The 1005207-nt window shown below is 35.4% G+C and overlaps 2 protein-coding genes and 1 long non-coding RNA gene across 8 annotated transcripts; 2 read left to right on the top strand and 1 right to left on the bottom strand.

Annotated features, from left to right (window-relative positions):
- The first annotated feature begins 21255 nt into the window (after positions 1-21255).
- LOC150100890 (uncharacterized) lies at positions 21256-129864 on the top strand. The gene is made up of 3 exons (XR_016549183.1): positions 21256-21847; positions 97244-97322; positions 129004-129864. It is a non-coding gene; the product is annotated as an uncharacterized LOC150100890 (long non-coding RNA).
- Positions 129865-151453: 21589 nt separating this feature from the next.
- On the top strand, positions 151454-861510 carry LOC150100889 (syntaxin-binding protein 5-like). Of its 5 annotated transcripts, none has more exons than XM_090401895.1 (29): positions 151454-151510; positions 233318-233415; positions 265520-265601; positions 296471-296571; positions 342915-343049; positions 417700-417763; positions 426501-426584; positions 441629-441752; positions 448893-448968; positions 463735-463889; positions 477133-477205; positions 477387-477537; positions 490896-490963; positions 512211-512251; positions 523273-523478; positions 535189-535329; positions 558086-558240; positions 595068-595156; positions 616103-616227; positions 616476-617136; positions 718231-718347; positions 739346-739468; positions 762537-762677; positions 779805-780008; positions 792625-792733; positions 799770-799865; positions 828299-828423; positions 845810-845931; positions 859126-861510. In XM_090401895.1, exons 1-29 carry the CDS (start codon positions 151487-151489, stop codon positions 859261-859263), a joined length of 3828 nt encoding a protein of 1275 aa, XP_090258021.1. In that variant the 5' UTR covers positions 151454-151486; the 3' UTR covers positions 859264-861510. The 5 variants fall into 5 exon arrangements, with proteins under 5 accessions (XP_090258021.1, XP_090258024.1, XP_090258023.1 ...); XM_090401898.1 differs by lacking the exons at positions 151454-151510; positions 616476-617136 and adding exons at positions 180302-180525; positions 668524-668584; XM_090401897.1 differs by lacking the exons at positions 151454-151510; positions 616476-617136 and adding exons at positions 180302-180525; positions 662082-662178.
- Positions 861511-892935: 31425 nt separating this feature from the next.
- LOC150100888 (ribonuclease P protein subunit p40-like) lies at positions 892936-1004997 on the bottom strand. 2 transcript variants are annotated; one of them, XM_090402026.1, is made up of 8 exons: positions 1004872-1004997; positions 996081-996228; positions 986486-986554; positions 971845-971940; positions 939023-939148; positions 926546-926753; positions 902375-902506; positions 892936-893160 (listed from the first exon to the last, which is right to left on the bottom strand). In XM_090402026.1, exons 1-8 carry the CDS (start codon positions 1004974-1004976, stop codon positions 892974-892976), a joined length of 1071 nt encoding a protein of 356 aa, XP_090258152.1. In that variant the 5' UTR covers positions 1004977-1004997; the 3' UTR covers positions 892936-892973. The 2 variants fall into 2 exon arrangements, with proteins under 2 accessions (XP_090258152.1, XP_090258154.1); XM_090402028.1 differs by lacking the exon at positions 939023-939148.
- Positions 1004998-1005207: the final 210 nt, after the last annotated feature.

Below are 1005207 nucleotides of genomic sequence, written 5' to 3'. Positions count from 1 at the left end.
GCATTCAGCTTACAGATTTTAGTAAGAATAATAATAAAATAGGCCATACGTAAGTATTTACTAAACCAATGGAAGAATAATAATAATTCATAGAGGATAAATGTCAAATTCCATTGACCAAGAACAAGAGCGCTCTCTATAGAGCCGGCAGGCGCATGCATATGTTTCTGTACCGTTAGCCTTGACAGATACCAAAAATAGGATCCCAACTACCAACATAATTGAATAAATTCACTTTCTGTGCTGGAACTACGGTAAAGCTACACTGGAAATATTTTAAACTACAAGGACCACAGAGTACAAACATTTTAAGACATACTTTAAAGGTTTCTATGGTTACGATGTCAATCAATCCCCTGGTAACAACTCGTTAGTGTTCAAATCTTGTAGGAGTATATACGCTTCAAAAATTCGAATTATAACAATAACTAATTAATAAATTATTGTCTTGGATGTTTATAAGTGTGTTTTCTATTTTTCTTTTGCATTTTGCAACTGAAATTTACGTTTGAGTGAAAGCAAGAGTTATTTTTTTCAGACAACAGTCGTAAAACACTCACTAAGCATCGCAGTTTGCTTGTGGATAGCACATTAAGTGCCACTTGACGCTACAAACCCACGTCCACATTATTTCGCAACAATACCCAAGCTGTTTCTATCTTTGGAGGTTCTTAATATTCGTCCCCCCCCCCCTCAATGCGGAGTTCCTTGCAAATGCGTTTCAGTATTTTCATAAGCATAAGTCATGAATCTATTGGAGTGACTACATTAAATACGGTGGAAATGTTATTTTTCATTTCGAAGAAGTCGATAACCGCGCCATCTGTTATCAGATTATCGGATCAAACATTTATAGACTACAAACATTCACTATCCACACTCAATATGTTTTTAATCCCAGATGTACTGCACTTAGGAGCTCCATCTCCCGAATACTGAAGTAGTAAAGTTGGTGTGATCCAGAGAATGGCTTTTACTTCTACTGAGACTACCCCCTTTCAAAAATATCTTACAATAACAACGCTGCGTTCAACTCAAGGGACGGCTCCTCGGCAGAACAGAGCCTTGATCAGCATGCAAATATTGATCACTCCCGCGCGTGTAGATCTTCTCATTATCTTCAACCATAAAAGTCGTCGACTAGCGGTAGCTTTCGTATGCACGCGTATCCCCCCCGTTCGACGATGGGACGCCTGTTTTCCTGCCTTCGTGTTTGTTGGGTGGTGCAATCGGCATGCCAGGAATTCACGTGCTCCGTGGCACCGCCGGAAGTGGTGACAAGAAAGGCAACTGCAGGATGAGAGAGGGATGTCATTTGGAAAGCATCTCGAAGTTCGTGGAATACGATAAATAGCGTCCTTTTAAGGGAAGGAGAGACGCTACGCACACATAGCCACCCTCGCTTGCTGGAGACGCTCGTTCTACATTTTTCCGTCTATCATCCTCTCCCCCCCTCCCAGGCATGGCCTCGTTATGTTATCCACACATATCCACACATTCGTAAACAAACATTATGGTATCCACACATTCGTAAACAAACAAACAAGAACGCTTCATTTGCGTCTCTCTGGCTCCATTTATTCCGACTTGTCTTAGAACATACGCCTGAACTCCCGTCGAAATGTTTGCATTGACGACCTTCTTTATATTAATGCCTCTTATTCGAACATCTATTATTGTAGCCTGAAAATGCACTAAAAGGAACGAAACAAACGAAGTGAGTTTTGGAGATGATGAAATATTTATGGAAGGTCCGTATTGTTACACACACACATGAATATTTTAGAAGGGGTTTTTCTGTTTATAGAAGACTCTTTTACGTTTCCGAAGAGAGTTTGTAGCTGCGGCATTCTCCCATTGTTCATGAATTATAAAGCTAATGATCAGGATACTACTCAAATAATAAAAATCCATATTAATAGTAAATGGGTTTCGATCAGGAAACCAAACAGTCTACATTACGAACTCAATAATGCGATTAATATATTGATTTTATTCTAAGCCTTCAACAAAGAAATAGAAATGAAATCTTCTTTTAGATCCAGAGCAAATTTCTGGCATAACATTCAAAAGTATTCTTAACAGAATTGTTAGTTTTCTAATACCGCATTTATTATTCCATTTAGGCCAAGAGGGTTCCATATCAGAACAGGTTGGGTTTAGTGAACTGAGGCTAAACAGATAAAAAAAATCCATGAGAAGTAATAAAAATGGATTATCGTGGATTTTTATAGTCATACACTGCCTTATAAAAATACTAAGATTTCCCAAGGTACGTTATATCATGTTGAAAATGTTATTAACGAAAGAAATCTTAGAATTACTGTTAATTGAAGTGTTATGATTTTAATGCATTGTAATTAGCCTGATTGCCAATGAGAATCGTGCTAGCAGATATTAATTAATAGATTTTAATTAATAAAATCTGTTGTACATCCACCAGTTCATGAATACTTCCTTATTATAAGAATGTTTAACAAATAAAATTACAGTTGAAAATCGGGTAACTATAGTGTCCGAAATTGCAATCGTCCCATCGTTTCTGTGAAATAATACGGAGTTCTACAACATTTATTCGTAGATGGAGAGAATAGGAAACAGCAACGTAAACCAAACGTATGAATTCCACTCAAACTTATTGTGCTTCAAACATGTCTAAGCGAATTTAGACAGTGTGAGCACCTGGAAAAAATGAACAGATTTAGGTGTCAGTATATGTGAAACACACACACACACACACACACACACACACACACACACACACACACACACACACACACACACACACACACACGTTATTAACATTTTATGGCTTACGCTTCGCTACCCATCGCATGACGCTGGTATAATATCTATCTCATTAAGGATAATGAGAAGTGATGCCCTTCCGGAACTATATGATGGGCAGTATGACAGTCATTTGTTGAGCGACAGAAATATTCTCTTTATATTCCTTCATAATAATCTCTTCTTCCACAGGCTTTACGATCTCTTTTTCTTTCCCCTTCTAAGCCCAGATCTTGCGGCGTGCTTTGGCATCTCTGTCACTTTCATGCATCCAACTATAAAAGGGCTTCTCGCTGCTAGAATTCCAACTCATCATCGTGTGTGAATTTATGGAACTCATAAACTTTGCTGCCATCCTAATAGCAGACACTGTCGACATCCCCGAAATCTCTTTCCTCTACCAAGGAACGCCAACCTGCAGTGGTTAGTTAGAAACAACACCACATGCGTGGGTCCCCCCATCTACTTTTCTCTTCACTTCCAACTTTTATAGGAGGCCATTGAGAATGGATCATTAAACCCACGGCCGTGTGTTGCAGTGTGCAACTAGTTCATTCTATCAATCTTGGGCGCCATCGAAATGAACCTGGCAACTGTCCATTACCACCTTAATATTTGTTCCTAGTAGCATCTCTCTCTCTTTTGTATTTGTTTTTCTACTGCAAATTGATGGAGACTGGGAACACCGGGAGCATAATTGGATCACAAGCAAATCAGAGCAAGTGATTTATACAATTACACATTACAGAAACGTCTTCGTATGTTGCTGTTTGAAAAAGAGGGGGCTGGTTAATTCAATTAACTCCCCTCTTTTTCTCACTTTATTTCTTTCATTCTCATCTTGAAGACTCATTTCGTCCAGGCTAAATTCGCGTTACTTTAAGAGGTATAGTGTGCTCGGAGAAACAAAATGCATCTTCTGTAATGTACCGCTAGGAGGCGCGTTACTACGAAGTCATTTGTTGGATCCAAGTAAAGCGAGCAAAACGCAAAAATAGAGAACTCATCGAACATTAAGAAAGGAGGCTAACGATTGAAGGAAAGTTGTATGACGAGAAAATGGAAGAAGGGAACGAGTTAATGTGTAAGATAAGACAGACAAAACAACCGACATTCAAATAGAAAAAGAAAAAAATAAGAAATCTAAAATATTAAACATTATGTTTGAAGAGCTTGAGGAAAGTGTCCCGTCATAACTTAACTTGAAGAATCTGGTGAGCGTGCCTTGTCTGTCTATTATGATATACTATAGTTTGGCATACGACACTCATGTTATGCACCATAACGATCCATTAGAATAAAAATAAAAATGCCTTCTGAAAACAAAGAGAATTAGTCGCAGGGTAGTCTGAACTTAAAACTCCAAGCCAAAATCAAAATTTGATGTTGCTCTATGAATATGATTGGTATACTTCCGCTCCTCCAGCGTATTAGATTTTGTTGGGGGTGGGGGGGAGGGAATATGATTTCAGAACATGTTTTTGAAAAATGTTTTTGGAATATAGCTTTAAAATACACGTACGGTATGGTGCTAAAAAAAGCAGTACTGTACTTCGACCCCCCCCCTTTCAGTGCACGCGCTAAGAGATATGTCGTTCGACTGCATGCATATTAATAGAAAAGCACGTGTAGAGTCTACGCCATTGCATTTAGATATAGTAATGGTGTTGACGTTGGAAGAAAAGATGTTTATTGTTGATCATTATTTTCGTTCATTCGGAGTCGATAGAACAAATGGTCCACGCCTACAACATGTTTGTGAGAAGTTTGTTCGTCGTTTCCGTAAGCGTGCCACAAGCAATAGTGACATCATTGCAAACTCGTGAGGTTTCGACGTAGCGGGAGTGTTCTGCGGCAATGCAAAGGGCATCCGGAGAGACCGCGAACTGTTAGCACAAATGAGAATCAAGGGCGTGTGCTGTAGCAAGGGTTGGTCCCTGAAAAACGCAGTCAACGTCGAACAGCGGTAAAACTTGGGATGTCGAGGCGGTCACTGCATGGAATCTTTAAAGAGCTGGATGCTTTTTCGTACGTCGTTCAAGTGGGTCGGTGTTTGATAGCAACGGGTTACGCCGCACGGTGGGGAATACTGTGCACGTGTGCTGACCAATGTCGATGAAGATCCATCCTTCTTCCATAATGTCTGGTCCTCCGACGAAGCGCATTTCCATCTACGTGGTTACGTAAACATACGAACCCACAGGTTTCTCGAGACCTGAATTTGCCCAGAGAAACCTCTTCACAGCGAGAAAGTCACCGCATAGTGTGCGGTTTCCGGCCATGGTATATTTGGGTCCTACTTCATTGAAGAAGGTGGTTGAACCACCCTCTTCAATTACCTTGAACAGCGAACGCTACATCGAGAACGTGTTGGTTCCGTTCACCCAGCATTTGCATAGAATGTGTCGTGCAAAACAAATTTCATTTCGTGCACAGGTATTCCAACAGGACAGAGCAACCTATCACACATCACGTGGTTCTAAAGCCTATTTATCAGAACACTTCCACGGGAGGCTCATTGCGAGGTTCACAGAATTCCTGTACCTTTCCCGTTTTCCTGATCTCACATCACTTGAAGCCTTCGTTCGGGGGTATGTTCACAGAATGGGTATTCCATCAGGACCGCCTTCAAACCTTGATGAACTAAAAGATATAATTACACGACATGTCCATCAGATGTCCCAACCCCTGTTCTTCAAGATTTCAGAGAACCTTCATATGCGCTACGAAACTGTCCTGAAAGACAAGGTGCCTATTTCGAGCACGTAATCTACCGTCGTTAACGCTTTATTCGGCCAAGATTCCATCGACAGTTGTGGATATACATATCATCATGTGTAAGCATATATTTCTTTGTTAATAAACCCGTTTATTCCATAACATATATCGTTGTAGTTATTCAGTGCTGTTTTTTCCACTGGATTTTTTAATATGTTTAAAAATATGTTTTGGGAAAGTACTTGTTTTTCTGGAAGATGTGTTTGAATGTATTTGAAATATTGATGATTTATACAATAATTTTGGAGTACGTTTCTGCAATATCTCTGTTTTTTGGATGTTTTTGAAACATACAAGTTTTTGGAAGAAACATTTTATATATATCTTCTTATCCCATCCATGGAAATGAATTAACGGTTCGTGATGGTGATTCTAACGCCATTATTTCGACGGAAAACTTACAAGAAAATTAAAGAAATAAAAGTTCGACAGATGTTAAGAGCTTCTTTGCTCCACTGCAGATAAATCAATGTACAGTTCACTTAACAAATTTAAAAGAACCGTTAACAATGAGCCAAAGTCCGGTCATCCGGGTATCTCTCAGATACTGTCACTTGGCGCGACACCTCATCGAATAAAAATCCAAGAGTGCCTTCACGGTGTCTGACGTTAAATGAATACAGGCCACTGAACGTTTACTTTTTTAACAAATAAAGTTCGAGAAAATAGCGTAAAGTCTGGAGCATCAGAATGTTCTCTCCAGAATTTACACGAAGAGGATTATCCAAGGAAAACTGCGATGTTTCTGTGCGGAGATCCTTGAGGAACTGGAGAATGCGAATTGAATGGATCGCATTCTCTTTAGTGATGAGGTCACGTGTAATACAGTAATGCTATTCTGAAACGGACTTGTTTTTTTTATGATTATCTGTAATTGTGTATTTATTTGGTTTCAGATATCCTAAAGAGTGCTTTTCTTTCAACAACGAAGAGATTCTACGTTGTCATGGAAACATTGCTCAGAAAAACCTTATGATAATAATAAAAGATGTGCTTTATAAATTCAAGGATCCCTAGAAGTTCGTCCAGAGCAGGCTCTTACATCTCCACTGTTGGAATTCGAAAACAACGGGTATGGTAATCACTCGGCCAAGAATGCCGGCTGGATTGGGTGCGGAAGCAATAGACCTTGGACAATTGGCTTTCTATATTTAAGTTTGATTGAGGCTTATTTTAGAAGTTTACGGATACAGATCCGTATGATCTTTACGAAGAGGTATGAATGAAGGAACTTAACTGTTCACGAATGTGCTCCCATAGAACAGATTTGCGACTGTGGATGTTCGTGTAACTACACACAGCATCGCAATTGTTGTCATCCAATATATCTATGATTTCGTTCCCATTTCGACTTCAGTAAAACGCTTACAAATACTGAAAGAACACTTTGGCTACTTGGATCTATTTAACCAAAAGGCTTATCCTGGAAAGGTCGTTTTCCAAATCTATCTATATTCATATGTGGTCGCATCTGGTTTTAGTGAACAGCAATCGATACGCAGTAGCATCTAACTGACAATACAGTTTAGCAGCTTCCTCTGTCACGCTGTAATCATTTAACAGATGATGCGTGCACGTCAGCAACAGAGATATTCATACCATTCGGTTACAATTTAGAGAAGCTAGATTAATGCTAAGCTTGCGGATTAGCACTGTATACTGCCCTGTTGGCCGGTTTCTATTATATGATGCTCAGTCACCAAATGGGAATGCCGCTATTAGGTTACATTTACATTGAAAATCAGCACAAACATTTCCATTGGTCAAAGAATATTTGAATTTCTTTTTTCCCCTTCTTTCTATCTGTTGACTGGAATATAATTTAAAGAATCGCGGCGAAATAGGGTTAGTCAAGCGCCATTTAAAGCTTTCTCTATGACAAAATGCAAGGGACATGACGAAAAGTGAATTTAATAAGAAGTAGACGCATTCTTAATGATTCGAAAGTGAAGAGTTTTCTCTGTTTTTGTCTATTTTATGTTTGGAACGTGCTGCATTCCTTAATCTATTGCTTAATCTTTCAACGCAGGATTTCCTAAAGGGCGTGACCTAAGAACTATACAAGCATTACCGAGAAAGATATTTTCCTCATTTTTCATGTCACAATCTCTCTCTTTCCCCTCTTTGACGTTGCCATGGTGACTAACGTGGAACATGTGCATGACGTTTACCCACGAATCGACAAATATTTTGGTAGACTTATTTTTTTTTATTATTATTTATCGTACTGATAGTAGGCCATTGAGTACAATATTATGTATTCATGAAGCGTGTTGCATTCACGAAGAATAAAATAAAGCGAAAGGCTTCGAGAACATACTAAAGCAGATGCAACTGAATGAAAGGTATTTTGGGATGGGGGGGGGGAAGACGTTGAAATAATGATCTGCTCCTGACGTTTTTTGTTAGATGAATGAAAGATGTATTACCGACGAATTTGCAGGGGGATGGCTGCAAGTACGAATAAAAAAAAAAGTTAAAAAAAAATAGTTTTGGAAATGAAAAATTTGTTAAGACGTGATTAACTAGAGTTTTGGGTTTGATGTAACAAGAAAAGAGAAACGCGGCAGTGTAAGGCTTCTTTTCGCATTTTATACACAAAATAATAAACCCAAAAACCCAAATATCCTCTTACTCTTTTATAATATCTGTTTACGTGCAAAATATGAAAGATTTGCAGCGCTCTTGGTCACGTGCTAATATCACTTGACTCATAAATTTGTTCCTGTGTCGTCATACTCACTTGTGCTTACAAGCGGACCCCTTCTAGAAGTTAAAATGCTGTGCGCTATATTCCTTAATAAATATCTAATAGAACATCGTGTGTAATGATCGACTGAACTTCTCTGGCCACCATACACATTAGGCGTCTTTCCCTTCTTCCGCTGAAGGAAAGCAACTGTCGCCATCTAGTAACAAGTTATGGAAATATTCCTCAAATATCTTTAATAATTTTATCCTTCAGATAAAATATATTAAATAAAAGATTAAACAAAAATATATTTGCTATTTACGTATAATTTATTCTTTAGAGACTTAATAAAATAGGAATCTTCTTAGCTCGTAATTAGTTCCAACAAAGAGCGAATTATTTCATTTTTGATTCAGAAAAAAATGCCCAAGGCGGGATTCGAACCCACAGCCTCCTAGCTGGAAAGCAACAAGTACATTAAATAAACCACAACCGTACATGGTTGTTTAAGAAGTAAATGATGTCATAAATTGTTCTTAATTAGCGTGGTTTATTTTATTTCTCTGATATTTTAAGATTTCGAAATATTTCAGTTGTGTTTCTAAAATTCCAGAAATGTTTCTTGAAACATTTCATGTCACAAAAACGAACTTTAAAAACTGAGTTTTTAAAAATAGTCTTCACTTGTCTATTAGTATGAACGAACGGAGGATATAAATGAAAGATGTACTGATAAAACATTCGTCCACAAGACTCCTGGAAAAGAAAATGATAATAAAAACATTAAAATATGAAATTTACAGTTTTGATCTAATAAAGCCCAAAAGAGGGTGAAATAGTTACAGATAACTCATTTTTTTTTTTTACTTTGTGTCAAAAACTTTCAACGTGCTGAATAACTTCTAGAAAAAAAAATAAAAGAAAACGAAAGATAAAAAATAATAATCTGTATAAGCTAAAAGTAATTGATTTTTAGCCAAGTTAGCTTAAAGGTTCCCGCAGGGTCTTAGTAGGTAAGCCAAGAAACTCTGGGGTGAAAGAATGGATAAACAGGGATTAAAATTTTGAAAAAGAAAAAGAATGGAAAAATAAATAAACGTAATTAAAAAATTAAGAATGAAAATCACCAAGATTGGGAACAGGAGCTCATTGGAGTACACCGAACTTCTAATAAAATTTGTTGCAATAATAATAATAATAATAATAATATTATTATTATTATTATTATTATTATTATTATTATTATTATTATACAAATGTAAATAATGTTGTATCATATGTAATCAAATGTATGTAATGTAAAAAATAAAAATAAATAAAAATTAAAATAAAAAAAAAATTATTATTATTATTATTATTATTATTATTATTATTATTATTATTATTATGTAATCAATTAATCTACGTAATTAAAGCATGCTTTCGTAATAAATATTAATAAGAATATCGCCCAAGCCAAAAACTATCAAAATTTGGAATAATTGACTCCCTAATTCAAAGTTACGGTCAGACAGACAAACAGACATGAACTCCACACGAATTCTTTTTGTAATGCACTTCGCTCTGTGAAGAACGGCTAACAGCATTTAATAATCAGAAGAAAAAGGCGAAAGTCGGGGATAAATAACTCGGAGTAAGCAGCAAAAGATGGAGCAAGAAAGAATGTAAAGAGATGAACAGAATAGGGAAACACGGAGTGATAAAAAATGACAAAGCCATCTCATTTATTTTCTTAGCTCGCTTACCATTTAGATTAACTAGCGTAATGAATAAGAGATGGCGCTCCACCGCACCAGATCGAGTATTGTTGATCACCTTTATACCCAGCTCACGTTCTAAACCGTTGCCAAGTGCTAAGTTGTTTTTCCCATCTGCAGCCTGCAATGTTTGTTGACCATGTCATCTCTAGCACGCGTAATGTATGGCTCACGCTTGCCCTACCGCCTAACTATCTGCAAGTAGAAAGCTGAAATCTCTTACAACCACACATCTCGTTAAAGTGCGGGCCACAGTTAACGATACAGTTTATTTTCTTTCTCTTGCAGCTGCAACTGCAAATTCAACGAAACAAACAAAAAATATTTGACGGCATTTCAGAATTGGATTAACGCCTGCAAAGAAAAAAAAAGGGGGTGGGAGGGGGAAGCAAATACAAGAATCCAGTCTATTCTTTCACTTCAGTGGTAATGTCGTAGTTGCTTTATACCTTCAAATCTGTTGGAAAATGTCCAAAACTAAGTATTACACGACTAGTTTTACTATTCAAAAATAGGAAAATATTTGCAAGAATTGAGGACAAATTAAAAGTCAGTTTTTACAACGTTTACATTGTTTAAAAAGTCTTCTGCTATAGAACTCAACAATGGATTTTATTTATAATAAAGAATCTACAATAACGCAGTGCCTTTTATTGTATTGTACCAATTTTGTTTATCACCTTTTGGTTTTACGTTTCAACATTGCCTTTATCGATGATAATAATAAAATCTGCAATAATTAGATACTTAGGGCTTTTGATAAAAAAAAAACATTCTAATAGAATTCAACAATTGTTTTTATTCGATAATTAAAAAAAAAACTGCACAATATTTAGTACTCTTATTCCCATTTTGTATCATATTTAAATATGCATCACATAGAAAAAACGTTAGGCGATAAAAAAAAAAAAAAAAAAAAAAAAAAAAACGATGTAGTGCTGCCATCTATCGGTAAAAGAAGGTACTTAACTGACATATCTCCGGAAACGTTTAGCATACGAAAATCTGAATTTCACATACTAATTTACGTATTATTGGAAAGTCTCGACTACTTCATTATGCAGAATACTTTGGATTACGAAGTACCTATTCACTTTAGCCCATTATCGTATTTGTCCTTATCTCGCACTTCGTTAACATTTATCTACGTGAATCTACTTTGACGTATCATTCTCTTGTGGCTCATAAGCCAATGTAATAGTGTCAGTTTTCCACTCCATTGACACCGAAGGACGAGTAATTTCGCAAAAGAACAAATAAAATGTAATTGGATGAGACACGGCTAACAACCTTCGATTAGACCTTGCTTTCCCTGGACACTCCATTACACGAGGGAAGCCAGCGCTAATTTTATTTCGTGCGTATCATTCACACCAATATCGGCAAGAAGGTGTAATTGGGTAATTCTTGCCCCCATATCCTCCCTCCCTCTCTCCCTCAAATCTACACCTTTGTGAATTGTCATTATTACAGAACGTGTGATTTGTGGCGCCATCTTTTGGCAAAACTAAGAGTTAACATATATTTTATATATATTTATTTGTATAAGTATTTTTAATATGTATTTTTATAGCATGAACAATTGTTGTTGTTACTAATAATTAGCAACAACAACAACAACAACAGTAACTAATTAATATTAGTAACAACAATAATAATAACAGCATTAGCAAAAAATAAATGTTCTCTTTTTATTTATTTTTAAAGCTAACTCCAGATGCATTTGTCTTTACATTTTATCTGGAATTAAGTCTTTCCAGTTAATCTATTTCTTAGAAAGCATCTAACGCGAAAACTCCCTAAGTAGTTCTTTCTGAGTGAGTTCTTGATTTGCACTTTTACTCAGAAGGGACGCAGGTATACTTATAGCCTTCCACCGAGCTCTTTCCTTAATGAAATGGCATTTCACTGGGTCGTTTGCCTTAATTAAAATGCAGAAAATGGAACTCCGTTATTTCCTTGCAAGCGTTTAAATATCACAGCTCTTCTAACGATTGTCACAGGCTCTAAATGTCCTCTTTTACCCCCCATTTTCACACCTTATTAAATCCTTTAGGATCTCCAATTGTAATTTATATGTCGGTTCACGTAATACGTTGAATTTCCTGCAGTTTAGCAAATGAGCTAAATGAAGTTTATATTAATTATCCTTACAAAGAGAGAGAGAATTCCAGTAACAGTAAAATACTAACTCGCCTTGCTTTAAATTATGTGCATAATTAAATTTCCTAGCTCTGTAAAACTGTCTCGGAACATTGTCTAGATTTTTTTGCTGAATTGAAATATTCTAATGCAACTTAGTCACAAAGAAAAAAGATTGTATTTTTTATAAAATAAATGTAATGTTTAGAAAGGTTGATAATTGAAACAAAAAACGCTGCAATTATAATGAAAATGACATTAAAACGTAAAGAAATGGCACTGAAATTAATTGGATACAACAATGGAATATGTCTACTAGTTTCTGACACATATAATAACTTGAAACAATGATTCACAACAATCAATAAATTCAATGACGTCACCTACAATAATAAAAATACAAAAAAGAAAATAAAAGGCAATTGTCGTTTACAGGCAACTAATATTGGGTACATTTAAAAATATACAAAATGAATAATGACTGTTGTAAAACAAAACAGCGTATTGTTATTAAATATAAGGGGGATATTTTTAGAAGTTTTGCTCTGGAACTTCATATTTATTACCTGCAGATAATGATCTAGTTTTAGGTTACAGATACAAGTTATAGATTTCCAATTTTTTTTTCTTTTTAAATCACTTTCCACATCGCAAAGCTATTAGCGAAGTTTGTAACTGTAACTACCTTCATCATTATGTTTAAAGGCAGACTTTAAAAAAAGATGAGTAAGCAAGTCTCATTAAATATACAACACACACACACACACACACACACACATAGTAAGTAGGTAAAACATCAGAAAAACTACCTGGCTGTCCAATGTGATCGATGATCACCCATACTAGATGATAGGCATGATCTGTGGCCTGTTGGGAAGGCTTAATGAAAACTGTCAGAAAAGCAACAGCGAGCCATGCATAACTATTAATCAACGTATATACTACCTATCAAAAAGTAAAGGGAACCTGAAAAATCCAGAAATAGCCAAATAGAAAGCGGATGTATGTGAAGTAATGATGTTTTTAGCTTTTATGGAAGTAATCTTGTTAGTTATGGCGAGTTTTTCATTTTGTAAATTACTAAACTCATCCTAACGTCGTCTGATTCACTGCTCTAACCGAAGCAAGAAGTTAATTATGAAGTGCACCGTGGGATTACAACTCAATCTCGAAGAGCCAAATTAATCTTCGAATCAAGTGTCTGATTGAGATTGCTTCTTGCTACATCGGAGCCGTCAAAAGTCTTACCGTTTGGAGCGCATCAACTAGGCGGCCACAATGTCCAAATAAAAACGGTGTTGGTACTTAGCGAACTGCCATAAGAAGAAGAAGAAACAAAGAAGGAAAAAATTGAATGCTGCGCATTAGGAACGGCCGGTTTCTTCGGGATAACCAAATGAGGAAGTAGCTGGCGAAGAGTTGTCTGTTGTTCTTTTGGTGCTTGTAAAAAATGACGGACGCTGAATTCTTGAAGGGACACGTGACTACTACATGCGTATTCAGCATTTCTTGTTAAATATCAGTGTTTTATAATCTTAAACTGTAATTGACAGCACCCAAGAATTAGTTGGAGTAAAGAAATATAATGAGAAGAAAGATTAAATCGTTGATAGAAATATAATAATTAAAACATCACTTTTCGGTAATAATTCTACTTGTAATTTAACTTCTCTAACAGGCGAATGAAGCTCCTAATATGGACGATGATATTAATCCCTGTCTTGGTTAGATCAACGCTATTACCAGCCCAGCCTTCAAATATCAAGCATACATTACAGTGGCGGCTCGTCCATAAAGGCTGCAGCCCCTCCTGTATAAAATGAAAGTTCCCGTTTTATTATCTTCTTAAATTTCTTAAATTTTTATATCTTTATCTAAAAACCGTTATTTTTTTGTTTGTAATACAATACCGCTCGATGTTATTTTATATAATTAATTTTGTAGCAGTAGTTGTATTTTGCGATAGTCAATGTGCTGTGCGGGCTTGTATCGGTACTGGCTAGCATACTCGACGCTGGAGCTGCATTCAGTGCAGATCGCACCAAACCGCTACCTAGTGGGGTAACTCGTGATTTACGTGCAGTTTGGCTGGTAGCATTGCAGCCCAAGATACGTTGCTACTACACGCACACAAACAACACAAATTAAGGTCGTTATCGTAGGTAGATGTTGTGCATTTACTAGCATTTAATTGATATCTTTGTAGAAATCAACAGAAAGAAGAATTCTGTTAAATATTGTTAAATTCTGTTATATTTTAGTTTCATTAATGATAGAATTTTTCAATCCATATTGATTTCTTTTTACTTTTATTGCTACAACCTCACCATTATAAATTCTTACTAGCCGCCACTGATACATTGTTAACGGCCGATTCTGGGTAGTGGAATATCCCAGTTGATTGGCCAGGATAAGGGCATGTTGCTATTGTCGTTATGTCCCCTATCGATAGGAAAGTTACGGTGCGTTCGTCAATAATTGCAAAGTCGTTGCGATTATTTTTCTGTCTGTAGATTGCCGATGCTCTTTTGCGGGTTGGAACTGGCAGAGTAAAAAGCTCTGTTATCTAATCTGTTTATCTGATCTTTACGGATCACTCACCTTCAACGAAAGGTTCGTCAGCATCATCTGTGAACAAACATCTTGACTTCCTCGGGATACGTAGAAATGATATCTGAAGATCCCCTGGGTGAGGATATCAGTTTTTCCCACAAACATTGTACAAAATTCATTTCTGCTTCATTGAGAATGATCCTACCAACTTAAGGAATCGAATCTAGACTCAACAATACTTTGTTAGTTGTTTTTTCTCCCTCCTTTTTGTTTTCTTGATTTTTTCCTTATTTGCGTTTTCCATTTTACGGTATTGCTCTAACTCACTGCAGAGAAATAAAAGTGCTCCAAGACTGGCAAGCATGTGCCGACAATTTACAATCCGATCCCTGCACGAAATAAGGAACCAATATTATGTATGGCGTGCAGCCAGCCCATCATAAAATTCAAAATAGATTCGTTACACGCAATGCAAAATTCTAACCTAGTTATATTTAGCAAATAAAAATAGGCTTTGTAAACAATTCAGAATTTAACAATGGGTTTACGCTATTTTTGAATCTCATTACCCTATTGTTAAATGGTTGATTTCAACAATTGTGAACCTATTTATTTAATAACGAGTCTATTTAACAATAAGCTTATGTCACAATTATAAATACAGTAATAATAGGAGAAAAATAGTTAAACAATCGTTAATCTATTTTTAAATCATGTTAGCCTATTGTGAGATCGTTGAATTTAACAATAACTATATTGTTGTTAACAGTAATAGGCTAACGATTCCTATGGTAAGCCTGTTGTTGAATTATTGTCAGATCTTGTTAACTTATTGTTAATTTTGCCTACGAAGTGCACACTGAACATATATCTTTAATATTTGTTTAATATCAGGCTAACGAAGATTTAACAATTGTTAGCCTATTACTGTTAACAACTGTTAAATGGTAGGATAACAATTGTTAAATTTAACAATCTAACAATAGGCTAACAATCTTATCTAGTGTATTGAAGTAATATATATAGTTATAATAGTAATATATAAGTTGGCGCCAAAAAGCAAATATTAATCATGAAGTAAATAGTTATTTTATTATAATAAAATAAAATAAATAAAAATGATTACGTGATTTTAGCAGGAGGCTTAAATGTAAGATTTGGAAACACGAAAATGAATAATAATACAGGAATGCATGGAGAACATACTCTAAACAGGAATGGTAAAAAATTGATTGACTTTGTAGTTTATAATAACCTAAAAATAATGAATTCCTTCTATAAACATAAAGACATACATAAATATACTTGGGCAGCAAGAGGATAGAAATCAATATTAGATTATTTTATATTAAATGAAAAGACATCAAAGTTTTCGTTAGATGTTAGAGTTCACAGAGGATATGGAATAAGCAGTGACCACTTCCTAGTTAAAATAAAATTAAAATTACCACCTAAATGGCTACAAGTAACAAGAACAGAAAGAAAAATCGAAACATTTGTTTATAAAACTAGACGATTGAATGACACAAATGTACAATGACTACATGAAGAATTAACCAGTATCTAGATAAAATAAAACAAAATGAAGAAATACAAATAGAATGGCTTAATATAAAAACGATACTAAATGCAGCAGCAAATGAAAACTTAGGAAAGACCAACAAATTCAATAAAATGAAAAAACTAAAGATCTTGGATGATACAATCAAAGAAATTATCAAAAAAGAAAAAAGAAGCCTATCACAAATGGTTAAGCAGTAAAAGATCAGAAGATGAAATAGAATATAAAAGAATAAGAGCCATTGCTAAAAGAGAAGTCAGAAAAAGACATAGAGAATCATGGAACAAAGTTGTTTCTAAGTTAGAACATAATTCATATAAAATAAGACCCAATGTATATAAGATTTTGAAACTCTTACATGCAGATACCAAAGAAAACTTAAAATTAAACACCGAATTGAAATTAGAAGAATTTCTAAATTTCTATACAGAACTGTGGACAGAGAAATATTTTAAAAAAGACAACTGGCAAACAATTAACGAAAATGAAAAGGAAATAACTAAAGAAGAATTAGAAATCAGCCTGAAAGAAACAAGAAATGGAAAATCACCTGGAGAAGATAAGCTAGGTTCAGAACTATATAAATACGCAGGAACAAGATTCAAAGAAAGACTCTTATTATTTTTAAATAAAATTTACTCAACTGGTATTCCCCCAATAGAATGAAAAAAAAAAGCAATTGTGATTCCTATCTTTAAAAAAGGTAATAGAGATGACCCTAAAAACTATAGCGGTATCAGTATACTAAATTCCTGTTACAAAATATATAGCAGAATCTCAAATAGCAAACTAATGAAATATTCCGAAAACTTTATTTTAGAAGTACAGAATGGGTTTAGAAAAGGACGATCATGTATAGACCCAGCCTTCTGCCTAAAATTAATAATAGAGAAAAGAAGAGAATATAATTTAGAAACACATAATGCATTTATTGACTTTGAAAAAGCATTTGACAAAGTTAAAAGAAACATATTATTTAACATATTAAAAGAAAGACAAATACAAATAATATCCTAAAAGCTATCACAAGTATATATGAAAATAATCAAATATTAAATAATATTAAATCACGAGCTATCATATACGAGAGAGATAAACCAAGGGGTCCGACAGGGATGTCCCCTCTCAGCAACTCTTTTTAATATCTACTTAAATGAAATAATAATAAAATGGAATAAAAATTTACATCAAGGAATTAAACTTTCTCCGACAGTTAACTTAAACACTCTCCTCTTTGCCGACGTCAAATAATATTTATAAATTCTGAAGATAACTTACAGAAAGCTATTTTAGATCTAAATGAGATATCCAAAGATTATGGTATGATAATATCAACAGAAAAATAAAAACTATGGCTTTTAAAGGACAAGATCCAGCAAGAACTAAAATAGTAATAGATAACAAGATCTTAGAACAGGTGAATTCATTTAACTACCTAGGATGTATGATCACATATGAAAATGAAAAAGATATAAACGTAAAAATTGCAAAATATTTAAAAATAACAGGTGTAATTAACTCTATATTTAAACCAAACCTAGTTCCAAAACCAACCAGGCTAAAAGTATACAATACATTAGCCCTACCAGTCTTGATGCATGGAAGCGAAATCTGGACAATAAAACAAAAAGACAAAGATTAATAACAGCTGAAATGAAGTTTATGAGAAAAACTGCAAAGTATACCCTATTCGATCACAAAAGAAACGAAGAAATTATGAAAGAATTAAACCAAGAACCAGTAATTGAAAAAATTAAAAAATATAAACATAGATGGATGGAACACGTTCAAAGAATGAAAACAGAAAGATTACGAAAACAAGCCTTAAAGTAGAAGCCATTAGGAAAAAGAAAACCAGGACGTCCTCTTAAACGATTCAGCGATGGCGTCTAAGGCCGGAACAGGCCATGCTAGGCCTAAATCCTTGATACGCATGATGATGATGATGTAAATAGTTATTTGAAAATAAATGGAGGACAAAAATATCTGAAAAAATGTAATATTAAAATAATATTAATTTTTGATAGAGGGGGGACATGTCATCTATTGCATCAGGTTCGTCAGTGTGTTGGCAGTATAAATCCAATTTCAGTTGCTAAGGTTAAATATATTGTTGTTGTGGTTATAGCCTGTCGGCTGTTTAGGGGCAGCTATATATATACGCCACCATCTAGGGAAATGATTATGAGCAAGGTGGTTTTTCGTTGCCTTCCTTGCCGTACTATATCCTATGACTGTAGCCTGTGTGTTCACGGGGCCGGTTTGCCTGCTTGTGGGATGAAAACCCCCAGATAAATTGGCAGAAAAAACCCTGCTGTCCATGCCCAAGACCGGCTAACTTGGCTATGGCTGAGAAAGATCCTTCAGCTCCTCACGTCATCGACGGAAATCGAACCTGGGACACTCCTTCCCCAGCATATCGTTGCGAAGCGATAGCCACTAGGCTAACCACGCAGATCTTAAGTATATTTCTTCGCATTAAAAAAAAAATAAAATAATAATAAGCAAGTGCGTATAGCAATATTCTTTTGTTATGACTGGCCTCTGTATGACCATCATCGTCTGAAATCGGGACGAGAAAATTATATCGTGTTCTCATTATGGCTTTCATCCATAATCGCACCCAAAGACAAAATTACAAAGGGATTTAGGAGTCGAAAGGTGTATCGATGGGTGGCCAATTTCAACGGTTATTCCGACTGATCTACTTTCGGAGGTGAAATTGGCTTTGAGATAATCGTAAAATTTTGGCAGTTGGTGAGGATCTCTAGATTCGAGATGAATGTGAGAAATGGTGCGCAGACATGCATTCTTCGTACTACATTTTCTGGTTGTAGATCATCAAGACTTCGCAATAAAACTGCGCCTCCGTAACTCAATTGGAAGAACGACGGTACGTTGCGCCCTTCGATTAGAAAAGGCCTAAGTTCGATTCTCGTCATGATGGGAGGAATCTTTAAATGGACTTTTTCAACTGAAGGTGAGTTAGCCGATCTCACACGAAGGTAGCAGGGTTTTTTTCGGCCGGAAACTCGGGTTTTTCATTCCCGCATACAGACAAATCGGCCCTTCAGAACACACGCCATTTACAGATACTTGTTGTTGGTGGTGGGCGGTAGATGGCGTTGATGTAGTTGATTGGTAGTAAAAGATCGGTGTAGTGGTGGAGACGGAGAGTTGTACAGTGGGTGTCCTCCCGCGATGAATCTTCGGTCTGCTTGGAGGTGTCACGAATAATAAGAAAGCTTTCTTGTTTAGCCACAACTTCTACAGATAAAATAAGAACAACACGAAATGCCTTCGACTCTCTTGAGTAGTTCTGAGAAACTTTGCTAAACACTTTTCGTGTCACTGACGGGAATCAAACCCAGGGGGGGGTCTTTCCGACCGAAAGGCTTCATCTATACTGACTGAGCTAGGGAGGCTCTAAAATGGACTATGATGATTTACGACAGAATGTATGGCTACTATTTGAAACGTAATATGCGTGTAAATTTCTTGTGTTTTCTGACCTGTTTTTTTTTATTCATTTTACGAGAGTAAAAGCTCGAGCATCCAGTACGGAAAACACCGCCTTCTCCATATGGAACTGATAAACTCACCTTCATTTGAAAAGTCCTAAAAATTCTTGAATGCCGTACATACAGCACGGAAATTCAAGTCTACTCATCACCTGCGAATAGCAGAGGACTTCATCATGTTTAGATCCTGCATTAATTTCGTCCAATTTCAATTACAAAGAGGCCGTTGGTGACTTCTGTATTGTAGCTTGTTTTATATTTTATGTCATTTAATATCTTTAATTCCTTGTAAATGTTTGGTGTGTTTCTCTTTCACAGAATTGCTTCCTTTGTTGTATTGACTTCCTTTTTATCCTCAACCGACGACACTGTCTTTAATCAATTGATCATAATCCGTCCACTGAATTAATATAGTTAGACAATTGCAAACTATCTGTCCACTCTTAATAAGTCTAAATCGGTCAAAACAAAGAGAAGTGACATAAAGCCCGTTTTACTGAAAAAGTAATATTAATAGCTAATTATAAATTATTCAGTAAATAAATACTAATTTTATCCATATTTATTTTTAATTTAAATTCAAGTTTTAAATTTAAAAATATTTTTCAATTTAAAAACAAAACTGCTTTGAAATTTTAATAGTTTTAAGTTTAAAACCAAAAAGAGTTAAACAAAAACGAAAAAAAGCTAGTTTAACTAGTTTTAAATTTAAACCTAATTAAACTAGTTTTGTGGACGTCTTTTAAGTCCAATAAAAACAAGCAAAAAAGTAACCGCTTCTCCTGTTTAATGTCGTTTGCAGTTCGGGCCTCCTTGGCACTCAATGCTAAACCAATTTCGGCATCATTGGTCGACACAGCGCAAACCGTTCTCTCGTTCTCATACTCAGGAGAAGAGTTTCTTACACTGTTGAGTTAATTGCACGTAACCTAAGACCACCTGCTACTTCTTCAAGTAGCTGTGAAGCTGCCAGTGAAAGTTGCTCTGGTGATTTTTTGTCTCATTATGGTCTCAGCTGTCTTACAGAAGCCACAGGAAGCAGTTTGTTATTCACCTCTTCTCCCCTTCTCCCCCTAAAAAAATTATCCCTACATCAAAACTGTACTTCCCTGAATTGAATTGATTTCTGTAACTACCCCACTCCTAACTCGCGATCTCTCATGCTTTGAAGTTAATAATTATGTGGACAGTGATACTCAAATAACTACGAACCACTGAGTGCATAGAGCAATATGATACGCTATTAGAAATTTGTTTTGGTAAACCATGGGGGAAAAAAAAAAAAAAAATGAACATTTCAGTCTCCCGACAAGGGAGTAGTTCCGTTTTTGTCCACTAGATGTCACTACTGCATTTGACTTGCACTAGCATCTTGTTTCAGTATAAGAGTTTGCTAATGAGACGTAATAGACAATTTAAAACTCCTTTTCAACACAAAGTGCATGACTTCGTTATCAGCTTAAAAGCAGTCAAGCTATTTTCGTCCTCATAGAAAATGTTGCCGATAGTCTAATGCTTTCGGATGATTCATTCGATGGGAAAATCATTTCTTAGGCGAACGATGGCCTCGTGATCTGCAGAACTAAATCTTTAGTTCAGGAAGCAGACTGCAGAGAGAATGCAGTTAGTAAAGGAAGAGAAAGATGAAAGAGAAGATCAAAAATACCGAAAGAGAGCGATGCAAATTAGGCACGCAAGATTAACTATTTGCTCAAAGATTCTGGAATGAGTGGCGTAATACAGATCAATTAGACACTCTATGGAAAACTGTAAATGACAGCTTAGCCTTTGAGTTTCATGAATTTATATTCCAATTTGGGGCTTGCAGCTCAGTCATAGAACATTCGACAATTAAATTCTGCCAACTGCTTTGATTATTTTGATATGCCAAACTTGTTATCCGGTTTATAGTATTAAGTGAATGCAACAGTCCGAGATACACACGTCTAGTTCCATCGCATATCTATCTGGAAGAGCACACGCGATACTCATGGACTTAAAAATGACCCCGAAAATTAATCACGGAGGTTGACACCAAAATTGTGAACACAGAAAAGTAAGTGAGCTTTTTTATTCTTCTTTAACACCGTCAGTCAGTAGGACATTCGTATAGAAAGGTGCGTTTTGTATTTAAAAAAATTTATTTTCAATGTAATAAGTGCAATTCTAATCCCTAAAAAAATAATTAATTTGACTTTCCTGACTGTCCCAAAGACTACCCCAAAATTGATAAACCAGCCGAAGAACACACACATTTAAAATAACCAATTTAAGTGGCTCATGGCCTTAATTAGTACATTTTTGCTTCCCAGCTACACTTGAGTCTACTGTGTTTGTCTGCAACCAATCATAGAAGTGTTTCTTCTGTTATTGGCTCTTTCAAATGCACCAATCACTGGCTGATTGTTAGGATTGTAGAGTTCGAGTACCGTCCTATGCAGTGTTCTCAACTACACTTGTTCTCGTAAATAAAAACGTAATACAATATAATTTTGAACTTTTCCGCACAGTCATATACACCTTCGTATATAATTATAAAAATATTATTAATGCATTTATGTAGAAAAGACTTTTGAAAGATATCTGAAGGGAAAAAAAAAATAACGGTACGCCAACTGGAGCAGAGCTACATGCTCTACTTACTATGTAGACTAGTGACTTTTTTCTATTTTTTTTTTTTTTTTTTTTTTTGTCAGCGTATCTTTTTAAGTTTTCCCCGAAAACGCCTCTACCTAGTATTTTTTCCCTACCAAGTACATTTTATTGTTTTCTTAACAGCCCACATAAGTTCATAGCTATGTAGATACCTGTTTTCATGCCACTGTACTGATGTGTTGTATTGATTATTTCTTCTTTCCATGTGCTGTTATTTTATTTTATTTTTTTTAAACCTTCCTTTCATCGATTTATCCAACAAATGGAAAATTAAGCATTTTGTAATGTCAGTAATACTCAACAAGAAATGAATTTGTAACTAAACTAGAGTATAATGACCGTAACACCTTACGTAAACAAAATGTTCATTTTGCGTCTAAGATACATACATTTTTAACATCTCTCTCTCTCTCTCTCTCTCTCTCTCTCTTCTGTACATCCGTTAAATACCACTGATATATGCTGCTAAAGTGGACATCAGGGATCGTTTTCAAATCACGTCAAGTATTTATGATGGTTCTACGGACGTTTCTACTGCTTTGACAACTGGAGAATTATGCATTTACTGAACAGCCACTCTAAGGACACTGGGGGAACCCAATTCCTCTGATTATTGGAGAATAAATACAAAAAATTTGGCAAAAAAAAAAAAAAAATTAGAAAAGAAAAAAATTACACTTTCTTGGTCTGTTATGAGGTATGAGGTAGACTGCAATTTAAAAACATGTTCAGAAACCACCCATCAGAGTTTATTCTGAATTACCGTTCAGACAATAAAAGCCGCTATACCAGTGTATTACTATCCGTCAATTATGAATTTTCAACTGACGATCTGTCGGAGTTTTTGAAGACAATTTTCAACCGAAAGAAGTTCACACACCGTCCAAGACCGGTAAACTCAGATTCAGTTACAAATGACAACAACAAATAGATGACTTCTAGTACATCTGTTAGGAGAATTAAACGATTTTCTTGGGGCAGAATAGAGTGATTAAGGCCATTAGTTGAAAATATAGCGAACAGTGTAACACATTCACCTCTGCGTCCCGTTTTCAATATCTTCATGCATTCTATCAGAGGCACAGAACGTATAGTTACCACAAATATACCAACAACTGCAAATTACCTCGGTATAATAATTAAATACATCACTAATGAACGGTGTAATCACAATTAATGGCCTGCAAGTGAGTGCAAACCATCAGTTTTAACTTAATGGCCGTTATTAGCCGGAGCGATTGCAGCTCCACCTATTATTCTCTTACATACTCTCTGTGGCTCAAAGTTCATTCCTATAAAAAAAAAAAAAGCCGCTATCATCCAACTCCCTGCTAAGGTTTTTTTTTTTTTTTTTTTTTTTCATTTCTTTCTTCTTCTGTTTCTGACAGGGCGTTACCACACTTATGAGTTTGAGAAAGCAGGGGAATATTCTCAAGTAATTTGATGGTGACGCTTGCAGTGCGTGAGAGGTGACATTAAGGTGCTCACCAGGTTCGAGTTTCTCAGTTAGACGCCTCCGCTGCTGTCGGCATGTTTTCGCAGTATGAGTATTGATCGTTGTGTATCAGACTGCTGACGAAGATTCCATTAGCATAATTTGCATAAAACTTGTTAGGAACGTTAATTGTTAGTGATCTTTGGAAATGATGTTACGTCCCACTGAAAAGTGGCAACAAATTTTGATAGAAGTTTAAAATTAGCTGCGCTGGTGATTCGTGACACGCACGAGATGTTTCTGCGTCATTTTATTAGAATTTGATTTTCTTGGGTCCCGGCTTGCTCATCCATCAGAAACTTCGATCCAAATTTAATATTTTACAACCTAGATCGTTACCACATTTTCCCTAGGATATCGTTTATGAAAATACGCTTTTTTTTGGCTAGATGGGTGAAGCAAAAATGCTTTTCATATTCCCCGTTATCTGTAAAGAAAATGTATGGGAAGAGTAATATAGAGCTATAAGCTCTGATCATGGCAGGAGGGTAACAGCAATAGTCGAGCCTCAGTTAAAACTTCATAGGCCACAGCATTGCCATCCATTACCCTCCCTCGGTACCCATTTTAGTCGCCTCGTACTGGGGGGGGGGGGGGGTGGGGGGGGGGGGGGGTGGGGGGGGGGGGGGGTGGGGGGGGGGGGGGGTGGGGGGGGGGGGGGGTGGGGGGGGGGGGGGGTGGGGGGGGGGGGGGGTGGGGGGGGGGGGGGGTGGGGGGGGGGGGGGGTGGGGGGGGGGGGGGGTGGGGGGGGGGGGGGGTGGGGGGGGGGGGGGGTGGGGGGGGGGGGGGGTGGGGGGGGGGGGGGGTGGGGGGGGGGGGGGGTGGGGGGGGGGGGGGGTGGGGGGGGGGGGGGGTGGGGGGGGGGGGGGGTGGGGGGGGGGGGGGGTGGGGGGGGGGGGGGGTGGGGGGGGGGGGGGGTGGGGGGGGGGGGGGGTGGGGGGGGGGGGGGGTGGGGGGGGGGGGGGGTGGGGGGGGGGGGGGGTGGGGGGGGGGGGGGGTGGGGGGGGGGGGGGGTGGGGGGGGGGGGGGGTGGGGGGGGGGGGGGGTGGGGGGGGGGGGGGGTGGGGGGGGGGGGGGGTGGGGTTTTTAAAAATAAGAAGTGTAAAAAATGCTATTGACATCCATTTTTTTAATACAGGGAATGAGATAATAATGAAGCTATTATATCATTAAATACCAGTATAATATTGATCTTCGTGTATATGCGTGTGTGTGTGTGAGAGAGAGAGAGAGGGGGGGGGGAGACGTCTTTTCTCCCCAAGAAACTGGACTTACTGAGAGCTTGCTGTTAATCAGAGAGTAGCACAGGAAGCCGCATGAGACTTAGATGCCCCAGGCGGAGCCTAAGGAGAGCACTTGCGTAAATAGAATAGCAGTTAAAGTGATAGGTAGGGAGGTTGCATGAGTTGAGAAGGATACAAGAGGGAGAATGGTATCCGTAATGAACTAACTTTACCGGAAATCGTTTCCTTCTGTTAACATACGAAAATGTAACTCAAGTTTCAATTTGTCTTACATTAAGCTGCTCTAGTTTCTAAATAGAAATTACTGAAAAAATTAATTAAGTTTCTAAATCAATCATCTTGAAGATATTAGTATCGTATATAGTTTGCCATGATGACGTCATGCATTATTACTGCAAATACTGCGGACTGCTACTAATGCACATGCACTCTTCGATGAGGGTGCTCTTTTTATTATAAGCCTATTAAAACACCAATCCAATCACCGCTCTTGCCTAACCCACTAATGATGGATCGTGTGTACCTTCCTTCAAACCGCAAGCTGAAGTAATAGCAAACACATTTTAAAGAGAGAGAGAATCGATATTGTCATGATAAATCGACCCTTCCTAGCCCAGAATAACCTTTTTTTTTTGTGATCAACGCCGAAATAGGCATTTCTTTGCGGAGATCAATTATTATTAAAAAAAATTCTTAATAAATGTTAATCCGTAATTTAAACATAAAAAATAATAAAATACTTTTTTACTGTATTTTTGTATAAATGTTAACCCCAGCTTCTCTATCCTTGGGGTCCCAATATTGAAAAGTGGACTATTCGTTCGTGTTGGGATTTTTCCTTTCAAAATTTTCGCCTCCATCTAACACCCTTTTGTGAACGGACTCTTATTCTTGCCCTTCTCCACTCGTAAATGTAAGAATGGACGTTTTTTTTTTTTTTTTTGCTCCTATCGTATCATTTTAACCTTCTAAATAAATCTCTTTCCTGGAAAAATAAGCTATTTACTTTCTAGTACGGATGTGTCTTATTCAGGAATATGTCTTAACAACTGTATCATTTCTTTGTACTGATGCATAGAAAATGATCCGCTGAATTGAGGAATCTCTACATGGAAAAAAACCGGCTGCAAACAAACGTAATAGTCTATCCGCATTAGCCAATCTTGTGTTGCTCCATACCTGGCAGATTGCCAAATAACCTCAACATTACCAAAGAATATACTATATATTTATCGGTAGATGGCAGCACAGTCAAATTGTATGGTTGAATGAGCATAACAACTACGTTGTAATAGGTTTATATGGCATTCTCCAGTTAAATGATTATACAATAGGTATCAAACGAAAGCGAATTAATAATATATTTTGAAAATAATAATAAATCTATTGGATAGCTCTTATGTCTGAACAATACTTTAAGATAGTCAAAAAAATCTAAATAGGCATATTATTATAGAAACTTGTTTCTATCTAAATAAGCTTCTATCTTGTATTTATAACAACTTTTTGACGTAGCAGAATTAGCAACCACAACTAGCAAAACAGGAATAGACTTTTTAAAAAAAAATTTTTTTTCATCCCACTTCTTGCTTGTCGAGTACTACTGCATATCGCTTTTCGCATCCAAGAACTAATTAAGATAGACGGCGTAGCTTAGTTGTTAAGCGCTCCATGACGAATCCATCAACACGAGAGATTATCGCCTTATAAATTCTGATAGGACTCCATTGAAAGTTCGTGACGAACTCGCTATGGTGGGGGATTAACGTTCGACTTGCATTTTCTCTTTAGAACTTCTCGTTTGCAGTGTGCGTGTGTGATTCATTATATCAAAGCAACTTGCAGAAGATAGGACGAGTTATTTTGGCAAAAGAGAGCGTGTAAGCAAAAACAGTGTTTTTGCCAAGTAAGCATAATAGGAAATGACTTCGATAGGAGCTACGAGATGGTGACGAAAAAACATTACCGTTAAACTCTGTTTGGACAGAACCCACAGGCTTTATACTAACAAAGAGTCCGTAGAGTGAATGGCAAGCCATTAAGTTTATAGGGAGCTCGCGTCTGTTAAAGAAACAGAAACAAGTCCAATCTGACAGTTAAAATTTCTTGGAAAGCTAAACGAGCTATTACGAGACTAATTTTTTGCAGCTGTTCTCCTTTTCATTGCATTTTCTCTTTTTTCTAAGCAAAAAGTTGCAGCAATGGCTTCCCCGTTAACAAAATACAGTACAAGATTTCACAAGTAATGGTTCCAACAACGACGCACTAACAATTCATTTGACAATTGACAATTGACATTTATGTCTTTAGGGGTGAAGCAAGATGCTTTTCATATTCCCCGCTATCTGTTGTGGTTGCAGTGAAGGTAAAATTTATGAGCAGAATGCTCGCCCTGATTGAGCATGGAGATTATGCATCACTAAAGGAGGCCAATATAGCTTTTGGTCTTCTGTATTTGAATATGTCCGTTGGATCGTATGCTGTAGCTTGTTGAACCAAATCGTTGGGATGTGTGGACGTCTTCAGGAAAAACTTGGTGGCTAAGGATCGTAGAAAAGAGAAGATATAGGGAATATTTGTGTCTCTGTGGAGTTGAGTGTTTCTAACATACCACGGGGCATTCAAAATCATTCTCAGGCACTTGTTCTGCACTCGCTGTATTTTGATGATGTTAGCATTAGAGGTGTGGCTCCAGGCCGGAGAGGCATAGGTGATTATAGGACGAATCGTCAACTGGTATAGCTGCAATTTGATTCTGTTGCTGAGCTTGCTATTTCTATTAATTAGCGGATAGATCTGTGCTACGGCTTTAGAAGCCTTTGTGCATGCAGACTTGGTGTGTTGATTGAAAGATAGCTTTTTGTCGAGAATTACACCCAGGTAATTTGTTTCTGACTGCCAGGGAATTTTAATATTGAATAGTAACAGATCTCCTACAGGAGACATTGGCCTTTTTGAGAAAAGAACGGCTGAGCTTTTCTGGGGGTTGACTTCCAATCTCCATTTAGAGAACCAACCCTCCAGCTTTAGAATGTTTTCTTGAAGCTTTCTGGTAATGAAAAGGGGTCTGAGAGATCTGGTTAGTATTGCCGTATCGTCTGCATATAGGGCCAAAATGGAAGTCATCGGATTGTGTGGGATGTCTGACATGTATACAGAGAACAGCAATGGAGCCAGCAGAGATCCCTGCGGCACTCCAGCAAAGACGTGGCGCTGGGAGGATGTAGAACCGTTGATTTTTACTTGCATTGATCTATTTTGAAGATATGAGTGGATTAAATGAACCATTTTAGGTGAGATGCCGGCTGAGATAAGCTTGTGCAGGAGTCCAAAATGCCAGATTTTGTCAAATGCTTTGGATAAGTCTAGGAAAACAGCGCCTGTGCACTGGCGCCAGTTGTAGCTGGTTGTGATGTATTCAACAATTCTGTGGATTTGCTGGGTAGTACTATGGTGTTGCCTAAAACCAAACTGTTCTTTTGGAAGGATGTTTAGGTCATTTATTGAGGTTTGAAGTCGTGAGAGGATGACCTTCTCTGCAACCTTACCCAGATTTGAGATGAGACTGATTGGACGATAATTTTGGGGTAGGTGTGAGTCTTTGCCTGGCTTATGTATGGGAATTACGTCAGCCAGTTTCCAGGTGGAAGGAAAATAGTGAAATCTTAAAATTGCATTTATTATACTGGTCAGGTACACTACTGCCCTCCGGGGCAGAAGTTTAATCACACGATTAGTAATGCCGTCTGGTCCAGGAGCTTTTTTGTTCTTTAAATTTTTAATAATGTCATATATCTCAGCAGGTGATGTTGATGCAATATGGTCAGTGCTGGTGATAGGAAGTTTGAGTGAGTGTCTGACCTTGCTGAACAATTCATTTAACTGCGATTTGTTTTAATGTAATAGTATGATATGATAAATTTATAGGTGTTTTAAATTTTCTTTCAGAAATTGAAAATTATTCAAATAATTTAAAATACGTTGTAAGAATTATAAGTAAAAAATAAGTTACATTATTATTTCATAAAAATTGAAAAAAAAGTTAAACGATGTAAAAGCAATATATTTGTCATATCTGTCACAAAATAAAGTTTATAAATATAAGTATATTACTGTACCGATGTTCAAAGGCAAACTGCTAATGTCTGTAGATACATGATTAGCTGCTAGATCCTGTCCATTCAGAGGGCAGATAGGTGGATGGGGGGGAATAAACCAAAGGAAGATGAGGGGGGACAGAATACCTGCATATAACGTAGGCTCTTGCTTGCTCTTGATGCGATAAATGGTCCAGAAAAAAACTTACACGTTTTATTACTTCAGCCTTATTTTTGCAGGCAGCAATGTATATGAGATCTTGACACGAGGAAGGGCGCCACAGTATTAACCCTTGGCTCGCGTGCTTCTACTTCATGCACTTTTGCCGCAATGTGTTCGCGTGTTATTGTAGATAATGGAGTGAGGTGATTGAGTCTAAACTTCAAGCTGCCCGTGTTGGAAAAAGAAATTATTAAATCCCAAAAGACGTTCCAAACTCGGAAGGATTGTATATCAGATAGCAAAGCCGTTTTTCTGTCCGTTTATGTCTGCATGTATATAAATCTATATAACTGACAAGTAAATAGGCTAATAATTAACAACGGACGCCTTTCGTTGTCCAGAGTGAGTTTTGTTATTAACCGAATGATGATAATGAACCAAATAATTACAGACAGACAAAATCGCCCTTCTTATTTATATTATTTTTATGTTTAAGTCATTTCACTTATTTAAATCGATCGTTCTAGTGAAATGCGTTAATAAATAATGTTGAAAAGTGTAAAGGAAAACAAAAGAGTGCAAATCTCCACTGCCAAGCTGATGTATCTGTGCCAGAAGAAGCGAGAATTAGTGTAGCGCGATACAATGTCCCAAGTGATATCGCCATGGAAACTGTCTGGTAAAACATCAGACAATAGTGGCACTAACCATCTTGTCCAATATGGACTGCCGATAGAATCAACGAACCATGGCGTCGACTCTGAAACCTGCATCACCACAAATCACTGCACAAGTCACTGTGGCATTAACTGTACGAATGGTTGGATACGCTTTATAAAGAACGACACAAAATGGTCATTCCCCGGTACGCTCTTTATTGAAAACACACACACACACACACACACACACACACACACACACACACACACACACACACACACACACACACACACACACATGGGGATGATTAGACATCGTAAAATTGATGGAAGCAGAGATCGTATGTCTCCATTTATAGTTCTTACAACGCATGGAAAACATTTCCCGGTAGCGAATTCTGGTGTAACAACCAGAATTCACTCAAATGAAATGGACCGAAGAGAGGGATTCATTTCAAGCAGAACAGTAAGAGAAGTCGTAGTGAACAACCCAGCAGTAGAAATTCCTATTAGGTAAACATTCTTCGCCTTAAACTCCTCATTAAAGCCAAAACCCAAGTGCGTTGTTCCATTTGTTCGGCTCGACAAGATGAAAGAATCATCCAAGGTCAGACTTAACGATAAATATCGCTAAAGGTCAAGGGTCTTGACGAGCTATAGAAAGCTATAGCTCGTAAGCAAATAGTTTAACTTAAATTACTACTACTTGGCGGCGTTGCTCTCTTTCTCTCTCTCTCTCATAATTCAGGTATACCAAGCTATTTGCAAATTTCCCCTAAACACGGAAATATTTTCGATTTACAAACTTCCGTGGGATACTTTCGGCAATCGCGGCCAACGCCAGTACTTTTCCTAATACGAAGAATATTTTTCGACGAGTTATTTCTAGGAATAAATTCATGTGAACGATTTTTAGGAATAAATTAAATATTAACTCAAAGAAGGCGTTAGAGGAGACAGAGGAATATTTCACTTTTATATTTTGTAAGAAATGAACATTAAGCAGATTTTATTTCTTCTTAGAAATGTGATATTTAGCTAGTAGTTATCGTTTTCCCTACACAATATATAAATATAAACAGAAATATAAATAAATAAATGAAATTGAAAATTAGAATTTGCTCTTCCTGCTGCAAAAATGGCTATCTTTGTCTCATACTCTTAACATAAAATTTCAAAATGAAATTAAAAAAAAAAAAATGGGGGGGGGGAGATGGACCGAGTCCATGAATCTTTGTCCCCTCATCTGATTGAAGAAAATGTGTGGATGGGGTGTTATTGAGCTAAACGTTCCAGTCATGGATGGTTAACGACAATAGCTGAGCCACAGTTAAAACTTCGTTGGCTACAGCATTGCCATCTATTACCCTCCCTGGGTCTCCCCTTCGGCTATCACAAACCAGAATGAAATTAACGCAGAACGTTACTGGTTTGATGGGTGAAGCACTAATGCTTTACATATTCCCCGTTGTCTGAGAGGGAAGTTCTTTGAGTGGAGAGTTATTGAGCTTTAAGCTCTAACTGCAAGGGCAGTGAGATTAGCTGTGTTCAGCTGAGCATAAAATTGACTTGGGTCTTTTGTATTTGTAGAATTCTGCTTCATTGTAGTCTGAAGCTTGCTTGATCAGCGGTTTGGATGATTGCTTGTCTTGGTGAAGAACTTTTCTGCTAGATCATAAATGAGGGATGTGATGTAGGGAATGTTGACTTCTCTGTGAATCTTGGAGTTTCTAATGAACCATGGGGCATACAGAATCATTCTCAGGTATTTATTTTGTATCCCTCTGCAGTTTTTGAATGTTTGTATCCGAGGTATGGCTCCATGCAGGAGATGCGTAAGTGATGACTGGGCGTATTACCATCTTGTATATGAGTAGTTTGTTCCGAGTATCCAGTTTGCTTCTTCTGTTGATCATGGGGTAGAGTTGCGCGATTACTTTGGATGTCTCCGAGCTTATGCGTATTATATGACTGGTGAATTGTAGTTTTGTCAAGCATCACGCCGAGATATTTGACTTCACTCTGCCATGGAATATTGACTCCTAGCAGGTGTATGTCCTCCTTGGTCTGGACCTTCTTTTTGGAGAACAGTATGGCTGAACTCTTCTGGGGGTTTGTTTGGATTCTCTAATCCATCAGCCACTTCTCCAGTGTATGAAGTCTTCCGATTGCCAGTTTGGGGCTGAGAGATCTTGCTAATAAAGCAGTATCATCTGCATATAATGCAGTGATTGTTCTTGGGTTTTTGAAGGGATATCAGCTATGTAGATAGAAAATAGCAGGGGAGCCAGAAGTGAGCCCTGCGGCACACCTGCTAGGATCTTGCGTCTGGTTGATACAATTTCGTTTATTTTGACCTGCATGTATCTGTCTTTGAGGTATGCACCAATTATTTTTATTAAATTAATTAGTATATTGAATTTGATGAGTTTGTAGAGAAGACCCTGATGCCACACCTTATCAAAAGCCTTCGCAGCATCTATAAAGATCTCAGTTGTGTGCAGATTCACGTTGAAACCTTTTGTGATATACTCGACCAATTGGTGTATTTATTGTACAGTGCTATGGTTTTTTCTGAATCCAAACTGCTCATTTGGAATAATACCTAATTATCCGTTGCTGATTGAAGCCTTGTAAGGACGACTTTTTCAGCAACCTTTCCAAGGCTGGACAGAAGACTGATAAGGTCTGTAACTTTCGGGGAGTGGAGAGTTCTTTCCAATCTTTTTGATTGGCGTGATATCCGCCGTCTTCCAAGTAATGGGAAAATGTTTGAACCTAAGGATGGCATTGATTATGTTGACTAGATGCGCAATGGCTTTTCTGGGGAGTAGTTTGATTATTCTGTTTGTGATTCCATCTGGACCTGCCTTGTTGTTGTTCAGGTGGGTTATGATATTTGTAACTTCTGCTGGAGAAGTGGGTGTGATAGGTTCTGAGTTATTCTTTTGTTGTCTTAAGATTTGCTTGACTCGGCGGTGAATCTTGTAGATAAGATTGATGTTCAGATTTTCATAAGGGGGGGGTTACACAGTTTCCAAGCTGTTAATTAGAGCTTCGGCTTTTTCTTTTTCTGTGTGAGCAATTCGTTTCTTGGTCTGCATTTGGGGAATAGTTTGGCTTTTAGTGCGGAGGGTTCTCAAGAATTTGCAGATGGAATTGTCCTCTGGGTTTAGATTAGTCAGTTTGGTTTCCCAATCTTGATTTCGATGTTTTTGCAGAGCTTCAAGGACTTGTCTATTTAAATTATTCAGAGTTGTTTTATCTTGTGGGGGGGCTCTTGTATTATGGTACCTCTTTCTGGCTTTGTTTTTTAATCTGATTAGGTCCGTGATTTCCTTAAGGATCCGACCGCTAGGGTAAAAGACTCTGGTTTGCATAGCTGATGCTATTGGTTTTTTGATTTGGCTGGTAAGATTTTTACGGCTACGTCTATTTCCTCCTTATTGTGGTTAATAGATACTGGGCCGATGTGTTCTGAGAGAGTTCTGGAGAGCTTGTCACAATATATAAAGGAGTGCGGAGGAGAGAATTGCTCTTGTGTACGGGGCTTAAGCAGAATGGGGTTGTGATCAGAAGATGACTCGTTTAACGTTTCCAGTTGATATTGGTATCTGATGTTTCTGAGAATGGCGATGTCGAGTTCCCACCCATCACAGCCCAGCTTCAAGCTGGGCTGTGATGGGTGGGAATCTGTAGGTCCGGCTATAACAATACAGTTTCGCGTTGAGTAATGAGCAATGGTACAAACAATGCTGGCATGAACTTCAATACCTGTTATCTCCAGGTTCTTGGTTTGCGGATTGGTCAGGACGTTGTGGTTTAGATAGCTTTTAATGTATACAGCTGCACCTCCTCCACTGGTGGTGAGTCTGAAATCGTGAGGATGCTGAAACTTTCGAAATATACATACACACTGTAAGTACAGTGTATACATGTTTGAATAAAATATCAAAATCATGCTAACATTTTTTTAAAAAAATTAAACATGAAAAATATTGTTTATTATCGATAAAATTATACAGTTTAGTATAATTCAAAATTACTTAAAAATAAAATCCATTATCATTACCCCAATAATGTTCCAAAATAAAAACTATAACAAATGTTATGTCTTTAATTGTAATGTTCAAATATTTAAAGAGATGGAGTAAACACGATAAGCACTACGAACACTCTACTACTGCCGCCAACTGCATATAAACAACAGTGGAACTGCGCGACGGACAGTGCCGCATTACGCTAATAGCTCGCATCTCACTATGACGTGCATATGCTTGCGCGCGTAGCAATATGACACTGTGGTCAAACACAGTGCTGCTAGCGTCCTTCGCCCTCCTAAGTGCTACAAGATGGATTTTTATTATTTTTTATACAAAATAAGAATTGTATAGGATTGTTGATGATAAAATTAAATATTACAAGCAAACATAAATAAATTAATAAATATATTTATATATCGAGAAAAATTGGGGGTGCTGCAGTTTCACAGTGCCTAGCACGAGCCCCCTCTGCTAAGATTATATCAGGATTGTATCTGTGAGTGAACTCTTGCAGTTCCAGGATTTTGTTGCCCAATTCATTTGCGTTCCTCGTAGTTATGATAAGGGAGTTTAGGCTTATATTTCCTTTTATTCGTGATCGAAGGGTCAGAATTGAATGGGTACCTTGCCGGAATTTCATCGTGGAGGATGGCGTAGGATTTGTTTTGTTGAATTCCTGAAGCATGGTAGCTAGTGAGGCAGTTAGTACTGATGTACTAACATACCAAATCATACGCCGAGGAGTATGTTTTGGTCTTGGTTTCAGGTTGTTTTCCTTCCTGAGTTGTCCAAGTGGAGGTTGTTTGGACTGGATGGCGATCTGCACGGTTGCTCGGAGTATCGCTGCTGGGCAATGGCTTTTGCTGCCCCGCTGTTCTTTGGGTGTGCTACGCGCCCTTTATAGTTGGCGAAATGCGGATCTCAGCAGTTTGCGCACTTAGCCGGCGTAGATCTTGGTTAGGTGCATGTAATGGTCTGGTGGCCTTCGCCTCATTTTAAGAACCTGAAGTTGGCCCGGAATAGTTCTTGGGCGTGCCCAAACCGCTGATATCTTTGGTATTGTCCTGCTGACGCTCTCTTTCTTAGAGGTTCCGTGGTAATTCTGAGGCCACAAATAGCAATCAGTTCATATATCTTCTTCTGAGTGTTATCAATCTCTACAAGTACTAAAGGCATTGGCCTTTTGTCAGACCTGAGCATCCGGCTCACTTTGATTGGGGTCAGGCTCTGGTTCCTTAGATCAGCGAAGATTTCTTCGAGAGCAATTCCTTCAGTGACACCGCATATTACCACCTTCAAGGTGTTTTCGCTTGATAAAGCAAAGGTATGGTAGGAAGATTTTTGTAGTCCATTAGCCTCGTCATCTGCCTGTAGTCAGTGACAGTAGCTGGCTGGATTTTGACTCCCTCATCTGAGGTTTTGCCCAGGAGTATATGATGTTGTGTTCCATGAGGGCTGATGTGACAGAAGTCCATTTCTCCTTCTCCCGTAATATGACTGGGGGGACCTTCTCCGAATTTTTCGGAGCGTCCTGTGTGGGTGAGTGCTCCTCCATAAGACCTTCCGTTGTTCTTCGCCGTTTGTTTGAATTCTCCCCTTGTGAGTTGTTATGGGGGGGGGGGGGTTAAGTGGCTGAACAGTAATGAATTCCCCCTTGAGATTCCTTATCCTCTCCTTCTGGATCGTTTGTTTGGGCGTACAGGTTTAAATAACCCGGCCAGTCAGTCTCAAACTTTGTCATGATGAACTTTAGCACTTCCAGTAACTCCTCCTTGTTTAGAGTCCGGATCTGTTCCTTAATGCCCTCCATGCCAATGGGACGTCTCCTGGAGTTATTTGAGGGGTGTGAAAGATTTGGTAATAAAGTAGAACGGTGAGCCTACAATTATATTCCCGCAGGCCTAAGGACCTGCCAGCACAATCATGTTGACTGGCACAGTCAACTAGCAAAGATCGAGAAGAGGTGTTGTGTTGTGGGAAGAGGCCGTGAAACTATTTGGCTCATCTCGGATTTCCTACCTCTATAACTATACATACATACATCCACCATTGGTCATCAATTGCGGGTGGAGCCTACGCGGCCATTGACCTCATACACATTTCGTGTATACGAGGAGATAAGTGGGAATTCTGGCAAGGTTAAAGCCCGTGCAATGCAAAATTCACGGAATACCTCCGTAAATTGTGTACCACAGCCTAAAAGTCCGGTTTCAAGCACAGTGACGGAAAAAAGATGCAGATGAGATTCTTGTAATCAATGAAAATGAAATTATCCTTATAGTCCTTATAAGGACTGGCTTAAAGGGGCGAAGCAAAAATGCTTTTCATCTTCCCCGTTATCTGTAGAGGACAGTGTAGGAATTAGGTGTTATTGAGCAATTAAAGCTCTGATCATGGCAGGAGGGTAACAGCAATAGAGCCTCAGTTAGGACATCATTGGCTACAGCATTGCCATCCATTACCCTCCAAGGGTATTGGATTGAATGAATCAATTCCAACCAAAATGAAATTAGTCCTTATAAGGACTGGCTTAAAGGGGCGAAGCAAGAATGCTTTTCATCTTCCCCGTTATCTGTAGAGGACAGTGTATGGATAAGGTGTTATTGAGCAATTAAAGCTCTGATCGTGGCAGGAGGGTAACAGCAATAGCCCCGCCTCAGTTAGAACTTCATTGGCTCAACCAAAATGAAATTAAATTCGTAAGCTAATCTTATATTACATGTGATCTAGACTTCAAATTGGTGTATCGTACTAAACGTTGTTAAATCTTTATTTCAAAAAATATTTTAAATCCATTTCAATATATCATTGATAATTAGAAATTTGTTTCGATTTTATATATATATACTCTCTATTTATAAAAAGATAAGCCGAAATTTGAAATGTTTTTAGGTCACGTTTTTTGTCTCTGGCTTACCAGCCCAGAACTCGCGGGGGTTGGGCGCCGTAGGCTCCAGGGGGGAAGAGCCCCTAGTATGTATATATATATATATACTAGGGGGCTCATATATATATATATATATATATATATATATATATAATTATTATTATTATTTTCTGAGACCTCCAGGGAGTCAAGGACTCATCGAGGGAGGCTGTAAATTACTCAACCCAGCTATCATACCTTCCCTTAAATTCATTCACACTAAATGCACTCACTACCCCCAAGGGCAAATTATTCCACTCACTCACTGCTCTCTGAGAGAAAAACCTAGCTCTTACCCCTTTCTTGACTGAGAACAACCTTAACTTCCATCGATGCCCCCGTCTTCTCTCCCCGCCTTCCATATAACGAAACATTTCATCATTTGAAATGCTATAACACCCATTCAAAAGCTTATAGACCTCTATCATATCACCCCCTCTTTCTCCTGTTAACCAGAGTCTGTAATCCACACACTCGCAATCTGTACTCATAATCTAAATCCCATAATCCGGATATAATCTTCGTAACTCTTCTTTGCACCCTTTCCACAGCTTCTTTATCCCCTTGGAACCTGAGAGGCCAAATCTGCGCACAGTAATCCAGGTGTGGTCTTATCATAGCCTTATAAAGAGGTAAAATTACTTCCTTAGCCTTACATGTCAAGGTTCGCTTTTATAATATGCCGCTGGAACTCTAATCACGCCAAAGTGCATAACTTTACTCTTACTAACATTTAACTGATAGCCATTTTCGTTTGCCCAGATTTCCAGTCTATTCAAATCATTTTGTAATTGCCGAATATCAGTAGCATCCCTAATTGCCCTGCCTATCTTCACATCATCAGCAAACAATTGCAAATCTGATGATAGACCCTGCTTGATGTCATTAATGTATAGATTGAACAATAATGGCCCAAGGACTGAACCCTGAGGTACACCATTATTCACCTTAAATCTAGCAGATAATAAAATCTGGCAGGTAATAAAATGAAAAATCATCAAATGAATTTTATTTCAATGGTCGATATGATACAAAAATAATAATAAATAAAATAAAAGGAAAAGCGCCCTCTTTTCAAACATATCGTTTCAAAAATTATTTTCCCATCCTTTCCACGAAGAAGTTCAAGCTAATACCACCGCAGTAATTTTCAACCATTCCCAATCTATCCATGATATGAGTATGTCTAAGTCTAGTCTGGCACAACGAACTCTTAACACCTCTGCAATGGCGAACAGCGATCGATGTGTCAGCGGCCGACTCAATATTTCACTTATTTGTCTACACAACGTAATTATTTTGGGCGAATAGCTCTGTTTCACGAGATTAGAAAGAAGACCGCTACCCCAGCAGAATAACATAATGGGAAATCAGGAGACAAAGAGGAAAAGCTAATGATGTACATAATATATCTTCATTTGACTTTAAAAAATAATAAGAAAATAATAGCTGCATTTCTTCGAGTCATAGACGAACAAAAGCGCCATTGTGTTTGCAGTAAGTTTACATGCATGTGAGCTTCGAAAATTTATAGATTTATCTTCTGCAATGTTTTTTGTATTTGCCTCCAGAGGGCGGGTCGCCATGGGAACTTAGTTACAAATAATCTTAACAATGAAACAGAAAAAAGTGTAAAATCGATCAAGAAACTAGATTTACTATGATAATATTTTGAAAATGAAATGTATTTATTGGATTTTTTTAATTATGATTTTGGATTTTCAGTATGGAAATAGGGAATCTCAAAACGCAAAAGAGTCTAAAAAAAAATTCTAGAATCTCAAAAGACTCTAACTAGCATCAATGGCATACAAATACCAGCAATTCTCTCTTCCTGTATTGTCGAAACTGAATAAACTTCCCTAATCTGCTTACAGATCAAACAGGATAAAGCCGGTGACAGAATGATCGCGTACATACCATATCGTTATTATGACAATCTCTTCCAAGGCGGATTCTGCAGCGATGTCGTTAATAATTACACATTCCTGAGATAAAGTATACGGGTGTTAAATTATACGCATGTGAACTTAATTTCACAAGACACAAATGATGCAGCTGTAGTAAGAAGGATAAAAGGCATCCATACACATATTACTTCTTAATATATGATTTCTTTGAATGTGTTGTACAATATGTACAATATATATGTATATTATGTGTGTGTTTATTCTTCTGACCAATTTGACTTTTTCCGGGATGAAAAACCAGTAAGGAAATCCAACTCCTTCCGTATGACCCTACCCCCCTACTAACTCCCTAGTTGTATAACCCTTGAAAAGATTTTTTTGTGTCGACTCAGGTCTGTCCATCCAAAGGGACACCATCGCTATATATATCGGCTGGGCTAAGGCGCTTCTATCCATCTATATATGGTTCAAATGCATTGTAAGGGAAGTCTGTAACTGTTCTGTTTACTGGATATGCTCCCAAAAGTGCGACGTTTATTTATTGTTTAAGTTAAACAAGGCTACATAAAGAACGTGGTAATTCTAGACGGTATCCTTCTCTTGGATGTTTGGCCAGGGAGAATTAAATCCCCTTGCCCGTATAGATGCAATTACCAATCATTTCGGTGTAATAATTTCTCTTTGATACTGAGAGTGGGTTGCATTCGACGCGGAGAAAGAAATTTCAGTGAAATGGCAAAAAAAAAAAAAAAACATGATAAATTATAAAAATCCCAGCATTAATATCGATTATGAATTTAATAATAAATATTGGTTATTAATAAATAAATATACTGATTTGAATTTGAGTGGTTATATTCATTCTCCAACCAACATGCTACGGGTTCGAGCCTGACACGAGCATGGATGTCTGTAATTTTCTTTAGGTGGAAATGAAGGTTCCTCGCCCGCTTGTTGCAGTCTGATACGGCTTTAAAAAGTTCCCTGTTTGTTCTCTAAAGAGGGGTTTCCAGATTATGTTAAAAATTAAAATATAAATAAAATTTATAAAATAATAATAAAAATATCCTTAATACGCCCATACTACTAATGTACTATACGTTTACTATCTTTCAGTAGATAAAAATGATCTAATATTTTCCTTCCTAACGTATTTTTTTATGAATTTGCAATTTTGCAATGCAGTAAGATATCCGTTGTTGCTCTCTCTCTCTCTCTCTCTCTCTCTCTTTCTCTCTCTCTCTCTCTCTCTTTCTCTCTCTCTAGAGCTGTTTAATTTCCTAGCAGTGTTCGAAATATTTTTGCTAACCTCTCTTCGACCGATAATCATCCGGGACACGACTGGATGTTGACAGCTAACCTTATTAAAATGTCATGGAATGTATCAGATGTGCGTAGCACTCTAATATATTAAGTCCGACCACAGAAATAATGGAGGGTTTCTACACAAAGCAGGCCGTTATCCCAATTTGCCTTCCTTTCGTAGAATTAAAAACTGAATGCACATATTAAGGGGAGGAATTAAATTGTATGTTGTATAAGTGGTAAACTCGGAAGCATTGCGGGCATTCCAATATTATTCTTACTTGGAAACCGCAAGTTGTTTGAAAAATGAATTTTTGCCATTTCCTGTTATTCTACTGAATTCTTAGCCTTCGTGGTGAGGTCGCGAGTGAGTTGAGAACCACATTCGCTATTTAATGCGGTTGTTATGAGGCATGAGTCCAAACCGCGGAGAGTTTTCATAACCTATCTTTGCTTTCGTTACCCACCATCGTGTGCTGTTGCTATGGAAACCACATAACTGAATTACATTCACTTGAAGTCGGTGTTATGCAATACGAATAGAACGCAGAAACTGCTGTTAGTCAGTAGAACCAAAATTTCATTTCTCCTCACACTTGTTCAGCTAATTCGCTTCCTGTTCGTCATCATCTGTTAAGAGCCTGAAAACGTCTATCTACGATTGTGAGTGAAAAAAAAAAAATTATCACCATTCGTACACATTATTGTAAGCACAATCAAAAGCCAGACAGTTAGTCTTACTTGTTTATTTGTTTTTTTTTCTCTCAAAAGGACAAAGAAATCAAATTTAAACAACTATTGGATCATGGATTTTTTCCTCCCCTTCTTGCTCTCTTGACTATATGCTAAAATGATTCAAAAATGATAATTTGATACACAAAAGTATCTTCACAAAAGTACTTATACGATCAAAGTCACAAAGAAAACTCCCTATCGCTCACTCATTTATAAATATTTTCAATTAAACAGACATAGTTTTGCGGAGAGGAGGGAGGAATGGCATAATGGTCATAATATTCAATCATTTTTCTTGGCAATTAGAGCCAATCGTCTTTTAACATCGTTTTCATTGCAAAATAGTGTACAGATGGCTCTGATACTTAATGTGATAGTAACGGTGCTCGCTAGACAATGATACAATGTCATTAGCGCAAGATCATCCCATGTAGCTGGTAGCAAAAAATAGCTAAATGGTAACTCTCATCATGCTATAAATATTGCATTTCATTTCATTCTAATGAAGATTAATTTTCCAACGCATGCATTTTTATGAACTATTTATAGTATCTGTTATTGGAAGTGTGCATGGAAAAATTAAAATAGTAATAGGACTGATGTTGCTGTTCATTATTGGAATACAAATCTTGACCTTTCGAAACATTTCGGTATTTTTAGGATGATATAGTGAGAATGTGAGGAAAGGTATTTAAAGAACTAGGGTGTAAAACAATTCCTTTTACTCAGATCGTATATATATCTTCATGAAATTTCCATTTGAGACGCCATTTCCACATTTTTTGTTTGAACAGACGCTTTGCTGTAATGAAGTCATAAATATTTTCCCGAGTGACAGGAAGGCGAAGGAGGTAGATGGTTTGTTCCGGTCCAAGCGAACAGAAATAATTTTAAAATGTGTTATCGGCAAAGTACAGTGCAAGAGAAGGTGCAGAAGTAGGTCATTTTTTTTTGGCTATCTGAAAGATATCTATAGATAACTATACTTCGATGACATCCTTCATGTTCAAATCGTTATGGATTACTTAGATTGCCGCACAAAGGCGCGTCTGACCATTGCCCACTTCACATACATTCTCATCCACTGTTGTTACAACGATCTTAAAGGATCAGTTGCTCAATTTTTTTTTCAATATCCTTACATTTTGTAAGGTAAATGGATGTCCAAGCGATCGCTCCGAATGATTGCATTGGAAGTGCTTTCATCAATGTTTCTTAATATCGTACGATAAATATTTCTCATTTCATCAACAGTCTTCACCTGCTTGCCAAGAAGATAAAATGAGACAGTGAGCCTTTTTCTTCCATATGAGAAAAGAAAGGTTTAATGGTTGTGAAGTTGTTAAATCTTAGCAGCAGAATAACTGCAGAAAGAAATTATAGTATGATTTAGGAATGGTATGGATTTACTAACGAACGTTCTGATTAATCATACACAATTGATATACTCAAACATCATTTCACAGATGTAGGCGTAAAAATCACTGTTTATATCTTCTTGTATAAAATTTATGCAATATAATATAGTCAGAAGCTAGCAAAGGATATTTACTATCTGACGAAGTGCTACTCAGAACCTCCACTTCTATTAAATAAAATAAAATATTATGTATCAAAATAAAACAGTACTGCAGTCATTGTTACGTTTCACTATATTCCAGCTCTCTCTCTTTCTTTCTCTCGCACGCACACACACACACCTGCTTCTTTAGATTTAATATCCCTATTCCTAGATTGCTTATACTTTATGCTTCATCATTTCCTTTGTATTATTCCACTGTTTATTGATTTCAATTGTTCTTAGTAAGATAATAGACATAATATAACTCTCATATACTGTAAGAAATTCCTGAGCAAGTTCCTCCAAACCTATCACGATTATCAGAAATCTCTCTCTCGAAAAAAAATCTATATTTTAGGAGGGCATTAGTTGAAGAAGAAGGCAGTGCACAAGGCTTCGAAATATCGTTTCTCAAGTTGCGATCTAAGGCTATAATAAAGAGCAATCGCTGACTTGGAAGCTGTTGATAAGAACTGTATGGTGAGTAATGGTGATTGGTTTGCTGACACATATAGGGGCGCACTGCTCGCAGCGAAGTTTAATACTTCTTAAGATCCGACGGGATTAACTGTTACAATTCTTATTTATGGATCACGTGTTTGTACCAAGACAGAAAGATTCCCACACGATCACCGTTTTTCTTAATTTTTCCCCTTTACGGTTCAGTTTCTCAATTTTCATGTCTGTTTTAAAACTTTTTTTTTCTTTCTCTTTTGACGTATGATGGTATCAGGAAGGATCTTCTAGTTCCGTACAGTACAATCTTTCTTTGTGACACAATACTAGCAGGCTTCACTTTGTCGTCTTCTGTGTCTGACCCTTGGATTTCTAACACGTACTAACTGTCACGTACTAATGATATTTATGTCACCAGCGAAACGGGGCTGTCGATTTTGATTTTTCTTGCTTGTCTTAGTGGACTTTATACTTCTATCTTCGTCTCATAGCTGGCATAGGTCACCTTCTTTCTAATAGTTCAACAGTGCTTAACAAGCAGACCGTTATATCTAAGAAGTGATAGTTAGAGTATAGAGAACATTCAAGAAAATCAAATGGCCGATTAGAAGATTGAGATAATCTGGCGAAAGAGAACTCCGATTCATTCCTATTATATATTGGTAAAAAATACACAACGAAGGGACTGAAACAGGCTGACATTTTTACGTCTGCCACACGAGCGCACAAGCACGCACGCACGCACACACGCACAGAAAAGATTTCATCAACGAAAATCAATCTCAGATAAGACTCATTCTTGAAAAACAGGCTATCTTGTTTACTCATAATATCTGATGAGATATTTGCTTTTTTTTCTTGCTGATGCGGTTCGATAGATATAAGAAATTGTGCTAGAGTTCAGCTTTCTGTAGACATGCCCCTAAAGAATTGGAATGAAAATATAAAAAAACATATATGTAAGGAACCAATCAAAAGTTTTGATATTAAGTGTATTCCTTGGGGGAGAAAACTGACAGTGGGACGAGATATCCTAACCATCACGCTGAAGAAAAGAATGGGCTTCACATCTAGTATTACATGTTGTTTGGCTTGTTGGGTAACTCTCTCTCTCTCTCTCTCTCTCTCTCTCTCTCCTTCCTCGATATAGTTTATCGTTACCGAGGCATGGCTAGCGAACTTGTTGCTAAGTTATGTTTTATGGGAAGAATCTCTTAAGAGCACAGAAGAGAAAATATAACTGCCCGTTTCTTAGATTTATTTTTATTAAAAACATATTGCATCGAAATATGTATGGTATCAGAAGTTGCCTAGAGACAGCAGGTGTCCATAAACAATTCAACAATATAATTGAACAAAATTCTTTTGAGGTAGAAATGTCACAAAATTTAATATGATGTTTTCGATGCTAAAATATTCAACAAGAAAAATCTGTTTTGAAAATATATTATTAATTCCAAAAGTAAATGGATGAGTGTGTAAACATTCACTTTCAAACATAAATATTGAATTATTATATCATTGTTTGAAGACAAAGATCTAAAAACTTTTTTAAAATATTTTGGTCAAGCAGGTAAAAATAACGCGTCGATCTTGATCCATGATTTTTTTTCTAGAGGAGATGCCTTTCCGTTCGTAAGACCTGAGTTCGATTTCCAACGTAGTAAAGAGAAGAATATTCGAAAATCGTTATAAACTAAAAGTCAGTGAGTTGGCAGAAAATAATGTACATAATTTACATATCACACACACACACACTAGAGTTTTAGTTTCTCTATCATACACTCAATCAGTCTTTGTACTGTTGCCTTGTTTACGATATATTTCGCTTCCAATGAAATTTTAAGGCTGAATTAATTTGACAGCGCCTTTTCATATTTTGGAGGATCTCAGCGTGTAAATGAAATCATATATTCGCAAGTAAGTTGTACGTTCATTCTCTCTCAACATAAGATCGGAATCATAACATTGAAAGAGAGTGAAAAGATAACCAAGGCCAAACGTAGTCTATTATTCAACAAGAATGAAAAGAAATGAGACTGGCTAATTCATTTTATGTATAAAATGCTAATCTTCTTAAAGACAAGAATCTTTTTTAACAATCAATTTTGTTGTTGGAGATGACAATTCTCCTCTGGATAGAAGAACGTAGTGAATATGAATGCTACAAATGATTGTTACATGATTGTCAGATTACAATGTCTTCTATGTTGGTTTTAGCATACGTATTTGGATTAAACTCGCCTATAACTTTCTATCGCTATTCTTTGTTCGTAGCAGGGGATTGGGCAAGACTTTTTTTTATTTTGCTACAATATCTGCTCGCTCGTTTGCAATATTATGTAACCGATTTCACGGTCGAAATGTGCCCACTTTTTTTTTTTACTACTCTCATCTTTTCATTGGATTGTCAATATAAATCTTTTTCCGGATTTCATTATGGTGTCATCACTAGGCAATAAGCACACACACACACACCCACAAAAATTGATCAATCACTGAAATAAACAGGGCTAAAAACGAATATAAAGAAAAGAATTATGTTTTATTCATGTTTGGCACGCTTCAAGGGTCCTCAGAACCCTAGTTGCTTTGATCGTAATAATTTCAAAAGAGCAACTACAAAAAAGTGCACATAGAGCAGGATAAGATTCATATGTGTGCAACCGAGATAAGCCAGTCTATACTGCAATGCACGGCAAACCTTCAGCGAGATGCGACTGATAGTTGTTGTTTGGGTTTGACGCGGCACATTGGAGAAGAGGGCGAATCTTCATGAATACAGTGTTGCAATGGTTCCAATCTTACTTGCATCGAAAAGGAGTTTGCACGATCAATGTTGTCAAATATTATGCGACAACTTTGAGTACATATTTGCGCATAATGATGACAATGAAAGCGATCAGTAATGTACTCTAACCGTTATATCTTATAGATTGGCAAATGTTTTACACACACATCTTCGGTCTGATGGTTATGTGTAGATTTGGATTACACCCACGGAAAATTGCCTATCAGAACGAATCGCCTAATACTATTCAACATATTTAAGTTTGGAGGTAAAGATATGGTGATGTTGGGATGCTTCACAGTGCTTACGCTGTTGATGATGTGTAAAAGTAATGACTGTGTTAGATTGATATTCTGGGAAGAATTCTCTAGCATCCTTTTTGTCATGCACCATTGAGATAATGCTGTATACAAAGTCTTAGAATGGTTGCCGGATAGCAACGTTACGATGTTAGTGTGACAGATGCAGCTTCTTTGGACACCTATAGGCTCAGCTGAAAAGTTGATCAGTGCAGACTAATAATACCATTTTCAACTCTGCAACTAACGATTACTTTAAAGTAGGAATGGAACAAAATACCTACTGGTCATTATAATAAATCGGTCGAATAATTTCGAAAGGTCTGCGACATTCCACGGTGGCCTAATCATTCATACGGATACTCTTAGTTTTGTCTATCCTTTAAAAGATATGCAAAAAAACATTAATTTTGCTGCGGCATTAGTCTAATCCCATTACAAAAATGATGTGCATTGTTTACTTAAAGTGTTTTTAACTTATTTCGAAAACAGAGCAATAAATTTTGAGCAAAATTCTGCATTAAAATTACCAAGTAAAATTGTAGAATTTTTCAATAATCATATAAAAATTGACTTTAGAATTTTCAAAGGCTGAACTCACTTCACCCCCCCCCCCCGACATCTGATGTACCTATCTCAAATATTTCACCTAGGCTTTTACGGAAGATAATTACTCTGAGCCACCATTTCTGTTGTTTCTCCCAGAAGGAAGTATAACCTCACAGTATTATAAGTATTGTCAACTGTCACTTAAGGCGAATTTATATTGCAACATATAAACAGTGAGTTTGCAATATAAGTCACGGAACGATTAAAATTATTTTTGCTATAGTACGTTACAGTAACTGTTAACATGGCAAAGAGGGTGTGAGTACCCTCCTCCTCCCTGCTTTGCGATTGGATATGTAATGTATCGGGTAACACGGCTTAAGGCCCTTAGCCAATCACTGATAGCTGGCCAAAGTTATCAGTGATGTTAATCAGCATCCAGGGAAGAGAGTGCAGCAGACAACTCCTGCCATTTATTAATCTCTAACCCTAATACTATATATATATATATTCTTTTTTCAGATAGTATGAATTCTACAATCGATTTTCTTGATCCTCCAGGATTAAAAATCCGAGTTTCTGAAATAAAAAAACCCTAATTGACTGTATCAAAATCTCTAGTCAGTGAATAGAATCGAATTTATACCATAACAATGTGTGCAAACACCATTTTCACGGAGCTACACAGACCTTGGAATATTTTGTTATGCAGAAATATTTTAAAATCTGGGATATTATTAGTTGAAACGATAGCTTGGTATAATCATCTTTGTATAATAATAACACTTCTGGTAATTTTCTAAACTTTTTGCAACTAATGCATTTGCTAATGCTATTTATTCCCAAAAGGATAATAATGGTCTTATAATAAGACATCCTCAGTGATCATTGTAAAGTTAATAAATATATATAACTGGGAACGTGAAAAACTGGAAGCACTTTTTCAATATCGTTATGGTGAAACTTTTCCCTCCATTTAAATTCATAAGAATTCAAGAGATTCTACTGTATGCCCACAGATGCGAGACCCTTCGACACTTCTGCGCATGTCAGAAGAAGGAGAATCCATTCCGATAATAGAGTAATCAATCCGTCCTCTTGTGGGATGAGTTGTTTATTATTACACGTCGGAAAATTAACTTTTCTTTTATGAACATTAGTTTTTAAAGTGGTAACTGTTTTGCTTATATAACAGTTGGAAATTTTCACGTATAAAGCACGTGATTTCGCGTGTTGGTGAGTAGTTCGTACATCCTTTATTTCTTTCTCCCCTTCACCATGAATTGACTCTTCTTGGCACGTGGCCAGAGTAGAGTCTCGGATCTATGGTCGGAAAACAGGCCGTTATTCAGCATGAATCTAAGCAGTAATGTTAAACACGCTGATTTCCCAGAATTTGGGAATTAAAAAAAATAAATAAATAATAAAAGAAATTAATTCATTGATCAATTAAAACAATATTTATTTTAATGTATGAATATGTAAATATTTATTTATGTAATATATAAAACTAAATTTTGTATTTATTTTATAAAATACAAAATAAACACAAAATATAAATATAAAATAAAATGGATAGATTGTGTGCATTATTTATTTGGATTAAATAAGACTAAAAATGAAAGATTTCTATCAGAAAACGTGCATAGATTATATAAATATTTTTCATAGCATTTTGTTATTGTTATTTTGAAGACTTTTAAACTTAAGTTGAATCTTGCAACGTAACTTCTAGTGGCAGCTTATTAATCTTTGCAGTAAAAGTAAATAAATACATTTACGAAGAAACGATTATTGTTAAAGCAAAAGTGGTATTGCAGGCCCCTTAAAAGAGGCTCTTCTTATAAAATGCCGTGTTTACTTGAAAAAGATTAATCACAGATGAAAAGAGAAATTCCCAAGAAACTGCAAGAAAATATTTAAAAACAACCAATGAAAGAAGACTCAATTCTAACTGGAGGTTTTATGGAAGATTATTGGATGGCGTCTTACAGGATCAAATTCTGCCCGAGTGATTCTCCCAGGGAGAACGATCACTGCCGATGTTTGTTCTGCCGGAATAATGAAAGCACTTATTTCTTATCTCTCCCGGCGTCGAAAATAGCAAACGTCCTTTCGCTCTCTGCCACAATAAAACTTTATCAATTGTCCATTATCTGAACAAAAGACAAGTTTCACCCTAAGGTGTGCTTCTTTGCTTGCTACCTCGATCGTGCTCTTTATGTTGGAACTACGAACATCACTTCAACTTCAAAACAGAATAAAGTTTTTCGTTCTCTTTCTTCTTCTTTCATCTTTTCGTGTGTGTGTGTGTGTGTGTGTGTGTGTGTGTGTGTGTGTGTGTGTGTGTGTGTGTGTGTGTGTGTGTGTGTGTGTGTGTGTGTGTGTGTGTGTGTGTGTTTTGGCCTTCTGAATTTTGAAGCTATCGGAGATGCATTTATGTAATTTTTCATACATCTGTATATCCCCATGGTAACGAATGGATGAATTGTGTATTTATTTTTATTAATTAGTATTCTTACGTAGTTTAGAATCATTTGCTAGCTTTACGGCAGGTAAAACACCATCTTCATTTCGTTTTCTCAGCAAGATAGAGATCTGGTTTTAAACCCCCTCCCCCTGTCGGTATGTATGTAAGCGACAAATGAATTTCATTGTCCATGATGAGACCGCCACCCTGTTCATCGGAGCCTCGAGTGGTTTGATGAAGTTCTATGTTTGATCTTCATTGCAGGGTTTCGAGTTAACCCATTTCTAATCCATCCACGGTATTAACGTTCTAGAGGTTTTCAATGTAGTGTGTGAGACGTTCAAAAAACATGACTTTTTTAAGCGGGGAAGATTAAAATTACATTAAAAAATTAATTAAAGTTGAAATAAATGACTGTAATTTTTATTGACATTCTTTATTTCGGCGTTATATTTTGCTGAATAATGTTTCTGCTATATATATGATGAAAAAGAATTAGCTGAAGCCAAAACAACCTCCCCCATGGATCAGTTGTTTTCGATAGAGCCCTTTAGGTGGAAAGCTGCGAGTTCGGATCTCGTCTTTCAGTTGAAGAATCTTGATCAGGACTTTTCAATCAACAGAGGTTAGCCAATCTCGGAATCTGGAAGGAGGAGTTTCTACAGAAAACTCATTTTTTTCTTTGTTTCTCAAACTGAGCATGCAGATCTACAGACATAGGATACTATTGGAAAAGAAACACAACGGAAAACCATATTGTTCTCTAATAAATCCCGAGTAAAAGCAGCATTCTTACTACCAACTATTTGGCTGAGGGTAGAAACGTTTAGCACAATAGGCCCTCGGCTTTGTAATAGTGTAAAATAATTACTGCAAGTAATAATAATTGAGTAACAAAATAAATGAAATCAGAAATATTCAATTATCATACAAAGTTAATAAAATAAGTAACATTATTTCAGAACATTAAATTATTATTTTAATAATCGCCATAACACTACTCATTTCTGAATAGCTCCAATCTCTCTCTCTCTCTCTCTCTCTCTCTTGGTTTATAACCTAATATTTGTTTAGGACGTGGAATATTTCTTATTTGTTTTGTTCATTTTTTGTGATGATTTTGGCTCTGATTATTTGAGCTTCCTTTATGATCGAATGATACAAACTTACATTCTCTGTAATTTAATATTTTATAATGTTATAGTAATTAAATTTGTTGAAGGAAAGTGCTGAAATTTGCACTTACTCATTTGAATGTACTTCCCCCATCTTCGTTCATAGCCTCGAGCAGCCATTGTATTCTGCAGATATGCACATCATGTTCTAAGAAATCAAATTGAGATTCCACAAATGCTAAATTAAAACGTGCATGGAAACTTACCTTGAATAATTGAGCACTGTCTTGATGATTCAGATGGCTCACAGCAAAAATCTAACTAAAAGTTACTATTCTCTAATATTTGCGACACAAGATGTAATTTCTTCATCTCCAGGCTGATGCCGCTAGCAGATCCCTGTTCACCAAGTAGACTCTTGACTTCATTTACTTCATCATATAAGAAGAAAATAAATCTCTTGTTAAAGAGAAACAGTTAGTCATTTCTTAAGTGCATAATACATACAATAATATTTTATCTTTACTTCCCTTTCCTCGACTGGTGTCATTAATTTCTTACACTTACAAATTCTGCAACTGCACAAAAACTACGGAAGCCATAATAAAACATGTAGTCCAAGACGCGACACGAAATGTTTTATTTATTTCGATGCCGCAACCAACCCACAGAATAAAAGCGAAATTGCGACCTTTTCTGTTTCGCAGAAGACGTCATCAAAAAATATGATTGTAGAAACCCCTCTGCGTTCATATTAAAATATGTTAAATAATTTCTTTTGCATAAAAGACTAAAAGTAAAATCTTATTTTGTTATTTAGGATAAAGTTACATAATAACAACCGATTTAATATTCAAAAAAAAGGGGGGGGGAATAGTTGGGGAAAAATACAGAACATATGACAACAATATATCTTCCAGGCTTAGTTAACTGAAAGGGCATAGAGGGCGCTCCATTGTATAGTCATATGATATGAATATTTGTGATATAAAGAAATTAATTATTTTTAGGTACAATACAGGAACGTATTATGAAAGTTAAAGAAGAAAGTGCTAAATATGGTCTTAAACCTAACCTCAAAAAGACCAAAGTTATGGCAACATGTAAACTTAATGATTTTGAAGTAGATGGGAAGAAATTGGAAGCAATTAACAATTTTGTGCTCCTAGGATCCCAAACTGATAAAGATGGTTATTGTACTGAAGAAGTTAGAAGAAGATTATTACTCAGAAAGAAAGCAACGACAAATTTAAGCAAGATCTTTAAAGATATTAGCCTCGCAACAAAAATCAGAATCGTGAAAGCAATGATATTCTCTGTGGTGCTGTATGGATGTGAAAGTTGGACTCTGAGAAAGAGTGAAAGAAGGAAGATAGATGCAGTTGAATTACGGGTTTGGAGACGCTTACTAAGAATACCATGGACAGCAAAGCAAACCAATAAATCAGTGATAGACAGAATAAAGCCAGATTGCTCCCTTGAAGCTGTGATCATCAATCAAAAATTGTCATACTTCGGACATATTATGCAAGCAAATGACAGTCTGGAGAAGATGATGATGATGCTTGTTAAAGTTGATGGAAGCAGGAGAAGAGGAAGATAAGAGTGTGTTTGTCGACCTGTTTGCCCAAGTGAATAGTGCACTCCTATCTTCAATCAGCTTATGGGTTGTGGATTCAATTCCTTCTTTGGGCATGGAAATTTCTAAGAGTCTTTAGATGAGGGATGAATTACATCGTCTTGTATGAATTTCCCCTCCCAACCACTTACTGGAGGTCTGAAGTGGCTTGAAAATTCCATGTCGGATCTCTCGAGTAGGACTTACCGATTATACGTATAACCCTTAGCTCAACCATAATACTAATGTACGGAGCTTTTCAACATTAACAATGCAGTTCTTCAACAGATCAGGGTGTAGCTAATAGATTCGCATTGCAGAAATAGCAAAAATAATGATTCTTTTTAAATGCAATTGTAAAAAAGTAATAAATAAATAAAAAGGTGAATGAAACAAATATTATCGACTTAAAAAGTGGAAGAATTTCAAGAGTCCAAAAGACAATAGGTGAAAGCTTTTTTATCCACTACAATACTATCCTATACCTATGGCTTTAACAGGCCTTTAAGGCCCACAACCTTCCAAGCATGCTTGGATTTCATAATCCGAAGTACGAGGATAGGATAGACACCCCTATGCCTCTAAGTATTCCTGGAATACTTAGAAGCATAGGGGTGACTGTTCACGGGGACGGTTTGCCTGCTTGCGGGTTGAAAAATCCCAGATAAACTGACGGAAAAAACCCTGCTGTCAACGCCCAAGACCGGCTAACTTGGCTATGGCAGATCCTTAAGCTCGTCACGTCAGCGATGGGAATCGAACCTAGGACACTCCTTCCTCAGGCATATGGTTGCGAAGCGCAAATCCACTAGGCTAAACGCGCGGACCACTACAGTACTGAAAATAATAATAATAATAAAGATTTTTTCTTACTTGCATTATTTTCGACGCATCTTAAAGGAAAGTGAACAAAAATTTCCTGACGAATAAAGTATACCGTTGTGACATAATTAAAGATGAAACTAATTGTCAGTGGAGGTGTATTAAATCGCATTTACATTATATAAACATTATTTAATTGTATTATGTGCCAGATTTTTCATTTGATGTTTTAAGGATACTTGTGGCATAAAGACTGAATAATATATGCACGTAAACACAAGAAAGATATTTAATTAACCAAATATTTATTTGGAAATAGCAGACCATCATCAGTGGCACTACAAGAACAGTTTTAAAAAATTAAAAAAAAAGCCATTGAGTTTCATGCGTTGTTGGATAGTAGAAAGTTTAATTTACAGGAAACCAACGTTCACAGGTCGTTATATTCTTAAAGAATCAGCCCATCATCCTTGTCAAAAAACAGGAATCATAAAATGTCTAATCAGAAGAGCCAAAACTAATTGTTCCACTTCTAATTTTCTACAGAAAGAACTTTCTAGTATCCAACAACGCATGAAACTCAATGGCTTTTCCAAAAAGGGTGCTCAACATCTTCTCGATTCTTATAATCCATCACAAAACAACGAAGATTCAATACGTCGAGTTCCAATTCCTTACATCTCCGGGATTTCAGAACCTATCGCAAGAATTCTGAAGAAATATGAGTTAACAGCTACGTATTCACCTGTTAACAAATTATCTTCCCATTTTCCTTCTCCTAAAGACAAACGCTCAACTATATCTCTTTCTGGAGTTTATCAAATTCCCTGCAACTGTGATCTCTCCTATTTTGGACAAACTGGACGTTCTCTTGAAAAACGAATCCAAGAACATCAATCCTCCATTCATCACAACAAACCTGAAAAATCTGGATTGGCTCAGCACAGGATTGAAACTAACCACAACATCCTTTTGGTCAAAAACTCGCCTCTTACATACATCCCGTTATAAATTTGAACGTTTATTCAAAGAAAGCGTACAGGCCTTACTCCGTCGTCCTAACCTGAATCGGAATGACTGTATATATATATATCAAAAATCTGGGAAAGTCTAATCAGGATAACTCATTAATTCATATTAATTTTATGTTATTTAATATGATTAATTAATATCTTTATTTCAATCATGTCTCTGCTTAAAAATATTCCCTTTAATACTTAGTGATATAACATCACGCGGCTTGTTCTATTTTTAAATGATCTAGTGTTAGTATTCCACCTTCTATTTTTTTTTTTTTTAAACTGTTCTTGTAGTGCCACTGAAGATGTTCTATTTCCAGGCCGAAATATTTGGTTAATTAAATATCTTTCTTGTGTTTACGTGCATATATTATTCAGATTTGTAGTCATTGTTTATTATTTTTTCGGGGAAAAAAGACATACTAGCCTATCTACTCTCAAAACAGAGAATAGAGATCACCGTCCCCCCCCCCACACAAAAACGTTGATGACTCTGAAAAAATATTTCTATACTAATAAATAAAAAAGAAAAGAAAGAAAAAAAAATGAAAAGAAGCAAATAAGATTATAGCTTAATTTATAAAGATTGTATTGGCTAAGATTATGACAGACATAAACAACGAAATGCTCAAACAGTCTTCCACATAGTCTTTATAAAAAAACAAATGAAAATGTCTCTAATTGTGTAGCGATATGCCTTCTTTCTTTATGAGAAAGGACGTTTTATCACATCATTTTTACTGGAAGCTATTTCTTATTCCAGGATGTTTAGATTTCTCCTATGCTGGGAGATACGCGGTGGCTCAGAGAATGTAATTCTTCTTATTACTCGTACAAAACTCCCCTAGGACTCCTTCCTGAAAACAGAGTTGCATGTAATCCTCGAGAGAATGCCCGTCTAGGTGATAGTCATTATGCCACCATCTCGCTTCCTGCAAAGTAGGACACAGAAAAAGCATTCGCAATATTTACTCGCGTAATCCTAACTCGTGGATGTTTTGCCATAAGTGGATAACAGGAAAAGTCCCAGGAAAATTAGCAGATCGTTTTTATTAGTGTTTCCTTTCGTTTTATTGGTTATTCAAAATTATTGCACGCTTTCTCGTCTCATTGGAATCATTTGGAAAGATTCCGCTAACTGAAAAGAGGAGAACGTACTTGGGCGTATGTGCTAATTATTCCCGTTTGTTTTTCTATGAGAAATAGTTAGCACTAAAGTTTTGATTTTTGATATTTAATATTTTATGTTTCATTTTTAAAGTCTACGAAAAACAGTTATATAACAACGTCAACGGTCAAACATCGTAATCACGAAATTTATGATCCTCGGTATAAGCAGTTTTGTTTTTGCACTCCTTGAAAGATCCGATCTCCCAAGAGTGCGTGTATCTGCGTTTTAGTGACGCTTTACTTAACTCACATCAAAGGTAGTAAACCCTTTGTAACTGTCATGCTGATAAGCCATCAAAGTTATATGACTCTTGACATCAATTTTTCTTTAATCAAAAGTAAAAGGCGGAGGTATGGAGGAATTTATGGAGAGTTTTCGCAACGCAGTTAACAGACATAACAAACTCATCTCATAGCCTTAATGTAATTTTGATTAACCAAACAAATATAATTTATAAATTAAATTAAAAAAATACTTAGTCCACCCACTGTACAAATGTACTATACGTTTGGGTACTATGGGTGGGAACCACATAAAATACAAATTATTATTTCATTTCGGTCTTCCATTAGGAGACCTAAACCCATCGTAGGCTGCAACGGCATTAACTCCTAATTACTCTTTAAAAAGTATTCATAGATCGGTTTAAAGTACTCACATTAATATACCGTTTAATTAACTCTGAGACTTTTATCCATAGCGTCAAAATTAATATGAGTTTGAACAGTAGGTAATTTTTCATCAACAGAATAATTCGTGCAGCAATGTGTTGCATATTGCCAAAACTATTGTCAGTGCCGATCAACAGACCTTCAGTTTCCTTTATAGAATGTACTCTTTAGACGTACACCGTACATGCAGGTGTTAATCGTTATTCCCATAATTTCGTATGTTTGTCTATTGCTTGTGTTCTTCTGACCAGTTTGCCTGTTTTGCGGAACGAAAAATCCCAGTTTCCAGGAGAAAAGAATCCTGCTACTCTATGAGAGCGATAACTCTCACCTTCAGATGAAAAGTCCATAAAGGTGGTTCGTCTCCTCTTAGAGAGGATTTCAAACTAGGTTTTTCAACAAAGGGACATATCATCGAAACTGACTTTCCCAATCTTTCTCGGTTCACTAAGCCCTTAGTGTCTTCGTAATTTTTATGGCTCCCCCTAGACCGAAAGAAATACCTGACGGTTCCATTTATTAAATATTTTTGTCCAAACTACTTACTATTTGTGCTCTAGAAACTTAGCAGCCGTTTAAAAAAATGCTCTCAAATCCAAATTTGCGCAACGGAGCATAGTTGGGAGTCACTGCACTATAGATTACATTTAAGTATTTAAATAGGATCACGAAATAGTATTTATCTTCTAAAAGAAGTTGGAGAAACACTTGGAAATGCAATCGCTCATCATTGCAACCAATACAATCACTGACTCATAATTTATTTTAAGGCTAGTATGCCAGAGTTACAAATATGGAGCAAATAGCTTCGCAATGCTGGAACTTAGGCCTAAACCAGAAATGTTCTTAATCTAGGGCTCTTGTAAGCTTCGCTACCCAATTAGAAGTGTAATTAAAATTAATAAAATTAATAAATTATTGCCTCTGCTAGGAGGCAATAATTTAAATACAATATATCAAGTAAATTTCAATTTTCAGTTTTTTTCGAGAGCTTATATGTTTCCTTAGAAAACTTCCGTTACTCATCTTGTCTTCTGCTAATTGAATGATACATTCACAACGCTGTATTATTAGCTGGGGCTTCTAATAATACCTAAAATGCAAGTATCGTTCAATTGCTGTAAATCGAGATCTGCGCAAGATTAGATATATTTTCATTAATATTCGACGCACATTTTAACGAGAAGAACGAACGGCAAACTTCTCCTCCCAGTTAGGCTTGTCTTATTTCCGTGACCATCAGTTACCTTTACGTCATGATCGATAAAATCAGAACAATGCATTAAAATGTCACGTTGGGAACATCAGAAACGTGTTTGCATTATAATAAGGTGTTTTTATACTTAGAGAAAGCGCGCTGATATTCGCGACTTAGTTCACCTAGTTTAAGTATTCACACTCTCAATTGTATTGATCTTAAAAAAAAAAAAAGTAGTACAATAAAGTACTCAACATAACAAACTATCGTCTGCAGTGTATCTTTCTTCCTTAAAATCAACTGATTGTAAATTATTGATTTCTGTAGACGTTTGCAGCGCCATCTACTAATTAGTAAGTAGGATGTATATAATTTTAATTAGGCAAATCATTGATGATATAAAATCGGAATAAAAATATTCGTTAGAAACACCAATCAATACAAATGGATACAAATACAGTGAATGTATGCTGTCCATTACATCATATTCGATAAAAAGCTATCGCCAATGACAGAATAGCAACGTAAATATTAAATGCTTAGGTAGGGAGACTCCGTCCTTGATGGTAAGCAAGTAGGTCGAAATGAGAGTGTGGTTTCATTTCTAATTCACACATAGACACTAATTAATTAGATGTTAATTTTGTCAAGTCATTCAGTTCCGACATATCCCCCCCCCTCTCTCTCTCTCTCTCTTTGGACCAAGGCCATTACCTTCTTTGTATGTAACTCAGGTAAGCCAACCCTTCAACCTTATCTAAGTGGCTGCAATGTAAATTAACTGCGACAAGAGAAAATTGCATCACGCCTGCTCCCAAACATGATCTCACTCTACGGAATTACAATGCGCCTCCCTCTTCGTACTAACATCCATCAACTGGCGTTTAGTTGGAAAATATCGAGCGTAACTGCATGGCCAAGATAGATGTCCACGGTGAGGAGTTATAGTTGCAAACTGAGAACTGAAATTTAACAAGAAAGGTCTTCATATTTCATTCTGATCAAGGATATGGATAATTTGTTTATAATCTATAGTAAAAACAAACTGCGCATTTTAAGTTTCTTGCATTTCTATTGGTAATAGCGAAAATACTGCGACTGTAGTCAAAGAAACAGATAATGAGGAATCGTGTTATGCTTCTCAATGTTATATATTTACAGGAAATTTTAGTTGTCTTCAAGAGAGAGAGAGAGAGAGAGAGAGAAAGCACTTCTTAAAATAAAATTTAAAAAAAAATTACCACCGAACTTTGTTCACGAAATTAGTCCTGCTTCTTTGAAATCAACTATAACAGACGATTTCCTAAGTACAATTATTTAGTGTTAATACGCCCTCTAGTGGCTTCAGATTATTCTCTGAAATAAAAAAATATATGTATAATTAAATTACATTAAGTTATTTAATATTAACATCTCCTCTAGCAGCTGAATATTTAATTGGCATATTTAGTATTAATACGTCCTCTAGTGGCTTTGAATTTTTCTCTGAAATAAAGAAATATATATGTATAAATTGCATTAAATTATTTTTTGTTAATACGACCCTAGTGACTGGATATGAATATCTAAGATTCAGTATTAATATGTCCTCTAGTGGTAGAAATATTCTATTTGATGACAAAAATAAATAAATATAACTTTTTGTTATTTCGCAACATCCGAAAGATTCCATACCTCACTGTTTAACAGCAGGTGACCTTATGACAACAAGGAACTAAATCAATTCCGTATTTACCCTTTCAAGGAATGCAGCTTAATCGAAAAAAAACGTAGAAAAAGAAGATTTTTCTCCGACTTCTCTTGCCTTTCTCAAATTTACGCAAATCGTATGTAGATTATAATATTTATTTGCAAATAACTCCCTCTGACTGCAGGAAGCGAATGTTAATATTCCCTTTTCTTCTTCAACGATGTTGAGATCTTGAAGAACTGAAATAGCCTTGGGGACTAAAGATTGTGGAAAAATATTCCCATTCGAGTGTCGCGTTATTATCGGCTGGTGTTCTTTGTTCCGTAAATTCACTGAGATTCTTTTATTTGCTTTCGCCCTCACACTTCAGATATTGCAGGTCACCCATGACGGAAACAAAGTTTTTTGGGTTTTTTTCGTGTGTGTGTGTGTGATGAGCTGTCAAGGGACCGAATAAATTTAAATTTTCATTCTAATAACATGTCAAAAGTCCAAAGGTGGGTACCATCACACCTAACATTTATTTTTCTAGACTTATCCAATGGTAAAGTTGCATGCAAGGGTCTTATGTAAAGAATGAGGTTCATTTGTAAGCTTATGCTCTTATATAATTGCTGTTTATTTAAGATAATCTCCATATCATATATTACATACAAATCTTAAAAATACGTTGCTGTATGAATATTAGAAGAAAATTCACCAGCTTTCTATTTCGACATCAAACCAAGATCTTTTGGAATAACAGCTATGAGACCAGAGTGCTGTGTCTGTTAATTGTGCGCGTTTTTCTGAATGGTTTTCCAGCTGGATAATATTTTAAAAAAATGAAAAAAATACTTAATACTTATGTTCACTTATGATCCAACCTTTAATTTTATTATTTATGCTTGAATTTAAAACGAAGGAATGGCAGATTATGGAAGGATGGAGCTGCTACCGTGAAGTATTTGCGAATAATTTCTTTTTGAGAGTTAAACTAAACATTTTTGTATTTGCTGGTTAAATATTTTTGGATTCAGTTGACTAACATAATACTAGAGACAATTATTATTATTTTATTATTATTATTATTATTATTATTATTATTATTATTATTATTATTATTATTATTATTATTATTATTATTATTATGTGACACTCCATGGAGTCCAAAGACTCATCGAGGGAGAGTGTGCCAACAGCACTGAATGATTAATCCCTTCCAACTACTAACCCCGATCAAACTTGCTTAACTTTTTGAGTGAGCCATTAGTGGCAGACGCTCTACCAATCTACCAACCTTTGCTGGCAAAGGCATGCTATTCACCAAAAAATCCAGAATAATGGATTCAGATGACTATTCAATTCTTGTAACTACTTTGACATTAGCATATCTGCTCTTTCTCTCTCTCTCTCTCTCTCTCTCTCTCTCTCTCTCTCCAAAAATGAGTGGAACTACTAAGTATTCTAAGAGTTTGTTCGGTGATGACTTGCCTAAACAAGTGCAACATTCCGAATAACATTTATTTAGGGCTATAACATCGCCTTCAGTCACCTGATCCAACGTCAAAACATTACATTTCAGGATAACGTTAGCTTGTTCAAAATCTTAAACTACCACTCCATTTCACTCGCCATGTAGAACTAATGTGATTCAGTTGTTTTATTTATTTTCTTTTCTCTTTTATGCCTTACAATTTGCCATTACTCTTCTGAGCAGAGATTTCAATTATGTGGCTTTAACAGCACAACGTAACGTTTTGATGTATTGTTGCAGCCATCCAAAGCTATTTGTTCAGCATGAGCTATTTCTTAGTAGGAAAGGCGTTCTACTTTTTCTTTAGGTAATGTCTGATTTTCTTTCACTCCGTATTGAGTTTGCTGTTCTTGAGATATTAAGTTTAAGAAAGTGTAAGTTGTTTTGTTTCTAGGATACGTTAAATAAATAGAGAGAGAGAAAGAGAGAGAGAGAGAGAGAGAGAGAGAGAGAGAGGAGAGAATGATAGATAAACAGAGAAAAAAGAGAAATAAGAAAAATATGTCGAATGAAAGAGCAAATACAGAGAGAGAGAGAGAAAGAAAGCTTATTTAGTGCTTTTCCGTGTTTGATGTGTGCTGTAGGGAACGAATAACATCCGATCTGCAGCTAGCAAGCTTTCCTTTAACTGTAAGCGTGAAGATCCAAGTGGAGTTCTTAAATATTCAAACAGAAGAACAGTTCGTGACTTAACCTTTTTCATCTCCTCTTCCGTACAACGTCTAAGACACTTTGTATAAGGAAATTTGCTGACAATTGCCTTTTACAAGTACGAAACGAACTCTTCTACAGCAGTGGTGCTTATTAAGAGACGGAACTACTCACCTTTGTTTTGTTTTCACTCGTGTGCTGTGTCGTCGCTGTAAAGAGGCTTAACTCACAAATGCCATTTCCGGATTTGCCATCTCGAGCTCTTCATCTTTAATCCTAACTTTCTTCTTCTTCTTCTTCTTCTTAAGATGTGGCGCCACGGATGCTAACGTCGTGACCAAGGAAGAAAAACATCTGCTAAAGACGATATTCTACCTCGGAACAACGACTTTTTCTTTTTCTTTTTCTTTTTTTTTTTTAATCTTTAGCAGACAACCCAGAAGGAAAGAGTGTAATGATGCAGAAGGTTTTGCTAGGCTTCGTTGGTTGATAGAAGTTGTTGGTTGCACTCGTGCACCACTTTCATCCAATCCTAATATCGAATGGATGCTCAAAAATCTATCTTACTGGCTCGGAATCACAGTCACTATTTATAAAAGTCCCTGATTTCAATGCACGTGTGCAAGAAACTGTCTTTGCCGTGTTGGAGAATGCAATACAAACTTATGTTCAAAAAAACAAATTAGACATATATTTAGAAGACTTTTGAAGGTCAAAAAATGAGGTCAGCTCACATTGAAAAGTCATGTAGTTGTTAAGCTTTATGGCCATGAATTTCTTTTCAGAAAAGGTCATTTATTCTTGTCTGATATTTGGAAAGCATAGGAAGGACTGCAAAGAAAATAATAGAATTAAAATCTTTTAAATTCAGCTTTGAGAGATCCGAAAGAAACATATATTTACAATTTACGTTAATTTTTAAGAAAAAGGACACGCTTTTTAATCAAAGTTGAACTAGAATTAATAAATATCCCGCAGAAATGAGAACTGCGAAGTATTCGAAGAAAATGTAACCTTTCTTTTCTGTTTTTTTAGATTCAAACAAAATAATGTTTGGAAGTTTGGAAATGATCAAAAACACTTATTAAAATGCATGTTTCTTATGTGATTATTGTAGAGTGGCATCATACATTATCGCAGAGCTATCGTAGTTCATTTGCTTAGATCAGGGTTCGAGTCCCGTCTAGAAAGCGCAATTTTATATGGGATTTTCAACTGCAGGTGAGGTATGCAATCTCAGTTTTTACTTACGCAGTTCACATAGAAAATACATTATAACAATAGCAATATATTGAGTTAATAAGATGACGCTGTATACGTGTTCATATTATATCTTATGGCCGTTATTCTATCATACCGTAATTAACTAATTAATTATCACAACAGTTGAATTTAGAGCCTTTTTTTAGCAATATGTACTGTCCACATAAGTGTATGCTTTGACTAATTTTGCGAGCTAATTTTGATCCACCTGATACCATAAATTACAATAGCGATCCTAAATACAATTTTTCATTTGATTTTGTCAAACGATGACAACAAAAAAAGAAAAACCTGCAAAATGTTTGAAACACGAAAAAAGCTTATATTCATGCTGGTATATATTGCTTGAACCTACAGCCGAAGCAAAGATTCCTAAGGACAGTACACCATTCATGTTAATTGCGAATGTTCGTTGGTTTGTCTTCTTTGAGGGCGAGGAAAAACATTTCTACCTCACATGAGTCGGCTGACCAACCTTCATTTCAAAAGAGCTTAGAAACAAAAAGTGGCAGAATTTCGTTAGTAACACCATTTACTTCTTTAGTACTTGCTTGTACCCGGGAAGAAAATTTGGTAACCATAGTCTTCTAGTAAAGAGAAAAATAGATTTTTAAAAATACATTTTATCTGTGTATATTATAAATATGCCCTGGGATAACAGTAATCGTATAACTGCTAATTAAAACACTGTTCTTTGTGTGTTACTACAAACATTTGTTTGTTTTTTGTGCTATTGTTTGAAGTTGGTGTTGCAACATGACATCAAACTCGAATAAAGATTTCATGAAATAGTGTAACGCAATGGAAGCTATAATATTTTGGACTGCACGAGCATAAGAGGACGCAATTTTATAATTTTATTTTTCTTCGTGGTTGAGTATAAAAGTAGAAGGAGGTTAAATGACTACGCTACAGTGTGATCAATTGAGGGATGGTTGAAACATGAACGGAATGAACAATTTAAATGTTAATGAACAGAGTCAGGAAGCAATCATGAAATGGTTAGCTACAACCTTCGCATGAATGCTAAAAGGGAATGACACGACTTCACTAGCAATCCATCTGATTAACTCGATAAGCAACAAGCTGGAAGCGAAGCACGGATTTAAATTAATGCCGAAATTGAAATGTGATCGAAATCAATGCAAGTCCACCAATCTATTTCCGGTTTAATCGGCTTTCTCGGTAGAAGATGCCAAAAGGAGTTCGAGAAGAAAAATGGGAGAAAGCAATAAAAATAAAACCTAATGAAAGGGAAATTAATCGGAATCCTCAAGATAACTTTATGCTAATGACACTCGAAAAAGACAGGGAAAATGTGAAAATTAAAGCGACTTCACAGTCTAATGTTGATTGAAATTTGCAGCTCAGAATTATGTTAATTGTGTGTAACTTAAGTTTCTCATCCATTACAGTGACTAACTGTAATTAGGGCAGAATAAGAATATCGGCTCTTTAATATAATCAATGACCTTATCCTAATATAACAATTATTTGACCTATTTGACCTTTCGGCTTCAAAAACTGTTTTCTCTCATCGTCTTTCAAACGATTCCTTAATGATAGAAAGAACATTAAATTTCCAGAAGTTGAAATTAGAAACGAAATAGAATCAATCGATCAAAAGATAGAATAAGACAACTCCAAGTATTATTTGACGTGCTTCCGAAAAGTTCTAAAAAACAAACTCGAATAGAGATTTCTGAAGTCGAAGAATATTAAACTGTTCAAGCTGGTTTTGAAATCAATTATTTAGCGTCAGTAACTTTCAATGAAAATTCTGAATAAATAATTTAATAGAAAACCATCCTATCGGAGCAAACTCTGATATCCTTTCACTCGAGCAAAAAAACAGACGAACATTCTTATAAGTGCCGATCATAAAATTCCATAAAGAATTTTTGAAATGACAAATGCGAACAAAGATCGTAATGTATTCTAGTTTTTAATGGCCGGAGTCTCATTTGATTTCAGTCAGATCTTGTTCAACCTTGCGGTGGAAACATCGTGAAAATATTTTGATAGAATTCGAAATGAGAGCATGTACACGTTTTTTATTCCAGTGCACCAAATAAAAACACTATTTCTATGAACCAACTATTACACTTATTGCGTGGTATGCATCACTTACTAAACAACGCACGTGGCAACTCGTTGTCATGCTCTGAATCCCATTAATAACTGCAACAGGAAATTAAATTAAAACATGTAAACACCATTCGTTCAGCGCAACTGAATGCATGTCGGTAAGTGATTTTAATTTCATTTTTAAAAAAAAGGTGCAGTTATTCTTTATGACATGTTTAACTGCACGTCTTCATTTTGTACTTAATTTGCGTTAATAGAAGTTGAACACGGTTGTTGGATTACGCATTAAACAGGTGAATTGTGATTCAACTGAACAAAGACAGCAGCAAGTACGAGCATGCTGTCTCCCTGCCTGGTTGGTTAGAGGACACTCATACAGTGGCGAACAAATTAATTGGAACACACATTTTAAAGAAAATAAGTACAAAACTTAAACTCCTCTTTTTCTAATAAGTTCATTCACTCACTTAGGCATGGACTCTACCAACGTAGAACATATTATAAAAAAAACATACTTTTTTTTTTTTTTTGAAGTGTGGCATGGACTGAGATCCTTTTGGAAGATCAGTTCTTTGTCTTTCTTGATCTGTGGGACCACAGTTTTTCTCCAATATTTATAAGTTTTGGTCACTTTTCATTATACTGTCAACAAACAGGCACAAGTGATCCTGGACCGTCATGTGTTAAGCAACCCCCACAACATCTTTTTAGCTGGGTGTTTAGGAGCTTGTTGAAGATGGGCGAGAGAGGTCTTCCCCGCCTCTGATTTGCTAATAGGGTAATCGCTCTCCTCGTTCAAAGAAATGGCTCTCATCTAAGAGTATTACCTTCTTTCACTTCTCAACAGTCCAATCTTTGGACACTTTTGCCCATTGGAGTCTCTTTTTCTGCATAGCCTTGTTGTTTCTTTTGTTTCAACTGTTGTTTCTTTTTTGCTCTGTGGGCAATCCTCTCTGCTTCCAACAATCTGCGACAGACTGTCGTGTTAGAAACATTAATCCCACTAGCTGCCAAGTCTCTGTCTAAGTATACAGCAGACAATCTTGAATTCATTTTGCTTTTCCTTACTAATAAACGACCTTGAGTAAGTGTAGTTTTCCTTTTTCGCCCACATTTTCATTTTCTGTCAGGAGACAAGGTACGTGTCTCCCTAAACGTCTTTAAAATCGCATTAGCAGTACTCAGACCAACACCACACTCATTGGCAATTTGTCTTTGAGTCATGGATAAGTGCTGAGGAAGAGTACATATTTTTGAGCGCTTTCTTGAAGATGTATTCATTTTATAGCTACACAAAATGAATAAAACACTACCAATGTCAACTTTTATTAAAAACGCACAACACAATAAACACCGTAGAGACAGTTAAAACACGCAGCACTCAACCAAAATAGTGAACTAATACCGAACCAGAACTGAAACAAAAACCAAAAACTTGACGAAAATAGGGCTTGTTCGGATTGATTTATTCGTTACTGTAGTCTTGAAGCGCCGAAAAAAGTTTCCTGTTTTGGTGTCTAGAGTAACGAGTTTTCGGACTATTTAATTCGAATTTGTTCTATTCGACTTACAAGCACGGGTTTTGCAAGACAAGCACATTTGCTACTGTAAACGTTTCTAAAAAACAGAGATTATAGTAAATCGAAGAGGAATCCCATGAACTATTGAATATCTTTAAAGTTTAAGAAATATCAGTTAACTCGAGGCAACTCTTTTCATGCAATGCAAGCAAAGAAACGAAATGTGTAATACAAAGAAAAAAAGTTGAACCTCACGGGACTTACGAGACTTTTTTTGCGATCCATATTCTGAAAAACGTGTTCAAATGGCTCACCTTGCAAAAGTAACAAGTGTAGGAAATGGGAGATTCACAAGGGGATGAAAAAAAATACTATTATTTGGGAATGCCGTTGCAAGACCTTTGGGGGGAATAGTTCTGGCCTTGTTACATGACACAGAATTTGCTGTTGTGCTTGTTAGTGTAGGAGTACAAAAGTGAGCTGCATTGAGATAGAAAGAAAAACAGAAATCTGCTGGGAAACTTCGTATCTCAGAAGCGTATTCGAATCTCCCAGGAAACAAAAGGAATCAAGCTATCTCGTTATCTTCATGAGAACATCGAATACTCCTAAGAAGTAACAAAGAAAAGACATGAAGACTAGGTTGGGGGGGGGGGAAGAAACCGGAAAATCTCATGATTATGTTACATCAGTATAATGAGCAAGCATTCATGAAATGGCTGTGATTTTTAACATTGTATACGTTACCAAGCACTCTTAATGATTCGTAATTTAAATACAGGGGAATTGTCCATATTAGTGACCTAACTAATCTGGACATTTTACATTCTTTGTACCTTAAAATAATTAGGTAAAGAAGAGCACACAGATGACCTCAAATACCAACCCCAACCGCCTCATACCAGATCGTGTAAATAGGAAATATACACTTCAATATAGTTCGGTGTTAGTGAATCCATTTACTACTGCATAAAAGTGCATTGGTGTTGAGATTATTCTTCAGTTGTTTATTCGAAGTTTATTCTGCTTTTTTGTTACTGCTTCCATTATTCTTTCTATTTAAACGCCAACTCCTGGTTACTTCACGTTAAATAATATCACTCTTGCTTACTCGTTTCATTACGTTTTACTGTTAGCTTTGTTTAAAGGTAGCAGTTAGGTTAACACAAGCATAAGAATAGAGCTAAACACCCATTAAATGGTTATTCGTTTTGCCTGTTCGTATACATTCTATTTCTCAGCTCTTCGATGAATATAATTTTATTGAAAAGCAGCATGTACGTTCTTTACAAAAATCGGTGGATCATATACATTTTTGTTTCGACAAAATCTTTTGTCCTGTTGTAAGGGCAAAATGTTCTTCGAGATAACTTCACTCTTGCTGGATCGAATTGAATAATTGGTATTTAGAAATGCTTCTAGGTTTTATCTCATGCACAAAAGATTGTAAATCTATGATATATTAGTACCGTGGGAGGGCTAAACTTCGGTTTGTTCTTTTTTTATTATTTTTTACATAATCCAGCTTAAACTATTCAAGCCTCCAATAAGTTGGATGATGATCTCGCACGGGACGATAAAATTCTTCCTCTTAAAGCCATGTACAAACATCCAATGCCCACAGATTCGAACTCCCGTCCTTGGTGGGAGAGTAGATACACCACCCACTTAGCAAAATAGTCCCATATAATTTTTAATGATTATTTTCGATCATTTTCATACTAACTAATCATATACTGACCAATATGCTAATCATCTGCCCACGATTCTCACGAAACGGCAAGGACTACCGTCATGCTGTTGGCCTTGTATACATTTCACTAGTTTTTGCTGCTTTTGGTATTTAAATTTTTAGCTTTCAAAGTTTTCCTTTTCATAATATATAGTCCATTTGATTCATCATTGTGTTTAACCGTGTTATTTATGCATCATTATCAACACCAATCTCTTACTGCACAATCAAGTTTGGCTCCAAACAATTTGTCATCCTTGCCTTCCAAAAATATACCACTAATTGTGTCTTTTTAAATACTTTTCGGTATTAGTTAAAATTGTATACTAGTCTTTAAACTTAGCCTCTGGTTGGAGATATGGGATAACTCCTCCAGTACCTACTAAGCTCTGCTGTTTTTATATTATCTGACATTAGGAGCGACGTGAAACCTTTGTTTCAGAAAATCTATGTACTTTGCCCTTATTATTATTATTTTTTTTACTAAAAACAGTCTCCTGTCGAAAACCAAAATGAGCATGATTGGTCAAATTTTAATAAGAAGTTCTAACTACCAAATTTCATTCACACCCATCCAACCAGAGACAGAAGTATTATATGTGTAATGAACAAATGGAGTGGAGCAAAACTAATCTATAACATCTAACGAAGTTGGTTGCAAAATGGGGGATGTAATCCAATATGCATTAGGTCTCAATATGTTGATCAAACACTGCTGAAATTGTAATTTATTAATAAATACGAATGTGCTTGAACTGTGCTGAAACAAAATGGAACAAATCTCAATTAATTACTGAATCTTTTGAGACATTGTAACAAAATGCGCTGTGAAATCTCTCTCTCTCTCTCTCTCTCTCTCTCTCTCTCTCTCTCTCTCTCTCTCTCCAGTAATGCTTATCAAAATGCACACAGATGACAGGACAATCTCATTAATTGGATGACTTCCGCACTTCGACCTCATTATTTTCCCGACCGCGTCTCTCCCATTTTCAGACAAACAGACACTATCGCGAAAGTGAATCGTTCGTTGAAGTGTCGACAATCGGTTCTGTATTGAGCTTGAAGCATTTCGACCATTCCTCTTATCTCGATGTTCTCTCGCGTGCACGTCCGCCAATCGGTCGTCTGCACTGACACAGAAGAGTCCAAGTTACAACACTAAAGCAATCCGCCCTGTCGCTTTGCTTCAGATCACTTATCGCAATCAATGCCAACTGCTTTCTTTTTCCCAAATTGGGTTTTGTTTCGGCAAAGGGAGAAAAAAAAATAACAGAAAAAAAAAAAAAGAAAGAAAGAAAAAGAAACGGCAATCGACAAGAGGTAGATGTCCGAACACAACAAAACAACGATAATAAAAAGACTTTTTTTGTTGTTGTTGTTTCGTACCGTATCAAGTGAACTGTGGCCGCTACCGTACTAGTCTGTCAAATTTCCGCTTCGAATAACAGCGAATCCGACGACGCATTTCGATTAAAATAAGCCGGCAACCTTTGACCTTTCGAAAAGCTATCAGTCGCGGCAACATTTTATTGTGAAATATTTATATCCCCCACCCCCTTCACATTAATACGGAAAGTAATGGGACTTTTCCAGTAATGTTTGAACTAAGTTTGTTCTTTAATCGCTGAATTAAACTTGTACCCACAGGATATTTTCTCTCTTGTTAGAAGGCACCGCCTAGTTCAGATGTCCAACACAGCGGTAAATTTAGTTTCAAAATAGTTACAAAGGCTGGGACTGATTGCAAACGACTTTAACAAGGCAGAACTTTGATCATGACAGTTTAAATGAATCATTATTTTGCGGTCAAAATGATTATTAAAATTCTTTTAATTAAAAAAAGGAATTTGTTGAAAAAACAAATCCGTTTTGTCGAATTTAAACTTAAAATTAGTCAAGATAAACCGACAACAAATACACCATTAGAACTACTTAACCTCACGGTGGATTATTGAACTAAATACCACGCAACAGTATTTAATAAGGCCAATATTTATTATTGACGCAAAGGTTATCCAGCACTTCCCCACGAGAAGTGTTTGGAAGAGGCTGCATCATTTTACGGAGCCTGCAAGCTGTTCTGCACGATGTCAGTGACCGCGCAAATGATTGAATGTTTTGCTCTAAGATGGCCGTCTGATACGGATATTAAGTTTTTAGTGCTTGCGAGCGATGTTGTTAAATGCCCAATAGCAAGTGTCCAAAATGATATTCTCCATCAATAAAATTCATTACGCAAAGAGGTGAAGAGAGAGTTGCTTTAGATGACGAAAAAATAATCGATAATTTCATCACGACTGATACAAGTATTTAACGAATGCATTTGGGGAAGAACAGCTTATAGGGAATGAGGAAGAGGGGAAAAAGAAAAATAGGAGGAGGAGGAGGAAACATTAAAGCAACAAAGACAAATTAAAAGGTTCTTTCTTTTTTTAAAAAATAAAAATAAAATAAAATAAATTTAGACGTGCTAACGCGACTCGGCACAGAGACCCTTTAGTTATTGTAGCATTATAACCGACACCTCTGTAAATTATTTACAATTAATAGCAGGAAAAAAAAACAAATATTTCCATGTCATTTCCCTTAATAAAGTTTCGATATGGCCCGCGAATTTTCCCTAATCGGATATTTACTACCTTTCTTTTTAAACTTTTGCTTATTGAAAAAACTGGATTTTCTTGGGAATTCCTTTTTATGTGACATTCTTTAGCTTTCCTTCGTATAGTATTTTCTGAGCTATCGTCTTGCCGAATAGATTGATTTAATACGGATTCTGTCTCATATTCCTGACTGAATCGATTTTGTAAGGATGGATTCTGTTCCACACTGCGATTTCTATTCGAAGAAGTAGAATCTGCAGTCTAGTGCAGAATCTATTCTCGCTTTTTATTTACATGCATGCATACAGATATCTCTTATCATCCTTGGAATCTACTCAGCATCTGCTAAAACATCATACATTAACAAATTGAGTCAAGTACTGAGAAAACAAGAGGATTGGATTCAATTTAGAAACAGCCACTAGAATGATATTTTATTAATGTTTTTATACATGCATTGTTTAGAATGGACCATAAGATGGTGTTGTAGCTAGAAAAGTAGGTCTCTATACCAAGACTTGATCAAGATGGTGTTGACCATAAGATGGTGTTGTAGCTTGAAAAGTAGGTCTCTATACCAAGACTTGATCAAGATGGTGTTGACCATAAGATGGTGTTGACCATAAGATGGTGTTGTAACTTGAAAAGTAGGTCTCTATACCAAGACTTGATCAAGATGGTGTTGACCATAAGATGGTGTTGTAGCTTGAAAAGTAGGTCTCTATACCAAGACTTGATCAAATTCTGGAAATGTTGAGAGAGATCACATAACTCCACACGTTTTTCCATGCTTAATGTCTAAAAGGGATTAACAGATCTGTTGCGCAACAGATAGTAAAGCTGGCTGTCAATGGTTGTTTCTCCATTATTTTGAGAGATAGGAGGTGAGAGAAACAGGTCGATAATTTATAGCTAGGCTGTTAACTCCTATTGTTTGGAAATGGTTGAATACAAGCTTGTTTCCATGCTGTAGGATACATGAGAGATAAAAAATATCATTCGTGCATACGTGGATTCAATTCTAAATTGAATCCACGTATGCACGAGCGTAAAGTAAATACATTGCTCTTATTTTTTTTTCTTTCTTTCTTTTTTTTTTTTTTTGGTTTCTTCTTACACGGAGTTATGTTCTAGTCTTATAGTGTTCTTTTTAACTTAGTGTTGTTATCTTTTTCTTTTTTCTCTTTTACATTCATGTAACAGTTTTAAGAGACATCTCCTACTCCTCCAATATACTCACTTTCGTCTTAACGTATTAACCACTTTGGAAAGAATGAAGAAAATCACAAGACGTGCGTTTTTGTATTAGGAAACTCGTCCATTATCACAGTGAATGAAGCTAGAGCTGTCCTTGGCTTGTATATTAGACATATAATTTTCGTTTGCCCAATTTTGCTTCCAAAAACGGTTCAACTGAAAGGAGAGATTATGGTCAAGACTCAAATACGAAATTTCAACAAAATTCGTCAAGAAAGAGAAAAGCTGTTATGTGCGTATACGTATGTTAGAAAGAAAACGAATCTAAACAGATGCTTAGAAATGTGCACAAGATACCTGATACCTTCGTTACCTTTTAGGTTTTATTACTTCTAGAATTTCTTCATTTGTTTTATGCTTCATGTAAAGACTCATTCGGTGGTTCATCAAAGCAATTTAATTTCTGTTTTTGTAATTCTTTTTTCTTTAATATTTCCTGTTTATACTTCTGTTTTCAGGTGTATGTAAGAGAACAAAAAAACAGTATTAGTATGTTTTACAATCGCATTCTTCTATGGTTTTGTGTTGTTTTAATAAGATGATTTAAGTTCAGTCGAATAATATTCGTTTTTTTTTTTCGGTTTTTTTTTTTCGTATGTTAAAAATTGTGATTAAGGCGTCTGTGTCTCACTCCTCATCTCTTCTGTGATCTGCTGTTCTTCTAATTCATTATTTCTGATTATTTATTTGATTGCAGTAACTAACTTAATGTATTTAAACTGGAAAATATTTAATGCAGCGTTTTTATTTGCTAGGCAATAAAGTAAATAAAATATTATATGCTGAAATCGTCAATTACTGTAATAAGTTAGAGAAATATTGCCCAAACTCTGCTAGAAACGTATGGGTGGATATCACTAATTAAAATGAGAAAGAGTTTTTATTTCTTCCACAGCAGTTTTCACTTAACTGTGTGTTATTCTTCACATCGGAGAATAAGACGTTTTTACGAGAAATTCGAGTTTGGAAAGCCCAATGGTTTGCTAATAAAAGAAGATAGCATGGAATCATCTTAGATATTTTAATTTCCATATTTCAAATAAATTAAATTTTTTTCTCTCTTAAATATTAAATAGTTCCGTATTGAAATATCTTCTAAAGGTTGTTTTTCTCCACCAACATACTTCATCCTACCGTATTATTTATTTTTCTATCAAGTGCGGTGTCATTTGTTTCATTTTTTTATTATTTATTTAAATAATTTATCTAATTATACAAAATCATTATCTTTTTTATTTTTATTTCTATGTTTACGTAATTATATTGCAAAATGATTCAGTGCATCTTTCAGATATCTCCAAACATCGCAAACAATTACATAGATATCGGAATTTTATGTAGAGAAGTAAAAAATAGAGGTTTCCAACTCACGAGCTTTCTATAGTCATTTCAATAATCCGTACCATTTCTTTTATACATTCTTTTTTGTACAATTTTCACTCTTCAACTGGTGTAAATTCGAAACATGATTTTTTTTTACTTTTCTTTAAACCCCTTTAAAAATTATGCGGTTGTCTGGAATATGGCAATAACAGTTTACATCATTTAAAAATTTTAATATAACAAATAATTAATTAATTTTAAAATAGCTCACTATGTTTTATTTTATTCATTATTTTATTATATTACTCTAGATGGAAAGAAATCCGTTATAATTAAAATTTATAATTATAAGTTAATTATAATTAAAGCCGATTATCTCTTATTTTTATTATATTTTATCTGGTAATATGCTATTTACTTTTCAATGGCTTTCAGAATTCTGAATACAACTCTTTCCTTTCGTCAATTATTTTAATCAAAATGTTTCTATAGCAACTAAAGTATAAAGTTTGTTGCCATAGAAACTTACTTTCTATGGCAAAGCACAAGTGAAAATTATCTGTAGTGGTGGAATGCTAACAAAGCGACCATTTAAAGAATGGCGAAAAGCAAAGCAAATATCCTAATTTTAATCCATTTGGATATCTTTAAGGCCATTTAAACTTTTTTTGTTTGCTAGGATAAGCGTTATTTTTCCTTTCAGCATTTAAGTATCTTTTTTCTTATTTTTTTTATAATTAAAAAATTACTAAACAGAACTAAAAAGTCAGCAGCAAGCCTAAAAAAGCCACTTCGTTTACCATAAGGACTTCTTTCTCACTCAAATCAACCAACAACTCGGGGATTAATTTAAAAAGCATCTGTGACAATTTAATAATTTGCTAAAAGGCTATCTTTTTTTTAAATTAATGCATAAGTGACATTTTCGTAAGCAACTTATGTAACAAAAACGTATGCACTGATAAAGATGAAGTAAAAAAAAAGCTGAGAGTGGAAAAAAGCTTCGATGAAATGAGATTAAGATGACATTCTCAAACCTACTTTAATAAAACCAAGCGGTCTTTGCATGCAAACCACTTAGGAATTTTTAAAAATTCATTTTGCCTATTCAGCCAGAACTACAAGTTACAATTACAGCATTTTCAACCCTAAATGTCGCTTTTTTCCCTTCTGTTACTTTCCAAACCACTTCGTAATGACCCTTGAAGGTTTATCAAGTCGATATAAACTTGAGTCATCTTGCCTTAAACTCCCGAGGCCAATTCAAAGTAGAAAATCTTTGTATAATTTATGACCACCGCATTAGCACGGGAACGCACTTCGTGCGTTTCCCGTTATAAATGACAGTGTCTTGTAAGAAACGTCGAGATCATGGGATATCTGAGATTTAATTAACAGCCGTTCCACCATCCTGCCTGCGCTCTCATCGTCATTGGCCACTGGATCATGTCTTGTGTGAAAAGCATGACCGTGAAACGCAGCGTTCTAACCTTAGGTGTAGCACGAGACAGCGCCAGTGAGAAAGGAGCAGAAACCCCTTTCGTGCTTAAGTGGTTTTAAGTGTAGGAAATATGATTGGTCTAATGGGGTAATAGGATGGGCTCGCCAGCACCAACTTAATCCTTGCGTAGATTTGAAAGGGAATTGAAATTTATTGAACTGACAAAGTTGTCTTGTCGACTGATCATTCAGTCTTTCTACTTTCTAAAGTGTTTAATACCCTAAGGGAAATTAAACCTTTTTTTTTTTAATAACAAAGAATTATGGGCATTGCTCACAATAATCGGAGGATTTGCACCATCGCTGAAGGACCTTGAACAGACAACACACCTCTAAATTAGTTAAGTTTGTTAACATTGATTTTTTTTTAATGAGAAGCCTCTCCAAAATGTCAACCGTTTTGAACTCTTGAAAGAAGAAAGGAAATGGGGGTAAAGACTTTAAGTGAAAAATCTCTTACACACACACACACACACACACACACATGTGTGGGGGGAGATGTGGGTGTGTTTGAAAACTGGTGGGCTTTCGATTCTACATTAGTCAATCGCTTACAGCTGGCCCATGGATATCAATGTTTTAAATAAACACCAGGGGAAGAGAGTACTGCTGACATCTGCCACCATCTCGTGGTCCCTAACCCTACCACTATATATTATTATATGAAATAGTGTGAATTCTCTAGCCTACGTTTCAGTTATGGTTTTTGAGAAATTCAGCGCAATATCTCAAAAATTGCATCGAAACTACTTTTATGGGATTAAAAAAGCTCTATTTGCTGATGACGGAGATCGACTAACTCAGAGATCGAAGAAAGGCCTATAAAATGTCGACCACTAGAATCATACTTATGATGGTCTTTTTTCTGGTAACCTAGTACTATGGATGCAGAAGCCATTTTCACAGGGATACACACTCAGGTCTGATATTATAATACTGATCAAATCTCAGAGGGGATTTACATTCTTAACAATTAAGGTAATTAGGTCAATCAGGTAGTGCTATAAATGCAGTAATGGCTCACTTTTTTGTATGTGAGAAATCGCTTTTTTTATATATTTAGGTATAAAGGTAGCAACAAAGGATCCGACCTGTAGGCATGTGAGGCATTTTGTTTCCTTTTTATCCTCGTTCTCTTTAAAATTCCTCTTCATTTTAATTCCTTAATCTCTCAGAGGAACTCAAGAAATTTAAATAAACAAACTAAATTTCAAATTTGACCGAAAATGCGTTGAACGATGCGACCTCTAGTAGTATCCACGAAGATAAACAACGCTTCATTTAAGTATTTGTGATTTTGCTGACTTTCTCAAGAGACCTTAAACAACGTACGAAACGGACTACATTTCAAATTTAATTACAATCATAGAATCATGTGACTTTACAAGATATATTTTAAAGTCTTAGTGTCTATCTGTGGATAGCCATAAAGCTTATATAATTCGATATCCCTGTTCTAAAAAAGACAAAAAAGAAATAATACTTTCCCAAGATAATTAGGCCTCTAACCAACAGCACGACGACTCCCTATTACTTGGAAAGTGGAGACGTCATTCACAGCCATATTATGTTCCCGGTTAATTATATCACTAACATTATATCAAAAGTAGACTTTATTATTATTATTATTGTTGTTGTTGTTGTTGTTGTTTGTATAATTTTCCTGTAAATATACAGCATTCAAATATTTGTCTTCCTGTATATTTATTGGATTCCTGTATATTTACCGGTTGATGTAGCTAACTCTCTCAAAATACATTTTTTAAAAATTAGTCATTACATTTTCTAGCTACCTTTTTTTTTTAATTTTTGCATTTCCATCTCCATTCGATGGTGCACTGAGAATTATGTTACTTTCATATGTGAGCTTTGGTCTGCATTCTTTCTGGATTCTTTTCTGGCCACTGAAAGAGAACTGCCAAGTTCGAGATGATAAAATCAGACGAGTGGAATATTTAATCAAAGCAAATGTGTGGTGAAAGGCAACAATTCAGATTATCCTGAAATCCCGGATTTGAAATATGGCAGTTCTCCAACAACTATAATGGAATTAATGTGCTCAGTACGCTTTCCCAATGTTATCGCTTTAGAAGAAAACTCTTGAACCCGTTTTCAGCACAAGCGTTAATTTAATTTGCCTGCTCGGGTGAGAATCGGACGCTTTATCATCTTTTTTTAGCTAATAAACACTCTTTTGTTATTTATAATTCTTTATATGTCATTTTTATTTATATTACTAATGTTGTTGAATATAATTGTGGATATTTTATTAATTTGATTTTTCACATTCTGTAAATGTTGTCTATAACAAAAGGATGAATTGGCCTCTCTCTCTCTCCACACACACACACACACACACACACACTGTAAGGAATGCGGAAAACTGACCAAGGTTTCTCACCCAGTGTCCAAACTTCATCTTCTCTTGTAACCTCTGTCATTTGGATGCAAACGGAACAAATGAAGATGGGTTGGCAATTTGAGAATTAGCCGACCAGATTTTATTCTGTATTAGCTTAAACCACAACGAAATATGATGGTGCAACATGATCAAATGTGATGTGGCTGAGGCATTGCTAGATTAACCAACAACCGCCCCCCTCCAGTCTCCTGATTTCGTCAAGAAACCAACGCGGAGAGAGAGAGAGAGAGAGAGAGAGAGAGAGAGAGAGAGAGAGAGAGAGAGAGAGAGAGAGAGAGAGAGAGAGAGAAACATTGTTCCATTAGTACTTACAGACTTATTAACAAAATCATTGTGAAAACAGAACTATTAATAAAACTATTAATAAAAAACTTCAATCAAGCACCCAAGTGGAAAATAATAACAATCAAAGCATCGCAAAGCATGCACCATCCATCATTTTAGGGCAGATTGCTTGAAGTCATTCCTTTCCAATCTCCCCTAAATTAACGATAAATTCCACTCGTCTCAGCTAGCAATGAAGCCGTTTCATACCGTGATATTTCTAGAAAATTTTCTAGCTAATCTCCGCTCAATGGAAACAATAGTGAGCGCACATCTGAATGGTATTTTAAATCGTTACGAACTTACCTTTCCCTATTCCCTGGAGACACGCTAAAGGAGAAGATTACATAGAACGCTATACAAGGAGAATTAATCATTGATGGTAGGAGGCGCATTGAAAATGCCACACTTCGCCCCACCCATGTGGTTTGGGAAGACAGCGGAGAAGAATTTCGAGAATGCAATTGTTGGATACTTTGATAAATTCCGCGTGTGAGAAAACTCTACCTATAATCTACAGTACGGATCGATGGTGGTTCGTCCGTTCGATCGTTACGGACAGTGTTCTCGCTACTTTCCCGCAATAACAGTGTCGCTGGGAGCTATGCCGGCTCGTGGTTAATTCGAAACAGACTGTCCTACGATGAATTGATAAGATACTTAGAAAATAGGTTTGACCTCTGTAGAATCGCAAACTCCTTTTGATTTTTAGACAGAAACGTTCGCACGATCGGCAGGTACGTGCGTGAGGGCGTGCATGCATAAATGCCTGTATTTATAGAATGTATACACTGCCACCAATAAGTTAGATTGCGCAGAATATCACACAGCATTTTGGTTATCTTCAACTGATTGGAATGCATAATGTCTACAGCTGGGTCTCTCTCTCTCTCTCTCTCCCACACACACACACACACACACACACACACACACACACACACACGCGAATAAGTTCCTAATTGAGGTCCGGTGGTATTAATAACCCAGAACGACTATTTTGCGTAGAACGAGTATTTAGACCTTTGTGCATAGTTTCCAAACATCGAAATTATTGAAGACATGAAGCAGATAGTAGATGCCATCTACTATCTCTCTCTCTCTCTCTCTCTCTCTCTCTCTCTCTCTCTCTCTCTCTCTCTCTCTCTCTCTCTCTCTAAGGAGAATTTGTCGTTTAATTTAACACGAAGTCAAGGAACCAATGAAATATTTAAATCGTCTATGGGGACCTCTTTTCTCTCTACAGTTGAAAACGTAAAATATCACTTCTTCACGCATCCAATTCAAATACCAAAATACGTCATGAACAAGGCGAGGAGATTTAAATAAAATATTAAAAATTCTCATTTCAGTCACGCATTGCCCAGAAATGGCGAAGGTCGACCAATCAGATACTTAGATCGTCTACTAAGGAGATAAGATCGCATTTAGGAAGGCGAAGCCTTTGTGTAAAATTCTTTTTTGTTATGAGTCTTATACCAATAGCTTTCACCTCTTTTTATTTTCATTAATATTTATCATTTTTATAAAGTTTAATAATTTTACGGAGTAAAATGATAGGCAGTAGATCGACAATGAAGCCGACGCATGGGGTCTATGGTGTTTCACAGATCAGTTTGTCAGAATTAAAATTAGAAAAAAAAGGAATTTCCGGTAGGAAAAATTCTTAATCAGGGAGATTAAGAATTCAACTTTCCTTCAAAAATCCATGAAAGTATTCTTACATCCTTAATAGGACCTTTCCATTTTACAAATGATACGTTTTATTCTTCTGACTGCACAACTGAGAAGCTCTACCAATAAGCGTAGAATTTTAATTCTTCTTTGCTCCCTTCTAACATTTACTTTCTGGATTCCCATGGCTGAACCACTGGAAGTGAACGTTTGCGGCCTGGCAATCTTCCTTACACATCAACGTATCAGCTATGGGAATCAGGTCAAGCAATCCGTACGTCTATCAAGTAAATTGATTGTATGGCATAGCTAATTTTAATCTCTCCAAGAGAAATGAGCATTTTTCCCCGAATAAATCACGTCTTGGGCATAACTAACTAATAGAGCAGATTATCTTTCGTCAAGGCAACTCGATAAAGTAGCATATGAAATATGCATGGCTCAGTCAACAGTTAGTTTACTCAAAACTAATTAATGTTAATATTAAATCCGACGCAGTCTCGAAAAGCTTATACACCATCGACGTCGGAACTCAAATAGAATCCTTAACAGCAAAATTGCCCTTGATGATTTCGTACAAGTAATCCTGATCTATTCAAAAACACATATTAAATAAAAAAAGTAATGATAAAACGTGTAATCTTATGAATAAGATATTCTCAATATATAACACAATATAATTAGAAGAATGTACACAAATTCTTAAAACTGCCCTTTAATTATTGGTAAATCTTAATTACCCATTAATTACTAATTCAAATAACATTATTCCAAATACTAATTAGGGATGAACTTCCATTGAGTGCAAATTAGGCTCGATACAATTATAATTTAACGTCTTTGTAGACAAGTCGGAAGACTTTACGACCCGTGCTCTTTGTTGAGAAAAGACCTACGTTTGAATGTCGTCTCTCATCTGAAAACATTTTTATGAACTTTTTTTCCTCATAACTGATAGTGAGTTAGTGGATCAATGCTGAGCTAGCTGGGTGTTTGTCTATGGATAAGTTGGGAATTCTCTTTCTCTAAAACAACAGAAACAGTTACTATACGTATGATGTAATGCATCCACGATACGTAGGTTGAGTGCAGACTAATCTGGATTTAGGGGATAAGACATCAGGATCCTAGATGACTAGAATTAATTGAGCAACTTATTTGGAACTAACTAAAACGTAGCCAATGAATAATATGTAAGTTAATATTACTTTTGTATGTAATTATTTTGTATGTGACTTCCAGCTTTGTTAAAATATATCTGTTCTTTTAAGAAAGAAATGAATTCTGTCTTAAAACCATTCTGTAAAGCTCAATGGGTAAGACACCGCCTCTACCCCCCTTTTCTTCTAATATTTCGAGCTGCCTGTACAACTCCGCTGCCAATAGGACACCTTCAGACATAAAAGACCTTCAATCGATCGATCGATGATGATCCTGTAACAGGTAAAAGGACATCCATCATAGCGGGTGGTAAACAATAGATAAAAAAAGTAGGAATTCTAGAAGCTCCGATGCTGTGTGTGTGTGTGTGTGTGTGTGTGTGTGTGTGTGTGTGTGTGTGTGTGTGTGTGTGTGTGTGTGTGTGTGTGTGTGTGTGTGTGTGTGTGTGTGTGTGTGTGTGTGTGTGTGTGTGTGTGTGTGTGTGTTGGAAAGAAGTTGTTTATTTTCATTTAGATTGCGAAGTCGAAGATAGAATGCGTGCGATAGTGAAGATCTATTCCACATCGGAAGATCATAATTTTTCAACTGATCATTGAAAAGAAAATTTGTTCACGCATTTTAAATTGGTTGACTCTTTTTTTCTCTCGAGCAATTTTGGTGCAATTAGCGCTGCTTTTATTATCTTCCGGTAATGTCGACTAAATGAGATGGATGGAAGTGATATGCCAAGTACGAATCTCAAGAAAAAGAGAGAGAGAAAGAGAGAGAGAGAGAGAGAGACTGAAAATGTCTCTGAAAATTTTCAAATGAAAATATTTGAACTACAGTGATTGGAAATAAATCAATGGACCCCCCCTCCCCATGGTCAAGGCACATCGTGCCATATAACGAGTCATAATCAAATAGAAAGTTGAAAAAGACATCTTGTAGATAGCAACGTGCATATAGGACCTTTCTACCAAACGCAATCATACACCTTAAAAATATAAAAAGCGATGATTTGTTCTCTCCACGTGTTTGTAGCCAGTACCAATTAATATACCATGGCTATGAGAAGGAACTGACAGAATTTGAAAGAGGCGTTGTGATAGGATACCACGTTACAGGCCTGTCCGTTCAGCAAATTGTTAACAAATTGGGCTATCCCAGATCAACAATCAGTGATACTGTGCTGAGATTGAAGCGCGCGGAGTCAACTGCAAGTGCTACCCGCAGTGGACGACCCACAACACTCACCCAACGTGACCTTTGGGTGATACGAAGTATAACATGCACAAACCGCAATTCGTCGACCGACACGTTGAATGCAGAGTTCCGGGCATCGACTGGCACGCTAAACTACACAAAACATTCAGAACCGAATTCAAAACTGGTTTTCATTGTGGGACCGCAATATGCAAGCTCCACATTACCAGAACAAACATGCAGCGTTGTCTTCACTGGTGAGTGAAGCTTGGAAATCTGTGTTGTATGAAATTTACATACACTTCATGGAAAGGAGTTGCAGTAATATTTGAAGTACTTGAAGTACGTATTTCAGGTATCTAAGTACAGTATTACTTATGTACTTAAGTAATATCTGAAGGACTTTAAAATTACTTCCAATATTCAAATATTTCGAAAGAATTCTAATATTTCAAAATTATTTCAGTATTAAAAACGCATTTGAAAATATTTTGGGTACTTTCATTTTAGGAGTAATTAAAATATCCTTAGCTAGTTGATGTCTTTAAGAATACATAAGTATTTAATTATTTAAATATTTGAAGTATTAAAATATTTAAACAATTACGTTCCTTTTTTAAAAAAAGTTACTTTAAACTGTTGTAAATTCATCGGGAGGTTTTAGTGTTAGTTATTCGTTTGTGGACACTTACATGGTAAACCGTCCCTATAAACTAGCAGTACCAGCAACTCATGAGTTGCCTTATTACTGCTGTTAAAGACACTGTTATTGAAGAATTTCCAGTTCGTCCTTTATCGTTGTTTATAAATATAATTTTATTTGCAAATCCATGGCCCAGTTATGAGCTACATGACTTTCAAATGTAAGCTACCGAAGTTATTCTGGATTTTCTGAATATAATTTAAATTTAAAAAATATTTTTAATAATGTTTATTATATTTTAATTACTTTTTAAACAAAATATAGTAAAGAAAAAAGGAACGGAATATTTTAAGTTGTATTCTGTATGCTTTACACGGGAAGAGACTTTGTGTCTGAAGATCACTTTTACGCCTTCTAATGAGAAAAAAAAAAGATAAGATTCCCTGCTTCTGGGAAAAAAATAATTAATATTTTCTTAGTGATGATATCATTTATTTCCCCTTTTTTGTAAAATAGGTTGTTAATAGACTGTTTATACATTGTGCTTTTTGAGCATAATGTATAAACAGTAAAAAGCAAATGCTATTTTTTCTTTGAAAAAACAGTTTTTGCTTTCGAAAAGCAAAAATGAAATTGTTGTAGTTTTGCGCAGCAAGTCCTGCGACAGAAGACCCAACAACTCTTCCTCTTGTTTTTCTTTGTAGGAAGTGACTGATACCAGTCTCTGTAAAACATTTCCTGAAACAACTCGAAGATATATTTCTTTCTGCCTTCCATTACGAAAAAGACTATTTTCCTTTGGTTTGTAAGTGTGGTGGTGCTCCTTATTCATCATGACATGCAATCCTTCTGGTTTTGTTTTCTAAACCATAACTTTTCAAGTGATCGCTCATCTATGAAGGAGAAAATTCCTCATGCATATCAAATGGGGTGATTTTTCCTTCCGTAGTTCTTGATCATTTTTCTATTTGTACTTTACAGGTAATTAAGGATTCTTTTTTATATCTTTAACAACTTGGAATAAGTTGCAATGTGCACGGATAAATATACAGTCTTTAATTCTTGAATGTTTTGTATAGTTTTTTTTTTATTTCGCTGTAAGTACTTTGTCAAAATTGTCATGTTTGCTAAAAATTGAGAACAGAAAGAAGTTTTGCTGAAAACAGCGATTGTTAGAAATCTGTTCATCATGTTTAGGGTGTGCGAAAGCGTATGATATTATTTCGGATTGACTTTTTTGTAAAATTGTTCCGAAAAATATAATAATTACTTCATCATTAATTGTGGCTTGTTGCTCATTAAAATCATCTTAACTTGCTAACTCCCTGATTACGTGAATCACACAATGAAATAAATTTAATAAAATATAAAACTAGAAGAAAATTAACAAACAAAAAAAAAAACATCTTCCCGTACATCTCACAAAATAAAGTCAGCTTTTCTTAAGTCCATATAAGTGTGTGTGTGTGTGTGTGTGAGTGGGTGGGTGATGAACAGACAAAAGATAGATAACTCATATATTACAAAGCAGTTCTTAAAGTAAAAAAAACGAAACGCCAGAAACACCCTGAAGGCAAAATGAAGTGTTTTACCAAGAAAGAAAATCGTGAACTAAACTTCAAATAATCTTAGAAAAGCAGGCGTTTTATTCCTTCAAAGAAAGTCTGTGCGTCACTTGACGCAGTGGAACCAATCTGATAGCTAAAGAAAGACTTCTGAGTTATCTGTATTAAATGTACCGATCTCATCAAATAAAGAAGTCCGAGGAGAAATACTTCAGTTAAAGAAACACCATATCTTTAGGGTGGGTTCAACTAGCTTTGGAGTCTACGAGTCTTTTTCATTATTATTTTTTTTTATCTTGTGTAGTTCGTCTAGAATAGCTTCGGGGTTCTTATACTTTTGTATGTTTATGTTAGAGACAAAAGGCGTGTGATTTCTGGTTTGTTTTACATCATACAACGCCATCTTTAGAAGGTGTCATACAGTTGTGTGGAATTTTGAAGGAAATATGAAGTAGAGTAGATTAAACAATCCAGGAATATCTTCTTTATACAAGTATGTGAACAATGTAGCGTCATGCAACTCTTTGTCAGAAAATTAGATCACATAAATATCTTATTCTACTCGTTATTTCACATCCTAAGTGCCTACTATTTGCATAACATGCAAGATACGATCTATGCGGTGTTTATCTAAAATGTCAGAGCAACTTAATGCCTTTAAAGTTGAATAAGAAGGAATCTAAAAGAGATGAAATGTAAAAAATGGTACAAAATAAAACAAAATAAGAAAAAATAGTCGAGTTTTTTACATGATCAGCCCTTTGTTTTCGTTAATCATTACAAAATAAAAAGACCGCTTCATCTACCCTATGCTTATTAACCAAATTTATCACGGAGTTAAAAACAAATTACTTTCTCCAATGTTTTCTTTTAAAATTTGGGATAAAAACTACTTAATAAGATTAGTACATGAAGAAATAGCTAATTATCGGCATGTGTATTCGTCAAGAAACACATAAGCGCCATCTACCGGAAACCTTTACTCGAGACCTCATCGTGGCATTTTAGAGCACAATAGCTGTATTGCTTAAGGAGTAATAATTACCAAGATAAACTCTTTCTTTGAGACTCAGCCAAGATTTTTTTTCTTTCCTTGTCATTTTCTTGCCTTATCTGAAATCTAACGAGAATTTTAAAGAGTGTGGAAGGTCTTCAGATAATACTGTAAGGTCGTTCTAGCCATTTGAAAACGAAATCGTGGTAATTATTCAATAATGCACCCTCTCAGTAACTGAAAATAACCGCAGGAAATAAGGCAGATGATGGTCTGTTTATGCTTGGAGAACACCTCTGCTCATTGATAATAGACTTGCATTTCATGGAAATACAATTAATCACAGCTCTAATATTAATGGGAACACTTTTATTTCCTTTTTTTGCATTGAAATAATGGAGCCTCCAGCTCCGAAAAAATTGTGATATTGGGTAAGATAAGACCACATCCCATAGGTGCACTATCCTACCAAAAGACATTATAAGAATAACATGCCTGTATTAATAGAATATAATAATCTCACCTCCGTTCTTAAATTTCTTTAAGGCACTATTATGGAAGATTTTTTACTGTTAAGAAATGTAGACCTATGCTCCACACCGTGACTAAATCTCCAGTTTTCATTATTAGACTGAAAAATCTAGTGCGACTCTTCGCTTCATCCACAGTTCAAATTCTCTATGCGTTATTCAATACCAGTCGTTGGACAACGGGCAAGGCAATGAGAATTAAACAATCCAGGCATATCTTCCTTATACAGGTATGTGAACTGTGTAGCGTCATGCAACTCTTTGTCAGAAAATTAGTTCACATAAATATCTTTCTCTACTGATGGGACGCTGCCGTGAAACCGCTCTTGAGGTGACAATTCATAGCACGCAGCTCTCTACGTACTGTTCAAGTGGTGATAGGATTATTAGTGGCTTCTCGTATTTTCAAGCGCACATTCTTCAGGATCTGAGAGATTAGATAACAAATCTTCTCAAGAACAATATGTTTCTGTCAATTAAGAACTTCTGCTACCCGACTGACCAAACTATCGTTTTAGGCCTACCAGGTCATGTCTTAATTCATTGTCACCTGACTTAATTTCTTCAACCTATTACCCATAGTATATTGTAGAATTAATATATACTACACACGATGGCACACAGAGCTATTTTATTTTCCATTATGACATTAGACTATCATTCCAATCTCCAATTCTTTTTGTGTACCCATCGTTTGGTGTACACAACTGAAGTTGATCCCCTTCGTAGGCCAAACATTTGAAGTGCTAGTCGTATATATTTTCCAACATTTGGAGAGGAGCACTCACTAAAAATAAATAAATAAAATAATAATAATAATAACAAGAACTGAAAGTCTATATCGTTTATATCTAATTTCTTTTTGTTATAAGAATAGGCATTATACCTCTAGGCCTTCTTGCTTAAGAAACTATTTCTTTTTAAATTGCAAAGGTAAGTGTTATATATTTTATCGTTAAAATTATGATGACTTTATGAGCGATTTTTTTCTTTAAATTGTCTTGGATTTGATATTCGTATCGCTTTGGATGTATTATCCCGCTTAATTTTTGAAGAACGAAAAATCCAAGTTTCTGGAAGGAAGAATCCTACCAGGCTGGTCTCTCCTCTTCTTTCTGCCTCCTTTCTTTTTATCTTAATCTCCCCCCTCCCCCAATGCTATTAGAGTATTCCGGGGCTAGGGGCATATCTTTCCCGTCTTACTGAACTTTCTTCTTCACTGCAGTGGGAGTCTACCTGCTCTCTCACGTATTTACCTTATGGCGAGAGCAGGCAGATATCAAATCAATGGCAAATACCAAGTATTTGCACCAAATTTTTTGGCACACAGACACCGTGAGAAATTGGTTATGTGGTCGCGAAATCCATTCATTTCACTATGGGAAAGATGTATTTGATGGAGAAAGAGCTGAAGAGATTTAAATGTAGAGTTGTGAGTTTTTAAGAAACATATTGGACTGGACAAGGCCATATAAATATGAAACACTCAACATTATATTATTCAGGCAGGAATGATTCGGTACACAGAGGGGTAGCTGTCATAGTCCATAGATCACTTTCCCATAGTGTTGTAGAACTTAAACTCATCTAGAATCGTAGCCATTGAACTACAAGCAAAAGAAAAAAAAAACTTTTATTTAAATAATACAAACATATGTACCTGATTCTTCATATCCAGAATAGGATCATATCGATTTGTGTCAACAACTACAAGAATAAATTAATAAAACATACAATAGAGATCTGCTAATAATCATGGATGATATTAATGCCAAAGTTGGGCAATATTCGGACGACATGCATGATGTAATAAGTAAATTGGAATAGACATAAGAAATGAGGGAGGAGAGTATCTGCTTGATTTCTGTATGGAAAATATTCTCATGGTTACGAATACCATGTTCTACATACCCGCAAATACATATAGACTTCACTAGGCTTAAATATTAAAACTGCATAGATTACTTTCTAATGCGCAAAAATGTAAAAGGCTCTGCTTTGAATATAAAAACCATTCGTAGAGCTGAACTGGATACAGATCATGGACTTCTATCTGCCAAAATCCTATTGAAATTTTACAACAAAAATAATAATAAAATAAAGCACTTCAAATGAAATCTGAAAAGTTCCACTTGGATACTGTTAAATCGGCATATCAAAATGAGAACAGTCGATATGTAAAGGGAAAGATTTGTTAGACAAGGTTCACGGGAAATATTAGAGAAATGGAACACATCTGGTACAATTACTTCTTAATACCTTTAAAGACAAAAGTTTTTACCACATATACGGCCATTGAGAAAGATACAACATCCATAATCCTAGAGGAAGAAGTAATCCTTTCACTTATAAAAGTATCTTGATGAAATACCCACAGAATCTATAACAATGGTGGACCTCATCTAATTAAAAAAGGTGATGTTCAAAAACATGCCAATTATAGATCAATTATTCTTTTTTTGTTACTCTTGCAAAATCTTTGTAAAAATAATAAAGACTCGTCCATTGGGTATTTATAAAGCAAGAATACAAGTAAAATGTTCACAGTGATGTACAATATAAGGAGAAGAGTGAGAGATGAGTCGTAGTAAAAGTTTAACGCCTGTGTAATGTAGCCCTGTGATTGACCTACACAATTGAGACTTCATTTCATCGCTTACATAAAAATATAACGTATTTGCATTAAGCGCGTGTCGAAAAAAAAAAAGTTAAGAAATTCGCGAGATTGGTATGTAATTTCGAATATCACATTGTAGATTAGATTGTACAGACATAGAATCCGTATAATCTGCTAATGAATTCTATTATCCGTTTCAATTCAGACTGGATCTGAAGTGTACGTATGAACGTATCCTCGGTTCAATCGTTCGAGTCTCCGAGAGTTAAAAAACTCTTCCATCTACGTCCGAGGCTGGTTAGTTTACCTTTAGACCGTTCTTGGAAAGATTGTTTACGTACTAGATGGGATTGAACCCACGCTTACATTTGCATTTCCGTTCTCAACTGAAGGGAAAATGAAATATCTTCGAACATTGGGCGATATTCATAAAAAAATAAAAAATCTCCTAGATGGATCGTGTGTTTTGTTTTGAATATATTTGTAATAATAATAATAATAATAATAATAATAATAATAATAATAATAATAATAATAATAATAACTACGTATCGCAGTATCGTAGGTTATTCTTACACGGGGCATTTTTCTGGTGCTTATCATTCGGTACAATTTTCACTTTTTTCCGAGCCATACCAACCCACACACACACACACACACACACCTACGCGCCGCAAACCTGCACTTCATTTCCATTTTACCAAAAGCAGAACGAGCGAACATCGCAATTTCGAGCGTAGTGCGAGAATTCCCCCAGTGATTTATCGGCAAGTTGTTATTTTGCAAGCGGAGCTAGTTTCTCTGCTTGAACAGATCTTGCCGGAAGTTTACGCACATCGTTCGCCGGCAGTACAAGGTCTGCACACACACACACACACACACACACACACACACACACACACACACACACACACACACACACACACACACACACACACACACACACACACACACACACACACACACACACACACACACACACACACCTTCCATATTAACATAACACCGACACTACAAGGGCGATTGCGTATAAAAGCGGGGAACGACTCAAACGTGGATGTGTGACGTACTTGAGCGAACGTGACTGCTTTCCTTCAGACCCCCCCCCCCTTACTCACCCCTTTCAGGAGATTTGGGAAGCGAAACGCAGGTAGAGTAACTGCAGTGCGGAGAACTTAATGACTTCTACCTGTCTTCATATTCCAACAACTCGACTAGTTTGGCTCCTCGGCTTCAATTACTGATAGACAGAAGGAGCTTTTCATTCGTCAGCTGCCTTCAAAAATTTATTTCCTGCATTCTTTCCTGCTTTTAAATTCTTGAAAAAAAAATAATTAAACGAACTATGCAAGTAAAAATTCTTTCGCTTATTTTTTTATCTCCGGATTTTCAATTTGTTCCTCCTTCTATCACTCATGTTTCTCTGTCTCTTCACCGCAGTCAAACTTGGTCAGTCCAACCAGGACTTAAACAACCTTCAGATGGTTTTTTCCATCTGAATGCCAGTTAGATCGTATAAAGTTGGAAAGGCTTCTTCCCACTAAACAGACAAATTGGCCAGAAGAACACACGCAGTTAACAAATGGAACAAATTGGCGTTAGTTGCTTTGTCTTTACATCAAAAACAACCAAGTAATCTATTTTTTTTTTCGCTCTTTCTATTTGTATTCTCTTTCTCCGTGTAGTAGTGCAGCCAGAAGAAAAACAACAACCCTTTTGATTGGGAAGATTTGGGTTTGTCCTGGATAAATAATATCGATAATGGCTCATTTATCAGATTTTACAAGAAGATGCTGATAGACTGTGCCCCCTAAAACTCCTTTATGCCCACAATAATCAAAAATAATCTCTCAAGGGTACCCCCGGTGAACACAATATTCTCTCCTAACCTTAGTTGCCTCATCATAATCTTTAACAATAATCCCCATCCCTGTTTTGTGTATTCATTTAATCCTTCCTTCCCATATATTTTTTATTTCATTATCTTACCTTTCTAACTCCTTTCACTGATTTCTGCCTTTCCATTTCTTCCCAATGGCTGAAAATGCTAAAAGTTATATATTTTTTTTTAATTCATTAAAACTACATTAGAATGTCTAATCCCTCCCACTCAATCAGGGAAACTTCATCTCTTACAGTCGACACAAATCCTTTGCTTCTTTTATTCGTAACCATGCCGTCTTTCAGCCTGGTGCTATTATCCATTCTTTTCCATCTCATTAAATACTTTTAATGAGGATAACTGAACTAGATAGGTAATATCAAAAAATGTCCAACAGTAAAAACGAAAAGCAAAAAATCGAAAGATATAATGAAGGTAGTGATTAAAAGACTTAAATACACCGTCATTTACAGTTGTAATGATAAGAAATAGTACTTTATGGCACATATTACGCACAAGGGTTAAGAGTATTGTATTCGAAATAAGTAGACAAATTCTGACTTCCTAAGCCCTTGCAAGATGGATCGATAAGATATCATCGCTTCTCTGTTACCATCTAGATAAATATAATCTAGATGCTTACATGTACTATCTAGATGATTGTAATCCACCATCTAGATAATTATATATACAATCTCCAGATAGATAAACATATATACAATTTCTAGATTATTTAGGTAATGAAAAATCATCTAGATTATTTAGGTAATGAAAAATCATCTAGATTATTTAGGTAATGAAAAATCATCTAGATTATTGTAATCTACTATCTACATAGTAATATCTTTCATCTAGATAATTGTAATGTACCCTCGATAATCGAATCTTTCATCTAAATGATTGTAATCTAAATAATCATATATGCTACCTTTAACATCGCACATATTCATATCTTCCATCTAGATAATCGAATCTTCCATTTAAATGGTTATAATCTGCCATCTAGATAATTACACAATCTCTAGATCATCATATATACCATCTCGAGTAAACATACACTCTTTAGTAAATCCTATCTACCATCTACAGTATAATCTGTCATTTAGATGATCACATCCCTTATTAGACAACTTGAATTCTTCCAAAACAAGACGCTGCTTCTCTTTTATCCCACCCATTAAAAAAAATAAAACATTATAATGTCTAAAATGATTTCTGATGATCCTTCTAGTCTGTTTGAGTCAGTGTACATAGAGTGGGTTCCCATAGACTTTAAATGGAAACCTACTTGAATTATTCTGTTCTTTCAAGTAGGTGCGTTTAACTAGCCGATACGTGAGTGGAAAAATTCCGAGAATAAATTCCTCATGTGGGCTATTGCAACGGAATTCTGAACTCCTTTCGATGTAAGAAACAAAATTAATGTCGAAGGAAGCTTGACAATTTTCTAAAAATTCGGTGGCGTCTTATCTGAAAGACCCAACGCTACCTTTGTCTACGATGTTCTCTTGCCGAAGTTCCGTAACAACCTATAACCCTCACAAACAACATCAAGACGACAGCACTATTATCAGAAACGCGACCGTCGTACGACGGAGTGTTTTTTTTTTTTTTTTACTTTTTTTTTCTTTCTTTCTCGCTTTTTCTCGGAGAGACGACATTTGCCAAACTACCTTTGGTGCCCGTAAAAATGACCTGGAATGAAGAAATAAGGATGGGAGTATTTCCCAGGAGAAGAAAACATCTTTATTCGAAGACTTTAATGGCATGAGTGCAAGTGAAATATTGTGGATTTAACAATTCTGCCAACAGCAGAGAAAATTTTTTGGCAAGAACAAGACCCACTGGAAAGCAATATATCAAAGAAATCCTTGGTAGATAAAGCTGCAGTAACAATAAACAGGAATTGACCAGATCTCACAAATATTGTCTTTAATCTCAGAATATTAATCAGGATATTAATAAGTATCCTGAAAATCTGTGCTGAAAAAGAGAAGGCATTAACTTGATGTCCAGCATCTTTTATTTTAACAATTTCGCCGAAAGATAGTAAACTTGTAGTTCATTAGATCGCCGTCAGGGGACGCTACTCTCGCCTCCAACATCCATGATGTGATTGATTGTCGTTGGTCTGTAAGTCATTTTACTTTGTCTTTCTTGAGTGTAGACCTTGCCAGCACCTAAGTAATTTTCAATTGATCTGGCAAAAACGTCGCCATGAAAATATTTACTTTATTTATTTATTTATTTTCATTCCTGTTCTACGCAATAGTTCACTCAGAAAACTTTAACATGAGCGAATATAACAGTAATGAAAATTTGAATATGCAAGAAACCTGCCATATTAGTTCGAAATGGGCTAATAACGTAATCTGGATATTAAAGATGGTCTTTTTCAAGACAATACTAGAGAAAGTGCAGAAAACATAGCATGCCACATGACATTACCTTGTACGTGCTTTAAAGAGTTTAATTATGGAGTATATTATGAATGAAAATGAGAGCCTTTTTCCCTCCCTCTCATAATAAGTTATCATAAATCGAAAAAAAAGTTTTCCTGCAAATTTATAAGGATAAAATAATAAAAAAGGAAGTTTATTGAAGATATGTTTACAGTCGTTTTATCCCATGCTAATGCTGAATTTCTGCTTAAATAGAAAAATTCAAATAACTAACGTTTTACTGCTGCTGTTAAAGTATAAATACCTAAACACGTTTATAATCTTTGCAGGAAAATAACTCGCCCACATTGAAATTTAATAAATTGATTCACTTAACTTACACGGGAAGCTATGTAAACGGCGACATAAAAATAATCATCGTAATAAAAATAATAAAAGACTCATTTTAAAAACTTAACTTGTCTAGTTTATACTATTGCCAGGAATCAGGAATCTCTCTCTCGCTTTGTTAATAACTACCTTCCCTCCCCCCCCCCACCTCATTCGCAGGATAAGAAGAAGTTTTAAAGTTTTTCGCATTTTTCTTCATTCTCCCCAATTTTCTGTTCAGTGAACAGTTTTTTTTACGTCTTTTGCTGTCAAGCAGTTGAGCAACATACCAGACTAACGACGCAAAAGTGAAATGTACAGGTAAGAGTTAAACTGCGGTTTCCTAGGTTACGGTCGAGACCAAACGAATATTGTGAGCGAGATTAAAAAAAAAAAAAAAGATAAAGAAAAAAAACTGTGTACTGATCAAACTTCAAAATAAAAAAAAAAAATGAAAGAAAAACAGGAAGCAGTTTAGACACTTCCGTTTTACCGATTAATATTTGCAGTTGTTTGTCTGTGTTTATTATAGTTCTTAACTAATTTAACTTACACGTAATTACCGAGTGGCGATTCTTGAATGGTAAAGTTACACAAACAGAAATGCTTTTTTAAAAGTGTCCGTTGACTAACTTATCAGCTCCCAGATGCTGACCAAACAGCAGCAGCAATGCAGGGTCCACCCAGATAACTGTATATGCATTAGGTGGATGCTTATTAAATAATCGATACACGCACATACACACACACACGCTTTCTCGCGCGTTCTCTTGCATGACGTAGATGTCCTGCTGTAAGAGGGGTAATTAAATTTAGTGAACGCAAAATTGGGAAGTTATGCTAACACATCAAGCGAAGCGGAATCAGCCATCATGTTTTTCCGGTACCAACCCGCGCCGTTTTAATGTAACTTGTGTCAGTTTTGAGATAAAGAAAATGTCACTATAAAATTGCAACAGACAAGTTCTCGAAACATTCCTGTAGGAAAATTTAATTTAGCAAATTTTCTTTGGTTTGTACTCAACTTAAATTGACATGACGTTAGAAACCTCCTAACGGCGAAAAAAGGAACCGAGTTGTGACGTATAAAGGATACCAGATGTAAGAGCGCTTGTAGTGTTCTACAAAGTGCTTCCTTCACTCTCGAGTTTGTAAAGAACATTCCCATAAATACAGTTATTAACATCGGTTTTAAAATTTACTGTAATAGTCGTTGCCAAAGAATTTTTAGACACTTCAGTCACAAGCAATGGAAATTCTTCTGACCAACATAATACGAAAAAAAAATTTTTCGGTAAAATTTAAAGAAAAAAAAATCCGAATATTGTATACAAGATGCTGGAAAGCTATTTTATTGCCAACATAAAAGTCTATTCCAGGCATTCCAATAGAAGTTTTTTTTTTCCCCAGATAGGACAGCTGTGATTATGATTATTTGAAATAGTGCCAAAGAACGTGCCAAGAAAGGATTAGCAATCATCGTGTTTATATGTAGTGGTGTAAGATTTTTTTCTGGTAAGTTACATAGCTGAATCAGGCAGAGATTTCACTTGTAAATAATAAAAACCTCCGAGTGATGTGGTAAGAATACAAACATTTCAAATATTTCCGTATTGTGTTTTTTCTCTTGTTCGTTTGCCTTTTTTCAGATCTTAGTTTTTGTCTTCAGTGGATTTTATTCAAAACAAGAAAAAAAGAAAAGATTAATTGATATTGCCCTATGCCGGTGATTAAACTCAGACCTCTCTAGCGAGTTCAGCTAACTACTCGGTCACGCCCTGGTGTTAATGATGAGATATCCACAATGCATCAGCACCGCACAGAGATTCTTAACTGATTCTAACAGTTCATCCACCTTTAGCCTATTCAAGGTCTAGCGTTTTCCTCTACCTTAGAAAAATGCAAGTTACCTCTTAGCATTTACTATCATTGCATGCTTTTGGTCAGAGATAGACTGTCCGTCTCCAGACACACCCATTCGATCTTGTCAACGACTCAACAGTCCTCAAACTATTGGCGGCAAGGCGTCTTAGCAATAATAAGGTCGACTTCGTTTCTTTCTTAGCTATATTTCCGTTCTCAAGTGTTTTATTCACTGATTGACAGCTCATAAAGTACTCGTGCTTGAAGACTTCTTTGCTGTTTTTTAAGATGGGTTCCTGATTGTCTGTTTTTGATCTCTTCACGTCAGGATCTGAAACGAATAATTAAGAAACTTCCAGAGGGTTCTTGTCTATTCAGTTCCTGAGTTGGTTTGTGGAACCTTTAATCACACACCAGTAAAAGACAAACAAGGGAACTCTTCAAAGATGTTATATATATATGTCAGAATTATAGTGACATAAAATTCAAATATGCATCCCAAAATAAAAGCATTCCAATAACCTTTGACCGATAAACATGACTAGTAAAATAGTTTCAGTACTACAGGATTCAATGCCTTTATGTGTGCGTATATTTTTGCGTGTGGGCGGGCACATAATGAAGATCAGTCAAGCTATTCACTATTTTAGATTGGTTGTCAATAAAAAGCTGTCTCGAATACTCCCAAATGTGTTATAAAAAAAAAAGGTAAGCTCGCATAGCAGCAGTTCGTGCACAAGAAACATTAAACAACCCACACATTACAACCTATAAAGGCTTCGTTTTCCGGGAAAATGAAAAATCTGCCCTTAGCAACCATCTACAATAAATTCTATTGAAATCCTTGGTGGCCGCGATACAAAAATGGAATTAGGAAAGGTCACTGTGAGCTATTGAAACACCGCTAATGTGATTATCGAACCATTCTCGACAATGGTCTCGAAATCAATGTGCTAACCGTTGTTTTGTATACCAATGGAAAATTAACACAGAATATCGTTTTATAGGGAGACTCTAACTTATTTAAATGATCTCTCGTCGGGATTCATTTCGAAGCTGATTTCACTGTACTTATAAGAATAAGTCTTACAAATTTTCACATGGCATAAAATGTAATTTAAAAATAGAATCAAATTATCCGAACCATCCAGTTAACGTTTGAGATATAAAACCTGAAATCAAATTTCTAAAATATTGATGGTAGAAGGAACGCGCTTAATCGACAAACTCGTGCCAAAGATTGTCGGTATTACACCACTTAAAACCGACTCTCCAAAGAGTCCGTATTGCAGGCTATGTCTTGTCTTCCATGTATGTCTTCTTCTATTTTATTAATAAATTAATAAATAAATAATTCCCCAGAATCTTGCTGAGCTTTCTCTACTATGGTTTTAGATATATTTCTTTTGTATGTTTTTGTTTTTGAAGGAATGATTTGCATGCCATTTGTTTTTCTTTTATTGCATTTTCTAGATCTGTGTTCCAGAATTTTAATGTTTTTATTTTTAAAAGTTTATTTATTTATTTATCGACACGCAAAGAGGTTACTGAATCAACTGACCTCTCCCTACTGTTGTTGTTTCTAACCGTTCGTTCCCCTCGGGCGTAAAAAATGTTAATTCCGAGAGTGCATAGTTCTAATCGGCATCTCCCAATAAGTAGAATCCCTTAACGAATATACAAATGCAACCCTGTAATACGGACTAAATACAGAGCTTTGGAAAATGGCGGAGAATATTTACAGCAGAGATTCTTAAAATGAATAAATAACTGTTGAAAGAAATGTGAGGTTCCATCAGCTTGATCAACATCTAAGGTTATATCTACATTTAAGGAAGGAGATAGAGAGGAGTATGGAAAGTACATTGGAATGAGTTGATTAAATACTGGTTACAAAGTGTACAGTAAAATCCTGGCTAGAGGACTTAGAAATATTGCAAACAATCTACTCTCGGAAGAACAAAATGGTTTCGGACATGGATGATGGTGTAATATTGTCTATACACGATCATCCATGTCTTAGCACATAAATATATGTGCTAAAACAAATTATAGAAAAAAGACAAGAATTTATTATAGAGACTCGTATGGCCTTTATAGATTACGAGAAAGCTTTTAATAAAATATACAAAAATACAGTTAAAATAAATTAACAGAAGAGATTGAAATAAATCAGGTTGTCAAACAGCGATGAAGCTTATCTCTAACTCTATTCAATTATTAAACTATGGGAAAAAAACAACAACAATAAAACAAGGTATCCAGTTAACCAGAAGAACTGTTATCAACACAATGCTGTATGCACGTGATTAGATTAGATTACAAGACAATGAAGTTGACAATAAGCCAACAATAGAATTTAAAAATCTCACAAAAGAAAACAAAAGTCATGGCATTTAAAGGTCGAGATCATTTCGAACACACACACACACACACACACACACACACACACACACACACACACACACACACACACACACACACACACACACACACACACACACACACACACACACACACACACACAGAGAGAGAGAGAGAGAGAGAGAGAGAGAGAGAGGATACCCTTTAGGACAGTAAGCGACTTTCCTTGTGCCATTCATCCTCCAATGTGTCTCTTTAGATAGAAATTTCCATCTAAATCGAACTCGTCTAAAGACCTTTATCTTGACTTGGTTTTCTTTCCTCCTTCGTGTGTTAACAAAGCAATCCTTCCAGATAATCCGAACGATCTTACTTTCCATCAGGAGATTTTACGCAATTCTGCTCCATATACGGCATTAAACCAATCCTCACTGCGGCTTCATATTAGTCTCTGGTAGTCACGCTAACTGACTTGAACACCGTTATGGATTACACACCATTTTGGGGACGAAGATATGCATTCTTATCAAGAGAAATAACGATGAAACAAGAGTAAATAAATAAATAATAAAATAAAATAAATAATTCAAAAAAATTAAAAAAATTATAAAAATCAATGACTCGATGTCCAACACTCGTACCGTAACATCAGCAAAAATCTTTATTTCACGGAATTCTAATATGGAAAGAGTTTAATCGGCTTGTACAGTTTTGTACAGTGCACGCGATGACTGTTGCCACACTCCCTCACTTTCGGCATTCACTACGAGCCAGTGTTAGACAGGTCATAAAAATGAAGATATGGAGCGGCTATTAAAAATAACATCCCATCGAAGGGTGCTGATAGCTGGATGTGACGACATTAAGGGATCCTGAGCCAAGCTCATAAAAGAACGTTCTTGGCCAAACAAATTAACTTTGGCGTGCGATGAACCAAATATCCCTGCGTAGAAATGCGAGTTTCGTGTGTTTATGATCAACAAGCTGCGATTCTCGGTTGTTGATCGTATACAAATTTGCAGCTCTGGAGTAGTTGAACACTCAAAATGTGGAAAAAAAAAAAAGAAAAAGAAAAACTCATCTGAATCCAATTTATATGTATATATGTAATTACTCGCAACAAAAAACATTAATATCCCAAGACTATTACTTCTACATTTTTAATGATACGTCTCAGTAATTTAATTACAAAACATTAAAACCAAGATTACTCAGCTTTCAAATGAATATAACGTTGTTGATTATAATTTTCATCGAGACAGAATATTTTAATCTTATTTGGTCCCCTTGCTGACCCTGGCAGCTTGCTTAATAAAATTATATTTAATTGTTTTTATGTTTCTAGGTTGCAGGTATTCTACACGAGCTCCCTGATAGAGAGAATGAGAAGCGTGGGATGAAGCCGTTTGTCATCAATATCTAAAGCGAGTATTATTCATCTGTGTTAAAAGTATTGCAAATCCTTGTAATAATACGTAATGGGATAGTACTATCATAAGTAAACACTTCCGTACTCATTACAATTTCAACTAATTACTGTAATAATTAACACTATAGTGCTAAGTAGTATCATTCTGAGCTAAGTTCTTAGTACTTACTTTCTAGTCATTATATTACAGTGTTTAGTTATTATAATACTTAGCAGAGTACTTAGCTATGATAGTACTTCGTTGTGATATTTTATTATATATATATATATATATATATATATGTGTGTGTGTGTGTGTGTGTGTGTGTGTGTGTGTAGAACTTATAAGCTCTGTATTACTAAATCTTGGTATTTCTAGCCTAGCTCCCACTGACGAGACCTCAATAAAGGTCGAAACCGGTCTGGGTAGTGGCCCCTTGCCTTTAATACAAAACATCATGCGACCCCTTCTTGGAGATGTGTTTTGGCATTAAGGGTAAATATTAAGATTAGTGATCAGAGCTTATGCCACCTTTACCACGAGTTGCCTTGGTCTTGCACTACCTGTAGGATCAGCTAGACTTGCATCACTTGCAGGCGCAAACTTGACTTGTTTGTCTCTTTGTTTACTTGGGAAATGGAGTAAAACCAGGTTTAAAATTGCTTGGTATTTTTAACACATATATATATATATTTATTTATTTATTTATATATCTCAGAAATGATTATTATTATTCATAAATAAAATAAAGACAATAAAAACATATAAAACAAGATTAAAAATTATCCACTGAAAACCCTCTCAGCAGTTTGGGTTTACTTTTACTCCTCCACTGTTGTTCTACCTAATCGATTCTTAAAAGTGGGCGAGAGGTGATTGTATCGGAGTCGATTTATAAAGAATCTCTGCTGACTTTTCCTCTTTCCTTATTTATTTTGTTCTTTTATACGAAGCGGAACGTCTTATCTACAACAGCTCTACTGATGACGATGATACTGCCGGAAGCTTGTACACAAACGCATCGCCAGGGGCTTTTTGTTCAAATCGTTCTTACAGACATGTTCCTTACTTTGAGAAGTCTGAGGAAGTGGTTTATAGTGATAGTGTTGTGAAGCTGATTGGAGGATTTCTACATAACGGTTGATGGCAGGAAGACATTGGGTTCGTCACTGAAAAAAGATAGCGATGAGGCTTTTTTTAACTTTACCGCTACCTCAGATTCGCATTACTGAGCTTTGTCGTGATTTGTTCAGCACGTATTCCCATACGGCATTTCTCTAAGAAGAAGAAGAGTTGATAGCAATGTTCGACTTCATCGTTGAGCTCCCTATTATAGTTTCCGTGGGAGAAAAATGATTTTTCGACGGTTAACAGTGTCATTCAAAAATCAGGTGAAATAGTTTACAAGCTCGAAATTCATCAAATATCCTGACATATAGATAATAAATCTGAGGTTTTATAATATTTTCCTTTCCTTCTTTCCTATTTTTCGAATCTTAAAATACTGCAAATAGATTCGAGAAAAGAGGACACATCAAAAACTTAATTCGTCTTTTCTACCTTTACCCTTTTCTCCTAAAAAAAGGGAGGTCTACAGTTTGCGCACTCATGCACTAGGTAATAAATTCTCGACTAAGTATGTGAAGAATAAAAATATCGAATCCAACGTATTCTGGAGTTATGTAGCGTGACATTTGTCCCGAAAGACATGAAGGAGAAGAGAAAACGACCGCCATCATGGCACCTAAGTTTTCTGATGGATCGATTGAATCTTTCATTATCTACGTAGTTATATGGCAGCAATCCAAAGAATAGTTAGAGTCATTAGACGTTAGGTACACATCTTTATTTTGATGGGAAAGTGAATGATGAACGAAATGATCTTCTGTTTGTATCCAAGTTGTTCGTTGGAATCAACATTAGACAAGGGGGATAGATATTGTAAAAATGTAATTTAAATGGAAAGGGATTTACGGAGAAATATACTCTATACGTATATAGAAATACTAAATGTAAAGCTATTGAATACATATTAAATAGCTTTACATTTTGACCTTGAAATTGGGATATAGCGGACAATCTCAGAGCATTTCATAGACGATCTTCATCGTTTGTGCCAATACAGAACACCACAGACTTTATGTATTCAAGTGGACAGTGTTTACCTTGTCAATACTTCCAATCCATTTCTTTAGCCATTACTTCGGAAAAAGAGACACATAATGCACACGAATTCTATTGTGAACTATCAATTAAAATATATATGACTGATAAGGTTTATGTGATTTTTTATATAACAAAATTCTAAGTCACAAGTGGAATACAATGTTCACAGTGGACACAGACTTAAGTTCATATGATCTCTCTCTCTCTCTCTCTCTCTCTGTGGATTATAAATTTCTAATTCCTAAATATGGAAATTAGAATGTCTTTAGCGAATGAAAAATGAACAGTTTCAAATATTTCTTGTGGTGACACGCACTTTTCAATTGGTACACGCAAGACAGAACAAAATGCAAATTTCGTTGTCTCTCCGCCAGGTTCAGCTAATGCATTAAACCGATAATTCTCCTCCTGTTTTCCATATATAATATATATTTCCTTTTAGCTTCTTCCACTAACCCGCTGTGAACGATGTCACTTTTATTTTTGCGTAGCCAATTTTGGTTACGAAGGAATTTACAATATAATTACTTGTGTGAAAACTTTGTTGTCGAACTACTTAAGTTTACTTTCATGCAAACTAGTTAAAACAAAAGACAAAGAGAGAGAGAGAGAGACGAGGGAAGAAGTTCATTAGAGAGAGGTTCATTAAAGACATATGCTATGACAATTTGCGCACTCCCAAACAGAAAAAGAAAACAAACAAAATGTTAGCACTCTGAAATCCTTCAGGCTTTGTTCGACAAACCTCCAGCTGTGCACACGAGTTCTTGAGCCTCCCCCAGACAACGCGTCATATAATATTTGAAAGAAGTGTGTACGTACATCTGAGAGAGAGAGAGAGAGATGTCCGTGCTCAGTTATCTAAGTAATAACCAATTAACTGCCATAATCCAGCAAATCGTCACGGTGGATGAAGCAATCTTGTTAATTACTGGCAACCTTGAAATCTATAATTATTCTCAAACTCCAACCTTCTTAATGCTTAGCAGAACACTAATTAATCGTATTGGTCGTTTCGAAAACATCTGCGTAGTCTCCACCATACGTCAAAAGATGCGCATTAAGGATGGTAGACACTCTTACAAGTGATGACAGAGAGCCACTAATTTCGTCCGTGGTGAAGCAATTTATTTAAGCAAATTAATTTCATTTATGATGAGCACAGCCAATACTGACACCAGAGGTGTATATATAGAAATACAGCAATTAGATAGAACGATAAAGGAATGAAGCCATCCCATACAAACACACAGGTGTTATCAAGTGCTTGACATCAACATTCTTCTTATCAGCATTCAGGTTTCCTATCTAAAAACGTGTTTTTTTTTTTTGTTTCTGTTTCATTGAGCTTCCTCTATAAGAAACGTGAAAACTAAAACATTACGATGTTTCTATTTGAATAGGCATGCTACTCATTGTCAATGTCTTCTCATTACACCCACTTATAAGGAGCGCGAAATAGTGATTATACTACAGATTCCATCACTACTGATCATGCGAGATTGATATCAAAATTTTGCACTCTGTCCTGCTACTATGATATTCTTCGGGAAATGAGAGAAAGATAACAATGGATGCCAGGAGATCTACTTACTTATTCTGTTTTCCCAGAATACTTAGAATATTATATCAATAGCTTCTTGGAGGAAGATACCACTTGACAACATCCACTAACTGTGTACGATCTCAGGTGTTTTATAACGTATATAAAAAGGAAATACAACTTATTCTTTGAAGCACTACAGAGTTCTGGTGGGAAACCAACTACGTTTCTGTACATCAGAAGTACATCAGAAACGTAGTTGATTTCTCTATTGGTTGTAAACTGAGCAAACACAGAAGGATTATTACTGAGTTGAATGTACACGTTTTATAAACAAAACAACTCCAAGACTTTGCTCAAGTAAACATCCTTGACACACTTGGCTAAGATTTTTTAGAATTTTTTTATTTAAACTGTGATTTTTCAACAGACTTGTTACGTCGTTTGATTCACTAATCAAGTACATCCCAAATGAAACGGCAGGATTCGAACCCGTAGTTCGTTGGAGAGTGGACACGCTATCCACTCAACTAACTAGACTGGTAACTTTTAGTGTTAGCGACCACTTTTGCTGTTATTTAGTAAATATTAAAAAATGCTTAAAAGTTTGGATTGAATCTTTTAAACCGGCATTTCTGTTCCACATACAGTAATGCATCGCGTGTCCCTAGCAATTTTCTATTACCATATCTGACAATATGCGATCGGAAAGTTTCAAGGATGCGACTATTTCTTCAAAGATACTTAGCGATTATCGGAAGGAATTCATCTGCATAACAATACTCGCCCGCCCGGAGGAGTTTATTTCTTTTTTTAACTAAAAGAAGTTCAAACAACATCCAAAGAAGGGGAAGAATCTTTGCAACATTTCCCCAGCCTATTAATTTGTTCACTTCTTTCCTGGAAAGGCAAACTATTTGCTACCCATCAGGAGTGGAGTGTATCTTTGCGTGCTCTATAGAAACATTGTCATTTCTATGGAAAAGGAAGAGTGGCTCGCATCGTTAGCTTCTTTTCATCCCTGCTAGGATTATCCTAAAAAGGAACTCTCTCTGTTTCTGAATATCTTTGAGCCGCCACTCTCTCTCTTTCTGTCTCTCTGAACATGCACAGAATACGAAAACACCAAGACCGCTTCTCTCTTGTACTTGAAAGGCGATTTGCTTGTTTTTTGAAGCAGACTCGAAAACGTATCGCATTGAATACAAAACTGCTGTCCATATTTCATTCGACTCGCTTATTTGTTTCTTTGTTAACTTTAATATATTATCCACCTACTCTACGTTTCCATGGTTTTAGAAATTACGTAACGGTACCCAGCTGCTCTACGATATCCAGTGGAAAAACAAGGGAAACGTGAATATAAAGACAAATTCCATTTGGCCAAGAGACGAGCACAGGGCCGAGCGATTGAAAAAGTGTGTGTGTGATCACATTGTAAATGCACGATTACTCCAGTGTGTGTGTGCGTGTGTGTGTGTGTGTGTGTGTGTGTGTGTGTGCGTGCGCTCGCTCGCTCGCGCTCTTTTTCTTGATGGCCTACAGTTTTATTTCATTTTTTTGTCCTCCTTTGTTATTTTTTTTCTGTTAATGCAAACCATATGGATGCCTTCAAATATTTCAACAGTCGCTAATTATGAATATGACATGAATTGATTCCATATGTTTTACTTGGCAATGAGATTGAAGATTCGGGCAAAAAAAGATAGTAAATGAAAGTCAAAGTGAGCCGCCAATCTTCGATTGAAATTCATTAAGTGTTATATTAGAGGAGAGGGGGGGGGGAATGACAAGCACTTTGAAAATTAACATTTCACTTAAAAGTAATCTCCACAACTGATATTAAATAATTCGTAACTGTTTTTTCAAGTTGTAAAATAAATCCCCCAAAAAATACAGTAAGATTCTACAGAGATAGTTTTTCCATAAGTTGTAAAACTTACATTCAGCAAAGGAAATTGAAATGATAATTTTCTATATTTACAAAACAGCGAAGACGATGATCGGCTTTAAACTACACAAAGTAAAATTAGAAGCAAAGGAAAATAAAAGAAAGAAAGTACGGGTGATATGTGTTATATTTTTTACTCAAGTTTGTTTTCTCTTTTTTATGGCTGATTTTACTCTTACTGTGAAGTTTGAAATTTCAAGAGAATAAAGAACCCCATACGTATGGTATTAACTCTGGTTTTACCATCAAGTGTTTCAAACTCTTTACAGTGTGATAAAAGGCACTAAGTTCTACGAATCTACGAATGGGGTTACGAAAATAATAATTGCTCATTTACATTTGTAGTATTTTGCCAACTAATCAATGAAAGATTATGAAATAAGGATGAAAAAAATATTGCAGCAACCAAAAGTGTGAGATGTAGTTTCGATACAGTTAATGTTTGTCGTATTAGTAGTTTACACAGAAAGCATCTTATAATGTAACCATGGTTCATTGAAGGACTTCACTCATGACATCATCTACCATGGTGGTAATATATATTAAGAATAATCTTTTCTATTTGATTAGGGATTAGGAGGAAATTTTCCAAACTCAAAGTGCTGACTTCATGTATGAATTCTTCTCTTTGTAGTTGTAGAAAACGGCGAAGACCGCATCGAAAATATTACAATTTTCTTAACCAAACTTCTATACTCGTAAATTTTCAAATATTCTCCTTTACACTCTATGAATAAATTCTGAAATAATTAATAAACCCGTGCATATTCTAAATACAATTTCTTCCTGAACACTCCCCATAAAGACCTCCACAAAACACGCAATGGAAAGACAGACAGATAAGTAAGATGAAGTGGCACAGTTATTGACAGAATAATTTAAAACGCTCCACAGAAAGAATGAAGAAAAAAATTATCCATTTCAAGTAGTAATCTATTCGAGAGAGAGAGAGAAAGAGAGAAAAGTAATTATTATTGCATCCCATGAATCTTTAATAACAAGTTTAAAAAATATATATGACAATTAGTTTTTGTAGAGGGCGTTGCTTACTTTACTATTAATTAATTTAGTTGGTAGAAACGAATAAAAAAATACCCAGAAAGATCTAAAGGGTAACAGTCGCGCTTTCGATTTTGGTTGGCGATAGCAGCAAAAGGCCGAGAAATGTGGAAATAATCCAATAAGCTGAAAGGAGCAGGAAGTTGAACAAATTAACTGCCACTATGGAACGACGGAAATAATCAAATTAGATATCGGCAAAAGAAAGAAGTGGAGACAAGGGAAAAGGGGTAAAATAACAACATAAAAAATGGGGAAAAGAAAAAGACAGAAAAACGAAATACAAAAAAATGCAAAAAAAAGAAATACGAAGAAATACCAATAAAAAAAAAACGTCTTCCTCCATTGTAAAAATACAGAAGAAACAAAACCAGATCAAATATAAATCAGAAAATGAAAAATAATTTTATTAAAAAACGAAATACACTTTTATGTGCTTTATTTTAAGAGCAGATTTATTTTAAGAGTTTTGGGATAAAACAAACAAAAAAATTATGCTCTTAATGAAAGCACAATTGCTTACCCTATGCCATAACTAATGATAATATTGTAATAATATACAACATTTTCCTTACAATTACGAAAATAATCCGAAAACCTGAGGAGCTACTGATCAAATATTTCCTCCTCTTTAATCTCCATCACTGTACGACAAGCGACTACATTTTGCTTGGAAAAGATGAGAATATTTTAACAACGAAAGTGAACGATCGCCATCCAACTAAGAAGCACTTTATAAATTACTGCGATTTGGGAGGCGTAGGTGAGGAGAGCAAAGAGGAGAAGATGAGGTACTGATGTGGAAGCGTAATTATTTGGAGTGCAGAAACTAGTTTTTAAATACTTTTTCTTGCATATGAATATCCATTAAAAGAGAGAGAGAGAGAGAGAGAGAGAGAGAGAGAGAGAACAGCGTGATAACAGGGAATGACGAACGATGCATCACTTTTGATCGATCTGTGCTTCTAGAAAAGCAGCAACACGTCAACACGCACTCTCTCTTCCTAAACTCATTTCATCTTCCGTTGAGTGAGTCAGCAACTCAGGCAAATGGCTCCAGGAAAGGAGTGCGAGGGAGGGTGGGATGGAGGGCCATCTACTTCATCGCATTACAGCAATGCTGATTCCATGTCTTCCTTCATAAACCACGGAGGAGAGGTTTAATAAGCCTCCGAGGTGGGGGGGAGGGAAAGAGAAATGGGCAGTATTCTTTTGCAGCACTACATATCCGTTAAAACACACACACACACGCACGCACGCACGTCCCTTAGCTGCTTTAAATATTCCCAGCATGAATGGACTTCATACAAAGCTTATTTGCTTCTTATTCTTGTCGGAACCCGACAATAGCTTCCTACCAGCACCAATATTTAAATACGAACAAGCCCACTATAAGCCTAATGCAGTTCTATTTATTTTTGAAATTATGCAATAAAATCACAGTACATATTAGTATCATAAAATAGGAAATGAATACTCTTTACAGTAATAAACGGATATTGAATGTTTATTATAATTCCGATGAAGCCTGAGCCCCTCCGTAGCTCAGTCGGCATCGATGAAGCCCTTTTGCTCGGAAAGACCAGGGTTCGATTTCCATCTATGACGTAAAGAACCTTTATCTGGTATTTTTCGAGTAAAGGTGACTTAACCGGTCTCATACGGAGGTGGAGGTTTTTCATCCCTCCAAATAGGCAAACCGGCCCCGTGAACACACACAGCTACAGTCATGAATACTTACGGCAAGGAAGGCAGCGGGAAACCACCTTGCTTCAATATGCTGGTGGGGTAGAATATTGCTACCCCACCAGCCATAAGGCTGAAGGAAAAATACAATATATATATATATATATAAGCCGCCTTTTTTGTCACATCTTGTGACAGGTTGCATAGTAAAATTAGAACACTTGCATGATCAACCCAGTTCTCACCTTAAAGGAATTCAATCGCTATGAAAAATATAACGTGGAGCTGCAATTCGTTTGAATAAATATCCAAATGAGACTTGGAAGTTGGATAGAAAATAAAGACTGGCCTGTTGGACTATTTTACCGAATTTCAATCAATATTAATGAAAATATAAAAAAAATAATAATAAAGATTCGCAAGCACTGCAGGTTGTTGCAAAAAATTATATTTCTTGTCTTTCAGGAATCATAACTGTATTAATAACATCATCTTTCTGTACACAGAAATTACTTTGGGAATTATTAATAAATTTAGTATAGAAACCTCTCGCGATAACCTAAATAAATTTTGCTGAACTTACGATATATTTAGGTCTATTGGTGCAATAGGACAATCGATTTTGTTGCAATTGGTCCTCTCTCTCATTTCATCTCTCCGTTAACGTGTTAGTCTCAATGGCCACTCATGACCAAGTTACTTGGTTTCGACTAAATGAAATTGATGCTCTGATGATCGAATGAATGCTCTGAAAGAGGAAGTAAGAAGCTCTTGCTACCTCTTGCAGGATTTTTTCTTGAAGTCCCGAATGCTATATACACCACATTAGTAACAAAGTAGGTAGTGACATCATTTAAAAGACCTTCAATTAGAAAGTCTTTTAAAATGTCATTGACATCATAGACGGATCCGAACGCAATTCTTTCTAATAAGAAGAGCATCTATCTAGCGACAATGAAATGGAAGTGCTTATGATCTCGTGAAAACTCTTTGGAAGAATGTTATAAAAATTGTCAAAGATTTTTAAAGACAGCTTTGTAATCATCTTGTAGGTAGAAGATCCCACAACATGGAAGTAGCTTGCAGTGTACACGGTGTTGACTGAGATCGAAGAGAGCGAAATGAAGTTGACGATAGTGCAGGTTTATTGCTTCTAAATAGTTGTGTAAACAAAGCACGAGATTGTATTGGTGGGAATTAATCAATTGGATTATATTTTGGATCACATTTATTCCTTGTCCGCCTATTTCACTGTTTTACGGAAGGCCAAGCGATGCCATCAACGTTTGAGACCTGCTTATTTGCCCTTGTTTCAAAAGCTCATAAAATTCCTGGCATCCTAGATGCATGTCCGTTCACGTGATATATAAAACTGGGAATTTTTGACCTCTACAAATTTTGTTGAGTTAAGAAGAGGAATGAAGTGAATTATTAATTAAAAAAAGTGTGTACAGTGTTTGAATCAATCAGATGTCGTTTATGTAGGAGGAAGATGACAGAATAGAACTTGGGACATTACTCCTGCATTGGTAAGGAAATCTGAACACAGGAAACCCTGCACTTTAACACAGGGAACGGTCATCGAATGAAACTGCCTACCAGGTTACAAAGGATGAAAAGAAGACTATAGGATGACAGTGTGCAGTGGACATTTGTGTCAAACACGCTCAGATGTCTTCGATTCGATTGATGAAGAGGGCTGCGCAAATTTCTCCAAACTCTTCCATGACTTACATAGACGGAATAGCGAAGGAGATTTGTTGCAGATAAAGAGGCCGAATCGGTACTGGGGATCATTAATTGGTGGACTTTTCAATCTATAAAATTAAAATTTATGCATAAAGACCAAAGGATGCATAAAATTCATCATTATTGATATAATGAGCGGTAAATTGATTGGCTTGAGTTCTTTCGAATTATGATGGGATATCATCTTTATCTGCAGATGTTGTTCTTGTAAGCGAGTACGACCAGAATGGATCACTGGCAAGCCACAGCCTATAATTCTCCAAGGCGAAAAGAAAGCGAAATCATCATTTGTACAACAGACACATTTTTATACTTTTGGTCCTTTTAATTTTTTTTGGATTTATTATTACTTTATTCACATAATTGATACACAGTCAAAACAAGATATCATATAAAAAAAGTTTCACTAGTGATAGAGAACAATTCAGATTCTACCCAATTTATTATTATTATTATTATTATTATTATTATTATTATTATTATTATTATTATTATTATTATTATCTGATACCTCCAGAGAGTCAAGGACTCATCGAGGGAAGCTATAAATCACCCAAACCAGCTGTCATACCTTCTCTTAAACTCATTCACACTAGATGCACTCACTACCCCTAAGGGCAAATTATTCCACTCACTCACTGCTCCTCTGGGAGAAAACCCTAGCTCTTACCCCTTTCTTGACTGAGAACAAACTTAACTTCCATGGATGCCTCCGTGTTCTCTCCCCACCTTCCATATAACGAAAAATTTCATCAGACGATATCCTATAACACTAATTCAAAAGTTTATAGACCTCTACCACATCACCCCTCTTTCTCTTGCTTCTATTATATTTTTATTTTTTTTTACAGCTATAGGGAGCTTCAGCCACAGTCATTCAGAAGTTCTTCTGAGTTACTAAGGAGAACGTGGATATTTGCAGTTCATAATATTTATAAATGGAAAACTATACTTAGCAGGAGAACTGGTTAATAAACATTTAAGTGGGCTTGTAAACGAATGAAGAGTGACTGGATGATTTGCATTAAGTCATCGCTCTAGCATGTCCTGCAGGTAGGCCAGTTGAATCTGAAATAGGAAGTCAGTCGAACATAAAGTCCATCTTCAAGGAAGACAAGCTCACTGTTCTGATAGTTGAACTGCACACATTCAGCTTACAGAGATAACAAGTCAAAGGGATCAAAGTGATTTTTAGATATTGGAGAACAGTAAACCTCAACAAATGAATGTAAGATAATGCGGTAAGTTTTGAACCCGATAAGATTTTATAAAAAGGATTCTAGATTTGATATTCTTTGGCACGGAATGTCAAATCGCCAATTAAGCATTGCTGCCTTCAAAGCGAAAAAATTCGTTTCGAGATTATTTGGAGCGGTGAATATGGCGAGTGGTTGTTATAACTGCAATCGATGTTTAGTTAAGAACAGGAAGTGAGGCCCTGCTGTCATTATATGTCATATTCGTCATTATACCAGGGGTTGGTAATTCGGATGTAGGGCTTAGATTTTTCTGATATTTTTAAATTTCTTTTTTAATTTATATTTATTTATTTTTGAGTTAGGTTGTATAACCTTGCTGTTACTGTGTCGTTTGTCCTTTAAATAATGTTGCGAAAGACTTAATTAAAAAAAAAATAAAAGACAAGCAGTGAGAGGAGACAACCTGTGTGGAACATATTGCACATACAGAGAACCATTAGCCCTACGTGGACTCAACTGTTCCCCCTCCTCCCTGCGTATCCACACACACACACACACACACACACACACACCACAAGGACTCCCTCTAAGCATAGTTTATCATGGCGTTTCCCAAAAATTACAAAGTAGGAGACCGTCTTTTTTTTTTTTAAAGTAGAATTTTTTGTTTCCCATCTCTTATACACGTACATACATGTATGCACGTACGTGATATGCCTAGATGTAGATTTTTGAATTAAGGAAGTAGATTTGCATCCGAAAACGTATATGCTAGTAGATAGTTTCCGGATTGTGTACTATCTTCTCAGTAAGCCTCCTAATAATATCAGGTTCTATCCCGTATATTACGTAGCTTCCAGCCCACTTTATTGTATGCACACACACACACACACACACACACACACACACACACACACACACACACACACACACACACACACACACACACACACACACACACACACACACACACACACACACGCACGCGCGCGCGCACGCACGCACACACACACACACACACACACACACACACACACACACACACACACACACACACACACACACACACAAACCCCCGAACTGGAAGAAAGGTTTTGAGTCTCCATAGTATATTTGACATAACCCTGAAGGGTATCATGTAAAAAGCAAAAGCAACGGCGGAAGAGGAAGTGGAATAGACGCACTGTATTCCTGAGACCAAAGATGGATTAGTCACTTGAGACCTCTACTAAGTTAAGACAACAACTTTCAAGGTGACGAAAGTCGTGTATGTCATCTAAACACTAAAAAAATATCAGCATGAACAATGCCTCCTGATTTTTACTTTTAATAAAATTTTATTAGAAATGCATAGTAAAATCCTCGTTATAATTGAAGAAGTCCTAAGTTATTGCTCAATAAAGAAAAAAAATAGAGAGAGGGAGATTTCACTTTTTTTTTTTTTTACTTTATTTGCTATAGAGTATCTGTCGATATTTTTATCTACAAAGCGCGAGCGGCACTTACTAAGACAACTCCCACATGGCCACACTCAACTATCCTTATATAATTTTGGTAGTTATGGGAGAAGCGTAGGATGACCAAGAAAAACAATGCGCTTGCGTTTGGCAGCATACTTTTATATATAATTCTGTTTGGAACCCAAACAAAGTTATGTTCATAGAACTGCCGTACATCCTGTTTGAAGCTGCCAGAGGATGTCGTAAAATCACCAATCAAAAATTTCAGTGAACATTGGAATTAAGAATAAAACTGCCAAATGCTTTCAGAGATAGGCGTGGCACGTTCATGTACGGTAGTCTCCTATTCCTGCAAGTACTAACGCCAGTGATAATAACAGCTGGGTTGTATATTGGTTTTGAAACTAAATACCGTATATTACAATAGGAATTACTTTTAATTTATTTCATTCGGCAGGTAAATAAACAAAACTTATTTTGCAAAAGAAGTTTTTGCCTGATTTTGGAAAGAATAAGTGAAATTTTTGTTTCGTTTTAAAATAATTACTTTTATACAAATACGTTGTATTAAGAGTCGCTGAAATGAAAGGGAAGTCATTAAAATACAAAATAAAAGGTTTATTTATTTATACAGATTTCTTATGTGGATAGAGGCGTTCCACAACGAAGTTAACGACATTTCATCCAAATCACAGAACGTGGCTGTTGCTGAAGTCTTAGCTTAACATTCATGGAAAAGAATGTAATTTGTCCTATTTTTCAGAATTTGATTTTACATGAAAAAGTCTACGATGCTGCTTCGGCTGCTTACTTTTAACTCTTTAAAGGTCAAAAAATGATGAAATTCACATTATTTTGACAACATTATTGCGAGTTGAAGGTGTCGCCACCGTCCAGAAATACTGGCAATAGCGAATACTGCTAGGTAAAAGCTAAAAGATCAACACAGTCCTTTTTTCTATTCTGGAAATTGATCTTCTTGGATAGTGGAGGAGAGATGGTTGAGCGAATTCGAATTCGAATGAATTCGAATCCGCTGATCTCATCCAATCCTGTTATTTTTGTATTATATTCGATTCAAAATGGATCGAATTCTGTATTTTTTATCAGCTTGTTCATAAGATTTTAATCTTATATTCTTTATTCTTATTCCACTTTCTGCTGTTTATATTTATTTATTATCTTTTAAATTTACGTTATTACTAAAATTACTCTTAACTGTTTATAAATTGATTATCAATTATTGTGATTTTGTTACTTGAAACGTAACAAAAAAAGTTTTTGCTTTCATATAGCAAAAACAACTTCCATTGTTTTTGCTATATGAAAACATATAGCAAAAACAATGCTATATGTTTTCCTTTTTATGTTGCGCTGTTGTGTAAAATATACTCCTATAAAGAACTGAACTCCTTTGTGTTAGTAATAAATATAGAATTCTTGCCCTTTGCGGTTACCATTAGGTGATATCGGCTTGGGTAAGGAGAGAGACGAAATATGATCTAGTTTCATTAGTTCGGAGCATCAGGAGCAATATATCTTTTCGTAGACAGTTATTATACCTTGAAATAGGACACTATTTCAAGGACTGAAATGTTCAAAGACTTGAAAAGAAAAAATGATTTTGGATTTTGGTGATTCTTTTCCGTATTTCAATGTCTTCAGAATGAGATAGTCTACATAATTTTCAAATCACTCTGGGTCTAATAAAATCTCTATTTATTTGAATAAATTTAATCTTACTTTTCTTCAAAGATATGTATTATAATTTCTGTATATTAAATAGAAATAAGTAGGGAGAAATAAAAAAAAAGAAACGGTAAAAGAAATACAACTAGAAGGAGACAGGAACTAGCAATAACTGGGAGTTGGGTGGTCCTAACAGAAATAAACCTGACAGAAATAAACTCAAAACTATTATTTGAACCTTTTTTTATTTAGTTCATATTAAAAACTACATGAAGTAAACATATTTAAATGTAAACTGAATAGCAATGTTCGAAGAATCCCTACATTTATGACATATCCTCACAAAAATATGAACAGTATTAAAATAGAAGGAGATCTCCAACTACGTGGTGTTTATGAAACTTCGAGTCGAATTTCCATTTCTCTCTGGCTCCCATCTCCTGAGTAATACCGAATGTCACTAGAGTATAACTATTTCCCTATTTTTGAAGTTGGATACAAACGTTCATTCAAAAACCGCAATCATTGCCTCAGGAGGTTTATCACGTAGATCTTCAGCACACTAAAACTGCTCGCTTTCTCAACATATTGCAACGGCATGCTACGTGTGGGTCGCGTTTAGAAATACCAAAATCATGTTACATTTTTGGCATCGTTCCTAAAAACGAAAGAAAGAAAAAGAAGTCAAGAATATTTGGTTTCTCAATGCATTAGTAATTTAACAACCCTATAAAGAAAAACTAGAAGATTGCATCGAGTTTCTCAACGTAATACGCTTCATTATTTTAATGAGAAATAAAAAAGATGACTTCATTTGTTAATGAGAATTTGGTTACTGCCTTATACGTATAGCTTTTGGAGTTGCATTAAAGAACTTCTGTATGATCCTTTTTTTTAATGCGTTCGTAGCACTTTTTCTGTACATCTAGAAGGATAATTTATAAGCTACTGTTTTACACCATAAGCAATGTCTCTATATAAAAAGCTGTTATTACTCTGTGACAGGCCTCTTTACTTCCAACGTCAATGAAAGAGCATTAAGGTGCATTTATTCGAACTGCAAGTGTAAACGAGATCCTCACACATGAAATCGCAGAGAGAGTGAGAACGAAAGTAATCGCGTATTATTACCGGACATCAAAGGTATTAGGGTGAAAACATAACGAGACAAGCATTGGACTACAGAAGAGGTTTAGATGCACACCTTACTAAGAAAATTGCCACTTTAACGAAATCCAAAGACATCAGAAGACACATAATGAAAACAACTGAAATAAAAAGCTACAAAAATAAAGTGTAAAAAGTCTAATAAAACATATTACTACAAATCGAGGATAACATCCACGCCTTAAAAATGAGGACCATATTTTATAACACCAACTAGGCAAGCACGCTATTACGTAAAACAACAAAAAAATAAAACTGGGCTTTTTCCAGAAAATATCTAAGACTGCTCATTTAAAAGATAAATTGATAAGTAGTTCTCCAAGACTTTAAGTAGTGTTACAAGTGAGGAAACTTTGTATTAAAAAAAAGGATAAATTCTTTCTCTTATTGGCACAATGATTACGTGTTAACAACAGAGTTATCTCACGGCCAAACATTACTTTTAATTACAAATACTCCAGTTTAATTATTCTACATTACATGGAGAATAATTAAACTGGGATTTGGAAACATTTTTTTTTCATCCAAAGAGCATGCGGTGTACAACACCCCAATAAAGATAGAAACGAAAATGATCCAACTCTGTAAAACTATGTATTCGCAATGCACCATAAATGATACAATATGGATGGTTTAGCAGAACTCATGCCGATGTTAGATAGATGGAAATGAATTCGATTAGAACCGACTAATTTCAGAAAATCGATTAATATTAAAAGAACAGACATCACTGAATGATTTCGGATGACGTAGATGAATCTCGAATGAGAAGTGAAAGATGGCAATGGATTAAATCTAATGGAGATACGTTATAGTGGTGATTTGTATCTATTGACGTCATCTATCATCAAAGAGTTGCAAATAAATGCATGAATCATACGTTATCGTACACGGCAAGTCTGTTTGGAGAACGGCAGAGATTGTAATAATACATCAAATATATTAGTTGGTATTGCATGTGGATCAAATGGATGTTGAATGTCTGCTGGGCAATAACAAATACATGCGGATAAAGTAAACTGATACGATCTGTTTAATAGGAGTTTGTGACTTTGTTGTGCGCATTCAGAATGCAATATAGCTTCCAACAGAGACAGAGATGAACTTGATACTTAATTAGTACTCGATAAGCAGCTTAGATCAGATTAGATTTGCAAATGTCAGTTGAGTGACATATTGGGAATTCATTTTGTGTCCACTGAAGTCGTTGATCTTTGATCTTAAATGTAAACAACTTTAATATTAATTTTGCTCTGAGTTATTTGTTTGTTTATCTTTTAGAACTATTGTGAGTTTGGATAAACGCAATACGAACAAAAAAAAAAGCTTCTTCAGGCATTTAATTTGCTCGAATTAGTTTGAAAAGTATGGTTTCGTTAGTACAGACTGGGATCTTGTCCACAGTTGTTTGCCCGTAATTTTCTTACGGCTCATGGCTTCCCTTGACTGACATCTTTGAGAATGTTTCTTAAACACTGTTTCGGTTAAGAACGAAAATTTAAAATCGGAAAAAAAAACTTAGCACCACCGTTTGATGGCATATAATGTTGAAAACTTCAGACGGTCTGTGATAAGTGAACGAATTCTGCCATGGCAACAAAAAGTCACATCGTATCTAATTCCCAAACAAAATTTAAATAAAACGCAAGCACATTCATTAATTGTACTTGAAAGTCTTGGTAATTAAATCATGTGACTTCGGGCTTTTTAGTTTAAGTATTTCTCTAGAGAATAATCGGATACAATTATATCATGCCTTTATGATTTTGTGGTTTCCTTAACAGCAAGCGGTGCGTTAGCTAACGAATTTCAGAGGCAGGATACTCACGCTTTTCTAGTAGCATATTAAATGGGTGGTTATTGATTTGAAAAATGTTATACAGTAATCCTATTTATGTGTAACCTCTTACCTTGCCCGTACTCTGCCACTGACTTAAAGGAACCAAATCGATACGCGTATTCAGTTTCATATTAAATTAGAACTTCTAAACTGTTGTGATTTTGTAGTCAAAGAAAGAGAACCAGGGGATGACAATTATCGCCAACGGATAACTAAGGTAATGAGGCATTATATCATGTCTATCAGTTGAATTTTCAGGCTATTTTCTCTTGTTTGCGGAATACTACTACTACTAATAATAATAATACTGTCACCGCCATCCGAGGTCGATTAATTTTGCGTCGGTTGTAAAGGCTCGTGCAAAATAAATAAAACTCCACACGTACTTAATGGGATTCGAACTCAAGTTCTTCCTTACAGACCTTTGAAGGTATTCCCAAATGCTTCACGGATACTTCGAAATCAACTAGATTTGATTAATTAGCTAATTTAGCTTACATAGAAACCCTGATACTATTAGAAGCTCGAGATTGTCAAGTAAAAATCAAGAATGTGATCACATCGTCAACATCCTTTTGGAGTTTTATTAGTATTAATACGTCACTGACTTATCAGTTACCAAATAACGAATATTGGTAACTGGTTTAAATCCTAGTTTACATGTTTTTGTCTTCATTCTCTCAAAATACACGTGAAAAATCAACAATCATATCAATTCAACAAAGGGAAACAAATTTTAGCTTTCTTTTGTTGGTTATTCCTTTAAATACAGCATTATCCACAGAGTCGGCTGTTTACTACAGAGTTCAATGGAAACATGACGCATATCCTGCCACATCAGACCACGTTTATCAATTGTCAGATATCACGTTATTTCCAGTATCAATGTGCCTTTTTTTAGTAACAAAGAAGTGATTGCAAGTTTCGTTTGACGTCATAATGCTTCATGGTGATACACGGTTAGGATCCATCGAGCTCTGGTCACTGGTAATATATTGTTTGGAAACCTTCATGTGGCAAATGGGCACAAGTTTCTCAGTGTAACGGAGTATCTGCTTCACCAGTTTTACGTCACATACTGTACTTCCACCGATATTACTTCCTTCGTGCACTTTTATTGTTTTTTCCCATGTCATATTATCAGATATATCACCTCTTGGTCTCTTGTCTCTGCCAAACTGCACGATTATCACCAGTGTGTCATACCTCACGCTATTTGCACTGTTGACAAGCTCCTGTTGTCACATTGTTCTTTGTGTCATGAGATTTCGCTTTCCTCTTCATTTCCTCATTCGTGTCTCAAACTCGGCAACTGTTTCTTTTAGACGTTAGGAGAACTCATGTGGAAACTTGTACAGAAGAGAGGCGATGTCTAGGGAGGAAAGAACACTAATCCCAAGTTCCTACTGTGGTTGTATCAAATGCCCGATGTCATAATTATTTTTTTATAGATTTCCTTTTATTTTGTTTTATAGATTAAAATAGAAATGTTTTAAAGTATATTATAATCTTTGTTAAAAACTGCTGTCCTCAATAGGAAGGATGCCACATGACTGACACGAGCTTGAAATTAATTTTTCTCTAAGAGTATAACATTATGGAAGGAAAGGTAGCACATTTAAGGATCAAATTTTGAAAAAGACCAAAGATATTGGTACAGCACGAGACGTTTTGGTTTAAGTTTACTCTCCTTTCTAGTCATAGCTCAGTGGTACGACTTCCAAATGAGGTCTTTTGGATCTGAATTCATAATAAAACACCAAGGTGCGTTTTCTACTATTGGTGAGTTATAAGAGTGACTGAAGGAAATAGAAATAAGAGGATGTATAGGAAATTTTGATTTCTTTGAACTGAAAAAACATGAATTTATTTATTTATTTTATTTTATAAATTAAAAACATAAATGAAGAGTTTCATTTACTTACTAGCGTTCTGGAATAGGTAGGGGACTCAATCTTAACTACCTTTCGAACAGGTGGATAATTGAGTTCAGGGCTATCGATGATCATCTTAGTTTTTAACCGAATCAGAGGGAGAATACAGCAAAGCAGTTGTGGCCATTTAGTGATTCAGAACACTCTCTTTTATTATGATCTGATCTGAAACAATGTGTATTCTTCGGTCGATTTTATGAGGTGGTTCAAACTCGAGTCTTCAGGAGGAAAAAAAAAAAAAACCAGCTTATGCCAAAGCTCGACTAAGTCGGGAAGTGGTGGATTGATACAGTTAAAAATTAAAAATCATTTTAATTTTTTAACTGTATCGGGTTCATTTACATAAAGTGAAATTTATAATAAAATGAAGAAAGAACAAAACAGGTAAAAAAAGGATGGAGCAAAACAAATCGAAAAGAAAAAGAAATAGTCTTGAAACCCAATAAACAAACAACAAAAAAACTGGATGAAATTCCTTCCTTGAAACGAATAAATAAAGACGATCTCACTATTTAATATAAGACCGGCTGGATTGGAATTTTGTGGGAATCTTTACAAAATGACATCGCAGCAAGCAACACGCAAGTCGCAATGCTTACATCTCGCATTACGGTACATTATTTATTTGAAAAAGAGGAAGGCTGAAGTGATGTTTTAGAAAGAAGAAGGAAATAAAGTTATCTTAAAGGGGGGGGATCTCAAACGAACGCAGTCAAAGGTTGCCTCGAGCATGATTTAACAGAAGCACGAGCTGCGTTCATCCTCAACTTCCTGCAGCCAAAAATTGAAGCATTTCGAAATAGCTTCTTACGAAAATCACTTTGACTATTCTATCAGCCTCTAAAAAAAGAAAGAAAGAAGAAAGGAAATCTATAAATGTCAGGCCTGCAAGTACCGCACCGCTATTACTTCATCTCACAACTTGATTTATAATTTCTGCTTTGCCTCAGAATCAATCCTATTTCCTGAAGAGAATGCAAGCGGCTGCTATTCCAAGTTGATTTGCTTTTGCGCCTCTTTTATTTCCTTCCATCTTTCCCCATTGTCTTTTGCTTCTGATGCAATTCGAGACTAGCTAGCTAGCTGTTGGAGGAAGATCCTATTTCCTTTTTAGATCGACTGCTCGCTCTCAGAACAGATAAATCTGGTTAGGTCTACTACGAAAATCTTCCCATTTGCTGCCATGGATTTTGTTTCGCAGTGATGTAATAAATGCCTTCTTTCTTCTTCTTTTTTTTTATTTCTCTTATCTCTGCATCGACACAGGGTGGCCAAAATAAAAAGAACGCTCGTACAGAATAGTGTTCCATTTCGTTAAGCATTGAAGGACTTGTGTAAGCTCGGCGACGCATAGATTCAGATGATGCAACATTCAGATTGCAATCATAAGGGCTACACCGAAGCACGATGCCGGTAATTCACCAGTGAAAATATCTGATCACTCGCAATAGCGTCACTTGTATTAGTCATCCGTCACAAACAATGTTTCAATGGGAGCTCTCACGAGAGCTCTCAGATGGATGCTTGTAAAGTTTTCTATGGGTTCTGCCGGATCCCATCTGTCTCTTTATACCTAAGTATTGTGGTATTTCAGGATCTAATACTTATTTCTCCTTACTCAATAGGATCTGCATATAATATCCTTTATTGCCTTTAGATCCAATGTATTCTACATTCTGAGATTTTTGTAATGGCATTCTGTGGTGAAAATAAATAAATAAATAAAAATAATACCCTCCGTTGCTCTCGAAAGTTATACAACTGTACGTGTACGAAAAGATCTGTTTTTGAATCCCAGTAAAAACATTAAAATATATGACAGGATCTTAGCTTGTTTTATTCATTGCTTTCTTAAACAGATTGTATTCGCATTCATTTCATCTACAGCTTGTTATATTTATCCACAACATTACTGTAGTACTTTTATTATTATTATTATTATTATTATTATTATTATCAGTAGCGGCTCGTGCATAGGCACTGCGAAACTGCAGCACCTCCAATTTTTCTCGATATATAAATATATTTATTAATTTATTTATGTTTGCTTGTAATATTTAGTTTTATCATCAACAATCCTATACAATTCTTATTTTGTATAAAAAATAATAAAAATCCATCTTGTAGCACTTAGGAGGGTGGAGGACGCTAGCAGCACTTTGTTTACCACAGTGTCATATTGCTACGCGCGCAAGCATATGCACGTCATAGTGAGATGCGAGCTATTAGCGTAATGCGGCACTGTCCGTCGCGCAGTTCCACTGTCGTGTAGATGCAGTTTGTGCCAGTAGTAGTGTTCGTAGTGCTTATCGTGTTTACTCCGTCTCTTTAAATATTTGGACATTACACTTAAAGACAACATTTGTTATAGTTTTTATTCTAGAACATTATCGGGGTTATGATAATGGATTTTATTTTTAAGTAATTTTGAATTATACCAAACTGTATAATTTTATCGATAACAAACAATATCTTTTCATCTCTAATATTTTATAATTTTTAACATAATTTTAATATTTTATCCAAACACGTATTACACTGTACTTACAGTGTGCATGTATATTTCGAAAGTTGCATCACCCCTACGATTTCAAGCCACGAGCCGCCACTGATTATTATTATTATTATCATTATTATTATTATTATTATTATTATTATTATTATTATTATTATTATTATTATTATTATTAAACTAAGGTAATTAGAGAACAACTGTGCAGTGGCTACTATTTTGTTTGTTTGTGTGCGTGTAACAAGCAACAAAACTAAAGGAGATGAATAGGACGAAATTAGCTACATATATCGATCCGATTTAGTCAACTCGCAGTTCTTCTTCCTAACCCGGTAGCAAACGATGACACGGTGAATGTGTCTCCAAGGTGATTCTTCGGAGCCATAAGCATTGCTTTTACCTGATTAATCAGGAGGAAAAACTCTCATCGGGGAAAAGGCTGATCGAGATGCTTATAAATTCGCAGGACATTATCTCGGGTGACTGTGCTAATGTGAAATAGTTACCTAGATGGCGCTGCTATCATTGTGAAAAACTATGGGTTTAAAATTAAATATGATCATATTTTTTTGCTTCTGAGTTTTGATAACATTCCATATCTTGAAGCATTGATCATTTGAGGTCTAACAGTTTCTCAAATCATAAAGTGGAATATGGGTGTTTGGTTCTCTGCAGTCAGAGGGAAAGGTTACATGCTCATTCTCTTGTTGAGGCATATTAATATCGAAATATCAGTTATAAGGTGAATTACATTTTTTTTTAATTTAAGCAATTAACAGTTTTTTTGACATGATACTGTATAATAAAATCTGACATGTATGTGGAAAAGCATAACAATTGCTATAGGACAATATTATCTATTTACATGAGAGTGTCAGATGATTATTATTTGCACTGTTAAGCACAAAAAATTTTTCTTCCCTCTTTCTTTGGGGGGGGGGGATGATGTCACTTCCATGCTGGAAAGTGGACAACTCCGGAATCAGTTAGGAGTTGATTCCATGAATTCCAGTCTTCGTGGAAAAGATCTAAGGTGTTGTTTTGTGTGGTGGTGATGCTCGTGTAGGATACGACTTCTCACCTTTTGTTTGAAGGCTGAAAGGAGTTGGTCCGCTTCCTCTCTCTGTGTGAAGTTGTTGTGCTGTTTGGTCTTGTATGTATGAGGTAGAAACTGTATATTATCGCTTTAGCAGTGATGAAGAGGTAATTGCAGAATGAATGATTATTTGACTCTGCATGGACGAGATTGAAATACTTCTCTTCTGTATGAAGATTACCACAGGTGAGAACTGCCATTTTCCGAGACAAACTAATTAATTGGGTGTTGACTAGGCATTCCAAGTAGACATGCCGGATTGTTCCTGATCGGTAGCAGAACAGGCAGTTGGAGTGTGTAATACATTGTGCCACATTCTCCACTGAATATCTGATGGCTCTTGTTTGAACGGAAGAGGGGCTTAGCCCTCCTAACTCAGGAGGTCGCATTGAAATAGTGTTTGGTGGGATGATGCAGGATTTTCCAATAAAGCTCTTTGGTTCGAGTGTTGTGTTTGTTGGAGTTGCTGGGTGTAAGTTTCTCCCATGAATTATTACTTTTTATCAGAAAGATAGGCACCGGATCTTCCGAGTTATGAGGGCTAAGCCTCTCTTCCGTTATGCTATCAGGCATAATGGCTTGAAAATCGGCCTTTATGGTGTGCATCTGCTCAGCCTAATTCCCATATTCCAGGTTTTCAAGCGATTTGGGAAAGCGGCAGGTGAGGCTCGGAGAAAGAATGTCACCCAAGATCCTCACGCCTCGCCAGCTCCATTGAGGAAAGAAAAACTCTTTCTGAATGATCGGGTTACTCCAGTATTGTAAAGAAATCTGATGAGATGAAACCCGAGAAGGTCTCGATGGCATACACGATCAAACGCTTTGGAAATATTAAAAGTAATCACATGGATATCTTCAAATCTTTCCATGGCCTATATCCAAAGGTGGGTAAGGAGGTCTGCTGTAGAACGAGAATGGCGGAATCCGTACTGGCGACCAGTAATCAATCGATAAAGCATCTCTAGGTAGCGAATAAGCTGATAGTTGATAATCATCACTCTCATGATGGTGAAGTGCTGTGCTGAGGGCATTGAGAATATAGTTTGATGGCTGACTTTTATCTCCCTTTTTAAGGACAGATTGGACGAAGACTTGCTTTCATGCTGCTGAGTAGATTGCATATAAATATGACAGGTGATATAATATAGGTGTTAATTTCGGAGCACAAAAGAAGAATACTGCCACTAATTCTTCTTGAGGATACCAGGAGAATTATTGAACCTCTCCTCGCACCAATAGGGGGAGGGACTCAAAACTTCTGATAAACATCTAGAACAAAAATAATATCAAAGCAACTGACAACCATAAGAAACCTTTTAATCCCCATGTTTCATCAAATTGTAATTATTTGTTCCTTTTCTTTTAGGATATATATAAGAAGAGTTGCTTTAATATCATCTTTGTTCTAGGTGTTTATCAGAACTTTTCAGTCTCCCCCTCGTTTACCTCATCTTTGGTTGATGTTACTAAGTTTCCATAGTACCATTAAAATGAAGAAAGAGATTTGAAACAAGTAAAGGCATAAATTGGACCCCCGCAGCCTTGAAGGGCCAAAAGGCTCGACAGCAGTTGAGGACGCAAGTTTATCGCATTTCGTTATTACGAAGCCTCCCTAGGATTTCCTGATAATTTTTTGCACTTGTTTTAAGCTAGGCTGTAAATGAATGAGAAGCCGGAGTTTTCTCACTTGATCCATTGGATATATGCTGTATTTTTTTATCACAGAGGCTTTTTCAAAGAACCAGGGCATGCATGGAGTGGATAATGAGAGCCGCCATTTCAGTTGTTAGTTTGAGCAGATGTTTGGGTCAGGAGAGAGCAGAAACTGTAATCTGGCGATAGACAAGAGGCATAAAAATCCCTGAAGTCATCCTAATTGGTACTGTTGTTTGGTATGAGATTGAGACCAGATGGGGAGATCGATGTGTGAAAGCAGAGACGTCATAAGATTATGATCGGAGTTTCCAAGATTAGACATAGATATTTACAGTATATCTAGAGGGAGAACAGGTTAAGAAAGGGTTCAAAATATTGAGAGAATGTTGAGAATTAACTGGTATTCTGGTTTGTTTGTAAACGCCTCTATTAGATGATGACTGATAGCAAATGATTCGGCTTCCATTGCGGCTTGAACTGTAAAGTTAGAGAAGGGGAGCCAGTTTGTGTTTTGAACATGAAAGTTTTGTAAAAAGATAATTTCACGTTAATTAGGCTGTATGAAATCAATTTTTAGAGATAAGTAGTCAAAGAGGGCTGCATGTTGTTTAAATTAGTAGAGTGGTAAAGGTAGCAATAAAAGCTCTAGAATGAAGTAAGGAAGTCTTGAGCAAGATCAGATAGAAAAGAGGGTTTTAGGTTTCATAGCCTTTGATAAAGAATGTTTGATTTGAAAAATACGCACATCCCTCCCTTTTTTGTGTGTGGAAAACATCATGCAAGATGTAGTTCGGATAGAAGGACTGTAGTTACAGACGATTAGAGTCCGGTTTGGAATAGATTGGGTTTAGATGCCTATATGTGGAGGGAAGTATTATTAATATTTCTACAGATGCCCAGGATGTTAGTGAAATAGATGTGGAAATATTTTTATTAGATGAAATTTTGGTGTTATTTAGGGACTTTTCGGGGCATATTTTTGTTATTTGTTTTGCAATTTTTGTTATTTTTTTCGTATTTTATGATGTTTTTGTTATTTTTATGAAATATTTTATTATATCATCTTCTTCTGGTTCCCATCTGCCATACGGCCGCGGGAGGGTAGCTATATGCTACCATTCTAGGGAGAGATGATTATGAGCAAGGTGGTTTCCCGTTGCCTTCCTTGCCGTAAGTATTTATGACTGTAACCTGTGTGTTCACTGGGCCGGTTTGCCTGCTTGCGGGATGAAAACCCCCAGATAAACTGGCGGAAAAAACCCTGCTGCCCACGCCCAAGACCGGCTAACTTGGCTATGGCTGAGGAAGATCCTTAGGCTCCTCACGTCGTGGACGGGAATCGAACTTAGGACACTCCTTCCCCAGGCATATGGTTGCGAAGCGCAAAGCCACAAGGCTAACCGCGCGGACATTATATCATAATAATGCTAATATAGATTTGAGCAGGGACATGCAGTTGAGGTGAGGTCAGGGAGTGTCAGACTCCTATCCAAATGTGACCTCGACATTGTCCCTTGCACGTTACTATACTCAGAATCTCTCCAGACACGACTTGGAAGAGTAATCAGCAAGATTATTCGTCAAATGATCAGAAAACCTCCAACAGATACTTTACCATTAGGTTCGATCTCGTGTGCTATCTACTTACCTTGTTTAAATGTATCACTGTCACTTTTACTGTTGTTATGGTTATTAGTATTAATAATTCATTAATTACATGTATGATATATGATATCAGTTGCCGGCCTGGTTGGCCGAGTGGTCAGTGTATCTGCCATCCAACCGGTTCGAATCCCGCCATGGGCATGAATGCTTGTGATTATCTTGAGATGAGAGATGAATGTAATCGCGGGTTGAGACCACCTTATTAATTAAAAAGAATAGTAATATTAGAAATATTTGTCTTATTATCTTACGAGCAATATAATTATTTAAGTAATATAATTATCAGCAAAATATTTGCCGCAAAAGTTATGTATGTAATCAATATTAGCTACTTCTACTGGTAACATTTTATGCTTTTTCATTGTTATTATGTGAACTTGACAAAAATGAATGTATCAGCATTTTGTGCTAAATTCTAAGGGCCCATCGCGAATTTCTATTTTATCAGAAATCTTTGCACGTGTTTAGAAAATTAAATTCGTTTCACCTACAGAATGAAAATACAAATATTTATATAGGTAGTACGGGGACTGTGTATTATTCCGTGAAGAAATTTAGGACTAATTGTGAAGTTTTCCTAATTACTTCAGTGAAAGATTTTGTCATGCACTGTTTACCCCGAGTTTAACGGCCACATTTCAATGAAGCATTTCTGGTTTTCTGTTAGCTTACATCAGGGACAATGATGGCCTGATTTAATATTTTAATATATGTACGTACAACTTAGAAAATCTCCCATCAGTGCATTGAAGTAGCATACACCCTTAAACAACACAAAATGGCACAATTTCAGTTTAATGTTTGTTTGTAACTCCCTAACTGCGAGTCAAGGACGTTTATGATGCATTATGTTGCCAAGAGCGCTTGGATCACAGTGTCAACATTTCATTCTGAAAGATAGAATACATAACGCCAATATTCTACTGATTGATATTCATCCCTTTCTGAGCATACAATATGTCCCATTCATTATAAATATAATCCTGGAACTCAAATACAAGCTTACAACCAACTAATGCAATACAGCCGTATCCGTTTCGCCTTACGGCTGGGTGAAACTAAACGCAATGAGAGAACCGACGCGGAATACCACCGGGGGCCGCATTTATGAGTAGTTGAATCCAATTGGGAATGACCCTACAGCAAGTGATGAAGACATATTGGGGTTTGTACTATTCAACTACACTGTCTTTCAACTACGTCAACAGCTAGCTAGCGTGTATGTGTGTGTGTGTGTGTGTGTGTGTGTGTGTGTGTGTGTGTGTGTGTGTGTGTGTGTGTGTGTGTGTAGAGTTATAGACGATCAACATGAAATATATTCCTTAACTTATTTTGTTAACTGAACTTCCATTCAACCAATTACAGAAATGTATGCTTCCCCATCGAATTCAAATATGTTGTTTCTATTTGACTAATTTATGGAGCCTCGCATTCTGCATTTATGATTACTATTCATAACTTCAGTATAATTATTTCTCATTTCAATCTGTTTATATAGTTTTAAATTTCTTATAGAAATCATGTCTTATAATTATTAGCTGATTGGTACAAGTGGGGAAGAAGAGTTGGGTAAGCATGGAGCCCTACTCATGGACTGTTTTATTATGCCAGTTTAAGATTCTGATAAGGTTTGAAATGGCATAAAGATTGTCAAATATTAATTTTGTTTCAATGATGAACTCATTTCTTTACATGAACTATTGAGGTAGCTTAACATTTGATAAGAAGTCATCATCATTCGTGTATGAAGAATTTTTTCAAAGCTAAAAAGGCGATGCTGACAGCCAAATATTTCTGAAAACAGAAAATCCTAAAATTTACGAGAGAGAGAGAGAGAGAGAGAGAGAGAGAGTGTGTGTGTGTAAAGCGAATAAACAAATATGTAACCTAATCATATATATATTTACTAAAATTTGTTAACGGTGATTAACTATTCAGTTTTATTTCATTTCAAGTAAAAATAGAGTGAATGTAGAAACACAAATATCTTCAGAATATATGTACTTAATAAGTCAACAATTACAGATTTTTTTTCCCGATATGACCTCGCTGATGAGATCGATAGAACACATGCCTCTTGCTTGAGAAGTTCTAAATTTTAATCCTATCAAAGAGAACACTTTCTTCTATGTCTTTTAAGAGAGTGGATGAGTTAGTTATGAAACCTCTACTCAGGTATTCAGTCTTTCTCAGGAAAAAAATAAGTTTATGAAATAATTATCCATTCTAAATTCTAACTTTTCTCTCTTTTCCAAGATATGTTTTTCCATGTATTCATGTTCCATCACAAATGATCTGCAAAACGGATGGGCACACGAGTGGGCTGATAGCGAACTGCCTTTGAAAGTGTTGTTATTATGTTTCCCCAGATGCATTGAGGCTTATTACACATTCATTGGCCTGCGCAGTAAATTTACCTTGTGGCTATTTCGAAGCAAATTTGAAAAAAAAAAAAAAAACTGTTGCATAACTGAATTAAAGAAAGAAAAATAAAATAAAATTTACCAAAAGGGAATCATCAGAAGAATACTGAACCCTTATTTAAGACAAAAAACAGGCCGTTGCCTATTAGGTCCTCTTTGATTCTTTCCCAGCAGTCATTTTTTCATGGAATTTTTTTTATATCAGGGGCATTTTATTTCGTTTTTTTTTTTTTTTCATCGCGGTGAAGTTTTTCATAAATCATTTTATTGCTAGATAAATTTTATCGCACTCATTTTTATTTAAGATCTCACATCGCAATATCTCTATAATCTGCGTAGCATTTTACTTCTCTCTTGGGAGTTTCAATTTTTTCCCGCCAGTCTAGAACACTCTGTACGCAGAGAAAGTAGAATATTTTCAAAACTAAATAACCACATCCCTAATTCTTATTATGGCTTCAGCAAAAATGTGTTAACGTATGTACCGAACGAATTTAGTAAATGTGGAGATATGTAGTGTTCTATTGTCATTGCATTTGGTTCATTGAATCGCACAATTTTTAAAGAAAATTTAAATCTCAATTTCATCAAACTAACTAGAATACTTATACAACAATACACAAAAACAAATGCAGTATCTAATCTCTAAAAGTCATATCTTGAAAAGCTACACGAGAATTAGTATTACTTCTGATTATCTTATTGTTTACTCTGTTATGAAATATTTAATTTACAATTTCACGTAGTCCTTTGAAAAAAAAAATGCTCACAATAACCCACACGAACAGAAAGAATCTGAAAGCAATCAATTACTTCTATTGCTATGATAAAATAGCAAAACATGATAAAAACTTGGGTGTTTCAAAGAACACATTGTGTAATCTGATAACGATTTATTCCAATACGTGTGAGTAATTCTTTATCAGATCATTATCAGATAATATCAATAAATCTAAAAACCTCTTGAGAGCACTTCAAAATATGCTGTATCTGTCAGCAGGTCTTTAAATCACTGAAAATAATTCGCTCTCAATAATCTTTGATTTCGAAGAACTCGTGTGAATAGCAATATTCATAGAACTTCCGAAATTAAAGGTCATACCCCTAAATAATCGACAGGTAGAGCAATTCAGAATCTATTTATAAATGATATTAAAAGAAAGATACAAGAAATTAGATCTGTTGATCAACACTATACATTCAAGTATAATGAGCATGCGCAGGTTTTTTGATACACGATAGTTATACAAAGAAACCTGCGTATTGAGCATGCGCAGGTTTCTTTGTATAACTATCGTGTATCAAGTTAGGCAGTGTTTATTTGTTAAAATTAAAAAAAAAATGGTTTAGATAAATTGTCTAGAATTTAAGAGATGAAGGAAGAAAATGAATTAGTTCTTCGAGGATGATATCATACTTCAATATTGAGTTTTTATTTTTAAAAAAAAATTAGCTGTGGATCCAAAGTTTTCAAGGTGGTTCGATATAAATATACAGTGTCGTGTAACCTGTATAAGCAGAACAAACATTGTTTAGAATTCTTGAAATATAGAACTAACTTTTTATTTACGTTTGATTTCAAGCCTCAACACATATGACAAAGAGGACATTGAAATAATGAAGCAAACAATAAATAAAGAAATACGGCAATAATATTTAAATTATTTGCTGTATTTCTTAAATTATTATTTAAAAATTTGAATGGAATTTAAAAAAGGGCAAAGCGAAACGTATGGTGATTTTTATGCCTTTTTGTCATGCTTTTTTAAGCGTCAACTTCACTCGTAAATAAGTTGTGTCTTTTATTTCTCAGCTACTTCATAACCACGGAAACATTCAAGTGCAATGGTATTGTTTATATTGAAAATCCAGGTTTATATAAGAAAAAAGGACAGGAAAAGCACTCGTATATTGGTATTATAAAAATAGAAAAGATTGGTCCAAGGTTTCATAAAATAAAAATATAAAATGTTATAGAGAACACACACACACACACACATTGCATATATCGTTAAATTCTACACGCTTCTTTTTTTTTTTTTTTTTCTCTCTTTCTTGAATAATTTAAAAACGGATTCCTCAGTGTATATTGATGTTTGGGTGAGCAAAAAGATATCGCTATCTCATACAATCTTTCAAATCACATTCTCTCAATATAGCAAGTGTTTGAAAATTTAGCAATATTACTTAGAGTATTTTCGGAATGTTTCCAGCAGTTATGCAAGCCATCAGAACAGTGAGATAAGCGCAGGATATCGAGAATCTAGACATTCGTATTAAACTTTAACAGGAAAAATGCCTCAAGGAGAAAGTTGTAGATTCTTTTTCGCACCGTAAACACTGAGCATGCGTTATAGATGCTACTAACAGGAATGGTTTAAAACCTGATTTGTATGCCCTTGTCAGAAATCTTTAGACAGGGCTTTTATTAAAAGTATGAATGTTCAAAACTTTTGCATATCCTAATGTCGTAAATTTGTCTTCTATTTATGAGTACTCTGGAGTCTACTCTTGTTGCTATCGTTCTAAAATGGATGATAAGACAGCCTAAGTAGTTACATAGTTACAGGCATTTATTTGTTTTACGTTTCGAATACGTGATTTACTGAATACAACCTGTTTCGAGGGGAGTTGACATGAACACACCCACGAGTGTGTTCATGTCACCTCAACAGAGGAGTGTAGTGATTCCTGTTGAGCTACTGTAGTATATTCACATCACTAATAATATTTTAGTTCGCATGCATTCATTTTAAATAATTGTAGTAAAGAAATATATCAATAGATCTATTTATAGAGTAAAACAGTTCTATATAGGCAGCAATTTTAAGTAGTAAGTTTTTGACGGTATAGATTCCCTTGCTTCATATATGAATATTTTATATTTTTTTTCGTCACTAGTTGCAGTGCCAAGCTAAAGCCTTTGAAGTCTCCTTCAAACTTATGATTTCAATCTCCAGTCGAGAAAGAATCTACGACCCGCATTGCTTTCTACAAGAACTATTGCAGGTATTTGAAGTTTCTACCTTGCGTGGGAGAAGAACAAATAGTTTCAAGCAATACTGTCAGGGCCATCAATATTCTCGGCGGACCTGATTTTCAATTCAGTGTGTGTGTGTGTGTGTGTGAGAGAGAGAGAGAGAGAGAGAGAGAGAGAGAGAGAGAGAGAGAGAGAGAAAGAAAGAGAAAGCTGGAATTACAGATGAAGTAAATGAGTTGTTGATTGGCCTACATTCTCCCGCGAGTCTATCTGTTTTGTGTGATGATAAAGACTTCTCACACTCGTTTTGAGATTCGCCTTCTGTCAATAGTTCACAAAAAGTCTCCCTCACACACGGAATTCGAACCCATGTGTTTTCCTACCGAAATTCAAATGACCCCACCGTCCAGGACAGTGTTACGAATATGCTTCAGTTATATGAATCAACACGAACAATCAACTAATTAGGGGAACGAACATCAAAATGTGTTGTCGTTGGTGCGGGGAAAATATGGAGATGCTGCATCATTCTGGGAATACATACGAAGTCATGCACCCATGCACACGATTCAACTGCGATTCGTCTCGCAGGATACGCGTACATGGCTAGTGTTGTTGACACCGTTAGGGTAAAAGTGTGCTTTGTCAGAGAACAAGACGTATCGATTGAATCGATGAATGGCATTTGGCCAATTTATACAATTCCACTAGTCGGGCATAATCCTAAGATTCGAGCTGCTAGCAGTGTATATGTATGAATAAAAACCTTCATGTCCTTTGTGTACTTACAGGAGAACCTTTGTGTATCATCGCAAGAATGATTCTTGTAATGATACATTAGAGGTATGTTTGAAGCACCGATGGCACTTTCATTTAGTTTCCATCGTGTTTATGTCAAAACTTCTTGATGTGTAATTAATGTGTAATAAATTTTGGCTTGGTTCATATAATACACTTGATTTATAAATAAAAGAAAAAGTTAAATATGTCTATTAAGGATTAAAGCAAAGATTTTCAATATATTTAAAAACATTAAAATTTTATTGGTAATTGTCGTCAGTCAATAGCAAAATAATCTTATCTCATCCTTGCTTCACAATGAATTATAGTGACACTAAAGCTAACATATACAAATCAGTGACTTTATTCTTCTGCAGTCCGCTTTTATTAACCGCAAAGGATTTTCTGCTTCCAGGTTAAGTCAGGATAATGTTCTTACATATTTGGCTTTTCATCTAAACAGATCAACGCACACATGCATTGATAGTAACGTGGTCTGTTCAAGATTAATAATGGCATAACTACAGTCATGCGTCCATATCCCGCAACACTTTTTCGATGGGTTCTTTTCGTACCTGAAGAATTTTTGTTGGGCTACTTCAGAAATTCCATTGCGCCTACCTAACTCTCGAATAATCTCCTACTGTGCGGAGTTTATGATGTGATAAATACCCTTCTGTTGATAACACAAAAAAATCATTCGGAAGATCACTACATAACCTGCCGATATAAACAATCGATACTGAAAATACAAAAAATAATTATACAGTAGGACGGATCACTAGTAGGCAGTCTGCCTACTTCTCCTAAACGAAATAAACGCAAAATGATATTGCATAATTACAGAGTTCTAAAGTTCCGCATAAGCTGATGGACGCGCACGCACGCACGCACGCACACACACACACACACACACACACACACACACACACACACACACACACACACACACACACACACACACACACACACACACACACACACACACACACACACACACACACACACACACACACACACAGAGAGAGAGCTGATCAAAGAAAACACTACCGAATTATAAATTGAGGAAACCATTTAGATGCACTGTGCACTCTGGTCGAACTGTCGAGAATCTCTCATCATATGGGAGAAACTTATTTTTCCCATATGATGTTGTGAAATTAACAACTCCCGTTCAGCGACCCTAATGATATGGACTAAATACGTTTGTAATTCCTAATTGAAGGAATCCAGGATCTCAAAATTACGAGAAGGCTGGACGTGGGGGCCAATGCTTTTTCTTAATTTGGATATTCTCACCTTGTTTCCCAATTGTTTTCTTGGATTTACGAAGAAAGTTATGTTGTGATCTGAATGCATTAGATGCCAAACTTGTCTTTGTTAACAGAGACCCACATTCCGAATTTACACATTTCTGCGCCATTCCAACAAACATTGTTCCTTCTTTCCATACGCTTGCTATTATTGATTTTGATCAATGGACGAAAGGGCTAAATGAACGTACCTCCTTCCAATACTTGTCCAGAACGATCATGAATTTGTTTTCCAGTGTGCAATACTTTCTGGCAATTTATTCCAGTGATTCAGTACTCTTTCACAAAAATATTCCTCATGTTGTATTCAGAGATCTTTTATTAAAGAACTCCCGGTAATACGCAGTTCTTGAGAAAATCATATCCTTACATATCCTATCATATGCAATATTAAAATTATATGCAATCATATCCTTACAATTTGCTTATTCAATTTGAACAGTTTTATTAAAAAGAAAAAAAAAGGATCATCTTGAGAAATGTCATTCCCGCTTTCCCATATGTGTTCTTACTCCATACTTTTTGGCTCCTGAATAAATCTTTAAAGATCACAAATAACACCTCAAACCTTCTCACTGTAAAAGTGTTGCGAAGGCAACACTTTTACAGCGAAAAACTGCATCACAAATTAAAAATACTGATCTTAACACTTATGATTCAATAAAAATTAAACAAGTCTATTTTCCCAATGCATTTTCAATTTGTTTACTAGTTTCTCAATCACTACAAATCAAACCTTCAATACCGCTTGACACATAATTATAGGACATGCACAGTCATATTGGACGTATAGAGATCCCCTCAGATGAATGACAACAAGGTTATGTTAAACTCATCTCAACTTAAAACTCCTTTACCAATTGTTTTATTCTAATCCCAGATTCTAAAGTTTCTGTACCATCAAATTCAAAATAATATTCTGGAATAGGAAAATATACTAATGAGACCAGAAGTAATTCTTCAATAAATTACAGATTAAAAGAAAGTCAGGATTATATTATCTTTTTTTCTCCTGTTTGTTGGGCAGATTATGCTCCCGAAATTACACTTATAGCTCTAATCGAAGTAAAGATATGGAGACATCAATTGAACACATCATAGTTTGAAATAAAGGTTGAATCTTTTGTGATATCTAGAAAAATAAACTGCAAAAAGGTTTCCCCCGTTGAATATTTGAATATTACTCGAATCTCTGTAAAAGAAAGAAAAGGTAAGATCTCCACTTTTCTAAATAATTTCCCAAGTGCCTCATTTACTCCTGCTTAGAGTCGATCCTTCCGGATAACAGCCACCCTAATGGCATTCATATGTGTACGCATAAAGTTCAAATATTCATATTCTGAATCAATACCAACAGCAGCACATTCCTGAAACATTTTTGAAGTGGGTTGTTTTGCTGTACATAGGCTTTGGGCAATGTTGGTTTAACATCATGTCATTATGTCAGCAGTAAAGGGCCTAGATGACACCACCTTTTTGGATTAAAGAGGAAGAATAGTGTCTAAGTGCACCACGCAGCAGATATATGGCTGTTTGGCGGATGTAGCCTTCCGATTTTAGATATTATATATATTGATCCGTATTCCTTGTAGCTACAAATCTCCCTTTTCTAGAGAATGGTAGTAGTACAAAGCAATCTGATCTTATTCATGCATATGGCGAAGCATTTTTCGGTTAAAAATACGTTACAGATGACAGCAACTAAGTAAATGACTTAAAGTATTTTCTGGAACACAGCCTATATATCATCTTCCGTGCTTGTGTTAGCTTTAGAAGCATTGATAAGGTGACTTCCAGCAATGAAAAGTCATGTCCGAACGATCGGTCTTGTCATGGGCGATACTCCAAGTAAAATACAATAGACTAATACTACAAACCACAGCTGCAGTAAGAAGAATTTACATATTAATGAATGGGCTATGCCTAGTCTGTTATGTCTGTCGAATGTCGTTCGCAGAAAGATTTTTCCTGCTTGCTTTTCTGAGGAAACCATAATTTCTAACAAGGATTCATTCATTTGTCATTGTCTTAGTGTCCCATAATGGAAAAGAGATCTTACATTATGGGACACTAATGTAATGAAATTCTCGCATCACACAAGTTTCAATAAGGATCCTTTATCCAATCAAATAACTCATCATAACTTCATTACATTAACTATACCAAAATATTATATTACGTTTCCCTTTATACACGGAGATATAACATAAGGTTATCTTATTGTACATCTCCCTTTAATAAAGATTTCTTCTCAAACCCGGTATTAACCTACAGATATTGGTATATAGAAAATTATGCATATCTATAAATCTCCTTCAAAGCAAAACAAAAAGCGTTAAAAATTAACGGAAACGTATTAGCAGAAGTTATATTTTCAAAGAAATATTTCAAAATACAGAATTCCGTATATTCACAATCATAATCGCTGTTAAAAAAACAGCGAATATAATTATTCATTGCATACAGACTACTTTCTGTTGTTTTCACCAGATGACGCGATCAGAAGGATTATTAAAAATTGCAAACTTTTATGCTGGCGAATTTCACAAAATAAAAATTGTATTTTTTTTTAAAATAAAATTCGCCTTCGGTTTACTGAAACTACAATATTCTAGTCACACACACACACACACACACACACACACACACACACACACACACACACACACACACACACACACACACACACACACACACACACACACACACACACACACACACACACACACACACACACACACACACACACACACACACACACACACACACACACACACACACACACACACACACACACACACACACACACACACACACACACACACACACACACACACACACACACACACACACACACACACACACACACACACACACACACACACACACACACACACACACACACACACACACAATGCAGTCAGCTTGATTTTATGCACAGAGCCAGACAAAAAAATTGTTCTTCAAATAGAAAAACTTGACCTGGTCTCTGTCTTTATGTTCAGTATAATTAATGCTTCCGTTATTCATCAACACGAGGTGAGACTTTTGCTAGCCATAATCCTTTAATAATTAGTTGGAAGTTTATTCACTAAGCAACGCTGTCTGTTAGTCAATGCTATTGGGCTAGTTTACATATTAAAATAAGGATAGAAGGAAATTTCTCCCTAAACATTACTTGTGGTAGCAACCAATCAGCTTTTTATTGTGAAATGTGGGTATTTAAATTTGGGTAAAAAAAATATAAGTTTCAGATGTTATTAAATGGCTGAGAATGTTTTCGATAATAGGAAATCAATAAAGTTATGTTGACCATAAAATAATACTTCTGAGTGATCGTCAGATCTTGGATTCGCAAGTTTCTTTCGAGAATACATTGCACAAATGGTTTTTGCACGTTTTTGTCTTGTTGAAGACAGATTTCTTATTCATTGAGAACATTTTGCTTGCTTTTTATGTTGTTCAAAATGAACCACAAACATTATACATAAAAATCTCTTCCAAGAAAGACTTTCAATCTTGAAAGTCTTTCTTGGAAGAGAATGAATGTTAAATCTCTGATAGCCTTTTTTTTCTTGTTCCAAAAGAAACAATTTTGATGTTGATTGCCATTCGGTTTTGATTCCATTCTAGCTTTGCCAGTGTAAAATTATTAAATCACTGAAAGAAACAGCATCCACAATGAACAAGTTAATATCCGTTTGCAAGTGGTGTATTACATTTGTTATTGAGCGCATTCTTTGACTGGTTTCTTTGTTTTTAAGAATAAAAAAATCCAGTGCTTTTGGAGAGAGAAAAAAAAACTGCAACCTCTGTATGATAAAACTAAAATTTACTATAAAGTGTCGAATCATAATATACTCTCTTCAAGTTAGATGGTCGTGTGTTTACGTATGGAAGAGCGTTATCTCCCTTTGGCATCGTGTAAGCTGTTTAAGCGTCTTGGTGGTATTATAGTTGGGGGAAAAGTATTTGGTTTGGACTAGGACCACTTTGTCGTAGTGTCTATAAAAATTTAAACCGAAAGATGCATTGACATTCAGGACATACCAAAACACAGTCAGTCAATTCAAGATCATTGAATCGTCTTCTCCGTTGATATATTGGTTTCATAATCAACAAAGTCGCCATTGCATTTCATCGTCTGGAGTGGTAACATAAAGTTTGGGTAATTCTGTACGTTACCACTCCTGATGGCATGAATGTCAGATTGGGTTTAGAAGTTATTATTATTATTATTATTATTATTATTATTATTATTATTATATGTAAGTCAAAGGGTAATCCACTTACAAGTCTGACCATTCGATTTCAGCATAAAGAGTGAAAATATCAATAAGACATAAAAACAGTCGCAACTAACACTGTGTTCGTAAATGGGAATTTGTTATAATATTGGTATCGACATTCAATTCCCACACCAGGTGGCATGGAAGTGAACATTTTGAAAAGGAAATAGAGTATTAATCATTAAAGTCATTTTTATCATTTGTTTATCTGAAATATATACAGTATAACCAATGTTCAATCATTAGATTTAACCATTAAGGCAGACGAAAAATACGACTCTCTCGCTCTCTCTCTTTCTCTCTCTCTCTCTCTCTTCTCTTCATTCTCTCACTGAGAATAAATTAATATCCTTAAGTTAAGGGGATAATAAATCCCTCATTATTTTAAAGCCGGATACGAAACTCGGAGATCGAAATCTAAGAGTTTCATGCCGAAGAACTATCGGCGAGTCCAAGCGTAAGTCATCACCTGGGTAGTACAACACTAGAACAACTCGGAGCAAAGGTAGAGCAAGCTCCATCACTCTCCTTAATATTTTCTCATAATGTAAAACGCAGCTCCTAGGAGATGTATTACTGTTTTACATTATGAGGAGAGGTCACTACCCAGACCGGTTTCGACCTTTATTGAGGTCTCATCAGTGAGTAGGCAGACCTGGAATAAGGTTTAAGTGAACCGAACTTACATATACCCCTACTAACGAATTGCCAGACCGGTGTATTCCAGGTCTTATCAGTGAGTAGGCCTCAATAAAGGTCGAAACCGGTCTGGGTAGTGACCTCTCCTCATAATGAAAAACAGTAATACATCTCTTAGGAGCTGCGTTTTAATTATGAGAAAATATTAAGGATAGTGACGGAGCTTGCTCCACCTTTGATACTAGTTGCCCTAGTGTTGTACTACCCAGGTGATGACTTACGCTTGGACTCGCCGATAGTTCTTCGGGATGAAACTCTTAGATTTCGATCTTCGAGTTTCGTATCCGGCTTTAAAATAATGAGGGATTTATTATCTCCTTAACTTAATTTAGGCTGCCGGAAAAAATAACAGCTTCTTAGCTCTTTATCGAAATTAATATCCTATTAAATTAATATTTTTTCTATTTCTCTATCTTGAAAAATTGTTATAAAAATTTACAACGCAATTATTGAATCATTAAAATAAAAATTAATGAATATTTTTCTTAATGTTACCATTATAGTTTGTATTTATCAGGAATTTCAAAGATAGGAATGCTTAAAAGTTCATGATCGAACACGATACTCGAAAGAAGTAACGTTTTTCATTATTATTTTATTATTTTTTTTAAGTACCAGAATTTCTAAGCATTATATGAATGTAAAAAGCTGCCGAAAATATTTTCCTCAAGAACATCGATTTCGGTAGTTAATACATTTTTCACGCGTGTTAGAAATATGTGTATTTGCAGTAAACCTTATGAGCAGGTCGTTATCTGCACATTCATCAACAGATCATCATCACGTACAATAAGTGCGTGTATGAACATTCATCATAACAAGATACGGCAGTGATAGCATGTGGAAAATGTATTAGGGACAGGTCGTGACGTTATAAGATTGTGGCGTTTGATCAGGAAATGCAGTAAGACACGAAGACCTGCACTGCACCAATCAAAGAGAGAAAGAAAGATAGAGAGCGAGAGGAGGGGCCGCCACACTATTCAGATCAGAAGTGAAAATTAAATTTTGAAATTTTAATCATAAATTAAACTTTGATTTTAAATTTTAAATCTAAAATTAGATTATTTTAAAAATTGAAATAAGAAACCGTCTTAAAATTAGTATTTTTATGACAAATGGAATTATTTATTTAGAGACTGGTTGAATACTGATTTTCTCTCTGATAGATATCCATATTTGTATGTATGGGAGGAATCTCACACGGAATGAAGGCCTCATTTTTCTACAAACTTGAGAATAATTGGAACAATAATTGAGAACGATGACTTTGTCAAGAACTGTCTATGGCAATAATGCCAATTCATACTTTTCTGGGGAACTTCAGCAAGTTATGAATAGATTGAAATTTGAGTGAAAAGGTGAGTGGTGATTTCAGTTCAACGTAGCTTTCCAGTCATTTAAAAGTTTGTATATTCCAATGGAAGAGTTACATTTCAGGAAGTTGGAATCTTGGATTAAAAGTGGACACTTTGCTATAGATTGGTGCAGTGAGGAGAAGGATACTAACAAGCTGATAAATTTGCATATTCACTTATGCTGGATAACGCCTTGGTCAGACTGTATGGGAGTGCTCTGTTATCGATATAGATTTCACCTTCTGGTTTTTGGAGACATAAAGAAGCTCATGAAAAAATTCAGAAGAGGATAAAATAAAAAGAATAATTTTATATCAATTATGAGGAAAAATTGGAGAGAAAAGGAGCGAATCTGGATGAGAATCATAAACAGGAGAAAAGGAGATAATATGATTGAAACGAGCGGCTCACAAGTTCTCTCTCTCTCTCTCTCTCTCTCTCTCACACACACACACACACACACACACACACACACACACTTAAAATCACTTAAAAGGAGAATTTAACAGTTATATTTCAGCTTTTTTTTCCCCAAAAAGTAGTAGTAGTTAGAAAGAGGAAATAAGAAAAATTGATAATGCCGGGAAGTTTTAGAAAGGATGATGATAATGATGATGAGGGGACAGGAGTAGATTTTTGTATGGAGAACAGTGATTAAGTTGCATGAATTTCCAAAAGGACAGTTAGTGCAAAGGGAAAATATCAAAAAGTTATATTTCTGATATGATAACCCACTATTTCCATACTATTTTTTAAAGTAAATTGGTAGATTATTTTCGCGACCCTCTGTGAAGCCATCACCTGGAGACCTAAAATCACTTAAAAACTCCAAGTTTAGACTGTGGACCAGAGCTCTCGATTATCTAACTCTTAGCTCACCGATGGTACCAAATCTTATTATACGTTTATAACCCGCTCCTCCCAAGCTCAGTCGGTTTTGACGATGCTCATTGATTGGAAAGAAGGAGAAGCTTTTCAGACGGAATTCGAATCCAGTCTGAGAGGCGAAGAACCATCATCAGGATTTTTCAGATGAAAGGAATCTCATACGGAGCTGGAAGGATTTTTCACTCCGTAAAACAGACAAACCGGACTGAAGAACACACAATTTACATAATATATTTATCTTGACATGTCATTGAGTCTAACATGAAAGGAATGTGGGATGGTAAGAGATATTCATGTGTGATTCGAATGTTTATCTAGAAAATCATATAAACATCATAAAGAAGCAATTGTTGCACTTTAATTAAGGAGGTAATAAGCATATCTACCTTTTTAGAAAACAAGATGTTATCAATTAGTTTCTTAATTTCTTTAATTTTATTAATATCTTTAGAGTGAGAAATCACTTAAAAAAACATTCCTCAGTGATCTGTATTGGATTATTACTACTTTTTTTTTCTTTATTTACTTTTTATTGTCTTTATATTCTTCTGCATATCGAAGCTGCTTGAATGATCAACGATGGTGTTTTGCTAAAGTTCATCTTAGGACTAAAGACCAAAGAAACACATAATCGCTGAGTGTATTATCTGTTCAGTTCATTGCTGTTGTTGTTGTTGTTATGAATCATGGCATGCGTCACGTTGCACACATGCCAGATATAGCCCATTTCCTGCTATGTTTCGACGATGTAAATAAAGATGGAGTTTATGTTTGTGGTTATGCTCTTATATCTTGTGTATTTTAACGCATGCGCACAAAAAGATATCTACAATGAACCAAACTGCCATGCCAATAGAATAATACTGATGCAGTGCTATCTATTTGATAGGTTCCGTTATTAAAACAGTAATACAATAATCACTTCAATAACATTCCAATATTATTTTACAAAGTTCAGTCCTGAAGTGTTTCATATATAGTCGTATTAAAATTTTTTTTTTAAAAATTACGCTTTTTATTAATTTTATTAATTTTATTAATTTTATTTACATAATGAAGATTATGCAATAAAACAGTCAGTAAAGTATATAACAACAATGAAGATACTGATATTAAAAAAAATTATTATGTGATAATATCATTATTATAATATTACTATGTAACGTGAAAAAATAATGTAATAAAACATTATTATTATTAAAAAATTATGTAAATAATGAGTTCACATTGTATGTTTGTAAGAATTAGAAAATATAATACTTTAATTGCATATGTGTAAATATTGTGTATAATCACACTTTCTCAAGCTTCGAAAAGAAAAAAAAAATTGTAACTACAACATGTAATATTATTTAACCTGTGCAACTCTGAACTATATAATTGTAAATTATTACTGTGATTGTTATTTTAAAAAATAGCAAAAAAATATATATATTATCATCATTATTATTGAAATCTCATCATTGTGAAAAATATATGTAGCACTTAGTGCTCAACCTTGTAAAATAATATACTGAATGTTACTTAAGATGATCATTGTGTATATGTAAATATTTGAGAGATCAATAAAAAATATTATTATTAATAAAAAATATTATTATTATTATTATTATTTAACTAATTATACAACTAATTATATCACATATAAATACAATAATCACTACGGAAAGCCCACGCGAAACTTTTACATCCCAGACACGATAAACAAATTACCTTTTGAATACAGAAACCTTACAAACTACAATAGCCTGAAAAGAGCTCTAAGAACATACTACGAACAAGAAACACGCACCCAAAATACAATACAAACTTAATGAAACACAATATATTCGCTCAGGCTTCCAGTTCAGCGACGCATCAGTACATTCCAAGTTATTGTGTGTGTGTGTGTGTGTGTGTGTGTGTGTGTGTGTGTGTGTGTGTGTGTGTGTGTGTGTGTGTGTGTGTGTGTGTGTGTGTGTGTGTGTGTGTGTGTGTGTGTGTGTGTGTGTGTGTGTGTGTGTGTGTGTGTGTGTGTGTGTGTGTGTGTGCGTGCGTGCGTGCGGGCGGGCGGGCGGGCGGGCGGGCGGGCGGGCGGATTAGTTTCTCAATCAACGGCTTCAGTGGAAATCAAGCCAATTAAACATAGATTTGATTTCATAGCTTTCCAGCACAGCAAATAAACGAATAAATAATAACTGGTGTCATCCTCAGATAAGTTCACAAATAAGCTTCGAGGATGAAAGCTGAGAAAATACATCTCATATCATCCAAGATAATAAATAAATAAATAAATAAATAAATGTATCATATGTAATCAAATGCATGTAATGTACGCATCACATGTAAACATTACATACTTATCATATGTAATGATAAGTATGTAATGTATGTATCATATGTTATAAATTATTATAATTATTATTGCGAAAAAAATTATTATTATTATTATTATCAGAATACATGAATGTATCAAATGTAAAGAAATGTACGTAATGTTGTATCATACGTAAACAAATGTAAGTAATGTTGTTTCATATGTAAACAAATGTATGTAATGTTATACATACGTAATCAAAACTATGTAATGTATGTATCATATGTAATAAATTATTATTATTATTAAAATATATATATATTAGTAGTAGTAGTAGTATTGTTGAACCTTGTAAAATTATATACTGAATTTACTCAAGATCATCGTATATATGTAAATATCTGAGAGATCAATGAAAAAAAAATTATTATTATTATTAAAAAAATTATTATTATTATTATCATCATCATCATCATCATATTATCACCCACTCTATTCAACATATACATTAACGATGTTCATAACATATCCATAAGAAGTCAAATATTTCAATACGCAGATGACACTGCACTACTAGCAATCCACACAGACATTAACACAGCTCTCTGCAAAGCACAACAAGATCTAAACGAAATAACAACATACTTCCACCAAAACGCAATTCTAATCAATGGCACCAAAACACAGATGTTGATAATACACAGCCCAAGAATCATACGCCCCGCATCACTATCGATACATTGTCACAAATATCGCTGCATTAACAACAAAAATACCTGCCAATGTTCCGAAATCAAACCTGTAACACACGCAAAATACCTCGGTCTCTATATAGATTCCCACCTTAAATGGACAAAACATATAGAATACCTACACACCAAACTCCGGATCATCGCAGCAAAACTCTTCCAAGTTAAAGACATTATTCCACCCAACATTAAAAAACTCCTATATCGCGGTATCTGCGAATCCCTACTCAGATACGGAATAACAGTCTATGCAAATACATCAAACAACCACCTAACAAAATTAGAAACACTGTACAGGAAAATCATGTCAACAGTGATCTGGACACCTTACACGCAACAACCAATATCCGACAAGCACATGGCGATACACGGAATTCTTTGCATTAAAAACCTGAAACACTACATGACATTAACAAGGAATTACTTCAACATCACCTATCGAAACAACAGAGACACATATCGTATAACACGACCTACAACAACTCTCTACATCCCCACACCCTTCAACAACTCATACGGTTCTTTTGTGAGATCACATCAGATACCCACGCAACTCAACAACCTACCAAGAAAGTTAAAGCACGTAGATAACTACAGAACATTAAAAAACGAACTCTGGAAAATATACCAACAAAGTTAAGAAACCATTAACACTAATATACACATCACAAATCACTAGCATCCAATGCCTCCATCCCATACATAAACAGTAGCAACAACATAAATAGTGAAGGCTAAATCCCACTCTCTGCATAAAAGCTAACCCAAGCTTCGATGTAGGTGGGATTAACTTGCCTCACTAATCTACAAGTAATCCTTATAAGCAAATGCAGAAATTTGTATGTGTAATCACTCTTTCTCAAACTTAAAAAAAAAAATAAAAAATAAATAAAAAATAAAAAATTATACAAAAAATTCTGTATAATCTTCATTGTTAATATTAGAAGAACATGTGTTTTAAATACATAATATAAAGGCAAAAAAGTATTATTAAAAATTTTAATCGAAATCCAATGTAGGAATTGCAGCGCTTAGTGCTGAACTCTGTAAAATTATAAGGTGCAATGTCACACAAGATGTTTATTGTATGTATAAATATTTTAGCAATCAATAAAGAAATATTATTATTATTATCAATAAAAAAAATAAAAATAAATTATACAAAATACTGACCGCAAAACATTTATGTCACTATGCAGCTTTGCTAAAACATTATTTCGATGCCAACTACAGGACAGTCAGAAATACATACCGTATAACAAGACCTCAGACAACTAATTATATCACATATGAATACAATAATAACTACGGAAAGGCCCCGCGACACCTACGTCCCGGACATGATAAACAAATTACCTTTTGAATAGAGAAACCTTACAAACTACAATAGCCTGAAAAGAGCTCTCAGAACATACTACGAACAAGAAACACGCACCCAAAATACCAGAGAAACTTTATGAAACAATATATTCGTTCAGGCTTCCAGTTCAGCGACGCATCAGTACATTCCAAGTTTGTGTGTGTGTGTGTGTGTGTGTGTGTGTGTGTGTGTGTGTGTGTGTGTGTGTGTGTGTGTGTGTGTGTGTGTGTGTGTGTGTGTGTGTGTGTGTGTGTGTGTGTGTGTGTGTGTGTGTGTGTGTGTGTGCGCGCACGAATTTCTCAATCATAGATTTCATAGCTTCCCAACACAGCAAAAAAAAACCAATAAATAATAACCAACTGGTGTCATCCTCAGATGAGCTTACATATAAGCTTCGAGGATGAAAGCAGAGAAATTAGTTTTCATCCAAGATGTATCATATGTAACCAAATGCACGCAATGTACGTATCACATGTAAACCAATATATGTAATGTATTTATTATATGTAAACCAATGTATGTAATGTAAGTATCATATGTAATCAAATGTATGTAATGTATATAATAACTGTAACAAAAGTATGCAATGTAGAATGATTACATCTATTGATATTGTATATAGAGAGTGTGAAATTGCAAAGAAACATCTGTAAAAATCATCATTATGAATATTATAATAATATACCTTGTAAACAGTTATTGTTATTATTATTATTTTAAAAAAAACTTTATGTACGAGAAAGTATTTGTTATACATAATTGTGTTCATATAATGTATGTAATTTATCTGAGAAATGATAAAATGTTAAAAAAAAATTTTAAAAAACGTTTAATTTAAAAAAAAATTTTTAAAAATTATTATTATTATGTACATTTACATTAAAAAAAATCACTGTACTCTACATTTTGTACTGAACAGAAAATGTAATAGTATGCTTAATTGTATATATTTAAATTGTATGATGATAAATAAAATGTTATTGCAGTTTTAAAAAAAAATTATTATTGCCATCTTAAATGGACAAAACATAGAATATCTATATACCAAACTCCGGATCATCGCAGCAAAACTCTTCCAAGTAAAAGACATTATTCCATCCAACATAAAAAAAAAAACTCCTATATCACGGTATCTGCGAATCCCTACTCAGATACGGAATAACAGTCTATGCAAATACATCAAACAGCCACCTAACAAAATTAGAAACACTACACAGGAAAATCGTGTCAACAGTAATCTGGACACCTTACACGCAACGACCAATATCCGACAAGCACTTGGCGATACACAGAATCCTGAGCATTAAAAATATGAAACACTACGTAACATTAATAAGGAATTACTTCAACATCACCTATCGAAACAACAGAGACACATATCGTATAACACGACCTACAACAACTCTCTACATCCCCACACCCTTCAACAATTCATACGGTTCTTTTGTGAGATCACATCAGATACCCACGCAACTCAACAACCTACCAAGAAAGTTAAAACACGTAGATAACTACAGAACATTAAAACACGAACTCTGGAAAATATACCAACAAAGTGAATATACCATTAACACTAATATACACATCACAAATCACCAGCATCCAATGCCTACATGCCATTCATAAACTGTAACAACAAAAACAAAAATAGTGATGGCTAATCCCACTCTCTTCGTAAAAGCTAACTCAAGCTTCGAAGCAAGCGGGATTAATCTGCCTCACTCATCCACACGTAATCTTCATAATCAAAGACTGCAAATTATGTTACAAAACAGTCAGTACGGTGTATAATAATAACGAAGATAGAGATATTAAAAAAAAGTACATGAATTTGTATCCAAGGAAAAAGTACTGAAAAGAAATAATATGCCTTAAACTGCGTACAGTATAATGTACAGAGCATCAAGTGTAAATGCATTAATTGTAAATATGTAAATACTCTGTACGATGAAAATAGAAAAACTGTTATTTTATACATAATGTGTAGACATGCAAAAAAAATCTGTAATAATCATATGTATATAATTTATCTGAGACATTAACATATTATTATTATTATTATTATCCATTATTCAAAACTTCCGTTAATCTTCATTGCTAATATTAGAAGAACACGTGTTGTAAATATAGATGCAAAAAAAGTATTATTATCAAATTTTTAATTGAAATGCAATGTAGAAAATGAATCGCATATGCAGCACTCATTGCTGAATTATTATTATTATTATTATTTAAATATCAGCCTCCGGAAGTCCTATGGTCGAAAAGACCTGGGATCGATTCCCGTAAGGGACTTTTATCTGGTATTTTTCGACTAAAGGCGAGTTATCCGGTCTCATAAGGAGGTGGTGGTGGGGGGGGTTCACCCTGAAACTCTGGTTTTTCTTCCCCCAGAACAGGCAAACTGGTCCTGAACACACACGAATTATAGTCATGAATACGTCCCAGTCGTATGCCTGTCCCGAGCCCAGATAAAATTGCGGGGTTGGGGGAAAAGCGATGGTGAACTACCCTGTAAAAAATCTCACCAGGAACACTTTGTGGCAATGCCTGAATTTTTCCTGAAAGGGAAAAGTCAACAACAACATTATTTAAATGCAAAATGGCACCATTAGCAAGAAAAAAAATCAACAAATAAAAATTAGATATCACTGGTTTCTTTAGAACGCATGCGCGTCTTATTCGTCTGAAACAATTTGTGTAAACACAGAAAGAGAGAAAGAGAAATTAACATCCAAAATAAATGTCTTCATTTTAAACTATTCCTGTTGTAATAAAAGTCTACACTTTATGTCAATGTATATTTTGGCATCATTTAATCTCATTGCATTTTAATTCAGAAGAATTCATAGCAACCATGAATGCTTCTCTTCGCATAGCACAAGAAAAACCAATCAAATCATTTTCTAATGCACATCACAGACTTCCAGTAACAGCTCATTTGTTTCGCATTTCTGTTTCCAACAGTTCAATTGTGCTTTAAATGGAAAAGTGCAATATAGACGATGTTTTAATTTTACGGAATTCTTTTAATCTTTGATTTAAAAATGCAAACTAACTACAGGAAAAAAATATTCCATAGCTAAACACACACACACACACACACACACACACACACACACATATATATATATATATATATATATATACATACATAACAAACTTGGCAACGAGCCAGCGTTTCTCCTCCTGGATTTTATCTGACATTCCAACTTCCTTTAAGTGTGAAAGAAAACAAAAGAAAAGATTTGAAAGTAGCGGTACTCGACAAAGTACCGCTAGTTTAGATATCTTACTAAGCCAGACGACTTCTTAAAGGTGAGTTCAGTGTAGTAAACAACATGGATAAAAGAAGCATTTTTAAGAAAGACATCATAAGATTGCTAAAGTACTCCCATCTTTCTTAAATTCTTACAACCTCAATAATTCAGTTATTATTTTATAAAAGCAAAAAAAGTGAAGATAAACATGAACAAAATAAGTGTAATAATAATAATAATAATAATAATAATAATAATAATAATAATAATAATAATAATAATAATAATAATGCAAACGATTATTTAACATATCACCTATGTGATGCGAACCCAGAATTACATATATACTGATTTATTTAAATATTCATTTAAAACTAATTAATTAATCAATATTTGAATTAAATTAGATTTGTTATTTTAAAATTAAACTTAAATTTAATCTTAAAGTAAAGCAATTGCCCATGTTTGTCTGTGCATGCATGCGGTAGTGAGAATGTGGGAAGAGTTATATTTCTCAAATGATCGTGTTTCCATACAAATCTTTTTGTTATGATATTTTTGTCATGAAGATTAGAGATTTAGAAAACATTTCTCTAAAAGAATAATGAAAAGTAAGGGTTTTTTATTAATATTCGGTTTTTTAAAAATTCGTTTTAGGGACGTTTCGCAAAATGCGAAAGCTTATGATTCTGCAATCAATTTCCCCAATTATTTATTCACTGTATTTAGCGAGAAAGAAAAAGAATCCGGACATGCAATTTAGTCAAAATGAGCCCCCGGAAAAATAAATATTTCATTAAAAAGAAACAAGAAACTGAAAAGTCTAATATAGATTGAAAAGAGAATATCTATAATAATATCATTATTAAATGAATTACATTTTTCCCTGCTGATACGATTCCTTAGACAATAAAGTGCATGTGTTGGGACACTTCCAAGAAGTATGGATGAAAATGAAATGTCTTCTGTTGGTTTCCTAAATTAAATTATAATGGTCGCTCTTTCATGTGAAACTAAACTTTAACATAAGTAACTCGAACAAACGCATTACTATATTGTCAAGGAAGATTTTGCTAGTCCCAAACATCACCGAGATGGGAGAAAGAAGAAGCAGTGTACAAATCGATATAATATAAACTACGTCAGCGATAACAGTCTTAAAAAAAACTAAATCTCGATCAGTCCACTAAAATTCCGTCAGAAAAATTGAGACTTGAGCAAATCAATATTTCATCCGTCTTTGTTCTGAACTTGGGATGGGGGGGGGGTACAAATATTCGCTTCCTGCAGACACCTTACATTTTTCTACAACCCTTCGGGAAAAACAAAATCAACATAAGACATACCGCTTGTGAATTATTTAACCTGTCTATAAAATTCTAGATTGCTAAAACTTTTGTTCTGCCTCTTCCTTCCCTCACTAGACTAGATGGTCCAGACTGCAGTAAGCACACAAGATCAATAACGATATTGGAAATTTCCTGTGTTCTCTCTGTTACACTACGAGAAAGTGATGAGAGCTGTAAACTGTTATCGGAAAATCGTCATGAAAAAACCAAGAAAAAATGTTTGTACTTCCAACCAAGGTCAGGTATTTTGCAACAATTATCAAAGATTGAAGGAATCCTATTAGAAGTCTTGAAGAAGTGCGTAAGAAACACCTACGAATGCAATTATTCAGTTGCAGCAATTATAAACTGAATTATAAGAAGCTAAACAGAGAATGTTACCATTAGTCTGATATGTAATATTTTCTTGGATTTAGACAACTAGCAATGCAATCATCTACTAGCAATGGGAGCTAGTAGATTATTACAATTAGATATTTGGATTTCTTTATTATGTATACATTTATATACGCTATTTCTTTTGCTCTAAAAAAATAAATAAATAAATGAATCAGAGAAGGGGCCCCTTAAGTATTTTATTCCCCAAAGCAAAAATTCTTCGCCTCTTTTCTATTGATTTCTGAATTTTTTAACTTCAAAATGAAAAAGAAATGAAAATTTGTATTGATTGAAATTGCATTTTTTTTTTTTTTGATGGAGTACCATCTTAGTAAATTTACCTCCCTGACGTATGTGCTTGTTGGTGGCTATGCAGGCTTTGGTTCGAATGTATGAATCGGCATCTTGGTTTCAATTGCAGGCCAAAACACTTTCATTTCCATATCAATAGAAACATATTTCTAAATGTATACATGATGTACAAATATAAAGTTAAAGATTTAAGGCCAAGTCCAAAAATAAATTAATTCACCGGAATTTCTACACACTCATATGCTTCCAATATTCATACTGCAAATATCACATATACAGGCGAAAGTCCACTCTCAAAAATACGTGCTTTTGATCGTTTCACGACCAATGAAATAATCTCTGACAAAAAAATTTTAAATATCTATCTCAGAATAATTTTCAAACTTTCTTTAACCCTCACCATCCAAATATTACCTCTTTATTTACGTCTACGCGTGCCCTATATTCAAATATCACACCACGTTTATTCTTGGTGTCAAGTCGGTATACTTAAATAAATGTTCCACTTAATAGCTGTTTCTTGAGAGTAAACGAAACTCAATAAACTGTTGCGTAGGGTTCATGGGTGTCTGTATGAGCCAGAGGACTTAATGGGTTTTCTCAAGACAAATGAGACGTGCTAGTTAGACAGTCTGAATATTTAAAGATGGCTTTTAATCTAACAGCTGTGCTTTGTTTTTCGCATTAGTACCAGGGGGAAAAAAAAGACTATAATAAAATAAAAATAAATCTCTTAATCCATCCACGGTGTTAATGTACTATAGGTTTTGCAACCTTTCATGAACGGGGATCACAAAATACTAATAACAATAACGATTAATAAGGTGAGTGGGAACTGTAAGCTACGCGTCCTCCTTTTTTATTTATCCACCAATTAACTTGCATCACGTTGTCCAGTTCATGAGTTTCAAATACTAACAGGAATCATGTTGATAGAATAAAAAAGAAACATCATTCGTTATCTGATTATTTGTTATTCTGTATTATTATTGTATAGACAGATATGACTGTATCTGTCTAATATAATAACACAGTATGTTTGATCATGACGGATATGCCATGTTTCCATGACAACAGTTGATTTCATTTCTGCCTGCTAGCTGGCAAAGTATTCCGTGTATATTTCGACTGAAAAAAATTATTATTTTTTCTTATTATTTAGTTGTTTTCTACTAAGGTTTCTAATTAAAAAATAAACCCTGACGTTGTTCCTGTATCCGGCAGATATTTTAGGTTAACACCTCTGATAAGACTATCATGAAATACGAATATATTTCTCGTGATTTTTCCACTTGTAAAAGAGTCATTCTTAAATCGCTGAGACAGAAACTCAAACCAGGCATCTCTGTCCTTATTAACATATTTGTGCTTTAATATATTGCAAATCATCATGAACATGTCAGTGAGAAGTTGTCTTTGTAATCATCTCTTTCCTAAAATTCCGTTTTAATAAAACTTAACGGGTCTCTAAAATTCACGTTTTAGGCGAGAGTTTTAGTTTCTTTGGCTAAAAGAAATAAACATTTGCTTGTTAATTTTATATTTCACGGATATCCTCGTTCCCAACATACATAAAGCGGTTGGAAGAAAGTGCAATCTACATCGACTTATAATTGGTGGTTAGACGAGTTTATTTTTTTCCATTGAGATTCTAAATAACGGCAGATATTTTAGTCTTGTTTCTAATTTTAGGGAAAGATTTCACTCTTATTAGAAGGTGATTATATTTCTTTTAATGCGTCAAGAGCAGGTAGTATCGTAAATAAAGCCACCAAACAACGAAAGTAGTATTCAATGAATAACAACACCTAAACGTTTTACTATAGCAAATGCCAGCAATATTAAATTCAGGCGTCAGATTTTTTTTTAAAAAAAGGCAACAGAAGAAATGCAACTTAAATATTTCAATCGCCCCAATATTTTTCCCCGGATGGTTTACTGTAATCTTTCGATAGCCATCTTGTTACGTTTCCAGCGGAACTTGATGCATGCACGGTACTTCTTCGGCACGTCCATTTCACACGGTAAGAGAGGTAAATGTGTGTTTGCACTTTACAGCGAAATCAAGCTGTTACTTTCCTTTCGTGTAAGTGGCTTCCTGAGTCGTTGCCAAATATCCTAGAGGGTTGCCGCTTCATTTACCGTTGCGAAACAATGGTAATGAAATGTTTCGATATAAGAAGCACATAGCAAGTGTGGATGGGTGAGCAGAAACACACAAAAACAAACATCTTCGAGCGCCGAAGAAAATGAAGTGTAGATCAGGAGCAATGGCATCTTCTTTGCTAGTGAAACAACTTCAATTTTCTATTGTAGTCAAACGGGAGCACTACGTTCTGGACTTCCTCTTACAACATACTTCGGCCCTCATAGAAAGCAACATAAATAATCTTACTTTGAACATTAACATAGGAGCTGCCAAAACAGAATAACAACGGATTTAACGTTTATATTTTAATCCCAAATGTGTAGCCAATTTTAATTGCCTTTTCTACTATTCGACATTGTTGTGCGCTCCATAATTTGATAGATATTTTGGTTTAATTTGAATTCTAACCGAAGTAACTAACCCTTCTTAGCTCAGTCGATAACGACGATGCTCTTTGGTTAAAAACGACCTGCGTTTGAATCTCCATCTAGGGCGAAAGAAATTTACAAAGTTTTCTTCAAAAGAGGAGTTAGCAGCTCTCGTGCAGAGGTAGAGAATTTTTTACTTCCCAGAAACTTGGCGTTTTCATCCCACAAAAAGAGAACAAACCGGCCAGAAGAACAAACCCCATTAACAGATATAATACATCATCTCATAGCCTTAGTTGCTTCTTCCCTAATTCAAAACAAACCAATCCAACCGAACCGAAGGACCATCGCATATCCTCGCCGCTATGCGATGGAAGCTTGATAACATTGTCTCTTAGATTATCAGTAAATATAATTAAAAATGAAAAGGAAATTCTTTGTGTTTCTGATCTGTTTTTTAGTTGTTTCCAATTTAGCTTACGTAAACAGTGAACTGTCCAAACTCTCTCTCTCTCTCTCTCCTTGTTTTATTTTCACATCGCATTATCTTTACCACATTCATCTTCTTCTTTGAGTTTATTTCTTTGTATGCATAACAAAAAATCTTCTTCTTCATATAGTAAAACTAAATTCGTGTTTTAACTCGCTGTGACTTCATTTCTCAATTCTTAGCGTTTAATTAAAACTCTTTCTTCTTGTACCTCGACGTTAACATGCTATGTATGCATATAGTATACGTAAGATGTTTTCGCTAACTCTTTTCAAGCCGCTGATCTCACTTCACGTTCTTCATTGTGTCCCGAGCTTCAGTTATCTCATTCTGCATTGGCAAATCTTTCTATGCTCTGCTGCATCCATGGAACTCTGTAACTTGGCTGCTGTAAGTCTTTGTTCGCTTTTTCTTATAATGTTTTTACTCTCGCATTTGTTTAATATTCATAGAGTTTTTCTTGATTATTAATAAGAATTTCCCATGGCATTACTGTTTGAATTTCATTATCACAGAGCGACAATTGTTTACCTCTTTGTTGACATAAGGTGCCTTTGTGTTTATATTTGTATACCCGTTCCTTCCTATGTTTGCAGAACGATATTAACCTCCAAAGAAACACTTTTAGCTAAGTTTTTATTATTTCGTCGAAGCGTGTTTTATAAAGCTGTTTTTAGTGCTGATATTGGCCTTCTAAGTTAATTACTTGGCACTGATTTTGTGCAGCATAACTACCATGTAAATTAACGACCTGTACTATAAAATATTGTTCTTCAAAGTGATTTTCCTCTTCATGTTAAAGCAATTAAACTATCGGTGATTAGATTCGTTCAAGGTGTTTAAAAAACCATAGATTTTCTCCCGTTACTTTTGGGAATAAAATTGGCTAATAGCTAGCCAGGATGAGAAAAAAAAATCCATTACGCTATCTAAATTGCTGTAGTAGTTGATTTGAATCGAATGAAACATCTCTTCAAATGGTAAATTTTTCAATTATGAATGTTTCGATTGATGAAGACTATTTAATTCTAAGAAGATTGAATCGAAGGCTGGAAATTCAGGAACAAAGCGTTGTGAGAGTGGTAAACTTAGAAATTAACATTATGTGTGATTATTAATAGAAAAATCGATAAATATAATAGGAATTCTAACTTACATTCACTGCAGAATATATACACTGACTGAGTGGTTAGCTTAATAAGTACATCTCATTAACTATGGACTCCACCGCTTGGAGGCAGTGTTAACATATCTGCTTCAGACTATCTGGAACCCAAATCGTACTAGGAATTGAATGCGTGTTTGGAGAGAAGAGGGTTGTAGAGATATTTGTCCATAGCGTACTACCAAAAATGATCTAACAACCAAACAAATAATAATAATAAAAAACATCCAGCTACTAACAGTTTGTTTCGAATAGAGATTGTTGATATGAAAGGGAGGTTATAACGATTAGTTTAGCAGCTGGTGTGCAACAAATCAAATGACAGTCAACGGTGTAGCAGGAAAATTAGGGGGTCCTAACGTAAGTAGCATAACTCCAGCCCCAGCAAGTAATATGTCGCATAATCAGGCCTGCTACAAATACAGAAATATTTCCAGGCGGCCTGGTTGGCTGAGCGGATAACATTTTCGCTCTCTAGCCAATAAGTAGTGGATTCGAATTCCACAGTAAGCCTGGAAACTAGCAGAGACGATACGTTAAAGAAAAGACTTATGATAATAAAGATTAAAAGGAAATATAAGGAACCGTAAAGTTTTTTAACCAAGGGCCGTAGGGAATTCCACAAATTAAGGCGATGCAATCACTACAAATCAAATGACTGTATCTATGAGGGCTCACGTAACATGGTGTATACTTACTGATGATATATTAGAGTTATAATTAGACATAATATATAAGTTACACTGATCTCTTATAATATACGTTTAAAATAAAAGTCAACGTTATTTAGTCCCATGAGGTTTCTCATAATCCCATAGTCTCTCATGCTTTTTCCCAAAGCATATTCTGAGGTTACTGACTTTATTTCACTTGGCAGTTTATTGTAGCCGCTTGTTGCTTTGTATTTAAAGGATTTATGAAAAATTTCTTTCTTTGCCTTGGGTACTACCAGCACGTTCCGGCCACAGCATAAACCATAGTCCACATTATATACCGAAAAATTTACAATGTTGTTTCTTACATCTAATATACAACAATAAAGATAGAGTTTCTGTATTGCCGAATATTATGAATGCCAAACAGATTGTTGGTTCAATGTGCGAAGTCAGTAATGGCTATAGCTCTAATTATTCTATTTTGTATTCGTATCAGAGGAAGCAGATTGTTGTAGCAATCTCCACCCCAACAGGTGATATCATATTGCAGTGAAGAATTTATCCAAGAATAGTATAAGCATCTTAAGAATGTTGCATTTACACATGGTTTAACATAATAAATTCTGTTAATTACGAACCTCAACTTATTTGTTAAAAATAAGATATGGGAGTTCTATTTATTCATTGCAGCTATACTATTAAGCATACTAAATAAATTAATTTTCGAATCGTATGGTTTGAAAAATGTCTAATATTATATCTTACTTCAAAATTATTTATTTTACTAATTTTCTTAACTTAGATTTGTAAAGAAAACTAACTTTAGCAAGAGTAATTTATAGGCATATTTTTCAATGGACGTTAGCTAACTCTTATTCTAGTAAATAAAGGGTTCGTTTGCTCAGGATAAGATCTTAGCCGGTCATGACACTTAAAGGCTTGTAAAAAACGAAAGATAACCGAAGTTTTTAGATTTTTGTAAAATTTAAAATTAAAGAAAAAAAAACGATAGTATAATAAGTTTGATGCATTTCCTTTTACTTTTATTTCTTATTATGATTCAGAAATTTGTTGTCTTTTGTGGAATGCAAAGGTGTGAATCAGATCTAGAAAGAGAAAAACAAATTTATTACGCTGATATTTGTGCAATATACATATATCCCTTTCACCTCCTGTATCCCTCAATACGAGCCTCCGTAACTCCGTATAGACGAAGCTCTTTGGTCGGAAAGACTTGGGTTCGATTCCCGTCCATGAAGTGAAGAACCTTTATCTGGTCTCTTTCGACTAAAGGAAGGTTTTTCTCCCGGTAACTCGGGTTTTTCATCCCTCGAAACAGGAAAAACTGGTCCCTTGAACACACGCGTCTACAGTCATAAATATAAGGCAACGGGAAACTACCTAGCTTCATAATCATCTCCCTAGTAATGAGCTGCAACCTTCTCAAAGAGAGGAAGCCACAGAATTAGGACTAGGATCCCTCAATGCGGCATCCATCCACTACATCCCCGACAACAAATGACAGCTTATTTCGACAGGATTTACAAATGATAACGTATTTATAGTTTACTGTAAATATGTTATCATTTACAGTTTGCTGTACGTTATTCCGAATGCAGAATAGTAATAGACAACTTCACAGCGTTCTACTCTGTCAGCTAATAATAATAATAATAATAAAGAAAAGCTACGGGTGCAGTGAACACAGAAAAATGGACGGTGAACACTTCTTGAAGAATAGTAAATTTATAATAGCAGTATTTCAATTAATTATAAGAAACACTGTCTCCTGAATTGCCATGCACTATCTCTGTAAGCTCCTCTACGCGTTGAACTGATTTATGATCTAATATAACAGGTTTCAGGGTTTTCATGAAAGCATAATGACGGAAATTACAGCAAATTCCTCCCAGGAACTCCTTTTGTTAGTTCCTGAAAGGAGGCCAATCGGACAATGAACATACTTCGACAGACATAATATAAAAATGTGCACTGGTAGCTACAGGCATTAAGTGTCGAAAACAAATAGGTCGCTTGATTGTATTCCATCCAACAAAGCAGAATAATATGGTTAAAGAAAGTTGAAATAATTTTAACCCACTTCTGTCATTTATAACACAAATATTTAAATATCAAGAACGCCCTTTTTAATCAACAACGTATAAAGAGTATCAGCTCTTCTAGTCCAATACATAAAAAAAAAAAATACTCACATATGGAAAATACATAGTGCTTTTCAAGCGTTACAAAATGAACTAGACGTTTGGCGAGTGAAGAGTGCTAGAATTTTTAGAAGTAACAGTAAGCATCTGACCACTTGGCTAAAGACAAGGTTTTGGATGAGTTTTTGATGGCGTAACCTCATTGAAGAACTACATCACATCCGTCTTAGTCACCAACAAAGGCATTTTTTTTTGTTGGTGGTGGTTTGTTCGCTTGTTTTTAACGTTTTTATTATAGAGAATCATATATATACCACTTACATTTAGCCTTTTACTTATTAACTATTTTAGCCAAGTAACAGAGTCAAGTAAAACTTATTAGGAAACTAACCTTGGTAATGACAGGGAAGCGACTGTTATCTCCATACGATCGTATTGCGGGAGGGATAAAGTAGTTTTCAATAAGGAAAAAACCCTGTCCCTTCCGTATAAGCCGACTAACTCACTTTCAGTACAAAAAGTCTTTATTGGGACGACATGACTGAATAGTAATAATTTTAACGTGCTGAAAAAGTATTCGAATATCCAGGATTTCGCAATCACTTCGTTTTCACACATTCTTGCTCATGACAGATGTAACTCTCCTGATGTTCATAAATGGCAATGAGTTTACGTAGTGAAATAGGAAGTGATGGTCATGGTTTTGTCTTTAACAAACCGTCTAATTTTTCACAAAAGTGTTTTATTAGGTTATGACTTCGATTCTTCTGGTTAGTTTAACTTTCTATGCTCAGATTTACTCAAGCCACATTACTGAAGTCCTCGCAGAATGATAGGCTAGTATCTGTGAATACTCAACTGAGTATCCACAGATTTCCACAGGATTGTCCAAATGATCAAAAGTTTGATGTTCATTTTTCAGAACGCTATTACAGCAGGGTGTAATCTATATCCGAAGAATCATCCTATCACATCAACCCCACACATCACAACTTGTAATGATACATTTTGTTAAATATCATTTTACTTATAGTTGCCATATTTCAACTCGTCCAATTGACCTGATTTGTGTGTGCGTGTGTGTGTGTGTGTGTGTGTGTGTGTGTGTGTGTGTGTGTGTGTGTGTGTGTGTGTGTGTGTGTGTGTGTGTGTGTGTGTGTGTGTGTGTGTGTGTGTGTGTGTGTGTGTGTGTGTGTGTGTGTGTGTGTGTGTATACAGTCATACCCCGACTTACGTGAATACGGAGTTACGCGGTTTCTTATATGTATTCCCGTCCCACTTCAAGCCTCACCACTAGTCGTATCTTTCAGGCACCGGCCGCATTAACCAGTAATCCAAGAGCTCTAAAAAATAAATCTAAAGCTGATTCTAAAGCGTGGGTGACAGCTTCTATTTTTGAAGACTGGTTTGGTCACCACTTCATACCTGAAGTTGAACGTTATTGCCAGGTTAAAAAAATTCCGTTTAAAGTTATGCTCATTATTGATAATGCACCTGGTCACCCTCCTGCAACTTTAATTGATTTTGATCTACGTGTAAAAGTTGTTTTCTTGCCTCCAAATACAACCAGCTTACTTCAACCGATGGAGTTATCAAAACATTCAAAGCGTACTACACACGGCGTTCGTTTGCAAATCTGAATGAAGCTATGAGGAAAAATGAGCAACTGTCTGTTAAAGAGTTTTGGAAACAGTTTAATGTTTTAGATGCTGTAAGGATTATCGGAGATTCTTGGGGTGAAATTTCCGAAAAAAACTTGAATGGTGTCTGGAAAAAAACTTTGTCCATCCTTTTTTAAATGCGAAACAGAAATGTTGCCAGAAACTGATCAAGTTGCTAAGGTAATAGAAGAAGTTGTCAACCTCGCAAGACAATTAGATTTAGAAGTCGACAGTGAAGATGTCAGAGAGCTGTTAGACACACATAAGAAGGAACTTACAATCGACGAGCTCATAGAAATGCGTGAGCAAAGCGCTACTGAAGAGACCGAAATCTCAGATCCAGTTCTACCAGAAAAGCACATGACAATTGCAAAATTAACAGAAGGTCTCAGCTCAATTAAGAAAGGTTTATAGATTTTGGAGGACATAGATTCTAACGAGGAACGAATTGTAGCCACAAGGCAAGGAATAAAAAATCATTGGCTTGCTATGAAGAAATTTTGCATGACATTATGCCGTCAGACGAATCTATTAGATTTTATGAAACCATCGACATCGAAATAACTTTCTTCTTTTATGTAAGAAAAACTACAATTACGATTATATTTCTTAAAAAATATAGGTGTTTTTGTAAACCTTTGGTCCCAATGAACTAATATTTTGTATGTTTGTATATATAAATTACATGCAAAATTATACCCCGAGTTACGCGAATTCGACTTACGCGCTTTTTGTTAGTCCCACCTACCGCGTAACTTCGGGGTATTACTGTATATATACATATATATATACATGTCTCCTGTACTTTCAAATTCGTCGGCAACATTTGAATCATGATCTATCGTTTAGTCATACCGTTAAGTTTGATTTTCTAAATTGTCACGACTGATCAGACCGATCAAGCGACCAACATAAGTTCCATTTCCCACAGCATTAATAATAAAATAATAAACTGATGAAAAATCAATGATGGGCGTCGTAAAACGTTTTTCCTAGTTTTCTAGAAAATGAAATGCTTCGTTTACCGGATTTGATTTTTTTTGGTTCAAGCCGTCCTTGATAAACATGTATCTTTTCAAGTTTCATTCTTTTAATGCTGTCTAACTAAGTTACTCACCGAGTCTGCACCTATTTCATTCACTCTTTTCATTTCCTACTAAAGTAATTAAATCACTCTTTGGGATTTCTACATTATTCATTACTACCAGTTTATCTTATTTAACGCGTATTTCTATTGGATTTGTTGAACTCAATTAAATCGAGAAAGCATTCAAATCTTCACTGTTGCGCTTAATAAAATCCGACATTGTCAGACACTTCAGAAACAACTCACGTATTTCGGTACACAAATGAGGACTCCTTGCTAAAAATGAGTCCTGAATGCGGTGATTAAAGCGTTTTAATTCTATAAATACTGCTTTCTATTACATCTATGAGATTACCAACGCTCCTTTTGGTAAAATATTACCTAAGAAAATGTATTAGCAATCATTAAATGGAGTGAGTTGTTTATGATTACGTCAGAGATCGTTTTCCATGGTTGTCTAAACATGAGTTGAAAAGAAATCTGATAGCATGAGGTCAGCTTTATCTTTAGGTGATATTTCAGTGGGACAATTCTGATGTACCACGAAGTAGATTCTTTGCAAATGGTGGTTAGCTCATTTCACTGTCAGACCCTAGAAAATATGTGTTCAAAGAAAAGAATAGCCACACGTGCTAGCGTAGTGTTAATCAGGTTTCACTGAAGCCATGTCTGTTGGTAGTAATAGGCCATTTTAATTAATAGGCTTTCGTTTTATATTTTCATAGTAGAAAATTAACAAAACGAGGTCTTTTTACAGCCCTAGTGCATCAATAATGAAAACTCTCTATGTTAAATATTGGTGATATTTCTTTATACTATAAGTTGTACATTCTTTAAGAGCTCAGGGTTACCATCATTTAATATTATCGAATATTCTTGGAGATCCTCCTCCTAGGAGGGTCTTACCTGCTTTCACCGTGTAATAACCATCCTTTAAGTTCATTGAGCATCAATGAACTCATCAGTGTCAAATTGTTCCTTCGTTTATTCACCTTGGCAACTTTTCCGTACTAAGATAATATTTTATCAAAGCATCGTACAAAAATAAAACTTCCTTATCACCACTTGTCAATGACCTCTTATTACCGCAAAAATCCTCTGTTTTAACGACAGTGCAATGCAGACAAATATCTTAGAAAGGACAGATATCTGTTGTTTTACTTTTATATATTCTATAGCTTTTGAGGCGAATGGGAATAGATTCTGTCTTAAAAGTATAATAGATTCTTATGCGTTCAGTTAACGCTATTTTAATCTATTAAACTATTTGTTTTAGCACTAAATGACAGCTTTGTACTCGGTATTGATGTTTATATGATAACAACGAATGGTAGGAAATCTGACATATTAGTAGTGAAGATATGTTAAGATTAAAATAAACAGGGAATTTTCCCGTAGAGACCAAACATGTAGAGACAAAGCACTCATCTAAATAGGTAATCCAAAGACCATGATTGTTCTTTTGGTTGTATTTTGTAGGTACCGATAAGCTATTGGAAAATCATTTCGTCCATAAATAAATAAATATACTAATTTAAACATTATTCTTCTTAGACATCACTTTAAAAGGACAGAATTAGATCCTCACTCATCAAACAAGATAAAACAATCTGTTGTTTGCATAGAAAACCACGCGAACAACAGATCATAAACATAGTATTCGTATTCATATTAATATTGAATAAATCTAAGAGCCACATGCTTTGGCTTTTGACCTTACTTACTTGACAGTATTTTAAGCAATCACAAGTATATTTGCACAGAGGTAAAAAAAAAAAAAAAAAAAACTACAAAAAAAAACTAGTTGCCTTATTTGGTTTTTATTTTCCTCATTAAAACGCGCGCGCGTGTGCGTGCGTGCGTGCGTGCGTGTGTGTGTGTGTGTGTGTGTGTGTGTGTGTGTGTGTGTGTGTGTGTGTGTGTGTGTGTGTGTGTGTGTGTGTGTGTGTGTGTGTGTGTGTGTGTGTGTGTGTGTGTGTGTGTGTGTGTGTGTGTTTCATATCTAACGCAATTTACAAATCAAACTTCAAACTACAGGAACAACATATTGCATAAGCTTTCCTCCTTCGTGACACTTAATATTTGGCATAATGTATTGAAAAGACTCATTATCATATGTTCAATATGTATTTTGCAATTTATAGATACGCAGCTACAGTTTCAACAGTACGTTTGTACTGAATTCTGTTAACAAACGGTTTATTTAAATGGTAAATGAAACATAGGCAGTAATCCAAGCTTCTGCTTCATCTGTCTTCTGCATGTATATGTAATGAATGACATTCTTCTGACAAATTTGGGTTACTTGCTCTGATAAGGTGGGATCATTCGAAAAAAAAAAAAAAAGAAAAGAAAAAGAAAAAACTTAGATGCATTGTTGTTGCTAAGCGTTAGAATTAAATGATATTTTCATTGCTGAAAATATCAACGCATTCTAACGGTGAAATAGATAAGTACGCTAGAAAGAAAAAAGTCCTTTCAAAAATTAATTTACATTTTTATCTTACTCATCTTTTTAATATGCTAACATATTCTGTTCTATGTAATCTTTTTCTTTTAATTGCATTTTTTTGCAAATAATAGATGTGAAGTGCTGTGTAAACCGGAAGTGAAACAAAGAATTTATTAGAAATTAAACTGCCAACACGCGGATGAATTTGGTATTTGTGCGAATAATTCCCTAGCGTATTTTCATTTCGGTTGGTGATGATTTAACTTTTACAGGCACGTTCGAATTACATTTCGCTCTTTGTCCCTCCCCTCGTTTTTTGCTTAAACGATTATTAATTCTTCCAGCATTTGCATTGGAGATATTTTTAGAAATCGTACTGTGGGACATAGTTCACAATGCGCTATGCCATCTTTCACAGCCTCTCTCTCTCTCTCTCTCTCTCTCTCTCTCTCTCTCTCTCTCTCTCTCTCTCTCTTTCTGCATACATTTCATTGGAATAAAATATAACGTTCCCTTCGAAAATGAATTCCAAACTCTCAGCACCAAATTGAAATGAAATTATTTTCTTGTTACAAATTAGTCATAAATTACACTTTTTGTCTAGCTTTGTGCTTTTGTTAAAGCGATGTGGATTTTAGAGAATTATTAAAAAAATAAGGACCGATTTTAATTATATACTTTAGAAGAATTCAAAACTAAAACATTGGCATATTTCAACCATAAGTTTGTCAATATAATTTGATTCAAAAATGTAATTAGCATTGAGTTAGTAATAATGTAATGAAATCTAGTTTTTGTCTTTTCTCTTTAAGTATTATAGTTAATGCAATAAAAAGACACGAATAATAAAATATAATAACAGCTTTTATTTAGATTCGTATATCATCTTTCTTTGTAATAATTTCTTGTAAAATCTAAATTAATCTACAATTACAGTAAAGATAGACTGAAAAGTCAGAGAAATTGTAACATTTTTATCAAATGGAATTTTTATACTTTCTTAGGACCTTTGGTATTTGTCATCAAAGATATATATCGACCAAAAATTTCGAATAACTGCAAATAACATTTTGCAATAAAGAACGGTACTGTATTATATGGTAAAAGTCAAGAATTAAGATATAGCCTTGATTCTCATTCAGACTTAGAAGGCGAATATCTAAGATTTCAAAGACATTTTATTATTAGACTTAATCTCTCATCACTAGCTGACTACTGAATAACTTAGAGATTATACCTCAGTAGTAGATTAGGAATTAGTAACAACAATCCCAGAGGAGCATTTTGAGCCTGTAAAACGAAATCTTATTATTAATCATATGTGTAAAGAAGTCATAAAAACTAATTTTTGAATAGGATGCTGTCAATGGCGTCCATCCACTGATCATAACATAGGGTAGTTTATTAATAGTTAAAAAGTGTAAAATAACCAACTGTGATTAACCATGAAGATCCCCTCATTCTATTTTAAAAGAAACATCAGATTTTTCTTCTGAATTAAGAAAATGTCTTTGTATTTTCTCTATGTTTCAAAACACGTGCTATTGCAATGGCCCAAACGTTACAAGTACATTTTTACATTAGAATTTGTAAATGCCACTTCTTGATATGATAACTCTGATTATAAAAGGTCTTACAGATTTCTTTTTCTGTAAAAATGCATGGAGGAACAAGTTTCCTCCATGCATTTTTGTAGTATTTTGACATGTAATGGCATGTGCTAAATGAATGATTACTGGACGAGCTTAGGCATTATTTTGGAGTTTACTGAATTTGGTGGCATCGTTGAATGGCCTTCCTAATTTTTTGCTCTTTTTTCCCTTTCTCTGGCTAGTTTTTTGTTTTCAAGGGTTTCGATCGCCCCATTTGCTACGAACACAGAAATCGTTCTCACCAGGAATCAATATCTTAATCTCTCATTCTATGAGTATTGAGATCTTTTTTTCCTATCGAAGCCTTAAGTATATCAATTATCTGCATCAATAAAAATCGGCATGAAAATGAAACAGAACGAGTTTTGGATAAAAGCAAAATCTATACTCATCTTTCTTTGTCTAAGGGATTCCATAGCGCACTGAAAATCTCACGATATTTGCGCTTCGGTTAGAAAGGCCTGGGTTCGAATTCCATGTACGACGCGAAAAACTTATAACAGTTTTTAACTGAAGGTGAGATAGTTGGTTTTTTAAGGAAGTGATAGTTTACCTTAGGGAAGTTTCTGTCATTCATCTAAAAAAACCGGTAAGAGAACACACAATAACAGACCAACACACACTGGCTTCATAACAATCGTGCTTTCAGGTTGTCTGATATATAACGAACAACTCTGTTCATTAACAGTGAATATCTTCATTACGCGGAAGTCCCCTGCACACAATCAGCAATCGTCACTGTGGATCCTGCTATAATCAGGCTTCATTCGGTTAGGTTGATATTACAATGGAGCAACTAGGACTATGAAACCACTGTATTATATCTCTTAATGGTGTGTGTGTGTGTGTGTGTACCTCTGGCCCATTTACTTTTGTGATATGAAAAACTTGAGTTTCTGGGCGAAAACCCTCCCTCCCACCCTCCCTTGCGTCTTCGACAGAATTCGATCCCAAACTGAAGAACAAATGTTGTGACTTGTCTTGACACATCATAATAGAAGTGCTCTACAACTAAAGGTGTTGATTTTGTTATCGAACAATAGAAAGATTTGAAAAATCTAGGCGAATATTTTTGACATTCGCAAAATTGATCAAATGGCACATAAATCTCCATGCTCTCGTCCTGTGATTTCCTTTTACATTTTGATGATCATGAATTCCAAGATAGGATTTATTCTCAAACTTGAGTAGCGCTCAAATACCTAATTCTTCTTGATTTGTCTCTGTTTTCTTTTATTTACAATAATCATATTCTTTCACTAACTTCAAATCCTACCCATTGAGTTACACCTTAATAGTAGAACAGTAGAATCGAAACTAAACCATGGTTTGAACTCTTAAGAAGACACGCAATTTACGTACATAATAACACTGATTTCGTAGCTAGTTGTATCAGTAGTAATCCGAAATAACAACAGCCATCATCTGCAGTGCACTAAGACATGGTTTGAACTATGCTGATCACAATACCATTTTTGCAACTGTTCTCAGAAACCCTTGCAATATGTTGAAAACCACTACAAGGTTTTTGAGTATTTTAATGTTTTTTTTTTTTTTTCAACTATTCTGGAAAGCTTTCTCTAGAGACCAAACATGAAACACTTTAAGTCACTTCAGACCTCCAATACTTGCTCAGATGCCGTATTCTATTCTTTGAAACAAATTTTATTCAAGTATATCTCATTTCTTCATCACAGAGAATCCTCTTCACTTTACAGATATTTGTACTCTTTAGAATAATGACAATCTCAAAAACTGTCATTCTTTCAGTTTTTGATGTGATCACTACGTAGAGATCACAATAACAAAAATAGATTTTCTCTTAATCTTTACGGAAGCTGCGTTTCATCTGTACAGCTAGAAACGTCTTCTGACAAGTTTCAGATACTCCCAGATACGAAGTACTTCTGAAAATAACATGTTGTTTAGTTGGTAGCTGATAAAGTAAGCCATCTACTATCTTTTCCAATTTTATCTAAATAAAAGGGATTATTTAGATAATCCATTTTAATTTAGATAATTTATTAGAAGATAATCCAAAATACTCTATATACATCGACAGACCATATACCAAAAGATGAGTTAAAAGGAAAAAGACTTGCAATTTTAGGGTAAACAGTCTTTCACTCTTCTGCGCTTGTTTTTGTTCCTGGAACTGTTTTCGAACTATTCATATGTGAACGCGCATCTTCTAACCTGCATTTACTTAGCAGCAGTGAGACTGGTGGTCGAAAGCTGCAGGATCTCGGATACACGTGAAAGTGAATTTAATGCACAATGTAGTAATCATCTTGCTTCTAAGTGCACTCAGGAGTGTTATTGACGAAGACCTAGGGCGCAGATGCCTGAAAGTAGGTTTTCAAGAATCACATTGGAAAGATACTAACGCTGGATACGAAGAAATTCTATCGGATATTTTCTTCTTTGCAGCAGTTTTAAGTTCTTTTTCTTTCATAGTAAAGGTGTATTTTTAAGAAAGCGACTAAAAGCAATGCTATTTACTTAAGAAAAAAAAAAATGGGTCATTTTTCTAAGACTCGTAGCTACCGAAATTGGTGGGCTTTAATTTTTTTCAAAGTAAATTAAATAGGACTGATTATTAAATAACTTTGGTAATTTTCAAAACTTCTAATTTCGCTTAATTAACTTGACTACTTGAACGCATCAGAAATAGTTGTCTGAGATGAAGATGTAAGATTCATCACGCAAAATCATGGCGCATCATCCAGAAGAAGAAGACATGCAATTTACGGATATAATAACACTGGCTTCGTAGCTAGTTGTATCAGTGGTAATTCGAAATAACAACACCCATCGTTTGTAGTGCATTAAGACATGGTTTGAACTCGTTTAGGATTTATGGAACGTTTATAAGTGCTTTTACGAATTCATATGAGTAGTCGGTCTAGGAGTGAAAGAATTTTTTCTTCTGAAAAATTTGCAACAGAAACGCATATCAGACAATGGACAAGTGATTAAATTCCTTATCATTCCAGAACTTAAACTTATATAAAGTAAATGATTTGACTAACACAGACCATTGGGCTCAATACCTTAGTGGAAGATGATATGAGTAATTTTAATGTGAATCTCACCTGCAAAAGGTTATTAGCTTATAATCCAACCCTCCAATAAGTAGGGTAGTTGTCTTCCATTGGAAGAAAAATTTATGTACTACCTAAAGACATTCGAAAGCATCCATGCCATGGTGAAATTAGAACCCACAACCTGTTGGTCGAAGAGAGGATGTGTTCACCATTAGACCATTAGGATGGCAAGAAATACGAGATTTTTTTTCTGATTTTTTAGAAATCAGTAGGGACCCACTCCACTTCCTCTCACTAGCTCCCAAGTGATGTGCATTCCCGCGGCGGTTAATTTAACATAAGCAATGCTACTAATCCTAGTTGGTATTTATTTGTCTATATAGATCTGTATGAATCTGTATAATATATTAATCATACGGTATATTATATACCGTATACGGTATTATATACCATATTAATTATATAAAGATCTATAGTAGTCTACATAGTATATTAATTATGTCGAATGAACTATGTTCTTTGGATGTAAATAAATGGTTCGAATGTTGTTTTTCCTGAAAAAAAAGAAAAAAAAGAAAGAAAAGAAAACCTACTTACATACGCTAAAGACCCGCCCGCTAACTCTGGAATCTGCTGAAGGATTGGATTGCGTGGACTGAGGCTATGAAGCCAATGTTTTATGCCTGTTTAATTGCGTTTGTTCTCCAAACGATATAGCTGCTTTTCAGAATGAACAACTCGAGTTTCAAGAGGAAAAATCCTATGAATTTCTTATGAGACCTTCTCGTGAAACTTATGTGATGGAAATCGTGACTTTCATGACATTTGTTAGTTTATTTATTTAATCTAGAGTTTATTATTTAAGCTCACGTTGATTTCTTTTATTATTTCTAACTTGTGAAACTAAGCAGAGTTTCTAGCAATTTCTGATGAGATGTAATTCTCGATTTGGATGGAAAGAGAAACGCATCGGCAATGCTGAGTGAACTATGGAGACCATAACATTGAGAATACATAAGCAACAACTGTTCATGTAAATAAGTCTTTCCTCGTTTAAAAAGAATTCCGTTTGCAAAAATAAAGCTGAATCTGTATTCCTCATACAGATTTTACTTTAACTGAGTGCAACTTAGCTATTGCAACAATAGTGAGTACTGCTTCTATTTTACCAAAATGATTATATTGCCTTCTTTCAATGACGAATTATCACGATGTTGTTAAACGTGCACGAGCCCATTGTTATTGTGGAGTTTTTTTAGATTCATGTTTCGTATTAATCAGTCAAATTTCTATGCTGGTGTAACATTTGGATCGATTCACGATGACTCACATAGAATAGATTTGTAATTATATAAAAATTCTTCCTAATATAAATATGTGATATGAAAGCATTTAATATCACATTGTCCATCCGAAAATTTCCGGATGGACAATTTTCGTCTGCTCTTCACTATCCTTCCAAAGTTCTCGAGAAAACAAGAGAATTTGTTTCAAATAGTTATAAAGCAATCCCCCCATCTTTGTTCAAGGCATTGACGAACTGCTTGAGTGGTGATAACTGAATGTTCGTTGTTTTATTTTTCTATCGAATTTCAAGTCCCTGCTTTGTTGTTGTTATCGTTAAATTTACTAATATTTCTCTAATCAGGTTTTCAGAGCTGAATATAACTGACATTCTTTCTGGTCTGTCGTTCTTCTGCCAATACTCGCTTTCCTGCTATCTCACTCACAAACAAGTCATAAGAAAATTTAGTGTGATTGGACTGCTGGCTGACAAAAAATACTTAAAACTTTCAAATAGTTTCATTTTTGATCTTTATGCTTAATTTTTTTCCGAGTCCTTGGTCAGTCTGTTTTGACAATGCCCTTTGGGAAGGACATTTATCAGAGTTTTTCAGCTGAAGGTGAATTAACCGGTGTCATACGGAGATGCAGGGGATTTTCATCCGTAAAAATAGGCAAACCGACCAGAAAAACACAAGCAATTGACAGCCATAATACGCCGTACAAATAGAATTAACCATCCTATCAGAGTACTAATTAAGTTTCCAAGAAACTAAGTTGCTTAACCGTGATAGGCATTAAGCCTAACATGCAAGAACACTGGGATAGGACTCTTTCCGAGACCAATTGATTTTGTCTATTATTTCCTCACCTCCCCACCAGAGACAACTCTTTAGACTTATTTTGGACGAATATATCGAATCCTTCGTCATTAGGATCTTAGCTGTTCATAGTTCATTTATAATACTAGTTACATCTACAGCATACCAGGGAATCATATTCTATGAAATATGGGATAAATTTACTTTACCCACAAAATTAATGCAACTTATAAAAAACAAAATGAATTTGGGTTATTTAAGACACGCAAAAGACTGCAATGCTATAATAAATTAAACCACAACTAGAAAGGCTAACACGACACTACAGTTAAATCGAAATAACACGTCTTGAATGAAACATTAGTAAAATCATACTCTGCAATGAAACTATTTGCTTAGTGGCAATTTGTTGGCATGTTATTTACTTCTTAAAAGAATATTTGAAATTGATCGAAACGAAATAGGGAACTGTAGTTCCAATTAATACGAGTTGGATCATTGTAACAACCAAGGCTATGGATGCAGTGTATTCAGGGCCGGATTTAGACTTGCTGAGACCCTAAGCTATATAAAACTCAGAACCCTCCCCCCCCCTACTGTTTTAAATTACATCAGCTGGCCTCAGAAAAATTTAAAATATATGCGCCTTTTTAATATAAAAATATGTTGTCTTTTAATTTTTATTAAAAAAATAATAAAGTATGCGTTTACAAAATCACAGAAATAATTATATAATTAAAGGGTTTTAAAAACGACAAATAAGGCTCATAGAACAGAAAGTTTTAAATTAAAATAGGAAAATAAAAAGTAAAAATTAAATTAATATAACAACATAATTGGTAGTATATAAAAAATTAATCTTTTATTCAGGTGAAAATTTGACGGTAGACATCACATAAAATTGGATACCCAAAATTCCAAATAATACCGGTACACACATATATACATATATATATATATATATATATATATATAATAAATTAATATTGAAAATATGGAGTGGATAAATTGTTATAATACAACAATATTTAATAGAAATAATTATATTATATAATCCTCTAAAAGGCTTTAAGATATAACTTAAAACATTTTCTTTCTTGATTTCCCCAAAGCAAAATCATTAATTATGTCATCAAAAGATATTCTACGTAACTTATCGCTTTCTATACACATGATGCTAAGTGGAGACAATATTTCTTGAGACATAGTTGCTCTCAGTTCATTTTTTATTCTCTTTAGCTGTGAAAATGATCTTTCTCCTGAACAATTTGTTACCATTAAACACAGGAATAGTCATAATATTGCTTCCACATTAGAGAAATCTAACTCCATATTGTCTTGAAAGATGATTTGATACAAATCTTTGTGTTGAAAATGTTCTTTTTCAGGATAATTCTGCTTGACATACTCATGGAAGTGCCTCAGTTCACTCGTGAGATTAATATCAAGGGAAAAAAACTTCTTTTGTTATATTTTGTATATTTAAAATTATTTAGAAATTATCATCGTGATATGTCTGACTTCATTTGAGTGATTTTTCTTCGAATATTTTTTTATCAATTTTTATATATATATATATATATATATATATTTTTTTTTTTTTTATTTGAGGCCCGGGCAGATTGCGAGGCCCTAAGCTGTAGCTTTTTTAGCTTATACATAAATCCGGCACTGAGTGTATTGTGTATTATCTGTTAATTGTGTATATCATGCTAGTATTAAATTGAAATAAAATAACTTATATGACAGTACTACCCACAAGAGGAATGTAGTTAGCAGTAGTACATGCTGCTGCTGAATATTGCATTGTTTCATTGAGTTGGTCTCTTAAAGTGTGGTTATTATAGCATGGAATGTTTAAATGTCAACTCTATTGAATTGCTTAGTTTTTTTATGCTGTCTTGCAATATTTGAGAAGATTTAGATTAGATTTTATGCTCGGTTTGCATCAAATCTTCGGAAAAATCATGCACTTTCTCAATGGCTATTAAAGAGACCGTTATAATATTGCAAAGAGTATTCAGAGAAAGGAAGCAATGCGAATTACCCGACTTTCGACTAATTTTCCAAGTTTTAATGGATGAATGTCATTTGAAAAGTTAAGGAGTGCAAATGAGTTGCCCAGAAGAAATTCAAGCCAATCGGCAGTGTTACTGAGGGTATTTTAGACGATTACAGAAAGATATCTGCTAAAAAATGACCAGAAAATATAGATGGTTGCTTCACAGTGACAGTACCACAATACACGATACGTTATCTGTGCATCAGGGCTGCGTTTTCGTAGTGTAGTCTGGAAACAATATAATAACTGTCCTTCTTTTGATAAGACCTGTGTTCAAAACAACCAAACACACGCGCCCAACAGACTCGTGCTACATTGCACTGTAATCTTAGTTGCTTTGGCCGTAATTCCAAGCAAGAGGTAGCGAAAAAGAATATACATAGAGTGAGTATCTTCTGTATTGTCGATGTCTGTCTCTCTTGTTTCTGTTTATTTCAAGGTGAAATTCATTTCATATGATGGAGATATGAGGGCATTTAAGAGATTCAGACTGAATTTCGAACAATGCTGAACTCGAAGTCCAATGAAGACACCAGTAGTCTTTCTATCAATTACCAAAACTCCAAATTCGTAACGGGACTACTTTGAACGAAACATCACTGATGCATAACTAAGTTATTTATTTTATTTTATTTTATTTTATTAGTCGTAGAACCACCCAGGAATCTTTTTGGGCAGTTCTTTATATATTAAGATAATTCAAAAATATTTATTTTACACGAAAAAGGTAAATAAAGAATTAAATCGAAATTAGTATTATGTACAGTTATTGACAAACTAAGAAAATAATGTAATAATAAATATAATAAATTCACTTACATATTTTTTCACCTTAGACTTAGTGCAAAACAGCAGGAAAAATAGCGCCGTTTCAGACATAAAAAAATCCTTAGAGGAGATGATAATAAATATCATCATTATTTTAATAGCAGGTAGACAATTAGACAGAATTGATAGTTTGAAAGGGCTATTTGTCCACTGAAGCTACCTCGTCAAAAACGTATTGCTGCTATTCGTTTAATGCTTAAGTTTGCCAAGAAAATGTATATTCTGAACAGTTAAAACAGTAATGTCAGCAAAGTAGCCACTTCGGCGTTGCAGCCAAACTCTTGTTTCCTTAGCACTTGGTTCACGTTTTATATATGCAATTATTTTAATGAGATTGGCATTTTTTATTTCTTTAAAATCTCTAATTTCAGCCATGTTCAATTTTCCAAATTGAACATGGCTGAAATTATCAAAGGACCTCATAGAACAAAAGAAACCACTATAATTCCAAATTAGTAGTAGTCGTTTGAATAATGTGAACTATGCAAGTCTGAGGACAGTTTTGCAGCTGGCCGACGGAACTAACTGGTCTAATTGGGCAAGGGCGATGAAGCAGGAAATTTAAATTTTGATAAAATTTTGCAAGATTTTTGCTGGAAAAAAACGAAAAATTTCTTTATGCTAGCTTCTTTTTTGTAGTAATATTTTAAACAATATTATTTTATTTTTAATATTGTTTAATATCGTATATTTCTGATATATCTAGTTATCATAAATAAATAGCCAAAACTAAATGATCTTAGTTGGATTTCACATTTGCTGTTACTTAGATTGTCTGAGGAAAGAAAGAAAAAACAGTGCCTTTTTCGGCAATTTTTTTCGGGCTTTTCAGTGCTTTCATTAACTATACTATTCAAATTTTGCAATTCATCTCACTAAATACGTCTCACTAAATAGAAATGGTACATCAACAGTTTTTTCCACTCAACCCTATCACTAATTTTAACTTATCCCTAATTGTACTTATAAGAGTCAGTCAAATAACTTGTACATATTGAAGTACTCTAGTACATATTGTCTCTATGCCAATATGTACTAGAGTGCGTTTATTTTATGTAATGTAATACTAAGGCAACTCATGACAAAAGTTTATATTCTCGTAAACTTTGAATCACTTTGAAAGTGTTTTAACCACTCTAAAATAATAACCTCAATAAATTTCTTTTCCAAATTAAAGCAGCTCATGATCTTTTCTTCGTTAATTAATTCAGATTCAGGGTGCCAATTAATAACACTATAACTGTTTACGATACTGCGAGGGTATAACGCGTGATTTCGTGGCACATTTTGGGTTACCTAATACCAATGATGCCACAGGTGAGTGCTACAGTCCACTTTCAATATCCCTGCTGATCTCGTGCTCACATTTGGCTGTCTGTAATGGTTACTTCTAGGGTTATAACTCCAGTAAAGTGAGTTATGCCTGTGTACATACACAGTCTTGCCATAAATACTGTTACAACTTCCGCATTCCCCGAACTGGCTACAGAATTGCGCGATCCCGGTTCCTCAGTGATGTTGTGCACAGCCATCATTCGCGTGTTTATCAATAGAGAGAGAGAGCGAGAGAGAGAGAGAGAGAGAGAGAGAGAGAGAGAGAGAGAGAGAGAGAGAGAGAGAGAGAGAGAGAGAGAGAATTGTCTAGCTGTACAGGTTAACATTCATTGGGGAGATTAATCGTTATAACGATACAGATCGACATGTTATAACAAATCGACCACGCTGAGTTATGACGCCACAGTTTGTGAAGGCACGGCTCTGCCGTCATTCTGTGAGAACTCAGAAAGTGATGTCGCGAGAAATGAACGTTTTGCAGTGAACGATGTCATGTATACTAACTGATGACCTGGGGATGAGAGCCTATCGTCATTCTAGTGGGCACTTTCTAACACCACAACTTATGCGACAGGAGGCAGTAAAATCAAAGGCACTTCACCGGCGGTATGCGAACAACAGACACAGAATGAGATATTCTCTTCGCAGACGAGAAGATTTTCACCATTGAAGAGTCGTTTAAAAAACGATCTGGTATATGCCCCGGATAGTTACAGCACGTGTCATAACATCTAGTATTCAGAGAGGTCATCACTCCCGTTAGTGATGGTTTGGTGGGAAAGGTGAAGAATCAGTGGTAGTGTCCAAGTTGTATTTCTGCGAGAAAGGGATCACAATTTTGGCCAACGTTTATCAAGACACCATGCTAGAACCTGTAGTATGGCCCCTGAAGGCCTGCTATGAAACAAGGTGTAGGCAGCAGACCTTCCAACATGACTCAGCCTCTACACACAAGGCGAGTACCACACAAACAAGTTGAAGCCGAATGTGGCCGACCACATCATCTGTTTGTCAGTTTGGAAGTCCTGATCTGAATTTGGACCTCAAATTGTGGTCGAAGTTTGACAGAGAGAGGCCTGCAAGAAACAACATCCCAACGTCGCCAGCCAAGATGGATTTGGAGCGAGCATTGACAGCGTTTTCGTCGGATGTTATGCATGCTGCCATCAATATGTGGCCTCACAGACTTGGGGAGTGCGTGAAGGCAAAAGGGATACAGTCTGCTATATGCACGTTATACATGTTGGTTGTATATGCTGAAAACTATAAATGAATTATTGATAGATTAAAGGTTTATGCGCTGCTCAACTTGTATTTATGGCTGGACTAGGTATGTTATATATAGCAAGCATACTGGTCTAAAATATGCCTCACCACTAAATCATTACTAAATTTTATAATAATAATATTAGTATCTAAGGTTTAATTGTGAGGTTGAGTTTCTTGTTTTCACTGGAAGCAACAGTGCACTTACATCAATTTTTATTTGCCATTATTAACAACATTTACATTATTAATTAACATAAGTTAACAACATAAACAACAATATAATAAAATAAGATTTTTAGTAATTTATTAAGAACGCTGTTTATATTTCCCAACGAAACACTCACACACCCGCTCACATACAGAAGGAGAGAGAGAGATGCAACGATATCGTAGAGCCCACAAAAATCTCATTGGTTGATACACGCGGCCTCATATCACCAAAAAACCTCGTATGGGCGAATGCGATATCGTATAATTGGGTACAAGTCATAATTGAAAATCATCGTGTAAGCGAGGATCGTCGTTAGGCGGGAACTTACTGTGTGTGTATATGCACATATGTTACCAAACTAGCCAAACAGATAGTGCAAAACAGTGGCATTTGGATGTTTTATAAGTCTTTATTCTCATCTCACATCGTGGTGTTTGCTATATAGTAGTCATATCATACAAAACATCCTCTGCAACCACCATATTCTTGAATCTTATGCATATCGAATTGCCACTCTGCGAGCATCTCTTGTTATAAGTCTAGAGAACGTTAAGTTAGGGCTAATATGATTTATTGAAGTTCGTGTAAGGCATTACTTCACAACGACATCAGTGGGACAAAAAGACGTTGTATTTTTCAGACTAAATTAGAACAATATCGTTCAAAAATAACTGAGCAATTGTATATCAGTCTTTACTAAATATTCCTTTGAGAGAAACATTTCTCCAATAAGTAAAATGAAAAATTGAAACACATAGATTGGTGACAAATTAGGTTTAATAGCACTTTATTAAATCAAATATTTCGATCTGAATATAACAGATAGTTATATTCAGATCGAATATAACTTCAGTGAGTAGACAATTCAAACAAGGTTAAATAACAACAATGGATTTTCAAAAGACATGAGCCACAGGGATAGTGTAATACAGTACAACAGATTGCGAGACAGGAAAAACGTGTTTATTCTCCTAAATTTTAGGCAAAGAAGAAAAAAAGAGAGTCATTATGGTTCAAGTTTGGTTGATGTTGTAGCTCTTCAACACTTTTTGAACAAACGCCCAAATTGTGAGTAGCAGCGGGTCTTAGATCAGAAGATTTTTTATCAGTATAAACTCCACGATTTGCTAGGCCATATTTCTCAGATTTATTACGGATTATATATTATATATAGTGTTTATGCAATATTTTCTCGCCAGAACGTCTTGCTTGTCCAAAGCAAAAGAGATGGTAATAATAAAGAACTTGATAAACACCTAGTATGGACAGAGAAGACAGTTTATCTTTGGTGGACAGAGAAGAGAGCTTGTTGATCGATTATTCTTCACTAGATTATTTTTCTTGAGGATGTTAGAAATTCGTTCAGAAATTTCAGCAATATAAGGATTCGGAACTCTCCGTACAGGATCAGGGTTCTTAGGAATAGACGAGTAAAAATGTGCTAAATCTTTAATGGGGCAAAGCCATTCTGTTGCATAATACGTTGGATATTGTCAAGTTCTCTCTTGAGATCATAAGGGTTGCAGCAAACAACATGAGCTCTACTCAACAAAGTTTTGATTATGCATATTTTTTGAGACCGAAATATAATCCAGTGCCTACGTTTTGCAGTGAACAAATTATTTTCTTTGTTACCTTCCACCAAGAATAAACGATGTCCTTTGTCCCTCCCAGGTGTTTACAAAATTCCCTGTAATTGCCGTCTCTGGACAAACAACGCCCTGATGAGAAAATACTACAGGAAATTAATCGTGTATCATTTATAAGCCTGAGAACTCTGGTCTAGCCATGGAGTTGACACCGCCACAAAATCATTTGGTCTATCACTTGCCTACAACATCCTTTCCTCTTTACCAAGTCTTTTTCCACGTCTCTTTTTGAAGAAACTTGTGCGTTTCTTCCAAGAGAGTGCTGAAGATCTAATACATCGCTCCAACTTAAACTTTAACGACTCTTTCTTTACTAAAATTTGGAGTCTTATTATTCTTCTTAGCTACAATAGATGTTCTTTAAAAAAAAATCAGCTAACGCCTTTTTATTCCAGTATACGGGGAGTAGGCGAGGCCATTTAGCCCTATCTAGCTTTTGGAGACTGAGTGGGCAGTTCAATCTCCACTGGTATCCAATCAGAGATAGATGGCCAAAGGCTATCACTAATTAAGCGGCACGCAGTGAAGAGAGACGGCTCAAATGTGCCGCCATCTCGTGGTCCCTAACCCTAATACAATATATTTTAATGTCTGAAATAATGTGGGTTCTACAGTCGATTTTCTTGAGTTTACGGGACGAAAAACCCGCTTGCCTGTGCCAGAGATCGACTAACTCGGGAACCGGTCGAAAAAAGGCTTAGAAAAATTTCCTCTAGTCGCCGACTAGACTCGAAACCAAGTCTTCCTTCGTGTGGCCAAGCGCTACGGTGTGCAAACGCCACATCCACTGAGCTACACAGGCTACCTTTAATTCATTATTGCCATTCTACCTTGTTTTAATTGTTTGCTCACTGAAGGTGATCTGTTATATTCATATCGCAATATTTGATTTAATACTGTCTACGTGTTTTTAGTTTTAGTTTTTCTAGTATGTCACAAGTGCTAATAAAGACAATTAAATGAAATAAAAATTTTGTAATGAAATAAGAGAAATAAAAATCAAAAGATTCATTTTTCAACTTTCACTGTATTTTATCTTTTTTATTTTTATTCTTTGTTTTTACCTATGTAGTACCTCCATCTATGAAAATTTAATATATATTTTATGAACTATTTGCTTGAGTGGATAATATCGGTGTCCAATCAATAGGTCTTGAGTTGAATCTCGCTGTGGCCATGAATCTCCGTGAATTTCTTTAGATGAATTCCATAACCAGTGTGAGACCCCCACCCCTGCTTATTTTGGAGTCTGAAGTGACTGGAAAAAGTTTCATGTTAATTTATTCTCTTGAAAAGGATATTTTTCAGAGTACCTAGCCCTTAGCCCACATCCTGTTCTGAGGGGATGTGGCAGTATACTAGAATAAAATGGCTCATACTCAGGAGCCAAAACATTATGACCAACTACCTAATAACGTGCTGAGCTTCTTTTGACAGAGAAATCCACTTGTGCTGTCTTGGCTCTAACTCCACTACACCACGGAAAGTGTCCTCAGGTGTATTCTAGACACACTATAGAGAATAACCTCCAGGAAGTCAGCGACCGAGAGAGGCACTGGCGTCAGCCGGTCGACGCCGCTTCCTCATGATCTCACAGATATTCGATGGGATGGAAAGCAAGAGAATTAGGTGGCCAGAAAGAACACAAAATGCTTGGATATGCTCTTCGAACCATACTTGCACAATAGGAGCCTTGTAGCACGGGACGTTGTTTTTCTGGAAGAATCTAGATCTATCGGGCCGCATTGTCATCATGTAAGACAATACCTGAAATACTGGTCCAAAACAATCTCAGGTAAGAATTAGTATCACGATATGTTTCAACGGGATGAGAGGATTCTGTGATGTCCACTAGAACAACCCCCCCCCCCCATAGCAGGATGCCGCCACTTGTTTCTGGCCAACCGTGCAGCCTGCTTGTCTGGACAGCGTTTCTGCCGTACTTAAACTTTGCTGTATTCTCAACCTTATTGATGAATGTACGACAGGTTTACTATATTTCTTGAGGAGAATATGAATAAAAATAATATTGTTCATTCTAGTTGGAATTAATTATTAATTTCGTCATCCTCTTCCACATGATCAATGCCCAGTTTATCAAAAGCTCATCATAACTGCCTTTTTGGCGATTTTTCGAATGCTCGTAAACTGGTTCTGTTCAGTTTTTGGTGCTAAAAAAAGTTTACACAATTTGTTTGGTGACAGTTATGTCGAACGGAGTGAGCAAAATGCTCATTTGTGTTCGGAGAAAACCGTGGTGCTTATTAAGTTCTGTTGTGGGTAAGGTAACAATCAGTGTACGCAGTGAGAATTTCGATATTGATTGTAGACAATTAAATCTTATATGACATAACGTATTCTATTTTTCTATTTAATCTCGTAGGCCTCAGTGTCGTAATTAATAAATTACGTATGACTACTTTTTCATTGAACATTTTTTTCATGTGCAGTTGAGATTGCAATTATAAGTTAAGTAACAGGAGCGTTTAGCAGTTTAATTTAGATATCTTAACAGAATAGTTACACCCAATTGGAAGAACGACGGTATATTGCGCCCTTCAATTGGAATAGGCCTAAGTTCGATTCTCGTCGCCGCTGCAGGAATCTTTATCTGGACGATTTCAATCGAAGGTGAGTTAGCCGATCTCATACAGAGGTAGCAGGGGTTTTTTCTTCCTCATACAGACAAATCGGCCCTTCAGAACACACGCAATTTACAGACAAAAAATACTAGTTGTGGTGGGCGATAGATGGCGTTGATGGAGATGATTCGTAGTAGGAGTTCGATGTAGTGGTTGAGACAGTTGTAGGTATCCTCCCGGGATGAGTCTTCGGACTCCTTAGAGATGTCAGCAATAATAATAATAATAATAATAATAATAATAATAATAATAATAATAATAATAATAATAATAATTTTTTTTAAAACATTTTATTATGTCTCAGTATAAATTACATACAATAATAATATTTACAATATTTACAATAAGGTTTATACAGAATTTTTGAATTTAGAATAAGAATATAATAATAATAATAATAATAATAATAATTTTTTTTTTTTTTTTTTTTTATAAACGACTTATTTGTTTTTATAATGAAAATGATAAGGTTTACTATCACACAGAATATCTGCACACACACAATGAAAAACATATTATCTTTTCTGTACAGTACAAAAATTCGATATACAAAATGCAGAGTACATTTTATAAATATGAATATACATTTCTTTAAACTAGCTAAATATGGATTGGCACCAATGTGCACACAATTCACGATACAATGCAGTAATGCAGCATACACACACAATTCAATAATAATAATAATAATTTTTTTTTTTTTTTTTTTTTTTTTTACATTTTATTATGTCTCAGTATAAGTTACATACAATAATAATATTTACAGTATTTACAATAAGGATTATACAGAATTTTTTTTTTTTTTTTTTTTTTTTTATGTCTCAGATGAATTGCATACATAGTTGCTGTAGTAATTATATGTATATAATATTTATAACGCATTACAAGTGTGTATAACAGATACTTGCCCCCCTTGAACACACGCATCTACAGACATAGGACACATCGGGAGACGTAGGGCCAACAACCTTATCCTAGAGACGGTGCGTTTGTTAAGTCCATAACTAAAGAACTTCAATGCTTCGTGAAAAAGCTTAAGATAAGGGTTCAGAGCGGTTATACTCTTAATGTATAACCGCTTGTAGATCTCTCGATGGTTTCTTTCTTTCTGCCGATTTCCACTCTTCCATTTAACAGCAAAAAAACATTGCCTTTTCTTTCTCATCTGCAGACCATTTTAGATTTCACTGGATGTCATTTATAAGTAGTGACAGTCTTGGGTCAACTATCTCTGATTGACTATTGGAAGAGATTGAAATGCTTGCCTACTCCCTATAAGAGAATAAAAGGAATTAGCGGATTTTTTTTTTTTCGTTTGTCCCGTTGCTTAAAGTCCTCCATAAATTTCAGGGCATTCGAAAAAAATGAAAGGAGGAATGTTCACCCGATTTTCACCATTATCCTCGATTTTTTTATAATGTGCATCCCATGCATAAAAGTTTTGTAAACCCATTAGATAATTTTAGTATCTCTTGTGGGTAAGAGCTACATATTCTAGCATTCAGGAAACCTCTTCTAGAGAGCAAACAACGGATGCTTTTCAAGAACCCCTACAGACCGACCTTCAGTATGCACAATGGTTATTGGCTGGCTATGAAACTTGCTTTGACAGCGATAGCGAATACCTTAATACAACAACTAGATGCCAACTACAATTCAGAGGGCGAATTTTTGAGAATTGTAAGTTTCCTCTGGCAATTGAGCAGTACACCAGCAACAGGCCAATAATAAAAATGTCAGTAAAGTAACCGATTTACATTGCAGTAAATTTGCTGCTTCTTGTGTTTTCTCCCAGTAACTGCAAGCTTTTTACATATGAGCTGTTCTTTATGACATTGAGTTTTCAATATCACGTACCATCAATCATTAGACTGGTATGAAAAAGTTTAGCCTTTTGTGTATGCTTGTTGAAGCAACGGTGACACACACACACACACACACATACACAGTTTATTTCATTCTCTGTGCATACTCCCTATTTCATGGAAATATAATTAATTTAACTGATTGAAATTTTTAATTTAATATAATTAAAATAAAAAAGAAAGATTGGAAGTAAGTGAATCAAAAGCAATCATTTGCATAAATATAAATAAACACTGTTTATTTATGTGGTTTAAAAGATACAATTAATATTGTTGATATATAAAAAATTCATATAGATAAAAAAATGATTTTTTTTCCTTCGGAAATTTGTACATTAGAAACACGTTTTTCGTTATTGGATTCATAATGGCTAAGATTGATTATAAAAACAATGTCCAAACGAAATGCTGTTATAAGGATTTTCGTGCAAATTAACCTAATGGTATTTATTACTATTAGGTAGTGTGCAATTTATCTGATTACTATGGGTCTAGAATAATTAGGACCACTTTAAGGGCCCAAACAATGAGGGAGGGTTCCGGAGTACTCTAGCGCCTCGGGAAGCGTGTAAGTACGGTCCTTCTGTACATACACATTAAATATAAAGTTTCTTTCGATGAGTGCATTATAGCAACTTTTCAATATTTAGCTCATTCAGAAGAAGTGAATGTATTTAGCTCATTCAGAACATGAAAACCAATTCACATTGGTTTTCATGTTCCAAAGCATTTAAGCAAATAGCGAATTTAGGTTTTGAATGTGTTGAAAACGTTTGGTTAAATTTTTGCTGCGATGTTAAACTAGTTTTCATCCAATTTAACCTGTATGTAGTTCGCTTTTCATATATATAGTTCAGTTTTCCAAGAATATAGCAGTTCAGGCTTCTGGCTTTTTTAAAATTAATGAAATCGCTGGTAATTTTATGTAACAATGTTTGATTTTTAAAAGCATGTGGGTACCATGGTAAGAGTTAAGAAACTTTGTGTCAAATTTTAATCACTTGCTAATGAAAGTATATTATACTGGCCTTGTAGTGTAGTATAGAGTGGCCTCTCGTTATGAGTTCTTCGACTCCATGGAGGAGTCATGTAATAAAATAATAATAAACAGTAATCGAAACTTGTATAGTTCTAGTCTTACAGCGTCCTTTTCAGCGATCATTCATTTGATATAATCACTATACAGGAGCGCCGCCTAACAGTTTCTTTACCTTGTGTACACTGCTGTTGAACGTTTATTATCAGGTGGCGTGCGCGATCGATTTATCCGGGTATTTTGGAGGACAATCTCCCAGCATGCTTCAGGAATCAGTTGGTTCCTCAGGTTGGTTGATGCAGAGTTATGGGAATGATTTCTTTTACATGGGTGAAGAAAGGATGGGAAACAAACGTTAATGTATAGAAAAGTGTGTCAAAATGCCTCGTACAGAGACGAAAAGGACGGGGGGATTCTTAAAGGGAATGCTGGATGGCTTCCGTTCCTCGGTAAGCCAACCCATCAAGTCCGAGACTGAGATTGAGGAAAGCCTACGTCCGGGAGATTTCCAAATTGCTAAGGTAGGGAAAGGAGACGTGGTGTTCTCGACAAACTAATTTTATGATTTGGATATAAAACTGTTGTGTCTAAAGCGGTGCTTCCAGCATGTGGCATTTAATTGTTATTTCTAGAATGAAAAACACACAATTCCAAAAAATGTCCACCTTCAGCACTGGGTAATCTTTATCTTTCATTTGTTTTTACCTCCAAGTATGGTTGTCAAAGGTATAGTCTCTCTCTCTCTATCTATCTATCTATCTATATATATATATATATGTAAAATCACATCTATAAACACAAGGTGTCCAGCGATGAGCAATTAGGAAGTGTGTACTATATTCATGTTGAAGGTCGAAAATAATCAGAAATATATACACGAACATATATCAGGAACTATCAGAGATATATCCAAATAATAAAGAAAATGGAAGAAAATTTATCTGCAATAAATCCGCAGTCTTAATGTTGCTTTCGTGCAAATTTATCGATTGTAGCTTTTTTTTGTGTGTGTGTGTATGTGTGCGTGTATGTATGATTGTGTGTATATATATATATATATATGTATATAGTCACTACTGCTTGAAATAGTTATTTCATCTGAGGAATAAACAAATTTTTGAAAAACACTTGCATATTTATTCCCAGACTGCATATAAATATATTAAGTATATATATCAGTATCTTAAACTGCTGCATCAATATTTAATTTATTATAAACTTGGAACAATTTTTTAATGTCATTAAATTGTTAACTCGTAATTATTTCCATATCGAAATGAATATTTGCTGTTGAAAGTTTTTCCCCTGCTTGGTTATATTATAAATTAAAGATGCCAAGAAATTATTATAATGCATTATGGGATACTAAAGCAATTGATGTGAAGTCATTAGCCTCTAAGTAGCCCAGTGATTTCTTGGCATCTTTAATTTATGTAATATAACCAAGTGTGGAAAAAAAAAAAATTCAACATCTCTCTGTAATCCAGAGTATTTTAGTAATAAGGTGTGACTTTTGATTACTTGTATATTGACATATGACTTTTGAATTACTTCAACCTTGGTATCACTTTTGAGTCTGACTCCCACTGATGATACCTCAGTAAAGGGTGAAACTGGTCTGGGTAGTGGCCTGTCCCATAATACTTAGTATTATATATGTCTGTAAGGATTGTGCAGTGTATTATAGGATAGTAAGGCAATTGATGTGAAGTCATTAGCCTCTATATACAAGTAGCCCAGTTGTGAAATTATTTCAAGCAAAACATTTGTTTGCTTACACTTGGATAAAAAGGATGAAACCAAGAATATAATTTCTTGGCATCTTTAAATTAGAATATATATTGTATGTAACATATTACACTCATGTTAACAAGAAATGCATGCTATGAAATACTCTTTAATATGTATTTCTGAAGTATTTTTGTGAAATTCAGAAGATTTGCTTCACCACTTAAGTTTCTAAATAGTCTGTGTTTAAATTTATTAATTTGACAGTATATAATGAAGTTAACTTCCTTAGCAGCAGAATTTCTTATGTATATAGATCCATGATGTGCTTAGAAATAACATGTTCTGATATTCATGACTTGAGATTCCAGGGAAAGTAATCATAATTTATAAGAAATTTATAAGCAGAGGAGTGGTGTGTTGGCTGCATTATTTCGCTGTGACTCCTCATTAGGAGGAGACTCAACCCATATGAATTAGATGGAAGGGAGAGGTAGATAGACTCCAGAAAACATGTCCTCACAAAGGACATTTTTTTTTTTTTGTTTAAAATATTTTTACTTTCTTTCCTTTGGAAAATTGGTTATCACCATTTCTTTGTATATTATTTGAATCATGTATTATTCCCTCCTGAGTAGCTTTATCGTAATTAAAAAAAAAAAGACATTTTCTCTGCTGTGTGTGTGTGTGTGCATGCGTGAGTGCGCGTGCGTGCACACACACATGCATATGTATGTGTGTGTGTGTGTATATATATATATATATATATATATATATAGATAGATAGACTCCAGTACTCAGTATATATACTGAATACTGGAGTCTATCTATCTCTCCCTTCCATCTAATTCATATGGGTTGAGTCTCCTCCTAATGAGGAGTCATGGCGAAATAATGCAGCCGGCACACCACTCCTCTGCTGCATCCCTGTTGGAGATATTCATGACTGTAGTCCGTGTGTGTTCATGGGGCCGGTTTGCCCACTTGCGGGATGAAAAAAACCCCAGCTAAACTGGGGGAAAACCTTACTGCCTGTGCCCAAGACCAGGTAACTTGGCTATAGCTGAGGAAGATCCTTGAGCTCCTCATGTCTCCGACAGGAATCGAACCTAGAACACCTTCTCCAGGCATATGGTTGCAAAGTGCGTAGCCACAAGGCTAACCGTGCGGTAAGTACTGGAGTGCTTGCCTTTTTTTTTTTTTTTTAAATGTTTATAATAAACTAAATAACTTGGATGGCTGAATGCATCTCTAATCCATAGTTTATAAATTCAAATCCCACTACAGACATGAATGTTTGTGAATGGCTTTAGGTTGGAGAAATTAATTTCATTGCTTAGTGTGAGACTACCATCCCATTTATTGGAGGCCTGCAGTGGATTTAAAAAAATTGTTTTGGTTTCCATTCCCCCCCCCCCCCCCACACACACCTTACCTGTACTGCTAACTGTTATCTTTATCCACATTGCCATCTGCACTGAAAATTATGCCTTTATAAGCTGAAATATTTTACTAGATAGTTTTCAATTGAGATTGCAATTGATGTTTTCCATGTTCTTGCCTGTTTTCATAGTTTGTCTTTCTGTTGTTGATGCTGGCCTGGTTGGCCGAGTGATTAGCATATCTGCTCTCCAGCTAAGAGGCTACGGATTCAAATCCCACCAAAGGCATGGATGTTTGTGATTGTCCTATTAACCAATTACCATGTGTACTGCTGTGACAGATGTCCTGGCACAATATGACCTTTGGTGTCTTTGTGCCACAAAAAAAAAAAAAAATCAAAATCTATTGTTGATTTCATACCAAACTTGTTACAGCAGTTATCAGTTTTGTTAAGTCTCATAGTGGGTTGATTTAGGAGTATAACATCTGCATAAGATAGTTAAATTGAATATCTCTGACTTTGATATTCAATTTAATGCTACTTATCTTCATAATGTGATTCATAGAGTTGACAGATAACAGATAATGTGTGCCATTAACTTACACTTGATTTTTCATAGACCATCTTCCTAAATGAATTATGCTTGACAAAAAATTATATTATTTTTTAATCCTTTATCCTAGTGAAAGCAGATGAAATTTACATTTGAAGTGTCTTCACAACTAAGCTACTTGTATATAGAGGTTGCTGACTTCACATCATTTGCATTAGTATACCTTAATGCAAAGCATATTTCATTTTGGACATGTATATTGCTATGCATTATGGCAGTGGTTCTTAACCTGGGTGGTAGCTCCCTCCTGGGGGTGTTGAGGGGGACAGTAAGTATTATAATACTACTAATATATTAAAAGCAAAAAATTCTATTTAATCTAGCATCCGTATTTATATTGTATGTTTGGCAGCATTGTTCAGAATATTGTATGTTTGGCAATACTATTCAAATTTATTTGCTACTTAGGTTTTAGAATTTTTACATTGAAAGTTAAGTAATTGGGCTGGTTTTTGGTCTGAATTTTCTACGCATTGAAAATAATTAATTTTGGCTATTTTTCGCAGAATCCACTACTTTTATAAGCTTTATCTGCTACTTTTCCTAACACCTATCTGACAACCCTGGTTTGCAGTTTACATCTAGCATGGTATTGTGTGGTACACTTCGTTGATATTGTGTAGCACTGTAGACCATTAAAATGGGTGAAAAAAGAAAGTGTCGTCAATATTGAAGTGAACATTTAATATGTGTAGTTATTCCGTCTATAAATAATGAGCAGTTACCAATGTGCTTAATATGTGAAAAAATTTTCTCAAACGAAGGAATGAAGCCTTCAAGAATGATTCAGCATTTAAGAATAAAGTATATATTAAATAGGAATTAAATTAATATATACTTCCTATATATTAAATATAGGAAGTATATATTAAAGTTTATTTTAATTTATATTCCAGTATACGTTGTGAATTCCTTAAGTTATTTAGTGATTAAGAACAAAGCATCCAAATAAAGCAAAATAAAAGATGTGGAGTACTTTTGCGAATTAAGGACTAAATTTAAAACTCGTATTGGACTTAAAGGGTTGGTTGCAAAACAAAGTAACTAACAAGAGAAGGGACTTGCATCTTACAAACTTTCAAAAATAATTGCCAAATGTGGAAAACCACATACTACAGTATTGGCAAAACTCTTATCTTCCTGACTATAAATGAAGTTTTAGATACGATGATTGGCCTAGGTGAAAGTAATATGATGTCGTCAATTCCTCTCAGCAGTAGTTCAGTATCAACAAGAATTGATGAAATGGCAAAGGACATTGAAAAAACTTTGTGATGATTTAAAAACCATAGAATTTTCTTTGCAACTCAATGAAACAACTTTATGTGACAAGCTTAGTTAATGACCTATGTGCATTATATAAATACTAATGAAGAAATTATTGAAGAGTTTATTTGCTAAACAACTGAAAATTGACACAAAAGGGTCTACAATTTTTAAGGTTGTTAAAGGACTTTTTTTAATGGTAAAACATTCCTCTCACAAATGTTATTGCGTATGCAATAACATTTGTGAGAGGAATTAACCAAGTGAAAAAAAAAAAATTTTTTTTTTTTTCACTTGGTTATAAAATAACTTATATTTGACAAGAAATTTTATTTGCAACAACTACAAAAAAATAAAATAAAATAAACTTTCTACAGCTATCTCTCATCCAGAGCATTTTAATAATAAGGTGATACACTTTTTTTTTTTTTTTTTGCTACTTGTATATGGAAAATATATGACCTGCTTTAATTCAACCTCAGTATCTTTTTGGGTCTGGCTTCTACTGATGAGATTGCTATAAAGGTTCAATCCGAGTAGTGATCGTTCTCATAATGCATAGTAATATATACATCTGCAAGGATATGTATACTTAACATTCTGGGACTCTAAAGCAATTGATTTGAAGGCAACAGCCACTGTATACAAGTAGCCTAGTTGTAATGAAGATACTTCATGCCATCACCCCAGGGAGCATTGTAGGGTTAACCTACAAACAAATTTGTAGGTTAACCCTACAATGCTCCCTGGGGTGATGTGTTACCCGAGGTCACTCCATTTTCTTCTACAAATTAGTTGCAGATGTGCACAGCGCTTCCCCACCCAGCTATACTCTAATCAACAATCGTTCTCCACATCAGTCAGTGGGTGAGTGTAGTTCATAAAGTATGTGTCGTTCTGTAAGACTATTGGGGTGATAGCATACCCTGGTGAGCATTAGTGTTTGTTAACTTTGTGTTAGGTACCACAGCTATTTCTATCAATGTAAGTGACAAGAACTTATGCTTTGCAACAAAATAAAAAAAAAAAAAAAAAAACTAAAATATTACTAAAAGTTGATGAGGTCTCTAAGCAACTAGAAGTTACTTTTTTATAACAACACAAAAGGTGGTGTTGACAGTTTCAACCAGATGGCTCACGACTACACAAAAAGCCACAAAACCAGAAGATGGCCTCTGCGCTATTTTTATGAGATTCTGGATCAAGCAGAAATCAACTCGCAGAAAATTCTCCAGTCAGCAACTAAGTAAAAGATGATTAGGTGCCAATACTTGAAGAATTTGGGCTTGAATTTTGTGACACCACACATGAAAAGGAGACTGGCTCAGCCACTGTCTGGAGAACTTACGAATATCATAAAGAAAGTTCTGAACATCCAAAGCGATGAAGACACCAATGCTGGTCCTGCTGAAGGATCTCCAGAACCAAAAGTGAAGAAGCAAGCTAGATGTCAGATCTGTCCTGAGCCAAGGATCAGAAAACCAAATTCCATTGTTCAGTATGTGACATTTTTGTATGTGCAGATCACAGGAAAGACATTTGATGAATGTGCTAGAAAGAATTAATGTTCTACATGGTTTATAAACTGATTTTGATGCATTTTAGTCTTTCTTTAAACTTTTATTAGATTTACCAACTACAAATCATTTGCATGATAGAAAAATGTTTTATTTTTGTGTATATTACTAAAGCAAACATTAATTTTTGACACTCATTGTTTTGTGTAAATAAGTTCATCTTTATATTGTAAGGTATTTTTTTTCTTCATGTACATTTCAACTGAAATCTAACAACACATTTGCACAAGAAAAATTAGGATATATTCATTTTTTTTGTTTTCGTTAGAAAGTATAACACTTGGTAAATATCAGTACAAATTTAAAATTACATAATATTGTATTTTATTTTTATTTTCCCTTTCTTTTTCTCCTTTCGAAATATCATAGTAGATAAACTCTGTTAATAGCTTGGGCTATCTAAACACAATAACAATTTCAGTTACCTATAGTGTAGGGGAGGGAGGGGGAGAAGAAATGTCGTGGGGTGATAGTCTAGGATTGATGAGCAGTCTAGGGTTAAAGGATTAAACAAGAATATAATTTCTTGTCAAGGATAACTTACTTTGTAATCAAGTGGGGGGGGGGAACTTTTTACGACCAGTTTTCCATTAAAACTACTATCTTATAACTTAGTAGATTATATATTATTCCATATAATATCCCATTACACCATATAATTGTTTCATATTGCTTTTCTTAGCATGTTTTTGTACATCGTTTCCAGATTTGCAAATTTATAGATCACTGTTCTATCATCATCCAATCTCCAAGGACCCGAAAGACTCGGTTTTTTTTTCCCCATGTCTTTCCCTCATTCTTTGAAAAATCTCTTCCACATAATCTGATGATAACCCCTTGCCAACCCCTGACTCAGCAAATTGCGTTTTCCTTGATCCCTTATCTCTTCCATCTTCTGTCAGACATCTATTTGTACCCTGCATCTCATCTTTGTTTCCACATTTTCAAACGTCACAACAGTGAACTGATAACTCCACTTGCTTCCTGACACACTCATCTATTCAGATCTGCTCTATTCCTTAGTCTTCCAACTCTGCATCATCTACAAATGATGGCACATTCCTTTTCAAACTGTTCTCATTATTTGATTCTATGACTAAATAAGTCGTTCTATATAATACTAAATATGATAAAATAAGTCATTAGTCATTCTTATTATTAATGACATACATTAAGAAGCTATGGTCCCAGAACAGATTTTGAGACGCATGGCTAGTGGCTTTCTTCTAGGACATTCACCTCTCCCCAATTTGCTGATACTTATCAGGCAGCCAGTCATCAATCCAACACTAATCTTTCATCCAGTCCATTCCATTTCATTTTAATTACCAACTTGTGGCAATCTATCAAAGGCATTGCAAAATCTTTGCAAAATTGAAATACATCACTGTATGTTCATTTCCCTTATCTGTTGCATTTATCAGTGCATGTAATAAGAAAGCAGATTTCCAAATACAATATCTCTTTAGCAAATCCATGCATCACAGAATACTGCAGTTATCAATCCACTTCTGAATCTTGTTCTTCACTAACCTCTCAATAAGCTTCACCTTGCTTTATGAAGCAGAACAATTTTGCTCTTTCCACCCATTTGGAACTTGGTCCATTGTAAAACTCATGCTAATTGTAGGTCAAGGTGCTGTGTACCTCTTGGAACCTCCTTTCAAAAAGGTGATAAGTCATCAAGTCCCACTTTTTTAAACTTCAAGTTTATTCATTTCCTCTGCTGCTTTCTCACCATCAGATCCTCCTTTTTCTTTACCACTGCACTTAAGTTCTGCATGATGTGACATTCACAAGAATGAAATACCATGTGAATTGCTGATTTAATATCTCAAATATATCTTCTGCAGTGGTTATCATTCTACCATTTTCATCAACCGTTATCATCCTTTCATAGTTATTCTTCTACTGGCTACATGTTGAAAGAACTCTGGGATTTTTTTTTTTTTTTTGCCTCATTAGCTAATTGCTACTCATACTGCACCTTTGCTATCCTTACTGAGTCTCCTTCCTGGCCAACTCTTTATATTCCTCATGCAGTTGATTATTATCACTCAACTTATGCTGTCTTCATAATACCTCTTTCAAGAGTACACGCTTGGCTTTTTGCACTTACTTTGACCATCGGAATGTATTCAGACATTTCTTTTACTACATAGTTCTTGAGAATAGTGTAAAACACCATTGATATAATCTTTTCAATGACTGTTTACCACAGTCATTACTCTCCATTCCAGTAACAACCCTCTTCAGTTGATCAAAAGTGATTTAAATGCTTCCCATGGTTTTCAATTGTATATTTCTATATAAAATTATATATATTCCCATTTCTTGCTGTTTGATGTAAATATAACAGAATCCTCTTGTTTGGCTTGATCTTGCTTGTTCTGAAGGATTTTTCTTATCTGCATCTCAGATATGCTTTTATAAATCTTAACTAACCTCAGCTGGGAAATTTCTCTAATTCTCACTTTTTTTTTTTTTTTAAATAAATTAATGAGTCTTACTCTAACCATCCTAGAGTTGATCGTATAACTAAGCCTCCTGGATTTTGCAGTTTAACCACTTCAAAATTATTACTGTTATGCCTCCATATTTTAAGCATTTCTAGATAAATATCCTTTACTTTTGGACACCTTGTAACATTTCAAATTTCTGAGCTTTCTCTGTCACATGCTTTTTTCTTTCTTAAATATTGATATATGCATAGTCATCGCTATTCTTCCTGTACATTTTCTTCCACTATTCTGTCAGTTGGTAATCTCATTTAACAATTTTTCAAAGTGATTATTCCATGTGTGTGTGTATTATCATTCCATATAAAAGCAGGAAACAGCAGTCATGCCTTCTGGTCATTTAGCCATCAGCCATAACTTCAGTCCAACAGTGTCTACCACTGTTACTCTGGTTCTCTATCATTGTCACCTATAAAGAAAGACCAACCTTCTGGACTCTTACTTTTCCTCTAATTCCTGTATGATTGACTCTGAAAAATGTCCCCAACCAGTCCAAACTATCACGATACAATGCACCATTGAACTTCCATCAGAAAGAATTCTTATCAGAAGACTTTTATCCAAATTAGGCACAAATATCTCCTGATCTGGTTGACATTTCTCCATTTGTTCTAAAGGTGTATACTGTAGAGCTGACTCCTATTCTGTATTGCCTTTTATAGTTTCATATTTTGCTGGTGCCTATCCTGCAGTATGGATAGGTACCACTAAAATATGAAAGTGTATAGGTTGGTTTCGTATATAAAACCTCTCCATTCCAGTAACAACCCTCTTCAGTTGATCAAAAGTGATTTAAATGCTTCTCATGGTTTTCAATTGTATATTTATATATAAAATTATATATATTCCCCTTTCTTGCTATTTGATGTAAATATAACAGAATCCTAAGGATGACAAATCCTTACCATCAAATATTACTATCCAGTTTCCCTCACCTCATTTCTTTCTGAAGTATTGGAGGTAAAATCAACAATAAACTGTAATTATCTTGAAAGCACTCGGCTAAAACATGATCATCAATATGGATTTTGACACTGTTGATCAACAGAGAAACTACTTATATCACCCTTTTCTGGATAAATATCATGAAAAAATTTGGTGAATTTTAGGTGGCTGCCCTTAATATCTCCAACGCCTTCAACAGGTTCTGGCACAAGGATCTATTAAGTAAGCTCCCATCGTGTGATCTATCCTATGACTTCTGCAACTGGACTGTCAACTTTCTGACTTGGCTCTCACTGTGTGTAATGGTTGAAGGTTCCCTATTTTGATCGTCACTCCAGTTGACCATCACTCGATACATAGCTTGCTGATGACAGCATACTACACTCCTCATTCTAAAAACACCATTCTCACACAAATCACCATAACCTCTAGAACAACAACTTCTGTTACCCTAAATTCTGATCTACAAACCATTTTTTCGATGGGATTTGGACTGCTTATCAGTTTCATTGCCAGCAAAACACAATTCTGCCAAGAAAAAAAAAAATCTTCTTGTCTTACTCATATGTCCAGATAAGATGATCTCCCTTCTTGTAATTATTCTCTCATCAAACTACTATTGGCATTGGCACATCACAATGCCAATAGTAGTTGAATACTGTTTGCACATATGGGTGGATGCCCTTAAGAGTTCCCTAAAATTACTTGGCTCAAATACAGAAGAGAGAGCAATTAGTCTGATTCATGACCTTTCTTATGGTTTTTTCTGTATTCTCTAAGGGCACATTGCTGACTTATTTGCCAGGATATCTTTGAAAATGCCTTGATCACATGCTTTTGTGTGCCAGCTTATTTCAGATTTTTTTTTTTTTTTTTTTTTTTTTTTTTTTTTTTTTTTTTTTTTTTTTTTTTTAAGTCTTCAAAGTCTTCTCACCAATTCACTCATTCAATCTCACACAGATACACAGTTTCTGCTGCTTGCATCTCCTACAAATACTTCCATGACCACTATTCATTTGAACTGGCATCAATAACTCCTCCACCGTTTATTAAATCCATTGCAACATGTGCAGTAACTAGTCAACTCTTTCACAGTACAATCCCACACCCACAAAACTAACTTTTCATTTATCCCTTCTGCTGTTGCTTCCCTCTGGAACAATCTCCCGTCCTATATGTTTCACAGGAAATACACAGCTCTTCAAACTAAATCTAAACAAGTTCCTTCTTGCCTATCCACTGTAATAGTGTATAGCTTACCCAAAGTCTTGTGTATGAGATCATCATACAGTGTGTGTCTGTCCATCCATCCTGAATATCTTTCAGTTTTCATGTCACCTTAAATTTTCTTAATGGTATCTAGAATATTCTTCTGACCTTTTGATATTTATCTTCTGTATTCTTCATGAATCCTTCACATGACTTATATAGTTACTTATAGCTCTGCTTTCTTACGGTTTTCTCTGTATTCTCTAAGGGCACATTGCTGACTTATATTTGCCAGAATATCTTTGAAAATGCCTTTATCACATGCTTTTGTATGCCAGCTTATTTCAGATTTTTTTTTTTTTTAAGTCTTCAAAGTTTGGTTTTTATTTTCAAGTTTTCACTTTTTCTCCAGCAATATTCCAGTCCATATGAACTTCTGGTATAAAATGATAAGGAAAGCTTTTATCATCTTCAATAAACTTCTGGTTTATTCAAGAATTGCTTCTATTATTATTATTCAGGCCTCCATGGAGTCGAAAGACTCATCGTGGGAGGTCCCCCCCCCTAAGAAACACAAAGTCTATCATACCACTCCTTAAACTCATTGACCGATCTCACTCTCACCACTCCATCAGGCAATGCATTCCATGGTTCAACCACTCCTCACCCTCTTGCTCACAGTTTCCTTTCGTAACTATTATTATGCAAACAAAATTTATCCTAGAAGTTTTAATACTAGTCATATCTTAAAGATAGTCCATTACTTTTTTCTATCTGATAGCTTATATCATTCATGTACAAGAGGAACACTAACCAAATAGTTTGGAGGGGAAATATTTTCTGTATTCCTATTCATATACTTTTATCTTCTCTTTTGACAAATGAAATTTTAATACATTAATCTTGATTTTGTTTAAAATATCCATACTGTACAAAATATCCAGACAGTACAGTAAACAAGCATCCTATATTTAAGGGTATTTGATTGAATGGCAAACACTTACGTTAGACAGTTTATAACTTTAATAAAACGAGGTAATACAGCATTCAGCTGTACTTATACTATGCTTCATCACACAGTCATTTGTTTTACAACTTTGTTATAATTGGAAGGCGGCTAACTTTGGTATAGTATTTTCATCTCAAGTGTTTCATTTATTTAGCAATTAATTAGTGTTAAATTTCTTATACAGTTACTACAAATCAAATTTGATCTTAGTTTCCTGGAAACCTGATAATTAGTGAATAAAGTTAAAATAGGTAATGAAAGTAATCATAACCATTATATGTGCACATGCATATTTAAAAAAAAAAAAACTGTGTATATGCATTAAAAAAAATTGTGTTTAAATGTTATGGAACAGCAAAGAAGAAATTCTGATGTACTACCTCTACACTATGCAAGATGAGTTTGGTATGACTCTTGTCATACCAAACTTGAATGAAATACATAATGTTGCTATTAACCTGGTAATGTCATTAACATACCCAAGATATTAGATTTTGTTATTATTATTATTGATTACAGTTACTTATTCTGCAACCCATTTGTTTATTCACCTTTAGTATTTCCTAATGCTAAGCTTGATGTCACTGAGTGTGTGATTTCAATCCCTTAATTACCTGTTGTACATAAGTGTGCAAGACAAATAGGGAAATTAGGTGTCTCGAAGTGGACAGGGGAACTCAGTGTGAGAAAGGTTGATTCTTAAAAAGGAAGGTGTAGACAAAAAAAGGAATGGGATGGCCTGGATTTGAAGAGGGTAGTGGGATGGGTAATGAGAGAGAGAGAGATGGCTTCAAGAAGGCATAGAGAAATCACATCTAATAAGTGGTATTAGTGAAACTTGTTATAGATCCAGAAATGACCTAATTATATTTGTATAGAAATGCTAGAAGTATCAGAAACAAGGGAAATGAAACTGTTGCATTAAGTTCATTCACCCAAAAAATTGTTGGAATAAGTGAGACATGGTTTGACAAGGATGACATCTTGATAGGAGAATTGAAATGGAAGGGTATATTTTTCATGAAGTTAGAAATGGTAAAAAAGGAGGTGGAGTTCTGTTGATGATAGAAAAGGAGTTATGCCCATGCAGGGGGGGAAATAGTAGCAGTGGTTTTGAGGCAGTATGGTGTGTGAGATAGGGTGAATAGAATGAAATACATAATGTTGCTATTAACCTGTTAATGAGGAGGGTAGCAACCATGAAATGTATAAGCAAATTAACCAAGCAAATAGGAAAATGGTGATAATTATGGCAATATAGATTGGAATGAAGAGATAGCATCTGGAAGTAAAGAAAATGAATTTCTCGAGTTTTTGAGGGACAACTACTTCAGGCAGTAATACCAGAGAGTACATGAGGATTGAGAGTCTTGGAACTGATTATCTCATCAGAGGGTGTCATTATAAATGAGATGTCAAATCTCCCTCTAGTTGGTGAGAGTTAAGCATGAAGTGATTACCTGTGTGGTTGCCAGTCATGTTAGGACTTCTGTGAGGAAAAGCTGTATGGGGGAACTACAAGCTGGTAATTATGAAAAGCTCAGGAGATGGCTTTTGGCTATTGCATGGAATGAGGAGTTGGGTGGAAAGGAAGTCAGAGCTGCTTTAGTGATATTCAAGAATACTTCTACTAGATATTCTAAATGTATTCTGAGAAGGTTAAACAAGGTAGATGTGAAATAGATAAATGCAGATATTAAGTATGTAATACAGAGAAAGAAAGCATAATGGAGGCAACATAAGATGATTGGTAATAATCTGTTCCATGAGGCAGCATACAAGAAACAGGCAAGGAGGGTAACTCTGTTGGTAAGGATGTCAAGTGTGTGGCATGAGCAACTGTTAGCTAATTGAGCCAAAAAAAAAAAACTCCTAGGAAGTTCTTTATGTAGCCAGCAGAAAAAATAATGACTATGGAAGGATGACATTGGTTGAAGAATATGAAAAAGGATAACTGTTGCAGAGTTTATAGTTGAGATATTAAATGAGCAGTTCATAAAGCTATTTCATCCTTATAAATGTGAAATTATGCAGAATTTGAGAGCAGCGGAAGGGGAGGAGAAGGAGAGATTGACTGTGAATGAAATTCACAGTCAGTGATAAATAGGTCAAGTTTGAGTGGGTCAAGTTCCAAAGGAGTGGAAGGAAAACAAGATTTTACTGCTTCATAAGGGAGGTGACAGAATTCAAGTTTAAATAGACTAATTTGTGTGTCAGGTGTTGTGATTAAAGTGCTGGATAGACAGTACAGATTTGCTAAAGAATGATTGTTTTAGTTAATTTGCTTTCTAATTACAGTAAGGTGACAGGTACATTTGAACAAGAGATGGATACACAATACTTAGATATTACAGAGCCTTTTGATAGATTGTCACATAAGTTGCTAGTTAAACTAGAATGGATGGGGTTGGGTATTAGATTAGTGCTTTGGATTGGAGATTGGCTCTAATAGGTATCAACAAGTTGTGTATGGGAAGGCAATATCCCAAAAATCGAGAGTCACTAGTGGTGTGCCTCAAGGGTCTGTTTTAGGGCTATTGTTTTTTAATCTGTATGTTAATGATATTTCAGAGGGCTTGAATGGGGATATTCAGTTGTTTGTAGGTGATGCAAAGTTGGGAAGAGCTATGACAAGTAGAACTTGTGGCTTTAGAAGAGGACTTGAATGTTAAGTACAGGAGTGGGGTTGCCAGTTCACTGTTGCAGAGTGTAAGGTTTTAAAGTTTGGAAAAGAAAGATGGAATGCAGATTATACACTTGGTGGGGATATATTGGAGATGGAGGAAGTAAGAGATCTGGGTGTGATGGTGGATAGGAATCTAAAATTGTGAGACAACACAACAAATTGTGGCAGTGCTATAGAAGACACTGACTTGTAGATTAAGGAGATTTTGGTTCCATTGTATAAGGCCTTGATTAGACCATATATGGTCTACTGCGCAAAAATTTGGTCACTTCCAGAGGCAATTGACTAAGGTAGTTTCTGGTCTCTGGAATGTTGAATATGAAGAAAGGTTGAGGAGATACAATTTAGAATCTAGTGGATAAGAGAAGAAGGGGTGATATGATAGAGACCTAAGTTAACCCATTTGATCCCAAGAGTTTTTTTTTTTTTTTTAAAAAAGGCAATTTTTTTTCATATTATTTAATTGAAAATGTTCTAAAATGCTACACTATACTGACAGTTAAAAAAAAAAACGAAGCATAATTAAAAAAAAAATGTGTGCTCGTATGAGTACAATGGGCAGATCAGGTATCAAAATTAACAAACTGCTTGGCAGAGTGATGCCCAAAATACTTGATCATGGCTTCATCGATTGAGAGACGTTTGTTGAATATGACAAACTGTTGAAATTTTTTATTTAGTTTATCCATTAGAGGTCTTATTTTATACATTTTATCGTTTTTATCTGTTTGTGAATTATCAGCCAAATATAGACATTTCTTGATTTCTTAAAAACGGTTCCTTGACATACTGTTGGCCACTGGGGGAACCAGGAGATCCTCATCTAAACACCAATAGTAACGCTCTCTTGGCAACCTGTGGTATCCACTCAAAACTAGAATTGCGATAAATACCTTGATGTCTTCAGTTACTTGAAATACGTGATTATTGGTCTGCGTAGCATACAAATTGGCTAAGGTAGTTGTTATTATAGTAGAAATTATCAATAAATATTTCAGGTGGAGTTTTATTTTGGACTTGGTCCTTCACATCATTCAGACAGTCCATATACCCTGTAGTTACTGCCATACTGATGTCTAAGATATCTTCTGTCCATACGGGCTCGTTGGTAATTACTTTACCTTGCGCAGCCAAGCAACGTTGTTTTATCATGACTAGAGGAAGATCATCATCATTGTTGTCTGATTCGTCACTCGCATGATGAAGCTCAATTTCCCCTGGAACGTCATTGGGAAGGTGGTCAGGCTGAAGATCATCGTCATCAATATCCTCATTATCTGTTTGATAATCGACATCGGGAGGAATGATAACTGCAGCTATATCTTAGTGATTGGAATTTGCTATGTCGTCCGCAGCTAACCAAGTGTTCTGTAACGCTTACCATAAAACTGAACTGGACTTATTGGCTGAAATTCATCAGGGTCCATTTTTTCAGAGGTACTAAACCTAGAACAAAAAAAAATATATTGACTCCTTGCCTGCCGTTCTCAAATGAGTACAGGTTCCATTTTGTATGTGTTCTCAATCCATAATCAAACAAAGGTGCTGATGTATATAAAAAAATGTATTTAGTATTTACCTTTTGTAACACAAAGTCAGCACAATGAAAAAATATTCGAAAAAACTACAAGAAATAAAGCACTTGAATTATCATACAGGAATTGACAGGTCAGTTTTAGAATATGTACTGAAAAAGTATGACTACAGCATCACCTAACTTTTAATTTGTGAAAATGTGGCAGAATAGGGCTTGCTAAAACTGTAACCTTTCCCGATGTTTGATTGTTGTGCAAGAGATGTCACCACTAGGCCATTTTAGGTGCTGTACTCAAATGAGTATAGTGGGATAAAATGGGTTAATAAGGGATTCTTATCAAATTGATATTGAAGAGGTTTTTCATAGAATGTCGGGAAGGAGAGAGAAACAAGAAGTTATCCCTGGATGCTGTATAAGGAAGTTATGAGCAAAGGAGTGAGAAGCAGATTTTTTGCATGGAGAGTGGTGAATGATTCGATTTGCATCCTGAGAGTGTGCTATCTGCAGATGTATTTAAGGCATGGCATAATAGGGAACTTTCCACCATGAGTCTGATTCCATGGAGGTCTGGGGGATAATAATAATAATGCTTTACTAACCTTAAGCATTGCACAAATACATAAGACTTGTGCCTTTTGACTGTGGTGACATTGAATTAATTCTTTACTGTAGTGATTTCCCATATGTAGTGGCTTTACTAATTACTAGTTAATTCCTTCTCACTGTTAGTATTGTGACTTACTCTTTTGGGTTGACCAAGTGTTTGTGACTAATTGCATCTCACATGTAAACATTCATAAAATGAGACGATTCTTATTTTCCATGCACAAAACATGTTAGTAGAAGAAATATAACTCTCTTGCCATAAGATTTTGATATTCATTTTAAAATGATAATATTTCTAAATAATACTACTAATATAGCAAAATATCCCTGTTTTATATGGCAACTTCAGGGGGAAAAAAATAGAAAGCTTCTAATCTGATTTTATTAGATATAGGTAGATATTAAATATACTTATAGGTTGAAGAACCTATAAGCATGAGTGTCGTGTGGATGCAGTTAAGAATTGAGATAGATATTTCATGTTTTTCTTTTAAAAAAAAGTTGCAGGTTGTAGTTGTTTGAAAACACTTCATGAAGAAGGCTGTTCCCAGTACTGTCGACAGGGTGTAGCATGGATGCAGCCTGCCACACAGCACGGCTTGGTAAGGGCGCTCATTCACCATATTGCAGTAGGCGGTGTTACTATACTAACAATTCCTGTTAGCGTGGCAAGTGCGAAAGAAGTTTTTCCAAACTTAAACTGATTAAAAATTATTTGCGAACAGCAATGACCCAAGAAAGATTGGTTGATCTAGCAACTATATTGATAGAGGCAGTCATAGCTTATAATTTAAATTTAGAAGAGTTTTATTAATAGTTTTATTTTGTAATATCCCTGTAGAGCAAAAATTTAATAAATATTAATATGTAATCGTTTTGCATTAATGTTTCTCTTGTAATAAAAACAAAATAGCAATTGAAGATTTTCTTATATTTTTGTCTTATAATTCATCAGTGGCGATATTTAATTGTTTGCCTCGGGGCATGATCTAATCTGGCGATGATCCTGGCTGTTCCAGATGACAGAGGTGGGTGAAATAATAATAAATAAAAAAAAAAGTTTGGTGTGTTAACAGTTGCACAGTAAAGGGATGCTGTGCAGCTGCTGCTCTTGTATTAACAGGTTCAACACACAGCAGAAGAATGATGGTTGCCAGTTCAGTGGATTTCAGCAATGACCCGCTGAAGTCACTGGAGAATAGATGTGGTGTTGAAACATTGTGTCCGTCTGCGAGATAGAGGTTGAAGTGAATATATATGAGAGAGAGAGAGAGAGGGATTGTCTGTAAGCTGAATTTGCTCTCCTCTGGACTGCTTTTGAGGATTTTTAGGGATGTTTTCAGTTCACCATCCCAAACGTGATCAGTATTATAAGCATGGTCAATTTGAGATTTGTATGTAGTTGAGAGTTGGTTGTAAATTAGTATTTTGAATGAAAGAAAATGCCTAGTTTTATGGATGCTGAGAAAAAACTGATGTGATGAGTTTTTGCCAGGAGAGAAATGTTAATCCAAAAAACAGAAAAATTTGATCTTGTCTAGTGATTTGTGTATTACTTATAAGGATAGGTATTCATGGTTAAGAATTTAGGGAAACACAACACAAGTTAAAATAATTACTTTACTTAACATTAGGAAAGTAGCAATTGACGTTTTGACCTCTGTATTGAGGTCATCATAGAAAAATATATATATGTATTATATAAGGAGCAAGCTACATGCTACTGCACTTGACAAAGGTAAAATGAATCTAAGCTGTTTATTAATATTTTATCTAGCCTGACCTTTAGTGGGGAAAAAAAAGTTAATAATATTAAAAAAAAAAAGAAAAATAAAAGAAAGTTTAAAAGAAAAAATAAATATAAAAATAATTAAAAACAGAACTACATTAAACACTTTTAAAGGCCTCTCATATTGAGATATCCTTTTGGACTTGTTCCGGTGCTATAAGGGTTGCAGATGGTCCTGCACATTCTTGGAATGATTAGTCCGTCATTTTCATTCAGGTTTGGACTGTGTTTTAGCATTTCACAGGCTTCTTTAAATTTTCTCTCAAACCAGGTTTTGGTGCAGTGTAGGGACTTGGTGCCTTTCCAGTCAATTCTATGGTTGTTTGGAGTGCATGGTCAGATAGGGCTGTTTTTCCATAATGGAGGCATTTAATGTCGTTTGTGTTCATCTTTCCTGGTTAGGATAGTGCATCCTGTTTCTCCTATGTAGGGTAGGTTACATGTACATTGGATTTTGTAAACCCCTGGGTGGGCTAGGTGTGGAAGTGGATCTTTTGGAAGAACTGAGTAAATTTCTTAATTTTGTTGGGGATTTGAAGGTAGTCTTGATGTTGTATTTATGTAGTGTTCTGTCTATTTTTTCTGAGATGCCTCTAACATATGGTATGGCTATGGTATTCTTATAATCTTTTTTGTTTTTAGTGGTATTTTTATGGAGGATCTTGTGAATTGTTTTTTTTTATTATAGCCATTTTTTACAAATGTATGGTTAATGATTTTGAATTCTTGGTTTAGAGATTGTTCATTCAAGCAAATAGTTAGTGCTCTGTGTTTGAGGGTGCTTATTGACTCCTAGTTTTTGTGTTGGGTGGTGGTATGAATTTTTGTGTATGTACTGGCCTGTGTTTGTGTAGGTTTGCAGTAGGCCAAGAAGGAGAGATAGTCTGTGGGAAGATGTGTGACAATGACGAGTGTGTCTAGAAAAGGAAGAGAGTTGTTGCTTTCGATTTCAATGGTGAATTGGATACGTTTGTGTTGTTTGTTCAGGTGACTAATATTTAATGTTTCGCAGCCGTAGGGCCAAATGGCAAAAATATCATCGACACATCTGAGCCAGACTTCAGGCTGGCTAAATTTAGAGCTCTAAATTCTAAGCTCTAATTTTTTTTTTTTTCACTAGAGGTCAGGCTAGATAAAAGATTAATAAGCAGCTTAGATTCATTTTACCTTTGTAAAGTGCAGTAGCATGTAGCTTGCTCCTTATACATATTTTTCTGATGATGACCTCAATACAGAGGTTGAAACATCAAGTGTTATTTTCCTAATATTAAGTAATTATTTTAACATATGTTGTGTTTCCCTAAATTCTTAACCATGAATGCTGATCACCGGGTAACCTTAAAAGAAAGAATGTAAGGGTAGGTAAGCTCTCTTTTGCAAGAGTTAAGATAAGATAAGAACAATGCCACCAAGACTGTGTTTTGGTGGCATTGAACGTGACAAGATTGTCCTTGCAACATTGAATGATATATAGATCAATGCTTAAGGCAATAGTTGTAGATGATGATGTAGTTTGGGATGTCAGAGTACTGCATGGTTTGTCAAATGAGTAAGATGAATGGAGAGTTCTACAGAGCTGTGGATAGGAATAGTGGTGATTGAGAATAAGTCATTTATGTGTAGTAGAAAGACAGTAGGTGATAGGACAGGGACTTAAGACACTCCTGCATTGGTGTCGAGACTCAAAGAGAGGGAGCCATCTACCATGATTCACAGAGAATGACCAGAGGCAGGAACATATTCTGTCATCATAAGCATATCTTGTACTGCAGAAATTTTGAAGTACAAGATATGCAAGTATAACCTTATTAAACCTTAACCAAAGTATAAGGAAACTTTGTTTCCATACCTTTCACTACTTGTACATGGAAAATATGAGTTCTGCATTTATTTACTCTCAATATCTTCCTGGATTTAGCAGCTTCCATTGAGGAGACCTCAATAAAGTTTAAAACCTGTCTAAGTAGTGATCCTTCCTATAATCTATAGTATCTCATAATTGTTGTGGGATACTGATGCAAATAAATATATTAAAAATTTAACTGAGCTTCAGGCCTTCATTTTGAACTGCACAGTTTAGTCAGACAGTAATGTTTTATTAGAAAATGTTGTATTTGGAAAACTTCTGATTATGCTGGTTAACAATAGATTTCATTTCAGAATAAAATAATCCACACATTTTTAATACAGACTTTCAAAATCACTATGAAATTTTATTTTCTTAGCACCCAGAGTTTGAGTAACATGTTTATTCATTACTAGTATGTTAACTCATTGCCATATGACAGATAATAGAGTAGTGAAGCAGCAAAATTTCTTTTGTTTGTGTGTATTCAGCTTTTATTTTAGTCATATAATTTTTATATATGTATATGTTTTAACGTCATCTGATTATACATGATTCTGTATATTCATATATATATATATATATATATATGTTATATGTATATATATATATGTTATATGTTATGTATATTCTATTCTATATGTTTTTATGCGATATGTCTGTAAACATTTTCTAACAGCATTCACTACTTGAGTGATATGTGCATTGAAAGATTGCAACTAATTGAATCTAATCTCTCATGCATGTATTGTTCAAAAGCATCAGAATCAGTTGTTAGTCATTTTTAATCAATCTATAATATGTATTCCTGTAATGTCACTATTATTTCGATTAAAAATAAATGAAAATACTTAGTGTATAACATAATATTTAAAGTTAAAAAAAAATCTGAAATCAGGGGTCATTTTATACTCAAAGTACAAAATCTGAGCCTCTGAATTCATTGATAGAAACATCATTGAGCGATTGTCTAGCTCTTGCAGTAATGTACTGTGTGGCACTGTTATGTTAGACATGTTTATATTCTAAGAAGCTTTTAACATGTTAATATGCTGATATATTAACATATTGTTATATTTTGTATATAAATATTTGTATTTAATAAATATATTTGGTAGGGCAAGTAGTTTTTTTTTTTTTTTTTTTTTTTTTTTTTTTCTCTCAAGTCCTAAAATGAATCCTTACTGGTGATCACATCAACTGAAATATATAAAATATTTATATGGCTGATATAAATATAACAATTTTACTGATTATCTCATATAGAAAGGCAGACAATCATGAATTACTGTAAATAGAATACCTGAGGTGATTGCTATGCAGAGCCAATTTAAGATTGTGGCTCCTAAGCTATAACTTTTAATAGGGCCTCTATCAGGTAAATTTTGTTTGTAACAAGGAAGAGGGTGTAAGTTGTAACCTATCTAGCTTATGGGTAAATCCTGCCCAGTTTACATTATATTAAAGAAGCTGTCAGTGGTAAGTGTAAAATTTGTGATTGTCTTATACAGAAAGTGTAGTACAAAATAAACATTTTGAAAAGAGATTTTGAGGATCCTTTTGTACACCCAGTTGCCTTGTTCACTAACATATATGATCATTTGTTTTTGAATATTTTACTAAAAATAATCAAAGACAAATAATCAAATCAGAAGTTTTAATTTTAGTTTCTTGCCAACTTTGTTTTATATAACCTGCCATGTACAAATTAATTTTTCTTAGAAATTGAATTCATTAAATTATCAAAATTAAAATCAAGCAGCATGCATTTTCAAATAGTGCATAAATAGGAGGGTATTTTCTGGTATGTATGCAAAGAAAAAAAAAGTTAGAGGATATTACTGGATTGAGTGTGGCAGTATGCTGGTTGGTACAATGGTGATTAGTGTGAGCTATTTGTGTTAAGTTGTTAAAAATGGGATTATTGCAGAGGGCAGCTTGTGAGTGAAACAGGTTAGGTGGTTTGGATTTTTCTAGGATGGGTTGTATGAGAAAGTATCGATTTGTAGGCGGCATGATATTTTAATGGATTGTAATGCTTTTATGAGCAAGAGTAATGAATTAGGTAATGACAGAAGACAAAAAAAAAAAACAGAAGATGGTTGTGAATGGCGAGCAAGAGAATAAATGAGATGAGACATACATAGCAGGCATTGGTGGATAGAAATGGAAAGAACTGTATTGGGAATTTCATTAAGAGATGTGGTGAATGAGAGAATAGAAACAGTTTGTTTTCTAGGAGCAAGAATGAGCAGATTCTTGATTGGATACAAAGAATAAATGAGCAGGGAGAGTTGGTGGCTGTAGCACAAACTATATATATATATATATGAGGTGGTATCAAAACGTTTCAAGACTAGGTTTGTAACATGCCAACAGATGGCAGCACGTGGCTGCACGCACTATCACAGGGAGCACCTGCCTTCATAAGTCTGTGTGCCAAAAGACATCATCCTATGTACATCGGGAGCTGTGCAACTGATGCTATTCTGACCACCTGCGTTACCACATCTGCGATTTCATTATTGACAGCAAGTTAGAACAAAGAACGTGAAATTCTGCATGAAGCTGGGCAAATCTGCTACAGGATCAATACCAGTGACGAAACTTGGGTGTACAGGTACGACCCTGAGACAAAGCAACAGTCTTCACAGTGGAAGAGCCCATCATCTCCACAACCGAAAAAGGTGAGGTAGGCCCGCAGCTTGACCGAGTGCATGCTCATCGTCTTTTTCGACATTCGTGGCATTGTGCATCGAGAATTCATCCTCAGGGGCCAGACTGTCAATAGTGAGTTCCACTGCCAGGTTTTAAGGCATCTGAGAGAGGACATTCAGCGAAAGCGACCGGATCTGTGGCTCGCAAAAAACTGGATGCTCCTCGACGACAATGCACCCGGTCACGAAGCTCTCCTTACACGTCAGTTTCTCGCTAGAAACAACATGATCTCACTTCCACACCCACCCTACTTGCCAGATTTGGCTTCTGCAGACTTCGCCCTCTTCCGAAGATGAAGATCCAGCTCAAAGGTCACCATTTTGACACCATTGCAGAGATCCAGTGCGAATTGCAGAAGATTGACATGTTTTGAAAAGAAGACTTCCAGGACACATTCCAGAAGTGGAAAGAATGCTGGGAGCGCTGTATTGATATGCAAGGGAACTATTTTAAAGGTGATAGTGTGTAAACATAGATAAGTAAAGTAATTATAAACAGAGCTAGTCTCGAAACTTTTTGATTCCACCTGGTATATAGGAGAATGTATATTAGAACGTTATTGAGAAGTGGGAAAGTTAATAGCGTACTTGGAAAAGTAGTTAGTATGTTACCTAGGTATAATGAGTTGAAATGGTGAACAAAGATGAATAGTATATATGGTGGAGCTGTGGGATCAGTTTGAGGGTTTGAAATAAATCACTTTGGAGAGGCAATTGTTGGAGTGAGGGATAGAGAATGAAAGGACAGGGAGTAGAGCAGTGAGATGTAAATGAGTATGCTAGTGTGCACATTGAAAGCAGTAATGAATGTGGGAAAGTGTCACTATGAAGGCCCCGGAATGCATGCAGATCTCAAACTACACCCTCTGTCCAAAAAGAAACAGAACTTTTGATAGAAATTAAAACACAGGCCAACTATAATTATTCAAATCATTTATTTCAATCAATACGCTCCCTCAGCTTTGATACAGCGTTTGGCACGGTCAATTAATTTGTTAAATGAGTATTTTTATATTGGTTTTTGGGATACTGTTGAGGATCGTGGTTACTGCTGCTTGAATGTTTTTAATGGTGTCGTATCGCTTTCCTTTCATCGGCAAATGAAGTGTTGGGGAAGAGAAAAGTCACAGGGTGCTAAATCAGGTGAATACGACATGTGATCCAATACACAAACTTGGTTTTTGCTCAAAAACTGTCTCACAATGTTCGAACGATGAGATGGTGCATTATCGTGCATCACGATATTCATGCCGTACGTGACAAATTCTTGCTATCAATCGCTTCAAAACTTCGAGATAAAACTTGCCATTGACTGTTTGGCCAGGTGGAATGAATTCTTTGTGGATAATGCCCTTGGAATCATAGGAACAAATCAGCTTGTCTTTATTTTCGACTTCTCCAAGCGACTTTTTTTCACGCCCCTCTTTTGGTGGTCTCCACTCAGCATTCTGGTGCTTTGTTTCGGGCTCATACTCAAAACACCATGTTTCGTCACCAGTATTTCAAGGAAGTTTGAGTCCTTACGAGCAGTTTTAATTGAGGTCCTTGCAGTGTTCAATTCGATACATTTTTTGGTCATCGGCCAACTTGTGGGAAACATCGCAAATTCAGTTTATGAAGGCCCAAACTCTCAGTCAAAATGTTGTGCGTAGTTGATTTTGGAATCTTCAATTCATCTTCAATCAATCTCATGGACGATTTCGGGTTTTCTTTGATGAAATCACGCACTTTTTGAATGTTAACTTCGCTCAGTCCAGTTTTTGGTTGACCCTGGTTTTCGTCGTCCTCAAGCATCTCACGACCACTTTGAAATCGCTTAAAACACTAGTAAACTTGAGTACGGAATAAGCATTCATCACCATATGCTTTTTGAAGCATTTGATGCATTTTGGTAAAACTTTTACCAAGTTTAACACAAAAGTCAATCGCAGCTCTGTTTGAAACTCATTTTCTGACCATTCGTCAAAACACCTATCACTCTTGGCACTATAACTCGGTTCTAATGAAACAAATATCATAAACAGTTGACACAACACTAATGAAGGTTGCAGCTTTTGATAACAAAAAGATACAACAGGTGGAGCCACTAGTTCCTTCTATTTTCGAAAAGTTTGGTTTCTTTTTGGACAGAGGGTGTATGTTTATGTGTGCCAGGACTGTGAGATAAGAAGGAAATTTCACACTTCTCCACATTCCACTACCAGTGCCACACTATCATTCCATCAGGTGAGTACTCCACTCCACACACACGCCAAATCATCTAATCTCCATCCATGATGCTCTGAACAGATTCATTCATTCTCTTACAGCTTCTAATCTCTCACTCTCAGTCCTCCCTCCCTCTCATCTCTCTATTCCTTGTTTCCACTCAAATTTCTGCAATTTCCTCTCTTCCACAGGAAGAGAGGAAATTCCATCAGTCTCTCCTTCTCTCCCTTGCTCTCTGATGGTTTGCTTCTATACTCTCTCAACTTTCTGAAATTTCTACTCTCTTCCATTCTCTCTCTCTTGCTCTCTAATGTTCTCTTACACCTATCCTCATTCTTCTCACACTAGCCGACCTCTCCATCCTCTTAATATCTTGATTCACTCTCTTCAACTTGATCTTCATTCTTTCCATCTCCTTTCTCAGCAGTTCTGTTTCTCTCTCCATACATCCTGCTTTCAATTTACGCGCACACACACAATCATGGCCATCAGGCAAACCATCTCTCTCTGCCACACTGTCCAAAGTTAAATCCATGTATATGTTTTTAATATTTTCTCCATCCTCCAACACACTGCTGGTATCCATAAACTAAATTTCACCCATTTCCGAATTACTATCTCCACTGCCGCTAAATCCTGAGATCAGATCAAGATACTAGGCTCCCAGAGCCTTCCCTGTCTACATTTCAAACACCTGCATATACATTCCCATCCTGCACCTGCCGCATTTTTAAACAATGGGATGTGTACATACAACAAAATCATCAGCTATGCTATGATTTTGTTTTTATAAAAGTACAGTATTTTATGAACTTGGATGGAATAGCAAAACAAAGTTTTTTTGGTACCATATAGCAAAAAAAAAAGTTTTTTTTTACTATGTGATAAAGCCAAAGCTTTATCACATATATTAAAAAAAATGCAGCTTCATCAATAAAACATGAATGAATGAAAGTGAATGCTTTATGAAATAAAACCAAAACTTTTCTGACTCCATAAATTTTGATGTTTGTAATATATATTAAATAATTAAAAGAGAAAAAGTTAAAGAATTGATATTTTATGAATTTAATGAAGCAAATCTATTTCTTAATGGTTACACTTGTTTCTCTTCACTTGTAAAGAGCATAGGGTATCTGACTATTTTGTGCCCCTCTTTCTTCATTTGTGTCCATTTCTTTCTAGTCTTTCTGAGCATTACTCCCTCCACCAGCTCATCTTTGGTCTACCTCTCCTCCTCTTTCCGTGTGGATTCCACTCTGCTTGTGTAACTTTCTTTTTCATCCTTTCTCAGTACATGTTCTATCTGTCTCCACTTTCTTTGATGTCATACATTAATGGTTTTTGTTTATTATGATTTTTTTTTGCCATAATTCTTAATTGGATATCTTTTCTGGCCATTTGATTTGTAGAATTCTTCTTAAACATTTATTTACAAAGCTTTCCATTTTTTTCCCTAATTACTTTCATTGCTTTCCATGTTTCTAATACATAGAGTAGAACTGATTTAATATTTGTAATAAGTAATCTGATTTTGTTTTAAACCTGTTTCTTTTGAGCCAGTAGAATGCCAGCAGCATTGAACAATCGATCCCTTTCAACTACTAATTGTGCAAAGACTTGCTTAATTTTTTGATTGAGCCATTACCTCATTAGCAGAGACTCTACCAATCAACCAACCTTTACTGGCTTATTTATAAAATGCAAAGTAAAATTCACCAACAGGAATTTGTCTTTCTAAACAATCATTAAAGCATCATTAAGGCATATAAAACACAAAATAATTAGGTATTTTTCAATCAACTTTCTCCCAGAAAATTAGTTAATTTGGTGCTCTTGGAGCTGTGTTATTTCACCTGCCCTCTTTCTCATATACATAAACAGACTTCTTCAATCATGGCTTTCTGATGAAAACACTTCTCCATTCGTCATACTCATAATAAATCTTGCAGCGCTCAGACATTTCGTTTTAAAACCCACTATCAGTGTCCAAACAGTGATCTTCCTGCCATTCTTTGATAAGGTGATAACAACCTAGTTACCTTTAATGCATCCAAAACACAATTTTGTCCCCCCCCCCAAAAAAAAACCTTGTGCTTCCCCTCCTCCTTCTCCTTTACTTTTGATATAAGACTCAGTTTAACAGTCTAGGGCAAATATCACTTTTTGGACCAATATTTCTAGCCTTTCCTGGCATAACCATAGTACTACTATAATATCAGAGAGAGAAGAGCACTTCGTATCCTTTTCATTTCTCCAGTTACTAACTATACAGATCTATACAACTTGGAATACTGTTCTCACTAAGAGTTCTCTAAAAATATTGATGCTGTTCAGAAGAGGACAATTTAGGTAATTGATGATGCCTGTCTCACCAACTTTCTCCAGGCATTACCTCACGATTGGTCAGTTTTTGCAGTGTCTTCTCTACAGATATTACCATCCTTCCTGATTTATGCTTAACTTACAGTAATATAACAATACCAACTCAATACCCTTTTGCAGTTCAATCACAGACTTACTTGCTAATTCCATTCATCTTTCATTCTACCTCTGTTCTGTGAAACAGCCTTTCCCGTGAAGTATTCCCCAAAGATTAAAACATCATCACAGAGATTATCAACAGATGATTACGAAATAGAGATTACAGATTTTTTTTTAATATCACTGATGTTTATATCAGTGATTAAAAATAAAATAAATAAAAATTGACCTCAACCAGAAAATGATAGCATTTTCTATCGTTTTCTATGTCAGCATCATTTCCAAATTACTTGCTAGAAATTATCACTTGGATGCAAGATTGTCTGATCCAGACAATCTTGCATCCAAGACACAACTCCAACACAAAAATCACTTGAATATGTAGTTTGCTGTGTGTTGTTGCGTCGACTTTCTGCTTATATATCTATTCTTCTATCTTTGGGTCAAATCCCTGTTAAACTCTCAATCGGGTATCACGTGGTACCTCTGGGGGACAATGGAATTGCCTCGAGATCGAGGCAACACCAGAGTGTCTGAGATCTACCTCTCGTAAAACGCCAAGAAAATTTATATTTCGCTGCGCCACTTAGCGCTATTAGATTAAACAATATTATCAATCAAGAGGTGATCTCAAGACAGTACTTGTGATACCTAGCAACTTTGCAGAGGTGGCCAAACTCTACTTTTCTCTAGTCTCCCGCATAGGTTCGTATTACTTTTATAAGAGTTGCATCGGATTCCAAAATTCACAGATAGTCTTAGTTAGATACAAAAGCAAGGTTTATTAGATATAAATATGTACATACAATACAATAAGCTTAATTCCCATCTTAAGGGAGTTCCTGACAGTCAGGATAGAGCTAAAATAATACAATAATATAAATATACTTAAAACTGATTATGCTGTAATTCTCTAAAGTAAGATTCTTATTTATACTCTTAAAAATATTTACCTTAATCATGCATGATTATCACAATAACTCATTTTCAGTAGTTCAATCAAACCACACAAGATAGCATTTATATCTTTTACAATCCCTTCGTTAAATAGCAATTCCTCACTCTAGACATATTCATAACCTCCTTTAACATATTATGTAACTCTATCACAATAGGAGACAGTAAGATTTAAGGTAACCCTCTCTATATCATAGCAACACAGTCCTAATTAATATCATTAATGTTCTTTCTTCTGTTTTTTACAACGTGGCACAAATCTCTCATTCACAATCAGTTAAATACAAATAAAGTCTACTTATCTGCCCTTTTGTTCTGTATCGCGTCAATGGTTTACCGGAATCTGCCTTTCCATAAATGAAATGTCCATGTGCTCCAATCTGGCTTTCTATGGACTGCTGGGCTTATTCCTTCTGCGGAGATACGGCTGCCAAGTTCTGCTGCTGCCTTTATCAAAATTCTCCGGAATGCAGGCACTGCCACCCTTCACGGCACCGCAAGACGAACACACCAGGAGATCCAGGAACAAAAAGCCTCTTGCGAGGGGTGCATGACCCTTTTATTTCCACTTTTCTTTCTTGGCATTTCTTACATTCTGCGATGTCCAGCCAACACGCTCACGTAGTCTTACGTCACGGCGTCCAGCCTTCTCTGCTATCGCATGTGTGCTCGCTGACGTCACACTATTGCTTGGGGCGAGCCACTCCCTCACGTTACTGCTCCGTGACCTTTGGACTTCACTCCCCCCCATCATCTTGAACTTGTGCTAACATTCTATATCTCGTAGTACATATTACTTTATAAAACTCTGCTAAAGGTTTACACTTCCATTATTGATTTTAACTCATTTGTGAGTGGTACCAAATGCACACTTATTTGTTTTCTCATAGTAAAAATTGCTTGATATATTTATATAGCATTAATTTAATACTCAGAGGCAATCACATGTATTTATATTCCTTTTTTGTTTGGAAATGCATGTTAGATTGTGATAAGATTGGAGTTCCTAAAATTCCAATCTATCACAATCCAACAGTGTGCATTGTACATGCTTGTGGCATTATTGAGCAAAAGCATGAGATAGTCTTATTCAAAGAGTTTGATGAATGCCCATGAGGTTGGTACCTAGCATGTACAAACAATTGTATAGCCAGGACATTCGTGAATAATACTGTCCACACTACTCGCTGAGATGTTAATCTCCTGAGCAACTTGACTCTCATCCTTAACAAGCTATTACACCAAACTCAGACCTGTTTCCTTTATAACATTTACTCTATAAACTTCTATTATCTGCTGTTGCAGTTCTGCTCATGCAGTTCATTAACATGCAGAAATTAGATCACACTTTTTTTTTTTTTTTACTTCAACATGTCCAGTTAACCTGCCATACTGCAGTCACTTGTGGCTGTATGATGTATGACACCATCTTATGGATTTATGAGGAATTAGTCAATATCATTGCTTTTTTCACATGTTTAAAATCCTTCTTTGAATGATCTGTTTTTACATGTGATGTGTTTTTACTTTATCACTCTCTTGCTATTATAAATGTGTTAAAATTTGCTCCAAGCTAACACATTTGACAAGGAACTGTGCTCCATGTCAAATGTGTTCCACTGTTTTTTGTAGCTGTGCAAAAAGTAACTTATCTGTTGTAGAAAACGTTTTGTGTGCTTGGCAAAATATATTCTTTGGTTCTCATCCCTATTTTTTAACCCTAGCTTAAGCAAACCTTAAATATTTGTGCATTGATTTCATGATTGATTTTTGTATAAGTGAGTGCAGCTGACTTTATCACCATATAAGCATACTTACTTAGGTCACCCAGTTTTAGTAGTCCCCCTTTTTTTTAAATGGATCTCATCCATGAGGTTCTAAATTTATAGTGTATTAATGTTAGTACCATAGGTATGCTAAGGGTTAGACATTGTAAAAACTAGAGAAAACATGGAAAGTTTTTCAGGCCTCTGCAAGGAGAATAGTCATCTCATAGGTCAGTGGTGTTCAACTTTTTTCACTATACGAGCTACTTTTCTTTAAAAAGTTATTCGGCGATCTACTCTCTTATATCGATCACGTTCCCCCAACCTGATATCTGATTACGCACAAATAAACAACTAAAAAAAATTCACAACTAAAAACTTTATTTGTGTATTTAAAAATTTATTTATTACTTTTAATTATTTTAATACAACAAAAAAAAAAAAACTATATTGGAATAAAATATTTATTTCTCTATTTTGGAAAACCAAAGTTAGAAAAAACAACAGATTTACAAACTCACAAGTTACAGGAAATGCTGGTTGATTTAAAAAAAAAAAAAAAAAAAAAGAAGTTAATGTGAAATTTGGCATAGTCAAGTTGATATGAAGAAGTGGCCAATCGCAGACAATCATCCAAATGATCATTTATAATTTGGTTTCGTAATTGATATTTTATGACGGTCATATTTGAAAAAGCAGATTTCGACAAGTATGTCGATCCGAAACATGACAGAATTTTTCGCACAATATCAGTTAATATTGGGAATTTTTCATGTGCATACTTCCAAATGACTTCATTGTTTATTGATTTTAAATGAAACTATTCTGAATGTTTATTATCTCAAGTTCTACTTCAGCTTGGTTTATATCAAACAGCCCACTAATTTTATTTGAAATTTCTGTGATGTTCAAGTTTTCTTGAAATGGATTATTAATAAAGATGCAATCATTTCAGTTTTATTAAAATCTTTAAATCTTGAATTTATTTCTTCCTCAACTAATTCTATTTCACGAATAAATTCTTTTAAATCATAGCGAAGCATTTCTTGATTTTGTTCAAAAAATTTTAATAAATATGGGAGATGTCTAAATTCGCAGTCATTTATATCTTTCTTTAATAAAAGTAAGTATTGTTGGAAAGTTTTTATTGAACTTAACATGCCAATTAAATTTTTATCTCTACCTTGTAACTCTAAATTTAAATTGCTTAATTTCATACAGAATTCTACTAAAAATGATAAGTGTAACAACCATCTTTTATCACTAAATTGTGGATAAATATCTCCTTTTTCATCAAGAAAATTTTTTATATCATTAATTAATACAAGAAATCTTGATAAAAATTGACTTCTGCTGAGCCAGCGAACATTATTGTACAACAGAAGTTCCCTATCATCATCTCCCTGTAATTTAAATAACTACAATTGCAGGGCTTTTCCTCGAACAGAATTTACAATTTTAAATGGAATTTAAAATTGTAAATTCAAAACATCTTTTGTGTTTAATCTTTTACTACACAGTACTTGTTGGTGAATAATACAGTGGTACGTTAAAAAATCTGGATATTTGTCATCGTTTTCACATAATGAAATGAAGCCTGATTTATTACCTATCATTGCAGGAGCACTATCAGTAGTAATAGACACAAGTTTAAAAAGCTGAAGTTTGTGTTGTTTCACAAATTCCTCAAATGCCAAAAAAAATCTTCTCCCCTAGTCCTTCCCAATAATGGTATAATTTTCAAAAGTTCTTTACTTGAATAATCTTGAAATACCATGCGAATAAATACTATTAACTGAGCAATATCAGTGAAGTCGTTTGATTCATCAAATTGTAATGAAAACGCAACACACTGGTGAATGCCTGATATTAACCTGGCCTGGAAACTTTTCTCTGGCAATTGGAACTCTTCCTTTCGGCAATTTGAAACCTTGTCTGCAGCCTAAAAGTAGTCTCTCTCTAGCGACGTCTCGAACCAAGAAGCTCCTTTCTGGAAGCAGGAAACTCCTCTCTCAAGATTCCTATCTCAACGTGGATCTGGGCAGTCTCTGAAGGCGATTCTGGACCGGGTGGCCTCCTCTCTGACAGCAATTCTGGAACCGGGACCCCTTCTGCTTGCTTCAGTCCCTTTTTATTAGGCCTCCTCTGAGACCTCACGTGAAGTTTGGCAACCCCCAAAGAATCAGTATGAGTCTTTCATCTTAAGTTTCAAGTTTGGCACACCTTTGGTTCTCCTCCGCTTTCTTTTGATTGTAAGTTGCTGGACATCGGAATGTTGTTTGAACTCTTTCTGACTGACTTCGGAGATGTTTAAACTTAGAGCCTGCAAGCCTTTCTCATACATACAAGCTTCAATAACAATCTTTCTAATGCCGCCATGTGCAGCTTCAGCGACAAAAACATTGCCTTTGTTTTTAACAATTAAATATGTTATTAAACATATTTAATAAGAATATGTTATTAAATATGTTTAATCTTATTAAAGCAGTATATACAGTTAGCTTCAAGAGTTATTTACAAAAACATCTAATACAAACTATACCGAGACAAAGTTTATTTTTTTACAATATTGACATGGGACTTAACCTAAGTAAAAAAATGTAATGTGCGTTGGAATATTTAAGCTACAATCGAGTTTTTCACTTTGCTTATAATTGTATTCACTCGGCTCGCTGTTTGACTTCCACTGATCCAAATTAATTAATTTACCTAGACTTATAAGAAAATTACTGATTTGACAATTTTAACGAAAAATAAACAATAGCAATACACTTAAAGCGAATTAAAAATAATACAAAATAATGATCAATAAAATATGTTTTCAGTTTTAATTAAATTCGTAAGTAAGGAGGAATACACAAGAGATCGACCAAAAATCGCTCTGCGATCGATGGGTTGAACACCCCTGTCATAGGTAATGAAATTTTCCAACACCTAAATATATTCACAAACATCCATACCACCAGAGGGATTTGAAACTATAGCCTGTTAGTTGGGAGTGGCTACATTGCTTAGCCAGACAGGCCAGTGTGTGTGTGTGTGTGTGTGCGTGTGTGTGTGTGTGTGCGCGCGCACACACAGCAGACCTCTGTTTTATACAACCACTTGCTTCACAATCCCTCTTTTACGACTAGCTTAAATTTTCTAATTATGACTATGAAATGCCATACCACAGAAATGAAACAATCAGGATGCGTATTCTTCATTGGGCAGCTTGCTGACTGACTTAGGCCACAGCATACAACCATGGGTAAAATATTTGAATTAGTATGAATAATCTATAAATGGTTTTCTACTTTTTATCCAATAACATTTACATCCCAAAAAGACTGTATACGTATTTCCATTTAAAAAAAAACAAAACAAAGTCGCTGTACTGGATCACTTAAGAGATGCAGAGGAGACTTAATTTACTGCATGGCATATTATCTTCACTGAATGTTTGAAAATTTCATCTGATAAAGTTAGCTAGCATGAAAGGTAGTCCAAATACAAGAGTTTTTGCTCAAAATTCCACATTTGGGATGCTATAAAACGATTAGAAATGCTTGGAATCATTGTACTCGATACCAAGCATCTCTAATAGTTTTATGATGAATCCAACCTGAAGAGAGTTAGGAAAAAACTGTCCACAATTTGCTGAAGAATTGAAGGTTTTGAAGCTTCTTTTGTGTGTGTGTGTGGGGGGGGGGGGCAACAATGACTGTTGTTGAGATAGCAAATTGATTGACTCCAGAAGTCTCTACCGAAGGTTTAAATGAATTGCTGAACTTGCATGAAAAGGAACATTCATTAAGAAACTTATCTGGCATGGATATTTGGACATTGCTTATTATCATTCATGTTTTTTAGTGGAAAAACAGGTGTCTAAAGCTAATAATTAATTAAATTTATTTTGCTCGTTAGGGTTTATAAGCCATTATTTCATCTTGGTTACCAAGGTATCTTTATGGGTACAAAGAAATATATTGAGCATGTGCACATAAGTACACTAGTAGGAAGGCAAACACAGACTAATTGTGAAAGGCAGGATCCTGCAGTCCTAGTTGGCATTCTTTATGTGATCAAGTGTCCATCATTGCACCCATAGAGGGCAAAAGCAGCATAAGCTTATACTAATCCACTTTACAAAACTTTTCTTTCTTATAATAATCAATAAACATTAAAAAATTATTGGTGTCTATCCCATCTAGGATAGGTACTTTTCCACAGACCGGAGAGATCTTCCCCATTCCAGTACTAGGATTACTAGAATGAAGTCCTAGTATTTTTACAGATATTTCTGCTTTTTCTTCTTTGGAATAGGAATTTCACTCCTTCATTACTTTGTTCTTAAGTCACAATCTCACTGGTCTGTCAAAGCACTCTATACACAATGTGTCCATTAAGTAATGAAACAATTATATCAAAACAAAGAACTATATATGGAATTGTCAATTACACAGATTCAAAATAATCTTCCTCCAACTCCATACAATGTTTACATCTCTCATACAGGAGGCACACTGGAAGTCCTGAATGGGAACTGGATCATACCACATTGGATGTCCTTAATGTTGCTGAAGCACTCCCCTTTCAAGGCATACTTCATCTTTAGGAAGAGGAAAAAGTGCGAGAGCCAAATCTGGCAAATGGGGGAGGGGTTCAATCATCACACAGATCAACTTCAAAGCCAGAAACTGCTTTACAGGCAGTGCATGGCCATGTTGTCATGCAAAAGAAGCCAATTGTTGTGGAACAGTTCTCTCCTCACACATCGCATCTGAGCATACAGACATTGCATTACTTCTAAATATATTGACCGTTCACCGTGGTGCCCTCAGGAACAAATTTGTGGAGATAATTCCAGAAGCTTCGAATAAAACAATGACCATTGTGTTGACACATGAACCTGACTTTCTTCTGCTGGGGAGAAGATGTTCTGCTCCATTCCATGCTCTGGTGTTTTGTTTCTGGAACAAAACACCAACTTTCACAATCAGTGACAATTCTTTGCAACACATCACAATCTTGATCAGTTGCTTGGATGAAATTTGACAACATGCAACTAATGCTATCTCTCTCTCTCTCTCTGTTCGTGTGTCAACTTGTGCAACACAAACCTCAAACAAATCTTCCTCTTGTGCAAATCTGGCATTTCCCTAGCTTTCACTATTCCATTTGTCAATGCAGAAACTGGGTGTCACAGTGTGGTTCATCCTCCAGGGACTCCCTCCCTTCTTTAAATTTGTTGAAAACTATCAGAAAACTTGTGTGCATCTCAGTCATCGCTGTAAACCTTTTTTTTAGGTCTTGGTACACTTCTGTAGCAGTTTTTCCTAATTTACAGTAAAATTTTATCATAGCTCTTTGCTCCATAATGCAACTTCTGACACACTCCACTCACACACTCTTACTTCAACTGTTGCCACACGAAAACTGCTCAAAAGTTGCACCTATGATTGCAACACACTCTAGTGGTCAAAATTATAAACACATTTGTTACTTTTATTCAAAGGCTGTCTTGTAAAAAATCAATCTCATTACTTAACAGGCACACTGTGTGTAAGTCGGCAGATAACCAGTACTTAGAATCATGCCCAAAACCACGAGGCAACTTCCTCTAGTAGAAACATAGATTATTGACAGTACGCTGGAAGCATGATGGTGAGCAACAAAGAAATAAGTTACCAAGTTCTGGTTAAGATATCAGTTACTTATGCCTATTTACTATAAATTAATATAGCCCTCTTTTTCTTTGATTTTTCTTTGGAAATTACCCATTACTAATTTTGAAAGAGTTACTAATGATCTACTAATAAACAGAGATCTGGTATTTAAAAAAAAATGAGAATAACAAATAAATACTGATACCACTTACATTAATTTATTATTTATCTTTGTAGAATTTTCAGCTACATTTCAAAGCCATTTTTAATACAGTAGGAAGAGATAAACACAAAAATTTGTGTTTATCTCTTCCTACTGTATTAAAAATACAGTAGGAAGAGATTGAATTGAAAGTGTGTGACATTAGATGTGCTGTCAACTACAGGAGGATAACTTCCTTATTATTAAAATTCAAAGAATAAAATAAAATTTAAATAATTAATGACACATTTTATGAAACATGAGTGTTTCATGAAATGTTTCTAGCCATACGAGTACTCTTTTAGAGGAATTATATGGAGTAGAATATTCATCTTTTGTATTGCATTGGACAAGCCTTCATTAATTAATTAATTTGGTTCATCTGCAAGCCTTGGATTCTCTGGAAGAAGAGATTGAAGTCTTTTATAACAACAAGTTCTTTATAAATGCCTGTAAAGATCAGTGGCGTCGCATGCCCATTTAGGTTGGATGTGCTGTTGTGTGACTTACGCAACTCACACTACAAAATTCACATCAATTTCACCATATATGATTGCATTTTTATCAATGTATAAAAGTTAGAGTGCATAGGGCATCTGCACTCATATTAACTGGTCTTTCTTCTTCTGCTGCTCATTGGACATCCACAGATGCTGTATGGTCACTCCAATGCTCAGTGATGTGCCACACCAGTCCTCGCCATGTAGTCCTGTTGTATGCTTTTCTGGAGGCTCCAGTTCTCTGAAGATCAGTCACCCTACACACCATCCATCCATTGCTCATTGGACATCCACAGATGCTGTATGGTCACTCCAATGCTCAGTGATGTGCCACACCAGTCCTCGCCATGTAGTCCTGTTGTATGCTTTTCTGGAGGCTCCAGTTCTCTGAAGATCAGTCACCCTACACACCATCCATCCATCTCATTGATGGTCTGCACCTTCCTCTTTTTCCAGGTACTCTACCTTCTATTACTGTTCTGAGAAATCTTCCTTCCATTCTTTTCAATGTGTGCAAAATATTTTAACTTTTTTCTGTCAATATTCTTAAGGAGCCTTAAAGTTCTACTGATCTTTTCTAACACCAATTTATTTGTACGTTTTTCAGTATATGATATCCTTCACAGCCTTCTGTAACACTACATCTCAAAAGCAGCTGTCCTTTTCTTATCTGACTTCTTTAGGTTCTAAGTCTCACATCCATAAATTGCTGTTGGAAAAAAAAAAAAACTGTATTCAAAATCCTCAGCTTTGTTCCCATGGAGTTAGATCCATCCTTCCAGATTTTAGACAAATCCCTGACTGTTGTTTTAGCCATTCGTAATCTTCTTCTGAACAGCAATTCTTTACATTAATAATGGATCACAGGTACTCACACTTGCTGACTTCCTCAATTCTTTCTCCATTAAGGCACACTTGTTTCTCAGGAATACTTTAATTTATCAATTAATATAATTTTTTATAATACCTGTTACTTTTAAAAAGTTTGATAGCTTTGGTTCTATATCAGCTTCATTTTTATATACATTGTGCATCCTAAATATTTGAATGTATTTACATGCTCTGTTATTTTGATGTTTATTACTATTTTGCTTCTTATTGGATTAGCCCCTTTGAAGGCCATCATGATTTTTGTTTTGTGTGTTGATATTTCCATGCCATATGTTTTTATCAGATTTAGACTGCATAATGATTTTTGTAGTTCATCTTTTATAGAGAAAAATGGAAAGAACACATACTGAGAATGAATAGAAGCAGAATACCTAAACATATTCTAAATTACCACCCAAAAGGTACTTGATGCAGAGGAAGATCCTTAAAAAGATGGAATTGAGTCCAGAACAGGCCACTTGGCCTATAAGCCTGGAAAGGAAGATGATGATGATATAATTTTTAAATATGGAAAGCATAAAGGTTAAATTAACAATAGCTATGCTTCACATGTGCCGTTTTATGTGAGAAGCACAAAGGCTTGATGCTTTGTGGTGAGATTAGATTATCATTGGCAAATATTACACTGAAACAGAGATAATTTGAATTTGATGCGATTTTTAAATACAGCCACAAAATATGCACATAAATCGGAAAAAGTAATCACTTGGGAAATTATTGTTTTTTCGGATTGAACTACAGAAAGGCTGAAGTAACTCATTTTACTTATTTATACACAAGTTCTAATCTCCTTCGACTATAATCATATAATCCCTGAAAGTTCTGGCATAAAACAGTACGTTCAGTAGATTATCAACACTGTTTCCAATGGTAAATATGGGGAAAAAAGTTATAAATTATTAATAGAAAATTGTATATTAATAACTTGTCTATATCAGTCCTTAACATGTCAGCTTACACTTCATGCAGCAAAAAAGATGAAGCTCAGAAAACAAAAACAGCAACTCATGACAAATGACAATGTTCGTTTGAATTGGTTGACACAATAACCAATCACAGCCATTGATTTCTGGATGCTACTGTGTCAGTGCACACACCCTGCTTTATCTTCTAGGTGGTTTAAAACCACTGGAATGCTAAGAATTACCTGCTGTATCATCTGTACATTTCAAGGGGCTCAAAGGTATCCATATTTGCAACCCCCCCCCCCACACAAAATTAACATGAATGTGATGCAATGTTTATGCATCGAAAAGTGTTCTCTTCATGAATCATTAGTATATTGTGTTTAGTTTTCAGAATCATGCAAAAGTCAGGAAACAATTAGGGGTGTCTTTAACAGGAATAAATGAAAAAATATATCTGAGCTATTGCTAGACTAGGTGTGCACTGCACACCTAGCAGACCAGGAATATACACCTCTGGTAAAGATATTTGTGAAGTATTGTATTCTTCATTGTTGATTTTTTCTTTAAATACATGTGCTTGTGCTTTTGTTCTTGTTTCTTTCTTGTACTGATTATGTCTGTGATACAACAGGTAAATTCTAGGAATAAAACTTTTCATGTAAATATCTTTTTCTAAGTTATGATCATAATCCTTCTTCTCAGTTATTTGTACTGTCATACCCTGATAAATCATTTCTCTCTTTGCTTTACTTTTTCTAAAAACACGTTCAAATTGTGTGCTGCCTCATTCATACTTCATCAAATATTTTTTTTCCAACCAATACAGTTACTTTTTGTTTCCTCTACAGTCACTCATTTTATTTTGCCTCTCTCAAACACACTTTCAAGAGCTACTTTGTGTTATTATTGTGAATTTCCACACAACACTGAATTCTCTTCCCCTCTATTCTATATTCACACTTTCTGCTGTTATTTATCAGTTTCTTTTTCATAAACACATTCTTCTTTTTTTTTTGACAACTATTTTCTTCTCTTCACCAGTTGCATAATAGAATAGGGCAATCTTTCTCTGTCTTATCTCACTCTACACTTGCCTTAATTCACTCCTCAGCCTTGTCATTTCACTCCAAATAGTTCTTTGTAGGTATCCTCATACATTTTTCCATCTTTCATATTTAATTTACCTTCTGTTCATCCCTCCTGCCATTCCACTTTCTTTTTGTTCCTCTTTCAATATTCTCATCATTTGCTACTATCATATCACATTCATTCTGTACCCTTTTTGTCCTGTCTGTCTTATTTACAACAGCATTCACATTGGTTTTTCCTGGCTCCCTTAGCTAAGTAATTTTGCTCACATTTGTTTGTTCTTCCCCCCCCCCCCAATCCTACTTTTTCATATTCATTGTATTCACGCTATTTCATCGGTATACCTTCCATTAAACTCACAACCACAATTTCTCAGCATATTTCACCCTTTGCAAAACATTTAAAATCAGAACATGGATCAAATAATAGTCTGATCTGTGTTTTAATTTTAAATGTTCAGTAGTTGACAGCTTAGACAGCCCTGCCTACATACAAACTAGCCAAACATTTATCGAAATCACTTTCTCCACTCCTCCTCACAGGAAACTCTCCCTCATTTATTAATAATTCTTTACTTTCAAACATTAATAAAAAAAAAATCTGATGCTGACAGATTCTGACATTATGTGCGAGCTCTGACTTTACTAATGTGTCTTTGACAGAGACCCTTGATATAATTAAATCACATTTTCATCATCATCAAATTTCTAACATGTACCCTTAAAGGGTGTACAGGATATAATAGTGCTACATGAAAATACATCATTACTAACTTCCTATCTACAATTTTCCTCCAAATCAATATGTTACCTGTCAAGACTCCAACATTAGATCTTAGATCTTATTATATTTCTATCGTCTAAGGCACTTTGTACAGTATCAATCCACCTATATCTTGGTCTTCCTCTGGGTCTTTTCTTGCCAACCTGGCAGAGAACACTTGTTTTGCTAATCTTTCCTCGCCCATTCTGTTTAAGTGACCATACCACCTGAGATTAGCTCTGCTAATGCATTCCTGGATGCTGACAATGTCAAGTGCTTTCCTAATTTCCTCATTTTTAATATGACATTGCCATTGATGCCCCTCATCTTTCTCAGGACTCTCATATATGCAGTCTCCAGTCTTTGGTCAAATGTTTTACTTCTAACCTGGCTCTTAGATCCATAAGTTAAAATTGGTTTGAACACTGTCTTTTATACAGCTAATTTAGTGTTTTGACTAATTTCTCTCTTATTCCATATAAATTTATTCAGCTGATTTCCTACCATTACCAGCTTTGTTGATTCTGTTGTCTATTTTCATATTTAATTTACCATCTTCACTAAAAATCGTGCCCAAGTAGCTGAAATGTTTTACTTGTTCTATAGGTTCTCCATTCACAACAGTTGACATTTTCAATGTTTCTGCCTAATTTCATTATCTTTGTCTTTTTAATGCTGAAGTATAACATCATCCACATAAAGCAAGAGTTGACGTTTTGTCTTTTTTGATAAAGTATAACATCATCTGCATAAAGCAAGAGCTGATGTTAACATCTCAAATTTTGATATCAGGTTTAATACACTTTCCTTCATAATGCGATCCATATAGATAATGAATAGCAGAGAGGATAATGTACATCCTTGTCTGACACCAGAATTAACATTAAACCATGTACTTCCTTAATTCTTGCTGACAACTCAAATAAAGACTAAGTATTGCTTGATATAATGCTCCGCTGACACCATGCAACTGTAAGGTTTTGAATAGCTTCTCTCTTTGCACCTTGTCATATGCTTTTTCCAGATCTACGAAACTTAAATACAGATCTTTGTTATATTCCCATAATTTCTCAACTATTTGTTGTAAAAAATCTAATCCTGACTGCCTCTATTTAGCCTGAATCCAGCTCACCAAGCTTCCCTTCCACAATCCTTCTCAATCGTTTTGCATAAATATTATCAGGAACACTTAGTAGAAAAATACCTCTGTAATTCTCACATTCAGTTTTATTTCCCTTTTTATATATGGGTACTCTGATAACTCTACTTCAGTCATCTGAAATTCATCCCCAGCCACTGTAAGAGTTTTATACCTCCATACTTCAGCATTTCTGGTCGAATATCATCTACTCCAGCTACCTTTCCACATTTCAATCTTTTGATGGCATTTTCTACTTCAAGTATGGATATGTATTCCTGATTGTATGCCTGGTCAGTTTTTTTACCACTGTGCTGTTACTGATTGTTTCATTTAGCAATTTTTCAAAGTAATTACTCCATACTTCAAGGGTATCTTTTTTTCCAGTTTTCATGTCACCTTGATCATCTAGGTCAAACAAGCTGACTTATTTGCCAGGAGCTTTTGATATGCTTTTTCTTTTCATTCACGGCCTCTATTACTTGCTGTGTCCATCATGGAGTGCTGATTTTTCTATCCTTGCAGACAATCTCATCACATGCCTCTCTGGCTGAATCAATGTTCTCTTCAGGGCTTGCCACTGAATCTCCAAAGTTTGGTTCCTGTTCCCAAACTTTTTCATATTTGTGTATTTTAGTCTACCGTTCACATCTGAGAGCTGCTCAACTTTGATTTGCTTTAAAACTTTCTTACATGTTCCTCTTTCAATATGAAATTCAATTTTATCCTGCTCAAGACTAAATGATGATCACTTCCAATTTCAAATCCTCTCTACACTCTGGTGTCTTGCACCAGAGAGAAAACATCACTGTCAACAACAGTCAATGAGACTTTTCTTATTCCTTGCCTCTTCTCTCCATGTGAATATGTGCACATTTTTATGTTGGAACATGGTATCAGTAATAACCAGTCCATGTCCTGAGCAGAAATCCAACAGGTATTTGCCATTATTATTAGCTTTGCTGTTTTCTCCAAATTTTCCCAGAATATTTTTGTATGTCTGACAATTATTTCCTACTCCTCTATTGAGATCCCCAACAAGGACCGATTTTTCATTGTGTCATTTGCTTTCTCTAAAGCCCCAAAAAATTCCTCCACTTCTACCTTAGTAGAACCTTCTATCAGACCATAGGCACAAATAAGTCTCATTATCCAGTTCTGCATTCTGATGCCCACATCACTCCACTTGAAATTGCTTGTCATTTAAGAAGATTAGCCTCATATTTAGTGTTGAATACTATGGCTACTCCTTCTTTTCTTTTGATTGTCATTTCCTGAATATAATATTTCATATTTATTTCTCAGAAAGATCTCACCAGTTTTTGTTTTTTTGTTTGTCATCCCTATTCTGTCGATCTAGTACTTATCCAATTCCTCAGCTAACTCCATTTCTTTATCATTCAAACTTCTTATGTTGATAGTACCGATCTTGAACTCTGGTGATATTTAGTTGGGATGTGTTTTAGGATTTGTTCCAGTAGCTGACTTTTCGCTGTTCACCCTGGTTCCCAGGCAAAAACAATGGGGGCTTTGTTAAGCCGGGCAGTGCTCCAGCCGGCATGAAATTCTGTCATGTTGTATCATAATTTTGTATAGTGGTTTCAGCTGATAAGAATACACTTTGGTTGGATAAATCCCATATTGCCAGCCCATCGTCATTCATTCAGTATCCAGGTAGATAACTAACAGGGTGCACCACGAGAGGATGAGGATTGGAAACAGAAGCCTTGGTCGGTTCTCTGCATTCCTTTAAGGGCTCTGTGGAAGTCTCCTCAGTTATACAGCTTTGACCCTTAAGCACCTAAGTCACATTTTCCCTCTGAAATATTTCAATTATTAAGTCACCATTTCTTCTAGTTATTTCTTTTTGGAAAGGAAAAAATATACAAACAGCTAGATGGGATAGCAATCAGTCCCTCCCCACACACACATACACACGTCAATTTCTATTTGGGACATTTTAAAAAACAAACACTTAACAACTACACTTAAACCAGTAGTGTGGCTCTGCTATGTAGATGGTTTGCTATTTGACCCCCATGGCCTTGGACACATTGGATACATTTTAGCACATCTTAACAGCCAACACACAGAAATAAACTTTGCAATAGAAAAAGAACAGTTGTCCTTCCTTTCTTGGACACACTACTGACACTGCTACCTGAAGGCTCGTTATCCTTTTCCATTTATAGAAAATCCACATTTATGGGAAGAACCCACGAATAATAGAAAGGAAAGAATGAACTTCCCACATTTTGTGAAAGTGACCTGCGGCATACCAACAAGCACATCAAAACTTGATGACAGCAATTAAAATAGCACTTTCCCTAATTGCACATACAAGCTCAGTCTGGCCTGACCTGACCTAACCTAATCCTTGCTTAGAGAGAACATGGATACTAACCATGAAAACAACTAGAAGAAAAATGCCAAAATGGAGCCATAGTTGAATCATTGGCTACAAATGAGGAAAATTGGTGTAGAAATCAAGTGACACTATTAACCACTCTAGAAGCCAGTGTGCAGGCACCTCATAGGAAACGTGTGACCCATATAGTCAAATATATGCTTCACAGAGTTCTCCATATTCACTGCACCAACAAAGTGCCTCAATAATTTTTAAGGACACAGATGATAATGAACACTCGATTAGTGTTCATTATCATCTCCAGTCTACCAAATCCCACCTACTTTTTCTGGCAGAAACCCCAAATCTCTTCCACCCTCCTAAGCACTACTTATATCAATTTCCCAACTAAACATTCTCTGATTCCTTTCAACCTAAGGGTGGCATCTCCATATATATATATATCTGTAATGACATTCCATGCCAGAGATATCCAATCTAGAATTGCCAGACTTTGACCTTCTTTGGTTGAAAATCTTTCCGCTCCACTCAGTCAAACTCATTACTATCTATATTGTTCCCCCAATGCCACCAACTACTCTGAGCTCTTCAACTTCTTTCTTTTAACATTGATATTTTCCAGTCCCACTTCCTTAACAGTGAAATCATCCTCCTACTTTTCTCCTTCAGTTGGTTCATATCAAGCAGGCAGAGATGCTGAGACATCTGCCATCACTAACAAACACAAATTGTTCACATGCCTACCAGATAATCCTAACCACTCTCCAAACACCCTAGATCTTATAATTCCAATCACACAGTTGATTAGAACTTTTCAACTATGCCTAGAACTTTAGAAGTCTGGAACTTTCATTCCAGACTTCTAAAGGATTCTGTTAGGTCATCCATTTGCATGGTTGAATAAGAACTGACATTAAATAATATACGGAAGTCTCTTATCGAATATTTTAACATTAGAGATTTCAACTTCAACAATCATCTTCTATTGCTAACTGCACTGCAGACAGCTAATGCATGCCACATGTTTTTCATTTATTACCTAGTTTTTCAGTGTTTAATCAACTTTGTCATTCATATATTTATAGTTTTTGATATTTTCATCATGAAGTACTCACCAGTTCTATTTTAGGTACTGAAATTAGTATGTGTATTTTACTTACTGCAACATCTAATAAATTTCTCCTTTCCTATCCCTCCCCCCCACTACCCATAACATGGTGCTAACATAGTGCAGGTTGATCAACCAACCTCTTGTGTATGGGCTCAACATAATTTTCTTTGTATTTCTCTTTTCATGTTATGCACTTGATGAAGTCTTCTAAGAAGACAAAACTAGTTGTGCATTCAAATAATAGTTTTTTCCTATTTTGGTATCTCTCGGTTTCTAGTAATTAAATTTCTTTGTGTTTGCATGTTATTGGCATTGTTTATATCACGAAGCACTATTATGAAGAACTGTTTATGCTTTATTATTCTATGATGCATTTGTGTGCTTTAGATTCATAATGAATCAAGACAATCTTCTGTAAAGATTGTCTTGATTAATAGTTAACAAAGAACATTAGATTTGCATTTCAATGCTATGGTTGTATTTACATTTCTACTTCATTAAAATCATTTTTTTCCAAATTGGAATGTGACTTATTCACAGGTACAGGGTGTTTTCTTTGAGACTGTCTACCACGAGTCAAAAAAAAAAAAAAAAACTTTGAACATATTGTAGTTCTTTAAATATTGTTACATGTGAACAAGATGAAAACATTATTATTATTACCCAAGACCCCCCATGGAGTCAAAGACTCTTCTAGGAGGTCCTTTTATCAAACACAGCTCATCATTCTGTGCTTTAAACACACTCAAATTCTCTGCAGACACCACACTCTCAGGCAAGGCATTCCAATCATTAACAACTCTGCATGAAAAAAAACCTGCTTCTCACTCCCCTACTCACACCCTCTTTATACAGCTTCCAGGGATGACCTCTGGTTCTCTTCTGATCTCCCACTATTTTCTGTAGAACTTCTCCAGCATTGATCCTATAACAACCCCTTAATAACTTGTAGGTCTCTATCATATCTCCCTTCTTTCTCCTGCCCTCCAGACTCTGCAAGTTGCATCTTCTCAATCTTTCCTCATACTCAACATTCCAGAGATTAGAAACTACCTTAGTCAGTTGCCTCTCGACTCTCTCTAACATCTCTTCATCCTTCTGAAAACTTGGTGACCAAATCTGGGCACAATAGTCCATGTGTGGCCTAATTAAAGCATTATACAATGGAACAAGAAACCTTTGTGTTGTCTTCACAATTTTAGCTATGTGTCCCCCTAAATTTCAGATCCTTATCCACCATCACCCCCAGATCTCTTATTTCCTCCACCTCCGACAATATATCCTCACCAAGCATAAATTCTGCATCCCATTTTTGTTTTCCAAATTTTAAAACCTTATATTTTGCAACATTGAACTCACATCCCCATTCCCAATCACTCAATTTATTCAAGTCTTCTTGTAAGGCCACAACATCTTCTCTACTTTTCATGGTTCGTCCCAACTTTGCATCATCTGCAAACAACTGAATATCTCCATCCAAATCTTCACCAGTATCATTAATATACGAGTTAAACAGCAATGGCCCTAAAACAGACCTTTGAGTCACACCACTAGTAATGTTCCTTTTCCTGGATATCGCTCCCCCATACACAACTTGTTGATACCTATCAGATAGCCAGTCTCCAATCCAATCTGATATCCAACCCCATCCACTCCAGTTTGACTATCAACTTATCATGCAGTAATCTATCAAAAGCCTTTGCAAAATCAGTATATTACTGTGTATTCTTCATCTCTGTCCATGGAAGCAGTCACCTTATTGTAATAAGTAAGTAGATTACTAAAACATGACCTCCCTTTAGCAAATCCATGCTGTCCATCAAAGATAATACCATTGTTGTCAACCTGATTCTGGATCCTAATTCTTACAAGCTTCTCCAACAGCTTAACCACAACACCTGATACACAGATAGGCCTATAGTTTGATGCTTGAGTTCGATCACCTCCTTTATGAAGTGGCACAATCTTGCCCTCCTTCCACTCCTTAGGAACTTGACTGAGTGCAAGACTCTTATTAAAAAAATATGTCAAGGCCGACATCAACTCCCTTGCACGTTCCTTCAGAATACGTGGTGATATTTAAGTATAAAGAGCTAATATATTATCATGGTGATATATTATCAAGTCCCACAGCCTTATTTACATCTAGTTTGCTCAACTCCCCATACACCTATTGCTCACTTATAGTCAGTTTCTCTTCTCCATCATCAACTGCTCTCAATCTCTCCATGAAGTCACATTCACAAGATTCAAGACCTTTATGAACTGCTCATTAAGTATCTCCACGACACCTTCTGCAACAGCTGTCTTTATACCATTTTCTCCCATCAATTTCATCTTTCCATAATCATTCTTTCTTTTGCTGGCTATATATCAAAAGAACTCCTTAGGATTCTTTTTGGCTTCATTAGCTAAATGCTGTTCATACCTCACTTTAGCTACCCTCACCAACCAAATCACCTGCCTTGCCTGGTCTTTGTAGTCCTCATGGAATTGGTTTTTTCCACTTCTCTTATGCTGCCTCCATAATGCCCTTTTTCTCTGTATCGCATGCTTAATCTCTTTATTCATCCATTTCACACCGACCTTATGTAACCTTCTCACCCTTGGAATACATTTAGACATTGCATCTACTAGATAGTTTTTGAAAATCCCCCAACCTGCATAGATATCTTTTCCAGCTAACTCCTCATTTCATGCTACACCTGCAAGCTATCTCCAGAGCTCTTCATTATCACCCGCCTTGTAGTTCCACATATACCCTTTTCTTACAGAGGTCCTCACTCTGTTGGTAATCACCTCATGGTCACTCTCACCAATGGATGGGTGATTTGACACTTCATTTTTAATTACATCCTCTGATGAGATGACCAAATCCAAGACCCTCAATCCTCGTGTCCCCTCTGTTACCCACTGTCTGAGGTAGTTATCCCTCAAAAACTCAAGAAACTCATTTTCTTTACTTCCAGTTGCTATCTCATTATTCCAATCTATATTGCCATAATTAAAACTGCCCATAATGATCACTCTTTTCTTGTTTGCTTTGCTAATTTGATTATACATTTCATAGTCACTACCATCCACATTTCCTGGTCTATAACAACATCCACCCAAGTATTTCATTCCATTCCATTCACCTCTATCTCACACCATACTGCCTCAAAACCACTGGCGCTATTTTCCTCTTGCATCTCTACTTTGTATGGGCATAACTCTTTCTCTATCAACAATAGCACTCCCTCTCCCTTTTTTACCCCTTCTATCCTCACGAAGCACATCATAACCTTCCATCTCTATTCCCCTCAGGATGTCGTCCTCATCTAACCATGTCTCGCTTATTCCGACAATTTTTGGGTGAACAGACTCAATTAGTGCAACCATTTCATCTGCCTTGTTTCTTACACTTCTAGCATTTGTATATAAACACAACAGCTAGTTTCATTGATAACACACATTCGATGTGATCTCTCCATGCTCGACTGGGGCCATTTCCCTTTCTGCTTATTAACTTTAGGACCCTCTTCAATTCCAACTGTTTCCTCTTGATCCCAGGTCATCCAATTCCTTTCCTGTCTACGCATTCTCTCACATCCTCTTGGAGCATTCACCTTTCTCATGCTATGTACCCCTGTCCACCCTGAACACCTCCCCATTTCCATGTTCATCTTGCACACCCATTCTCTCATTTTCCATACTTATGCCACTCACTTCCTCATTCATAACCACCTCTTCAATCTCTCCTGTCGTACTCTCCTGCTCTTCCACATTACTTCCCACTTCATCTGATTCATTCTCTATACTCACTTCTCTTCCTTCCAGCAACAGTCTCTCCAAATGACTAAATAAACACATGTAAAACCACAGTAATAGGTTTTTTTTTAAATACGTAAATATTTCGACCTAAGTGTCTTAGGATATCGTCAGTACAGTTGAGAACAATATTAGGAATAACATACAGATAGGGTGCATGAATGCAATGGAATCCAAATGCATGCAGCAGCACTTTCTAGCATTAAATATATATATATATATATATACACACACACACATTAGATTATTTAGATTAAATTAAAATCAAAATTGAATTACTTTACACAATTCTGTATGACAATTTCCCATGCTTTAGGAATGGCAAGAACATAATTGCGGTTTAGATTGGGTCTGTGAAGTAGAGCTTCAGCACTTTCTTTATATAAACATTCACGTTTGTATGAAGATCTATGTAGAAGTTTGGTCTTTTCCCAGTGGATCCTATGGTTTGGGTTTTCAACTCCGTGTTGGGAGAAGCTGGATTTCTGTGGCTTGATGAGATGGATATGATCTTGATGTTCAGAGATGCGTTTAAGAACAGATCTGCCTGTCTGCCCAAAGTACGACAGTTTACAGGAGCATGGTACCTCGTACACGCCAGGTAGTAACAGCAGTGGGAGTTTGTCTTTAGGTGAAGGTAACAAGTTGTAGATCTGGTTGATGGGTTTGTAGGTCGCAGCAAGATTGTATTTTTTCATAATTTTTGAAAGTCGCTCTGATATGCCTTTGACATAAGGTATGGGAATCCTATGGGCTTGTTCTTGTCTAGGTTGATGTGTGGAGAAGTGGCTGATGATTTTTTGAGTAGTTTTAGGATTGTATCCATTTAGAATGGCTATGTTTTTGATTATTTCCAATTCTTGTTTTAGAGATTACTCAGAGGAGCAAAATCTGTGTGCTCTGGTTACCAGTGATTTGATGCCAAATTTTTGAGAAGGACGATGAGCAGAAGAGTTGTGGATGTTAGCAACCTGCAAAGGTCGGCTTTCGATAGACAGAAGTGTAGATGGAACTGTCTTCTTTTCTTTGGATGTGTAAATCCAGGAAAGAGATACCCTGTGGAGATTTTTTCTAACGTAAATTTGATGCGGGGGTGGAGGTTTATTTTTTCTTTATATAATCAGTCTCTCCAAATGACTCGCACCATAACTACTCAAATGCAGTCCATCGTTCCTATACAGTTCACTTCATCCTTCAAACTCATTCCACATTAACAAATTGTACTTCCCCAATCCTGACACATTTCAGCCAACATACCATTCATAATCCTTGCTCTCTGCTTCATCTCACCACAGTCATGCCTAGGCAACACGCTAACTACCCTTCCTGTCACACTATTCTCTTTTATCTGTCTAAGCAGCCTCCTGATATCCATTCTGATATGCTCTTTGTCCTCTGTCAAGTCATTCATACCTATTAAAATCATCAACTCCGCTCGCTCCCTCCTCATATTCAATGCCTCAGTCACTCTACTCATTTTACTACCTGGAAAACATACCTTGTGCATCCTCTCATCCAGCACACCTTTAATAATGGAGTCGCCATACAAAACCACTTGCTCGTCTTTCGTTAACTCTTTCGTACCTACTCGATTTGTTTTAATCGTTTTCACCCGAATTTTTTTAATTTCACTCTACATCCATTTCATCTCTTGCCTCATCCAACCCAATTCAACTTTCGAATCTCGTTTCACATTCTCTCTATCATTCAGTCTTTCTAATTTTCGAACTCTCGACTCCCGCTTCACACTTTCACTCTCATTCATCCTTTTGAGTTTCTGTACTTTCAGTCCATGCGTCCAACTTTTGCTTTCATTTATTCTTTCCATTTTATAAAGCAATTAACATTAACAATTATATTCAAATAATTTCTGTCATCACTCTTTTCAGCAGCTGAGTCTATATGCTCTTCCATTGTCCTCCTCTGAGAGAGTTGCACACTATGGGAGATGATCACATTTGTCAGCAAGGGTTAAAGGGTTACAGCTGTTTCCTGATATAACAACTTAGGGAAAAAAAAAAAAAAAAACTTCTCATCTCTAAATTTACATTTTAAAGACAATAGCACCATTTCCTTACTCCAGCTATTTCAGAATGCATAGCTCAACTTCTTTGTATAAAGTAGAAGAAATCTTATTCCTTTTAAGTATATAGATTATATCTGTTTACAGAGGAAACAAACAAATCATAATGTAGCCACTCATGCTGTTAATACTGTTAGTGTATTTGTTGAAAGAAAACAGTTGCTGAACAAAAGTCACTTCTGGTCAGACAGACATTTGAGCAAATCTTATGAGACCTATACATTTATTCTGCTTTAAATTAAACTTGATTGCATATTTAGTTTACAGTAGAATTTAATAGTATTTAATTTTATCTAAGTTAGGAAACTTTCTTACACTTGATAGTCTCCCATCATATTTTCACAGCTAATGGATGCCGACTAATATCTTACTTTGCTTGAAAGCTTTCACTAGTATTACTAGTGAAAGGAATTATTTTTTGATATTTTCTCGTGTGGTTATCATCCATGTTGCAAGTCTTAATGCTGGTCAGCTACATTTTTATTTATAAATTTCTTTTATTGCTGAACAGCCTCATGTATAAGATAGCAGAAGAGACTGTTAAACCTTTAGTACCCAGATGGGCTGAGAGTTGCAGAAAAAGAACAATGCTGTTAACATTGGATTTGAAGACCTGTAAATTATACTCTTCAGGAAAACATTAGAGGAAGATGATTCCAAATGACACCAGTACAAGAAATGAATGAAGAGGAAAATTTTGTTTGCTTGGAGTCAGACCTTGGAGGAGCATTGCTTTAATGGATTTTGAGAGGATTGGGAGCATACTGATACCAGTTCTGATGAAAACAGCAAGCTTGAAAATTATTTGTAGTAGATGCAAGCAGCAGAACCAAATGTATCAGTCTATGAGCAGAGTGAATTGGTGAGACATGGGTCAAATTGCTCTCTTCTGTTTTTAGAAAGCTCTTTAATGGACTGTCCTAAATGTGATAACAATATTCACTGGTTAGTGGATTTGCAATTTGTATGCAGTTAATATTTGTTGGGAGAAGGCTGTATTTGTAATGCATTTATGCCAAGAATGAGATTTCTTGGCATAAATGCATTACAAGTAGTCTGCTGAACAAATATTTAGAGATTTGGGTGAGGTAGATATTTGAAGAATTGGGAATGTTAGGGTTGTTGAAGGTGATATCTGAACATTTTGTTGATTAGTTAGTGTAGAGAAAGGGTTTTTCAAGTTTTTTGTCATTACTATTTATTAATGACAATATGTTGTACCACAATTAATAAAATGATACAGAGGTTTGAATACGGGTTACTAAGGGCTTTGTGATGTTTTTCCCAAGGAACATAATCCACAGCTCTTCAAGGTAATTGTGAACAAGTTCCTTCTTGCTCATTCATGGTACTACTATAGGTTGACTAATCTATCCTGGATGGGTTCACCACTTATATATATATATATATATATATATATATAAACTCTTAGAGATATCAAGGGCAGCTATTTGAGATTCATAAAACTTTTCACCATATCATCTTTTGTCTAAAGATCAACATAAGCAAGAATTTGCTTGTCACTTACCTGGTATATGATTTAAAAAACTAAGACCATGTAAGCACTTTTATAAATTGCCTAAGCATCTGGTAGATTCATTTTAGATGTCTGTGTGTGCATATAAAAAGAAATGAAATTTGTTGAGTCATCTCAGCTTTGGCTTAAATTGAGTGGTGAAATTGAGCAGTGTGAATTGAAAACAATGCAAATTATGTTACAAATGAGAATAAAATAAACTGCATATAGCATATTAAAAAATGCTCCAAGTTCAGTTGCTTGTGATAACTTGACCATAAATATGATGTTGCCAAGTGCACCCTTCTATGATTATTTTGGATTATTTCTTTATTTACATTTTACTAAATGTATTTTATGTTTTGCAACTTCAGTATAATAACAATCTAGTCCATTTAAAAAGGAGAAAATATATCTATCTGAATTTACATTATTTTCTAGACAGTACGCCATGGTTTTCCATACCAGCCATCTGCCATTGGTTTTGACCCAGTACAGCGTCTCTTAGCTATCGGCACTAAAAATGGATCCCTGAGGATGTATCCTTTATTGATCTCTTTGAATTTCAAGAATGTTTAGTTCTAATTTTTTTTTTTTTTTTAATATCAAGATATAGCCTTCTATATATGTGATATATGATGTCAGTTATTTGTTTTTGCATACCATATTATACTCAGAAGTTAACTATTTCTTTATATACAAAATATATTATTTTTTATTACCAAACTCTCTCTCTTAGTAATATACATCATTATTATCAGATAACATATGCACATACATATCTCAAACTTCATATTTTAAGAGGTCTTATTTCTTTGTAGTATTATTATTTGGAAATTATTCAAGATTTTTATGGTACCAGGATATCACAAATGATTTAAAAGATAGCATCAGGATTATTTAAGACATTAAATTAGCAGATTAAAGTGTGATAATAAATATATACAATATTCAGCCCTGGCACTTTATTACTTCCTTCCATAAAAAGTTGTAAGCATTATCATGGGTGGATTAAGATTTTCTTTAATTTTAATCTTTATATATATATATATATATGTGTGTGTGTGTGTTTAACATAATCCACAAACTTTACTCTAGAAGCTGAATGTGAAACTTTTAAGCCATTTGAAGCTTTCAGATATTGGGATGACTGTTTCACACTGAGCAATGAAATTTGAATCCACCTAACAATTCACAAAGATCCATGCCCACATTGAGATTCGGATCCACCACCTGTTGGTTAGAGAATGGGTATGATATTCATTTGAGAATCATACTGCCAGTCTTGTGCAGGTAGACTTAATCATGGGGAGAGGGGGAAGAAGAGCTGATAGATATCAGAGGGTGGTGTATGTATGGTTGAGTGGAATCAAGGCAAATGAGGGTGACTAGTGGAATGGCCCAAAGCTCTGCACTAGGACCACTACTCTTTAATTTCTATATTAATGATATAGTAGAAGATCTGAAAGGGGGGGGGGGGGGGGCATTCAGTTGTTTGCCGATAATGCAAAACTAGCGAGAGCAATAGTTGATAAAGGTCATATAGATATCTTACAAGATAAATAAATTGGCAGTGTTGGCAAAGGACAATGATTGTCACTTCAATGTTATAAAACGTAAGCTAATGATAAAGCACTTTGGGATGAAAAGATTACACACTTCATATCATATTGATGGTACTAGTTTACAGGAAATTGATGAGGCTAGGGATGTGGGGGTTGATTATGGATAGAGATTTGAAATTCAGAGGACATATTGCAAGAGCTTGCAAAATAGCTCAGAGGATTACTTGGTTGCTGAAGAGCACATTGTCAAGTAAAAGTAGGGAGGTTATTATCCCTGTTTATAAGGCTATGATTCAGCTACATGTTGACTGCTATGCACAGATTTGGTCACCTGCGTTTCTTTGGGATCAGGAGGTGGTGGAGAGGATTTAGAGTCGAGTGACCAAGCTGGTAACAAGTTCTGTGGAATGTTCCCTATAAGGATAGATTGAGGGTGTGTGAGTTGCAGGGTTTAGCTGACAGGTGGAGGAGAGGGGGATATGATAGAAACTCATAAGTTACTAAAGGGATATTGTAAGATTGACACAGAAGAAATTTTTCAGTACATGAGGAGTAGGGGGGGAAAACAATGGATCACACTTGGAAGCTTTCTAAGATTGTGGTTAGTAAGGGTGTGCAGACTAGGTTATTTTCTTGGAGAGTGGTGAATGAGTGGAATAGATTACCTGAGATGGTTGTGAGCACCCCAACAGTGAATAGGTTTAAGGAGATGTTTGACAGGTATTGTGTTAATGGATAGAGTTGGTCTCTCATGATGAGTCTTTTGACTCCATGGAATGCCCCTACATATAATAATAATCATAGAAATGGTCACGTGACACTGGCAACCTGAAAATTTGTACTCGGGTGGTATTGTTTCATTACCCATTATCAGAGAGAACTATAAATGTTTTCAGTTTTTTGTGACTGCTGTCCGTGAAAAGTTTTTATAAATCTATGGTACATTTGTACCATATGTGGGCTAAGGAATTTTTTTTTAAATTTTATTATATGTTTTTATTTATTTTTTGCATAGTCCAGAAACTTTTCTCTAGAGACCAAATGTGGAACTTTTTTGAGCCATTTCAAGCTTCTAGTAAATGGGGATGGTGGTCTCACACTAGGCAGTGAAATTCATCACCCACCTAAGCATATCTGTTCTCCAGCCTGTTGGTTGGAGAACGGATATGATAACCACTTGAGGATAACAAATTTTCACCTGTAGTTGTCGAAATTATCTTTTTTAGTCTTATAGGTATTTTGGGAGGAAAATTTACTATGTTGATGAAAAATAAGATGGGAAGAAGAAGAATGAGGCCATTTCTAGAAGTGTAAAGATATGGTGAAGAAGGATGCGAGGAGTAGATTTTTTACATGGAGAGTGGCTGGTGAGTGGAACACAAGAATTAGGAGTGTAAGTGATTTCAAGGTTCAATATAATAGGCATATTGCTAGTTAAGTGGGCCTCCCACTGTGAGTGACTCCATCCATTACTCTAATAATAATAATAATAAACAACCTTTGAAAATTTGCAGCAATATAATGGGAAGAGCTCCTTTGTATTAAAATCATCCACAGGCTGACAGTAATTGATAGAAGCAGGCTAGTTACAAAGCAGCGTAATATTCATCACCAGCATGTGTTCTCCAACAAAAGGATAATGAAAATTTCAAAATCATCCCATGAATCCTGGATATGGTTGCAACCATTTAGAACCATCTGAGACATGCTCTCCTCCCTAAGATCAAACACTGAAAATGTAACATACACAACCCAGTCTGGCAACAGTCATAGGGTAATAAATATTGTGGATTATTTACATGTATAATTAATATCATTGAATGAAATATGACTAAAATTTTAAGTACTGATGTGTACCAGAAATTTCAGTGATTATATTTCATTATGTTTCTCTTTGTATAATAAAATAGCTTTGTGTTTGGCTAAGATATATGATATGCTTCGATATTTTCATAGCAAAGTAGATTCTGATTATATATATACTATGGAGTCAGTATTCTATGTACTGACTATTATATGTATGCTGTTAATAAATGATATGACAAAAGAGGCAAGGTTTTAGTCAGCAGTGTGGAGTTGTGTGTATGTATATATATATATAAAGAAGGATGGATTTCTGAAAGTAAATGTTTACTGAGTTAGCATACCTAATGTTATGAGTTCACTATTTCAAGCTTATTGCTGAATGTTTTTCTTAGCTGTCAAAAGGATAATAAATTTTTATTTGATTATTAATTCCTTGTTAAGATATTAAAAACAGGAAAAATAAAATCTTCTATTGAGATCCAAATACCAACCTCATTTTTTTGTGATAGAATATGTTATCACAAAAGATGCTGTGATGAGTATCAGCAGTATAACTCCATCTACATAAATTTGTGTATAAAAATACGTGTCTAGATGCTTTGAAAATTATAGTAGCTGTAGCTCTAGAATAGAAACTCCGGGGGCTAACATTTTACAAGACTCTGTAAATTTAAATATTGTTTTCAAGTCAGATAAATGCATAAACCCAATGAATTCTTTGATGAATCAAGTTTTATTTGGTGTTAGTGAACTAAAATGGAATGGCATTTATATAATTTTCCCAGGAAATGTTTGTTTGTTAAAGGATTAAGTAGAGAAATGACTGAATTGGAACCAATTCTAGAATAGAGAAGTGAATCTTAAAACTAAATTTGTAAAACTAAGAGTTGTTAATGCTATGCTCTGACTTGAGAATATATTTTTTGAAGAAAAAAGTTTTATAGTTTATCTGAAGGCTTGAATGATGCCTGGTGAAAATATGAAGGTTCTATACTGCTTAAGGATGACTCAAATGCCAATTTGTAGGAATTAATGTGGTTCTGGAGAATATCATTAAGCATGCTTTGAGATGTTAATGATAAAGTAGTAAATATAATTTGATAATATTGTGAGTACAGTCTGCCAGCATAAATTACATATAACCCAGATGTCATTAGATGAGAAAACACAAAATCCCAGATCATATTGCCTTCATAAAAAAGCAGGGAAATATTAAATGTTTGAAAGAAGTGCTGATGGTGGATCAGATCCCCTAATTATTAGATCAATGCATTTATATATATTAAAAAATAAACAGAGGAAAAAAGTTAATAGATGCAAATTTGATATTAATGTATAAAATTTATGTGGCAACACAAGCAACCAGACATAACTGTGAAAGAAGAATGTTGTTGAATTTTGATATGGAAGAGTGTCACTATAAAGAATATCAATATCAGCAACTTCCACAAATTGTGAGCGAGACTAGAATATTTTCTAGCATTTGTACTTCATCTGAGAATGTAGATGAAGTGGGCAAGTCCTCATATAAGTAAGGAGGGGAAGGAATTTTTTTTGCAGAACAATAAAAACACATAAGAGTTTGCAGAATGTTTTGCAAAGGCTTCTATCCATACTATCATGTACATGTTCAGTACTTTGATCAAGGGAAGAACTGTGTTCAATGGCTAGAATTTTATAACTGGCTTCATACCAAGTACAATACATCTTGATTCATGATAAACTTCACTACATATACTATTCAGAAACAAATTCCTATGCCATTGTGAAAAGCAATTTTCTACACTGTTCATTGAACTGATTACTAAGATACCACACACTGACATTATTCAATGTCAACGTATGGTATCATCAATCAGTTCAATTATCTTTATTTTTAAAGGTCATCTTATCATTCTACAGATGACATGTATCTAAAATTTCTGTGAAATAAATTGTGCTATTGTTAGTTTATGGACCTTTAGCTGCACAATATCATGTGTATTTCCAAACATGGGAAGTACTCCATCTAACATAATGGAACATTCCACATTTTTTCCATGTGCTGAAACGCAACTTTCCTGGTCACTCGATCAGTGATGGGCTACAAAATTGGTCACTCATCTCCAGTACTTAATCCTTTAGATGACTGTCTGTAAGGCATGGCTGAAAGAGCTGGTGTATCAGGCAAAAGTGAAATTACAACATGCACTGCTTGGTTGCAGTGTATATTGTGATTTTAGTGTGATTGCAGCGTTCTTGAATAAGCTCATCAGGTACATGTCTGCTTATTCTTTACCATAAAAATAGTCAAAGCCATTTTATTTTTCAACAGCAAACAACCATAGCTCTATATATTTACTCAAACCTCTGCTATAAGCTCCTGTAGTTATGTATATTCATCCTAATCTACTCTGTACCTGATCTCTATACATCACAAAATTTAACAATGACTTACATTTTACTGTATTAGTTACCGTATTTTCCGGTGTATAAGATGCACCCAAGAAATTTAATACAATTTTATGGAAAAAACCTAAAATCCAACACAAAATATCTCAACACTTCAACTCAATACTGATAAACATCGGTAACTGATTACTCGCGATAAGATATTATGAAACATGAATAGGGACTCCCCATTCTTAGCCAATGACGCGCTAGAAGTCACGTGAAGGTCACGCATCAATTTGATTGCACCATTAACCGCCTACAAAGATCTTGGAACATAAAAGGGAGTGCGTATGACTTTGAAAAGAGGAAACAATCTTTACCTTCGTTATATAAGATGCATCCCATTTTTAAGATGAATTTTTAAGGTTAAAAAAGTGCATCTTATACACTGGAAAATACGGTATATAACACTCATTAGTTTTTTTTTTTTTTAATTAAGATTCCATTAAACTTATTTCTTTAGGCAAATCATGCCATCTAAGAAAATAAAAGGAATGTATGTGAATAAACGTACATTTCTTATGTCTCACTAAATGGGATAGGCCTCTAAACAAAACCTCTTAGATACAGTACTCATTTTATCAGTTTTTATTTAACCCAATTTCCACAAATAACTGTTAGTCACCATTTAATGAGCAAAACATTTTTTGCTGATTAACCACCTTACTGGCCATTATAGATGAAATACGTATCCTCATATGCTTCGTATCCATCATATATTTCAATGTAATATCAATGGTATTGCAATTTTAATATGCACTTCGCATCCATGATAACCTTGACGTCTATAGACGTCTTGGCCGGTAGCATGTTTAATAGATTGCCTTCCAAGGTAATGAAGTTAACTGTTGATGAATTTCTTCATTATTTCAGAGAATTGAGAGCAATAGAATGATAATTTGATGGCTAACTTATGTTATTTTTGGAATGGGATGGTATAGGTTACTTTCATGCTGCATGATGAGTATGAAAGATTTCGAAGGTAATATAGGATGTGTGTTAATTCTGAACATAAATACAACTGTAAGTGGGATATTAGGACCAGATGTGTTGTTGATATCAAAGCTATTCAGGATTCTTCTGGTTTTCTCATGATAGACCAGAGGAGACTTGGAGTGAGCTGTTCTTGGTGAAATAGAGGATACTTGCTTTGATCATCTCTACAGGAGTTGGCAGTGAGGCATTGATGCTAATCAGTTTTATCTGTAGGTAATATTATGATAGGAGCACATGTTGAAACATGAAGGACAGAAGTTGCCTTGTTGGGGGGGGGGGGTCTCAGCTACCATTTAAACAAAAAAAAGTTTTATGCACTTAGTCCTTTCAAAGTCTGATATGAATTTGTCTTTCTGCAGCTGTTATGTATTGCACTTTAGATTGAGCATAAATGAGTATGAAGCTGGAAGTTTGGATTTGAGCTACTTGTGAATTTTTTCTTAGATTTGTCTCAGTTATTGCAAACCAATGCTTGATAATGAATTCAGTGAAATGAGGGATAAAAGGCCTTTATTCAAGAAGACTTGTTTCATCTGTATCGTTGAGAACAGGTGCTTGGATTGGAAAAGGGAAAATAGTAATCAGCAAAAAAGAGGATTGAAATCACAGAGGTTATTCTTTGGCACCACTGTGTCAAAGAACAAATGCAAGCAAGTGATTGGGTGAAGACTGCTCTATCATATGCCTTAAAGGAAACTTGGATGAGGTTATGGTCTGAGTTACCAAGTGGAAAGTTGATAGCCACATATTTGGAAGGAGAACTGATTAAGAAGGAATCAACAGTGTTTGAAAGGCATTGAGGAATTATCTGGTATTCTGGTGCATAGTTAGTTTGGGAGGAATCCCTTTGGGACAAATACCTTGTCATCTCTTCTAGCTTGGTTAGTGGAATTGGTTTAGGAAAATCAGTTTGAGTTGTAAATGTTAAAAGTTCTCAAAGAAGGTTGATCTTGCCCTTTGGGTATTTGGACTGCAGAAAATCATGTTTCAATGACAAGTAATCAAAAAAGAGGAGAACGGTTATCAGAACATGGAGAGCAATAATAAGAGCAAATGACTGTATCTTGAATGAAGCAAGGAAATGTTGAGCTGGAGCAGATCAAAAAGAGGAAAAATCAAGGTTTTTGATTGTTGATTAGCAGTTTTTTTTTTATGGTGACCTCTTTCTATATTTTGTGAAGCGCATTGTGCAGTTGTGGCCTGCTGAGGTGAAATAACCAGTTATTTTTTTCCCCCTCTCTCTTGAGCAGGATGCATTTGAAGAGGCTACTTTTGTTTTTTTTGCTTCAGTGAATTTTCCAAAGTTTAATTTTGCTCTAATAGTTTTGTGCATATAGCCTATGTGCTGTGTGAATGGTTTGATTTCTTCCTTATTATGTATTGCATTGATGACATCAGTTAGCATTTGCTGTAGGTTGATCTTCGGATTATTATTCTTCTACATGTGGATTCATTTGCAGAACATGTCCCTCTATCCCAAGAAGGACTCAGTGACTAGCATACAGTTGTCCAGAAAGAAGACAGCATTGTTTTATTTCCTTGGTACTAAGGTAGTATGCAAATGATCTAGTTATTTTAAGCATCCACTCATGGATATGCCAGATACAACCAATAATGAAAATGATGAAGTAACCCACATGAGAAACTATGAAGTGTTTCTATACACTAACAATGAATCTTCAATACCATAATGAAAATGAACATTTTGAGGAGAAACTTGAAGCGAAACATCATAGGATATGAAAGGGAAAGTGATGAGGATGACACTTCTGAGCTTAAAAGGGTGCTAGAAAATTTATTACTGGATTACAACTATTTATCATGCAGGAAGGCAACATTATATCTGCACTAATCATCTGTGCTCATTATGTTTAATATCAATCAATCAATAAAAAAACATTGGCCATGCTTGATCAACTCCTATGTCATTAATTGCTAAGCTGCATGTGTTTAATACACATGTAAATGAAATTATTTTCATGGCAAATGTTTTACTTTAATTAAAGCCAATTGTTTAAGTCGGTGATTTTGCTATGCAATAAACAAAAAACTTGTATTTTGTCTTATGTACATATCCTTTTAAACTCTTGATGTGCAACTCTGTTTAATTTTGTCAAATTTTGCTATTCCTGATGTGGTTGCAATTAACTGGAATCTACTATTTTGTCTGCACTCTGACACATGTACAGTGGTACCTCGGCTAATGAAGATAATTCGTTCCGGAATCAACATTCATTAGTCGGAACGTGATTTCCCATAGGTTTCTATAGAAAATCGTTTAATTCGTTCTGGATGCTGCCTACTATTTAAAGATAAGTTTTATAAAATACTAAAAAGCACACTATAAAAGGGCGAAAACTCACCCAAGACTGTGATGAACAACTACCCAATTAGAAGAAGGAGAATGGAAAGTAGAATGAAAATCTGATGATCTTTACACTATTATATACACTTTATTAAACTGAAAATATGTACACAATGTTTTTACTATTCTTCTTCCAAATTTTCAAAGTTTATTCAAGGTAAGTCTCCTCTTCTTCAGTAGTTGGCCTCTGTCTCTTTGCTAAAGGAGAAGTCAAAAATCTGTCCAAAGTTGATTGAACTTCTCTTTTTTTTAGAATGTTTTTAAAGTGATTCAGACACTTGTCTTCAACCAAGGCACAAAGTCTGTTCATTTCAGCTTTGTTGGGATGCCACCATAGTGCAGCATTTTTTTAATGTCACCTGTTGGCATTCTTCCCTTTTTATTGCTGTCCTTCTCCTCTGATGAGCACTCTTTCCTGATTCAGTTGCTTTTTCAACTCTTCAAGATCTTCTGTTGTCAGATCTTTTGAGTCTTCTTCATCTAATTCTTCTATATCTTCTTCATTTACTGCCAAATATAATGCTTTGCCCAAGGAGACTATCTTATCTACAATGTCAGCAAGTTCCCCAGCAGCATCTTCAGCATCTTGAACACTGGAAACAGCACTTCTTATCTTGCAGCAGTCTGGCTATAACTTTTTCCAGGCAGCATTAAGTGTCCTAACTGACACTTCGTCCCATGCCATGGCAATGACTTGAATAGCAGGAAGGATATGATAATGATCCTTCCAGAATTCCCTCAGAGTCAGGCTGGTAAATGAAGTTGCATCAAAACATCTTTGGAACATGTGTTTTGTATACAATTTCTTAAAGTTTGATATGACCTGTTGGTCCATGGGTTGCAAAATAGATGTGGTGTTTGCAGGAAGAAATTTTATCTTGATGAAGTTAAATTTGCCTCCAAATCTTCCAAGCCAGGTGGATGCCCTGGAGCATTGTCCAGAAGAAGCACAGCCTTTTCAGGCAAGTTTTCTTCTCTCAGCTACTTTTTCACCGTGGACTCAAACACCTCCACGATCCACTCTGTGAATATGCTTCTTGTTACCCATGCCTTAGTGTTTGATTTCCAATAAACACTAAGCATGGACTTGCAAACATTCTCCTTCTTGAAAATTCTTGGTGTCTCGGAGTGGTAGACCAACATTGGTTTAATTTTGAGATCGCCATTTGCATTAGCACAAAATAAAAGAGTTATTCTATCTTTCATAGGTTTGTACCCTGGCATACACTTCTCTTCTTTTGTGATGAAAGTTCTTTTTGGCATTTGCTTCCAGAACAACCCAGTTTCGTCACAATTAAACACTTGTTCTGGCTTGTATCCATGAATGATGGTCTACTCCTTAAATTCTCTAACAAACTTCTCAGCTTCCTCTTTATTTGCACTGGCTCCTTCTCCATGTCTAATTACACTATGGATCCCTGACCTTCTCTTGAACTTCTCAAACATCCTCTGCTTCCTTTGAATTCTGCCTCTGCTGTACTGTGTCCTGCCACATTTTTCTTCAAATTTTCATAAATCATTCTCGCTTTGCTACAGATCATTGAATCATAGTGTCACCAGCCATTTGATGCTCATTTATCCAGATCATCAGAAGCCTTTCTGTTTCTTCATTCACAGAACTTCTTTGGGATTGAGAGGCCAAGGTCTTCATGCAGCTGCAACTGAAGCTGCCTTAATCTCCTCCTCCTTCAAAATTTTAGTTATTGATGATGATGCTATGCCATGCTTGACTGCTAAATCCACAATTCTGACTCCTCTTTCATATGCTGAAATTATTTCTTTCTTTTGCTCAATTGTGAGCAACTTTCTGCTTCCCTTGGGTTTGTCGCTTACTTTTTTTGGACCCATTGTCAAGAAACTTTTTTCACTTTAAAAATTTTTTTCTGAAAATTATAAAAGAAATATGACATATAGCATATTATTTATTTAATTAGATAAGAATAGAATTTACTAATTATATATTAGTCCCCCATAGTAGAATTTAGCCAAGTAAAGAATAAACACTATCACACTTACCTCTCGCATTCACAGCCACACGGAGCGTGCACTGTACTGACACTGGTATGAGGCGTCTCACTTCTCACTGTCTTGAACGGAAACAACCCAGTCGGGTTGGTGGGTCTCCCCTATGTGATGTGGTCAGCTTATTTCTTTGTCACACACATACAGATGGAAAAGATAAAGCTCCTGGAATGGCCCGACCGTTCATTTTTGCTGCTTTATATTAGCGTGCGCATCCACTAAAACATTCATTAGCCGAGTCCGAAAAACAGCGAAAAAAAATCTTCATTAGCAGGGTCACTCGTTAGCCGAGGTATCACTGTATCACTGCACTTAGCAACATTGAAGTGATATTGATTTGTTTATAGCACCAGTTTGTTCAAATCAGCCTGCAGAGATTTCATAATTATACTTTTAAAAAACTGTTTAACACATATAATGGAAATTAGAATTTATTAAAAACTCCTATATATTTTGCACACTGTAAACTGTTTTTTAAAAGTATCATTATGTTTACCACACATTTCTATAAAATGTCTAGCTACAGCAGAGATGCATCATTTTCTCAAGTGATATGAATGATATTTTGAATGGTCTTGGAGGGCAATGTCAACAAATAGTTGGCCATTGCCTTCCAAGACTATTCATAGTATCATTAATTATATAAGTTGATTATTAATGATCCAGAGATAGAACCTTATACAGAACCTCTACTTATTTTGGTATTGGCAATGCCATTTGATCAAAAAGACTGGTTTAAATCTCAATCAGGATGCAAAGAAATTAAGGGCTTTTCATCTGAAAGTGAGTTAGCTAGCCTCATGGCAGGGTTTTTTATCCTGCAAAACAGGACATAATACACATTGGCTTCATTATCTTAGTTCCTTATCTTAATACCAAATAACCACAACAACAGAACCTTGTACATTATCTGATGCCCAATCAGTTAACCATTCTTCTATCCATACTACAAGCCTATTTTGCATTACAATCCATTTCAGCATTTATAACATTCTGTGATCTTCTGTCAGATGGCCTTTGCAAATTCCAGCAATATTGTAGTTTATCCATTGCTGTTTCCATCAAACTTTTAGTAAGGTTTACCATTTAATGAAGTCATTGGGAAGCACTATCCCTAGTCTCTGTTTCTGGATATAGACCTCTCGTACCTCAATTTCCCCACTCCACCCAAAGGTACCGATTGGTCTATAATTTGCTTCCTGTGTAAGGAACTGTTTTACCTTTCACTCTTTTGGAATCCTGATGATGTTTAGCACTGGTGCTATATCCTCAAACTTATCCATCTCTTTCATCTGCTAGTTCTTCTGTAGCATCATCAAGCCTGTTTTTGCCTCAAGTGTGTATGCCCTTGCCAAGTAATTGCTCAATAATTTTGCTGCATTCATCACTTTTCTATAATCTTTAATCATTAATATTATTCATTCCAGGGGCAGCTCATGCATAGGCACTGTGAAACTGCAGCACCCCCAATTTTTCTAGATATATAAATATATTTATTAATTAATTTATATTTGCTTGTAATATTTAATTTTATCATCAACAATCCTGTACAATTCTCTTATTTTGTATTAAAATAATAAAAATCCATCTTGTAGCACTTAGGAGGGCTAAGGATGCTAGCAGCAATATGACACTGTGTTTATCACAGTGTCATATTGCTACGTGCGCAAGCATGTGCACGTCATAGTGAGATGCGAGCAATTAGTGTAATGTGGCACTGTCCATCGCACAGTTCCACTGTTGTTTATATGCAGTTTGCGCCAGTAGTGGAGTGTTCGTAGTGCTTATTGTGTTTACTTCATCTCTTTAAATATTTGGACATTACAATTAAAGACCTAACATTTGTTATAGTTTTTATTTTAGAACATTATTGGGGTTATTGACAATTATGTCCTCAGATGTGCAACCTCAAGAAATAAGTTCTGTGACAGTAGTGACTGTAAGTGAACTGTAAATTCTACAACAGTCACACAAACATCAAGGAAAAAGTTATTGATCTTTTCGCTCGAAACAAAACAAGAAGAATGGATTTTATTTTTAAGTAATTTTGAATTATACTAAACTGTATAATTTTATCGATAATAAACAATATTTTTTCATGTTTAATTTTTTTAAAAATTTTTACCATAATTTTCATATTTTATCCAAACACGTATACACTGTACTTACAGTGTGTACATATATTTCGAAAATTGGAACACCCCTCACGATTTCAAGCCACGAGCTGCAACATGAATGATTGTGATTCTTTCACAATCATTCATGTTGCATATCATATAACAAAAGAACTCTCTAAGATGTCCGTTGCTGTTCATCTAAACTTCTTTTCATCATCTGACTTTCTCATATTGTAACAAATTATTTTAATTATCAATGGGGGGAGAGTGGTCATTGAAAGAAGGTGTAGATATACAATACAATTTTTGGCATAATAAATTATTTCAAAAACCTGTAAAAGAAATTCAAACATTTTTATTATGATTGCTGGCTAGGGAAGGGTGGCGTGAATTTTATTTCTTCTAAATGAATTCAGTAATATTATGACTTAATTATATATATCTAAAACATTGACTCATCATCAAGAAACTATTATTATTACATAACACCTCCTGGAAGTCCAGTGACTCATCAAGGGAGGGTACCCACTCTACAACTCTCCACCAACCACAACTACCTTCATCATCTACCCCAATGCCATCTACTGCCAACTGCCAGTACTAGTATTTTCACAATCACAACCATCCATGCCCACGGTGGGATTTGAATCTGAGCAGATACGCTAACCACTTGGCCAACCAGGCCAGAAGTAACATCAGGACTAGTCTGTTTGTATATAGAGACTGTTGACTTCATATTAATTGCATATCCCATAATCACTACTCGGATTGATTTTGACCTTTATTAAGGTCTCATCTGTAGGAGCCAGATGCAACAGTAAACAAGTAAATGAGTCATGAGGTTATGTCACGCTTATGCATACTTGGGTATAGGATTCAAACAAAAATATAATTTCTTGTCAAGTATAATATACGTTGTAACAGTGTGGGAAAACTTTCCACAACTATCTCTCGTCATAAGTCTTAATTATTTTACTTCACTGGGATGAGCTGCATGCAGCTATGGTGAGAATGGAAAGTGTGTTAATTTACAGATATTTTCACTTATACATATTGTGGAGTGAATATGAAAGACCAGGAAAGTAAACATTCAAAATGGATATATATCTTTTTGAATATTTACTTTCTCGCTCTTTCATATTTCACTATGTGGATATAACTGCTTGCAGACGATGGTTGTCATTTAGATGCTGGCATGGTGTATGGTCGAACTTAGTTATAATGAGCACTAGGGACAGATAAAAGTTCCTCGTTGTAAACATTACTCGCTATATCACTGAGTTAAAGCTACCTCCTATTTTTTTTAATCCTCACTGATTTGATAAAAAAAATACATTAAAAAGAGCAAAAGAAGTATTAGAGAGAAAAAATAATATAATTACATACAGTACCTAGATATTATTTGAATTAATATGCTTGTAAATATATTATAAACTATAATATACTTAATATTAAACACAATTTATTTGTCCATAATTTTAAAACCATATTAGATGCACTTTATATCTCTGTAATTGAAAACAGTGCTAATTAATAATATAGTTTCAACTATCCAGGCAATCATTGTACAAAATCGTTGTGTCCAAATTGTTTAGCAAATTTTTCTGCTTGAGCCTTCAAGATGAGACCATCTATTGAGAATCCAGCACTTCTTTATGTAGCGAACCATTGAAGCAATACTTCACTGACATTTGTAAGCTTGCATTTTCTAATTTATTTATTTTTTTTTTTTTTGACTGTTGTTTTCCATACTGCTGAAGAGGACAAAGAAAACTTTTTACCCACTTCAACATTTTTTCACACTATGTTCTAACTCTCAAATAATTTCAACTTTTTTGCACTGAGAGACGCTTTCTTTCGGTAGATGTGTTTCCAACGAAGGATTCATTTTTTAACTGATTTTACATTCATGGCAGTGTTTAAGTAAAGTGAGAGGGGGACTGGGGGCTAGACATTGGAGAGTTAGGTAGTGAGGGAATGATCCCCAAGGACAAGATTAGGTTAAAAATTTTATCAAACAATAGTTATTCTGAAGAGGTTCTTTTAAGGGGACATGCCAAACAGTTTGGTCATCAAAATCTACACCATTAAGTTTTTCCATTTTGGCTTGTCACATTACAGATAACTGTAGTATTAACTAGTATGGCACTTTTATTTTCATTAAGAACTTTATTTTTGTTTTAAGCAACTCTAATAATAGTAGTGCATGGTAATTTTAGCCAGCAGACTATCTCAGTGTTTGATACACTGTCGTTATCAAAGGGTGCTAAATTATTAAATTTAGCACCCTTAAATTTAATAATTTTAGTTTTAGCATGTAATGTTAATAAGCTTCTTCTTTTCACTGGAAGCAACAGCATCATTACTTTTCATTTTATCTACGATTATTCACAATAAAATAAAATAATAGTTAACAGTTTATAATAGTGATATATAGGTGCAAATCATATTAAAAAGGAAAAGAAAAGTGAATTTATGTGTGTGTGTGGGGGGGGGGAACATCTGAACTCTCTTCGAATAAATATTCGAAGCAATTCAATTAATCTCCCAAAAACAGAGACATGACATCCATTTGATTCAAACCTGCAGCCTGATTCAGGCCACAGGTTAGATTGAATACAGTTCTGTATGGTAGTCTGATATTTGACCAATGCATCCCATGTCTAGTGTCCCATTCCATGTTGTTCATAACCAGATTTATGCAGTTTAAAAACCCAATGTAATGTTTATATGTAATTCACTTCTCTGCTGTTCCAATCAGTCTCGCTGAAAGTAGACTTATTATTATATGGGCATCTCTATGGAGGTGCCTATATAGGAACCCATTAACAGACAAAGCATTCACAATGACAACCCATTCCACTCATTCACAACTCTCAAAGCATAAAATCTAGTCCTCACAGCCTTTATAACCACACCTTTATTCAACTTCCAGGGATGATCCCTTGTTCTGGTCCCTCTAGCCAAGTGCTGAAACATTTCCCCTGCATGCATTTATCCTATAAAACCCTTTATGCAGCTTAAATGCTTCTATCATATCTCCTCTTTTTCTCCTAGCAACCAACTTCTGCAATCCACATGCCCTCAATCTATGCTCATAGGGAACATTCCACAGCCCACTCACCATCTTGGTCACTTGCCTCTGAATCCTCTTTACTGCTTGCTCATCCCCAAGAAACCCAGGGGACCAGACTTGATCACAGTAATCCAGACGAGGATTTATCAAGTCCTTATAAAGAAGAATAACAACTTTCTTATCTCTAATTGTCAATGTGTTCTTCAATAGTCAAGTAATCTTATGGGCTACCTTAGCAATATGTCCTCTAAACTTTAATTCTCTGTCTGCTACCACCCCTAAATCTCTAGCTTCATCTATTTCCTGGAGTACAGTGCCATCAATATGATACACGGCTTATAATCTATTTATCCCAAAATGCATCACTTTATATTTCTCCACATTAGACAGATACCCATTATCTTTTCCCATACTGACAGCCTATTTCAATCATCTTACAAGCTCTCCACATCACCCTGATTAACTATTACTCTATCTAATTTTGCATTATCAGCAAACAAATGAATATTTCCTTTCAGGTTATTTCCTATATCATTTATGTACAAATGAAACAGTACGGGTCCCAGCACTGAACCTTGTGGCACACCACTAGTCACCTGTTTTTGCCTCTATTCTGCCTCTCCATATACCACTTTTTGATATCTCTCCAGCAGCCATCCTCTTATCCACTTAACCAGTGTCATATCCATCTCAATTTGTTCTAATTTGCATAATAGAGTTCAGTGTGGTATTCTGTCAAATGCCTTTGCAAAATCATCATGTAGCCATTTCCTTTATCCAACATTTGTTATTCTATTATAAAAAGTTAGTAAATTACTAAGGCATGACCGACCTTTCACAAAGCCATGTTGACCCTCATACAGTATCATATTTTTATCTACCCAATCTTGAATTCTTTTTTTTGACCAATTTTTGTAGTACTTTTACCACCATGCATGAGATACTGTTTGGTCTGTAATTTTCTACTGCAGTCTTAGATCCTCTTTTATACAATTTTGCCCTCTTTCCACTCCCTTGGAACCCTACCAGAGCTGAGACTTAGAGCCTAGTCAAAGACATTGCCAGTTTCCTTGCACATCTTGCAAAACCATAATTGATACCCCCATCTAATCCCACAACTGTATTTACATTGAGATTCTGCAATATCCTAAGAACCTCAAATTCATCCATCTCTGTTCCTACATTAGTGTCTGTCACAGAGGTTAAAGCAGTAACCTCACTTGGATGATATGCTCTTGCCAAGTGGTCACTCAGTAAGTCAACTATTTTATCTGCTTTTGTCTCCTCATGACCATCATCACTTAATAAGGTTAATTTTCCATAGTCACTCTTCCTCTTACTTGCCATATAATTCATGAGTATTGAATTATGTGGCAAGTATTATTCATGAGTTTGCTGGTCATCTTTCTCTTTATATGCCCTCCACAGCATTTTCTTCTTCTGCAGATTGTGTGTAATGATATTACTCACCCATCTAACTCCTACCTTTTTAACCCTCCTTGCCCTAGGTATACAATTTAATACTACTTCTAGATGACTCTTAACTATATCCCATGCACTACTAACATCTTTGCCCTGCAATGTTTTATGCAATGGCACAGATTTAAGCGTCTTCCTAAACTTGTCATAATCACCTGCCTTTAGTTCCACATATACCCCTTCTTAATAGAATGTTCCTAATGTTTTGCAATCTCCCAAGTCAAGACTGCATGGTCACTGGTCACTTTCACCAATTGGAGGCAATGTGGTCACCTTGGTTATGGATAGCTCTTCTGATCCTATGACCAGGTCTACTACCCTTTCACCCCTAATCCCCCTCCATCACATGCTACCTTAAGTAATTATCTTGTACCTCAGATGTGAAAAAAGTGGTATTGGTTTATCTTTCAGACAAAATAGTAGTTGACCAATTTTGTATTACTCATATGAGCTTGAATAATTAATGCATCTTTATAATTACATACCTAGTCTTTAGATCTAAAATCAAATTTTATTTTAATCACATATTACAGTGTTCTTTCTGTACTATATTTCCTAATAGTATTTCCACTTATATGGCAACACTGGTGATGCCATATAAGCGGAATATTTGTACATTAATATATATATATATTAATTGTACAAATGAGATATAAATTGAAATAATTTATATCTCATTCCATTCTCACTGTGCATAACTGATTCTGGTATAGAATGTTGACAGTACCAATATTGTTTGTATTATAATTTCTTGACAACTGTTATTCTTCCTGGCAAGTAAAATCTCACTATAAAACGAAATGGCATTTTAACTAAAAATTGTTGAAATGCCATTTATTTTTCATGGTTGAAGAAATTACAGCACTCACCCCTTTCCTTAATCATAAATGTGATCATAAATCTTAGGATTTATGATCACAAGATGGCAGCAGTTGTCTGCCATATTCTTATACCAGAATCTTCAAAAACATCAGTAGTAATGAAGAGAAACAAAGAAAAAGATAGAAATTGTTCTATAACTTGATACTATCATCATCATCATCATATTCCTGCCATGTACCTGCATGGGTGTACAGGATATGATAGTACTACATGAAAAAAATCACATCATTACTAACTTCCTATCTACAATTTTCCTCCAAATCAGTCTGTGACTTGTCAAGACTCCAACATTATCAGATCTTATATTTCTATTGTCTAAGGCACTTTGTACTATCAATATATATATATATATATATATATATATATATAGTAAAACTCGGACTCATGATGAATGGTAAAGCTGGTGAAAGTCTTGATCATTATGCAGAATGAATGCTTGCTGAAATTAACTCGTAGCTCTTTTTTGCAATGCCGATGACCTATTATACTGTGGTATATGATCTAACTAGAAAATTATATTTGCTTTCAAACACTAATGTTGTACTTATTCTCTCACTTCGGGCACATTTTAAAAAAAAATGGATACCACTCTGCGGAAACTTTGCTAAAAGAAGTCCTAAGCGTCGTCTGCTTCCGTTGTTACGACTGCCTCGCCACCAGTACACAGTTTAAAGAGAATTCGCAAGTCTTTGTGACAAAAAACCTTACAACTCCCTTTGGGGGAAGCACATCCGTCACAGGAGTGTCGATGTTGCATCTAAAAGAAAACTCAGGCGAGTAATTGACTCTAAAATACAAGAAATGAGGTGAGAGCTTTATGGTGCAATGCAGCTCCCACAAACAAACAAAACAAAAAAAAAAACTATATAATCATCATTAACTAAACATCAAGAAAATATATAATCGTTATTAAGAAACAAGCCAATAACATTAATTAATTATATCAGTTTTTAATCTGGAAAGGGCATCGGTGTTACCATGACGACTACCCTTTCTATATGTAACGGTCATATTATAACGTTGTAGGGCTAAAGCCCATCGGGACAACTTGGCACCATGAGGGGCACTTTTAGTTAGATAGGTCAGAGGGTTATGATCTGAAATTACCTGTATTTCAGCACCAAATACCCATGTGTCAAACTTTTTCAACACCTCCAAGACGCAAAAAGCTTCCCTTTCAATGGTTGACCATTTCATTTGACAGGAATTTAGTTTCTTACTGAAGAAAGCAATGGGCAATTCTTTTCCTTGTTCGTTGTTTTGAGCTAAGCATGCGCCAATTGCTGTTGCTGATGCATCCGTATACAACTGGAACGACTTGTCGAGATCTGGAGTATGCAAAGAAGGCATTTTTATAAGCTCTTCTTTGAGTTTCGTAAAAGCTTCATCAGCATCAGTAGTCCAAGGAATATTGTTTGGGACACTTTTCTTAGATTTGTCAGTGGTAATACAATTTGGGAGAATCGTGGTATGTAGTCACGGTAGTAGCTAGCCAGCCCAAGTAGACTTCTTACTTCCTTCTTTGTCGCTAAACCTTTTATAACCTCGACCTTCTCTGGGTCTGGGGAATGTTGACCGGATCCAATCAAATGACCTAGGAACTTCACTTGATTTTTCTCGAATTCACATTTTTCTAGGTTTACTGTTAAACCCACCTCTCTTAATGTTTTGAAGATTTCATCTATATGGGTGAGATGTTCAAACCATGTCTTAGAAAATATAGCCAAATCGTCGATATAAGATCGGCAGTATGCCTTATGAGGAGCTAGTGCTTTATCCAATGATTTCTGGAATGTACTTCCAGCATTCTTCATTCCAAACGGTAAGACATTCCATTGATAGTGACCAGAATGTGTCACAAATGCAGTGAAGGACTTTGCTTCCTTTTCCATAGGGATTTGCCAATATCCCCTGGTGAGGTCAACTACAGTGATAAATCTTGCTTGTCCTACCTCAAATAATAAATCTCTAGCTATTTTCATTGGATAAGCATCTGGAATAGTAAAACTATTTAGCAGTCTAAAGTCAATGCATAGTCTGACACTTCCATTTTTCTTAGCCACACAAACCACGGGATGAGCCCATTCACTGACACTTGGCTCAATGAGACCCATATCTAACAGTTCTTTGACTTGTCAATCTACTTCCTTTTGTAGAGTGATTGGCACCCTATAGGGTTTGAGTCTCTTAGGGGAACATTTCTCTAACTTTGATGGAGTGTCCATCAACTTTGGCATGACCAGGTTTGGAACTAAAAACATCTGCATATTTCCGGAGGATGTCAAAAAGTTCTTGTTTTTGTTCTCCCGTCAAGAGAGCTTTCATATCCTCAAGGTGTTTCCTAATATTTTCGACTGATTTATTCATCTTGTCAGTGGGTGCATAGTGGAGTGTTCCAAAATCTTCATCTATCTCGAAAACTAGACCGACATGATTAATTCTTTGAATATATGGTCGAAGCTTATTTATGTGGAGCTCCCTGATACTTCCATCCTTCATCTCAACCTTCGCAGAATGTGGTCTAGTAAGTTGGACGACTGTAGCAGGTCCTGTCCAAGTATTTAGAAGCTTATGAGAGGATGAAGGTAACAATACTAAAACCTTTTCACCAACAATGAAGGATTTTTCTTTGGAACGAAGATTATATCTGAAGGAGTATTGTTCTTGAGACCCTTTGGCGTTCTCGGATGCAATTTCATGAGCTTTTCTTAGATTTTCAAGAAGCTCTTGTAAATAATTTTCAATTGAGCGAGAGGCAGTGGTTGGGATGCCTCGTCCACCAGTCCAAATTTCCTTTAACAAAGATAAGGGGCCTGGAGGTAATCTTCCATATACCATCTGGAAAGGTGATAACCCAGTAGTGCTATGTGGTACTTCTCGGTATGCGAATAGAAGATAGGGAAGATGTAAATCCCAGTTTCTTCCATGCTCCTGTATATTCTTATTCATCATCTCTTTTAAAGTTCTGTTCCAACGTTCGACAGCGCCCATACTCTCAGGATGTCCTGGAGTGGAAAAACGTGGAGCTATGCCTAGCAGATCTTCAAAAACTTGAGTGAGTTTAGATGTAAAATTCGTACCTTGGTCGGTACAGACCATTTTAGGAAATCCCGTCTGAGTAAAAATCCTCATCAGAACATTACATGTAGTTTTAGCACTTATTTCCTTGACAGGTATGGCTTCGGCCCATCTAGTGCATAAATCAACAGCACATATTATGAATCGATGTCCTCTTCCTGATGGAGGTTCTAACGGTCCGACACAATCCACACTCCATACCTCAAATGGAGTTTCTGGTCTGACGATAGGTCGTATGGGGATTCTATCTCTATATGTAGCAGTCCTTCTCATTTGACATTCCTTGCAGCTTTCGCAATATTTTTTCACATCTTGTTTAATGGTAGGCCAAAAGAATGAGTACTTGATTCGCTGACGGGTTTTCTTTTCGCCGAGATGGCCAGTAAGAGGGATTTCATGTGCCATCTTTAAGACATTTTCTCGTTTCACACACGGTAGCATTACTTGTCTAATATTCTCGCCACAAATATGTTCGTTATGAAGCAGAACCTCCATTGTCAAACGCATAGGCATTTTTCTGCCTTTTTGCCCATTCAAAACACCTTCAGAGCATCTCATCATCCTCTTGAAGTTTGCCAAATTTGAATTTTGTTTTTTCTGGTATACACTCATTTTCTGCACCTGGTGGGGATTCTATCGTACTGACTGCCAATGCTGTACTGGTTATTTTCGAAGGCATGTCTTCGTCTTCATCATCTTCTGACCATTTATCACTTAAATCTTTTGATTTCAGAACTGGTGTCTCCCAATGATGACTGCTCTCATGTAGCTCGACGCTTTCGGCCAGTATTTCATAGGCAGAGGAGCTCAGTAGCAGATCGGTAACCAGTCTTCTTGAGACAGCACATGTGACTGGAACATTACCATGTAAATTATCATCAGTTTTCATTTCAAAAATTCTCAAGGGTGTTATTTCATTTTCTCCGAAAGCAGAAGATATTTCTATCTTACTTTCTCCATCATGAGGTGTATCTGCCACTAAATCTTCGCGCACTACCGATATTTGCACTCCCGTATCTATTATTCCATTTAAAACCCTACTTCTGCAGTTGATTTTGATGACCTTCAAATCATCTACGTTTCGACCAATGTCCACTGATTTGGATACTGGAATGGAAATTTTGGCAGTCAACACACCTGATTTATTGTCATCCCCAGTGGTAGACGTTTGAACTAGGTTACTGTGTGTGCTGTAGCAGGAGTACCTTTTGGCTGACTATTTTTCATACAAAACTTGGCAATATGACCTTCCTTTCTACAAGTAAAACAAGTTGGTTTGTAGTGAGGCTTGTATGAATCATCAATTCGCCGCGGCTGGTACCATCTCAGTGGACTTTGAGAGGGAGATAATAACTTATTCTTGAATGTTCGCTCAGCAGGTGGAGTATAAGGTCTAAACTTTTCAGTAACCTTGTCTTTCGGAATAGCTTCAATGGGCTTCCTTGATGTACTACGAACACTGTCGTATTCTTCCAATCTGTCAGCTAACTTGGAGAAACGAATTTTGCCCAGTCATCTAAGAGATGTTCTCTCACTTTATGTGGTACTTTCTTCTTCAGTTGATCCGTAATAATTAGATCTTTTAACCCTTCAAAATCCTTGATATCAAGGCCACCAATCCACTCTTCAAAATAATTAGTTATTTCATAACAGAAATCCCTCCAAGATTTTTCAGTAACCTTTTGGTGCATCACAAACTTTTTTCTGAAACTTTCAGGATTCAGTCTAAATCTCTTTAGTAGAATTGTTTTAATATATTCATAATCTTCGCAATTTTCTTCTGACTCTCTACCAATTAATTGGACAATCTCAAATGGTAACAAAGTCAAAAGACATGATATCCAGTCTTTAACATCTATTTTGGTTCTCTTAGCTTGTCTTTCAAACAGGGATAGGTATATCACAATGTCATCCTCTTGTAATCTAAACCTAGGCATTAGATTAATTAGTTCAAGACAATATGGTTTATTGTCACTGGATACGGGAGTTGAGGTTGGTCGAATACGCACTTCAATTTCCAGTTTCTTCAACTCGAACTCCATTTGTTCTCTTTTCTGTTGGGCTCCCAATTCATCTTTCCGCCGTTGAGCTTCTAATTCTTCTTTCTTCATCAGTTCTTCCTCGAGTCTGGTACTAATAATCGTCTCCAACATCCCTTTAACAAATTCTTCTTCATAAAATTTACTTTCCGTAATAATCATTTTAAGATCTATCACTTTCATTTCAACAGTTGGCTTCTCTCCCAATTCTTCAGCCAATTTACGTAAATCTTCCTTTCTACCTTTGGTTAAATAAGCCATGGTGCTTAACAATAACTCTCACTCTGATAAAAAAAAATTCACCCTTAAAAAGGAATCAATTGCAATTTTTTTTTTTTTTTTAAATGCCCAGAAAGAGATGTATATATTTGGCGATTATGGGACTCATAACTAAATTCAACATAGCATTTGTAAACATAGATAAATCTTACAATCTTATCAGATAAAAAAAAAAAACTTCAACTACACAACTTACTACACTTTCAAATACACAAATATATATATACAGGGTGTTCGGGATAAATTTGACAGTTTCGTAAGGAAAAAGAAAATCTTCTTTGTATCTATTAAATTTAATGAATTGACAAAAAAACATTACAGGCAGAGTTAATTACAATACTATCAACAAGATTTACTCAAAATAACCACCATTAGCATCGATCACAGCTTCAATTCTGCTTCGGAACCTCGAACAAGCTGATGCTACAGTCTCCCTGGGAAGGGCCGCAAAAACTGTTTTAATTTTATCCATTAACTGGGCTTTTGTATTACTGGAAGTGCGATTGGTGTCTTTTTCAACTGCGCCCCATACAAAATAATCCATGGGGTTAAGGTCTGGGGAGTTTGGAGGCCAAACATTTGGACTGGTGAAGTCGTAGAAATTTTCAGACAACCATTTTTGACTTTTCCCAGAGGTGTGGCAAGGGGCCGAATCCTGCTGCCATACATACGGCCTACCATTGCCTACCCTTGTTATCCAGGGCTTGACTACAGTTAGCAACTCCACGAACAAAGCCCGAATTCCAATGCCAGGGTTCTTCAACACCTGTTCCTGCAGATTTGCGAGGAATTCTGCTGTACGAATGCAATCAGATCGTCTGCTAGGGATCTTTCTTCTTGCTACATCCTCGTAGTCACCATTGCAAGTCTCTAGTTCATGCCTGATTGTTTTTACTGTATTCAGGGAGCATTGGGCAGCAGTCGTAATATCCTTATTTTGATGGCGGGCACGAATCATCATGATACAAGTTATTCTCTTCCATGATTCAGGTGGGTTCCAGCTATCCATCCTTTCTGACATCTTGTATGTGAATGAAGAAGGGTCCAAACTTTTAAATGAAGAGAAGTGTGTGTTAATACATGTAACTTACGGAAAAATATAATTAATTATAAATATGTCAAATTTATCCCGAACACCCTGTATATATATATATATGTGGATATATAAAAACAAAACCAAAACAAAAAAAGAAATAGTTTCGATTTTACACCGCTACTATATAATAACTTAAATCTCGAAACAGAACTATCAAAACAGTATGCAAAAATGAACTATGATAATACTGTCGTGTTCTTTCTCTGGCAAGAAATCACAAGTACTGACTGTTCCAAGATGGAACAAACATGCAAAACAGGACAAATCGGTAAATGCAGAACAAAATAAATTAAAAAAAAAAAAAAACTATTCTGATTTATCTGGGACGAAAATATAGCTTGAACACTGCCGTGTTTTTCTTTTATCCAAACTATTGTACTACTGTTCCAGGATGGAACAAACTCCGAACGCCATTTTTTTTTGTTTTGTATTAAAACAGACTTTTGCCCAAATAATTAAAATAGAACTCTAAAACATGGGAGCATGCATTTACATAACGAATTGCTCTCACCTTGTAGGTCCTATCGACTGCACCAGTAAAACTCGGACTCGTGATGAATGGTAAAGCTGGTGAAAGTCTTGATCATTACGCAGAATGAATGCTCGCTGAAATTAACTCATAGCTCTTTTTTGCAATGCCGATGACCTATTATACTGTAGTATATGATCTAACTAGAAAATTATATTTGCTTTCAAACACTAATGTTGTACTTGTTCTCTCACTTCGGGCACATTTTAAAAAAAAATGGATACCACTCTGCGGAAACTTTGCTAAAAGAAGTCCTAAGCGTCGTCTGCTTCTGTTGTTATGACTGCCGCGCCTCCTCGCCACCAGTACATAGTTTAAAGAGAATTCGCAAGTCTTCGTGACAAAAATCCTTATATATATATATATATATAACATACGACGAGATGGTATCAAAAAATTTCGAGACTAGCTCTGTTTACCAGAAATTACTTTATTTATCTACGTTTACACACTATCATCTTCAAACTAGTCCCCTTGCATATCAATACAGCACTCCCAGCATTCTTGCCACTTCTGGAATGTGTCCTGGGAGTCTTCTTTTCGAAGCATGTCAAGCACCTTCTGCGATTCATGCTGGATCTCTGCAATGGTGTCAAAACGATGACCTTTGAGCAGGATCTTCGGGAAGAGGGTGAAGTCTGCAGGAGCCAAATATGGCGAGTAGGGTGGGTGTGGAAGTGAGATCATGTTGTTTCTGGCGAGAAACTCATGTGTGACAGGATGCATTGTCGTCGTGGAGCATCTAGTGTTTCGCGTGCCAGATCTGTGCAAAAACTGGATGCAATTTTGTTGCTTTTGCCGAATGTCCTCCCTCAGGCACCTTAAAACCTGGCAGTAGAACTTGCTATTGACGGTCTGGCCCCTGAGGACGAATTCTCGATGCACAGTGCCGCGAATGTCGAAAAAGATGATGAGCATACACTTGGTCGAGCTGTGGACCTGCCTCGCCTTTTTCGGTCTTGGAGATGATGGGCTCTTCCACTGTGAAGACTGTTGCTTCGTCTCAGGGTCATACCCATACACCCAAGTTTCGTCACCGGTAATGATCCTTGAATTTCACGTTTTTTCAAACTTGAATTTCATGTTTGTTCTTTGTTCTAAATTGCTGTCCATGACGAAATCACAGATGTGGTAACACAGGTGGTCAGAATAGCATCAGTTACACAGCTCCCGATGTACACAGGACGATGTCTTTTGGCACACCGACTTTTGAAGGTAGGTGTTCCCTGTGACTATGCGTGCAGCCTTGTGCTGCCATCTGTTGGCATGCTACAAACGTCTTGAAACTTTTTGATACCACCTCATATATATATATATATATATATATATATATATATATATATTTTTTTTTTTTTTTTTTAATTTATTTTTTACATAGTCTAATAGAAATCCCTTTAGGGACCAAACATGGAACTTTCTCAAGACACTTCAAACCTCCAATAACAAATTTCCACAGTTTTTATAAACAGCTGTTATTATTCATGGGCCTATCATACCATTCCTGAACCTCATTCACTGCTTGTTTGTGCTCTCACTACCTTATTAGGCAATGCATTTCAAAGTTCACCCACCCTCCATGCAAATTTCCAATACTCACCCTCTTACTCACCACTTCAATTTGTAACTTCCAGGAAACCCCCCCTCCCCTCCCGTCTTTGCTCTTCCTCTTGATCTACCATGTGAAAGACCTCCCCAGGGTCAGCCCTGTTACTACTTCTCCACAGTTTAAATGGCTCAGTCATATTACCTCCAAAGTCTGCAGTTTGCATGTCCTCAGTCTATCCTCATAGCTAACATTGTACAATCCTGATATTTTTTGTTATTTGCCTTTGCATCCTTTTCAAGGTTAATTTATTTCCTTTGAGTACTGGCAACCAAATCTGGGCACAGTAATCCACGTGAGGTCTGATTAAGGCTTTATACAATAGAACCACAACTCTTCATCTTTGCTGGTCAGTATTCTCACCAGTGAAGATGAAGATCAGTATTGTAACAATTTTCTCAGTTACTTTCACCTCCTTTTGCACTTTGTTCCCCTAAACTTCAAGTTTCTATCAATCATCACCCCAAGGTCACTTGTTTCCTTCACTTCCTCTAGGATAGTTCCTCCAACAGAGTATGCAGCATCCTATTGATGGTTCCCAAACTTCATTTTACATTTAGTTGCATTAAATTGAATTGTTTAATACAACTAAAATGCACATTGTAGTTGCATAAAATACTCAGTTGCCATCTGTCCAGTTTATTGAAATCTTCCTGAAAGGCTACCACATTGGCACTATTACTAAATAACTTCCCAGCTTCACATCATCTGCAGACAACTGAATATCTCCTTGCAATCCATTGACAATGCATTATATAAAGGTTAAAAAAGCAGAGGGACTCTACTTATCTGTCTCCTTGATACTGCTCTCACATACACAACTCTCCATCAGATACCATTCCTTAATACAATTCACTAACCTGATTTCCAAACCTTTATGCTGTAACTTAATTATCAGCTTATCATATGGCATCCTGTCATATACCTTTTGTAAAATTGATAAAAAGAAGTATGTCTTCCCTCATCAACTGCTCTTGTTACTTTATTATAAAAGGCAATTGCTTTACTGAAACAAGACACCCCTTGATGTATGCTGATCCTCACAGATAGCATTACTGATTTGACTAATGCTGTGTACAATCTCACTAAATTTTCCAATATCCTAACACTACCGAAGAAACACTAACTTTCCTAAAGTTTGACACTTCCATTCAACCCCATCCCTCATGCAGTGGGACAATCTTGTCCTCCTTCTACTGCTTGGGCACCTTTCTCATAGCCAAACTTTCATTGAAAAGCCAAGTCAGCAGAGCTGTCAGTTCCTTAGCACATTTTCTTAAAACAGGTGGTGAAATACTATCCAGTTCCATTGCCTTACTGACATCAAGAGAACTTAGTATTTGTAACACACTCTCCTCTTGCACTTCTAAACCTTAAACCCTTTCCCTATCCCTCTACTAATAAAATCCTTTTTTCCAGGATGAAATACCCCAATAAAGTGATTATTAAACAACTCCACTGTCTTCTGCATCAGTCACTTTATTCCCATTTTTGTCTAACAATGTCATTCATTCACAATCATTTCTCCTACTGGCTACATAAAGAATTTCTTCAGATTTTTTCCATGGATCTGAGGACTAATCTCTTCTCATTCAAGTTTTGCTTTCCTTACTGTGCCAGTCACTGTCATAGTCTGAGTCTTATATTTCTCATGTAATTGCTCTGCACCCCTGTCCTTATACTTTTTTTCATAGCCTCGTTTCTATCTATAGTTTCTGTTTGATATCATTAGTCGTCCATTTTACACCAAATCTTATCTTTTTCACTCAAAGTATCAATTTGCTATTGTTGCTAATAAATATTTCTTTGCTATTCCCTTGTACTGATGATATCTGTCCCTTCCCCAAGTGGATTTCTAAGATTATTATAATCACCTGCCCTATAATTCCACATAAATTCCTTTCTTTTCGATACCCCTGCATGTCTGTTCGTTCCACAAGTCATGATTTCATGGGCACTCTTCATCTGCAGGCAGGGATGACATTTCAGTTATAATCAGGTTCTCTGATGCTAGGACCAACTCCAAAACTCTTGAGTCTCATATTCTTTCTGCTACATGTTGCCAGAGGCATTTGTCCCTTGAGAATTCTAGAAATTCCATTCCCTTACTACTTGCATGCTGTTTTCTCTTTCCAGTTTATACTGCTATAGTTAACATCTTCCTTAATGATCACACATTTTGCACTTGCCAAATCAACTGTCTAAACATTTCCTACTCCTCAAACTCTGTAAATACCCTGTCCTGCCCACCTCATACCATATACCAAACCCGCTCGTGCTATTTTTCTCCAACTCCTCTGCTCTGAGAGTACACAACTCATAAGCAATCTCCACACTGCATTTGATCTTCCCATCCTGCCAAAATACACTATTTTCTGTTCCTCTATGTATATCATCTTCCACCAACCATGTTTCACTGATCTCAGTAATCTTTGGACTGGCTGAGGCTATCTGTGCCACTAATTCATCTCCTTTATTCCTGATATTCCCACCATTTGTATAAAGAAACATCAACGAATAGTCTATTTCTGTATCTATTATTATTCTCTCCAGATTCCATTTTACTCTGCACAACACCATATGTTCTCCCATCTCCTGTGTATTTCTACAAATGGCCATCCTTACAACTCTTATTTTTCTGCACTAATATTCTCACTTGTCTTGAGAACAATCTCTCCAGATGCCTATGTGCTTTCTCATTCAAATGCAGTCCATCTCTTGCATACAGCTCTCTCTTATCTTCAAATGTACTCCATAGTGCATTTGAGCATTCACATAATCCAATCCTTTCTTTCGACACATTTTCACCATCATGCTATTCATTAGTGATGGCCTTCTCGTTATCCCTGCGTTATCATATCTAGGTAACAAGCTTACTGTTTACCTTCTCACACACTTCTGCTGTACAGCCTGAAGCCTAAACCTCAAATCTCTCACTACCCAACTCACACTATCTCTCAAGTCATTTGTGCCCACCATCACAATCATCTCATCTACTCTTTCACCTCACTTAATTGCCATAGTCACATCCTCCATGCAAACACTCCTCTAGCATTCTATTTTGTACTTCACAAATCACTGAATCTTCATACATTACACCTCACCACTCCACTGCTTGTTCACTTGCATCCCTCTCTCCTCTTGCACTCCCACTTACCCGCCTTCTTGTCATTTCTCCATCCCTAGCTCCTGTACTGGTACTGGTTTGCAGACTACTCTTTGAAAAATGCTGGTGTACAGAATGGAAGACACTAAGCATGTCATTTTTGGGGAGACTAGAAATGAAGCTTGCAATTGGTTAATAATATCTGTGATATCTAATATCTATAATAAAATAATACCTATGAAGTGGATGAATGGTTATTGGAAAGAAAAGTGGATTTAATGTCTTAAAATTACTGTTGTAAAGTTATTTCTGTTAGAGCAAGGTATGAGTCTATGAACCACAATTTTGATGATGCCCAGCATTTGAGTATAATGATAATGGTGGAATCTATCATCAATGAAGCTTCCTGTACTGCTTTTAACTTCTGTTGACAAACTCTAACACTGTCTGAGTTTGTCAAATCATTAGCAACTCTTAGAGCAGAAAGCTATTATTGGTTTTCTGTTTCTAGGAGTAAACCGCATTCTTGAATGTACCGAGTTAATGTTTTGACATAAACAGGCAACTGACATAAAGAAAATGAAAAAAAAAAAAGTGGTCCTTGTTGGAAACATGAACAGCAGAGTAGGAAATGAATCTCACCAGGCATACAGGATTGTTTTGTGAAAATTTGGAGAAAAGAGCGAAGCTAATAATAATGGTAAGTATTTATTGAACTTCTGCTCAGGATACAGACTAAGGATAAAAATGGATATCACATTTAAAAGGACAGTATGTAAGAAAGTTTTAAAAGGAATTCAATTTGAGCAGCTTTTACAGGTAAATTGTAGACTCAACTATGTAACATTATTGAAAAAAATTTGCAGCAGTTTGAAAACAAGAAGAACCAAATCTTGGAGTCTCATTGGCAAACTCTGAAGAAGACATTGATTGATTCAGTTAGTGAGGTATGTGGTGAAGTTGTCTGCAAGGATAGAAAAATAAGAGCCCTGTGGTGGACACATGGATGGCTTCTTGTTACTGTTATACAGCAAAACTGATTTTATTTTGGAAGAGTTCACCACAAATAAGTGCCAATTTTTGGATTCATGAACTTAATTTCTCTACAAAAAAGGTCATCTTTGTCACAACAGCAGACTAAGTTTATTGACAACTTCATAAATGTTTTTTAGATGTGACAACTTCCCTACAACACTACAGAAGGTTCATTATCCCTCAATACCACAACATGCTGCAGCACAGGTTTTGGAAGAACTAAAGAGTGAGTGCTGGTGTTTTGGTAGATTCTAAGCTTGGTTGTGATATGTAATGTTTATTTTTCATGGAAAACCCCAATGCAATAGTTAAACAGTAGTAGTAATCTCTCATTATCTTTTAATTCTCTCCAAATCATTCAAGAAGAAAGTTAGACTAAGTTTTTTCTTGAATTCATTAAGTCAAAGGAATTTGAACATCAGTTACAAAGAGAAATATTTGCTTTGTTGACTGGTGTAATTAATTGACTTGACTTGAGTATTATTGAACATGCACATCATTGTTTTTAAACATTATTTTAATTGTAATTCTGTTATATATACAACCATTTCATTTTTAAAGTTATATTTGACAAGAAATTATATTGTTTAATCCTTAATTTGAGTGTAAGCAAAGAAAGTTTGTCCATTAAGTATCTTCACAGCTAGGCTATTTGTCTGTAGAAGCTGTTGACTTCACATCAGTTGCTTCAGTATCCCAAGATGTAAAAACAATATGGGAAGGGCCATTGACAGATTAGTTCTTTATCAAAGTCTCTTCCTCAGTTTAATTTTGATATCTTCCTGTGTCTAGCTCCCACTGATGAGATCTATATAAATAAATAAATAGCTTATTTCTGTAAATGGCACATATCATTTACATAAACTATTTATGTAAATGATATCATACCATGTCATAAGACAATTACGATATGGTATTTTGATATTTTTCTATATATACAATATCTGTTATCAGTTCACAAGTTTAAATTTTAGAAATATACAGTTCCATTTGACTTTCAAGTAACAATTATCATAGACCATAATACAAAAAATGCAATAATTTAAATCAGTAAAGATATTTCAAGTTGATATATATATATATATTTATTGTGTATCTATAGTTTTCCTAGAGTGAAAAATCTTTAACCAGGTTTAGATTTGGACGACCAGGGGTAGACTGCTGTGTGCAGCATGTGCTAGATTCTGCTGTCATACAGATACTATTTCTAACTAATGAAGTAAGTTTTTAATGATATTAAAATTTTATATATTACTGTATCTTTTTACTATACTAGTAAAGTGCAAAAATACAGGAGAGATCCTTACGTGAAAAGATATGCTCCATCACGGCTTTCTGTGATAACAGGAAGATCTATTAACATCCACCTCAGAAAACATACATACATCGACTACCATTGTTATGACAACTCATGACTAAGACCATGCTTTGGACATTCTACCTCACAAGATTAAAGTAAATTATATTTGCTACATAGAAAATACAAATCAGGTAGACTATTTTTGAAGTTGACAAGTATGACTTCTTTAAATTACCAAAGAATATGGGAAGCAGTCATTTTAAGATAATCTCAAATTTCATCAACAACTGCTTCAAAAGAAACTCTCAGATTAGGTAGATCAGAGTTCTCCATTTTTTTCAAATTCTTTCTTTCTTTATGAACAGTTCTCCTCCTCAAGATTTTCTCTCTCTAAATCTTCTCTTTTAGCCTTTTCTCCTCAATTTGTATTTCATGTATTTATTCTTGGTATTTTTTCTCAATTCATATACCCAAATCATGCAAGCTGAGTTTACAAATATTTCTTCTGTACTTAGTCTCAAAACATTCCTAATGTCTATTATCTTGTCTCTCTCTCTCTTTCTCTCTTTCAATATTTTCCTCAAAATTTTCATTTCTGTTGCTTGTATTTTATTAATGTCTCTTATTGTTAGTCTGTATGCTTCTGTTTCATAATGCAGAATGGGCAAAAAATAGCTTCTTTTAATTCGAAGTGGGACCTCACTATTCCAGAGTAAACTACTTACAATATTAAAAAAAAATTTGGTCCATTGAAATCTTCCTTGATATATCCTGATGTAAATTTCCATCACTAGAAAGTATACATTTACCAAATATTTAGTTTTCACTGCTCTTCAAGATTGTCTCTTACTATTGATATGTAACACAATTCTTGTAGATAAACTTATATGTTGTTTATACATAGCTATTAATTTTTCAGGAAGTGACAATGTGTGCTAGAATATTAATTAAAAACTTTAATCAATACCTTCCTATATTTCAGCAATGTTACATTACCATCATCTGGGATCACAAAATGATATGTGCACACAGGCACTTACACTAAGCAAATGAGACTGAAGAAAGGGATATGAAATCCTAGAGTCCTAAAGGTGCCCCCTAGTGGGCTAAATTGGGTTGTCTTGGCCGTTGTGCTGATGATCTTAGAATGTAAGCTTCCCAAATTTGGGGCAGTCTCATGCACTCAAATTTGTTAAGGTTTGGGAAGTTTTTCAGATCTGAGGCTTGAACCAGCCTTGAATCAGAAAGAACAATCTTTCATACTTGCCGTGGTGTAATAAAGTTGCCTTATTCCAGCGTATTCTGTGGTGGGTGTCCAAAGCATGGTCAGCAAGACCTGATTGGCTGTATTGGTGGACTACACAAGGACTACATCTAGTTCCACAAATACAGCCACTCAGGTCATGCATTAGACACCCACCACAGAATAAGCTTGAAGAAGGCCACTCTATTACACAACAGCAACACAAATGTGAAAGGCTTTTCCTCACAACGGCCAAAACAATCCAATTTAGCCCACTGGGGGGGGGGGGGGGGCACTTTAGGACACCGACTTCAGTTGCCTTTCTTCTGCCTCATTTGCTTAGTGTGAGTGCCTGCATGCACATATCATTGTTTTGTGATCCCAGAAGATGGCAATGTAACATCACTGAAATATAGGAAATATGGTATTGATTAAAGTTTTTAATTAATATTCTAGTATACATTGTCATTTCCTGAAAAATTAAAAGCTACGATATGTAACGCAGTTCGGTCTCGCTATTTCTTGTGGACAAATCGCCATCTACAAACACAACTGTTTCTCCTTTCTGCTTCCTTTCTAGGTGCTAACAGTACCTAGGACACTATTTATTACCACAGTGAACAGCAATGGGAATAAAAATCTTCCTTTTGTGGTCGTTACTAACTGCAAAACTACATTAAATTACCCAGTTTAGTCCTCACATTGCTACATATATTCAGATCATAATTGTTTCTTCTTTTTTTATATCTTGCAAACTTTTCTATACTTTTTTCATTGATTTCAATCAGATACTTTCTTTAGAATCAAGAAATGCCACAAATAGGTTTTTTCAAATTCCTTCTCTCTCTCTCAGTTGTTCTTATACAAAAATCAAAATCAGCAGGTGATCTCCCTTTTTTAAAACCAGTCTCTTAGACCTTCCTCCATTTTATCCCTTACTCCTGTCACCATTATCCTCTTATAAATCTTTGCACAGATAAAGGGCAATTCCTCCATAATTACTATGCTCCATCCTTTAATCATATCATCAGGTATTGAAAATCTGGTGCCAAGGCTAGCAGGTTAAAAGACGTACTGTCAGAGAGCTCCTGAAAGATTTGTGATTTTTGTTGATTTATATTAAGTGTTTTCTTGGATTAAATTGTGTATATTTAGTATATTATAGTTTTTTAGTATAGTTATTGCACTAAAGCATTTTATAACATAATTTCAGAAATATTATTAGTTTTTACTACTCTTAATCTTACCAAAAATGTCGTAACAAGGAAGAGACTAAAGCTAAAGTTGTTGCTACTGAGGAGAGTGTTTGTCCTGAACAAAAGTACTGCTGCAGTGATGATAATTTATCTGAGGATATGTTGACATTAAAAATAACTCAGTTAAAAGAAATTATTAGGAAATCGACCAGGGAATTGGAAAAGGCAGAAAAACGTTTGTCTAAACTTCGACAGGATAAGAAAAAGGATGAGAAGAAGAACAGGCAGGAAAATACTGAACATGGAAATCAAAATAATAATAACAACAAAGTCAGTCAGTTAATATCTAAGAAAAAAGAGGTAATATGGTATGGTGACTCAATTTTAAAATTTGCGCTTGCCGAGGGAGTCACCACTTCTAGTTTCCCCAGAGCAAAAATTAAAAATATGATGAACGTAATGGAAAACTAAAAAAGAAATGTAAAAGAAATGGTAGTGCTGGTAGGTACTAATGATTTAAGTGGTGACAAACATAATATGAGAGAAGATATGAAAGTTCTGTTGGAAGAGGCAAGAAGGAAATGTGAAAGAGTAAAAATTGTAGGATTACTACCTAGATATGACAATACTGAGTTGAGAAGAAGGGTGATGATAGCAAATGATTTCACGTGCAGGCTATGTAGAAAATATGGATGTGAGTTTTTAGATGTGTAGGGTGCGTTTGATGGCAGAAAAGATTTGTATAAGAACGATGGCCTGCACTTGAATTCATTTGGCATCAGAAACCTAGAGAAATTACTTCTAGGCATCAGAAACCTGGAGAAATTACTTCTTGGTATGAGCAATGCAGAAAGTCAGGGAAACTAGATCATCAAGGGAGGAATGGGAAAAATGTGTGTGAAAGTTCAGCTATGGTATACAAACATGATAAAGATATGAATGCCTTTGAACATGGTTATGTATGTGGCGAAGGAGTGGAAAAATATGCTTTGGGTTTGGACCTTTTAAACATGTCTGGGGAGAGAAAAGAGGGAAATTCTAGAACAAGACCAAATAGATTGCATTTCTAATTATAAGAATAGGCTAGGTCATAATTTATTATGTCTATACACAAATGCCAGGAGCATTAGAAACAAAGGGGTTGAGTTTGTTGCTTTATTGAATACGATGTGGCCTAAGATTGTTGACATTAGTGAAACCTGGCTATCAGAATCAGATATGGTAAGTGAGGTAGAGTGTAACGGATATACTATTTTTAGGAATAACAGAAGAGATAGGAGAGGAGGAGGAGTGTTACTAATGATATCAGATGACTAAAGTCCAGTTAGAGTAGAAATACAAGAAAACAGTGATGGTAGCAGTGTCCAATATAGCGATGAGTTTTAGTCTATCTGGTGTGAAGTGGAGGTTAACAGAATGAAATATATGGTGGAATGTTGCTACAGACCTGGCGGCTCAGTTGTAGGGGACAAAAAAATGCATCGCCACTTTAGCCTTATGGGTACCAAGTGAATGATCATTATGGGTGACTTTAATTTTCCAAACATTGATTGGGTAGAAGAGAAATCTCATGATAAGAAAGAACAGGAATTTAGTGAATTGTTGCGAGACAACTTTCTCAAGCAGCATGTGAAAGAAGGAACTCGAGGTCAAAGATTGTTAGATTTGCTCATAGCGTCAGAAGGGATCTCTGTCAAGAATATGACTATTTTACCACCAATTGGTGACAGTGATCATGCTGTTCTTTCTTGGGAAGTATCTACTTAAAATACTAAATTAATAACGGAAAAACTCACGTAAAAAGATAATTTAATAGTATAATTTTCGCCTGTGTGTCACAGGCATCTTCAGTACATTTTAAGCTCAAACTAAACAATAACTGACAATTCCAAAAAGCACCACCTAAGTAGCTAGTGTAAGATAACTAAAAAGGTCAATAAATTTCCTAAAAAATAATAATAATAAAAAGTTAGGAAAGATTAGCTGAATTATAAAGTACTATCTCCCATAAAGGGTATAGACATAAACCATCAAATCTGTTTAAGTTAGGCAAGTAAAGTTTCACATGTCTCTTTATAAAGCCGTTCCATGAGGAACCGACTTTTGTGAAGGACTCTTGTCTTTTTCCAGTGAACTCTATGTCTAGTGATGATGGCATGTTCTGCAAGTCCAGACTGTTCAGGTTCAAGGTATTGAATATAAGGCTGGTGTTCTTCTAGCCGAATAGAGGCAGATCTTCCTGTTTGTCCGAAATAAGATAATCCACAAGAGCAAGGAATCTGGTAAACACCTGGATAATTAAGATGTGGAAGCTTGTCCTTAGAAGAAGTGAGAAAAGTGGAGATTTTTCTGAATGGTTGAAAGGCAACAAAAATATTCAGTCGTTTTAAAACTTTTGCTATATGTTCACTAATGCCTTGTACATAAGGGATAGGAATGCGTGTTATTTCTTCTGTATTTGAAGAGAAAGGCAAACTACTCAGCTCTTTTGATGACGGAATTCTTATATCCATTAGATAGAAAGGAAGAAGTAATATATTGCAGTTCTTTCTGTAATAGATAGTAAGGCATTAGTGAACGTATAGCAAAAGTTTTAAAATCACTGAATATTTTTGTTGCCTTTACACCATTCAGAAAAATCTCCACTTTTCTCACTTCTCCTAAGGACAAGCTTCCACATCTTAATTATCCAGGTGTTTACCAGATATTCCTTGCTCTTGTGGATTATCTTATTTTGGACAGACAGGAAGATCTGCCTCTATTCGGCTAGAAGAACACTAGTCGTATATTCAGTACCTTGAACCTGAACAGTCTGGACTTGCAGAACATGCCATCATCACTAGACATAGAGTTCACTGGAAAAAGCCAAGAGTCCTTTACAAAGGTCGGTTCCTCATGGAACGGCTTTATAAAGAATCATGTGAAACTTTACTTCACTTGCCTAACTTAAACAGATCTGATGGTTTATGTCTATCCCCTTTATGGGAGATAGTACTTTATAATTCAGCCAATCTTTCCTAACTTTTTTTTTTTTTTTTTTTTTTTTTTTTTTTTTTTTTTGTTAGGAAATTTATTGACTTTTTTAGTTATCTTACGCTAGCTACTTAGGTGGTGCTTTTTGGAATTGTCAGTTATTGTTTAATTTGAGCTTACAATGTACTGAAGATGCCTGTGACACACAGGCGAAAATTATACTATTAAATAATCTTTTTACGTGAATTTTTCCGTTATTAATTTAGTATTTATATGTCTGCTCACGGTTTGCCATTATTAAAACTTAAGTATCTACTTGTAGTGAAGCTCTGATTAAACCAGGCTACATGCTGAACTACAAAGCTGGAAATTATGATCAACTTAGAAGAATACTATCTTTGGTCCCATGGTATCAGTTACTGAATAGAAAAAATGTCAGCAATGCATGGGAATTTTTGAAAAAGTGCTTGAATGAGGCAGTAACTCAATGTATCCCTAGTATTTGAAGAATAAATAGGTTGGGAGTGAAATGGATGTGCAACCTTATTAAGCAAGAGATCTGCAAGAAGAAGATGATGTGGAAAGAATATCATGAGAATAAGAGTGAGAGGAGTTATGAAATATATAAAGCTCAGGCCAGAAAAGTAATAACTAGTATTGTGAGAAAAGAAGTATGAAAAGAAATTGGCCATGCAAGCTAAAGGCAATCCAAAAGAATTTTATTATTATGCTACAAGCAAAAGAAAGAATGAATGTGGAAGAATAACTTTATTGAATGCAGATGGTACACGAATGTTAGAAGCTAAGGAGATTGTTCAGTTAATGAGTGCTCACTTTGCTAAGATATATCAACCAGGTGTATGTAGCATGGTGCACAGTGCTACTGCTATGTTGAATGAAGAGTTGAGGTTCATGAAAATGAGATTGAAGAGCTCTTGCTTAACCTGGATAAGAATTTGTCAATAGGGACAGAATATCAGCCCATTTGCTAAAGGAATGTTCAGCTGAATTGGCTAGGCCTTTCACACATTTGTATAATTTGAGTCTCAGCTCAGGAATGGAAGGAATGTACGATAGTTCCGTTGCACAAGAGTGGTGCAAAAACTGATGGGTCTAACTGCCGACCTTTTAGTATCTGTGGTGTGGTAGTGAAGATTTTAAAGAAGTTGGTGAGAACTCGCATACAGAAATGGGTAGACAAGCATTCTATACTCTGCAGGGAACAGCACGGGTTTACTAAAGGAAAGTCATGTTTTAGCAATTTGCTCATATTTTATAACAATGTTACGGTCGAGTTGGATTTTTCTAAGGCATTTGATAGGATATCACACGATAGGCTGTTGCGTAAACTGGAGAATATGGGATTGGAATATAATCTATTGACTTGGATCAGGGGATGGTTGACAGACAGATATCAAAAAGTGGTATACAGTGGGTGTGAATTATTTAAGGTACCTTAATTGAGTCAGCACCTGTAGAACACAAGAGATGGGCATAGATAGTGCTCCTTTAAAAGAGTCATATCTGGTGCCTCCCTAGCATGATTGGGTAAGGGATGGCACCAGACTCCTCCCTAGGTTCGAGTATATTGACCTTATCAGGACGAGGATCAGTGCCCTGCCCACTCGAACTCACTACCCTCAAACTCGATAGGGTAGTGACGACTCAAACTGTAGGGCTGGCTGCCACTACAGTGAGACATTGTCTCATATAGCCCAGTGTTGCTTCCATATCTATGGGATCTGCGTGCAGAGGCATGACACTGTGGTCTCTATTCTGAACAGCTGCTTTAAGAACAAAGGTTGGGAGACCGTGGTGGAACCACATTATAGGACCACCACGGGTTTGCGTAAGCCAGACTTAGTGATCAAATGAGATGGTGACATTTGGGTAGTTGATGCCTAGGTAGTGGGAACAGGATGTCCACTAGTCTATAGCCATAATAATAAGGTAAACTATGATAAGAATAACCAAGATCTATTTAGTAAGATACGGGAGGAGCATGGAGCAACTCTGAGGTTTACCAGCGCCACCATCTCTTTACATGGTGTATGGAGTGCAGATAGCTATAAGGACTTAAAACAGCTGGGCTTATGCAGAAAGATATAAAAGTTCTTTCCTTGAGGGCCTTGCAGGGCACACTGATGGCATGGCGTTGCCACCAGAGAATGACTACAATGATAACTAGAACAGGCATAGGGTAAAACACTTATAAGGCTTAATCTTATATCAAGTCTGGACGTGATAGGGGTAGTACTGCCCATAACCAGTACAAAGATTAATAAATAAATAACCAGTGGTGTACCTCAGAGTTCAGTCCTTGGACCATTATTGTTCAATACATTAATGACATCAAGCAGGGTCTATCATCAGATTTGCAATTGTTTGCTGATGATGCGAAGATAGGCAAGGCAATTAGGGATGCTACTGATATTCGGCAATTACAAAATGATTTGAATAGACTGAAAATCTGGGCAAACAAAAATGGCTGTCAGTTTAATGTTAGTAAGTGTAAAGTTAGGCACTTTGGCATGATTAGAGTTTCAGCGGCATATTATATTAGCAGGGTTATGCTACAAGAAACTGAAGAGGAAAGGGATCTTGGTATTGGTGGATAAGAATTTAAAGTTCAAAGGTCACATAGCAAAAGTTGCAAATACAACTCAGAGGATAATTGCTATTGAAGCGAACCTTGACATGTAAGGATAAGGAAGTAATTTTGCCTCTTTATGAGGCTTTGATAAGACCACACCTGGATTACTGTGTGCAAATTTGGTCTCTCAGGTTCCAAGGGGATAAAGAAGCTGTGGAAAGGGTGCAAAGAAGAGTTACAAAGATTATATCTGGATTAATGGATTTAGATTATGAGGACAGATTGTGAGTATGTGGATTGCAGACTGGTTAACAGGAGAAAGAGGAGTGATGTGATAGAGGTATATAAACTTTTGAATGGGTGTTATGGCATTTTAAATGATGAAATTTTTGGTTATATGGAAGGTGGGGAGAGAACATGGGGGCATCCATGGAAATTAAGGTTGTTCTCTGTCAAGAAAGTAAGAGCTAGGTTTTTCTCCCAGAGAGCAGTGAGTGAGTGGAATAATTTGCCCTTAGGAGGTAGTGAGTGTATCTAGTGTAAATGAATTTAAGGGAAGGTATGATAGCTGGGACAGGTAATTTACAGCCTCCCTTGATGATCCTTGACTCCCTAAAGGTCTCAAATAATAATAATAATTACCTTCTTTCACTAGATCAGTATGACGATGTCAGGACAATTTCAGACAAAATTTTCATTTTTGTTTAACCATCCTCAAAAATAACAATATCACATCCTAATTTTCCTTCTAGTAGTCACAAGATTTTCACTTTTGTTTATTTAAAAACCTGGATCTCATTGTTGCTGCTTCTGTCCTTCATTAATCCATATAATATTTTCTTGTTTGCATTAATGTCTTCTTCAAACTTAGTATTAATTTAACCTTTTTTATCTTTTCCTCTGAAATTATTTTATATATTTTATTTATCATTGTTATCTGAGACTGAAATTCTTGCTTTACTTAGTCTTGTTTCAACATACACAGATTCAACTTTCTCCCTTTTTAATTGCTGCATTTATTTTTCCATGCAGATCATTTCCATGCATATCAAATCATTTCTGATACAAAAAAATCTAATAGTTTTTCTGTCATCATTTCATCAACCAACAAACCAAATGGCCCCAAACTTTTCTGTTCTTATTCTGTCATTTCCAATTTGTGCATTATGGTCTAAAATGATTATGGTGTTGTTTTGAATAATATCTTCCAGCTCCTCAAATAATGCCTTTTCCTCCATATCAACCTTGTTGTGGTGCATATATCTGGATAAGTGAGATCTGTTTTCCATCACATTAAGATATCAGATACAAGCATTATCATTTTGTCACTAATTTCATTACACTTTGTCATTAACTCTTGATGATTAAAAATCAATGCCATTTTTGGACTGGTCATCTGCTCCTTTTCTAAAAATAAAAAAAACATAGCTTCTTCTTAAGTTCCACTTTTGGTGATTTTTCCATTTTATCTCACTCAAACCAAAAATACCTAATTATATTTATAACATCCAGTAGCTCATCTTCACCCAAGTGTCAATGTGTTCAATGTTTCTATTATCAATTTCCTTTCCAGTTCAGCCTATTTACCATTTATATCTATTTGCATTCACGTTAGCCATACGTTCATGAATCGTAATGAATTTCATCCATCAAGCATCCTTTTACTAATTCCACTCCAGCCATTGATCAAGTTACCAGTAAATGTATGAACCCTGTTATATGGTTAGCTATTTGTATTTTGCAATATTTCTCCCTCAACTCAGTTTTTTTTGTCGTACTGCACATCATAAAAGCATGCATTATTATATGATTGTGTGTATGACCACAGCCTGGTCTAACCTTCACCCAGCAGGAACAAACCCATCAACTCTTTCAATAGCTAGAAGAAAAATGTTGAAATGGTCAGTATGGGTGGATCATTAACTACAAAAAAAAAAAAAAAAAATATTAGTGTGAAATATAGGAAACTACATATATAGGGCACTACATAAGAAACTTGTGTTCCCCAAGTGGTCAACAACAAATCCAACAGAACTTTCCAAACCCATTTCACAGATATACGTGGTCTTCTCATTTCTAACATCAACAACGTTCACTTCCATCTTCAGTCAGCAAAATTCCACCTACTTTTCCTGGCAGAAACTCAAATGGTACCCATTTTAGGTTTCCCAGCTATACACTCTTTCACTCCTTTCAACTCAAATGTTGCATCTGTACTGATAATGAATTTTTAAGGGAACTTGTGATATGATAATATTTATTAGACATGTATTCACAAGAATATAGTAATTTTATTACGGCAAATATTTTTATCAGAAGCTAACTGGTCATCATCAATGCATCGCATAATCATAAGATGAAACTACAACAAAGAATATTAATCCTATTTACAGAGCTGAGCTACGTGTCAGATGTCACCATTGCTGAATAGTCACTCTGATATACTATGCCAGAGAGGGCATCCAACCAAGAATCGCCTAAATTATTTCTCTGCTCCACTCAGTCAAATTCATCTGCTGTCTCTCCCAGTGCCACCAACCATTCAGAACTCTTTCACTTTCTCTCCTTGAATGTTGATTTTCTTCATTCCCATTTTCCCAATGGCAAAGTTTTCCTCAGAGATTTTAATGTTCACAATACAACTTGATTTCTTCCTCCAGTAGCACAGACCAAGCAGGTAGTGATATCGAGACATTTGCTGTCACTAATGACCTTATGCAATTGTTCGTGTACCTCCCAAAATACCAGATAATCCCAACTATTTCCTTAACACTTTGGATCTCTTTCTCACTGGTGACCCTTCCAAGTACACCACAACTGCTATATTGTGTTCTTGGTAATTCTGATCCAAATTTAGTGCTTATCCTTCTCCCATCAAACAACACTCACAGAGCCACTCACAATCAACAGTTGTCTCACAATAAAAATGTCGAGTAGGATGACCTTTGCATCTTGTATGCCTCATTCCCTTGGTTGGACTATTGTCGTTGGCTTTCCAATCCAAACCTATGCACTGAATTTATAAGTGAAGTAAGACTTACTGGTATGGAAACATATTTATTCTCCACTTTATTCTAAATTGCCATCCCGCCTTGGTTCTCCAAAAAGTGCACTAAGGCTATACAAGCAAAGAATCAAACATACCACAACTTGCCTACACTCATCACTGGTCAGCTATAGGTCTTGTGATTTTGTGTGTGTGAGATTAAAAAAAACTGGCCTTCATCAAGAACTCTGTCTTCCTTTATTGCTTATACCAAGGCCTGCAACTGCTGCAAGACCATCAACCATCCATAACTGATTTTTGAAAGAAAGAACCAGAAGCAGGAAACTTGCATCATGCCCAAATTGCAGTTAATCTTTCTAGTGTCTTTTGCCCAAGTAATTGGTCATAACTTTTGTAAAATACTTCTCCACCCAACATTGAATGCCCACTCTGTCCTTTTGTCAGAAAGAGATCAGAAGAATACTGTCCAAATCAGACCTAAAAAAGTCTCATGATCCTGTGATATCATTCTTCCAATTGTTCAGGTTTGTCTTCAGAATTGACTCCTTTCTTATGTCATCTTTTTATCTGTTGTATTCCACTGGCATGTATCCCATAGAAAAAAGCTCACTACCATCCAGTCTCTCTCTCTCTCTCTCACCTCAGTCCTCTCCAAAGTAATAGAGAGAACCATAAACACTCAACTCTCACACTACTGTGAAGACGCCTAACTAATAAACGACTGCCAGTATGGATTCCACTACTGCCAATCTACAGGGGAGCTACATGCATGAGTCACCTATCTCTGGACTGATACCATGGGAAAATTTGTGAATCTGAAGTGCCACACTCATCTCCAAGACCTTTTTTGACTTTGTTTGGTACAAAGGCCTGATAAGTAAGCTCCCATCATTTGGCTTGTAAAATGACTTCTACAACTAGGTTGCCAACTTTCTGACTGGCAACCTAGTTTTAGAAGTGTAAATTAAACTTGTCAAGAAATTATGTAATCATCATCATCAAATTCCTGGTAGTACTACATGAAAAGTTATATCATTACTAACTTCCTATCAAAAATTTTACTTCAAATTAATCTGTTATCTGTCAAAGCTCCAACATTATCAGATCTTATATTTCTGTCTTCTAAGACACTTTTTTCCTCTATCAATCCACCTAGATTTTGGTCTTCCTCTGGGTCTTTTTCCTGTCGACTTGGCAAAGAACACTTGTTTTGTTCCTTTTTTTAATTTTTCCTTTCCCATTATATTTAAGTGACTATATCACCTGAAATTAGCTCTACTAACACATTCCTGAATGCTAACAATGTTAAGTTCTTTCCTAATATCCTCATTTTTAATATGATACTGACAGTGGTGCCATCTGTTCACTTTGCTAATCTGTCTCTAGTCTTTGATCAAGTGTTTTATTTCTAATCCATCTCTCAGATCCATAAGTTAAAATTAGTTTGAACACTGTCTTATACAGCTAGATTTGTGTTTTGACTCATTTTTTTCCTATTCTATATAAATGTACAGCTGAAATGCTTTATTTGCATAGGTTCTCCATTCAGGATGCAGTCGATGTTTTCAGTATTTTTGTCTATTTTCATTGTCTTTGCATTTTTGTTGCTGATTTTCATACCAAATTTATTATAGCAGTTAATTTAGTTGAGGAATCCTGCAGACTTGTATTGGATTTAATTAGAAGTTACACATAATCTGCACAAAGTAGAGCTGATATTAACATTTCCAGTTTTGAAATCAGATGTTTAACGCTGCTTTCCTTCATAATGTGATCCATATAGAGAATGAATAAAACAGGGAATAATGTACATCCTTGTCTGACACTTGATTTTAATAATAATAAATTTAGTTTAATCCTTTATCCAAGTGTGAGCAAACAAAGTGTGTGCCTGAAAGTATCTTCAGGACTGGGATAAGGTGTTACAACACCGGGCAACTCGTTGCAAAGGTGGAGCAAGCTAACAGCACTCCTATCTCAGTATCTCCCATAATGCAAAACACATCTCCTTGCAGATATGTCTGATGTTATGCATTAAGGGAAGGGCCACTATCCAGACTAGTTTTGACCTCAATAAAGGTTGAAACTAGTCTGGGTAGTGGCCCTTCCCTTAATGCATAACATTAGACATATCCGTAAGGAGATGTGTTTTGCATTATGAGAGATACTGAGATAGGAGTGCTGTTAGCTTGCTCCACCTTTGCAACGAGTTGCCCAGTGTTAGTACCACCTTACCCCAGTTCCAGAAGATACTTTCAGGCGCAAACTTTGTTTGCTCACACTTGGATAAAGGATTAAACTAAATTTATTATAGTCTAACCAAGTGAAAAATAAACTTTCAACTTGATTTTAATATCAAACCATCTTCCTGTATATCTCTTTCAGTTTTAACCACTAACTTGCAACTCAAATATTGGATAAGTGTTGCTGGATACAGTGTCCCATTTACACCATATAACTGTAGTGTTTTGAATAGCTCTTCTCTTGGCACCTTTCATATGTCTTTTTCAGATCTACAAAACTTAAATACAGATCTTGTTATATTCCAATGATTTCTCAACTATTTGTCTTAAAGTGATAATCTGATCCTTACAACCTCTGTTTGGCCTGAATCACCAAGCTTCCCTTCCACAATTCTTCTTAGCCATTTCTCAAGTATATTCTCATAAATCATAGAGTAACAATCAGTTGGGAAATACCTCTGTAATTTTAACATTAAATTTTATTTCCCTTTTTTATATGGGTACTATTTTATGTGAGCTATATAGTTACTATGCGTAGATGGGTACTATGTGAGCTCTACTCCAGTTATCCAGAATTTTACCCTCCATCTAGGTCTTCTGAATTAAGAAAAAAGAGACAGCTACTGTCTCTTTTTTCTTCCTATCATGTATTTTAGGCCAAGTGGCCTGTTCTAGTCTCATGACATTGCTTTCTTGGTCTTCTAATTCTTCTTTTTCCATTTATTTTATATCCATATGTTATTTTTACAGTCTGCTATTGTAATATCCATTTGATTTAGATATTGGAAGTTTATTTTGCACTTGGTTAGACTATAATAAATGTAGTTTAATCCTTTATCCAAGTGTAAGCAAACAAAGTTTGCACCTGAAAATATCTTCAGGACTGAGGTAAGGTGGTACATCCCTTGGCAACTCGCAGCAAAGGTGGACCAAGTCTCATCACTCCTTGTTTCAATATCACCCATAATGCAAAGCACATCTCCTTGCAGACATGTATATTGCTATGCATTAAGGGAAGAATGACTACCCAGACCGGTTTCGACCTTTTTGAGGTCTTGTCAGTGGAAGGCAGACCCAGAGTGGTGATACTAAGGCAGAAGCAATGGAGAGGTCATATTTACATACTGAAGATTTTTTCAGGTGCAAACTTTATTTGCTTACACTTGGATAAAGGATTAAACTAAATTTATTATAGTCTAACCAAGTAAAAAAAAAAAATTTCAACATCTTTCTCTAAATCCAGAGTAATTTAATAATAAGGTGGTACACCAGTTGGCAACTCGTATAGGTAAATATGACCTCTCCATTGCTTCTGCCTTAGTATCATCACCACTCTAGGTCTGCCTTCCACTCATGAGACCTCAATAAAGGTCGAAACCAAACTGGGTAGTGGCCCTTCTCTTAATGCATAGCAGTATACATGTCCACAAGGAGATGTGTTTTGCATTATGGGAGATACTGAGACAAGGAGTGATGAGAGCTTGGCCCACCTTTGCTGCGAATTGCCAAGGGATGTACCACCTTACCTCAGTCCTGAAGATATTTTCAGGTGCAAACTTTGTTTGCTTACACTTGGATAAAGGATTAAGCTACATTTATTTGATTTAGATGTTCTAACCATTTTCTTTATCTTTATATTTACTTATATAATGGTTAATTTGTTTTGTGGTTCCACTTTGTATATCCAGCTGTTTATCTGAGAAATTTTATTTCTGCTGTTTGAATCTATTTTTCATTCTTTTTTTTTATGGTCCATGTTTCACTTCCATATAACAAAGTTACTTTAAACAGAATGTTATTTAGTCTGATTCTGGTGTGATTTTGTACCAAGGATGGCTTAAATATATTATTTATTATGCCATTTACTTAAACAAAATTTGATATTTTAATGTCAATATCTTTTTCATCTTCATATGATAAGTTACATCCCAGGTATTTAAAATTATTGACTTGTTCTAATATTTTATTATCTATCATTATTTTACTTCTTATTGGGTTTTCTCCTTTGAAAGACATTATTTTTTGTCTTTACTTCGGATATTCTTGTATTATTGTTCTGAAATTCATTTAATGATTTTACTGATCTCTATAGATCATCTTCTGATGTAGCTAATACAATTTGATCATCCACAAATAATAGTGTATCTATCCATATTTGTGGGTTTATTTGTATACCAAATGGACTATGCTGTTACCAGTTTGTTATAATTTTATTTGTGCGTATATATATATATATATATATATATATATATATATATATATGTATATATTAAAAAGCAAATGTGATAGGGAAGGGCGACTCCCCAGACCTGTTTCGACCTTTATTGAGGTCTCGTCAGTGGGAGGCAGACCCAGAGTGGTGATACTAAGGCAGAAGCAATGGAGAGGTCATATTTACCTTACCATAATACATCCTTACCATACTCCTCTGGATATATCTTTCCATTCTGATATTTGTTCTGACTGCCGTTATATTTCCTGTGTAAATTTCTTGAATAAACTCGAAGAGGTGGTTTGGTATATTTACTAGGGCGGTCTGAAAAGTTCTCGGTCTCGACCATAAATGTCAACACTTTCGGCAAGATTTTTTTTTTTCTAAGTTGGAAATGTTATTCCGATCTTTCAACATCTGTCATAAGCATCCATTTGAAATTGCAAGTCATTCAAAACATTTGCAAATAGTTTGTTTTATACAGCTGTCTAAAGCAAAAGTGTTGTCTGTATCCCTTGAAATGGATAAAATTGAGTATCGTGCAGTTATAAAATTCTTTATAAAAGAAGATTTAACACTAAAAGAAATTCATTCAAAGTTCATGAAAGTTTATGGTCACTCTTCTCCTTCGTTTTCGACAATTAAGAAATGGGCTGCTGAGTTTAAATGTGGCCCTACCAGCCTTCAAGATGATCCATGTGAAGGACGTTCTAAAAGTGTAACAACACCATTGATCAAGTGCACAATATGGTATTGGATGACTGGCGAGTCAAAGTGCCTGAAATTGCTGAGACTATAGGCATTTCAAAAGAACGTGTAGGATATATTTTACATGAAGAATTGCAAATGAAAAAGCTTTGCGCAAGATGGGTGCCATGCTTGCTCACAGCAGATCAAAAATGCACTTGCATGAAAATCTCTGAAGAGTGCTTGGAGTATTTAAACAAGAATAAAACTGATTTTGTGTGTTGATTTATTACTATGGATGAGACTTTGATTCACCATTACACACCAGAATCCAAACAGTAGTCAAATTAGTGGACAGAAGCTGGTTGTTCAGCATCAAAGAAGACAAGGTCATGGCATCAGTGTTTTTGGATGCGCATTTTTTTTAATAAAGGGTAATTTAATAAAAGGGTAATTTTCTGATCTTTTAACCAGACTAGGCGAAAAAATTCGTGAGGAAAAACCTGGTTTGCAGAAGAAAAAAAAATCATCTTTCATCAGGACAATGCACCTTCCCATAGAGGTGTTTTGGCAATGGGAAAATTAAGGGATCTGCACTATGAATTGTTGGAACATCCACCCTATTCCCGAGATTTGGCTCCCTCTGACCTCTATCTCTTTCCAAAACTAAAACTCTTCCTTGCTGGTCAGCGTTTTTCTTCGAATCAAGAGGTAATTGCAGCTGTAGAGGGATAATTTGTGGATCTTGCTGAGAACCACCACAGGGACAGGATAATGAAGCTGAAGCATCATTGGAATAAATGTATTAGTCTTAAGGGAGATTATGTTGAAAAATAAAAATAATTTTGAAATTATAAATTTCTTTTTTCATTGTTAGGCCGAGAACTTTTCAGACCACTAGATCAGTTATTAATTTAAATAACTTTGTCTATTAATTTAATCAAAAGCTTTTTCATAATCAGTTGGAGGCTTTGTATGTTTTTTTTTGAAAATCTCTTTGCTTTTTAATTAGTATTTTTAGAGTGAAAATTGAGTCTGCAAGATCAGCCTTTTCAGAATTTATTCTGTCCTTCTAGTAGTTTGTCTTCTATAATACTGTTAATTTCTCTTTTAATATTCCTGCATATATTTTGTACTCTGCATTTAGCAGAAGATGAATTCCCCTATAGTTATTGCAGTAATTTTATGTGTATGTGTGTATATATAAATTAGGATAAGTGCTTTTTTCTTTTTTTCCTCAAGAGCTTGGAGTTTTTCCCAGAAATCCAGACCACGTTAAAGAATTTCAGACATTTTTTATTAAAATTTTCACCTGCATTTTTGTATAGTTCCGTGCTTATATTGCTTTATTCCTGGTGTTTTCCTTTTTTTCATCTTATTATATTTTTTACTTCTGACATATTATCTGTTAGATCATTCTTTCTTGTATAAAATTTTACTTCTTTATTATCATCAGTCCAGAGGTTTCCAAAATAAGTTACCCATTTTTTTAATCTATTGTTTGTATTTTTATATTTTCTTTTGTTTCTTTGTTCATGTATTTTATAAGTTTTTGATCTGGCTTAGTTTTATCCTTTTCTAATTTTCAGTTACAAAATTGTTTCATCTCTCTCTCTGATTTTTCCCTGCTTCTTGTTTTGCACTTGCACTGGTTCTTTTGTACTCTATTTTTGCTTCTATTATCTTGGAATTAAGCCATTTCTGGTAACTTGCTTTTATTATTATTATCTTTTCTATTTCTTTGTCCCAGTAGTGCTGTTTTTGCAAGATTTGTTTGATTTTCCCATTCCTCTTCCATACCATTTGATTCATGTATGGTTTCTGTTTTTAAATCAGTGCATTTCTGATATTGTTGCCTAGTATGGGACTCTTGTAATGGAAGAAATTTTGTAACTCAGTTGATAGTTATTTTCCACTTTATTAATTTTTAGCCATTTCGGTTTAAATCAGATTTTTGTCAGTATCATAGAATTTCATTCAAAACCTATATTTGCAATAATGTAGTTAATAACTGACTTACATCCTCTGGCTAACCATGTTTATTTCTTTTCTTTTGCTATGTTTAAATAACGTTATGTTTTATGTTTATAATTTAAATCCTCTGCTTGTAGTAAATAATCTGATTTATTTGTTTTTTCTATGACTTTCTGCAGTTCATTGTATAAGGTTTACTGTCTTCTTCTTTCCCCCTCTTCTGGCGCACATGCTCCAATTATTATGTGACCTCTTAATGGTTTGAGTCTAATTTCTATTAGTCTTTCAGTTCGGTAGTTATACAATATTGTTTTTAGATTTGTGTATCATTATATTTATTAGTTTCTTTGCCACCTTTTTTGCTTTTTCTTCATTGCTATTACTATTGATACACACAAAGAAGAGGAACTTGTTCATCAAGTTTCTCTTCTTTGTGTGTAAGATGCTCCTTACATTCCAGGTTGTGATTTTCATTATATGTTCTTTCTTCCAGTTTAGTTGTTCATTTTTTTGTTAGTTGTTTGTTTAGTTCAATTTTCCTGATAGTCTGTCTGACTTTTCTTTGACTGAGAACTTGAAAGTATATTAAATTTCCCTAAGACAGGTTACTAGCCTTTGCTGGGTAAGTCCAGTGGTTGGGATGCTACCTAATGCCTCTAGACAGTTAATTATAACAGCATTTGCTCTGTTAGGATGAATGGGAAAGGCTATATATTATGCTTCACTAGTGCAGCCACTGTAAAATTTATACAGTAGTCCCCCTTATCTGCAGGTTGCTTTCTGTGGTTTGTCAACTACAGTCAGCTCTGGTCCAAAAATATTAAATGGAAAATTCCAGATATTATGCAATTCATAAGTATTCATTGCATGCCATTCTGAGTAGTGTGATGAAATCTCACTACTCAGAATCTCACTGACATCCCCAGGATGTGAATCATCCCTTTGTCCAGCATATCCACATGTTACCTCCCCCCCTTAGTCATTTAGTAGCTGTCTTGGTGTTATTAGACTGTTGTGGTATAACAGTGCTTGTGTTCAAATAACCCTTATTTTACTTAATAATGGCTCCAAAGTGCAAGAGGAGTGATGCTGGCAATTCAGATATGCCAAAAATAAGCTGCAAAGTGCTTCCTTCAATTGAAAATGAAGTTTTTATGTCACCATTATCATCTCTGATTCCTTTTACAGTACTCTTTCCTCCATTTCCAAAATTTTACAATAGCCTCCAGAATATTTTCCCACCTTCCAGATATTTATTTTCTATGTTTTTACCAAAGTCTTCCAGTGACTTCTGTTTATATAGTTTTATGTACTGTGTTGCTTTCTTATATTTGTCTTTATATTCTCTTAAGAGCACAAATGACTTATTTTCCAATAACTTTCAATGTGCATTCTTCTTTTCCTTTACTGCCTCTTTAACTTCCTGAGTCCACCATGGAGTTCTGATTTTTCTATCATTGCAGATAACTTCACCACATGCCTCTGTCTGAATCAATGTTTTCTTCAGTGTTTGCAGCTAAATCTCTAGGTGTGTGTTTGAAAAACACACATCTTAGAGACAAAACCTTTGTGTTTTGTGGTTCCTGTTTTCAAACTCTTTCATTTTTTCATGAATAATATTTGTGTATTTTGGTCTACAGTTCACACCTGAAAGTTGCTCAACTTTGATTCATTTTAAAACTTTCTTACACACTTTTCTTTTCAATATTAAATTCAGTTTTAACCTGCTCTCAACTAAATGGTGACCACCTCCAATTTCAAATCTATATATGCTTATGTCCTGAACCAGTGGGGAAACATCATTATCAACAATAACATAGTCAATGAGACTTTTCTTTTTTCTTGTCCTCTTGATGTGAATTTGTGCCCATTTTTATGTTGGAACATGGTGTTAGTAATAACTAGTTTGTGTGCTGAGCAGAAATCAAACAGGCACTTACAATTATTATTGGCTTTGCTATTTTCTCCAAAATTTCCCAAAACATTTCTGTTTGTGAATCATTTCCTGTTATTTCTGCTGTTTAGATTTCCAACAAGGACCAACTTTTACTTCTGCCATCTTCTCTTTCCAACTTCAAGAAATTATATTGCTTAATCCATTACCCAAGTGTAAGCAAATAGTTTGCATATGCAGTATCTTCACATCTAGAGCTACTTTTATATAGAGACTAATGAATTCACATCAGTTGCCTTCTTCTTCAAGTGTCATCTCCTAAAAGGAGGTTGGCAACCATGTCACAGAACATTTTTCTTTCTTTTGCTGCTCTGCAACATTTATACTAAGTTTTGGTAACATTTCTGGTCAGTTGCCTTAGTATCCCATAATGCAAAACACATCCCCTTTCAGACATGTATAATGCTGTGCATTATATATGTTGAAAAACTTTCTACAATCAGTTACCAACTTCAGTTGACCACCAGTTCAATACACATTTTTTTTCATTAATGACTGCACATTGTACTCCTTTTAATTTAGCAAACCTTACGCTCTACAAATCGCAACTTCAGAACATAGCCTTTACAACCTGCAATTTGATTTCATTTTTTTTCATTAATGACTGCACATTGTACTCCTTTTAATTTAGCAAACCTTACGCTCTACAAATCGCAACTTCAGAACATAGCCTTTACAACCTGCAATTTGATTTCCAAGTTTTTTCGTCGCTGAAGATCAGATTATCCTGTCAATTTTAGTGTTAGCAAAACACAGTTCTGTTTTATTTCTCACAAAAAATAACCATTTCCTTCTTGTACAGTAATCTACTGTTTATCCAACTTTCAAAACGGTGATTCTTCGAAACAGAGACCATTCACTTAACTGACCCTTTCATATCAACTGACTTCTGGTGCAACACTATGTAACTGTACTTACCCATCAATTATCAGAATGGCAAATTCCTTCCAGGTGTTGTCAGGTAAACAGCAGATTACTGATTACTTTAGACAACACTCAAATCTCCGGACAAAATGAGATCACTTCTTGGCATCCAAACAAATTATGATTCCTCTTTTAATCAAGTCTTTACTTTACCTCTGAGCAGCTATTAACCCTATACAAATTGCAACTACACCCAACTATCAAATATTGCTCTCATTTGGGATTGTACCCCTAAGAGATTACGTAAAGAAGAAGGGTATCTTTCAGCCATACTCTGATGTCTTATGATTTACTAAAGGGATTCTGTACAACTATACAGTGGAGTGAAATCAAGACAGATGAGGGTGTCTATCCAGGGCCACTGCTCTTTATTTTGTATATTAATTACATAATGAAAGATTTGAGAGGGGAATATTCAGTTGTTTGCTGGTTATGCAAAACTGGGGAGGACAATTGATAAAGGTGATGAACATATCCTGCAGAATGATTTAAATAAATCAGTAGTCTGGGCCAAGGACAATGATCATCAATTTGTTATTACATACTTTGTATCATATTGATGGTATTGGATTACAGGAAATTGATGAGGCTAGGGATCTGAGAGTGATGTAGGTTAGAGATTTGAAGTTCAGTAGACATATTGCAAAAGTTGCCAAAATAGTTTGGGGGATTACTTGGATGTTGAAAAACACTAATAAGTAAAACAAGGGAGATTATTATCCTACTTTATAAGGCTATGATTCATCCACATCTTGACTGCTGTTCATAAATTTGGTATCTGGGTTTTTTAGAGATCAGTAGGTGATGAAGAGGATTCAGAGACAAGTGATTAAGCTGGTGACATGTCTATGGAATGCTCCCTATGAGGATAGACTGAGAGTGTATGTGGGTTGCAGAGTTTAGTTGACAGGCAGAGGAAAGAGGATATGATAGAAACCTATAAGTTATTAAAAGGATTCTATAAGATTGACACAAAAGAAATTTTTCAATACATGAATATCAGGAGAGCATGCCCATGGAAGTAGTGTAAGAGTATAGTTGGTAATGGTGTGCAAACTAGGTTCTTTACTTGGAGAGTGTTGAATGAGTGGAATGAATTGCATGGGTAGTTGAGTGCCCCGGTGGTGAATAAGTCTAAAGAGAGGTATGATAGGTATTCTGGGAATAATGGTTAGTGTGGGTCTCCCTGATTAGTGTTTTGATTTCATGGAGATGCCATATAATAATTCTCCCTAAAAAATACTTGACTCATTACAGAAGAGACCAATTAGGTTGATTAATGATCAATTTCTTACCAGTTCAGTTTACCTACTTTCACACACATTAGCTTCCACCCAACATTCTTTCGCAATTCAACACCAAACCCACAAAAATTTCACTTCCTCCTCTTTCATTTCTTCTACTGCTGTATTCTGGAATGGTTTTCCCTTTTATGTGTTTCCCAAAGAATAAAATGCACAGGTCTTCAGATCAAACAGGCACAAGTTTCTCCTTTCCCAATTATCTATCCATCCACATACAAATGTCTGTAGGTTGTAACCAGCTAACCAGCCTCTTGTGGATGGAATCAACATTTAGTAAAAAAAAAAAAAAAAAAAAAAAATGAAAAAGTATTTGTATTTAGATTTTCTTCTTCTTACCCCCATTCCCAGAAACTTATTAGTCACACATAATATGTCAACTATAAATTATTGGTAATTATTTGCCTTTAATGAATATTTCTATTGGTGCCTATTCTTTTACTCCTAAAATGTGCTGGTTATTCACATATGGTGAATGTCTCATTAATGTTAGCACACACCTTTTAATGATTTAAATAATTACCTACCAAACATAGAATTTATCTTAATTGGTTTATAATATAGCCTGCATTGCCACACTTGTTAAGATCGTAAACTTCACAGTATGTGATCTTGAGTGGTTAGGAAAAGTCAGTCTTCACATTATTGCGAAAGCGGGTTACTCCTTCGCTAAACAGCAAGTGTTGTTGAAAATTCAGGAATGACACTAATATATAACATCAACAATTTAATGATGATAAAACTATTTAAAAATAGCTAGTAATTAGTTTCCTGCCACATTATAATTCATTGTTCAGACATTTCAAATAACAGTGATTTTCTATTCAATGAGTAGATAATTCTTCTTCTGGTTCCCATCTGCCATACGGCCGCGGGATGATAGCTATATGCTACCATTCTTGGGAGAGATGATTATGAGCAAGGTGGTTTCCCGTTGCCTTCCTTGCCGTAAGTATTTATGACTGTAGCCTGTGTGTTCACGGGGCCGGTTTGCCTGCTTGCGGGATGAAAAACCTCAGATAAACTGGCGGAAAAAACCCTGCGGCCCACGCCCAAGACCGGCTAACTTGGCTATGGCTGAGGAAGATCCTTAAACTCCTCACGTCGTGGACGGGAATCGAACCTGGGACACTCCTTCCCCAAGCATATGGTTGCGAAGCGCAAAGCCACTAGGCTAACCGCGCGGACAGTAGATAATTACTATCTGTAATTAAAAGCACCTGAACAAGTTATTTAGCTTAGACATGTTGTCCACTCATTTAATTTTTACAATCTTAAGTAGCTTATCTCAAATATAGTAATAAACTTCTGTCAACATTTAATCTTACTCGACTGTTAACTCTTTCATTTATTGAGGCTGCTGTTCACTGTGTGAGTGCAGTTTTACAAGTATAGAGATAGTTAATTTACACACTACAGTGTTGAGTGGAATACTGTATTCTATGTTGGTTCTGAGAATTAGTTCTGTAACATTCTTTTTACATGATAAACGCATCTTCTGGCCTTCTGTAATAGAATTACTCAGAGCGACTTACTCTTCTTAGCTTAAGGATGTCTGATTATTTACTGATTATTACAGCTGATGAATTTACTAGTAATTCACTTTCTTGAAGATTTGTAATACCTCATTATTTATGAATGGTTAAAATTATGTCCTTCCATTTGCATTTGCTCAAGCCTTGTATAGTTGCACTGCACTTCTTTGTGCAGTGCAACTATACAAGGCTTGAGCAAATGCACTTCTTTGTGCTTTGAGGAATAATACTAAGGGTAGACTTCTGGCAATAGTTTCAGTCAGTGGTCTCTTTTGGACAGACTATTCTATGAGTTTTTCCCAAACAATAATAGTAAGCAGATACTTTGGACAAATTCGTAGATGCAATCCTTTTTAACGGACATTATCTTTATTGGCTAGATTCCTAAGAGAACTTACTTTATTAAGAAACTTTCTTGTAAAGTTATTAACTTAAACATCCTCTTCCAGATAGTTACCATCCATTCTGCTGGCCCTAGGTTATTAATATTCCATTGGTTTTGATTTAACTGGGCACAATTCTTTGCACCTCTTACTAGGTACTTAGCATTCTGCTTACTTCTAGCCTTACTTGCTTTTTTCTGGTCTGCTGTTTACCGTTTACCATATCCTCTATTCACTGTGTTTCTTGCTTCCACTCTTATTCATCCCTCTCCTATCTGTCTGTGAATTTCTCTACATGTACCTTCTGGTATTTCCTGCATATTCTATGTCTGCTTTCTCTTTGATGACTTATAACTGTTATAACTTCTTTTATAGTTTTAAATCAGAAACCATGTGACAGATTTGAATTTGGCAGTGCATTCCTTGTGATCATTTGGACAATGATAATCAAGGAATGGAAGGAGTAGTAACAGCATCCAACACCCAATATGAAGATAAACTTAATTGGAAAGCAGTTTCAAGTACAGTTATGTGGACAAACTTCAAAATGGAGAAATGGTCTCACAGAAGGTTCTTCTGAGGAATATATGGAGGAATTTTTTTGTCATTAGAGCAGGCAACTGACATAAAAAGAAAATGGAAAAGTGGTCCTTGTTTGTGATATGAACAGCGGAGTAGGAAACGAATCCCACCAGGCATAATAGGAATGTTTTGGAAAAATTTGAAGAAAAGGGCCATCTAATAATAATGGTATCTACTTGATTTTTGCTCAGGATGCTGACTAGTCATTACTTATGCTGTGTTCCAACATAAAGATGTGTACAAATTCACATTCAATTGAAAAAGTTCATATAGAGATTCCCTTCATCACAACAAGAATCGAACCCAGTCTATGTATCTATATAAATGCAGAATGCCAGGGATCCATCAGGCTGGTGTATAATCAGTGTCTAGGGAAGGAAGAAGCTAAGGTAAACTAGATCCTGGAATGTTGATTTAGATGTGTTAAGAAATTGTTTAGCATATCCAAGGCATGTGGCCAAATGGAGAAACATCATCAATGTAGCATAACCATATAGTAGGTTTATGTTTGGCAGTTTAAGGCTTTTTCTTCAAAGGTCTTCATGAAGTTGGCCAGGAGTGGAGAACACATGGCTGTTCCCTCTATCTGTTTGTAGAATTTTCCTTGCTAAACGAAATAGCCTGACTTCATGGTGAACTGAAACAGGGTTGAGATATTGGGAGGAAATTATGGCTTGAATGAGGTCTAAGGTATCTTTGAATGGGACATTAGGGAATAAAGAGGAAACATTGAAATTAACTATTATGTCAATATGTTGGAGTGTGAGGTTTTCTATACTAGCTTTTTTATGTGTGAAGATGTGCTGCCAATATATTGTGTGAACACTTTAGCTAAGTGTTTGGCTAATTTCTATATGGACAAATCAATGCCATACACAATAGGATGTAATGGTACATTTTGTTTATGAATTTTTGGTAGTCCATATATCTGGAAGCGTATCTAGGGTTATAAGGTTTTAGTTAGTGACTTCCACAGGCCAAGAGGTAACCTTTTTAAGGAGCCTATAGTGATCTATCTACCAGAATTATGATACTCTTTCCTGTCTATCCATTCAGTGTTGCATTTAAATTTGAAATAACTGAATTCCCTAGTTTTCACCATAGACTTCTTTGATCCATGTTACATTTTTTATCTTATCTATAGTTCTTTTGTCACTGAATCCATTTTTATTTAAAATGGGGAACCAGTAGTGTTGCTTCGTGAAAAATATTCATTGATTCAGTATTGTCAAACCTTTTCTGAATGGATTTGTTTAATTTTGAAGCATTTGAATTGAAGAAGATAGATTGAAGTTGAAAGTTTATTTTTCACTTGGTTAGACTATAATAAATTTAGTTTAATCCTTTATCCAAGTGTGAGCAAACAAAGTTTGTGCCTGAAAATATCTTCAGGACTGAGGTAAGGTAGTACAACACCGGGAAACTCGCAGCAAAGGTGGACACCACCACCACCTTTGCTACAAGTTTCCCGGTGTTGTACTACCTTACCTCAGTCCTGAAGATATTTTCAGGTGCAAACTTTGTTTGCTCACACTTGGATAAAGGATTTAACTAAATTTATTATAGAGATAGATTGAACAGCCATGTGTTCTCCACTTCTGGCCACAGCCTCATATATTTTCACGTTGCATATTTTAAATTATACAAATTCTAAATTTTATATTTAGAATTTGTATAATGATGTCAGTTAAACTGTGATAAGTCTTTTAGATATAACAAAAATTATATGTAGAGTATATAAGCTAAAAATTAGCTGAAGTTGCATATTATAATTTTTACTATATTCATCTATTTTTATTAAAGTTCTTTTGTCAGTGAATCCATTTTTATTTAAAATGGGAAACCAGTAGTGTTGCTTCGTGAAAAATATTCATTGATTCACCACTTATTGGAAGTCTTTGAATAATGATGATAGAGTAGAATCAAAAATTGCACTTCAGTCTCTTGTGTATAAGTAGTTATAAGCGCATGCTAAATGTAATGCTTATTTAGTATAATGGATGTCAGCATGATATTTTTGATTCTTAAACTTGCCAGCCTGGCTGGCTAAGTGGTTAGCATATCCGCTCTCCAGCGAAAAGGCTGTGGGTTTGAATCCTGCCATGGGCAAGGATGTTTGTGATTGTCTGTGGAAATACCAGTGGTGGTCGGCGGTAGATAGCGTTGGTGTAGTTGTGGTCAGTTGGTGGATTGGGATATTCACTTATGAATATCTCAATCCATCTCAACTCACTTATGAATATCTCACACCTGCTGTCGATGAGTCTATGGACTCCCTGAAGGTGTCAAATAAATAATAATAAAAAAAAAACCTAGTTCTAGATTCAAAACTATCTGATAAATAATTCTCCAGGATTATTTATCAGATAGTTTCATATTCTCATTATCATATCATATCCAAGAAATGATAATTTTCCATTTTTGTGCTATGATTGAACTGCTTTTATTTTGCAACCTATCTGAAAATAAAAATTTTCATCCTCTCAATAAATCGATCACGTTTATTGGCAAACCAATTTGAAATAAGTTAGCACAATTCGATGCAGTATTTCTATTGTTAAACTGGCTTAGACTTGACTCATTTTTGTAATAATTGAATCATTCTTATTAGCAAAATGATTCAAAATGTAATGATTCTTCCCCAGTTCACGAAATTTGGTATAGATTAACTTGAAATTTTTTAAGTTGTTTTGGTTAGATAATTTTAATGGTAGAATTAGAGGAAATTACATACGTAAGCCAAAACTACTCTAGGTTCATTTAATCTGTTAGTGATGCCATTATACAAATATGTGCTTATGAAATGCACATTTTTTTATGATTGTTTATAATCATTTACTTGTGTTCAGTTTGGTTTGATTTGAATTACAGCTGCAGCAACCAAGACTGAGATAACTATATTATGACCCCTGAATTACATGTATTTTCTGGCTAGTTTTTTGTTTTGTGAGTGATAAATCCAAGTTTCTGAAAGAAAAGGCTCTGCTATCTCCTTTAGAGACTGGCTAACAGGTCTGTGACTGATTGTTATGTGACAAGCACTTCTTCAAAGATGTTGATATTGAATTTACTGGAATAGTAGCAGCATAATAATTCATGTTGTCCTTATATGGTGCTATGAGTTAATACCATTGAATAGGTTTACATTATGAATAATATTCAGCATCTGAACCTTTATGGTAGAATTAGAGTTAATGTGTTTTTATTACCCCCCCCCACACACACAAGAGATCTTGAGGCCTCTAACATGACAATGTGGTGTGTTTGAGGGGGGGGGGGACAAGTGATTAGAGAGAAGAAAGGAATCTATTTATGTGCTTCTTGAAGAGTTGGAGGCCATGTTTCTTGGGGAGAAACTGTATGGGAAAAACTGTTCCAGAGGACAGAAGTACGTGTAATGAAAGAAGGGGATGAGAGTTTGGTGATTTTGAAGCTGAACAGTATTGGATTTTCACTAGCAGTTGCTCATGTTTGTATGTGAATAGAGGAGAGTGGAAGAATGCTAATGGCCCTAGCCATTTCAGTGGAGCAGCATCCATGAAAATACCTCTAAAAAAGACAATGGAGACCATCTATGGGAAAGCAATTGGAGGGAGTCAGTGAGAGAGGAGTCATTGATTAAGAGAATAGCTCTTCTAGATATAAGCAAGCATTCTAAGGGGAATCATGTTGCACCATTTCATGCTGTGATTAGAAATTAAATGCCATGTTCCTTTCTTTAGGTTTTTATCAACAGCATTATAAGAGCTACATAGAGAAAATGTTTGTATTTGTATGCTATTCCATAAATTTATGCTGAGGTTAAAAACTGATGTGCGATATTTAAAACCGTACACCCTCAAGGGGTGTAAAGGTTATGATAGTACTACATGAAAAATTTACATTACATCAATTTATGCAGATGAAGTATAACTTCATCTGCATAAAGCAAGGAGCTGACATTAACATCTCCAATTTTGATATCATGTTTAATACCACTTTCCTTCATAATGTGATCCATATAGATAATGAATAACAGAGGTGATAATGTGCATCCTTGTCTGACACCAGATTTAACATTAAACCATCTCCCTGTACTTCAGTTCTAACTGCTGACTTACAACTCAAATAAAGACTAAGTATTGCTTGATGTAATGCTCCATTGATACCATACAACTGTAGCGCTTTAATAGCTTTTCTCTTGGCACTTTATCCTATGCTTTTTCCAGATCTACAAAACTTAAATATAGATCTTTGTTATATTCCCATGACTTTTCAACTATTTGTCGTAAAGTGAATATCTGATCTTGACAGTCTCTATTTGGCCTGCATCCAGCTTGTTCCTCACCAAGCTTCTCTTCTCAACCGTTTCTCAAGTATACTGGCATAAATCTTACCAGGAACACTCGGTAGAGAAATACCTCTGTAATTCTCACAATCAGTTTTATTTTCCTTTTTATATATGGCTACTATGAGAGCTCTACTCCAATCACCTGGAATCTATCCTTCTGTTCAGGCCCTCTGAATTATGCAGTGTAGCCACTGTAAAACTTTTATACCTTCATACTTGAGCATTTCTGTTCTAATATCATCTGCTCCAGCTGCCTTTCCACATTTCAGACTTTTGATGTCTTTTTCTACTTCAAGCATGGATATGTATTCCTGATTGCATGCCTGTCAGTGTTTTTTTATCACTGTGCTCTCATCACTGCTAGTTTCATTTAGCAATTTTTCGAAGTAATTACTCCATACTTCAAGGATATCTTTTTCTCCAGTTTTCATATCACCTTTATCATCTCTAATTCCTTTTACAGCACTCGTTCCTACATTTCTCAGCTGCTTCAACAACCTCAAGAATATCTTGCTACCTTCTTGATATTTATTTTCTATGTTCTTACCAAAGTCTTCCCATGACTTTTGTTTAGCTAGTTTAACAGTGTTTAGCTTTCTTACATTTGTCTCTGTATTCTCTAAGAGCACAAGCTGACTTATTTGCCAGGAACTTTTGATATGCTTTCTTCTTTTCCTTCACTGCCTCTTTAACTTCCTGTGTCCACCAGGGAGTTCTGATTTTTCTATCCTTGCAGACAACCTCACCACATGCCTCTCTAACAGAATCAATCAATGTTTCCTTCAGAGCTTGCTACTGAATCTCCCAGGTTTGATTCTTGTTCTCAAACTCTTTCATTTTTTCTTGAATAATGTTTGTATATTTTAGCCTACAGTTCACATCTGAGAGCTGCTCAACTTTTATTCATTTTAAAACTTTCTTACATGTTCTTCTTTTCAATATGGAATTCAATTTTATTCTGCTGAAGACTAAATAGTGATCACTTCCAATTTCAAATCCTCTGTACACTCTGGTGTCCTGCACCAGGGAGAAAACATCACTATCAACAATAACATAGTCAATGAGACTTTTCTTATTCCTTGCCTCTTCTCTCCATGTGAATTTGTGCACTTTTTTTATGTTGGAACATGGTGTTAGTAATAACCAGTCCAAATCCTGAGCAGAAATCCAACAAGTATTTGCCATTATTATTAGCTTTGCTCTTTTCTCCAAATTTTCCTAAAATATTTTTCTATGTCTGACAATCATTTCCTATTCTGCTATTTAAATCCCCAACAAGCACCAACCTTTCCTTTTTCATTGTGTCAGTTGCTTTTTCTAAAGCCTCCTCAAAAAAATGCCTCCACTTCTACCTTAGGAGAACCTTCTGTGGGACCATAGGCACAAATAAGTCTCATTGTCCAGTTCCCCAATAAAGCTATTATTTCTGAAAAGAGAGAGAGGAGGGGTATTGGTGCCAATTTTACCATCTCCCTTCCAACCATTTGGCTAATTGTGTTGCAAATGTCTTTGATAATTTGATTAATATCTTAATAGGTATTAGGTTCCATTTCCAAAAATAAAAAGGGAATAGCAGGAATAACTAAATATATAAATTCTAAACTTCTTGAAAATTGTTAAATTGTTTATAGCTTATTGTCTTTTATTTTAGGGAGGTATGATCACAGTTTGCACTGATGATAGTTTGCATCTCTGGAACTTAAGACAAAAGAGGCCAGAAATTGTACATAGTCTAAAATTCCAAAAAGAAAGGTATATAAATGTTTTAGCACAGTGTTATAGTTCTTACTATGCTCTATTTATATAAAAGTGCAGTAATCCCTCAGTTATCCAACCATGCATCATAAAATATTATTACCAGAATTACATACATTTAATTTTAATGTGTTTATTTGTAAAATTTTTGGCTAAGTTTCATAGTCATTGTCAATACAGATATAGGAAAACACCTAAAAGGAACAATTCAATTGAAAGCACATGATATTATGTGCAGTATCAGCCACAGGAGAATAGCTGTATCTTCATTAATAGATATTCAAAATAAATTACAATGTATTAATTTAGATAATTATTTTTAAATATAAACAAAAATTTAATTACAAATTAAGGAACACATGAATGGTGAGTATTAATCAATATAACTTCCCAAAATTTAGAAAGTTTTAGGGAATCACTTTTGTTCAGGTTTGGGTTGTGAATGTGTGCTGGCTTTCTTTGTAGATCTTTCCAGAGGAAAGTAACTTTTGTGTACCATTTTGGTTTTATCCTACCGAATCCTGTGTTTTGTAGATAATGCATGGCTTGCTAAATTGGATTTGTTGGATTCTTTAAGTGAAATCTATTCCTGATGTTCTTCAAGACAAATTTGTGCATATCGACCAGTATGTCCATAATAACATAAGCCACAAGAGCAGGGGATTCTGTAAACTCCAGGATAAAAAAGAGAAGGTTATTTGTATTTAGGTGAGATAAGGAATGTATTAAGTTTGCGAACTGCATAGAAAGTGACTTGTGCTTTAATCTGTCAAAGCAATTATTTTTTCTGAAAGTCCTTTAACATAGAAATACAAATTCTGGTCATTTCTTCTTTAGGTGGGTTAGGATGACTGCCATAAATATTATTTTTTTAAAATAGTTTTTGCATTATAATCATTAGCAATAAAGATGGTTCTGATAATAAACAGTTCTTTTTTTTTAGAAGAGAATCTGTAGAACAAATTTTATGAGCTCTGTCGACTAAAGATTTGATTACACCATATTTCTAACAAGGGTGATGATGCGAGTTAGAATCAATGTATTTACCAGTATGAGTTGGTTTTCTGTATACTGAAAAATGTAGACTATCATTTGGTTGACGTAGAATGAAAACATCAGAAAAGGAAGACAATTGTTATCTTCTACTTCCAGGGTAAATTTGATTCTTGAGTTTATTGAATTAATTTTTTCAAGAAATTCATGAAGATCGGACAAGGAGTTCCATACAGCAAACACATCATCAATGTATTTGTACTAAACTGATGGTTTAGGTGAAAAAATGTCCAGAATATGTTGTTCCATAAAGTAATCGGCTAGAGTTGGGGAAAGAGGAGACCTCTTAGGAAACAGCTATGAGGGTCTCCTATAAACAAATAGAACCTCATATTTCTATCTTTTTATACAGTTCTGGCATCTAAAGTATCCTGAATTAATGACAAAGTCAAATAATTTTACAAAATTCTTTGACTTTTTCATTAATTCAGGATACTTTATATGCCAGAACAAACTGTATAAACAAATAGAGGGAACAACTATGGGGGGGAGGGGTCTCTGCTTTCTCTAACTCTAGCCAATGGAGCTAGAGTTAGAGAAAGCAGAGATTTGAACATTTTGAACATGCTGTTCAAAATGTTCTCGTAAGAGTCTTTCCTGAAGAAAGTTACTTTTGTGAACATTTTGGTTTTGTTCAAATAAATCCTATGTTTTGCAGATCTAAACTGGATTTGTTGGTTAAGTAAAATGTATTCTTGATGTTCTTCAAGACAAATTTGTGCAGATTAACCAGTTTGCCCATAATAACATAAGCCCACAAGAGCAGGGGATTCTGTGAACTCCATGATAGGAAAGAGGTCTTTAGGTGAGATAAGGAATGTATCAAGTTTGCGAACTGGACGTCAAGTGACTTGTACGTTAATCAGTCGAAGTAATCTTGTTATTTTTCTGAAAGTCCTTTCTCTCATCCTGTTTAGATGCTTTAATCCCACTTGGCACAGGGTCCACCATGATTATGCGACTGTGGGGAACTTCAACTGGCTTATTGCAGAGTCTGGTGTTGGAGGAGGGGAAAACAATGTTTTTTTATGACTAGAAGTGTGTGTGTGTATGTTTAACAGGGTCAGTTTGCCTGTTCTGGGGGACAAAAAACCCAAGCTTCAGGGTGAAGAAACCCCATACCTCTGTATGAAACAGGCTAACTCACCTTTAGTCAAAAGAGACCAGATAAAGATTCCTCATGTCCTGGAAGGGAGTATTTCCAACCAAAAGTTTCATCTGTACTGACTGAGCTATAAAGGCTCTCCATAGCTCAGTTAGTATTATGTTTCTATGAGTCTTTTTGAAGCAGTTTAATTGTATCTGTCAGAGGGATATCAAAGTCCTCTGACAGTCCTTTAACATATGGAATACAAAATTCTGATAATTTCTTTTTTTAGGTGGGTTAGGACGACGGCCATAATAATTGATTATTTTTCTGATAGTTTCTACATTATAATCAAAGATAGTTCTGATAATAAACAGTTCTTTGTTTAGAAGAGAATCCGTAGAACAAATTTTATGAGCTTTGTCGACTAAAGATTTGATTACACCATATTTCTGACAAGGGTGATGATGCGAGTTAGAATCAATGTATTTACCAGTATGAGTTAGTTTTCTATACACTGAGAACTGTAGGCTGGTATTTGGTTGACATAGAAATGAGAACATCAGAAAAGGAAGACAATTGTTATCTTCTACTTCAAGGGTAAATTTGATTCTTGTGTTTATTGAATTAATTTTTTCAAGAAATTCGTGAAGATTTGACAAGGAGGAGTTCCATACAGCAAACACATCATCAATGTATCTGAAAACCAAACTGATGGTTTAGGTGAAAAAATGTCAAGAATATGCTGTTCAAAATGTTCCACAAAGAACATTTTGAACAGCATATTCAAAACAAGGTACAAGGAAAGAACAAAGTACAAGTCACTTGACGTCCAGTTCGCAAACTTGATACATTCCTTATCTCACCTAAAGACCTCTTTCCTATCATGGAGTTCACAGAATCCCCTGCTCTTGTGGGCTTATGTTATTATGGGCAAACTGGTTAATCTGCACAAATTTGTCTTGAAGAACATCAAGAATACATTTTGCTTAACCAACAAATCCAGTTTAGATCTGCAAAACACAGGATTTATTTCAACAAAACTAAAATGTTCACAAAAGTAACTTTCTTCAGGAAAGACTCTTACGAAGAAAGCTGTGAAGTACACACTCACAATCCAAACCTTTGCAATTGACTGATATTCACCATTCATGTGTTCCTTCATTGGTAATAAAATTTTTTGTCTATATTTAAAAATAATTTATGAACTAAATATATTGTAATTTATTTTGAATATCTATTAATGCAGATGAAACTATTCTCCTGCAGCTAATAACATACATATTACATGCTTTTAATTGAATTGTTATTTTTAGTGTTTTCCTATAACTGTATTGACAATAGTTATGAATCTCAGCCAAAAATTTTACAAATAAAGACATTTAATGTCTTTATTAAAAAAAGAAGTGATTCTGGTAATAATATTTTATGATGAATTCTTCCTCACACGTCTCAATTTTTAGACATATCCAACCATAGTGGAAAAGCAATTTGCCTGTCAATTGTACCAGAAGTCAGTTGACACATGTTAAACCTCAGTTACTTTGAAAGTTCATTTGAGGATCAGATAATTGAGAGATCACCATATGTATACACATATAGCAGGATACACATATAAATGTATTCTTGAAATTCTCTAACCTTCTGTTTCATTTATGTGCAGCTTTTGAAGTTGTATTCTGTTTTTAATTGCTTGTATTAACACTAAAAGTGAAAAAATATCTTGATGCTAATATAACAATACATTTTTCATTTAGCAAATAAACTCAGTACAATTATTTCAGTAAATTTTCCCTAAATGCAGAGATTCTTTTTATTACAAAAGGTATTGTGCAACATAAGCCTTTACAATACCTTGAATGCTGTTAATAAACTTATATTTTCTGCACCACTCAAAAATGTCAAAATTTTATAGGGAACTTGAATGAGTTTCATCAAAGATACACGAAAATCATTCTTGTATCTTTGATTTCTAAAATTTCATCAGAGATACAAGAAAGACATTCTTGTATCTGTGATGAAAATCTTTCGAGAAAGTCTTGAAGTAGCTCAAACAAATGCCATGCTTATTCTCACCTACAAAATAGATTTACTTCTTTATCATTAAAATCATTTGTCACGTTGTGCTAAATAGACTTACATTCTTAGTAGTAAATAGTGCTTCAAAAGAAAGTATTTTTTTAATATTGGATAAAAAAAAAATATCAAGGTTTATTGTTATTCCAAAAACTTCAATAAATTATTTCACTGACAGTTGAATTTTTTTGTGTGAAATACAGAAGATTCAGTTTTATATGTTATCTTATTACATTCAACTCTTTATATCAAACTTCATTAACAAAGCCACATATAATGTTGTGCTAAAAGAAATTCAATTTAGCAAACAACTATTTCTGTGGTCTCTACAAGTTTGTAATTCTGAGAATCAACTGTGGTTTTATTAGCCAGTGTTGTTTCTTCATTCGAGAATGTTTAGAGATACCTTTTTAAGGAAGTGTAGTTGACATAGCTAAAGGACAGACTGACACTTGATATCTGGCTCATATTACAAATTAGTTATATCTAACTGGACATCAGAGAGGTTTCATACAGATTAGGTATTGAAGGGCCATTGAGCAACATAGGTATGACATTTACTGTGATAAATATTTTAAAGTTTGATGTGTGTGCACGTGAACACATGCATGTATGAATATGCACATGTATGATTTGTTCATGCAATTCACATAAATCATACATGTTATAATTTATCATGTAAAAAAGAGAAAAGTATAGCACATCTATTAGGTGATAGATGACTTCATCACTTGGTAAAATACTCGCCTTACTTTTCAGATACCTAAGGTGACTGGTTTTATGTTTGGTCTCCATAACAAGGCAGAGGATTTCTACCTTCTTTCGATTTTCCTTTTCTTCATGCAGTGATGCCATTTAAGTCCATTTCAAGCATACTGCCGAAACCTAGAACCTTCTCCATTTGAGAGTACAGCAGTAAAACAGTTATGTGTGCTAATCATTGGATATACAAGGTAGGTTCCATAAGATTCTGGCCTGACATACAAAATTCTCACCAATTTTAAAACACCCTGTGTAGCAGATAGTGCCATCTATGGAGAGCTTATTGTACCAGTTTCAACTCTACCTATGTCCTTCAGTTGGAGGCACTTGTTTGATTAACATGTGGCACACTTGGCTGTGATGTTAAAGTTTTTCACCAAAGAAAGACTATCTCCAGGTACTATCAAATAGCGATTGGATGGTGTTTATGGGGAAGCTTCTCCTTCATATTCCACCATGAAGGAATGGGTTAAACAGCTTCACCTAGGAAGAAAGAGCAGAGCATTGAAGATGATCCTACTGATGGTCAGCCTGTGGAAGTGACGACTGAGGAAAATGTCTCTCTTGTCGAGGAGGAACTACTCGATGACAGACGGCAGAAGCACAAAAAAATCTCAGCATGGTTGGGACTTTCTATAAACTACTGTCTTTTGCATTATTCATGAGAAGCTTGGCATGATGAAGGTCACTGCAAAGTGAGTGCCCCCAACTTCTCTCTTCATTTCAGAAGAAGCATCATGTGATCTGTTTCCGCAAGTTTTTAGACCTTTGCCAAGGGAATCGGAGAGAAGTGCTGGAATCCATTGTTACTGGAGATGAAACCATGGTCCTTTATTATGATCCTCTTTCCAAAAGGGAATCCATGGAGTGGCATAAACCAGGCAAGACACTGCCAAGAAAAGTCAAGGTCCCTCAGTCCACCAAGATCATGGCAACAATTTTTTGGGATTGCTAGGGAATTCTCTCGATCGACTTCAAGTAAAGGAATACTACCATGAATGCAGAATGTTATGCTTTGCGCCTGCACAAACTGTGTGATGCCATAAAGGAGAAGAGACGAGGAATGCTGAGTTGTGGTTTTTGCCTGCTTCACAACAATGTTACAGTCCATACGACTATAATTGCAAAGGCTGCAATGAAGGACTGTAGCTTCCAGGAGATTGAACCTATCTTACAGCCCAGATCTAGCACCCAGTGACTATTACCTCTTCTCAAAACTGAAGAAAGATCTTCGAGGAAGAAAATTGGCAGATGAAAATGAGGTGAAAGAAACAGTTTTAGGCCATTTTGCACACACAAGTACAGACTATTTTTTCAAGGGCATAGAAATTTTAATTCAAAGATGTGAAAAGTGTGTTGAAGTAAAGGGAGATTATGTTGAAAAGTGACAGTTTTCTTTTTATCACCTATGGAACAACCCTCATACACAGGACTAAACTTGATGGTGACTCATCAGAAGACTTCATAATTCTGCTGACCATGCCTGTAAAGAGCCAGTAGTTCTGCAAGTTTTAGGCATCGGCAACGACTGCATTCTGTATGGGAAATATGTTCAAGGGTCCACTCCTTGCTCTCTAATTCACTAAAACCAACCACTGGGGGGGGGGGGATCACATAATTACAACCCCCCCCCCCAAAAAAAAAAAAAAAAAAAAACCTACCAAAAAATCTAAAATATGTAACAGATAGTAAAAATGGCTATATGTTACATCGTTAACTGCTGGGCCTCAAGATAGAGGGCTAGCAATTAATTAGAGAATGCTAGTAATATATGAATTCTGCTACTCTACCTCTGTCACTGACCAATTCACACTATCTGACAGATGGTCAGTTTTATCTGTCTTTCCTTTATGTTCTCTTTCAAAGAACAGGCCTAACACTTTCCATTATGTTTGTTAAAACACAAACAGCAGCTGCCCATCTTCCTTTTACAATGCAACTGCAAACTTACTAAACTTGCTTCTCTTCCATCTGCCTCTGTTTTTCTGGAACAGAGGGATTCTGAGGGATGAAAAACTTGGGTTTTTCATCCCTCAGAACAGGCAAACCAGTCCCCGTGAATACACATGGATCTACATTCAAAAATACATACTTAGAAGTCTCTCACTGGAGGGCACAACTTCAACCAGTCCTAAGGGGGACAGATGGGGAAAATTGGGAGGAATCCCACACAACAAACAACAGCAAATGGGAATGAATAGGAAACTGGTGATATGGATAAAAGGGTGGCTGATTGACAGATACCAAAAATTAGTATATGGAGGAGCAGAATTCAGGAGAAGGCAGGTGACTAGTGATGTGTTGCAGGGCTGTGCTTAGATCACTGTTGTCTAATTTGTACATAATTTATATAGGAAATAATTTGAAGGGAGATATTCATTTGTGTACTGATGGTGCAAACTTGGATAGTGTAATAGTAAATCAAGATGATGTAGATAGCTTGCAGGATTATTTAAATAGGCTGACAGTATGGGCAAAAAATAAAGAACCAGCTCAGGAAATATACTAAATGACCTTGACAGAGAAAGTTAAAAAAAAAAAAAAAAAAATGTTTTAAGAATTAAAGTAAATAAAAGAATCACACAAAGAAACATTTTGACTATATAAAAATTAGCTAGGAGATTTATCTGTATGTTTAAAAAGAAAGCTATTATTAAATAGCTTTTATTCTTGTATTTATTTCTTTGTCTTGTTTTTCTTTAAAGTTAATTGTCCAAATTAAATATATAGTCCTCCACAATTTCAGTAGGATTATCTGCTAATTTTAGTTCAATTTGGTATAGACGATTAGTACATAATCATCTATACCAAACGGTCATCAACTTTGTTTTAGTTAATTCTTAAACCTTTTTTCTGCTTTCTTTGTGAAGGTCATTTAGCATTTCCTGAGCTGGCTCTTTATTTTATTTTTTGCTAACAAAACAATGTCATCTGCAAAACATAAAATGATTTAATGCTTCTTCCATCGATGTTAATACCATAGTTTTCCGATGAGGCATTCCTAAGGACTATTATATAGCAGAAAACAGTCTTTAGGAATTCCTCAGCCTTACTCTGCTTTCAAGCTGAATTCCTTTCCTGATATTCTAATTTTATACTGGTTGTTGAGTTCTGATATGTAGTTTTTAATAATCTGATATAGTTGGCCTGTTGTTTTCAGATGTTTATTATTTCTGACTGATATAAAGAATCAAAGGCTATCTCAAAATCTACAAACCCTAAATATGTAGGAAGATGATATTCGTTTTCTTTTTCTATTATGTACATTATTCCAGTGTTTGCATGTGGAAGTGAGACATGGCAGACTAAATAAAATGTGACCAAGAGAGCTTCAGAGAGAAATATGCTGCACATAGCAAAAAGGGACAGAATTAGTGAGATGACTGGAGTAGAGAATATTGTGAACTACACCCTCTGTCCAAAAAGAAACCGAACTTTTCGAAAATAGAAAAACTAGTGCTGCCACCTGTTGTATCTTTTTGTTGTCAAAAACAGCAACCTTTATTAGTGTTGTGTCAACTGTTTATGACATTTGTTTCATTAGAAGCCGAGTGCCAAGAGTGACTGTGTTTTGACGAACGGTCAGTCGCGATATTCATACCATACGCGACGAATTCTTGCTGTCAATCGCTTCAAAACTTCCAGATAAAACTCACCATTGATTGTTTGGCCAGGCAGAATGAATTCTTTGTGGATAATGCCTTGGAATCGTAGAAACAAATCAGCATTGTCTTTACTTTTGACTTCTCCAAGCAACTTTTTTTTGGATGCCCCTCTTTTGGTGGTCTCCACTCAGCACTCTGGTGCTTTGTTTCGGGCTCATACTTAAAACACCAAGTTTCGTCACCAGTAACGATCGTTTCAAGGAAGTTTCAGTCCTTATGAGCAGTTTAATTAGGTCCTTGCAGTGTTCAATTCGATACATTTTTTGGTCGTCGATCAACTTGTGGGGAACAAATCGCAAATTCAATTTATGAAGGCCCAAACTCTCGGTCAAAATGTTGTGCACAGTTGATTTTGGAATCCCCAATTCAATCAATCTCATGGACAATTTTGGGTTTTCTTTGATGAAATCACGCACTTTTTGAATGAATTTTAACTTCGCTTAGTCCAATTTTTGGTTGACCCTGGTTTTCGTCGTCCTCAAGCATCTCACGACCTCTTTGAAATCGCTTAAACCACTTGCAAACTTGAGTACGGAATAAGCTTTCATCACCGTATGCTTTTTGAAGCATTTGATGCATTTTGGTTAAACTTTTACCAAGTTTAACACAAGTCAATCACAGCTCTCTGTTTGAAACTCATTTTCTGACTGTTCGTCAAAACACACTGTCCCTCTTGGCACTGTAACTAAGCTTCTAATGAAACAAATGTCATAAACAGTTGACACAACACTAATGAAGGTTGCCGCTTTCGACAACAAAAAGATACAACAGGTGGCATCACTAGTTTCTTTTATTTTCGAAAAGTTCAGTTTCTTTTTGGACAGAGGGTGTATTGTGTAAAGCATGTAAATAGTAATGGGTTGACAGATTAACTGACGAAGAATAGAAAAAAATTAAGCACTGAATGGATACCAAGAGAAGGAAAGGTCACAGGAGAACAAGATTGAGGGATGATCTATAATAGTGATTTTCAACCTTTTTCATAACACTGCACACCTAGACTAATTATTAAAATTCTGTGGCACACTAAAAATGTATTCTTTTAATTTTTTGATGATCTGGCAAAAAATAGGCATAATTATGATTGATTTATGCACACAAGAAGATGGAAGACCAGACACTAATAAATAAATATGCAAATTACGACATTATTTCTTTCAATTAATTTGTTTTCATAAATCTCGCAGCACACTGGTGTGCTGTGTCACACCGGTTGAAAATCGCTGACTATAAAGATATGATATGAGATGGTGGATTTTAGCTAAAGATAGAAACAAAGGGAGAGCCTTAACTCCAGCAGCAGGTGAAAAGAGGCTGTAGAAGACTACTACAGCTACTCCTTCCTTTCCTTCAACTTTTGTGCAGGACAAATTATTTTTAACTTTTGATTTGAAAGAACACCTGATTTTCTTCACATGATTTCTATTTTTGTATTCTTAAATTTTAAACCTCTGCATCCCAGTGGTTCAACAATGCCCTTTTGTTGAAAAGATGTAGATTTAAATTCCCATCTAGGAGACAAAGAACCTTCATTAAGATTCCAATTGCATGGTGAATTAGCCAGTCTCATACAAGGTTGGCAAGGTTCTTCCTTCTTGAAAATTGTGTTTTTCATCTTGCAAAAAAAAGACAAACTGGCCAGAACATACACAATTATTAGCAATATACTATGCAGATAAGATTAAGTGCCCTATTAAATAAGTTTTCAAAGAAACCAAATTACTTTGCCATGACAGGAAAAATGGGATTTTGAACGACCTTACATTTATTTTCTTTCTCCTGTCTCCACCACTATTTCATTTATGCTCCTTATATTGAGGTTTTTCCAGCAGGACTTTTCACTTTTTTGTCATCATTCCTCGACAAAAAGTATTATATAAAAGGCTTATAGAGCATAATCTGATATCATATTATTCATCTGATGTTATATTTGATTGTGTTATAGCATCGCAGTTGAATTTTTAATGGCACTTGTGGCATTGGAAAAATGACTATAAAAACACCAGTCTTATATCAACAACAATAAATCTGAAAAATCTTTCCTTGCTCATCATGGAGTGGACACTGACCATGTTGTTCTATGATCCAGTACTTGCCATGGTTTAGGTTTTGAGTGGTTATGTAAAGAGAGTGTTGAAGCACTTCTACACTACTCAAATTTTAAATGGGATTGATTGCCTCTCTATTGCTAAGATTTGGGAGAGTTTCATCTTCATAAATGGCAAGCAATAGTACATTTCTCCCCATATTTTAATTTAATTTTTATTTATTTATTTTTATTTATCTTTTAAATTTTAATTTAATATAATGCTGTCATTCATTTCATTATCTAATTAAATTTTATTTCAAATCACTTAGTTTTATTGTAACCACCCACTAGGTGACATTCTGACACATGGCTCAGTTCTGTAAATATGATCAACACACTTTGTTCTAGCTTCACCTTGTGCATATGCTGATGCACTGATGAAGATTACTTAGTTTATTTTCTTGTGAATTCCTTGTGAATACGTATCTGATAATCGAAGCATCACACTGTTGTTTTTCACCCAATGTAGAATGCAGCTTGGTTGACTAAGTTCAAAATTGACAGCCCGTTTTCATTCATTTAGCATCTAAGTATATACCTAATAATGGATTTGCACCAGGAAGAAAGGTTTGAGGACTGAATCTGGGGTTAAAAACACATATCCAGTCTTATTGTAGAATGTTGTTTACATTACTAGGAGCCAAGATATAAATGGAGGTTGGTTTCTTGCAATTTTGATTCCATTTATATCTTGGCTCATTGTATTTTAACAAACAACAGACTACCCCCCCCCCCCCCCCAACAGATGTGTAATACTTAGTCCTATATCTTGAAAAAATAAATTTACAAAAGAGGAGTAATTATATTTTCCTTGCTCATCATGATGGTCCTGTTCAGATTGTTTAATCTGACTGATATCTTATAGCTGCTGGTTTTAAAAATGAAACAGGTTTTTCAAAAAAATATAATCATCATCATCAAATTCCTGCCATGTACCCTCAAGGGGTGTACAGGATATGATAGTACTACATGAAAAAAATTACATCATTACAAACTTCCTATTTACAATTTTCCTCCAAATCAGTCTGTTACTTGTCAAGACTCAAACATTATCAGTTCTTATATTTCTATCGTCTAAGGCACTTTGTACCGTATCAATCCACCTATATCTTGGTCTTCCTCTGGGTCGTTTTGCTGCCAACCTGACAGAGAACACTTGTTTTATTAATCTTTCTTCGCCCATTCTGTTTAAGTGGCCATACCACCTGAGATTAGCTCCTCTAACGCATTCGTGGATGCTGACAATACCAAGTTCTTTCCTAATATCCTCGTTTTTAATATGATATTGGCATTGATGCCATCTGTTCACGCGCATAATCTTTCTCAGGACGCTCATATTTGTGGTCTCTAGTATTTGGTCAAGTGTTTTACTTCTGACCCACCTCTCAGATCCATAAGTTAAAACTGGTTTGAACACTGTCTTGTATATAACTAATTTAGTGTTCTGACTAATTTTTCTCTTATTCCATAAATTTATTCAATTGACTTCCTACCATACCAGCTTTGCTGATTCTGTTATCCATTTCTATATTTAATTTACCATCTTCACTAAAAATCGTGCCTAAGTAGCTGAAATGTTTTACTTGTTCCACACGTTCTCCATTCACAACACAGTTGACATTTTCAATGATTCTGCCTATTTTCATTGTCTTTGTCTTTTTATTGCTGACCTTCATACCATATCTATTACAACAGTTATTCAATTTAGTCAGAGAATCTTGCAGACTTGTAGCAGATTTATTTAGAAGTATAACATGATCCGCATAAAGCAAAGAGCTGACATTAACATCTCCAATTTTGATATCATGTTTAATACCACTTTCTTTCATAATGTGATCCATATAGATAATGAATAACAGAGGGGATAATTTACATCCTTGTCTCACACCAGATTTAACATTAAACCATTTTCCTGTACTTCAATTCTAACTGCTGGCTTACAACTCAAATAAAGACTAAGTATTGCTTGATATAATGCCAAATTGACACCATATAACTGTAGCGTATTGAATAGCTTCTCTCTTGGCACCTTGTCATATGCTTTTTCCAAATCGACAAAACTTAAATACAGATCCATGTGTAGAGGCTTAAGTGCTGTGAGGACATCATGTTGGAGGCTTAATGGATTTTTTAACACTCAAAAAAGAATTAAAATAGACTTTAATACTTCCTATATTTCGTCCTAGTCACTAGGACATCTACAGGAATTACAAAAAAATTAATGTAACATATGCACAAATAACAAACAATACTAAGCCCAACCACGTGGGTGACACTAAAGTCCTATCTAGGTAGAGCGCCCTCTAAGGGCAATAGTAGGTGGCCTGGAATGTAAGGTGGGAACTCTGGTGATGAGTGTTTCCCAAATCTTCGGAAGCTTAATGCACCCATATTTATTGAGATTTGGTTGGTTTTTGAGAGCTGCTGCTGCTTCTAAGAAAAGTCTCTCTTTCTTGAATTTGCTGTGGTGGAGCATGGTGGTTTTCTTCCATGATACTCTGTGGGTGGTGTCCAAAACATGGTCAGCCAATCCTGAATGGCCATAGTTGTGTTTGAAGATGTAAGACTTGTGTTCCTCTAGACGGATGGATGCTGATCTGCCTGTCTGTCCAAAGTACGCCAGCTTACAGGAACAGGGTACTTTGTAAACTCCAGGCAGAGAGAGAGGAGGGAGCTGATCTTTCGTAGAACGGATAAGGGTAGCCAGTTTGCGGTGGGGCTTATATGCTGTGTGTGTAGATTGTATTGTTTTAGTATCTTGGCTATTTTTTCAGATGTGCCACGGATGTAGGGTATGGTGATGGCATTTTTAAAATCTTGTTGACGAGAAGGAAGGGGAATGGGGGAGGAGTTGATTATTTTTTTTGATACTGTGATCGCTGTAGCCATTGGAGAGGAAAGTGCTGTGTATGTGGTTAAGCTCATTAGTGAGGGCGGTTCCACTGGAGCAAAGATTGTGGGCTCTCTTGGTAAGAGTTTTAATAATGCCATATTGTTGAGAGGGGTGGTGGGAGAGTTTGTGAATGTATCTGCCTGTGTGTGTGGGTTTTCTGTATACGGTGAAGGTAAGTGTATCATTAGGCAGGCGTGTGACTAAGGTGTCTAGGAAGGGTAAACAATTGTTCTTTTCCTTTTCCATAGTGAACTGGATTCTTGGATGTAGACTGTTGAGATGACTGAGGAAGGAGTCTAACGTGTCTGGGCCATGAGGTCAAATAGAGAACACATCATCTACAAATCTTAGCCAGATAGAAGGTTTGAGTGGGGCTGAGTCTATGGCTCATTTTTCGAAATCTTCCATATAGAAATTGGCAGGGGGGGGGTGAGAGGGGGGAACCCATGGCAGTTCCCTCTATCTGCTTGTAGATTTTGTTGTTCCACGAGAAATATCCAGAATTAATGGCAAAGGAAAAGAGATCTAAGATGTCAGAGGGAAAAACCTTTTCTAAGAGAGATAAGGTGTCAATTAAGGGAATATTGGTAAACAAAGAGGAGATATCAAAGCTTACCAATATGTCTGTCTTCTTCAAGGTTAAATTTTCTGTGAGGGCTTTAAAGTGGGTCGAGTTTTTTATATAGGAAGGGGACTTCCGATGAGGGGGATCAGAGAGTTGGCCAGCTGTTTAGATAGTCTATAGCAAGGTGCATTGGTAGCATCTACTATAGGCCTGAGTGGGGAATTGGGTTTGTGGATTTTTGGTAAACCGTATATTCGGGGGGGACGGGAGTGGAAAGGTTTAAGTTTTTTCGTGACATCTGGGGGCCAGGAAGATATTTTTTGAGTAAAATTTTAAGTTTCTTAACTTGTGTTTTTGTGGGGTCGTGTTCTAGCGAACATTATCCTCCGCGATCGCGCTACCTACATCCTGCTAGAACACGACGGTTTTTGGGTTCCAATTAAATTTGACAGAAATCAGTGATGGTGACACATACCACAAGTTCTCAGAATATATTGCATATTGAAGATGGATAGTACTGGATGTAGTTGAAATCCAGATTGCAGCCACATCTATTACTATCCACTTTCAAGCCCAAATTACACACTTTACCACTATGATGGCACCTGCGTGATGAGATTTGGTATTGCTTGCCAGGGAATAGCTAATTTAGAATCCCCTGCTTCTGACCTCTGGCTCAAGATTTTCTTTCTCTGTTTAGTAAACATTCATTTACTGCAATTACTGTCATCAAGCACTGATAACTGCTCAGACCTCTTCACCTTCCTTTCCATGAAGTTCAACTATCGACAATCCATTATCCAAATATTGACATCATCTTCCTGGGCAAACATCATTCCAAAATTCCAACTGGCTCTCCTTTTCCAACACAAACTAAGCTGGGTGAGATGTGAATTCTTTGCTATGAGCAGTGACCTGATGCAAATTGTACATCTATCTACATAGATCTCTTTTTAACCAATTCTTTACAGTGTATCTGGAAGGAGAACTGCACAAGACAAATACAAAACAGTCATTAGCAGATACATACTTCTGCTCACCTACACTCCCATCTCTCTCTCATCCTGTGCAGGTCACCTCTCTCACAGATCATTTCCTCAAACCACTCCCAATCTTGAATCTTCTGACACTACAAAAGTACCAAATAGGACATGTGAAATTTCTGCTCTTCCTTTCCATGGTCTGACTACTGCTTCTGCTCATCTAACTCTAACATATGCTCTGAATGAGACACAGAAATCATCCTTACTTTCATGAAGGCTTTAAGCCCCATACCTCAAATCCTCATCCACTTTTTGACACAGTGTATCAAAGCAGTTGAAGGGAAAAAAATTCATCTTGCCACAGGTGGCTTGCATTAAGAGTCCCAGCTTCATACTCTGCTTATGCCAAAGCATGCAACAAATGCAAAACAGTCATTAGCAAATCTAAATCCAATTTCATCAAGGCCAACAGCAGAAAACTTGCCTTCTGCTCACCTACACTTCCATCTCCCTCTCTCATCCTGGTGGTACCATTATTACTTCATAGATGAATTCCTCATTGATGACCATGGAAAATTACCTCCTACTGTACTGGAATCCTGGGACCATATTTCTCCCGTGGTTTTTCCGCAGAAAATTACTAAATAACTTGTACACTAAAAAAGTCTTCTCATCCTGATGCCATCTCTCCAATTGTTTTCCAGAGCTAACATCTATCTTGTATTGTCTGTACAATCTTTTATACCAGGGGTTCTCAACCTTTTCCAGTGGCATACCACTATATTTAATTCAGGATATTAGATGTACCAGTAAGCAAATTTATTCTGAAAAAGCGTGATTTGTTGGTCCCAGGGGCAAAATAAGCATTTCTCTACAATACTAGTAATTTATTCAGTTATTTATTATTTTATTCAGATATTTATTGGAGAAACAGATACTCTTTGAATCTATTCAGTGGAATGTTCTGTAAAATGTGCAATTTTTAAAAATTATAATAATAATGAGTGAATACATAAACAAATTTTGACAAACACATATTCCTGATAATGGTACCCCAGTTCTCAAATAAACTTACAATGTACAAGCTATAAATGTAACAAATTTTTAATTACAGAGCTCACATTCTTGTTTCAGTGTGAAGGTGTACTTGTTTAGCTAAACACAGCTTCTGATGTCTGGTTTCAATTGACTTAATTTGAGTCTTAAATCGGTGTTCAACATTCAACTTATTCCTGTACTTGTTTTTGATATAAATGAGAGAAAAAAACCCACATCAGTGAGTTTTCTTCTCAAAGTCTACTTACATTCACAAAGGTAAGTAGTTGCAAACACCAACAAAAATTTTACAGCTTTTTCTGAGATCATTGGTTATTCATTTCTTCTTGCCAACCAGAAGTCTGTTAAATCCATCCTCTTGATTGTTTGCCTGAGACTTCCATCGCAGGAGAGCTCGATCAGTTCATCATTCTCAGAAGGAGTTAACGTTTCTGGTAAGGTGTCATTAATGGAAAACGGTTCTCTAATCCAAAATTATAAAACCAAGTTTTCAGGGAAGTATTCCTTGAAATCTGTGATTAGACTCCCAAGATGCTTCTTTATATTCACTGCAGTTCACTATGAAGAAGAATTTCATTCTCAGTTAAGAAAGCATCCAATGGAAAGGAACATGTGTTTCCAGTATCAGTTTCTTTAATGATGAAGCCAAGTTTTCTCCTGTACCAAGAATAAGGAAGTATGCGCACCCTGCAACCTCGTGTTCAGCTTAGTGAGGTGGCAAAATAAATCTGCCAGGTAAGCCAACCGGGCAAGCCACGGTTCATCAGTGAAATAATTTGTCAGAGAAAAATCTGACAGAAAAAGAGGATTTGTTAGAGAAAAATCTGCACTTCTGAATGAAGTTCAAACAGGAGGCTCAATACATTTCCCCTCGACATCCACTTAACTTCGGTGTGAAATAAAAGAGAATTATGTTAAACACCCATTTCATTGCACAAAATGGAAAATAGTTGTAAGTTCATAGCTCTGGACTTAATGAAGTCCAGACACACTTCTCACATTTTCATTCAAAACTATTTTCAGAGCAACAGGCATATTTCTTGTAGCTAAAGCCTCGTGATGAATGCACAAACGTACAAATTTTGCTTGTGGAGCTACTTCTTTAATTTTTGCAACAACGCTACTGTGTTTCCCAACCATCGCAAGCGCTCCATCAGAACAAAGGTCTAATTTTGAAAATATTTCATTTGAGGGTATTTGAGCAGACAGTGGCTCACAAAACAAGAACTCTTCCCTCAGGAGTAACTCTGTTTATGGTATTGTTGATGAAAGTATCAAACTGATAGTTAAGAAAAGTAGAATTATTGGGTCTTATTTCTTGTTGCAATGTTTCATGAAGAAAAGAGAATGATTGATTCCTTTAATGTCAAAATTTTGACATTCATATCATAGTGAGATAGAGTATGATTAATTGCCTCCCTCTCTCATTCTGCGTGTGTTTTTCTATCAAAAAAAAAAAGAAAAGAAATTGGGAATTGTAGGCTTGTGCTAGTTGATGAAGAATAAGGTCTAAAAAGGATATACAATTGTTGCTTTTAATTTCAAGTGTAAATTGATTCTGAGATGAATGGCACACTAATTTCGTTTTTCAAATTCTTGGAGCTATTAATAAACCTTGCTACACTAAAGGCTTGGGGTGAATGTTCTGGAGAAGTGTTGCTGTACAAATTCTTAGATGGTATTTTTGCGGTATGCCTTTCTTAGTTGAGTTCCAAGAATTTCTAAATAAAATTCCATTCAGTCTGCAGTTTACACTTGAAATGGAAATTAACAGTTCTCTTCTGTTTAGCTCCCCTTCCTTATCACCATTGAACACTTTCTATTATCAGATTTCCTGAAACATAACCTCCATTGTCTTAACCCCTTAACGCACTCAACCGAGTTAACTCGGCCCAAGAAACTGAATTTTTTTCCACACACCCGAGTTAATACGTTTGACCGTGAATTTTGGTTTCACATATAAATACAACCAAATATACATGCTAGACAATTTTTACGTTATATTTATTACCTGTCATGGATAGTGATCAAGACTGGTTATTTAGTTCAGAAGATGAAAGTGGGAATCACTTCGAGGCCATAAAACAATTTCTACATTTTTCAAATAATGATGAATTTGATCCAGCAAATCACCCTCGCCCAAAGGAAATTGGCAGAAAAACTACCACTTTCTCATTTTTAATTGGTGTGTTAAGGGGTTAATCTGAACTTTTTCATCTTGGACTTTGTTTATCATTGTTATGGAAAGTAATATTGCTTAACACCATTCATTAACATTCATTTTTCTTATGTATACCTTTTACTGAAGCTTGTTGGGACTGTTAATTAGACCATGCGGCTCTACTATCACTTGTAATACCATATCTGCACTATTAATCCTTTGTCCTTTACACTTTGCTGTTGTTTCATCTTTCAAACCATACTGAAGATGTCTACAAACATGTTGGGTTAAATTTCTATAAATAAATAAATAAGTATACTTTCAGAAAAAAGCAGTTCAGTTAAGCTTTCAAGAAATAAGAACATGGAGAATACTTAATCATTATCATCAGTTTTCTGATATTCATCCTCAAGGGGGTGAACAGGTTAATATGACAGCACTACATGATTAAGTTCATGTTGTTATTAATCTTTTATCAACAATTTTCCTCCAAATTAGTATATTATTAGTCAGCACTCCAACATATCTAACATTTCTTTCTTCTAAGGCTTCTGACTGAGTTAGTCCACCTAGATCTTGGTGTTCATCCGAGTCTGTTTCCTGTCATCTTGGCATCGACACCTGAAAGGTGTTGATGCTAATCTTTTCTCTCCCAGTCACCATACCACCTTACATTAGCCTGCTCATACATTCTTGAATGCAAATGATGTCAGGTTCCTTTCTAATGTCTTCATTTTTAATATGATTCTGCCATTGATCTGTTCAGGCCTCTAATTTTTATAAGAACTCTCATATCTGTGATCTCTAATTTTTGATCAAGTGCTTTATTTCTAGCCCAACTCTTAGCGTCATAACTTAAAACTGGCGTGAACACTGTCTTGTATGGTTCTAGTTTGGTGTTTTGGCTAACTTCTCTCTTATTCTATAGAAATTTGTTAAGCTGGCTCCCTACCATCTGGCTTTGCTTATTCTGTTGTCAATTTCCAGATTGAATTTGCCACCTTCACTTAAAACTGTGCCTAAATTGTTAAAATATTTTACTTGTTCTGTAGGTTGTCTATTAAGAATGCAGCTAAAGTTTTCTATATTCCTGCCTATTTTCATAGTTTTAGCTTTTTATTACTGATTTTCATGCAAAATTTGTTATATATGTTATGCAATTTAGAGAATCCTGAAGACTTGAACTGGATGTATTTAGGAGTACATCATCATCAACTAAGCTAAATTTGATATCTCCAATTCTTATATGATAATGTGATCTATATAGATTATGAATAAAAGTGGGGATAATGTACATCCTTGTCTTACTCCTGATTTTACATCAAATCATCTTCCTGTATTTCCTTCAATTCTAACTGCCGACTTACAACTTAAATATAAACTATGTATTACTCTCTATAATGTTCCATTTATCCTATATAATTGTAGTGTTTTAAAAACTTTTCTCTGGGTTCCTTTTCCTGAAGTTTTGACCTTCATATTAAGGTCATCATCTGGAGTACACACGCACACACACAGACAGAGAGAGAGAGAGAGATGAGCTATATTACGTTTTAAACAGTATGACAAAGAGACAATGACTTGATCAACCATTATTCTACTGGCCTGACCTCAAGTGTGAAAAAAAAAAAAAAACTAAATCAAAGCTATATTCTATTTATAACATCAGAAAACAAATTCATATAGATAGTTTCATTACAGCAAAAATGGTGTCCTAATTTAATATGTGAGATGTTATATTAGAGTTAAGATCCTGGATTACTTAGTTGTATTTATAATTAACTCTTAGACTAAAAGTTATGTGGGTAGAATATGTGCCAGAATACAAATGGTAAATTTGCCATTTGTATTCTGGTTTATCAATTACATTTAACAGTTGTGAAGTTATCAAAAGCATCTGTGTGATTAATTGTTAAGAGGCTTTTGTTGTGCAAAACTTATGTTCCACTATTTCTGATGATGCAAGTCTTACGATGTATGAAACTTGTTAGGTTTTAATTGCTTATTTTTTTATTAAACTCCTTTATATTATAATGTGGTCTCAATACCAAAACCTTCCCACAGAAATGATGAGGATTGTCTGGTATTCTGGTTGGTAGATTGACTATTTGTGTTAGGTCACTTCTGATGGTAAATGATTCAACTTCCCTTCCAACTTGGGCTGTGAAGTTGGAGTAGGGGTTCCAGTTTGTGTTATGGACATTAAAGTCCCCAAGGTGGATAGTCTCACAATTTGAGTAATTAGTTTGCACAAAATCAGTTTTTAGTGATAGTTAGTCAATGCCAGCATGGTTTCAGAGTTAGGGCAAATGAAGGTTGTACAGTGAGGTAAGGAAATCATAAGTCAGTGCAGATTGAAAAGCAGGGAATCCAAGTTAGATAGCCTTTAACAGGGAATATCAGATTTTACAAAAGTACATATTCCTCCTTTTTAGTGGAATGCATCATGCATGATGTGGTGGAGACAGTTGAAGTGGGTTGTGTAGGATGCCAGTTGGGGTTCTGTTAGGAAAAAGAGATCAGGTTTTGAAGTTTGTAAGTGGTGGTGGTATATATCACCTATGTTTGCATTGATGTCTCAAATGTTGGTGAAATGGATATGAAAGTGTTTTTATTGGAAGAAGTTCTGTATTCAGATTTTTAGAATTTTTTTTATGGGAGGTTTTTTGTATCCACATTTAAAACTAGTATTTGTATGATTTACTTTCATGTGTAGAGTGGTTGATTCAGGAAGCACTCAGAGTAGGAACATGCAGCTAAGGTCAGGTGACATAACTCACACACAGGGAGTTCCCAGACTAGTCCAAGTGTGGCCTCGGACAGTGCACCCTCCAGGCACGACTCGGCAGGGTAAGCAGCAGGATTATTCACCAGCTGTTGGGTTCTGTCTCATGCACAATCTGGTAGCCAGCCTACGAAGAACCATTTTATTGCTGCACCTCCAAATGCAGCAGAAACTGGCTCCCCAGTTGAATGATGCTAATGTGTTTTTAATAGTATGTTGAGCATGCCAGCAAGACAATCACCTGTACTGTATGTAGGGGGAGGGACAAACTGGAGCCCTACTCTAGGGATGAAACATGGCAGTCCTCTTCACATCTCTAAAAAAGCAGGGTGTTGATGCTTCACCAGGCAATGAAAGACATCTAGTACCTAGAAGTCTAGTTGGCATATCCTCACAACTACGGAAGATATTCATTTAAGGTAGTAATACTCACTCCACCAGAGCTTGATTTGTGGAAACAGGCTATACCATGGGAAGGTAGGGATGACTTGACTGGGAGAGGCTTTATATTGCAAAATCACCAGCCAGTAATGGCCCATTCCTGATATTTATCTTGTGTATTCTTACTGGAATCAAATGTTTCACCTCCTAAAAACAATAAAGGTAGATTGGAGAGATAGAAGGCTCATATTTAATCTTTACAAGCATCAAGAAGCCCTAATAGAAGCAGCCAGCAATACAACGAAAACCGCAATAGCAAAAATACATAGAGGTGTAAGACAGGGGTGCTCTCTTTCAACCATATTGTTTAATCTGTACATTGAAGATGCAATAAATAAATTGAAAGAACTAATACAAACAGGAATTAAGATAAATGGAATGGATATTAACTGGCTACAGTTTGCGGATGATATAGCAATTATTATAGCTGATAACAACAACAAACTGAAAGCCACCTTGACAAAGATGGAAGAATTTTTCACATGGTACAGCCTAAAAATTAATTATAAGAAAACAAAACTATTAATTACAAGTAAAGCAAATCCATGAAAATAAACTTGGAAATAAATAATAACCTAATACAACAGGTATCCTCTTTAAATATCTTGGAAGTCTTATCACAGAAGATAGAAGAAACCAATCAGATATTCAAGCACAAATAATCTTAGCCAAAAAAGCATTCTACAACAGAAGAAACATTTTTACCAGTAAAGGACTTAGCATCCAGCTCAAAAAAAGGCTAGTGAAAACATACATATGGAGCATTGCATTATATGGTTGTGAGGCCTGGACTCTAACAAAACAAGACATGAAAAAGTTGGAGGCATTTGAAATTTGGTGCTGGAGAAAGATGATGAAAATTAGTTGGACAGAAAAGAAAAGTAATGAAGAAGTTCTGAATATAGTTCATGACGAATGGTCATTAATGAAACACATCAATAAGAGAAGAAAAAGCTTAATTGGACACCATTTGAGGCAATGGGGACTGATTACAGAAATAATGGAGGGGACTGTAGAAGGGAAGAGGCCACGAGGCAGACCAAGAATTTCATATATAAATAACATAATGATGCTAACTGGCGCTAAGAGTTATGAAGAGATAAAAAGGAAGTCACAAGACAGGATGTTGTGATGTGCTGCTATATTTACCAATTTTCAGATTGATACACCAAAGAAGAAGAAGAGATTCTTACTGAAGTTTTCTCATGACTTTTATTTGGCTACTTTTACATATAGCTTATCACTCTTAAAGGTCTTTTAAAATCTGCCTAGTTCCTTGATATGAATTTATTATTCACTATATCTCTGTATCAAGTCCATGTTCTTTCTATATCTAATTATGGCTAGGCAGTTTTAATTCTTAAAGTGAAAGCTCCCCCCATTTCAGTATGATTATGGGAGGATGATGTTGGGCAATGATAATGGGAGAGTGATAAACACCGAGGAAGGCATAGTAGAGGTGTTTAATGAGCAGTTCATTAAAGTATTCCATCCTTGTGATTGTAACATAATGCAGAACTTAGCAGTGGGAATGGAAGAGGAACCAATGATGGTGAATGAGCAGGAGGTATATGAGGAATTCAGTAAACTTGATGCCAACAAGGCCATGGGACTTGATAGTATATCGCTGCATGTCTTTAGGAAATGTTCCAGGGAATTGATAATATATTTAACCTACATTTTTAACATGAATCTTAGATTAGCCCATGTTCCAAAGGAGTTGAAAGATGGCAAAATTGTTTATTTTCATGAAGGGGATGATAAGACTAAAGCGTCAATTTTAGGCCAGTCTGCTTGTTTGAAGTTGGTCAAGGTGTTGGAGATTCAGAACTGGGTTGACTAGTAGAATTCTCTTTAATGGAACTGCATGGGTTAGCTAAAGGAAGATCATGTTTTAGCAATCAGCTTACTTATTATAACAAGGTAACGAATACATTCGACAAGAGGGATACATATACAGTAGTATATTTATATTTTGCAAAGGCTTTCGATAGATTGCCACATGACACCTAGTAGTTAAATTGAAACAGATGGGATTTGATGGTAGATTAGTGTGTTGGATTGGAGATTGGCTGTCTGATAGGTATTAGAGGGCTGTGTATGGGGGGAAGTGATATCCCAGAAGAGGAAAGTCACCATGAACTGCCATAGGGATCTCTTTTGGGGCCATTGTTGTAATTTTTATGTAAATAGCATTGCAAAGGACTTAAATAGTGATATACCGTTGTTTGCAGATGATGCAAAGTAGGGGAGTGTTATGAAAAGTTGAGCAAATATAGCTTTGCAAGAATGAATGGGCGAGTGTGTGTGTGTATGAATATCAGTTTAATGTTGCAAAGTGTAAGGTTTTAAAATTTGGGAAGCAAAGATGGATGGCAAAGTATAGGATTAGTGGAGATATTTTAGAGTAGGTGGAGGAGATGAAAGATCTGGGGATGATAGTGAATAGGGACTTGAAATTTCGTAGACATATTGCTAAAATTGTGAGGAAACACAGCAAATTATGGGAATGATGCAGAGAACATAGACGTCTAAAAGTAAGGATGTTTAGATTCATTGTACAAGGTTTTGATCAGGTCGCATATGGATTACTGTGCACAGATTTGGTCACGAGGTTTTCACAAGGATGATGAAATTATATTCTTCACTCTTCACACACACTCCTAAAAAAAAGCAATTAAAAAATAAAATAAAATGAACGTCTGTTTATTTCAGAAATAGAAAATTTCATCCTCAGACATTCATACATCAAAATCAGTGATACACATTTACATTTATGTGGTACACATGTACATTTACATTTTAGTGGTACACATTTACTAATGTATCACTAAAAGAGGCTTTTGATTTTACATTCCCTTCTCCCAACATTTTTTTTAATCTCTATAACTTTCTGCTGAAGTTCTACATATTTTTTTAACACTAATATGCAAAAAATTTAATTTCTTATATTTGTTCTAATTCTCTTCACTATTATATGTGTTCAAAAAGCAAAGTGCAACAGATTCCTCTTTATCTTGGGTATGCTCTGAACTAACCTATAAACTTGCATTAAATTTACTTTCCATCAGTTGTTACATAAATTCAACAAATTAAAACTAACCAATCGGTTATAACTGTCATACAATCCATCTCCACACTCAGTGAATCGTCTTTGAATAGCTTTGATTTTCTCAGCATCCATTAAGAAGTCAATCAAAATACCCAAATTCTTGTTTAGTCAACTCTCACTATAACAAACTCAAGAAGTCTTTATCAAAACTCTCTAGGTACAGTGTTGTGCTAAAAGAGATTTACTATAGTATATTATCCATTATAAAGACTATCAGTGGTCCCTATGAGTTTGTTGTAGACTTCACACACACATACATTTATGTGTGTGGGGGTGGTTGTATTTTTTTTAATCTATCTTATCTTCTAAATTCATTAAACTCATTAAAAAATCAAGTCTTCAAATTCTTAAGCAAATAAAAATCTTTAATTTACAAAAATATATATATATATATATATATACACACGCACACACACACAACATCAAATCTCAACTACTTAATATGCAAGCACCAGTGTATTATTCAAATTACAACAAGAAAAACGCTTAAAATGTGCACAACACATTATCTAATATGGATAAAACTTCTGGAATTTCGTTTCCTATAGAAACTTTGATTCCTTCTTGAGTTCACACAGCAGAAAAACTAACAAAAACTGCTCTTTATATAACATCAACATGAATCAGTCAAATTCTTCTTGCATCTTAAGTCCATGTCTGCATCCAAGGTGCTTCAGTAACTTCACTTTTCTCTATGAAAGTAACAATAGACTCCACTGAATACTCTATTAAAATTATATCAGTGATATCACTTAGAATTAATTTTCTATGCAAAAGTTGTGACATTCTTCTTAAAACCTTACCAACAGTTTTTTTTTTAATACTTCAGAACAAATTTGCTTTCTATATGAAAGCTTCTGAAATAATAACTAAGGCCCATATCCATTGTTAAAAATCTCTTATCAGACTAAGAATCCTAAATAAAGCAAACTAATTACTGGGCCCCATTTTTGTATAAACTGGAAATTAAAGTTCCATTCAACTATATGGATTAATAACTACAATAAATTTGACACTTGGCTCTTTATAACAAAGATATCCTCTTTCTGTTCCATTTCTAACTTCTCGTTTCTGTCTCGTCTTCATTTATTGAAGACACAGAAACTCCCTAGTTTTTCTCCTACTGTTCATTTCCTTACTTCCTAACAGATGCACTTGGCAAATTTTCTTTTCATTTTTGTGCATACTCAGAAATACAATAGAGCAACTTCTGCTCCAGTCTGTTTTCAATCCTGTGCTTGAAAACAAAGTTCTCTTCAGTGCAGGAAAGTTTATTTAATTATAATATCTAAATGAAACAAGTAAAGTTGATAACAGTTCTTTCTTTCACAATCTTTTATACACTGAAGTAAGCTCATTTAATTACTTCTGATAATTTAACAGTGACTTTCACTTCTCTCATAATTGACAATATAATTTGTCTAGATGCAAAAATACCAACATTACAAAACTTTTGACAGCTCATACAAAATTATAATTAATCTAATATCTAAATTAAATAAATTTATTTTATATCTATGCAAAACTTCAGTGGCCAAAAATAAAAAAGTTGTTTAACAACTTTTAAAAATAATGATGATTACTAACTTCTTAACTAAGTTAATACATCTGATATTTTTAACTTGTGGGATATCTGAATTTTAATACAGATATCCTGCACAACTCTATTCATTAACTGTTTTCAAAATTTGCCCATTAATTTTACACCCAGAAGCTACCTTCTCACCAAATCGTGCATACTTGATTTCTTCATGTTAAATATTAAACCTCCAGAGCTTGACTGGGTCTCCTGCATTTGGCAAGACCTGGGTTCAAATTCTGTTCATATTCCAGATGCAAAGAACCACTATCAGGACATTTCAGTTGAAGGTGAATTAGCTGGTCTCATACAGAAGTGGAGAGGTGGTATTTCCTCTCAGAACCTCACACTTTTCATTACAAAAGAGGCCCACATTAGCCAGAAGAACACATGTGATTGACACACATAATGCATTATGCAGATAGGATTAACTTTTCTGCTAAGTTTTCTTGAGGAATTTAAAATACTGTTTAAAAATTCTCCTTGAAAACAACTTTTAAACATGTTTGAATTTCGTGGGCATGCGAACACTCATTTTGTCTACTATCTGGAGGAAAATATTTCCACTTAGTAGCAGGAGAAATCTCTCAGCTAATGTCTCACATGGTCATTGCATGAAATCACCAGGAAGAGAGATAGACTAATTAGCTAATAATAAGGCCCCATTGTGTAATAGAATACAATAAGAGTAACATGAACAGTTAGTATGATGGATAGTTTGAATGAATGTTTTTGTTAGTACTTGAAGTGGTTAATAAAGTTTTTACCTCCTGCACATAAATGTTCTCAATTCTTAGACATTATATGAAGTCTATATATAGGGAAAAGCATAATATTTGCAGATTTTCAACTGTCTCCCCTAAAAGAAAATTTTCAATTCTTCCACATGGCGAGGGCATTGACTGAAATGGGAATTGTGCCACTTGACGATGATGATGATTCCCCCCCCCCCCCCAAAAAAAAAAAAAAAAAAAATTGGAAGTAAGATTGTTCTTCCTGCTCCTAAGAAAAATTCTACAAGTTATTTCATTGTGGAATGTGCAATAACTTGTCCAAACATTTCATTTGGACAAGTTATATGAAGACACTATTTCTGACAAATGTTGGTTATCCTATGTTTCTGCCCCCAATCTAGCCCCAGTTTGCAAAATTTAGGAAATTTTGCGAGAATGGTGGAAGTAATAAATGTTCAGTATTGTATAAAACGATATTCGAGCACGATTTTCAATAAAACATAATTCATATGTTATAACTTAACCTAAAGTTTTGTGAGTTTTTTTTAATTTTAATTATAAAAGAAAATAAGCTAGCAAGAACACAGAATACTTTATTTTGATTAGCTTATATATTCCAGGTAGTCAGTTATTAACTGCTTTATCAGAACATTAATTAGGTTACAAAGAAGCCAAATTACTTTGCCCTGACATTCTAATAAGGAAAATAGGAAATTTTAAATCCCACTTCCCTGTCTTCTTCTCCTCTTCCAATCTTATGATCAATCTATAAAAAAACTGACTTCATCCATACATTTACTATTTTATCCAGCTTCACATCAGCAAACAAAAGGAAATTTTAAGAAGGGCCCTAACATTGATTCTCAGGTACTCCATAACTAATCATCCTCCTCCTATTCGTAGGTTGATGTGCATTGCTTCTGGTAATAGACAATTTCCTGTCCATCTTACTAGGTAATTAGTACCTATTCTGATGTATTTAAGTAGAATTTTAAAAAATGAACTATTTTAATTATATGTGGAATGCTGTCAAAGGCTTTGAAATTGGTTTATTTCTCTTGGAATTGCTTCATAAAAAACTGTGATCCCACTAAAGGATATCCTGGGTATGATTCCTGATATATTTTTCCACTTCCTTGTCCTTCATTTTGTGAGGAACCATCCTTCTGGATTGCTCGTAAGCCTTGCAAATTTCTAATCAGAAGATGGTGTTCCCAGTATTTTGCAGTAATGGTGATTCGTTGAATCTGATTAGGAGTGGAGTGATTAGTCGTGCCATAACTGCATATATCCCCAAGATGATAGAGCATTCCTGTCTCTGACTTTATTCACTGCCAAATCATTTATCATTAGGTAATTCTTCCTGCTGGAATAGTGCTTACATATATTCACACAGAATACTTGACACATCTCCAACCAGTTCCTTCAGATTATTCTCGAGGAGCTGGTTATGCTTAATTCATTTCCATTATGTTTATCCCTTTTTATATATCTAAAAGTTTTTCAGTTTTGGTTAATGCTAGTTTTGGCCTGCATCTGTTATAATTTCATAGCTAATTTGTTGGATCTGTAATCTTTCAATAATTTTGATATAAAGATCCAGCCAACTTCAGATTTTAATGAAATTTACTTTTCAGAATAAACTTAGACATTAGGTTATAAAAATGTTACACTGTAGTTGTTATTCCTTTTACATTATTGCCATATTAAATGTATCTTAGTTAACCTTTTCCCTTCTCATCATATTCTCAGAATTATATCACTTGAAATTCCACTGCTGATGCTTTCTAATTATGATTTTTCTGCTTAGACTTAATTCTTGTTTCAAAGTCAAATGATTACTAACAAATAAAGACTCTAGGTAATTAATGTGGCCACTCACTAATTATCCTGATTTTGTTACGAAATTCAAGATATTGTTGCTTCTAGTAATAGTTGCAGCTTTTTTCAAAAATTTATATTTATGATATGTTATTAGCTGTAAGGTAGGAAACCTCTAGAGATCACAGTAATGGGTTGTTATAGCAAATAATTACTATTTATTTCAGTATAGCATCATGGTTATGAAGACTTTGGGTGATACTTTTCAGTAGTTTGTTATAGGTATTATATTATAGTGATATTTGGCTGCATTTTTCCTCATTTTTTTTAAGTAACAGATCTCTAACATCACTACTTCATCCACTGTTGTTGTAAACTTCCATTACTAATAATTTTATAGATTCAATTTTTATCAAACATTACACTGTCTTGATTTCTCAATTGGATTAAGAATAAAGAGTAATAATATGCTCCCCTCTGTTTTCTTCTGTTTAATCACTTCTGACATAATTACTTCAAAGCTTAAGATTTCTTCACATCATTCATTTTACACTCATGTGCTTTAACTCTAACTAGTTTCTCTTTGTAATTCCACTGACCAAGGTGAAAGTGTTATTTGAGTTAAGCTTTCCTTTCAATAACTTATACATATGCAAGATTCTTCTTCTCCAAAGAATGTCCTTCACTAAGCCATTCTGAAACTCATTTCCTTGGATACAACAGCACAAAGTGGGATATGATCTCAGTGAGTTTTCTACTTTTCCATGATTTGGACTGCTTCCTTTTTCTTGATCAAAACAGTTGCTTTGAATAGTCATTGAAATCCTTGGTGTAGTAAGGCTTCACACATCTTCCTCCCATCTCTGAAATTGCTGCCTGCTATCCAGCTATAGGTTAACAATATGTAAAATATATTCTGAATTTTTCAAAAGAAAAATTCAGAATATATTTTACACTCATGTACTTTAACTCTAAGGGCCAAATGTAGAAAACAGCTCCTATACAAATGGCAGTCTTGCCTTCTGATTGCTTGCATAGGTCATTGGGTTTTATGCTTCCACCTCTTTCTCCCAGATAGCACTGCTGAAATTACTTGCTTACTGTCCTCTTCCGTCGGGATGGGTTGGGTCTTCCATGTTTCCACAACAACCTCCAGGAGTCTCGGTTTCTTGCGTGGCTGGTGAGCTGTCTATATGTTTGTAATCCAGAGTTGACCTTTATCATTGTTATCCATTTAGTTCTTGGTTTTCCTTTTTTTCTTTTTTCTTTTATTCTTGCATACAGAGCAAGGTTGGATAGTCTTTTTGATGGATTCTCTCGACATGTCCGTACCACTGAAGTTGTCTTCTTTTGATCTTTTCGATTAATGGGTCTGTATATTTGTTTCTTTTCTGTCCATTTTGTTTTATTTATTTTTCTGAGACATTTCATCTCGAAAGTCTCCAGTTTTCGTATCTCTGTCTTCTTGAGTGTCCAAGTTTCTGAAGCATATAGCACAGTGGGTATTATAATTGCATTATATAATTTTATTTTTAGAGGTTTTGAGATTTTATTATTTTTCCAGATTTTACATAGCTTATTAAATGATGACCATGCAGTCAATATTCTATGTTTGATAGTGGTCATGGTATCTAGGTGTTCTGTTATTACTGTTCTTAAATAGTTGAATTGTTTTACCTGTTCAATTGCTGATTCATTCAAGGAGAAGTTTAGTTTTTCTTCGTTTTTTCCAATTATCGAGATTTTTGTTTTGTCTGTATTTATGGTCATGCTGTATTCTTTAGCCGCATTGTTTAGTTTGGTTATTAGGTTCACCATTTTTTCTTTCGTGTCTGCTATCATTACAATGTCATCTGCGTGTTTTATGTTATTAAGGTTTATAACCATTTAGGTTGACCCCTTTTACTCCTTCCAAGGCTCTTGGTTAACCATATCCTCTAGGTAGATGTTAAAAAGGTATGGGAAGATGGGACATCTTTGGGCTACTCCTTTAGTGACGTTTATTTTATCTGTTGTTATACTATTGAATTTAATTATTGCTTCTGTGAGACTATAATATTTTTCTAAGAAGTTTAGGGTATCTTCATCGATTTGTTTCTGTTTTAATATTCTTAATAAGGTTATTCTGTTTATTGAGTCGAATGCCTGTTTAAAATCTATAAAACAGTAATAGATATTTTATTTAAGTTAAGGGATATTACATCCCATATTGTTTCATAGCTGAATAAGAAACTCAAAGAGTTTCATGCCAAATATAGAAACTATATAAAGTTCGGCGAGTCCAAGCATAAGCAAATACCTGGATAGTGCAACACCTAGCCCATTTGGTAGTGCAACACTGAGGCAACTCATAGTAAGGGTGGAGCAAGCTCCGATCACTATTCTTGGTATTTACCCATAATGTGAAACCCAGCTCTTACAACTGTATTACTGTTCTATATTATGAGAGAAGGTCACTACCTAGACCAGTTTCAACCTTTTTTGAGGTCCTTAACTTAAATAAGTTCATGTCGCCGAATTGAAGCCTTTGGCTCTTCATATAATCAGATATAGATAGATATTTTTGTTATGTGCCCAATATAATTCTGCTAGTCTTTGTATTACGAAGATCTGATCAATGTGGAGTGATTCTTTCTGAAGCCTGCCTGTTCTTCACTAAGAATGATCTCATATGTGCGTTTTATTCTGTTCTGCAAGATTCTTGTAAATATTTTGTAAGCATGGCTGAGTAATGTGATTGGTCTGTAGTTTTTACAATTTTTCTTATCACCTTTCTTGTAAATTGGTATGATAATTCCTATTCTCCAATCTTCTGGAATTTCTCCTGTTTTAATGATTTTGTTGAAAAGTGCGGTAAGGAATTTTAAAGTTGTTTGCTTTCCTTCTTTCCAGAGTTCTGATGGGATTTGGTCTATCCCTGGTGTTTTGTCAGATTTCATTTGCTTTAGAGCAGGGGTGGGGAACCTTTTTAGTATCAAGGGCGAAAATTGCTAATTTAAAAACCCGCCCGGAAGTTTTTAAATTAGAAAATTTTAACTCATATATAGTGTATGTAGTGTGCAATATATATCTCAATAAGTAAATGTGCAACATTCTAATCTGATATGGTATCTTTTAATTATAATTGTGTAGACATATAATTATAACAATCAAGCAGAGGCTGTATGTAATTTATTTAAAAAATATTTATTTTATTTTAACTGAGAACATTATTAAAGCAATAATAGCATAATAAATATTTCATCAAAGTTAATGAAGCTTACCTTTAATCTTAAAGGTAAGCTTCATAAGCTGAAACTGCTTTTTTTTGTCAAAGCTTAGAAATATTAACTGCCCTTGATGAGACGGCTACTCATAGTTCATTGGCGAGATTTTTGTCAGTGAGTCTTGTATGAAGCCGAATTTTTTGCCAGACGTAATTTTGAAAAATATTGCTTGCATTGATAAGTAGTAGAAAACTGAGAAGCTATTTTCAAGGCCTTATTTTTTAAAGAAGGGAATTTCTCAGAATCAATACATTGGTAAAAGTCCAATATAGGCAGATTACTATATTTTGATCTCAAAGTGTTATCACACTGCAAATGAATCAACTCTAATTGCAAGGAATCGGAAGCTTCCTCAGGGTGTATATCAAAAGATGTTTCAAATATTTGTAACTCAATTCTTTGATTTTTTATATCTTCAAATCTCCTTTGAAATTGATTCAAAACAATTTGACTCATCAACATACTCACTTGTTGATTTTGGATTGTCTTCTCTTAATTTTGGAAAATGTGTAAAGCGGTTTTTTTTCAGTTGGGTAAGAAATAATTGAAGCACCGATTCAAAGCTCTTGATATGAGTGAGCAAAGAGGTCATTAGCTGATTGGGGCCTTGTAATTTCAAAGTTACATTATTCAAATGACTAGTTATGTCTACTAAAAATGCTAAATCAGTTTGAAAAACTTTTCATCCTCTAATTCTTTAATGGGGACATCTTTAATGTCCAAGAAATTTTTCACTTCATCTTTAAGTTCATAAAATCGCTTGAGCATTTGAGCTCTACTTAGCCACCTAACTTCATAATGGTACAATAAGTCCCCATATTCGGCTTCAAGATCTTTCAAAAATTCTTTGAATTTCCCTTTTGTTCAACCCTTTACTTTTTATCAAATTAATGCCCTTTGTTACTACATTCATGACGCTGTTCTTCTTGAGTGACTTTGCACATAGATTTTCCATATGAATGAAACAGTGGCACACAATTAAAGTATTTGAGTTCAATTGATTTCTTAAATTCATTCTTAATCAGAGCCACAAGCCCTTTTTTCACGACCTACCATGGATGGAGCACCATGCTACATCGATATTTATTCTATACGATTGATGTTTCTATAGTTGTTAACTTAAATCTATCTTATATCTAGGATTGTTTCTTCTTCGGATACTGGCAAATTTATATTTTGCTGTGCCAGCCAGTATCCTATAGTAGAAAAGATCCTTACTCTGGGAAACAATACTAGATTCTTAGCTTTCTTACACAATATCTTATTTAAACTGCCGTATAGATTCAAATTATTGCAGTCATGACCAAAATCTATATTTATATTCACTCTCTAAATCCTTCCTGCCAAAATAGGTTCTATTTTTATAAGTGGTAAGTTGGAATCGTAATCAGGCATGACTCAGGTTCAAGTAAATATGACATGTTTATTGGAATATCTAAAACACAATACAAAATTCATACACTCAATTACTCAATACTCAATACTAAATAAAACTCAAACTAAGAGATTAACGCATTCTAAACTAATTAAATCTTATAAGGCATGCTAAACACAGAAACTGCACATTGGGATATAGATAGCAATTGATATGAAGCTAAGCTAAATTCCTTTCAGTAGTATTACTCGTAAGAGAAAACTAACAAACATTCTAATGTCGCTGAGATGCTAAATTCTACTATTCTTATCGCATTAAATTAATCCTATCACATACAAAATTACAAAAGATCTCTTCCAAACAATTCTTCTTACTCTCAAAGGAGGTTAACTTTCTAATTTGAGACTGTCCACAGAGCTCTTTAGAATACAGTTCTTAATTTCATATTCGTAAACAATCTTCTCTCTTCTAATGAACTTTCACACAAAATAGAGTAATTGCACCTTGCCGAGCTTTTTCCGCATTGCCCTGCACCACATGTATGTCTGGATACTTCTCATCTATTGGCTGTCCATATGCCAACGTAGGAGTTACGCTATCTTCATTCCTTCTGCCGAAAAACGGACTCAAATCTTTGCGTTTCAGGAACAACTCGATGGGACTTTTCAGCGATGGCTTGATTCTGCTAGGACTGGAATTTTTACCTTCAGCTTTGCATAGAATCCTACTTCATTTTAAGAACGTTCGCAGGCTGACATCTTATCACAGACTTCACCCCCCCCCTCCCCCTTGCGTGAAACTGCCCGCTAACTTCCGAACCACCAAAACAGGAAAACGTTACAACCAGAAAGAGAGTCTTCCGATACGGGCTCAACCCCTTATAGAGTGCCTTCTATAGAGCGCCCTCTTTTCTCAGTCCCCTTTTTGCACACGGCCTTATCTTTTCACCCCTTTGGGTTCATCCTTTGCTTTTACAACGCTGTTATACTTGGATTCGCAGAATACATGCCAACGTAATTTTCCGAGTAAGCTATAGCTGCTAGCGTTACGCTGTATACGTGTAGCTTTATGCCTTCCAGGAATTATTACTTAGCAACTTTTTAGATGACTCACAGTAAATTTTACATAGCTTAAGTGAGGCTTAAATTTAAATCAGATTATCTCTCTTTTTAGACATACTTAAAAATGAAATATTAATATAATCACATTGGCTTAAATATAAGGCACTTGAAATAAAGAATACAAATTTTACATAAAGTGAAGAAGTTTCACTTTTAATTACAGCTGATGTGCAGGTATTTCTCTTTGTCAGCAAGTTTTATGTGTTAGATTCCAAATGAATGGTTTCTTTCCACGATCCCTTCATTTAGGATCTAACAACCATTAGTTGCGAGACCACTCATTTTTCATACGGTAAATCGAAATCCTTTAATGCTGAATTGACGATTTCAAATAAATCTTCACCTTTAGTTGTCCCCTTCATTGATTTTAAAGCAAGAAATTCTTCTTGTGTGTATATATATATATATATATATATATATATATATATTGAAATCTGTAGTTATTCCCCGTATAAATATAGCCATTTGTGCAGTATTTGACAGATAGGTAGTCTCGTTGATGACTAATGAGTAAAACAAAATTCTGCTGAATCTATTTCAAAGACGTTTGGATGTCATCTTATAAAAATATTTGCCTCAAGAAGAAACAGTTCTTCTTGAAGCTAATATTTTTAAACAAACTCAGTTTTTCTGGACATAAAATCTCGACGGCAGTAAGGATGCAATCTTTCACAAACTCACCTTCATTATGGGTTTTAAGTTTTTTAGCAGTTTGTTCACAGAACGCATAACTAGCTTGAGTTACAGATGGTCTTTCCCGTCTTGGCTTTTGATTATATTTTCTTTCAAAGTTGCTATCTTGTCTAAACATTCTGATCTTTTAAAATTTTCATATTTCTTATGCTTACTCAAATAATGTTGTTAAAGATTATATTTTTTGTAAACCGCAACATGTTCATTACAAATAAGACAAATGCACTTGTCATTAATTTCAATGAAGAAGTATAGTTCGATTTCAATCTGAGTTAGCCGATCTCATACGGAGGTAGCAGGGTTTTTTTCTCCCGGAAACTCTGGTTTTTCATCCCGCATACAGACAAATCGGCCCTTCAGAACACACGCAATTTACAGACAAAACATACTAGTTGTGGTAGTGGTTGAGGTGGGCGGTAAATGGCGTTGATGGAGATTATTCGTAGTAGTGGTTCGGTGTAGTGGGTGAGACAGTTGTAGGTGTTCTCCCGCGATGAGTCTTCGGACTCCTTGGAGGTGTCAGGAATAATAATAGTTCTGTCCATTTTTCGCAAAACAGAGCACATTCACCACTTCTTTTACGCTTTTCACTACAACTTGTCATTTAAAAAAATAAATTGAATAAAGTTGTCAACTGGTTAATTACAAGGCACTCGCAGTACTACATGAGAAAAACAAAGTTAAAAGTCAGTATGTTTTGATGGGAAAATGTCATGGTGGTAATTGGGAAGCAACCAATCAGAGAAAGTCTGAACTTTGTCCGCGAGAAATGCTCCTGATTTCTTTTTATTTGAATGGCTGGTCTCGATTTGATGGTTGCTGTATGACATTTGACATATGACAAGCATATTTTATGTAATATACCATAGTTATTTTTGATTTATATATTTAATTATTTAAATTTAAATAAATTTAATTATAATAAATTTAAATTATTATAAAATTTTATTTACATATACATACAAATACATCAGCAAAGGGGTGAATTGAAATAGACTCGTGGGTGAGGGGTTCCCCACCCCTGCTTTAGAGCATTCTCCACTTCTGATAGAAGGATCATTAAGGTGTCATGTCTTGAGTTAATGTGGGGATTCGTTATTAGGTAGTTATTGCTTTCATTCTTAAAGGTTTCTTGGTAGTATTCCATCCATATTGCCTTTATCGCATTTGGATTTCCTGTTTCCTCGTCCTGATGGTTGACCATTGTTAGCAGTAGTGGTGAAAAGTTTTTTGTAATTTCTTTAATTGTGTTATGTAATGTATTTGAGTTATGGTATTTATATGCCTCATTGCATTTTTCTGCTTTTTTGTTTAGCCAGTTTTCTTTAGCCTCTGCAGAGTTATCAATTTCATTTTTGAGTTGTTTGTATTTCTTCTTGTTTTCTTCTGAAGTGTGTCTGTTTATTTTTGTTTTTACTTTTCTTTTTTCTTCACATTTTTCTAATATTTCAGATGTTATTCATGTATTATTGGGTCTCTTATAAATTCCTAAAGTTTCCCTTGCCGAGTTAATTAATATTTCTTTTCCTGTTTTCCAAAGGTTTTCGGTCTTATCTGTTTGAGTCCTATTTATTTCTTCAATTTTCATAATGTAGTCTAATCTTATTTGGTTATTTTTTAACTTTTCCATGTGGAGTTTATCAATTCTATTTCTTTTATAGTTCACTTTGAATTTTATCCACATTGTTGCAGAGAGGAGTTCATGGTCTGTATCCAGATCTAGGTTTTTGAGTGTTCTTATGTTTTTGATTGAGGTTTTCTATTTACTTTAATTAGGATATAATCTATACAATTTCGTATTTCTCTATCTGGTGAGGTCTGGTCCAGGTGTATTTAAAACTAGGTATATATGGTAAAACATTGTGTTTGAGACGACAAGGTTGTTTTCTCTGCAGAAATTGAGCATAGTTTCTCCCCTTTCATTTTTGGTTCCAATTCCAAATTTCCCCATTACATCTTTTAGCTCTTCTCTGAAAGTTTCAATCTTAGCGTTGGAATCTTCGATTATGAGTAAGATGTCTCTGGAATTTGTATTATCTATTTCTTTTTAGAGATCATTGTAGAATAGTTCGATGTCTTCTTCATTGTGACTTGTGTCTGGTGCGTAAATCTGGATAACCTTTATGTGTAGTCCTTTTTCTTTGGCTTTTAGTCTAATTCCTATTATTCTGGATGAGATAGGCTTAATATCTGTTACACTTGCAGTAAGATTTTGTTTTATTAGGATTGCAACTCCTCTATGTGCATTGACTCTTCTTCCTGAATAGAATAATTTGCGCTCTGGTATGTTTAAGCATCCTTCTCCTGTCCAGTGAGTTTCTGAGATTCCTATGATATCCCACTTCATCCTTTTCAGATTCTCTTGTAGAATTTGGAGTTTCCTGCTTTATATAGAGATCTGATATTTACAGTAGCTGTATACTTATCACATTTTGCTGACCACATAGAAGATTTCTCACCAACACTATGTGAGGTTCATGTTGGCGTGTCGGCTACCCCCTACATGATAGTGCAAGATGTATTCCCGGTAATCGTGTAATCCATGGAAGTTTTTGGCATTTTAGTTTTCATTTCCTTTGCCATACCCTTTGGTCCACTGCTCCTTATTCTTTATTCAGAGCAACCCGTTGTGGCTTCCCTTATCTGCCACCCAAGGGACGCTCCTGGTAGGAGTCTGGTCTCCCCCAAGACTGCTGAAATACCACTTAAAAATAAAGTTGACTTTCTATTAGAATTCTTTAATTCCAGTTCCTGCATAAATAACTAAGGCAGGTCACCTCCTACCATGATAGAAGCCATGCAACACATGCCTCCTGTAGTCATTCATATAGTACTTAACTGTATAAACAATACCAGAAGAACAAAATCAATATTGAAAGTTTTTCCACTTGATTATACTATAAATTTAAGATGTCAAGAAATTATATTCTTGTTTAATCCTTTATCCAAGTGTAAGCAAAGTTTGTGCATGAATTAACTTCACAACTGGGCAACTCGTATGTAGAGGCTAATGACTTCACATCACTTGCCTTCGTATCCCATAATGCAAAGCACATCCTTACGGACATGTATAATACTATGCATTATCGGAAGGGTCACTACAGTGGTCTCATCAGTGGGAGTAGACCATAAGTCTTGCTCCCACTGATGGATACTAAGGCAAGTGATGTGAAGTTACTTCATGTGTGAACTTTGTTTGCTTACACTTGGATAAAGGATTAAACCAAGAATATAATTTCTTGGTTTAATACACCAGATTTCTTACACCAGATAAATCTTATGCTTCTGTGGTTTCCTCGCATAACACCGAGGTACTCCTTGCAACTAGCAGTCAAAACTCCTCAGCAATTCTCGCTGCCTTACTATGGGAGATGCTAATGGCCTTTAGCAAAACAAATCCAAGTCAGGCCGACACCAACAAATTCCTTAGGAATACTAAAGTCATCTTCTCCATGATTAATGACTAATCCGGCTTCAACTTCAAATTCTATGCAAATAGTGTTCTGGAATGCAAATGGTCTCAACAAAATTTTGGAATTACAGGAACTTGCAGATCATTTACAAATTGATATTCTCCTCATTAGCGATAATCCCAAACTCAGAAACTACTCGTTACTTAGAAATGACAGACTCAGTGCTAGAAGTGGAGGCACTGCTATCTTTGTCAGAAGAAACATCCGCTATAATGAGATTAAGAAGACTTATACATCTAACCTCGAGGAGACAGGCATAGAAATACATACCAACAATGCAGGCAGCTTAAAGATTTATTCTGTATACAACCCCCTGGCAAACCTCTCCTCCCCTCTGATCTCTCTCTCTCTCTCTCTCTCAGCTACTTGATACAAATGAAGCAATAATTGTAGCAGGAGATCTCAATTCCAAGTATCCTTTATGGAACAGCAAGAGTTTTAACAACAATGGAATGATCCTCTACAATTTTGCATTGAAGAGTAACATTGTTATTGCAGGCCCGATCGAGCCAACACATTACGGAGCGACCGGCAGACCTGATGTTTTGGATATTGCTATATTTAACAACATTTCTCATCAATTCCAACTTCAAGTGGTTGACGAGCTCAGCTCAGATCACAATCCAGTACCTTTAAGTTTAGGAGGGGATCCTGAGTTCATTCCCAGCCAATCCCACACTAACTTTGCAAAATTCAAGGCTAAAATGAACACTATCATAGACTCAGTACCTACTATCTCCTCCCGTGAAGAAACTGATGCGGCAGTCAGCAATTTTGAATGTAAAATCCACTCTGCTTATCCACAGCTTGTTCTATTTCCACCCCAGCTCAAGTAAACTTACTTCCTGAAGAAATCCTTGCTCTAATTAGAAACAAAAATAGACTCAGACGCTGCTATCACAACACGCTATCTCCTCAAGACCGTCGAGAACTAAATAGAGCATCCAACCTGGTCCGGTATGCATTAAAAGATCACAGGAACCAGCAACGGGGAAAAAAACTCTGTTCTCTCAAAACTGAAGATAATTCTCTGTGGAAATTGACTAAAGCTCTCTGTACGGATCGCTCTAACATCCAGCCCATTCACGGAGAAAGAGGTCTTGTTTACAGAGATAATGAAAAAGCAGAAGCTCTCGTTGACGCTCTTCAACTTCAATGCCGTCCTAATTATGTGCATGCGGATTTGGTCTTCATAGATAAAATACACCGTCGAGTACGTTCCGCACTTCGGCAATCTTGTAGCCATGAAAATATCTGTCCCACCTCGCCTAAAGAGGTCTATTCAATCATTTGGAAGCTTAACAACAAAAAAGCCCCTGGTCCAGATGAAATTACCAACAAAACAATTAAAGTCCTCCCACACAAAGCTATCATGCATTTAGTAGCCATTATTAATGCAATGCTGAGATTTATTTCCCTTCAAGATGGAAACAAGCTGATATATTCCTTATTCTCAAGCCTGGTAAGGCACCTCAAATGCCACAGAGCTATAGACCTATCAGTCTTTTATCATGCCTGGGAAAAATCGCAGAAAGAGTCGTTCTCAACCGACTTAATGAGGAGGTGAATAAAAACAACATAATTCCAAAATTACAGGCTTTAAATGGAAACAACACACAGGAGCTATCTTTTTAGATGTTGCAAAAGCTTTCGATAAGGTGTGGCACAAAGGTCTCATCTATAAATTAATTTCAGCCAACATCCCTCTTTACCTTACTAAAATTATTGACTCCTTTCTAAAGGACCGTAAAATCCAGGTCAAGTTGCGCGGAATTCGATCCTCACTGAAAAAAAATCACTGCTGGTGTCCCTCAAGGCTCGCTGCTCTCACCGCTGCTTTTTAACATTTTTGTTTCTGATGTTCCTAGCACATCACTAACCACTATAGCTAGTTATGCAGATGATATGGCGATTCTTAGCAGATCTCTCATGCTGAATATAGCTATGCAGTGCTTACGAACTGCATCAACAAATTTGGAGGACTGGTTCAGAAAATGGAGAATATCTGTAAATGCCAATAAAAGCACTGCCATTCTCTTCAGAAGAAGACAAGCATCTCACTTTGGAGAAGTTAAACTTTTTAACACAGCCATCCCATGGAGATCTAGCACCAAATATCTAGGCATTCAACTTGATACCCATTTAAACTTTAACTCCCACATATTTTATGCATGCAAAAAAGCAAACTCTGCCCTTGTGCAACTCTATTCTCTCCTCAATCGAAGAAGTCAAGTCAGCACTGAAAACAAACTACAGATCTACAAAGCAATTATCAGACCATCGTTAACTTATGGATCGCCGGCCTGGGGTCACACTTCCCCCACCAACATCAAAAAGCTACAAGTTATTCAAAACAAGTGCCTCTGTATGATTTTCAACACTCCATGGTTTGTCAGAAATGCTCTCTTACATCGTGATGCTGATATTCCAGATATTCCCATGTTTCTCCATAATAGTGCCACTGCTTATTTTGCCAAAGCAGCTGTTCATCCCAATCAACTCATTCAAGAGTCATCTAACTATGACGAACATGACAGATGGAAACATAAGCGCCCGAAAGCAGCTCTGCTTATTGTTTCAGGTGTCTCCGTACAGCCCTAAATAGGGTGAGCCAGGTGCTCGCTAACCTTTAATATAAGACTATTTCATAGCGATGAAGGGATTGGAATCCATGGGATTCCGATCCATCAATCCACCAAAAACTCACCCGTGAGTGGGTGAGTTTTTGGTGGATTGATGAGGTTTGATTATGAGTTTTTTGGAATTGTAGTGAATTGTGTAGTTTTTTTATGAACTGATGTTTTGGAGTCATTGATTTTGTTACTGTCTGAGAAAAATAATAGCTGGTACACAAGTAAGTTATTTAAGATATGAATAATCTTGACATAGGTGACTTGATCCAAAATCTAGTTAAAAAGCTTGCACTTGAGCTACTCAAAAAATACTGCTAAAAATTCGAGGATGTCATTACCTGACATATATATGACAGGTAATGACAAGGAAGGAGAAGACATAAGACCAGAAGGAGAAAAAAATTGACTTGGTGGTTTCCCCACTCACAGAATTCAAAGAAGTACATGTGCACAAAACAAAAGAAACACACAAAGATGACAAGATAGAGGATGACATCCCTAATAATGACCTTTCTAGCTCTCCTAAAGTGAAGGTGCCTCTGGTTGTCCTGTGTGAAAAATAAAATAAATGGATGACACTAATCTCAGTCATGAATGATCAGGAAATTGCCTACTCATGGACAATAAATACTGATAAGGAAATCAAGATTCAGCCCACCACAGTGGATGATTTTTGCCATTTGACTAAGGTAATTGACAGCTTGGATATGCAATACCATACATTCTCCCTCAGCTCAGAAAGAAATCTAAAGGTAGTACAGAGAGGAGTGACAGAGGACATCACTACAGAGGAAATAGCAACCATCTTGTCTCTGCTGACAAGAGGGATGTTACTGGTTTTGGTGGAGATTCAAAATTCACTTAAGAATATATATGATCTAACATCGATCTGTGGGCTCAGGATACACCTGATCCTTTGGGAAAAAGAACTTCATTGGGTCAGTGTTGTCACAGATGCCAAAAATATGGTCATGCTCAAAAATTATGCAGAGCCGATTAAAGATGTTTAAAATGTGGTGAAAACCACCCCACTAACACTTGCACCAAGCCTAAAACAACACCAGCCAAATGTCTCAACTGCAGTGACCCCTCACTCGGCCAATTACAAAGGATGTAGCTACTATCCAAAGAACAGGCTGACAGTAAAAAATAATCATTCCACTTCTCAACTCAACCACGCACACAGCTAAAAGAAGCAGAGATTCTTCAAACTCATGCAGAAATTACTAAGCAAGCAGATATGCATCACAAGGGCAAAACGTACGCCGAAGTGGTTCACCCCATGAAAGCAACGTGCCAGGATCAAACACATCCTAACCTGACTTTGATCATTACTGCTTCTCTTGCTACCATGCAGGATTTCAGTAATCTAACCCTCTACAAAAAGATTCCTTCAAGAAACTCACCCTATCCTAACAGCACTCACTTATGATCAGAAATAAATTTCTTCTTAACTCATTTCAAACTGTTGCTTGGAATGCCAGTGGCTTAACTAACAAGACTATAGAACTTCAATACTAGACTATAGAACTTGGCATCTTTAATTTTTACAAAATCAGTAATTTGAGGTTACTAATATTTTTCTAGGTTTCTTGCAATCATCTTCAGAGCATTATTACATTATTTTAGTAATATTAGTAATTATCTTTTATTTCAGACTATTTTACTATTTCTACTTACATAAGTCATTACTTAACACGTTGACTGCCAACTACGAGATAACTCATAGTGGCCGGTACAATCTGACACTAACTATGATCATTCTCATAGTAAATATGTGCTAACTATAAGTATTGGGCATCTGTGGCAAGTCCATTCAATGCCTTGATGGTGGCTGGAAATGTAACAAGTCGTAAATAAAATGGATTTATTCAGAAAATAAAAAAAAAACCATTTACATTTTCAAGTAAAAGTTTTCTAGTAGCAAACAAAATCTGATTCACTCATATTCACATCAATTTCTATTTCTCTTTCTGTTAGCTTTTTTTGTTGTTGTTGTTGTCTTGTCCTTTGAAGAGTCTTAGATGTTTCCGTGCGCTCTTTGTACTGCTTTGGCTATGTCTGTGATTTTGTTTGTATAGAGCTGTTGTTCAGGATTAGGATCTATTTCTTGCAAGGCTGCTGTAATTGCTGGACAGGTAAAGATGTGAGTGGGTGTCAGTTCCGTATTGGGGCAGTTGTTGCAGTTTCTATATGTTCTCGTATCATCTGTATTGATCTTCATTCCTCTATAATGTCCTGTTCGTAGTCTTGCTATCGTAGTGGAGGTCCTTCTGTCAGCATTGATCTCGGGAATTTGATGTTGTATCACTGATTTCAATGGAATTAGTTTAGCTTTTGCTAGTGCATTGGCATCAGCAAGAGTTATCATATGAGTTTCTTGGTTGAGTTCTCTGGCCTCTTTTGCTAATTTATCAGCTGCTTCGTTGTGATCAATGCCTACATGAGCAGGAATCCATTGTAGAATGCAACTTGTGCCTAAACACTTTAGATGATTTAAGAGTTTATGGATGTCTTGTGTGAGCTTGGTATTGCCATTTTTGATTGCCTCCATAGCTGATCTTGAGTCACTGTAAATTATAATTCCTTCAGATTGTTGAGATGATGATAGATTTAAGTAGGCTTCTAGTGCTTTAATTATTGCGTAGAGTTCGCTGGTAAAATTGGAAGCGATTCTCCCAGATCCAACTTTTATTGAAAGTTTTTCACCTTTCGGGAGTAGAAGGAGAACACCAGCGCCTCCATTAATCATATTGGTGTCTGATGATCCATCGGTATAACAAATAACCTGTTTGGAGGATGAAAGAAGGTTGATGGTATTTAGGCCTTTTTCTTTAAGCATTTCTTTTGGTTCTTTTTTTGTACAGAGTTTGGTAAGGTTTAGATTTATGAAGGTATTTGAAGGTAAAGGACTGGAAAATAGAGGTTCTTTGTTTATGTGGACATTTAGCTGATCAAGACCTATTTCTTTCCTGATAGTGTCATCATATTGTAAAGTCGATGATCTGTGAAGTCTGCAAATTTGGTTCCAATGTTCATAGGTTTTTAGGGAGACATGATCACTTTGGTAGCTTCTGATATTATTTATGAATTTTATGGTGGCAAATTTTCGTCTGTCCTCCAGCAGGTCAAGCCCACATTCCTGTTGGGCTCTGATGTTGTTAGTGGATGAGACTGCACCAATGATAATCTTGGATGCTTTTGCTTGTATTTTGTCTAGGTTTTTCTTTACCGATGAAGCCGAAGGTGACCAGATAGGTGCTGCATATTCCATTATTGGCATCAATTGATGCCAATAATGGAATATGCAGTGGTGAAATGATGTATATGCTGTGACTGAATCTACACTCTACAAGAATCAACTAGTTTGTACAAGCCACTGCAGTGAAACAATATGCAGCAATAAGTAGAACTGGTAGAAGGAGCAATACAAGATAATTCATAGTTAGCATATGGAAGTACTACTCCTTTCAAGATGCAAACTACGAGATAACTTGAACAATTAGGTTTTGTTTTTTTAAAAAAAGACACTTTTTGTCACAAAAAGTATCAAAAAATCAAAATTCCTCATTTTCTTATTGAATAAAGTAGTTTACAGACTGTGGCGTCCAGGATCAGACTTGCTGATCCTCCCTACTTTCCCGTGGCTTCAACATGTTAAAACTTGTGCTACTCTGAGTTTTTTTTTTTTATCATATGCATTGTCTTGTTACTATTATTAGGTGACACCTCCAGGAAGGGCATTCTACTCTACTTCACTAAATATATCTCACCCTCTCCACTACTACTTAATTTAACTACTACTACATTGCTGCTATCAATGCCATCTATATAGTAATAATAATATGCATTCCCTTAACTTACAGGTTGTGAATTTGAATTCCACTATGACATAGATGTTTTTAATTAACTTTAGATGATTTTTATTGCTTAATATGATACTGCTATTTCCTCCTTATTATAATAGGCTTGAAGTGGTTTGGGGATAAAAAGTAAAATGTCTGGTCTCTCTCTCTCAGAATTTCAGATTTTTTTTTTTTTTTTAACCCTCTGTTCTCCTTTGGTACTAATGTGCTTTAGGTTTACTAATATGCTGATTTAATTTGGTTTGTTTTAATCATACCTACCTTTTTTGGGTAGGAATTCCTCTAAAAAAAATGTAACTGCATTTAAGAGTGAAGAAAGTAATAGCTTTGAAAGAGAAAATGAGTACAAAACTCTGCATTGTAGACAAGTTAACTTTTACTTCCAGCTATTTCTGAGTTGGCTATGAGATCCTTCAATAATTCTATGGAGACATGAAATGCTGCTAATTGTTACAAAACATGTCAGATGCGTTAAGCATTCAAAGAAAGACTAGAAATAGAAGATTTCTTTGAGCAACTTTATTCACAAAAATAAAGGAAAAAAAAAGATTTCTATATTTTGTTGGTTAAAATGAGGATCCTTTTTTTAATGATTTTCTTAGATCATATAATAATAGACCGATTATTATAAATATGTTTATTTATTTTAAATAAACTTGTTTATTTATAATAATAAACATATATTTAATTTATAATAAATAAATTAAATATGTTAATTATCATAAATATAATAATGGACCAATTTATAAATATAAATCAATTCATAATTATAAATATGCATATATGTGTAAAGCCAGAAAATAATTTATTTAATCCACTTATATGTGTGTGTATATATATATGTAGAAAGTATTTTACCTTGGGTATAATAAATGTTAAAGATACCAAGCTATTTTAAACCTCGTTTTACTCCATTTCCCAAGTAAGCAAACAGACAAACAAGTCAAGTTTGCGCCTGCACATATATATATATATATATATATATATATTTAAAAGAAATATTGTGGTTTTTAAACAAATTCTACATATGGTTTTTAAATATTTCTTATAGGATAACGTACTGTCACTTACCCTTCCAAAGCAAGTGGTTGTACATTGGCACAGAAAAGGGTAACATCCATGTTGTTAATATAGAGTCCTTTCTGCTGTCTGGATATGTGATAAATTGGAACAAGGCCATTGAAATGTTAGTATTATGATTTTGTTACTTCTGAAATTTTTAAATTAGTAAATGTCTATAAAGGTCTGATGCTTCAGCAGTTTGTCATGCTTATTCTCTTTTTTGCACATACATGGAGGGGAACTATTAAAATTATATTTGATAAATTTAATCGTTTTCATTAGTAAAATATATCCAAAGATTTTTTTTATATATAAAAAACAAGCAATATTATGGTTATGGAATCTTTAAGATAAGAAAAATGAAGAATAATAGTCAGTTCTTCCAGAATGATAATTATAATTCAAGTGAGATTGTCTATAAGTTGGTAAATTCTATAGCAGGATTAATAACCTAATTTTGATGATTTTTAAGAAACGGAAATAAAGGAAGCCCCTTTTTTAAATCTTATGGTTTCTTATCTTTTAAAATACTTTGGTATTTTAAAAGGTAAGAAAGCATAATAAGAAGGCATCCTTTAAGATGAGCTGATCTCTTTAAAAATTGATTAGGATATGGCAGGAAAAAAAAAAAAAACTAGCTGGTAGAGGATTTCCATTACGTTGTGTGACACTATCACTGCTTTTCTTTATAAATCAAAAAGGCAAAAGTCTCTAAGATTGCTGAAGATCATTGTTGCTTTGTTTACCATTCTATACCAATGGTTATTAAAAAGTGAGTTGTAGCCCCTCTGAGGATCATGAAAAAGATTTTAGGTTCACAGCAAACATTGATAAATGTGACAATAAATTAACTTTTTATATTATAGAACTATTAAATTGTTATACACTACAACTTTTCACTCTTTATTTGTTTAATTTATTGCAGAAATAAATATTGTCAAATGTCATGTTTACATGACACTAGAGTAGCGTTTCTCAACCTTTCTAAGCCCAAGGACCAGTAAAATGCCTAAAACAATTCTACGGACTGCTACGTTATGTAATTTTTTAAAAAGCTTATGTGGGGAATACCAACATTTGGGAAAAACTGTGCCATTTATAACATAATAAATCTAAAAACATGTTTTGAATACATATGGGAACATAATTAATTAAATTGGAAGTAAACGATTAAAAGCGTATCATCATTGAATAAAGTTTTAATTTTTATTAAACAAATAAATGATATAATTGTGTTACTATTTACTTTTAATGATATGGTTGAGCTTCTCAGCCCTTGCAGAGTTGCTAGATATCTCGCTAAATATTGGTCAACTTTGGTCGAAGATCAGCACACACACACTAAGAAGATTTCTGTATTTTGTTTTTATATGAAGGAGCGATGAAAATCGTTTCTCACAAAAATAGGTTGTATAAAACTGCATGACGATTTTCCATGCTGCTTCAGATAATTCGAGAAATTCCCTTCTCACTGAAGGCGAGATCCAGAATCGAGCCAAACCAAGATCACGCAATTGCATTTTAAGCCCACTGTCACTTAAAGGCTCAATTAACTGTTATTTTTTCGATTTTCAATAACAAAAGGTCATTCTCATGACTATAAGCCTGAAATGGATCGCGAACCCACACAAATTTCTTATAAAAGTTATTCGGAAAATATGTTTCAAAATTCTGTTTCAGAGTTTTGAGGTGGACACAAACCACCCTTTCCAGAAACTCAGAATCAACAAAAATATCATTTTCCACTAAAAAGATTTCCAATGTTGGAAAAGGTGCAAATTGTCTGTCTCTTACATAACTAATCCATAACACCATTTTTTTGTCGTAGGCATCAAGAACGGTTGAAGAATTTCCCTGAAGGGTGAGATTTAGTTTATTTAAATTTGAAAAAATGTCTGAAAGATAGGATAGTTATGTTGATAACTATGCTTCGTCAACAAGGAGTGATGCAAAATCAGAATTACGTTTGTTTACAAACAATGAAACTTTGTGCCTTAATTGAAATAACCTTGTTAGTACTTTGCCCCTGGAAAGCCAGCAAATTTCAGAATGAAGCAAAAGTTGTGTATATTCACTGCCCAGTTCATTGCAGAGTACTGAAAATAGCCTGTTATTTAATGGTCAAGCCTTAATAAAATTAACTAGCTTTACTGCATTGTATAGCATAGTTTTAAATTCTGGTGGCATTTTTTTTGGAGAACTAATGCTTTTCTATGTAGAAACAGTGTACCCAATTCATATCCATGGCAACTTCTTTGACCTTAGAAACAACCCCGCTATGCCTGCCATCCAAACAGAAGCCCATATATTTTTCTCATTGGATCCCTTTGTGTATTATGTAATTATTGAGAGTGTGAAATATTTCTTCTCCAGTTGTTTGGGATGACAAAGCTCTACAAAACAGAATATCATCATGAATGTTGTTATCATGCTCATATCTTACATATCATATTAACTGTGCATCATTTGTAACATCGGTAGTCTCATCTATTTGTAACACATAATAAGGGCTCTTTTTTAACTCTTTTGATTAACTGAGATTCTACGCCACCTGACATACACTGCGACCTCTTTCAAATGACACTGTGACTGACAGTGTCATTTGAAAGAGAAATCAAATCGACATCTTTTATAGCATCTTGTTGCCAAACATTTTCGCTATGCGCAAACTTAAAAGATAGGATGCTTCCTTGCCTTGCTATTAATCAAACCCATGGCTGAAACTATATCTTTCCCATGATTTAATGTCCCTAAGTGTCACTGAAAAAATTCAGTTGGCTTATTTTTCACATCACAATGTATATTTTCTAAATGTCATCAGAGTTTCGTAGGTTTCATGCACTCGTGCGACAACACTTCACAACATAAAACACATTGAGTTTCTATTCACTTTCATCTCCACACCAAGTAAACCCGAATTCCAAATATGAACTGTTATATTTCCTACTGTATTTTTTCTTTGAACTGCTTGTTTCTTCTACTTTAATAGTATCAGATTTCCTCACCGTTACATGTGTATCACATTAAAATCATTAGGGTTAGCATCATCTTCTATTTTAATAGTATCAAATTCATTCGTCTTTTCAAAGTCTTTGTTCTAAGACACGTTCCCATTATTAAAAAAATAGGTTTACAGTTGTTTTTCTGTGAATGGGATTCACTTAAAAAAAACGCACTAGGGGAAACAGAGAAACCAAGTATTAAGTGTATCAAACTATTAACGACTTTTACAATTAACAGATTTGTCTTTGTCTTCCCTTCAACATGTTAGACTCAGTAGTCTGTTTCAACCAAGCAACTTGGCTTTCATGGAAACAGATTTTTTTTATTAAATTTTTTAATGTGAAAAACTCAGCCACAAAGGGTTGTAAATTTATAGTACACATTTAGTATTGTGGGTAAGCTGAGGATTAGATAATCATCTAGTTCTCCTATTCTAGAGACTAAATTATTTTATTTATTTTTTTTTTTTCAAGCGCTTCAGGTCTCCAATACACAGAGTGGTGGCTTCATAGTGGATGATTAAAATTGCTTACAACCTTGACCCTCTACCTCAAATTACATAGACATTAAAAATCACAATGGGACCTGAATCCACAACCTGCATGCTGGGGAGTGGCAGTGATATCCACTCATCAATTAGGTCTGATTACATCTGAATAGCCTATTATGTCTGTCAATGCATGCATTCTCTGGCTGAATAACTTAACTTTTCAGAGGGGGGGGGGGACCTACTACCACTTTGTGAAATTGGCTAATTTACTTCAGTTGAAAAGTGCTTATAATACTTCTTCATATCTTAAATGAGATTTAAACTTTTTCTATCAAAAGAGCATACTCATGAAGGCTCAAAACACATTTAAATTTTTTTCTTTCCATGTTTCAAATTATCTAAATATTCATTTCTTCTTTCTAGGATTTTTTTTTATCTTAAAGATATTATACTTTTATAATAAAAACATGACAAAGACATTACAGTCAATTTCTGTATATCAGATCACTCAAGATATCCAAAGATTCGTATATAAAGTCGCCTGTATACAAGTATGGTAAAATTAGTTTAAAATAAAACAATATTTGAAGTAACTGGGTTTTAATTAGCTGTCAACCAAAATATAAAACGAAGAAACTTTGTGGTCAGGTTCACCACAAAGGATGAGTGGCTTCTTCAAGGTAAATAAACTTAATGATGATGAGAGAAATACAAATTAGAACTCAGAAACTATTGCAGCATTAACAACTGAAGCTTGAAATGGCATCAGTTCTTAACTTTATTTTATAACACAGGTACATAATGAAAAAATTGTCCGCACTGTTAGCCTAGTGGCTTTTCGCTTCACAACCATATGCGTGGGGAAGGAGTGTCCTGGGTTTGTACATAAATCCATTACGACAGAGTTACCATGAGGGAAATTAATATTAAAAATATGTGCAATAGTATCAGAAATTAACTGGGAAAAACACATCTGTTCTCTATGAGAAATCCAAGATTAATTGTATACTCATAACTACATTTACAGTAACATTAAAATTTCATTAGGTAAAACAGCACTCGGTAAAAATTTATTTTAGATGATGTAAAACTAATACAAATTACTTACATCAAAATAAAATGGAAAAATAGAGCAAGCATACAGTCATGTATGACAGAATGATTAACAATGAAGCAACTTAGATATGAATTATGAGTCACAGCTGACTCACTATAGTGAACTATTACAATGGTTTGTAATAGTCAACAGTTTGCTATAGCGAATATCCTTTAGAACAGCATTTCTTCTATGAGGATTTGGTTGGATTTTTTAAGGAACTATTTTACTATAATATTTACTATAGTGAAAGTCAGCTGTAGTAGAACCAAACAGTTTAATTATAACTAAGTCCTAAATAGGTCCTGTATGAACAAAATAAAATTGATATTCATGTTATAAATTTATAAATGTAGTCTGATGGAATCATACAAATTTAAGTTAAACTGAAATTGTCAATAAGTTAATCAATTATGTGTAATTATTTTCTTTGATAACCCAAATTTTTGCAAAGATGGAGAGGTTAAGCCTATCTTTATTATTTTGTCTGTAAATTGTGTATTCTGGTTGTTTTTGTAGAGGAAGGGGATAAATTAAGTTTCTGAGAGGAATAATCAGCCATCTCTTTATGAGGCTTTGATACCCTATTAGTTAATAATCTTTACAAATATACTGTAGATGGAATTCAAACCAAGATCTTTCCTCCAACTAAATGGGGGGGAACACTTTTATTTGTCCAAATATTATTTTTTGTTTTAATGCAATTCTACCTACAAAACATATACTATCGTATTTTTTGATAGACAACGCGCACCCCCCAACATTTTCATTGCTCCTTTTGATGTATAGATAACGTGCATGCACCAACTAGTGAGAGAGTTAGAAAGTATAAACAGAGGATGGAGGAATTCTTGAAAACCGTTGCTAGTAGCAGTGGTCGATTATTCCATACATCCGGTTTTAAAATATTTCATAAAGTAAATCATTATTTGTTTATATTTTATTATTAGATCTGAATTACCCATGGAAGACAGAAGTACTTCTCGGAGAAAATCCTACACAGCACAGTTCAAGCTTGAAGTGGTAGAAGTAGCAAAGGAAAAAGGGAATCGTGAAGCTGGTAGATTGTTCAGTGTTGGAGAAAGTAGTGTTCGTGAATGGCGGAAGGCTGAAACAATCCTGAAATGTTTACATACAAGGAAACGTGCTATGAGGTTTAGAAGGTGCTTGTGGCCAACCATAGGGAAAAACTGTTTGATTGGGTTGTTAGTGAAAGAACTAAAGGTATGAGCATATCTACTGTCCGTGTGTTGCAGGAATCTAAAAGAATTGTGCAAAACGATAATATAAAGGATTTCAAGGCCTAACCATCTTGGATTTTTGGATTTATGAAGAGAAACAATTTAAGTGTATGCTCCTCCACTAGTGTTGGACAAAATTTGCTGTGTGACTGGGAAGCGAAAGTAGCTAAATTTCGTTTGTTTCTGAGACAAACCTTGTGTGTGGTTGATGCTTGTCACTTTGGGAATATGGAAGAGGTTCCCATAAGTTTTGACATGCCTAGTTCTAGGACTGTGAATCTGAAGAGAGCAAAAGAGGTTTCAGTTGCTACAACAGGGTCACAAAAGGTTTAACTTTACTGTGGTTCTCTGTGTAGCTGTTCCATAGCCACTATATTGCAGAGGCAAGAAAAACAAGTACTTCTATTATGTCAGTGAATAAAGTATAATCAGCCTGTGTAATATATTTCTCAACAAATAGTGCAATTAGAGACAACTGGGATAAAAACGACACTAATTAATAAATCACATGTCCCCTCATACAGAAACTATGCTGTATATATAGACTCGAGCAAAACCATATGTTGCACCGGCAAACACAGTATCTAACTAAAAACTATTGTTATTAATTAGATTGTGTGAGTTTGCTTGGCAGCAATAAAATTCAACTGAAAGAGTTAAAATTCGTAAATGTGTTAAAACTAATATATATATATATATATATATATATATATATATATATATATATATATATATATATATATACAATTGAACAGAAGGGTAACAGCAAAAATTCAAGAGGCACAAAAGACCAATTGCTGATTGATAAAATGATTCTTAAAAATTGCAAATGTAGAAAAACCAACCTTCATATGGCTTGGATAGATTATAAAAAAACGTTTGATTTGGTGCCTCATAGTTGGATTTTAAAATGCACAGAACTATTTGGTATTAGCAAAAACGTGCAAAAATTTTTGCAATCCAGTATGAAAAACTGGAAAACAACGTTGGTTACAAATAGAGAAGAAATTGGAGAGGTAAACATAAAAAGGGGCATCTTTCAAGGAGACTCATTATCTCCTCTATTGTTTATATTGTCATTGATCCCCTTGACTAGAATTTTAAATAAAAGTGTTTAGCAACGATCCGAGTACATGGACTATCTGAAGTTGTATGCAAAATCAGAGAATGAACTCGGATCGTTGCTAAACACTGTACACATTCAGTCAAGATATATCAATGGATTTTGGCTTAGACAAATGTGCAATTGCTGGAATAACAAGAGGAAAGTTTGAAAATATGAACGAAATCGAGCTGCTCAATGGTGAAATAATCAAAGCAATAAAATTCGAAGACATCTACAAATATTTGGGAATTTTAGAAGCATCACAAATTCTGCACAATAAGATCAAAGAAAGAACTAGAGCAGAATACATAGACGATTAAGAAATCTCCTTAAGTCAATGCTTAATGCTGGAAATTTGATAAAAGCAATTAATACGTGGGCCATACCTGTTCTGAGATATTCAGCAGGCATCGTTGAATGGACCCAGCTAGAGATGGAAGATTTAGATCGAAAAACTCGAAAATTAATGACAATGCACATGCCCTCAATCCTCGCAGTGACATTGATAGGCTCTATCTATCACGCAAAAAAGGAGGTAAAGGATTATTACAAGTGAAGCAAGTTATTGAAGAAAAAAAAACGAAATTTAAATGATTATCTGCAGCAAACAATGGAAAAATTTCTAATTGAGGTAAGGAAAGAGGGTTTATTTAAACCCATGGAGACAAAATTGGAATACAAAACCAACCAAGTAAAAGTGAGAACTGAAAAATGGAAAAATAAAGCATTGCATGGAAAATACCTTCACAGCATAGAGGACAGCGCTGACAGCTACTTGACCTGGCAATGGTTGAGAAATGGAGCACTAAAGAAAGAAACAGAATCGGTAATTTTTGCAGCACAAGAACAGGCCATTAAAACCAACGTTATGAAAGCAAAATACAAAAAATTCAAGAAGACAGTAAATGTAGATTTTGCAAAGAAAAGGAAGAAACGGTAGACCACATTATAAGTGGATGCAGCAAAATCGCACAAATTGAGTACTGTAAAAGGCATGATAACGTAGCTAAGATAATCCACTATGATTATGTAAAAAGTATGGGTTTGAAGTATCTAAAGACAATTGGAAGCATAAAGTTCACCAGAATGTGGTTGAGAATGAAAAAGCTAAAATACTCTGGGATTTCAAAATCCAGACTGACAAAAGCTTGGAATGTAATACACCCGATATTATAGTGGTTGAAAAAAGTGAAAACAAGGGTGTTACGTTTATCGAAATATCAGTACCAAGAGATAGTCGGATTGACAAAAAAGAAAAAGGAAAAAATTACAAAATATTGCGATTTGCAAATCGAAGTTGAACGAATCTGGCAAAAGAAAATATAAGTTGTTCCCATAATAATAGGTGCTTTAGGCACCATCCCTAAAACATTGAAAAAACATCTAGAAGCACTCGAGTTAGATGGATTAAAAATTGGGCAGCTGCAAAAGGCCACTTTGTTCGGCACAGCTTTCATTTTCAGAAAGTATTTCCACAACTCATGGCCCTTGAGTATGGCTCGAATTAGTGGAATATAACCTTTACTTAAGACTGAGGAAGCAAATCAAGCTTTGATGAATATTATATATATAGTGAATGCTGTTATGGCAGTTTCACATATTATTGAAATTCGGTTGAAGAGAGTTAGCATTTCAACTCAGTTGTCAGCTTTCTTTTCGCGCGATTTACGAAAAATATATAAATACTGGAGTTAATTCACAACACATTTTGTCTAAGTATTACTTAGCATTTCTGAAGATATATTGAGCCTTGGTTGAAGGAGGAAAACCTTCAACAATAAACAACAAGCAATTGGTTGAAATGTGGTCATGTGGATAACACATGTTCACTTCAAATCTGACAAAACAGCAAGAGAAGGTGGAAGCAATAAAACCATATTGTTTTTCACTTCATCCCTCTTTTATTACTCGTCATTCTGCCACTACAAATTAAAATAGTGGCAGAATGTTCATGGAATGAACATTCTGCCACTATTTATTATTATTTTTTTTAAGTATTCATTTTATTTTAATAATTTTTACTTTTTCAATTTTAATTTGTTTTGTTTGTATGATTAAAATATATAGATTTATTTGGTTAATTTAAGCCTGTGGACCACCTGTCCCATCGTCGCAGGTCATAGGTTGAGGAACACTGCTATAGGGTTCTCTCACCTTATGTGACCCTAATTCATGAGTAGTATAGAAATAGAAGACATGACACAACATAAATAAAAAAATGAATTTTAATTAGTAAAAGTATTTTGGAAAATTTTCTAGTGTTTTTTTAATTTTTTTGGGGGGGGGGCAGGGCCCCTTGGCCCCTTCCCTGGGTGTGCCACTGATAAGAATGATGCATTTGAAATTAAAAAGTCTTAACAATTTTTATTAGAGCAGACTTTTGTAGCAATGCAAGTAGCTCTGAAAGCATTGCAACTCAGGACTGTTATGCTTTGGGAAGTCTGATGAAAATGTAAGCTTTTGTTTTTTATTTAATATTGAAAAGGGACTTGAAAGACATGTTCTCAGTTTAAGCACAGAAGTATGTTTTTCTTTTATTAACAAAAGTAATAAAATTAAATAACAATTAATATAAAATATTTTCAATTTTTTCATTTTTTTTTAAATTTATTCATATGGAGTATCGTCCTTTTTCTTCCCTGTCCCTATTGGGGCGAGTTGAGCCCCCTCATGGGTGGTTAAGTATTTATGACTGTAGTTCCATGTGTGTTCACGGGTGCTTGCGTGGACAGGGGGGAAACCCTGCATTCCACGCCCAAGACTGGCTAACTTGGCTATGGCTGAGGAAGATCCTTAAGCTCCTCGCATCGGCAATGGGAATCGAACCCAGGACACTCCTTCCCCAGGCATATGGTTACAAAGCGCAAAGCCACCAGGCTAACCGTGCGGACAGTTTTTTCATTATGTACCTGTGTTATTAAATAAAGTTAAGAACTGATGCCATTTCAAGCTTTAGTTGTTAATGCTGCAATAGTTTGAGTTCTAATTTGTATTTCTTTCATCATCATTAAGTTTATTTACCTGGAAGAAGCCACTCATCCGTTGTGGTGAAACTGGCCAATGTTTCTTCGTTTTATATTTTGGTTGTCAGCTAATTAAAATCCAGTTACTTCAAATATTGTTTTATTGTAAACTAATTTTACCATACTTGTATACAGGCGACTTTATATATGAATCTTTGGATATCTTGATTGATCTGATATACAGAAATTGACTGTAATGTCTTTGTCATGTTTTTATTATAAAAGTATAATATCTTTAAGATAAAAAAAAATCTTAGAAAGAAGAAATGAATATTTAGATAATTTGAAACATGGAAATAAAATATTTTAAATGTGTTTTGAATCTTCATGAGTATGCTCTTTTGATAGAAAAAGTTTAAATCTCATTTAAGATATGAAGAAGTATTATAAGCACTTTTCAACTGAAGTAAATTAGCCAATTTCACAGAGTGGTAGTAGGTCCCCCCCTCTGAAAAGTTAAGTTATTCAGCCAGAGAATGCATGCATTGACAGACATAATAGGCTATTCAGATGTAATCAGACCTGATTGATGAGTGGATATGACTGCCACTCCCCTGCATGCAGGTTGTGGGTTCAGGTCCCATTGTGATTTTTGATGTCTATGTAATTTGAGGTAGAGGGTCAAGGTTGTAAGCAATTTTAATCATCCACTATGAAGCCACCACTCTGTGTATTGGAGACCTGAAGCGCTTGAAAAAAAAATAATAAATAAAATAATTTAGTCTCTAGAATAGGAGAACTAGATGATTATCTAATCCTCAGCTTACCCACAATACTAAATTCTAGTAGTAAGACTTATACGTTGGTTAGACATAACTGGTAATTAATTTACGGAATTAACAACGCATATGAAGTATATTAATTAAAGATAACTTTAATGAATCACTTCTATATTTCGGCAATGTCACATTGCCATCTTCAGGAACATAAAGATATGGTATGTGCACTAAGGAACTAACAAAGCAAATGAGGAAGAAAGTAATGAACTAATTTTGTTCCTAAAGTCCTAATGGTGCCGTCTTGCGGGCTAATCTGGTAGTCTTGGCAGTTGGGCTGAAGTTCTCATAATGAAAGTCTCCCAAATTTGGGGCAGTTTCATGCACCCATATTTGTTGAGGTTAGGAACGTTTTTTAGAGCTGCTGAAGATTCTTTGAATAATCTTTCGTATTTATACTTGCTGCGATGGATTATTTTTGTTTTCTTCCAATGAATTTTATGGTGGGTATCTAAGGCATGGTCTGCCAACCCAGAGCAGCTGTACTGGTGAAACCGGATGTAGTCTTGGTGTTCTGAAATCCTGATATTTGTTGTTCTGCCTGTTTGGCCAAAGTAGGACAATTTGCAGCTGCAAGGGACCTGGTATACACCAGGTAGGTCTAGGGGAAGTGGTTGGTCTTTGGTAGAGCGGATAAGGGATGCCAACTTTTTATATGGTCTGTAACAGGAAGTAAGGTCATATTTTTTGAGGATATTGGTTATTTTTTCAGAGGTGCCCTGGATGTAGGGGATAGTGATAGACTTGGTGATAGATAGACTACAAACAGATAGAGGGGGACAGCCATGGGTTCACCACTTTCCCCACCCTTGGCCAATTTCTTTATGGAGACATTTGAAGAGAAAGCCTTAAACTCCGCCCCACAAAAACCCACTATTTGGCTTCATTATGTGGATGATGTGTTTGCTGTTTGGCCACATGGCTCAGACACACTTAAACAACCAACATCCCAGAATCCAGTTCACCTTAGAAAAAGAGGAAAACAACACCCTTCCCTTCCTAGACACTTTAATCACCCGCCAGCTTGATGGATCTTTGGTTTTCTCTGTTTACAGAAAACCCACCCACACTGGCAGATACATTCACCAACAATCCCCCCCCCCCCTCACAACAATATGGGGTGATAAAAACACTATATAACAGGGCAAAATTAATCTGCTCAGATGACAAGGCCCTGACTATGGAACTAAACCACATCCTCAACACTTTCTTAGCCAATGGCTATAACCCCAAAAAAATCCAAAAAATACTAAAACCTGTAAACCACAACCCCCCTCCCCCCATCCACAATAAAGACTACACCAAGTCTATCACTATCCCCTACATCCAGGGCGCCTCTGAAAAAATAACCAATATCCTCAAAAAATATGACCTTACTTCCTGTTACAGACCATATAAAAAGTTGGCATCCCTTATCCGCTCTACCAAAGACCAACCACTTTCCCTAGACCTACCTGGTGTATACCAGGTCCCTTGCAGCTGCAAGTTGTCCTACTTTGGCCAAACAGGCAGAACAACAAATATCAGGATTTCAGAACACCAAGACTACATCCGGTTTCACCAGTACAGCCGCTCTCTGGGTTGGCAGACCATGCCTTAGATACCCACCATAAAATTCGTTGGAAGAAAACAAAAATAATCCATCGCAGCAAGTATAAATACGAAAGATTATTCAAAGAATCTTCAGCAGCTCTAAAAAAACGTTCCTAACCTCAACAAATTTGGGTGCATGAAACTGCCCCAAATTTGGGAGACTTTCATTATGAGAACTTCAGCCCAACTGCCAAGACTACCAGATTAGCCCGCAAGAGGGCACCATTAGGACTTTAGGAACAAAATTAGTTCATTACTTTCTTCCTCATTTGCTTTGTTAGTTCCTTAGTGCACATACCATATCTTTATGTTCCTGAAGATGGCAATGTGACATTGCCGAAATATAGAAGTGATTCATTAAAGTTATCTTTAATTAATATACTTCATATGCGTTGTTAATTCCGTAAATTAATTACCAGTTATACAATACTAAATGTGTACTATAAATTTATAACCTTTTGTGGCTGAGTTTTTCACATTAAAAAATTTAATAAAAAAAATCTGTTTCCATGAAAGCCAAGTTGCTTGGTTGAAACAGACCATGGAGTCTAATATGTTGAAGGGAAGACAAAGACAAATTTGTTAATTGTAAAAGTCGTTAATAGTTTGATACACTTAATACTCAGTTTTTCTGTTTCCCGTAGTGCATTTTTTTTAAGTGAATCCAATTCACAGAAAAACAACTGTAAACCTATAGAACATTAGTATTGCAGGTGAGTGAGGGTTAGATAATTTGGAAATCTTACTCTTGATCATATGTGGAACTTTAACAAGCCATTTCAGGTCTTGAATAAGTAGCATTGTGGTCTTGCATCAGACAATGAAATTCCACCATGAGCATGGTGGAATTCCAACCTGTTGAGAGCAGGTATGCTATCCACTTGACCAACTGGTCAGTTTATATATTAAATCCTTTGTTGCTAAGGTGGGTGTGTTTGGGAGATGGTGTTGCGAGACAGCATTTCTCCCCTATCTTCCAATGTGGCAGGGGGCACATTGAAAGCTAAGTGAACTAGGCAATCATGTAGCACTTATATTTTTAACTTGTGTGTTACTGTTACATTATTTCAATGAACTGAACAGATAAAAACATGAATTTGTTAAAGCTTATAAATAAATTAGTTTCTGTAGTGTAAATCAAACATAGTCATCAGCACTAACATAGCGACCATAGAAACCATTTAGGAATGATATAATCAAGTTGATAATTATTTATAATGGAAATTTTTAGTTTCTTCTCTTTCTTAAAATAATAAATTTAATTACGTTTGCAGCTTTAATTGTCACAATATAAAATTTGTTTTCTAATAATGAATACAAATGTTCATCTTTTGGATAATTCTCCCAGCTGCAAAAAATCAGCATGGAATCGTTCTGGTTTAGTTGGTGTAGAAAGGCTTTAAAAAATTCTTTGTATCCTGTCTAGGACACAGAGCTTATATCAGACCTTTCAACTGATTGAGCTGGCAATGTAAGGAGGATTTTTCATCCTGCCAATTGGCTAAAGAACAAAGTTAAAACATATTGGTCTTATATCCTCAATAAATTACCAGTAAAGGTTGGTCGATTGGTAGAGCCTCTGCTACTAATGGCTCGCAAAAAGTTAAGCAAGTTTGAGCACGGTTAGTAGTTGGAAGGGTTCAATCATTCGATGCTGTTGGCACACTCTCCCTCGATAAGTCTTTGGACTCCCTGGAGGTGTCATAATAATAATAATAATAATTTCAAATCAGTTGTTTTCACAGTGCTGAAGAAGTGGGCATGAGATTGCTAATTGCATGTTATTTGTAAATGTTGACTAATCTGTGATAAAGATTTAAGCATGTATCCTGATAGATTTTAATATCGGGATGCATGCTTCTTTGTATCCTGTCAGGATGCTTGCTTACAAAGGTTTAATTTTAATTTTTTTTAAATTATATATAGACTCAAAATTTTATCATTATATTCGACAGTTTATAATTTCAGGTTAATGTTCCTGAATTATTTTAGAATTTTTAGTAATGATTTTTAGTTTTTTTATATGAAGAGACAATTCTACATGACAATTTTGATCATGACTTAAGCAAGGAGATAGAATCGATACATATAAACAAAGAGAGAGAGAGAGAGAGGATTGGTATTGAAAACATATTTCATTCCAATAGGATGTCATTCTCAGATTTTGTCATACATCGTCTAGAGGACAAAAATAAGCCTTTGGCACTCTATTTCAGTAATACATGATGGTTTATTTATTTTCAGCTACAATCTAGAAATTATTGAACAAAGAATAAAAAAAAAAAAAAAAAAAAAAACTAAACCATACTATACTGACATCTGAGATCGCGGTATATCTCAGATACAATTTACTGTCAAATATCACAAACCTTTACATAACATGTGTTAAACCAAACTGACAGCAAAAAACAGTGTGGAATATTACTCGTAATGTGTGAATGCACAGCTACTCATAACCTCCAAGCTATACACTGAATTGTGTAAGAATATTGATATTAAACATTTTGCATGTATCTGTCCGATCAGCTGCGAGCTCTGCAGGGTTAAAGGCACGTTAATCAAAATTCTTGCCGCGTATATCAAGGGATTGCCACATTAATTTTGGCGCGTTAATCAAATCCCGCGTTAAGCAAGGAATACCTGTCATACCTGTAATTTGTTTGATGTTGTTAATATTGTTAAAGTAAGTTATGAATCTATAAGGGAACAGTAGAAACATCTAGAGTTGATTACTCCACCTTTACTGCGAATTGCCCATGAGGTTGCTTATGCATGCATCCGCCGAAACTTTTAGTTTCTATATATTCAGCACGAAACTCTTGTAGTTTCTATATTCGGCTATGAAATAATGTTGGATTCAATATCCACTTAATTTGTACCATCATGTATTATATTTGCAGTGTTTTTTCTTTGTTTTATTGCTTATTTGCTGAGATCTGGAGAGTCATTTTGCTTGTTATCGTAGAATTTATGCCGATAAGAAAAAAACTAAAACTATTTAAACGACTCTTAACTTCCGTTGATAAAAAAAAAGTGCAGTAAATAATGTAGGTACAAGTATTTATTAAACGTTTACTTTGGATTCATTTTTTATCTTTCCTAAAAGAGTACCATATAAAACGAATTATTAATATTATTATTATAATTACGGCTATTTACTCACGGATTCTTAGGGCATTGTAGATGTAAGTTTACCAAAACATATATGTAGCATAAGGAAGAGAAATTTATACATACCTTTTTCTGGGTGTTGCGGCTTTTCTTCTTTATGCGATGTCCGAAAACTATTGAGTGTGTGTGGGGGGTAGGCAATTTGGGAGAATTAAATTAGAAAAACCCGGGTTTTTTTCCTTAATATATATATAAACATATATATTATGTTACGTAGGATGGGGGGAAAGGTGAAAGGGTTGATTATTTATATAGGGGGAAGGGGAAAGGGGGTTGACCCCCTTTAATTATTAATATATTATTAATCGATCATGGACGAATTATAATTTTTACCATTGATTATCAGACTTGATTAATGCGATTTTGATATACGCGGTAACATCGAGGGATTAATTAACTGCATTAATCAAGGGATACCTGTATTTTATTTTTAAAAAATGTTAATTGGCTTATATTTTGCTGAATTTCAAATCAGTATCTTCAGAACACAAACTAGCATGTTATAGCTCATACGTAACAATGAATAATTAAAACAATTTAAATTGTAATGGACATAAGATCTGAAGTCCTAATTTGGTGTCTTCTAATGTTGTAAAAAAAAAAAAAAAAGTATTACAGCTGTGTAGGAGTTAACAGAGACCCTTGACATTATCAAGCTACATTTTTCCCTCTGACATTTATGAATTCTTTATTTTTTTTTATTTCTGTTAATTTATTTTTATGCGACTCCACCCGCAAAGGGGTTGGCTGAGTGGTTATCTTATCCGTTCTCCAGCCAAAAAGCTGCAGGTTCGAATTCCACCATGGGCATGGTGGTGATTTTCTCTGATAATATTAGTGGTGGTGAGCAGTAAATGCCATTGGTGTAGATGATGATGGTAGTTGCAGTTCATTGTAGTTGAATACGGAGTGTGACGTGGTGGAGACGGAAATCTGTAGATCAGGTGCCCTCCCTTGATGAGTCATTGGACTCCTTGGAGGTGTCACATAATAATAATAATAATATTTTTATTTACTTATTTTATTTATTTTTTTTTTTACCAGGAGGTCTGGAAACCCTGCTCTAAAGACCAAACATGGAAATTTTTCAGTCTTCCAGTAAGTGGGATGGTGATCTCACACTTGGCAATGAAATTCATCTCTATCATTTTACGGGGAAAAATATACAAACAGCTAAACTATGGGATCCCTTCTCTCCTCTCCCCATTACTAACCAATTTCTATATGGAAATTTCTGGGAAACTGAGCACTCATCACTGCTCCACATAAATCAGCAGTTTGGTTATGATATGTAGATGATGATTTTGCTATTTGGCCTCATGGCCCAGATACATGAGATACATTTCTAGTACATTTAAACAATCAACTTCCAAAAATACATTACCATTAAAAAAATAACTCCCCTTCCTAGACACATTAGCAACATCATTACCACATTGTTCATTATCCTACTCTGTTTTTAGCAAACTGTGTGTGTGGGGGGGAAGGTACTAACAAAAGCAATCATGCCATCATCCATCTGAATAGCATAACATCCTCAAAACATTTACACACCCTATTTGTTCAGATGACACAGCCCTGAAACATAAGGCCCATACCTTATGTTTAAGCTAAAGATGGCTAAAGTTTTTTGCAAATATAATCTCCATACCAACTTTAAATCACGTGTTCAGCTAGGTACTTTCATTTATTCTCCTAAAGATCATTTTCATCTTCTTGTGCATCCTATAGTGTATAAAGTTCTCTGTGTCAGCATCTCGGCTTGCTTTGGACAGACTAGTAGATCTGTTAACATCTGCCTTGATGAACACAAGGACTACATCCACAATCATCTGTATGGCAATTCAGAACTGGCAGACCATGCTCTAGATATTCGTTCACACAGGATTAAATGGAAGAAGACAACTGCATTGCAGGTTTAAGAGACTTGTTAGAATTGGCATCAGCTGTAAGTGCACTCCCCTAAACTCAACAAGTATAGCTGTATTAATTTGAAGATCTGGGAGACAGTCATCCTGAACCACTTTAGCATGAATTATTATTACACTAGTTCCTTTTCAGTTAAAATTTGAATTGTTTTCATGACATTCTGTTTGGATGCTGTGTATCACCACAGTTGTAATTTGTCCTTTGATGACAGTGGTTAGAAAATGAGACAAATATTAACAAGTTCATTTCCTCTTTTGGTGTTGATTCACTGTTAAGATGGAATGGGCTTATATTTTATGTTATCTGTTTCTGGCATAAATTTTATTTAAGAAGGCCATGTTCTTAGCCCTTGTTATGTTGCTATTCTATTGCTGCATAAACACAAAAAAAGAGTAGTTTTATAAAACCATCTTGCTTATTCAGCAGTGCAATTGCTTTTAAGTCACTACGAATATTGCAATGGTAGTTCTTGTATTATTATTACTTCCATCAACTTGTATGTATTTTTAAGTTTAATTTATACTTATTCCATGTGGAGACTTATGAAAGGGTCTCATAATCACTGACAACTACTTGCAAATGAGCTATTGGTAAGTGGAGATAGTTGATTAGGTTGATTCACATTGTATGTGACCTTCATAATAATGATGATGTGCTTTCACATCATCATCATCATCAGGTACTGATGAATGAGGAGCATTTGCTCATGGACTCTAACTTTTCTTATTCTTCCTTTTTTGGTCTCAGTGACACTCCATACACTTTCAAAATACTGCAATCCTGTATATGTTCCCTTTCTCCATTTTGAATTATCTAGAGTTAGAGCCTCCCAGTTACGTTGTTGTTGACGCTATAAGATAATTGGTCAATGTAGGTTTTTCAAATGGGAAAAGGGAAGCTTGATGTACAGATTAAGTATAGTGAAATGAAACTAAATACTTATTACAAGTGAATAAATGAAAGCAGTAACACAACAGACTTGTAAAATATATTCACAAATTGCAACATCAGAGTTGTGCTAACATGTTTTTGTTAGCTATTTATGTTAAATGGTTCAAAATTTTTTGGCCAATGTGGGAAGGGAGTGTCCAGCTCATTAGGAGCAAGCAGCACCAAGGTGCGCTAACATAACCATTTTCATCTGTTTGGGATAGGGAAAAGTGGTCAGTTTTCTAGGATTTCTCCATGTATTGGCATGATTGACTTGTGTTAAATCACCTGGAGCAGGTTATTGAAGCAGTTGGACATGTAATATAATGTAAACTAATCCATTGGGCTTAGTTTCATATCTGATCACTAATCTTTTATTGTGTTGATTGGTAAATTGTTCTTTTTAAATTCAATGTTATCAAGTTTTTCTCCTCATTGTTCTGCCCACCCATGATATTAATATACTATGGATTGAACAACTCATGAATGAGATTACCATTAAAAGTATTTATATTATATATTTATTATTATATATACAGGCTATTTTGCCTGCTTCTGTTTAGGAGTGCCCCTGTTTAAATGTCATTGGCGTTTTTACTCACGGATTCTTAGGGCATACTCATAACCCCCCCACCCCCTCTATCACAAAAGCACCTTTAAAAATAGCATTCGCTTAACGCACATACCAACACAAGCATATGTCATGGTTGCACATCACACATTCAATAAGTGCATAAATTTTACAAAAGGTACATACCAAAAAAATCATCACCGCACAAAAAATACACATAACTTTCCTCAAACAATGCCTCGATCACAACATCACACCAAAATTCACGGCAGTACACGGCAACAGCATGATTCATGGAAACAAAAAAATTTGCTACCGGACATCCCGTGCTCTCATAAAACAAGCCATAAACAACAGATTTAAAAAGAAGCAACAAGCATATTCATACATTCACAAAACAAAAAACCGATTGAAAACACTACTGACCCCAAATGAATGGGCAGTCTTTTAGGATATTACCCAATCTCACGTCAGCGACTACACGCTGTTATTAGAAGCTCGACATGCAAAGAAATGGTACACACTAACAAACACCCAATACAACAATCGCGCTGCTTCCAACCCTTTGGATATTACCGTCTTAAAACCCACAGAAAACAATCCCATCATCAATCTATCACACCACAACTTCACACCCGACGAAATCACCATCCTGAGCAAAGGACTAAACTTTGGCGTATCCCCAAAATACATACAAAACAGGGACATCATTACCGAAATTCAAGCGAAATTAGAGTATGACCTTAACAAAGAAACAATATTCCACAAAATTAACAACATCATAAACAGTAAAATAATAATAAAACCAAACATCACCCCCAACTTGCAAAAAGCCCTATTATCCCTAAAAAGGAACCCGAACATCATTATCAATAAAGCTGACAAAGGAGATACAGTAGTCATCACAAACCAAACCGAATACCACAACAAAATAACAGCTATCTTAACCGACCAACACACCTACCAAAAAATCCAAATTGACCCCACCCCCGACCGCATTAAACAAATCAACAGTACCCTACACACCCTAAAAAATGAAAACAAAATAGTCAAAACCACAATGAAAAACACAATCCCCCGCACCCCCCCTTATATGTTCGGACAAATAAAAACCCACAAAGATGGGTACCCGATGAGGCCAATAGTCTCCTACAAAAACACCACCACAGCACCTTTATCAAAATTCGTTGCGACACTTCTCAAACCATTAATTTCAACTTCTAACTTCATGATAAAAAACTCGGACGACCTTTTCAAAAAAATAAAAAAAATCTAACCCTATCCCAGGAAGACATCCTCACTTCATTGGATGTGGCCTCTTTATACGCCGACATGGACATCCCCAGAACTTTAGACATCGTACACACACTACTCACAGAAGACCACACCCTACACTCTTGTACTAAACTAACACCCAATGACATTATTAATTTAATAAAACTAATAATCTCGGCCAACTTCTTCAAGTTCAACAACAACATGTACATTCAAATCTTCAGACTCCCCATGGGCCAAAACATCAGCGGACAACTAGCGGAATTATTCCTAGCACACATACTCCTACTCCACCCTTCCCTCTCCCCGGCATCACCTTTTATGGCAGATACATGGACGATATTCTGTGCATTGGAAATCCTACACACATCACCAACTTAAAAGCGTCCCTAAACTATTACAGCAACAGACTAGAATTCATCATAGAAACCGAACAGAACAAATCCATCAATTTCTTAAACTTGACATTAATCAGAACATACAACAAAATAGCCACGAAAGTATACCACAAACCCTCTCATATCAGAAACTACCTCCATTTTCCACTCATACCATCCATATTACATTAAAAAATCGGTCATCTTATCACAATTCATAAATGCATACAAATTTTCAACCAATCAGATTTTATTTCTAAATGCAGAAATAAAAAAACTAACACAGATCTTCAAAAATCGCAACTATCCTACACAACTAATAAATTACACAAACAAGACGACCAGAAACCGCCAAAACAGCCCAAGTACCAAAACAAACTTCCCAACACAAAAAATTATCACACTACCATACACCCAAAACACATACAAAACCTATAAATACATCTTCAAACATACTGACTACAAACTGGTATTCACCACAAACCAAAAATTGGCATATTTCCTAAAACCCACTAAATCTCGCACACAAAAAGAAATATTTGAACACAACGTAGTCTATAAATTTCCCTGCCAAAAAGACTGTGATATCACCTACATGGGTTCCACCATCAGGTCTTTATGGGCAAGACTACAAGAACACTTCCACGATTGTAACATCCCTATTCCAGAACATTTAAACACTAAAAAAACACAACATCAAAAAGAAAAATTGAATACAAAACACAGGAAAAACGGAAATAGCTGTTCACGCCCTTGAACAAAAACACACCCTGCAGATCGACAAGGCCATCATAGTAGACAGACAAGACAATGCTTAGAATACCGAAAACAATAGCCATAAAATGTGATGCGAATTCTATCAACGTCCACAGGCCCTACATAATCTCCGAGGTTTGGAAGCTTCACAACATCAAATTGAGGTCACAACTCCGACCAATAGGTGGTAACACAAACACTTCAAAAGCAGAAGCACCTACCTGACCTGACATAGCATCCACTTCCTCCATGTGTTTAGACGACGACCAAGCATAGTCGAAACAGACCGCACCCCTTCAACCCCCATCCCCCCCTCTAAAAATCAGATGCTGTTTTCAACCCCTTCACCCCTTTCCCGCCCTATATAAATATATAAAATAATGCTCCGCCCATCCCTAATAATATAATATATATGTATATATATATTATTCAAAAAAAACCCAGTTTCTTTCCATTTTTATTTAATTCTCCCACATTGCCTATCCCCCCCCCCCCCCCATACACAGTAGTTTGGACATCGCAGAAAGAAGAAAAGCCACAACACCCAGAAAAAGGTATGTGTAAAAATTTCTCTTCCTTTATGTTACATATATTTATTGGTAAATATACATCTACAATGCCCTAAGAATCCATGAGTAAAAAAGCCAATGACATTTAAGCAGGGGCACTCCTAAACAGAAGCAGGCAAAATAGCCATAAATATAATAGTTTGTTAAGAGGAGTAACATGGGAGTTTTCCCAGAAATAATATCCATAATTTATATTATATGTAGAAAGATTACCTTTGTATGAAAGAGATCCATTTACAACAAAAGAGCTGCTTAGCAGTATTGAGAGACAAATATAATAATGCACCAGCCAGTTAAGTGGTTTTTGTCATATTATTTTAGCTCATTCATATAATTATTTAAACATTTTATTTTTAAAAGGTGGAATGCCTGGCCATGTAATATCTGTCACAAAAAGCATTGAGATTTTAATGCCTTACTCACAGCATAAACCTCAACCTTCAAATGTCCAGTTTCCCATGATATTGTATGCTATACCATTTGGAATGATTTTCATCAGCAATGCGAGCCAGCTATTACTTTCGTGAAATAGCCCGTGGTTGTATTGATAAAAATAAGTTTAAATTACATGCTGAAAAGAGATTTCATGAAAGAATGAAATACAGACCATGATATTTGATTGCATAGTACTTGTTCACATAATGCTTATTTGCATAAAAAGTAAAAATCACACTATTTGTTTTTATGACAAACTTTTCTGGTTAATTACTTAACGCTTATTCATATATAACACTTTTTAGCATATCCAAGCTGAGTTAAATTTTGCATTTTTTAACACATTTTATAATAATTAATTTAAGTAGTATTTTTCTAAAAATGTGTGTTTTTGATTTTCAGAAATTTTTAGAAAATTTTCAGTTTTCTGGTTCTTAAGGGGATGTTTCTCATACACAGACAGAAATACTGTGCATGCAACATATGTTACATTGTGTTTCTACATTGCATAAGTGCTATTCCTTGTGTTATCAAACTGCTATTGGTAGCCTGCAGTTAGCTACACTTTCTTGGATCATGAACACTTGAAAACATAAGTTAAAAAACATTTTAAATCTATTTTTTTTTTACATTAGTTATGTCACAAAAGCAGAAATACTTAACTATTAAATAACTTGATGAATTAGAACTTAAAACAGCATAGTTATTAAACATATACAGATTTAACTTATGTAAATATTTCATTGACATAACATTTTTGTGTCCTACTATCAAGGGCCTACTATTCAGCACGACTGTCAAATTAACTAAAAGAACAGAAATAGGTAGATTTAACATTTATTTATTCATATTGAATTTCCTCCCTTTTTTTCTCCCCCGTCCCTATTGTGGTGAGTTGAGCCCCCTCATGGGGGGGTTAAGTATTTATTGCTGTAGATCCGTGTGTGTTCACGGGGCCGGTGAACACACAGGATTTCACAAGAAATCCTGTGTTAAGTTCTCTGCTATTGAATTTGTTTGAATGAGTCTATTAAAAATATAATCTTGAACCATGCACATTGTGACTTTTAAAGTTTGTAAGTTATATTGATTTTTATTTTATTCTCTTCGAGTATGTATTACTAAACTTTGCTTTTAAGAACCATATTGGAATAAATTCTTTGTGGTAAATTAAATGCTAGCTTTAAATTATGCCTAATGAAAGTAATAAAACATCACTCTAAACAGACTCTTTCTCTAGAATCAAGATACAAATTTTGGATCATCTTAAAAAAAAGGGGGGGGGGTATATGTTCCAAAATTTTTTAATTTAAATGAAGCAACAACCTGGACCATAAAGAAAAATGAACATAAAATTAGACCTGCTGTTGCTGCAGGATCTTCCATTACTGCAGATATGACAGCACATTCCTGAACAGCAATAATTCAAAAAAAGAAAAAAAACACTCAGTATTATCTGATATACAAGGCGTGGCTATTAAATAACAAGACTAGTTGCGAAAATGTGGTTTATTATTACAATTGTACAACTTAATTGTTATCCCCCTTCAACATACTCCCCTCCTCTATACACTGTTTGCATACGAATTTTTCATTGTTGGAAGTAACCCTGCCATTTTCTCCTTTACCTCATCTATTTACTGAAAATGGGTGCCCTTCAATGCAGATTTCAACTTTGGAAAAAGGTAAAAGTCGTATGAAGCTAAGTCCGGAAGCAAAGAGACAATCAATGCACTGGAAAACTCAGTCACTGAGAATGAAAAAAAGCAAGAATAAGCAATTCAAAACTGAAGGCAATGCTGATCTTTTTTTTTTAAATATCAATGGTGTGGTAATGGTTTGAATGGGTACCAGAGGGTCAGAGAGTTAACCAACATTATTACCTTGAGGTTCTGGCCGAGCTGAGAGAACGAGTGAGAAGAAGAGACCCAATCTGTGGAAGAACAATGCTTGGATTCTCCATCAGGACAACGCTCCAGCTCACAGTGCACTGTTTGTAAAGCAGTATCTAGCTGATAAAAAGATCTCAGTGTTGGACCATCCACCTTACTCACCAGACTTAGCTCCATGTGACTTTTACCTTTTTCCAAAGTTGAAATCCACATTGAAGGGGACCCATTTTCAATGAGGTAAAGGAGACAACAGCAGTGCTACTGAAGCAGATAACACCTGACGACTTGCAGCACTGCTTCCAACAATGGAAAATTAGTATGCAACAGTGTATAGATAGAGGAGGGGAGTATGTTGAAGGGGAATAACAATTAAGTTGTACAATTGTAATAATAAACCACATTTTTTGCAACCAGTCTCATTATTTAATAGCCACACCTCGTATATATTATTATTATTATTGCATATACATCAAATCATATTGAGTAGTTTTTGTATTTATTTTTTATTTTATTTTCTGAATTATTACTGTTCAGGGATGAGCTGTCATATTTGCATGAGCAACTCCATGGAGCCTTTGCTAACCACACTCTTCCCCAACTTCCAGGGATGACTTCTTGTTCTGCTCCTCTAGCCAAGTATTAAAACATTTCCCTTGCATTCATCCTATAAAATCCTTTCAGCAACTTAAACATTTCTATCGATATTTTTCATTTTTCACCTAACAACCAACTGTTGCAATCCACAAACCCCCACTCTATAGAAGCATTCTGCAGACCATGCAAGAGAGTGGTCCAGAAGCAGCTGACCAAGATGCTCACCCGCCTCTGGATTCTCTCTACCACTTCATTCCCAAGAAATCCAGGTGACTAGACTTGAGCACAGTAATCCAGATGTGGCTGTATCAAGGACTTATAAAGAGGAATGATAACTCCCTTATTTCTACTTGCTAGTGCATTCTTTAATAACCAGATAATCCATCTTTATATCCCAAAATGCATAACTTTTCCACATTAAATTGGCATCCATTGTTTTGCCACACTACCATCCTATTCAAATCATCCTGCAAGCTCTCTACATCACCTTGACTATTACTCTATCATCAGCAAACAACTGAATATCTCTTTAAATTATTTCCTATATCCTTTATGTACAAATTAAACAGCAGTGATCCTATGGCACACCACTAGTCATTACCCTTCTCCTGGATTCTGTTTTTGCAAATCACCAGTTTCATATCCATCCCAATTTGTTGCAGTTTGTGTAATAGAATGTCCTTTGGTATTCTGTCAAATGCCTTTGCAAAATCCAGTAGTATCATCGTGTAGCCATTCCCTTCATCCAACAGTTGTTCACCCTATTATGAAAAGGTAATAGATTACTAAAGCATGATCTACCCTTCGCAAAGCCAAGCTGCCCCTCATAGAGTATCGCATTCTTATCCACCCATTCCTGAATTGTCTCTTTGGCCAACTTTTCTAGTACTTTCACTACCACTCCATACATAGTGATTGGTCTATATTTTGCTACCATAGTTATGTATCACAATTTGTAAAAGATTTGTTCAGTTATTATGGTTTTTAATAAAAAAAAAATAAGTTTCTGATAGTTATAAAAATAAAATATATTTTTCTTAGCTTTCAGAATACAACCCCCTTTTTGTATTCTTTCTTCATGTATAACATGGTTTCTCACTATACTAGATTTTATAGAAAGCTAACCACTGTGTTATACAAGGATTACCCATATTTGCATTTTTTTTGCGTTTTCTTCAAGAAATGAAAAGATGCGAAAAATTTGTCCCATTTTCCTTTTTGTGTCATACTCGGCAGGCAATCACACCCAAGTATTGTGACTTCTTTGGAACTTAATTAATGCTCTGAAAAGGTGATTAATCCTTTTGCATAGTGTTATAGGTGTATCGGTCCTTCTGCCAGTTAGCCTGTTTTGCAGGATGAAAAATTCAAATTTCTGGGAAGTAAAACTCTGCTACCTCGATATGAAGACTGGCTAACTCTGCATTTCAAAAAACCTGATTAAGGTTATTTGCATCCTAGATGGGATTCAAACACAAAGATATTCCAAAGGACAAAATTTATGCTATAAATATCATTAATATTTCATTGCATAAACAAATCACTATGTGCTTATATATGAAAGCCATTCATACTGCCAATATATGCACCATTGGTGCAATGGTAATTGTCTGCATGTGATCAAGTAGGATCTCTCCTGATAATCCCATATTTTACTTAGAATAAAAAAAAAATATTGTGCAATTAAATTTTGTGGTCTTTATTTTTTAGGTATATGCCAGTTCTGACTTCATTGGTCTTTCCATCTTGCAGCTGATCTTCCTCCCTCTCTCCTCCATTTGGTCTATATTTATCCACCTCTTTCAGTAACCAATATCTTTCTATTCTAAATAGATGCTCTTTCCATTTCTCTCTATATTCCTTGATCTTTTTGTTTATGTTGTAAATATCTAGCTCTCTTCTGATGTCTTATTTTATTTATATGGTCCAATTTTGTGCATCTTTTAATTGCTCTTTAAAATCTCATTTTTGCAACTAGTATTTTATTTTCATCTTTCTTTTTAACAGTCATGTTTCTGAACCATATAATAGGAGTGGCCATTGCTTTATAAATTTAGTTGAAGTTTCTTATTTCTCTCTCTCTCTCTCTCTCTTTTTTTTTTTTTTTTAATTTTGTGCCCTTTTAATTGTTCCACAGATTTTTTGAAATTTCTTTATTCTTTCATCTATATCTTCATCTTTTAGATATATTATTATGTTGCCTAGATAAACTGTGTCACTTATTCTACTGTTTTATTTTCTATGACTATTTTTGATCTGGCATGATCTCTACCTTTAGATGCCATAGCTTTTGTTTTATTTTGTTTAATTCATAAACTGATTTTTGAAGGTCATCTTCATTGTCTTCTAATGAAATCTAATCACCTACATACAGCATTGTATTGAAAACAGTTCTTCTGGTTAACATTTTTCGTATTTTAATAATCTGATCAATATATATATATATATATATATATATATATATATATAAATGGTATTTAAAAAATGATGGTATTTAAAAAAAGGATATATATATATATATATTCTTTTTTTAATACCATCCATGAAGTTGGCATACTCATCATTGGAGGAAAATCCTTAACACTCCCTTCATTAACAACATATTCCAGTAATATGTTCCATTCACTGACAATTCTCTGTGTAAAAAAAAAAAAAAAAAAAAAAAAAAAAAAATCTACTCCTCGCACTTCTCCCTTCACCACACTCTTGTATAACTTCAAGAAATGGCCTCTGGTTTTCTTCCACTCATGCATTCTACTCTTTTTTTATAATCCCCTCTAGATTAATCTGATAAAATCCTCTCACTAACTTAAATGTCTCTATCATATTATATCATCTCTGTTCTTCCTATCCACTAAACTCTGTAATTCACATTTCTTCAACCTCTCTCTCCATAGCCAACATTCCAAAGTCCTGATATTGTCTTAGGCGCTGGATCCTCTCCCGTGTTTCCACATCACATTGAAAACCAGGTGACCAGATTTGAGCATAATAGTCCAAGTGTGGTTTGGCCAGTGCTTTATACAGTGGCACAACCTACATGTTAGTGTACTTCTTATCATAGCAGCACTATGATATGCAGCCTTTGCAACATTTGCTATATGCCCTCTAAACTCCAGTCTATTGTCAATCATTGTCAATAATCCCAAAATCTCGAATCTCATCCACTTCCTGCAGTACAGCACCATCAATATAGTACACAGCTTTACATTTCTGCACTCTAAAATGCAACACCTTACACTTATTAATATTAAAACTACAATTCCCTCCTCCTCTGTCCAAGTCAAAAGTCTATTCTAATCTTCCTGAAGGGAATTAGCATCAGCAGTGCTGCTTATAATTCTCTCCAACTTTCCATCATCAGCAAACAACTGAAGATTTCCAGTCAGTCTGAGTTATATGTACGAGGGACGTCCAGAAAGTAAGTTCCGATGGACCGTCAGGGAAACAAAAATATACTAACAAAAAAAAAACTTTATTGGAAATTAAAGTAGACATCTTCCACTACTTTTCTACATAATTTCCACCATTGTTCAGGCACTTATAATGGGACACCAAGAGTTGTATACCTTTGTTGTAGAAGGTTGCTGCCTGTGATGCAAACCACTGCTTCTTTGACCTCGTCGTCGTCTTGAAACCACCAGCCACCAAAGAAAGATTTCAGATGTTTGAACAGGTGAAAGTTGCTTGGTGTGAGGTCAGGACTATATGGGGGGGGGTGATGGAATTGTTCCCAGCTGAAGGTGGTGAGAAGTTGTGTTACACCGGCCGTGTGTGGGTGGGCATTATCATGAATCAAAACAACACCCCTGGTAAGCATGCCACGTCGTTTATTCTGGATCGCGTGATGCAGTTTCTTAAGGGTTTGGCAGTACATACTCACGTTGATTGTGGAGCCTTGACCCAAGAAGTCTACCAGCAAAATTTCTTGTCTGTCCCAAAACACGGTGCACATGATTTTCCGAGCGGAAACCATTGTCTTCAATTTCGTCTTGACTGGTGATGAGGTGTGCCTCCATTCCATGTATTGTTGTTTGAATTCAGGGGTTGTGTGCGACATCCAAGTCTTGTCCCCGGTGACAAGTCTGCTCAAGAAATCATCACCATCCTCATGGTAGCGTGTCAAGAATTCCAACGCACTGCCCAGTTGATTAACTTTGTGTTGTTCGATAAGCAACTTCGGCATGCTGGGTGACGAAGTTGCTTATATTGCTTCAAGAGTGGCATCATAGTGAATCCCCTATTTTGTTGAATCTTCTCTTCGACTGAACGCACCAAATCGTCAGTCACTAAAGATGGTCGCCCTCTGTTCATCATTGTGCACACCTGTCCTTCCTTCATTAAAAAGTCTTACCCATCTTTGTACCATTGAATCACTCATTGCATATTCTCCATGAACCTCAGTAATTTGCTGATGAATTTCAGCTGCTTTAACGTTCCTCGCATTCAAGAAATGGATAACTGACCTAATTTCACATGTGGCAGGCGATTCAATTTTCTTAGATTTTATAAACAAACACCAAGAAGCATATGCACTGTGAGAATGTCTGAAAATGGCACCAATGCCTTGCTAAGGAATCAACAAACTCAGCATGCATGCGCACCATTGTGATCGCAGCTGTGAAAATATTTAAAAATAGAACTTACTTTCTGGATGTTCCTCCTATCATTTACAAACAGATAAAACAGCAGGGCTCAAAAACAGAACTCTGAGGTACACCACTGGTTATCCCCTCTTTTTAAGAAATTGTCCTCCATCTAACCAATATACTATCTACTCCCATCTTCTGTAGCTTGCACCGACTTGCCATCTGACTATCTGTCAAATACTTGCAGTCCAAGAATATGACTATGATTCTCCCTAATCTGACACACTCGTTACCTTATCATAAAATGCAAGTTAATTGCTAAAACAAATTCATGCTGATCATCATAAAGAGCACTATGTCCATCAATCCCAATCTCTCCAACACCTTGACTGCAACTCAATTATAGACTGGCCTATATTTGGATTTAAATTCTATTTAAACAAGACTTTCATTAAATAATACTTGAGGAGGCGTAGCTAACTGTTGTACACATTCCTTAAAAATGCTTGGTGATATGTCATCCATTCCCACAACTTTATTAACATCTAACTCAATCAACTTGATAGACCTCTGATTGTTTTACTTCCAGTTCTACTAATACTTGCCTTCCTTCTACATATTGCATGGCATCATTACACTGGTATAACATATCCTGATAAAGGTCTCATTCTTTGGTAACTTATATTTCATGAATGGCTAAAGGTTGTAATTCAACAGTGTGAGGTTTTTCAAAGAACAGTGGTGAATTGAATGGACTGAATACAGGCTGCTTGCTTCTGTGTTTTTGAGTAGGCTACATCCCAGACTAGTATGAAACATTATAAAAATGATACATGATGAGTTTTAATTATGGAACAGAGATTTTGAGCACAGTTGATGGGATATCTATGGTACTGGACTTGTTGATATCTGAGCTGCTTGAGATTTTTCTTATGTCTTTCCAGCAAAGGACCAGAAGTGGTACACCCCCTTAGATTATTGATCTTATTTTTGGATGCTGTTACTGTAGGTACTAGCCATGATGTGAATGTGGAGTTAGCATGGAAGAACAGAAGTTATATCCAGAAAGATTTGGTGAGGGGATCAGTTAGCTGTAATTCTATTTAAGCAAAGCACAAGTAATCTGCATTTAGCTCTTTCACATTCAGATTCAAACTTCTTGATAGTTTTGTTGCAGCAGGGTTGCATGTAGATTTGAGTGTAAAGATAGAACTTTTGCTTCAAAGTCATTTGTGAAAACAACTTTTTTTCTTTCTTGGACTTCCTTGGCATACTTGTTAAAGAACAGAGGCCTTCAATTCCATTAAAGCCATGAGAGCTTTCATTCCAATGCAGATTATTTCAGTCAGAGCAAATGTTTGGATCAGGAGAGTAGAAACAGCAATAAGATTATGAAAAGAGATAAAACAGAAATCACGAGACATCTACTGGTTATCTGGGATATGAATTATCTAGGGCATTGTTTAGAAAATTGACTGGTGTGTCCAAAGATAAATCTTCATGTGGAATGGCTTTTTAAAGAGGAACAAGTACAAAATGAAGAAAACTTTTTCATATTTGAATGTACTCAGAAACATGAGAAAGCTTTCTTTTGTTTGATTTTGCTTTTTCTTTCATTTGAGTTTTTTCCAGTAGATTAGTAATATTTCTTTTTTTTAGTATTTGGTTAATTTTTTTAGTTTTATGAATTTCTTTTATTTTTAAAAAATAAAAAGAAACCAATTGCATTTGCAGGAATTTCCAACAGTCAGAGTATCGTGTCAAAGTGAAAGTCCATGAAAAATTTGGTGTGCAAGAAATTAAACAATACTGGTTTTTTATTGATGTTAATCTTCAAAAAACACAAAGCATTTCTGTTATGGGAGTAATTTGTTCAGTATATGCAACTTTTTTATGAACTAAAAGACTGAGCAATGGCAAATTCCAAAGTCACTTGTAAAGTGATTTTGGAATTTGTCTTTGCTTTTTGATGTTATGAAATGAAATTTTACTAGAAGTATTTACCAGGAAAAGCATTAGCATAGAGACAAATAAATGCTTTGCAACACAAAATTCAAAAATAATACTCGAATTTTCTATATTGTAATAACGTTCCTTTTTTTGAAACCTTGACTGATAGGAAATCTTGAAGAATGTTGGAAAATCTATGCTTTTCTGGAGTAAAACTCACTTTCTGATTTACTAGTTTATTATTACAATGGAAAACTTGATTTTATATCAACCTCACATGAGAGGCTAAGAAATCTCTAGTACAGCAATGACATGTATGAAGTGATTTAGGAGAAAAAAGGAACCTTTGATATGTTTATTGGACACTGGAGATTTTAGTCTAGTGTGAGGACAGCTATTCCAAAGAACAGGAAGTTGTTTTTAGGAAGTTTTGAAGCACCTTAATGTGAAAATGCTTCAGGTTGGGCAAATTTGGCATAATTTATCAGATTTTCCCAACTTCTTGACTGCTTCTAACCTGTTCATCTCCTGACCTTGTTAGGAGTTGAAAGTAGTGGATCATCTGCATTTCAGATGGATTAAATGGAACAACAGAAAAATGCTGACTAAATAATGATTCAAAACTCAAGGTTACGCACAGCAAGGAATCAGACAAACTTGTTTACCTCTGTATGATGATATTCACAACAATAAAAATATGTTTATAAAAACTCTGATTATAAAAACCACTTCATCGAGATATTAACATTTAGTACAGACACTCCATGTCTATTTTCTATAGATAAAAACTGTCTGTTAAGAACACGTGTTACTAAAATAACTAACATCAGAATTGCCTGCAAACCTATCCAGAACCTCTAAAGATTTAAGATCACCAAAAAACAGCAGTCCATTTTCAAAAATACCTAGGATCTATAAAATGCATTACTTATGTGGATTTGTCAGATTAATAGAAATTAGAAATTTCAAGATAGAAAAAAAAGAACATCTTGGCAATGTGGCTTATAAAAGGAAAGAAAAATCAGGCCTAACCGCACTTCTCTACAGATCAAACAGAGAATGGAATATAGCCATGATGTCCTTTTTAGAAGAGAACTTTTTTTTGTCATGATGTATTATCAAGGGATTTTCCAAGGTGATTTGGTCACATGGATCTCTCAACATTAATGTTACATGATATATCGGCAGTTTTTAAACACAATCTCCAAACATGAGGAGATATGCCAACAGTCATCAGAAAAGCCTCCAAGAGAATAGATAATACATGCTCTGCTTACTGCTTGAGACCCTCATAATTGCCTGCATTGTTAACAGTATAGTTTCAGATTGTGTTCTTTATATTACATTCTACTCTGATGAAGCTACCATCTACTGGTCAGTGAAACTAATTAGATAAATTGTAAAATTTACCAACATAATGAAAATCCCAGATTTTATTTAAAAAAAGCAAAAAAACTTATTTTTATATAAAATTTTATATATTTTTTATACAACCATTCTACATAGCAGTGGTCTTCAAGCTTGATACACCCAAGGAACCCTTTTCAGTGTGAAAATCAGTGCAAAACCCATTAATAAATACGTTTCATGTAATGCATTTAATTCAGCGAAAACAAACTATTTATAAATGCATTAACAAACCCATTTAGTAACTAAATGATAAATTTACTGAATACATACAAATCAATTTTATTATAACATGATTAACAAATTATATGAAAAATCATTCTTCAGTTTAATGACTTGGATGTGCTTTCTGATTTTCATTGTGTGTGAAAATCAAAAAAGGGAGAATTCAGTCTTATTGAAGACAGTCACATGCACATTTCTGGTTCTGTCTCCATTTTATTCCTGTATTTGTTTTTGTCCATGTATACATAGAAAAAGCCTTTTTATTTAAATAAGCTGTGACGGCATAAGGATCTTTATTGCATGATCAGACACTTCAGGATGTTCACTCTAAATTTGCAACCAAAAATCATGTTCTTCCTGTTGGTACTTATTTTTAAGATAGAATCTGTAGACATATCACTTAATTGTTCCCTCTCTCTCATTGATAAATTTTCACTTGGACAATGATTAAATGGGTTTTTAATCCCATTCTGTTTGCACTGGAAAATATTGTCTAATAGTATTATATATTCTTGAATAATTTTATGGAGATTCAGATCATTTTGTATCAAGAAGTCACTTAGTTTTTCAAAACAGTTTATTTCATTTCTTTTATACGTATGAAATCCATAAATCGAATTTCTGAATCCATATGTTTTCATGTAATTTTGAGCAAGAGCAATAATCATGTTTCAAGTTAGTTAAAAAAAAAAATTGTTACCTCTTCTTTAAGCTCATAAAACCTACTCAAAATTTTTTTTCTAGTTAGGCAGCATGTGAGAACCAGAAAGCTCCGTGCAGAGTAATGAGAATAATCTTGAGTTTAGCTCCCTGGATTTGGTAAAATTAATGATTTTCACATCATCTAAAACAGCTTTCATTTTCTCTGGAATTTGTTTCTCAGTGGGAGTATTGTTTTTATTCTTATTATGACTCCTTTTTTACACCTAATAAAGATTTGGCTCTGTCAGCATAAATGTGAAACACATAATTTTCAAGATATTCCATGTTTCTCGATACACACACACACACACACACACACACACCATCAAAAATGTTTTCACTAGTAGCTCTATCCTTAAGAGGCTTGCACATAAGAATATCTTTTTGGACAGTTAAATTAAAAATATAGCACACCAAAACATCAGAATAGCCAAACCAGCAATGTCCAAAGATTCATCTAATTGCATCATGAAACCATGGAGAGATGATTTTAAACAAGATATTCATCCTCACAATAAAGTTCCATATCTCTAATGCATCTAACGCCCGTTGTATCAGAGAGGTACCATCAAATTCTTTGATATATTTCTCGCCAATCTTACAGGTAATTAATCTTTGGTGCAAGGTTTTATTAATTTTTCTCCAATTGTATATGTCTAATGAGGCAGAGCCCCAAGTGATGATTTTTCATTATTATCGCTTAATATAATTTTGAAAAATATTTTTACTTGCTTTTGACTCTTTAGTGTTATGCTTAAAATATTTAATCTTTTTGCCTATCAGATATGGGTGGTTACTCTCCATATGTCTTCTTAATTTTGCAGTATTTAGACACTATTACTTATAGATTTTTCACATTCCACGTATACTCTGTTTGGCTCATCTTCATTTCTGGTGCAAGTAAATCCTTAAAAACTTAAGTATCTTTCATCATATTTCCTTTTTTTTTTTTTTAGAACCTCTTTCATTTAATTTCTGTGTTTTAATTGGCCCTTCAGGCATTTCTGAAATGGCTGTTTAGCATGTTGAGGTTCCAGAAGTAGATTGCAAATTAAATTCAAATATTGCTGAAGAATTTTATGCCTTTCTTCTGTTTGTTCAGCTTTCTGCTTACTTTACATACTAAAAGACCTTTAGTTAAAAGGTCCTTTACTATGGACCTTTTAACTAAAGGTTCATAGTAAAGGGCAAATCTATTAATTAAAATTCTCTCATTAGTTTTTTTAATTATCATCAATCACAAAATCTATTCCATTTGATAAATAAGTTAATGTGAATGAAGACCTTATCTTCTCACTGTGACCATAAGAGTAAATTGTCATGTTTAGCTAACCAGGAACAACTGCTTTAAAAAACAAATATGTAGAGAGCAATATCTAGACTTGCAATACAAATTGTGTTCCCATTAGGCACCATTTTTATCACTACACTTCACTTTCACTATACTCTATGTTTATTTCACTTAACACTAAGTCATTTATTTTGATGTTTTGTGTTTGTGTCTGTGATTGGCTGACCTATGATAGGAATGAGCGAACTGCTCAGTGGCGCACCCAGGGAGGGGGGCTAAGGGTCCCCCCCCTCAAAGAAAAAGGAAATGAACACCAGAAAATTTTCCAAAAATCTTTTCCTAATTAAACTTCTTTTTTTTTTAATATTTATGTTGTGTCTTCTCTTTCCATACTACTTGTCATGTATTGGCGATCACTGCAGATGCTCGGTCATAGGTCGTATGCAATGAGTAGTGTGTATTTGTAAATTGTCTACTCAACTCGCCCACCCCATGATTAAATCTTGAGTGATCAGGTCCCCTCCAAGATTAAATCCTGAGTACACCACTGAACCACTCAACTAGGTATTACACTTTCATGCTTCTGGGAATGGACAGCAGAAAAAAGGCAGCAGATGCCTCACTTCTCAATTTAAAAATGATACTTTTAAAATTATTTGACATAACAAAAACAGTCTTGAATTCAAATTAATCCCATGGAGTTCCTAGGAACACAGTTGAATACTGCTCATTTATAGTTATATAATCCAAGGATTATAACTACAGCACATGTTATAATCGTGCTGCTTTTGCTGTTCACTTCATCTAAAACTGTTACAACAGAAACCATCAGGTCAGTCAGATCAATAACTTCGAGATCTTCCATAAGCAGTGCCTTGATGCTGTTATCGAGTTTTGGTCTTGTGAATTAAAACTATTAAAAAATACCTTCAACATGAAATGCCAACCCACAAGCCTTTCTGCTAATCACTGTCTTAAGCATTAATCAAGTAATAACAATGCTATCAATCTCAATACCATCAAAATATAGTCCTGTTGTCTTTTTGTTCAAGAAAGATATCACTTTATCTCTTACCTTCAGTACCGAAACAAGACTGAATTTCTCTTCTTGAACTGACTTACAGCCATAGTGTTTCTTGACTCAGACATTATATCATAACCGCATCAGCTACCCAAAAAAAATGCATTCTTTCCTATTCAAGATGCTACCTCCCACATACACTATTGCTTACCCTATACAAATACACTCAACCTTAATATATTCTTCTTATATTAGGTGTACCAAACTCTTCTAATGATTTTTAATGCTGTCAAGAAGTAGGCAGTTTGATTAATTGATGATTCCTCTCTCAGGTCCACTCCATTTACTTTTTTATTGTTTCTGACTTATTCGTTTTCTGTTGGTGTTTTCATAAGTGATGTTCTACCAAAACTTGCTTCCATCCAGGTTTGTCTAAGTCTGTAAAGTAAGCATCGGTTGGTCAGTATCTATCACTGTCACTTCAAACTTTGTGAACTAGCTTCTCATCTCTTTCATCTGCCTTTGTTTTTTGGAAACAGCCTTCCTGACATCTTACCCCATGATCTACAACCTCTAGTTCTAAAAAATATATCTGCTCTCCTTTTTTATTTAATTAAAAATAATTAAATTAAAGTAATAAAAAATTGACCAAACGATGGCTTACTAGGAGTCACGAATAAGAATAAAATAAAAATAAGTAAAGGAATAGGAATTCTTAAAGCAAATATGAGGAGTTCTTATTGGATTGATTTCATCCATCTGGCCAGATAATTTTAATTGGCATTTTAGCAAACAACAAAATCAAGCTAGAAGAAGTAATGAACTAAATATAGTATCAAAGTAGGATTAAAATATAAACTTGGAAAAACTAAATGTGCTCTTTGGGCATTTTCAGGGAGTCGTGTTTTCAGGGAGCTCCCAAAAGCTAAGTACAATTTTGAATGGAAATTAGAATATATGTTAAAAATCATAACGTAATATTGTCTAAATTTGGTAGCTTGTTGTGTCTGTGTGATTTTGGTGTAAATTCCGTTAATTAATTTAGTATTTAACGATACGTTTCATAGATTTGAATATGGCGCCAATGCGACGTAAGATAATGGCGTCCAAAAATACGACGCCATTGTTCAAAAACTATAATGTGAGAGAATTTGTCCAATGTGATGTGTGTGGAATGTATGCATTCCCGAATGAGGCTGGAGTTTGGATTGAAAGTGATAGTGGTGGGAGAATGTATAGAAAGTGTATGCAAAGTGAGGAGTCGAAGTATGTGTCAGGTTGTGAGACAGTTATGGTTGAAGAAAGCCAGAATGCGAGTGAAAATAGTGGCTCGATAGGGAATTGCGGTGTACAAGATGGCAATGTGAGCAGTGATCTAAGAAAGAGTGAGAGCAATTATACAGAAAGAGAAAATGGTTTGAATGATAAAAAAAATGAGGAATTATTTGTAGGAAGTGAGATCGCTTGGCTGCGTGCAGTGATACAAAATGCACAGCGGCAATTAGAGCACTTGCAAAACTCTTTCCAGAGTGATTCGGCTAACGTAAATAAACAGCATGGGAGAGTTTCCGAAATGAAGGAAAGAGTGTTGTATGGTGACTCGTTATTAAGAGGAGTAATAGATGGGAGTGTAACTAAATCGTACTTACCGGGTGCGAAATTTAAGGATGTAAGTGAGAGTATTAGAGTGCAAAAACAGAGGGTGAAAGAATTAACAATTGTGGCGGGTATGAATGAATTGAAAGGTGATAAATTTTTTATGAGAGAGGACTTGAAAGTATTGTTAAAGGTAGCGAAAGAAAAGAGTGACAGAGTTAGAATGGTGAGTCTGTTACCACGGTATGACAGAGAGGAGTTTAGAAGGAGGGCCATAATCGCAAATGACATTATGCGCAGGTTATGCGGACGGTGTGATGTGCAATTCGTGGATGTGTGGAATGAGTTTGATGGGCGAAAGGACTTATACAAGATGGATGGCCTGCATTTGAATGGACTTGGTGTGCGGAGACTGGAAAAAGTGTTGCTGAATGAAGTGAAAATGATGTGCAGAACCAGGGAAACTAGAACTACCAAGGAGGGGGGGGGAAGTGGATATCCAGACATCAGTGAAACAGTTGAGTGTAAAAATGTATATAATGTACCTGAGCCAGCAATAAGGACAAAAAATGGGAATGGGATATTTAGAATAACGCATCAAGATAGGAGTGGGACAAAGGGATCACTGCAATTCATGTATACTAATGCCAGGAGTATTAGGAACAAGAAGGAAGAATTTTTGGCCTTGATTGGCTCTTCCTGGCCACAGGTTATTGGCATTAGTGAAACATGACTGACGGAAGATGATATAGTTAGTGGGATAGAATGTGTAGGTTATAGTATGTTTAGGAGGGACAGAGAGAATAAAATTGGGGGGAGGGGTGTTATTGATGATAGCTGATGAACTGATGATGTTAATTGATGACAGCCAAGGAGAATTGAAGTATTGCAGGATAGTGAAAGGAGCTCATTTGAGGCTATTTGGTGTGAGATTGACACTGGCAGAATAAAATATACAGTTGGGTGCTGCTATAGACCAGGTGATGGAATAGATGATGGAGTGGTATGCATAAACAAATTGATGAAATGAGTGGAAGGAGGGTAATTATTATGGGGGATTTCAACTATTGGTAACATTGATTGGAAGGAGGAGAGGACACATGTGAGGAAGGAAATGGATTTTATTCAATTATTAAGGGATAACTATCTGAAACAGCATGTAATTGAAAATACTAGGGGTGTGAGAGTGCTTGACTGAGAATTTGACTGTAATGAATATGACCATGTTGCCACCTATTGGTGAGAGTGATCATAAGGTCTTGACCTGGGAGGTGGCTAAAGGTGTGCAATTTGTGATTAAGACAGGGTATATGTGGAATTACCATGCTGGCAAGTATGACAAGCTTAGGAGATTGCTTGGATCAGTGCCATGGCATGTACAACTGCTAGGGCTGGACGTCGATAGAGCATGGGAAGTGGTCAAAGAGCATTTACAGGAGGTTATGGCTGATCTGATTGTATACCTAAGGTCCGAATAGTGAAACAAGGAGGGGTTAAATGGATGAATAACACCATTAAGCTTGAGCTGCAAAAAAAGAAACAACTATGGAGGGAATTTAAAGAAAGGGGTGACCTGCAGGCACACGAACGGTATAAAGTACAGGCCAGAAGGGTAACGAGTGTGGTAAAAACAGCAAAAGCCGATTATGAAAGGAAACTAGCTATGCAAGCAAAAGAGAATCCCAAACAGTTCTTTCAATATGCTGCAAGCAAGAAAAAAAACTGTACATGGCAAAATGATTTTAAGGAATGACGATGGTAAAGAGTTCACTGAACCAGTCGATATAGTGGAGTTACTGAGCGCGCACTTTGCAAAAGTATATCATCCAGGTGGTGACGTTGAAAAAATGAAGGAACCATTAGTTTATACGGGAATTGTGATAAATGAAGTGGAGGTGAATAGTCTATTACAGAACATTAATGTGAATACATCTGTGGGATTGGATGGTATACCGGCACGGGTCTTGCATGAAGCGGCTAATGAATTATTAGTGCCCTTGACCATGTTGTTTAATCTGAGTCTCGGGTCTGGCTTAGTCTCGAAGGCGTGGAAAGAGGGGAAAATAGTTTCACTGCATAAAGGAGGATCCAAGACTATGGTTGCAAATTACCGACCGATCAGCATATCAGGAGTCGTTGTCAAGGTCTTGGAGAAAGTAGTCAAGGGAAAAATACAGGAATGGATTGATAGAGCCTCTGCTACTAATGGCTCAGTTAAGTAAGTTTGAGCACGGTTAGTAGTTGGAAGGGGACCAATCGTTCGATGCTGTTGGCACACTCTCCCTCGATGAGTCTTTGGACTCCCTGGAGGTGTCTAATAATAATAATAATAATAAAAAAATGAGATACTGTACAGAGGACAGCATGGCTTTGTGAAGGGTAGATCATGCCTCAGTAACTTGCTCAAGTTTTATAACAAGGTGACGGCTGAACTGGATAAGGGAAATCGGTTTACAGTGATACTGCTGGACCTGGGAAAGGCGTTTGACAGGATACCACATGGAATTCTAATCCGTAAACTACAACATATGGGAATGGATATAGGGTTGGTGAGATGGATAGCTGGGTGTTGATGGAGAGATATCAAAGAGTAGTTTATTCAGGAGTAGATTCCAAAAGATGGCCTGTGACTAGTGGTGTGCCACAGAGTTCTGTTCTTGGACCACTGCTGTTTAACCTGTTCATTAACGATATAGGGAAGGGTCTAAGTGGGACAGTTCATTTGTTTGCTGATGATGCAAAGTTGGGTAGGGTGATAGTGAACGCAGAAGATGTCAAAGTCTTGCAAGATGACTTAGATAGATTGGAGTTCTGGACTAAGGAGAATGGATGTCAATTTAATGTGACAAAATGTAAGGTTATGCATTTCGGAGTGAAAAGATTAGCAGCAGTATTCCACATTGGTGGAACTGTACTCCAAGAGATTGATGAGGCCAGGGACTTGGGAGTGTTGGTGGATAGGGAGATGAAGTTTAGGGGGCACATTGCGAAAGTAGCTACATCAGCTCATCAACTCACTTGGTTGTTTAAAAATACCTTGACGAGCAGAGACAAGCAAGTTATTTTATCTCTGTATACCGAGCCCTGATAAGACCTCATCTCGACTACTGTGCCCAGATTTGGTCACCTCGGTTCCTTCTTGATGGGGAGGAGGTGGAGAGGATCCAGAGGCGAGTGACTAAGATGATAGCAGGTCTATGGAATGAACCATATGAGAACTGGTTGAAGATTTGTGGGTTGCAGAAACTAGTTGATAGGCAGAAAAGGGGAGATATGATTGAGACATTCAAATTGCTAAAAGGATTCTATAGGATTAATTCAGATATTTTTGAGATCAGGACTGGTGGTGGGAGAACTAGGGGACACCCATGGAAGCTGGGCAAGAGCGTGGTTAGCAGGGGTGTTAGAGCTGGGTTCTTTACTTTTAGAGTGGTAAATGAGTGGAATAAGCTGCCAGAGTCTGTTGTGGGTGCTATGACAGTGAGCGAGTTCAAGGCAAGGTATGATAGATACTGTGAGAATGTTGAACAGTTGTGTGAACATGATGTTTAGGGCCTCGCTCGATGAGTCTAAGGACTCCTGGAGTAGCCCGTAGTAGTAGTAGTAGTAATAATAATAATTTTGTCCAAGGACCACAACCCTTTCAAACATCCTAGAGTTTACATATTCAATGTTCTTGTGGCCTTAATTACATAGGGCAAACATCGAGAAGTTTAGAAATAAGACAAAAAGAGCATATTGGAGATGTCAGTCACAGAGAAGTGCAGCTCAGGTCTGTCATTCCATTTCTTCACACTCATCACAACATTGAATGGGACAAGAGCTCCATGCCATACATAGAAGACAATTTCAGCATCAAAGAGGCTATGATGGCAATCCACTCGCAAGGCACTCTCAACAGAAACCAAGGAATGATTTTGTGTGCCATTTGGAAGTCACTTATGAGATCTTTAAACACATCAGACTTTAATTTTTCTGCAAACTATTGGGCACACCTGCTGAACAATGACTGATTATGTGCCAGCTTCCATGCTCCATGTGTTTCTGTTTTACTTGTATTTTTGTGTAATGGTTCCTACACATTCGTTGCTTTTAGTTATGTAATAATTCGTATTTAATGCTTGTTGTATACTTGTGTGTTCATCCTAACCCAGATGAAGCTATTAGCTTAAGTGGTGAAACTAGTAGGTTTTATTAAATAATTATTACAACCTATAAACCCAATGTTAACTAATATGCATAATATTACCTTGAAAGAATTTTTCAATGGGAAAAAGAAGCATATATGAAGAACCAAGAAAAAAATTCAGCTAGGCTGGTGGATAGCTTTCAGCAAGCTGAAAAAAATTGATGTATACTAAGGCATTGCCAGTAACCAAATAAATACTGGTCAGAATGGAGGGTGAAGAAGAAGAAAAATAAAAAGCATAAAATGGAGAGATCCATGCTAAACACACTACATGACAAAATGAAGAATGAAATGGGCTTGGGCATATTGCACAGATGTAAAGTGATTGATAAAGAAAGATAATTATTCAGTATCCTCCACTTGAAAGATGGATACCCTGATCAGGGAGAAAAGATGGATGAATGATCTAATGGAGATGAAGAATGTTGACATTGGGAAACCCTGAACTGGAAATATGAAGACAAATGAGGATATATAACCAAAAATAGTTAAGAAAAACAATTTCAAAGTTATGAAGTAGATTTAGAAGATCTTTATTCAAATTAATTGGATCATCTGAGTTTGACATTGAACCATTTTTACATTGACAAAATTTGACAAAACTGTTTAAAACAAAAAGGAATATTAAACATAAACTCTGTATAGCATATCAGCAAAAAGTGGATTTGGTTCATTTTCACTAATGATGAATGCACCCTTTTTTTTTTACAGTTATCTTTTTTAAGTTTTGTTGACACTGAAAAGGCATTATAATAAGGAAAACCAAGTTTTAAAACAGTGCTGTCTGGTAGTGGGACCTTACAAAAGTACTAATAGAGGCAGTTATATGGGCTCTTTGGAGTTCATGTCTTTATTAGTGTGATATGATGACAATGCTTGCCTAAGTTTTAACCATTCAAGGTTGCTAAGCTACCACTGTTATTTTACTTTATATGTTAATGGTTTAAAGTAAAACTAGATATTTTCACATATGATCATAGGATCTCAAATGAAATAGATTATGCTTATTCTAACCTGAAGTTTTGCCTTAGAAATATAATGCATTTTTTCTTTGATTTCCTTTCTTTTTTCTTATGACAATTGTTAACTTTTGGCATGCAATGCCTCATATCATAGGTTCCTACCTGCCACTGAAGAAAACCAATAAGTTTGAAACAGTGCTGTCTGGTAGTGGGACCTTAAAAATGGGTAATAACCACTAAATATATATGGACTCTTCTGAGTTCATGTGTTTTTAGTATGTATTTCAGCAACATATGCCGAAGATCAAAAATTTTAAAATCACATTGTTCAGAGCAACCACTATTATTTAACTTTATGCCGCAAAAGCTCGATATGTGCATGGACGACTGTAGGGATCTCAAATGAAATATATTATTATACTTGTTTATTTCAGCATGAGACTTTTCTCTTAGAATATTTATAATTTTCTTGGATAATTAAGAATATAGGTAGATTGCCAGTTTTCTGGCTCCTTTGGTTCCAGAACCTTCCCAGACAAATGGAGGTCGCCTAGTAATAGTTCATTAGTACTCCTCTAACCAACTAATTATATGCTGCCTCATGTATCTAAAGTATCATGGACTGCTAGAAATCTAAATATTATTGTAAATTTAATGTGAATTAAGTGATTAAAGGAAATACATTAGTACAAATGATTCCATATAAGCTTCTTATATCAGGGAAACATTAATTAAACGGGTCTTAAATGTGAATTAAATGATTTAATATAAAAAAGTAGTGCAGATAGAAATGATGCATGTTTATCAGTAGAGTGCAGTATAAATAAAAACAGGTTATTAATTGCTGCAAATAATGTTACAATAGTACTACTCCCAAATTGGCAAAGCAAAGAATTTTACTTGGATTAGAGAGTTGATTACAAACATCTGGAAGTTGAAAGCTGACTGGATTACTATCTGTGTCATAGCTGATTTAATCATGGATCTTGCATGTTGCAGGGTAACATCTTGAAGCAAAGTTGTTTAATGTACTTTGATCTTTCCTTGTGTAATTTCTCATACATGAAATGAAAACTCATTAGTTCTTGTTATATCATGAACATGGGTTTCTCTAGCCCTTGAATTACTCTTCACTCCGGAACTCAATTAACTATAAATACAGATAGTAAGTTTTTATCTGCATCAGCTGTATTTTCATCACTTATTTTCATGACTATTACTCTTTTTATCAGGATTCAGAAATAATATAATTTCAGTCAGTATAAGGATGAACAACAGGTATTTCTCATCAATATTCATCCATACGGCCAGATTTTCTTCATAAAGACTACCTGCTATACCTTTGGCTATAACAAATTCCGTAATAAATTTTTGCATACTCAAGCACTTAATGAACAACTTCTTTCTTTGATATATTAAATCCTATAAAGCTATTACCAACATTTTCATCAAGGGAATTATCAAATATCATGACAGGCTACAACTTATACTATCATTTATTTATTTTGAGCTTGTGCCTTCTACCAGGCACTAGCAATCAATCAAAGCATTTCTTTCATATATTTTTTAATAAATGTCTACAGGCTTGTCAGCATTTAAGACTTGGTCTTGGGGTTGGATAAAGAAAGTACAATTTTGTAAATATACTGTTAAAAAATTTTTTACACCGAAGTTCAGCTCTAAGGGTGGGCTTACTAATTGTCCATAACGAGAAGAATTTTGTCAAGTGCTGGGGAGCCTATGCATGTTCAGTGTGCTCAGGCTTCAAGCACAGAAAACTTTTCAAACTATTCTAACATTAACGTAGCATCGGTGGTAATCCTTCCATTTTTATTTGCATGGTATATTATTATCATCGTGTCATGCCTTCCATGGAGCTAACAGACTCATCATGGGAGGTTCATCCAATTGACAACACATTTATTATATTGAATTAAATTGTTAACACTCTCCCTACATTCATAACATGCTTTGGTAATGCATTTCATTCACTCCCAGTTCCCCGTGTAAAAAATATACTTCTCACAACTTCATCATTACACTCTTGCACAACTTTCAGAGATGGCCTTTGGTTTTTCTCCTCTCAACATCTACTCTTTTTTTAATTCATCTCTGTATTAATCCAATAAAATCTCCTTGCTAAACTTAAACATTATGAAAACTTACATGTTACAGAATAAATTTTAACACCTTTCAAGACCCTGGAGAATTTACTTATTCCTATAGTGTAAGGAATAATGGTGCCTAATATCTGTGCTTGCCAGCTGTGTTTAAGCATTCTAGGACAGTAACTTTGTCCTTAGATTAACACTGGATTCATACAATGCCCTTTGCAGTATGCATCAACATGATGCAGTTTCATCAACTTTATATACTTGGTCAGGACTTGAGGAGATTGTTAGCAACAAGTTTATCAGATTTTTCCACATATTTAGTAGCTTCATTGGGGATTTCTGGACTGTTTTCATCACGCACTATGGATAGAAATTCCATAAGGTTTCTTAACTGTTGAAGACATCCTTCACTATAGTCACATTTAAATTTAACTTCTTTATGGAATAACTTAGCCTGTTCCATTAATATGCAACCTTACAAGTCCATCCCATCACTTAGTCATGCTCAATACCCTTACCATTTTTCATAATTTTTCTAACACTCATTTCCTTCTTGGCATCATTATCTGTAAACAATTTCAAATTTGTCCCTTTGATTCTGTATGTCGAAAACATTTGAAGAACCAGTATCATACATTTTGCACCAAAACACCATGGTTGAGTTATTCAACACATCTGTTGTGTTTTGTATCAATATGACATGCACTTGACAGTACTGTGAACTAAATGTTGCTTAGAAGCCATAGCTCAGGTTAAATATCAACAAAATAAGCTAAGAATCTCTCTGAATCAAGGATCTCTACCAACTGCAGATGTAAATAAGTGAGAATATGCCACAAGCATTACCATCTGTGGTGGCTCAGTGAACTAGTCAGGTAGTTGCAGAATTTTATGTGTGTTCCTGTTATTTTGTCTATGCTAGAGAAATTGTGAAACCATCCGTTGCCAGAAAATTGGTAGTTTTTAAGTTTTAATAATATCCAAAGTTCTAAACAAGGAGAATATTTGGATAATGTTCACCTCCAGTCAGTCTTGACAGAAATATAACACACACACACACACATATATATAATGGGTTGCAATCGATATAACATGTCATCCCTGTGTGTGTGGGTAAGCTGTGTGGAAGGAAGGAATCTTATGTTTTTCTTGAACAGCTGCATCCAATGAAACTACCATGCTGAATTTTCACTCTTTTAGTACACTTGTTGGAGAACCAAGACTTGGATGGCGGTGGTGGTTTTATGTGGATGAAGCCCTCATTTCAGTTATACATTCATAGCAGATGTTTGAATTGTGGTGGTGTGAGGAGTAACTCTCTCTCGATTCAAACATGAGCATTTGCCATAGACATGCAACTGAGATTGGGCTGGGTGAAAGTTGAGGATAAGGAAATGGATACAGAGTTATGATATGGGTTGATGAGAGGAGAGCTGGTCAGTATATTTGGTGGTAGAGCTGGTTAAGCAATAGGTCCAGGGTGTTGAGAGAATGATGAGCATTATCTAATATTCTACTAAATAAATGGAGACAGTTTATATAGTAAATGATTATCTTACAGTTGTGCAAGATAATCATTAACTGCAAATAAGGAAATGGATACAGAGTTATGAGATATGGGTTGATGAGAGGAGAGCTGGTTAGTATATTTGGTGGTAGAGCTGGTTAAGCAAAAGGTCCAGGGTGTTGAGAGAATGAGCATTATCTAATATTCTAATAAATAAATGGAAACAGTACAGTTGTGCAAGATAATCATTAACTGCAAATACTTCAATACCTCTTTCAGTTTAATTCTAAGGTTAGAGAAGGGAAGCTAGTTTGAATTATATGCATTGAAATCTTCACAGAAGCTGCTCTCATGCTTAGAGTAATTATAACTGTAGGAAATCCTAGAATATTACTCAAGGGATTATTTTACCATTTAACAACTGTTAACTTTGTACAAATCAAAAACTTATTCATTCATTGACTGCTGTTCTCGCATTTTGGGTCGTTCTTCCTAAAATTCTTGTCTGCATAATTTTGTGGTAACCTCAGAAGTCACCAACTAGGGAAGCATTTTTCTAGAATTTTTTTTCAGCCAATTAATTCCTGAGTTAGTTGATTTTTGGTAATGTCTTATTATCCTGGAAGAAGCTCAGGATTTTAATCCTACAGCTCAGAAAAATCAATCATGGAATAGGAACACAAATATGTGAATGTTTGTTTAATGATCAATTTTCCTAATGCTAGGTTCTGATTAGGAACTATATTCTCTTTGCCTTGATGCCAGCAGATTATATCTGCTGCCATTAGGTCATAAGTAATGGCCATTAGTCATAAGGTAATTAACTATCATAGTGATGATAGCCTACTTATTGTTATAAGTTAAGGACTGAAAGAGTGCTGCTAACCCATTTGAGAAGATTACAACTGAGTACAATTTATTTGGTCTCTTACTTGTTAGAATTAAAGTTTATTAAAATTCCAAAGGTGAAAAGGCTAAATAAGGTAGGAGTAAATAGATGAATGAAGAGATTAAGTGTGAAATCTGGAAGAAGGCACTGTGGAGGCAACACAAGATGAATGTTGGTGACAATCAGTTGCATGAAGAGTGCAAAGAGTAAGCCAAAAGTTCAGTATGAGAAAAAAATAGCCAATCAACTAAGAAAAATCCTAGGGAGTTCTTTCAATATGTGGCAAGTAAAAGAAAAAATTGACAATTAATGGTGCTTGTTGAGGACACTGGCAGATTGGAAACCAATGCAGAGGATAGTATGTATTTTATCTTCATGAAGGCAACATCATGAGATGCTGGAGTGTTATAGGATATAGTGGAGGAGGGACTGATGGTGAATTAACTTGGAGGTATATGAGAAATTAAGTAAACTTGATGATAATAAGGGATTTGACAATATATCACTACATGTCTTGAAGGAATGCTCTAAAGCAGTGGTCGGCAACCTTTTTACTATGAAAGGTGCAATACTGCAGGTGCCATGATGCTCGCAGGTGCTGCATTGCTGACTCCTCCTGATTTTAATAATTAAACTTAAAATTACAAATTGGCATGAATGGTTTTGAAATGTCTTTCTATATTACTTTTTTTAGAAATAGCCACACTATATTATTGCATAATAAACAAATACATTTGCCATTGTGATTGATAAAGTAAGGCGCTCGCATCTGATCTCACAGATACATGCTAATTGTTAACATGAATATTCTTTTTGTATTCATTTTTTATAGTATTTTATATTCATTTATATGTGACAAAAATATGTTGGTAAAAAAAAATGTTAAAATTTGAAATCTCATTTTTCTTAAAAAACAACTAATCATAGAATTTCTAAGCCTGAAATGAGAGAAAAAATGCCTGTGTCATGAGCCCCCCCGTAATTTTCAAATTTTATATTGCGCTCTTCATATTAAAAAGGTTGCTGACCTCTGCAAGATGTGCTTTACATTTATGGAAAATACTAAGAAAAGAGGTCTGGAGCTTGCTCCACCTTTACTACGAGTTTGCCCATAAGGCACTACTTATGCTTGCATCCGCCAAAACTTTTAGTTTCTATATATTCAGCACGAAACTCTTGTAGTTTCTATATTCAGCTATGAAAAAATGTTGGATTCAATATTCACTTAATTTGCACCATCATGTATTATTTGCAGTGTTTTTTCTTTATGTTTTCTTGCATTTTAGCACGTACTAGTAATGAATGTATCTCTCAGATATACTGCGATCCACGCTACGAGCTTCAAAGCAGTTTACAATAATTTCTTTAAGGGCACACTAAAAATTCACTGCGGGCACTGTGTTGCTGACCTCTGGTCTAGAGAATAAACAGCACCTTTGTTTACCATGAATTCTAACATGGCCAGTCCCCAAGGAATGGAAAGGTGGGTAAGGATGAGACTGGGGCTACAAATTATAGGCTAGTCTGTGTGTCTAGAGTTGTTGTTAGAGAATTAGTGAGGACTAGGATTCAGAAATAGACTGATAATAGCAATGTTCTTTATGATGGTCTGCATGGATTTGTTAGGGAAGACATGCTTTAGCAGTCTACTTATGTATTACAACAAGATTACAGATTCACTGGATAAAGGAGATTCACATACCGTGGTTGGATATTTCAAAGGCCATCGATAGACTGCCACATGACAAATTGGTAGCTAAATTGAAACAGATGGGATTAGATAACAGACTAGTGGTTGGATAGCTATTGGCTGTCAAGTAGTCATCAGTTGGTTGTGTATGGATGTGTGGTATCCAAAAAGAGGAAGGTTGCTAGCTAATGAAGTCCCACAGGAATCTTTTGGGACCATTATTGTTTAATTTGCATGTTAACGACATTGGGACTTGCTTATCTGGAGATGTATTTGCTTTTGATGCAAAGTTAGGAAGAACCATGAAATGTAGAGCAAATACTGTGGCCTTGCAGGTAGATCTATCAGTTTAATGTTGCAAAGTACAAGGTCCTGAAATTTGGCAGACAAGGATGGGATGTCAAGTATATAATTAATAGGGAAATGTTGAAGGAGGTGGAAGAGATGAAAGGTCTGGGAGTGATGGACAAAGTCTTGAAGTTTAGGGATTGCATTGCTAAAATTGTAAGACTACAACAGATTATGACAATAATGAGGAGGACATTGACATGCTGATTTGAAACCATAACCTGACAAATAGGTTATGGTTCCCTTGTATGAGGCTTTGATCAGACCACATATGGACTACTTGGCACAGATTTAGTCATCTGATTTTTAACTGGTTGTATTGGAAAGGGTCTGATTTCCTTTAATCCCATAGATATCAGATGTTAATAATAATGAAAAATAATAACAGTTTGCACTGATATGTGCAGTGGCCAGTCACACCTCATCCCCTCCTCCCACATGCACAAACTCATAGAACAAATTTTCTCTTTTTTTATTCTTGTCCTTTAGAACAAATCCTGTTTTCTAAAGTATACTTAAAATCTTTCATAAACAGTGCTTAGTATTTTTCCCTGAGGCAACTCATGAGTTGCCTAGAGTGGCACTACCATGAGTTGCCTCAGACTTGCACTATATGCAGGTGCAAACTTGACTGACTTGTCTGTTTGCTCACTTGGAAAATAGGATTAAAAACCAAGTTTTTATAAAATTACTTGGTATCTTGAATACAGTGCTTAGTTTGTTTCTGATGTCTTTCCACACTACTAAATTCATTGCTGCTTGCCATGTAAGGTTTAACTTAGATATCATAATTATCTGATTCTAATAAACTATGATTTGTGCAGTGAATTAATGTAATGAATTCTTTACTTGTCAGTTTGATTAATAAAGTAGCATGTGTACATCATCTCTTGATAACAGAGTACACAGTGATATAAATAAATAAAAATAGGGGGGGAAAGTCATGAAATGAAATAGCTCACTATACATGTTATCTCATTTTGTTGGAGAGATGATGAATTTCATATACTCTTCAAAGGGAACAGGTGAAAAGATATTTTACCAATTATCAAAATTATCACTTAAAAAAAAAAAAGTGTGTAGCTGTGAATTAGCCAAGGGGGCTAAAAGCCTAGTTAGACCACTGTCTTCAAATAGTCGATGCCGCACATTTTACATGTGGCATATGTATTTTCATTACAACAAAGGCCTTAACCAAGTGTTTGACCTTTGTATTGTGCAGTGAAGGTGCATACACAAAGGTTGATGAAAAGATTATGATAGTTATCAATTGGATATAAGAGAATGTTTTGCAATAATAGAGAAAGAAAAAATGAGTTTTGTATACGAGGTGTGTTCATTGAAGATAAAAATATTGATAAAGAGCTGATAAAGCATGACTATCCTATTACTTAAAAAGTTAATCAGTATCTCAGGAGTAGTAATAAAAGTACTAGAAAAATTACAAAATTCAAGATCGGGTGGATAAGAATTATGATACTCTAAGGGAGCAACATGGCTTTGTGAAGGATTGCTCATGCTTTCGTAATTTACTAACTTTTTATAATAGAGTGACAGCTGAGTTGGATAAAGGAAATGGCTACATGATGATCCTGTTGGATTTTGCAAATGTATTTGACAGAATACCACAGAACTCTGTTATGCAAATTAGAACAAATGGAGATGGATGTGACACTGATTATGTGAATGAGAAGGTGGTTGCTGAACAGATATCAAAAAGTGGTATGTGGAAGAGCAGAATCCAGAAGGCAGCTGACTAGTAGTGTGCCACAAGGTTCCATGCTAGGACCATTACTATTTAATTTGTACATGCATGATATAGGAAATATTAAGTTCTTTTGCGATGATGCAAAATTAGGTAGAATAATATTAATAAAGATGATGTGGAGTACTTTCAGGATGATTTAAATAGGCTATCAGTATGAGCAAAAGATAATGGGTGTTAGTGGAGAAATGTAAAGTTATGCATTTTGGGATAAATAGATTACAAGCTGTACTCCAGGAAATAGATGAAACTAGGGATATAGGTGTGGTGGTAGATATAGAGTTGTGGTTTAGAGGGTATGTTGCTAAGATAGCTCATAAGATTACTTTGCTATTGAAGAACATACTAACAAGTAGAAAGAAGAAAGTTGTTATTCCTCTTTATAAGTCCTTCATACTAAGCACAGTAATCCATATCTTGGTAACTGTGCTCAGGTCTGGTCTCCTGGGTTTCCTTGGCTTGATTAGCTGCTTTATTTTTAACCCAGCTCTCATAACTATTAAGTTTAATTTGGTTTGAATATGCTTGTATACAACTACTTTAATCCTTTGACTAATTTCTCTCTTATTCCATATACATTTATTCACTTGATTCCCTACAATTCTAGAGTTATTTTATTTTCTATTTCCATATTTAACTGTCATCTCCACTAAAAATTGTCTAAAATGGCCAGAATATTTTACTTCTATAGTTTTCTCATTCAGAATAAAGCTACAATTTCAATATTTTTTACTATTTCTACAGTCCTTGTATTTATATTGCTGATTTTCATAAAAAAATTTGTTCATCTCTCTTATTTCATCTACTTGATAATGGGTTGAGTCCACTAAGAAGAAAGGTTCTCCACTTATCGCGATCTTTAGCCATCTCATTCATGACTCTATAGCTGGGTAGATGGGAATGTTCTTTCAGCAACTTTATCCAAGTACTTCTTGGTCTGCCTCTAGGTATTTTTCTTCCTATATATCCATTCAGAGCTAAATATGGGAGTCTATGAGGGGCCATTCTCTGAATATGACCAAACCATCTCAGTTGATGCTTAATGATTGTGTCTGTTATATTATCTGGGAAGTTTAAATCTGTTCTGACTTGATCATTAGTCTTGTGTTCCATCCAGTGGGTGTTATTAATTTTTCTGAGCCATTTCATTTCAAATGCTTGAAGTTTCTTGATTGGTTGTTGAGTTAATCTCCAAGCTTCTGAAGCATAAGTAGCCATTGGGATAATAATTGCTTTATATAATTTTAGTCTCGTTGGGATTTTTTTATTTTTCCATATTTTGTTTAGTTTATTCATGTTGGTCCAAGGTTTAGCCTGTGTTTTACTGTTTCCATATTGTTGAGATTACTAGATATAAGCTTGCCAAGATAAACATATTTATTAACTTGTTCCAGCAGATGATTTTCGAGATTTATAGAAATATTTTCTTCTTCTCTACCTATCTTCATTATTTTTGTTTTATGATGATTTATTTTCATACCATAAGGTTTACAAGAGTCATTTAAAATATTAATAGTTTTTTCTAGCTGTGGTTTAGAATCTGCTAAAATAATGATATCATCCGCGTATTTTATGTGATTAATGTTGGTACCATTGATTATTACATCAGCTATGGATTTACAGACTTCTAGGAAGATGATAAAGAGTTGCGGTGAGAGAGGGCATTCCTGCATTACACCTTTCTCAACTCTGAAATCCTCAATTTTAATGTTGTTCATTTTAACAAAAGCTTTGGTGTCTCCATAATAATTTGTAATAAATGTTAAAATATCTGAATCCATTTTTATGTTTTTTAGGATAGTGATCAATTTGTTTCTATTAACTGAATCAAAGGCTTGCTTAAAATCTATAAAACAACAGTATATGGGCAGGTTGTATTCCCAATATTTTTCTGCTATATTATTAATGGTGAAGATATGGTCTATGGTGGATCTATGTGGCCTGAATCCTGCTTGGTTTTCCTCTATGATTTTTTTCTGTAAGCACCTGTGTTCTCTTTTGTATAATTCAAATGAATAGTTTATAACTATGACTTAAGAGTGTTATGGGTCTATAATTTTCACATATTCTTTTGTCTCCTTTTTTGTGAATTGGTATAATAATTTCTGTTTTCCAGTCAGTTGGGATTACTACAGTATAAAGAATTTGATTAAATAAATTCATTAAGAAATTAATAGCTTCTTTGCCACCATATTTCCATAGTTCTATAGATATTTCATCTTTACCCGTAGCTTTTGAAAGTTTCGTTCGGTTTATTGCACTTATAATTTCTGCTGGAGTTATGGGTGGTGCCTTTTCATATATCATCTTTTCTGTTATACTTTCCTCCTCCTGTTCTTTTTGAAATAACGTTTGATAGTAGTCCTTCCAAATTATTTTAATAGTTTGTATTGACCCAGTTTCTAGATTGTTTTTATCTTTCATTGTTAATGGTTTATCTTTATAGATCATAGTTAATTCTTTGATAATTTTGTATACCGTTTTATTATCATTTCTTTTATTAGCTTCTTCGCACAGTTTTGCTTTTTCCTCCAACCAGTTATTTTTGGCAGATGTGCACATTTTATCAATTTTGTTTTTAAGATTCTTATAATGTTGTTTATTTTCTTCTGTATTTTTTATATTTAATATATGCTTTGCTGTTCTTTTTTCTTCTAAAGTATTTAGAATTTCAGGGATTATCCATTCATGATTTGGTCTTAATGTTGTACCAAGTATGTTTCTTGCAGTACTCGTAACAATTTTTTTTACCTTGATTCCATGTATTTTCTATATTGTCATAGGAAAATTTTCTAAACTCATTTCCTATTAGTGTCCGATAGTTATCTTGCATAGATTTCTCTTTCAGTTTTGACAGGTCCACTTTGTTGATAGGAGCTCGTGATTTACGATACTTGAATTTTAGTTTAATTTTTGCTGCAAGCAGTTCATGGTCAGTGTCGAAATCTGGAGTTTTTAAAGTTCTAACATTCTGCACTGATGATTTCCAATTGTGTTTGATTAGAATGTAATTAATAAAATTCTTTATTGTACCATCTGGTGAGGTCCATGTATATTTGTGGGAAGGTCTATGGAAAAAAAAGGGTATTACAGATAAATAGATTGTTTGCTTTACAAAATTCTAATATTCTTTCTCCTCTTTCATTTCTGTTATCAACTCTGAACCTGCCCATCACATCCTCCATGCCTGGGGTAAACTTCCCAATTTTGGCATTAAAATCATCCATCACTATTAATATATCTTTCTTATTGGTCTTGTCTATTAGATCTTACAACTTATCAGAGAAGGTATCGATTTCTTCATCTTCATGTGACTGGTCAGGGGTGTAGATTTGAATTATTGTAAAGTGAACATTTTTTTCTTTACCTTTTAATCTGATAGTGATCATTCTTGGGCCATGTGGTTCTATGGCCATGACTGCATTTTGTAGCTATTGTTCACTAAAATGGTGACTCCATCTCTGTATATTGTCCTCTGTGCCCGAGTAGAATAGTTTTCCTGAATTTAGGTTTATAACTCCTTCTCTTGTCCAATGGGTTTCAGCCAAGCCTACAATGCCCCATGTAATCCTAGCAAGTTCTTTTTCCATCAAATTTATTTTCCCAGGTTTTAACAGTGTCCTTATATTTAAGGTTAAGAGATGTGAAACTCTATTGGCTGACCACATACTAAACTTCTCGGCTGCTCCCTGTGATCTAGGATCAGTCGCATTGGTTTCCTCGGACACAGTAATATTCTCTTGACACAGTGGAGACTCCTGATTCATAGGGTTGAATGGCAGAATAATGCAGCTGGCTTGCCACTCCTCTGCTGCATCATCCTCTGGTCCACGACTCCTTATTCTTTATTCGGAGCAACCCGTTGGGGTTTCCCTCATCCGCCACCTGAGGGATGCGCCTGGTAGGAGTCAGGTCTCCCCCAGGAAAATGTGTTACAGTAGTTAATTTAATTGTGGATTTTTGCTGACGTACCGAATTTATTTAACAGTGTAACATCATTGACAGAAAGCAAAGAGCTAAGACTGACATCTTAAATTTTGATATGAGGTCTAATGCCACTCTCTTTCATAATGTGTTCCATATAGATGATGAATAATAGTAGTAAATAGTAAATAATAGTAAATATAGTATGCATCTTTGTCTCACGTGATTATACATCAGACTATCTCACTGCACCTCCAACTTCAGGTGCTGACTTACAAGTCAAACACCGATTATTATTCATGAATTATTTTTAATGGTATTAACAACACCAAACAAACTATTTTATAAAAAAGATGTTTTATTAACTTGCTTATCGTTGTCGTCTTCCTATCCAGGTTCTAGGTCACATTGCCTGTTCTGGACTAAGTCCATATTCTTCTTGGTCTTCCCCTATTCCTTGGTTCTCTAGGATTATATATATATATATATATATATATATATATGTATATTATATCTAGGATATACAGGTAGCCCTCATATGACGCGGATATTAGGTTCCACAGAAATGCCACGTTATATAAATTGTGTTATGCGAGACTCAGATTACATAGAAAAAGTAGGGTTATTGTTCTGAAATGGTTTTTTTTTTTTTTTTTAATTATATAAACAATAATGACATACTCAACAAAATATATTTTATTTAATTCAGGTAATTCATGTAAGTTTAGAAAACATAGTATAAACTTATAAAATTACAAATTGTAGTTAAACTTCATTGCACATAATGTATAAATGTTTTAGGTAAAATAAAGCACATATTTTAATCATCAATCTTCAAAACAAACGAACATTTTGTAGATGTTCTTTATTTATGAGTGGCCGGATGTCATCATCACTTGAAATCTCTTGGACATCATTTGTATAATTCTCATTGCACACTTCAGCTGGTTTAGTTATCAAGAAGTCAGTAATAAGACCTTGCTTATTACTAGGCTGCAATTTTTTTTTTATTAAGTTCATAATATGCAGCTAAACAAATATCCAACTGTCTCATGAATTTCCTGGAGTGCTCCATTGAGGGATCATTATCCATAAAATAACTTTCTTGCCAAGTCCAATCCTTCTGCTAATTTCTTTAACGGATTCATCACAATTAGAATCTTCGGTAGAACTTTCCCTGCAATTTGGTTCGACGTCATCTATTAATTATACCAGTTCCTCCTAATTTAAATCTGTTTCTCCATCAATTGATTCACTAATTTCATTTTCGATGATATCTCAAAAGCCCTTTATGTGGCCATTACTATAAAAATAAAATTTTTACATAAAAAAAGCATTACATATTGTATGTAACTCACCAGAAAATAAAATGCTCAGCTTGAGATTAACACACTTATATTTTTAATGCGCCTTTCCTGGCAGCAAACGAAGACAGTTTTCAACAATAAACACTTTATGCGGTAAACAATTGATGTAAATGCGTGCTAAAAGGTATTTCCCCTAATATAAATTCGATACTTATAGCTTCATGTGCGATACGGGCAAACACAAATTTAATGAAGATAAAATTTGATTTTTAAGTTGTGTGGTGAAAAATATATGAAAAGATAAAGGGTTTCTACAATTTGTAGAGAGTGTTGTATAAGTACCACGTTATAGGAGGGTTACCTGTATTATATATATATCACTTCCATTAACTTGCTTATATTTTGTTAAATTTCAAATCAGCATCATCAAAACACAACACAGCATATATATGCGACAGTGGGTAGGTGAAACAATACAATTGTAATGGGAAAAAGATCTAAAGTCCTAATTTTGTGCCCTCTAATGCAAAAAAAACAACAAACAAACTACAGTTATGTGGGAGTTGCACTTGAGATAAGTCTCCCAAAAATTTTGGCAAATTAATGCAACCATATTTGTTCAGGTTAAGAGAATTCTTCAAAGCCATGGCTGACTCAAAAAATAATCTTTCAGATCTGTATTGACTTCTAAATAGCACATTAGTTTTCTTCCATCTAATCCTGTGTGAAGGGATGTCCAAAATGTGGTCTGCCAGTCCTGACTTGCCATAATAATAGTAGCAAATGCATTTTTTATGTTCTTCTAGGCAGATGTTAACAGATCTTTCTGTCTTCCCATAGTAGGTCAAGTCATACTTTATACACTCCAGGGTGTGCTAGAGGATGAAGTTCATCCTTAGGAGAAGGAATCATAGTTGTTAATTTAACATGAGGTTTGAATGTGGTGCGAAGATCATATTTCAGTAATGCTTTGGCTATGTTTTCTGATGTACTACCCCCGACATAGGGAATAGAAATGGTAATGTTGTGTTCCTGTGTATTAGAGGATGAGGAAGTAATTGGGGTATGTAGTATTCCAGCTATTTTATAGGAATTGTAGCCATTGGCCAAGAAAGTATAGCACAGATATTTGGATTCTTAGTACTGAGCTGTATAATTAGAACAAATGACTGGCTCTGTGTGTAGTGTTTTTAAAATGCCATGCTGTTGGGCTGGATGATGATCTCATTGTTTATGTAGATATCTTCCTGTGTGTGTGTGTGTGTGTTGACTTTCTGTAAATAGAAAAAGATAGTGATCTATCTGAAAGGCAGATGAGTAATGTGTCACAAAACCTAATCAGCTAGCACCCCAAATTCCACTGTGAAGTTTAATTTGGGGTGCTGGCTGATTAGATAAGTGACAAAAGCATCCAAAGTGTTGTCCATGGGGCCAAATGGCAAACACATCATCAACATAGTGTAACTATGCTATGGGCTTTTATGTAGCTGTGGTAAGTATTTTGTTTTCAAAGTATTCCATGTAAAAGTTTGCTAAAGGGGAACCCATAGCAGCAGCATTAATCTGTTTGTAGATTTTCCTCCCCATGTAAAGCAACCTGCATACATTGTAATTTTGAATAATTCAAAGATATTGGGGGAAAATTTAGACTATCAAATCAAGAGTGTCTATTAGTGGTACATTGGTAAATAAAGAGGTGACATCAAAACTAAATTGTCTGAATTTTTAAGGATATGATTTTTAACTAATGATTTGAAAATGGGCTGAATTTTTTATACAAAAGTAGGAGTTGCCAATAAGTTGAAGAGATTTGGCTAACTGTTGGGCAAGTTAAAAATTCACCACTATATGTTAAAATTTTAAACCACCAAAATTTACATTTTATGGTAAATATTCACCACCAATGTACCACTAATAGACACTTGATTTGATAAAGTCTAGATTTCCCCATGATATATTTGAATTATTCAAATTTACTATGTATGCAGGTTACTTTACATGGGGAGGAAAAATCTACAAACAGATTAATGGTCCCCCCCCCCTGCTTTAGCAAACTTTTACATGGACCACTTTGAAAACAAAATATTTACCACAATGACATACAAGCCATTGTGGTTATGCTATGTTGATGATGTGTTTGGCATTTGGCCCCCATGGACAAGACACTTTGGATGCTTTTGTCACCTACCTAAAGAGCCAGCACCCCAAATTCCACTTCACAGTAGAAAAATAATTTAATAACTGTTTATGTTTTTGTAATGCATTAGTCACTTATCTTTCAGATGGATCACTATCTTTTTCCATTTACAGGAAGCCAACACACACAAGAAGAAAGTATTTTACCTTGGGTATAATAAATGTTAAAGCTACCAAGCCATTTTAAACCTGGTTTTACTCCATTTCCCAAGTAAGCAAACAGACAAACAAGTCAAGTTTGCACCTGCAAGTATTGCAAGTCTAGCTGACCCTGCACGTAGTGCAAGACCAAGGCAACTCATGGTAAAAGTAGAATAAGCTCTGATCACTAATCTTAATATTTACCCTTAATGCAAAGCACATCTCCTGGAGGAGATGTATGATGCTTTGTATTAAAGGCAAGGGGCCACTACCCAGACTTGTTTCGACCTTTATTGAGGTCTCATTGGGAGCTGATGTAAATACAAGGGTAAATATTATGTTACAAGGGTAAATATTAAGATTTATAAAACCCATTTAATAACTTATACACTTCTGTCGCATTTCCTTTCTTATACCTGTCAGCTAGTTGGGAGCCCACAGATCTTCAGTCTAGTCTCATAGGAAGCATTCCACAGACCTGCCATAATCTGTCACTCATCTCTGAATCCTATCCATCATTTCACTAAGGTATCCAGGCAACCAGATCTGTGCACAGCAATATGTGACCTATTAAAGTGGAATAATAATTTCCTTATCTCTGTTTGTTAGTGTGGTCTTCAACAACCATGTAATCTAATGTGCTGTTTTGGCCACCTTTGCAGTATGCCATCTAAACTTCAATTATCCGTCTGCATTTACCCTCAAGTTCCTGGCCTCGTCAACTTCTTGCAGTTCAGTTCCATCAGTTAGCACACAATGTGTGTGTGTGTGATTTCGTCCTCCTAGCATGTATCACTTTACACTTGGCCAAGTTAAATTGACAACTATTTACCTTTGTCCATACCACCAGCTTATTTAAGTCACCCTGCAAGATCTCTACATAACTTTTATTTATTATAGCTGTTCCCAGTTTTGCATCATCAGCAAACAACTAGATATTTTCCATCATATTATTTCCTATATCATTAATGTACAAATTACAGAAGACCAAGTACTGAGCCCTGAAGTACACCACTAGTCACCTGCCTTCTCCTGTACTCAGCTCTTCCTTAAACTACTCTTTGATATCTGTCCACCAGTCATTTTCTAATTCAAATCACCATAATGAGATCCTTTCCCACATGCCCCAGGTTAAACAACTGAGTTCCATGTGGAATCTTGACAAGACCCTTGCAAAGTCTATCAATATACAGATTAAGTTTCCTTTATCCAACTCCAATTATATATTTGGTTTAATCCTTTATCCAAGTGTAAGCGAACAAGGTTTGCACCTAAAGTATTTTCAGACTGAGGCAACTCATGGTAAAGGTGAAGTAAGTTCTGATCACGAGTTGCCCCAGTCCTGAAAATACTTCAGGACTGGGGCAACTACTGGAAAATACTTTGTTTGCACCTGAAAATACTTCAGGTGCAAACTTTGTTTGCACCTGAAGTATTTTCAGGTGCAAACAAAGTATTTACACTTGGATAACGGATTAAACCAAATATATAATTGGTAGCATAGCCAAGTGAAAAAACTTCCATCAAATATCGCTAATCCAGAGAATTTTAATAATAAGGTGTTGACACCTTTTGGCAACTGGTATATGGTGATATCACTTCTGCATTACTTCCACCTTAGTATCACCACCTCTGGGTCTGGCTCCCACTGATGAGACCTCAATAAAGGTCAAAACCATCTGAGTACTGGCCTTCCCTTAATGCATAACATTATACATGTCTGCAAAGAGATGTGCTTTGCATTATGGGAGATACTAAGGCAAGTGATCAGAACTTACTCCACCTTTACCATGAGTTGCCGCAGTCCTGAAAATACTTCAGGTGCAAACTTTGTTTGCTTACACTTGGATAAAGGATTAAACCAAATATATAATTGGCAGCATAGCCAAGTGAAAAATTTTTCCATCTTTATCCAACTTCTCTGCTACTTTATTATAGAAATTAAGTAAATTACTAAGGCAAGACCTGCCCCTCATAAAACCACATTGATGCTTATAAAGTATCGTATTTCTATCCATCCAGACCTGAATTCTGACTTACCAACTTCTCAAATGCCTAAACCACCACTCCTGATTATTTGCTACTTCTGTCTTGGAGCTTCCTTTATGCAATGGGATTATTTTGAACTCTTTCTACTTGATTGGAATCTTACCAGCACTGAAGCTTAAATTAAACAGCTGCATCAGAGGAAGTGCTAATTCTCTTGCACATTATCGTAATAGATGGGCATATATCCCATCTAATGACACGGCTGTGTTTGCATTAAGGTTTTGCATATCCTAAGTACTTCTGTTTCTTCCATCTCTATTCTCCCATCCATCCAGTGGCGTATTTAAATTTAGGTATTTCCTGCCACTAGGCCCGCAGAAAGTGCCGCTCCCTCATATTTAATGAACATGTTGTTTTATGTGCATAACCTGTTTATACGTAAATACCCGCTATATGTGTATGTATGTGTATATATATATATATATATATAGAGCTGGTTTTTTTTTTCTGAAACTTCAGAAAATCGACCATAGAATCCACATTATTTCAGACATTAAATACAGTAGCTTTCCGTGCACGTGTCTCTGTCTGTACATGCCAATATACTTGCAGACTAAAATTATGATGAGGAAAAGAAAAATATTTCTCTACTTGTGAGTAGATGTGGCATATAAGGCCTGCTCTAGGCCCAGGCCTACGCAGCCTATACCTAAATATGCCATTGCATCCATCACAGGTACATCTATCCAGCATTGCAATATCGCAACCAAGATAGTATATCATTGCAAAAGGATCACTTAGTAACTGTGAACTGTCCGATTTGCTTCTGTTACTTCCCTACCATCAACACTTTTTAAAGTAATTCCTCCTTTTACTTGCCACATAATGAAAGAATTCCTTAGGGTTTCTTTTGGACTCATCAACTAGCTTCCTCTCATAATTAGCTTTGGCCTCCTTACTGTACAGATCACCTTTCTTGCCTGTGCTTTGTACTACTTATGGACATGCTTATCACCTTTTTTTTTTATATACTCCCTCCACAATCTGTTCTTTATCTACAACTCCTACTTAATTCATCCATCTTATTCCTACTTGATTTATCCTCTTGACTCTGGGTATGCAATCTGATACTGCTTGTTTAAACATCCCTTGACAATCTCCCATGTGCACCACCACCATCTCCCCACTTCCAAATTCACATGCCATGGCACTGCTGAAAGCTAACTCCTCAGCTTGTTATAATCACCAGCTTTGTAATTCCACACATATCCCTTCTTAACAGGAAATTCTGTATGTCTGGCAATCTTCTAGATCAAGTCCACACGATTACTTTCCTGAAGTGGAGAGTGTGTGTGACTAAATTGGTTACTGATAGCTTCTCCAAAACTATGACCAGATCCAACACTCTCAAATCTCATATTCTATCCATTACATGCTGTCTCAGGTAATTATCTCTTAGCAACTGTATGTTATGTTTCCATACCTGCCTGTGACCATTCCTGCTCCCAATCAATGTCCCCATAGTTTAAATCCCCCATAATACATGATCTGCACTCATCATGCAAATTTGCCAGTGCCATCTGCCTACATTCTCCCTTATACTGCCTTCATTATAGCAGCAGCCAATTATGTATTTCATCCTGTTGATCTCTCTCTATATCACACCAAATAGCCTCAAATGAACTGCCCTCTGCATGCCTGTCCTCTTGATGCAGTTCTACTCTTTGTAGTTTCAGTGTTTCTGCTATCATTAGCAAAATCCCTCTGTCCTCCCTGAAAATACCATATTCCATACATTCAATCCTTAGCAAAGGTTAGTCGATTGGTAGAGCTTTTGCTACTAATTGCTCACACAAAAAGTTAAGCAAGTTTGAGCGCAGTTAGTAGTTGGAAGGGATTCAATCGTTTGATGCTGTTGGCACACTCTCCCTCAACGAGTCTTTGGACTCTCTGGAGGTGTCACATAATAATAATATATCATCCTTAGTGAACCAAGTCTCACTAATTCCTATAATATTTGGTCAATTGTACTAACTGATGGTAAAAATTCCTCACATTTATTCCAAATACTTCTGGCAGTAGTATACATGAACTGCAGTACTCCCTTCATCCCATAACCTCCCTGTGTGTTAGTTAGCTCACTCCATGCACAGTTTACTTTCTGACATTTAATCCTACATGTACAGAGATTATTGACTTTAGTACTACAGTACCCTTTCCATGGTTTCAATTACCTGTGGTCAATCCCAGTCTGAAAATATTAAATGGAAAATTCCGAAATAAACAATTTATACATTTTAAATTGCACACCATTCTGAGTAGCGTGATGAAATCTTATGCCATCCTGTACGGGATGTGAATCATCCCTTTGTCCATTGTATCCACACTATAACTGTATGCGCTACCTGCCCTTTAGTTACTTAGGAGCTGTCTCAGTTATCAGGTATACTGTCATGGTATTGCGGTGCTTGTGTTTAAGTAACCCTTATTTAACTTAATGATGGCTCCAAAGCGCGAAAGTAATGATGCTGGTAATTCAGATATGCCAAAGAGAGGCTGTAAAATGCTTCCTTTAAGTGAAAAGGTGAAAGTTCTCGACTTCATAAGGAAAGAAAAAAAATCGGGTAAGGTTCCATTCACATAACTTTTATTACAGTATATTGTTATAATTGTTCTATTTTATTATTAGTTGTTGTTAATCTATTACTGTGCCTAATTTATAAATTAACTTTATCATAGGTATGTATGTATAGGAAAAAACATTGTGCATATATATGTATATGTATATATATATATATATATATATAGGGTTCTGTGCTCTCTGCAGTTTCAGGTATCCACTGTGGGTCTTGGAATGTATCCCCCATGGACAAGGGGATAGGGACTACTGTATTAACAGCTGACCCCAACACCTGCCTCTTTAGAAAATCCTATTTCCCTGTTTGTGCCCATTTACTGTATCAATTATCCATAGATGTTCTAAATGCCAGCCACCCAATCTGTTTAAGCAAAAACCATCACTCTAAAAAAAATTCCTTTATTTTATCAAACTCATCCAGGGGGGCTCCCCCCTCCCCCTGGTGCCTATGGCACCCAACCCCAAAACGTTTCAAATTTCGGCTTATCTTTTTATATATATACTAGAGGAGCTCTGTCCCCTGGCACCTACAGCGCCCAAACCCCCGTGTTCTGGACCTGTATGACGGTTCTCCTTGAATTCTGATGACTTGAATTTTGAAGACTCAGCACTCAGGGGCTACTCTGAGTGTCGAGTCTTCAAAAGGGGAGGCTCCGCTCCCTGGCGCCTATGCCGCCCAACCCCTTGAGTTCTGGACTGGTAGGCTGGTTCTCCTTGAATTCTGAATATTCGACACTCAAAGTAGCCCTGAGTTTCAAAACGTTTCAAAAAACGTGAAAATGAAAAAAGCTTATCATTATACAGGATATATAGGGTAGATTTAAGTTCATCACAGGTCTTTCTGCTGATTTACCTCATCAACTCTTAGTTATCTGTGTCTCTGTAGTGGTCTGTAGTTTTCTTCCACCAAACAATATGAATGTTCATGATTAATTTCTCTGCTTCTGATTACCATTACCCGAAGCTCCCTGCTGTGCACCTCCCACAGTATCATAGCTTACTAACAACTTCTAAGAAATCTTTCATTTTTAATAACTCGGCAGTCTTTAACACGACAGAAGCATATCCTCTGAAATGTTAACTTTACAATCATACATATATTGAACCATCAGCTTTTAAATCCATAAACTTCATATCACTAAATGTCACAACAGGTTGTTTACTTGAGTTCTCTAAAAATAAGCTGTAGAGAAGAGTACTGCTTGCAGATAGAGCTAATTTATGATCTTAAGAGTCATTCCCTCACATGTCAATGTTACATCAACCAGCCTTTCACTAGTAAGTGAACGATCAAAAGCAGTTAATTCATTAGTTTTATGATTGTGATCATCTTTCAGGCATATTTTCTGCAATCTTGTCATGTTTTTAGTAACAAGCTAACATTCTGTTAGGCAATTCTCATTAACCAGATTCAGCTTCATAGTATCATCGACAGAACTTCTATAGCAGGTACATAAAATGTACATACACCTACAGAAATCAGTTAAGCTTATCTGCTGGCACATATACTGCCACAACAATTTTTCATAAAGTATATTCATCAAAAACCAACAAAAAATGTACACGAACATACACACAGTGCTTAATCTAAACATTATAATATAAAAAATACTTGACAACATGAACATTTCACTAAAAACATAAACACAGTTGATAGCAGCACTAAATCAACCACTGGTCACTTCATATCATCATCATCGCCACCATCATATCTCTTTTTTTACACCATATAATGTAGTATTCTGATCAGCTTTTCTCGTGCACCTTGTCACGTCATTTCTCCAAATCTGCGAAACTTAAATTCAGTTGATTGTTATATTACCATGATTATTTGTTCATTTAAAGTTACAGTTCATCTCTGAAAGCTTTAATATTAAACAATTAAATTAATTTTTAAAAATTCAAGATATGGTTATAGTAAACTTCTCAAGATTTAGAAAGCTTTAATTCTTAGGCCTCCCACCCAACAGCTGAGGGTAGTCAACAACACCCATAGAGAGCGCTTCTCATAGGACTTGAGACTTTCAGTCTAAGTTTTTCCACTTATTGTTTTGTGCAATTTTGTGTTTTTATAATTTTAATATTGTTTCCTTGATGATAACTCAGTGACTGGTACGAAATATAGGATTGATTAAATGTGTGTTTAATTATTTATTTGTGCTGTTTTTTTATTCCATTAAACCTTATAATGAATGCAAAAGTTTTTCGGACAATAGTAAGTCTTGGTTGACCGAGATGATAGGTCATAGGAATGGAATTGAAGAGATATGGTGTCTTCAGAGAGGAGGGAGGGAAGGAACAGGACAGGGGAGGATTTTGCTAATGATAGAAGAAGTAAAGCCAAAAAGAGTTGATGCTATCTGGTATGAGATAGAGGCCAACAGGACTAAATATGTAATTGGTTGCTGCTATAATCTGATGGGGGGTATAAGGGAGAATGTACACAACATGCATTTACAAAATAGCATGATAAGTATAGGTCGAGTAATTATTATGAGGAATTTCAAAATGGGTATGGATATAAATTTGGTGATTTGGATTGGAGGCTGGCTAATGGACAGATATCAAAGAGTAGTTATGGAGGAGTTGAGTCTAGGAGAAGACAAGTGGTGCACCACAGGGATCACTACTTTGTCCTCTGTTGTTCAGTTTGCATATCAATGATATAGGAAATTATGATATGGCAGGAAATATTCAGTTTGCTGATGATGCTAGACTGGGAAGAGCAATGTTAAATGAAAGTGATGCAGAGATCCTGCAGGAAGATGCATTTTAGGAAGATATGAGAAACTGTGTACTATATTGATGGAACTGAATTGCAGGAAACTGAGGCCAAGGACTAGGGTATAATTGTGGACAGGGAGTTAGTTTAGAGTGCATATTGCAAGGTGCCAAAACTGCACATCAAATTTTGTGGCTGTTGAAGAACACACAAGCATTAATAAAGAGATTATTGTTCCTTGATATAAGACTTTAATTATTCCACATGTACTACTGCACAGATCTGATTGCCTGGCTTCCTTAGTGATGGAGAGGATTCAGAGATGAATGACAAAGATTGTGGTAAGTCTGTGGAATGCTTCTTATGACAATAGATTCAAGATCTGTAGACTCCAAAAACTACTTATATGCTATCACATCTCCTCTCTTATGCCTATCAGTAGTTTTTGGAGTCCACAGATCTTGAATCTATTATTAAATGGGTTTTATAGGCTTGACGCTGAAGATTTTTTTCAGTACATGGCAAGAAGAGAGAGAGAGAACGAGGGGGTCACCAGTAGAAGTTGTGTTAAAGATACCAAGCAATTTTAAACCTGGTTTTACTCCATTTCCCAAGTAAGCAAACAGACTAAAAGTCAAGTTTGCACCTGCAAGTTTGGTCCTGCACTACCTGTGGGATCAGTTAGACTTGCATCAATTGCAGGCGCAAACTTGACTTTTAGTCTGCTTGCTTACTTGGGAAATGGAGTAAAACCAGGTTTAAAATTGCTTGGTATCTTTAACATATTTATACCCAAGGTAAAAATACTTTCTACATTTATATCTCCTCCAGAGATTTTTATTTAATAAGGTTAAAACACCTTATGGTAACTTGTTTTGGTGAAATACTTACAAGCTCTGTATTACTAAATCTTGGTATTTCTAGCCTAGCTCCCACTGACGAGACCTCAATAAAGGTCGAAACCGGTCTGGGTAGTGGCCCCTTGCCTTTAATACAAAACATCATACATCCCCTTCTTGGAGATGTGTTATGGCATTAAGGGTAAATATTAAGATTAGAGATCGGAGCTTGTTCCACCTTTGCCACGAGTTGCCCTGGTCCTGCACTACCTGTGGGATCAGTTAGACTTGCATCAATTGCAGGCGCAAACTTGACTTTTAGTCTGTTTTGGGCACAGAATTTCCCCAGCAGCGATGAGACATTCTTTCACAAACTCGCCGTCCAAGAAGGCTTTTGATTTTTTAGCAATTTTTTCAGCTATTACATAACTTATTTTGACACATGCTTCGCTTTCTTCCCTCTGCCTTTTAAACGTACCCTGCTGGCATTTTAAATCAATTTGGAGGCTGTTCACTTTGTCCACACGAAGCTGCCCTTGAAGGTGATCGAAATTTGATGCATGCTTTGTCTCATACTGTCGATTTATATTGTATTCTTTTGATACTGGCACTTAGTCACGACAAATTAAATACACTGGCTTATCGTTGATCGGCACAAAAAAGTACAAATTGGTCCACTTTACATTAAAAACCTGACAAGAATCACTTGATTTAAGCCTTTTACTTGTAGACGCCATATTAATGGAGGGCGAGCCCAAAAAATGATCCAAATTGGCCGTGTAACGGTTATTATCCACTGAATATGTCTCACACTAATGAAAAAAGTCTGGCAACATAAAACCACAATAGGCTATGGCTGACATGACGAACCTGCTGCACTTATACACGAATATCACACTGTTCATGACTGACTGACTGACTGTGGATGATATCCTCTTGTATTTATATGAAAATAACAAAGTATCGAGAACCTTCGTGATATATCTGGAAAGCACTAGACAGTGCACTTGAATGAACTGCTGCTTTGGCCATCTACCTGCGACGTTAGTACTAGTACTTAAGTTCTGCTTCGAGGAGTAGATGGCTAAAGAAGGCGAAATTCACAAATGCACAGCGTTCTTTGTGAATCTGAAAAACATCTTACAATTCTAAATATCGCAGTATAGCTTAGTAGCTCGTGGGCTTCATTGAAATTATTTTTTATTTAATCGCGTTTGAATGTTAAGTAGTTTTTTCAAGATGCCCACGGGCCATGCTTTGCTTTGAAGACCCCTACCTTAAGTTATACACCCAACCGATTCCTTGGCGAATAATGATATTTCTACCTGAACTCCTTTCATACATACATAGCAGAATAGTAGTTGCAAGATTATTCACTAGCTGACCTGGAAGCCTCCTAAAACATGACTATTATCTTCACTACTATTAAGTGGCCAGTTTGAGGAAATAACCATTTTAAAGCTGTAAGTAGAAACATTGTCACTTCATGATACCTGACACAACTCCGAAATCATCACCCATATTGCATGCTGGAAAGAAATGGAAAAATAAAATAAACCAAGTGTTTCCCCTCTACAGTTTAAACTTGGTTTTTGTTTACCATCAACTGGTGACTAATACCATAGAGGCTTAGCCTTTATTCTGAAAGTTATGGATGTTAGGCCTTGACCTGTGCCTACATTAATTTACTCTTAAATAGTTTTCTCCAGTTTGGTTTAATGCTTGATAGCAAGGTATATATATCCGGAGCTGCTAATGAGCCCATCATGATGGTACATTTTAGAGGATCTGGTTAATATTGACTGACAGACCATCTTTGTTTGGTTCGCTATATTGTAGTAGCCATTACATCACTGTGTTAGCCCTGGATGTTACCATCATAAAAACTCTACTAGCTATTTCAAAAAGAATGTGCTTATTAAGCCTTTAATAAAAACTGTCTCATACTGAGCATTTTCTAAATAGCAGAAATCATCTTTTCACATGTAAGTAGCAAACTGATAATACCATATTATTGCAAAACTAGATATGAGACTGTTGTAGAAAGTTGTTTTTCTCACTGAGTTGGAAAGTCTAATATACTTGATCAGAAAACTGTTTTTGTTCATCCTTATTTAACCTGACTGTAAATGGACAAAGTAATAAATAATAACAATAAAAAATCTAACAACAACAACAAAAAAAAAGTACTGATGATAGGACTCGCAGAGATGTTCTGTTTCCACTTTATGTCTCTTCTGATGGGAGTTGTTTTCCACTTAGTTATGCTATGAATTATATATTTGGTTTAATCCTTTATCCAAGTGTAGATAAACAAAGTTTGCATCTGAAGTAATTTCAGGAGTGGGGCAACTCATGGCAAAGGTGGTATGACTTCACATCACTTGTTTTGGTATCCCATAATGCAAAGCACATTTCCTTGCGGACATGCATAATGCATTCCATTAAGGGAAGGGTCACTACCCAGACTGGTTTCGACCTTTATTGAGGTCTCATCAGTGGGAGCCAGACCCAGGGATGGTGATACCAAGGTGGAAATAATGCAGAACTCATATTTCCATATATGAGTTGCCAAAAGGTGTCACACCTTGTTATTAAAATTCTCTGGATTAGAGATATATAGTACCCATATATAAAAAAGGGAAATAAAACTGAATGTGAGAATTACAGAGGTATTTCCCTGCTGAGTGTTCCTGGCAAGATTTATGCAAGTATACTTGGGAAACGGTTGAGAAGAATTGTTGAAGAAAAGCTTGGTGAAGAACAAGCTGGATTCAGGTCAAATAAAGGCTGTCAGGATCAGATCTTCACTTTACGACAAATAGTTGAGAAAGCATGGGAATATAACAAGGATCTGTATTTAAGTTTTGTCGATCTGGAAAAGGCATATGATATGGTGCCAAGAGAGAAGCTATTCAATACACTACAGTTATATGGTGTCAATAGAGCATTTTATATCAAGCAATACTTAGTCTTTATTTTGAGTTGTAAGTCAGCAGTTAGAATTGAAGGAAGTACAGGAAGTTGGTTTAATGTTAAATCTGGTGTGAGACAAGGATGTACATTATCCCCTCTGTTATTCATTATCTATATGGATCACATTATGAAGGAAAGTGGTATTAAACATGATATCAAAATTGGAGATGTTAATGTCAGCTCTTTGCTTTATGCAGACGATGTTATACTTCTAAATAAATCTGCTACAAGTCTGCACGATTCCCTGACTAAATTGAATAACTGTTGTAATAGATATGGTATGAAGGTCAGCAATAAAAAGACAAAGACAATGAAAATAAGTAGAATTGTTGAAAATGTCAACTGCGTTGTGAAAGGAGAACCTGTGGAACAAGTAAAACATTTCAGCTACTTATGCACGATTTTTACTGAAAATGGTAAATTAAATATGGAAATAGACAACAGAATCAACAAAGCCGGTATGGTAGGAAGTCAATTGAATAAATTCATATGGAATTAGAAAGAAATTAGTCAGAACACTAAATTAGCTGTATACAAGACAGTGTTCAAACCAGTTTTAACTTATGGATCTGAGAGCTGGGTTAGAAGTAAAACACTTGACCAAATGACTAGAAACTGCAGATATGAGAGTCCTGAGAAAGATTAGAGGCGTCGTTAAATTGTGAATGAAACTATGTTGTGTAATTTATTTTTTTTTCATTCACATTTAACATTGCTTATTATATATTAATCATAATTTGTATAAAAAATTAATTATTTTTCCTTAATTAAGAATTACTATTTGAATATTTATTCTAAACTTAACCTACTATTGAATTATTAAATAATAATATGTATGGAAATTTATGATAACTAAAATATATATGTAAAGTAACAAAAAGTGTTATTATAAATAATTGTATACGTAATGAAAGAGCTGATTAAGTAGCTCAAATATTCTGTTTATTCTTATTTGTAAAAATGTAACGTTATATAATCACTTATGTAGTAGTAGAGCGTTGTATTACATTAGCGAAATGTTTACATTCACGACCTTGGAACCAGAAAGGAGAAAGGAGGCAATAAGAATTTTTAGAGAGAAAAGGGGAAGAGTTTTGCGGAGCCTGAAGGAAAGTAGGATATAAGCAAGGAAGTGAAAGAAAATTGTAAATTCTTTAGGGCAGAAATTCAAGAGCATAGTGTTTAGAAGTAGCAAGCAACGTAGTGAATCTTATACTCAGCTGCAAGTGAAATCAGCTGTTGTTATAGAGGAAAACTGATGTCGTAATCGGATAAATAAAGAACTGGACATTCAATGGGAAATTCTGATTAGTTCCAGTTAATCGAGGATTACGTCTTAATTCTATATTGCCCTGAGAAGAATATAATGAATTTAACTAGTTGCAGGAAAGTAAACAAGGAAGGATATCAGTACCTTATTGCTGTTTTTTTTAGAGTAGTGAAGCGCGATTAACAGTTATTCAGTTAAATCGTTGGAGAATCTTTATTAATGTGTTCCGCTAACGTAAATAAGTTAATTCATAAGTGTGCTCACAATTAATTGATGTATTGAAGATTATATCTGGTAAGAGTAGTCATACATGTTTGTTTATTCTAACATTAACTATAGCGTATCTTCGAAGTTCAAGGTCCGAAATAAGATTGCTTGGAATAATGTCTACCTTGATTAGTGCCTGCTGTGAATTTAAACATTAAGTACAACTGATAGATGTGTGCAGACTGATCAAATGAGAAGTTTTGTTTTATTAACTTGAATTAAGAAAATTTATAATTTTGAAGCAGTGAATTTTATGTTAAAGTTTAGAACATTGAATTGGCATGAGTGACTTAGCAAGATGTATTAAGTTGATTGTATTGTTTCATTTTAAAGCAGAATTCTTGTATTTGTTATATATATCATATATTAAATGTTATATTTTGTTAATCTAAGTATTGTGTTTGCCTGAATTCCTTTTTATTGCACCGTTCATAAATATTCGAATCTTGCAGGAACCCCAAGTGGAATAGTAAATAATTTGGCCTAAATAAATGAGGAGACTGCTAACTTAATTGAAAATTGATCCTACTATTTTATATAGACTAATCTAAAAATAGGGTGGCGCAGTATAATTATAAATTTCCCTACTTTTGGATCGGTGATCAATTCGCAATTAGTTATTTTATTTATAAGAGTGACTCGAAACAAGATGGTAAATTAGAACACAACATGAAAATAGAACGTCACGACAGCGTGAACAGATGGCATCAATGGCAATATCATATTAAAAACGAGGATATTAGGAACGAACTTGACATAGTCAGCATCCAGGAATGCGTTAGCAGAGCTAATCTCAGGTGGTTTGGTCACCTAAATAGAATGGACGAGGAAAGATTAGCAAAACAAGTGTTCTTTGGCAGGAAAACGACCCAGAGGAAGACCAAGATATAAGTGGAATTGATACTGTACAAAGTGCCTTAGACGATAGAAATATAAGATCTGATAATGTTGGAGTCTTGACAAGTAACAGACTGATTTGGAGGAAAATTGTAGATAGGAAGTTAGTAAAGATGTAAATCTTTCATGTAGTACTATCGTATCCTGTACACCCTGTGAGGGTACATGGCAGGAATTTGATGATGATGGATTAGAGATAGTTGATGGAAGTTGTTTTTCACTCAGTTATTCTACAAATTATATATTTGGTTTACTCCTTTATCCTGAAATTACTTCAGGTGCAAGCTTTGTTTGCCTACACTTGGATAAAGGATTAAACTAAATATATAATTCTTATACCTCTTCTATAGGTGTTTTCATGGTTTTTGTATTGTTGAATTGGCTGTTACCACTACTATTCAGTGTTCTGTTTGCAGAGAATGGTGACATCACCATGCTCCTTCTTGGTCAATATATTGTTTTCACTATCTGTCACTATGAGTTCTAGAATGTATTACCTCTTGGCTGGAGATCTGATACACTAACCACTCAGCCAACCAGACTGGCATATATATATATATATATATATATATATTAAAAAACTTTTTTTTTTTTTGAGAATTTATTATTTTATTATTTTAAATACAAATTTATAAACTGAATTTTTCATCACATTTCACTCTCACACACATTTATATCTTGTGAGTAGTGTGTGTGTGTGTGTGTGTGTGTGTGTGTGTGTGTGTGTGTAAAAATACATAAACACAGGGTGTTTCAAAAGGAATGTCCTGATTTGAAAATTGTATATTTCTGCAACCACAAACCATAAATGAATGCGACCTGTACCATGTGAACGGCCTTGCCCCAGAGTCTGGTATAAATAATTATATATATAATTATTAAATTATTTATTATATAATTATTTGAAATCGGGTCATTCTTTTTGAAACACCCTGTATATATGTGTGTGTTTGTGTGTACACACACACGCTAGGGGAGTCTCCACCCACTCACCTATGGCACCCAACCTCCGTGAATTCCGGGCTGGTAAGACAAATAACGTGACATAAAAACGTTTCAAATTTTGGCTTATCTTTTTATATATATAGACTAACTGCACTTGATCCACTAGCTGTCTCATGTGAAGCACATATGGAACATATTTTTCTTTTTAGAAGGTAAGTTGATATCTGAACATGTTTTTTTTTTTTTTTTTCTCTCTCTCTCTCTCTCTCTCTCTCTCTCTCTCTCTCTCTCTCTCCAGTCATGAATAGAAACTGGAATGAGAAGCTGTATGCAGAACAAATTGCACAAACTGTCAAAATTATTTCTTGAAAAGTTTTGTCATGATTTTTTTGAAATTCTTCGTATCCTGTATTTTCATTTCAAGTACATGTTTATTATTATTATGTGACACCTCCAGGGAGTCCAAAGACTCATCGAGGGAGAATGTGCCAACACATTCGAACGATTGTTCCCCTTCTAACTACTAACCACGCTCAAACCTGCTTTAACTTTTTGTGAGCCATTAGTAGCAGAGGCTCTACCCATCAACCAACCTTTGCTGGCATAGTTAATAATAATCTTTGTATTTCATATATAACTTATGTTCTGCTTGCAGAGAATGGTGACATCACCATGCTCCTTCTTGGTCAATATATTGTTTTCACTATCTGTCTGGAGTTCTAGAATGTATTACCAACAGAATGTATTAATGAATACTGATGGAGTTCCATATTTGAATGGTAAAAAAGCAATAAAATCAGAAAAGCTGCTGCATTAGTAATAACTTTTAAATTTGAGGTTTTGATAAATACTTGTTAAGATGCTAGGAAACAAAAACTTGCCTTTTTTTCCCTCACTAAAAGTAGATATAATTAAAGGTACTTAACGGTTTCAACCACAAAAAAAATATATAATGACGTTCTAAAAAAAGTGAGTCAGTTTTTCCATTATAATTTTACAACTATTTAGTTGTAAAATTATAGACTAAGATTGATTTCATTTAGAACAAGAGAAAAGTTTCACTTTTCATATTTCTTACTACCATTAACTTGCCCTCTTGCATTAGTTTCTTGGACTGTAGATACCAATGCTGTAGCTGCTTTTTCTTGTAGGACTGGATAACTACATTTTGTTTGTGGACTAGTTTGTTTTTCAGGTCTGTTGATTTTGGTTTTCTTCCTTGCTCAGTAAGTTAATAAATTTTGGTTTGCATTTAGTTTTAACATGCCACATTATATTCTAACATCTGATTGAAAATACAACATTGTTGATGTGAGAGAAAAATCTCTTTTGTAAGTTTAAAATTCATTCTTATAAATTAATTGGACTGCTTTATCCTTAATAATTAACTACAAATAGAAGGAAACTATGGAGTGAGAAAATTAAATCTGCTTTTCCTCAAATGGACACTTAAAATACTGTGCATTTTGAAGATCTTTTTACTGTGGTGGTTTCCTTTTTTTTTTTCATGTGTTTGTGTATGCATAACATTTCATTATGTATAAAATGTGTTATTTCAAGTGAAATAAATTTTGTGTACAATCTAATTTCAGAACTAGAAAAACTCACCCAGGTTGCATCGCTCACTTGAGTGATAACCCAGTGGATTCTAATAAGGTAAGGATCTTTTAATGTTCAGAGACAATTGTGTGTGTAAAAATATAAAAGCTTTTTTTTTTTAACATTATGAAAAATACCAAGAATAGTGAACAGAACTTTACCACCTTTGCTGCAAGTTGCCCGGTATTGTACTACTTACTAGGACTACTTGCATTAGCTCATGCTAGTAATCGCTGATACTTTTATAGTTTACTATACTATATTCGGCATGAAACTCTCTGTTTCCAATCTTTGAGTTTCTTATTCGGTTTTAAAACAATGTGGGATTTAATATACCCTTAATTTAAATAAATATAAAAGCATGTTTTTGATTGCTGCTGCTATTTACTATTGTGGTGTTATCAATTTTCCTTCTTTTTTGTGAATATCTAAATTACTTAAGTCTTGATTTTATCTTTATATCTATTTATTCTTACTATTTAATTTTATTATTTTATTTTTTGTGGCAATCCTGAAAATGTGTTAAAACTTTAATTTTCGTTTGTAATATTGACAGTGTAATTTTTCATAAAATACATACGAAGAAATATTATTCCATCTAAAAACAATTTTTTTTTTTTAAATTGAATGGTATTGTAGGTGATTTCTACCCAGTTCCAATTGTCAAACTACCCATGATTATTCAAATGATTAATTATGACTTTATAGATAACTCTAGATAGTCTGATTCATCATAAAAGGCTTACAGACTAGCTACTCTGCCTCTTCTTTAGTTCATTCACAGATGATGTATTCACTCTCCCCCACTGGCAATTAGTGCTGCTTACTTATTGCCCAATAGGGGAAAAAATCTTTTTCTTACATTCTTGTAAAACACATTTCTCCTTAATTTTCAGGAATTATCCTTTGTTCTCTATCCTCCATAATCACATACTGAAAGATTTCCTTCCTCTAATACTATAAAATTCCTTTACCAATATGTCTCTCTCTCTCCCCCCTACACCTATTTATTGTATGAAAGTACATTTGCAGCCTATATATCCTGTAACTTATATCATTTCCAGTTTTCCCATCCCATGAAAAACCTGAAGACCAGATCTGAGCACAGTCCTACACATTAAGGCATTTATGATTGTGCCTCTTATAAAAAGGCAGTCATTTCCATAATATATTCCTTATCTTTAAATATAATAATTTCCTTATCCTTTATCACTCACTGTTCTCCTTTGTCTTTTTTTCACTTTTTTTGCAAATACGTGTTCGCCGTTACTCTGAAATTCCTTGCATTAATAGTTTCTTAGGGCATATTTTTGTTGATGTAATATAGAATCTCAACAACATTATCAGGATCAAATATTTTAGCTACTTCTTTCTTTCTTCAATTACTATTGAATGAATATAGCAGGCATTTACTTCTGGAAAAGTCGTGAACCCACAGTCACAGAGGAGATGTCAAGGATCTGAGAGGAACTGTTCATTTGTTTGCTGATGATGCAAAGTTGGGTAGAGCAATAGTGAATGCACAGGATGTCAAAATTTTGCAGGATGATTTGAATAGTTTGGAGGACTGGGCTAAGGAGAATGGATGTCAATTTAATGTGGCAAAATGTAAAGTTATGCATTTTGGGGTGAAAAGATTAGCAGCAGTATACCACATTGGTGGAACTGTACTCCAGGAGCTTGACAAGGCCAGGGATTTGGGAGTGTTGGTGGATAGGGAGTTGAAGTTTAGGGGGCACATTGCAAAAGTGGCTAAATCAGTCCATCAAATCACTCGGTTACTGAAGAATACTTTGACAAGCAGAGACAAGCAAGTTATTGTTCCTCTATATCGAGCCTAGATGATAAGGCCCCATCTAGATATTGTGCCCAGATTTGGGTGCCAGGGTTTCTTCTTGATGGAGAGGAGGTGGAGAGGATCCAGAGACAAGTGACCAAGATGATAGCAGGTCTATGGAATGAACCTTATGAGAACAGGTTGAAGATTTGTGAGTTGCAGAAATTGGTCGATAGGTGGAAGAGAGTGGGGGGGGGGATATAATTGAGACATTCAAATTGCTGAAGGGTTTCTATAAGATAATTCAGAAGATATTTTTGAGAACAGGACTGGTGGTGGGAGGACTAGAGGCCATCCATGGAAACTGGGCAAGAGTGTGGTTAGCAAGGGTGTTAGAGCTAGGTTTTTTACTTGGAGAGTGGTGAATGAGTGGAATAAGCTACCAGAGTCTTTTGTGGGTGCCATGACTGTGAATGAGTTCAAGGCAAAGTATGATAGATACTGTGTGAATGTTGAATAGTTGTTCTTGACATGATGCTTAGGGCCTCCCTCGATGAGTCTAAGGACTCCTTGGAGTTGCCTGTAATAATAATAAAAATACATTCACTAGCAATCATTCCCCCACTCACAACAATATGGGATTATAAAAACTCTATGTAACAGGAAAATATTAATCAGTTCAAATAACAATGCCCTTACCACTGAACTTAACCATATTCTTAACACCTTTGTAGCCAAAGCCCCCCATAAAATGGGGGGCTTTGCCTACTAAGGACTCCTTGGAGTTTCCCGTAATAATAATAATATTTTCTTCGGTTCTGCTGAAATGTATATCAATAAAAAAAAAAAAAAAGTGAAATTAGCAGAAGAATTAGAGAAATGTCATTTCAATATAATTGGTGTTGCCAGTCTCATTGCTTTGATGTTCTTTGTCTTGACGACAGCAGTTATATTGATGTGATGCTTTTAATTTCTCTGCTAGTTTCACTTCTTTTCCATTTATTCTTCTTATGCTGATGGTGCTTATTTTTAGTTCTGTTGAAATACATGACTTTGCACATGTCAACATAAAACTTGATGATATCATTGATGATGACACTATAAACTAGTGCTCCGACATTTTATCGCTACTGCAAGAGTTTCCCATCCAAATTAAACATCAAACAGAAATTTTAACAGTGAGTACTAAGGAGTCGATAATTTCAGCACAGCCTGTGAGTAATTTTTTAGGGCATTAAATCAGTTGTATTTCAATCTGAAAATCAGGCATGTGCAAATGCCCGTTATGCCTACCGTGTGCAGCAAAGATGGTGGCAACAAAAGCCAATGACGAATAAGCATGCCATGTCTCGCCAGCATAACGCCGTCAATTGCTGACAAACCCACAAAGTGCCGCAGCTGTAAAATTGATATCAGCGATAAAAAAAAAGAATATAATGTGCGAGTTCTGTTGCCATTGGATACATGCTTCCTGTGCAAAAATGGACGAGTCGGGCACAAGATATATATCAACCTCATTTCTGTTTTAGTTCTGTTCGTTGTGCCTCCCATCTGTAAAACAACTCCTGAACTTAGGCAAACGAATTGAAAACCTTAAACAGCACATCAATGCTATGAATGAAACTCTTTCCTCCAAAATATGAGCACTAGAAACCAAGCTGAAATGAACTGACAATCAGTACTGCAATCCAAGAACTCCATGACCTAATTGCAGCAATGGTGTGTGACGCAATGGAGGCCAAAAACAAAAAATTCATTGCTGTTATTTTGGACTTTCCAAAGAAAAACAGAAAAGCACTAAAAGATGACATCATCAAATTACCAGAAGAATGCAACATCGATTCGAAGAATATTGTCAGGTGCCATCGTTTCAGACCCATTAATAAAAGAAAGGATGGAAGGAACTTTCCATGCCTCATAAAAGTGACTTGCCGACAAGCACATCAAAACCAATAACAGCGATCAACAAGTTCAAAGACACTTGTCCACAATCGCGCATATGTGCTTGACCAGATTTAACATTTGCACAAAGGGAACAAGGTCACTAGCTTCGAAAACAACTTGCAGAAAAACGTCAAAATGGTGACTACAGTTGGATCATTGATTACAGACGAGTTAAAATGGACTTTCTTCAGTCCCACTTTCCAACAGCGAAATCATCCTCCTAGGAGATTTTAATGTCTACAACACCAATTAGCTTTCCTCCTCCAGCCATACAGATCTTGTAGGCAGAGATGCTGAAACATTTGCCATCACATAACAGTGCCAAGTGGGACAGCATTTGCAACTTCTATGCCTCATTCCCATGGTTAGAGTATTGCTTCCGACCTTCCAATCCAAATACATGCACCGAACTTATAACCAAAGTAATCCTCACTAGCATGGAAACATACATTCACCACAGTACCCTGACCTGCCATTCCCTAACTAAACCCTGGTTTTCCAAAAGATGCACCAGGGCTGTACAAATGAAATACCAAACATACTATTACTGGCTCAAATCAAGAACACCATCCTCCTTTATAGCTTATACCCAAGCCCAAAATAAATGCAAAAAAAAGAACCAATGCTTCTAAAACAGCTTGAAAGAGCAAAAAGCAAGAAATTAGCACCCTGTCCAAACAGCAGCTGAGCCTTTTGGTCTCTCGCCAAAGCAATTGGTCATAACTTCTGCCCAACACTGTTCCCCCCCCCCCCCCCCAATAATACCCAGATGGCCCCATTGCATCATCACCTACAGAAAAGGCCAATCTTCTGGCCTCACACTTTGCTTCCAGTGCATGCGTAATTGACAATGGCACATGTCCCCCAACCATTTCAGATACCCAACATACAAAGCTCACTATATCCTTTTGCCAGAAAGAGATCAGTAAAATACTGTCCAAATAAGACACAAAAAAGTCTCCTGACCCTGATGGCATTCCCCCAATTGTCCTGAAGGTTTGTGCATCAGAACTGACCCCTGTCCTATGTTGTCTATATATACTGTCTTATGCCACTGGTATCTATCCCATAGCCTGGAAATTGGCCTATATTCAACCAGTTCCCAAGAAGGGCAACAAGTCACTGCCATCCAACTATTGCCCCATCTTGCTCACCTTAGTCCTGTCCAAAGTAATGGAAAAAATCATCAATTCCCAACTCCTACACTACCTTGAAGCTACCCATCTAATAAACTACCAGTATGGATTCCGTTGCTGCCAATCAACAGGAGATCTGTTCACATATGTCACCCACCTCTGAACCATGAAGAAGTTTGGTGAATCTCAAACGGTTGCACTTGACATCTCCAAGGCATTTGACCAGGTCTGGCACAAGGGGCTTACTAAGTAAGCTGTCATCGTTTGGTCTATCTCAAGACCTCTGTAGTTGGATTGCTAGCTGTCTGGACACACACACACACACACAGTATGTGTGGTGGTTCCTTATCCTCTCACCATTCAACTAATGCTGGCATTCCACAAGGCTCTGTCCTCTCACCAATCTTCTTCCCTATATTTCAATGACCTATTTCAGCTTACCTCCAACCAATACACAATTTTGCAGACGACAGCACACTGCACTCCTCCCTTTCTTATGATAAACCTTACTTCACACAACTGACCTCAACCTACAGAACATCAACCACCACTGCCCTCAATTCTGATCTCCAAGCTATCCTCCAATAGGGTTCAGATAACCTAGTCAATTTCAATGCTAATAAGACCCAGTAATGTCTTATTTCTCATAAAAAAAGAACCATTTCCTCCCAGTCCTATTTTTGACAACACCCAAATGTCCAGACAATCTGAGATTTCCCTTCTTGGAATTAGTCTATATTCAACTGACTGACATCAAGCCTTTCCTGGCATAAACACGTAACAACCATTGCATCCTCAGCTTCTAAAAAACTAGGATTTCTCTTTCACTCAAGACGTTACTTCACCCCTGAACATCTGTTAACCTTATACAAATCACAAATCCACTCAACCATCGAGTACTGCTCTCATGTATGGGGAGAGGACCAAAAAGCTCCATCAAAATGCTCGACTCAATACAGAGGAGAGTAATCGTATTTATTAATTATTAATGCCCCATCTCTTACCAACTCACTCCCCCCCCCCTAACTTTCGCACAGACGATTGGTTGCCACATTGTGTATTCTACAAACATTTCCATGGAAAATGTTCATCTGAAAAAGCATCAATAATTCCCCCACTTAGTACCAAGCTCGTTGGAACATGTGCAGCTGCTGCTCAACATCCCTTCACAGTGCACCTTGAAACCCACAGAACAAGTTTCTTCTCCTCCTCCTTCATCCCAGCAACTGCTGTGCTGCAGAACAGTTTCCCTCTTATTGCGTTCCCCAGGGAATACGATATACAGTCATCCAAATCAAATGTGAACAAGTACCTTCTCTCACAACAAGTACCTACGGATTTTCTGTGTATTTCTGTTCTGATATCTTATTACACATTTGTTTTTAGTGTATATATATATTTGATCATTCATTTTGATGATTTGCAGTGCTATCTTTCTTGATGCTAGTACTTTTAGGACACCTTATAATCTTATTTTGTTTGAAAGCCTTCTGTAAGTCAGTGAAACACAAAAATATTTGTTTGTTGAATTCTACTGCCTTTTCTTTATTTGTTTTATAACAAATATAGCATCAGTACATGATCTTATCTTATTGAATCCTTGTTCAATGGCAGCCAAGATATTACTGTTGAATTATATTAATGTGTGGGATTTAGTGCATTCATTCCTGCTCATACCACAAACCATTCATTGAGAGTGAATAGTTTGTGGTTGGTATGAGAACAGGAATGGAGAGAATGTTTGTTTGGAAACGTTGCACGGCTGAATGCAATAAACACGAGATGTGTCGGGAGCAGAAGAATGAAGTGACTGGTATTAAGGATATAAGGCAGAATTGTGAAAGTGTTACAGAGAATGTAGCAAAAACAGTGAATGATAGTACATATGAAAGAGTTTGAAGGAAGTGGGTGAAAGTAATAATGTGGATGATGAGATGACAGTGCAGAAAGAAATGGCATGCTTATGCAGACTCCTTCATAGGACAAAACATGAGCTTCTGAAAAAATTGATTGTGTGGTACAGCAGGAAAGGAAAAGAAAGAAAGAGCAATTGGGAAAAGCATAAAAGGGCAAGAAACTGGGAGAAAATAGAAAGTCTTGTATGGAGAGTCAATAATGATAAGAGGTGTACTTGATGATAAAGTTATGAAAGCATGTTTCCCCAGGTGTGCAAAGGATGTTAGTGAAGCTGTTTTGCAAAAGAAAAAAGAGAACAAATTAATTAATTTTTAATTATTTTTTTATTCTTTTATAGTCTTCATATTTGGCTATATTAATTTTATCTTATAAATGTTTATTAGTTGCAGATTTTTTGGTTTCTGATAGTGCTTTTATTTCTTCAGTATGTCAGGGAGCCCATCTTGTTTCATATTTTCCAGATTGTTTCTGTCCCAGTCTTGCTGCTTTTTTAATATTGTTTTTTCTAATGATTTTTTTTCTTTTTTCCCTGCAGAGAAATCCACTTTTAGTCTATTTCGATAAAGTATTCTTATAGTGCCTTTTATAATGATTCCACCTTAAATTTGTTTCCTTGTATTTCTTTATTTTTCATTTTCACTTCATTTATATTTTTGTTAGTCTAAATTTTCTCATAAGTGGTCTATGATTGGTTCCAATGTCTACAGATGGTAGAACAATATCCAATATTTCATCTGGTTTTACTCTTTTATTTGTTTTATAATCTGCGATAAACATTTGTCATCTGTTATTTCTCCATGTTATTTTGTGTTGACTCTTGTGATTAAAGAAAATATTATTTACTCTAAATTCATTATCTGTACAAAACTGAAGTGATATTATTCCATTTGAGCTTTGAGTTGTTTCATTGAATCTTTGACATGTGCATTTAAGTCTCTGCCTTAGTTTTTGTTTTCGGTTTTCCTTCTTGAGGGCTATAGGTGCTGATTATATTTTTTTTCATAAACAATATTTCCATTCTTTTATTTCATTTTGAAAATCCTCATGTATTATTATTGCTATACCTGTTTTAGTTCTCTCTTGTTTCTCTACTCCGTTTGAAAAAAAAAAAAAATATGATAGGTATTTAATTTATACATTACTTTACTTTTCTTTTTTTGTACAAAACTGAAACAATATTATTCCATTTGAGCTTTGAGTTGTTTCATTGAATCTTTTACATGTGCATTTGACATGATATGCAATGTATTTTTTTATATATTGTACTTCCAATCCTTAATGTTCTTGCATTAATGTGGTTAATTTCCAGTGCCTTTTCCATTGTTTTGTTCTTTCCTGGTCAGATATCTGTCTGGACAGCACACTGCATTTTGTATTGTTTTTATAGGTGCTTAATTTGTACATCATACAAATTGGGTTACTATCCCTGCTTGTTGATACCACATTCTTTAGCTGGGCATGTTGTTGTGGCCATTCTGGTAGTTTACACTGCCGACATCTCCTGTTAGTTCTCTCTCACCACATTGAAGTAGCAGGTAGGATTGAGAGAGTAGTAATAATAATAATAATTATTACTTTTTAAAATTATAAAATTAAAATTATTAATTTTACTTATGCAATTCTTCAATTAATTCATCTTGTTTTTGATTTAAGGAATGAATATTCCAGCTTCCAATCCTTAAGACTCTTCGTAATATCTTTTCGTAGATTAAGAATCTGAATTGATATGCAGTACTGAAGGTCGAACCATTATTTATAAATAAAGAAACAATTTAGTTTTCACAATGCATAAGTGAAAGAATCTCATTGGTAGTCATTACTTTTGTTTTAAACAGTGATTACTATACTGTTTACAACATTTCACATCCGACTGCAGTACACTAGTCCATTTCATCTACTAACCAAAAAAGAGGGGTGGGATAAACTAATTAGCTATTAAATCTTAGCTTTTATGAATATCTCACTAAAAATGTTTTGTATTAGAAGGATCAGTAGACTATACTGACTGTTCTCATTTTAGCTTCTTATAGGATTTGAAACTGGGGCAGTAGTTTTATGGGATTTGAGGAACAAATCTGCAGAAACAAGGTTTCAGTGCTTGGAAGTAAGTATAAATTTTATAAATGTTTGTGTAATTGTAATAACAGGAACACTTTAATATTAAATATGAAGTTGATGTTTAATTTATAGTTGTGTTTATATTGACTATGTGCTCATTATGATGCATCATTTAAACATTTGCTGTGAGTACACATTATTAAGCCAAATGTGCAACAAAGCTAGGCTGATAATTCATTTTAATATCATCACAGAATTCATCAAGTTAGTCTTTACACATGCTATATCTTAGCAGCTTAAGTACTTTGCTATCAGTAAGATGATATTATGATAGTAGTTTATTTTGCACTTGGTTAGACTATACGTCTAAACAAGTGCAAAATAAACTTACAACATCTATCTCTAAATCCAGAGTAATTCAATAATGTGGTACACCTGTTAGAAACTTGTATAGATAAATATGATCTCTCCTATTGCTTCTGCCTTAGTATCTCCATGTTTGGGCCTGCCTCCTGCTGACCAGAACTCAAAGGTCAAAACCAGTCTGGGTAGTGGCCCTTCCCTTAATGTATAGCAGTATACATGTCTGCAAGGCGATGTGCTTTGCATTATGGGAGATACTTAGACAAGGAGTGATGAGAGCTTGGTCCACCTTTGCTCAGAGGTTGCTTGGTGTTGCACCACCTTACCTCAGTCCTGAAGATATTTTCAGGTGCATACTTTGTTTGCAAAGGGTCAAAGCTGTATAACTCAGAGGAGACCTCCACATAACCTTTAAAGGAATGCGGAGAACCAACCAGGGTTTCTGACCTAATGTCCAATACAAATCTTCTCGTGGTGCACCTTGTTGGTATCTACTTGGATACTGAACGAACGAGGGCTGCAATTTGGGATTTAGCCAACCAAATTGTATTCTTATTGGTTAAACCAAAATAAAAAATGATGATTCAACATGACAAAATTTCATGCCAGCTGGAGCATCGCTCGGTTAAACAAGGCCCCCCGTTGTTTTCGCCAGGGAACCAGGGCGAACAACGAAAAGTCAGCTACTGGAACAAATCTGAAAACACACCCCAACTCAACATCACCAGAGTTAAAGATCGGTACTATCAACATAAGAAGCCTGAATGGCAAAGAAATGGAGCTAGCTGAGGAATTAGATAAGTACCAGATTGACATAATAGGGGTGACTGAAACAAAAAAGACAAAAACTGGTGAGATCTTTCTAAGCAATAAATACAAAATGTTATATTCAGGAAATGACAATCAAGGAAAAGAAGGAGTAGCCATAGTATTCAACACAAAATATGAGGCTAATCTTCTTGAATTGCAGGCAGTCTCAAGTAGAGTGATGTGGGCAAATATGAGAATGGGGAACTGGACAGTGAGACCTATTTGTGCCTATGGTCCCACAGAGGGTTCTACTGAGGTAGAAGTGGGAATTTTTTGATGCTTGAAAAAGCAACTGACACAATGAAAAAGGAAAAGTTGGTCCTTGTTAGGTATCTGAATAGCAGAGTAGGAAATAATTGTCAAACATTCAAAAATATTTTGGGAAAATTTGGAGAAAATAGCAAAGATAATAATAATGGCAAATACCTGTTGGATTTCTGCTCAGGACATGGACTGGTTATTACTAACACCATGTTCCAACATAAAAATGTGCACAAATTCACATGGAGAGAAGAGGCAAGGAATAAGAAAAGTCTCACTATGTTATTGTTGATAGTGATGTTTTCTCCCTGGTGCAGGACACCAGAGTGTACAGAGGATTTGAAATTGGAAGTGATCACTATTTATCATGAAGGTTGTTTTCTTGATCATAAATAGTAAATAATAATATTTGGTTAACCGATCAAGTGTTGATCAATATTTTAATTAATTAACTGGACCAACTAGTTTCGCCACACTTATCTGTTGGCTTCTTCAGGGTACTAACATATAGGTTTAAACACTCTCAAAATTATACATAACTGCAAAACTGACTAGAATAATTACAAATGAAATAGTATCGAACGTGTTCTTGTTGAAAAAGTATAGTACACGCGATACGTGTTTCACTCACATTCGATACTATTTCATTTGTAATTATTCTAGTCAGTTTTTATTCTTGTCAGTTTTGCAGTTACGCATAATTGTGAGAGTGTTTAAACCTATATGTTAGTACCCTGAAGAAGCCAACAGATAAGTGTGGCGAAACTAGTTGGTCCAGTTAATTAATTAAAATATTGATCAACACTTGATCGGTTAACCAAATATTATTATTGATCACTATTTAGTCTTAAGCAGGATAAAATTGAATTTCACATCGAAAAGAATAACATGTAAGAAAGCTTTAAAGCAAATAAAAGTTGAGCAGCTCTTAGATGTGAACTGTAGGCTAAAATACACAAAGATTATTGAAGAACAAATGAAAGAATTTGAGAACGGGAATCAAACCTTGGAGATTCAGTGGCAAACTCTAAAGAAAACATTGATTGATTCTGCCAGAGAGGCATGTGGTGAAGTTGTCTGCAAGGATAGAAAAATTAGAACTCCATGGTGGACACAGGAAGTTAGAGAGGCAGTGAAGGAAAAGAAGAAAGCATATCAAAAGTTCCTGGCAAATAAGTCGGCTTGTGCTCTTAGAGAATACAGAGACAAATGCAAGAAAGCTAACCACTGTGTAAAACTAGCTAAACTAAAGTCATGGGAGGACTTTGGGAAGAACATAGAAAATAAATATCAAGAAGATGGTAAGATATTCTGGAGGTTGTTGATGAAGCTTAGAAATGGAAGCAAGAGTGCTGTAAAAGAGATGATAAAGGTGACATGAAAACGGGAGAAAAAGATATCCTTGAAGTATGGAGTAATTACTTTGAAAAGCTGCTAAATGAAACAAGCAGTGATGACAGCACAGTGGTAAAAAAGACTGACCAAGCATGCAGTCAGGAATACATATTCGTACTTGAAGTAGAAAAAGCCATCAAAGGCTTGAAATGTGGAAAGGCAGCAGGAGTAGATGATATTCGACCAGAAATGCTGAAGTACGGGTGGCATAAGAGTCATACAGTAGCTGCACTACATAGTTCAAAAAGCCTGGACAGAGGGACGAATTCCCGATGATTGGAGTAGAGTTCTCATAGTACCCATATAATAAAAATGGAAATAAAACAATGTGAGAATTACAGAGGTATTTCCCTTCTGAGTGTTTCCTGGCAAGATCTATGGGAGTATACTTGAGAAACGGTTGAGAAGAATTGTGGAAGAAAAGCTTGGTGAAGAACAAGCTGGATTCAGGCCAAAAGAGGCTGTCAGGATCAGATCTTCACCTTACGACAAATAGTCGAGAAAGCATGGGAATATAACAAAGATCTGTATTTAAGTTTTGTCATTTTGGAATAGGCATATGACAAGGTGCCAGGAGAGAAGTTATTCAATACGCTACAGTTATATGGTGTCAATGGGGCATTATATCAAGCAATGCTTAGTCTTTATTTGAGTTATAAGTCAGCTGTTAGAATTGAAGGAAGTACAGGAAGTTGATTTAATGTTAAATCTGGTATGAGACAAGGATGTACATTATCCCCTCTGTTATTCATTATCTATATGGATCACATTATGAAGGAAAGTGGTATTAAACATGATATCAAAATTGGAGATGTTAATGTCAGCTCTTTGCTCTATGTGGATGATGTTATACTTCTAAATAAATCGGCTACAAGTCTGCAAGATTCTCTGACTAAACTGAATAAATGTTGTAATAGATAAGGTATGAAGGTCAGCAATAAAAAGACAAAGACAATGAAAATATGCAGAATCATTGAAAATGTCAACTGTTGTGAATGGAGAATCTGTGGAACAAGTAAAACATTTCAGCTACTTAGGCACGATTTTTAGTGAAGATGGTATATTAAATATAGAAATAGACTACAGAATCAGCAAAGCTGGTATGGTGGGAAGTCAATTGAATAAATTCATATGGAATAAGAGAGAAATTAGTTGGAACACTAAATTAGCTGTATACAAGACAGTGTTCAAACCAGTTTTAACTTATGGATCTGAGAGCTGGGTCAGAAGTAAAACACTTGACCAGAGACTAGAGACCGCAGATATGAGAGTCCTGAGAAAGATTATAGGCGGGAACAGATGGCATCAATGGCAATATCATATTAAAAATGAGGATATTAGGAAAGAACTTGACATTGTCAGCATCCAGGAGTACATTAGCAGAGCTAATCTCAGGTGGTATGATCACTTAAACAGAATGGGCGAAGAAAGATTAGCAAAACAAGTGTTCTCTGCCAGGTTGGCAGCAAAACCACTCAGAGGAAGACCAAGATATAGGTGGATTGATACGGTACAAAGTGCCTTAGACGATAGAAATATAAGATTTGATAATGTTGGAGTCTTGACAAGTAACAGACTGATTTGGAGGAAAATTGTAGATAGGAAGTTAGTAATGATGTAATTTTTTCATGTAGTACTATCATATCCTGTACACCCCTTGAGGGTACATGGCAGGAATTTGATGATAATTTGTTTGCTTACACTCAGATAAAGGATTAAACTAAATTTATTATGATGATATGAATTTATTATTCACATAAGGAGTAGGCAATGTGTTGTGTCAAATAGATATCAGCATATCTTTGTAATAGCATGCTTGATCCCTATGGACGAGAGAAATATTTTAATGGGCAAAGTTTACTATACTGAATTTGGAGGGGGGGGGGTAATTGATCCCCCATCTCCACTCCACTCCATTCCCATGAAATAAAGGAAAAGGAAGGATGTGTAACAAAGGAAATCACCAGAAATAAAATGATGAAATCATGCATTTACAATCACCAAACATAACATGAAAACACGTATGAATGCAAACAATAATGGGAAACATAAGAAAAAACTAGGAAAGTATGAAATTATAAAAATAAAAATACAGAATTAAGTACTTTATAAGTACAGACAGCACATAATTAACTAATTGTGCTCCCTGTACCATTAAAACTGAAACCTGAAAACTGTAGCAGTCAGTTAACTTTATAATTGGTTACATCCAGTTACAAAGAGGTAGAGGACACAAATGAACGTTAACCTGCATTAGTTAGCTTAAGGAGAGAGTTTAAAAAAAAAAAAATTATTGGCACAGCAGTTATAAATGATTAACCTACTAAATAGTCCTATTAATGGACAGATGACATAAATTGTTACTGTTCTATTAGAACTGTTAATTAAAGAAATATGGAATAGCCTTCATTATTATTTTTTTTAATTTGAAATTTATTTAAAAGTTATGAAGTTTGTGTGGATAACAGTTCATTTTGTTTTTGAATGATTCTTTATCCATAAGTAAAAGACTATTTTAACTATTTAGAATATTTTTTTACCTAAATTTTTTATTTTAATAGTATGCACAGCATTTTGAAATTTAAACATTAATTCTGTTTTCATTTTTATAATTTCACACTGTTCTTTCTTGTGTCTTCCATTATTGTTTGCATTTGTACTTTGTTCATGTTGTTGTTTTGTGTTCTTTATTATTATTACTATAATTATTACTATCCCAAGACCTTATGGAGTCAAAGACTCATCTGGAAGTTCCTTTTATCACATACACACATCTCATCATACTGTGTCTTAAACAAACTCAAACTCCTTGCAGACACTACACTCTCAGGCAAGGCATTCCAATCATTTACAACTCTACATGAAAAAAACCTGCCTCTCACTCCCCTACTCACACCCTCTTTATACAGTTTCCAGGGATGACCTCTGGTTCTCCCCTGATCTCCCACTATTTTCTTTAGAACTTCTCCAGCATTGATCCTATAACAACCCCTTACCAACTTGTCTCTATCATATCTCCCCTCTTCCTCCTGTCCACCAGACTCTGCAAATTACATCTACTCAATCTTTCCTCATACTAAACATTCCAGAGGTCAGGAACTACCTTAGTCAGTTGCCTTTGGACCCTTTCCAACATCTCTTCATCCTTCTGAAAACCAGGTGACCCAATCTGGGCACAATAGTCCATGTGTGGCCTAATCAAAGCCTTATACAACAGAACAGGAATCTCCCTACTTCTACATATCAGTGTCCTCCACATCATTCCCAGAAGCCTTTGTGTTGTCTTCACAATTTTGGCTATGTGTCTCCTAAATTTTAGATCCTTATCCACTATCACCCCCAGATCTCTTATTTCCTCCACCTCCAACAATATGTCCTCATCAAGCATAAATTCTGCATCCCATCTTTGTTTTCCAAATTTTAAAACATTACATTTTGCAACATTGAACTCACATCTGCATTTCCGTGCCCAATCACTCAATTTATTGAAGTCTTCTTGTAAGGCCACAACATCTTCATTACTCTTCATGGTTCAGCTCAACTTTGCATCATCTGCAAACAACTGAATATCTCCATCCAAATCCGCACCAATATCATTAATATACAAGTTAAACAGTAATGGCCCTAAAACAGACCCCTGAGGCACTTCACTAGTGACTTTCCTTTTCCTGTATATCGCTCCCCCATACACAACTTGTTGATACCTATTAGATAGCCAGTGCAATAATCTAATATCCAACCCCATCTGCTCTAGTTTGACTGTCATGGGGTACTCTATCAAAAGCCTTCACAAAATCCAAGTATATTACTGTGTATCCTTCTCCTCTGTCCAAAGAAGCAGTCACTTTATTGTAATAAGTAGATTGCTAAAACATGACCTCCCTTTAGCAAATCCATGCTGTCCATCAAAGATAATACCATTGTTGTCAACCCAACTCTGGATCCTAGTTCTCATAAGCTTCTCCAATAACTTAACCACAACACCTGACACACAGATAGACCTATAGTTTGATGCTTGAGTTTGATCACCTCCTTTATGAAGTGGCACAATCTTGCCCTCCTTCCACTCCTTACGAACTTGACTGAGTGAAAGACTCGTATTTAAAAAATTATGTCAAGGCAGGTGTCAACTCCCTGGCACATTCCTTCAGAATATGTGGTTATATATTAACTAGTCCCACAGCCTTATTAAAATCTAGTTTACTCAACCTCCCCATTCACTTCTTGCTCACTTACAGTCAGTCTCTCCTCCCCATCATCATCTGCTCTCAATCTCTTCATGAAGTCACATTCACAAGATTGAAAGACTGTTATGAACTGCTCATTAAGTATCTCCACCACACATTCTGCAACAACTGTCTTTATGCCATTTTCTCCAATCAATGTCATCTTCCATAATCACATTTTCTTTTGCTGGCTACATATCGAAAGAACTCCTTAGGATTCTTTTTGGCTTCGTTAGCTAACTGCTGTTCATACCTCTCTTTAGCTACCCTCACCAACCAAGTTACCCTCCTTGCCTGGTCTTTGTAGACTTCATGGGATTGGTTATTTCCACTTTCCTCCACAATGCCCTTTTTCTCTGTATTGCATGCTTAATCTCTTTATTCGTCCATCTCACACCTACCTTATTTAACCTTCTCACCCTTGGAATACATTTAGACATTGCATCTACTGGACAGTTTTTGAAAATCCCCCAATCTGCGTAGATCTCTTTTCCAGCTAACTCCTCATTCCATGCTACACCTGCAAGCTGTCTCCTGAGCTCTTCATAATCACCCCCCCCCCCCCCTTGTAGTTCCACATATACCCTTTTCTCACAGAGGTCCTCACACTGCTGGAAACCACCCAGATAATCACCTCATGGTCGCTATCACCAATTGGTGGATGATTTGATACCTCATTTATAATTACATCCTCTGATGAGATGACCAAATTCAAGACCCTTGATTCTCGTGTGCCCTCTGTTACATACTGTCTGAGGTAGTTATCCTTCAAAAACTCAAGAAACTCATTTTCTTTACTTCCAGTGCTATCTCATCATTCCAGTCTATATTGTCATAATTAAAATCACCCTTTTCTTATTTGCTTGGCCAATTTGATTATACATTTCATTATCACCACCATCCACATTACCTGGTCTATAACAACATTCCACCAAGTATTTGATTCCATTCACCTCTATCTCACACCATACTGCCTCAAAACCACTGGCACTATTTCCCTCCTGCATCTCTACCCTGTATGGACATAACTCTCTCTCTATCATCAATAACACTTATGTTTAGTTCCTGCCAATTTTTTGTGTTTGCTATCGTCAGTACAATTTCTCATAATTTCTTTCATTATGTTTTGTAGTTTCCTTTGTTCTATTTTTTACCAATTTTTTTGTTTATGTATAGTTCCTGTCATATATAAATATTCTTCTGTCTTTAGTGTACAGTTTCCAGCCACTTTCTTTGATTCTGACATTGTTTGCTTTCATGAAGCTTTTGAATTTTTATTGTTTGTAATAGTAAGCTTTGAAAACATGGGTTCTATAGGACTTAGACCAGGACTTTTTTTGTAGTTCATTATAACACATCTTTTCAGTAAGTATTATTCATAATATATAGCAATTTTTACATTGTCCAGCCTGCTTTGAAGTTTGTAAGTCGACAGTTAATGGAGAGAACAGATTGCTTACGCATATAATATATATATATATATTATATTATATGAGAGTGGACCGAAAAGTTCTCGACCATAGATGGCAACACTATCGGCAATATTTTTGTTTTCTAAGTTGGTACATCTGTCTGAAATTGCAAGTCATTCTATTAAGTAGTTTGTTTTATACAGCTGTCTGAAGTAAAAGTGTTGTCTGTATCCCTTGAAATGGATAAAATTGAGTATCGGACGGTTATAAAATTCTTTGTAAAATAAGGTTTAACACCAAAAGAAATTCATTCGAAGTTCATAAAAGTTTATGGGCACTCTTCTCCTTTGTTTTCGACAATTAAGAAATGGGCTGCTGAGTTTAAACGTGGCTGTACCAAAGATGGTCAATGTGAAGGACATCCAAAAAGTGTAACAACACCAGAAATTATTGGTCAAGGGCACGATATGGTATTGGATGACCGGCGAGTCAAAGTGGGTGAAATTGCTGAGACTATAAGCATTTCAAAAGAACATGTAGTATATGTTGTTTTGAAATAACTGCAAATGAAAAAGCTTTGTGCAAGATAGGTGCCATGCTTGCTCACAGCAGATCAAAAATGCATTCGCATGAAAATCTCTGAACAGTGCTTGGAGTGTTTTAACAAAAATAAAACTGATTTTGTGTGTTGATTTATAACTATGGATGAGACTTGGATTCACCATTACACACCAGATTCCAAACAGCAGTCAAAACAGTGGACTGAAGCCAAACAGTTGTTCAGCGCCAAACAGTTGTTCAGCGCCAAAGAAGACAAAGTCGGTTCCATCAGCAAGAAAGGTCATGGCATCAGTGTTTTGGGATGTTAAAGGTATTTTGTTTATTAATTATCTTGAAAAAGGTAAAACAATAACCGGGGAATATTATTCCAATCTTTTAACCAGACTAGATGATCACAAGAAAGATATTTATTTAACCAAATATTTCGGTCTGGAAATAGCAGACCGAAATATTTGGTTAAAAGTATTCAGACCGAATACTTTTTCTTGTGATTACGTGATTATATCATTCAGTCTTATGTCGCAAGTATCCTTAAAACAACAAACCAGACTAGATGAAAAATTTCATGAGGAAAGACCTGGTTTGCAGAAGAAAAAAATCATCTTTCATCAGGACAATGCACCTGCCCACAAAGGTGTTTTGGCAATGGGAAAATTAAGGGATCTTCGTTGTGAATTGTTGGAACATCCAACCTATTCCCTAAATTTGGCTCCCTCTGACTTCTATTTCTTCCCAAAACTAAAACTCTTCCTCGCTGGTCAACATTTTTCTTTGACTCATGAGGTGATTGTAGCTGTAGAGGAGTATTTTTCAGATCTTACTGAGAACCACTACAGGGACAGGATAATGGCGCTGGAACATGATTGGAATAAATGTATTAGTCTTAGGGGAGATTATGTTGAAAAATAAAAATAATTTTGAATTATTTTTATTTCAAAATATATTAAAATTGATAATTGCTCTTATGAATTCCAGCATCTGGAATATGTTGTGTATCACCAATTTGTCACAGTAATCATTATTCATTCCTCCAATTTAACTCCTTAGTTGAATTCTTTCTAAAAATATGTTCATTCTAGTGGATCTTATCCTACAAACTTTTCACCAAGTAGTGGAATAACATCATCATACTGTGCAAAAATGCATTCAAAGCATGACTAACATTACACTAGCAGATGCCACCAACTGTTAAAACTTTTGAAATGGTGCTGTTATGTCTAGCATTGCTCAGTCAGATCATCAGCCACTGACAACAAAAGGATTATCTGAATGGCAAATGAATCCATGCTCTAATCACATTTTTCAATGTGTGTATTTATTGCCATAATGTATAGAATTCTTTATCTTAAAAAGTTAGTTTTTCTTGGATACCTGATGATGTTCTTGTAACTCAGATGAAATGTTGGATTCAGTTAAACCTCTTATCTTAATTATGCCAGTGTTAACTTCCATTACATATACATTGTTATGTATACAGAAGGAATGTAGTCAGAAAGAGGTAATAATGCTATATAGTGTCGATTTCCATTTTATGGAAGTTTAAAAAAAATTGAAACATTAACACGTTTTAAAGAAGCTTCTGAGCCATAATGCATTCAGAATTTCTCATTTCTTTGTCCATTAATTGTTGAATGGCTACTGTACACCTGTACAGTATCTCTGACAGGCTAATGAGTTCTGCAACTCACTAACGCACTCTCATGCACTTTTATAATGACAGCATAATTAATCATCACCCAAGTGACCACGTGGATAAAATATATCCAATAATTTGTTTTGTATCTGCATTATTTCAGTAGTATCCAAATGTTATTTTACATTCAGTGGACAGTTAGCATCCATATTTTAATTGATGCATAAACACATCGGAACAGTATGGTAATTATTTCATTTCAGACAAATTATGGACTCCACAACCATGTTAGATATAATTATTTTAATTTCCCGATGTTTCGACCTTCATATTAAGGTCATCATCTGGATTATATATATATATATATATATGTATAATATATACAGAGACAAGCTATATTACATTTCACATAGTATGCTAAAGAGACAATGATTTGATCAACAGTTATTCTACTGGCCTGACCTCTAGTGAAAAAAAAAATAAATAAATTAAATAAAAAAATAATATCATCAAAGCGATATTCTGTTTATGACAACATCAGAATTTTTTTTTTTTTTCACATAGATAGTTTTATTACAGCAAAAGTGATGTCCTAATTTAACATGAGAATTGTTATATTAGATTTAGGATCCTGGATTACCTATAGCCCTATTTATAATTAACTCTTAGGGAGAAAGGTTATATGGGTAGAATATGTGCCTTCCATATTCTTGGGATTTTTAGACCATCATTATTGTTAAGATTAGGGTGGTTGATAAGAATTTCAGGCCTCCTTAAATCATACCAAAACGTTCATACCACGTTTAGGTGTGATGTAAATAACAGATGCCTTTCCAGTCAGTTCTATATAGAGTATTCATGGTATGAGTATTCAGAAAATAGACCAGCTTTACCATAGTTATCAAATTTAATATGCCATTTATGTTCCTTTTTTTGGATAGGAATTGTGCATCTTGTTTCCCCTATATGGGTCAAATTACAGGTGCAGTGAATACGGTATACTCCATGGTGGGCCAGCAGAGGAAGTGGATTCTTGGATGAGTTAAGTAAGTTCTTTAGTTTTGCAGAAGGTTTAAAAGTGGCTTTAAGTTGTATTTCTGTAGTATTCTGTTTAAATCCACCTTTAAACCTCCTGCAAAACTAAAGAACTTACTCAACTCCTCCAAGGATCCACCTCCTCCACTTGCCCACCCTGGAGTATACCGTATTCATTGCACCTGTAATTTGTCCTATATAGCGGAAGCAAGATGCACAATTCATTGTCTCTGTATATATATGTGTGTGTATATTCCAGATGATGACCTTAATATGAAGGTTGAAACATTGGGAAATTAAAATAATTATTTCTGACACAGTTGTAGAGTCCATAATTTGTCTGAAATGAATGCTGATCACCATGTAACATTATTTATTTATTTATTTATTTATGTTTATGGCTACATGAAAACTTGTAAGTGAAAAGTACAATCACAATTTTATTATTATTATTATTTGACACCTCCAGGGAGTCTAAACAACTCATCGAGGGAGGGCACCTACTCTACAACTCTCCGCCTTCACCACTTAACCTCATCATCTACACCAATGCCATCTACTGTCCACTACTACCACTAGTATTTTCACAGACAAACATCCATGCCCACGGCAGGATTCGAACCAGCAGCCTTTTGGCTGGAGAGTAGATACACTAACCACTCGGCTAACCACACTGGCATTTGTTTCATTTCCAGAAACAAATGATGAAAATCTTAACACATAAAAGTTCATTATGTAAAAGGCACAACCTGCTTTCTAAGTCTTTCCTTTTTTTTAAATATAAAGCAAAAGTAACTTGTCATAATTAAGCCAGGGACAATTATCGTCCTGTTGCACCAAGTATGACAAGGCTGCATGTTCTCACAACACTTCACAACATAAAAGTAGCTGTATCTGAGGTATAAGTAGAGAGCAATTGCGTCTTCTGTGAGAAAACTTGATCCATTAGAGGAGGCCCATTTCACGCTGTATCATCATCTTCTAACACAAAGAGGATTTCTGCTGATACTATGACGAGGACTAAGAGAATAACATCTTCGTGGTCGTGGTAAGACGTGACTGTGATCTTCTGTTTCCTCCATAACCACCACCATACCAACTACAAGTCAAGGTCCTGGCTGGAAAGCCAATCCAAGGCCTCATCCGTCACCTTGTGAATGTCCTGTAGGCCACCACCATGAAATTGGTGCCTTGGGCAGTCATACACAATATGAGTAATCGTCTGAGCCACGGGAGAACAATCACAATAAGGGTGATCTGACAGCCCCCGTTTATGTAGAAGATAGCCACATCTGCTCTGACTAGTTCTGATCCTGTTTATCGATGATCAAATCTTCCTAGGAAGATCAAAACCAGGCTGCAGAGCACAGGGATCTTCTATCAGGAAGCCGTTTGTTGGGAGATTGTTGGACCAGTATTTTCTCCATATGTCAGATATTGATGGCAGCGCAGCTGAAGAGAGTTTGTCCATTAACATTTGGAGTATATGAACCTTATGAAATATTAGTTAAGGGAGGAAACCTGTAGTAATGTCCTATCTTACCATTACCTGTCTAATTTCTGCAAAAGAAATTAATAGAGCCTTCTCACAAAAAGAAAAAGTGGGAATATCTGTAAATGGACAAAAATTACATTGGGTAAAATATGTTGAATATTTTATTATTTACAGACAATAAAAGAAAACTTGAAATTTATGATAGAGAAAAAAAACTACTTAAAGCATTAATAAGATTGTGATAAGATGAATTTTAGTAAAACCAAAACAATGAAAATAGGAAGAGACAGAGAAGCATGACTTGGAAATAGAAGGAAATAAAATAGAACATATTAAAAAATAATTATTTCATATGTTAATTACAGATAATTATGAAGAAACTGTTAAACACAGAACAAATCTACACTGAACTAAATTAAAATATATATATATATATGACTAATCAAAGATGTTTCTAAAAATACACATCTTTCCAGTAAACAGTTCAGTGATACTCCTCGCAGTTCTCTGTGGTGCAGAAGTTTGGATTATCACAAAAGAAAGAATACATTTTAACAAATTTCAAAAATAAGTATTTGATAATATAAAATAAGATGCACTGAAATGAAAGCAGGGAGATCAGAAAAAAATAAAGAAAATAAACTACCATATTCCTCTTACTGCAGGAATCATAGAAAAACAGTTATGTCTATGGAGGTGTATGTACAAAATGCAATTGAAAGGCTTCCAAAACTGGTAGGTAGAAGAATGAAAAAAATCTTAATTTAATTATCTTAATCATGACTTGTTATGCATGGGTTCTGAAGTCAGCAAATTAAATAAGGATGTAAATAATGTGATACATGAGGCTAGTAGAGTGGTGAGCCAGTGAAATAAATCTGTTTGGAACCAGAGAAGCCAGTACTTCAAACTACCAGTATGCAGAAATCTTCAAGTCATTCTTAACATATGGTATGGATCCGTGAGTTAATGAGCTACCAACCACAGATATGCAAGGTCTAAGGAAAATTATGCCAGCAACAGGAGGCATCAGTAGCAGAGACAAAAACATGAGCATAATAGAAGAAAAGCTTATTAATATTTAAGAATGTCTAAGCTGAGCTAATCTAATAAGTCGGTGTGATCACTTTGGCAAAACAGGAGTTTTGAAGGAAACAAACATTAAGTTGTAGATGATTTGATGCTATTAACCCCACCTTTAAAGACAAAAAAGTGATGCAACTTTTTTTGTCTACAGCTAACAAATAATAGACAAATTCTATTATGTTAGCAAAGAGATTTTTTTTCTCCCTCGTCTTTTTTTTAGTAGAAGGTTTGTTGAACCAAGCATTATTGTAGCACGTATTCCTTTTCATAAGCTCTAGCATGCTGTGGACACACATATACAAACTTACCTGTTTATACATTTTGTACATTAAATCTGATATAATGGTAATAGAAAAAAAATTTTTTTTTTCCATTACCATTATATCAGATTATTGAACATATAACAAAAATATTCTTGATCTTTCATATTAAGATTTGAGAGAAATATAACACACCCATTCTAAGGAAGATGTTAATGTTGCTGTGAAATGCTAAGGGAAAAAATTCTTTTAGACTACAGTGTAGCACTAATAAGAGACACAGATAAAGACAGTATATAGCACACTATGACAAATTATACTTTAAGTTCTTATTCTTATGAGAATAAGAACTTAAAATTCTGGGGGGGGGGATTCATCATTTTGATAGGCTTCCACTAGTTAGTCATTTGTAAGACTAACAATCATAGGAGCCCTGCCTCTCTAAATTTAAATAGTGTTAAAAATAATGCATTTTTGTATCTAACAGTAGAAATTGGCATTTTGTCTAATTTCTGTATGTATTAATAATTTGTCACAATTTTTTTTTTTTTAGTCCCTGAGATCAATATCTTGGCATCATGAAGGTAAACACTTCATGTGTAGTCACATGGATGGAAGTATTTCTACCTGGAATATCAGATCTCCCAGCAAACCTCAATCAGTTATGTTCTATCATGGTAAGAATGCTTTTGAATTTATGATATTACAACATAAAATTTAACTAGTAGCAAGGCTTATACGTTGGTCATACATAACTGGTAATTAGTTTACGGAATTAACAACTCATATAAAGTATATTAATTAAAGATAACTTTAATAAATAACTTCTATATTTCGGCAACGTCACGTTGCCATCTTCAGGAACATAAAGATGTGGTATGTGCACGCAGGCACTAACAAAAGCAAATGAGGAAAAAAGAAAGAAAGAAAGAAACCAATATTGCTCCTAAAGTCCTAATGGTGCCCTCTGGTGGGCTAATTTGGTTGACTTGGCAGTTGGGCTGAAGCTCTCAAAATGTAAGTCTCCCAAATTTGGGGTAGTTTCATGCACCCAAATTTGTTGAGGTTAGGAACGTTTTTTAGAGCTGCTGAAGATTCCTTGAATAATCTCTCGTATTTAAACTTGCTGCAGTGTATTATTTTTGTTTTCTTCCAGCGAATTCTATGGTAGGTATCTAAGGCATGGTCTGCCAGCCCAGAGTGGCTGTACTGGTGAAACCGGATGTAGTCTTTGTGTTCTGAAATCCTGATGTTTATTGTTCTGCCTGTTTGGCCAAAGTAGGACAATTTGCAGCTGCAAGGGACCTGGTATACACCAGATAGGTCTAGGGGAAGTGGTTGGTCTTTGGTAGAGCAGATAAGGGATGCCAACTTTTTATATGGTCTGTAACAGGAAGTAAGGTCATATTTTCTGAGGATATTGGTTATTTTCTCAGAGGTGCCCTGGATGTAGGGGATGGTGATAGATTTGGTGTAATCTTTATTGTGGAGGGGGTTGTGGTTTACTGGTTTGAGTATTTTTTGGATTTTTTGGGGGTTATAGCCAATGGCTAAGAAATTTTTGTGGATGTGGTTTAGTTCAGTAGTTAGAGCCTTGTCATCTGAGCATATTAATTTTGCCCTGTTATATAGTGTTTTTATAACCCCATATTGTTGTGTGTGTGTGGGGGGGGGGGGGGTTGCTGGTGAATGTATCTGCCAGTATGGGTGGGTTTTCTGTAAACAGAGAAAACCATGATTGGTTTTTTCTGTATCATGATTCAAATAGAACATGGGATTCGCAACCTGCCTAACCATATCGCCAACAACGTCAGACTGGATGTAGTCGGTGTTCTCACTAAAGCCAAACCTCCAAAAACCAACTTATCCAAAGACGAATATGCAGCCCTACAAGAAATGAGGAATAACAAAAAAATAGTAATCACCAAAGCGGATAAGGGAAACGCCACTGTGGTGCTAAATCAAAAGGATTACAAAGGTAAGCTTAATGCTTTAGTACTAGATCATACTACTTACCTTTCCATTGAATATAATCCTACCAGCTCTCAGATTAGAACTCTCCACAGACTCCTTAAGAAAGTCACTTCTTGGCCTGTGGAAGTCACTAACAAACTAAAACCTTATAACTCTAGACCCCCCCCCGATTATACGAACTCCCAAAAATACATAAACAAAATGTGCCATTGATTCCCCCACATAAATTAGCCAAACATTTAGCCAAAACGCTCACATACTATATGTTATGCGATCCACATTAGTAATAAGCTTAGCCTTACGTCTCGTTTCTTTTATGCTCCTTCTTACGTAGCTTAACCTTTAAGGGCCACCAGAAGATTACCCGTTCCCTGAATTCTATATATTATCCTGATCACTCAAGCAAATTTTTTTTTTTTTCTGCGCCAGCCTGAGCCTTAAAGTTAGATAGACACTGCCTTTAGGTTAATTATAGAATATCAGGTGTTACTAACAATATAATTAAATTCCTAGAAACCTGGGCTCTCTGGCATAATTTTACTCTTATTTGCAGTCGTGCCTTTACTTTCAATTGGGGTATTCCTGCACACTCACACGTACTTAGGTTCGATTTTTTATGAAGGGTCAGAGTCAGTCATCATGATCAGAAACACATATGATTAAAGAATCAAACATTTATTGAATTCAATTAGTAATACCATACAAGTTAAATTGACCATCAAATCTAAAGTTAAATTACTACCTTTCATTCACTCTCTCAGTCTTAAATCAATTTTAGTATTCTACCTCAAAGTATCAGCAAATTCAATAACTCAATACACATTACATTTATGATTACAATTCATTTTAACATTACTTCAAAGTATCAGCAAAATTCAATATCTCAATAGCTCAGTACATATTACATTTATGATTACAATTCATTTTTAACATTAAGGCACTTTAACACATTTTTTTAACCTCCAGAATAAGCATAACAAAATCTCTATCTGGTTGACAGTCCCTAAAGTTTGCTTCAAGAAAACATAGTCATTTGCACAGATCTAAACTTTTCACTCTTTCTTCTAATACAAATTTCAAATTTCGCTCTCTTAAATGTTAGTCAATCTCAAAAAGGGCTAGAATAAGTGAGAGTACTTATCTATTCTTTTCTTCGGTTTCCTACCGTCCTTCGTCCTTTGTTTCGAATCTGGTTGTCTCGACTTTAACGCCACATGGGTTGCACGCGCTCGCTTGGACTGGGCACTATACTTCTGCTTAGGTTGTTTTCGTAGATGATCTTCTCACCACGGCCTGCGGTTAGTCTTGCCGAAACTCTATTACGGTGTCATACTGAACTCTATCGTAAGTCAGCCCTCAAATATGAGAGCTGAACCGCGAAGAACTCTCGGAGCACACAGAGAGAAAACTCAGGAACAAGAAAAAAATGGGGATCATTTTCTTCCATGTTGCGGGTTTTATTCGCTCTCCTGGAGCACCACCTTTCCGAGTTTGAATTTCTCATCGTTTCACCCATTTGTCTCCGTTTGGGTGACTTCACCGATTAACTTACGGGACTTCTTGGTTCAGGAAACGTATGCGTCTTGATGCCTTCTAAGATGTAATGCCTGCGGGTGCTTTCTCTGATCTTACAGTATTTAGGGTGATCTTTGCCCTATGTCGTTGAATAGTTCGCATTCTTTCACTTACATTATTTCATTAACAATTCCTCTCTTATTTCGCCCTTTTTTCTGACTTACATTTATGCTAGACACTTAGATATTAAGCTTTAAATTCACAAAATTCACAAATTATCATATAGGAAGTTGTTATAAACAAAAAACACATTTTTACTGCTAAAAGATAAGTATGCAAGTGTGATTTTATTAAATTGTTAGATTCTGGAATGGTGATGGTAAATTCTGAAGTTGCCTATTTCAGATCTAACAGTGTATTTGATTCCTTACTCCAATGTCTTAACTATTATGGGACAGAAGATTATTTTAAAAAATATTCAGTTTCTCTAGCATGCAATGGCACTGTTGTAATCTTAGGGTTTGTAAAAGTGGAGTGAAAAAATTGCTGTCAGAAAAATTTCCTTCTATTATAGTTTGGCATTGTGCTAATCACAGACTAGAATTATCAGTAAGTAATGCTGTAAAGGAAATTTCATGAATCAATAGATTCAAATCATTTATTGATAAACTTTATGTCCTAAACCATGCTTCGCCAAAAAACAGTAGAGAGTTGCATTTATGTGCAGAATCGCTAGAGGTTGAGCTACTGAAAATTGGAAGAATTTTAAGTACTCGATAGGTGTCATCTAGTTTCCATTCAGTTTTGGCTGTGTGGAATAATTTTGAATCTTTAGTGCATCATTTTGAAGATGTGATGCATGATCCAAGGGAGATAAAAATGATAAATGTACTTATGATGGCTTAAGAAGAAAATAACATCTACAGACTTTTTATTGGATCTAGGATTGATGTGTGATGCTCTCCACGAATTGTCTGAATTAAGTTTGGACCTGCAAGACAGTGACATGAACCTGCTGTATGCGATCTGCACTTTTGTGGAGTTGTACTTCACGAAAAAGCTCCAAAAAATAATCCTTCTATTGATCCAAAAACATTTTATACCAAATCGAAAGAGTCAATTGAAAAAAGATTGCTTGATAGCGAAGATGTTGAGCTAGCACTTAGGGCTCGTGTGCTTGACCAAAAACATTGGCCTGAAGATATTGATACTCAGCTAACATTTGGAGAGGCAGAAATTAGAAATTTGTCAATCAGACTGCAACTAAACGAAAGAGAAACGATTCATGGATTCTTTGAATACATTCTCGATAAGACATACCCAAAAAAACTGTTGCGTTTGTTACATACTCTGATTACCATTCCCATTTCATCAAGTGAATTTGAACACGGATTTTCGCAGATGAATTTAATTATCACCCCAACAAGATTTTTGAAGACTAAAACAGTTTTGGCACTTTTATTCATCAAACTCGTTGGACCACCTTTAAGACTTTTTGATCCTTCAAAGTATGTTGATCTGTGGTTACTTAGAGCACGACATTTGGCCTTAGATATTAAGAGCAAAGAAAGGAGTCGAGATGATTTGTTCAACGAGAATTGGACAAAACTTTGGAAAACACTATGAACTTCTCTTAAATTATGTAATGTTTTTACAAATTTACTTTTATATTTGGTCTTTGGTTGTATATTTTAATTTGTTTAATTTTACATTTGAACATTTCTAAAATAAAAAATACTGAAGATAAATTATATATAATTCATTTATGTGACTCCATGACAGCAACAGCTGCTTTATGTTTCATTTAAATTAAGATTTGAATAACATTTTCTTTAATAAAAAGCTTAACAAGATGTGAGTTCTGGCACCTATTTTTCTAGAAAAAAAGCACTGCTCAAAACCATAATTAATTTACATGTAAACTTCCACAGTACCCAAACTGTGGAAGTTTGTAGAGAAAAAGATTAAAGATTTCTTTATACCAAATTTTAATTTTTTTAATGGAGAGAATGCCAATTCCCAAATGTTGTAGCAATCTTAAGAGTTAAGCACAGACTGTTGTTGTATTCAGGAACAATCTCAACTTTTGGATCTTTATAATCATTTACCCCAAACAGGGGAAGATGAAAACCCAGGTAGTATCGGAGAAGGGCTGCACACATGGGATTGGTCAGAGGTTTATTATATAATTGCTTTTCTTCAAACTTCTGTGATGTCTGTAATATTTATTATGTACAACCGAGCAGTTAAGATTATGGTTTTGAGTACTATGGCTTAGAAGAAAAGGAGAGTGGCCATATTTTGCAGTCTTCTAACATTTCAAAGTTCTTGTATATAAGTTCTTGGGCTGGTAATATTGGGGGTAAGTGGAGAAGGGAATTTCAAGTATAATGAGGGATTCTCTGTTAGGTGTTAGTCCAAAAGGAATGCCTCCAAGATCCCACTTCAGAACTTTGCATTTCTGACGGGATTTGAGACACTGATTAGCAATATGTCCGATGTCCAAGTAGTTGAAACATTTATATTTGGGGCAGTTGCCACCCAAGTGATTGTATGAATCACAATTCATGCACTCCTATACTCTGGAATAGTTTACCATAACTTGGGTTGTGCCAACATTGACAAAATTTGGTACAGGCATCTTCATATCCATTATGAGGGTGACCTCGCCAGAAAACCACTTTGGATCTTCACCTGATAAACCCTTTTGTATGTTACTCATTTTTCCCCATTCCGAGAATGCCTGTATAAGAATTTCATTACTGTTCTCTATATATTCCATTGGAGATGTTCCAATTTTTACTATTTTCACCTGTCTTCCCACCATTACTGGAATTACCGTGCTACCTTCGAAAGGAAAACCCTGTAATAGTTTATCCCTTGTTTCCACATCTTTAACTAGAATTAAATATTTTCCTCTGCCATATGACACGAAAGAATAAACTTACTAGCACCAACTAACCTTTTTAAAACCTTAGTCACACGTTTCGCTTCATCAGATCCTGGAATTTCAGTTCCTAGAGTTCACACCCTTGGAAGAATTGGTACCATTATCTCAGGTGGGGAAAAAGACGAAAACCTCTGTGTTTGATTGTAAGAGAATAAAACCTTTCAGCTGTAAGACTGAGAATTAAGTAATCTGGTGATATAGAAATAATTCTACACTACCAGCAAATGCTCTTTTTGAGCTACTGTAAAATAGCATCTGTGATACCACCAAAAGTAATCCTGAAATGCAGATAACTGTACTACTACCAGCAATATTAATATTTACTTAAAGAAAAAGCCAGTGCTAGTGGGGTGAAATCACCACTAGTACCAGTAAAATAAAATCAAAGTGAAAAACAAACAAAAGGAAACCAAAGTATTTATCTGTCCAAAATCTGAGACGACATCAGTGGGAGCCAAACTCAGAAGTGATACCAAGGATGAAGTAATGCAGAAGTCATATTTCCATATACAAGTAGCCAAAAGATGTCACACCTTATTACTAAAATACCCTGGATTAGAGATAGATATTGAAAGTTTTTCCACTTAGTTATACTATAAATTAAAGATGCCAAGAAATTATATTCTTGGTTTAATCCTTTATCTAAGTGTAAGCAAACTTTCAACATCATTTTTCAAAAAACTTTCAACATCTATCTCTAATCTAGAGTATTTTTGTAATAAGGTGTTGACACTTTTTGGCTACTTGTGTATGGAAATATGACTAATCCATTGCTTCAACCTTGGTATCACTTCTGGGTCTTGCTCGCTCTGATCAGACCTCAGTAAAGATCAAAACCGGTCTGAGTAGTGACCCTTCCCACAATGCATAGCATTATACATGTCCATAAGGATATGTGAAGTCATTAGCCTCTATATATGAGATTCCCAGTCATGAAGTTACTTCATGCACATACTTTGTTTGCTTACACTTAGATAAAGGATTAAACCAAAAATATAATTTCTTGGCATCTTTAAATTATAGTATAGCCAAGTGGGAAACCTTCAACATGAAGATCTCTGATTTGTTATCAGCTGGTCTTTTTTTATCATGAATTTATATATATACAGAACATTTATTGCCTAGTTATGATATGCAAAAACTTCTTTTGTGTGTGTGTGTGTGTGTGTGTGTGTGTGTGTGTGTGTGTGTGTGTGTGTGTGTGTGTGTGTGTGTTTTGTGTAGAGAGAGAGAAAAGCTACACCCACAGATTTCACTTTTTACAGTGCCTTAATTATTACATTATTTCAAATAAGCACATCTTTATGTATTATTACTAGAATAAGTTTTAGTTGTTCTTTATTTAAATGTTATTTTGACATTTATTTTTATATTCCAGCCAAAACAACAGTAGATGCCAAACCAGAACCTTGTAAACCAATATATAAGGTGGAGTGGAAGACTGTAAGGGGTGGGCAAGTATAGTTTTGTTTTATAAAACTTTATTGTTCATTTTTAGTTATTTTTGAACTTGAAAGTACTTCAGGCTTGAAATATCTACCAGCCTAGATATTGAGTGGATGAAAATGCTTTTCGTATACCAAACTAAATTTAATATAAAGGTAAGAATTAGTTATAATAAATGTTTTTTGTGTTATGAAGTTGGAATAGTGAACTTCACATAATAGTCAAGAATCATAGAAAAGTATTTTATTACATTGCATTTTAGTATCCTTCTTGGAGGGGGATGGGGGTTTAAATCTATATATAAATACAAAACTTAAAAACTGGCCATATGCAGTTAATCTCAGATGTGCTATCTGTGCTGTTGGCAACAAAAAATATAGATATTTATAACATATGCTTGACTGCATTAGGTGATTAATCCTGGGGACAATTCATTGTGCTCAATTGTGTTTGTGCATGTGTGCACATGGAATTCTCACTGATATTTCCCTGGCCAGTTCAGATTTGTGTATAATGTTTGGTTTTTTGATAATTTTCATGCTATCAAAAATAATTTGCAAATTTAAGCTATTTTTGGCTCTTTTTAATATTCATAGATTTCCTCTTACCTTATGGTATTTTATATATGGAGATATAATTCTCTGACATTTTTAACCTATCACAAACTCCTACATGGTCTCCAAATGAAGACCAGAATATTTAATTAACAAACTAATAAAATAAAATATTTGAGCTCTCTCAGGGGATTTCATGCTTTTTATTAGTGTGATGATATGAAGACTGCTCATGCAAAGTATTCCCTGATATACTCTCAGGAACTTACAAACAGTAGGCTTGTTTGAAAACTCTTTTTTGTCTAATTTCTTTGTATTTTCATAATTTTTACCCAAAGAATTATTTATGCACAGCAACAATACATGTGTGCTACAGTTAGCTGTATCTTTATCATGTTTGCATACCATAGCTGAACTTTCACATGCATTTTCCCCATTCCTCCCTTGATAATCTAGTTTCCTTGAATTACCGTGAGGTCTCATCCCAATAAATAATTTTTCCAGGCTCCTGATGGCAAATGAATTCAAGTGCAGGCCGTCCCTCTTATAGAAGTTTTTTCTGCCAATCAAACACACTCCACATATCTAAAAATTTGCATCTATTTCTTCTACATAGTCTGCACATCGAATCATTTACTATCATTGCCATTCTTAACTTGGTACTATCATTTCTAGATGGCAAACCTACGATTCTTACTCTCTCACATTTATTTCTCACTTCTTCCAATAGACCTTTCATATCCTCTCATACTATGTTTGTTGCTACTTAAATTATTAGTTTCTGCAAGAACTACCATCTTTTTTACTTTTCTTTTTTGTTTTTAATTACGTTTGTTATATATTTAATTTTTGCCTCTAAGAAACTAAAAATAGTGACTTTCTCAACAAGTGCAAATTTTATGATTGACTCAACATACCATATCATAGATTTATTGACTTACCTTTTTATGCTTTCCTGCCTCTACTTGTTCTGATCCTTTCTCTTATCCTGTTTAAGTTTTGTTAAACATTTTTCCACTCCTTTCAATTCTCTGATCAGTTTCCTAATAATTTCTTTTAATCAGGATATTTCCAGGGTGAGATTATCTTCAGATATATTATCATCACTGCAGCAACGCTTCTGCTCATTGGGACAGGTTCTTCTCAGTCCTTTAACTTGTTCTTTAGACACTGCCCTATTGCGAAGAGCTTTTGGTGCCATTAAATCAAAAAAAATCGCTGATCATTCAGGTGCTTCCTAACAGCATGTCTTTCAACCAGATATCCTTGATAGCACTCATGTCTTTTAAGTAGTGCAAGCTAAGGCAACTCCAATGCTTACAGTTGTATTCTCATAAGTACTCTGGTCAAAATTTCAAAACTTTCGAAGTTTCTACATACATTTGGTTTTGAAATAATGTTAGATCTTTAATATCCCCTGTTTCTGTGTAATTAAAAAAAAAATAATAAAAAGATACATTTGAACAAGTAGTAGGCATTCTGAACATAGCAGATTTTTCACAGTAAATTCTGTTTAACTGATTAAAGAAAGAAAAATAACACTTGGTCATATTAGAGTGAACTAACTAAAATATTTAATTGGTGAGAATTATGGAAACATTTGAATTTACACAATAAAGATTGTAAGAATCACATTTGCTTTTATTATTTATAAACATGGCAATTGTCATGTTTAAATATGGGCTTCCTTGCATTGGAGAGTTTTAATTTTTCACACATACATAAAAATAAGAAAAAAAAATAGACTTGAGTAGGACTTATAATCTGTTACTGCTTATTTCTTACCATTAATAATGGGAACAGAAGAAATTGAATTTTGTATTTGTGACTGTTTTACCATATATAAAGATAATTGTTCTTTATATTCGAGGATAAACTTGGGCTGTAGAGAATGGCTCTCTTCATGGTTGTTATTATTATTATGAATTAATGCATTAATAAATTAATACCTTAATTTTCTTACACATGCATATACAGATGTTTTGCTAATAATAATAATACAGATGTAAAGCTAATAATATGTCAAATGCTTGCTGGACAGGATGTAGTAAGTCATAACTAGCACCATGTTTCTGCATAAAGATGTGCACAAATTCACATGAAGATAAGGCACAAGGGTGGGAGGGGGGGGGGGAAGAGCTTTTTTTTTACTGTGTTATTGTTGATAATGATATCTTTTCACTAGTTCACGGTCAATTCCAATCATACAGATGATTAGAATTGATCATCACTTATTTTTAAGTAAGATTAAAAACGAATAAAGTAGAGCACTTTTTACATGTGAAGTATAGACTCGACATTACAAATATTTAGACAAACAAACAGAGGGGGGGGGGGAAATGAAAGAAAGAACCAAACCTTGGAGTCTCAATGGCCAACTCTGAAGAAAACATTTTTCTGATTGAGCTAGGGATTCAGGCATGCAGTAATTTGTCTTCAAAGATAGAAAAATAAGAACTCTGTGATGAATGCTAGAAGTTAAAGAAATAGTACTGGAAAAAAAGATATTGAAAGTTCCTACGAAGTAAGTTGGCAGATGATATAAGTGAATACAGAGAAAAATGTAGAGCTAAGAGTCATGAGATGACCTCTTTCAAATATAGAAAATAAATATTACTTCAGTAGCTTCCAAAACATAAATATTTATTTAAGTTAAGGGATATTGCATCCCATATTGTTTCTTAGCCGAATAAGAAACTCAAAGAATTTCATGCCGAATATAGAAACTATATAAAGTTCGGTGATTCCAAGCGTAAGCAAATACCTGGATAGCAGCACCTTAGTAGTGCAAACTGAGGCAACTCATAGAAAGGTATTTACTAATTATTTACTGAAATATAAGTGATAATGGAATATAGAAAAAAACTAATACTATATATGTGTATATATTATAAATATATAATATAACTGCTTAAAATATAATATCGCCACTTGAACAGTAATGTAGAGATTGATAGGTTAAAGAAAAGACTTAGCATAATAAACAGGCAAAAGAAATAGAAAAAACTGTACGATGTGTGTAGCCAAGGTCTGTAGTCATACTGGTTACTAGAAAAATTAAATTTAGATAGGGGTCACCCGAAAACTTTTTATTTTATTGTTGTTAATAATGGCAGATAAAATTCAAAGTAGTATGCTGTTGCTTCCAGTGAAAAGAAGAAGGTGCATAAGTCTGTTACATTACATATAAACTTAATCGTGTAATGACCAAACTGGTTGGCATGTTCCCTTAAGCCAAGTTATTTAGAAGAACTTTTTCTTTTGCAAAAATTATTCTGAATTTTTCGTTTATGTAACTGATGGAAATCGATGTTTTATTTACATCATTCAGGCAAACATGACTGCATAAAAACATTATTCGACTACTAACTGAGCTCTCCCACTTTGCTGAGGTGAACTTATACTGCCAGCAGTTCACTTCAAGGTATTTACTTGAGTATTTGGTGCTGGTGCGTTCGTCATGGTGTAGAAGTGTGAGCATTATAACACTTCTTTGTAACAACATTAGAAGTTTCATCATCCTCAACAGGAATAATTAAATTCTCAGGAACTCGAGATTGTGCTACATATAACTGCCTGCGTCTGAAATATTCTCCTCTTAAATCTAAACCTGCACATCCAAGGGTGGTCCTTTCTATTTATTAATCGCCATTGCAAAGCAAACTCTTATTGGAAATTGTAACTGTTTCAATGCAAATGGATAGGCTGAAGGAATGAGGGGTATTCGAGGAATAAAAACAATTTCTGCGATACCAGGACCTGTAAATATCACAGCTTCTATCATATACAGTTTCAACTATTTTACTTGAGGTCTAGTTCCATTGCAAAGATTTGGGATGGGTGCAGATTTTGGAGCAACATAATAGGAACACCTATTCTTAATTTAATTACATCACCATACAACCCAAGTGGATTAAGCAAATTTAAAAATTCTATGGGAAAATGAACTGCATCATTACATCCACAGAAGTATCTACTTATTTGTAAACACTAACAGATCCATTAGCCATATTGAGAACCAACTCATTCATTATTGACATGGTGTCATTTCAAGGTGTGAGGATAGTTCTCTCCCTGAACCAAGAAGGTGATTTTCTGTTAAGTTCTCAATAGATGGGTAGACACTGCACAACACTGCCCAATATTTAGGTGTGTTTATATAATTTTTCCTTTTCTTTGCTGTACTTCACCATTGCCAATTTTTAACAATTTTGAGGAGAAGGAATGTGGATTAGAGTCTCCATGTAGGTGAACACTATCGGTTTTGAGAGAAAACTTCTGTATATCATGCCGTAGTGACAATTTCTTAAGGCAGGCATTCGCTTCTTCCACAGGCAGTGTTTGTCAAAAATCACCAGCAAATAAAACAGTTATTCTACCCATTCTTCAATCATCTGATCTGATGTCCCTTAGTGTTCTGTCGCTTTCTTCAACAGATGTTTTACGGGACATTTGAACATTCATCCCAAACTGTCAAAGAAACCTTTTGTAATAATTTCGGCAAATTACTTTTTTTTTGTTTTGATTTATTGCACATAGGTGTATCATTAGTGTAAGTGCTACTTTGAAAGTAGAATGAACAGTCTGACCACCTTGTGATAGAGTAGCTACTATACCCGAGAGATGCCAGAGTGATTTTACCTTGACTTCTCAACTTAGCTAATAACAAATTTAGTAAAAATGTTTTCCCAGTGCCACCTGGAACATCCAAGAAAAACAGTTTTCCTGATTGATTTTCACTGCTTGTTAAAACATTGTGTAAAACCTCAGCTTGATCTGAAGTTGGTGATTGCTCTTGCCGACTTAATAAATCCCAAAGTTCATTGAAATTGTATGAGGTTTCCCGAATTAAATCTATATCTAGAGGCCAAGGATTGTTTGGCACTGGAAGACTGAAATCTCTAACACTTTTGTCACTTATTGCCTTAACAATTGATTCATCTTAGTAATGCCTCATTATATATTGCTTCATTAAACTTGAGCCTGAGAATGAATAGAACATTCTTGGTGTTAGATATCTTCCACAAAAATTATTTTTGCAAGTTGACCATAGTGATAGAAGGTCAGTCATGTTGCAGTGAACCAACATTACAACAAACAAAAGGAGCAAAGATGGTGGTGAGTTTGAAATTATTGTTTTGTCGAGACAATTGGACAAGTGAGAATCATTTTCTATCAAATTCAAATCCTTACATGCATTTCGGTATGTCAGATGTACTACACCATTTACTGTTCTTGGGTTGCAGAATGATTTTGGTCCTTTCACATGCATCAAGAGTATTCATAAATAAAAGCATTCAGCATAATTGGGATGTACACTAAAACATGACCTAGAGCATCACTCTTTTTCACACCAGGATAACCGTCCATATTGACATCCTATCTTCTTTGTTGAAATTTGTTTTGATGCCAGGTGTAGTATGTAGATACCTTGTTATAGGTCAGTGTTTGAGCAAAATTATCTTCGATGCATAGCTTAAAAAAGGCTGCTAATGTTGTGTCTCTTGGTGACCCCACTATGCTGAGTGCATCACTTTCGTATACATCATATGAAGTATACTCTTTGACCATTTTCAAGATGAACTATGAGAGGAACTATGGTTGGATAGTGCTCGTGAATATCAAAAGATAAAATCTGCCATTGGCCTCAGAGGTACTGATGTATTGTGTGGTTTGGTATAGATCTACTTTGCAAATATAAGTTTCTGTGGAATGTTTTCGGTATTGAGACCACATTATTATGTAATTAAAGAGTTCAATAAAAATAAGCAATTAAAACCTGACAAGTTTCATAAGTCATACGACTTACATCATCAGGAGTACTGGTACCTAAAAGTTTTACACAACAAAAGCCTATTAGCAGTTAATTATGCACATTAATGTTTTTGATAACTTCACGACTGTAACATATAATTGATAAACCAGAATACAAATGGCAAATTCGTTGCTGTGCATGTGTTGGAACATTACTAGTTGTTGCTATCGCGTTCTGTGGTATTACGCATGTTATATCCTAGATCCTTGGCAGTTAAATTTTTAATGAAAGCAGATCATACTTGATGTAAAATTAAGCCTTGATTTTTATTGCATTGTGTAGAGATCCTAAGCATTTGCAAGGCATCTTTAAATTTTCTTGTAAAACAGTTACAATCAATATATGACATTTTTGTTTGTTGTCAAAGTACAAGATGCATATTTAGTATGCATTCCATAATGCAAAGCACCCCCCTTTCGGACGTATATAATGTAATGCATAATGGGAAAGGCCACGCCCAGACCGGTTTCAGCCTTTATTGAGTCTCATCAGTGGGAGCCAGACCCAGGAAAGATACCAAGGATGAAGTAATGCAACATCATATATATCTCATATACAAGTAGCCAAAAGGTGCTTGACCTTACTAATAAATATCTCTGGATGAGAGAAAGATGTAGAAAGTTTGCCTTGGGTTTATTATACGTTAAAGATACCAAGAAATTTTATACTTGGTTTTAATCCTTTTCCTAAGGAAGCAAAACAATGTTTTACGCATGAAATGTATTCATGTCTGAAGAAAAGCTTAGTATGGGAGGACTTTAGCATGGTTTATTGTTTTTTTTTACCACTAGAGGTCAGACTAATTAAAAGATCAATTAACAGCATATTATTTACCTTTGTAGAGCAAGAGCATGTAGCTTGTCTTCTATACACATGTATTTTTCTGTCAGCCATCCCTTTATCTATGCCACTCATCTGGTATGCATTTCAATTTGCTCCAACCTATGTAATAGTTTTCCATTGGTATTCTATCAGATGGAGCAAATTGAAATGCATACTACACGAGTGGCATAGATAAAGGGATGGCTGACAGACACCTGGGAGTAGCATATGGAGGAGTAGAATCTAGGATAATGAGAGTGACAAGTGGAAAACCTCAGGGATACACAATTGGTGATGATGTGAAACTAGGGAGGGGACAGCAGATGATAAAGGCAATTTAAATAAATTGGTAGCATAGAACAAATTAATTAATGTTGTAAAATGTAAGATTATGCACTTCAGGATGAAAACATTACATACTTTTTACCTATTTGATAATACTGCAAAGTCTAGCAGTATTATCATATAGGCATTTCTTTTATCTAATTTTGCTGTCACTCTATTATAAAATGTGAGTAATACTAAGAGAGGACTTGCCTTTTACAAAACCATGCCGCTCTCTCCTCTTCCCATGGAGTAAATTATTGGAAAAGTTTTGCAATAATTTAGGCCTAAGTACAGGCCAAAGCAAATCTTTTGGATTTGCTTTGACCTGTACTCAGTTAATTTTCTTTCATTATCTGATTTGGCCTTTCTTACCAAACTAGTCACCCTTCTTGATTACTTTGAAGGACCGTTAAAACAAGTACTAACAGAATAGTGCTAGAAAATATTCAAGGAATGTAAAACAGAAGGCACATCCAAATACTTGAGTGTTAAAAAATGCTATGGAAACTTGAAACATGGAATGGCTATTAGAGTATATGAAATCTGAATAGAAATGCTCAAATATGGAGGTATAAAAGTTTTGGAGTAGCTTATGCCACATAATTCAGAAGGCCATGTCGAATTTCTGATGATTGAAATAAGCTCTCATGGTTCCCATCTTAGGGGAAATAAAACTAAATGGAGAATTATAAAGGAATTTCTCTGCTGCTTGGTTCAAGCAAAACCGAGGTTGTCAAGATTAGATTTTCACTTTACAACAAACAATGAGAAATCATAGGAATGTAACATGGATCTGTATTTAAGTTATGGATCTGGAAAAAGAATATGACACTAATGCAAAGAGAGATCAGCTATTCATAATGTCAGTCATATGGGGTAAATGGAACATAATCGATAGTCTGTGTTTGAGTTGTAAGACAGCAGTTAGAATTAATTAAAGGAAATGCATGGTTTGGTATATAAAATCAGATGTGAGATATGGATGCACTTGATTTCCATTCTTATTCATCATTTTCATGGATCACATTATATAATTATGTAATGAAAATGAAGCATGTCAACTGACAGTAAGCCTAAAGTCCAAACTAATGCCCTCTAGTGGGGTTTAAAATCAGGCATCCCTGGCTGATATGGAGGATGGAAGCTTCCCAAATTTGGGGCAGTTTCATGCAACCAAATTTGTTGAGGTTTTGATAGTTTCTTAAGGTGCTTTCTTTATAAAATGCTACAGAGATATCATCTCTGTGTTAAATTAAAACACTGCTTTAATTCACAAAAGACTCTCTCTTTATACACGGATGTGGTAACTTTGCTCTTTTACATGAACAGCTTGACACTACTTGCATTCTACTTGCCAATACCAGCAAAGCTGTCTCTGCACAAAATGCTGACATTTGGATCATCCCTTCAAATGTCTCTAACACTTCAGCTGCCAAAGAATTTTAAAAAATAAAAAATGGTCAAATTAACAAGTTTCCTAATCTTCTAAAAACTCTGCCTTTAAGCCTTTTATTACAGTGTAATAAGTTTATTACACTGTAATAAACTTATTTTCCTTCACCTTCAAACAAGAAACAATTAGTGCACTCTCTTGGTCATAACTATGCACAAAAAAATCCTATACATTCAGATTGAACATGGGATTACTAACAGTATGAGACAGATGTTGCCAGTGTATTAACACACAAAAAAAAAGAAAAAAAAAGTAACTTTATCATAAAGAATATGAAGTACTACTGCAAATAATGAAATAGTAATTACTAAATCAGATAAGGGAAATGCTACACTAGTTTTAAACACTATCATTACACATTAAAACTTGCCTCTTGGCTTAATGATCACTCAATCTACCAATACACAGATCAGATCTATTCCCAGACTTTTTAAAAAAGTTACCTCCTGGCTTGTTGAAATTACTAATAAAGTATAACCAAACAATTCTAGGCACTCCCCCCCCCCCCCCACACACACACCCACATGGAGTAGCACAGAAATTAATCCAAACAAGTTGAATTTTCATCAAAGTTTTGGTTTTGTTTCAGTTCTGGTTTTAGTTCACTATTTTGGTTGAGTGTTGTGTGTTTTAACTGTATACAATGTTTATTAATGGTGTTGAGTGCTTTAATAGTGTAAACCAACCAAACTATATAATATTATCAACAGACCTGCACAAAATCAAGAGACTCATTGTGGGAGTTCCCACTCTCATATGCACAGCTCATTATACCTAGACTGAAATGCATTCACTGTCCCTGCGCATCACACTCTCAGACAATGCATTCCAAACATCCACCACTATCCATGCAAAAAATCTGCCTCCTCACCCTTTGCCCACATCCATCTTATATAGCTTCCAGGGGTGGCTTCTCATTCTTCCCCTGTCTACAGATAGTCTATGAAAAATCTCATCCACGTTAATCTGTTAATTACCCTTTACCAACTGTCACATTTTGATCATGTCTCTCTTCTTCCTTCTATCCACTAGACTGTAATTAGCATTCTCTCAATCTCTCCTCATATTCCACATTCCAAAGATCAGAAACCAACTTAATCTTCTCCGAATCATCTGCAGCATCATCCTTTTGAAAACTTGGCAAACAAATCTGTGAACAGCAATCCATATGCAGCCTGATCAAAGTCTTGTACAATGGAATTAAAATGTCCTTACTTCTACATGTCAGTTTTCCCTGTATCATTCCCATAATATGCTGTGCTGTCTTCACAGTTTTTTAGTAAAATGTCACATGAAATTTCAAGTTTCTATCCACCAAAACCCCCAAATCCTTTATCTCCTCAAACTCCTCCAAAATATCCCCACCAATCCTACACTCTGTATCCTATTTTTGCTTCCAAAATTTTAAAACCTTACACTTTGTAACATTAAACTGACCTGATATCCTCACATGCTCACCCATTAAGACAGTCTATTTAGGTCCTCTTGCAATGCTACATCTGCTCAACTTTGCATCATTTGCAAACAACTGTATATTACCATTTAAGCCCTTTCTAATGTCATTTACATACAAATTAAATGATAATGGCCCAAAACAGACCACTGGAGTATTCCGCTTGTGACTTTAATCTTCTGAGATCTCCCCCCCCCCTACACAACCTGTTGATACCTATGAGATAGCTAATCTACTATCCAACCCCACCTGTTCCAATTTTACTACTAGTTTGTCATGTAGTAATCTATTGAAAGCCTTTGCAAAATCTAAATATACTATTGTACATGCCTCCCCCTTGTCCAATGTATTCGTCACCTTGTTATAATAAGTAAGCAGATTGCTAAAATACAATATTCCTTTAGCAAACCCATGCTGTCCATTAAAGAGAATTCTACTCCTGTCAACCCAGTTCTGAATCCTTGTCCTTGCTAGCTTCTTCAACAACTTGATCACAACTCCAGACAAGCAGGTTGGACTATAATTCAAAGTCTTAGTGTTATCACCCCTCTATGAAGCAGAACAATTTTGCCATCTTTCCACTCCTTTGGAAGATGGGCTAATCTAGGACTCATGTTGAAAATGTAGGTTAAAGCTATTGTTAATTCCCTGGAACATTCCCTCAAGACATGTGTTAATATATGTATTAATGTGAATAAGAATGTGTGTGAATATTCCTTTTTGATTTAATTAAATGATTTGTGAACAACATGTTGGAGTGATTCTGTCAATGCACTATCCCGAAAATTCAAACCTGCATAAGATTAACTTTAAGTGATCAATAATCAAGCCATGACTAATTAAAGGTAAAGATTAACATAAGCAGAGAATGCTAACAATATCTGATTTGTCTTTAGTTTAAAATCTTAGAATCTCGCACTCAATACATAGTCTAACTGGTGCAGTCGTAAAACAAATTTGTTAGACTATAGAGTGAGAGAACATAAGATCTTGTAGAAATATATAAATGGTGGCAGTCGATAGTTAAGGCATTCTACCATTCACGACAGTTTCGAAGTTCAAGTAAAGGACAACAAAGACGGTGAAAGGTTGCAAAATAACCGATTAATAACACCATCAAATCTCATGGCCTTGTTGACATCAATGGTTCCTCCCTTATTCCCACTGTTCTCAAGTTCTGCATTATGTTACAATCACAAGGATGGGATACTTTAATGAACTGCTCATTAAACACCTATACTATATCCTCCTCAGTTTTTATCATTCTCTCATCATCACTGACCAACATTGTCTTCTAATAATCATTTTTCCTTCTACTGGCCACATATCAAAAAAACTCTCTAAGATTTCTTTTAGCATCATTTGCTAACTGCTGCACATACTGCACTTTTGCGATCTTTACTAAGTGAGTCACCTTCCTTGTTTGCTCGTTGTGCTGCCTCCACCATGCTTTTTTTTTTTTCTCCCAAGATTGCATACCTCACCTCTTCAGTACCCATTTTACACCCACCTTATTTAATCTCCTGACCTATGAAATACATCTTGCTTCTGCCAGATACTTCCTGCATAGTGACCAGGCAGCATTGATTTCCTTCCCATGAAATTTCTGATTCCATGATATCACTGCAAGCTGCCTCCTGAGCATATCATAATCACCTGCCCTATAGTTCCATATATAACCCTTTTCACAAAAGTCCTCATATGGCTGGCGACCATGCAAGTGATCACTTCATGGTCACTTTCACCAACTAGAAGATTTGACACTTCATTTACAACAATATCTCCTAATGAGATAATCAAATATAAGCGTTCCCCGATGCACATGTGGCCTCTCTTACATACTGCTTAAGGTAGTTATCTCTTAAAAACTCAAAAAGTTATTCTCTTTAGTTCATGATGCTGTCTCTTCATTCTAGTATATATTACCATAATTGAAATCGCCCATAATGATCATCCTTTTCTTATTAGCCAGACCAATTTGTCTAAACATTTCCTTCTCACTGCATTCCATATTACCAAGTCTATAGTAACACCCTGCTAAAAATTTCATCCTGTCCACCTCCACTTCGCACCATTCTGCTTCAAAATCACTGTCAATATTTGCTCCTTTCATCTCCATCCTGGATGGTCCCAACTCCTCTACCATCATCAATCACACTTCACCTCCATTTTGCTTTGTCTGTCTTCACGAAAAACTTCACATCCCTCCATCTCTATTCCTATCAGAATGTTATCCTTGTTCAACCATGTTTTACTTATATCAACAACTTTTGGATGAATGAACTCTATCAATGCTACAATTTCATTCCCCTTGTTTGGAATACTTCTAGCATTTGTAGTAAACATACACATTAGCTCATTTCTGTTTCTATAACAAGTCCTGCTCACCCCACTTCTCAGATATGACACTTCCTTCCCCCATCCATTCCTGTCTATCATCACTGATATTACACCCCCTCCCCAGACCTCAATATCACTTCCCACATCCTTGGCTACCTTACTCCTTTCTTATGCACTCACACATCTACATCTAAATTAAAGATGCCAAGAAATTATATTCTTCATTTAATCTTTTGTCTAAGGTAAGCAAACAATGTTTGCATGTGAAGTATCTTCACAACTGGGCTACTTGTATAAAGAGACTAATGACTTCACACTAGTTGCTTTAGTTTCCCATAATGCATGGCACACACCCTTTCAAATATGTGTAATGCTAAGCAGTTTGGGAAGGGGTATTACCTAGAATGATTTTGACCTTTATTGAAGTTTTATCAGTGGGAGTCCAACCCAGAAGAGATACCAAAGTTGAAGTAATGCAGAAGTCATATATTATCAATATATAAGTATTTGTGAGAAGGTGTCACACCTTATTTGATAATTATATTCTTGGTTTAATCCTTTCTCCAAGTGTAGACCACATTAAAGGTCAAAACCAGTCTGGGTTGTGGCCCTTCTCATAATGCTTAGCATTGTACATATCTGAAAGGGTATCTGCTTTGCATTATGGGATACTAAGACAATTGATGTGAAGTCATTAACTCCTACATACAAGTAACCCAGTCTTGAAGATACTTCATGCACAAACAGATTAAACCAAAAATATAATTTTTTGCATCTTTCATTTATAATATAACAATGCGAAAAAACTTTCAACATCTATCTCTAATTCAGAGTATTTTAATAGTACGGTGTGTCACCTTTTGACTACTTGTATATAGATAATCTCTGACTTCTGCATTACTTCAACCTTTGTATCTCCTCTGGATTTGTGTGTTTTCATGTGTGACCTTTTCACTTTTAATTTACATTTAGTCCTTATTTATCTCAGATGCTGGTCCTTGCAAATTCTTGTCTTATGTTAAAGAACATGATGTTATCAGTGTACATATTTCTGTCTGCCTCCTGGGGATTGTTATTTCACTTTAATATTTTCTGGTTATGCTTGTTAATAATCAATATCACATGTAAGATGCAAAAAAAGATGCATAACTATATTTTGTTATATTCTGGATTTAAAATATTTGCAGCAGATTTTTATTTTTATTTATTTATTTTATTTTTTACTGAATTGTGGATAGTATTGAATTGAATCACTAGAATTGTAATGAAATGTAGTGTTGTTTTTGAATTGTGCTGAGAAACAGTATTTTAAATTGTATTGTGTAGTTTTTTTCATGATAGTGCTTCATTTTGAATTTTTGTGACAAGTGTGTTATGAATGCTTTGAGTGCATTAGCAAATATCAGGTTCAATGATATGTTGCTAAAGTGGATCTTCCATGAAGAGTCTGGTGACTGTGTGGAAGTTGCTATAATGTTATTATTCATCACCAGAGAATATATTTTTGGTTTCTTCATTATTTTATGCTATTGATATAATTAGCATAATCTTTAACTATGTAATATACTCTCATGATGAAAACAAGACATTATTCATTTCCTATGTGTCTGCATTTGTCATGAACTTACTTTATATGCCAAATTTTTATTGTTTGCTTATGCTAAGCTTAAATATGAATGAAAACAAGAAATATAGTTTTTGTAAGGTATTTTTTGTATTTTTTATTGAATTTGTTTTCATAATCTATAATGCAAAATCTGTTTGACAATACATCTTGTATTATGTATAAGAGAACACTACTTATAATAACAAAATGGGAAGATATCTTAAAAAAAGTGTACACACCCACACACCAATTAGTTTTCTTATTAAATCAATATTATTAGAAATGTTCATTTTATAAACTAAATTTATGGTCCTTCACTTAAAAGTGAAGAACCAGTTGATATTCTCACTATACAGCATTGGAAGTGTTTATGATTTATTTTCTCTCTCTCTCTCTTTGTTTAGGGATTCTTTCATTATTTTTTCTGGAGGGCTGCCAGTTGAAAGGACTGGTCAGACACCAAGCTTAACAGTCATTCATGGCAAAACTACAACAGTTTTAGAAATGGAGCACAACATTATTGACTTTATTACATTATGTGAAACTCCATTTCAAAGTGGTAAGACTTTTTTTTGACACACTATGAAATTTACTATTATTAGGAAGTTTATTAAAAGTCTATAAACTTCTGTGGTTACTTTCCATAATCTCAGAACTCTATTTAGAAACTGAGGGGGGAAAATGCATATCTGGTTTGTGATATGTGGTGTTTATCAAAAATTTGATACATTCTTAGATTTTAGTCCCATGCCTCTGCATAACTTCTTAATCATTTGACTGTTATGATTAAGAAATATTGAATGGTCTGTTGTTGCTGTCTAACCAATTATAAAATTCTACACAAAGACTATGTTTCCTGTTTCTTTTTTTTTTTTCTACTGATTTTTTTTCCTTTTTTCCTTCTTGATTTTCTTTCTTTCTTTTTTTTTTTTTTTTTTTGTGTTCTTAATGTTCCTGTGCTTGTATATCAGCTTGTATGTCCTTGTTTGTTCCTATCATAATGCAATATCTGATATCTTTCCAACCAATTCACAAAACTAAGAAATTGGAAATGGGATTTATTTAGGATTTGTTTATTATTTTACTGATTTATTTTAGTTATTTTAAGTTGAATCATAAGTTTTATTGTTTTAATTATTTTAATTGTAGTATTGTCATTATATATATATATATATATATATATATATATATATATATAGGTTTTTTTTTTAAATTTAGTTGCATATTAATTATTTACATATGAAACATCGAATTTAGTTAAACTGTTACTTTATTTAAATTCACATCTTTCTTCCTTTAATGCCAAATTAAACTATAGCTGAATCATCAAGTGAATTCTCCACACACATACACACATACACTAATAAAAAAATGAAATTTAAAAAAATAATTCAGGCCTTGTCATTACTTTCGACTACTGAAAGAAAATGACAAGTTATTTGGGGAAAGACTAGTTAGCTGGTCTGAAATGGAGATGGCAGGGTTTTCCCTCCTGGAAATTTGAGTTTTTATTTTACAAAACATAACTTCCCTATAGTAAGTAGAATCAGGTTTCTAAGAACTCATATTATTACTTGGCCATGAATGGTCATTGAACCTAACACAAAAGGAAAGATAAGATGAACATCAGAGGTTAAATGGATGGTGAAGAAAAGGAAAACAAAACATTAAAATATGTTTCACTGATGACTGGTATATTCACAGTAAACAATTTTATTTACATATTCTAGTTTTTGCAGATTCTTTTAATCCTGACAAATCAGGATTAACTTAACAAAAATATAAACTATATAGGTGTTATACAAGTGAACAGATTTTTTACATCGTGAAAAAATTGAACAGTCCATGAAAAACAATTTCTAATCTTCCAGCAATCAGTATGCACCATTTTGTTAGTTTGATTGATACATTATTTTTTGCATTCCATTTCTACGAAATTGAGCACTGTATGATGAGACCTTTACAAACTAATTCAGTATCCGGCCATGATTCTTATTACAATGAGTAGAAGTTAAAATAATTTTAGCTGCTACTTTGAAGTTTCTCTTGTTGTAACAGTGCTTGTAACTTTGTTTTCTCATCTGATTTGCATGGAATGAAGACAGACTGAAAAATGTCATTAAGCATTTGATTAATGATTCCATTAGCAAAAAAAAAAATGTTTCAGTCACAGACATCATCAGAAGGTACAGGATAAAAAAGTAATGTGCATAGTTTCAAACACAAAAAGTGTAAAGAGACTAAGAGCATATATAAATCTTTCTTGTTTTGCAAATTCAAACATCTTGTTTGTATTTGCTGGAATATTTGGGTGGTAGTAGTAGTAGTAGTAGGCCAGTGATGCTCAATATCTAGCCTCTCAGTTAAGTCAACCTTGTCTTCTTGAGGTGCAGTCTGTTTCCAACAAAGGAGCTCTAGTATCATCATTAAATATACCCACTGTCAGAGGATGTCTTCCTAGTTGGAACAACTGCCAGCTAGAACTACTGGATGGTAGATGACTTTCATTGCCTAGTGAAACTGCACCATCTTGTTTATTGGATGTCTGACATGGCTGATCCTGTATTTGTTTCCCATTGTAGGGGTTCCGACTTCTCCCCACCTTAACCCCAATCTTCTGATATGCATTGTGGGTGATGATACCCTTCAAAGTATGCCATACATTATGTGAAATCTTCGAAGGTAGTACAGCAGTAAAACAAATCTGCAGGCTGGTTGCTACATAGCATACAAGAATGAACCTGATGCTATATTGTGTCTGGAAGGAGACCATGTAGGAGTGCTGTTAAAGCCACAGTATAATATGGAGACTGAATGCTCTCTGTATGGAAGGGCATACTTAAAATTCTCCTACTACATGTTCCCCCTCCTCTTTTTTCCTTTTAAACACTAACATGAAAGTTAAACACAGATATAGTATCACTGTGGTTAAAATAATAAAACCTTCTTCAGAAATTAAAAAAAAACCTTACAAAAAGTCTTTCACATTCAATTTATCATCATTTGTGGCATAAACACCAACTTAAATGATTTAGGTCATCACTTCAAACATCTAAGCACAATCTCTTGTTTTTGATCAAACACAAAATTACTGCCATAACAAACAGAGTCCATCTTAATTGTCGAAATGTACTATTTTTGATTCCTTCCACCACAAGGTGGATACGTGTTCTTTTGTGTGTGGTTTCACATTCTTTATCAGAGGATTCCTTTTTGACTACTTCAAATAATATTTGAATTTAGACTTTTTACTGCCAAAATATAAACTTGCATTTTGTAATTTGCCAGTTATTATTGTAACAAAATGTAAAATTAATTTGCATGTACAGCAAATTTAAGATACATGTATGTATCTATATCATATCTGCCTATTCATCATCAATTTCCTGATATGTATCCTAAGGGGTGTTCAGGTTACTATGATAGCACTACATGATTACATTATTAATCTCCAATCCACAATTTTCCTCAAAATTAGCCTGTTACTGGTTAGCACTTCATTGTCATATCTAACATTTCTTGCTTCTAAAGTACTTCGGACTAATCAATCCATCTTGACCTTGGATCTTCCTCTGGGTCTATTTCCTGCCATCTTGGCATCGAACACCTGTTTTGCTAATCTTTCCTCACCATTCTATTTAAGTGGCTATACCACCTTAGATTAGCTCTGTTGACACATTCTTAAATGCTAATAATGTCAGTTTCCTTTCTAATATCTTCATTTTTAATATGATTCTGCCATTAATGCCATCGGTTCACTCATATAATTTTTCTCAGAACCATCATATCTGTGGTTTTTAGTCTTTCATCAAATGCTTTATTTCTAACCCAACTCTCAGATCCATAAAAAAAAATTAAATAAAAAACTGGTCAGTGTTTTGACTAATTTTTTTTATTCCATATAAATTTATTCAGATGACTTTTTACTATACCACCTTTACTAAATAGCTGAAATATTTTACTTTTTCTATAGGCTCTTCATTCAGAATGCATTTGATGCATTCATTCATTTTGGTCTTTTTGTTGTTGATTTTCATGCCAAATTTGTTACAGCTGATTTTACATCCAACCATCTTCCTCTATTTCTTTCAGTTCTAACTGTTGTTCTAATTTCTTTCAGTTCTTATAATTTAAATATAGGCTATGTATTGCTCTGTATAATGTTCCATTTACCAAATATAATTTTAGTGTTTTGAAAAGCTTTTCTCTGGGCACCTTGTCATATGCCTTTTCCACATCTATGAAACTTTCAAGTACAGATCCCTGTCATGTTCCTATGATTTTTCAACTATTATTTCATAAAGTGAAAATCTGATCTTGACAACCTCTATTTGGTCCAAATCCACCTTTGTTCTTCTCCAAATTTCTCTTCCACAATATGCTACAGTATACTTGCATAAATCTTACCTGGAACACTTAGTAGAGAAATTCCTCTGTAATTCTCACACTCAGCTTTATTCCCCTTTTTTATAGATGGGAACTATTAGAACTCTATTCTAATCATCTGGAATTCAGCCGTCTGACAAGGCCTTTGAATTATGCAGTGTTCTGTTAAAATATTATCTGCTCCAACTGCTTTTCTGCATAACAAGTTTTTGGTGGCTTTTTTCTACTCGAGTATCGATATGTACTCCTCTTCACATTCCTCTTGAAAATGTTCTAGTATGGTTCTGTCACTTCTGATTTCATTTAATAGTTTTTCAAAATAATTACTCCAGACATCAGGATATCCTTATTTGCAGTTTTCTTGCCACCTTTATCATCCTTGATTACTTTTACAGGCACTCTTGCATCTTAAATTAAGGGGATATTAAATCCCACATAGTTTTAAAACCGAATAAGAAACTCAAAGATTTGAATCAGAGAGTTTCTTGCCGAATATAGTAAAACTATAAAGTATTGGCGACACTAGCATTAGCCAATGCAAGTGACCCTAGTACGTAGTACAATACCGGATGACTCGTTGCAAAGGTGGGGGAAGTTCAGATCGCTATTCTTAGGTATTTTCCATAATGTAAAAACACATTTCCTAGGAAATGTATGCTGTTATTACATTATGGAGGGAGGTCACTACCCAGACCAGTTTCAGCCTTTTTTGAGGCTTCATCAGTGAGTAGCTAGACCTAATACCAAAGTGTATAGCGAAAAGAACTTATATACTCTGCGAACGAGTTTTCCAAACAAGTGCAACCATTAAGCTACTTAAGTATAAAGAGCTAATAAGCTTCATTTCGGCGATCTGAACTTCCCCCACCTTTGCAACGAGTCGTCCAGTATTGTACTACGTACTAGGGTCACTTGCATTGGCTAACGCTAGTGTCGCCGATACTTTATAGTTTTACTATATTCGGCAAGAAACTCTCTGATTCCAATCTTTGAGTTTCTTATTCGGTTTTAAAACTGTGGGATTTAATATCCCCTTAATTTAAGTAATGTTTTCATTGCCGAAATGAAGCTTATTAGCTCTTTATACTTAAGTAACTTAATGGTTGCACCTGTTTGGAAAACTCGTTCGCAGAGTATATAAGTTCTTTTCGCTATACACTTTGGTATTAGGTCTAGCTACTCACTGATGAAGCCTCAAAAAAGGCTGAAACCGGTCTGGGTAGTGACCTCCCTCCATAATGTAATAACAGCATACATTTCCTAGGAAATGTGTTTTTACATTATGGAAAATACCTAATAATAGCGATCTGAACCTCCCCCACCTTTGCAACGAGTCGTCCGGTATTGTACTATGTACTAGGGTCACTTGCATTGGCTAACGCTAGTGTCGCCGATACTTTATAGTTTTACTATATTCGGCAAGAAACTCTCTGATTCCAATCTTTGAGTTTCTTATTCGGTTTTAAAACTATGTGGGATTTAATATCCCCTTAATTTAAGTAATGTTTTCATTGCCGAAATGAAGCTTATTAGCTCTTTATACTTAAGTAACTCTTGCATCTATTTCTAAGCTTTTCCATATAGCTTCTAGAGCATTTTGTCACCTTCTTGACATTATTTTCTATATTCTTATGACTCTTTCCATGACTTTTGTTTAACTATTTTTACACATAGTTTAGCCCTCTTATATTTTTCTCTGTATTCTTTTTTGGGAATCTGCTCAAAACCTAGAAACTTTGGCTATGTGCTTTCTTCTTTTCCAGAGCTGCTGCTTGTGTCCACCATGGGGTTCTTATTTTTCCATACTCACAACTTCACCCACATACCTCCCTAGCTGAATCAATCGATGTCTTCTTCAGAGTTTGCCACTGAAACTCAAAGCTTTGGTTCTTGTTTTCTAATTGCTTTCAATTTTCTTCAATAATATTTATATAGTTGAGTCTATGTTTACCTGTAACAGCTGCTCAACTTTAATTATTTTTAATGTAACATACGTTTTTATCCCGCTGAGCACTAAGTAATAGTCAGTTCCAATTTCAAATTCTCTGTACATTCTTGTATCTTGAACCAGCTTGAAGATATCACTATCAACAATAACATAGTCAATGAGGCTTTTCTTATTTCTTCTGTCTTCTCTTTACAAGCACTTCTGCACATCTTTATGTTGGAACATGGTGTTAGTAATGATTAGTCCGTGTCCTCAGTAGAAATCCAGCAGATATTTATCATTATTATTAGCGTTGCCCTTATCTCCAAATTTTCCCTAAACTAAACATTATATATGCCTGGTGAGATGCATTTCCTACTCTGTTGTAAAATTCCTCAATTTCTTCCGTAGGAGAACCTTCTGTAGGATCAAAGGCACAAATAAGTTTCTTGTCAGTTTTCCCCATTTTGAAGTCTCATAACTCTACTTGAAACTGCTTTCCAATCAAGACGTTTATCTTTATGTTTGGTGTTGAATGCTATTGCTACTCCTTCCATTCCTTGATCATTATTGTGCTCTAATGTAACATCTAGGCATAGGCCAACCACCTTATCCTTGAGACGGTCGCAGTTGTGAAGCTCACAGCAAAGAACCTCTGTTGTTCGTGAAAGCTTAAGAAGAAAATCTAGTAATATTTTCTAACTGAAAGTAGAAACTATGAAAGTTTCATAAAAAATAAGTTGACCAGAGAGCTTATGGGAATACACCAGCCAGCATTTACTAGTTGCCCTAGCGCAGACTACTTTAAAAAACATGAACGCTGCCTAGGCTTCCATATATTCACTTTCCAATTAGTCCATTTTCGATAAGGTTTCACTGGCCTGACAGCTGTTTCGAACTGGTTGGTTCTCTTCAGAGAGAACGAACCAGTTAAGAGAGCAAAAACTCTCTTCCAGTACTAAGGAACTTGAAATGTCAGAGAGGTGTATTTTTCTTAAGTGAACTCTCGTGCATAAGAGTATTTTCTAAAATAATCCGGCTTTGAAATAATCCCCTTTGGATCTAATACCCACTTGATTTTTATAATTTTGCATTGCCAAACTGAAGCCTTTTGGCTCTTTATTTTAGAAAATATTTTCTAGCTTTCTTGGCAGTCATCATTCAAGTCATCCTCATCATTCTCCTCTGATTTTGTTACAATTTTCTGCACAGTTTCTTCCATATGATCTTCATTTTTATTATAGTTTTGAAGACTATGGTCAGTGGTTGCAAACTCTTCATAGGTTTTCATGTGGTTTGCATCTAATTGGACATTATTTTCATTATCAGCTGTATCTGGCATGTTCATGAGTCAGTGCTTAAAACCACAGTGAGCAAAACAGTCATGAATGATCTTGTTGCTTTTTCCTCACTGACTATTATCAGCCATAAACTGTATGGTTTGTAAAAGATTAACTTTTGCACTGACCACTACTTGGCAGTTGTCAAGAACCAGTAAAATTTTCTCAATTTCCATTGTGTTTTTATGTCCCAACTTAGTAGCCAATTCTCAAGAAATGCAGATATCATCCACCCATGTTTGTTGATATGGTACTGAACTGTTACTGAATTTACATCCCATTGCCTACGTATTTTTCTCTTCCAGAAAACTATGTAGGCAATGGGATGTAAATAAATAACTAATTATTTACAGCAGATGTTTCCCTATCTTAAGCTAGCATTATCAAAAGAACAATTTAACACTACACAACTCATGAAGACAGATGGCATGATTTTAAACAGATTTTAGTGCACCGCCCTATCTTTGCATCCATATTAACAACAGGAATCACCACGAAGAGTGCAACTGTCATCCTCCACACACGTGTTATCAAGGTTATTTAGTTTCTGTTTTTACTGAGTTGTGTAGTGTTAAATTGCCTTTTGATAATGCTAGCTTAACCTAGCAAAACATCAGCTGTAAATAATTAGTAAATTATTTATTTACATCCCATTGTCTACATAGTTTTCTGTTCTTCCAGATCTTTCTTTTAAGGTTACACGGTGGTCAGCATTCTTAGTTAAGAAATTATGGAGACACAACATACCTGTTAAAATAATTACTTTACTTAATTATATAAATTAAATGGATATTAAATCCGACATCATTTCAAAGCTGAATACAGAAACTATAAAAGTTTCGTGCGAAAATTGACCAGAGAGCTTGTGAGAATACACCACCGCCATATTATGAGTTGCCCTAGCCTAGCCTTCCTAACAGAAGTCAAACAAATCAAGAATTAAAAAAAGTCCTTGACTTACGTTAGAAACGACTTACGATGGAGACGTTGGAACGGAACCACGGCATAAGTTGAGGACTACCTGTATTATCACTGCATTTTTTTCCATTCTGCATGAATTGTTCCTGTTATGTATGTGTTGTCAAAAAATCCATATTTTCTATAGGAAAAAGCTTTCCATGTATATATATATATATATATATATATATATATATATATATATATATATACAGGGTGTTCGGGATAAATTTGACAGTTTCGTAAGGAAAAAGAAAATCTTCTTTGTATCTATTAAATTTAATGAATTGACAAAAAAACATCACAGGCAGAATTAATTACAATACTATCAACAAGATTTACTCAAAATAACCACCATTAGCATCGATCACAGCTTCAATTCTGCTTCGGAACCTCGAACAAGCTGATGCTACAGTCTCCCTGGGAAGGGCCGCAAAAACTGTTTTAATTTTATCCATTAACTGGGCTTTTGTATTACTGGAAGTGCGATTGGTGTCTTTTTCAACTGCGCCCCATACAAAATAATCCATGGGGTTAAGGTCTGGGGAGTTTGGAGGCCAAACATTTGGACTGGTGAAGTCGTAGAAATTTTCAGACAACCATTTTTGACTTTTCCCAGAGGTGTGGCAAGGGGCCGAATCCTGCTGCCATACATACGGCCTACCATTGCCTACCCTTGTTATCCAGGGCTTGACTACAGTTAGCAACTCCACGAACAAAGCCCGAATTCCAATGCCAGGGTTCTTCAACACCTGTTCCTGCAGATTTGCGAGGAATTCTGCTGTACGAACACAATCAGATCGTCTGCTAGGGATCTTTCTTCTTGCTACATCCTCGTAGTCACCATTGCAAGTCTCTAGTTCATGCCTGATTGTTTTTACTGTATTCAGGGAGCATTGGGCAGCAGTCGTAATATCCTTATTTTGATGGCGAGCACGAATCATCATGATACAAGTTATTCTCTTCCATGATTCAGGTGGGTTCCAGCTATCCATCCTTTCTGACATCTTGTATATGAATGAAGAAGGGTCCAAACTTTTAAATGAAGAGAAGTGTGTGTTAATACATGTAACTTACGGAAAAATATAATTAATTATAAATATGTCAAATTTATCCCGAACACCCTGTATATATCCCACATGCCCGGCTTGGTTGGCTGAGTGGTTAGCATATCTGCTCTCCAGCCAAGAGGCTATGGGTTCAAATCCTGCATAGGCATGGATGTTTGTGATTGTCTTCCACCTTCATGCGTTCATTCACCCAAGTATAGATACTCTCTCAATATGAACTGGGTTACCATGGGAGTAGTAGACCCAAACTTCCTTCAATGGGAGAGGCTTTCACCCTGCAGTGAGTAGAAAATAGGCTATTCATCATCATCATCATATATCCCACACACAAGAGGTAAAGAACTGATAGCACATCAGTACCTTGTGTGAGGTGCAGATAAGGGTTGAGAAAGAAGAAATCTATTGACATAGATGCTGGGGTCATGCTGTGAGAAGGCATTATGCTTAATTGATATAGCGAGCAACAAGTGCTGGAAAAAGGGCCTATGACTGGTGAACAATATTGCAACAAAGTTCTTCAATGCCATGTTTGATTATTCTATGGTGCTGTTTTTTATGAATGACAGTGCTACACCACATCATACACAAGCAATGGAGGTACTGTAAAATAATGTCTCTTGTTCCCATTGTATATCTTATGCTTTACACTCTTACTTATGTTACTACAGGTTATCTAATTTCTGGTACCTTGGGAACCTTGGAAAATTTATTTAATATTTCGACTGCACCACCAAGATTCCCCCTTTTAGGCATTAAATATAATTAAGATCACCTGCAGTATCTCTCTAAATCTATCTCAGGCTTTGACAGTCATGGCTATTCTTTTTAACTTTGCACACAGGTTCGCATTTTATTTAGAAACAGTGCATTGGATCAAGGATCAGTGAATGCACATTCTTTAACATAACAAACATATTTATTAAACTAGGATGCAATAATACAATTAATGAATGAATTGGCTCTTCAAAATTTTTAAGCTAAGAATTCTAGTCTCATGCAATATATACTCATTAAAATACACAGCAATACTATCATACACCAATCTATAATCTCATTCATTCTGCTGCTAAGAATTATAATACCTCATACATTGTACATACATAATAAGCATGCAGCAATACTGTCATACAAGAATCTATGTCCTCATCCTAAAACTAATTTGTTTAAGCAATATACATATATTTCAACCAATCTATAATCTCATTCATTCTGCTGCTAAGAATTATAATACCTCATACATTGTACATACATAATAAGCATGCAGCAATACATACAAGAATCTATGTCCTCATCCTAAAACTAATTTGTTTAAGCAATATACATATATTTCAATCAACAAGTTTCTCATATCTAAATTATCTCAACTATTCTTTAGCCTCTTAGTCCGGGACAAATTATCACAAATTAACTTTATATATGTCCTGCTGAATATACATTACTTCAAACAACAAGTATACCATATCTAAATTATACCAATTTTCTCTAGCCTCTTAGTCCGGAACATACAACCACACATTAACTTTGTAAATGTCCCGCCGAATATCAATCAATCTTCCAAAATGTTAAACATACACTTAAAGGTTGTACTCGCAGTTCTTCTCTTGACACATATATCTGAACTGGTTCTTTCATCTCTTATCTGGTTCCATTGACTTCTTTTTCCATCCTGGGCCTCAACATTCATATGAGCTTCTTTTTCTTTAACTCCGTCACGTCGTGGAAGATTTCCGGGGATTGGAGCATATCTCACCGATACTGCTTTTCCGTCCTGGGCCTTAACATTCGTGCAGGCTTCTTTTCTTTAGCACCATCGCATCGTGAAGAATTCCCGGGACTTGATGCATCTTACAGTTAGACTTCTCCTTAGACATTTCCCTACTTCTCTCCGGACGTCAAACGGACCCGCGATGCTGGATTCCGAGACACTACGAGAGGAGACTGCGTTTCCTTCTGCTCCTGCATACCGCCATTGCATCGCTGCATGCTGCCTCTGCCTACTACATACTGGATCTACTGTCTCTGGATACCTGGATAAAAAGCTCCCTCTGCAGACCAGCATACTGCTGTTGCATCGCTGCATACTGGATCTGCTGCCTCTGGATACCTCAATAAAAAGCCCCCTGAATCTTTTCTTGATCCTTTCTTATCCCTGGATTAAGGTCTGAAAACCCTAACATTCCCGCGCAAAAGGGGGATGTGACCTTCAGAGTTGTTGATTACTTCTGTTTCCCCCGGAACACACAAAAACAATCTTATTCACTACACTCAGGTGATCCTTAGTTGTTCACCGCCTGTTGTTGCACTGTCCTTGAGACATACATTAGGTTAAGCTTCGAACAATTGAAGGCACTTTGCATTTTACAACAAAGCTTCTAAGCTCTTTCTTTGAAATTGGAACCACTTAAAATGACAAGCCGCTTCCTAAGGCATTGCCCTTGAAATATACAGTTTAACATTCCTACCTTTTCAATACATAATTGCATGATTACAGTTAATATAAACCTTATATACAAAATTCCACAATCAGCATTAAATTACAGTATCCTTCTATGTACACTATTTGTTACCTCTGTAAAAGTCGATGCAAAGTTAAGAAAAATTCCTACTGCATCGAATTTTACAATACTTCTGGAGACTTGAGGATATTAATGAAATTGAGTGGCCAGCATGCTCTCCAGATCTCAACCCTATAGAGCATGTTTGGGACGCAATATGGCGATGCATTGCTACCTGAAATTCCCCTCCAGAAAACAAACACGGCCTTATCCTTGCTCTGAGGGAGGAATGGGTCAGTTTGCATCAAAAACTTCTGAATCACTTGATGTTAAGCATGGTACAATGTGAGAGCTGCATCGCAGCTTGGAGTGGACGTATTCCATACTGATATATCTCTCCACATAATTTTCTATAAGCACTCTTTCCATGTATATGGAAACAGTGCTTACAGAAAATGTTAATTTCTTAACTACATCTTTAGAAAATTTGTTATGAAATCTGTAACATATATTTTGTGTAATAGAATTTATTAGTATGCAGGCAATAAATTTATGTCCACATTTGGCTGTAGTTGTAAAACATTTTTCATATACAGGTAAAAATGTTGTTTGTCTCCTCAGTTTTTGGACACCAGTGTATTAATATTCATTTATTCTATCTTTTCTATTGTGACATCCCACCTAGCCATTTTTAATACACTCTACTCTATATTCAGATGCAATTGCTAAGGTGCAATTCCCCCTTATGTATTTTCTTCCATGCTCATGGATTGCAATTAAATTAGTATTAATAATTATCTTACTTTGCTTTTGAGTTATCAGATAAATATTCATCTTCTTTATCTTATGTTTTCATTTTTCACTTTTGAGTTCAGTTCTTAAACTTTCGAGATAGATTCTCTGAGCTCTTTTTATTTCAGTTTGTATTTCTTGACTAAAAAGTCCAAATGTATTTGAGCTATATCTTCTTTCTCTTGTGCCTTACCCCATCCCCTATCTATTTGGGGGCTGGCCTTTTTACATGATGCGACCTTACGCATGCAATCCCAGCCAACTTGTCACAGAGTCTGGTGTTTTTTTTTTTTGTTGTTTGGGGGGGGGGGGGGTTGAACTATATATCAGTTTTTAATTAATATTCTTTAGAAGTCTGTCCTTCTGAAGATATTACTTCCAATAAGGGAGTGGAAGAAGAAAAGTTATATATCATTTTTAATTTATATGATATTATATTATACTTCTAAAGCCATTACTTCCAATAAGGGAGGGTAGGAAGGAAAGTTAAGTTACATATAATTATAAGTCATATATAAACTAAATCAGGTGACAGTCTTTTAAAAGAATACACAAATTCTACATAAGAGAATAGTATAGTTAAGCCATATTATTTTTACATCATTCTGTTACTCTGTATCTTACTTTCTGAGAAGATTGCGTTAATATTGATGAAAATTAAATCAGTCAGGAGACATTTTCAGCCAAACAAATTATCATGTTTGTTGTCATTAATTGACCTCTGAATAATGACATAGTCTAACAAAAAATTAGCTGAGTAAATGAAACAAAAATATTCAAGATTTGTATGCAGACTCACTAATTTTTTATTTTTTTTATTTTTATTTTTTTTTAGAATTCCATGAGCCTTATGCCATTGTAGTATTGCTATATAATGATTTGGTTGTGGTAGACCTTACAGTCCCAGGGTAAGCATTTTCCATTTATCAAAATATTTACTTTAATTTCTGGTAATTCAATAAAAGCTGCAAATCATAAAGCTCATTTTAAGTTGCTTTTATAGATATATTTGATATGCATAATTTTTCTGATAATTTTGTTGTTGATGACTGATTTAAGCCTCTTGTTTTTTTTTTTTTTTTTTTACAGTTATCCCTGCTTTCAGAATCCATATCCTATGGATTTGCATGAGTCACCTGTAACATATTGTACATATTTGGCAGACTGCCCTACAGATCTCATACCAGCATTTTATTCAGTTGGATGTAAAAGTAGCAAACGAGCGGGCTTCTCAGAAAAAGTAAGCTTTATTGATTTTTTTACTCACTGTCTTAAGTTTACTTCAAAAGATTTCTCAGTAGTAGAGCTCTCATGGCACCCATCTATAAAAAAAACGGGGGGGGGGGGGGAAATAAAACAGTATGAGAATTACAGATTTCCCTGCCCAGTGTTCTAGGTAAGATTTATGCAACCATGTTTGAGAAGTGGATAAGAAAAATTCTCAAAAAGAAACTTGGAGAAAAACAACCTGGATTCAGGCCAAATAGTGGTGGTCAGGATCAGATTTACACTTTAAGATAAATAGTTGAATAATGGAAATATAACAAGCATCTGTACTTAAGTTTTGTAGATCTAGAAAAGACAACCTAATAATGTGACAAGAGAAAAGCTGCTCAACCCTCTAGAATTATATGGCTTGAACTGATTATACAGGGCAATATGTGGGTTATATTTAAATTATATGTTAGCATTTAGAATTAGGAGAATGGGAGGAATGAATACAGAAAGATTGTTTGATGTAAAACTAAGTGCAATTAAAGATGCCTACTGTTCTCCCCTGTTATTCATCATATATTTTGAACTCATGAAGGAAGGTAGCATTAAACCTAATATCAGAACTGGAGATATTCAAGTTAACTGTTTACTTTATATGGTTGATGTAATGTCTTATTGAAGGATCATTTACTAAATTGAGTAATTGCTATAGCAAATTTAGCATTAAAATCAGCAATAAGACAACTATTAGGACAGGAACATGGCAAATTTCTGAATGAAGAGCCTGTTAAGTAAAATATTACAGCTGTTGTAGACACAATTTCTGGGGAAGATGGTAAATTAAATATAGAACTAGACAACAGAGTAACCGAAGCTGTTTTGTTCGGGAGTGAGTTGAATAAATTTATATGAAATAAGAAAGAAATTAGTCAAAACACTAAACTAATTGTATGCAAGACATTATTCAAACCAATTTTTAACTTGAAGATCTGAAACTGAGTTAGAAATAAAACATTTGATTAGAGACCATGACCATAGAAAGATTGAGACTGAAAAAAATTGGAGTGAACAGATGGTTAGGTTTCAGTGGCAGAATCAAAAAGGAAGTTATTTGAAAGAAACTTGACATTTAGCATTCAGAAACATGTGAACAGAGCTAAAGTGGTTATGGTGACATCAGCAGAATGAGAGAGGAACAATTAGCTAAACAGGTGTTTGATGACAGGAAGAAGACCAAGATTTAAGTGGATTCATGCATATAGAAGTATAAGTTCCGACACACAGTCAGAATCCTGACAGACAACTTACTAATTTGGAGGAAAATTGTTGACAGGAAGTTAATAAGAATATAAATGTATCATGTTGCACTATCATAATATTTCATACATCCCTTAAGGGTACATTTTAAAAGTACTTAATTTTGTATCTATACAGGAAATTGGCAATTCTATAATTAAGTTGCTATCTTTGATAAATTAGGAGTGTGTATCCTTAAGCATTCATCGTTATTTTCTTGTGTATACTTCGAAGTGGTACACCAAATTCTGTGATAGGCTAACACAATTAAGATTTTATGACTGATATCTGATTAGCAGCTTTCTTGAAAATTGGTCCATTATTTGTCAGATCTCCAGTTTAATCATCTAACATTTTCTATCTTCTGAAGCACTTCTCTCGTGGCATTTTCTTGCTTTAAACATTTGTTTTGCATATGCATCTCCAATTTGTATTAAGTGATTATCCCTATGTTAGCTCTGCTTATAAACTATTGAATATTAATAATTATTAAAAGAACACATAAGACCACAGTAATAACTTTTAATTAATAAAGGTACAGATATTTCATGCTAAAACTAATAGTAGATCTTCAGTGTCACACAAACAGTTATAGGAATGGAATACAAGTAACGAACATCAATATAAGTGATCCACCTATATTGCTTGTAATATAGGTGGATCACTTGTTACTTGTAATCCATTCCTATAACTGTTTGTGCGACACTGAAGGTGTACTATTAGTTTTAGTATGAAACACCAGTACCTTTTATTAATTAAAAGTTATTATTGTGGTTTTACGTGTTCTTTTAATAATTATACTATGCCACAGGTACCTCTAAAAATAAGAATATTAATAATGTCAAGGAAGATATGGTTAGATGTAGGAACACTGAGTTCTCTCAAAAGAATGTCGGTGTTTTAAAAGCAAATATTTTTCAAACCAATTGTGGATATCGTCTAACCTATTATCTACTTAAAGTTCTGTGGGTTGTATGATTCATGTTGAGGCAGTGATTCATATGCAGTGGCAAATATATTTAAGCAGATATATCAGGCTACTGACTAATGAATTTTTATTCGTTCATTTGATAATAGTGTATCAGAAGGTGGTATAATTATTATTATGTGCTACCTCTAAGAAATTGAAGCACTCACAGGAGAGTACTCTGCTCAATACTACTTAATCTTCCATGAGCCTGAATAATCTAGACTTGCTGTGAATGATGTGCTATTAACACTAAACATAGTTTGTTGGAACAAGACAGGAGTCCTTCATAAAAATCATTTCCTCATAGAATGTCTTTATAAACAAATGTGTGAAACTTTACTTCATTGTCCTAACTTGAACAGATCCTATAGTCTACGTTTACCCCCTTTATAGGAGATAGTACTTTTTTAAATTTGCCTATCTTTCCTAACTTTATTTGTGTGTGTGTACATCTTTTTTTTTCTTTTTATAGTTAGAAAATGATTGACCTTATTTAATTATCTTATGTTAGGCGGTGCTTTTCATAATCGTCTGTTATTGTTTAATTGCCTTTCTGTAATTCTATACTGACAATGCATATGACACTTAGGCAAACGTTAAGTTTTTTATGTGATTATTATTATTATTCAGGCCTCCATGGAGTCGAGAGACTCATCGTGGGAGGTCCTTTTTAGGAAACAAAGCTTTTGTTTTAAGTTTTTACATGATATTTCCTCCATTTTATAATTCTTGTGATCCTCCATCATTTACTGACCACTCAGTGTTTTGGTCTATTAATTATGTATCTCTGGCTGATTTGTCTGTATGTGAAATTAAAAAGTTGAATTTCTAGGAGGAAAACCCTGCTACCTCCGTATGAGATTGGCTATCTTACCATCAGTTGAAAAAAAAAAACATATAAAGATTCCTTTCTCATCATGAATTGTAAGGTATTTTCCATTGAAAATGTCCAGGGCTGTCATTCTTCCAACTGTACTACGAATGCACTTAAATAAATTAAAAAAAAAGCTGCAGTATTGAGAAACAGTCAGTTTGATGCTCATTTTCTCAGAAGCAGACTAGTTTTCTAGCTGTCTCATAGTCTTCACCTGCACCCTTAAATTTTTGGATAACATTATATAAATAATAAGCCATACATTTCAAAAATGAAAGTGACTTTGCAACTGTGGTAACTGTCTCTGATTTTGCTTTTTCACTGTTGTTGAATGTATGCCAAGCTGCATTCAACATATAACTCTATCATATCTCACTAAATCTGTTCATTCAAAAACCTGCTCTAAATTCTCATTAACAATGTTTGTTCCACATGTAACTTACCTTTTATCCATACAGTTTTGATGCTTTCTTTGATATTGAACACAACTCACCACCAATCTGACAGTGAACTATGCCAGAATATTATGTGTTTAGCAATTTAAAAAAAAAAAAACGAGTGCCAAGCAAAATAGACTGAGTAATTGACAAAGGAAAATACATCTACAAACCATGGTACAAATTTGAATAAGTGTAGACAGTCTTAAACATGAATATGTATGTATGTATGCATCATATCTCTCCTTTCCACTAAGTTGTTTATGAGTGATAAAAGAAAAAAAATAAAATAAAAATTAACCTGTTTTGTAAAATAAAATGTAAATTTGTGTATCACTCAAAAATGGTAAGTTACAGGAAAGTTTTCTTATTCAGCATAAAAATATATGTGCATCAATCACCTAAAAATATTTATATGATCAGAACTTTACCTAGCAAGCAGTGTTATTAGCTAGTAACCTCTAGTGATGGAAGCTTAAGGATTCATTATAGGAAACACATTCTCACTCATACTACCAATGCACTTACCTTTAATTAAATGAAACTAGCTAAGAAATATTTCTTTGTCTAATCCTTTATTCAAGCATAAGCAAACAAAGTTTGTGCATGAAGTATCTTCATGACTTGGCTGTTTTATATAGAAGCTGACAACTCACATCAATTGCCTTAGTATCCATAATACAAAAGAAAGACTTCTGCTTTAACCTCCCTACCAGCAAGGTGGATGAAATAGTGAGACCAAATACGATTCTGTAATGCCCACTGAATAACATGGATAAGAAGAACGTTACAGAATCATATCCAGATTTAGCTTGACGTCTATAGACATCATGGCCGGTTATGTGTGTGTGTGGGGGGGTAATTCAACCTTGGTATCTCTTCTGGGTCTAGCTCTCACTCATGAGAACTCAATAAAAGTTGAAACTGGTGTTGGTGGTGGCTCTTCCCATAATGCATAGCATGATGCAGTAGTAGCAACAAATAGTAGTTGTCAGGATCAAGATATTAAAGTTAAATTATTAAGCTTTGTAGCCTGTATTTCTTGAATATGACCTTATAATCAGTGTTCCTTAGTCTTGATATCTCGATAAATCCTCTTTGGCACTTTTTCCTTCAAATTCCACAGTTAATAAATAGGATATGTACATATATACATATATTATACTTTCAGCACTGCAGTAATCCTTTGTTGTCTCCTCCTCCCTTTCATTCCTGAGTAACTGCCACTATTACTGTTAGTGATAGTGGTAACAGCATACTTCAATTAATATAAATATCATCATTATTATTATTTCTCTTTACACAGGGAAATGTGTAAAGCATGAGCAAGCTCCCATTTGTAGAGTTTTAAAGTGGTTTTATTCTTGCTGTCTGCTCAAAAAAAAGCTGAAGATATCAATACATAACTCATTGGTATCTTCTGAACAGTTTTCAATTCATTCACCACTCTATAAGCAAAAGGTAGCTTTGAACTTTTCTTCCTCATTTCATCATGTTTAAAAGTTATTTCCTCTGAACTTCCTCACCAAATGCAACTGCAGTAATAGATCCTAAGGAGTGAAAGATCTTCTGACAAACCAACAGTATTTCCCCCGGTTTTAATAACAAGTGCCTACACACAACATACTATAAGTCAGCCATACCTACCCTACTGCATGAAGCAGAAATGGCAGCAGCAAAGCCCAAGTACAGCAATGTACCAGTGAAGCAAGTGATAGCCCACTTTTCACAGAAAGCACTAACAAATTCCATAAACTTAAGTACATAATAATGTTTGCCATGTGTTTGTTCTTAATTAAGTTTTGTTATCCATAATCCCAATTAAAAATTATTTCACAGAATGAGTGTTTAATTTCTACACTTACATGGTATTTCTCTATAGAAAACCAAACATATCTTTGGAAATAACAGCATGATATTCATAATAATTTAGAATGTTAGTGTTCTATGGTCTTCTGATATTTTCAAGGATATAACAAGGATCTATAACAGAAATATGTACTTCAATTCTGGAAAAGGCACACCACATGGTGCCCAGAAAAAAGCTTTTCAAAACACTACAAATATATGTAAGAAATGGGACATTATACAGGGCAATACATAGTGAATAGTATGGTCTGTGTTAAAATTGAAAAGGAAATACTGGAAGATCGTTTCATGTAAAATCTGGTATAAGACAAGGGTGCACACTCTTATTCATCCATGTGGATAAATAAGAGTGGATATGGATCATATTATGAAAGAAAGTGACATTAAACTCAATATTAGAATTGGAGATATCAAACTTAGCTCTTTGCTTTATGCATACAACTCCTAAACACATCCGATCTCCATGATTCTCTAACTAATTGAATAACTGCTGTAATAAATTTGGCATGAAAATCAGCAATAAAAAGACCAAAACTAGAAGAATGCACAGGAATATGGAAAGCTATAGAAAAAGTAAAAACATTTCAGCTATTTAGGCAGTTTTTAGTGAAGATAGTAAATTAAATTTGGAATTAGGCAACAAAACGAACAACGCTAGTATAGTGGGGACTGGGGGAATTGAATAAATTTAGACAAATTATCAAAAAGTAATTAATTTATTAAATCAATAGTTCAATAAATTACTTAAATATATATATATATATATATCCAAAACAATAAACTAGCAGTATATAAAAGTGTTCAAACCAGTTTTAAGTTATGGATCGGAGAGTTAGGTTAGAAATAAAGCCTTTGATCAAAGATATGGAGACCACGGATGAATTCTGAGAAAAATTGGAGGCTGAACAGATTGGCATCATGGCAGAATCATATTAAAGATGAAGATTATTAGGAAGGAAGTTGACATTCTTAGCATTTTAGAATGTGTTAGCTGGGCTAATCTAGGGTGGTATGGTCACTTAAATAAAATGAGTTAGGAAAGGTTTGCAAAACAGATGTTCGATTCCTAAAGGGCAGGGATGGAACCCAGAGAATTGCACTAGAAGCATTAAATGTTAGATATGACAGTATGGGAGTGCTGACAAGTAATAAATTAATTCGGAGGAAAATTGTTGATATAATAATGTAAACTTAATCATGTAATACTTTCTCATAATAGCATGTCCATCCTTGAGTGAACATATCAAGAAATTGATATTTTCACTTTGGTTTCATTCTTTAAAGCTAGCCAAGTAACACATTTACACCTGTGGTAGGTGTAAATGTGTTATTTAATTTGCTTCTCTATCGTAGGCAGTACTGGGTAAACATTTGCAGTTTCTATACTTTTTAGTATGACAACAGTAAGAGTCCCATTAAATGTAACCTCAGAGAAGCAACATCAGGTAATCACTTATATTTAATCTGAAAGGTTTGTTTGCTAACAGTTAAGCGCATATACATTCTTTAAAGAATAATGAATTTTGTAATCTTTTTGAAATGTGTAAAAGTCAAACATCTTACTGTTTTCCTTATATTAATTAGGAAAATAGGAATAATTCATCAAAGCAATATTGAAAACAGCTGCTATAATGTTAATATGTACGAGAGTGGTCTGAAAAGTTCTTGGCCTAACAATGAAAAAATGAATTTATAATTTCAAAATTATTTTTATTTTTCAACATAATCTCCCTTAAGACTAATACATTTATTCCAGCGATGCTCTAGCGCCATTATCCCGTCCCTGTAGTGGTTCTCAGTAAGATCTGCAAAACACCCCTCTACAGCTGCAATCACCTCTTGAGTCGAAGAAAAATGCTGACCAGCGAGGAAGAGTTTTAGTTTTGGTAAGAAATAGAAGTCAGAGGGAGCCAAATCTGGGGAATAGGGTGGATGTTCCAACATTCATAGTGCAGATCCCTTAATTTTCCCATTGCCAAACACTTTTGTGGGCAGGTGCATTGTCCTGATGAAAGATTATTTTTTTCTTCTGCAAACTGGGTCTTTTTCTCATGAATTTTTTCATCTACTCTGGTTAAAATATTGGAATAATATTCCCCGGTTATTGTTTTATCCTTTTCAAGATAATTTATAAACAAAATGCCTTTAACATCCCAAAACACCGATGCCATGACCTTTCCTGCTGATGGAACTGACTTTGTCTTCTTTGGTGCTGAACAACTGGCTTCAGTCCACTGTTTTGACTGCTGTTTGGTTTCTGGTGTGTAATGGTGAATCCAAGTCTCATCCATAGTAATAAATCGACATACAAAATCAGTTTTATTCTTGTTAAAACGCTCTAAGCACTGTTCAGAGATTTTCATGTGAGTGCGTTTTTGATCTGCTGTGAACAAACATGGCACCCATCTTACTCAAAGCTTTTTCATTTGCAATCCTACACGTTCTTTAGAAATGCCTATAGTCTCAGCAATTTCACACACTTTGACTTGTCGGTCAATCAATACCACATCGTGCACTCGATCAATGATTTCTGGTGGTGTTACACTTTTTGGGCATCCTTCACGTGGATCATCTTCAAGGCTGGTACGGCCATGTTTAAACTTGGCAACCCATTTTTTAATTGTCGAAAATGAAGGAGAAGCTTGCCCATAAACTTTTATGAACTTCGAATGAATTTCTTTTGGCGTTAAACCTTCGATTTTACAAAGAATTTTATAACCACACGATACAAAATTTTATCCATTTCAAGGGATACACACCACACTTTTTCTTCAGACAGCTGTATAAAACAAACCACTTGATAGAACGAGTTGCAATTTCACATGGATGCTTATGACAAATGTACCAACTTAGAAAAAAAAAATCTTTCCAATAGTGTTGCCATCTATGGTTAAGGCCGAGAACTTTCAGATCACCCTCATATGGTTATATAATGATTTTTACTACTACTACTACTAGTACTTCTGGCATTCTTAGATCATAATTTACCTTGATATATAATGTTTTGCTACTCTCCTATCCATGTCACAGGCCTATTTTGCATACTATCCATTTGAGTTTGTATAACAACCCTGATTGGAATCCTGTTAGATTCTCTGCCAAAATCCAAATGCATTCTAATATGTGCATTCCCATATGGGCAGGCACATGAACAGTATAAAGCCCAGGCCAGAAGGGTAACGAGTGTGGTAAGAAAAGTAAAAAAGGATTACGAAAGAACATTGGCCATGCAGGCTAAAGAGAATCCTAAACAGTTTTTTCGATATGTTGCAAGTAAAAGGAAAAATGTATATGGCAGAATGATTTTAAAGAATGCTGATGGTAGGGAGGTAACCGAATCAGTTGATATAGTTGAATTACTGAGCGAGCACTTTGCAAGAGTATATTATCCAGGTGGTGACATTGCAGAAATGAATGAACCAATAGATTATACGGGAATTGTGGTGAATGAGGTGGAGTTGAGTAGTCTATTGCAAAACCTCAATGTCAATACATCTGTGGGATTGAATGGTATACTAGCTCGTGTCGTACGTGAAGCGGCTAAAAAATTGTCAGTACCCTTGACCATTTTGTTTAATCTGAGTCTTGGGTCTGGGTTAGTCCCGAGGGGGTGGAAAGAGGGGAACATAGTTCCACTGCATAAAGGAGGTTCCAAGATTGCTGTTGTAAATTACCGACCGATTAGCATATCAGGAATCATTGTCAAGATCTTGGAGAAATTAGTCAAGAAAAGAATACAGGATTGGATAGATGAAAATGAGATATTGTATGGGGGAACAACATGGTTTTGTGAAGGGTAGATCGTGCCTCAGTAACTTGCTCACATTTTATAACACAGTGACGGCAGAACTGGATAAGGATGATGGGTTTACAGTGATTCTACTGGACCTTGCCAAGGCCTTTGACAGGATACCACATGGAACTCTAATCAGTAAACTGGAGCAGATGGGGATAGGTATAGGGTTGGTGAGATGGATAGGAGGTTGGTTGATGGAGAGATATGAGAGAGTGGTTTATTCAGGAGTGGAGGCCAAAAGACGGCTTGTGACTAGTGGTGTGCCGCAGGGTTCTGTTCTTGGACCGCTACTTTTTAATTTGTTCATTAACGATATAGGAAAGGATCTGAGAGGAAGTGTTCACTTGTTTGCTGATGATGCAAAGCTGGATAGAGCAATTATGAGTGCACAGGATGTCAAAATTTTGCAGGATGATTTGGATAGTTTGGAGGACTGGGCTAGGGAAAATGGATGTCAATGTGGCAAAGTGTGAGGTTATGCATTTTGGAGTGAAAAGATTAGCAGCAGTATATCACATTGGTGGAACCGTACTCCAGGAGATTGATGAGGCCAGGGATTTGGGAGTGTTGGTGGATAGGGAATTGAAGTTTAGGGGACACATTGCAAAAGTGGCTAAATCAGCTCATCAAATCACTTGGTTGCTGAAAAATACTTTAACCAGCAGAGACAAACAAGTTATTGTTCCTCTATATCGAGCCCTGATAAGACTCCATCTGGACTACTGTGCCCAGATATGGACGCTAGGGTTTCTTCTTGATGGGGAGGAGGTGGAGAGGATCCAGAGACGAGGGACCAATATGGTGGCAGGTCTGTGGAATGAACCTTATGAGAACAGATTGAAGATTCGTGGGTTGCAAAAATTGGTTGATAGGCGGAAAAGGGGTGATATGATTGAGACATTCAAATTACTGAAGGGTTTCTGTGAGATTAATCCAGAAGATATTTTTGAGAATAGGACTGGTGGTGGGAGGACTAGGGGCCATACATGGAAGCTGGGCAAGAATGTGGTTAACAAGGGTGTTAGAGCTAGGGGTTTTTTTTGGAGAGTGGTAAATGAGTGGAATAAGCTGCCAGAGTCTCTTGTGGATGCTATGACTGTGAATGAGTTCAAGGCGAGGTATGATAGATACTGTGTGAATGTCGAATAGTTGTTCTTGACATGATGTTAGGGCCTCCCTAGATCAGTCTGTCAACTCCTTGGAGTTACCCGAAATAATAATAATAATTACTGTCATGCACTTTGCTACCTACCATGTCAGCTCATTTGATTTTTCATTGGACTTACTTGTATTCAACATCTAATTTTTCTCTATTTGCAAAATTATCTGCAGAAATTTTTAGCAGTGTGCTAACATTGCTAAAAATTTCTCATTCCATCCTCTCCTTTCTCCCATAAGCTACGTATATGTCCTAATGAATACAATCTCACACATGCCATATTGCATGAAACTACTCACATTAAATTTAAAGAGCTAAACACTTTCATTGTTATGTCTTTGCTGACTAACAATTAAACAAAAATATATGCACTTAGCTGTGCATTACATTTAATTAAAGCATTCAAAGCCAAATTAGTACCATAACTAAATATGAACTTTAATGCTAATAAAAAGAAATAACTTTTTATGATTATGAAATAACTTTTTTTCTATATATAAATTGAAGACTATATAACATCCAAATGATATATAGTCTTCAATCCAAAATGTAAAATAACCTTGTGCTTGGCAACATTGAATTAGCATCTCTTCTCCTTTGCCTACAATTAGTTTATTTAAGGGAAGTATTCATGATTCAAAAGATCATATAATTATTTAATGGTAATTTTAATCATCTAGCTTTCAGCTTATTATACCTTCCCAAATTTACATCAGAACTAGATATTACTCTTCAAACCTTTCAGAATATCATTACACGCTTAAACAGTAATGGGCTAGAACAGAATCCTGTTACAGGATTCTGTTTTAGCCCATTACAACATACTAGTAACTTTAGTACTTCAAACACTTCTATTCCATGAACTATTACAGGTATGTAATAGTTCATGGAATAGAAATGTTTTAAGAAGAGCTTTGTCATACAGCTGTTCTCTTATCCAGGCCTCTAGCATGTTATTCATTGCTACCTGATTTATGCTATATCATGGAATCTTTTTTTAAATACTTTGCATAATCTAGGACTTTTTTTTTATATTAGAAAGTAAAATGTACTAAGAATAAAATTATATTGTTTTTTGTATATTCTTTACTCAAGTGTCAGCAACAAATGCACATGTGGTATCTTTATGAGTAGGCTATTTGTATATAGAGATTGCCAACTTCACATCAATTTGCTACATCATCCCATATTGTACAGCACACCTCCTTTCAGATTGTGCATGCTGTTATGCATTATGGGAAGCATCACTATTCAGACTGGTTTTGACCCTTTTATTGAGATCTTATCAGTGAGAGCTTCACCATTGCAGATACTGAAAGTTAAATCAATGCAGTAATCAAATATTTTTCATATGCAAGTAGCAAAAGTGGTGTAAAAAATTGACTTCCACACATGATTTGATTTAGATTTCAGTATCTCTGCAAGCCTTGTTTCCCATTTTTGAGACCTTACTAAAGCCTTGTTTCCCATTTTTGAGACCTTACTAAAGGTCATAACCAGTCTGTGACCCTTCCATAATACATGGCAATGTATATATTGCCATGTATTATGGAAGGAAAATATATATTGTATGAAAGGAGGCATGCTGTGCATTATCCAATACTGAGGTAATTCGATGCAAAAGTCAACAACTTCTATATACAAATAGCCTAGTCATGAAGATACTTCACATGCACACACTTGGGTAAAGGATACAGACAAGAATATAAAAGACTAAAATCATATAGCCTTTAGCCTTTTGGAGATGGAATGTGATCATAATGTGCTATTATGATCACTCTTCATTCTTTGAGGCATACTCTCCACCAAGTTGTAAAAATGAGTTGTATTTTGGACCTTTTTCTTTCAACATTACTGCTAATCCATCTGCTGTTGTTGAATGTACTGATCTTCATTGATGTTCCATTGCATGCAGTAGCATTCTGTGGGTCAAGATTGAGAAATTGTGCAAAGCAGTCAAGTTTTTTCTTATGGTTTTCTTCAAATCATGTTGCAGTAGCACCTGCAATATGACAGTGCATTGCAATTGAAAAAGATACAGGTCTGTTCTGTAAAATTACCAGTGTAGGAAGCATTGCATAAATATTATTATTGTTCATTCCTCTGGGCAGTACCTAAGTTTGGATGCCAAGCAAAACAGCTCCAAACCATTATACTTCCTATGCCAAATTCTATAGATAATACACTTAAGCATAAAGCATTGTTCACACCTATTCCTTTATCTGTCTGATCAGAAAAAATATGCAGCATGGTTCGTTGCTCCATGAACTGGTCATTGTGATTGGTCTTTATGGACCAGTCACAATGTTCTTGACTCTAGTGTGGTCTGTGCTATTGATTGTCATTATTCATGTTTGGCTTATTTAACTGTCCTTTAAAAATCAAGACTGTCCTACAACTAAACCTGAACTCCTAGTTGATTGTTTTCACATGGGACTGCTGAGATGTCTATACTACCCTTGTTGAGCACCTGTTTGTCCCTTGTATTAGCTGTGTGGGGGGTTATATCTTTTTTTTTGGTAGAAATGGAATCTTCACAAGTGGATAATATCTACAGTTGATTTTGGAGATCTAGTCTTTTACTAGTATTTTTGACATATAAACCCCTGATAAAGCATCCTATAATAACATCTTTTTTGTTTTTAAGTTCCCCATGAGACATTAATGATATACAGATGTACACTGGACTCCAGGAGTATATCTGTTTGCCTTATATGTATAGGCTATGTACAGCAACCACAAGAATATTCATATCACTGTTTTGCACTAAAACAATATTCAAATATCCTGCACACTGGATGATATGGCTAACCATTTTATTTGGAAATGTTACTGGCTTTATCTAGTCATCAGATTTAATAATCATGCTAATATCAATAAACAGTTTATATATCTTATTAATGCTTCTGAAATTGTAGACAAGAATTTCTTCAGTTGAATTTTTATTTACTTTTTTTTAATGAGTGATGTTTACTTAATTAGGAATGGCCAATTAATGGAGGTGAATGGGGAACTGCTACAGTTAGTTATCCAGAGATAATAATTACTGGGTAAGAGTTATTTATTAAATACATATTTTGTGATTATTATTTGTGTATACAATTTGTGTGTTTTTTAAAATATTTGCACAATTTCCTAGAGATTTAGAAAACAATCTGCTAAGAAGTTTACATCAAAATAACAAACTGCAACTTGAAATTTACATGACTAATTAGTATAAAGAGGGAACTTATACCTCTTATAAGTCTTGCATTACAAAGCAATTCTTAATTAACTTTCATAGATATCATAGTGCTATCAAAACAGCGTGCCAGATTATCATAACTTTACTTTTATGTTAAATGGATTTCTTAAATTAAACTATTACAGTTTTTGAGATAGCCAGTCAGACAGGAAAATGACCATGTAGGCTCTGAATGAGGATTTATTTTTCACCCCAATGAAATTATGGATAATATCATATCATATATCACACATAGTAAAAGTTGGGTCTAATTGTTTTTTAGCAACAGAATAACTAAGTTAATGACTTAGAGTAAATCCCCAAGTGACATATGCTATTACTTCCCAGAAGAAATGCTAATGTATTTCTAATATAATGCATTTTATACATAAGTGTTTTATATATTAAAAAATAGTTCAAGAATTATGTTAAAATGAAAGTGTTACATTTATGACACATTTTGAAGAGTTTTATTTCTACATTTTGTAGAAATAAAACTCTTCCAAGTGCTAGTGCAGTGTTGATCTGTTCACTTTATCTTCCACTGTATCCGTCAGATCTATATAAATCACTAATAAATTATCATGAAACTTGAGATAGAGATGAAATTAAAATAAAATGCCATTTATCTAATAATCAAAATTATATAAATAGTTACATGTGTTGGCATGAAATCAAGACATAATTAAATATGCCTTAAACTCATTCTCATGAAGCTGTGTCCTTTTACAGATAAATAACTTAATTTGTGGGGCACCATTCATAACATTCAAAGTAGAAAGTTTGTGCAGTAACACACATACACACACAAAAGCATAAATATTTTTTAAAAAAGAAAAGAATATAAGTTTTGCAGTCTTAATGATTCTGCACTACAAAAAGTAGGGGAAAAAAGAAAGAAAAAGAAAAAAGTTGCTCTTGCACACACTTACTCCACACTCTCTCTCTCTCTGTCACACACACACGCTTAGTTCCTCCATTTTTGTTGGAAAGTATGCTAACATAAATAGTTTGTGCCTAGATATTAATAAATAGTGGCAGATTGAAAATTAGGAGAGAAATCAAAAAAGCAAAGGAGCAGATTTTTAATTACCGTATTTACTGGCGTATAAGACACACTTTTTTTCTTTGAAAATAGGTCTGAAAAACAGGGTGCGTCTTATACGCCGATACTCAGTTTTTTATTATTTTCATTTCTGGAAATTTCTGAGTTACGCGATTTCTTTATTGCTTCCTTGCGGTGTGTGTGTGAGAGCATTCCAGTTATGTACAGTGTTTCTCAAACTTCAGACATCCGCGTTCATATGATTGTTGCGGTATTAACAAAAGATCGTGCTACTAAATGACAAAGACAAGCTGACAGTTGAGTTGAAATGCTAATTCTCTTCAACCGATTTCCTTATATAATATCTGAAACACATTCACTATATATTTCTTCGTTTTAACATGTTCACTCAAGCAAAACCATATGTTGCCGGTGCAACATATGGTTTTGCTTGAGTCATGCAGCATTTTCTGTGGGAGGGGGACATGCGATTCATTAGTTAGTGCCGTTTTTATCCCAGTTGTCTTTAATTGCACTGTTTGTTGAGAAATAAACTGCTGCAGATGTCTCTGTACCTTATTCAGTATATAATATATTCAGTGATACAATAGGAACGTTTTGCAATCTCGAACTTCACGGATACATTGAATTTTATTCTATGCGTTAATGATGCATAACCGAAAATTGCCACGGACCCCCCCCCCCCCCCCCGAAGACCTTTCACGCATACCCCGGGGGTACGCTTACCACACTTTGAGAAACACTGAGTTGTAGAGGTTAGTGGATGCCATGCGCTGTCATCGACAATCACAGCTGTGTCCTGTTCATTTAAACTTTCCGATTGTTGTCGCAGTTGTGAACGGTGATAAATTTCTGCCGTTAAATTTTCTCTAAATTTCTTGGCAAATTATGGCTGAAAAACGTTGCCATTGTTACAATATTGCATAGAAGCTACATGTGATTGCGTATGCTAAAGAACATGGAAACAGGGCTGCAGAGAGGCATTTCGGATCACCCCCAACTGAGAAAATGATAAGAACTTGATGGAATCGGGAAGAGGATTTTAAAAAAAAGCAACTCACAGTAAACATAATCTATGAAGTGGAACTGCAAAATGGCCAGAACTTGAGGCAGAACTGAATACTTGGATTTTAGACCACAGAAAAGTGGGACTTTCAGTGTCTACAAAAATGATTATTCATCAAGCGAAAGCGATAACCACTAACAGAGAGAGAGAGATCGCCAACTTTACTGGATCAACATCATGGTGTTCAAGATTCATGAAGAGAAACCAGCTATGTATGCGGACTAAAACAAAAATATCACAAAAGATGCTAGCTGAATATGAAGAAAACATTATTGAATTTCATTGTTTCGTCATTAATGCAAGGAAACGAGAAAATTTTGAACTCGCTCAAATAGGAAACATGGACGAGGTGCGCTGACTTTTGATGTGCCCTCAAACAAAACTAGATTCCAAGGGCACTAAAAGTGTTACTATTAAAACTGCGGGGCACAAAAAAACTCACTACACGGTTGTTTTATCCTGCTGTGCTGATGGGACAAAATTGCCGCCACTATTGATTTTTAAAAGGAAGACGCTACACAAAGAAAAACTGCTTATAGGAGTGTTTGTACGTGTTCATGCAAAAGGCTAGATGCATGGTTAAAATAAAATTTGGTCTTGGCGCCCTGGTGGACTGTTGAAGAAGCCTGCCATGTTAGTATGGGATCAGTTTCGTTCTCACAGAACAGACGATGTTACAAATAAACTCAAGGAATTGAAAACTCAATTAGCTGTAATTCCAGGAGGTCTAACTAGTCAGCTTCACCCTTTAGATGTCTGTATTAATAAACCATTTAAGGTATTTATGAAGAAGTGGAACACTGCATCCAGAAGACTGCTGGATGCAGTCTTCAGATTTTGAGGTTACACCATCAGGAAGAAGGAAGAGGCCTAGCATTTTGCAAGTTTGTGAGTGGATCAAAGCTTCATGGGATGCTATGAAAACTGAGACAGTGGTTAAATCATTTAAGAAGTGTGGAATTAATAATACACTGGATGGTACAGAGGACAGTTTGTTGTATGAGGACTCAGATTCTGATTTAGAAGAGGTTTCAAATGTCTCTTCATTTAGATCTGGAGATGAATTTCTGGGTTTTGACGATTAAAAGGTGGGTTCTCTTTCCTAGTTAGATTAGGTATTTGTTGAAAGTAGACCTACTTATTACTTTATATTTGAAATACGGCAAATTCATTATAATATTCTCTGATAAAGTTTTTTTCCTAAAAAATGTGTACAAAAAAAATGGGGGGTGCATCCTATACGCCTGTGCCTCTTATACGCCAGCAAATATGGTATATATGGCTTAATAACATTTTGAAACTTAAAATACCAAACTTAGAGTACTTTGCTTTTGATCTCCTTTGGCTTAAGGTTTCCTTATCCCCATTCAGCAACATTCATCTACTGTGTATGCCACTTTCCAAATTCCACACTACCTTGACCTCTTCACTGTCTTATCCCTGAAGCTTGATTTTCAACATTCCAACTATCCAAATAGTGAAGTCAACATCATAAGTGACTTTAATGTCTACAATTATATCTGACTTCCCTTTTCCAGCTCAACTGACCAAGCTAGAAGAGATGTGGAAGGTTTTGCTATAAGCAAAGACCTCATGCAAAAGCATACATCTACCAACCTGAATACCTGCTCACACTCTTCATTCTCCCAATATTTGGCAAACCATGTGTTCCACAAACATATGTTTGATCTTGTCTTAGCCAGTGTTCCTTCAAGGTATACCATAGCGGACACTTCTCATTTTGGCAATTTAGAAAATTGCTATCATGTGCAATCTTGTGCAAGTCCCCGTCCCCCTCTCTTTCTCTCATAAAATACTCCTCTTCAGCAAATTTCAGCCTCATCTCCTTTGGCTTTAGGGTGCCATGTAGGACAACCTCAGAAATTACTATTTTTTTTTCTATCAACAAACCACTCTTCCATCCTTGTGAATTAAACACTTGCTCTGAGTGACAGAAATTATTCTCACAACATAAAGGTCTTCTTTTCCTATTCCATCCAACTTTTATGCACACTTTTCTCATCTCATCTCATCATCTCATCTTCTTTATACCCTCTTTTACCTTGTGGTGTCGAGGGTCCATTGATCATCGGACCTCACTCTGTTTACGGGATAAAGTGGTCAGCCCTATCCCCCGGTGTATCCTATGGCCTGTAGTGTTAAGTTCTCAAGGCCAGTTTGCCTGCTTTGCTGGATGAAAAACCCCAGAATAAACTGAGGGAAAAACCCTGCTATCCACGCCCAAGACTGGCTAACTTGGCTATGGCTGAGGAAGATCCTTCAGCTCCTCACGTCACCGACGGGAATCGAACCTAGGACACTCCTTCCCCAGGCATAGGGTTGCGAAGCGCATAGCCACTAGGCTAACCACGTGCACACTTTTCTATCAGTAAAAAAATAAATAAATAAAAAAAAAAGACATCAGAAGAATATATTAAACAGCCAAAAAAGCCTTCCAGTCCCAATGGCATCTCCCCAATGTATGCAAAAGCTGTATTCAAGAAATAACACCTATTATCTCTATAATCTTTTATACTCAGTCGTCACTTATCCCAATACATGAAAGCAAACATATACCTAAACCTCTTTCAAAAGATTAGATGAAATCTGCAGACAAATTATCACCTGGTTGCTCTCTCCCTGGTCCTCTCTAAAATAAAATAATGGGAAAGTCATCTTAGAGACCTTCTAGTTAATTATTGAATACCAGTATGGACATCACTCTAGATCTGTGGCAAATCGCTTAGCCCGCCCCCCCTCCTATTCCAAAACATGCCTTGGCAAGGTTTGAAGAAATGTGTTGTTATCTTGACGTTCCTGGAGAATTTGATCGTCTTACTCAGTAAATTGCCAACCTTCAACCTAATTTCCACCTTCTTTAATTGAGTAGCAAATTTTCTCTCTTTGGTCATGCACTGTGTTGGATGGCTGCCTCTTTTCAATCAATGCAGGAGTGCCTCAAGGCTCTTGTCTAATGCCCTTCATTTTTCTCCCATGCATAAATGACCTGTTCTCAATCACCAGGAATCCTATCATGGAGCTCTGCTGATGATAATACATTTCATATGTCCTACTTATTTGGCAAACCATGTGTTCCACAAACATCCCAAACTTCAAGATTATCTGCAACTAGTGCTTCAAGCACTGATCTTTTTACCATTCTTCATAGGGTGAGGATAATCTATGCTACCATTTGTAATGTTACTTTTTTTTTTTCTCGCAGAAGGAATCTCAGTTCATCTATCTTTACTCTCAGTAAAACCAAAATCACCAGACAGGATTTCTCTCCTTGGACTGACATTTACATTCAGTCTCTCTTGTCATAAACACATCACATCAGTAGCTTTCTCGCCTCCAAAAATGTGAGCAAATTTTTTTCTGTTCATCATACCATTTTTCAGACTCATCTGGCTACTGTTTCTGTGCAAATCCCCAATCTTCTCATCCTTAGAATACTCTTCACATATTTTGAATGGTGCACCTAAAACCTGCTTAAAAATTCATGCTGTCTAGAGAAGAATGATCCACTAATAGATGATCCCTCCCTCACTAACTCACTTCAACCACTATCTCACAAATCCCTCATATTTGTAAATTTAGGGACACAAAAACACGTGTTGAACAGATTATTTTATTAATTACTAATAAAATAAAACTTGACGTTTCAACCCCTATATCGAGGTCATCATCGGAAGAATACAGTTGTATTCTTCCGATGATGACTACATGCTCATGCCCTGTATACTGTATATTGGTTCCTTATACAATTGTATTCTTCCAATGATGACCTCGATATAGGGGTCGAAACGTCAAGTTTTATTTTATTAGTAATTAATAAAATAATCCGTTCAACACGTGTGTTTTTGTGTCCCTAAATTTACAAATATGAGTGCTGATCACCGTGTAACCTTAAAAGAAAGAACTATCTCACAAATGCACTATTTCAGTTCTCTTTCTTTTCTATGGGTACTTCACTGGTAACTGCTCCACTGAATCGGCTTCCATCATTCCTCTGCTTACCATCGGGCCTGTTAACACAAGAACAGCAGCCGCTCAACATCGTTTTCAGTCCAGATACAGATGCACTGAACCTGTTTCTCCTCTTTTATTCCATCTACCTCTGTCCTTATGAAATGTTCTCAACAACTCCATCTCAAACTGAAGAAAAATGTCAATATGTTTCTTCTTTCCTGGCTCTTACTGTCACCCAACCCACAATATTGCTGATTTACTATAGATACTTCTTTCTTTCTTGTATGATATATAAAATCATATATATAATCACAAAGATGATTGAGAATGGCATGTAAAAGATATTCTATGGAAAAGGAAAATTGCGTATTTGTGGCTTTAATTACCAAAAGGGAAGGTGATCGCTACTTCATTGGAAGGAAAATGGTTAACAAAATGTCAAGTGTTTGGACAGTAGAGAGGGTTATCTGATTTTCTGTTTATTAGTAGGTGGACAGTTTACAATAGATCATTGCATACAGCAAATACTTTTGTATCCTTTGTAGCATATTCAGTGCAAATGAAAAAGGGAAACTGCTTAGAAATGTGGACATTGAAGTCACCTAGAATGATTACTTCATTATTTAGGCTGCAGGTAGTCAAGCATAAGATCAAAGGGTCATGGCAATTTGCAGAATTCAGAGAGCTGTAAAAAGCAGAATGAGGTGGGGGGGGGGAGATCTTAAAGCAGAGCAATTCAATAATGAAGGATTTTAAATTTAGCATTATATATAGCATGGGATATTGGATCATACAAAGGGGACATGTGTGATTTCCTGTGCTAGAAAGAATTGCATAGAGTGTAGTTTACACAGTGAAGATGTATACTGGTTGTTTAGGTTGAGATTAGAGGTTCAGTTATTCTATTTTTTTTAATTATAATCAGGTAAATTTTGAAATTTTGTCATGCCCCCTTTTTTAAATTTATTAACAAAAAACTGTTACTTGGTCACTTACCTGATTTTTACTGAATTCTTATATAAATTAAAGATACTAGGAAATTATATACTTGGCATCTTTAATTTATGGTTTTAACTTTAATTTATTGTATAACCAATTGGAAAAACTTCCAACGTGAATTCTCATATATTTTTTACATGATCAAATTATCTATTCTATGTACAGGAACATTATTCTTTAAGTGCATTTTCTTTTGCAAATGAACTTGTTCGCTTGCTAGTTATTTGTTTTGTAAAAATAAAGAAGTGTAAAATTCTGCTTTACAATGTTTAGTTTATGAGGGGTGCTTAAGGGTCAAAGCTGTATAACTGAGAGGAGACCTCCACATAGCCTTTAAAGGAATGCAGAGAACTGACCAGGGCTTCTGACCTAATGTCCAATCCTCACCTTCTCGTGGTGAACCCTGTTAGGTATCTACCTGGATACTGAACGAACGAGGATGGGCTGGCAATTTGGGATTTAGCCGACCAAATTGTGTTCTTATTGGTTAAACCAAAATAAAAAATGATGGTACAACATGACAAAATTTCATGCCGGCTGGGACGTCACCCGGTTAAACAAGGCCCCCCCATTGTTTTCGCCAGGGAACCAGGGCGAACAGCGAAAAGTCAGCTACTGGAACAAATCTGAAAACAAACCCCAACTCAACATTATCAGAGTTAAAGATTAGTACTATCAACATAAGTAGCCTGAATGGCAAGAGAAATGGAGCTAGCTGGGGAATTAGATAAGTACCAGATCAACATAATACGAGTGACTGAAACAAAAAAGACAAAAACTGGTGAGATCTTTCTGACAATAAATACAAAATGTTATATTCAGGCAATGACAATCAAGGAGCAGCCATAGTATTCAACACAAAATATGAGGCTAATCTTCTTGAATGGCAGGCAGTCTCAAGTAGAGTGATGTGGGCAAATATCAGAATGGGGAATTGGACAATGAGACTTATTTGTGCCTACGGTCCCACAGAAGGTTCTACTAAGGTAGATGTGGAGGAATTTTTTGATGCTTTAGAGAAAGCATCTGACACAATGAAAAAGGAAAAGTTGGTCCTTGTCTAAATAGCAGAGTAGGAAATGATTGTCAGACATACAAAAATATTTTGGGAAAATTTGGAGAAAAGACCAAAGCTGATAATAATGGCAAATACCTGTTGGATTTCTGCTCAGGACATGGACTGGTTATTACTAACACCGTGTTCCAACATAAAAATGTGCACAAATTCACTTGGAGAGAAGAGGCAAGGAATAAGAAAAGTCTAATTGCCTATGTTTTTGCTGATAGTGATGTTTTCTCCCTGTTGCAGGACACCAGAGTGTACAGAGGATTTGAAATTGGAAGTGATCACTATTTATTCTTGAGCAGGATAAAATTGAATTTCATATTGAAAATAATAACATGTAAGAAATTATAAAGCGAATAAAAGTTGAGCAGCTCTCAGATATGAACTGTAGACTGAAATACACAAAGATTATGGAAGAAAAAATGAAAGAGTTTGAGAACAGGAACCAAACTTTGGAGATTCAGTGGCAAGCCTTGAAGAAAACCCTGATTGACTCTGCCAGAGAGGCATGTCGTGAGGTTGTCTGCAAGGATAGAAAAATCAGAACTCCATGTTGAACACGGGAAGTTAAAGAGGCAGTGAAAGAAAAGAAGAAAGCATATCAAAAGTTCTAGCAAATAAGTCAGCTTGTGCTCTTAGAGAATACAGAGACATATGGAAGAAAGCTAAATACTGTGTAAAACTAGCTAAACCAAAGTCATGGGAGGGCTTTGGCAAGAACATAGAAAATAAATATCAAGAAGGTGGCAAAATATTCTGGAGGTTGTTGAAGAAGCTTAAGAATGGAGGAAAGAGTGCTGTAAAAGGAGTTAGAGATGATAAAGGTGACATGAAAATGGGAGAAAAAGATATCCTTGAAGTATGGAGTAATTACTTCGAAAAATTGCTACGTGAAATAAGCAGTGATGACAGCACAGTGGTAAAAAACACTGACCATGCACGCATTCAGGAATACATATCCATACTTGAAGTAGAAAAAGCCATCAAAGGCTTGAAATGTGGAAAGGCAACAGGAGTAGATGATATTCGACCAGAAATGCTGAAGTATGGTGGCATAAAAGTCTTACAGTGGCTGCACTGCATATAGTTCAGAAAGCGTGGACAGAGGGACTAATTCCTGATGATTGGAGTAGAGCTCTCATAGTACCCATATATAAAAAGGGAAATAAAACTGAATGTGAGAATTACAGAGGTATTTCCCTACTGAGTGTTCCTGGCAAGATCTATGCAAGTATACTTGAGAAACGGTTGAAAAGAATTGTGGAAGAAAAGCTTGGTGAAGAACAAGCTGGATTCAGGCCAAATAGAGGCTGTCAGGATCAGATCTTCACTTTACGACAAATAGTCGAGAAAGCATGGGAATATAACAAAGATCTGTAGTTAAGTTTTGTCGATATAGAAAAGGCATATGACAAGGTGCCAAGAGAGAAGCTATTCAATACGCTACAGTTATATGGTGTCAATGGGGCATTATATCAAGCAATACTTAGTCTTTATTTGAGTTGTAAGTCAGCAGTTAGAATTGAAGGAAGTACAGGAAGATGGTTTAATGTTAAATCTGGTGTGAGACAAGGATGTACATTATCTATATGGATCACATTATGAAGGAAAGTGGTATTAAACCTTGATATCAGAATTGGAGATGTTAATGTCAGCTCTTTGCTTTATGCGGATGATGTTATACTTCTAAATAAATCCACTACAAGTTTGCAAGATTCCCTGACTAAATTGAATAACTGTTGTAATAGATATGGTATGAAAGTGAGCAATAAAAAGACAAAGACAATGAAAATAGGTAAAATCGTTGAAAATGTCAACTGTGTTGTGAACGGGGAACCTGTGGAACAAGTAAAACATTTCAGCTACTTAGGCACAATTTTTAGTGAAGATGGTAAATTAAATATGGAAATAGACAACAAAATCGGGTATGGTAGGAAGTCAACTGAATAACTTTATATGGAATAAGAGAGAAGTTAGTCAAAACACTAAATTAGCTGTATACAATACAGTGTTCAAACCACTTTTCACTTATGGATCTGAGAGCTGGGTCAGAAGTAAAATACTTGAACAAAGACTAGAGACTGCAGATATGAGAGGCCTGAGAAAAATTTTGGCTTGAACAAATGGCATCAATGGCAATATCATATTAAAAACAAGGATATTAGTAAAGAACTTGACATTGTCAGCATCCAGGAATGCGTTAGCAGAGCTAATCTCAGGTGGTATGGTTACTTAAACAGAATGGGTGAGGAAAGATTAGCAAAACAAGTGTTCTCTGACAGGTTGGCAGGAAAATGACCCAGAGGAAGACCATGATATTGGTGGATTGATACGGTACAAAGTGCCTTAGACGACCGAAATATAAGATCTGATATTGTAGTCTTGACAAGTAACAGACTGATTTGGAGGAAAATTGTAGATAGAAAGTTAGTAATGATGTAAAGTTTTCATGTAGTACTATCATATCCTGTACACCCCCCCTTGAGGGTACATGTCAGAAATTTGATGATGAGTTTATGATGAAAATGAATCAGAAGCATATGTGAGAAATTACAGTAGATGAATTGCTGTAATGGACCTATAAGAATCAGAGAAATAAAAATCGGAAACATAATTTATTGTTATTCTTATTATTACACCTTCCATGGAGATGACAGACTCATCATGGGAGGTTCATTCAACTGACAACATATTTATCATACCAAATCTTAAAATCCTTAACACTCCTTGCATTATCAACACATTCTGGTAAGGCATTCCATTCAACAATTCTCCATGTAAAAAATCTACTCCTTACATCCCTCTTCACCAACTCTTAACTTCCAGGGATGACCTGGTTTTTCCCCTCTCACCCTCTACTCTTTTTTATAATCTCATATAGATTAATCTGATAAAATCCTCTCGCTAACTTAAATGTCTCTCTCTATATATATATCATATCACTTCTTCCTTCTGTCCACCAAACTCTTCAGTCCAATGTCCTGATATTGTCTTAGTCACTTGCCTCTGGGACCTCTCCAATGTTTCCACATCACACTGAAAACCAGGTGACCAAATCTTAGCACAGTAGTCCAAGTGTGGTCTGACGAGTGCATTATAAAGTGGCAATACCACTTCCTTATCTGTACATGTTAGAGTACTTCTTATCATAACAGCACTACGATGTGCAGCCTTTGCAACACTAGCAGTATGCCCTCTAAACTTCTACTGTCACCCATCACTTCAAAATCTTGAATCTCATCCACTTCCTGCAGTACAACAATGTCAATACAGGACACAGCCTTATATTTATGCACTCCAAAATGCAACACCTTGCACTTATTAAAACCTACAACGCAACTCCTTTGTCAAAGTCAAAAGTTTATTCAGATCTTCCTGAAGGAATTAACATCTGCAATGCTACTTATAATTCTCCTCAACTTTGCATCACCAGCGAACAACTGAAGATCCCTACTCAGTCCTAATGATATATCGTTTACAAACAAGTTAAACAGCAGGGCCCAAGAACAGAACCCTTGGGTATACCACTGGTTACCCTCCTTTTTTGAGATACTGCTCCATCATACACAACTTGCCGGTATTATTCAGAGAGCCAATCTCTGATCCACCTGAAATATACTATCTATTCCATCCTTTGCAGCATGTATACCAATTTATCATGCAGCAATCTATCAAATGGTTTTGCAAAGTCCAAGAATATCACTGTCTGTGATTCTCCCTTATCTAACACTCTTGTTACCCTGTTATAAAATGAAAGTAAATTGCTAACACAGGACCTACCCCTTTACAAATCCATGCTAACCATCATTAAGAATGCTATGTCCATCAACCCAATCCTGTATTCTATTCCTAACCAATCTCTCCAACACTTTAACTATGACTGCAGTTAGACTGGTGTATAATTGGAAATTTCTCTCCTTGAGCCATGCTTGTGAAGTGGTACTATTTTGCTTTCTTTCCACTCTTTAGAAACACTACCCATTGCAAGACTTTCATTAAATAGCCAGGTCAAAAGCATACCTTAAGAATGTGTGGTGATGTCATCCATTCCCACAGCCTTATTAATGTGTAACCCAATTAACACCTGATACACCTTTGATTCTTTGCCTTCCTTCTGTATATTGAACTGCATCATTTACACCAGTTGATATATGCTGATAAAGTGTTCATTCAATAATTGCATATATCCTTTGCAACTGTTATTCTGCTGCAATGACTATCCACCAGTATCAACCTGCCATAATTATTCTTTCTCTTGCTTGCCATATAGTGAAAAAATTCCCTTGAGTTAAACTTGGCCTGACCAGTCAATCTCTTCTCATACTGCACCTTTTCTTTCTCTGTGAGAAATTAAAGTAGATATATTGCTATAGAGGACCTCTAGTAGGAATCAGAGAAACAGTTTGTCATAGCACAAGGTGCTACAGCAGTGGTAAGAAATTAAAAAAAAAAAACACAGACTGCCACCCACTCCATTCTTGGAAAAAAAGAGAATGGCAGGAAATCATATATTGATGGCATAACACAGAGGATTAGTGTTGGTAGGAAGCATATGTAAAGCACAAGAAACAACAGCATGAAAAAAAAAAAAAAAAAAAGCACATTTGCAAACAATAATGAAGGACTATGTACTAAAGAGTATGAAATTATAAAAATGAAAATTCAGAATTAATGTTTAAAATTTGAAATGTTACATTAGCTTAATTAATGTCACTTATCTAAATTAATTCCGCTTAATGTGCACATAATTAGTTCATAGTGGTTTAAATAATTTCAGTATCATGAAAATATCTACCTGAAAACTTCAACAGACAGTTAATTGCTAAATCTCCAAATCTACTCCAATCTAGAAAGAGGGAAGAGAGACACAAGTGATGAACAACAGTTGGCCTGCATTAGTCAGCCTTAGGCTGTAAGGTCAGGGATTAGCATAGCTAGCGTGAACAGTCAGAGCTCCCTAATTGGATAGAGGCCTAATGATGGACATTAGGCCTCTGTCTAGTTAAGGAGCTCTGACTTGTTCGTATTATATGCTAGTCACTTTTCCTCTACCCTTAGGCTGCTAATGAGGCTAGCTGTTCATCATTTGTTTCCCCCTCTCTCATCTTTGTATGTAATTGGAAGTAAGCAGTTAATAAAGTTGACTGGCTGTCTAAGTTTTCAGGTTATTTTGGATTTTAATGGTACGGACTAAAGATATTTAAGTTGTTATCAAGATTTCATATAAATGACATTAAAAAGACTGACACTCACTCCATTCTTGGAAAGAAAAGAGAATGGCAGGAAATCATACATTGATGACATAATAGAGGATTAGTTAATAGGAAGCATTATGTAAAGCACAAGAAACAACAGCATGAAAAAAAAAAACACATTTGCAAACAATAATGGAGGACAATATATTAAAGAGTATGAAATTATAAAAATGATTTTCATTTTATAATTTCATACTCTTAGTTCTCTTCTTTCTTATATATCTCCCATTATTGGTTGCATTTATTCTTTTCATATTGCCATTTTTGCATGCCTTATGTATCATCCTGCTAATCCTTTCTCTTCTGTCATCAGCATACAGTTTTTTTCATTTTCTTTGTTTACTGATCTCAGCTGCAATTTTTTTTTTTCATTTTCTAGTTTTAATACAAAATACAAATTAATTTTATGCATTACTTCTTGCAAGATTACTCCCAACAGTTGTATTATGCGATGTGGATTGCGACATCATCTGTGAGGAAATTCAGTTTGCTATTGTGAAGGTTTTATGCTTTTATTCTATGCAGTAGTAAGCTAAAAATATTATTGATTTTGTGGGACTTGGACAGTCTCTTCCATAGTTCATTTTGGTGAACCATTTCATTATGATGGTGCTAACTGTAGTTTGTGTCTGCAGTAATTTAACACAGCAGTAAATTGACTTAATATTGACGGCTACAGTTAATTCTTGATTTCTAAGGCTTCTGTAGAAATTAGATTTCATTTTGTGGTAATATGATTTTGCTAAAATATTTTGGTATCATTCATAAAGTCGTTGTTGTATTAAATAATAAACCAACCATGTTAAAGGCTATGTTTCTATTATGTATGCCTACCAAGGTTATGTGTCATAATTTATAATTGCATTTTGATGTAATTCTGTCTTCATTGTAAGTAGAAAAATTTGTATAAAATGTACAAATTAAAATAATACTCTCGTTCTTGTTCTTTATATATAAGCCATTTTCTCTTTTGCCATGGTAAAATTCATGATAAATTAGTTTCTCATATGTTATTATATTTGTTTAAACTTTTCAGCATTTAACATCTATTATTATTATATGGGTATCTCTATGGAGTTGAAGACTAATTCATGAGGCCTGTCAGGACACTCACATTAAATAATAAACCAACTACCAATTACATCTGGCAATCTATTCCACTCATTCACCACTTCCCAAGCAAAAAATGTAGTCCACACAACCTCACTAACTACACCCTTGGCAGCTTCCAAGGGTGTAGTTAGTGAGGTTGTTTCCTAGTTCTCTGTTTGTCATATATTGAAAAATTTTTTGTGTCAATATTATAGAATCCCTTTATAAGCATGATAAAGAAAAATAATTTACTGTCATTATTTCTTAAAATTCTTATAGTAGCCACCAGTGGAATCAAATTATTGTATGCAATTAAGCAGTCTAATCATAAATCACTTAATTTTGAAATCTTGGCAATAATCAACTTTGGCAGCAGATTTTCTGACATTGTGAAACATTATGAAACTTATTATGAAATTATATGCATTCAAACTCAGATACATGTGTGTGTGTGTGTATGTGTGTGTGTGTGTGTGTGTGTGTGTGTGTATAATAGGGTGGAGAAGATTCTGAAAAGCTATCGGTCTTTGTATATTGCTGTACATTATCAGTAAATTGATAATGTATGGTGAATACGATCAACTCTTAGTATACTAAACTAGTAGGAACCAGAAACACTTGGTTCAAGGCAGAATTCAGGAATGTATGAATAGGAATATGGTATTATTATTATACTCTATGTGGCAGGAACCAAGATCTATTGTGAAATTGTTTCACAATAGGTCTTGGTTCAAGGTCTATTGTGAAACATAGATCTTGCCTTAGCAGTATACTCACTTTTTATAATAAAGTGAACATTTGAGTGGGATAAAGGAAATGGCTTCATCTACTTCTGAATTTTGTAAAGGCAGTAGACAAAATAATACCCAGAAATGTATTACACAAATTGGGAAAATTATTACGAATATGAAGCTGGTGGCTTGGATAAGATGATAAATAACAGACAGGCAGACTTCAGGGAATAGTATATGTCAGAAGAGAATCCAGGAGAATGCAGATGGCCAGCAGTCTGCTATAGTGCTCTGTACTGGGGCCACTGCTATTTAATTTGTGTTTAAATGCTGGCAATAGGCTGTGGGGGTTATCCAGTTGTTTCTTTGTTTGAGAATGGTGCAAAACTGGGGAAGACAATAGTTAATAAATAAATTTGATGTAGAAATTCTGCAGGGTGATTTAAGTAGAATGACAATAAGCACAGGATAATGGTTGTCATTTTAAAGTGATGTGAGTGCAAGGTTATGCACTTCATGATGTATTACATTGAAAGAACTGGATTTCAAGAAGTAAGTGAACCCAGGAATGGAATAGTGGCAGGTAGAGAGTTAAGGTTCAGAGATTATATTGCATAGGTAGACAAAATTGCTCAGAGTTTTGATATGGCCACATCTAGACTACTGTGCACAAATATGGTTGCTTGGGGGTGAAAAAAGTGGTGAAGAGGATTTACAGGTGAATAACAACGTGACAGTTCTCTGGAATGCTCCCTATGAGGACAGATTGAAGGCTTGCAAATTTAAAAATTTAGTGCATAGATAAAAAGAGGGAATGTGATAGAAACATAAGTTTTAAAGGTCTTTTATAGGATTTATTATTATTATGATTGCATGGGCTCTTCCATAAAGTCCTAAGACTCATCATGAGAGATCCAAACTATCAGCACAATGTCTATCATACCTCTCCTTGAAACGATTAACAGACAAAGCACTCACAACTAACTCAGGCTATCCATTCCATTCATTCACCACCCTCCAAGCTAAAAATCTAGTCCTCATGCCCTTGCTAACCACACTGTTACCCATCTTCCAGGGATGACCTCTTGTTCTGCTCCCTCTAGCTAAGTGCTGAACCATTTCCCCTCCATCAATCCTATAAATTCCTCTTAGTAATGTAAATGTTTCTGTCATATCCCTTTTTTTTTTTTTTCTTTTTTTTTTTTTGCCTATCCATCAACTTTTTGCAATCCATAAGTCCTTAATCTATCCTATTAGCAAGCATTCTACAGACCACTCACACTTTGGTCACTCACCTCTACTCCACCACTTCTTCATCCTCGAGAAACCCAGATGACCAGATCTGAGCATAATAATCCAGATGTGGTCATATCATGGAGAAGGTGATATGACCCAAATTCTGTTCAACTAAAACTAAATTAAAAAAAAAAAAAAAACACATTAAAAAAATATTAATATGGTTCTTCACAAGTGTAGACATAATGATTAATTTTTATATTACTTCACTATTTACCAACTTACCATTAATTACAACCCTTGATTTGCTAAAGTCATATTTCCCCTATATATATTTGAATTATTTAAATTTACGGTACATTCAGGTTATTTTGAATGGAAAGTGAAGATATACAAATAACTAGATGGGAAAGAGTGTGCTCTCCTCCTTTATCCAGTTTCTACATATAACACTTAGAGAAAACCTAGCTTGAATATAACCACTCTTAAACTAGTGGTTTGGCTGCACTATGTTGATGATGCATTTGCTATTTGGCCACATGGTCCAGACACATTGGATACATTTTTAGTGCAATTAAAATAACCAACACTCTAAAATCCACTTCACAATGGAACAAAAAGCCAGTTACTGTCTGCCCTTTCTAGATACATGACTTTCTGATGGTTCATTATCTTTTTTTTTTTTTGTTTATAAGTAACCCACACATACAGGGAGATATTTGCATTCACAAACATTCACACCATCATCCAGCTCAACAGTATGATATGCTAAAAACACTAACTCACAGAGCCAGAGCTATCTGTTCCAATGGCAATGCTCTTACCACTGAACTCACTCACTTGCATCACACTTTCTTAATAATCCCCATAAAATAGGGGGGAGAATACTAAATGCCCCCCCCCCCCCCCCGAAATCCCTTCCGTGACCTATTATACAAGACTATAGCAAAACTGTTACCATCCTATACATTCAAACCACGTCTGAAAAGATAGAGTACTTGATAAATATCAGCTATGCATCATATTTAAACTATATATCAAATTGGCAACTCTCTCATCCATTCACCTAAGGAAAATATCATATCCAGGAGTATATGAAGTGGCCTGACTTACTATAGACAGACAGGAAGAACTATTGACATCTGCCTTGGAGAACATAAAATACATATAGCAAGTTGGGTCTAGTGGACTTGGATACCCCTTCACACAGGATCAAATGAAAGAAAACAAAAGTGCTACACAGAAATCATTATGAATTAGAAACATTGTTTTTAGAATCATCAGCAGCTTTAAAACATACTCCAAACCTCAATAATTAGAAGTTAGAAGTTATGGTTTAATAACACTTAAAGAAAATATTTGTTTATTACATGCAGAATTTTCAGCTAAGTTTCATAGCCATTGTTAAAGCATACAGGTTAAAAGAGATAAATTAGAATAACACTTGAAATCTAAGCACATAACAATATTTGCTATCAGCCGCAAGAGGATAACTCCATCTGTAACTATTAGAATTCAAAGAAATAAAAATTTAATAATAATTATTAATTCAGTAATCCCAGGAATGACAAGTATTACATAGGATGACTTCCCAAAATTGGAAAAGTTTAAGACACTTGAGTGTGGTCTGAAAAGATCTCGGCCTAACAATGAAAAAACGAATTTATAATTTCAAAATTATTTTAATTTTTCTACATAATCTCCCTTATGACTAATACATTTATTCCAGCGATACTCCAGCACCATTATCCCGTTCCTGTAGTGGTTCTCAGTAAGATCTGCAAAATACCCCTCTACAGCTGCAATCACCTCTTGATTCGAAGAAAAATGCTGACCAGCGAGGAAGAGTTTTAGTTTTGGGAAGAGATGGGAGTCAGGGGGAGCCAAATTCCCCAGACAGGAGTCTGGGGAATAGCATGGATGTTCCAACAATTCATAGTATTCATAGTGCAGATCCCTTAATTTTCCCATTGCCAAAACACATTTGTGGGTAGGTGCATTGCCTTGATGAAAGATGATTTTTTTCTTCTGCAAACCGGGTTTTTTCTCACAAATTTTTTCATCTAGTCTGGTTAAAAGATCGGAATAATATTCCCCAGTTATTGTTTTACCCTTTCAAGATGATTAATAAACAAATGCCTTTAGCACCCCCAAAACACCTTTCCTGCTGATGGAACTGACTTTGTCTTCTTTGGTGCTGAACAACCTACTTCTGTCCACTGTTTTGACTGCTGTTTTGATGGTGAATCCAAGTCTCATCTATAGTAATAAATCGATGCACAAATTGGTTTTATTCTTGTTAAAATGCTCCAAGCACTGTTCAGAGATTTTCATGTGAGTGTGTTTTTGATCTGCTGTGAGCAAACATGGCACCCATCTTGCACAAAGCTTTTTAATTTGCAATTCTTCATGCAAAATATATCCTACATGTTCTTTTGAAATGCCTATAGTCTCAGCAATTTCACGCACTTTGACTCGCCAGTCATCCAATACCATATTGTGCACTTGATCAATGATTTCTGGTGTTGTTACACTTTTTGGATGTCCTTCCCATGGATCATCTTCAAAGCTGGTACAGCCATGTTTAAACTCGGCAGCCCATTTCTTAATTGTTGAAAACAAAGGAGAAGAGTGCCCATAAACTTTTATGAACTTCGAATGAATTTCTTTTGGTGTTAAACCTTCTTTTACAAAGAATTTTATAACTGCACAATACTCAATTTTATTCATTTCAAGGGATACAGACAACACTTTTGCTTCAGACAGCTGTATAAAACAAACTGCTTGATAGAATGACCTGAAATTTCACATTGATGCTTATGACTGATGTACCAACTTAGGAAAAAAAAAAATCTTGCCGATAGTGTTGTCATCTATGGTCGAGGCCGATAACTTTTCAGACCACCCTCGTATTCATGTTGTGATTCAGTCAATGGATGTGTGCTTCACAACTTTTTTTTATATAATCTTATATATAAAAAAATAACTTTTGTGTAGACCTTTAATTTTATTCTAGTCAATTCTCTGCCTAGCAGATAAATCTCAACAAAAACAACTGTTTTAAATTTTCCTGAGTTTAACAAATTAATAATTATTTAAAATTTCTTTCTTTGAATTTGATATAGTTGAAGTTAATGGGATGTTGCAGGAAGATAACTGCAACGTACTGTTTTCAAGTGTTATTCTAATTTATCTGTTGACAGTGGCTATGAAACTTAGCCAAAAATTCTGTATGTAGTCTACAAATATTTTCCTTATGTAAATGTTATTATTCCATAACTATTTTTATCATCAAGAAGTAGATGGAATGAAAGAAGATAATGTTTTGTTAGCTGCTTAACTGCCATACCCTCCATTTGAGACTACAGAAGTTTTTACTGCTAACTGCTACATTTTCCATAGTCCATGGAAACAAATCTATAACATCAATGGCTTACCACTCAGCTTGAACATCATTTTTTCTCTTCCAGATCATGCTTTGAGTGCAGCAGTAGCATACATTCTATGAGGCCACTTGTGTGCATCAGACAAGATTACTCCTGTATAGGAGATATGCTTATGAATCTTTCATCCTCACTGTGTAAGTTTCTTACTTAGAAATAATTGTAGCATCACTCAGGAGAAAGAACGAATTATATTCATTAATTTTTCATCCTTACTTTTCTCAAGCATGAGCAAATGCATTTGGAAAATGTTATTTCACGCCTAAATGCAAACATTAGGTTACTTCTACATAAAGCAGTTGATCTCATAATGCACAGCATTCTCCTCTCTCAAGTGAATAACGCTTTGCATTAATGATGAGAGTCCACCTAGAGACCACTTTTTACCTTGGCTTTGAGGTCTTATCAGTGAAAGCAAGACCTATGGAGATATTGAGAGCTAACTCAGTGGCAGAAGTCATATTTCCATATATAAGTAGTAGAAATGGTTTATCATCATATTTCACTATTCTGGATTAGAAATAGTTGTTGCATTTTTATAAAATTTATTTATTTTTTGTAATTCAGAAGTAAATTAATCTTGACAAGAAATTCTCTTCTTGCTTTCATCCTTATTTTGTTCAAGTGTGAACAAACAAACTCAACAAACTCAAATTTACTCAAATTTCACATCGTATTTACTCAAATATAACTCACAACATTCAATATTGCATGTAGTAAAGTATTAGGTAAAGAGCTTATTGTGTGTGTGTGTGTATGTGTTTGTGTTTAGTGCCTAATGTTTTGTTAGTTGTGTATTGTTGGGTCTTTTTCATAGGTGAATATCTGAGTAAGTAGATAGATATATATAAAGAATAAATATAACAGTATATATCTTTTTACTTACTCAGATATTTACTTATGCATAAGACCCAAGAATACACAACTAACAAACATTAAACACTAATTTAACTCTAAACACACACACACACACACAATAAGTTCTTTTTTCTGACCTTCATTTTTTTGAGAAGAGAATATTTTGTCCTAATTTCATTTAGTTATAGTATAAATCAAATTATTGTTTGCTGCTTTATTTAATTTCTTATTTATAAATTTGGTATCATTTAAATAGTATTAAAGATGTTTTTAATCTTCTGTTCATTTAGGCATGCTGATGGTTCTCTGAAGTTTTGGGATGCATCTTCAGGTATACTAATATAGATTGTTATTAATATACATCAGAAAACATTAATCATTTAAAAAAAAAAAGTGCTTCTTGCTTTTCTGGAAGAAAATAATTGAAGTAGTATCAGCAATAACAGCTACTACATATTTATTGCTCAAGGTAAAGTTATGCAGATGTAGTAGCTAACTGAATATTTATATTTGCATATGAAGTACAATTATAAGTATACTTGTAATTGTATATATTCAGTTAACAGAACTATAGAATTAGATTGTAAATTTTCTTTAGTGATGCAGTTCCACTATCCTGTGTAGTATAAGTTGGTTGAGATTATATTAAAAACATGTGGGAGCAGGGTTAGTTATCTAACCATAGTTCTAATATGCTATCATTTTGCAATTTTGGGTGGAGTTGAACTAAAAAAAAACTGTTTGTTTGCATGTGTCTTATTTATTTGTTTATTTTTATTTAGAGAATGGAATAATAGATCATTGTACTGTCTTCTTTGGGTAATAAAGCAGCAAAAAACTATTAATTACATTTTTTTTTCTATCTCCACAGTTTGTAAAAGACAGTCTCTATTGAGCCATTATTGAAATGCATCCCTCAAGTGTAAATAATTTCATTTCAAGAAATGTGTGACATCTTTTACATTTTGTTTACCACATTTAATGCTTTCTTAAGTTATGCAATCTATAATCTCTTTTATTTTATGTAATTCAGCATAATTAAATAATTTAAATTACTAGTATTCTGTTAATTGCTTTCTTACATATTTCATTTGCTTATTGTTGTGTCAAAAGGTATCGAGTGTTTGAAATGTAAAATAAATAAGCATGTTTAAAATATCAGTTGATATTTGTTAAAGTAAGCATAATTTCATTTCATAAAAAGCATCACAAAAAAAATTTGTGATGCTTTTTATGAATCTTTTTATTCTGTACAAATTTTTATGAAATTTGTACAGAATCTATTTTACATGCAAAATATTGCATGTAAAATAGATTCTGTACAAATGGAAATATGTTGACATGCATGTAGTGAGTCAGGCAGAACCATGTGACTGAGCATGTTTGGACATGTATATGCTATTGTTCTTGTGTCAAAACAGTCAAACCTAGCAGTCGACAAACAAACAAGTTTTACATCAAGAAAAAGAAGGGAACCATTAACTTCTAGTTCCACTCTAAAAGTGTTTCTAAAAATAAAGTAGCCTGAATTTATGTATATATTTAAAGTAGATTAAATGACTGGAAGCCAAGAGATGAAAAAATATAGAAACACTATATTTTACTTAAATAAACCACATAGCTAGTTTCGTCTTTCTTAAAAAACTTCATCGGGTGTATTACATGAACAAGGGAGGAACACAAACAGATATTGCGAGAGAATAGCTATAAATTATAACAACAACATATCAACATTTAAAGGTGTTCTGTGTACCACTTCACTGGTGGAGTGGTACATGTGCACACCTTCATGATTACGTGAACAACAAAGTTGGACAGCAATGCATTAACAATCAGAGAGATTATAGAGCTGAAGTTATGTTGAGATGTACTGAATTGAGGAGAATTTCCTTAGATTCCACAGTTTTTCTTTCAAGTTCGCCATAACATCTAAAGATGTTCTCTGATTTTTTTCGATTTGACTGGGTAGTGTTTTTATCGTTAGTGTCAGCAAAATTGAGGACGTGATTAGACAGTGCGCTGGCTCTAGTTCTGCCATATGTGATGCCTCTCCTATGTCCTTCCAGACACAATTCAATGGATTTTTCAGTGATCAAAATAGAACATGTTGCAGTTGCACCAAACACAGTTAAACACCAGGATATTTTAAGCTATTATGGTTTTGTTTAGGTGTACTGAGTGAGGAATGCAGCTTGGGCAGAGGAGTGAAAGATGTGTGGATTTTTAAATTTTTTTGAGAACTTTAGCTAACCTAGGAGAAACAGAGCTTATATATATATATATATATATATATATATTCTATGATATGCTATAAATCCTTCACATGAGGCTCCTACTACTTTCCACCAGCTCTGATAGATTATAACGTGTCCAGAGAAAATCAGCATGCAGGAGGACTGAATAAAGTTGAATTCCCATTGATTTTATTTAGTCAGATAAAAATAAAAGATGGTCTGTTAATTTGCTGTAAAAAGTATAGCATTTTTTTTTGTTTTATTATTCTTTTCCATTTTTTTAAATGTTGTAATATATGTTATAGAAACTAGTGCACTGATATAGTGGATAGATAAAGATTAGGGGGGAAAATATTCTATGCATATACCAGTTTTGAGGTATTTTGGAAAATGTCGAACCCATGTTTGATTCATTTTGTCCATCTTTCCAAGCTTTGGTTCATTGGATTTTGTTTGGTATTTGGTTTTTTTTAAGTTGAAAAACTCCTTACTGGTGAGATGGAATTTAATCAAGTTTGGTATTTAGAATCCCCACTAAAATTTGTGATGTGGTTTCAAATTTGGTCACATAGATAATTTTAGCAAGAAAACTAGGCAATATATAATTAATTGGTTGTGATAGTAAATGATGTCAATATAAAAGAATGCTAATGCCAAAAACACATTTTTATTATTGTTTCCAATCATTTTCACACTTCTTGAATATAGCTAGCTCACACTATAACAATCACCACTATAACAACAGACCATTGAAAAAGTCCTGAACAAGTCCCATAGGGAGAAAAAATTATCTAAGAAAAATAAAGAGTTCTTTCTGTAGACTTGTCTGATTTAAAAGGAATGATTGTGGAAGGATAACATAATGAATATATGTAGTAGGAAGGTGACCAGAGCAGATTAAATAGTTGAATTACTGAGTGATCACTTTGTGAGGACATATCAACATGGAGATGATGCAGCAATTAATACAATGGGGAAGAATATGGGAATGGGATAGATGAACTGGAAGTAGTTAAGCTGTGAATTTAGCTGTGGGATTAAATGCTATATTGGGTCATGTGCATCATGAGAAAAATGTAAACAAATTAGCAGTGCTTCTGACCAGGGCTGTTTAAGTCTTGGGTTTGACATTGTTTCAAGGAGCAGAAAGAGCAAAAGATAGTTCCTTTACATAAAGTAGGCTTCAAGACAGAGGTAGACCAGTCATTATCCCAGGAATCATGTTGGTGAAAGGTAGAATATAATACTCTGTGGCAAACCACATGGTTTTATCATCCATATACTTGTGATATAGATCCTTAAACTTCTGTCTCCTATGTTTTGGACTAGTAATTTGCTTTTTTTTTTTAAACAATAAAGTGACAGTTGAGTTGGATGAATGAAATGGATATACTATGATATTACTAGACTTAGCAGAGATATTTGAGATAACACATGGGAACCCTATTGCTTAAGTTTCAGGAAAGGGATATTGACATGAAGTTGGTGACATAGATAAGTGAGTAAATAGCCAGACATCAGAGACAGTATATAGTGGAGGTGAATCAAACAGAAGGCACATTACTGGTGGTGTGCTGGACTTTGTACTTGGGCCATTGCTGTTTATACATCAACACCTGGGAATGTGATCATTTCCAATGCAGCACAAGCAAGCAACTGGGAATATCAATTTGCTTGCTGATAATACAAAAGGAGGATAGGATTATTTAAATATACTGGCAATTTAGGCAAAAAATAATATTTGCTAGTTCGCCATGGTGAAGTGTGATGTTATGCACTTCAAGATAAAAAGTCTATATACTGTAGGCTTTTCATCCTATATTTCATAGATGGAACTTCACTGCAAGAAATTGATGTTTGAGAAAAAAGAGAGAGAGAGTGTGTTCAGAAGACATATTGTAGAAGTGGACAGAATATCCAAAGAAGGATCACTTGGATGTTAAGAAAAACACACTGACAAGTAGAGAAGGAATATTACTCTCTGTGAGGAAGTGATGGATAGGATCTAGGGATAAGTTACAAAAATAGTAATAGGTCTGTTACTGTCTCATTCACTCACCCATCTGTGGATGATGATATTTTGAAGATTTACAGGTTATAAAGTTTTGCTGATAGGCATTAAAGAGAGGATATGATAGAAACATGTAAGTTACTAAAGAAGTTTCTTAAAGTATATAGAGAGTGAAAAAAATATTCCAATACATAATAAGAAAGGGAACAAGTGGTTACATGGATGTTCTGTAAAAGTATGAAGAAAAAGTATGAATGAATGGGAGAAGTGGTTTTCAGTGCTTTGTCTTTATCATTAAATGAGTTTAAAGAGAGGTACAATAGGTATTGTATAAATAATGATTAGTGAATGTGGACTTTTGGACCCCATGGATATGCCATTAATAAAAGTAATATTTCATAAGATTGTGCAAATAAGTAGTTTTCCTACTATGAAATTAGTTTCAGGTGTTGAATATCAGACTGAAAAACTAGGAAAACTATTTATTTAAGGCCATATATTTCAGCCTGAATATTGCAGGCTATCATCAGTGGCAAGATAGTTAATTACAAGTTGTTGGAAGTTTTTCAACTTGGTTATACTATAAATTGAAGATTAAGAAATTATATACTTGACTCTTTCTTTAAAGGTCACACGGTGACCAGCATTCATATTTATGAATTTGGGGACACAAAACACACGTATTGAAAAGATTATTTTACTGATTAATAATAAAATAATAACTTTACGTTTCGACCCCTGTATTGAAGTCATCATCAGAAGGATACATGTGTATAAGAACAAGTTACATGCTGTTGCACTCTATATAGGTTGTTAACTAATCCTATCTACGTTGTTAACTAATATTTTTTTCTGCAATCTAGTGATTTAAAAAAAAAAAAAAAAACTACAATAAACTCTGCTAAAGTCCTCACATACTAGGATTCTTCTAGAATTATACAGTTCATATTGTTATATTACGATTATCTTCTGGATTTGTACAGTAAGGTTGCTATTGAATGTTCAGGGGGGAAAAAAAACCTTCACCAAGTCTTCTTGTATTGAGATTTTTCTTTGTGGTTGCAGATGGGTCCTCTACATTCTTGGAATGGTTAGACCATCATTTTTATTCAGATTTGGATCATGTTTGAGCATTTCACATGCTTCCTTGAATTTCCGCTCGAACCAGATTTTGGTGCAGTGTAGGGACTTGGTACCTTTCCAATCAATTCTGTGGTATGTTTGGAGTGTGTGGTCAGAAAGGCCAGTTTTTCCAAAATGGAGGTATTTTATGTGTCGTTTGTGTTTATCCTTCCTGATTGGGATGGACTGAATTACTTAAATCAGTTAACACTTGGCCGGAATAAACGATCAAAAAATTAATTCTGCAGTATGCCCACGCATCCAGAATTTATGGCCTGCCAAAAGTACACAAAACAGACACACCTTTATGTCCAATTGTGGAAGGAATCGACAGCCCTAATTACTATCATCATCATCATCAAATTCCTGATATGTACCCTCAAGGGGTGTACAGGATATGATAGTACTACATGAAAAATTTACATCATTACTAACTTCCTATCTACAATTTTCCTCCAAATCAGTCTATTACTTGTCAAGACTCCAATATTATCATTATCAGATCTTATATTTCTTTCGTCTGAGGCACATTGTACTGTATCAATCCACCTATATCTTGATCTTCCTCTGGGTCGTTTTCCTGCCAACCTGACAGAGAACACTTGTTTTGCTAATCTTTCCTCGCCCATTCTGTTTAAGTGACCATACCACCTGAGATTAGCTCTGCTAATGTACTCCTGGATGCCGACAATGTCAAGTTCTTTCCTAATATCCTCGTTTTTAATATGATATTGCCATTGATGCCATCTGTTCATGCCTGTAATCTTTCTCAGGACTCTCATATCTGCAGTCTCTAGTTTTGGTCAAGTGTTTTCTTTTAACCCAGCTCTCAGATCCATAAGTTAAAACTGGTTTGAACACTGTCTTGTATGCAGCTAATTTAGTGTTCCGACTAATTTCTCGCTTATTCCATATGAATTTATTCAGTTGACTTCCTACCATACCAGCTTTGTTGATTCTGTTGTCTATTTCCATATTTAATTTACCATCTTCAGTAAAAATCGTGCCTAAGTAGCTGAAATGTTTTACTTGTTCCACAGGTTCCCCATTCACAACACAGTTGACATTTTCAACAATTCTACCTATTTTCATTGTCTTTGTCTTTTTAATGCTGACCTTCATACCATATCTATTACAACAGTTATTCAATTTAGTCAGAGAATCTTGCAGACTTGTAGCAGATTTATTTAGAAGTATAGCATCATTCGCATAAAGCAAAGAGCTGACATTAGCATCTCCAATTTTGATATCATGTTTAATACCACATTCTTTCATAATGTGATCCATATAGATAATGAATAACAGAGGGGATAATGTACATCCTTGTCTCGCACCAGATTTAACATTAAACCATCTTCCTGTACTTCCTTCAATTCTAACTGCTGACTTACAACTCAAATAAAGACTAAGTATTGCTTGATATAATGCCCCCATTGGCACCATATAACTGTAGCGTATTGAATAGCTTCTCTCTTGGCACCTTGTCATATGCCTTTTCCAGATCGACAAAACTTAAATACAGATCTTTGTTATATTCCCATGCTTTCTCGACTATTTGTCGTAAAGTGAAGATCTGATCCTGACAGCCTCTATTTGGCCTGAATCCAGCTTGTTCTTCACCAAGCTTTTCTTCCACAATTCTTCTCAACCATTTCTCAAGTATACTTGCATAGATCTTGCCAGGAACACTCAGTAGGGAAATACCTCTGTAATTCTCACATTCAGTTTTATTTCCCTTTTTATATATGGGTACTATGAGAGCTCTACTCCAATCATCGGGAATTCATCCCTCTGCCCAGTCTTTCTGAACTATGCAGTGCAGCCACTGTAAGACTTTTATACCTGTATAGAGTGTAACAGCATGTAGCTTGGTTCTTATGCACATGTATCCTTCTGATGATGACCTCAATACAGGGGTCGAAATATAAAGTTATTGTTTTATTTTTAATCAGTAAAATAATAGTTTCAATACGTATGTTTTGTGTCCTTAAATTCATAAATATAAATTATATACTTGGTTTAATCCTTTATCCAAATGTAAGCAAACAGAGTTTGCACCTGAAGTATTTTCAGAACTGGGGCAACTCGTATATAGAAGCTAATGACCTGATATCACTTGCCTTAGTATCCCATAATGCAAAGCACATATCCTTACGGACATTTTTCAACTTCAGTATCACCTCTGGGTCTGGCTCCCACTGATGAGACCTCAGTAAAGGTCAAAACCAGCCTGTGTAGTGACCCTTCCCATAATACATAGCATTATACTTTGCATTATGGGATGCTAAGGCAAGTGATGTGAAGTCATTAGTTTCTATATACGAGTTGCCCCAGTCCTGAAAATACTTCAAGTGCAAACTTTGTTTGTTGGCTTATACTTTGATAAAGGATTAAACCAAGTATATAATTTCTTGGTATCTTTAATTTATAGTTAATCACAAGGTAGAACATGAACAGTGGATTGATTTGAAAAAGTAAGAGCTACGTGATGTTATATGTGAAAATAATGCAGTGGTATAACTGATGAAATATTGCAATATTAATTATTCATTAGCATTTTAAAAAAATTAGTGATCTATGATTAGAATAAGGCTTTGCCATATCTAAGAGACAGGCAGTCATTCCAATTTAAGTTCAGACAGTGAAGTAAAGCTTCAGCACTTTTCTTTAAACAAACGTTCAAATTTATACTGACATCAATGAAGTAAGTATGTCTCAGATTATAGGATATTGTGGTCTATATCTATTCCGTTACTGTGCCAAGTCAGATTTCTCAGATTTACTGTTGCTAATATAAAATTGTTCTTGCATTCTCTTTTCTATTGATCATCCAGTTTGTCCAAAGTAAGAACATGACAGTTATTACAAAGAACTTGGTAGACACCAGAGAGAGTTAGAGGAGACGTTTATCTTTGGAAGATGGAAACCAATCTGTTAATTTGTTGATAGGAAGAAAAGCAGCCGCTAGATTATATTTCTCAAGAATTTTGGAAATGGGTTCTGAGATGCCAGAAAAGTAAGGGATTGGAACTCAATGTTCCAGTGGCCTGAAAAGTTCTTGGCCTCGACCACTGGTGGCAACATTATTGGCAAGATTTTTTTTTCTAATTTGGTACATCTGTCATAAGCCTCCATGTGAAATTGCAAGTCATTCTATCATGTAGTTGGTTTTATACAGCTGTCTGAAGCAAAAGTGTTATCTGTATCCCTTGAAATGGATAAAATCGAGTATCAGACTGTTATAAAATTCTTTGTAAAAGAAGGTTTAATGCCAAAAGAAATTCATTCGAAGTTCATAAAGGTTTATGGGCACTTTTCTCCTTCATTTTCAACAATTAAGAAATGGGTTGCCAAGTTAAAACGTGGCCATACCAGCCTCCTTGAAGATGATCCACATGAAGTCAAAAAAGTGTAACAACACCAGAAATCATTGATCAAGTGCATGGTATTGGATGACCAGCAAGTCAAAGTGCGTGAAATTGCTGAGACTATAGGCATTTCAAAAGAACATGTAGGATATATTTTGCACGAAGAATTGCAAATGGAAAAGCTTTGCGCAAGATGGGTGCTGCGCTTGCTCACAGCAGATCAAAAACTCACTCGCATGAAAATCTCCGAACAGTGCTTGTAATGTTTTAAGAAGAATAAAACTGATTTTGTGCATCAATTTATTGCTATGGATGAGATGATTCACCATTACACACCAGAATCCAAAGAGTAGTCAAAACAGTGGACAGAAGCCGGTTGTTCAGTCGGTGGAAAACAGAGTGGTTTTACTACTAAACTTAGGATTGTGCTATCTAATGTATTTCAGGAGTGCTTTGCCTCTAGTCAAGAGGATTAGCAAGAAAATCTTCTGCCTTGTCTGACCACTTCTGCCAGTAATGAACAGATGATGTAAGTTGATGGCTTGCTCTGAGTACTGAGCAATATGTAAATGATATAATGAGTCACTATTTTTTGCTATGTTCCCTAAGTATCCTTTTTGAAACTTCTGAATGAAATTAAGCATATGTTCAGTCGGTTCCATCAGCAGGAAAGGTCGTGGCATCGGTGTTTTGCAATGCTAAATTCATTTTGTTTATTAATTATCTTGAAAATGGTAAAACAATAACCAGGGAATATTATTTCAATCTTTTAACCAGACTAGAAGAAAAAATTCATGAAAAAAGATCTGGTTTGCAGAAGGAAAAAATCATTTTTCATCAGCACCTGCCCACAAAAGTGTTTTGGTAATGGGAAAATTAAGGGATCTGCACTATAAATTGTTTGAACATCCACCCTATTCCCCAGATTTGGCTCCCTCAGGCTTCTGTCTCTTCCCAAAACTAAAACTCTTCCTCGCTGATCAGCATTTTTCTTCAAATCAAGAGGTGATTGCAGCTGTAGAGGGGTATTTTGCAGATCTTACTGAGAACCACTACAGGGATGGGATAATGGCACTGGAGCATCGCTGGAATAAATGTGTTAGTCTTAAGGGAGATTATGCTGAAAAAAAAAAAAACATTTTTAAATAATAAATTTGTTTTTTCATTGTTAGGCCGAGAACTTTTCAGACCACCCTTGTACTGTTTCCTTGTAACTCAATGGCTTCTCAGAAAGGACCACACGACAGCTTTTTAAATCCCATAATCCTAGCTCAAATAACAAGGAAACAGTATGTTGAGTTCTAATCCCTTACATTTCTGGCATCTCAGAACCCATTTCCAAAATTCTTGAACACAATTTAGTTGCTGCTTTTCTTCCTATCAACAAATTATCAGCATGTTTCTATCTTCTAAAGATAAACAGTCTCCACTAGTTCTCCTTGGTGTCTACCAAGTTCCTTGTGACTTTCATGTTCTTACTTCAGACAAACTGGATGTTCAGTAGACAAAAGAATACAAGAACACAAATTTTATATTAGCAACAGTAAATCTAAGAAATCTGGCTTGGCAAAGCACAAAATTGATACAAACTTTAATATCCCATGGTCTGAAACACACTTCATTGATGTCAGTATAAATTTGAGCATTTGTTTAAAGAAAGCAATGAGGCCTTACTTCACTGTCTGAACTTAAATCAGAATGACTGCCTGTCTCTAAGATATGGGAAAGTTTTATTTTAATCATGCATCACTAATTTTTTTAAATGCTAATGACTAATTAATATTGCAATATTTCTCAGTTATACCATTGTGTTGTTTCACTTATAACATCACATACTCTTACTTTTTCAAATCAGTCCATTGTTCGTGATCCATTATTGCCACTGAAGATGGCATGTAATCTTCAGGCTGAAATATATGGCCTTAAATAAATAGCATTATGTGTTCCTTGCGTTTTTCATGTTAATCAAAAGAAATCTCTCATGGCATAAGCATCTTAAAGAACAATCAGACTGAAAAGGTTTTTATCTTTATTTTTTTAATTCATCAAGAAAACAGAGTGGTGTTACTACTAAACTTAGGATTGTGTTATCTAATGTATTTCAGGAGTGCTTTGCCTCTAGTCAAGAGGATTAGCAGGAAAATCTTCTGCCTTGTCTGACCACTTCTGCCAGTAATGAACAGATGATGTAAGTTGATGGCTTGCTCTGAGTACTGAGCAATATGTAAATGATATAATGAGTCTATTTTTTGCTAAGTTCCCTAAGTATCCTTTTTGAAACTTCTGAATGAAATTATGTATTTTCCATTTGAGATTCAGAGGTCTTTTATGAACATATTCCATATTTTACTATAAATGCAAAAGACACTAAAGTGCTATCTTTATATCATTTAACATCACTAAAATGTTGACACGATTTAAGTGAATGAAAGTGAGATGCAAAGTTCTGAATTAAAGTTAACAAATTCAGAACTGTTTATTGATTATTTCACTCTCTATTTTACTCATTATTAAATGTCTAATCTTTTAATATGCAGGTTACTATAGCATATATTTTGTAATTAATTTGTTTTTTTCATGTTATTCTTCTTAGCATTCTATTTTCTTCTTTATCTAGTATCACTTCAGGTGTTATATAAGTTAAAAACTTCAAAACTGTTTGAAAGACCAAAATCAAAGAGCTTAGATGGACAAGAGGAGGATCCTTTTGCTATTGATCAAGTTGCTTTCTGTTCTGAAAGTAGGATTTTGTGCGTGGCAGGTGCTAGTTCTCATGTTATGGTGTTCCGGTTTATCAGGCAAGAGTCTGTATCAGAAATTCCAGTAAGTTTCTTTATATTTCAGACTGTATCAAAATAGCAAGTTATTCTACTTTTGTGTGATGTGTAACAATAAATCTGAAAAATTTGGCATGGCACAGCATAAAATAGATACAGACCACAACATCCTATGGTCTGAAACATACTTACTTCATCAATAGATTTGAATGCTTGTTTAAAGAAAACACTGATGTCTTCACCTTGCGAATTTAAATCGGAACAACTGCCTCTCTATATCTAAAATATGGGAAAGTCTTATTTTAATCACACAACAATATTTTTTTAATAGCTAATGAATTATCAATATTGCAATATTTCCTAAGTTATAACATTGCATTGTTTTATGTATAACCTCACGCAGCTCTTATTTTTTCAAATCAATTTCATTGTTTATGTTCTACTTTGTAATTAACTATTGTTGCCAGTGATAATAGCCTATAATATTCAGGCTGAAATATATGGCTTTAAATAAATATTATTACTTCCCTCGTATTTTTCTTGTTAATTGAAGTAGCATCGTTAATAATTACCTTATTTAATAAATTTATTTTATTCGTGTATTATTATTCACATTTGTTAAATTTAGGGACACAAAACACACGTGTTGAAAAGATTATTTTACTGATTAATAATAAAATAATAACTTTACGTTTCGACCCCTGTATTGAGGTCATCTTCAGAAGGATACATTCAGAAGTATAAGAACAAGCTACATGCTGTTGCACTCTATACAAGCAAATTACATCTACGTTGTTGACTAATCTTTTTTCCTTAGCCTGCCCTCTAGTGGGAAAAAAATAAATAAATAAAATAAAATAAACAAAAATAAAATAAAAACTACAATAAACTCTGCTAAAGTCCTCACGTACTAGGATTCTTCTGGATTTGTACAGTACAGGTTGCTATTGAATGTTCAAAAAAACACTCCAATAGGTCTTGTATTGAGATTTTTCTTCGTGGTTGCTATGAAGGTTGTAGATGGGTCCTCCACATTCTTGGAATTGTTAGACTATCATTTTTATTCAGATTCTGATCGTGGTTAAGCATTTCACATGCTTCCTTGAATTTCCGCTCAAACCAGGTTTTGGTGTGGTGTAGGGACTTGGAACCTTTCCAGTCAATTCTGTGATAATAGAATTGACTGGAAAGAAAGGCCAGTTTTTCCAAAATGGAGGTATTTTATGTGATGTTTGTGTTCATCCTTTCTGATTGGGATGGTTCGCCCTATTTCCCCTATGTATGGTATGTTACATGTGCAATCTATTTTGTAAACCCCTGGGTGGGCTAAGTGTGGCAGGGGATCCTTGGAAGAACTGAGTAGGTGTCTTAATTTTGTCGGGGATTTAAAAGTGGTTTTGATGTTGTATTTGTGTAGTGTTCTGTCTATTTTTTCTGAAATGCCTCTAACATATGGTATAGCAATAGCATTCTTGAAATCTTTTTTGTTATTAGTAGTATCTTTGTGGAGGATCTTGTGAATGGTTTTTATACTGTATCCATTTTTTATAAAGGTATGTTTGATGGTCTCATATTCATGGTTAAGAGCTTGTTCATTTGAACAAATGGTTTGAGCTCTGTGTTTAAGGGTGCTTATGACCCCTAGTTTTTGTGTTGGGTGGTGATAAGAAGTTTTGTGTATGTACTGGCCTTGTGTGTAGGTTTGCGGTAAACTGAGAAGGAGAGACAGCCTGAAGGAAGACGTGTGACAAGTGTGTCTAGGAACGGAAGACAGTTGTTTTTTTTTTCAATTTCAATGGTGAATTGGATGCGTTTGCGTTGTTTGTTCAGGTGGCTAAGGAATGTATCTAGTGCTTGGCAGCCGTGGGGCCAAATGGCGAAAATATCGTCGACGTATCTGAGCCAGATTTTGGGCTTTAGACACGCCGATTCTAGAGCTCGTTGCTCAAAATCTTCCATGTAAAAGTTCACTATTGGGGGGGACTGTGGAGAGCCCATGGCGGTACCCTCTGTTTGAAGGTAAAAATTGTTTTGCCACACAAAGTATCTGGAGCGTAGTACGTGTGGAAATATGTTCTGTAAGAGTAGGATAGTATCATTGATTGGGACATTGGTGAAAAGGGAAGTTATGTCCAATGGAGCTGACAAAATACAGATGGAAACTGCCTGTTTACTAAATTCAACCAAAAAATTAAGCAGCAACCTAAACAAAGCGGATAAACTGGCCCTCAAATCCCTAAAAAATAACCGTGACATTATTATCACTAAAGCCGATAAAGGGAATGCCACTGTTGTTTTAAATCGGACAATCTACATTGAAAAAAATGAACCATTTGGTATCGGACCACAACACCTACCAAATGGTAAATTACAATCCCATGCAACGTAACAAAAAGAAAACTACTGAACTATTTAAAAGAAAACTACTTAAATCAGTTAAGTAGAATTTATGGCCTGCCAAAAGTACACAAAACAGACACGCCATTACGTCCAATTGTGGAAGGAATTGGCAGTTCGAATTACTACTTAGCCAAAAAATTAGCGGCCACACTCAAGGAATTGGTTGGTCATTCCCCTTCCTACATAAAAAATACACAACAATTCATGAACAAAATTAAAAATATTACAGTCAACAACCAAGATCTATTAGTCAGCTTTGACATAACTTCCCTTTTCACCAATGTCCCAATCAACGATACTATCCTACTCTTACAGAACATATTTCTGCACAACATCACCGCCCTCTTTGCTCACGTACTCTGCTCCGGATACTTCGTATGGCAAAACAATTTTTAACTTCAAAAAGAGGGTACTGCCATGGGCTCTCCACCCCCCATCCCCCAATAGTGAACTTTTACATGGAAGATTTTGAGCAACGAGCTCTAGAATCGGCGTGCCTAAAGCCCAAAATTTGGCTCAGATACGTCGACAATATTTTCGCCATTTGGCCCCACGGCCGCCAAGCACTAGATACATTCCTTAGCCACCTGAACAAACAACGCAAACGCATCCAATTCACCATTGAAATTGGAAAAAACAACTGTCTTCCGTTCCTAGACACACTTGTCACGCGTCTTCCTTCAGGCTGTCTCTCCTTCTCAGTTTACTGCAAACCTACACACACACACAAGCCAGTACATACACAAAACTTCTTATCACCACCCAACACAAAAACTAGGGGTCATAAGCACCCTTAAACACAGAGCTCAAACCATTTGTTCAAATGAACAAGCTCTTAACCATGAATATGAGACCATCAAACATACCTTTATAAAAAATGGATACAGTATAAAAACCATTCACAAGATCCTCCACAAAGATACCACTAATAACAAAAAAGATTTCAAGAATGCTATTGCTATACCATATGTTTGAGGCATTTCAGAAAAAATAGACAGAACACTACACAAATACAACATCAAAACCACCTTTAAACCCCCGACAAAATTAAGACACCTACTCAGTTCTTCCACGGATCCCCTGCCACACTTAGCCCACCCAGGGGTTTACAAAATAGATTGCACATGTAACATACCATACATAGGGGAAATAGGGCGAACCATCCCAATCAGAAAGGATGAACACAAACGTCATATAAAATACCTCCATTTTGGAAAAACCGGCCTTTCTGACCACGCACTCCAAACATACCACAGAATTGACTGGAAAGGTACCAAGTCCCTACACCGCACCAAAACCTGGTTCGAGCGGAAATTCAAGGAAGCATGTGAAATGCTCAAACATGATCCGAATCTGAATAAAAATGATGGTCTAACAATTTCAAGAATGTGGAGGACCCATCTACAACCTTCATAGCAACCACGAAGAAAAATCTCAATACAAGACCTATTGAAGTGTTTTTTTGAACATTCAATAGCAACCTGTACTGTACAAATCCAGAAGAATCCTAGTACGTGAGGACTTTAGCAGAGTTTATTGTAGTTTTTATTTTATTTTCGTTTATTTTATTTTATTTATTTTTTTTCCCACTAGAGGGCAGGCTAAGGAAAAAAGATTAGTTAACAACGTAGATGTAATTTACTTGTATAGAGTGCAACAGCATGTAGCTTGTTCTTATACTTCTGAATGTATCCTTCTGAAGATGACCTCAATACAGGGGGTCTAAATGTAAAGTTATTATTTTATTATTAATCAGTAAAATAATCTTTTCAACACGTGTGTTTTGTGTCCCTAATTTAACGAATATGAATGCTAATCACCCTGTAACCTTAAAAGAAAGAGTCGTGTATATTATGTTTACAAAAGTGTGTGCATAAGTCTGGTAATAAAATGTGGGATGTGCTGCATTTCTTGATGTCAAGATGCCATGTTCAAATGACAGACTTTCAGTTCAGCTGAAAGGGATGATAGTTGGATGTCACATCAATTGTCTTTTCATCCGTGACATTGCTACCATCTCAGTATACCAAAATTCATAGATGGAAAGTTGATGGTGTTACAATGGCAGGAAGATTCACTGGAAGGCCATTGACACTCACTGCCTGAGATGGATGAGCTCTGTCTTGGAATGTTTGAGCATCTCACATGTCATCAGCATTGGACCTTGCAGTTAACCTGGAAAATGCTGCAGGGACATCTGTCAGCACTAGAACTGTTCACAGAGAGTTGCATGCCTTAGGTTACCACTGCAGATCTGCTGCAACCCCCCCCCCCCCCTTCAACACCAAACGACATTTGGACTAGTGTCTTTCACGCCATTCCTGGATGGTTGGAAAAGGGTTCTGTGGAACAATGAATCATTCTTCCAGATGTTTTGCTCTGATGATCATCTTTGGGTCTGATGGAAGATGGAAGCTTGGTAATGTTATGGGAGTGCTTCAGTTGGATAGGGCTTGGTCCATTGGTAGACTTGCTGAAAACTATGATGTCTGATGGCTACCTGGACATCCTGGACAACTTCATGCTTCGGATGCTGTGGAAGTACTTCAACAATGATCCTTGCGTGTTTCAGCATGACAATGCTGAAACATGCATTACATGCTGATGAAACTTTGCCATACTGCACTGCATGTCCAATACTGGTTTCCACAAAACAATATTGAATTGTTGGAATGGCCAACTCAGAGTCCATACCTCGACTCCCATCGAACGTTTTTGGGACAAATTAGAATGCTGAATTGACTCCAGACCACAGTACTGTCATCAGCATCGGAGATAGCTTTACACAAGGAATGGAAGAATATTCCTGTTATGATTGATCAGAAATTGGCTGAAAGCATGTCCCAAAGGGTCATTGCTGTCAATCTGGCCAAAGGTGGTCCCGCTTACTAGAAATGTAATTAAAATGAATTTTTTTATATATATATATATTTTTTTTTTAACCAAAACTAGGTGTCCAAATACTTTTGTCAACATAGTGTATGTCTATTATAGGTCCAAAATAATATTTCTTAAAAAAAAAAAAAAAGGATGTAAATAATCAGCTAAAGAAATTTTAGAATCTTTAATTAAAAAAAGAAAATAGTCCTTTTCCTGTTTATGTTAACATTACCTTCTGGGTTACATATATCAGTAGATAGCAACTAAGCAAATAATATGATTTGTATAAATTTTATTGGACACACATATTCACATGAATAAATAATATTTTTTTTATTATTGCAAATATTTTACTAGAAACTATCTGACCATCATCAGTGCATTAACATTATCACAAGGTAAAGCTAGAACAAAAAATGTTAATCTTTTTAACCAAAATCAACAGCCTTCGTCCATGTATCAACTTCATCATGGAAAAAGAAAAGAATGGACAATTAACCTTCCTGCACGACCTTCTTTCCCATACCCCTTCTGAAATACTTTCTACTTCTGTTCACCATAAAGCTACCTTCAGGCCACTATATACAAGACTCAGCCCATCATACAGCTCAAAAAAATAGGCATCTTTAAATCCTGGTTTAATACAGCACACGTTGTCTTCTCTAATTCCCAAGCTCTCCAACAAGAACTGAGTACCATCCAGTGCATCAGAATAGCCTCAACTCAGGGAAGTTTAAATGCATCCTGTGGAGGCACTGTGAGTGCCTCCATCCCTAATTTGGACAAACAGGATGTTCTGTCAGAAAAATACTACAAAAACACCAATTTTATATCAACAACAGTAAACCTGAAAAATCTAGCCTTATTCATCATGAAGTGACCATAGTATCCTGTGGTCCAATATTAGCATAGTTGAGTTATATGGATTTAATGTTGCATTTATTTGGCTTTATTTTGTTATGAAGGTGTCTGAAGACTCAATCCCTTATTGTATTAAATGGTTAATGAAGAGAATACTTATATAGGTGTTATATTATTATTATTAGACTTCTAGGAAATCAAGAACTCATCGAGGTAGGCCATACATCACCTACACCAACTGCCATACCTTCTCTTAAACAATGCATTCAGACTAGATGGACTCGCTACTTCAACAAGCAAACTGTTCTTCTCACTCACAATTCTCTACTCATTCACAGTTCTATAAGAGAAAAATCTATCTCACACCACTTTCTTAATCACAAACAAATTTAACTTCCATAGATGCCTCTGTTCTCCTCTCCTCACATTCCATATAATCAAAAACTTTAGCAACTGATATCTTGTAATGTCGTTTCAAAAGTTTATAGACCTCTATCATATTGCCTCTCTTTCTGTCTACCAGTAATTGCAGCCCAAATACTCTCAATCTATCCTTGCAATCTACATTCCATTATCCTGATATCATCTTTGTAATTCTTTGCAGCCTTTCCCCAGCTTCTCTATTCCTTTGGAACCCAGGAGACAAAATACGTGTACAGTAGTTTAGGTGTCGTTATATTAGGGTCTTGTAAAAGAGACAAAATGACTTCCATATCCTTACGTGCCAATGTTCATTTCGATATCGCAATTATTTTTTATTTTATTATTATTGTACCCTCCATGGAGATGGCAGATTCATAGTGGGAAGTACATTCAACTGACAACATGTTTATCACACTGAATCTTTAAATCCTTAACATTCCTTGCATTAACAACACATTCTGGTAATGGATTCTATTCACTGACAATTCTCCAGGTAAAAAATCTACTCCTCATCCCTCTTCACCACACTGTTACATAACTTCCAGGGATCATCTCTGGTTTTTCCCCTCTCACCTTCTACTTTTTTTATAATATCATCTGGATTAATCTGATAAAATCCTCTCACTACCTTAAATGTCTCTATCATATCACCTCTTTTCTCCTATCCACCAAACTCTGTAATCCACATTTTTTCAACCTCTCTCCATAGCCAGCGGTCCAACATCCTGATATTGTCTTAGTCACTTGCCTCTGGACCCTCTCCAATGTCTCCATATCACAGTGAAAACCAGGTGACCAGATTTGAGCACAATAGTCCAAGTGTGGTCTGACCAGTGCATTATAAAGTGGCGACCATCACGCCCAAATCTTGAATCTCATTCACTTCCTGCAGAACGGTAATGTCAGTACAGTACACAGTCATCATCAGCAAACAACTCAAGATCCCCACTCAGTCCGCATGATATATCATTTACAAACAAGTTAAACAGCAGGGACCCAAGAAAAGCCAGAGGCACAACACTTTTTTGAGACACTGCTCCATCATACACAACCTATGGTATCTATTGTTCAGAGAGCCAATCTCCGATCCATCTCACATGTATACCATTTATTCCCATCCTTTGCAGCTTGTTCACCAACTTATCATGTGGTAATCTATCAAATGGTTTTGTGAAGTCCAAGAGTATCACTGTCTATGATTCTTCCTTATCTCTTGTTACCCTATCATAAAATGCAAGTAAATTGCTAAAACAGGACCTTCACTTTACAAATCCATGCTGACCATCCTGTATTCTATTCCTAACCAATCTCTTCAACAGCTCGACCACAACTGCAGTTATACAGACTAGTCTATGATTGGAAACTTCTGTTCTGGAGCCATGCTCGTGGAGTGGTACTATTTTGCCTTCTTTCCACTCCTTAGGAACCCTACTGATTGCAAGACTTTCATTAAGTCTTGCAGTCATTAAGTAGTGATGTGTCATCCATTCCCACAGCCTTATTAACATGTAACCCAACCAACACCTGATACATCTCTGATTCTTTCACTTACAATTCTCCTAATGACTTGCCTCCCTTCTATATATCGCACCACATCATTTACACCAGTATGATATATGTGTGGCTGTGCGCTTCGCAACGTATGCCTGGGGAAGGAGTGTCCTAGGTTCGATTCCCGTCGATGACATGAGGAGCCGAATTCCTCAGCCATAGCCAAGTTAACCGGTCTTGGGCATGGACAGTAGGGTTTTTCCCCAGTTTATCCTGGGGTTTTTCATCACACAAAGCAGGCAAACCAGCCTTGAGAACTCAACACTACAGGACATAGGATACACTGGACGTAGGGCTGACCACTTTATCCTGTGAATGGTTTGAGGTCCGATGATTAATAAACCCTCGACACCGCAGGGTAAAAGGAAGATGATGATGATGATATATGTACATAAGTTACTCTTTCAATAATTTCACTATATTATTATTATTATTATTAAGAAAGTTCTCCAGGGAGTCAAGAAGTCATCGAGGGAGACCATACTATTTGCACAGCTGTCATACCTGTTCTCGAACTCATTTAACTATATGCACACACAACATCCAACCACAATCCATTACGATCATGCACTACTTTATGAGAGAAAAATCTAATCCTAATCCGCTTCTTGGCAGCATTCATTCTCATCTTACATGGATGCCCTCATGTCCTTTCCCTACTCTCTATAAAATGAAAAATTCCATGTACTGAAATTCTATATAATCCTTTCAAAAATTTATAAGTTTCAATCATATCAGCCCTCTTTCTCTTGTTTGCTATTGTTTGTAGCCTACAAATTCTCAATCTGTATTGCACAATCCTGATATCATTTTTGATATCAGGATTGTGCTTTCCTTTGCACTCTTTCCACTCTATCAGAATCACCATGGAAACCAGGAGACCAGACCTGCATGCAGTAGTCCAAGTGTGGTGTTATCAAGGCCGTGTGAAGAGGCAAAATGTGACTTCCTTTTCTTTACGTATCAAGGTTCATTTCAGCATTTCCATTATTCTCTGAGTTGTATTTCCAATTTTTGCTATATGACCATTGAACTTCAACTACCTGATGCTTCTTTTGATTCTTTCACTTACAATTCTACTAAAAACTCCAAGATCCCTAGTCTCATCAGTTTCTTCAAGCATAATCACACTAAAATGCATGACTTGACATTTATTAACATTGAAGTGACAGCCATTTTCACATTCCCACAATTCCAGCCTATTCAAATTATTCTGCAAATACTGCATATCAGCACTTCCCTTAGTAAACCCTTGTTGTTCATTGCAAAGTAGAGATTCTCTGCCAACCCATTTTTGAATGCGAGTCCTAACCAACTTTTCCGAAATCTTCATCACTACCACCCCCTTAGATACTGATTGGTCGATAGTTGGATAACTGGTCTTTGCACCACCTCTTGTGCAATGGGATTACCATACATTCTTTCCACTCCTGTGGAATCTTCCCTGTTCTGAGACTCAAATTATATGGCCTGGTCAGGGGAATAGCCAGTTCAGCTGAAGACTCTTTTAGCATCCATGCAGATATCTCATCAGTTCCTAATGCAGAATTCTTATTCAGTTTGTGCATATCAGCATCCTCCTAATTACCCTATATATTATTGCATTATTGGTACTAGCACTTCATCCACATGAGTTTCCTCATACGGCGAAGCAGTAGCAGTGAATTCAGTTGCATATACCAGGTTGATAGCTTTTAGTGAAATGGCTGCTCATTAGTTGAACAATCACTTCCACATCAGTGACACACACAATCAGATCTAACACTCTTTGACCTTGATCACCCGTATACCATCTGCATTCAGTAGAGTTATTCTTTCTTTTACTTGCAGCACAATGATAGAATTCTTTTGGGTTGTCTTTAACTTGCAGTTTCTTTTCATACTTGGACTTGGCTTTCTGTACAATACTTGACTCTTCTAGCTTGCTACTTATCTTAACTGACATCATCCTTATGCACACGGTATTACTTCCACATTATCTTTTTCGTACGAATCCCTTCCTTAATTAGATTACACATCCATTTCACTCCTACTCTATTTATTCTTCGAACTCTAGGGACACATTCTGATATTGCATTATTTAAGTATTTTTTAACCTCTTCCCATGCACTGTTGATATCCTTACCATCCAGTAACTGACATCATGGCACAGGACCCAGCATATCCCTAATGTGGTCATAATTCCCCCTTTGTAATTCAGCCTGTAACCTTTTTTGAATGGAATACTCATAAACTTAGCCACTTCCCAAGTGCATACCACATGATCACTGTCACCAACCGGAGGCAGAATAGTTGCACCTTAAACTGAAACCCTCCTCTGATGCTATAATCAGATCTAACTCTTTGACCTTGAGTTCCTTCCATCACATGCACTTGAGGGAGTTGTCTCACAACAGCTCAATAAATTCAGTTTCTTCTTTGCATGCGATTTCATAGCTGCCCAATCAATGTTTGGATAATTAAAGTCCCCCATTATGATTACTCTTTTCACACCCATCATATTTATTTGTTGATGCATTTCTTCATCACTAGCAACTGACCCACAGATCTGTAACAACACCCCATAGTGTATTTTATCTGGTTAGACTCCGCCTCACACCAGGTGGTTTCAAACTCACTGCCACATGAAAATTTTCTACTAGTATTGCAGTCATAGGTCTCAACTCTAACTGGATTCAAGCCATTTGATATCATTAGCTGTATGATCCCTCCTTTCCTATCCTGTCTATCCTTCCTAAAAATACTGCACTCAATACCAGTTAGTATCTGCTTCTAATAGCCAAGTCTCACTAATGCCTACATTAGCATGCGCCTTCTTGTTGGGGGGGGGGGGGGAGACCATAACCACACCTAAAACCAATCATCAAAGCAAGGTGATGAATTTCAGAAATAAATCTTATCCAGAAAATGCAAAAAAGAAACGATCTTTATCATAAGCAGTGTTATGAAATTCAAATGAATATTATAAAAAAAAATTTTTTTAAAAATGCATGGTAACAAAACTCCCAAGAAAATATTTCTTCTAAAACTGAGCACAAAGTTGAAAACATATATGGTGTGAATTTAAGGTCTAAATACCACTAAGTCCTTAAAATGATTGATATGCGCAGATTTTGGTGTGTTACAACCTGGCGGCTTTAATTCTTACATAAAATACTTCAGAAAGACAGACAAACAAATAAATAAAATAAATTTAACTGACAGTTTATTTCACTCAAAAATCTACATGTTGATTTATATAACCATGTAAAAAAAAAAGAATATAATATATTCTGTTTTTCATGGAATACTTTTTTGAAAAAGAGGGGGATAGAGAATATAGATAAACACTCAACTAAAATGGATTTTTATAAACCATCAACATCAACTACAATATTTTGTTTTTAACCACAATTGTAGGTTTGTTGTGCACGTATTGTTTTACAGTTGACTCTTACCATAGTATACTCAACAGGACTAAAGAAATAGTTCATTATAACAGAATGTTTACTATAGGAAATTTCATTTAAACTAGCATTGTTACTATGATGTTTGCTGGTGTGTGTGTGTACACTCACATTGGTCAGAGTTGACTGTATGTGTTATTGGGAATATGTGAAATGGAATATCTTCATTCACTATGACTCCTCTTTTTGTTGTAGGTGTTAGAGATCCCCATAGTTTACGAAGTAGATGATGACCCAGATTGCTCCCCAGAATGTGAATATCCACCCCGCCCTTCACAGAAAGTTTCTCAACCAAGTCTTCATCACTCTAGTGCCTCTGAGGATAGTACAAAAAAGGTTTATGTCAAATTATTACTTAAATGCAATATTGTATGTGCATGGTAAAAATTAGTTCAAATTTTGTTTGAATTCCTTTAGTGTCTGTGATTTTTTTTTTTAATAACAGAAAATGATAACATTAGCCAAAATTTACACATATGTAGAGTTTAAAACATCAAATTATGGTAATACAGTTAATTTTTTTTTTTAAATCCTTAGTTATGAGCATTTCACACTTATTGTTCATGTCATGACTGCCAGGGAAAAAAAAAAAATAAATAAATAAAAAATCTGCATGAACTAGCAATGCTATTAAAATTTCTTTCTAAAATTTTGAAGAAAATTCTTTCCTCCATCTGTCACAATTGTCACTTTACAGTTCAGTATGAAATATAAACTTTTATTAACTATAGGTTCTCAACCTTGTTGGGATTTGAAAGTTTATTTCTGTATGTAAGTTACATAGAATATAACTTTGAAAAAAAAACACAAAGTTAATACCAAACTCAAATTTATAAACCCTTATGATAAGAAAGGCAATAATATCGTAAAACTAAAACTAAGATGAAAGCAGAAAAAAATTACTGTCCAACTTGTTAACGATTTCTTGGGAGGAAATTGACACCAAGTATTGCTTTACTATTATGTAAGTTATTGTGATTAAAAAGAGGAGACTCTCAGAAATGAGCATAGTCATTCTTTTTTAATCATGATTTTGTATTTATTACTGTTAGGATTAAATTTGTTAATTTTCTTGTTGTGATCTAGCAAATCATACATTCCTATGTAAATAAACTGCATATATTCTATGCTTTTGATCACAAATGGGACGGGGGTTATAAATGATTATCAAATTCCTGTACTGTACTACATGAAAATTTTACTCCAAAGTGGTCATAACATATCTTTTAGGATGACCTCCACTGTTATTGGATCTTACATTTCAGTCTTCTAATGCACTTTTTTACTGCATCAGTCGACTTAAACCAGGGGTGGGGAACCTTTTTAGTATCAAGGGCAAAAATTGCTAATTTAAAAACTTCTGCAGGCGACTGACAAATTTTAACTCATATATATTGTCAGTAGTGTGCAATATATATCTCAATAAGTAAATGTGCAACATTCTCATCTGATATGGTATCTTTTAATTGCAATTGTGTAGACATATAATTATAACAATCAAGCAAAGGCTGTATTTATTTTATTTCAAATTTTATTATAATTAAATAAATTTAATTATAATAAATTTAAATTATTATAAAATTTTATTTATATGTACATTCGAGTACATCAGCAAAAGGGTGAATTGAAATAGACTTGCAGGCGAGGGGTTCCCCACCCCTGACTTAGACATTGTTTAAGGCAGACAATTTTTTCAGTTGAGGGGTTCCCCATCCCTGACTTAAACATTGTTTAAGTGGACTGTTTAAGGCGGACAGTTTTTCTTGCATCATTGCATTATACTCCCGATTTACTAAGCTTTCTTCTCCTATTCTCTTTAAGCAACCATGCTGACCTAGTTGGCTGAGTGGTTAGTGTATCTGCTCTCCAGCCAAAAGACTGCGGGTTCGAATCCCACTGTGGGCTTGGATGTTTGTGATTGTCTGTGAAAATACTAGTAGTGGTGGTGGGCGGTAGATGGCATTGGTGTAGTTGTAGTACGTTATAGTTGGTGGATTTGAGTGGTGGAGATAGACAGTTGTAGAGTAGGTGCCCTCCCTCAATTTGTCTTTGGACTCCCTGGAAGTGTCACATAATAATAATCTTAGATTAGCCCTGCTCATACATAGCTAAATACTAATAATGTCAAGTTCCTTCCTAATATTTTCATTTTTAATATGATTCTGCCATTAATGCCTTCTGATCACCCTTCCCCCTGTTTTTCTCAGAAGAGTCATATATTTGGTCTTAAGTCTTTTGATCAACTATTTTATTTCTAGCCCTGCTCTGTCTGGAAATTAAAATTGGTTTGAATGCCATTTTATATATATATATATATATATATGGCTGTTTAGTGTGTTCACTAATTTTTTTTATTCCATATAAATTTATTCAGTTGACTGCCACTTTACCAGCTTTTCTGTTGTCCATCTCCATATTTAATTTGTCATATTTTCTAAAATTGTGCCTGAATAACTGAAATGTTTACTTATTCTGTAGATTTTGCATGATTTTTCAGATGTATATCATGCTTTCAGTGCTTCCAGTTTTCATAGTCTTTTCTCTTTATTGCTGATTTCTATAACTAACTGATATAACTTAATGTGTTATGTCAGCAATTCAATTTAATTAAGGAATCCTGCAGACTTGTACTGTATTTATGGTTATAACATCATTTGCACAAAGTAAAGAGTTATGATTAACATTTTCAGTTTTAATATCAGGTTCAATGCCACTTTCCTTTGTAATGTGATCAATATAGTTGATGAATAATGGTAGAGATAATTCTTTCTGTCAGCGTTACATGATGTTAGTGTAACGTCAAAGATCATCATCATTCATTGCATAAAAATTATGGAAACAAAAACACACATTAGAACATGTTGGAAGTTTATTTTGCACTTAGTTAGACTATAATAAATTTAGTTTAATCCTTTATCCAAGTGTAAGCAAACGAAGTTTGCGCCTGAAAATATCTTCAGGACTGAGGTAAGGTGATTCAACACCAAGTAACTCCGAGCAAAGGTGGACCAAGCTCTCATCACTCCTTGTCTCAGTATCTCCCATAATGCAAAGCACATCTCCTTGTGGAGATGTGCTTTGCAGATATACTGCTATGCATTAACGGAAGGGCCACTATCCAGACCGGTTTCGACCTTTATAGAGGTCTCGTCAGTGGGAGGCAGACCCAAACGTGGAGATACTAAGGCAGAAGCAATAGGAGAGGTCATATTTACCTATACAAGTTGCCAACAGGTGTACCAACTTATTATTGAATTACTCTGGATTTAGAGAAAGATGTTGGAGTTTATTTTGCACTTGGTTAGACCATAATAAATTTAGTTGAATCCTTTATCCAAGTGTAAGCAAACAAAGTTTGCACCTGAAAATATCTTCAGGACTGAGGTGAGCTGGTGCAACACCAGGCAACTCCAAGCAAAGTGGACCAAGTTCTCATCATAACTTGTCTCAGTATCTCCCACAATGCAAAGCACATATCCTTGCGGACATGTATGCTGCTATGCATTAAGGAAAGGGCCACTCTCCAGACCGGTTTCGACCTTTATTGAGGTCTCATCAGTGGGAGGCAGACCCAAACGTGGAGATACTAAGGTAGAAGCAATAGAAGAGGTCATATTTACCTATACAAGTTGCCAACAGATATACCACCTTATTACATCTTTCTCTAAATTCAGAGAAAGGATTTTATACTTGGATAAAGGATTAAACTAAATTTATTATTATACACATTAGAACAATTACTTTAAATTAAATTAGAATAATTTTCAGTGAATATAATGGGATCTCCTGGAGCACGAGGGGTGATTCAAAGCCCAAATTCAACAATTTTGGGTGTTTACAGTCCAATTCAGATAAAAATGCACCTCATCTCCCCACAGAATTTTCCAAGGCCAATCATCAACTTCCAATCTGACTAGAAATGTCAGAGCAAACATTAGTCACTTATCGTAATCATTGTGTAGCAGCTGCTGTACATGGCTGATCTTGTATGGATAAAATGTAATAATTTTGCACAAGACTTTCCATATGGTAAGACATATCCAATTTTTGCACTACTTCATGGGTGCTGCTACTACTACCAACAACATTTTCATGTGATCTGTCAACAATCATGGTGCCAACTTCTTCAATTACCCATGGTGGCACTAGTTTCTGTTGTCTACCAAGTTGAACTTCCAAAGATCCTGTTTCTTCAAACTTCTGAATCATCAATCTAACTGTGTAGCTGATGGAGGACCTTTACGAAGTTCTGGTGGGTTCTAAACTAACAAAGAGCAGTTGATGCATTGCACTCGTTATGATAAAAATAACTTTACAAGTAATGCATGATAAGGAAAAGTGAGGGTGCATGTTGAAACATGACTATCAATAGAAATGCACTTGAAGTTTTCTGTTTAATTTATAGCTCTTATGATGCCAGTAAAACAGGTGTTCAATTTCATTTTACGCAAATTTTTGACTCGTTGAACTACAACAGTGCCATATTTTCCCTATTAATGACTTTTCAATGTCATTGATAGGGACATTGAATCTAACTGTTTTGTTAGATTGAGCTACATAAGGCTCTGAATAGGGAAAGTTTAATTATGGCCACCCTGTGTGTGTGTGTGGCGATCAGCTTTTACTCGGTTGTTATACATTTGAAAAAAATAGATTTAATGACTCCAAGACCGAGATAACATATAAAGATTTTAATGATAAATACTACTAGTTTCGGCATATAGCAGCCTTCTTCAGGTATTTATAAAGGAAAGGAATACTAATAAACATTGAATTATTTAAACAAATTGGAAATTACAGGTACAAATTGCCTCACATAATCGATACATAAAAACGTTGTATTTTTCAAGTTGTTCCAACTGGCGTGCCATTGTTTGTTGCAATTGCAATTGGCGTTCACGTGCAAGTTCACGTGAACGCCAATATTGAATAACTGCAGCATGGCTATCTGGGATGTTATAACTTAAATTATTATTTAAGTGGACCGGGTTCAGTAGGATTTCCCTTGATTCTACGATTTTCCTTTCAAACTCATCTTCACAGCGAAAAATATTTTCTGATCTATTCCAGCATACAGAGTGGCTTTGTTGGTCATCATTAGGATTATTTGAAAAAAGAACATGACTGGATAACGCAGTTGCATGAGATCTTTTGTATGAGATGTCTCTCTTATGCTCTTCTATGCGTTGTTCAATAGATTTGTTAGTTTGACCAAAGTATGGGATATTGCAATCACACCACAATTTATATACTCCAGGGTACTTAAGGTTGTGATGAGTAGGTTTTGGATGGCTGATTAGAGAGCGGATTTTTGGAAGTGTGGTGAAGAAGGTCCTGATATTATATTTTTTAAGGACTTTAGCTATTTTCTTAGAGACTGTGCTAATGTATGGAATGGAGATGCTACCTTTAAAATTAATAGTCTCTGTTGTGCACTGCTTAGGAGGGTTCAGAAGAAATTTCTTAATTGTTTTTTCAGAGTATCCATTTTGTTTAAAAATAAGAGTGAGGTGATTCATTTCTTTTTGTAGTTCATCTTGTTCATTTAAGCGAGAACGTGCTCTGTGTCCTAAGGTAGATATAATTCCAAGTTTTTGTGGTGGAAAATGATGAGAAAGATTATGCAGATATCTATTGGTATGCGTAGGTTTTCTGTACATAGAGATTTTTAATCTTTCAGAGCATCATGTAAGCATAACATCCAAAAAAGGTAAAGAGTTATTATTTTCTATATCAGCAGTAAATTTTATATTAGGATGTTGGATGTTTAGATGACGAAGAAAATCTGTGAGAGCTGTGTGCCCGTGATTCCAAATAATGAATATATCATCAACATATCTTTTCCAAACTTTTGGTTTAAATGAGAAGGAAGATATGGCTTTCTTTTCAAAGTCTTCAAGGAAGATGTTAGCTAGCACTGGGGACAAAGGGTTGCCCATTGCCAGGCCTTGTTTTTGTTGGTAAATGGAGTCCTTATATCTGAAGTAACCAGAATGAATGCAATGCTTTAATAAAGTGAAAATTTTTTTGGATAATTTGTCCTGTAGTAATGTAAGTACCTCGTCCGTAGGAACGTTAGTAAATAAAGATATAATGTCAAAACTAGCTAGAATATCATTATCATCGATGGGAATATCTTTAATATGAGAAACAAAATCTGTGGTGTTTTTGATGAAAGATGAAGATTTATTGGAGAAACACTTGAGGTACTTTGCTAAATATTTTGAAAGTTTATATGTAGGTGAATCAATTCCTTCCACAATTGGGCAAAGAGGGATGTTTTCTTTATGAATTTTTGGAACTCCATAGATGCGTGGGATAAGAGGATGTAGAGAGCGTAATGAGAGGCGAATATTATGAGGAAGTTCACTCGCAGTCTTTAACAAGTTGTTTGTACGGTTTTGTAATTCTCTTGTAGGATCTTCCTGAAGAATTGAATATATTGAACTATCTTCAAGTAATTGAAGCATTTTGTTGTGGTAATCTTCAGAGTTGAGGATGACCGTAGAGTTGCCTTTATCTGCAGGTAAAATAATAATGTTACTGTTCTGTTTTAGATTTTTTAGGGCTTTTCTTTCAGCCACTGAAACATTATCTGTTGGAGGTTTGGCATTATTTATAATAAAAATTGATTCAATACGAAGAAGTTTCGCCAAATGATTAGGAATGAGTGAACTTGCTTTTTCTATTTTTGTAAGAAGAGATTCTTTAGGGATAAATTTTGGTGAGGGACGCCTCGCCTAAATGACGAGGCGTCTCTAATGAAAATACAAAGGAATTTTAAAAGAACATTGAAGAAAATAGGATTGAAAATAAACAGGTTAATTTTCCTCAAACGTTGTAAGTTCCATGCAGTTGTTCCCAATTTCATCTCTTTTAAAGAAAAGATAACAACGGAACGCGCTAAAAGAATCTATCGTAAAGCTAAGATGGATCTCCTCAGCGAAAGAATTACAGACACAAAACGTGGTTTAGCTTTTTTGTTCAGCACTAAAAGATCTTTAACTCAAAAACTTGAAGAAATTATGGATAATGTTAACTTACATGATTTTATCATTAACAGTGAAGCACAAGCCACACGAATACAAAACAAGAATAAATATACTCTTATCAAGAAATTTAATAATCTAATAAGGACACAAAACAGATCTGGTCATCATAGTGATGCCCGTATTAATCCTGAAAAGGTTGTAGTGAACAAATCTTCTCATATGTTAACGGATGCAGAAACGAATATTCTTAGCAAAGGTCTCAATTTTATTCCCTCATATAAATTGTATATAAATTGTGGTGTGATTGCAATATCCCATACTTTGGTCAAACTAACAAATCTATTGAACAACGCATAGAAGAGCATAAGAGAGACATCTCATACAAAAGATCTCATGCAACTGCGTTATCCAGTCATGTTCTTTTTTCAAATAATCCTAATGATGACCAACAAAGCCACTCTGTATGCTGGAATAGATCAGAAAATATTTTTCGCTGTGAAGATGAGTTTGAAAGGAAAATCGTAGAATCAAGGGAAATCCTACTGAACCCGGTCCACTTAAATAATAATTTAAGTTATAACATCCCAGATAGCCATGCTGCAGTTATTCAATATTGGCGTTCACGTGAACTTGCATGCACAATTGCAACAAACAATGGCACGCCAGTTGGAACAACTCGAAAAATACAACGTTTTTATGTATCGATTATGTGAGGCAATTTGTACCTGTAATTTCCAATTTGTTTAAATAATTCAATGTTTATTAGTATTCCTTTCCTTTATAAATACCTGAAGAAGGCTGCTATATGCCGAAACTAGTAGTATTTATCATTAAAATCTTTATATGTTATCTCGGTCTTGGAGTCATTAAATCTATTTTTTTCAAATATATATATATATATATATGAACTAAAACACAACTACATCACAATTCACATAAGTTATAGTATAACTGTTTTGCTAACCATTAACATTGGCCTGACCTCTGGTGAGGTAAAGAAAGAGAGGGTGAGTAAAATTTAAAATTAAAAAAATGTAAATTAAATTATAAATTTCATAATAAATAAAAATTATAATCAAAAAAGTATAATCAATTGAAATAAAAATGGTTAAAAAATTAAACATATTACTAGATCAATTGCTACTCTACAGTCCTGTTATCTCTAGGTACTGTCCACTGGCTCTCTTGTGTTGGGATTCTACCATCTTTTCGTGATGACGTTCTATGCTTGAATGCTATAATGGGCTGTGCAGATGAGTCTTCCAAACCGCTCGAAGTGCTAAATCATCATTCTTGTTGGGATCAGGATGATGAATCTGCATCTCACAAGCTTCTTTGAATTTTCTTTAAAACCAAGTTTTGGTGCAGTCTAGGAGCTTGGTGCCTTTCCATTTAATTCTGTGACACTTTTGGAGTGCATGATCAGACCATATTGAAGGAATTTCTGTTACCTTAGTAGAAAATACTACGTGTATGCCACAGAGAAACATTTTAATCCCCAATCTTCATGGTCTACCAGCAGCTATTTAATAAACAGAATGGAATACTCTAATTTTAGTGTGATCTGTTGCTATTTATCCAGAGAATATAATTGATTTCTAATGGAATGCAGCAATCATACCAATGAAATCAGCTTATCTGAGGGCAAGTAGTAACCTTTAGAAAAGTTCACATGCAACGATGATGCCTCATTTGCATACACTCTCTGAGCTCACCACAGGCATTACAATCTCTGGGAAATACCACTCATACCTAATGCTTTCTCTGAAATCTCTTACACCAGATAAGGGGGCTCCCACTTGAACATTCATCTCTATTAATCCACATTTTATGTCATTTCTCTACTTGCTAACTCAGACCATAACTTCATTTAAGTTTCCTTTACATAGCCATTCTCTACTATCTTATGTCCTTGGCCATTACAAAGGTGCTAAATAGGATGACTTTGTGACTTCCATGTCACCTTTCTGTGGCCTAATTACTGTTTCCATTTTCCTGATCCAAGCACCTGCTCAGACTGTTTAACAGAAATAATTCAGAAGTAAATATGTTGGAATGCCTACTAAACCAGCAATATTTAGTTTATACAAATACATCATTAGCTTGTTAATATAGTAATAACTGGTAAACCGTGAGAATTCTGTTCACTAACCATAAGATGATCTACATCCTAGTGGTGAAAATGGAACATTATTAAAAAATATATTTGAATATTACTCTAAAAGGTTTATTTATTATTTATATTTGAGTTAAATAATCTAGAATTCTAAATTAATCAAAGAACCATGTTTTTGATGGGCAGGGCCCTGAACACATTCTGGATTGATGTTCAAATTTAGAGTTCTAGTTTTGTAATGGATGAGGAAGAACTTAGATGGCTAGATGAGAACCTGGTGGAGAAGGGTGTTGATTCTCAACAAGTATTACTGACAGGAATAAATTTACTTCTGAGCATCACCTTCACTTAGTAAAGTATACAGTTGAAGAAAATGACAGCTGTCCCAATAGTATATCTACGTGAGTATCTTATGCACAGCTTTGGTTGTTATTTTGCTGGGTGGAAGCTGGCGATATATGAAGAAGGATGTCAGATAGTAGTTGACCAATTACTTGAAATCTTGAGGCCCTCATGTTTATTTAGGTTGGAAAAGTTGATAATAGCTTACACTTTCTTAGCCTTTGTCATACCACAACTTTCTTTGGTCTAACTTAGGATGCAACTAAATCTCAAAGAGAATACCACCATGGAATTAAATGCAATATTACACCAATGGCCCAGAGTGAAAAGAGGGTGAGACAAGTCCATAAAGGAGACTCCAAAATGAAGGTTTTCAAATTCTAGACTGGTTGCTATCTCAATGGTGCTTGTTAATTAACTGTATTGGAAAAGTTAATTAAAGCCAAACTTCAGGAATGGATGGATAGAATTATGATACTCTTTGAAGTGGGGAAGCACATATTTTTGAAGGATAGGTCTTGCCTTAATAAGCAACTCTTTCTATGATAAATTGACAATTAATTTAAATAAAGAATACAACTAAGCCATAATATTGCTGGACATGATACTGCATAGAAATCTTGTATTTAAATTGGATAAAATGGATAGATATGAAGGGTACATAGATTAGAAGGTAGCTTATAGACATTAATGAATAATATGGTGAAGAAGAATCAAGAAGGCATATGACCAGTGGCATGCCACAGGATTCTGACCTTTGGACCATAGCTGTTGAATTATTATATTAATCATACTGGCGATGATTTAAGAGGAAATATCTAGTTGTTTGCTGATGATAAACTGGAAAAAAACAGTAGTTAATGAGAATGATGTAAAGATGATGCAGATAAAGGATGACAAATTCCTCGTGTGACAGATTACTAAACATATGTATTCATAATAATATAAACTCGATAAGCTTTTGGTATAAAAATTAATAACAAAAACTAAACATACCTAAGATATGCAGATGATATCATAATTTTTGCAAAACACTCCAAAAAAATTAATATAATGATAGAAGATCTATATAATGAAAGCAGTCATCTCATTGATCTAAACAGTGGACTCCAAAAGGAAATAAATCGAAGAGCTCAACTGGCCTGGAGTGTATTTGGAAAATTGAAAAGTATTTTTCAAAATAAGGATGTCCCACTCTGTTTAAAAAGGAAGACATAATCAGTGTATTCTTCCAGTCATCACATATGGTTGTGAAACTTGATCTCTAACAAGTAAGCTAGCAACAACTCAAAGAAAAATGGAAAGGCTGATGCTAGGTATCACATTGAAAATAAGAAATGAAACACCTGGATAAGAAGCAGACTCAATTGCAGACATCATTCATTACCACAAACGACTAAAATGGAAATGAGCCAGACATCTATCCAGAAGAGAAGAGACGAGCGATGGATCACCATACTAACAAAGTAGATTCTAAAAGAAGGGAGACGAGGCTGAGGCCGTCCTCAAAGAAGATGGGATGAATGAACTGTCAAAATTTGTTGGAAAAAAATTGGTCAACCATAGCCAAGAACAGAGAAAGATGGAAAGAGCTGGAGGAGGCCTTCATCCAGCAGTGGACTGAAAATTGCTGAAAAAGAAGAGGAAGAAGATTCATGAGAATAAAGAATAATCGTTTGTATTATGATTTTATTTTTATCATTTTTTATTACGAACATGTTTGTTTAATCTATATCACAAGTGCTGTCAAAAACTCCCTGTATAATATAAATTAAAGATGCCAAGAAATTATGTTCTTGGGGTGCTTAAGGATCAAAGTTGTATAACTAAGAGGAGACCTCCACATAGCCTTTAAAGGAATGCGGAGAACCGGCCAGGGCTTCTGAACTAATGTCCAATCCTCACCTTCTCGTGGTGCACCCTGTTGGGTATCGACTTTGATACTGAACGAACGAGGATGGGCTGGCAATTTGGGATTTAGCCGACCAAATTGTATTCTTATTGGTTAAACCAAAATAAAAAATGATGGTACAACATGACAAAATTTCATGCCGGCTGGGGCTTCACCCAGTTAAACAAGGCCCCCGTTGTTTTCGCCAGGGAACCAGGGCGAACAGCGAAAAGTCAGCTACTGGAACAAATCTGAAAACAAACCTCAACTCAACATCAACAGAGTTAAAGATCGGTACTATCAACATAAGAAGCCTGAATGGCAAAGAAATGGAACTAGCTGAGGAATTAGATAAGTACCAGATACATAATAGGGGTGACTGAAACAAAAAAGACAAAAACTGGCGAGATCTTTTTGAGCAATAAATAAAAAATGTTATATTCAGGCAATGACAATCAAGGAAAAGGAGTAGCCATAGTATTCAACACAAAATACGAGGCTAATCTTCTTGAATGGCAGTCAGTCTCAAGTAGAGTAATGTGGACAAATATGAGAATAGGGAACTGGACAATGAGACTTATTTGTACCTATGGTCCCACAGAAGGTTCTACTAAGGTAGAAGTAGAGAAATTTTTTGAAGCTTTAGAAAAAGCAACTGAGACAATGAAAAAGGAAAAGTTGGTTCTTGTTGGGGATCTAAATAGCAGAGTAGGAAATGATTGTGAGACATACAAAAATATTTTGGGAAAATTTGGAGAAAAGAGCAAAGCTAATAATAATGGCAAATATCTGTTGTATTTCTGCTCAGGACATGGACTGGTTATTACTTACACCATGTTCCAACATAAAAATGTGCACAAATTCACATGGTGAGAAGAGGCAAGGAATAAGAAAAGTCTCATTGACTATATTATTGTTGATAGTGATGTTTTCTCCCTTTTGCAGAACACCAGAGTGTACAGAGGATTTGAAATTGGAAGTGATCACTATTTAGTCTTCAGCAGGATAAAATTGAATTTCATATTGAAAAGAATAACATGTAAGAAAGTTTTAAAGTGAATAAAAGTTGAGCAGCTCTCAGATGTGAACTGTAGACTAAAATACACAAAGATTATTGAAGAAAAAATGAAAGAGTTTTTGAGAACAGGAATCAAACCTTGGAGATTCAGTGGCAAGCCTTGAAGAAAGCCCTGATTGATTCAGCTAGAGAGGCATGTGGTGAAGTTGTCTGCAAGGATAGAAAAATTAGAACTCCATGGTGGACACAGGAAGTTAGAGAGGCAGTGAAGGAAAAGAAGAAAGCATATCAAAAGTTCCTAGCAAATAAGTCAGCTTGTGCTCTTAGAGAATACAGAGACAAATGCAAGAATGCAAAACACTGTAAAACTAGCTAAACAAAAGTCATGGGAGGACTTTGGCAAGAATATAGAAAATAAATATCAAGAAGGTGGCAAAATATTCTGGAGGTTGTTGAAGAAGCTTAGGAATGGAGGAAAGAGTACTGTAAAAGGAGTTAGAGATGATAAAGGTGACATGAAAACGGGAGAAAAAGATATCCTTGAAGTATGGAGTAATTACTTTGAAAAACTGCTAAATGAAACAAGCAGTGATGATAGCACAGTGGTAAAAAACACTGACCATGCATGCATTCAGGAATACATATCCATTCTTGAAGTAAAAAAAGCCATCAAAGGCTTGAAATGTGGAAAGGCAGGAGAAGTAGATGATATTTGACCAGAAATGCTGAAGTGTGGTAGTATAAGAGTCTTACAGTGGCTGCACTGCATAGTTCAGAAAGACTGGACAGAGGGACGAATTCCCAATGATTGGAGTAAAGCTCTCATAGTATCCATATATAAAAAGGGAAATAAAACTGAATGTGAGAATTACAGAGGTATTTCCCTACTGAGTGTTTCTGATAAGATATATGCAAGTATACTTGAGAAACTTTTGAGAAGAATTGTGGAAGAAAATCTTGGTGAAGAACAAGCTGGATTCAGGCCAAATAGAGGCTGTCAGGATCAGATCTTCACTTTACGACAAATAGTCGAGAAAGCTTGGGAATATAACAAAGATCTGTATTTAACTTTTGTCGATTTGGAAAAGGCATATGACAAGGTGCCAAGAGAGAAGTAAGTCGGCAGTAAGCCATCTTCCTGTACTACTTGAAGGAAGTACAGGAAGATGGCTTAATGTTAAATCTGGTGTGAGACAAGGATGTACATTATCCTCTCTGTTATTCATTATCTATATTGATCACATTATGAAGGAAAGTGGTATTAAACATGATATCAAAATTGGAGACGTTAATGTCAGCTCTTTGCTTTATGTGGATGATGTTATACTTCTAAATAAATCCGCTACAAGTCTGCAAGATTCTCTGACTAAATTGAATAACTGTTGTAATAGATATGGTATGAAGGTCAGCATTACAAAGACAATGAAAATAGGCAGAATCATTGAAAATATCAACTGTGTTGTGAATGGAGAACCTGTGGAACAAGTAAAACATTTCAGCTACTTAGGCACGATTTTTAGTGAAGATGGTATATTAAATATAGAAATAGACAACAGAATCAACAAAGCTGGTATGGTAGGAAGTCAATTGAATAAATTCATATGGAGTAAGAGAGAAATTAGTCGGAACACTAAATTAGCTGTATACAAGACAGTGTTCAAACCAGTTTTAACTTATGGATCTGAGAGCTGGATTAGAAGTAAAACACTTGACCAAAGACTAGAGACCGCAGATATGAGAGTCCTGAGAAAGATTATAGGCGTGAACAGATGGCATCGATGGCAATATCATATTAAAAACGAGGATATTAGGAAAGAACTTGACATTGTCAGCATCCGGGAATGCGTTAGCAAAGCTAATCTCAGGTAGTATGGTCACTTAAACAGAATGGGCAAAGAAAGATTAGCAAAACAAATGTTCTCTGCCAGGTTGGCAGCAAAACAATCCAGAGGTAGGCCAAGATATAGGTGGATTGATACGGTACGAAGTGCCTTAGACGATAGAAATATAAGAACTGATAATGTTGGAGTCTTGACAAGTAACAGACTGATTTGGAGGAAAATTGTAGTTAGGAAGTTAGTAAAGATGTAATTTTTTTCATGTAGTACTATCATATCCTGTACACCCCTTGAGGGTACATGGCAGGAATATGATGATGATGATGTTTAATCCTTTAACCAAGTGTAAACAAATAAAGTTTGTGCATGAAGTAACTTCATGACTGGTCAACTTGTATATAAAGGCTAATGACTTTGCATCATTTGCCTTAGAATCCCATAATGCTAAGCATTATGGGAGGGATTATTGTTTCGACCTTTATTGAGGTCTCATCAGTGGAAGCCAGACCAGGAAGTGATATCAAGGTTGAAGTAATGCAGAAGCCATATTTTGTGAAGGTACTTCATGCACAAACTTTGTTTGCTTACACTTGTATAAAGGATTAAACGAAGAATATAATTTCTTTGCATCTTTAATTTATAGTTAATTTGGATGGGGGGCGGGGTTGAGAGAGTGGTGGTGAGGATTTAGAGATGAATGGCCAAAGATGGTGACTGGTCTGTGGAATGTTCCCTATGAGGATATATTGGAATAAAAGTTTGTGGGTTACCTAATTTGTCTGATAGGCAGAAAAGAGGTTATGTGCTAAAAACATAACTTGTTAAATGGATTTGACAGATTTGATATGCAGAAGAAAATTTTTATTACATGACTGTAGTGGTCTCCCTTTAAGTTGAGCATGATTAGATTAGCAACAATGTGGGAACTAATAGATATTTGTGTCGAGAATGGAGAGCAAGTGAAATGAGTTATTATAAATAGCTTGTCAGTGAATGAATTTCAGGAGTAGCTTGGTCGGCATTTTGTGAATAATGGTAAGCGTGTGCGTCAAACAGTGAATAGCTTGACTTCATGGAGATATCCAAGTAATAATAATGACAATGTATAGATGTCTTAAAAATCTGGAGAACTTTCCAACTTTGGTTCAACAATACAGAAGCCAAAGCTGCATTAATATGCTCCCAGGTCACATCTCAAGACATTAGACATCCAAATTAGTTTGCATCTGCCATATTATCTAGTACAACTTTTCTATGCATACATATATATCTTTAGCAGAGCTAAACAGTCTCTTCTAAAGATATATATACATAGATCTAGCTAAAGATCATGTGTTCATAAGCTGGCTGAAGATCACATGATCTTTAGCTAGCTTATCACACACATTTCATTTTGACCTTTTGTGGAAAAGTTCTGATTTGTTTAGGATGCAAAGAACCTCTATTAGAACTTTTTTTGTGCGTGTGTCCGAAAATGAGTCATGCATTCTCTGGCCAGAAACAAGCCATAAGAACATTTGCAATTAACAGATATTATTCTCTTATTCTTATGTCATTTAAGGCCTCCTAGCCTTAATTGCGTCAGCTCTGATTCTGAATCAACAATAGCTGTTTATTAAGATGAAGAGCAAATTTTCCATCAAGAAAACTGTCATCTTCATACAAGACTAGATAACTGAAATTTACAAAAAAACACTTATAATATTCATCACATACTAGATGCGATTCAGTCAAGATCAGATAATGTTACAGTTACAGTATCAAAATATTGGCTGCAACTTGATTTGGCTCTTTCTGGTTTTGACCATTACTCTCTCAGAATGCCTCATAACCAATGCTTTAAGTACAGTATTCCTTCTCTTAGTGTAGCAATACACTAAGAGAAGGAATACTGTACTACTAAATGTTATCTATGGTAGTTGTTGAAATTAGCATAGAATTTTCCAAACCTGATGATAGCAAGCAGTATTTCCTGATTATAAGAGAAGACTACAGTTATTTCATCAACTTTCGTTGTTGTATCTGTGTGATTTCCAGTTTTATTTTTACAGTCATGAAGAAAAGTAGAGTACATTAGCTGCAAAGAAAGTAATGGCAAGAAATGATTTTTTTTTTCAGAAAGACTGGTTTTGATCTTTGTAACTCTCTAGATGAGAGTTACCATTTAATTTTGAGAGGGGAAATATGAGAATTTTGTTAAATTAATAAAACTAGCATTTGAAAATAAGTAGTTGAATAGATTAATAATACTACAAAAAAATTAATCATAAATTGCAATAAATCCAAATCCATAAGATTCCCAATTATATGTACTTTCATTTGTTATATGAGAGGGTTAGATAAAAATCTGATCTTAAACATAATACCTAAAAGGTGAAACCTTATCAAAATGGACCAATAGAAGGCAAATACAGTCATCCCTTGACTTACATCGGGTCCCATTCCATCCGGCAGGACTTAAAGTCGGTTCGGGCATAAGTCGATATATTAAATCAACAGAGTTATATGGGTTAGGGACTTGACAGCATTAAGTATACCATCATTTTAATTTTTAAACCTTATTATAAAACTGTACTGTGCATTACTGCCACTATAAAAACAGGAGAATAATTATCCAAATCCTCCCCCACAATTACATCTTCATTACCTTCCCTATGTGAAGAACCAGGCTGCAAAATAAGCAAAGCACATTGGAAAATGTCCAATGTGCTTTGCTTATTCCTCTTCTTCTTTTCATCATAAATTTGTTTATAGCAAACAAACACATCATGTACTTTCCTTTCTATTAAGAAGTAGCATTCAACATTGGGGTTCACGTCATCATCCATTTTGAGAACATCGCTAACTGCAGAGAACATTTCTGCAAGACCCTTCACTGTGAATTGTTTAACTACCTTTCTTGTTTCTCTTTTTCCTCTTCCTTTTCTCGTTCTTCCTCCTTTTCAACCAATTCTTCGATGGTCAACTCTTCAGAAGCACTTTCTATGAGTTGGATGTCATCATCATTCACTTTGAGATTCAGATTGCTAGGCCCAGTATTTCTTCACTCAATTTACAAAGGTCTTCATTTTTTTCAAAACTTCCAAAATCGTGCACAAACCTTTTTAATGTCTTTTTCCATATGCCACTCATACATTGAAAGATATTGAATGCTTTCCAGAATTGCATAAGAGTCTGGTTGTTTCCTTTTTCATAAGAAATGGCTTATGAAAAAGTTCTCCGTATATAATAAGCCTTAAACACTACAAGAACCCCTTGATCCATTGGTTGGATCAAGGAAGTAGTGTTTGGAAGGAGAAACGACCTTGAACTTGGTGAAGATCACCGATGTAAGACGGATGACCTGGAGCATTATCTAGAATTAATAAAATTTTAAATTCTACATTTTCTTTCACACAATAGCTTTCTATTTCACTTGCATTATGGTTGATTAATGCATCCGTATAATTTTGAGTCATCTACGACTTCTTATATCTCTGCTAATGAACTAGAAAAGTATGCCTCCTAATGTTTTTGAAGGTTCGTGGATTCTCACTGTGCCATATCAAAAATGGTTTCAGTTTATATCCAGCCACATTAGCCCCTAACAGAATCATAACACGGTCTTTAAGAGCTTTGAAACCAGACATAGATTTTAGCTTTTTGTGGATGAATTGTCCTCCAGGGCATTTTTTTCTGAAACAAGGAAGTCTCATCCATATTAAATATTTGCTGTGGCAAATAATTTTATCCAATTTCTCCACAAACTCCTTGGCAGCCTTCTCATCGGAACTTGCAGATTCACCATACATTTTCACATTATTTGTGAAATGAATAGTAAGAAACTTAGTGTGTTAGCGGTTATGGTCATAGTGCTAAGAAGTATGCGCTTTGAGTTCAGATCCTCTATGCATGATGGAAGTAGCTTTTCCAATCACCGATAGGACCTTGTCGTTGCTTCGTTACTATTGTACTGTAATCTGATAAGTCTTGGCTTGCTTCCCATGTCATTAATGCTAGACGCAAAGTTATTTGAATCAAATTAAGATTCATAGAAAGCTTATAGTCCACAAGGGATATGTGCTTTGCCTTATGGGATACTAAGGTAATTAATATGAAGTTATTATCCTCTATATACAACCCTATACTATCTATCTTTTATTTTCAAACCCTATTAACTCTGTTACCTTTTTGGAGATTTGAAGGGGGGGGGGTCACCAATAGCCATATAAATAATTTATATATATATATAATTTATTTAGTTTTCTAAAATGCATCAGTGACAGCTAAATGAATGACACGATTAAGGCAGAGTAAATTTTTTGAACTGAGCTTTCACGTCCACATTTCTGCATTATACTCGCTTCATCTGTCTTTATAGTTGCTATATGTTTTTTAAAACTATTTTAAATTCTTTGTAAGTGCAAATTATTTTGAATATCAATTAAGAGCATTTTCTGGGTATATGAACTAATCCTAAATTAAACATTCTTACATAATCCAAATGAACAACAATGCTTGAAAGTGTTTTATTTTCAATACTGGTTGCATTTATCTAATCTAAGATTAAAATGGTGATCCAATTCTGTTAATTCTGTAATTTTTCTTATTTGGTCTTCTGTGTTTATGTTCATAGAAGTCCAAAATTCAATTTAAAAAACTTGACTGGCGCTGTATTGTTAAAGACACCAAGCAATTTTAAACCTGGTTTTACTCCATTTTTTCCAAGTAAGCAAACAGACAAAATGTCAAGTTTGCGCCTGCAATTTATGCAAGACTAGCTGATCCCACAGGTAGTGCAAGACTAAGGCAACTCGTGGTAAAGGTGGAGCAAGCTCTGATCACTAATCTTAATATTTACCCTTAATGCCAAAACACATCTCCAAGAAGGGGATGTATGATGTTTTGTATTAAAGGCAAGGGGCCACTACCCAGACCGGTTTCGACCTTTATTGAGGTCTCATCAGTGGGAGCCAGGCTAGAAATACCAAGATTTAGTAATGCAGAGCTTGTAAGTATTTTACCAAAACAAGTTACCATAAGGTGTTATAACCTTATTAAATAAAAATCTTGCTCCACCTTTACCACGAGTTGCCTTGGTCTTGCACTACCTGTGGGATCAGCTAGTCTTGCATAAATTGCAGGCACAAACTTGACATTTTGTCTGTTTGCTTACTTGGAAAAAATGGAATAAAACCAGATTTAAAATTGCTTGGTATCTTTAACATAACTATACCCAAGTTAAAAATACTTTCTACATCTATATCTCCTCCTGAGATTTTTATTTAATAAGGTTATAACACCTTATGGTAACTTGTTTTGGTAAAATACTTACAAGCTCTGCATTACTAAATCTTGGTATTTCTAGCCTGGCTCTCACTGATGAGACCTCAATAAAGGTCGAAACCGGTCTGGGTAGTGGCCCCTTGCCTTTAATACAAAACATCATACATCCCCTTCTTGGAAATGTGTTTTGGCATTAAGGGTAAATAAGGGTAAATATTAAGATTAGTGATCAGAGCTTGCTCCACCTTTACCACGAGTTGCCTTGGTCTTGCACTACCTGTGGGATCAGCTAGTCTTGCATAAATTGCAGGTGCAAACTTGACATTTTGTCTGTTTGCTTACTTGGAAAAAATGGAGTAAAACCAGTTTTAAAATTGCTTGGTATCTTTAACATAACTATACCCAAGTTAAAAATACTTTCTACTTGACTGGCTGTAATTCTGTTTTGAAATTGTTCGATTTGAGATGCCATCTTTAGTCAATTTTTTATCTAAATTGACCAATTTAGATAAAATATGACTAACTTTCTTGTTTTACAAAAGTTTAAAACTGACTTATCAGCCTTAATTCTTTTTCAGCTACTTGAAGATACTGTATTTTCCTTAGCCCTTCTTTTAAAATTGGGTAGTGATTTTTTGTTTTCATTTAACTGAAGAACTTCCTGTTAAGAGGTGTAATGCTGTGAACAAACTGATGCAGAGTTGCAAAGTGTCATAAAAATATCTATTACATGTGGTTGTTTTGTTGCACTTCATCTTATTAGTATCTAATGAGTATTATTTAGATGTATAAAATAACAAATAATATATTTATTACAGTCATCAAATAGTTTCTTTAATTCGTCATAAAATTTTAATCATCAATAATTTGTATGATACAATACTCATTTTATTAAAATTAAACAATAAAAATTATAATAAATTGAATACTTTTCTGTTTTAGGTTTGTAACTTTATATTTCTGAAAGGTATTGAGCTGTTTTTCCCTAGTTTTGAAGATATTTTATGAGCAAACATTTATTTGCTCATAAAATATGAGCAAATAAAATTCAGAAAATTCTGTTTTCTTTGATTAGGGCAGGAATGTTTATAATTCTAAGTTTTCACAACCTTGATTGCATACTTTTAGATCATTAATAATAATATCCATGAAAAAAGAAGTGAAGTTTTTTTGTTGAAAGCAAAACATAGGTTACAAAAGATATACAGAGCAGTCGCCAACCTACATGAATTTGGACTTATATAAATTATCCTGAGAGAGCTGTGAAAAAAAATTTCAGTCACAAATTTTACTTATACATTATTTGCACAACATCTAACAGCAACCATTCACAAGTCAGAGCCTGTATATGTATGTGTGTGTGGGTGGGTGCTCGCGCACCTTCTATACTGTTGAACATGGACGTGCTGCACATTTGTATTCATATGCTTTTATCATTTTTAGTGCTTGTGTGTGCTTGATGTAGAATACAATCATGCCTGGAAAAAGGAATAGAAATGAAGAAAGTGGACCTATGCATAAATGCACAAAAATTGATCTAGAGATAAAAATGAAAATTATAAATAAAAAATTATGTGGTACTAGTCTGATAATCATGGCCTGCATAGCTCAGTGGAAGTAGCATTCGCATCCCCTGCTCTAAGCCACCCGAAGATAGATGTAAGTTCAAGTCTGGTCGCTGACTGGAGAAACTTTTTCTAAGCCTTTCTTTGACCAGTTTCCAAGTTAGTCGATCTCTGGCACAGGCAAGCAGGTTTTTTTGTTCCATAAACTCAAGAAAATTGACCATAGAACCCACATTATTTCAGACAGTAGCACATCCTGTTAGGGTTAGGTACCTAGAGATGGCTGCACTCGTTTGCCCATATCTTCATTAGTTGCCACCTATAATTAGTGATAGTCATGGACCTGCTATCTCTGATTGGTTACCGGTGGAGATTGAACTGCCCACTCAAACCTAATCTATCAAAAGCTAGATAGAGTTAAAAGGCTTCGACTACTCCTTATAAGGGAATAAAAGGCATTACCTTTTTTTTTTTTTTTAATCTGATAATTATCATTAAAAAAAAATTCTGTACCAAGTACATAATGTGGCCTGCATATTTAGAAGTTTTCAAAGTTGAATTTGTGTTGTGACAAGCATTAAAACATCTTTACCATAAGTCCAAAGAGAAATAAATAGATGACACTTTAGCATATTATCAGAACAATTTCATACAGAAGATTGGATGGCCAAATTAGGCATTTTTTCTATTCTATTTCTCATACTATTTATTCTTTATTATATTACTTTGCATTAATAATTACATACTAAAACCTAATTTGTACGTGCATCCTGTGAATGAAAGAACAGAAATAACCTTTAAAACATGTTAATGCATTACCACATACACATACTGTAAATGGAACTAAGAAGAACCATAAGAACCAAGGTGTGATTAATAGGTAAAGGGTTGAATTGGACTTATGTGAATTTTGCAAAATGTAACTTATGCAAGTTGGGGACTGTTTGTTTAAATAATAACTAAATTTTGCACATAGAATTAAAAACAGATTTGTTGAAAGGACTCCCCTTCCATGAAAGATTGCTACTCTATCCAGGTGATTTCTAGCCAAAGTTCAGAGTTAGTTTAATAACAAAGCTAGATATAGCATGTAAAACATGCAAGAAGTATTGCCATATTTACTAAATCCAATCTAATTTCTGAAAGCAGACCTTTCATTATGACCTTAAAATTTATAATTGGGACAAAAAGAAAGGAAATTTGATTTTTCTCTCACAGGATACATGGACATCTAATGAAGTATCCATCGCTCAGGATCATAAAGCCCACAGTTCAAGCCTGAAGTGGGATAACCACTAATTCCAAAGAGACTTTCTGCTGTGGTTTACATTAACCATTTTTTATTTCAGTGAACAACCTCAACTTGATTCTCACTTTAAATTCTAGAATAAAATTAGAATATAAGTTTTATCATTTTTGCTTGAATAAAATGTCATGAATTGATTTTTTTTGGTACAAATTGTCTTAAATGCTTGAAAGAAAAATCAGGTTTTGAAAATAAGGGTAGACTTGGTAAAACAGTTTGTTAAATTTACAGTCAGCTCTCACCATAGCAAATCACTATTACAAATTACCAAAAATCAAGACCAAAGCCCATATTAGAATTTTATGTTTTAAAAAAAATTGCTATAATAAACTATGGTTTTTGGACCCTGTGAGTTTGCTGTAATAAGAATTGACTGTTTTTCACATTTGTTTGGCATGAATTATTTTTATTTCTCCTGCTCTGAATAGAAAAGAGTTCAACAGTGAATTAATTAAATATATCAGTTTTGGTATTATACATTTTAAAACCTGTTTATATATAAAAACTTTTATATAAAATTTTTATATTAAATATAAAAGATTTATATTAAAATTTTCATTTTAATATAAATAAAAAAAGATAAGGCTTTTCTTATCACCCACTACATGCTTTGTGTAATTCAGTATTTATATTGAGTAAGGTAGTAAATCAGCAGGTTAGATGCATCTTTTTTTCTGATGTTACAAATATTCAAAAACTTGTGTGTGATATTGTAAATTCACAAAACGAGATATATATATATATATTTTTTTTTAATAGACCTCGGTAGAATTTACTGTTCCCCTCAAGGTGAAGACAGGACCACTGAAAAGAAATCCAGGGTTTCAGGCTGAATTCGTGTGCCTGACACCAAGGATAGCTGGTGATCCTCCTAGTCATATTACTGCTCTTAGTATCAATTCTTTGTTTGGACTGTAAGTACCATTAAATGAAATACTTAATCACATTTAAGAACTTTTTTGAAAAGTGCATCAATACAAATATTTATGGAATTTGTAACAGTTATTTCTTCAAAATTATTAATATTTACATATTTATTTTGAATTCACAGAAACATTCATTATTGAAATGAAAATATAATGAATTATTCATATTCATTTTAAAATGAATAATTAATGTTAAACCATTATATTTATATATTTTTTCCTTTCTTTTAAGCTTACACGGTGATCTGAATGCATTTTTCGAAAATTATGGAGACAACTACCGTGTTTGAATAAAAACTTTAGTTTAATATAATTAAAATCTACATTCAACGTTTCGGCCTTTATGTCAAGATCATCTTCTGGAGGATACAACTATACACAAAAAACAAGCTACACTACAATCAAACTGGTTTGTTAAAATACTACAACAATTGTTGACCTGACCTCTGGTGAGAAAAAAAAAAATTATACATCAATGCTAGAGTCCTGTTATTGGTGTTATCTGTTGGTTGTAGAAATACATTGGGCGCAGCAACAAGTATCTATCTATATACATATATTAACATCATGATTATACCTGTATATTCCAGCCAATTGGTATGGAATGGTTTCTAATACTAGTTGAAGATTGGCTAGAGTATTGACTTATGCTGTATCTTATATATTAGGTAGGCCGAATGTGTGCCATTAAGATCCTTGGAATTTTCATGCCATCTTTGTTGTTGATATTTGGGTGGGTTTATCAGGATTTCACAGGCTTGCTTAATATTTATTTATATCCATTATATTTATAATTCACCAGTGTAGTAATAATATCTTTAAATGCCATTAACTAAATTGAAATGCTGTTAATAATTAGTAATTAATGTTTTGAAGGAACATGTTTACTAGACATATCATGTATTTACAACAGTAAATACACATAGAAAAATAAAATGTATGAAAAATTAGCATTACATCAGAAGCATTACTGTCCAAGAGAGACTAGTAGCATGATCGAGAGTGAGGAAAATGAGCAGAATATGAATGAAAATATAAAAGTAGGGATTGTAGTAGGTTTCAAGCATTGAAGTTTTCTTGACTGGGAAGATGAATGAGCAAGAATAGATAGCTTGCAAAGAGAGAGAGAGATGCAGAAAGGAAGAAATAGAGTGGTAAGCGATGTGATGTATGGAGACTCAATGATCTGTAGTGTACAAGATAGAATGCCAGAGGAATGTTTTCCTGGAAGAACAATAGTGTGACTATGACAATTAAGTGAAGTAAAGGGTGACTGAATGATTGTGTGCATAGTTGACTTGTGAGGCAGTGTGAATCGGGTGGCAAGAGATCTGAGGTTCTTGCTTGAGGCTGTTACAGAAGAAAACTGAAAGAGAGAACATAGTATGTTGCCCAAGTATGATAATGCAGAGAAGAGCATCGATAATGAATAGTATAATAGCCAGAATGTGTCAAAAGAAAGGCTTGGATTATGTGGCTACTTCGAGGGTATTTGAGGACAGAAAGCAACTGTATGCAAGAAATGGCTTGCATTTGAATGTGGAAGGACATAGGCATCTGGGGAGATTTTTTTTTTCCCCGAACTAGTCAGTATGTCATAAGCAAGGAAACTAGAATTGTCAGGGTGGATGGTAGCAGAGTTGTCCTCTTGTGGGAATAGTTGCTTGGGAGAAGGGGAAATACATCATGTAATGTGTGAATCCAGTGGAGTCTGGAGGGGATAATGATAGGTATAGAAATAGTGACAATGCCTTGATTCTTTATACTGGTGCCATGAGTATCTGGAATAAAGGAGATGAATTTGTGGTGCTGCATCATCCTGCCCAAAGTTTATTGGGATCTCTGAGACATGGTTGATGGAAGGTGATATACTGAAAGGAATAGAAGTAGCAGGGTTTAGCATTTTTCAACAGGATAGGAAGGACGAATGCTGTGTACTGCTTATAAGTGCTATGTCATCTCAGAGTGCAGGATTTGGAGGGCAATGGCACTAATGTTTTTGGAAGCATATGATGGTGAGATAGAGGTAGGTAGGACAAGATATTTAGTGGGATGTTGCTATAAGCCAGGGAGCATGGGAGGTGAAGAGCAGGAGATGTTTAGGTAGTTGAGCTTGGCGAGTGCAAAAACAATAATTGTTATGGGAGATTTTAACTACATCAGTATAAACTGAGAAGAGGAAACTGCATGTAGTACTAAGGGATTGAAATTTCTGGGATTCCTGAGGGACAAATGTCTTAGGCAACATGAAGTTCAAGAGTTTTAGATTTGGTCATAGCATCAGAAGATCTGGTTACAAGTGACGTGGTATATCTTGTGGTTGGAGAGAGTGACCATGTGGTTTTGTCTTGGAAGATGAATAGACATGCAAGAGTATCAAAGAGAAAATAATGTATGTGGAATTATAAAGCAGGTGCCAGCCTGGTGGGCTGAGTGGTTAGCGTATCCACTCTCCAGCCAAAAGGCTGCAGGTTCGAATCCCGCTGTGAGCATGCACGTTTGTGATTGTCTGTGGAAATACTAGTGGTGATGGTAGGCAGTAGATGGCATTGGTGTAGTTGGTGAAGAGTTATAGAGTAAGTTCCCTCTCTCAATGAGACTTTGGACTCCCTGGAGGTGTTAAATAATAATAATAATTATAGTAGTCTTAGAAATCAGCTTGGGGCAGTTCCATGGATGAGGAATTGGAAAGGTGAGATATCATCAGTGCTTGGGAACTTGCAAAGGAATATTTATTAGCAGCAATAGCAAATTGAATACAAGTGAAGAAGAGAACACAATTTGGTGTAAAGTGGATGATAAACAATATCAAACAGGAACTCCAAATAAAAAAGAGGTTATGGAAGAGGTATAAGGAGAGGGATGGACAGCAGATGCATGAAGAATATAAGATTTGGGCCAGGAGAGTGACTATTATGGTAAGGAAAGCTAAACTGGAATATGAGAAGAGATTGGCCTGGAGATCCAAAGAAAATCCAATTCTTTGAATTGGATTTTCTTTCAAGGAATTCTTTCATTGTGTAGCCACTAGAAGAAGAAATAATTGTGGAAAAATGGCATGTTGGATAAAAATGGGAATAGAGTGACTGATCCAAAGGACATAGTGGAGTTGTTCAATGAACACTTTATTCAGGTATTTCATCCTGGAGAAATAGGTTTTAATACTACAGGTGATCCTCTGACATATGCCCCCCCCCTCCCCCAATGCTCATTTTTGGACAAGTGCTATGGAAAAGTTTAGCAAATCAGAAGTGGTGTCCTAGATATCACCAAGGCTTTTGATTAGATTGGGCACAGTAGTCTATTAACTAAGCTTTTATTATTTGGCCTATCCCTCTCACCACATTTTCACTACATTTGATTATAGATGGTTCTATATCTTCTAACTTGTTTTCCTATATATCAACAACACCTGCTCCAGTTTGCAAGCAACCTAATGCACAGTTTGACTTATAACAGCACACCTCATTCCTCCTACTGATTCATTAAACCTTGCACTATACAAACCATCTCAATGAACATCAATCTCTTGTACTCTAAATTGTGACCTCCAAACCATTCTTCACTGGGGTTTGACTAATGTTGTCAATTTCAGTACTAGCAAAACATAATCCTCATTTATTTCTCACACAAAAAAGAACACTTTCTTCGAGCCTTACTTTTGACAATACCCAAATCTCTGAACAAGATAAAATTTCTCTTCTTGAAATTACACTAGCATTAAATCTCTCTTGGCATTAGCATATTACAGTTATTGTCTCCACTTCTCCAGTTATTGCTATCCAAAAAAACTAAGACTTTTCTTTCATTCAAGTCATTACTTTATCTCCAAATAGTCATGCTTTGAATAGAAGAAAAATCCTAATTTTTTTTTAATGTGTGGAGACAATATTTGTTACTTTATAGAAATTACAAATATGACCATGGAATATTGTTCCCAAATTTGGAACAGTGTGTATAAGCGCTCCCAAAAAATTGCCCAATTCAGTACAGCATAGATGCTGTCAACTGAGCACCAACCAGTCCCACATATTATCTCATTGCAGTGATGTTATATTTATTATTAAATATATTGCCTCTTTCACTTGAAAGTTGGAAATAGCAGCCCACAGTCATAAATTCCATAATTCCTGCTTCAAAAACTTAGACTTTCACAGACACTCTCTGGCTCCATCTACTTTCATGAGCTTGTCCTTAAAGTATTCCAGTTAATTGGGCAGTCAGGCTATTTTATCTGGCATATTGTTAATTATGTATAATATAATAGTAGGATAATTATATGTATAATTATAATACTCAGATGTTAATTCCATGTTCAGCAAGGCCAGATTTGTTTTAATAAATGTGTTTCTGGTGATGTTCTTTTTTTTCCCCAGTTATACCAGATTAGTGCCTGATAAAGTGCAACCCTTATTGTTTGTACGACCCATATTATTGTGTACTTTTTTTGTATTGGTACTGGGTGAATTTTTATATTAACCCATCCCTCTGACTCTAATTTTCAGACTAACATAGTGCATACAGCCACTCAAAGAGTAGTGCTTCACTTTAGATGAGCTTCTGTATGGGAACTTCTAAATCAGTATTCAAACATCCATTATTAGTTCTTATTTGCCCAGTTCAATACCAGGGAGTATTGAAATTTAATTTACTGTTAATGTAAAATTTCCCATCATGGATAATCTGGTATAACTGGGGAAAAAAAGAACATCACCAGAAACACATTTATTAATCACCTCAGAAAGAACAGGCTAAGAGACACATGCTCAGTACCATTCATGCAGACAGAGACAGAGAAAAACTGCCACTTTAACAACATGACATAAGTGAAAGACTGACTGTTCTGGGCATCAACACACTCCAGAGTATGCTGCCAATTTAAATAAATTTGGCTGCAACAAGCTGCCATAGATTTGGGAGACTGTCTCATTTCTGAATTGGGAGAGGTACTCATTTCTGCACTGTGTACCTTTGATCACATTGCGATTTATTGCCTTGAGAATGCTTGGGTAACACAAAATATTGGTGATGTGGAGCTTGCTTTTTTAACCTGTATGTTGTAATTAGCCACTAAACCTTCAAAGTAGTGCATTTTGTTTAGGTTTATAAAATGCAGAAAGAATTCATAAGCTGTTTTTTTTAATGCAACTGTATTGTAAGAGAATCATATTCCTGCTTCATCATGGAATCGATACCAAACTCATGGCCATAAATCCTGACTTTCCCTGTTGGTTAAGGCTGATCAAGTTCCTTAGCTGCCATTCTACCCATAATTTAAATTATTTCAATAAGTAATTCTACACACACACACACGCACACACACACACACACACACACACACACTGCTGGAAGATACCATGTATGAAACTTATAGACAGAAAGAAAGAAAGAAGTAAGCTTTTGACTTCTGGCCCTACTGTAGTGATTCTGGAAGAAAGATAGGCACCATCCTCATTTAGAAAAGACATTAGCTCGAATCTTGTTATGGTGAGAGAAATTTCAGTTTTTTTACAGATGATGAATTGGCAAATCTCATTCAGAGGTAGTAGGACATTTTCTTCCAGAAACTTGGGTTTTTCATCTATTATTAAGAAGTGAGTTATTTATAACAGGGTTGTAAAGTCCATAATTTCTAAAATGAATGCTGATCACTGTGCAACACTAAAAGAAAGGACTCTGATAATTCATGGAGATTCGACCCACAAGCGATGCAATCAATACGGTAAGTTGAAGATTCGTGTTTCTGGTTTGATCAATCGACTGGCATTTTTAAAACATTGTAGGGACAGCAATATCATTTTGAATTGCATCGAACTAAAGAGAAAATTTACCTCAACATAGGTGCAATGAATATACCACTGCATGGAGAAAGCATTACTCAGAGAACAGATCCAGGCTACGAGAAAAAACTTGGCCGTTACTCAAAACCAAGTACAAAATGTAAAATCTGAACTTTCAAGTTACCTGAATGCAGATATTTGGATTATCCTCGAAAAGATTACGGACAACACGATGAACCATATCCTTCAAACTAAGAAAGAAAATCTCATATCCAAATTTCATAGACTAAAAGATCAACAAAATCAACGGACATTTTCGAATTTCTTCACAGTGAACGTTAACAACCAACCAGAAGCAAGAAACAACAGGAGCCACCAATCACCTGCAGGTAACAGTAACGTAGTTAACCTATCCAACCATGCCTTAAACAAAGATGAACTCTCGCTACTCAGCAAAGGTCTAAATTTTGCTGTAGCACCCAGTTCGATCAACAAACTGGATTTTATTTGTAATATTGAAAGAGGCTTAAGATTCATCCCAAATAACATAGCAGATAAAATACGTTTAGAAACTCCCAACATTTTAATTATAAATCATAAGAAAACAATAACAAGCAACTTAACGAAACACGAATTAACAGCGGTGAAATCATTAAAATCAAATCCTAACATCATAATAACTAAGCCGATAAACTAAGTGCCACCATTATTCTAAACCGAACCACTTATTTAGAAAAAATGAATCTGTTAGTCTCAAACAATAGTACATACCAACTTGTTAACTATGACCCAAACAATATAATAAAAAAGAAAACAGAGAAACTACTTAAATCGATTACTACATAGCCCGAAGATACAGTCAAAAAATTACTTCCGTACTACATTCATTCTCCAAGAATTTATGGTCTACCAAAGATACACAAACAAAACACACCACTCCGGCTGATAGTCAAAGGTATAGACAGCCCAAATTATCGCCTAGCCAAGAAATTAGCGGCAACACTCAAGGAGTTGGTAGTTTATTCCCCCTCCTATATCAGAAACACACAACACTTCATAAACATAATCAAGGACATTACATTAGAAAAAGATTATTTATTAGTCGGTTTTGACGTCTCTGCCCTCTTTATGAATGTCCCAATCAGTGACACAATCCTTCTTTTACAGAAAAAATTCCCTCCAGATATCACAGCGCTCGTTGCGCATGTATTACATTCTGGTTATTTTGTATGGCAAAACACTTTCTACCTACAAAAAGAAGGCACAGCCATGGGCTCACCATTATCACCCCTATTGCTAACTTTTTATATGGAACATTTTGAGCAACGTGCTCTAGATTCTTCTCCTTTAAAACCGAAAGTCTGGCTTAGATACATTGACGATGTTTTCGCGATCTGGCCCCCTTGTCAAATCATGAAATGACACTTTCCTTAGTCACCTAACGCATACAGTTCACAATTGAGATTGAAAAACAGAACACAGTTCCGTTTCTAGATACACTTGTCACACGTCTTCCTTCTGGCAGTCTTTCCTTCACTGTTTATCGGAAACCAACACATACCGGACAATATATACACATGAACTCCTACCACCACCACCCAATACAAAAACTAGGTGTCATTAATACTCTAAAAAACAGGGCTTTGAAGCTCTTCTCTAATGAACGAGCACTGAAAGACGAATTTAAAGTTATCAGCAATACTTTTCTAAAAAATGGTTACAGCCAAAACACTATTAACAAAATTCTCTACAAGACCTCAATAAAAAACAAAGATAAACTAGATTACAATAAAACTATAACCATTCCTTACATTAAAGGGACATCAGATAAAATAAACAGAATACTACAGAAATACAACCTCAAAGCCACCTTTAAACCTCCTGCAAAATTAAAAAGCTTACTCAACTCATCCAAAGACCCACTTCCTCTTCTGGCCCACCCTGGAGTATACCATATTTATTGCACCTGTAATCTACCATATATAGGGGAAACAGAACGCACGATTCCTATCAGACAAAAGGAACTTAAACGACACATTAAATATAATAACTATGGTGAAGCTGGCCTTTCTGATCATGCCCTGAACACTTTACATAGAATTGACTGGAAAAGCACCAGCTGTTTACATCACACCAAAACATGGTATAAACGCAAATTTAAGGAAGCCTGTGAGATTCTTATCAACTACTCCAATCTGAACAGTAATAATGATCTAAAAATCCCAAGCATATGGAAGGCACATATTCTATTGTAAAATATATTGTGTGTCGTCTGCGCCTTTGTAATATATATATGATACTTATTTCTTTTAAGTTTTGATTCTATACTTTGTTTGAAATATATACTTATTTTTTTTTGTCTATTTCAACTCGCTTAACTTATTATACTTAAGTCGTTACTCCATCTTTCTTAATCCATTGCTTGATTTAGTCTACTATAGTTAATCCTTTCTTTCAGTTAGACCCCCCCCTCCCCTTTTCTTAATGTCATAACTATGCTTAATCACATGCACAAAATTCTAAAACAGGAATTGCCTCTGGCTGGAGTCAATCCCTTTGTCTAAACAGTAAACGTTTTTCTATATTGATTTCTGAAGAATTAATTTATTTATTATGACTGCGCCATCAGAAATCGCAGATAAGACTTAAATATCCTTCCATTAAAAAACACTTAGCAAAGCACGAAAATATATCTCACACTTGTCACTATGTCAAGCAATGCAATACTCTATTCTTCAGTCATGGCTGTTTATCTCCCTAGGTCACACAGGTTTGGTCTTTTTATGAGAAGTACATTGGTATATAGGAATCAAGAAAGTTATTTGACAAACAAAACAATTTATTCATGCTAATTAGAGTACAATAAAGTTAACATTCTGCACACAATCCTTTTTCCTGACTATACTTTTCAACAATATTAACTTAGATCTTAAATTATCAATCTAGTTCAACAATTCTCCTTTAAGTATACAGGCTAAGGTAATATTTGTGCCTATACTTAAGTCATACAACATAACAGACCTACACATACTATACCACAAGCAAGCTCAGACAATAAATAACATTATGCACACCTAACTTTCACCTTGTAACAAGGCTATCTTATTTCACACAACTAAGCAAGTTATTTTTCAATGGTTAGCTAATTTCTTCAGTCCTGAAGTAATACTAACAAAAAAAAAAAAAAAAAACAGCTAGAGCTGCTACAATTTCTGCCTCTAGTTAAATCACATATAATAGACCTTAATTGGTATTTAGTCATCTAATCCACATCAGTAGACCCTTGAGATCATTATCATCTTCTTCCTTCTGATATTGCTTACACAAACGGGCACCATTTTCCGATATCAACGAGACACTTCCACAGGTGGAAATCATCAGGAACCTTGGCAGCTGGAAATCCGGAACTTACTTTCTACGCTGCATAAACGATCCATCTAGCATTTTCGGACATCTGTTGGCTGGAACTGGGTCCCTTGACCTAGAATCGGCAGGACATACTCGAACTAGGAGCCGGAACAGAAACTGGAGCAAAAACGAACTTATCCAGCGACGATCATCGAAACGACCTCTCCTTCTAAGTGGTCTTCTAGCTAACTTGACTCACCTTCTCCGAAATGAACCCTCTTCATGACGACTGACCTTCCTCGAAAAAAATTTCCTGTGTTCGTCTCTCTCGATGTCTCCCCTTTTATGCTGCTCAATCGACCTTGGTTCTTGGTACTTTTTTATTCCCCTGGGTATTCATAGAGGTCTTTCCCCCTACCTCTTAGGTCGCTGCATTAAGGCGGGAAACCCCGTACATTCTTGACCTTCATGTGTGCAATGGCTTTAGGTCTTAATCCCGTCGGGGATATTTTTTTTTTGTCTTAACAATCTATTGTTACAATTCATTCAGACATTTTTTTCTTTGTCCTTTGTTGTTGTACAGCAAGTCATTAGTTAAATATTAACCAAAATTACAAGTATATTAAATTTATTTTATTCTAAGTAAAATTGGTACAGAAAGAATCTAATCTAAAAAATTCCATCTGTACAAGATTTTACGCTACCCACGGAATGTTTCTCCCTAAGAGTTAACTATAAACAGGACTGTAGATAATCCAGAATCCTAAATCTAATATAACAGATGTAATGTTAAAAATAGGACATCATTGTTACTGTAAGAAAACTATCTATAAGAAAGAATGTTTCCCTCATGTTATCTTAAATAGAATTTAGCTTTGATATAGTTTCTAAATAATTATTTAATTTGTAATTTTATCTGTATTTTTTTTTCTTTTTTTTTTTTTTTTTCACTGGAGGTCATGCCAGTAGAATAACCGGTGATCAAATCATTGTTTCTTTAGCTTACTATGTGAAATGTAACTCAACTTGTCCTTGTATATTTGTATGTACTCCAGATGATGACCTTAATATGAAGGTCGAAACGTCAGGAAATTAAAATAGTTATTTATAACACAGTTGTAAAGTCCATAATTTCTAAAATGAATGCTGATCACCTTGCAACACTAAAAGAAAGGATTCTAAAATGAATTAAGAACTAAGCTTTTGACTTCTGGTACTACTGTAGTGATTCTAGAAGAAAGAGGCATGGTGAGAGGAAATGTCACAGTTTTTTACAGTTGAAGATGAATTGGCAAATCTCATTCAGAGATAGTAGGACATTTTCTTCCAGAAACTTGGGTTTTTCATCTATTATTGGGAATTATATGGCAAAGCGTGTATATGGATAAATAGTGTAGATTGTAGTAGACAGTGCCCTCTGTGATAAATTCCTAACTTCCTTGTAGGTGTCATGTAATAACTTTTGAACTGGAATGAAGGGAATAGAATAAATATTTTTAACGTGCCACCCGTCTTCTTTTCTGAGATCCTTTAAGATAAGCTATAGCTATGAGATAGGTATTTTCTGATGTAGCTTGTTGTTGTAATAACTGTTTAACTGCACATAGAGACATTGTAGCACCGAACAAGAGATCATCACATTCATATTCTTTTAACATAAGATTATTTGCAGAGCAAGTTATATTCCCTTGATGAGACCTAATTTTTATAATACTCAAGTTTGTTATTAGCTAGAAGACAGGTATCTTTATTTGTATTGATGCATACCCATTCATTTACATATAGCACAGTACAGTGAATAAATATACATTGGTGTGTGTGTCATCACAGATTTCCTGATATGTACCCCCCAATGGGTGTTCAGATTACTGTGATAGCACAACATGATTAAGTGTATATTACTATTATTCTGCTATCAACAATTTTCCTCCAAATCAATCTATTACTTGCGAGCACTCCAATATTGTCATATCTCACATTTCATGCTTCTATGGCACTTTTAAAGAAATCAATCCACTTACATCTTGGTCTTCTTCCATGTCATCTTTCCTAAGATGGTATGGCCACTTAGATTAACTCTGCTGACACATTCCTGAATGCTAATAATGTCAACTTCCTTTCTAATATTTTCATTTTTAAAAAATCATTCTGCCATTGATGTCATCAGTTCACTCCCCTAATTTTTCTCACAATCCTTATATCTGTGGTCTGTAGTCTTTGATCAAGTGCTTTATTTCTACCCAACTTTCAGATCCATAACTTAAAACTGGCCATATAAATTTATTCAGCTGGCTACCCACCAGAGTGAGAGTGATCATATGGTCTTGACCTGGGAAGTGGCTAAATGTGTAGAATTTGCAGTTAAGATGTGGTATATGTGGAATTACAGGGCTGGTAAGTATGACAAGCTTAGGAGCTTGGATCGGTGCCATGGCCTGTAAAACTGGAAGGGCAGGATGTTGATAGTGCATGGGATGCGGTAAAGGAGTGTTTGAGGAAGGTAATGGTAGACTGCATACCTAGAGTTAAGAGAGTAAATCAAGCAGGAGTTAAATGGATGAATATCATCATTAAGTCGGACCTGCAAAAAAAGAAACAATTGTGGAGGAATTTAAGAAGAAAGTGAACTGCAGGCACTTGAACAGTACAGAGCCCAGGTAAGAAGAGTAACCTGTGTGGCAAGAAAGGCAAAAGCAGATTATGAAAGGAAGTTAGCAAAGCAGGCTAAAGAGAATCCCAAACAGTTCTTTCGATATGCTGCAAGGAAAAAGAAAGAATGTGTATGGCAGAATACTGAATCAGTCAAAATAGTAGAATTACTAAGTGAACACTTTACAACAGTATATCATCCAGGTGGTGATATTGCAGGAATAAGAGAGCCAAAGGCATATATATGGGAACTGAGGTAAATCAAAAATGGAGTTGCATAGCATATTACCGAACCTTAATGTGAATACAGCTGTGGAATTGGATGGTATACCAGCTCGAGTTTTACGTGAAGTGACGAGGGAATTGTCAGTGCCCTTGACCATGTTGTTTAATCTAAGTCTCAGCTATGGGTTAGTACTGAGAGGATGTAAAGAGGGGAAAATAGTTTCATTGCATAAAGGAGGCTCCAAGACTGAGGTAGCAAATTACCGACCGATCAGCATATCAGGAATTGTCAAAGTATTGGAGGAGTTGATAAAGAGCAAAATACAAGAATGGATAGATGGAAATGAGATACTGTATGATGGGGGGCATGGTTTTGTGAAGGGTAGGCCATATCTCAGTAACTTGCTCACAATTTATAATACAGTGACAGCTGAGTTGCATAAAGGTAATGGGTTTACAGTAATACTGCTGAAGTTTGCAAAGGCTTTTGACAGGATACCAAATGGAATTCCAATCAGTAAACTGCAGCACTTGGGGATGGATATAGGGTTAGTGAGATTGATAGGATGGTGGTTGATAGAGAGATATCAGAGATTAGTTTATTCAGGAGTAGCGTCCAAAAGAAAGCCTGTGACTTGTGGTGTACCACTAGTCACAGGCCTTGGACTGCTACTGTTTAACTCTTAGTAAGGGAATACCATGAATAGACATATAAATACAAAATTAATGACTGAAAATCTCACATAAAAAGATATTTTTAATAGTATAATTTTCGCCTGTGTGTCACAGGCATCTTCAGTACATGTTAAGCTGAAATTAAACAATAACTGACAATTCCAAAAAGCGCCACCTAAGTAGCTAGTGTAAGATAACTAAAAAGGTCAATAAAATTTTCTAACAGAAAAAAAAAGAACTATATATACAATAAAAAGTTAGGAAAGATTTGTAAAGTACTATCTACCATAAAGAGGATGACACAAACCATCAGATACGTTTAAGTTAGGAGAGTGGAGTAAAGTTTCACATGTTTCTTTATAAAGCCGTTCTACGAGGAACCGACTTTTGTAAAGGACTCTTGTCTTTTTCCAGTGCACTCTATGTCTAGTGATGATGGCATGTTCTGCAAGTCCAGACTGTTCAGGTTTAAGGTACTGAATATAAGACTGGTGTTCTTCTAGTCGAATAGTGGCAGATCTTCCTGTTTGTCTGAAATAAGATAATCCACAAGAGCAAGGAATCTGGTAGACACCTGGATAATTAAGATCTGGAAGCTTGTCCTTAGGAGAAGTAAGAAAGGTGAAGATTTTTCTGACCGGTTGAAAGGCAACAAAAATATTCAGTGGTTTTTAAAACTTTTGCTATACGTTCACTAATGCAGTGTACATAAGGGATGGGAATGCATGTTATTTCTTCTGTATTTGAAGAGGAAGACATATTAATTTTATTGTATATATATAGTTTTTTTTTTTTTTTTGTTAGGAAATTTTATCGACCTTTTTAGTTATCTTACACTAGCTACTTAGGTGGCGCTTTTTTAGAATTGTCAATTATTGTTTAATTTCAGCTTAACATGTACTGAAGATGCCTGTGACACACAGGCAAAAATTATACTATTAAAAATATCTTTTTACATGAGATTTTCTGTCATTAATTTTGTATTTACACTGCTACTGTTTAATTTGTTCAGTTATTTTCTGATGATGCAAAGTTGGGTAGAGCAATAGTTAATACAGATGATGTCAAAATTTTGCAGGATAATTTGGATAGATTGGCAGACTGGGCAAAGGAGAATGGATATCAGTTTACTGTGGCAAAGTGTAAGGTTTTCTTTAAAAAGCAAAGTATCATTTTGGTTTGAAAAGATTACCAGCTGTATACACGTTGGTGGAACTGTACTCCAGGAAATGGAGTACAGTTCCACCTGGTTGTTTTAGCCACTTTTGTTATGTGCCCCCTAAACTTTACTTCCTATCCACTAATACTCCAAAGTCTCTGGCTTTGTCAATTTCCTGGAGTACAGTTCCACCAACGTGTATACAGCTGGTAATCTTTTCAATCCAAAATGATACTTTGCTTTGTAAAGAAAATCTTACACTTTATCACATTAAACTGATATCCATTCTCCTTTGCCTAGTCTGCCAATCAATCCAAATTATCCTGCAAAATTTTGACATCTGTATTAACTATTGCTCTACCCAACTTTGCATCATCGGAAAATAACTGAACAAATTATACAGTAGTAGTCCAAGGCCTGTGACTAGTGGCACAAAACTAGTCACAGGTTCAAACAGAGTGAAGATTTGTGGGTTACAGAAACTGTAACCCACAATTGATAGGCAGAAAAAGAGTGATATGATTGAGACATACAAATTACTGAAGGGTTTTTAACAAGTTAATTCAGAGGAAATCTTTCAGAACAGGTCTCGTGGTGGGAGAACTAGGAGCCATCATCATCATCATCAAATTCCTGCCATGTACCCTGAAGAGGTGTACAGGATATGACAGTACTACATGAAAAAATTACATCATTACTAACTTCCTATCTACAATTTTCCTCCAAATCAGTCTGTTACTTGTCAAGACTCCAACATTATCAGATCTTATATTTCTATCATCTAAGGCACTTTGTACCGTATCAATCCACCTATATTTTGGTCTTCCTCTGGGTCGTTTTCCTGCCAACCTGGCAGAGAACACTTGTTTTGCTAATCTTTCTTCTCCCATTCTATTTAAGTGACCATACCACCTGAGATTAGCTCTGCTAACGCATTCCTGGATGCTGACAATGTCAAGTTCTTTCCTAATATCCTCATTTTTAATATGATATTGCCATTGATGCCATCTGTTCACGCCTCTAATCTTTCTTAGGACTCTCATATCTGCGGTCTCTAGTCTTTGGTCAAGTGTTTTACTTCTGACCCAGCTCTCAGATCCATAAGTTAAAACTGGTTTGAACACCACTGTCTTGTATACAGCTAATTTAGTGTTCCGAATAATTTCTTTCTTATTCCATATGAATTTATTCAATTGACTTCCCACCATACCAGCTTTGCTGATTCTGTTGTCTATTTCTATATTTAATTTACCATCTTCAGTAAAAATCGTGCCTAAGTAGCTGAAATGTTTTACTTGTTCCACAGGTTCTCCATTCACAACACAGTTGACATTTTCAATGATTCTGCCTATTTTCATTGTCTTTGTCTTTTTATTGCTGACCTTCATACCATATCTATTACAACAGCTATTCAATTTAGTTAGAGAATCTTGCAGACTTGTAGCGGATTTATTTAGAAGTATAACATCATCCGCTTAAAGCAAAGAGCTAACATTAACATCTCCAATTTTGATATCAGGTTTAATACCACATTCTTTCATAATGTGATCCATATAGATAATGAATAACAGAGGGGATAATGTACATCCTTGTCTCACACCAGATTTAACATTAAACCATCTTCCTGTACTTCCTTCAATTCTAACTGCTGACTTACAACTCAAATAAAGACTAAGTATTGCTTGATATAATGTCCCATTGACACCATATAACTGCAGCGTATTGAATAGCTTCTCTCTTGGCACTTTGTCATATGCCTTTTCCAAATCGACAAAACTTGAATACAGATCTTTGTTATATTCCCATGCTTTCTCGACTATTTGTCGTAAAGTGAAGATCTGATTCTGACAGCCTCTATTTGGCCTGAATCCAGCTTGTTCTTCACCAAGCTTTTCTTCCACAATTCTTCTCAACCGTTTCTCAAGTATACTTGCATAGATCTTGCCAGGAACACTCAGTAGGGAAATACCTCTGTAATTCTCACATTCAGTTTTATTTCCCTTTTTATATATGGGTACTATGAGAGCTCTACTCCAATCATCGGGAATTCGTCCCTCTGTCCAGGCTTTCTGAACTATGCAGTACAGCCACTGTAAGACTTTTATACCACCATACTTCAGCATTTCTGGTGGAATATCATCTACTCCTGCTGCCTTTCCACATTTCAAGCCTTTGATGGCTTTTTCTACTTCAAGTATGGATATGTATTCCTGACTGCATGCCTGGTCAGTGTTTTTTTATCACTGTGCTGTCATCACTGCTTGTTTCATTTAGCAGTTTTTCAAAGTAATTACTCCATACTTCAAGGATATCTTTTTCTCCCATTTTCATGTCACCTTTATCATCTCTAACTCCTTTTACAGCACTCTTTCCTCCATTCCTAAGCTTCTTCAACAACTTCCAGAATATTTTGCCACCTTCTTGATATTTATTTTCTATATTCTTGCCAAAGTCCTCCCATGACTTTTGTTTAGCTAGTTTTACACACTGTTTAGCTTTCTTACATTTGTCTCTGTATTCTGTAAGAGTAAAAGCTGACTTATTTGCCAGGAACTTTTGATATGCTTTCTTCTTTTCCTTCACTGCCTCTTTAACTTCCTGTGTCCACCAGGGAGTTCTGATTTTTTTATCCTTGCACACAACCTCACCACATGCCTCTCTGGCAGAATCAGTCAATGTTTTCTTCAGAGTTTGCCACTGAATCTCCAAGGTTTGATTCCTGTTCTCAAACTCTTTCATTTTCTTTTCAATAATATTTCTGTATTTTAGTCTACAGTTCACATCTGAGAGCTACTCAACTTTTATTCGCTTTAAAACTTTCTTATATGTTATTCTTTTCAATATGAAATTCAATTTTATCCTGCTCAAGACTAAATAGTGATCACTTCCAATTTCAAATCCTCTGTACACTCTGGTGTCCTGCACCAGGGAGAAAACATCGCTATCAACAATAACATAGTCAATGAGACTTTTCTTATTCCTAGCATCTTCTCTCCATGTGAATTTGTGCACATTTTTATGTTGGAACATGGTGTTAGTAATAACCAGTCCATGTACTGAGCAGAAATCCAACAGATATTTGCCATTATTATTAGCTTTGCTCTTTTCTCCAAATTTTCCCAAAATATTTTTGTATGTCTGACAATCATTTCCTAGTCTGCTATTTAGATCCCCAACAAGGACCAACTTTTCCTTTTTCATTGTGTCAGTTGCTTTTTCTAAAGCCGCAAAAAAATTCCTCCACTTCTACCTTAGTAGAACCTTCTGTGGGACCGTAGGTACAAATAAGTCTCATTGTCCAGTTCCCCATTCTCATATTTACCCCCATTACTCTACTTGAGACTGACCTCCATTCAAGAAGATTAGCCTCGTATTTTGTGTTGAATACTATGGCTACTCCTTCTTTTCCTTGATTGTCATTGCCTGAATATAACATTTTGTATTTATTGCTCAGAAAGGTCTCACCAGTTTTGGTCTTTTTTGTTTCAGTCACCCCTATTATGTCGACCTGGTACTTATCTAATTCCTCAGCTAGCTCCATTTCTTTGCCATTCAGGCTTCTTACGTTGATAGTACCGATCTTTAACTCTGGTGATGTTGAGTTGGGGTTTGTTTTCAGATTTGTTCCAGTAGCTGACTTTTCGCTGTTCGCCCTGGTTCCCTGGCGAAAACAACGGGGGACTTGTTTAACGGGGCGACGCCCCAGCCGGCATGAAATTTTGTCATGTTGTGCCATCATTTTTTATTTTGTTTTAACCAATAAGAATACAATTTGATCGGCTAAATCCCAAATTGCAAGCCCATCCTCGTTCGTTCAGTATCAAAGTATATAACCAACAGGGTGCATCACAAGAAGGTGAGGATTGGACATTAGGTCAGAAGCCCTGGTCGGTTCTCCGCATTCCTTTAAAGGCTATGTGGAGGTCTCCTCTCAGTTATACAGCTTTGACCCTTAAGCACCCCTCATGGAAATTGAGTAAGAGTGTAGTTAGCAAAAGTGTTAGAACTAGGTTTCTTGCTTGGAGAGTAGTGAATGAGTGAAATAGGTTGCCAGAGTCTGTTGTGGGTGCCATGACTGTGAATGAGTTCAAAGCAAAGTATGATAGATACTGCACAAATGTTGGATAGTTCTTGACATAATGTTTATGGCTTCCCTCAATGAGTCTAAGGACTCCCTGCAGTTGCTCGTAATAATAATAATAAATACTTCACATTATTATTAGCTTTGATCTTTTCTCCAAATTTTCCCAAAATGTTCCTGATATGCCTGGTGGGATTCATTTCCTTACTCTACTGTTCAATCTTCAACAAGGACCTCTTTTTCTATTTTCAGCAGACTGTTCTAATGACTCAAAAAATTCCTCCACTTCTTTTTTGGAAGAACCTTTTGTGGGACCATAGGCACAAATAAGTTTCATTATCCATGTCCCCATTTTGAAGTTTGCCCATAACTCTACTTGAAAGTGCCTTCCAATCAAGAAGTTTATCTTCATGTTTGGTGTTGATTGTTGTCAATGCCATCGCTACTCCTTCCTTTCCTTGATCATTATTCCCTGAGAATAACATCCTGTACTTATTATTTGATAATGACAATTAATCACAATTACGTCCATTTGGTACTTTTCCAATTCATCTGCAAGTTCGATTTCCTTTCCATCCTATCTTCAGTTCTTCTGATGTTGGTGTGTCTTTATATATATATATATATATATATATATATGTATATGTATGTATATGTGTATATGTATGTATGTATGTATATGTATGTATATATGTATATGTATGTATATAGGTATCCGGAGAGTTCATCGAAAAACAGTTTACCGAAAGACAATTCATCGAAGCCAATTCATCGAAAAAGCAATTCACCGAATAAACAATTCATCGAAAATCAGTTTATCGAACAACAATTAATCGAAAAAGCAATTCATCGAAAGACAATTCCCCAAAAAAGCAATTCACCGATGAGCAGTTAATCGAAAAGACAATTCATCGAAACGCAATTGATCGAAAAACAACAATTCATCGAAAAATCACAATTCATCGAATATACAGTTCACCGAAAAATGAATTATAAGGCGTGTGGGGGCAAAGATGTGTGTGCAATTTTTTTTTTTTTTTTTTTTTTTTTTTTTTTTGTTTTGGATTATTTTGAGAGGTATTTTATATTATTTGAGAGGTATATATATCTTTTTATTATCCTACTATTTATAACTATTATTTATCCTACTTCGTTCGGAAAGCGAATTTTTGGCGGGGCATACTGGTTGCAGTGAATGATATCCACTGAGGCGGGTATAGTTGAGATGTTAAAAGAACATTTCATAAAGGGATTTCATCTTCGTGAAATTTTTTAGCTCATATTCTAACCGTTGATGAAACATGGCTTCGTCACTATGACCCAGAGAACAAACAACAGTCAATGGAGTGGAGACACAAAGGTTCTCCATGGCCAAAGAAGTTTCGAACCAAACAGTCAGCAGGGAAAGTTCTTGCCATTGTCTTTTAGGATATGGATGGTGTAATCCTTACCTTACCTCAAGAAAGGTGAAACTGTTACAGCAGCTCTGAAGGAATTGAAGGAGGTACTGAAGGAAAATCGGTTCGAGAAACTAAGCAGAGGCGTGTTGCTTTTGCAGGATAATGCACCTGCTTATGAAATCCAACAGACAATATACGACTTGGGATTTCGATATCTACCTCAAACACCATATTCACCAGGACTGGCCCCAGGGCCAACCCTAGAAATTTTGTCGCCACGTGCAGTAGCATATTTTTCCGCCCCTTCCCCTTAAAAAAAACTATTTTAATGACGTCTTAAAAGCCATGATATTAATCTAGGCTTCAACATCTCTGATCATAAATTCTAAATAGCAGCATTAGCTAATAAAAATTCATACGTTAATGAAAAAGGATCATAAACTATATTTTTTACAGAGAGAGAGAGAGAGAGATTTGCTCTTAATGTGCAGTATAATAAAATGATTCGAAACGTGTTATTGTACTTCGGGATCTTTTAATTTTTAAAGGGGGGGGGGGGGACACAAAAATTTTGCACTCAGGCGGCGCAAACCCACGGAACGGCCCTGAAGATCAGTCACTAAGAGTTGTGTAGATTCTAGTTAATTGTTAAGAAAAGTTAATTGCTCTCCACATGTTTACTTGTGGCACCAAATAATGAATGAATGATTCCAGGAAAAACAAAAGTTTCTTTTCCAGGCATTAAAAAATACACAGCCTATATATTTACAAATAAATGAATTGTAAGAATAAATTGCTGGTAGACAGTTTCATTTCCTGATCATGTTATCAGGAAATGAACGTTTATGCTAAGAAAGAAGATATATATATATATATATATATATTCAAGATACCAAGTAATTTTATATTAACTTTGTTTTAATCCTATTTCCCAAGTAAGCAAACAGACAAGAAAGTCAAGTTTGCGCCTGTAAGTAGTGCAAGTCCAAGGCAACTCTTGGTAGTGCCAGTCGAGGCATAATATATATATATTAGTTAATTAGTTATTAGTATTATACACACTAAGAAAAGTGATCAGAACTTTATCCACCTTTACCAAGAGTTGCCTCGATTGGCACTACCAAGAGTTGTCTTGGACTTGCACTACTTGCAGGCGCAAACTTGACTTTCTTGTCCGTTTGCTTACTTGGGAAATAGGATTAAAACTAAGTTTATATAAAATTATTTGGTATCTTGAATACATAATATACCCAAGTTAAAAAACGTTATATATATATAGTTCTGTAGTACGCAAGTTTACATTACTGAAATACATGAACTTAATTAAGAAAGGAATATTAGCCACATTTTTTTACATAGAGAAAGCAAAGCATTCACTATGAAATTTCTTCACGTACCATGATGCACGGATGTCAAAAATAGACTGGACGTATAAATGCTTGTAATCTTTTTTTTTTTTACTAAATTTAAAAAATTAAAATAAACATCGATATTTCTTAGGCAACCAAAACGAAATGAGAGAGAGGGTTCGCTATGAAATAGTAAATTGACGGAAAGAAGAATAAACATCGATATCGCCTTATCTAAGTAAGCTCAAAGAGACCACACATAAAAATCAGAATTACATTAGTTGGGATGTCTTTCTAAATATAAAAAATGAATTCATTTACGGCGCCATACCATTTTTGCAGAAAATGTTGTGATATTTTCAGCTATTTTGCCTAGTTAAAGTTATGTTTGCAGCTTAGCATCATTCTACATGTCTAGAAGGAGTGATATCTAGTGTTAAGGGAAAAAACAATAAATTGATAATTTCGAATGACTGCACAGGAGCCCTCAACTATCGCGAGAAAGTGCAGTTTCTGTGGACATCTGACCTATGGTTCAAATCTTTGAACGATAGTTGTTTCAGATGTCGAATAAACTGTAGATTATTAAGTGTGTGTGGTGTTTTCGTTTTCTTCCCAACAGTAACCCTACCGGAGGTTATTTATTGTTTATCGTATGACAATCTACATAAAGTTATAAAAGTGCATTTACAAAAATGGGTACAGATATGTAAAAAGTAAAATAAAAAAAAAGTGTAAATGATAAATAATTACAATAAAACAGGCAGTTACACGTTTGACGGACAACGCACTTATAAGTTAAGATCATGTTCTCTGATCCAGTCTATAGAAGGCGGTGTCGCCTCTAGGAAGTCGCTCCTTTGACCTGTATATGCGCGAAGACTGCACTCAATGCAAATATGATGGATTGATTGGTTCGGGTGTCCACAGTCACACTCCGGTGAGGGAATTTTCCTCCACTTGTACAGAAAGCTTGCACATCTTCTATTGCGTACGAATCATGTTCAGTGTTATCCATGTCTTTCCAATTCCACACCCGAGATACAGGGGCACGCCGGCCATATGTGCAATGTGTGCCACGCACACAGGCGCCAGGATAGTAAAGGCGCCAAAGAGGAGGAAATACTTTTAAAAAAAACGTTTTTTTTAAGTGATTTTTTTATTGGAGGGGAGGATAGGAGCGCCAATTAAAGTTTTGCACACAGGCGCCAGACACTACTGGCGCGCCCCTGCCGGGATGTTGAGGCAGCAACTATCAAACTAAATTTTGAGTTGAGCATTAGTATTTATGCTCCACACTCGTTTCCATTAATTTTTAGTATTTTAATTAATCATTCTCAGATGTTTATCTTCACGAAGAGTGAGCTTTCTTGATTTCAATCTGTTAAGCTATAGTTCTGATATGTCATTATGTATAGGCAATACAGTATTTCTGAGTACTTTGTCATGTTCTCGTGAACAAGCATCACTTCTTAGATTTGGTGGTATTATGTTGCTTAGCATTGTAAGCCAATAAATAGGAGTTGTTTTAATGGTTCCAGATATAAGTCGCATGGTGCTGTTAAGCTGACCGTCAATTATCAATGGTAGTATAGCTCCTGTATATATTGTTTTCAGGGCTCATTGGCCTAATCCCTCAATCTCAATTTTCAATCTCTTGTTATCCTAGGTATTTTAGCTGACTGGCTACCTCGAGAACTTCGACCTTTGGAAAGACCGTTATGGGTTGTTTTGATTATTTGAGACAGATGTGGAGTATTTTAGTCTAGCGCTTCCCAAACTGTGGGCGCGGCCCCCGGAGCCGTTAGTTTTGTTGAGAAGTCTCAGATATAAGTTGCATTGTGCTGTTAAGCTGACCGTCAATTATAATTGACGGTCAGCTTAATTGTTTATTTATGAATAATTGTTTATATATGAATAATTATTCACTTAAAAGTGAATAATTATTCATGTTGCGGAAAAGGTAGATAATAGATAATATATTATTCATAAACTGTTATTTGTGTTTCTTTCTGGTTTATCTTTTAAAAGTTCTTATATTATCACATTTTTGAAATCAATGGCTGAAATCAACAGTTTCACCATTGAATATAAAGTTGCATCGTAAACGAAGAATTTAAAGAATTTTTGTAGAACGCACTTAGAACTTTTACTAGATAGCTCCAAGCATCACAGTTTTCCATAGTGTCAATAGCAATGGGAAACCTAGGGCATGCCGCCTTTTCGCAATTAAGAAAGAAATGTAATCAAAAATTATGAAATTAGCTCAGATTGAGATTTTAATGAGATACAACTACATATCCTATTCTGTGCAGTTAAAAGAAATCGTAAGGAGAACGCTGAAGTTATCATTTATTTCATAAATATCAGATATTTAATATTTAATATATTTAACATTTAATTTCATTTCCATCTCCTAATGGGGTATTAGGGTTGAAGTTATTTCCATTGTCGAAGTTCCTTCAGAATTCAGAATTTTTGTAGAATACACTTAGAGCTTTCACTAGAAAGCTACAAGCATCACAGATTCCATAGTGTGGCCCATATATTTATTTATTTATTTATTTATTATATTAAAAGCAAGCAGGCCAGAAGAACATATTTAATATTCACTTAGACATTACACAGTCATCGAAGGCTTAGTCCATTCGGCCGAAGCATATTTATGCCGCATATGTTTGCATATGGAAAGACATTAGTGTGAAACCCATAAAATTCAAATGAAGAAACTACACATATGGCATCCTCGAAAACATTTAGTTGTTTAGGAATATACCCTAAGATAGCAGTTTGAGAGCGATCAACCACAAACAAAACAAGAAACCAAAAAAAGTCGCATCACGAAGCTGCAGACAAAAACTCAAAATAATTAACACAAACAGAAATCTTGAATGTTTAATTTAATGCGACGGATTTCACGCCAGCTTGATTTGATTTTTAATAATTTGTAAAATTATTAAAACTACACTTTCAACTTGTGAACTACACTTTCCAGTTGTCATGGCGGATAATCAACAGCTTATAATATAATATATATAATATAGTATAATTATATGTAATATAATATAATAATATATATGTAAAAAGTTTTTTAACTTGGGTATATACTATGTTAAAGATACCAAGCAATTTTCTAAACTGGGTTTTAATCCTTTTTCGCAAGTAAGCATACAGACAGATTAGTGAAGTTTGCACCTGAGGTATTTTCAGGTTTGAGGCAGCTCGTCGTAAAGGTGAAGTAAGCTCTGATCACTTTCCCTTAGTATCTCCCCTAATGATAATAATCCTCTAATGACCACATGTAATAATCCAAAACAGGAAAGAGAATTGGTATACAAATGCATTGTTTAAAATGAGTAAATTAAAATGAATAAATAAATAAGGATGCACTAACAAAGATTATCGGGAACTAGAAGACTAGATTTCAGAAAAATAGATAATAAAAAGAAGTATAGAAAACAACAAAAACGACTGTCTTCAGTTTACAATGTAGAGTAATACTGCTTAAGAAACTTGCAGTTGTTATGTTTTGAATAGTATTCTAAAATAAATGCACATTATTGCAAAAATTGAAATGTAACATAATGTATAATATAATACGTATAATAATATATATAATATATGTCACTGAATAATTGTATTTCCTTACTAATTCTCATATGATTAATTTATTATCAGTATACGAAAGTTGCTGGTAATTGCAATTACATATGGAAAATAACGGGAATATAAAAGTAGGGCAAGTTTATTACATTATACATATTATAAAAGCAAGAGAAAATGCATCACTACCAGCCTAAGTGTAAATAAGTCACTTAAACTGAATGAAAATGGAAAAGTTATTTGGAAAAAAAAAGTTCAGCAAAATCAGATAACATACATATAAACTATATGATTCATTTACAGTGTAATATCATATCACTGAAAATCAATCCGCGCGGTTAGCCTAGTGGCTATGCACTTCGCAACCGTACTCCTGGGGAAGGAGTGTCCTAGGTTCGATTCTCGTCAATGACGTGAGGAGCTTAAGGAAATATCCAATTGTCTAGTAAATTTTCTGGAAAGCTCCATTGAGGGATCTTGGGCGTGGACAGCAGGGTTTTTTCCACCAGTTTATCTGGTAGTTTTCATCCCGCAAGCAGGCAAACCGGTCCAGTGAACATACACGGATTACAGTCAGGAATACTGACCCAGCCATAGGTCTGATTCCTCATCTGTTCCGGAGCCCGGATAAAATTTTGGGGGGAATGAGATGGTACCGTACCTCCTCATAAAGGGGACTCACGGCCGTGTATCATCATACGATTATTATTATTACTGAAAATCGATTAGTTTCAATACTTGGTAAATAAATTTGTTGACAAAAATGATAAATTTGTTGGTAATAGGAATTTTTATCTACAATATTGATCTTAGCATAAAGATGATAACTAAAATATTTAAATAATATAAAAAATATTTAAGATGCGCATGCAAATATCTTGTCTAATTTTAGTTCTTGGCTAATTCTCTACAAATGATATGTGTATGTATACTTGTAAATTAATAGTAAACAGTTATGTAAATTGCATAAAAATGAAAAAAAAAAAAAATAGAACAATTTCGGCTTACAGTAGAGGTCAATTTTTTTTTTTTTTTTTTTTTTTTTTTTGCATATTCTTAAATAGTTTAAACTTCCACATTGGGCAGGAATGAAGTCTGCTGACTTGGAAGGTAAGATACAAATTGAAGTACAGGTAACTCTCGTATAACGCGGATGTTAGGTTCCACAAAAATACCGCGCTGTATAAATCGCGTTATGCGAGACTCAAATCACATAGAAAAAGTAGGTTTAGGTTCCCAAATCGTTTTTTTCTTTTTTTTTAAGATTATAAACAATGACATATTCAGGTAATTCATGTAAGTTAAGAAAACATAAACTATGCAACAAATACATAGTAAAAAATTATAAAAATTATAAATTGTATGTATACTTCATAGATGTTCTTTATTTATATATGCAATAGTTCTTATTGCATACTTCGGCTGGTTTAGTTATGAATTCAAGAAGTCAGTAATAAGACCTTGCTTACCACTATGCTACAATTTTTTATTAAGTTCATAATACGGAACTAAACAAATGTCCAATTGTCTCGTAAATTTTCTGGAAAGCTCCATTGAGAGATCATTATCCATAAAATAACTTTCTTGCCAAGTCTAATCCTATTGCTAATTTCTTTAAACTGAATTCTTTAACGGACTCATCACAATCATAATCTTTGGCAGAACTTTCAACGTCATCTATTAATTGTACCAGTTCCTCCTCGTTTAACCCCCCCCCCCCTCAACCGGTCAGGACGTCTATAGACGTCCAGATAAATCTGGATACGATGAATGCTATCTGTTGAAGTTATAAGAAGTGCAATTCGGCCAGCATGTCCATTAGAAGGTGTGATAAACCCTCCCGCTGAAGAGAACAGTTAATGGGATTATCTCACGCTCATAGCTGCATCTCAGTTGTCTATAACAAGGAATGCAGTTCCTCGTTCTATGCTGGGTAACTGAATCCTAGTTATATTGGATAAACTAAAAATATAGAAATTATTTTTATTTTCTCTTTTTCTTGTACAAAGCAATTTTAATGCCTGGACAAAATAAAGGTTCTTGCATAGTTTCTTCATTTAAATATTGCCTTACCTTGGAACACTAATTTCATTTTTATTTATTTTTATTTTTTTGCTAATTTTTTTCTAATCGCTTACTCCACAAAACATTTTCTTTGTTCTCGAAAAAAAATAATTCACGATAGTTATTTGATATATTTGAATTATTTTTGAAAAAAACAGGCTGCGGAGGTTCAAGATTATGTTATATTTTTGTTCAAAATCATGTTTCGAAGATTTCCTGAAGGACGTGCTTGAGCGACTCTGCTTTATAGAGAATAAAATGAAATTCTTTAATCATATCACTAATTTTTTTCTTTATATTGTGATCTTTTTGGTTTCCCTGTATAATTGGTCATTACAAAATGAAATTAAAGGTTATGATTTAAATTGATATGTATGTATTTTCTGCTAGTTCAGATATACTAATTGTATCAGATGTTATAATGGCAAAAATAGTAAGAAAATAATCATTTACACTTTCCTTCCAAAACACAAAGAAAGGACATTGTAAATTCACCCAATGAAAAAGAAAATATTACATATTTTTCTTGTTGACTGATTTTTTTTTTTTTTTTTTTGTAGTACAAAGAAGAAATTACTGCCCATAAGATGGTAGAATACAAGAGGGCAAAAATCTGTAGATTGATTACATTATAACTAATAGAGATATGTCAGAAAAAAATTATTTATGAAAGAGTTCTAGCATCAGCAGATTTATTAGACGTTATTACTCTTGTATAAATATTTTTTTCTTCCAGTTTAGATACATGGCATTGTTGTATTTACATTAAAATGATTGGACATGTTTCCCCAAGTGATTTACGTTTGTAACAGTTGTTTTGCGAATGATTTATAAAATAAATTCTCTGAAATATCTGCAGATTGAATAAGTCTATAACCCCCCGCCCCACCAAAAAATAAGATTATGCATATGTTCCTTTTCTTTCAAAAACAATTCAAATCTTCTTTTTCAAGATAATTGAAAGAAATAATTTATAATTTTTCGATAATAAAAATGAAACTGATCATTATAAATTAAGAACTTATTTTAGATAAATACTGTATCAGCCTGTGAAAGAAATGTCTATATTTATTTCTATGTTAGGATGTCTACTAATCAACAATTGAAAACAAAACACGACATTCTTGATGTAATTCGCACTACAGCTTGAGGCACTTTAGTGTCCCTTCTGGCTAAGTGTCCTCTCTTTTCTTTCTCAGTAGCACCCAGAGTAATCTAAGCCTTTACCCTTTTCCTCCAGCTAAGAGGATTACTATCAAATATTTCTAAGACGTAGTATTTCTAAGACGTATTTTACTTCAGAAATAGCAACCAGCATCTGAAGTAGAAGTAAAAATATTTAGATTATTTTAAGAAAAAGAAACAAAAATCTGAACTTTCTACTGAACTTTCTTTTGTGGTATGCATATAAGCAGTTTTACACGTTGAAAAAATAGCATAGTGTTTCTAAAATTTCAAATAATTTCAGCAGACAGTAGAACAGCTGATTTTAGATGGCAAAGAAAGAGTACAGAATTAGAATCTGCACGGTACAACAATATTATTCTCTTATTTCTTTTGTCAAAATGGTAAAATGAAGTAAGAGATTTTGAATACTATCTGGAAACTTTTCAAACCTGTAGAAATTTAGAGTGGTTATGTAATCGAATTGCAGGAGAGAATAAGGAGGGGAGAGGGGCGTAAGCATTAGAAATTCTTCAAAATAAGCATACATTTTGAATCATTCTGTATATGATATCCTTCATATTATATTTTCAACATATCTACAATGGTTACGCACTGGATATTATCGTAATATGCATCCTACAAGAAAAAAAAAAAATATATATATATATATACTCTCATATAAATCCAGTATAAGTCTGCTTGCCTAAATAAACTGAATAAATGCTGTATTAAATTTGGTATAACAATCAACAATAAAAAGACGAAATGTGAACTGCATCCTGAATGGAGAACTTACAGAAGAAGCATAATATTTCAGCTATTCAGGCACAATTTTTAGTAAAGTTGGCAAATTTAAAATTTTAAATATGGAAATAGACAACAGAATTAGCAAAACTGGTATGGTAGGAAGGAAAAAGAACAAAGTTTCATGGAATTAGAGAAATTATTCAAAACACTAAAACTAGCTGTATACAAGACAGTGTTCGAACCAGTTTTAAAAAATTATGGATCTGAAAGCTGGTTTAGAAAAAAAAAACACTATCAGTCTAGAGACCGCAGATATTAGAGAGAAAGATTAGAAGCGTGAATAGAGGGCATCAATGGCAATATCATATTAAAAACAATGATATGAGGAAAGAACTCAACATTGCTAGCATTGAACAATTTGTTAATCTCAATACATTAGGTTTTTTTTATTTTATTTATTTATTTTTTTACTGTCAGCAGCGCTTATGTCTTATCAATAATAGAAGATCTCAAAAATAAAAAAATGCTAATATTTTGTTGTAAATCAACTTCTTATAACACAGAGAAGTATTCATTTTTACTCAGGAATTGATAAATTTTTACTACTTCTGTTTTGTCCGATGAAAATGTCCATGTACCATTAAAGAAACTTTCACTTCAACAGATGCTATAATGCAGAAGCCAGAAAACAGGTGGCTTTGTTTAACACTGAATACGGTAAAAAGACATTTATGTATTGCGATGGCAAATAAGTTTGTTCAGTTTATGCGTTAGTAAAAGTTTACGCCTTTACGAAATTTATCTTCACTGCATTTACTTTTCATATCGGTATCAATGCAATATCATTTCAATTTTCTAGCGAATAACATTTTCAGCGAATTTTTTCTGCAATCAATAGTTCGCGAGATGAATTTTTCTGATTTTTCCTCGCGATGAATTGTTCGGACACGAACATAGCCATATGTAAAAATCGGAAAAAGTAATCATTTGGGAAAATAACTCTTTTACTTAATTATTTATAGACAAATATAAATATACGCAAAAGAAGAAATCCATCGGAATCAAATCGGGACTGCGCGGTGGCCACAAGTAGTGGGATACGCGCAGTCACTATAATGTGGAGTTGCTCCATCATGTTGGAAAATGAGGCCCTACACATTCTCAATCTGGGGAAACACAAATTTCTCTAGCATATTTAGGTATGCCACTCTCGTAATCGTCTCCTCATGGAAAAAATGGCTCAACAATGCGATCATGCATGATCGCATTGTTGAGCCATTTTTTCGAACCAACTCGAAAATTCCAAATCAGAAAACTCAACTTTAAGAAACATCTCATCTCTGGAAAATGGAAGACCACAAAAAAACTTGGCGTGAATGTATAAAAAAAAGTTCTCCATCCTAAACTTATTTTCATCAAAACTGCAGAAACCGAGAAGAGAAAAATTCTACAGCTCATTTAATGAAATTGCTGAAAAGGACTTCAGCATCCTACGTTTATCAAGGATGTCAAGTGCAAAATTTGGTAGAACGAATTTCTTAGCCTATTCCTCCCCTTATTAACTGCAATTACATGTTTTCGAGGTTATTCGGGAGATAAGTGCATGCGGTACTCCTGTCTTCCCTACAGATAAATCGCTAACTGTACAATGAAGCAGGATGTACACTTACATTAAATGCTCTAAAATGCAAGAAAATAATTATTACGTTTCAATGACCGCTTCCATATGATGTCTGTATCATGAGTAACGTTCCACATTGTTACTGAACATTTTCTAAACAATAGTTTGCAAGAAAAATGACTTTTCGATGAATTCTTTCATAATTCATCGAAAATTTTTCGGTGAATTGTTTTTTCGATGAATTGCATTTTCGACGAATTGTCGTTCGATGAATTGTCATTCGAGGAATTGGTCATTCGATGAATTGCCTTTTCGACGAATTGCCATTCGTTAAATTGCCGTTCGGCGAATTGTTTATTCGGCAAATTGCTTTTTCGATGAATTGCTGTTCGATGAATTGCATTCGGTGAATTGTCTTTCGATTAACTGTTTTTCGATGAATTTGCCGGTAACCATGTATATATGTATGTATATGTATGTATATATATATATATGTATGTGTATGTATGTATGTATATGTATGTATATATATGTGTATGTATATATGTATGTATATATATGTGTATGTATGTGTGTATGTGTATGTATATATGTATGTGTATGTATGTATGTATGTGTGTATATATATATACACACACACACACACACACACACAGCAATCCCTCGATTAATGCACTCCTGATTAGTGCATCATTTTTTTTCGATACCCAAATTCGATTAGTGCGCCTATATACATCTTAAAAATAAATGTTACAGATTTTAAAAATTTTTGATCTATACATTTTTTATGGCTAACTATTTTAAAAAATCACTCACCAGGATGAAATAATTTAGTTACCGATTTGAAACATTTTACAAAGTTATTTTTTAATGGCATACTACACTATTTCCATGTACACTATGTTCCAAATTTACTGCTAAAATTTGTGTCATCTGCTTTACATAGCATTTTGCATCATATCTCATGCAATTGTTTTCCTTATCTTTTTATTTTAAATTATTTTCCTAACCTTTTATCAAAAGAATTAGTGAGCCAAAAATAGAGGTGTGAAAATGATTCGAAAAGTAATCTGATTGGAAGAAAAACTTGAAATAATAAAGAAAAATGAACAAGGTGAGTCCAGAGCAAAGATAGGACAAGAACACAAAAATGGGTGAATTAACTGCTGAATACAAAGATAAAGGTAAGGCTGCTTCAAGTTCATCATGCATGCACTCGAAATCAAAGTATTATAATTATTGAATTAGAGAGACTTCTTTTTACATGGATTGAAGATTGTGACCAAAAACGGATCTCACTAAACACTGGCCTTATTAAATCAAAAGCATTGTCTCTTTGTAACCTGGAAAGAAAGGGCTATCAATGATGGAAAAGAAGAAGAATTCCACATTAGTGCTGGGTGATTTGGGTGTCTCAAAAAGAGAAATAGCCTACATAATGTTCTAATCACAGGCAAAGCTGCAAGTGCAGATAAGGAGATATCCAGAGATTTTTAAGAAAATTGTGTAAGAAGGGGACTATTGTGATCAACAAGTATTTAATGTTGATGAAACCGGCCTTTTTTTTTGGAAGCAAATGCCTTCCAAGACACTTTTTAGTCAAATCAGAGAAATCTCAGCCTGGTTATAAAGTCGCAAAATCAAATGAAATTACTGCTAGCAATATGTGAGCCATTTGGAAGCACATTCTTCCACATTGTGCAAATGATTTTAGAGGCTTTTCAAATGAATCTAAGTTAATTAAATCTCATTCTGAGAAGTTGAGTGATTCCGACCTGCTAAATTTAGATGCACAACGGGAAGATCCTGAAGAATATGAAGAAAATTTAATCACTGACAAGCCCAAAGAGATTTCATAGAAACAATTTGAAAATAGTTTTCGTGCAATTGAAGTTTTTAAGTAGCAATGCTTAGAGGCTGACCCTCATGAAGAGAGAAGCAGTAAAATTTGCAGAAGTAGTAGAAGAGGCAATAGGACCATACGGTCAGTTGTATGAAAAAAAGAAACAGAATGCCTGCCAAACTTCGTTAGCTCAATTCTTTGTTAAGAAGCAGAATAATAAATTTATATTCTGAATATGTTTTATTGTCTTTCAGCTTCATAGTTTTCCTTTAACTAATCCCTGAGACATACCCTAATTCTTTTATAAAAAAATTAAGGGTCAGAAAATAAATCTGAGGAATGAATTATACATTTTCCCATAGGTTATTATATTCGATTGGTGCGTTTTCGATTAATGCACCTGTTTTAAAGAATGCATTTTAAAGAAAACTGTTTTAAAGAATAAATCAGTTTTTCTAATTTAATTAACTAGAAAATTAACCTGGTAATCCTTGAAGCACCAAGTGGTTTCACATGTTCAGTTAAATGCTTATGCTATTTTAAATTTAGCACAGCAAAAGCAGAATGCTTTTTTTAAATTTTGAATATGATATAATATAATGCTAGCCTGGTTGGCCTAGTGGTTAGCATATCTGCTCTCCAGCCAAAAGGCTGTGGGTTCAAATCCTGCCATGGGCAATGATGTTTGTGATTGTCTGTGGAAATACTAGTGGTGGTGGGTGTCAGATGTGTTGGTGTTGTTGAGGTTAGTTGTAGTTGGCAAATTGAGAGTGGTGGAGACAGATTTATAGAGTAGGTACCCTCCCTCGATGAGTCTTTGACAACTCTCTGGAGGTGTCAAGTAATAATAATAATAAAGAAAGCAAAGATTCAAAGACATGCAAGATTCTTATAGCCTGATTTTCTGTTTAAGTATTCCTTGATGTAAAACTGATTGATTAGCTGTTCAAACCATGCCTTTATTCATTGTCAGAGTATTGCTGCATGTCTTGAGGTCACAGCAGCTAAGAAAAAAAAATCTAATTATAGTAGTTTAAAATCAAATATCTATGAAAAGTATTCATATGGGAATTTATATATATGTGTGTGTGTGTGTGTGTGTGTGTGTGTGTGTGTGTGTGTGTGTGTGTGTGTATAAATAACAGAAAATCTTTATTTTTGTGAAATAAAGAACAAGTTGTTTATGTTATAAAAAAAACTTGAAGGTCGAAACTAGTCTGGCCCTTCCCATAATGCACAGCATTATACACATCCAAAAGGATGTATGCTTAAATTATGGAATACTTAGGCTTATGTCATAGTAAGAAATGTGAAGTTGTCAGCCTCCATATACAAGCATCTAGTTGTAAAGATACATCAAGTGCAAACTTTGATTACACTTGAAATAAAAGTTTAAACAAGAATTTCTTGGCAAGTTTAATTTAATCTACTCTTCATTGACACTTTAATCACATGTCTATCCAACAGACCTTTTTTATCTATAAAATATTTACTTACCAGTGTGAGTGAATACTTGGTTAAGAAAGGGACTGTGCTATTGTTTCTGCTGAAATCAGTTTGCATCTGTAATAACACCTTCTTAGCCAGTAGCTATTCCTAACATGAACATCGATCATGAAAAATAATTTATCATTTCATACATCAAAGAATCTCTGAAAAAACTAGCAACTGTACTTAAAAGATGCAATGTCTAAGCAACCTTCAGGTACCATATAAAAAATTAGCTCTCATTATCCACTCAACAAAAGATCTAGATCTTCCTTCCACCTTTTATATGATAACATCCCCTCACAAATGGTTGTGAACATATAGTATTTGAAGACCATCAGTAGGAATAATGTGTTAGATTATCAGGAATTCTACTTTCTAACCCAGCTGCAGATCTTTTAGTCTATTGATGCTTGCAATATGCATATCAGTGGTCTTTGGTCTTACCTTGGTGATCTTGGCAACTCTATAATTCCTGAAAACTAGTTTACTTTGGCAAGCCCTGAAAAACTGCTAATGTGTAAATTGTGTAATGATAAAATACATTCAATACCTATGCTCACAGATGTTGCAGACCGTGAATGGAATTGCTTTATATGAGAAAAGATTGAAATCTGGGAAACCATCATTGGGATTTGTCATATTCTCCACACTGTAAATAAATACAACTTATATCAAATTGCCAAAAATCTGGATATTATGAGACACTCAGGGCAACATTCGTAATTGCATTCATACAATGTCCATAAAGAGAGCTAAATATAACTTTAAATATTCAACATGTTGTTTTCCTCCCCTTTTATGTACCTGCATGCATGCACTTGCATGTTTTACATTTATTATTGCCTTAATGATCAAATAAAGTCAGCTAATTATTTCCTGAGACATTGTTTTATTCGGTTAACATGAAACTATCTGAGATCAAGACTAATGAGCACATTGGTGTACATTCTTCCACATTTACTATGATTACATGACACCTCCACAGAGAAAGACCAAGGACTCATCACAGGAGGCTTCTCTACACTACATTACTTCTCTATTCTAGTTTTTTTTTATTCCCCTCCCCCAACAACAAAAAAAAAAAAAAAAAAAAAAAAAAAAAAAAAAAAAAAAAAAAAAACTTCCATATGTGATTGACTAACTGGCCTGGTAAGTGGGAAGTGCCTGTATAAAAATTCTTCTCATCATGATGAGAATAAAACTTTTTTTTCTTTTTTCTTCTCCTAAATTGAAATCTGCATGTCCATCATTCTTCCAGCTGCACTAAAGAGATGCATTTCAATGAATTATAGATAACTCTGTCATTAAATTAGCTCACATTATCTCAATTGGTCTAACTTCCTATGAGACCTCCTTACTATAATGATGTAAAACAGTCCACTTCCTAAAAAGGATGTTACATTGTAGAATATTCAGAGCAGTTTTGAAGATATTCACACACATCACAAATAAACTCCAGAAAATCAACTATAGAACCCCCACTATTTCAGATAAATAATCCTGTGTTAGGATTAGGAAAATGAAGAAATAGCAGTATTTGTCTGCCCATCTCTTCATCAAATGATGTTTGCTATAGTCGTGGGCCAGCTGTCTCTGATTGGCTACCAGTGGAGATTGAACTGCTCCCTCAGTCTCCAAAAGTTAGATAGTGCTAAAATGGACTTGCTTACTTTCTATAGGGAATAAAAGCTTTTAGTGGATTTTTTTAGTGAAACCTTTTATTGTTTGCTTAGTTAAAGGGAGATTCTGGATAGAAACAAAAATATTTTTAGTCAAGTATAGTAAACATGAAAGTTGCAAAAAAAAATATTGATAAAAAAATAATAATAAACTCTTAATTATATTACCATAACATGTAGTATACGAGGGTTGTTTGAAATGTTTAGTAAATTTTAAGTAGACGGCAACATGATTCATTCATTCATACCAGTATCGGCAGATATCATCTTTATCATGATCCCTTGCAAAATTTTAGCTACGTGCGGCGAGTAGTTTTCGTTTGGCAAACATTTAAAATGACCGTGTTTGCATTTTTCATAAAAATGGAGAAAAATAGTTTCGTGCAGTGATAAAACATTTTTATTTGACAAAGTGGACAGGCATGCAGATCAAAGCCGAGTTAGATGCAGTTCATGGAGACTCTGCACCAGCATTAAAGACTATTTATTTTTGGATAAATGAGTTTAAACGTGGTCATAAGTCCATCGAAGCTGAAGCACACTCCGGAATCCGACTGGGTGTCTGGAGCGTGCTTCAGCTTCGAAGCACACTCCGGAGCACACTTCCTTCACTACGAAGGAAATGATTGACAAAATCCTTGGTATCATTATGGAAGATCGTAAGTGAAAGTGCATGAGATTGTAGTCATCTCAACTGAACGGGTGTATAATATCTTGCACAAAAATTTGCACATGAAAAAGCTGTGTGCACGGTAGGTGCTACGATTGTTGACTGTCGATCAAAAACTCATGCAAAAAGACATTTCAATGCAGTGTTTGGCGATGTTTCACATTTCGCAGGATTTTTTGCGTCGATTCGTGACTGTAGACAAAACTTGGATCCACCACTACACACCTGAGTCCAAGCAGCAGTCAAAACAGTGGACAATGCCCGTTGAAAGAGCTACAAAAAAAAAAAAACGAAGACCGTATTGTCAGCTAGGAAGGTGATGCCACTGTTTTTTGGGATTTTCAAGGAATTATCATGATAGACTATTTGGAAAAGGGTAAGACAATAACAGGGGTCTATTATACATCATTGTTGGACCATTTAAAAGAACTGAAGAAAAAATGGCCAAGATTGGTGCACAAAAAAGTGCTCTTTCATAAAGACAATGCCCCATCCCACACATCGGCCATTGCAATGACAAAATTGCACGAATTGAGATTCGAATTGGTTCCACATCCACCGTATTCTCTGAACTTGGCCCTGTGTGACCTTCTTGTTCCCAAACTTAAAAATTTGGCTCTGTGGGGAAAAAATTTTCTTTGAATGAGGATGTCATCAAGGCTGTCAGTGACTATTTTGCACAATTTGACAAATCCTACTTTTTAGATGGATGAAAAAGTTGGAAACTCACTGGACCAAATGTGTAGACCTCAATGGAGACTATGTTGAGAAATAAAGGTGATTTTTTCCAAAAAAAAAATGTGTTTAACTTATTTTTTTACCATATTTTTAAACAATAAACAACCCTCATATACCTTTAGAGAGTATATTCCAAAAAATAATGTCTTCTCTTTCATATTATAAAGTTTTAAAGGTAATATTAAAATTTCCTATTCTGAATTCATATTTTCCACTTGTTCTTATGTCATAATTATACTTGTTCTCAGTTATGGCATTAATGATGCTGCTAAAGCTTTTGTCTTGATTCTCATTCTTTCCTCACCTCTTCTTTTCTGTCCTGAATTTCATCCTGTCTTTGTATATAATCTATTAAACAAAGAAGAAAGTGTTACTATGAAATACAATAGTATATTTTCATTTGTCCCATTATAAAAAAATTGGCAAACCATTACTGATTATTGTTATATATTTATTATAATAAATATATAGAGTTTGAAATTGACAGAAAAGCAATGTTTATGATAAAGTCAATTTTTTTTTAAAGCATGGCTTATGGAAATGAATGTGGTCTGGCAATAGTAGACATAATCCAGAAATGCTGTCTTCTGAACCTTGGTACCCCAGATCTTTATGGTAAGTGAAAACTTTCTTTAATCTGTGAAAATGAATATAAAAGTATGCCCATTGTCCTTTTGTTAAAAAAAAAAATATATATATATATATATATTCTTAATCTGTACCTTTTGAAAATTATTAATTTTCAAATCATAAGTGCAACAACTTCATTGTTTATGAGATATATGTAATGTTGTCGACATCATATATACTAATGGTAGGTATGATCATTATGTGACTCCTATCTGCAACAAGTTTTTATTTTTATTTTTTTAATTTTCCTAACTTCACACTGAAAACAGCATTAAATGTTGTAGTCCCACGATGTAGGACCAGAAGAGTCCTAAACCTCTAACAGTAGCCTGTGCTATCCAGTTCCACACTGGGGAATTGAGAAGTCATTGTCTGGTAAGTTCTCCATTGTGCTCATTGTATCTCGAAATCAGCCCAAGAAAGTGTCTAAAGCTTAGCAAGGCTGTGTGGCTTTGCTGACACTGTACACTTCTAAACGATACAAGTTGCAGAGATAAAGTTTGGTACATTGTAGTGCTCTTTCAGTAGTAGACTTGCTGATTCTGTTTTCAACATAGTAGTTATCTTTCTTATGATAGAGAATACTGATTGGTTGTTCAGCACCTACAACTTATATTATTTTATTATTATCACTTTTAGTATTTTAGCGTGTCTGGGTGATTTTTGTGTGTTTTTTGAGTATTTTAATAGTAGATTGATAGATACGATTATCTGTGCACATGGCTCCCATAAAGAGGAATACAAAGATGGCGTCCAGGTCACCATATTTGTCTAAAAATTTTAACTTAAAGGATTTGATTCAGTGCACCATTTGCGAAATGTATGCATTGAGGAGAGCAGTTGGAGTCTGGTTAAACAACGATAGTGGAGTGAATGTGTGCAAAAAGTGTAAAGAATGTGAGGATTTAAAGAGTGTTTCAGGTCGTGTGAGTGATATAGTTGTTGAAAGTGAGAATCTAGATAACAGTGATATGTGAGGTATGAATGCTGATATTTGCAAGGTAGTACCTGATAGCTGTGAGAGTGGTGTTGAAAGTGAGAATGAAGGTAAACATACAGAACGATTGAATGAATCGTCGAAGAATAAAAATGATGACACAGACGCAATGAGTGAGATTGCTCTATTACGCAGAGCGATACATGGGACAAATCAGCAGTTGGAACGTTGGCAAAAATGCTTACCAAGCGTACCAACTAATAATCGGCAAAAGTATGATAGAAAAAATAAGGGTATGATAGTGAGTGTAAACAAAATGAAAGAGTGAGTGTTGTATGGAGATTCCTTAGTAAGAGGTGTGTTAGTTGAGAGTTTAACAAAATCGTACCAACCTGATGCGAACGTTAAGAATGTAAGCGAGTCAATTAGAATGCAAAAGCAGCAGGTGAAAGAATTGATAGTGGTAGCAGGTACAAATGATTTGAAAGGAAACAAAATGGCTATGAGTGAGGATGTGAAGGAATTGCTTGAGGTAGCAAAAGAGAAGAGTGAGAGAGTTAGGATGGTGAGTCTGTTGCTGCGGTAGTGAAGAGTATAGAAGGAGGGCCATAATTGCTAATGACTTTATGCGTGAATTATGCAGTATGAGTGGTGTGAGATGTGTGGAATGAGTTCGATGGGCAAAAGGATTTATATAAAATGCATGGTTTACATTTGAATGGATTTGGTGTACAGAGACTTGAAAAGGTGTTGTCGAATGTAGTGGAGGTGTTGAAAGTTTTGTTGTGAGGTGTTGTACCACTTTACCCCAGTCCTGAAGACAGGCACAAACTTTGTTTGCTCTCACACTTGGATAAAGGATTAAACTAAATTTATTGTAGTGGAAGTGAATGTGCAGAATCAGGGAAACTAGAGTTATTAAAGGGGGGGGGTATGCAGACTTTAGGGAGACAGTTGAGTGTGTGAATGTGTGTAATATGCCCAAGCGAGTAGGAAAGACCACGAATCAGAATGGGATAGTTAGTATAAGGCATCAAAATAGGGATGGGACAAATGAGCTTATGCAATTCATGTTTACTAATGCCAGAAGTATTAGGAACAAGAAGGAAGAATTTTTGGCCTTGGTTGGCACTTTCAGACCACAGGTTATTGGCATTAGTGAAACATGGCTGACAGAAGATGACACAGCTAGTGGGATTGAATGTGAGGGGTATGGTGTGTTCAGGAGTGACAGGGAGAATAAAATGGGGGCGGGGAGGAGCGTTATGGATGATAGCTGATGAGCTACAGCTAAGGAGAATAGAAGTGGAACTGCAGGATAGAGAAAAGAGCACATTTGAGGCTATTTGGTGTGAGATTGAAACTAGCAGAACAAAATATACAGTTGGGTGCTGCTATAGACCAGGTGATGGAATAGATGGTGGAGATAGTATGCATAAGCAAATAGAAGAAATGAGTGGAAGGAGGGTAATTATGGGAGATTTCAACTATGGTAACATTGATTGGAAGGAGGAGAGGACACATGGGAGGAAGGAATTGGATTTTATGTGGTTATTAAGGGATAACTATCTGTGACAGCATGTAATGGAAAATACTAGGGGTCAGGGAGTACTTGACTTAGTAACTACGTCTGAGAATTTGGCTGTAGTGAATATGACCATGTTGCACCAATTGGTGAGAGTGATCATAGGGTCTTGACTTGGGAGGTGGCTAAAGGTGTGGAATTTACAATTAAGACAGGGTACATGTGGAATTATCGGGTTGGTAAGTATGACAAGCTTAGGAGTTTGATTGGTTAAGTAGATGGCATGTACAACTGCAAGGGCTAGAAGTTGATAGTGCATGGGAGGAGGTTAAGAAGTGTTTGCATGAAGCAATGGCTGACTGTATACCTAGAGTCCAAATAATAAATCAAGTAGGGGTTAAATGGATGAATAACACCATTAAGCTTAAGCTGCAAGAAAAGAAACAACTATGGAGGGAATTTAAGGAGAAAGGTGACTGGCAGGCACATGAACAGTATAAAGCGCAGGCAAGAATGGTAACGAGTGTGGTAAGAAAAGCGAAAAAAAGGATTATGAAAGAACATTGGCCATGCAGGCTAAAGAGAATCCCAAATAGTTTTTTCGATATGTTGCAAGTAAAAGAAAAAATGTATATGGCAGAATGATTTTAAAGAATGCCGATGGTAGGGAGGTAACCGAATCAATTGATATAGTTGAATTACTGAGCGAGCACTTTGCAAGAATATATCGTCCAGTGGTGACATTGCAGAAATGAATGAACCAATAGATTATACAGGAACTCTATTGCAAAACCTCAATGTCAATGCATCTGTGGGATTGGCTGGTATACCAGCTCGTGTCATACGTGAAGCGGCTAAAGAATTGTCAGTACCCTTGACCATTTTGTTTAATTTGAGTCTCGGGTCTGGGTTAGTCCCGAGGGGGTGGAAAGAGGGGAAAACAGTTCCACTGCATAAAGGAGGTTCCAAGACTGCTGTTGTAAATTACCGACCGATTAGCATATCAGGAATCATTGTCAAGGTCTTGGAGAAATTAGTCAAGAGAAGAATACAGGATTGGATAGATGAAAATGGGATACTGTATGGGGAACAACATGGTTTTGTGAAGGGTAGATCGTGCCTCAGTAACTTGCTCACATTTTATAACACAGTGACAGCTGAACTGGATAAGGGTAATGGGTTTACAGTGATTCTACTGGACCTTGCCAAGGCCTTTGACAGGATACCACATGGAACTCTAATCAGTAAACTGGAGCAGATTGGGATGGATATAGGGTTGGTGTGATGGATAGGAGGGTGGTTGATGGAGAGATACCAGAGAGTGGTTTATTCAGGAGTTGAGTCCAAAAGACGGCTTGTGACTAGTGGTGTGCCGCAGGGTTCTGTTCTTTGACCACTGCTTTTCAATTTGTTCATTAACGATATAGGAAAGGATCTGAGAGGAAGTGTTCACTTGTTTGCTGATGATGCAAAGTTGGGTAGAGCAATTGTGAGTGCACAGGATGTCAAAATTTTGCAGGATGATTTGGATAGTTTGGAGGACTAGGCTAAGGATAATGGATGTCAATTTAATGTGACAAAACAAAAAAAAAAAAGGGTTTCTATAAGATTGATTCAGAAGATATTTTTGAGAACAGGACTGGTGGTGGGAAGACTAGGGGCCATCCATGGAAACTGGGCAAGAGTGTGATTAGCAAGAGTTTTAGAGCTAGGTTTTTTACTTGGAGAGTGGTGAATGAGTGGAATAAGCTGCCAGAGTCTTGTGGGTGCTAAGACTGTGAATGAGTTCAAGGCTGTGTGAATGTCGAATAGTTGTTCTTGACATGATGTTAGGGCCTCCCTCGATGAGTCTATCGACTCCTTGGAGTTGCCCGAAATAATAATAATAATAATAATATGTTGATAATGACTAACTCATTTCCTCTTTTTAGTATAAGGTCAGGATTCCTCAGTCAAATGTTAGTCATACAGTGGAGTTTACTGTTGTTATCCAGTATTTGTTTTTTTAACTTATTCTCTAGTGCCTTTACTATTGCATTGTCTTCTGACATGTACTCCGTGTGTGTGTGTGTGTGTGTACACAATAACAATATTGAGAAACATGAGCTAAAGTTTCTATATTCCAATAGCCTGCTCTGCAGTTTTAGTTATTACTTCATCCCGGAGTTGTACAAGCTTGAGTCTACAGAACATTAATTCTTGTCGTAATTAAATCTATATATTCATATCAAAGTAAGAATCCATTCCCATCCCTAATCCATTGATAATGTGAGGGAACAAAAACTCTTGTACTCCTGTTTGGATTCTTGTAATGTTGCTCTATTGACTAAATGGTGCAGCATTAAAACCTGTCTTCTTTATTCAGTCAAGTCAGTTATAATTGATGTTCTTCCATCAAGCATCCATTCAGAGGTATATCGATAATTAGCCTTAATACATGAAGTCCTTGCTAGCCTGATTGATCAAGTGGTTAGCATATCCACCTTCGAAACTCAATAGGCTGTGGTTTCAAATCCTGCTGTGGGCATGGATATATGTGATTGTCTATAGGTGGCCATGTTTCATTGCTTGAGCAGGGTTTCTGAACCAGGTAAAAAAAAAATGAATAAAAAATACAAAAAAAAAAAAAAATCCTTAGCTCTCCCATAGTACTAATGTATTGTAGGTTCGTAGAAGGAAGTTACATAATTTTTTTTTTTTTTTTTTTAAAGCCAGCAAGCAAAATATAATTCTGAAGTGGAGAGGGAAATTTTCTTTAATCTGGGCCTCCATGGTTTATGATGGCACGGAAAAAATACTAAAATCACATTGTGAAGAAGACAATACCAAGAACAGACTGCTGAGCAAACTCTGCCTCTATCTGAGGAGACAAGAAAGTGTACTTGTCTGTGTCACATTTCTGTTTTGATCCTGTACTTGAAAGAAGTTTACCGCTTGTTTAGCAATTTCTACAAGCCTTCTCTAGTAGCAACTATTACAGGTGTGAGATTACTGGAGAATGGCATAGCATTAACAGTTGTTGTTGTGTCATGTGAGTAGTCACTGATGACTTCAAAGAGAATAAACTAACTCATCAGTGACATAATTTAAGAAAACTAAGTTTGGGAGGGACATTGATTTTCAGCACAGCTATCTTCAGAGATGAGCTCTCAGCCTAAAGTCATTGGGTGTATGACTGAAGACATTTGCTAACATTTTATGAAAAAGATGTAAGAGGACAAGAGCAACTATAATTGGATGATAATCAGAGAGTACAAATGCATCTTCCTACTTTGGAGTGAATGCTGGTCTTGATAGGCAAAAGTACAATGATATACAATTGGTAAACAAAAGTATATCTGTTAGATCTTGCAAGATAGGTTGAGAGACCTGCCAAAGTTCTGCAGCAGTAAAGCTACCTGATATCCACAGTTGATTAAGTAGTTGGATGTGAAGACTTTATTTCATCAAAGAGATGGATAGAAAAGTTCAGCTTCTTCTGTTTCTAGTATGGCCCTTGAGATAGAAGGAAGTACTAAATCAGGTTGGTATGGTGATGACGTGGGAAAGACATCCCTCTAGAAGGATTGTGGAGTTATTGGTGACAGGGATCAATGTGAGAATAGAGACAAAGTGAAGGTGTTTAGGATGTCACTGTGAATCCTGCCATGTGATTCAGTGGATTGTTGGCACTGTGTGTTATGAGAATCTGCAGGGGATTTGTGTTTGTCTCTGCTCTGGCAGGATCCAAAGGGAGTGGAATGAGGCTAAAATTGTTCCATTATTTAGATTCTCTGAGACAGAGGTAGCAAGTCTAGAATTAAAATAATATTATCTTCTAATGTGTTATTTAAATATCTTGAGCATGTGTTGGGATATATGCTGATTATTTAAATAAAAATGCGTGGATGGATTATTTAAATAGTTTGGCTTGGTTAGTTAGATTTATGTCATGAGAGTATTACATCTGTCAGCTTTATGCATGTGTTCTGAAGCCTATTTATTTGTCTTGTGGAAGAGTTATGTACTGTGTATGTGTGTGTGCGTGCGGGTAGTTAATGCTGGAGAACACATTTCCTATTTTATCTGGCTAACTTTGCTAATCTTAGATGGAGTTTGGGATATCATTGCTAAAAAACAGACTACAAAAATTTTTCCTTCATACATGGGATTTTAACTTGGGTCTCTTTCCAAGGTATGTAACCTATGAACAGAAAGAGTTAAAAAATAATATACAAAAGCAGGACTTGTAGATTGACTTTTGCCATATTATTTTGCATTGCTTTGCTTTTGCATTTGTTTAAAGCAATCTCCTGCCTTTACAGAGAGAGAGAAAATGAAAAAAATATCATTATTGTTTAAAGTGGGATAGTAATTTAAGCTTCAGTTATTCCTTAAAAAATTTTATTTATGTATACATATATGTAATGCACTTCTTTCCCTCTATCATATTGTAATGGTTTGTTAAGACATCACTGTTGATCAGAACCATATTGATTGTGCTAAACAAATGTATTCGAATAGTTTTAGAGTGCCCTCCCTCGATGAGTCCTTGGACTCCTGGAGGTGTCACATAATAATAATAATAAATAGATTTAATCTTAGGCACACCTTGATTGCATTGATCTTTGTCCATAGTATAAAGAGGTATAAGAAGCAAAACTTGATAGACTCCCAAATAAGAAAGAACAAGAAGTCTATAATAAATACTTTATCACACTTGGATAAAGGATTAAACTAAATTTATTATACTCTAACCAATTGAAAAATAATCTTTCAACATCTTTCTCTAAATCCAGAGTAATTTAATAATAAGGTGGCACACCTTTTGGCAACTCCTATAGGTAAAGATGACCTCCTTTGCTTCTGCCTTGGTATCTCCACCTCTGGGCCTGGCTCCCACTGACGAGACCTCAATAAAGGTTGAAACTGTCTCCCATAATGCAAAGCGCATCTCCACAAGGAGATGTGCTTTACATTATGGGAGATTCTGAGACAAGGAGTGATGAGAGCTTGACCCACCTTTGCTGCGTGTTGCCCAGTGTTGTACTGTCTTACCCCAGTCCTGAAGATATTTTCAGGCACAACCTTTGTTTGCTCACACTTGGATAAAGGATTAAACTAAATTTATTATAGTCTAACCAAGTGAAAAATAATCTTTCAACAAGAAGTCTAGCTTACTTCAAACAAAAATGGACTCTTTGGTGAAACCATCCTTTGGTATTTCTATAAAATTCTTCTTCTTTGGATTGGTGTGTTTTCTTCTCTCTCTCTAAGTATGGTTAATATGGGAACTGTAGATTGGATATTAAAATTATTTAAAAAATTACACATTCATTCTTTTATTATGTGACACCTCCAAGGAATCATCACAGGTGGAAGCTCCACAAAATCCACCATCCACACTACTTAAATCATCTGTCTACACACAGTATCACTATCCAGCATTGACTCACAATGCCATTTACTACCCAGTATTTTTTGTCTGGAAATTTGTGTGTGTGTGTGGTGTATTCACTGGTCAGTTTGCCTGTATTCCAGATGAAAAACCGAATTTCAGACAGGGGAAACCTTCTACCTTTATACATTTGAAGGGTGCACTATCTCGTTTTTCATTCAGATATGCTACAGAGGTGGTTTACATCATCTGTGGTTTGACTATGATATAAATAGTGCCCATCACTACTTTGTCATCCTTGACCTATTCCTAATCAAACCTCAGTGTACTGCTACCATAACCATTATTCAAATTGCGCTGTAATTCCATCACAAGGATGGTTCTTGTCCATTTGTGCAATTCAGAGTTCATTCTGAGAATGTCAGATCCAAAATATCAATCAGATCTTTCACAATTCCAAATGTCACTTTTTCAAATACAAAGACTAAACTGGAAGAGATTCTGAAGCATTTTGTGCTTCAATTAGATAAATCTCACCACTTAATCAACATCCTTCATCTTGTGCTAACCATCTCTCTTCCAAATATGCTATAACAGATGTCAGCTCATGTCTTAGTAACAAAGGTCTTAACATGGTGTAAATTTTATCTTCTGTGAAATAATAGCTACTTTAAGTCTTAGATACTCTTGTTTAACATTACCTAATGGGACAACTTCTGTAATATCATTGCATCCTGGCATTGAAACAACAAGCTGTGAGTTTTCATTCTGCTGTGGTTTGGAATGATTTTCATTGTCTGGTATAATAATGCCACCCTGATTATTAGAGGTCTGAAATGGTTTAAAAATACCATATTAATTTCTAGAATATGATTTCTAGATTATCTAGTCCTTAGCCCACTCACAGTACTATGTGCAATAAGTTCACAATCCTTTGTGGATAAGAGTCGGTGGTTTTCTTCTCATCTGGTTTGTCTGCAAAACAGCAAATTGATTGGAGAGAGAGAATGCATAAAAAATCTAACAAATATGTTAAATATGTTGATAATTGCAATTAATAATAATTACAAGTCTTCTGGTGCAGCCCCACTGAGACAACTCCCAAGTCTCTGGCTTTGGCAATTTCCTGGAGTACAGTTCCACCAACGTGTATACAGCTGGTAATCTTTTCAATCCAAAATGATACTTTGCTTTGTAAAGAAAATCTTACACTTTGTCACATTAAACTGATATCCATTCTCCTTTGCCTAGTCTGCCAATCTATCCAAATTATCCTGCAAAATTTTGACATCTGTATTAACTATTGCTCTACCCAACTTTGTATCATCGGAAAATAACTGAACAAATTATACAGTAGTAGTCCAAGGCCTGTGACTAGTGGCACACCACTAGTCACAGGTTCAAACAGAGTGAAGATTTGTGGGTTACAGAAACTGTAACCCACAATTGATAGGCAGAAAAAGAGTGATATGATTGAGACATACAAATTACTGAAGGGTTTTTAACAAGTTAATTCAGAGGAAATTTTTCAGAACAGGTCTCGTGGTGGGAGAACTAGGAACCATCATCATCATCATCAAATTCCTGCCATGTACCCTGAAGAGGTGTACAGGATATGACAGTACTACATGAAAAAATTACATCATTACTAACTTCCTATCTACAATTTTCCTCCAAATCAGTCTGTTACTTGTCAAGACTCCAACATTATCAGATCTTATATTTCTATCGTCGAAGGCACTTTGTATCGTATCAATCCACCTATATTTTGGTCTTCCTCTGGGTCGTTTTCCTGCCAACCTGGCAGAGAACACTTGTTTTGCTAATCTTTCTTCTCCCATTCTATTTAAGTGACCATACCACCTGAGATTAGCTCTGCTAACGCATTCCTGGATGCTGACAATGTCAAGTTCTTTCCTAATATCCTCATTTTTAATATGATATTGCCATTGATGCCATCTGTTCACGCCTCTAATCTTTCTTAGGACTCTCATATCTGCGGTCTCTAGTCTTTGGTCAAGTGTTTTACTTCTGACCCAGCTCTAAGATCCATAAATTAAAACTGGTTTGAACACCACTGTCTTGTATACAGCTAATTTAGTGTTCCGACTAATTTCTTTCTTATTCCATATGAATTTATTCAATTGACTTCCCACCATACCAGTTTTGCCGATTCTGTTGTCTATTTCTATATTTAATTTACCATCTTCAGTAAAAATTGTGCCTAAGTAGCTGAAATGTTTTACTTGTTCCACAGGTTCTCCATTCACAACACAGTTGACATTTTCAATGATTCTGCCTATTTTCATTGTCTTTGTCTTTTTATGCTGACCTTCATACCATAGCTATTACAACAGCTATTCAATTTAGTTAGAGAATCTTGCAGACTTGTAGCGAATTTATTTAGAAGTATAACATCATCCGCATAAAGCAAAGAGCTGACATTAACATCTCCAGTTTTGAAATCAGGTTTAATACCACATTCCTTCATAATGTGATCCATATAGATAATGAATAACAGAGGGGATAATGTACATCCTTGTCTCACACCAGATTTAACATTAAACCATCTTCCTGTACTCCCTTCAATTCTAACTGCTGACTTACAACTCAAATAAAGACTAAGCATTGCTTGATATAATGCCCCATTGACACCATATAACTGCAGCGTATTGAATAGCTTCTCTCTTGGCACCTTGTCATATGCCTTTTCCTAATCGACAAAACTTAAATACAGATCTTTGTTGTATTCCCATGCTTTCTTGACTATTTGTCGTAAAGTGAAGATCTGATTCTGACAGCTTCTATTTGGCCTGAATCCAGCTTGTTCTTCACCAAGCTTTTCTTCCACAATTCTTCTCAACCGTTTCTCAAGTATACTTGCATAGATCTTGCCTGGAACACTCAGTAGGGAAATACCTCTGTAATTCTCACATTCAGTTTTATTTCCCTTTTTATATATGGGTACTATGAGAGCTCTACTCCAATCATCGGGAATTCGTCCCTCTGTCCAGGCTTTTCTGAACCATGCAGTGCAGCCACTGTAAGACTTTTATACCACCATACTTCAGCATTTCTGGTCGAATATCATCTACTCCTGCTGCCTTTCCACATTTCAAGCCTTTGATGGCTTTTTCTACTTCAAGTATGGATTATGTATTCCTGACTGCATGCCTGGTCAGTGTTTTTTTATCACTGTGCTGTCATCACTACTTGTTTCATTTAGCAGTTTTTCAAATTAATTACTCCATACTTCAAGGATGTCTTTTTCTCCTGTTTTCATGTCACCTTTATCATCTCTAACTCCTTTTACAGCACTCTTTCCTCCATTCCTAAGCTTCTTCAACAACCTCCAGAATATTTTGCCACCTTCTTGATATTTATTTTCTATATTCTTGCCAAAGTCCTCCCATGACTTTTGTTTAGCTAGTTTTACACACTGTTTAGCTTTCTTACATTTGTCTCTGTATTCTGTAAGAGTAAAAGCTGACTTATTTGCCAGGAACTTTTGATATGCTTTCTTCTTTTCCTTCACTGCCTCTTTAACTTCCTGTGTCCACCAGGGAGTTCCGATTTTTTTTATCCTTGCACACAACCTCACCACATGCCTCTCTGGCAGAATCAATCAATGTTTTCTTCAGAGTTTGCCACTGAATCTCCAAGGTTTGATTCCTGTTCTCAAACTCTTTCATTTTCTTTTCAATAATCTTTCTGTATTTTAGTCTACAGTTCGCATCTGAGAGCTGCTCAACTTTTATTCGCTTTAAAACTTTCTTACATGTTATTCTTTTCAATATGAAATTCAATTTTATCCTGCTCAAGACTAAATAGTGATCACTTCCAATTTCAAATCCTCTGTACACTCTGGTGTCCTGCACCAGGGAGAAAACATCACTATCAACAATAACATAGTCAGTGAGACTTTTCTTATTCCTAGCCTCTTCTCTCCATGTGAATTTGTGCACATTTTTATGTTGGAACCTGGTGTTAGTAATAACCAGTCCATGTCCTGAGCAGAAATCCAACAGATATTTGCCATTATTATTAGCTTTGCTCTTTTCTCCAAATTTTCCCAAAATATTTTTGTATGTCTCACAATCATTTTCTACTCTGCTATTTAGATCCCCAACAAGGACCAAGTTTTCCTTTTTCATTGTGTCAGTTGCTTTTTCTAAAGCCTCAAAAAATTCCCCCACTTCTATCTTAGTAGAGCCTTCTGTGGGACCATAGGCACAAATAAGTCTCATTGTCCAGTTCCCCATTCTCATATTTGCCCACATTACTCTACTTGAGAGTGACTGCCATTCAAGAAGATTAGCCTCGTATTTTGTGTTGAATACTATGGCTACTCCTTCTTTTCCTTGATTGTTTTTGCTTGAATATATAGCATTTTGTATTTATTGCTTAGAAAGATCTCACCAGTTTTGGTCTTTTTTGTTTCAGTCACCCCTATTATGTCGATCTGGTACTTATCTAATTCCTCAGCTAGCTCCATTTCTTTGCCATTCAGGCTTCTTACGTTGATAGTACCGATCTTTAACTCTGGTGATGTTGAGTTGGGGTTTGTTTTCAGATTTGTTCCAGTAGCTGACTTTTCGCTGTTCGCCCTGGTTCCCTGGCGAAAACAATGGGGGGGCCTTGTTTAACCGGGTGACGTCCCAGCCGGCATGAAATTTTGTCATGTTGTACCATCATTTTTTATTTTGGTTTAACCAATAAGAATACAATTTGGTCGGCTAAATCCCAAATTGCCAGCCCATCCTCGTTCGTTCAGTATCAAAGTCGATACCCAACAGGGTGCACCACGAGAAGGTGATGATTGGACATTAGGTCAGAAGCCCTGGTCGGTTCTCCGCATTCCTTTAAAAGCTATGTGGAGATCTCCACTCAGTTATACAGCTTTGACCCTTAAGCACCCCAAAATTATTTATATAGATATATATTATATATATATATATATATATATTATATATATTAAATATATATTATATATATGGGGGTGCTTAAGGGTCAAAGCTGTATAACTGAGAGGAGACCTCCACATAGCCTTTAAAGGAATGCGGAGAACCGACCAGGGCTTCTGACCTAATGTCCAATCCTCACCTTCTCGTGGTGCACCCTGTTGGGTATCTACTTTGATACTGAACGAACGAGGATGGGCTGGCAATTTGGGATTTAGCCGACCAAATTGTATTCTTATTGGTTAAACAAAAATAAAAAATGATGGTACAACATGACAAAATTTCATGCCGGCTGGGGCGTCGCCCGGTTAAACAAGGCCCCCGTTGTTTTCGCCAGGGAACCAGGGCAAACAGCGAAAAGTCAGCTACTGGAACAAATCTGAAAACAAACCCCAACTCAACATCACCAGAGTTAAAGATCGGTACTATCAACGTAAGAAGCCTGAATGGCAAAGAAATGGAGCTAGCTGAGGAATTAGTTAAGTACCAGATCGACATAATAGGGGTGACTGAAACAAAAAAGACCAAAACTGGTGAGATCTTTCTGAGCAATAAATACAAAATGTTATATTCAGGCAATAACAATCAAAGAAAAGAAGGAGTATCCATAGTATTCAACATAAAATACGAGGCTAATCTTCTTGAATGGCAGTCAGTCTCAAGTAGAGTAATGTGGGCAAATATGAGAATGGGGAACTGGACAATGAGACTTATTTGTGCCTATGGTCCCACAGAAGGTTCTACTAAGGTAGAAGTGGAGGAATTTTTTGAGGCTTTAGAAAAAGCAACTGACACAATGAAAAAGGAAAAGTTGGTCCTTGTTGGGGATCTAAATAGTAGAGTAGGAAATGATTGTGAGACATACAAAAATATTTTGGGAAAATTTGGAGAAAAGAGCAAAGCTAATAATAATGGCAAATATCTGTTGGATTTCTGCTCAGGACATGGACTGGTTATTACTAACACCATGTTCCAACATAAAAATGTGCACAAATTCACATGGAGAGAAGAGGCTAGGAATAAGAAAAGTCTCATTGACTATGTTATTGTTGATAGTGATGTTTTCTCCCTGGTGCAGGACACCAGAGTGTACAGAGGATTTGAAATTGGAAGTGATCACTATTTAGTCTTGAGCAGGATAAAATTGAATTTCATATTGAAAAGAATAACATGTAAGAAAGTTTTAAAGCGAATAAAAGTTGAGCAGCTCTCAGATGTAAACTGTAGACTAAAATACAGAAATATTATTGAAAAGAAAATGAAAGAGTTTGAGAACAGGAATCAAACCTTGGAGATTCAGCGGCAAACTCTGAAGAAAACATTGATTGATTCTGCCAGAGAGGCATGTGGTGAGGTTGTGTGCAAAGATAAAAAAATCAGAACTCCCTGGTGGACACAGGAAGTTAAAGAGGCAGTGAAGGAAAAGAAGAAAGCATATGAAAAGTTCCTGGCAAATAAGTCAGCTTTTACTCTTACAGAATACAGAGACAAATGTAAGAAAGCTAAACAGTGTGTAAAACTAGCTAAACAAAAGTCATGGGAGGACTTTGGCAAGAATATAGAAAATAAATATCAAGAAGGTGGCAAAATATTCTGGAGGTTGTTGAAGAAGCTTAGGAATGGAGGAAAGAGTGCTGTAAAAGGAATTAGAGATGATAAAGGTGAAATGAAAACAGGAGAAAAAGATATCCTTGAAGTATGGAGTAATTACTTTGAAAAACTGCTAAATGAAACAAGCAGTGATGACAGCACAGTGATAAAAAACACTGACCAAGCATGCAGTCAGGAATACATATCCATACTTGAAGTAGAAAAAGCCATCAAAGGCTTGAAATGTGGAAAGGCAGCAGGAGTAGATGATATTCGACCAGAAATGCTGAAGTATGGTGGTATAAGAGTCTTACAGTGGCTGCACTGCATTGTTCAGAAAGCCTGGGCAGAGGGACGAATTCCCAATGATTGGAGTAGAGCTCTCATAGTACCCATATATAAAAAGGGAAATAAAACTGAATGTGAGAATTACAGAGGTATTTCCCTACTGAGTGTTCCTGGCAAGATCTATGCAAGTATACTTGAGAAACGGTTGAGAAGAATTGTGGAAGAAAAGCTTGGTGAAGAACAAGCTGGATTCAGGCCAAATAGAGGCTGTCAGGATCAGATCTTCACTTTACGACAAATAGTCGAGAAAGCATGGGAATATAACAAAGATCTGTATTTAAGTTTTGTCGATTTGGAAAAGGCATATGACAAGGTGCCAAGAGAGAAGCTATTCAATACGCTGCAGTTATATGGTGTCAATGGGGCATTATATCAAGCAATACTTAGTCTTTATTTGAGTTGTGAGTCAGCAGTTAGAATTGAAGGAAGTACAGGAAGATGGTTTAATGTTAAATCTGGTGTGAGACAAGGATGTACATTATCCCCTCTGTTATTCATTATCTATATGGATCACATTATGAAGGAATGTGGTATTAAACCTGATATCAAAATTGGAGATGTTAATGTCAGCTCTTTGCTTTATGCGGATGATGTTATACTTCTAAATAAATCCGCTACAAGTCTGCAAGATTCTCTGACTAAATTGAATAGCTGTTGTAATAGATATGGTATGAAGGTCAGCAATAAAAAGACAAAGACAATGAAAATAGGCAGAATCATTGAAAATATCAACTGTGTTGTGAATGGAGAACCTGTGGAACAAGTAAAACATTTCAGCTACTTAGGCACAATTTTTACTGAAGATGGTAAACTAAATATAGAAATAGACAACAGAATCAGCAAAGCTGGTATCGTGGGAAGTCAATTGAATAAATTCATATGGAATAAGAAAGAAATTAGTCGGAACACTAAATTAGCTGTATACAAGACTGTGTTCAAACCATTTTTAACTTATGGATCTGAGAGCTGGGTCAGAAGTAAAACACTTGACCAAAGACTAGAGACCGCAGATATGAGAGTCCTGAGAAAGATTAGAGGCGTGAACAGATGGCATCAATGGCAATATCATGTTAAAAATGAGGATATTAGGAAAGAACTTGACATTGTCAGCATCCAGGAATGCGTTAGCAGAGCTAATCTCAGATGGTATGGTCACTTAAATAGAATGGGAGAGGAAAGATTAGCAAAACAAGTGTTCTCTGCCAGGTTGGCAGGAAAACGACCCAGAGGAAGACCAAGATATAGGTGGATTGATACGGTACAAAGTGCCTTAGACGATAGAAATATAAGATCTGATAATGTTGGAGTCTTGACAAGTAACAGACTGATTTGGAGGAAAATTGTAGATAGGAAGTTAGTAATGATGTAATTTTTTCATGTAGTACTGTCATATCCTGTACACCCCTTGAGGGTACATGACAGGAATTTGATGATGATGATGATGATATATATTATATATATATCATCATCATCTGAGAGCTGGGTGATTATATGTTACGCTTTCGCGCAGGCCTACACATTTTACTGCGTAATCTTCCATAACCGATAATCCTGCGAATAGGTATGTTGCTCCTTATTCCTGGTGTTATCCCATGTCTGTCGAAGGGTGTGTTTACAGGGCTGGTTTGCCTGCTTTTTGCGGGATGAAAAACCCCAGGATAAACTGGGGGAAAAACTCTATTGTCCATGCCCAAGACTGGCTTACTTGGCTATGGCTGAGGAAGATCCTTCAACTCCTCACGTCTCCAATGGGAATCGAACCTAGGACACTCCTTCCCCAGGTATATGGTTGTGAAGTGCACATCCACTAGGCTAACCGTACAGAATTATATATATATTTGTATGCAGAATGACTCGGTTTATGAACATGTTTAATAATTTTAATGACTTAAAACACTGAGATAATTAAGAATAAAAGTTAATAAGGACACAATTAGTTTCACTGGTAAGCCAACTTCATCAGGTGTCAAAGCACAAAGTATACACAAAAAGACCGACAGAAACATTACACACTTACAACAACAGATCTTTCAAAAACTGTAGTTAAGTTAGAATTGGAGTCCGCTCTTCAGTTCTAGCCTCCATTTATGTGCATGCGTGTGATCTCGTGAGAACACAAATACCGAATAGCAGAGCTATGAGAGTCTGGTAAATTGTAACTAAGGTTGCTATTCATGTGGGTAGAATCGAGGGCAATTTCTTTTGACTCCAGAATACGTCTTTCAAGTTTATCATAACATTTGTGAATATTAGAAGTTAGATTCCAGTCTATTTGGTGTTGGTGGCCTTCATCAGAGTTTACAGAGAACAAGACATGGCTGGCGAGGGCACTAGCTCGGATTCTACTATATGAGATGTCTCTTTTGTGCTCTTCAAGATGGAGAAAGATTGATTTATCAGTTTGTCCATAATACAGTTTACCACAACTACAAATAATTCTATATACTCCTGGGAACTGAAGATGGGGATGTTTTTCTTTTGACTGAATAAGGATAGATCGGAATTTGGGTAAAGTAGAGAAGCACATTTTGATGTTGAACTTTTTTTTTATTCTTGCCAGTTTGCGGGAGAGGGAATTGATGTAAGGCAAGGAGATGTAAGCTCTGGAGGAAGTAGAATCTTCATTGACTTGTTGATGATGGTGAAGTAGAAGTTTATCAATAGTTTTTGGAGAGAAACCATTATTGATAAAGGTCCCTTTGAGGAAATTAAGTTCATTTTGAAGCTCTAAGTCATCTGATAATAATGATCTGGTCCGATGTGCAAGAGTAGATATAATGCCATATTTCTGAGGTGGGTGTTGGTGAGAGGACTCGTTAAGGTATCTATCTGTATGTGTTGGTTTCCTGAAGATTGAAATTTTAATATTATCAGTACTCCTGGTTAGCTTTATGTTTAAAAAAGAAAAACAATTGTTAACTTCTAGCTCAGAGGTGAATTTGATGTTGTAATGAAAGTTACTGAAATGATCCAAGAAAATTTTGAAGTTATCTGGGCCTTGTTCCCATATAAGAAAACCATCGTGAATATAACGGAGTCAGATTTTAGCTTGCAGCATGCCAAAAAAATTGCTTTATCTTCCAAGTCTTCGAGAAATATGTTTGCTAGCACCGGGAAAAGTGGGTTACCCATGGCTAGTCCAGTGTTTTGTTTGTAGATCTTGTCTTCCAATCTGAAGTAGCTTGAGTCGACACAATGAGTAAGTACAGCGAAGAGCTCCTTTGATAATTTGTTCTTGAGAAGAGTAAGAACCTCCTGGGTTGGAACATTGATAAAGAGCGAAACTATGCCGAAGCTTGTCATCATATCTGATTTGTTTAGTTTGAGGTTTTTGATCTTGGAAACAAAATCAGCTGAATTCTTGATGTAAGAAGAGGATTTACCTCTGAGGTGTTTTAAGGAAGAGGTGAGATATTTAGATAAATTGTATGTGGGCGAGTCAATGCCTTCAACTGTGGGTCTGAAGGGAGTATTTATTTTGTGAATCTTAGGAAGGCCGTATAACCATGGGATAAGTGAACTGATCTAAGAGAAAGGGGAATATTGCTTGGTAATTCCGAAGTTGATTTTAGAAGATTGTTCTTACAAATTATCAGTAAGCTCTTCACTTTATTTACATATTGTGTCGACTCAGGCTACTTCAGATTCAAAGACAAGATCTACAAACAAAACACCAGACTAGCCATGGATAGCCCGCTTTCCCCAGTGCTAGCAAACATATTTCTCGAAGATGTTGAAGATAAAGCAATTTGTTTTGACCATGCTGAAACCTAAAATCTGGCTCCATTATATTGACAATGTCTTTCTTATATTGGAACACGGCCAAGATAACCTCAAAGTTTTCTTGGATCATTTAAATAACTTTCATCACAAATCAAATTCATCTCTCTCTGAGCTAGACGTTAACAATTTTCTTTCTTTTTTAGACATAAAGCTAACCAGGAGTACTGGTAATATAAAAATTTCAATCTTCAGGAAACCACACGTACCTTCACGTGTCCTCCCATCACTATCCACCTCAGAAATATGGCATTATATCTACTCTTGCACATCGGGCCAGATCATTATTATCAGATGACTTAGAGCTTCAAAATGAACTTAATTTCCTCAAAGGGACCTTTATCAATAATGGTTTCTCTCCAAAAAAATATTGAGGAACTTCTATTTCACTGTTCTCAACAAACCAATGAAGATTCTACTACCCATAGAGCTTACATTTCCTTGCCTTACATCAGTTCCCTCTCCTCCAAACTGGCAAGAATTTTAAAAAAGTTCAACATCAATTAGTCAGCCGAAAGAAAAACATCACCATCTTCAGTTCCCAGGAGTATACAGAATTATTTGTAGTTGTGGTAAACCATATTATGGACAAACTGATAAATCAATCTTCTCCGTCTTGAAGAGCATGAAAGAGATCTCATATAGTAGAATCCGACCCAGTGCCCTCGCCAGCCACGTCTTGTTCTCTGTAAACTCTGATGAAGGCCACCAACACCAAATAGACTGGAATCTAACTTCTAATATTCACAAATGTTATGATAAACTTGAAAGACGTATTCTGGAGTCAAAAGAAATTGCCCTCAATTCTACCCACCTGAATAGCAACCATAGTTGCAATTTACCAGACTCTCACAGCTCTACTATTCAGTATTAGTGTTCTCTCAAGATCACACACACACATATAAATGGAGGCTGGAACTGAAGAGCAGACTCCAATTCAAACTTAAATACAATTTTTGAAAGCTCTGTTGTTGTGTAATGTTTCTGTCAGGTTTTTTTGTGCTTTGATACCTGATGAAATTGGCTTACCAACGAAACTAGTTGTGTCCTTATTAAACTTTTATTCTTAATTATTTCAGTGTTTTAAGTCATTAAAACTATTAAACTTTTTTCTTTTTTTATTATTATTATTTTTTTTTTTTTTTTTTTTGCCAAAGTTGCAAATTTCCTAAGGATTTAGTTAAGGAATTAATGTAAGTTCTTACAGAAAACTATTCATAGAGACATTTCAGTATAGAATATTTCCACCTTGAACTGCAATGCAGCTCTCACAACATCATACTATGCTTAGCACCAAGTGATGCAGGGGCAAACTGGCCCACTCCTTTCAGAGCAGGATAAGGCCTTGTTTGTTTGTTTTCTGGAGGGGAATTTTGAGCAGCAATGCATCGGCCTAATGCATTCCAAACATGTTCTTTGAGGTTGAGATGGGGAATGTGCTAGCCACTCAATTTCATTAATATCTTTAGTCTCCAAAAGTATCTCCTCTGCTTGAGTATGATGTGGTGTGGCACTGACATTCATAAAAATCAATTCTTCGCTTACAGCACCACAGGACAATTGAACATAGCATTGAAGAACGTCATTGCAATATTGTTCACCAGCAGTCATAATCCCTTTTTTCCAGCATTATAGCTCAGTGCATCCATTAAACATGATGCCTCCCCATACTTTGACCCCAGCACTGCCTTATCTGTTCCTTCCAGGAACATTCTCATGATGATAACCAGTACCACTTTTATGCCAGATCAAGTGTTGTCTAGAATCGGAGTTAAGAATAAAATGACTGTCATCTGTTAAGAGGACATTGCCCTATTGGTGTCATGTCCAATTTGTATGGATACAACACCACTGAAAATGTGCTATATGATGAGTTGTGGATAAAGAGACACTGACTACAGGCATGTAGGCCTACTTGTTGTGGATATCTTGCCACAGTTTGTTGAGATATCCATGTACCCATTCTTGAATAGAGCTGACTTGGAAGCTGACCTGTCTCGTGGTGCATCGATTACATTTTGCTGTTATAACTAAAAATCTGTCTTCATGCTCTGGTAGAGCAAGGGTGACCTCTTAATAAACAACTGAAACACATTCCATTGGTTTGAAATGCTGCCTAGCATCTGGATGCAACACTGTGTGAGATTCCAAACTCTGGCAATATCAGCAATTCTGCAGCCTTCTTCAAGCTTTCCAACAATTCTTCCCAGTGCAAAATCATCTAGATGATGTCTTTGAAACATTACAGTACATCCAAGTTTGCAACTTTATTCCTTCACAAAAAGAGCTTTCTTCAACTACAGTTTGCTTATCACAGCCATTAATTAACGAAGTTAATTAAAATTGTTAGTAAAATATATTAACTCTTTTATGCAAATCAGTTATTTACTTTAGTACTTTTAATGTATTTTAGGATCTGCAGACCCATATCAGCGAGTTCCTCGTTCTCCAAAAAGAAATATGATAGGAACAAATGACAATAGTAATAATGATCAAGAGAGATGCCGTTCTCCTTCAACAGAACAGGTTTGCCAGAATGTAATAAACAAATTCTTCTGCCTCTTTGCTATTCTTTACAATTGTATCATATTAAAGTATATTTTAACTTAAATTTGCTGGGAAATATATTATATAAAGGACAAGAAGGGGTAATTGTTTTTATTTATTTTTTTCTATTTAATCATAAAGTTCTGTTCTTTTATATAGCTTTTTTTTTGTGTATATTTGCTTGCACCACATCACTTATTTATTGCATGATTTGCAGTGATTGCACCATTACTTTTCAGCTCAATGATGCCATGGATTCTTCTCAGATGCCTGTTCATTCAGATTCATCCATCAGTTGCTTATGTGGTGCTAATAATAATGACAGCAGCAGAAATGATAGACCATCAACACCTCCGACTGCAGTACTGGTTAACAAAATTGCAGAGCAACCTATACCACCACCCAGGGCAAAAAAGGAAAAGAAAAAGAAGACTTCACAAAGTGATCTTTGTTTAAATTTTTCAGTAATATATGAACATAAACCTGAATGTACTTATAAAGGACTTCAAAGAAGCATAAGTTGCTGTTCTGAAGTGCCCAGCCTAGGAAAACTGAGGAATATTTGTTCACATGAGTCAGTTGCTGATGGCAATAGTTGTTCCAGCAATTTAGTTCAACCCCCAAATAATACGTTACATGATAAAGAAGAAAAAAAAACTACAAATACTGAAATTGAAGTGGCTGAGGAGGCATTTGAAAATCAATACGAAACACAGGCAGTACTTGGTATTCATAATTCAGCATGGAAAAATTTGGTTTTTGGCAGACAGAAAACTAACGGTATTTCTTCAGAAAGTAGCATTGGAACTGAAGTGGAAAAAAAGCAGAAGAAAAAAATGAAGTTTGTAATTATAGATCTCCAGACTGAAGGTCCGCAGTCACCAGTAATCAAGATCTTGCGTAAGTTTTAATGGCATCATTCTGTTTCTTTATTTTAATTCTTGGTCCTTTTATTTTTTTTCCTTTATATTGCATAATTTTACCCTTCTTGTCCTTTGAATACATGAACTAGTACAGAGTTATTGCACACAACCTTTATACTTTGAAACATTTATTACAAAACATTTGAAAAATTGCATAGGTGAAACTTACAGTTAAGAAGAATGACTTTTGAATTTCTTTTATCCTTTTAGCAGTTGACATAACTTGATCCTTAACTGTCAAACACAAAATTCAGATGATGGAGAGGTATTCAGAGACATTTTAAAGCATTCGATGCTGGACCATACTTTAAACCTTAGTCTTGATTTCTTAGTCTTTGCTGTGTGCAGAAATGAATTACCAATACTTATGACTCCGATTTAAGATGACAAAGTAAACTGTATTGAAGATTTTAGGAAAGCAGATTAAAATGAAGTTGTGGAAATTGCAACTACTGCAAAAAAAAATTTTTTTTTTAAAAATCAATGATAAGATGAGTCAGTTCAACTTTTGCTCTGAAGTAGTTATGGTGAATTTGGAAGATGGCTTCAAATTGCTATCATGAAAGAGTAATCTGCATCTGGCCTCTGAAAACACATGCTTTGTACTTGAGTATACTAGTAATAGTCAAAAAATTAATGTGATTTCTGCATTTCTTATAAACAAGAAACACAATCTCTCTCTCTCACTGAGAAACAATACTTCTCAGTTTTATTTAATTTATTGCAACTTGACTTACTACTGTGAAGTGACTTAACTTTTTCAATAATGAAAAGCTATTTGAATAGCAACCTACCCTTTCCTCCACATTCCCCAGAACTTGCCCTCTTTTTTATATTTGTTAAAAATTCTGTCTGTGTTTGTTAGCAAAAAAATATAAATAAAAATTATTAAAAAAAAATTATAAATAAAAAATATAAAAAAAAATATAAAAAAAGTTAAAAAAAATATAAATAAAACTGAAGAGTTGTATAGCTGCTCTTCTTAATGTGGTGCTTTATTTCTGTAAGTCATTTGGTTCTTAATAAATGTTTCAAAATATAAAAATCATAGGTCATAATGCTGAATAATGAATACATAATAGTATAATAGTATTTCTATGCTTTCAAATTACTTTTGATGTTGCAAGCAGCATTACTTAACTCTGTAGTGCACCTGGTCTGACTGGGAATATTAAATTCATAATAGTTTATATATATATATGATCTTTAACAAATCTCATATGAAAAGAAATTGAGGTAAGAGTGTTTGTTGTTTGTATAGAAGATGCAATCTTCATTTCTTTAAGCACATTGAGGTCAATTATTTAATTAATTTCTATTGTTCAAAAAATGATTAGTGATCTCTCACATTTATATGTGGAGGGGATCACCAGCTAATGAATTGCAACAGAGTAGTTCACTGATATGAAAGGAGCAGTAGAAGTGGGATGGGAGAGGATCTAGAATTGCAAAGGGAAAAAAAAAACGGTTTACAATACACCTGGTTACAGTGTAAATTTGTTTTTATTCAAAAAAAAATAAAGATATATATATATATATATATATATTAATTTTTATTTTAAATTATAAAAACAATGATGGGCAAACAATTATCTACCTTATTGACTTCATTTTCCAGCTGACTGCCCTTTTAATGATTATTAGACTTAGTTCTGCAGTTAGTTGCTAGAAGTTCAGTGACTTTTGCTTTGGAATTGCTAAGTGCTTGATGTAGCTTAAAAAATCGATAACTGTATTTTATTCACTTCTTTTTGAGCAAGTGATTATTATTATAATATAGTTACCTTTTATATAGTTCAAAGAATCATCAGGAGAGGCCCACACATGATGCCCTGACTTGTCTCTGCTTGCAATCCATTCTGCTCACAGCATGCTAAATGAAAAAATAGTTCTCACTTCATTTCTAATTGCATTCTTGCTTAACTCATGATCTCTGGTCACATTTCCTTATAATGAAAAATTTCACCTACACTAATCCTATGAAATCTTCATGATTTACTTTCTCTCAGATTCAGGATGACTGTATCTGGACATGACAATCTAGACATTGATGTACAAGGATCATTTCAGAAGTTCTGCACACACTATGCCTATTGTTAAATCATATTTTTATTTTGTGTTTCTCACAGAGTAGTTCTTTCAACTTAGGGAACACATCAAAATTTATGACTGGACTGTGTAAAGTCCAGACATGAGAGGATTGCAGAAACACTTGCCATCCACGTAAGATAAAATGTTAGGTAACAAGTGAAACCTGTTACCTTGGATATCTAACCTGAATATCAAATTCTTCCTTTATTTTGAAATCTTATTTCTTAGAACATACACATTTTTTTTTTTTTTTTTTTTACTTAGTGTTTGGCTTACCAAAATTATATATTCATGTGGCATAAAAGTAGAAACTATTGCATCATCCCACTGGCTATTTGACCAGCATGCAAAACATTTGAAATGAATCTCATATCAAGGCCTTCAAAAGAGGTGCAGTGATATCCTATCAGTGTTCAACATTGCTATTCTCTAAATCATTTTTCCCAATCTTGGTGGCTCCAGAACTTCAACTTCTTGTCTGCTATCATTCAAAGATACCTTAGCCTCATTCTTTTCTTTTTATTTACTTATTTTTTCCTTGAAGCAAACCCCATCAATATATTGGCTGATTTTTGGAAGATCATGATCAGTTTCTGATATGTAGAAGATACTGTGAATCTGTAAGGAGGTATATAGAATATTATGGTAGTATTACATAAATAAGTTTACTTTTTTATTGATGTCTATCAACATTTTTCTTCCAAATTATTTTTCAAGTCTCCAATGTTGTCAGATCTGACATTTCTATTTTCTGTGAACTTCTAAAACTACATTAAATATACCCAACGCTTGATCTTCTGGATCTTTTTCCCAGCAGGATATATGTATATATATATATAAAACACCAGAGCTATGCACTCTTGAACACTAAGGATGTCAAGTTTCTTTCTGATATCTTTCTTTAACATAATTCTGAAATCTATGTCTATTTACCTTATCTTATCTTGTCTTTGATTGTATGAAAGATATGATCAAAAATAAGATAAAAAAAATGAATGGTGAATGTGAATTATCATATCTCTGATCAGCTATTTCCAATGCAACTTTTGGATTAAAAAGTTAAAACTGGTTTGAACACTGTTTTGGCTAATTTCTCTCTTTCTCCATATAAATTCATTCTACTGCCTATCCATGGCATAAGTTTGCCTACTCTCTCTCTCACATCTGTTTCCAAATTTAGTTTACCACCTTCATTGAAAATTGTATGTAAATATCTGAAATATTTTATGTTCTAAGTTCTCCATTGAGAATGCAGATTTTTTTTATTCACGTTCCTGACTATTTTAATACTTTTATCTCCTTACTGCTGTTCATTCCAAATTTGTTACAGTGGTTATTCAGTTTAGTTGGTTCTGAAAACCTCTGTCATGAATTTATTAGGAGTAATGACATCACTTGCATAAAGAGCCAAGTTTAATATCTCTGATATTGATTTAAGGTTAATGTTACTTTTCTTTATCACATAAACCATATAGATGATAAATAATTGGGGTAGCACGTATCCTTATTTTATAACTGATTTTATGTCAAACCATGTTCCTGTAACTGCAGTTCAAATTATTGACTTACAAAATGTTCACTGTATGCCAGATAAGTGTAGCACGCCTGGTCGTCAACTTACGACCACAAAAAAAAATTAATTAATAAATTAATAATAAATCAGGCAGCTGCGCGTATGATAACTATGGGATACGAGTGGAAGAAAACATTCAAGAAGAATGCAGTCACAAGTACATAATCAATACTTCAGATAGAAAAGCAGCTGGAGTAGATGATATTTGACCAGAAATGTTCAAATATAGACATTTTAAGCAGCTACACTACATACTTCAGAAAGCAGCCCTGAAGGACAAATTTCAGATGATAGGAGAGCGGTCACAGTACCTAACTATGACAAAAGTGAAATTAAACTTGATGTGAGAATTACAGAGCAATTTCCATACTCATCTTGTCCTTTTCTCAAGTATACTTGAGAAAAGGACAAGAAAAATTGTGGAAGAGAAACTTGGAGAACAACAGGCCATGTTCAGGCTAAATAGGGATGGTCAGAATCAGAATTTTGCTTGAAGATAAACGGTTCCGAAATCATGTTAATGCAGCAGATTATTTAAGTTTTGTACATCCATTTTCCATTTTGTACATGGAAAAAAAGATTACGATAACGTATGAAGATAACAATACACTTGGTTTACGACCGACTTCTGTTCTGGCTGACAGGTCGTAAGTCGATCTGGTCGTATATCAGCCATATATTTATTAACAGTATTCTTTAACCTTTCTAATCTTTTTATCATCTTTATAATTTATTTTTATAATCTTTTAAATTTATAATTATGTATATTGTACATAATGTGAAAAATAATACTGTATGTAAACACAAAAATACAATCTACAATTAATGTAAAAATTAATACAAATGAAATTTACAATATCAATTTTTAATCTTTGCTTGTGCTGGGTTGTGGATCGTCAGGGTCATGTTCTTGGGTTGAGGTAGGAGATGTTCTCTTGATGAGGAACATGCTGAGCTTTGTTTGAACAGTTTGTTTCTTTTTTTTTCTTCATATATCTCACGATAACAATGCACAGCATCTTGAATGATACGTTCAACCTTTGTGAATCATTCGACATTAGGGTCCATTGCTTCGAAACTGGCAAGAGCTTTATTCAGTTGCGAAAAAGAATCTGATAAACTCTTTGCAGTGAATTTCTTTTCTGACTCCTCTTCTTCCTCTCTCGCTTTTTCTTCTGACACTCTCTGTGCTTCCAATTCAATCAACTCTTCATCCGAAAGTTCTTTTATTTCACAATCTAGCAACTCCTCTACGTCTTCTATTTCACATTCTAATTTAAGATTTTTTGCAAGTTTAATAACTATTTTTTCTGTAATCACTTCCAGTTCCTCTCCTTTTTCAAATCCTTCAAATGTATTCGCATAACATTTTAGACACTTTTCCAAATTCCCGACATGCAATTCTTTGTTACACATTCCCATGCAGTTGAAATATTCTTGATACACTGAAGAATGTTGTACTGCTTCCAAAGGTCTTGCAAAGATAAATCAGCATCAGAATCTATCGCTTCGATGGCTTGTGCGAATGTCGTTCTGAGGTAGTGAGCCTTGAATGCTGAAATAGCACCCTAATCCATGGGTTGAATGAGAGTGGTTGTGTTAGGTGGCATAAAAGCCACTCTAACATCATGTTGAAGGTCGTCCAGATGAGGAGGGTGGCCAGGGACGTTGACCATAATCAATAAAATCTTGAAAGGGATACCTCTCCCTGCACAATATTCATGAGCCTGGGGAAGAAAGCAGTTCATGAACCAGTCTTTGAACAGTGCTTGAGTCATCCAAGCTTTAGGGTTTGAACGGTAGTAAACGGGCAGTGTGTGCTTGTTGATGTGCTTAAATGCACGAGGGTTTTCTGAACGATAAATGAGAAAAGGCTTCAGCTTAAAACCCGCGGCATTCCCACCAAGCAACAAAGTCAACCGGTCCTTAAAAGCTTTGAATCCTGGCATCTTTTTTGCTTCTTGGTGTATGTATGTACGATTAGGCATGCATTCACTGTTTTACAATTTAACAGTCTTTCAGTGTAATTTTTTCCCTTTTTAATGTAAATCATATCCATGAAATGTTGAAAATCTATAGAACATTAGCATTATTAATAAGGTTGGATTAAGGACCATATTATCTGTAAACCCTACTCTAGAGATTAAGCATTCATTTTTTTTCAAATCAGTTTTGGCCTTCAGTAAACAGGCTATGAAATTCATCATCTCCTAAAGACACACACACAAAACCTACCCACAGTGGTTCCAACCCATAGCTTACTGAATGTTTTTTTAACATGAATCTCTCCTACAAAAGGTTGAACCTGTAGTATATTAGGATTATACTATCAATGAGCTTAAGGATAAATAATCAGGAAATTATGATCTAGTGACTAAACATAGAAATATTTCAAGCCTCCACACTAAGCAAGGCAGCATCTCACACTGGGCCTTGAAATTCATCAATCACCAAAATAACACTAGACATTCAGAATTCTAAGTTTTTATGCCACTGGTATTATCAGTAATTCATATTGCTACCTCTATTTGTAAGCATTTTGGCAACTTCCAGAACATGTCTGCTTTCAGACTATTTATTTCAATATTTTTATTATACAGGTATCTCCATGGAGTCAGAAGACTCATTGTGGGAAATCCATTGTTCACACTATACCTATCATACCTCTCCTTAAATTCATTTACTGATGAAGCACCTACAACCACCTCTGGCAACCCATTCTGCCCATTCACCACTCTCCAAGCAAAAAATCTAATCCTAACATCCTTGCTAACCACAAACTTCCACTGGTGATCCCTTGTTCTCTCCCTTCTCGCCATGTACTGAAAAAAATTCTTCAGTGTCAGTCCTACGAAACCCCTTTAATACCTTAAATATCATGTCTTCTCTTTTTCTTCTATCAGTTAATTTTTGAAGCCTACAAATTCATCAATCTATTCTTATAAGGGAACATTCCACAAATCTGCCACAATCTTTGTCACTTGCCTCTGGATCATCTCTACAACTTCTTCATCCCCACAGAATCTGAGAATCCAGATCTGTGTGCAGTAGTCTAGATGGTCTTATTAATCATCTTTATATAGAGAAACAATAGCATCTCTATTCCTGCTTGTTAGTGTGTTTTTCTTCAACAACTGCATAATCTTATTGGACAGTGGTTATCTTTGCAATATGTGCTCTAAACTTCAACTCCCTATCCACAATCACACCCAAGTCCCTGGCCTCATCAGTTTCCTGTAGTTCAGTTCTATTTATATAGTACACACCTTCTGATCTCTTCATAAGTGCATCACCTTACACTTAGCCACATTTAAACAAGCAGCCATTTTCCTTTGCCCATACTGCTAGTTTAAGTCTTCCTGCAGGATCTCTGCATCACCGTCATTTACCATTGCTCTTCCCAGTTTAGCAGTCAGAAAACGACTGAATGTTTCCTGAAAAAACATTTCCTATATTACTGATATACAAATTAAACAACAGAGGACCAATTACTGAGCACTGTAGTACATCACTGGTCACTTGCCTTCTCCTGAATTCCTCCATAAATCACAATTTGATATCTCTCCATCAGCCACCCTCTAATCCAAATCACCAGATCTATCTCCATTTGTTCCTGTTTATGCAACAGCTCCACATGGAAACCTGTCAAATTTCTTTGCAAATTCAAGCAGTATTACTGAGTAATGATTTCCTTTATCAAATTCCCATTGTCACTTCATTACAAAAAGTTGTCAAATTAGTAAGGCAAGACCATAAAACCATATTGTCCCTTATAGTCTAGAATTCTGTCTTTTATCAACTTCTTCAAAACCTTAACCATTACTCCTGAGATTTTTTTTTTTTTTTTTTAATATGTTGGGCCCATACACAGGAGGTGGATTGGTCAACCTCTAGTACATTAGTACCATGTATGGGTGGTGGGTTGGAAAAGGAGGAATTTGTTTACATTGATTTGAATTACTTAAAATTGTATTCGTTGAGAAACACAGCAGGTAGGAGACTGTTCCACAGTGAAGCAGTTGCAGAGATGAAAGAAGAGGAAAAGAAATTTGTTCTGTTTGTTTCTAGGTGTACTGTGAAGGGATGTTGTACAGCAGCTGCACATGTTCCAGTGAGCTTAGTACTGAGCAGGGGAATTATTGATGTTATTTCAGATGAGCACTGTGTTTTTATTCTTTCATTTTATTATTATTATTATTATTATTATTTCGGGCGACTCCAGGAGTCCTTAGACTCATCGAGGGAGGCCCTAAACATCATGTCCACACAACTATGCGATTACATTCTCACAGTATCTATCATACCTTGTTTTGAACTCGTTCACCATCATAGCACCCACAACAGACTCTGGCAGCTTATTCCACTCATTTACCGCTCTAAAAGTAAAGAACCCAGTTCTAACACCCCTGCTAACCACACTCTTGCCCAGCTTCCATAGGTGTCCCCTAGTTCTCCCACCACCAGTCCTGATCTCAAAAATATCCTCTGAATTAATCCTATAGAATCCCTTTAGCAATTTGAATGTCTCAATCATATCTCCCCTCCTTCGCCTATCAACTAATTCATTGAGAAAAATTTTTACCTCCATTATTTCTTTATATTGAGTTTAGTTTCACTTCTGAAAGCTGTTTGGCTTTAATTATTTTTAAAACTTTTGACTTTTTTTCCCCTTAAATGTGGTACTTGTTTTTATTATTATTCTCAATATTAATGCATTGTGTAGAATTATGGAGACAAACTCCTGTGGCAGACCAATTACTTTAGTTAAAATTAAGATAAAGTAGCACTTTACATTTACAGGATAAAATAACACTCTGTATTAATAGCTGATCACTTTCTCCATTAAATCCATTATATATTTTTCAATCCTGAACAATTGTGAAGATATTTTATCAGACAATAACATAGTCAAGAAGACTTTCCCTCTTTATTATAAATTCTCTCCATGTAAATTTGTGCAATCTTTATGTCCCCATGCATAGACATTTAACATGTATAGTGTTATCCCCATACAGAAATTCAACAATTACTTAACATTTCTATCAGCTTTGTCCAATTTTCCTCCAAAATTGCCTGAAACATTTCTGCATGTCTGGGATTTATTGCTTACTCTGCTGCTTAGGTCTCCAACAAGAACCCATCATTTTTTATTTTTATGTCAACTTCTTTGTCTGATGACTTGTTCCTCTACTCTTTCCTACTAAAAACCTTATATAAGACCCATGATTGCTGTATCCTGAATAGAGTGTCTTATAGTTATTATTTAGATAATAATTCAAAATTATTCGAAATATTATGACTGCCTCCAGTACACATGATCTGACAGACTTTAAAAAAAAAAAGAAGCATGATTGTAGGGCAGCAGTTGTAGGATGGCAGTATCCAGAAATGTAACATAGTTAAGATTTTTAAGAATGAATGGATATTGTGCAGAAGCATTTGTTGGCTAATAGTGGGCACCCGTGTCTCATCAATGTCTGTGGTAAATACAGATTTTCAGATTAAACTCATAGGTGAAAAACTGTAGAACGACTGACCATAACTAGGGAATGACTGAATTTTCTGGACCACAATCCAATTTTCTCTTCTCTATATAATCCTCCAAAGTAGTTACCCTTCAAGGTATCCATACCTTGTCACCGGCATTTACAAGACATCATGAAACCATTGAAAATAGAGAAAACTGCTGTTTTTATGATTCTTGTTTTTACTTAGGCTGGTATTGAAGGTCAATGAAAGCCTGAAAAGAGGAATTACCATAATGTCATAGTTTAGCAGAAACAGGAGGAAGCAGCATTAAGGTATAGTGATGTTTACTGGGAATATCCTGATGCTCTGATACTCGTAGACTGTCAAAAGTATCTACCCATTGTGGCTAATCAGCTAAAGCCCTTTATAGTGACTGCCTTTCCAATGGTGCAGATGTGTTCCATTGGGATAATGCATCATGCCACATTGCCAATATTGTTTGGGAGTGGTTTACCAAACACAAGTAGTGACTTCCAATTCTTACCATGGCTACCTAATTTGTTGGATTTGAATCCCATAGAACATCTCTGGGATTGTGTAGGTTGAGGGATCTGGTATTTAAATTCTTTGCTCCAAACTCTACACATATACAAAAAAGCAGTCCTGATGGTGTATGCCATATCTTCTATAGCATTTGTCATATGACAAATATTATAAGACATAATCAGTGATGCCTGTAGCAATAGTTTCTAGCAGCAAGAGGAAAACCTACAAACTGTTAGGATGATAGTCATAATATTTTGACAGAACAATGGTATCTCACATGGTCTTTTTTCTGCTTTATGTCAGCAACCCCATGTTCACCTATGTAATTTTTCTGCTAACTCCACCTCTCCCCTGTTGATGACCCACACATAGATGGTTCCCATCTTCAATTTTGTTGTGTTTGATATGGGCTCCCTGTGGCTGTGTGGCTCTTCTCCCTGATGAAAACAGTAGTACTCTTGCTGAAGCAGGTAATCCCCACTTCCCCAGCCAGCATATCATTTGATCATCTTGAACCAACTCTTGGTCTGTAGTTTTAAGCCAATCAGAAGCAATTTATTGCTAAGTATGAAATTGTCAACCCACCCACATTTGTTTAATATTCAAGTATACACCTAATAATGTGCTGCACCAAGAGAAGATAAGATTGGACAGTGAGTTAATGCCTAGCTGGTTCTCCTTCTTTCTTATGAGCTTTGTGGAGAGCTCTCGGTTATCTAGTTTAAGTGACATCCTGGTGCCTCTTCAAGGTGCATAGATTTACATTTGGCAGTGTTGAACTGTAACCAGCCTATTCAGAATATCTTGCTGAAACTTCATATTAGAATCAATCCTTATAATCTTACTTAACTTAGCACATCATCAGCAGCCTATTTTCATTGTCTTTGTCTTTTTATTGCTGACCTTGGTATTATCTAAGGTAATAGATAATACCATATCTGTTACAACAGTTATTCAATTTAGTCAAGGAATCTTGAAGAATTGTAGTGGATTTATTTAGAAGTATAACACCGTCCACATAAAGCAAATTGCTGACATTAACATCTCCAATTTTGATATTAGGTTGAATACCACTTTCCTTCATAATGATCCATATAGATAATGAATAACAGAGGGGATATGTACATCCTTGTCTGACACCAGATTTAACATTAAACCATCTTCCTGTACTACCTTCAATTCTAACTGCTGACTTACAACTCAAATAAAGACTAAGTATTGCTTGATATAATGCCCCATTGACACCATATAACTGTAGCGTATTGAATAGCTTCTCTCTTGGCACTTTGTCATATGCCTTTTCCAGATCGACTAAACTTAAATACAGATCTTTGTTATATTCCCATGATTTCTCAACTATTTGTCATAAAGTGAAGATCTGATCCTGACAGCCTCTGTTTGGCCTAAATCCAGCTTGTTCTTCACCAAGTTTCACTTCCACAATCCTTTTCAACCTTTTCTCAAGTATACTTGCATAAGTCTTGCCAGGAACACTCAGTAGGGAAATACCTCTGTAATTCTCACATTCAGTTTTATTTCTCTTTTTTATTTTTATATATGGGTACTATGATAGCTCTACTCCAATCATCAGGAATTCGTCCCTCTGTCCAGGCCTTCTGAACTATGCAGTGCAGTTACTGTAAGACTTTTATACCATCATTCTTCAGCATTTCTGGTCAGATATCATCTATTACTGCTGCCTTTCCACATTTCAAGCCTTTGATGGCTTTTTCTACTTCAAGTATGTATTCCTGACTGTATGCCTGTTGAGTGTTTTTTACCACTGTGCTATTACTGCTTATTTCATTTAGCAATTTTTCAAAGTAATTACTCCATACTTCAAGGATGACTTTTTCTCCCATTTTCATGTCACCTTTATCATCTGTAACTTCTTTAACAGCACTCTTTCCTTCATTTCTAAACTTCTTTAACAACCTCCAGAATATTTTGCCAAAGTCCTCCCATGACTTTTGTTTAGCTAGTTTTACACAGTGTTTAGCTTTCTTCCATTTGTCTCTGTATTCTCTAAGAGCACAAGCTGACTTATTGCCAGGAACTTTTGATATGCTTTCTTCTTTTCCTTCTCTGCCTCTTTAATTTCCTGTGTTCACCATGGAGTTCTGATTTTTCTATCCTTGCAGACAACCTCACCACATGCTTCTCTGGCTGAATCAATCAAGGTTTGTTTTCTTCAAGTCTTGCCACTGAATCTCTAAAGTTTGGTTCCTGTTCTCAAACTTTTTCATTTTTTCTTCAATAATATTTGTGTATTTTAGTCTACAGTTCACATCAGAGAGCTGCTCAACTTTTATTCGCTTTAAAACTTTCTTGCATGTTCTTTTCAGTATGAAATTTAATTTTATTCTTCTCAAGACTAAATAGTGATCACTTCCAATTTCAAATCCTCTGTACACTCTGGTGTCCTGCACCAGGGAGAAAACATCACTATCAACAATAACATAGTCAGTGAGACTTTTCTTATTCCTTGCCTCTTCTCTCCATATGAATTTGTGCACATTTTTATGTTGGAATGTGTTAGTAATAACCAGTCCATGTCCTGAGCAGAAATCCAACAAGTATTTGCCATTATTATTAGCTTTGCTCTTTTCTCCAAACTTCCTACTCTGCTATTTAGATCCCCAACAAGGACCAACTTTTCCTTTTTCATTGTGTCAGTTGCTTTTTCTAAAGCCTCAAAAAATTCCTCAACTTCTACCTTAGTAGAACCTTCTGTGGGACCATAGGCACAAATAAGTATCGTTGTCCAGTCAGTTCCCCATTCTGATATTTGCCCATATCACTCTATTTGAAACTGCCTGCTATTCAAGAAGATTAGCCTTGTATTTAGTGTTGAATACTATGGCTATTCCTTCTTTTCCTTGATTGTCATTTCCTGAATATAACATTTTGTATTTATTGCTCAGAAAGATCTCGCCAGTTTTTGTCATTTTTTGTTTCAGTCATCTCTATTATATTGACCTGTTATCTAATTCCTCAGCTAGCTCCATTTCTTTGCCATTCAGGCTTCTTATGTTGATAGTAGCGATCTTTAAATCTGGTGATGTTGAGTTGGGGTGTGTTTTCCGATTTGTTCCTGTAGCTGACTTTTCACTGTTCTCCCTGGTTCCCTGTCGAAAACAATGGCGGGCCTTGTTTAACCGGGTGACACCCCAGCCGTCATGAAATTTTGTCATGTTGTGCCATCATATTGTATTTTGGTTTAAGCCAATAAGAATACAATTTGGTCGGCTAAATCCCAAATTGTCAGCCCATTCTCATTCGTTCAGTATCCAGGTAGATACACAACAGGGTGCACCACAAGAAAGTGAGGATTGAATATTAGGTCAGAAGCCCTGGTCTGTTCTCCACATTCCTTTAAAGGCTATGTGGAGGTCTCCTCTCAGTTATACAGCTTTTATGCTTAAGCACTCTGTAAATGCTATCATAATGATGTAAATCAGCATAAGCTAAATTGCCATCTCCGACTGCGATACATCTTTAGCTTTTCCTCCAATACTTGTATTTTCAGGCAAAGAAATTCATCTCTCACTTAATAACAATTATAAACATCCATGCCTATTGCGAGTTTCGAATCCACAGCTCATTGTTGGGAGAGGGTATGCTATCTAGTCGTTTGTTCATCATCGTGATTTATTTACAATTTGTAAATAGGGAAACAAACTAAATAAATAGGAGTAAGAAAAAGTTAATTATTATATGTAGCTTTCCTGTCATCTCTGTTTTGAGCCAGTTGAGTTATTTCTCGTGTAGCGAGAGAGCACCTATGCTGATAAGGTGGTTAATATACTGCAGAATTGTTTAGTTGGTCTTCATCTTTGTCCATTTGAGGGGCATATAAAACTGAGATGTCAAATTATGGAGAAGGAGGATGTCTCAGTTGATGTCCAAGCCAATCAAGTTGACATCTGCATTGGGTTTCAATCAAGGGTTTTTGATTTGCCTCTTCTAAAATAGTAGAATTACGAATATTATCTTTCCAAGAGTAGCCGAGTAACAGTCTTAAGCAGGTTGTATTAAAGCTATTAATGATTTTTATTGCCTTTTGGGTGGAAACATTCCATGTTTCTCCGCAATATAAGAAGATAGCCTGAGAGGTTGCTTTGTAATGCCTACTTTTTGTTTCCAAGGAAATGAGGGGCGATTTCAATATATTCCTTAGATTCCTGTGTTGATTAAGAGCTTTATTTTTTCTTAATGTTATGACAATTACAGTATTATTTATATTTGAGCCTAAATATTGGAATTCTACTTTTTCTAAAGGTTGGTTGTGTTCCGTAATGATGGAATCTTGTACTATATTTGTGAATATTTTAGTTTTATTTCAGTTAACTGTCAATCCAAATATTTTTGCAGCTTGGCATAGTTTGTCATAGTGTTGTTGTGCCTTGGCTAAAGATGAGCCTATTAATACTGTATCATCTGCATAGCTGAGATTGTTAGCTGGTTGAGTCGTCGGTTGTTAATAACATGATATTTCTGATTACAATTTACTTTTGAATGGTTCACAAGAGAAATAATTAATTACGTATTTCATTCTTGGAGCATCCATCTATATATTTTTTTCGGTAAAAAAGACTAAATATAAAATTAAAAATTTTATATTTAGGTGTAAATGCTTATGCTGATTTACATCATTATGATAGCATTTATATAATTTATTATCATTTTCTTTAATATAATACTTGAAATTGCACCTATGATCTTAAACTAGCTCTGCAAATGATAGCAGCGTGCAAGATGTCTTTACTATGCAGGAAAAGTGCAGTGAATTTCAAAATATACCTGTATTCAATAACTAAAACACATCACCTTTTGAATTAGTTCAGATAAAAAATAGTGAACAGTTAGAAGAATAAATATTCTTAAATATTATTCCCTTTTCCCCTAACTATTCTTAAATATTTTGTTCTCCCTAATAACTATTCTAACTATTAATAGAATAGTTAATAGGAATATGTAAATAGTTAACTATAAATATTAGTTGGATATAACTATTATCCCTAAATATTCTTAAATATGGTGCTCTTTCTCCCTAACCATCCTATCCCAGTTTTGTAACAATTAATATTACATCTACAGAGCCTGTAGTAATAAAGAATATTAATAACTTTATATGGAATAAAAAATTTCACGACACTAAATATAATCGAAATAATAAATAATGCATAAAATATTTCTTTCTTTTTTTTTCCCATATATGAGAATAACATGAAATAAGATTTCAAATTTTCTTGTGATGAATTTTCCATGCAATGAATTGTCTAGACACGATAATTATGAATGTGCCAAACTGGAAACTGTTTATTTACTTATATGCTTATAGGAGAAATGTGAGCAAACACAGATGGCTAATTATTTATTTCATGCAAGTTAATGGCTTCTTAGCTACAAGTTTAGCATCAGTGATGAAAACAAGGGTACCCAATTTGACCTGTCTACCTGCTTTTTCTTCACATTTCCCTAATGGTTATTTCTCATTGGAATTGAAATGGGGATGTAGTTTCTGATCTGCTTCTGTATTTGCCATTTTTTTTTTCCTGCTTCTTTAAATTTCAAGTAAATTAGACAGTTTGCTTTCCATGTTTTATATTAAAATATGTATGTGTGATATTGTAACAATAATAAGAATAGCTTTACAGCAATATACATATTATTATGACAAAATTATTTAGTAAAATAATTACCTTTATTTAAAGTATGAGATGAGTTAGAAACAGATTTTATGTAAGGAATTTACAGAATCTGTTCACGATAATAAGATAAGTAATTTAATAATCTGAATAAATAATTAACTTACTTGTCATTTGCAGTATTGTAATAAGAGCAATAGTAAATATCAAAAAAAATTTTTTTTTTTAATCTTAAATAAATTTTGCTTAGGAGTGAAAATTATGAGCAGTTGTGCAAGGTCACTTAAAAATCAAAGCGAGAAAGAGCTCTCCATGCAGCTTTTAAAGGAATGCATAGAAACACTGGAGACTTCTGACAGGATGGGCTGTCAATTTGGGGTAAAGCTGACCAAATTGTATTCCTTATTGGCTAAAATCATAAGACAATGGTACAACAAGGTGAAAATGCATGCTAGCATCACCTGGTTAAACAAAGTCCCTGCTCTTTTCATCAAGGAAGCAGGGTGAACAGTGGAAAGTAAGCTACTTGAAAAATTAAAAAGTTGGCAACAGAAATCAAGATAGACACCATAAACATAAGACATGTTAACCAGAAAGAAGTGAAACTAGAAGAATTAGAAATTACCACATCAGTGTGATTGGTGCATTGAAACAAAAAAGAGAAAAACAGATGAGATTCTTTTAAATAACAAACTGTAGGATGTTATATTCAGGCATTGATGATCAGGGAAGGAAGGAGTAGTTAGAGTCTTCAATGCTAAACATGGACATAATCTGAAATGGCAGGTAGTAGTGAATAGAGAGATGTGGTCAAGCATTAGAATGTGGAATTGGACAGTGAGACTTATTTGTGCTAATGATCCAACAGAAAGTTCTAGTAAGAGTGAAGCGTGGGAATTTTTCAGGTCATTGGAGAAAGCAGCTGATATAAAGAAAGAAAAGTTTGGTACTTGTTGGAGATCTAAACAGTAGGAAAAGAATATTTGACATACAGAAATATATTGGGAAAATTTTTAATTTTTTGGATTAGAGGGCAGAGCTAATTATAATGGTAAATACTTTGCTGGCTTTCTGTTTGTGATATGGACTAATCATCACTACAACCATGTGTCAATAAAGTTGTGCACAAATTAACATGGAAAGATGATGCATGGAATAAGATAAGTCTTACTGGCTATGTTATTGTGGATTGCAATGTCACACCAGTTCAGGACACAAGAGTATACAGATGACTTGAAATGGGTAGTGATCACCATTTAGTTGTAAGAAGAATAAAAGTGAATATCATATCAAAAAATATATATAAGAAAATTTTTTAAAAAATTGCAAAGTTTTGCAGCTTTCAAAGATGAACTGTAGACTTAATCCTGCAAAGATCGTGGTCGAAAAAATTGCAGCTTAGGTCGTGTGTATCCAAGAGATACATTCATTACTAGTATGTACTGAAATGCGACAAAACTTTAAAATAAAAAAAAAAAAACTGCAAATACATGATGGTTTATTTATTTTCAGTTACAATCTAGAAATTATTGAACAAAGAAACAAAGAAAAAAAAAACTAAATCAATACTATACTGACATTGGAGTTCGTGGCATCTCTCAGATACTTTCAGTAAGGAAATACCGTGAGTAGACATATTACTAACTATTATAATAACGGAATTAACTCACGTAAATTATTCTTTATTCGTAGAATTTTCACCTGAGTATCACAAGCATCATCAGTACAGGTACAAGGCTAATTAAACAACTGTTATATTCACAAAGCGCCACCTAAGTAGCTAAGGTTAATTTTTTAAATTTATTTTTATTTTTTTAATTAATTATTATTTAATTAATAAATAATAACTATTTAATTATTCAATTATAATAATTAATTATTTTTTTATAATTAAATATATATATATGTGTGTATACAATTATATGTTAGGAAAGATTTGCTGCTTTATAAAGTACTATCTCCCATAAGGGGGAAAGACCTAGACCTTCGGATCTGTTTAGGTTAGGGGAGTAAAGTAATGTTTCACATGTTTCTTTGTATAGTCGTTCCATTAGGAACCGACTTTTGTCTTGTTCCACTTAACTCTATGTCTGGTGTTGATGGCATGTTCTGCATTTCCAGACTATTCGGGTTCAAGATACTGGATATACGACTGGTGTTCTTCTAACCGGATCTGAACAGATCTTCCTGTTTGTCCGAAATATGATAACCCACACGAGCAGGGAATCTGGTAGACACCTAGATAGCTGAGGTGTGGGAGCTTGTCCTTTGGAGACATTGAGAATGTGGAGGTTTTTCTGACGGGTCAAAAAGCCACAGTAGTTTTTAGCACCTTAGCTAACCCTGCGTTCACTAACCCCTTGTACATAGGGGATTGGTATACGTGTAGGTTCTTCTATACTTGAAGAGGATACTGTTTATTATCAAATATCACAAACCTTTACATAACACGAGTTAAACTAAACTGATGGCATAAACAGTGCAGAATATCACTCATAATATATGTATGCACAACTAGTCATGACCTCCAAGTTATAACTGGATATGCGTAAGAATATTTATATTAAAACAATTTGTATCTGTCAGATCAGCCGCGACCTCCGCAAGGTTAAGTATACAAATATTTTTATTATTACCTGACACCTACTCTACAACTCTCCATCTCCACCACTTAATCCACCAATGCCATCTACTGCCTACCACCACTAGTATTTTCACAGACAACTCCTCAGCTGGAGAGCTGATACACTAACCACTTGGCCATCCAGGCCAGCATTATAAATACCTAGCTCTTTTCTACTGTCTTATGTGGTTGTGGTCTAATTTTGTGAATTATTTAATTGTTTTAAAGATGTCATTTTGCTGCCTCTAATTTTCGTTTGATCTTAACGGCCCATATTTCTGAATGATATAATAGAGTGGCAACTAGGGTCATGATGCTAACATATCATTTCTGTTAATTAATTGCGTATATTCTTTGTGTTTTGATTGTTTGCGGTAGGAAAAAAATTCTCATTTCCTAGAAAAATCCTTGATTAAAGATCCCTTTATTAAAGGAAGAATGAGAAAGTTGGAAAACAATAATCAAACCTTGGTGATTCATTGTCACACTCTGAAGAATGGCAAACTCTTCACCACATGCCTCAGAGAGGCATGTGGTGAAGTCTTCAAGAATAGAAAAGTTAAAACTTCATAATGGATGGAAGAAGTGAAAGAGGCAGTCCAGGAAAAGAAGAAAATGCATCAAAACTTCTTAGCAAGTGTATTGGCTGATGTCTTAATAGACAGAGAAAAATGTAAAAAAGCATAGCAGTGTGCTCATACATACTCAACAAAGGCATTGGGAAGAACTTGTCTTGAATGCTAAGAATTGGTAAGAATATAGAAGATAAATATCAGAAAGCTAGAAAAAGTGGTTTTTCAAACAATTGAAAAACTTAGAAATGGGTACCATAAATGGAATCAGATATGATAAAGGTGACATGAAAATTGAAGATAAAGATATCCTAGGAGTTTTTGAAATAATTACTTCAAAAGACTGTTAAATGAAACAAGGGCTATGGGATTTTCAGAGCTCTCCTATAGCACCACATTTCAAAGGCCATTATCTGTTGCCTTACTCTCTTCTTGAATATCCAGGTCTCACTTCCTTATGTGAAAATTGGCCACACTAATGTTCTTATCATTCTTTTCTTTGTCTCAATACTCACAGAAAACTTCTGAGCAGATCTTTATTTTTCCAGGATGCATCTTTGGCTATGGCTGTTTTTATTTTTATTTCTTCATCTTGCTTTCCATCTGTAGTAAGTAGGTGCCTAAATATTTGTATTCTGTTGTATGTTCAATTTTCATATTGTTTATGAATATTTCTGGCTCGGATCTGCTTTCTTTTGAGATTTTCATAAATTTGGTCTTTTTTGCATTTATATCTAATCCAAATTCTTTACTTTCTTCAATTAGTAGCTGGAGTAATTTGATTAATTTGTTTCTGTTTTCTGCTATTAGAATGGTATCATCAGCATATCTAAGATTGTTGTATTTTATACCATTGATATTAATTCCTATTTTTTGTTTTTCAATCTTTTTTTATCACTGTCTCACTATAGATATTAAATAGATTTGGTGAAAGGATACAACCTTGTCTAACTCCTTTTTATTTTCACTACAGAAGTCTCATCATTAAACAGCTGCATTTTCTGTTTGGTGTAAATCATTTTTATAATCTTAAGTACATGATCTTCTATGTGTAATTTATCTAATATATTGAACATTTTATTATGTTTTACCCGGTCAAAAGCCTTCTGAAAGTCTATGAAGCATATGTAAATGTTCCTATTTCTTTCAAGTGATCTTTCTATTAGTATTTTTAGTTCCAGGATAGCATTAATGGTTCCCATTCCTCTTCTGAAACCTTTCTGTTGTTCACTCAATTCACCGCTTATGGCTCTTTCAGTTTGTTTGTTAAGAATGGTTAAAATAATTTTAGATGCATGGGATATTAGGCTCACAGTTCTGTAATCCTCACAATTTTGGGCATTGTTTCTTTGGAATTGGTATGCAGATAGATGTTGTAAAAACTTCAGGTAATTGTATTGTTTTATAGATGTCCTGAATGGATTCCACTAAATAGTTGTTATTATTGCCAGCCAAAGCTTTCAGCAGATCAGCCAGAATATTATCACACCCAGGAGATTTATTATTAGGAAAATTCTTAATTACATGTTCTGCCTCCTTTCTTGTGGGTAGAGTGGTATCTGTTGTTATGTTTAACTTAAGGTGTTGTGAATCATCTAACATGTTACCATTATCATCATCATAGAGATCTGATAAGTACTCCACCCATCTTCCATTTATCTTTTCCTTATCAATGAGTATGATTCCATCTTTGTCCTTGATGTTATTAGACTGTGTATGTTTTGCTTTTCCATTAAGTTCTTTCACTTTCAGGAATGCTTCTCTGGTTTTGTTCCTATTTTGTAATTCTTCTATCTCAGTGCACTGCCTATTTATCCAGTTTTCTTTCAATCTCTTTTACATAACTGTTTGATTCTTTTATCCAAAGTTTTATATCTTAACCTTTCTTCTTCATTTGCTCTTCTTTTCCATGTTCTTCTTTCATCAATAAGGTTGATTACCTCTTGAGTTATCCATGGTTTTTTCTTTATCCAGCACTTACAAAATCATTTGAATAGGATGGAAATTTGGGCAAAAGAAAATGGTCATCAGTTTAATGTTAGTGAGAGTAAAGTTATGCACTTTGCCGTGATAATATTTCCAGCAGCTGACTATATTATTATTATTGTTGTTCCGGGCAACTCCAAGGAGTCGACAGACTCATCGAGGGAGGCCCTAACATCATGTCAAGAACAACTATTCGACATTGACACAGTATCTATCATATCTTGCCTTGAACTCATTCACGGTCATAGCACCCACAACAGACTCTGGAAGCTTATTCCACTCATTCACCACTCTCCAAGTAAAAAACCTAGCTCTAACTCCCTTGTCAACCACGCTCTTGCCCAGCTTCCATGCATGGCCCCTAGTCCTCCCACCACCAGTCATATTTTCAAAAATATCTTCTGGATCAATCTTATAGAAACCCTTCAGTAATTTGAATGTCTCAATCATATCACCCCTCCTTCGCCTATCGTCCAATCTCTGCAACCCACAAACCTTCAACCTATTCTCATAAGGTGTTCATTCCACATCTTGGTCACTGGTCACTTATCATCTTGGTCACTCGTCTCTGGATCCTCTCCACTTCCTCCCCATCACGAAGAAACCCTGGCGCCCATAACTGGGCACAGTAGTCCAGATGGGGTCTTATCAAGGCTCGATACAGAGAAACAACAACTTGTTTGTCTCTGCATGTTAAAGTATTTTTCAGAAGCCAAGTGATTTGATGAGCTGATTTAGTCACTTTTGCAATGTGCCCCCTAAACTTCAATTCCCTATCCACCAACACTCCCAAATCTCTGGCCTCATCAATCTCCTGGAATACGGTTCCACCAATGCAATATACTGCTGCTATTCTTTTCACCCCAAAGTGCATAACCTTACACTTTGCCACATTAAATTGACATCCATTTTTCCTACCCCAGTCCTCCAAACTATCCAATTCATCCTGTAAAATTTTGACATCCTGTGCACTCACAATTGCTCTACCCAACTTTGCATCATCAGACACTTCCTCTCATATCCTTTCCTATATCATTGATGAACAAATTGAAAAGCAGTGGTCCAAGAATAGAGCCTTGCGGCACACCACCAGTCACAAGCCGTCTTTTAGACTCCACTCCTGCATAAACCACTCTCTGGTATCTCTCCTTCAACCACCCTCCTATCCATCTCATCAACCTTATATCTATCCCCATCTGCTCCAGTTTACTGATTAGGGTTCCATGTGGTATCCTGTCAAAGGCCTTGGCAAGGTCCATTAGTATCACTGTAAACCCATTACCCCTATCCAGTTCAGCCGTCACTGTGTTATAAAACGTGAGCAAGTTGCTGAAGCATGATCTACCCTTCACAAAACCATGTTGTCCACCATACAATATCCCATTTTCATCTATCCAATCCTGTATTCTTTTCTTGACTAATTTCTCTAAGACCTTGACAATGATTCCTGATATGCTAATTGGTCGGTAATTTACAACAGCAGTCTTGGAACCACCTTTATGCAGTTGAACTATTTTCTCCTCTTTCCACCCCCTCAGGACTAACCCAGACCCGAGACTCAAATTAAACCAAATGGTCAAGGGTACTGACAATTCTTTAGCTGCTTCTCATATGACACGAGCTGGTATACCATCTAATCCCACGGATGTATTGACATTGAGATTATGCAATAGACTACTCACCTCCACTTCATTCACCACAATTCCCGTATAATCTACTGGTTTATTCGTTTCTGCCATGTACATTTTTCCTTTTACTTGCTACATATCTAAAAAACTGTTTAGGATTCTCTTTAGCCTGCATGGCCAATGTTCTTTCGTAATCCTTTTTTTGCTTTTCTTACCACACTCGTTACCCTTCTGGCCTGCTCTTTATACCATTCATGTGCCTGCCGGTCACCTTTCTCCTTAAATTCCCTCCATAGTTGTTTCTTTTATTAGTGGGGTTATTCTACAAGAAACTGATGAGACTAGTGATCTTGGCATGATGGTGAATAGGAATTTGAAGTTCAAAGGTCACATAGCAAAAGTTTCACATACAACTAGGAGGATAATTGTGATGTTGAAACAAACCTCGACATATATAGATAAGGAAGTCATTTTGCCTCTTTATAAGACCTTGATATGACCACATCTAGATTATTGTGTGCAGATTTGGTCTCCTGGGTTCCAAGGGGATAAAGAAATTGTGGAAAGGGTGTAAAGAAGAGTTACAAAGATGATATCTGGGATTTAGATTATGAGGACAGATTGAGAATATGTGAACTGCTGACTGGTTAACAGGAGAAAGAGAGGTGATATGATAGAGGTTTATAAACTTTGAATGGGTGTTATAGGATATAGTCTAATGAAATTTTTAATTTTAATAAAACCTAGCTCTTAACCCAGTCAAGAAAGGGGTAAGAGCTAGGTTTTTCTCTCACAGAGCAGTGATTGAGTGGAATAGTTTGCCTTTAGGGGGTAGTGAGTGCATGGTGTGCTTGAATTCAAGAGAAAGTATTACAGTTGGTAGGTGATTTATGGCCTCCCTCAATGCATCCCTGACTCCATGGAGGTCTCAGATAATAATAATATGTAAAAATAAGCAATTAGAAGATCAAACTATGAAAATAAGTAAGTACATGGAAAGATGGAGACACATTTTCAATGGAGAACTTATAGAACCTGTATTTAAGCACAATATTTACTAAAAATGACAAATTAAATTTATAAAAGACCATAGGATTAGCAAAGCTGGTATGGTTGAGAGTCGAGTGAATAAATTTATATGAGATATAGATGGCAACACTATCTGCAAGATTTTTTTTTTCTAAGTTGGTACATCTGTCATAAGCATCCATGTGAAATTGCAAGTCATTCTATCAAGTAGTTTGTTTTATGCAGCTATCTGAAGCAAAAGTGCTGTTTGTATCCCTTGAAATTGATAAAATTGAGTATCGTGCGTTTATAAAATTCTTTGTAGAAGAAGGTTTAACGCCAAAAGAAATTCATCCAAAGTTCATAAAAGTATATGAGCACTCTTCTCCTTCATTTTCGACAATTAAGAAATAGTCTGCCGAGTTTAAACATGGCTGTACAAGCCTTGAAGATGATCCACATGAAGGATGCCCAAAAAGTGTAACAACACCAGAAATCATTGATCAGGTGCACAATATGGTATTGGATGACCGACGAATCAAAGTGCGTGAAAGTGCTGAGACTATAGGCATTTCAAAAGAATATGTAGGATATATTTTGCATGACGAACTGCAAATGAAAAAGCTTTGCGCAAGATGGGTACAATGCTTGCTCACAGCAGATCAAAAATGCACTCGCATGAAAATCTCTGAACAGTGCTTGAAGTGTTTAAACAAGAATAAAACTGATTTTGTGCTTCAACTATGGATGAGACTTGGATTCACCATTACACACCAGAATCCAACAGCTGTCAAAAAAAGTGGAAAGAAGCCAGTTGTTCAGCACCAAAGATGACAAAGTCAGTTCCATCAGCAGGAAAGGTAATGGCATCGGTGTTTTGGGATGCTAAAGGCATTTTATTTATTAATTATCTTGAAAAGGGTAAAACAATAACCGGGGAATATTATTCCGATCTTTTAACCAGACTAGATGAAAAAATTCATGAGAAAAGACCCAGTTTGCAGAAGAAAAAATCATCTTTCATCAGGACAATGCACCTGCCCACAAAGGTGTTTTGGCAATGGGAAAATTAAGGGATTTGCACTATGAATTGTTGGAACATCCACGCTATCCCCCAGATTTGGCTCCCTCTGACTTCTGTCTCTTCCCAAAACTAAAACTCTTCCTTTCTGGTCAGTGTTTTTCTTCAAATCAAGAGGTGATTGCAGCTGTAGAGGGGTATTTTGCAGATCTTACTGAGAACCACTACAGGTATAGGATAATGGTGCTGGAGCATTGCTGAAATAAATGTATTAGTCTTAAGGGAGATTATGTTGAAAAATAAAAATAATTTTAAAATTATAAATTTGTTTTTTCAAATTTAGGCCGAGAACTTTTCAGATCTTGGCCTAAATCTCACATACGACCATCCTCGTATGTGAGAAATTAGTCGAAATGCTAACAGTATGCAGGACGAGTACTGAGTCTTATTTTAACTTATGGATATGAGAGTCAAGTTAGAAGTAGAACATTTGATCAAAGACTGTCTATAGATATGAGAGTTCTGAGGAGGGAGTGAGGGATGAGAGAAGTGGCAGCAATGGTGGAATTATATTAAAAAGGAAGATATTAGGAGGTAACTCAAGATTGTTGGCATTCAGGAATCTATGAATGCCATAGATGGTTAGTGTGGTTAATATGGTTGGTAATGCTATGTATGGTTAGTTAAACAGAATGGGTGAAAAAATATTTGCTGCTAAGATGGTAAGAAATAGAACCAGAAAAGAAGACTGGGATGTGAATTACAAGTTCCTTAAAAGATTGAATGTAAGAGTTAACATTATTAGAGTCTGCAGATAACAGACTAATTTGGAAGAAATTTGTTAAATGACATTTAGTAATAATGTAAACTCTCCTTGCAATACAATCATGGTATCCTGTACATTTCTTGAGGATACATTTTCAGGAATTTGATAATTTTGTAAGCAGATTTAAAATGAGAAAGAATAAGAAGTTTTAAAGGCTCATTTATCTAGTTTTGCCTAGAGTTGGCGCTAAAAGTAACACAAAATGACAACTTTGAAGCTTATCATTTAAAGATATTGTTTCTAATTTTGCTATAATGAAATCATGCAAATTAATATTTTAAATAATTTGAATTAAGAATTCTTTGCAATAATAAAATGGTTTATGAATTTAATTCGTCTATTAAAAGGGAAATATTGTTTTTGCTAGTGATATTTTTTTCTTGTTTTTGTTTTTCTAACACTAGTGAATGAAAATTCTCTTTTGCTTTATTGTATTATTAATTGAATAGATATTATTGTTATTATTACCATTGTCAAAAATATCTTATTGCTTTAACACTCAATGAAGATATGTATTGTGCTATGTTGCATGCTATACATACTCTCTGATGAGCATGATAAGCTATTAAGTTTAAAATTTACTCATTAGAAGGCCAGGAGTATTAAAAGTTGTAGCTTAGGGACCATAGCAACCTTAAATCTAGTCCTGGTACTACTAGTTTATTTTCCATCCCCAAATGGGACAGGTGATTATATAAACAATAATAACATTACATTTGTTAACTCCATTATTATCATGTGTATGCAACTCACTTGTAACTTTATCATAAAATTAATGCATATTTAAGCAGCATTCCCAACCTGACAAAATCATGCTATCAGCTGTATAAATTCTGTCATCATTTTCTTGGAGTTTAGAGATCATTATTTGTCTTTAGTTCGCTTCATCTGTTTTAACACCACCTTTTATCTTCGTTTCATTATTTAGGGCTTCTGCTTTATGTTGGAACTCAATGTACACAACTACCATGCCCAAATCATTTCCAGTTCACTTGCACAATTCTTAATGAACAATGATTGCACAATTCTTAATGAATTGTGCAATCATTATTCTATTCTATTAAACTATTCTGCAATCATTCTTTTATTTGCCACTTGACAGTTCAGCTCTATAGGATTTCCTAAGCTATTTCTCAGTACCTATTGTTATTATTAACAGACCTTCATGCCGTCAAAAACTCATCGTGGGAGGTCTCACTCTTACACATGCATAGCTCATCATACCTTGACTTAAATGCATTCACTGTCCCTACATTCACCACACTCTCGAGCAATGCATTCCAATCACACTCTATGGAAAAATTCTACTCCTCACTCCCTTCCTTGCTCACACACACCTTATACAGCTTCCAGGGATTGGCCTCTTATTCTCTCCCTGTCTCCTGATTTTCTATGAAAAAATCTCATCCATGTTAATCTGGTAATTACCACTTACCAACTTATGTCTCTGCTCTTCCTTCTATCCACTAGGCTCCATAATTTTCATTCTCTCAATCTGTCCTCCTATTCCACATTCCAGAGACCAAAAGCCAACTTAGTCAATCATCTCTGGATCCTCTCCAGCATCTCATCATTTTTTTGAAAACAAGGCGACCAAATCTGTGCTCAGAAATCCATGTTTAGCCTGATCAAAGCCCTTGTACAATGAAATTAAAACATCCTTACTTCTACATGTCAGTGTTCTCCACATCATTCCCATAATCTGCTGTGTTATCCTCACAATTTTAACAAAATGTCCATGAAATTTCAAGTCCCTATCCACCATCACTTCCAGATCTTTCATCTCCTCTAAAATATCCTCACCAGTCCTCTGCCATCCATCTTTGCCTACCAAATTTTAAAAGCTTATACTTTGCAATGTTAAACTGACATCCCCACACACGCACCCATTCAGACAGTCTATTTAGGTCCTCTTGCAATGCTACAATATATCTACTATACTTCTGATAACACTCTCCAACTTTGTATCACTTGCAAACATAAACTGTATATACCAATTTAAGCCCTTTCCAATGTCGTTTACATTACATGCAAATTAAACTACAATGTCCCCTAAAACAGACCCCTGGGGCATTCCACTTATGACTTTCCTCTTCTGGGATATCATTCCTCCAATATATAACCTGCTGGTACCAATCAGACAGTCAATCTCCAATCCAACGCGCTAATCTACTATTCAATCCCATCTTTTCCAATTTAACGACTAGTTTGTTATGCGTCAATCTATTGAAAGCCTTGCAAAATCTAAATATACTACTGTGTATGCATCTATCTTGTACAATTATTCATCACATTGTTATAATAAGTAAGCAGATTGCAAAAACAAGATCTTTCTTTAGTAGTCATATTAAAGCCACCTGAATTTGCTACTCCCACCTCAATAGTGGTGGGATTGGTGGGCAGACATTATAGCCAGTAGCTTTGGCTGCCCAGAAGGCATTGCTGCCATTTTGGAAGTTTCCTTCCTTTAGCTCACTCAAAATCAGTTTTTGATGTGGTGATAATTTTCTTGTAGCTATTCCAGACTTCGGTATAGGCTGTATAGGAAGATGGAGTTTTGGATACAAGCCAGTTATGGTATGCTTGACTTTTCTTTTATACAGCCTTGTGACACCTGTGGGAGAACCAAGGCTTGATAGGGGACGAGAATTTAGGGTGGAGTTGGGAATAAATGTTTCCCTGCCAATGAGTATTATTTCAGTGATTCTTTTTGCATAGGTTCGGTTGACCAGTTGGTCAGTAATCTGACCAAGGAAATGAGAAGTGGAAGTTGCGAAGATCATCCAACTTGGCTTTCTGGTAATGCCATACATTGCATGGATGTGGGTGTTTGTGTATGTGTTGCTCCTTTCGGGAAAAGATCTTCACTATGTTGTGGTCTGAGCTGCCTAGGCAGCAGGCAATATTCACAGTATACTGGGACGATCACTGGTGAGGAAGAGGTCCAAAGTGTTTGGGGGAGTGGTTGGGATTGTCTGGTATTCTGGAGGGCATGTAGGCAATTTGTGTGAAATCATTTATGATTGCAAAAGCCTTGCCTCTCTACCCACTTGATCTGTCCTGTTGGAAGTAAGCAGCCAGCTAGTGTTGTGGACATTAAATTCCCTGAGGAATTTAATGTCCACAACATTAAAATTCACTGTTTGTAGAGTTGGATTGGAGAAAAATCAGCATTTAAGAAAAGGTGATTGAAGAGTTCAGGGTGGTGGTTATCGACATTAGGAGAGTGATAGAGCAGCATATGAATTTGGTAGAATGGAGCAGGGTGATTTTAGCCAAAGGAGGTCAGAATTGGGAAATTTCAGATTGGATACACTCTGGCATGATATGTCGGAGCAAACATATGCACAGACCCCACCTCTGAGGCAAAGACAGTTAAACGGCATGTAGTTTAGAAAGCAGAGATGTGTAGTGTTTGAGGAGGTTGAGATCTGAGTGTATGTCAGGAAGAGTAGGTAAAGTTTTGCACATTGAAGGTGGAAGTGAACATCAAGGTTAGAACTGAGGCTACATATATTTGTGAAATGGATCTGGAAAGTTCTGCGAACCTTTGTTTTTAACCACGTTGGTCCCAGATATTTCTTGTGCATTGTTCAGGATTAAGTTTTCACACTGGCTGTTTACAGAGTTTGTATTTTCTCATTGCTATCCCTTCTTTGTAATTCTCCATGTTTCTTCTCCACTTTGATGTTTCTCTTCCCATTATTTTCATAATTACTGCCTTTTTTCCTTGCTGTGCATAGGTCATTCGGGCTGGGCTTGTACAAGTGATTCAGGACTGGTGCCTTATGACTTGCTGTTCACTGCCAATATGAATGCCTGACCGCCTTGTCTGGGAGTGTCGCAGGTCACTTATTGATAGTTAATCATCTTGATTAACTATCAATAAGCAGCTGGTTGTTCTCCCTTAAATAATTCCCTCTATCATTAACCACCCAACTGTCATGACATGTATTTACGTCAATTTTCCCTTGATGCAAAGCAAAAAATCTAGGGTCTCTACTTCTGCTAACCACACTTCTGGGGATGACCCTTGGTCTCTCCCTGCTTGTCATGTATTGAAAATTTTCTTTTGTATCAATCTTATGTCCATTAAGATTGCAATATCATTGATATTTCATTGAAATAACATGGATATAAAGTTTTAAGATGAGTGATATATTTCATCCACATAGACATTCGGATGATTAATGCATAAATTAAACAACAGCAGCCCTAACACAGAGCCCATTTACACTAGCCATTACCTGCATTCTCCTGTATTCTGCTCCACCATATTCATTCATTCATTCTCTTATTCATGCTACCAACTTTGTATCTGTTTCTCATTTGCACCAGTTTATGTAATAGATTTCCAAATGCCTTTACAAGGTCCAGCATTATCAAGACGTAGTTATTTCCCTTATCCAAGTTTTTGTTATAAAAATGAGTAATTTATTAAAACAGGAACCACCCTCCAGAAATCTGTGTTGCCTACTACTGAATATCATATACTATCTTGGAATATGATACTCACTGATGGGTAGAATTTATGTAACAGAATTATTTTTGCCAAGAAATTATATTCTTGTTTAATCCTTTCCCCAAGTACTAGCAAACTAAGTTTGCATATAAAGTTTCTTCATGACTAGGCTACTTTTATATCGAGGCTTCACGTCTGTTGCTCAGTATCTCTTAATGCAAAGTACACATCCTTTCAGACATGTATATTGCCATGCATTATGAGAAGGGTAACTATCCAGACTGGTTTCAATCTTTATTTGGGTCCCCATCAGTGGGAAACAAACCATTATCTCTATATACAAGTAGCCTAGTTGTGAAAAACCTCAAGCACAAACTTGGTTGCTTTCACTTGGATAAATAATTAAAAAATAATATAACTTCTTGGCAAGAAATATTATTTTGCCCTCATATTTCCTCAAGACTGAAGTTGAAATTAAATAGTCTGGTCTGAGCCACCATCAACTACTTTGCATATTTCCATAACACACAGGCCAATATCCTATCCAATCCCATAGATGTGCTCACATGAAATACTGTAATGTACTGAATACCTCAAGTTTGACCGTTGCTATTCTCATATCAGTGTCTTTTGCATATGAATGAGTATGAAATAAGGGGCAGAAGACTCTGTGAATGAAAATATGGCAATGATGAGAGATGGCAATAGTGCTCTTACACAGAATCTTTCACTGGACAAAACTTGAGTTTGTCCAATCAAGAAATTGGACATGCATCTGGTTCTGTACAGATGAGAATGAGAAAGTGAGTGGAAGAGTCTGAATGAGCAAGAAAGAAAGAAAGAATATGGTGAGAGTAATGTGTGGTGATTCTGTGATAAGAGGTGTGCATGTTCATAATGAAAAAGTCATGTTTTTAGGCGCAGAGATCAAGGATGTTGGTGAAGCTGTTAGAGTGCAGAGATGGAAAATTAGAGTGGATTGTGTTAGGAGTGCTGATTTAAAAGGTGAAATGAAATGGAAAAAGATATGAAAGAGTGAAGGAATTTACTGGAGGAAGTGAAATGAAGAGTGAGCATTAAAAGTTAAATGAGAGTTTCCAGCAAGAGTACAAAACATTGATGTCTCATCAATGAGTAGCAAGGAAAAGTGGATAGATGCACTGATGATTAATGAATTTCAGGAAGGGGTTGAGAGATGATAATGTAATCTTGAGTAAATCCCTTGTGATGATTCCTGAGTCTGCTGAGGTTTTCCAATAATGAGTAGATGTATGCTTAATTATTGGAAATAATTAAGCATATTATTTATGCATCGTGGGAACACACTCACATAAAGCTCATCTAACTGTGCCTTAAATTCATTCAGTGTGTCTGCATTCACAACATGCATGGGCAGTGCATTCCACTTAACAACCATTCTCCATGCAAAGAACCTTGACTTCTCCTTTGCTCATGCACTTTCCTTATACAGTTTCCAGGGATGGCCTCTTGTTCTACTCCCCCCTCCTATTCTATGAAAAATTTCTTCTATGTTAACCTTGTAATGACCTCTGACCAACTTATACTTCTCAATCATATCTTCTTCCCCCCCCCCCCCAGATACACACCTCCTATTCATGAGGCTTTGCAAATTACATTCTTTCAATCTCTGTTTACATACTCCACATTCCAAAGATGTTACCAATGAATCTTGTCTGGACCCTTTCTAACATATCATTGTTACCATGAAAACCAGGTGACCAAATCTGTGCACAATAATCCACGTGAGGCTTATCCAATGGAATCATAATATCTTTATTTCTGCACATCAAGGTCGTCTACATCATTGCCATTATCTGATGTAATGATTTCACAATTTGTGCAGTGTAGCTGCTGAATTTCATTTCCATCACCACTTCCAGTTCTCTCATCTCTTCTACCTCCTGCAAAGTTTTCCCACCAAGCAGGGAAAGGTGAACCCACACACCCTCAGTCTCAGGGAACATTCCACAGACCTGTCACCAGCTTGATCACTCATCTCTGAATCCTCTCCACCAACTCTCGATCTCCAAGAAATGCAGGTGACCAAATCATAGTCTTATAAAGAGGGATAATAACATTATCCCTTATCTTTACTTTTCAATATGCTATTCAGCATCCAAGTAATCCTCTGAACTATTTTTCCAACTCTAACAATATATCCTTTCAAAGAATTTCAAATCTCTATCCACCATCACCCAAAGATCCCTAGCCTCATCAATTTCCTGTAAATTAGTATACCATCAGTATGATATGAAGTATGTAATCCTTTCATTCCAAAGTGCATTACATTACATTATATTTCACAACATTAAATTGACAACCATTTTCCTTTGCCCACGCTGCCAATTTATTTAAATCATCTTGTAAGATATCTACATCACCTTTATCAACTATTGCCCTCCCTAGTTTTGCATCATTAGCAGACAACTGAATAGCCCCCCTTCAAATCTTCTGCTACATCAATTAATATACAAATTAAAGAGTAGTGGTCCTAGTACAGAACCTTAGGGCACTCCACTGGTAACCCTCATTCACCTTGATTCCGTTCCATCATACACCACCCTCTGATGTCTATCCATGCCACCAGCCTCGTATCCATTCCATTTGCTCCAACTTATGTAATAGTTTTCCATATTGTATTCTGTCAAATGTCTTTGCAGAGTCAGTATTTTCATGCTAGTCCAGCATTTTCATGGTGTAGCCATTTCCTTTATCCAATTCTATTGTCACCTTATTATAAAAGGTGAATAAATTACTGAAGTAGGACCTTTTACAAAGCCATGCTATCCCATATAAAGTATCATATTCCCCTCCACCCATTTCAATTTTACTTTTAACCAACTTTTCCAATTCTTGAACCACCACTCCAGAAATACTAATTGGTCTGTTATTTTCTACTTATGTCTTGGAGCCACCTTTATGTAATGGAACTCTCTTACCCTCTTTCCACTCCCTTGGAACCTTGCCAGAACTAGACTTAGATTGAACAACTTCGTCAGAGGCACTGCCAGTTCACTTGCACATTCTCATAGCCCATGAGCTGACATACTGTCCAGGCCCAATGCTGTATTCACATTGATATTTTTCAATATACTGAGTACCACTAGTTCATCTACCTCAATGCTCACAGTCTCTATCACTTCAGTAACTGCAAAGTCACCACCTGTATATGTCATTGCGAAGTGGTCACTTAGTAAATGAACTATTTCTTCTGCTTCTGCCACTTTCCTAACGTCAGTACTGACTAAAGTTATCTTTCCATAATCATTCTTTCTCGTTACATAGTAAAAAAACTCTTTTGGAATTACTTTGGCCTGCTTAGCTAATTTTCTCTTGGAATCTGATTTAGTCTTCCTTACCATACTAGTTACCCTTCTTGCTTGCGCTTTATACTGCTTATAAGCATGCTGATCACCTCATTGTTTATATTCCTTCCACAATGCTTTATTTATTTTTATTTTATTTTATTTTTTTCTCGGTTTATTCTCCTGACCATTAATTAATCCATACTCGGTTTATTCTCCTGACCCTGGGTATGCACTCTGATACTACCTCGCTCAAACAATCCTTGACCACTTCCCATGCACTAATGACATTCATTACATGTAGTTTCTTATACCATGACACTGCTCTGAGTTGCCTCCTAAGTTTGTCATGATTGACAGCTTTTTAGTTCCACATAAACCCTTTCTTGACTGAAATTTCCATAATGAGTTTGTTAAATGTGAGAGAGCATAAGGTTATGCACTTTGGGATGAAAAGATGACAAACTGTATGCTGCACTGATGAAACTGAACTCCAGTAAATTGATGGTACTAAGGATTTAGAGGTGATAGTAGACAGGGAGTTGAAGTTCTTTGAGCATGGTGCAGAAGTTGCCAAGAATTACTTAGTTATTAGAGCAGAGATAAAGAATTATTATTCCTCTTTCTGCACACAGATCTGGTCACCTGGGTTTCTTGGATAATAAGAAAGTGGTGGAGAGGATCCAGAGGCAAGTAACCAAGATGAGTGGCTCATGTGGAACTTCCTACAAGGATGGTTTGAGAGTTTGTAGATTTCAGAAGGTGGTTGATGGGTGTAAGAGACAGATATGATAGAAACATGTAAAGGATTTATAGAAATAATCCAGAAGAAAATTTTTAGCACATGAATAGAGAGGAGAGGACAAGTGTCATCTCTTGAAACTGAGTAAAAGTGTGGCTAGTTGACAGGGTTATCAAAATTAGATTTTTCACTGTGGAAACCGAAATGGTTGCCAGTGTTGTATGAGTGTTTTTCGTGTGTTTTTGAATTCAGGGAAAGGTATGATAGATCTTGTGGAAATAATAAGTGTGAGCTTTCCTTGATGCATCTTTGGACTCGATGGAAATACCTGTGTGATAATAAAAGCAATCATATTATTCTTTGTAACTAAAAAGGGGGGGGGGAAGAAAAATATTCACTTGTAGACCAGAAATTCTTGTTAGTATTTGTTTAAATTTTAATGGAGGTAAAGGCATATTATGAAAACATTCTGAATTATATCTAAATTTTATGTAAGGCTCCTCTTATGTTTCAGAAGCATTGCATAGCCTTAAGTGAATACTAATGAGTTCTATTATTCACTTCACTGTGTATACTCAATTACTAATAAAGGAATTGAACACAATGTAGCCTTGAATAATCTGTTCTAAAGAAAGAGGGGAAATCCCTCTCTCTCTCTCTTTTTCAAACATTATGTAAATATTAAATTCTGCTGGAACTGTAGACAGTTATACTGTGTTTTTAAAATATACTGAAATTATCTTTTTTCAACTAGGTGAAGGCATATATTCAGATCATCGCTTGCTTATTGCTATCCTGCTAAGAGTTGCTTAATTGATATTGGAAACTGCTACTTCAATTTTTTTTTTTGTTTTCAGTTCTTTCGTGCTTTATTGGCATATACATTTTCCTTGAGGTCATCCCATAGAAAGAAACCGTATTCTCATTTGGAAACATTTCGTGAAAAGTTTTTGGTACAGTACCAACAATGTGCTAGAAAAATCATCTTTCTTTACATATTAGGCCTAGTGCCCCATTACAATTCGACAGAAATCCCACAGAATAGGTTGGTCAGTCCTTATTCCTGGAGTATCCTATGTCTATAGATGCATGTGTTCATGGGGCGGGTTTTCCTCTTCTGGGGGACAAAAAAACCCTACCTCCATATGAGACCAGTTAACTCACCTTTTGCAAAAGAGACCAGATAAAGGTTCCTTGCATCACAGACAGGAATCAAAACCCAGGTCTTTCCGACCAAAGGGCTTCGTCGATACTGACTGAGCTACGGAGGCTCTAAGAAAAGTAATACTCAACCATAAAAATTCTTTGCTTCAAAGTGCAACCCATTTTGCTTAATGAAAAGAATGCACTAGATTTTATCCTTATAACATGCAAAACAAAAGCTGAATGTAGCTAATTTTTTCTGGCTTTCCATTGATTTTCCATGATTCTGTATTCTCAGCCATATGTAAATCTGAAGTTGCCTACTTGAGTATATTTATTGTACCCCAGCCATTTGAGTATGGCTGTACTATAACATAATACAGCCATACTCAAATGGTGTGGTTAAATGCAAGCTCTGAAAATGTTAAGTACTAACTGAAATCACCTTAAAGGCATTTTTGATTAAATTATTATTATTGTTATTTTGGGCTACTCCAGGGAGTCCTTAGACTCATCGAGGGAGGCCCTAAACATCATGTCCACACAACTATGCGATTACATTCTCACAGTATCTATCATACCTTGTCTTGAACTCGCTCACTGTCATAGCACCCACAACAGACTCTGGCAGCTTATTCCACTCATTTACCACTCTAATAGTAAAGAACCCAGCTCTAACACCCCTGCTAACCACACTCTTGCCCAGCTTCCATAGGTGTCCCCTACTTCTCCCACCACCAGTCCTGATCTCAAAAATATCCTCTGAATTAATCTTATAGAATCCTTTTAGCAATTGAATGTCTCGATCATATCTCCCCTTTTCCGCCTATCAACTAGTTTCTGCAACCCACAAATCTTCAACCTGTTCTCATATGGTTCGTTCCATAGACCTGCTATCATCTTAGTCACTCGCCTCTGGATCCTTTCCACCTCCTCCCCATCAAGAAGGAACCGAGGTGACCAAATCTGGGCACAGTAGTCGAGATGAGGTCTTATCAGGGCTCGGTATACAGAGATAAAATAACTTGCTTGTCTCTGCTCGTCAAGGTATTTTTAAACAACCAAGTGAGTTGATGAGCTGATTTAGCTACTTTTGCAATGTGCCCCCTAAACTTCATCTTCCTATCCACTAACACTCCAAAGTCCCTGGCCTCATCAATCTCTTGGAGTACAGTTCTACCAATGTGGTATACTGCTGCTAATCTTTTCACCCCAAAATGCATAACCTTACATTTTGTCACATTAAATTGACATCCATTCTCCTTAGCCCAGAACTCCAATCTATCTAAGTCATCCTGCAAGACTTTCACATCTTCTGCATTCACTATCGCCCTACCCAACTTTGCATCATCAGCGAACAAATGAACTGTTCCACTTAGATCCTTCCCTATATCGTTAATGAACAGATTAAACAGCAGTGGTCCAAGAACAGAACCCTGTGGCACACCACTGGTCACAGGCCGTCTTTTGGACTCCACTCCTGAATAAACTACTCTTTGATATCTCTCCATCAACCACCCACCTATCCATCTCACCAACCCTATATCCATTCCCATATGTTGTAGCTTACGGATTAGAATTCCATGTGGTATCCTGTCAAATGTATTTGCCAGGTCCAGCAGTATCACTGTAAACCCATTTCCCTTATCCAGTTCTGCTGTCACCTTGTTATAAAACTTGAGCAAGTTACTGAGGCATGATCTACCCTTCACAAAGCCATGCTGTCCCCTGTACAGTATCTCATTTTCATCAATCCATTCCTGTATTTTTCCCTTGACTACTTTCTCCAAGACCTTGACAATGACTCCTGATATGCTGATCGGTCGGTAATTTGCCACCATAGTCTTGGATCCTCCTTTATGCAGTGAAACTATTTTCCCCTCTTTCCACACCTTCGGGACTAAACCAGATCCGAGACTCAGATTAAACAACATGGTCAAGGGCACTGATAATTCCTTAGCCGCTTCACGCAAGACCCGTGCCGGTATACCATCCAATCCCACAGATGTATTCACATTAAGGTTCTGTAATAGACTATTCACCTCCACTTCATTTATCACAATTCCAGTAAAAACTAATGGTTCCTTCATTTTTTCAATGTCACCACCTGGATGATATAGTTTTGCAAAGTGCGTGCGTACTCAGTAACTCCACTATATCGACTGGTTCAGTGACCTCCTTACTATCGTCATTCCTTAAAATCATTTTGCCATGTACAGTTTTTTTCTTGTTTGCAGCATATTGAAAGAACTGTTTGGGATTCTCTTTTGCTTGCATAGCTAGTTTCCTTTCATAATCGGCTTTTGCTGTTTTTACCACACTCGTTACCCTTCTGGCCTGCACTTTATACCGTTCGTGTGCCTGCAGTTCACCCCTTTAAATTCCCTCCACAGTTGTTTCTTTTTTTGCAACTCAAGCTTAATGGTGTTATTCATCCATTTAACCCCTACTTGTTTTACTATTCGGACCTTATGTATACAATCAGCCATGACCTCCTGTAAATGCTCCTTGACCACTTCCCATGCACTATCGACGTCCAGCCCTTGCAGTTGTACATGCCATGGCACTGATCCAAGCAATCTCTTAAGCTTGTCAAACTTGCCAGCACGGTAATTCCACATATACCCTGTCTTAGTCAAAAATTTCACGCCTTTCCCAGGTCAAGACCATATGATCACTCTCACCAATAGGTGGCAATATGGTCATATTCATTACAGTCAAATTCTCAGATGTGCTATTACCAGGTCAAGCACTCTCAAACCCCTAGTATTTTCACTTACATGCTGTCTCAGATAGTTATCCCTTAATAATTGAATAAAATCCATTTCCTTCCTCACATGTGTCTTCTCCTTCCAATCAATGTTACCATAGTTGAAATCCCCCATAATAATTACCCTCCTCCCACTCATTTCATCAATTTGAGTATGCATACTATCTCCATCATCTATTCCATCACCTTGTCTATAGCAGCACCCAACTGTATATTTTATTCTGCCAGTCTCAATCTCGCACCAAATAGCCTCAAATGAGTTCCTTTCACTATCCTGCAATACAACTTCAATTCTCCTTGGCTGCAGTTCATCAGCTATCATCAATAACACCCCCCCCCATTTTATTCTCTCTGTCCCTCCTAAACACACTATAACCCATACATTCTATCCCACTAACTATATCATCTTCCGTCAGCCATGTTTCACTAATGCCAATAACCTGTGGCCAGGAAGAGCCAATCAAGGCCAAAAATTCTTCCTTCTTGTTCCTAATACTCCTGGCATTAATATACATGAAATGCAGTGATCCCTTTGTCCCACCCCATCTTGATGCGTTATTCTAAATGTCCCATTCCCATTTTTTGTCCTTAGTGCTGGCTCGGTTACATTATATTCATTTTTTACACTCAACTGTCTCACTGAAGTTTGCATATCCACCCCCCCCCCCCTCCTTGGTAGTTCTAGTTTCCCTGGTTCTGCACATCCATTTTCACTTCATTCAGCAACACTTTTCCAGTCTCTGCACACCAAGTCCATTCAAATGCAGGCCATCCATCTTGTATAAGTCCTTTCGCCCATCAAACTCATTCCACACATCCACAAATTCCACACCACACCGTCTGCATAACCTGCGCATAATGTCATTTGCGATTATGGCTCTCCTTCTAAACTCCTCTCTGTCATACCGCGGCAACAGACTCACCATTTTAACTCTGTCACTCTTTTCTTTCGCTGCCTTTAACAATACTTTCAAGTCCTCTCTCTCTCATAAAAAATTTATCACCTTTCAATTCGTTCGTACCCATCACAATTATTAATTCTTTCACCCTCTGTTTTTGCACTCTAATACTCTCACTTACATCCTTAAATTTCGCACCCAGTAAGTACGATTTAGTTACACTCCTATCTATCACTCCTCTTAATAACGAGTCACCATACAACACTCTTTCCTTCAATTCAGAAACTCTCCCACTTTTACGCTGTTTATTTATGTTAGCCGAATCACTCTGGAAAGAGTTTTGCAGGTGCTCTAATTGCCGCTGTGAATTTTGTATCACTGCACACAACCTAGCGATCTCACTTCCTACAAATAATTCCTCATTTTTTTTTATCATTCAAACCATTTTCTTTTTCGGTATAGTTGCTCTCACTCTTTCTTAGATCAGCACTCACATTACCATCTTGTACATCGCAATTCCCAATCAAGCCACTATTTTTACTCTCTCTCCAGCCTCACTAACACTAAAACTCACTAACACTAACTCACTAACTCCAGCCTCAATCGGGAATGCATACATTCCACACACATCGCATTGGACAAATTCTTTCACATTATAGGCACTTTCACAAAATGGATTGGTATAACCTCCAACTTTAATACCAAGATGCATTTCAAACAGATCACAATTAAAAAGGAATTAGAAATGCCGGGGAAAAAAAAGAAATAAAAATATTTTTATTGTTTACAATTGAATTACAATTGGTACAGTACATATATGTTAGTTTTTATTGTATTAGAAAAATACAGTGTAGTTTGCACATACAGTACTGTTTTTTTTTCCCCTCTTTTTCTCTGCTTACATGTAACATCATACTTACATGTACATAACATCAAATAGCATTTTCTAAAGTTTGCCGCAGTGAATAAACAAGAATGTTTAAGAACTTTTGGAATCTCGGAAATATGTTTTGCCTTAATTTTGTAACGAATTGCTGCTCCAATACAAGATATACATTAATGTATATAAAATGCATTATACATTAATATCTATTAATGTATAATGTAATCAATAGAGTTGCATTTCTGATGAAATTACAAACAATGTTCTGTAATGCATTTTACAATTATTACAAACCATGTTATAGTGTAACTCATGCTGTTTGAAACTGCACTATTTGAAATATTGCTGTACACACACAAGACTAAAAGGTTAAATTTGTTTTAAAATGAATCCTGTCTGTATCATATTCTGCCAGGACATGTCATGAACAGATGCTTGAGATGATTCATGAATGTTTTCCCTAGTGTTGTTGAAATTTGGGTATAGTTCTGTGAACATGTCTATTGTTCCTGCTGCTTCATACATTTATTTTATTTATTTATTTTTTGCAGAGTTCCATGATGATCATTGAGATTATAGTCGCAGTTGAATATACTAGTATAACTGCTGTCAGTTATTCTAAACTGAATTGCATACTAAAATTCTGTTATTGTTTAGTAATTATGATTGGTAAAAGCAAAAAGATTCCAGTATGTTTGAGCATGTTTGATATTTATGACAGACAACAATACATAAAAATGTTCCATAGTACAAACAACATCAGAAGAACGAAATTAAATAATTTGAGTTACTGATATTTCCCTGGATTCCTAACGGCATCTTCAGAGCACTTACTGTGATAAAAGGCACATCATACATTTAAATTGTTGCAGAAACCATTCAAATTGTAACCGAAAAGGAACCACTCTCCTGTCATGGTGCCCACTAGGGCAGTGCTTCCCAAACTTCTGGATGTCAGGGCCCCCTTTGCAAAAATTAAAATATTTCACGGTCCCCCCCTCGAAAAAAAAAAATCGTAATAGAGAGATATATTTATTATAATATTTATTGTATTTATATTCAATACAAAACATACACACCGAATATTGCAAACATCAAATGCATATATTACATTTTTGGCCTCTTACCATTTGATTCTGAAGACGATGCAGGCTGTTCTGGTAAAATATGAAATACTCTCCTTTTTTATTTTATTTTATTTATTTATTTTTTTTTTTTGAGTCTGTTTCTGCTTCTTCTGATTGTTCGCGGGATTTTTTTTTTATTTTTTATCAGCCACTTATCCATCTCAGCGTTAAAATCAAATAATAGGCACCACTTACCGATACTGGCACACCACAGACTGATAACATGAAATTAGTGAATATTACCTGAATAAGGGAGTCCCCGAACCAGGAACATTTTTCTCTTTTGTGACTTTTCTCCCTTTACGGTAATTAAGCCTAACGCGAAACAGACAGCAAAGGCAGGTTATTAAAACGTGCATATGATTGGTGCAGTATTAACAAAAGATCGCGCAACCGAACGATAAAAGCATAGCTGACAATTGAGTTGAAATGCTAACTCTCTTCAACCGAATTCCATATGTGAAATTGCCATAACATTCATTGTATATATATATATATATATATATATATATTACTTAGTTTTAATACTTTTACGAATTTTAACAAGTTTGGTTGAATTTTATTGCTGCCTTGGGAAATCGAACTCGCACACATCTAATTAATAACAACAGATTTTAGTTAGATACTATGTTTGCCCACGCCACATGGTTTTGTTTCAGTCTATACAGCATAGTTTCTGTATGAGGGAACATGTGATTCATTAATTAGTGTGTTTTTATCCCAGTTGTCTCTAATTGCACTATTTGTTGAGAAATATATTACACAGTCTCCTCATACCTTATTCACTGGCCTAATAAAAATGCTTGCTTTTATTGCCTCTGCAGTAAAGTGGCTGTTAGGGAGGGGTTGTTTACCACTGCAAGCGAATTACTATCGATTACGAGCACGTTTAAGTTTTTTTTTTTAAAAAAACTAGCTGGGATGACAGTGATAATATAAAGCGAGTTTTGATATGTATATAAAGTCAATATCAACAGTCCCTGATTACGAATGCATGATGAAAGGGACAGGAATATTTGGAGCTTCCCTGGGGAGCATTCGAAGTAAATACAATTAACCACTGCTTTGAAATGAAACTTATATGAATAAGCAATATTTACTAATGTTCATTAAGCGCCGAAATATGCAGGAAGCAAATTTTGTGAACCAACACCAATGTGTGAATTTTTTCATTAAAATATAAAAAATAACAAAAAAGAAATAATAAATAATCAAAGTTAAATTCGTTTCTTTTAAAATTAAAAAAAATCTACTTAGTCTTAAAACATTTTAAATTTGTTTTCATTATTTCACGGCCCCCCTCAACAAAACCTACGGCCCCCAAGGGGGCCGCGGCCCACAGTTTGGGAAGCGCTGCTCTAGAGAACAGAAAAAAAAAGTAAATTTAGAGAAATCAAGTTAAATGTAGTCTTAGAATGACTGTCTCCCTGATATTTTGCACATTAATCCAGCTGTGCTTATTGATGTTAGGAGGAATGTTTCATAGCTGATACTGATTACAAAAATAGTCGCTCAGGGTTGACTTCAGTGCATCTCTCTTTTTACATTTAATCTTGTATTGAAGGGAGTACTCAGAGAATGGTCTGCCAGTCCTGACTTGCCATACCAATGACAGTGAATGTAATTTGTATGTTCTCAAAGGCAGATGTTAATAGATTTATTGGTCTGACAAAAGTAAGCTAAGTTTCAGTGGCAAGAAACTTTCTACATATTCTAGGATATACAAGAAAATAATCTGATTCTTTGGATAATGGATGAAGTGTTGCTATCTGTGGAGTTTGAAAATAACATGGAGATTATATTTGCCAACAATTTTAGCTATCTTTTAAGATATATCCTGGATATAGGAGATGAGAATAGTTTTGTTGTGATTTTGTGTGTGGTGCGGGAGGGATAAGAGGAATGTCATATTTTGTCCGTTTCATAGGATCTTTCAGCTAGTTACCTTTTTGTGTTCTGCTAAAGATGAACTGCATCCTCTTGAACATCCTGGAGTATATGAAGTCCTTCATGCCTGCAACTTCACCTACTTTGGACAGACTGGTAGATCTGTTAACATCTGCCTTGAAAAACATACAAACTATGTTCACAATCATCTGCATAGCAAGTCAGGATTAGCAGCCTATGCTCTGGATACTTCTTCACATCTGATTACAAAAATGAGATTAAATGGAAGAAGACAACTGTTGCTGCATAGAAGTCACTATAGTCTGAGAGACTATTTTTGGCATCAGCATCTGCTATGAAACACTCCTCTGGCCTCAAAGGATGGCAGCATTAATTGCCGAAGATTCCAGAGACAGTCATTTTAAGACTTCATTTAGCTTGACTTCTCTGAATTAACTTTGGTTTAGACCTGGCACCCTGGAAAGCACCTTCATAAGGCATTCTAGGGTGCTTTTTAATTACATCCTCAACAATTTTATTGAGTTCTGAGCTTTTTATCACAGTTCTAATTTGTGTTGAAGATGCTGATTACAAATCCAACAGAATATTAGTAAGCTTAATACATGATCTATTTTTCTTATTTGACTCTCAGCTAAAATTGTAAACCTATAGTGCATTAGCACTGTTGGTGGGCTAGGGATATTTTTCCTGTTTTACATTTATTTATTTTATTTATTTATTTCTTTTTCATAACCAGAAACCCTGCTTTACAGACCAAATGTCAGAGGTTTTCAAGCCACTTTAGTCTCCTTCACACTGAGCAATGAAATTCATTGCCTGGTGTAATGCTACCTAAAGATAATCACATCCATGCTGCTGCAGGATTCAAACCCACAGCTTTTTGGTTGGAGAGCAGACATGTTAACCACTTGGCCAACTAGGCTGGCATGTTTCTGGTGTTGTTTATATTGTGTTGTTTATATAAGAATAATCGCTAATAGCTACTAAGCCTTTCGATACATTTATGACAGTCAAATTATTACTATACCAGAATGCTGTAGTTTAACTATAACTCATTGAGGATGTATTATTTCAACTCGTAAATAAATCATGCAATTTTTGAAGGAAGAACAATAAATGATAGTTTCTGAACTTGTGAATTTTCCTTCTGGTCACAGAATGTTACTGCATGAAAAATTATGCCAACTCTACTATTCCTATTTAAAAACAAGGGGGGGGGATAACATTCTGCAACTACTAAGAATACTTAAATGAACTGAAAAAAGATGTTTGTGAAACCATCACATGACATCACCAAATGAATATACTATATATGATCTGGCTGAATACATTTGCCATGTTACTTAAAGATATACATATGGAATCTTTGTAACTGCAGCACTTAAAATAGAAACTTTGTACTTGTCCCCTTTGAACATTGGATTGTTCACTATTTCTAAAGTGGCTTTATGCTTTAGAGATGTAAACATTTGTAATCAATCAAGTCTTTATAAAAAATTCTGAATACTACTAAACTGGGTGAGAGAGAATTTTGTACAGCTGCTTCCTTAATTTAAAATTAACTTTGCATTGATATTTAGCTGTTACTTTATTTATCCTTTTCACTTGTCTTATTTACTTCATTTTTGAAAATTCTTTTCAAATTAAAAAATATGTGGTATGCTGAACATGAGCTTGATTTCTGAAATGGAAGCAGCATCAGAAGTCATGCTAGAGATATTAGTTCTTAAATCCCATGCAAGAGAAGTTGCAAAAGCCATAGCATATCAGTGCCATGTGTGAGCAAGAAATCTAACCTGATGGAATTTTGCGCACAAGTGCACACTATTCATGTGTTATGGATTTTGCAGCCTGTCATGTGTAGGGGATTGATGCATAAAATATTCTATAATTTTAACTCAAAATTGTTAATTCCAACTTGTTTTGATTATGGGATGTTTTGAGCCAGATATAGTTATTTATAAGTATTTGTTAAAGTTATATGATTGCAAAGCTGATCTTTTACATTCTCATTTACAGCATAACATCACACACTTCATATAGTTGTCTAGTTCTTTAATTTTCTATCAGATTTTTTGTGAAATATAATGCATACATGCAAAGAATTTTAATGATGAAACATATATAACATGTGTAGCATTTAATTTTTTTTTTCATTTTATAATAATTTAGAATATATATATATATATATATATATATATATATATATATATATATATATATGTGTGTGTGTGTGTGTATTTATATATGTTTATATGTGTGTGTATAAATTGTTGATATTAATTATTTTTAAAGTTTAAAGTATGAAAGTGTTGTATAAATGCTTATAGATCATAACTTGAAATGTAGTTCAAGTGCATGTATGTGAGTGTGCATGTGATATATGATGATAAAAATTTTTCTTTTTACTTGCCTGCTCCTCCTACCATTGACCTAAACAGCTTCACAAGTCTCAGTCAGATCAGAGCTGCCTAGCTGTACTCTTTGGTAATTACGCTTTTTATGTATGTGCCTTTAAATAATTATGCTGTGCTATCCAGAACACGCTAGATGAAGACCAAAAATTTCACTTTATTTTTCACCTCAGGATTTGTTTGTGTCTAAACGTTTTGAGGATGTATAAATTTTAGTTTACACCAAGCTGACCTCTACCCTCCTCCCTTCATAGATTAACGGCATTTGCCTGAGCCCGACCACAGGCAAACAGCAACAGCTTCAGCAGAAGAAACCCATCGCTCCTGAGATGAGGAGGACAAAATCCCAAGGTACCCGTAAAATGCAAAAAATGCAGAGCATGGCGTCAGCTGATGAGGGCATCCTCAGCTCAGGATCAGGTGGCTCACCTTTTCTTTCCCCCCACTGTAATCCCAATAACTGTAATTTATTATTTTTTTTCCCATATCCTAGTGTGTACTGCACACTTTGCAACTCTGCATGTACATTCAGCACACCCCTATCTGCACTTCCTCTGGGGCATGGAGTATTCTTGGTGTGAATAATTGTGTTAAAAATATGAAGTTGTTTTTTTTTTTGGTCTGTGTGTATGTGTGTTTTTTAAAATAAAATAGACTTAACAGCAAAGGAACTTAAAGATACAGATTATTTCACTAAAAATTAATGCTTCCTTTTTTTTTTAAGTTATTTCTTTCTTATAGATTATTTCAATATATATATTTAATAGTTTCTAGGAATGAACTGAATATAGAGCATTATTATACCACTTCTTTCTTCATAATGTTATTTCAGCAAACTTTATTCCAACTCACAATATCTTACTTAGGTTGTTTCAGTTAACTTTTCATTTGAAGATTTAATGAAAGTTTTAGCACAGCTGGAGGGATACCATCTTAGCCAGGAGCCTTATTAGTATCTAGATTATTAATGATTTTTCTAATGTCTTTCTAGCTAATGATCAGAGAAGGCTAGCTGGCAGAATATTGATTTGTAAGAAAGGAAAGATGAACAAGATGTGGGACAGTATTGCTAAGAGAACTAATGTTTGCAGTGTATTTGAAGGGAGAGCTATTAAGAAAATGTTCAGAGTGGTAAAAAAATGATGAGTATAATTAGGTGGTGTGAGGTGAAGTGGTGGAAGAATAATGAAGATAACTGGGTATTCTAGTTAGTAGATGAACAATTTATATTATATTCATTGCTAACAGCAAATAATTTGGCTTTCTTTCCAGCTTGATCTGGGAAGTAAGAGAAGGAAAGCCAGTTTGAATTATGAATGAAGTCTCCAAAGAACACCATCTCATTGTTTGGATAGTTTTACCATAGGAAATCAGCCTTCAGAGATAAATAATCAAAAAGATCAGTATGGTGGAATTAGAAGAGTGGGTAAAAGCAGCAAATGCAAGCAACAAAGTGAGTTTAAGAAAATGTAAGGCTAGAGCAGATCATATAGAGAGGGAGAGATTCAAAAGTTTGTCTCTAGAATGGAATGTTAGTTCTGACAAATGCACATATTATCCCTTCCTTCATGCAGAATATAGATGACTAATTAAGGTGAACTGTATTAGTGGATACTATTTAGAGTTCAGTAAGAAGACACAAATCAGCTTTTCCTGCATGCTAGTGATGTATGTCAGTAGTGTTTATGTTGAGTTCCTGGATATTAGTGAAGTGGTTATTATAGTTTTTTTTCACATGGAAATTGTTGCTTTTTGGGATGTTTTGCAATTTTTGATATTTTTATTTTTTATTTTTTTTTAATTTCTGTCATACATTTATTTTTGAAACTGCTATCAGTTATTGTGATTTCTTTCATGATGATGTCAGAAACTACAGAGCATTGACATACAGCGGGGGAGGGGATTTGTGAATGCTGCTTCCACTTACTTAGAAGGTGCCTGGACTGTAGTCCATGTGTGGCCTGAGCAATGTCTTTACATACTGCAGTACCCAGCCTTCCTATAGGCACAGTCTGATAGCATAAATAATGGTGGCAGCAGGATTAATCCAGTGATCAGGAAGCCTCCTGACACATCATTGAGTTTGATCCCTTTTGCTATCTATCGGCAGGCCTGTGGAATTGCTTTACCTTTGAATGATAGAGGTATTCGTTCTTAGAATATACCCAACAAAACTATTACCTGCACCATACATAAAGGTGTGCAGACACAACTCAGAGACCCTATTCTAGAGGTGAAAAATAGCAGTAGTTACTACATGAAGCAGGACAGTGGTGCTTCACTGGCCTGTGAAAGTCATCTCCCAATTAGATGTCTAGTTTGGCATTTCCTTCAATACAATGAAAGAAATGCTTATGAAGTAACAATCCTCACCATGCCACTGCTCTGTTTGTGGAAACCTCTCATACCATGATAGTTGACTTGGTTAGGAAATTGCATGTCATCAGTTCTAATATTAATGACTCAAAATGCAAGTATTATCATTTTTTTTTATTTCACATGGCTCAGTTATTATTATTCTCAGCCTTCCACCAAATGACTTAAGGGTATCAAGAGTGTGAACTGCTCCATCTGACTCAAATTCCTACTTTACACTTACCTCATACATAGCATTACTATTAGATGTGTTCAAGGTTGATTTTAGTTCATGTGTCTTGTGATTTAACAACTTACATGATTCTTATAAATAGGAATGAAGCTTTGTGTAATCACTTGTGGCCAAAATTTCCCCATATATGAGTATTAGTATGAGCATAGACAGACAAAGGTTATATTAGCAGTTTTATATGTTGAAACTGTAAACACGTGTTTGAATAATGAACTGAAAAGTTTCACTAGTTCTTTTCATTCATTTGTTTTTCTTAATCTTATTAACATTTCCTTGCACTATCAAATATATCAACAAAATATAAAGTAGTATCAAAAAAATTGGATACTGTTAAGTTTGTGATAAGTCATCCAGTCATGAATGTGATCAGTTGAAATTAGTTTCTGCTGGTCATGAGAGGTGCAGTAAACATGAAAGTTGTTTTGTTTTCTGTGGGTTTAAAAAGTTTTTATATACACCTCTTCACTTTTTTTAATATGATTTGATTTTAATTTTTTTTTTCCAAAAAAGACCATTATTTTGAAATGTAAAAAAAAAAAAGTGTGCCAATTGTGTTGCATAAAATGATGCATTTGATTGCAGTAGAGTTGAAAGTAAGTACTACTTCATTCTGGCTTCATAAACACACCATACATTGATAAAATAAATATTTTTATTCTGTTGACTACTTTTAAGAGAAAATCCTTTTTACAAAGTACATAATATTTGTACTTAGTACTTTCTGTGTTGGATACATACATTATGTTCATACAGTTAAATGCACTGTTATTAAAATTACGAAGTTTGTTTTATGTGCTCTCACAGGTGGCCTTTGCACTCACTTTGAGTGACACATGCATACTTCAGTCATGCCTTCATGCGTTTCGGCATTTTAAATATATAGTATAAAACGGTTCAATAATTCTTTTTATTTAGAAGAAAAGTCCATTAAAAATTTTAAAAAAAATTGTTGCAAACATCGAATATATGACATCACAAATTAGCATAGCCAATTGTCGCAACCTGTAGATGACAATATGTTACATGTTTATATATATATAAAATGATATTTTGTTTATAGCAGTAGAAATCTGATGTAATATTCAGATGAAAACATAACACCACATATCTATTGCAGAAATATAATGTAGGAAAAAGCAGACCTCAAAATTTCTGCTTTTAGTACTTAGTGGAAGATGTGTACTACTAATTCCAAACATTGTTTGAGTTCTGGTTCCTTTCACCCATTTGTTGATAATATAGTGCTCTGCAAATTCACCAAAGTTTAGTTATCAAATAAAGCACTTTATACTCTTACAATAGTAAGTGTTTTATTTATTTTATTAGATTTTTTTTTGTCAGTTTTGAAGTTTACAATTTGAAGAACCCACTGGTGGTTCACTGTCACTATCATGTTAAGGGTAACTCACAAAATAAAGTTAAACATGGGTGCTTTTATTATAGTGGTTTGTGGTTCATATGTACTATGTGAAAGAAGCACTAGAAGCATTCTGACTGTTTAAAGCAGTGGTTCTCAAACTTCTTTTGGCTCATAACACTATGGAAGAGTATGGAGAAATTCATGCCTGCACAGTTTTCCTTCATTAAGAGTAGTTGCTTTTCTTATTATTATTCTTACTTGACATCTCTAAGCAATCCAAGGAGTCATTGCTAGAGGACACTTCACTTCATACCACACAACTCACTATTGAGTTTTTTTGTCGGTTTAAGCTCTGATGTATTTTCAGATTAGTGTGTACTACGGCTTACAATACCAAGATCCCAAATACTGGGATCCCTGTCATTTTTTCTGGTATTCAAATATTGGTACTGATACAAAAATATTGGTTTAATTAAAACATAATTGTTGATGATTTCTTTACATAAAGATTATTAAAATCGACAGCAATAAATCATTAATATTACTGAATTTGCAACTTAAGGATTATTATACACAATACAAATGTAACAGAAACCCGAAAAAGGCAAAACTCAGATCTTGTTTAGTAGACATTGTTGCACACAAAACGAAAAGTAAATATTACTTAATTAATAATTTCAGATATTGTTATATTATAAACGGATGTTATAAACATCTAAAAATAGTTTTATGTATATTAGAAAAGGATTGATTGCGAGAGTTTTAGTGATTTACCCTAATCACCTGTAACCATTCAAAAAATGGTAGCAAATGAGAAGATAAAAGATTTAGTAGACAATATTATAAATGTTCACTGTATTAGGGAAATTTTGTGGAATATTAGACTAGTGCTTTTGTACAGTAGTATACTAGCAGAGTATTGCTTAGAACTTGTAGAGGAAAAAAAAGGTAAATGTTTTCTCTGTCTTTACAAATTACATATACCTGAAAACCTCGCTTAATGTGAATTCGATATGTGCGATAATCAGTTAGCACGATTGAGTGAAACGATACTATTTCCTGCTTTAAGTGAGTGATTAATCAGTTAATGCGATTTTTTTACATTACGTGAAAATTTTTGTCACCGATCTGCAGCCAGTGGAAAAACTGCAAGTCATTAAGAGACATAAAAGTGGTGCTAGTAATACAATGATTGTGTGAGAGCTGGGATACAGCGAGTCTACAGTTTGGACTATATTAAATAAGAGCAAAGAATATATAAAGAACAAGGAAAGTTACTACTGGTTCTTTAAGCATGCCAATTACTCAAAATACAAGCCATTTAATGATCGAGATGGAACATTTTCTATCACTCTGGATTGACGATTATAACCAAAAATGAATACTTCTTAGTACAGGGAATATTTAGGAAAAAGCTCTCAATATTTTTACCTCACTGAAAGAGACCAAATTTGAAGAGGAATGTGAAAGCTTTATTGCGAGTTTAGGATGGTTTGACCATTTTAAAAATTGAACTAGACATAAGAATAACTGGGGAATCTGCTAGTGCTGATAAAGATTCTGCAGCCAAGTTTCCTGAAGAATTGCAAAGGATAATTCAGGAGGGTGATTAAGTGATCGGCAAGTATTCAACATCAGCGAAACTGGTCTCTTTTGGAAGCGTATGCTGATAAAAACTTTCCTAGTTAAAACTGAAGGATATTGTGGGATAAGATCTGGGGGGGGGGGGGGGTAAGATCAGAACAAAAATAGGCTAAATAGCCATAAAAATAATATTTACTTAGAATAGTAATATGGGAATTTTCCCAGAAATAATACCTACAAAAATGATAAGTATTTGGATGAGTATATAATAGCAAATTTGGCAAAGAAATTGTCTTGCAATTAGATTTTTTGACTTGAGATATTACGTACAGAAAGTTTAATTAATTTATATTTGAGTATTAATTTCTGTAAGTAATTTATTATCTGCAGCTATATCTGCACCAATGACTACAAAGTTATCAGTCGATGTACTATGCCACAAAGAAACAAATCTTTTAACTTTGGCATTAGCAGGTCATCTCTATCGACCTGCTAATGTTTCTGCCTGGTATCTCCACTTGGGCCTGGCTCCCACTGAAGAGACCTCAATAAAGGTCGAAACTAGTCTGGGTTGTGGCCCTTCCCTTAATGCATAACATTAGACATATCCTCAAGGAGATGTGTTTTGCATTATGGGAGATACTGAGATATGAGTGTTGTTATCTTGCTCCACCTTTGCAAGGAGTGCCCTGGTGTTGTACCACTTTACCCCAGTCCTGAAGATACTTTCAGGTGCAAACTTTGTTTGCTCACACATGGATAAAGGATTAAACTAAATTTATTATTTGGACAGATAATGTGGTGCTTAAACATTTGCAGTATTAGTATGTATGTTGTTTTAAGAATGACTGTATTTTGAATAACTTTTTGTCAGAATATTTATCATTGTAGTAAAAGTTTGATATAAAACATTCAAGTAATTACTTGTTTGTTTCCCCCCCCCCCCTTACTTTATTGAATCTTGGTGTAATCAAAATTTATTGAGAAAAATGCTTGCTTTTATAATACCGGTTTTAAGCTTTTGACCAATATTATGAGCCCTAATGTGTGCATATAATAGGCAAGTTTATTTCTTATTTCTTTTATTTTTTCAGTAAAATTTTACGATTAAGTTATTTAACGAGATAATTTTTTGATTAAACAGGAAAAGGAGTTACTGGCAGAAAGTAACAATAACAAAAGCAAGAAAAAAATTGATTGCAAGTGTAAGTTCCATATGATCCATTACAGGATGCACAGTCTCTTGGTACATTCCATAAGCACTAAGATGGTTATTTAAACTTTGGATTTAAGTAGCTTAAAACTGTCATATTTTCAAAAAATATATCTAAATAATCATTACTAAAGTGTAACTAAAATTTTGTTCTTCAAACTCCTGAAATCTTAAACACACAGATTTGTTAAAAAAGCAGAAAAGAATTATTTTGTGAATACTGTACTTACTCCACACTAACATATGCTGGGAAAGTAAAATTTGTATTAAATAAAATTATTTGCAAATTTTCTTTCATCTGCAACATGATGACCTCAAAAATTTCAATACATCTAATTAAACTTGCAGTACACCTTTGAGAACCACTGGTTTAAAGTGATGCCAGCAAATGCTTTTGGACAGTGGTGGCATAGTAAAAGAGACATTTCACACTGATTGATACGCAACCATTAGAAAAAGAGTATAAAAACTAGCATTTTATTATGATAGAATATAAATTCTAGAATTAGTTTCAATTTTATTCTAGCATTTCATTAAAAGCAGCTGCAGATCTAATGAATATTTGTCAATTATTCATTATCTGTTTTTTTACCTCTACCTACCAGGAATTGTCCTCCCCTAGAAACTGAGATTTTTCACATGCTTAACAGACATAACATACTGTCCTTTGTTCCTTTAGCTGTAATTTCAAACATCAACATCATCCTGTGTCAAAATATTATCATATACTGGAATAAATCAGACCATAAATATAGAACTTAATCATTAATTAAATGAGCCACCTTTTCTATTTGTTTTTCTAGTTTTTTAACATATATACTAACGAATCAGTCAGTTGGTTTTAATTCACTGTTATTATGCCAGTCTAGTTGACAGGTGAGTATTATCTGTGCAGCCAGCATCCTACTTATTTAAAAGCTTGAAGTGGCTTGAAAAAGTACCATATGTAGTCTTCGGAGCAAGGTTCCCAGATTGTTTCATCTGTAATCTATGCATAATATTAGTGTTATATGTATAACCGTTTATGGATAAGACTCTCATTAAAAAAAGAGAGAAAGAGATCTGTTCTTCTGTTATCATAAAAGATTTACATAACTGATAAATGCACACACGCGAAGAGAGAGAGTTCGGACACTCTCGATGGATGCATCTTGTCACTTCAAACTTATCGCCATTGTTGTCCAAACAGGCAGTTTCACCGGTCTGCTGTTTTTACCCTTTCACACGCATCATAACTGTGACCTAGTTAGCAGCCATTACAGGACGTGCCATTATGTGAGGCACCAATAAATATTGCTTAACTATGTGCATTTAACTTACTGAAATAATCATTTTAAGTAGCAAACGAAGTGACCAGAGAGTAAATTAGTAAGCTGCCAATATCATATAGTTAGAAGTTTCTATAGCATCGCCTTCCTAGGAAAATGAGTATTTCAGCCTTGCCAATTTGTTTGTTAGATAAGAATAACACGGAAATTAGGAGAGCCATGTTGCGAATACGGGATGTACGGTAAGGTAACTTTCGGGTGGCTAACAAGAAGTTAACACTGTTCGATTTATTTGACACTCATCACATTCTCCAATCAAAAAAAACTGCTTAATCTACTTTTAAATCCTTTCTTGCTCACACCATCCTTATAAACATTCCAGAGATGGTCTGTTGTTTCATCCTTTACATGCTATTTTACTCCACTGCAAGCTCTCTCCTATTTACATTACCTCTTTATTACTGTGTTCTTCATTATGACCATAAATTATTATGCTGTTAGCACAGTTCTCATAAATTGTGACCTGAAGTTGAACTCCTTTTCCATCCTCAATCCAGGGTCCTTTATCTCCTTCACTGCTTCAGTAGACTACCCCACAAATTATATATGATTCCACCCTTGTTTTCAGTTGTAAATCTTACACTTTGCAACATTGAATTGGAGAACCACTCATTGACTCACCAATAACATATTTGAATCTCCCTGGAGAGCTGCAACATGTTTGTTCACTCATAGCTCTCTCCAATTTTGTATAATATGCAAACAACTGCATATTTCCCATTAGACCTCTCCCAATATCATTATCATTTTTACTGCTAAGCTAAAGTTATTTTGAGCAGTTTAAAAATGATGTTCTTGCTAAACTTTGGCAAGTTTAGCAAGAACATCAAAAAAAAAAAAAAAAAGGCAAGAAAGAAATCTCTACCAAAACAATTTTTAGACACATAAATTTCACAGGTATGTGGCGACGTCTATTATGAATGCAATTTAGTTCAACTCAAGCAATTCTCTGTCTACATATGCTAGGAAAATATTTGTATACACGTAGAAGAAATCTCCAGGTCAGCAGCATAACTTCAGTAGGCTTGGCAAATACTTCACTAAGCACTTTTAAAGTGTGGCAATTTTGATAATTGGTAAAATATCCTGCCATTGTCACCCTTCTGATATCATTGCACTTGGCAGTTTCACCAGTGTCAAAGCATTTCTACATCACTGCTCCATGCTAATGTGCCACATGATTTATGTCTTCCCAGTGATGTCAAAAATAGCTGGAAGTGTGCATGCCGATCACTAGTTATGAAAATTGCAGGAAATCATCAGGAAAGAGAGACAGACCAATCAGCCAATAATGATAATTAGTCTTGTATAATAGAATACAGTAAAAATATAGGAGAAATTGACAGGTCAGGCATGATGAGTAGCTGTGCTGAATGTTTAAAGACAAGTTCTTTCTTGAGAGAGAGATCAGACAGACTAGAATTAGTTTTGGTGGCATTGAAGTCTACAAGATTGCCCTTGCCCCATTAGGATAAGAGATCTGAGTTCAGGTCACCAGTCATGGTGGATCTTGAGGATTCTAATACTTGAGCACTACAAAGTTTGTCAAATGAAAAGGAGAAATGGAGTGCACCATCATCTTCTAAGTTTTCAACAGGATTGGAAATCTCTGAGAGGTCATTTATATACAAGAGGAAGAGAGTGGATAAAAGAACGTAACCCTGAGGTACTCCTGCATTCGTGGGGAAATGTGAGGAGGGGAAACCAAGATTTTCCATAATTCGAGTCCAGATAATGGGTGGTGAAAGCAAGTTCAGCTGTAGATTGCAAGTGGCAGAATCCATATTGCTGGTCACTGATTAGTTAGTACATTTCTAGATGGATCAAGAGTTGGTTGACTTTTGTCCCAAAGAAAGGGATGGGCTGAATGTGGACCTGTTTCCATGTTGTATGGTAGATACTGATTGAAGGCAGATTGAAGAAGTGATACAGGATAGGTGTTAGTTCTGAGACACAATTTTTTAACACAGTAGGTGGGATACCATCAGAACCAGATGCCTTATTTTTGTCCAGGTTATTTAGGATTGTTTGGATTTCTCTTTGTCGAAAGACTATGGGCAACAGGAAGGGAGCCATTCTTGGTGGAATGGAGGAACTTTGCCCAGGCCATCAATGCAGGAATTGGAAGAGAAGAGTGATGCCAGTAAGTTGGCCTTGTCTTTAGGTGAGGTAACTACAGTTCCATCTGGATGTGAAAGTGGCAGAACCCTGGGTGGGCAGAAGTTGCATCCAATGGCCTTGGCCATTGGATGCAACTTTCTGGCCATTGGGCCAGAAAGAGTGAACTGCCATTTGGGCATGAGGTGAGTTTGCAGCATTTGGACCTGTCAAAGTCTGACTTGGTGATAATTCTTTTACAACTGTTGCAGGCTGCAGTATAGGCAGAGTGAGCAGTTGGAGTTTTAGTACAAGTCTAGGCAACTCATGGTAAAAAATGGAATAAGCTCTGATCACTATTCTTAATATTTACCCTTAATGCAAAGCCAATCTCCTTGAGGAGATGTATGATGCTATGCATTAAAGGCAAGGGGCCACTACAACCAGATTTAAAATAGCTTAGTGTCTTTAACATATATTATACCCAAGGTAAAAAACTTTCTACATAATTCAAGAAACAATAAAAAAAGATTAAAAACAAGCATTAAATTTTGAAGATTCATTAGCAAACCCTAAAACATTGATTGATTCAGTGAGAAAGGCATGTGGTGAGGTTGACTTTAAGGACAGAAAAATCAGATCTCCATGGTGAACTCAGAAAGTTGAAGAGGCAATCAAAGAAGAGAAGAAAGCATATGGAAAGTTCCTGGTAAGTAAGTCAGCATGTGATCTTAATGAATGCTGAGAAATAAGTAAGAAAGCAAAGCACTGAGTAAAACTAGCTAAACAAAAGTCATGGTAAGACTTTGGTAAGAATATAGAAAATAATTTCAGGAAGGCGACAAAATATTCTGGACGCTATTGAAAATTTTTAGCTGCTGAGGAAAGGGAACTATAAAAGGAACCGGAGATGATAAATGTGACGTGAAAACCGAAGATAAAGATATTCTAGACATCTGAAGTGCTTGCTTGTAAGGACTGTTAAATGAAATAAGCAATGATAGCATGATTGTATAAAAGACTCCAAGGAACATAATCATGAATGATATTTAACCAAAAATGCCCAAATATGGAGATATAAAGGTTTTACAATGGCTGCATATTTCAAATCACCTGGTCAGAGGGTCAAATTCAGATGATTGGAGTAGAGCTTTCATAATACCATCTATACAAAGAGAAACAAAACTGAATCTCAGAATTGCAGAGGAATTTCTCTACTAAATGTTTGAGGTAAGATTTATGCATGTTTTTTTAAGAATTGGGGAAGGGAAGATTGGAGAAGAACAGGCTGAATTCATGTTGTCAAGATTGATCTTGACAACCAACTTGATTGATTGCTCTTGACATCTTGGTTGTCAAGTTCAGATTTTCACTTTGAGATGATGGAGAAGTCATGGGAATATAACAAGGATTTGTTAAATACAAAACTTAAATAGTTTTGTAGATCTGGAAAAGGCATAATGGAAAGGTGCCAAATGGAAAGTTCTTCAAAACATTACAGTTATATGGTATAAATGGGACATTTTATCAAGCAATTCTTTGTCTATATTTGAGTTGTAAGTCTGTAGTTAGAATTGAAGGAGGCGCAGGAAAATGATTTGATGTGAGACAAGGGTGTACATTATTTCCACTGTTAAGAAAGAAAGTGGTATTAAAACTGATATCAAAATTAGAGATGTTAATCTCAATTCTTTACTTTATGCAGATAATGTTATACTTCTAAATAAATTGATTACAATCTGCAGGATTCCCTGACTAAAGTGAAGAACTGCTGTAATAAATTTGGTATGAAAATGAGCAAAAGATAATTAGATAAAAAAAAGACAATGAAAATATGCAGAAACATTGAAAAGATCAGCAATTCTTAATAAACTATAGAACAAGTAAAATATTTTGGTTATTTTGCCCCAATTTTTAGTGAAGATAGCAATTTAAATATGGAAATAGAAAGTAGAATTATCAAAGTTGATATAGTAGGAAGTCAAATGAATAAATATATGTGAAATAAGAGATAAATTAGCCAAAACACTAAATTATCTGTATACAAATGTTCAAACCAATTTTAATTTAATGGATCTGAGAGCTGGCTTGGAAAGAAAACACTTGATCCTAAGGAGACCACAGATATGAGAGTTCTAAGAAAGAAGGGGAGTAAACAGATGCCATCAATGGCAGTATCATATTTAAAATGATGATATTAGGAAAGAACTTGACATTGTTAGCATTCAAAAATGTGTTAGCAAAGCTAATCTCAGGTGGTGTGGTCACTTAAAGAATGGGAGAGGAAAGTGTTCTTTGCCAGAATGGTAGAAAAATAATCTAGAAGATGACCAATACTAGGTGGATAGATATAGTACAAAGTGACTTAGAAGAAAAAAATATAAAATTTGGTAATATTAGAGTCTTGACAGGTAACAGATTAAATTGGAGGAAAATTGTTGCTGGGAAGTTAGTAAGTTGTAACCCCATCAAGTTCCCTGTTCATCTACATAAACATTTTTTCATTGTAATCTGTTACCTTCCTGCACTTTTTGTATGTTCATTGCCATTTCTTCTTGCTTTCTTGCTCTTTCCTTTCTTTATTATTTATCTCTCATTCACCTTTAGCTTTCTCTCTTAACAGTAGTCTCTCCAGATGGGCCTCACCCAAACCCATTGAACTGCAACTAATCTTAAAATTCATCAAATATATTACAAATTGTACATCCTTCTCCATAGATCTACCATCACTTTGCTCACCCTATGAATTATTGAAAATAACACAGGAAAGGATGATAAATGTATCGAGAAGGTTTTACTTATATATCTCTTATCTTGTAGAGGCCTCCTACTGATATGATACTTCATAGCCCCCTCTTTGCATTCTGGTAGTTATTGCATTTTTTAAATATTTTTATTTATTTATTTTTATCTTTGCTGCTTGTAGTACATGTGAGAAGGTCTAATGTGATTAAAAACCTAATATGCATTGTATACACATTTAACATTTTACTGAGATTAAGTGCAAATAAATCTTGTTTGCACTTAATCTCAGAATGAAGTTGAATGATTGAGTAATATAATCAAGATGCTAAGTTAAAAACAATAAATGGTGAAAGCCAAAGTTTGTAGTTAAAACTTGTAGATGAGTACACTATTAAAGTTGTGAATACAATTAAGTTTTAATAAACATAGATGTGAAATGATTAGTATATTAATTAAACAATGTATATAACAATTAACAAATTGATACAAAGGATGTTAAATATAACAATAGTTTAATATTCTAAGAAGATATAATTTCATATTTTACACATTGTAGTGTTTTATGTTACAACCACTTGCTGCTTGGGGGTGGGGGGTAGCTATAGTACATTAATACTGTGGGTTCAGTTAGATGACTACTACTCATGTATCTGAAATAAGAATGCATTTCTTCTAATTGAACTGCATTTTTATATCAAAATGTATCTGTTTGGTTGCTTTGGCATGGATATTTATTAAGCATCATCACGAACCGCTAAAAGTGTCCTTCCTCACCTGTGGTTGATGATATATCGTGATTTATAGATACTTTCTTGCTGCATGTTTGTGATTTTAAACGTAGCATGCTTTATTCTTAAGCATCTTAAATTTATGTTTAATCGCATAATAATGTTATGAACTTTAATGAAGTAAGCCCTAAGTTTTGATAGTTTTAATAGTTTATCATTAGGAATCATTAGAAACAGATCTGAAAATGACATATATAGTTGATGTGTGCCTAATGTCACTTACCATAATATCTGCATTACTGTGATTTTTTTTTAGCACGTTTTAAAAAAAAATCAGTCATGTCCTTTTGACCGTGATTTTTGAAGGCACACAATTTCAATCTACCCTTTCCAGTTTATATGAGTAAAATTTGATAATGCCTAGCAACAAATATATACTTGGGGGTAAAGCAAAGTACTCAACCTACAAGATGTCAGATTTCTTTTTTTTTTTTTTTTTTTTTTTTTAACTCATGAAAAGTTTATTTGTAAACCTATAATTTGTTTGTACCATGGGTAGGAACCATAGTCCAGAAACCTGTTATAAAAAAAAAATGTGGAACTTTTTCAAACCACTTCAGGTCTAAGTAGGGTAGTGGTCTCACACTGGATGATGAACTTCATCTCCTGTCTGAAGACAATCACAAACATCCATGCCAGTACTAGGATTCAACTGGCAGCCTGTTGGTTGGAGAGCAGATATGCACTTAGCAAATGGTGTGACAACCAACCAGACTGTCATGCCATGAAATAAGTATTAAACAGAAACGTATACTCATGTTTTTTCATGACCACCAAATTTTGACACACTTTTTTGCATATTTATGTATTAAAGATTTCGGTTTGTTTCCAATGAGAGAGAGAGAGAACAGATATTCAGTTTTTCATCTGATCTCATAAATAAATAATAAAATGTATCATCAAAAGAAATATTTCTTTTGAATGAACAGATGTGTATTTTGGTATGTTGGAACATTTTAAGAATTTTTATTATTAAAAGTTAGCTTTAATGAATCAGTGTAATTTTTTTGAATATGATGAACTACTTAAAAGTATACCTGAAAAGTTTACAGATTTGAATATTCACATTGAACAAACTGAGCAAATGTGAGGCTGATATTGCATGCCATTTTAATGTCATGGTCGACTGAAAGACAGTGTTATCAATAAGACAGATAACTTGAGATTGCAAAGCATATACAAAGTTTCATAAAAGTGATTAAACCAAGGGAGGAAATGTTACTGGTTCTAAAAAGAAACTGAAATGGTTTGAAGCAAGAAATGAAAAAGATAGATGTGTCTGCAGAAATTATTTGTGAGAAAGTACAGCCTGTCTTTTCTGATTTGGAAAAAAAAAAAAAAAAAAAAAAAAAAGATTTATGTTGTACATTCAAATATATATAAAGTAAGTTTTGGATCATTTAGGCATTATAAGAATAGAACTAGGATCAAACCAAACTACAAGAATGTGGTAAAAGCATCAACAGATTGCAGCAAAAAAAAAAAAAAAATTATGGGAAACTTTGAAGAACTCCATCAAAGTTATTCATTCTCTCAGGTGTTCAGTTTCAATGAATCCTGTTTCTACTGAAAAAACGATGTACAAGAAATGCACATTATGAAGGATGAACAGAAACATCCAGAACACATAAGGCATACAATTGTCTAATGTCAATGCTGGAATTTGAATGCCTTGTAAAATTTCAATATGCAGCTGAAAACTGCATTGAAGACCATGATTGTCTCAACTCTCTGTGATTTCTGAGTAGCAATCAAAAGACGAGTGACCTGTTGAATTATTCAAAATTGCTTTGTGAATTATTTTTTGCCACAGCAGAGTTATATATATATCCTCAGATTAAGAATTTGGTGAAGAAGGCTCTTTTGTTTGTTGATAATGCATAAACTAATTGCTTAGACTTGGAGAATTCATGAAAGTGAAATTTTACCTCAAACATCACCTCATGGATTCAACCAATGAATCATGTCATTGTAAACTTTAAGATAAAGTAAGCTCATATTTGAAGGTTTTTTTGTGACCAGAGAAGGGCTTGTCTTCTTTAGTCACCAAGAAAAGAAGTCTGGAAGAATGATGACATCTGAGATGCTATAGATAACATTGGCAAAGCATGGGAGAATGTGAGCCAGAAATTGTCACTAATGTGGAAAACATTGTGGCCCCAAATTGTGCTGAAGAATTTGACTCCACCAAGCAACAGCAAAAAAGAAACTGAAGTAGCATTGCTTGGAGCAAATATCATCACTGAGACAACATTGGAAGTTGTGAAGAAGCTTCTCCAATCAAGATGCCTTCATAATGAGATTTATGAAGACTTCTTTGCAGAAGAAATCCTTGGCATCATTTAAAAAGTTGCAGCAGAATCTGTATGCAGAGACTATGGAATTAATTCATGATGCCGAAATTGATGAAAATTGTTGATGAGGTACACAAACTAGTCATTGTTACCTTCAATAACAGTGATAGAGCATCCAAGGCTTACTTAAGAGTTGATTCTCGTATTGATCCATATGTGTTTATCCTGAATGAGATATCAAAATTGAATATTGCCATATTAATATGGATGAGATTTTTCATAACACACAATATGATGAGTGTGTGTTAGTGCAACCTCTCATGATGAGTCTTTTGACTCTGTGAAGATCTGATGATAAAAATAATGATATATCTATATCCCACCATTGTTACATTCCTTACTATATTTATCTATCAATTACAATTATAATTGTTTACATAGTTTGCAGTAGTTCATCATAATTCTCCAAATGACATATACCATCTAGATACTGAAAAGGCCATGATATTCTTTTTGTATCGTACATCTTTCTTTTAAGGATGATCTTGGATACAAGATCATCTATAAAGAAAATAAATTGCTTTTTTTAATTTAGTTTTGGATCATGGATCATGGAAATCGCAATCAAAGTCAGTCATATTTCTCCGTTTTCTAGTATTGTGTACATTAAAGAAGTTGGTGTCAACTTAAAGAGATTGCAATTTAATTAACATTGATATTTTGCTTAAATATCATTTCTTTGTTTTTCTTTGAATAAATTCTTATTCTCTTCATTGATTTTTGTTTTCTGCATCATTTTGCTTTTATTTATTTTAGTTAAAACATTGTCGAATTTGTACTGAGCAAATAAATTTAAAAATGGATATCTATATCAGCTGAGGAAATGTGGACTGCAGAGTTTGGTAGATAGAAGGAGAGGTGATATGAACAAGACTTTAAACTGTTGAGAAGTAGTTACAGGGTTGACACTGGGGAGTTCTTTCGCTTGGTGGAACAGTGGGAAGGAACAATGACAACGGGCCATCCCTGGAAGTTATGAAGGGAAGCTGTGAGCAAGAGGGTGAGGAGTGGTTTCTTTGCGTGGAAAGTGGTTGAACCATGGAATGCGTTGCCTGATATGATAGAGTGGTGAGAGCAAGAACAGTCAAGGAGTGGTATGATAGACTTTGTTTCCTAGGAAGGACCTCCCATGATGAGTCTATTGACTCCATGGAGGCCTGAATAATAATTATATTTTTGAAATATATCTTTGGCTTGTGTTTTAGATCTATATTTCTTTATTAATACCATCAACAGTTTCTAAATGCTCCTTGAATGGAGTTTTTAGTGCATGTAATTGAATATGTTATGGGGAAAGTTGAGTTGATGGTTTCAAATTTATATCTGGTAAATGTGTTTTCCATACATTCCAACATTTTGTTGAAACCAAAAAGTAGTATTTGTATAGTTCTTGTATGATATAAAAAAATTCAGTGGTGCCAAAAGAGATTTTTGGTGCATTGCTCACTACCGAGTTTAAAAAATGTGAAGAACAAGAAATATAGAATACCTAAAAGTTTTTTTAAGGATATTCTTTTCAATTCATTAGGTTTACCTTGTATATTTGTGGCATTGTGATATCCCCAGTTCCTCAAATTATTTTTGTCTAGATTCAGTTTTTATAAGCAGTCTACTAAAAATATATATAATCCTTCTCTAGTCATATCATCTGGGCGAAACTCTCCAAACAATGTTCATATATAGAAATGCTTGCATTTTGGAAATCCACAAATCTGACAAGAATTTTTATCTGTTCTACATGACTTGACTTACATCAGGGATTGTAGCTAAAATTAATTGAGTAATATTTAACATTTCTTTTCTTATTCAAAATGATTTCATTCATTGCAATTATTTGACTTTACATTTCATCCTCTAAATAATGTTATTTGTGTCAGTATCTGTGTGTGTGTGTGTGTGTGTGTGTGTGTGTGTGTGTGTGTGTGTGTGTGTGTGTGTGTGTGTGTGTGTGTGTGTGTGTGTGTGTGTGTGTGTTTTTAGATAGATATTATTTATCCAGAAATAATTATAGATACTTTTCTGGAAAATTTTCCACGTTACTGCTCTAAATAAATATTAATTCTTATGGCTATTTTGCCTATTTTTCTTTAGGAGTACCCTTTTTATGATGTCATTGCCTTTTTACCCAATTTTTAGGGCATTACTGATGTTTTTAAGATAGATACATTGAAAGAATATAAGGAAGGAATAATTTGGACATACCTTCGTAGGATGTTTCTGGTTGTCTTCTTATTGGCAAATAGCGGCATCCAGCATATGGCGAAAAACATTGATATTACTGCTGAAGTATGACTAAAAGGAGGGGGGATGGAAATGTGGAGATAGAGAGATGTGGGAGAATTGTGGGTACGTCAAAGATATGTGAATTTAAAAACCCGGGTTTCAAGGGTGGGCTGTGAATTCCTTGGGGAAATGGTGAAAGATAGAAATTTTGGGGGAAAGAAGAAGGATAGAATATGATGAAACAAAGATTAGGGGTTTGAGTCACAGGATGTGAGCCGTTTCATTTCAACACACTATTTTCTGCTAATAAGAGTAGAACTAGTCTTTTTCTTTTTCTTTTTTTCTGGAATTCCATCTGTTTTCTCCAAAATTTTATTCAGTGATCCAAATTTTCTTTCATTTTTTTTCCATTTCCTGTTCTTTAACAGCTTTCTGATCCTAATAATTGTTTTGATTTTCTTTGACTTCTGGGGAAAAATAAATATAATAGCCTAGCATTTTATCTTATGTATATTAACATTTTTAAATAATATTTATGCAACAAGCTCTAAATTTTAACAGCAATTAATTTGTGTACTGATGAAATTTCTATAACAAATAAACAATTGCTATAATATAATTAATGAATCATAACTTAGTAATTTAATTTATGTATATCTATCCATTTATCATAAATGAATATTAGCTATTACATTCTGGTGGAATAGAATGGAAGTATGGGCAAACGTTAATGGCTATCAATTCAGTGTTAGTAAGTGTAAAGTTATGCACTTTGGTGTGATGAAATATCCAACGGCATATTATATTTGTGGGATTATGTTTGGAGTGACTGATGAGGCTAGAGAGATATTGAAGTTCAAGGTTGATAAAAATTTTTCATTATGTGGAAGGTGGGGAGAGAGAAAACATGGGGATATCTGTGGAAGTTAAACTTATGTGCAGTTAAGAAAGGGGGTGAGAGCTAGATTTTTCTCTTACAAAACTGTGAGTGCATTTATTGTGAATGAGTTAAAGAGAAGGTCTGACGAGAAGGTGTGGGTGATGTATGGCCTACCTCGATGCGTCCTTGACTCCCTGAAGGTCTAATAATAATAATAATAATAATAGTGATTTGTGATCATAAAGTACTTGTGGATTTAAATTGGGAAGTCTGCAGTATCATTATGGTAAGGTAAGATCATTATGGTAATATGAAACATGAAATTTAGCCAGTGCACTAATACCAAAATGAGATTTTTTTTTTTTTTTTTAAAGATATTCACTGATTGGTAAATCAGTTGAAAAATTAAAACAATTATCAATCCTATTCCCATCTTCCTAATAAATATACAAATCACCTGTATTTGAACCAACAAAGTTGTAATAAAAAGACATTTACAAAAAAAAAAGAAAGATATCAACAATGTTCATGTGTGTACCTTACAAGGTGGTACCCTCATGCCATTGTACAACTCAAACACCCATGTGTGGTAGCCCCTGCATTATGCTTAAAAAAACTTTGTTTTGATAAAAACATCTGTCAGTCAATTAGACATGGAACCTAGGACATTCATAATCATGTTTTTTCACCATAAGGAAATAATCATTCAGCAGTCTTAACAAAAGACTGTCTATAAAAATTTGAAAAACTTCACAAAAGCATACCAAGCTTTTTCCTTCAGACTGCAAAATAATGTACCGGCCTCGTTGTCCAAGTGGTTAGCATTTTCACTTTCCAACCACAGGTTGGAATTTAATGTGGGTCTGAATCCCACTGTTGGAATGGATGTTTGTAATTGTCTCTAGGTGGAAATTGAACTTCATCACCCAGTGTGAGGCTACTTACTGGAGGCCTGAAGTGATTTGGAAAAAAAAAAAAAAAAAGGTTCCATGGTGGGTCTCTAGAGCAGAGATTTTGGGTTATGTAAAAATTTAAAAAAGAACAAATGCAAAAAATATATAAAATTAATAAAAATAGAAGAAAAAAAATCATTAGCCTACTCACAATACTTACATATTATAGTATACTATAGGTCCCCGATGTTCCAGGAGTAGGAGTCACCTAAAAGTTAATTTTTCTGAGCATATTTTTATTTGCTGCTTCTTTTGACAAAATTCAAAAACATTCAGAGCTGTCTTAATTCTAACAAACTGTATTTTTACTATATTCCTAATACTGTATTAAGATATCTACACCATGTTTTTCTGCTTGATTGTGTAGTATATTATATTTGACATTTTAAAATATGTAAGCCATGTTAATGAATATTATAATGGTTTACACATATAATTAAAGAAGCTTAATACAGTGATCTCTCAATTACTCAACACTCAAATAACTCTTTAATTAACTAATCATTGTATGAGTTAGTATTGTGCCTGCCTTCTAGCACAGCCATGTAAATGTACCTTCACTTAATCAGCCCTTCAATTATCTAACCAGTCAAATTGCTTTTCTGCTATGTGTGGATAATTACGAGATTACTATATAAAATTAAACTTGCCAAGAATATAATTTCTTAGCAAGTTTAATTGAATTTGTAACCAACTGGAGAGAGAAAAAAACCTTGCTACAAATATTACTATATATTATTTTATAGTGTATATTTCATTTCACTTTCTCTAAATATATATTTAAATATTGGACAAACTAAACAGTATTATCTCATTTTAAAGAGAGGTAATGTTAAGAGCAATTGCAATGTAAGCATCAGTCACAAGTGACTGATGCTTACATTGCAGAGTCAAAAATAATCAAACATGATTAAAAACAAAATATTGCATCATTAAATTAATGGTCACAATGGCAAATACCTGTTGGATTTCTGCTCAGGACATGGACTAGTTATTACTAACACAATGTTCCAACATAAAAATGTGCACAAATTCACATGGAGAGAAGAGGCAAGGAATAAGAAAAGTCTCATTGACTATGTTATTGTTCATAGTGATGTTTTCTCCCTGGTGCAGGACACCAGAGTTATAGAGGATTTGAAATCAGAAGTGATCACCATTTAGTCTTGAGCAGGATAAAATTGAATTTCATATTGAAAAGAATAACATGTAAGAAAGTTTTAAAGCAAATAAAAGTTGAGCAGCTCTCAGATGTTGAACTGTGGACTAAAATACACAAACATAATTAAAGAAAAAAATGAAAGAGTTTGAGAACAGGAACCAAACCTTGGAGATTCAGTGGCAAGCCCTGAAGAAAACACTGATTGATTCAGCTAGAGAGGCATGTGGTGAGGTTGTCTGTAAGTATAGAAAAATCAGAACTCAGTGAGGGACACAGGAAGTTAAAGAGGCAGTAAAAGAAAAGAAGGAAGCATATTAATTCCTGGCAAATAAGCTAACTTGTGCTCTTAGAGAATACAGAAACAAATGTAAGAAAGCTAAACGCTGTGTAAAACTAGCTAAACAAAAGTCATGGAAGGATTTTGGTGAGAACATAGAAAGCAATTATCAAGAAGGTGGCAAGATATTCTGGAGGTTGTTGAAGAAGCTCAGAAATGGAGGAAAGAGTGCTGTAAAAGGAATTAGAGATGATAATGGTGACATGAAAACAGGAGAAAAAGATATCCTTGAAGTATGGAGTAATTACTTTGAAAAATTGCTAAATGAAACAAGCAATGATGACAGCACAGTGGTAAAAAACACTGACCAGGCAAGCCATCAAAAGCCTGAAATTTGGAAAGGCAGCAGGAGTAGATGATATTCGACTAGAAATGCTAAAGTATGGAGGTATAAAATTCTTACAGTGGTTGCACTGCATAGTTCAGAAGGCCTGGACAGAGAGACGAATTCCAGATGATTGGAGTAGAGCTCTCATAGTACCCATATATAAAAAGGGAAATAAAACTGAATGTGAGAATTACAGAGGTATTTCTCTTCTGAGTGTTTCTGATAAGATACATGCAAGTATACTTGAGAAACGGTTGAGAAGGATTGTGAAAGAGAAGACTGGTGAAGAACAAGCTGGATTCAGGCTAAATAGAGACTGTCAGGATCAGATTTTCACACTATGACAAATAGTTGAGAAATCATGGGAATATAACAAAGATTTGTATTTAAGTTTTGTCGATCTGGAAAAGGCATATGACAAAGTGCCAAGAGAGAAGCTATTCAAAATGCTACAGTTATATGGTGTCAATGGGGAATTATATCAAGCAATACTTAGTCTTTATTTGAGTTGTAAGTCAGCAGTTAGAATTGAAGAAAGTACAGGAAGTTGGTTTCATGTTAAATCTGGCGTCAGACAAGGATGTACTTTATCCCCTCTATTATTCATTATCTGTATGGATCACATTATGAAGGAAAGTGGTATTAAACATGATATCAGAATTGGAGATGTTAATGTCAGCTCTTTGCTTTATATGGATGATGTTATACTTCTAAATAAATCCGCTACAAGTCTGCAAGATCCCTGAATAAAGTGAATAACTGCTGTAATAGATATGGTATGAATGTCAGCATTAAAAAGACGATGAAAATAGGCTGAATCATTGAAAACGTCAACTGCGTTGTGAACGGAGAACCTGTGGAACAAGTAAAACATTTCAGCTACTTAGGCACGATTTTTAGTGAAGATGGTAAATTAAATATGGAAAATAGACAACAGAATCAATAAAGCTGGTATGGTAGAAAGTCAACTGAATAAATTTATATGGAATAAGAGAGAAATTAGTCAAAACACTAAATTAGCTGTATACAAGACATTATTCAAGCTGATTTTAACTTATGGATCTGAGAGTGGTTCAAAAGTAAAACACTTGATCAAAGACTGGAGAATGCAGATATGACAGTCCTGAGAAAGATTAGGGGCATTTGCAGATATCATCCATGGCAATATCATATTAAAAATGAGGATATTAGGAAAGAACTTGACATTGTCAGCATCCAGGAATGCATTAGCAGAGCTAATCTCAGGTGGTATGGTCACTTAAACAGAATGGGCAATGAAAGATTAGCCAAACGAGTGTTCTCTACCAGGTTGGCAGGTAAACGACCCAGAGGAAGACCAAGATATAGGTGGATTGATACTGTAAAAATTGCCTTAGAAGATAGAAATATAAGATCTGATAATGTTGGATTCTACGGGTAACAGACTGATTTGGAGGAAAATTGTAGATAGGAAGTTAGTAATGATGTAATTTTTCATGTAGTACTGTCATATCCTGTACACCTTTGAGGGCATATATCAGGAATTTGTTGATGATGATGAATTGCTAAGAAGGCGGGACAGAAGAAGTTGCATTGATTTAAGGCAAACTGTTATGATATTCATTTATTGGAAATTATATTTTTGATTTTGTCTTTATTTTACTTGAACACAAGCAAATAAAATTTTGCATGTGAAACATCTAAGTAAAGGACTTTTCCTGCCTTCAAAATCATGAAATAAAAAATGCTTTTGGTGCCAGTGACACCTATCCATTGCTTTTTATTTGCACATAACTGTGGCATCCTGATTTGTTAATCACTTGTTCTAGAAATTTCTGTCATGGTATTCTATAACAGAAGTTTCTGGAATGCAATGGGAAATGGAAGTGCTGTGAGCTTGGCTTTTAAGGATTATTATTGTAATATGATGTAATTGAATGTGAAGGGTTTCGTATTTTCAGGAAAGATTGAAAAGATAGGATGTGGGGAGGAGTACCTGATGATAATAGATGAATTGTAGCCAAAACGAATAGGAGACAAGTGGGAGGGTGGCTGTTCATTTGAAGCAAAGGCCAGTAAAACAAAATATACAGTTGGTTGTTACTATATGCCAGGGAGTTCCATGGATGATCTGGAAGACATGCACCAATAAATTAGTACGAGTGCAGGCTGAGTGATTATTATGGGGACTTCAACTATGGAGATGTAGACTGAAAGGAAGAAAAATCATGTGACAGGAAAGAAATGGGAATTTATATACCTACTGAGAGATAATTACTTGAGGCATCATGTGATGGAGGGGGCTTAGTGGAGTGAGAGTATTGAAACTGGTCACAGGATCAGAAGAGCTATCCATAACCAAGGTGCCCATTACCTCCAATTGGTAAAAGTGTCCATGCAGTCTTGACTTGGAAGATTGTAAAACATGAGGAATATTATGTCAGGAAATGGTATATGCGGAACTGCAAGGCAGGTGATTAAGACGAGCTTAGGAGGAAGCGTAAATCTGCGCCATGGGATGTTAGTAGTGCATGGGAGATAGTCAAGGGTCATCTAGTAATATTAAATTGCATAACTAAGGGAAGGAGGGTGAATCATGTAGGGATTACATGGATGAATAATATTATTAAGTGTGAGCTGTAGAAGTAGAAAGGTGACCCTCAAACTCATGAACAGTACAAGGCTCAGCAAGAAAGTTGACTATCATAGCAAGGAAGGCAAAATCAGATTATGAGAAGAATCTAGCCGAGCAGGGCAAAGGAAATCCCAGAGTTCTTTCGTTACATAGCGAGTAAGAGGAAAAATGACCATGGAAGATTAACTTTAATGAGTGATGGTGACAAGGTGACAGAAGCAGATAAAATAGTTGAATTACTGAGTGACCACTTTGCAAGGGTATATAATCCAAGTGAGGTTACTGCTTTCACATATGTGACACACACTAATGTGGAAACAGGTGGATGTTAGGATATTGTAGAATCTCAATGTAAATACAGCTACGGGATTAGATGGGATATCAACTGTGGTTTTGCGAGAATGTGAAATGACAGTGCCTTTGACTAGGTTCCTTTAAGTCTCAGCTCTGGTAGAGTTCCAAGGGAGTGGGAAACAGGCAAAATAATTCCCTTGCATAAGGGAAATTTTAAGACTGCAGTAGCAAATTAGAGACCAATCAGTATCTCAGGCGTGCTGGTCAGAGTACTAGAAAAATTGGTAAAAAAAGAGAATTCAAGAATGGGTGGATAAAAATATGATTCTGTATGAGAGTCAACATGGCTTTGTGAAGGGTCAGTCATGCTTAGTAATTTACTAACTTTTTATAATATTATAGATTAACTAGCTGAGTTGAATAAAGGAGAAATTGCTACATGATGATTTTGCAGAATTTTGCAAAGGTATTTGACAGAATACCACATGGAATGCTGTTACTCAAATTAGAACAAATGGGAATGGATGTGGCTGCTGGAGAAATATCAAAAAATGGTAAATGGGGGGGGGGGGGGGCAAAAACAGATGACTAGGTGTGCCATAAGGTTCAGTGCTGGTACCATTGCTATTTAATTTGTACATAAATGATATAGGAAATAACCTGAATGGAAATATTGAATTCATTTTAAAATGAATGCTGATCACCGTGTAACCCTAAAAGAAAGGAAATATTGAATTGTTTGCGATGATGTGAAATTAGGTAGAATAATAGTTAATCGGTGCTATGCGGAGAGCTTCCAGGATGGTTTAAATAAGCTGTCGGTGACAGGTGACTAGTAGTATGCCACAAGGTTCAGTGCTGGGATCATTGCTGTTTAATTTGTACACAAAAGCTATAGGAAATAACCTTCTTTTTGGTCTTCCGATTCTTCTTTTTCCACATATTGTATATCTGTATAATATTTTTAGTAGTCTGCTGTTGCCCATTCGATTTAAATGTTCTATCCATTTTTGTTTATACTGTCTTATGAAATAATTAATTGGTTTTTATTCAGGGGTTGTAAGATTTCTTCATTTTTTTGTGATCCCACTTGGTATATATCCAACCGTTTTTCTGAGAAATTTGATTTTTGCTGTTCGGATTCATTTTTCATCTTTTCTTTTTATGGTCCATGTTTCACTTCTGTATAGTAAAGTTGGTTTTGATAATACATTATACAGCCTGATTCTAGTGTGTTTTTGTGGTAGTAGGGATGGCTTAAATATATTATTTATTATGTCATTTACTTTGACAAAGTTTGATATTTTAGTGCATGTCTTTTTCTTCTTTGTATGATAAATCACATCCCAAGTATTTGCAAGTATTTACTTGTTCTAATATTTTATATCTATCACTATTTTACTTGTTATTAGGTTTTCTCCTTCAAATGTCATTATTTTTGTTTTTTCTTTAGATATTGTCATATTATATTGTTTTGAGATATCATTTAATGATTTTAATGATCAAACCTGAATGACCTAAAAGGAAATATTAAATTGTTTGCTGATGATGCAAAATTAGGTAAAGTAATAGTTAATGAAGATGATGTGGAGAGCTTGCAGAATGATTTAAATAGGCTGTCAGTATGAGCAAAAGATAATGGGTGTCAGTTTAATGTTGAGAAATTAAAGTTATGCATTTTGGGATAAACGCATTACAAGCTGTGTATCACATTGATGGCACTGTGTTCCAGGAAATAGATGAAGCTAGAGATTTAGGGCGGTGGTAGACACAGAGTTTGGAGGACATATTGCTAAGGTAGCCCACAAGATTACTTGAAGAATACATTAATAGAAATAAGGAAGTTGTTATTCCTCTTTATAAGGGCTTGATACATCCACATCTGGATTACTGTGCTCAAGTCTGGTGCCCTGGGTTTCTTGGGGATTAGGAAGTGGTGGAGAGGATTCAGAGGCGAGTGACCATGATTGTGAGTGGCTTGTGGAATGTTCTCTATGAGTGGGTTGCAGAAGTTATTTGATAGGAGACAAAAAGGGGTTATAATAGAAACATTTAAGTTGCTTAAAGGATTTTATAGGATAGATGCAGGTGAAATGTTTTAGCATGTGGCTAGAGGGACCAGAACAAGGGGTCATCCCTGGAAGTTGAGTAAAGGTGTGGTTACTAGGCATGTAAGGATTAGATTTTTTGCATGAAGAGTTGTGAATGAGTGGAATGGGTTGCTAGAGTCAGTTGCGAGTGCTTTGTTAATGAGTTCAAGGAGAGTATGATATATTGTGTGGAAATATTGGGTCTCCTGTGGTGAGTCTTCAGACTCCATGGAGGCACCTGTATAATAATATCCTTCTATGGAGTTATTTATTTTTTGTTTCTAAATTTTTAATTTTAGAATTTTGATTTTATATTATCGAATATAGCGGAAATAGATTGTTTGAGTTGGTGCTGGAAATCTATGGCTCAGTAAGTTGCTCCTCAAAGTTTCATCTTAGATTTCTTTTTTTATGGTTGATCCTCTGCTAAAATTGGTACATGTAGGAATTGCAAAATGTGAAAAGACATTTGATTGTAGGGATGAAAGAATAAGAAAGTATTAGGTTATGTGAAGAGTGCAATAGTAGAATAAAATGATTGAAAAGAGAGAGAGAGGATGAGTGGAGATTAGTAAAGAAAATGGGATATCAAAGGATGTTAGAGTGTCTTTGTATTAAGATTCAGTTTTCAGAGACATGGTTTTTCCACTGTACAGTGAGATGAATAATCGAAGAAGAGTTGTCGAACAGGATTTGAGTAATTTGCAGCAAGTGATGGTGATAATGTAATTGGAAAGTGATTAAGAAAGGGATGTTGAAAGGGATTTCATTAAGTTGCTATTAGTGAAGGATAAGGTAATTGGGAAAGTGATTAGGCATGACAACAGAGTGTTAAGGAGGAAAGCAGCGATGATGAGTAGCATGATCGTTGAGATGAGTGATATTTTGTGTGCCTTAAATGTGCTATTTTCACTAGCCTGCAGTTGAACTTCTACTCTCTTTGCTTGCAGTTCATTGGTATCATCAATAACACTTCTTTCCCCCCCCCCCTTCTTTTCTCTCTGTGCACCCCCCCCCTGAACACACTACACCCTTCACATTCTATCCCACTAACTATATCATCTTCTGCCAGCCACGTCTCTGTAATGCCAAGATGAACTTACCAATGCCAAAAACTCCTCCATCTTGTTCCAAATGCTCCTGGCATTAGTGTCCTTATGCTTTATACCAACTATTCCATTCTGGTTTGTTACCAGTGGCACTACCTTAGGCATATTCTGCACACTCAGCCGCCTCACTGACAATTGTGTACTTGCTTAACAGCTTTCCCCTTCCCTGAAAAAAGCTCTAGTTTCTCTGATTTTGTCATTCACTTTATTCAACAACACTTTTTTCCAGACTCTGAATACCAAATTCATTCAGTTGCTAACCATCGTTCTTGTATAAGTCCTTTCATCATCAAACTCGCTCCACACATCTGCAAACTCCACATCATTTCTCCTGCATAACCTATACATTGACTCATTTGCTATTATGGCCCTTCTTTTCAGCTCATCTCTGTCATACTGTGGCAACAGGAAAGTGGAACATAGTGGCTCAAGTACCGAATCCTTTGAATTAAATTGTACACCAATTTAATATAAATGTTCCTCAGTGAAATTCATGTGATATACCTGCATTCAAATTAAGCTGCATTTATTTTCCATACTTTTTTAATAAAGCCTGAATAAACCATGACTATTTTTACACCTTTTGAACTCTTATTCTGTCAGATCATTCATAGCCAACACAGTGCATGTTTACCTCTTGATATCATTGAGTTGAGTACTCTTGGTACCCGGCCATATTGACTAGGTGTGTTCTTTTAGGACTTTCTTTACTGCACCTTTACACACTTTTAGGAATGGCCTCTCTTCCTCCACTTTGTATTAATTCTAAAATCCCTTCACTAACTTAAATGTCACCTCTTTGATATCACTACTTTCTCCACCCCTTGCTAAAGCATGCAATTTACAATTTCCCTCTCTGAAATGTTAGCAAATGTTAGGACTCTGAAAGGTTTGTTAACATTTCAGAGTCCTAATATTGTCTTAATCACTCATCTCTGGACCCCCCCCCCCCTCAGATACTATATCACAATGCAAGCCAGATAACTAAATATGCACACAGTAATCGTATGAAATCTACTCAATGTCTTATGCAATGATATGACCACCTCTTTATCTCTAATTGTTACTGGCTCCTCATCATAGCAGCAATGTGCTATAAGTAGTCTTGCTCACTAAAACTTCAGGCATCTGTACAATCATCCCAAGATTCCACATCTCATCTGCTTACTTGGGGCATAGTTCCCAGTATATTAAACATACTGTCATCTTTGTACTAATTAATATGGAAAATGCAATCCCATTGATTTGTGTGAATTAGGAATCTGGTGTAATTAATCTTCTTGAAGAAATGTGACATAACTCCTCTCCCCAACTTTACGTGACCAGCAAACAACTGAATAATCTCATATCAGTCCATATGAGATATTATTAACAAATAAGTTAAACAGTATGCTCAGGAATGTAACCTATCATATGCCACTGGTTACCATCCATTTCTAAGGCACCATTCTTCATATATGACCTTCAGATAGTAATTTTTCCTATCCATCAGCTTGTATTCCATTTTGCCATTTTATAATCAAGTAATAATAATAATCATATGATGATACATGGCTGTGAGTCCCCTTTTATGGCGAGGTTCCCCCCCCCCCCATTTTATTCGTGCTCCGGAACCGGCATAGCTGACGAATCAGACCTATGGGTGAGTCAGTATTCCTGACTGCAATCCGTGTGTGTGTTCACGGGACCAGTTTGCCTGCTTGCGGGATGAAAACCCCCAGATAAACTGGTGGGAAAAAATCTTGCTGTCCATGCCCAAGACTGGCTATGGCTGAGGAAGATCATTAAGCTCCTCACGTCTTCGACGGGAATCGAACCTAGGACACTCCTTCCCCAGGGATATGGTTGTGAAGCGCATAGCCACTAGGCTAACTGCATGGACTATAATCAAGTGCCCTTTGCAGAGACCAAGAATATCACTAAGAATATGTTTTGACTAAAGAACGTTGCTAAAAAAATTTCAACATGCTTGTGTATTGTACCCCTGATGATGAAAGTTTGACTTTGGCAAAACATTGAAAATAGTAAATTAAATTTTTTGTCGTATCCTATATATGACTATCTCCTTCCTAAAAATACTGAGATTTATTTATCATATGGCAATCTACATACAGTTATAAGAGTGCATGTACATAAATCAGTACAAATATGTAAAAGATAAATAAAAAATGTAAATGACAAACAATTAAAGTAAAACATAGGCAGCTACACTTTCGATGGACAAAGTTAAGATCAAGTTCTCTGATTCAGTCTATAACAGGCGGTGTCGCATACACGGGTCAAAGAAGCGACTTCCTGGAGGCGACACCGCCTGAAGATTGCACTCAGTGGAAATATGATGGATTGATTGGTTCAGGTGTCCACAGTCACACTCCAATGAGAGAATTTTACCCCACTTGTACAGAAAGCTTGCACATCTTCCATGGACAGTACGGATCCTGTTCAGTGTTGTCCATGTCTTTTGGCTCAGTTCCATACCCAGAATGTTGAGACAATACCTATCAAACCAAATTTCAAGTTGGGCATTAGTATTTATTCTCCACATTCGTTTCCATTGATATTTGGTATTATAGTTAGTCATTCTCAGATGTTTAGCTTCATGAAGATGGGGCTTTCTTGATTTCAATGTGTTAAGCTGTAGTTCTAATATGTCATTATGTATAGGCAATTCAGTATTTCTGAATATTTTGTCATATTCTCATAATAGAGCATCACATCTTCATAGATTTGGTGGTATTATGTTACTCAGCATTGGAAGCCAATAAACAGGGGTTGTTTTTATTCCAGGTATAAATACTGAGATAATTAACATATAAGTTTGTACAGATGTAGCCATTAGTTTTCTGACAGTAATTATTATTAAATCTTGGAGAAGTATTAATATAAATATTATATTATATTGTGTGTGTGTATACACAAACACACTGATTGGTCCATTTAGTAGGTACATTTTCATCATATATGAAATACACTACTACTTCAGAGACAGTGCCATGTGTTTATTCCAGGCTCTATAAAGCAAGCAGGTACCAAGTGATTTTATGTGCATGCAGTTTGGGAGTCCAAAGGGGAAGAGGATGCTATTTGCTGTTAGGCAATGTTTGACTGCTCTATATAAATTGCTGTGATACTGAGTCAACATGGGCCTAAGTTGACTTTATTATAATATCTGGGGCTGGATGAGTCAATGCTATCACAGAAACTACAGCTCTATTGGGATATTCACATAGAATAGTGTTAAGAGTGTACTTAGAATGGTCCAAAAATATTAAATAATTTGCGTTCTTTTAACTATCTTATTGAAAACAGAGGCCTACAGAGGATCACCTTCTGGTTGGTCCAGAGTCATTCAGATGGCAGAAAAATAATACTGTGGGGTGTAGAAGGGTATATGGAAGTGACTGTGTTTCAGACCCCCAAATAGAATGATATATAATAGTAGACTGTGTGACATCAGTTCTAGTCCTGTCCACTAAAAACAAGCAGCTGAGGAGAGGGTACATGATTCACAAAATCGCATGCTATGGGCATTTTTGAGGAATGGAATGTGGCTTGGTCTGATAAATTACAGTTCAAATCTCTCTGTTCTGTTGGAAGAATGGATACCACAACTGCAGCATGAATTAATAGGACTGTTGCCAGGTGGCAACCATATGCAGATGATAGGACCATAACGATGTATGGCAAAAAGTTTTCTTGGCAAATTTGGTCCCTGATAGTACTAGACCAACATTTAAATTGTGTGAAATATGATTAGACTGGACTATAGTTGAAAGATCAACTATTGTCCAACCTGCAGCAAATGCAGGATTCTAATCTCCTAAGGCCAGCATTTCCCAAGTTGCTTCTGGCATCTTATGAAGTTTTTGTCCCATTAGGTTGAGGCAGTTCTGGAGTCTAAAGGGAAATGGGTGCTGTTTACTATTTGGCAAGTGTTTGTAAAGTGACCACTACGTATGTGTGCGCGTGCGTGCGCACGCACACACACACACACTCCAGGAATAACTGATATACAAGGATGTTCCCCCCCCCCTCTAATCCTTTTCCATGTTCCTGTAAATTAGGCTTTACAGATCTATGAATCAGTCTGATACTTATTAATATGTTTTATCTTATTTTTAGAGTAACAAAAGATTGTAAATGTAGAAATTTATTTTTGAGTATAGTATCAAATCAGTAACTGTGAACTAGTTTTAACACCCATAGCTATTTTGTAATGCACCTCACTGAAATGTTGCATATTTTTGTTCAAATGCAAATTCTCTCTATAATCTAAACTAGCTTTGAGAGAGAGATATATAATATTTTCATGACAACAATTGGTTCTAGTTATATAGTAAACTAGTCAGTGTGTTGCATCATCAGTAGGAAATTTTTATTTTTAGAGGTACCTGTGGCATAGTATAATTATTAAAAGAACATGTAAGACCACAGTAATAACTTTTTAATTAATAAGGTACAAATATTTCATACTAAAACTAACATAAAAAATTCAACAGATTTTCTTGAAAAAATCAAGGATATAAAAATCAAAGAGTCTGAGTTACTAGTCAGTTTCGACATTGTTTCTCTGTTTACCAATATTCCATTAGCCGACACAATCAAATTATTATATGAAGATTATTACCCTCCAAATATCACAGAGATTTTCGAATTTGTTATCCATTCAGGTTATTTTAGCTGGAAAAACAAGATCTATAAACAAGTTGAAGGTACTGCCGTAGGCAGCCCTCTGTCTCCACCTCTGGCAAACTACTGTTTGAAACAATTCGAAGACACTATGTTTTCATCCATTCATCTTCAACCATCTCCTTGATATCGTTACGTCGATGATGTTTTCGCTATTTGGTCACATACTGAAGATGAGCTTTCCACTTTTCTACAACAGATAAATAGCCTTTACCCACTTATTCAATTCACCATGGAAAAAGAAAATTCTGGTACTTTACCTTTTTTGGACATCCTCCTTACTCGAACTTCTTCTGGTACCTTATCTACAAGCGTCTTTCGAAAGCCCACATTTACTGGCAGATACATTCATAAAAAGTCTGCTCACCACACATCTCAAAAATTTGGCATTCTTAAATCTCTAATTAATAGAGCACATAAAGTTTGCTCTTCTCCAGTAATCTTACAACAAGAACTTTCCATCATTAAAAAGTTAATGGAATCTAATAATTACAACCCTAATCAAGTCCAACAGATAATTGAATTTTATGTTCCAATACCTAAGGTTTCTTCAACAGTCCGCAGAGTTCCAATCCCTTACATTCCAGGAATCTCAGAACCTATAGGTAAAATTTTGAAAAAGTACTAATTGATTCCCACGTATGTTCCTATCAACAAAATTTCCTCTTTATTGCCTTCTACCAAAGATAAACTGTCATCTCTATCTTTGGCTGGCGTTTACCAAATACCATGTGAATGTGATGTTTCTTATTTTGGACAAACTGGCCGTTCTGTGGAAAAAAGAATTAAAGAACATTAATATTATATTGAATACAACAAACCTCATCTGGTCTAGCACATCAGTATTAACACTACTCATAATATCCAGTGGAATAAAACTATTCTCCTCCATAGATGCAGGTTCAAATATGAACGCCTTTTTAAAGAAAGTTGTAAAGCTATTTTACACCAACTGAATTTAAACCGAAATGATTGTCTCTCTCGAAGATCTGGGAGACTTTTATTTTATGTAATCAATAAAAAAAACCAATTATCTTAAATATTAATTATTATTTTCTATCATTTCCTAGCACGCAGCAACAATTGTATTTTAATAGGTGATCCACCGAATGTTCGTTACGCGTATTCCATTCCTATAAATGTTTGTGTGACACTGAAGATGTACTATTAGTTTTAGTATGAAATATCTGTACCTTATTAATCAAAAAGTTATTACTGTGGTCCTACGTGTTCTTTTAACCTCCCTACTGGCCAATGTGGATGAAATAGTAACACCAAATTGCACTTTTTATCCATGTTATTCAATGGGTTTTAGAGCTTCGTATCCAGATTTAGCTCGACGTCTATAGACGTTGTGGCCGGTTGGGGGATTAATAATCAGTAGGAAATGTTGTAGCCAGCATGGTATTAATTTAAATGCTGTTATTTTCAGCTGTATTGACATTAAAGTCCATGTTATCTCAAAAATATTCATGTAAGTGACAAGGGGGTTCCCCCCCTGTCAAAATATAAATGTACAGTATAATGTATAATGTACAAAAGGATAATGTACAGTATAAATGAAAGCAAAGATTTTTCTAAAAATTCAACTATTAATCTGTAACTGCAGAATCATAAGTAATTCACTAAACCTAGAACTACAGCATCATCCAACTAAGAAGGAAACAGTGCATTAATATTCCTGTCCTTCCTCCTTGATCTGATGCTGTAATATATTGGGAATGTCAACAAGCTTATTTTGTTCTTGTTTAAAAATGGATGTCTAGCTACTTTGAAAGCTGGTACATGAATTATTTCTAAGTGGAATTTATGGGAGTTAGGTTTTTAGGACAGCAGTCTACTTGACTCTGAAATAAGTTTGTTTCCCATATGCAGTTAGAGAATCCTACCTAATATAATATTGTACATATATTGTAATATTCTTGAGTTGTAAATTGTAATGAGAATAAAATACCTTAATTAATCATGGGATGTTAATGTGACTTTAAGGTCAGAAATCAGTAACTGCTCAAAAAAAGTGCGATTTATTTTTATTTAATGAAAAATGAAAACATGTTTGGTAAAGTGATTGCAGTTAGTTTTCTTTTTTCCATGACGCTTTGCACAGTAAGGATTTTGACAGTTCTTGACACTAATATATGGTCATCCTTCTCCTCCTCTCTCTCTCTTCAATTTGTCTGATCTTGAGCTACTGAAGTTGAGGTAACAGACATTACAGATGAACTACATAATGAAATGCAAAAGAACATTACATCAAAATGTAATGAAATGCAAAAGAACATCACTATACCTCATTACTAACTAGTCATATCTTTTATGGCAGGTTAACTCTGACAGCTACCAGCATCAGAATATGACAGACATCATAACATGTTACTAATTTAATGGAATCATTTACGTTAATTTAAAGATTTTTCTTTATTTGTAAAATAATTAGCTAAATTTCATAGCCATTGTCAATACAATTATAGGAAGGGAAAAAAAAAGAACAACGATTCAATTGAAAGTGCATAAGATTATGTGCACTATCAGCTGCAGTAGAATAGCTCCATCTGCATTAATAGATATCCAAAATAAATTAAAATAATTTAGTTAATGAAATATTTTAAAATATAAACAATAAATTAATTACAAATTAAAGAACACATGAATGTTGAGTATTAGTCAGTTCAACTTTCCAAAATTGTGAAAGATTTAGACACTTGTTTTTGTTTAGGTTTGTGTTGTGAATGTGTGCTTCACGGCTTTCTTTGTTACAGTCTTTCCAGAAGAAAATAACTTTTGTATAACACTTTAGTTTTGTTCCCCTGAATCCTGTGTTTTGTAGATAATGTGTGGCTTGCTAAACTGGATTTACTGGGTTCTTTAAGTGAAATGTATTTGACGAATTTTTGCAGAATAGCCAGTCTTGTCCACAACTCAAACCTGATCACTTAATACTTTCTCAATTTTGGGAAGTTATACTGACTAATATTCCATCATTCATGTTTCCTTAATTTGTATTTAATTTGTTTATATTTAAAAATAATTTATTAACTAAATTATCATATTGTGATTTCTTTTGGATATCTATTAATGCAGATGGAGCTGTTCTCCTGCAGTTGATAGTGCACATAATATTGACATGCTTTCATTTGAATTGTTCTCTTTTTTTGTGTGTTTTTCTATAATTGTATTGACCAATAGCTATGAAACTTTGCCAAAAATTTTACAAATAAAGACATTTAAATTAACATAGGTGATTGCATTAGAAATGTTATAATGAATTCTTCCTCTTACAGCTCGATTAGTAGAACAATAACAGACAACAATCCTCACTGAAAACAGCTAGCTTAGTCACAACTGAAGATGTTAGGACTAGCAACATACCTTTCAGTTTGACTGAGAACAATGAAAATGTTTAGTTATTATTGTATAAATTATGGCATGTGAGTTCTTTTAAAATTATTTTTAATTAACAAAATTTTAAATTATTTTAAAATTATTTTATCCCCATTACAATATATAATATAAATTTTCTCCACAAAAACAACAGGAAATAGCATTATATTGCACTGCTCAAGAGTTCCCTTAAGATATAAAATGTTAAGATCCATGACATATCCTTTCTTTTATAGTGAATTCACCTCAGAATATATGCATCTCTGGAGTATTATTAAATTATGATGGACATGTTTTTAGACATCCTCCATGGTAATAGTGTGGAGAAGCAGAATTGGAAGTTCTTTTTTTTTTTTTTTTCTGAATCAGTTATTAGACTCCATTTAGATTTTTCTGATGTTAGTTTTGTAAGATGAAATAGTCTTCAATTACCTCATTATGTGCAAAGTGCTAATGTGTATTTGAAAAATTATAATTGATCCCTTCACCCCACCCCACACACACACACAGACAAAAAATATCTTTGGTGTAATTTCAGAGGGTAGTTCTGATTCTCCTTACTTTGATTGATTTGAAACATAAATTGCAGTTTTAAAATTTTTGTTTTTCTTTTGCTGAAATGTGCACTGTCAAAGTCAAGAATTTGTGTATCCATTTTTCCTATGAAAGAATTGTCATAAAGGTGAGCCACCCCTCCTGAGAAACAGCTATTTGCTTATATTCCCAAGTATCACTGCACACATATTGTGCATTTTATACTTTTTGATAATTTTTGGCTTTGTGGCTAAGAGCAATTGCATTGCTCTAGCATTTGTTTGCTTTTTTTTAATCATGCTAGTTGTATTAATTACAATCTTTTTAAACTAGCTATGCATGCCACATGTGCATTTTTATGTTGTATTATTAACAGTTGCATATTAATTCTATATACAATAATAATTAGTAGTGCTTTTGCAGCTTTTTTTAATTATGAAGATCATTGAATGTGTTTGCTTTTTCTGTCATTCCCAGTGTGTATATTGCTTTCATTATTCTCATGCAAGAAATGATTTTTTTAAGACAGTTAATTATTAGTAATAACCTTATTTCATAAAATAATGGAAGTCAGTATGAAATATTGATATCATAGTGGAACTTAAATTTGCATATGAATAAATCATAAAAGTCAAATGATTTTGTTTTATATTCTAAAATGTGAATTTTTAAACTGACAAAATTGTTTAACTCAGAAAGTTATATTCATTTCCAAAATGTTAACTAGACATAATTAACATTCATAAATCTTGTTTCATTTTGTGCATTTTGATTTTGTGTGTGTGTGTGTGTATTTATTTATTGTAGATTTTTTTCAGCACTTTAAAACTAAACAAATATCTGATTGGCATTTATAAAATTAGCTATAATCAGTTATTTAAAAAAAAAATGTGATTATAAAAAAATACGAATATGCTTCCTGTTTTAATATGATTTTCTGTGTAATTGTATATTATCATTTTAAAATCAGTAAAATTTCATACAAATCAGTAAAAGTTCATACCAACATATAAATATAATGCAGAAGGATGTATGTTATATGCATTGTGGAATAAAACAGAGGGGACAGGGGAGAAGATTTTCTCTCCCAGGCCAAATTAGAAATTGTAATTCAGGAACCTTAAACTTACTGTTCTCATTAAAAATCATATGAGTTAAACAGGGAAATATGAAAAATCATATTTCCCTGTTTAACTCATATGATTTTATTTATATGTGCATAGATTGCAATATATGCATACATAATTGCAGCCGTTTTATTTTCCTCCATCAAGATAGACCAAAAGGTAATACCTGTTACTTTATAAAGATCCCAAATGCTATACATCTGGTGCCCTCAATTTTTCACTGAAAAAAAATTTTACCTTCTTTTCTATAAAAAAAAAAAATGTGTGTTGTTGGCTTTTAGCAATGTCCAACCCTAAATGTGGCAATGGATCATCATTGAGTTCAGTGTCATATAAGGGAGGGTAGAAAAAAATTAAATGAAATTCATTTAAAAACCATTCAGTTGTTTAATTGCATAACTTGATATTAGAAAGATGGACTGGGAAAATAAAAATAAGGAATATACTTCAGAAAATCAGCAAAGATCAGACAGATCATTGGACATCGTGATGAAAATCTGAGATAATGGGATAAATAGATTTGTAAAACTGCCACTGAAAAATGCCACTGAGACTCAAAATTTGCTCAGATCTTTTAGAGGCCTACAACAAACCACTTCCTCATATTCAAAAGTACATTTACTGGCAATGAGACTTGGGCTAATCACTATAAATTGAAGTGGAAATCACAACCGCACTTTCCAAAATGCCAGTTAAATGAGTTTGAAAAAAACATATGTATACATATTATTATCCTCTAATATTTGTAAGTAAAAGTTCTTGTATTTAGGTATCTTTGTATTCAGAATGAGGCATCGCTTTTCAGCTCATCTTTGATATATTCAAATTCTTTTTCTGTAGTGTGAATCCAACCCAAAAAAGATAGCTAACCTGTAGCAGATTAGTACTGTAGATTAAGAACCAAACCATGGTACTCATGAAATCACTTCAGCCATCTGCTAAGCAGGATGATGGTCTCATACTTGGTGAAAAAAAAAAAAATCACCTCCCAGTAAAAAATTGTACAAACATCCATGCCACATTATGATTTAAACACAACTGTTGATGGAGTATAGAAACATTATTCAATCAGCTAGCTAGGCTAGCATTACTCCTGACACTCTTAAGAATTTTTAAATCAAATCAGCTGTTATGAAATCAGTTTCTGTGTAATTTTTTACATAGACCATGTTATGGCAGAAAAGAACATAAGTCTAAAAGAGAGAAAGGTGAGCAATTGAGTTTTTGCATCAAGAGCTGTAGCAAAGTAGCACAGCCCTAATACAAAATCCTAACAGTTGTTGATAACAATGATACCAATGAAATAATAATGATAAATTGTACACACACACACCCTCAAGTTCCTGATGTATTACCCTTGTGGATATAGAGGATACTGTGATCATATGCTGTACATTAATACTAGCTATCTATCAACAGTTTTCCTCCAAATTATTCTATTATTTGTCAGGATTCCAATAATGTTTAATCTTACATTTTTACCATGTGTTTACTTAACCTCGATTCTCCTGCTATGTTTAAATAACTATCCCACCTTAAATTGACTTTGCTCACACATTCTTGAATGCTAACCTTGTCAGTTCTTTTCTGATATCTTCATTTTTAATATGATTTTCTGTTGATGCTATCTATTAGATCATCTTATTTTTCTTAGAACACATATGGTCTTGTAGTCTTTGATCAGTTGTTTACTTCTAACCCAACTCTCAGACTCTTAAGTTAAAATTGACTTGAACACTTTATTTTGACCCTTTCCTTACTATTCCTTGTGAACTTAAACAACTGACTTCCCATCCTTGCTTGTTCTGTTATCTATTTTTTCAAATTTAATTTGCCATTTTCACTAAATGTGACTAAATGGCTGAAACATTTTGCTTGTTCTATTCATTTGCCGTGGATAATCAATATTGTCCATGTTCATAGCTGTTTCCGGTTTCTTTTTATTGCTGATTTTCATGCCATTGTATTAACAACTGCATATAGTAAAGAGCTGAGTTGAATATCTGTAATTTTGACAGCAGGTTTAACGCCACTTTCCTTAATAATGTGATCAACAGATGATGAATAAGAGTGGAGATTGTATGCATCGGCTGACACCTGATTTAATATCAAACCATCTTCCTGTACATCCTGAAATTCAAACTGATTTATAAGTTAAATGCAGACTGTATATTTTATATAATGTCCTGATGATGAATAAGAGTGATTTTATTTAAAATAAATGATTGATTTTAATCCTAACAACTGCTTTGTGGCCTGAACCTAGTTTTTTCTTTCGCGGTTATCTCTTCACAATATTTCTTAGCTTCTTCACAAGTATGTATGCATAAACCTCAATAGGAAAATTCCTCTATATTTCTCATATTTTTTATTTTCCTTTATATTGGTACTGTGATAGCTGTATTTCAATTGCCTGGTATACAGCTGCCTGACTAAATTATTCATTGTAACCACTGTAAAACTTTTATACTTCCATATTACATCTGCACTATTTGCCTTTCTTTATTTCAGGTTTCTAATTGCATGCCTCTTTAACAATTTGTACCATTGTTTTGACACTGTTTATCTTATTTAAAAATCTTTCAAAGTGATAACTTCAGATTGTCTGTAGTTTTTATATCACTTTTTTCATCTCCAATTTCTTTCGCAGTACTCTTTCATCCTTAGCATCCGGAACAGTTTTACTGCCTTAATGATATCTGAATTCATATTCAAATGAATTTCTGTGACTTTTGAAACTTGAAATGAAACATGAAACTTGAAAAAGTTTCATGTTTGGTTCTAGAGCAGGGTTTCAGGATTTTTTGTAAAAATTAATAATAATACAAAGTCCACCTTAGTCCACCTAAGGTTTACAAGGCTTTTATGGGTGGGAGCCACATAAAAAGAGAGAGAAAGAAAAGACTATTTGCAAAGCCATGTGAACAGGAGGGGATATTGAGACATAACTTGGTTTGGGATTGGTTTTCACTTATTTTTCATAGAATTGGGGAAGGGGGGGGTTTACTATTCCTAGAAGCTACAAAGAGATGAGAAGGTGGTTCTTTACATGGAAAGCATTGCCCTCTTTAAGTGTACAGTGAATGAGTTTATGGGCACAGTTCAGTGATCTTTTTCTGTGACAATAGAGATATCCTGCAGCTTTTGATTCCATTGAAGTCTAATGTTAATAATATCGTCATATTCATTTTCGTCCTGCTCAAAACTAAATGGTGATCACATCCTATTTCAAATGCTTTGTATATTCTTGTATCCAGCCATTGTGAAGATATCACACTTAGCAGTAACATAGTCAATAAGACTAAGATTTAGTTATGTCTTCTCTTCATGCAAATTTATGTACACACATTTATGATGGAATGTTTTGTCAGTGATGACTGATCATTATCCTGAACAGAAATCCAGCCGGGTATCATTAGGTTTGCTCTTTTCTTCAAATTTTCCCAGAACATTTCTATATGGCTTATATTTATAACTTATATATTGTTGAGGCTTAAGTGCTGTGAAGAATTCATGTTGGAGGTTTAATGGAATATTATCAGCACTGAGAAAGGATTAAAACTAATTTTAATACTTCCAGTATTTTGTCTCAGTCACAGAGACATCTTCAGGGATTACAAATAACTTTTTGTAACAACACACACAAATACAATACAATGACAGACAGACAGATCAGCAACCATCCAGTTAGAAGGACACAAGCCATACATCTGCAATCACGATTATGGTCAATCTGGCCTTGCATACCATGTTTTGGATACAACCCACAGGATCCCCTGGAAAAAAACCACCATGCTCCACCATAGTGGCGAGAGAAGGAAGAGGGGAGATATGATGGAGACCTACAAGTTGGTAAGGGGTTGTTATAGGATCAATGGTGGAGAAGTTCTACAGAGAATAGTGGGAGATCAGGGGAGAACCAGAGGTCATCCCTGGAAACTGTATAAAGAGGGTGTGAGTAGGAGAGTGAGAGGCAGGTTTTTTTCGTGCAGAGTTGTGAATGATTGGAATGCCTTGCCTGAGAGTGTGGTGTCTGCAGGAGTTTGAATGTGTTTAAGACCCGGTATGATGAGATGTGTGTGAGATAAAAGGACCTCCTAGATGAGTCTTTGACTCCATGAGGTCTTGTTTAATAATAATAATAATAATAGTAAATTCCAAAAAGAAAGACTATTTTTTTAATCTGCATCTGCACTCAGGAATCAACCTAATTTAAACAAATATGGTTGCATAAAACTTCCCAAAATTTGGGAAACATTAATTATCAGAGATCTCTCTTTACATCCTAAGCCATCTGCAAATGCCCATAGAGGGAACACCACCTAGATAGGACTTTAGTTTCACTCACTTGTTTTACTATCATTATATTGTATTTGTGTGTTGTTACAAAAAGTTATTTGTAATCCCTGAAGATGTCTCTGTGACTGAGACGAGATACTGGAAGCATTAAAATTAGTTTTAATCCTTTCTCAGTGCTGATCATATTCCATTAAACCTCCAACATGAATCTATAACCTACTGTGATGTTTAGATCCCTAAGCAGGACTAGCAGTTTATGTTGTGAGCTGCCTTCATTCCTCCACTTCTTCCTTTATCAGAACCTTCTGTGGGACCATATACACAAATATGTCTCATCATCTAATTCTTCATTTTGAAATTTGCCCACCACTATACTTGTAATGTCTGCCATTCAAGAACTTTATCTTCATTTTTAGTTTTGAATATCATAGCTACTTTTTCTGATGCTGATCACTTTTGCCCAAATATAACATCTTATAGTTATTATTTATCTCACCTGTTAGTTTATTATTATTGCACCCTCCATGGAGTTGGCAGACTCATCATGGGAGGTTCATTCAACTGACAACATATTTATCATATGGAATCTTAAAATCCTTAACACTTCTTAACAACACATTCTGATAATGCATCCCATTCGTTGACCAATTCTCCATGTAAAATATCTACTCCTCACATCCCTCTTCACCGTACTCTTACATAACTTCCAGATTAATTTATCAGATTAATCCAGATGGATTAATTGGATAACTTCCTTTAAAATCCTCTCTAACTTAAATGTCTCTATCATGTCACCTCTTTTTTCCTCCTGTCCACCAAACTCTGCAATCCACATTCTTCAACCTCTCTCTCTCTCTCTCCATAGCCAGCATTCCAAAGTCTTGATATTGTCTTCGTCACTCATCTCTGGACCCTCTCCAATGTTTCCGCATCACACTGAAACCCAGGTGACCAAATTCGAGTGCAATAGTTCAAGTATGGTCTGATCAGTGCTTTATACAGTGGCACAAGTACTTCCTTTATCATAGCAACACTTGCAATATATGCCCTCTAAACTTCAGTATACTGTCAACATCATTCCCAAATCTCTAATTGCATCCACTTCCTGCAGTATGGCACCATCGATGTAGTACACAACCTTATATTTCTGCATTCCAAAATGCAACACCTTGCACTTATTGATATTAAAACTACAGTCCCACTTCTTTGTCCAAGTAAACAGTCTATTCAAATCTTCCTGAAGGGAATTAACATCAGCAGTGCTACTTATAATTCTTCCCAACTTTGCACATCATCAGCAAACAACTGAAGATATGCAGGGGTCCAGGAACAGAATCCTAGGGCACACCACTGGTTACCCTCCTTTTTTTGAGACACTGCTTCATCATACACAACCTGCTGATATCATTCAGAGAGCCAATATATGCTTTATTCCTGTCCTCTGCAGCTTGTACATCAAGTTATCATGTGGTAATCTATCAAGCCCTTTTACAAAGTCCAAGAATGTCACTGTATATGCTTCTCCCTTATCTAACACTTGTTACCTTATCATAAAATGCAAGTAAAATGCTAAAACAGGACTTACCCTTTTCAAATCCATGCTGACCATCATAAAGAATGCTGTGTCCATCAACCCAGTCCTGTATTCTCTTCCTTACCAGTCTCTCCAACACCCTGACCACAACTGCAGTTATACAGACTGGTCTATAGTTGGAGACCTCTGGCCTAGAATCATGCTTGTGGAATGGTACTATTTTACCTTCTTTCTACTCCTTAGGAACCCTACCCACTGTAAGACTTTTATTAAATAACCAGGTCAGGTGCCAACTGTGGTGCACATTCCTTAAAAATACATGGTGATATGTTCATCCATTCCCACAGCCTTATTTACATCTGATACAACTGTGATTCTTTCACTTTCAATTCTCCTAATACTTGCCTCTCTTCTATATATTGCATGGCATCATTTACTCCAGTATGATATATGCTGATAAAGTGCTCGTTCAATAATTCCACTATATCTTTTGCCTCTGTTATTCTGCTGCCATGACTATCCACGAGTGTTTACTGCTATAATTATTCTTTTTCTTGCTTGCCATATAGCAGAAAAATTCCATTGAGTTAACTTTGACCTGACCAGCCAATCTCCTCTCATACTACACCTTTTCTTTCTTTACCATGCTCGTCACCTTCCTGGCCTGCACTTTATACTCTTCATAGATCTGATCACCACCAACTGTCTTGTAACTCCTCCATAACATTTCTTTTCCAGCACAGCTTTTGTGATTTCATTCCTACTCTATTATTCACTTAACCCTTGGTTAAGTGAGTATGCAATGGCTGTTGTCAGATACTGCCTTGTGAGTTTCCATGCATTGTCAACATCTTTTCCACTCAGCTCATCTACCCAACTTACTGATGTTAACTGATTACAGAGCTTCCTATAATCACCTGCTTTATACTTCCACATATATCCATTTTTGGCAGTAACCTTTTCTTGTTTCATCACTTCCCAAACAAGTACCTCATGATCACTGTCACCAACTGGTGGTAGTGTCAACACCTCATTAACAACTGCATCTTTTGAAGTTATCACCAAATCCAAAACATTAAAGCTTCTAGTTGCTTCAATCACATGCTGCTTAAGTTACTTATATCTCAGAAATTCCACAACTTGCTCTCCTTGTTCCCATACACTATCTTCTCCATTTATTCTATATTCCTGTAATTAAAGTCTCCCATCAGGATCACCTTCTTTTTACGTCCAACTAATTTGCCTAAACATTTGGCAATCAGTATTCTCTGCCTTTGCTGGCCTATAATAGCATCCTATCAGATATACTAACCTGTTTATTTCAACTTCACACCACACAGATTCAAAATCTGTGCATGCACTATCAACTTCCACACTTTGTGGACACAATTCCACTGCAATCATTAACAGCACTTCCCCTCCTCTTTTCATATTTCTATCCTTCTGGAAAATTATATATCCTATTTCTATTCCTGACCTCACATCCTCCTCAGACAACCAAGTTTCACTTATTCCAGTTATCTTTGGGCATGACTCAATCATTGCAACAAACTGAGTTCTTTTGTTTTGAATACTCCTTACATTTGTGTACAAACATAACAATCCCTGTATGTTTAAGGCCATTCTACCAGCACTAACAGCCTCTATTCTATCTGCTATAGCACACCACTCTCTTTGGTCTGCCAACTCCCGTTTCCCTGTTCCTGACTCTGATTTCCATTCCTACCTGTCATATCCTTACCTTTATGCATTCCCTCATCTTGTACTACTGCAACCACATCTTCAACCTCATATTCATCTTCCTGCTGCCATACAATCCGTTTAGTTGTGCTATCCTGATTCACAAGTAGACTGATCATTTATTACATTAACTTCTTGACTCTGTGCCTTCTCAGAAAACAATAACGTTTCTAAATGTCCAACACCAAACCCATTCAAATGTAATCCATCTGCTTTAAACCATTCCAACTTCCCTTCAAATTCACTCCATTTAAAATTGAACCCCTTTGCCTCACACAACTCAGCCATCTTACTATTCATTATCTCTGCTCTCCTTCTCAATTCACTGTTGTCATACCTGGACAACATGCCTACAACTTTCTCAACAACACTATTCTTCTTTACCTGCTGCAACAACTTCCTCAATTCTCTATCAACATTCTTTTTCACCCCCAACCAAGTCATTTGTGCCCACAACTACCACTAATTTTGATGCCTGATCTTTCCTTTTCTGCAATGCATCACTTATTTGCTTCATTGTTCCACCAGGAAAGCATATTTTGTGCACTTGATTAGCCATCACACCTCTGATGATTGAGTCCCATACAATGATATATGACTATCCTTTGACTCTTTCTTCATAATACATAATACATAATTCATAACTTCTTCCTTCTCATTATCATCATCCAATCTCTTCTTTAGATGTTTAATATCCTCTTCCAGGTGTTTCATTTCACATTTCATTTTCACTAACTCCTGCCTAAGCTCTTCTACTACAACCCCTATGCTTGCTCCCATTTCTAATCAGTCTAATCTATCAAGACACTTTTCACTGACGTTAATGTTTTCCTTCTCGTTCACACAAACAGTCCACAAAACTTTCACATTTTTTGGCATACATATAGCAATTTTTGCAATGCATCCACTGCAAAAAATTCAAAGTAGAGCCAGACTTTCATACAGAAGCTTTCCATGCCACTGATGTACATTTCTATATGAACACCATATGGGAAAGCAATGTTCCATCAGAGGAATGTTTTGGTGCATTACTGTTGAACTTGTATTTTGGAAGAGATTTAAATGGGCATATGCAGTTGTTTGCAAGTAATGCAAACAACTATGAGAAATACAAATGATGGTTCCAAGATTTTACAGGAGAAGGGGGATTTGAACAGCTTGTGTGATTGTATAACTTAGTGGAGTTGCAGTTCACTGTTGAAAAGTGTAAGGTTTTGATATTTGGTAAGCTGTGATGGAATGCAGAGTATACGGTCATGGGGATATCCTGCAGAAATTGCAGGAAATAAGGGAACTCGGATGATGGTGGATAAACACCTGCAATTACTAAAATTTTGAAGATAACAGATTGTAGCAATGATGTGTTACATTGACATATAGAAGTAAGAGGTCATTATTACATTGTATAAGGCCACATATGGATACTGTGCACCGATTTGATCACATGGTTTTCAATGGGATGAGGATATATTGGAAAAAAATCAACAAAAGGCGAATTAAGGTTGTTTTTTGGTCTCTGGAAGATGGAGAAAACACAATTTGTAGAGCTTTAGGAAGGGGGAGGGAAGGGGTGGGGGTGACTGATTGTTACCAGACTAATGATGTGGAAACATTTTTCATAGAATGGGTAGAATAAGGCCATTTCTGGAAGTTCTATAAGGATGGCATGAGGAGCAGGTTATTGGTGTGGAAAGTGGTTGGTTGATGAATGGAATGCATTGCCTGAGAGAGAGTGCAGAAACACTGAATGAGTTTAAGCACAGTTTGATGGGGCCTTCCATGATGAGTGTTTTGATTACATGGACGTTTAATGATAATACTAATAATACATTAATCCCTCAATTAATATGGTTCATGTGTCCAAAGTAAAAACTTCATTATACAAAATTACACTTAATCAGATATAATATATTTAATATGAAAAATTATAATTGGTCCATGAACTTTCAGAATATTTACTAACTTTTTTTGAACCACTTTTTTCTTTTTGACTGTTTTGTAACTAGTATAACTCTGAAGGGGAAATAAAGTGATTGCAGTAATTAAAAGTTTATTACTTAAAATGGAAAACTATTTGAGAAATAATTTCACAGAGTATTTTGAACCGCCGTTTCTTTCTTTCTTGTGTGTGTGTGTGTGTGTGTGTTTGGCAGAACTTATATACTTCACTTGTTGCTTACACATTTCTAAAGTGTAAGGATTACTTCTTTTCTTTTTTTTATTCTTTATTTTATTTTCTGTAAGGATTACTTCTGGAGGGGAAGCAGATGATTTCTGGAGTACTGCAGGTCTCAATGCATGGTCCTGTGCGCTTTAATCTGTACATCAATGATATAGGAAATGATTTAAGGGGGGATATTTAATTCTTTGCTGATGATGTAAAGCTGTAATGAACAAAAAATGAAGTCTGGGAGGAAAAGCAGGTGATTACTGGAGTACTGCAGGTCTCAATGCATGGTCCTGTGCTCTTTAATTTGTACATCAATGATATAGAAAATGATTTAAGGGGGAATATTTAATTCTTTGCTGATGATGTAAAGCTGTAATGAACAATACTCAATGAAGATGATGTACAGATCCTGCAGGATGACTGCTTAAATAGACTGGTAGCATGAACAAAAGTAAATGACTGCAAGTTTAATATGGCCAAGTAAGGCACATGCATTTTAGGAGAAAGAGATGACTAATGGAACCAAACTGCAGGAATTGATGAGGCTAGAGATTTGGGATGACTGTGGACAAGGGAATGGAAGTTTAGAGGACATATTGTAAAGGTGAACAAAATAGCACAGCTTACTTGATTTTTGAAGAACACACTCATAATGATGAGTCCTTTATATGGACTAAATGCAGATCTGTCACCTTGATTTTGTGAAGATGATCCAGAGGTGAGTGACCAAGATTATGGCTGGTAAATAGAATGCTCCTTATGAGAATAGATTGAGCATTGTTCATTGCAAAAACTAGCTAATAAATAAATAAGAGGGGACACGATAGAAGGAAGCATTGATAGGATTTTAAATGAACATTTTAGAATTGACACTGAAGATATTTTTTCATTACATGATATGAGAGAACAAGGGGTGTTCCCTGGAATTTGTATAATTGTGTGGTTAGCAAAGGTGTTAGGACTATATTTTTTGCTTAGATGATAGTGAATATATTATCTGAGGTAGTTCTGATTTGATTCATCGGTGAATGTGTTCAAGGAGAGCAGTGTTCTCCCTAGAAATTTTTACCAGCCGGGTGGAATGAAGCATTAGCAAGGCATACAAAAATTTTGAATGAGTTAAAAAAGACTCTTTTTCATAACAAATTAAAATAGTAATTTTATTAGAAATTACTTCAAACAAGGAAACAAGACTAGGATTTTTCTTATTTTCTCATTAAGTAATGAAAAATCTTGTAATACTCACAGCTTAAAATTCTATACGTTAATTCTTCTCTTCTTCTTCTTAGAAGCCCAGTTGTCAGCATCTTTTTTGTAATTAAAATCTGTTGGATCTGGTCCCCTCCAGTGAAATCAGCATCAGATTTAGAATGTTCTGACTGATGCAATTCCTCATACAGGTTTTTATCCTTTTTAATGCAGAGCTTTAAATGCTTTTTAATTTTATCCCTTTCACATTCAGCTGTGCTCACAGGTATGGCCAGTCCAACAGCAGCTAGTTTTGCTAAATTTGGAAAAGACTCTTTGAGCTCAGATGTTGTTGCTAATTTCAGCAGTATTTGTCTTGGATCTAGATTTTTGTATGACTGTCCATTAATCATTTTCTATTGCTGCCCATTCTAGTTTAGTACTTTCATAGTTTAAAACTGCAGGACTTCCGTTTCTAGAATAATAATAAAAAAATAATCTCAGAAGCCTCACGTTGATCATGACTTTCTGCATTGAAAAGTCTTGAAAAGCAGAAAATGATTGGCATTTCTGGAAATCTTTCTTCTAGGTGTTTAATAACTGTGCCTGTGTTTATCATATATTGTAGTCTTAAACGTAATAACATTAGAATCTGAATAATCAATGTGAAGGTCTGACCATTCACCTGAAAGATGCTGATGAAGATTTTGAAAATGACTGCCAGGAGTGTCCTTCAATTCCATGATGGAGAGTTTTCTGGCTCTATTTCAGTTAAGTCAACATCTTGCCTTTGTCATGATCTAGATAAGTTAGATAAATGCGATAACACATCTGAAAGCATCGTTAGTGAAGGTACGAAATTGTATGTTCTGTGATATTTACTTAAACCTTCAGCTGTGATATCATTTCGTTCAGTGGTCTCTCTTTCCAACAGCTGTAACACTCGCCATACATTCTCTTAGAGACTGTATTGCAGAATCATGAAACAGCCATCTAGTGTCACTAGCCATTTTAAGTTTATTATTATTATTATTATTATTATTATTATTATTCCTGATACCTCCAAGGAGTCCGAAGACTCATCGCGAGAGGCCACCTGAGGATGATTAAACTAGGCCACCTAGTTTAATCTGAGGACTGTTCAGTATATTTTGGATTTGGGTTAAACCAGCCATCCTGACAGGAATTTTAGAAGAAGAAAAACAATTGCCTTAAGATATCATTAAACATGACTAAATAAGGCACTTCAGCAGCTGCTTGGGCACTAGTAAAAGCCAGTCAGTGGTTTACACAATGACAGTTGACCATGAGTCCATCTGTTTTATCTTTGAGCAGTCTTGCAACTCCCTTTTGCTTTCCAATCAGGACAGCTGCTCCATCAGATCCTAGCCCCACCAGATTACAAGTTTTTAAGCCTAGACTGCATAGGGTTTCAATTACTTTGTTAGTTATAGTCTCAGCTTTGCCATCAATGATATTGCAAGTTGATACAAAACTAACCCTGACCTCTTTTCTAAGTTGACAAACATATTTAATGCACACAATCAGCGGTTTTAAAACTGAGATGTCTGTAGTTTCATCACATAAAACATTGAAATAATCTGCTGAATGTATATTTTTCAGTATTTCAGATCTAATTTCTGATGCTAAAATATCAATCAACTCTTGCATTATTCTTTCTGAGGTATAATGTGCATTTTTACCAACGTTAAGATGGTCTAAGTAGGAACAGCCCATAGCCTTGCAATGCTCAAGCAATTTTTCAAATAATGTAGTATGTGGTAACTCATTTTTCGCTAACCAATACATAGATCTTAAAGCTCTCAGAAAAGCATCTCTCTCTCTCTGCAAGTTATTCAAAATTGGAATTGATTTTTCAATTTGTCCTATTTGTTTCTTCTAGTATATGTTTCTCAATTATATCTGAACAAGAATCAGTGTGTAACTTGCTTTGTTCATGGTCAACTAAGCTTTCTTTTCGAAGTCTTGTGCATGGCATAGTTACTCAAGTCACTTCCTTGTTTGTGGATTGTCTCTTTCTGTATTTCATGCATGTGGAACACATCATTCCATTATCTTTCACCACTAAAAATGGAATTTTTTAAACCACTCACTGTTAATACCCAATACGCTGTGTTTAGATGCACGTTTTACATTTGAAAGAGACTCTGCGGAAATTGGTGATTCTGTTTGGTTTGGTGTCTTCGCTACTATGCTTATCGGTTTCATCTTTCTTGGTTTTCTGACTTGACTTTTTACTTTAATAAATACAAAATATCATTGTTATTAAATTAATCAGAACAAATCACTGAATTGTGCACTGACAGTAATACTCGAGACACACAACGCGCGTTATGTATTAATTACTAAGAATAAGTATTAATTACTAGGAATGGGAATTGGTATCACTCGAAACTGATGTCATAGCCCTTGAGAGTTTCGAGAATTCCCCGAGTTCACAACTATATTTGATGCGCGGGCCTATTTTCTTTTTACAAAATAAAATATTAAATACTTGACTCACGATCTTCGGACAAAAAAACATTATTAAGAAAAATAAATGTAGATTTTTAACATCGATTTTTGCCTTCGATTTGAATTCACTCAATTTTCACAATTTATTTCTTTCAAACATCAAAATTATGTCTTTTTTAAAAGATCTTCTTTGCAACCGATACTGTTGTATTTGAGATCCCGATTTTTGTCTTCTTCCGCGAACAGATTGGTGTGCATCAAAGTGAATATCCGAAGCTCTCGAGATTGGCTTTCAATGCAAGAAATTGAGCTGGTCTTGCAAGTATCGAGTTTCTCCGGTTCGATTTCTCATCACTATTAATTAAAAAATGTCTTAAATTATTTTTCCCTTCTTGCTCATTATTTAGCCATGTCAATTCACATCATTAATTATCCGGGTAGTCAGTAAAACCAGCCGGGTGGTTTGCCCATTCAAAAGGTCCTGAGGATAACATAGGAGAGGTATAATAGATATCGCATGAACAATGGTTGGAGCAAGTCTCTCACAATGAGTCTTGGACTCCATTTAGATGCCCGAGAATAATGTAATTATTATTATTATTATGAAGTTTGAAAATTATTGTAAGAATTTTTGTTTTATTTTAAGAAATATTATAACAAAAAAATAAAATAAATTTTTTCTGAAATTCCACATAATCTGCATAAAAAAGTATTTTGTAGTAATTAAAATTGAACATAATGACTGTTCCTTTCTGTTTAACAACTATAATGTTGTTGTTGTTAATTTTACAGCTCATGTTATTCTAGTATCAGTAAAAACAAGTTTTCTTGGAAGATTTTTTTTTCCCTAAATAATTGAAATTGTCATCCACTGAAAACACTAAGAAATATGTTTTGCTATACATTTTAAAGTATGTTCTCCTGATATCAGAAAAAAAATAAATAAAATTTCCTCCACTTCACATTAAAAAAAATATGACAATACCTTAGTTGACTTTTTTTTTCATCTCACACATGAGAGGGGTTGCAAAACTATACCACATCAGTGTTGTGTGTGTGTGGACAAGTGATGAAAGAGAAAGAAGGAGGGTTTTTTTTGAACTACTGAAAGTTGTAGCCCTTATGAAAAACTTGTTTTGGAAGACTGTTTAAACACAGAGTGGACAGAATGAAAGAGATCAATGAGAAGTTGATTTTGTATTGTTGGAACTGGACAGTAAGTGGAAATGTTTACCATCACTTGTTCTATATTAGACTTGAAGAAAAGTGGAGAAATGGTAACAACCAGTTTGGCAAAACAGCATTCATGAATATGACTAGAATAGACATAAGGTAGAAACAGTAGGGTTGAGAATGGGATGACCAGTTAACTGGAGAACCTCCTTTCCCCTTCTGGATAACATTAAGCATTTTTAAAGAGGTTTTTGGTGCACCACACCATGTGAGAACAATATTCTAAGTGGAAGATTTGGGATTTACACAGTGGTAGAAGTTGCATAGGGGAAAAGTAATATCTTAAGCAGAAAAAAAAAAAAAAAAAGCACAACTAATATCTTCTGGCTACAGCTAGTAGCCAGAAAATGTTAGAGGTTTTAATCCAAGAAGAGACACCTGATCTTGACAGGAGATCTTGATATTATCATATGTTGGGAGGTGAAGTGTGATCTTCCTTGTATGAAATAAAACAGAATTGATTTTAGTGGTACTGAAGCTGACAAGATTATCCTCATCCTGCCAAGATCGGTTTTTAAGGTGCTGGTTATTAATGTTCTTGTTACTTGTGGCAAGGAGTACTGCAAGGTTTATCAGAATGAGTACAGTCATTGGTGAGACTATGGTTTAAAATTTGAGGTTAGTACTAGAAGGTTATTTATGAAAGCAGAAAGAGCATAGGCAAAAGAATAAAACTCTGGAGTATTCTGGCATGGTGGAGAAATCTGAAAAAAAGAAAGCCATGCACCATGTCACATAGTGAACAGAGAGGAAATTAGTAAGTATAATAAATTTAGTTTAATTCTTTATCCAAGTGTAAGCAAACAAAGTTTGCACCTGAAGTATCTTCAGGACTGAGGCAACTCGTGGTAAAGGTGGACCAAGCTCTCATCACTCCTTGTCTTAGTATCTCCCATAATGCAAAGCGCATCTCCTTGTGGACATGTACAATGCTATGCATTAAGATAAGGGCCACTACCCAGACCGGTTTCGACATTTATTGAGATCTCATCAGTGGGAGCCAGACCCAGAGGTGGTGATACTAAGTCCTTATAAGGACTGGCTTAAAGGGGTGAAGCAAGAATGCTTTTCATCTTCCCCGATATCTGTAGAGGACAGTGTAGGGATAAGGTGTTATTGAGCTATTAAAGCTCTGATCATGGCAGGAGGGTAACAGCAATAGCCAAGCCTCAGAACTTCATTGGCTACAGCATTGCCATCCATTACCCTCCAAGGATATTAATCAAGGCCCAGCCGATGCTTCTCATTCCACCGGTGATACTAAGATGGAAGCAATGGAGAAGTCTTATTTAACTATACGAGTTGCCAAAAGGTGTCTCACCTTATTATTAAATTACTCTGGATTTAGAGAAAGATGTTGAAAGTTTTTTCCACTTGGTTAGACTATAATAAATTTAGTTTAATCCTTTATCCAAGTGTAAGCAAACAAAGTTTGTGTCTGAAATATTTTCAGGACTGAGGCAACTCGTGGCAAAGGTGGACTGAGTTCTGATCACTTTCCTTAGTACTAAGGATCAGAAGCAAACTTTGTTTGCTTACACTTGGATAAAGGATTAAACTAAATATATAATTTATAGTCTAACCAAGTGAAAAAAAACTTCCAACATATTTCTCTATCCCGAGTAATCTAATCATAAGGTGTGACACCTTTTGGCAACTGTCATATGGAAATATGACTTCAGCTTTGCTTCAACCTTGGTATCACCTCTGGGTCTGGCTCCCACTGAAGAGACCTCAATAAAGGGCAAAACCGGTCTGGGTAGTGACTCTTCCCATAATGCATAGCATTTTACATATCTGCAAGGAGATGTGCTTTGCATTATGGGATACTAAGGAAAGTGATCAGAACTCAGCCCACCTTTTCCATGAGTTGTCCCAGTCTTGAAGATACTTCAGGCACAAACTTTGTTTTCTTGCTTGGATAAAGGATTAAACTAAATATATAATTTACAGTCTAACCAAGTGAAAAAAACTTCCAATTTGATAAATCTTCTTGAGCCTTTCTGACTCCCTTGGTAATGGCATTGCCCTTTGGAAATCTTGGTTTGAATGCTGTTTAGGTCATATAAAATCTTTATAAGGTCTTTTCAACTAACAATAAGTTAGCCACTCTCATATTAAAATTATGGTTTTTCTCACTATAGACTTTTTATCCCAGAGCAAATGCAAAATACTCTAGCCTTAGTTGCTTCTGTCCAGTTCCAGCAATTGACAAACATTAATTTTTAACAAACATTAAAAAACAATTGACAAACTAGCAGGCCATGCTGATAGAATTAACTATCCTGCCACATTGGTTGGCATTTACAGACCATTGTAAATGCCAACAGTGTAACACATCAAGGGGAAGTGAGGTGAAGATAAATTTTCTTGCCTGTTTGTTATAATTGTTTTTATTTATAGAAAGGATATGATTTATTTTCTTGATGATAAATGATTTGCTCAGCTGTTCATTCAAGTATATTCATAGTTTTGTGGCATAATCAAATTAGTGGACTTTGAAATTATGCTTAATTGCAGTTAATAGAATTAATTGAGACTTACCATTATTTAATATATTAAAAAAATTATCCATTTTCTTCCTACATTAATTACATTATTTTAGGTTTGACCTATATTAAATCTGGCCTTAATATTTTGAATCATATTAAAGATTAAATCATCTATATTTTATATGCCTCTCTAGATCATTCCTTATTGATAGTTCATTTTGTTTGGAAGGACATTGATTTCCATCCCATCTATGATGTGAAGAAGCTCTTATAAAGAAGCCCTTTATAAGAGCTTCTTTTCATTTGAAGATGAGTTAGCCATTCTCAGCACAAAGGCAATGGGATTTTTCCATCCTGGTTACAGGCAAACCAGTCAGATCACAATTAATGAATCTCTTGATTTACAATTAACAAACAGAATACACTAGCCTTATAATCTTAGTTGCTTCTGCCACAATTACAGCAACCTGACATTTACAAACATTCCACCATAGGCATGGCTGTTTGTGAACATCTTTAGTTGGTAGACAAATTTCATGACCTAGTGTGAGAGCCTGAAGGTGCTTTAAAAAAGTTTCATGTTTGATCTCTATAGCAGGGTTTCCAGGTTATCTAATCATTAGTCCACTTACAGTGCTAGAGTACTATGGGTTTACAACTGTTTGTCGGTAGGATTCACACACACAAAAAAGAAAAAGTTAGTTTCTTATGTTTATTATTTGGTGCATTATTTTAATTTTGAATTCATTATTTTTTCTAATTTTTCTCTTTTTTTTTTTAATCTAGTTATATTAGTAATCTTAAGCTTATGAAGTATATCTTCAGTGTTTTTTTCGTTTATTATTATAAAAATAGTGTTTGTATATTTTACTTGTTAATAATGTAATTTGGTTTAAAAAAAAAAAAAAAGCATCGCCAAGCAGAGCAGGCATTCCCATAGATTATTAAGGAACAATGCTGTATCATATTCTGAATTCAGCAATAATAGCAAGTTTTTACATTTCATTTTATTTCATTGTAGAAATTGTATTACATTTTTTAGAGTGCAATAGTGATCAGCAGCTTTGTGCTACTTATTAGATATATCAATGGAATTTTTAAATGTTATTTTTTCCATGGCATATTTTTCACCATAACTTATTAAGGAATATGACTATACCATATGCTGAATTCTGCTATAACAAGCAAGTTCATTTCAGTATAGAAGTTTTCAAATGTAATAGTGATCAACAACTTTGTGCTACTTATCAGATATGATATCAGTGGAACTTTTAAATGTTGTTTTTCTAAACAAGCTTCCATCATCATCATCTTGAATTCATAAATCTAAAATATATATATATATATTCATATTAATGACACATTATTATGGTATTCTGACCCTTCAATTGCATATTATATCTTTGTCTATTAAAATAATATACTTTTCTCTCCTTTGATTTGTGCTTTGATGTATATAATTTTTTATCTCTAGATAAGATAGACAGCTCCTTCTCACGGTCAAGAAGTTCCAGTATGTCTAGTTTAGAAAACATCAGTGCAGAAGCCATCCAGTGCCTAACTTTTGTTGACTCCTATAGTAGAAAATCAGGTATGATTAGTTTTATTTTTTATTTAGTTGTATGGGCTTATTGTGCATTAATTCACATGTAATAGTTAAACTACTCTCATTATACTATATTGGATCATTATGGTACAGGGCTGAACTATTTTTAATTGAATAAATAATCAAACTAATAAAAAATATATAATATGAAGATATCTGTCTGTATACAGTAAATCATATAATAACTGCTCACTTATTTTATATTTATATATATATATATATATAATTTCCAGAGTAATTGGCTCAGTTTAATGACATGTTTATAATTATTAAATGACTTAAACACTGAGGGGAAGGGAAAAAAAGAGAGCTTTAATAAGGTTTCATTGGAAATGCCGACTTAGTCAGGTGAATAGAGTACCAAGGAGTAAACAACATCTTAAAAAAACTTGTACTTTAACAAACACAGAGTTTAGAACAAGGTATGATTGTGTTTGAAAAGGAGTCCAAGCATTAGTTCTGGCACGAAGCACTTGGCGTGTGAATGATATCATGAGTATGCCAAAACTGGAATTACAGCACTATGTGAATCGGGTAGGCTGTAACTGAGATGCTGTTTAGATGGGCAGGGTTGAGAGCTATTTCTTTGGATTCTAAAATACGTCTCTCTAATTCATTGGAGCATATATGGATATTTGAAGTTAAGTTCCAGCCTATTTGATGTTGTCATCCTTCAACATTGGTATTGGTAGAGAATAAAACGTGCCTGGATAGGGCACTAGCACAGGCTCTGTTGTAAGAAATGTCACGTTGATGCTCTTCTAAGTGGAGAGAGATGGACTTTTCTCTCTGGCCATAATATGGCTTGCTGCAACTGCAAATGATTTTAAGGTTATGTTTTACTTTAGATTGACTGAGGCAAAATCGGAGTTTTGGAAAGGTGGAGAAATATGTTTTAACATTAAATTTCATCAGGATTTTCACCAGTTTGGGAGAAAGTGAACTTATATACGGTAAGGTGATGTAGGCTGTGGGGTTAGAGTTATCTTCATTACTTTGTTGACTACGTACACTAAGACGATTATAGATTATAGGAGAGTAACCATTATTTAAGAAAGTCCTTTTGAGGTAACTAAGTTCAGGTTGAAGTTCCTCTTCTTCTGACAATAAGGATCTCGCTCAACAAGCTAATGTGGAAATAATTCCTTTTTTTGGGGGGGGGTGGGGAGAGTAGGTATCTGTCGGTATGTGTTGACTTTCTAAAGATAGAAATCTTGAGACCATCAGTTGTTCTAGTAAGTTTTATATCTAGAAAAGCGAAAACACCATTAACTTCTGGTTCAGATGTGAAGTTTATATTTTGATGAAAATTGTTTAAATGACCCAGAAAGGTTTGTAAGTTTTCTGAGCTGTGCTCTCAAATTAGGAAAATGTCGTCCATGTAACACAGTCAGATTTTGGGTTTCAGTGTCACCGAGGAAATGGCTTTTTCCTCAAAATCTTCAAGAAAAATGTTGGCTAGCACCGGAGACAACGGACTACCCATGGCCAAACCGCTGTTCTGTTTGTAGATCTTATCTTCAAATAAGAAGTAGCCAGAATCCACACAATGAAAAAGTAAGGCAAAAATCTTTTTAGATAACTTGTATTTTAAAAGACTAAGTCCTTGGTTGGAACATTGTTCACCAATGTTCCAACCAAGGACTTCCTTGGCTGGAACATTGGTGAACAATGAGACTATGTCGAAGCTGACCATTCTGTCTGCTTTGTTAAGTTGGATGTTCTTAGTCTTCAACCTCAGTCAACCTAAAGTAAAACACAACACAACCTTCTTCAGTTCCCAGGATTATATAAAATTATTTGCAGTTGTGACAAGCCATATTATGGCCAGACAGAAAAGTCCATTTCTCTCTGTTTAGAAGAGCATCAACGTGACATTTCTTACAACAGAGCCTGTGCTAGTGCCCTATCCAGCCATGTTTTATTCTCTGCCAATGTTGAAGGACAACAACATCTAATAAGCTGAAACTTAACTTCAAACATCCATAAATGCTCCAATGAATTAGAGAGACGTATCTTGGAATCCAAAGAAATAGCTCTTGTCCCTGCCCTATTCACATAGCGCTGTAATCCAGTTTTCTCTTACTCGTGATATCATTCACACACAAAGTGCTTCACGCCAGAACTAACGCTCAGACTCCTTTTCAAACATAACTATAACTTGTTCTAAACTCTGTGTTTGTTAAAGTACAATGTTTTTTAAGATGCTGTTTACTCCCTGATAGTGTATTCACCTGACGTAATCGGCATCAAGAGTACGCCAAAACAGGATTACAGCACTATGTGAATTGGGTAGGCTGTAACTGAGATTGCTGTTTAGATCGGCAAGGTTGAGAGCTATTTCTTTGGATTCCAAGATACATCTCTCTAATTCATCAGAGCATTTATGGATGTTTGAAGTTAAGTTCCAGTCTATTTGATGTTTTCATCCTTCAACATTGGTATTATTGGCAGAGAATAAAACATGGCTGGATAGGGCACTAGCACAGGCTCTGTTGTAAGAAATGTACATTGATGTTCTTCTAAGCGGAGAGAGACGGACTTTTCTGTCAGGTCATAATATGGCTTGCTGCAACTGCAAATGATTTTGAATACTCCTGGGAACTGAAGAAGGTTGTGTTTTACTTTATGTTGACAGAGACAAGATCGGAGTTTTTGAAAGGTGGAAAAACATGTTTTAACATTAAATTTCATCAGGATTTTTGCCAGTTTAGGAGAAAGAGAACTTATACATGGTAAGGTGATGTAGGCTGTGGGGTTTGAGTTATCTTCATTACTTTGTTGACTATGTACACTAAGATGATTATAGATACTTTTAGGAGAGTAACCATTATTTAAGAAAGTCCTTTTGAGGTAACTAAGTTCATGTTGAAGTTGATCTTCTTCTGACTACAAGGATCTTGCCCTATGAGCTAATGGGGAAATAATTCCTAATTTTTGAGGGGAGGGGAGCAGTGGTGAGACAAAGCATGTAGGTATCTGTCGGTGTGTGTTGGCTTTCACACGCAAAGTACTTCATGCCAGAACAAACACTCGGACTCCTTTTCAAACACAACTACTATTTGTTCTCAACACATTGTACTTTAACTTTTTGTTAAAGTACAATGGTTTTTTAAGATGTTGGAAGTTTTTTCCCACTTGGTTAGACTATAATAAATTTAGTTTAATCCTTTATCCAAGTGTAAGCAAGCAAAGTTTGCACCTGAAGCATCTTCAGGATTGAGGCAACTTGTGGTAAAGGTGAACTAAGCTCTCATCACTTGTCTTAGTATCTCCCATAATGCAAAGCACATCTACTTGCAGACATGTATAATGCTATGCATTAAAGGAAGGGCCACTATCCAGACCAGTTTCAACCTTTATTGAGGTCTCGTCAGTGAGAGCCAGACTAAATATGACTTCTCCATTACTTCCACCTTAGTATTGTCTGGTCCACTGACGAGACCTCAATAAAGGTCGAAACCGGTCTGGGTAGTGGCTTTCCTTTAATGCATAGCATTATACATGTCCACAAGGAGATGTGCTTTGTATTATGGGAGATACTAAAACAAGTGATGAGAGCTTAGTCCACCTTTACCACGAGTTGCCTCAGTCCTGAAGATACGTCAGGCACAAACTTTGTTTGCTTACACTTGGATAAAGGATTAAACTAAATTTATTATAGTCTAACCAAGTGGAAAAAAAAAATTTCAAACATTTTTCTCTAAATTCAGAGTAATTTATTAATAATGTGAGACACCCTTTGGCAACTCATATAGGTAAATATGACTTCATTACTTCTGCCTTAGTATCACCACTTCTGGGTGTGGCTCCCACTGACGAGACCTCAGTAAAAGTCGAAACTGGTAGGGGTAGTGGACCTTCTTTTAATTCATAACATTATACATGTCCGCAAGGAGATGTGCTTTGCATTATGGGAGATACTAAGACAAGTGATGAGAACTTAGTTCACCTTTACCACGAGTTGCCTAAGTCCTGAAGATATTTCAGGCACAAACTTTGTTTTCTTCCACTTGGATAAAGGGTGAAACTAAATTTATTATAGTTTTTAAAGATGTTGTGTTTTCTCTCCCTGGTACTGTATTCATCTGACGAAGTCGGCATTTCCAATGAAACTAGTAGTGAAACCTTATTAAATCTCTTGTATTTTTTTGTTTGTTTAAGTCAGTTAATAATTATAAACATATATATATATATATATATATATATATACACACACTGATGCCATACATGAGAGGCGGAAGAACTTATAAGCACATTGGTGCTGTGTGAGTGGTACAAATGAAGATTGAAAAAGAAGTTTATTTATTAATATTTAACTTGAAGAGTTGCAGATTATGGTTTGGGAATACTTCATGAGGAAGACTGTTACAGGGAAGAAACATTCCATCTCATTAAAGGCATGCGATACACACACACATGTGCACACAGTGAAATTAACACATTATTCATACATTTGTGGAACAGTGTATCTGCATCTTCAGTTAGCAATCAAAATCACACCTACTTATTTGTATTATATCAAATAAGCAGACACTAACATTCACTGCATCATCACTTTAAATGTACAGCATCAGTTAAGAGAAAGCTGATGTTAAATCACATGGGCTCAAATGCAAATGTGATGCACAGAGTTGTACAAATACATCTGACTGCTCTTACTCTTTATGATAGTATGATCACACTATATGAATGAAGTTGTCAGTAGACAGTGGCAGAATGATGCGATGACATAATCATCAAAACTGAACTCACCTGATAGCATCTAATGAACAAAAATAATTTTCTTAAATGACTTTCATAGAGATATTTTTTGTATATAGTACATAACGTATGTTAAAATCACCTACTTTGTTTAAAGGTACGTTATAGTGTTGTACAGTGTCGGAATTTTCTTTGTTAGTTCAGAAAGTTGCCAATTTTTGTCTGCAGTATGGAAATGTTCTATATTCCCTCATTTTGGATACATTATTCTATACCTTGCTGGATAAACATATTCAAATTAGACATATCTCATTCTGTACCACATATGATGACTCTTTCCTATTTATTTGTTTCAAAATTTTTTTGCCACCATCATCTGATACAGGCCAGTTTTTTAATATGCAACTTTGAACTTGTTCAGTGTTGGTGTATTCATTCCTTACTGTGGCAATTCTTTTGAAACAAACTGCTTTGAATCCCATCTAGAACATGAAGATTATTTAAGGCAAGTTAGCCTGTCTCATACTTAGGTGGCAAGGTTTTTCTTTTTGAAAAGTCTATTTATAGACATAATATACTGGCCTTGTAGCCTTAGTTGCTTCAACCCATAATTCCAATAACAGCCACAACCATCCAGATACCTACTTCATTTACAATATCAATATGAAATTGTTGAACAATGGCTTGCAAATGCCTGAAAGAAAAGTTCACTTTCAAATTTAGGGGCATGAGACCATGGATGGGATTTGCATCAGATAAATCACAATTCTTGGAAATGTACTTGTACAATGAACAGTAAAAACTAACAAAATCATCTTTGTTTATTTTTATTTATTTTTTTTTTGTAGGGATGGGGTCATACAGTTTAAAATCTTTTCAGTAGCATTACCAAAAAAACTGTCCTTTATCCTCTGTTGAATTTTACTACCTAAACATTGCATTATACTGTAGCATTCACTGATACTAATATCTGCAGTTTCAAGAGATTTGGCAGCTTGAACAAGTATAGCACCAATGTTGGGAAAAAAATTAAGGTATACTTCAACAACACACTCCTTTTCTGGATCCTCATCACTGAATTATTTTTCCAAGATATTTGGACAGTCTTTTACACTTTTAAAATAACTCTTAATAGGTAACCAGTTCTTGATTAACCTATCTACAGCTGATGTCAAAGAAAACAACCAAGCAGGAACATGACAAAGAATTTCAGACCATTCTGCTTCAAGAAAATCAAAGAATGATTTTAATTCTTCTCTTCTTATTGCAGATCCTGCAAAGCTTCCATAAATTTTTAAAACTATCATTTCAATATCGATATCCAATCCATCAGAGGCATGTTTGGTTGCATTATGCAAAATATGATTACAGCAGTTTGCTTTAACCATGTTTTCGTTGTCTTCTGTGAACTGCTTCATTACAGAATTATGTTTCCTGTAATTCACGTGTGCATTATCTGCACAATATGAAGTAACATTTTTTACATCTAAATTGTGCTCATCAAGGGAAGACTTTATCATGCTATGAATGGAGTTAGCTGTCTCATCAGCTTGCTCAATGAAGTCCAGGAGCCTTTTTTTATGCCACTTAGAGGGTCAAAAATCTCACAACCAGAGGAAACATCTTTCTATTTTTATGGTTCGAGGCATCAGTTGCAATTGAAAAAAAGTTGCTGGTTTTTGAAGGATCTTTTAAAACATCGATAAAGTCCTGCACACTTCTTGGAGCCAGAACATTTTTCACAATTGCTTCTGCCTTTGTTCAACCATATGAAATCTTCTTGGCCAAATTCGAGTCATAGAAAATGTTCCTTGATAGCTTATTTCCGCAGTCCATGCTTCTATAACTGATGTTGCATTTTACAGTTGGAAAACTAATGCTAGCTCACCTGTAGTGTTGTTTAAGTCCTTACTTGTGTTACCAAAAAAGAGGTTCGAATTTGAAGAAGTCTTCACATCTTTCTCTCTGTTTATGTCCTTCAGTGCTAGAATGTTGACGATACTGAAGTCACTTTTACATAATATACAATTAGCTTTGTGAATGTTGGATGGTGCGGGTTTTAGCCACGAGTACTGTTCTTCTCATTTCTTCAGATAAACACACAAATATTTACATTTCTTTTTTGGTTGCCTTTTTACATTATTACTTTCTGTTTCACCATCACTATCCATCACGAAAATATACTGTGGCACTCGATGTTCAAGGATACTGAAAATACTTTGAGAATGAATGCAGACACAACAGCTGGTAAGAACACAAGATAGGAAACAGACAAACAAAATATGGAAGTGTATATATCGAAAATCGCTACCAATGATTTGATTATTCTGAATGAGTATCAATTATTAAAATGCCACCAAAGGTTACAAGATCAACGCAATGATATAATATCTTTGCTAGATATTCATTGGCCGGAACAGAATTGTATCGATTAGAATTTTCCAAACTATCGCTATTAGTATAAAATTGTATTTGGTGGTTATAATATATATTGAAAAATTAACGACAATGATTGATTATGAAAAATACAGGAGTATTTGAAGATCAATTCGGGAGCTGGGATGATCCAAAAAAATTAGCTAAAATACGGGAGAGTTGGTTATCCTAGCTATTCCTAACCGAACCCCCCATGGCGTCTTTCATGAACTTCAGTTTACTTCAGCTTTCCCAACTACATCTTGATCATACATTCTTCACAAAAGGGAGGGATGTGCAATTTTTTGTCAAATCAGACTTTACTTACTAAAGGCTATCAAACCTGGACTTTCTTACCTCACTTTATAGATTTCATTTTCTGCCTTTAATTCTCTTCTGATTCAGACAATCATGCTACTCTTTTATCACTAGTTATCTATAAAAGTTGATGTCATACAAAATAATTACTGGAATTGTGAGATTGTTTTCCTATGAGTGTTTAACATACATTCATAATACAAACTAGCTCCTCCTCTCTAACTTCACAGATCAAGGTGGAAGGGATTCTAAATCATTTGCAGTCAGTTGATCTAATACAAATAGTTAACCTATCAGTGAATATCAGACAATTCTCATCATTCTTCCACCACTCTGGACCTTTTCTTAACCAGCACTTCCTCCAAATCTACTGCAGATGTTGATGTTTGCTCTCATCTTGCCTATTCCAGTCATAATCTATGTCTCCTTTTCTGCAGATCAGTTTCCTTCCAGCCATTCTCAGCCTTGTATCCTATGGCACTACACCGGTGCCAATTGGGATGACCTCCATGATTTCTTTCTTTCTTTTCTATGGTCAGATTACCATTTCTGCTCTCTTGATCCAAACACCTGCTCTGAACTATATAACTGAAATAATCCTTACTGGAATGAGGACCATTCTGCACTCCACTTCAAACCCCCTATTTCTATCTACATCCTGTTTTTTTAAAAAATGTTTCACTGCACCCCATGATAAAAATACAACATACATTCAGTGACTCAAGTTAAAAACTAAAGCTTCTCATTTGACTTATACTATAGCCTTAAAACAAGTGTAAAGAAATCATCAACAAATATCTGAAATAGTCCTTACTGGATTGAGGATGCTTCCACACTCCACATCAAACCCCCCTATCTCTATCTACACCCTTTTTTTTTTTTTTTTTTAATGTCTCACTCTACTTCATGACAAAAATACAACATATTCAATGGCTCAAGTTAAAAACTAAAGCTTCTCATTCATTCATGAAATGTAATAAGCTTGACTTTTTCTCAGCTGGCAGGTAAACCATCTGTTCTCTTGCTAAACTGTTAGGTGTAACTTCTGTCCCCTCCTTGTTTCTACCTTTCCCACATCCTTATAGCATCATGCTAACATCATCTAAAGATAAGGCAAACTTCTTGTAATTGGTATTTTCCTCTTACATTTGTAAGAGGGAAAACTGCTCACTGCATACTGTCTCTGATATTTTGCCAAAAAAAAAAAAAAAGGACGTGAGAAAAATCCTCACTAAACTTGATACTAATAAGTCTTCTGGTTCAGATGGTATCCTTTCAGGTGTGCCAAAAACTTATGCTCAGATTCTATATTGCCTATAGAAGCAATATAGAGAGACACATCAGTTAATCAGTGATTGCTAATATGAATTCTCCCATCATTTTACAACAGACATCCTTGCTAACCTTGTCCATCTTTTGGACACAGGCTATGAAACGATTTGGAGAACCCCCCCATGTGGTCTCTCTTAATGTTTCCAAGGCATCTTATTGTGTCTGTCATTGAAACTTTCCTAACAAGTTACCATTGTATGGTCTTCCTCCTGCCTTTTGTAATTTGATTGCTAACTTCCTTTCATAAGATTTCCTTATCAATGCTGGCATACTTCATCTTGCTTCAAATTGTTCTACCTAAGGAGTACTTCATCTTATTCATAGTTTTGCTGACGACCATTCTGCTTCATTTGACGGCCATGTAATACTCAAATGATTGAAGCTTCAAGTTATTCCATAACGAATGTCTTAAACACTGATCTCCTCTCAAATCTCAAGTTGGGTGAAGATAACTTAATGAATTTCAATGCTGTTACCCTCAAGAAAAATCCTACTTTGCTCCCTCTTATTTTTGATACCGTTCCAAAAACCTATCTAGATCAGTTTCCCTTACTTGAGCTGACTTTCAACCAGCTTACCCTGGCATAAGCATGTTACATTAATAGCCTCCTCAGCCTCTAAAAATCTCTGTATTCTTTCCTCCCGTCAACTTTATAAATCTCAAATCTGACCAACCTAAGAATTTTTGAAGTTCTCACATTTGAAGTGGTGCAACCTTCCTAGGAATTCTTAATTTTATACAGAAGAGAGTATTCCACCTAATGGGCAACTTCTCACTTTCTCTCTTCTCCTCACAGAATTCTTCCAGTCACTTGCTCATAAGTGTTTTGATTCTGCATTATGCCTTTGCTGAACTATCCACTACCCCTCCCCCCCCCCCTCTCTCTCTCTCTCTCTCTCTCTCTCTCCTTCCTTTGAATCAAGTAGGAACTAGAACAACCACTAGTTGACATCCGTATACACTCAAACTCTAAACATATCGAAGCATCTCACTATCTTTCTTCATTACATCCACTTCTGTTCTACCTAAGGAGTATAGGCACCAGCTTTTCAGGAAAATGTTAATAGATTACACCTTAATGACTTGCCTACACTTGGCACTATTTTGTTATATTTCTTCTGACCACTCATGTGAGGTCATTTTAAAAAATTTAAAAAAAAAAGTGATTTGTATGAAAAACGGTTTTTCTGTTTGTGCAACTCAGATCCAGAATAAATATAATACACTTTACCATATTTTGAGATTGGACCTCTATTTGATATACTCAGGCCCTGCTGCAGTACCATGAGTTAACAATACTGAATTATCAAATAATCACTTTGTCCAGGTAGTTCATATGGGAGAAAATGTGTTAACTGCTTCACTGAAGGAAATAGATTTGAGAGTATATATAAACAAACTAAAAGGGATAGAAATATTTATAAGTATTGGGGTGGGGGGGGTGTAAAGTTCTGATAAACACCTAGAACAGAAATGATATTAAAGCAACTGATAACAAGAAAGAACATATTTTAAAACCCTTTAACCCTCCCATGTTTCATCAAATTGTAATAATTACTTTTAGAATAAGCAGACATGTCAGAGGTTTCGAAAAAATTAGAAAACACAGAGGCACGGACTATCATCAAGTTTTTCATGTTGCAAGAAAAGCCTGCATCTGAGATTCACCAAACTTTGTGTGAGACACTTTAGGGGACTGTGCCTCAGCATATCCAACAGTTGTCAAATAGGTGGCCGAATTCAAAACTGGGAATCCTGAGATAACAGATCCCCTCCCCACCTTCCAGTCAGGAAGACCTTTCACAGCAATCACACCTGAAAACATCAATGCAGTGCATGCCATGATCATGACCAGCCAAAAACATTGCAAAGATTCTGAGGATATACAAGGAACAAGCTTTTCCACTTGATTATACTATAAATTAAAGATACCAAGAAATTATATACTTGATTTAATCCTTTATCCAAGTGTAAACAAACAAGTTTGCACCTGAACTATTTTTAGGACTGGGCAGCTCATATATAGAAGCTAATGACTTCACATCACTTAAAGATACCAAGAAATTATATACTTGATTTAATCCTTTATCCAAGTGTAAACAAACAAGTTTGCACCTGAACTATTTTTAGGACTGGGCAGCTCATATATAGAAGCTAATGACTTCACATCACTTGCCTTAGTATCCCATAACACAAAGCACATATCCTTACAGGTATGTATAATATTATGCATATTGGGAAGAGTCACTGCCCAGACCAGTTTTGACCTTTATTGAGATGAAAAAATAGAGGGTTGCATATCATATGCCTAGTATAGGGATGCAAGAGAGCCTGATAGTATTAGGAGAAAAAAAGACAGATAAATTAGCATAAGAGACAAAGAAAAAAGCCTCAGCTCTTTTATATCATCATATAGCCAAAGACAATAATTTATCCTTTATCACTAGTCTCATGCAGATGAACAACTAAAAGACTAATTGAAAGTAAAGCACAAAGATGACTGCCAGGTGGTTAGCCTTATCCAAGTCTTGAGTTGGCCTTCTATGCCTGGAATTGCACTCCAGTCATCCCTGCAATTGACTATAAGACCACATTGAATTAAGAGGATGAAACTTTAAAAAAACCTCTCATAGCAAGAATAGACGAATTTTATCCCCCCCCCCCCCCCAGTGAGTATTGTATAATGTGGGTGGTCTACACCATCTAGTGATAAATTTGATATCTCCTAGAATGCTTCTCTCCAAAAATTATAAAGCATTTGGGTGTCATATTGCTGGTTTTCAAATCCATGTTTCTTTCTAACCTTCCATAAATGGTATTTTAATTCATTAATTATAAAAATCAGAATTCTCTTCCCATTGCTGACAGGTAGTGGGTATTGTAAAATAATAACCTGTTCTAAGTAATGGAATGCCCAACACATTACATAATCTGTTCCAAATACACAGGGCAAGAGGGAAGCTGTAGAATGCATGTTCTACTGTTTCCAATTGGTAACAGATGTCACAGATTGGATATCCAATGTTAAAGTACCTCCATTTGATGGTATTGACTGGAAGGTGGCCATATCCAATTCTCCAAGCAAGATCCATCCTGTTAAGAGGGTACCCTTGGAACTTAAGTTATGAAACAAAATATTGTTGTTCGTACCCAACTGCAAAACTTTGTGATGAAGAGATTAAAGATTTCTTTATACCAAATTTTACTTTTTTTAATGGAAAGAATGTCAATTCCAGAGTGTTTTAGCAGTCTTAGAGTTAAGCACAGAGTGTTGTAGTATTCAGGAACAATCTCAGCTTCAGAGAAAGTCTGCGCATGTGTGATCAGTCTGCAATATTTTATGGATTTTAGAAGCTGTATTGCTTAGATAGCAGAATTTTAAGACTGGAAGTCCAAATTCTTCATGCTTCTTTGATAGTTTGAAATTCCTTTTTAACTTCTTGGTATTGGCTGGACCAAAAAAATTGCAGAGGCTTACTATATACCGTATTTGCCAGCATATAAGATGCATTTTTTTTCTTTGAAAATAGGTCTGAAAAACAGGGTGCGTTTTATACACCGATACTCATTTTTTATTACTTTCATTTCTGGAAATTTTCTCTGTTCAGAGTTACACAATTTCTCTTGCTTCCTTGCGTTGTGTGAGAGCATCCCACTTATGTAGAGTTCAGTGGATGTGCATGTTGTTGTGAACGGTGATAAATTTCTGCCATTCAGTTTTCTCTAAATTTCTTGGCAAATTATGGCTGAAAAATGTCGGCATTGCTACAATGTTGCATACAAGCTATGTGTGATTGCGTATACTAAAGAACATGGAAACAGGGCTGCAGAGAGGCAATTCGCGCCACCCCAACTGAAAAAATTATAAGAACTTGGCAGAATCAGGAAGAGGATCTAATAAAAAGCAACTCACAGTAAACATAACCTACGAAGTGGAACTGCAAAATGGCCAGAACTTGAGGCAGAACTCAATACTTGGATTTTTGACCACTGAAAAGCGGGACTTTCAGTGTCTACAAAAATGATTATTCATCAAGCAAAAGTGATAGCTACTAACAGAGGGATCGCCAACTTTACTGGATCAGCGTCATGGTGTTCCAGATTCATGTATGCGGACTGAAACAAAAATATCGCAAAAGATGCCAGCTGAATATGAAGAAAAAATTAGTGAATTTCATCGATTCATCATTAACGCAAGGAAATGAGAAAATTTTGAACTTGCGCAAATAGGAAACATGGATGAGGTGCCACTGACTTTTGATGTGCCCTCAAACAAAACTGTAGATTCCAAGGGCACAAAAGGTGTTACTGTTAAAACTTTGGGGCATGAAAAAACTCACTACATGGTTGTTTTATCCTGCTGTGCTGATTGGACAAAATTGCTGCCACTATTGATTTTTAAAAGGAAGACACTACCCAAAGAAAAACTGCTTAAAGGAGTGTTTGTACATGTTCACGCAAAAAGCTGGATGGATGGAGGAGGAATGAAGTTATGTATGGATAAAATTTGGTCTAGGTGCCCTGGCGGACTGTTGAAGAAGCCTGCCGTGCTAGTATGGGATCAGTTTCGTTCTCACAGAACAGACGATGTTACAAATAAACTCAAGGAATTGAAAACTCAGTTAGCTGTAATTCCAGGAGGTCTAACTAGTCAGCTTCAACCTTCATCCAGCTGTTCCACTTCTCCTTCATAAATCCCTTAAATGGTTTATTAATACAGAAGTGGAACAGCTGAATGCAGTCTTCAGATTTTGAGGTTATGCCATCAGGAAGAAGCTTCCTTCTTCCTGATGGCATATTTTTTATTACTTTCATTTCTGGAAATTTTCTCTGTTCAGAGTTACACAATTTCTCTTGCTTCCTTGCGGTGTGTGAGAGCATCCCACTTATGTGGGATGCTCAAAGCTTCATAGGATGCTGTGAAACTGAGACAGTGGTTGAATCATTTAAGAAGTGTGGCATTAGTAATGCACTGGATGGTACAGAGGACAATTTGTTGTATGAGGAGTCAGATTCTGATTTAGAAGAGGTTTGAAGTGTCTCTTCATTTAGCTCTGGAGATGAATTTCTGAGTTTTTGACGAATAAATTTAAAAGGTGGGTACTCTTTCCTAGTTAGATTAGGTATTTGTTGAAAGTAGACCTACTTATTACTTTATATTTGAAATACTGTAAATTCATTATTATATTCAGCGATAAAGTTTTTTCCCTAAAAAATGTGTACAAAAAAGGGGGTGCGTCTTATACGCCGGCAAATACGGTAATTGCTTTTCTTCAGCTTCTGTGATGTCTGTAATATTTATTATGTACATCTGAGCAGGAAAGATTATGGTTTTGCATACTATGGCTTTAGAAGAAAAAGGAAAGTGGCCCTATTTTCCAGTCTTCTAACATTTCAAAGTGTTTGTATATAATAGTTCTTGGAGTAATATTGGGTAAGTGGAGAAGGGAATTCCAGATATAATGAGGAGTTCTCTCTCTTTTAGGAGTTAGTCCAAAAGGAATGGCTTCAAGACCCCACTTTTCCTGAACTTTTAATTTTGTCTTGTCTGCATTAATAATTAATCCACTGCTTTTGCTGAATTTTTCCAAAATACCAAAAAATATATACAGTAGTATCTCGCTAATCTGAACCTCTTTAGTTCGAACCCTCCAGTAATCCGAACTGGGTGTGAAAGGAAAAAAAAGTTTTATTTATTACACATTATTATTTTGTGACTATTATTATTATTACAGTACAATATTTTATCATACTGTTGATTGTATGGTTATTTTGTACTGTAGGCCGATTTTGATTTATTGTGTTTTCACGTTTGCTTTTTTATACTGTGTGGTTCATGCTGTACTGTTGGCATGAATCACAAATATACACAAAAAGAGGAAATTCAAAACCTGCATAATTTGGTTAAAAATATAAAACCAGATGTTGAAATTTCACAAACAGATGATACGGAATGGATTACAGGTAGAACCGAAAGTGAATTCGAAATCACATTAGATGCTAAAATTATAAATATGATGCTACAGAATGAATTAGAATACAATGATGACGATAAAGAGCTGGAAGAAAAAAAAATAAAAATCAAGAGGCAGTTGACAGTTTTAATATGTATATAGAATGGGCTAAGCAGAATGATATGCTATTCCACAAAATTTTATTGCTAATGCAGCTCCGAGAAGAAGCATTCGAAAAACGTTTAGCTTCCAAGAAGCAAAAGAAATCGGTGACTTTTTTACAAAGAAATAAAAAAAACTTTTTTTGTGTGTTATTTTGCGAGTTTTTTTTTTGTTTTGTTGTGTATACAAGAAAGTGATATTTTTTATGCAAATTAAGTTATGTACTGAACTATGCAATTTTATTAAATCAGAATTCTCAACAACACAGGTAAATATAAATTAAATTTTTTACTAAAATAAACTTGTGTACTGTATTATTTTTTAAGTTTTACATTACAGTATATTAACTTTTTTTTTTCTATCAGTTACTTCATTTATTTTCTGAATCAAATTGATGTACCATTAGAATCTGATTATTTTTTGTCTTAAATGCTAGTTATTGTTGTCTCTTGGAGGAAAATTCGCTAATCCGAACGAGCACAGTTTTTTATTAGTTCAGATTAGCGAGATATCACTGTATATGGAATCATTATCCTTCAAAGTTCCCACTACATCATCAGCATATGCTAATACTTTATTTTCCTTTATAGTTGAAGGAACTGTTATTCATTGCACAGCATATGTATTGTTGAATTCCTGTAAGAAAGGTTCAAGAACCAATGAACAGCAGTGGACTGAGAGGGCAACCTTGCTTGACTCCTTTTCGAATTTTTACCGGGTCTGACAGGAACCCATTAACTAGGAGAAGGGTGGTTGAATTGGCATAGGCTCCTTTGATTACAGATAGCAGTTTTTACCTACACCAATTTGTTGGAGGATGTGGAATAGAAAGGGATGCCAGGCGTTATCAAATGCTTAAGTAAGATCTACTGATAGCACTGCCATCGACTGCTTTTTCGTGTAACTAAACAGATTAGATCATGTAGCAGAAATAGATTAAATGCTACTTTACACCACACCTGCTCGACCTGGTACTCCATACACAGGTGTGCTTTTAATTATGTATCTCGTTCCCACTTTAAGCCTGTTATTGATAATGCATAAAAATATCTTGTAGACAGTATTAGGTAGAGAAATAGGTCTCCAGCTGCTGATTAAGGTGTGATGATCTCTATTAGGTTTAGGAATGAGGATAGTATGGCTTACTACAAATTCACTTGGTATGTCCTGATGAGAGAAAGGAATTAAATAGTGTAACTAGAATGGGAAGAATTAAATCCCAGGCCTTGCGATCAAATTCTATCCCTAGACCATCACGTCCTGGGTGATTTTCTTGTCTGGCATTCTTTATAGGCTGTGGTAACTTCAGGTGCTATAATGGGTCTGTCAAGTCCATCTTGGATATGAACAGGAAAACCATTAATGGCTTTCAGTTAATAATGCAGCTCCAAGATGGATATGAACAGGAATTATAACTTCCTTACCATGATAGAGTACTGTTGAAAGTTTATTTTTCACTTGGTTAGAGTATAATAAATTTAGTTTAATCCTTTATCCAAGTGTGAGCAAACAAAGTTTGCGCCTGAAGGTATCTTCAGGACTGGGTTAAGGTGGTACAACACCAGGGCAACTCGTTGCAAAGGTGGAGCAAGCTACCAACACTCCTATAATGCAAAACACATTTCCTTGCGGATATGTCTAATGTTATGCATTAAGGGAAGGGCCACTACCCAGACTAGTTTCGACCTTTATTGAGGTCTCTTCAGTGGGAGCCAGGCCCAAGTGGAGATATCAGGCAGAAGCATTAGCAGATCATCTCTACCTATAGGAATTGTCAATTGATGTGCCACCCTTTTTTAATAATTTACTCTGGATTTAGAGAAAGATGTTGAAAGTTTATTTTTCACTTGGTTAGAGTATAATAAATTTAGTTGAATCCTTTATCCAAGTGTGAGCAAACAAAGTTTGCGCCTGAAAGTATCTTCTGGAACTGGGGTAAGGTGGTACTACACTGGGCAACTCGTTGCAAAGGTGGAGCAAGCTAACAGCACTCCTATCTCAGTATCTCTCATAATGCAAAACATATCTCCTTACGGATATTCCAAAAAATAGAAAATAAACACATCAAGAAATATAGCAACCTTGTGAAAAACAAACCACAAATTCAACCGCTCCAGACAGTAATAAACCTCTCTTCCAAAAGGCTCAACGACGATGCTGTCAGCGCCCTTTGCCTCGGCCGTAATTTTGCCGTCGCTCCGAAGGAAGTGCCAGTGCTTGACGTAATGGTGAACATCGAACGTGGAATCGGTCGCTTACCGTCGGAGATAGCTAACAACATCAGACTTTACGTAGCCAACATCCTCGCGCATTCTTCGCCACCAAAAAGTAATTTATCATATGCCCAACGCACGGCTCTCCTGAAACTACGTAAAGAAAAATGTATTGTCATCACCAGAGCGGATAAGGGTAATGCCACAGTCATTCTTAATACCAGTGAATACAATCGTAAAATGAACATTATCCTCCGCGATCGCGCTACCTACATCCCGCTAGAACACAACCCCACAAAAACACAAGTTAAGAAACTAAAAATCTTACTCAAAAAAGTATCTTCCTGGCCCCCTGACATCATGAAAAAACTTAAACCTTTCCGCTCCCGTCCCCCCCGAATATACGGTTTACCAAAAATCCACAAACCCAATTCCCCACTCAGGCCTATAGTAGATGCCACCAATGCACCTTGCTATAGACTATCAAAACAGCTGGCCAACTCTCTGATCCCCCTCACCGGAAGGTCCCCTTCCTATATAAAAAACTCTACCCACTTTAAAGCCCTCACAGAAAATTTAACCTTGAATAAGACAGACATATTGGTAAGCTTTGATATCTCCTCTTTGTTTACCAATATTCCCTTAATTGACACCTTATCGCTCTTAGAAAACGTTTTTCCCTCTGACATCTTAGATCTCTTTTCCTTTGCCATTAACTCTGGGTATTTCTCTTGAAACAACAAAATCTACAAGCAGATAGAGGGAACTGCCATGGGTTCCCCTCTCTCACCCCCCCCCTTGCCAATTTCTATATGGAAGATTTCGAAAAACGAGCCATAGACTCAGCCCCACTCAAACCTTCTATCTGGCTAAGATATGTAGATGATGTGTTCTCTATTTGGCCTGATGGCCCAGACACATTAGACTCCTTCCTCAGTCATCTCAATAGTCTACGTCCAAGAATCCAGTTCACTATGGAAAAGGAAAAGAACAATTGTTTACCCTTCCTAGACACCTTAGTCACACTCCTGCCTAACGATACACTTGCCTTCACCGTATACAGAAAACCCACACACAGGCAGATACATTCATAAACTCTCCCACCACCACCCCTCTCAACAATATGGCATTATTAAAACTCTTACCAAGAGAGCCCACAATCTTTGTTCCAGTGGAACCGCCCTCACTACTGAGCTTAACCACATACACAACACTTTCCTCTCCAATCGCTACAGCGATCACAGTATCAAAAAAAAATCAACTCCTCCCCCATTCCCCATCCTTCTAGTCAACAAGATTTTAAAAATGCCATCACCATACCCTACATCCGTGCCATCACCATACCATATATCCAAAAAAATAGCCAAGATACTAAAACAGTACAACCTACACACAGCATATAAGCCCCACTGGAAACTTGCTACCCTTATCCATTCTATGAAAGATCAGCTCCATCCTCTCTCTCTCTCTGCCTGGAGTTTACAAAGTACCCTGTTCCTGTAAGCTGGCATACTTTGGACAGACAGGCAGATCAGCATCCATCCGTCTAGAGGAACACAAGTCTTACATCTTCAAACACAACGATGGCCATTCAGGCTTGGCTGACCATGTTTTGGACACCACCCACAGGGTATCATGGAAGAAAACCACCATGCTCCACCACAGCAAATTCAAGAAAGAGAGACTTTTCTTAGAAGCAGCAGCAGCAGCTCTCAAAAACCAACCAAATCTCAATAAATACGGTTGCATTAAGCTTCCAAAGATTTGGGAAACACTCATCACCAGAGTTCCCACCTTACATTCCAGGCCACCTACTACTGCCCTTAGAGGGCGCTCTACCTATATAGGACTTTAGTGTCACCCACGTGGTTGGGCTTAGTATTGTTTGTTATTTGTGTATATGTTACATTAATTGTTTTTGTAATCCCTGTAGATGTCCTAGTGACTAGGACGAAATATAGGAAGTATTAAAGTCTATTTTTTAATTCTTTTTGAGTGTTGTAAAAAATCCATTAAGCCTCCAACATGAAGGATATCTTATGTCACTAGGATACCATAGGATTCTCTTCTTGGGCAACAGATACTGCTTGATAAGCAATTTGCCAAATAAGTTGCCTTGTTTGAGGAAAATATGTCGATGTTTGCCATTCAGGAGAAGAGTAATAAAATTAGGTAGCATCATTTCATCTCCCTACAATTGGCTACTACTATGTGGAGATGAGAATGAATCTCAGATGTTGTTGTAGTGTGTAAAGTTTTATCATTTGGAATGCTAGACTATATACTGCTGTTGTTTAGAAATGCATTGCAAGAAGTTGAGGAAAGAAAGAAAGAATGATATTAAGAGCCATTGATCATTGAAAAGGAGTCAGTTTGTAGAACAAACTGCAAAAATCTGTGTGTGTGTGTGTGTGTGTGTGTGTGTGTGTGTGTGTGTGTGAGTGAGTGTGTACGCACACACGCAAAAAGGATTGATATAATAACAAGAAGGATATTGTCAAATAGGGATAAGTAAGAAATAGTTGTTTTATTTTTTAAGGTCTTGAGCAGATAATACTGTTGCACTACCTCCATACAGATTTAGAAATTCAAGTTGGTAAGATCTTATAGAGGTGAGAAATGAAGTAGATGTAAAGAAGAGTCTCAGAATACATTTTAAAGAACACAAAACAGTAGAGTCATCTCTGGAAGTCATGCAAAACTGTAGCAAGCAAGGGGATAAGAAGTTGGTTTCCATAATGCAGAGTAGTGAGGCTTGATGTGCAGAATATTCTTTCCACTACCCTTCTTATTTGAAATACAAGCAGTTTACTCATTACAGGAGAGAACAGGTAGGTTGATTTCTACTTGCTACTTGCATTTTCTACAGATATTTTACCAGTGATCAGGCCTGCCATCAGCAATTCCTCCAATCTTCTCTATTTTTGTTAACACATATACAAAGCAGTTATTTAACATCCTTTCATGATTCTTATCAAAACCCAGAACAAATTTTTCTTCCTGTTTCTTAACTTTCTATACAGCTGTCTTTTTTTGGAATAGCCTTCCTCTTGTTGTACTTCCTAATTAAAAGAGTATAATTTTTATCTTTTCAAGTCCAGTTTTAATAAAGTTCTTTCTTCTTCACAACATTCTGCTCATCCATGGTATCAGTGTGCTCTGGTTGTCCTTGTGGAAGGCTGATAATAATACTCTTTTAATGAAAGGTTGTTTGAACTAAAGTCCATCTGGATTGCTAATGGCACGAGCTCATGAAATATCTACAGTGCATGTCATCATCATCACCAAGTTCCAGCCATTTCTTTAATCTCATCCTCCCACCATATCTTTGGTCTTCCTATAGCTCTCTTTCCAGGTAATGTGGTCCGTTTTTAGAATATACTGGTATTATAAAATTCAAGATTGTTACTGCTAGTAAGATTACATGTATGTTGCTTGAGTAATGATCATGAAATTGGTCCAAAAAATTTACTATTATGTTATTAGCTGTTTTATTGCTCAGCATCTTCCATTAAAATTAAAATCCTACTCTATAAAAAAATTTCATTACGATAAAAAAAAAAAAGTTCTTATAGCTAATCTTGATGCTTCTGATGATAATTCATAAATAGAGTATTGAATAAAATAAAAATGTATATGTAAATTCTTTTTGTTTCAATAGATTTTAAGAAACCAATTTGTTTATCTGACAGAAAAAACTGTGCCTTAATAATTTTTGTATATACCTTGACTCCATTTCCTTAGGACCATTCCATTGTCTTCAGCCATTTATTTCTCTTCTTATTCACACATTTTAAAAAGTATATTATAATAAACATGAACCTATCAGAAGAATATTTTAAAATATAGATTAATATTTCTTTTTTTTTCATGCTGATTTTCAGATTCTTCGTCAGGTTCCACATTATGGGTGGGTACCAACCTTGGCTCTGTACTAGTAGTACTGCTCACATTACCACCTTCAGGTGATTCCAGGCAAAATCAGCCTGTTATTGTGACACCCAGTGGTAAGTAAATGTAATATATTTCTGAAATATATATTACATTTATTCTATTCTATTGACTCAGAAACTCATCCTGTGACAAATGACTTCTAAACTCTAATTTTGATACTGAAGTAAATTTTCAGCAAATACCTAGCATGAAATATCATGATTTAGAAAATTTTTAAGAATTCTATAAATATAAAATTAAGTTAAAAAGAAAAAGAAATCTTCTAAGCAGAATGCAGAAGAAAAAATGTTTACAAGCAGATTATTTATAATTAAATATCTAAGAGAAAAGTAAAAAAAAAACTTAAATGCAATGACTAAGGATCTTTTCTTCATAATCTGCTGCCCTCTCTTCAGACCGTTTTAATAATGTATCACTTGTATTTTAAAAGGGTTTTAACACGTTCGCTGCCACGCTACTTCGGCATGGTCTTGTTCCCCTACGCCAAGCAATTTCACTTCTTCAAGGTCAGTACGATAATCTCGTTACCGGAGGTAAGCGTCCTACGAGTATACTCGTAGTTGGCTTGTACAGAGCATATACGGTCTATGAGAATACACAGTTTTGATGCTAGCCCCACAAGCCAAGCATTTTCACTTCTTCAAGGTCACTACAATAATCTCGTTCCCGGCGGTAAGCGTCATACGAGTATACTCGTAGCTGGCTTGTGAAGCAGGTTTACCCACTACGAGTATACTCGTAGTTGGCAGCGAACGTGTTAATATTCCATATATCAAATAAACATTTCATAACGTCCATTAGGACCTTATTTGATTGCAGCACAAATGTGTTTCAACTGCATGATTCAAACTGTTTGCATTAACAAAATAATAACAAAACACTTAGAAAATGTGGTTAATCATGCAGTTTTAGATGAAGCAGGAAAAAATTTAGTACAGTGGTATTCAGTAGCATAACAGTGAAATGAGGAGACAGTAAGAGATGCCAGACAGGTATAAGGGACATTATATAAGTGTATAAGAATTACCAAAAAGATCATATTACAGAAGTCAACACAATATGCTCAAAAATATGGTCACATAACATATGGCATGTGATCCTCTACTGGCTAAACAGGACATCACAGCAATGGGACATCTAAGGGTATAACACATATTTTATAGGATTTAAGTTTTGTGATTGTGCTGGTCATGACAGTTGTTAGATATCTTCAATTTCAAGTTCAATTACTTCTTTACCACTTGAGCTTTATGATCAGTAGCATTCATGACAAGAAAATCTGGGCCAAATGCACTCCTACAAAGTCACACATAGTTCAATAATCTGTTCTTGGTGTCTCTATGCAGTTATAGTATTCCTATCTAAAACATGAAGATGGGTGCAGCCATTAATCTTTATTCCACCTCACCTGAGAACACTTCCTCCACCGTGTCCCTTTCACTGATGTTGGAGGGATGGTATTGCATTCTTCATTCTCTCTAGATCAAATAATCTCTAGAATCCTTTTGTAAGCTACAACAGGACTCATCAAAAAACAAAACTGTATATCCATTTATCCGAAATTCAAGTCACATGTTCATGGTATCAGTTTTAGTATGCTCTTCAGTGGTTTGTAGTTAATGGGATACAAACCACTGACTTCCTTGTAGAGTCCATTAACAGTCCATTTGAAAATGTTTCACCTGTGGCCACAACAACCTCAAGAGATAATTGGTGATGGGACATCATGGGGTTCTTTCCTGATGTTTGAGCCAGATAGTAGTCTGTTCTGGTAGATGCTCTTGGGTAACCTAAGCCATTATAAGAAGAGCTGGCACATTAAGCCAACATGCCACTTTCGCATGTGACTCCTCAGCTTAAAGCCAGCCAATGGCTCACCATTCTAAAGGTACTGGAGATGTGGTTAACCCAATGAGCAAACCAAAAAACAGGAATGAAGTGATGTGGTCACAGACCCTGTCACTTTTATAGGCACAAGTAATTTGCATTCTATGTGGACATGTTGAGTGGGAGAGTAATTTCTATTGGATACTAAATTGCATGCCAGAATGCCCATTAAATCAAATATTCACTTTTAGAAACACTGTTAAAACTAAAATATTTATGAAAAACATGAATTAATTTTTTTGTCTGGAGTTTCTTAAGGATCAAAGCCAGATAACTGGGAGGAGATCTCCACATTGCCATTAAGGAATGTGGAGAACTGACTGGACTTCTGACCTAATGTCCAATCCTCATCTCCATATGGTGTGTCCCATTAGTGGGTACTTGCTAGATACTGAACAAACTGAACCTGAAAGTCTCAAACTAGTAGTTTCAGACTTTCTGGCCAAAAATCATACTGTCTGTTGACTTAAACCACAAATACATATGATGGTATAACAGGATGAGATTTCATGCCAGCTGGGGCATCACCTGGTTAAACAAGAGCCCACACTGTCACAGAACCAAGGCAAATAGTGAAAAGTCAGCTACTGATATAGTAGCTGACTTTTCAGCTACTGTGACCTTTCTCAGCATATAGAAGAAGAAGCTTAACATAAAATCAATTGAAGGTAGGAGCCATCAACGTAATGAGTCGTAATGGAAAAAAAATTGAACTTGCAGAAGAATGAAAATACCATGTGAACATAATTGGCACTACTAAGACAAAGAAGATCCTACTAAATAATAAGTATAGCATGTTATATTTGGGCAAAAATGATCAAGGAAAGGAAGGTGTAGAGATAACATTCAATGCCATACATGAAGATAAACTTCTTGATTAGAAGACAATTTCATGTAGTGTTATGTGGGCAGACTTCAAAATGAGGAAATGGACAATGAAATGTATTTGTGTATATAGTCCCACCAGAAGATTCTTCTGAGGAAGGAGTCAGGAAATTTTTCAGTGCATTAGAAAAGGCAGCTGAAACAACAAAAAAAAGGAAAAGTTGGTCCTTGTTAGAGATCATTACCAGACATGTAGAAACATTTTAAGAAAATGTGGAGAAAATAGCAAGGCTAATAATAATAGGAAATACTTGCTGGATTTCTATTCAGGATGTGGACTCTTTGGTACTAACACTATGTTTCAACTTAAAGATAAGTTCCCATGGAAAGAAGATAGAAGAAATAAGAAAAGCTTCATCTTATTGCTGATGATAATATCTTCATGCTGGTTTAGGAATATACAGAGGATTTGAAATTGGAAGTGATTATCACTTATAAGTACGATAAAATAAATATCGCATTGGAAAGAACAGTATGAAAGAAAGTTTTAAAAAGAATTAAAGTGGAGTTGCTTTTATGGTAAAATCTATGCCCAACTACACAAACATTATTCAGGGGAAAAAAATGAAATAGTTTGAAAACAAGAATCAAACCTTGAAGTCTGAATGGCAAACTCTGAAGACAACATCGATTCATTCAGCGAGGGAGGCATATGGTGAAATTATCTGCAAGGATAGAAAAATAAGAACATCATGGTGAAGTTAAGAAGTCCTGGAAAAACATACCAAAAATTCCTATCAAATAAGAATGTAAAAGATAAATATCAGAAGGTTGGCAAAATGTTCTCTGGAAGTTATTGAAAAAACTTAGAAATGGAGGAGAAAGTACTATAAAAGTAATTTAAGAATAAAGTTACATGAAAACTGAAGATAAAGATATTCTGAATGTCTGGAGTAATTACTTTGATAGACTTAAAACAAGTAGTGATGACAGAGCACTGGTAGAAAATATTCAAAAATAATGCAAAGAATAGTACATATCAGTACTTGAAGTAGGAAAAGCTATCAAAAGCCTGAAATATGGAAAGGCAGCTGAATCAGATGATATTCAACCAGAAATGTTGAGATCTGGAGGTATAAAAGCTTTGCAGTGGCTACATTGCATAATTCAGAGGACCTGGTCACAAGGTTGAATTCCAGGTGATTGGAGTAGTGCTCTCATTTGCAAAAAGAAAAATAAAGTTGAATATAAGAATTATTATTATTATTATTATAAAAACCTCCATGGAGTCAAAGACTCATCGTGGGAGGTCCACTGTTATACACAGTTTATCATACTGTGCCTTAAATATATTCACTGTCTCTGCACACACCACACTCTCAGGCAAAGCATTCCAATCACTCACCACTCTCCATGCAAAAAACCTGCTCCTCACTCCCTTGCTCACATCCTCCTTATACAGCTTCCAGGAATGACCTCTTGTTCTCCTGCTATCCTCACTCATTCTATGCAAAACCTCCCCGATGTTAATCTGGTAATAACCACTTAACAACTTATGTCTCAATCATATCCTTCTATCCACCAATTTCTGCAAATTGCATTTCGTCAATCTGACTTCATACTCTACATTCCAGAAACCACCTTAGTCAATCGCCTCTGAACTTTTTCCAATGCAATTTCATCTTTTTGAAAACCAGCTGACCAGATCTGTGCACAGTAATCCATATGTGGCCTGATCAAACCCTTATACAAAGGAACCATAATATCCTTACTTCTACAAGTAAATGTCCTCCGCATCATTCCCATTATCTGCTGTGTTATCTTCACTATTTTAGTAACATGTCCCCGAAATTTTAGGTCCTTGTCTACAATCACTCCCAGATCTCTCGTTTCCTCTACCTCTTCCAAGATATTCGCACCAATTGTGTACTTTACATCCCATCTCTGCTTCCCAAATTTCAAAACCTTACATTTTGAAACATTGAATTGACATCCCCCACTTATTTACCCAATTCAGACAGTGTATTCAAGTCCTCTTGCAAAGCTACAGCATCCACACTACTCCTGATAGCTCTGCCCAACTTTGCATCATCTGCAAACAACTGCACATCACTATTCAGACCTCTCCAGATATCATTTACATACAAATTAAACAGCAATGGACCCAAAACAGACCCTTGAGGTATACCACTAGTAACTTTCCTCTTCTGGGTTATTGCTTCTCCATAGACAACTCGCTGATACCTATCAGACAACCAATCTCCAATCCAGTGAACCAATCCATCCGTTCCAATTTAATTACCAATTTATCAAATGCCTTTGCAAAATCTAAATATACCACTGTATATGCAATACCCTTATCCAACGCATTTGTCACTTTATTATAAAAAGTAAGCAGGTTGCTAAAGCACGAATCTTCCTTTAGTAAATCCATGTTGGTTGCCAAAGAGTATTTTTCTGTTGTCAACCCAATTCTGAACTTTATTCCTAACTAACTTCTCTAATACCTTGACCACAACTCCAGATGCACAGACTGGTCTATAATTCAAAGCCTTACTCTTATCACCTCCCTTATGAATTGGAACAATTTTACCCTCTTTCCACTCTTTTGGAACTTGACCCAGTGAGAGACTCGTGTTGAAAAGATATACAAAAGCTGTTGTTAACTCTCTGGCACATTCCCTCAAGATACGTGGTGAAATAGCATCAAGTCCCACAGCTTTATTTACATCAAGTCTATTCAATTCCTCATATACCTCCTGTTCACTTACTAACAGTTCCTCCTCCTTTCCCACTGCTTTCAAGTTCTGCATGATGCCACATTCACAAGAATGAAATACCTTTAGAAATTGCTCACTAAATATCTCAACTATATCCTCCGCAGCGGTTATCGTTCCTCCATTTTCACCAGTCAATCCCATCCTACCATAATCATTCTTTTTTCTGCTGGCGACATATCGAAAAAACTCCTTAGGATTTTTTTCGGTCGCTTTAGCTAACTGCTGCTCATACTGCATTTTTGCTACCCTTATCAAGCTAGTCACCTTCCTCGCCTGCTCTTTGTACTTCTCATGCAACTGGTTGTTATAAATACTCATTTTGTGTTTATTCCATAATACCTTCTTCTTCCAGATTGCATACCTCATCTCTTGATTCATCCATTTTACACCCACTCTATTTACCCTCTTGACCCTTGGAATACACTCTGATATTGCCTCCACCAAATAGTTCTTGAGTATGGTCCAAGCAACATTGATATCCTTTCCATCCAGTTCCTCTTTCCAATTTATTATCGCAAGCTATTTTCTGAGCTTTTCGTAATTACCAGTCTTATAATTCCACATATATCCCTTTCTAACAGACGTCCTCGAATGACTGGTCACCCTGCATGTGGTCACTCTCACCAACTGGTGGAAGATTTGACACCTCATTTATAATAATATCATCTGATGAGATGATCAAATCTAATACTCTTGATCCTCGTGTACCCTCCGTTACACGTTACACATATCTTTCAAAAACTCCAAAAATTCATTTTCTTTACCCCCAGATGCAGTCTCTTGCTTCCAGTCTATATTACCATAATTAAAGTCACCCATAATGATAACTCGTTTCTTGCTAGCTAGGCCAATTTGCCTATACATTTCCTTCTCATTACCCTCCATATTACCAGGTCTATAGCAACCAACCAAATATTTCATCCTGTTTACGTCTACCTCACACCATACCACCTCAAAACCCTGACCACTATTTGCACCTTGCAATTCCACCTTAGATGGGCACAACTCATCTGCTACCATTAACAGTACTCCTCCTCCCTTTCTTCCTTGTCTATCTTCACGAAAAATATCATATCTGTTCATCTCTATTCCTGTCAAGATGTCATCGTCATCTAACCGTGTCTCACTTATACCAACAATTTTGAGGCGAACAGACTCGAGCAAAGCAACAATTTCATTCCCCTTATTTCGAATACTTCTAGCATTAGTGAATAAACATAACAAATCATTACTGCTTCTACAAGTCCTAAGAACATCACTCCTAAGATGTGACTCTTCAATACCTTCCCCAGTCACTTCCTCTATATTACTACCAATTCTACAACTTTCTTCACACCTAAACTCTTTCCACCCATCCCAGGCCATCTCAATCTGTGTTCATCCACTTACACATTCACTCTGAATTCAGCACCCTCATGTTTCATAAAGTTTCTCCCCGTCCACCCTGACTCCCACTGTTTCCCTGTTCGTGTTGTACCTCCACTCTCTCATTTACTTCATTCATAATATTCACCTCCCCATTTGCAAGTGAACAAATACCTCTCCCTACCTTACTTTTTTGCTCTTTCGTATCACTTTGCACCACCTCAGATATATTCATTACAGTCATTACTTCTCCTACCAGTAACAATCTCTCCAACAGACTCACACCAAAACCATTTAAATGCAGCCCATCTTCTTTATACAATTCCATCTGTCCCTCAAATTCCTCCTACACATTCACAAAATGCACTTCATTCTCCTCACATAACTGCGCTAACATATCATTCATAATCTTTGCCCACCTCCTCAATTCATCACTATCATACCTTGGCAACACACTGACTACCTTTCCTATCACACTGTTATCTTTTACTCTCCTTAATAATCTCGTTATATCCAATCTGGCATTTTCCTTGTTCTCATCCAAATCATTTGTTCCTACTACAACCACCAACTCTTGTGCTCTCTTATTCCTCATGTCCAATGCTTCAATCACTCTCCATTCTACCACCAGGAAAACAAACCTTATGCATCTTCTCATTCACCACACTTCTAATAATGGTATCTCCATACAGAACCACTCTCGAATCATTCGATATATCTTTCGCATGGCCATCTTTCCTTCTGCTCTTATTCACTCTTCCATGTATGTCTCTAATTCTTTTCATCTCATTTCGCATGCAGTTCATATCTTGCTTCATCATCATCAACTCTGCTTTAGTGTCCACATCCAATATATATTCCTGTCTGTCATTTTCATGTAGTTTCATATTATGTCTTTGGATATTTTTGGTCGCGCAGCATCTACAGCAGTCCTCACAATGATGTTCTGACAAGGATATCCAAGGATAATTAACTGACCCATTTTCCTTCTCTTGAGCAACATTCTGATCCTGTAATGGAAGCTGCTGATCATGTATTTTAGGAATGTTTGGCATAACAGCAGTAGGCCTGAATGTATCCCAAGACATCATCATCATGGATCTACTGTCTTGATGTGAAGAACTGGCACAAGGTGAAACTGCAGCTCCAGGTAATAAGAGTGAGACACCAGGTTCGATATCGTTTATCATACTTTGTGCAACTTGAAGAGAAGTAGATAATTCAGGTGATACAGAACAAGGAACTAATATTTGGCTATCTGTACTTAGCCCTGATTCTATGTTATTTGAGTGAGTTTCAATTAACTCAACAGTATTAAGAATTGGCATCGTATTCGTTACTGGGATTGACAATGAATCTTGGATCAAACTGTCAAAAGATGTTGTCAATGCCTGTGATTCCTCAATTTCTATTATTGTATCTTCACTTTGTTGTGATCCTTTTACCAACACTGAACTCTGTATAGATGGAAATGAGTTCTGAGTTGGACTAGGATATATATTTGAATTAGAAACAGAAATCTCATTTAATGGATAATTAGTTCCTGACAGTGCTAACCTTCCTTCACTTGTGAATGACTTTATTGACCTCTTGGTATCTTCTGGTGTGTCTAATTCATTTACTTTTGATGACACATTGGCCTTCATGCCTTTACTGTTAGAACCACGAAGATATCTACTTCGAGGTCTTCCTCTTTTCTTCTTAATTACCGGTGGCAATTCTGCGTTTTTTCTGTTGCACCTCAGCAAGTAACAAGGCCTGGTTACTTGAGTCATGTTCACTCTTCTCCTGAATATCAATACTGGAAGTATCCCTCTGTGCAACTTCTGTACAGATCTCAACATTCAAACTTTTAGCAGCACTAAGCAGTGTGGCAAGTTGGTCCTGCGAAATGATCACCTCACCCTTGTACATAAAATCTATTATCATTTTTAAATCCATGTTTTTATATCTTTGAGAATAACAACTGGATGTTTACAAGAGTTTTCAAGAAATATGCCATGAAAGAAAGAACTGCAGGCAGACAACACTATTTTGTGTGCTTTAAGTCTCTTACCTTCACATACTAAAGTCACATCTACAAAAGTTTCAGTAAACAGTAATTCATTAAAAGTAGTTAGTACACTGACATGGTGATTATTCCTTCTTAAACAGATCTGCTTAAACAGAATTACAGAGCAATTTTTCTACTAAGTGTCCCAGGTAATTTATTCAAACATGCTTGAGAAGAGGCTGAGAATTTTGGGAACAACAAACCCGGTTTGTGACATATAGAAATTGTCAAGATCAGATTTTCACCTTACAGTAAAGAGTTGAGAAATCATGGGAACATAACAAGGATCTGTAGTTAAGTTTTGTAGATCTGGAAAATGCATATGGCAAGGTGCCCAAAAAAAATACATTTATATGGGATGAATGGAACATTATACAGAGCATTCAGTTGGAACTGAAAGAAATGCAGGATGACAGTTTGATGTAAAATCAGTTCTAAGACAAGGATGAGCACTTATTTCTACTCTTATTCATCACCTATACCAGTGATGGCGAACCTTTTTACCCAGGTGTGTCAAACATCTTTTTTTTTAAATATTGGCATTGTTGATGTGCCACTTGCATACATGCATTAAAAATTTAACTACATCATAGATGGTGACTTATACATATCATATTAGGCTATTTATTTAATAGGACATTGATATAAAATCTCTTCATCATCATCAAATTCCTGCCATGTACCCTCAAGGGGTGTACAGGATATGATAGTACTACATGAAAAAAATTACATCATTACTAACTTCCTATCTACAATTTTCCTCCAAATCAGTCTGTTACTGTCAAGACTCCAACATTATCAGATCTTATATTTCTATCGTCTAAAGGCACTTTGTACCATATCAATCTACATATATCTTGGTCTTCCTCTGGGTCGTTTTGCTGCCAACCTGGCAGAGAACACTTGTTTTGCTAATTTTTCTTCACTTTCTGTTTAAGTGACCATACCACCTGAGATTAGCTCTGCTAACACATTCCTGGATGCTGACAATGTCAAGTTCTTTCCTAATATCCTCATTTTTAATATGATATTGCCATTGATGCCATCTGTTCACACCTCTAATCTTTCTCAGGACTCTCATATCTGCGGTCTCTAGTCTTTGGTCAAGTGTTTTACTTCTAACCCAGCTCTCAGATCCATAAGTTAAAACTGGTTTGAACACTGTTCAAATAATATAAAATCTATGAATTCATATTATACAATTAATTTAATAAAGTGAAATTACAAACTTACATTACATTTAATGACTTTTCTGTTACTGAGTACTGGTAGAAAGTTGCTTTATAGAAGGGCTGTAGTGTGTACATTTTAATGCTACACAGGCAGTGCTCAAATCATTGCTCAATCTATTTGTCCCTTTCGATTTGATATTATTTAAGGCAGAAAATAGAGTTTCACAAGAGTATGTAGAAGAGAAAATTGTTAGAAGAGCTTTTGCAAAGATTTTAAGAGCATGAAAGTTTTTGGGAAGGCTATTCCACACACTTAGAATTTCACAGTCTGAATTTTTACACACAGTATCATGCAGACGTTCCCGCTCAAATTCTTCTAATTCATTTCGAAGAGCAATAAACTTTCTTTTCCAGATAGGATTACACTGGAAGTCGGCTAGGTTCATTTCTAGATCTTTTAAATCCAACCACTCAAAACCATCTAATTTAAGATCCATGAATTCTATTTCATCAGGATACTTTATGAATTGGATTGTTTGTTCCAACATTCGAAATTGCTCAAATCTAGAAGAAAACTGCTCAGTTACTGACTTTAGAACTTCGATAGATTGATTGATATGTTGTTCATGATTTTTGGGGCTGGTTTCGTTAAAAAAAATTTTCACTCATGGGAAATACTTAAAATTGTTACTTTCTAAATCACGTTGAAATATTTTGAGTTTATTCTCAAAGCTCTTGATCGTGCCAAACATAACATCGACAGATTTTCCGAAACTTTGCAATTATATATTAAGTTCATTCAGGTGCAATGAAAAATCGGTGAAAAACATCAGCTTACTGAGCCAAGCAGAATCATTCAACTGAGAAAATTCGTGCTCCATGCCCTTCGTATTTAAATATAATTTAATTTCATTTAAACATTCAACAGACCGTCAAGTACTTAGTCACGACTCAACCATCGAATATTATTGTACATTAATAGACCATTGTACACTGATTCGACTTCGCTTAAAAGTGAATTAAATTCTCATTTGTTTAAAGCCCTGGCAGCAATAAAATTAATTACCTTTTGCACAATTCTCATCACATCATCCAAATCCTTTATGCCTGATTTCGTACACAGTGTCTCCTGATGTATAATACAATGGAAACAAACCAGGGGATGACCAACATATTCTGTAAATTGTTTGATAAAACTGACATTACGGCCAACCATATTAGGCATGCCATCAGTTGTAATCGAAAATATTTTCGATAAATCTATCTGTTTCTCACGCAACACTTTAACAACACAGTCGCATATGTCTTTACCTGTCGTGTTTTGAGGTAAATTTTCTAACTGTGATTGTATGCATTCCTCATGCATAGAATCACCGTGAACATACCTTGCAATAATAACCAATTGAGCTGGTGACGTAATATCTGTAGTTTCGTCGAGACAAATGAAAAAACAGTGGCATGAGTTCGAGTCTTGTTGTATTTGATTTTCTATACTAGCATTCATTGATATAACTTTGTCTTTAATATTCCTACTTAATGGCAACTCTGTCATGCGCTTTACAATAGCTTTCTTATTATGAAAGTCCTCAAATATAAATGTTGCACACTTTATGAAAGCTTCTTTAATATAATCACCATCACTAAGTAGTTTCCCATGTTCAACAATAGTATGTGAAATACTGTAACTTGCAGCTACTAAATTTGAAGGTCCTGAAACAAATTTAATTGAAGTCCCTAATTGTGATTCTGCCAGTTTTAGATGTTGCGATATGTATTCTTTGCGTTCTTCAAAAGTTTTTTCTAGGAGCCATTTGTGCTTAGTTTTAAAATGTCTTCTTACATTCCGAATTCTATTCACAGATAGCTCACCACACAATTTACAGAGAACATTATCGTCTCTATCAATAAAACCACATTGTTCAGTCCAGGCATCTTGGAAATTTCTTCCACTTCCTTTCTGTGATAATTTTTTATTAGTGCTAGCTGCCATTGTAAAAGGGTTCACAAATTAAAAAAGAGCACAATTATATACAGCGGTAATTAAGCAGTAATAATCAATAACTAACAATTACTAGAAACAAATTATACACCAGCAACTCAAATTACTTAAGGCAGACTGCAAGACTACCACTACTTCTTTCATTAGGGTTGCCAGATTTATTACTGGTACATTCGTAGACCTTCTTACATTTTACTCTCTATCATGCTATTTAGTAGGTTTTGTTGTGATTTGCATTATTTAACAAAATTTATTGAATTTATTGCAACTATAAAAATGTTTTCATTATTTACTGAGATAAATTCAATATTTAATGCTGCAAATTATATTTTCTGTTAAAGTGGCTTTAAATATGTTTAGAATTTGTATTACTCAGTTGAGAGACTTGGAATGCATGCATGAATGAATTTCACACAGAAGTCAAATGAAAACTTTAAGTTTATAATATATAAAGCACGTATTTATAAGTTTGTATCATATAATATTGATAATAATTTTTATAAGTTTTTATAATATCATATGACTATGCAGAAATTATAATGATTAAGAAAGAAAACGTAAACTTAAAACACTTGTTGTTTATAGGCTAGTTACAAGATAAAATAGAAATAAGCTAACTACAAAATAAAATAGAAATAGCTAACTACAAAATAAAATAGAAATAGCTAACTACAAAATAAAATAGAAATAGGCTAACTATAAAATATAATTCTTTCAATGAACCGAAACCTACCTTCGCCTTAACTGAGAGCGATCTTACACGATTTATCGCAGCTTTTTCATCAGAATGCCAATATTTTTCAACATCCAAAGTGTGTCAGTACTGACACATGTGTGTGTCATAGGTTTGCCATCACTGACCTATACTAATCACATTATGAAAGAAACGGACATTAAACCGAATATTAGAACTGGAGGTATCAAACTTTGGTTATCCAAATACAGTCATCTAAACCAGAAATATTATTCCTATCAGAACCCCAACATCCACTGTCCACCTCAGTTGCATAACTACACATTACATAGTTCTTTTCGCCACAAGGGTGGCACTTGTGCATTCATCAGACCCAACATACCATGCCAGAGGCTGCAAATCCTTTAATTCCACTGTTTGATCTGCTTTGGCTTAAAATTTCCCTACCAAATCAACCTGCCCTTTTCATGTACTCTGTCACTCTCCAAACTCTGTCAACCACTCTGACCTCCTCAACTCTCTCTCTCTCTCTAAAGCTTGACTTTTCAAAATACCACAATAGTGAGGGTCATCCTTCAATGACTATCTCAAATCATCAATCTTCTGCCCAGAATACCTGACAATCCCCTCCAATTTGTGAACACACTTGACCTCTTACTAACAAGCTCCCATTCCAACTGAGAACTGTGGTTGTCAGTTCTCCTCTTGGCAACTTGGATCACAATCTTATACAAGTCTCTTTTGCCACTGAACAGCCTTCACCCACCAGTTCACAGTCATATGTCCTTTAGCACTACAAGGGTGCCAACTGGGAGGACATCTGTGACTTCTATTCCTCCTTCCTGTGGTCCAACTACTGCTTCTGTTCTTCTGATCCAAATAACAGAAATCATCCTCTCATGAATGAAGGCTTTCATCCCTTATTCCACTCCAAATTCTCAGCCACCATCCAAGCCTTGGTTCTCAAAAAAAGTGTGCGAATGGTATAAAAAAAAAAAACTCTGCTTACCACAAATGGCTCAAGACCAATGTTCCCTCTAATTTTTTGCTGTGAATGTGCGCAGAAATTTGCGTGTGTGCAAAATTTGCCTTCTTTTGAAAAGTATGTGCACACCCATACGAGTCACCATACTGATCATTTAAGCATAAAAGTTAAAAGATTTTAGTTCACTCTTTACCTTCTGGTGTCAATGGGACGTCTGCCAGGTCACCCCAACTCCCCACCGTGTTCCCACACATGGCAGTAGCCTCCCCAGTAAACAGTTGGAAATCACAATTCACAAACCTTGGGCAGGACTCAATCCGGGGACTTTGCACATGCGAGGCCAACACGATACCGACTGTACTAGATAGGATTCTAAGTGTGTGTATTATTACCATCACCAAGTAAGTTGTGTGACATCAATCACAGACAGCTAACATAAATATTTTATATGTATTTAATATTGATCTGATTAGAAGTAAGAAATAAAGTAAAAAAAAAAGATAACACTAGTGACTGATTGCCTTGAATTAAATTTTCTAACTTTGCAAATAACTCTAAACATACATAATAAAATATTCCCATTACTAATTCTCATCTTGTTTAGTTCTAGCTTCTGAGTCAGGAAATGTAAACAAGCCGTGGGCCATTCTATATGCTACTTAAAAATTACACATTTAAGCCACACCCCTTTCACTTTGGCATCAAATCACTAGCCTCAGATAGGGTTACTGTTAATAATTTATAAGTTTCGTGCAACTTTGAGAATGTAATAAAAAATGCAAGGTTAGAGGCTTGAGCGTTGCCAAGTTACCATATTTTTTAAAGAATTTATAGGTTAATGTTTAGGTGAAACTTCTTTAATTAATAAATTTTAATTTCATCTTGAAAATCTAGTGTGCGCATATTTGTTGCTTTGTGCACTAGTTGTAAAACGTGTGTGCGCGCACATACGCACAGCTTAGAGGGAACGTTGCTCAAGACCAAAACTCCAACTGCTTGCTCTGCATACAGCTGCAACAGTTGTAACAGAATCATCACCAAGTACAAGTCAGACTTTGAAGACTATGCTGCAAACTCACCTCATGCCCAAATAGCAGTTCCCTCTTTCTGGTCCATTGCCAAGGCCATTGGATGCAACTTCTGCCCAACCAGGTTTTCACCACTCTCACATCCGGATGGTACTGTAGTTACCTCACCTAAAGACAAGGCCAACTTACTGGCATCACCTTTCTCTTCCAATTCCTGCATTTATGACCTGGGCATAGTTCCCTTCATGTCACCCATAGTCTTCTGAGAAGAAGAAATTCTTAAAAATTCTTAATGACGTGAACAAAAACAAGGCATCTGGTCCTGATGGTATCCCACCTATTATGTTAAAAATTTGAACTTCAGAACTAACACCTATCCTGTATCGCCTCTTCAATCTGTCCTATTCAACTGGCATTTGCCATACAACATGGAAACAGGTCCACATTCAGCCCATTCCAAAGAAAGGTATTAAAAGTCAACTAACGAACTACCATCCAATTGCTCTTACTTCTGTTCTCTGTAAAATTCTGGAGAAGGTCATCAACAACCAACTCTTGAAACACCTAGAGACATAACAACTAATTAGTGGCAAGCAGTATGGATTCTGCTATTCATGATCTACAGCTGATCTTAGTTTCACCACTGGACTCAAAACATGCATAAATATGGAGAAATTCACATGGTTTCCCTTGACATTTGAAAGCATTTGATTGGATTCGGCACAGGAGCCTACTTAATGAACTGCCATCCTATGGTCTCCCTTCTACACTCGACAACTGAATGACCAACACTTTCTTACTGATCACTTGCTAACATGTCATGGTGGATGGTTTCCTCTCCTCAGATTTCTCCACATTGCAAGAGTACTCCGAGGTTCTGTTCTTTCATGTTCTTTCACCCACTCTCTTCCTCTTTTTATAAAAATCACCTGCTCTCACAGACTTCCAATCCTATCTATAGGTTTGCTGACAGTGGGTTTTCCACTGGAAATAGTGATTCTAGCAGAATTTTCGAAATTAAAGAATTCCAAAGTAATCTGTGTTTAATAAAGTTACTAGATATTGGAACATATTTCATCTAGGTATACAGTTAAAGAAGATGCAGCTGAATGATTGTAGCATCACAGGAGTCCTCATGTAAGTGTTTAAAGGATGTTAAATGAGTCTGTACTACATGCAGTATGTTCAGCAACTCATACCTGGGAGTCATGCCCAAGAGTTGGAATTTTGTAATTAGCTTTTGAAGTTTGCAATTACTAGTTCCATCAGTAAATTTTGTTTTGTGATGAAGATTAATCGATCCACAGTATCAACAACACTCACAATTCACATCTAGTCAGAAATGAATCCTCATTCTACTGTGGTAGGTAACTTTTATCATTGCTCATTGCCAGTATTTGAAGTATCCTCGAGCATTTTGTTCATTGGTTTATTTTCAATGGTCATCCCACAGGTAGTATTAGAAAGATTTCATGGGAAGTACATATAATATTGTGTAGCCAGAATCATCTAAAAGTAGTGGCTACATGATATCATATATACTTCCAATGCACAGAATCCATCCGTATTTTTCTTGTACACTAAAAACTCATCTCATTTACTGTTTCTCTGGCTAGTCAGTCATTGAAGTTCACAGATGGCCAAGTCTCAGGATATGGACCAAAGATTTGTAATCCCTTTGGATTACAAAATGGAAACATAACATTCATTGAGAAGGATAAAAGATAATAGTATGATAGGAAAGATAGTCAGTGTGTTGCCCAGGTATGACAGTGATGAAATGAAGCAGAGAGCGAAGATTGTGAATGATATATTAGCGGAAATGTGTGAGGAGAAAGGAGTGCAGTTTGTTAATGTGTGGAATGAGTTTGAAGGACAAATTGAACTGTATAAGAGTGATGGGCTGCATTTGAATAGTTTTGGTGTTGAGTCATTTGGAGAGACTGCTGGTGGAAGTAGAGAAATGAGTGCAGAGAATGATTCTGATCAAGTAAGAAGCAATGTGAAACAGCAGGAGAGTAAGAAAAGAGAGGTTGAAGTGATGGCTATGAATGAAGAAATGGATAGCATGAGTATAGAGAATGACAGAACAAGTGCGCAAGACAAACAGGGAAAAGAGGAGACTCAGGTGGACAGAGGAACACAGCATGAGAAAAGTTGATGCTCCGGGGGGGGGGGGGTGTTGAATGTTTGTGTATAGACAAGAAAGGAATGACCTGAGATCAAGAGAAAATAGTTAGATTTGAAGAAGATTCTAAGCTGAATAAGGAGAAAAAGAAATGGCTCGAGTTAAGTATGGAGAAATGACATCTAATAAATGGTATCAGCGAAACTTGCTATAGATCCAGGAATGAGCTATTATGTTTGTATACAAATACTAGAAGTGTAAGAAACAAGACAAATTAAATGGTTGCATTAATTGAGTTTGTTCACCCAAGAACTGTTGAAATAAGTGAGACATGGTTGGATGAGAATGATATGCTGACAGCAATGGAGATGGAAGAGTATGATGTGATTCGTTAAGACAGAAAGGATAAAAAGGGAGGGGAAGTGCTATTGATTATAGCGAAGGAGTTATGTCCATTCAAGGTAGAAATGCAAAAGCGAAATAGTGCCAGTGGCTTTGAGGCAGCATGATGTGTGAGAGAGGTGAATATAATTGAAATACTTAATCAGATGTTATTTACCTGGTAATGTGGGTGGTAGTGACCATGAAATGTATAATCAAATTAGCTAAGCAAATAAGTAAAGGGTGATCATTATGGGCAATTTTTAATTATGGCAATATAGATGGGGATGATGAGTTAGCAACTGGAAGTAAAGAAAATGAGTTTCTTATGAGTTTTTGAGGGGCAGCTACCTCAGGCAGATGTGGAACTACAAGGCTGGTAATTATGAGAAGCTCAGGAGACAGCTTGCAGGTGTAGCATAGAATGAGGAGTTGACTGGAAAGGAGATCAATGCTGCTTGGAGGATATTCAAGAATTACTTAGTATAAGCAGAGTCTAAATGTATTCCAAGGGTCAGAAGGTTAAATAAGGTAGATGTGAAATGAATGAATGAAGAGATTAAGCATGCATTACAGAGAAAAAGGACATTATGGAGGCAGCATAAGAAAAGTGGTAGTAACCAGTTCCATGAGGATTACATAGACCAGGTAAAGGTAGCAAAAGTGAGGTTATCAGCAGCAGTTAGCTAATGAAGCCAAAAAGAATCATAGGGAGTTCTTTCAATATCTAGCTAACCAAAAAAAAAGAATTTTTTTTCAAAAGGATGAAGAGATGTTTGTCACTGCAAGCTTCACATGCCATGGTATGTGAAGCTTGCAGTAGTTAAATTTTTTAGTCATGGGAAATATTTTTCAGATTGATTCTGTTATAAGGCACAAATTATGAATTTTTTGAGTTATTTTATTTTTTACCATAGCTAAAACATCCTCTTTAGGTGTAGAAACATTCAGAATCAAATCCATGTCCATATGAAGTTCATTATACTAAAAAAAAGATCTTTGCTGTAAATTTCCAAAGTTTATGTGCATTCCTTATGGAGCAAGTTCAGGTGCTAGGGTAACTTGTGAGGTGTCACATTGTTCGTATGAAACAAGACAACCTTTTCGAGCTTCCGAAGATGTTTTTCCTTGATATTATTGTAAATACCATACAGTGTGTGTGTGTGTGACAAAGGGACCTCCTTTGTCACACACACACACTGAAAACAGCTAATAGTGGATGCAGGATGATTATCCGAAAGAGGTGAATTACCATATCATCCTTCAGCATCCACCATTGCCTGTTTTCAGCTGACAAGATGAATGCCGTCTTCACTTTGGAGACAGCATTTATATTCTAGGAAACAATAAATCCATGTTTCATCAATAATAACAAATCTTGCCAAAATTAACTGTGCCTTTATCCTTTTTGAGATGATTGTAACACTAGTAATGTTCCTGGTAGTGAAATATTTGCCTGACATTATTAAACCATGACTCTGTCCACCATTTCTATAGTTCTGTTCTGCAAGTAATTGAGTTAGTTGATTTTCTAAAATGAATAACATTGCTTTTCATGCCATTGTTCAATATCCACAGTAAAAACTTCACACCAAAACACATATATGAAGAGATGGTACAGACAGAAGAAGTGGGATGCCCCACCCTCTGTCCGTACCAGTGTATGTAGCTCTGTGTTGCATATGCTTGTTAAACTGTGTAACTGTGAATAAGTTAGTATATGAAAAATGCTGTGACAGTGACTTGCAAGAGCTGAAAAAGAGAAAGAAAATTGATATAACTTCAAATTTTCTGTAATTTCTTATAAGCATATACTAGTGAATTTCACCCTTCTTACTCATAAACCACCACCGTCATAATTGACTACAGACTTTTTGTTCGTTTCTCATAACTTCTGAGAATCTGCATAATAATAGTTGATATGCGGTGAATAATATCATGAAATATTAATATCAGTTTGGCTTTATATATTATTATTATTACATTGCATCCTCCATGCAATACTAGGATACATCACAGGGGTTCACTATACTGTCTACCCTACAAATATATTTCTGTCTGTTAATTGTGTGTTCTCCAGCTGTTTGCCTGTTTTGGCAAATGTGTGTGTGTGTGTGTGTGTGTGTGTGTGTGTGTGTGTGTGTGTGTGTGTGTGTGTGTGTGTGTGTGTGTGCGTGCGTGCGTGTATATGCAGAATTTGTTTTTAAATTCATCATCATCAAATTCCTGAAATTTATCCTCAAGGGGTGTACAGGATATGATAGTACTACATGAAAAATTTTACATTATTACTAACTTCCTACCTACAATTTTCTGCCAAATCAATCTGTTACCTGTCTAAGCTATAACATTGTCATATCTTATATTTATATATCTATCTTCTAAGGCACTTTTTACCGTATCAATCCACCTATATCTTGGTCTTCCTCTGGGTCTTTTTCCTGCCAATCTGGCAGAGAACACTTGTTTGGCTAATCTTTCCTCGCCCATTCTGTTTAAGTGACCATATCACCTGATATTAGCTCTGCTAACGCATTCCTGGATGCTGACAATGTCAAGTTCTTTCCTAATATCCTCGTTTTTAATATGAGACTGCCATTGATACCATCTGTTCACGCCTCTAATCTTGCTCAGGACTCTCTTATCTGCGGTCTCTAGTCTTTGGTCAAGTGTTTTACTTCTGACCCAGCTGTCAGATCCATAAGTTAAAACTGGTTTGAACACTGTCTTGTATACAGCTAATTTAGTGTTTTGACTAATTTCTCTCTTATTCCATATAAATTTATTCAGTTGACTTCCTATCATACCAGCTTTGTTGATTCTGTTGTCTATTTCCATATTTAATTTACCATCTTCACTAAAAATCGTAGCTGAAATGTTTTACTTGTTCTATAGGTTCTCTATTCACAATGCAACTGATATTTTCAGTGCTTCTGCCTATTTTCATTATCTTTGTCTTGTTATTGCTGACCTTCATACCATATCAATCACAACAGTTATTCAATTTAGTCAGGGAATCTTTCAGACTTGTAGCAGATTTATTTAGAAGTATAACATCATCTGCATAAAGAAAGGAGCTGACATTAACATCTCCAATTTTGATATCATGTTTAATACCACTGTCCTTCATAATATAATCCATATAGATAATCAATAACAGAGGTGATAACATACATCCTTGTCTGACACCAGATTTAACATTAAACCATCTCCCTGTACTTCCTTCAATTCTAACTGCTGACTTACAACTCAAATAAAGACTAAGTATTGCTGGATGTAATGATCCACCGACACCATACAACTGTAGCATTTTGAATAGCTTCTCTCATGGCACCTTGTCATATGCTTTTTCCAGATCTACAAAACTTAAATACAGATCTTTGTTATATTCCCATGACTTTTCAACTATTTGTCGTAAAGTGAAGATCTGATAATGACAGCCTCTATTTGGCCTGAATCCAGCTTGTTCTTCACCAAGCTTTTCTTCCACAATTATCAACTGTTTCTCAAGTATACTTGCATAAATCTTACCAGGAACACTCAGTAGAGACATACCTCTGTAATTTTCACAATTAGTTTTATTTCCCTTTTTATATATAGGCACTATGAGAGCTCTACTCCAATCATCTGGAATTGGTCCTTCTGTCCAGGCCCTCTGAACTATGCAGTGCAGCCACTGTAAAACTTATATACCTCCATACTTGAGCATTTCTGGTCTAATATCATCTACTCCAGCTGCCTTTCTACATTTCAGATTTTTGATGACTTTTTCTACTTCAAGCATAAATATGTATTCCTGATTGCATGACTGGTCAGTGTTTTTTACCACTGTGCTGTCGTCACTGCTAGTTTCATTTAGCAATTTTTCGAAATAATTACTCCATACTTCAAGGATATCTTTTTCTCCAGTTTTCATATCACCTTTATCATCTCTAATTCCTTTTACAGCACTCTTTCTCCATTTCTGAGCTTCTTCAACAACCTCTAGATTATCTTGTCACCTTTCTTGATATTTATTTTCTATGTTCTTACCAAAGTCCTCCCATGACTTTTGTTTAGCTAGTTTTACACAGTGTTTAGCTTTCTTACATTTGTCTCTGTATTCTCTAAGAGCAAAAGCTGACTTATTTGCCAGGAACATTTAATATGTTTTCTTCTTTTCCATCACTGCCTCTTTAACTTCCTGTGTCTACCATGGAGTTCTGATTTTTCTATCCTTGCAGACAACCTCACCACATGCCTCTCTGGCTGAATCAATCACGGTTTTCTTCAGAGCTTGCCACAGCATGCTGTAAATTAATAATGAAAGCATAAATATAATTTACAACTGATTAGGATCGGATCTACCATTGAAATTGCGACATAAATTTTTATTATTGCAATTATATTATAGCAGATTGTTGCATCCGTATTGTAACTATATAGTTTACGACTGATTAGGATCAGATCTACCATTGAAATTGCAATATAAATTGTTATTATTGCAATTATATTATAGCAGGTCGTTGCATCCATATTGTAACTATAAATGTCATATGAAAACGAATAAATCGATACCGTATTTACTCGAATATTACTCGCAATTTTTTTTCACCAAAATTAAAGCTAAAAAATCATGGTGCGAGATATATGCGGGGATTTTTAGAAACTAAAGTCTTCGGGAAAAAAAACTGAAAATGGGAATGACTTACCAAGAATCTTCTTTTCATTATAGCTACTTCCAGCCTCCAAAGCGGTTTCCTTGTACGCATTGTCAAAGTCATCTATCCAAATAGCATCATCTTCTTTCCCATTATTCCAAGTAAAAATTACAAGTAATTTAAAGATTTTAGATACGTAATGAACACCTTCACGAATGTCTGAGAAGTGAAAGCAGAACGTGAAATAAGCAGCAATGGTAGGCCAATAGAGATAGAACAGCTCTGAAGATGTGGATATGATTGGTGCGGTATTAACAAAAGATCGCATTACCAAAACACAAAGTCAAGCCGACATTTTTGAGCTGAAACGCTAATTCTCTTCAACCAAATTCCATAATATCTGAAATGTCTTAACAACATTCACTCTATGTGTCTTAGTTTTAACACGTTTACGAATTTTATTGCAGCTTTGTGTTTGAGCTAGTGGGGCACTCACACACATCTAACTAAAAACAATAGATTTTAGTTACTGTGTTTGGCTTAAGTCTAAACAACATGGTTAATGTGGGAGGGGACATGTGCTTCATTAGTTAGTACCGTTTTTATACAAGTTGCCTCTAATTGTAGTTGGGGAAGGCATGTTGTTTACTGTGAGGAGCGAGTTATTGTTCTGGCGTGAAAGTGATTAAACTCTATTTTCGTGTGCGATGTACAGTACATGCCAAACTTTTTAATTTCTTTTTCATAAAGTAAAATCAGGGTACAGGGGGTGTGAGTCATATGCAAGAGTGAGTTATATTCGAGTAAATACAGTATTTCTGTTTCATTATAAAAAGCAATCGTCCTTTTTTTAAAATCTTTCCTTGAGGCGTCGGGGGCCGCCAGTTTGACACCCCTGCTTTAAAGGCTATGTGGAGGTCTCCTCTCAGTTATACAGCTTTGACCCTTAAGTACCCCCTTTTGGTAAATTAACACAGAAAATTTTCTAGAATGTTTAATAAAGTTAAACTTTCTAATAAAGTTAACTTTTTTTCAATGAAGTTTATTACCGTTATGTATTTTTTTTCTTTCTTTGTGTGTGTGTTTGTGTGTATTAACAAATACAGTTTATATTGAAACATACTGCATGTCAAAAAAAAAAATATATATATATATATAATTATGCATCCTTTATGTTTTTCTAGGGACCATATTTCGCTTGAAAGGCTCTATTCTAACAGTTTCATTCCTGGATTACACTGGAGCCTTGGTTCCTAATCTTTATGAATCTTGGAGAGATTTAAATAGGGAGAGCAGTGAAAAAGAAAAAGAAGAAAAAAGAATGCGTAAATATTTTGTTTTCATTATTGAATTTATTATTGTTTAGGCCCCTATGAAGTCATAATACTTACTGCTGCATGAACCCACCAAATCATAACAATTGCCCTGTTAATGTATTTACTACTGTAGTTTATTAGCTAGGTTTGCTTCATTATTAGCTCGTTAGGTTGTATCTAGGAAATTTATTACTTTTATTATTTGTTTTTAGGTATTTCCCTTCAAGACTAATGTTGCTTAGTAAAAAAAAAGTTAGTAAAGGAGACAAACTTAAGAGATTGAGTGAGAAATAAGATAAATTCAAGCTAACATTTTTTTTTTTTAATTTACAACATAATCAGTAAAGTAGTTGTAATATGCTAATACCATTCTGTGCATTAAAAAAAAAAGAGAAAAAAAACATGTTTGCAAGCACTACTTACAGTTATAGACTGACATAACAAAATTTTATTATGTAGTGGTTCCACAATCACACTCACATTTAACTCTTTAACTGAAAGAAACACGTGGTTTCCATGAACTACAAGTGTTTCCTTGAGTTCCTTTGCTTATCACCAGTGAATTAGATAAGGGTTAAAGATAATTGCAACAAACTTGTCTAACTCGAGAATATTTCATTGAAACCAAAGTGATCAGCCATGTATTTCACACTGCTTGGCAGCCTCGTTCGCCTGACCTCCCTGTAACTTCTGGCTCTGGGGATTTCTGAAAGACAGTTTTTATCAGGATCATCCTGATAACTTGCCAACACTGAAAGACAGCATAATGCAGCATGTGTGCAACATCAGTCCTGACCAGCTGCATTCTGCTGTTGAGCACACTGTGCAAAGGATACAGTTTGTGACATACTGGAAAAGGTGGCATATTGAACAGTGCAGTCTGTGAATGCATAATGGAAGCGAATAAAAATGTGTTATTTATACTTGTGTCGATTTTCTCCTTCTTACACATATACAGAAAAATTACTACATCTATATTTGGTGCACCATACAGCAACTCTGGTTCCTGCAAGGTTTCACAGCATTTTGATCACTGCGTGGCACTCCACAAGTTAAATAGCGATGCTTTAATTCTGATCACCATGTATCTTATCTTCGCTTCTCCAATAAGTGTATCAAAGCTTTAAAAGAATTTAAACACAAGCTTTCAAAAAAATTTTCATCTTCCTTTTTATGTCTTATGCTATAGCCTGAAACAGCTACAATCAAAGTATCTATTTCAAAGTATCTGATTTCGAAAGAGCTAAAAGCAAGAAATTTTCATCATGTCCAAATGGCAGTTGTTCTCTCTGGCCCTGTGCATGCCAAAGCTATCGACTGTTACTTTGGCGGAAGCAAGTGTTGGTAAAATGTTTCTAGATAAACAACATTTAATGTCAATTTTGATTTTTCACCAGAAAGAGATCAGAAGTATCTTGTTCCAAACTATACAACAAAAAAGTCTCGCTGTCATGATGGAATTTCTCCAATTGTTCTGAAGGTTTGTGGTACAGAGTTGTTTCCTGTGTTCTATCTTTATTCTCTTCAGTTCCAGTGGGATCCCTCTTGTAACATGGAAATTAACCCAATCATTCCTAAGAAGGAACATTATCTTGACTATCATATTATCTAATTTTTCTTACTTCAGTTCTTTTTAAAGTGAAGGAGAAACCAGTGATACTCATCTTATATGTTACCAGGAAACTGTCAATTAATAAATGACCACCAGTATGAATGTTGCCACTGTTGATAACGGGATCTTCTTGCTTATGTTACCTGCCTTTGGACAAATGTTATGTTATTCCCACAACATCAACTGGAATCCTAAATTCAGCTCTTCAAATCGTTCTTCAATGTTCTGATAATGATTTTAATTTCAATAAACAGAAAAATTGAAATATAAACAGTAAAACTCAATCCTGGCTTATTTCTTGCAAAAAAATAACCTTTTCTTCCAGTCATACATTTAACAGCACCTAAATTATCTGGACAAGAAGAAAGTCCTGGAATAACTCTCACCTCCAATCTTTCTTGGCATAAATGTATTATACATATCATTTTACATACAAGAAATAAGTCTTTCTTTTTGGCTGATGCATTTACTTTACCTCTGTTCAGATATCAATACTATACAACTGGCAGTTCTGGTAGAAAGGCTTATATATTGGCTATTCATAATGATTAATTTTCAGGAAATAACAACATATACTAAATATTAATTATAATAACTTGAATATTTTTCTCTATTTTGGCAATGTTACATTGCCATCATCAGGGATCACAAAACAATGATATGTGGATGCAGGCACTAACACTGGGCAAATGAGGCTGAAGGCAACCAAAGTTCGGCATAAAGGTCTAAATACCCCCCCCCCCCCCAGTAGGCTAAATTGGGTGATCTTGGCCATTGGGCTGAAGATCTGTGCATGACATTGATTTACCCTCATACAAATTCGTCAAACATTTAGCCAAAAGTACTCACACAACATGCTGTCAATACACCTTCACACACACAAAAAACTCAGCACACTTTAAAGCTAGTATATAAAACCTCACACTCCTACACACTGACATAATAATCTGTTTTGGTGTCTCTTCTCTATTCACTAATGTCCCACTCAAAGACATCTTAGACCTCATTAAAGCTATATTTCCTCCCAATATCTCAGCCGTGTTTCAGTTCACCATGAAATCTGGCTATTTTGTTTGGCAAGGAAAATTTTACAAACAAATAGCGGGGACAATGGGTTCTCCCACTTTCTCCACTCCTGGCCAATTTCTTCATGGCCAGGAGTAGAGAAATTAGCTAATGGATATAATGCCCACAATATCCATATAATATTAATACCCTGTAACCTCAATCCCCTTCTTTCCTCCTTCAGAGTAGAGATTACACAAAATCTATCACCATTCCATTATCTGGGGCACATCTGAAAAATTAACAAAAATCCTAAGGAAATACAACCATACAGACCACAGAAAACATTGGAATCCTTTTCTGCTCCACCAAAGTCCAGCCACATTCCCTAGACCAGGGGTGGCCAACCTTTTATAATTCATGCATCATTTTTTTTCATTTTTTAGTTAAGATGCGCCATACATTTAACTTTTCAGCCCTTGTAAAATATGGTAATATGGATATATTTAACAGTTATGCATAAAATTATTTATTTTATATATGGTAATATAGACACTTCTAGCAGTTTTAAATAAAAGGATTTCATATAAAGACAAGATAAGCATTAATTATTTTATTGAGACTTTTGAAATTGCATTTCTTTTCCTAAGCTTGTAATGTTTGGCGTTAAATCAGTTACAGAAAGCATCAAACAGTTTTCACATTTGAATCAGTCAGTCACGACTGTAGTTTGTTCTTAATCATTTTCATTGATGATAATGCTTGTTCGCATCTGTATGTAATTCCAAAACGACAGATATAACTCTGAGCAAATTTTCTCAGTTCTGGTAAATGTTCACAGGACAATGATCACCAGAAATTAATTATATCTGAAGCATCTGGGAGTGATGGAAGTTCATTAAATTTCATTTTCAATAAAGAATTGGTTTTGAGATCAATAAGTTCCATTTGTATGTTACTAGGCATCGTCAAGATTTTTTGTTCAGTAAGTGAAAAGGGATTTATAAATGCAAGTATGCAGTCTTCTTCTTCGGAAAAATCGCTAAAACGACTGTTAAAGGACTCTTGCAATAATCTGAGTTTCTCAGTATATTCTGTAGTTGCCATTATCTTCAACAGATTCACTATGTTCTTTTAAATGTGAGAATTTACTTAAATCCCCATTTTCTAACTGGGAGATGAACAGTTTTAATTTCATTTTGAATGCACTGATGTCATTTACTAAGCTAGGAAACAATTTGTTCTTGCCCTGCAGTTTCAAATATAGATCATTGAGGTGGCTGGTAACATCAACTAAAAATGCTAAATCAAATAGCCATTTCTCATCACACAACAGGGCTTTTTCCTCATGCAAGCTCATCCTTCTCTTCCAGAAAATTACGAACACTTTCTTTCAGCTTCCAAAATCTACGGAGAACTTGTCCTTTAGAAAGCCAGCACATCTCACAATGAAGGATGAGATCACCATATTCCACATCTAGCAGCATATTCAGATAATATTTCACAATATTATCTGAATTCTCTTCTGTTTAACCCTCTTGCTCTAATTTTATTCACACACTTTACAACTGGTATCATATCATGCTTCAAGTTTAGAGTTTTTCCACACAGAGATTCTTCATGTATAATACAGTGATACTTTAGTAGAGAACAACCTAAAAACCTTTCAAGTAAAAGGTACAGTCCCAGAAACTCTACCTCCCATTGACGGTGCTCCATCAGTGCAAACAGTGATGAGCTTACTAGAATTTGGTTGTTGATTTTCTAGACATGACTTTACTTTGTCAAATATGTCTGACCGTCTGGATTTTTTATGAAGTGATTCAAGACTGATAAGTTCTTCAAAGATGTTAAAATTACCATCAATTCCTATTATAAAAATGCTTCATTGGGCTACATCACATATGTCAGCGGATTTGCCCAAGGCTAAAGAAAAGAAAGAACAAGCATGAAAATGGTCTTTCAATTGCTCAGTAACATCATGGAAAGTTTTTCGATGCGTCTTGTAATTGTTTACTTGGACAGAGCAATTTGGTTTACTTTTCTTTCAACATTCGTATCACCAAGACATTTTGCAAATTTTTCAAGACAGGACTTAACTTCCTCTCCGTCAGAGAAAGGCTTTTGTTTTTTAGCCAACACAAAGGCAATTTCATAAGACGCCTCCAGCATTGCCACACTTTCACAACTTCGTTTCACAAATATATTTTGTCTATTTTTTTATTTCTTCCTTTTTCTTAACCACATATTCTTTCCGAAACTCAGACCCAGGAACTAACTTCAGTTTTTCTTCTAATTCAGCTTGATGTTTTCTATAGTGTCTGTTAAGATCATGTCTTCTATTATCTGAGAGAGAGTGCTTTCACAAACAATGCACACGGTATTCCTGAAGGACCCGCAATAAATAAGAACTCATTTTCCCCGAGTTCATTAAACTGGCATTTGCTATCACCTTCTGCTTTTCTTCTGCTCATTTTCTTTTCCAAGTAATGGGTAACTGACTGTAAAAAAAAATCTCAAAAAGTGAAGCTTATTATTAAATAATTTATTTAAATTATTTTATCATTTTAAACATTATGAACATTCAAAAACAGTTCTACAAGTTTAAGATAAGATTCCTGTTTTCATGAAGGCCTAATACAGTTCTATAAGTTTAAAAATCACATATATTTTTTTTTTCATAGAGAGTTTTTGTCTCTCTCTCTCGTAATATATTATGTCCAATGAAATACGAGATCGCTTCCTGCCATAAAACAGTCAATCAGTTGGCAATCACACACACAACCCAAACATCCTCATTACGAAAGCTTTGCTGATGATCAGTTAAATTTTAGGAATAAACCTACTATACATAAATAAAATGGAATGATATTGTATTAAAAAAAACATAAAAACACACACATACAAATACACCGAATAATTGCTGGTTTCAGTAATCAGCAAATTAGGGGAGCGGGCAAGAACTTGACATACGTGTTCAAAATGAAAAAATTTATTTTTAAATTTACAGAACTATATTAAGCCTTCATGAAAACAGAATTGTTCCCTCACATCGAATCAGAAGTTCATCGAACGTTGACGCGAAAGTCAGCAGTAAACTGATTGAGTAACTGGTGATGCATGTCAGCATTTGCCGGTGCCTGTTACTTCAAGATCAAACAAGTATAAGAAGTGCGCACTCTAGAATTCAGTGGTAGGTTATTTGTGTATTTATACATATATATAAATCGTATACAAAAAATTTTAAAATTTTTCTCTGGGGTTCAGTGCGCCACTTCTAATCATGCAATGCGCCATAGGTTGGCCACCCCTGCCCTAGACATACTAGGTCTCTTGCAGTTTCAAACTGTCCTACTATGGCCAAACAGGCAGGACAGCCAGTATTAGAATTTCTGAAAAGGACTACAACTGGTTCCACCATTACAGCCACTCTGAACTTGCAGACGATACTTTGAACACCTAAAGGATATGCTGGAAGAAGGCAGCTCTATTTCACTGAAACAAATACAAATGTGAGAGGCTCTCACAATCTGAATAATTCATACATGTTCTTTTTGTGATTTATTAAAAAAAACAAAAAAACACTGATATCCTTATCTGTTCCCTGAAGAAGACTTATATATTTTAAGTGTTGCAGTGTTATCTTGTAAATTTATATTAAAGATATACAATTCCTGGTAATTTCTTTTTACTTCTCTGGAAGGTGTCTCACTATTCCCACAAATAAAATGCTTATCTTCTTTCTATTTAAAATATTGTAACCAGAAACACAAATGTTGTGCACATATTTTAAAGAAAATCAATCATTACTTTGGGAAACTATGTCTTTTCTCTCTTATCTTTCTTGTTCCTGACTTAAATATCCTTCCCTTTTTTCTCCTTCTTATATCCTCTTCAAACCTGTATTCTCTTTCTATCAACAACTGTTCTTGTTCGTTCACCATTGATGCCTTCCTTCCTGAAAAGATGTTATCTTCACAAAACACTTCTGCATTTTCATTTTCACACTGTGAAAATGAAAATACAATTATTGCTTGTAACAAGTGAAACAGCTCACTTTCAAAACCTACTTGGAATTTTAACACCATTCATTATGTTATCCATTTTCATGTTCCAAAAGTAACAAAAAAGTTGGAGATGAGTCCTATTTTTACTATCTTACTATCCATAAATGTCAATGGTCAAATAATTATCACAGACCTTAATTATAGATAAGGATTTTTTAAATACAGTTTCTATATTTAAAAAATGCCTGCACGGTTAGCCTAGTGGCTGTGCGCTTCGCAACCATATGCCTGGGGAAGAAGTGTCCTAGGTTCGATTCCCGTCGGTGACATGAGGAGCTGAAGGATCTTCCTCAGCCATAGCCAAGTTAGCCGGTCTTGGGCGTGGACAGCAGGGTTTTTCCCCCAGTTTATCCTTGGGTTTTTCATCTGCAAAGCAGGCAAACCAGCCTTGAGATCTCAACACTATGGACATAGGATACACCAGGGCGTAGGGCTGACCACCTTATCCTGTGAACTGTTTGAGGTCCGATGATTAATAAATCCTTGACACTGCAAGGTAAAAGAGAGTAAAAGGAAGATGATGAGATATTTAAAATGCTAGTTTAAAATATAAACTGATGTCTGATGGCTCATACTTTTTTTTTGGTGTAATACCATAAAATTATATATCAAGAAACATAATTTAATCAACAATGTAATGCAACAAAGATTGTTCAATTATCTGTATTCTATGAAAAGTTATAGCCAAATAACCAGAAAAAGGAAGCACAACTTGCTTAGGTTGATACGAAGTAGCTTTTCTTCATTTGAATGTAGCCAATGAGCATGAGTGTTTAGAGAGCCAGTCAGGCGGCATCTTGTTTTGCCAATGAGCCAATAAGGTCACAGTAGGATTCTGCTATTGATGTCGTGTATTGGAGCTGAGAGGAGGACATTTATCAGTGTGTTATGTGATTGCTATCAAGTTGGTTGGTTTTTTTTTTTTTTTTATAATGTGTGTGTGTTCTTTCATTTAGCGAGCTTGTAAAACGTAATAAAATTAAAGAAATGGCACAGAGAGTTGACTGGTCACCCAGAAAGCGATGTAAAATAGTACTATGAAGTGAACAAGGCTACAGTTATGAAGAAATTAGAAGAAAAATTGGCGGAAACTTAACCAAAGTTGGCATTTCTAAATTTTTGAAGAGGTATAAGGAGACTCAGTCACTACAAAACTAGGCTGGTAAAGGCAGGAAAAGGTGCACAACAGCACGTGATGATAAAATAATTGATAGACTGTGTCTACATGACAGAAGAAAATCATCTGGGTGTTTACAAGATGAAATAGTGCAATACAATGTAAAGTTCAGTGTAAGGACTGTTCAGCGCAGACCGCAGGAATTTGGTCTAAATGCTAGAATTCCACGAAAAAAGCCATTTTTATCTCTCAAACAAAGGTGGTAAAGATTAAACTGGGCTAAAACCCATGCTAACTGGACAGCGGAATAATTGGACAGTGTTATTTGGAGTGATGAGACCAAAATCTCCCTGTTTGGTAGTCATGCCATAAAATACATAAGGAGAAGAATCTGAGAAGATTTGCATCCTGATTGCATTACACCTACCATGAAACACCCACTTAGTGTTATGATCTGGGGGTTGTATGACATCAAAAGGTGTGGGCAGAATTTGCATGATTAATGGGAATATAAATGCCCCAAAAATACATAAAGAAATGCTTGAGCCCAAATTGAAGCCTTCCGCACGTATCTTTTCCAAGATAATGAAGCATTTATATTTCAACAGGATTCAGCTCCATGTCATGTTGCTGCTGTGTGCAAAAAATGGTTTCAAGATCATATTCCACTGCCTGAATGGCCTTGGAATAGCCCAGACCTTAATCCAATCGAAAATCTGGAGTTGACTAAAGAAATTTGTTAGTCAAAAGCAACCCAAATAATAGAAGCAATAATTCAATCTTGGTTTCACATTATAACAGCTGCAGAACTAAAAAACTTGGACTTGGTTCACTCCATGGAAAGGAGTTGTTAATTAATGCTAAAGGTTACCCCCAACTAAGTATTAATTCACATTGTGAGAATTTTTGTATATCTCATTTTTTCTGTGTTTCAATTTTCTTCTTTATAACTGCTGTTCTAATAAAAATTCTTTCATAAAAGTTATTGCATTACATTCTTGATTAAATTATCTTTCCATTGATATATAATTTTATGGTATTACTCAAAAAAAAAGTGGTGTTATGAGCCATCAAACCTCAGAAATACACTTTTTCCCAAAAGGTTTCCACAATTTTGGCCACTAGTGTATACTGTTTTTTTTTTAGTAATAAAAGAAATTGCTATTGCTAAATAGCAGATATTTATCAATATCTGGGGGGCCTTAGCCCCCCCCCCCTCTGGTTGTGCCACTGCTTCAGGTAGTGATTGAAATAAAAATTAGAAGAATCAACAACTTTTGTAAGGGGTCTGAATATTAAATTTCAATAAATTTTGGCCTGTCAGAGTCCAGAAAATACTTAAAAAAAATGCTGTACCACTTAAATATTTAGACATCGGGACAAAACAGATATAATAGATGCTTACTCATTTTGCAGAATGCACCTAAAAATTGTATTTCACAATAGCATCTACATATGTAGTGATGCTGTTCATTATTACCACATTAGAACTTATAGCCATTTTTTGTACATATCCTATATAGACATAAGTTTGTTTGTCATTAAAATCTAATTAAAATGATTCAGCAAATTATAATGCAATTGGCTTTCACAAGCAAACTCATAGGGATCATAGCAGTGGATTTGGTACAATGAATTTCCTTTTGAATAGCATTATGCATATGAGACTTTGGTTGAAATGTTTTGGTAGTTTTTTTTTGCAGTGAGTAAGTTTGCCTTAATGGTGTTTATTAGAGTCTGAGTTGACTGTAGTAATCCTGTATACCAAATTTCATTAAATACCATATCAGGTTAGTTTCGAAAGGAATCATTTAGAACTGTTTTGTCAATAAAGACAGAATTATAATGTGAGGTGGGGAGATTATAACAGGGACAGAATCAAATCAGAGACTATTTCTGAAGTTTACTACAGCATTCCTCTAACTTAAACAATTTCAGTTGAATTACACTGCCAGAATCTTGGAGACCATCATTTTGATACCTTTGGCAAGTGTCTGTCATCGCAACCATAGAGGGCATCAGTTATGATTATATGGTCCTTCCTCTTACAGTTAGTCTGTGTTTGCCTTCCTGTTAGAGTGCCTTTGATTTATTTTTGACAATACTCCAATCTTCAGACAGATCAGTTTTCTCTTCTTGGGTTGACTTAGTTGTCAGTCTTATGGCATAAACACATCAAATCCATAGCCATCTTAATTTTAAAAAAATAAAATAAATAAACTGTATTCTGTAAAAACACTACCTTCCTGCATCTCAGCTAGCCAAACTTAAAATATTGTTCTTGCATTTGTTGAATGGTACATCCAAAACTTCCTCTTCTATGTGCAATCAGGAATTCTTGATTGCATATAGAAGAGGACAGTCCAATTAACAGATACCCTCTCTATCACCTACTCTCTCCATTTGCTTTTTCATATGTGCTTTTTTTAAACAAGCTGCTCCACAAACCTGGCCACTGTTCCTCTTTTTTCTCTAATCGTATTGTGTGTGTGTGGGGGGGTGGGGGGGGGGGGGGGGGGGGGGGGGATGGTAATCATTAACTCCTAACGTATCAGACCAGTTTCTCATCATTTTCCTGCATTCCATCTGTCTCTGGTCATTATAACAGCCTTACCCATGCTGTTTTTCTCATGACTGCAACCTCAGTTTTTCATGAAACATGTTAACTCATTCCTTCTTTTTCTCTCTCTCTCTCTCTCTCTAACCACTTATTAACAGACACAGCAGTACCATATTATGGTATGAAGAAAATTCATTGAAAAAAACGATCACCGTAGTCCCCCCCCCCCCCCATTATCGGCAGTCAACCCCAGTCGGAAAATATTAAATGGAAAATTCCAGAGATAAACAATTTATAATTACATAGGCAAAGTGGATACTAGATCCAACATTATTTCAAAGCCAAATTTGTAGAAAGTTTATAGGAACAAACTATGAAAGTTTTGTAAGTTGATCTGAGAACTTACAAGAATACAATCCTCGGCATCCCTGAGTTGCCTTTGCTAGCACTGCACTACTTAACTTAAATAGTGCAGGATTGTATTCTCGTAAGCTCTCAGGTCAACTTACAAACTTTCATAGTTTCTACAAACATTCAGCTTTGAAATAATATTGGATTTAATATTCACTTTGCCTATATTACATATTTTGCATTGCCGAAATGAAACCGTATGGCTCTTTCTTTTAGTAATAGACAATTCATAAGTTTTAAATTACATCCCGTTCTGAGTAGATCTCGGTTATCAGATCGACTGTTACAGTATCGCAGTGCTTGTGTTGAAGTAACCCTTATTTTACTTAATAATGGCCCCAAAGCACAAGAGTAGTAATGCTGGCAATTTGGATATGCCATTGAGAAGCCATAAAGTGCTTCCTTTTAAGTGTAAAAGGTGAAAGTTCTCGACTTCATAAAATAATATATATACACACACACACATGTATAAAAACATATGCTGAGGTTGCTAATATTCTATTCACATGCAGATAATTTTTATTACAGTATGTTGTTATAATTGTCCTATTTTATTATTAGTTATTGTTGTCAATCTCTTACTGTGCCTAATTTATAAATTAAACTTTATCATAGGTATGTATGTATAGGAGAAAACATAGTATACATAGTGTTCAGTACTATCTGCAAGGTGTCTTGGAAAGTATCCCCCATGGATATGGGGGGAGACTACTGTAATTATCTAAACAATTTACTGAACAATAGTTAATCTAAAAACAATTCATTTGAAAGACAGTTTATCGAAAGCAAATCAGGGAGAAACCACAATTCATTGAAATGGGGGGGGGTGGGGGGGGGGGGGGGTGGGGGGGGGGGGGGGTGGGGGGGGGGGGGGGTGGGGGGGGGGGGGGGTGGGGGGGGGGGGGGGTGGGGGGGGGGGGGGGTGGGGGGGGGGGGGGGTGGGGGGGGGGGGGGGTGGGGGGGGGGGGGGGTGGGGGGGGGGGGGGGTGGGGGGGGGGGGGGGTGGGGGGGGGGGGGGGTGGGGGGGGGGGGGGGTGGGGGGGGGGGGGGGTGGGGGGGGGGGGGGGTGGGGGGGGGGGGGGGTGGGGGGGGGGGGGGGTGGGGGGGGGGGGGGGTGGGGGGGGGGGGGGGTGGGGGGGGGGGGGGGTGGGGGGGGGGGGGGGTGGGGGGGGGGGGGGGTGGGGGGGGGGGGGGGTGGGGGGGGGGGGGGGTGGGGGGGGGGGGGGGTGGGGGGGGGGGGGGGTGGGGGGGGGGGGGGGTGGGGGGGGGGGGGGGTGGGGGGGGGGGGGGGTGGGGGGGGGGGGGGGTGGGGGGGGGGTAGTTTAATCCGTTATCCAAGTGTAAGCAAACAAAGTTTGCAACGCATGGTAAAGGCGGGCCAAGCTCTCATCGCTCCTTGTCTTAGTATCTCCCATAATGCAAAGCACATCTCCTTGCAGACATGTATAATATTATGCATTAAGGGAAAGACCACTACCCAGACCGGTTTCGACCTTTATTGAAGTTCGAGTACAGGTCAAACTCAAAAAACTCAGCATTGTTCCCCTCAGTAACAGGCTCACCCTGCCACTGAGAAGAATTCTCAATGTTGGCTCTACCCCATGGCAGGCTCACCCCATCACCGAGCAGAGCCACTCATTTGCTCATATGTCATCTGAGAAGTAATAGCAACAGCCGTGCCTCAGTTAACTTCGTGGGCTACAGCAACAGCCGAGCCTCAGTTAAAACTTCATGGGCTACAGCATTGCCATTCATCACCCAAGCTTCCAACCAGTTTTGACCTTTATTAAGGTCTCGTCAGCAGGAGCCAGACCCACAGGTGGTGATACCAAGGTGGAAGCAGTGGAGAAGTCTTCGTTGCCTATACAAGTTGCAAAAAGGTGTCTCACCTTATTGTTAAATTACTCTGGATTTAGAGAAAGATGTTGGAAGTTTTTTTCCACTTGGTTAGACTATAATAAATTTAGTTTAATCTTTTATTCAAGTGTAAGCAAACAAAGTTTGTGCCTGAAGTATCTTCAGGTAAAGAAGGTAAAGAATTCTCCATTGCTTCCACCTTGGTATCACCACCTCTGGGTCTGGCTCCCACTGACAAGACCTCAGTAAAGGTCGAAATCAGTTGTTGCCGTCACTCAGGTCCTGGGGGGTGAGGTAATGAATGGCAATTCCAATCCCATATTCTCTTATGTAATGGCCTTTTCATGTAGTATCTCCTATCAAAACTATGCCTTAGCAAAGTTCACCAGTATGATAGTATATTCGTTCCCTTTATTCAATTACTTCTCAGATGACATTTGCTCATATGTCATCTGAGAAGTAATAGCAACAGCCGTGCCTCAGTTAACTTCGTGGGCTACAGCAACAGCCGAGCCTCAGTTAAAACTTCATGGGCTACAGCATTGCCATTCATCACCCAAGCTTCCAACCAGTTTTGACCTTTATTAAGGTCTCGTCAGCAGGAGCCAGACCCACAGGTGGTGATACCAAGGTGGAAGCAGTGGAGAAGTCTTCGTTACCTATACAAGTTGCAAAAAGGTGTCTCACCTTATTGTTAAATTACTCTGGATTTAGAGAAAGATGTTGGAAGTTTTTTTCCACTTGGTTAGACTATAATAAATTTAGTTTAATCTTTTATTCAAGTGTAAGCAAACAAAGTTTGTGCCTGAAGTATCTTCAGGTAAAGAAGGTAAAGAATTCTCCATTGCTTCCACCTTGGTATCACCACCTCTGGGTCTGGCTCCCACTGACAAGACCTCAGTAAAGGTCGAAATCAGTTGCCGTCACTCAGGTCCTGGGGGGTGGGGTAATGAATGGCAATTCCAATCCCATATTCTCTTATGTAATGGCCTTTTCATGTAGTATCTCCTATCAAAACTATGCCTTAGCAAAGTTCACCAGTATGATAGTATATTCGTTCCCTTTATTCAATTAGCCATAAGATTATTATAAAATATGAGCAAATTGCTAAAACATGACCTCCCTTTAGAAAACCTATTCTGTTCTTTGCAAAGTATAGCTTGCTTGTCAACCTATTTCTGTATACAAGTTCTTACCAACTTCTCTAAAATCTTCACCACCACTTCAGAGATACCAGTAAATCATTAGTATTTGTCCTGTGCTGAAACTCAAATTATCCATACATGCCAAGGGCCATTGCCACTTTGGCTGAACATTCCTTTAGCATGCATGTTGTAATTCCACATGTAATAGGTCATGTGGAATATTGCAGAATTCTTATCAAAATTATTATTATTATTACGTGACACCTCCAAGGAGTCCAAAGACTCATCAAGGGAGGGCACCTACTCTACAACTATCCATCTCCACCACTCAATCCACCAACTACAGTGAAACACATCATCTACACTAACGCCATCTACTGTCCACCACCACCACTAGTATTTTTCACAAACAGTCACAAACATCATCCATGCCAAAGGTGAGATTTGAACCCACAGCCTTTTTGGCTGGAGAGTGGGTATGCTAACCACTTGGCCATCCAGGCCAACAACAGCTCATTCTCATGAACCTCTATCTCTTTATTTAGTGTATTGGTAGCACTGGTACACTATCTTACATTGTTGCGTCGTGTATATCTGATATTGATATATCGAGGCAATATATTTAACTTTATCCTTTCCTACTTCGGCCGCTATATCAAATTCTATCACATGTACCTCTTTGTTAAGTCAGTTGCGCCATTGTTATGTGATCTTCATTAATATTAATCTTAACGTTATGTCTTGCTTCTCTTATACATTTTCTTACGTAATTTAACCTTTTAAGGGCCACCAGAAATTACCTGTTCCCTGAATTCCATGAGTTGTCCTGGTCACTCAGGCAAAATTTATTTTTTATCTGTGCCAGCCTGGGCGTTAAGGTTAGAGATAAACTCAGCCTTTAGGGTAATCATAGAATATCAGGTGTCACTAATAATGTTAATTGAATTCTTAGAAGCCTTGGGTTCTCTGGCTTATTTTATTTGCAGCCGTGCCCTATTATTTTCAATTGGGGTATCCCCGCACACACACACATGATCACAGGTTCGATGTTTTATGAAGGGTCAGTCATCATGATCAGAAACACATGTAAGTAATCAAAATATTTATTAAACTCGTTATATAATGCCATACAAGTTAAAGTGGTTATCAAATCTAATTTTAGCTTCTACCATTCTTTCACTCTCTCACTCTTAAAACCATTATGCATTAACTTCACAATGTTAGCAAATTCAATAACTCAACATATAATACATTCTTAATTACAGCTCAATTGGACATTTACGCATTTTAGCACATAAATAATCTCTCTCGGATTAATTACGACAGAATCTCTATCTAACTGAAAGTTCTTAAAGTTCATTTCAAAAGCATAGTCATTTACATAAATCTTAGTTCTTCACTCTTTCTTCCATTACAAATTTTAAGATGCATTCTCTTAACACTGTTAGTCAATTCTCAAAAAGGGCTAGAACAAGTGAGAGTACTTATCTATTCTTTATCGGTTTTCTTCCGTCCTTCCTTCTTTGTTTCAACTCTGGTTGTCTCGATCTTATCGGCACGTGGGTTACACGTGCTCGCCTGAGCTGGGCACTATCTCTCTGCTAAGGTTTTACTTCGATGACCTTCTCATTGACGGCCTACGGTTGATCTTGCTGAAATCTGCTGCGGTGTCATGCCAGAACTTTTCATAAGTCAGTCCTCAAAAATGAGAGCTGAACCTGCGATGAACTCTTGGAGCACACGAAGAGAAATGCGGGAACAAGAAAAAACAGGGTGAACCAAAAAAAAAAAACTTACTTCCATGTCGCGGGTTTTATACGCTCCCCTAGAGCACCACCTTTTTGAGTTTGAATTTCTCTTATCGTCTCACCCATTGGTCTCAGGCTGGGTGACTTCACTGATCAACGTATGGGACTTCTTGTTTCCGGGAACGTATGCGTCATGATGTCTCCTCAGATGTGATGCTCGCGGGTGCTTACACTGCTCTTATAGTATTAGGGTGATCTTTGCCCTATGTTGCTGAATAATACGCATTCTTTCATTTATAATATTTCACTAATGATTTCTCTCATATCTACCCCTTTTTGCTGACTTACATTCAGGCTAGACATATAGATACATTAATTTAAATTCACATAATTCACAGTTTATCATACAAGATGTTGTTACAAAAAAAAAAACATAGTTACACTGTGCTAAAAGATAAGTATGCATATATATTTTTTTTGTTAGTTGTTAGATTCTGGAATGGTGACGTCATGTAAAATTGAAGTCGCCTATTTCAGATCTAACATACCTGGTTGATATATCTCAAAGTGAGCACTCGTTATTTGAACAATTTCATCAGCTTCTGACACAAGAGTTCTCTGCATTCAGTCAAGTTATTCTTCCACGTTCATTGTTTATTTTACTTGCGACATTAAGATAAAATTCTCTTGGACTCCTGCACAGCCAATTTCTTTTTGTACTCCAGTATAGCTTTCCATATAATGCTCGTAACTTTTCTGGTTTGCATTTTATATATTTCATAAGTCTTCTCATTCTTATTCTCATGATATTCCTTCCATATCCTCTTGTGAATCTCTTGCCAAGGTTGTACATCCATTACACTCCCTACCTATTTGTTCTTCAAACTCTAGGAACACATTTAGATACTGCCTCATTTAACCACCTTTTCAAAACTTCCCATGCATTATTAATATCTTTTCCATTCAGTAACTGATACTATAGAATCAAAGGTAGTATTTTTGTGACTTTTTCATAATTTCCAGCTTTGTAGTTCAACATGTAACCTATCCTAATCGGAACATCTATATAGTTTGTTACTTCCTGGGTCAGTATAACACGAACACTATCACCAGTTGGTGGTAAAAAAAAAAAGTCATGTTATTAACTGAGCCTCCCCCCCCCCTCTTCTGACACTATGATAAAATCTAACACTCTTTAACCTTGAGCTCCTTCTTTTACATATTGCTTGAAAAGGTTTTCACAATAGCTTAATCATTTCTCCTTCATTCTTATTATGAGTTGTGTCTGCTGCCAATCAATGTTTGGGTAATTTAAGTTACTTGTAATGATTACTTGTTGAATACCATCAAGGTAAATTTCCACTGCACTTCATCATTCCCAGCAATGCCTTACATTTTCTCTGTATTCTCTCAGAAATGAGTCATAAATTTCAAAAATTATATCTTACTTGTATTAATTTATATTATTCATTATATATTGTTCTCACATAATGTTTTTATTAACTAAAAGTTTGTGCCTCATCATATTTAAAATAGCAAAAACTTCTTCATGATATTATTTTTTTAACGATGAACAGTTTTTCTAATTAATTTTCCTTAATTTCTTCTTTTAAGGGGTTCCATGTAGTAATCAACAAAGAAATAGAGTTTCTCCAACTTCATCGTCTTCCGACATGCGGGATACACAGTTTGTTGTATTAGCTTCAGAAAAACAAGCTAGAGTGGTTGCCTTGCCTTCCCAAACTTGTATCTATAAAATAAACCTCACTGAAACTTCCTTTGTGGTTCGAGCTGAAGTTGTTTCAATCAAAGGCACTGGTAAGTAAAAGAAATAACAAACAGCCTGATAGTTCAAAAATGGAACATATATTATAAAAATATTTGCCATTATATAGCAATAAAACTGAGACTGGGTGCTGCATTTTACAACAGGAAATTTCACCACCAGGCTTATCAACATTTTCATAAACAACTTAACAAACTAACATTTATACAGTCTTATCTATTAGAATGCAGATAAACACTATCGTCCATACACAAAAACACATCATTAGCCTTATATTATATACAGGTGGTCTTTAACTTATCGGTAACTGATTGGTTTATGCATTATTCTATTCTAATAATTTGCAGTAAATCTCAACTCATCATCTTTAGAAACCAACAGGTTATAATATCTCTCATACCTCACTGAAATAATGTGCATGTAGTGAAGTTGTCCGCAAGAATTTAAAGAGGTAGTTCTGGAAAAGAAGAAGAAAGCATATTAAACATTCCCAGCAAGTTAGTTAGCAGTAAGTTGTCTACAAGAAGTTAAACAGGTAGTTCTGGAAAAGAAGAAATCACATTAAAAGTTCCAAGCATGTAATAGATATAATAGATCCTGTGTGTAAAAGTAGACCTAAGAAAAATTGTGGAAGAGAAACTTGGAAAAGAAAGATCTGGGTTTAGGCCATAATCCAAATGATCTGATCAGATGGTCGTATTTTGGATGATTGGAGTAGAGCTCTGTGAGAATTAAAGAGTAATTTCTGTATTAAATGTTCCAAGTAAAATGTATGTGCAAGCATACTTGAGAAGAGGCTAAAAAAATTGGGGAAAAGAAATGGAGAAGAACAAGCTGGGTTCAGACCAAACAAATTTTTACTTTAAGACAAATAGTTGAGAAATCATAGGAATATAACAAAGTTTTGTAGATCTGGGGAAAAAAAAAAAAAAAAAAAAAAAAAAAAACATAAGGAGAAAAGCTGTCCAGAATACTACAGTTATGTGGGATAAGTGGAATATTATACAGTTCAATACATAGTCTATATTTAGATTGTAAATCAGCAATTTACAATCTAAATACAGCAATGAAAGGAGGTTCGATGTAAAGTCAGTCATAAAAGAAGGATGCACTCATCTTTACTCTTTTTCATCATCTAAGTGGCACTGAACTTGATATCAGAGTCAAGGGGTATCAAACTTAACCCTTTTCTTTATGCAGACAATGTACTAAACAATTCCAGTATAGGTCTACAAGATTTGTTAAGTAAATTGAATAACAGCTGTAACAAAATTGACATGAAGATTAGCAAAAATACCAGAACTATAAAAATAAGCAGGAACATAAAAAACTTCAATTGCATTCTCAGTGGAGAGCCTAAACAATTAAAATATATCAAATATTTTGCCAAAAGTTTTAGTGGATATGGCTAATTAAATATGAAAATATACATTACATAAGGAAAGCTGTTATGAAGGGGAGCCAGTCGAATAAATTTATATGGAATAAGGGAGGAAATTAGCCAAAACTGATCAGAGACCAGAGTCTGCAGATATGAGAGTTCTGAGAAAAATTAGAAGAGTGAACAGATGGTATCAATGGCAGAATTATATTAAAATTGAAGATATTAAGATGGAATTGATATTGTTAGCATTCTAGAATGCTTGAGCAGAGCTAATCTAAGGTGGTATGATCACTCAAACAAAGTGGGAAAGAAAGTAGCATAACAGAAGTTTGGTACTAAAATAGCAAGAGAAAGATGCAGAGGAAAACCTAGATGTATTGATGCAGTTAAGTGTCCTAGAAGACATAAGATCTGAATATTGGAATGGCTACAAATCATAGCTAATTTGGATAAAAATTGCTGACTGAAGATTAGTAATGATGTAAACTTAATCATATAGTACTGTTATAGTTTCTTGGGCTCATATAAAAAAAATTGATGATGATGATATGAAGACAAACTTTCTGGATGATAGGAAGTTGCATGTAGCATAGTATGGACAAATTTTAAAATGGAGAATTACATAGACTCAGTTGTGCCTCTAGTTCCCATGGAACATTCTTTTAAGAAAGAGACAGAAACATAGAAAGAAGTTGTAAAATACCTTCCTTTCCTACTCTGCTTTCACATTTTCAACAAGCTGGTTTTTGTTGAAGATGTAAACAGCTCATCAAAGTAAGAAAGGGAGTCCAAACATGTAGAAATCTTTGAAAATTTGGAGAAAAAAACACAAAAAAACTAATAAAAATTACATTTGTTTCAATGATGCCAAGTGAGTAGGTGTTGGAAACACCTAAATTTGAATCCCATCTAGAATGAATAAACCTTGATAAAGGATGAATAAACCTTTATCAAGGTTTATTCATCCCACAAAACAGACAAACTGGTTAGAAGAACACAGACAATATACAGACATAGGACACTACAGGAATTAGAACTATCCTCTTCCATCAGATCTAATTCGAAAGTCTGCTTGATATGGTACAGATTTATACATAAGCATAAACCAGAACATCAGTTGGACTATTCATAACTATGTTTGATATAAAAAATATGCACTTGGAGAGAACACTCAGTAAATTAAAAAAGTATTATTGGCTGTGTTATTGGTTATAGTGATAAGAATATACAGAAGATTCGAAATAGGAGGTGATTAGCATTTAATTTTGAGTAGGATTAAAATGGAATATATTTTTGTGAAAATAAAAATATGTAAGAAAGTTTTAAAAAGGATCAAAGTCAAGCAGCTTTCATAGGTGAACTGTAAACTCATATAGACAAATATTAACAAAACAAGGATCAGCCTTGGTGACTCACTCACACACTCGGAAGAAAACATTTTAATATATATATATATATATATATATATATCTGACTCACATATGGAAGGTCATGCAAGTTCTAAAGCATATAAGTGCTTTGTATGGGCAACAAGATTAGAACAGAGCAATGTGTTGAAAGTTATGGTCTTTGGGAAAAATATGTGAGGTGAAGCTGTTCCAGAGAACAGAGATAGATGGAATGAAAGGGAAGGCATCAAGTTTCAAGCTGGACTGTAAATGAGTGTTGGTTAGTAGCAATAGCTCTCGTTCTTATGATTTTTTGGAGGAATGATAATAACCAATTCAGCAGAGCACTCTCCATGAAAGTATGAATTAACCATTTTGCTTTCTTCTGGATAACATTGAACGATCTGAGAAAATATTTTGGCAGTGCACAATCCCAAATGTGTGAATAATATTCAGTGGTTGGGCAGATTTGGGATTTGTTTAGAGTGAGCAGCTGTAAAGGTGTTAAGTAGTGTCTTGAACAGAAAAGTGCATTGAGTTCTTTGGCAGTTGCAGAAGGTGTGGCTGATATGTGTTGTTGCAAAGTGATGATGCAAATTGAAGAATAATATGGAGGGAGATCAGTATTAGGGCACAAGTTACAACAGATTGAAGTTTTGGGACGTTTGAGCACTGCAACATTTTTAAGATGAATGGTAGTGAATGAGTTTGCTGTTATGTTAGAAGAGTTATGGATAAGACTTTGAAGTTAGTGAGAGAAGATTATTCATATGTTGAAGAATGCTGATAGGTGGTGAGAGAACAGAGCTCTCTGTCACTCCTTTGTTGGGCAAGTAAACAAATGAAGAGAGAAAACTAGCTACCTGATTACAGAGAATGGAAGATAGACTATGAGATGGCAGTTTGCCAAGCATCTCTCTCTATCACACCCTATCAAGTGCCTGGACCTGAGCTTCTCGACTTGCATTTAAATATTAAGTGCATCAGCACAAGATTCTTCAGCCCTTTCTGTGACATGTATCCTGAGAGGTGGATGATACAAATACCAGTTGCTGTTGACTGATTGTGGTTATCTATAAAATAATGGTTGTCTTTATCATAAACTTTTCACAGCTGGAGAGGAGAACTGAGGTGAGTACATTGATAGTTTGGTGACTGACGACTTATTCCCCACCCCCTTTTTTTTTTTTTTTTTCTATGGGTTGAATATGGATTTGTTTTCAAGGTAGATGTCAACTGACTATAATAGAACATATAGTTGATAGAATATCAACTGTATGTATATCAGCTCTGGAAATACTTTTATTGGGATTATATTGATCAAGTGCATATAACAACTAAGTTATACCAACTAGTCTCACCAACTAAGTCTGTTGGCATCTTCAGGATACATAACTGATGTATGGCACTAAAAAGTAAAAAACTGTTACAAACTATAATCAACCGATTCCAATTATATTAAACAAAGAACAGTGCGCGTACAATACATTCATAGAGCGTGGATGATATCACTTGTTGTTATTTAGGAACGTTTTATAGTTGGCACTATAATTCAGTTCTGGCGAGTTGAAGGATCTGATAAGGGTCTTCCAGATCATGGGCAAGATTAGTCCTTGGTTCCTGTTAAGGTTTTTTATACAGCAGGCAACTGTTGTGGCCTCCTTAGAAATTCGGGAGTGGAAGTCCTCCTCCATGTAAGGAATTGTGCTTCTATCCCACTCTATGGTATGGTTTGTTCTTGAGAAATGAAAAGCTGACCCCGATTTTTCTTCTCTGTTATTATTGACCTATGTGTTCTTTTTGCCTAATTTCAAGGCTCCTTGAAGTTTGGCTGATGTAATTCAAGCTGCACGAGCATGGTATGTTATAAACTCAAGCATATTTGGAGAAAGGATGGCTATCTTTGGAGATCTTAAGAATTGTCTAATCATTTCTGCCGGTTTAAAGGCCACTCTTATTTTATGTGGTCTAAGGAGTCTAGCAATCTTATTGGAAACTGTCCCCAAGTATGGAATGACGATGGTAGAAATATAACATACATCTTCTTGTCGTCTTTGTCGGGGTTCAGAGAAAAGTATCTTGTGGACGAGTCTTCAAGGAAATCCATTCATGGTAAGGTTGGTGGATATCAGGGATAGTTCTTCCTGGAAGTCTTGTTGATCTGTTGTAAGGAGAGAGGCACGGTTCTTCAACATGTGTACAATACTAAGTTTCTGAGAAATGCGGTGTGAAGAAGTTTCTTGTAATTCTTGTAGAAAGGCTTATACACTTAAGGAATTCACAACGTATACTAAAATATAAATTAAATTAAACTTTAATATATATTTCCAATATTTTGGAAACGTCACGTTACCATCTTCATGGGAACTTAAGATTAAGGCACATGCACACAGGCACTACACATAGCAAATGAGGACGAAGCAAGGAAGCTACCATTTTTCTTCAAGTCCTGATGGTCCCCCCCCCCCCCCCCAGCGGGCTATATTAGGTATTCTTGGCCGTTGGGCTGAAGTTCTGCTGATGTATGTTTCCCAAATTTGGGGCAGTCTAATGGATCTAAATTTGTTGAGGTTTGGCATGTTCCTAAGGGATGAGGCTGATTTCATGAATAGTCATTCAAATTTGAACTTGCTGTGGTGTATTACTGTGGCTTTCTTCCACCTTATTCTGTGGCATGTATACAGAGAATGGTCTGCAAGCCCAGAGTGGCTGTACTGGTAAAACTGGATGTAGTCCTTATGTTCTGAAATTCTGATATTCGCTATCCTGCCTGTTTGGCCAAAGTAGGACAGTTTACAGCTGTAAGGGACCTGGTATACACTAGGTATACCAGGGAAGTGGTTGGTCTTTTGTGGAGCGGATAAGGGATGCCAGTTTTTTCTTTTTACTTCCAGTAAAAGAAAACTCATAAGCCTATACATTGCTGACTAAGATTAAAATGATTAAGTTTATTGAAGATGATATATCAAACACTGAGATAGGCCATAGGTTAAATTTACTTGCACTACTGTTGTTGCAGTTGTTAATAACAAAGACAAAGTTCTGAGTGAAGTGAAAAGGGTTGAATTAATTAATACTACAGTTATCCATAAATATGACAGTCTTATTGCTGGAATGGAAAACTTTTAATGGTATAGATTGATCAAACTGATTTGATCATCTTAAGCAAGCTATTCAGAATAATTGTTTAATTTGAAAAAATTATTCTAAATTTTTTGTTTGCATATATGATGTAAATAAATGCTTTATTTGCATCATTTACTCACATATATGACTTAAAAACATTAAACCATTACATGCATCTTTGTTGTTATGTTCCATCGAGTCGTTTTTCGACTCCTGATGATCCTATGAACATACATTCTCCATTCAGATCTGTCCCTGACCATGTCTTTCAGAATTTCCAAGTGCACTCCAGTTGCTTCTTTAACTCCATCCACCCATCTAATTCTTGGTCTTCCTTTTCTCCTGCTTCCATCAACTTTAGCAAGCATCATCTTCTCCAGACTGTCATTTGCTCACATAATATGTCCGAAGTATGACAATTTTTGCTTGATGATCATAGCTTCGAGGGAGCAATCTGGCTTTATTCTGTCTATCATTGATTTATTGGTTTGCTTTGCAGTCCATGGTATTCTTAGTAAGCGTCTCCAAACCCATAATTCAAATGCATCTATCTTCCTTCTTTCACTCTTTCTCAGGGTCCAACGTTCGCATCCATACAGCACAACAGGAAATACCATTGCTTTCACAATTCTGATTTTTGTTGCGAGACTAATATCTTTATCTTTAAAGATCTTGCTTAAATTTGTCATTGCTTTCTTTCCAAGTAATAATCTTCTTCTAACTTCTTCAGTACAATAACCATCTTTATCAATTCGGGATCCTAGAAAAAATTGTTAACTGCTTCCATTTTCTCCCCATCTACTTTAAAATCATTAAGTTCACATGTTGCCATAACTTTTGTCTTTTTGAGGTTAAGTTTAAGACCATATTTAGCACTTTCTTCTTTAACTTTCATAATAAGTTCCTCCAAATATCTGCATACCTGTACTTGAATGGGGCCAACTTGCAAGCTGACCTCCTGCTATGATTGATTACATTTTGCTGTTATAGGTAGGGTGACCAACGTTTGAACTTGAAAATAAGGGAGATTGGGTCACGACAAATTTTAGCAAACTGCAAAAATTATTTTTTTCTAATTTAATTAATTCTAAGCTACTTTGATTTCTCTGATCTGTCCATTTATTGTTCATTATTGAGAACATTCTCTCAGTGTGAGCATTGGATCCTGGAATACTTAACACAAAGCCTAAAATTTTACCAAGATTTGGATAGTGACGTTTCACCATTACTATCCATCACAAAAATATACTATGGCACTCGATGTTCAAGGATACTGAAAATACTTTGATATAACATCTTTGCCAGAACACCCATGTATATTCGTTGGCTGGAACAGAATTGTATCGATTAGAATTTTCCAAACTATTAATATTAGTGTCAAATTGTATTTGGTGGTTATAATATACATTGAAAAATTAATGACAATGATTATGAAAAATGCGGGAATATTTGGATGATCCAAAAAATTAGCTAAAATATGGGAGAGTTGGTCACCCTAGTTATAACCAAAATCTGTCTTCATGCTCTGTGGTACAAGGGCAGCCTCTTAGCAAGCATCTGGAACACGTTCCATTGGTTTGAAATGCTGCTCTGAGCCTGGATACAATGCTGTGTGAGATTCCAAACCCTCTGGCAATATCAGTAATTCTGTGGTCTTCAAGTGTTCCAATAATTCTTTCCCTGCATGAAATCATCTAGATAATGTCTTTGAGACATTACAAGACATCCAAGTTTGCAACTTTATTACTTCACAAAAAAGAGCTTCCTTCAAACACAATTCGCTTAGCACAGCATTTTGCCTTTTATCCTGTTGAGTGCTGCCACATTGCCTTTCTATGCAATTCAAAAGTTTGAATGTGTACCCCACTTTCTACTTGAAATCATCAGTTATACCAATTGCCACAAATTGATTCATCTGAATTTGCAGTTGTAATTTTCAGAAATAGTGTTCGTCCTTAGGTTTTGGACACCAGTGTATAATGTAGTCTTATCCTGCTCTCTACATTTTAGTCTGGATGCTATTTTCAAAAAAAAAAAAAAAAAAAACAGTTATGCAGACAGATTGAAGGAACAGCAGTGAATTCTTTACTCCTAACTATTACATGGAACAGCACTTCCTGAATACCTTTCTTCCCTGTGATGGATGCTTGGGACTCTTTGCCAGTATTATTACAAGTTTTTCTCTAAAAAAACTAATAACTCGGTACATCAAAAGCTAGAAATTAGCATTATTCTCCTTTTTCAGACTTGCTGATTTTATGACAACCAAATAGTAGTCTTCAGTTTTCAATATATAGAAAAGAAACCAACATGGGAGATTCTACATTCTCATTAATCCACCATCATTCTGCTCAAAAATTAGATGTGCACAAAACTTTGATTCATCAAGAGTAGGTCTTCAAGAAGGCACTTTTGCAAGAAGTATTTCAACACATTTTAAACTCTCATTTTAAACTAATAACTCGGTACATCAAAAGCTAGAAATTAGCATTATTCTCCTTTTTCAGACTTGCTGATTTTATGACAACCAAATAGTAGTCTTCAGTTTTCAATATATAGAAAAGAAACCAACATGGGAGATTCTACATTCTCATTAATCCACCATCATTCTGCTCAAAAATTAGATATGCACAAAACTTTGATTCATCAAGAGTATGTCTTCAAGAAGGCACTTTTGCAAGAAGTATTTCAACACATTTTAAATTCATCCAACTTCTTCCCCACCTTGATTCCCAACAATTTATTGATCAGCAATATGGATTATGTGACCTGGTCAATAGCAGATCTCATAGCTATCAACATCCACTTTGGATACAATCTTCAAAAAAATTTGTCCCCTGTTGATATTTCCAGGACAATAGTGGGCAGTTTCTTCCTTATGCTCCTTCTATAGATATTTTCATTGTCATTGTTCTGCTGAACTGGCCACCATTGTTCCTCTTCTTCTTCTTCTTTTAACTCTATGAGAATAATCTAAGCAACTGCTTATCATCATCTATTTACTGTCTGGTTTATACTAACTCAACCAGTTATTCATTCTCTTTCATTCTACCTGTTTCATTCATTCTCTTTCATTCCAAAGCTGAAGTCATCAGAAAAATAGCCAAAGAGAAAGCAATTGATGTCTTGACTCTCCAGGAAACCCATGTGCCTGACACCACCCTCAATAGACTAAAGATCCCAGGACTCATTCTCGTGTCTTATAACTGCCACCTCAAGCATGGCCTAGCAACCTATATCCAGCCCAGTCTCAAGGATATAACCCAAAGTGTTCCTGATACAGAATACTCCATAGGTATTAAAGTTCAAAATATCACCATCTACAATGTCTACAAACCTCCAGCGCAATCCTGGCCTGATCAGATGGACTGACCTCCTCCTCACCCTGCTATCTATGTTGGTGACTTCGATTCCCATCACACCATGTGGGGCTATTCCTCTAACAACCGGGATGGTAATATAATAATCTAGCAAACTGGATGGATACATATAATTTGAATTTTAATTATGATGCCAAGCAGGACACCACTCTTTACTCAGCCAGATGGAACAGAACCTACACCCCAGATCTGTGCATAGTCACTAAAGACTCCAAAGACCACCCTCTTCCATCAACCAGAACCATCCTTAACAGATTCCCTAATAGCCAACATCATCCTACATTAATAAAGATAGGAACATCAATCCCAGTCATCAGCGGAACACCAATCGTTAGATGGAATCTCCGCAGGTCCAACTGGTCTGCATTTCAGAAACAAATCGAGCAAATCCTATTGAGTAGTTTAACAAATCCTATCCTAGATTTGTTAAACTACTCAAATCTGCAGCAAAAGCCTCTATCCCTAGAGGCTACAGAAAACAATATATCCCATGTTGGAGTAGAGAAAGTGAGGAACTCCTAGCCAAATATGAGGAAACTGAAGATCCAGCTATTGCTAAGGAGCTCATATCAACCCTGGATAAAAACAGAAAGGAAAGATGGATCTCAACCATCAATGAACTCGATTTCATCACATCTATTTGGAGAAGCTGGTCACTTTGGAGAAAATTAGGTGGAGCAGAGCCAAAGACACACAAAACGACAGAGATAACTCCTGATCAAATGGCTAACCATTTATTGAAACCTCCAAGATTCATCCCAGCTCTACCAGGAAAATTGCTGTACAAGCTTCCATCAGACAAATCCTGAAGATGGGTTCTGTCTTCAGGAGCTTCCTGAACTCGTACACCCGATATTTAGGGAAGAGGTACAAATAGTCTTAAAACTTACCAAGAATGGCAAGGCTGCAGGAGTGGATGGTATACTCCCTGAGTTCCTAAAACATCTTGGTCAACATGGCCAAACATGGCTGGCTGCCCTTTTCTCAGAAATCATCATGACTGGTAAATTACCAAAGCTGTGGCGGGAAGCCAAAATAATTACTGTGCCCAAACCAGGGAAAGATCCAAATGAAGTGAAAAATCTATGACCTATCTCCTTGCTTTGCACCACCTTTAAGCTCTTTGAAAGAATTCTCCTTAAAAGAATTTCACCACTCATCGAAAGAACACTCCCAACTGAACAAGCTGGCTTCAGGCCAGGAAGAAGTTGCTGTGACCAGGTCCTGGCCCTGACAACTCAAATTGAAGCAGGCTTCCAGAAGAAACTTAAATCTGGAGCCACTTTCATTGACCTAACATCTGCTTATGACACTGTCTGGATCAGGGGACTCCTCCTAAAACTAGGAAATATTATAAAGTGTAAAAAAAACTCTACAACTTTTTGAATCTATTCTCTCCAACAGAAAGGTCCAGGTCCATATTGGCGGAAAAAAGAGCAGGCCCAGATTCCTTCACAACGGTCTTCCTTAGGGCTCTGTGTTATCCCCTATACTTTTTAACATCTATGTGTATGATCTACCCCATACCAGATCAAGCACGTAAATGTACGCTGATGACCTAGAGCTTACATCAATCCACCTCCTTTATCAACCTTGAATACAGACCTGAACACCCTGGAAGAGTACTTCAAGCAGTGGTACTTGAAGCCAAATCCAACGAAACCAGTGTCCTCAGTATTTCACCTGTACAATGCAGAGGCGAATCGACAACTCAACCTTTCTTTCTGTGGAAGAATGGTAGAACACAAGCCTCACCCAAAATACCTTGGAGTGAGCCTAGACAGAAGTCTAACCTATAAAAGGCACATCATCAACCTCCAATAAAATTAAAACCAGAAATAACATCATTTCAAGGCTTGCTGGAACAACCTGGGGTTGTGGTGCAGAAGTCCTAAGATCATCTGCACTAGCCCTCACATTCTCTGCAGCAGAATATTGTGCCCCTGTCTGGGAAAGAAGTACACACGCTAACATTATAGATACCCAACTGAACTCTACCATGCATAGAATTAGTGGGACAGTGAGAAGCACCCCCTCTCTCCTGGCTGCCTGTTCTGTCTAGCATTGCTCCACTACACATACGGAGAAGACAAGCCTTGATTAAGGAATTTAATAAAGCAATGAGCAACCCGCTCCTGCCCCTACACCAGACTCTCATAAACCCACCTAGTCTTCGCCTCAAATCTAGAAAGCCTCTCTGGTCCGTGGACGAACTCTCTTCAGCTGCACTGCCATCAATATCTGACATATGGAGAGAATACTGGTCCAACAATCTCCCAACAAACTGCTTCCTGGTAAAAGATCCCTGTGCTCTGCAGCCTGGTTTTGATCTTCCTAGGAAGATTTGGTCATCCATAAACAGGATTAGAACTAGTCAGGGCAGATGTGGCTATCTTCTACATAAATGGGGGCTGTCAGATCACTCTTATTGTGATTGTTTTTTCGTGGCTCAGACGATTACTCAATTGTGTACAACTGCCCAAGACGCCAATTCCACTTGATGGCCTACAATACATCCACAAGGCGATGGATGAGGCCTTGAATTGGCTTTCCAGCCTGGACCTTGACCTGTAGTTAGTATGGAGGAAACAGAAGATCACGGTCCCATCTCACCACGAAGATGTTATTCTCGTAGTTACTCTCATAGTCCACGTCATAGTATCAGCAGAACTCCTCCTCATGTTAGAAGATAATGATACAGTGTGAAACTTTTATATGTTAAGATGTTCATCATTTGTTTCTGGAAATTGTGATTGTACTTTTCACTTGCCAGTTTTCATGTAGCCATAAGCATAAATAAATACAATTCCACCTGTCGCTTGCTTCAGGTTATCCTTCCTCCCCAAAGACTAGTGTACAGTAGTTCAAAACACGTGTCAAGAGGTTCCATGTTTTCTTCATTGACCACTTGTCTGCTGATAACATTGATGTACTAATTATATGTAAAACTGAAGCTAGATAGCCAAAAAACTTATCTGGAAAGTCTGTTTTAAATTTAAAAATTTATAATGTACTGGTTTAAATAATTTTAATAGTAGCATTGATATCCACTAAATGTGATCTAAAGCTGGTTTGGGGTTTCTTGTTCTGCAGTTAGTGGCATTTGGCATGTTATTTGTAGATGGGAACAAACTATAGTGGTGTTTGTTTATTGCTTTTGTATAATTTAAAGCTCTTACATCATTATCGCTTCTTCATTACTCGTGGAATGTTCAAAGCTTTTGAACATTGTATTAATAATAGATGAATCCACTCCCTGGCATGTAATGTAACAAACTTTAAATTCTTGAAGTATAATTCTCCTTAAAATGCAATCAATGTCTTCCATTTACTCTATATAATAAACTATATATATATATACATCTTTCAGAAAGTGTGTGTCTAGCCTGTTATGTAGCCACTGGCAATATAGTAATTTTTAGTTTGCCTAGCCTTAAATTGCTCCATGAAGTGGACTTCCTTCCTTTAGTGGATATGAGGTGAGTGTACTGCTTTTCTCTCTAAATTACTGTTTGATGTTGAGAAAGACATTAGATAAATACTGAATTCAATCTCTGATATCATCAAAATTATAATATGCAGCCTCAAGGGATCAACAGGATACTGTGATAATAATACAAGAAAAATGTGCATTATTACTTACTTATTGATAGTTTTTCTCCAAAGTTAGTCTTGTTATCTGTCAGGACTCCAATATTATCACATCTTATATTTCTTTTACCAAAGCACTTCTTTCTGCATTAATCCACGTAGTCTTTATCTTCCCCTGGGCCTTTTTTTTTTCTGCTATGTTGACTTCAAGCACTTCTTTTGCTAACCTTTCTCCTCCCATTCTGTTTAAGTGGCCATACTGTCTGATATAAGCTCTACTTGCACATTCCTGAATGTCAACAATGTTATGTTCTTTCTTCCTTTGATCTTCATTTTTAATTGATGCCATTTCTTCATACCCCTAATTTTTTGCTTATCTCTCATATCTGTGGTCTTAGTTTCATTTTCATAAGTTAAAATTAGTTTGAACCAGTGGTGGCTGATGAAAATTTCAAGTGGAGGTACTGCAAATACAAAATAAGAAAAATAATTCATTTTTTCCTAATCAGTAACCAATTTATTAATAAGGAAATTTACATATTAAAAAAATTTCCTTTATTAAAATATTATTACAGAATAATAATAAAAAAGTTTTGTATCTCACAGAAATAATGTATGCAAGCATGCAATTTATCTGTAGCAACACTGCTCAATGAGCAGTGTCAAATTCACTTGTTACGTGCAGTGACAAGTGCAAACAAACAAACATCGGCGAGTCTAGCTGCAACTGGCTAAACATGATAATTCCGACACTGCATTAGATTGCACTGCATTTGTTTCGTGTAACATTAATATTTCATGTAACGATAATTGAGAAAATATAATTCTTTTCATATTTTCAATAGTTACACTCATTATAATTCAGCCTTGTATCTATAATAAATAAATAATTACATGTTATTTTAACAGAATAAAATAAGATATACCAAAAATATTTCACCCTCATCATGAACACATGCCAATAAAATTTTCGTATCTCACAGAAATAGCGTGCACAAGCATACAATTTATCTGTAGTAACACTGCTCAATGAGCAGTGTCAGATTCACTTGTTATGTGCAGTTACAAGTACAAACGAATATTGACGAGTCTAGCTGCAACTGACGAATGTGATAATTCCGGTACTGCATTAGATCTCGGTGCATTTGTTTCGTAATCTAAAGCATTAATCAAACAATTCCAATTATTAACTATTCATTCAATGTCGAAACATAAGCTGTAACCTTTAACATGTTGTGTTGCATTTATATAATGTTGTAAGCATTGTTATTATTTATAAACAGAAACAAAATTTAATTTTTTCATTTTTTTCCTTGGGGGTGCTGCATTGTCGCATTACTTATGTACAAGCCGCCACTGGTTTGAACATTGCTTTGTATACAGATTCTTTAATATTTTGATATTAAGTTGCAGCACATGGGTTTAGATGTCAGGTAGTGAACTGGATTTGGGATTGGCTATCTGATGAGTATCAGAGTTGTGTATGGTAGAGCAGTATCAAGGAAGCAAAAGGTTACAAGTGGGGGATCCAACAGAGCTCAGTACTGGTACACATATTGTTTAACCTTTATATCAATGACATTGCCAATGGATTGCAGGGAGATATTCAGTTGTTTGCAGATGATATAAAGCTGGGAAGGGTTATTAGTAATAGTGCAGATGTGGTAGCACTGCAAGAGGATTTGAATAAACTGGGCAAATAAATGGGGGACATCAGTTTAATTCAGCCAAAAGTCTTGAAGTTTGGGATACACTGATGGGAGGCTGCATATGTTGTAGGAACTGCATTGGAGGAAGTGGGTGAGGCAAAGGATTTTGGACTGATTTATAGAAACCTGAAATTCATGAAACATATTGCGAAGGTGGTGAAAGTAACCTAGAGGATTGCCGCAATACTGAGAAGGATGCTGACCTGCAGAGATAAACAGTTGTCATCCATTATATAAAGTCGTGATAGAGCCATAGAAAAAGTGCAGAGTCAGATAACAAAGATGATAACGTCCTGATATCGGGACATTACAAAAGGAAGTTGTGAGCAAGAGGGTAAGAGTGGTTTCTTTGCATGGAGGGTGGTTCAACCATTGATTTATAATGTGAGAGCACAAATGGTCAATAGGTTCAAAGAATGGTATGATAAACTTTGTGTTTTCTAGGGTGGACCTCTCATGATGAGTCTTGTGACTCCATGGAGGCCTGAATCATAATAATAATGATTAATTTTTGATTTATGATCCAAAATCTGATATCAAATTGATTTCTTTCTTTCTTTCTTTCTCACAAAGGAATCCCCAATAACTACAACCTCCACCTTTTTCAAGAAAAAGGTCAGTAGGATGCTATCTTCATCATTAAACCTGTACCGTATATTAAATTACATCTTTCACCAGAGTAAATCAGAACTATCCTCCTTTCTCAGTCATTCTAAACTTTGCATATTCCCATTACATCCATTTTTAGAATCGGCATTGTCTTTACTTTTGACTTCTCCAAGAGACTTTTTTTCGGATATCCCTCTTCTGATGGTCTCCATTCAGCACTCTGGTGCTTTGTTTCAGGATCATACTCAAAAACACCATGTTTCATTACCAGTAACGATCGTTTCAAAGGAAGTTTGAGTCCTCACAAGCGGTTTTAATGAGGTCCTTGCAGTGTTCAATTCGATACTTTTTTGGTCATCGGCAAACTTGTGGGGAACAAATTGCGAATTCAATTTAAGAAGGCCCAAACTCTCGGTCAAAATGTTGTGCACAGTTGATTTTGGATCCCCAATTCATCTTCATTCAATCTCACAGATGATTTTAGGTTTTCTTTGATGAAATCATGCACTTTTTGGGTGGCCCCACTTTTCATAGTCCTCAAGCATCTCACAACCACTTTGAAATCGCTTAAACCACTCCTAAACTTGATTACGGGATAAACATTCATCACCGTATGCTTTTTGAAACATTTGATGTGTTTCGGTAAAACTTTTACCAAGTTTAACACAAAAGTGAATCGCAGCTCTCTGTTTGAAACTCATTTTCCAACCGTTCATCAAAACACACCATCACTCTTGGCACTATAACTCAGCTTCTAATGAAACAAATGTCATAAACAGTTGACACAACACTAATGAAAGTTGCCACTTTTGACAACAAAAAGATACAATAGGTGGCACCATTAGTTTTTCTATTTTCAAAAAGTTTGGTTTCTCTTTGGACAGAGGGTGTATATCCCATGCACTGCTAACATCCTTATCCTGCAATGTTTTATACCATGGTACAGATTTAAGCTTCTTCCTAAGCATGTCATAATCACTTGCCTTGTAATTCCACAAATGCCATTCTTGATAGAATATTCCTCATGTTTTGCAATCTCCCAAATCAAGACTGCATGGTCACTTTCACCAATTGGAGGCAATGTTGTCACATTATGGATAGCTCTTCTGATCCTATGACCAGGTCCAATACTCCCCCACCCCTAGTTGTCTTCATTACATGCTGCCTTAAGTAATTATCTCTCAGCAGGTGTATGAATTCTATTTCCTTTCTGCCTTCCAGTCTGTATCTCCATAGTTGAAGTCTTCCATAATAATCACTCGACCTGTACTCATTGTACTAATTTGGCAAAGAGGAGAAGCAGATAAAATCTGTTTGCAGTTGTACTGAAAAGAAATGTTGGGCAGCTGCTGCTCTTGTTTTAACAGGCCCAACATCAAGTGGGGGGAAATGATGTTGGCCAATTCATTGGAGCAATGACCATGGAAGTACCCATGAAGAGACACAGGTTGAAGTGAGCCTGTGAGGGAAGGGTCATATGTGAGTCGATTTACTTTCCTCTGGACAGCATCAAGAACTGAGCTACAGATTCATAAAATATAATTGTAACATCTACATTATGACTGATTACAATTGCCATAATAAGTGGGGGGAGGGGGGGAATGTATTTCATAGAAATAAGTACAGATATGAAAGATACCCAGTTTAATTTTCAAATTATTAGTGATTGATAACACATCAGAAAATAAATTATTATTATCAGAAACCTCCATGCAATCAAGACTTATTGAGGGAGGCCATACATCATCCACAATATATGCACTCACCACTTCAAGAGGCAAATTCTTCCACTCACTCATGGCTCTGTGAGAGAAAAATGTAGCTTTCACCCCTTTCTTAACCATACACAAACACTTAATTTCCACTGCTCCCCCCCCCCCCAAAAAAAAGTCCACTTCCCAACCTTATAACAAAAAATTTCATCAACTGATATCATGTAAACACATCTCCTTGTGGATATGTCTAATGTTATGCATTAAGGGAAGGGCCACTACCCAGACCAGTTTCGACCTTTATTGAGGTCTCTTCAGTGGGAGCCAGGCCCAAGTTGAGATACCAGGCAGAAGCATTAGCAGGTCATCTCCACCTATTGGAATTGCCACATGGTGTGCCACCCTTTTTTTTAATAAATTACCCTGGATTTAGAGAAAGATGTTGAAATTTTATTTTTCACTTGGTTAGAGTATAATAAATTTAGTTTAATCCTTTATCCAAGTGTGAGCAAACAAAGTTTGCACCTGAAAGTATCTTCAGGACTGGGGTAAGGTGGTGCAACTCATTGCAAAGGTGGAGCAAGCTACCAACAACTCCTGTCTCAGTATCTCCTATAATGCAAAACACATCTCCTTGCAGATATGTCTAATGTTATGCATTAAGGGAAGGGCCACTACCCAGACTAGTTGGTGGAGATGACCTGCTAATGCTTCTGCCTAGTATCTCAACTTGGGCCTGGCTCCCACTGAAGAGACCTCAATAAAGGTCGAAACTAGTCTGGGTTGTGGCCCTTCCCTTAATGCATAACATTAGACATATCCGCAAGGAGATGTGTTTTGCATTATAGGAGATACTGAGACAGGAGTTGTTGGTATCTTGCTCCACCTTTGCAACGAGTTGCCCTGGTGTTGTACCACCTTGCCCCAGTCCTGAAGATACTTTCAGGTGCAAACTTTGTTTGCTCACACTTGGATAAAGGATTAAACTAAATTTATTATGTTATGTCAATGTTTGTTGTAGCATTGCAATTATCTTCTGAGTTGTATTTGCAGGCATTTCTATGACTTTTAAATATCATCTTCCTACTCACCATAACTCCAATATCCCTGGTCTCATTAATTTCTCCAAGTATGTAATGGTAGTCTTTAGATGGACTATCCAACTGTTATAAAATGCCATTGCAAGGCCTAGCAGCATGTCTCTTAAAATGACTAACACTTTAAGATCACAACAAATATTCCACCTGTATTCACCATAGTTAATTTTTAGGAAACAGAGTCATACTCTCATAAGATACTAGAATGCATACACTATGTTGCCAAAAGTGTCTGGACAGCTGTTTGTATTTCCCATTGCTACAGCATTGTTCAATGCAAGGTTGGGCCTCCTTTCACTGCTATTACACTTCACTCGCCACTAAGTTCTGATAAACTGCTGCTGGAAGTCATTTCCATTCCTCCTGTAGTATGGTGAACAGCTGACGAGTGTTAGTTGGGCAAGCAGATCTGGCATGCAACCTTCACTCCAGCTCATCCCATAAACTTTCAGTAGGGTTGAGGGCAGAGCTTGGGGCTTGTTAGTTTAGTTCTTCCACTCCCATGTCTTCAAACCATGGAGCTAGGGCCCTTGTTTTGCGAACAGATGCATTATTGTGCTGATACAGAAAAGGGCTTATTCCAAACTGTCCACAATGTGGGAAGAATGGAATTATCCAAAATGTCATGGTAGGCATCAGCATTTAAAGATCTGGAGACAGAAACCAGTGGACCCAGTCCAAACCAAGAAAAACAGCCCCAGACCATTGTGCTACTGCCTCCAAATTTCACGGTCAATAAAGCCATTCTAAGTGTCATTCTTCAGGCATCTGCCAGGTCCAGACATGTCTATCAGATTGCCATCCTTGATCGTGTACCATGATTCATCACTCCACAGGATCCTCTTCCACTGGCCACAGTCTAATGATGGTATTGTTTGCACCATTCCAGATGATATCAGACATTGCCAGGTGTAATCAAGGGCTTGTGAGCCATAGCACGACCATGAAACCCAAGGGCAAACACCTCCTGATGAATAGTTCTGCTACTGGCATCTGTTCCGGAGTTCATGTAGAAGTTGTTTGCAATTTTTATCTGTGTTGTATTCTATACTATTCTGATTCTCTCACTATGAAATGCCAATGAAATATTCCATATTCACTCTTCTTTTTAGTGATCACTCATCCACTGGAGATAGCATTTCCTCATTTACTCACCAAGTCAAGCACTCATGTCCTTATGGTCCCCCACTATCACAAGGTCCCTAAGCATACAGAGTAATTCACTAGCCCTGCTTTCTTAAAGTCATTTTAATCATTGTCACCATAATCCAACTTAAAATTTCCCATGATGATCAACCTGTGCTTGTCTGCCTGGTCATCTTATTTGTCTCCTATCTTAGTATTTATTATACAGAAACATCCCATCATATCTACATCCATAAGCTACTATAAACAATGAATTGTGTCATATTTGATCCCACTTAGGCAGGGCTTAATTTATATCCTATAATTAAAAATACTCCTCCTCTCTCTTTTCTTTCTGTCCTTTCTAAAAATACTAAATCCTCTTCCATATTTTGATCATCCTTTGCTGTCATCTGCATTGCACATAAGCCTGAAGTTAACTATCTCTGTTTTCAACTACCTACCCCAAACTTTTCTCCATATTTTGAAATAATTTGAGTTCTGCAAATGAAGCTAAATAGAACTGCAAAATTAAGTTACATTGTTTGAAAAAAAAAAAAAAAAAAAACTTGTATTTTTATTAATTCATATCTTTAAATAAAAAAAAATCAGATTCTTGATAAACTGCATTTTATGAAGTTAATGGTGCAACTTATTTTATTTGATTTTTAGGATTGCAAGAACATTTTGCTTTAGTAAAAATGGCCACGGCATGTATCTGTGTTCTCCAACAGAGCTACAAAAATTTACAATATCATCAACATTCTGGTAAATTTTATATACTTCAGTCTGCTTTTCTGAAATAAATATTAGCAAAATATTCAAGTACAGCATAATATTCTAGTATAACTTTGTAAGACTACTCAAATTGTTTTAAATTTAAAGAATAACTTAGATTTTTTCCTTCTTCAAAAAAAACAATTTCTGTTTTTTTTTTACTCTTTAGTTAATATGAAGAATATCTAGACCTCTCCATAAAATACTGAGTTCAGAATTAAATGGAAAATGTTTTAATTTTTGCTTGGTAATTGTATAGGACAGTGGTTCCCAAAGTGTGCGCGCTGTGCCGCCCTGGGGAGCCATGGCTTCCTCACAGGGCTGCCGCGATTACAAAATTTTCATAATTTTATTTCCATTTTCAATTCAGTGTGATAGGATGCGGCATCTAGCAGACCTTGTGCAAACCAATAACTCACTTAGCAATAACTGTTTGCAGAAGTCTCTACAAATGGTTACTAGATGGCGCTCTGCAATAGTTATGTTTCTCGATTGTTTTAGTAGTTCCTCGAACTTTCTCCATACTTTGTGTTCATATATAAATAACTGTTGGTTTCTCACAGTCTTAGTGTTGAATTAGTTTTCGGAGATTGTATCAACTAAATATTGTTGTGATTTAATCAAGTGAAGTTTTTGAAGTATTTCTTCTTGCATGTATTTTTAAAAATGGATCGGTTTTTACTAAACAGTAATAAGCGTTGTGAGAGAGAAAATAAAGAGGGCACACCGTCAAATAGTGGCAAGAGTGCGAAGAAGCATAAATATCGAAAATATGATGATAATTATTTGGGCTTTGGTTTTACGTCAACAGAAGTCAATGGTGAAGGGAGGCCGCAGCATGTACTGTATAAGACAGTTTTCGCACCACAGTGCATGCTACCAAGTAAGTTGAAATGCCATTTAGAAACTAATCATTCCAGCATGGTTAGTACATCTTGTGACTACTTTACCAGAAAGTTAAAAGAGTTAAATGAACAAAAAGGTAGTTTTTATAAGCAGGCATCAGGTAACATGACCAACTCTGTTAATGACTTTTAATTGGTTTCAGGGAAGGGAGTACGGCAAACAGTTAGCCCATTTCGTGGTGCTTAATCTAAAATTTATATGTTGCTGTCTGAAATTGTGAGTTCTATGGGAATTTTCTTGAGTTGTGGGATTAAAACTCCAAGTTTCATGGAGAAAACACCCTAATTATCTATGGCAATGATAGAGGAACTATGAGAACTTGTCCAAGAAAGGCTTAGAAAACGTTTCTCTCTATTTGGAGACTAGAACTGAATTAATAACGGTCTTTCTTTCTGGGGTAGCAGTTTCCAAGAACCCCCATCCAAATGTGCAATTTATATATTTCCAGCTGATGCAAGCGAACTACTAGAAAAGCAGAGAACCCTGTGAAAAACTAATCCCACAGCAACAAGACATGGCGAAATGAGGATATCATTCTGACATCAATAGAAATTCCATTTATCAACCTATCTTATTTGATAAATGTTGCAGTCGTTTTGAAGCAACATTGTGTAAGATGGAGGAGAAATATCTAGTTGGATGTTGCTATAGACCTGGTAATGTGGATAGCAGTGAGAATGAATCAAGGATCTTAGATTTCATTATTTCATCACAGGATGTTATTGTGAAAATAACCATCAAGCAATTACTTGGGGTAGTGATCAACCATATGAGGATTAAGACGAGTTCATGAGACTGCTTGCAGCCGCATCATGGAATGACGAATTGTTTGGAAATGAAATCACTATTGCTTTGGACCTCTTCAGGAACTGTTTGGCAGAAGCATTGCCTGAATGTATTCTCAAGGTTAAGTCAAATAAGGTAGGTCTGAAATGGATGAATGAAGAAGTGGAACATGCAGTTTGGAAGAAAAAGGTAGCAATGGATGCAACACAATATGAGTGGTAATAGTTAGCTGCATAGGAGTACAAAGAACGTTAAAGAAAGGTGACTTGTTTGGTAAGGGTCGCATAAGTGCTGTATGATCAGCGCTTAACTAACGAAGCCATACGAAATCCTAGGGAGTTTTTACGATACTTACAGGGTGTTCGGGATAAATTTGACATATTTATAATTAATTATATTTTTCCGTAAGTTACATGTATTAACACACACTTCTCTTCATTTAAAAGTTTGGACCCTTCTTCATTCACATACAAGATGTCAGAAAGGATGGATAGCTGGAACCCACCTGAATCATGGAAGAGAATAACTTGTATCATGATGATTCGTGCCCGCCATCAAAATAAGGATATTACGACTGCTGCCCAATGCTCCCTGAATACAGTAAAAACAATCAGGCATGAACTAGAGACTTGCAATGGTGACTACGAGGATGTAGCAAGAAGAAAGATCCCTAGCAGACGATCTGATTGCGTTCGTACAGCAGAATTCCTCGCAAATCTGCAGGAACAGGTGTTGAAGAACCCTGGCATTGGAATTCGGGCTTTGTTCGTGGAGTTGCTAACTGTAGTCAAGCCCTGGATAACAAGGGTAGGCAATGGTAGGCCGTATGTATGGCAGCAGGATTCGGCCCCTTGCCACACCTCTGGGAAAAGTCAAAAATGGTTGTCTGAAAATTTCTACGACTTCACCAGTCCAAATGTTTGGCCTCCAAACTCCCCAGACCTTAACCCCATGGATTATTTTGTATGGGGCGCAGTTGAAAAAGACACCAATCGCACTTCCAGTAATACAAAAGCCCAGTTAATGGATAAAATTAAAACAGTTTTTGCGGCCCTTCCCAGGGAGACTGTAGCATCAGCTTGTTCGAGGTTCCGAAGCAGAATTGAAGCTGTGATCGATGCTAATGGTGGTTATTTTGAGTAAATCTTGTTGATAGTATTGTAATTAACTCTGCCTGTAATGTTTTTTTGTCAATTCATTAAATTTAATAGATACAAAGATTTTCTTTTTCCTTACGAAACTGTCAAATTTATCCCGAACACCCTGTAGATGGTAATAACATTGTAGAAGACCTTCTCTTTTGTAAAAGTATCACTGCTGGTGTTAAGGCTCAAGACTTGTTCGAGATCCTTGATACTTTTATATCCGAAAATAATTTGAAGTGGACTAAGTGCGTTGGTGTCTGTACTGATGGTGCTCGTTCTATGTCCGGCTGTTATGGAGGATTGCAGGCACTTATTCAAAGCAACCCCCCCCCCCCCCCCCCCGATGCACTGTGGACCCATTGCGTTATTCACAGGGAAGCACTCATGTCAAAATATCTGAGTCCTACATTGAGCCAGGTCTTAGAATATGTGGTGAATGTAGTAAACTTTATAAAAACTCCATTGAAGGCAAGGTTTTTCAAAAAACTATGTGAGGATATGGGATCCTAGCACATGTCTTTTTTATACTACAGTGCTTCGTGATGGCTCTCTCGTGGTAATGTTTTGTCTCATACGTTTGAATTGCACCAGGAAATTTATATTTTTCTTAAAGAGGAAGGCCACGAGTATACCGAAAATTTTGTGAATGAAGATTTTTTGGTAAAACTAGCATACTTATGTGATATTTTTGAAAAGATGAATGCTCTGAATCTCGCCCTGCAGGGATGTAACATGCACCTTTTAAAGTTGATTGAGAAAATTTCAGCTTTTATAAAAAAAAACTAAAACTATGGAAAAGAAAAATGAATGAAGATGGAGGAAAAGAATGTTTTCCCCTTGTTGCAACAGTTTTTGATCTCCAGTGGAGTTGATGTCTCTCGAGGTATGAAATCTAAATTTGAAGAACACTTATCACAGCTTATCACTTGGTTTGAGAAATATTTTCGAAATGATAATATCGATAAATTTGCATGGATTCAAGATCCATCTAATGCCAGTGCTCCATCTGAATTTACTGCTGCAGAAGAAGAGAATCTTATTGAGTTGTCTTGTGACAATACGTTGAAAACAAAATTTAGTAGCATGGTAAATGGATATCAGTAAAAGATGAATATCCCCTTCTGAGTGAAAAAGCTCAGAGAATTTTAATTCCATTTATGACTTCTTATTTGTGCGAAGCTATATTTTCAGTGGTCGTCATGATAAAAATTAAGTATTGTGCGAAAATCAATGTGAAGAAGAAAATGAGGGTGACTGTGTCCAGTTTGATTCCAAGATTTGAGAAAATGTGCAGTGATCAATAGGCTCATCCATCCCACTAATGATGATTAGTTGAATTTGTTCAATTACTTTTTTTGTTATCTTAAATAACTGTTTTATTTATTTTTACCTAACCCTTTAATTAAAAAAAAGTATTCACTATTTCGCAAAGTGTACTTGTTAGAATTTGGCATAGGGTGCCTTGGGAAAACCTGGATTCAGCAAGGGCACGGAGAATCAAAAAAGTTTGGGAACCACTGTTATAGGACGTTATTAGATGATGATCATCATTATTAGGAATACACATTCAAGATCACATACTAAATATTATAATGATCTGAAAATTGTCTAATTTGGTTTTCATTTATTTTTCTGTCTGCTGGAAAAGTCTCCTAAAAATTTTCATTTTGTATCTATATAAAGGAATTTATGAAATTTAGGATGGATGCATCTTTATAAGTATATGTTCTGTGTTCTTTTATCTTCAGTTCTTTAAATGATACCATATAAGAATATATAAATGGAGCTTGTTTAATTGATTATTTTCACACATGATTAAATATTAATAATGGTGAAGTTTTCCTGTTTTCTTTCGCTTTTGTTTTTTTTCCTAGTTACCATTTTTATTATTATTTTGTGTTAATCATAAAGAGCTCCAATTTTGGTAAATATATTCTGAAGTAATCATGTTAGTAACGAAGTTGTATGCATCAAGAATTAACCTCTGACAGACACTGTTATCATGATGGCACTCTTAATGTGATTAAAGGATAAAGCTACTTATCACATGTTTCAATAGATTTGATAAATTAGCTGTAATCAGAAATACCAAATCTTCATTACACTTATATTATAATGCTAATACAAAGACAATTAGAAGCATTAGAAATAATTAAAAGAACACACATTGTGCAACATGACTGTTGCAATTAAAGGATAGGTTATATTATTGTTCCCAGCATCATTTAATCCAGTTTCATCTATTATATTGCACGCCATGTGTTGTTTTAATTGTTGCTAATGGGTTCCAATTGTCTTTGTATTAGTGCTCTGAGGATGTTAGTCATTGTGACCAATGAAATATGATAAATAATTTATTACTAATATTACATTCTGTCATTCTCTTCTTGAAGTAGTATTATTATGCAACAAAGATAACATTAGTCTCCAAGTTACAATATTTCATGACATCTGTTACATGTTTGTCAGGTAAAATTTGACTGTTGAAGTTAGTATATTAATTCACTATATGAATTGCATATTGTAATTAATATCTTTACATTTTGTAATTAAATCTTAAAACACACCCCAACTCAATATCACCAAAATACACTCCTTGAGGGTAAATGTCAGGAATTTGATGATGATGAACTTTACATTTTATTGGTCCACAAATATAGGAAAATAAATATGCAAAAAAAAAAAAAAAGAAGAATTGGCTATGTGTACATGGAATCTTTACTTTCATATAATGAAAAGCTGACGAGATATTTTTGACATTGTCATTAAATCTAAGATAAATAAAAGAATAGTTACCTAAGTGATAAGTTAACCACTTGTTGATGCATTAAGTCATTACTGAATATAATAAATTTAGTTTAATCCTTTATCCAAGTGTGAGCAAACAAAGTTTGCACCTGAAAGTATCTTCAGGACTGGGGAAAGGGGTGTTGTACCACCTTACCCCAGTTCTGAAGATACTTTCAGGCACAAACTTTGTTTGCTCACACTTGGATAAAGGATTAAACTAAATTTATTATACTATAACTAAGTGAAAAATAAAATTTCAACATCTTTCTCTAAATCCAGAGTAATTTATTAAAAAAGGGTGGCACACCATTTGGCAATTCCTATAAGTAGAGATGACCTGCTAATGCTTCTGCCTGGTATCTCAACTTGGGCCTGGCTCCCACTGAAGAGACCGCAATAAAGGTCGAAACTAGTCTGGGTAGTGGCCCTTCCCATAATGCATAACATTAGACATATCCGCAAGGAGATGTGTTTTGCATTATAGGAGATACTGAGACAGGAGTTGTTGGTATCTTGCTCCACCTTTGCAACGAGTTGCCCTGTTGTTGTACCACCTTACCCCAGTCCTGAAGATACTTTCAGGCGCAAACTTTGTTTGCTCACACTTGGATAAAGGATTAAACTAAATTTATTATACTCTAACCAAGTGAAAAATAAAATTTCAACATCATTACTGAATAGTGGAGATGGGAATTAGATATTGGTAGGAATAAAGGAGTATATAGCAAAGGAAATGCTACTATTTTGTTAACTACAAATGAGATCAGCTAATCCTTCTGTTGAGACCCTTATAAAGATTCTTCATGTCAGAACAGCTAACATATGCTTAGAACGACATTAAAAATACATCTTCAGCCACAACCATGGATGATAGGACCATGTTCTGGATGCAACTCAAATATCAGATGAAAAAAACCACCACACTATATTACATCAAATTCACACAGGAGACTTTAACTGTTTCTAACCTAAATAAGTAGGGATGTATGAAGTTCTTCAACATAGGAGCCGTATAAGAAATGTGCATGACCCAAGTGGCCAACAACAAATCCCACAGAAACTTCCAAGTTCACTTCACAAATATACGTGGTCTCAATTTCCAACAGTATTCTTTTCCATCTCCAGTCTGCAAAAATCCCACCAGCTTTTCCTGGCAGAAACTCAGATTTCAACCCCCCCTCAAGCACTATTCATCTCAGGTTTCCCAAGCACACATTCTTTGACCTCAAGGATGATGTTTATACATTTATTCACTCTGACATACTATGCCAGAGAGAATCCAACCTGGAATCATACAACTTTGATCTTCTTTGTCTAAAAATTTCTCAGCTCCACTCAGTCAAATTCATCATTTTCTGTTGCTTTCCCAGTGTCACCAGACATTCTGAACTGTTTAGCTTCCTCTCCTTGAATATCAATTTTTTTTCAGTCCCACTTTCCCAGCAGCAGAGTTATTTTCCTCAGAGACTTTAATGTTCACAACACCAATTGGCTTTCCTCCTCCAATAGCATGGACCAAGTAGGTAGAGATACTGAGACATTTGCCATCACTAATGACAATATATAATTGTCTACAGGCCTGCCAGATAACCCCAAGCACTCCCCCTAACACCTTGGATTTCTTCCTCACTGGTGACCCTTCCAAGTACACTATGAATGTTGTATGTCCTCTAAGTAATTCAGACCACAATCTACTGCTTATCTCTTCTCCCATGGAACAATAGCATGGACCAAATAGGTAGAGATACTGAGACATTTGCCATCACTAATGACCATATATAATTGTCTACAGGCCTGCCAAATAACCCCAAGCACTCCCCCTAACACCTTGGATTTCTTCCTCGCTGGTGACCCTTCCGAGTACACTATGAATGTTGTATGTCCTCTAAGTAATTCAGACCACAATCTACTGCTTATCTCTTCTCCCATGGAACAACACTCAAAGAGCCACTTTCAGAGTTGTCTGGCATCGCAACAATACCAAGTTGGATGACCTTTGTATCTTTTGTGCTTTGTATCATTTGGCCACTTATTCCCTTGATTGAACTGTTGCCTTTGACTTTCTTATTCAAACATGTACTGAAAGTTTCATTGAAGTAATCCTTACTGTGTGTAAACTTATATTCCCTACTCTACTCTACTCTAAAATGCCATCCCCTTTCTAAGCCTTGGATCCCAAAAAAGTATGCCAATGCTGTACAAGCAAAGAATCAAGCATAGCGCAACTGACTTGCATCAAGAATGCCATCTTCCTTTACTGCTTATACCAGAGCCCAAAAACAACTACAATAAAATTATCAGCACACCCAAAACTGATTTAGAAAGAATCGAAAGCCAGAAACTTGCAACATGTCCAAATGGCAGTCAAGCCTTCTGGTCTCTTGCCAAAGCCATTGGTTTGTAACTTCTGTCCGACACTTCTCCCATACCTGTTGCACCCAAATGGCTCTATTTGATCATCGTTCACAGAAAGAAACCAATCTCCTGGCTTCATATTTTTCATCGAATACATGCATAGCTAATCATAGCAAATGTTCTTGAACCATTTCAGATATTCAACTCTCAATTCCCCTTTTGTCCTTTCATCAGAAATAGATCAGAAGAATCTTTTACAAATTAGACATCAAAAATTCTCTGGACCCAATGGAATTCCTCTGATTGTTCTGAAGATTTCTGCTCCAGAGTCAACTCCTGTCCTATATCACTGTTGTATGCTCTTATTCCACAGTCTGGAAAATTGTGTATGTTCAGTCTATTCCCAAGAAGGGTGGCAAATCACTATCATTAAACTACTGTCCCATCTCTCTCACATTAGCCATCTCCAAAGTAATGAAAAAAAACCATCAATGCCTAACTACCATGCTATCATGAACACAACAACTAATAAGCAACCTCAGTCCGATCAACAGGAGATTTGCCTACATATGTCACTCATCTCTGGACTAATACCATTGAAACGTTTGGTGAATATGAAATGGTTGCACTGGACATCTCCAAAACCTTTGGCTGAATACATTTGGCCTTCATCATGACTTCTGTAACTGGATTGCCAGCTTTTGGATGCATACTGTGTGATGGAAGATTCCCCTGGCTATGTAACTAATGCTGGGATTCCACAGGATTCTGTTCTCTCAATGACATACTACATTTGACAGCCAATCTGATAAAGTTTCATTAATGACAGCACTGTGCACTCCTTTTCATTTGATAATCCGTGCACTACACAAATCACTACAACTTACAGAATATAAACCTCTATCACTCTCACTTCTAATCTCCAAGCCATTCTTCCTCAGGATCAGATAATCTTGTCGATTTCAATGCTAACACAGTTCTGCCTCATTTCCCACAAAAAAAAAAACAAAACATTTTCTTCTAGTATTACTTTAGACAACACTCAGATCCCCAGACAAGATGAAATTTCTCTTCCTGGCATTACCCTGACCTCAAGCCTCACTTGGCATAAACTTAAGGCTTTGCTTTACCTCTGAACAGCTATTAACTTTATACAAATCTCAAATCTGCCCAACTATTGAATATTTCTCTCATGTTTGGGGTGGTGCCTCTAAGAGCTCCTTAAAAATACTTGACTCAATACAAAAAAAGGGCAATTAAGATGATTAACGACCAGTCTTTTACCAATTCACTCCACCCACTTCCCGTCATGCATTTAGTTTCTGTAGCATGTATCTTCTATAAATATTTCCATGGTAACTGTTCATATGAAATAACATCAATAATTCCTTCATCTACTAAACCCATTGAAACATGTACAGGTGCCACCAAATACCCTTTCACAGTTGAATTCCAAATTCACAGAACAAGTTTTACTTCCTCCTTTTTCATTCCTTCGCTGCTGTATTCTGGAACAGTCTCCCTCTTATGTGTTTCCCAAAGAATATAATGCACAAGTCTTCGAATCAAACGAACAAAGTTCTCCTTTCCCAACTGTCTACCGATCCATGGTACTAACATGCCGTAGGTTGACTAACCAACCTGTCTTGGATGGGATCAAGATAAAATAAAAAAAGAAAACTAAATTTAAGGCCTTCACTCAACTAACCAAGGTAGTCTAACCAGTTATCAATTCACTGATATTGATAACCAGTTATCAGTATCAGTAGTCTAACTAATCTTATTAAGCAAAAGATTCATAAAAAAAGGATGATGTGGAAGGAATACCGTGTGCATAAGGATGATGTGCATTATGCAAATTATAAGCAGCAGGCTAGAATAGTCGCAATGACAAAGACATGAACGGAAAGCAAAGTCTAAGTATGAAAAGAAACTGGTTCTGCATGCTAAAGACAACCCACAAGAATTCTATCAATATGCTGCAAGTAAAAGAAAGAATGAATATGAAAGAATAACTCTTCTAAATGCAGATCCGTGAGGGTTACAGATGCAGAAGAGGTCGTTCAACTAATGAGTGCCCATTTTGTTAAAAGCTATCAACCTGGCGTATGCGACATTGAGCTCACTGCTACCTCTTCACTGGATGAAGAAATTCAGGTGTATGAGGACAAGGTATTAGAGCTGTTGTGCAAACTGAATAAGAATTCAGCAATAGGGACTGACAGATATCAGCATGTGTGCTAAAAAAGTGTTCAGCCGAACTGGCTATTCCTTTGACCAGGCTGTTTAATATGAGTCTCAGAATGGAAGATTCTGCAGGAATGGAAAGCATGTATTGTAATTCCATTGCTCAAGGATGGTGCCAAAACCAATGTATCCAACTATCAACCAATTAGTATCTCAGGAGTGGTGGTGAAGATTTTGGAAAAATTGGTTAGGGCTCGCATTCAGAAATGGGTTGACAGTGAATCTCTACTTTGCAATGAGCAGCATGGGTTTACTAAGGGAAGGTCATGTTTTAGCAACTAGCTCACATTCTATAATAATGATACCACTGAGTTAGACAAAGAGAATAGATACACCATGATACTTTTGGATTTTGCTAAGGCTTTTGACAGAATACAGCATGGCAGACTGTTACATAAATTGGAGAATATGGATTTAGATTATAGAATATTAGCATGGATAAGAGGATGGCTGACTGACATATCAAAAAGTGGTATATGGAGAATGTGAGTCTGCAAGATTTAAGGTAACCAGTGGTGTACCACAAAGGTTAAGTGCTTGGTCCACTGTTATTCAGTCTGTACATTAATGATATTGGGAATGATTACACAAGTGACATACGGCTATTTGCTGATGATAGATAGGTAGGGTAATCAGAAATGCTGCTGATATACTGCACCTGCAGAATAATTGGAATAGGCTGGAATTGTGGGCATAAATGTAAAGTCATTTACTTCGGCGTGATTAGATATCCAATGTCGTATTATATTGGTGGGATTATGCTTGAAGAAACTGATGAGGCTAGGGATCTTGGAATGTTAGTAGATAGGAAGTTGAATTTTCTTGCATTTTCAACTCAAAAGTATCTTTTGAGATGAAAATACAACTCAAAAGATAATTGCAATGCTGAAATGACCATCACATGTAAAGATAAGGATGTCATTTTGCCTCTTTACAAGGCTTTGATAAGACCTCACTTGGACTATTGTGCACAGGTCTGATCTCTTGGTTTCCATTGTGATTCTGATATATTGGAGAGAGTGTAAAGGAGAGTGTTAAAATTGATATCAGGATTATAGAATATTGATTATGAAGACAGATTGAGAATTTGTAGACTGCAGACACAAACAGAAGAAAGAGGGGTGATATGATTCAGTCTTACAAACTTCTGAAAGGATCATACAGATTTCAATTCATGGAGGGTGGGGAAAGGACAAGAGGGAATCCTTGGAAGCTGAGAATGAATGCCGCTAAGAAGAAGATGAGGGCTAGATTTTTCTCTCATAGGTGGTATGTGAATGGATTGCCATATGATGTTGTGAGTGCAAACAGTGTGAATGAATTCAAGAATAAGTATGATAGCTGGTGCATGTAGTATGTGGCCTCCCTCGATGAGGTTCTGACTCCCTGGAGGTATCTCTTAATAATAATAACTCCATCCTCTTCCTCATGCAGGAGTTCCCAAAGTGCTATGTTCATGTAGTTTTTCATAATTTGAGAAACTACATGAGCATCTCTCATAATTAGCATTCTTCTTCTTCTTTGGTACTACAGCCCTGTGTAGGGCCTTGGCTTCCTATTTTTGGGTTTCATAACTCACTAAGGTGGGGTCGTTACCCCCATGCTCAACCATGTGTAATTGTCTGTAAAGCATTGTGTTCTTAAGACCGGTTTGCCTGCTTTGCTGGAGGAAAACTGATAAACTGGGGAGAAAAAGTCTGCAATCCATGTCCCAAGACCAGCTAACCTGGCTATATCTGAGAAAGATCCTTAGCTCCTCATGTCAACGATGAGAATCGAATGCAGGACACTCCTTTCCCAGGCATATGGTTGCAAAGCATGTAACCACTCTGCTAACCGCACGGACCATGATTAGCATTCACTCAGAAAATTACAAAGACTATATTTGTTGGGAGACGGGAAAAAGTGTTTTGCATCTTGCACAGCATACGAGGTGTGACAATTTAATGGCCGCATAATGTCACTGTGCGGTGATTTGGTTGGAGTCACGTGAGTAATCATGTTTGTACATGTTTTAACTAATGTGTGCGTGAACCTCAAGCCCATAGAGATCTGCATATAAACTTTGGCATAAAAATGTGTGATCGAAATTTGGAGCAGCATGTTAACATCTAATTTTGTGTGTAAATCAGCAAAACTGCTATTGAAACACTGGAAATGTTGAAAGTGACATATGGTGTGGATGCTCTGAAAAAAGTCAAGTGCCTTTTTGTTGTATAAGCGATTCAGAGGTGGGTGAGAAGATGTGAATGATGACCCCAAAAGTGGGCAGCCAAAAACAAAAATGATGGAACCAAATGTGAACAGAGTGTGAGATTTGATATGGTCTGAGAGATGATTAAGTGTGTGATTAATGGCTGATGAACTGCAAGTGAATCGAGAAACAGAGTAATTTTAACTGAAGAATTTGGTATGCGAAAGATTTCTGCAAAGTTTGTGCCTCTGATCTTGATGAATGAACAGAAGCAGCGGTGAGTTCAAGTTGCGACTGATCTTTCTGCAAATAAGTGCATTTCTGCGAGTAATTACAGGTGACAAAACCTAATGTTATGGCCTGACAAGTGGATCATCCATCACAACAATGCACCAAGACATAATGCACTCATCGTAAGAGAGTTTCTGGCCAAAAAATCAATTACTGAATTAGGTCATCCTGCTTATTCACCCGACTTAGCTCCCTGTGATTTCTGGGTGTTTCCAAAATTAAAGAATGCACTAAAAGGACAAAGATTTTCTGACATTGCTGATATCCAGCATAATGTGATAAAGGAACTCAAGAGTATTCCAGAAAAGAGTTCCAGGCCTGTTTCCAAAAATGGAATCACATCGAAACCAGTGTATAAATGCACAAGCGGACTACTTCGAAGGCAACAGTAGCCACTAATGTATAGTTCTGAACATAGGTTTTTTTTTAGATGCATTCTAGGAATTAAAGTGTCAAAACCTCATATATGCCACTAAAACAACAAAATAGAAGCCATTTTTTCAATAAAAAAAAGGCTGTGAAAGAAAGTTGTCACTTCTCTGTATATGTCTGATCCCCCCCCCCTCCCCAAACACACAGTTCATGAAGATTTTGCAAAGCTCATTTCCTTAGATTTAATCCTCCTTTTCGAGCTTATTGAATCCTAATTATAGATTAGATGAAGTTCACTTACACACACACAATGATGTCTCAGTTTTGTGATAAAACTTTCAATTAACCAACCCCTGAATGGGATGGCCTGTCAGTTGACTTTTGGTATATCACCATGTACTTGTACCTTCAATTATCCAACCGATTAATCAATTATTAGAATTACAGGAATTAGAGATGACAAAGGTGACATAAAAATGGGAGAAATAGATATCCTTGAAGTATGGTGTAATTACTTTGAAAAATTGCTAAATGAAACAAACAGTGATAATAGCACAGTGGTAAAAAAACACTCAAAAGACGTAATCAGGAATACATATCCATACTTGAAGTAGAAAAAGAAATCAAAAGCCTGAAATGTGGAAAGGCAGCAGGAGCAGATGATATTCGAACAGAAATACTCAAGTATGGAGGCATAAAAGTCTTATAGTGGCTGTACTGCATAGTTCGGAAGGCCTGGACAGAGGGACGAATTCCAGATGATCAACGTAGAGCTCTTATAGTACCCATGTATAAAAAAGAGAAATAAAACTATTATATTTACGGCTATTTGCCTGCTTCTGTTTAGGAGTGCCCCAGTTTAAATGTCATTGGCTCTTTTCTCACGGATTCTTAGGGCATTGTAGATGTATATTTATCAATAAACATATGTTGCATAGAGGACAAGAAATTTACACATACCTTTTTCTGGGTGTTATGGCTCTTCTTCTTTTGCGTTGTCCAAACTACTGTGTGTGTGTGGGGGGGGGGTCCAAGTGGGAGAATTGAAATAACAAATGGAAAAAGCCCGGGTTTTTTTGAATAACATATATATACATCTATATTATAAGGGATGGGCAGAGCGTTTTTTATATATTTATATGAGGGGGTGAAAGGGGTTGAAAACAGAAACTGATTTTTGGAGGGGGGGGAGGAGGTTGATGGGTTGCAGTCTGTTTCGGCTATTCGTGGTCGTCGTCTGAACACGTGTTGGAAGTGGATGCTATGTCAGGTTGGATAGGTGCTTCTGCTTTTGAAGTGTTTGTGTTATTGCCTATTGGTCGGGGTTGTGACCTCAATTTTATGTTGTGTAGCTTCCAAACTTCGGAGATTATGTAAGGCCTGTGTATGTTGATAGAGTTCGCGTCACGCTTTAGGCTATTGTTTCCAATATTCTAAGCATTGTTTCATTGTCTTGTCTATCTACTATGATGGCCTTGTCAATCTGCGGGGTATGTTTATGTTCAAGGGTTTGGACAGCTATTTCCCTTTTTTCCTGTGCTTTGTATTCGATTTTTCTTTTTGATGTTGCGTTTTTTAGTATTTAAATGTTCTGGAATAGGGATGTTACAATCATGGAAGTGTTCTTGTAGTGTTGCCCATAAAGACCTGATGGTGGAACCTGTGTAGGTGATATCACAGTCTTTTTGGCAGGGAAATTTATAGACTACGTTGTGGTGTTCAAATATTTCTTTTTGTGTCTGAGATTTAGTGGGTTTTAGGAGATTTGCCAATTTTTGGTTTGTGGTGAATACCAGTTTGTAGTCAGTATGTTTGAAGATGTATTTGTAGGCTTTGTATGTGTTTGGGTGTATGGTAGTTTGATAATTTTTTGTGTAGGGAAGTTTATTTTGGTACTTGGGTTGTTTTGGCGGTTTTTGGCAGTCTTGTTTGCATAATTTATTAGTTGTGTAGGATAGTTGCGATTTTCGAAGATCTGTGTTATTTTTTTTATTTCTGCATTTAGATTACTCTGATTGGTTGAAAATTTGTATGCATTTATGAATTGTGATAAGATGACAGATTTTTTAACGGAATATGGATGGTATGAGTGGAAATAGAGGTAGTTTCTGATATGTGAGGGTTTGTGGTATATTTTCGTGGCTATTTTGTTGTGTGTTCTGGTTAGTGTCAAGTTTAAGAAATTGATGGATTTGTTCTGTTCGGTTTCTATGGCGAATTTTAGTCTGTTGCTATAACTGTTTAGGGACGCTTTTAAGGTGGTGATGTGTGTAAGATTTCTAATGCACAGAATATCGTCCACGTATCTGCCATAAAATGTGATGCCAGGGGGGGAGAGTAGGAGTGATTCTATGTGTGCTAGGAATAATTCCGCTAGTTGTCCGCTGATGTTTTGGCCCGTAGGGAGTCCGAAGATTTGAATGTACATGTTGTTGTTGAATTTGAAGAAGTTTGCCAAGATTATTAGTTTTATTAGGTTAATAATGTCATAGGGCTTTAGTTTAGTACGAGCGTGTAAGGTGTGGTCTTCTGTGAGTAGTGTGTGTACAATGTCTAAAGTTCTGGGGACATCCACGTTGGTGTATAAAGAGGCTGCATCCAATGAAGTGAGGATGTCATCTTGGGATAGGGTTAGGTTTTTTTATTTTCATGAAAAGGTCGTCTGAGTTTTTTATCATGAAGTTAGATGTTGTAATTAATGGTTTGAGAATAGGAAATAAAACTGAATGTGAGAATTACAGAAGTATTTATCTACTGAGTGTTTCTCGTAAGATGTATGCAAGTATACTTGAGAAACAGTTGAGAAGGATTGTGGAATAGAAGCTTGGTGAAGAACAAGCTGGATTTAGGCCAGATAGAGGCTGTCAGGATCAGGTTTTCACTTTACAACAAATAGTTGACAAATCATTGGAATATAACAAAGATCTATATTTAAGTTTTGTAGATCTGGAAAAGGCATATGACAAGGTGCCAAGAGAGAAGCTATTCAAAACACTACGGTTATATGGTGTCAATGAGGCATTATATCAAGCAATACTTAGTCTTTATTTGAGTTGTAAGTCAGCAGTTAGAATTGAAGGAAGTACAGGAAGGTGGTTTAATGTTAAATCTGGTGTCAGACAAGGATGTACATTATCCCCTCTGTTATTCATTATCTATATGGATCACATTATGAACGAAAGTGGTATTAAACATGATATCAAAATTGCAATGTTAATCTCAGCTCTTTGCTTTATGCAGATGATGTTATACCTAAATAAATCTGCTACTAGTCTGCAAGATTCCCTGACTAAATCGAATAAATGTTGTAATAGATATGGTATGAAGCTCAGCAATAACAAGATAAAGACAATGAAAATAGACAGAAGCATTGAAAATATCAACTGCATTGTGAATGGAGAACCTATAGAACAAGTAAAATATTTCAGCTACTTAAGCACAATTTTTAGTGAAGATGATAAATTAAATATGAAATAGACAACAGAATCGGGTATGGTAGGAAGTCAACCGAATAAATTTATATGGAATAAGAGAGAAGTTAGTCAAAACACTAAATTAGCTGTATACAATACAGTGTTCAAACTCAAACCAATTTTCACTTATGGATCTGAGAGCTGGGTCAGAAGTAAAACACTTGAACAAAGACTAGAGACTGCAGATATGAGAGTGCTGAGAAAGATTTTGGCATGAACAGATGGCATCAATGGCAATATCATATTAAAAATGAGGATATTAGGAAAGAACTTGACATCATCAGCATTCAGGAATGTGTTAGCGGAGCTAATCTCAGGTGGTATGGTCACTTAAACAGAATGGGAGAGGAAAGATTAACAAAACAAGTGTTCTCTGCCTAGTTGACAGGAAAATGACCCAGAGGAAGACCAAGATATAGGTGGATTGATAAGTAAAAAGTGTCTTAGAAGATAGAAATATAATATCTGATAATGTTGGAGTCTTGACAGGTAACAGACTGATTTGGAGGAAAATTGTAGATAGGAAGTTAGCAATGATGTAAATTTGTCATGTAGTACTGTCATATCCTGTACACCTTCTTGAGGATATATGTCAGGAATTTGATGATGATTTAATCAATTATCTGACTGGCAAATTGCTTCCCCCATTGTGGTTGTATAATTGAAGGATTACTGTATATATATATCTATGGTAATACCTCAAGATGTGATTTTTGGGTGGTTTTTTTTTTTTAGAAATTTCTATTCTAGTTGGTAGATGACAATTTTGTATGTTCAGAAGTATGTGTTCATATTAAAATCCCTACAGTGTTAGATTAACTTTATTCAGGGCTGTTTCTTCGTCTCTTCATTTTATTTTAATTGTTCCCCCAAATTCAGTGAACTCTGCAAAATGAAAGATATCAAATTAATGACTGGATTTAGTTAATCAACACTTCATACTATTAGAGACAATTATATATTGTGTTTTATCCTTTATCCAAGTGTTAGCAAACAAAGTTTGCACCTGAAGTACTTTCAGGACTGGGGCAATGCGTGGTAAAGGTGGTATAAGTTCTCATCACTTGCCTTAGTATCTCCCATAATGCAAAACACATCTGCTTGCAGACATGTATACTGCTATGCATTAAGGGAAGGGCCACTACCCAGACCAGTTTTGACCTTTATTGAGGTCTCTTCATTGGGAGTGAATATTAGTATCACCAGACCCAGAGATGGTGATACTAATGTGGAAGTAATGGAGAAGTCATATTTACCTATACGAGTTGTCAAAGGGTGTCACACCCTCCCTATTAATAAAATTTTCTGGATTACAGATAAGTTTATGGAAGTTTTTTTCACTTGGCTATGCTGCTAATTATATATTGTGTTTTATCTTTTATCCAAGTGTTAGCAAATAAAGTTTGCACCTGAAGTATTCTACTTAAACCACAAGTTGCCCCAGTCCTGAAATTCTTCATGTGCAAACTTTGTTTGCTAACACTTTGATAAAGGATAAAACACAATATATAATTAGTAGCATAGCCAAGTGAAAAAACTTCCATAAACCATATTAGAGACAATGCTTTTAAAAATAAAATACACCGTGTGTGTGTGTGTGTGTGTGTGTGTGTGTGTGTGTGTGTGTGTGTGTGTGTGTGTGTGTGTGTGTGTGTGTGTGTGTGTGTACTATTTTACCACCACTCCTGAGATAGTGTTTGGTCTGTAATTTTCTACTGTAGTCTTAGAACCTCTTTTATGCAAGGGAATTATTTTATCCCCTCTTTCCACTCACTTGGAACTCTACCAGAGCTGAGACTTAAATTAAACAGCCTAGTCACAGGAATTCCCAGTTCCCTTGCACATGCCTGTAAAACATGATCTGATGTCCCATCTAATCCCACATCTGTATTTACATTGAGATTCTTCAATATCCTGAGAACCTCCAATTCATCTGCCTCTGTTCCCACATGAAGATTTTTTGCAGAAAGATTTTTCTATGGTCCTGGTTTCCATACCACAGCACTTTTTTATGAGAATGGGTTTCTAGTCCTTTGCTCAACCCTCACCTACTTACCGGGCTTGCAACTGGAATAGCTGCATCATGGTTGGTTTGATATAAATTACAGTAAAATGTAATTTGCTGGCTTCATCACTTGGGGGACCCTCAGTGTTCACTTCAGTGTTGTGTAAGAAATCTAAACATTGAAACCTTTTGGTGCAGTAGCAAAAAACATAATGTTGCAATTTAGGTTTGCTGATTTCCATTTCAGAATATGTCAACTCTTATGAAATGACTTTACATATAAACTTTGTTTTAGAAATGCACATGATAATTTCCAATAATTCAGTATTCAAATGGCCATGATATTAATATCTAAAATTGTGATAATGTTAACATTGTTGACTAGTGTTTTCTTTGGTAATAGAAAAGAGAAAGAATGTAAGATAATTATAGCAGAATTACACAGTTGATTCAGCACACAAGTAATTTGTTAAAAGATATTAATTCATGAGTATCTGGAGCTCTTAGTGTAAAAATAGTCAATTTATAATCATGAATCTTTTTACAGATTGCTCTTGGATATTAGAATTTTATTAGTTTTAGTTCTGTAACTCATCATTCATTATAAAGACATTCTCTTTTCGCCATTACTAACTGCTAGTGACCTTGTCACTGTTATCACAGCATTAGTATGTATCACTTGGGTTGATATACCTTGGCAAAGTGGTCACTCAGTAAGTCAACTATTTTATCTGCTTCTGTCACCTCATGACCATCATCACTCATTACCCATGATCATTCTTCCTCTTACTTGCCACATAACGAAAGAACTCTTTGGGATTTCCTTTGGCCTGCTCGGCTAAATTCTTCTCATAATCTGATTTTGCCTTCCTTGTCATGCTGGTCACCTTTTGCCTGAGCCTTGTATTGTTCATGACTTTTCTGGTCACCTTTCTCCTTATATACCCTCCACAGCATTTTCTTCTGTAGCTTGTGCTTAATGATATTACTCATCCATCTTACTCTACCAGTTAACCCTCCTTACCTTAGGTATACAATTTAATATTGCCTCCTCTAGATGACTCTTAACTATATCCAATGCACTACTAACATCGTTATCTTGCAGTGTTTTATGCCCAGTGAACATATAGATAGATAGACAGATTTAAGCTTCCTCCTAAGCTTGTTATAATCACCTGCCTTGTAGTTCCACATATATCCCTTCTTGATAGAATATTCGTCATGTTTAATGATCTCCCAAGTCAAGGCTGTATTGTCACGTTCCCCAGTCAGAGGCAGTGTGGCCACCTTAGTTATGGATAACTCTTCTGATCCTATGACCATGTCCATTACATTTGCACCTCAAGTTCCCTCCATCACATGCTGCCTCAAGTAATTATCTCTTAATAGGTGTATAAATTCCGCTTCCTTCCTGCCATGTAATCTCTCTTCCTTCCAATGTATATCTCCATAGTTCAAGTCCCCCATAATTGCTCAACCTGGATTCATTGTATTAATTTGCTGATGCATGTCTTCCAGATCATCTCTGAAATCCCTGACCTATAGCAGCCACCAACTGTATATTTTGTCTCATTGGCTTGGATCTCACACACACTGCTTCAAATGAACAGTGTCATCCTCCCACTTATCTCCTATTCTTTTTGGCTGCAATTCATTTTGCTATCATGAGCAGTACCCCTCTCCCATTCTATCTTCCCAGAAAATACTAAGCCCTTCACATTCTATCCGTGTAACTACATCATCTGAGGTTAGCTGAGTCTTACTGATGCTTATAACATTTGCCGAGATTGCACTCACCACAGCCAGAAACTCCTCACCCTTGTTCCTGATACTTCTCGTATTAGTACATAGAAACTGCATTATCCCTGTTGGCTCCCAACCACCTTTATATTCAATATTTTCAATATTCATATATTGAAATTATGTTGAATTTTATATTCAATATTTAAGCAAAAATATTGAATATTTTTGCTTGAGAGACTAGATGTTGCACTTATTGGTGATTCTCACACTCACTGGCCACGTTTTCCTGAATTTGTGCTTCAGAATGCTCAGTTAACAAAGCTCTCTCTAGACACCTAACACCCAAACCATTTAGATGCATTAAATATGCCAAGAAATTATATTCTTGTTTATAGTGAAGAATTTATGGAGACACAACATATGTGTTAGAATAATTACTTTACTTAAACTTTAGGAAAGTAACATTCGACGATTCGACTTCTGTATTGAGGTCATAATCAGGAAAAATACATTTGTATGAGATACAAGACAGTGCACTATACAAAAGTAAGATGAATCTAAATACTTTTTAATTATTTAACCTAGCCTGACCTCTTGTGGAAAATAAAATAAATTAAAAATATTTTTTTTTTAAATAAAAACAAAATATAAACAGAACTACATTAAACATTTCTAAAGTCCTCTCGTATTGAGATCTTCTGTTTGGGCTTGTTCTTGTTGCTATATGGATTGCAGATGGATCCTCCATATTCTTGGAATGATTAATCCATCATTTCTGTTCAGGTTTGGATAATGTTTCAGCATTTCACAAGCTTCTTTGAGTTTTCTTTCTAACCGGGTTTTGGTGCAGTGTAGGGACTTGGTGCCTTTCCAGTCAGTTCTGTGGTATGCTTCTAGTGTGGTCTGATAGGCTTTTTTTTACCATAGTAGAGGTATTTAATCTGTCGTTTGTGTTCATCTTTTCTGAATGGGATGGTGTGTCCTGTTTCCCCTATGTAAGGTAGGTAACAGGTACATTGAATTTTGTAAACCCCTGGGTGGGCCAAGTATGGAAGAGGATCTTAGAGGGGAAAAAAAATTTTTTTTTAAATAAAAATAAAAAAAAAAAAAACAATTCACGAGATCCTCCATAAAAATGCAACTAAAAACAAAAAAAAAAAAGATTATAAGAATGCCATAGCCATGCCCTATTAGGGGCATTTCAGAAAAAATAGACAGAACACTACTTAAATGCAACATTAAGACAGACTACCTTCAAACCCCCCCCCCCCAACAAAATTAAGAAATTTACTTAGCTTTTCCCAAGATTCTCTTCCATACATGGCCTGCCCAGGAGTTTACAAAATTCAATGTACCTGTAACCTATCTTACGTAGGGAAAACAGGACGCACCATCCCAATCAGAAAAGATGAACACAAACGACACATTAAATACCTCCACTATGGCAAAATAGGCCTATCAGACCATACACTCGAAACATGCCACAGAAAACCATTACCTTTATCCAAGTCAGCTGTTACTATATTATAAAATGTGAGCAAGTTACTGAGGCATGACCTATGCTTCACAAAACTATGTTGCCTCCCATATAGTATCCCATTTCTGTCTATCCATGCCTATATTTTGCTTTTGATCATCTTCTGTAATACATTGACTATGACTCCTGATAAAGGCAATGCTGATTCCCTAACACTTTCTCATAAAGCTCAAGCTAATATACCATCTAATCCCATAGGTATTCACATCAGGGCTCTCTAATACACTAATCATTTGCCTTAGTTTCCATATAAGTATCTTCATGATCAGGCTACTTGTACATAGAGACTAATGACTTGGTATATCTTTCAATCTTTATTGAAAGAGATACCAAGGATTGAAGTAATAATGCAGAAGTCATATATTTCTCATATACAAATAGTCAAAAGGTGTCGCATCTTATTATTAAAATACTCTTGATTAAAGATGTTGAAAGTTTTTTCACTTCACACACAAACATTGTTTGCTTGCACTTGGATAAAGGATTAAATCAAGAATATAATTTCTTGGTATCTTTAATTTGTAGTATAACCAAGTGGAAAAACAACAACTATCTCTAATCTAGAGTATTTTAATGATATCTTTTGGCTACTTATATACAAAAATATGACTTCTGCATTACTTCAACCTTAGTAACACATCTGGATCTGGCTCCCACTGATCAGACCTCATTAAAGGTCGAAACCAGTCTGAGTAGTGACCCTTCCCATAATGCATAGCATTATACATGTCTGCAAGGAGATGTACTTTGTATTATGGGATACTAAGGCAAGTGATTTGAAGTCATTAGCCTCTTTATACAAGTTGCCCAAGTCCTGAAAATAGTTCAGGTGCAAACTTGTTTGCTTACATTTGAATAAAGGATTAAACCAAAAATATAATTTCTTAGTATCTTTAATTTATAGACTTCCATGGAGTCAAAAGACTCATCGCAGGAAGGCTAACTCTCACACACGGTTCATCATACTGCAACTTAAATGCATTTGCCGTCTCTGCACTCACCACAGTTTTGGGCACTCCAGTTACCTACTACTCTCCATACAGAGAACCTACTCCTCATCCCCTTTGCTCACAACTTCCAGGTATGTCCTCTATTTCTCTCCATCCACTCTATGAATAATCTCATCCAAATTAATTTGGTAATAGTCCCTTACCAACTTACCTAAGTATCCCATAATATATATGTGTGAATCATGTCCCTCTTTCTCTTTCTATCTGCTAGAGTTTGCAAATTGCCTTCCCTTGAACTGTCTTTTTACTCAACATTTCAGAGAACCAGCATCTACCATAATCAATTTTTCAGAACCTTTTCCAAATCTCTTCCTTTTGAAAACCAAGTTTATTTATTTCATATGGGGATTCCCCCTTCCTTCCTCTTTCCCTTAGATGGGTTAGCCCTCCTAACAAGGGATTAAGTATGTATTTTATGACTGTAGATCCGCATGTGGTCATGGAGGCCAGTTTGCCCATTCTGAGTGACGAAAAACCCGAGTTTCTGGTGAAAAAACCCAGATTAAAAAACTCTCTACTTCCATATGAGACTGGCTAACTCACCTTTAGCCAAAAGAGCCAGATAAAGGTTCTTCACATCATAGACAGGAATCAAGTCCAGGTCTTTCCTACCAAAGGGCTTTGTCTATACCAACTGTGAGCTATGGAGGATTTTGAAAACCAAGTGATCAAATCTATGCATAATAATCCATGTGAGCTGATCAAAGCCTTATACAATGACATCATAACATCCTTACTTCTACATGTCAGCGTGTCTTCATCATTGCCAGAATTGCTAAACAGCCCTTGCAGTTTTAGCAAAATATCCCTGAAATTTCAGATCTCTTATTTACCATCATCCCCAGATCCCTCATTCTCTCCACATCCTGTAGAATATCTCCACCAATCTTATACTCTACATTCCTATCTTTGCTTTACTAATTTTAAACCCTTATGCTTTTCTTACATTAAACCAGCAACCATTCACCTAGTCTATTCAAGTCTTCCAAGGAAACAACATCTATTCTACTTCTCATAGTTCCTTTTCAACTTTGCATCATCTGAAAACAAATGTAAATCACCATTCAACCTCTTTCCACTAGCATTTACATACAAACTGAACAGCAAACACAAAAACAAACCCTTGGAGCACACTACTCATGACTTCCCCCTTCTGGGATATCACTACACTCCCCCCCCCCATACATAACTTGCTAATACCTATCAGACAACTACTTTCCGATCTGGCACACTAATCTACTATCCAACCTTATCTATTCCAGTTAATTACCTGCTTGTAATGTGGCAATCTGTCAAAGGCTTATTTGATTTGACATTTCCTACGTGTTCTTTTTTTTCAGATGTTCCAAAAGCAATGTAAGCATGAAATAAATTTCCCACTATATCTTTAAAAAAATATATATATATATACATATATATATAAATTAGTTTAAATGACTGATACCGAGAGATAAAGAGATGGCATGGTTTATTTAAATAAACCATGTCATCTCTTTATCTCTCAGTATCAGTCATTTAAACTAATTTATAATATTTTCTACCGAGTAAAAATGAATAATCACAATATATATGTATATGTATATTTATTCATTTATTCAGCTTTACAAACCACACACTGACGTCAATCAAGCATAGGAAGCACTTGTGGGTAGTGGCAAAACAAGAGGAGCGGCTTCCCCATCTCCCCCCTTCGAGTTTAAGTAAATCACTACATATATATAAAAATATCCATTCAAAAGATTTCTGACAATTAAAGTATTTCTTGAATTTTTATTCTTATTTAAAAGATTAATTCTTGCTTACCAAGTTTAATTTTGCTCACCATTAGATGGTTGGTTAGTTCATTAGAAGTTAATTGGGACAAGGATGGTAAAGGTCATACTAGACCAAACCAAATGTTACAGCAGTACTCAAGGTAATAATAAATAGTAATAAAGAGATAACTTAGTAAATAAGATATTACATACAAAAACTAAATTTTTAAAAATTAAGTTAAGGAAAGCAGTATCTACATATGAAAGAATGATCATTAACTCGGTTAACATACATATTTTTTTAAAAGAATTGAATGACTAGAACCGAGATTTAAGTAAAAAGGTTTTAATATAAAAACATGACTAGTTTCGGTTTGTAACAGCCTTCATCAGGTGACATTATAAAAGAAAGAAAATACTCTAAAACACTGAAGCTTAAATAAACTATGACCATCATAGAGAGTCTCTATACATAATTGACATTAAATCATTGTGGTTGTATTTAAAACTGTTCTTTCGTTTGTTGTATTGTTGGGAAAGTACGTGCTAGTAGCATCTTGTGAACGCCAGTACATGATTACAGCTGAATGACTATCTGGGAGGTTGTAGCTCAAGTTATTATTTAGGTGAACAGGATTGAAGATGATTTGCCTAGATTCCACGATATTTCTCTCTAGTTCATCATTGCAACGGAAGATGTTAGTAGATTTTTCCCAGCAGACTTTGTGACTTTGGCTTTCATCATTAGGATTAGCCGAGAAAAGGATACGACTTGATAATGCACTGGCTCGTTGTCTCTTGTAAGTAATGTCCCTCATGTGTTCTTCCATACGCAATTCAACAGATTTGTCTGTCTGCCCAAAATAAGGAATATCACAATCACACAATATTTTATATACTCCAGGGTATTTGAGATGATGATGACAAGGTTTTGGGTGACTTAAGAAACGGATCTTTGGAAGTGGAGAGTGAACCAAGTTCTGATATGTATTTTGGGCAGACAGACAAATCCGTTGAATTCCATATGGAAGAACACATGAGGGACATTACTTACAAGAGACAATGAGCCAGTGCATTATCAAGTCATATCCTTTTCTCAGCTAATCCTAATGATGAAAGCCAAATCACAAAGTCTGCTGGAAAAATCTTCCAACATCTTCCGTTGCAATGATGAACTAGAGAGAAAACTAGAGAGAAAAGTGAACCAAGTTCTGATATGTATTTTGGGCAGACAGACAAATCCGTTGAATTCCATATGGAAGAACACATGAGGGACATTACTTACAAGAGACAATGAGCCAGTGCATTATCAAGTCATATCCTTTTCTCAGCTAATCTTAATGATGAAAGCCAAATCACAAAGTCTGCTGGAAAAATCTTCCAACATCTTCCGTTGCAATGATGAACTAGAGAGAAAAATCGTGGAATCTAGGGAAATCATCTTCAGTCCTGTTCATCTAAATAATAACTTGAGCTACAACCTCCCAGATAGTCATTCAGCTGTAATCATGCACTGGCGTTCACGAGATGCTGCTAGCACGTACTTTCCCAACAATACAACAAACGAAAGAACAGCTTTAAATTCAACCACAACGATTTAATGTCAATTATGTATAGAGACTCTCTATGATGTTCATAGTTTATTTAAGCTTCAGTGTTTTAGTGTTTTTTCTTTTTCTTTCTTTTATAATGTCACCTGATGAAGGCTGTTACAAGCCGAAACGAGTCATGCTTTTATATTAAAACCTTTTTATTTAAATCTTGGCTCTAGTAATTCAATTCTTTTTTTAAAAAAAAAAAAAAAAAAATATATATATATATATATATATATATATATATATAGAATATATTATCAAATGTGTTTGTATAAATTAATTATTTTTAAAAAGTTAAAAACTTCCTGTAATTTATCTAAGTCTGATAAGATCCCTGAATGTATATGGGTCAGCCAGAGTCATAAAAAATTCATTCCTTTCTGGAACATGCTGCTGAAAATCCACCAAAACATGTCAAATGGTGAGATGCATGTTGCATTGCTCATACACAGATGAGTCAGCAGCCTCAGTAAATGAGAATGTGTAAGATGACTGGACTAGCAAGAGCAACTTCCTCTTTTTTTTTTTTTTTTTTTTTTTTTATATAATGAAACCTGTGGTGAAATTCATCACTAAAAACACACGTATTAACCACAGTAATGACTATTTAATTCGTAAATACAATTTTGCCACTACTTACAAACGTATCAACCAAATCTATAACTTGTTACCTTCTCCTAAGGACAAACTCTCACCTCTGATGTTACCTGGCATTTATGAGATCTCCTGCAAATTGCCTTACTTTGGTCAGACAGGTAGGTCTGTTCAGAAATGCATCTCGGAACATCAAGACCACATTCGTCTTTTCAAATCGCAGAAATCTGGTCTCTCCCAACACAGAGTTGAAAATCCTAACCATAGGATCCATTGGGAGAAGTTGAAACTTTTACACAGATCTTTATATAAATATGAACATTTATATAAAGAAAGTGCTGAAGCCCTACTACACAGACCAAATTTAAACTGCAACGATGTTCTTACTATTCCTAAAGTATGGGAAATTGGCATACAAAATTGTGTAAAATAATCTTTATATATATATATATTTTTTAATTTTATTTTATTTTTATTTTTTTCAGTTATATTTAAATTACTTCTATAACATTACTGCACGCATATTGAGATTCCATTGTAATCATGCACCCTAACTGTATGTTATTCCTAGTATTGTTTGAACTACTGTACTGATGATGTCCCAAGATACTTGGGATGAAATATTTACGAATTAAATAGTCATTACTGTGGTTAGTATGTGTGTTCCTCTTTTCTGTTTCTTTGTTGACATGACTGCCTGTGTTTAATTTCAGGCTTAATCTCATGCAGTTTGCAAATGCTTTGTCAATACTTCCTACCATGTACCCATTAAGTTATAAAATCTTATAAACTACCAGTAATCTGTATAGAGAGGACTGCAAACAGTACCTGGAAAATGTACGAGCTGATCCAGTAGCTACTTCTACGGTCTTTATTAATTTCAATGTCGCTGGGGATCCAGCACAGCTGAATATCAAAATTAAGGACCTTCACTTTGTACAATAGTTGTAGAACCTCGCCAAGCATCGGATATGAATTTTACAGGAGACAGGATAGCCTGTAAAGAACTGAATAAGTCTGTATTAACTATCAACTTTTGGTAGCAATGTTCTTTTATATATACACATGCAAGCTGAAATTGTATGCAACTCTGCTGTATAATTACTGCAGTCAAGTGGAATCTGATTGGATATGATAAAATCAGGAAATACAGCAGCACAACCTACAGAGGTCTCAGGTCTTGGTCTATCAGTATCATTAGATACAAACTCTTAGCATTTCTCATTAAAAAAGAAAAAGTATATTACCTGTTAAAAAATTCAACTAGTATTATACTTGTTTAATATTAATTAGATTATTTTTAATAAAATCTTCAAAAGTAATATTTTATCAGTGCTTCAAATGGTTAAATATCAGTTTAAAAATAGGATAGTAACTCCTGGATTATTCAACCCATGAAGTAAATAGGGTCATAGCTCAATGTTATTGATGCTGACATGCTTGGAAATTGCAAGTATCAGTTATAATTGCACTAATATTTAAATTCTGTTCTACTACTTGCTAGAAGATAGTTTTCATTGTAGTTTACTGAAAAAAATTCAATACTAAATTTATGAAGCTTTCTTTTTCTCTAAATTTGATATTTACTATTACTGTGAGCAGTTTTGATTTATCTTCCCCATTATAGTGAAAATTTGCAAGACATGTTAGGAACACTCTTCCTGACCAAAGACATGCCAGAACCTCCAAAACAGAGCTTCTTTAAAGGACTCTTCAGTGGTGGACCAAGTCTTTTAGACAGGGAAGAACTGTGTAAGTTTCCTTTCTTTTTGACTAACAAAAAATTCATTCAAATGGAGTGAAATACTTCAGGCATAGTATGTTATGAAAATTAGCAAACAAATAATATTTCATGCTGAAACTAATCATACATCATCATTGTGGAACAAACATGCAATTCAAAGAGACAGAATACAAAGCAAATACAACAGTTGGTTAACCTGTAACAGTAAGTGCCTCGTAGAATAATGATATCAAAGAAATAAATAATCATTTCTGATATTTCCATAGGATGAGAATCTTCCAAGCTTTTGGATAGAGAGGCACTCATTCTGATTCAAATTTGGATGGTGTAACAGAGCCTCTGAATTCTCTCTCTCTCTCTCTCTGAAAAGATGTTCATATTTAACTGCTTCTATGGAGAAGGCAAGTATCATTCCAGAGGATGCTATGTTTGATCTAAGTACCATGTTGTGCAAGATCTGACTTTTGAGATTTGAGTCACTCAGTTCAATACTGATGTTTGCTAATCCAATTTTCTACAGAACAGTATCTGTCAAAAATATGTTGGATGACACTCAAGTGGAATCTGTTAAATACTGGCTAGAGACAGAGGCTTATATTTATCTTTTGTAGCTGGTAAGAGATTAGACATTTTAATTATTAAAAAATATGTAGGTATCAGTTATAACTGCAGGTGAAACTTATTCATTCTGCTGATAGGTTTGGAAAAGCCTGAAATGTATGAGTTCTGATCCCATATATTTCAGGTGATTCATGATTCTGAAAGAAAGTCCAGAAGCTTGTTACACTATTTAAATTAAAATCAGAATAATTGTCTCTCTATCCTGAAAGTTTGGGAAGTTCTCATCCAGTGTAAATATCAAAATTGATTAATTATCTATTTGATATGATTATTCTGACAGGGTTTTATCTCCCAGAAACTCAGGTTATTCATCCTGCAAAACAAGCAACCTAGCCAGAGGAACACATGTAGTTTACAGGCATAGCAAACAATGCAGATAGAAATAATTGCCCTATCATAAGCATTAAGCAGGTTTCTAGAATGGTAAGTCACTTGGTTGAGACAGGTCATTGAGCCTAGCATGAAAAGGAGAGAGAGAGAGAGAGAAATGGGCTGTGATTGCAAGAGCTGAGGATTGTATTTGTAGTCAGCTGGAGAAGGACTGATATAGAAGAAGTGACCTATAACACATTTGTACTGTATGTTAATTCAGTTCAACTGAAGGTGAGTTAGCCAATCTTATACAAAGGTAGCAGGGTTTTTTCTTCCAGAGACTCAAGTTTTTCATCCTGCATATAGACAAATCAGCCTTAAGAATGCATACAATTTACAGACAAAAAATACTGTTGGTGATGATGGATGATAGATGCCGTTGATGGTAGTAGTAGTAGGAAAATTAAATAGTAGTGGAGAGGGCAAGATGTATTTAGCGATGGGTTTAGACTCACTGGAGATGTCACATAATAATAATAATGTTAAATAATTCAGATCTTCATCTACAGACCAAACATAGCTTTTCAGGCCTTGAATAAGCAGAGTGGTGGTTTCACACCAGGAAACAAAAATCCTCTATCATCCAAAGACATTCACAAAGATCCATGCCACAGTGGAATTCGAATCTGTAGCCTGTTGGTTTGGGAGTGGAGTGCTATCCATTTTAGACAACCAGGCCACAAAGAAATCGATAAAAAAGACTGACCTGGATTAAAATTTCATCATCATGGATGGCAGATGCTTTATTAAGATTTCTTCACTCAAGGCTAAGTTAGCTGGTATTAGGATTATTTATCTTGCCATGCAAGCACTTTTGGTTAGTACACATGCATTTGGCATACCAGATGGATAAGGAACTATTACATGTAGTGTATACTACAACAACAACCAAAAAAAAAAAAAAAAAAACAGACAACCAATTTTGGAAAGATAGATCACAAGATAATTACTTCTTAAAAGGGCTTAAGATCTTTATACTTTAAAGCAGTGTTTCTTAACCTATTAGTTTTTGTGGCACCCCCCCCCCCAGCAATTCTTGTGTTGAGACATTGACAAAACTCATAAAAGTTAGCAAAACAACTAGAAATTAATTAAAATTTTTAAATATTCACAAATTTAAATCAATTCTTTCAAAAATTGTATAGATCTGGCATCGCTGCACAGACTGTTCAATCATATCAGCCTTTCGGAAACATTCGTGATTTCATCAGGGGAAGTCTTGAATGTTTCTGCAAGTATAAATAAGACTTGAAATGGTAAGCATTATTTTACTGCTATTCACAATGACTGAATAGGTATAAAAACAATATTTTCTAGTGTAGAAAAATGGATACATTTTTAATTGGACGTAAGCAGGCATCTGACGACTGTGGAGCACCACCATCAACAAAATTTAGGTTCACAGAATATCACTCCAAAAGTAAAAAAGTATGCAGCAGAATATTCAGATGTCAGTTTTACAAAGACTGAAGTAAATGATGAAGAAAGACCACTGTGTGTTATTTGTTTGAAAATTTTGGTGGCTGACAGCATGAAACCGAATAAACTTAAAGACATTTGGAAACACTTGATGAGGAGTATGTTAACAAACCTCGAGAGGTCTTTACTGCCAAACTGAAATGTTTTGAAAAGCAAAAATCTATCATTAAAAAAGCTTTGTCTGTAAATGAAAAAGCTTTACTAGCTTCTTACAAAGTTGCATATAAATAGCTAGGTACAAAAAGCCATACACTATCAGAGAAGACCTAATTCTGCTAACTGGGATTGATATTGTAGAAACTATGCTTGGAGAAAGTTTTACTAAACAACTACAAGTGCTGCATACCTCTATCAAATGATACTGTTGCTTGCTGAATTGGTGATATGTGAAAATATGCAGCAGCAACTTTTGTCGAAGCTTTGTGACCAATTCTTCTCAATTCAGCTTGACGAGGCAACATATAGCAACAAGGATTGTCATTTAATTTCTTATGTTTGATTTTGCGATGGATTATCTGCAGCTGAAGAGTTATTTTTGTAAACCAGTAGAAAGAAGAGCCACAGCACTTGAATTGTTCAAAATATTGGATGATTTTTATGCAAGGCAAACATACAGTGGAGAATTGTGTTGGAATTTGCACTGATGGTGCTCGAGTTATGTCTGGAAGGTTTAAAAGTTTACACCCTGGTGAGGGAAAAATCTCCACAATGTATTTGAACACATTGCATGATTCATAGAGAAGCTCTTGCTGCAAAGGAAATGAATCCTGGTCTAAACATTGTGTTAACAATAGTTATAACCCTGGTAAATTATATAAAAATGAGACCCTTAAAATCAAGCCTGCTTTCTGAACTTTTCAAAGACATGGCTGGAGTGGAACATTCAGCATTACTATTTTACTGCAAGATGAGATGGTTATCACAAGGAAAATGTTTACAACGTGTTTACAAATTAAGAGACAAAATAGCAATCTTCTTGGCAGAGGAAAATCACGAAGAAGCAGAGAAAGACCACTTATTTGTGATGAAATTGAGCTGCTTGGTGGACATGTTCGAGAAATTAAATATATTAAACCTGCAACTCCAAGGGAAAAATACACATATCTTAGAGATAAGAGACAAAGTTAATGTTTTTTTGTAAAAAAACTAGAGTTATGGAACAAAAAGGTAAAGCAACAAAAATTAGGAATGTTTGCAAATGTGGATGAATTTATCAAAACCTACAAGGTAGAAGAGAACACATCAAAGTTTTATTTGCAACTATTGAAAATCATTTAACAATGTTGATGAAGAATTTTAGAAACTATTTTATAACCATCAACAACATAATGGCAATGTATGAGTGGGTTAGAAATGCATTTCAAATTATCCCTGAAGGATTCTCAATTGAAGAAGAGGAACAATTTATAGACTTCACGTCAAGTGGCAAAATCAAAAGACAACTTGCATCTAAATTGTTTGAATTTTGGGCTGGTGTTGATGATGGATTTCTGCACTAAAGTCAAGCTTTTTGTGCACTTTTGCCATTTTCAACATCTTATCTTTGTGAAATCGGGTTTTCTGTAGTGGCTCCCTTAAAAACAAATTATAGATCTCAGTTAAATATAGAAAGAGAACTGAGTGTCAGTTTCCAATGTATCACCATCATGTGAAAAACGTTGCTCTGCAACACATGCCCAAGGAAGCCATTAATTTTTAGATTAATTGTTGTTATTGTTTAGTTTTAATTAGTTACTTGGTATATTTTGCAATATTAATATGTTCCCATAAGCAGAACTAGTTTATTCAGTACAGTTGATTTTATTATTTTATTTTCAGATTGTATTTTATGTTTTGGATTTTATATTGTTTTTGTATCAATAAATAGTTTCATTAAATGCTTTTGTTTCAATAAAGTAGTTTTTCAGTTTTTCCTTTGATTTCCACTTTCTTCACCCCCCCCCCCAAGGGGGTGCATCCTATAGGTTGAGAATCACTGCTTAAAGGTATTATAAATAACCAATTGAGAGTCTCTCCAAATTTTTCCATAGCATTTGTCCAAAAGAGTAATCAGTATCTTCTGTGATTGAGACTAGCTGAATCCACACTAGTAATCATTTGATAGTTGAAAGATATCCAAGCAGTTAAACATTGATCACTTCTTCTTTGTTATTTTAGAAAGAACTGAAATGAGAGTAGTAGGAAGACTGTTCTCAATTTCGCTGGAGTACTCTCTTCCAAGGCACAGTTCATCTTTGGGAAGAGAAAAAAGCCTGCATGAGCCAAATCTGGTGAATGGGGGGGGGGGGGGGTCAATCATACAGATTGACTTTGAAGCCAGAAATTGCTTCACAGGCAGGGCACGGTGCATTGTCGTGAAACAGAAACCAGTTGTTACCGTAACAGTTCCTTCCTGACATGTCGCATGCAGACATTGCATTACTAATAATAATAATAACAACCGTTCACTGTGGTGTCCTTAGGAACAAATTCACAGTGGATAATTCCGGCAGCATTGAAAAAAAGCCATGACCATTGTCTTGACGAGATTTTTGCCAAATTTCTTCTGTTGGGGAGAAGACGTTCCATGCCATTCCATGCCCTGCTGTTTCATTTCCAGATCAAACTGAAAACACCAACAGTTCATGTGTCAGCATGTGCAGTACAAACCTTGAACAAATCTTCTTCTTGTGTAGATCTCTTTCTAAGATTAACCTGGCCATTTCCTTACCGACACCAAATTGCACAGCGAGTAATCTGGTGGTTATTCGGCAACAATTTCCCTAGCTTTCACCACATTTTCATTAGTGTTCATCCTCCAGGAACTCCTTCCCCCCTCTTTAAACATTGAAAACAAGCAGAACACCTGTGCATGGCTCAGACATTCATCACCGTAAACATTTTGTAAGTCTTGGTACACTTCTGTAGCAGTTTTTCCTAATTTACAGTAAAATTTTATCACAGCTCTTTGTTCCATGACACAACTTTTGACACACTCTTACTTCAACGGTTGCCACACACAAACTGCTGCATCACCCAACTCAAAAGTTGCACCTGCGATTACAACACATTCTAGCAGTCAAAACTATAAACACGTTTGTTACTTTTATTCAAAGGGCTGTCCTGTAAAAAATCAATCTCATTTCTTAACAGGCACATTGTGTATATGGTTCTATCGTGTTCTTCCTTTTCAGCCTATCAATCAACTTCCACAATTACAAACCCTCAGTCTATCCCTTCAGGGAACATTCAATAGACCACTCACCTCTGGATCCTCTCCACTACTCCTCCCTTCCTCAGAAACTCAAGTGATGAGATTTGTGCACAGTAATGATGTAGCTATATCTTATAAAGAGAGATGATAACTTCTTTATTTCTGCTTGTCAATGTGTTCTTCAGTAACCAAGGAATCCTATATATGAGCTGCCTTGAAGTGTTCAAGGTAGTTCATATATCCACCAACACTCCAGAATTGCTACTTTCATTAATTTCTTGGCATCCAGTTCCATCAGTGTAGTACACAGCTTGTAGTCTTATCATCCCAAAGTGCATAATATTATATCTCTCCACATTAAATTCATATTCATTTTCTTTTGCCCATATTATTGGAATCTGTACGGCATCTTCAATTTCCTTCAAGTCATTTCCTGTATCCTTAATGTATAAATTTAAATAGCAGCAGTCCAAATACAAAGCCTTACAGTACATGAGCTGTCTGTCTCTGGTGTACTCCTGGATTTTACTCTTTAGCATATCCTATCCTCATATCCATCTCAATTGACTCCACTATGTGGAACAGAATTCCAGGTAATATCCTGTGATCTTGTTGAATTCAAATGCCTTTGCAAAGTCCAGCATTATCACTATGTAGCCATTCCATTTATTGAACATTTTATTAATTCTTAGCAATTATAGACATGTAACACAAGAATATTTTAATATTGATTTCGTGATGCACTCTGGATATTTCTTATGTCAAAACAAATTCTACAACCAAGTAGAAGGAACAGCCATGGGAAGTCCACTTTCACCTGCACTAGCCAACTTTTATTTAGAACATCTAGAAGATGTCCTGTTTTCATCTATATTCCCTCGACCATCCTTTTGGGTGAGATATATAGATGACATCTTTTCAGTATGACCTCATAACAGAGATTCCTTACTTTCCTTTTTTAGCCAGAATCAATTCCTTACATCCTCGTATTAAGTTTACCATGGAGATTGAAAAAGACAACAAGTTATCCTTTTTAGACATCCTCCTCATCCATTCACCTTCAGGTATTCTAACAACAACAACAGTTTACAGAAAACCCACTTTTACTGGACGTTATATTCTCAAACAATCTGCTCATCATCCTTATCAAAAAACAGGAATCATAAAATGTTTAATCCGACGAGCTAGAACTAATTGTTCAACTCCTCATGAATTACAGAAAGAACTTTTCAACTATCAAACATCACATGAAATTAAATGGCTTCTCTGAAAAAAGTACACAACATCTGTTCAATTCCTACAATCCAATCCAATCCAATCCAGAACAACAAAGAATCAATATGTCGAGTTCCAATTCCATATATTTCCGGGATTTCAGAACCAATTTCAAGAATTCTGAAGAAATATGATTTAACAGCAACATATATACCTATTTCCCCTCTTCTAAAGATAAACGCTCAACTTTGTCTCTGCCTGGTGTGTATCAAGTTTCTTGTAACTGCAGTCTGTCCTACTTTGGACAAACAGGACGCTCTATAGAAAAAAGAATTTAAGAACATCAATCATACATTGTGCACAGCATATCCGAGAAGTCTGGATTGGCTCACACAGGATAGAGACAAGCCACAACATCTTCTGGTCCAAAACTCGCCTTATACACAGATGTCGCTATAAATTCGAATGCCTATTCAAAGAGAGTGCTGAGGCCTTACTTCAATGCCCTGACTTGAATTGAAATGACTGTATATCCTTATCAAAAATATGGGAAAGTTTAATCCAGATAACACATTAAAATCTCTGAGACTTTTAATTCCTACATTAGTCTAATGTTATTTATAAATTAAGATTATTATATGAAATTGTGAATTAACACCTATAATTTAGTCATCACTCTGATGAAATTTTTCCTCTCTTTAATGCTTAGCAATGTAACATTATGCGGCTCGTTCTACTTTTGAATGATCAATTGTTGGTATTCCACCTTGTTAAAAACTGTTCCCTATGTAGCCACTGAAGATAGTCTGTTAGTTTCAGACTGAAATATTTGGCAAATATTAAAATATTCTTGTGTTAACGTGTCTATAATTCCTAATTATAATGGCACAAGTGTCTCTCAAGAGTAAAATTTTATTCATTCTATACAGAGTGGCAGTTAAACTGCCACTCTGTATAAAATGAGTAAATTACCAAGGCATAACCTGCTATTTACAAAACTGTGTTGTTCCCCATGTTGTAGCATATTCCCATCCATCCATCCCTAAATTTTGCCTTTCACCAACTACTCCAATACCCTTACCATTACTCCCAAGATATTGATTATTCTATAATTATAGAGTAATCAATATCTTGGGAGTGATGAAGGCTCCAAATAAGTAGCAAATTATAATTTGCTATTTAACCTCTTTCCCCGCTACCTTGAGGCCATGCCAAAGCTGAGGTTTAAGCAGTCTAGTTAGAAGCATCATCAATTCCCTTGCACGTTCATGTAATACTCAGGCTGATGGCTGTATTCACTTTAAGATTCTGCAGTATCCTAAACACATCCAGTTCATTTATCTCTGTTCTCACTATTTCATCTTTCACTGCAATATCTCTGCTTGGATGATGCTCCCTTACAAAGTGATCTCTCAGTAACACTGTTTCATCTGCTTATGTCATCTACCTACCATCAGCTCTCATTAAAGTTATTATCTTTCCATAGATAACTTTAATTTCATTAAACTTATCTATGGAAAGATATTGTTCTTTCCTCTTTGACTTGCCACATTTCAAAAGAACATTCTGAGATCTTCTGAGAGCTGCATGGCCAATTTCCTCTGAAAATCTGAGTTTGTCTTCCTTACCATGCTTGATCAGCTTTCTTGCCTGTGCTTTTTACTGCTCATAAACTTGCTGATCGCTTTCTCTTTATATAGTCTTCACAACAGTTTGCAGTTTCTGCTTAATAATAATACTGCTCATCCATTTAACTCCTACCTAATTTTTCCTGCTGATCCTAGGTATACAGTCTGATACTGCTTCCTTTAAACATACCTTGACCATTTCCCATGCACTGCTGACATCTTTCTCCTGAAGATTCTTCTTCTTTGGCAGTGCTTCAAGCTGCTTCATAAGCTTATCATAATCACTTGTCTTCTAGTTTCAGATATTATTATTGTTTTACACCTTTAGGGAGTCCAAGGACTCATCAAGAGAGGGCATCTGTTCTACAACTCCATTTCCACCATTCAATCACCAACTGACCGCAACTGCACCAATGGCATCTACTGCCAACCACCACTGGTATTTCCACAATCACAAACATCCATGCCCACGGCAGGATTTGAACCCACACCCTTTTGGCTGGAGAGCAGATACGCTATCCACTCGGCCAATCAGGCTGGCAATATACTCCTTCTTAATGAAAAATTCCACATTTGCAACCTCACAGGACAGAATTACATAATGGCCCTCCTCATTTAAATGTAGTGCAGCTATCTTGGTTAAAAAAAAAAAAAATGGAAGGTGCTGTGAGTGGAACCAAGGCTTGTCACATGCAAAGTGTATACGCTCTATCAATGAGTTACACTCTGTAAATTAATGAGTTACACTCCATGTAAATTAAATTAATCATTTGGGGATGGGGTGTGTGGAAAAGATACAAGAAGATTTACTATTTTGTGCTTTGCTTTTTATGAACAGCTTGATTATGAAAATATAGTGAAAACTAGTTGTATATTTTTATTTTCACTACAACATCTCTGCCTGGATTATGCTCCCTTGCAAAGTGATCTTTAAGTAACACTGTTTCATCTGCTTATGTCATCTCCCTACCATCAGCAAAACAATTCACAAAATCTCCCAGCATTCTAAACAAACGACATGATCATAGGTTACTATACAAATATTAGGGGTGTATATACCAGGTGCACTGTGCACACCCATGGAATAGTAATATCACCAATCTTATATTTTTGCATTTATTCCTGTTAAAGACTTTGCTAATTGTTTCCTGACTTCCATAATTTTTAAATTTAATCACAATATACTATCCTTCATGAAGAAGAAACTTTTCAACATGTAAACATTACATCACATTCTCATTAATAGCCTGGAAGTGAGGTCACAGACACCTATGAGCTCTTTGAACAGACATATAGATGGTGCAACAGGTCAAATTCTTAGAGTCCGAGTGGTTTGAAACCACCCAGAATGCAAGGTAGGGTGTGCGCTGAGACAATAGCACCCAGAAACCAGTGGGTGTGATTGGTTATTATGTCAACCAATCCAATTGAACGTTGTCATTTGTCACGCGTTGCTGTTTTTTTTTTTTTTTCTTTTTTCTGGGTCATCTGTTTTGCATGCATGAAGTGTGAACTGACATGTTTAAGACACTGATATAAAAAAGGGTTTTTTAATATATAATTTACAATGGGAAACAGTGTTGATGGTCTGTTGAATGTCCCATTTTTTCTGCCTAAGCTTTCACAAATTGTATGCTTATATTCGAAGGAGGTTGGAACTTGTGTTTAAACAAATAAGTAAAATGAGTTATTTCGGCCTTTCTTTCTGGAAAAATAATAATTTTCAAAGTGATTACTTTTTTCGATGTCTGTGGATATTATACGACTGTATTTAAAAATCATATCAAAATTCAAATCATCCATGTCTTAGTCTAGTATTTACCAATGATAATCTAAGATCACCATGAAGCGTAAACCCTTTGTGCTTCTCACATAAATGGTGCATGTGAATCATAGCTATTGTTCATTTGACCTTTATGCCGTCCATATTTAAAATTATATTAATTGATAAATGAAACTATTCAAAGTTATCCTACAATTAATTGCATTGTACCAATTAAGGGGAGCGCTTATGCACTCTGAATTCATACATCAATGCAATCATACAGTCAAATGTGAATTTTGTAGCATGGGTTGCATAAGCCATATGACAGCACACACCCAACCTAAATGAGCATGTGACGTCACTGACAAATATGTAGAAATCATTCCAACATGAGTATAGCCCTCACGGAAGAGCAGATCATGAGAGGTGATAATAATGACAAAATAAGCTAAAATGGGGAAAAAAAAGGTTTTTCAATTCAGACAAATTCATGGTACATTATTGGACACGCTTCTAGTAAAATTATTATGTAATGGGGTAACCAGTACAAAACAAAATTTTTATTTTAAACTTCATAAAATTACACAATAATGAACAAAATATAAGACTTTCTTTCATCTTTATTTATCTTTTTGCAAGCTTTTTTTATATCTCCAATAGCAGGCTTATTTCTTGAAAAATAAAAAATTTAAAAAATAATAATAATAATAAATAAAATAAAAATACTCTTGATATTCAGATTTGGATTGTATGATGGGAAGGGGAGAAGCCTCTATTTCCATTTCCCCTGATTTTGTTTATTGCATCCATGCATTCTTGACTTTTATGTTAGGTAGCACCTGCAGACTGACCTGTCCTGGTGCAGTAAGTCCTATGTTGTCCTTGTGCCATAAAACAACAAATCAGTGAATCAAGCTGACTGACCAATAACAGCAAATGCTTGTGTTATTATTATATAATAATAAAAATGGAAGTTATTTATGGTGCACCCTTCTGGAATCATTTCAAAGTAAACTATATCCTCAAAATTCCAAATGCAAATTATCAAACTTATCAAACCAATCTCTTGTCAGGACCTAAAATGCTGCATAACCAGAGTTGATCTACTGATTTTGCATGTTTTGGAGGAATTATATATCCAGTTGTGGATTGAGAGAGGCAGAAGAAGAAAATTGAAGTAGATCCTTTTTTTTTTATCACAGGTAACAGTTCATTTAATGAAACAAATTGTGTCCTAAGGATTGAGTAAGCAGTTCTCTACAAACATTGATGTTGTACTGAGCTTGTTCTGGTATCAAGCTATGCAGAACATTTCAGCAGCTTCTGTGTTGGCCTTGTCAACCTGGTGAGAATAATATTGCACTTTCCCTTGAAGTACCATGTTCAGCTAACAGCCCACATACTTTTAGCCTTATCTGTTTCTGGTTATTTATGTGATGTTCATAGGATTGACTGAGCCACCCAAACAAGGGAATTTTTGAGAGTGATGTGGTTGACTCTGAATATTATTGAATCAGCCAAATGTATTGCTCTTCTCTGCTGTATTTTCAGAAAATAAGGAAATATAGCAAAAATGAGACAAATAATAATGTAGAGGCTAGGAATCAAAGCATGAGCATATTATGAATTTACTATAGGTTAGATCGACCTGAGAGACTTATTAATATATGATGAAACCTTTCATTCACAACAATTCAATATACCAATACACACACACACTGCTTGGAAAGAAGTAACAGGCACCCACTCCCATGGGCAAGGTGCATCGTGCCATGTAACAAGTCGTGTTTATAGCAGGTATAAATTGGAGAAATTATGATGCTCCCAAGTCAGTGCAACTATGTCCAATTGAAATGACTGCAAGAAAGGAACTGACAGAGTTTGAAAGATGCATTGTGATAGGATTCCATGTTACAGGCCTATCTGTTCAGTAAATTGTTGACAAATTGGACCATCTCATGTCAACAATCACTGATACCATACTGAGATGGAAGCACAGAGAGTCAACTGTAATTGCTACCTACAGTGGACAACCCACCGCACTCACTGAACATGACCGTGGGGTGCTATGAAGGATAATATGTAAAAATCGCCATTCATTGACCAACACATTGAATGCGCCATTCCTGGCATCAACTGGAACATGAATCTGCACAAAACAATTCAGAACTGAGGCTCACAACATGAGTTCCCACAATAGGACTGCAAAAACCCCACATTCCCCAAACCAATGTGCAACATCATCTTCAGTGGTACAAAGACTGTGTATAGTGGGACGTGGAAGCTTGGAAAAGCTGTATTATGGAGCAACGAATCACACTACATCCTGTACTGAGCAGATGAATGGGCGTGGCAGATACCTGGTGAACATCTTACCAGAGTGCATAACCCTAACTATGAAATTTGGAGGTGGCAGTGTGATGGTATGATCCTGTTTTTCCTAGTTTGGTCTCAGACCTGTGTTTGTAGTGCCACAAACATTGAACTCTAAGAGGTATCTGAATTCTGGATAATGCACAATGCCATAAAACTGCTGCTGTAACTGCATGGTTTGTGGACATGAATGTCACCATACTTGACTGGCCTCCACAGAACTCTGATCTGAACCCTATTGAATATCTGTAGGATGAACTGGATGTGTTGGACGAGGTCAAGGAATGTCTACCCCACAAGAGTTCAGAACTTCATTACGTGCCTACAGGAAGAATGGTCCAAAGCTCCCATTGATCGCTATTGTATGCTTGTGGAAAGTATGACCTGTAGGATTGGTGTAGTCATCACAGCAAAATGATATCCTACATCTTATTAGAGTGGGCACAATGGCTGTTTGTTCCTCACACTATGGTGCCCATTGACTTCTTTTCAAGCAGTGTATATGACGTATTGAATGACTGTGAATGAAAAGTTTGATGGAGTGTAGGCAGGCTATTTCAGTTGATCACTCTCAGTTGAATACTGATTGGAACTTAATCCTATCAGTATTAGAATTGAAATGTTTGGTTTCCTCAAAAAACTTGGACAATACAAACACACAAAATCAGTAGGTAATTCCTATAATTTTAGCTATAAGGTCAGAGCAAGTTTACCTAAGAACTTTTTTTTCTCCACATTTATGTTAGATCAACTCAAAGCACCTTTTACTTCAGAATTATTATAGCATTTCAGAGACTTGGGAATAATGCCAGCCTGTTTGGCTGAGCAGTTAGCATATCCGCTCTCCAGCCAAAAGGCTGAGGGTTCGAATCCTGCCGTGGGCATGAATGTTTGTGATTGTCAGTGGAAATACTATTGGTGTGGAGGGCTGTAGATGCCGTTGGTGTAGTTGCGGTTAGTTGTTGTAGTTGGTGGACTGAGTTGTGGAGACAGAGAGATGTAGAGTAGGTATCCTCCCTCGATGAGTCTTTGGACTCCCTGGAGGTATCACATAATAATAATGATAATCTCTTCCCCACAAGACTGTAAAACTTCCAAAACCCACAGAGCATCTGCAGTTCAATATCAGCAGTACCCTTTAGTAATACCTTTGACATCCATCTAGGATGCAAAACACCATTTATAAGAGTTTTCAACTAAAGGTGAGTTAGATATTCTTATACAGAGGTGGCAGGGTTTTTCCTTCTGAAAACTTGGTTTTTTTTTTTACCTTATAAAACTAAAAAACAGCCAGAAGAACACACAATTAACATATACAGTACACTGGCTTCAGTGTCTTGGTTGCTTCAGCCATAATTCTGAACAACTATCTGTTCCCAACAAAACTCAATCCATGTAATTCTGGAAAATCACTTTTCAGTAATAGTTCAGGCTGAAATACAAAAATGGTCAATTCAGTGTAACATTTACTCACTGAAGCCCTTGCCATAAAACTAGACCCTAGGTTCATTAAACATTTGAAGATCACATAGGCAATCTCGGCAGTATGAAACACAACCAAAACCACAACCCATTGTATACAAAAACATTTAAACATTTGAAGATCACATAGGTAATCTCAGCAGTATGAAACATAACCAAAACTACAAGCCATTGTATACAAAACAGTATAGTCATCCAAACTGAAAAACCACTTGATATCACTAAGAAATCTATTTTGTTCCTTTATAAACACCATTAGGATTCCTACATTTCAGCATTAATTTGAATACTACATATTTTAATGTAGTACTCCTAAGTTGTTGTATATACTTGTCTAGCCCACATGTTCCAATGCATTCCAAAGATGTTCTGTTGGATTCAGATTGGGACTCTGCTCAGGCAAGTTTTTTTACACATTATTTTTCTCAGACCATGTCGCAATAGCATCTCCAGTATAACATGGGTATTCTCATATTAAAACAGAAGTAATATATTCTGTAAAACTGCCACATAGTAGGAAGCATTGCATTATCCAGAGGTGGTGTATATCCTTGTTATTTCATCTATGTAGACAGATGAACTCTGATGGATATAAAGCAAAAATCCAAATCCACACTTGGAAGAAACAGCTCCAGACTATGTAACTTGCACTCTGGAGAAGAACATTCCCAGGCTCTGCCACATCCAATCAGAATGGAGGGTAGTGTGATTTGTTATTTTGGGCTTCCAGTGCTCTATAGATCATTTGCAGTATTCTTTTGGTTATTTTAGTTATGAATGTGTGAATGGATTCATATTTAAGTGTCTTGAGAAAGTTTAGTGAAAGTTTGGAAGCATGATGTCAGAGAAACTAGTATTGGGGAATTCTGGTTAGTGTGGGTTAGGCATCCTAGAAGTCAGTTGGTGAGCGGGAAAAAGATGACATGATGCTCGAATGTAGCTCCCCAGGTTTGGAACTTGAGTGAGGGAGGGGTTATGGATGAAGGAGTATGTTACTATAGGTATTATATAATATCTGCAGTATTATAATGATAATACTACAACTTTGCTGGTATAGACCAGGGGATACAAAACAGAATGTGAATGGCATGCACTGGGAAGTTAGCACAATAAGTGCAAGATGAGTGGTTTTTTTATTTTATTTATTTTTTTTTTTTTATGGACAAGCTTGTAGTTCTACAAACTTGTCAGAGCATTTTACAAATGCCCATGGCAAGACTTGAACCCATGATATCTAGACATGTTGACATAGATTGGAAGAAGAAATAGTCACAAGGAGGGAACAAATGGAATTTGTACAGCTGTTATCAGATAATTACTTTAGACATGTAACAGAGGGGATTCAAGGTTCGAGAGTGCTGGATCCTGTGATAGTATCAGAGAATAGTAACCCAGGACAACAATCATGTGGTCTTGACCTGGGAGCAGGCCACGGTATAAGAATTTGAAGGGGAAAGATGTTAACAGTACATGGGTTAAATGGATGAGCAGCATCATTAAGTAAGAGTTGCAGAAAAGAAAACATTGTGGATGATATATAAAGAGAGAGAGAGGTGATCAGCAAGTCAGTGGGCAATACAAAGCACAAGCAAGAAGGGGTGACTTTGTATGGTAAGAAATTCAAAACTAATTATGAGAGGAAACAAGATGATGAGGCTAAATGAAATCCCATCATAGTCATTTTCCCTTAATAAATAAAAAGGAAAATGACTGATGGGATAACTTTAATAAGTGCTAGTCAAGTTAATGAGCAGACATTTTGCAAGGATGCACTATCCAAGTGCCAGATGTGAAAATAGAAATAGAGAAATTGGAGATGCTAATGATACCACAAAACTTTAATGCAAATATGGCATGAAATTAGATATACGATATCAGCCTGTGCATTATGAGAATGTGCAAGGGAATTAACATCTTCTCTGATCAAACTGTTGGTCAGAGAAGCTGCCAATTTGCAGAAAAAGTGCAAAATAGGTCAATCACATAAAAAAGGCTCCAGTACAGTATCTGATGAGTGATGGTTAAGGCAATGGAGAATTTGGTAAAAGATTTGGTTTGGTAAAAGACAGAATTTAGGACTGAGTGGACAGAAATATGATATTAAAGTGAATTGGATAAAGGAAATGGCCACACAGTGATACTGTTGGACATTCCTAGGTCATTTGACAGGATACTACATGGCACTGTGTTGCATAATCTGGAGCAAATATGGATGGATATGAAGCTGGTGATTTGGATAAAAGGATGGCTGATGGATAGATATTGGGAAAATGAATCTAGAGATGGGTAGTGTCTAGTGGGCTCGGTTCTCAGTTCATTGCTGTTTAATTTTTAAAGCAGTGATACAGGAAATGATTTAAGGGGAAATGTTGTTTGCTAATGGTATAAAGCAAGGAAGAGCAGCAGTCAATGAAGGTAATGTAGAGATTCTGCAAGGGGACTGAAATAGACTGGCAATATGGGCAAAGGATAGCAGCTGCCAGTTTAATATGCTGAGGTGTAAGGGGATGAAGAGATCACAAGCTGTGTATTACATTGATGGAACTGAAACACAAGAAATTGACAAGGCCAAGAATTTGAGTGTGATTGTGGACAGGGAGTGGAAGTTTAGGGGGACATATTGCAAAGGTGGCCAAAATAGCATCACATTATTTGCTTCTTGAAGAACACACTGACAAACAGGGATAGGGAAGTTATCTTTCCCCTTAATAAAGCACAATCTGCATTACTGCATGCAGATCTGGTTGCCTGGATTCCATGGAGATGAGCAAGTGGTTGATAGAATCCAGGTGAGTGACCAAGATTGTGGTAAGTCTATGGATGCTCCCAAAAAGGATACATTGAATGTTTATGCGTTGCAGAAACCGGTTGATAGGCAAAAATGTGGTGGGGGGGGGTGGAGACCTGATAGAAATACATATGTTATTAAAACAATTTTATAGGATTGACACAGAAGACTTTTTTTGCAATACATCATAGGAATGGAGAACAAGGGGCTTCTCTCAGAAATTTTATGAGAGTGTAATTAGTAGGGTATGAGGACTACGTTTTTTTTTGCTTGGAGGGTGCTGAATGGGTCTACCTTCAGCCAGCGGTTGCAAATGCTTTACCAGTGAACAATTGCAAGGAGAGGTAAGAGTAGTGTTATGTGAATAATACTTTTACCAATGTTGATCCCCTTTTAAGCAAGTCAAAAGAATATTTTGTTTCATTTTCCATAATGTAGAAATTATTTATAAGTTTATTATGTTTGTCTCATTGAATAGTTGGAGAAGCCAGTGGTAAGGCTTCCAAGAGTGTTGCACGCCATATCCCAGGTAACAGCAACATAGATACTGTAAAAGCACAGACAGGTACATTGGCTGGCGAACTTGCTAAAGCACGACAGGTTTGTACTGTTTCATATTTTGATTATTGCTGTATGAATCCTTTATTATTTCTATTGCTGTTGTTGAACTGTTTTTGAAATTGTTAATTAAAAATACCACTGTTTATACACATGAGGGTAGCTTATTTTATTTTATTTATTTTTTTTTTTTTTTTTCAGGGATGGTTCATTGTCAGGAGTGGTATGAAAGTCTGAAAGAATGTTGTGGATGCCTGTATTTGAGAAGATAAATAAGAGGAATGAAAGTTTAGGTTTGTAGGAAGCATGATATCCTATTGGACTTGTTTATGGGCATTGCTTGATTAAACAAGACACCCCCCATTGTTTTCATCAGGGAATCAAGGCGAACAGTGAAAAGTCAGCTACTGGAACAAATCCCAACCCAATATCAGCCAAGTTCAAGATTAGCACCATCAGCATAAGAAGCATCACCAGAAAAGAAATAGAACTAGCAGAAGAATTGGATAAGGCATTACTGAAACATTGAAGACAAAAACTAGCAGTATTTTTCTGAGCAGCAAATACGAGATGTTATATTCAAGCAATGATGATGATGAGGGAAAAAAAAGGAGTAGCTACATATTCAACACTATATATGAGGATAATCTTCTTGCTCGGCAGGCAGTATCAAGTAGAGTGATGTGTGCAAATATCAGAATGTGGAACTGGACAATGAGACTTATTTGTGCTTATGGTACTATAGAAGGTTCTAAGGAAGAAGTCAGGAATTTTTTGAGGCATTAGAGAAAGCAGTTGACACAACAAAAAAAAGGAAAAGTTGTTCCTTTCTGGAAAGTAGAAATTATTACTAGACATATAGAAATGTGTTTAAAATTTTTGGAGAAAAGAGCAAAGCTAATAATAATGATAAATACTTGCTATATTTCTGTTCAAGACATGGACTGGTTATTATTTGTGTGCATCTTCATGTTCCCACATAAAGATGCACACAAATTGACATGGAGAGAAGTGCAAGAAAGAAGAATCATCATCATCATCATCATCATCATCAAATTCCTGCCTTGTACCCTCAAGGGGTGTACAGGATATGACAGTACTACATGAAAAAATTACATCATCACTAACTTCCTATCTACAATTTTCCTCCAAATCAGTCTGTTACTTGTCAAGACTCCAACATTATCAGATCTTATATTTCTATCGTCTAAGGCACTTTGTACCGTATCAATCCACCTATATCTTGGTCTTCCTCTGGGTCGTTTTCCTGCCAACCTGGCAGAGAACACTTGTTTTGCTAATCTTTCCTCTCCCATTCTATTTAAGTGACCATACCATCTGAGATTAGCTCTGCTAACGCATTCCTGGATGCTCACAATGTGAAGTTCTTTCCTAATATCCTCATTTTTAATATGATATTGCCATTGATGCCATCTGTTCACGCCTCTAATCTTTCTCAGGACTCTCATATCTGCGGTCTCTAGTCTTTGGTCAAGTGTTTTACTTCTGACCCAGCTCTCAGATCCATAGGTTAAAATTGGTTTGAACACAGTCTTGTATACAGCTAATTTAGTGTTCCGACTAATTTCTTTCTTATTCCATATGAATTTATTCAATTGACTTCCCACGATACCAGCTTTGCTGATTCTGTTGTCTATTTCTATATTTAGTTTACCATCTTCAGTAAAAATTGTGCCTAAGTAGCTGAAATGTTTTACTTGTTCCACCGGTTCTCCATTCACAACACAGTTGACATTTTCAATGATTCTGCCTATTTTCATTGTCTTTGTCTTTTTATTGCTGACCTTCATACCATATCTATTACAACAGCTATTCAATTTAGTCAGAGAATCTTGCAGACTTGTAGCGGATTTATTTAGAAGTATAACATCATCCGCATAAAGCAAAGAGCTGACATTAACATCTCCAATTTTGATATCAGGTTTAATACCACATTCCTTCATAATGTGATCCATATAGATAATGAATAACAGAGGGGATAATGTACATCCTTGTCTCACACCAGATTTAACATTAAACCATCTTCCTGTACTTCCTTCAATTCTAACTGCTGACTCACAACTCAAATAAAGACTAAGTATTGCTTGATATAATGCCCCATTGACACCATATAACTGCAGCGTATTGAATAGCTTCTCTCTTGGGACCTTGTCATATGCCTTTTCCAAATCGACAAAACTTAAATACAGATCTTTGTTATATTCCCATGCTTTCTCGACTATTTGTCGTAAAGTGAAGATCTGATCCTGACAGCCTCTATTTGGCCTGAATCCAGCTTGTTCTTCACCAAGCTTTTCTTCCACAATTCTTCTCAACCGTTTCTCAAGTATACTTGCATAGATCTTGCCAGGAACACTCAGTAGGGAAATACCTCTGTAATTCTCACATTCAGTTTTATTTCCCTTTTTATATATGGGTACTATGAGAGCTCTACTCCAATCATCGGGAATTCGTCCCTCTGTCCAGGCTTTCTGAACTATGCAGTGCAGCCACTGTAAGACTCTTATACCACCATACTTCAGCATTTCTGGTCGAATATCATCTACTCCTGCTGCCTTTCCACATTTCAAGCCTTTGATGGCTTTTTCTACTTCAAGTATGGATATGTATTCCTGACTGCATGCCTGGTCAGTGTTTTTTATCACTGTGCTGTCATCACTACTTGTTTCATTTAGCAGTTTTTCAAAGTAATTACTCCATACTTCAAGGATATCTTTTTCTCCTGTTTTCATTTCACCTTTATCATCTCTAATTCCTTTTACAGCACTCTTTCCTCCATTCCTAAGCTTCTTCAACAACCTCCAGAATATTTTGCCACCTTCTTGATATTTATTTTCTATATTCTTGCCAAAGTCCTCCCATGACTTTTGTTTAGCTAGTTTTACACACTGTTTAGCTTTCTTACATTTGTCTCTGTATTCTGTAAGAGTAAAAGCTGACTTATTTGCCAGGAACTTTTGATATGCTTTCTTCTTTTCCTTCACTGCCTCTTTAACTTCCTGTGTCCACCAGGGAGTTCTGATTTTTTTATCCTTGCACACAACCTCACCACATGCCTCTCTGGCAGAATCAATCAATGTTTCCTTCAGAGTTTGCCACTGAATCTCCAAGGCTTGATTCCTGTTCTCAAACTCTTTCATTTTCTTTTCAATAATATTTCTGTATTTTAGTCTACAGTTCACATCTGAGAGCTGCTCAACTTTTATTCGCTTTAAAACTTTCTTACATGTTATTCTTTTCAATATGAGATTCAATTTTATCCTGCTCAAGACTAAATAGTGATCACTTCCAATTTCAAATCCTCTGTACACTCTGGTGTCCTGCACCAGGGAGAAAACATCACTATCAACAATAACATAGTCAATGAGACTTTTCTTATTCCTAGCCTCTTCTCTCCATGTGAATTTGTGCACATTTTTATGTTGGAACATGGTGTTAGTAATAACCAGTCCATGTCCTGAGCAGAAATCCAACAGATATTTGCCATTATTATTAGCTTTGCTCTTTTCTCCAAATTTTCCCAAAATATTTTTGTATGTCTCACAATCATTTCCTACTCTACTATTTAGATCCCCAACAAGGACCAACTTTTCTTTTTTCATTGTGTCAGTTGCTTTTTCTAAAGCCTCAAAAAATTCCTCCACTTCTACCTTAGTAGAACCTTCTGTGGGACCATAGGCACAAATAAGTCTCATTGTCCAGTTCCCCATTCTCATATTTGCCCACATTACTCTACTTGAGACTGACTGCCATTCAAGAAGATTAGCCTCGTATTTTGTGTTGAATACTATGGCTACTCCTTCTTTTCCTTGATTGTCATTGCCTGAATATAACATTTTGTATTTATTGCTCAGAAAGATCTCACCAGTTTTGGTCTTTTTTGTTTCAGTCACCCCTATTATGTCGATCTGGTACTTATCTAATTCCTCAGCTAGCTCCATTTCTTTGCCATTCAGGCTTCTTACATTGATAGTACCGATCTTTAACTCTGGTGATGTTGAGTTGGGGTTTGTTTTCAGATTTGTTCCAGTAGCTGACTTTTCGCTGTTCGCCCTGGTTCCCTGGCGAAAACAACGGGGGCCTTGTTTAACCGGGCGACGCCCCAGCCGGCATGAAATTTTGTCATGTTGTACCATCATTTTTTATTTTGGTTTAACCAATAAGAATACAATTTGGTCGGCTAAATCCCAAATTGCCAGCCCATCCTCGTTCGTTCAGTATCAAAGTAGATACCCAACAGGGTGCACCACGAGAAGGTGAGGATTGGACATTAGGTCAGAAGCCCTGGTCGGTTCTCCGCATTCCTTTAAAGGCTATGTGGAGGTCTCCTCTCAGTTATACAGCTTTGACCCTTAAGCACCCCTTCATCCAAATATTTCATCCTAAGTATCTTAGGACATCATCAGTACAGTAGTTTAAAACAATAATAGGAATAACATACAGTTAGGGTGCACGATTACAATAGAATCTCATTAAACGTGCGTAACGTATTACAGAAATAAAATAATAATAATAAAATAATTATTTAACACAATTTTGTATGACAATTTCCCATACTTTAGGAATAGTAAGAATGTTGTGGTTTAAGTTTGGTCTGTGTAGTAGGGCTTCAGAACTTTCTTTATATAAATGTTCATGTTTATATAAAGATCTATGTAAAAGTTTAGACTTTTCCTAATGGATCCTATGGTTTGGATTTTCAATTCCGTGTTGAGAGAGACCAGATTTCTGCGGTTTAAAAAGACGAATATGGTCTTGATGTTCCGAGATGCATTTCTGAACAGACGTACCTGTCTGTCCAAAGTAAGACAATTTTCATGAGCATGGAATCTCATAAACGCCAGGCAACATCAAAGGTGAGAGTTTGTCCTTAGAAGAAGGTAACAAGTTGTAAATTTGGTTGATAGGTTTGTAAGCAGTGGCAAAATTGTATTTCTTCATAATTTTAGAAAGACGTTCGGAGATGCCTTTGACGTAGGGTATAGAAATCCTATGGACTTCTTCCTGTCTAGTTTGATGTGTGTGTGGAGAAGTGACTGATGATTTTTTGAGTTGTTTTAGGATTATATCCATTTAGGATGGCTGTATTTTTGATTACTTCTAATTCCTGGTTTAAAGATTTTTCAGTGTAGCAGAATTTGTGTGCTCTTAATATGTGTGTTTCTTTTAATTATGATCGCACCACAGGTTTCATTATTTAAAAAAAAAATAGTCTCATTGACTTTGTTATCATTGACAATAATACTTTCTCACTAATTCAGGTCACAAGAATACACAGAGTATTTGAAAAAGGAAGTAGTTACCATTTAGTTTTGATTAGGATAAAATTTTATATCAAATTGGAATAAAAAATGTATAAGAAAGTTTTATAAAATGAATCAAAGTTGAACAGCTTTCAGAGAGTAGTTATAAACTCAAATACATAAACATTATTTGAGAAAAAATGAAAGTTGAAAGCATGGAGATTCAGTGACAAACTCTGAAGAAAACATTGATAGATTCAGCCACAGATGCAAGTAGTGAAGTTGTCTGCATGAATAAAAAAATCAGAACTCCAGGGTGGACTAAGGAAGTTACAAGAGGCAGTTGAGTTAAAATGCATATTGATAGGTCTTGGCAAGCAAGTCATGCTCAGATAAAATAAAGAGAAGAATGTAAGATGGTTCAATACCATAAAACTAGCTGAACAAAAGACATGCGAAGACTTTGATAAGAAGATAAAAAAATAAATATCAGGAAGATGGTAAAATATTCTGGAGGCTGTTTGAAAAAGCTCAGAATGTAGGAAAGAGTACTGTAAAAGGAATGAAAGATAGCAAAGATGACATAAAAACTTAAGATATTCTAGATGCCTGGAGTAATTACTTTGAAAGATGGCTAAATGAAACAAGCAGTGATAACACTAACAGAAAACATTCAAGAGGAATGCAGCAGCCAGGAGTACATATCAATACTTGAGGTAGAAAGAACATGGCCTTTCCACATATCAAAAACCCGATATGTGGAAAGGCAGCTGGAGTAGAAGTTATTTGATCAGAAATGATCAAATATTAGAGTACAGTTCTCATAGTATTCATCGTAAGTATACTTGAGAAAAAGTTAAGAAAAATTGTGATACAAAAACTTGGAGGATAACAAGTTGGGTTCAAGCCAAATAGAGGTTATCAGGATCAGATTTACACTTTAAGACATATAGCTGAGAAATCTTCAGAATATAACAAGGATTTGTTGAGAGTGATGGAATGAGCTTGCTTGTATGTACCTTCCTGTGTGGGTTTCTTTCCTATAGACTTCTAATGATAATCTTCCAGCGGTGTTTTTGTTGACAAGGATGTCTAGGAATGTTAATTTTCCATTCTTTTCTACTTATAATGTGAATTTTAAGTATAATCAAAACCTTGAAAAATAGGACGATTTGTATTTAAGTTTTTTAGATCTGGAAAAGGCATGTGACAAAGTGCCAAGAGGAGAGCTCTTCAAAAAAATCTAATCTACAGAGACATTATATTGAGCAATACATAGTCTATATTTGAGCTGTAACTGAGCAGTTAGAATTGAAGAAGGTACAGGAAAATGTTTGATGTTTAATCAGGTGTGAGACAAGGGTGCATATTATCTCCATCATCTATGTGGATTACATTATGAAGGAAAGTGGTGCTAAAACCTGACATCAAAATTGAAGCTGTTAATCTCGGCTCCTTACTTTATGCAGAGGATATTCATACTCCTAAATAAATACAGTACAAGTCTACAGGATTCATTGACTAAATTATGCAATGTTGTTATAGTTAATATTTAAATAAATGCAATACAAATTTGAGATTTCTTAATTAAATTGAATAACTGCTGTTATAAGTTTCGTATAAAAATTAGCAATAAAAACACAAAGATAATGAAAATAGGCAGAAACATTGAAAAGATGAACTGCATCGTGAATGGAGACCTATAGGACAAGTGAAACATCAGCTATTTAAGCACTATCCTTAGTGAAGAAGGTAAAGTAAATATGAAAATTGAGAACAGAATTATCAGCACTGGTGTCTTCTGATAAATTTATATGGAATAAAGGAGAAATTAGTTAAAACTCTAAAGTACTCTATACAAGATAGGGTTCAAACCAATTTTAACTTAGAGCTCTGAGAACTGGGTTTGAAATAAAATACTTGATCAAAGACTGGATGCCACAAATGTGATAATTCTTAGAAAAATTAGGGGAGTGAACATCTGGTATCAGTGGCGGTATCATATAAAAAATGAGCATATTAGGAAGGAACTTGATGTTGTTAGCATTCAGGAATGTGCTACCAGAGCTAATATCAATTGGTATGGTCAATTAAACAGACTGGGAGTAGAGAGGAGAGGTTAGCAAAAGAAGTGTCGTTTTTCAGAATGGCAGGAAAAGACCAAGAGGAATACCAAAGTGTAAGTGGATTGATAAATAACAAATGGCTTTTAATATTTTCCTATCAATAATTTTCCTCCAAATTAGTCTGTTATTTGTCAGCACTCCAATATTATTATTTATACATGTACTCAAAGACTCTTTGCAGGAGACCCATACTATCATTAGGATAGTGTGGATCTCCAACATTAAATTGACAACCTTAGTCCATACTGCCAATATATTTAAATTATCCTGCAAGATATCTATATCATCTTTATCAGCTATTGCCCTCACCAGTTTTTTGCATCATCATCAGCAAACACCTGAATATCTCCCCTCAAATCTTCTGCTATATCATTAATGTACAAATTAAAGAGTAGAGGTCCTAGTATTCCTAGGGCGATCAAGGCAAATGAAGGTGACTAGTGGTCCACTAGTCACCCCCCCCCCCTCACCTCACTAGTTTTTTGCATCATCAGCAAACACCTGAATATCTCCCCTCAAATCTTCTGCTATATCATTAATGTACAAATTAAAGAGTAGAGGTCCTAGTATTCCTAGGGCGATCAAGGCAAATGAAGGTGACTAGTGGTCCACCAGTCACCCCCCCATTTGATTTGATTCTCTTCCACATACACCATCCTCTGGTGTCTGTCTGTCAGCCTTCTCCTTATCCATGCCACGAACCTCATATCCATTCCCATTTGCTCCAAGTTATGTAATAATTTCCATGTGGTATTCCATGACAGATACTTTTTGCAAACTCCAAAAGTATGTATTGTAGTGATTTCCTTTATCCAATTGCGGTGTCATCTTAGTATAAAATGTGAATAAAATACCGAGGCAGGACCTCCCTTTTATAAAGCGATGATGCCCCCTATAGAGTATCATATACCTATCCACTCATTCCTGAATTCTATTATTAATCAATTTTTCCAATACTTTAAGCACCACTCCAGAGATACTAATTAGTCTATAATTTGCTACTTCTGTCTTGGAGACACTTGTGTGTAATGGAATTATCTTCTCCTTTGGAACCTTGCCAGAGCTATGACTTAGATTAAACAACTTCATCAGAAGCACTGCCAGTTCACTTGCACATTCTCATAGCCCACTGCTGTATTTACATTGATATTTTTCAATATACGATTACCTCCATTCTCATAGCAGTCTTTGTCACATCAGTAACTACGAAGTCACTGCCTTGATGATATACCCTTGCAATGTGATAACTTAGTAACTGAACTATTTCTTCTGATTCCGTCACTTTCCTGTCTTCAGCACAGAGTAAAGTTATCTTTCCACATAGCAAAAAAAAAAAAAAAAGGATTTACTTTGGCCTGCTTAGCTAATTTTCTCTCAAAATCTTATTTATCCTTCTTGCTTGTGCTTTATATTGCTCATGAACATGCTGATCACCTTTTTTGTTTATATTCCCAACAAACATGCTTGCCAATCTCAGTCTTTTACCACAAACATTCACTCAGTAATGAATACATGAAATACACACTACACTATACTAAATCCTTCATATTAATATCATTCAACGTCAATTTCTTGGCCACCATTTTTCTTGTATACATCAGTAGCATAATATATAATGCTTTTGAAAATAATATTGGATTATAATAGTTACGACCAAACAACACAGTTGAAATTAAAGAAAATAACACCAATTATATTTAATAATATAGCCAATATTTACTAAAAATATGGCCTTGTTCAAGCAATGGCTGTGGTACATGTGTTGACATGTTACGAGAGGAATATGATTTTTTCAATTGAAGATGAGTAAGCCGATCTCATAAAGATGATGCTACAATTTGCTAAGCACCTCTGTAGCGCAAAATGGAAGAATGGCAGCATATTGCACTCTTCGATTCGAAAAGGCCTAAGTTCGATTCTCATCATAATGAGAGGAATCTTTTTATGGTATTTTTTTTCAATTGAAGGTGAGTTAGTTGATCTCATACAGGAATAGCAGGGGTTTTTTTCTCCTGGAAACAACTCAAGTTTCCAGGAGAAACTTGAGTTCTTCCTCTTACTTGCTACATAACGAAAGAACTCTTTGAGATTTCCTTTGGTCTGCTTGGCTAGATTCTTCTCATAATCTAATTTTGCTTTCCATGCTTGGTCATCTTTCTCCTTATATACTCTCCACAGCATTTTCTTCTTCTGCAGCTCATGCTTAATGATATTACTTATCCAACTAACTCCTACCCAATTAACCCTCCTTACCATAGGTATATAATTTAATATTGCTTCCTCTAGATGACCCTTAACTATCTCGCATGCACTACTAACATCCTTACCTTGCAGTGTTTTATGCCATGGCACAGATTTTAGCTTCCTCCTAAGCTTGTCATAATCATAATCACCTGCTTTGTAGTTCCACATATACTCCTTCTTGACAAATATTAATCTCCTAACTTAAGACTGCATGGTCACCTTTGCCAGTTGGAGGCAATGTGGCCACCTATGATCCTGTGACCAGGTACAATACTCTCATTCCCCTTAGTCCCTTCCATCATATGCTGCATAAGTAATTATCTCTCAGTAGATGATAATGGTAGCAGTAGTTTTACCATTGGTGGATTAAATGGTGGAGATGGATAGTTGTAGAGTACACTCCCTCAATGAGTCCATGTGCTCCTTGGAGGTGTGATGCTATTATAATAATTATATGTTGTTGTATCTAATATTTCATTCTTCTAAAGCATTTCTGACTAAATTATTCCACTAGACATTGATCTTCCTGGGTTTTTTTTCCTGCCATCTTGGTATCAAACACGTGTTTTGCTTTCCTCTCCCATTCTGTCTAAGTGACTCCTTAGATTAGTCTTGCTCACACATTCTTGAATGCAAATAATGTTAAGTTTCTTCATAATGTATTTATTTTTAATATGATTCTGTCACTGATGCCATCTGTTTGGACCCCTAATTTTTCTAAGAACACTCAATCTGTGGTCTCTAATCTTTAATCAAGTGTTTTATTTCTTATCCTCTGAGATCCATAACATAAAACTGGTTTGAACACTGTCTTGTATACTGCTAGTTTAGTTTTTGGCTAATTTCTCTCTTATTCCATATATATTTATTCAAATGGCTTCCCACCATGCCAGCTTTGTTTATTGTGTTGTCCATTTCTAGATTTAACTTGTCATTTTCACTAAAAAAAAAACTCTGCCTAAATAGCTGAGATATTTTATTTTTTGAAATCCTGCATATTTTTTTGCAGTAGCTGCAAAAAAATGTTTTATTTTTTTTACTGCTTAATGATGCTGAGGAAGATTTAAATTGATTCTGCATTTATTTAAACCAAGGTTTAAATCAATGCAGAAGTCATATGTCTTCCATATTCAAGTAGTAAAATGGTGTATCATTATATTATTAAAATACTCGGGATCAGAGATAGTTGTAGTATCTCTTGATACTAACTAGTATCTGTTAATGTGGTGGAGAGAGCTGCAGATAGTGTTAAAAAAAAGACAACCAAGTAGGAGTTTTGTGACTAAAGCATGAGGGTCATTTCAAAAGTTCTTCAGACAATACATGCACGGCCAGTAGGATGTTATAGTTCTGTCTTTTCATCAATGGTAAGGCAGACTCAGGGTAAAAATATGTGCTCTTATTTCTGTTTCCGTTATTCTTGTTTTGCAAGATAAGACTTCAAATTGAAGAATCTTATTCAGATAAATTGCACAATGATCCATATTCACATATGAACATTAAAACTGAATATATGGGGAAAAAACTTGGGATTCACAATACTTTATATGAAGTGAATTGCAGCACACAAGTTTCTACAAGAATATTTTATGTCTAGAATTCACAGCAAATAGTTCAAGAATCCTCATTTTTGCATGACATTGCAAGGCCATGTTTTATATTGGTGTATTGAATCTTGGAAATACAGATGGTAAGTAAGTGTTTCTTCACCAATCATACAATCCTGACACGAGTCCACCAATCTTCAGTCTGTTCCCTAAGCTAAAAGAACTACTCAGTATGAAGTTTTTGCTGAGGTGACCTGTCTCATCAAACACAACAATGACAAAAAAAAAAAAAAAAAAAAAAGTTTGCTGACAGCAGTACAACTTACTTATCCAAAAGGGGTAGTGATAAGGGAGAATGGAGGTTATACCAAAGGCCTGTAAATGTATTTGTTAATTAAATGTTTGGTATAACAGGAATACAGTATGCAGCACTTTTCAAATGACTTCTGTTCTAGAAATGTGAGAAGTGGTTGTTCTCAATATTCTACTAGAAATTTTATTCTTAGGCTGCTTAACTTGTGTTAAAATATATCTAACACTGACATAATACATCAGACACATTTCATCACATGTTAACTAAGAAAGTAAAGAATTGTGATATACTAATGAGCTTTGATGTTACATTATTGTTCATGAAAGTCTTACTAAATGAACCACCAATAATGGTATTAAAAAATGTTCCCACTTTCTTCTCTGTGTGGTGTAATACAGTTGGATCAATTATATACAATTAATCTTATTCTCACAGCATAAAAACCTACCTCCAAATTAAATAACAGGAAAAGGTGATATGATGAAAAATGTGTTTCCATCATATTGCCTCTTTTCCATCTATCAGCTAAATTTTGTAACTTACAAACTTTTAATCTCTCCTGATACTAAGCATTCCACAGACCTACCACCATCTGGATCTCTTTCCTCCTCAAAAAGTCCAGGCAACTAAATCTTTGCATAATCTAATATTTAAGAACATCTCATCACCATAAATATGTAATGGATAGCATTGGTTCAGAACATTATCATCAAATTCCTTATGTATAGTCTCAAGGAGTGTACAGGATACTATGATAGTACTGCATAATTAAGCTTACATTATTATTTTTTTCTAGCAACAGTTGAAGAGCTCATTTCCAAAGTGACTTATCTCCATCAAATACAAAATTTCAGAAAACAATAAACACAAGAACAAAATGTATCACATTGGAAATAAAGTCAACTTTTTAATTTCGTTTCAAATGGGATTTACGCCATTTTGGAAATAAAAAAAATGGTGATAACATACAGCAGTGTCTTAACAACATGATGATGTAATCAGCTCAAAAATTAAAAATTGGAGATACTTCACTTTAGAAATAAGCTCGTCAACTGTCTTTCATATTAATCTGTTATTTGTCAGCTCTATATTTCAGTCTTCTAAATTACTACTTAATTTGCATCATTTAAGTGCATCATTCCACCTAAATCTTGGTCTTCCTCTGGGTATTTTTCTTGCCCTCATGGCATCAAACACCTATTTTGCTAACCTTTCCTCTCCCAGACTATATAAATGACTATATCACTTCAGATTAGCTTTGTTCACACATTTTTATATGATTTCTGTCATTGATGTCTATCTGCTCACTCTCCTCATTTTCTGTTCTATTAGGTTCTATTCTGGTCAGCCATTTTATTTCTAACCTAATTCTCAGATCTATAAGTTTAAATTGGCTTCAACATTTATCTAGGAGACAATGTTTTTGAAATCAGCATAGCAAAGTTAGGCAGTAAGGTATTCAAATGCATTCAACACATTAGTCGTTATTGTTGAAGACCTGTGAATGTACCATCAATAGAGCACTTAGTTAAAAAAAAAAAAAAGCCTGTAGCTCTCTGAAAAAGATCAGCAGAGTGGAAACAGTAGATTGGATAGATATTGTAATATCACGACAAGCCATTATTTAAATATTACATTTCATGAGAAACATTCATAATTGCAAGTACATTAATTATAATAGACTAAATGTTTTATTATGATAGAAAATTTTTATATCAGTTTTTTTTTTCCCTTAATTACAGGGTTTAACAGAAAGAGGAGAAGCTTTAACTCAACTAGAGGAACGCACAGCAATGATGATGTCAGAAGCTGAAAGCTTTTCTAATGCAGCCCATCAGTTAATGAATAAATACAAAGATAGGAAGTGGTATCAATTTTAAATCAATCATGTGGACCATTACTGCTGACTCTGAGTGATCTGAGAACTTCCTGTGTCACATGGTGCCTGTATCTCGGAAACTGAAGGGACAAGCCTTGTTTGTTTGTTAATGTTGAGAACTTTAAGAAAAAAAGTCATGTTGCTAGTCAATGCATTTTTAAAATGTTGCCGGTACTGACATGGAAAATATTATATGTATGTTAAATTAGATTCTATAAGGGAGGGCACAATGGGATACAAAGCGAACATGTCCTGCACTTCTGAAGGACTGACTAATGGACTCTTGCTACTGTGGATGCTGAGCAGGAATTAAGAGTCCCCCCTCTGTTGTGTTTTATAGTGAGTGGGACTGTTATTTTCCTGTGGCAAGTCTCTAACACACTTCAGGATCACTGTTGTGTTGTATATGTGCCATGTAATTCCTTGAGCAGTGGTGAACTTGCAAGTTGTTCTCTCCCCCTCCCCTCTGCCTTGCCCCTACTTTTCCTCCCATCCACCTCTCTCTCTCTTCCCCCCCCCTCCTATTCATCTCTCTCTCTCTCTCTCTCTCTCTCTCTCTCTCTTTTTCCCATCCAAACCTCTCTCTCTCAAATTTTAATGGGAGAGAAATAACCAGGGAATGAAACTGTGATTAGAAATATTAGATTACAGTAACAATGTTCAAATATATGTACATATACACACACACACAGACACACATATATATAAAATATTTCATGTTGTAATCATGTTGGGTCTCCTGAGAACTCCTAGGAGCCGGTTTAGTAACATTCCATTCATTTGGCCATTGAATGTGACTGTATGCAAGGCTGGTCATGAAACCACATGGTCAATATAGCACACTTTTTATCAACCTCAGATGCACATTGTTATGTCACTTTTTAACCACCGTACGCAATTTAGTATTTTGGTAAAATCTAATTTATTTCACTAAAGAGTGTCATTCTCCAATTTCAGACTATATGAAGATGGCTTGCATTTTTTTAAGACTTTTACACCGTAAGATTAAACATAAGCTTTGAAATACTCTAGTAATGGATGCTTGTGAGCTACAGTATGCTCATATACAACTCTGGCATGATACTGAGAAACACTGCAGATATTTATCTTCCTAATATTCACATAGAAAGTCATCCCTCCCAAATGCTTATTTTTGCTGTATTTTGTTTTATGTTAGTAATTATTATAGTATACTATTAATGATGTACTTAAACATGATAATTAAACTGTATTAAACACACTTTTTAACCAAATTTAATTTATGAATTGTTCATTTTTGTTTGATTTGAATAAGTATAAATTTCTTTATAGCTTTCATCTTGCATAAATACTGATCTGTGGTTTCTGCCAGGCTTTGTAATGTAAATACTGTTTATTACCAGGGGAGATTTTATGTACAACCAGTGTAGGTAAGAAAAATACCCATCAGTATCTGTAATATGCCTCAGGTTGTGTTTATTTCTTTATGTATCCACACTGTTTATCTTGGTACTTAACACAGAATGATGGGTGTTCCAACCTGTACTTCCCTTTGTATAGTGTGGGGAAAAAGAAACAAACAAAAATAATAATAATAAACACCTGATTTTCTGTGGCCAAAAGTTATACAATTGATAGAGGCAGTACTTAATGTCAGGTATTGTTTCAGTGACAAAAAGAAAAAAAAGAAAAATAAAGAAATTAAAAAAAACAAAAAATGTTTCTCTTTTATGTAGTGTATTAAAGCTCTTTTGCCATCATGTGGCCTCTGTTTTTCTATACCTGAAACTAAATGCAGTGAAAGAAAAATAAATCATTTACAGTCTTAATAGCATATCAGATGTAAAGAATTGTACAGACATTTTTCTTCACTTGAGATATACCATCAATTTTGATACCAAAAATATAATCATCTACACTGCACATTTAGGTGCAAAGAAATCCTAAAAGCAATGATAAGACTTCGGGTTTGAAGTGTATATATGTATATTATGACTAATTGACTTGCACTAACAAAAGTAAATTAATGTTAATAAGTCTGACTTGTGATTATTAGAAGATGGGAGGGAAAAAAGGAAGAATATATTTAGTATATGGTCTTATAAAAGATCCCCTGAATTTATGTTGGCTAGCCAGTGAGACACATTTATTTCATCATATCATTTTCAACAGTTTTCTCTGATTCTGTCGTGTAATTCTCGGTAAATGTAATTGCTATTGTTTTAGAAAGGAAACGTAATGCTTGTAGGCCTAATAAAGTATTTTTATCACAAAATGCTACTTGACAGTGCAAACATTTTTTAGTGTAAATTTTATTTTGTATTGCTTTTAAGTGTAGAGCTCTTTATTGCCTGACATGTATGATAATTTTGCTTCCAGGCTTGAACTTACTATAGATTAGTTTCAAATTTGGGTCATTATTCAAGCAAAAATGTGTGTGGATTTATCACATAAGAAATAACTATTTATTACAGAATTCCACAACTAAGGATATTATTACACACTAATAATACTTTTTGAATGCAAAAACAGCATTGTACATAAAGATGTCTGCATCACAGGGACTTTGGGAAGGACACATTTTTTGAGAAGAGCGAGAGAGACATAATTGTAAGTGTGAAAGCCCTTGTGAATTAAATTACATTTACATAGTTAACAGGAAATTAAATTAGTCAATAATTGTAATAATAAATCTCTTGAAGAAAATCCAGAAGTCACAAATTCTTTCAGTATTTTAGATTTTAGTTATTTCTTCTGAACAAATCTCATGATTTAAAGGAATCAGTGTAATTATTCAGTTATCAAGAAATTTAGTTTTTTTTTTTTTTTAATCTAATAGAAATATTGAGAAAATATTACATTATATCTGAACTTTGATATAAAAAAAGGGGGGGAAAATCTTATATTCTAGGTCTACCTACTCACTGATGAGACCTCAATAAAGGTTGAAATCAGTCTGGGTAGTGACCTTCTCTCACTCATAATGTAGAACAGTAATACAGCTCCTAGGAGCTGGGTTTCACGTTATGGGGAAATATCAAGAATAGTGATCGGAGCTTGCTCCACCCTTACCATGAGTTGCCTCAGTGTTGCACTCCCTTTAGGGTCAGTTGTAACACTATCCAGGTATTTGCTTACGCTTGGACTCGCCGAACTTTATATATTTACTATGTTCGGCTATGAAACAATATGGAATGTAATATCCCTTAACTTAAATAAGTTTATATGTCACCGAATAAGCCTTTGGCTCTTCATATAATTAACAAATTCTTTTATTTCTTAAGAATAATAATAATAAAGAAATGCACTAAAGAATTTAAAACAGCACAATGGAATTCTCAAAACTTTTGTTTGCAGTATTTTAGATTTTAGTTATTTCTTCTGAACAAATCTCATGATTTAAAGGAATCAGTGTAATTATTCAGTTATCAAGAATTCTGGGTTTTTTTTTTTTAATCTAATAGAAATATTGAGAAAATGTTACATTATATCTGAACTTTAATATAAAAAAAGGGGGGGGGGGAATCTTATATTCTGAATGATCTTAGTAATAAAGTCCAATATAAAATAACTCATAGTATTGAAATGCCTCAGCATGCATGTATTAATAAAAATACTACGTTGTTGAATTCAGATATAATGCAGTAATAAAGTCCAATATAAAATAACTCATTATTGAAATGCCTCAGCATGCATGTATTAATAAAAATACTACATTGTTGAATTCAGATATAATGCATGCAGAGGAAATATTATTATTATTATTACGGGTATCTCCATGGAGTCAGTAGACTCATCATGGGAGACCCAAACTTGCAAAACAACATCTGTCATATCTCTTCTTGAATTCATTTACAGATGAAGAGCTCACAACTAAGTCAGGCAATGAATTCCACTCATTCACCACCCTCCAGGCAAAAAAAACTTGTTCTGACACCTTTGTTAACCACACTCTTGTTTAATTTCCAGGGATGACCTCTTATTCTTCCATCACTATCACACAGCTGAAACATTTCCCCTGCATCAATCCTATAAAAACCTTTCAGTAATTTAAATGTTTCTATCATATCCCCTCTTTTTCGCCTATCAACTAATCTCTGCAATCCACAAGCTCTCAATCTATCAATGTAGGGAGCATTTTTTACATCACTCGCCAACTTGGTCACTCTTCTCTGAACCCTTTCCACAGCCTCCTCATCTCCAAGGAATCCAGGTGACCAGACCTGAGCACAGTAATCCAAATGTGGAGGTATCAACGCTTTATAAAGGGGAATAATAACTCTTTATCTCTGGATGTCAGTGTATTCCTCAACAACTAAGTAATCCTATGTGCAATCTTGGACCCCTTAGCAATGTGTCCTCTGAACTTCATCTCCCTATCTACCAACACCCCCTAAGTCCCTAGCCTCATCAATCTCTTGGAGTACCTTTCCATCAATGTAGTACACAGCTGGTAATCTTTTAATCCCAAAATGCATGACTTTACACTTTTCCACATTGAACTGACATCCATTATCTTTTGTCCATTTTACCAGCTTATTTAAATCATCCTGCAAACTTTAAACATTAGCTTGATTTTTTATTGCGCTACCCAACTTTACATCATCAGCAAACAACTGAATATCTCCCTTTAAGCTATTTCCTATATCATTTATATACAAATTAAACAACAATATCTGTTGCAAAGGCTATAGATTTGAATCCCAGCACGCTTTTGATGAGTTTGCATAGCTCCTTGAGTTTTATAAGGTTTGTCATTTAAAAAAAAAAAAGTAAAAACGTTCCTTCTAGAAATGCAGTATTACAACTATGTTTTCTAGCTTTCATAGCATGTATTTTGACCATACTATGTTATACCAGAGAAGGAACAACACTTAGTGACAAAGTTGTCGAAAATGCTGAAAATGAGAAATTACATTTTTTTTTTTTTTTTTTGAAATTCTTTTATTTTCATTTCAAGTACATGTTGATAAACCTAAATTATTCATAGTTTTTGTCCACATAAATTTAGATATGTTCTGTTTTTGCAGGATGTTGACATATGATATGCTTCTTAGTCAGTATATTGTTTGGATGGAATAATGTATTTACAAATGTGAAGGGTAAAAAAGAAAACATAATGATGACCATGATGTTTCTCCTAAACACTTTAGTAATTTCCAAGGTGAAAACAAAAAGACTAGTGTTTAAAGGTACTTAAGAGTTTCAACCAAAAAAAAACTAACAAATACTGAGAACTGTGAATCACATGACTTAGCATCTTAATTTTTACATATGTGCAGTGTGTTAGATATCATGTAATTCATATTAACTAATAAATATAGAGTGAATTATATGATATCTTTCTGGCTCTGCCTTTAAACTTACAAGCATACTCCCATGGTAATGCAAGAAGTGCAGTGATCATTGTTAAATGATGATGAAAATGATAATTGCAGTAATGCACTATTTTGTTTGAGAAAAGCCATTCTTAGATTCACAATTATTTTAAAAAATAAAAGATTTGTGACACAAAAATATCTCAGTTGGAAAAAGCCTATTGATGTTCAGGATGGAACTACTTTCACTGAGTTAATTTTAATTGAAAATAGCAAGTGGTTTAGGATTAATCAACTGCCTGCAGGATTTTATGCATTTTTGTTGTGCGTAGAAAACAGCACAGTGAGCAACTAAGATCATCTGCAGTTGACATTAAAAGATGAAATGTAAACAAAAAGAAACAGGCAACCAGAAGATGGTACTGTACAGTTGTCCCTCACTTCGCATGATTAATTGGTTCTATAAAATAATCACGTAACACAATTGGATAAAGTGAGTTGAAATTAGCATGAGTGAGATATGGATGAGGGTTTCTTCAAAAGGATAAAAAAATAAAAACTTTACACCTGTGAGCAAAAGAAATTTTAATTAGGATTAGGCTCTATATAATAAAATTAGTTTAATCCTTTATCCAAGTGTGAGCAAACAAAGTTTGCGCCTGAAGTATCTTCAGGACTAGGGTAAGGTGATACAACAACCTTACCCTAGTTGTTGTTGTATCACCTTACCCTAGTCCTGAAGATACTTCAGGCGCAAACTTTGTTTGCTCACACTTGGATAAAGGATTAAACTAATTTTATTATACTCTAACCAAGTGAAAAATAAACTTTCATCATTAGGCTCTATAGCATTCAAATCATCAAACTTTTCACTTTAGCTTGGATAATCAAGGTGGATAATGAAACAGCACGTTGATTTTCATGTTCAATCCATTGGGCCAACATCCTTTCCAATTTCTCTATAATTGGTGCCCTTATCTGTGTTATCTTAGTTGTCGACATTCTCATCGCACTTTTACAACTTTCTTATATTTTCTCTGCTTGATTTCTTATTCTTAAAGTTGATTCTGAATTCCTGTAGCTCTGACTATGTCAACTGTGTGCTCATTACATTCATACCTCTTTATAACTTCTAATTTTTTCTCCAGTGTTATAGCTTTTCTCTGTTTTTTGGTCTTGGAAGTATTTTGATCACAATTACCTCCTTTTTCCATAATGTTTGCGTTGCAGAAGACTCCAAAAATGGAGCTAACTAGTTCTACAACTTCTGTGAGACTGACATGCAGCACAATGCAGCCTTGTCAAAGCAGTACGTGCACAAAATCACGTGACCACGCACTGGATGACTGCAAAATTGCTACCAGTTGCGATTTTTTAAAATTGCGTTATAGAAAAAACGTGTAAAGTGAGATCGCATATAACGAGGGATACTTGTAGTGGTTAGTATCAGAACATTATATACCAAAACTTCACAGTTTTGGTTTCTATGAAACTGCTGCTTACAAGCCAAGCTCCTTAAGAAACTGGAATTTGACTTGCTTAATTTAAAGCCCAGAAGTGTTTGGGTTGCTGTTTATCAGGAGAGTGTTATTTACCAGATTGTACTGTCCCCATCTCTTTCATGATGATAGTGTTATGATGCTTCTTATGGTTGGGATTAGTACCTCTTGTTGTAGGGATGAGAGAAATAAACACCAAACATTTACATGGCATTTTAGACAGTTCTGTTTTTCCAGTGTTATGAAAAAATGGAAGTGCAGAGTTCCAATTTTTGAACCCTCAAAAATTGGAATATCAATTGAGAGTGTTGAGCAGCATATCCAACTTTATTACAGGAAGCGTCTGCCATTGTAGTAGAGAAATGGGACAAAAATAAATAGTTGTATCAATTTAATGAACAGTTTACTGAGATGAGAGATTTGTAATTGTAGACAGTGCATATTGAGATTTTAAAATAAATTTTAATACCCAGATGGCCATGTAATTTTGTAGTAATTGTAATTTGCAATTACAATTAGTACAAAAGTAATGCCTCCGCTTTATTTTCTTTCAATCCAAGCATGGCAGAAAGCTTTTCATGTCACTGAATGGATGGTAATATCTAGTTCCACATGAGCAGTACTGCAATCAGTCACATAAGCACAGCACACAAGTATTTTAAAGTGGTGGCTGTTATAGATGCAAAGGAAAGAGTGATCATTGAATTCCTTATGTGAGTCCAATGGCAGTTCATTTCCCTCTGAAAAATGTGTATGGAATGATACTGTTGATATGAGCAGTTCATTCTCCATGACAAATTCACAACCTCACACTAGGTTGTTCACAGGGGATGCAACTAAAACGTCTGACTAAATTGAACTTCTCCATTCTTCCTGTAGCCTGGATCTGGCACTAGCTGATTGCCACCTGTTTAGCCCTCTGAAGGGAAGTACTGTGATGCCATTTTGCAGATTATAAGGGCTAAAACAGACTATTTGTGAAGCAGCTTTGACATCGGAGTAAAGACTTTTGGCATACAGCATTTCACTCAGTGATGGCAAAGGTGTATAGATGGGGGATTAATCCATGTAAAAGAGCCCTTATTAAAGTATATTTTCTGAGGAAAAAAAAAAAGTAGGAATTACTTTTACCCCATCCCCTCCTCAATGACACTTGCAAGACAACTTTGCAACTGGAAACTAATAGACCAAAACTTTTGCCGCCCATTTACTAAGACACACACATGCACAGCTAATTTCATGGCAGTAATCAAATATTGTAATTTTTTTTCTAATTATTATTCATTTAGATTTTAATTCTTTCTTCAAAAATTTTATTTTTCAAATGTGAAATTTCTAAATCTGATAAGCACTGAAATTCCAACTACAAATTACAAATGCTAATAAATCAACTAGCATTTGCAATGATTCAAGATTGCTAATTCCAAATTTTGAAAATTCTGAAGTTTTATTTTTCTTTTATGTGAAAGCCTAATTAATTTTCCTAATATATTATCTACAATTTTCTTTATAAACCATTAAAACTAGAGATAAGTAGATTGTGTTGGACAATAACTGAAATAATGGTTCTTCAGGCTGAAATATGTGCATTCTGAAAATGTTTGTCATTTACAACTGAACTAAAGTGTAATTCTATCAACAAATCTATTTATACTAACTTAAAAGTAGCAATACTCATAGTGTAGCCATTATTGTGCTTCTCCAGGGAGATCAAGGACTCAAAGCAAAGATGTCTCCTTCCAACTTCTTAGGCTTTATGTTAGCCCCAAAAAATCGTGGAGGAAGAACAAGCTGGGGAAAAAATAGGGATCGCCAGGATCAGATTTTCACTTTAAGTTAAACAGTTGAGAAATAGAAGGAATATAAAGGATCTGTGCCTAAGTTTTGCTGGAGAAAATTCTTCCAAAATGCTACAATTAGATGAGCTAAGTAGAACATTATAGCAAAACATAGTTTAGATTTAAGTTGTACATTAGAATTTAGAACTGCAAGAAGTACAGGTGCGATGTAAAATCAGGTGTAAGAAAAAAAATGCTCACAGTCTCCACTCTTATTCATCATCTATGTGAATCCAGTTATGAAAGAAGGCGGTACTGAACCTGATATCAGAATCAGACATCAAACTTAGCAGACTGATGTACTTCTAAACAAATGTAGTACAAGTCTCCAGGATTCTTTAACCACCTTACCGGCCATTATGGATCAAATACGCATCCTCATACGCTTCATATCCAGCATATATTTCAATGTAATATCGATGTATTACAATTTTAATATGCACTTCGCATCCATGGAAACTTGGACGTATATATACGTCCTGGCTGGTAACGTGGTTAACTTTGAATAACAGCCATAACAAATTTGGTATGAAAATCAGCAATAAAACTATGAAAAGAGGCAGAAGCATCAATTGCATTATCAGTGGAAAAGCACGTATAGCTGCTTTGGTGGGAACCAACTGAATAAATTTATATGGAATGAGAGAGAAATTAGCCAGAGTATTAAACTAGCAATATACAAGACAGTTTTCAAACCATATTATCTTATAGATCTAAGAGTGGATTAGAAGCAATGCAGCTGATCAGACTAGAGACCAGAGATATGATGGCTGTTCTAAGAAATATTAAGGGGGGGGGTGAAAAAATGTGAGAAGCACATTAAAAATGAAGATATTAGGAAGGAACTTGACATTGCTGACATTCAAAAATGCATGAGCAGAGCTAATCTAAGGCAGTATGGTCACTTAAACAGAATGAGAAAGAGAGAAATGGTTAGCAAAACATGTTTGATGATATGGGGGGGGGGGGGGGGGAACAGGGGATTTAGGTGGATATTTAATGCAGTTAGAAGTGTCCTAGAAAACAGAACATAAGATGCTACAAAATTGGAGTGTTGACAAATGAGACTAACATTCAGGATGTTTGCTAATAATGCAAACTTAATCATGTAATGTCATCATGATATTATCCTGTACATCCCTTGAGGGTGTATATCAGGAAACTGATTGTGAAATCTTGCATCTAACATTCAGTAATTATTTGGACATTTCTGGTTAAATACCCCAGTTGCCTTTCCCCATTTCTGATAGCTTTATCTATCTCAAATATTAATATGTACTTCTCGATTGCAATCCGCTTGAATATTTTCTGTCATTTCTTGTTTCATTTAATAATCGTTCACAGTATTTACTTCAGACATCCATAATACAAGGCATGTTTTAAAAAAAGACTGAACTTTTGCTATAAATACTTGATTGTTCATTTTACAATATTTTAAGCACTGTCCCCTTCAAAGTAGCCCCCCCCCCCACCCTACTGGTGACACACCATTCCCAACGTTTCTTTCATTGTTGGAATGCACTTTCTGTGATGGCGTGCAGTTCTCTTATCACATTTTCTTGAATCTCATCTACTGTTATGATGTTCTTAAGAAAGTTTTCAATACCATTTGCATTGGCAAGCAGTTCCTGACTGATTTCAACGCAGTTCTCTTTCTGATCATCAGTCGACAAATGCGGCACAAATTTTGTACTGACACGACACATCTGAAGTTTTCAGTCAAAATTTGATGGCAAAATCCTATAATGATACCCACTTCATCAGCAACTTCTCGGACAGTTAAACAATTTCTACGAATCACAGCACGAATTCTCTCAACATGGTCATCTGTTGATATGGAAGGTCGTCCTGGCCTGGGATCTTCACCGACCGACGTTCTGCTCTTTTTAAAATGCTTATGCCACTCATAGTACTGCATTCGGCTCATACAGTCTTCCCTGTATGTTTGGTTAAGCAATTGAAATGTCTCTGTAAAATTTTTATCAAGTTTCAAGCAAAATATCAGACACACACATGTTGTTCTTCAAGCTCTTTTGTTGTCACTTTGTCACTAATCTGACGAACAGCTTGTGCACGTGCTCACTTCAGTAGATGTAACTCAACAACTAATGCTCATAGCAGAACAGGGCAAATGGCACTTAGTTGTCAAAACCTGCTGCTAGGTGTGCTCAGTAGCTGCAGCATGCTCTGTGCCAGTTAGTGCACTATTTAAAAAGTTCAGTCTCTTTTTGAACATGCCTCATATATCTCCAGTTATTATGTCATCTCTATCATCTAATCTGATTTCTTTTACAGTAGTTTTCCCCCATTTTGAAGTTCTTTTAAATAGTCACCAGAATATTTTTCTACCTTCACGATATTTATCTTCTAAATAGAAGTCCTCCCATGACTTCTATTTAGCTAGTTCAACACATAGCTTTCCTACATTTTTCTGTGTACTGACTTAATTGCTAGGAAATGTTGATATCTCCAGGTCTGCCTCTTTAACTTCAGATTTTTTTTTTTGGTCCTTGCAAGCAACGCCCATGATTCAGCCTTCTTGGCTGAATCAGATGTCTTCAGGATCTGCCACTGAGTTTCCAAAGTTTGCTGTTTGTTTTCAGACTAGTTTTTTTTTTCCCCCTGAATTACATGTGTACACGAGTCTCCAAATCACTTCTGAAAGCTGCTTGGGTTTGATTCTTTTTAAAGCTTTTGAGCATATTTTATTTTCAGTATGATATTCGATTTCATCCTACAAATAAGTTATAAATTGTGATAAAAAAAAAATCAAACAAGTAAAATATAATTCCCTTCAACATTTATAAACATCTTCTCTTTTGTACCCTTGTGCTTTATCAGTCCTTCAAAACCAGCAGCAAAGAATTCAACTCCACACCTCATTTTCAATCCCCTAATCATCATCAAAATGTTTGTCACCAATGTGCTGTATCAGCCAACCAAACAGGTGAAAATCGCTTGGGAACAAAATCAAACTCTAGTTAATCTCATCTTAACAAATTTTTCATTTCCAAAACTATTTTTTTTTTTATTCATACTTGTAGCCATCTCCCTGCAAGTTCGTTGGTAATATAGTTTTCATTCATCTAATAAAAAAAAGTCACGGCTGTAGATAAGAGTGTAGATAAAAATAGGAGCAGATCATTATTTCAACATCTTTTTTTTGCCTCCCAAAATACCTTTCATTCAGCTGTATTTGCTTTAGTATGTAGTTGTTCTCAAAGCCTTTCAGTTTATTTTATTCTTCCATTCTTGTGAATGGAACACACTTCATGAATACATAATATTGTACTCAATGTCCTTGCTGTTAGTCTAGTGGCTATGCGCTTCGCAACCATATGCCTGGGGAAGGAGTGTCCTAGGTTCGATTCCTGTCGACGACGTGAGAAGCTTAAGGATCTTCCTCAGCCATAGCCCAGTTAGCCGGTCTTGGGCGTGGACAGCAGGGTTCCCCCCCCCCCAGTTTATCTGGGGTTTTTTCATCCCACAAGCAGGCAAACCAGCCCCGTGAACACACACGGATACAGTCAGGAATACTTAAGACAGAATTGTCTTTTGTCAGCTATGTCGGTCCCAAGCCCGGTTAAAAATAGGGGGATTGAGGTGATACCATACCCCCCTGTAAAAGGGGCTCACGGCTGTTTAATCGCCATACGAAATGAAATGAATGAATGAAAGTCAAGGTTGGAGTTCCCACTCAAGTTCTTGAATTCTCTCTGGGACTTCTGTAGCTATATGAGGTCTCACATTATCATGCAGGTGCAATACTCCTCTTGTTAGTAGGCTTAGATGTTTGTGGTGAATTGCATCCTGAAGTACAGCATGGCATTCAAATTATCACCGAGCATCTGAAAGTGGGCTAGCAGTGCTACTTGGGAATCCCAAAAAACCGTAAACAAACTTTCCTGCTGATGGCATAACCTTGAACATCTTGCCAATGAAGTGGGATGTTTCTAATGCACTGAAGCACATATAGGATACATCTCTTTATGAATGTCCCCTCCAAGAAACATACAACAGCATGATGTTGAAGGTTATACAGCCCTTGAGCATGGTACCGATAGATGCTGAAAACAGCTACAAAACATGCATGCGTGTCTACTACATGTACCATCATCCTCCTAGACTGTGCTGCTACCTAGCGATTCATACTAAAAATCATTCACTACCAGTTCATTTGTTCTACTTTTGTTTATAACTTACTAACTTTCCCTTGCATGAAAAAAACTAAGTGGTAATCATTTCCTATTTCAAATCCTCTGTGTACTCATATTGAACAAGCATGAAATCTATTATCAGTAAAAACATAGTAATGAGACTTTTAATTCTTATTAAGAAGTGAAGTTATAAGAGCCCCTAACACACTATCTTCCTTTCCATTGAGAATTGTTTTTCTTTAGGTCAAGGTGGCTGATAACGGCCTTACCTGCTTTTGTAAATTCTGTTTTGTAACTGCATCTTGATGTAACATAACCTGACACCCATGTTAGCTGAACCAACATACAATGTTGTGTTCAGTGGTGCAAAGAGCATGTATAGTGGGACATGTTAACTTGGAAAGCTATGTTGCAGAGTAATGAATCACACTACACTCTTTACCGGACGGGTGTGGGTATGGCAGATGCCTAGTGAATGTCCTTACCACCCTGTGTAACTCCAACTATGAAATTCAGATGTGGCAGTGTGATGGGTCCTGTTTTACTGGTTTGGCCTCGGCCCTCTGTTTGTGGTGCCTCAAACGTTGAACTCCAAGAGGTATCTAAACATTCTGGACAATGCAATGCTTTCTACTTTGTGGCATTTCTGCAGAACTGACTTGTCTCTTTCAGCAAGACAATGCACCATGTCATAAGGCTGCTGTGTAACTGTGTGGACGTGAGCAATGATCTTAACTCTTTTGAACATCTGTGGGATGAAACGGAGCATCGGGTGACGTTGACGTCTGCCACACAACAGTCCAAGATCTTAATGTACAAGAAGAATGGTGCAAAATTCCCACTGATCACTATCGTGTGCTTGTGGAAAGTATGCCCTGTAGGATTATTACAGTAATCACAGCGAAAGAAGGCCTTGCATCTTAAGGTGGGTGCCATGGCTGTTTCTTCCTCACACTATGGTGTCAGTTGACTTCTTTTTAAGCAGTGTACATATTCTTGTTTGTATCCTTATTTTATCCAAAAATTTGCATGTGAAATAAGTTACTTGTATATAGGGATAGTTGATTTCACATTAAGTTGCTTAGTATCACAAATCTCAGCACACTCCTTCTCAAGCATGCTATATGACATAATTATGGAAAAGAGTCACTAGACTGGTTACAGCCTTTGTTGTTTCAAAACTGTTTACATCCCAACACAGAACTCCTATGCCTCAATAAGTAATAGATTATTTTCGTCATTATTTATGTACTTTAAAGTTAGGTGAAGTTGCAGAAATTCCTCATATTTATTAAATGAGCTGCAGAACATACACTAAAAAATATTCTGAATTTTTGGGAGGTTAAAATAAGAAATGCAATTTTGTGTTCCCCTCAATGCACAATGGAAGTTGACACTAGTATAATTCGAATTTAATATATATAACTCTCTTTTAAATGCAGAAATCGTACTGTGTAATTATTCTGTAAATACTATTATTATTATTATTACATCACACCACCAGGGAGTCCAAAGGCTCATCGAGGGAGAGCATCAACTCTACAACTCTTCGTCTCACTACTCCACCAACCACCACCACTAGTACTTTCACAGACAATCACAAACATCCATGTCCACGGTGGGATTCAAACCCACAGCCTTTTGGCTGGAGAGTGGATATGCTAACCACTCAGCCAACCAGGCAGGCCATTATTCAGAAAGTCTTTTTATGCATTCTTTGTGGGAGGTGTTTTGTCTCATTAATTATGAAAATGTAAATTTGTTGCCTTTCTTGCAGTAAAGTGAATTGCATTATCCTTTCAGGAATGTAGGCCCAGCCTCAATCATCTTTTTTTTTTTTCTTGGTCATTGCTGTCTTCCAACTCTAATGGTGACAAAGTATCTCTTGTTATTGTTTTTTTTTTTTTTTTTTTTTTTTTTTTTTTTTTGGGGGGGGGGGAGGTACCCATAAATTCTCAGTTCTTTCAATATGTTCAGTCCATGTTATTATCATTTACACAGGTATCTCCATGGAGTCAAAAGACTCATTGCAGAAGACCCACACTATTTAAGGAGATTCATACATCTTGAACTTATTCACTGTTAGGGTGCTCACAACCACTCCTGGTAATCCATTCTACTCATTCACCACTCTCCAAGTAAAGAACCTGGTTCCCACACTCTTTACTAACGCTATTAAACAACTTCCAAGTGTGACCCCTTGTTCTCTCTCTACTTCTCATATATTGAAAATTTTCTTTTGTGTCAATCTTATAGAATCCTTTTAGTAACTTTCTATCATAAGTTTCTATCCTATCACCTCTCCTCTGCCTGCCAGCTAAACTCTGTAACCCACACACCTTCAGTCTGTCCTCAGCTTGGTCACTCATCTCTGAATCCTGATCCCCAAGAAATGCAGGTGACCAAATCTGTGCATACAGCAGTCAACATGTGTGGCCAAATCATAGAGGGATAATAACCTCTCTATTTTTACTTATGTGTTCTTCAACATCCAAGTAATCCTCTGTGCTATTAGTAACCCCCCCCCCATCCCTAGTATCATCGATTTCCTTTTGCAATATTAAATTGACAGCCATGTCCTTTGCCAATCTATTTAAATAATCCTGCAGGATATCTAAATCACCTTTATCAACTACTGCCGCCCTAGTTTTGCATCATCAGCAAACAACTGAATATCCCCTTTCAAATCTTCTGCTATATCATTAATGTAAAAATTAAATAGTAGTCCTAGTACAGTGCCCTGGGACATTCCTCTAGTCACCCTCATTTGCCTCGATTCCATACACCACCATTTGATGGCTATCAACCCCCCCACCCATTCCCATTTATTTCAACTTATGTAATAGTTTTCCATGTAATATTCTGTCAAATGCTTTTGCAAAGTCCATCAGTATCATGGTGTAGCCATTTCCTTTATCCAATTCTGCTATCATCTTATTATAAAATGTGAATAAATTACTGAGGGTAGGACCTACCTTTTACAAAGCCATGCTGCTCCCTATAGAGTATCATATTCCTATCCACCCATATCTTTCTGTTTATATATTTTGTCTCATCTGGGTCTATTTTTAGTTCTTTCCATATTTCTGTGTTTCTTTTTTTATTCCAGAGCGAACATGTCATTCCCATTGAATTCCAACTTATGTAATAGTTTTCCATGAAGCAATCTGTCAAATGCCTTTGCAAAGTCCAGTAGCATCATAGTGTAGGCATTTTCTCAATCCAATTCCTCTGTCACCTTATTAAAGAATGTGAATAAATTATTGAGGTAAGACCTACCTATCACAAAACTGTGCTGTCCCCTATAAAGTATCATATTCCTATTCATCCATTTCTTTCTGTGTTCGTATATTTTATATAATACTGAGCATTTTTAGTTCTTTCCATTTCTGTGCTTCTTTTTTTTTTTATTCCAGAGAGTACACTGTAGTCCTTCACAGGAATTTGATTTCTACAGTTTCTATTCTTTTTTCTTCTGCAGTTTTCATGATCCATACTTTCACTTTCATACAGTGAAGGTCTTATCAGAACTTTATAATTGCATATTCTTGTATGCTTTCAAACTTGATTAAATGAAAACATTAACTGACAAAATCTGTTATCTTTAGGAATTTTAGTATCAATCTTTTTTTTTTTTTTTTTGTATATTACATCTGAATCAACTACTTCAGATACCTTGCATGCTCTGTTATATACAAAAAAAAAAAAAAAAAGCTCTATATCATACACAAATTCTAAAATTTTATTTGCACTTATGATTGAAAATAGTCCTTTGAAGGTCATGATTTTCATTTTATTTGTTACTATTTGCATTCCAAATTTTTTAGCATTCTTTGCTTAAAAAAAAAAATATTGATCACTAGAGTTCTTCATTTCTTGCTTATTGGGTGATCTGTAAACATCAAGAGTATTAAGTATATATCCACAATCTAGTGTAAATGATTTTATATTTTCTTCCATTTCTTTACTATTTTGATGTCATATCAAAACAAACAGCTATAAGAATCAATGAAAAAGTTCTATAAGGTAACCTTTTCTTTGATTATTATTATTATGGTTTTTAAAATTTTCCATTTTATATCATCATTATTCTTTGAAAATAGAGGGTTTAATAAATTTGCAAATAGTTTTAATATTTTTGTCATCCAATGGTCAAACACTAAACAATTCTTAGAGTTTTTTCTTTACATTGATTTGGATAATTTTAAACCATTGGGGGGGGGGGGGGGGCATTCTCAATTTTCCTTGTAATTTTATGGCAATCTTTATTCTTGAAAAAAGGTAACTTAGGTTTTAGTAATTTTTAAGTTATTATACTGTTAATTACAAATACAGAATTTAAGCAAAAGTGAAGACTGCAATGTGAAGAATCCAGACTACTCAAAGTCACAGCCACTGAACAGACAGATGGGAGTAAAAGAAATGTGCAAAGATTTCAATAAAGTTACGAATGCTGCACTCCGGTTTCTAAAAGTACTCTGTCACCTTATTCAATTCACAGGAAAATTCTGTGTATAGTCTTCAAAAACTAGGTCTCAGCATAATGGATACTGACCTTTTATCTAGATAGGTGAAAGTGGTTTGAGTATTTTTTTCTAATACACTATGTCTTTGGCAAATCAAAAATACTCCTGTGTTGCCTAGCTGTTTGATTAAGTTGCACTATAGACTGCAGCAAGGAGGATAAGCTCAGCTCTGCAGAAGGTCTCTTATATTGCAATTTCTGCACCAACTGACACTAATCATAAGATGCAATTTTATCACAATATCATAAACTAGAATATGGAGTTCACAAGTGACCAGAGGAAAGGGAAATACACTGATAAGTTTGATATATTGCTTCATACTGATCTGCATCCACTGCCTACTTACTATTTCCTTTCTTTCTCATGATAAAACCACTCCAAAAGAGATTGTTTAGGCAAAATGAAAAATAGAAGAATGAAGAAACTTGTTAACACTGGATTTGGAGACATATAGATCGTACTACTTGGGAAATAATTAAGAAGGGAGGCTGTTCCAAAACACAACGATAAAAGAAATGAAGATGATGATAAAAAAATCTATTCTGTAAGTATGGAGTTGAACTATGAAGGAGTACTGAATAGTTGTTGCATATGATTTAATGCATTTAGAAGAAAGTGGGGAAGTTTTGATCAACATATCCATGGAAGCCTGTGTGAAAAACAGTGGAGTGAATTAGCAAGAGATGGGTTGTTAATCAGCCTAATTCCTCTTTTCTATACTGAGTCAAGTATTTTTAGGGAGCTTTATGGGCACTACCCCCCAATGTGAGAATAGTATTCAGTGGATGGATGGATGGATGGATTTGTACAGAGATAATAGTTATTTAGAGGTAAAGTAACACCTCAAGAAAAGAGAAAACCATAATTTTTTGGATGCTGAGAAGGTAATATTTGTAACATGCCAAGAGAGATTTGGGGTTAGAGTAATCCCAAGCAGAGAAATCTGATCTACAGATGAGAAGGCATTCCATAAGAGAGAACCTTATGGAATGCCAGCATTGGTTGCAAAGTTTGAGGATAAAGATCCATCCCATCACATATAATGTGCAACCATTAAAAAAAAGCTGGTATTCCAATTACAGAAGACAGCATAATGATAGAAACTTACTTAATAGGCCATCCAAACCCAATCAAATGCCTTAGAGATATCAAGAGCAACCACTCGAGATTCTCCGAACTTTTTTATTGTCCAAAGGTGGGTAACATAAGCCAGATCTCTGGTTGACAGTTGTAGAATCCATACTGGCAATCATTTATTAATTGAAAGGATTCAAGGTAATGTAGAAGTTTCATGTAAATGATTTTCTCCATTACTTTAGAAAGAGTGAAAGTAACTTTTACTTCTAAAGGAACTTTAGAAAGAGTGAAATTGGATGGCTGAGATTTGATAGCATTCTTAGGAATGGGTTGAAGGAATTTCTGCATAAAAATCAAAGGGATCATGAATGCTTTGTGTTTGGGATAGTAGAAGGCCATTTACTAAGATTGTCTATGTAAGAAATGAGGAAATTAGCTTCTGTAGGTTATGATGCAGTGGAACCATTCACGTGCAAGAGAGGTAGAAACATAGCTTTAGCAAGAGACCAGAAAGCATGAGTGCCGTTTGGACATGATACAAGTTTCTTACTTTTAGCCATTTTTCATCCATTTTGAATATGCTGATAATTTGCTTGCAGCTATTTCAGGCTTTGGTATAAACTGAAAAGGAAGATGGACATTTCAGAGAAAACGAATTACAATACACCCTGTGTTCTACTATTCTACTACAGACACCTGGCAGAATAGTGGAAGCAAATTATTTGCTAGCTGACCTGGAAACCTCCAAAAGCATTACCATTAGGTTTCATCCAGTATACTATCTATGGTCAGAATAGTTTCTTTAATGCTAGAATGAGTGCCAATCTTTGTTGTAATTCTGAAGAAAACACTCAAAGAGCAAAGTTCTAGTCATTTTCTTTCATATTGGATGCTGGAAGAAAGTGATTAGAACTTTGCTCTGGAATCCAAACATAGTTTTTGGCCACTTCCAGCTTTCATCAGGCATCAGTGGTATTACATCAGGCAATGAAACTCATCTATCACCTAGTGATGCCTTAGTATCACAGGGATTTAACATTTCCTCTAAAGGGTGTAGATGCTATACCCCTGACTCTGCTAGTTTGTTCCTAGACAGTTTCCTCCAGTCAGCTGGGCTAATCACTTTGGCTGGGGAATATGTATCCAGGACTATTACTACAGGAATCTACCAACATGAACATATTATATGCAGAAGATTTGGGTTACTATCGACCAAGTGGACTTTACTGAAATGTAGGACACTTCACAAGTCAACATCAGTTCCATCACCATTTTAGACTTCTGAGGTTTAACCTTAAGTTAGGGCATGCAGTCTACTTAGATATTCCCAGAAAATGTCTTCAGCCCCCTTTTAGGACTGTTCATGTCATACCTAACTTAAGTTGTTTGTGAGAATCCTGCCTGTATTCCTACCAGAAATTCCTTTGCAGAATAACCGATAACTTGAATTGGATAAGCAAAAAAAACAACACCTCACTCTTTACAGCATCATTCATGCAGGTAGGTGATATTATTTGTCCTTTCAGCTACTAAAATTTGGTGTTTCTTTCTGCACAGTTTCTGTCAATGACAGTTTATGAAATATACACAGTCAGTTCTCGCTGTAGCAAAGATAGTTATAACAAACTACCGAAAAGTCATATAGGCACAATATTTTGTTAATAAAATTCACAATAGAAAATTAGCCATAATAAACTATTCTAGTGGTTCTGGGTTAGCTATAGTCAGAGTCGAATGCATTTCATTTTGTTACTGATAGTAATTCTGACAGTTTTAACTAATGGATTTGAAAGTTGGGTTGAAAAAAACATATGCTCAAAGACTAGAGAAAACAAAGGAATATTAGAAAAATGAACAGACAGCAGCATTGATAGTAGAACCATATTAAAAATAATGACATTATAGAAAGAGAATACACAGAGACAAAAGAAAGGTCTTACTATGTTAAAGTTGATAGCGATATCTACAGACTGATGCAAGATACAAGGTTGAAAGTTTATCACTTGGTTATACCATAAATTAAAGTTGCCAAGAAATTATATTCTTGATTTCATAGTGTACGCAAACAAAGTTTGCATGTGAAGTAACTTCATGACTGGGCTACTTGTATATAGAGGCTAATAACTTCACATCAACTGCCTTAGTATAATATTTTGGCATCTTTAATTTAGAGTATAACCGAATGAAAAAAAAAAAAAAACTTTCAACATCTATCTCTAATCCAGGGTATTTTAGTAATAAGGTGTAACACCTTTTGGCTACTTGTATATGGAAATATGACTTCAGCATTACTTCAACCTTGGTATTACGGATTGGAGGGAAAGATATGAATCCAATACTCTTGGAGGGTAATGGATGGAAATGCTGTAGCCAATGACGTTCTAACTGAGGCTAGGCTATTGCTGTTACCCTCCTGCCATGATCAGAGCTTTAATAGCTCAATAATACCTTATCCCTACACTGTCCTCTACAGATAACGGGGAAGATGAAAAGCATTCTTGCTTCGCCCCTTTAAGCCAGTCCTTATACGGACGATAAGGACTTGGTATTACTTCTGGGTCTGGTTCCCACTGATGGACCTGAATAAAGGTAAAAATCTGCCTGGGTAGTGATCCTTCCCATAATGCATAGTATTATACATCTCTCTAAGGATATGTGCTTTGCATTATGGGATACTAAGGCAAGTGATGTGAAGTCATTAGCCACTATATACGAGTTGCCCAGTCGTGAAGTTACTTCACGTGCAAACTTTGCTTGCACTTGGGTAAAGGATGAAACCAAGAATATAATTTCTTGGCATCTTTAATTTACAAGATACGGGTGTATAGCGAATTTGAAAAAAAAAAAAACTAACATCTTGTTGAATAGCATAAGAACGAGTACTTAAGTTCTGAAAAGAATCGAATTCTGAGATGTGAAACATGGAACTGAAATATACAAATACTACTGGCAAAAAAGTAATCTGAAAACAATAACCAAACCTCATGAAAACGTCGACTAACTTAGCCAGGAAGGATGTGGTGAAGTTATGCAAGGGGAAAAAAAAAACCTTCATGGTGAATAATTTACAGAATCAGTCCATGCAAAGAAGGAAAATGTAGGAAAGCTAAGTTATTTAAAAAGTTAACAAGAAGACTTTGGAAAGAATACAGAAATATCATTAGGGAATGGCAAAATATTTGGGAGGCTGCTAAGATATAAGTGGCAAGAACAACGAGGAACTCTGTAAACACCTGGAACAGCGAGAGAGGAGGTAGAGGATCCTTGGAAAAACAGATAAGGTTTGAATGCAGTACAGAGATTGTGCTTTATTTTTTTCTGAGATATCCTGGATATAAGGAACAATGATGGGTATTTCTGTAGTCAGCAGGTTGAGAGAGATGAGAGAAACAATTTGTTGAACTTTTTGGCATTGTAACCATTTGAAAAGGTCTGATAAAGGCATATGTTCAGCCTGGGTAGAACAGAGATTGGAGGCTCTATTAATTATTTTATTCTGTTAAACCTTATAATGAATTCATGGTGGATAGCTCAGATTTCCCCACCAATGCAGGAGTATCCCAGGGTTCTGTTCTTTCACCCACTCTCTTCCTCTTGTATATTATTATTAATACGTGACACCTTCAGGGAGTCCAGAGACTCATCGAGGGAGGGCACCTACTCTACAGCTCTCCGTCTCCACTCATTACACCAATGCCATCTACGCCCCACCACCACTAGTATTTTCACAGAAAATCACAAACATCCATGCCCACAGTGGGATTTGAACCCACAGCCTTTTGGCTGGAGAGCAGGCGCTAACCAACCAGGACAGCTATATATGTGTGTGTGTGTATATATATACATATATAAATAAAAACAACCTGCTGTCACAGACTTCCTATCCAATCCATAGCTTAGATGACAAAAGTACACACCATTCCTCCTTTTCATTCGGCAAACCTGTTAGTCTCAAGTATTAGAATCCTTAAGATCTACCATGACCAGACACCTGAACTCAGATCTCCTAGCTATATCTCAGTGGGGCAAGGACAACCTTGTAAACTTCGATGCCACAAAAACTCAGTTCTGTCTGATCTCTTACAATAAACAGCTCGCATCCCTTCCCCTTATCTTCAGTAATACTGAGATATCCAAACATGATCAGATTTCTCTTCTTGGACTAATTTGCACCTCCAATCTTTCCTGGCACAACCATATTTCAACTATAGCTTCTGCAGCCACCAAAAAACTTTGTGTACTTTTTTCACACAAGACACTACTACACAGCTGCTAACTCCATACAAAGCCCAAATCTGCCCAGTCATGGAATAGTGCTCCCATATTTGGGGTGGTGCACCAAAATCCTCTAATCAATCATTAATTCTATCAATTAATGTCCCTCTCTCATAAACATTCAGTTCCTGCCTTATGCCTCTTCTACAGATACTTTCATGGGCAGTGCTCTGCTGAATTGCCCACTATTATTCCTCTGCTCTCCTCCAAAATCATTGAAACAAGACCCATTGCTAACCCTTTTACAATCCATCTTAAAACGCCAAACCAACTTCACTGCCTCCTCTCCCATTCCATCTACTTCTGTCCTTTGGAACAGTCTTCCCCCCACTCTGCCTTCCTCAAAGATTCCAACCCTCAACTGCTCAAGTAGAAGGTGAACAGACTTTTCTTTTCTTCTATTCCTCTGGCCCACACAGACGATAGTAGTGTGCTATAGGTCTTGTGACCTTTCATATGTGGACCAGATAAAAAAAAACATGGACGTGCTTTATACACCTGTCTAGAAAAGTGTACTAAAGATTCTGCATTTCTACCTATTCAAGATGACCCTTTATCCACGAGACTTTAAACTCAACTGACATTCATTTTACTATTTGTTGCTTGAGTGGATTTGGATGTTGCATGGCCATGGATGATTTTGTGGGGAGATGAGGCTCACTTTCACCTGAACAAAGCTACGAATACCCACAATTGCCGAGTATAGGCTATGCAAAACCTGCATGCAATCCAACAAATTCTTTTGAATTCACAAAATTACTGTCCGGTGGGAGTTTACAGCTTTATTTACAATTGGACATTCTTCTTTGAGTACATTTACCAGTTGAGTTCTGTGACCTGCTCAGTTACTGCCAAGAGGTATCACATTATGATAAACAATTTTGTTGTGCCACAGCTACAGCAGTTCCTGTGCATAGATTCAGTCATTTTCCCCAAAATGGGGCTCCTTCACACATCAGTCAATCCATACAGGAGGTTCTTCAAGAACATTTCATGCAAGTCAGAGTGATCAGCCATACATTTCCCCACTGTATGGCTACCTTGTTCACCTGATCCAATCCCCTATGACTTCTGGCTCTTGGAATTTCTCAAACACAGATTTATCGGGATCATCTTGATAACTTGCCAGTGCAGATAAACAGCATAATGCAGCACGTGCGCAACACTGGTTACGACTAGCTGCAATTTGCCATTGAACACACTGTGCAAAGGATGCAGTTTGTAGCATGCTGGGAAGGGCAGCACATTGAACAGTACAGCCTGTGAATGTACATGAAAATGAATAAATATGTGTTATGATTGTGTTGCTTTTCTCCTCCTTACACACACACAGAAAAATTACATCTACATTCGTACACCACGCTGTGCCCCTGGTGAATTTTAGAACTACTTTTTTCCCCTCAGGTATTATTTATATGGGCATTGGAAGTTTTTTTCACACTTGGTTAGACTATAATAAATTTAGTTTAATCCTATATCCAAGTGTAAGCAAACAAACTTTGTGTCTGAAGTATCTTCAGGACTGAGGCAACTCGTGGTAAAGGTGGACCAAGCTCTATCACCCCTTGCCTTAGTATTTCCCATAATGCAAAGCACATATCCTTGCAGACATGTATAATGCTATGCATTAAGGGAAGGGCCACTACCCAGACAGATTTCAACCTATATTGAGGTCTCATCGGTGGGAGCCAGAGGCGGTGATACAAAGGTGGAAGAGCAATGGAGAAGTCATATTTACCTATACGAGTTGCCAAAAGGTGTCTCACCTTATTATTAAATTACTCTGGATTTAGAGAAATATTGGAAGGTTTCCCCCCACTTGGTTAGACTATAATAAATTTAGTTTAATCTTTTATCCAAGTATAAGCAAACAAAGTTTGTGCCTGAAGTATCTTCAGGACTGAAGCAACTCGTGGTAAAGGTGGACCAAGCTCTCATCACTCCTTGTCTTAGTATCTCCCATAATGCAAAGCACATCTCCTTGCAGACATGTATAATGCTATGCATTAAGGGAAGGCCCAGACTGGTTTCAAGAGTAATTTAATAATAAGGTGAGACACCTTTTGGTAACTCGTATAGGTAAATATGACTCCGTTGCTTCCACTGACGAGACCTCAATAAAGGTCGAAACCAGTCTGGGTTGTGGCCCTTCCCTTAATGCATAGCATTATACATGTCCACAAGGAGATGTGCTTTGCATCATGGGAGATACTAAGACAAGGAGTTATGAGAGCTTGGTCCACCTTTACCACGAGTTGCCTCAGTCCTGAAGATACTTCAGGCGCAAACTTTGTTTGCTTACACTTGGATAAAGGATTAAACTAAATTTATTATTTATATGGGCACTCCATGGAGTCAAACGACTCATCACAGGTGTTCCATTCAATCCATTAACGCAATACTTGTCAGACATCTCCTTAAACCTATTCACTGTTGGGGCACTAATGGCCACCTCTGGCAATCCATTCCACTCATTCACCACTCCCGAAGTAATGACCCTAGTCCACACACTCACACACCCTTACTAAACCCCCCCCCCTCATAGACAACATCCATGTGTGACCACCTTGTTCCCAACCCCCCTGATTACCATGTATTGAAAAATACATGGTGATCACTATGTACTGAAAAATTTCTTGTGTTAATCTTAGAATCCCTTCAGTAACTTACGAGGGTGGTATGAAAAGTTCTCGGCCTCAACCATAGATGGCAACATTATCGGCAAGAGATTTTTTTTTCTAAGTTGGTACATCTGTCATAAGCATCCATTTGAAATTGCAAGTCATTCTATCAAGTACTTTGTTTTATACAGCTGTCTGAAGCAAAAGTGTTGTCTGTATCCCTTGAAATGGATAAAATTGAGTAACGTGTAGTTATAAAATTCTTTGTAAAAGAAGGTTTAACATCAAAAGAAATTCATTCGAAGTTCATAAAGGTTTATGGGCACTCTCCTCCTTCATTTTCGACAATTAAGAAATGGGCTGCCGAGTTTAAACGTGGCCATACCTGCCTTGAAGATGACCCACGTGAAGGACATCCAAAAAGTGTAACACCACCAGAAATCATTGATCAGGTGCACGATATGGTATTGGATGACCAGCAAGTCAAAGTGCGTGAAATTGCTGAGACTATAGGCATTTCAAAAGAATGTGTAGGATATATTTTGCAAGAAGAATTGCAAATGAAAAAGCTTTTTGCAAGATGGGTGCCACACTTGCTCATAGCTGATCAAAAACGCACTCGCATGAAAATCTCTGAACAGTGCTTGGAACATTTTAATAAGAATAAAACTGATTTTGTGCATCGATTTATTACTATGGATAAGACTTGGATTCACCATTACACAAAAGAATCAAAACAGTGGACAGAAGCTGGTTATTCCAAAGAAGACAAAATCAGTTCCACCAGTAGGAAAGTTCATGGGATCGGTGTTTTGAGATGCTCAAGGTGTTTTGTTTATTAATTATTTTGAAAAGGGGAAAACAATAACTGGGGAATATTATTCCGATCTTTTAACCAGACTAGACGAAAAAATTTGTGAGAAAAGACCCGGTTTGCAGAAGAAAAAAATCATCTTTCATCAGGACAGTGCACCTGCCCACAGATGTGTTTTGGCAATGGGAAAATTAAATGATCTGCACTATGAATTGGTGGAACAATTCATAGTGCAGATCCCTGTTGCCAAAATGTGTCACACCTTATTATTAAATTACTTTGGATTAGAGAAAGATGTTGGAAGTTTTTTCACTTGACTATACTATAAATTAAAGATACCAAGAAATTATATACTTGGCTTAATCCTTTATCCAACTCATATATGAAAATATGACTTCTGCATTACATCAACCTTAGTATCACCTCTAGGTCTGGCTCCCACTGAAGAGACCTCAGTAAAGGTCGAAACTGGTCTGGGTAGTGATCCTTCCCATAATCATAGCATTATACATGTCCACAAGGAGATGTGCTTTGCATTATGGGATACTAAGGCAAGTGATGTGAAGTCTTAGCTTCTATATACGAATTGCCCCAGTCCTGAAAAGACATCAGGCGCAGACTTTGTTTGCTTACACTTGGATAAAGGATTAAACCAAGTATATAATTTCTGGGTATCTTTAATTTATAGTATAACTAAGTGAAAAAACTTCCAACAATATGTGTTATGGTGGTGGTTCTTTATCCTCTCACCATTTAACTAATGCTGGGGCTTCACAAGGTTCTGTTCTTTCACCAACCCTCTTCCTTCTATATATCAATAACTTACTTCAGTTGACCTCCAACCCAGTACAGCATTTTGCAGATGACAGCACATTGCACTCCTCCCTTTCATTGGATAAACCTTACTCTACACAACATCACAACCACCATTGCCTGCAATTCTGATCTCCAAGCCATCCTCCAATGGGATTCAGATAACATCATCAGTTTCAAAGCTAGTAAAACCCAGTTGTCTTATTTCTCACAAAAAATAAGCATCGTCTCCCAATATTATTTTTGATAACACTCAAATTTCCAGACAAGATGAGATTTCTTGGAATCACCCTAACATCAAGCCACTCCTGGTATAAACACATCACAATCATTGATCCTCAAGCTTCTAAAAAATTAGGATTTCTCTTTTGCTCAAGACATTACTTCACCTCTGAACAGCTGTTAACCTTATACAAATCACAAATCTGCACAGCTATTGAATACTTCTCTCACGTTTGGAGTGGGCCCTAAGACCTCCCTCAAAAATGCTTGACTCAATACAGAGGAGTGCAATTAGATTGATTAATAACCGATCTCTTACCAACTCCCTCCTCCTACTTTTTCACAGGCATTTGTTTTCTACAAATATTTCCATGGCAAATGTTCATCTGAAATAGCATCAATATTTCCCCAACTCAGTACTAAGTCCGTTGGAACACGTGCAGGTGCTGGCCGATATCCCTTCACAGTACACCTTGAAACTCACAGAACAAGTTTCTTTTGCTCCTCCTTCATCCCTGCTACTGCTGTAATGTGGTATAGTCTTCCCCTGATTTGTTTCCCAAGGAATACAATATACAGGCTTTTAAATCAAATGTAAACAAGTTACTCCTTTCCCAAACCCACTGCCCATGCATGTACTAATGTACTATAGGTTGATTTACCAACCTCTTATGTATGGGCTCAATATAAAAACATAAAATTTACACAATTTTAGATTTATATGAGGGTCTCAGAAATATACCTATTGCATATAAACAGAGGAGTCACCATATCCAAGAATATGCAAGCAAGGCTAATCAAAGATATCATCATCAAATTCCTGACATGTACCCTCAAGGGATGTACAGGATATGATAGTACTACATGAAAAATTTACATCATTAGTAACTTCCTATCTACAATTTTCCTCCAAATCAGTCTGTTACTTGTCAAGACTGCAATATTATCAGATCTTATATTTCTATTGTCTAAGGTACTTTGTATCAGATCTTATATTTCTATCGTCTAAGGCACTTTGTACCGTATCAATCCACCTATATCTTGGTCTTCCTCGGGGTCGTTTTCCTGCCAATCTGGCAGAGAACACTTGTTTTGCTAATCTTTCCACGCCCATTCTGTTTAAGTGACCATACCACCAGATATTAGCTCTGCTAACAATGTCAAGTTCTTTCCTAATATCCTTGTTTTTTATATGATATTGCCATTGATGCCATCTGTTCATGCCGCTAATCTTTCTCAAGACTCTCATATCTGCGGTCTTTAGTCAAGTGTTTTACTTCTGACCCAGCTCTCAGATCCATAAATTAAAACTGGTTTGAACACTGTCTTGTATATATATACAGCTAATTTAGTATTCCGACTAATTTTTTTCTTATTCCATATGAATTTATTCAGTTGACTGCCTACCATACCAGCTTTGTTGATTCTGTTGTCTATTTCCATATTTAATTTACCATCTTCACTAAAATTCGTGCCTAAGTAACTGAAATGTTTTACTTGTTCCCCCTTCACAACACAGTTGACATTTTCAACAATTTTACTTATTTTCGTTGTCTTTGTCTTTTTAATGCTGACCTTCATACCATATCTAGTACAACAGTTATTCAATTTAGTCAGTTTACTCTTGCAAAGTTGTAGCGGATTTATTTAGAAGTATAACATCATCCGTATAAAGCAAAGAGCTGACATTAACATCTCCAATTCTGATATCATGTTTAATACCACTTTCCTTCATAATGTGATCCATATAGATAATGAATAACAGAGGGGATAATGTACATCCTTGTCTCGCACCAGATTTAACATTAAACCATCTCCCTGTACTTCCTTCAATTCTAACTGCTGACTTACAACTCAAATAAAGACTAAGTATTGCTTGATATAATGCCCCATTGACACCATATAACTGTAGCATATCAAATACAGTAGCTTCTCTCTTGGCACCTTGTCATATGCCTGTTCCAGATCGACAAAACTTAAATACAGATCTTTGTTATATTCCCATACTTTCTCAACTATTTGTCGTAAAGTGAAAATCTGATAATGACAGCCTCTATCTGGCCTGAATCCAGCTTGTTCTTCACCAAGCTTTTCTTCCACAATTCTTCTCAACCGTTTCTCAATAATACTTGCATAGATCTTGCCAAGAACACTCAGTAGGGAAATACCTCTGTAATTCTCACATTCAGTTTTATTTCCCTTTTTATATATGGGTACTATTAGAGCTCTACTCCAATCATTGGGAATTTGTCCCTCTGTCCAGGCTTTCTGAACTATGCAGCGCAGCCACTGCAAGACTTTTATACCACCATACTTCAGCATTTCTAGTCAAATATGATCTACTCCTGCTGCCTTTCCACATTTCAAGCCTTTGATGGCTTTTTCTACTTCAAGTATGGATATGTATTCCTGACTGCATGCCTGGTCAGTGTTTTTTACCACTGTGCTGTCATCACTGCTTGTTTCATTTAGCAGTTTTTCAAAGTAATTACTCCATACTTCAAGGATATCTTTTTCTCCCGTTTTCATGTCACCTTTATCATCTCTAACGCCTTTTACAGTACTCTTTCCTCCATTTCTAAGCTTCTTCAACAACCTCCAGAATATCTTACCAGCTTCTTGATATTTATTTTCTATGTTCTTGCCAAAGTACTCCCATGACTTTTGTTTAGCTAGTTTTACACGCTTTTTAGCATTCTTGCATTTGTCTCCATATTCTCTAAGAGCACAAGCCGAATTATTTGCCAGGAACTTTTGATATGCTTTCTTCTTTTTCTTCACTGCCTCTTTAACTTCCTGTGTCTACCATGGAGTTCTAATTTTTCTATCTTTGCAGACAACTTCACCACATGCCTCTCTGACTGAATCAATCAGGTTTTTTTTCAAGGCTTGCCGCTGAATCTCCAAGGTTTGGTTCCTGTTCTCAAACTCTCATTTTTTCTTCAATAATCTTTGTGTATTTTAGTCTACAGTTCACATCTGAGATCTGCTCAACTTTTATTTGCTTTAAAACTTTCTTATATGTTATTCTTTTTTTCAATATGAAATTCAATTTTATCCTGCTCAAGACTAAATAGTGATCACTTCCAATTTCAAATCCTCTGTACACTCTGGTGTCCTGCACCAGGGAGAAAACATCACTATCAACAATAACATAGTCAATGAGACTTTTCTTATTCCTTGCCTCTTCTTTCCATGTGAATTTTTGCACATTTTTATGTTGGAACATGGTGTTAGTAATAACCAGTCCATGACCAGAGCAGAAATCCAACAAGTATTTGCCATTATTATTAGCTTTGCTCTTTTCTCCAAATTTTCCCAAAATTTTTTTGTATCTGACAATCATTTCCTACTCTGCTATTTAGATCCCCAGCAAGGACCAACTTTTCCTTTTTCATTGTGTCAGTTGCTTTTTCTAAAGCATCAAAAAATTCCTCCACTTCTACCTTAGTAGAACCTTCTGTAGGACTATAGGCACAAATAAGTCTCCTTGTCGAATTCCCCATTCTGATATTTGCCCACATCACTCTGCTTGAAACTCTCTGCCATTCAAGAAGATTAGCCTCATATTTTGTGTTGAATACTATGGCTATTCCTTCTTTTCCTTGATTGTCTTTTCCTGAATATAACATTTTGTATTTATTGCTCAGAAAGATCTCACCAGTTTTTGTCTTTTTTGTTTCAGTCACCCCTATTATGTCGATCTGGTACTTATCTAATTCTTCAGCTAGCTCCATTTCTTTGCCATTCAGGCTTCTTATGTTGATAGTACTGATCTTTAACTGTGATGATGTTGAGTTGGAGTGTGCTTTCAGATTTGTTCCAGTAGCTGACTTTTCGCTGTTCGCCCTGGTTCCCTGGCGAAAACAACGGGGGGGGGCCTTGTTTAACCGGGTGAACGCCCCAGCCGACATGAAATTTTGTCATGTTGTACCATCATTTTCTATATTGGTTTAACAAATAAGAATACAATTTGGTCGGCTAAATCCCAAATTGTCAGCCAATCCTCATTCGTTCAGTATTCAGGTAGATACCCAACAGGGTGCACCACGAGACGGTGAGGATTGGACATTAGGTCAGAAGCCCTGGTCAGTTCTCCACATTCCTTTAAAGGCTATTTGGAGGTCTCCTCTCAGTTATACAGCTTTGACCCTTAAGCATCCCCATCAAAGATATTATGATTACTTAAAGAACACGGAAGATGAAAGCAAAACAAGTGTTGAGGCAAAAATGACAGGAAAAATACCTAAAAGAAGAACAAATATGGGAGTTGATGTAGTTAGGAGATCAAATTCAATGAGCTAATCAAATTAGAGACCTGACAAATAAGACCAATATGGAAAAAGGTTGTGGTTTGGAAACTGGGGGGATAAATACTGTTAGACTAACCTATCTGGTATACAGCAGAAAATAATGATGATGTAGCATACTCATGATAGAGTTATGCTCAAGAATTTACAATCTCATGAGTGAGATTATAAAAATTATATTAAACACGTGTGCATTTAGCAAAAGATCTTGGACTCTCTGTGTCCACTTTGAGCACGATAGTAAAAAACAGGTCAAGCATTGAACTCAATGCAACGCAATCTGGCACTATGTCAAAAAAAAAAAATGAAAAGCAAAAACAATCAACAACTAAAGATTTTTTTAAATAGATATATGTAAGTAATTGTAAATTCATTTATTTTCAGTTTTTAAATTTTGTAATCTAGTATGTAGACTCACATACTAGCAGTAAGTCATCTTTTTTTACATTTCCTGCTATTTACACTTTTTTCCATCAGTTTCCTGAAAAGTGTAAAAAAGGAATTTTATTGTATATATATATATATATATATATATATAAAGGCAAAATAGCTTTTAAAGAAAAATTCAAAAAGCCTTGATCAGGCCTCATATTGACTACTATGTACAAATTTAATCACCTGGTTTTTGTAAAGATTAAGAGATACTGGAAAGGGTTCAGATGTGATGACTGACTTAGGTGGTTTCTGGTCTTGGGAATATTGAGTATGATGAACAGTTGAGAAAATGCAATTTACAGTCTAGTGGACAGGAGGAGGAGAGAAAGAAAACAAAAGGTCATTCCTGGAAGCTGTATAAAGAAAATGTGAGCAAGGGAGTGAGAAGTAGTTTTTTTTTTGCATGGAGAGAGAGAGAGAGTAGTGGTGAGTGACTGGAATGGATTGCCTGGGAGTGTGGTTGAGTATACAGAAAGTGGATCATTTAAGGTGCAGTTTGATGACCCCATGTATGACAGAAGGAACTCCCACAATCTTTTGGCATGGTCTGATGATGATAATAATATACAGGGTTAGCCTAAAAGAAATAGACACTTGCAAAGTTTTACAGAAAGAAGAGTTTTAATAGCATGGCTGAAATACTTACATGGTTTGAAGAGTACATCCTGAAGTTTACATGGGTAAGTTACAAGTGTTCTATGTGTGACCCTTTTGTAACACAACAAATATCAATGCGATAGTCCAGTTCTTCCCAAACACTTCTCAGCATGTCCATGTCAACAGTCGCAGCAGCTACTGTGATGCGTTGTTTAAGATCGTCCACACTTGTAGGGAGGGGAGGAACAAAAACTCTGTCCTTTATATACCCCCATAAGAAGTAGTCACAGGGTGTTAAATCCAGATTTCTTGGTGGCCAACATGTAACAGCCATGTTCTGGGTGGTTGAACGTCCAATCCAACACCGAGGCAAATTTTCATCCAGGTAATTTCTAACTTCAAGGTGCCAGTGCAACGGGGCGCCATCTTGGACAAATATGAAATTGTCATTGTCTTCTTGTAGTTGAGGCATCAGCCACTCACGTAACATGTCTAGGTAAGTTATTCCATGCACTGATTTTTTTTGGAAAAAGAATGGTCCATACGCCTTTTTTCACTCCATTGCTGCATGTCCATACAGAATGAGTGACGGAAGATTTTGTTGTTTTCTTTGAGGTTCTGCAGTAATTGCAACCAGTAAGGGAACATTCGCAAACATTTACGCAAGATATTCCACACAGTCTTTTGTGGAACTTGAAGTTGTAAACTTGCACATGTTGTCGACTTCTTCAGGCTGTGCGTGTAAGTCTCACAAACACGAGTCACTGTTTCCTTGGATACAGGTGGTCTCCCAGGACTTTTCCCCTTGCACAGACAACCAGTCTCCTTAAATTTCTTGCTCCAATCGTAGATTGACTGCCGTGTGGGTAGTTGTTTACCATACCGTGTTCTAAAACGACGCTGCACGACAGTAACAGAATTTGTTTTTGCAAATTCAATCACGCAGAAAGCCTTCTCCATCTGGCTAGCAACCATACTGCTTGACTTACGTCAAGGGCGCTCACGTTCTGCTGCTGATGTCATGAAGACAAACGAAAAGCGGAGGTCATAAACTTGAGGACTTTTTCTATAAAACAGTACTAAATGCTTTCTGATGTAACAAACAAATTTCAATTTATAAAGCATTTAAACTGTCTATTTCATTTAAGCTAACCCTGTACTTTTAATATTTCAAGAACACATGACTAAGATGTCACAACAAAACAGAAATCATTTTCATTTATTATTGCTTCAATTATATCGTACTACACTTTTATACAGCCAGAACTGTGAATCAGGAAATATCACAAACGTGTATATTCTTTGGCAGTTCTGAATACATTTATGTTCTTGTGTTTCAGGTGAAGTAGGAATGTTCTCAAGGCCATCAACTGCTAATACGGCATATGGAATATCTGGATGTTTTTTAAGAGAATCCCTGTGAAAAGAAATGATGTTATTGATACAGCTGTCATAAAAAAACATAAAAAAAAAACATAGATCCATGTTGCTTAATAAAAATGGACACCTTTCTCATATTAGAGTACAAAAACAGAAGTCACCATAGTTTTCATGTGTTTTAAAAGAAATGCATGTTAAAATGTTCCAGAGAAACATCTTGCACACCAAATTCAATGCTTCACAGTAAACACATTAAGCTGAAGTATAACCATGGCAAAAGAATCTTAATTACATAACTGCAGCTAAACAAATATTTAATTTTTTTTTTCCCCTTCCATGTGAATCACACTCATCAAAGAAGTCTTTGATGAGTATGATTCACATGGAAGGCCTCTAAAGAAGCAAATTTTTAGTCTCTAAAGAAGCAAAGTGGTTATCTCACACTGGGAGAAAAAAAATTCATCAATCTCCTAGACATTCACAAAACATTCATGCCTATGGTGGGATCTAACCTAAAGCCAGCTGATATGTGGTCATGTTATCTACTCAACTAATCATTCCAATGTTAGGTTTACCATAATTAAGTTTAAATATAGTCAAAACTGGATAAAGTGCATATATTATTATTATGATTTCGTGACACCTCCAAGGAGTCCAAAGACTCATTGAAGGAGGGCACCTACTCTACAATGGTTCATCTCGATTATCTACCACTCACCACCCCCACTAGTAATTTTTTTTGTCTGTAAATATTAAGTTCAATAAATGTGCCACAATGCACCTCACATTTATGCAGAGATTTTCTTGCTAATGATCATTTAGTTTTTTAAATCATCTTGGAACTAAAATATCTGATATCAATCTTGAACAAAAGCAATCAACTCTCACTCTAGTGAATGTAGATTCACTAGAGTGAGATCTACATCTCACTCTAGTACACCCACAGATACGAGACCCGTCGACACTTCTGCGCATGTCAAAAGAAGGAGAATCCATTCTGATAATAGGGTAATCAATCCGTATTGTGGGATAAGTGTTTATTATTACATGTCAGAAAACTAACTTCTCTTTTATGATCATTGTAGTTTTTAAAGTGGTAATTATTTTGTTTGTATAACAGTTGGAAAATTTTACGTATAAAGCATGCGATTTCGCATGTTGGTGACCAATTCGTACATCGCCTTATTTCTTTCTCTCCTTCAACATGAATTGACTCTTCTTGGCAGTCTGCCAACGACAGCTTTCACTTCTGTGGTCGGATATATAATGCTTTTGATGGGACATTTTGGCAGTTGGTTATTGTGTATGTTTGCCATGGTGAGAGATGAAACTGCAGTAATATCAAATTAGAAAAAAAAAATTTTCTAAATACAAAATTAGTAAGCAAAGTGAGTCAAGTAAACTGGGGATTCTTACCTAATGTCCAATCCTCATCCCATTAGTAGCTATCCACTTGGTGCTGAATGAATGAGGATGGGCTGGCAATTTGAGACTTAGCCAACAAAATTGTGCTCTCTATTAGCTTAACAAATGCACATGCTGGTATAACATGATGAGCTTTCATGCTAAGTGATGTGTCACCCAGTTAAACAAGGCCCATGCTGTTTTCATCAGGGAACTGGGAACTAGGGTGAACGGTGAAAAGTAAGCTAATGGTACAAACTCTAACTCAATATTTAGAAGATGAAAAACAAGCTCAACATCAGAAGAAATGAAGATAAGAACCATCAATATAAACTGTATTAATGAAAAGGAAATTGAACTTGCAGAAGAAATAGAAAAGTCCATGTGGATGTAACTGGCATTACTGAGACAAAGAAGACAAAAACTGATGAGATTTAACTAAATAATAAGTATAGAATGTTATTTTCAGACAATAATGATCAAGGAAAGGAAGGAGTAGCAATAGCATTCAACATCAAACATGAGGATAAACTTCTTGATTGGAAGGCAGTTTCAAGTAGACTTGTGTGGGCAAACTTCAAAATGGGGAAATGGACAATGAAACTTATCTGTGCCTATGATCCCACAGAAGGTCCTCGTATAAAAGAAGTGGAGAAATTTTCTGTCATTAGAGCAGGAAGATGACATAAATAAAATGGAAAAAGTGCTCCTTGTTGGAGAGCTAAACAGTAAAGTAGGAAATGAATCCCAGCAGGCATATAGGAACATTTTGGGAAAATTTGGAGAAATGGGCAAGCCTAATAATAATGATAAGTATCTGCTGAACTTTTCCTCAGGACATAGACTACTCGTTACTAACATGTTCCAACATAAAGATGTGCACAAGATCACATGGAGAGAAGAAATCAGAAAATCCTCGCTGACTATGTCACATCGTTGATGGTGGCATCTTCATGCAGGTTCAGGATACAAACATGTACAAAGGATTTCAAATTTGAAGTGGCTATCATTTCATTCTAAGTAAGATAAAAATGAACAGCACACCAAAAAGAACAGTATGTAAGAAAGTTTTAAAAAGAATTAAAGTTGAGCTGCTTTCACTGGTAAACTGCAGACTTAACTATACAAACATTATTTAAGAAAAAATAAAACTATTTGAAAACAAGAACTAAACTTTGGAGTCTCAATGGAAAACTCAAGAAAACACTGACTGATTTAGCCAGGTAGGTATGTGGTGAAGTTGTCTACAAGAACAGAAAAATAAGAGCGTGTTAGTGGATACAAAAAGTTAAAGAAAAGAAGGAATCCTTGGAAAAGAAGAAATCATACCAAAAGTTCCTAGCAAATAAGTTGGTACATGCCCTAAAAGAATACAGAGAAAAATGTAAGAAAGCTAAGCTATGTGTAAAAATAGCTAAAGAAAAGTCATGGGCAGACTTTGGTAATAATATAGAAGATAAATATCAGGAAGATGGCAAAACGTTTTGGAGGCTATTGAAAAAGCTTAGAAATGAAGGTAAGACTACTGTACAAGGAATCAAAGATGATAAAGTGGCATAAAAACTGAAGATAAGGATATTCTAAATGCTTGTAGTAATTACTTTGAAAACTGTTAAACAAAACAAAGAGTGACAGACATTGGTAGAAAATTTGAAAAAGGAACGTAAACAGGAGCATACTTTTCAATAACTGGGTTAGAAAAAAGTCATCAAAACTTGAAATGTGTAAAGGCCACTGGAGTAGATGATATTCAATGCTCAAATATATGGGTATAAAAGATTCACAGTGGCTACTGCATTCAGAGAGCTTGATCAGAAGGGTCATATTCCAGATGATTGGAGTAGGACTCTCAAAGTTCCCATCTATAAAAAAAAATTTAATAAAGTTGAATGGAAGAATTACAGAGAAATATCTTTAATAAGTGTTCCAGTAGTATGTAGAAATGAAATAAATATAATTTAAGCTTTCATAAATCATATTCATACAAGTATACTTGAAAAGAGAGTGAGAAAAATAGTGGAGAAGAACAAGCTGGGTTCAGGACAAATAGAGGATGTCAAGTTCAGATTTTTACTTTAAACAAATAATTGAGAAATCCTGGAAATATGACAAGGATCTGTAATTAATTTTGTATATCTGGAAAAGGCATGTGACCTAGAGAAAACCTTTTCAAAACTCTACAATTATATGGTTTAAATGAACATTATACAAAACAATGTATAGTCTATATTTAAGTTGTACGTCAACAGTTAGAATTGAAGGAAATACAGGAAGATAGGTTGATGTAAAATCATAGTTAAGACAAAGATGCACATTATCTCTAGTCTTATTCATCATCTATATGGATCACATTATGAAAGATAGTGGTATTAAACTTGATATTAGAATTGCAGATATCAAACTTTGCTCTTTGCTTCATGCAGATGATGTACTCCTAAATACATCTAAATGGAAGTCTCCAGGATTCTCTAACTAAATTGAATAACAGCTGTAACAAATTTGGCATGAAAATCAGCAGTAAGAAGACTAAGATTATGAAAATAGATAGGATAAAAATCTTCTTCAGGTGCATTTTCGGTGGAGAATCTATAGAACAAGTAAAATATTTCAGCTATTTTGACAGTTTTTAGTGAAGATGGCAAATTAAATTTGGAAATACACAACAGAATAAGCAAAGCTGGTATGGTGGGAAGCCAGCTGAATAAATTTATATGGAATAAGAGAGAAATTAGTCAAAACTAGCAGTATACAAGACAGTGTTCAAAACCAGTTTTAAATTATGGATCTGAGCATTCTGATAAAAATTAGGGAAGTGAACAGATAACGTCAATGGCAAAATCATATTAAATATGAATTTTTATGTTAAATTCACATTTAATTTCCTTTCAACTTCCTTTCTAATACCTTCAGGTATTAGAAAGGAAGTTGGCACTGTTAGCATTCAAGAATGTGTGAGCAGAGCTAATCTAAAGTGGCATGACCACTTAAACAGAATGAGAGAGGAATTGATGCCAATATGGCAGGAAAGAGAACTAGAGGTTTGATCAGTTAGAAGTGCCTTAAAAAAACAAAATGTTAGATACAATATTGTAGTGCTGACAAGAGATTAATATGGAGGAAAATTGTTGATAAGAGATTAGTAATAATGTAAACTTAATCATGTAGTTCTGTCATAGTAGTCCCCTGAGGATACATATCAGGAAACTGATGATTATGATGATGGATGATGAGTTTTTACTATTCAAGAAACTGCTTGAAATAAATAAATTTTGTCTTCAATGTACATAAATTTTCTTAAACAGGGGCTTTAATTCACTACATTCATTTATTAAACAGCAAATCCTGAATCAAAACAGTGACCAACTTAGCCAAAAAATATATGACAATGGTGAGCAGAAAATTAAAAATGTGCAGTCCAGGAAAAAAGGTTCTTAACAAGCTGAATATCTGCTCTCCAGTCAACATGCTGTGGGTTCAAATCCCACTACAGTAATGAATGATTTTATTAATGTTGTATATGGTAGATGAATTTCATCACCTACAGACCCACCCATCCTGCTACTGCAGGCCTGGAAGTGGCTTCAAAAATTTCTCATGTTCTTTCTCTAAAGCACAGTTTGCCAGATTATCTAACCCTCAGTACCAATACTAATGTTATGGGCTTACAGCTTTTGTGGGAGAGGTTCAGGTCAAATAATAATCAGCAAATGCCACTAGAAAAAGACTGAGAAAATAGAAAAATACAAGAAAACTTAAGTATAGTTGTGCATAAATGTAGACACTTTATGTTTATATATTCATTAAAGTAGCAATATTTTTACAGAAATCCTCACACAGATTTTCAGAGAAATATAGAAGATACACATCAGCATTATATTAACATAGCAGTGTTTTCCAAAGTGTGGTATTTGTACCCCCAGGAGTATGCAAAAGGTCTTTAAGGATACTGAGGCACTTAAAAAAATATATATATATTACTAATTATATGAAGAGCCAAAAGCTTCAATTCGGCGACATAACTTATTTAAGTTAAAGGGATATTACATCCCATATTGTTTCTTAGCCGAATAAGAAACTCAAAGAGTTTCATGCTGAATATAGAAACTATATAAAGTTTGGCGATTCCAAGCGTAAGCAAATACCTGGATACTGCAGCAACTGACCCTTTAGGTAGTGCAAACTGAGACAACTCATATCAAAGGTGGAGCAAGTTCCGATCACTATTCTTGATATTTTACCCATAATGTGAACTTAGCTCCTAGGAGCTGTATTATTGTTCTCCTTCTCTCATAATGTAGAACAATAATACAGCTCCTAGGAGCTAAGTTCACATTATGGGTAAATATCAAGAATAGTGATCAGAGCTTGCTCCACCTTTGATATGCGTTGCCTCAGCTTGCACTACCTAAAGGGTCAGTTGATGCAGTATCCAGGTATTTGCTTACACTTGGAATCGCCGAACTTTATATATTCCTGATTGCATCCTTTGTATTTTCTACAGTTATGAGAATAATAACCAACATATTAGCCTTACCACCAGAATTACTATAATCCATGGAAATTTCACGGCATGCTAAGCCTGTCAGTACAGCAAGTTAAAACTGAAGCTTTCTAGACAACTAAACAGGTTAGCCTTTCTAAAAGGCTGCCGGGATAACACCATCCCTAACAGTGTTAAATTAAAACACTGCTTAATTCACTAATGGCCGTCCACATTTATAAGTGCACTAACTTCACTCTTCTAAGCGAACAGATTGACACCGTACACATTCTACTTTCTTGTATAATGAAACCTGCAGAGTACCTATAACTACAGAATAACACGTATGCCTGAGTAAAAATAAATTTATTATGTAAACATTTTGCCTTACATATCATAAGACATCATCAGTACAAAGAGCAAACAACAAGGAATTGAATAAGAAAGCAGCAGAGCACGTGCATTAAAGTGGAATCACTATAAGTATTCAGTAGCATGTTTATGGATTAAAACTAGTGTGCTGAAAATAATTAAAATTAGTTTAAAATAATATATATATATATATATATATATATATATATATATATATATATATATAAGAGATAAATTTATTTAATACAATTGATGATAACAATTTCCCACACTTTTGGAATAATGAGGGCAGTCATTACGATTGAGATTAGATCAATGAAGTAGGGCTTCAGCACTTTCTTTTTATAAACATTCATGTTTATATATGGATCTATGCAGCAGCTTAGTGTTTTGCCAGGCCAGATCTGATAAGATAAAAGATTTGATAAGACGGATGTGGTCTTGATGTTCAGAGATACTTATATTTACAGATCTTCCTATTTGTCCATAGTAAGACAAGTTGTATGAACATGGTACTTGGCATACGCCAGGTAACATCAGTGGTGAGAATTTGTCTTTTGGAAAAGGTAACAGGTATGAATTTGGTTTGATGGGGGTTATAGGTTACAATAAGTTGATAGTTTTTCATCGTTTTTGCCACATGTTCAGAGATGCCTTTAATATATGGTACAGGAGTCCAGGGGGCTTCTTGTCTGGGTTGCTTTATAGAAGAGTGTTTAATTATTTTTTGGGTTATTATTGGATTATATCCACTCAGTAAGGCTGTTTCTTTGACAATTTCCAATTCTTGTTTTAGAGATTCTTCAGAAGAACAAATTTTGTGTGCTCTAGATAAGCACTTCCCAAACTGTGGGCCGCGGCCCCCCTTGGGGGCCGTAAGTTTTGTTGAGGGGGCTGTGAAATAATGAAAACAAATTGAAAATGTTTTAAGACTTAAGTAGATTTTTTTAATCTTAAAAGAACCTATTTCATTTTTATTTTTTCTTATTTTTTATATTTTAATGGAAAAAAAATCACACATTGGTGTGGGTTCACAAATTTTGCTTCCTGCATATTTCAGCGCTTTATGAATATTAGTAAATATATGCTTATTCATATAAGTTTCATTTCAAAGCAGAAATCTAAGAATTGCAGTTTCAAATATTTCACCTGATATTGGTGTAGCAGTATTGAAACACGTCCATCACATTAAATTGTTATTAAACTTCTTTTATGTTTTTAATTCTTTCTTTATTACTAATCGTTTTAAGTTTCATGTGCTTGTACTGCAAATGTACAATAATAACATTATATCTACCTATATAAAAAATGAGATAATGTGCCATGTCAAGCGTGTATGTAAGATGCTAAAAATGTAATATTTGCATTTGATTTTTGCAATATTCACTGTGTATGTTTTGTATTGAATATAAATATAATAAATATTATAATAATATATGTCTATATTACAATTTTTTTCGAGGGGGGGCGTGAAATATTTTAATTTTTCTAAAGGGGACCCTGACATCCAGAAGTTTGGGAAGCACTGCTCTAGATAGTAGGGATTTTATAATGCCATACTTTTAAGATGAATGGTGAGCTGATGTATTGTAGATATAATGACCTGAAAAAACAGCTCACCATCCATCTTAAAAATATGGCATCATAAAATCCCTACTATCTAGAGCATACAAGATTTGTTTTCTTCTGAAGAATCTCTGAAAATCCCTACTATCTAGCGCACACAAGATTTATTCTTCTGAAGAATCTCTAAAACAAGAATTGGAAATTGTCAAAGAAACAGCCTTAGTAAATGGATATAATCCAATAATAGCCCAAAAAATAATTAGCCACTCTTCTATAAAGCAACCCAGGCAAGAAATGGAAATGGATCCATCTTGCTTCTGCTGGATGTGTATGTCTAGAAAGGAAATACTTTTTTTCATGATTCTTTTTCTAGTGTGAACTTCATACGAAGACATAGGGTGTTGATTTTTTGTAGAAATGAGTGGAGTTCTGGTTGTAACTCCAAACTGCAAAGACATCACCAATATACTGCAGCCATCAAAATCAGAAGTAAGAGTAGACTTTTCCATTTAGGCTGTGATATACTGAAAATATACCACAGCCAAATTGTTGGTTGACATGGTGGAATTATTCAAATTTGCAATTATATTAGGTTACTTCATATGGAAAGATAAAGCATATAAGTAAGAGGAATGAGCTGCAATAGGCTCACCCTTACACCTAACCTAGTCAACTTTTATCTCGAACACCTAGAAAAAAGAATTTTCTTTCTTGATTCAAAATTCTTTCTTCTAGGTGTTCAAGATCAAAGTTGACTTGGTTAGGTGTAAGGGTGAGCCTGCTGCAGCTCATTCCTTTTGTTTATATATTTTATCTTTCAATATGAAGTAACTTAATATAATTGCAAATTTGAATAATTCCACTATGTCAACCAACAATTTGGCTGTGGTACATTTTCAATATATTACAGCCTAAATGGAAAAGTCTAGTCTTACTTCTGATTTTCACCAAATTTGTTCATAACTTTATTATCCAAATTAACGAGTCATTAAATGTTGAGTAGATTTAAGAAATCATTTTCAACTAAGAGTTAGGCATAACATCACATACATTTTTTTTTTTATTTGTTGTATTTTTTAGTATTACTTTCAATGTTTCAAGTTTACACTTTTAGTTCTCACATATACAAGCTGTGCATAATACAATCAACTTGATATACTAAAATTTATAATGGAATATGCATTAATTAATAACTATGACTGTATCTAAAAAAATATTTAGATTTATTTAAGACAAACTGCCTAGGAGAGACAAAAGGAGAAGAATGAAGATATTGTTTCCAGTAATTACTCTTAATTAATCATACATTTTAAAGTGCACAGATTCTGAGCTTTTTCACTGGAAAATAGTCTAATTCTACTTTTCTTTTTTATCTCTTGGTAGATTGTCTTAAATAAATCAGTGCTGTCATATTTTAGGTAATACTTACTGTACAGTTCTGACCAAGCCGATGATGGTATCTGGCATAAATATTCCGAATAAGTGAGTTATTAGGAGTTGATTTTTGATTTCATATGGCTCTGGACAAATCAATGTACTGACAAATTCATCTTTGTCATCCCTGAAAACCAAAATAATTATCATAACTACTCAGAGAATATTTTTAGTCCTAATAATTTATTCATCCCTCAACATTAGATAAACAATTAACTGTTTATTAATTGTTTATTAACAGTTAATTAACCAAATAAACCAGTTACTATTATTTAGTTAGTTCTAATGATATTATGGCATTAAAAATGCTAATAAACAATGGCACATCTCCAATAGTAATCATGCTTAAACTTAAGAACAGAAATGGATGTGTGTTTGTGACTCATTTGTCAATAATATGGCAGATAAACCTCCATAAGAGAGCTTTATTTCTCAAATGTACTAGCAAATATACTTCAAAGGCCAAATTTATGGTAAAATTTAGCAAAGAAAATTGGTTAAAGAACATGTGGAAAGGATATGAAAAATGTTTGTAGTCGATCTAAGTGCATGAATGTAGTGAATAAAACTAAATATAAATGTAGTAATATAATGACAATATAATTACTTTGCAAGTGATAAAACTGGCATTTCATATATTAAATTTGAAATATTAATTTAAAATTAACTGATATGATTTCATACAATTAAAGATCTATAAAATCTCTGAATAAATGAAAGATCAAACTTTATCAAACAACCATTTTCAGTATTGCTACTATTGTTGATACTGTTACATGTCCATCTCAGCAGAGCAATGGTATCTGAAATATTATGACCTTTGTACATTATTACACACACTCTTGAACATACCTCACAAAAGTAAATTATTATCTATGTACAGCTAGTGCCTACCAATATATTTTGACTAATGAGTGTACACTGCTTGGAAAGAAGTGACACCAATGTGAGGAACAAACAGCCATGGCACCCATCTTAATAAGATGTAGTACTTCCTACATTACTGCAGCAATCCTACAGGGCATACTTTCCACAAGGATACAATAGCAATCAATGAGAATTTTGGACCATTCTTCCAAGTCATGTAATGATGTCCTGGATTGTTGTGTGTGGCGGGCATCCCTTGACCTCACCCAATGTTCCAGTTCATCCCACAGGTGTTGAACAGGATTGAGATCAAAGGTCCATGGAGGCCAGTCAAGTGGGGGTGACGTTCATGTCCACAAACCACACAGTTACAGCAGCAGCCTTATGACATGGTGCACTGTCTTGATGAAAAAGACAATAATCAGTTCCATAGAAATACCGCAAAGTAGGAATCATTGCATTATCCAGAATGTTCAGATACCTCTCGGAGTTCAATGTTCATGGCACCACAAACAGAGGTCAAGGCCAAACCAGGAAAAACAGGACCATACCATCACAGCACCACATCCAAATTTCACAGTTGGGGTTACAGCAGCAGCCTTATGACATGGTGCACTGTCTTGATGAAAAAGACAATAATCAGTTCCATAGAAATACCACAAAGTAGGAATCATTGCATTATCCAGAATGTTCAGATACCTCTCGGAGTTCAATGTTCATGGCACCACAAACAGAGGTCAAGGCCAAACCAGGAAAAACAGGACCATACCATCACAGCACCACATCCAAATTTCACAGTTGGGGTTATGCACTCCAGTAAGCGATGTTTATTAGTCATCTGCCACACCCATCCATCTACGCGGAAGAGGGTATAGCATGATTCTTTGCTCCATAACAGCTTTCCAGCTTCCACATCCCACTGTACACACTCTTTGTACTACTGAAGATGATGCTGCATGTTGGTTTCGATAATGCAGCCTACCATGGAAACCCATGTCATGAGCCTTGTTTCTGAATGTTTTTGTGCAGATTCGTGTTCCAATCGATACCCAGAACTCTGCATTCAATGTGTCAGCTGATAAGTAGTGGGTTTTACATATTATCTTTAATAGATCCAACACTCGGTCACATTCAATGAGCGTGTGGATCATCCACTGTGGGTAGCACTTGCAGTCGACTCCTTGTGCTTCCATCTCAGTGATTGTTCCAGCTCATCATTATTCCATCACACAAATGGACCATTCCAATTGTTCACAAATCTGAATAGTCCAATTTGTCAACAATTTCCAAACAGATAGGCCTACAACATGGCATCCAATCACAACAACTCTTTCAAACTCTGTCAGCTCCCTTCTCACAGCCATTTCACCTGAATACAGTTGCATCAACTTGGGAGTATCATATTCCTCCAATTTATACTAGCTACAAATATGTGACTTCTAACATGCCACAATGCACCCTGCCCACAGAAGGTGTGGGTTGACTTCTTTCCAAGAAGTCTATTTGGCATTGGAACAACTAAATATGCAGTAGCAGTGCTTTTTTCTTAGAAGACTAATCTTCTTGTTGCTGTTGTAGTGTTCTGAAACTGCCAATAATAGGAATGACAATTTTCTTTCATAGAATTTTAGCACCCATAGCTAAAATTATTGGTCTACAAGAACTAGTTCTACATTTTTGACAGACAATCCTTTGTATTTTAAAGCGTTGCTATAAAAATCTGTTATCTATATCTGCTATATACAAGGTGGCCCTGTAAGTCATGGAACGTGACATAGAAAGAGCTCATGTTGCGAAGCAACTGCATAAGTTTTTTAACATCACTAGTTTTTTTATTAGTTATAAAAACCACATCACATAAATTCCTCCCATTTTCAACTTCACAAAGAAGGACTCTTTCTATGGAATATTCCGTGACTTATGAATCATCCTGTAGAAAACAATGGGGGGGGGGGAAATAGATGAATACTGTAATAATAAGTACACTGCTGTCGAACTGTCTGACCTTCAAACGAAAACCATCAATTAACTGCCCTTGAATGGGTTAGCGCATCAAATGAATTTTGATATTATTATTACATGACACCTCCAGGGAGTCCAAAGACTCATCGAGGGAGGACACCTACTCTACATCTCTCTGTCTCCACCCTCAGTCAATCAACTACAACGAACTGCAACTACATCAATGCCATCTACCCCCACCACAACCACTAGTACTTCCACAGACAATCACAAACATCCATGCCCAATGGCAGGTTTCGAACCCACAGCTTTTTGGCTGGAGAGCGAATACGCTAACTGTTTGGCCAACCAGGCTGGTACAAACATATGGTACCATATATTTGTATTTGCACTTTCAGTTATCCAATACCTCAAAATTGCTTTTCCACTGTAGTTGGATAACTTGAGGGATTACTGCAATAATATTAAGTTTCTGAGACTGAAACATCACCAAAGTATTTTATTTAGCGTATCAAGGTAACGTATTGTTGATCTATATATTCTAACAATCAAACAATAAGATTACGCTTTTGAAGAATTTGGAGATACTTCTGTAAAAGAATGACAATCCTTTGTATTTTGAGGCATTGCTAAAAAAATCTGGCATTTATCTCTACTGTATACAAGGTGGCCCATAAGTAATGGAGCATGCCGTAGAAAGGGCTCAACTAAGTCAGGCCATTTCTACAGAATGTTCCATGACTTATGGTTCATCCTGTAGAAAACAACGTGGGAAAAAAAGATGAATACTGTAATAAGTACAGTGTTCTCTCTCTCTCTCTCTCTCAAACTGCCTAATCTTCATATGAAGACCATCAATTACATGATCCTTGAATGGATTAATGCATCAAATGAATTTTGATATGGTATCACGTATTTGTACTTTCAGTATCCAAATCCTTCAAAATTGCTTTTCCAGTGTGGTTGGATAATTCAGGGATTACTGTAATAATGTTGAGTTTTTGAGACTGAAACATCACCAAAGTGTTTTATTTAGCATATCAAGGTGATGTGTTTCTGATCTATATATTCTGATAATCAAACAATAAGATTATCCTTTTGTAGAATTTGGAGATACCTCGGTAATACAGGTGAAAGAATGACAAGATATCGATGCCTTTGGTCTTAGGGTGAATCTCATTCTATGGCATGAGAAATCATGAGTGCTTTTTTAACTGAAGGTTAAGTAGCTAGTCTTATATAACAGTAGCAAACCCCCCAAAAAAAAGTTTCTCCTTAGAAAACCAGGAAACTGGAATGTGAATAATACACACTATTAACAGACATAGCAAATAAGGGTTGTATGTTCTATTCCATGATTTATCTTTGGGAATCTAAATGGTATCTATACAGCAAATTTCGAGATTTCAAGTGAAAAGGTTTTTGTACATGCAAAAATAAAAATGTTCAGTAAGCATTTGCTGAGCTTACTAGGTGGTTATAAAATGAAGCAGCACTGTTTTCCTTCAATATGTCAACTGTTAAACTCACTTGGGTGGTGGTAGCCAGGTGAGTTTAACAGTTTACAGCTATTTATAAAACTTGAATTGATAGATTCAATTTTCTCTGAACTCAGTTTCTCCAATTGTCAAACTGACTAATGGTGTGCACAAAAACTCAAAAAAAATTGTCAAACACACACAAGCATAAAAACTTTCTACACCTCTGCCATCACCAAACCATAAATTTAAAACATTCTTCTAGCTATAACATTTCATACACAAATGAAATGGCAAGCTGGCAAACACTAATTTCTGTTAGATGTGTATTTCGACTAATTTCTTGGATTGACATTTTCTAAATGAGACAAGCCACATAAACTTTAAGTCCAAAAGAAAGGCAATGACATGCGTCCCATGAATTACCTAAACTCTATTTAATATGAGGCACATCCAGAAAGTAAAGTCTGGTCAAGAATTTAAAAAAAAAAAGTTTTATTATGTGCCAAAAATACCTAAATATATATTTTATTTTTCCCCATAGTTTCACCATTGACTTTCATGCATTTTTGGTATCGTGACACCAGCTTCTTCATACCTGCATCAAAAAAGTCTCCCACCAGTGAGTTCAACCACTAAGTCACGCTGTTCTTCAGTTCCTTATCTTCTTCTTCAAAGTGCTGAGATGGGAGCACTGCTTCATATGCAGGAACAAGAGGTAATCATTGGGCATAAGGTGGGGGCTGCAGGGTGGGTGGGTGGGTGAAAAGTTCCTATCCGCATTTCTGAATTTGCTGGACAGTTTTAAACTGTAGCGTGAACTCGTGCATTGTCATGCAAAAGCACAATCCCTGATAACAGCATTCCTCATCTTTTGTTCTAAACTGCTCTGCTGAGTTTCTTCAGCATTTCACAATATGTATCAGTGTAAATATGAGGTGTTTAATCCTGTCAGAACTACGCATTGTAAACAGGGGGTGCTAGTTTATTTATTATATTTTTTTTATTATTATTGTCTTTATCCTATCTCTTTATATCTGTTTAATTTCTCTTTATGTCTTATTATCTCTGTATATATTTATATATTTAATGCAACTTTTGTTACGTACTTCTAACTATTCTTCCTTATCACTCTTTGGTATATCTTTAATATCTCCTTACGCTAAACTGCCTTCCGCATTTGCCTTCTTATTCTTCGAACACCAGAAAATTTATTTGTTTAAAAGCTGCGGCACTGATGTTCGTTTTCTATTAACAAGAAGTGTAAAAATGCGTCCAGTAGTTTTACATACACCTTTCTCTTGGGTTTCCGCTAATAGGCTATAATATTTTTTTTCGGAACAGTGCATCAAATAATTAAGAATCAGGCGACACTTATTTAAACAACAAAATTTAATTCATATAAGACAAATTTACACTGCATTTTCAGTAATAGAAAAAAACATCTCAATTCAAATCTGCATAAATAAATTAGTTAAGTTCCTGCATTTTACTCACACAATTCATATTACATATTTAACTAATTTTCTCAATATGTCATAAATCATTTATACTGAGCAATGGTACTTATTACTGAATTGTTAACTCTTATTCCTCGAACACATAAACAATATCTTTTACACACAATTGCTCTTTCCTTTCTATGCTGGGAATATTCTATAGGCAAGTTTCACCAATTCAGCAAACAGTTACACCATGACTTATTTCAACTACAAATTCCTGACAATTAATTACTTTATAATCTTCAACTGTTAAATATGTCTATTTAGATCAGCCTCTGCTTTACAGTCCACTAATAAAAATTCTCTTAAAAGCTCAAGAAAACTTAACAAACGGGTCAACTCACTCTATAGCTGCTACCCACTGTGAATTTGGCTTCGAACTGGACTTCTGTTCCCTTTTTCTTCCGTGTCAGGTCTTTCTCTCCCTCTTTATGCCGCTGATAGATTTACTGATGCTTCTAGGACACTGTACTCGCCGCACTTCGGACGAACATTATCGGTTGTGGAATGCTTGCATGCGCATTGGACTAACCGAGCAATTTCTTCCCTCTGGTTAACAGCTCCCGGTGAAGACTCATCAATTCGTCATCAAATATCTGCCTGGCAGATCGGTTCCTCATCATCTTTCTTTTAGATCACTGGCATGATTTCTTCAGAAGTCGTGTTCCCGATAACGTGCATCTGACGGATAACTGCCGATGACTTCTTGACAACTGACCGGTGACCTCTGGATCACTGACGAAAATTTCTGGAACTGATGTTGCGATCTTTTCGCCAACCCTTTTTATTCGGTCACTTGCGAATCCTTGCACGGGGATATGTGACCCCGTGCAAGGGTAAAATCCCTTGATCCTTTTCGGTGAAAATCTTGAAACATTTCGGTGAAATCCCTTGATTCTTTTCTCAGACTGACCCTTCCTTTGTTTTTCTCCAACACTCCCTATATCCTATTCATTCTGGCAGCAGACATTCGTTTGAAGCTTTTGTCAGTCCACCTAGCACTGACCTTGAGCGTTTCCATGTAGAACACATGCAAAATTTGACGTCTTTACAAAGAGCTAAAAATATACAGTTTACTAGTGGCAAGGTATTGCCTTAATACTACACCTTCTAGAATATTCCCTTATTTGGCAGAGAGCATATACAATTCTCATTGGAATTATTTACGTTTAAACAAACATCTATGTACAAGTTACAATTCTTACTGGGCTTGACCTTGGTAAAATTTATGTAAAAATATTTAGACTTTTTGGAGCTACATAAATATTTTTACAGAGGCCCACCCCTTCATGAAAAAATTTTAAACCATGAAAATGGATGAAAATTTTTTATTACTGTGTTTCTGTGTCGTGAGTCACATAATCTCTGGATCGGACTACACTCAGATTTGTCATTTATCTTACAGCAGGGAACACCATCAGCCTGTCCTGTGGGTTCCTCTTTTCGCGACTGATGCTGTGACTTACTGTTTTCCTTCAAGTATCTTTTTCTTTCCTGATACCTTGTTCTTCTTCCAGATCTACTATTGTCAGGGCAGTGGCTTTGGCATATCTCGGTAATGTTTATTTCTGTTACATTTCTTATATTTTTCACTGTGGCCTTTGTATCTTCCTTTTTATCTGCCGCCACCTTGATACTCGAGACGTGTAATATCTCACCCCCCCTTGACCTGTTCAGTATCTCTCATAGCTGGGGTTTCAGACAAATCATTGACATTAACTATTTGATAAAATTTTATTTTTTTAGCACCCCCTTTTTCTTGCTGGGAATGGTTGTCTTCTGTGTTGACCTCATCATTAATTTTGCTAGTGGTTTTGACTACCCCTCATCCGGGCACCCTGATTCGATCCCGATATAGAGATCTCCCCTTTTGAGAAATCACATGTGAACGTGTGTTTCTTTAGGAAATCAATCCCAAGTAATGTCTTTAATGCATAGACAGTGGGGTCTGTTATTCCTTTTAACATGACAGGTGGTTTAAGTTTAGTGATGCCTTTGGATACTCGGGATTGCAACTTCCTGAATAGAGATCCAGTCATCACTGAAACTTGTGAACCAGTGTCCAGCAAAACTCTGCATTTTACCCCTCTTATTTTCTCCCTTACTACCATCATGGAATTTTCCTGCTGACTATTTATGTTTCTTGGCCATCCCTTAGTCCTCCATGTAGGATGATGAGTCATTACCATATTGGCCTCAACCTCTTCTATTTCTATCATAGTTCCCTCTGTTATAAAAGCAGTTTCTGGCAATGTGCCCAAATTTGTTGCACTTGTAACACTGGGGTGGTTCTCTCCTATTTTCTTTTTCACTGAGTGTTTGCTCAGAGCCTAAGTTCCCCAATGAGGGTTTCGTCTTGAGCTCCCCTAATTGATCGAGAATTGAATTAAGCTTCTCCATCAGGGGCTGCTGTAGCTTTTCTACCTCATTTTTAATAAAGGCTTGTAGTTCAACCCTGTTGACAGGATCAGAGGCTGTCAGTCTGTTGTGGTCTACATTGTTAATTTCTTTGATCCTATCTCCCCCTTTTTCTACCTTCTGTTTATTCATTCCCTTTTCTTTATGATTATCATTCTTCTCTTTTTTTAGTCTCATTCTTGTGTTCAGACACCTCTGTAATGTAGCATATTTGACTGGCTCTAGATGCTGGATGTAGATCACCTAATCTTTCTTCCCTATCCTTTATTGCCTGATAGCAGTCTTCTAATTTACTTATCTTTCTCTTATATACTGTTTCTTTATATTCCTCTCTCACTCCTAGTCTGAACTGGTTAAAGACCGCACAATCTACTTTTCCTCATCTGGCACACTCAAGCTATTTGCTAAGATGAGCAGCCCATTGTAATAGTCTGTGATAGTCTCTTTATTTTCCTTCTTGCAATTTTGCAGCCTCCACAGGTTCGTACCCACACTTCTAGTCGATGAAAACTGGGATATCAAGGTATTTTTAAACTGATTGTACTCAAAAGTGTCTCTCAGTACAGGAGAGGAGTACAAAAAGTTCTTCACCTTGCCAATCAGTTTGTTTCTTAATATGACTAGAAGTTGAAAATCTGACCAGCTTCCAATGTTCCTTAGTTCTTCTACGAACCTAAAGAAAGATAAGACATTGTCGTTGTCTTCACCAGAGAATTGAGGGATTAAAAGGTGAGGATTCACCGTTCTGAAGAATTCTCCATCCCCCATTCTTTCAGTACTGGTAACTCCTAAATCAGTATTATTCACATTCATGGTTAAAAAGATTTTCTATTACACTTTATAAATACTCCCTATAATTATACACTTTCTGTTTAATTGCCCGATTTTAATTTTTTGAAACTGTTCCAATCCACTTGTATCTAATTTAATTACTGTGGTGGATTTTATCCTGTTGGCTAGACCATTGTAAATATGAGGTGTTTAATCCTGTCGGAACTGCGGCATTGTAAACAGGGGGGGGGGGGCTAGTTTATTTATTATATTTTTTTATTTATTATTCTCTTTATCCTATCTCTTTATGTCTTATTATCTCTGAATATATTTATATATTTAGTGAAACTTTTGTTATACTTCTATTCTTCCTTAACACGCTTTGGTATATCTTTAATATCTCCTTACGCTAAACTGCCTTCCGCGCTTGCCTTCTTATTCTTCGAACACCAGAAAATTATTTGTTTAAAAGCTGCGTCACTGATGTTCATTTTCTATTAACAAGAAGTGTAAAAATGTGTCCAGTAGTTTTCCATTTTACCCTCAGAATATCCCTAATTTAATTAGTGTCTTCAGTCGTGGTCTACTATCTATTCTTTACTATCCTTTCTCTTGGGTTCCCGCTGATAGGCTCTAATATTTTTTTTCGGAACAGTGCATCAAATAATTAAGAATCAGGCGACACTTATTTAATATTTAAACAGCAAAATTTAATTCACATAAGACAAATTTACACTGCATTTTCAGTAATAGAAAAAACATCTCAATTCAAATCTGCATAAATAAATTAGTTAAGTTCCTGCATTTTACTCACACAATTCATATCACATATTTAACTAATTTTCTCAATATATCATAAATCATTTATACTGAGCAATGGTACTTATTACTTAATTGTTAACTCTTATTCCTCGAACACATAAACTATTTTTTACACGCAATTGCTCTTTCCTTTCTATGCTGGGAATAATCTATAGGCAAGTTTCACTAATTCAGCAAACAGTTACACCATGACTTATTTCAACTACAAATTCCTGACAATTAATTACTTTATAATCTTCAACTGTTAAATATGCCTATTTAGATCACCCTCTGCTTTGCTTTACAGTCCACTAATGAAAGTTCTCTTAAAAGCTCAAGAAAATTTAACAAACGGGTCAACTCACTCTATAGCTGCTACCCACTGTGCACTTGGCTTCGAACTGGACTTCTGTTCCCCCTTTTCCTTCCATGTCAGGTCTTTCTCTCCCTCTTTATGCCGCCGATAGATTTACTGATGCTTCTGAGACACCGTACTCGCTGCACTTCGGACGAACATTATCGGCTTGTGGAATGCTTGCATGCGCATTGGACTAACGGAGCAATTTCTTCCCTCTGATTAACAGCTCCCAGCAAAGACTCATCAATTCGTCATCAAATATCTGCTTTGCCTGGCAGATCGGCTCCTCATCATCTTTCTTTTAGATCATTGGCATGATTTCTCCTGAAGTCGCATTCCCGATGACGTGCATCTGACGGATAACTGCCGATGACTTCTTGACAACTGACCAATGACCTCTGGATTACTGATGAAAATTTCTGGAACTGATGTTGCGATCTTTTCGCCAACCCTTTTTATTCGGTCACTTGCGAATCCTTGCACGGGGATATGTGACCTCCAAACATTTCGGTGAAATCCCTTGATCCTTTTCTCAGACTGACCCTTCCTTTGTTTTTCTCCAAACACTCCCTAAATCCTATTCGTTCTGGCAGTGGACATTCCTTTGAAGCTTTTGTCGGTCCACCTAGCACCGACCTTGAGCGTTTCCATGTAGAACACACACAAAATTTGACATCTTTACAAAGAGCTAAAAATATACTGTTTACTAGTGGCAAAGTATTGCCTTAATACTACACCTTCTAGAATATTCCCTTATTTGGCAGAGAGCATATACAATTGCCATTGGGATTATTTACATTTAAACAAACATCTATGTACAAGTTACAATTCTTACTGGGCTTGACTTTGGTAAAATTTATGTAAAAATATTTAGACTTTTTGGAGCTACATAAATATTTTTAAATCAGAATTAATTGTGTTTCCTCTGAAGAAAATCAACAAGAATCCTTTTTAGTCCTAGAAAATAGTCGCCATCATTTTTTTTTACTGACAATGCCTGTTTGAATTTTTATGTTTCAGAGATGATGAATGGCACCACTGCATTAATTGTTGTTTTGACTTGATGCTTGTTCATAACACTCCAAAAATGCCTGCAATGAACCTTATTCATTGCTGTTTACATGCATTGGTCAGCATTTCTGGGACCCATCTGGCACACAATTTCTTATACACCAACTTTTCTGTCACAATTTCATGAATGACTTGAACAGGAAAATTCAAAAGAAAGTTCCATATTTGTGAAACAACAATTTTCATAAATTTTCGTATTCATTACTTCCATCAAATAGTCAATCACCACACTTGGCCAGCCACTCTGCTCATCATGAATATTGTTGCGCCCCTCTTTAAACAAGCAACACCATTACCTACCCTTACTGTTACTCATTACATTACATTAGGTCCATAAGCTCACACAGTCATCAGTCAATTTCTGCAGCACTATTGTGTTCCATCAACTAAAAGCATATCACACAATGAATTTCACAATTGTTGAGAGTTTTTATCACAGCACTCATTATAAATTATTCATAGAAGACAACAAACGATAATGCAATGAAAATAAAATCGTCAAAAGCTAGCTAATGAGTCACTCTATGCTATCTAAACGCATGTAGGACCCCCTCTCCCTTCTATCTTATTTAGCAATAAATTCTGAATGGACCTTACTTTCTTGACACACCTTGTACCATCATGGAACATGTAATGCACACACCCCACCACCAAGAAATGCATTCAGTGGTCTTGCTAGCTTTTTTTTTATGATAATTCTGCTCTGCAAAAAAAAAAAAAATGTTAAATCTATCAAATATCAGTACATTTGTGCGCTAAGAACCAAGTTAATCCAGAAATTCACTTCTAAAGACCAAACAAAAAAACTCTCTCAAATCAATACACACCTCTAAATAACAAGGCAATAGTCTTTCTGATTAGAAGTGTGACCCCTAAAACTTTCACAGAGAGCCATGACCAGGTATGTATTATATTTGAACCTATATTCTGCAGGTTGTAAAGCAGATAAGTTATCTAATCAGCTAACCAGATGGGCCATTCTGACATGTATTTTGTGAAAACGCTTTCACATACAACCCTGTTCTACATGGGATTCAAACCTGCAGGCTTTTTTTTTTTCAATAAACAGGTAATGACTCTTGCCAATTAATCTGCAATTTAGGTCTTATTTCTGTTACATGAATGCATCATTAAAACCAACTATCTCTTCCATTATAAGTGCAAGATTTTGATGAGCATATTAGATTCATAATCTATGTTCTGGACTATTCACTTTGACCCAGACAATTTTTTTTAAATATATTTTTCTTGTTTATGTACATATGCTTTCTAATACTTTAAAACATTTTGCACTAAGGTTTCTTTCATGCCCATTTTTTTCCAATCATTAATTTGTATGAATATAAAAATTCATTCTGCTAAATGAATTTTAACGAAATTTGGTATCTGGGATCCATTCTCATCTTGCACATAAAGTGGTCGGCTTCATGGCCTGTCACACAACCAATGAAGTTATTAGCTTTTTTTTTTTTGACCCAGACAATTTTGAAACACTATTTTTTATTATTTATTAAAACTTTAATAACCTTATAAACCATTAATGATATGACAGAACAGTAAATTCTATCTGCATAGTCTGCAATGTCTGTAAATTGGCCAATTGTTTGTTTTGTGGAATAAAAAACAAGTTTCTCAGGGGAGAGCTCTATCTTCATATCAGGCTAGCTCACTTACATTCAGATGAAAAGCCTTTATGAAGGCTCTTCACATCCCAGATGGAATTCCAGTGTAAAATTCAATGTAGTTTAAAAATACCAAAGTGCTTAAGTATAAAGAGTAATAAGCTTCATTTCAGCAATGAAAACATTACTTAAATTAAGGGGATATTAAATCCCGCATAGTTTTAAAACCGAATAAGAAACTCAAAGATCGGAATCAGAGAGTTTCTTGCCGATTATAGTAAACTATAAAGTATCGGCAACACTAGCGTTAGCCAATGCAAGTGATCCTAGTATGTAGTACAGTACCGGGCAACTCGTGGCAGAAGTGGAGGAAGTTCAGATCGCTATTCTTAGGTATTTTCCATAATGTAAAAACACATTTCCTAGGAAATGTATGCTGTTATTACATTATGGAGGGAGGTCACTACCCAGACCGGTTTCAGCCTTTTTTGAGGCTTCATCAGTGAGTAGCTAGACCTAATACCAAAGTGTATAGCGAAAAGAACTTATGTACTCTGCAAACGAGTTTTCAAAACAGGTGCAACCATTAAGTTACTTAAGTATAAAGAGCTAATAAGCTTCATTTCGGCAATGAAAACATTACTTAAATTAAGGGGATATTAAATCCCGCATAGTTTTAAAACCGAATAAGAAACTCAAAGATCGGAATCAGAGAGTTTCTTGCCGATTATAGTAAACTATAAAGTATCGGCGACACTAGCGTTAGCCAATGCAAGTGATCCTAGTACGTAGTACAGTACCGGGCAACTCGTGGCAGAAGTGGAGGAAGTTCAGATCTTGCATTGGCTAACGCTAGTGTTGCCGATACTTTATAGTTTACTATAATCGGCAAGAAACTCTCTGATTCCGATCTTTGAGTTTCTTATTCGGTTTTAAAACTATGCGGGATTTAATATCCCCTTAATTTAAGTAACCAAAGTGCTTATCGATTTTACAGAGGTCAAGTCTCATGAGAACTGTTACAAAAATAACCTTGTTTGTCTATATGTTTTTTATGTTTAATATTAATGTAAGTAACCCTATTAATTGTATTTACTGTTTTTACTAAGAATTCTAGTATGTCAAAAACAAGAGCAAAGCTTTGCCATCGAAACTTTGTATATAGCTGTGTAAGAGCACAAGAAAATTGTTTACAACTAAATGTGTGTAAAAGCTGTTTGTAAGCTCTTCGCATGAACACCGTCAAAGAATATCAAAGAGGTCTGCTAGTTTCAGTGAAGTTTCCACTGCCCGACAAGACAAGAAAAATATTAAAGAGGTCCACTACTTTTAAAGAAGTTTCCGCTGCCCGACTAGACAAGAAAAAGAGAGCGCACAGAGGAGAAAAAAGAGCAGGCTGGCCTTAGCAAAACAGTCAAAGAGAACTGTTGATTTCTTCGGGGCTTACAGCCTTTGGTACATGGTGCCGAGAAGGCAAAAATAAAAGAGGACAGAGCCGAACATCGGGAGGCAGTGGAGAGGGGAGTCCAGGTCCAGTTGCCGACAGAGGAGAGCCATGATCCAGTTTCCGACAGAGGAGAGCCATGATCCAGTTTCCGACAGAGGAGAGCCAAGATCCAGTTGCCGAGAGAGCAAAGGCGAAGTGCTGTTACCGAAGCAAGCCAGTCAGCAGCAGTTACAGTCATCGGTGGCCAGCAGCTAGAGGCACAGTTATTGGTAATTAGAAGCAGAAGTTCCACAAGTAGGATCCAGAGGAGAATTTGCACGTATGCTGAAACCTCTTGCATGTGCTATTCAAGTACCACAGATTGCAGTCCAAAAGCCCGCCAATATCCCGATGTGATACCGCTGAAGCAAGACACTCCTGATGAAAGCATAAGGCCTGAGATGAAACTAAAGGCAAAGTGACTTTAGTGCAGGACCTTTGGAAGAATGTGTGACAGAGAGACTGTAAGTTTCATCTTTTTGTATATTTCCTCTTATAATCAAGGAGATATGTTATAGAAGGACTGTTAAGAATTTATTAGTAATAAGAAGTGTCCATAAGAGTCAATTGGCATGTTAGAAGTTGATATCGAATTTGTAAAAATAACTTAACAGAGAGTTAGCTAACTTCTTTGCAAGTAAACTAGAAGTTTAATAAGTTGAATTTGTAAGCAGAGAGTAAATAACTTTTTGAGTTAAAGAGATTATTTAGTGTTGAAGTAAAAAGGTTCTAATTTTATGCTAAAGATTTTATAGATGGGTAGAGAAAGCAATCTCCCTGTCATTGAAGGAACTCATGCTAGTAAGAGAGGGAGAGATCTACTGGACGCATTACTAAGTCTTCTGCCGATATAAATAGTACTGGTGGCGCAGTCTTACAAATAAATTTTCTAGTGTTCATAGGCATATGACTAGTAAATACGGAAGGTGGATAAACATAGTACGCAGTAGAATACGTGAGAAAGGTTATGAGAGAAAAAGCGCGCACGATTAATTAGAATAACAATAATACTATAACACAGCAGACAGCATATAGGCAAATAACACATACCATTACACCAGCACTTACCAACGAATGAGGATCTTTAGTAAAATTTGATGAGTGATTGATCACAGTTTAAATTAAACAATTTTTTGATGGCAAAAGAAGGTAAGACCATTCAAAAATTATACAAAATTATATGTCATATACCAGTGGTGGCGAACCTTTTTGTGTGTGTGTGTGTGTGCCAAAAATTTACAAATCGGTTGCTGATGTGTGAACGCATGCCAAAAATTTACTAATCGAGTTGCTGACGTGCCAGGCAGTTTTTAATAGAGGAAAAATTAATAGAAAATTAATCCAACTTAATTTATTTATTTATTTATAAATTTAAAAAATATATATTTATTTATAATATTTTATAAATAATTATCTATAATTTTATAAATATTTTATTTTATTTATAATATTTATTTATATATAAATTTATAATATTATTCAGTGTAAAATTGATTATTGTATTACTAAATTGATTTTAATGATGTTGGTTTGAAAAAAAAATGGTAATGAGAAAAATATTTATGCATTGTAACTTGCCATAGAAGTCAGCTGAGAAGGGGAAGCAGTAGAAGGATGTCAACTTGTCAGCGAAACGGTTACCGTATTTACTCGAATATAACTTGTCCTCAGGTATAACTCGCACCCCTGATTTTATTTTATGAAAAAAGATATTAAAAAGTTTTTCATATATCTCGCACACGAAAATGTTTGAACATTGGAACTTTTTTTTCACTTGGTTAGACTATAAATTATATATTTAGTTTTAAACTTTATCCAAGTATAAACAAACAAAGTTTGCGCCTGAAGTATCTTCAGGACTGGGGCACTCATTGCAAAGATGGACTGACTTCACATCACTTGCCTTAGTATCCCATAATGCAAAGCACATCTCCTTGTGGACATGTATAATGCTATTCATTATGGGAAGGGTCAATACCCAGACCAGTTTTGACCTTTACTGAGGTCTCTTCAGTGGGACGCAGACCCAGCGGTGATACCAAGATTGAAGTAATGCAGAAGTCATATTTTCACATCTTATTATTAAATTATTCTGGATTAGAGAAAGATGTTGAAAGTGTGACACCTTTTGGCAACTGGTATAGGAAAATATGACTTCTGCATTACTTCAACCGTAGTATCACCTACTAGTCTGGGTAGTGACCCTTCCCATTATGCATAGCATTATACATGTCCGCAAGGAAATGTGCTTTGCATTATGGGATACTAAGGCAAGTGATGTGAAGTCAGTCTACCTTTTCCAGGGGAAACTCAGTCCTGAAGTATCTTCAGGACTGAGTTTCCCCCAGTCCTGAAGATACTTCAGGCACAAACTTTGTTAGCTTACACTTGGATAAAGGATTAAACTAAATATATAAGTTAATGTTTGAACATGTTCATGTCGAGGCAATAGTGACTCGCTCCCCACGATTAACAATACGCCCTCCCCAACATCCATTATACTGCAGATGCAAGAAAAACAAGTAGTTTTATTGTATCCCTGAATAAGGTAGAGCCTTTTGCAGTCTGTGTAATATATTTCTCAAATTACAGACAGCTGGAATAAAAACAGCACTAACTAATGAATCACGTGTCCACTCTCACAGAAACTATGCTGTATAGGCTCAAGCAGAACCATATGTTGCACAGGCAAACACAGTATCTAACTAAAAACTATTGTTCAATTTTTCAATTAGATGAAATAAGTGTTTGTTTTATTGCATTTGAAATTATCAATGTCATTATGACAGATCACAAAGGCTAACTTCAAATAAAATTCTACCACGAATCGAAACATGACATATAATGCATGTGTGAGTTCGTCTGCCATAAGTAGCAAATAAGTAGCAATAAGTAGCAATTCGTCTCAAATAAGTAGCAATAAAATTCAACCAAGGGTTGAAACTTTGTAAGAGTTGAGCCCACTGGTAATGAGAAGTTCTGTCGGAATGACAAACGACACCCCCCCCCCCTGTGAATGTATTAAAACTAAGAAATATATAATGAATGTTGTTATGATAGTTTCAGATGTTATAGAATTCAGTTGAAGAGAATTAGCATTTCAACTCAACAATTGTAGGTTGTCTTTAGGTCGCACAATCTTTTGTTAATACCGCACCAATCATATGCACGTCTTCATAGCTGCTCTCTCTCTCTCTCTCTCTCTCTCTCTCGTGTAAAACAAAAGTTAACTTGTACGTATTGTAACAATTAAAAAAAAAAAAGGCCGAATAAATTTATAAGCATATAAAAGGATATCACCTGTAAATCGTTGATGTGCCAGCAAAATTTTTGGACATGCCCCCTCTGGCACAGGTGCCATAGGTTCGCCATCTATGTCATATGCTAGAGTATTATCTGTGTGTGTGTGTAATGTATGCTAATAATACATACACAGATGTGAAGCTGCTCATGTTTATACAGACAAAGTGGAAGAATGACAGTGGCCAGATCAGAACACCTCCCAAGAAAATACATGTATAAAAGGCATAAATAGGTTATCTATGAGAAAGTGATCAGTGTGATTCTGTGTGTGTGTGTGTGAGAGAGAGAGAGAGAGAGAGAGAGAGAGGAGTGATCATCTATTAACTGTCCCCTTTTCAAGAATCAAATATTTTCAGGGATGATTTGCATCCAATGCACAGTATTCCGTGATTGGGTGAATTTATGATTTATATAACAGTGTTGACAGTTATGCAGCTATGAATATCTTTATGATTTATAGCTGCATAACTGCCAGGGAAGAACACCAGAAGTTTCGCAGGCTGGTGCTATAGATGCATGTGTAAACAAGCACCAAGAAAGGCTGGCACCCAAGAGAAATCTGATCTTGACTGGAAATCTGTATTATTGAAAAATAAGAGAAAGTAAATTGAGATCCTGCTCATGAGAAGTAAGACAAAAATTAGTTTTAGTAGCACTGATGTTCACAAGGTCACCCTACTGGAGAATATCATGGAGATCAGTGTTTAAAGCACTGCTTTTAGAAGATATTGAAGTTTTGGAATATTTGAAAAATACAATGTTCATCAAATGAAAAAGGAATGAATGTACTACAATTCTAGCGATTCTTCCATTGTTCAACACATTTTCAACAGACAGGCCTGTTTAAAAATGACCTGCAGCTATTATGTCATATTCAACTGTATATCCATGATGCATTGCAATCATTTTCCCTTCTGGATGTTTTTTGGCCTGAGGAAGTGGAAGAAGTTAGAGGACCAAACCTGCTAAGCAAGATGGATAAAGAAACGCAGAGATGATGTGTTTGGTGCAGAAACCAGAATGTTTCTGACAAACTGCAGAATGGTTCTGTTGACAATCTCTAATTCATGCTCTGGACTTCGAAGGAATAAATTCAAACAAATATCTTGAATAGAGAGATGTTGATCCAATTTTTGTTCAAACATTTCATTTGATATTTTTCTGTGACTTGCTTACTAAATTTGTAAAATTTGATGCATAGATACTACTCCTTCGATACCTATTTCATAATGTGACAGAGGAAAATATATGTACGTCATGTAATTAGTACTCATGAGTAAGTAAAGTGCCACCTTCTTTTTTCCATGGATGGTATAAGAAAAGGTTGGCCAACATCATGGTTGCTACTCCAATACTGTTTATAGTTTACCTAAAAATATTCTTTCCCAGATATTTTTATGCAGTCCTTGTATTTTCAAGAAATAATATATATATTTTTAATGATTCTCTTAGATTATTTCCATACTTGTTTTAAAACACTGTGTAATCATTTATGCCTAGTAAGTGCCAGGCATTTCTTTCTCTCCTACTAGACTAACCTGAAGAGAAATCCTCTTGTTCAGGCTCACCTATAGTGGGATCATAACAACTGAATGCTTTCTTCCAATAGATCTGTTCCAAGCATTATTTTAAAGAAAAGGATAAGACTTTACTGTAGTGAGCAACAGTACTCAGCTAATGAAAACAATACATGAAAACATACACACCATAATCCAAAATTATTGAAGAGGATGACTTATTTAAATACAGGTTCCCAAACTATAACTACCATCCCCAGTGAAAGTGCACATTTGATATTCAAGTGGAAAAGAAAATGAGGTGAACTATTTAATCAAAAAAATTACTGTATATGGTGCATAGATACTACTCCTTCGATACCTAGAGGAAAATATATGTATATCATGTGATTAGTACTCATGAGTACCTTCTTTTTTCTATAGATGGTATAAGAAAATGTACCATAAATTAAGATTTTACTTTCCTGACAAAATGAAGTAAGTTTCAAATAACTATTGTGGTGTGCAATAGAGAATTGCATAAGAAAAACTGCTTGTGATGTGTAATACTTTGCTTTGCTGAGTGGATAGTATCAGCATTCTCCAGCCAACAGGATGTTGATTAAAATCTCACAGCCTGCTGCGAAAGCAATCAGGTGTAAACAGCCTTCCCTGTGCAATATAAGTCATCACTCTGCTTATTGCAGGTACGAGGTGGATTGGGAAAAAATTCCATTCTTGGTCTCTAGAGCAGATTCCTGGATTATCTTCCAACCTACCCACAGTATTCAATGCACTCTACTAAGCTTTTTGTGATGGTGAGGATTTAAAAAATTTTCTTACTCATTACAGATATATTGTGCTATTGATTGTGATTTATTTATGACTGTAGAGAACAAATGTGAGATGAAAAGATGCTCAGATTGGTTTGCACTTATTCTCTCTCTCACACAAACACACATCCCCTAAACACTTTCTTTTAATTTCAAACAAAGCCATATAAATAGTTATATTGTTCTGTTCTTTCTTCCATTCCTCCATCTGTTGATAAATTTAGCTGTGCATTATTAGACATGTTTCAACTCAATTAACTACCTCATCGAAGTTAACATGATTTTTTTTTTTGTATTTTATGATAGATTTCTAAAAGAATGGAAAGAAAATCTCAAGTGTCTCATTTATTAATTATAGAACAAACAATTAACTTTAAAGAACAGTGACTTATAAAGAAAATTCAACAAATTATTTATTGTCAGTTTCACAAGTTTAATGATTAACAATGAAAAACAACTTTGATGTTTGCTGTGATGTGTGTGTATAACAGAATGACATTTTCAGCTGACTTCAAACCTTCAAAGTTCAAGTATCACCATCATGATACTCAGCTTAAACATATTCTGAGTGAGCATGTAAGTCATGTCTCATGACAGTATCTTTTTAGTCAAGAATATCTTTTTTCAATCCAGAGTTTCATCAAAAATATTCTTAGTGCCTCATAAACTTGCCTATTTTAATTATAAATAATTCTTATACTTATGAAATGCAAGGAACAAGAAAATTAAGCAAACTTCTACAGGAATATGTCTGGGAAAAGTAAAACATCTGGGAAACTGTTTGTGGTGTGTGTATCACTAACTATGTGTGTGTGTAATATATGTATATATATATATTACACACACAAGCCAAAGCTATAAAATATATCACAATAAATATCCCAAAAAATGGATAATGTTAACATATGAAAAGCAACAAACTTCAGGAGTAACTGTAGCTAGTAAAGTCAGACAATTATTAAATTACTAAAGAAAGCTAAAGAGATTGTAAGTGTGTCAATGCTAATAATTTTAACAACTGAATAATGACTGACATCAGAACAATTATGCAACAAAAATGATGGTGGGGGGGGGGATGCCCAACAGGAAAAACAGATAAGCACAGAAAAGTCAAAAGAAATTGGAGGGCAAACCAGAAAAAGATCTCAGTGCCACTAATACATGAACAGGAACTGATGAGCACAAAAAATACATTAGGAACTGCAATAATTTTAGTTAAATTATTACAGTTCTTAAATTTATTTTCTCTGAAGTTTTTTTTATAAGTTATGTGTATGATATAAAATTATAATTTAATTATGGTGCCAAAAGAAGATAAACCAATATCACAGTCTGTGTGATTGTGTTCGACCTGAATAGCACCGTAAATATGTTTTCATATACATGTTTTTAAGCCTCACTTATTCATGCAGAGTGGGCATAAAAATAAGTATTCCCACAAAATATTCAGTACTCAAAATGGGCAAATGGGGAAAGACAAGAATTCATTTTTTCCCCTTTCCCTAGTAACCTACAACCTTATAATTACAGCATTTACTATTCACAGAAATGAAATGCTTTCATCTATTGAAGATAAAATCATTGTGCTTCCTTATTCTCTGACTTCAAACTTGAGAAAAAGATCATCAATTGCAGATATATACCCAACAAGGGGTAAAAATGGATACGATGATACTTAAATGATTAGTTACATTATTACTAATCTCCTATCAACAATTTTTTAACAAATTAGTCTGTCATTTGTTAGCACTCCCAATTATCATATCTTATATTTCTGTTTTCAAGGGTACTTCTGACTGCATCAATCCATCAAGATCTTGGTCTACCTCTGGGTCTTTTTTTTGCCATCCTGGCAATGAACACTTGCATTGATAACCTATCATCTCTGATTCTGTTTAAGTGATCATACCACCCAAGATCCTATCTTATACCCTGTTCATACCACCTCTGCACACATTCCTGAATGCTAACATGTCAAGTTCTTACCTGATTATCTTCAATTTTATCATGACTCTGCCAGTGATGTTATCTGTTCACTCTGCTAATTTTTCTCTGAACTATCATATTTGATTTAAAATTGGTTATAGTTTTGTTTCTTCTGTTGTCTATTTCCATATTTAATTTGCCATTTTCCCTAAAAACTGTGACTAATATTTTATAGGTTATCCACTGAAAATGTGATTCAAGTTTTCTATGTTCCTGCCTATTCTCATAGCTTTGTCTTTTAACTGCTGAATTTCACATCAAATTTGTTTACAGCTGGTATTCAATTGAAATCTTAGAAATTTGCAATAGATTTATTTAGAAGTACACCATTCTCTGCATAAAGCAAGGTGCCAAGTTTGATATCCCTGATTCTGATATCAGGTTTAATACCACTATCACTTTCTTTTGCAATGTGATCTATTATGAATAATACAGATGATGAATAATAGTGGAGATAGTTTGCACCCTTGTCTTACACCGGATTTTACATCAGACCTTCTACCTGTTGACTTACAACCCAGAATATGTATTGCTCATCTAATATAATTGGAACATTATACATAACTATTCTTTTCTCTTGGCACTTTGTCATATACTTTTTCCACATCTATAAAAATTAGATAGAGATCCTTGTTATATTCCCATCCTGACAACTTCATTTGACCTGAATCAATACAATAACTTTAGTTATTATATTGATTGTGGACAAAAATGCAAAATTTAATAAAGCATGGCATACTGAATATACCATGCATCAATAACTAACACACCCACACAAATAGGCAAGCTATCCAATCATTTTGCCACCAAGCTCCTCATGCCATATTAGAGAGAAGCAGCTAGGAACATAATGGGAAACTAAGATCAAAAGACCATAATTCATTTAAGTACTCTCAATAAATTATTTGTAACTTTAATAACTACACAGAAAATGCAACTATCATCTATAAAGTAAATGTATAAGTAAACTTTCATTAACATTCTAAAAAAAAACTTAATCATCAAAGTGGGGTGCATCTGCTGATACCTTGAGAATTGCAGTGCTTTTGCACCTGCAGAGCTTGCTTGCCCAGTATGGATAAACTCATGCCATACCTCCAAACTTGATACAGTATTAAAATAGAGTTGCAGACAAATGACTTGCTGGTATAGTCCTGAGAATTATTAGAACTATTCTTATAATGAAAGAATACCTGCAATAGATGAATGATTACAGACGCCCAATGTATGGACAAAATTCAGTCAGATAGCATCTCACCTCATGCCACAGCTTTTTATATTCTATACTTAATAATCCCATGGACAGCAAAAACATCCAATCAGAAAGTACTGGAACAAATGGGGAAATCACGTGAACTTTTAGATACCATAAAAAGAAGGAAAACTGCATATCTTGGTCACCTACTTCGTAATGAAAAATATAAGATACTTCAATTGATTATAAAAGGGAAGATAAATGGAAGAAGAGGACAAGGAAGACGAAGAAAATCTTGGCTGGCAGATATCAGACAGTGGACTGGTATGAACTCTGAGAGACTGCTCAGAATAGCTGAGAATCGCTCAAAATCTGCCAAGGTGGTCGCCGACCTCCGATAGGAGATGGCACTCAAAGAAGAAGATACTTAATAAAGCAGAAGAAAGCACTGAGCTAGAAATCTGACAAAAATCCTTGATGGCACTAACACCTAGAATGAGCTACAAGTGCCACTATCAGAAGAGCTACCACATATCTAGACTGGAATACTTGAGTCTGAACAGGATACACACTGAGGGACAAGAGAGAGAGAGAGAGAGAAAAGAGTGGGAGTATATGAATGATTCAGATCTCTGCATGTGTGGCAAAACAAACTATGGAACATCTTTTGACATACCCACAATTGGATCAACTGTAAACAACAGAGATATTTGACCAAGTGCCCAGAGGCTACTTTCCAGTGTGCAAAGTTCTGGACTGGTATATAAATTTGACATGTTCTTTCTTATGTGTTAACTTGTATTATTATTGTCCTTTAATTGTATACTGCAAACAGTACTTTTATGATTTGTGTAATTTCAGCTGTTGAATTCTGGATTCTTGCCAATGGACACAAAATAAATAAATGAGAGTTGACTGTGCAAAACTAATACAGATGAAGTATAGTTTCACTTATTCATTCAAATAAATTAAATATATCATGTAAATATGATTTTAAAGCATTATCAATCTTCTTACCAATTAATATCACAAATTTCAGCACCAATCCATTCAAACAAATCTTTGAAATTACAGCAATCTTTTGAACCTAAATGACTGTTGATGCCAATTTTGGGAACTGGTACAGAACCTTTCAAGAGGTTCTGCTGTTTAAGACAACATCTTGTACACTTATATCCTTTACTTGCTAAATACTTTTCAACTGATGAATAACAAATAAGAGGATCTGCAATAAAATGATGAAAACTACATATTTTAAAAACAGTCAATGATATCTGTCTGCCATGTAGACCACAGTGTATGGGCTAAATGATGCTCTCAGATAGGTATCTGCAGAATTCAGGACATTGCCAACATACATTATAAAGGTCTGGTGCAAGGCAAACAAATACTTAATGCAAAGAAACTCTCAAGACAGAAATAAAATAATTATTTAGGTAGTAATATCATTCAAAAATAAATGGTATTCTTTTACTGGAAAGAACAGGCAAGGCCACTATGTAAAAACATCATCATACAGACAAGCAAATAATGATGTTTAATAACAGGCAACAAAAATCATGCATATAAGTGAAAAAAAACTAAAATTAATGGTTTATATTTTCTTTTTTTCAAGTTATAAATATTCATATCATTGTTAATCCTCCTATTTCTTATGCTTCCCATTTTAAGATGTAAAAGTGAAAAACATCTGCTGTGTTATAAAATTATATACATTTCTTATTAAACATTATGTGATCCATAACATACCATAGTGTATCATGATTTTCATTCAACAAAACTATGGATTTGGCCTTTAGCATGATATGTCCACATCTAAATGCCCTGATCTAAAGGAAACAAGCATAATATTATCCAATACATAACTCTTGTTAGAGATTACTTCTATAAACAGTCATGCTAGCAGTAATCCATTTATATGTTCTCAGTAAATATTTATAACTTTAAGATTTTTTTTTTTTAATATTGATCCCATACACAAGAGGTTGAAGGACTTATAAGTACATCAATGCTATGTGGGGTGAAGTTGAAGGTTGAGATGATGTCTTCTTTGAAATGTTGCAGGTTGTAGTTTGAAAAATCTTCATGAAGAAGGCCATTCCAAAGGACAGAGGTGGATGAAATAAAAAAAAAATTTAAAAGAAAGAAAAAAAAAAAAAGGAAGAGGACAAGCTGGTCTGGTGTGTTTGCAGTTGCACAGTAAAGGGATGCTGGACAGCTCTTATATTAATGAGTGCAACAGAAAGTGGAGGAATGATGGTTGCCAGTTCATTAGAGCAAAGACCATTAAGTGCCCATAGAACAGAGGTTGAAGCAAATCTGTAAGAGAGATTATCTATGAACCGAAGTGCTCTTCTCTGGACAGCATCAAAGATTTTTAGAAAAGCTTTAGGTACAACATCCCCACAAACATGTGAGCAGTATTCTAAGTTAAGAGTTGGATGTGTGTAAAACAGCATCTTGAACAAAAGAGAATGCCTAGTTTTTTGGATGCTGAGGAAGTTATTAATGTGATGTGCTTATGACAGGAAGACTGAAAGTAAATGTTAATCCAAGCAAAGAGAGACAGATCTGTTCTTGTCTGATAATCTATATATTACTGAGGGTAAGGATCTCTCCTTTGTGAGAGAAAAGACAAGACTGTATTTTGGTGGCATTGAACATGGCAAGGCTGTCCTCATTCCCAATGAAGGATAGCATGTAAATCGGTGTTTAAGGCAGTAGTTGTAGATGATCTTATAGCTTGGGATGTCAAGAGTACTGCATGTTTTTCAAATGAGTATGATGAGTAGAAAGTATCACCTGCAAAGCTGTGGATAGGACTAGTGGTGACTAACAAGATAGCAAGGAGAAAAAAAAGGATGGAAATTTGTTTGGCAAGCCTCGATGCCAGACATGATCATAAGCTCTGGAAATGTCAAGAGCAACAGCACAAGTTTCTCTGAACCTTTCCATGGCATGTGTCCAGTGATGTAAGCTAAGAGGTCATCTGTGGATCTTGAATAGCAGAATCTATACTGGTGGTCATCACTGATTAAATGGTGAGCCACTACTTAGAGGCTCACCATTTAATAGATGGTGAGCCTCTAAGTAGTGGCTCACCATCTATCACCATCATCAAGAGCCTACTCATTTAATAGAGTAGGCTATTGATGACTTTCTCCATTCCTTTGGAGAAGACAAAGGTGATAGCAATTGATCAGTAGTCTAACAGTAGACTTCTATCTCTCTCCCTTTTTTGAAATAGGCTGGATATGAGATTGCTTCCATGCATTGGGATAAGTACCAGATAAATATGATAGATTATAGAGACAATGCAGGAGAGGTGTTAGCTCTGAAGTACAATGTTTGAGAACAATTAGAGAGAGAGAGAGATGCCATCATGACCAAAAGACTTTTCAGCGTCAAAGTTATTTAGTAGTTTTCTTGATGTCTTTTTGTCAATAAACTACTACAGGAAGCATAGGGTGCTTGAATTCCAGTATGGTGGGAGTGATTTCCCTTGATCTTCTATGTAGGAGTTTTGGGAAAAGAGTGATGAGAGATCAGCTATATCTTTAGGTGAAGTAACAGCAGTACCTTCAGGTTGAGAGAGAGAGAGAACTGCAGGTGAGCAGAAGTTGCATTCAACAGCTTTGGCAAGGAATCAGAAGCTGTGCTGGATTCCATTTGGACAGGAGAAAAGTCTTCTACTGTTGACCATTATAAAATCATAATTTAGATCTACTGATGACTGTTTGCATTTGTTGCATACTTTGGTACAGACAGAGTATAAAGCTGGAGTTCTTGATATGAGTCACCTGCAGTAAGCTGAAGTTCTTTTCCTTCAAATGCTTTGATACACTTTCTGTTGAACCAGGGCTTGGAGAACAGATGAAGATTTTGGGTAGAACGGGGGATGAAGGCCTTCAATGCCAATGAGGATAATTTCAGATTTCTGTCAAATTCAGAGCAGGTGTTGGGATCAGATGAGTGGAACCAATAATCAGACCAAGGAAAGGAGGATTAGAAATTTCAGAGGTCATCCTAATTGGTACCTTTTGTAGTAAGAGGATGCGAAGTTGGAAGTGGTATAAGGAAGGGCATTCTGTGTGAGAGGGGAGACTTTGCACAAGATTGTGGTCTGAGTTGCCGAGCATCTCCTAGCTGGTGTATCTGGAAAATGAAGAGGGTTATCAGGAATTCGAGTAGGTAGATGTACAATTTGCATTGGTTTATTACTTATAATCGATGGTTGGCAGTATTGGAAAAAGGAAGTCGGTTGGAATTGTGGACTTCGAAGTCCACAATTCCAAATGGAGGATCACCTCACTATTTGGATAGCTGGATCGCAAGTTGGTAGAGTCTCATGGAAAGAAATGTAAAGAGGTCTGGGTTATCAGTGTTTGGAGACTGGTAAATGGCAAATGAATGAATGTTATTAAATGGGGCAAGAAAACCTTGAGTCAGAGAATGGCAAAAGCAGGATTCTAAATTAGCCATGCTCTGGAAGGCTATGTCAGATCTCACAAAGGCACAGGTACTACTCTTGTGATGAATGGAATCGTGAAGTGTATAGTTTGGGCACTGGAAGTGGACAGTAGTAGATGCAGCTGCAATCTGAGTTTCTGTCGGGAGTAAGTTGTCTGGTCTGGAAGACTGCAAGTAATGGTGAACATCATTTATATTGGTGTTAATGTCACTGATGTTTAGTAAAGTGGATGTGAAAGTGAATTTTTAAAGAGGAGATTCTGGCTTGGTTTGTATTTTATGATGTTTTTTTTTGTTGTTGTTGGGATTGGTTTTATGAGAGAGATTCCTTATTGTTGCAGTATCACTGTCATTTTTTATAAGATTCTCCATCGGTTTAATTACAGTTAGGTGGAAGGATAGAATGGAGACTATGCAACAAGAAAAGATGAAGCTGTCATCTATAAAATAAAAATAAATCATGCAGCACAATTTCTCTCTCCAAAGGGAGTAAGTAATACTCTTTTGAGCCCTACTTTTTTTTTTTTGAAATCAGTAGGTAAATAGTTTCAACTTCTCGCCACTGCTGAAGTTGAATGCATTTCCACAGTTGCCAGAAAAGGATTAACATTCCCATTGCTAACTGGGATTTATTTGTATGTGCTCATGTGTGTTCTATCATCTAACAGAACAATTTATACATAAGTTTTCATTAACCAAAAGTCAAAAACTTGAGGATGGGGGAAGTTTGCATGTAGCATATTTAACCTGTTGAAGTAAAAAAAAAAAAACTGTTTTAACAATATACTCATAGTATAGTTGTATAAACAGTGGACTGTGTGGTGTGGAAGGTCACACCACACAGTACTCATTGTGGATGGACTGACCTTCCACAATGAGTTCTGATTTCATGGGGATATCATGTAATAATAATACCCCAATGTGTGTCAATACATTGCTGGAATGCTCAGGGATTAATAGAAAACAACATTCAACTGAGTGCATGCACACTATTAAGAGTAAGAATAAAAAGTGATGAAGAAATGTATAAATAGGTTGGATCACAAGTTACATAAGTTGAACTTCAGCTGTTGCATTTCATTCTTCCAAGTATCATTATTGCGCACTATTCTCTAAACTTGATACTGGGAGATCATTCTTTGGTCTTTTCTGCACAACCTCACTTGTCTTACAACTGAATTTACATAAACTATCTTCCAGTATATATCCTTCAATTCTCAGTGCTAAATCACAACTGAATAATAAAACATAAATGGTACTTAAAAGGCATTTAAGGTCCACAACCTGCCTAAGAAATCTCCACATGAATTCATGCACACTTATAGGCATGAACGTTACAACAAACAGTGATCTCCATCTGAGCAGAAATCTAGCAGATAACTTTCATTATCATTAACTCTGCTATTTTCTCTAGATTTTTCCAAAACATTTCTATATATATATGAGATTAATTTCCTACTTCTGCTGTTTTGGTGCCTAATAAGAACTTGACTGTTATGCTAACTTTAGTGAACTTTCTGAAAAGGAAACAGACACAAGTCTAACTGTTCAGTTTCCTATTTTGAAATTTACATAGCTTGACTTGAAATTGCATTCAATTCAAAAAACATTATCTTCATGTTCATGCCAAATAATTGCTGCTACTCCTTTTCCTTGATGACTTTTACTCAAATACAACATTTTAGTTATTATTTAGAAGTACTGCAGTTTTTTTTTTTTCTGCTTCTTTGTCACAGATATACCAATTATATCAGTGCAGTATTTCTGTAAGTCCTATGCTAGCTATGCTTTCTTCTATTGTCTAATATTGATGGTACTTATCTTCAATTTTGTTCGGGCCATTTCATTAGCTGACTTTCAACATTCACAGTAGCTGCTCAGTGTAAATGGCAGGGCCCTCCTATAACCAGGTAATGTTTCAGTCAATATGATATCTAATTATGTCATGGCAACAAATTTTTGTATGGTTTAAGCCTGTATAGACATTTTGTTAGCTAAGTCTCAAATTGCCAGTCCATCCTTGTTCATCAATATCAACACAGATCCAGAACTATTCACACCATGGGAAGGTGAGGACTGCAGAACAGAGGCCCACTTGTTCTCTGCATTTCTTGACATTAACCAACTCTTGAGAAGCTTAGGTTTAGGTTTTAATCCTTGCATGACAGGATACCAATTTCAGGATATGTAGAATTTACCAGACAGGAGAAAAACTAGTCATTGGTGGTGACTGGAGAAGGTGGCAGGTAGAGTGGGTATTAAATCTCTCTCTCTTTCTCTCCCTCCCCTTATAATACCTAAGCTTGTTAAGATAGAATTAGAGAGATTGAGTGCTTATGATTTATCTGAAATTGATACTGAAGTTTTGTAACTGCATGGAATGCTTTTCTAAAGTGAAACTTTATAAACAGAATTTTTCATTTATTTATTTACTTACATGAAATTAATATGGCATACAAAAACACAAAAAAATTAAAATCTGCATGCATAAAAATAAAAGTAGAATGGTGATTACAAATCAACATCCAAAGCAGAATCTACTGTATTGAAAAAATCACTAATCTCATAGCTCTGTACAAGATCTTCAATAAATTAGAAATTTGGACAACCAGAAATAATAAACTGTTTGAACTTCACTAAAATCAGAATTCAGATTATTAGTCAATTTCCACTTTAAATGATTAAACCACCTATGATTTTTCAAATTCAGTTCAAGCTGACCCAGATCGCTCATGGTAAACTAAAGTCAGGGGATCCAGAGCTTGGATCACTAATTCAGAAATTATCAGTTAATTCCATATTGTGCCAGCTCACATTTGTATGGTTTGATAAGCCAGATGTGGCTTATTGATTTTCCTGTTTGTTCATAGTAAGACAAGTTGCTGTATAGGAGAGTTATTAAGTAATGACTTTCTTATACCAATACAAGAAGAAGAAACCCACAGGACTCCTATACCATATATTAAAGGCATCTCTGAATGGGTGGCAAAAATTATGAGAAAAGATAAACTCATTACTAACTATTGTTAAGTTTTGAATAAAAGTAAAAGTGGTTAACTTATAATTTCTTCAGAGCTTAACATGCATTTTAAAACTTTGCACATACTGATATGTCAAGCAGGAAAAATTAAATGTAAAGGTGCCAGACAATTTAGTAATTTTAGAATTCTGTTATTTTTCCCTTAATATTATAATGTATTTTGTTGTGAGTAAATCCACTGCCTAAGCTTTGCTAAAAACAGCCATGAGTATTTGTGCACAACTGAGCGAAGATCTAACGGATCAAAGATCGATTGCCAGAGGCAATGCATGTGCACCAGAGTAAGCGTTGACCATGAAGGGAAGGCATGCTACTAAGCAACTAAACCACCCCACCACCAAAGAGATTACTAGGGGAAAATGTGGCGCTAGTGAAGGGAGTTGTACTTTGAAGTAAGCAAGGAAGGAAAAGGATATGACGTAAGTATGGAAGTGTAGGGGGCGTGTAATTTAAAAAAGCAACGGAGCGCCGGACCGAGGCTTTTTCTCTCATTTGCGGGATCCTCTGCCAGAGTCCCTTGCCGGTCAGTCGTCTGCTCTTGTGGGAGTCATACTCTCCATGCCCCAATGTTTGTCCCGGTTTCTTGGGTGAAGCGTCAAGCCACAAATGAGGAAAGAATGCTGAGCAGTCCTTGAGAATCTGCCGATAGAAAGTTCGTCCAGCTTAAACCTGGCAACCAGTGAACGGCAAGCACATGTCTTCAGTGTCCGAGATTCATCTAGCCTGAATCTGACAAGACGGAAACAGCAGGTCAAACAGAACCAGGAACAAATCTGAAGGTGAAGCTGTATCGAGATGTGTATGATTTTCCAGCAATTCCCAACTGGGTGGTAACGTAGAAACTTTTTCTTTGTTCAATGAAAGTGTGCAGAAAGAGTGATTGTAACTTTTAATAGAACATTTAAGTCTAGAATATTGTGATTTCACGTAAGGACTCTAGAAACCTAGTTTAGAAAGACAGACTAAATTCCAAGACATGAATGTAGAAATTAGAGCATGACCTGAACATCTGTGAAGTGCATAACCTTAATAGAATTTTAATCTAACAGATAAGCTTAGGTGTTGATGGTTATTCATGACTAATTTTTCACAGTATTAACAACACCACAAACACTTTTAACAACAAAGATGTTTTATTAACGCTTATATTTTGCTGATTTTCAACTCAGCATCATCAGAGCACAACACACATGTAAACGTGACAGTGAGTGAGTGAAACAATATAATTGCAAAGGACAAAAGATCTAAAGTCCTATTTTTTGGCACCCTCTAACGGGAAAAAAAAAAAAAAAAAAAAAAAAAAAAAAAGGGCGCCAAAAAATAGGACTTTAGTTAGATCTTTTGTCCTTTGCAATTATATTGTTTCACTCACTCACTGTCACGTTTACATGTGTGTTGTGCTCTGATGATGCTGAGTTGAAAATCAGCAAAATATAAGCGTTAATAAAATATCTTTGTTGTTAAAAGTGTTTGTGGTGTTGTTAATACCGTGAAAAATTAGTCATGCTTAATAGAATTTTGTCATTAATCTTTGTATTACCTTTGTTTAAGTGTTATGTGGATTTGATACCTGTGCTTGTTAAGATAGAATTAGAGAAATTGAGTGCATATAATTTATCTGAAATTGACATTGAAGATAGTGCATGACAGAGTTAACCTTATTAGTGTTGAGTCATTAGCCTTTGTTTCACCTTTGTTCGAGTGCCATGTGGAACTAATACCTAAGCTTGTTAAGATAGAATTAGAGAGATTGAGTGCTTATGATTTATCTGAAATTGATATTGAAGTAAATGTATGTCTGAGTTATCCATGACTTGTAATTTGTTTAGTGCATAATTAAATGTTTTCTTTTGATTTAACAATTGCCTTGCCTGAGATCATTTTCTACTGCACCCCCATAAAAAAAAAAAATAAAAAAATAAAAAATAAAAAAAAATAAAAAATCGAACCACAGCAGGAGGCATTTTGGAAGGGAGGTCACGACTGTAGACTGAGATAGGGATAAATTTGAGACTTGAGTTATTTTATATAAGATTCAGAAATTAAGGATACAGTTCAGAGCTCGGTACTGGTTCTTTGATTCTTCACTGTTTGAAAATCTAGAACTTAGGGTGGCGCAGCAAAAATATAAATTTTCCCCGAGTCCAAAGAAAGAACCAGCATTAGCTCAGAAACAAAGGAATTGCCATTGTCTGGTGGGAATCTTTTTGCTTTCAACCCACGAACCATATCCTTATAGTAAAATATGGTCCCAAGTTAAGAGTAAAGATTAGAGCATATAAAAGAAGTGAGATAAGGGAAGGGAGAGAGACATAATTTGACCATAAAATAGACTTAACAATAGAAAAGGGGGGACGTAACACTATGAACCCATCAACCAAATTCATAACCTGCTACGTTCCCCAAAAGACAAACTTTCACCACTGATGCCACCTGCCGTATACAAAGCACCAATAAGTATATAAATTCCATTTCCTTCATGCCATGTGATCTTTCCTCCTTTCAGTCTATATATATCCAAAGACAAAGCTTCCCTATAAGAATTACTCGACTTGTACTCATTATGCTAATCTATTGATACAAGCCCTTCCATTCAAGATCTATAGCAGTGACCAATTTTATATTTTGTCCTGTTGGCCTCAATCTCATCAGAATGCCTCAAAAGAACTGCCATCTGCCTGACTGACTCTTGTTGGCTGCAATTCAGTTGCCGGCCTGGTTGGCAGAATGGTTAGCATATCCGCTCTCCAGCCAAATGGCTGTGGGTTCGAATCCTGTCATGGGCATGTTGGTGTAGTTGCAGTCAGTTGGTTGAGACAGAGTTGTAGAGCAGGTGCCCTCCCTTGATGAGTCCTTGGACTCCCTGGAGGTGTCTAATAATAATAATTATCAGCAGTACCCTCCCCCACTGTCCTGTCTACTCATCCTTTCTCTGAAAATACTAAACACATCACATTCTATCCCTGTAACTTAATGCCTATAACTTTTGGCAAGTTTACATCCTGAATTGACTACCCCGATTCAATACTGTTATCTGAGAGACTAGATTTTTCGTTTTTTGTTCATTCACACAATCATTTGCTTGATGGCTACTGTCACACACACACACACTCACCTGTATCTTCCCTAATTTCTTTAGTTTTCATGACTTTGTGCTTTCACACCCTCAGTGAACAAAGTTCCCTCTCCAATCACCTAACTCTGAATCCATTCAAGTGCAGTCCATCAGCATTATACGAATCCTTCCATGCATCAAACTTAGACCATAGGTCCACAAATTCTATATCATTCCTTATGATATCATTGCCTTCCTCCTCAGTTCACCTCCATCATAGTGTGGCAGCAGACTTACAAACTTCACCCTCTCACTCTTCTTTTTGCTTCTGCCAATAACTCTTTCAATAATAATTGCTGAGAACCCAATAAAACAACAACTGGTCTGGATAGTAACCTCATACAATACTTCTTGCCTCTTAGGTCACTGGTGCCAGTCAAAATAATTTTTCACACTGCCTTTCTGCCTTCTGAAAGTATCACTAATATGATTAATTTTTGCACCAGGGAAACAAGATTTTGTTGCACTTTCATAAAGTACTCTCTTATCACAGAACCACTGTAAGAAATTCTCCTTACACTCTTTCTTCTTGTTTATTCATACAATCTTTTTTTTTTTTTTACTTCAGACTTCTTGCTTCTTTCTGTAATCAGTTCCACTGATTGTTGACATTTCCACAGCCTTTCAAATCTCATGCTTTGTCCTGTGAAGGACTACGTGAAAGTGCACTATTTCCTTATTCAGGTATTCTATGTTCTCTTGATTATGCAGAAGCTGATCAGGATGACTCCTAAACATGTTACCATCAGATTCAGTCTCATATACTATTTGGCAGCCACCTGCAGAAAAGATGGGGAGGTCTGGATCACCACAGTACATGCCTTTGAAAAGTATCATTCATAATGCATGTTAGAAGATTGGGAGACAGAAACAAACCAGAACTCTATTACCAGATATGCCAAGAGCCATTTCAGGTCCCCAATAAACAAGGGACCAGTATTTGTTTACATCTTTTAATATATTATTACCTTCTGTAATACAATCAGTAGCAACATATCCATTGACTGGAAAGAAATTTGGGTCTAGAGTGTAAGGAACATTTATATATTTATTCATATGGAGTTTCCTCCCTTTTCTCCCCGTCCCTATTATGGTGAGTTGAGCCCCCTCATGGGGTTGAAAATTTGTTTATCACTAGGTTAGACTATAATAGATTTAGTTTAATCCTTTATCCCAGTGAGAGCAAACAAAGTTTGCGCCTGAACATATCTTCAGGACTAAATATAGTGTTGTACTATCTTATCCAGTAAGTAGTGCAACACCAAGGCAACTCGTGGCAAAGGTGGAGCAAGCTACCAGGCACTTCTAACCCAGTATCTCCCATAATGCAAAACACATTTCCTATGTGGATATGTATACTGTTATGCATTAAAGGGATTGGCCATCTACCCAGACTAGTTTCGACCTTTATTGAGGTCTCTTCAGTGGGAGCCAGGCCCAGAGCTGGAGATACCAGGCAGAAGCAGTAGCAAGTCATCTGTGCCTATGGGATTATTCTTCTTTTTCTTTTTTCTATTATAGTCTAACCTAGTGATAAACAAATTTTCAACATCTTTCTCTAAATCCAGAGTAATTTTTAAAAAAGGTGATAAACCTTTTGGCAACTCCCATAGGCACAGATGACTTGCTACTGCTTCTGCCTGGTATCTCCAGCTCTGGGCCTGGCTCCCACTGAAGAGACCTCAATAAAGGTCGAAACTAGTCTGGGTAGATGGCCAATCCCTTTAATGCATAACAGTATACATATCCACATAGGAAATGTGTTTTGCATTATGGGAGATACTGGGTTAGAAGTGCCTGGTAGCTTGCTCCACCTTTGCCACGAGTTGCCTTGGTGTTGCACTACTTACTGGATAAGATAGTACAACACTATATTTAGTCCTGAAGATATGTTCAGGCGCAAACTTTGTTTGCTCTCACTGGGATAAAGGATTAAACTAAATCTATTATACCCCTCATGGGGGTTAAGTATTTATGGCTGTAGAGCTGTGTGTTCACGGGGCCAGTTTGCCTGCTTGCAGGATGAAAAACCCCAGATAAACTGGGAGGGAAAACCCTGCTGTCCATGCCCAAGACCAGCTAACTTGGCTATAGCGATGCTATCCTTAAGCTCCTCACGTTGGCGATGGGAATCGACCCCAGGACACTCCTTCCCCAGGCATATGGTTGTGAAGCGCATAGCCACTAGGCTAACCACACGGACAGGAACATTTATAAGGACCTATCACTGAAGGTGAGTTATTCAGTCTTATACAGAGGAGGCAAGGGTTGTAACTCACATAATTGAATATTTCCTCCACAAAACAAACAGTCAGGGAAGACATGCTGATAGACAAAGCAGAATATGGAGATAGCATTTAACTACCTTATCATTATCATAATTAAGTTTATAAAAATCCAAGTTACTTAACCGTCACAGTCCCCTGAGTTGGGTTGAATGAAATTAAAATTAAAGCAACTAGTGATATGTGGCTAATGTGGTATGTCTGTAACTACATATGTTCTGTAGATGATTAGACAGGATACAATGTAAAGGAAGATGGGATAGAGAGGAATCATGAATAGTACCCTTACTAATTAAGAGTGAACTCAGATAGCAATATTACATATCTGCTTACTCACTACCTACTTCATGCTGTGAGACCTGATAGTAACTTCAGATAAAATTTCTCTAGTTCTCATATGTTAAGCTGATACAAAATTAAGTTTTTCCAAAAAATATGGAGAGAAGTTGAAATATTACCAATTCTAAATGATCCTCTAAGATACTGAGTTTGCACAGATCATGGTAGCAAAAAGATAACCAGATCATTTATTTTAACACATTACTGTTATTCAAATTATTGGTAAACAGAATGCATAGCCTAACCTGGTGGCCTCCAGACTACAGCAACTTCAAAAATAAATTCTTCAATCCTCTTAAAGCTTTCTCTAATATTCTCATAATTCTTTTGTCCTGGTTTAAAATATGGCTGCTTTATATCAATCATTATATCTAATGGGGAAAAAAATTACTTTCATTTTATTTAAAGAGATTTGCAAATAAAAAAAATTGCTCTAAGTATCTATCAAATCGAATTATTTACACATATATATCACTTATCTAGGCCATGCATATAATAAGTTAATGGGGGGGGGGACATTCTAGCATAAAGATGGAACAAATCTCAAAAATTGAAAAATAACTTTAGTAATTTGAAAGATACGATTATTTGTGCACATGGCACCAATAAGGAGGAATACAATGGCGTCCAGGTCGCCATCTTTGTCTAAAAATTTTCATTTAAAAGGATTTTATTCAGTGTACTGTTTGTGAAATGTATGCTTTGAGGAGAGTGGTTGAAGTATGGTTAGACAACGATAGCGGAGTGAATGTGTGCAGAGAGTGTAAGGAATGTGACGATTTAAAGAGGGTTTCAGGTCATGAGAGTGATATCATTGTTGAAAGTGAAAATGTAGAAAAAAGTGATATGCGAGGTATGATGATATTTGCAAGGTAGTACCAGATAGCTGTGAGAGTGGCGTTGAAAGTTTGAGTAGCAACTGCCAGGCTCATTAAATAAATAATAAATTACACAATAACCACAGTAATTAACTTTAATGAAATAAAGATACAACTATTTTGTACTGAAATTAACAGTAGATGTTCAGGAGAGAGAGAGAGAGAATCATTTCGATTCAGATTTAGCCAATGTAAAAGGGCTTCACAACTTTCTTTGAAAGGCGTTCGTATTTAAACTTGCATCTACGGAGAAGACAAGCTTTAAATAATATCAAAGCTGACTTGATACTCAGCTTTGATATTGTTTCCCTCTTTACCAATATTCCATTATCTGACACTGTTAATTTACTATATGATGTAAAAGGGCTTCACAACTTTCTTTGAAAAGGCGTAATCCGGATATTGCAAAGATTTTTGTAATTTGTTATACATTCAGGATATTTCAGCTAGAAAAACAAGATCTATAAACAAGTTGAAGGTACTGTCGTGCCATCTGTCTCCACCTTTGGCAAACTAATTTTTGAACTATCTGGAAGACATCTTGTTCTCATCCATTCATTCCCAACCCTCTCTTTGGTTTTGTTATGTTGATGATGTCTTTGCTATTTGGCCGCATTCTGCAAAGGAACTTACTACATTCCTACAACAGATCAATAGCCTTCACCCACGCATTCAGTTCACCATGGAAAAAGAAAAGGCTAGTTTACCATTCTTGGACATCCTTCTTACATGCACAGCCTCTGGTAATTTATCAACTGTTTATCAAAAACCTACCTTTACTGGCAGATACAATCATCAGAAGTCTGCTCATCACACCTCTCAAAAAATTGGTGTTATCAAGTCTTTAATTAATATAGCACATAGAGTGTGCTCTCCCCTCAAAGCTTACGACAAGAACTTTTCACTATCAAAAAGTTAATGGAATTTAATGGTTAAATTAAATTCCATTAATCAAATCAAATCCAGCAGATAATTGACCTATGTTCCAACACCTCAGGATTCTTCAACAGACCACAGGGTTCCAATCCCTTATATTTCTGGCATCTTGGAACCGAGTGGCAGAATTTTGAAGAAGTATCAACTCATTCCTGCATATTTTCCTATCAACAAAATTTCTCACCTGTTGCCATCTACAAAAGACAAACTGGCACTTCTATCATTAGTCTGGCATTTACCAGATACTGTGTGAATGTAAATTAACATACTTTGGACAAACAGGCCGTTCTGTGGAAAAAAGAATGAATGAACATCAATATTATATCAAATACATGAAACCTCAAAAGTCTGGTCTGGAACAACACAGTATTGGCACTAAACACAATATCTAGTGGGATAAAGATAAAGCTCGTCCTCTCCATAGATGCAAGTTTAAATATGAATGCCTTCTGAAAGAAAGTTCTGAAGCCCTTTTATATCGGCCAAAACTGAATCAAAATGACTGTCTCTCTCTCTCTCCTCCCCAAAAGTTTGGGAGATTCTTATCTTATGTAACCATCAAAGAAATAGTTTTTAAGAATTATTTAATAATATTTTATTAATATTAAGTTCTAGCACGTAGCAACAGTTTTTAATTGATAATCCACCAACTGTTATGTACTGTGTATTCCATTCCTTTGAACTGCTTGTTGTCTACACCGATGATGTACTGTTAATTTCAGTATGAAATATTTGTACCTTTATTTCATTAAAGTTAATTACTGTGGTTATCGTGTAATTGATTATTTACAGTTATGCCACAGATACCTTTAAAGATTATGCCAGACACATTATTTTCACATCTTTATTAGACTGAAAAAAACAAAGCAATTTCTGGTAATGGAAGAGACCTTTTTTTTTATCCAACTAAGTTAAAGAGATACTAATTAAATAGATTAAAGAAGGATTATTAATTTGGCATGCCTGTGTGCATCTTTTGAAGGTAAGAATTACATAGCACTTGGAACAGGACTATTAGAGCTGATATGGTATGTAATTAGATGTTGAAGATGAAGAACTGATAACTGAGGGCAGAGGTACTTAACAGATAGCCAGAAAACATGAATAAAGTAATAATGAAAAAATTAATTAACCTAAGAATTTGAGAGGTTGGTCACTAGAGGGCTACATGGTGTGTAGTGTTTGTAGAGAGCTCCTGAAAAAAACAAGTAATAATTGGTAAATTTGCTTGGATCTTATGTAGTATTATTTACTTTTCATATCTTAGCGTGTCTGGGTGATTTTTGTGTGTTTTCTGAGTTTCCAATTAGTAATTTGATAGATATGATTATTTGTGCACATGGCACCAATAAGGAGGAATACAATGGCGTCCAGGTCGCCATCTTTGTCTAAAAATTTTAATTTAAAGGATTTTATTCAGTGTACTGTTTGTGAAATGTATGCTTTGAGGAGAGTGGTTGGAGTCTGGTGGAGTGAATGTGTGCAGAGAGTGTAAGGAATGGGTGGATTTAAAGAGGGTTTCAGGTCATGAGAGTGATATCATTGTTGAAAGTGAGAATGTAGAAAAAAGTGATATGCGAGGTATGCATAGTGATATTTGCAAGGTAGTACCAGATATCTGTGAGAGTAGCGTTGAAAGTAAGAATAAAGGTAAACATACAGAACGAATGAATGAAATGACAGATAATAAAAATGATGAGACAGATGCAATGAGTGAGATCGCACGGTTATGCGGAGTGATACACAGGGCAAATCGGCAGCTGGAGTGTTGGCAAAAATGTTTACTGAGCGTACCAACTAATAAACGGCAAAAGTAGGATAAGAAAAATAAGAGTATGTAGTGAGTATAAACAAAATGAAAGAGTGAGTGTTGTACGGAGATTCTTTAGTAAGAAATGTGATAAATGAGAATTTAACAAAATCATACGAACCTGGTGCGAACGTTAAGGATGTAAGCAAGTAGAATGCAAAAACAGAGGATGAAAGAATTGATAGTAGTAGCAGGAACGAATGATTTGAAAGGAGACAAAATGGCTATGAGAGAGGATTTGAAGGAATTGCTTGAGGTAGCAAAAGAGAATAGTGAGAGAGTTACGATGATGAGTCTGTTGCCACAGTATGACAGTGAAGAGTATAGAAGGAGGGCCAAAATTGTTAATGACTTTATGCACGGATTATGCAGGAGGAGTGGTGTGGAATTTGTAGATGTGTGGAGTGAGTTTGATGGGCGAAAAGATTTATATAAGATGGATGGTTTACATTTGAATGGAAGTGTACGGAGACTTGAAAAGGTGTTGTTGAATAAAGTGGATGTGCAGAATCAGGGAAACTAGAGTTATTAAAGAGGGGAGGGGGAAGATATGCAGACTTTAGGGAGACAATTGAGTTATAAATGTGTGTAATATGCCCAAGCGAGTAAGAAGTACAACAAATCAGAATGGGATAGTTAGTATAAGGCATCAAAATAGGGATGGGAAAAATGGGCTTCTGCAGTTCATGTATACTAATGCCAGAAGTATTAGGAACAAGAAGGAAGAATTTTCGGCCTTGGTTGGCACTTCCAGGCACAGGTTATTGGCATTAATGAAACATGGCTGACAGAAGATGATATAGCTAGTGGGATTGAATGTGAGGGGTATGGTGTGTTCAGGAGTGACAGGGAGAATAAAATGGGGGAGGAGTGTTATTGATGATAGCTGATGAGCTACAGCCAAGGAGAATAGAAGTGGAACTGCAGGATAAAGAAAAGAGCACATTTGAGGCTATTTGGTGTGAGATTGAGGCTAACAGAACAAAATATACAGTTGGGTGCTGCTATAGACCAGGTGATGGAATAGATGGTGGAGATAGTACGCATAAGCAAATAGAAGAAATGAGTGGAAGGAGGGTAAATATTATGGGAGATTTCAACTATGGTAACATTGATTGGAAGGAGGAGAGGACACATGGGAGGAAGGAACTGGATTTTATGCGGTTATTAAGGGATAACTATCTGCGACAGCATGTAATGGAAAATACTAGGGGTCAGAGAGTGCTTGACCTAGCAATTGCATCTGAGAATTTGGCTATAACGAATATGACCATGTTGCCACCAACTGGTGAGAGTGATCATAGGGTCTTGACTTGGGAGGTGGCTAAAGGTGTGGAATTTACAATTAAGACGGTACATGTGAAATTATTGGGCTGGTAAGTATGACAAGCTTAGGAGTTTGATTGGTTCAGCCATGGCATGTAAAACTGCAAGGGCTGGACGTTGATAGTGCATGGGAGGCGGTTAAGAAGTGTTTGCATGCGGCAATGACTGACTGTATACCTAGAGTCAGAATAATAATCAAATAGGGGGTTAAATGGATGAATAATACCATTAAGCTTGAGCTGCAAAAAAAAGAAACAACTGTGGAGGGAACATAAGGAGAAAGGTGACCGGCAGATACATGAACAGTATAAAGCGCAGGTCAGAAGGGTAACGAGTGTGGTAAGAAAAGCAAAAGCGGATTATGAAAGAACATTAGCTATGCAGGCTAAAGAGAATCCCAAACAGTTTTTTCGATATGTTGCAAGTAAAAGAAAAAATGTATATGGAAGAATGATTTTAAAGCATGCCGATGGTAGGGAGGTAACCGTATCAGTTGACATAGTTGAATTACTGAGCGAGCACTTAGCAAGAGTATATCATCTGGGTGGTGACATTGCAGGAATGAATGAACCAATAGCTTATAAGGGAATTGTGGTGAATGAAGTGGAGGTGAATAGTCTATTACAAAATCTCAATGTCAATACATCTGTGGGATTGGATGGTATACCAGCTCGTGTCGTACGTGAAGCGGCTAAATAATTGTCAGTGCCCTTGACCATATTGTTTAATTTGAGTCTTGGGTCTGGGTTAGTCCTGAGGGGGTAGAAAGAGGGGAAAATAGTTCCACTGCATAAAAGAGGTTCCAAGACTGCTGTTGTAAATTACCGACTGATCAGCATATCAGGAATTGTTGTCAAGGTCTTGGAGAAAATAGTCAAGAGAAAAATACAGGATTGGATAGATGAAAATGGGATACTGTATGGGGGGACAACATGGTTTTGTGAAGGGTAGATCATGCCTCAGTAACTTGCTCACGTTTTATAACACAGTGACAGCTGAACTGGATAAGGATAATGGGTTTACAGTGATTCTATTGGACCTTGCTAAGGCCTTTGACAAGATTCCACATGGAATTCTAATCAGTAAACTGCAAAATATGGGGATGGATATAGGGTTCGTGAGATGGATAGGAGGGTGGTTGATGGAGAGATACCAGAGAGTGGTTCATTCAGGAGTAGAGTCCAAAAGATGGCCTGTGACTAGTGGTGTGCCGCAGGGTTACGTTCTTGGATCACTACTGTTCAATTTGTTCATTAACGATATAGGAAAGGATCTGAGAGGAAGTGTGCATTTGTTTGCTGATGATGCAAAGTTGGGTAGAGCAATAGTGAGTGAACAGGATGTCAAAATTTTGCAAGATGATTTGGATAGTTTGGAGGACTGGGCTAAGGAGAATGGATGTCAATTTAATGTGGCAAAGTGTAAGGTTATGTATTTTGGGGTGAAAAGATTAGCAGCAGTATATCACATTGGTCGAACCATACTCCAGGAGATTGACGAGGCCATGGATTTGGGAGTGTTGTTGGATAAGTAGTTGAAGTTTAGGGGGCACATTGCAAAAATGGATAAATCAGCTCATCAAATCACTTGGTTGCTGAAAAATACTTTAACAAGCAGAGACAAACAGGTTATCATTCCTCTGTATCGAGCCTTGATAAGACTCCATCTAGACTACTATATTTAGCACCAGATTTTCTTCTTGATGGGGGAGGATGTGGAGAGGATCCAAAGACGAGTGACCAAGATGATAGCAGGTCTATGGAATGAACCTTATGAGAACAGGTTGAAAATTTGTGGGTTGCAGAAATTGGTTGATAGGCAGAAAAGGGGTGATATGATTGAGACATTCAAATTACTGAAGGATTTCTATAAGATTAATGCAGAAGATATTTTTGAGAATAGGACTGGTGGTGGGAGGATTAGGGGTCATACATGGAAGCTGGGCAAGAGCGTGGTTAGCAAGGGGTGTTAGAGCTAGATTTTTTACTTGGAGAGTGGTGAATGAGTGGAATAAGCTGCCAGAGCCTGTTGTGAGTGCCATGACTGTGAACGAGTTCAAGGCGAGGTATGATAGATACTGTGTAAATGTTGAATAGCTGTTCTTGACATGATGTTAGGGCCTCTCTCGATGAGTCTAAGGACTCCTTGGAGTTGCCCATAATAATAATAATAAAAGAATGTAAAAGAGCTGAAAATAAAGATCAAACAGAATATTAAATCTGTTATATACAAGGCAAGCTAGCAACATGATGGTATGTAAATTAATAATCCTTCTTTAATATTATTTAATTAGTATCTATTTTTTAAACCTAGTTGGATAAAAAAGGGGGGACTGCTCCATTATTAGAAATAGATTTGCTTTTCGTTTAATATCAAATGTAAGAGCATCATGATTTATCATAATTAAGTATTATTCATCATTTTAAATTAATATTTAGTTACAGTTACTATATACTAAAATGTTTTGAAGGCAGGGTAGGAATGGTAATGCAATATTTTTTGGTAAATACTGCACAGAATATTTGTTCTGTATTCATTATAAAAACACGAAATTATTTCTTTATACTAAATTTAAGAATTTTCTGTTAATTTATTCAAATATATTCAAGAATTATTGGTTATCTGTCAACAATAAACTAATTCTTCATTTATAATAAAACTCCTACATATGCAAATGTTTACTTTAAAACAGGAATACCATACAAACGTCAAATGGAATTAGCCAGATTAAAAAATAAATAAATAAATAACCAAACAGTTAATATCCATTACAATAATTAATTTAATTGAGTTTTGCTTAAAATATATTGTTGCCAAAATAAATGTTGTTCTCTTTTAAGATAATTGTTCTTTTTTGGAATGACTGTTTCAAAACGTTCCTCTATGGAGTAATAGGACATTATGCCATTCAACTGGAAAAATTCTGTGCTTGATTCTCATCATGACGAGAGAAATCTTTATATGGACTTTTTTCAGCTGAAGGTGAGTTAATCTCATATGGAGGTAGCAGAGTTTTTTCCCAGAAATTAGTTTTTCATCCCATACACGGACAAATTGGCAACAGAATTCATGCAATTTGCTGCTGAGTGGTAGATAGGTGGTCCAAGAAACAATGAGTGCTTGGACTTCTTGGAGGTGTCGTAATAAAACTTCTAACAATAGCCTTACTCAGCTTCCAGGGATGATGCCGAGTTCTTTTCCACACCACCATGACCTGCAAAATTGTTCTTATATCATTACTGATCTATACTGTTTCCTAAATAAAACTCACTTATTAAAATAGAATATATGAAGAAACTGTATTATCATATTCTTGGTCTGGTTTGAAAACAGCCATTAATTCTAGTTAAATTGTACCATGGCTCTATACTAGGACTACTACTCTTTAATTTGTGCATTATTGATACAGTGAAATATTTGAAGGGGATATTCATCAGTTTGCCTATTAAAAACTAATAAAAATAATTTTTATCAGTTTTTAAGCTGACAGTGCAGTATTTTCTACAGAATCAAAAACCTCACACATAGAGAATGACATCAGAATAATCTGATGCTGGTGTAGCTTAAAATTCACTGCAGAATTTTTCACAATCTGCATTTTTTTTTTAATCCTTTCCTTTAGTGTTACACGGTGATCAGCATTCATTTCAGTAAAATTATGGAGACTACAACCATGTTAGGAATAATTACTTTAATTTCCAGACATTTCACACTTCATATTAAGGTCATCATCTGGAGTATATACACACACACACATATATATATATATATAATATGAGGCAAGCTATATTACATTTCGAACAGTATGCCCAAGTGACGATGTTTGATCAACCATTATTCTACTGGCCTGACCTCTAGTAGAAAAAAAGAAAAAGGAATCTACAGAATGTTAGTCAAATGGAGGGAGGGGGATAACAGTAAGCCCATAGATGTGCCTTCTTTTTGCAGGTAAAAGGTTTTGCCACACAAAATGGCCAGAATACATGGGCAAAGAGCACTGTGATATCGAGTTGGAATTTTGTCCGATACTTTAAAACTCAAATTCTGGCTTAGATACATTAACGATGTTTTTGTTATTTGGTCCCATAGCTGCCAGAGATTAGATGCTTTCCTCAGACACCTAAACAAACAACACAAACACATACAATTCAATTCTAACTTACACTTCCTTTTCTAGATATACTTGTCAAAATGTCTTCCTTCTAGCAGTCTTTCCTTCACTGTTTACCATTTTTTATTAAATAATTTAAGGAAATTACAACGTCAACTAGGATATACATTAAAATAAATTTTAATATACTTCGATATTTCGGCAACGTCACGTTGCCATTTTCAAGAAACTTAGGAACAAGACAGTTCTTAAAATTTTCAAGAAAATTTAGCACACAGCCACAACAAACAGTAATTGAGGAAGAAGCAGGAAACTATTAATTCTCCTAAAGTCCTGATGGTGCCCCCTAGTGGGCAATGTTGGTATTCTTGGGTGATTGGGCTGAAGGTCTTCTGATGTAGGTTTCCCAAACTCGAGGCAGTCTCATGTAGCCAAATTTGCTGAGATTTGCATTGTTTCTTAGGACTGAAGCTGATTCCATGAAAAGCCTTTCATATTTGTATTTACTACGGTGTATTATCGTGGCTTTTTTCCACCATATTCTATGGCAGGTATCCAGCGCATGGTCAGCAAGACCAGAGTGACTGTATTGGTGAAACCGGATGTAGCCCTTGTGTTCTGAAATTCTGATATTTGCTGTCCTGCCTGTTTGGCAAAAGTAGGACAGCTTACAGCTGCAAGGGACCTGGTATACACCAGGTAGGTCTAGAGGGGGAGGTTGGTCTTCAGTAGAGTGGATAAGGGATGCCAATTTTTTATATGGTCTGTAACAAGAAGTTAAGTCATATTTTTTTAGGATTTTTGTAATTTTTTCCGAGGTGCCTCGGATATAGGGTATCGTGATAGATTTAGAGTAATCCTTGTTGTGTGTGTGGGGGGGGGGGGTTAGACATTGGCTGAGAAAGTGTTGAAAATGTGGTTTAGCTCTGTTGTTAGGGCACTGTCATTTGAACAGATAAGCTTAGCCCTGTTGTGTAGTGTCTTAATGACTCCATATTGTTGTAACGAGGGGTGGTAGGATTGTGGGTGAATGTATCTGCCTGTATGGGTAGGTTTTCTATAGACTGAGAAAACCAAGGTTCCATCAGTCTGGCGGGTGACTAGTGTGTCTAAAAAAGGAAGGCAGTTGTTTTTTTCTTCTTCCAGGGTAAATTTGATTCTGGGGTGTTGAGTGTTTAAGTGTGTTAGGAAGGAGAGGAGTGCATCGGAGCCATGTGGCCAAATAGCGAATATATCATCAACATAGCGAAGCCAAATGGTTGGTTTTTGTGGGGCAAAGTTTAAGGCTTTCTCTTCAAAAGTCTCCATATAAAAGTTGGCCGAGGGTGGGGGAGAGTGGAGAACCCATGGTTGTCCCCCTCTATTTATTTGTAGAATTTTCCTTGCCAAACAAAATAGCCTGAGTTCATTGTGAACTGAAATATGGCTGTGATATCAGGAGAAAATTTAGCTTGGATTAGCTCTAAGGATTCTTTAAGTGGGACATTTGTGAATAAGGAAGAGACATCAAAACTGACCATTATGTCAGTGCGTTTGAGTGTAAGGTTTTCTATGCTGGCTTTGAAGTGGGCTGAGTTTTTTATGTGTGAAGGCGTGTTGCCAGTATAGTGTGAGAGAGCTTTGGCCAAATGTTTAGCTAGTTTGTATGTGGGGGAATCGATGCCATCCACTATGGGACGTAACGGCACATTTTCCTTATGTATTTTTGGGAGTCCATAAATATGGGGGGGGTATGGAGTTAAATGGTTTTAATTTGTTAGCGATTTCCACAGGCCAAGAAGTGACCTTCTTAAGGAGCCTGTGGAGTTTTCTAATTTGTAAGTAAGTTGGTGGGATTGTACTCGATAGGGAGGTAAGTAGCCCAATCTAACAATAGAGCTTTCAGCTTACCTGTGTAATCCTTTTGGTTAAGCAATACTGTGGCGTTCCCTTTATCAGTTTTGATGATTATTATTTTCTTGTTTTTCTTTAATTCTAGTAGAGATTTAATTTCCTTACTGGGCATGTTGGCTTTTGGTGGTTTAGCTTTGGTCAGAACACAAGCCACATCCAGTCTAATATCGTTGGTGACTTGGTTCAGAAGGTGTCGTATCCCGCATTCAATTCGTATCATAATATCTTCAGCAGGTATTCTTCTGGGCGCAATGGTGAAGTTGTGGCCACGTGCGAGGGCATCGAGTGCTTCAGGTTTCACACTAAATGACGAAAGGTTGACTACCGTTTCGGTAGGAAGTTGTGGTTTTGAGATCGAGATCTTTTTTAAATTTTCAAATTTTTTGATGTGTCGATCTCGTACTTTTTTAAATTCTTTCTCTGCTGCAGTGCATGAGATGTCGTATAAAATAGACCAAATTTCGTGGCTCAAGGTGCTTGAAAGGTCATCTTCAAGAGCCTGGATAGCGAAGTTAGCATCATTCAGGAAACGGCGAGTCATGGCGATTTGTTCCCTGAGCAAGGCTTGGCTGGCACAGTTATAAATACGAAGAGCCTTTTGTGAAGAGAAACGGTGCTTGAATTTCACACATTTAGGAATTACCTGGTTATCCCGGCAGCGTTTTAGGAAGGCGAGACGATTCAGTTGTCTTGATAGCTTTAACTTCATTTTACCGTAATGGCGTGCTTTACGTGCGATATCATCTCGTGGATTATCATAATTCTCGTGGAAAGGCTTAGACGTTGATTATGCATTCTACAAACAAATAGAGGGGACAGCCATGGGTTCTCCACTCTCCCCACCCTAATCGGCTAACTTTTATATGGAGACATTTGAAGAGAAAGCCTTAAACTCTGCCCCACAAAAACCAACCATTTGGCTTCGCTATGTTGATGATGTGTTCGCTATTATGCCACATGGCTCCGATGCACTCCTCTCCTTCCTAACACACTTAAACAACCAACACCCAGGAATCAAATTCACCCTGGAAGAAGAAAAAAACAACTGCCTTCCTTTTTTAGACACACTAGTCACCCGCCAGACTGATGGAACCTTGGTTTTCTCAGTCTATAGAAAACCCACCCATACAGGCAGATACATTCACCCACAATCCCACCACCCCTCCTCACAACAATGTGGAGTCATTAAGACACTACACAACAGGGCTGAACTTATCTGTTCAAATGACAATGCCCTAACCACAGAACTAAACCACATTCTCAACACTTTCTCAGCCAATGGCTACCCCCCCCAAAAAAAAAAAAAAATCCAAAAAATACTGAAACCAGTAAACAACAACCCCCCCCCTCACAACAAGGTTTACTCTAAATCCATCACCATACCCTATATCCGAGGCACCTCGGAAAAAATTACAAAAATCCTAAAAAAAACATGACTTAACTTCTTGTTACAGACAATATAAAAAATTGGCATCACTTATCCGCTCTACTAAAGACCTACCTGGTGTATACCAGGTCTCTTGCAGCTGTAAGCTGTCCTACTTTGACCGAACAGGCAGGACAGCAAATATCCGAATTTCGGAACACAAGGACTACATCTGATTTCACCAATACAGCCACTCTGGTCTTGCTGACCATGCGCTGGATACCTGCCATAGAATACGTTGGAAAAACAGCCACGATAATACACCGTAGTAAATAAAAATATGAAAGGCTTTTCATGGAATCAGCTTCAGCCCTAAGAAACAATCCAAACCTCAACAAATTTGGCTGCATGAGACTGCCTCAAATTTGGGAAACCTACATCAGAAGACCTTCAGCCCAATCGCCCAAGAATACCAACATTGCCCACTAGGGGGCACCATCAGGACTTCAGGAGAAATAATAGCTTCCTGCTTCTTCCTCACTTACTGTTTGTTGTGCCTGTGTGCACGTCTTGTTCTTAAGTTTCTTGAAAATGGCAACGTGACATTGCCGAAATATTGAAGTATATTAAAATTTATTTTAATATATATCCTAGATGACGTTGTAATTTCCTTAAATTATTTAGTAAAAAATGCATAACCAATGTCTAAGCCTTTCCACGAGAATTTATAGATGTGTGGAGTGATTTGATGGACACAAGGTGCAGTGTCCCAGGTTTTATATTTGAATCTGAATGGGTAGGTATGACATCGTGTAAGGGTAACTGTGGACCCAAGGGGATGTTGAAATGCAAGTTCACGAATGGCTGAAGTATCAAAAATAAAGGAGAGGAGTTTTCGGCATTGGTCAGCTCAACTTAGCCAAAAATTATTGGGATCAGCAAGACCTGGTTATCAGAGAATTATGTAGTTATAGGGATAGAATGTAATGGATATTGTATATTCAGAGAAGATAGAGGAAATAGGGCAAAAAGAGGAGTATTATTAATGATAGCTAAAGAACTTCAACCAACAAAAATAGAAGTTAAAGAAGATGGTAGATCTGATGAAAATGGTTCATTTGAGACAGCCTGGTGTTAGATAAAGGCCAATAGGACAAAATATATTACTGATCGCTGGCTGCTATAGACCTGGGGGATCCAGAAGAAGATGTGGATGACATGCATCAGACATTTAGCATTCATGTGCAGGCTGTGCAATTATCATAGAAGACTTCAACTATGGTGATATAGATTAGTAGGAAGAAAGGGAAGATGCAAAATGGAAATGCAATTTATACAGTTACTAAGGGATAATAATCTGAAACAGCATATGATGAAGGGGACCAGGGGTTTGAGAGTGTCGAATCTGGTGATGGCATTAGAAGATTTATCTATAACTACAATGCTACCTCTGATCAGAGAAAGTGACCATGAAGTCTTGTCCTGGGAGGTTGCTCAACATGTGGAATTTTGAGCAACCTCAAAAGGTTTATGTGGAACTGCAAAAGCTGCCATTATGACAAAATTAGGAAGCATCTTGGAGCAGTGTAATGGCATAAGAAGCTACATAGAATGAATGTCATTAGCAGATGAGAAATGGTCAGGGATTGTTTGAGTGATGCAGTATCAGAGTGCATACCCAGGATAAAGAGGATAGAGGATAAACTGAGTAGGGATTAAGTGGATGAGTAGCAATATAAAGCAGGAGCTGCAAAAAAAAAAAAAAGCATTGTGAAAGGAATATAAACAAAAAAGATGATCACCATGCTCATGAGCAATATAAAGCACAAGCAAGAAGGGTATCAAGTATAGTAAGGAAGGCTAAATCAGATTTTGAGAGAAAATTAGTTAAACAGGCCAAAGTAAATCCAAAAGAGTTTATTCACTACATAACAAGTAAGAGAAAAAATGATTATGGAAAGATTACTTTTATTCAGTGCTGATAGTACAGAAGTGACAGAAGAAGAAGAAATAGTTGTTACTAAGTGATCACTTTGCAAGGGTATATCATCGAGGTGGTGACTTTGCAATTACTGATGTGAGAATTGAGGTAGATGAGCTGGAGGTACTGAGTATATTGAAAAATATCCATGTGAATACAGCAGTGAGCCTGGATGGTATGTCAGTTCATGTGCTACAAGAATACACAAGTGAACTGTCAGTGCCTCTGACAAAGTTGTTTAATCTAAGTCTCAGCTCTGACAAGGTTCCAAAGGAGTGGAAGTTCCATTACATAAAAGTGGCTCGAAGACAGAAGTAGCAAATTTACAGATCCATTAGTATTTTTAGAGTAGTGGTTCAAGTATTGGAAAAGTTGGTTAAAACTAAAATTCAGGAATGTGTAGATGGGTATATGATACTCTATAGGGGGGAAGCATGGTTTTGTAAAAGGGAGGTCTTGCCTCAGTATTTTATTCACATTTTATAATAAGGTGACATCAGAAATGGATAAAAGAAATGGCTACACTATGATGCTGCTGGACTTTGCAGAGGCATTTAACAAAATACTGCATGGAAAACTACATAACCAATGGGAATGGATATGAGCCTGGTAGTATGGATAGGGAGTAGCTGATAGACATCAGAGGGCAGTGTATAGTGGGGTTGAATCAAGGCAAATGAGGATAACTAGTGGATTGCCTCAGGGCTCTGTACTAGGACCACTACTCTTTAATTTGTGCATTATTGATACAGTGAAAGATTTGAAGGGGGATATTCAGCAGTTTGACGATGATGCAAAACTAAGGAGGACAACAATTGATAATGGTGATGTGGATATTTTAAAGGATGATTTAATTAAATTGACAGTGTGGGAAAAACAGTTGAGATCAGTGAAAACAGGTCTTTTTATGCCTATGAAAAAGAGAGGTATTTAATCCTTTCCTTCATGGTTACATGGTGATCAACATTCATTACTAAAACTTATGGAAACAACTACCATGTTATAGTAAAACTTCAGTTTAAGATAAACCAAAATAATCACTCGATGTTTTGACACCTTCTTATCAAGGTCATCATCTGGAGTATACACGTATATACAAAGAAATAAGATATATTACAATCTAAATAGCATGCTACAGTAATCGTAATTTGGTCAACCATTTGGTTTATGAAAACTGGTTATGACCAACTGGTTTATGAAAAAAAAAATCTTACATCAAAGCTAGAGTCCTGTAATTATTATTATCTATTAGTTGACAAATTATTAAGATATATATATATAAGCTAGAGAGCAACATGCTCTTATATAATTATTCATATAAATTAGAACAAAACAGTATAGATGATGCCAATAAGAATTGAAATTATTGCCTAAAGTGAGGGTTTAATGGAAAACTTGAAGAACTTAAGTGGGGTGAATGTGTGCCATCCAAATTCTTGGGATTTTTATGCCACCATTATTGTTAAGATTAGGACGGTTGATCAAAATTTCACAGGCTTCTTTAAATTTGCGTTCATACCAGGTTTTTGTATGATGTAAAGCAGCGCTTCCCAAACTGTGGGCCGCGGCCCCCCTTAGGGGCTGCAGGTTTTGTTGAGGGGGGGTGAAATAATGAAAACAAATTTAAATTCTTTTAAGACTATGTAGATTTTTTTTTATCTTAAAAGAAACGTATTTAATTTTTATTATTTATTATTTCTTTTTTGTTATTTTTTATATTTTAATGGAAAAAATCACACATTGGTGTGGGTTCACAAATTTTGCTTCCTGCGTATTTCGGAGCTTAATGAATATTAGTAAATATATGATTATTCATATGTTTCATTTCAAAGCAGAAATCTAAGAATTGCAGTTGCAAATATTTCACCTGATGTTGACTTCTTGTGTAGCAGTATTGAAACACATCCATCACATTAAATTATGAAATTTTTTTTATGTTTTTAATTCTTACTTTGTTTATTACTAATTGTTTTACGTTTCATGTGCTTGTACTGCAAATGTACAATAACAATATATCTATCTATATAAAAATATGAGATAATGTGCCATGTCAAACGTGTATGTTAGATGCTAAAAATGTAATATTTGCATTTGATTTTTGCAATATTTGCTGCGTATGTTTTGTGTTGGATATCATCATCATCATGCATATCAAGGATTTAGGCCTAGCATGGCCTGTTCCGGCCTTAGAAGTCATCGTTGAATCATTTAAGAGGACATCCTGGTTTTCTTTTCCTAATGGCTTGTACTTTAAGGCTTGTTTTGGTAATCTTTCTGTTTTCATTCTTTGAACTTTCATTCTTTGTACTGAATATAAATACAATAAATATTATAATAAATGTCTGTATTACGATTTTTTTTTCGAGGGGAGCCTTGAAATATTTTAATTTTTCCAAAGGTGGCCCCGATTTGGTGTAGGGTGTTAAATGTAAAGAACATGTACTTTTCCAATCAATTTGGTGTAGGATGTTAAGAGCATGATCTGAGAGGACTGCTTCACCTAAATTGTTAAATTTAATATGTCATTTGTATTCTTTTTTCACAGATAGCAATTTGTATGTCAAGTTTCACCAATATAAGGAGGTGCAATGGATATAGCATACTCCAGGGTGGGCCTATGTGGTGAGAGGACCCTTAGAGGAGTTAAATATTTTTGTTTTTTTTTTAATTTTATAGATGGTTTAAAAGTAGCAGTAAGATTATGATGTAGAATTCTATTTATTTTATCTGATAACTCTTTAATGTGTGGGATAGCTATGATTTTACTGTAATCTATATTATTTGCATTTTTTGATGAAGTTTTATGAAGAACTTTATTGATGGTATTTTTGCTATAGTCTTTATTTATAAATGTATTGCTAATAATTACAATTATTGTTTAAGAGCTTGTTCATTAGAGAAAATTGTTCTGGCTTGTTTTTGAGGGTGTGAATAATTCCAAGTTTTTGTGGAGGATGGTGATATGATTTAGCATGTATATATTGGCCAGTATGTGTAGGCTTGTAGTAGACAGTGAAGGATAAACTGCCTGAGAGAAGATGTGTGACCAGTGTACCCAGGAAAGGGAGCGAGTTTTAATTTTCAAGTTCAGTAGTAAATTGTATGTGCTCATGTCGTTTGTTCAAGTGGTTGAAGAAGTTGTTTAAAGTTTGGTGGCTGTGCGGTCAAGATAACAAAAACATCGTATCTAAGTCAAAATTTAGGTTTTAAAGTAAAGCAATCTAGAGCACGTTGCTTAAAAGCTTCCATAGAGAAGTTAGCTATTGGGAAGAAATAGTGATGAGCCCATGGCCATATCGTCCTTTTATAGGTAAAAATTATTTTGCCACACGAAGTAACTGGAATGTAGTATGTGGGCAAAGAGAGGTAACGTCGGGCAGAAATTTGCTCTGTAAGAGAAGAATTATGTCACTGACTGGGACATTTGTGAAAAGGACAAAATGTCAAAACAGACTAATAAATCATCTTTGCTGAGCATTATGTTTTTAATTTTGTTTATGAAGTGTGTGTTTTCTTTATATAAGAGAGAATGACCTACCAACTCCTTGAGTGCTGACACTCATTTCTTGGTTAGGGGATATAATTTGTTTTTTTTTTTCACCAGAGGTCAGGTCAGTAGTTGTAATGGTTGACCAAATTAAGGATCTGCATTGATATCAGCTGTGAACAGCAAATTGGAAGGCACTAGCTCTACATCAAGTGTACAAGCCAACCAGATCTGACCTATACACAGCATGAAAAAAGGCAGCAATTATACAAGAACCAGAAGATAAAAAGTGGAGATGAAGCATGGACAATCAATTATAAAGAAAGGATGCTAGTGAGAAAATCAAACTCTGCAAATAACTAGCATTGAAACCTGATCCCAATCACTGCATAGAGAACATGTGGGATCTATGTTGTCAAAAGCAAACTCAACAAAGCCTTCCAGATCCATTTCACAAATATAGCAGTATCAGTTCTAACCTTAATTATGCTCACTTCCACCTTCAGTCTGCAAAACCTCACCTACTTTTCTTGACAAACTCAGATCTCATCCTCTGAAAACACTACTCATCTCTGCTTTCCCAACTACATACTCTTTGATCTGCTCATATGCTCACTCCAATATACCATGCCAGAGAATATCCAACCTAGAATCTCCCAATTTTGTCCTTCTCCTCTGGATAAAAATCACCCCACCCCATTCTATCAAATTCATATGTTGTCTATACCGCTATCTTAATGCTAACAACCACCCTGAACTTCAATCACCATTCTTTAAATGTTGATTTTCTCCAATCCAACTCTCCAAACAGTGAAGTCATCTTCCTCAGGGATTCAATGTCCACAACAGCTGGCTGCCTGCTTCCAACTGCACAGATCGAGCAGATAGAGGCTGAGACTTTTGCAATCACAAATGATCTCACACAAATTGTCCACATACCCACCAAAAAACCACACAATTCCAACCATTCTCCAAATAACATGGATCTCTTCCTCACTAGTAAACCTTCTAAGAATGTTGTCTGTCCTCTAGGCAGCTCAGACCACAATGTAGTGTACATCTCTCCCACATCCCATGGAGCAATATACAATCACACTAACATCCACACATTATATGACATTACCAGAAAGCAAAGTTGGACAACTTCACAACTTCTTTGCCTTATTTCCTTAGTTAGATTACTGTTTCCAGTCACCTGAGCCACTTGTGCAGAATGAATTGCCAAAATATTTCTCATTAGAATGGAAACGTATTCCATGGTCCACTTTAAATTCTTGTCCCCTATCTAAGCCTTGGTTCTACCACAGGTGTGCTAAGGCTGTACAAAAGAAGAGTCGGTCATACCACAACTGGCTTGCATACAAAACTCCATCTTCCTATATCATCAAATCAAAATCTGATTTTGAGAGAGCTAAAAGCATGAAACTTGCATCCTACCCAAACAGCAACCACTTCTTTTGAGCTCTACCCAGAGCTATTGACCTATAACTTCTGCCCTCCCCCAACACCACTCCCACCACTATTACATCCAGATGGTACTACTGCATCTTCACTCACAGAAAAAGCCATAATCTGCTTCCTACTTCTCCAATTCATAATAAATGTCTCTCAACCATTACAGACACTCAATGCTGCATTTGACCTTTCACCTGAAAAAGATCAGAAAAATTTTGCTCAAACTGGATGCCAAAAAAGTCTCCTAGCCCTAATGGCATTCCTCTCCAACTGTTCTTAAGGTCTGTTCTCTAGAGATGACTCCCACTCTATGCCATCTATTTACAATTTCTTATACTACTGGTATCTATCCTGCAGTCTACTAACCCATATACAACCTATTCCTAAGAAGGGGGACAAATCTTTACCTTCAAACTACCACCCAATTCTCTCACCTCAATTCTTTCAAAAATAACGGAAAGAATCATCAACAGCCAACTACTATGCTACCTTGAAAACTATCATCTAATAAATGACCAACAGTATGGATTCTGTCACTATCCATCAACAGAGAATCTACTAACTTATGTCACCCAACTCTGGACAAACATCATGAAAAGGTCTGGTGAATCTCAAGTATTTGCCCTTGATAGCCCTGAGGTTTTTGACTGAGTGTGGCACAATTATTAAGAAAACTCCCATCATTTGGTCTGTCCCCTGACTTCTGAAATTTGGTAGCCAGCTTTATGGACATACACTCACTTTGAGTGATGGTGAATGGCTCCTTATCTTCTATCTAGACAACTAATGCTGGTGTCCCCACAAGGCTCTGTTCTTTTGCCCACTCTCTTCCTTCTGTACATAAATGATCTACTCCAGCTGACTGCCAATCCAGTACACAGTTTTGCTCATAACAGCACATTGCATTCCTCCATTTCATTTGACAAACCTTAGAAAGCATAAAATCATCACAACCTGCAGAACTCTAACCTCTACTAAATTAAATACCTTGTCAACTTCAATGCTAGCAAAACACAGCTCTGCATTATTTCTCACAAAAAAGAACCCTATTCTTCCAATGTCACACTTGACAATACCCAAATCTCTATTAAAGGTGAGATTTATCTTCTTGGAATGACTAACTTCAAATCTCTCTCTCAGCACAAACATATCACAAATATTGCCTCCTCTACATCCAAAAAATTAGGCTCTCTCTCTCTTTTGCTTGAGGCATTATTTTAACTCTAAACAGCTCCTAACCTTATATAAATCACAAATCTGCTTAACCATTGAATACTGCTCTAACATCTGGGGTGTTGGTCTTAAGAGCTCCCTGAAAATACTGAATTCTATACAGAAAAGAGCAGTTAGATTTATTGACGACCCCCTCTCACTAACTGTCGCTCCACTCACTTTCACGCAGGTGCTCAAGTCTCTGCAGCCTGCATCTTTTATAAATACTTCTGTGGCTGTCGTTCATCAGAATTGGCATCAATAATTCCTCCCAATTGCAAATCTGTTCAAACGTGTACAACAGCTAACCAACACCCTCTCACAGTTCAACTCCAAACCCAAATTTCTCTTCTTTGTTTATACCCTCTACTGATACCCTCTAGAGTAATCTTCCACATTTCTCAAGGAATATAATCCACAGCTTTTCAAGTTGAATGTGAATGTAATCTAGACTGTATTCTTCTGGATTATTTTCTACCACTGTTCTGACACTGCTTGTTTCGTTTAACAATTTTTCAAAGTAATTATTCCAGACATCCAAACATGTTTATCTTCAGTTTTTATATTCTCTTTCACCTCCGATTCCTTTTAAAGTACTCCTTTCTCCATTTCTAAGTTTTTCCAATAAACTCCAGAACATTATGCCACCATCCTGATATTTATGTTTTATATTCTTACCAAAGTCTTCCCATGACTTCTGTTTAGCTACTTTTACACACACAAACACACAGCTTTACTACATTTTTCTCTGTATGTTCTCAGGGCATCTGCTGACTTGCTGGGAGGTTTAGATATGCTTTTTCTTATCCAGGACTGCCTCTTTAAGTTATTGAGTACACCATAAGTCTGGATTTTTCTATCCTTGCTAATAACCCCACCACGTGTACATGACTGACCCAAATCAATGCTTTCTTCAGAATCTACCAATGAGACTCTAAAATTTCATTCTTGTTTCAAACTTTCTCATTTTTTTCTCCACTAATATTTGTACACACAAGACAAAAGAAAAGTCTCATTGACTATATTACTATTGATGTATCTTTGTGCTCGTTTAGAATGCAAGAGGATTTTGAGAATACAGTGGATTTGAAATAGGTAGTGATTTCCATTTAGTTTTAAACAGGATGAAATGAATATCATATTGAAAATAAAAATATGTAACAAAGAGTTGAAAAGAATTAAAGTTGAGCACCTTTCAGAAGTGAGCTGGCATACAACTTCATGCTGGAACATGATGTTAATAAACACTAGTTCATATCATGAACAGAAATCCAACAGGTGCTTACCATTATTATTAGCCTTGTCCTTTTCTCCAGATTGATTTCAATTTGTCGATATTAAGATTACATCTTTATAGCATATGGGTTTGTTATAATTTTATGATTACTTGTTTTGTTTTTTGAAAGACAATGTGAAGGGATTCATAATAATGCCTAACAGTATAACCAACACAAAGAGGGAAAAAATACTTAAACTCAGCAGGCACACAGCACTAAACTAAGTAACTGTAGAAATAATTTAACTGTAACTGACAACTAATATCCTCATGGCACCCTCTATGGATCAAATAACTACAAAGTTAATTTAGAGAAGTACAGCTATTAGTTCTTCAAATGACAGTATCCCAGATCTTTGGTAAATTAATGCTATCATACTTGTTAAGGTTGGAAGGGTACTTCATAACTGATGCTGATTCCAAGAATCTACATCTGATCCTATGTGAAGGAGTATCCAGAGCATAGTCTGCCAATCCTGACTTGCCCCTACAGATAACCTCAGATGTAATTTTTATGTTTTTCAAGGTGGATGTTACATGATCTACTAGTCTGTCCAAAGTAGACTAAAGCATGAGAATGTATAAAGTAGGAACTTTATACATTCCCAGATGTTCAAGAGGATGTAGTCGATCTTTAGGAGAACATATGAAAATAGCTAGCTGAATGAAAGTTTGAAACTAGTGTGAGAGAACTTTGGCTATTTTCTGATGTACTCTTAACATATGGAATGGTTTTGCTGTGATCCTGTGTATTGGAGGGATTATGTAATATTTTATTTTATATGGGTTGTAGCCATTGGCTAGAAAGGTGATGCAAAGGTGCATGAGCTAAGTTTCAAGGGCTTGTGTTATTTGAACAAATAGTTCTGGCTCAGTGAGTAAGAGTTTTGAGGATGCCATACTCTTGAGAAGGGTGGCATTATGGTGTAATTGTTTATGTAAATATTTACCAGTATGAGTGAATTTTCTGTAGATATAGAAGGATAATGAGTCATTAGGAAGTCGTGTCCCTAGCGTATCTAAAATGGGGAGACTATTATTATCATAATTTTTCATTTCTATGATAAAGTCTATTTTAGGATGTTGGCTGTTAAGATGGACCAAAAATGTATCTAATGCATCAGGACCATGAGATCAAACATATCAACACAGCACAGCCAAACTGCTGGTTTTAGTGTAGCTGTGTTGAGTGCTTGGTTTTCAAAATGCTCTATATAGAAGTTTGCTAGATGGGACTGCTGTGGGTTCCTCTCTTGAGGAACCCACAGCAGTCCCATCTAGCTGTTTATATATTTTTCATTTCCATTGGAAATAACCTGTATATGTGGTGAATCTGAATAATTCAGTTATGTTAAGAGAGAAACGTGATTTAATAAGGTCAAGGTCTCTGTCAAAGACACAAGTGAAAAGTAGATATCAAAATTGACCATGATGTTAGAATCTCTCAGAGTTAAAAATTTTTATTAATGTATTAAAGCACAGAGAGTTTTTAACAGATGAGGGAGAGTTGCCTGTAATGGAGGAAAGTGATTTGGATAAATGTTTAGCCAGTTTGTAGATGGGGCTGTCTATGTTATCTACTAATGGACAAAGGATGGGTATTTGGTTTGTGAATTTTAGGGATCCTGTTGTCTTTACACCATTCTCTCTGATCAATGTCATCCTACCATAATCTTTTTTTTTTACCCTGGCTACATAATGAAATTAAAATCACCCTTCTCCTATTTCAGTATACAGCCTCAAGAAATTCATTTTCTCCCCTTCAAGTTGCTATCTCATCATCCCAATCTTCTTCTTTTCAGACATTTTCTGTCCACTGCTGGATGAAGGTTTCCTCCAGTTCTTTCCACCTTTCTCTGTTATTGGCAATGGTTGACCAATTTTCCCCAACAAATCCCCAAAACATCATACCCTTCCATCTCTATTCCTGTCAGGATGTCATCCTCGTCCAACCATGTCTAACTTATTCCAATGATTTTTGGGTGAACAATTCAATCAATCAATGCAACCATATCATCCCAATCTATATTGCCATAATTAAAATCACCCTTCTCTTATTTGCTTGGTGAATGTGCTTATACATTTCATGATCATTACCCTCCACACTGCCAGATCTAAAGCAACACCCGACTAATCATTTCATTCTATTTACCTCTACCTCACACCATTCTGCCTCAAAACCACTGCAGTTGTTCCCTTGCATCTCTATTTTGTATGGACAAAACTCTTTTTCTGTCATCAATAGAGCTCCACCTTCCTTTTTACCCTTTCTATCTTCACAAAAAATATCATACCCTTCCATCTCTATTCCTGTTAGGATGTCATCCTCGTCCAACCATGTCTAACTTATTCCAATGATTTTTGGGTGAACAACTCAATTAATGCAACCATATCATTCCCTTGTATACAAACATAATAGCTCATTCCTAGATCTATAACAATTTTCACTGTTACCACATATTAAATATAATTTCTCCATACCTTTCTCAAGCCATTTCTTTTTTTCCCTTACCAATCCCCGAAACTTCTTCAAATCCAACTATTCCCCCTACATCCCAGACTATCCCATTCCCTTCTTGTTTACACACACCCACATTCACTTCTTCTTTGAGCATCAACCTTTCTCATGCTGTGTTTCCCTGTCCACTTTGAGTCTCCCTGTTTGTTTTACACACTTGTTCTCTCATTCTCTACACTCATGTTATCCAATTTTCCATTAAAAAGCCACACTTCAATTCCTTCTTCCTCACTCTCCTGCTCTTTCACATTACTTCTTACTTGCTCAGATTCATTTTCTGCACCCATTACTCTTCCTTCCAGCAACAGCAGTCTCTCCAAATGACTTGCACCAAAACCACTGAAATACAGCGTATCACTCTTATACAGTTCAATTCATCCTTCAAACTCATTCCACAAATCATGCAGGATGGGGTTCCTGCACATATTGGTCGATCCACACAGGAAGTTCTTCAAGAACATTTCACGGAAGCCAGAGTGATCAGCAATGCATTTTCCGCTACATGGCTACCTTGTTCATTTGATCTGACCTCCCTTTGACTTCTGGCTCTGAGGATTTCTCAAAGACAGGGTTTATCGGGATCATCTTAATAACTTGCTAGTGCTGAAAGACAGCATATTGCAGCATGTGCACAACATCAGTCCAGACCAGCTGCAATCTGCCGGTAAACATGATGTGCAAAGAATGCAGTGTGTAGCATACTGGGAAGAGCAGCACATTGAACAGCATAGCTGGTGAATGCACGATGGAAGTGAATAAAAAATACATTAGCTACCGATAATTGTCTGGACATCCCTGCTTTTGAAGTTATGGAACATTCCAGGTTTGTTAATAACATAAAAACTGTTAGGAAGCAGTATTTCATCATAACAACCGAATACAGGTAGTATGGCAACACAACGTGAACTCTGACTTCCAGAGAGAGGTGTCATCGTGGGCTGTCTCATTGGTGGCATGTCCATACGTGCCATTGCTGCACAACTGGAGCATCCAAAATCAACAGTTGGTGATGTGATCAACAAATGGAGACATTCTGGCATCAATAGTGCAGGAAAACATCCAGGGTGGCCACAGAAAATGACTGACAGGAACAGGAGGGTGTTAAAATGGGTGGCACGCAAAAACCGGCTACAATCAGGCACAGACCATCCATGATGAGTTCCAGAGCTCCAGTAACACCATGGGGAGCACTAATACTATACGAAAAGAACTCCATTTACTAGATTTCCACAGAAGAGCAGTGGCACACAAACTGCATCACAATAACGAACAAGTCAGCTTGTCAGGTCTGGTGCAAAGACCATGTGAAAAACAGTACTCTGGAACGATGAATGAAGTTTCACCTGTTTCCAGTCTGATGGCAAGGTGTGGATGTGGAGGCAGCCTGGTGAATGTCTGTTACCACAGTGTGTTGTACCCACAGTAAAGTTTGGTGGTGGAGGAGTAATGGTGTGGAGTGCATTCAGCTGGTTTGAAGTGGGACCACTGGTTGTTGTCTGTGGTTCCATAAAGGCAGCTCGGTACCTTGATATTCTGGATAATAAGTTGCTGCCTACACTGTAGAGTTTTTATGGAATGGAGCCGTGTTACTATCAAGACAACAATGCCCCATGCCACAAAGCTGCAGCTGTTATGGAATGGTATGAAGAGATGTGTGTTAAACAACTGACCTGACCTCAACCCCATTAAACGACTTTAGGATGAATTGGAGCAGCAATTGAAGTCCAGAACAGCACATCCTCAATCTGTCGCTGAACTCACTGCTGCTTTAATGGAGGAATGGAGACAAATTCCACCTGATGACTGCCATACATTGGTGGAAAGCCTCCATCAAAGGATGAAGGAGGTGATCAAAGCCAAAGGTGGATATACCTGATATTAGGGTTTGCCTTGCTGGTATCAACTGCAAACTGCTGAAGTGTCCAGACAATTATAGGTAGATAGTGTATATTATTTATGCTTGTGTTGTTTTTCTCCTTCTTACAGTCACAGAAAAATTATTACATCTACAGTCAGTACATCATACACCACTCCTTGTGAATTTTGGAGTTCCTTTTTTTTTTCTCAGATATTGCTTCTGCATGACATACAATGTATTCCTGCAAAGTTTCGTAGCATTTTGATCATTGGGTGGCACTCCACAAGGCCTTCTAATCTCCTGCTACTTTAAAACACTCATTTTCTAAGGAAAATAACACAATAAACATATAAAAATCAGATAAAAAATCACCAAATTTACACTGGAGCTAAATACACTGACAATTCATAATGTAGGCTTGAACAGCAATTCAATATATGACTGAAAATGTGCACAAAAAGAACAAAGAAATGCAATGCAGATAAATTTTAGTAAAACCAAAACAACAGCAAGTCACAGAAATGTGGAAGGAAATAAACTGGAACAGATTAATAATTTTATTATTTAGGCACGTTAGTCACATAGGTTAAATTATGAAGAAACTATTACACAACGACATAGGATATTCTACTATGCAACTATTTGTAAATATTTCAAAAAAATATATCATCACAATGATGTGAAGGAAACTGAAATGTGGTAGTGAGGCTGTCGTAATTCCACTATATAATGCTTTGATCACACTGAATATGGATTAGTGTGCACAATAGCCCTATCTAACTTTTGGAGATTGAGGGGGCAGTTCAATCTCCAAACAGCCAATCAAAGTGGCTGACATGTGCCACCATCCCATAGTCTAATCCTAACACTATAATTTATTGTCTGAAATATTGTGGGTTCTAGGAGGTTTGATTTACTTGAATTTATGGGATGAAAAATCTAAATTTCTAGGAAGGAAAAACATGCTTGCCTGTGTCAGAGATCAACTAACTCAGGAACCAGTCAAAAAAAGGTTAGAAAAAGTTCCTGTAGTCAGCAACTAGAATTGAACTTAGTCACCATTCTTCAGGTGGCCTAGCACCATGCATGCACATGCTACTTCCACTGAGCTACACATTCTGAAAATACTTTAAACAGGACAGATTAAAATTCATTATATTTTTACACATACTCTATCTGGTAGAGCAAAAATGAATATAACAAAAATGTACATTTATTTCTTTTATTTATTTATTGTATGACAATCAACATACAGTTATAAATTGCATGTAACATAAATCAGTACAAATACGTAAAAGGTAAATAAAAAATGTAAATGACAAACAATTAAAGTAAAACATAGGCAGTTACACTTTTGGCAGACAAAGCACTTATAAGTTAAGATCAAGTTCTCTGATCCAGTCTATAACAGGCGGTGTCGCCTTCAGGAAGTCGCTTCTTTGACCCGTATATACACAAAGACTGCACTCAGTGGAAATATGATGGATTGATTGGTTCAGGTGTCCACAATCACACTCTGGTGAAGGAATTTTCCCCCACTTGTACAGAAAGCTTGCACATCTTCCATGGCCGGTACGAATCCTGTTCAGTGTTATCCATGTCTTTCGGCTCAATTCCATACCCAAAATGTTGCGGCAGTGCCTATCAAAACAAATTTCGAGTGGAGCATTAGTATTTATGCTCCATACTCGTTTCAATTGATCTTTGGTATTATAGTTAGTCATTTTCAGATGTTCAGCTTCGGGAAAAGGGGGCTTTCTTGATTTCAATCTGTTAAGCTGTAGTTCTGATATGTCATTATGTATAAGCAATTCAGTATTTCTGAGTGTTTTGTCATATTATTATTATTTGAGACCTCCAGGGAGGCAAGGACTCATCGAAGGAGACTGTAAATTACCCAACCCAGCTATCATACCTTCCTTTAAATTCATTCACACTAGATGCACTCACTACCCCTAAGGGCAAATTATTCCATTCACTCACTGCTCTCTGGGAGAAAAACCTAGCTCTTACTCCTTTCTTGACTGAGAACAACCTTAACTTCCATGGATGCCCACATGTTCTCTCCCAGCCTTCCACATAACAAAAAATTTCATCATTTGAAATGTTATAACACCCATTCAAAAGTTTATAAGGGTGATAAGATAGAAACCTCTATCATATCATACCTCTTTCTCCTGTTAACCAAAGTCTGCAATCCCCATATTCGCAATCTGTACTCATAATCTAAATCCCATAATCCAGATATAATCTTTGTAACTCTTCTTTGCACTCTTTCTACAGCTTCTTTATCCCCTTGGAACCTGGGAGACCAAATCTGCACACAGTAATCCAGGTGTGGTCTTATCAAAGCCTTATAAAGAGACAAAATTACTTCCTTATCCTTACATGTCGAGGTTCGCTTCACCATAGCAATTATCCTCTGAGTTGTATTTGCAACTTTTGCTATGTGACCTTTGAACTTTAAATTCTTATCCACCAATACACCAAGATCCCTTGTCTCTTCAGTTTCTTGTAGCATAACCATGCTAATATAATATGCTGCTGGAACTCTAATCATGCCAAAGTGCATAACTTTACACTTACTAACATTAAACTGACAGCCATTTTCGTTTGCCCAGATTTCCAGTCTATTCAAATCATTTTGTAATTGCTGAATATAAGTATCATCCCTGATTGCCCTGCCTATCTTCGCATCATCAGCAAACAATTGCAAATCTGATGACAGACCCAGCTTGATGTCATTAATGTATAGATTGAACAATAATGGCCCAAGAACTGAACCCTGAGGTACACCACTGGTTACCTTAAATCTGGCAGATTCACACCCACTGTATATCACTTTTTGATATCTGTCTGTCAACTATCCCCTGATCCAAGTCAATAGATTACATTCCAATCCCATTCTCCAGTTTATGCAACAGCCTATCGTGTGGTATCCTATCAAATGCTTTGGAAAAATTCAACATTATCATAGTGTATCCATTCCCCTTATCCAACTAGGCCGTAACATTGTTATAAAATATCAGCAAATTGCTGAAACATGACCTTCCTATAGTAAACCCATGCTGTTCCCTGCAGAGTATAGAATGCTTGTCTATCCATTTCTGTATGCAAGTTCTTACCACCTTCTCTAAAATCTTCACTACCACACCAGAGATACTAATAGGTGGGTAGTTAGACACATCAGTTTTTGCACCACCCTTGTGCAATGGAACTATCATACATTCCTTCCATTCCGGTAGTATCATTCCTGAGCTGAGACTCAAGTTATACAAATGTGTGAAAGGACTAGCCAATTCAGATGAACATTCCTTTAGCAAACGGGCTGATATTCCATCTCTCTCTATCGACAAATTCTTATCCAGGTTATGCAAAAGTTCTTCAACCTCATTTTCATGAATCTCTAACTCTTCATCCAACTTAGCAGTAACACTGTGCACCATGCTACATACACTTGGTTGATATATCTTAGCAAAGTGAGAACTCATTAACTGAACAATCTCCTTAGCTTCCGAGACTCGTGTACCATCTGCATTCAATAAAGTTATTCTTCCACATTCATTCTTTCTTTTGTTTGCGGCATAACGATAAAATTCTTTTTGATTGCCTTTAGCTTGCATAGCCAATTTCTTTTCATATTCCGTTTTAGCTTTTCTCACAATACTTGTTACTTTTCTGGCCTAAGCTTTATATATTTCATAACACTTCTCACTCTTATTCTCATGATATTCTCTCCACATCATCTTCTTCTTGTGGATCTCTTGCTTAATAAGACTGCACATCCATTTCACTCCCAACCTATTTATTCTTCGAACACTAGGGATATATTGAGATACCACCTCATTCAAGCACTTTTTTAAAGATTTTTCATGCATTGCAGACATTTTTTCCATTCAGTAACTGATACCATGAGACCAACGATAGTATTCTTCTAAGTTGATATTTTCATAAAAGAGCATCATATCTTCAGATTTGGTGGTATTATGTTACTCAGCATTAGAAGCCAATAATGCTGAGTAACATAATACCACCAAATCTGAAGATATGATGCACTTTTATGAAAATATCAACTTAGAAGAATACTATCGTTGGTCTCATGGTATCAGTTACTGAATGGAAAAAATGTCTGCAATGCATGAAAAATCTTTAAAAAAGTGCTTGAATGAGGTGGTATCTCAATATATCCCTAGTGTTCGAAGAATAAATAGGTTGGGAGTGAAATGGATGTGCAGTCTTATTATGGTTCCAGATATAAGTCGCATTGTGGTGTTAAGCTGACAGTCAATTAGTTTTGTATGGCAGCTATTGAGCCAGACTGCAGAACAGTACTCTGCCATCGAAAAAACCAGGCCAAGTGCAGATATTCGTAACGTGTTTGCTGCTGCACCCCAGGAAGTGCCACATAATTTCTGAATGATGTTATTTCTAGTTCTTATTTTTCCAGCTGTATTTTCAGCATGTTTCTTATATGATAGAATATGGTCAAGTGTAACTCCTAGATACTTAGGGTATTTATTATGGTGTAGGACTGAATTTCCGAATGGGATGTTCAACTCGTCTTATGCCAATTTATTATTGAGATGGAAAGTTGACACTTCAGTTTTACTTTGGCTTGGTTGGAGTCTCCATTTCTGAAAGTAAATATGCATGGAGGCAAGGTCGTTTGTGAGGGTTTCCTCCGTCCGTCTTAGTTCTCTATTTCTGGTGGCTAGCACTATGTCATCCACAAAGCAGAATTTTCTAGATACTGTATCTGGCATATCAGCTATATATAAGCTAAATAAGAGAGGGGGAGCCAATACTGAGCCTTGTGGTAGGTCATTGTTAAGTTTCTTCTGGTTACTAATATTTTCTCTATAATAAGAAATTCAGGGTGAACTCACTTGAACCCCAGGGCCTTTCCCATATTTGAAGTGGCTAGTGCATTGTTGATTTCCTCGTCACTGAAAGGTCTCGCATATTCTGATTCATCTTGTAGTTTCCCCTTTAATTCTCTGTCTTCTCTTTTAACTTCAATGGTATAATTTCTGTCATGTTGGCATCTCTAGATTTTAATAATATGATTAGCAATTTGGTTTGGTGTAACATCTGTCTTTTTAGTAGTCACCATTGTAACGCCTTCTGGCTTCCATAACGCTCCAAGCCTTCCTACTGGATTGCCTAAGGTCCAGGTCTCTCAATTGTTTCAGTCCAGAAATGTTGTCTTGCTGCATCCAATTCATGAAGGAGATTGTTTGCAATTTCCAAATCACCACCCTCCAGAAATTTCTCATAAAGTTGTTCACTCAGTTCGTTCCATCCAGGGATATACTCCTTTCTATAGCCCCTAGGGACATGCTTTTTAGCAATAAAGATGATAGCTCCTACAAATCAGTTGTAGTTATTGGGTACAGGAGATATGAAGCGAACACACTTGTCGAGGTCAGTGGCATATTTTTTTCAAATTGGCTCTTCGAAAATTCCATCTCAGGTGGGAAATTGATCAGACAAGAGGTATTTTTATGCCTACATCAAGGACCAGGCAGTGTTGGCTGTGAAGGAAGTCACTAAGAACTCTTCTTTGAGTAGTAGAGGTTCATTTATGTTATTAGAGGTGATGAAACAGGTCAGGATTATAGTCTCTTCTCCATACTGCTGAATTGAAGGTGCTATGCTCTTTAGTGTCAAAGATTAAGTGGACATTGAAGGCCTCAGCCCAGTCAGCGAGGGCTATACTGCATTCGTCATTCTGGGCATACTTCCATAACTTGTGGTGGCTATTGAAATCTCTTGCATATTATTCAAAATTAAGTGGATATTGAATACCACATTATTTCTTAGCCGAATAAGAAACTCAAAGATAGGAAATCTAATCTAAGAGTTTCATGCCGAATATAGAAAACTATATAAAGATCGGCGAGTCCGAGCGTAAGCCAACACCTGGTAGTGCAATGCTAGGGTGACTCGTAGTAAAGGTAGTAGTATATCCATGTAACGTAGTGGATATAATTAAGTGGATATAAACGTAGTAGTATATCCACTTAATTTTGAATAATTTTACTTTGCCAAAGTGAAGCCTGTTGGCTCTTATTTCAGTAATCTCCTGCATATATTGTTTGGGTGATTCAAAAGGGAGAGGACTTGTTAAGGCCATCGAATGTTCGGTGGCTTGTAGATATTTACAAGCATCAGTTCACCCAGCTTCGTCATGACCAAGTTAACATCATCATCACTTCACGTAGTAACAAGTTCGATTTGCTCAATGTTGTTACTGATATATATCGCTATGCCAATCGCATGATGGCAGGTTGCTCCTAAAAGCTGGTAGCTGTATATTCTTCCTCTTCTGTACAAGTCTTCTTCAGTGGTGGCATGTGTTCCGTGGAGGAGTAAGCTGTCTATATTTTGGTCAAGAAGGAATTTTGAAAGGTATTCACATTTTGATTTGCTGATTTCTTTGATGTTAAGATGACAAATTCAGATTTGAGGTCCGAGATTTCTAGTCAGTTGGTTTTTCAAATAGATCTTGTAAGGACCATTCACTTCTGATTGCTGCATGTAGTTAGTAGCAAGGAGATCCATGGATAGACTGGTTGCCATGATCCCTCTAGCTCATTTAGTATTATCCAGGGTGCACCACGAGGAAGTGAGCTAGATTTTTGTACATTTCAAAAATGTACAAACTTTACATTATAGCAAAAGTATGAAACCGACCTACAGCAATTTTTTTTAATTATCTTTCTAGAGAATAAAATGATCACTATATGTAAACTCAGCAAGTAAAAATATCATTAATTTAAACAGATCAAATGGCAAAATTCTAGGAATGATTTTCTTAATAAAAATCCCAGGCTCACAGGACTACAACATTCAGTAAGACTCCAGAATTTGGAATTTCATACTGTAAGCTCTAATTAGAAATAAATAGAAAATGAAAGAATTAATAACAAAAAAAAAACTAAGTAAGCAAAATTTTACCATATTTCTGATTTTTCTTTGAAAACTCGCAACACTGCTTTCCTTGTATGCCAAGTCTTTCATATACATTCTTTGGGCATGATAAGATTAGATATCCTGAAAATCATTTAATTTCTTTTAGGCATTTTCATTTTGTTTAATCATCTATACTTACAAATGTATAATATTTATTTTTAACAGTTTCTCTTATAAGATAAACCCTTAATTTCATCCAGTGAGATTTTTAAGTTAATATTTTTCAAAATTTTTCATTGAAGTACATTACTAGAGTATTTGTAATGAATGTAATGTTTCGGTAACATTCATAGCAATTTGAATGCAGCAATTTTCATACACTGCTGTATATTCAAATCTACCAGCCATCCTAATGATATCCAAGAACCATTTGATCATAAATCCCAGCTTCCTTTATATATTAGGCCCAATGGGCTGTTATTACAGCCAGATAACTTGGCTTCTTATCAACCTCATTTTTAACATGTTAATTGGCGATATCAATTTTTTTTTCCATCTTTACAGGTCACTGTGCTAAATCATCATATTATGTTATTCTAATGATAATTTCACTTAACTGCGCTGTGAAAACAATTTTTTTTTTTTTGTTTAGACATTTATCCGATGTGACATGCATGGTTTCTAGTGCACCAGGCCATGCTTATATACAGCCCATGCATTCAAATAGCTGATGTGAGAAGACACAGCTGTTTCACTGTGGAATAATGACAAGTTAACCTGTGAAACATATATGTATCACAAGGAGCTAGTGGAAAGTGTATGTGTGAGGCACTTGTTGCATACAGCAGTCAACATGTTAATATGTTTAGCACAGCTAATCCTATCTTCATCACCTGCTATTTCTGTTAATATTTGTGTTGTGATCAGTTTGTACAACCAAGGGAAATATATACGTTTCTAGGAAGAAAAACCCTGTCACCTCCACAAGGCTGACATCACTGAAGATGTCAGTCTAAGAAATATTTCAAAATGATTAGAATCATTTTGAAATACTTCTTACATATATTACAAAATGGAACTATTTCAACAGTATATTTCTTTTTTTTTTTCTTAATGGAATTTTAAGCTGTGCCTTTCTGACCAGAAGATGTTGTTTTAGTCAAAAAGGAGAAAACAAAATTGGACATATTCACATGTTTATTTCCAAATGTAGACACTTGTATTGCAATATTTAGACTTTTTAAATCTACAAAAAGGAGAAGAGCATGATTAGCAAGCAGCAATGAAGTAGAATCTCCTGGCCTTCACAGTGTGTAGAATATCATATTTGTTGTGTGCAGAGTGAAAGGGGGGGGGGGGGGGGGTGAGAGAGAAAGTTCATCATCATCAATTTCCTGGTAGGTACCCTCAAGGGGTGTTCAGGATACTATGACAGTACTACATTATTAAGTTTATATTATAATCTCCTATCAACAATTAGTCTATTACTTAGCAGTCCAGTAATGTCATATCTAGCATTTCGTTCTTCTAAGGGACTTCTGATTGAAAAAAATCCACCTAGACCTTGGTCTTCCTCTGGTCTTTTTCCTGCCATCTTGGCATTAAACACCTGTTTTGCCATCTTTTCTTCTCCCATTCTATTGAAGTGACCATACCACCTTAAATTAGCCCTGTTCACACATTCTTGAACAAACAGCAGGTTACTTCCTAATATCTTCATTTTTAATATGTTCTGCCACTGATGCTATCTGTTCAGGTCTTTAATTTTTCTAAGAACTCTCACATCTGTGGTCTCTAATCTTTGATCAAGTGATTTATTTCTAATCCAACTTGCAGATCCATAACATAAAATTGGTTTTTGTCTTATATATTGCTAGTTTAGTGTTTTGGCTAATTTCTCTATTACACATCAATTTATTCAGCTGGCTCCACATACCAGCTTTGCTTATTTTGTTGTCTATTTACAGATTTAACTTGCCATCTTTACTTAAAACTGCCACTGCCTTGCAATGGATGTGCTAAGGAATACATCATCTGCATAAAGCAAAGAACTAAAGCTTGATATCTCCAATTTTAATATCAGGTTACATCAAACCATCTTCCAATATTTCCTTCAATTCTAACTGATGCCTTACCACTTAAATATAGACTGTGTATGGGTAAATGGAACATTTACCTCATATAACCAGTTTTGAAAAGCATTTCTCTAGTCAACCTTGTTGTAATCTTTTCCTAATCTCCAAAACTTAAGTACAGATCCTTGTTATATTCCCATGATTTCTTAACTATTTATTGTAAACCTGATTCCAACAACCTCTATTTAGCCTGCATTCAGCTTGTTCTTCTCCCAGTTTCTCTTTCACAATTTTTCTCAGCCTTCTTTTAAATCTTACCTGGAACGCTTAGTAGAGAAATTCCTCTGTAATTCTCATATTAAACTTTATTCCCGTTTTGTTATAGATGGGAACTATGAGACTCTATACCAATCATCTGGAATTCAACCTACTGATGAGGCCCCTCTGAATTATGCAGTGTAGCTACTGCAAGACTTTTATACCACCACATTTAAGCATTTCTGGTCAAATATCACTACTCCAGCTGCCTGTCTACATTTCAAGTTTTTCGACGTATTTTTCCACCTCAAATAGTGATATATACTCCTCTTTGCATTCCTCCTGAATATTTTCTGCTACTGTTCTCTCACTGATTAGTTGGTTTAAAAGTCTTTCAAAGTTATTCCAGACATCTAATTATCCTTATCTTCAGTTTTTATGTCACCTTTATCATCTTTCGTTCCTTTTACAGTACCGTTTCCTCCATTTCTAAGCTTCTTCAATAGCTTCCAGAAAATTTTCCTGATATTTATCTTCTATATTCTTGCCCAAGTCTTCCAATGACTTATTTGGTTACTTTCAGGTATAACTTAGCTCTCTTGCCTTTTTCTCTGTATTCTTTTAGGCTGACTTTTTTTTTTTTTCTGCTGACTTATATGCTAGGAATTTTCTACAAAATGTTCCTAGCATATAAGTAACGAGAAATCATAGGGGAAAAAAAGACATTTTAATAATAGTGATAGCAAACAAAAAGTAAATATTAATTATTTCATATATAGTAAATGACTTGATTAGAATCATTTTGAAATATTTATTACATATGTTACATTAACAATATACTATATGCATAAAATTATGTAGAGAAAATACTCAAAAAGATTTCAATAAAGATAATATAAAATTATATGCACCTGTTTTTTTTCTTCTGATACGGATAATATGTCCTATAATGTTACAATTTAAAATTCTAGGAAAGATTTTCTTAATAAAAATCCCAGGCTCATAGGACTATAATATTCAGTAAGATTCCAGAATTTGGAACCTCATACTGTAAGCTCTAATTAGAAATAAATAGAGAACGAAAGAATTATTAAATGGATGAATGTTACATATTTTCAAATATTTCTTACTTGAACTGCAGATTTAAAGAAATAGTAAACAAGACAATATAAATTAAATTAAAGATGCCAAGAAATTATATACTTGTTTAATCCTTTATCTAAGTGTAAGCAAACAAAGTTTACATGTGAAGAATCCTTCACATGCTACTTGTAGAAACTAATGACTTCACATTAATTGCCTTAGTATCCCATAATGCAAAGCACACATTCTTTACCGGTGTGTATAATGCCTTGTGGGATACTCAGGCAAATAATGCAAAGTCAATACTTTCTATATACAAGTAGCCTAATTGTGAAGATATTTCATGCACACACTGTGTTTGCTTACACTTGGATAAAGGATTAAACAACAAGAATGTAATTATTTTGGCATCTTTAATTTATAACCAAGTGAAAAAACTTTCAGCAAGTCATAATTGTTTACATGTCTTTGACACCTTGCAATAACAATCCCAAAACAATCAGTGTAACACATGCTTTTTGGTTGGAAAGACTTGTTTGATTCCTCCACATTCTGAGGAGGAATCAAACTTAATGAGAGAGGAAGAGCCAATAGGTGAAGTAGTTATACAGGGCATATGTCATCATTGAATGGTTACATGAATATCATGCTGACCATATCTGTGCAACAGCATAGGCTAGTTAAACCCATTCTTTTTGTCCACTTATCCTGTACGTTACCCTGTTTAAACGTTCACATGCAGGATAAATGAGCAAAAAAAGAACGGGTGCAACACCTATGTTGATGCACAGATACATCCAGCAATAACCAACCTGTCCCAGACAATCATCAATCCATTGTCAAAACCTTGCACTGCTGAGACAAAGTATGGCAGGTCTATGGCTTTGTAAAAAATAGTCATAATTTATAATTATGAATCTTTTTCCAATTGCTTCTGTGCATTAGTATTTTATTAATTTTGGTTTTGTAACCATATATAATTGGCACTTGCAATATACCTGATAAGAAATTGATATTTATTTTAAAATAAAATGTGAAGTATGTGAGATTTATTGTATTTGTCAGTTATCAGCTAGTTGAATTGATTTCAATAGTTCTGTATTGTAATTCATAATTGTTAAGTGTTGTGAAAACTGTTGTTCATTGTAAAGCTATTTGCTTTTTGCTGATGACAATAATGTATCAGCCATTACTAACTTCTCACTTAATATTGAACAAGTATGCATGTTCACACTTGTTCAACTTGGAGGATGATGGGTAACTGACAGCTGACAGAGAGCATTTGGTGTTGGGATAATGAAAGAAACATGGGGGAGAGAGAAACTGGAAGTTTGAGAATGCAGACCAGAGAACTTTGTTTTTAGGAAGTTTTTGAAAATTTGACTGTCATAATAAATTAATAGAAAATTCCAAAGAAGAATGTAACAAGGTGAATCCTTTGAATGAAAAAGTGAGAGACTGTCAACAAGTGAATACTAAATAAAAAGCAATCCAAGTAGACATTCTGTTTCAACATTCAAAAAAATGCTAAATGAAAGGTTTCGTCTTCTGTCTCAAACACGCCATTGACATTAATTATTTCCTAGAACAAGTGAGGGAATTAATGAAATCTGAAACTGTAAAGTGGCTTTAATGAAGAGGCTCTAATTTGATTGTGTTTATAAAATGGTAAAAGTAACTTCTTCTCTGGTAAAGAATTTATAATTTGTGGTTCTTGTAATAAAATTGCCTGAAGTAAGAATATTATACTCTAGTGTTGGAAGCTAAAAAGTTTTATATTTTGAGAAAAGCAGATAAAGAACTGGTGCTATTGAACATTTATTGTTTTTGTAGGAATTTGTTGAAAAAACAAAATGTTCACTTTGGTAGACTGAGTGCATGTTAAATAAACCAATAATAGAATGAGTAAGTAAAAGAATGATTTTTTTCCTTAAAAGATAAAGGAGATGTCTAAAGTCCAGTTTTATTTTAGAAGGCCTTTGATCCAATTAGTTTTGTAGTTATTAATTTAATTACATTTACCATGCATACAGTTTTATTTAGTTCCATTAAATATATATATATTTTTTTATTTGGTCTCAAGTCAATTATTTTTTGGATTCTAAAAAGAATGACATTTAAAATCATTGCACCACATTGATTGAATTGTAATCTTACTTAACACTTGGTGTAAAAAAAAAAAAAGGATCTCTTTACAGTAATCATAATTTATAATTATGAATCTTTTCACACCATTAATTCTGTCTGCATGAAATAACAGAAAATGGATTAATCTCAAGAGACCTTTCTACAGTCCTCTGGTGTTCAATGCTGACAGAATGTCTTTAGGAAGTAAATGATTTTCCGTGGACTGTGTTATATCATTGTGATCTTGATAAAACCTTGATAAAAATATTGATATTTCAATTCCTTTATGGAAGTTTTTATATATTATATCAGCTGAAGACAACAAATGGCAAGAGTCACTGTTACTTGAAATTTGTTCTTCCCCAATTATCATGCTCAGCATTAAAATCATTGTCATTATTTCCAAATTATCATGGTTTACCTGTACTACTAAGCACACAAGAGATATTCTGTGTTGAGACAAAACCTTAACAAAAGCAGTGATATTTTCAATTCCTTTATGGAAGATTTTATATATTACGAGTATATTAGCTAAAGACAATAACAAATAGCAAGAGTCACTATTACTTAAAATTTGTTCCCTAATTATCACACTCAATGTTAAAATCATTGTCATTATTCACTGAAAATTAATGGTGAAATGTTTTGATTGAGTAAATTCTCCCCCAACGTCCTATGAAATAACAAAAATGTATACGATATAGAAAATGTACATGATATAGAATTTAACAGTCTTTTACTACAGAGCTAATAAGAAATCTCCATCAGTTAAATAACTTCTAGAACTTTTTTCATCCACTGAAAAAAATAAAAATAACATTCATCTGAATTTGTTTAGGAACTAAGGTAGATGACTCAGATATCCCTCTATGGCAAATTTTTGAAATCAAGAAAGTTGATATAAAGATATGACTGCCAGTCTATTGACTGTTCTATTATTATTTTGAGTGCAGCTATTTGGTCTATGCGTGACCTGTTGGCTCTAAATCCTGCTTTTAGCTTTTGGTCTATTTCTGTTTTTATTCTTTCTATACTGATATAATATAAATAGAGTATATTTATCGTTAAATGAGTTCCTGACTCCCTGGGGATTTATCTTAATAATAATAATAAATCTATATCTGCTTTTAATAGTTCATTTGGTATACAATCTATACCAGCTGCTTTGTAGCACTTTTCACCTGGAACTTTATCTTTGTTTTTAACAACTGTAACAACAATAATTCAAGATAAGTTTAGCCTGGGCCTCTCTCTCTCTCTGTGATCAATATACCATCACTAAATTTAATGATTTTAATCTTAGTACATAATGAAATAGACTTATGCATTTTCTTTTTCACTGGAGCAACAGCACTCTTACTTCGAATTTTATCTGCCATTATAACAATAATAAAATAAAATAACAGTTACAAACAGTTTATAATTCACACTGAAATACCAAAACACAGAGATAAAGCAAGCAACGATGAATGGATGTTGTGCATTGGTTTTCTTAGCAGTGTCATGTTGCTAAAACCATCATATGAGAAAATGTAGCACCGTATAAATGGGCACTGGTCATAAATGAAAAATATCACACAAGCAGATCACCATAAAGTGAGGTATGACTGTATACTGTTTTACTTGGAATTTCCTTCTTGGTAAAATGTTGAAAGTTAAAATGTTGTCCTTCAACATTTTAACTTTCTGTTGTTCAATTTATTTATTGTCTGTTCCTAAAGATAAAAACAAATTTCACATGTGTGAAAATAAATAATCTATTCTGAAATGTGAGAAGAGATCAGCCTTAGAAATTACAATATTTTTCGCATTATAAGACACGGTTTTTTGTACCTAAAATTTTTCTAAAAATTAGGATGTGTCCTAGAAGCCAAATGTGTCTTATAAACCAGCACATCTTATACACCGATGTGTTTTTTTATGTATGTGCAGTATGGTGCATCATTGCTTGTCAGTGATGCATGATCAGTTTAAATCAGTGGTTCTCAAACTGGGTGCCGCAAGTATGCACAAGGGTGCCCCGAAATTTTGAATCGTTTATTTGAAAAAAGCAAATTATTCAATTGCCACAAATAACTAAATCAAAAACAAAAAAAATTATATTATATATTTTGATTTTAATGGATGAAGCGTATATAAAAATTATCATTTTTTGTATCACTCTTATATTATATCCTGGGATTTCATTAGATCACCGCGTGTCGTAGTAACTAGATATGTGATGGCACATAAATACTGGGGAAAATGAACTAATGAATGGTTAGTTGTCCTGCTGTCTGTTTTAGTATTTCTCTGTTCAGTGTAACAAGTATTATACATGATCATTTCCCCTAAACAAAATCATGAGTCTTTTGTCATTGGTGAGAATAAACGAAGTACGATATTAAAGTCGTTAAATTCAGTGAGTAGAGGTTTTTCTTATCGTTATATATTCCAACTATAATGAGAGACATCGTAAACAAATGTTTTTCCTTTTTCCATCCAGAAAAAAAATTATTTACTTGAAATAAATTTTAAAATAAAATATTAAAGTTACACATGCCCTTCAAAATCATGAATAATTTTTTCCTTAAAAAAGAAGTGAAGATTCTGATGATCAAGAAATGTCTACTTGTAGCAAAGCTAACGAACCAATTCGCACTAATAAATTATCAAAAACTGATACTTGCATTAATGAAGATTTGACTATTTTTAATGTTCAGCAACAAAAAAAGCACTAATGAAACAACAGAAACAAAAAATAAGTTCATGTAAAAAGGGAACAATGAAAAAGAATGTAAAAACTCGTTTATATCAAGAGAGCTATCTAAAAATGGGATATACGTGGTGTGGTGATAAATTAATTCCCAGACCTAAGTGTATTTTGTGTGGTTTAGTTCTATCAAATGAGGCTATGGTTCCTGGCAAATTATTGTGACATTTCTCCACAAAACATGACAACTTGTTGAATAAAAATCCTGAATATTTCAAAGAGTTAATAAGATTACAAGAAAAACAAAGTAAAAGTTTTGTAAGAAAGTTTACAATTTCCGACCGAGTTCAAGAAGCGAGTTATTTAGTCGCTGAAATAATTACGAAGGAAATGAAGCCTCATACTATTGGCAAAACCTTGATTCATCCGGTCTTCAAAAAGTGAGTTATTTAGTCGCTGAAATAATTACGAAGGAAATGAAGCCTCATACTATTGGCAAAACCTTGATTCATCCGGTCTGTTCAGCAATTGTGAGAACAATTTTTGGTACTGAGGCAGAAGAAGAAATAAAGAAGATTCCATTATCAAATGATACTATGAGTAGACATATTAATGATCTGTCAGTCGATATTGAAAAGTCAGTTATAATCAAAATAATCGAATCAAAATTTTTCAGTTTGCAGTTAGATGAGTCAACTGATATCGGTGGTAAAGCACACTTACTTGTTTTTACTCGATTCACTGAGGATAATAAAATTATCGAAGAATTTCTATGCTGCAAGGAATTCGAAAAAACTATGACGGGAAAATATGTTTTTGATATAATGAACACATATTTTAATACAAATGGTCTATCTTGGAAAACTTGTGTGGGTATATGTACAGATGGTGCACCTTCTATGGTTGGAATTACAAAAGGGTTTGTTTCCTTTGCTAGAAAAGAAAATGAGAACATTATAACGACTCATTGCTTCATTCATCGTGAATCATTGGTGGCAAAGACAATAGGCTTGGAATTAAAAAGTGTATTAGAAGAAATCATTCAGATGGTTAATTATATCAAGGCCAGACCATTAAAATCTAGAATATTTGTAGGACTATGTGAAGAGATGCAATCTCATTACAGGAATCTTCTTCTTCATACCGAAGTAAGATGGCTTTCAAAAGGCCGTGTATTGGATCGTTTTTTTGAACTTAAAGAAGAAATATTAATGTTTTTCCAAAATGAAGACAAACTAGAATTCTATAAATTATTACAAGATGATTTTTGGTGTTCCAAACTAGCCTATTTAACAGACATATTCGATCATCTGAACAAGCTGAACTCCAACATGCAAGGAAGAAATGAGAATATTTTGACATCTACGGATAAAACTAAAGCTTTTAAAGATAAAATAAAAATGTGAAAGATAAAATTAAGCACCAATAATGTAGAAATGTTCCTTAAAGTTGCCTCCAGAAAATGTAAGAACACTGATCTGCAAAAGCTTATTTGCAGTCATTTAACATCGTTAGAAGAAAAAATTGACCATTATTTTCCAGACATTTCAGTCAATTTATACGACTGGATTCAAAATCCATTTGTAGAGTCAACATCAGCAATGAGAAGCCGAATTACTTATATCAATTAATTCTTATAGAAGCCGAAGAATTAATTGATATAAGTAACGATCGTACGTTGAGAATGAAGCATTCAGAAATGTGTCTGAATTCATTTTGGATAACAACTATGAAGGAGTATCCCAATATAGGATTTAAAGCACTTAACATCTTATTGCAATTTTCTACATCTTATTTGTGTGAACCAGGTTTTTCTGCACTCGTAAATATTAAAACAAAGAAAAGAGAAAGACTAAAGGCCCTTGAAAATGAGATGAGAATATATCTCTCAAAAACAAAGCCTAATATCAAAGAAATATGCAAACAACACCAGGCACATATTTCACATTAAGTTCATATTTTATTATCTGAACCTTTATAAAAGCTTTTGTTTTGTATGTTTTGGGGTTGTTTGAAAATAAACCAATTTAGTTTAAATAAAATCTGTTTTCTTTTAAACACGCTTTCCTTCATATCTTTAGTATCTGTAATATCAATTTATTTATGGGCTATATATGCGAGTCTTTCAGAATCAATTAATTGGCACTTTACTCTCCGTAAAAATAATACTAGGGGTGCCGTGAAATTTATTTATTGATTTTAATGTGCTGCCAGACAAAAAAGTTTGAGAACCAGTGGTTTAAATAGTTGTATGGTCGTTAACTGTCATGCATTTAAACTAATAATCAATACATTGTTTTACACACACACACACACACACACACTAGAGGGGCTCTGCCGCCCCCCCCCTCCTCCTCCTGGTGATTACGATGCCCAGCCCCCCAAGTTCTGAGCTGGTAGGTCGGTTCTTTATGAAAACCTCTTTAATTATTCAAAATCACGAAATGAAAATAAAATATTTACTGTATAATCAGTCATGACATGCATGTTATGCTAATTTCAGTAATGAATACTAACACGTACTGTTCTAATGGTCGACAATGAGTTTGATTGTTGTAATCCTGAAACGATAAAATTATTGTCTCATGAAGGCAAACACGTTGTTGGACGTTTCAAAACAATGACGACATGACATAAAAACGTGACAAATTTCATTTCAAATTTCGGCTTATCTTTAAGCCTTCAGCTTAACAAATTGTTGTCTCATGAAGGCAAACACATTGTTGGATGTTTCAAAACGTGACATAAAAACGTTTCAAATTTCGGCTTATCTTTTTATATATATAGAGTGGATACATATTTTTTTTTTCTTTTTTTTTTCTATAATCCATGGATTCTATAAAGCACAGACATGGCCATACGATTGCGTTAAGCAAAATGTGATTGAGTATGCAAAAAAAGAATGGAAATAGGGAAGCACAGCAATACTTTGGGCCTCCACCTACAAATAAAATGGTATGCACCTGAAGGAAACAAGAGAGGCAATTAACAGGAGCAAATTCTAAAAAAAAAAAAAATCTCTGCAGACAACTGGTAAAACGACCAGAAAACGAAAATGAATTAAAAACTTGGATAATGGATCTAAAAAAATTATTATTCAACAAGCAAAATTATTGGCAACAGAAAGAAATACATGCAAAGAAATACAAGAAATACAGAAAGAAATCAAATTTACAGAATTTGTACCATGGTGATTTATATTTATGAAGAGAAATTATTTATGCATATATGCAAAAACAAAAATATCACAAAAAATGCCAGACGAATTCAAAAATAAAATCGAGTTTCACAGATTCATCATAAATGCTAGAAAACGAGACAATTTTGAACTTTCAAGATAACTAATGCAGATGAAGTGACTGACTTTTGATGTGCCCTCAAATAAGATTGTTGACTCCAAAGGCAAAAAAAATATTATTGTTAAAACTTCTGGTGACATAAAAACCCACTATACTGTTGTTCTGTTGTGCTGTGTGGACAGAACAAAATTGCCACCTTTTTTAATTTTTTTAAAAAAAACAATGACTAAAGAAAACTTCCCAAAGGCATTTACATTCAAATTTATCCAAAAGGATAGATAGATAGATGAAGAAGAAATGAAGTTATGGATAAAGAAGATGTGGTCCAGTCATCTTGGTAGTTTACGTCCGAAACCGCTTTGTTAGTATGGGATCAGTTTAGATGCCATAAAACTGAAGCTGTTAAGAATGACCTTAGCAAAAGAACACAAAAATAGTTGTAATTCCAGGAGGACTCACCTCCACACTCCAACCTTTAGATGTATCAATAAATAAACCATTTAAAGGATTTATGAGGAAAAAATGGGTCAATGAGGAAAACAATGGGTAAAATTTGAATGTAATCTCCAAATTTTGAGGAAATATCTACAGGTAAGAGAAAGAAGGCCACAATTTCACAGGTGTGCAAATGGGTAAAGAGTTCATGGAATGAAGCAAAATCCGAAATTATGAAATTTTTTCAAAAGTTTGGCATTAGTAATTCTCTTGATGGTATGGAGGATTACTTATCTCAAGACAGCGATGACTCAGTTTCTGATGAAAATTCAAGTTCAGAAAATTTTTGAAAGTGAAAATAAAGATGAATAAAGATTTGAAAATAAGATTAATGAAATTTATAAAAATTATTTTATTTATATTGTGTGTGTGTGTGTGTGTGTGTGTGTGTGTGTGTGTGTGTGTGTGTGTGGATATTATGTTAAATTTTTTAATGATTTGATGATTTTTTTAAAGAATAATTGTTTTTATCTAAGAAACAGATAATACATGTATTAAAATTTTAAAAAAATTAATATTTCCATGAAACATTTGATACATAATTCTTGCTGCAAAGAATTTTGTTTCCCAAATATTCGACATGAAAAATGTAATGTGTCTAATACAACAGTACGTCTTATGAGGCGAAAAATATGGTAATTTATTCAGTAATGGTAAATTTATTGTCTTTTATTTTTCAATTCATTGCAAATGGAAGAAGGCAATTTATGTTTTTACATTTTACTGACAATAAAATGGCTTGGTTGACAGAGTGGTTAGCGTATCCACTCTCTACCCAAAAGGCTGCAGGTTCGAATCCCGCTGTGGGCATGGATGTTTGCGATTGTCTCTGAAAATACTAGTAGTGTGATGAGCGATAGATAACGTTGGTGCGGTGGCAGTTCGTTGTGATTGGTGGATTGAGTGATGGAGACAGAGTTGTAGAGTAGGTGCCCTTCCTTGATGAGTCTGTGCTCCTTGAGGTGTCAAGTAATAATAAATAAATAAATAAAGTCACCCATAATGATTATTCATTTCGTACCCAGCAGGATAATTTGGCAATGCATTTCATCATCCCTAGTAAACGAACCACCAGGTCTGCAGCAACATTCTACCATATATTTCATCCTGTTAGCCTCCACTTCACACCAGATAGCTTCAAACTCAATGCTAAGAGAACAATATTACCCTTATTGCTTTCATGAGTTTCTATCCTAAATGGATTCAAGTTGTGATATCATTAATAGTTTCCCTTCCTCTCCAATCTATCTGCCATTCCTGTACTATACCCTTTACACTTGATTCCAGTTAATACATGGCTCAGAGAGCTAATGCCAACAATCTCAAGCCACAACCCCCTTTGTTCCTGATGGTCTTGGAATTTGTGTATGGACATAACTAGTTACTTCTATTTTTTTTTTTTTTTTTTAATTATTATACTTACTTTTGCAGTCTGCTTGGCCAAAATGTGCAACTTTCTCTTTGTTGCCCCCCTCCCCTCCACACACAAATGAAAAAAAAAAAAAAGAAAAAGAAAACAGATCTCAATATACAGGGTGTTCGGGATAAATTTGACAGTTTCGTAAGGAAAAAGAAAATCTTCTTTGTATCTATTAAATTTAATGAATTGACAAAAAAACATTACAGGCAGAGTTAATTACAATACTATCAACAAGATTTACTCAAAATAACCACCATTAGCATCGATCACAGCTTCAATTCTGCTTCGGAACCTCGAACAAGCTGATGCTACAGTCTCCCTGGGAAGGGCCGCAAAAACTGTTTTAATTTTATCCATTAACTGGGCTTTTGTATTACTGGAAGTGCGATTGGTGTCTTTTTCAACTGTGCCCCATACAAAATAATCCATGGGGTTAAGGTCTGGGGAGTTTGGAGGCCAAACATTTGGACTGGTGAAGTCGTAGAAATTTTCAGACAACCATTTTTGACTTTTCCCAGAGGTGTGGCAAGGGGCCGAATCCTGCTGCCATACATACGGCCTACCATTGGCTACCCTTGTTATCCAGGGCTTGACTACAGTTAGCAACTCCACGAACAAAGCCCGAATTCCAATGCCAGGGTTCTTCAACACCTGTTCCTGCAGATTTGCGAGGAATTCTGCTGTACGAACGCAATCAGATCGTCTGCTAGGGATCTTTCTTCTTGCTACATCCTCGTAGTCACCATTGCAAGTCTCTAGTTCATGCCTGATTGTTTTTACTGTATTCAGGGAGCATTGGGCAGCAGTCGTAATATCCTTATTTTGATGGCGGGCACGAATCATCATGATACAAGTTATTCTCTTCCATGATTCAGGTGGGTTCCAGCTATCCATTCTTTCTGACATCTTGTATATGAATGAAGAAGGTTCCAAACTTTTAAATGAAGAGAAGTGTGTGTTAATACATGTAACTTACGGAAAAATATAATTAATTATAAATATGTCAAATTTATCCCGAACACCCTGTATATACAAGTCCATCCTTTCACCAGATTCATAACCATATTCATCAACAATAATAACAGGAGAGAATTATTTAACAATCAGTAAAATTCAATGTTCAGAAATATAATAAAAATATAAAAATCACTGCTACATTATTTTTCAAATTGCCTTCTTTAACATATATGGAATATCATAAAAAAAAACTTTCCAATAAGAAAAATAGAAATTTTACCTGGTGGAACAATGCAAAAACAACAGTCTGTAGCAGCATTTGAATGGAGAGATATCATCCACATTTTACCTAAAAACAAGAATACTATATTGAATTTTATGTGCATAAGTGTGTGCATATACACAAAACTCATAACCATTTCTATATGCATCGTACAGATGTAAATGTTGAGGTCACTGTATTACAGGTATTTCAATAAAATAAGGGGCTATTCATATATTACTTAACACTATTTTCCCACTTAATTATTATTTACTTGATATTTTTAATATTATATATTATTATCCTCCATTATTATTGATATATAATTTACAATAAGTTGATATAATGATATACTAGTTCGAGGTTATATTGTGAGTGGTTGTATAATTTAGTGCACTTGTAAAATTCCTATCCTTCTCATCTGTCCCTTAGGACGGGTTGAGTCCCCTCCTAATGAGAGGTTACTGGGATATTAATGCAGCCAGTTTGCCACTCCTCTGCTGCATTCCCTAAGGGTGATATTCATAACTGTAATCCGTGTGTGTTCACACGGCCAGTTTGCCTGCTTGCAAGATGAAAAACCACAGATAAACTGGGGGGGGACTCTGCTGTCCATGCCGAAGACCAGCTAACTTGGCTATGGCTGGGAAAGATCCTTAAGCTCCTCATGTCGTCGACAAGAATCGAACCTAAGCCACTCCATCAAGAGGCATACGGTTGCAAAGTGCATAGCCACTAGGCTAACTGCACGGACTCTTGTAAAATTGGTGACTTTTATGTTTTATTCTGTTTTTTCATTAGAAAATTAGTGTATTATAGTGTATTAGTGTAAATTTTCATGTTTTTAGAGTATTTAGTGTATTTATAACTTTTATTGTGATATTGTCGGCATGGAACCGATGAACAATAGCTACAAAGACTACGCTGTCTGGAGATTTGAATTTCTGGAATTTTATTCGGTGCAGTGTGTGTGTGAGAAATGTATTCATCAAAAAATTTAAAGAATATGTGGAAGGAAATTGAAACTTGAGAGAGAGAGTATATATTAAGTGTTTCAAAAGTGAGTGTCTGTTAGAAGATGAGAACACAGAAAATACTGATGGCAAGATGTAAAATGATGTTATTAATGTTGAATGTCCAGCCATGGAAATAGAGGAGAATGAAATGGACATTAATAAAGAAACAGAGCGCTATTTCTTTGTTAATGTTACCCTTCATAGCACAAAGTGCAAATTGAAAAATTGTAAAAGTAGCAAAAGATTAGCAGGGCTGAAAAGAAAAAGAATAATAAAGACTGCTGAACAAATGACAGAACAAACAAGAAAAACAAGTTAAGGAGAAAATTATATATGGAGATTCGATGATCAGGGGTGTACTTAATGAAAGTGTGACAAAATCCTATTTCCCAGGTGCAAAAATTCATGATATTATCCATGCTATCTGGATGCAAAAAAGGTAAGTCAAAGGAAATGATTGTCTTGGTTGGTACAAATGATTTGAGAGGCAAGAAGTATTCTATGAGGGAGGATGTAAAAGAGTTGTTAGAAGAGGCAAAACTGAAGAGTGAGAAGGTGAAGATTATAAGTCTCCTACCACACTATGCTAGAGGCAAACTGAGAAGGAAGGCATTGGTAGCCAATGAGCCTAGATGTAGAATGTGCAGAAGGAATGATGTAGGATTTGTTAATCTGTGGTCTGTGTTTGACAGAAAGAAGGATTTGTACAATGCTGATGGACTGCATCTAAACAGTTTTGGTGTTAGGCATCTGGAGTGAGCTTTATTCACTGAGCATGCTGAAGCATGCACAAATTCAAGAAAACTTAAGCAATTAGGGTGAAAGCAAGTGAGTTTGAGGAGAGTGAGTGTGAAAATGACCAAGTGTGGAATCTAGTCTCTCAAGAAAAAATAATGAATAGGGTAGTCAATTCAGGAAGTAAAGGTGGGCAGGGGACTAAAGGATGATACAGTTTCTATGTACTAATGCCAGAAGTATCAGGAACAAGAGGGAGGAGTTTTTGACATTGGTTAGTGAAACCTTGCCAAAAGTTATATGCATTAGCAAGACTTGGCTAACAGCAGATGTAGTTACGGGGATTTCATGTGAAGGGTTTTAGTATTTTCAGGGAAGATAGAGAAGATAGGATGGGGGAGGAGTACTGCTGATGATAGCAGATGAATTTCAGCCAAAAAAAAATAGGATATGGGCAAGAGGGTGGCTGTTCATTTAAAACAATCTGGTGTGAGATTAAGGCCAGTAAGACAAAATATACAGTTGGTTGTTGCTATAGGCCAGAGAGTTTCACAGATGATCTGAAGACATGCATCGCCAAATTAGTACAATGAGTACAGTCAAGTGATTATTATGGGGGACTTCTACTATGGACATATCGACTGGTAAGAAGAAAAATCACATGACAGGAAGGAAAACGAAATTATACACTTATTAAGAAATAATTATTTAAGGCAGCATGTGATGGAGGAGAATAGGGGCATGAAGATATTGTACCTGGTCACATGATCAGAAGAGCTATCCATAACAAAGGTGACTATATTACCTCCAGTTGGTGAACATGTCCATGCAGTCTTGACTTGGAAGATTGTACATTATGAGGAATATTTGTCAAGAAGGAGTATGTGTGGAACTACAAGGCAGGTGATTATAACAAGCTTAGGAAGCAGCTTAAATCTGTGCCATGGCATAAAACACTGCAGGGTATGGTTGTTAGTAGTGCATGGGACATAGTTAAGGGCCATCAAGAGGAAGCAGTGTTAAATTGTATACTTAGGTTAAGGAGGATTATTCGGTCAGAGTTAGACAGATGAGTAGCATCATTAAGCACAAGCTGCAGAAGAAGAAAATGCTGTGGAGGGTATATAAAGAGAAGGGTGACCAGCATGGCGAGGAAGGCAAAATAAGATTAAGAGAAGAATTTAGCCAAGCAGGCCAAAGGAAATCCCAAAGTGTTCTTTGGTTATGTGGCAAGTAAGAGGAAGAATAACTAAGGAAGATTAACTTTAATGAGTGATGTTGGTCATGAGGAGACAGAAGCAGATAAAATAGTTGAGTTACTGAGTGACCACTTTGCAAGGGTATGTTATCCTAGTGAGATTACTACTTACACCTATGTGACAGACACTAATGTGAGAACAGAGGTGGATGAATTTGGAAGTTCTTAGGATATTGCAGAATCTCAGTGTAAATAAGGCTTACTTATTTTAATCATGGAACTCTTTTCACTTTGATAAAAAATTTTGGAACCATGATAATTTTTACTGATTATAAAAAAAAAAAAATCAAAAATAATTTATTGAAAATACATAAAAAAAAGATTAATAATGGAAAAGCAAATATTATTAATTCAAACTGGTACTTAATGTGAAAGGATTACACTTCTTTTCTTTCAATATTCTTCAAAAATTTGGTTTAATTGTGGACAGCTGAATTCTAATATCAGGAGTAGCATCCAACTTACTTCTGTATTTTGTTTTTGTTACAGTTTAGAGTGAACATCCACTTTCACATAAATAGGTGATACTAAATGGCAACAGGCAACAAATTGCCTTTTTTTTTTTAATAAATTTTGATATTTTTTTAAGTCACACCAAACTCATTTAATGAAACTTCATTGAAGTTAACTTTTATTTGGCTGTTTGATGTCAGGTCGATAAGATGTTCATATTCTGAAATAGATAGTTCCTCTGGTTTTTCTTTAATATTGAAAGGATTAAACACCCAATAGTTTGTCGTGTTTTTAGTAGACGAAGTATTCTTTCAATGCCACATTTATTGATTTTAGATGAAATAATTTCTTTTCAAATTTCTTCATCAATTTCATATTCAATTTTCCTGTAAAAAGTCATTTAAAGTTGGAAATGGATCCATATTATTTTTTTCAATAGCCATGGTCCAGTATTGTAATTTCATAAAAATTATCATAATTTATCTTTTGTGTTGAAAATATTTACATTTTTTTCCTCGAAGAGAGAGAAAAAGAAACATCATTCAGTTTCATGAATATATCTGCCAGATAAGCAATTATCTGACAGACTCAACCATGAAACGTTTCTAAAGCAATCTGCTAATAGAAATTTATCATTGTTTAAGACTAGGGTGAGTTCTTCTTGTAATTCAATCTGACAAGAACCCTGCCACGTGACAGCCATCTAATTTCAGTATGTACCAGCAAAGATGTATGTTGGCTGTCCATATCTTCACATATAATTTTGAATAATCTTGTTTTTAACGGTCGTGTTTTCGCAAAGTTAATAATTTTCACTGCTTCATCTAAAATACATTTTAAAGATGAAGGAATATTATGAGAAACCAATGCATGTCTATGAAAAACGCAGTGACTACTCATACACATTTTAGCAACATTTTTAATTCATATTACTACCTCTTTCACAGGTCCTATCGTTGACTTCACCCCATCGCTACATATATAGACACATTTCTTCCAACTTATTCCACGAATCTTCATAAAACTGCCGATACCTTTAAATATCATTTCTCCTTTTGTATTGGTTTGTAAATTTTCACAGAGTAACATGTTGTCTTCAAGAGAATTACTGTAATAATAATGAACAAAAACTAATAAAATTGATGTTTGCAAACATCCATTGTCTCATCTAATTGTAAAGAGTAAGTACTCATGACTGAAGTCTTAAAATAAGTTCCTGCTCAATATCCTCAGCCATATCATGAATTCTGTGTGAAACTGCATTGTTTGAGAAAGAAATTTTATCAATTTGTTGATAGGATTTTTCATCGAACATACACTGAACATCTTTGTTGCATGGTTTTATAAGACTTTCAGAAATTTATGCACTTTACCTGCGAGCACTATATGCTAGCTTATTTTGTAGGAAGCCATTGTTGTCCTTTCATTATCTGACATCATTTTCGACATAAAATGTTTAGTTCTGTCAAGAGACTCGAGTTTCCTTAAAAAATATTTGACATCTTTATTTTTATATTCTGAATGGTTCGTTTCAAAATGTCTGCACAATTTATCTGGTGCTAATGAATTATTTGATAAGATCTTATTGCACAATATACATATCGCATCAAGGACCTTGGGATTTCCTGTCGTGAATCTCAGTGAAGTCATATTTACATTTTTTGACTTAGCGATAAAGTTTTTTTTATTAGAGCTCATTTTAATTAGAGCTCAAAAATTAATTTTATTGTGAAACCTAGAATTCCACAGAACACAAGTTGGGAACCACTGCTCTGTACAAATCCCAAATCCAACCAACACTGAATACTGTTCTCACATATGGGTGGTGCACCTAAGACCCAATAAAAATTCTTGATGCTGTTCACATAAGGGAAGTCTGGTTGATAAATGACACTTCTCTTACAGACTCTCTTCAGTCACTATCCCATAGAAGATCAATTTCTGCATTAGAAATATCTGTAGATATTCCCATGGCCATTGCTCAGCAAAAATAGAATCCATTATATCTCACATTTCTGACAGATCTACAGGAACTCATACTACAGCTGCTCAGTATCCTTTTACTATTGAACCCAAACCTGCTACTCCCAATCAACTTTCATTCCTTCCACCTCAATTCTGTGAAACAGTCTCCCTCATGAAGCATTTCCAAAAGACTACGATCTTCAACAGCTCAAGAAGAATATCAACAGATTACTGTATTACTGACCCTGCCCTCACAGGGAATCCATTTGCTATAGGCTCTTCTGCCTTTCATGTATGGGATAAATATATTTTAAATGAAAACAACTACCTTGAGCAGTATATAATAGAGAGCATGTGCGGATTGGGCATCTGAGATTATTTCATTCAGATGATACTGAATCTATCCAGTAAGTGGCCATAAAGTGATCACTTCAGTGGTAGGAAGCCATGTGAGGATTTCTGTAAGGAAAGGACATGTGGAGCTACAAAAACTGTTGGTTGCAGAATGTTCAGGAAACAACCTGGAGCTACAGTATGGAATGAGGAGTTGGGTGGACAGTAATCAAGAACATTGCAGTAGCAATGTCTGAATTTACGTCAAATACAGGAGATTAAATAGAGTAAGTGTAAAATGGATGAATAAAAAAATTAAGCATGTAATCCAGAAGACGAAGGGGGCATTATGGAAGCAACATAAGATGAATGGTAATAATTAGTTGCATTAAAGAATATGAAGAGCAGAACAAGAAGGTGACTTGGATGGTAAGGAAAGCAAAAATGCAGTATCAGCAAATATTAACCAATCAGGCCAAGAAAAATCCTGGTAGACAGCAGTAGAAAAAAGAATGATTATGGGAGAATATTAGTTGGTGATAATGGTAACCACTGCAGAGGACAAAGCAATGACATTTAATGTATTTCATCCTCTAAGTGTGGCACATAAAGCAAAGTTTGAATGCAGAAGGAATTGGAGAGGAGTAACTATGGTGAATAAGCAAAAAATATAAGAGAAATTAAGCAAATTTAATGTTAATAAAGTGGTTGGACTTATGACATATCAGTATGTTAAAGGTATGCATAACTGGCATCAAATACTTGTTTAAATAGTCTTGCAATGGGCACAAGTACCAAAGCAGTGGAAGAAAGGCAAAATCTGTTACAGGGAGCTCATATTTTAGCAATCTATTTGTTTTCCAGATTTGTAGTTCAGCATATAACCCAAGTGAAACATCCATATAGTTTGCTACTTCTCAGGTCAGTATGGCACAATCAGTGTCAACTGGTGTCAAAGCAGTCACATCTTAACTGAGATGCTTTCTGATGCCAGGATCAAATCTAACACTCTTTGTCCTTGAGTTTCTTCTTTCACATGCTGCTTGAGAAAGTTGTCATGCAACAGCCCAAATTCTTCTTCATTCTTATCATGAGTTTTCTCTGCTACCCAATCAATATTCAGATAATTTCAGTCACCCATAATAATTACTAGTTTAGTACCCACTAGGCAGAGTAATTTGGTGATGCATCTCTTCATTCCCAACAAATGAATTCCTGTGATTTCTTAACTAATTGTCTTAAAGTGAAAATCTGATCCTGACAACCTCTATTTGACTTAAAACCACCTTTATACGTCTAAGTTTCCCTTCCACAATTTTTCTTCACCTTTTCTCAAATATACTTGTATAAATCTTACCAGGAATACCTCAGTAAGGAAATTCCTCTCTAATTCTCACATTCACTTCTGTTGCCTTTAGTCTGGTTCTATGAGAGCTATACTTCAATCATCTGGAATGTGATTCCCACTCATGAAAGGCTATAGGCCTATTGTACATTAGTACCGTGAGCAGGCTAAGAACTTTTTTTTCTATTGATAAATTTTTATAATTTTTTTGTATTTTTATTTATTTTTTACATAGTCCAGAAACCCTGCTCTAGAGACCAAACATGAAACTTTTTCAAGCCACTTCAAGCCTCAAAAAAATCAGGTGGTCTCACACCAGGTGATGAAATTCATCTTCCACCTCAAGACAATCACAAACATCCATGCCTAAAGCAGGATTTGAACCCATGACCTATTGGTTGGAAAGCAGATGTGCTAACGATTCAGCCAACTAGGCTGGCATAACGCCTATTATGTTGATGGTTATGTTGATAACACCTATTATATTGATCTGGTACTTATCCAATTCTTCTGTTGGTTCCATTTATTTTCTGTAAACCTTCTTATGTTTATGGTGCAAATCTTGAGCCCTGCTGATGTTGAGATAAAGATTGTTCCAGTGGCTGACTTTTTTCTGTTCATGCTGGTTCCTTGACAAAAACAGCAGGGACTTTAACCAGGAAACGTCCCAGTTGTCATGAGATTCCATCATGTAATATAATCATTGTATTTTAAGTGAATAACAATACAATTTGGTCAGCTAAATCCCAAATTGCCAGCCAATACTTATATATGTTCAATATCCACATAGGTATTTACTAACAAAGTACCTCACAAGAAGTTGAGAGCTGGACATCAGATCAGAAGCCCAGATTGGTTCTCCACATTCCTTAAAAGGCTACATGGAGGTCTTCTCCCAGTTATCCAGTTTTGACCTTTAAGTACCTTACTCATCATCTGCATGTTATCTTATAGCTCCTCTATTACACGAAAGACCTTCAACTACAAGAGATATAGCCATTAAAATTATTTTAATAAGTGTTATATCAAACAAATTATACAACAAATACGTAAGCAAAATTGATATATAATTTGTTTAATATAACAGTTATTAAAATAACCATGTTGAAAACTGTGGTCAAATTTCATTTTTCTTATGTTTTTGTGAAGTTATGCCACATTAGCAATTCAAACAACTGATATTTAAAATGACTGCTAAGAAAATTAGTCATTTTAATTATACATCATACCCCGAAGTTACGCGGTCGGTGGGACCAACAAAAAGCGCATAAGTCGAATTCGCGTAACTCGGGGTATAATTTTGCATGTAATTTATATATACAAACATACAAAATATTAGTTAATTGGGACCAAAGGTTTACAAAAACACCCATATTTTTTAATAAATATAATCACATAATTGTAGTTTTTCGTACATAAAAAAAGAAAGTTATTTCGATGTCGATGGTTTCATAAAATCTAATAGATTCGTCTGATGGCATAATGTTTTCTTCTTCTCGAGCAAAATTTCTTCATAGCAAGCTAATGATTTTTTTATTCCTTGCCTTGTGGCTACAATTCGTTCCTCGTTAGTATCTATGTAAATCTTTCTTTTATGATTGTTCTTACTGTGGATTCCTGTAGATCAAACTTCTTTGCTAGCTCATAAATTTTCATTCTGCCTTTAAAATCCTTAATAATGTTGAGTTTTGTTCCCAAAGTCAATGTTTTTCTTTTCTTGCTAGCTGTAGAAGAATCGGACTTGCTTCTTTTGGACGACATTATTAGTTTTTATGTGATACAATTTTTATCAAGAACATAACATTAAACAATCGCAAGGTTTGTAGACTATAAAAATCGTTACAATAAATAACGGAAAAAAACTCACATAGAAAGATTATTTATTAGTATAATTTTCGCCTGTGTGTCACAGGCATCCTCAGTACATTAAGCTCAAAATTAAACACTAACTGACAATTCCAAAAAGCGCCACCTAAGTAGCTGGTTTAAGATAACTAAAAAGGTCAATAACTTTCCTAAAAAAAGTTATTCCGCTTTTTGGAATTGTCAGTTAGTGTTTAATTTTGAGCTTAATGTACTGAAGATGCCTGTGATACACAGGCGAAAATTATACTAATAAATAATCTTTCTACGCGAGTTTTTTTCCGTTATTTATTGTGTACCGATATGTCTACTCACGGTTTACCTCTTTTAAAACTTATAAAAATCATGTATGAATGGAGACTGCACGAACCACGTCATTGCTTGTTCACAACATGTGCGACACTGGAGAATGCAGTAGGTGCAGGAAAGATACGACTAGTGATGAGGCGTGAAGTGGGACGGGAATACGTACATATAAGAAACCGCATAACTCCGGATTCGCATAAGTCGGGGTAGCGTAAGTTGGGGTATGACTGTACTTGTATCTGAAATGAATTAATTTATAAATTACTATATAATTAAAAATGACAAGCTTATGAAATGCTATAATTGGTCAGCCTACAAACTTATCAGTTCAAATTTTACCTCTCTTCACAAATGCTTCAATGAATTCTTCATCAATTAGAACATGAAGTGGAAGTCTTTCTATAACTATATAATGGCCCTGTTCTTCAGATAACAAAATGTCAATTTCAGCAGGAAGAAATGATGCACCAGGCAACAGGATATGAATCTGAAATTTTAATAAAATTATTATCTAAACTTTTGCCAATCTAATGTGCTATAGATTTATAACCATTAATGGGTAGGACTGTACTATAAAAACAACCCTACTACTTTTTTAAAAAGGTTTTTATGCAAGTTTTTATTCCTTGAGTGATTTTAAGCAAAAAAAAAAAAGATCATATCAACACAGGTCTGATTTTAAATGGGTGGGAATGACATCATTTCATGTTTCTGCTGCTAGTAATTGTAGTACTTCCAGGATGCACATATCATGTCTAGTTACATAGTCTAGTTCCAAGTGTTTTCAAGGCTTGAAAAGAGTTATCGTGTGTTATTTCATTTGAAAAGTATAATATATAAAGCTAGACAATCTCAGAAGGTCTGAATCTCAGCTTCTGAGATTCAGACCTTCTGAGTTAAAACTTATCTCAGTGATTCTGAATCTCAGAATCAGTGAGATAAGCTTTAATATGAATGAAAAAAGGAATAGGCCTTCTATTGACTGCAAGTACTACACAATTACTATTACAATCCACTTCTGAAGATAAGCTGTATTTTAACGTATGTCCACGATATTTCAAAAAGAAAGCAAGTCAGTAATCCAACTTATATACCTTCCCCTCCCCCATCCTTTCAGGAAGGTATCAGGGTCTGTTTTTTTTTTGTGTGTGTTTGCTGTTTTAAGTCACTATGTTCTCATTCTCCTTTATTCTCAGTCACTATGTTATGTTTACAGCATTCCATATTCTTGCAAAAGCTACTGCGATAAAACGTAATAGTCATAAGAAATCAAACGAGATGAACACAATTGCATTTGGTTTCTTCATCAGAACAAGCTGAGTTTTATTTCTATTTAAAAAACAGTGATGATTACAGACTTACACATCATCATCAGCGTTCTTTAAATTTTAGCACCACCATACCAGCAAAATCTTAATAGAAATGATGCTACATTTCTCTTCCAGATATAAGAAATGATTATAAGTGGAACTTTTTTTACCACAACTACAGTAAATCTTCATCATCATCATCAAATTCCTGTCATGTACCCTCAAGGGGTGTACAGGATATGATAGCACTACATGAAAAAAATTACATCATTATTAATTTCCTATCTATAATTTTCCTCCAAATCAGTCTGTTACATGTCAAGACTCCAGCATTATCAGATTTTATATTTCTATCGTCTAAGGCACTTTGTACCGTATCAATCCACCTATATCTTGGTCTTCCTCTGGGTCGTTTTGCTGCCAACCTGGCAGAGAACACTTGTTTTGCTAATCTTTCTTCACCCATTTTGTTTAAGTGACCATACCACCTGAGATTAGCTCTGCTAATGCATTCCTGGATACAGACAATGTCAAGTTCTTTCCTAATATCCTCGTTTTTAATATGATATTGCCATTGATGCCATCTGTTCAGGCCTATAATCTTTCTCAGGACTCTCATATCTGTGGTCTCTAGTCTTTGGTCAAGTGTTTTACTTCTGACCCAGCTCTCAGATCCATAAGTTAAAACTGGTTTGAACACGGTCTTGTATACAGCTAATTTAGTGTTCCCACTAATTTCTCTCTTATTCCATATGAATTTATTCAATTGACATCCCACCATACCAGCTTTGCTGATTCTGTTGTCTATTTCTATATTTAATTTACCATCTTCAGTAAAAATTGTGCCTAAATAGCTGAAATGTTTTACTTGTTCCACAGGTTCTCCATTCACAACACAGTTGACATTTTCAATGATTCTGCCTATTTTCATTGTCTTTGTCTTTTTATTGCTGACCTTCATACCATATCTATTACAACATTTATTCAATTTAGTCAGAGAATCTTGCAGACTTGTAGCACATTTATTTAGAAGTATAACATCATCTGCATAGAGCTGACATTAACATCTCTAATTTTCATATCATGTTTAATACCACTTTCTTTCATAATGTGATCCATATAGATAATGAATAACAGAGGGGATAATGTACATCCTTGTCTTACACCAGATTTAACATTAAACCAGCTTCCTGTACTTCCTTCAATTCTAACTGCTGACTTACAACTCAAATAAAGACTAAGTATTGCTTAATATAATGCCCCATTGACACCATATAACAGCAGCGTATTGAATAGCTTCTCTCTTGGCACCTTGTCATATGCCTTTTCCAGATCGACAAAACTTAAATACAGATCTTTGTTATATTCCCATGCTTTCTCGACTATTTGTCGTAAAGTGAAGATCTGATCCTGACAGCCTCTATTTGGCCTGAATCCAGCTTGTTCTTCACCAAGCTTTTCTTCCACAATTCTTCTCAACTGTTTCTCAAGTACACTTGCATAGATCTTGCCAGGAACACTCAGTAGGGAAATACCTCTGTAATTCTCACATTCAGTTTTATTTCCCTTTTTATATATGGGTACGAATATCATCTACTCCTGCTGCCTTTCCACATTTCAAGCCTTTGATGACCTTTTTCTACTTCAAGTATGGATATGTATTCCTGACTGCATGCCTGGTCAGTGTTTTTTACCACTGTGCTCACTGCTTGTTTCATTTAGCAGTTTTTCAAAGTAATTACTCCATACTTCAAGGATATCTTTTTCTCCCGTTTTCATGTCACCTTTATCATCTCTAACTCTTTTACAGCACTCTTTCCTCCATTCTTAAGCTTCTTGAACAACCGCCAGAATATTTTGCAACCTTCTTGATATTTATTTTCTATATTCTTGCCAAAGTCCTCCCGTGACTTTTGTTTAGCTAGTTTTACACAGTGTTTAGCATTCTTGCATTTGTCTCTATATTCTCTAAGAGCACATGCTGACTTATTTGACAGGAACTTTTGGTATGCTTTCTTCTTTTCCTTCACTGCCTCTTTAACTTCCTGTGTCCACCAGGGAGTTCTGATTTTTTTATCCTTACAGACAACCTCACCACATGCCTCTCTGGCAGAATCAATCAATGTTTTCTTCAGAATTTGCCACTGAATCTCCAAGGTTTGATTTCTGTTCTCAAACTCTTTCATTTTTTCTTCAATAATCTTTGTGTATTTTAGTCTACAATTCACATCTGAGAGCTGCTCAACTTTTATTCGCTTTAAAACTTTCTTACATGTTATTCTTTTCAATGTGAAATTCAATTTTATCCTGCTCAAGACTAAATAGTGATCACTTCCAATTTCAAATCCTCTGTACACTCTGGTGTCCTGCACCAGGGAGAAAACATCACTATCAACAATAACATAGTCAATGAGACTTTTCTTATTCCTAGCCTCTTCTCTCCATGTGAATTTGTGCACATTTTTATGTTGGAACATGGTGTTAGTAATAACCAGTCCATGTCCTGAGCAGAAATCCAACAGATATTTGCCATTATTATTAGCTTTGCTCTTTTCTCCAAATTTTCCCAAAATATTTTTATATGTCTCACAATCATTTCCTACTCTACTATTTAGATCCCCAACAAGGACCAACTTTTCATTTTTTTTTTGTGTCAGTTGCTTTTTCTAAAGCCTCAAAAAATTCCTCCACTTCTACCTTAGTAGAACCTTCTGTGGGACCATAGGCACAAATAAGTCTCATTGTCCAGTTCCCCATTCTCATATTTGCCTACATTACTCTACTTGAGACTGACTGCCATTCAAGAAGATTAGCCTCGTATTTTGTGTTGAATAGTATGGCTACTCCTTCTTTTCCTTGATTGTCATTGCCTGAATATAACATTTTGTATTTATTGCTCAGAACAATCTCACCAGTTTTGGTCTTTTTTGTTTCAGTCACCCCTATTATGTCGATCTGGTACTTATCTAATTCCTCAGCTAGCTCCATTTCTTTGCCATTCAGGCTTCTTACGTTGATAGTACCGATCTTTAACTCTGGTGATGTTGAGTTGGGGTTTGTTTTCAGATTTGTTCCAGTAGCTGACTTTTCGCTGTTTGCCCTGGTTCCCTGGTGAAAACAACGGGGGCCTTGTTTAACCGGGCGACGCTCCAGCCAGCATGAAATTTTGTCATGTTGTACCATCATTCTATATTTTGGTTTAACCAATAAGAATACAATTTGGTCGGCTAAATCCCAAATTGCCAGCCCATCCTCTTCCGTTCAGTATCCAAGTAGATACCCAACAGGGTGCACCACGAGAAGGTGAGGATTGGACATTAGGTCAGAAACCCTGGTCGGTTCTCTGCATTCCTTTAAAGGCCATGTGGAGGTCTCCTCTCAGTTATACAGCTTTGACCCTTAAGCACCCCTACAGTAAGTCAATCATCCTATTTCTCTAACAAAAACAGTTACAACTATTACACTGAACTATGTATGCCTATTAAAGTTCAATTGTTTTCAACTAATTATTCAACTAATTTTCTTATTATCATTATGTGAAACTTCCATCTAAGAACTCAATCATGGGAGAGCATTCTAGACCCATACAACTCATCATTTCAATACTTAATCTTTCATCTACACACACTACATAATCTACTACCCACTGATAATGATCTATGGGTGATTTGCCTATGCAGGATGAAAACCTCCTGAAGTTTCCAGGAGAGAAACAACCAGCTAACTCAGCTTCAACTGAAAAAGTCCAAGACAAAAATTGAATTCAGGTCTTTTCCAATTGAAGGGCACAATATCCAACTAGTCTTACAACTGATAGTTGTAAGACTAGTTGGATATAAATTGATGTAGCAGTTGGATATAAATTGATGTAGCAGTTGGATACTAGTTGGATATAGCAGTTGATTTTGTTTTATATCTGTTTAAGTTTATTCCAACAGTAAGTAGACATGAAAGTTTCAAAACCTGCACTGAAGCAAAGATGGCTCGAAAAGAATAAGTTTATGATCTATGTGGATGGAAGCTGATGTATTTGAAATGTAACTTGGCTAAAGGATTAAAATAAGAATATAATTTAGTTTGTTTAAATTCATTTGATCACACACCACCAATCTGATCCAGAGTATTTTATTTTATTAAATAAGATGATCCACCTTTTTGTTACTTGTATATGGAAAATATATGACTTCTGCATTAATTCAACCTTGGTATTTTCTGGATCTAGTTCCCACTGATGAAACCTCAAGTAAAGGTCAAAACAGGTCTGGGTAGTGAGCCTTCCCATAATGCATAACAATATACACATATAAAACAGTATCCCATACATGTTAGATACTAAAGCAACTTATGTGATGTTAACAGCCTCTATATACAAGTGAAGATCGTGAAGATACTTCATATGCAAAATTTGTTTGCTTACACCTGGGTAAAGGATTAAATAAGAATACAATTTATTGACAAGTATAATTTAATATGTTTAATGGATATTTTTACAACACTCAAAAAGAATTAAAATAGACTTTAATGCTTCCTATATTTCGTCCTAGTCACTAGGACATCTACGGGGATTACAAAAAAATTAATGTAACATATGCACAAATAACAAACAATACTAAGCCCAACCACGTGGGTGACACTGTTTCCTCTACACACGTATTCTAATCATCCATGGAGAAGAACTAGCACGCAAATCCAAGCAATACGGTAAGTCAAAACTATGAAGAGTGTCACCAACGTGGTTGGGCTTAGTATTGTTTGTTATTTGTGCATATGTTACATTAATTTTTTTGTAATCCCCGTAGATGTCCTAGTGACTAGGACGAAATATAGGAAGCATTAAAGTCTATTTTAATTCTTTTTGAGTGTTGTAAAAATATCCATTAAGCCTCCAACATGATGTCCTCACAGCACTTAAGCCTCTACACACGTATAATTTAATATGAATGAAAAGGATGAGCTCAATCTAAATTATCATTAGAGGATGTTAGCTGAAGCTATGAAAGGATAATTGCATGTTTATGGAGAAAAAAAAAAGTGCAGTGTATCTTATAAAATCACTCCACTAAACTCAATGAGATAAGTTTAAGCCAGTTATTTCTGTTAAAATTGAATATCTATGGACACTTAAGTTTTCTTGAGTCTTTTATGAGAACTCATTCTAACATTGACATTTAAATCTTTCCGTGTTGGAGAGAGGTTCTCCCCATGAGATCTGGTGATCTGTATCCATGGCATGGTCTGCCACCTTGGAATGACCATAGTATAGATGGACATATTTTCTGTGTTTTTCTAGTTGGGTATTGGCAATTTTTTCAAATTTGTCCAAAGTATTTAAGCTTGCAGACCAGGAAAGGGGGGGAGGGGATAGATCTCAGGATGGTGCAGAATAGCATCTTTCTTGGGCAGATAATAGTAGCTAATTTTTGTTAAGGCCTGAAGGAGGTCTGTACATTACACTTTAATTTTGTTTAATTATGTGCAATTTTTTGTACTCTGGATTTTGATAAGAGAAGCAGATTGAAAGCATGGCAATTCCCCCCCCCCTGCTAATCTTTATATAGAACATTTTGAAAACATGGTCTAAAACTGCCCATCCCAAACCCAAAATCTGGCTGATTTTGGGTTTGGGACAGGCAGTCAATATATTGACATATATACACTGACAATATATTCTCCATTTGGCCACATGGTGGGGATATATTAGAAATATTTTTAGCATACCTCAACAGTCAACACCCAAGGATCTATTTTGCCAATGAAAAGGAAAACAATAACTGTCTACCCTTCCTTGACACTCTAGTTATCTGGATACCCAATGGATCCTTATCCTTTCAGTCAGCAGAAAATCTACCCACACTGGAAAGTAAATCCACTACCTATCACATCACCATCCCTCCCAGCAAAATGATGTTATCAAAACCTTAGCAAACAGAGCTAGAACCATCTGCTTGGACCACATTAGCTTCTCCACTGAAATCAATCATGTTCAGGACACACTTTTAGCCAATGGTCCCCCCCCCCACACACACTAGCAAAATCAACAGAGCTCTCTGCCCAATCCCCCCCACCACAAAAAATTCATTGCCATCCCCTACATCTGGGACACTTCAGAAAATACTGCAAGCATTCTTAAAAAGTATAACATCCTTCAGGCTTTACCAAAAATTAGCTACCCTTACACACTCGCTTAAAAATCCTATCCACCATGTGGACCATTGTGGGATATACAATATTTCTTGCTCTTGCAAGCTTAAATTACTTTGGACAAATCACAAGAAATGCCAATATACATCTAGAAAAATAGAAAATATGTCCATCAGTCATTCTACGGTAGCAGACCTTCTATGGATAGATCACCAGATCCAATAGAAAAATCTCCCTCTTATACAGAAAGAGATTTAAATCAGAGAGGAAGACTATTCTGGAATCTGCCATAGCACTACAGCATTCCCAAACGTAAACAAATTTGGCTGAATTACACTGCCAAGCAAGTGTCCATCAGCATACCCATGGAGGATACCACTGAAGACTACAAGCCTGCCTTTCCCAGTTAGTCTGTTTGCCTTCATACTAGTGTGCCTACATATATGCTCAATATATTTCTTTGTGCTCATGAAAATGCATTGGTGCCCAAGGTGAAATAATGGCTTAGTAATCTAATGAGCTAAATATGCTTAATTATTAATTTTAGATTTCTGTTTTGTTTTGTTTTTCCCACTAAACATCAATATGAGTTATCAGATTCCTTTTGCCAAAGTACCCTGACGTTCTTCTAAGCAGCAGCTCAATCACCTTATCAGATCAATGAAAGAAAGGTGAATGAATAGAGATAAATTTGTGGATATGACAATGCATTAAGGTTATCAATCAGATAAAGTAAAGATGTCAGCATGTGTACAGCATGGGATGTGACCAGCACACCCATAGAGTATAGAAGTATGTTTTCCAAAGTGCCTTAGATATAAGAATTTGGTTATTTAAAGATCAGATAAATGAGACAACTGAATTTGATCTCTGCCAGTTGACAATCCAATTCACTAGCCAATTCTGAAACATTAAGGAAGTTTAAATATCAATTTGTCATGCAGCAATCTGTCAATGTTTTTGCAAAGTCCAAAAAAAATCCCACAATCTCCCTGACTACTCTTGTTACTCTGTTATAAATGCAGCCAGGTTAGTAAAACGCAACCACCTTTAATGAATCCATTATGCACTCAATAAAACAATTTCATCGTTATCTGCTAATTCTGTATAACGGCCTTAAACTTTTCTAAAATCTCAACTAACACTGAATAACTGGAAATTTATCTATAGTTTTTAATGCTTCCATTTTTAAATGTACTTTTACCATTATCATATATTTCGAGTAGGAGAAAATATTATTAAACTATGAATGCCACCAATCACTTTATTAATACGTGACACTTGGTTTTGAGTATAAATATTGTGCCTAACTGGTATAAAATAATGAGTATACTTATTATCATTCATGAGAGTAGGTTATAATATCATATAGAAGACTTTTTATTATCTTTTTCTTCGTTAGTTAAAAAGTAAGTTATAGTTATTTTTATTTAGTTCTATTTTTTATTTATTTATTTTTCTGGTAGATATATTAAGAAAATACAGATACATATATGACTTGCAACAGACGTATACATTAAATGTATATGTCTGTTAATTAAATGTATACGTTGGTGGTTAACTACATGAAGAACATGTATTATATAATACGTAAGCACAGACATTATTTGCTTGCAATTCCACGGTGGTACCAAGTAATAAAATGTATGCAAGACATTATTACAATAATATGTCATTACCAATCGATTGAATATTTGTTCTTCGATCACTTTTTCAAATTTAGGAGATGATATACTGGACGTAAAATAAGTTTTGGAAAATAAAGGGTTAGGAAATAATGCCATATCTGATACAAAGTTAGGAAACACGCCGTTCTACTATATTCCAAGTGCAGAAACCACGTTGGTTCTAAGAAACGTGCCGCTCTCCGATATCACGTGACTGACGTCAACATGAAAGGCTACTTTCATTATCGTTATGGATGTGTTAGTGCTCATCTTCGGAATTATGGTTTGATTTTTTCTATGGTGATATTATTATTTTTTTTTATTTTGTCTGTTTATGAAGGAAGATGG

This window comes from Typopeltis vanoorti, chromosome 12, assembly GCF_054136105.1.
Source record: "Typopeltis vanoorti isolate ZY-2024b chromosome 12, IOZ_Tvanoo_1.0, whole genome shotgun sequence".
NCBI classification, from domain to species: domain Eukaryota; kingdom Metazoa; phylum Arthropoda; class Arachnida; order Uropygi; family Thelyphonidae; genus Typopeltis; species Typopeltis vanoorti.
The sequence above is the reverse complement of the archived record's forward strand: the minus strand, read 5'-3'. Positions and strand labels throughout refer to the sequence as shown.

Coding starts and splice junctions, on each gene's coding strand:
- LOC150100888 (XM_090402026.1), bottom strand. CDS start 1,004,976: ATGGCATTATTTCCTAACCCTTTATTTTCCAAAACTTATTTTACGTCC. Junction 996,229..1,004,871: donor AACAAATATTCAATCGATTG/GTAATGACATAT, acceptor TTAAAATTTCAG/ATTCATATCCTGTTGCCTGG. Junction 986,555..996,080: donor TGAAGCATTTGTGAAGAGAG/GTAAAATTTGAA, acceptor TCTTGTTTTTAG/GTAAAATGTGGATGATATCT.
- LOC150100889 (XM_090401894.1), top strand. CDS start 180,385: ATGCCTCGTACAGAGACGAAAAGGACGGGGGGATTCTTAAAGGGAATG. Junction 180,526..233,317: donor GAGATTTCCAAATTGCTAAG/GTAGGGAAAGGA, acceptor ATTATTTTCTAG/ACAGTACGCCATGGTTTTCC. Junction 616,228..616,475: donor CAGAACAGGTTTGCCAGAAT/GTAATAAACAAA, acceptor ATTACTTTTCAG/CTCAATGATGCCATGGATTC.